The sequence below is a fragment of the Atractosteus spatula genome, chromosome 21, assembly GCF_055471065.1.
Source record: "Atractosteus spatula isolate fAtrSpa1 chromosome 21, fAtrSpa1.hap1, whole genome shotgun sequence".
Taxonomy (NCBI): domain Eukaryota; kingdom Metazoa; phylum Chordata; class Actinopteri; order Semionotiformes; family Lepisosteidae; genus Atractosteus; species Atractosteus spatula.
The window spans coordinates 1-1,122,500 of NC_142726.1; the positions used below are offsets into that span (position 1 = coordinate 1).

Sequence of the window (1,122,500 nt, forward strand, 5' to 3'; positions counted from 1 at the left end):
ACATATCAACCCTAACCCACAACCCTAACCCTAACCTAACCCTACCCCCACCCCTAACCCACCTAACCCTCCCCCAACCCTAACCTAACCCTAACCCTAACCCTACACCCTAACCCTAACCCTAACCCTAACCCTAACCCTAACCCTAACCCTAACCCTAACCCTAACCCCTAACCCTAACCCTCCACCTCAACCCTAACCCTAACCCTAACCCTAACCCTAACCCTAACCCTAACCCTAACCCTAACCCTAACCCTAACCCTAACCCTAACCCTAACCCTAACCCTAACCCTAACCCTAACCCTAACCCTAACCCTAACCCTAACCCTAACCCCTAACCCTAACCCTAACCCTAACCCTAACCCTACCCTAACCCTAACCTAACCCTAACCCTAACCCTAACCCTAACCCTAACCCTAACCCTAACCCTAACCCTAACCCTAACCCTAACCCTAACCCTAACCCTAACCCTAACCCTAACCCTAACCCTAACCCTAACCCTAACCCTAACCCTAACCCTAACCCAAACCCTAACCCTAACCCTAACCCTAACCCTAACCCTAACCCTAACCCTAACCCTAACCCTAACCCTAACCCTAACCCTAACCCTAACCCTAACCCTAACCCTAACCCTAACCCTAACCCTAACCCTAACCCTAACCCTAACCCTAACCCTAACCCTAACCCTAACCCTAACCCTAACCCTAACCCTAACCCTAACCCTAACCCTAACCCTAACCCTAACCCTAACCCTAACCCTAACCCTAACCCTAACCCTAACCCTAACCCTAACCCTAACCCTAACCCTAACCCTAACCCTAACCCTAACCCTAACCCTAACCCTAACCCTAACCCTAACCCTAACCCTAACCCTAACCCTAACCCTAACCCTAACCCTAACCCTAACCCTAACCCTAACCCTAACCCTAACCCTAACCCTAACCCTAACCCTAACCCTAACCCTAACCCTAACCCTAACCCTAACCCTAACCCTAACCCTAACCCTAACCCTAACCCTAACCCTAACCCTAACCCTAACCCTAACCCTAACCCTAACCCTAACCCTAACCCTAACCCTAACCCTAACCCTAACCCTAACCCTAACCCTAACCCTAACCCTAACCAACCCTAACCCTAACCCTAACCCTAACCCTAACCCTAACCCTAACCCTAACCCTAACCCTAACCCTAACCCTAACCCTAACCCTAACCCTAACCCTAACCCTAACCCTAACCCTAACCCTAACCCTAACCCTAACCCTAACCCTAACCCTAACCCTAACCCTAACCCTAACCCTAACCCTAACCCTAACCCTAACCCTAACCCTAACCCTAACCCTAACCCTAACCCTAACCCTAACCCTAACCCTAACCCTAACCCTAACCCTAACCCTAACCCTAACCCTAACCCTAACCCTAACCCTAACCCTAACCCTAACCCTAACCCTAACCCTAACCCTAACCCTAACCCTAACCCTAACCCTAACCCTAACCCTAACCCTAACCCTAACCCTAACCCTAACCCTAACCCTAACCCTAACCCTAACCCTAACCCTAACCCTAACCCTAACCCTAACCCTAACCCTAACCCTAACCCTAACCCTAACCCTAACCCTAACCCTAACCCTAACCCTAACCCTAACCCTAACCCTAACCCTAACCCTAACCCTAACCCTAACCCTAACCCTAACCCTAACCCTAACCCTAACCCTAACCCTAACCCTAACCCTAACCCTAACCCTAACCCTAACCCTAACCCTAACCCTAACCCTAACCCTAACCCTAACCCTAACCCTAACCCTAACCCTAACCCTAACCCTAACCCTAACCCTAACCCTAACCCTAACCCTAACCCTAACCCTAACCCTAACCCTAACCCTAACCCTAACCCTAACCCTAACCCTAACCCTAACCCTAACCCTAACCCTAACCCTAACCCTAACCCTAACCCTAACCCTAACCCTAACCCTAACCCTAACCCTAACCCTAACCCTAACCCTAACCCTAACCCTAACCCTAACCCTAACCCTAACCCTAACCCTAACCCTAACCCTAACCCTAACCCTAACCCTAACCCTAACCCTAACCCTAACCCTAACCCTAACCCTAACCCTAACCCTAACCCTAACCCTAACCCTAACCCTAACCCTAACCCTAACCCTAACCCTAACCCTAACCCTAACCCTAACCCTAACCCTAACCCTAACCCTACTAACCCTAACCCTAACCCTAACCCTAACCCTAACCCTAACCCTAACCCTAACCCTAACCCTAACCCTAACCCTAACCCTAACCCTAACCCTAACCCTAACCCTAACCCTAACCCTAACCCTAACCCTAACCCTAACCCTAACCCTAACCCTAACCCTAACCCTAACCCTAACCCTAACCCTAACCCTAACCCTAACCCTAACCCTAACCCTAACCCTAACCCTAACCCTAATAAACCCTAACCCTAACCCTAACCCTAACCCTAACCCTAACCCTAACCCTAACCCTAACCCTAACCCTAACCCTAACCCTAACCCTAACCCTAACCCTAACCCTAACCCTAACCCTAACCCTAACCTAACCCTAACCCTAACCCTAACCCTAACCCTAACCCTAACCCTAACCCTAACCCTAACCCTAACCCTAACCCTAACCCTAACCCTAACCCTAACCCTAACCCTAACCCTAACCCTAACCCTAACCCTAACCCTAACCCTAACCCTAACCCTAACCCTAACCCTAACCCTAACCCTAACCCTAACCCTAACCCTAACCCTAACCCTAACCCTAACCCTAACCCTAACCCTAACCCTAACCCTAACCCTAACCCTAACCCTAACCCTAACCCTAACCCTAACCCTAACCCTAACCCTAACCCTAACCCTAACCCTAACCCTAACCCTAACCCTAACCCTAACCCTAACCCTAACCCTAACCCTAACCCTAACCCTAACCCTAACCCTAACCCTAACCCTAACCCTAACCCTAACCCTAACCCTAACCCTAACCCTAACCCTAACCCTAACCCTAACCCTAACCCTAACCCTAACCCTAACCCTAACCCTAACCCTAACCCTAACCCTAACCCTAACCCTAACCTAACCCTAACCCTAACCCTAACCCTAACCCTAACCCTAACCCTAACCCTAACCCTAACCCTAACCCTAACCCTAACCCTAACCCTAACCCTAACCCTAACCCTAACCCTAACCCTAACCCTAACCCTAACCCTAACCCTAACCCTAACCCTAACCCTAACCCTAACCCTAACCCTAACCCTACCCTAACCCTAACCCTAACCCTAACCCTAACCCTAACCCTAACCCTAACCCTAACCCTAACCCTAACCCTAACCCTAACCCTAACCCTAACCCTAACCCTAACCCTAACCCTAACCCTAACCCTAACCCTAACCCTAACCCTAACCCTAACCCTAACCCTAACCCTAACCCTAACCCTAACCCTAACCCTAACCCTAACCCTAACCCTAACCCTAACCCTAACCCTAACCCTAACCCTAACCCTAACCCTAACCCTAACCCTAACCCTAACCCTAACCCTAACCCTAACCCTAACCCTAACCCTAACCCTAACCCTAACCCTAACCCTAACCCTAACCCTAACCCTAACCCTAACCCTAACCCTAACTACCCTAACCCTAACCCTAACCCTAACCCTAACCCTAACCCTAACCCTAACCCTAACCCTAACCCTAACCCTAACCCTAACCCTAACCCTAACCCTAACCCTAACCCTAACCCTAACCCTAACCCTAACCCTAACCCTAACCCTAACCCTAACCCTAACCCTAACCCTAACCCTAACCCTAACCCTAACCCTAACCCTAACCCTAACCCTAACCCTAACCCTAACCCTAACCCTAACCCTAACCCTAACCCTAACCCTAACCCTAACCCTAACCCTAACCCTAACCCTAACCCTAACCCTAACCCTAACCCTAACCCTAACCCTAACCCTAACCCTAACCCTAACCCTAACCCTAACCCTAACCCTAACCCTAACCCTAACCCTAACCCTAACCCTAACCCTAACCCTAACCCTAACCCTAACCCTAACCCTAACCCTAACCCTAACCCTAACCCTAACCCTAACCCTAACCCTAACCCTAACCCTAACCCTAACCTAACCCTAACCCTAACCCTAACCCTAACCCTAACCCTAACCCTAACCCTAACCCTAACCCTAACCCTAACCCTAACCCTAACCCTAACCCTAACCCTAACCTAACCCTAACCCTAACCCTAACCCTAACCCTAACCCTAACCCTAACCCTAACCCTAACCCTAACCCTAACCCTAACCCTAACCCTAACCCTAACCCTAACCCTAACCCTAACCCTAACCCTAACCCTAACCCTAACCCTAACCCTAACCCTAACCCTAACCCTAACCCTAACCCTAACCCTAACCCTAACCCTAACCCTAACCCTAACCCTAACCCTAACCCTAACCCTAACCCTAACCCTAACCCTAACCCTAACCCTAACCCTAACCCTAACCCTAACCCTAACCCTAACCCTAACCCTAACCCTAACCCTAACCCTAACCCTAACCCTAACCCTAACCCTAACCCTAACCCTAACCCTAACCCTAACCCTAACCCTAACCCTAACCCTAACCCTAACCCTAACCCTAACCCTAACCCTAACCCTAACCCTAACCCTAACCTAACCCTAACCCTAACCCTAACCCTAACCCTAACCCTAACCCTAACCCTAACCCTAACCCTAACCCTAACCCTAACCCTAACCCTAACCCTAACCCTAACCCTAACCCTAACCCTAACCCTAACCCTAACCCTAACCCTAACCCTAACCCTAACCCTAACCCTAACCCTAACCCTAACCCTAACCCTAACCTAACCCTAACCCTAACCCTAACCCTAACCCTAACCCTAACCCTAACCCTAACCCTAACCCTAACCCTAACCCTAACCCTAACCCTAACCCTAACCCTAACCCTAACCCTAACCCTAACCCTAACCCTAACCCTAACCCTAACCCTAACCCTAACCCTAACCCTAACCCTAACCCTAACCCTAACCCTAACCCTAACCCTAACCCTAACCCTAACCCTAACCCTAACCCTAACCCTAACCCTAACCCTAACCCTAACCCTAACCCTAACCCTAACCCTAACCCTAACCCTAACCCTAACCCTAACCTAACCCTAACCCTAACCCTAACCCTAACCCTAACCCTAACCCTAACCCTAACCCTAACCCTAACCCTAACCCTAACCCTAACCCTAACCCTAACCCTAACCCTAACCCTAACCCTAACCCTAACCCTAACCCTAACCCTAACCCTAACCCTAACCCTAACCCTAACCTAACCCTAACCCTAACCCTAACCCTAACCCTAACCCTAACCCTAACCCTAACCCTAACCCTAACCCTAACCCTAACCCTAACCCTAACCCTAACCCTAACCCAAACCCTAACCCTAACCCTACCCTAACCCTAACCCTAACCCTAACCCTAACCCTAACCCTAACCCTAACCCTAACCCTAACCCTAACCCTAACCCTAACCCTAACCCTAACCCTAACCCTAACCCTAACCCTAACACACCCTAACCCTAACCCCTAACCCTAACCCTAACCCTAACCCTAACCCTAACCTAACCCTAACCCTAACCCTAACCCTAACCCTAACCCTAACCCTAACCCTAACCCTAACCCTAACCCTAACCCTAACCCTAACCCTAACCCTAACCCTAACCCTAACCCTAACCCTAACCCTAACCCTAACCCTAACCCTAACCCTAACCCTAACCCTAACCCCTAACCCTAACCCTAACCCTAACCCTAACCCTAACCCTAACCCTAACCCTAACCCTAACCCTAACCCTAACCCTAACCCTAACCCTAACCCTAACCCTAACCCTAACCCTAACCCTAACCCTAACCCTAACCCTAACCCTAACCCTAACCCTAACCCTAACCCTAACCCTAACCCTAACCCTAACCCTAACCCTAACCCTAACCCTAACCCTAACCCTAACCCTAACCCTAACCCTAACCCTAACCCTAACCCTAACCCTAACCCTAACCCTAACCCTAACCCTAACCCTAACCTAACCCTAACCCTAACCCTAACCCTAACCCTAACCCTACCCTAACCCTAACCCTAACCCTAACCCTAACCCTAACCCTAAACCCTAACCCTAACCCTAACCCTAACCCTAACCCTAACCCTAACCCTAACCCTAACCCTAACCCTAACCCTAACCCTAACCCTAACCCTAACCCTAACCCTAACCCTAACCCTAACCCTAACCCTAAACCCTAACCCTAACCCTAACCCTAACCCTAACCCTAACCCTAACCCTAACCCTAACCCTAACCCTAACCCTAACCCTAACCCTAACCCTAACCCTAACCCTAACCCTAACCCTAACCCTAACCCTAACCCTAACCCTAACCCTAACCCTAACCTAACCCTAACCCTAACCCTAACCCTAACCCAACCCTAACCCTAACCCTAACCCTAACCCTAACCCTAACCCTAACCCTAACCCTAAACCCTAACCCTAACCCTAACCCTAACCCTAACCCTAACCCTAACCCTAACCCTAACCCTAACCCTAACCCTAACCCTAACCCTAACCCTAACCCTAACCCTACCCAACCCTAACCCTAACCCTAACCCTAACCCTAACCCTAACCCTAACCCTAACCCTAACCCTAACCCTAACCCTAACCCTAACCCTAACCCTAACCCTAACCCTAACCCTAACCCTAACCCTAACCCTAACCCTAACCCTAACCCTAACCCTAACCCTAACCCTAACCCTAACCCTAACCCTAACCCTAACCCTAACCCTAACCCTAACCCTAACCCTAACCCTAACCCTAACCCTAACCCTAACCCTAACCCTAACCCTAACCCTAACCCTAACCCTAACCCTAACCCTAACCCTAACCCTAACCCTAACCCTAACCCTAACCCTAACCCTAACCCTAACCCTAACCCTAACCCTAACCCTAACCCTAACCCTAACCCTAACCCTAACCCTAACCCTAACCCTAACCCTAACCCTAACCCTAACCCTAACCCTAACCCTAACCCTAACCCTAACCCTAACCCTAACCCTAACCCTAACCCTAACCCTAACCCTAACCCTAACCCTAACCCTAACCCTAACCCTAACCCTAACCCTAACCCTAACCCTAACCCTAACCCTAACCCTAACCCTAACCCTAACCCTAACCCTAACCCTAACCCTAACCCTAACCCTAACCCTAACCCTAACCCTAACCCTAACCCTAACCCTAACCCTAACCCTAACCCTAACCCTAACCCTAACCCTAACCCTAACCCTAACCCTAACCCTAACCCTAACCCTAACCCTAACCCTAACCCTAACCCTAACCCTAACCCTAACCCTAACCCTAACCCTAACCCTAACCCTAACCCTAACCCTAACCCTAACCCTAACCCTAACCCTAACCCTAACCCTAACCCTAACCCTAACCCTAACCCTAACCCTAACCCTAACCCTAACCCTAACCCTAACCCTAACCCTAACCCTAACCCTAACCCTAACCCTAACCCTAACCCTAACCCTAACCCTAACCCTAACCCTAACCCTAACCCTAACCCTAACCCTAACCCTAACCCTAACCCTAACCCTAACCCTAACCCTAACCCTAACCCTAACCCTAACCCTAACCCTAACCCTAACCCTAACCCTAACCCTAACCCTAACCCTAACCCTAACCCTAACCCTAACCCTAACCCTAACCCTAACCCTAACCCTAACCCTAACCCTAACCCTAACCCTAACCCTAACCCTAACCCTAACCCTAACCCTAACCCTAACCCTAACCCTAACCCTAACCCTAACCCTAACCCTAACCCTAACCCTAACCCTAACCCTAACCCTAACCCTAACCCTAACCCTAACCCTAACCCTAACCCTAACCCTAACCCTAACCCTAACCCTAACCCTAACCCTAACCCTAACCCTAACCCAACCTTAACTTAACTTAACTTAACTTAACTTAACTTAACTTAACTTAACTTAACTTAACTTAACTTAACTTAACTTAACTTAACTTAACTTAACTTAACTTAACTTAACTTAACTTAACTTAACTTAACTTAACTTAACTTAACTTAACTTAACTTAACTTAACTTAACTTAACTTAACTTAACTTAACTTAACTTAACTTAACTCCAAATGAAAGCAAAGCTAGCTATTATACCCTATCAACACTACAGCTAAAGGCTAAATCCAAACCAACACAGAAATTGTGCTCACCACCTACCTGCCCTTCACAGCCCATGAAGGTATTGCTCATATCTGTTTACAGAACTTCAACAAGTTCAGAGTAAATCATTCTGATTCTTTTTGCAAACACTGAACTCAAAAAACTTAAAATACATTTCAGATAAGATTATACAAAAATATTCCAAAACTTTCCAATCAATAAACCCTAACAGCACACAACCAAAACTCTGTGCTCAAATTACAATACTAGACACTAATATTGGCAACAGCTCATTGAAAATTAAACCACTTCCAAAAACATTGCATTATGAATTGAAAATTAACTTTGCTCTTCATATTTTTCACACTTGCTTATTTAAAAAAACACACAAGACAAATTCTCACATCACTAGAATACAGTACAGCTTACAACAATGGCATTGCATAAAAAATATCTTTTGCCATCTTTGCAAATCTCAAACAGCACATACAAAAACTCTACTATGCTCAAATTACAATACTAAACTACATCATGAAGACTGGCAACATAACTTTCAGTGAGCATTAACTATTTCAAATACATTGCATTACAAACATTAAAAACAGTTTACAGTTAGGGAGATTGTCCTTACAGAAAACAATTTACAAACCATTTTCCCCCATCATAATCAAGTTCTTTACAATTCAAGAAAACACTACATTACATGCTACAACAATCCCACACTCACTTGCTCAAAACAATGCACAGAACACGGTGGTATGGTTCTAGGGTTAGAAGTAAAGTTAACCCATAACAAGCTAACAACAACAGCAAGCTAGAACTACTGAGCTAAAAGCTATCCCTAACCACACACACAAATAAATAGGTACTTACCACCTGCCTCTTCAAGCTATGAAAGGGTGTTAAACATTACAATTTACATCATTTCAACAAAACCTAAACAATCAAACACTGCTCTTTAAAAAAAGAACTTGCATCCTAGCTCATTTGAAAAAAAAAACACAAAGGATGATTTCTCAAATCACTAAAAACACAGTACATCTTAAAACAATGACATTGTATAACAAACATACCCACATTTTTTTCTGTCATCGATACAAATCCTCAAAGAGCACTCCCAGAAACTTTATTGTGCTCAAATTACAATACTGCATCATGAAGATTGGCAACATAACATTCAGTGAGCATTAAACTATTTCAAGTACATTGCATTACACACATTAAAAACAAAGTTTAAAAACTAGGGAGATTGAACTTAACAATACAAAACAATTTACAATCCATTTTTCACCATCATAATCAAGATCTTTACAATCCACAAAAACACCACATTACATGATACAATGATCCCACATTCACTTACTCAAAACAATACACAGAACATATTTACTTAACATACCACAACTATTTACTTCTTTTAAAAGTCCATTACTACTTCAGACAGGCTCCTCAACTCCATCCAGACACGTGACTTGGTTGTAGAAAAAGTCTAAAGTTGAAACACTGGCAGAGGAAAAAGGTCCACTCAAAAGCTGCTCATGATGAGGCCTCTTCAAGATGCACACCATTTTCACTTCTGTTCCAATTATGGTCAGGAAATAAAAATACTAAAAAAATCCCTGACCACAAACACATCTCTTGGAAGATGGACACCATCTCCCACATCTGCACCACACTCCATGCAGACATACAGGTACCCGATGAAACAAAGATCTGGCCACCACCTCCCACAAAATGACCTAAGTAGAAAAAAAAATTAAGATTAGTTTACATTCATATTAAACATCAAAATAAAATTATTCAATTCATAACAAACCCTCCCCCAAAACCAAGACCTCCCTTTCCACAGAATACCCCTTGCAAAAAAAAGGTAATTGTGCAGTTTCCCATTAAGAAACAACTAAACTACCTCCCTTCAACTTCAGTTTTACATTGTATGACTTCAAAACAATCACAATACAAAGCAATGAAAATTTCAAAGCATAACAATTGCAAATTTCCAAAGTAACACTGCAATACACAATCTAACCAGACTATTCACATACTTAAACAGACCCAAATACATACAAGGCTCTACTTACAATTAATCCTAGAATGGTGTCAATGGTGTACTGTCAGCCAAGGATAGCTTTCCACCATGCAAACAGTAAGAAGGTTACTTCAGATGTCATCCAGCCAAATCATAGCAGAACATCTTCATTGTCTACAAGTAGAACCAATAAGAGATTATAGCCAACATTAAAAAGTGAAGCTCCAATTCTTCTCACAATCCACATCCACTCTCACTGTAAGTCAGCATACCTTCCTCCACAACTTCAGAGTACTGATCTAAACAATGTTACCAGTAACATACAAACTGGAAAGAATAATAGACCAATTAATTTTCAAACAGTTAAAATTAGAAAACTGAGAACTCAAAGCAACCATAGACCTACACTTCTAAGCATGTCTAGAAATATTCATATTCAATTATAAAACTATAGAAACAAGTATAAAATTAAAAGTAGTACTCTTAACCATTAAAAAAAAAACCTCATCATTATCATCAACTACATTCATCATCATCCAGGAAGCTCAGTGCAGCCAACCTGAAGCAGCTCCTCCCTCTCAAACTGATCATGTTCACGCTATCCTTTCAAGTTGCCCATGTATAGCCATGTTCAACCTTAAGTTTGCTGCCTCATGGGTAACACAAAGTTCCCATTGGCACCCAGATTCTTTCAATCACCATTCCAAAAGCCACATTGTCAATTTCAGCTCTCATGCAGTATTCCAGTCACTTAAAAAAGATTAGACCTACAGAAAAAAAACATACCACCAACAACATACCTTACCTCCAGTACAATATTCACAATTCAACAAGCTTTAAATGCCAGACATAACACCAAACATTTGACCAAATTAGTCCCTAACCCTTTAACTCCCCATTCTTCTCCCATCTGAAAGGAAAAACCATCATGTAATTATTCCAAATGTCAACTTGCCATCAAAAATTACTTTAGATATACAACAAAAATCAGTTACACACCCCAAACATACATCTCAATTTCTCCAACTCAAATCTTCCCAGAATACTGACCCTGATCTAAAAATACTACCTTCTTGTCAACCCCTAAAATGTGTATTCTCTTACCTGCCATCTTTGTGAAAGCACTCATCCAGGATTGTATCGTCTAATTTCTTTGAATGCTTACAAAAAGGAAGGAAAATTAACAAATTCAGGTCCCGAGAGGTTTAAATCCTCATCTACCAGCCTTTGGAAAGCCATTTACAAAGGTCATCTTATTGAAGATAACCCATGGGTGAAAACATTTAAATTTAAAGATGCAAAAAAAAAAAGAGATTTCAGTAGACATGTTTCTTCAGAGTCTTTCAAAGAAAGTCTAGTTTCAACTGAATATACTATCTTTCCACCCAACACATACCAAAAACTTTCCCAAACTTAAAATAAACAAATATGCTAAACACCTTCAAATTGTTTTTCAAATTACAACCCAAACCCAACAAACACATTAAAACCACCCACCTTCCACAGCAGCCTTCAGGACATCACAGCTGCAAGCCAAGAGCTTTTACCCTTACAGGAGCCAGAAACAGAATGACTACCAGCCCCCAGGCTGTGTCTTTAAAACCCTCATGATTAACTCAGAGGTGTGGCTAATTCAGCAAGAACCTATCCCAACATCTCCTCGAAATGGTCAATTTGCAAAGCCCTATTGTTTATAATGCAACACAACAGTTTCCAATGACTAAACAAGTATTAGCCAGCCCATCAAAAGATCCAGCCATTCAGAATGCACGGGTGATAATGCTGGGGGTTACTTAGAGGATCAGGATCTGCTGGGTACCACATGTTTTTACAAATACTCAGTTGTGGGACTACACTACTTTGTGGAACATTTCAACAGTCTTTAGAAGAAAGTTAAGTTTCAACTGAATATGCCACCTTTCCACCCAACACATACCAAAAACCTTCTCAAACTCACAGTGCACAAATATTCTAAACACCTTCAACCTTCAAACTTTTTCAAATTACTACCCAAACACATTAACACCACTCACCTTTCTCTGCAGTCTTCAGGCCACCACAGCTGCAAGCCAAGAGCTCCTACCCTTGCAGGAGCCAGAAACAGAATGACTACTGATCCCAATGCTGTCTTTAAAACCCTCATGATTAACTCAGAGGTGTAGCTAATTCAGCAAGAACCTATCCCAACATCTCCTCGAAACGGTCAATTAGCAAAACCCTATTGTTTATAATGCAACACACCAGTTTCCAATGACTAAACAAGTATTAGCCAGCCCATCTACAGATCCAGCCATTCAGAATGCATGGATTACAATGCAAGGATACTTAAGAGGTTCAGGTACCAAAACTTTTTACAAATACTCAGTTGTGGGACTCCACTACTTTGTGGAACATTTGGACAGTCACCAGAAAATGCCTGATTTTGAAACCCATTCAAAGGGGAATGTTCAATCTTTTTTCAGTAATAAAAATCAAATTGTATACTGTGTATGACAGCATGTTAAATATTACAGTACTTAAAAAGTAGGTAGATTTAATAAAAACAAGATTGCTCAGTTGGAAATATAAAAAGGTTTAATATTATACTGTAAATTAAAAACAGAAGCATAACGTAATATATAATCTACACACAGTAGATGGTAGTGGTAGCTAAATAATAAAATGTACACAACAGTATTCCACCTTCTTCATACATATTTTTATGCATCAAAATCTTTAACTTGGTGACTTACAATGGATTATGGAAAAGATTAAACATGTTGCTTCTAACATTATAAAGTTTATATACTGTACTTCATAAAAAGTCATAATGTTTTATCCTTTTCTAAGAATGTATAGTAAAAACACCACTTCCTGTTATTATAAAAAAGTGGTACTGAATTAATACCACTTGATAATTATGTTAATATGGAACTGTTATGTTTTGGAAACAATTTGATATTTAATTATTAAAACTTTTAGTGTCCCTATCGAGGTAATGGAAAATAGATAAGATCACTGCATTGGCCATATATGATTTTTTGATATAAGGAATTTGTCTTTTCATAGACCCCAACTTGCTCTACATGAGACACACAGACAGGGAGAGAAGCTGGGGGTCAGAGCACAGGGTCAGCCATTTTTACGGTATCCCCAGAGCAGTTGGGGGCTCACTCAGGAGCCCAATGGCATAGGATTTCTCTGCTAGCCACAGATCCTCAGCCACAGAGCCACTGCACTGCCCCAAGGAAAAGGGGATTTCCTGGCCCATATGGGGCTCGAACCCACAACCTTGGTGTCATCAGCACCACATGCTTACCAAATGAGCTAACCAGCCCCTGATAAAAGGCTTATGGACCGTAGTATAGCATGCTCTACCTTTTTTCATGCATTAAGAATTTTTACTATCTAAACCCACTTTTAACATGCTTGTGGTTTGAACGCTGTGTGTCCTTTTTTGAAAGTTATATAAAAATGTTAATATAGTGTACCTACTATTTACTTTTTTTTTTAAATGAGACTGTTTATTAGAAAAAAAAACTTGTGCTCTAAGCAGGAACTGAACCCAGATCTCCCAGAAAGGAACCTACCCCCCAACCCACTACACCAACAGAACACTTGCAATCATTGCTGAAACAGACAGGTCAAAATGTACCAAAAGGAATCTAGTGTGAATGAGTCACAGAAAAAATAAAACATTTACAAAGAAAGTGGACTACGGTAATACCATCAGTTATATAAATGTATCATATTTTGATCTATTAATATCATTACTAATTTCTTTTACTACATGATTCCATATTATATTCCCTACTAAGCAGATTCTAAAAATTACACTTTTTTACTGGAATAAAAACAGCAAGAATTCACAGAAAATATATATACTTATATATTAAAATAGTATTTTAAACTACAAATATAGTCAGAAAGAGCACATCAAAACTTTTCCAAAATAACCACAGTAATTGACATGAAGACTTTGATGCATAAAATGTTTGTAAAGTGGAAAATTGTTGTGTACTGTTTATTTAAGCTACCACTATCAGCCATGGATATTAAATATAATGTTTATATTCCTATATTAATATCTTTTATGATAATATGATCTTGAAGGACATTATGCTCCTGTTATTTTTATGCTCAGCTACCAAAATTTTCCTTTAGTTGTAAAATTCCATATTAATATTTAAACATGCACTTTGAATGCTTACTTCTGTATAAATCCCTTGATCACCAAACACAGAGAAGCTCAAAAGTGAAAACAGGAAGAATCAATGAATAGCATCCCACTCATAAGATTCAATCAGTTGCACTTTATTTAACCCAAAAAATGATAAATTTAGAATCCATCTTCAAATGAATAGACCTATTGAGTTTGAATATCTTTTGATTTATAATAATAATTGCTTACACTTATATAGCACTTTTCTGGACACTCCACTCAAAGCGCTTTACAGGTAATGGGGATCCCCTCCACCACCACCAATGTGCAGCCCCACCTGGATGATGTGACAGCAGCCATAGTGCACAAGTCCACTCCCAACACACCAGCTCTCAGTGGGGAGGACAGCAGAGTGATGAAGCCAATTATTAGGAGGCCATGATTGGTAAGGGCCAATGGGAAATGTGGCCAGGACACCAGGGTTACACCCCTACTCTTTTCAAGAAACACCCTGGGATTTTTTAATAACCACAGAGAGTCAGGACCTCGGTTTTACATCTCATCCAAAGGACAGTGCCTGTTTACAGTATAGTGTCCCCGTCACTATACTGGGGCATTAGGACCCACATAGACCACAGGGTGAGCACCCCCTGCTGGCCCCACTAACACCTCTTCCAGCAGCAACCTTAGTTTTTCCCAGGAGGTCTCCCATCCAGGTAGTGACCAGGCTCACACCTGCTTAGCTTCAGTAGGTTGCCAGTTGTGAGTTGTAGGGTGATATGCCTGCTGGCTTTAATCTTGTTAATTTAATCTTGTTTTCAGCCATCCACTATAGTTGTCAGCTATGAAGGTTTTACCCTTCGCTGGACTTGGTACATTCTGAGGGGGGGGAGCCAGCCCAGCTCAGAGGATAAAAGAGCAGACTCCCTGTGCCTCTGTTTTCATTCAAAAGTCCAGGAGTTGAGGAGAGTGGTGAGTACTGTTTCTTTACTGGTTTTGGGACAAATCTTTCATTTGCTGGTTAGTCCCGTGTTTTTTCTTACAAACTTTATTTTAGAGAAGGAGTGCTTAGATTAAATTCACTTGGCTGCTACTACAAAACTTTTGAAAGGTACTTTCTCAACTTGGCTTGATATTTAATAACCCAATCTATTACCTTTTTTGTAATGTAAAAGTTTCTACTGACTTATTTTTTGGAAACTTCCAAACAGCTCCATATTAATTTGAAGGACCTATTTCATTATCTTGCCAGCAGCTATATCTCCCTGCAGCTCCCAGATGGTAGTCCACTAAAGCTAAGCAGATGTGAGCCTGGTCAATACCTGAATTGGAGACCACCTGGGAAAAACTAAGGACGCTGCTGGAAGAGCTGTTATTTGGGCAAGCAGGGGGTGCTCACTTTTCAGTCTATGTGGGTCCTATTGCCCCAGTGTAGTGATGGGGACACTACACTGTAAAAAGGTGCTGTCCTTCAGATGAAATGTAAAACCAAGGTCCTGACTCTCTGTGGTTATTAAAACCATCTGTGGTCATATAAAATACCCGGGCATTTCTCAAAAAGAGTAGGGGTATTACCCTGGTGTCCTGGTCTAATTTGGCCCTTACTGATTATGGACTCCTAATAATCCCCTTCTCTGAACTGGCTTCATCACTCTGTTCTCTTCCCCACTGAGAGCTGGTGTGTGGTGAGAGTTCTGACACACTATGGCTTCATTTGCATCATGCAGGTGAGGCTGCACATTGGTGGTGGTGGAGGGGAGTCCCGCCGTTGCTTGTAAAGCGCTTTTAGTGGAGTGTCCAGGAAAGCACTATATAAGTAAGTAATTACTATTATAATGTAATTAACTTTAAAAGGTTATAAGAAAAACAAGATAATAAGATACTTGAAAAAATGGAATTTAACTAATGAAATAGACTAGATTATAATTTTAAAGGACATTAAATTCTGTGCTGGACTGAACCAATACACACTTTAACCTCTGAGATTGGAGAAAAAGACCCCTAAGCTCTAATAGTTTGAATAAACCGAGCAGTTTAGCTACTGTACCAAAAACGGAACAGTAAGAAATCAACAAAACCTTGATAACTGCAACAACTACTAATCTCCTATGGCACATATTAGTATGACAACTATAGTTTCATTTAAAATCTTTCAGAACTTGGTATGTCACCGTTTTCTTCAATTTAATTACATCTACAAGCAGTTGAACTTTAAAAGCTGGATCAGGATCTGAACTTTTCACATCATTTCTTCTCACCCCTTTCAAAATAAGATTTGCGTACCTATTGATTGTTAATGTGGAGGACTTTGGAGGGAAGAACGGGAGACATGTCACAACTGCAGTGATAGTCTGGAAAACACTACATGGCAAATCCTTGAGGTGAACACCCTGGGTTCTTTTACAAATGATAAATAAAAGGCTGCTGTGAATCAACTAGCAACCTAACAGTTTATACTATAATAATTATGTACCCTATGAATGACACATACCATTGTTTAAGTCAATGTGCACATTCTTGTTTTTCTCCAGGACATCATTGTGGTTGCCAAGGACACATCCACCCAGTGCTCTTAAAAATAAACATTCCTTTCTCATGGTACTTGTGTCACCAGTTTATTTTTCTACACATTACATTTTATTTATGAAAACTAGTTCAGAACCAGTTTTGGAGTGTGCATGTAATTTTCTTCCCGGTTAGTTGTGGGTTTCTTCCAAGTTGTGATTTTTTTTTAATTGCATTCTGGCATGATGAGACCTGAGGAATGGACTGGCATCACATCCAGTCTTCATCAGTGCAGTGAGCTGTTTAGCTAAACCATTGTAAATTTATTTATACCTCCTAGCTGGCAGTTATCACTCATTGTACCATCCATGACATTAGATCTATTACAGCGACAGATCAAACCATCTATAAACCAGACCTCACTAACCAAACAATCTCATTACAGTTTAAAACTGAATAACACTTACATTTTATAGACCATTAACCTCTTTTAATTGAATTTAACCCATTGTACTGCCACCATGTCTGTACCCCAAACTGCAACCTCTAAACAACTCCATACAATTCTGACAACTCCTTTTTTCCCCATAAATAAACTATTATATTCCTTCTGTTGGCCTACTTGTAATCTAAAATTGCTGCAGCTATAACAATTTCATAAACAAGGTGTTACAAAAATAACTTTCCTTATCAATGCAGTCTCAATCCATACAGTATGAAATGACTTCATCTGTAGCAGTACTTGTACTAACTCAGTCCCACACTTTTGTACCCCTTTAAAAGGCATCAGCTGTTACATTAAGAAAGATATATAATGCCAGGAGCCAAATTCACTGCAAATACAATAAACCTGTAAACCTGGTATATTACACAACATATTTAAGTAAACTGCTTTTCAGACATTTTCACTTAAAAGGGAATGAAAAATTGAAATTATACAGCAATTACTTTTAAATGAAAGTGTGTAGTGGGAGGCACCACAGAAAGCACTAGTAAAACATCAACACCCCAGGTGAGGAGACAGAAGCAACAGTGTGAGGTTGGCTGGGAACAAAAACAATACAAAGTGAAAAAATAAAGTAAGCGACTGCCATGTTACTTCTAAGCTGGGCTTACTCTATTTAATGGGGTCCAGCTTGGGGGAAAAACCAGACTGGACTTTTGCTATTCAGTGGGGGGCAGTCTGTGCATAAAAAGTTAGTGCATAAAAAGATGTTTGAGTTTGCCTACCCCTATGAAAGGGCATAAAGGGACAGGCAAAAAAGATGAAAACCTTAGACAGGTGCAATCCCCTGCAGGACTGTTGGTGTAAAAACTCCATCATCCGGGGGTGGCTCTTCTCCTCTCATCAGAAGGTGTCCAGTGTGCCTTTATAGGATCCACCCAGCTGGGGCTCATGAGCTGAAAGCCAAGACAGCTGGGACTACAAAGGCAAGGGGTCACCCTTCTACTAGGGCTCCACCTCCACACTAGGCACACCCCTGCATGATGCCACACCAGCATATAAACAAATTAGGAATAAGTGTGCATATTCATTTCTACACTTTTTCACTAGGTACAAACCACGCAGGGGCAAATTTAAAAACACTTTCATAAACCCAAAACGGCATTTCAATTCTGTGTTTTACACTGTCAATGTCTAAAATTGAACTTAAAACTCACTTACTTTCTCCACAAACACCATAGGTTTTCATAATACAGGAATGTGTACACAAATACTTAGATCACTAAAAATAAAATTATAACTGCTAATAAACATCCTCTACCTACACCAAATAAATGTACCCAAAGAGTGTGACCTAAATCCCCAGTAGTAAAAATTGATTATGAAACCAAAGAAAAATAATTTAGGGTGCAAGATGTCCAAATAAGACTACAGGGAAAAGTAGATCCAGTGCCAGTATGTACTCGATATAGCACCTTGAACAACCACAATCAACATACAAGAAACAAAAGAAAACAGACTCAATACATTTAGCAATTTTTAATCATCCCACACTGACAAAACAAATATAGATTTTCAATACATGAGGACATTCTCTGGTAATAATGTAAAAAGCTGCATAACTACATATCCCTTCTCACAAAACAGAACAAACAACCCCCATCTTTCTCCTACCTCATTTTGTAGAAAATCCCCTCCCATGACAAAGGGCTTTTTGTGCAGGTACCAAAAAAGAGTGACACTCCGCAAAACCAATCCCTCTTTTCCAAGTGAGTGGATGGCATTAGTTTTCCTTTTATTCATTTCTACCTTATGTGCTCAATTCAGTTTTACTCTACAGCCAATGCAAGATTTACATACATGTGTGCACCCATGTAAATAAATCATCGCATGACCTTAGTCTTCCAAACTCTGCTTTTCAAATGGCCTAGAATGTGCAAAACAGCTACAAAGGTTACAAACTGCCAACTCTCTCGGTTCCTGCACCAGAAGTCACTTTGTCTCCTCCCTGCCAGGTGGCTCAGGTGCTGAAGTTACAAGCCAAATTCCCAACAGCCATTACAGGGCTGGTGTGCAGAGAGTCACAGAGTTTCAAGCAGCTCCTGTTGTACCATGAATAGCAACTGAATCTCTTTCCTGCCCACGATTAACCCACAAAAGACTTCCCTCCCTTTCTCTGCCTCTGTTGTTAGGAACTTCTAAAGCAGCTTTTATGTCCTCTGATGTGCCCATTGGCTTCTGGAATTGGAGCAGCCACATGATTCCTCAAGCAGATCTTCACAAACAGAACCCACTACCCAGTTGCTGCATCTGGGCTCCAGTCCTGGTGAAGGTCCTCCCTCTACAGCAAAGGCCTGGGCATCCCCCCGACAGCAGAGAACCTCAAGAAAAAATAAGAAACTGGACTGAGTCCTCTGCACTATTCAGAAATGGTCCAGTCAACATTCCCACTCCCAACACCAGTTTTGACCTAAACTACCATATTGTTCAGTGCTACTCCTTTTCAGGACAAACCAACGGAGAACCTCCCTGAAGAGTGCAAAAGAAAAAACCCACAGTTCAGGCCTCCTACCACAGGGGAGAAATTCAGTTCTATTATATTTTTTAAAACACTATTACAACATAAGTACACAAGTTCCAAATTACAGGTTCATCCTTCTCAAAACAGACAGCTAAACAACTTATCCCTTCCCTCAACCCGACAAACCCAAACAAAACCCCAAAATGTTCTTGCCTGTCTACCCAGGACATATATCCACTTGCTTCTCTTCCAATGCCTTATAAGCTTGGACACAGAGAAGAAATTAGAACTGTTAAAGTGACAAAATCAAAGATTCTCAAATATTCAATTCTCCATGAAATGAACTAAAGATAATGCAAGGCATTCAGATTGTCCCACGTTCCTCTGGTAACAGGGTCTTTCAAGTCCATTTTAAGTGTAAAAAAATGTTACTCTTGGCTTTAAATCATCTTGAGTTTTTAGATGTACTACAATGTATGCTGCAACTCCCATGCACACGCCAAAAGCTGCCTGCCCAATATATTCAATGTACCCCATGTAACATGATATGCAGTCTACACAAATGTACCTGAATGTACCCAAATGAACCAACATATATCCATAGTACCCAAATGTACCCGCTTAAAATCCCATGTACCCAGTGTGCTCATTATATTCAAAATGCCCCGTCTCTCTTCCTGGATGGAAAGGGACTCACCTGACCCACTCACCTGACTAGATCCTTTGATGTCCCAAGACAAAGTCAATGGTAACAAGCACCCCACTCCTCCAGCAGATCTTCATGGAAAGGTCCCGGAGACCAGCAACATCTGGTCTCCACTCCAGGTGATAAAAGATCCTCCCTCTAGAGCAAAGGCCTGGTCAGCCCTTCTAGCAGCAGAGAGCCTGAAAAGGAGAGAAATTTAGACCAAGTCCTCTGCACTTGTTAGAAACAGTCAAGCTAGCATTAATACTTCCAATATGGACACAGTGCAGCATCTGTCCAAGATAAACCAACTGTAAAACACCCTGCAGAGAGCAAAGAGAAAACCCCCAAGTCCAGGGCTTGTGCTACAGGGTGTGAGATCAATTGCAGTTCTTCCCCTGTGTGGAAATCAGTTCCTGTGCCAACGCCCATCAAGAGAACCTGGCTGACATGCTGTCTCCTCAAAGCTGTAACCAGCAAGGAGTCTGCAGTGGAAGAGGCTGGTGGTGTGCCAATTCACCGTTGTACTTCAATGTATCCAAAGTGATTTATTTACATGTGTGCACCCATGAAATAAATCAGATACAAACCTAATTCAGTCTTTGAGCCAGAATGACAGCCAGTCAAGTACATGTCATTGTGGGAGTGCTTCAACCAAGCAGGGAACAAAACCCAGAAGATAACAACAAAAAAAAAGCTTAGCAGATTAAAGCATGATGTCATCCATCTGAAGATGTCCAAGAGTTTAACACCGCCTATTCCAACCCTACCTTTTCATCCTTCAGAGAAAAATTCTACAAATTAAGGGGTCACAGAGCAATTTGGAGTAGGTTAAGGAAACATTAAAAATGGGAAAAGATTGAAACCCACCTCTGGTCCAGGGACTGTGTCCTCCTAGACACTACCTTTGTACCTGCTCCAAGATCCATGGGCATCCAGGAATTCCAAGAAGGACAGGTTGCAGCATCTTTTCGCTTTCCACTCTTCAAAGTGGAAAACTTCAATACTCACAGATGGACATCAACAGGTCACACAGCTGGTATCCTTTTAGCCAGCCAGTGAGCTTCCTCTAAACAGGATTCTCCAAGCCTGTTACTACACACTGTGCTTTCAGATGGCCAGGGACTGGAAAGCGCTGATCATTGCACTAGTCTAATGCGCAAACACAATCAACACCAGTACTGACCAGCCTCACAAAAAGAGCCTGATTTGCACCTCCCCTCTACTTACCTTCAAACTCACCTTTACTTTGGCCATAAAATTGTACTGATTGGGTTAAGAACAATAAGCAGATCGGCATTGAAGATGCAGGTTATGGTCCAATTACTTCAGGCAGTGGGATGATTGAATTATTGAGCACCAGTATTCCACCTTACGCAGAGACTGGACAGTTGTAGCTGATGAGAAGTTTGAGCAGGTGAATCACCTCACCTTTCTTAGGACAGAACTCGCCTCATTTCTCAGAGCTGGGCCATCATGCAGAAAAGCATCATGGATTCCTGTGGGGGACAGTCACTTCTGCAAACTGTCCATCACAGAGCAGCCAAGGTCAGCGATTCAGGAAATAGCTGAAAAATGAGCACAACCTTCCACTTTCTTATAGTTCCATTGACATAGCAGAATTCCAGGGAAACTCCAGATCCTGTTGCAATATTTCATTATGACGGTTGTTACCAGCTTGCTGGAATTCAGGTGCAGTGCAAAACAAAAAGGATTTAAGTTCAGATTCAAATTCAGTGCATCCATCTCAAAACATACAGATCAACTCAACTCCACCCCCAATTCCGACTGATCACTGATCCTAACCTTAAACACTGGCCTCTTACTGGCCCAAACAGACAAACAATAACCCAAGTCCTTGCCCTCCTCACCCAGGACATAGATGCTCTTTCTTCTCTTGACATCAGATATGGGAGCTTCCTAAGGCAAGAGATTAGAATTCTTCAACTTTGCTTCCCCCTCCCTACAAATACTCAAATCTTTAGGTCAATTTATAGAAGTTTTACATTCTCCACATTCCTAAAACCAAGGAAATATGTTCTTCAATTCCATTTACAGTATTACATGTGGACCTAGGGTACATACAAGTTCAATTAATGTACACCTAAAAACTAACAGTACCTTCTACAAAAAAAAATAGTAACAAGTCTACAGTACAGCAAATTGACATTAGAATTTTGTAAAGATGTATATCCCATCAAATAGTGGTGGACATTCAGACTTTGTTTTAAAAAAGTCAGCACACCTAAGGCTGCAGTAAGTTTACATTTTATTTTACATGAACATGTGAAGCCCCCCCAAAATTTAGATTCCACAGCAGTACAACCATCTTCATTACTTAACAGCTGTAGCCTTGACTGGAATGCCATACAAGGGGAAAGGCTTTAGAGCTTCAACGTTTTAAACAATTGAAATACAAAAGCACAAACAGCACTCGAAACCTATTGCTGGCCCACTGTATATAGATTTAAGCCTTCCAGACATATGTTTTCTACCATCAGGGAGATAGTTTTACAAAAAGTTTGTATATGTAAAAGTTAAGCTTCACATTCACTTCTCAGTTCCTTCAAATGTGTTCTAAAAGGTGTACAGAATAGAAATGGTTTACTATCATAGTATTCCATACAGTCACAAGTCAATACACAGGAGCCAAGGGCAACGTATGCCTTATTAAACAAAGCACAAACTATTTAAACATCCAGAACAAGGAAGTCCTCCAGAAAAAGCACAAGTTTTCATACTGCTCTCTCCATTCTCACAAGGCACAGTCCACAACCACTTCATCAGCATTGCTTTTAGTGCAGAAAATTAGAAAAATACTGCCTCACTGGGTTAAATCAGGAAGTCTGCTTTACACCAGACAGGAGCATAGTTTTCTCCATTTTACAATTGACTTAATTCACTTCTAAATTTTAGTCAATGTAAGATTTAGTTTCATGTGTGCACCCATAAAATAAATCTTACATACTTCGGATTCTTTTCCAGTGGTACCATAAAACAATTTAGCCAATTTTCCCCCTGTGCTTGCACAAGACTTTCAGTATTTGGCACTTATTCCCTGATTAACCAGTGCTTCTGCTAGAAAAGCCTTAATGGCAAAGAACTCCAGCAGCTGCAGGCTAAACAAAGGCTTTAAAATCAGGGTACCCTCTTACCTGGAACAGTCAGCTTTGGCTCAACCAGCCAGGTGGCTCAGGTTCTCCTGGAAACAGTCATCACAAAGCTGGTGTAAAGACTGTCATTCAGAACAGGAAGCTGTTCCTACCTTTGAAAGAGGCTCAAGTGATGTCAAGCTCAGAGCTGCCCCACACATGATCTCCCCTGGTCCCTTTTCCTGGTTGGTAGAGAACTCACTCAACTGACTGGGTGCCCTGGCTGTTGTATTGGTTTTGAAACACTTAACTCCTCAAGCAGATCTTCACAGAAGAGAAAGCACCCAGTCTACAGTGTGCCACATCTGCATGTTATTCCTGGCAAATAAATGTCATCCCTCTGGGAGCAAAGGCCTGGTCAACCCTTCCAACAGCAGAGAACCTGAAGTGGAGAAAGATTTAGATTTGAGCCTCTGCACTTAGAAACAGTAAGAAACTATTTACTTCCAGCTCCAGTTTTGTACTAAACTGCAAAAATGTTCACAGTGCAGCACCTCCAGGACAAACCAACAGGAAAAAACCCTGCAGAGAGCAAAGAGAAAACCCCCAATCCAGATTTGTTGCCACAGGGGAGGGATCCAGTGCAGTTCCTCCTGTGAGGAGAGCAGTTCCTGTGCCAACACCCATCAGGAGACCCTGGCTGTCATGTTGTCTCCACAGAGCCTTAACCAGCAAGGAGTCTGCAGTGTGCCAAGTCACTGTTGTACTGCAGTGTATCGAAAGTGATTTACTTACATGTGTGCACCCATGAAATAAATCAGATACAAAGCAGTAATTCACTTTTTCAGAGACAGAATGACAGTCAGTCAAGTGCATGTCAGCATAGAAGTGCAGCACCCAGAAGAGACTCAGGAGGAAAAAACCCAAAAAAAAGACCTACACCTCAAATTTAACACTCAAATACTATAGAAAATCACCAAAAGCTTACAAAACCTAACACTATTCTAAAGGGTAAAAAAAGCACTTATGTGTACTTACATGTACTGGTTATTAAAAGCCACATATATGGAAAATTAATTAACCTACTCTAAGTGAAAAGCATGATACAAGAGTGAAATTCACCTCTTCTCCAGGGACAGTGTCCTTCTAGACACTACCTTTAAAACTGTTCCAAGAACCATGGACCATCCAGGATATTCAGGGACTGCTTGCAGCACCTCTTCACTTTCAACTGTTGAAACCACAAGACTTCGATACTTACAGGTGGGCATCAACAGGTCACACAGTGGGTATCCTTTTAGCCAGCCAGTGAGCTTCCTCTGAACAATTCTCCAAGCCTGTCACTCCACACTGCGTTCAGATGGCCAGGGACTGGGGAGCTCTGATCATTGCACTGTAGTTTAACTCACAACAATCAGCACCACTGCTGACTAGCTTTATAAAAAGAAGTCATTCTGTGCACAGAAACCCAAAGTTTCCACGAACTGTTCTGACAAGATCTCAGCTGAAAACTCCACCAGCATCCTCTCTCCAGTGACTGTGCTTATTGTCACAATCTGCTTTTCAGAACACCACCTGAAGGAGACTAGGGAAGCAAAGCAGTGCTGACCACCCGACTCCCACACAGAGGGGACCAGCACAAGTGCTGTGAAGACTGCTCCCAGCCTTAAAAACCTCACACTGACCCTAGCCTGTATCTCCCCTCTACTTACCTTCAGCTCACCTTGTTCACTGAGGAACCAAGAACACAAGCAACAGCACAGCTTTCACAAGTCCAGCAGAGACAGAAGCACCAGCATGTTGGACAGAGTAGGAGAGGGAGTAGGTTATTTCCTGTCATCCTAGTGAAACTGTTCAGTCAGGATATAAATCCTCTCTTGTTGCTGGTTTGAGCCCTAGAGATGAAATTACAGAATTAGTAACAAGAGTTTCATACACTAAAATCAGACCCCCGCTGTCACAGCTGTGATCATTTGTTTCACAATGATTCAGAATCCTACAATGAGGAAGAGACGCATTTCTATAGATGTTGGAAAATTTTAAATTGTCTAAACCAAAAGCAAATAAGAACTTCACACTAACCTTAACTTCACCCTATGCTTTCAAGAACTTACATTTCTTAAAGTTATTTAACAAAACTATGACAACCTTTCCAAACATCTCTTGATTAAAAAAATACATAACAAAACCACTCACCTTGCACAGTAACACCAAAAACTAACATCCACCAGTCCAATAGCACAAAGTCTCAAGAGTTCTTTCTCTTGCTATAGACAGAAACAAACAAAGCCCGGGTTCCAAAGCTGCCTTGTTATAAGCCTCATGATGACCTCAGGGGAATAGCTAATTCACCAGGAGCCAATCCTAACATCTCCTCAAAGGGCCCACACCAAACCCCCACCACTTCTAATGCAACACACACCTGCTTCCTATGACCAAACAAGTATTAGCCAGCTAACCTATTGATCTCTCCATCCCAAAGCCAAATTAATTTCCAAATTACTAACAAGAACACTCATTAAATAGCATCCTGCTCCAATTATTCAATTAGTTGCAGTTTCTTAGTGATTAAACCACCTTTTTAGCCCTTCAACTTAACCCATAAATGGTGAAAAGTGACTTTGAAGTCAAACTTCAAATTATTCAAGATCTTTAAAGTGTCCTTTACATAACTCCAAATGTTCAAAGTGTATGTATCCATACTGTATATTACATATATAAAGTCAACACCATAAAAATACACTTCACTGATTATATGTTGTGTAACCAAACATAACAGCAACTTTGACAGTAGCTCTGTTTTATTTGGTCAAAATAATCACAAAGCACAGGAAAAAAATAAATAACACTACTGAAAAAAATAAAAAGTTAATGTTACATACTCCGAGGGAAAAAGGTATGGAAAAGACCCTGTGCGGAGAGTGAGAGAGAAAACTAATGTAATCCAAGTAGTTAGGTTAGAGCGAGGTCAGAGATCAGAAGCGGTAGGTCAGAAACCCAGGAGGTCACAAGAACAAACGATTAGTCAGGTAAAATCTCTAATTAGATACGTAGCTCAGGCTGAGGAAACCTAAATAGTGGTAGAGTAAAACCTGGAGTGGACCAGACTTCCATCGGATCCGCATTGGTAGAGAAAAAAAACAGAGCAGATCAGACTTCTGTGGGATCCAGACTGGTAGAGCAAACCCCGGAGCAGATCCGAATCCTATGGGATCCAGACTGGTAGAGTAAAACCAGTACCGGATCAGATTTCCAAAAGATCTTGAATGGAAAAGTGAAACCCATAGTGGATCAGACTTCCAAGGGATCCGGAATGGTAGAGTAAATCCCAGAGCGATTCAGACTCCAAGTGATCTGGACTTGTAGAGTAAAATGTGGGGTGGATCATACTCCCATGGGATCTGGACTACAGAAGTAAAACCCGGACCGGATGAGACTTCCAAGCAATTAGGGCTGGTAGAGTAAAACCCGGAGCATACCAGACTTCCAAGGGATCCGAACTTCTAGAATAAAAACTGCAGTGCATGAGACTGGAAGAGTAAAACCTGGAATAAATCAGACTTCCATGGGATCCAGACTGGAACAGTGAAATGTGGAGTGGATCAGACTCCCATGGGATCTGGACTACAGGAGTAACATCAGGACAGGATGAGACTTCCTTGGGATCTGGACTGGTTGAGTAGATCCCGGAACAGATCAGACTTCCAATGGATCTGGACTGTGAGACTAAAACCTGGAACAGACCAGACTTACATGGGATCTGGACTGGTAGAGTAAAACCTAGAGCGGATCAGACTTCCAGTGGATCTGGACTGGAAGAGTTAAACCCGGAGAGGATAAGACTTCCAACTTATCCGGAATGGTGAAGAAAAACCCGGAGCGGATTATATTTCCAATGGAATCCGGACTGCTAAAGTAAAACGCGGATCGGATCCGACTAACATGGGATCCAGACTGCAAGAGTAAAACCCGGAGCACATCAGAATTCCATGAGATCTGGATTGGTAGAGTAAAACCCGGACAGGATCAGACTTCCAAGCAATCTAGACTGATAGAGTTAAACCCAGAGCGAATTAGACTTCCATGGAATCTGGACTGCTAGAGTAAAACCCAGAGCGGATCAGAATTCCATGGGATCTGGACTGGTAGAGTAAAACCCTGAACGGACAAGACTTCCAATGGATCCGGACTGGTAGAGTAAAACCCGGAGTGGATCAGACTTTCAAGGGATCCAGACTAATAGAGTAAAACCCGGAGCGGATCAGACTTCCATGGGATCAAGACAGGAAGAGTGAAATGTGGAGTGGATCAGTCTCCCATGGGATCCAGACTGCTAGAGTAAAAACTGGAGTGCATCAGACTTCCATGGGATCCAGACCGGAAGAGTGAAATGTGGAGTGCATCAGACTTCCATGGGATCCAGACAGCAAGAGTAAAACCCGGAGCGGATCAGACTTCAATGGGATCAGCACTGGAAGCGTTAAACCCGGAGTGGATCAGACTTCCAATGGATCCGGACTGTTAGATTAAAACCTGGAGTGGATCAGACTTCCATGGGATCCAGACTGGAAGTGTAAACCCTAGACCATATCAGACTTCCAAGCAAACTGGACTGCTAGAGTAATTCCCAGAGCACATCAAGACTTCCAAGGGATCTGGAGTGGTAGAATAAAACCCAGAGTGGATCAGCCTTCCATGGGATCTGGACTGGTTGAGTAAAACCCTGAGTGGACAAGACTTTCAATGGATCCAGACTGTTAGAGTAGAACCTGGAGTGGATCAGACTCCCACAGGATCCAGACTACAGGCGTAAAATCCAGAGCAGATGAGACTTCCAAGCAATCTAGACTGCTAGAGTCGGAGCGCATCAGACTTCCATGGGATCTGGATTGGTAGAGTAAATCCGGAACAGGATCAAACTTGCAAGGGATCCGGACTGATAGAGTAAAACCCGGAGCGCTCAAGACTTCCAATGGATCCAGACTGTTAGATTAAAACCTGGAGTGGATCAGACTTCCATGGGATCCTGACAGATATAGTAAAACCCAGAGCAGATCAGCCTTCCATGGAATCCAGACTTCAAGAGTATTTCCCAGAGCGGATCAGACTTCCATGAAATCCGGAATGCTAGAGTAAAACCTGGAGCGGATCAGACTTCCATGGGATCCAGTCTGGAAGAGTAAACCCCAGACCGTATCAGAGTAATTCCCGGAGTGCATCAAGACTTTCAAGGGATCCGGACTGGTAGAATAAAACCCAGAGCGGATCAGACTTCCATGGGATCCGGAATGTTAGAGTAAAAATCCGGACTGGATCAGACTTGCATGGGATCCAAACTATAGTAAAGATAAGGTCCGATATAGTCTGCAAATAATAGTACTAGTATGAACATGTGCAGGATAGCTAAGAGTCTCTGTAACAACTACATTTCCCTTAAGGCCAGTGGGGGACTTCCTGCTGGCGTCATCAGCACGAGTCTGCTGGCCGCCTATAGCATCCTTAACAGTACTGGTGCCGAAGTAGTAGGGGCACCTGGATCGTTCCTCACTCATTTCCACATAACTGACTCCCTCATAGCCCGGGTATTCCTAACCCCTATCCTTTTCAGCAGCCATATCACCCTGCAACTCACAACTGGCAACCCACTGAAGCTAAGCAGGTGTGAGCCTGGTCAGCACCTGGATGAGAGACCTCCTGGGAAAAACTAAGGTTGCTGGTGGAAGAGGTGTTAGTGGGGCCAGCAGGGGGTGCTCACCCTGCGGTTTATGTGGGTCCTAATGCCCCAGTATAGTGACGGGGACACTATAATGTAAACAGGCGCCGTCCTTCGGATGAGACGTAATCCGAGGTCCTGACTCTCTGTGGTCATTAAAAAATCCCAGGGCGTTTCTCGAAAAGAGAAGGAGTGTAACCCCACTGTCCTGGCCAAATTTGTTCACGAGGCTTGCTGCTGATGCTAACCTCAGGTGGATCCTTTGGTTATGCTCTGGCAACCTCCGTCCTCGACTCTTAGAACAAAGGAAACTTCTGGCACTCGGACACACTGGCCATTACGTGGTGGTCCAGGCTGAGTCTGAATGTCCAGGAGGAGCCCTGAGGCTGAAAGTCCAGCAGGCGCGCTGCGAGAATGTCCTGCATTTGGGAACTGTGTTCCCTTGGGAACTGTTCTGCCCTGCGAACCGTCTTACAGGCTCTCTATGTTGCCTGTTTTTACCTGGAGGAACTGCAGGTTGTTCATTGGTTGAAAGTTTCATGGGCATCAGAGACCCACGTGGGGTTAATCTGCCCTACCAGTTCCTGATTGGCTGATGATGAGTAACCATGCCCTCTGACCTTAGGGTCGTAAACCAACTTTGAATAACACTTTCCCTTGAAATCTCAGACTTTTAGGCACCAGAGATTAACATTTATTAAGGTTGCTGGAGAATATCAGGAATTGGGAGTTGCTCCTTATCAGGACACTCTAAATATGGACATCTTTCATTGGCCTATTAAATTAGTCAAATTGATCTTTGTTCTTCTTTTTTTACTGACACTTATAATAAAGTTGCAGCAACAATGACAGACACAAATGTTAAAATAACACAGATTCACTTGCCATCTCCAGTACTAACAGATACACAAACTCTGAAATACCCTGTTGCTCTTATAGTAACAAGCCATTACAGCAACCAATTTCTACAATGTCCGAACAAAAAAGGGTTGAATTTGGTCACTACAAAACATAGAAAAAGGAAAAGAGAGGAAAGTAAGGAAAAGGCAAGGGGGAAGGGGAGTTCTTATAACACCAATGACATATTAGGTATCAACTGATAGGCATTTAATTAATGTTCTGTGTGGCATTTTCTGTCTTTAAAAAAAAGTGCCAATATTACTTCAAAGTAAAAGACTTTGTGAAGCATTCTGAATTGTCTTGCTGCTAAACACAGAACACAGATATTGCTCATGGATTGTATTGCATTATTGAGTCATTGTTCTTAGTTGACAGTGTAGCGGCGAGGCTTATTATTAATACAGGAATTAAGTTTTCTGCTCCCTTGCCAGTCCCTCTCTCCTTCATCTCAGTGGTGCTTGATACCGAGAGAGGCCATTCCATTTGGTTCAATTAAGGTGTTTTTCTAGCTGATAGAGTGTCCTGATAAGGAGCAACTCCCAACAGCTGAGGCACATTAACTCCCAATGCTGATATTCTCCAGCAACTTTAATAAATGGTCATCTGGTGCCTCAAAGTCTGGGAGATTCCAAGGGAAAGTGTTATTCAAAGCTGGTTTACAACCCTAAGGTCAGAGTGCATGGTTACTCATCATCAGCCAATCAGGAACTGGTAGGGCAGGTTAACCCCACATGGGTCTCTGATGCCAATGAAACTTTCAATCAATGAATGACCTGCAGTTCATCCACGTAAAAACAGGCAACACAGAGCACCTGTAGAACGGGTTGCAGGGCAGGACAGTTGGGAAGAGCAAAACAGTTCCCAAGGGAACACAGTTCCCAAGCGCAGGACATTCTTGCAGCTCGCCTGCTGGACATTCAGACTCAGAGCACCTCTTGAATATCCTCAGACTCAGCCCGGACCACCACATAACAGCCAGTGTGTCAGAGTGCAGAACTTTCCTTTGTTCTAAGAGTCGAGAGCGGAGGTTGCCAGAGTGTAACCAAAGGATCCACCCGAGGTTAGCATCAGCAGCAAGCCTCGTGAACAGGTCAGAACTGTGGACAGCTGAATCAGTACTCAGGACTAGCGCTTCATCAGGAACGAACCAGTCTTCTTCCTGACCTGCTGGGACCCGCAGTCACTTTTCTCCTGTGCACAAACTTTGCTAGTTTCAGTCAACACTAACTAGCTGGTTTTCAGAGAGCATCAGCAGCACATCGCAGGAATCTCTTCCACCACGTCACAAGCCGCAACAGCACTGCCTGGCACCGAGCCAGAGAGCGCCGATTTGACAGCAACAAGCTTGCCACTGCTTCTTTGTGCCTGCAGGAGATCTGACTCCACGCAGATTGGATGGGTATTCAACATTCTGCATTACCGCTCGAGAATTCAATTGTTAACTCAACCTGAGTTGATATCAATTTAATTCCTATGAGTGATGTACTTGTTTTGAGTATCTAGTGTAGAAGTTGTAACTAAGTTTATTTACGAAACGGTCTAAATGAATGATATACTGAACATATGTCCCTCTTGGTATTTGTAACTCTTCGTGATTGAATATATGCCTTTTGTATTCTGCTAACCCTCACGATAAGATCTGTTATGTTTATATGCACATTTTATGTATTAATAAATGTATTCTCGTGTATTAGTACCCGGGTGTGTGCATTGTTTGAGTTATCCCACAAGGTTGGATTCTAATACCATCAAAAGAATCATTTTGTGACTTACTGCCACAATTAAGAATTTTCCCAGTAAATGCACAAACCCCTACATTACTGGTGCCTCTTGAGAGGATGCTACAACAGAGTGTATAAAAGTGTTATACCTTTAATTTTCCTATCCAGAGGTATAATATTGAGTTTCAAATATTCGGAAGATATACATATAGACTTTAAATGCAGAGTCAGGGTATTTTTTTAAAATCTATGATAAATATTTCTTTAAATACAGCTATTCCATACATTCTATACAAACATACAATTTAATTTGCTGCAACCCATCTAAATATTTAAATTTGCAAAAACTTTTAAAGCTCCCCACACAGTGATTAAAAATGTTTTTAATTCTTATTACGTGAAAATACTCTTCTGTTTCTAACAAAATGTTCAACTTTTTGCTGAGACTCAAAGACATCTGAGGTTAAAAGTTTTGGCTTGACTGTAATGTATTGAACAGACAGTAGACTTCTAGTCACTCCGTCAAAAGCATTGTCCACTGAAAGAATCCCATTTCTTCTAATTAAATTTTCATCCCGGTCCAACTGGCTCTGAGGGCAATAGTCACAGAACCTCTGAACTTTTCTCCTGTACCACAGAGCCTCAATTAAATAAAACACAATAATTAGCTAATCTTTTATCTTTGCATATCATTAAATCTTTAATGAAGGATGTCTTAATCAATGATTTGGAATGACAAGTTCTTAAATAAATTAGTCCTGCCAATTAATGCATTGCAGCAATCAATGAACAATTTCAAGTGGGTAGCTGCGTCAGCATGCATAGGCTGCAGGGTAACAAGTAAAGAGAAGAGACAACGTTTTGGCTCTGGAGCCTTCTTCAGGTGTAAGGGAGAGCGGAAAACTGGCAGTAGATAAAGCATGGGAGAACAAAAGCCGGGAGTGGAGAGGAGGCGGGAGCAGGAGAGAAGCAGCATCGACACTCAGGTGTTGTGAAGTCGAGAGAGGTGTGAAGTCAAAACCTGCAAATGAATAGAGGGGATAAGAAGCAAACGAATCTGTTGTTGAGAGAAGGGGGAAGGTGTGATCCTAGCTTTAGGATAATTTTGGTTTCGGATGTTTTTCTGCAATACAAGTTGAGAAATCCCTCTTTGAGAACACAGACGGAGAAATCGGTATGATCATGGCCGTTAGAGGTAAAATGAGAAACTATGGGCTTGGAGAGATCTTTGATCCTCACAACCTTGACATGTTCCCTGAAGTGGTCTCCCAGTCTCCTTCCTGTTTCAACAATGTAAACAGTTGGGCATTTTCTCAAGAGATGCAGTAAATAAGGTTGAATGTATGTGGTGTTGGATATATATTTGCAGGTGATGCAGCGAGTTCTGTTGCAGGGGAAAGTGCCTGGTGTGGATGATTGCTGTGGGCAGTCAAGGGAGCTGTGAACAAGAAGGTTATGCAGATAAGGTGGTTGGCGATATGAGATGATGGGGTGGTCAGAAAAAAGAGTACCGGTGGAGGGATCATCCTGTGAGATGACTTATTCCCCATCAATGAATAATGTTAAACAGATATAGAAGAGTGGGGGTTGCAGCTTTAGCAACACAGTGTAATTTCTCAGACGGTGATTGAGGTGTGGATTGAAGTAGACTTGTAAAGCAGTAAAGATACATGCATTGTATACACTACAGTTTTATTGTAATATTTTAGTATGCAAAGGAACAAGTAATAGGTTAATTCCATGCTGAAAAGAGAAGAAAGAAAACACAACGTTTCGGCCGTGGAGCCTTCTTCAGGTGTGAGAAAGACAGGGCAGTAAGCAAAGGTAATGTAGCAAAGAAGAACAAAAGCTGGGAGAGAGGAGGGGCAGTAGGTGGGAGCAGGGGACAGACAGAGTGGCCAAATCAGATAGTGTAAAGTCAGGATAGGTGAAGAGAAGTGTGAAATGAAATCTACAATGAATAGAGAGAATTTGGAAGAAAATGAGTCAGTCGTTGAGAGAAGGGGAAAGGTGTGATCCTAGCTGCAGGTTAATTTTATTTTCTGTAGTCTTTCTGATGTGGGAGTTAGGAAAACCATCTTTGAGAACACAGACAGAGAGATTAGTGTGTTCATGGCCGTCAGCGGTGAAATGAGAAAAAATAGGCAAGGAGAAATCTTTAATCTTCACTGCCCTAACGTGTTCTCTGAAGTGGTCTCCGAGTCTCCTTCCTGTTTCCCCAATGCAGATGGCTGGGCATTTACTGCAAATATTTCTTGTATGTTTACTTCGATCTTAATTGTTCTGTTCGTTATCATTGTTGTTATACAACTGCACACCTGGCTATTCCAGTTCCATTTAAAAACATAACATAATAAAATATATCTTTTATTTTTTATATGCCTTTAATTCCAGCTAAATCTGCTTCTGAAAAGATTTCTCAAAGCTAATTTGATGCCAATCATTCAGCTCACAATTGAAGAATGCTCAGCAGCTGAAACTTTCTCCTTTTTCAGCATGAAATTAACCTTTACTTGTTCATAATTAGATGTATACAAGTGAAAGTGCTGCAATGAACCACAACTGCATAGCCATGCATCTCTCATTGGGGGAAATGTTTACAATATCAGTTTTATTTAAGTATCACTTGAATGATCTAATGTAGGAAGCATAGTATATTTCATCGTTTGTAAAACTCATTTGATCTACATTTCTAAGCCTCCTATTGCAACATGTTTCAAGATGAATAACTGTTACGACCCCAAGTGTCTAGGGGTAAAGGGGTGTAACATTTAGAATGGTTTTGGATGCAGGTGGGTTTCTTGTCACAATCTGCAATTACATGACCTCTTTTGTGACAATAAAAACATTCACTCTCCTCTTTAGGGTGTGGGGGACTAGTTTTTACTGGGGTAGACTGAGACTGGGAACTGGGAGTAGACAAAGTCTTCTCCGTGCATGCAAACATGAAAACATTTTTGTGCGTGAGCACAAACACATCTGCTAGCACTGTTGCCTGTGACAAAGAAACTACCTTCTGCTCATTTAAATAAACTACGACATGTTCAAGCAAACAATTTTTAAATTCCTCCAGCAAGGCTAACTCACGTAATGAGTTAAAATCAATAACTTTGCTTGCTGTGCACCACTTGTCAAAAAGAATGCTGTTCTCTCTAGCAAATTCAACTAACGTTTGGCTTGACACTTTCAGGTGGTTTCTAAATCTTTGTCTATACGCCTCATGTACCAGTTCGTAGAACGTGGAGAAAGTATAGATCAAACTTCCTTAGCTTTGCCAACTAATCTACACTGCAACAGCAGTGACCAGACCTCCTTCGGCCAGCGAAGCAATGTGGCAATTCGCTCTACTGTGCTGAAATACGAATCAACTTCTGACTCCCAGAATAAAGGAACTAAATCAATATGCTTACTTACATCAAAGGTGGTCGAAAGTGGATCTTGCACAGGAGACATGCTAGAGGCCTCTGAGTGGGTTGGCTGTACAGCAGGAGGATTCCGTTTTGCTTCAAGTTTAAGCTGTCGCAACTTTACTTCTTTCTCCACCTCAATCTCCATTTTACAAATCGCAAGGCGCAACTCAAATTCTGCCTGGCATGCCTGGGCTTTTTCCTGCACCTCTATTTGCAAGTGGCCAGATGGACTTTCAGGCGAGTCTCGTCTTTTGACCCAGTGGAGATAGGAGAGAACAGTACAAAGGGAGGTAATGTGACCTTGACCTCAGCCTCTGCTACATCTTCAGCCACCTGCACCTGCACCTCGTCCTGTTCTTCTATAGCCATAGCAGGTTTAATGCCAGCCCCAGGAGAACAGGCTTCCTTGCTCGCTAGTGCTAAGACCTCTAATTACACCAACCTATCAATCACAGCTCTCTCGATATCTCTTTTAAGAGCTATCTCCGATACCTAAACCCAGAAGTGATCTGCAAGTTGGAGCAATTCATCCTTCAGACACCTGTCCAGCTGCTCAAAGGAAGGTTCCTCCACAAACTTTCTCAAATCAAAAGTAGCCATAATTATCTTGCCAAAAACACAATCCTAATCTCAGAATCCTAATCCAGTCCTTATTAAAAAATAAATGATGCTAACTAGTCACAAAATGCACAAAAGTACAAACACAAAAAATTCTGCAGCCAAAAAAAATCCTTAGCACAGGAATTTAATATCCCGGACGAGCCCCAAAAAATATTAGGACTCCAAGTGTCTAGGGGTAAAGAGGTGTAACATTTAGGATGGTTTTGGATGCAGGTAGGTTTCTGGTGAGAGACTAAGGAAGCGTGACAACAAGTTTTGGTATTTAATGACTGATACGTAATAGGACACAATAACACACAGGGAAAGGGAACTAGAGCGGTCCCAAAGAAAAGAAAATAACAAACAAAATGGAGCTGGCTAAAAAAGTGAGGGAAAGCTGACCTATCTACCAAAACAAAACCCGAAACATTCGGTCTTCGGCGTCTTCTAACGCCCTAGCTAAACCTTCACTAACTATCCAAAACCATACAAGACAAAAGGCACTCACCCGTATTAAACTAGTTTTACCAATACAAAGATCAACTTCGTGTGCAGAATGTACCCAACAACCTTAACTAACCCTATACACAAAAGTTCACACAAATACACAAGTGAACTATGAAAACAAATAAGGGAAAACAAGTGTAGACAAGGAATAGGGTACAAAAGAGCACAGAGGTTGATATAAAACGTTAGGGCAAGGTAATAGCGAAGTAGAGATAAGAGATAATACAAACAAACGAAAGTAACACACGAAGCTAAACAAACAAAAACGGAGAGAAACGAAGCCGTAGCAAAACAAAGCTGAGCCGAGCAGAACCGAAGTCAAGCGAAAGGCCCCATCATTCTGAAAACCTCCAAGTTAAATTCTGAAGAAGTTGAATTGTGATTGGTTGAGAGTTGATTGAAGATGATGTCACAGCAGCAAAGATGGTGTAGTAATAATAATAATAATAAACTTTATTTTATATAGCGCCTTCTCAAAGCGCTTTACAGGATGACAACAACAATAAATAAGAAGAATACACAAGATAAAACACAATTACAATATAAAGAGGAGACTGTGGATGGAGGTACTAAGAAAAGCAGAGGGGTGAAGAATGGAACCAGTTTAGTAAAGGCTTTTCTGAAGAAGAAAGTTTTGTGTCTGGATTTGAAGGAGTTTAGAGAAGGTGACTCTCTGATATCCTTGGGGAGAGAGTTCCAGAGCTTGGGGGCATAACAGGAGAAGGCCCTGTCACACATACAATGTAAACGGGCATGGGGAACAGTAAGGAGAGCAGAATTAGAAGAGCAAAGGTTGCGAGGTGGGGAGTAGGGCAATAAAAGTTCAGACAGGTACTGAGGTGCCAAGCCATGCAGAGCCTTATAGGGGAACGTGAGGATTTTAAAGTCTACACAGAATTTGACAGGAAGCCAGTGAGTGCAAGGACTCCAGGATAGGAGTAATCTGAACACTTGCACTAGACCTGGTCAGGATTCTGGCTGCTGAGTTTTGGACATATTGCAGTTTGTTCAGAGTAGATTTAGATACCCCAGTGAGTAGAGCATTACAGTAGTCAATTCGAGAGAACACAAATGTGTTGATCAGCTTTTCAGCCACAGTTAGTGATAGCATAGGGCATAGTCTAGCGATATTTCTGAGGTGAAAAAAAGATGTTTTGACAGTATGTTGCACATGTGAGTCGAATGTTAAGCCAGAATGTTAAGAATGCCAGTAGTGATGGACTAATGGGGGGGGGGGGGGGGGGATTTGCTGAGTAAAGGAAGTGGAAAAAAACCAAAACATACGGACACACATTGGGATGTAACAATAACCATCTCATTCTTAATTTTCTTTAGTGTTGTGATGAGATAAATAGAATTTAAATGCAGTAGTTACAAAGCTGTTATGACCCAGGCGTCCCGATCAAGATGTAAGCGGAAACTTCGATAATCACCCAACATAACTTTTCGCTCTTTTCCCGACACACCCTCTCCTCCCAATGTATTTAAGTACCACTTACCTGTTCTTCCACACTTAGTATTGCATTTACCATTTGAGTTCCCCATATCTTTGCCTTTCATCCTGATTGTCTCCTCAGTTTCTGACTCAAGAAGCTAAATTTATAAGAACATTTATAAAGGCATAATTTTATAGCTTATTTTAATCACATTAAAACAGAGTGTGATTGAGCTGGAGTTGATAGTTTAATTTAATACTACATTGCTTACAAGACAAGCATTCAGACTTTATTTAGGACTTCCTTTTGAGAAAATATTTGGTATTTCTTATTTGATTCCTTTCTTGTGATGATATATTTTAATTTACTATACTACAATTTATTATAAGCAAAAAGCCAGAGTTTTAAAAAATGTATCTTAGTTATTGTGCAGATTATTGCATATGTTATGTAATAATGTTATATTTCTATAATATACTATGTTATGTACAAAGAGGTACAATTAAACACTGCCTTAAATTCTGTGGAGTATAGAGTGCTGCAAAGAAATTTGGTGCCAAATGTAACAATGTGGGAGTGGGAGGAGCCACACTGATCACCAGTAAAAGTCATCGCCCTGTTTGTAGAGGAGGAAGCACCGGTGTGAGGTTAGCAAAAGAGGGAAGAACAAAAAAAAATAGCCTGACACTCTTTCTTCACAATCCCCTTTGGGACTGTGGCTATAATATTCTCCCCCGTGCAGGGGTCTGTTAGTTGCAGTCCTGAAATCTTCTCTCAGCTGCAACTAACTCAGGACTCTGGGGAAGTGTTCAGTGTGTTCTTAAACAGCTCACACAGCTGCGGCTAATCCAAAATTAACCGCCCCAGCTGTGGTTGTCAAGGTAACACGTCACCCTTAGACAAGGGCCCCGCCTCCATACTGAACACGCCCCAAGTAATGAAAACAACATAGATATGTACTCTGACAATATTCTAAAAAACTATATTACCGTTGCTGACATACAGTACAATCATAATATCTGACAATATCCCTATATAAACCTGTGTTTCCATATAGTTGTGCTCAGTGATACAGCAGACAGAAGGAAGAGAGAGACCACACACCAGGGCTCAGATAGTGAGACAGAAAAACCAGACAAACCAGACACACCACCCGAAGGCTGAATCCACTAAGGGAACAGCTGCAGGCTGACAGCAAAAGCATAACGTCACTGTTGGAAAAAACAAAAGACTTACAGCTGCACATTGAAAACTGAAGATAAGTTTTTATTGAACTTGTTTTTTTTCCTTTATTTTAGAAAAAGAATAAATGAAAGCAGTGGTACCTAAACAACTTTCCCTCTGTCTGTTCTTGCCATTCTGGTACAGTTATTTTTAAGTAAAGATTCACACTGACAGAGAATCAACAACTCACCAACCCCACTATACATTTCTATTCTTTTCAATGTATAAAAGGAACGATTGAAGGGACATAATACAAAATGTGTTTATATGCCTGATGAGTTACTAAATTCAGAGGAAAATAAATTCAGACCTCTAAAAAATGAAGGGTGCTCATAAAGGTATAAGACTACTGATATACCTCTCAAATAACAGATAAGCCAAAAACTTATCTTTAAAACTCTGGAGCAATTTTAATGACCAGCCCAAAAAATGAGAACTATCTGAAATGAGAGTCATAATATTATTTAAGTCTGCAAGGGAAAGGATTGGCACAGGATTTATGAGAGTTCTGAGATGAGCTGCAGTGTTTAAAACATATTAGCTGACTATAACCTGAGAAAGGTGCTATTTAATTAAGGGGTGATTTAAAATTTAATTTTCCATAAATTAAACCTGTTTATGACATCTGGTAATTCAGTGTCATGAAATGTAGATCAGGACCAGCAGAAGACAAAATTTGAGATGTCAGGAATTGTAGTGGTGCCATGCTTATAATCAGATTGTTTTACACAGTATTTATATATAAAATAAATCAGGGTTTTATTTCTATATACAAAGTATCAGATGTAATCATAAGTAATGGATATAATTGGGTTTGTGTGATTATGTATCATATATTTAGTTCATATATGTATCATATATTTAGTTGTTCTTTGTCTGAAAAAAGTTTTATCCTTAATACATTTTTCTGTATCCTACATTTACTTTAAACCATTGGGTGGCAGTGTTGCCTTTGTAGCTAAAGGCATCTAAAATAATGCTGTAGCTGCTGAAAGGTTCAAGAACCAGTAGTATTCTGGATCAAAACAGAAAAAAAATGTCATCAGCTGTATAACATTACCTTTATCAAACGAATTGCATTTTAACAACCTTTTTGTCAACTAACATGATATATATCCCATATTGCAATTTGTATCCTAAAGTTGGTTTATATGGCCTAACAAATGAAAGCATATTTTTAGCTTCTGAGTACAAATGAATGAAACTCTTACGATAGCCCCCACAGAGCAGTAAAAGCCCCAGAAAGGCAGTAAGTTGGTCTCAGGACTCTATATAGTTCTGTGCGGTCAGGCTGGCATCAATGAATCTTCAAATAGATTTCTGTAGTAACTAGATGCTCATCCCTAGATGATCATACATAAAGCTCTTCATCGATTGGTCTGCTGTATACAACAATTAATGCTTATTTTTCTTTATGTGTGCACTATGCTTGCTGACATTCATCACTAAATAGCACATTGTTCCACTGTTGGCGAGTTCACATGAGGAAATTAAGTCCAGCCTCCAATATATACATTGAAAAAAAGGTATTGTTGTTTTCATATGCATAGTATTTTGTTTTTCTTCATATTTTACAGATATTTCACAGTACACAGGTTAAATCACTTCATCACCTGTGCCCAATCAACACTTTCACTAATAAGATGATGTAGTGTTTCATGGTCATTGATGATCAATTAATCAAAATGACTTTGAAAAAGTTAATCAATAGCTAAAATCCATATAATTTATTTAAAAACATCTATAAGTACAGTGATAATGTTTCTTTTGAGTCAATATTTTAGTGGAAAGCAGCGTAGTGGTACAGTAGTTGGCATTGCTGCCTTGCAGGCCTGTTCCAGACCTGGAGTGCTGAACATAATTTTGCACAGTTTAAGCTATATTTGTGGAGCTTGTATGTTCTCACTATTCTTGCATGGCTTTCCTCTGGGATAGGCTTTGGCTCCCCTTTGACCCTATTTGGAATATAGAGGTTAGAAAATGGATGGATTTCAGTGGCAGGTCTTCAAAATAATTACATGAGCTTTATAAATGTACAATATACTGTACACCCATTTATAAAACCTTTTGAAACAACTACTCACTGCAGGAATTATTTGTATAATTGTTTATAAGAATTATGTTCTATAGAAAGGCAAAGTACCGAACAGTGACACTTTCAGTTCTTCAGATGAACACGTATCTCTTCTACTTTTCATTAGAGACAAGAATTGAATACCTTGTGCATGCTTAGAATACTTGGTGAGAAAAGTTTCAATACAATGTCATCAATCCAAGCAAGTATAATTTAGAATTATTAACCTGATTGAATGAATCTCTTATATTAAAAATACTTCTCTGAAAAATGTAATTTAAACTGTAGTCAATATTATTCCTATGGTCTAATACAATACATGATGTTCTTGTCAAAAACATATACTCTTAAAACACGTGAAACTGGCCAAGCACCAGTTTTGAGGAAAGGAGAGAGAATAAAACACTGCTTGGGTTGTGAGGATATCATTACTATAAATGGATATTATTGGCAGAATAAACTTTTGAAAGTCAGTTCCTATGTTATGGTCCTAATTAAATGCTTCTTGTAAACAGATTACAACGCAACATTTATCACTCAGGTTCTATAATTCAAAAAACTAATTGGATGACTCATAAATTTATTATGATGTATTTTGGAGTTAACAATCATTTTACAAATGCACCCAACACCCCCTGTTAAGTATTTTAGGTGTTATAAATAAAAATAACGAAAAGGCAAAAAGAGATGCTGTACAACCCATATCCAGGTCCATCACCATAAATGTATACAGTTTGTCTGGCTTCACTTCTGTACTGTGACATAGTTTTGCACTGTTTAAGTGATGCTTGAGCATATTTTCCTCTACGTTTACTGTTATAGGATTTTGATTATGGTATTATGCCACAATACATTTTTAAAAGGGAACAGTAACATATATTAATAAAATGTTCTGCAGCAGTATCTGAGATAATAGTATTCTGTTTCAAGTCTTATGTTACATGTTCTAATTTTTCCATTCTTTAGATGTTGCAGTCTGCTGTTTATAATTATACTTTAATTAACTCTCCTAAGTCTCTTAAACAGTCACATTAGCAATGTAAACATAAGCTGAAAAATGTTAAAGTAAAACATAAAATACAAAAAAAACTAAAACAGACAATTTATATTTTCATTAGGTTCTGAAATAATTAATGGTTCAGTGTTTAACACTGACTTACTGATAATTATTGATTTCTTTGTACCAAAACATTCAACCCCAAAAAGTATTTCTTTACCATATAATATAATTAATTATAATTTGATTAAAATGTTATTTTCCAAATGTACCCCTCTAATAAAAAAAGAATATTTATTTCAGTTATGAATTACCCACAATACTATCCCTGTTTGGTCAAAGTAGCAAAAATAATGGAAATGAATCAGTCATCTTTAATGATTTTGCTTTTTTCTGAGGATCTATTTCATCAATCAAACAAATAAAATGAACTGTTCAGATATAATGCTTAATTGCATCTTCTGCAGCTTCAATATCCTCCTTCTTAAATACCCTTTTCCCCTCTTTTTGGATGTGTTAGTCTCTCCAAGTCCTTCCTTAACGGGATACCTCAGTGTGCATCTCTGAGCATGATCAGTGACAGTTATAGCCAGGGGGTGAGGCTTCTGTTGACAGGGGCAGCAGACTATGATTTGAGGCAAGTCATCACAAACGACTGCAGCTGCCTCTTCAAGTGACATACCCGTTACTTGAGGAATGGAGTGAATGACTAAAGATCTTTGGACAGAAAACTTTCCCTGACAAGAAGGTGACAGGCCCTGGCACATCTGGTCTTGAAAGAGGTCTGCCTACTTGCTAATTTAAGCTCAGCAATGGCAACCTGCCCGGGGCACACAAGTTTGTGCACATTTTCCCAGAATGACAGGAGGACCGCTGCTGCTCTATCACTGCTGTTATATAATCTTCAAATAATATCTCAAGATGATCAAAGAAATGATTATTAGCTTTGATACAAAGGATGCACCTGATTGAAGTACAAATATTCAGAAAATCAGAGTATCTTTTAAATTAATTTTGTACAACAATTGTGATAAAGAAATAATATTTTTGTAGGTAAGTTTACACTTGACTAACTAAGACAGTTTTACAACAAAGTTATTATACAACAACTTATATAAAATGTTAATATCTGTTATTTTACATTTTATTTTATTTTCAGATGATCTTACCACCAATCTTAGTTTTTATCAATTTACTTAGTCTCAGTTTTATCTTATAGTTAAAACTTATCTTTATCTTATCACAGTTATCTTTCCATTTCACAGTCATTAAAAAGTGAAACCTATAATTCTCCCCATTCTCATGATATTTGGGAAACAGCTAAACAATTCAGATAGCACACACTGTTTAAAGCATTCCACATAATTTTTTTTTCTATCCAGTCATTCCATTTTTTTCATTTCTAAAGGAAAACTTAACACAAAAAATCAAAAGCACACACACACGTATACATAATAGGGATTTATAATATATCTACTACCACTCAAAATAAAGCCTGTGAATCTCCAACTTTAATTTTGTGATATTCATTATGTGGGTAATAACATTTACAATTTTAAGTAAAAAGCTCTTGTTGTACTGTGAGATTTCAGCCAATTTCAAGCTTTGGAATTAAAAGTCCTTAGATTATTTTTCAAATATCCTTCTTCCATATGTAATAATAAAGAAATCTCTATAAGATTGATATCATTAAATGAAATTGTAAAATTATTTCAAATTCACAACTACCTTTGTGAAATCTATTCTAATCCATGTATTTTAATTAAGATAATTCTTGACTTCTTTGCCTAAGAAGACAGAGACAGGTTTATGAATTTAATGTTCTATATTTTCTTCTGGCAATAGCGTGCCTGGCAGCAGTACAAGCTCCAGTATACTTTAAACCTGGTATTGTAAACTCCTTTGTATTATAAAAGTTCATGTGTAAGAACGGTTCCATACTTCAGATCAACAAAATAAATTGTTGGTTTATGGAAACTGTGGTTAGAATGATAGCAACGAAATATGTTTTATTATATTCCAGTGTTGACATGCTTGTTTGACCTCTTAAGGTATAAACCAACTGTGTATATTTTGTTTTTGAAAGGACTGCGCTGAAAAACTCATTACGACTGACATGAATGTTCATTTTTATTTACAACAGATTGTTGAATTAGCATTTCTTTTAAATTTGTTATATAATTTAATTGCAAATGCATCTTCTTTTTACTTGGTGCATAGCTTTTCTCTCTCTGCAACTCCACTGCAGAACTTCACTGTATATTATTGGTCCACCTTATCTAATTTCATTAATGTGATCTTGTGTCCATTCCTTGGCAGCTTAATGGCTATTATTTGTGGCTCCCTTCAACCAAAGCATTAGCAGTAAATTGCAGTGCATGGAAATTGAGATATAAATGCCACCCTGCATTACTATATAATATCTATTCTTTTAATTAAGCGAAAACAATTGTGACATTTATTGGATTGCACGTTACTTGTTAATGACAATGAATGGCAAAGCAAAAAAAATCATTGCTTATTTTACATCAATAATTTGTAGACTGTTTGCTGATGATTACTCATTATCCCTGCATTGTGGCTGTCATTTATGTTAAAGAACATATTGAATATAAAAATTAAGAAAGTAGGTCCCTTTTTAATATGACAATCACTGTTTAAAAGGACTGTGGTTTTATATAAATATATTTGCTTGTATTGCACTATTGCTCAATAAAACAACAGTTTTTTTTGTTTGATTCCGTGTATGGCCATTATTGGTCTTAAAGTCACTAATATAAAGGTATTTAATGCCTCTACAGTTAGCAAAGTGTTAATAAAACCAAATGTATAACAGAAATGTAAATACAAAAAATATTAGTAATTTTAAAAATGAAACAATAACAGACCTACAGATAACATTTGAATTTCAGTTCTTAAAGCTCACTGCATATAGCTAACATCTTAAATTAATCAAACACTTGATTAGTTAACTGATTTTACTTAAGATTCATTGTACCAATTGGAACAATTAATACCTTTTAAAAATGATATGTTAAAGAAAGCACATTAAAAAATAGAAAAACGCCTTCATGATTTAAAAAAATAACTCATTGAATGTTAAGAAGTATTTACATCTGTTCTTTCAAATACAAACAATATATGCTCCTTAATATCATCATAAATGACAAATTTCACATTTTTGAAAAGATTAAATAGAACATCCTATTTTGCAAATTCATAATAGATCAAATTTAGTCTTAGTGCTAAGGTGACATTTTAATCACAGTGCTTTGGATGAAGAAAGAAATGAAATAAAACCATTAAATTCTCTATCTAAAGATGTTACCATAAGCAGGTGAAACAACATTAGTCTAATGAAAAAGACTTTGGGTTGGTTATTTGTTGAAACTACCCTGGTGACATAAAGTCAAAAAGAACCCATCCTAAGGCACATCTATACAATGAGTAGTGTTACATCCCAGTGTGTGGTCCATGTGTGTTTTTGTTGCTGTGTTCCACATTTCCTGACTTTGATTGTTCTCCCTCCCCCATTGGTCCATCGTTACACCATTGTTTCCGTATTACATCATCATCAATCAGCTTCTCGGCCAATCAGAACTCAGTTTATTCAGTATATAACTTGGAGGTTTTCAGAATGAAGGGGCCTTTTGCTTGACTTCGGTTTTGCTTCGCTTCGCTTTTAGTTTTGCTTCGCTTCGCTTTTAGTTTTGCTTTGTCTTCGCTTCTCCGTTTTCATTCGTTTCGCTTTGTTTGTGTGTGTTTTGGTATTGCTGCGGCTTTTGTTGGTTTGTGTTCGTCTCCTTGTACTTTAGTTTGTTTGTGTTTATCCTGTATTTCGCCATTACCTTGCCCAAACTTGTTATATGTTATATGTTCAACCTCTGTGCTCTTTTGTACCCCATTCCTCGTGTCTACTCCCGTTTTCCCTTATTTGTATTCGTAGTTCACTTGTGTATTTGTGTGAACTTTTGTGTATAGGGTTAGTTTGGGTTGTCAGGTACATTCTACACACATAGTTGATCTTTGTATTAGTAACACTAGTCTAGGATGGGTGAGTGCCTTTTGTCTTATATGGTTTTGGGTAGTTAGTGAAGGTAAGTTAGGGCGTTAGAAGACGCCGAAGACCGAATGTTTCGGGTTTTGTTTTGGTAGATAGGTCAGCTTCCCCTCACTTTATTAGCCAGCTCCATTTTGTTTATTTTATTTTCTTTGCACCGCTCTAGCTCCCTTCCCCTGTGTGTTATTGTGTCCTAATTACGTACCAGTCACTTACACACTTTAAAATCACTTTTACATTTAAACTTGTTGTCACACTTCCCACGTCACTCACCAGAAACCCACCTGCATCACAATCAACCTAAATGTTACACCCCTTTACCCCTAGACACTTGGGGTTGTTACAAATAGTATAATATCAATACTCAACAGCTTGTTTTCTTTTATGACAGCCAATTAAATTACATACAAACTTAAGGCACCTAAATGGGATATTTGGTCAATGTGTACTTATTTGACTTGTTTTTGAAAAAAAAACTTTTGCATGTCATACATTCTGGGTCTCAATAACCTAGAGCTTATTTTGAAAGCATAAAGCAATTTAATCAAACTGGTTTTAACGCCATGCTGAAAAGAGAAGAAATGAAACACAATGTTGGCTGTGGAGCCTTTCTTCTCTTTTCAGCATGGAATAAACCTTAAACTTGTTCCTTTGCAGCCAACACAGTTTTTACTAATGCAAGGGTTTTACATCTTACATAAACATGAGGTGTCCTTTGTTACAAAGACCATGTAAACGAACATTCCATGTAAACAATAATGCATAATGAGAGTGAGTTTAATTATATCTTTTTGTAATTAACAAATTATTACAAAAATTGGCTCTGATTCTTCATTTAGGGCCTCAACACTGAGGAGCAGATTCATTGTCCTTGGTACTGGACCTAGAGGTGACGATTTGCTTATTTGAGTTGGTTTTGGTTTGTTTACTCTAATGAAAACCTCACATTACATTCAAATGCAAGACAGGGTGCAAGGGTACAAAACAGCCCAAATATAAATTTAAAATATTAATATTTTGTTAATTTATTAAAATAATAAAAATATATATTTTTATTAATGTATTTTTCTATATTCCAATAAATATGATATCCATGAAACACCTAGACCTACACAATAACTAAAACAAATAATACTGTATAGTTTTAAACAATAATTACAATTTAAAAACAAAGTGAAGAGGTCTTTTAATCTGCCTAAATACATTAGGAATGATCAGTTTTTTATGCATTTTTAATTTCTGGCTGGTTCGTTAGCAGGCTATTTGAAGAAATAGTTTCCAGGAATTTTAATTCACCTTATGAGGGCAAAGAATGTACCCTGGCAATGTTACATTAACTCACAATAACATGAAAAATACATTAAATCAATCTATTAAAATGGCATTCTTTTATCTTGTTTCATTTTGAATTAAAAGCCTTGCATGTTATTTTTGTAAAAGTATTTATTTGTAAGAATAACCTTGAATTCTAATGAAAGGTTAATACTGATGGTTCAATTAATTCATTTAAATAAGTAGCCACTTTCATTCATTTTCCCTTTATTTTGATGTGTTTAGAAACACATTTGTGAGCATTATGGCATGCATGAAAATATAAATTATTTTCATTTCAAGGGGTAGCAAAAGTGCTAATATGTTTTAATATTTTAGATATACAGTATTTGATGTGCAGATTGAGTGTATAACAGGCCTTGTGTAAAAGCAGCAATGATTTGCTTGTATTAGTGAATTTAGCAGAAGTGTAACATGTAGACATTTTAGCCTAAGCAGTTATTAATCCAATACACTCAAAACATCATGTTTCATATATCTTTTAATTTTATGAATTCCTCTTGTGTGTGTGTACCGTCTGTAATCTTTTAGGTTTACAAAGGGTACAAAGCAAGGGTTATAGCAACTCTGTGTCCTGCTCATTTGGCTACCACCAGCTTGCCAATTTCCAAACATATTCCCTGTCAGACCTTGGAACATGTCAAAGAATGCCACTTTACTTAGATTGCTAAATATCTCTCCTTAAACACAGTGCAAAGTGACAGCAATGCCACAATGATAAGTTCTTCAGATAGGGGTGGTTGAAACATTTGAAAGCTACCCCTGTTACACAAAGTCAAAAAGAACAGTCAGCCATCCTAATGCATATCTACCCGTCGGATCCAATATATGTTCTATCTGACAAAGTTGTGGCTGGAAAGTTTGATGAAAAAAACATTGGCAGACAAGAATGTCACTGATGTTAGGGATGATTGAACTTGATTTGGAGACCCAGCAAGGTCCTGGCCTAATAAAACCCACCCACCAGCATGATCTTTCATCTTTGGACATGTTGAGCAATTTCTTGTCATTTCTAGTCACAGCATTTCAAACTGGTCTTTTTTAAGTGTTGTGAAAATGTATTGAGACAAGAGCAAAAACAATCAAAAAAGAGCAGTGCCATCTCAAATTCTTTCAGCCATTTAAAAATTATGGCATACCAGCAGAGCCACAATGTCATAAAAAAGTGCCAACTGTGGCTGGTAGCTTTGCAAGGTAAAGAAAACTGCTGAGAAAACTGAAATGTTTTATTTGTAAATGGTTCTTAACTGTGATAAACTGAAATCTTCTGTAGATTTGAGATTTGAGATTATAACTGGGAAACGGTGTAAATGGATGCTTTCCTCAAACTTTTTTTTACAATAATAAAAATTACAATGAAATCTTTAAACTTAAGTTTAGAATATTATATTGAATATTAGGCACTCATTTTTCTTTGATAAATTTTAAAATATTTCTAAATGATTAAATCACGACAGACTATAATGTAATCACAAAGCTTGCTTCTACAAAATTTAAAATGGGGAACTAAAATAAAATGACCAGTTCTATACTTCACTCCAATAATTGATTATTCTCTTAGCATAATTAGATAAATCGTAATTGATAATGTTTTTAAAGGGTTACTGCATTTCCGAAAACTGAAAATGAGGCACTTGGATAATTTCATGAGGAGGGGGAGCAGGGATGTTTTCCATATTTTACTGGAGGGGCCTCCTCAAAGACTTCTGAAAAAGATGTCAATTCCCCAGGTTAGGTCTTAAATACAGGGCTATCGCTATCCCAGTATAACAGGATTATAGTTCAGGAGAGACAATCTATAATAAGAGGTCCCAGGCCTCTTCCAGGGACCATCTCCTGTAATTGTGAACATCTGCTAAAATAAATAACAAAGGGAAATGTACTGTACACTTTAAGAATTTCAATATGAAGTCATACAGTTAGGACTTTTGTTAATCTATTTTGTAAGGAAAATGATTAATTTCAAGAAAAAGTGTGGCATCCTTTAAAGAGGACTCGACAGGCTGTCAAAGCTCCTCCACTTGGCAGTCTTTCTATCGACTCAAGCCTATGATTCATTGAACATGGCTTTGAGTTCGGGTCATATCACCAGCCAGTTGTAGCCAGTACTCCTCAAGGTGACACCACAATTGACTGAATGCTGCCAAGATGGGTGGGATTAGGTGGACAGGGCCCTCTTGTTCCCAGGACACTGTAAACTCAGTAGCATCTAGTTTGTTTTCAGGTTTGAGATTTTCTCAGTGAGGGATGCACCTCTACCGACAGAAGCTGAAAGTTTTGCAAAATGATTGTGTTAGAGATAGCCAAATATCTCAGAATTACAAGGTAACAAATTATCTCATAATTATGAGATAGTACATGCTCAAGTACTGTGTGCGATTATCATGTGTTAGCACAATTGTCATCCAATACATATATTTTGACTATCTGACTTTTAGTTTTAAACAGTGGAATCCATTCCAGGGCACACTTGCTCTTGTTTGAGGATAGGTTTGAGTGTCCTGTTATAATTATTAAATAGACATAATTTGATCTTACTTCATGAAACCAATACTCCTTTATTTAATAAAGTTAAATAATTGGCTCACTGAATAATCTCACTTTGTGAAACACCCCCTCGTGCCAATTGAATCTTTAAACTCTTAGTAATCTTAACACAACACTCGTTGGGTACACAATTATCTCACATATGGGTGCAAAACAGAAAGTGTTGTTAATTTCTGGTTTAAAACATTTCAGATTTGTTTTAGGATGTTTATCTGTTGTAATACAACAGCAAACATAATTGTGATTCTTCTGCTTATTGTCTAATATTGTCAGTCATATACATGGGTTTATCCAGTGTTGTGGTTGGGTGTAAAAAAGGTTGAGTCTTAGTGTTTTTACATTGAAAGATATATGCAGCAGCTGTGTTGGTTAAAGTTATGTCTCATTATGTTTGCTCCTGTGCAAACCCATGAAAAAAATATTTATTTGTAATGCATTTGTTGGCTATTATTGGATGATCCTGATTCTCAATTTTCCATCTTGATTAATTCTCCCTGATTGCAGAAATTACAATAAAAGAATACCCTGACAGCAGGCAATATTTCTAAAGACAAAAAGACCTTAAGCCATTAGAATAATGGCTGATTTACATGAAAAAGACCCCTCTAGCAACATTTTGAGCGGGGAGCAAGGAAATGATAAGAAAAATTAAGGCTCATGGTTTTATAATAAATTTAATGTATTTTTATTTGTGACAGGATTTTTCTTGTATATTTTTTAAGAGATATTGTTAGACAATATACTATACAGCATTTTTCGAGTAAGAATTAGACCAAACAAAACTCATATACATATGACTATTAGAAAATCACACTGTCACGTAGCAGTTCCTTCCGGGCCCTATGCGGACGACGCAATCCGGAATAGTGAAGATACACGAGGGAGAAAGTCATGCAGGAAAGGGTCAGGATACAGGGTTGGGCGTGTCCGAGGTGAGCTGGTGTCCTGGGGAAGAGAGTCCGGGCGAACAAACAAAGCCATCCGGGGAATCCAAACGGGAGAGAAGAGTCCAAAGCCAGGAGATCCATCCAGGGGTAAAAACCATGAGCCGGGTCGGGACCGGCGGGGCAGGGGGTCAGGAACAGAAAGTTAAAACCATAACGGAGCCAGACACAGTAGGACCCCGGGCTCTCACGATGCGGAAATCAATGAGGAACCAGGAGTGAGGTCCGCGTCTGGCTTTTAAGGGGGAGCGGGAATAGGGAACAGGTGCAGACAATGGGAGGGAACAAGGAAGGGCTGGAGCGCCCTTAAGAGGAGGGGTTAGCGATCATGACACACACATTAAACAAACCTGGCATTTCATCTAACCCAATACAAGGGCCACCTATCGATCAGTTTTAAGCAGTCAAAGGCTAATTGTGTCACCCTGGCCGAATACGTGGTATATCAGTTTGCTTACCGTTAAGGCAAGATTTGAAGCACATTCTAATAATACATTTACTATAAATACAACAGTATTGGTAATGTATCATTTTGATTACTGATGTGCTTAAAAATAATTTGAAGTAGTTCAAGTAGGGAGCTGCAAAAAGCATGGAATGCATGGAATTGAATGAACCTTTACTTGTTCCTAAAAATAATTTGTTTTTATTCTAAAAGTAATCATGGTTACTTTTGATCCCCTGAATGTACCTCATATAATTACTTTTAAAACATAAATTATTACCTATTACTTTTGAAGCTACAAAGTAAACAGTGTTACTGAAGTAGCCAACCATCACCTGGAATACCAAATTCACATCTTAAGATAAGTTCACTTTATTGGTCATATACAATTTTTTGTATTAGGAATTTGTCTTTTCACATACCCCAACTTGCTTTCCATGAGAGACACAGACAGGGAGAAAAGCTTGGGGAGAACTGCATACAAGATTGCATTAATTCTAAATTCTGGAATTTTAAATATCAAAATACAGTATATCAATAAATTAAATAGCCATACCCTTTAAAATGTTAAATATTTATAATATCTAGTTTTATTAGTATGTTAATATTAGGTAGCTCTGAGTTAGGGAAGTGTCATATAAAAAAAAATAGATTCATTGACATTGATTGAGGATATAGGATAAATAAATAGATAAATTAGTCAACTGTAGAGTGATTGTAATTTGAAGCCTGATTTGAAACTCTAGTTCTATATATGCTGAAAAGTTATTTGTAATGAAACTTACAATTTATACCTAAATGTCACAGCCTTTTAAGACTAGCACTTTAATATAATCTTGCATTATGCTATGGCTAACATACTGCAGCATACAGTAATAATATTTCTCTTGCTTTTTTCTATACAAAAGTAAAGATCTTATTAGCCATCTGGGCTTTGTTTTTACAAGGTAATCAATTTCAATAAAAATAAATTAGATGAGTGCTTTATGTATTTGACAAATAGATAATTGGCCTTACTTAGCCCTGACCTTATATGACACTTTGCTAAATTATAATCTTTTTAGAATTATTGAAGCATTCAATTAACCAGATTAAAAGACATGGCAAAGAAACAAGTTACAAATTAAGAGATGCAAGTGAGCTCTTTATTCTTTTGCATTTATCTGTTGAGTTATACCTCGGAAATGCTAAAATGGGAGCACATGGACATTTGCAGTGAAACCTGGAACATTGACTTTCAATCCCTGTTTTATCTGTGAATACTTTAGACAGTTTCTTTTGATAAGAAGGCATTATACAACACTGACAGAACTTAATAGACTGACAAATGGAATGTCATATGTGAATGCTTTTGAAAAAAATATTCTATCCTATTATAGAGGATCACTATGACAGCTGCAAATAATCATTCTCGTAGTTGGCGATCATAATCTAATGTTAGTCTAAACCAATCTCATAAGTATAAATACTCATTTTACCAGCTTCAATTACAGTACAAGGTTGAGTAACAGATATGTAGATGTCCATATGCAGAAGTCATGAAGAAATTGAATGAGTGTTTGGTTCTGGAAATCCATGTTGCCACTGCAGAGTAAACATAGCCTGAGGAACTGTGAAAAAGGGAGAGATTTTTTGGTGTGAGTGGGATGAAAAGTATAGGAGATAGCTGTGTGAATCTGTGGGTTTGTAATAGTATGAGGATGAGAGTTGTGAATGGTTAACAGATACATTTTTGTCTAGAAATGGAAGAGCGGTGGAAGATATGTTAACTGTATATTTGAGGGACATGTGAGAGTTAGTGAATTGATGCAGGGGGTGCTCTAGCTGGTCATTAGAGCATGTAGCAGCATGGACGCAGTCATAGATGTATTGCTTGTAGAGGTCGTGTTACGATCCCTGCCTCCCGGCAATGGAAGAGGCAGAAGAAGGCGTAGCCTTACTCCATCAGTTTACCTATCAGTTTTCTTATTCACCACCACACCCCCGTCTCATCCTATACTTAAACACCTGTCTTTTCCTACCTCCTCGCTCAGTATTGGTTTTCCTTTCGAGCTTCCTAGTTGCGCTACTCCTTCTTCTGCCTTGTGTCCTTCTTGGTTTTCGGTTTACGGTTTTTCCCCCTTTTGACGACAGTTTTTCGGATCACGGCTTGGCTTCGGTACTCACGCTCTGTTTTGGATCTCTGGCTTCCCCTGGACTATCGGATTGCTCTTTTGTCTACGGTTTCGGATCACGCTTTGGCTTCGGTAACTCGTTCCCTATTTGGATCTCTGGCTTCCCCTGGACTATCGGATTGCTCTATTGTCTACGGTTTCGGATCACGCTTTGGCTTCGGTAACTCGTTCCCTATTTGGATCTCTGGCTTCCCCTGGACTCTCGGCTCGTTTCTTCGACTACGGCTTTCTTTGGATCACGGCTAGGCTTTATCAGCTCCTGCAAGTGGGTTCATTCACTGGTTTCGGTTTCTCTTACCGAATCCGTAACAGGTCGGGGACAAAGCCAGTGTAAGAAGTGAAGAAGTGATCTTCTACCCAGCCAACAAAAATATTGGCATAGCTGGGTCCCATTCTGGTGTCAATGGCAACTCCATTAACCTGCTGGCAAAAAAGGTTATTAAATGAGAAGGCATTGAGTGTGAGAACCAATTCCGCAAAATGCATTAGAGTGTGGGTGGGTGGATCAAGCACTGTGCATTTGTCTAGCATGTGTTTGAGGGCTGTAAGACCGTCATTGTGGGGAGTGACAGTGTAGAGAGATGTGATAGCCATGTTAAAAATGTAGCATTCTGGACCCTGAAATTGGAAATCATTGAAAAGTTGGAGGGCATGGTTAGTATTATATTATAGATACTATAGAATTGCAGTAATCAATTCTAGAAAAGATTAATGTGTTGACCAGCTTTTCTACTACAGTCAGAGACAACATACAGATGCAGCCATTCAAAGTGTGCGTCACAGACACGTACCGCAGGTGACGTCGCTCAGTATGACGCAAGATGACGCGTGGCACCGCAGTAAGTGATTGGTTGACCGACAGGGGCACTCGTGGTCCGTTGGTCTGTCGTAGAAAGACTTACAGTAAAAACGTCTTTGCTGTGCCCGTTGTAGATATTGAATTTACCAATGAAGGGAAATCTTAGTAGCTGAGCATAAAAAGAATAGGAGCATACTGTAACGCGTGTGAAGGCCATAAACGATATTAATTTTGGAACATAAACATACAGTATATAGCTGGTCTTGGTACTTTAAAGAAAAAAATACACACCAGTATTCCATTTCTCCCTAAACATTTTAAGCTTTGAAGTCTTTAACTAACGTGATACCGGAGTCAGCAAGCATACTTTTAGAATTTGATTAAAAGGGAATATAATATGGAATCGCGTATCTAAGGAATTTAATAATGGTATTCGTGTGCTGCGACAGGGCTGTGTAGGGCTGTTTCGCCTGCCTGTTCATGCGAGCTGTGTTGTAGCCGACTGGTCTAGGTGCGTGCCTAGCAACTGGTAGGTTGTGTGTTCAAATCCAGCTGGTACCGGACTTTTCTTTTAACAAACATTTCTTCGAAAAAATAGAATAGCGATATTATGGACAATCAATTGACTTTTATATTTCAAAATATCGCAACATGATCGATATTTGCGATATTTTGAACATATCTTCCCTTCTGACAGCGGTTCCTCCTTCTATTGTGTGTGTGTGTGCAACAGAGTAAATTTTTATAGAGAAATGGAGGCTGGACAGTATGCGTTACAATATAAACATTTATATTGATTTAAATCGTGTTCTGATTTAAATCGCAAACGCGTGTTTAATTATGTGTTTTTTAATCATAATCAGGCTAATGCATTTCTACATTTTCTGTATGAACCAGCTTAGAGGTTCATACAGAAAGACAGCTTGTGTTTAAATTGAGTGTAAGGTAATTTATGCTTCTAAAGTCATGGTCAGCATTTATTATCGTACTGTGCTGTAAACTTTTTCTGTGCCTAGTCACATTATTTTATAGCGTTTTTATTGCATTATTAAATCTGGTGGCGCTGTGTGTTACAGTAGTTTCGTGACTCCCATGTCACATGGTCTGTGATTGAATCCCATAGAACTATGACTTTATTTTTTAACAAACATTTCTTTGAAAAAAATGAAACGTTTCCCTTGGTCAGAGATTAAATAAAACCTCACTCGCACCAAACAAATTTATATTTCTAAATATCACAAAATACGTTCATTGTCTTCCAATCGAGTCGAGTTGACATTGGAAGCCTGCCACACCCGGACTCTTAAACCAACGCATTAGCACGTCAAAGCCCATCGAGGGTATTGAGCCAGTATTGGCTTTAGTATTCCCCCCCTCTCCCCTCAATTCAATTCAATTCAAGGTGTTTTATTTGCATGACAGATGGGTACAAGCAGTGTTGGGTATGTATATTGTAACGCTTACGGCAGACAGGCACTGTGTAAGAGCCGGCGCACCAGAGCAGCGCACCGAGGGAGCGTCTGCATTTCTAACTTAGTTTTTAAAATTAGTCAAGCAATATGAAGCATCCCCTTTTACTTTGTGCCTGAGCATAAAAAGAATAGGAGCATACTGCAACGCGTGTGAAGTCCATAAACGATATTAATTTTGGAACTTAAACATACAGTATATGGCTGGTATCGGTACTTTAAAGAAAACATACACACCAGTATTCCATTTCTCCCTAAACATTTTAAGCATCGAAGTCTTTAACTACCGCGATACCGGAGTCAACAAGCATACTTTTAGAATTTGATTAAAAGGGAATATAATATGGAATCGCGTATCTCAAGAAATTAATAACGATATAATTATATTCATGTTGCAAAAGAACTGCAACGGACATAAAAACTCCCTTGCTTTTAATAGAGCGTTCCATAATTTCTAACTACGAAAATGGCAGGTGAAAGGATTTGTAAACATATTTTGTTAAAGCAAGTCAGTTTTTTCCGCAACACATAAAAGACATTTTTCCAAGAAAGTTTAGCCTTTGTCACTAATGAAATCACTAAATAAAGACATAAATATAGAAATCTTAAGATTTGTTTTATTTAATGTTGGTAGCAGGATGAACTGTCAGAGTGTATATTTTGTCGCAGAGTTGCTGCAAGATGTTAACAGTGAAAAAGGTATTTAGAAATGAGTTATTTCAAGATGAAAATTTTCAGAATAATTGCAAATCTAGCAGGATAGAGAAAGCACAGAAAACTGGCAGTTAGATTGATCAGATTAGTATGAAAAGTCATTTAGCAAAGGGAATTAGAAGAGTGACAAACTAGTATACTTTAGATCTTTTTTTTCTGAACCAGGGACAATCTGATCATGTTTCCCTATAACAATAATAAAAAACTTTATTTGATATATCACCATTAAAGGTGGCATCTCAAAGCAATACAGTAGATGTAAAAACAGATAAAAGGACCACAGATTACAAAGTAAATGCATATAAGAAAGACAAGCAGGTAGAGGTGCTACCAAAATTAGAAAATGAAGCAGATACAGACACTAAGTCTTCTGAAAAGAAAGGTTCTGAGGTTAGATTTAAACTGGCCCTGGTGTGTGTGTGTGTTTGTGTCTGTCCTGTGATGGACTGGCGCTATGTCCAGGGTGTATTCTGCCTTGTGTCCGTCGCTTCATTCATGTGCATCCAACACACAGTTCAACGCTAGCAACTACACAAAATCTAAAATATGAGCTCTACTTGCCACTTACAGTACCAACAGTACCAGCTAACTTTAGTAGTGACATTTTCATGGATCTTTTTAACAATAAAATTTACAACATCAGACTTCAGACACAATTAAACAGGCCTCAAAAAAGTCTGGTACAAACATTTTCAGCATGGAATAAACCGTTACTTTAATGGTATAAACCTTAAATGGATTCATATTCTCAATAAGATTTGGTGCTCAGTAACATGACTTAGAAAATGACAGAAGACATACGTATCATGCTTATCCTTCTATTTTTCATAATCGTAAACTCCTTAAGGCAGTTACATTTTCTCTGTTCTGACCTGGAGTTACAGAGAAATTTAAATTCTAATAAGAGATTTGTAATGAGGAAAGTCATACCAATCACTCATACAGTACCAGGATTTGCAATTACAATACAAATACTTTCTTTCTGTATGTGTTTATTTTGCAGTTTGAGTCTATGGCATTCCTTTGGGGGTCTATACTCCAAGGCATGACTTTTTTATGTATAAACATCAGTATTTACTGCTATTAATTACTGTACGATTTATAGTTGAAATCTGAGCCTAGATATAAAGTTAGATATAAAGTTAAAATCTCGACAAAGCAATGTAGGAAATACAGAGAAAATAAATCCTTTCTGACATATAAAATCAGTTTCGATCAAGGTCTCTAAAACGAACAAGAAAAAGAAGATTTTCGGAGGGCAATTACGCTGTGTTTATATAGAATAGGTGATTTATGAGCAATCTAATTTCTTGTTCGTTTAAAACAGTGAAATGTCAGCTGTAAAAGATCGCACCAGAAACAGCACTCTCTCTGCCTGTCATAGACGTTCAGGAAAGGCTGAATGAAGTCATGTCAAGTACAATAATTCGGAGATCAATAATACCAGTTGTAGGACAGTATATAAGGAGGATAAGGATTTTGAAGTTGACTCGAAATCTGATAGGTAACCAGTGCAAGGACTTGAAAACAGGTGTAATGCATCCCTGATAGGATTCTTGCTGTCATATTCTGAACATATTGAAGATTGCTCAGTGTGGATTTAATTTCCCCAGTGAACAGGATGTGCATTTATTAATTCTAGAAAAAAAGCCTTTCTTGATTTCTCTAGTTCTTAGTTTCTCTAGTTCCCTTTAAAATAAACTATTATTCCACAATGCAGAGTATTACATGGCCAGTATTTACACATGATATTTGTGATTTAAAGAAATTAACACAAGCAGCTTTTGGAGATTTAAGTGTTGGCTGAGTTATTGCAGGATAAAAGACTAGAGATGTTGGCAAGAAGAAGATAGTTTGGGGAAAGCTGAGGAATACACTTATAACAAGAACACTTCCTAATGGGGTTAGGCATACTTTTGATGAAGATGATGAAGTTAACAGACTATATGTTTACATAGATACTGAAATAAGGATTGTATTTTAGATTATGTGTAGTTGCTGGCATTGAACTGTGTGTTGGATGCACATGAATTGAAGGAATGGGCAAACATAGCTGATGCGGATCCACAGAGCCAGCATATTAAGATGTTTATAATTAGAGGCAATTTGTTTAAATAACTAGGTATGGATACTGATGTGCAAGAGAGGTGGAAAGGCTGTTTCCTTAAGCCAGCAGTATAAAATATTTTATTCTCAGTGAGATGCTGCCATTTCATAGTGGGTTTCTAACACTGTGTATAGTTCCATCCACACAGTGCCTTTACTTCCATTTCTAATCTCTTTATCCAGTACAGAGGATTTGGAGCCTATCCCAGTAAGCAACGGACACAAGGCAGAATACACCCTGGACATAGTGCCAGTCCATCACAGGACAGACAGACACAAACACACACAGACCAGGGCCAGGTTTCCCATAAACTAATTAACTTACCAGTATGTTTTGGAGTGCGAGAGGGAGTCATATCACACATATGGAGAAAAACCATGTAACCCAGAGAGAACATGTAAACCCCACACACACAGGATGGCAGGAATTGAACCTAGGACCCCAGTGCTGCAAGATAGCAATGCTAACCACTTTGCCACCATTATAAATAGATGAATATCTTAGTTATCTTTCTAGTTCACAGGTTTGCATGCATAATTTAATTTTGAAAGCCACTGAGACATCAGGTACTACTGTTGTATTTATGAAAAAGAAACAAAACAAAAAACATACTAACAACTGTGCCATCCTACTCCTTAGCTAATACATTTTATTATTCATAAACAGTTAACATTGTTAGCAAAATATTTTGAATTATATTTAACCCTATTTTTTCTTTAGTTTTGTATTTAACTTATTATATGATAGTCAGACTTAATGTATATTTGAACAATGAAAATATATTTTTACAAGATTTTACATTAAGCACTTAAAATTAATATGGTTAATAATAGTAAACTGTAACATGCTGTAACAAGATCGGTTAAACAGCGAAGAAAATGCTTTCAGAGAAAATGTTTCAGGTGTGAAGAACATAGATCTCCAATGCAATTTCAACCAAACCTGTTCCCACACACCCTGCCCCCACTACCATTAGAATATACACAAAGCACTCAAATCTTTCGAGCTAATGATCAGGTGACCCGAGAGAGAGCGAGAGAAACACCAAGGGGTGCGGAACCAGGGAACTATTTACATGGAAAACGGGCGATCTCCCCAGACTGTCCGCCCGTTTCACTGTTACCTGGATACCTCTTTATTTAGAACTCACTAACACTGATTTTTAGTTTAGAAGGATTCAAGTAGGGTTTTAGATGAAAGGCAGCGACCTTAATCAAGCCCAAATCACAATTGAACCCATTCAGAGCTTACATTACATTTTAGCGTTTCATTCTGAGCAGAAGACCCTCACACCTGAAGAAGGGGGAGGTGTTTTTCGCTGGAAATCTCGCCTGCTTCTACTTTACAACCGGAGTGCTGGCTGTGACGAATTAAACCGGTATTACAGGTTTCAATCACAGACCATGTGACATGGGAGTCAGGAAACTAACACCGCGCCACCGGATTTGATAACGCTATAAAAACGCTATAAAATAATGTGACTTGGCACAGAACAAGTTTACAGCACAGTACAAAAATGCTGACCATGACTTTAGAAGCATAAATTGCCTTACACTCAATTTAAACACAAGCTGTCTTTAGCCCTCTAAGCTGGTTCATACACAAATGTAGAGATCCAGGCTCAGAACACACAGCTTCATTAGCGAATACATATGCAGGACAACTAGAGAAGACGTTTTACAGAGGATGGATTTTTAGAAACATCCCATCAGTGACATCACTGAAGTCAACTCCTAGGTACTGTAACTGTCGTGTGGATAGTTTCACAAGAATCAGACAAAGGTTTAAGCATCGCTTGTTCTAGATAAAACTGCAAAAAAAAAACAACCACCCATAATGTACTTCTTTGCGGCTCTGTTTGCCCAAATCATATATTCACAACGTGAAATCTAGAACATAATATTACGTAACCAAAATCCGCAATATGGAAACAGAACCTGTGTAATTGTTGATAGATGATGTACTCGTAACATTTTTTCAAGACGAACTACAACATTTAAAAAATGACTTGTATGTACTTGATATCTCTAATCAATCCACGGGTCCCAGCACGAAACGAAACTAAAACGCATACCGTTTCGCGCTTCTTATTAGTTGCTCAAAAGTAATTTGACCGTATGAAATGCATAATATAAACCTAGAAACATATACGTGAGTAGTACTTAAGCACTGTAGTATCTGTGTTAAGACATCAGGATGTCTTCTATCTTCTTCAGGATGAATAAAGTGGGCCTATTTATCTATCAATCATATTTAAATAACTAGTGTTCTGTACCGTGGTACCCCTAAAAGTACCACACTTGTACCATACAACAGTAGTACCTGATGTCTCAGTGGCTTTCAAAATTAAATTATGCAATAAATAACCACATGTAAGACTCTGATGCTTAAAATGTTTAGGGAGAAAGTGGAATACTGGTGTGTATTTTTTCTTTAAACTACCAATACCAGCCATATACAGTCTGTAACGTAGGGATTTCTATACGTCTTTATTTAGTGTTTACATTAGTGACAAAGGCTAAACGTTTAGCTTCAGTAACGTGTACATATCTCCCCTTTTTATAAAACGACATGGTTGAAAACTGTTCCAGAGCCACTGTTGTTTCATCAGTGAAAAGTACATCATGAAATGCCTCTCCCTGTTCAATCCACTGGAAAAAAGAAAAGGAGCATAAAGCTTCTGATGGTCATAAACGATATTCATTTAGGAGCAGCATCAGAGGTATGTTTTTAACTGCACTGCATTGGAGAGAATACCATAGTGTGTTTTTTTTTACTCCCTGGCGGAAACTGGCTTCCAGAAGAATCAGTATGGCTCAGAGATTAAATAAAACTTCACTCGCACCAAACAAATGTATATTTCTAAATATCACAACATGATCGAATTTAAGTCATTTTAATAACAATGAATAGTCACCTATGCGTTACAATATAAACATTTATATTGATTTAAATCGCGTTTAAATCACCTTTATTTAAAACCCATAAATAAAGCTGATACTGTTTAGACTTCCAATTATTTAAAACTGTATTAAAGCAGCACGATACACAATGCAACGTAAATCGCTATCTTTGTCTTCTGTGTGATAATGTTCACCTCTCTGTCCAGCAAATTTACAGGTTAAAAACAATACTGTTAGGCTGGGAAAACGATTTTTCTCCCCCCCCCTCAAAAACCCAGTAAGTACAGTACTTACTAGTTAAAGGCTAGGCTCCCGACTACGGCGAAAGGAACCCTTCTTTCATTAGAATACAATGAACATATTTTAGCCCTGAATGAATAAATAGCAAACATGGTTTACATAAAAGACATTTTTCCAAGAAAGTTTAGCCTTTGTCACTAATGAAACCACTAAATAAAGACATAAATATAAAAATCTTAAGATTTTTAAAATGCATGACTTTGCTAAAATTTATTTGAAAATAAAAACAATTACAACCGCCAGGGGAGAGAGAGAACAGGGGAGGGATGTTGGTTTTGCATAAGGGGCGGGGCTATGGAAATTAGGTCTGTTTGGGAATGTGTAGTTACATGTTCTGGCTGTTTGTGAATTATCGTTGTTGAGTATGGAGTGTTGAGGTATTGATTTTGTGTAATGCTTTATGTTGAAAATTGAGGTGGATTTTGTTTATGATAAACAGGATAAACTGGGATGGGAGGAAGGTTTGGTTTTGCATAAGGGGCGGGATTATGATAATTGGAGGACTTTGCGAGAGTAAAATGGTTTGATATATTTGATTTTGTATTGTGGTTGTTATCTATGTTTTTGGTTGGTATTATGTTTATATGGTTGTTTTTGTTGGTTGGTTGTTATTATGGTTATTAATAATACGATCTATAGTTGAAATCTGAGCCTAAATAAAAAGAAAAAGCAAGTGATTAGGTTTATGAGCAATCTAATTACTTATTCGTTTAAAACGCTATATAAAATAAAGTTTATTATTAATTTGCTGCACAGAGCGGTGAATATTATTATGCATAAGACAAAGATAACGATCCTGATCAGTTTAGAAATCTGTGTACGCTGTAAGGTTTTTACTTCTTAAACTTTTAAAATACACGTTTTGAATAGAAAGAAATCCTCTTCCTGTTACAGTATGTATAGCAAACTAGCACGTCTTTTTTCTCCAATCAGAGGGGTGTCAGATGGTGTCAGCCAATCACCATTCTGCGTTGGGTAGCAACGGGTGACTGTTCTCAGGCGGAAGATGTAAACAGCTTAATGTTCGTGTTAAATATTTTTTTAAAATTCAATTAAACGGGCACAGTTAAGACATTAAATATACATATACATACTGTATACAGTACAGTTTGCATACGGTAATATGTTACGCGATTAAAAAATAAATAAATAAAACTGGAAGGTTCAGCACCAGCTGGATTCGAGCACACAACCTGCCCGTTGGCAGGCACGCACCTAGACCAGTTGGCTACAGTCAGCTCGCATGAGCAGGCAGGCGAAACAGCCCTACACAGCCCTGCCGCAGTACACGGATATAATCATACCGTTATTAAATTCTTGAGATACGCGATTCCATATTATATTCCCTTTTAATCAAATTCTAAAAGTATGCTTGTTGACTCCGGTATCACGTTAGTTAAAGACTTCGAAGCTTACAATGTTTAGGGAGAAATGGAATACCGGTGTGTATTTTTCCTTGTGATATTTTAAGCTCTAGTTGAATGATAGGTGTCGCATTTTAAATCATTTTCGTAGTTAGAAATTATGAAACGCCCTGTTAAAAGCAAGGAAGTTTTTATGCCCGTTGAAGTAAAACAAAATGCCTGACAAAGTATGGTTTGGACAGATTCCAAGTGCTTGTACAAATGTGCTAAAGAAATTATACTTTGAGTATACAGCTTGTCCAAAGTCATCCATTATTAATACTATTAGTAATATCTTCGGTAAAGGCTTTGATGCATAAATATTTCTGATAAAGGTAGGTTGTGTACTTTTGTCCAACTGAGCAATCTTGCTTTCATAAAATATACCAACATTTTAATGACTGAAGATTAACATGCTGTAATACACTGTTCAAAATTAAAGGCTCAAATGCTGTACATGAGAGGTTAAGCTCCCCCTGGCGGTTTTACAAGGTGACGCCGGATAGTTTCCGGCAGAGCGTCAAATGACGCGCGATTAACCACGTCACACTGCGTGACACTGCGTGATGCCGCGACACGCCCACCGGGGTATGCCGCAAAATAACGCACGCATTTTGAATGGCTGCATCTGTAGGATGTAGTCTGGCAATATTTCTGAGATGGAAGAATTACAATATTTTTCACATGTTGGTCAAACATCAACCAACATGTTGATGTTGGTTCAAATATTTGGATCAAATATTATCCCCAAATTCTTCAATTTAGATTGGAATTAAAGTACAGTGCCATCCACAGATAGAATTACTGCATTGTCTTTACATAGTTGATGGGAGATACAGAGAAGCAGTTTTGTTAAATGAAATTTTGAGTCATCCAAGATTTTATGTCAGAGATGCAATTAAAGAGAGCAGAGACAGACACATCAGTGTCAGGTTTAGTATAGATGTATATTTGAGTATTTTCAGCATAGAAATTATAATTCACTCATGTGATTTTAATAACTGACCAATTAAGAACATAAATTGTAAATACTAAATAGTAAGGGGTTCAAGTATGTAGCCCTGAGGAACACCAGAATTAATTAACCCAATTTGGTTAATTCTGGTGTTTTTTAGAACTGAAACCCCAAAGAGAGATTAAATGTTTGGTGATCAGTAAGTTAAGAGCTGAACCATTTAAGAGCAATGTCAGAAACTCCAAACACAATCTCAAGATGAGAAAGTAAAATGTCATTGTTAACAGGGACAAAAGCAGCATTGAGGCCTAAGAGAATAAGGTTAGATAGAGAATCAGCAGCCATAAGAAGATCATAAGTAACCTTACTATATACAGCCAGAAGCCATATCACTCTGCAATTCACAACTGGCAACCCATTGAAGCTAAGCAGGTGTGAGCCTGGTCAGTACCATGATGGGAGACCTCCTGGGAAAAACTAAAGTTGCTGCTGGAAGAGGTGTTAGTGGGGCCTGCAAGGGGAGCTCACCCTGCGGCCCATGTGGGTCCTAATGCCGCAGTATAGGGATGGGGACACTATACTGTTAACAGGCGCCGTCCTTCAGATGAGACATAAAACCAAGGTCCTGACTCTCTGAACAAATTTCCCAGTAGCCCTTACCAATCTTGGCCTCCTAATAATCCCCATCTATGAACTGGCTTCATTACTCTGCTCTCCTCCCCACTAATAGCTGATGTGTGGTGAGCATTCAGGCGCACTATGGCTGCCGTCGCATCATCCAGGTGGATGCTGTATATTGGTGGTGGTCGTGAGGAGTCCCCATTACCTGTAAAGCGCTTTGAGTGGAGTGTCCAGAAGAGCGCTATATAAGTGTAAACAATTATTATTATAATTATAACCTTAACAAGGGCAGGTTCTGTGCCGTGTAATTGTTTGAAACATGATTGGAAGGGTTCAAAGTGGTTATTTGCATTGAAATAGTTGTTTAATTGAAGTGCAACAGATGGTAAAGATAGAGGAGATTCACCAAGAGGTTAAAATAAATTTATAGTGTCATATAATTGAGAAAAGTGATGGTCTATAATCTAACTCTAATGATGCTTATCGTTCTAAGGAGTGGAATGTCCAATTAACACACTATGAAGCAGTTCCTTATAGTATGGAAAAGGTGGGTCTGTATGTAGACTTAAAGAAAAGTACCTATGGCTTCATGCAGACCAACCTATAAAAAGTGGGGAATAGACAAATTAAACAAGGAGTTTGACCCCTCAAGAAAACGCAGCCAGTTGCCATGGAGATTGTGGGCTGTGTGCACTAGTTCACACAGGGGTAACACAAATACAATGGGATGGACACTGGAGGTGGATTCTGTTTTCTTAAACTTAAAACTAGCCGTATATGTGAATCCAGTGCTTAAAGTGCCTGACTAATAAGAGTTGTATCCTACAGACCAACATATTGGAAAGAGAACTGGGACTATTAATATCTAAGTTAAGGGACTGCAAGCTGCTACTAAGAGAATGAAAATATATTGTTGTCAAAGAGTGCCTGGCAATCAAATGGTGTCTGTGGAGGTCTTTATTGCTTACTGGTCAGGGAGTTTTCATTTGTGAGTGACCATGCTCCTTTCCCATGTGTTTAAGGGTACGAAGACAGAAAAGCCAGAGATAGTAGAGTTAAGACCAGATTCAAATACAGATTCTTTATGGAGATTGGGCAAAGGTGTCTAAAAGGAACAGATGTCATGTTAAAATGGCTTTGCAATGAAGGGCAAAAATGCCTGGATCCCTAGGCCATTTCTTTGGGTATCATGTTGTAGAGTATTACAGAATAGTCAAACATAGTTTTATTTTGAAATTAGTTTCTTTGTGGCTTATTAGTCTTTTATTGCACATGCTGCTTTCATTTCACATTCTGTTAAAATTAAAAAAAAAAACAAAAGAAGAAATAAGCAGTGGTTACTTAGGGAATTCTGAATTGAAAGTTATATTTATCTGTATGCAGTAATAATCATATCTATCTAACATATACAGATACAGCCACTCAGAATGTTTGGGGTGCAATACAGCATACCACCCAACCCAACCCAACGCATTACTTTTCAAATAATCTGATGCAGGACTGCACTACTCTGTAAAGCTGCCATGTGGCGCAGTAATGTACTGTGTGTCAGCTATGTCTGTCACATACAGAAAACCTTATTTTAATAATAAAAATTAAAAAATGTGTTAACCTATTAGTGCTTTCCTATGCTGTAACATACTGTATCACTAAGATAATTCATTTTTATAGAGTACATATAATTAGTAATATTTGAATATAAATAGTAAACATTATTTTAGGTTTTAATTTGGGGTCTTGTAAAACATATTATACATAGTAGCTTTATAAACACATAAAAAACAATAATAGAGGTCACTAGATTTCAATGACTCAAAGAATGACAGTATCATGCAGTAACCTTGTCAGTGTTCTTGGCTGTCATGTGAAACACCTGGGTTTGAATCCATTTGAAAGTTTGGACTTTCAAGCTACTATCATTCCCAGTGCTTTCTGTTTTGAGTGACTGCCTTTATAAGGATGCTTACAGTTAGTAACACTTTAATAGATCATGTACTTTTAATTACTTGTTGTGAGGACATCAGCACCTCCAATTTCGTACACCAGCTTGTCCAGAAGTGGGGAGGAGGTGAGTATTTTGCATTTGAATACCAGTATTTTCTGTGCGTTTGTATATAAAATTAAATATGTTTCCAATATCTTAATAGAACCACAAGAGTTGCTATTTTAGCCTTAAATAGGGAACATTAGCAAACAATTGCATTTTCTTATAGAAAGTTTTAACTAGCATGCCATATTACATAGCTGTGTCAATATTTTTTAAAACTGAAGAAGTAATCAATGAAGTTTCTCATTATATCTTTTTTAAATAAATAGACAAATCAGAGTTTAAAGATTCAACCCATCTTTCGAGTACGTATTTAAAAAGGTTAGAATGAGCAACTTCCTGCATTAAAAGACTATTTTTGTATTTTATGTAAAGGAAATACATAAACTTTAAAAAGTACAAGAACATTGCATGCTCACCCATAAGGCTCTACATGGCTTGACACTTCAGTACCTGTCTGACATACTGTTGTCCTACTGCCCACCTTGCAATCTTTGTTAATCTAATTATGGTCTCCTGTCTACATACTATGGGTGACAGGGCCTTCTCTTGCTATGCCCCAAAGTTCTGCAGTTCTATCCCTAATGATATCAGAGAGTCACCTTTCCTGAGCACTTTCAAATAAAGACTAAAAACCTTTTTCTTTTTAACTGGCTCCGTGTCTGCCCCTTTGTTTTCCTCCTGTATCCCAAAGCCAATTATCTAAATGGAAATTGCTTTCTGTTTAAAGTAATAATGCAATTCTGCTGTCTTCTCTCATCATGTACTTTTTTTCTTACTGTAAAGCACTTTGAATGGCCACTTTTCAAGGTGCTATATAAAATAAAGTTTATTATTATGTGAACTCATTGTTTCATAACATCACTAATCTTAGATACTTGTAGTTTATTGTCTTTTTAATGCTACTTTATTGTTTTAGATTAAATTATAATAAAAAAACAATTCATATTAAATTGATATACAAATCAATTGTGATTTCTGTTTAAGGGCATCTTTAAATTCTAGGATTACTCTTCTTAAGCATCATGGAGACTGTTGGTCTGAATGGTACCATGGTTCTTATTATCTCCATTGACACATTTACCACCTCTACACTACTGAGGTTCATTCATGTTATTCATTCACTGATATTTTTAATATTTAAATTGTGATATATAAAACATAACAAAATGGCAATATAGTACTACCAATTCTACCATTTACTATATTTCATTATCAGAGAAAGAGTCCAACATGCACATTGGCTGGGAATCAAACCTGGGCCATGCAGTCTGAGACAGTATATGTGAACAAGTGACAATGTATACTGATGGAAAAAAGAAATGCAACACCTCCTCCTCCACACTCTGGCCCTCCTGTCTGCGTGGAACAGGCTAAAGAGTGACTCATCCGTGAAAAGGACCTGGTGCCACTGCTGACGAGTGTGTCGCAGCCTGTGTCTGGCTAAGCCAGTTGGGTGTGACGTCTAGCAGAGGGCCTCTGATAGGTTGCCTTGCTCTAAGGCCAGCAGCATGGAGCCTCACTGTTCTGTCACAATGCGGACATTGTGTCTGCCGGCAGTTTCACCAGCAGTACGGATGGCACATCTGAAACGATCTCTCAGATGGACCAATCTGATGTGTCGGTCCTGCTCTGGTGTGGTCACTTGAGGGCAACCAGATCTTGGACGGTCACCTGTCCTGCTGGTCTGCTGAAACCTTCTCTGTAGTCAGGACACAGTGGAGCGGCTTACTCTATAGTATCTGGCAATGCTAGCACATGACATGCCTGCCTGCAGCATGCCAATGGCCCTCTCCCTTGCTTCTGGTGACATTCGAGGCATTATAGAATGCACAGAAAACTGACTAAGTGTGGCCTTTTTCTTGCAGTGACCTTAGCTTTGAATTAAGGCCTTTTTAAAGGTGACCTGATCAGGTATTGTTCCACCTGGACCTCGTTGACGAAAAAAGTGCACCTCACGAGCTTTTGTGTGATTGGCAAGTTGAAATTCCTCACTGCACAAACTGTATTGCTGGTCAGAGGGCTTATAACAAATTGACAAATTTTTGTGAAAGTACCTATAACTATAGTATTCTCATTCCAGAAAATGTTGCATTTCTTTTTTCCATCAGTATATAAACCCACAAATATCATTTGGACAGGTTGGAAGAAAATGAGTAATCAAAGTGTAATTTTAATACACCACTATGTCAAAGCAAACAAGTTATTTTGATTTTTTTAGTTAGGTACTTCAGGAGTAGTTTAAACATATCTAGTACGGATTTATTACTCCTGGACATCAGACCAAGCCTGTTCCTGTACATACTGTACATATACAGAATATATATTCTAATTAAAAACCAGGAAATGTCAGCATGAGAACAGAGTCTACAGAGAGAACAGAGTCTAAGCAAGTTAGTAATAAATATTATAAAACAGATTTATATGAATTATGTGTGATTTTAATAAGTAATCAGATATCACTGGTAATTAGTGTCTTAACACAAAACCCACATTTTTTCAAGGTATAAGATTTTCTACATACTTACTACCTGCTTAACCCCCAGTGCCCTCCTGAACTGTGGCTGTTAGACTTTTTCTTGCAGGGCCATAAAGCTGCAGCCTGCTAGTCTGCTAGTTTTTCTTTTAACAACTCATACACAGCTGCAGGCCTTCTTCTTAATCTGCAGTTGCTGTGCATGCAGCCATGCAGACTTGTTCCACCCAACACAGACAAGTAATAGGTAATAGGCTCCCAACATCAAGGTTACAAATTTGCTTTTACTTCAATAATTATGTTGATGGTTTTGGAAACAATCTTTTGGTGGAAGTTAGAAGCATTGGTGGGTGTTATCTTTTCCCCGTTCTATTGTTTGGTGCATGTTAGGAACATCACAAGGGCATCTTTTTCCACCTTTGTAATATTGTAAGTTAAGACCATTGCTGTGCCTAATAGATGCTGAAATGTAATGTCTTTATTTCTGAGACTAGAGTATTAGGTTAGTGATATTCTATTACTTTATGTCATAACTTCAGTAAGTCCAACCCATGTGCTAATTCCAAATATACTACATCAACACATAATGCTCATCCTCTGTAAATTCCATTCACACCTGATGATATTTATAGTGGACGTTAAGGTTCTCCTAAGACACAACATGGTATAGCCCCATATAATCTTATAAGCCCTGTTGTATAATGACTTACTGTATAGTTCAGCTCTTAGACCTTAGACCTTCTGTTTGTGTTCTTCTTACTCAAATACCAGGCCTCACACAATGGACAATAGAGGCTTCTCATGTTCTGCAGTTCCATGTCTGTGGAACTAATCGCTTGCCCAAATTCAAGTGCTGAATTCTCTATGTCAAAATTCTGTAATTTTCTTTCTTTTTGCTTCAGTCATGTATTGTATGACCCACTGTAGCGTTCTTTGGGTCTCTTAAAAAAACTCCTAAATAAAGTTGTATTAGTCTTAATTATGTGGAATGATTAGTCATCTTAAACATACACATGATAGTCTATGTTAGTCTTAGATTGACACCAAGGAGAATTTAATATATTTTAAATAAACCATGGGCCTCAAAGAATAAGTCTTCAGAGATCATAATAAACCACTTCCTAATAACTGTCAGAAATAATGATGAATTCCAAAACCACAGGAACAACACATGAACATTCTTTGAGTCCTGATGAATTAGTGAATTTGGAATATGTGCCCACCTTTTTGGAAAGTGTTAATTTGTAATTTGGTCAACATATTTTTCATCTAATGAACATGTATTTGATATTAATCATTTTCATTATGACACAGTAAAATAATGGCAAAATCTTAAATCAAATATCCACTAATTTGGAGAGTGTTAGGCTTAATTAGGAGTAATTAATTAGGAATGTGTGTCCAATTTTAACAATTAATAATATTTTACATTTACATAATGCTTTTAATTACAAAAACATCCCAAAGTCCTTCACATATAGGACAGATGTTCAGTGCCCACCTGGGTGAGATACTGTGTGGCAGCAAATAGGTCAGGCTGTCGAAGCCTTGAGGTTAGTTAAGAAAATTGATTTCTGATCTATAAGGCAAAGAGGTGCAAAAGCAAAAAAAAAAACTTAAAAGATTTTAAATTAATCTGAACTTTAAAATTCCATTTTTATAATCTGAACCAGATTCCATTTTTATTTAAAAACCCCACAAATTCCACAATTCTTGTCATATTTGTTTTATAAAATGTTTTTTAAAATCTTTTTTAGCTATTGGTCCTTGTGGACACTTGCTCTGTCAAGTGAACTCTAATGAGGGTGGAGTGCAAGCTGTTGAACTGGGTTAAAATGCACTGGAAATAAAAATTGTTTATGTCTACATTTTTGGCATTAAACAAACCCTTTTCTTACCTCAGGCGATTCTGTCTATTGATCCACCATGACATGTATCACATATAATGGAATGATGCTATCATGTCCAATGAGAACACCTGTCTCCAACCCATGGTAGATTGGCAGAGAAGAATGCCTGGGTAAATTAGGTGATTTGGTTTTGAGGCAAATTCCCTTGTCAGGGGGTTGAACATAAAGGAAAACAAAATGTGAAGTAACTTTAAAAAATAGCAAACCTCAACCCTAACAGGAAATGGATTGGATTGTGCTGTCTCAGGAGCTAGTGCACTTAGAAAACAATTTTATATATAAACACATACATATACAGTATGCAGTCTTATTCTTTTTTAATTTATGTACAGTATGGATTCTAATCATACATAACCATGAATACTACCCATAAAATATATTTTTAGAGAAAAATGTTACCACATACAGTACATTTTATTGCAAATTGTTGTATTAGACAAACATTACTGTGTGAATTTGCATGAATGAATGGTTTTTCAAATATTAACATAAACGATCAGCTTTAGGGGATTATATTGAAAAAAAGAAATTAATTATTATTTACACACAAAAATTATAAGAGACTTAGACCCCATAATTACATTTGGTAGGTACTTACAATGTCCTGAACTCTGCTAATAATCTGGGTTGTTTGTCAATGACTTGATTTATTGGCATGTAAGGAAAACAACAGCTGCAGATCAGATTTTTATTTTTATTTTTATTTCTTAATGTAATAAGACTATACTCCAAAAACAGACTACTTAATAAACATTAATTTGCATTCTCATCTGAGAAAAAAAAATGATATATCATCTCAGTGTCCCAGTACAGTATACATATTTATGGTAAACAGGAACAATGTGTTACAAAAGGTGAAGCCCCTAATCAAGTAAATGCAGCCCCGTAAGCTAAATGTAAAATTCATATCTTCTGAAATTTGAAATATAATATAACCTAGGAAACAGTTACTAAATTGAACAAAGAAAAAAGGATATGCAAGACCTAATTAAACCTTTAGTAACATTCCAAACCCAACCAGTGAGAATGGAGAGTTTGAAACATAATAATCTAAAGAATATTATTTTGAACAAAAGTGACCAATTTCAGAATTAACAGAAGTCAGTGCCAGCATTGCAGCAGTGATGGGAACAGACCCTATCACTGCTACTGCTTGGGAACTGGCCCTGAAGGAGTGGTGCTGAGAGTGTGGTTGTGGGGCTTCAGTGAGGGCTGTGAACTTGAAAACCTAGACTTGATGCCATTTGATGCCATGGGCCCTTGATGGGGGAAGCATGAGCAGCTGGGAGGTAGTAATGCACAGGTCAACTTTTTTTTGACCCACATCCACCCACGGTTGTGAGAAACGAACCAGCACCCGCACAACCTGATCTAAAATCTTTTTTTTTTAACCCACACCCGCCCACCAGTATGAGTCAACCCGCGTATTACTACTGGGAGGGCTCCTGCAAAATAATGGGAAAAACAATCGACAGGGGATCATAACACAGAGGCCATTGCTGGGGCCCAACTTGTGGTAGGTAGCTTATCCTGTGATGAAATAGATGATGATAGATGTCGTTTTCCAGCAACAATTGTAATAGTTTAATAATTATTTACACAAGAGAGAAAGAAAAAGTCAATGGCTTGTTTGTTTCTTGCCACTTTAAAATACCCAAATCACAGCTGAAGTCTTTCTGTAAGACCAACAAGCTAAGTGGTAGACAAAATTTGAAAACAACAGTATTTCACAAAATTCCATTTATAATATAGAAGGCTCTCCCTTGTCAAGAAAAAAATATGTAAACAGCCATAGACTTCATTATTATTCCTTAGTTTAGGAGGTGCAAATGGCCATAATTTTTCACATTTTAATATTTAAATTTTGGAGATGAAGATTTGTGCAATATAAACTCCTACAGGCCGTGATACATTGTACCCCAATGACAAGCAATAATTTTGATATATAATGTCAGACGAATCTCTAATTACCTTTTGGCAAGAATGAAATACAGTTACTTTAGTTACATACTTAATTATATTTTGACTTCCATTTTAAAGAGCATTTTATAATTTAAGCAAAAGTAGGAAGTGAAGAAGTCTTATTGTATCAATTGTCTTCATCTCAAAAACATAATACTCCTCCACACAACCTGGTTCTGTATTTCTTAAAAAAGACAAAATGATTAAGAAAGATACAATTCTGTCATAAGACATTTCATTTAATTTAAATATATTGTAATATTCCCTTTTATTTCCTTTTCTATTGTTCTCATATACCGTATGCTATCATCCTGAAATTTAAATATGCATGACATCTAATGAGTAAAAATTTAATTTTCATGCGTGGTATGTGCAAACACTGTTATAATACTTTTTATGATACAATACAATTTGATACATCATGTCTCAAATCAAATAAGCAATGCTTTCAAAAAACACTTTACAGCATTCATTCAGAATTTCACACAATCAACAATTTTCTTTCATTGATGTTTCAAGTTTTCAGTATAATATGGATTTCAATTCCAGATGTCACTTTTCTGTATTTTGCTTTATTGTATTACACAGTAGAGTGTTCTGATCTCAAGGCGGTGAAATCCAGAGCTGAATTCAACTCCTTTTGTCTTGACTGTAACCTTTAAACAAAAATGGTCTGTTCTTGCATTCTGTTTTTGCCAAGAGACTTGCTTCTAATGGAACTCTAGCAAGAGCTTCCTTTAGAACCAAACTTACTTAAAATAAAATTCTTTCAGACAGAGCTGCAGAATGATGATTGGCTGAAGCACAAGTGCAGATCTCAGGGCACTTCTTGGGGTTTGAAAGATTGTACAGACAGACAGTGAGGCTTAGAATATTCAGGTCACCCCTGATAATGGCAGGACATGAGTTGGTCCTTGCCTGGGCATGACAGAATACCCCTCTCAATGGGCAGTCTTTGGATGGGTATTGGAGATGGAAGGTCTGGATCAATCAAGCTGCTGGGCAGGGACCCAGATCCATTCTTCTGGTCCTCTCTCTCACTAATGTACCAGATACTGTATCCTGGATTGGACCAGCATGAATCCAGAAAGCTTTTTATGATGAGCTCTTCAGTGTTCTCCACAGGCAGAATGGTTGGTGGAATGTTAGTGGTTGTCAATTTGGGTATCAGTAAGGATACATGAAACTCAAAGGATAGCCTGTGATCTAAGAAGCATGAAGAGCAAGATGATAGGTGATGGAATTCACAGATTCAAGGATCTTATATGGGCTTATTTAATGGGAAGCCAGTTTATGGGAAGGCAGTCAGAGATGGAAGTGACATGTAGAGGGGTAGACTCTCTGCCCTGGATGTAGAAGAGAGGGATCTTGAAGGTTGTCTGCCCTTTTCTGACACTGGACTACTATCCGGAGGTTTGTCCTATTACCTGCCACACCTCCTCCAAATCTCTGGTTACTCTGTTGGAGGCAGGTACATTGGCGTATTTAGCTACCCAAGAAGATGGAAGCTTCTGGTATTCAAATGGTGACCTGGCTGTGAATGTATTTACAAATATGAACCAGTAGAGCTCAAGCCACAGTAGCAGAGATGCCCAGTCATCCTTGAACATAGACATGTGGCAGTACAGGTAAGTTTCAAGGTATTGATTTACACACTCTGTTTGGCTGTTGGACTCCAATGATATCCAGAATAGAGGTAGACTCTTATTCCTAGTTTCTGACAGAAGGCCTTTGAGAAGCAAGAGACAAATTGAGCTCTTTTGTCGGATACAATGGTAGTTGGAAATCCACAAAGCAGAAACACTTCTTAGTAAATATATCTGCCATCTGGACAGCGGAAGAAGAAGTGAGTGGCTTTGGAGAAGTGGTCAAGCATCGTGTGAATCACATAATGACCTTGGGAGCAGGGGAGATCTGTGATGAAGTCAGTGTGGTGACATCTAGGGTTAAGGCTGCCAACCTGGATGAATGACCACATTTTAGAACTTCCTATTGGGCTTGTGCAGGAATGTACTGTTTATTCGGTGAGGCATTTTGTCAGAGTTAGGTTGGTGGCTTGAGATGTGGTGACCTTCTGTTTTACTTCCAGCAGGGTGACTCCTGATCCAGTGAAGAGGAAATATGGTGGTTGGTTCTGGAGGGGCTTCTTGGGAGTTGTGGATCCTCAACAGTGCAACAGCCTTTATGTTCTTTGGTACTGGTCAATGTGAGATAAACCGGGAAAAGACGAGAGACCACGTGCCAGCCGAGGATTTGGGCATTTGACAGTACAGAGTTATTCCGTGTTTTTATGTTCAATACAGATCAAAAAAGAATGCTGAGCCCTTTCCAGATGGCGCCTTCATTCTTTCAGGGCTAGTTGTATTGCCAGACATTCATGGTCACCCACGTCATACATTCCCTCCACCTGCGACACTACAGGGGACAGGAAGAAATATGCACAGGGATGGAGTTTAGGTGAAGACCTAAAATATTGAGAGAGCACTGCAGCCACACTGATGTCTGATACACCCCCCCTCAATCTCAAAGGGCTGAATGTGATCTAGAAGGCGGAGAATGGGAGTGGAAATAAACCGCTTCTTCAGATTCTCAAAAGCCTTTGCGGGGGGGTCTATTTGCCATGATTGAGTCCCATCATTGTTAAGTCTGTGATGCCACAATCATACTTAAGCATCTGATGAAGCAATTTTAGAAATTAGCAGAACTTATGAAGCTCCAGATCTGTTACAGGTGTTGGGTGTGGGCCGATCCTTAACTGCCACAACGTTGCCAGGATCTATTCAAAGCTCAGTCAGAGAGGGTATGTGACCCAGGAAGGCTACCTCAGATTGATGAAACTCACATTTCCTGTGTTTAGTGAAGAGGTGGTTTCCACAAAGTCGTTGAAGGATCCGGCAAACATTTTGAACCAAAGCAGCCTTCTCTTCCCCATTCAGGCTTTGGAGGAAGCATGAGTTGAGCTAAGAAATGAGATCTGGTTGCCCCACTCACTTCTACCTGTCTGTTGAGTGGGGGTATTTCCTGTCACGATTGTAGTCCCTCCTCCTTAAGGGTGCTCCAGCCCTTTCACTTCAGACTTAATTCTGTGCACCTGACCCCTGTTCCTAGCCCAACTTAAAAGCCAGGCACTGACGTTCATCCTGGCTCTGCATCTGGTTTCCACACCGTGCGAGTCCGGGACCTGGAAGCGCCTGGTCCCATTAAGGTTTTAACCTCTGTTCCTGTTCCTTGTCTGCCGGTTCCGACCCAGTTCGTGTTTTTAATTCCTTGTTTGGATGGATCACCTGGCTATGGACTTTCTTGCGTTTTTGGATTCCCTCTATGGATTACTTTTGGATTGTTTGCCTAGGCCACACCTCCCCCGTGCACCAGCGCACTTTGGACACGCCCCCCTGTTTTCATCCCCGTATTCCTGCATGACTTTTTCCTAGTGTTTCCCCACTTCTTCGGATTGTGTCGTCCGCATAGGGTCCGGAACGAACTGTTCGTTACATTTCCCCAATGATTCAGCCAGTTCCTCAGCTGTTGATCTTTCTTGCCACAGTAGGCATAGAGGCCTTCTTGTCTGCACCATTGTAATTCAATAATCAGCAACCCAGTTCTGCCGAGCTGTATGGAAATTTTCAGTGGAATTTAGGTTTGGCCTGGTAATAGCTTTAATTGAATATACTTTGATATTCAGAATGTTGACAAAAAATCCAACTGTCTTATTTTGTTGTTCAGGTTAAAACACAATATTTCTTGTTGCAGAAACAATATCTGGTTTACTGACTCACTCTCTTGGCCTGGCATCTTGGAGAAAAGTTCTGACTTAGACGGTTTGCGATCACATGGTTTGTAGAATCAGAGGGCCATGTAGTTCAGGTGGGCAGCTGCATCAGCATGTATAGGCTGCATGCGTAGGCTGCAAAGGAACAAGTAATAGGTTTATTCCTGATGAAGCTCACACCTGATGAAGGCTCCACTGCTGAAACGTTGTTTTCTTTCATCTTTTTTTCAGCATGGAATAAACCTATTACTTGTTCCATCAGAGGGCCATGTTTGTTTTAGAGCAAAGATGAGGAGTAAATTAAGCAATGAAAATAAGTTGAGTGCTAGCTTTTAGGTTTGACATCACAGTTTATGATTGGTTTAGGGTGTTGTCATGTAAAATCCTGGTATTCAGCCTGCAGGTCCCTCATTGATGCATTTTCTGTTGGATGATAGATAGTGATTGGAGTGTTTCTTATCAGATGGGCCCCCCTTTTAGCTTAATTCCTCTACTTTTACACATAGACCTTAACTATAAGTATTATAATTAATAGCCTTAATTATAATCAGCTATGTAAAGTACTTTAAAATATTTCCTTTGAGTCAATTGACTCATGCAAATCTTTTTTTCTGGAAACATAGTTTGCATTTAAAGATTTGCATGTACATTATAAGAATAAATACAGTGCAGTTAAAGAGATTTAAGTAAATCCAGACAATGAGAGACCTATTGAACTTCTCTCCAAATTTTAGGAACCATTAGATTGAATTTAATGCAAATAAGGGTTTTAATCAGTAATAATTTACAATACACAAGCTAATTTAGATTTAAGTGAGAAATGTTTCTGATGAAGTAATGGTAATATACGGATGAGAATGTAATGCATTTTTATATCAGGTTTTCATTATGGCTTTCGAATGATCAGATTTTAGCATTCTGTTTCCTGTTTTACTATGATGTAAACAGTATTTCTTACAGCATAGGCTAGAAGAAGCACAAACTAAAAAAAATGTTTTTTATAGTTTTACAATTATTGAAAAGTAGACATTCTTAGTGAAGAGAAATAACTAAATAGTCATTAATAATTGAGCATCTAGATAATACAGTAAGTTAAAAGTGGTTTGCTGTATTTGATCTTTAGTATTAGAAATGTTTCCATTGTCTGTGTACTACTCCTTTTCTTGTTTTCTCTGAATTTCACAGCCCATTAGACAGGGAAGCTGGCCCTATTTGCTCTATAGAAACCATTCAACCAACTCAAGGCAACCTTTTGCAGTTTTAAAACTGTAACCAGGGATTCTTTGAATTTTCTTGACTTCTATTATTCTACTGTAATACTGAAGAAGCTGAGTGAAAAGAGAAAACTAATTTCCAGGTATTATTACCTATTATTGTTTTTATTTTTTAAGATGGATTATCATTCATTGTAGTTCATTACCTAAGATGTTTATAATGAATGTGTCAAGGATGTCAGAAAGGACGAACTGTGGAATGGCAGGAGAGCGAAAATAGACCCTATGCGTAGCGGCAAGACGAGGTATAGCCCGGGCTCAGCTGTTCAGGAAATGTCGTATAGAAACCTATGCTCTCAGGCCAAGGACAGGAGTGACCTGGTGCTAGGTGCTAGGGTCTCAGAACATCTGAACCTCAATGCTGAGTGAGTAGCAGAGCAGAAGCAGGAACTAAATAGGCTACACAACAAGACACACCAGAAAGACATGAATAATCACAGGGAACTAGGGACAGGAGAAAAGTAGAGCGCCCTCTAGGTGTATTTGGCGTGACAGAATGAATAGTTAAATCAAATAAATAGATATTAATACAATGAATAAATAATTATTTATTAAAAATGTTTGGAAATACAATATATGCCACTTAAAAATAATGATTGCAAATCATTAAAATCATTTAAAAAAATAGATATAAAGCCTTAGTGTATAATTAAAGATATTCCTCAGAGGCTGTTTTCAGGAGGTTTTTTGATTAGATATTTAAATTACTAATAATTCCAAAATTACCAAATATTGTCTACAGATTAACGATCATTAACATAGATAAGACGTTTAATGCTTGTAATGTTGTAGTACTTAACCTCTGACCCATTAACAATGATTGGTCATCGTGGGTGGGGATCGATGGAAGGGTTTTGGATGGACAGCTTTTGAGTACCTCCGAGCCGGCATACTGGGCTTCTGCATTTCCTGCTGATGCATGTGAAATTAACCTGATATCTTGTCTCCTGATTCTTCATATGTCTTTAAAAGGTCTGCATTCTCTTTGTTCAGTTCAGAATTCACCTGAATTGTCCACAAATGGACTCCCTCAAGGTTGAGTATTGGTTTTCACCCTGTTTAATCTGTACGTAAATGACCTCCCAAAAACCACATCCCAAAAGTTTATATATGCTAATGACATTTGTCTGGCAACACAAGACCCAAATTTTAACACCTTGGACCAGGTCCTAAATAAAGACATATTCAAACTTGAAAATTACTGCAACTTATGTTGACTCAAACCAAGCCCGACAAAACAGTATTCAGTGTATTCCACCTCCACGATGCACCTCCACAAAAAAAGCACAATATTCAGATAAACAATCAGAAATTATAGCACCAACCTCTTCTTATATAGGTTGGAGTGACCATAGACAGGAATTTAATATTACGGGAGCATTTAAAGACATCAGCAACAATGGTCAAAACAAGGAACGATCTGATCTCCAAACTTGTTGGTACAACATGGACACCCAGCTGAGTGGCACCATGCACATCATCACTGGAAACCTACACTTCACCCCACTCCCCTGGCTCATCGTCCTAGCAAACATCACCTCCACATATCTGATGACTAACAATCACCTACAACATGCTTAAAAAAAGTACAAACACTCCTCACCTGCCACTACACAAGGATATATTGAATCCAAAAAATGCACATCTGCATTCAAGAAAATCAATCTGAAAACAGCAAGACTTCAATGCAGACTCCACCTAGACTAAAGAATGGGAAACAATGGACAAACAAACACTTCATCATATGTCCTACTCAAACCTCCCAGCTTTCAGCTTCAGAGTTGTCCACTCTAAACCACATTAGAACTTGTCATAGTCCATGTCTTACCAACCTCCCTAGATAGGGATCAGTGCAAGCCCTCTTTGTTCCTGTGGGGTGGAGCAAACTAGACTCATTGGGGGACTACACACTGTAAATCAGACAGCCTTGATACCAGCAACATGGATTTTTCAGTGGTTCAGTGAAAAGTGTTGAGAATTTTGAAATGTGGGTTAATTGAATTCCAATATCTGAAAAACACACACGAGACTACTGAAAGCTATCACAGCATCTCTACCATGAGATGTTGGAAGTCCCTGAAAGTGAAATTTGACTGAGAAAAGTGGCATTTTGACAGATCTCACCATATGGATCAACATACATGTAACTGTAAAAATAAAGGGAACACCTGAGTAAATAAGTGGTACAAAGTGTATTGAAAGTGAGTGCTTCCATACAAGTGCAATTCCTGCATTAATTAAGCAATTAAAATCCCATCATGCTTTGGTTCAAATATAAAAATGTCGTTCAGGCCCATTTGCCTAGTACTGGCACTGTCATGGTTAGAAGAAGAGATTTTGTTGACGTTGGGTGAGGAGTAATTGTTGAGACATGTTTGGTAGAAGCTTCAATGGCTAAGACTGTTAAACTTGTTGATGTTTCATGAGGAACAGTGGATTAGGTGATGTCGGCATGGAAGTCTGAGGGATAGACATTATCAACTAGGAACAACTGACGATGCATACTTCTTGACCGTGATGTCCATGTGTTCGTTCGACATACAAGGCAAAAAATACAAGCAGTTCTGAATCAGTTGAATGCAAATGGCAATCTAAGGCGTGAGCAGACAGTTTCATCAACTTTGCTTCGAGAACTTCATAGCGAGGTACAGATGCAGCCATTCAAAATGCACGGAACAAACCCATACCGCGGACAGCTACCCACAAGCCACCGCAGTCTACCACGGTAAGTGATTGGCTGGCCAAAATGACCGACAGGGGCACTCGTGGTGCATTGGTCAGTAGTGAAAAGATTTAATCATTTAATCTCTTTACTGTGAATGTTTTAATCCGCTTAGTATTGAATATCAAAGTTTTATGAAACGGTCCCCAAATATGCGATTGCTGTATAGAATGAATTTTAATTAAAAAAAATTATTTAACATGAAAATTAAGCTGTTTATGTTCCTCCGCCTGAGAATATAGTCACTCGTTGCTACGCAACGCAAAAACACAGCCACAGGTAACTAGCAAAGAGAGGACATTAGCTAGCCAATATGATAAAGGAATAAATGATTTTTTTATTTCTTTTGCACATTTATTTGAACATTTCCATCGATTGTACAAGCACTTGGAAACTGCCCAATCCCTAGTTCGTTTGCATTTTCTTTTATTCTCCCGGTCTGGAGCCGGTCTGTGTCTTCTAGGATATAATGCCGGCGATTTGTGTTAAAATTGGGTTTCCAATAACGCGGCAGCAAACTCGTTTTTATGTCCACTATAACGGACAATCTCCCTTGCTTTTAACCGAGTGTTTCATAATTTCCTAAAATAAAAATGCGACAGAATTCTGGGCTGTCCCTATACCAGAGATTACGGTAGGCTTCAGAATGGTGATTGGCTGACACCATCTGACACCTATATGATTGGAGAAAAAAAAACTTGCTGATCTGTTCTACATAGCAGGAAGAAAACAGCATATGCTGCTTCCATTCGAAATGTGTATTTTAAAAGTTTAATTAGGAAGTAAAAACCTTACAGCGTACACAGATTTCTAAACTGATCAGGAGGAAGAAAAATCACTCGTGTTTCACGCATAAAAAGTGGTTATTAACTATCGAAACCTGTTTTATTTATTTGATTTTTATTTAGATTAAGAGTTCCCGTCACCCCCATTTCCATTTAAATCGCAAACCCGTGTTTAATTCAATATTTTTATTGATTCACAATCTGGCAATGCAACGTAAATGTCTTCAGCACAATAATGTTCACCTCTCTGTCCAGCAAATTAATAATAAACTTCATTTTCGTCGTCTTCGCTTTAAAGGTACCCCCGTCACGGAAGAATTTGACCTCAGAATGTTTACCCAGCGTAATATTGTATTTCATTGCACTTTGACAGATTGTCTTTAAATCAATTGTTGTCAGAATATCCCCACCTCCAAACAAGAACAAAATTGCAACAATTTTATTAACTGGCTGTTTCAGTAACTTAAAGTATATATTTAAAGTAATAATTTAACAATATATGTAATTTTTTTAAGATATGTTTATGTTGTGAATGTCTGTAGATTGTATCTTATTTTTAGTTTTTGTTTTGTTTCACGTTAATTTTACAAGGGAATCTTGATTAAAATACTTTTATTTTTTCACAATCTGGCAATGCCAGACAGAATTCACATTCGCTGCAGCCAAATGGCCTTGCAGATCAGAGAATCAAGGAACAAAACAATTATCGCGCCCGGCTCCTCAATGGAATCACTTTAACATGCTAATGTGTTGGTGTTACACTCTGTGTCTAGAGTACATTGTGAACAAACCGGTTTCACAGGTATTTTCAACCCCCAGCCACTGTTGTTTCATCGGTTGTTATCCTGTAAAGTGCTTTGAGGAGCCACCTTTAAAGGCGCTTTATAAAATAAAGTTTATTATTATTATTAATATTGATGATATTCTTCCTCCCAGGACTTGTAAAATTGTTGTTGTTATTGTTGTTATCCTGTAAAGCACTTTGAGAAGCATACTGTCCAGCTTGTCAGGTGCATTCTCTTGTAAAATAATAAGTAGAGCTCTGGAAAGCCAGAAGGAGCGCTTCACCCCGCCTGCTGTGGGAAGAGTTGGCCACAGCCGGGGCTTATTCTTTCCATGCCTCACTGAGGCAGACCCTGCCAGGCTCCTCAAGAGCCTGACAATTGTGTTAAAAAAGTATTTTTAATTCACCAATGCATTTATGTTATGGTTTTTACAAATTCAAGACTGAAGTGAATTTATCCAATTAAACAGGATACAATTTAAAATTAAAAAGCTATTGTGAGCAGTTGTTTAAATGGGCTCCAGTACAATGTTTCTTACAGCCAATATCTGACGGTCTCGTTCAACTAAATCAGCCAGCTTGTTCAACAGGTGCCCTCTTTCTGAAGCATCCATTCGGCGCCATGGCGACCCCAGCTGAAATGCCTCTTTAGCAGCTTTCACAGCCCTGTCAGTGTCTTCCTGGGAACAAAGGAGGATCCACCAGTTTAAACGAGCCAGTGGGACATACAGCAAATGAAATAAGCTGCACCAATCCATCGTTCAAGTATACCCAAATTATTAGTAACTGCACTCAAATGAAGACATTAATATTATGCTTTATGAGGTGAGATATTTCCATGTTAATGCGCTAAAGAGAATATCCCATTTAAATTAGTTTGAAGTGTGAAAAGGCAGTTTTTAAAACATAGATTTGTTTAACAGTTTTATCCTTTCCATGTTGTTTTTAGAAACAGCCACACATATTTCCTTAAGTATGTATAGTTACATACACAAATATACATACAGTACATACAATAAGCCCCCCTGTTTTACAAACTTTGCTTTAACTGATTTCGGATTTAACAGACTATGTATTTAACAGACAAAATCTGCTACAGGGGAATGTGTAAAATCAGAAATACTGGACTTCCACCATGTTAATGGACACAGTAAAGTGCAAAAATAATAAAACAATAAAAAATTTAAACATTTTTTGTACAAAATACCTTTAAGTTTAAAAAGCGTGAATAACAAAGATGCTCTATAGTGAAGGCCAATAGGTAAAGGGTTATGATGGGTGTTGTTTGTGTTTTGTATGCTTTAGAGCTCTTTAAAAACAATCATTATAACAAATACACTAAAATGCTAACAATATGTAAAAACATAACTCTGTAAAATGCATAAATAATAAAACAGGGTAAAAATAAATATTACATAGGATTAAAATTCAACAATATCAATAACGCCAAATAGGGGTAGGTTAACCAGCGGTACAACTATGCGGTGTTGGTGTCGGCCCTCCGGAGGCGTTTTGGCAGGAGAGGGGAGGCGCCGGGACTGCTGTGGGCAAGGTTGGCCCAACGCTGCTGCCTAGGGGGAGAGCCACTGGGTCCGGTCGCCGCAGACGTGGCCTACTTAGCCCGCCAGGGTTACCCTACTCTCCCGGAGGAGGCCCACCGGGAGATAGCACTCCAAGCGTTCCTCTGGGCCCTGGCGCTGACTGAGGTGCAGCGCCACGTGATGCTGGCCACGCCGGTCCTCTTGGCTCTGGCTGAGCAGGCTGATGCCGTATTCGAGGAGACCGGTGGGCACTAATGGAGGGGCGCACGGGGAATCAGATGGGGAGGAGGAGATGGCCAGCGTGGCGATGCTGGGGGAGCGACGACGGCTGCTCATCTGCCACCGCTGTGGGGAGAGGGGGCACATCGCCCAGGAGTGCCGGGCGCTGAATCCCCGGGGACTCCGGAGGCCATTGGGAAACGGGAGCAGGGCAGCCTAAAGAGGGGAAGGCCGCCCTTGAGTGACGCTATCCCCGCTCCGGAAAGCCAGAAAGAGCACTTTACCCCGCCTGCTGTGGGAAGGGTTGGCCACAGCTGGGGCTCATTTCTTCCCTGCCTCATTGAGGGCAGACCCTGCCAGGCTCTCGTTGACACCAGTTCGACCATCACCCTGCTGCGGCCTGGTGTCCTGCAGGGCACGAGTCAGCCGGACCCCCAGGGCGCTCACTGTGCACTTTGGGGCTGCGAGGGTGAAACACCCCTTCTACCTTGCCCCAGTCCACGAGGACTGTATCCTGGGTTGGACTACCCACTTGCTGCAACCAGTCCAACCCCAGGATACAGTCCTCGCGGACTGGGGCAAGGTAGAAGGGGTGTTTCACCCTTGAGCCCCAAAGTGCATGGTGAGCGCCCTGGGGGTCCGGCTGACTTGGTGCCCGGCAGGACACCAGGCCAGTCTCAGTTTACAGAGAAATTCTGCCAGAGCCTCACAACATTGTCCAATAATACTCTTCTTGTGTCTAATTTTTAGTTAAGCAGGATTTGAGCTACAGACCATAACAGACCAAAAAACAGAATCCACCTGCGATTCGGGTGTTAACCAAACGTGTTTACAAAGAAAGTGAAATACAGTAATACTACCAGCTATATAGATACATAGATTTAGATATTTAGATCCTTAAATTAATATCATTATTAATTTCTTTAGATACGTGATTACATATTCTCGATTATAAAACAGATAATTCCGGTCCTGGAATCTGACTGGCTGACACCCTTCTGAAGCGGTACCATAATCTCTGGTATATGGACGCCCCAGAAATTTGACTTTTTTTCTGTGTGATACATTTTAAAGACTACTTCTTAGCGTAGATAAGAAAACATAGATAAAAAAGCTTGGATTCTCATGTATCTGATATAAGTATCTTTTAATACAGTCTTTGTTGTGCTCTTGAGGATCCTTGTGATATTTTGAGCTCTGGTTGAATGATAAGTGTCGCAGTTTAAATAATTTTCGTTGTTAGAAATTATGAAACGCTCTGTTAAAAGCAAGGGAGTTTTTATGTCTGTTATACTAAAAGAAAATGCAGACAAACTAGGGATTGGAAAGTTTTCCAGTGCTTGTACAATCGATGGAAATGTTCAAATAAATGTGCTAAAAAAATAAACAAAAAAAGTAATTTATTCCTTTATCCTATTGGCTAGCTAATGTCCGGTCCTTGTTAGTTAGATCAACGAAATGCTGTGGTGTTACTTTTTGTTGATGAAAAAATAGTCTTTTCATTTAAAATGATGGTTACAAATAATGTGGAAAAGCGTAATGCTTGTCCAAGGTCATTCATTATTACAGATGCTGCTGGAAGAGGTGTTAGTGGGGCCAGCAGGGGGCGCTCACCCTGCGGTCCATGTGGGTCCTAATGCCCCAGTATAGTGACGGGGACACTATACTGTAAACAGGCACTGTCCTTCGGATGAGATGTAAAACCGAGGTCCTGACTCTCTGTGGTCATTAAAAATCCCAGGGCGTTTCTCGAAAAGAGTAGGGGTGTAACCCCGGTGTCCTGGCCAAATTTCCCATTGGCCCTTACCAATCATGGCCTCCTAATAATCCCCATCTATGAATTGGCTTGTTACGTCCCAGTGTGTGTTCTGTGTGTGTTTTTTCTGTTATGTCCACACTGCTGACCCTTGATTGTTCTCCCTTCCCCATTGGCCAACCATCACACCACTGTTTCAATATGATGTCATCATCAATCAGCCCTCAGCCAATCAGAACTCATTTTATTCACTATATAACATGGAGGCTTTCAGGAAGAAGAGGCCTTTCGTTTAACTTTGGTCCCGTTTGGTTTTGGTTATTGCTTCGCTTCGCTTCGCTTCTGGTTATTGCTTCGGCTTCGTTTGTTGGTTTGTTTTGCTTTGTGTGTGTGTATTTTCGTATAGCTTAGGCTTTGTTGTTTTGTTGTTTTTTTGTTAGTTTCTTTGTATTTTCGTTTGTTTGTGTGTTCATCCTTGTTTTGCCATTACCTTGCCCCAGTGTTACATGTTCAACTTTTGTGTTCTTTTGTACCCTGCTCCTGTTGATTACTCTTGTTTTCCCTTATTTGTATTCCTGGTGCACTTGTGTTTTTGTGTGAACTTTTGTATATAAGGTTAGTTTAGGTTGTTGGGTACACTTACACACTTAGTTGATTTTGTATTAGTACACTAGTTTAGTACGGGTGAGTGCCGTTTGTCTTGTATGGTTTTGGGTAGTCAGTGCAGGTTAGCTAGAGTGTTGAAGATGCCGAAGACAGTGTGTTTCGGGTTTTCTTTTGTAGTCAGGTTAGCCTTCCTTCACTGTCCTAGCCAGCTCCATTTTTGTTTGTTATTTTCTTTCCTTTGGCACCACTCTAGTTCCTTACCCTTGTTATCACGCTTACTAGTCCCTCACCAAAACCCCCCCTGCTTCCAAAAGAATTATCCTAAATGTTACACCCCTTTACCCCTAGACACTTGGGGTCGTAGCATGGCTTCAATTCTCTGCTCTCCTCCCCACTAATAGCTGATGTGTGGTGAGCGTTCTGGCGCACTATGGCTGCCGTCGCATCATCCAGGTGGATGCTGCACATTGGTGGTGGTGGAGGGGAGTCCCCATTACCTGTAAAGCGCTTTGAGTGGAGTGTCCAGAGAAGCACTATATAAGTGTAAGCAATTATTATTATTATTATTAATACTATTAGTAATATCTTCGGTAAAGGCTTTTACGCATAAAATATTTCTGCATAATTAAAATATTTATGATAAAGGTAGGTTGTGTACTTTTGCCCAACTGAGCAATCTTGCTTTCATAAAATTTACCAACTTTTTAATGACTGATGATTAACATGCTGTAATACACAGTTTAAATTTAAAAAGCTCAAATGCTGTACATGAGAGGTTAAGCTTTATTGGCTCCTCCTGGCGGTTTTACAAGGTGATTCCGGATACTGTCCGATATGACGTCATATGACGCGTGATACTGCGTCATACCGCGTTAGGATGCGACACGCCCACCGCATGGTACCGTGGTGTACCTCACTCGTTTTGAATGGCTGCATCTGTATGCCATAGTCAGGCTGCAAAGAAACATGTAAAGGTTTATTCCATGAAGATTAAATGCTTTTATTTTATTTTCAGCATGGAATAAACCTTTACTTGTACCTTAATATGTATTTACTTTTATAGAGCATTTGAGCATTTGTTTTTCACATGGAAGTTGTGTGTTACAACGTGTAAATTAAGGTGAAATAAATTGTGATTTCTGGCTGTTAGGCCATGAAATGTAGTACTTTGGAATGGGTGTATATATTTTAAATAGGCACTGCATACAGTATAAGTGATATATATATACACAGTATACTTGTATAATACTGTGTCTTGGGGCTGAAAAATGTCATTCCTGAACTTATGGACTTTTGGACACAATAACAGACACCCATTCCCTTTCCATTAATCTGTTAAACCAAGTTTACTATGTTTTGATTGCATCAGATTATGATTGCAATCTGGTTTGTAGTTTCCCAATAAATATGTTTTCTTTTGGTTTTTAAAAAGATTTCCTGCTGGTATAATAAGTACCTTTTTTGCCAGAGAACTATCAATTTCCCTACTGTCACGTAGTGCTCCAATCGATATTACCGGGAACATGGCAAATGTCTTTTGCCATTTGTAAGGGACAGATCAACTTTAAAATGCTTGTGAAAACATCATGAAAATCAGCTTAAATCAACACATCTCAAAGCTGTTAAAGCACACCAAGGTGGCACTACAGTGCATATATATGTAACTGTGTGGAATCAAGGTTCACTAAGCTCTGACTGCAATGGACATGCCTAAAAGTGATATCAGATTTTTATCTATCCAGTCTTGTAAAGCCACCATAACAGGAAGCAAACATTAAAATAACAGAGAAGCTGCTGTGATACATAATGCCATTGCCAACTTGAGACTCTTCAAATCAGAAATAGAGGGGATTTGTTTTTGTTTTTAAAGAGAGTTGTTATCAGTGACATTGGAAGCTTAACAGGAAGCATGCTAGCTCCCAGGAATTTCAGTGGTTAATGTGGTTGACTTGAAAAACTTCAAAATTCAAAATTCAAAGTTAATAAAACACATAAAAATCTTTATATTATACAGTATAAAGGAACAATGCCTTGAAATGACAAGCACAAAGTAACCATTTTGTGACTGCATCTTAGAGAAGAATACTGTAACGTATTTTTGCCAAGATCCCTGTTTTGCGCAGGGGCGTATTCGTTACTATATATATGCTATTAGAGTTTCAAGAACACATATGACTTAATTCCAAGAAGAAAGAAAATCCTCAGAACTAAAAAAAGAAAATTAAACTATTAATTGTAAAAATATATTCACAAAATTTATTCTTAATGCAACTTTTTTGTAATTACATTTTGAATAATTAAAAAAAATCTTATTTACCTTATAGATACATTTTAATATGTTTTTATTTAGTAAATATCAAAAGGAAGTATGAAGAGATATTTTAATGGTTTTATTCTTCCTAATCTATTTTTATCCTGTTTCTTTTGTGTGAAACGTGGCACCCACCTGGGATTAATCAACATACACAACTTCTGACGGAGACGGACATTACTCTGACCTTGTATTATGCTTTTTTTAAATGAACAGTCTAGTGCCATCTCGTGGAATTAAATTAAAAGGTTTTTAAACCTTACTCTGCTTAAGTATAGTATCTCTATTCTATGATAACTGGATTGTAGTTAGCGAATGCAATCAAAGTACCTTATAAATCTTTAAGTATAGATATCTAAAAAAATGTTAAGTCACAGTGAAAAAAAACTATTTTTATTTTACTTAAGGTTGAAGAACAATTTTTAAGTACTTACAGGCATATGAAAGCCAATTCCAGACATTAAGGAGGAAACAATCAAAATACATTTTTTATAATTTGTCACATTATTAAATACCCCAAAAATAAGAAAAAACATGTCCCTTGGTGTTTGATTTTGAAATAGTGCACCTCTTCGGAGTAAACCAACTTTGGAGACATGGAACTGAAACTCATAATAACTTTTCAAAAATGCAGTGGTGGACTTGTATCTAATATTAAACCCTTCAAGGGTGGATAAGATTTCCAGTGTTCAATGTATTATTGGTTCAATGCCAGACCAAAGAGAAAAAGCAATATAGCACTTACAACTTAGGAATGTTGTGATATTAATGAGATCCAGTCAGTAAATCATGCCTTGCTTTCATTTTTAGCAACTGCCATAAGAGGTGTTAGGCCCAGAGAGGGAGCAAGGGTCTTGGAAACCAGCTATATGACTTGTCCTACTGATGTTGTTTGGCAATAAATCGTCACTCTTGAAATGCTGCTTGTACCTCTTTAATTGACATCTTTATGATAATAAAGCTGATATAAATGTTATTGGTTTAGAAAGGTACAGCTACTTTGTATTTTAAAAATTGGGCACATGTGTGAGTAATAAGTAGGGAGTTGTCAGACATCTTCTTCATTCTTTTTTATAGGGTGTAACTACATTCAGGACGGAAATCACTGGCACCTCTGCATTCACTATTTTTCTGTTATATGTTTTAGTTTTAAAAATGCATATACAACATTTTCAATACAGATTGAGATTTTTTTTAGGATTTATAAAGACTATTTTTGTTAATTCAACAGTAATTCTTTTAAAGATTGTTTTTTTCTAATTTGAAAATTAATGTTTATATATAATTTTACAAAACATATTGTAAATATTATTTATTGTAAAAATGATATGCAAAATAAATTGACTTTCAGGAGGAATCAAATTATAATATATTTCAGCTCTTTTACTTATACAGTAAATACCCACCAGCTATTCATCTTTGCATGCGTATTTTGTAATGCACTCCATCTGCCCCATCTCTACCTTTGCTTAGCTCCCTGGTTCATTGCTTGAATGCTGGGGGGTGGAGGGGGGTTGACAGTCCCAATCTTTTGTCCAGGGTTGTCATTTTCTCAGCTAGGTGAGGTAATACCTAACATTAAAATGTTAAATACTGTATGCTTAACCATTATATTTGTCTTGTCTTTGTATTTATAGTGACTGAACTTCTGAAAAGGATAATTGTAATAGAAAAGGATAACGGAATCTAAACAAATTAAAGTTTTATGAATTCCAAGCCCCCCCCCCTTTTTTTACTCAAGTAACATGAATTTGAGCAAGCTGGGCTAAAATGTCCTAGCCCAACCTGCATTCCTTCTTAAGTGAAAAGGCTCTCTACAAAGATTCAGTCAAAATCCAGCAATATACTGTATAGTTCTGGAACCAACGTATATAAAAAGGCCAACTATTTTTCCTTGCATTCCCAGTAAAAACACCTTTATGAATTTGTGGCATTAAAATATTCAAATTATGGTTCTATTCATAATCAATAGAATATAAGTGTTGCTATTCTAACATCTTAAAATTCAATTGCTAATTTTACTGATTTAAAATAGTGATACTTGTGTTGTTTATTTATATGTAATTTCTAAATAATGAAGTAATTCATTACTTGTCCAAGTGCCTTCTGTTTCTTTTAAAATATCCATTATTGTCTATGTAGTGTACACCGAGCTCATGTAATTGTTTTTAATCAGTACTGTAAAAGTATTCAAAATGAAGCATTCTCTTGTAAATTAACTTTACAGCTGTGAAGGGTACTTTTGTCAAAACAGCATTTTACTATTGACTAAATATTGTTATGTGTTAACTTAGAAGTAAATCTCACAAATACATTGCAAATTTACAGGCGCATATTTGTGTTTTTAATATAGTACTCTAAATGTTTTTAGATATCAAAAGAATAAATTAAATCAATAAAAAAGTTCCTGCACTAAATAAGTTGAATATAAGAATGTATTGTGAATTTAGAAACAAATGCAAATTAAATTAATTTAACTTATGTTTAAATTATGTTACAAATATCAACATTTCTGATCTCATTGACTATCTAGGAAATATAACAGTGAGCAAATCAAGACAGACATTAATTAATTGAGTACATCAAGATTAAATCATCATCTCTCCTGCTGCCATTCCATACTCAACATGTTTGAAAATTCTAAAGACAAGAGCTAGAATAGGCACTGTAAAATGAAAAAGCCCCCGAGAAACAGATTGTACATTACTGAATAAGCTATTCAAGACATTTCAGTCATAAGAGGAAAAACGGCCTATAAAATAATTAGGCCTAATAAGACCAGGAGATTTTTAATTATTATTTTTGAGAAAACATAAGTGAAGGGCCTCAGAAGAGAAAAGCAGGAAAAGGAAAGAGCTTTAAGAAGTAGTAACAACCAAGTTGTATTAAATTATAGACAAAAAAGGTCTCTGAAGAATTAGCACTTAATTACAACTTAATTAGCATAATTATGCATGCTAATAGCATCTCAAATGAATAGCAGTTGTCAGGAGGGTTGAACCATCTGTAATAGTATCGGATTAATACATCATTTTTTATTTCAAGCAACGGCATAACTCTTCCCTCGAAAGTGGTTTTCATTAATCAATTTCATTTTTATTAGATCGAAAATTTGGCATTTTTCATTATGGGCCATTATGCACTTCCCTATACAACTGTAATACAATACTAATGAGACCCCGAGTGGTTGCTGCACAGAGACAATGGCAGTGCAGGTGTATTATTCTAATTGTAACAAACAGTAAGAGGTACCTCTGGAGAATTTTGGTTCCAGCCTGTGTTTCAGACTTTCTACTTGGTTCTCTCCATAGGACTAACTGGAGTTTCTACTGTAGTTTCTACTGGTTTATTAAATACATACACGTACAGGAAAACCAAGAAGTCTAAATTTACAGGGACACATTTTAACAGTATTTTCCTTTTCCAAAGGCCATTAATTTCACCAAATGATACACACTTAATCTGTGGAATAGACAACAGAAAATATTAAGAGACTAAAGGTATGGAAGTACTGTATATAAGCTTCAAAATAACTCAAAAATCAACATTTCCCTTAATTTAATTAAATGCTGATTATTAGCTTGGGGATTCTGTTCCATTCTTTTTTTTCCAGAAAACTGAATATTGAATTGCATGTCAAGTTCTTGGGTGTACTATGTGCCTCTGTAAATATGATCATGTGCTGTATTAAAAAGTAATATTAATTGGTTTAAAACCACATTTTCCTCTCAAGAAAAACATTTTTGAACCGAAGAAAATGGTTAAAAGTAGAATTTGAAAAATATTCTGCTGCAGTTTCTGATTTGAAAAAAGATGTAATGGTCATTTTTCCCCATTACCACTTAATTTTTTATAGTGATATTTTTATAGTTTTCAAAACAATTTTGTCTCTAGATGATAATGAGCACATTATCTATGAGTTTATATGGTGGGGAAATTTTGTACTATAAAGTACACAGTTTATGTTTCACCAAAAATAAACCCTTAACCAAAAAAATAAACATTTAACCATGGACAAAAGATGAAAACATTACCAGTTCATATTTCGTCAACATTTATAAGCATCTTTGTAGGGTCTAAAAAAGGAGAGTGACAATTTTGTGCTCTTTGTCAAATCTTGCAAGGCATACCTGAATGTCTGTGCTAAGGATTGTCATGCAGATCAATAAATGTTTCTCTGGGAAGTTGATTGGCTAACATGTGGACAATGATATCTGGGTTCTGGAGAGGTAATCAATGAAGTGTCTTGAACTTAGGAAACCTTTTCATGTTTGGTAATGAGCTCTGATCCAACATGCCACTCTAACTGTAGTACAAATTGAAAAAGAAGAAAGAAAAAATATTAAGTGCAGTAACTCAGTATTGCCTGAGAGAGGCTCTTTAGGACTTTGTAAAATTATTCTTGGTTTGATGTCCTGTAATAACCATCCCTTTTACATATATGCAAATAAACAAGTTATAGGTTTATTCCATGCTGAAAAGAGAAAAGAGAAAACACAACGTTTCGGCTGTGAAGCCTTCTTCAGTTGTGGTGTTACTTTTACATATATTCTGCATATCAGATCAAACTATTTTTTTTAGTTTTACAGAAATGAGCATATTGATAGTGCACCAGTTAACTACCAAAACATTTGATTATTAATTTTATTCTTTCTTTGCCCTTTCCAGGCAATTTTGACTTCCTAAATTCTATACGAGCTGGTGTGTTGTGCCAATTATCCATCCATTAATCCTTTATCAATATGGTGACTATTTTGGTGTAAGGTCACTTGTACCAATTAATGTATAAATAATGCTGAAATTATCGAGTGAGCACCATCAACAAGTTTGATGTCAATTCACTCTTGCTGCTCTCACAAGTAGAAACAAATCTTTTTTTGCTTGTTTATAGCATAAAACTAACAACAATATGATGGAAATGCAGTACATTGTCATATTTTCTTATGTACAGAATGAGTGTACTGTATGTACAGTATCTAAGATTCAAAGATATGATCAAATCTAATGCAGAATTCTATTTCAGTACAACAAAAGTAAACTGTAAGAAATTTGAAATTCATATTTTAATAGATAATAGTGGGTTAATAAAAGAAAGCAATAAATATATAGTGAATATGTAAAATAAATATTTCACACAGGTTTTTACAATATATGATAGCAATACCACATTCTATGACAACCTATGTCATACTGTTGGTCAAGCATCGATATTGTGTAATTTTAACATAACTGGCAGTAAGGATTACAATAGCTAAAAACCAATAAATTGTTGTTAAATGTTTTAGGTGCATTCTTGGTAGGTGGAATAAAACCATATGAAAACCCACAAGAGCACAGGAAGAATCCTCAAACTCCATTTATGAGACACTCATTTGTAACTGAACCCAGGACCTGAGAGACAGTAGCACTGACACTTATACCACCATGCCACCCATATTTACATTATGTTGCATTTTCCTAAACTTCATGTTATAGTATTTACTCCTGAGATTGCCCAACAAAAATCCAAAAGGACACTTGGAAGAGTTCATGGCAGTGACTGCAAAGGGAAACATGAAATGCACACTTATTCAGCACTGAAAAAATTTGGCATGCCCACTACACCAGGCATGTCAATATCTGTATAATTAAAAGTGTGGATAAAACTGCATTTGAAATGCACTGAACCTTTAATTAATGTAAACTGATAAACTCTATATTAATGTCATAGAGCTAAAAAGTAACAGCATCATGATTCCAATTTAATTAGAAATGTTAATCGGCACAGTGTTTTATCTCTACTTTTACCATCTCTGCAGATTACAATTTCAAATTAGATTTGGGCAGGATAGTGCACCTTAGGGGTTATGTTAATATATTAATTAATATTACTTTTAAGCTTTATATTTCTAGCTTTGACTGTTTAGTTGCTGTTATTTGTTGTTGCAAGTGGAACCTTATCCTTCTATTCTCTTAATTGCTGAATATCCACACAGCACCCACTGCTTACAGCATCCAAGCTGTAAGCCTCTTGAATCCTAATTCATATGATCTCTTTTAAATACTACTAAGGTTAATGTAAGATGCAATTCAATTATCATCTCCACAGGAAAGCATGCTTTCGAAAAATTTTAACAAAATAAACTAGATGTAACCCAAGTTTCACAGTTTCCACTGGATAACTCAGAACTCAGAAGGTGAGAATTTTGCAACACTGAAAAATATGTATTTTTTCCAATTCAGAAAAATAATTGTGTTTTTTATATTGGGCATTCATCAAATGTTGATGCGGTAAAGCCATATCGGCACAAAGGTGGAAGGTCCAGATTCTTACAGAATATATTTGTTTTTTTGTAGAAAGTTTAAAATGTTTATGCAGTTGTCCTTATATATTTATAATATATAAGAAACATTATATCCTTATGATCCTTAATCTCCCAATAACTCTAATCTCTTAGTACAAACCTCTAAACCCGAAACGTTGATGCCCTATTCTGAGCTTTATTAAGTAAATGACAGGGCCTATATCCTGTAGATGTTCATTTGGAAAACCACATACAATTACTATAATAGGCTTTAATAGCAAAAATACCTCAGAATGGAGATTGTCACTAATTAGTATTAGATGTGGCTTGCTTTTCTCTAAAAGGCAAAAAGTGCAGTGGTAACTGTGGGAATAATAAGCCTAAACAGGGTGTAATTAAGAAGGCTGAGCAAGAAAGACTGCTTGCTATTTGTATTGGATTAACACAGAATTTATTCTGAAGCTTTCCAAAAGAATACACCTGCACTATAAATTATACTTTGAAACAGCAGTTTGCAAGTAAGAGCAACTTTCATATATCACATACCTTCCACATGGAATGAAAATGCAAAATCATTTAACCTCTTACCAGCTGTTAAATTTTCTTTGGCCTTTTACCTTTACTATCTTGCCCTTTACAATACCCCTTTAGTCACTAGAAATGTATTCTATTACTGCAACTAAAACACCAGGTTAAGGTCCAAATCCATAATAGATTTACAGAATATTAAAAGATTCCCTTGTCCCTATGTTGAGAAGTTATTTTGTCTACATATTCTATGCAGTCTGCAAGAATGCTGCTAATACTACTGTGTACTGTAGCTGATGTACAGTATGGATATCTGTGGATATTATTACAGAATTTGTTAACATGTGTGGCACAACAGGAAATGTAGTTTTTTTTGTACATCTCAGAATTAAAAACTGCATGCTGGGAAGAAGTCACTTCCTGTTCCATTTTAAATAGACACTTTAAAAATAAAAGAAGCTGGATCATGTTTAATCATTCAGAATAAGGACCTACTATGTCAGATATTAAACTGAGAATATTTTTTTTATTTAAAATTAATCAGATATCTAAAATGCTACATAACTTCTATTCTTAACTAGCACTGGGGAAGGTTGGGTCAAACTTTACCTGACTTCATGGTTAAGAGACCACAAACCAAAGACCACTCAGTCCCCTGCAATAAAAGATATCACTTTTCTTTAGGGATTCAGAGCTGTTGATGATTTTTATTTGGAAGATACTATTTCAGAAGACAGCTGCATCTGTATTAATAAATATTATTATTTGCAGTTCCTCTTGGCTTTGCCTGGGAGCTCTGTGGCAGCTGTGCTGTCCGGAAGATTCCAGTGGCTGACGGGAGCGGTCAGGTCTGAAGTAGGGATCCTACCCCAGCAGATGTCTCTGCCAATTCGGTCCAGACAGCACCTGGAAAATTGATTCTATCCTCTTCCAGGTACTTCCACAGAGGACTGCCTTCCAGGAGACTGTGCTGACAGTGCAACCGTGGAATGGTCTTGTGCCTTACATCAGCCAACCTCTGATGCACTCCATTCTGACTGCCCCGAACCAGAGTTTCCTGCCTTGACTGCAAAGTTGGACCCCTCCATGCTGAGCTGTCTGCTGGACTAAGCAAAGATCTGGACTTTGGAGGCTCATCCCCATCCTGCACCTGTTTCTCCTGCACTTCCCCTTCCCGCTCCCCAGTTTGTCAGCCCACATGCTTGCACCCCGGATGACTCCAGTGGGCTGTCCACCACTTCTGTGTGGCCCCCTTTACCTGGTAACCCAGCTGCAGGAATCAGCTCTGAACAACACCCCAGAGGCCTTTGCTCCTGGATTCCAGTCTGCAGAGTTTACAGTTTTGGCCCTAGGCTAGTACTTTGTTGTGTCACCCCATTGTTTCCGTTGAGGTACTCTCCATGCCATAGCTCCTGGGTCTGTGACACCTACATTAACACATCATTTCTTGTGAGTACATTGCTGGTGATGACATACACATGCTAAAATAAACACTAATAATTTTTTGATGCTTACTATGTCCCTTAATTGATGCCCAATTTGAATGCCAAAGAGTTTAATGAATCATAATGATTAAAAAACAGAGGATTGTGACAAGCCCTTGGATGCCTTTTTTGTACATAAACCACCACCAAGATCTGAAATGAAGCAAATTTCAATAAAGATTTCAAGTGCTTCTGCAGCTTCATTCATTAGTCCCTATCCAAAATATAAAGCTCATTGCAATCAAGTTTAAAAGCACAACTATGCTGATGATATCTTGATTCTGTACACATTATTCTGCTTTTATTAGGTGAGGCACTAAGGAATTGTATGTTACTATTAGCTTTAATTATGCACACAGATAAAAAAAATGCTATTTTTGTGCTTTTTTCTGTATTTTTGTGTAGGATATTAAAGTCAGTAGGTTTGCTTGGCTACATTTGCCTGCTGGAAAACTAAAGCCCCAATTATAGCAACTATTTTCATATCCTATGATGGTATTTCATAGAATTTCCAATGCCAGTAAATTTCTGTGGTGTTCACTATGTATTTTTATATCTAGCTAGGGATTTAGCTGAGTACTTATTAGTTTATTCATGTAATTACTGTTTGCAAGCAGACAGCTAGATTTATGTTTTAGTAAAAATATGTATATTTTTTAATTAATGCCTGATATAATAGATTTAAGAATAAAAGATCTTTCGACAGTGTTGATCATTTTAAAGTAGATTTGGATTAATTAGCTAAATTACTGCAATATTCTTCTTTAAGTTATTTCATAACATCAAGAAATACACCAGAGCTCAGAAGCTAGATTTTAAAAGTCAGCAGAAAGTTTAAAAATGAAATCTAACTGATATAATGGCTTAATAGCTTAAACTATCGGTGGATCCCATTTAAAAATGTACTGTATGTGCAACATTAACTGATACTACATTTCTGGTTGTTAGAGGGTTAATGACTCACCTTGGGAACAATATCTGTCTTGCAGGGTCATCTAGGACAAAAACAGAACTGTAGTATACTAAAGTATAAAGTATAAAAAGTACCAGATATTAACTTCAATCTTCACTGGAGAGTATCTGTTACAGAACCTTTATTATGGAACAATAATAAATCTTCAGAATGATTGTTGCCAATTGTTAAGCAAGTAGTCTTTGAAAAGTAATTATTGTATACATGGAAACCCTCAGTTCAACGAATTCTCAAGGTCTTCAGAAATGATGTTTAATCTGAAATAAATACAGCATCATAATAAATTTGCAGTTTTGAAGGATTACTAAAGGAAAGATTGTTATATAATGGCATTTTTTAATTTGTGTTATATTCATATACTGAAGGATGTTGAATGTTATGTGGAAGTATTTCAAGGTGAAAACTTCTAATTGTTTATGTCTTTAAAGCTTGCTGTCTTAATCTTAACAGAACTAAATTGATATTATTTCACAATCTTCAGATGCATTTGTTAAAATAAAATTTATTCTATATATATTTATAATAAAATTTTGATTTATATTAATCTAATATAATTCTATTAACATAATAGTAATTAAATTATATTAAGATCTTTAAACAATAATACAAAATATCACAATATTCTAAACAACATATTGTATTATATATTATTGCAAGTAACTCACAACTGGCAACCCACAGAAGATAAGCAGGTGTGAACCTGGTCAGAACCTGAATGGGAAAGCTATTTCCCTAACCTTAACCCTCTGCTAACTGCTAGTTCTGGTATTATTGGAACCAGTAGGGAGTGCTCACCCTATTGTCTTTGTGGGTGCTTTTTTAAAGGGGACACTATACATAAAAAAAGGTGCCATCCTTCAGATGAGACGTAAAATTTAGGTCCTGACTCTCTGCAGTCATTAAAAATCCCAGGGTGTTTCTTGAAAAGAATAGTGGTGTTAACCACTAAATTTCTCCCATTGCATTTATCAATCATGGCCTCTTAACCCCATTTATCAACTGCATTCATTACTCTGTTCTCCTCCCCAATGAGAGCTGATGTATGGTGAGTGTACTGGTGCACTTTGGCCGCTGTTGCATTATCCAGGTGGGTTCTGCACATTGATGGTGGGGAGTCACCATCACCCAATCTTTTTATTGATCTTTCCTTAAGTACAGTTAAAGAAATAATTGTATTTTAAAAACTTTGGATCTGAAACAATGACACAAAAAAGTGCTTCAACAGACAAATATTGATGATGACAGAAATGTTTTCATATACTGTATTGCAGTAATTATTTTTATTGCTGTTGTCTAACAAAAACAGAGATTCTAAAAATAGATACACCTTTACTAGTACGTTGTAATACAGTCTAAAATGTACTTTTATTGCGTTTATAGAACATTTTTAAATGTATATTAATAGATTATTTTTTATATCCACAAATGTTATGGAGTCTCCAATTGTGTTATTCCAAGTCTCAGCCCAAGACTGTACTCAGGGGAGAATGAAAAAGTGCAGATAGACTGGGAGAAAGACATGTTCCCACCGACATCAGCACAACTCTACAAGCACCCTGTAGACCTCAGAGGTCACTGTGTTTGCTGAGAAAGCTCTTGTTGACCAATCCTGCCTTACCTTCATTGATGCTTAACCAGTCATCTACTGCTATTCGGAGAATCTCAAAAAGTGTTGGATAGTGATATAATGCAGGCAATGCAGGATTGATATCACAACTTTAGCAACAATTATTTGATTATTTGACAGATTGCTAGAAATCCTAACACTTAGACATAACAAAGATGTATTGGTTACATTTTTAGATAAAAAAGAGAACTGGCTCTTACAAAAACTAATTAAACATTACATAGATCTTTCACAGTCAGTCGACCTCAGCTATACATTTTAAAATGATTAATAATTACATTACAGTAAATTTGTATTCTCTTAAAATGGCACCACCCATACCCAAAATTCCATTTTGGGTACACATCACTGAGTATGTTGACAAAGCTAATGTAATAAAATAAGTATGTTGAAATAAAACATTCTGATGATGGATGATATGCCATAATTTGAGGATATATTCTGAATACCACAAGAAGAGATTTTCTTGTGCTATTGAAACATATGCCTTTAATCAAACTGCTTTTATCTTGTTTGCTTAGATAATAAAAAATCAATTTCAGATACAGAAGAGAGAATATTGTGTCCTGGCTGCTAGAAGAATGTGAAAATAAAATTTATTTCTTATTAATGATCATCAGACTGTTTTAATCTTGTCACACCCAACATCCCTCCCTAGAGGGCGCTCCACTGCTCTCATTATTGTCCGTGTGATTAAGCTCTCCAGGTGTACCCTTTTAGTGTTATTATTTAAAGACCAGCTCCTCCAGTCCTCGAGGCTCATCATTAGGGTAAGATGTTGCGAGGCCCGCCTAGCACCAGGAAACCCTACGTCCATCTCCTGAGGGCATAGGCCTCATCCCCGACACCTCCCGCTTCCTGAGCCCGGGGTCTGGAGGATCTCGCCCTGTCATCCTTGGACCTCCATGTTTTGTTTGTCCGTGTGCTCCCCCCTCCCGGGGATTTTAACTTTGTCGTGTCCCAGGATGGATTTCTTGTTGATGGACTCTCGGACTGTGCTTTGACCTGCCCTTGGACCCGTTTGGATTTGGATGCCGTTTTGTCTTCCCTGCACACTGCCTCAGGGATTGTCACTATTATTTTGTGCACTATTAAACCCCTGTGTGTTCCCTTTTACCACGCCTCCTGTTTTCTCCAGCTCTTACCGCATCGCATAGGGTCTTCTACAAGATCTGACACGGATTTCAGTCCGTGTTCGTGACAATCTTCCAGATACCTGTGACAATCTGTTCCATGTTCATTCTAACCTTACTCACCGGACTCTGATTCTATTGTGGTGTTTTCCTTTCAAAATGTCTGTCTGGGAAAAAATGCAAAGCAAAATTATGAAACATGAAAAACCTATTTTATTTTACTTTTATTTTTTTCTTTTATTTATTAGCCACTCATATTTAAGTTCTTGTTAAGATTTTTCTCTCAATGTTTTTAAAAGCCCTAGGCTAAACACTAAGCCAGCATTTGTATTTTGACTTTACTCAATGTTCATAAATTCAGGATTTGTGTATTTATTTGTGGGTTATGGTGGTAATCTTTAAGACCTAGATAGATAAAAATATGAAAATGGAACACTAACTCAACACGAGGACAGCAAAATCTTCATAAATTTCAGTTATCACTCTTAAATTGTTATTATGCATTTCTGATAATCTGAGGATTATTTGGTTTGTAATTCTTGTGTGCACTAAAACATGGATCTGCCTAACAGTTCTGAGGAAATTAAAAAGATTTTCACTTCTTAATTAAGCTGCACTTTTTTCCATAAGGCCAAGAAATTACCTTTCATACAAATATTTACCTCTTAAAAATGTTTAAAGAGTAATAATAAGAGAATAATAAATGCTTCTTATTTATATTAGAATGTATTTTTCTGGCCATTTTAAAATCCACCATCTTGAGTGAATCAAAATTATAGTTTTAGTATAACAAACTAGAAAGTACTGTATAATGAAAGCATTAAATTTTACTTAATTTGAATGCCATTTTCCTTGAATATAACTCAGTATCAGTTTTGTATTAATAGTGCTATGCCTCTGCTCTGCCCTGATCACCAAGGACACAGGATATTCCAGGTGGTTACAAAGTTGTTACGGATCCAAGAGCAAGGGTATCACAGTGCAAGAGCAGGCTGGCATAAACAGGGTAAGTCTGGAGTAAGACTGTCTGGAGTATCAGTGGCTGGGCCCCAGGAGCAAGGGCCACCTGAGGTAAAGTGCAGTCTTTTGGGAACACCTGGAATGCAGACAGGCAGGCAAGAACTGGACACGGGGAAGGAATGCAAGGAAAAAAATTGCAGAACAGGTAGAACAACCAGGGTCTAGAGCTTTGCTTCATTCAGAGTATAGTGCAGGACAGAGGAATCTGATCTTCAAGGCTGGGCACAATACTCAGTCTGGGCAGTCATCCAAAAGAAGCACCAAATACGGGCAAACTAGATGCATTTTCTTTGGATGTCCCCTGCCTAGACCAGGCCAGCGTGCACCATCAAGGCAGACAGAGGATGGTGCCCCAGACAACAGGCTAAGGAAGTTATCTGCTGAGGTCTGGGTCTGAAATTGAGTCCCATCACCTGTTGCACTGTCAGTACCCTGAATCTTCTGGACAGCACAGCCAAGGACAATGCTCCCAGGTGGACCCAAGAAAAGCACAGAAACTGGAACCCAAGAACATAAAGGGCTCTGATAAGAAGCTGTAACATGGCTCAGAAATGAAATGAAGTTCATGTGAATGCCTGAATGTCGAGGAGAGACTGAACGGGTTTTAAGTACCTCCAAAATATTTTGAGATTTCAAACCTGCTGATTATATTAAAATATGTTATTTAAGTTAATAATACCTGTTTATCAACAATGTGAAAAAGTTAAGACCTTTTGTGTATAGTAAAATTGAATATTCAATAAAATGCAAAATAATATTTTAATTTTGACATTTGAAATTATTGTAGGAAAAAGTATGCATTTGTGTATTCCTTCATTTAGACCGATTTCATTTATGACCCAATTAAATGTCAAATTCCTGATCTTTATCTGATAGACAAAGCAAAAGAGTGAGGCTTTCTCCATTTTATCTAAACCCCGTACTTTCAATGTTTAATGTATTAAATTTGGTTCTTTTAAAATGTAAATTCCAAATATAATCCTTTTTATAGTCTGCCACACATCTATGACCTATAGGATATCGAACTGCAGGGTACACACAGCCCTTTATTCTTTTAGACTGTTTCTGGAAGGCTTAATGGAAAATTTGCATTATCGATGAGGTAACCCTGTCACCTCAAACAGACTCTTTAAAGGGAATAATTTTATGCAAATTAGATATTGATGGACTAATGATTAATTGGCTCCAGGACTGTGTTAATATGCAATTGTTGTCGTGTAATATGCATTTCTAATGACTTTGTATTAGTGTGTTCAAACAAGTGGTAGATTTCAATCATTGAACTATTAAAATGTTTTTTCTTGCTTCTATAAGGATAGATTCAGTTCTAAGGCCCACAAAACCTATGCTGAGAATCATAGGTTTAAGAAAGGGAGTGAGTAAATATCAAAGTTAAAGATGGTTTTACTTGTATCTGTGGAAATGAGAAATGTATACTAAACTTCCTTTTCCTAACCAATGACATTCATCCTTAAAATCCCTTTGTGATTTAATGTGCTTTGTGGGTGTCCTCATCACAATTTTCTGCTTGTTAATAAAGCAATCATGTCTGTGGAATGCATGACATATGTGAAGACTAAGACTTATTGATAGTTCTGCCAAGTGTGTTTGCTGTACTCAGGTTGGAGTCATATTACTTCTGAAGCTTTAAGACATACAGTATACTGTAGTGGTGCTTTTTAACTTTCCTTGGTAGAGCTATTTTACATTATGTATACTCAAGCTCCAAAGAACTTCCTTTTCAGAATTTGCAAGATAATTTATTTCAATTTCATTTCACTACAACCAAAATAAGTAATATAAGAAAGACTATGCAAGTTAGGTAGGTTAGGTCCTAATTTTGCACGTTTCTGCTTGCTTTCATACTGTACATACTGTAAGTTCTGAGACCTTTGTATCTCTCACCCAACCTTCCCATCTACCTCCTTGCAACAAACTCATTAGCTAAATCCTTGCAATAGTGAGGTTGTGTGTAGGGTTGGACAATCTATCTCTCAGTCAGGTAATCATTCCTTCATGAAAAGTAGTCTCTAGATATCGTGTCACTCATTCACATTTATTGGGATCTTACCAAACTACTTACAAAACCCCAGAATTACACCAAAAAACATCACTCCGCTTCAGTTAAGGGAAAAGGCTTTATTAACTCTGTCCAAAAATAATCTATCATTCTTAAATGCATGAGCAGACTTTGTGTTATAGTGCATGACTTGTGTGCCAGTGGTAATTCGGTAGTACAGAAGTAAATTGATCCTGACACAGATTTATTGTGATGCCTTTAACTGAAGTACAGAGCAAAGGGAGGATAAAGTGTCCTTACATTATTATTTTATCATTCCAACTGGACAGACAGCAATTTACAGCTAGAAAAATTAGATATAGATTGTAATTTTATTGTAGGATTGGGGCATGTGCCACACAACACAACTGCATTCTAGCTTTCCAGGGTGGAGTTTTTCATGGTCCCACCCATGTGAGTTTTTGTCAAGTGCTCCAGTTTATCCTGTCCTTCCAAAGACATACTGGCTAGGTTAAATGATACCTTTTAGTTTTCCCAGTGCTACTTTCTGAAAATGGATGGCTGCTCATTGGTACAGTATTGAAAATGTTTAATACTTGAACAACTTGTCAGGGTAAGAATGTGTCCATGTTTTGGCTCATTGCTTTAGGTTCTGGCAATGCTGAATGGTGTACATAAAGCCAATACTATTTCCATTACAAAAAATGTTCCTTTTCTGCACTATATTTCTTTGCATTGCCTGAAAGAGCATTCCATGTTTATTCACCCCACACTAATTGGTTTGCCCAGAAAAGGCAAGCAAGCACTAGCTGACTCCGTTTCGTGTTAATCACAAACACACACACCAAATCCACCCAGAGCCGTGTACACGCATAGACTTTACAGACAATAAAGGGGGCTGTCTGAACTCTGGAGAGTGTGGGATGGCAGAGATGGATCATCTATCTTTCTCTCTGACAGCTTGAAGTGGATAATTTTGCCCTTCTGATTCACAGATGGAGTGATGGTGGTAGCAGTTTTAATTTTAAATTAGGTGCACTATAAAGCTGGTCTGTGATCAGATGCTCAATCATGAAGTGAGTGCCATCACCACCAATCAGAAAACCTCAAAGACCAGAGAAGATCTTTAAAATGAATTAATACTTATTCAATAAAAGCTCAGAATTTCACCCAGATTGATTGCAAGGTATAAAAACACTCGCTTCCCTTTTTGCCCTCTGAACATATTTCAGTAGATAACAACATTTAAAGGCAAAATACATCCACTTAAAATTTTGAATGCTACCATTAAAATAATATATAATAATATAAAACACACATGTACATTAAAAATACACTAAAAAAGAAAACTGGAGATAGAAGACAATACATGATGTGAGATAAACCATAAAATCTTTAGCATCTATATGATTAAACAAAAAGGCTGAGTTTATGCACATAACTGTTCAATCATAACACCTGATGGTGAAAATAGTACTGCACATGTCAAGCTGCTGTGAGGCTATATTTCAATGTCTGCATTGTTGTAGATGAAAAAATGCTATTCTCCACTAAGACTGGGACCACCCCCTTCTGAAACTGAACAGTATGTTGTCAAAAGGTTACTTTTTGGAATCCACAAATTAAAAAAATAAGGAACAATTATATGAACTTGTAATTCTCGTAATATGAGTTAGTATCTCATTATGCAACTGGCCATAAGTGCAATTTGGTATTTCTATGTATATACTTAGGATACCACATGGAACCTTGAGAGACTGTAATAAGTAAGAACACATGAACATAAAAGTTAGAATTGCCCACTTAAGTCATTTGGTTGCTAGTAGCTCATTTATCTAAGGATCATATTTAGTAATTTCTTGAAAGGGTATTTAATAAACAGTGTATATTTTTTAAATATGTTTAAACTGTTTTCCTCGAGTAATAAGGTTTGAATTCTGTGTGAAAACATACCTACCATAATGTTTGTTTTTAAAACCATTTTCAGGGTTTTTTTATTAGAAAAAACTTGATCAAAGAAAATAACTCTTGTTCCTTTTTATGAATGGAAAGCTGATGATGCAATGCATATTAAAGCTATGGTTTAATTAACTTATTATAGAGTCATAGTATGCATTAGCAATTTATTATTGCAGTGTTATAATTAGTAATGTGTTAACATAATCTGACTAAATTTGTTTTTAGGACAATCAATTATAACTTTCCCTTGAGATACAGACACTTATATTAACATAATTTACTCTCAATAGTTATCTACTGTTTTATAACCTCAAGCAAATAGTCTTAGTAAATACTGGATGGCAGCTTGTCACCTCAGGACAGTACCCTTACAAATTGCAAGGAAACCGATACAATAACCCTGATTATTAAAGAACATTCACAAAACTAAATCATTTAGACTGTTTTTTGAAAAAAATGTACTACCATTTTCTCACATTGGCTGCTAGCTCTAGCTTTTGTTTATTAAACAATTAATTTAAATGTTCAATTAGCCTACTTCTAGGGAGGTACATTTCAGCGCACATGACATGGATAATTTCTGAAATGTTAACATGCACACTGAGCAACTTGATACAAAATTGAAGCTGCAGGGTTAATGAGATGTTTTAATTATCTCAGAATTTCTTAAAGTTTTTCCAAGGTGTTAGCTGTACTAGAATCATTAACTGGGAAGCAACCCTCTCTTTACTTAATAAACAAACAAAAAAATAATACCTGTATACAGATTTCATCTACCCAGGTGAGCCACGATAAAGGTCTGTTTTCTTACTAACAGGAAATGTGTATATTATTTAAAGCATACTTACAGGATGTGCCTGATTTCAGCAAGTGTTATGTTTGAATTATAAGCCTACTTGAAAAAAATATTACATTTTTATTTCAAATAGTGCATGAAATTCTTTAGGAGAATGTAAGGTTTTATTTCCTGATATTTCTAAGATCATATTTTATACAAGAGAAGCCATTCATTTTACTGGGAAAAATAATACTTTGACTACCCTGTAGATTTTGCTTGGTGAGTAGCTACTTGAAAAGAGGTGTCTCATGAGATAATGAAAGTACTTTCACACTATCCCTGTAGCAATACAGTACTTCAGCTGCATATTGTAACTTTACTGAACAATAAAATGGGTCAACATGCATATAAATAAAGCATTTATGATATCTAGACAGATGATTAAAACAATAATAAACTTACAGTAATAGATTACAAACCTCATTGTAGTCATTACAAATACCTCAATGAGATGTGCCTCAAAACCACTCTCTGACTGGAGTCTTTAATGGTATTTGTTTTCAAGTAACCCAGGGCAGAAAATTCACTTTCACACAAATATGTTGGTACAAAAAGCGGGCAGCTCCTCAATGTCTTTGTGCTCAGGTGGGAGAAATCCATCTAGCAACAAATCCAGAGCTGGACGAGAAGCCTTGAGTCGTAAATGTTCCTGTATATGCTGTCTGTGGACAGTTCAATCAGTTGGTGCTCCTCGGTTCAATCAGTATTATCATTTGGTCCTCCTCAAGGGCTGTCAAATTTGAGCCTTCTGATGGATCTTCCTTAAATGGAAATTGCATTTACGTTTTGTCATCAGCACGTGGTTTTACAAGTACAGAAAAGTACTTGTGAAATTGATGTTCAAGTGCCTTCAAGTATCCTCCGCTGATGAAAACATGGAAAAATTTGGAAAAATCTCATCCATTTTGTCACACAGCTGAATGGCATGTGTATTACGGCCCTGCATAGATGTCTTAAGTTTGTTAAATTCTGTGAAAACATGAAATATGCGCATTTAGTAATCCAGATGCTATGATGAATTTAGAGACCAAATCTGCCTACTTTGGGCTACTAGAAACTTGTGAATATCTGAGCTTAACTCTAAAACATGTTAACATTGCTCCACAAGAAAGCCATCTGGCCTCAGAATGAAAAAAATAGCTCAAAAATGTCAGCATGGTCAGGACTCATTTCTTTTGTAGTGAAGAATTTTTGGTGTAACATGCAGTGCACCCTAAATACATGAAGTGCAACTTCTTTGATAAACACCAGCAAGCCTCTTTTTAGGCTGCTCACAGATCTTGCACCATTAGTACATACTGTATAAAGACACATTTTACTCAGGGTATGTCGTTTTCTGTAAAAAAAACAGTAAAAAAAATTCAGTACATGTTGTGCTGTCAGGTAGCTTCGTAAAAGACAAAACTTTTTCACAAATTTATTTGTTGTATACAAAATACACAAACAGAAGGGTTTGTGCATCATTAGCAGTATCTGTTGAGTTGTCCAACTGTACTGTAAATCTCAGCTAATTTGAGTTTTTGGATTAATTGAATTGTCATATCTGACATCATTTTGTCAATTGTGCGAGCAACTGTCTGACAAAGGTACAGACTTCAATATATTCCCACACTCTTCCCCTATCATTGTATTGCATACCATTGACTACCATTGATATCAGTGTCTCTGCAATGGAATATGCTTTTTTACATTGAGTAATGCACAATGCCACTTGATAGGAAGCTTTAAGGGAATTCTGGCTAACCTTTGATGATTTTATCATCAATGTCTGTTGTCCTTTGAAAGTTCTCAGACATTCCTGGAAATATTGTAATGATTTGCATTTCAACATGTTTTGTTTCCAAGTGCCACTGTGGCTTCATACATTCATTTTACAGAGATCCTGAACAAATGACACACACATATCTCCCCCATTTTCTTTGAAAGTAAATCCATACTAAAAGTAAAATTTTTCCTCAATTTCTCTCTTTTCTGTTTACCTTGGACTGCTGGGACATCTGCTGTTTTCTTTTGTTTCACCAGTCTCGGATGAGGTGGAGGGCCAAGTAGGGTTCCTGACCGAGAAGCGATCCATTATCCCTTTAATTCTTATACAGTAGTTCTTTTTGCCAACATAGTGACAACATAGTGAATATGACCAATCGCTATTATTATAGTTGATATTTTGATGCAGAAACAGAGATCAGGGAAGCTATGTATTACAGAGTGGTGAATACATGAGTTAGCAAGGAGTTAGCGTTATAAAATAAAGTGTTTGTTCATTAGTAACAAGTTGTAAAATGTATAGTTAACATTTTTTCTTCCTGATATATTTGAAGTGCAAAAATGTTTTTCTAGAAACCCCTGCAATGCCTTCACAGATCCCCAGTTGAAGACCTCTGGTTTACACACACTGAGCAAAATGCATGTGAAAGAAAGCGTTAAGCTATATGTTGTATGCTGTTTTGCTAGGTTTTATTTTATTCACCCTTTAAACATTACAATGAAGCATTAGAATTATATTATGACTCATAATATCACATTGTAATGGAGTGCTTTTTGTAGTAAAGACAGGATCAACTGATTATAGAGGGGTGTAACTTACATTGTGTAAATACATTCTTAGAATACTTTAATACTATGATTATTTTAGTTGTCTTATGCTTACTAGATAGGTGGGTTGACAAGTGATAAACATGAATAAAACTTTCCTTATAAATTTACAGTTGCTAATTGCTAATAAGCTAATACCATAGAATAATATCTTCCAACTAACGGCTATGCTTTATTGCTGTATTATCGTACCTTATTGCAGAAACAAGCTATACATATGAAATAAGAATGTTAATACCATAACAAGAAGCACTTGATAAAAGGAGTTTGTAGAATGAAACGCCATCATGATGCGAGAAATTGTGAGAGGAAGCCTGGGCTGTATAGTGTCCTGTATGAAGATTCAATGGAAAGCAGTACCAGTTTGTTCTATTGCTCTGGGTGGCTGTAAATGGCTGCTCTGAGTAATTCAGGTGGAATATGGCAAAGTTGACAATATGAATGTTGTCAGGAGCAATTCATGTTGACACTCTCACTCAGTCACTTTGTTAAAGTTGCCTGTCAGCAGGGGCTTGTAGTTTATTGTTGCTTGGAGAGCTGGGGATGTCAGTGATAGTGACAGAGGCAGCCTATGGCAGGACCTGTCAGCTGAAACACAGAAGAAGCCGTGACACAAGGTTGTTTAGTTTGTTAAAGCCAAGATGTGTGAGTGCCTCTTTGCTGATCCCTGTCACTCCATGTTACAGTGTAAGGAATGTACTCATTTTGATTCTAAAATTGCTCTATTTTTTAAGCTTGTCTGAAGCTCAACATGAGTTGGTGGCTCTTATCTGATGTTGCCCCTTTGTCATATGAAGTATGGTACCAGGAGAATAATCAAATTAAACTGTTAAAAAATAGCAGAGATAATTGTTTTTATTGCAATACTAAAGAGTTAAAACAAATTAATCTTTAGTTGTATTTAACTGTTAATATGCATAAAAATGTTATCATGGAGTAAAGTTTAAGGTGAAATACCATAGTTTATAGGAATAATATATTGTTGTTTGCTTTATTATCAAAACAAAAGGTATTTAAAAGACCATGATGAATTAATTTTGTGCCTATTGTTTGCTAGGTTACAATGATTCCAGCTCACTGCAATCCTTATAAAATTACCCCATACCAATGGAGTTCCTTGACATTTTTTCTACAATGCAATATTTGTTTCTTACTCTTGGCAATTCTGATTTGGTATATTCCTTTCCTATGAATGATGGTCCTTTTTATGCAGTCTGTAAAGCTCTCACTTTAAATGTTTAAATCATATCTCCACTAAACCATTTAATTAATATTTTCCTAAAGCCAGAATTATATACTATGTAACAAAAGCATGGAAGCTTCTAAAATAAATGAAAATGTCAATAACAATACTGATAATACACTTATGATACATTTTAATACTGTCATCCATGCAAGCATAACATTTAGGTGTGAGGAACATTATTAAAAGGCAGCAGATTATACTAGGTTGTTTTATAGATTCCAGCAAAAGCAAGTCCATTAAATCATTAAATCTAATATGGTCACAAGGTTATATCTATTCTAATGAAGTAACAGCTAACAAGTATTAATGCCCTCCCTCTACATTTAAATAGTTCAACTACCATATTCTGTTAAAAAAGTTTTATGAAGCGTAATAAACCACAACCTATCCATAGACAATTTAATACATCAGTCAAATCTTTTATCCTCACGTATTATGTTGTTTTATGTATTATGAACTCTGATTTCCAGAGTCGTACAATTATTTTTAAACTATTTTCATTCCAAATGAAAAAAAGTTTGTAATACCCATCAGATTATCTAATAATCAAATATGTTGATGTGAAATAAACATAAATAAACATCAAATAAATCATCTGACATTACAAGTGAAATTCCTTTCCCTAAGGTTAGCTAATTGAATCTGCCAATGAATAAATTTGCTTTTGCAACATATTAGAAAAATTGGATATAGACTATTTAAGATTTTTTTTTCTGGCAACCTGATGATGAGTAAAATCTTCAACTTTTCACATGCTCTTTCAGTGTCCCAATTTTTCTGTAATATTTGCTGTAGGTCATTAGCCTTAATTGGCCTTGATTATTTCTGTAGACACTTTGACTCATCTCCTGGTGTTTTCCCATTCTTGAGACTCTTGATGGTACTTCTATAGGGCCAAGGTCTATATACAGGTCCTCTGCTGTTTCCTCTCATCAGCTCTATATCAGCTCTGTCTGGTGGATCCAGTCTTTTGAGAACCCTCTGTGGTGTCGCCGGGGGAAAATAGGCGTAAAAGAGTTTTAACTCACACCACACTGTTCTTCTGTGCTCTTCGTCCGTGTGTCTCCCCAAATTCATTACGCAATCCGTTGTCAGTATCCTTAAACAATCCAAGTTCCCAAATCCGTATGTCCACACTCCTCTGCGTCGTATCCAAGCCGTAATCCGTAATCCTAGGCAAAATCCGTATCCAATAGTCCGTTATTCTTAATTCTCTACTACAGTAGCACACTCCTAATATCTCTCCTTCCTCCAAAACGTTTTCACCTTATCGGCTTCCGCACCGGCTCATCGCTTCTGGGGCATTTATATCCTGTTTCCTGATGTAGTTCAGCTGTGTCTCCTTGTTTCGCTGCATAGGCTTTTTCCAATAGCGGGTCAGCTGGTTATCCTGGGTGGCCATCTTGCCCAGGTCTATATCGAGTATTTTCAGTGTTTCGTTCCGGAAATACCGGTTATAAATGACCCTTCCCCGGGTCCTCTTACACCTCTCAAAATGCTTTCTTTATCTATCAAGTTTCTTCCTCTACTGATCATTTGTCCATCTTCTGACATATATTTCTTTATGTTCTGGTTTTTGTAGAAGTTTATTGAGAAGGTTAAACTGCTCTACCATGTTTCCTGGCCTTGTGAGATGGATTTTTAGTACTGTAACACTAAAGTGAGAAACTTAATCCAGGTAAGTAGAGATAATGTCCCACCATTGCAACACTTTGACCCTATGAACTATGTAAAGTCTGTCCAAAGTAAGAGACGAGACCATCTCTCCAATCTAAGCATCAGCTATTTCATTTTAAAATATCTGTCTTATACCTAGGGATCTGTGTGCTCTGTCAACTGTAAATATTGACTGAAGCTGTCTTTCTGCTGCTTCTTGTTTTCCAATATTGTTACATCTAGACTGGAATATCATGAGGCCATGATATCCTTAGGCATTGGGTTACTGGATCAAAGTCACATGGTGGTATTCTGCTACAGCTGTCACACTCAAACTGGGAGAAGCTCAGAATCTGTGGTCCCCATGGGAAACTGCAGCTTTCTCATGAGTGCTTTCATTCAATCTGGCCCTGTGAGGACCAGGTCGGGCCACCTGTCTGTTCATCCAGCTCCCTTTCAATCAGAGAACCAATCCTCCAATCAAGCCTTCAATTAAGCATTGCATTTAAGTCCTGAAACACTACTGTCTCAGTGCTCTGACATTAAGATACCTAAGGTAGCGCAGTCTTCCACCTGCTTTAGGAATCCTGGTTTTGTGAAAACTAGAAGCTCAGAAACGGCAACTAATTTTGTTTTCTTGATCAGCATTGATCCGGCAGCATGCCTGTCCATGTCAACCTTTTCACCAGACTCTCCTGTCAACTTTTTTCACTGGGCTCTCCCTTTCACCCTCAGCATGCTCCAGGCTGACCCTGTCAGCCTCAATGCAAAGGATTCTTGCAGCCAGCCTCAATGCGCAAGACTACATCACCAGCCCTGTTCTCCTGCCTGTCCACCGCCTCTCTTTTTGTGGAAAAAAATGAAAAGGCAGAGTTTCACTTTAACATCTCTACTCCACATCAAGCGTTGGGATGTCACCACAAGCAATATATTTATAAATAAGAGACAATGCTAATTTTTTTAAATGTCTTGCACTTAAGGTTTGTTTATTTTATGAATATATGCGAGTAACTGTGAACATGTTATATGGTCTGTAAGCATACTGGTATAGGTTCAGAGTTCCAATAGGTATGGAATAAACCTAGATATAAATTACACAATGCCATCTATGAGGTGTCTATCTAGGTAATCTGAGCAATCAATAGTTATAACTTCCAAATAATATTTTATTTGGAAATATAAATAATATTTTATTTTTTACACTATGTCATTCGGATAAGTCAGGTAGGTAAAAATCCTTTTCTGGTGTTTATACTCTCTTCAAAAATATAATTGGAAAATACCCAGCTGCTTATGTAGAGGGAGTTGGTATATTTGCCAAGATGAAAAAACACTTTCACTCAACCTTTCATTTTTTAAAGAATAAACAATCTAAATTCTACCTTTTATGGCCATTTTCCACTAACTCATTCACAGATAAACCTCAGTTGGATCAGTTTAGAAGCATTCACCTACAAGTATTTTAAATAAAGTGTTCTATAGATTACTTTTACAGTAATAGAGAATGAAAGTGAAGTGAAACAATGGAAATTAGTTCTTTTTATGCAGTGAGAAAGTAAAAGGTGGAATAAGTGCCATACATACATTTTATAAGGTGCTTTTCAAAACCTAAATGTACTTGAAATGATTTAAAAACCCCTCACCATTTCTTATGAAAAAATGGTAAGAACCTAAAAAAATGTAATACTACTGTTCACAACAGTTTAAAGTTAAAGTTTAGTTTAAGTGGCATTGTCACCATGCCCTTCCAACCATCTCAAGTTTTGTTTTGTTTTATGGGTATTTCAAACTATAAATAATAATATTATAATTAGTATTAACATTCGTATCTATGAATAATTGTAAAGCTATTCTGCTACAAAGGCCGACTTTGTGGAATAAGCAGGACATTGTTGACTCATGGACATTTTCTTCCATCTCAGCCATCAAACCCTTTAACTCATACATTGAAAGTTACTATTTGTCTCACAGTGGCATCCCTAACCTGTCTGCTACTTACCCAGTTGCTTAATTTGGAAGGATAGTCTTATCAAGGCAGTGTCTGGTTATTAAGACAACTTTACCATGCTTAAAGGGATATTATGCCTTTCTAAAACTTTAAACCCAGAGTTTTGCACCATTTTTTCTTTTTTTTAGCACTGAATGAGGGAATTTACAGAGATAGATAGAGTATTAAAAAATAATACTGTATATGTATTTTCTTGAAAGATAACATGCTCTACATCAGCTATCTTTATAAGAAGGTCTTTTGAGAAGAATGTCTTCAGTTAAAGTAAAACATAACCACCTGTCACAGAGGGAGAAAAATCATTTAAACAATAAGAATGCAGACTCTACCATCAAAGTAGCTGTCAGGCAAATGGTGTAGCTAAACTTTATATTGAGTCTTGAATGAGTAGGCAGAGATTGGCAGCAACAGTGACAGAGCTGGCAGTGGCAGGACCTGTCAGCTAAAATACAAGAAGAGAACTGTACATTCTGAAGCTGGTTGCGACAGCTGTGTTGAGATGTCGAAAAGAGAGTGTGCATGTATATGTGTGTGTTAGAGTGTATGAGAAAGAAAACAGGAGAACTGCAGGCAGACAAGAATTCAAACACTCTGTTCTCTTCCTCTCATTAGGCCGTGTAGTAAAAAAAAGTCCTCTATGAATAAAGGGGAAAAGAAACAATGCCTATTATGTTTCATGTCAACGTTTGCTGTCATTATGTAGTCGGAAAGATCTCAAACAGATAAACTCCCCCTATCCCTTTGGGATGCCAGAATGCACTGGCAGCCAATTTTAGGCCTTGATTTGATTGATAAATCCTTAGTGACAAGTGAGAATAAAAGAGGCCCCATTGCTTTGGTACATATAAATAGGAAATTAGCTGGCAACATTGTCAGAGATAATTAACTCTCTAAGTCAGTGTTGTCTATTCGGGCTGACATGCTGAAATTAGTTAGAAACGCACATGTCAACTTTCTGACAGTGTGTGGCGCTGATCAGATAAACAGTTTTTGAGATGTTTGATTACAAAATGATTACCCGGTTAGTTGTCTCTTCTGTACCCTTCAACCTTCTTCAGTGTGAATGACAGTTAGAGTAAACTTTCAGTGGTCTTTGTAGCCTTTTGATTTGCTAAAAGAAAAAGGTTCAACATCCATGATTAAAATAAATAAATGACAACACAGGACAAATACTATTAATAATTGTCTGTCCTTTATTTTTCTGTATTTATTACTTTTGTTAAACAAATAAACAAACATTCTGAGTTGATTATTTTTTTTATCACCAGAGAGTAAAAGACTAATGTTCAAATGGAATAATGTGTAATTATACATACTAACAAGTAATAGGTTTAATTCTTGCTGAAAAAATGACTTTTTACTTGTTCCTTTGCAGCCTACGCATGCTGACGCAGCTACCCACCTGAACTACATTATACTGTACATACTAGTCTAACATAACATTCAAGCAAGTTTTTAAAGCCATTACTGCAAGCTTTAAAGGAACAAAATGTGAAAACTGTGTAATACTTTTCCAAGGCCCTATAAATGTACCGGCCTAGCACTGAGAAGAAAGCACAAACTAGGACTATTTTCAAATGAGCACATTTGTAATCTAGTATCTAAGGTAATGCAAACTAAGGCTCAGAATACTGTCTCACAGCATTACAGTTATACATTAAAGACATTAGTTACAGTTTTTTAGTTAAAAATACTTTTTAGAAGAAAAAGCAAATGTAAATTAGTTTGCATGTCAACAAAAAATAAGGGAACTATTTTTTTATTTCCAGCTTGTGGCATAGTTATTGAGACAGTGAGATTGCAGAAAAGTATCATGGTATCATGCTGCTTGTAAGTTTTTTTTTGAATTATTGAGGATCATTTGTATAATAAAACAAGGTATCATCTTAAAATGCACGCTGTTAATCTGTCCATTGGTTTTCTAATCTCTTCTTCCACTTCAGGGTCATCTGGGAGATGGATCCTATCCCAGCACGCAATGGGTGCAAACCAGGGTACGCTCTGGACGAGATGTCAGCCCATCAAGGGACAGACAGACACAAACAGAATTGCACACACTGCCAACAGGGTCAATTCTCCCAGGAGCCTACTAGAAAGCCTCTTTCACACAGATACAGTAGCACACCAGGTCAGGAATTGAACCCAGGGACTCAGCACTGGTGCAGCAATGGTGGTCTATGTGCCATCCCCTTTTAAGTTACTTATAATTAAATCAAATAGCCTTATCTGTCTAGGTAAAAGTTTTACCAGTTTTTTTGCAAATTAAATAATATTTCACTGTTTATAAATTACAATATTGTAAGCAGACGTACTGTATTATAAACATGGTGTAGATCCAAACCTAATGCCAGGAACTTGCAGTTTTAGAGATAGTGTAACAATGATCAATACTTTCACAAACACAAAATTCACATGCCACTATAATTTGTTTCTCCTCTAATTTACCATCTAATTTAACCTTGTTTCTAATGTTACATTTACTGAGAATAACTCATTGTGAATGGTTTGATTAGATGTTTCATTTTTCTGCCGTCCCATCCTAAAATTTTCAGGGTACTTATTACCATAAAACTCATAACATTTTTCATACCAAAACCTTCTTTAGTACATTAGCAACACAAAGGCAACACAGAAAATGATTGCTTATAATATATTTGGTAATATCAATTAAAAACCTATTTAAAATAGGGTTTTATCCTGAACAGTTACATTTTGTTTTTAATGTTGCACTAGCACATTTTACAATGAAGTCTGTTGCATTTTAGTTAAAAGGGATAGCATTCTCACATGGCTGACAAAATGACAATCCTGGATGAAAGTCAAAGCTAATAAATCCCCCTTTAAGAGCCAGGAAGGATGCTGCCATGACACAGCTGGGGTGGAGAGAAGGGTGCAAGAAAAAACAAAGAAAAAGAGTTTTAGGTATTTCTATGTGGGAGAACTTTTAACACCATTTTCAATGTGCATAAATAAATTGTAATTATTGACTACTTTCATGAAGGAAGAATTATGATTTGCAAAAATTAAGAACAATTAGATAAAATGAGAATATAATATAGGATAACTTTGTCTCCACTATAATGCCTAAATCTAAGGCAAGATACCCTGAACTTAAGGTTTTTTAACTTAAATTCAGGGTGTTTTGAATGAACTACAGTATAGATACCAATTGACTATGCAGCAATACTCTCTACTTATACAGTGGCACCTAGGACATAGGATTCCAGTGATCTCTTAATCTTTTACTATTTATAATGAGTTGTATGATTGTGATAAAAACTGTCATAAAAGGTTTTATTGATTTTTGTCTCTGGAGCTTTTTCTTTCAGAGGTATGAAAATGCAAAAACAAATTACGTAATGTAATTCACCCAGGTGGGGCTTGAAAAATTAGAATAATCAGAATTGAAGCATTTTAAGCTTTTTTCTTTAGGTGTCAGTTACAACAAGTAGTTGTATAGCAGCATTACCAGCTGACCTAAAAGCTATTTACTGTAGGAATAGGTCTGGTCAGTTCTGGGACAGGTGACCTCTAATGAAAACAGTATTCGGCTTCTGTATGGTATTGATGCATGGAAGCAGATTGTTCTTTTCCCTGTGGATCAGAATTTCCTAAAAGCAATTTTTAACCAATTTTAAAAGCATTAGGTGACAGGACACTGTGCTGTAGAGATTCTGTCCCTTGGATGAGATGCTCTAGACTGCATAGTACATTTTGGTTTAATTCCTTTTTAAACTTGTATAATATGGCCTACATACATTTCCTTCTAAAAATTCAACTGGTGAAATAATTTTTCACTTCTGCTGAGTAATAGTGCAGCCAATATTTTTATCAATGTTATTAGTTTCTTTTGTTGTGATGTTCTCATAATATTATAATATGTTATATTGGCTGTGAATCTTTACAATATATTTTCTTTTTATGTCAGACTGAATAAATCTAGATATATACCACATTAATGGAAAAAAGAAACGCAACATTTCCTGGAATGAGAATACTGTAGTTATAACTTATGTACTTTCACAAAAAGTTGTCAATTTGTTTTAAGCCCTCTGACAAGCAATACAGTTTGTGCAGTGAGGAATTTCAACTTGCCAATCACACAAAAGCTCGTTAGGTGCACTTTTTTCATCAACGAGGTCCTGGTGGAACAATACCTGATCAGGTCAGCTTTAAAAAGGCCTTAATTCAAAGCTAAGGTCACTGCAAGAAAAAGGCCATACTTTGTCAGTTTTTTGTGCATTCTATAATGCCTCGAATGTCACCAGAAGCAAGGGAGAGGGCCATTGGCATGCTGCAGGCATGTGCCAGCATTGCCAGATACTATAGAATAAGCCACTCCACTGTGTCCTGACTGCAGAGAAGGTTTCAGCGGACCAGCAGGACAGATGACCGTCCAAGATCTGGTTGCCCTCGAGTGACCACACCAGAGCAGGACCAACACATCAGACTGGTCCATCTGAGAGATCGTTTCAAATGTGCCACCCGTACTGCTGGTGAAACTGCCGGTAGACACAATGCCCGCATCAGTGATAGGACAGTGAGGCTTCATGCTGCTGGCCTTAGAGCAAGACGACCTATCAGAGGCCCTCTGCTAGACGTCACACCCAACTGGCTTAGCCAGACACAGGCTGCGACACACTTGTCAGCAGTGGTCCTTTTCACGGATGAGTCACTCTTTAGCCTGTTCCATGCAGATGGGAGAGCCAGAGTGTGGAGGAGGTGTTGCATTTCTTTTTTCCATCAGTATATATATGTCTATCAAAATATGGCTTTCTGAAGCAGACACAAATTTGTTTTGAAATAGATGGAGGCAAGCTGAAAAGTGTATTAATTAAATTAGTATTATTTTTGATTGCATCATGAAATCACTTTATAGACAATTGTTATTTGATTAGTGTGTTAAAGATATTTCTTAGTTTGAAAGAGGTGCTCATTTCTGAGTATGAAATTGAATTTAATTATTGCTGTTCACCATCATTGTGTCCTTGGCAAAACTTTATTAGGTGATCATGGATCAATGTTAAGTTACTCATGCCTATATTTTTGATGACACATTAAAACATGAAGAATGAAATTTAATCTAGTAGACTCTAGTTCTTCAGTACCTGGTTTTGGTCGGTCCAATATTCAGTGTGGTAAATTTCAATTGTCCTGAGCTCCATTTGAGTTTGTATGTTACCTGCAGAAGAAATTGTACATTTTGTTTGTTGTATTTCTGGAACATTTTTCCATTAGTCACTATAACCTCTTGTTTGTTCAATGTTCTGAAGTACATTTTATTACTTTTACAATACCACTGCGCTGTGTTTTATTAATCCAGTACAAGTACTTTTAGTTTTTCTCTGTGGTTTCCTTGTGTTATTTTCTTCTTTGTTCTCTTTACAAAACTTTAATCTCCCAGCAGTATTGCCTTCATCATAAGAAGTATTTGGAGGGCTTTTGTCATCAAACCTCCATACTATTGAATGTTTTTTGTATTCTCATCTTTCTGTTAACCCTTTCGGTGGTGTTAGATGAAAATTGTACTTGCTGCTCATACTTAAACCATGTTTTTTTTCCATGTTAGCACTTTTACAATTGAATCCATGAAGTACTTACCATTTGGAAAAAAATAGAAGGAACTGAAGGAAGAATTTTTCATCAGTTTACATTAAAGAAGAAAAAGGCAATGCATTAATCTGTATTAACAAAAACCCGTTTACATGGTAATGCATGAAAGAGTATAATTTCAGGTGAGATACATACATAAATACAGTAGTTTCCTGTCTCACAGATATTTTTCACTGCCAGCATTTATGTAGGAATGCAATCTGATCTACTCTTAGAGTATTTAGTCAAGTTACTTGCTATATGTTTTTCATCTGAAATGTCTAGTCAACAATGTGAGTAACATAAGTTGAAATCTAGTTAGTTTAAATGAAATGTGTTTTTTTAACAGTTGCACAGAAAGGGTTTGGTGTTCCAGCAAAGATGCACAAAAATTGTACACTCTGGTTCTAAAGTCATCAGGAATCTAAAGAACTACAGGTTCTATATAATTTAATTTAAAAAAAATAAAGTATTTTATGTATAAATTAATACACAATGTACCATTCAAACAATACATTTCTTTGTTTCATTAAGAAGAAAGTTTATTAAACATCTAAGTTAATGTGCAGGGAGGTTCTTATTACTGACTGAAGGCATGCAATATCCCCAAGTTAAAAATTGCTAAATGTTCCGTACTTTACTTTTACCTCCATACACCCATTTATAGCAAATGAGATAGCTGGGTCTCAATGAAGTAAACAAGCTGTTAAATCATAAAAAAACAAGAAGTGCACTACCTTCACTCTTTTTGTATTACTGTGATAAGTGTCATTGATACTTTGTACCTAATTCACCTGGGATAAAAGGCTTTTTTCCAACACTGTCACATGTACTGTCATAGAGTTTAGTTCTAAGCTGGGCTAAAATTATTCTTCAACTTTTATATATTTACCTATGAAGATATGTTTTTGGGGCTTGTGCATATAATGATTGATTAGAAATAGTACAATTAAACACTCCCTTCTCTTGCATTAAATTCTGATTAATTTTGGAAGGAAGGAAAGCAATACCTACTGTATGTTTCACAATTGACCTAAACTAGGTAATTAATTGTTTTTCTGGGGAGATACATTTTTTCTGATGTGTACCAGTACTGCACATGTTGTAATCATTCAGATTGAAATCTCAGAACTGACCAGCCTTTTTATTCAAATAAAAAAAAAATGCAACTGTTCAAAAAAGTAAATAATTAATTTGAAATATTATATTGTGGTAAACAAATCAAAACAAATCTCAGATATTCAGCACCTACAGGTTCACCATGTAACTAATATGATAAATGGGGGTTTGCAGGTGTATGTTATTTTAATTTTTTGTATAAATGAGGGTGACTTAATATCATTACAAAATTGCCAGCACTCATTGTAGATAATCAAACATGAATGAAAAAATAATCATTGAAGAAGATCTTACCAGTGTATTACTGACTTCCCATAATTCAACAGTAACTCTGTCATACTAGGCATATGTACGGTCTAATAAATATTTGCTCAACTTTAAGCAATAATTAGAAATGAAAATATTTACAGCACATATTCCAGTGAATTAGCTTTTCAGGATGGATGCTTTTAGTTACTTTTATTTTAATAAGAGATAGCTTTATTTATTGCCAAATTGTGTACCCCGAATCCTGTCTATAAACATGCAACACTTATTGCAGGGATATAATTCACATTTTACATAGAAAGAAACTTCCACTGAATGTACATTGCACAAAGTGTTTCTTAAAGTTAAAAATATATTTCTTTTGTTTAAAACTATTCACAGTTTCCTGAAGTATTTACTATACAAAGCTCATTACAGGTTTGGTTCTATTCTGTTTGATATTGCCATCGAAAGAGATGGCATCAGTTCTTACCAAACATCATCAGTTCTTACCACTGTTGCATTATATTTTGTGTTTGCTACTTTGTTCTTTTTCTATTTTTCTGATTCTGATTGTTTGGTAAGCAATGTTATAACAGCATATTTTGGAAAGAGCTATGTCACAGCATTGCAGTAAAGAACAATTTTCCTGTCACTTTTCTACTAGCATCCATTGCTCAAGGCTCTATCCATAAACCAGTAAGTTTCAAAACTGTAAATTATTTATATTTTATTATGACGTTAAAGTTCCTGTTTCACTGAAGTATAGTGTAACCAGGTTTAAACAATATTTGATAAGGCACGTGGAGTTGTGCCTTGAACTTTGTCTTGAGATTATTTTAATAGCACTGGAAGCCATTTTCACATCACAGGAATATACAGTGTAGAGAAAACATACCTAAAAATCTAAAAAATAGTTTAAAGTACCTTTAATTAATGTAGAAATAAAATTAGATTCTGTTCTGTAATGGATGAAAATACATATTTTAAACAAAATACAATATGCTTAGATGATAAATAAACCATTCAGTTCTGTTATAAAAATATAAATGTACGTAACTGTTAAATCATAACCTTTTCCCAGCATTCGACCAAATCTAAGCCCAACACTTGATAGCAGCTTTCGATTGTGTACAAAAAATCTTAAGGAGAAACAGAAATCTTCCTTCAGGTGACAGATTTAAGTCTGAGCTTGGAATACAGGTTGAAATTGTGATTTAACCATTGTTCAGCTTTCACAAAAACTTGAGTTTGTGTGGTCAATGCATAGAAGATAAAAAAATTGTGTTGTTTTTGTTATTTAAGTATGTTTTGAAATATGTAAACAACATAAACGTATTTTTTTTAAATGTTCAACACTTTTGAAGTTATATACTGTTTGGGTTGTGTAGTAAAATACAAAAAATATCTGGGGTTGGTAGCATACAGTTTTAGATAAAAGACAGAAGAAATATATTGGATTTTGTATGAACAAAAATCTTGTTTCCGAAAGAACTATGTTAGACCAGCAGAGATCGATCTAGTGTATTTCCTTGAGGACAATAATGTTATTGCAATATTTCAGTTTAAAAAGCAATGCCATAGTTTCTTGTGCTACGAATTCCATGCAAGGGGCAACTTTCTTTTTGTTAAAAATAAAATGTTAAAATAAAAAGTACACATGCACTAAATTGCTTCATAATCTAATGTATATTTTGTTGTTCTAATGTGCTAATTAAATAATTTTATTGGATTAGCAATAGGTTACACTATATTTTAACACAAAATTGAAATATATATCAAATTGACATCTTATTATGTAAAGAATATAAAGTTCATGCATAATTAACACAATTATAAAAATCCCTGTAGGGTAATCCCTGTGCCCTGTAAAAATTTGTTTGAAACGAGTCTAATGGCAGGGGCAGCACAGTGGTGTTGTGGTTAGCATTGCTGCCTTGGAGCACAGGGGCCAGGGATTCTGTCCTGAATGTTGGGTGTTAGATAGATACTTTATTGATCCCGTGAGGGAAATTGTAGTTACTGTATATGTGTGGAGTTTGTATGTTTACACTGTGTTGGCCTGGTGAATGCTGCACATTGGTGGTGGTGGAGGGGAGTCCCCATTACCTGTAAAGTGCTTTGAGTAGAGTGTCCAGAAAAGCGCTATATAAGTGTAAGCAATTATTAATTATTATTATTAAAAAACAGCCCAGCTTGTGCATTTTTCAAGCTAGAATTTATATGATAGAATATTCCATCTTCTAAATTATGTGATTGTGGAAATGTTGGTGTACATTCCACAAAATCTTTGTGAAATGACATATATTTGTTTTTAATGTATTAAATATTTATGGTTGGTCTTATAAATGCAAAACTGATCATATACTTTAAAAAGTTTTTTTTTTTCTGAATTGTCAATACATATTAATTTGTACAGGGGAGTTCCCAACCCCCTTGTAAAAACTAATACTGAAGGGCATATTCACAGTTGTAGTTTGTTTTGTTTTAATCAGGGAGCCAAGTAACAAATTTGATGGGACCTTATTCTTACTGTATTTCTGGGATTTTTTGTCTTAATTTTCAAATGTCGATGAAACCTGGACATGAACACATAAAATATGTAGGGACTGTGAGAGCTCAAAGCTATGCAGTTTGGTTATACAGTTTGACAACATCTGAGGGAATTTAAAACTAATATACAATATACAAATATTGTAGAGACTTGAAATTGTGTGTGCTGTATTATGCAAGGCTCCATGATAAAATTGTGTTAATGACAAAGATGACCAAGATGTTTTTTCAGGTATATTGTTCTAACCTAGTGCACAATGTGTCCACGATTGGTCATCTTTATTTGCCATACATAATTTGAGCAGTTCGGCAGCTGACCTATGAAGGTGAAGATGGATGGTGGAGGGTGGAGAGTGGGGAGCAAGAATGAAGCACAAAGGGAGTGCAAAGTCAAAGTTCCTTTGAATCTCAGCAAACATCAAGGTACCAATACATTAAGGGTTTTTAACAATTCCCTTCAATAGGTTGCCACTCAAATCCACAGCAATTCCCACCAATGCACTAGCCTAACCATTTATCCAAAACAGTGATTTTGTAAAACAAACAAGCTCCGTAACAGAAAATTCATAAATAATACAATTTTGCATTGTATAACATTGTTAGATTCCTTAAATCTAACATTTACTTTTAAATGCTCTAAGATATACAGTAGTTTTGCAGGTCTACCCAAAAAAATGTTTATATACAGATGACAAATACTGTGTCAGAGTTTATTTTCCTGCCTTACAGAACACACATAAATCAACTTGTTCATATTTGAATCTAGAAAGTTTAACAAGATAAAACCTATGACCACTTTTAAATGTTACTTCTTTAACCTTGTTTGTATTGTAGGTAATATCTTTCAGATGTTTTCCAAACTAATTTCCAGTTAATTTTCAAATGTTGCATTCTACAAGGACATACAGGGGGGAATGAAGCACCACCTGAGTGCCCTCTCTGCCTCTCCCCTGCTGTCTACTCCTCCACTCTCCCAGCTGTTGTTCTCCTGTGCTATTTAATCTTTGCCGTCTGCCCTATCTTTCTCACACCCGAAGAAGGCTCCACAGCCGAAATGTTATGTTTTTTTTCTTCTCTTTTCAGCATGGAATAAACCTATTACTTGTTAATTTTTAGAAGTATGTTCAACCTCTAGTCATATCCTATTAAATAGTGTTTACTAAATAAAATCATTATACATAATACATACTTTGATATAATCCCAAGTTTCAATCAATGTATTCAGTTTTTCTAAAATACTCAAAGAAGTAAATAAAAATAGTAATCAACATTCATTATTGTTAGTATACAGGGTAGTTGGTGGATATAAAAAACATACATGATTGTGGGGATGAAAGTTACTTTTTGTTTAATTTTACTTTTTGTTTGAACATATTTGATGATCTTTTTACAGAGCACATCACGTTGTTTTATATAAACATAATAGGTTTCTTTTTTTAAAAGTCTTTTCATATTGGTATTAAATTTTTTTTATGCTGCAAAACTGCATTTTCACATTGTTTCTGTTAATGAATGGACACCCTATATTTCTTATACTTCTTAACATGATTTTTGTGCATCTCATGTAGTAATTTGCATGAAAGTGACTCATAGAAAAAAGTGCAGAATGTAGAATAGTACAGAGTGTTATATGTAAGGCCAGTTCATACTTACATATGTCATAGAGCACCCATAATATATAATCATGACCATCAAAGAATCAGGCCAGTGGAGTATTATATTGTTAATAAGACATTAGGAATTAAATATTTCTGTAGTACACTTTTATATGTCATAAATTTTTCAATGAGTGCTTTAGTAGCTACACTATCACTTTCCAGGAAAATTCTTTATAGATTATGGTTTATTGCAAGACAATGCTCTTACCGTATAATAAAAGGCGATTAAACCTAATGACCAAAGGTACTTATACAGTACCATACAGTACGATTGGCTGTTTCACAAAGCCATTCTGTGCCCATTCACATGTATAAAAAGAAACATAACATGTGGAAATTGACAGAAAAATAAAAGAAAGTATATACTTGTAAAATCATATGCATATATATAAAGATATTTTCATATGTGTGATGTATATATACTGTATAGATGTATATATATTCTGTATCATTTTGCAAAATGCTTCCAATCATTCAAAATCTGCAAACCTGCAAACCATACTCTGTTTTTGACTTGTCATTTGAATCTTTCAAAAGACATGGAATAAAATACAACTACTTTGTGTGTAATATTGTTTTGTTTTTTCTATTTTGCAAAAGTAAGCTTAAAATAGGAGCAATTAAAAGTTGATTGAGTTCACAAAACATATTGTTCATTTCCCTACTAAACAGCTGTTACAAGAACATTCACATTAAACACAGATTACAAAAAGAGTAATATAACAAGAACAGTGTTACTCTCACCACACCATTATGCACCATAATACCTCTTTATCAATGAATTCTATTGCAGTGTAGTCAGTGCAATTCACTGATTAAGAATAATGGCAGTTGATCTATTGATAACACAGAGAGTGGACCTTTAATCCCTGGAAATCCAGGCATGTTATAAATGTGCAGAAAGTCTACGTGTCAGAGAGCACTGTGAGCCTTTCAGTGAGGTAATGTTTAATGTGACAAACACACGCAACCAATCATTGATGGAAAGAAAATGATGTAATTGGGAAAATGTATTCTTATTTGTGATGTGGCATAATATTAATTGACAGCAATATACAATGCCTTCCAGATGTATTCATACCTCAATGAAATAAGAACAAAAATCAAAAAGAAAGATTTACAGATTGATACTATCATCTTAATAGAATTACATAAGTTAAAGTTATATTTGTCATAAATCATTTAACTCTACAAAACATGAGGATTTGGTAGTATTTTAGAAATCCTCCTCTGGCATAGATTACAGTGACAGCAGTATGCTATGAGGTTCTAGCACTTCTGATATTTCAGCCAATCCTCCAGGCAAAATTGTTCAAGAATCCTCAAGAATGTTCCTTCGGTTTCCAATTGTGAACTACCTTCTTATGTTCAAATTTTGCTTGTTCAAATGGATTTAGATCTTAGGAAATGCATTTAAATTTTGAGGTAGCTGGTCAAGAACATTTATTCTGTGTACAGATAACCAAATAACCTTTTAACCATTTCTTTGTCATTGGATACTTTTGACCATTCCAATAGTTCTTCATTGCAATTTTATCCCTCAGCTTCTTGACTAAGGGGAACAGGTTATGGTCAAAATGTCCAAAATGACAGTGCCTTCTAGACGTATTCACTCCTTTCCAATGATGTCCCATTTTGTTGAATTACAAATTATGTTTACAGGCTTTTAAAGCAAATAATTTTCAAAAGAAATTGAATTAAGAAAGAAATTGAATTGAATTATCCCTGGATGGAAGCACCTTTAACAGAAGTTAGAGTTTTCTTCTGTCTGACCTTGCTCATTCAGTCAGGTGTTAGTTCGGAGATCATTGATGGATAGCAATTGCCAAGTCTTGTCACAGATGTTCTATTGAATTGAAATCACAACTTTAACTGGGGCATTGAAAGTCATCCATTTTCTTCTTTTTAAGGTACTTCAATCTAGCTTTGGCCTTGTGCTTTGGATCAGTGTCCTGATGGAAGGTGAATTTACATTTCAAATGGAAGGTGTCGTGATACCTATGACTTGCAATCACTGGATTGAATACAAACTGTGGTTTTGTTTAAGATAACGCAATCATGTTTAAGCATGTATTTACCCAAAAATAAAACATTATAGATAGATAATACTTTATTAATCCCGTAGGGAAATTGATGTGTTACAGCAGTCCAGCCCAAGACAAGCAAAACAGACATCAGAATAGTTATAAAACAAAATAAAAAAAAATACATAGGTGTGTGCAAAATGTGCTGATCATAGTCACTGTAAAAACAATAAAATATGTGCAAAATGTGCATAGGTTTAAACAGACTGATTGTCCAAAAAGTACAATGGAGTAAACATGCTGTCCATAGAGGAGCAAATGAAGGGTATTATACTGTATTTACCATTCATATTAATTTCATGATCACAAATACTAATGATAAAAATAGTTTGGAGGTCACCGTATGTATATATCAGTTGAAATGTATACTGTTCCATTTTATTAAAATGTATGTTTCTAAATAGATGGAATTGTTTGATCACCCTCTCCCATTACATGATATTACAATATTGTAATATTTTTCTAATATTACCATTAATTACAATATATAATTAAAATTTATATAATTAAAATCACAATATTTACCTATTAATTGAAGTGTTACGAACTACTTCAATTTAGGATAAACGACTTTAGATTATATTCTGCTTCTCCTCACAGCACTTATTACATTAGGAAGCCATTATTGACAAAATCTGATTACAAGGAAAGTACACAAGAAAAACACAATTCTTTTATTAGAATTTTATTAATAAAAAGTACCTTTTATTAATTAGACTATGTTATTTGTATAATTGTATGCATACAGTGTGTGAAAGGACACAGGCACAATGAAGAACTTTCTTTATCAAAATCTAGCAGAGTCGATGGGGTTGATCTGTTCAGTAAATGGGACAATCCAGGCCTTTTGTCATCTGAATTTTCTGGTCTGCTGCCTTTCCATCATCTACCCAGCCTTTTTCACTCTGTGGAAGTAGGCTTTCATTTCATTGACCTCACATGCCATTTTCTGCTTGTGTAATATTAATTAATTTAATTCCCCTTCTAATTCTTAATTGTATTTGTTAATCATTCTTTTGAAAACTTGCCAGATGGTGTTTATTTTAAAAAATAAGAAAGAATTTGTAGTTTATAAAACTAGAAACCCACCAATGGGGCTATGCTTTTGCAATAGGCTGTTAGAAAGATTTTAAAACTAGTGGTTTCTCTGCATGCCCTCAAATAAAATAGCTTAACTTAGGCAACACTACAACAGATAAGTTGAGTATGATAATTTCTTTAGATTTACTTCCAGAGATGATCTTGTAATACTCTATTCAGTTTCATAAAATGTGTGAGGTGTTATAAAACTGTGACATTGATTTACAGTGTTGCCACAGTGTAGGAGTAGAAATTTTGAGTAAAATATGATATTTAGAGGCCAAAGATTAAGATAAAAATGATTATGTCCATTTAATATTTTTAAAAACTTAACATTGCAAATAGAAAAACTGCTGATAACTAATAGCAGAAACTGTTCTAACATATTGTACCTCTTAATATAGTCATGAAGTCTTGCACAATACAGCAACAGGAAAGGAATTTCAGCAAGTGCTGTGGATATCTTTATTTTGTTATTTATTTGACAGCACATACTGTACCATTCTAAGAGTAAGAAATGTTTATATCTCTGGCTGTGAAGAAATTATTTATTACAAGTTCAAAAAGAAACATTTGCACCTACAGTAGTATGCACAGTTTACAGAGACTAATATTTTCCAAATTGTTTTCATTACAACTTAGATTAAAGTTATAGAGACTAATAGAATATGAATATTTTCTATTGCACTATAGTTTGAAGTTGTTGACCACTCTGTAGGTGAGAACTAGGGCAGTGAATGAATTAATAAAGTCCATGAATAAGGTTAACTTGTACTCATAAAATACTTCCCATCTTAGAGCATCAGTGTCTTAAGGTTTATGCAACCTTCTGTTAACAACAAATTATGTGAAGGGTTTTGTAGAGGGTAACTTTCTTTGGGTTTTCCTGTAATATGAAAGCATGCTAATTTGGTTTTAGATAAAGAGTAAATTAACATGAGCCTGGAATGTGTAAGAAAATGTTCAAGCCATAGATTATATCTTAAAACCTACCAAAAACATAATTGAGAACAATTCTTTGTCTTTTGAAATTATCATAATGGTATTCAATTATATATTTTTTTGTTTCTACGCCATAAAAACAGTTCTATCTTCAATGGCACATTGCTTAAAAATGCACTTTTTTTTTAATGAAGCAAAGCAGTTTTCTGACTTTGTGTTATGTTGTTAATTTCATCTTACAATTTTCTACTTACTGATTATTTTGCTTGAAAAACTATAAATCCATTATCAGAACGTTGCTAGTCCTTGAGGTGGTCACAGTAAGCTTGAGACTAACCTGGAAACAATTGATACAAGGCAGGACCCTATCAAAAGACTTTGTAGAGAGAGAGACAGTTTAAAATAGCCACGTAAACTTAGATATAATATCATTGGGAATTTGAAGAAAAGTTGGGGAAAATCCATGTGAACATAGGAAGAACTTGCTGCACTTTGAAGAAGTCATATAAAGGTGATAAAACCTAACAAAGCCAACTGCTAGCTCAAAAATAATTTAATATTTAATATTTATATAAGCTTGAGATATTTTTGCAAGCTGTGCCTTTTCTAACAAGAAGCTCTGAAAATTAAAATGTCGCAGATGTAACATGTGTAGTTGTTTTATAGACAAGTTTTACTTGTATTTTGTGCGACACTAAAGTTTCCTTTCTAGAAAAAAAAAAATTTTGTTTGGACTTAAAAGTGATTTTAGCAGCAAGAGCCTTTAAATGTGAAAAAAAAAATGATTTAGGAGACAATATCATGTATTTTCCCAAAAGAAATTACCTCATGTCAAAAGAAGCTGTTCGGGAAACTGCAACCAACATGTCCCTTTCCCAGGCAATAATAAGCTGTTAACGATTCTTAGGACACCAATGCCTAACAAGCTCATGTCATGGCACTTCCAGCTGTTCTAGTATTATTACACACTACATTGTATTTTGTTGAGCTCCTTGTGTGTTTCTCCTGCCAAGTTGGACTGAAATGGGACTGAAGCATTACTAAAAGCCATGGAAATAAGCCAACCCATTGACAGAAACAAAGCAATTGCATTATCATGTTATGTGCACAGTATTTGCTCTTTGTGTGGCTGCTGGTTTTGTATTACAGAATTAAATGAATTGTTTTTTTGCTTATAGCTGCTTTGACATCCTTACTGCTGATGGACTTTTAGGCTATGGGCTTTCTGAAAACTGTAACACACTCTCCTCATACGTAATTGGCTGTATTAAGATCTGGCACCCTTAGGCCAAAGCTTGGCAACAAGTGCTTCTAATACAAAACAAGTGCATGTTACATGTTACATGTTAATATCATCCTGTTGCTAGAATATATCCTTTCTAGCACACCACTGATTTTCTAATACAGTGCCTTACAGGTGAGGCTGTGATGACCTCTCACATTGTTGAGATTTGGAAAGAACCATACTTCATTACCAGTTGAAAATTGATATTTTTTGGAAAGATAAGGTTAACAATGGCTTTCCATCCCATTACAAATTCTGTTATACCTTATACTACAGTGTACAGTATGGTTACAATTATTGAATTTAGCTCCTGATAAGATCCATATCAGAAAGCAGGTTAAATCTTGACTTTGATTCCATCCTTCCAATGAGGCACTGTCTTTGTATTATGAATCTAAAGTGATAAATAATATACTGTAATTTTTGCATTATTGGTGAATTATTGTATTTCCTGTCTGCTTTGTTCATCAGTGGGCTGCTTACTGTCTTAACGTTTCTTACAATTTTCAAAATTTTGCTGTGGATATAGAATTTCATTACAGTACTGTGTCAAGTCCAACTTTATACAAACTAGTATTATAAATTGTACAACAACTTGCAAACTACATAAAAAAAACAAACAAAACTTGTTGATATATAAATTATCCTGAAATTCTGTTTCTTCCAATAAGGAATCCTGTGGTAATGTTTTCATCTACATTTACAATATATTAAATAAATAACTGTAATTACAATGACATTTTGGAAGCTATTGGCTATTTTCACAATTTGGACTGTCAGTGTAGAAGATGCTCACAGATAGCTATGACTGAAATACACAGACTGGAACACACATTACATTGCCAAAGCATGTTTATTACAAAACTATATCAAAATTATTTTAAGGTCAGGCTTTTCTAAGTAACATTTTGTGATGGAGATTACAGAGCCATTTTATAGATGTTACAATGTTCTGTATACTCTCTGATAAAACAATATTGTTACAAATTGGGAGATACGAAAATGGAGAAAATCGGGAAACTGTCTGAGTGGATAAATCAAAAAGTAAAATAAATAATCATAATCCCCAACCATTGTACCAAGAATATACCAAAGCAGTTGTTATTCTTAAAGTCTGGGGATTCTTTGTTCTTTGGCACAGCTTTGGTGAAAAGAATCATAATTCAGGGACACTGCATTTAACAAATATTTATTAAAAAATACAACACACACTAAAGTTACATTGTGTTCAAGTTTACAAATAAGGCATGACAGAAGCCTAATGTCCTAACCACCCAGAAAACCCCACACTGATTCAACTCTTAATGCCTACAGCGGTAGATAAGCTGCCTTCTAAACTAAGTAGAATAGACCTGTGTTTAAATTTCTATTTGTGTAAATCTGAATGCCACCAAATGAATGGGAGCCTATTACCCATTAACCAGGAGAGGCTTTTATTAACCGAGGGATTTTTCAGACAGGAAACCAGAGCTCCCTAACAAACACAGACTACAAACTCTCTTAACAAGGTTTAAATCCTTAGGATTTTTATCATCTACCTGATTGTTAAGCTGCTCTTATAAAGTATGTTTAAAAATGTTGAGACAGTATCTTTAAGTTGTAGAATCTGATATTTTTATGTGTTTTGTTTTGTCCGGGATGTTTTGTAAAACAAGTTTGATTAAACAGAAACTGAAAGAATTATTGGAGATGCATATTGAAAAAAACTGAGCAGAAAAAACGTTATACTTTATTTATATTTTTTAAAAAATTTACATTGACATTACAAGTAGAAGCACAACAAAAATCCATTCTCCTTCCGCAACTTAAAATAAGAATGGTGATGCATTATGCATTATTAACAGAGTGATACACTATGTAAGGTTTGAGTCACATGTATCACTTTGCATTAACAGTTACAATTTTGTCTTGTCTGAGCAGAATATCCATGAATTATCCTTGAGCTGTTTTGAAAGCTCCTTGGTTTTCAGTGTTGAATCTTTGCTTGAAATTCACTGTCTGACCAAGGAACCTTGTGGAGACAGGTGTATTTCTTCTGAAATCATTAGAAACCTTTCTAACTGCATACAGAAGCCATCTAATTGTATAAGGTAATTTTGTACACCTAAATTAATTCAGATTTGCCACAGCAGGGGGTTCAAATACTTATGCAATCATGACCTTTCCATTTTATTTTCATACTATTTTCTTTTGTTTTACTTTAAAATAAAATGTGAAAACTGAAAAATACAATATATAGCAAAAATAATGACTGGTGCTTTATTTAAATATGATGCTATTTTTTATCAAATGAAGAAGTTCAAGTTATAAGTATTTATAATCGCATCAATACTTCATTAACACAATGGAGCTATCCTTAGCATGCATTACACATACTAGATTTAGTTTTCTTGACAGCCACCCTGTATTCAATCAGAGAAATGAGGAAAATACACTTATGTATAACTTAATGGGAAACTTTGTTAACTGCCAGGAGAAATGTTTGAAAAATAGCTTGGGGAAGTAATTGATTTCAGCATGGAACATCGACTGGACTGCTTTTTATGGCAAAGTAAATACCGTGCTTAAATGAAAATAATTTAACACAGACAAACCCAGTGAAGCCTGTAAGTATCAGGTTTTTGAATAGCTACAGAAGCAATGCTTGGAACTCCTCAACTCTGTTTAGTTGTACAACATTCTGGGCAACTTAAGCAATCACAGGGAACTTGAATAAGCCTCTAGTTAGTATTAAGTAAAAGAAAACTAATTTCAGAATTCTTTAACCTTAAAATCAACTATTTATTGTCAAAGAATAAAGACAGAAAATAAGTACTTAAGTGTAATGAAACCTTTGCCTCATTTGCGGCTTGCAGCCTACTGCAAGCTAAATGGGTAAGCAATACTAAATTGATATCTACAAAATGTACTGTATAGTAGCAAAAACCTAAAATACAAAGTATACCTTTCATCTGAATTAAGAACTTTGATCAAATTATTATTTTTGTTTTTATGAAAGTATACAGTATATGACCAGTTTGTCTAGTTTTAAAAATAGGTAATTCTGGATATAGTTTTAAAATCAGCAATTTAAAAAAAACTTTGTGTAAATTTGTGTCCTGACACCCTGTTTTACACTCATCTAGAAGGTCCTGCCACTATTAGATGTTGGATCATAGTTGTACTTTTTGTGAATGACAGAGATCTGTACAGCTCTGTAGTTAACCATGAATTCCAACTGGTGCTGTGCCCTGTTGGTGCAGAAATCAAATTTAATTGAAGACCTCTGTTCAACCAGATTTGTGTAAAGACATCCAGCTTTATACTTCCCCATGGCCTTATGACAAAAATAGGACTCTGCCTATTCATGCTCAATGTGCTGTGATCTTTCTTCTATAAAACATTTTGACACCTATCCCAGAGCATGCGGGTACATACTGTAGATCATGGAAATATGCACTTGACACCCCAGGTATGGTAACGATTAGTATTCACACTACTTAGACTCAGAGTTGGATTTTGTGGCCCAAGTTAGGTTTAAGACGGGTGTTTTTTTTTGCTCCTATCTGAAAAATATTGCAACGCATATGGCGCATACCCACGTGAACCTGAGAGCGCTACAATATTTTATCTCTCTGGGACCTGGATGGTGCAGTGCACCGCACGTTAATTGTATCCATAAACTGAGTCGGTTGGATCAAAAGTTTTTGATTGTTTCCTACTCATACTTTTTGGTTTGGGGAACATGTCCAAATCCGATGCCCAGAGAAGTTCATATACAGATCGCAGAAATGCTCTGTTGACACTCCAGCTATAGTAATGGTTAGCATTCACACACTACTTAGATCATTTTTAAGCTCAGCACTGAATTTTTGGGGACCAAGTCAGATTTAGGGCCGTTTTTTTTTTTTTTGCTCCTAGCTGAATTTTTTTTTTTTAGAAACTGGGGCTTGGATGGCTTGGTGCACCGCACGTTAATTGTTTCCCAAAACTTAGTTGGTCTGATCAAAAGTTGTAACCAAACATTACTGAATCTCATTTAATTGCAAGAGCTTTGTTCAATGGTTTTGATTGTTTCCCACTCATACTTTTTGGTTTGGGAACATGTCAAAATCCGATGCCCAGAAAAGTTCATATATACATTGGAGTAACACTCAGCTGACACTCCAGCTAAGGTTAGGGTTAGCGTTTATACACTACTTAGACAATTTTTAAGCTCAGCACTGGATTTTGGGTCCCAAATCAATTTTAGGACAGTGTTTTTTTTTGTTCCTATCTGAAAATTTTTTCTCAGAATCTCTCTGGGGCCTGGAAGGCGCAGTGCACCGCATGGTCACTGTATCCCAAAACTGAGTCGGTCTGATCAAAAGTTATAACCAAGCATTACTGAATCTCATTTAATTGCAAGAGCTTTGATCAATGGTTTTGATTTGTTTCCCAATCATACTGTATCTTTTGGTTTGGGGAACAATCGTGGAAATGCTGAGTTGACACCCCAGCTGTGGTAACGGTTAGCATTCACACACTACTTAGACAATTTTTAAGCTCAGTGCTGGATTTTGGGACCAAGTCAAGTTTAGGACAGGTGGTTTTTTAGTCCTATCTGAATTGTTTTTTTTTCAGAAACTCTCTGGGGCCTGGGTGGCGCGGAGCACCATGCAGTGATTGTATCCCAAAACTGAGTTGGTCGGATCCAAAGTTGTAACCAAGCATTATTGAATCTCTTTCAAATGCAAAAGCTTTTATCAGTGCAGGTGGGTATCTGCATCAGCATGCGTAGGCTGCAAAGGAACAAGTAATAGGTTTATTCCATGCTGAAAAGAGAAGAAAGAAAACACAATGTATCGGCCATGGAGCCTTGGTCTTGATTGTTTCCCAGTCTTACTTTGTGGTTTGGGGAATGTCAAAATCCCATGCCCTGAGAAGTTCAGATATACGTATAATATACTAATATATATTTACTGTATATAAACATATGATGAGTTATGCATATAAATTATATTAATATGCATATAACTATTCAAAAGTTGTGACCATGTAGTTTATTTCAGTTTACCAAGCTTTGCAGGTGCATTTAGTGCTTAAGAAAGAAATGAACATTTAAATATATTTTTAGGGGAAAAGATATAAAACTATAATGTGGTTTCTGTTAGTTTGATCTTAAAAGGATTTTGCTCACATAACAACCCTATTCAAAACAGGTGGATAACTTCTGAGTAATATAAATGGGAGAACCATGCAGCACTTTGTGTATATCTGAATGTCTTCCACTAAGTTAATTTGAATTGACAGGCCGAACACCCCTCTGGGGTCGATGAGATTCTTGCCATCATTGGAAGTGACAGTCTAGATTAGATGTGTAGTCCTGTAGGAGCTTTTGGGAATTTATCTATAAACCTTTAATTGATATGCTCATAATTTTAGTAATTAATTTAATTTCTTATTATACACACTTTCATGTTGTGTACACTATTAAATTCTTACAACTGATTAATTTGTAAGAAGAAATTAAAATGTTCTACTGTCCATCTAGGGTCCTCAAGGGTGACAGGTAATATGAGAGTGGGAAACTCATTATATAGTACCATGCTCAATGTTTTCCCTCTAGAGTAAAAAGACTTTGTTAAGTAGTCTTTATTGGAATATTTAATTATAATATAAATATTATAATATTATGATAATTCTCTTTCTACAAAAAACAGTATTTTAAAGACGTATAACAAAATTTAATGTCATTGAAAATCTGTATTTTTACTTTAACTTAGCTGTTTATTAACCAATCAAGCAAAATGACACAAGTGGTTTCCTTTCATTTTGTTGATTATTTTATGCAGAGAAATAAAGTTACACTTTGTGTCTTGCATGCTTCATGATAATAAAGAATGTAAAATGTGAAGTATTAAAAATAAGCCAGCTCGAATAAATACACAGAACTAAGCCACCTAATTTTAAAATTTTAAAGGTTAAAGATCACCAGGTTGCTTGACAATAATTGGGTGTTTTGGACTTTATAGGATTTTACTGTGCTCTGAAGCCAAGAGATATGGAATGGTTTCACTGGGGCTTTCACCTGTGTAACACTCTTAGAGTGTTCCCTAGAGTCATAAATCTTTGAGAACCTACTAAATAAATGTTTCTTTATACATACGTTTATGTCCTTGTAAATTCTTTACAAGGATAGAGAGGCATTTGTGAGATGTGATAATGGGAGCTTTCTGGCTTTATATTGAAATCAGATATGAACAGGTCTGCAGTGGTTAGATCTCAAAAATGTAATTTGGGTTTGGAATGCAGTCCATGGGACTTTTTGAACATGACATTTACCATATTTTATTTCAGATCATTACTAGAAACAACAAAAAGTGATAAAATTTTAAATATAACATTGAGCTATATTTGACTATTTTGAACAATCACATGCAACCCAATTTTGTATGCTACATAAAAATGTGGAAAAGTAACATGTTTAAAGTGAGACACCTTTATTAACTGTACACTCTAAGAGGCTCACCTGGGGGAATGACAAGGGTGTAATAGTTAATGAAAACGTGTGCTACATTAGAAATATTTTAAGACAAAACTTTCAGTAAAAACACTTGGGAAGTCAGTTTCATTAGTAATCAAACTGTAAATTGTGAAATATTGAGAAACTCTAGTTACAATACACCATTTGTTGACCAATATATTTACATGTTGTTTGCATTTATTGCATTAAGTTTCAAATAGGTATTGCAGTATTGTGAATAGATTTACAAGGATTACATATCTAGAATAATAAGTTTTAATAGTACCACTGGCTTTTTACATAAATTGCTTTCAGGTACACATTAGTTCTAAGGAGAATATACAAATTCAACATACTGTAGCTATCAATTATTTTAGATAGAGGAAATACTTATATACAGAATATATAGAAAGAAAGTGACAATTTAGAAATGCCAATTAACTTAAACAACTTGTGTTTGGAAACTGAGAATAAACTAAAGTACCTGGAGAAAACACACATTAACAGTCAGCAGCACTAAACTCTGCCACCCTACAGGCAGAGTAACGTGCTAAGTGAATCGGGGTACACAGCACACATAAAGTAAAAGTAAAAATAACCAGAGCTCCCTAGCACTCGATTACATTTTATCCAAATTTGGGTAAGAAACAAAAGTTTAGAGTTTTTTTAAAGCTTTATCTAACTTAGTAACATGTCCTGTCAGAGACTGAATAACTAAGCTACTGTATATAGCTTTCAAGGAAAAAAACTAAAGGGCTTTCCCTAATCTTTTGCCAGGCATGGGTCAAAACCCAGTTTTATGCTGTGACCTTTTATTTCTGTGCTGAATGCTTTTTGCACAAACGTTATTCAGATTTCCTCTTTTGCACACTACTAGTTTCCATTTGCTCCTGAATGGAAACACACCTTCTTCCTATAACACTTCACCTCACTATTATATCCTGAGTATTTTAGTCACTCAGTGCCAGTCCGAAATTCAATAATAGAACTCCTTGAAAACATGAATTGGGGACTTCCAGTTAGGATGCGGATGGGAAAGACAGCATAATACGGATCACCGCCAGACAACTTTGTAATAAATCCTTGAAAAAGTTTTTTTTTTCTATATTATGTTTGAAAAAATACTAATTATGGCTGAAGGGGCTGTCAGGAGAAGCAGGAGAAAACTACCGACCGTGGAAAATGTTGAAATTGCAACTTCGGACCGTAGTAGGAGTAACTCAACGAACTCTGAACAAGATGGCACAGACGCCAGTCTTCAGAAAATATTATACGAACTTAGAGACTTCAGACAGGACCATAAAGAGCGCTTACAGATATTAAACAGGAGCTGAGCAAGGTTAATAAGAGACTGGATAAGGCAGAGGGACAGATCGAAGAAGTGGAAACAAGTGTTTTAACAACAGAAACTGTGATAAAGAAACTCTTGCAACAACAAATAACTTTGGAAACTAAATTAACAGACTAGGAAGGAAGATCGCGCAGAGAAAACATTTGGATTTACGGAATCCCCGAAGAATCGGAGGGTCGCTGCATGGTCACCTTCCTTGAAAATCTGCTAAGGGGGGAACTTGATTTACCGAAAGATGTGGAACTGTAAATTGAAAGGGCGCATAGAGCATTAGCGCTGAGACCTAAAGGCTCGGACGCCAAACCGCGCTCCATTGTCGCCAAGTTTTTAAGCTACAAGATGAAAGAGGAAGTGTTACGTAAAGCTTGGCAAAAGAAGGAACTTTTCCACAATAATGTGGATCATGATTACCCACCGACAGTACTAAAAAAGCGTATGGAATATTCTGAAGTAAAAAAGGTGCTGAAATCGCAGAAAATAAAATTTCAGACTCCATTTCCAGCAAGGCTGCAGGTGTTTTACGAAGACAGCACCTGCCTATACCATTTGGCAGCAGAAGCCACAAAGGACATGGCAGAGCGGGGACTTAAAGTACAAGTTATGAAGCCAGCATCTACACTGGAAGAAGAAATCGAGCGACTGTTTACTTGGCAGAAGGCTGGCAGATGGGGTGGCCCTGGGAAAGACCAGTCCTTGAAACAGCAATATAGGAAGAAATTACAGAGTTTCAGAAGACTCCCCTCGCAAGATTGAAGTAAATGGATACAGTGAGTTGTTAAAAGTTGGTCGGGATTTAATAGTTTAGGGTTTTTTTAAACAAGTTTCCTGCGATGTTTTAAGAGAATTTGTAAATGTCGGGATAGATACCTGGTGATTACGACTATAGTGACTTTTTATTCTTCTGGTTACTCTCTTTTATTTTCTTTTTATAATATAAGTTTGGATTTTCCATCACGCTGCCTGCTTAAGGGCCCTCCTCCAGAGGAGAAGGAGGACTTCCCTAACGGACTTTCCTTTTTTTTTTTAAAGAAAAAAAGAAAAGCCCACACAGGGTTCGTTTGAAAAGAACCCCACAGTTGGAAGAAAGTACTGTGAACAAGACGGAGATGGATACAGTTTTGTTTAAGATTGTTTGGTTAATGTTTTTGTTTACTGTGTTTTTTGTTTGTGGTACATTATTAGGAAAAAATGATGGAAAGAGGATGTTTAACAATATGAAACATATGTTGTATGGGAGAGATTTTGAAAGTTTTACCATTTACATAAAATATGTCGAAAGCAAGACCTTAAAATAGCTACATTTAATGTTAATGGAGTACTTAACCCTATTAAGAGAAGTAAGATTTTGTCTAAAATGAAGAAAGAAGGGGCTCATATTGCTTTTTTACAAGAAACACATTTGAGTGTATTGGAACATGAGAAATAAAGGAGAATGGGTTTCTCAAAAATCTATTTCTCCTCATATAAATCTGGCCATAGGAGAGGAGTGGCTATACTGATATCTTAAAAGGTTCAATTTGAGTTGCTTACAGAAGTTAAAGATAAGGAGGGGAGGTACGTATTAGTATTGGGAAAAATGGAAGGGGAATTATTAACATTACTTAATGTATATGCTCCACCTGGTAGTGATTTTAATTTTTATTAAAAAATGGTCGATTTGATGGTTAGTGCACAAGGGATACTGATATGTGGAGGTGATTGGAAGGTGCGTCTTAACCCCAGGCTTGATTCTACAAATACATCTTCTCAGAGAGATAAGTCACTGTATAAAAAGATTAATGTACTGATGGGGGAAATGGGAATAATAGATCTTTGGAGAGATTTCTATCCAAGTGGGCGGGATTACACTCACTATTCCTTCCCTCATTCAGTATATTCAAGGATTGATTTTTTTTATACACAAGAGAGATAGACATAGGATTCAAGAGTGCGATATTGGTAGAATTGATTTTTCAGACCACGCTCCTATGTCATTGTCCTTACGATTAAGTAATAATCGAGGAGATACAACATGGAGGATGAACTCAAGTCTGTTGAACAATCCACAATGTAAAGAACAGATAAAACAAGAAATAAAAATATTTTTGGAGGAGAATGATAATGGGGAAGTGGGACCAGAGATGATATGGGACACTATAAAGGCAGTTATAAGGGGGAAAATTATTGCTCTTAGCAGTCATAAGAAGAAGGTAAAGCAGTTACATTATCTAATCTGAATATAAAGTTAAAAGAGTTGGAGAAAAAACATAAAGAAAAACAGGATTCAAAAATCTTGCAAGAAATAAAGAAGCTTAGAAACAAAATAGATGTCTTATATACACAGGAAATTGAAAAAAAATATATTTACTAGACAAAAATATTATGAATCAGGGTCAAAATCACTAAAGCTTTTGGCAAAAAAATTAAAAAAACAACAGACCAATAATACAATATATAAAATAAGGGACCAGAACTGTAATGGTGTATTATATAAATGGGAAGAAATTCAAAACACTTTTCAAATTATTACAGAAAATTATATACACAATCCCATTCAGAAAGTGAAGAAAAGATGGATACTTTTCTGGAATCTCTCAGTTTACCAACTCTTACGAAAGATCAAAATAATATATTTAAACCGACAATAACACCAGAAGAATTGAATTCAGTGATTACGAGCCTCAGAGCTAATAAATCACCTGGAACTGATGATTTTAATTCGGAATGGTATATGGTATATGGTATAAAACCTTCCGAGCTGAATTAATACCAAATCTTCTTTCTGCCTGTAACTCGGCATTAATTGATGGAAAAATGCCCCCATCATGGAGAGAGGCTATCATCTCAGTTATCCCTAAGGAGGGGAAAGATAGATTAGATTGTGGATCGTTCAGACCAATCTCATTCCTTAATGTGGATTATAACATTTATACAGCAATACTGGCTAAAAGACTTGAAAAGATTCTCCCTCATTTGATATACTATGATCAAACAGGGTTTATTCAAAATAGACAAACCCATGATAACATCCAACGCACATTGCATATCATGAACCATATTCAGCAACATAATTTAGAAGCTTCTTTGATGAGCCTAGATGCTGAGAAAGCTTTTGATTCTGTTAGCTGGAAATACCTCTATAGGGTTTTAGGTAGGTTTGGTTTTTGTGAAAATATTATTAAAGGTATTCAAACTTTATATGGTAGACCAACAGCACGAATTAAAATAAATGGTTATTTATCTGATAGAATAACTTTAGAATGAGGGACTAGACAAGGCTGACATTTATCTCCATTGCTTTTTGCTCTATATATAAAGCCACTAGCCCAGTGGATACGACAAAATAACAAAATAAAAGGTATTTCTATACAAGGGAATGAGCACAAGATAGCACTGTATGCAGATGACATTTTATTATATCTGGAGGATCCCACTAGTTCATTTCTAAAAGTAATGAAACTCTTAGATAGCTTTGGCTTGCTGGCAGGCTATAAGTTAAATGTTCAAAAAACACAAACTCTAACTTTTAATTACAACCCTACCTATTTATTAAAAGACAAATACCACCTTAAGTGGGACCAAAGTTCAATGAGATATTTAAGAGTCTATTTACCAAACGATATTTCGGTATTAGCAACAATTAATTATGGACCCCTTATAACTAAAATTAAAGCAGATATATTGAAATTGAACCTAATCCCCTTTATTAGTTTCAGTTCTAGAATTGAATCTGTAAAAATGAATCTACTGCCTCGATTACTCTTCCTATTTCAAGCTCTCCCTGTAGAAGTCTCTGCAAAACAATTTTCAGAATGGGATAAGATGATTTCTAGGCTTATTTGGCAGGGGAGAAAACCTAGAATTAGATTCAAAACATTGCAGCTTTCAAAACATAAAGGGGGTATGGCTTTACCAAATTTGAAATATTATTATTATGCATCTCAAGTTAAACCCTCATTAATTCCTGTAATCCAGAATATCAAGCCAGATGGAAAGATATTGAATTATCCCTTGTAAATAGCCCCCAATTCAGGCACTATTAGGTAATAGGAATTTAGACAAAATTACTGAAAAAATATTCAATCCATGGATAAAGATTCAATTAAGGACATGGAATATGATCACAAAAGAGTATAATTTAGGTGAGGCAGTAAAGATACTCAGATGGTGCGCCTATGATACCGAGTTTAAACCAAATAAATTGGATAATAGATTTAAAATTTGGACTACAAAAGGAATAACTGCACTTTGTAACATAATGGATAAGAAACAGTTACAAAGTTTTCAGTATTTGAAGGAGAAACATAATTAGGAGAATTCCGATTTTTATAGATATCTTCAAATGCGCCACTATTTTAATAAGGAGATTATAAGGGGAGATTTAGATATTGTTAATGATGGGGTAGTGAAAATAGTTACAGAAGCCTACAAATCAGAATTAGGTAAAGGTATTATATCTAGATTATATAAAAGTTTTATGGAAAATAAATCATATTCTACAGAGTATATAAAAGATAAATGGGTGAAAGAAAGTGAAGTTAGTTAGTTCTTCGAATGAAGAGTGACTTAAAATTTGTGAATTTCAATGGAGATGTACTCTCACATTTATGGAGAGAGTTTTGCTGGAAACAAATTGTTCGATTTTTCATTACTCCGAGTCAGAAGGCGCACCATACGGAGGAAAAGTGTTGGAGACAGTGTGGAAACCAAGGTGATCATTGGCATATATTCTGAAACTGCCCTAAAATAAGGCTTTTCTGGAAGGAGTTACATGAGTCCCTTGAAACTATATTTGAAAGGAATGTACCCTTTACATTTGAGGCTTTATATTTTGGTAGACTGGATTTTGTTTGGAAGGGAAGTGATGAATATTTGTTTGGAATCCTTATATCAGCAGGGAAGAAAGCTATAACAAGAAAGTGGCTTCTCACAGATCTACCAACAATGAATGATTGGATTGAATTAATAAAGGAAATATTACAATTACAAATGAAAAAAATTGTCGAATATTGGTCTAGATGGGTTTAGTACATTAAACGTTTAAGGTCAGATTTTGTTGAGATACAAAATAACTGAAATTTAATAAGATACATTTATATAGTCTCCTCCCTTTTCATATTCATAAATGTATACATCTTCCTTCTTTTGAATGTATACAGTTTTGTTAAAAAGTTATATAAGTGTAAAAAATAGGGGAACAAACAGGAATTTGTGCCTGTGATGTAAGGCTGAATAACAGTTGTTCATATGTAAAATGGTTTTGTTTTGTTCTCTAAAATAAAAAATGCTAAAAAAAAAGAAAACATGAATTGGAAACTCCCATCCTTCGGATGAGACGTAAAACTGAGGTCCTGACTCTCTGTAGTCATTAGAGATCCCAGGGTGTTTCTCAAAAAGAGTAGGGGTGTTTCCCATTGGCCTTTACCAATCATGGCCTCCTAATAATTCCATCTCTGAATTGGTTTCATTACTCTGTTCACCTCCCCACTGAGAGCTGGTGTATGGTGAGTGGACTGGCGCACTATGGCTGCCATCGCATCATCCAGGTGGGGCTGCATATTGGTGGTGGTGGAAGGGAGTCCCCATTACCTGTAAAGTGCTTTGAGTAGAGTAGAGTAGAGTAGAGTAGAGTAAAGTGCTATATAAGTGTAAGCAATTATTATTATTATAGGCCTCATATGTTTTCATTCCTCCTTTGATCCTACTTGAACTAATTAATTAGATGAGTTGTCTCAGATCACCTGTCTTCATTAGCCCTCAATCACTTGCAGTTGCAAAAGTACTTTTAAAACCTACAATAATCTGCACCTCAAGGACTGGAGTTACCGATCTCTCAAGCTGAAAAATGAACTTTTTCATTAGAATTTTTCAGCGACTTAATTTTCCAGTGAAGATAATGAAAAGAGTCACCAGCACTTAAAACTATTTATAAAAAATATTTATTTCACTAAACTTCTGATTAAGGACCTGATTTTCCATTTGACAAACAGTAGATTATTAAATTGCTATGGACAGAGCTGTTTGCAAAATGTAGAACATTTAACTAACTGTACTGTAGTAACTGTTTTCCATTTAATACACTGCATTGATTTCAAAATGAAATCATGCAGAAAGAATATTTAATTCAAACTGTTGCCATTTGAGAATACATAAAAAACACATATGTATGTGATTCAACACAATGTGCTATATCTGATTACATGAAAGTATACAATATGTCTTTATTAGGCTACTATATTTTGTTCACCAAAGCATCAAATCACCAATATCAATCACTGCAGAAGCAACAAGTCTAATTAAAGCACTTTAAAGGAAAGCCATTGTATGGCATTGTAATAATTCTGAATGTAATGTGCATTTAGGTCTACAATTTGTTTACTGCTAGATATTATGGGGTTTTTTTTACTGTATAACCAGATTTCTTGACAGATGTCAAATGTGTAACCTTGAATATACTAGATGAAACAAAATAATCAAGCATCTTTCCTGCAAGCCTATCGATAGATCCATCATTATTCAGCTGTATCTTGCAATATGATCCACCACAGGGACTTGAAATCTGTCTCTCACATTTATCAAGTAGTGGCCATTAGTATGTTATATGCTGAGTATTAAGCACTTTTAATTTAAATTTTGACTATTTATACAAATCAATAATCTAGAGTACATAAATGGGCATGTGACTCATTTATTTTGGAAGTAGCTTCTAGTTCATAGGCGGTGCGGTGGCTCTGTGGCTCAGGCTCTGCCCCTGTGGCTGGAAGGTTGCCGGTTTTTATTCTGCGGCCGGCAGAGGAATCCTACTCCACTGGGTCCCTGAGCAAGGCCCTTAACCCCAACTGCTCCAGGGACGCTGTATAAATGGCTGACCCTGCGCTCTGACCCTAAACTTCTCTCCCTGTCTGTGTGTCTCATGGAGAGAATGCAGGGGTCTGCGAAAAGATCAATTCCTAATACAAGAAATTACAAAAAATCTGGCCAATAAAGTGATCTCATGTGTAATAACTGTAACGATCCACCTTTGTTTGTGGCATTCTACAGTAGCATAAGTTCTGAGGGAAGTGATAGTTGCCAAGTTATGAATTTAGATGTGTCCAGTTGGTTATTTATACTTAATAATAATTTATTATTATATAACTTAAACATAATTTGAAAATTTTGAAGGAGCTGCAGAAATGTGTTCTGAGTTAAAATGTAAGTCATTTATTGGAATGTACAAAATGTTTTGAGCATATGCAAGCAAAAGTGAGCAGGCCATTCTAGAGTGCACAGGACCCTTACTGAGCTAATTGCATTAGAATGCTGTTTGCACCTACAGCACAAACTTTTGAATGAGCTGGTAGGGAAAGATTGGTTTGTTAATTATTTTTATCTCTTAAACATGTAAACCATTTTCAGGGCTGAGGATGACACTTTGGGAAATATCACTTATATAAATTGAGACAATGTGTGTTTCACATACCTTGCAGTTGACACTGCCAGGCATTATATAGTACATACAGTAAAATATGAATATTATTAAAATATTTTATGAATTATATACTATAAAAATAAAAAGGATAGTTTGATTTAAAAATGTCCTAAACTAGGAATAAAATCTCGTAATTTTTTGCCTTATAACTTTGTTTCAAAGTGTGGAATTACTTGAAAGGTTTTACACCACTCCCCCTTACCGGATATTAAGTAACTACAGTGCATACAATCTAAGAAGACAGATGAAGCCAAATACAGCCTTCAATCTCATGCCAAGAAGGGCAGTCTGAGTTGAGTCATTAAAGCTCTTCAATTAGACCAATTTTCAATGCCACCCTAGAACTAGATGTGGACAAGCCTGAGTTTTGGGGGGACTTGGGGAAAGCAGACATGACAGCAGTGCTGAGAGATAAGCAATCCTGTCATAAACGAAAGGAAATCGAGTGGAAAACAGAAAAGCAGCAAAGACTCTCCTGCTGATAACAATTAAATGTAATTGGACAATGTTGCATTGCTCTGCATTCATGCTACAGACACATAGCTTTTAACATATGACTTTCGCAAGGTAGGAATAAAAATCTGTTAGCTCAACAGTGAAGAGCCAGACAGCTTGGGGGACAATCTTCAAACAGCTCTCTTCTCAAAAGACTCTGCTCTACCATTACTCTAACTTCACTGTTTTCAAATACCATAATTGGCAGGAGTATTCGAGAAGCATTGCACAATGCACTTTTTGTGAGCAAGAGGTTTTATAAATATTTAATGGTGGAATTCCAGGCAATAAAATCTTATTTATTTAGTCTGCCTTCTTTGGCAAAGTAAAATGAATTAGAAAAAAAATATCCTGCTTACAAATGTAATAATTCAATTAGGTTTACGCTTCCTTAATGGTCTTCTGCCTTTCTCCACCCAAAGTTAGTGTAAATAATACAAGCTTTGGCAAGGGTTTGAATAAACTTTGCTCAAGCATTTTATTATAAATATTTAACTAGAAGGAAAAGGGATATTTATTATATATTAATCCCTCCTTTGAAGCAGTATTTCCGTATTTCAAGCTTTCAAATATACTGTACTTTACTATACTACATAAAATGTCTTGAGAAAAGTTAATTGTAAATGAAATGCATTTAATCCTTGTTATGCTGATGGGTCTGTTTTTCTTTTAAATAGTTCTAAAAAACCTTTGTGCAGAATTTGCACAAAATTTATGCAAAACTTTTTGAACGACTTAACTACAATACAAGGAAAATCTATAATAAGACTTCACAACATTAAAGAACTGCAGGACTTGTAAAAGTATTCACCCTCTTCAAATGATGTCCCATTTTGTTCAATTACTAATGATGTCTATTAAGCATGCATATATTGATCAGTGTTTTGTTAGGATTTGTTGTGTGTTTGTTTCTCTGTGTTTGCTTTCATTTTTTTATCAAGGTCTCCAAGCCTTTTTAGCACAAACAATACAGGTAGAAGCGCAACAGACAAAGATGGCATGATGGTGCAGTACTTAGTTCTTGCTACGTCACATCACCATGGCCCCAGTGCAATTCCTTAGGTGCTAACTGCATGGGGTTTGTATGTTCTCCCTTCTTTTGTATGGGTTCCCTTTGGGTGCTCTGGTTTCCTCCCAAAGTCCAAACACATACTATTAGGTTAATTGGCTTCTGTAAAAATTGGCATGGGAGTGTGCATGTTTGTGTCTGTGTCTGCCTTGCAATGGACTGGCATCCCGTCAGAGGTATGCCCGTCTTTGTATCTGTTGCTTGCTGGGTTAGGCTCAGGCTCATTATGAGACCCTGTACTGGATAAAGCAGATTAGAAAATGGATGGATAGATGGACACAGGAGAGGTCTCAGAGGGGAAGAAACGCAGGAGATCTGGACAGAACTGCATAGACTGTATTTGTTGCAGTCTATAGGGTAGGGCTGGAGAACACATGCAGACATCTAGAATGTGCAAGGCATCAGGTGTATACCGTAGTAAGCACCATGTCATGATAAACAACAACACATCACAGAATTTTTATTTTTCGAGTAATTCAATGCAATACTGTACTACTCTGCAAGGGAGGTGGAGCAATGAATCCTGCAGCTTTGTTTGTGAGAAACATTTTTATAGTATTACATCTTTATGAACCCATTAGTGCTTTCCTGAGCTAAACATATTGTATGTGTACTGTACAAGTGACAAAACATTAAGTCAAATACAATGATTACATTGTTGAGACAGGATGTTGTTACTATGTTGCCACCGCAACTCTAAATGTTACTGCACAATATGTCACAATACCATATAAAACTAATATCTTCTGACTCCCCTGTTTATTAATTATCTTTTTTTTTAATTACAGTGTATATATTTGTTAGTAATTCTGTATAAATAGCAATTAGAAAATAAATAATTTTATTTTAGATTTTGAGTCATAAAATATTCACATTCTGTAGTGGCTATAAAACCATACAGTATCATACTGTTTTTAAAAACAAACATAAAAAACTTTGTCTGTCATGTACTGTAAAGTAAGTTGCATTGTAGGTAATACAAGTCTGCACTATATTTACTGTAGATCAGTGTACTTAAATTGTTAATATTCCAAATTGCTGTTTAGGTACTGTACAGTATGCTCTGCTAAAAAAATTATAGTATAATAGTAGTATAATTTATAATAATAGTATAATTTATAATAGCAGTATAATTTTAATGAATGACTTGCAAAACTGTGATGCAAGAAACTGCATCTAAATTAAAGCAGTCTGCAAGAGTAATACTAATCAGTACTATTGGAGAATTTTTTTCCGCTGCCCCTTAAAAGACAGTCAAGAGCCAGTCTCAGAAGATAAAAGAAGAATAATTTTTATTTCATGCAAATGGGAGTGAAACACAGAGATGCTTGGTGTATTTTTTCTCAAAGTGATTAAATTAGATCAGTCCTTAAATATCGTTCTGTTGTCTATCATGCTTCACTGTGCTTATCAACTTGGCAGCATTCCAAAATCATGCATATGTTCATCTTTCTTATTTGTCAAAAATAACTTATTTTAACACAATTGGTTAATGTGGTTAGTTAATTCTGTTTTGAGTACAGAATTACATAATCGCTCTTGTATCAAGCATTCTTCCAATCCAGTTCAAATCAGTTCTGAACGTCCACCTTACAAAACACTGCAGCTTCAGCAGAAAAAGTGTGTACAAAGTTCACAGAGAGCCTCTTGGCAGTACTATATTGTAGTTGATGTACTGTATGTGGGTATGTGGATATGACTTCAAGTGATTCTTTAATGTGTGTGGCATGTTGGGAAATTTAGTCTTTTTTGTTCATATATTTAGCTTATGTCATCAAAATATAAAGACATCATGCTGCAAAGGAAATACATCCAGTTCCACTTTAAATAGACCATTTAAAATTAAAAAGGAGTTGGATCGTCTTTAATCATTCAGAATCAGAATGTATCAGGATAGTGATTAATTACCTATGAATAATTCAGTTTTAGCCTAATATTTTAGATTTTAGTTAAAATTTAGTTGATTAGCCTAAAATAAAGGTGTGGGACTAAAATGTGACTATGACTAAGAGACATTTTAGTCAACTTGAGCATGACTATGACTGAATAAAAAAAACTAGTTGGCGTGTTATCTGTGAGGGATTTGTATGTTCTCTTCACGTTTGTGTGGGTTTTCTCCAGGTGTTCCTACAGTCCAAAGAAATGCTGGTAGGTTTATTGGTGTTTACTCCTGTTACGTCCCAGTGTGTGATCCATGTGTGTTTTTGCTGCTATGTTCCACAATTCCTGACTTTGATTGTTCTCCCCCCCCCCCAATCGCTCCATCATTACACCCTTGTTTCCATCTTACGTCATCTTCAATTAACTCTTGACCAATCAGAACTCAGCTTATTCAGTATTTAACTTGGAGGTTTTAAGAATGAAGGGGCCTTTTGCTTGACTTTGGTTCTGCTCGGCTCGGCTCAGCTTCAGTTTCACTTCGCTTTTCGTTTTGCTTCGGCATCTCCGTTTTCGTTCATTTCGCTTCGTGTGTGTTTTCATATAGCTTCGGCTTTGTTGATTTGTGTTCGTCTCCTTGTACTTTCGTCTGTTTGTGTTTATCCTGTATTTTGCCATTACCTTGCCCAAACTTGTTATATGTTATATGTTCAACCTCTGTGCTCTTTTGTACCCCATTCCTCGTGTCTACTCTCGTTTTCCCTTATTTGTATTCATGGTTTACTTGTGTATTTGTGTGAACTTTTGTGTATAGGGTTAGTTTAGGCTGTTGGGTACATTCTGCACATGTAGTTGATCTTTGTATAAGTAACACTAGTTTAGAATGGGTGAGTGCCTTTTGTCTTGTATGGTTTTTGGGTAGTTAGTGAAGGTAAGTTAGGGCATTAGAAGACACCGAAGACAGAGTGTTTCAGGTTTTGTTTTGGTAGATAGGTCAGCTTTCCCTCACTTTATTAGCCAACTCCATTTCGTTTGTTATTTTCTTTTCTTTGGCACCGCTCTAGCTCCCTTTCCCTGTGTGTTATTGTGTCCTATTTACATACCAGTCACTTTATTCACTTTACAATAAATCACTTTTGCACCAAACTTGTTGTCACGCTTCCTAAGTCCCTCACCAGAAACCCACCTGCATCCAAAACCATCCTAAATGTTACACCCCTTTACCCGTAGACACCTGGGGTTGTAACACCCTGAAATGGACTGATTTTATGTTCTGGGTGTATCCTAACTTGTGCTTGTTGCTTACCAGTATACGTTCCAGTACCGTGATGACGCTGTGTTGGATAAAGCAGTTAGAAAATGTATGGATTGAGATTGTCCTGAGGACAAATAGGACTCGAGTATACTTAAGAGGCCACATATGGAATCTTGTTGGTGGGGATCACCATACCAATTGGATACCAGTGGAGTAGGGGTAAGAGGGTTGGGGACCTATTGCGATATATGTCAGAGTCGTGACTGGTGCGGGGAATGGGGCCAACGAAGGTTGAGAATGAGAACAGGCCTAGTGCAGATGGGCTCATCAGGCAAAATGTTTATGCATAAGCAAAGCAGAAGTGCAAAATTACAATTTAACCATCTCCCGAACCACTAAGAAACAGTACAAGCCCCATTTGTATGAAGATTCCACTAAATTAACCTTTCCTATGTTTCTGGTACTACACTACAATTGGTATATATTACAGTCAACAACAAGAATGACAAATTACAACATACTTCAAACAATGTGACTTGACATTTATATAATTTTGTCACCCTCTTCTTTTTCCTAGTGAAATGAATAATAACTAAATGACCTCTGTGTATTTGCAAGTCCTGTAGTTCATTTGCCAAGATGAATGTCATTTCATAGTGGTGTTCATAGAGTTCATTGGGCCAAATTTGAAACTGTTGATGGACAAATGGGTTTCCATCAGTTTATAAAATAGAACAAAAATGCTTTTATAATAAAATTTTACATGTTAGCTGCAGCCAGGAGTAAATTCTGAGAACACTATGTTAAATGAATCAGGTCTGCTAACCAAATCTTTGTTTAGGACAATAACTCTAATGCAAAACTGGGGTCTGAGGAGGTCAGTTCAGCAGACCTCTTGGGAGCTTCAGTAAAGAAGAAAATATCATCTTCTCTGTCAAGTTGGCGTCATAGCCTAATACATCAAGGAATTTAAATAGAAAATGTAATAAAAAACTACCTTTTTGTTTTAGAAGCTGGTTGCAGAAATGGACCATTATGAAACTCCTAGAGCATTAACACATTTTACACTGTGGTAATTTAAAGATAATAGTTGACTTTTTATGTTAAACACAATTGGTTGAGTTTTTGAAGTGTTTACAAGAGTAATAAATGTCAGCATGGAATTGGACTCATATTGTATTTGCTTGTGATATAATTAATGCTCCGCAACTGAGTAGCTCCTGGAGGACCACAGGTGATTTCTGCTGTCTAACCTGACCAACAGGTCAGAACAGCTTAATCACACTTGCCATCAAGAAATTTGTGTGAAGCAGGATAATTGGATAATTCGGATAATTGTACACATATTCATCTGAATTTCATGTACACATTGTTTTCTGTATCAATAAATGTATTCTATGTGTTGTGAATCCTCGTGAAGACTCTGCCAATTTATTTATAATAATTAAGTTAAATACACACAATTAACTATTACAACTAAATATTGTGCCAGGAAATTCCCACAAAATCCCTACACATTGAAGCATCTTTCTGCAGTGGTGTAGCAAGGATTTTATATTTGGAGTGGCAGAGACACCAGCCGAAAACAGTGATCCCAAAGTCGTTGCAATTTCATGAAAGCTGGGAATGGCGCTGTTTGACAAAGCAGCTTCAGCCCAGAACTTTGCAGCCACCTGCCAAGAACTTGGTATATCATATTATGAGACATGTACTCTGCTACTAATGTATTTCTGATGTCCCTTTCAGCAGTCACAAAATGTATCACCGGGACAATCAGCTAAATATGGCAAATACATTTCTCTTAAAAAGATACACCATTTTTTTGTTTGGAGTTAATAAAGATGATGAAGTGCATGTGGGTTACACAGTACCAAATTAAGTGCACGATGCATTTAATTAAAAATGTCACTATTACAGCTATTTAAATTGCATTTGTATGCAAAATAAATTTAGAAAGTAACCTCTTGCCACATTGCCAAACGTTTATGCTACTTATTGGGCTGAGCAGATATGTCCTTGATGAAGCCTGCCATATACAAGATTATTATCAAAAGTCCTATACAGGAGGAAAAAAAGTCCTACATAGGGGTTATGGAGATAAAAAGTCCTAATTAGGATAAAAACTCCTACTTCTGAGCCTGCTTCTTTTTTCCTCATGGTACCAGAATTCTGTCATACATCATACCATGCTGTTTTTACTGATTTATTTGTTGAACCATTTGTAGCTTATCCTGTTCTTCAAGTTTAAACTGTGTATTAAATCTGCAAATGTACAGTATTTTCATGTTTAAGAGCATGATGGGCAAGTAAAGTACAAGTCATGCAAAAACGTGACCTCTGACCTATCTCACTGAATTTCTCATGATATCAAATCACTCTTTTTTCAATTTTGTTTGTGGCAAGCCTCTTTCACCCCATCTTCACCTTTGCAGCCAACCCTTGATACCTTTTCACTCTGCAGGGGCCCCCAGCCTCCTTGTCCTCAAAGCACGGGGAGGGGGAGGAGGGTGATTCAAGGTAGTTGTTATGACCCCAAGTGTCTAGTGGTAAAGGGATGTAACATTTAGGATGGTTTTGGATGCAGATGGATTTCTGGTGAGGGACTAAGGAAGCGTGACAACAAGTTTGGTGCAAAAGGGATTTATTTTAAAGTCAATAAGTGACTGGTACTTAATATAGGACACAATATCACACAGGGAAAGGGAACTAGAGCGGTGCCAAAGAAAAGAAATTAACAAACGAAATGGAGCTGGCTAAAAAAGTGAGGGAAAGCTGACCTATCTACCAAAACAAAACCCGAAACACTCGGTCTTCGGCGTCTTCTAAACCCTGGCTAACCTTCATTAACTACCCAAAACCATACAAGACAGAAGGCACTCACCTGTCCTAACTAGTGTTACTAATATAAAGATCAATTACATGTGTACAATGTACCTGACAACCTTAACTAACCCTATACACAAAAGTTCACACAAATACACAAGTGAACTATGAACACAAATAAGGGAAAACGAGTGTAGACAAGGAATAGAGTACAAACGAGCACAGAGTTTGATATAACATTAGGGCAAGGTAATGGCGAAATAAAGGATAAACACAAACAAACGAAAGTACAAGAACACAAACACAAACCAACAAAGCCAAAGCTATACGGAAACACATACAAAGTGAAACGAACGAAAATGGAGAAGCGAAGCTGAAGCAAAATTAAAACGAACGAAGCTGAGCCGAGCAGAACCAAAGTCAAGCGAAAGGCCATTCATTCTGAAAACCAAGTTAAATACTGAATAAGCTGAGTTCTGATTGGTCAAGAAGCTGATTGATGATGACGTTTACAGAAATAATGGTGTAATGATGGACCAATGGGGAAAGAGAACAATCAAAATCAGGAGGTGTGAAAAATATCATCAGAACAAACACACATGGACCACACTGGGATGTAACAGAAGTAAACACTTTTTTTGGCTCCATAACATCACTAATCCTAAATGTTTGCTATAGCATACTACAGCATACAGAGTACCTCAGCAGCAAATTGTGATATCATCAATTTAAATTTGCTGATCTAAATATAGTGCAAACTTGAATTAACTGCAATGCAACGTAATGTGTATTACATGATGGACAAAGCCATTTAAATAAAAACATTTTAACATTTTAAATTTTTTTTTACTGTGTTTTTTTTGCTATTAAATACAGTATGATACTGTGTTGTTTTTAAAGCCACTATAGTACCTAAATAATGAAAGTACCACAAATGCTACACATGGCATTCTAAAAAAAGCAAGATGAAAAATTTTAAAATATAATTTAAAATATATATTTTTTATAATCAGAAAAAAGGTATTTTAAAGCAAACATACAAACAAAAACCTCAATTGTGATTTCTGTTTAGGGGCATCTTTAAATTCTCTTTCTCTCTCCAAGCATCCTGTAGATTGATGGTCTGGTGGTCAAGGTTGGTAGGACCGGTAGAGCTGGTTTTCTTTACTCACCCTATAGCAGTATTCACACATTTGCTAACTCCAACCTATGGAGGTTTATTCATGTTATTACTTCATTTATTTTTAATATTATTTTCATATTTAACATACTGTGGCATATAAAATTAATTACAATTTCAATGTAGTATAAATATTATTCATTATACTTTATTATTAGAGAAAATCTTCATTATGTTAAAATACAATTTAAAGATTAGTTGGGATTTGAATCCCAACCTTTCACGTGATGAGAATTCTACCAGTGAACCACACATGCATTTCTGTGTATGGATGAGCCAAATTAAAAAATGCAAGGGTTGCTTTTCCTACAAGCAAGTAATATTCCATTATAACAATAGCAGAAGCAAGCGTTTATGGAAAATGTAATTAAATCAGCATGTCAAAACATTTTCAAATTACCTACAGCAATTAATTGAGATAAATATTTGTTTTATAAAGGAGGTGGAATACTGTTTTGTACCTTATTTATTATTTTCAGATACTATTACATGCTATATAAATAAATTATATTTATGTTAATAAATTAATATTATTAATGACGTTCCTAAACATTATAATATACTACCGAACATTGCCCTAAAGCTACATGATTCTAGATTAATATTCCATATAAAGTAAATTCAAAGAAGTAGTTCAACAGATTAGATAAAGCTAACATTTCACTAACATCTACAGGTACGAGTTACGAAAGATTGCATCTGTATAGTGGTGTTGTTTAGTGTTAATAAGTATTTGTAAGTCTACATCATTATTGTTCTATTATCAAGTATTATCAGAGAATAGAAGAACACACAAATAGTATTTCATCAAGGAATTCTGTGTTCTTTGATATTTTGGGGCAAAATGTTTTATTAATTTTAAGATGGTGTCTGAATCTATGTTGGATTCAATAACCTACCTATTTTATAGTTTAATTTATAATTTTATCACCCTCCACCAACTTGTTACAATATATTGTAATTCCTGTCTAAGTCTAAAACCTTTTTTAGTTCATTAACAATACTAATTAAAATTAATGTTTTAAAATAAAGTTATCAATCCTTTTGTTTGCAATTACATGTACTGTAGATACTGTATATATACAGTACAGTATATGTACCGTATATGCACTGATATGCATGTATATTTGTATAAGAAAGCAAAACATGCGTGTAATACACTGTTTATGATATTTATGGACTGAGATCTCAATAGTTGTATCTTAAGATCTAATTTATTTATTAACTTTGTATGAAGCACATCCCTATTAAATTTTAAAACTATGATTTCTTAAAAATCCCTATATTATGGTGGCTTTCTTCATAAAGATGAATGTTTCCCTGCCAAATTGAATGCAGATTTGAAACAAATTAGGTTAATGTTCAACAGTACAAGGTAGAATGAATGTGAACTGTTTTATTTTGCATTGTAATAACCACATACACCTAAATCAATAGCCAGGGAATGGAAGCAATAATATCACCTAACTGCAGGAAATGAAATATAGTGACATGAGGGGGAGTGCGGCTTGGAAATAAAGGGATTTGTATTGGAGTAATGACATTTCATTAAGAAAAGACGGGGGCCCATTGAATATGAGTCTATAACACTAAATTCTATTTTATCTAATAACATTTGAAATCAGTTAAAGAAGCAGATCAAAGCATACTGTTATATTCTCTTTTTATTTTTTCTTATACTGTCTTTTACATTGTGAATTCAAATACTGTTAAAATAATATTTTTTAATGATTCAGTTCTGTTTTTCTGGGCTATTTTCTGTTAGGAATTATTATGAGAAATTATTGTTTTTTACATTATCTTAGAACTGAAGACCTGCAAATCATCTTAACAATATTTCTAAGAGCAAACACGTTCAACTGAAACAACATTGGTTCCCTGAATTTCTTGTTTGTTGTTCTTTTAATAAATTACTGTATATCTTACTGTGGCAGAATATTGGAAAGAGGTGTGGTGACCACATTCTCCAGAATGACCAGCTACCATTTATCATCTGACCAGTCAAAGGAAGATGATTGGCCATGTGATGATTTAAATACTAGGAAACGGAGAGTTCCAGGGTTCTGTGTCTGCCAACTGGAGATAACAGGCAGATCCACTACAGTGTATTGCACTATTGGGATAAATGGCTAAACCAGAAAGAAACAGTGTGAGCAGGATGTACTGTATTAAGATTTGGAAATAAAGTGGAGCCTTTTATGACAATGCATGGTTTGAAACATGTTCGAAACAAGGTTTTGTTTGAAATGCGTGGTTCTTGTACTGTAGATAACATATTATACATATCTGGCCAGATTCACATGCAATATACTGTACCACTATTTTTTTAATGTCAACAGACACAAAAGATTTCATAGAGGAAGTCTTTTTTTACAAGAATTTGCCTGAACAGATTGCACAACAATATTAACTAGCTACAATCTGAATAGAGATTCAAGAGTAATAAGCATATTACTGTATACAGATGTAGCCATTCAAAATGCATGGTACAAACCCGCGGTACGGTAAACTACCCACAAGCCACCGCAGGGCACCGCGGTAAGTGATTGGCTGGCCAAAATGACCGACAGGGGCACTCGTGGTGCATTGGTTGGTAGTGAAAAGATTTAATCATTTAATCTCTTTACTGTGCACATTTTAATCCGCTTAGTATTGAATATTTATATGGAATTTTACCACTAAAGGGAAATTTTAGTAGCTGAGCATAAAAAGAAGAGGAGCATAACGCATCTGAAGGTCATAAACGATATTAATTTAGTAACATAAACATTACTGTATGTAAACTGTACTGTGTATGGCTGGTCTTGGTAGTTTAAAGAAAAAATACACACCAGTCTTCCATTTCTCCCTAAACATTTTAAGCATGAAAGTTTTATGAAACGGTACCCAAATATGCGATTGCTGTATAGAATGAATTTTAATTAAAAAAAATTTATTTAACACGAAAATTAAGCTGTTTACATCTTCCCCCTGAGAACAGTCACCCGTTGCTACCCAACGCAGAAACACAGCCACTAACTAGCAAAGAGAGGACATTAGCTAGCCAATATGATAAAGAAATAAATTATTATTTTGTTTATTTCTTTTGCACATTTATTTGAACATTTCCATCGATTGTACAAGCATTTGGAAACCGTCCAATCCCTAGTTCATCAGGCATTTTCTTTTACGCTGCGGGCATTCTCCCGGTCTGGCGCAGGTCTGTGTCTTCTAGGATATAATGCCAGCGATTTTTTGTTAAATTTGGGTTTCCAATAACGCCGCAGCAAACTCTTGTTTTTATGTCCACTATAACAGACAATCTCCTTTGCTTTTAACCGAGCGTTTAATAATTTCCTAAAATGAAAATGATTTACTTTATTTCTCTCACGGGATCAATAAAAGTATCTATCATCTATCTAAACTATGGGACAGAATTCTGGGGTCTCCCTATACCAGAGATTACGGTAGAGCTTCAGAATGGTGATTGGCTGACACCATCTGACACCCTTCTGATTGGAGAAAAAAGACGTGCTGGTCTGCTATACATACTGTACCAGGAAGAGGATTTCTTTCTATTCGAAACGTGTATTTTTAAAGTTTAATTAAGAAGTAAAAACCTTACAGCGTACACAGATTTCTAAACTGATCAGGAGGAAGAAAAATCACCCGTGTTTCGTGCATAAAAAGTGGTTATTAAATATTGAAACCTGTTTTATTTATTTTATTTTAATAAAATAAAATAAACAAAATAATCATTTATTTCTTTATCATATTGGCTAGCTAATGTCCTCTCTTTGCTAGTTAGTGGCTGTGTTTCTGCGTTGGGTAGCAACGGGTGACTGTTCTCAGGGGGAAGATGTAAACAGCTTAATTTTCGTGTTAAATAATTTTTTTTTAATTAAAATTCATTCTATACAGCAATCGCATATTTGGGTACCGTTTCATAAAACTTTCATGCTTAAAATGTTTAGGGAGAAATGGAAGACTGGTGTGTATTTTTTCTTTAAACTACCAAGATCAGCCATACACAGTACAGTTTACATACAGTAATGTTTATGTTACTAAATTAATATCGTTTATGGCCTTCACACGCGTTACAGTATGCTCCTATTCTTTTTATGCTCAGCTACTAAGATTTCCCTTCAGTGGTAAAATTCCATATAAATATTCAATACTTAAACGGGCACAGTAAAGACATTAAATATACATATACATACTGTATACAGTACAGTTTGCATACAGTAATATGTTTATGTTCCTAAATCAATCTCTTTTATGAGCGTGTGAAAGGCATGGTGAATCGGAGATTCTCAAAAATTACTGTACTTTGCATGATTGGAAACAAATAAGTGATTGCGAAATGCTGTGGTGTTACTTTTACAAAGACGGTCAATGAAAAAAAGAATGTGGACCAGGGCAATACTTTGAGTTTACAGCTTGTCCAAGGTCATTCATTATTAATACTATCAGTAATATCTTCATTAAAGACTTTGATGGCGACAGCTCAAACATGAGAGGTTGAGCTTTATCAGCTCCACCTTGCGGAAATTCCGGATACTATCATTTTACTTGCGGTACTATAGGAGAATTTACGGTAACTTGCGGTAGACTGCGTAAAGCGCACCGCAAAATAATGCGGTATCGCCCGCTTGTTTTGAATGGCTGCATCTGTATTTGTTCCAGCATTTGCATGGTATAACCCTAATTATTAACACCCACTTTATTTCCACAATAGACCCATCTGCACAAGATTATAAAATAATGATGATTCTGCATATTGCCAACTTAGTTATCCATGATTATTTAAAAAAATAAAATGAAAAATAATTTTATGCATATAGTAGTACTATAGGTTGCCAAACTTACAAAATATGACCCTCAATACTGACAGACCATAATAAAACTTTCCATGGACTTACATTTCCATAGACTTACATAATTTCTATGGACTTACATAATAACTTACATATATGGACCCATGGACTTGGGTGGCAAGGACTTTCAACCAGTAGCATAAGAATTTCCCTTCTTGTTTCAAAAGAGTTTATCTTTTAGTGAGTACTATGTCCCATCTTTAATTAAAACCTAATGCTTTACCTTTATGAAACCCCTGGTTAGTAGGATTAAGTGATTAAAAGAGAAAGGGCCCCATTTGTGTAAACACTCTTGAGCTACCAGCATGGTTTGGCTTCCCAGTAACACTCCAGAAAATTAATAAGGAATAAAGAAGACTGAGCCATAATGAATAAAACTGCAGGAAACATTCTGCAATATGTCATGTTTCCCCACTCCATGGAGAACATTTACTTAAAATGATTAGCTACATATTCATTGGATTGGAATTCTATTAAGTTGGAATGTCTAAATTATCCCAAAGAGTAGGAGTGCGGAGTTGTTGTTCTAAAGCACTAAGTATATTTGAATTAATAAGTCTATTACCCAACAATTACTGCTCTGTGCATGTTTAAGATTAATTTAACTGGAAATTCAATGGTACTAATTACAAAGGTTGTTGTTACCCAGCTGCAAATTATTGCAGCCTGGTTGTTTTAGGAGATGCATTAGTCACTGCAGTACAGCTCTCCAAGCTACAAATGCATATTATGGTTTGGGAAACTGATAGCAATTTTTTAACATGCAAAAACCTATTTATACAGAACAGTGCTCCCAGTTGGGTGGCATGATCTAACATTAGTGTTGCCACTGTAATCACAAAAAGAGCACCAGAAGGAAACTAGTATCTCATCTAACATGTGCCGTAAAAAGGCAAATGTGAGGTGTTGGACTCCCGCTGCTGCAGTCTGTGTGGTCACAAGCTGGCTGACTATGGGGAGCAAATGCGTGACAATGATTTTCTGAGGACATACACAAACCTAACAGCAGCACTGTGCTTTAAATAAGAGGTGTGTATAAACAGGAAGAACTATCAAATAAAACAATCTGAGGAAATTTTGAATTCTGGTTTACTTAATCATTTTAATTCAGTGGAACCTGTTGGTTTCAATATCATCTTCTTTACTGGTAACCTTGTATCTATGAAGTACCTTATGTCTTATGGTTGTAATGTATAGATCGCATTTCAGAAACGGAGTATGATTTTAAAAAGCTGGAATTCCATTGCAGACTCTGAGCATGCACAGCACCACTCCCTTTCTTATAACTCCAATTTTTAACAATTTCATTTGGGTTGGAATTCGCCAAAGAATAAAGTAGTTTGAATTTTAACATTAGAGTCAGCTGATAATGATTGTTTAGAATTCCACAGGGTTATTCAGGCTATTCAGACCAAACATTAGCGGCAACATAAATCCTGCAGCTAACTGGTTCACAGAAATAAAAAAAAAATTGATGGAAAAATATACTGAAAGAAAAGTCTTGTCATTGATTAGTAATCTCTTTTTTTTAGTTTGGATTAAACACTTCCTTATGCATTTGTGCTTCCAGAAAGGCAATTTAATCATATGCTTTCACTGTAGACTGAATCTCTAAATGCTACTGTACATTTCTTTGGTCAGTCAAGATAAAAATCTGAAAGAAAATTTAAACAATGCAATATTTATCCAGATATAAACTGTCCGTTAATATAAGTGTCGTGGATTGGGAGACCATACTCTATTTCTAATGCTTAACTATACTTATCCCCTTATCCCATCTACTGCCTGTGTTTCTCTGATTCCAAAAGCTTACCTAAACACTCCCCTCAGCCTCTGGAAGTCTACAGGTTTCGGGTTGTAACATACTGAATCATGTCTGAGCTCTTGTTTCACTGAGCTTCAAAATCCATCTACCTAGCAGCAACCTTAGGTCTCCAAATAACCAATGTGCCTCTGAAGTATTAGAGTTTCACAATCCCTAATTGACTAGGGCCTCCCTTGCAATGCAGAGGGCCTTCCCAGGCAGTAAAGTGGGAGAGTGATGCAAGACACATTAATTATTTTTGCCACTATGCTTCTCCAGCACAAACAGGGCTTTCCTGAGCAGTGTGCCTTTACTGTACAATATTGTGTCTCCCATAATAAACAAATAAGTGCCTTCTTGTCCTCCATCTTATTCTTAGCCTATCCCCACAGGCTGGTTAGCTGGTCTGATCACCAACTTAAAAAAAATCTCTCTCCGAGACTAACGGTTCTTCTCTACAAAACAAAAACAACACACAAAACAAATCCAAAGACCTATCCACTGTGACTGTCCTAAAATACAACCTCAAGCTTCGTATCCCTGGGTTCATCTATTCACTCAAATTGCTCCCTTCCCTTCTCTGAACTCTAAGGCCCACTGTAACCCCTTAAAAATTGCCACAGTGCTACAGGGACCATGGTGTCTTCTGTACCTCTTCTAAATCCACTGACTGGTCCATGACTGAAACTGGTGTGTGGGAGAAGCTGCCGACTCTACACAAAGATTAAAAAGGGTGGTGTCACGGAAATGCTGACCTCTAAAACCAACACTTATTCGTAATTTGATCACAACCACACCACCTAGCAATTATAAAGTGCCCTAGGACCCTAACTTCCTAGCTACAGGTTCTATTCTGCTCCCAGAATCACCAGTTGTTAAAATGTCCTTCTTACGTAGTAGTGATTAACAACATTCAATGCTGTCCACTCAACAAACACAGTAAATTATAATAAAAAACACATCCAATGCTGGGCATGGGTACCAAATTGGATCTCAGTTATCCAACAAATGTCCCAAGTGAAAAGGCCACCGGCATTATTCCTGAAACACAGTGACAATCAGTGACCTGCTGTACCTCCTTTGCTGTACACCACAGTGAAGAGGAAGAGAAATTCCAGGCATCCTCCTCAGTTTCGGCATCCTGAACAAAGTGTCCCTTTTTGAACCCCTCCCTTTCACTGTTTGTTTTCGAGTCTAGTTTTGTATAGATGGCGGAGTCAATGCCAGGGTTTTCCTCCATTGTTCCCAGTTCCTGTCTAAGTCCTTTCCTGGGTCCAATTGCCACAATCTGTCACACAAAACTTCCTTTTTCCAAAGATGTCTCTCTTTCTGTTCTGACTGTGAATTTTCATGGCTTCTAACCAAAGGCCCTTGACTCTTCCCTCTGGGGAGCTTTGTGTGGCACTGCAAGCTGACCTGGGCTCTTTCAAGAGGTGGCTGTCCAGATATGGCCAGGACTACTGATACATTGTTCTATCACATCCTGTTCTCAGGTCCAGTCAAACCTGTTTGTAATCCTACACATTGAATGGGGTGGCCATTGCCTGGTGCTCATGTTAAGAAAGTCATTGATCATGGCAAGAGAAGAAATCATCACTAAGGTGACACTGGCCCATTGTGGTATTTATGTCCATACAATTTATGTCCATACAATTGAAGGGTTAAAAATTCTTCTTTCTGTACAGCATGTTCAGCAAATCACCAGCTGCAACATTAAAGTATCAGCTGCTGATAAGACCAGGCTGCAGACACAAAGAATGCTTGTTTTAAGAATTCCAGAGAATTGTTTTTGTGTAGAAGGCCAATTGTAACTACCTGCTTTTAAACAACACTGATGTAGTTCATTTATGTAGACATCTTCTGAGTAAAGTAGAAGTTTGCTTAACCAATAGAAATTAATTAAGATTGAGTTTTTTTTTAAACTTAAGCTCTTTGTATTCCTTATCAAGTAAGTGTATAAAAGGTCAGCTCTAACCTTTCTTCTGAGAACCATCTATGAATTGGCTTCATTACTCTTCTCCCCACTGATAGCTGATGTGTGGTGAGTGTTCTGGCGCACTACGGCTGCCGTCAGATCATCCAGGTGGATGCTGCACATTGGTGTTGTGGAGGGGATCGCTTTGAGTGGAGTGTCCAGAAAAGCGCTATATAAGTGTAAGCAATTATTATTATTATTATCATCTTCCTAATTGCAAGGAGGGTGCTTCCCTTCGGCCGAATATACAGTACAATAAACTCCTCTGCAGCAAACCTTGTTTAACAAAAAGGTCTCCAGTCGATTTTTACTCTACACAATCCTCAACACCTGTTATCCACATACCCATTCTTTTCACTCTGTGACATACTGTAAGCCACAGTCAGACATTTGGACTGTGGAAATTAAAAAAAAAATCCAAAGCACAAGTTACTTTTCTGAATAGAAATGGTTGAAATTAAAATAAAAACGTTTTAACTTAGTAATACAGTTAGTATTACTAACTGTAGTAATACAGTAAAAAAAAACACAATCCTAAAACCAAAATGTGCCCACCTGCAATCCAGCATCTGCACCCTTGCCTTAGAATCATATTACAATTATGTGAATCATGGAAAGGCTGAAGCATGTGACACACTGTGCAGGATTCAGGTTTTTGTTTGTTTTATTCTGTTGTTTAACAAGAAGTTTGAAGTGAACCATTGTATCTACATTTTAAGAGGCATATCTAGATAAGTCAACAGAGAAAATAAATATTTACAAATTTTAGTGACAGTCAGACAGACATTTTTTTTTCCTGGCTCTTTCTATACTGCATGTTAACAAGTTACTTTGAAATAAAATGTTTCTGAAAAGTCCGTTTGAAATGCCTGGTAGTTTCAAATCTCCAGGTGCAAAATCTTAAGACTTAAGTTTAATGTGGTGTAATTAAAGCCTTATTTAAATAATAAAGCAGTAGTCACAGGTCTTAAGCTTATTTAAAGAGGCGTCATAAACCTTACAGAATTGCAAGCCAATTAAAGCTGATCTACAAAGTTGATTTTGTGGGGATAGCATATTATCTCAGTTATAGCACTCTGAAAAAGAACATGAAAGTGCTTAAAAATGTAAGATCTAGAGCCAAGACCACATTAGAACTATTGTTTTTTTACAGTGTTTTTTTATATACTGAATACATTTCAACAACACAAACTTTTACACATTTTGTACGCAAAATATACTAATATAGATGTATATAGAAATCTATAAATTATTTACATTATTTATACTGTACATCCAGTTCAATAATTATCAATCAGTCCTTTACATAAAAGTAATAATACCTGATTGCATTTTATAGGCAAACTTCTAAAAGATCCCACAGTGTTTCGCATGTAGGAATGGACAACCTGGGTGACACACAGCTGCCACAAGGCACAAGCAGCGTCACTACTGCAGACCAGGTAGAGAAGTAAGAAATTAATTAACCAGTGGAAGAACTTTAAAGAGGCCAGATTCTTCAAGATCATAGTGGAATATATTCAGGACACTGGGGTTAACACCACTATTTTTCTAAACAATATCATGGAATATTTAATGATCAAATACTCAATAGACCTCTTTGATCTCAGCACCTCCTAAAGAACAGTGTTCTCATACTGGAGCATTTGTCTGGAAATTTGACTTCAGAGCTCAGTAGGTTACTTTTGACATATCCTAAAACAGGCACGTTACACCTATAGGTCCATCAACATCACTTACAGTACCAACCTGATTTTCCTTAGAGGTCGCCCAATTCCAATACAGACTGGGTCCAGCTTCACAGATCTCATGAGATTAGGCTAAGTGGTAGATGATGAAATATTGCTACCTTGCATTACAGTTCATTGCAACAGATAATAAGCTATAAATCAAATACTCACATATATATGCAAAGAAACAGGTAACGGGTTTACCATGCTGAAAAGAAAAGAAAGGAAACATGTTTCATCTGTGGAGCCTTCTTCAGGTGTGAGGGTTATACAGTATATATATATAAGTTATATATATAGTAACAGTAACATGATTTATTTGACTAAATCAATGTTAAACATAAATTATTTTAATAATGTAACTGGTTAGTTATGAAGCAGCTCCTTTGATCACCATCAGATCAAGACATTGTGATAATGAGGGAAAGATACCTTCTTACCCCAATAATGTTTGTCAATTAGTTAACCATATAAACTATCATCATCAATATATTGAAAGACCAATGCCATATTTAGAAATTCCATTTTATAAAATGTGGTCTGCAACATGCGTTTCCTTACTTTATAATCACAGATATATACTAATAATGGGAGCCGGCCCTGACACCCGTGAAGAGCGTAGTTTAGGACTCTGTGCAGACGGTATAATCCGGAGGTGGCTGGAGAAAGGCTACAGGGAAAACACGGTGAGGAATGGAAGGGATGGCGAGCAGGGGGCGGTGCCGACAGTGATCCAGGTGCAAGGAGGGAGCGCAGGCAAACAAGTCCAAAAACAGTCCAAAGGAGGAAATCAGGGCACAGTCCAAAATCCAAAACCAAGTGATCCATCAAAGACTAGACAAGAATAAAAATGTAATGACAAAGCCAGGCGCTCTGAGCCCAGGACTCAGCTGGTCAGGACGCCGTTCAGAAACCTATGCCTTCAAGCCGCAGACGTAGGGTGACTTAACGCTAGGCGGGCCTCTGGTCATCCATATTCCAATGCAGAGCCCCGAGCTTCAGAGGCACAAGGTTTAAATAATAATGGTGAATCCATTGACAGGTGTACGTGATAATGAAACTAAAACACGAAAAGGGTCGGAGCGCCCTCTAGGTGACAACTAATGTGAAAAAAGTCCAAATCCATCAAATAAAGTGGCACCCTATGTGGGAAAATGTGACATAATTACATAGGATTATACTTATTTGACATGAATTAATATACCTTGCTGTTCTCCATTGAATAGTAATAAAAAATGTATCACATAATGGTTGGAATAATGTTATATTCTAAATTCAAACATTAAGGTGATTAAATGCACTGCTAAATATCCAGGAAAGTTTAAGCAGTATTCTCCATTCATTTAATTACAATTAAAATATGATGCTACTTAGGTGCATTATACAAGAACATAAGGTGTGTTTCAAAGGATTCCAGTCTACATTTCAACTCATTGTTATTTTATCACTTTACAGGACTAATCTCAAGCCAGACTGTCATAAAACATAGAGCTTGTCATATGCTATTCATTTACAGAAGGCAGCAAGCTAATTGCACAGCTCCCCAGCCAGAATTAAATATCACTAGTTTCATTAAATAGTTATTTTAGGAAGGCTTTCATTTCAACTTAATTAAGCATTTACTAACAGACAATGCAATCTCAGAGCTTTAACTACAGAGCCTGAATATCCCACCATCATCATTTTATAAGCAGGAGTATTACAGCTTGAACCACTGTCATTTTGAGGTAATAGGAACAGGCATAATATCCATATTAAACATGGCAGATACATTTAGTAGCACTCTCATTTATGTGATTACTGCTAGAATGCATTACTTTAATATAACAGGTTGCTTTTATTAAGAGCTGAAGTGTATTGCTTCTGAGTTATATTGTTTCAAGATGTAGCCCTTCAGAATTGGGGGGAAGGACCAAATTTTTTAAATCAAACTCTAATAAAATGTTTCTGGCTATTGATTTCAAGATGGGGAGCAAGAATATGTTAAGTGGGTATATATCATTAAAACTTCTGAAGTTCTTGGATCGATTCAGTTCTAAAATAAAGTGCTGAACTGGAGATAGAAGTTGAGCATGGAAAGTTGTCTGTATGCTTACTGCTTGGTTAGTTTGAAAGACATGACTTCAATGATAGAGTTAGGCAATAGCTGATCCACAGTTAGAAGCCCTAGATTCAAGTATTACTTTACAATTTGATGCAATTTCAATTACTTACAAATATTCATTAACAAAAAATAATCAATAGCCGTTATGCTTTTGTACATACTCTTTGGGTAACAGTACAAGGTACATATTGCAGAGTGAGATGAACATCTTTAAATAACTATTTTCTAAAGTTTAAATATATTCAGGTAGAGAAAAAATGTTAATCAATTTATAATTCGAATTATTTCAATTTTCATTTTGGAAGTTGTTGGCTCCTTACAATAATTTGATATTTGATTAAAAAATATTAAATAAAAAAGTGTTTTCCAGGTGTATTTCCACAGTCTATATAGAGAAAAATACACTGCGTGTGGAATATTGTCATAAAAATGTCTGCTTAGCCGACATCTTAACAACCACATTGTTAAATTTCAATCACATTCTGTCAGTAACATTTCTTATTAGTTTCTGGACATGTAAAATATAAAAAAAATAATTATGCCGCTGAACAGCCCTTTGGGCATTTTTTCTAGCAATTGGCATTAAGGTCCTGCCAGATACTCTCAGTTGTTAGACCTGGGGTCGACAACATTCTCATGCCAAGCGTTAGCTAAATGACTTTTTTATGGAAAAAAATGTCAATAATAGCCCCACAAACATTTTGATTAATAAAAATGTAATATTAAAATATAATAATATCATATAATTGTTACATTAATACACACATCTATTGTGGTTCTTGCTCTTGCTGAGTTCTCCAGTCTCTGTTTTGTAGCTTGACACTAAGCAGCATGCAGGCCTATGAGTTTTCACTTGGCTACAGGATGGACAAAGAACTGGCTTCATGTATGAAAATACTGTACCTGTTCACAGTGGTCTGTTGATGGAAACTCTGAGAGCAGTGAAAATATCACTTCAGACAGTCGAATTTCACTGGCAAGGACTTTCACAGGTCATGATGATAGAGACCTGTTGGTCATAAAGACACCTGTGACCACTTACAATGTGTTTCACAGATCTTCGAACTTTAATTGTTGCACTGTAATTCAATTAGCTGCATTTCAAAATCCTCAACACTGAAGCATTGAAAAATCTATTTCACTGTTATCAAAGTTGTCATGGTTTATCCAATAGAAAACACTGGGCCAAAATGTTGGAAGTCCTGTAATCTGATTGAAAATTCTGATGACAGCTCTTGTACTTACACTCCAAACTCAGCAGCACGGATGTTATGAGAAAAAATGGCAAGTATTGTAAGAAATGTCTTCCATATTTAAAAAAAACCCATAACAATTTGATCTGCACCATACAGACAGAGGTTGGGTTCATTTATTTGCATGGGGCTGTCAGCTAGAAACATTAGTTTTGCAACTAATTTTTAATTGTGCAGTTTGGAGCATTTTTACCCTTTTCTGACAAAAATTATCTTGATTTTTTTGTTGCTGTCTGAAATTTTGCTTGCGACAAGCAAAACTCTCACAGCATAGAGTACAAACAGCATGGTCTTTATGTTGATCAAATCCATATACATCTTTCCAAAAGAGCTTCTAACTTTGGGTTGGTTGGGTGCATGCTAAATCAGCATGTAAGACAGGATTCTTGGTGTGCAGTTGAAAGATTTCCTAAGCCACAATTTAGACCTGGAGCACAGCTTTCTATTAAACCTGCTATCTAGGTCGGCAGTGTGTAGGAAATCAGATAAAATGCACCAAATGCAGATGCCAGAGTAGCGTACACTATGTTTCTATTTTTTTAGTTATACATGAATACATTTGAAGTATGCAGCATTTATTTGAAATCATTCTATAAAAAACAACTTTGCAAAATTAACTTTATACAATATTGCAGAGAAACACTTTCCCATTTTTTTAATTTTAAATAAAAACTGAACTTATGCATTTTACAAGACAGAATGCTATATTTCATATTTATTTCCCTTGTGAAAAAATATAATGAAATATATCATAACTAAAATACACTGTGCATTAAAAGAAATGCAGCACTGTATGCACTACAAAACTAGTAATGCTGAAAATGACAAAATCCATGCTGAAGGTTAATTCCATGATGAAAAGGAAAGAGACACAATGTTTTGACTGTGGAGCCTACACATGCTGATATGCCTACCTACCTGAACTTTGCCATGACAAAAGTACACCCAATATGCTGATTAATATTAATTCTTTGGTCTGTGAGACCCTAGATGCTATGTCTTGCTAGTTCATCACACAAATGGTTAATAGAACTCAATTTTTAAAGTACGGTATCCACAGCAGAACTGTCACAGTCTCACCTCAGAGCAAAGCTGCAAATGGAATGAGGATGTGCATCGTCCTTCTGCAACATTGTCATATTACAATGAGCCCACAGGAATGGCAACACATGAGTTCCTATGACTTGATCAATGTAGCACTGTAATTACTACAAGTGGAGATCTGCTTTGACCACTAGAATCTCCTTCTCAAACAATAACAGTTGGTCCTCTTTATTGACTAGTTTGTTGTACACAACAATCAACACATTGTTCTGAACGTCTATACCACATTCACTAATGTCCATCAGGGTATCATGGTGGTCTATTCTAAGTCAGACATAAACAACACAAACAATCTGTTGCTTAAGAAGACCTTCTCTTAAGAAGAGTCTGCTGTTGGCAATTTATTGTTTTTTTTCTTCATTCTTGATTTTCACCAGGTTTCACTTTCAATAAGTTAAATAATCACTCACCTTTAATGATACTTAAACAACAAAGTCACTCGAGTGCGTCATGGTTATAAATGAATGAAAAATTAATGAATAAACAGAATTAATAAATTTATACATACAATTTATTTAGATAATTAATATATTTTTATCTAAAAATATACATGTATAAATAGAATGACATGCTTTGTCTAGTGATGAACAGTATATCCTATAACCAGTTTAATGTTTTTATGTTTTTTGACAGTTTTCAGTCTAATTGCCTTGGTCACTAAGGTCTGACAGTTGCTGAAGGAGTAATTCTAAAGAGCCATCATCTGCTTGAAACTTCTGTTTCTCAAAGTTTTTCCACTTTTATCAGTTGCAGGAGAGCAATCGTCAACACAAGAGTATTATTGTTTCCTCAGATGATAGCACTCTTGACATGTCTCTGTTATTTTATAAATTCTTTCAGTGGTTGCACGTAAAGCAAAGGAGCACCAAAACCTTGATGGATTTTTCAGTCAATAAATTAAGAATTGTTACTGTAGTCTAATACAACAGATTGGCATCAAATCTCAGTGGAATTCTCGGAGGACCTGTTACAACATCTCCTTTTAAAAATCATCTGCACCTGTCAAAAATAATGCAACCTGCCACTTCTATTTAAAACTTGTCTTCTAGGCATAAAATAATTAAAGGTGCCAGGTTCTGCAGTGTATTTCTTGCCTTGACCATGTGACAGAAACTTTCGACCATTATTAGGTTAATATTCCAGAAAATGCAATATATATACAAAAAGTATTTCTCAAATTACAATTCTGAAACAGTGCTGCAGGGGACAGATTTTGTGACCTGTCCTGTCAAATCTGATTCCTAAAAACAATGTAATTGACATTAGAAAAAAAGGCAAAAAACCTGAAATACATTTATTTTAAATTTCAGCCTAGCCTTGAAACACCTCTATGTGTTAATTATACTGTAGGCTCATATTTTACTACTTGGAGATTACAATACTGAGTGCATGGTCTTTAAAAGAATCAGCTAACCAGTTGTGCTTACTGTAAAAAGCTTTAAAGCTTACAGGGATATGCATAATTGGTCTGGTAAGTAAACATTTAGGGCGAGAAAATTAATAAGTTCATTAATGTAACTTTATTAAAATTCTTTCCATCATATTTTTTTTATTTAGTGAAATAATTCATTTAGAGAATCTTTTGACAATTCGTTGAGCTTTCAAAATAAAATTACAGCTGTAAAGTAGAAAAAAATACAATTAAGATGATAAGTAACACGTAAAGGTTTATTCCATGAAAAGAAACACATCATTTTGGCTGTGGAGCCTTCTATCAGGTGTGCAATTAAGAAGATATTAAAATTATTACTTTTTCCCAACTTTTTAGGAAAAGTAATGAACTGCAGTAGTGTGAGACCATCGAGTCAAATTATACATACTGTAAATACATACAGAAATACTGTTATTGTTTAGTCCAGGAGCCTGTAAATGTTAATTTGTAGCTAAGTACAAAACAAAAATGCCACCAATGCCTTCCTGTGTTGAAAGGCATACACATTTGCTTGCTAGGTTAAAGAAAATAAATCTTAATGGATTAGAAATCTAACTGTGTCTCAAACTTGAGTACATTTGCATGGTTGTACTGTTAAATCCATAGCAAAGTTATAGTACATTGGCACATTAATCAACATTGTATTAGATGTACATTACAGCACAATCATTCAGCACATGACATACATTTCAAAGCTAAACTAGGAACAATACTTTCAATTGCTGGCCATTATTTGGAAAGTAACTGAAATATTATGAGTAATTCCTTTCAAATTAATGTTGAAATGTAGCACTTATTTCATTAAATCATATCTAAGTGGTAAGGAATGATTGCTTTATCAGTCTAAAAGATTACAACAGTCAGCAATGTAGACTCTCACAATAGGATTAAACGATTATGGTACTGCATTAAAAAGTATCTGTATTAATCATTTGTACCTTTGGCATGGCTGTAAAAAGAACCCTGATACCAATGCTACGAAGTACAAATAACCTTTTAAATAACATCAACAAAAAATCCTGAGTACTAAAGATTTAATCTGTTAGCTGTGAATAAAAGTCGAGAAAATAAAATATTCAGATGCTTTCTTATGAGCTAATGGCATTTTACAGAGAAAATGTCTTGGCAACCTGGTTGAACACACAGCTACTTAAAAAGACAGTCTTTAGAAAGACTCAAAAATGAACATTTTTATGTCTAAATAATCATCAGTCTTAAATGTGCACAACAGATTACGCATTGAAAACTAGAACTTTGGAGTTTGTACTTAGTTTCATAATTATTCAGATGTGAAAATGGGGTACATCCACTTTGTGCATTTATAATGTGCATTCAGTGCCTTTAGACAGCAAAAACACAGTAATACTATTGTTTATTCATTAATTAAGCAATAATTGCTTTGTGAATTATTATGTTTTTAAATGTCTCCCTGATATTACAACTATAATGTGACATATTAGGGAAGATAATGAGTTTTAGCCTTTTAATTAATTGCGCCACAAATCACAGATAATAACAAACCAAAAAATGTCTGGGCTAGCCTTGTCATGCAATGGTTAAACAACCAGGAAGAGAAATGTGAAATTTCTCTAGAAAAAAGGAAAATGCCAATCCAGCAGCTGGACAGTGCCTAGAAAACTATAATTTTACAAAGACAATACCTGATATACGTATGGTGGCGAAGTCATTGTTTTACCATACAATAGCTCTAAAGTTCTTTTTTCTAGTCCTTTTAGTCTAGTCTCGTCCTTTTTCCCAAATAACACATATAGTGTCTTGCAAAAGTATTCAAGTATTCAAGATTTTCCGATCACATTTTGTTGCTATAGTGCTTGCAGTTATGTAACTTTAGAAATTAAAATGCATTATATACAGGTACTCCACACATTCAAAGCAAATAACAAAAAGAGAGAAGTCAATATGCAAAAAAAAAGAAAAAAGACACAACGGAATTGTTTAAGAATAAGAAAGTAAATGACCTTGAGTGGTGAACTCTGAGAAAATACCTAAGAAAAACTCCTGTCCATAAGTGCTCCCCAGGCAACGTGGAAGAGTTTGAGCAAACTTTGTAAGAAGGATGGGCACAAAATGTATCAAATCAGTGTTCAAAGATGGTAGAGACATACTCAAAAAGACTTGTGACTGTAATTTCTGCCAAAAATGCTTTCACCAAACTTTGAGTTCATGGCTCTGAATACCTATACGCATTTTTCTCTCTAGTTTGTGCTGTCAAACTCAGAGAAAACCATTTATTTTCTTTTGCTATTGTAGTGTGGAGCTATAGTAGCTCAAACGGTAAGGGCATCTAGCTCCTGGCAAGAAGATCCAGGGTTCAATCTCAGGTAGGGGCAAGCAATGTAGCTTGCTCTAATTCTTTCCAGACGGCTCCCAGGTCCACTCAGCCTGCTTTCCAAATGAGTACTGGGGGTTAATCCTTTGGGGGGTAACAAGCCGGCTGGAGCGTGATGCTGACACATCACCTCCAGTGTTGGATGGTCAAGAAAAATGGTGGCCCTTGCCCTCCATTCCCCATGGGCCTTTATGGCCTGAAAAGGGACCTACCTACTGCTCTTGGGCTGTGCTGTTGCTCCCTGAACTTGCCCTCTGGCAGTTCCACCCCACTACATCCTTTATAGGGGACCACCACCTTTTTTTCTCTTCACTTCATATGATGAGCTAGAAATCTGCGCTCCCCATCTCTGTAACCTAACCGGGTGGTGGGTGACTCTGAAGCTAAGGATCTGCTCCTGTGGCTGGAAGGTTGCCGGTTTGTATCCCGCAGCCGGCAGAGGAATCCTACTCCATTGAGCAAGGCCCTTAACATATAAATGGCTGACCCTGCGCTCTGGCCCCAAGCTTCTCTTCCTGTCTGGGTGTCTCATGAAGAGCAAGTTGGGGTATGTGAAAAGACAAATTCCAAATACAAGAAATTGTATATGGCCAATAAAGTGATCTTAAATGGCAATACGCACCCTGCCTTATAAAGCTGCCTACCTGCTTCCTGCTAAGTCAGTGCTGCTGTCCTCCTCTGAATTGGAAGTCATGGCAGGTTTCAGATTTTAAGAAATTGATGTCTTTGTTGTCTATGCAAAGGAAGTTTTATATTAAACAATTATAGCTATTGACCTGCAGTCCCCCCATCCAAAATGTTTGTGTCTCTAGATTACTGTATGTCATGCAAGCTTTATGATTAAGATGATTAAGGCTAGAGAATATTTCACAAACATAATTCAGAATTTATCAATTTAATATAATATTTTAGAGTAAACAACTGAAACCTATGTGAAAGTACATTTAAAACAAAGAACAGGAGACATTTCTTTATCCACAGGGTTGTAGAAGTACAGTACAAGTTACCCAACTATGTTGTTGAATTTAGCAATACCTTCTGAATTTGTATAATAATCCATCTATGATTTTCTTCAATACCTTGGTCTGGGTTTACAGCCAATCTTTTAGCAAATACTCTTTTTATTTTTATTACATAACCAACAGTGCATAATGATCTCGTAACTTAGCAATCGCCTCCAGGTTTTATCTCACAGTAATTTTGACAGGCCCTTTTGTTGCTCTGCCCAAAAACTCCAAACTGCAAATACCATCAAAAAGAAAGCAAGGACTCTGTCATATAGGAAGATTTTCAGTCTAGCCTAAAACTTACATTTTTTTAAAGACTTTTTGTTATTATTTTATTTTCTATGTTTAATTGACTTGTAATTTTCTTTAATTTTATTTTGTTAAATGTGTTTTTTATTAATTGTACAGCACTTTGGATGATATAAAATAAAGCTGATTATTATTAGTAATATTTTAAAAAATGGAACAAGTAATAGGTTTATTCCATGCTGAAAAAAAGAAGAAAGAGAACACAATGTTTCGGCAGTGGAGCCTTCTTCAGGTGTTTTAAATGTACATTTAAAAAATGTACATTTACCCTAATGTGCAGTGTACTGTACACTTGCATACAAACTGGATTATTTTAAAATGTCTCAGATTTATCAGTAATTAAATTTTGAATTCTTGTTTTTTTTGTGCTACGAGGTTCCAAATAATAGCGGCTTTTTTTTAAAAAAAAGCCTAAAAGAGAGAGGAGAATAATAGCAAAATAACTCAGAGCTAATAACAGGTTATACACAATCAGAGTTTTTCAAAGTCTGAATAACTTTATTGTAAACAAAGCTGGCTATGCAAGATTTAGAAGGCTGACATTTCAATTAATTTTTCTTTCCAACAAGGTTGATTCATTAGGCACATTTCATCATACTCTAAATATTTACCACCCCTAACCAAATTTACAGTTTAATTTGCTGCATGGAGTCATTTATCGACTAGGAAACCTTATTAGTAAACCCGTTCACAGACACTAGCCCATCCGGCAGTTTTAATTTCTAGAGCAGCAGGGCCTTTGGAGAGAATAACAATCCTGTCAAATTAACCATGGGGGTCTAAATTATTCAAATACAGTAAATCCTCTCTGTACTGCTCCCTAGCTCATAATTTGTCTTTTCATTGTTGCCAATTTACTGGCGATACTGTCAATTAATGGTGCCAACTGTTCTAAAACGGTGCTGCGATAATTATGACAACTATCCTGTCTTAACTGAAGTTATTGTGAGGCTGCAAATTTGGTGATTTAATGTATAATACTATGCATTAGATTGCTACTTTTAATTTTTGGTCATAAATTGTGGACCTTTTAATACGCTCTCTTTTCAATTTTAGGGTGTTTTTATCCAGGATTCCAATTGTACATAGATTTCATAGAATACTACAGCTCAAGAAACATTTTTATTGAAATAGTATCTGCTCTTTCCTGCCCAAAAACTCCCCATAGAGATTCTAAAACATTTTATTTAAAAAGATAACTGGGAATGTTGAATATTGACTTAATAATATATATTTTTTCTGATAATTTTATTCAGCAATTTGTACATTTTTTAAAACATGCATGTTAACCACCTACTATGTTGATGTTTGCATTAAATGTGTTTAACTTAAGGCACATTTTATTTACCTAGGAAATTAGTTAAGAAAATTCCCTCTCCTCATATACAGTATGCTTCCCATTTCTAAAATCATAGCAGTGTTAAGCCCTCGCACCTTAAAAATGTGTTAAAAAAATCAAGATGACAACTGAACTAATATCATGAAGGAATATTGTCAGAGCTGGGTAATTAAACTCAGGAGTCTATTGGCAAAAGCAAAAGCTTTAGATTTAATATAGTAATAACTTTTTATGATGAACCTCAAAGATGTGCAATATTCCCCTTCATGTACTATCCCTGGAGCAAAATGTATATTTTAATGATATTAAAAACATACATACTTGAAGCTTTAAACCATAATGCATTCACAGGGGCTTACTGAGCACTTTAAACTGTATCATAAATGAGAAAACATATTAAATATTTTATATATTAAGAGTTCTGAAGTGTGCATGGTAATAAATCATTTTTATAATGGCAGAAACCTCATTTTTTGTTTGCAAATTAATTTAAGTAAGCTTAAGCAGCCAACAATTTAATTAGTTTTCTTCAAAGTGATACAGTATGTAGGCTATAGTATGTTGAAAGCAAAGTTCAACAAATGAAAGCTTGAATTTTACCTTTACATGTTTGATTACTTCTATAAGAAACATTTCTGCTTTAAAAAGTGATCATTTCTTTGAGTAAACCATGAAAGTCATTTTTAACATGAAAATTCTACCCTATAATTGTACATGGCAATATCTGATTTGTTTTTTAATTCTGTATCCTGGATTTATTTTGCTAGTGTTTTTAACTTCTATCATTACTGTATTCTTATATGTAGGGACAGTCAGTTATAGAAAATAATAAGTAATGTCTGATGAAGATAGAATACTAAACAGAACAGAACTTCTTAATAACACTAGATATACAATAACCATCTTTCCATTATTTACACTGATATAATATATCAGTCAATATATGATATTTGATATATAATATAATTATCTCCAATTTTAATTAACAAAAGCACAAAAAGGTGTCAGGATGGGTAGAAAATTCAGACAGGAGATGAGATGCAGGAGATAAAAATGTAAATCAGAAAATAAAACTGTTATCTTCTGTCTCCTCCATACAGAATTCTCCGGACAGAATATACACTTCTTTTCCATTTCAGTGTGCTTAGTAATTATTGAAAGAAGCAATCATAAGAATGGGGACTATGTTTTACAGTAAGTATAAACACTAAAGTAAAGAGGTAGGACTATATTAGCAAGAAAAGGCTTGTGAATGGGATCTCAGTGTAATAAAATCACACTTAATTCTAGAATAATTCAATACCCAAAGATCATTTTACTCCTGCTATAAAGTGCGTAATTTAATTTGGTGCCTTTGGGTTCAACTGTTTGAAGCATTACTACCTTGTGTTTAGATTTTCAGATGTTTCATTTATCCATGATCATTTATACCGCACTTTCTTCATGTTTTATTGGCCATCATCAGTCTTATTTAAATAAGCCATCGAGAAGAAATAGAGCTGCTCTGCTTTAATAATGAGCAGTGGTAGAAGCCAGCAGTTCAGAATAAAGGGAAATAGGCTCTCAGATGCTTAAATAATTAAAACTGTCAGGTGATTAATTTGAAAAAGAACCAACATTTAAATTTCTGAAGCTTCTGTCTTTGATAATTCATGTATTTTAGCATAATTGCAATTGTTTCCTGGTATTAGAAGAAATCTTGGGGATCTTAGTGAAAACCTTGCAGTTGTTGCAATGTTGGTTTGTACAAATAAAATAAATCTGATATAAAATTGAAATCTGATATAAAACAGATTAAAATGCTAGTAACTATTTGGATGAATCTGCTTCTAAAGCATTATCTGTAACTAGTAAAACCTTTCCACTGTACTCTGCCCTCTAACCCTGTAAACAACATTTGGTTTAAACTTGAAGGAAAGTTTAACCTAACACAGTAGTGAAAACTCTGGGAATGTAATATAATTATCATGAAAAAGGTGTCATTTTTAATCTACAGAGTTCTTGATAAGATCTCAAGATTGTGCTTAGTCTTGCACCTACAGTACAAACCAAACAATCCATATAACACAAATTATATAACTCAATACCAAAAGGTAAAATAATCAAGTTTTTCTGTGGCTCTTAGCTGAATTTCAAAAACCTATTGAAGCTTATCTATAGAGACTTGGAGTTGGCCATAAAGATATTATATTAAACGTTAATTAAATATTTCATTTACAGAACAGATATTGCTGAAATGTTACTTCCATATGATTTGTAAGCATTTTATAAATATGAAGCAAATTAAAGACAGACCATCTCAATTTACACAATTATGCATACATTTGCATAACAAACTGTTTCTTGGGTATGGCATAAGGATGCATGCCAGGTTACTGACTAAAGTTGGAGTTGCTCACTGGAGTCAGCAATATCTGATGTGCGAGTGGAACAGTCAGTACTGGTAACTTGGGCTATTGGACGGCTTTACGAGCAAGTCATGTCATTGTTCTGTGTGTTGGGTGAATGGTAAAAGAAATACCTTTATGTGAAGGGAAGAGTGATTACTGTAGATTACTGTAAATATATGGAATGTTATATATGATAACTGTTGTTTCTGGTCTGTAGATGCACTGGTGGGTCTAGAAGATGAAAATAACTTGTGGTAGGAGAAAAAGGGTCCTAGTTCTCTTCATTATTGCTAGGTGGTGTAGTTGTGCACAAAGTAAAGTACCTCCTGTATTTAGGGTTCACCCCAATCTATGATATTAGGTTGTGTACTGTATATAACAAATACTAGTTGCTAATTCAATGTATTATGATTTTAAGCTTTAAAGTAACAAAATGAGTGGACTGCAATTTTCTGAATACTTTTGCAGGGCACTTTTTATATGCTGTATAGGTTTATCTTAATTTGTTGCATGTTTGTATCCAGCTATTATCCCTACATAATAATGTACATATCTGCCTTGCTACAGGTGAACTTGGATGAGGTTTTCTATCAAACTAGTGAAGTACAAATAGGTACTGGATTCTGTCATATAGCGTAGACATCTAAACAGAGTACTGTTTTCTTGCAGTACTGATCACAGAAAATGAACATTCCCTCATTTCCAAATAAGTTTTCAGCACTGATCTAATTTGAATGTGAAATTTAAACAGTAAGGTTTAGGTCTTCAAGAGTTTACAGATACTTTGATCCTTTATTTCCCCTTTATTCTGTAAGAATGGTATTAATGATTTATAATTTTTCACAGCCAGATGTCAGGAAACACAGCATTCACATGAAGATCTATGGAAAAAAGCTTACATTTGGCAGTTTCTGCCATTACATCATCCTTTTATTCGTAACACTCCAAAGTTTTCAGTGCTACACAGCTACGCTTACTGCATGAAGTGTGCGTTAAGTGTATTACCTTTTATTTTTTTATCTTTTTATTGAATTTTCCCTTGCATTTGGGATTTTATTTATTTTATTTTATATTTCAACCTTTCTTAAAAGCATTCTGAACATATTACTCTAAATGACAAAAACATTCTGTAGAAGTCTGTACAGTATACAACTTAAATTGTCATTAAAAAAGTTAGCATTGCAAAGTGATCACTCTTAACCTGCATGTGATACTTTTAATACCAACACTTGAAATCCTCATACAGTATAAAGCTCATTACTGTAAATCCATTCAGTTGCAATCATTTCCTTGTTCGAAAAGTAGCAATGATATACAAGAATTATATAGCACAAAGCAGTGCAGTGCTCAACCAAAGCAATTAAATGCCTAAATATGAATTTTAAAAGGCAAATATTTAAGATAAAATGTTTAAGAACTTAAGTACATTTTTAAAAGACCATTTTAAAATTTATGCGAAATCAGGTGGTTAAATACTGTCTCAACCAAGCCATTCTCTACTACTAACTTAACTAGGCACTTCAGTGAGTACTGCCTGTGTTCCTTTGACTGGACATTGACATTAAAGTGTTGCCATCAACCTGGAACTAATTGTCTGTTTACCAGTGTCTGTGAGTCCAAAGACTGAATGGATTTGGTGGCTGAATAACCCTTTTACCCCATGCTGTGGGTTCTTGAAGTGCAGTCTTCCAGCAAAACAACTGTCAACAGTTTTCTGGATAGAGCATTTTAGCAGTAATGTTAGCTCACTGCAATATTTGTTCAGGTAGTTATTCTTTCCTATTCTGCCTGTCACCTAATGGCCCTATCAAACAATAACCACATGGATCTTGGACTAATCATTAACTATTAAGCATGAAGGCCTAAGTCTAGTAATTGCTCTCTTCAGGATCCACTTTACAAGCACTTCAGAATCCTCTTTATTTGTGGTGTTTCGCATGACCAGGTGTGACCCGTTGTGTTCTTACTCTGTGCTGGGAAAACAGCCTGAGAAAAATAAGTTGGCTTTGCTTGTTATTTTCCATTTGCTACAGACCCAGGCCTTACAGGATGTTACAGTATAGAACTGTGACTGCAGAAATTGCTGTTTTTTTTCTGTACAGTAAACATGCTTTATGTATAAAGTATACATACAGTACAGTAGGAAATGAAAGAACAAAAAGTAATTGCATTAAAATGTTAAACCAGCATAAAAGAAAATAATTTTCACAAAAAGTCTATTTTTTATCCTTCAGAACATCTTCTATTGCATACATTTCATGTTATTTTCATATACAGTTCCTTACTAAATTACTAATCTAACTTTCGTACAGTGTTCTATTAACATTACAAAATTATGCATAGTTTTTTTAATAAAAACGTTTATTTAAAACCTAAATGCTCAGACTGAAGACTTCTAAGTACAAGGTCAGTTACAGAAATGTCAACAAAAATTAAAGAGAAATAATAATAATTCACTTATATAGTCTTGTCACAGTTCAAGCGAAGGAAGTTTTGAATCATCCAAGCTTTAATGTCAGAGATCCAATTAGAGAGTGCAGAGACACCTACTTCAATGTCAAGTTTAGTAGGGACATAGATTTGAGCATCTTCAGCATAGAAATGATAATTCAAAGTCGATCAGGTGGGAACTGTAAATGTGGAATAGTAGGCAGCACACTATCAAGCTCTGAGAAACACCAGACTTAATGACTGAATCAACTACAGAACTGAAACCCCCAAGAAAGAAGTGTTGGTGATCAGTAAGGTAAGAGCTTAACCAATATTAGTAAGAGCTATAATCATATTTGATGTTCTGCACAACTTATTTATTGTTCTGTTGATATTACGTATTATGTTTGTAATGCACTATCTACATTGTGTGGTGTTGTCTCTTGTACTGTGTATTTCCCAACAGATTGGCACGAATTAGAATTCCAATGTAAGTGTGGCAGTAAACTTCTCTACTACTACTCCACAGAAGCTCAGAAAAACAGTCCCAAGACTAGAAAGTAATATATTGTGATTAACAGTGTCAAAGGCAGTACTGAGGTCTAGGAGAATAAGGATAGATAGAGAACCAAAATCAGAAGCCATAAGAAGATATATGGATTGAAGTTGTATTGACTGAATAAGTATTCAGATCTGATAAATTTTTGATAGAACCATCTTTGGCAGCCCTTACAACTGCAAGTCTTTTTGGATACATCTCTACAAGCTTTAAAGATTTGTTTGGTGAATTTTGTGCCCATTCCTCTTGGAAGATTTGATCAAGCTCTCTCAGGTTTCTTAGAGATCACTTATGGACATGTGATTAAACATCTCCTTACTACTTTTACTACGTTTTCACAACAGGGAAAACAAGTAGCAGTAGGGAGAGTTGAGGTCAAAATGGGTGTAAATACCTTCATATGATGTCCTATTTTTGAATGTTGTGATGCTGTGGGGTGTTGGTTAGTTAAAGATAAAGTTAAAATGCCTTTATCTCCAAAATATATTTATAGTGGTCTATAAAATATTACATTGTAGTTGTACATGCATAGAGAGAATGAACTAGTGTGTGAAACAGAAATAGACAATCTTACTAAACACAAAGGCCAATAAAATAAACTGATCAAAGAATTAAATATCAAAATGCATATATTCTTTTTAAGCTTTCTTTTTTCACTTAAAAGCATTTACTTTTAAAACTCCACTGCTGCCATTACAAACAAAACATGTTACTGACAACATTTACTTTTCGAAGCATTCAAATCTATGAATATCCTTTTACAAAGTTTATTGCTTCATAGAGAACTAAATTTTGATAGTTTTAATATTTAAAATACCATTAAATATATTAAGGAGAAAGTCATTTTTCTGCCATGGGCCAGGGCAGAGTTCACTCTTTAAAAACGGATTGTCCTTTAAATTGGTATTGTGTATTTCACCCTTAGAAATTCACAAAGATATTAAAAACATTGGAACATTTATGCTTGTGTTTTACATTCATTAACAAATTCGTAGCCTACAATATATGACTGTATGATCACAATGATAGATTTCATACATTGATGTGGCAAGCAGAACAATGAAAGACTATTGATACTGTCGATTGATTTTTTTCATAGTGCAGGAACAATTAAATAAAATAATTTCCACAAAGGAGCGCTCTGTAATTCATACAGATGCAGCCATTCAAAACAAGCGGGGTAAGCTGCAGTAAAACGCGGTGGGCGTGTCGCATCAGAATGCGTCATATCACGTCATACCATATAATACTGCAGTAAGATAATAGTATCTGGAATCACCACCTGGTGGAGCTAATAAAGCTTAACCTCTTATGTACAGCATTTGAGCTGTCACCAGAAAACACCTGGTTTCGAATCCCAATCACTGCTGAGGGACAATCTTTATTCAATTAAGAATTTAAGTTGTATACTCTTTAGACTTTTAAATTTAAACTGTGTATTACAGCATGTTAATCATTAGTTGGTATATTTTATGAAAGCAAGATTGCTCAGTTGGACAAAAGTACACAACCTACCACCTTTATCATAAATATTTTAATTATGCAGAAATATTTTATGCATCAAAGTCTTTACCGAAGATATTACTAATAGTATTAATAATGAATGACCTTGGACAAGCTGTAAACTCAAAGTATTACCCTGGTCCACATTCTTTGTAACTGTCTTTGTAAACGAAAATACTTTATTTTTTCATTGACAAAAAGTAACACCACAGCATTTCGTTGATCCAATCACGCATTCGTTTCCAATCATACAAAGTAATTCTTAGGAATCTCCGATTCACCATGCTCATAAACGTTATTAATTTAGGAACATAAACATATTACTGTATGTAAACTGTACTGTATATGGCTGGTCTTGGTATTTTAAAGAAAAAATACACACCAGTATTCCATTTCTCCCTAAACATTTTAAGCATCAAAGTCTTACAGTAAATGTGGTTATTTTGAAATGTTTTTACATGCTCCTTCTGACCATATTACTGTACGTTTATATACTTTGTGAAAAATTGATCGTTTTAACCTTTTCTGCGAATACGCTCATTATCGGATGAAACAAAAGCATACTTTTAGAATTGGATTAATAGGGAATATAATATGGATTCGCGTAACGGTATAACTATATTTCTATATTGATATGTGTATTGCTGTTTCAGTACACGTCACATGACTTGCCTTGGTGGCATGACAGCTTAAGTGACTTATTTATAAGCGTGAGGTCGAGTGTTCAAATCCAGCAATCACTATGAGTTTTCTTTTAACAAATAAACATTTCTTTGAAAAACTAAAATAGCAAATATTATGGACACTACAGTATATTGACATTTTTATATTTCAAACACAACATGTTTGTACTGTATGTACACAGCGGTACTGCAGGTTGTAGGGCGTAAATCTATGGGAGCCCTAAAGCCCTTGATTAATGTTGTGCATTTGCCTGGCGCTGTGCGATTCTCATCTCTCTCTGTGGGAGTGCTGGCCATGCCGAATTAAACCAGTTTCACAGGTACAGATGCAGCCATTCAAAGTGCGCATTACAGACACGTACCGCAGGTGGCGTCTCGCAGTGTGACGCAAGATGACGCGTGGCACCGCAGTACGTGATTGGTTGACCGACAGGGGCACTCGTGGTCCGTTGGTCTGTCGTAGAAAGACTTACAGTAAATGTCTTTGCTGTGCCCATTGTAGATATTGAATTTTACCACTGAAGGGAAATCTTAGTAGCTGAGCATAAAAAGAATAGGAGCATACTGTAACGCGTGTGAAGGCCATAAACGATATTAATTTTGGAACATAAACATACAGTATATAGCTGGTCTTGGTACTTTAAAGAAAAACATACACACTAGTATTCCATTTCTCCCTAAACATTTTAAGCATCAAAGTCTTACAGTAAATGTGGTTATTTTGAAATGTTTTTACGTGCTCCTTCTGACCATATTACTGTACGTTTATATACTTTGTGAAAAATTGATCGTTTTAACCTTTTCTGCGAATACGCCCATTATCGGATTAAACAAATAAAACACCTTGAATTGAATTGAATTGAGGGAGAGAGGGGGGGAGGGGGAGAGAGACAGCCAGGACTCAAGGCAAATAAGATACACTCCACAGGCATTCACAACAGCAACATATGAAACGTTTGCACGTGTAGTTAAGTTATTACTTGGTTTTCAAAGTACAATGAAATACAATATTGTTGTTGTTGCTGTTCTTGTTGTCTTTATCCTGTAAAGCGTTTTGAGAAGCCACCTTTAAAGGCAATATATACTGTAAAAGCGCTGATTCTTATGGAATGTGTTCCGCCGGGGATTCAAATTTTTATTTATTTATTTTTTAATCGCGTATCTAAGGAAATCTCAGTATAACTTTGTTCATGAACAAAGAGTGGCATGTTACATTATTATTAGTTTTTTTGTTAACAAGGCTCGCCAGTTAATGTGAATCGAAACCTGTCTTGCTAGCTTTTAAAGTCGTGCGAGGTGTAAACGACAATTCAAATAGAGAAAAAAGACCTGACTGACAAGCCGATACATACTCTTAGAGTTTGATTAATAGGGAATATAATACAAAAATATAGTACTAAAAAAGGTACTACCACTTTTAAAGGTGATATGTAAAATAAAGTTTTTTATTATTGTTATAGAGAAACATGATCAGATTTTCCCTGGTTCAGAAAAAAAGATCTAAAGTGCTACACATAACTTTCTTAATTCGATGTATTTAAAACAGTGAACTACTGCAGGTGTAACATAACATTCAGAAATACAATCGAGAATAGTTTTGTGGTGTTTGTTTAGATGAAACGTTCCTAAAACGTATAACGTAACAAAATTAAAGACGATTAAAATCTGTAATCTTTCCACTTGTACTGTGAGTCATCGGAAAGTTTCTGCTTTGTGTAAGGATTGTATCAAAAAGCAATCTTAAGTGGTGAGAAAGCTGTGCTCAATGTATTTAAGGGACTTAAAAGTAAAAGGAGATGCTTCATATTGCTTGACTAATTTTAAAAACTAAGTTATAAATGCAGACGCTCCCTCGGTGCCGCGCCGGGTGTAAATATCAAAATATACATTCCGAACACTAATTGTACCCATCTGTCATGCAAATAAAACACCTTGAATTGAATTGAATTGAGGGGGAGAGAGACAGCCAGGACTCAAGGCAAATAAGATACACTCCACAGGCATTCACAACAGCAACATATGAAACGTTTGCACGTATAGTTAAGTTATTACTTGGTTTTCAAAGTGCAATGAAATACAATATTGTTGTTGTTGCTGTTCTTGTTGTCTTTATCCTGTAAAGCGTTTTGAGAAGCCACCTTTAAAGGCGATATATACTGTAAAAGCGCTGATTCTTATGGAATGTGTTCCGCCGGGGATTCAAATTTTTATTTATTTATTTTTTAATCGCGTATCTAAGGAAATCTCAGTATAACTTTGTTCATGAACAAACAGTGGCATATTACATTATTATTAGTTTTTTTGTTAACAAGGCTCGCCAGCTAATGTGAATCGAAACCTGTCTTGCTAGCTTTTAAAGTCGTGCGAGGTGTAAACGACAATTCAAATAGAGAAAAAAGACCTGACTGACAAGATTAAATTAATGCAGATCAGTAAATCAAGGGACAAAACAACTATTGTTGGTGTGTGTGTCTCTCTCTGCTGGATGTCCCTCTCACTCTCTGCTGAATGAATAAAAGAATTTTATTGAAAACGCATTTGTGATTGTCTGGTATTTACTTTGGTCCCTTTTAACTGTTTTTCAATCTACTGTATTGCTTTGAGATGCCACTTTTAAAGGCGATATGTAAAATAAAGTTTTTTATTATTGTTATAGAGAAACATGATCAGATTTTCCCTGGTTCAGAAAAAAGATCTAAGGTGCTACACATAACTTTCTTAATTCGATGTATTTAAAGCAGTGAACTACTGTAGGTGTCACATAACATTCAGAAATACAATCACGTATTTGACAAATAAAAACGATTACAATCTAATCCTTCCACGTTTGATCCCAAAATCCCAAGAAATATAAATCTTAACGGGTAGAAAGCTATGCTGAAAGTTTATTAAGATACTTAGAAGACAAAGATACTGTATCAATTTATGTTGCATTAGCCTGATTATGATTAAAAAACACATATAATTAAACACGCGTTAGTGATTTAAATCAGAACACGATTTAAATCAATATAAATGTTTATATTGTAACACATACTGTCCAGCCTCCATTTCTCCTATAAAAATTTACTCTGTTGCACACACACACACAATAGAAGCAGGAAGCAGAAGCAGGGACCGTTGTCAGAAGGGAAGAAGGTGACTATTCATTGTTATGAATAAGTATGACTTAGAATCGATCATGTTGCGATATTTTGAAATATAAAAGTCAATTGATTGTCCATAATATCGCTATTCTATTTTTTCGAAGAAATGTTTGTTAAAAGAAAAGGTCAGCACCAGCTGGATTTGAACACACAACCTGCGAGTTGTTAGTCAGGCACGTAGACCAGTAGGCTACAAGACAACTCACATGAACAGGGAGGCGAAACAGCCCTACACAGCCCTGTCGCAGTACACGAATATAATCATATCGTTATTAAATTCTTTAGATACGCAATTCCATATTATATTAGCAGAAAAGCTTAAAACTACCACTTTTTCACACGCTATTTCACATGCTAGTTAAATACTTCGATGCTTAAAATCGTTAGGGAGAAATGGAATACCGGTGTGTATTTTTCCTTTAAAGTACCGATTCCTGGAATCTGACTGGCTGACACCCTTCTGAAGTGGTTCCATAAAATCTGGTATACGGAAAAGAAAGCGTTGATAAATACAAGTGTCTTTTAATACACTCTTTGCTGTGCTCTTGAGGATACTTGTGATATTTTGAGCTCTAGTTGAATGATAAGTGTCGCATTTTAAATCATTTTCGTAGTTAGAAATTATGAAACGCCCTGTTAAAAGCAAGGAAGTTTTTATGCCCGTTGAAGTAAAACAAAATGCCTGACAAAGTATGGCTTGGACAGATTCCAAGTGCTTGTACAAATGTGCTAAAGAAATTATACTTTGAGTATACAGCTTGTCCAAAGTCATCCATTATTAATACTATTAGTAATATCTTCGGTAAAGGCTTTGATGCATAAATATTTCTGATAAAGGTAGGTTGTGTACTTTTGTCCAACTGAGCAATCTTGCTTTCATAAAATATACCAACATTTTAATGACTGATGATTAACATGCTGTAATACACAGTTCAAAATTAAAGGCTCAAATGCTGTACATGAGAGGTTAAGCTCCCCCTGGCGGTTTTACAAGGTGACGCCGGATAGTTTCCGGCAGAGCGTCAAATGACGCGCGATTAACCACGTGACACTGCGTGACACCGCGTGATACCGCAACACACCCACCGGGGTATGCCGCGAAATACCTCACCCATTTTGAATGGCTGCATCTGTATTTTCAAAGTAGAATAGGGCGAGTCTTCCAGTGAAAGACACTCCACCTTCCCCCACGGACACATGTTTTCTTAGAAAAACAGATTCACAGCGTGAAGCTGTGTCAGTCTTCTGTGTAAAAAAAATCGGTTTGAACACCAATCATCATTAAGCACAGGTTTCTTTTTTGATACCATCGTTAGACAAAGCAGGAACTTATTGTACTTTTTAATGACATTACACGTGGAAAGATTACAGATTACAGATTTTAATCGTCTTTAATTTTGTTGCATTCACCTGCATCCAAATAACGCTGTATTTCAACTTTCTTTCAAATTGTAACTCAAACTGTTTCCTTTGTAATGGGTTATTATGAAGTTGTTAACTTTAGAGATCATATTTTGGATGCAATGAGAAAAATGTGTAAATTATTGAACAGGGGAGTGTGTGTGTTCAAGCATATAGTACATGGTATTCACAACCATGTCGATCCCAATCACTTTCATTCCATAAAACTGTCATTTATAGTAAAATACCAGTACTTAAATTCAAAATTTTACAGTATGTATATTTTAGAACTGTCTTTAAATAAGGAATCCCATTTGAAAGAAATGCAACCTGACTACAGAATCTCAAAATTATGGTAAAATGAGGTAAAAGCTATTACATAATTGAAATGTCATGGATAAGTGACCCCTCAAACAAAAATAATTATTCTTCTTGCTTCATGCATGACTATGCCACCTAGCTTTTAAAAAAAGTCCTAGACCCCTTCTTTCCTTGTCTCTTCATCTCTAACAACCACCACTGAATCCACAGACATGATAAGACAGTTATATGCAATATCCAATTTATTTACAAAGTCTTCATTTCACATAAAAATATGTATTCCTACAACTGTTTACAGAATACACAGAGCATATGACCCGATTACTCATATAGCAGTCCTAGAACCCTAGCTACCAGAACCATTTTTTGCACAGAAACAGTCTGACATTGCCTGATATGCCTCCTTACCCCACAGCAAAGAGACAGTGGCATTCTAGTATCTTCCTGTTGTCTGTGGTGTTCTCCCCTGTACCTTGTTTGCCTCCAAGTCCTGTTGTTCTGTTGATGTTTTGGGTGTGAACAGGGCTAACAGCCCAGACCTTGCTCAGAAAATGTCTGGGCACAGATGCATAAGTGAAATGATGGGTTGTTCAATCTCACCCTGTCTTTCCTTAGAGCCCCCCTCTTGATCACAGGTGCAGTCAAACCTGTTTGCAGCCCCACACATTACTCCTGAGCAGTGTGATAATTACTTTAAGTACAGCAGGGAGCTGCATCAGCATGCATAGGCTACAAAGGAAAAGTAAAAGTTTATTCCATGCTGAAAAGAGAAAAAAAGAAACACAACGTGTTCAATGTGTCACACCTGAAGAAGGATCCAAAGCTGAAAGGTTGTGTTTCTTTTCTTCTGTTTTCAGCATGGAGTTAACCTTTACTTGTTCTACTGTGGTAAATGTCCAGTACCTGCACTAAGAGGGCCTTTAATCAGTGCAGGAAACACAGAGGATTGTCACGGTCGTTATCCCTCCTCTAGAGGGCACTCCGACCTTTCATTATTAGTTTTATCATTACGTGCACCTGTCTCCTGTTTAACCCATCACTATATAAGTTATGTGGCTCCTAAGCTCTGGGCTAAGTATTGGAAGACGGGGATCTGAAGGACCGCCTATCCACCGGGCTCAGGAGAAGCCTGAGATTTCCCAGATGTCCTGACCATCTCAGTCTGGGGCTCGGAGCACCTTGCTCCATTATGGTTTTCTTTTCCATGTTCCTGGATCCCTATTCCCTGTCTTCGTCTTGGATTGATCTCCCAGCTACCTGGACTTTGGACTGCACCCTGTTTTTCCCTTTTGGACTCCCACTGGACTTCGCTTGCGCTCCCCCATTTGCACCTGGATCACCGTCAGCACCGCCCCCTGTCAGTCCTCCCATCTCTCCGTGTCTTCCCTGTAGCCCTTTTCCAGTCACTTCCAGATTATACCGTCTACACAGGGTCCTAAATACATACTACACGGAAGTCAGGACTGGCTCCTGTGAGATGGATAGGGCATAAAACTGCATTAACACCAGAGAGTTACTGGCCAATTAATGCAGTTAACATAAATACTGCTCCTGACACCTGGTGCCTTCCATATACATCCTTACCAATCTATGAGAGAAAGAGTTATTCATTACTGCAAAAGAATAAATAAGTAGAACTAATATATTTTTGTAGATAAGAATATACAGAGAGATTTTCCTCAAATAATCCAAATCCTACTCTAGACTTTTTGTGTTTTTTATGAAAATTGCATGAAGTATGGAACATGTCCTGCAAGACAAATGTATTTAACCAAAAACACAGTGTGGATTTCCTGTTTTGCCTTTAACAGTTATGCATTATACTGCAGGTAACTCACCTTTTAACTTTTCTAAAGCAGTTTTTTTTTACTACAAACAGCATTCTTAAGATTTTCCTTCCCAAAAGGACAAATAAACCATTTTGCTATATTAAATAAGCCACTCATTGAAATTGCTACATTGATAAGATGTTCTGTTAATTCATAATGCATATAAACAACTGAATAATAACAGGTTGACGTTAGGTTGGATCCTTTCAATACTTTGTTTTTGTTTTCTTGTTTTTCCTCTTTATTTTTAAGTTGAAAATAATATAGAAAGATTTCTTTGTAGTTATTATATATCATGATACAAGCCCTACCAGGAATTTCATTTAATGTTTCTTAGAATAAATACTTTTTTAAAGAAGAAACAACTTGAGGCTTGTATTTCAAAACCTCAAATACCGAACAACTTCTGCCAAGAGATCGACTGCCACAACTTTGGGGTTTGTTTGCCCTTTTTGGGTCCAAGATACTAAGTGGCCTTGTTTAATGTGTAACCTAAATTATATACTTTGAGCAAATCCTTTGCTGACTCCAGCATTTTTTGCAGTTTCTAAGAATTTGAGGAGAAAATGCCGCTAATAATAAAATGTTGGTTGTGATCCTTGAAGTACCCTCGTGCAGGCTTACACACATACACTACATACGTGCTTGAAAATGTTAAAAGAGATTCTATGTAATATACTGTATATGTGTTTCCTCTCTTCACTTGGTTGATAGATGAAAAATATTTTTGATTACCTCTGTGAAAATCATGGAGACTGAATATTGAATAGTCTAATAAGTATCTAATTCTTTTAAATAAGAAAGTCTATCTTTTCCACAATAAAAGCAAATCCAAAGTTTGAAAGAGAAAAAGAAAAATCTTCATCCTTCCTTACATTTCCACAGGCCGCTACATTAGTGGTACTGTACATGGAAAAACACACAAAGAAGACAAAATACAAATTTGGCCCATGAATCCCTAAAATCAGGTTACCAGACAATTTTAATCTGAAGTTAGTAAATCAGTATAAAAAATATATATATAAATACTAGATGAAGAAGAAAAATAATTATTCAGTAATTTACAATGTTTTTTTTGGTATACATTTTTATTTTGTATTCCTAAAATTCTTTGTGAATAGCTTTAAAACATTCATAAAGAATATTATGTAGTACAGTAATTTGTATTGTGAATGTTATCTTTTTAGATCTTTAATGGATAATAGAATAAACTAGCAGTACTAGAGTAAACAAAATAAATATGGTTTAAGCATTCACTTTGTTTTTGTATATTAACCATTAGGCCTGGAAATATGCTGTTAAATTGCAAAATAATTAATCTGGATGCAATTAAGTTGCAGTCTGTTCAATAGACATGTTTACTGGTTGGCAAGGGTTCAAAGTGGATTGCCTGCTGGTGTGTTAAAACTCATGTGTGCAACAGCTTTACATCGATAAAAAGAAAACAATGAGATGTCAAGGAAAGACCATCACTCAATATGTACATTATACTAAAATACATTAATACTTTCAATAACTCTAAAGCAGTTACATTTTAATTGCCACTGATGGAGGGTTGCTTGTGAAATCCACGCTATTATTATATTCACTAAGAAAAACCAGGTGTGTAGAGTGATTTATTCACAATAGATGTGGTTTAACCTGCCTGGCTGAGGACCAACCTGCAGGTCATAGCAAGAGTGATAGCAGAGTGACGAGTGACCAAGGGGTAGCTGCAGAGGTGGACACAGGACCATGGACAGTATATGAGGGAGAGAAGGAGATTACATACAACACAGTATGTATAGTTTGTATGTGAAAAAATGATATCAGGATTGATGAAAAATTCAATTAAATTTGGCTGTTGTCATCCCTCCTGAACTTTTGGTATAAACTCCTTTTAATATTATTAGTAAACAAATAGAACATAATAAAATAACTTTGAAATAATATGATAATCAGTTGCTGTATTAGTTTTCTTACAAGATTTCAATTATTTCTCTATAGTACAGACAGTTGTTAAATTCAAAAGTATGTAAACTGTTTCACTAAATGGGGATTTTAATGAAAGTTCAGGAGGAATGATGGGAACAAATGTTGCCTACAGCTCTGCTGCTCTAAGTTTTAATTCCCCATGATATAATTTCCTGAAAAGCTATAAATACCATACTGTTGTAATCCTCTCTCTCTTAAAGACATTTGTCCTTCTGCACCCCTCTTCCACCTCATCTTCACCTTTACAACTATCCTTTGATTAATTTCTCTCTTTGTATAGGAGTCCTAGCCAATCCAAAACATCTTATGCCTAACTCACATTCCTAAATGCATTTTTGTATCGAATGATATTATTCCTCATGAATACTAAATAAAGAGAATCAATCTTGTGCCACTGGTCACTCTTCATGTGTATTTTACCACCACAAAAACATCAAATAACTGCTATTCAGCATATAAAACATAATGGGATAATTTATGGAAAGATATGTTTTAGTTTGTCCATTACACTTTCAATGGCCAGAAGCTTTCTTGACTTTTTAGACCTTGGTAGTTCTCTCTTACGATAAAATAATCTGTTTATTTCAACATAAGATATGAATATGTAATTATCCTTATATGTTGGTACCCAGGAGTAAACAAATTTATTCTACAAGCAAAGAAGGGATTAACTTATCACCAGACTTAACTTTGCAACTTATTTGATCCTGGCAGAAGCACCAACATTAAATGGAGTATGAAATTGCTGATATGCTGTTTTTCATGAAAAGAAATGTCTGTATTTCGTAAGGAAATAGCTAGATGAGCACATACTTGAAACTGACTTTTAAAGTTCGCTAGAAGCTTACAACAGCTGAAAATAATGGTTTGTGTTACGTCTACTGTATTATTTCATTAAAAAAGTAATTCCCTTTTCTTATTTAAAATGTGAATATTTACATTCAAAATCACTTCTACAAATCATAATACTCTACAAACCCTGTCAATGCGGTGCATTTACCCTGAGATGTTCATTGTTGCTACTGTACATCAATTTCTGTTGTAATTATGGAATAGTTTGTCATTTTTAGAAGCATGCTAATGTTGGTGTTAATTTAAGTATCACAATTTTGCATCAAAATGCATTTTTTTAAAGTGAAGCTAATGATAAGTGAAGAGTGACCTGCATTTCTATACCTTAGGCAAAATGTTTAATTTTACACTGCTTGGTTATCACTTTTCTTTTTGTTGAGGTAAGCATTTGCCCTCTGGGATCCAAAAGATGCCAGTTGCTTAAGTGATCTGATGTCAAAGAACTGGTAAGTACTAAAATGTGTCTTGTGGCTCCCTGCACACATTCCTGTAAGAGTGTTGAACCAGAGACAGTCATGTTTGAAAGTGTAATCATGTTTTTAAATAACATTACAACAAAATAGATAAATTAAAGACTACCGTAACATCAACTGTTATATCCAGGTTTATTTTAATTCATACAAAATATTAACAAGCTTAATATTGCTCCATGAAATGAGCAGCATACACAATATATCCTTGTGTGTGGTCATCCAGATTCTTCTGGAAGACTGCCAGCATAATTGTTATGGGTTATAACTGTGTTGAAGTATAGCCAAAAACAGTGAAATTCCATCTGATATGAATTACCAATAATTTAATGACGTCTATTAGGTTTTTAACAAGATGAAATTAGGCAGCAAACAGAAGTGATCCTTCATCATTATAGGTCAGATGATGTTGTAAAATATCTTTTCTTAGATCTTTCTAATGACATATAGCAATCATGAGAAAAAGAATACCACTAGATACTGGATTATATGCTTATGGGAATCATATATTTTTCAAAGTATGTTATGTTCATAGTGATTGAAATCTTGATTTAAAATTTAATCATGGCACATAATTTATTCTGTATATCCTAGCCTAAACACAGTTAATAACAACAATTATATTTATATCCCTTTATTTCTGAGCACTTTTTAAAAAAATAAAAGCACTGCACAGCAGTGGATGAGTAACAGATTATTATGGGAGTGAAATGAAATGAGTAAAATGACCACTATTATTTAATCGTATATACAACCTTAATGAAAAAATAGGTCTTTAACTGAGGTTTAAAGTTGCTGACAGCTGCAGAGATTGTAATGGATTTGGACAGTTCCATAGATTTAGTGCTGCACAAGAGAAAGCTCTCTCAACCATTGTATGGAGCCTGGACAATAGTAGAATAGGAAAGCCTGAATCCTCAGTTCTCAGATTAAGTATTGGATTATACACATGCAGAAAAATCCATAAAATAACCTAGAACTAGACCATTTAGTGCCTCACAAGCATGGGAACATTAAAAGGCCACTCTGATTTTTACAGGGAGCCAGTACAATTTACACATGACAAGAGTTACATATTGATGCAGAATAGTTTTAGCTAAAGAATAGCCACATTAATATGCAATTCTACATATTACACAAAGGATAAGTAATGCCATTATGACATTCCTAACATGAGCTTAAAATAATGAGAACAACATTAACAAATAACATCAGGGTTTGAATTCAGCACCATCAACAAAACATCAACAAGCACCAAAACAGGCTAGTTGAAGTCATTAACTTTGTACAACTAATGTTGGGAGCCTACAAGTATAACTTCAGTCACAGTTGTTACGGATATTTTGTTGTACTCATATCTTAATATCAGACAGGTACTTGTATAGTGCAAAAGTTCAGAAGAAGTAAGTAGTAGTAAGTTGGTAAGCAAGTAAAAGACCAGTTTGACAATATGTAAATAATAAATAGTAAAAGTCGTAGCTCATAGCCTTAAGGAACACCATGTGTAAATGGGACAGCCTTAGATTTAGAAAGGCAATTTTTCCAAATTAGACCCTGCTAAACAAAAGTGAGACAAACAAATTATGAAAAGTATCAATATTTCCTAGATAATTTTCAATCTGTTCCAATAAGATACCATGATTGACAATATCTAACAGTGCAATTACGTTCAGATGTATTTGGCTTTTGTCTGAATCTTAACTGGAAAGATTTAAAGAGGAAATTAGATGCAAGATGAGATCGTGATTCCATAATGCTTGTGAAAAAATGCAAACTGGAAAAAGCAAAGCAGTTGTAATGTCCTTGAGAGTCCAGGCCAGATTTTTTTAACACAGTTAAAGTATGATAGCTGCTCACTTTAAGCCTCCAGGTTTAAAACCAAATTTGAGAAACCCATTAATTAGGAACCAACAGAGTAAGAGAAAATAATCTACATTTGTGTAGGGGCTTATGAGTAAGGTTCACAACATTGTTAGTAGATCTCATTTGTACATATCATCTTAAATAATTATACTGTATTTCAATTAATTAAAACTATTAATAACCTGTAGTGGGACTGCCAGGTATACCCTTGTACATCAATAAGACAGCCTTTTGCTCAGATATGCTTACTGACATTACACCTAGCTTCTACAATATTCTGAATATAAAAAACAAAAATAATTAAAAAATTAATAAATAATTAATGAAAAAGAAAAGACTCTTTACTATTCTGTTAGACCTGTCACTGTGTCACTGTGGGGAAGTGACGTCAGAGTGAGAAGGACCATGCATGCCGTTACTGCTACTACTGAAACTAATATTTCATAATATATCTATAATATAACAATTAGCAAATCTTTATATAAAGTTTTACTTCACGTTTTCGATTAACTACACCAACTGCAGAGAGTAAGCCCAGTTTTCAGCGACCGGCTTAGGCATTCGGCGTCTCCCCGCAAAACAAACTCCCAAACCAGACGACTAACCACCTGGTTTGGGCAGGATAAGGATAATCTCCGACAGTGCATCTTACAAAGGGTGAGTGGTGATTATGCCTTCCACCGAGAGCACTCCTGTGTTTTGCGAGTCCTGCGGCATGTACAGCGTAGACTGTTCCACCAACAATATAGATCATTTTAAATGTCAGAAATGTTTAGCTATAGTAAAGTTGGAAGACAGAATTCGTGTTTTAAGGGGTGCATTAGCAAACTATTAGATATTAAACAGATTGAGGGATGGATAGATTCAGCTCCATCAGAGCACTCAGTCAATTCAGAATTGACTGGACCAGCAGTCTCCAGCTCAGTGCCGGCACCAGCAGCAACCACACGTGAGCCCTGGGTCACGGTCAGATATGGGTCTAAGAGCTCAAAGACTAGATCCCCTGCACACCAGTCACCCATCCAACTCAGGAACAGGTTCTCTGCTTTAGGCAGTGCATCTGTCGATGCGGATAAGGTGCTCATAATTGGCAACTCTATAATCAGGAATGTTAGAATTCCTAACCATCAAAACGCAGCAGTCTCTGTAAAATGCCTGGGGCCAGAGTTTCTGACATTGAGGCGAAGCTAGACAAATTTTCCAGCAATGAAGTCTCCACCTTGGTTGTTCATGCTGGAACTAATGATAAAAAGTAATAACAATCCGAGGTGTTAAAGAACAACTTCATTTCTTTGTGCAAAAGAGCACTAAGAAAATGTCGGAATTTAATTGTGTCTTGTCCCTTACCAATCCTATACAGAGGGGACGTACCCTATAGAAGGCTATACTCCCTAAATTGCTGGTTAGAGACTTGGTGTGCATCCAGTAGAATAACCTTCTATTATTACTTAAGTTAATTTCAATAATGAAGTAAAGAGTTGGATGTGTGAAAACTTTTTTTACTTAACTCTGATAAAACTGAGGTTCTGTTGTTTGGAGGCAACAATACTGATAGTACTACTATAACTTCAGCACTTAACTCAGAAGATTTAAAATCTGCCTCAAAGACTAAGCACGTAACCTAGGCGTCATATAAGACACAAGGATCTCATTTTACTATCATGTTAAAGCAGTAACGAAAACATGCTTCCTACATTTAAGAAATATTGCAAAACTAAGGCAGTTTCAAATACAGACTGAAGACCTACAGTACTTCAGCCTAGCCTACTCACACCTTACATTATAGCCTGCTGCAACCATGGCTGCTGGTGCTGCTGTCCATGCCATTGTGTGTCTCTGTGTTGGTCCACCGGGAAGATACATCTGTTCTGACCAAACTACCTTATTCTCCTCCCCACATGTCAGGATGGTGCCCGGGCTGGGCACCATCTGAGTTGGATGCTGCATCGCCACCATGGATCCAAGAGGGGCATCATGGATATAGCTATCGTTTAGGAGGATTTTGCTGGTCTACAGAGATATGCATGGTTATCCTTGTACAAGTAACGCTTTCAAGTTAAAGTTCTCTCTAAAATTCTCGAACAAAATTCTATTTAAATATTTTTAGGAATTGTCATTACACCTCATAAAAAACAAAATACCTATTTGGTACTTGAAATAACATTTTTTGGGTGTTTTTATTTTTCACAGTGAGCTAAGAGTGCTTATTTAAAATTATTAAATTGCAAATTCTGGACAGGGCTTGGGATAGCATGGCTCCAAGTGCCCAAGGCTGAGCATGGAAGGGAAGCTTCACCCATGTGGTATAATTTATACCAGGCCATAATTCCTAATTCAGGCAGCTGCTGAGGACCCCTCGAGGGAAGGGTCACTGTTTGGGCACCCACATCCTGTGATGCATAAGCCCTCAGGTTGATGGAAGTGGCTGCCCAGGGCCTTGGCTGCCTGCAGAAAAGAAGTGTTGTCTCCCTGTGGTACTGAATGTTTTTGTTGGGAGCAGAAACACAGTTAACTGCAAATCTGTTGAGGGTTATGAATGAAAGAAAATGGTTATTGGTTTTATGGTCTCTAATTTAAGGTTAATGATATGGATATAGTTTAAGGTAATGGATATGGTTAAAGGGTCAGATCCCATCATCCCTCCGGGACCCCGTGAACCTTAGGGGGAGACAGAAGACTGGGAGTCAAGCTCTAAAGTTAGCTTGACTCTAGATTTTCAATAAGAGACTCTGGATTACAGGATCCCAGAGCAGCAAAGCCCCAAGACCATAAAAGTTAAAATAACTAGCCATGCAGTAAGCTAAAACAATTCAAATTTGCATGTCTGGGAAACTGCACAACAGGCTGGTGCTGGTAGGGGGGAAGGTTGCCATAGTGCAAATGACACAATGAATAAATCTCCGGGGTTTTACAGTATTCCCATACTAGATTTCAGATTTTAAAAAAAAATCATTTACCACTTTAACTTATTTTTCAACTCAGCAGACAAAGAATTACCCTCTCTGAGTATCATGTTTCATGGATAATTTGTTAATCCATTATCTCAGACAAAATAATATAATTTTTGTTTGGAAGATTTTGGATTTTCAGAGCCATGTAGCAATAAATTTATATATTAATAGATATTTTTCTGTAATCAAATGTCATTGACGAACACAAATACTATACTAAAAAAAGCCATTCTATTTTATACAGTTTTTTTCTCTAACAAATACAAAACTTGAAAAGAATCCAAAAAATCCTCAGAACACTGTGATGAATATTTGATATACTGTAAAATGCAGCAAGCTTATCAACAGAACTTTTCACAGGTTTCCATCAGTAGTGTTAAACTATACATCATTGTAAAATATTTCAGATTTTCATCTACTTTATGTTTTGTGTTTAAAACTAAACATTTCATAGCAATGCACATTTGCTGATAGGTCCTTCCATTTTGTTTCTTTAAAAGAACCAGGTCAGCTTCTCCCCTAAGATGACCTCAATCTAAGCACTGATTCTATCAGAATGATGCAGAAATAAAAACAGGAGTAGGGTATAATCTAATGTCCGGAAGTCTTCAGCAGACTGTGGGGATTTACTTGATAGTGAGCAGTGTTTGACCCATTGGTGCTACGTTCCAGTTAAGAGGAGTAAACATATGTACTTCAGGATACTGAGAACTAAAAACACAAATAAAACACCATTTGAAAAGCATAAATGTTTAACTTTCAAAATCGTCAATAATTTCTAAATATTTTTAAAACTGAAGATTATTTCAGTTACACAAGTGAAAGCCGTGCTTAATTATATTTATTCATTACAGTTAATTACAATTTCCTATATGAGTCTCATGTGACATGATTTTAGCTTTCAGGAACAATACTTTGCAAGCCTTTATTAATTTACGTATAGGTTAATTCATTAGTTAAGCAACCAAACGTGCACTTGAAAAATCTGCTCATTAATAAGGTGCATTCCCTTCAGTTCAGTTTGCTTTGATTTATTACAGATGGAATTTCTAGCCACCGAATGGGGCAGCAGGATTGTCAATATGCATCATTATGCATTTTGTGAGTTAGAACCTTTCTTGGGCAATAGCCATGAAGTCCATAGTGATTTTTCTTTAAGCTGATTTCTTACAATTTACGGTATTCTTTCCCCCCTTGTATGTAGTTTCTGCTGCTGTAGCCTTTTTTTTCTCCCCCAGTCTACAATTTATATATAACAGTTTATATCATCTCTGGATGATAACTGAAAATATATTAGGCACTACAAGTGCCGAGCTAGCAATCTTTAGAAGCGTTATCGATGGAAACATTTAAGAGACATTGTAATTCAATTTTCTAGCCATTCATTAAATGTATTTTAACTATGTAGTCATTTTGGTTAGACTTTTTATAGTCTTCCCTTTCTGCGCCAACAGATTCATTCAAGAATCAAGAATCTTTTGTCCCACTCCAGATTACTTCCAGTTTTTAAAAGATGTTGTATTTGCCTGTTGAAAATTACAAGGTACTTCCCCCACAGTGACCAGGACTGAATAGATTTTGACCTAAAATCATTACTTTATTTCTCTGAATAAATGACCAGATGAATGTCTGGTCACTCTGTATGACATTCTGCTTGTTAATGTTGGCATTGCTTGGCTGTAACCACTTAACTACTAGTGTCTGAAAGTCTGACTAATTTTTCATGTTAAAACCTTGTCACCACTGATTCCTTGGTGCTGTCCATTCAACCAGATATTACAGTATTTACTGCACAGCTTTCCTTGCCAATACTCCTATAGTAAGTATAACGTAATCTGAACTAAAAACATGACACTTTATATATCAGCTACAGTAAATGCATAGTTTTGCTCTAAGAAAATGTAAATGTGAACTAATACATGAACTAACTTGCGTATGGTCCAATTTGTTATCTTCATGTGTATTTTTAGTGAGTAAAATATGAACAATTAAATGTTTAAGATTTTAAGTAAAGTATATTAAAAATGCTTAAAATGTTATTTTGTTTCTGAAAACCCACCTTATAGAGTGCAGTATAACCTGTAAAATGTTATTTTATATACTGTGGTTTTCACAGCTCTTCCTTTAGGAAATGCAGATCCAGATAGGAGAGCAATTGGAGCAGAACTGAGATGTACTGTAGCCTAAAGGCTATTCTTATAGTTAAGGGGTCTGATTGTACTGGAACTTGATCCTTGTGATAAATTTAAATATAATGCATTTATGACACAATATTTAAAGAGCCCCGGTCACTGGATCTTTCATCATTTGAAAACATGGGTGCCGTTAATTAACATATAGGCACTTACTGAATTATTGGGATTTTACTTTTTTTCCTTATTGTTACTGTACACGGTAGAACACACTACTTAGAATAACAGTAGAAAAGTTTTAGGAAAGTATGTACTGTAAATGCACAAAATACAATATAAATTCCAAAACAATAGACATACTGTAACATAAATCATTAGAATTTGTGAATATATTGTTTTCTTTGGGGGAGTCCTTTATTTTTTTGCTTTCTTTATAATAGGATGTTAATATCTGGCAACCTTTTGGAACAGTTCCAATGCCATAAAATTTGCCTGTAGACTTGAGGTTTGAGCTGAATGGTGCTAAGCAATGATATTGTGTCTTACTTCCCCATCACACTTTACGGAACTGATTTACTAAGGTTTTGATTCAGCACAGTCTGTGCAAAACACATTTCTTAAGGGAAACAAATTAACCATAAATAGTTTATGATCATAAAGCATTTTGATAAGGTTCTGTATCTAACTAATCTGATTAAAGCATCATGTTTTGAGACTGTACAACTTAAAACAGTATCCTTAAAATAATTTAACATTGCATTATAAAAATGGAAATACAGTACCTGCAATATTTTAAAAATACATGGAAAATTAGTCATTAATCACACTTTAATCAGGGTATTTTTAATACTCTGAATTGACTACATTATTCCTTTTTAAACATTAAAGGGTTTTTATTGACACTTTTAAATTAAGCAGCAACATATTTAAACTGTTTTTAGGATGCAGTTCTTTTTAATAAAAAATTAAATTAATAACTTTTATATAATATGGTACAAGTAAATGTATACTTATACCATATTATAGTTATTAGTCCTTTTATGGGTGTTTTTGTTCTTGTAGTTGGACATTACATTGATTTATTACAATCAATAAAGATAAATTGAAGTTATGTATGTATCAAAGACATAAAGAAGCAATATTCATTCTTAAATTCCATTTTTAATTTATCACCAAGAAAAAAATAATTGCAAAAACTAATATCTTTCCAAATGTATTGTTTTTTAATAATTTGTCATAAAATTACGTAATTAAGTTGACATTGATTGACTGAGAAGAAAGTATGGTTACATGAGGCATGTGGCAACAACATAGAGGAGTGGTGAGGGACTCTGGACTACAGGGCCTTGGTACAAATTCCAGGTAAGACACTGCTGTTGTATCCTTAAGCAAGGTACTTCATTCAAATTGCTGCAGTAAATGTCCTGGTATTCTTTCCAGGTTGTCATTCTAAATGAAAATGTGTTAATTACCTTTTCTTGTTAAATGAATCATGAAAGTTAAAATAGGTTAGGCGAAGGTATCAGCAAGGCATAAGTCGGAACTGGAGCCTTCAGTTCTAATTATTTGGTAGTATAAAAAGAATAAGCCACTTAGATATAGCTGAGTATGAAAAATTTACCACCTTTCAGGTGACCTATATAATCCATTATCTAGCAGGGTATTATGAGAACAGCTCTGCCTTTTGTTTGTGTCATATTTCCTATTAACAAGACTCTCCTGTCAAGTTGTATTTGTGCACACTTTGATTTTCTACAGGACAATCACCCTTCACAACACGAAAAATGTATACCATCACTGATCCAAATTCTGTACCAGCAAAGGTTAAGACTGTGGGGAAATGTTCTCTGGGCTTTCCTTTTCCTTCCATCACCTGTGAGCTCCTACTTTGCTAAAAATTGTATGGCAGTTTTCTGTGTAAGAACAAACATGCAGTGCGATGTGTATTCCATCACCTTAAGCAGGCCAATGTGAGTGGATCTGCATGCAAAGTGAATGTGATAAATGGGCAGGTAGCAAAGTGAGCACAGAGCTGGCACTTGCTGGGTGACAGCTGGTACTTTGTGCCTAATATGGGGAACAGCACATGTGATAAGTAGTAACAAGGATGATCAGTGTGCAGTGGTGGTTTTAAGTGTGGTTAGCTTTTATTATTCTTCTCTTTGCATGATACATTTTCAGCTACATTTTGGTGTCTTTCATTCCTTGCATACCCTGCATATATGCCAATGAAACCTTAACAGGGATTCCAGACTCCACCTGTAATACATTATCTTCGTATTAAGGGATACGTTTCATTTGGCACCAAAACAGAAAGTTCTGTGAGTTATTAAAAGTTATGACACGTCTGGAGAATTAACTATACTTTGTATGTATGAGAGCAAAGAATGATACTAGTTACAAATTGATGCCAGGGTCTTATCAGTTTTTTCTTGAATCAGGGTATCACCTTCAACAGCAAAAATAGGAAGCTTGTACCAGAACTCTGAAAGTATCTCTTCAAAGTCTTACTCACACGTTTAAATGCAATTTCATCTAGTTTCCATTTGTGATGTTTGTGTTTCACCAATGATTCTGAAGCTAAATAGCTTTAGTCATATGTTCAAAGCCTCCAATCATGTTTCATACAATTATTATTCCATACCAAAACTAGATCACGGCCCATGGTAAATTATTCTTGAGAAGCCAAAATTAAGTATGGCAGTAGATGGTCCAACGGTTTCTAATCAAATCTAACAGTCTTGTTTTCTGGTGTTCTTTGACAAGATTGTAAATTGTTCCTGTCTTCAGATCCATAAAGCAAGATGACATGGCCTGACAAGAAATACTGATTACCTTCATTAAAATTAGGTTAACTCTAGCCACAGAAACTCCACAAAACCCTATAAGCTATTCCTGCATTGACAGATGTATCTTCAAAATGTACAAAATGAACGTGTATATGCTGTCAAACACCTGTTACAAGAAATTGTAGTTTCTGTGGTTTACATATCTAAGGTATGTGATCAAAGGTTTCCGTTAGAAAATAGATGCATGGGGATTACTACTGAATTTGTTGGCTGCAGTTCACTGAAAGCCATTGTACTTCAGAGAAGATTTTTAGTTTTGTTGTTTCTCCGATACAATCAAAGCATGACTTATGTACTGTATGTAGCTAAGAAGACACAACATTTTTGTCACAAAACACAATGCTACAGATTTTTAAAAAACCTTTAATGAACCTTCAAACCTAAAAAACCTGTCTTTTGATTTTTTTTTCTATCAATAATTTTACATTTTTGGTTTACTCTTCCATTTTTTTCTAATGTTTTCTAATTCTTGACCACTCAGATAAGTGTGCTTCAGTTAGGGAATCATGTTGTTTGGGAAAAAGTAGCCCTATTTCTTTAAAGTCTGTAAAATATATGTGGGTAGGAAAGTTTTCAGGTGTACTTTTTTTAGACTTACAGACTTAATGATGGTCATCATCATGAGCCTCATAGGTATACACATTATCCTCACTATACTGTATGTTTTCTAACTTACAGTGCAAGATAAAAATCAATAGACCCATAGGCTAGTAGCAGTGGGGGGAGAAAATATTTTGGTCTCTTTTGCTGAAGTCCTACTTTCATTTTCTCCCTTCACTTATTCACAGATACATGCATCATGTTTGCCTTTTGTACACAGTTTGCAACAAAGGACTCTTTGTCAGCCTAACAAAGGGCAATAAACTCTGTGCTCCAAATTAACACTGGTTAACTGCTGGACATCATGACTAATTGTAATGCAGCATAGATCCCTGAGACTGTAAACCTATGTTACAAAGACAATGACAGAGAAAAGCTATTGAGTCAAAATAGTACTCATGTAACCCCCAACGGGGCTCAAAAACAGACAACAAGGAGGCTATTGATATTGAGCTTTCATAAGAAAAACCACAGAGGCAGAGAGTCATCCAAGCCAGTATGGTGTGTGGATGACCACATAATTCAATGTTTAAAGCAGCTTTTGTTCTCACTTAGAAGCACACAGTTTGCTGTGCGTATCTTTTCCTTGGAAAACATTTTTTTTAAAATTGAAAATATGGTGGTAAATTGGTTCTGGCCTTTAATTTATTTAAGGTGTTTAGTGTTTGGTGCAGAGCTGTAGTAGCTCAGATAGCTAGGGTGTCTAGCTCCTGACTGGAAGGTCCTGGTTTCAATCCCAGGTAGGGACAAGTAATGTAGCTTGATCTAATTCAATTTCAATGTATTATTATATAGCGCCTTTTACAACAAGGTTGCCCCAAGGCACTTAACAAAGCTGTGTGACAATACATGACATTACAGTACAGAAAGAGAAAAAGCCAGAAGACAACAGAGGAGAGGAACCAAAAACTCCTCTGTAAGTAGAAAAAAAACCTCTAGGGGTCCAAGGTCAACTGGCTACCCAACCCCTCTGGTCATGCTAAGATTTTACAATTTCAAACGGCTCCTAGGTCCACTCAGCCTGCATTCCAAAGGCATACCGGGGGTTAATCTTTCCAGGAGTAACAGGCCAGCTGGAGCGTGATGTTGACCACATCACCTCCACTTCCAGTGTGGGATGGTCAAGAAAAATGGTGGCCCTTGCCCCCATTTCCCATGGGTCTTTATGGACTGAAAAGGGACCTGCCTACCTATTGTTTTGTGTCTGCTTGCAGTGTTCTCCATGCTAGTAATGTGAAAACCTAATCCAATTCCAACTGCCAGTCAAAAGCAAAGTTAGAATAAGTAAAGGCTGGTATAAAGGTCCTTCAAAGATCACTCACAGACACATCTGCCCTTGAATCGCTATATATTTACAAGTCTTACAGTATAGCACTGGCAACCAACAATTTGTATGTAAACAGTCTTTTGGATTGCTAGTACAACTGGTGAAAGCCATTGATATTTAGTTAGAGCAAAACAATATATCCAAAGCTATACAGTACATTTCTTTAAATTATCTTCTGCAATGTCTGTATCCTGCGTTGAGTATGAACCCTGTTGTGCAAAAGTAATAGATGACATGACACTCTAGGTGAAGTGAGATGTCTTTTTTAATCACATATTTCAAAATGCACATGATGAAAAGAGGTTTGCCTGGGGATTCTTGATGTTGATAAGGACAGGAGGAGCAGACACTGAAATGCCAGTAAATAAGCTAATCGAAAGTTATTATTTTCATTACTCCTGATTATAGATGTATTCTTAAATACAGTGGTAATGTACACAAAGATCTGACATGTTTTTATAGAACAACCATACTGCATCTTGATTTTGTTCCCAAAATAGCAATTGTTTAATGTATACCTACAGTATATGATTACTCATGCAAGGGACTATTTCTCTGTCATCTGTCTGCACTGTACCTTTACACAAGTATTGTATTTTCCCCTATTTATTGTTAACAGGGTTGAAATTAGTTTTTTTAAGTGTTTTTTGTTTTTTAATGTTTTGTTTGTTCAGAAGATTGAGTACTTTTAAGTCAATGGCGTTTTCACTGATGCAATGCTCATTTAAAAGATTTCTGTCATGATCGTGAACCCCTCCTCTTAAGGACGCTCCAGCCCTTCCCTGTTTCCTACTCATCTCCTGCACCTGCCTCCTGTTCCAGCCCCCCGTGCTATATAAACCAGACGTTCCTGCTTATCGGGGCTCAGCTTTGGAAGATGGACGCCCAGAAGCCCGCCTACCCGCGAGTCCAGAAGCGACTCGACGGCATAGGATTCACAACGGTGTCCTGACCATCTGGGTCCGGGATCAGGGAGCGTCTGGTCCTGTTACCCCGTTTTTATTCCCCCGACCCTCCACCGGATCCCACTCTGGTTTTTAACTCTGTCTGTTTGTCAGGATGGATTACCTAGTCTTGGACATTTGCTACACACTCGGCTTTGCCTCGGATTTCCACAGACTGTTTGCCTCGGCCTCACCTCCCCCGAACACCAGCGCACCATTAACACGCCCCCTGTTTTCCTTCCAGCCCCTAGCATGTCTCTTTCCCCGTGTTTTCTTCACTCTCCCCGGATCGTGTTGTCTGCATAGGGTCCTGAAAGAACGCTTCGTGACAATTTCTCTAACATGTAAAAATAGTTTTAAAATATTTTTTGCATTTTTATTTATATATATGTAAATATATATATATATGTACAGGTACATCATATATTTAACAATATATTTCAGCTTTCTTTAGATAAGTACATTATATTGCAGCTATCCGTTATATATATTTGAATATATTTATGACTTCAGAACATTTGTTCCTGAAAAAAATATTTTCAATGCATGAAAAACATTTTAAAAACTGGTTAGATTAATACATAAGACTAAAGCAAAATAAATGTATGAATGAAAGTATTTTGCTGTGTTCCATGCATTTCTGCTCTGAAATTAATCTAATCTGATCTTAATAACTCATCTGTACACTCTGTGAGGACTACAGTATATTAGGTCTTGGAAGAAGGACACTTGATGGAAATAGTCTTGTGCATTCCTTGATGTTGCATTTTTCTTTAACACTGCATTAGAACCTCCCAAGTTCTTAACAAATCACAAAAGCAGCTTAGTTACAGCATTAGTGTAACTAATTGTTTTACATCTAAATTATACTCATAGCAGTGACCAAATGTTTTTGAGCATTTTTAACTGTATTCTTTTAATGTCATGTTTATTTATTATACTTAATGCAAGAATAAGTAACTGTGCATAACACCCCAGTCTTACAGATATACAATTAATTCTGAATATCCACATTTAGAAGACAAAAAAAAACATGAAACTATCACCTTAAACAAAAGAATTACAAATTCTGAAAAACTTCAGCTTCACAAAGAACTACTCCCAGCTGAGCTCTTGCCGCTGAATGGAGAATGTCCTCTTATTGACCTCTGAGAAATACACAATCTAAAGATCACACTGTAATTTACTTAAGGACGGGTAATTTGATGAAAACATTTGATGAATGTTCAAATACAACTTAAAGGAGTGGAGCCTGGACGACAAAAAATGGTCACTGAATAGATTTGTGGCTTTGTGGTAGATTCCAGAGTTGAGGCAACCTAGTAATTCACCAAAACACTGGGTGAGTAAGTCATGGTGTCTACACATAAACTAACTCCTGAAGAGGCTCAAGACATAGATGATTAGAAAACACAATGTTGTACTGTTTTTTAAAAGCATTTTTTTTTCAGAGTGTGGAATCCACAGTTTAGCTCTACTATGTAATGTGTGGATTTAATCATCTTAATTTTTCACAATGCTCTATTTTTAAGAAATATCATTCTGCATATGTATATCATGTTTTTTTTTATTTTGGAGACCTTGGAATTTAAATGTTTTTGCAAACAAATGGACAAAAAATATGTCACTGAAAACTTTTGCATTAAAAAAATAACAAAGAGGGTGTTATTTTCTCATTGGGAAAAGTGGTACTGATTTCAAATTATGGACTACAGTTACTTCTAGTTATACTATTATAAGTGTGCACTGTGATTGTAAACTCTCTTATGAATTAAATACCTTCTTGGGCCATACATAACCATGAGTGCTTACTTTTATGCTTCAACCCAAAATAAGAAGAAATAATCCACTGGAACTGCTAATGGAGAGGAATTATTGGCAAACATTCAAAAGAAAGTACAGTTCACCCTTACTTTGATGTTGCCCCTGAAAAAAAGACAGATATCTGACTTCAATTCTTTTCATTATTACACACACCTCATTACAACACTCTGAAAGGCTAATTCTCAAGAGTTACACTGTAATGAGGGTAAAGTGTAAAGCAGGAAACAAAGCAGGGCAAATTGCTACTATGACTTTAACAAGCACAGCTACACAATGTATGGAAGAAAAACAAAGTAACAGAGTATTTTAAGAAAGTGCAACATTTTCACACTGCATGTTAGAAGAGAACATCTTGTAAGCACTATTGTTTCTGTTCTAAAATAGTGATGTAAGTGTGGTCTCATATTTAAGAACACAGAGTTCATAAATATGTTTGTAGTGTAAGTGGGAATGTTCTCTTTCACTTACAGACACAAAGCTGTGATAAAGCAAGCAAATACTGTATTGTGAATTATTTTTCATTACTAAGTAAAAGGCACATTTCAGTTTGACTGTAAAGATCATTTTTGCAATTACACAACTATTAGGATTAAAGTAGATAAACCTATTAGATATGTTTAAAAATGGCATTCCAATTAAAGCTTCATTATCTTAAGCACACAGCAGTGAACACACTATTCTTTTATGAGTTGCCTATTTTATTATCTGTTCACCCTTCTTCTAATGTGCACTAAAATATGTTCCCAGGAATACCAAATTCCCCAACGTCTAAGTATGAGCGTGTTCGTTTTCTCTTCTAATTAGTGCTGATATATTTACTTGGGATGATAAGAACTGTGCATCCTAGCTTTTCCAGACAGAAAATTTGAGCCTTTTTGTTTCATGCACAAAAGGAGAATGTACCCATGCATTTGGGTTTACCTAATAAAGTGGGGCATGAAATGCTTGCCACTGTTGACTTCATTACAAATGTTGTATAATTTGTAAATACAGCTATTGTGAGAAAAAAAGAAATGATCCATCAACTGCAAAAATGTAAAAAATGATTTAACTAATTAATAAATATAGCTATTTAAAATATGCTAATGTATTCTGTCTAAAACAGGTAATCAAAGCAGGAAATTGAGCCACATCCATACAAGATATAAACAACTACAGTATTTCAAATTGCAACAAAACTTAGTTGTGATGCTGAACAGGGAATTCTTAATTTTTTTAGAGCTTTCTTATCCCATTTCTGTGATCCAGTCTTACTTCTTCCCCATGTTTTTGTTTTTATTTAACCTTCCCCATTTCATATAAGGCAATCAAAGCATTTTGAACATTAGAAGAGCTTATTCAAGCTGCTCTTTGGCTCATACTTATTGTGAGTTACCACAGACTCGGTTATGTCAAGCCAAGCCAACTTTAGAAATTATTTTCAAAGGACTGGTTTAAAGGATTTTCTCCCATCTTACAAACCTGTGTTCTGCATGCTGTTAACAGATTAAGCATGCAAAAAAGTTCTGCTCAGAGACAGCAAATTAAAGGAAAACATTCTGTGTCCATTCACCATGTGGCTAACAGTAATATAGGAGCATATTTAACAGTGAAGGAGTAGGCTATAGTTTGTCTGTAATAGTGTTTCATTGAGGTTTAATGATACATTGACTGGCACATTTGAATGGCAATAATATAGTAATAAATATGTGATTGTTACAATTTCACAACTTCATGCTTTTCAAACATCTTTTTGCACTTCTTTTCAGGTTAGCCATTTAAAAATGTTATTAATAGCACCTACTACTGTACATGACAGGAGTGATGCAATGATTCAAGATTTATTTTAAATATATGTGGAAATCCATAGAACAATTTGCGTATTGTCTAGATCCTATGTGCACATTGTTACATAGATTTGGAGAGATCAATGTATTTAGATACTTTTTGTGAAGTTTATTATATGTTCACACTCAACAATACGATATAAAAATTAATATAAAAATAACTATTTACCCATTTCACATGCAGCCGTCTCAACCATCCCTCTCAGTGGTACTCCCCTCCAGGCTTTTACCTAAGAACCTCTGAGATATACAGTAGAACCCTAATGCACCAATGCTTTGGCTACATCAGCAACACCGCTCCATGGTTCCATATCCCCCCGGAGGCCCTGTGGAACCTAGCATTCAGAAAGTCCACAGAAATACTATATAGATAAGCCAAGATGCAGTGATGACACAAGATGGAATTTATTTGGAATAAATAATTAGAAATATTTATTTTAATACCTGCTTTTCATTGTGAAAGCCTTTTTTGCTACAAAGCTACTTCCTTTACAATCTTGCTTACTTGGTGATTTTAACATAAGCATACAATAGTTTTCTTATTGTGATAAGTCAGTATTTGAAAAATTACAATGAGTAATATTGGACATTCTGGACCTCGGGAGTGTGTTTACTCTTTCACGTATAAAGCAAATTAAATATTTTTTCCTTATGCACAATTTTGCATTATAAGTTGTTTTCGATTGCTTTCATAAACTAAGAAATGGCTGTATATGTTGTATATGTATGTCAATAAGTGAACTGCAGGATTGAAATGTGTTATGCGTGCTCTAGGATTAGTGACCAGTATCACCTGAAATTTCTGTTTGAGGGATTGACAACACTAACAGAGCCTGTGATGATAACTGAGAAGCAGCTTGACTTTAGTCCAAGTATTGTTGTTACTTTTTGGAATCTAGATACATGTTGTGTACAAACCAAGCTTTTCAGCTTTCATTCACTTCTACAGATCCAGCCATTCAAATGCACGAGGTACAGTATGCTGCTCTAAAATGCAGTGGACGTTCCGCGACGATCTGCAAAGTACCACATTTTTTTAAAAAATAGGATTAAATAGATTGTAATACCACCAGGTGGAGCTGGTCTTAGCTGAGCTGAGCTTAACATCTCATGTGCATCATTTGGTCTGTTGGCAGAAAATGCCCAGTTTCGAATCCCGGTCAATGCTGAGGGACAATCTTTTGCCAATTACAGAATTTAAATTGTATACTGTTTAGACTTTTAATAATTTTAAACTACGTATTACAGCATGTTAAACATTAAACTGATTAAAAAGTAGGTATATTTTATAAAAGCAAGATTGCTTAGTTGGACAAAAGCACACAACCTTCCACCTTGTTCATACTGTAAATATTTTAATTATGCATTAATATTTTATGCATCAAAGTCTTTAACTTTGTAACTTACATTACAAGGTTGTAATGGTTTTAACGTGCTTGTTCTAACATTATACGTGCTTGTTCTAACATTATAAATCTTACATACTGTACTTCATAAAAAGTACATTTTATCCTTTTCTAAGAATATGTGGTAAGAACACCACTTGCTGTTATTATAAAAAAAATTAAAGTTGTACTGATTTAATACCGCTTGATAGTAATATTAATATGGAGTCGTATAACTAAGCAGCTAAAATATCACAAGAGCATTCTGGAAACATATATAACTCTTACATAGCCGAATATATAAAAATAGTCTACTATTATCGCTTGTTGTTGGCTACGGCGTGAGTGTGTGTATCTGGATAAATAAGTGATGATTTCGTGACTTAGGATTTCTTCATGGAATTCTTTAAGTTAAAGGAGGGAAAAGGTTTATTTTACATGTTGTGTATCTCCTCTTCTTATATTTCTAAAAACGTTCCAATTTAAATGCAATACAGAATCCAGAATGTATTTTGTATTCAGGCTCTTGGGTTCTTCTGCCCCCGCTGCTCCTGTCCCGGTTCATCCTTTATCGCATGGGCTTGAACCCGTGTCTCCTGCATACTGTAGCTCAACAGAGGTTTTGCCAGCTGAGCAAAGAAAACCTTCTTCATCCCAGGTGGTCAAAATCCCTGTTATGTGCAGGGGAGTAGAGGGCTGTACTGTCACCGCGCTGCAACTGGCTCGTACCATCTGTATGCCTGCCGTTCATTACAATATTAATAATGAATGACTGTGGTCGAGCTGTAAACTGAAGAGTTAGAGAAGAAACGTTGAGTCTTGTCTTTTCAGCTTGGAATTTAACCTGTACAGCGATCCTTTTGGCTATATTTTTTACATAGCCAGATAAGTAAAAATAGATTGTATTAATAACCGGAGTAAGAAAAGATCATTCACACATACTTTGAATCCATACAGCTTTGGAACAGCAGCGGGTGAGATCCGGCTAGGGGGCTGTATTTTGATTTTTCTGTGTGAAACCGTATTCGCTATCAATGACCTTAATAACCATAATACTATTAATGAGTCCCTGATCATATCATTCAAATTTTGGAATTATAAAAAATAAACCTTTGTTGAGTTTGCACAAGAGACATAAAGTTGCTATTGAGAAGTCGTGTACTGCTTTCAAAGTAGCTGATGTTGACAAACATAAAATTTAAAATCTGTCTGTACTGTAGCTTTATTTAATTGAGCAGAAAGTCACTCTGGTGTTAAGCAGAGTCTGTGTTTACACACCAAACCATTTTTAATGGGTTTTAAGTAACTGTGTCTGTCCAGGGGGGTTGGGCAGAGTGATGGAGAGTGAAATGTGTAAATGACTGTCTGCACTTTTATTTCCCCTCTGGTGTGAGGTGATAATGTAGAAAACTGTTTTTTTTTTATTTTACTGGGAGTGTGAAAATTGAGTGAGCACTGGGGCGCACAGTGAGATTAACACAGTGAGATTACTGAGATGGATAATTTTAGTAAATATGTTGACAAATGTCTGAATTTTTGCTTTCACAAGGCAAGATAAAATTGTATCCAGCTGTGAATCAGCTACGTGAATTTTTGGGAAAGAGGTTTAGTGGGCAGTGTTACTTACAGTGTAGTGCCCAAAGAGTGTTAGTTTTAATACACTGTACAGTATAAAGCAAGTGTGTTTTCTTAAATGTTTGTAATCGCCATTCTTGCAAGTACATTTTGTATTCAGTTTGCTTCTGTGTGTTAGCTGGTGGGCAAACGTTCGAGGTGAAAATTCTTCCACAAGGAGTGTACCTTTAAAGCAGAGAAGACGGCACAAAATTTTTTCGGCTCTGTATGTCGCTTAAGCCATTCCTCTTTGGCACTTTGGTCATGGACGTGGGAAGACGCCTCCCCCCACCCCACTCCGCCTTCCCTCTGCCTGCCTGACCATTTTAAACCATTCTGTGTCTGAATCGCAGTGGGCGAGAGAGAGTACAGAGAAATAGGAAAAAAGTGAACCCTGGCTTAATTTTAATTTATATTTTACCTTCATTTTTTTTTTATAAGTTTGTATTTTACTTATGTTCTGATAGTCAGATTCAATGTATATTTGAACATAGTCTTGTAAATTAATGATTTTTCAAGATGTGGAAGAAGTGTAACAATTTATCACAGTGTGAATTTTAATACTAATTATTGATTACTTATAGTTTATGCACCTGATGCCTGACTTTCTTATTTAGATGTATATAAAATATTGAACTAACTGTGACATTCACAAATACAATTGAAAAAAGTCTGTGATATTTGTGTAGATGAAACTTTTCTCAAATTTATTTTTTTTAAATTAAAAACGATTAAAATGCATAATCTTTCCATGTGTAATGTAATTAGAAAGAACAATAAACCCATGCTTTGTTTAATGATGGTTTCAAATATAAAACTAACTGGTGAGAAAGCTATGTTTAATGATAAAAGATTTCAAATTAAAAGATTTATATTCCATTATTAAGTTTTAAAGGCAGACATCCTCAGTGCCATAAACACTGCAAGCTGCAAAACGGTCTCCTGATGGCACCGCCTCTTCTCTGACTGAGCTCAGTTACAGTGCACTATTTTCTCAACCACCTGCTGATTTGCTTCACACCACAGGAAGATAGGAGAATGCGATTGTACTCTATCTGTACGAAATGCGTGTTGTGTTTAAAAATTTAAAGTGTTTAAAATGTTTAACTAAAAAAGTTTTAAAAAACTTACGGCTTACACAAAGATTCTAAGATGATCACATGGAAGAAAAATCACCCGATATTTGTGGAATTCTTGTTTTTTAACTAAACCCATATTTTAAGGGTTTTAAAATCATGCAATGTCTATTTTAGGCTGACACGTTATTGTTTCTTATTTTCGGTTTTCTTTAAAATTAAAAAGAATAAGTTGCCCATTATGCCACACAATATTATGTTACATTTTATGTTTTTGAGAGACTTCAGAAGGCTTCAACTGATGCATAAAAAATATAGCTTAATGCCTTCTTGCGTTAAGAGGTTGCTTAGACCTGGGATCCGCTTTATTCAAACTAAGGTTTCTACAAATACAACCAGGTGCTAGATATTGTTTAAATAAAAAGAAAAATCGTGACCTTTAAAATGCCTGTGCTTTGAAGGCTCTGTGTCATTTGTTCACAAAGTTATTGACATCTGAAACATTGTCTCATAAATAGGTGTTTTAATAAGCGAAGGTTATGAAAACCAAAGAAGAAAATGACTCTGGAAAAGATTCAAGAAGCTTGAAATTACTATTATTACATACTGTTAATAATGACCAGACACATTATTATAGTTTCAGTGGTATTTTTAATACCGCTTAGTTTTTCTCTATTCTAATTACAATATATACAGTATGATTTCGATTTAAGGCTTGTTGTAAAGGCGTCTGTTAAATTCCCCACTGAATAAAAAGTTTTGAATTGAATTTAGTTGAGTTAAACTGGTTGAACTGGTTTTTACTCACACTGTTGACAGTTTTCACATTTGCTAATTCATGTTTTTATTTCATTATTAGTATCACTTAACATTGAATATGTTATAATATAAAAAAAACAAAAAATGTTAATATAGTGTACATAATATTTACTATTTTATTTTTTTAAAAGTCTTTTTTAGAAGAAAAACTTATACCCTAAGTGGGTATTGAACTCAGATCATCTAGATAGAACCCCTGTTGAGAAACCACTGTACCAATGGGCTACTCCAAAACACAGCTGAGATGAATAGCTGAAAAAATGCTTTGAAAGTAATCATGTGAACGACTCAAATTAAAAATAAAACATGTTTACAAAGAAAGTGGATTACAGTAATACTACCATCTATGTAAATACATATAGTTAGATCCTTAAATTAATATCGTTATTAATTTCTTTAGGTAAGCGATTCCATATTATATTCTCTATTTAGCGGATTCTAAAAAATAGGAATATTTTTACTGTGATAACGAGTGCAAGTATTCATAAAAAAGGTTAAAAGATATAGCTTTTTATAAAGTAAACTTAATATAGTCAGAATGAGCACGTCAAAACTTTTCCAAAATAACCACAGTAAGTGATTGAGTGAAAGACTTTGATACATTAATTTTTTTATGAAAAAAGTGGAATACTGTTGTGTATTTTTCATTTATACTACCACTATCAGCAATATATAGTTTGTATAATATATTTACATATATTAAATTAATATAGTTTATGACATTCAGAGACATTATACTCCTCTTGTTTTTATGCTCAGCTACCAAATTTCCCTTTACTTTTAAAATTCCATATTAATATTCAATATTAAGTGGATTAAACCTGCATAGTGAAGAGATTAAATGAAGCAATTGTTTCACTAACAACCAATGCACCAACCAAGTGCCACCCTCCAGTCATTATGGCCAGCCCATCACATACTGCAGTAATCCGCGCTGTTCTGCAGAAAATTATAGAGTTTTACTACACATTTACTGTAGTATGGAGTTTTACCGCACATTTTGAATTGCTGCATCTTTACGAACCATGTGGAGAAATATCTCCCTGAGTATAAACTTGTAACACTCAATCATACTGTAAGTACCATGACCTTCTCAAAGAAACTGATTCCCTTCCTCAGTATGTCTAAAGGTCTAGCCTGGACTCAAATTCCCTCCAGAATTTGCAACCCTATTGACCCTAACCTCCACTTTTAGGGACTGGAGAGAAGTATCAGAGAGCAGCAACTACTGGCAGTGCTAAGACGATAGCTTCTCCCCTTTACTATTGGGCCACCAACCATAGCGCTTACCAAACTAGAGTTCTGGGGAGAGCTAGTCATTGCTCTCCCCTCTCTTATTAGATATCCAGCTACTCTAGCCCAGTTTCTTAGATTCCCTATCTAATCTGTCTGCACCTGGCACTGAGACATAGAACCTCTCACTGACCTCAGGCAGATTTTCTGTGACCCTACCCTTCATCTGCTTCTCCTTTATACAACTCCATCTGAAGTTTAGATCTGGTCCTACTGGGGTACCTTATCCCCTATCAGAGAATATTCTAATCTCCTCCAGTAATATGCAACAACTTAGTCTTCTATCACTTTCTTTTCTGTATGTCTTGGTCTTTCAATAATAATAATAATACCCTACAGTGTAACAATTTTTTTTAAAAAAGATTTTTCTCAAAAGATTCGTAACTTGTATACATGACATCCATCCATTTTGTCTGACCACTTTATACAATTAAGCATCGTGGGGGTTGGGGGAACACCCTAAGTGTACATAATATATTTAATTTTCAAGAGCAAGTTTTAATAGGGGAGGCACGGTTGGGCAGTGATCAGCATTGGTAATAATAAAAAGAAGGGGAAAGAGAATAACAGAGTGTAACAGACAAACAAAGCCTGCAAGGTGAGGAGTAAGAAGATAATAAGATAGATATGATGGTGACAAGCTATGTAGAGCCTTAAAGGTGAACATGAGGATTTTAAAGTTGACACAGCTGGCTACTGTCCTCTACCCAACTGTTGTTATTCTGTTTGTTAATAAGCGATTGTTAATAAGCTACAGCCACATGCTGCAGTGTCTGCAAGTGTAATTGTTTTATGTAGCTCTCACGTGAGCATGTTTGTGATCTTCACTCATTTTCTTGCTCTTACTAACAATTCTGTTACATTACTGATTACACTAGGATGGTCTTTCCAAGCAGGCTATTTCTACTGCAAGCTATTAAGGGGGTAATGCAATCTTTGACCAAATGGAATTATAACAAAGTTATAACAGAAATTCAGGAAGAAGGGTAGATCCTAATCTCACGCATTTCTGATCGACCCTGGGACTTCCCATAGTGCATTTCTCTTGTAACCCTCTCACCACCCCATCTACACTACTGCAGCACTCCCTGGCTCATTCCTTACAATACAGAGGGGGTGTCTAGGCATTCTCATTCTTACAGTGATCCTGCCAAATTCCCTCAGCCAGGAGAGCTACACCAAATATACTGCCTTTATTTCATACCCCTCTCACATTTATTAGGATTTTAACCACATTGAAACCTGCCTTTGCATTTTTTTCCTTTTTCTGTAAATTTATTCAAAAGTCCAGTTGGGTTATTCTGTTGGATACTGCTCTTAAGACCCCAGTTTTAACTTGTTTTGTCTTAATCTATCCTTAAACTCAATTACTTTGCATTCAAAAGATTTTTCATTTTACCTAATTATCTGTTCAGAATTTTTTTTTTGTGCCAATTGCTCATCTTTAGGTATTCAGATTCTGTCCAACCATCTCCACAGCTACAAAATGTATTTGCTCATTCAAAAACTGCTGCAGCAGGTGCCCATTTTAGTGACTGCTGGAGAGTCAAATTCTTTCAGTTTCTTTTTATTTGGAGAGGATGCTGGGAAAGAGTCCAGTTTCTTCCGTGCTCTTACCATCGCAGATGCTCCAAAAATATAATCCTGCCAAAAAGAAAAAATGTGAGGGATATCTAGAAAATGAGAGAACCTTCTCATTCTGAATGAGCTTTGTCTAGAGCATAGTCAAGTGTAATATGTGTGTGAATAGAGAATACTGTAGATATGACTTCATTTGCATTTAAGGTGCTGCAATAATTTTAGCAGAAATTGAATAGGGAATCAAGGGAAATTAAGAAGGATTAATGGACTTTGCTTTTCACAGTGACCGATAGTGGTTATTGTACAGCTAGGTCACCTTGGGGGTTATTAAGGGGGAAAATCTGAAATGAGGAAATGAAAGAAACTTGAGAACCAGCTGAGTTTCCTGGGGAGAATGGTGATAGAGGGCATGATTTCAAGCTAGTGACCTTGCTACACAATGACCATAATAAGCAGTAATGAAGTCCCATACCATGATTGATAAGTTCAGAGTTTCATCCATTAATCATGGGATAGAGTAAATTTAACTGACAGTGATGCATGTTTGGAGGTTAACATTATATATAAAAATAAGAACAGGACTTATATGTCTTTGGTGTCCAGATGTTTATCCAGCCTTAGTACACAATGGTACAATAGTTCTCATAACCACCTTAGACTTGCTTAATTCATAAGAGGGTTACCATTCACAAATTCCTTGCATGTTGTAAAATCCAACAACTGGACTAAATTTACACAATATAAAAGTTAAATTACTGTTAGAATCATTTACAAAGTATTAAATAAACAAATGTTGTTTTGCCATCAACCATAGACATTTTGCTCTCAAGCTTTAATAATCCTCATTTTGTTAAAAAGGAAAAATTGGAAAAGCAATGCCTCTGAAAAGTGATTCCTCTGAAAGTGATTCTTTGAAATGTACAAGTACTACAATTATTTCAAAGTGTTTTAAGTATGGGTTTCTATATTTATTTATCTTATCCCACTCTAATATCATCTAACTTTTTTATTTTAGTATGTAATTTAGCACTGTCAGTTAAATTGACTAAATTTGTAGTTTGAGTTATTAAGAAAAGAATAGCTTTGTGGAAAATAAAACAACCCAAAGTATCACTCTTGTTTTTACCTTTTACTTTATTTTTGTGTACACAGACTGCTACATTGGTACATGAAATAAAATTATTACTATATTGTTGCATTTCATACTTTGTCTTGCTATCAAAACTGTGACCTTTCTCGACAAAACAAATGAAGAAAATATTTCCAAATAAAAGCAATAGATATTATAAAGGCCTGAAAGCTTTGTCTTGATGTTTAGAGGCCCAGGGTCATGAACAGCGGTGTTTTCACTTAATCTGAAGTGCAGAGTCTCATGACTGTATATTCTGTATTCTGCATCACAAAACCATAGCAAAATAGGAACAAATCTGTTGTGTAACTATGAAGATTTTTTAATGATTATACTGAATTGCTGCCAGCAAGGCAAGTACAGGGTGAGTTACAGGTAATCCATAAGAAAAAGAAACAGCAGGCAGCTAACACTTCTACTAGATCTCTGATATACTAGGTTCATACCCATATTGGCACTTGTAGGTCTGCCCTTAGAAGGGTTGTGCTGCAAATTGTTCCACAGAGCCACTATGACATGTCTGGAACACACTGTTCCTTTAACTTCGACCAAAATTCCTGGATCTGGAACTGTCAATTTCTTCTCACATTTATTCTCCATAAGCGTGATCTATCCATCAGAGCTTAAGGAGTTTTCTAACAGTACATTGACCTTGAGTGTTTCACATTGATTTCCAGTAACATCTCACAAACAGGGTCGTTACTGAGTCATCCAGCAGTAGGTGTGATTGGGAACAGATTTCCGAAATTCCAATACCATCCCACCTGCCTGCAGTGATGGATCACCCTACTGCATCCCATCAATTCTCACCTGCTGCAGAGGATGTGACACCTGTATGAAATTTATCATCATATACGACACAGACACATCAAACCAATGCAACTGGGGCTTTCTAAACACAGTTCTCATGTGCTGGCAGGGAGGGTTGTATTATGTTTAGAAGCAGATTTATTTGTCACAGAGACAAATGAGAAGAAGATTCTCAGAGGAGGTGTGGAAACGTATTTAAACATGCATAATAACTTAGTCTATGAAGCCTGGTCTCACTGACATCAAAATTGTGTAGTCACTTTATATTGCTTATGATTGTAGTACTATTGCCAAAGTAAGTGCCAAGTATTTTATTTAGAAATAATACATATGAATCTTATTTTTAATGTAATTTTAAAGTGTCTTTTGCAGATGTTTTTTTTTTAATCTATACTAGGAAGGACTATAACAATAAAAAGGATGATTAAAAATGTTTTACAGAGCCTTAAAAGGTCTTTTATGTAATTTTACTGCCATTCAAATCAATGTGGACAACTGCCTCTGACAAAGATACATATTCTCTGTGAGGTTACTGAATGGCCTTTGGAAGGATTAGCTACTTTTTCTCAAAGAAGTTATCAAAAGTAGAGAAGACCCACTTTTAATCTACACATACCTAAGTACTTGTTCTGAAGTAGAGAATTCATATCCAAACCACAGCACAGTGCCTGAACCGCAATCCATTTGGAATGCCACAACGCAATTAGATTTCTGGCAGGAACAGGCATTCTAAAGCACAATACTCTCTTTAGACTGACTTTAAATGGATTTGTGAGGAATAGAAAACTCTAGAGAAAAATACTAAATACTAAGAAATAAAGACTAGGATTTGCCTAAGTATATGGTGCTTTGTGAATAGCCAACTTCAGCTTGCACACATGCAGAACAGTGATACTTTAGAAATGAAACTATGGTAAAAAATTGCTTTTTGCACTCTTAGAATCCCAGGGTAAAGATGTCAAGATGCTAGCTGGCTTACTCAAAACCAGTCAATAGTTTAATTCAAGTTGTGAGAGCACAGCCCTGTCAAGATCACATTCTCCAGAATCCTTAGGGGGAATTAGCTTCTGCTGTCAGTCACCTGACCAGTTGCAAGAAGACAATTGGTCAGGTGACTGTTGAAAAAGCTGTAAGAAGAGGCTCCCTGTGTCTGTTAGGGGATGTCTGCCATCTGAAGGCAAATGGCAAATGTCAAAGGTCAAAGGGCAAAGGGCAAAACACAAAGGACTGAGAGCTGTGGGCAGAACTTCTTTGTGCATTGTCTACAGGAGAGGAAGAAGGACTGACTGTGGACTGAAGGAATCAGTGAGTTTTCTGAGTTTTTGTGAATTTTGGAAAGTGCTTATTTTTATCAAGATCCTCAGAAAGAACAACTGTTTTGTGAACCAGTTGTCTGTAGCCACTAAGCAGTCTGGCCCCTTGGCTGAGTTAGAAAAAGGCTTAAAGAAGAAATTCATGTAGAAGCTCAAATAAGACCTTACGCTTTTCTTTTGCTTTTTGGCTGTGGTGGTATTTTTGATTTTCCTGCACTATGACATAAATTACAATGGGTTGTCACAAGTCGCAAATGCTGTCTACAGTGTGCAGCCTTGTAAGATTTGGGGCAAATATAAGATAAATCTGAGTGCTTAGGGATTCCAATGCCTTCCAATTCCTAATACCCCAGAATAAAAATGTTTTCTTAACACTAAGCTAATGCTTTTTTATTTGCTGAATTTGTCTCACCTGTTGCATTTTCTTGTATTTAAACACATTTTTCTTTAAATGCCATCTGAAAACTCCTAATGTGTTTAGTAAAAGAAACAATTTACAGTAGATGTTTCATTTAAGCTATTCAGCTTCAATCATTGCTGTAAATAATTACAGTAACTATAACAACATATACTGTATATCTCCTCCATTGCCATAAAAATACTGCAAGCTACTATGCAATAGAGGTTTTATTGAAATCCCTACAATATGACTAATTTTATTAATTTAGGTGGGTAGCTGCGTCAGCACGAGTAAGCTGCAAAGGAACAAGATATAGGTTTATTCCATGCTGAAAAGAGAAGAAAGAAAACACATTTCTGCTGTGGAGCCTTCTTTGGGTGTAAGCAGAATTTTATTAATATGTGTTTTTTTCAAAAGATTCTTAACTCATGTACGTGACATCCATCCATTTTCTCTAACCAATATAGGGTCATCAGGGTTGGGAGGGTGTTGGCAGAGCCTAAGTATAAATAATATATGTACATGAATATATATTCCTAGGGTTCTATCTGTGTGACGTTTGTATGTCCAGGTGCTTCAGGTTTCCTCCCACAGTCTAAAGACATTTCGGTAGATCAATTCGCTTCTGAAAGAACTGACCCTGGTGTGACTGTGCATGTGTTTGTGTCTGTGTGTGCCATGTGTCCTGTCCAGGATGTAACTGGCCTCGTGCCCATTGCTTGCTGGAATAGGCTTTGGCTCCTCTGCAACCCTGCGTTTGATGTTTGAATAGAAAAAAAAACTATCAGTGTCATATCAGACCTTCTGGTCAAGAAAGATCTCAACTCAGTCTCTTTCAGACCAAAATAAAACTTGCACCCCGTGAGGCCTTTTACCATTCTGCAAGACGACGAGAAGACATAAAACACAATTGCAGTAGTTCCAGTTTCTAAAACGCAATAATAGTAGGCCTTAAAGAGAGAGTCAAGAGAGGACACTGAAGGAAAATGGAAGGAATGTCATAGATTTTGCCTTTTGCTTTCTAATTAGGACTGCTCCATAATATGGAGTCTGAAAGTGTATATAATTAAGAAACGTGTACCATTTACCATAAGGAATATGCTTATATACACATTAGGTACATAAAAATATATACTTTAAATTGCTTTGATTTAAGCCACGTCACTGGTTTATTGTACTTATTGTAACTAAGATTAGAAACTAATTTATTTTTTCAGGTAAATCTTGCTGTTTTGTGCAATATTGCATCTGTGTAGCAAGTTGCTGAATCTCATTTAAAAAAAATACAACAACAAAACTGATTTAAAAAAAAACATTCATGAAAGGCCTACCCAAATGTTTTTTAAAACTTTTTCTTTTAAATAATGTCTCCCAGAAAAGTAGAAATGTACATAAATAATCCTTCAAAATAGAACTGATAGAGGTTATAAAATTACTATTAGAATATTACTATTATAGAATTACTATTAGAGGATTTTTATAGTGGCAACCATGAAGCCTTTGTAACTCACTGTATATATAATAATATCTAATCTAATCGCTCTGTGTCTTTCTGTATAAAGATCACAATGTGTATGGGGATTTCATTCGGTTTGCTTTAGAAATTAAAAGAAACTTCAATTTACTAAATATTTTAGCATAAAATAATATTTTTTCAAGTCTTTCCCAGAAACCACATCAACTGAAGTTATGAATGACAACTACAAACTCAAATATACCTCAGGAAGAAGAGAAGAGATAAAATAGCTTTTAAAATGTGATGTCACTGATATACAGTCTATTAATCTCTTACAGGAACTAACCTCCATTTGTAAAAAAAAGCTATCCAAACAGTGTCTAAAAATGAATGATAAGAGTAGTCTTTACATAAAGTTAACATTTTATTGCTCCTAATTTTATAATAATAATAATAATAATAATAATAATAATAATAAACTTTATTTTATATAGCGCCTTTAAAGGTGGCTTCTTCGCACTTTACAGGATGACAATAACAATTAATAAGAAGAATACAACAATAAATAAGAAGAATACACAAGATAGGACACAATTACAATTACAACAATACAACAATAACAATAGAGGAGACCGTGGAAGATGGTACTAAGAAGAGCAGAGGGGTGAAGAATGGAACCAGTTAAGTAAAGGCTTTTCTGAAGAAGGTTTTGAGTCTGGATTTGAAGGAGTTTAGAGAAGGTGACTCTCTGATATCCTTGGGCAAAGAGTTCCAGAGCTTGGGGGCATAACAGGAGAAGGCCCTGTCACCCATACAATGTAGACGGGCTTGGGGGACAGTAAGGAGGACAGAATTTGAAGAGCGGAGGTTGCGAGGTGGGGAGTAGAGCGATAATAGTTCAGACAGGTATTGAGGTGCCAAGCCATGCAGAGCCTTATAGGTGAGCATGAGGATTTTAAAGTCTATGCGGAATTTGACCGGAAGCCAGTGCAAGGACTCCAGGATAGGAGTAATGTGAACACTTGCACTAGACCTGGTCAGGATTCTGGCTGCTGAATTTTGGACATACTGCAGTTTGTTCAGAGTAGATTTAGATACCCCAGCGAGTAGAGCATTGCAGTAGTCAATTCGAGAGAATACAAAAATGTTGATCAGCTTTTCAGCCACAGTTAATGATAGCACAGGGCATAGTCTTGCGATATTTCTAAGGTGAAAAAAATATGTTTTGACAGTATGCTGCACATGTGGGTCGAATGTTAAGGCAGAATTGAATATAACCCCAAGGTTTTTCAATTTTGATTGAAGCTCAAGTACAGAGCCGTCTACAGATAGGGTTATAGGACTGGCTTTACGAAGTTGATGGGGGGTACCAATAAGCATGACTTTAGTCTTGTCGCAGTTAAGATGAAGGAAGTTTTGAGTCATCCAAATTTTTATGTCAGAGATGCAATTAGATAGAATAGAGACAGCCACATCAGTGTCAGGTTTGATATGGATGTATATTTGAGTATCGTCAGCGTAAAAATGAAAGCTGAGGCCATGTGATCTTAAAAGCTGACCAAGTGGGAACATGTAAATGCTGAAGAGCAAGGGGCCCAGTATTGAGCCCTGGGGGACACCAGACTTGACAAGACCAATTTCAGACCTGTACCCATTGAGAGAGACAAAGTGACAGCGATCAGTGAGGTAAGATTTAAACCATTTGAGGGCAGTGTCAGAAACTCCAAACACAGTCTCGAGACGAGAAAGTAAGATGTTATGGTCAACAGTGTCAAAGGCAGCACTGAGATCAAGAAGGATGAGTATGGAAAGAGAACCAGAATCAGAAGCTATTAGGAGATTGTTGGTGACTTTGACCAGGGCAGTTTCTGTGCTGTGAAGTTGACGGAAGCCAGATTGGAGGGGCTCGAAAAGGTTGTTTGTCATGAGGTGGTTATCTAACTGAAGTGTGACAGCACGTTCTAGAATTTTAGAGAGAAAGGGTAAGTTGGAGATGGGGCGAAAGTTGTTAAGATTGTCGAGAGCCATGTTAGGCTTTTTTGGCACGGGGGTAATGGCAGCAGTTTTGAGGACCGTTGGTACAATGCCAGCGCTCATGGATTCATGTATAATATTGAAATATTTTATATTTTATATAAAACAAAGTGTTTATATTAACCATCAGGTAATTTCAGCAAAAGTCTTTCATACCAACACTTTCTGCTTTGTCATTATAATATACGATACATTTGTTATAGCTGTTGTGCTCTAACTTCAGCAAAAGAAATGATTGAACTTCATACTTTCTATAATTGTTTGCATGCAATCTTTCTACAAAATATCTGATTATGCTACTGTTTAATTATGCGTCCCTGTTTTTTTTTAAATTGACTCATGAACCTTATATTAAGATAGTTTAGACCATTAAGCAAAGAGTACCCCATAGAATTAGAAACAACTGATACATTAGTCATGCTTTCCAGTTATGATACCTGCTTTTTTCTAAATAAACAAATAGTTAATTGTTTCCTCATTCTTCAAGAAGGTATATTAAATGTTCAGCTTTATGCAATCAAATAATTAACTAATTAATTAATGTAATTTATAGCTGATATGTTCCTTTAAGGAACAATATGAAGTTGTACTATTTTAAAGGAATATACAGTAGTTAAACCTGTAAGATCAAGAAATGCATTTATACATGTGTGATATTCCTAAATAATTTAGTCCTTCCACCATAAAATATTCAGAGAAAATGGTAATTTTTGTGTGATGTAAAAGGCTAGTTGTGCAAAAGTAGCCTTAAAAACACTAATGAGAAATAATGTAGCACAGCATATACACACATTAATATTGTGCAAATTTAGTCTTTTTTATCTGAATACGTTTACTTATTTCATAGGAGAATTAATTTCACTTTTAAGTATCACATCTTTAAGGTCTAAAAATATATTCAAGCAAGATCAGATGGAAAAAATAAGGAAAAAATCTGCAACATTATTCAAGTGATGGCTCACAGAAATATAAAATAGTAACAACAATAATAAATGCCCACAATAGTGTACTTATCTATAATGCATTTAGTAAATAGGCTGAACCAAAGACCTAGATATAATCACTAACAGACATAATCAGGACCATTTCTTAACACCAGGAGTCAGTTAGAGAGAAATACGTATTGGCAGTGTAAGAGTGGAAGTGACGTATGAGAAGAGGCCACCGGAAAGCTTATTCTTGAACAGCAGGAAGGAAATCCTATGTGAAGGAGCAAAAAAAACTCAATAAAGACTTTTTTAAAAATGCTTTTTATTAACACTACAGGACAAGATTTATATTATACTGTATATACTGTAGAACACAGAAGACATGAAAATGAATCACACCGGGATAACAACAGCTGGGAAATCTATGAACCATCTACAGTACATGTACTTGAAAAAGGTCTTCCAAACTTGGACAATTCACATACCTACTCTCAAGGAACACTTTAATTCTATATTCTATTGCAACCACACATTTTTTCATTCTGTTAGGGTTTTTCTAACATCAGAAGTTAGAAGGTCTCAGCTATTCATTGATTGGAACTACTGTATTATTTTTTTTTTTTGCTTCCAGAAATACACCTTCAACTGTGTATTCCTGTTTTCTCCACATTCTCTTACTTCTGTTTTGGATTGAAGTTTTATTCAATTGAAAAATTATAATATAAATATTAAAAATAAAATAAAGTAGGTGAAATGGAGAAGATCTATATTATTTTATATTGAAGTATGATTCTATTTTAGATTAATGCTGATAGTACATAAATAATTTGTAAACCAGGAGTTATATTAATGTGCATTTTCCTTTTCCTTTGATATCAATGCCTCCTGCATAAAATACTGTACTTAAATAAAAGGAAAGTTAAGTTTTCTTAGTTGTGGTCTATTATAAAAAGTCTATTGTAAAATAATTGTCTATTATAAAAGAATAAACTGGACTGTGATACATAATTGATACTGTATCAATCTCACATAAGCACAGCTGTTTACTACATAAAAATGAAAAATAATAATGTTGAATGAAATGTAACAAAAAAATTTACTTACATGGAAAGAATAGCTGTTTTAAAACAGTATTTGCAATTCAACATAAAACTATGGACTAAAACCAAGTGATTTATCATTTAGGAGTTGGTTGAGGAACCTGGCATCTTGTATGATGATCCAGCAGGAATACCACTGGAGGACGTGACCATGTTTTACTTTTGTTTAACATTTCAGTATAAAAGAAGAGACGTGTATTATATTGTCTTAAATTACATCACTTAAACTTTTCAGCAACACATTATTTGAACGTTGCTGCACAATCATTTTAGCATGCATGTGACTAAAATTAATCAAAATTAAACATTAATTCAAACCAAATACCTGTTTTCCTTTGTTTTAGAAGTGGCATTAACCAAATTGGTGATCAACTCACGTGTTTCAAATAAATAAGCTGTTTGGCTTTCTCACCGGCAAAATGGTTTCTCCAGCAACCTGTAGGACCCAAACTTTGGCATGGCAACAGGGGCTGGCTTAGTAGTGCCTGTTTTAGGGTTGCGCATGCGTGGATTGATTTGTAAGAAGATACCATTAAGAGGGGGTAGTATTTTCTTAAACAATAATTATGTACATAAAAGGAGAATGATATTTTATTTTTAGTTATAATATGTTCATTGTTTAGTTGTGTACTTAATGGAGAAATGTATATATCAGAACTCTGATTATTTTGTTAAATTATTTTTTGCTTTATATTGGAATATTCTAGGGGGGGGAGTTTAACCTAGAAAAGGAGCACTTCAAGATAGGGGGGGGGGGGATAGGAGAAAGGTGGTTGTGGGATGAATAAGAGTTGCCTACAACAATCTATTTTTTACAGCAATTAATTTATATATTATTGTACTATAGCTTTGTGTTGTTTTTTTCCCACTTTCACTTTCAGGTTGTATTTTTCACTTAGTTTTTTTGGGTGTGAACTTTGGGAACACAGCTCCTCTTAATAAACACCATTGCACGTCTTTGCAATTGTGGCTGTGCCATTGTTATTGTTACATTCTATCTACGCCTCTAAACTCTTCAAGGAGGAGACTGTGACAATGCATCATTCCAAGCTCTAGAAATGAGGCTTAAACAAATGATGTAATGTGTGTTCTTATGTACATGGTATGTCATTTGTGCATGTACCTATAAAGCATTATGTGTGTGATTATAATGTCTTGTGTAGCATTTATGAAGAGATTACAAAGACTTTATGCAGCAACATTAAAATAAAATGTTACCAACTTTTTTAAAGGTTGTATTGAACCAAATTTAATATTAAAAAAATTGCTTCAATGTTAGCAAGATGTTACTTACTATTTTATTCAGGACATGTACTTATTTCTTTGTTTTAATGGAAGGAACTGTCCCCTTCAGGCCCTCTCCAGCCCCTCTCCCCTTCACATAGGATATATGTATATTCCTATCATTAGTTGCTATCTAGAATTGACAGTGGAGTAATTTGAACTCTGGCTCCCAGGGGCCTACTCCTTTACTTCCTGCTCTAGGAATAAGCTGCCTATTGATTAGATATCAGGCTGTAATTGGGCTCCGATCTCTCTGCCCTGAGATATATGATGGAGATGACAGGAAACAGATACCTTGCTGCTGCTTGTAAATAGTCTGGTTGAACAAAATGTCTTCTAACCGCTTCAGTGCCAAGTTTCTTTTTCTCTCTCTCTTTTCTTAATGTAACCATGAAGAGAATTTTTATTTCTGAAAAATCACAGGTGATACTCACAGTGGCAACAAATATTATCTTGACTGACAAAACAAAGAAAACAATGCAAGCCATTGACTTGGTGCAGTGACCAGTTTTTAATGATACAATATAAATTCCTGATTCCACAACAGCAAACTGAATGTAGTGTGTGAGTAATTTATTTCCCATGAATGTTAATAGTGAATTTAAATTGAAGACCCCCTGATTCACAGGAATTCCTCCTAAAATATTTTGGATTTATATTGGTTGATTTTTTAATATACAGTATGTGCAAATGCATTAAGATAGTTTCATTGATAAAACACACACCTACAGTACCTCTTTAATTCATCAGGTTCTGGGCTGTAGGAAGAGGGTTAGATTTACATTGGAGTTGAAGAGGGAAAAATGGCAGTATTTGAAGGAATAATAAAATAATTTATATAGTATAAATTATAATATAGAGTGTTCAGATGATATTACAGTGTATAAAATCCCTTAAGAGTCACACAGCTCCATCTCACTTATAGAGTGGCTGTTTGAATAGACACCTGAGAAATCTCTCTAGCCACAGAAGGTTGTGTGGTGACTGATGAGGATGTAGTCAATACCAAATATCATCCACTGCAGCTCATTAGTTCAAGACTGGTGAGCAAAATGTTGGGACCTTCTGAAGTTGATGTTACTGGAACATACTAAACTGCATGTGCTTTGCCATTAAATAAAGTGAAAGAAATTTGATGATATAAGAAAAAATAAAAGCTTTATAATGCTGGCAAAAATGTAGGCCTTGACAGTTTTAGTGAAGTTAATCGGTTAAAGGATGCTCAATGGTGAGATGATTCATCATCTTACACCATTAGACTTTCTCTATGATATTTGTGACTTTAATGCCTCTCTTATTAAAATCTGTTGTGTTTTATGTATTCTTTGCTGTTTGACATTCTTGAATCTAGTTATTTTTTATTGGGAAATAAAGCCATAATTGATCAAGGGATCCATCTCCCTATCAATTGTGGTTATATTTAATCTGAAACTAATAGTATCAAATCTTAGAATGTATCTATCACCAAATGAAATTTCAAACAACTATACAAAAACAACACTTTATGATGACTACATAAGGATATAGTATTCATAGATGGACTGATGAAAAATAGCAAGAAGAGGCAAAAGAAGCATTTCATCTAAAAAGCTGAGTAATACTGCAATACTGTACTGTACTACATATATTCTGAGTAAGTTCTCATATACGTTTCCAGAGGAAATGTACTGTAGTCTGTTGATGCTTATCCACCAAACTCTCTGGGTTTCACATTTATTTTCAGTTTCCCATTGTCAGCTCTGAGTGTTTGTTCTGTCAATCCAAATCATTTTCCTAGTTATCTTAGAGCAAGCATTGCTAAAAGGGTGACAGTGCTAGAGATCTCTCAGCCGGGTTTAAAGCACTAACAAAGTAAATGGAACTCCTTAATCTTTGAAACTAGTGAACCCTGAACACAGAAGCTGTATCCCGCGTGGATACAAGCAGCTGCTTGCCACTCTCCCTGGAGAGAAATACTGGCAAGAGGCAAAAAAGTCAAACATCCAGATCTTGAGCCATTAACAGCAATTTTACAGAGCACCTGACAAATTCAAGCTAAAAAAACAAACAAATAGTCCTCTGCCCTTGTCAAGCTTCTTTAGTTGATCTATAAGAATATACTTGTTTTTGTATTTCTTAAATGCTGTGGGAATTTAAATATGATGGGATTACTAATTAGGACTGTCACCGGCCAAGTGACCAGGTTTGGCTCAAAAGAAAAGAAACTTCCACACAGCAGTCTTCAAATGCAAACAAAACTGGATTTATTGCCAAAAAATAGGGATAACAAAAAAAAAACCCTCACAGGAATACTCTCCACACCTTTCCTCCAAGGCACCCTCCCCATACTGAGCTCTCCAGTCCCTTTTATAGCCCCTCCTCTTCTAAGGACCATCCTCTTAAAGGGACTCGCTCACATTTTTGTTAACAGAGATGGGCAGATTGATCAAAATAAAGTATTCAACCATCCCAAAATAACTTATACATTTTAACAGAGTCGTGCAACTGTGATATATTCACTTAAACAAAACAACTAACCTTACATTGGTTATTTATAGATGGCTCACCAGTAACCTTTCCCTTTAAGATCATTTGTGTGATACTACAAACAGGAAAGGTGACTGGTGGCCATCTTGATCAACACAAAACAATACAATACAATACTCCAAATGGAGGAAAACACTGCAGTGCTTTTTTGGGAAACAAGAAAAGGGTAAGTATCATTCACACTTCATTCGTATCACATACATTCTCTCAAACATACCAGAAGGGTAGGGGGAAGTATTGGAGTATTTCACATTCAGAAAGAAAGAAAAAAACACAAGCATTCTGTCACAAGGACATTTTTGTCATGGCATGGCATGGAGGCACAGAGGTCAGCATTGCTGCTTTGCAGTGTTTGGGCCTGTGGTGCTATCTGTGTAGAAATTGTATTTTCTTCCCATGTTTATATGGGTTTCCTCTGGGTGCTCCAATTTCCTTCCACAGTCCAAAGACATACTCATAGTTTAATAGGCATCTGGGATAATTGACCCTAGGTTTGAGTGTGTGCGTGTCTGTGCTTAATCCTGCTCTGCGATGAACTGGCATTCTGTCGAGGGTGTACCCAGCCCTGTGGCTGTTGCTTGCCTGCATAGTCTCCGGGCTTCCCTGCAATCATGAATTGAAAGAAACAGTTAGAATATTGATGGATGATATACTGTATAATATATGTATACAAAAAGGCATCTGAAATGCAACAAATACTAGTGGTTCCAATATTCCATTGTTAAGGTCATACAGTATTTGTTATGTACTCACTACATCAATTGCAGAACATGCATTTTTACATACAGTAGGAAAGCACTTCTTTTCCTGATGAAACAAGTTTAGCAAAAAAGAAAAATCTCGGGATTTTTAAATGGTAACATTTGGACTGTGATATCCACAAATTTTTTATGAAAAAGACATTTTATATGTATTTTCATGTATTTGAGCATTTTCACTAAGCTTAAAGTCTTTTGAAATGGGCTGCACTGAAGCTGGTGCATCATGTAATAAGTCAGTCTTCGAAATACCAGGATCAGCTTTAAACCCTGGGACCAATGTGCTTGATGTGAATGAGTGAACAACTAATTGGCATTTACTGCACAGAGAAAGCATTTTTTTGGAGGCATGGTGGTTTGGACTCATCTTAGTATGTTTCAGGACAGCAGCTAGTGGTTGCTAAGCTGTATGAGGTATTAGTATTCCCAACCACTGGCACCAGAGTATGAGCATTTGCAGTCTGAGTTGAGGTAGAAGCACTGGTGCCCAGCCATTGTGGTATTTGATGGGCACTGCCCTGTGCCAATATTCCAAGTCCACACAGATGAAAATGTATTTAGACGTTTGTGTCATTTCAGGCCAAGCTGGAGCCAGGCAACCATGTTTCTTGGTCAGGAGCTTAATATTGATTCACTACATCAATGTTTTATTCTACATTAATCTGATTTGTTTCTACATTTGACTGTTTGTATGTTTAAACTCTGTTTAAATACATGTCTCTATCAACATATACCACTTTTGTGTAAACTACAAATGTACGCATTGAAGGTGACAGAGGTTGATAATCGCAGGAAACAAAAAAGCTAGGAAACTGGAAGTCTGTCTAGCACATCATGAGAGTCAATGCAACATGACAAGGTATTCATTCATTTAGAAGATAAACATATTTTAAAAGTCTCCCCTGTTCCAAGAATCTTCTTCAAAACCACATTTGACATGGATCTAATTTTCACATTCAATAATATCATTAAACAATCATACATCACAAATACCTTGTTTATCATTTAAGTATTCCTTACATGTAATGGTCTTAAAGTACTGGCATTAGAAACAGTCTCCAGATGACCACTTCATTCTCTCTGTTTCTCTGAATCACCCTCTCTAAAATTGGAGCAATTAGTCCATCAGCCATGCTATCCTTAAATGGCATATTTAACAAAAGAAAGAAAAATAATTGGACTAATCAACCACATTACTATTTTGACTATTGAATGAAAATAAGTAGGGGCATCACCTAATGAATGATCTTATTAAATAGATCTTGAACATGAATATAATATCAATAGATGATATTCAACTTATGCTTTTAAACATGTAGATAATTATTAAGAAGCTTGTGTTTGAATACCGTACGTTTAAGTAATTTAAGGGGGCAAAGAACCACCAAAAACATGCAGTAAATGAAGATTAAAAAACAGCTGAATCTGACACATCAGCAGTTAAATCTAGCTTTAAAGAGAAGCTGATTGACCCGACTGTCTTAACACAGCTCCAGTTAGGCTAAAATTAAATAAATTGTGTTAACTTTCTCCTAATTAACTTTCTAGCCTTGGTGATAAAATGTGGAATAGAGGTGGTTGCTATGATACTAATAGCCAGAGGTGAGATTTTAATGGGAAGAGTGTTTGCAATTACAGTCAGAAAGATGATTGTATTCAATGTTGGAGCAACTTTCAACATGTTTTGGCATCTTGCAAATCAGAATGAAGTAAGTGTTGAAACAGAAGTTCAGGTCTGGCAGTGGTTACACAGGCTAAAAGCTCCTCTCTATGGTACCTATAAACCCCTGTTTATAAATCAAGGACACATTTCCCAGAGACTGAATTGTTCATTTAGTATTTTTAATCCCCATATTACTGTGTCAAAAAGAGGGATAACAATTAACAAACTAATTTCATTTGACTGTGTATTTCCTTGTCCTGACTGTCTAAATAATCCCCCTAAAATTACAAATGTACTGTATTGTCAAAAAGTATTACCTGAAATCTTCCATAACAATTGATAGTTTTTCTTCCATTATTTTTTTAAGGTGGCAATTGTTATTACAATATCTTGGTAAATTTAAAAATACTCTCTATAAGACCCTGCTTTAGGCAATTTTGTCATTTTTTATAAACAAAAACACATACTGTATATCAAATAGTAAATGTAGTATATTGCTAAATGTCATATTAACATAATGTAATGGCTAACTGTTTTATACAGCAGGATTATTCATGTAATTGAACACACTATACAATATAATATATTCATTTATTACCATTGATATTGATATATTATAATAATGAATTGATGACTGCTTGTATTTGTGCTGTATATTTCTATCCCAAAAGCTCTTCAACCATCATGTCATACAGAAATAGACCCAAAAATCTATTTAAATTTTAGAAGAACCTGAGTGGATTCAAATATAGTGTGTTACATTTCAATAAATTCTGTTGTATAGCAGCAATAGATAGAGATAGAATTAACAAATTTATTGGACATTTTTAGCAGTCAGATAATAGGTACTATCACATTATTGGGCCAGTTTAATTTTTTATGTTCAGGTTGAAGAAAAACTGTCAATTTTATTCTGGCTGATTTTCCTAGCCATGCTTGAAGTAAGTTAAGATTCAGGCAACACTAACCATGTGATGTAAACATAAGCCGGAACTTTAACCCATTGGGGTAGTCCCACACTGTAATTCAGTCCCCATGAGGAAAAAACTGGATATTCATTAAACGCCATACTAGCTGGCAGATCTCAGTCAAAGCATCAAGAGATTAAGAAGAAACCAGCAATACTGAAAGCACTCTCCTGGTCTTCAGAGAGAGCCCTGTGAGGTTTAATCTACAATGGTTTATATACCGAGGACTATATCATAGAGACTGAGATGATGGCTGAAGGGCAAATGTTATATAGTTTTCACTGTATCTTGACTTGCTTATCTAATATTCTAGTTTTGTTTTGACGCATAGGAAGAAATGATCCATCTTTTGTCAGAATCAGTGATGTTAGCAGCTGTGGTTATTTTGCATATGAGATTATATTGAGCAAGATACAGCTTTTGCTGCACTCCAGTTCTTTGCAACTCTCTGAAGATGGTCAAAATTAGTTTTTTTCTTGTTCCAGATCTGTGCTTCATGTTCTCATTATTCAGCTAACTAATATCCAAGAAAATCTGGAAGAATCTTATTCATCTGCTTAAACATATAACTAAGAAGGAACAAAAATAAATGAAAATATAATTATCATGTTCAAGAAGAAAGGCCCTAAAATAAATTAGACCTAATTAGCATGCAGCAAGCAACCTGCCGATTCATCTTGATAAAGTTCATATTCAAGAAATACTTGAAAATGTTGACAGGACAGCCTCCACAACACCCAAAACCTGAAATGCTTGTCTATAAAAGTCATTCATGTGGCTTGGTTTCGACCTGTGGGAAAATACTTGGGTTGCTTTTTATATAGTTTTTCTTTTGCACAGTTCTGGCTTCTTGGACTATTTAGTACATAATTTTACAAACACTCACAAGCCTCTTTGTTCACCCTAGCAAGCATTCCCCAAATAGTCACATTCTTCGGATAACTCCTTCTTCCTTATTTTCTCAATTATGTATTTGTTTACTTTCTAAAGATCCTTTTTCTCGCAGCCCACATCTTAATGGGAAATTTATGGACTTTTCTTGTTCGTTGTCTCCTCTTGTTGAATCTTAATGTCTTTCCCATAAGTACTACGCTTACATATCTAAAAATAATTTACATTGTCTTTTACTCAGAATCTCTGAATTCAGCTCTGTTGTTACATCAGTACATGTGAAAATAGCTAATATGTGCTGAGGTAAAAGAGAATACAGATATAATTAATCTATTAATCATAGATACTGTATATTAGTCCATATTTAATTGATATATTAAAGATAATGTGGTAATAGAAAAATACAATACTTAATTTCATATGAATGTCTTAATTTCTACAAGAAAATAGTGAAGTATTTCAGCATTAGTCTGATATATGGTTTTTAATGGCAGGTACCAAGTAAAGTTAATAAAATAAACAAAAATGTATACTATAGTTTGAAATCACTAAATTACTGTTTAGCAATAACACTTTTGAGTCCAGCATTTTTGTTCAGGCTACAATCAAAGCAATACTAAAATACCATGATGAGGAACAGCATCATTGTTTGAGACTTCATCTATTCTTTAATATAGTCATTCTCATTTTCACATTCTCAAAACAATATACTAATTGGGTCACTTGTTCAAAACATAAACCGTATGTATAAGAAATTTTGTATTTTCGTTACAGTGTTAAGTCCAAATCACGACATGTTTCAGAAATTATTTTTGATATGGACATACTAATCAAATATTAGTTTACAGTAGTTAGTTAACAGTATTTAACAGAAATATGTGCAAACCTTTGTACTGCATTGCAAGCACAGCTTTTTCAGAATGCCAAAGCTAAAAAGCCACTGAGATGATAGTTATCACCGGACATCACTAGACTCAAAACAAACAGGAGACAAGATAATCTGTTTTTACAAAAATTAGCCTGTCAAAGAACTTTGCAAAGAACTGAAGCAACATCTGCTTTAGTCGTAAAAATGGAAATGCATTTTTCCATTATAGCATGCGATAGGATTTCCTTTCAGTAATAATGAGCATTCTTCCAGTTGAGCCTGTATTTTGTAGTATGTAATTGTATGGGACTCAGTAAATTAAAAAGACTACACAGGTCTGTCAGTAACCTAATTCTTGACTGTAAATTATGAAGTTTCTATGAGATAGCAGATTTGAAAGTTTTTATAGGACAAGTACGTATGGTACTGATCTGATTAATGTGTCATCTATTCTGAAGTACACTTCCACAGGGGAGTGGTATAGTGCAGCGCCTTTGGGCCCCTAACTAATAAGGTTGTGAGTTAAAGTAGTTATTACAGACACTGTACCTTCCTACCCTTGTTGTACCTTCAATGGTTTGCTTTACAATAAAAAGATCAACTCTGACTCTGGTATGATCGTTACTGTTATACTTCCATATAAAAGGATAGTTTAATATACAGTATGTGATCCTTGCCTCCAACACATGATTTTTGAAAATTAATTAATTTATTAATGTGATTGCCAAAGTTTAAAAAATACTTTGAAACAGTCATAGATGATATATTTTTAACATTTTTAAGATTAGCTTTAAAATAGTCAGGGAATATGTAATAATGGCTAAATATAACTACTACGGTAAATTTGCTTTCACGCTATCTTAAAGGAGTCAATGTAAAAAAATGGCTAAATTGAAAGTATTACCACATTCAGGTATTCTTATGTTTATTGTTTTAACACCAATTTAATTTAGTATTTTAGCTGAACTATAAAATGATCAATGTTATTTAACATAATAGAGCAATTTGTAATTTGATATAGCTTTGCCATATACATTCTTAATCTGAAATTTGCTAGACAAAAATAAAAACACCCCTTTAAAATCACATTTTCTATGGCATTGTTTGTGAGTTTCTCACTTAAAGCATTCATCACCTAGAACATTTTAAGTGATAGATTGTACTTCTCATATCAGATTTGGATAGCACCCAGAATTGTCAGCCCAAAATGAAATATATGTAATAAGAGCTTAACCCTGAAAGTTTGACTGCCACAACAAATTGGCTTCATGTAGAAAGGAAAAAATGTGAAGATCTCAGATACCAGAGCAAAGTAATCTGAGAGCTGTCATAGCCTAAAGGGGCTCTTCTGTTCACATCAAGCTTGGACAAAACCCAAAGTACAGTCATCAAAAGCCAAACATTATGCCTGGTTCAATTATTCACAGTTGTCCTCTCTCTTATTTGTATGTATGGGTGAGTTTTTGAGTGTTTGCATTTTAAAAAATTAAATGGATAAACAGTTCTGACATTGAGGAACATTTAAAGACATTTGACAGGAACAAGACTCAACTCAGACCATATTTCAAAGTGAAAGGGTTAGGGTTAGGGTGCATACTGAATACAATATGTATACAGTAATAAATATGCATTGAGTTAGGTTCACAATGAAAATGTGGTAGGAGGACATGCCATCCAATTCCACTAATCACCTGCTCCCTCCTCCATATAAATAAGACACCAGTGTTTCTTTTCGTATCATAGTGCTGTGTCTGTTGCACCCCCTAATGTTGAGCCATGTTTCTCTGTCTTTTCCTCTTTAAATCCAAGCGTTTTGCTGACAAAGTCACACACTCATCTTGCAACAACTTATTTTGCACCTCCTAACAAAGACCCCTCTTGCAATGTAAAGACACCTCTTACAATGTCCAGCTTTGTGTTCCTCTGTGTTGTGATCCGATGCTTCCTCTTCAGCTGCCTACAAATCATCTCTTTCTCTTCTTGCTGCAGCCTAATCTGTACACCTCCTTACTCTGCACTTCAAGTTCCACATACTTTCAGCTTTCCAAGGTTCACTGTGCCACTGGTTTTCCTGTTCCTACCTCCCAGTTCTTCCTTTACTGCTGCTGGACTGTGAGCTCTTGAATGTATTAAACATAACTCCACCTTTCATTCCATGATAGCTATCCTTGGCAGTTTCTGCTGTAGCTCCCAGACCTTCAGTCTCTTAGCCCCTCTTTTTTCCCCCTGTTCTACACCATCAGGTTTCCTTTGCCCCTACTAGATCCACTACCACACCTGGTTGCCCCATCCTCCTTATGTGGGGTTAGCAAGTTTGCAAAGTTTTAATAGTAAAAGTTGCTCACAGTCATCCTGCAAGTCCTGCAAGATTTCCCCATCACGGATTGATAACCACTTGTCCACTCCTAACAGTATCACCAAGCTTGCTGCCAAAGTGCGCTAACCTACCCCTACTTTCCTCCACTGTCTGTTGAAAGAACTTTCATTTCACTTCTTACTTGCAGCAATATTCAATTTGCCCCCTCTACTTGCAAACTACAGAAGTCACCCAGGGTTTATAATCAGACCACTTCAACATTTTTTCCTTCTATCCTCATTGTAGCACTACCCTGTCAATTGAAAATATTCTGGTAAACAACATCTAAGTACAGATGATTTTGCTCTCCATAGGTCCCCACTATTTACAACTGGATTTTTTACTTCAATACAAAAAACTGACCATGTCACCTCATACTGGCCAGAAGGGGTGTCTGGCTAATTATGTTTTGTGGTAGATAAAAGCTGCATAATCTTTTATTGCAGAAAATGTTGAGCATTAAAGTGGATCAGGTCAGATCTGATGTAAGTCAAGTCACTTCAGAATACCAGTGCTCAAGTAGTAATACCTATAAATAATACTGTATTTCACAGATGTACGTGAGAATCAAGACTTAGGGTCAACAGGCATAATTCTATAGGTATTATTTGATGATAGTTTAATGGGTTCTCTCTGTGTGCAATAATTGTGGCTCACATGATTTAATACACTTCAATGTAAGGTACCTCAGTCAGGTAGCGAATATCAAGCTAACATTTAACAATGACGACCAAGGGTCTTTCAAAACAGTTTAAGGGTAAAGTTTTATAAATGAAGAAAGGTATATAAAAAGGCATATAAAAATTTTAAAGAACCTTAATATCTCTTCAAGCAAGTGAAGTCTATCATTATTAAGTGGAAGGTGTATTGTTCAGTCAAATTCTAATGACTAACTGAGCCAAGGAATATAAAATGATAGTTTTAACTCACCTGGTTGAGGAAATGACAGCGCCGGTCATACATCAGCGCTATCACATCCCTCCTGACTTTTGAAGGATGAGCCAGGTAGACAACGCTGCAACAGTGAAGATGTGGTGAAGGGAGTGGGTGCTAGAAAAGACGAGTGAATCACAGTGTTCACCAGGGGGCTTATATGCACAGGGAAACGAAAGTGCAAGATTATGATTTGACCTCCTCCTGAACTTTTAGTTTTACTAATATCTATTTGACAAAAAAACAAGATTAATATGGTCTGATTTATATGCCGACTATCATTTTATGCATTCATTTATTTCATTAATTTTTTTTTCATTCATTTAAAAAAATCTTATTTCTTTAGTTTAAAAAATACAGAAGAAAATATATTTTTCTTTAAGAAAAGTATGGTGAATGGCAATCTGTTTCCTCTCATGGATGCAGGACCTTGCCAGTTTTCTTTCAGCACTCTCATGAATGGGACTGGGGAAAACATGTTGCTCTGCAGGTGCATTTTCCCTCAACCCCGTCACACATACCCCCTAATCCATTAACTTCAACTCTGGTGTGGCACTCCACCATGTCAGTAAGTCAGAAGGGTGAGGCATTGCAGCTGGTGAAATCAAGCCTTGATTTAACAATTATGATTAACGAGGATAATGTTATTAACAGACTGGCATGACGTTCAGAGACTTGTTTATGTCTTTCTCACTTGTTTTACTTTGTTTGTAGTTATCTGAACCTGACACCCAATCTTTTTCAGGATGTTGCCTTCCAAAAAGTGCTGCACCTTAAATCATTGTGGTCTAAGCACAATTTGAACCTCACTGGGTGAACACTCATTTATCGTTCTACTTTTTTGAGTAAATTATCAAGTTTTTAATTTAAGAGCTTGAACAGATTCATGTGTGATTTTTATATATAGCAGCTTATGATAAATACAGGTTTGGGGAAAGAAACCAGTTTTGGAAGAGCTAAGACCTCTGCCCATGTTTCATAAAGTCAATATGCTATAATGCATAGCTATCAAAAAAGGTTACTTACATCCAATACATCTTGCTTACAAGAGATGACCTACAGAATTCTAAGAAAGAAAGCAATTTCCTTTTTTTGTTTTCTTTACAGGAATGACTGCACAGAACTGCATTTATTTGAATATCTGGAACCATCATAATGGTTTTCATTACACTTTAAACATGCAGACTACACTTTTTATGGACATCTAAGAAATTAGTACAGTATATAGCCATCTCTTCCTTCTTAAAATAAAGATGCTTTTGACATCTCTTTCTAATAGATGTAATAAGGAAAAGCTTTTTTTGGTTTGTATAGAGGAATACATACAATGCCGTCATCATTAGGCAAAATCAGACACAATCCATAATCTGATCTTCTAGATAAAGAATATCCTACTACAGGAAGACTTCAATTAAGTTCACACTTGATATGTAAAAAGATATAGAGAGGCCACTCGTAGAAATACAGAGCAAATATGGAATCCATATTTTGTAAAATTGCTGTAGTTGTAAAGCAAACAAATCTTTACCAGATCTTTACCCAGTTTGTGCAGTAGTAGCTAAATGAATTTAAAAGTGAAGGAATGACTTATAGTGGAATCCCTGTTCTTTCACTCTGTTTTATTTTTTTATTGTATGCTGGTCTGTGAACTAAAATTGAAATGTTCACCCTAAAGACGTAACAAGTAACACAAAATAGCTCTCAGTGGCTATTAGCTTTATTGGAAGGAGTAGTCAGTCTGATTGTAATCACAGCATTAAACTGCTTATTTGAATTGTAACTTCCAGTCACTTTTATTGCATTAATTTTCATTAATTTACCTGGTCAGTGCTACTGATAAATGCTTTCGTCATTCTTAAAATGGCACATGTTTCTCTTTTAACTGTTCAATGCTATTTCTGTATTATCTTACAAACTTCTAAAATTAAACCTCTTACATTTAAAAGTACCATACATATGGTCACTGACTATTCCCATTATATTTTTCTTTCACAGACCCTCAGACTCTAGCATTCCTGCACAGAAGACTGCACCTATACAATTATTAAACATTAAACTTTTTAAGAGCTGTAAATTTCAAAAGCAAACTTTTTTAGTGAATACATTTTGCACTCATTCTAAGTGGTCCTAAGTACTGTAAGTATTCTCAGTAAACCTAGTACAAGCCTATAAATCTAAAGGGTTTCACCAGTTTCCAAGTTTGTAGTTTCAAAGCTGTTACTAAAGAGAACAAATAATGTGGAATTTAATAATTATATGTCCAGTACATATTATCTAGCCAATCAACAGTACTACCACTTAAATGATCCCTTTTCATTTTCAGAAATAAACTTTTTGACAAAAGGAATCTACATACCACCTTTGTTTCTTTTTCAGACTTCGATAATAAACTCTTATCTTTAATGTGTTTTTTTCCAGTGTTTCACTTTCATATACTCAAATACCATGGAAAAACGAATTAACGTGTGAATAACCAGAAATAATATTTCATACTTTTCAAGCCTTAAAGTAGGAGAAAAGTAAATATTTCACTTAGACATAAAACAAGAGCTAAAAAATACATTAATTTAAATTTTTTACAGTATTAACATAAAAAGAAAGTGTTTTCATTCCTAATAAGACTGCCAGGATTTTGTAATCCTTTGAATTATGCAAGAACAGATTCCATATTTTTAGAAGAAGTACCAATTTAACTGTAATAGTATAATGAATAGTATTAAATAACATAACACACTCCATTGGAAATCCATGTTCCATTTAAAAAAAGGCCACAATAAGTAAAACAATTTTGAATCTTGGGTGATTATTTTTTGTACTTTTCTATTGTCTTATTAGTTAATATTTCATTAATTAATTAATTTCATTTCATTAATGCTTGCTCCTTTTCATTTTGAAAATCACACCTCCAGCAACGCACTACATAAAACTTAATGTATATGAAAAAGGAAATTATATGCTTTGAGGGTTAATTTCCTTTGGTACAATAAAGCATATCTGTTTCCTACACAGGAAATTTGGTTTAAAAATACCCAGCAGGGGTTTAAGAACTTCCAGTAATAATGATAAAAAATAAATTTTGGTTGCAGAAAAACAAGTTGTGAAACTGATACATATTGAAATAATTCAAGAGGGAACTTCCAGGATTTCTGATAGTGGTGGTACACAGTATGCATTATATAACCATACAGGAAAGCTTTGTGCAGTGAGGCACATAATACATAATAAGTACCGTAAATACCTTACCAATGAAAAAGAAGAAAAATTCATACACATGCACTCAAACATATACTACCACATGCTCATACAGTACATGCGTGCTAATACACACACATGCAAACACTAAAAAAGAGCAGAATCACGTATTGTAAAATATTGTATTTTTTTCTAATTTGACGTTTCAAGTCTTTCAGGAGGAATAATTACACAAATTGGATGTGTTCAAGAATATCATTAAGTAATTAGACATAGTACATTTTTGCTTAACCTGAGGGCCAGGCCCAATGAGGACGGATCCCCATACAGAGTGAGGAGTTAACCAAGGGGTGGCTGCACAGATGGAAATGGTGTGGAGCAGGAAAGAAAAGGAATTTTCTTATGATATGCAGTATGTAGCTTTTGTGAATTAGCATAAGAAATCATTATGATTCAGAACTTCTGGGGTAAAAGTGATTGGGTTGTTGCCATTCCTCTCAAACTTTTGTTAAGAACTTCATATAAACTACTGCATATGCATATAGTAATTATGCACTTATAGATAGCTGTGTAGTATGACATACTGTATAATGGCTGCATCACTTACATCACTTACAGTAGGTGGGTTATACTCTTCTGCATTCCAAAGAAAACACTCATACTAATATTTTAGAAAAAAAATGTATTGAAATATTTTTACATTAATATATTAATCAGGGCACCACATAGGTACAGTGGTTAGCATTGCTTGGGCCTTGGGCTCAGTTGCTTAGATCTTGTGTGTTCTCCCTGTTTGCATGGATTTCCTCCAGGTGCCACAGTCTCTTCCCAGAGTCCAAAAACATACTGGTAGGTTAACTGGCTTTTTTGGGAAAATTGTCCCTGGTGTGAGTGAGTGTGTGTCTCTCTGTGTGCCCTGCAATGGTCTGGTGTCCCATGCAGAGTGTATTCCACCTTACACCTACTTCTCGGTGGGATAGCCTGCAGCTCTCCAACTACCTTTAACCACTTTATTCTTGTATTGGATAAAGTGGCTAGAAAATGAATGAATGTATTAATTTATCTACCCGTTATTACAAATTCACACATTTCTGGTGTGGGCTGCAGCAATTCAAAGTCTGATCTGGAAGCATATGGACATGGTGGGACTAGACCTCAGGTGGCAGGCCAGTCCTTGTAGATTATGATGAAAGCAGTAGTATGAAGCAGTGTGAAAGGGAAGTAAAAAAATAACTTGAAATAGAATAAAACAAGATCTTTACCATTTATTTTATTAACTGTATATTTGAATTCATAACACACAGTACATAAAGGAAAGACTTTATTTTAAAAAATTAAAGGCAAGTTGGAATATTGTTTCACCGATCATTAATCATAATGTGCATAAAGCTAAGTGCAAAACAAAAGGAAACTCCTTGCTACTTCTCTCTATAATTGTCTCATTAGGCCATATAATAATTTAAAATGAATTTATCAAGGTTTTCAATGATACAGTGTTTGAATGCAAATACTACTATAATTGCTATAAAAAGTAAGATATTTTAATTCAGTAATCAAACAATATGTCAAATATAATTCAGTATAATTCACTTTATTTTACACATTAAATTACTTTTAAGAGAATATTTTAATTGATGGAAACAGCTGTCACTATCAGAATATTTTAATGGTTAATTTTATATATAAACTTAATTCATAAAGAATCCCCACCATTACACCAATATAACACTAGGGACCTATAAGGTATGAAATTAATCTTTGCATAGAATGTTTAGATTATCTGTTCAATCAATATTAAAAAGTTATTACACTTAAATTGTAGGTGCTGATTTCATAACACATTCGTTAGTTAGTGGCCTCAGTGGAGTCACATTGATTTTCTAGCTTGCTAATGGTTTCAGAACTTGGCTGTATGAGCAGCCTTATAGAAAAGACAAGACATTTTCACACCAGCCATCATCTTGCCTGTCTGATATCTCTGAATAAGCCATTCCTGCACATGTACTGTAATTCAGTCTCAGACACAATTTATGATTTTTCATGTTACAGCTAGACTTGCATTTAATATTTATAATATGCCTGATTTTTTGTGAAATTTAATTCCTTTTGACTTTTACACCAATTCTTCATATGTATGACAAGGCACACATTAAATCATGAAGTATATATGGTATATATAACAACCTTGGAAAAAAAAAGCTTTTCAAATATATTAACATAAGGATTTTTTTTTATAAAGGTGCACTAAAGTGAATCATTTATTGACAAGAATGCTAATAATCTTAAAACCTTCACATTCCTGTTAAGATATAGTCATTGTGTTATAGAAAGGTTATACAATGGAGGTGAGTGTTAAATTCATTAATATGCTTGTGGCTTCACAAAGCACTGTTATTTTCTGCAACAGATTTATTACTAACTAACAGTACTATGCAACTAACATTGCTCCAAAAGTATTTTAACATATATTGAATATTAACAAAACTCAAATTCATATAAATAAATAACCATACAGATCAAAAAAGCATCTATGTAGAGAGTGACACATGGCATCAATGTTACACAGTATTTTATTTTAATACAAGTGTCTGTGTTTTCTTCGTTGGCCATTAAATGACTGAACAAATAAAACAAGTATACTGTATATAAACAGGCCATAGAGAAGATTGCTGATCAATAAAGGCATTTGATACAGTAGCTTGTTATTAATTTGTCTTCTTGCTCATGTTTTAGATACCATATGAGCTTTTCAAAAAGCTTTTCTAAACTAAAATTCTAAAAGGCTTCAGTGGTTTATTAAGAGCCCATCTGTGGAACACTGCAATTATTACTGTTGAAAGTAGTTGAAAGCTGAGACATCGCAGGTAACAGGTGTGTCTTGAGTCAACAGTTTTAGATGTTGTATAAAATATGTGTTAAGCAAGGGGCTGCATTCTGAAAATGCTACTTAGGTATTAATGGCAGTAATAAGCCAGAGAAGGAATGCATGGGGGACAGGAAAGGGAGTTATCAAAAGTGACACCAATTTATTTTTTGGAGGAATAGGACAGTGTGGCAAAGTCAACAGAAACAAAGACAGAGATGTCCATAGAGGGATGAGTTGAGAAAGGAAAATGAAAAGAATGATGATTTTTGAGAGGATACGTTAACATGGTGGAAATGCATTCAAGAGCAGATGGCTCTGAGACAGGCAAAGATATGTGAGAGACCAGACTATCAAAGAGAGGAAATAAGAGGAAGATGGAACATCATCAGCATAAAACTGGGAATCTATAAGAGAACGCTGGGAGGGGTTTAAAGAGAGCAGTAAGGAGCCAGGATGGAGCCCTGGGTAACTAGTGGAAAGGAAGTAAATATTAGAAAACAGTAGTAATGCCAAGAATCTGCGATTTTACCTGGAGAATAAAGTTATCCCCAGTTGCAAAGGTGGTAGAAAAGTTGAAAAGGATTAACACAGAGAAGAGGGAGGCATCTTAAACTGAATAAAAAGATTCAGAAGAAGAGAGACAAAATGATAGTTCTGAAGGAATAAAGGATCACGTTATTTTTTTGAAGTAACAGCTGAAGAGTAGATGTTCAGAAAAAATGGAGAGATGGGGCAGAGGCCTGGAAGAGGTGTGTTGGTAGACAAAGCAGAAAAAGAGGAAGTAAAAGTAGAGGAAGTAGGAAATGGATAAGCAGAAGGTGAGGGATGTGGGGAAAGGGGTAAGTGAAGCTTTGAAGAGTATCTTAATGACAGAGATGTTCTGGAGAATAAAAAAGGAACCAAACTTATCATATGAAATAGAGAAAGGTGAAGGAGTGCCCAGAAGGGAGAAGATGGTGCAGAACAGTTTTCAAGGATTGTTGGAGGAAGATGGGATGATAGACTTAAAAGATAAATGTTTTTTTCTCCACAGCTGAAACGTTGTGTTTCTTATCTTCTCTTTTCAGCATGGAATAAACCCTTACTTGTTCTTATGCATATGGTGCATATGTCAGTATAGGAAAATAAACTTATAATGGTTATCTACATCAAAAAAGTAAAATTCTTTATTAACTATACATCTGCATGCAAGTTCACGTCTGTAACCCACCTAAGTTTTCTGTTTGAAAATACAGCTTTTTACCAGTTCATTCCCAGCTTGAAAGACCAGGGATAATCACAAAGCCCTATTGTGTTTGACTTCTGAGCCAGGCACATGAGTAAAGCATGACTTCATCTCAAACAATGAGAAGAGATTGTGGGTGGTTCAGCTATCACTCAGAACCACCCTGAAGCATCAGCTGTTCAGAGCAGCCTTCTCTCTATAGCAAATCATTCATTTTTAAACAGAGAGACCTTAAAAGTTGTTTTTAAAAATAGTGTTTTGGTCTGATTTTTTCACAAAGGGAGGCTTTGGTATGGTAAAAAGTATGGAAATGCTGAAAATCTTTATTAGGGTGAACCTTGATTAAAGTTCAGGTGGGTAGCTGCGTCAGCATGCGTAAGCTGCAAAGGAACAAGTAATAGGTTTATTCCATGCTGAAAAAAAGAAGAAAGAGAACACAACGTTTCGGCCGTGGAGCCTTCTTCAGGTGAAGAAGAACCTGAAGAAGGCTCCACGGCCGAAACGTTGTGTTTTCTTTCTTCTTTTTTTCAGCATGGAATAAACCTATTACTTGTTCCTTGATTAAGGTTATCCATTCACAGGTTTTGCCTGCTCAACTGTTGAGTAAAGACAAATTTAGCCCAACAGATTGAGTTGTGATTAGGCCTTGCTGTCAGACTTTGTACTTGTAATCCTATATATTCACAGTTCAGATTTGGAAGCAGACAATATTGCATTGACACATAATTGTATGCATAACCCAAAACCTCAAAAGGGTTATGGCCTTATATTGTACATGATATGTATTTTATAAATCCAAATTACTTTTTTCCATTCAAATGATGTAATAAGAACATACTAAACAGAGATTTAAGTTAAAAGCTTTCATAAATCACATAACTGCAATTATCTTATGTTTGACAGGACTGTTGTAAAAGAATGGAAGCAAGCAACAGTAAACTGTGTATAATCCAAATATCATAAATAATATGTAAGTGACTCTGTTTGGAATGAAGCCACAATTATACATTTGAAATTCTTAAAGTGAATGGTTAGTCCTAGTAAAAATTTATAGCCCTTCATCTGGTAGAGAGATTAACTTTTTTTTTAATTTCAGGGGGAAATGATGTGTTGCATCATATGTTAAGGGGCCTTTTTTTGTTTAATAATTTGATTTTCCAGATGTGTGGTTCTCTGTAATAGAGGCTTGTTGATATCCTAATCCCATGGGCATTATAAAATGTTTTAAAATCACACCACTTAGAAAACAGATGTTACACTTAAGTGGAAAAAACAATGAGGATGAGCTCTGTTAATAGGTAGAAAGAGCCCAATTAAGCTACAGTATGGTTGAAGCCTGCTCTGTAAAATAGAAATGTACATCTCAGAGATAATACTATGCTTGGCAAGTAGTCTCTGCAATACATATACAGTAGACACACAAAAGTGGCATATACAGTACTACTTATATTGCTAGCTCATGCTCTAGCTTTCCACAATGGAAAGTTTGGTTAGCAGCATACTGTAACTATGTATATTATTTATTACAAAGGAGAGCTGAACCAGTGATACAGGCTAGCCATCCACTGTATGCAACACATTCCTTTCTCTGTAAAAGAAAAAAAGAAAATCCTAGTTGATCTCTTCCACACAATAACTATTGAGGCAACACAATTACATATTTAGTCATGAAATTATTCACCTCAATAATTCAAAACATTTTCCAATTTCTTGTGAAACACAACTAATTTTATTTTTTTTATTGGAACAGAAGAATAGAATGAAAAGAAGCAAAAAACAAATAATACTGCCACCATCAACTGATTTTTTTTTATTTCTAACACATTTATTACATTATGAATTGTAACAGAGAACTTCATGTCATTAGCATTTTACTTGATCCTTTGCAATGTGTAAAAAACATATCATAGAGAATAGCTTTGAAAATAGAAACATCAGGGATATTATCTGAACGTTCCAATCCAGGTGATGTTGACTTGGTACTTAACCAAGCAGACACCCATTTTTATTATGTAAACAAAAACAGAATTTAAACACCTGAAAGACCTTACTGAAAAATAAAACATTTGGCTTAAACTATATTATTAGTTCTCTTTAAAAAAATAATTAACAAATTTAGGTCACACAGGAAACGGGGCTGGTTTGACAGGATTCTAGTACATATGTCTGTTTTTGGTAAAAGCTCAGTGTGCAGTGGGGAATCCCAGATTCACTGGTGTGGCTCAGCCACGAAAAGTGATGAGATCACACCCTAACCATCTCCTCACTGCGTTTTTGCATCATGCCAATCCACAACTTCCTTTCATTCAGTCACATGTTGGCTTGATGTAGGGTAAATGCTTAATTCCTATTACTTGCTGATTCATAATTGTATTGTCACAGTTTAAGATACAGATGGATTTCCTGCCTTGTAGTTTGCCATTTGAATACTTTTTCATTTCCTCTATGGCTTTGTACACATCCGTGCAACATGCTCTCTAGGCATGGTTTTAAGATGTGCTTGCATAAGGCTTTTTTAAATCAAACATGGGATTTTGTATACAGCCAAAATATTTTCTATTATGATCAGTTAATGTATTTTCATGTTTGAATATTACTTAATAGTACAGTTTAATTTTAATTCAGTTTAATTTTCTGAAAATGTTTCCCTGCGACATTATTTCAGTAAAATATATTTTCAATATCTTCTAAATGCAGTAACCCCAAAACAGATAGATTACTTCCACTTAAGATTACAAAATCTTCAATTGAGCTTTCAGTGTTGGCAACTACAAGCAAGGGTACAGTACAGGCAGCTTAATAACAATTGATCCTGTACCCCACTGATCCTGTACACTAAAGATGCTGTGAATGGTTTTGCATTCTTGCAGTTCACTGCAAGCCATTAACTCAAGAGTGTCCACCTACAGTATGCATTGTGTGATTCATCACTGCCATTTCCTTAACAGGCTAGAACTCTCATACTGTACTTGTTAATTTAGTGTTTGAGGGGAAAATGTTGGGTTTATCTAGAAGGTATGGAAGCCAAGGTAAAAAAAAATAAGAAGATGAAGTTTATATTTTATATATAAGGTATTTTTGAATAGATTAGAGATTTTTCTAGATTGATTTAATATTTATCACAACCTTTCTCATATTTTCCTCTATACTATGTTTATTTCTTGCATGTTACTTTAAAAAAAGACTTTCTGTGAAAAAATACTTTTTTGTAGAAAGAAAAATTCTACAACACTTCTCCTGGAAAAATAAAAAAATCGAAATCATCTATAAAGGGAAAACATTTACTTTTCTTTTAACACGTATATATATACTGTATACTGTGTTATAAACTTATAACTGCCAGAGATTATCAGGAAAATTATTTTTGGCCACAGGTTAACTGACATTTTACTGAATAACCATAATAAAAGTAAATTTATTAGGCTGGATAACATTTGCCATCAAAAGGGTCTACTGTGAAAACCATAGACTGGTAGTGAATGGGGTCACTACTGGACACAATGCAGGTTGTTAATCTGTAATGCACTAGGTTGCAGATTTTGTCTTGTAAAATATGCTGTCCCATTCCTCACAGCCTAGATAAGCATGTACAGTACTTGTTCACTGGTCTCTGAGCCCATTATCTATTTAATCCCACAGATGTTCAGTGGACCCAAGACTGGTGATTAGGGCATTGTATGGATTAGATCATGGGGAGCTAGACTCCCCTGTCACGGGGACAGTGAGAAGCCGGGCTCTACCTCTATCCAAAGAAACATCCAAACCCAAGAAGGGGCAGGTTCCAGCCACAATCCTACAGGGGACTGAGCAATGTTACAGACAGCCTGTTCTAGGGAGAGAGCGGGCCTGGCTGAGAGAAAGAAAGAAGGCTTGCGGTTGATGCTCAGTCTCAGTCTTAGTGAGACATTATTAGGGGGAGTTAAACACCCACAGTTAGGAGTGAATGGTCGAGTAGGGAGACTCCTAGACCTATACAGTGGTGAAGAGGTGAGAAGCTCACAAGAGCAACACCCTTGGTCATTTCCATGTCAGCTCACTGGTAGAAAGAATACGGGAAAGGAGTAAGACCAACCGAACTGAATCGGCTGGGTCAAGGTGAATTACACCCCTACAGCAAATTAACTCTGGGCGTGCAGTCAAAGGACTGTGTGAGCATAAAATGCTAAAACATAGCACTTTAATCTGGCTGCTGCCTAATTGTTGTTAAAACCAGGGATATTGTGGCAGATATCCCCCATTATCGGCTACCATCCAGGGGGGTCTGTTAAAGGCATCTAGAGCATAACTGTCACATTCCCATGTTACAAGAAAGACACTATTACATGGATTGTCCAGCTGGAATGTTGTCACATCATCATGTGAGGTCCCAGACCTTAATTTTCAGTATGTTGAGCTGTGAGGTCAGGTTGACTTCAAACAGTATGATTGAATTTCTGCAGTAAAGGAACACTCCTGCCTAGATCACCACACTTGGACCTATCAATGAATATCAATTGGTTCACCTGAAGTGTTGCTTCAGGATACTGTTGGTACAGATGACACCAACAGTTCTCTCGATAGGTCATATTGGACATATCGTATTAGCTACTTTCAGTGCTCTTCTTCCTTGATTTTTTCCAGGTTTCACTTTCAACACATAAATCAACTCATACAATAGTTTAGTGGATAAACAACAGTTAATGTATAATGGTCAGTAATACAGTAAATGATTAATGACCCTTAATGCCAATCGATGATCAATTTTAGTCTAATTGACATCATTTAATCAGTTTACAAGATCCACACTTTATGTTTCCCTAAAAACATATATGCTTGAATAATGCAATACATTTAATTTGATGCTCAGTACTATATATATATTATACACAGTACAGAGACTAAAAGAGGCTTCACAGAAGTTAATGCCTTTCTTAATACCTTAGTTAACTGTCTTTGGCCTGGTTGCCTTTCTACTGCAGAAGCGTAACCATGTCTTGCTTTTTTACTTAAAGCCAACAAGTGTTAATAATAGACTTCCTTGTATACCAGCTGGCATTTTATTGTATTTCTTCCAACCTTATAAAATGTTCTGTGTCTACTCCCCTTTAATTGAATCCATACGTTGATGATACCCATAACAAAATCAAAATGTAATTAGTGTCTGTTTGGTCCAAATGAAAAACTAATAGCCAACCTGTTTTTTTTTAATTTTGTGAAGTGCTGAGTGCTTTACATGGAAAATCACTTTGATATACTTCTTAGTTTGTAAATCCTGTTACTGATTACTCTCCATCTTCCCTGTGGACCAATTTTCATTTAATCCCTTGATAAGAAGTATAACGTGCTATGTAATAAATTATTGAGGTGTCGTCAGGTTCAAGATTACTCCACTCACACTTGTTTCAGCCACAACAAAGATGAGAAAAACATGGCTAGACAGTTTAATTAAAGAACCTGATTCATAATATTTTTTTGTAGGACTAATTATGTCTTCACTAAGGATTCATCTTCTCATGAGACGCTTTCTAAATTGCACCCAAAACTACTTGTTCTTCTACGTATAATTTGTGTATTGGAAAAACAGGTCAACTTCTATTAGCTTTGTTTTGTATTCCCATGCTATTTTGTAGCAGATGAGCAAATCCCTTTGAAACTAAGTGGAAGTCAATGAAGGTGTTTTTCATTTAATTAACCTGGAGTTTCTGTTTCCCGAGGAGAAGCTTCCATTTATCCCTAAGGGATATGTTTTATATATTATCCTAAGTTGAGCTGTGCTGAACATGACAGACATTTGTATGACCACTTGCAAATCCAGTTAAAGTTACCCCTATTACTATATGATTGGTCTACTTAAACTATAAAATGTGAATGCCACTCTCAGAGTTTAAATAATATTTTGTTTGGTTTGGTAATAGTCCCAAGCCTGCAGAATTTTTAATATTAGAGATTCATCCGCTAAATGTGTGAAATGCATCCAAGAAAATGTTTGCAATAAAGTATCCAAGGATATAGAGTACTGTGTCAGACAAATGGTTACAAACATTCTGAAAGCCATATTGAATCCACATTATTGCCAAATGAACAACCTATTCTAACAAACAATGCTGTATCCTTTAGCTTCAGAAATAGTTTTTTTTAAATAAAACTGTTTTGTTGGCAGAGGTGTTGAAAATCTGTCACATAGGGTCAATGTACACAGATCTGTCTTTCAACACCTCTTGCCCTGAATGCAATTTTCTTACTACATCATGCTTCTGTTTCAAGGGGGTTTCATACAACCCTATTCAATTGGTATACTTACACTAACTTTCATTTTTCCTGCTTAGGATAACCCTCAGATGATAGTTTGAACTACAGAATTTATTTTGTGAACTGTTTATCTTTACATCGAGTCACAGAGTACAGAAACAAAACATGTTTCTTTATGCAAGTGCCTCTTTTGTCCATTGGTAGAAATATCTTAAACATAAGTTTTTAGCCCAACAGTAACTTCAATACTTCAACAGAAAAAAAGATTTACTCCTTGAATTTTTTAAAAATACCTTGACATAATGGACATGACCATTGGTACAAACTTTATATTGCATTGTTATGCATCGGGGAATATCAAAATGTTTAATTTCATTTGAGCATTTGCTTTCCCGTCTCTATTCTTATGTTGTTAATTGAACAATAACAATGACCAAAGATTCAGGTTAACATGCAATTACAAATATTTAACAATGACAGAACCATTCTTAGTGAGGTTATTTATCCATCTTTTTCCAAGATGGAGATTACTTATCCATCTTGGCCTCCAGACAAGATAAATAAAGCAATACAATAAACAGGGAGGAATCTTAAAGTAAAGAAGAAGGTAGAAGCATCAGCACAGTGAAAGAGGTCCCCAAAACAATACAATAGAACATGTCCATATAATGTGAACATCAAAGATACATACTCTAGATTTTGTTAGCAATAGCTGATTGCGAAACAGGTGATAGGATTCTATGTGGTGCTAGCAGAAGATTGAACAGAAGAGAAAGGTTTTAGTGAGCTGAGCCGGGTTTACTTATCCAAATCGCGTATCCAATATTAGTGGTCGAGATCAAGCTTGGGTCAAAAAGGCAGGACCACAGGACAAAGGATTACACAGACATAGAAGTTGAGGTGAAGGTAGCTCGGTGAGGGTCAACTCAATACTGAGCGTGGGAGTGTAGGTGAGTAACCCTTAAGTAGTGATTGTCAGGAGTCAAGGTACAGGATAAGGGACGTGGTTGGGTAATTAGGTTGTGCGTAGGCATTTGTGAGAAGCAGCCTGGGCTTCTGTCTGATTAGTGTGTCGGTGTCTGTGGGAAGTAGCCTGGGCTTGTGTCTAATTAGTGAGATCCGTGACAGATTTTATGTATTAAACCAGTGGTTCTCAAACTTTTTGGACCAAGTACCACCCCTAATCCAACCAAAGCATCCAAGTACCACCTACAAGTCATGATCTCATAGGAACCCCAGAAATTCTCATTGACCAACATGAGTGCGCGTGCACACACACTCACACATACATATAATAAATATTATAATAATAAACTTTATTTGATATAGCGCCTTTAAAGGTGGCTTCTCAAAGTGTTTTACTGAAAAAAAAACATTAACAACAACTAATAAAAAAGCACCATTTCAGTGAGAGGGGTGAGCCTGCTTAGTTGAGCAAAGCAGATATGAATTAATTTTTCGAGCCTTGATACAATTCACAACAGAGTCTAACAGATATTAAATCGTCAGGCATTTTCCTGACGGCAAAGGTCTCGCGGTGGATGTTGTAATGTGTACATTAATTTCTGGAGCAACCTCTCTAATTCGTGCAACTACACCGTTATGTCGGCTTGTCATTGCTCTAGCACCGTCTGTACAGACTCAGACCCATTTTATCCAGTCGAGGCCATTCTCTTCGATAAATTCATTCAGAAGCTGAAATATGTGCTCTCCTGTAGTTCCTGTTGGTAGCGGTTTACAGAACAGAAAGTCTTCATGGGACATGCCCTCAAACTCGTATCTAACGTAAATGAGCAAATTGGCCAAATCGACTACAGACTCATCTAATTGCAGTGAAAAACATCTGCTCATCTTAACGCTCTATCAGTGTACTTTTGATATAATCCTTCATATCAATAATTCTATGAATGACTGTGTCTTTCAGGGGAAGGGGGGCAGCAGGTCGAGCTGTTTAGCAGCTTTTTCTCTACACATAATACGTGTCAGCTCTTTTGCCAAGGTAAATAAGGTTCTTCAAAAATAGTGTAGCTTACCTGCTTTAGCAATACGCAAGCTTGCATTTTTCCATGTTTCCGTTTTTTTATTTCTGTATTTATTTAAAGTTTTTATTTCATGCGCATGGGAGCGAAACACAGAGACGCTCGGTGTATTTTTCTCAAATTAGAACAGTTCTTAAATATTTTTCTGTTATCACGCTTTCGTGTGCTCACAAGATTACCTGCGTTTGTAGCACGTATTTCTATGCATTCCTGTGTTTACAACGTTGGCATTGTTCCAAAATCACGCACATTCTCCTTTCTCCCTATTTGCTGGAGATACAGTAGCTTTTTTTAAATACAATTGGTCACTTGCATCCGTAGCACGCATTCCTATAGAGTGGTATAGAATTACAGAGTATCTCTTGTGTCCACTGAAGTATTAGCGCGCACTGTATCGTAGTACGTAGGCTGCGTATTCGACACGTATTAAAATACAAAATATGAAAACCCGTCCCGATTTTTCAGCGCACACGACACAGTTCCAGGGTCATTTGGCGTACCACCTGGCGGCACTCCACGTACCACTGCCGGTACGCGTACCACAGTTTGAGAACCACTGTATCAAACTCTTGCCTTATAATTGTGTCAATTATCTATTTCCAATTCATGGTATCCATCAGGCTGTAAGAAAGTTTTCACTTGCTTAGTGATGCACTATTTGGAATAAAAAAAGTGATTCCCATTCATCTAGCATCCATTTCAGGAAGAGATTTAGTCCTACAGTATGTAGGGCCATTCTGCATATATTTTGCTGTATAGTTTGCTGTATATTTATTATTTTGTTACCTCACTCTTTCAAAGAGCAAAGAAATCATGTGCCAAAAATTGTTCCAATCATGTCTGTAACAAAAGGAAATGTGCAATTGCTTATATAATTTAATTTTAAAACAAAGCTGGTTTCAGGACCAACACTATTTATGTTACGTTCTTACTTGAAAAAGTTGACTCAAGACTGTCCCAAGTGCTGTTCACCTTTAATATCCACGAGACAACTGCTTTTGTTACGCTTATGTCAGAAGTAGAAAATGAAGGATATAGCCTGAATAGAGTAACCTTCATATGCTCTAATAACTGAAACATGAAAACTATAGTCTTCTCATCCAATATTGGTCAATTTTCACACTAAGAACTCTGGATTCTTTGAAAACAAAAGCAACCTTATTTTTATTTTTTAACTTTGGATTCTTTGAAAAACTACCCCTTGCTTGCATTTTTGGCAGAAAAGCTTCAGTGTTTTGGCTTGCTTTTTTCTTGGAATGTGGCCCGACTGTACATGCTTTGCCATTGGTTTGTTCCAAGCTGTTGCTAGGCTGTTCTGACAAACGAAATTACTTAACCTCAGTTGCTCCACCCCTGCCCCTGGCCTGATCCTAAAAACAACAGTCCAGACTGTTTTGAAGCCACTCTATTCCACTAGATAATAATAAATATGTTGGAATTGTTGAAGCAAAACTCCAACTTCTAATGCCAAGAAAAGAGAAAACAGCAGGAAACTGTAGAAACTGTCAATCCCTTGCTCTGATAAGTTTTCTCCCATTTTTAGGTATTATGTTGTGTTAATACCAGTGAAAATAACAGTATAGGGGATACAGGAAAAAATAATACATTGATCATTACCAAGAACTTTTGTGCTTCTGATTTTGAAACTTTTTCATTACCATTAAATGTTGAAATTGTTTACAGTACATGCACAGTAATTAGGAAAAGTACATGTAATTACAAACTAAATTCATAAAGATCTGATCAGGGTAGAAAGCCTTCAGATCTCAGATTTTGCATGTTAAAAAATCCTGAATCTGTATGCCCTGGGCCTTCAAACAGCAGGACATTTTTTACATGCATTTTTAAATTAGTCACCTATCTGGAACTTAATATTTGCTATGGACTGGCACCACTCTATTACATGTTTCTTTATTGAAGCATTTTTTATTACTCAGCTTATTTTCATATGTAAATATTCTAATCCTATTACAAATGCCAGAGCTAGTGTGTCTACTATGAAATAATGTTCTCTGGCAAAAATCTAAATTTTCAATACAAATAAACAAAGTAAAACAACTAATACCACTGAAACTGGATAACATGATTCCTAAAGCTGTCATTGAAGACTTCCTCCCTTGAGCAAATTTGCATGAATTTATGTTGTAATTGCTTTTCATGATTATTGCGTCTGTGACCAATTTCAGCATTTAATGTTAAGGAACAAGTTTCAAAACCTGGAGGCCAGTAATTGCTGGTAATAAGCAATGTATTCTTTTTTCTATAGCCCTTGTACTGCTATTTTGAACTGTTGCTGAGAATACTAGATCACAAAAGAAACTACAGATGGTAAACAAATGTTAGTCTAAAATGTTTCTTAAGGATCAGTTTACCAAACCAACTGCATACTTATGCTTTGCTGTGCCAAAAACTACACAGTATAATTGCTTTTTGAAATACAATAGAATTCTGTAAAATAGCAGTGTATTTTGTTTTATGTAATACTACAGTACATTATGATTTTCAAATCATGTTTTAATAGAGTCCTTCTGAAGAATAGAAGTTAGATACTGTATGCCTATTTTTTTAAATTGAAAAAATATTTATTTCCAAACTGAATGTCTGTCCTGTTTGTGAAGGAGAAATCCCCAAAGTGTTATTATCCACCAAGTTCCAACCATCTATCCATTTTCTAACACCTTTATCCAATTCAGTGATGCAGGGGAGCCAGAGCCTATCCTTGCAAGCAATGGCCAATACTCATACAAAGTTTTTCCCAGAAACCACTTAACCTGCCAGTATGTCTTTGGACTGTGGGCAGAAAAAGGAGCAAAGAAAATCCATGTGAGCATGGAGAGAACCTACAAACTCCAATTGCACACAAGAAATTGAACCCAGGGCTCCAGTGTAGTGAGGCAGCAATGCAACCTCTGTCCCACCATGCCGCCCATCAAGCTCCAACCTCAGTCTGTAATTTATGCATGATCAATATACAACCAATATCATATAACCATTTTGTTACCATTTTATCCCCCTCCCCAGAAGGGGTCAAGGTGGCACCGCCAACCCCAAAGGATGTAACCCCAGCGCACCACTTTCAGCCAAGAGCGTGAAGACAAACAAAAGAGTGTGCCATTGCATAACATATAAAAAGACAAACAAGAGAAGAATGAACAGGAGCTGAGGCATTGAGGCTATGTGAATGTCTGACCACTCAGTGGAGAGACATTCTCCACTGAGTGGTCAGACAAAAACCCCTTAAATTCAAATCTAGGTTAAAACCTCTGGGAGGTAACAGATGCCCCCACTCTCGACATGCTAGCAATGGATGAATAGACAACTGTAATATCTGAGGAAGCAAAGTGAATGTACAGGTAAACTGAGATATCTGAAATGAGAAAAGAGCATCAGAAGCTGGAACAGATTTCTGGAACATGTTGAGATTAAATAAGGAAGTTGTTGACAATTGAAATCAAAGCAGAGAGTCATGGACAACATGAGGTGCCCTTAATAGAATGGAAAAGTATAAATGGGGGTTTGGAGTGAGGTAGGCTGGTGAGTCTGTTGCAGAAAAGCTGGAGGTAGAATGGATGACGGAATCTGCAGATGTTGAAAATCTGAACATAAAAACAAACAAAAGCCTGGTGATAGGCTTACTTGATGAGATTAGAGGCACCGATCTCTGGAACCTGGGAAGTGTTAGCCAAATGTGAGAGTAGAGAACAGGTTAGGATAGTCAAAATTGAAATCCGCAATTGAAATGGATTTTGGAGAAGTGGGAGTCTAGTCTCATCAAGTGAGAGCACAGGGCACTGAGGTAGTCTGAGGAAGATGCTGAAGATAACGTATGCTGTCAAGGCAGAAGAGGGTAGCAGATAGATTGTATGTGAGCTGCTGACAGTTTCATACAGAATAAGTAGGTTTGAAAGAGAGATTTTGGTCAAATAAGAGCAGTTTAGTGGAATTCAGAAGTTTGAGGAGTTGCAGCTGTGGAATCAGATGGGAAGATAATGTTCCTCTGCTGACAATGAGTGTGTGTAGGTGTAATTGCAGGTAGAATGGATTTTCTAACCAACAATGGCCTCAGAGGTGAGAGGAGCAGCCGTGATAGGGTAAAGTTCCAATGCAGAAGATGGCAAGGCTGCTGGATTTTTAGGGTTAGGGGCTGCTGAAACACATAGTTTGAAAGAATGCAGCATTATAGTAGCAAATTTAAGAACTGCGAAATCAATTACCTTCCTTGGGTGAAGAAATATTTAATTCGATTTTGTCATGCAAGAGGATCCTGTAGAGAATCCATTTCATAGCTCATTGATTCCATGAAGTGGCGGTTGATTTTCAAGAGCACGTTCCAGATGTAGAATGTGGATAGGTGTAAAGATCTTGAAGACTGAGAGTCAGCTGAAGGCTACAGGATGAATGAGCCTAAAGCGATAATCTGTGCAGAAATTGCACAAATGCAAAATCTCTTTGCATATTTATTTATTTTTATATATTTACATATACAATTTGCTGAACAGACTGCATGGTTGAGGTTGTTACAGAGGTTTGAATCCAGAGAATGTATTGATCTTGCATATTTGTGTAGCGGCGAGGCTTAATAATAAGGCAGAATTAAGTGTTTCTGAGCTTCCCAAATGAGGCCCCATTTCTCTGTTCATCTCTGTGGAGCAGCCACAGAGAGACCATTAGTGCAGGGTGATTTAAGGTTTCCTAGGACAGCTCCCAAAGGGGGATGCACTTAGCTAAGTCTGGCTATCATGATCAATGGTCATCCATTGGCGCCTATCAGTCTAGGGAGTGCCGGATGGACATCTGGACTGCATTACTAAGTGTCAGGACTAAGTGACTCATATCTCACCTTGATCAACCAATCAGGGACTGGTAGGGCTGAGTAACCCACGTGGGACTCTGATGCCCATGGAACTTTCAGCCAATCAACAAGCTGAAGTTCCTCCAGGTAAAAACAGGCAACACAGAGAGCCTGGGAGATTCAGATTCAACAAGATTCAGATTCAACAAGACTCCAGATTCAACGAGATTCAGATTCGGGAGATTCAGTAAGATTCTGGAGAGGATTCTGTGGACTGTTCTAAAGGGAATTCAAAGGAGAATTCCAGGGCAGGACGGCCCAGGAGCAGAAGGCTCCCAAGGGCAGGACATTCTCGCAGCGCGCCTCCTGACCATCCCGAGACTCAGCCCGGACAACCACGGAACGGCCAGGGTGTCCGAGTGCCAGAACTTTCCTTTGTTCTAAGAGTCTAGAGTGGAGGTTGCCAGAGAGTAACCAGCAGCAGGCCTCGTGAACAGGTCGGAACTGTGGACAGCTGAATCACTATTCAGAACTAGCGCTTCATCAGGAACGAACCGGTCCTCTTCCTGACTTGCTGGGACCCACAGTCATCTTTTCTCCTGTGCACAAACTTTGCTAGTTAAAGCCAACACTAACTAGCCGGTCAGTGAGCATCAGCAGCGCACCGTCGCAAGCCGCACAGCACAACCTGGCACCGAGCCAGAGAGCGCGGATTGGACAGCAACAAGCCTGCAGCTGATTGTTTGTGCCTGCAGGAGATCTGAATCCCCAGAAATTGGATGAGTATTCAACTTCAATGCATTACAGCTCGAGAATTCAATTGCTATCCCAACCAGTTGATATCAATTTAATTCCTAAGAGTTATGTACTTGTTTTGAGTATCTAATGTAGAAGTTGTAACCAAGTTCACTTTACGAAACGGTCTTAATGAATGATATACTGAACGTATGTCCTCTTGATGTGTAACACTTCGTAACTGATTGAATATATACCTTTTGTATTCTGATAACCCTCACGATAAGATCTGTTAGGTTTACATGCATATTCTATGTATTAATAAATGTATCCTCGTGTATTAGTACCTGTGTGTGTGCGTTGTTTGAGTTATGTCGCATGGTTGGATTCTAAAGCCATCAAAAGAATCAATTTTGTGATTTACTGCTACAATTAATAATTGTCTCAGTAAATGCCCAAACCCTACAGAACTGGTGCCTTCAGAGAGCCACTATGATTACATATTTGGCGTCCCTGAACGGCTATGAAACACAACATTTATGGCGTCCCTGGGTGGGCGTGGCAAGACTGAAATGAATCAACCAAGCGGAATAATTCATATAAAACGCCGCGGGTTTCATACACGACAATACAGTGTGCTGAAAGCCGAAAGAAAAAAAGTTCCCCTTGCTCTTTAAGCAGTGCTTGATTGTTTTGTGATCTTTTGCAATCTACCGGGTTGATTGCATACTTGATCTTGTGGTTTTCTGTGGTAAAACTGTGATTTCGTACTTAAAAGTAATACTCTTTAAGTTTAACGATGGTTGCTAAAAGGTCTGAATTCGAGTCGCTATTAAGCACTCTCTCTAGCAGCGACAAGTCTGACCACGATCTCCGTCATATCTCCGTCAGCGGAGAAGCTAGGAGAATAAATCTCCATTCTCTGAGAGAGCTAGCGAAGGACATAGAGAGATTTGACCCCGCAGTGTCAGAGAATAATATCGAGAGTTATATTCAGGACCTCAGGTATACCCTGCAGTACCTGCCAAACGCCACAGAACAGGAGAAAGTGTTTCTGGTCAGGAAAACTACCAGCAGAGCTGTACATGAGTGGATGGCTAGGCAGATGAAAGAAGTCTGTAATGACTTTGAGCAGCTATGTCAAGCACTTATCGAAGAATACAGTGCGTTTATTGACCCGACTGCCGCGATAGCCGCCGCCCTTAACATTAAGCACGAGAGAGCAGAGTCCCCTCGCGAATATTACGAGAGACTTAGACGAACTTATTTTGCAGGGCGAAATTATGAGGGTTGCGAAGAGAACACACATTTCAAGGGTTTATTCATTGCGAATCTCCACCCATCAGTCAGAAAGATGATCTTAATGCATACAGATGCACAGACCATGAAAATGACTGATATTAAGAGATTCGTGCAGAAAGCCTGGGAGTATGATGTCCAAAGTCGCTCTGAGCAAAAAGCTGCTAAAGCGACCGTGTTCGCCGTCAGAGCCAGCAGGGTTAATTCCCTCCTGCTCGAAGGAGCACAGGCTCCTGAGCTGGCTAAGCCCCGTTCCAAAGCATGCACACAGGACCGCACCCAGCGTCCTAAGTGCCATGAGAACACCGGGGGAGGAAAAGGGCTAGATAAAGCTGAACAAAAGGATTCAGTAGCCACCCACCTGGCCAGGCTTGAACAAGCTTTATTAGGACAGGGACAACCGCTCCCCAAGGCTGCCGGAAGCGTGAATGAGCTGATACTCTCCACTGGAGGAGGCGGAGACCCGCCCCCTCCCACTCCCTCAGTCTATCTGATTGAGCGGAAGGGTTCCTGCCTGGATGAGGTCAGCCACTCCCAAGTGAGTGCTGACTCCACCCCTGAAGTCACAGAGCAGGCAGTAAAACACAGAGGAAAAGCAGGAAGCTTTTACCTCAAGACTGCCATGGGAGATGTCTTACCCAGTGAGACACTGATTGACACTGAGGTTGAAAGGTGTTTGATGTCACACGGCAAGCTCAAACGGGTTGAAAAAGAAAAGGGCATGCGACTCAGAGTGGAACCTTTGGTGGATCACCAGAAAGGCAAAGTGTGGAAACAGGTCAAGGCTCCTAAGCCTTCTGTACAGAAAGAAAGGGGGGCCAAGAGGCAGACTGTGCTCACACAGTGCCCACCGAACACAGAAGCCTATGTGGAGATTCCTTCTGTTCCCTCTGGACAAGAAATAAAAATATTTTCTTGTTCCCCGGATATACAGGGAAGTCGTGTCCCGGCTGAGGTCACAACAGCCTCCCTGCCACAGGAGCGGTGCTCCAAGCAGCCGCCTGATCCACCAGGTAAAGCACACCCCTTTTACATCCCTAAAGAGGAGCAGATCTCCCCACCTGGCGATGAAAAGGAGCTTTCCCTGTGCACCCTGGCACCCAAGAGGGGTCAGGACCACCACCCTGCAGTGGTGGAAGGGATCCAGATGGCAGGAGAGCAGGTTGGTGATGTAGCCCTCACCCTTAGCCCTGAGAGGTCCTCTATTAGTGAGGATCTGCTTGAGCAGCTGTCACGGGGCCACCGCCAGGTGCCCCTGGTGCAACATTCACAGGTTAGACAGGAGGTCCAGCTGGACGCTGAGACTACTGCGCTGTGGACACACCTGATCCCAGATGCCGATTCCCTCTGCTGTGACCCAGGGAACCTGCAGTCAGGTAACATTATTTCTCACAACTACCAGGTAGTGAGTGAGACTGACCTGATTGTTCCTGCCTCAACGGCAGGGTTGCCAACACACCCAGTCCCCCAGAAGGGACAGGGAATGAAAGCCGAGCCGGTTTTCTTACAGCCACCAGCTCAGTCTGTCAGTCTGAGTCTGACCAACAGTGGTTCACCCAGACTGGAGCTGGATGGTCAAGTCACCCGCCTGCCAGTGCAGGACATCGCAAAGAGGGGTGTCAGAATCCCCGCCTGCACTGACATGGGCCTGGTGGGTGATAGTAAGTTCAAAGACAATGAACTAGCTATCCCAGTGCTGGGGCAGCTCCCTGAACCCCTAGCGAGGGAAGGGGGGAGCGAGCAGGTGTCCTACACCTACCCCCAGCGAACGATTGTAAACATGCCGATAGAGGGATTCCTCAATCAGGAAGGGTGCAGGGTGGACCTGAACAGTGAGAATGGGGTAACAATCCCAGATCACTCAGGTGCTCCAGATGACCACTCAGCCGAGGGTCAGGCATGGTCCACCGCTGCACCGCCCCCTGCAGGGTTCCTAGAGCACAGGCATGAACAAATCGAAAAAGCAGATGCCCTGGAAAAGGAGGAGCAGCATCAGCAGCTGCGTCAGATCTCCTCAGATTTCCAGGATGTTGGTGCCCAAGATGCCACATGGCATACTGAGAAAGACACCATGTACACGCTGCGCCAGCTTAGAAAGGCGACAGTCACTCAGAAGGAGATGACTGGGATCAGCCACCCGAAAAGACTTTTGGGAGGACTGATCGCTGCCGCCACTGTTGCACGTTTGCTTTTTCTGGTAGGTTTGTGTGCTACTGGCACTCTCACCCTGACTGCCCCAAGAAGGCAGGTGTCAGAGATACCAGAGGGTAGTGACAGACTGTATCGACAGCAGCAAAAGTTGGAAAGCTTAGGGAAAACCCTACAGGCAACTTCCTATGCAACAGGGTTAAACCTTATTCCCCAACCAGTGGACATGATTGTTGGTGTTATACAGTGGGTTTATGCTTGTGTGCAACAGACCAGAATGTTGACACAAGACCTGTTAAGGGAGTTTAGTGCCACTGTAGCCAGTCTAGCCACGGCACAATTCCCAACCCACTTGATTCCACTCTTCTCAGTAGAGGAGTATGTGACATTAACCCCATCGCTCATAGCTCACCCAGAAGGCAATCCAAGATTGAATTCGGTTCCAAATCTTGAGATGGGTATGGCTACCAAAGCTATCCATTGGCTGTGTCTAAACGATTCACCAATGAAGGGTGTAAAGCTACTAACGAGCAGAGGAAGGTTAATGAACCCCATGAAGAGCAGGTGGGAAGTAAATGGCTGGTCAGCACACCACGTTTAACTGACACTGTGACTTGTGACAGGCATGATGCAGCTACCTAATAAAACAGTTCCTTTAAGTTCCTGAGGAGGCCATAGTACAGCATGGTAACTTAACACTGTACGGTCTAGAACCAGACAACATAAGACCAAACTTGAGGTCATGGATGCCTTCAGATGCCACACTAAGGAATTGGATAGAAATCCAAGAAACAGTAAGCCCTGAAGAGGTACAGGTAGTTTAGTTTGCTTTAATGGAACAAACCTCCAAACCACCCTAGCAGATACCCAACACAGGTGTTGTGGTTTATCGGGGGGCTGGGAACAGGAACTGTTGTTATTGTAACACTACTGCCAGGTAGCTGGATCATGACTGACAGTGTACTCTGAATGATGTACTCTCACATCAAGATGTACTCCGGGTAGCATGAATGAGTCAAAGGTAGCATGTCAAAAGAAAGGAAGTGACTTCTCCCCAAATATCTACCACAGAGGTATCAGATATTGACAGTGAACTTCCTGATGTGTAATTCCTAGACTTAGATAATGTCTCCTACCGTGTTTATACATACTCCAGATGTTATTCATTCTGTTTGTATCCAATGCTGGTTCTGGTATGAATTCTCGAGGAGTAATGTGGACATTTAAGATTAATGTTCTAATGGCAAGGGACATCACTTAACTCTGTTTTTGTTTTGAAGGCAACAACGCCTCAGGACCTCGTGACCTTCAAAAAGGGGGGATATGTAGTGGCGAGGCTTAATAATAAGGCAGAATTAAGTGTTTCTGAGCTTCCCAAATGAGGCCCCATTTCTCTGTTCATCTCTGTGGAGCAGCCACAGAGAGACCATTAGTGCAGGGTGATTTAAGGTTTCCTAGGACAGCTCCCAAAGGGGGATGCACTTAGCTAAGTCTGGCTATCATGATCAATGGTCATCCATTGGCGCCTATCAGTCTAGGGAGTGCCGGATGGACATCTGGACTGCATTACTAAGTGTCAGGACTAAGTGACTCATATCTCACCTTGATCAACCAATCAGGGACTGGTAGGGCTGAGTAACCCACGTGGGACTCTGATGCCCATTGAACTTTCAGCCAATCAACAAGCTGAAGTTCCTCCAGGTAAAAACAGGCAACACAGAGAGCCTGGGAGATTCAGATTCAACAAGATTCAGATTCAACAAGACTCCAGATTCAACGAGATTCAGATTCGGGAGATTCAGTAAGATTCTGGAGAGGATTCTGTGGACTGTTCTAAAGGGAATTCAAAGGAGAATTCCAGGGCAGGACGGCCCAGGAGCAGAAGGCTCCCAAGGGCAGGACATTCTCGCAGCGCGCCTCCTGACCATCCCGAGACTCAGCCCGGACAACCACGGAACGGCCAGGGTGTCCGAGTGCCAGAACTTTCCTTTGTTCTAAGAGTCTAGAGTGGAGGTTGCCAGAGAGTAACCAGCAGCAGGCCTCGTGAACAGGTCGGAACTGTGGACAGCTGAATCACTATTCAGAACTAGCGCTTCATCAGGAACGAACCGGTCCTCTTCCTGACTTGCTGGGACCCACAGTCATCTTTTCTCCTGTGCACAAACTTTGCTAGTTAAAGCCAACACTAACTAGCCGGTCAGTGAGCATCAGCAGCGCACCGTCGCAAGCCGCACAGCACAACCTGGCACCGAGCCAGAGAGCGCGGATTGGACAGCAACAAGCCTGCAGCTGATTGTTTGTGCCTGCAGGAGATCTGAATCCCCAGAAATTGGATGAGTATTCAACTTCAATGCATTACAGCTCGAGAATTCAATTGCTATCCCAACCAGTTGATATCAATTTAATTCCTAAGAGTTATGTACTTGTTTTGAGTATCTAATGTAGAAGTTGTAACCAAGTTCACTTTACGAAACGGTCTTAATGAATGATATACTGAACGTATGTCCTCTTGATGTGTAACACTTCGTAACTGATTGAATATATACCTTTTGTATTCTGATAACCCTCACGATAAGATCTGTTAGGTTTACATGCATATTCTATGTATTAATAAATGTATCCTCGTGTATTAGTACCTGTGTGTGTGCGTTGTTTGAGTTATGTCGCATGGTTGGATTCTAAAGCCATCAAAAGAATCAATTTTGTGATTTACTGCTACAATTAATAATTGTCTCAGTAAATGCCCAAACCCTACAGAACTGGTGCCTTCAGAGAGCCACTATGATTACATATTTGGCGTCCCTGAACGGCTATGAAACACTACATTTGTATAAGAACACAGTTCAAGATGGAGGATGAGGTGGAGGTGAACTGTGCAGCTCTAAGGCAGAGTGAAGCTGAATGAGCTGTGGAAGCGCAGACGCTATAGACATGAGCTCTAAGACTGCTAAATTTGTCACTGTGTGTCTCCCAGACATGGTCACCGGTTCACATAGTCACTGTAAGTTACCCTGGTGGGGCCATGCTGCCCAGGTGAGACCGTTGGTGTAGATAGCCCACTGAAAGTCACCCAGGAGGGGCAGCTGCTGCAAAATAAGAGCAAACAATGTGTGGAAACAGCTTGCAGGGTGCTAACATGTGACTTATACAAACTAAAGAACGAAAAGGAATTCTGCTGAATGGAGTCAGGAAGTAGAAGAAAGCAAGCACTTGCTTTGAAAAGAATGGGAGTGAATTTTAATTTATTTGCATTGAAGCTGAGGGTAGTTTCAAAAGGATTTCAGCAACAGCAACCAGCAGTGACTACCTGTTGGTGGGTGAGGGAGTACAGGTTGGCAACCTGAAAGAGAGGCCTGGTGCAGAATTAGGAAGACAGGAATTTGCTATACTGAATGGAAACCTATAGTATGTATTCTAAGAGGAACTCCCAAAAGAAGTAAAAATATAATTTGCAGGTGGAAGCTATGGGAGAGAGAAGAGATTCCATTAAAGTTCCATTTAATTCCATTAAAGTCTATTAAGTTTTAGCTTTTTACATTTATATATTACAATGTTGTTCACACAAGCTCTACACCATGGATTCCTCTGAAGGTATATGATATATTTCCATTTCAAGTTCCAATTTTCAAATGAGAAGAGGTATGAAGTTACTGTATATGTTATAGTCCCTGTTTAAGTAATAATGTTAACACTTAAGAAAATGAGTGTAAGACAATTATAACCTTACTGTCTATTACCTTTCACATCAGCCAAAGCCTGTTTACATTACATGTCTAACCCATCACCAAGCTAAATGGAAACCTAACATTTTTAATTTAATTAATTTAGAGCTTGTTAGAAACTGTTTACATGAAATTGCATAGTGTGAAAATGCCCATGTCTTATGTCCATGAAAATAAACAGTACAGTTTTACTTTTCCAGCTAAATTAATGGAATATGTCAGGGAATTATCCCTGGGAGAACATATTTTAAATAAATAAAGACAGTATCCTTGTTTCCTGATGTGTTAGTAAAGAATGCCAGATGCCTGTCTCACGATAGAAAAGGTGAGATTCAGACTATTCACTTTCCTTAGTATTTTGCTGCTGGCATGCAATACTCCAGACCCTGAGGCGATGATTTAAAATGAGCCTTACATAGATTCATAAATGTAGTAGACAGAAGGGAACTATTACTGACTTTAAATTCTAATTTTATTTTTCTAAGCAGACTATTTATATATGGTATATGTTTTATATTAGCACTTTCAAACATTACTTTACCAAATTACAGCTTTAAAGATGTCATCAATGTGAGCCAGAAACAAATAAATGTTTGTAAAGCATTATATAGCTTAAATTTTGAAAATGTAACTTATTGGAGAATATAGTGTGATTTTGATAGTGTCAAAGAGTCATATTCATTCCTTTCCACAATGCTCAAATGCTGATACTTCATGTTGCATGGGCTTAACATTTCTTTTTTAATAGTGATGTCAAGAAACGTATTTTCAATAAGAAACTATACTTACATCAATACCATCAATTCTATTGTATAAAGATTTCATATAATTGTTTTGAAGAGCTTTGAAGTTCCAGACACCAAACAAAAATGGTGTGAAACTGTGATGAAATGGTTAGGATGTTGAACAAAAAGAAAGTGCTTTCATTCCTCTTTCTGTCTGAAGCACAAATTTTTGAGCTGTCACATGTTTAACCAAAAGAGGGAGGCATGTCTTTTTTATTCTAATCAGAGCCTAATTACTTTAACAGTAGACTTGTAATGTGAACCTATTTTACTAATAAACTGATTTTGAAACTAATTCCCATTAAACCTTCAATACCTCTCTCAATGTATTAAGCGACCAGGTTTATAATTGTATATTTTTAGTATAGTTTTTGAGGACAGTTAAGGAATATTATTCTTATGTTAATTCTTTGGAGTTAACATAAGCACATTGCTAATTGCAGAGGGAGGTTTGAGAAACCTGCACTTTGTTTGATGTCCATTAGTTGGAGTAAGGTTACATATTGTTACCTCATTTTTAAATGAGTGCCTGAAGTAATACCTACAGCATCGTGTTACACTTTCGGAAGACAGAGACCCAGGCTGCTGTAGATTCTGTGTGGGTTGATGACGTTGCTGCAGCCAGCGGGTAATTTTCCATCCTTTTCAGCCAACAGTCTGGCTGACCATTTTCCTTTCGTATTCATCTAGTGACAGTTTTAGGGCTCTAAAATCCAATTTACAAATTGAAAATAAAACAAATACAAAATGTTTGAATTACATTTTGCTCAACATACTTTTTTAACTTCAAATTCAAAGTACTTACTTTATGTCATAATCTGCCTGTTGAGGAATGAGGAACATTAGGAAAAGGTAGATTTTACTAACATGGAAAATGTCTCGTCAGTAACTATTATGTTGTCATTTTATTTGTAGTGCTGTCAATGTTAGTTAATACAATGTCAAAAATGCATTGAAACTTAATAGAAGTTTTAAGGGCTTCACAGTGAAATATTTTTGTAAATCTGTCTTTCTTTTTCATCATCTGTCTATAGTTTTCATTTGGCAAAAATAGAAAATTAACATTTAGCTGGTTATTAAAAAAACAGATCTGTGAGGCACACTGATTTTAATATAAAGCCTTTACAATTCAATTGGAAAAGAAAAAAATGACAGAATTGAAGCATGTTATATAAAAACTACTATTAGTTGTTGGAGTAATTAGAGAAAACCTCAGATGGAATTGTCACACCTAACCTATCACTGTCCAAGAGCCAGAATTTTGCAACTAACTAAACATCTGCTGTTGCTTTGGTGCACCATGTTGTTGGCTACAGTGTCAACCGCTACTGTAGCTTATTGTAGATTTATCAAAAGGGCAGCAGGATCTAGTTGTGAATATCCTAGATAAAGGCTTGCAACAGAGAAGCACTTTTCAGCCCCCTGTTGCTAACACATGTTGAAGCTTGAAGCTCCAACCTTAGTAGCACACATGGACTGTAAATCATTCCACACTGCCCAGATACTGCGAGACTGTTCATGTTAAAACTTTGTTTCCTGCCAGAAGGTTTTAAAACACCACATTGTGGGGTATAGTTTCTAGTCATTTCCACCATCAACAGCAACACCTACCATAAGGGCTGCTTAGGTGAAGGTTTTGCTTGGACATGAACATTATATTTATATAATGAATCCCATCTTGCCAAGAGTTTCATGTATGTAAATAAGCATTTACTTGAAGAAATATCAGTGTATGTGGTGTGAGGCTGGGATTTTTTCCATTTTGATCATTCACCAAATGAGAACATCTATCATCTATCAATCTAGACTGTATAGTAAAAGGTGAAGCAAGTAAGCATCTTTTTTCATGTACGTTTTAAGAAACAGTATTTCCATACATGTAGCTCTATGATCTAATATTCAATCTGGACTATTTCAATGTTTTTGTTTTGGAATTCCCTTGCTTATATTTATTTAACCAAATTCAGAGTAATAATTAACACCAAAATGTCTTAATAACTTTCTTTTTCTTTTTATACATAAAAAGAGTAAACTACTCGACTAAAAAGTCTTCGGGAAATCCTTTTTTGTCAAGACACAATGACTTCAAATTACTACCAAAAGTGTTCCATGTGCATGAGTTTGTTAATATCCTAAAGGTTAAGCATACAGATAAGTTGCATTCTCAAACCATTAACTGTTAATTGCTGATTGGCCACTTTATAGATATGGCTGTCACTGAAGAGTCATTGCTCATTGTTCATCACTGAAAGCTGATACTTTCTATGTTGTGTTTTTATCAGCAGACCTGTGCCTAGAAATTTCACCATACATCTAAAAATCTGCTTGCTGCATGATCTGTAGTTCGTTCTCTGTGATAGGAGCATATTTGGTGAAATTCAGCCAGAGATACCTATCAGATTGGCCTAATTTTCTTATCTGAGCAACTGCTTCTGAAAGCCATCTTCCTCCTGCCTGAGCCTGCCCTAATTAACAGCACTCAACATGAGTAGTTTAAGACAGGGGAAGTTGTTCAAGCACTGCACCTAAAAGATGCAGTACAGGGTTCCAAGAAAGCTGAGGCTATCATTTTTAAAGGACTCAATAATACATTTATGAATATTCAGATGAGTCTCATGCTTCTTTTTTGTGGACCTTTACACCAAATCAGATCAAATTATGCCTTAGTAGTGAAAACAATATCCCCATATTTGAAATACATGAACCTTTAAAATATTTGTTTTGATTACCTTTTCACAGCCTCACCATGTACTTTAAATGGCAAAATAAATATAACTACATTTAATTTCAATAGTGCCTAGCATTATTAAATTGAATACACATGAATGTATGCTTATGTAAAAGTATTTGGTAAACATTCCAGATCAATCAGGAACAAGAAGAAATTATTCTGCAGGATTACAAAAAACACCCCTTTGTTTCAGGAGATCTGCTTGTTAATTTTTCTCTACACACATAATGTTTAGTAAGATGTAGACATCTCTGGTGTCATTTGTCTTTTTAGCATTGATATTATCAGTGCAAGGGGGTGTTTGACATGTCCTTAGTAGGACAAGTGTGACTGCTGAAGAGGAAGACCATTCACTCAATAAGAAAAAAGCCCATCTTTACTAGACTAAACCTAAAAATACAATATAGAAGTTAAATACTGTGTACAGTATGTGTTTTTAGGCCAGATCACAATAACAGCATTGCAAGGAACAACAAGTTAAAAAACATCCACTCCATTCGCAGCCTGGTACTCAAGGCAATAGCTCAAGAAGCATGATGACATGTATGGAATAGCACGTTAATACTAAGTTGGTTAAAGAAGGGCTTAAACCTGAATTTATGGGCCAGGATCTTTGTAACGTTCTCTGTAACCGTTATAGCTAATAAACCAAATAGAAGGTCTCTATTTATTGTCAGTTAGGTTCTTATTAGCCAGAATGATTTGTGAGAAAAATGTACTATTATTAATGGCACAAGTGCTGACATATTTGGTAATGAGAATTTATGAACTCCTAAAACTTGAACTTGTGTCTTATGTTATTTGCATTAGTGTCATTTTCCATAATACACAAGCTCCAAATTCCATTGCTTTCCCTCTAGCTATACTTGTGCTATTAAAATATATCTCTAATACACGTATGTGTCATAAAGCTCAATCATGTATATTGAATGCTGTTTTTAACATTTTAAAACTTTATATTCTATCACCTTACTTAAAGCAATAACACCACTTTTAAGGATAATGTTATTGATACTGCAAAATGGTTCATATGCCAGTTGTCAACAAAATATGTGTATTTCTCTTCCAAAAAAAGTATTAAATTGCTGAAAAAAATAGGATTCATAGAGTAGTTTAAGGCTTCATAAATATAGTCAAGAATAATATTAAAGCATGCTTTATACAGAATGCAAAAAGAAAGTTCTAGGACAGCAGTTAGAAGAATATTTAACAGAGTGAGATGAATAGCATGCTTGCTTAATTCCATGGCACTACATTTTTGTGAACTGGAAGCTTATTATCATTGTACGCAGCCTCTTTATTCCCTTCATAAAGGCATCTCATTGAAAGGAACATTGCGAGTCTTTATATTCATTCTCATAATAGCCTTTCATGCTCCTTCATTTTATTACAAAAGATACAACACTTAACTAGAACCATCGGAGAAACATTTAATTATCTTATACCAGTAATTAAATGTTTCTTAAATGGGTTCATTTAAATCATCTTCTTCATTTGGATTTAGCCCTGGATTTAATATACTATATTAAATACAGAATCCAAATGAATAATAAGGCAGTCACCCACTGGGAATATTTGAATGATTAGATTCATAATTACTGTAATACTTGATTCTGCAAGCTTAGAGGGTTCTCCTCAATGGTGGAGTTAGAAAGCCCAGATTTAGACTAGCTTTAAACATGAAACAGGATATACATTTAGGATTGGATTTACACATAAGGTTCTGCCATGTGGTTTTGTTTGACAGCATACGACATTTAAATGAGCATATTTTTATATTGTCTGACAGATTCCAAAAAATATTAAATTCTAGAATGCTGAAAAATCAAGGAATGTGAGGGAAATTAAAATAAAGAAATGTTGCTGAATATTACTAAAACAGATACATTTTTAAAAACATAACCATGAGCATAGGAGGACTCCTGTCATTATAGAAGATATTTCTTTCCTGCTCAAACCTTTTTTTTATTATTTTATGTTATGTTCTATACTTGTCCCATTCCCTTTTCTCCTGCTTTTTCCCTTACTCTATTTTCCACTGTACTATATTTGAATTATCATATTTAAAATCTATCAAAATGTTTTAAATTACTGACACATTTACTCTTTATTATTGTTAAATCCTTCATTCACAATATCTAACACATTTCCTTTCATTATCTTCCAACTACAGTATATCTTGAGCTAATTTTACGAATTTCCCATAGGAATTATAAGCATCATCTACATGGCAGCTCGGTTCCCCCTCATAGGTTTTATAGTATGGGTACTTTTAAATTAGAAGCTGATTAAAAGCTGCTAAAAACAGGTGATTTGACTTCTTATATCATAACTTCCAGTAAATAAATAAGATCCAAGGTGAAAATCAAAACACAATTTTACAAATACTGTTCACAAAAAGCACGGCATGGTGGTGCAGTGGTTAGCATTGCTGCCTCACAGTTCAGGGATCTTTGGTTTAATTATTTCTGTAGTTTGTATGTTCTCCACATGTTTGCATGGGTTTCCTCCTGGTACTACAGTCCAAAGACACACTGGTATTGTTAGTTTATTGGTTTCTAAAAAACTTGGCCCTGGTGTGAGTGCATGTGTGCCCTGTGACAGACTGGTGTCCTGTCCAGAGTTTATCCTGCCTTGCTCCTGTCGCTTGCTGGGATAGGCTTCAGTTCCCCTGTGAACCTGGATTGAATAAAGCAGTAAGAAATGGATGGATGTGCATATAAACCAGAGGACCAATCTGATGCCAAAGCTCAGCATTGCCCATCCATGATCTTAATTGTAATCTAAATAGAAATAAAAACCTAAAAGGATGTACTGTATCATTACAGTAAAGGAGTGAGATGATTGGTTTTAAAACAATAGAAAAACACATCTTAACCTTAATCTGATTACTGTTCCATACCTTAAGGCTCCATATAATTCACTTGTGGAGGGTTATCCTTTGAAGTATGACCTTTCTGACTGTGTGAAATTTACTTTACCAAAATAGCAATCAGTCTGTGAGTGATGCTATGTAATTCAGAACCACAAGAAGCTCAAACATTCATTGCCAGAATTAAGGATAAGAGATGCCACCCTTCTCTTTCAAGGAATTGTCGAGAAAGGGAAAGCTTTCATCAAAAAATAAAAAGCTGATTTTGATTTTCTACCAACTGGCATAAGAATACATATTGTAAAGCCTATGTGAAATACAGTACATGATGAAGTAACCCTGCAAGGAAAGTTATTTTTAAGCCAGATTTATCAATATTCTCAAGGGGAAGATACAGAAAGTTCACAAAATCTCTCATTAAGAAACTTCTGTGAAAGAAATACACTTGGCCAGTGTATTTCAAGTTCAAGACAAGCCTTACATGGATACAAATATTGAAGAAATTACATTTTAAATAGAAAGGTTGGTTGTTTGTTGCTATTGTGTTTTGTAATCTAAGTTAAGTAGAATGAATGCTCAGACATCATTTATGGGCAGAGCCACCAGCTGTATTTGAACATCCATCCTGTTTGCATGAATTTCACAGGTGCTCTAATTCTATCCCAGCTCCCAAAGTAATTTAGGTAAAGTTTGATCGGCTGTTTTAGTCTGAGTACTTACATGTATACATCTGTACATAGTTCTGCAATTGCTGAGCAGGCATGATTCAGATGTAATGTAATGGTTGCTTGCAGGCTCACTGTATGGGCATGTAGTTACAGTTCTGTGTTGTACAAGCTCTGACACTAACTCAGCCATCAGAAACTACATTTATTATCAAGAGTGTTGTTGAGTTGATAGTAAATTTAAGTCACATAAATGTTTTCTTATCTAAAATCACTGTTGCTTACTTATTTAATCTAACCCACATCTCGAAAACCAAAAGTTCAACAAGTGGTGTCTGAAACTGAATTATTTTATGGTTACTACCAACTATGTTTACTGCTTGTTAACTATATACATTGTTAAGTATATTATATTGAACAAGGAACACCAGACATATGCTCCAGAACTGCTAGCCCAGCATAATTTTAAAGAAACTGAATGGGGTCTGGCCCACAGTGCTAGTGGCAATATGTAATACATACCACTGGGATTTCAAGAAGAGGCACTTACAAGCCATGTTTAATGCAAATGTTGTCACCCCTCAACTTATAAATGGGCATCTCCGGTTATGCTTATCTAAAAAAGGTATGGGGGTGTACAGTAATGTATTGACTATTAAAAATAAAATGAGCTAACAATGAAGGATATTTACCTTCTTGAGATTACAGAATGCCAGGACACTTTAAAAGGAGCTACTGTATTCTCAGCACTAGAAAGTTTGTACAAATGTTTACAGATTAAAGTCCATGAGCAAGACCAAGGAAAAACTGCATTGATCACAAAGTATGTGCTCTTGAAGTATACCTGAATCCCCTTTGGTCTCTGCAATACCCCAGTACATTGCAGACAGCCATGGAGAGAATGCTGAAAGGACTATAATGGCAAACTCTCCTCACCTACCTTGATGGCGCTATTATCCCGGTCAAGGGAAAATCTTATCTTTCAGTGACTCCTAGGAATACATTAAAGCTCAAACTGCCAAAGTGCCACTGATGAAGAATGAAGTCATCTTCCTTTGATATGTAGTAAGCAGACGTGGCATTGCCACTAACCAAGGCTTAATCCTGGACATCCAAGACTAGAAAATGCCCACCACCCTGCAAGAGTTACAGTCATTGCAGGAACTGCATTACCACTACCACCATTTTATACCAGAATTTGCATGGATTGAGAACTCATTGAATCATCTTTTGAGGGAAGTGAAAATAAAGTTTAACATCTGCCCCTTTAAAGGCACATACATCTGTTGAAGTTAAATTTGATACTGGTCATACTGTAGGTGCTTCACTTCAGCATAGAAGCAGTTCTTTCACAGTTCCAAGGGGGGAAAGGAGATGGCAATTGATGGTGAATTACAGAGAATTCAGCAGTACTGTATAACAAGACTAGAACTCGTTGCTGTAGTGAGATTCACTTGACCTTTTTTGGCCGTAGTTGCCTTCTGTACATTGACTATAACAGTCTGACCTGGCTGTTTTACTTCAAATACATCAAACGTCAGTTAGCAAGATGGTTGGAGGAGCTCAGCCAGTATGACTTTCAGACAGAGCACTGTCATTAAGAAAAAATGAACTCCCTGTGTGATTGTTACTAAGCAGGAGAAGAGCTCTGTACTGTACCAAGTGGAGGATGTGGACGCCGCCAGAAACTACAGCAGCAGTAGAGTCATTTTGAAAGTGAAGTAGACGATGTGGTGCCTCTGATGGTCAAGCAAACTGCAACCGAGCCTGAATCCAGGTTAAAATCAACAATGCAGACAGGAAAGAACTCAGGGGTCACTACACCAGCTCGAAAGGCCTACTGTCAATTGGAACTAGCAATTCAGGAAGTTGGAGCTTGAGCAGTTGCAAAGGAAGAGCCCTATCCTGTCTGTATTACACAAATTGAAAGATGATATTGTACAGCAGTGCTGTCAACCTGAGAAGAAATTGGTCTTGAAAATACTAGCTCTGTTGGTCCCAGATCAAATGTCACCAAGGGCTCTTGTATCATCACTGAAAAGGTATTTCAGGGACATCCCATTCTCTCTGCCTGCCTGTATCTGAGTCCTTACTGTGGGAAGTCATACAGTCCTGTCATAGCCCTGTTCAATCAGGTCACCTTGGAGAAGGGAAGACAACCCATCACATTCTGCAGCATTACAAAAAGGAATGAATGGGAGGAGACTTGTGCCTCTTTATAAAGTTGTGAAAACAATGCCAAATGTGCAAATCAAGGAAGAATTCAGGAAAAACACCAATGAAGTGCCTGCACATTGATGTGCTGAGGCCCTTCCCAGTCTCCAGCCCCGGAAACAAATACAGACTGCAAATGGACAAGGAGAGCAAGAGTTTTTCCCATTCCAGAACAAAGAGCTGAGACAAAAATTGGAACATCTGTTAAATCCACAATCCGTTCACACAGTCCGTTACAACTGCATGACTCTTGTGAGGTAGCCTATGTTAATGCTAAAAGTATGTAAAAACACGTTAGTTTTAAAAACGTTATGGCACTGGGGGACTCAGCACAACTGAAGGCGAGTAGTCTAATAATGAGTGTTATCCATGTATGTATGTTTGTACATACTGTAGTTCTGTATTTGCAAGGAAGGCATGATGCAGATATACTGTAATTGTCTGAAAATGACAGTGTATCACTCAATTACACTAGAGTTGCTTGTTCTAATGTACCGATTTGTGTTGTAACTAATACATCACCACTACCTCGACCTTCAGGAGCTACATTTATTCTCAACTGTCTTGGTGAGTTGATGGTGATTATTGTAAAAACAAAATAAATTGGGTTTCTTATCCCAAATAATTGTTGCTCTTGGAAACCAAGAGTGCAGCACTATGGTAGACTGTTCCCTGAGAATTTGACTCTTTTTCTATAGGTTGACTAAAAGGCTGTATCCCTGTCAAAAGTGGCCCACACAATAGATGTAACTGCTATACAGCATGTAAAAAATTTTACATGTAAAAAAACATTATCATTAAAGACATAAATCATTTTATCTCTTAATATACTAAAAGTATATTCAAGTACATTAAGTCATTAATGTTGTAATATCTGTGTTTATTCACTCATCACTGTGTTACCATTCTCCAGTACAATCCCAAATTTATGTAGTTTTACTGAATGAAAGTGATTTGGTTGTAAATTGCTATGGTGCTGGCTGGTTTACTCAGCTACATGAAGTCATTTGAACACACTCTTGTTCAATAATCAACAGAATTTGTTTCCATGGTATCCAACAAACAATCTGAAGTTCACAACTTCATGTCTACTGCAAAGAAATTATCTTATACAGTATTTCAACAATATTATATTGTACAGTATGTTTATACAAATATTATGGTTGTTTTGATGTAGACAAACCAGCAAGCAACAACATAAGAAAATAGGAGACTTGCACCCACCCCTTTGTACAAGTTAGAGAGCATTGCCTTGTGGAAATTATTTTATTTGTGTAATAAATAAATCCAGCACTGCAAAATAACACAATATGTTTGTTTGACAGTATTACCTCAATAACGCATACATTCTGTTGTTGTGATTGTGCTATCACAATACATACATTAGACTACATATTAGTAAACAAAGGAAAAATACAAGCTTGCATGCTTTATTTTCAAATGTTATTAATATCTTTTTATTTATTTACAATAATTCTAAGTATGAACCAGTTTTTTTTTTAAATCATTTTTTACTGAATTATTTCAGTCCCTAATCATCCCTAATCATTTTGTAAAATCAGGGTTTTACTGTAAATAGGCTTCACAGTAAAGTCCATTTTACAAATTGGATTGTGACGTTGGGTAAAGTAAAGGCTTGATATACAGTAACAGCACCAGTAAGCAGTTTAAGCTGCCCAGCTCTCTATTTAATTAGACACTCTAATGAGTTAATACTCAATGAGAACCACATTTTTGTTTTATGGTTTGCACACATTCCTGCGCTGTAAAATAAAGGCACTGTTTTTTTATCTTACTGCTATCTCTGTGTGCCTGTTTTCCAAGACCCACCTACTGTACAGTATATAAAAGATATCCACTATCACACATTTCCCCTTGCAGTGTCAGAACTAGAAATGGAGTATTTATTAGAGTATTACTACACTTCCCACACTGGTCACCTGTATCTTCTGTTTTTGACCACTGTTTAATTGAATGTTCATTTACATTGTTAAGCACATTTGAAGGACATTTCAAGACTTCATCTGAAATCATCACATTGCTTGCCAGGCAATATTAAAACTGTGAAGATGGCACTTGGGCACCTGAAAGTAATGATACTAAATTTATATTGGAAAATATGTGAATAGTACATTTATTTCACATTATGCATATTTATCAAAACATCAAATGTTAAACAGTATAGTATATTTAAACAGACATTTTTATTTCCCAAATAATTTTACTTTCAGTCTAAACTCATCTTTTATTAAAGATGTTTTAAAATATTGTAGCAGATGTTAAAATATATTTGGCCTTTGCTTTTTTCCTACCTTTTGTATGTCTAAGACTCACAATGTCTAAGACTCACAATAACATTATTATAGTCAGAGGATTAGCTGAAAAGGTAAAGTTTTTCATTGTTTTATTAAATAGTCTATGTATTCACAGTTTCTTCATGCAATCTTGCATTATGGAATCTTATTGGAAAAAAGAAATGTATTTGCAGATTAAGGAAAATCACAAGTTAAAGAAATAATGTAATCAAATATTTCTTACCGACTGACATACAGTAAGTGTTATATAATCTATATGGTATGAAGAATATTTTGAGATAGAAATGTAGTACATTTGGGAACTCTAATCACCATAGCCAGGATGAACCTGACAAGCATACTGTATCAAGAAGAACTTTATTACTTCACATGAAACACATGCATTTTACTTTGTTTCATGATGAACAATGTTGTACATGATACTACATAGATAAAAATGCTTTTATCCTCTTCCAGTACAATAATTTAATCAATTATGATACACTAAATATTTGGGGTTCTGTGCAGTCGGTCCAATAAAAAAAACAAGATTGTGAATGAAACAAGGTTGCCTTCTTTTTAATATCAGTGAAACAAAAACTACATTTCTTCAACAAACAACTAGAGTTTAAACATCACACTATTACTGTAATCGTCTACAAACTGTATCATTTAGGAATGGATTGATCACTATGACATTGAATAAAAAGCTTATTTATGGTTGTGTGATTGTGCAAAATAAATACAGTACCTGTATTTCCTTTTCATTATTATACTACTACTGTATAAATGTTACAAGTTAACTGTCTAGTTTTAATTCGTTTTTATTTTTAGCTCTGGTTTATAAAAGAAATTGCAATTTTTCATGTCTTGAGAAATATAACACTAATAAGATCTATTGCAGAAATGAGCATCTGAAATCCTCTTACTTGTCCTGCAAGTACTACAACTATTAGTCAGGGTTTGCATAAGTTATACAGCACATGTTTGAATGACTGATGATACTGTGCATATATGTACATTTATGGAGTAGGTTGAACTGTAGTGTACAAATGTTGCACAAATGATGTTCAATTATTAGGAATTCTTCATATTTACATTTGTAAATAAAGGTGTTTGTTAAAATACTGTATTTTGATTCTTAACTTATGCAACATTGACAATAACATGGGACATACTGTACACTGTACTGTACACAATATAGAATAATAAGGAAAAAAACTTTTAATCTGAGGCCATGTTTTTCTAAAAGATTGATTTTTTTCAAATGGAATTTTACTGTTTTTTTTAACTTCCGCATGGTTATCGCATACAATATTTCCATGTGCCTGATCTTGGTTCAACATTTTTTAATTGAAGTTCACAAGATAAAATGCTCCATACTAGACCATGTTCTACATTCTTTAGGGTTTGGTCTTCATTTAGTCTCTATTATTAATCATAGAACTTACAGCTACTGAAAATGGAAGTTGGAGGTGTGAATGTGTGTTAGGCCATCTTGTAATTGTGAGCCTTATTTATGTATTTATTCTAAAATCGTGTGATCCACTATTATCACACACAGAGGCCACTCAATTAGCTCTGTGGGTAAGGATTCTTATACTGTTATGACTTTTGCATTTTTCTTTCTTTTTAATTATTAACTTTTTATTGAGTGTGTGAAGTAGTTTTTGTAATTAAAAATATTAATTGGTACTGTACTTCAAAGTGTCATGAAGCTTGACTGCTTCAAAACTATGCAAGAGTCTACTCTTAGAGTAAAAGAGAATACTTTTGCAAGGCACTCTAACTAACCAGAAAATTGAGTAACTATAGTATGTTGTAAGACAATTACCCTTGGTTAAACTAGTGATATATTATTGTTGCACACTACACATTAACTCATGAGACGTATATAGCACTATTCTGTCACAATATCTGTTAGAAGAAGACTATGAAGTTACTGAACAATCATTTTTAATGACTTTAACTACTAGCATTTAGCATCCATTAGCTAAGCAACCATCTGAGTACATACACAGTACAGTACATATAAGTACCTTTATTTGCTCAACTGTTAAAGTTACACGGTAATTAAATGTTTTGAATTAGAATATATTTTCTAATTACTAATAATTTCTAATAATGGATAGGTTTATGTCTAAAAATGGAAGAGTAATTAATTGCTTACACTTATATAGTAGTGGAAGATATGTTTACTGTATATTTAAGGGACGGGTGGAAGTTGGTGAAGTGATGCAGGAAGTGCTCTAACTGGTCATTAGGGCATGTGGCAGCACCGACACAGTCATCAATGTATCGCTTGTAGAGGTCAGGGACAAAGCCAGTGTAAGAAATGAAGAAGCGTTCCTCTACCCTGCCAACAAAAATATTGGTATAGCTGGGTCCCATTCTGGTGTCAATGGCAACTCCATTAACCTGCTGGTAAAAAAGGTTATTGAATGAGAAGGCATTGAGTGTGAGTACCAATTCTGCCAGGCGTACCAGGGTGTGGGTGGGCGGATCGAGCACTGTGCGTTTGTCCAGCATGTGCTTGAGGGCTGCAAGACCATCATTGTGGGGAATGACAGTGTAGACAGATGTGATATCAATTGTAAAAATGTTGCATTCTGGACCCTGAAACTAGAAATTGTTCAAAGGTTGGAGGGCATGGTTAGTGTTAGTTATAGTGTATGAAGGACTCATTAGGCTGTCGAGAAAGGCCAAGATGTGAGTAGTCGGACTGTTGCATGCAGGTTTGTGGATTTTGGGGAGGAGGTAAAACTGGGATAGCTGGGGATGTTCAACAATGAGTCGGTTCACCTCCTGGCGGAGTTCCTTGCTTATGGTAGTCAGTGGTAGGATCCTGTTGGAAAGGATCAAACAAAATATTTAAACAAACTGTAAAGTGCATTGTGATTTTGTCTGTTACATCAGTTTTACTTTTAAAATTAAAAATAAAAAAATATTTTAATAGCTTACATTTTGTATGTTCCTGCTTCAGAAACAGGTCCATTCATTTACTTGGAGTGATTTTTACTTATTATGATGCACATTATAAAGTTTAGACTTTTTATACAACAAAGAATGAAATAATCTCTATAAATTAATTGTCTATATACAGTTCCCTACTGTATTAAAGTCTTAGATATTGTATATGTTTCTATATTCGTTTTGCTCATTGTTATCCCTTTTTATTCAGAAACACAAATCTGTGGTGATTTTCCACTGATGTTTTAGCTAGTGTTTTTGTAAAATAGCAGTTAATTCTGACAGATCTTTATTTTGTACTCTAGAAAGCAGTCTTTTCATCTTATGGATGTGTATAAAGAAATCAAATTATGTAAACGATGATGAACACCTGACAATGAAATAACTAGCTCTGATTGATAAATACGATGGATTAGTTTCTACAACACTTTATATTGTCTGCTCATGCATATTTTACCTTGAGTTGTTGTGTTTAAAACCTCTGTATATCAGTGTATGTAAGTAGGTACTATACTGTATTTTCCTCAGGTTCTCCCTGCTTTATTTATGACACAGATAACTAAAAACATTCATTTGTGCAAGTTTTTGTAACAAATTGATAATTATTCTACAAACTATTACCTATTCAATAATAAAAAACTTATTAAATTATGACATTTCATTTACAATTTATCTACACAAACACGTTAATTGTAGTTTTTTAATGTTATGAAATGCACAGCAGCACAGTACAGACATTTTGTCTTAGGTTGTTGACCATAGTGCTAAATATGAAGAACAAAAAATGTTTGTACTGTCTCAGAAATACATACATTCTAGTTGTCTATAAATATATATTATTGAAAACCAACTGGAGGTCTTGGAACATCTTAGAGCCTTAGAATGCTTATGTCTTAACAATTTCAATTAATAAAATGTTAATTTAACTATCTTAAGTTATAATAAACAGTCACTGGAACTCTGAGAATCTTTATCTCCACCAGTCTGGGTGGATTTTATTTTCTGTGCTTGTGGTCTTATGCCTTTTTTTGGTTCCTCTCTCACATTCAAGAGAGAACATCCATATTTCAACATCTCCTGCGAGAATACCCCTCTTTATTTATTGTACTTATTATCCGCTGTACTGCAGAGACTGTATTCCTAGAGTGGATTTTTTTCATTAAAAATGTCTTAATGGAGAAAAAAGCTTACTCCTTTGATTAAAATTATTGATACTGTCATGAAACTGTACAAGTAGCCTTGAAAAGTTCATGATGGACCCACATGTCTTGAGATTTTGCTGATCACTTCAAAATCTTCCTTTATGTCAATATCAGAAACCTTGTTTTAACCTCTTCAAGTTTTTTCTCTTGTTATTATCAGACTTGTAACTCTTTATTGTCAGTCTACCATACTTTCGTCTAGCTTATGTTTAAAATTTGTCATTCTTGATTTACTAAATCCTTTACATTGGGCTTCTTAGAGCATAATTTTAAACTCATTGCCATATGTAGTTTTCTTTTGGAATGGCTTTCATATTTAATACTTCATTTTTCTTCATTGCTCCAAAATGTTCTGCATTTCATTTTGTGATCATGGTGCAATAAAGTATTCACCTTAATATAGAAATTTTATTATGAATACGTAATCGATACCTTTTAAGAAAACAAAACTTCTCTTAGAGTTTGCAACGGAAAAAAAATTAGAAAAAGATAAGGATAAAAGGATGAAGTGAAAAAGGATAAGCACCCTATGAAACAGCTGTATAATGTGGTAACGGTGACCGAGAGCCACAAACTGGAGGACTGAGCCAGCATGTCACCAGATCATTCTGTACAGTACATGCACATTTGGGTGGTCTGTCACTGTTGGCTTGCAGAGCCCCTCTGGGATTGGATAACTATCTCTAGGGTTTATGCCTTCTAGGATTTGTTGAAGTGGAGGTGTGTCTCTGGTTGCAAGAGACTGATGCCGTGACATCTTTAGAAGAGTACTACTGTCTCCAACCAAAAAACAAGAGGTTAAATTCATATGAGCTGATGGGATTATCGTCTGCCTCTTTTTCCATGGTTAACTGTTTGCCAAGAAAGTAGGACTGGACCCACACATTCTCCACTAAATTTCTCACTAATGGAAAGGCACATGTGTTCTGAGCTGTTGCTGGAATATATTCAGGGTAGAAACACAAAGTATAGATCCCTCCACTGAGTAAACACCTTGAGTCATCTGTGTACCAGAGAAATTTGAAATTAAAACCTGGGGCTTGTCACACACCTTTGATGGGTGGTTTCCAAATATCCTGTGCAACCTTTTAATGAACAAATCTTTATGTGTCTTAGGTAGGAACTAACCGTGCTGCTTTATTCAGTTTCGTTATTCCATTGAGACCCCTATTTTAAACTCACACACTGTTGATTGTCTTGATCTATGCTCAATATAAATTACTTTCCACTCCATATTTTCCAGTTTAGCTGTATGTTCAGTATCTGTTTTGGTGCCTTTGCTTGCCAGAGTCAGTCCTATTAAGAACAAGCTGTTGAATATTTGTTCTCTGCCAAGTTCTACCACTCCATTGCCATCTCAGATTGCCAAGAAACATAAACTCACCAGTTGCAGCAGGAAAAAACAAGATGATGAACAAAGGCATTGGAGGCAGGAGAATGGTGTTCAGCACCTGTTAAGCAAACTTTGTCTTAATGGATTTTGGAGCCTACTTTAATTCAGAAGTCAGTCTTTGTTCTTTGCGCTTTCATGGTCTTGTTGACATATCCAAGCTATAGGTTTCTTTTTCAACAGACAGAACAATGTTTTTTAAATTCTTCTTGCATGTACTAATCTAATGTAATGTACTAATCGTGAATGTTAATCTACCCTAAACAATAACAAAATGTATGTCTGCCTCAAATGTACAGTAACAGCAAAGAACATTAAGAAAGTGAAGTACATCACATCAGAAGCGTTTATAAATATATATATACTGTATGTTTATGTTTACATTTATAAATAAAAATGGCTTATTGGTGGTTATATTTATGCAACCCCATCCAAAAGATGGTTTCCTGTGCTAACAAATACTAATTCTAAAAGCAGGGGATTTGTAAGGGGGTGGCTGATAAACTAAAGCACTTTCCTTTGTGGTCTTTCATTTCTTTTAACTCAGAAAAAGGTCATTTTATTTGTACCAGGCATTACACAATTCTGCTTATGTTATTGTGGTTGAAACTGAAAATGCCCTATATTGTCAACAAATACTGAATAATATTTGAAACACCCTAAATACATTTTATTGTTTACACAAGAACTGAATGAGAAATATTTTTTTAAAAATTGATTGTATGTGGCTACATTGACCCAAAACTATCAATGTTTTCCATATGTGTATTGAAATAATTTTAAGATGCACAAATAAACTTCAGGTGTTGTATTTTGAATTTATACGAATCACGAATTAATCGCCACACCTATTAATTGCCTGGGGGAGCACTTTCAGCAATAGCCATAAAATGCAAAGGAACAAGTAATAGGTTTATTCCATGCTGAAAATTCCATGTTCTTCCTCACACCCGAAGAAGGCTCCACAGCCAAAATGCTGTGTTTTCTTTCTTCTCTTTTCAGCATGGAATAAACCTATTACTTGTTCCTTTGCAGCCTACGCATGCTGACGCAGCTACCCACCTGAACTACATAGCCATAAAATGCCCAGTACATACCACTTTTCTCCCTTTTAGGTCTTACAAGCTACAGACACATGCAGAGATTGTACCAATGAAGCAGGCACAGTGTTTTTAGCACTATTTTAATTCCAAGTCTGTCTGTGCAAGACCATTTCAAATAATTAAAAAAGCCACATGCAAATTTAACATAAAATACCTTATATACTTTATAAACAGCAAAAAAAGTTTTATCCACTGGAATTTATACCCCTAGTTTACTATAATTTATTTTAATACATTTTTTTTATAAAAGCTGCATTGCCCCCTAGTCTGAATATGTAGTTAGAAGCAGTTTTACACCCTACAAATAGAAACAATGTACAGTATAAAAACGTCCACTGATATTAAATATTTTTGTCTAGTTTTTATTATAGACTGTCTTCAGCAAGGGATCTTTGAGCAATTCTTGTCACAATAAGAGTAATAATTGCTCCTTCCTTTCCTAATTCTAAAGAATACCGAGAGGATATCTGCTCTCAAGTACATATACATTTTAATGTTTCTTCTGCTACTTATTAATTGTGAACCTTTTTTTGTTTTCCATTATGACGTGATGTCAGAATGCCTGTAGCATCAATAAAGTATTGAAAAGTATCTCTTACCTCTCAACTTCATAAACAATGGTAGTTCAAGTAGGTGGCTGCGTCAGCATGTGTAGGCTGTAAAGGAACAAGTAAAAAGTTTATTCCATGCTGAAAAGAAAAGAAAGGAAACAACATTTCAGCTCTGGAGCCTTGGAGCCGATACCCGAAGAAGACTCCACAGCCAAAACGTTGTGTTTCCTTTCTTCTCTTTTCAGCATGGAATAAACATTTTACTTCTTCCTTCATAAACAATGTTTGACATCAATCTTCCTTAAAAGTTGGTTGGAGGCCTTACCTGTGATTCTTGTTCTTCCAAAGTATTATTACTTTTCATAATTAGACTCCTATTATTTATTATAGTTCTATAATTGTACTACACCACTTAAGCCATTTTTACATCTGTAAAAGTATGTTAATTGCCATATGAGTACAATAACTGTGATTAACAATTCTAACAATATCTTGTGATAGCTGCACATTACAACAAATATATAAGTGCAATGCAATAGGCAATCAGTACTGATACAATCCCAATATGAATCATTATTGAGCAGTCTTCAATTAGTCTCTGTACACTTTATTGTAATACATTAGTTCCAGTGAAAGAACTTTCTTCTTGGTGATAATGCCAAAAAGGTACATCGATTTTAAAACTTTTAATGTGGGTAAAAGTCTTTGACTTGATAAAAATTAATATACTATTTCATACCGGCAACATTTAATTTATTTTGTCACTTAACAAAAACTGTTATAAAAGCACAAGGCTATTTTTCTTCTTTCATTCTTTTGAGAGGTCAAATGGAAATGTCATATCACAGCTAACCACACTCATCTCTAAATGAATTAACTGACATCCTTTCATACTAGGCAAACTAATATAAACCACAGAAGCTTATGTTTGTCTTTATCATGCTTTTTCTCACGTAAGTGCGCACATTGAAATCCCATTCTTCCGCTGCTGCGTTCTCTGACCTGATCACTCCCGACTAGGTTTCCAAGAAATCAAGACACTGTTAACAGAATCAAGATTTTAAACAGTTTTGAAAAATGAGCTGCTGCACGTCTTATATTTTGTGACTTTAAGCATATGACAGCTGTGAGTGGGGTTCAATGTTGTGTTGGTCCTGTAACCAGAAAACATCAGGCTGGAATTAAATACATATAGATTAATAACTGGGTACCTGATGGGGAGCTGCCATGTACATTATTATGTAGAATTAATTTTCATCACCAGGCCCACAACATACAACCTGCTGCTAACAGGCAAGGTTAAAGGGTACAAAGAGATATCATAATGGAAACAAGGGAGGATAATTGGAATTGTACACATGCTGGGTTTCAACAATACAATGTACAGTAGCTTGAAAAAAAGAATAAAAGATAAAGAATATTTATCTCTGCACCCAACAATCTTGAGAAGATTGAAAAGCAACAACAGGGTTTATGTCTGTTATAAATGTGAGTGCTCGGATGGGCGTGATGACATTAGTGGAGTACCACAGGGATCTGTACTAGGACCACTGTTCTTCCTCATTTTTATCAATGATCTAGATAGAATATGGTTTGATTAGTATAAATCTAGTTTGCAGTTAACACTATTTTGGTATTACTAGTAGTATTATCAAAGACTGTAGATCCAAATGAAACTCAGAAAAAAGATTTAGATAAAATTCAAGACTAGACAAACACCTGGCATTTGCCTGGCATCCATTCTTTTATGAATGTTTCAGAAACAGACCTGATGCTGCAGTGTTTTTTAAGATCTATATACAAATTTCATGCACATTAACCAACTTAAATGGCCAGTTTCAAACAAGGCTATATCATTCATGGCTGTCGCTAAGGTCCCCAATCTCAGAGCACAACAAGCCGAGTCCAGCTGGGGCTGACTGCAGTTGTCCAAGGCAGAGGCCTGCCACACAGCAGTCCTTTGCAGGAATTTGAATATCTATCTCCTTGTAGTCTTATGAGTACCAGATGTATCATTTTCCATTTCACTTCCTCCATAGGCACTAGGTCTTACAGTGTAGTGAAATGAGACTGGCTTTGTCATAGCTTGTTTCAGGAGTACACAGCTCCCAAAGACTACAATAAAGAGCTGACCTGATGAATATACTGTATATGATTAGTGTATGCACTAGCCAACAGGTGCAAGTGTCAGGATGTCTCTCAAGACCAAATTGCTGAGCTCTGTGAGGTAATCCTCTACACATGCTGATTGATATGAATATGCAATTGATACTATACCAAATAATAATCTGTTAAGGATATTACACATTCTCAGTACTGCACAACATCCCAAGACCTAAAACATATCTTTTTTCAGAAATGAAATGATGACTAATCTAAAGTACTACTGTCAGTTAAAATATTCAAGAAAAGAAAATATTTAACCTTTGATCACTGAATCTAAGCATTTTATTTTTATAATTAGCTACATACCTTACGCTAAAAATACCATAAGCAATTGTATGAGAATATATTAATTAATGACGTCTTAGTGTAATACTCTAGTATAATTCTAGTTATATTATACAAAAACTGCTCCAACACACTTTTGTACTCAGTTATTATTTTAAATATGATTTGCAGTTTTCTTGTAAAGTGTGTAATATTCCATCCATATAATGACATGTATGATAGAGCTTTGAGATTATTTTATTACAATGTTATACATTTTGACTTCCACTGTTAGTAAAGGTACACCTTTGTGCCACTTTTGAAAAACACCATTACAAATTAGAACCAAAAGCTTCTAGTGTGAAGGTTTATTTGAATTCTCTGGTCAAGAAAGAAGGGTTAACTTCAACCTAAAAAGAGAAAAATAAGATTGAAAACAGCTTTCATGAAGCAATGTAAGAAAAATACTGTTTTAAACAGTTTACTCTTTTCCCTCTGATTTTACCTTTCACTTTTGTTAACTTTCAGACTATTAAAACTATTCACTTAGAACTCCAGCAGCAGTTCAAAACTACTTGAGGTTTACTGTTGAGCATTCACAGTTTTCCTCACAACTGGGAGGAAGTTCCACCTCTTCTCTCATTAATTAAGATTATTTCTCATTCCTTTCTCGATTCTCTCATGAAACTACTGCAATGATTTAAAGGAATTTTTACAATGGCTATCTGAGAGCACTTTCCATATCATTATTAATTCATTAAGGTTGGACTTTTATTTTCTGTAGTTTTGTATTTAGTAATGTACTGTCAAGAACAATGAATTGACAGGATTAAACCAATGCCAAATAAACAAAACAAATTTCTTCAACAGATAATTGTAAATTTGAAATCTTACAATATCCAATGTAATCTTACAATTGAATGTACTATTCTGTGTTGTTATATACTGTATATACATTTAAAGAGGTTTTTTTCAATTAGAGAACACTTGAGAATCATTTTTATACTTCAAGTCATTCCATGTTATGATAAATGTATATTTTTTCCATACAGCAAATCCTAAAATTGTATCTTGTTATAAGTGATGCTTGTAATAGTAAAGAAAAAATACAATTCAGGTTACATCAGGATTTGTCAAGTGATAAAACACAGCAAGTGGAAACTAAGAATACAGTTGTTCTGATATATATTTTGATATACTGTACAATATGCGAAGACAGTCTTGTATTTTAAACTATATCATTGTTTCTCCAAGAGCACCGGAAATAGCATTTTAATTTAAAGCATACATGTACAGTACGTTTATACTGTATGTTCTTTGATCTGTTTATAAGTTAAAAGTTAAGTTTAAAAGTAAATGGGAAATTTTGAAAAATGAAAGAAATGTAAATTCTACCCAGATTTAGACTGAAACTGGTTGTCTCTGGAGCTGTTGATAGTTTACAAAACCTCTATCTTTAACAGCTACTGGTAGCTGAAATTTGATTGATTTTACCTATCATTATACTACAATTACCATACTGTCTTAAAATATCCTGCATTCTTTGGATGAGATCACAGGTTTTAAAAGAGGTACTCTTAGTGTATGATTATAGGCTTTCTTGAAATGCACAAAATGGTCATTTTTCATTGCAACTGGAAAAATGAGTAGCAGTGCAACAACAAACTAAGAATGGAGCCATCAGTTATAACTAGTTAACACTAAGATTCCCTTAAATATTTCTGGTTGTGATTATTTTTAAATTGTTTATTAATCAGATAAATATATTAATATTTAAATGTAGTAATGGTTATTAAATATTATAGATGTGCACCCATGCTAAGAATGCAAAGTGCACAGAAAAAACAATTTAAATTATGACAATCATTCTTTTCATAAAACTCAGTAGTGAAATATATACAGTAATAGATTTCTTTGTTTTCTTCAGCTTTAACAATAAAACTTAACATTACAAAGAAACATATTTCTTTTTAATGGCAATAATCACCAGTACAAAAACTGACAATTGTTTTTGTCCTCAAAGACACATTTTATCTTTTGGGTTCCTGAGCATTACTTCAGTTTTATCATTCTTCAGATCCAGTCCTGCACTACTAGGCTGAAATCTAAGGACCAACTGGGCTGTGAACCAAGAATTTGTGTGTTGCCATTCCAATGTCAAAACACTTAATCAAACTAAGTCTATTCCTTGTTGAATTCGGAGAACAAAGCTACTTTACCAATAATAGGCTTTCCATTTTCACCTTTTGATTTGATTAAACCACCAAATGTCTTGTATAAAAACAGCATATACCTGTACTTCATAAGGAAAATACAGAGTACATTCACTATAAAAGCTACAGTATATATACTGTAAACCTAGTATAGATCCTGAAGTGCATGCAAGGAATAGAAAGCAGAGATAAGTGCCCTCTGAACCCCGGATGAAGTGCAATGTACAAGAAAGTCGTTTAATATATGACTAAATGTCAGAAGTCAGGTTTCTTAGAATTACTTCTCAGACAACAACTTTATAGCAGTGCACTTAATCTTGCTTAGACAGTCTCGTTTAATCACTGAATTAGTTAACTTTAATTCTATTGATATTGCCATAAAGAGTGTTAAAAATGAAGAAGGCATTTTAAAATGACTATTTTTCTTCTTGTTTTAATAAATCTAACGTAAACCGTGTTTTTTATATTCTCTCAATTTTAAATAAAAAGAACTGACAACAATTTTGATTTACATACGATAGTACTTACAATTGCTGCAACATCCTACTGTATTTCCATGGCTTTTAAGGTGAATTAATTAAAAACCTTCTTCTGTTTTCAAATATCCAGACGTTACAGGTACGTCTGTGGTAAATATATTGCCCTATGAGAAAATTGGTTGCCCACCTCTCATTATCATTCTTACCAGATTCACAGGCCTAACATTGGAAAATATTCGTTTCCATATGAAGAAAGTTTCGTACTAGGACCCCCGTTAATATTACCCTAATCAATTACCAGATACGTCCATTTTTAATGTTAAGTACATACAATTACAAAGTAGTTAGAATAGTTGATGTTAACTTACACATTCAGCTTCTATACTACATAGTTGCAAGGCAATAGTACTTTATCAAACTGTTATATTGATTAATTATACTTCTTAGATTTATGGTATATTGTTGGTATATTATTGGTATATTGTCATCCTATAATAAAAATAATTCCTTGTAATTCTTCTTGTGCATCTTTGTCGCTCTACAAACCGGTTTAATAAGTGTACAAAATATTTTTTATACATTTCTTCTTAAAGGAATGCCTTGGTCTTAGTTATTATGCAATATGTGTAATATTAATATTGTGTGTAACACATTTAATGAGTGAAAACATTTAATACTTACGATTGAAAATGAATGTAAAATATTTAACATAAAAACTAATACTGCTTAACCAAGACACGTTTCATTTCCTGCAACTCTTATTCCAAAAGGTGGCAGTGTTGAGTTTCCAAATGTAAAGCTCTGATTGTTTCAACTATTTCTCCTCTTCTGCACCTCTTACCTTTTGTCAAACTTGGCGGTGCATGGAATCATACGAATGCTGGGTGTTCAGCGAAAATTAATTTAACGTTTTACCGCGAAATTAAACCTTAAGTATTAGAGTTATGTAAGTTTGTAGTGAGAAGCAAACTTGTAAATGCATTTGTCTGTAAAAATACATTTTATTGCTTTTTATTTAAAAAGAAAGTACTGTAGCATTGTTAGTTAAAAAACACGAGTAAAGCAGGGGAAAAAACACTGAAGCGCAGACAAGACCTATCTCAGTTTCGATTCGGAAGCACTCAAAAAGTACAGCAGTAATAAAGTAACTTTTGTTTTGTTAAAACAAAAGTCTCATGTTATGAACACGGTAGAGGTGCAATATGCCAAACTTTCACCGTTTTTTAAAACACACACACACAAGTCAAACACAACAAAAAATATGCTCAAATGTTTGAACGTTTAGGAAGTGACAGTCTGTCGGGCATTCTCTGAAGCTCCGGGGAACATTGCTGAATTTCTGTCACCATGCTTCAGTATTCGATGCTTTCTAACTTTTTGCTCCGTCTCTTGGCTTTTGGTTTAATTACCGATTCCGCCATAAAATCAAATGCATTTTACGTATTTTAACTCATTTTAAAAGAGGTAATCCGCAAATTATAGCAGAGAAACGGCATTCTACAACAACAAACCATCTGACCTAAAACTGACACGAAAGAGTTAAAAGTTTGAGTCCCAGCTGACAGTCAGCTGATAGTCCCTGACAGTTGAGAAAAGTTTTGTTTCTACACTATTATGTTAATTAGCTTTCAGATTCAGAGAGCCGATTGGCTCCGAGTCTGAGTCAATTTCCCATTACACCTGACGTCAGGGCAGCTATAAAACTCAGCAATGCTTTTAAACTCATCTGCTGGGTGATCCTTTAAAAAATTCTCCAACAAGCCCGGGGAATATTTTTTCTACAAGACTACAGTTTACCTCTCACTTGCACCCTTCTACCTTCGCCACTTTACAATTTATTTTTGAAGAAGTCATGAACTGTTAAATGGTTGAAATAAGAGGCTGTTGTTACACAGCTATCACATGCAAAGAAAGGAAGAAAGAGAAACACGCACTGCTCTGATGCGTCTGTGCAATAGACTCTGCAAAGGAAAACTATATTTTTTTTAGTCTTTGCTGCAAATTGAAAGCCCTTTTCTTGGTAAAAAAATAAATAAATAAATCAAGCTGGCTCACACTCTTTCAAACCAGAACAGTTTGACAGCTGCTCTTCACCCCCTTTGGAGGACTGTCAACAGCAAAAGGATGGCATCAGAACTGGCAATGAGCAACTCCGACCTGCCCACCAGTCCCCTGGCCATGGAATATGTTAATGACTTCGATCTGATGAAGTTTGAAGTGAAAAAGGAGCCGGTGGAGCCCGATCGCAGCATCAGCCAGTGCAGCCGCCTGATCGCCGGGGGATCCCTGTCTTCCACCCCGATGAGCACGCCTTGCAGCTCGGTACCTCCTTCTCCCAGCTTCTCGGCGCCCAGCCCGGGCTCCGGGAGCGACCAGAAGGCACACTTGGAGGATTTCTACTGGATGACCGGCTACCAACAACAGTTGAACCCGGAGGCTTTGGGTTTCAGCCCCGAAGACGCCGTAGAGGCGCTGATCAACAGCAGTCATCAGCTTCAGAGCTTCGATGGCTATGCTAGAGGGCAGCAGTTTGCCGGCGCAGCCGGATCAGGAGGCACCATGGCCGGGGAAGAGATGGGATCGGCAGCCGCTGTGGTGTCCGCAGTTATCGCGGCAGCCGCAGCCCAGAACGGGGGTCCCCATCACCATCACCACCATCACCACGCCGGGGGACATCACCAAGCACCCGGGGTCGCCTCCAACGTTAACTCAGGAGGAAACCACCAGCACATGCATTTGGAAGACAGGTTTTCGGACGAGCAGCTGGTGACCATGTCAGTGAGGGAGCTCAATAGGCAGCTACGGGGGGTCAGCAAAGAAGAAGTGATCAGGCTTAAACAAAAGAGGAGGACCCTCAAAAACAGAGGCTATGCTCAATCCTGTCGCTACAAGAGGGTCCAGCAAAGGCACGTCCTGGAAGGCGAGAAGACCCAGCTCATGCAGCAAGTTGAACATCTCAAACAAGAGATCTCCAGGCTGGTCCGGGAGAGGGATGCCTACAAGGAAAAATACGAGAAGCTTATCAGCAATGGCTTCAGAGAAAACGGCTCCAGCAGTGACAACCCTTCCTCTCCAGAATTTTTCATGTGAGTCTCAGCATAAAAAACGAAAATCAAGCTTGTCAACCCCTTCATAAAAGTTCTCCATGTGAATTATTTTTTGTATGGGGCTTGCTAGACCAAGAAACAAGTTTGCCAACTTTTTTATTTTCTTTTTTGTCATTTTTTAATTTGATTTTTTATGAGAATTGGGGTTTGCTCAAGCTTGTCAACTTACGTGAGTTTTTTGGGGGCTTGCAATAGAAAGATTGAACTTGTCATCGAGATATGTCCTTCATTTTGGAGCTCGCTCTTTGAAACCTGCCATCAGCTTCGTGTTTATTATAATTATTATTGTTTTTCTTTTGTTTAGCTCATGTGATTTTTTGGCTTGCTGTGTTTTTTTCTAGATCGATCATCGTTGTATTTTTCAAAGCAGTTATGAACTTACAATGTTATATGTATATATACTGTAGTACTGTATCTATATATAACATTGAAGTTCATCAGCTGAGATCTTTTTTGACGTTGTTAAGCTTAGAATCTAAAAAAAAACAATCACCTGCCAAAAACCAACTGCAGCTACCTTCAGTTTTCATGTGAGATTTGGCTTTTTTACCAAACATGAAATGCCAAACATGAAAGACTCTGAGCCTGCCATTTTTACCCCATTCTCATCTCATGCATTATTATGCTTGCTATTTTGTTTTTAGCAACAAAACTGTAACTGTTTTGAAACAAATATTAAAAAGAGACAATATATTAATAAACAACCCTGCATGCTGGACATGTACGGTATTTTTTTCTTCTTTTTTGTGCTTGAAAATGAACTTTCTTGGATGACTTTAACGGCATGGCATTCATAACTTTCTTTTATTGCCTCATCACTTTTTTGAGTTTGCAACAAAAAAGTGCGAGGGACATCCTCTCCCACCCTTCCCATGAAATCGCATCTGCTAATCTAGACTGCTTGATTTTGAGTTGTACGACATCGTCAGACTCTCATTTTTTATACAATTAATGCACTGAAGCATTCCCGTTTGAAGTTGTCAGGCTGGATTCCATGTTATGAGGGGGAAAAAGGACTTCGAAAATTCTAAAAGGAATCAATCCCTCTCTGGGACTAAAACTGTTTATTGCTTAAAGCAGTTTGTTTTATTTAATAATTACCCCCATCCTTATGCATTTGGTAACTCTGGAATGCTATGGGTTCCTAGTACGTAATTTAAGTATATAGTTTTATAATCTGTAAGCCCTAAAGTTAATAAGGTTGTGCTACAGGTTGTTCTTAAAAAGGAATGTTGTAGATAAATTAGGTTTACTTAGATGTAGGTTTTATAAGGTCTGATGCACTAAAATGTCTTTTTCTGTTGTTGATGTAAGGGGGGAGGGGCGGGGGGTTCGAAATTTGTAAAATAAAATGGGATTGTTTTAATACGAAAACAGCTTTTTTTTGCAGCATGTGCTTGCAATTAAACCAAGTTGGATAAATGTAGCCCCTGTAATACCACTGACTGTATTTTTAAACCAAAGTATTAAATCAGGAGGGGACTCCTGCTCACACAACGTAGATTATACATTGAACAATGTATTCTCAAGGAATTGAAGTATTTTGGACTGAATTGCACTAGAATATAACATACAAGCATGTGTTACAAAATGCAGAACTGTTTAGAACGCTAATAAAAATGCAAACAGACATGCAGTTATTTCTGGCAATACTGCAGAATTTTAAATGATGCAATTTTAACAGTTGTATTATTATGCAGAACTAGTTGTTCTTAAACAGAATTGATAATTTCCAAGGCAATAAAATTAATAATTATAATAATCAATAATGTCAGGACATTTATAAACCGTCAGGGATTGATACCCTGCCTGTGCAAAATAGGGGAAGATCCATTCTACAATAAATTAAAATGTCAATTAAAATTCTTTTCTTTTTATATATTTTGCTGTGCAAAATTATTTTATTCTTCCGACATACTAACCATATGTGATGTTCATATATGTGCTTATTTTCATTTTTTTTTCTGGATACAAAACAATTGAAACGATATTTGCAATAAATAAAACATTGCAATTTGGATTTTATCCACTTTTTCAGTCTTCTCAGCATAAAATGTTGTTAACCCTTTATTAATTCAGATATTCTGTTTTATTGCAGTTTAGCATGTTATGAAACAATGAGTACAAATAACAACACACGTACTGTACCTTTATAGTTTACATTGTAATTAGGGGGCAATGCAAAAGTTTAAATTTTATATTGAGATTTGTATTTTTACATTACAAATAACAGTTTATTGCACCAATTAGCCACTCAATATCCAAACTTGATACTCGTAGGTAAAAAGATTCATTTAGATTTTTGTTTAATCTACTTTAAACAAATCACGTATTTGAAAGAAGTAAGAACGTCCGTTAGACTTGTCAGGAAACCGAAAGTCTGCTATGACCAGAATAAAACCGTTTCAAGTTGTTCACTTTAGGTGAATTAATTGTATTTTCCACTGACATATTTAAGCGTGTTCAGTAACTTAGAAGTCAAATAGTGTAATGCCACGTGAAGCCACATAAAGTGCTAACAGTAAATTGTTAGAAGAAAATGAAAAGGCCATCAAATAGCAGAATCCATCTGATATTAACAGAACTTGTAATTTATGTATTATTTAAAAAAACTATATAATGAAATGGCATAATAACAACAACAACAACAACAACAATAATTAGACACACATTATTCTTCGAAGTGGGGGAAGGTACAATTACAGACACCTGGAAAACCTGAGTTTTTTTTTAATTCGAGCCAGTCAAGTCTCGACCAAACGTAACTCGATTGCTGGAGGAAACAGACGGAACAGGTTTCTGTGGCTTCCTCAGGTTCTTCCAGTGTCAGGCGTGAGTTCATGAAACATAAATACATACAGTATCTCTGTACGTAAAAAAACAAAATAATCCCGTGTTTCGTATGGCAGCTATTACTGTTTGTTTTGTGACTGGTATTGCACAACGTTCAAAAGGAATCGTTCATGTCGACTTCATATGGTTAATTATTAATTTCAAAGCAAACTTAAACATTTTGGTGTTTCAAAGTTTTTTTTCTGTAAACTCCACTCTTTGAACCTTAAAAAGTTTAGTATACACGTCATTTATTAACTTGTGCATCAGAAGATTACGTCGACCTAACTAATATGTAGTCAACCGTTTAGTTTAAAGGTAAAGATAAATCTTTACTTTGCCTTTCTTAAATACGACTGTGAAGTGTGCAAAGTCTTAAAATAAAGCTGTGATTGGAAATGGAAAAAAAATGTATAAAATGGTATGCATTGCCTTTATTTCGTAAACAGACATTTTCGATTTGAGTCTGCTTATTTGACGATCATGTGCATAAAGTTTTAAAAATTATTTCCTGAGTAATTTTCCTGCGAAATATTAAAAATAGTAGTCGTGTACTAAATACAATTTAAGGGAATCGATGTGTTAACCGCATTAAATAGTATTGTTTTTGTTTGATCAAAGTGTTATCAAATACACAGTGTCTATTTGTGAATAGTGTATTTGTAATACACCAATGATATTTTGCATCATTGGTGTATTGCATACATTTTAAAATATTATTAGGCCTATTAGTAATTTAGATGTTGTCTTGACAGACTGTATGAAAGATATGTGGGACCGTTTAAACAATATGAAACAATACCTAACACCACGAAGACAATTTCAGTGCAAGATTATAAAACTATAAGAAAGTTAACATCTTAATAATATATTGTTTTTTTTTCAGCGAAAAATCTTTATGCTTTTATCTGACATACTACAGACGTACTGTTACTTCCTGTCCAGTAACTTGAGTGAGATTGAATGAAGAATAAGTGTGCATGGAATTTGAGGGAAAGGTGTAGTGGGCTTTGTTTTGCATGCATACATCGCTGTTTATACAGTATCCTGTGAATTTCACATTTGTATGACAGGTAAGTTTCTAGTCTTTAGAAAAGCGATCATCATAACCGTTCAAAAGACAACTAATCTAAGAGACTAACGAGAAGGCTAGTGTATTACCTAAATGTATAAAAAAATACTTGATTGCCTGATGACTTATTACTGATTACTGTATACAGCAAAATGATCATTAACATGCTGTGGTAACTTTATAGTAGAATAGTTTAGGCAGCTAAAATAAAGTTTATTTAAAAAAATGGTTCATATGATGAAGTGCATCTTTCCATTATATAAAAACAGATATTGACATTTCAAAAAGATGAAGATGATTTCCAAAAGATACTTTGCAAATGAATGAAAATTGGTGCAGTTTTCTATAGAGATGCTCACAAAGTGATGATAAAGATGACCTTGATTGAGATTTTACTTGGTGAATAAGATCCACTTTAAAGTAAAAAAGGACAGATGTTGTATAAGAGTAATTGGTAAACTACAGTATATTCACAAGTACTGTAACTTCTAAATTATCCAAAAATATTGTTCACTTACAAGTTACAAGTACAAGCCCTTCTGGAAAAAATGCTTCAAAGAAAATGATAACATTATTTTCTTTAACATGCTCAAATTATAGAACAAAGATCAATGTATTAACTCTGGTGATTTTGACAAAAAAGATTTTCTACCATGCTATCTAAATGGATGTTTTCATAGCCAAGTGTTTGCTTTAAGGGGACTGTGCAAATGATGATAACGCTGTGCAGTAATAGCTTTTCTTATTAATTGAGATTGTTTTTCTATTTATGAAGATACTGTATTTACAGTTACCAATACTTAAATACAAATTGAGATATTGGACCTACTTTTTTTTTTACTGTCTTCACATAAACCTTTAACATATTTAACAAGATGCAGTGGAGAATAACATGGCAAGTTGAATTTTACATCAAGTGTTCATCATGCATTCACTGTTATTTAGGTTGTACTGGCCATAATTTGTCTAACTACACTACCGGATGCTCATTTTACTTGTGCTTCCTTTAGCTATTGATACATAGAACTGTCCTAAAAGTTCCTCTCCTGATTAGTCCACTCTCATATTGTGTGTACAGTAGTTTGGATATTATACCAGAATGCTTCTTCACATTAATATAGAATGTATAAACACTAGTGGAAATAGCTGTAAAAGCTAAAGGCCAAGAGAAGTTTTATTGTAATCGGTATTCATGCGCAGTATCGTTTTAGTCAAGGTCAAGTGCATTTGTCTCTGGTGTGAGATGACCAGTTCTTGCATTAAGTCCTACCTGCCTGGTCTGGGTATCGTTTTTTTGTCTTGCGTGCACTTAATGCCTGAAAGTGATTTACCTTCAGAATGTTATAATAGATTGCAGCGCAAATGAATTATAGTAAGAGTGGCCAGTGCTTTGGAGTTACTGTTAGGAAAGAAATAAGTTCAGTTGTTACATGAACACCAGGGCAAGCAACATCAATAAAAGTGCAAATTCTAAGGAAAAAAAATTGATGTATTGACCTAGCTTGGACTGCATGGTTAAATTCAACTCTGATCTCAGAGTACATTCAGTATATTTTTTTCAGTGACTGCTGTCGTAGCACTGGTTTAGTTACCAATTTACGCTGAGAGGGAAAATGCCTGAAATAATAGTCCACTTTCTGCAAAATTAAATGATTTTCATTATGATTAATAGCTGAGAAAGGAACTGTTTCTGGTACATAAAAATGATAAATCATTGGTGATATTCTGCAGCTGTGCAAAGAATAGTTTTTAGTATTCATATAACCAACAATTTATGGCATTCATTTCTTAGGTTCATGTAGGAGAAGTAGTTCAATATATTATCTAATTAATTAAAACTATCTTTGAAATAAAGTTGATAAATATTTTTTTTTTCTACAGGAGAGACTATTTGTTGTTGTTTTTTAAAATAACAATGTGATTGCTTCCCCTGCACAAAGATAACTAATGGCTACACATAAATATTCTTACCTCTTTTGTTTGTGATATTATTCAACCAAAACCTTATTTCCATCCATATATTTTTCTAAATATGTTCTTAATATTATGTTTTAATAATAATACTGATCAATTAAGACCATAGTGTAAATCATAATAAAACTTGAAATTACTAGCAGTGCAGGGAATCAGGTTTCTTCTTGTGTATTGAAAGGATTATGTTGTTTGCATTGGATGGCAAAATTTTAAATTTTACCTAAAACTATTCTGGTTCCTAGGTTATTAAGGATGCTGCTTCAGAAATAAACTTGCATTTGACCATCTACAATAATTGTATCACAAATCAACCTCCATCACAAAGTGTCATATAAAGAGAGGGTCATTGAGAGCTCTTCTCGATTTAGCAAAATACAGTGGTTCTATGTTTTGTTTTATATCAATAGAGTACAAAAAGCTATAAGGATAATTAAAAACAGAAGAAAAAAATTCAAGATGTTATATTCATATCATTAAATGAAATATAAATTATATTCAAATTCGCACTTGGACGCGTTATGCATTTTTTAATCTACTTTGAATTACTTATTGTATTTTAGCCCTAATTCTGGAGCAAAATCTCATAGCCATATATCAAAAATGTTAATTCATTTAGAATGTTTTAAAAGAAATTCTGTTGGATCAGTACTATTTTTCTAAACAAAGCTTGTATCCCACCATGTAACAAAAGAGACAATGTAGTAACTTTACAATGTGATTTTTTTCTGTTCCAGCATTTAGAAAGAAAATTATTTCCACGGGGTGAGGGAGTTTTTGCACTATAAATGCTGTACAGTATTTCTTGGAGAAGGGTTTGTTAAAAATCCATTAGGACATCTCTGAGTCCTCCTAATTCTGTGCTAAGGAATTTTACAATGAATAGCAGGCTGAAAGCGGATAACATTAGGAATTGTGATCATATAAAATTGCGTGTCAAGTGTACAGTCAGTCACAAATTCATTAAAACAATCCCTGTCACTGGAGGCCCACATAGTGAGGCAGAGAGACCAGATTAATTTCCTGTGTAAAATAACCAGACTTGAGAAATCCTAATGCAAATGACAAATCAATTGCAGGAAACAAAATTTTGTATTTGCAATTCAAACTTAAAAACACTAGTTGTTTCCAGTACATAATTACCAACTGCACGGTGCTGTCATTTGTATTAGTCAATCAAGTGAATCTTTTTTTAAAAGAAATTACTGTAGGTATTGTGGTAATTCCTTTTTTGTTAAGAAATGATAGTCCTTTCATAAAAATCATGTACTGTTATAATTTTCTTTCTGAATTACTAAAAAGACAACAAAACAAATCCTACTCACTGGGGTGATGATAAGGTTTAAAATAAAACGTTGCTCTGTTTCAATGTTGTACGTTTTTTGGAGGTCAATAATGGTAAATAGTGTTTAAATACATATTGACCTCTGCATCTTCAGCATTTGTAATATTTTTAATATAGTGTATACAGTATTTCTGGTTAGCATGTCGGTGGTTTGCATTGTTATACTAATTTGTCCTTTTACAGGGACTACCGTACAGGTAGCCCACAGGAAAATTAAATTTTGTTTGCCATTATCCGTGCATTCTCATACTAATTATATAAATTATCTTTTTAAGTTAAAATTAAGTTGGAAGTTTTTTATTCAGTGAAATATCCATGCTGAACAGTACCTGATTGTTCAGAAAGCATGCCATTGCCGAAGAACGTCCACCTTGAGTTCAATTCTAAAACACGAAGATTCATTGCAAAACATGAATTGTTCATGGGAACAAGTAATAGGTTTATTCCATTGTGCACACCTGAAGAAGGCTCCACGGCCAAAATGTTGTGTTCTCTTTCTTCTCTTTTTTTTCCAGCGTGGAATAAACCTATTACTTGTTCCTTTGCAGCCTACGCATGCTGACGCAGCTGCCCACATGAATTGTTCATACTGTACATGATAACAAATCATGAAAATGTACATGATAAAAAAAGTAAAAGAGTGAAAAGATAAGGATGAATTTGTTTTATTGGGAAACACCCCTTTCTTTAACAGTAAATATTCCAAGCTTGTTTCAAATACATAGTTATAAAAACACACTTTGTGTTTATTACAGTGTTATCCTTAAGAGGCTTTATTTCATGTTCATACTGATAATGAGGTGAGTGATGCACTGAAATGTAATTGTATATGCCTGAAGTATACTGAAAGCAAAGTTATGGTGAATTAAATTTATTTAAGACTGTTTCCCCCAGTTATTAACAGAATGTTTTAAATAATATCTCATATAGTGTGTAATAATATCTTACTGAATTTACATTGAAGCTCATAGGAAAGTCAGTGTAGCAAAGGACATATCATGTTTAAAGATTATTTTATTTTTAATTACAGTGATTTATTACAATGACGTTTATCAATAAAACTGTCTTAAATATGTTTCACCATGCTGCCTTTACCCCCTTTTTAATAACTGCTTGGGAAAGTAATATCTTAATGTAAAATGCAGAATGTATCCAAAAATAAAAATAAAAATCATGAAGCAACACTTTTTTTACACATATACAGTAGCTCTGGGTAAAGCATTAGATGAGGGTTAGTAATTCTTCAGTAGGTACATGAAAACTGGAAATTGAAGACATCAGTATTACTAAAAACATTGAGTGCAGTATGTTTCTTCTTTCTTTAAGAAGTACCACAAAAAAGTAGAAATTATGTATACGCTCAATTGTCCTCTGTTTAAAAAGGGTTAAACTATCTTTCGTTTCAGGTCAGGAAGAAATTATTTGAATCACTTTTACATTCACAGTATTTGCATCTTACGGATAAACATTAACATTCAAAATGATTTAAATCAAGTAAGTTTATGTTCTTCTGTAGTTCGTCTATCATTTCACAGCAACATTGCTGTTTCCCCTGAGTTTGGCGTAGCTCAGTAAAACTGAGTTATGTGGCATTTATTTGAAAACCCAATAATTTAACCCCCCGGCTGACTGTGCAGATGCAGTATTTTCTACAGAATGGTGCTGATTCTCCCATCATTCAAAGAACCAGTTAGCAACCCTATTCAAAAACACTATTTTATAAATACTGGGGCACTTGTGCTGTAGAGCCGAATGTTCATATCAACAATGTAATATTTCTGTATTTATTAGTATACGAGCTAAGTGTCTGATGTATTTCTAGTCCTTTAATAATATTTGAAAAATCAGATTTTGCTCATCAATTCACCTGTATTTACTAGAAAATACACTATTATTTAATATTGAATAATGTAAAAGGAATAGGAACTTAGACTAATTTAATTTTGTTTTTATTTGGATGAGTGGGATTCACAGAAGTTTGAGGGACCGTTGAAAGTGAAAAATATCTGTTGGGTTGGCTTTTATATTCTAATGTATATTATTATGCTGTTTCATTTCGATAAAGGTAGCAGTTGTATAAAAATACAGTAAAGGAGGTGAATTGTCTGAAGTCCAGCTGTGCACTAGCAATTTAACAGGAAAAACTAAGTCTACATTTAAAACAACAAGGTGTAAATAAAGGGCAATAGATCATGCTACCAGCATAATATTTAGTAAACTGATTAATTGGAATGATTTTGCTCAATTTCAGTTGATCAAGTCAGATTTTATTTGTAGGCAATAAAGTATGATTTCTGAGTTAGTAAATTGTACATAAACAAACATGCATGTTTGTTCCCTGGATATGTCAGGAGTTCACAAATGGCCACATTGTAACCACATTTAAATGAAGGTAGAGATGTGATTTAATATTTCTAAACTGCGAAATTCTCCCTTTTGGTGACTCTGTTCCCAGTCAACCAGTCAAAGAAGCATTGATCTCTCAAGGAAGGTGACCCAAACAAATTCTGCAGTGGTTTTGTTCTAGAAAGAGTTATGACCTTTTAGAGTGATTCCTCAATCACTTCCTATATTATCAGTGCATAAAAATAAGTCTGGTTCTCTTGTAAATATCAGACCCTGTAGGTTTTTGGTCGTGTCGGTATTTTGCAATACAGGAATGTTTTCTTTTTTGTCTTCCATCCAATTATCTGTAAGTTGAAATCCAACAGCTCCTTCAGTTTTTTTTAAATCAATAGTAAATTGATTTGTATATTTGTTTTTTCTCCTCCTTTTGTGACATATTGCAATATTTTATAGGCCTTACTAATCCATTAAAGTATATTACTGTTTAGGCTTTATTTGGGTCCGTCCGTCCTCTGCCTCCAGGATTAGCTGTTGTTTAAACAATAATACAGTATTACTAAAACTGCTGAATTTTGTGGTGCTCTATTCAAGCCAAGTTACGCATCTTGTTTATGCAGAACATTAACGTTACTATCTTCACTCACAACAGAAGGAGCTAGATGTGGTACTGCTGGTACTTAGTGTGTTCTCACACTGCACCTTCTGGACCATTTCTATGAACAAAATGGACAGTTTAAGGCCAGTATAATTTCCTAATATGCAGTAGAATAATGGCAAGTGATTTAATCTTTTGAAACTGACAAATTGTTTCTGTCAGGTAAACTTTCCATCTGCTGGCAACACTGCCTTGCTATAAAAAGCTGCTGTACCTTAAAAAAGTAGCTGTACCTTTCAGTGTTGGCCTAGTTATTTTTTGACAACTATGTACACATTGCGTTAATCTTTATGTGGAAAATAAAGTCACCTATCTGTTATTATTTTAAATGCAGAATACAAAAGGTAAAGAGTAATGAAGCGACAGCCTATGACAAACCAGAAGAACAACCTACAGTACATGACCAAACTCACATCCCGATGAAATATCACCCAATATCTAGATGTTTACACACATCGACACACACACTCCCAAAACAAGAATCGTTTTCGGCATCAGGGATATTCGATTCCGGATACTCATCAGCAGAATTATAAATATCTTTTCAAATTATTTTTCTTTCAGAATGCCATGATATCTTTATAGACTTACAGGTCAGAGTCCATTTTTCCCTTCTCCTTTAAATCAGATTAAGGAAAATATGAATTGCCTACATTGTTGCTTAAAGAATAGATCTTGGTATTTCAGATTATTTGCTTTATTTTTTATACTTGGAGGAACTTGGGGCATGTAACACTTAGTATTAGTTTAAATAGGTCCGTCTGGTTTTAGCCAGTTACAGTATGGTCTCTCAATGGTAACATTTTAAAGATGTAGCTCATAAAGAAGTCCAGAGTGTTAAACTTTTTATACAGTTCTTGTTGAGCAAATAGACAAAAACAGATGGACAGAATGAGAAACAGGTTTGATAGAAATGTTTCAGATGTGTTGGTTTAGAATTGAATGGGAGAGGGCCCTGCAGTATCTTATTTCTTTTACTTTCGCTTTATACATGTGTGACTGATGCTGGTTTTGGTTTCTTTTTTAATAGAATTTCATTACATGCATTCATAATGAGGTGCTCAAAAATCAAATAATGATTTTCGATGATCCTACTTATAATACACCTATTGCATGGTTTCGTTTTGGAAACCACAGTACACTGAACAGAAGAAATCATACAACAAAATGAAAAAAACAAAGACCTCACATAAAGAATTGCCTTTTCCATTTTGGTTTTGTTTAGACATTTTGTGGATTATTAGTGTTAAAGGGATGATCTGTGTACTTTATTTACCCTTTCTGTGGATTTGTAAAACAATGTGGTTACCTCAACACTTTCATCAGCCATCTCAATCCCAATATACTATAACAGTGGCCAATAAACAATGAAAATTTTACTTGATTAAAATAATTGATTTGAAATGTTTAATTTGTTTTATGTTTCCAAATTGAAAATATTGTTTTTATTTGGTGATTTACAAAATGCATGCTCATTACCTCACTATTTTGAATCTATCTGTAAAATATATTTCCATGCATGTACTGTTGCACTATTTATCCATTCTGGTCCACTATTTGATAAACTAAAGTAGTTTAATGCAGCATTCAGACATAAAGGTTTCTAGAATGTTTGTGTAATCAGCTTATAATTATATACTGGAACAATAATGCTTTTATTAGAATAATTTTATTTCTATTAAATCGGTTAATACAAGACACAAGGAATTACACGTGCAGAATGGCTCAGTGAACAAAATATGAAACTAAGATGGGATTTATGGAGGACTACGTTTTTTAAAAGAATCCAACATCCTTGTAAAGGTTTAATCTTATTTAATTTTAAAGAACACAAATACATGTTTGGTTATATTACCTTTGAATTTTACATATTCATCTTAAATCTGTCTTCTAGTTAAACTTTAATCATAATACAGAGAATACTACAAAATACGACTCCGAAGAGAAAGCTTGGTGTTCAAAAATGTTGTATTTACAACACTGTATTTTACAGATAAATAGGTCTTTTTAAGGTGTATTCTTGTGTACCCTTCAAGTAGAGTCTTTAATTTCTCTAAATTTCTCAGTCATAGCAATGAGTAGATGAAGCCTCAACAGTGGAGGCCTAGTATTCTATAGATTGGTATTGTTGTGTTACTGCTGCAGTTGTTTGCCTTTGTCTGACTGTGGATGGACGAGTTATACCCCTCTTAACAGCATTGACCAATGTGTAAAACTGAGACAGTAGAAGTTAAGTGTTAAAGGCTAGCAGAAGGTACACAGTTTCTTGCAGATGAACAGGCTGCAGAACTGCACATGAGTAATATCAGTACTTTGTAAATAGCTTTCACTAATGCAGTGACTAGGTAGGAAAACCAAAGATGAAAAAGAAGTGCCTTTTCTTAACAGAAGAATCAAATCTGTGAAATGTGCTAATTTATTTTTATGCTCAGATTTGTCAGTTATGCCAGCCTGGAAGTTGATGCAGAATATCATAGAAACCTAGAATTCTACAGTGTTGTACCATGTTCTTTTTTTTTCAAATATTTTATTTTGCAGCAGAAGAGATTAATAAAATATAAAGTACAACAAAGACACGTTTGGCATTTTCACCTGTAATGATTTAACATTCACACTTGAGCATTGCAGTTCCTACTGATATTGCAGTGTCTGTAAATAATGCCTGTTGAAAGTCAAAGGTTAGATTGGATCCACTTGTGACTTTTGTCTGTCTGCACTTTTTCAATTGTCTTTTAGGTATGCTTTTAGCTTGTTAAATTAAACTGATCAATTCCATGTCATGGTATAAAAGTAGCAGAAAAAATTCCAGGTGCAATAAAGAGTCCATGCTTCTACCAATTCTTATACTGTAGCTATACTTTTTAAAATGGAAAGAAAGTCCCTTGAGAGAAAACCAATGCAACTGGAATAAAGCAATGTTAGCGACTTTACAGATCAATTCAGAAAACAAATCACCTGAAGCTGAAAACAGAACCATTTACCTTACACATAAAAATATAGATTGCTTGTAGTTACTACAATAGATGTAATAACTGGTAATAGACCTGAATATTCAGAATGTGTTTTTGCAGAAACGAGTTGAAATTTTTTTTTTTGCTGTGATGAGATCTGTTCAACAAAAATGTTTTCTCAAAATGTGATGTTTATACATTAGAGTTTAACATGGGTGAATGTGTAAACCTGTCACAATTTTTAATTGAAATGAGTAATAATTAAACAACAATAGAAGCATTTTTATATGGGAGAAGATGGCACAGTATGTCATGTCAGAGGTTTTTTTGAATATCCAAAAACACTCTGCGCTGGCAATGACTTTGTTATATTCTCTTGTGATTTTCACTGCTAAGAGCCTTTGAAAGTAATTTCAACTAAAAAAGCCACCCGCCCTATCCTTGCAATTCAATATTGAACTGTTATGTTCAGAACTTAAATGTGTGTGATGTTAATGATTAACTTAAATATAATCTTTCTAACATTATTATACGATTTTATCTATAATTTGTATAGTGTCCGGGCAGAATAAAATGAGTACCTAAATCAAATATGCAGTATATTTATCAAAGGGACACCTTGGCTGGCTCATTAAATATCTCAGATCAGTCTAATGAAGGAGCAACTGTGTTTCAGAGTGTATCCACACATGTAGTGAGCAAGTTCTGCCAGGGGGGTAAATTGGGCAATAAAGACAATTGGTCAATTGATCTGTTCTCTACTATTCACAATAAATAAAATGTGCGGTGAGGCCATGTCTTTTCCACTCAATTTACACACCAGACACCGCTTGCCAACTTGAAAATATATCCAGATTGTGAAACGCAAACACTTACATATATTATTTATATGTGTATATACATAATGTTAGGAATAAGTTGTTACATTTATAAATATGTATTTATATATTGTGTGTCTATAGTTAACATGAACATGGAAAAAGAACATTTGTGTGCATGTAAGTTAAATTGTTTGTGAATAGTACACATACTGTGCACATATAATTGTGCGCATTGAATCGGCTAAAACTGGTGTCTTCACCCGGTACATGTAAATGTACTCTTAAAATAGGGCATTAATCAATATTTTATATTGTGCCATTTTTATGGAATCTTGACTATTGCAAGCAAAATGTATTTATGTTCATATTTGTTGTTCCAAATACTAACAAGCATTCAATATTATTATTTTTTTGTTTTCAATTTTCATAACATATAAATCATCTTTGTGTGTATAGATGTATATACAGTATAAATATATGCAACCTGATGTTAGTTTGTTTTTTGATTCTACCCTTTATTATCTACCATGTCAGGTCGTCAAGAAAATTTCTACATCTGTGATAGAGAAATATGACCGTGTGCCCTTGGCCTTGAAGTCTGAGGTAAATTTATACATTTTTCAGTGCATTAATAAACCATTGATTGCATTACATAGATCCTTTGGCATTATAATTAAATCAGACTTTGAGCTGAGAGATTGTTTAGAGTGGACAGATTTTTGCTTTATGTTATTTGTGTGGCATAACAGAAAAAAATTTACTCTTGGGATTCACTTATCATAATAGTTCTTAAGCATTAGAAGGCATTTTTATTCTAACAAAAGGGAAAAGAAATGTATAGAGGTTCTATCGAAAGAATGTTGAAAACTGCTTTTGCAATTGTTGTTTTAACATCATATTAGCTTGAGCAGTTAACCAGATCAAGAAATGGTACTGTGCTTTTATGTTTATCTTATTCCAGTTATAGCTAGAGTGAACAGTTTATTATATTATACATATTTTATTATTAATTTAATACTTAAAAAAACTCAACTCTGTAGGTCTGTCTGTTAAGTACTGCTGAAATAATTTGCCTACTTTATCTTGTCTGCCTATGAGCTGAGCCATTTTAGTGGAATGAAGCAATAATTTGTGCTACTTGTTATCATAAATTACAATATATATAAGTTTATACTCTTAGTGTGCTATTAGTAAGCTGTCGTATATTCTCTTTATTATTATTGATGACAAACTGCTTTTTATTTAGAAAATTTAAATACATTTATAAATGTTTTAAATAAACATTCCTAGATTTCTGTTTAGTATCACATCATATTTTCTGACCAGTAGGTAATGTTGCTTCAGTAATGTACAGCTATTTTGAAAAACACTGTTATTCTTTTCTGATAGAGCACCACAGTGCAAATTAATCTTTCCTCTTGGAGCTACTTCATTACTTATTTTCTATGCAGGAAATGGAAATACATTTTGCTTGTTTTGAAAGCATTTCAAAATCCTAATTTTAAAGGTAGATTATTTCCATCCCTAAAATGCAATGCATACACCTCTAAGCAGGTGAAATGAAATGAAAATTTCCAAAAGAAATAAATAGAGCAAAATAAAACAATATAATAGCTGCGTTTGAACATGGCGTAACTTCATAAACTCCAGTTTTGTTGAGTTAATGGCTTCTGTTTGGGTTTTACACAAACGCATTTGCACTTGTGCAGTGAACAGCAGCCTAGTTGCAGATGAGAAGAGGCCATCTGGCTCAACTTGTTTGGTTGTTTAAGAGCTAAGTGAAGCTAAACTTTAGATCAGACGCACATATGGTCTGAGTTTAGGCCACAAACACTTGGATGAGAAGCCTGTTCCAGGTACCAGGTACCTTTACACAAATCTTTTCATGTTCTCTGTTCAAAATTCCTTTAGTTTACAGAAGGGTCCCTACAGTATGTCCTTGTTTTACTACTGAATCTAAAAGTTCCCCCGTTTGATCCTATTTAAAACCTATGAATTGTACAGACTTGGATCAGATATCCCCCTCCTTAGTTCTAAAACTTCCCAAGTTATTCAGTATCAAAATCCATGTCGGCTACTTTTTAAAATGTCACTTTTGAAGTATTATTTCAATATAACTAACTGTTGCTTCCATAACTTTGCTAGCAACATAAGGAAGACAGATCTGTCTGTTGTTTCCTTGTTCAGCTCTGTAACTCTTTATGAATTGGTGTTACAGTATATCTGTTGTTTTCCACTCTGTGGGTACCACTCCCATTCTTAGTGGTAATTATAATATCGTAGCTAGGGGTCTAACATAACAACCCTCATTTCCTTATGAATGGGAAACTTCCCAAACTGCCTGGACCTCTAGGTTCAAAGAAAGCTTCTACCCCACAGCCATAAGACTCCTAAACTCCACTCTTAAACCTTACCCCCACTTACACCCTTCTGTTTTTGCACCAAACTCAAAATACTGCCTAACTTGAATTTTGCACGTTGATGCTATCTGAATGCTGCTTAAAATTATAGCTACTACCATGTTCTGGTCTCCAACAATTTGTGTCATTTTCTAAGTGAATGTTATGACATCTTTAATGTCATTATATGTCACTTGTCATGTACTCTGGTACTGTACTGAACATATGACAATAAACTCAAACTTGAATCACCAGGTCCCTGTATGTATTAGTTTTTGACTGTCCTAGTCTCTGTAGAACCATAGTGTCAGTTAAATTAAAATAACCAATACTGAGGAATGTTTATTCTGTGATGTGAAGCAAGTTATCAATGTCTTCTACTATAAAACTGTTTGTGTAATATTCAGCATCTCTGTCCAATATATTTTTATTGCCTGATATGATCAATCTTGTAATATATCGTAAAGTGTTTGCTCATGTTATTACAGCTCTTTTAATGTTATAGTATTAAAAATGCTTTGCATTTTTTTTGCCTTAGATGAAATGTTAATTTCTGTCTCTTTTTTTTTAAATCAAAACTAAAGTCTGCTTTAGCTGCACCTGTAATGTTTTTGAATATTTGCAATTTTTATGTGTTCTGCAGAGTTTTATCTTACTTCTGATTTTTTTCTCCATAATCCATCATCGTCTGATAGAGTTGTGTGAAACGCGTGGCCCATGGGCTGGGTCCATTTTGCCAAGTTCATTTGTTTGGCATGTAAATTAGATGCTCCAGAGCCTCGGCCGGGATCCAGTTCATGCCCTTTCTAGGCCTGCATGGTGGTGTTGCTGTAACAGTCTCCAAACATGTGAGCCCTGAGATACTGTCCCCATCTCTGTCCAATCATAGTAACCCTGTTTGATGTTGTTGTAGATCAAGTTTGACATGGCCATGTCTTTACAGGAAAATGGTACAAAAGAAATTGATACAACAGACTTTCTTTAAATTCAAATTCAAATCTGTAAGAGCTGCTTTTCACTTACAATTACATTTGCTGAGTGATGCTGAACACTCAGAGCCTGTATCACTTGCAAATGTTGCCAGTTTATAAACACACACCCACCCGTCCACTTACTAAGGTAATTTTTTCCTCAATAACTATTCAGTTTTGACTGAATTGTCAAAACCAAAACATGATTGTATTAGTGGTAATTAGGAACAAGTAATAGGTTTATTCCATGCTGAAAAAAAGAAGAAAGAAAACACAACGTTTCGGCCATGGAGCCTTCTTTAGGTGTCAATTAGTGGTAATTAGCCATTGTAACATGGTGCCATAGTCAACAAAATATAATAAAACGAGTAGAATGTGCAGCCAAGTTCATGATAATGCAAATGTCTTTCCATCCCTCACCTTTTACAGTTCTTTCAATTACTTCAAGTTGTACAGCCAGGGAAAAAAAATCCTGTGTTTTTTGTTTTACTCTCTTTCCTCTTGTAACACCTGAAGTACCTGCAACAGTTACTGACATTATCTTAAAAATAAGGTGGAAATCCCAACATAAAAATCATAAAGCATGATCTTAAGGGAAACGTCTTCCTCATAGTGAAAACAGTTTTGTACAATGAAAAATTACTATTAAAATACACACAGGGGAAATTTGTAAACTTCATATAGCAAGGTGTGGGTCTGTATAGTTGTACATTTATTTCTCCTAGTTATTAAACAATATTCTCTTCAAAAGAACAGAAATTTACATTGTGTACAACAATCACAACTGTGCTCTTTTATAGAATTATATTTAAAAATGCTAAAAATGTCCCATACTCTGAAGACAATGATTATGTTTGATATGTTGATTTGCTCTAATAAAGTCGCAATCACTGTTAATTTTGTTTTACAGAGAGGAATGTCCCTTTTTAAAATAAACACAGGAGTGCAAAACACTAAAAATAATACTATGTACAGTAACTGATTTGTGCCTGATTCTTCAGTACTTTATCATATATATAGCCTGCTTGAAGTACATAGAAATACAAAAGATAAATCATCATACATCAATGAGTTTGACACTCTTAATCTAAAATATATTTTCCTAGAACTGGTTTCAAAATTTTTTTAGGGTGGATTTAAATAAGTAACCATTAATTATAGCAACTCTACCAATTTCAGAATCTGTTTTTTATCGCAACATTCCAATGTATAATAGCAAAAGACGAACCAGCAAATAAGAGGTTCTAGTTGAACACCAGTGGATTCTGTATTTGCTATTTTGTAGGTTGTGATATAGATTTCAATTATACCACCCCGTCTATCTTGCCATTCTATTCATGCTCATCATCGTTCCTTACCAGAACTTTGTATATTCCTATAATGTTAAAGTTTCTAGCATTCCTTATACCTCTTTTTCAGAACCATAAGTAATTAAGAATGGGTATCTTTTAAAAAGTTTTTTTTTTAGTGTTGCCTAGGACTTTTCTGATCTCACCAGAAGTGGCGTGTTGTTAGCTCCCTGCATCGCAGTTCACTAGTTTAAATTTTCCTCAATTACTACGCATGGCATTTCTCCAAAACATTGGTTTCCTTCTGGATCAAGTACAACAAGTCCTGCTCGTCTCACTTATTCTAGAAGAACCAATGCCTCATAACCCTAAGCCCCCTTTTTTTCTGCACCAGTATTTTAAACACGTTAAATCGTATTTCTTCTGGCTTCCCTGAGCTTCCATGTGTCACCAACAGAATTCCTAAGAAGATCACGGTAGACATGTTGCTTTGAAGTTTGCAAGCTAAATCTTTTTACAATTTTTCCACTGAATGCACTTTATTTTCCATTGACTTTACAATAAATACTGATTAAGAGGCTAAACCTTTTTCCTCTTAAGATTTGATTTAGATACTAGTTTTAGATTTAACTACAGTAGTTCTTAATTCTACTCAGTTTGGAATGCTCTATTTGTAATTTACCTCTCACCATTTCCCACAAGTAAGGAAGGAAAACTATTGAAATCCATATGCATGGTTTCTGTATTTCACATACAGTACAACAACATTTTCAAGAAGTGAGCTGCATATTATACTTACTCCCTAAGGGGCACTGAGCCGGTATTTGCATGCTGGATTTTACACTGGAATATCCCAGACCCAATATACTGTACACCTGAATCTGTTACTTTTTATGAAGCAATTTACCAAAAAGTATCCCTTAAAACAATGATCAAATAAAATAATGGAAGAGAAAATTCAAACTATTTTTCTTGAACTTAGAATAATCGTGAATTGGAACAAACATTTTTTATAAACTTGCAATAGAATTTAATTCCAGTATTTTTGGTTAAATGCATACATCAAGATATTCATATCTTTTGACATTTCTAGTCTATTTTACCAAAAAGTGCCAAAAATCATTGTTATACGAGAACAATTTAATATAATAAAGTTTTGTTTTTTTACATTATATAGTTCTAACTTAATAAAATAACACTCATGTCGAAAAATATATATGGATAATTTGATTGAAATATTTTTGGGTACTCTGTTTTAAAATGGGCTGCATCAAAAATTATACATTTTTTTCAGGCAGCACTAGAGAATTAACGGGTAGAGTAATTTCACCTTACCCTGAGGGTACTCCGTTATGGTAATTTTTAAAAAGCCTTGATGAGACTTTTAAAATGATCTAATGCATCTTTACAGAGTAAGGCATATACAGTATATGAGCCCTGCCAATAATATATCAACCATGCCAGCTCCCACAGGTCTTCAGTGGTGCTATTTGGATTTAGTGTAACAAATTGTAAAGAATGGGCTTTATAAAGTTTAATAATGACAAGTGACAAAACATAAACAACATACTAAATTCTATGCTTCACTGGGATTTAGTGAAGTGCTGTAATTTATTATTGTGTTTCTTTAAATATTCTGGCTCAAATTAATGTTTTTCAAGTGCAGAAGACTTATGTAATACAGTATTTAACTGTCCTGTGTTCGTATTTCTGTTGAATGCATTGTTCTACACTATTGGTTGGATTCATTTTCCACAATCTATGGTATGTGAAATAATTACCTGCATCAGAGGGTAAAGAGGGAATATAAATACACATGAAAACATGCACAGAGGACCCAGAATAACAACATGCAGTAGAACCCTTGTGAATGTAGCACAGACTCTGGTTAATTTCCATCTGAAAAGGTTCTTAGGGGTCTTTTTCATTTTAGCAGCTGCTACTAGAGCCATTTGGGATAGTTACATTCCTTTTTTTTACACAATCTCCTGCCGTATTTAGCTGAATATTTCAGGGGAAAGGAAGTTAAATACTCTAGTTGCACTCTAAATGAGGATTCAGCAAGACTGTAGTTTGGTCTAATGAGTGGCTTTTGCAGGTGCCACTTCCTAGAGCCGGAGTGCACTCAGTGACCATGTGGTCAGACAGTGCCACATCCCCATGCTTTATGTTTCTTTTGTATTATTATACCAGTCAGCCCTGGTTAGGACAGATTTCAGTTGCATTAGCCTATGACCTTCTCCACTAGAGCCCTGCGCCTTAAGTGCTGAAATGCTTGGGTTTGAAAACACAGCTGCTTTGCATCAGGAGTAACAAAAAAGGGAAATAACTTTTTCCCTTGTTTTAAAGCTTTTCAAAGATCTTGTTTTGTTTTTCTTACTTGAATCGGAAACAGCTGTTGTCTATTACTTTGCACCCAATTTGCCCAATTGTTGATGGAAGAAAATCTGTTAAATTAATACAAGACACTGACTAAAATATATCAGCATTTGATTTTACTAAATGGGGCATCTGATTTTCTTTTCTAATTCTCAATTCCTTTGGGATCCAAAACCGCAAAACAGGGGTAAACTAATTGCTTAAACCCAACCATGCTAACATTGGTTTAGATATGCCAAAAGCCCAGTACTGCAAGGTGATCTAAATATTTAATCTTACTATTTTTGTCCGTCTCTACTGCACTAAAATAGGTGTCTTTCTTTTAATTTATACACAATTTACTAAAGTTAAACTTGTAAACAGAAGAAAATACGATTGAGGAAGACAATGACAGATCCAGTGATATACAGTACAACATAATGAAACAGCTTCATAAATTTTCATTATTCTTAATTGAATTACTTCATTACTTAGACAAACTAACAGAAATATGTTAGGAATGAATATATGGACTTCGAAAATCTTTGACATTTTTGTTCTATTGTGATCTAACTTGCATATGATATGCCTTTTGACAGTGATGAACAGTCCTATCACGTACAGTACCTTACCATATACTGTGTACTCTGTGAAATGATTGAAGGGGAAAATGCAACGCATCTGATTTTGTCTCACTGCCCTTGTGGGAAACTATGTCCTAAACTTGCCCTGTGCAGTCCACATTGGTTTAGCCTGGGTTTCAATATTTCATCTTATGTTTCTACAGGGACAGACATCAAATTTCACCTATAGACATGACTGACAGACAGGCGGGGAGGGGGAGGAAGGGTGAACAAGGCTATTGGTACAGACAGAGAGGCTGGGAATCTGGAAGCCAGAACTGACCTTTTTTTCTCTTAAGATCGAACACTTGAATTTATTTAAAGGCTTTGGTCAATGAGATGTAACAGAAGCAGTGTTAGAGTATATTAAACACTGCATACTTAGGCAGCAACTGCCAGCCATCCTGCTCTACATGTGAAATACAATTCTTAAATGAAGCGTCGGTATGTCCACCTTTATGCATTTTTAAGTAAAATGCTACAAGAGATGGCAATGAAAGAAGTCAGGAGTCCAGGCAAGTAGGACATATTCCTACAAGCTGTACTTAAGTCTTGTGTCTAGCATTTACCATTACATTTAAATCAGAAACAGTTAAGGTTTAAAATATTGTCATTTGCAAATATAAATGAGCCCTTTTAATATACTGTATGGTACATGAAAGACAATCTTGCATATTTATGTGAGTCTACTACCTGGCCCTCCAAAGGTACTGGGGCAGCAAAATCAAATATGTTATTTTTGCTTGGCAGTCAAGCACTTTATATTTGTGGTCATAAATATACATTTTAGTTTTGGTAATCCCTTGTTTATTAGAACAGTAACAACATACTTTGTGTTCAACCTTTAGGTTCAAACCTAAGATTTAAAGTGACCATAAGTACTGGAACATTTACCTTAAGTAAATTCCAGGGTGTAAAAGTCAGGACTCCTGAGAGTAGTAGACTTTTGTATGAAATACATTTTCCTCTAATTTTTTAACTGTAAAAACAGTATTTTATATGTTTTTTATAAGTTTGTCTTCCTCCTACCTAGGAACCAGTCTACTTGCAGGTTATACAGTATTTGATCAACAATCAGAGGACAATAAACTTTGCAGATTTACGGCAGCAAGACAAGAAGTACTTCTGGATACTTTGAACATACATATAAATTGTTGTTGCTATGTTTTGTTCTTAAGACAAAAGCATATAAGGACAAGCCAATACACTTTTCCAACATTAATAGCTTTAGTACAGTTATTGTATATACCTGTTAATTCCTAGGGAAAAGCATGAAAAAGGCACTACTCTTGTTGGCACTGCTCAGTTGTAAGTTTTCAAGTTTTAGAGTATTTTAATGCTTGCCACTCTTAAGGTAGTAAATAAATGCTACTAGAAGAAGAGCAAAAAATAGCAACTTGAGCTGGTAAAATCTCAAGGATTATCGGTATCCATCATTGTTGTTAAGCCTTTCAGCTCCAATACTTACTGAAATGGATTCTATTTGAGTAGACAGGAAGTCCACCTTTTAGATACAGAGAAAATCGATGGTTAGATATTTAATATTGTCGATCTTTTTCATGTAGGTGCACAATTAAAAAAATACACATCCTTCAATAACCCATGCATAGCTGTAATATTAAAAGAATAGTGGAAAGTAGATGATATGGTATACAACATATTGCCCTGCATTCTATCCTAAATATGGAAAAACTGTGATCCGATAAGCCATTTACTGTATATTTAAGCTCTGGAAAGAAAAAAAAGCATCAATCAACTAAACATTTGGTGAGGAATACAGTAACTACAGTATTACATTCTAAAAAAGTTCATGAAAATATGGTCTTCCTACCAGGTCCTTTCTGCAATATTTCAAGGTAAGGGAATGACAAAATTAGAATCTACTCAGCTATGTTTCAGTGATCTCCCTATCTGAAGCACTGATGGAGAGTTCAAGAAAAAAAATGTTACATCTAGAATATCTAAATTATTTTTCACTCACAAAAAGAGATCAGTTTACCCAAGGAAAAGTGGATAATGATCTTGGATATAACCCTGAACTTAAGTCATCAAAATCAATTCGTGCAAACACCTTTAAGACATTGGCAACACTAAAATCCAATTAATTCAATACAGAGTACTCCATAGAACACATCAAACCAGAAAAAGATTATTTACAATGGGCCTTACTGACTCAGAAATCTGTCAACATTGCACAAACAGTGTCAGGCAGCTGTATTCGGGCTTTATGGCATTGTCCTCCGATCTATCAATTCTCATCTCTTATCTTTTGCTGCACCATCTCATTATCTCCAGATCTCAGCTTAATTGGAGACCTCTCATCTATGGGCTCCACCTTCCTATACCCTCAGCTACTTCTTCTGTCTCTTTTACTTGAAATAAAAAGTTAGACTGTTCAACTGGGACATATAGGAAAAATACGTTCATGTTTTCTTTGAAAAGCTCACAGCAGCGCTATAGGATAAGGCAACAGAATTTTAAGAACTTTGAAAACTTTTTATATTATTTACAGACTCACACAAATAAAACAACTGGAACCTCAAATTTTATTTTGATCTCATATGGAGACATTGACAACATATGATGTGGAGACCACAGCTCATAACAACACTCTGTGTAAAGGCAGCTTTTCTGATGCCTTACAAAACAAATAACAGCATACATCCTAATCAAGCCTCATTTTAATTCAGTTTACCCTTTCTTCCCTTTCTCCTTTGTCTTGCCTCTCATTTCCTTAACTAACTAGTTCTTCCTATTTTTATTTTACATTTTAGTTGTTACTACAGATGTTTTTTATTAACGTATTTCCATGCTAGTGTATTCATTGTCTACCTTTATACTATTGAATAAGCTTAATATTTTTTTCTTGAGTTGGAATAAATGCCCGGGTTGTTATTCTGGGAGTATTCTACTTTTCAGTCACAATCTATTCTTCTCAGGTAACCTTCATGGATGATAGAAATCAAAGATATGTTAGGGTTATATTTAGTGTAAGGGAAATGATAAATTCAAAATACATTTTGTCACCATGAGGTTCAAACTATAAATACCCATTTACAACAGTGCACTATTTACATAAATTAAATTAACCATTCTAGTTGAAGACACAGTGGCAAGTGGCATTCTGTTCATTCACTTAATTAACAGTAGGATGATTGCCACTTTCTTAAAAGGACAACTTGTGCTTTTAGGCTGATTCTGAGGCTGCAGAAACAGAAATAACAAAGACACACTGAGGTATGCCTTCTCATTAAGAGCTTTCTTCAAGCTGCATTTTTGTGTGTGTAAAGGAGTGAGTAAATTAATGAAATGCATTCCTTCAAATGAAATAGTCCTGCAAAGACTTAATCAAACAAGGACACATCCCATCAGAATTTTGCATGCCCTTCATTTTGTACTGGGTATTGTACCTATAACTGTAAGTTTTATGAACCATAGAACTAATAATTCTATATGACAGCTTTGATATCTGCAATAGAATGTACAGTACTTTGGACCCTTGTTTTAATAGGGAAATAAAATAATTTATAATATTTAGGAAAACATAATGGAAGATACAATTTACATTTTTTTCATTACTGTATGTATTACTTTATTTTTTTCCTAAAAAAATTAGTCTTTCCAGAACAAGAACAAAAAAAACTCATATTCTTAATTTTAATGTGCTGGTATTGGTTGTGGGGGTGGGGATATTTGTGAAAAACAAGAGATTACAGGATGTTGCTCTAAAACAGGATGTTAAATCTCTTGTTTTCTTTTTCTTTGATATCGGCTCTCTTGCACTCAAGTGGCCAAGTGAAAGTCAGCCTTCCCACCTTTGGGAATTAATTTAATATCTCAAGGATGGCCCCAGGTGTAATGTCTTGGTTGGTTACATTTTGTGCAAGCATTAGTACCTCATTAACAATCTACAAGGGCATCCCACAATTTAATCAAAACAAATAAAAAGAAAAGAGAGATGAGGGAAAAAAAGGACGTAATGAGGGAAACAAAGTGGGGTGATTGAAAATTAGATTTTTTATTTAGTTATTTTTGGTGGCCCCAGATTGCATGCTATTTGTACTAAGCTTGATTAATACTATGTTGCTAAGATTATATTTTAGATTTAATCATCTTTTTTTCTCCATATTAACAAGCAACATACTTTCATTTTCAAGCAGAAAATAAAATTGTGGAGAGCTTAACTGATTGTACTCACTGCAGGCCATAGTGTTCTCTGATCATTCATTATTAATTTTTGTAAAGTAAAAAGAGAAAAAAACACTAATTTCTCTTCTATGAATCTCTCTGTTGGTATGTTCAAAGAACACTAATAATGCTATCAAAGTTTATGTAATTATTTAAATACAGAGTAGGGAGACTGAGGGAAAGGGGAGGCTGAGTACTGGGGCCTTTTTCACATTGTTTCTCTGAGGCATTAAAAATAACGAGCACTTCTTAAATGAAGTTTCAATTCAGTCCTCAAGGATTCTCTTATTCAGTTTTTGCCATGTCAGTTTAGAGAACCAGTCATTCTATGTCACTAATTATGTTAATGTTACAGAAATTTAAGTATTAGCCTTTTTTTTAATTGTGAAAATGCTGGATACACACAGAACTAAAATGGGGTGATTCATCTGGGTAAAAATAATGCATGGCCACGTTGCTTATGAAAAGCATTTGTATCATATCTTCCAAGAGCTGTTAGTATAATTAATTAATCATTATTTCTTGCGTTTATAGAACACTTTTTTACTCTAGAAGATCCCAAAGCTCTTTACATTCAGAAGAGTATCCACATTGTCCAGCACTGAAGTGTGGCACCCACAAAGTTCTGCTACACAGCAGGTCAGATTGGGTGTAAAAGTGAGACATTACTTCACTATTGAATTAATAGGGAAATGTAAAAAGGACAGATTTGTGTAAGCCTTAAGTACAATATGACAGGTTCTGTAGTTGAAAGCACCAGGTTTACAAAAGGCATGTCTCTGAAATGTTTTTTGTAGTGTTAAAAAGGAAATATTGTGAACTATGGAAAATTGTAAGCATTTAGGCAGTTCTGTGGTAATTTTTTTAGATTTTTTAGTAATATCAGTTTTGCACAATTGACATCAGTTTCATGCAATCATTGAGAACATTTATTTACTTCTGCCTTATCATAGAATTTATTATTGCATGTTCAGTACTGAGGTACAGTTTATGTGTTGGAGAGTGCTGTAATACACCCTCTGGAAAATGTAGCTGAGACCAGAGCTTTTGTTTTACTTCGCTGAAGGTGTGAACAATCATCTCAGTTTTTTATTGCTTTTTCTTCACATAGTTAAAGAGGCTTTCATTCCTCATTTGGACAATTAAATGTGCATTGGTGATTATCAGCAATTGAAAGTTATATATTCACAGAAATACCTAGCCTTTTGCTGAGGGTCAATCCTTAAGCATTCTATCCTGCCTCTGTGATTTCCTTATTATGTGTGTCTAATTACTCTTAGCCTAAGTTAAATTACTGGATTTTACCTAATGAAAAAACTCTTAATATTCCTGAAGTCTTATACCAAACAACAAAGTCTATACAACAACCACCTTAGCCAAAGGGCTATCAAGCTGAATTGCTGAATGCAGCTTTAGGGGAAGGGATCTTTACATTATACAGTATATACTATAGAACTATTACACCATGTGGGATGACCATAGCAATGCAGACCTGAGAGTAGAAAACTCTCTACGACAAACCTCTTTTTCTAAAGTGAAGGCATAATTTGTAAATCTAACAAGCACTCTCTGCCAAGTGTACTTAGCACCACTTACAATAAAAGGAAATAAAAGCTCCATTAAAGTCACAAACTTGGCTATTAACTAAAGTAGAATTTCAAACCCTTAAATTAATCCACAAAAATGTTTCTTGTAGTATTATTATCTCCGGATTTGTTAAGACTTCCTGAAATTAAATATACTGTATAAATGGTAAAAAATGTTGTTACAGTACATGTGTGAAAATATCCTGATAAGCTAAGAAATGTATTATACATACTGTAGTATCTTGTATGTCTTCAAGTTTAAAGCAAACCTGAACAAATACTGTCTACCCACAACCAAACCGGACCTGTTAATCTACAGAAGACAATCTGGTAAATTAATGTTTCTGAAAAGAGCATTGCATTCATCTCACAGAGGCACAAATATTTATACATGAAGCCTGACAGTTGCAATTTTATTTACCAGCATGGAAACCCAAAGCTAGAATTTAATGGCACATATTTCTTGAGCTCCTGGTTGTAACTAGAAGATTCCCCTCCTTGTTAGCTTGATAAATAACTTCACTAGCAGGAATCTGCTGAATTTTAGGTTCGCTGTCTATTTTCTGCTTGCTGACATTAATTTTTAGTGCTCTGAGGGAACTAAAAAAAAATAAAAAAAACTAGCACGTGGTATTTCACCACTGTGTTGCTTCCCTGATCATGCAATTATAAGATGTTTATTGCTTTATATTTTTCGTATGATTATTTTTTTTGCATTGCCTCAGCTTGGTCTTATGCTATTTATAGTATATGTTATATGCAGAATTAAATTAAGTTTGTTAACAGAAAAAACCAATAGGAACATAGACCATGACATTATCTATAGGTAAAACAATAAATGTTATGGTAATTTAAAATCACAGAAGGTTTAAAAAGTGATGTAACTAGAATTGTTTCCATACCATCCCTACCTATATGTCTTATAGCCAGTTGTGTATATGTATTTAATAACTATTAATATATAATGGCCATTTACTGTACAAGATAATGCTGTACAGGGTATTAACTCTTTGGGTCAAACCTCCATGTAATTTTGGCTTTGAGAATCTCCTAGCTGACTTGGCTAGATTTCTGTGTTGCTCAAATGGAAAATTGTTTCTCCCTCTTCAGTATGTTTCTTCTATATGCTGTACAACTGTCCTGTTCCTGGAACTATTCTCAAATTATTATAAATTATACAGTATTTGCATCACTTTGTTGACATATCTATAATAGTTCAAGTTTGTAAGTATAGAGAGTTACTAAGTGAAATGAATTTAGATTGTGTGGAACCTGAAGTCTTAACAGTGCCTAAAATGCAGGGTCTGTTTGTTCAAAAGGACTTCCTGTAGTGCTTCGCAGAAAGTTACCCTTACTGGTAACTAGTTTTAGCTAGATGTGCAAGAGCTAAAAAATATTCTGGTTTTGTTGCTGATGCTAAAAATAACAATAGCATATCTAGTACAAAATCAATACATTCAAAAATGAATTTAAATGCTTAATATTTTCACTGAAAAAGACAAGATACTGTACACGTTGCAAAGAAGATTCAGATGGTTAAAAAAGTTACTATTTAAAGCATTAGAATTACTACTACATTAGTGATATTTTTGCTGATATGTCATTCCATTTATTTTGTTGTTATTTAGATTGTTGTTCTCATTCAAAGTCAAGTACAACCCAAATTAAATTCAATGCATCTTTACTAATAAATAGAACTCTAGGCTAAAGTAGGTAAAACCCCGTTCATAATGCGTGGAATCTCATTTACTGTACATTAAGCAAGAAGCAGAGTGGATACTGCATAAGAAATTCAGTTTGTGTGAGGATTTGTGCATATGTTTTATAAGCTTGCATAGCTGTGACATGACAAAACAGTCTCCCCACTCCAAAGCCTCTGTCTGACTCTAATTGGAGCCTCAAACCACAACACAAAGGCTCTGGTTGGTTGTGCTGTGCTTAAATTCACAGTCTGGGTCTAAACCAGAGTTCAAAGAATAAGGCATCATAATGTACCTTACTGAAAAACCACCCTTCTGAACTTTTTTTCTTTAAAATGGCGTTTTTAATTTACATCTGCTGCACAGAGCCACAAACATTAAAATAGACTGACCTTAATTACACAATAATGCTGTGGTCACATATTGGAGCTTAGCAAGGCTGCCAGACAGCTTTTGTCACATTACCAGATGCTTGCCTATTCCAAATCACTTTAGGCTCAGTGTGCACAGTGTTCAAATACATATTTTGAGCACATGCACTCCTCCCCCATTTCACTTCCTCATGTTTTGAATGGTAGAAGAATATTGTAATTGTATGAGGTAGTTCCAGCAATAATTATAATAGTTCCTAATCAGCAGTTACAATCCTTTCTGTAACAACAGTGAAAACAGCAGATTTACACAATATGTAGAAAAGTATTTTTTTACTCTGGAGTCTTTGATGAACAATGAATTTCCTGTGCTTGTTGAAGCACAAATTGAATGTTGTTTGAAGAAAAATATGTGCCTGTACTGTATATCTCAATACACAGAAAACACACTTATGCTGTTAAAAAGTGTCTCCAGCACATTCTTGTCCACTCCAACACATTCATATATCAGGATTCTGGTTCTGGGACGCTAGGAACCAGAGAAGGTGGAAAAAAAGTGTATGATGCTTTGGAACACGAGGGTTGGTGAAAGTGGGGCTGACTTCAAGATCTTAATCATTTTGACAAAGCCTTAGCTTTGACCCCCCCTCCAAGCATAGATAGACTGTGGTTTTGGCTAAAATAGAAGCTGCTTCTGTTATGGCTTGTCCAGCAGGTCTCTCTCTTAAGCTGTAGGGATTGCATACACTGTTAGACCTCAGAGCAGAATACATTAGCTGTGATTTAGCAAATAATGTTGTTTGCAATTGACATTTTACAAAATCATAAATACATAAGTCAGTAATATATAGCATTCAAAAATATTTTGAACGTAAGATGGAAGAGAACTTTTTTTGAGAAGAGAACTCTGAATTTTCCTTTGGATATTAGTGTATTTGTGCAACTAAAATGTGCAGTTGTTTTCATTTATTTTACAAACATTAGAAATGGGAGGAGGCTACTTCTTTAGTTATGAATAGCAAGAATCTAATACAGTCCTTTCTTGTAAGAAGCTAAGGTATCAACATGGCTAATTTGCTTGATATTTCCTCTAGTGTAAAAAGTTTGAAAAGTTGTTCTTCGTTCTGAATACATTCCCCTATAGTTTCCATATGTCTTCTGGTTTGCATTTCGCTGCAAAGGTCTATTGGATTGATATCAGTACCATTTAGGATTTTGAATAATTCAGTCAGGACCCCTCATGGTCTTCCTTATTCAAGACTAATGATATTCGGTTCTTTTACCTGCTCTATTATGTACTGATTTTAGAGCAACAATATTCTTGCAATGTGGTGCAGTGGTTAGCATTGCAGTGTTCAATTCCAGTCCCGGGATGCTATGTGCATGGAGTCCCTCTGTGATCACATGGCTTTACACTGGGTGTATTGTTTCCTCCCAGATTTCAAAGACATACTGGTGGGTTAATTGGCTTCTGGGAAAACTGGCCCTGATGTGTTTGTACTGTATATGTTTGTTCTCTGATGGAATGGCATCCCATTCATGGAGTATCCTGACTTGTGCCCCTTGCTTGCGTGGATAGGTTCCAGCTCCACCACAACCCTGTACTGGATAAAGCAGTTGGAAAACAATTCTGCTAAAAAGTGCTTCATCTACTGTATGTAGACTATATGTATGTATTTTCTTTAACCTGGATGTATGTATATCAATAGGAATTTATTTTAATTGCCAAACGATGAGCAATACACGTACATAAAGGAGATGTTTAATAAACATATTTTAATTTGCTCTCATATAAAGTATTTGCACAGTGGAACTTAATGTAAACTTACTAAATTAATTTGATAATTTGTTGAGATATTAAAGGCTTTTATTATAGGTAGAACAGAATGCTTGAAATAAATTAATACTCAAGTGCTTATTACCAGTTCCATCAAAAATGTGAAGCTTCTGTTTAACAAAAGGAAAAAATCTAAATTTCTCTTAAGGTATTCTGTACAAAAAGAATGTCAAAACAGCTGTAAGAGGAAGGGGTAATACAGAACTGTTTTGGAAATTAAACAAAAGAAGATTAATACCTTCATACATTCACTCTATTGTGTATACAATATAGGTAGCACTTATTGTAGTAATAATGATAAATTGGGGCTTCTGAATACTGATCTTTATCTTCTTTGTGTGCACATTAGATAAAATCTCCTCTGCTTTCAGTGCACTATGGAGTCTCCATATGGGCAGTAACAAGCGTGTCTTAACATACAGTATCTAATTTTCTTTGATCTATAATGGTTGGACACTTATCACTAGGTATCACCAGGAGCACCGCATTTTTAAGGATATAGTCATCACAGTAAATATATTAGTGTCGTGGAGTTTGCATTTTTGCTTCATGCTTAAGGATTCTAAACCAATTTATTCCTGAACTGAAACATATAGTGGAAAGTGGTAGTGTATATAATGTATATAGTGGTATACATTTTTGTTACATCTATCACATATACAGTACTATATACAGTATATTAGTTATGGTTAATCAACAAAGAGACTGCACACTTAAATTATAGGCCTGTAAAGAGTGATAACCTAAACAGATCATTACCTGTAATATTTGATTAATGCACACAAAAATAGGGAAATATGATTTCTTCTCTTAATTCCTTTTTAGTGTTATACACATACTATATAGTACTGATAGAAAACAGAAAATCTAAATATCCAAAGTCCGCAATACATATCCTTGACTGGAAAAAGAGACAAAGACCGGGGAGACTAGTGAAAAACGAAATATACTGTACATCTAATAGTTTAATACAGTCTATGTCATGTCAATAGACTAGTGTGATAAGCATGATGTTATACATTTCCCAGTTCCATTTGCTCTGCCTTGTTGCAAAATTAGAAGAAATATAAGTTGATTTCTGGTGTAAATGCACATTTTATCACACTTTCACTTGTGGCTATGGAATTGTCTCAGCTAAAGGAACTGATGTTTTAAATCGATTGATTATAAAAGTAAATTCAATTTTTTTGTATAATACTGTTTTCACATAATAATAAGAGTTCCATTATGGCTCCTGAGTGGAGACCATATAATATATGCTGAATGGCTACACAGCAAGCATAGAAGTTTCTTTAAATTAAAAGTTACATATAAAAAAATAATTTTATAGTAAATACAATATGTGTAGATGATGAGAATATGAGTATTTAAAAGCATTTACTTATATTGCTGATCTTTCATATGAAGTAAAATTAATTTATTTTGCATGAATTACATGAATTCCTTAAATAAGCTCTATATTTCGTCAACAACTGGTTGCAAAAGAAAAAACAAAGAAAACAAATAACACCTCTTTAAACTGATACTAAATGATGCAAGATGTTCTGCACTTGATAAAAGATCATTGCTGTCAAATGCTAACTGGCTTGGTTCTCGTGGTTCAGTGACATGCTATGAGGTTAACAGAAATAAAGAAGTGGCACTTATACCTTTTCAGATTTAAAAAAAAAAAACATTCTCTTGCTCCAGAAAACAAATCCCAACTGTTCATGTGCAGCAATTAACCATCCTCTGCCCTGTCTGCCCAGTCCAAATCCCTGCACTGCAGTCTGTCACTTTAAAGCAAGTAAACGATATCCAGACTATGAGGAGCAAGCCTCTGGTATTTCTCATTATGCTCTCAAGTTCATGACATGGCTTTTACTCACAAATACTGCAATAGTTATTTCTTTTTAATAACCCTTCTTCCTACTGAGGATTGCTTGGGACATCTCAAATCTTTTAGTGGAAGACGCTTTAGCTACAGTAGATATTGAATGGCCCATCCCCAGCATTTCTCATACATTCCTTTTAGAAGAAATAAAATATCTTGTGAATCTGCTTATTCTATACCTAACCATGCAGTTTGCATTAATGAATATAGATATCATTAGCGTCCACAGCATCGTCAGGGCAAGAAATAACTTTCTTTACAGCTGCACAAAACATGTCACACTAAGCGATAGCAGTTATATGATTAATAGCATCACTCAGGCTTCCCAATGTCAGTGGCTTGCTTGGTATTCTAGTCCCTTAAAGTGTGGAAATAGATACTAAATAACCCTTTAGTTTATTTGGCTTTCTGTCTTTAATTTGGGTTATTGGCTTCGTCTGTGCTAATTGCATAGAAATATATTGACGACATAAGTTTTGCATGCAGTACAGATGCATGTTGCGATATGTATAGATATAGATGTAAAGATAAAGTGTTACTGTACTTTAGCTTGAAAGCTTGATTATGGGGGAGAGCTACAGTTATAAATGGATGTTTGCCAATCTGAAGTTTGAGGTGTCCATGTTCAGTAAGTGCCTGAGGAAATCTAAAAACTACAATACATTAAAAAAATAGAAGTATCAATCAGCATATCTAAAGCTAAATGACTGAAATAAAGCATAAGACTTGTGTTTTTAATTATCTTTATTCACAGTCAGACATTTCTACAAATAAAATACGATAAATAGATACAAGATACAAATAGATACAAATATTTTATATTCTGAATTTTTTATTATTTTTAAATACTTGTAAATGCTGTTTGATCTCTTTTTGAAACCTGAATGGCACAGGCATATAGAGTGGTAGACCACTTTACATTCAGTTTGCTGAAAAGCAGTTTTCTACAAAATACCCGGAACCCAATTTACTGCATTAATTTTTTAGAGCTGTTGCGTGTAGTGTTTTGCCTTGTTACACAACTGATTTTCAATTGGTTGTGTAATAACTGATGTTGTATGTATATTTCTACAGTAATCATTCCTAAAATTTCTGTTTTCATTAGTAACATAAACCAGATCACTTTTTTTCGTCTCCTTTGTCCTAGTGTACAGTAACAGCAAGAACATACAATTTGCTTTGATTGACAATCAAACTCTGATAGCACAGAATAGTGTCTGTTTCAATAGTCTTTAAACAGCTGTTGAAAAGAAAACATGCTTGACAGTAACAGATGCTCAATGAAGAGAAATCATTTTTGAAAAGGATGCTGGCAAAAAAGCCACAACAAATATTTTTAACATCTCATAATTTGTGTTTTGATACAGTTTGTTTTGAAAGAAAATTTGGTCATACTACTGTAGCTCATTCAAGTGCTTAAAACAGTAGTCAGTTAAGAGTGATAAGTCATTCATTTAAAGATGTTACACTGTAGATGAAGGATAGCCTCTGCAAGTTTTTTTTTCCTGTATATGATCTTGTGTGCAGGCACTGTTCTTTTGTTCTCTGCTCTATGGAGGCTCACTGACATGCAGATTTCCCATCCATGGAGCCACTGAAGGCACATTTACTGCTGAATATGCAGACATTGCTTTAGTGTACAAAGATTTCACCTTGAGCACGTTATTCTTTTCTGTTCTATGACTGGCTTAATGAATTAAACAAGCTTTCTTCTTTAAGGAGGTTTTCAGAATAAGAAGAGACCATAACATTCATGACCTTATAAATAAAGCAGCGCCATTTAATATTACATTTACTATGCAGATTAAGGCCAGCCCACTTTTCACACTTAGCAGTCATGTTCTCATCTGGTAGATTCCTTTTCTCTTTATGGCTTAATAGCTAGTTTCTAATTGTTCTTTCCATTATCTAATCAGCTAAGTTATTTAATCTCTCAGGAATTTTTTTACTTGCTCGTCTAAAACAAAGCTTATAAGTTAAGGGCTTTGGTCCACACAATTAATAAAGACTATATTTCTTCTTTGTATTGCATATGAAGCACAATTTTTGCATAACACTGTAAAAATGTGATTTAAAGTAGTGTCAAACATAATTATTTGAACACCATATCCTAAATTAATGCACTAGAACATTTTAACTAGTACCTTCTAGAATGACAGTGTCTTTAATAAATGTATATGAGGTATCACTGACAAATAACTAAAGCTTAACAAACAATATTTACAATAAATATTATTAATGTGTTGGAAAATAACCTTGTTTCAGATTCGAGGTGCCAATACCTATTTTTGTTTCTTTGTATGAAGAATGTGTACAGACTAGAGTTGTGTTTCAGTAACAATAAAGGCAATGACAGGCATGAATAATAAAAGGAAAGGTCAGACTTTCTGTGGGCTCATACTTGACCGAAGCCTGGCTGGGTTGCTGGACTATCACTTTTCTCCATCATCCATCCTTTGCATTGGATAAGGCACAGATACTGAGCAATGGCTATTTATTTTAAATGCCTAATTAAAATTTCATGATGACAGGAAGGGAAAAAGGCCAGAAAGCAAGGGAGATGAGAGCCAGAGCTCTTTACATTTTAAAAGCATTATGTGCTTGTTGTAAGCATAGTGTTGCATCTGAGACACTTAACAGTTGTATTTCTTAACTGGTGTAGTGTGTCATTAAGAGAGACTCTGATCACTTTCTAGCAAAGCGATCTAGTGAATAAAATGTCAAAATAATATCTAGACTGTTTACAATATATGGACAGTATTTTTACTTTACTAGGTGTGTCAGTTGCTACCAATTTTCAGGTGTTGATAATTTGCAGATTTACAAAATTATATCAACAATTAACCCATTGAAAAAGAAATTAATTGCTACAGGACTAAGTACCTGTATATTGAACTGGAGACGCCACATTATAGATCCATCAATTCATTTTCTAACCACTTTATCCAACAGTGTCAAGGAGGAGCTAGAGCCTAACCCGACATGCTCACTAAAACAGTCAGCCAGTTTTCTTCCTGTATTGCTGACGTAAATGGGCCATGTATATGCATGCCACTGGCTTTATATTTGCAGGTGATGCACCAGATTCTGTTACAGCAAATAGTGCAGCATAAAATAGGTGGATGAGGGTATGAGGTGATAGGTGGGTCTGAAAAAGGTTCCAGTTAAGGACTCATACTGTAAAATGGAGAAGTGTTCTGTGATGATGTTGGGAATAGAAAGGGTTTTGAGGTAGAAGGGAATCATTAGTGGAATGTAGCTCTGAGTGTATGAATTCCTCATCAGGTTGAAGTTCCCAAGGGCTATTTTTGGATCAAGTGAGAGCACTCTCATTACAATGTGAGAGTTATGCCTCGTTAATGAAAAAGATCATATTTTAAGAGATTGGTTTTAGGAGTCCATCTTGTCACAACATGACCACCAAAGTTTGAGTAACTGAGAAAAGGAAGGAGATAATTTTGTGAATTGTGGATTTATAACACACAGAGGTTTTCAGTCCCAGGGGCAGCACATTGGCACAGTGGTTAGCATTGCTGCCTCGCAACACTGGGGTCCTGGGTTTAATTCCTAGGGTGCTATATGCATGGAGCTTGAATGTTCTCCCTAATGTTCACGTAGGTTTCCTCCAGGTGTTCCAGTTTCCTCCCACAGTCCTCACACACGCTACGTAAGTTAATTGGCTTAAAAGTTGGCCCTGGGATGAGTTTGTGTGTTTGGATGTTTGTACTCTGAATTGGATAAGCGGTTATTGAATGTCATGTGATGATGATTATATATTTTTTTCCCGGCTCATTGATAAAGAAGCTTATGTCCAGAAAAGGAATAATGGTGGAGGATACATTAATAGTGAATTTGAGATATGGATACAAGTTTGTAAAGGGAAGCAGAAAGTGCATTTTGCTTGAGCAGGTAGTAGCAACAACACAATTATCAAAATATTAGAGGTCAGAGATAAAGCCAGTATAGCAGGAGTGAAAATAGTGTTCTACCCAGTGAACAAAACGTTTACAGCATTTTGGTCACATCCTTGTACCCTTGTCAGCCCTTTTGTCATGACCTGCTGGTAGAAAAGATTTAAGAGAATGTATAGAGAAAGCATTGATGGGAAAGCACACCCAAGATGAATAAGGTGGAAACCAATTCAGCTTGCTTAATAAGAGTATGGGGTGGTATCAAGAACTGTACATTTATTAAGTGAGCGTTTGAAAGTTGTGAGTCTCTTGATGTAGGGAATGACAGTATATAGGGAAGGGTCACACAGGGTGAAGATAAATCGTACTGCATTGAAACTGAAAACTATCAAACAGCAACAGAGGGCTTCTCAGCTATTTATGAAGGGAGTTCATTAGAGAAGTGTGCTGTAAAGTGAATCCAGTGGTAGTGTGTTTGAGATCAAACTGGGCCTGCAGGGTATCCAGTGTTTCGGTAACTAGTACAAAACTGAGGCCTTTACTTAGAAGGGATCTCTTGTTTAGAGGATATGATCAAAAATGAGTGTTGGTAGAAGTAGGTACTTTCTCTGTTTTCTCAGTAGTACTCAGGTTTTCACTGTAGATCTAGTAAAGCATGGAATTTAGGGTCATGATAAGCTTTAATATTTACTATTAATATGCATTGTTAGTGTACTAACATCAAACAGTTAAGAACCTGCAAAAAATGCATTATTGTCTTGTAAAGCACCATAAATGTAAGTATTGTAATGACACATCTAAGAATTTGTGACTTAGTGAGCACCTTTATCCTTTGAATATCTAAAAGTAGAGACAATGCAGTACAAACTGTTTTATCCTACTTCAGCTTCTCAAATGATGTTGAGAGGTTTGTCAGTAATGCCTGAGAAGTCTACTTAAATCCCACTTCATGCAGGCTCTATTCATCGAGTTGCATTTGCAGTGAGAACAAATTAATACAAAGACTACAGTCTACTTTAAAGAAGGCACAGACACTGCCTGTGCTGCAATTAGAATAATTTCTAATTAATATGAAAACGACAATCCATGCTTATCTGGAACTGGTAAGGATTCTGCCTCATTCAAAATGCAAGGGAAGTTGCACTGTCTGAATACAGAAACCTCTGATTTTAATACTTTTGTATATAATCATGTCAAGCTGGTCTTAAAAAAATGTCTGAAAGGCCAGGCTTATTGTTTCATACTTAAGAGCATTGTTAATCTTAATTTAAAATTCAAACTCTTACAGTACCTGTAATTATTAAAAGCTGTTGTCTACAATGGCAGCTTGATTTTGACAGATCAAATATTTGTTCCTTATTGTCTCCTAGAGTGTGTATGCAGGTCATCCTGCCCTGGTGACCATTTGCTTCCAGGATGGAAGCTGCAGGGAGCACAGTGTCATTATCCAGGCAACCACCTCTTGCTCAGATGGAAACAACAGATTCCTATCTGTAAAACGTTTGTGAGCTATCTGACTAACTGGTATCTTTCAGTGGGCCTGGGGCCCTACATCCCACCTGTGTCTTCAAGGCCTTTCAGCTATGACCGCAACTGTAAACTGTTGTCCCCCATCTCTTTGCAAGAAAAACAGCACGCTCATCTTATTCCTTCCATGAAGGCTCAGGCCACGGTGGCAGTGGGCGTGCCTCTCAGTGGTGAGTGGGATCACTGCAAATTCACACCATTCCCAAGTGTCTAGGGCTGAGATCCAGTCATTAGTGGGAGACACTGCCAGTCCATCTCGATCCTCTGCCATATTGCCTGTGCCAGAGCAAAGGGTTCCATTGCCATTATAACTTCCTCTTCTTCCTTAAAGCTTCCTAGGGTTTTGGAGAGGGTTAGTGTCTTGTATCATTCTCTGCATTTGTTTGTGAGAATTATTTTTTTTTCCAATAAAACAATGAAGGGAAAAAAGAAAAAAGAAATTGATGTTTTCTGTTCGTAAACCAGTTCATGATCAATGTGTATACATTACACATTCCATATCAGAATCTTTTTGGAAGTCTAAATACAGTCTATAATGTCATATGCTGTAGTCTCATCTACTGCTATTGCTTGTTCAAAGAATGCTGACAGCTTAAACAGGCCCTTCTCTTTCTAAAGCCATGTTGACTGTCTCTTAAATGCCCTTTTTTCTAACAATTTAGCACATTTAGCTCAGTTAATTTCCAAAATGTTACCTTTAACAATACATATTAAATTAAATTAAAAATAGTTATGATTATTATAAGGAGTAATAGCAGGACATTTAGTTCCCACTGAAGGCTATTGTAATACAACAGTCTTATAAGTTTGTCATATACAGAGGAGAAAGCATATCAAAGGCCTCCCTCTGTTTGAAAGGAGGCTACAAAGGATGACATGCTGGTAATATATCCCAAAAGCGAAACTAAAATCCTTTAATACACACTACATTTGCCATGTTTAGCTGCGAAAAAATTCAAGGGATAAAAGGGGGTTTTCAGGAATCCCTGAAGTCCTGTGCTCACATTTTCTTTTCTGATTTCAATTTCTATTATAATGATGTCAATTTTAACTTATGGGAGGCAATCAGAATGAAGAAACAAATGGATTAATGCAAGTCCGTGGAGGAATCTCACTAATTTCTGCTCAAGGAGAGAGGCAATTCACTTCATTTATTTCAGATTGAAACTGACTGTACTCCTCTTTGGGATTCGTTTTTTTTATCCTTTCAAAAGCCACAGAATGCAACTGGGTTGGTTTGGCACAAGGTGAGAGTACATGTGGTATTTTTTAACTTCTGTTTGAAAGGAAGAAAAATCCCAGTTAGCCTGCCCAGACATGTTTTGTGTTTTCCTTTCGGCTCATTTTTGACGAAACTTTTGATTACACCATCTACTGAAGATTATTGGTATCGCTGTTGGACAAGAAGGAGGCAGCTTGTTTCAAAATTGTACTTCTGTACAATTGTGCAAATATAGGTCTAGGTGAGTCTAAAATTGATTTTAAAGATGATATGATGCTGGCATATATTTTTTCAATTTGTTACAGTAGTAGTAGTACGGAAGCGCATTGCTGCCACCAAGGAAAAAATAAATCCATGCCCTTATCTCGTAATTACGAGGAAAATTATCTTGTAATTACGAGATAGTAGTTCTCGCTACATGCGGATTTACGGTTTTAAGCAGTGGAACTGATTGCATGTATAACTGTCCATAACGGAACCATCATTACTTTGATCTCTAAATCCCACAAAACTGGTCCTCGTGCTTATAATGATTATGTTCATATTTGCTAAAAATTGCAAGATTTCATTATGACTAAAACCCAGTCGAAAGTAAATCCGTACACATTCTGCAGCGCTGGACATTGACACGATCATTAAACCAAAAGTGCTAGCCAAGCTCACGGTAGCTTCTAGATGCGTTCAGTGGACAACGTAACAGGCTGTACATACACTAAAGTAATCATTGCTATACTTTTCTCGTAATTACGAGATAAGGGGTCGAATTTTTTTTCCCTTGGTGGCAGCAATGCGCTTCCATAGTAGAGAAACATTTATTCCTTAATGACAAGAGGAGCCATTTTGATTCGGTTTATTTCTATTGTATTTGTGCTTACTTATCTGAAAAATTTACAATGTACAATTACATTTATTTGTATAAATGTCACCTGAGGTTTTCTTTTATTCTTTTTTACCTATAAGGAATCTACTTAATTTTGAAATATGCTCTTGTAAAGGACATTGTTTTTGTAAGATTTATCAGGCATGTAGCATTGAAACATATTTAGATATTTTGTATTGAATTATTTGAATGAGTCAGCTGTTTTTGAGTTCTTCAAGCTTCTGCAAGTGTCCAATGTAACCATTGCTTATCTACTGCCCATGGCCTTGCTAGTCTGCTGCTCACTGAGAATTCAATGTTTCTTATTTCTGCTTTGTTCAGCAACAGCAGAGCTGTAAGGCTAAATAGTTTTCATTGTTATCAGATCATAATAATGTAAGTGGTTTGTTTGTGAGGGTAGTAGTAAATACAGTATTTCTCAACAAGGTGATAAATATTTTAATTTTGCTTTAACTTTTCTACTTCTATAAAGGACTGCAAGCAGAAATCATTTTACAGATTTGATACAGATTTAAAGGCTTGAAATTGCAATTGAAAATCCTGACTTGTATGTCAGTCTTGATTAATTCATTAAATTTTGATAGAAAAATGTGTTGTTTATCTACAATATATTTTACAGTACAGTATATTTATATTACAATATATTGAGGAGAATGAGGAAGTGTAGGCAGACTCTTCCAGCCTGTAAGGCTTCATGAGATTCATATTGTAACATACTGTATCAGTGCTGTGCAGGAGATTCAGGGCCAACCGAACATCTCTCAACAACAGTGATTTGACTGTCTGAAGGAGCTCTAGTCAAGTATCTGTAAACTATGAGTACAGCTTGGAGATTTCTGGTTATAGTGAGCTTCTGTCATGACTTAGGTATGACTCTATTCTGTTAATTTGCAATATTTAAAGGTTCCAGCTACAGTTAATAGGAGATCATAGGCAGGTTTTAACACAGGCATTTTGAAATTCACTTTCACTTCATTGGGGCGGCAAGATGTCCAAGAACTGTTTCAGAGTTAAACTGTAACTGAGTGATCTTTACCCTGGAATAACTCTTTCAGATATTCAGTCCACTTTGCCTAGCTACTGGCAGAGGTCCGTGACCCCATCCATGTAAATATGTAACTGTGTATTACATATGAAAACTGAACTACTCTCCTCTTTCACAGGTCTGTTTCTTTAAGTCAAATATTGCACATATGCAAAGATGTAGGTGTGTGAACATGTGCTGGGTTTACAAATACACAGTGAAACAAATGTCTTTTGTCCTATAAATTATACACATTTTAAGAAGCAAGTGAACTCTGTTTTGTAATATAACAATATAACATGACAGTCAGACAGGAGAATTTGACATGTATGTGGCTTTGGTTTGGGACCTGCAGTTAAGGTGGGTTAATACTTCTTACTGATACACTGTCTCTTTTAAATTTTAGCATCACACCCAAATTAAAATAACAGTAAGCCTGGCAGCTCAAAACTAAGAAACACCTAGAGAAAAGCTATGTTTGCCATACGTCTCACTTGAAACTTGAAACACAGGAAAACACTGATTTGCTTGGGGCATCAGGAAATATTAAAAAAGCTGTAAGCATAGTCTTTTTGAGGTTTAAAAGTTATTTCATTTTAGTTAAAGTCACCGTCCCGTTTTCAGTTTTCCGTTTCAAAGGCCTCTCCAAAAACTTGACAACAAGAACACCAGCTGGGAGATTTGGGATCATTTACTTACTCATGGGTCTTCTATATGTATCCCTGCTTGTGGGGATTTTAAAAATGTATCATTGCAGGGGGGACTTTTTTGTAGTGTATTATCATTTCTCTTATTCACATGCAGTATGCAAAAAATAAATAAATTTCTACCACAGCTCATCTGCTCAACACACTTTTTAATATCAGCAAAAATTCAGTTCTGTTTCCCTTGCCCCATTTTATTATATTGGAGTAGTCCATGCATTATAGAATCTATACTTTTGTAAAGTGCAGCTGCCTTGAAAACATCTCTAATTTGTGCGGTCAAATTAGTACATTAAAAAAACACAAATTCTCAACATAATTTCACATATATAATTCAACCATAATTTCTGTAAATGAGAAGACGATAGTGTTTGTAAATTCAGTTTTGGAACTCACAATAAAAATTATAATTTGAAAACTAGCAAAATATAATTTAATCAGTTCTGAAATGCTGTGGGACCTCTGTCAAAGGGGGGGGGGATTTTTTTCACTATTGCTTTGATGTTTTAAGCCTTGACTACTGTATAATGAAAGATTAGCTGTAAATGCTGAACTAAAATTTCATGATGCGTAAATCGGAATTCATACATAAATATAAAGACTATATCAAATTTTCATTTGTCACTTTTGAATATTCCTCAAACATGTTGAGATTCATCATAATTACTGCTAGAAACTCACTTAGAAATGTTTTTTTCTTTCACAAAAATTCTAAAAAATACACAGAACTAATATGCCAAAACTGTTATATTGTGTATTAGACTTTTTACATTCTTTTTTTGTTTTGCACTTGTGTCATGAACAATAGGTTAAAAGTTGCAGTATGCTAAACAATTTTCTATAATCCACGTTGCCTTTATAAAATCACTCTGAGACATGCCAGATAAAATCTAAGAGAGTACAGTAAATTCATAGTATCATACCCCGTAAGTGCATAGCGTGACAGGAGAGATGGAATTTTAAACTAGTGTATCGGTACAGTCCAAAACTGCATGAAAGGTTTTCTGTGCATTTGGAGCTGTCCAAAACAAAAGCAAAAAAAACAATATAACAATATGTTAAATACATCTTCTGCTTACTTGCCTGTTTTATTCTGTTGACAAAAATATTGCTAATCTGCTATGCTTCTGACCTTTCAGCATAAGGTTACCTTAAAGAGCAAGAGGACACTATAGATGCAATAATTCTTTCCTCATCCTTCCCCTCTATAAAGTTACAAAAAAGTTACAAAATGTATTTCCTCACAGATATTTTTAATAACTTTTTCCTGGCCTTATTCATAGCTGAAAATAAATATTTATTGTTGTTGTTAATTGTCAATGGTAGACGTACTGTATATGAATGTGTTAGTTTGCTGTTAGTTTGATTCAGCATAAATGAGCTAATTTATAACTAAAAACATACAATTGCGTGTTCATTTGTGGAAGTTAACACTCTGAAATAAATGACTGTTCAAAGGGAATTAAAGTTAGCAAGGCCCCTATGCTTTCTAGCTTTAATATTTGAAGATGAATTTGAGGCTGGAGTTTTCTTTTCTCTGTAATTACACACGCAGTGATGTGTTTTCACATGCTGTTTAACAGTGTGAAATTATCTTCTGAAAAAGAACGACAATTAATTGTACTGCATTTGCAGATGTACTTAAGCGAGAAACATTATAATGGCACTTACTGGTAAATTGCTTCCCATGAAATCTTTAATAAATAAAATCTGAGATTACAAATCTGTGTTTGTCACTAATTTGAGTTACTGGTGCTTTCTATGAAGACTAATAATCCCTGTAGCTCAACAAGACTGAGATGCATGCTACAGTTAGAAAACACATCTAATATACTGTACATCTATAAGCTTAATAGAAAATATATCTTCACTCTGAAGAATTCTTTTTTTGCACTACAGTAGGCAGCTTCAGACATGTTTGGTCAAGTAAAATAAAGTCATACTACTGTCAGCTCAGCATGCACACTTATCAGCCGTGTAAAAACATAATTTTTGTGTTCAGAAAGTGAACTTTATGGCTTTTACAGATCTTCCATCTTATTTTCTCATCCAAAATCTCTGACTATCTTGTTGTGCTTTAAGAAGACAAGAACATTAAAAGAAAGCTGCTTTACATTACATTTTTCCTGAAGCTTCATAAAGTGGCTCAAAAAATATACAAAGTTACCTCACACTGTTGGAAATATAATAACAAAAATCAATGCTTCTAGTGCTGCTCAGCAGAGCACACTGTTGGTGTGTCTTTCTTCCCACTCCCCCTTCGGTGAGCTGTAATCTTCTGTAGACAGTGTTGGTTATACAGCTGTGGTCGTCTTTATTTTTAACTCTACATTGCGCATGTTTCAGCCTTCAATAGTAAATTTGAAATGATGACTGCATAGGAGACCATCAGTTTGGTTTCAGCTTTGATGTCACATACCACAAACACTGACTTCTCAGGTAGCCAAAGGCTGAGATTTCAGTCAAGGTTCACTCAAGGTTCAAGGGTTACTTTGTCATTGTACACTTGTACACAATGTATAAGAGAGAACGAAATATAGTTCTTCCTGGGCCGCGGTGCACAATACACTAGAACAATATGCAATTCATATTGACCTTTGTCAGTAGTTTTCTGTGAAAGATACCTTCCATGGTATTGGCACTGGCGTGTGTACATACAGTATAGAGATTACTGATAGAAAAGTTCAGACTTCTGAATATTATATTTACATAAACATAAAAATGAAATTATAAATGTTCATTTGCACTTGTTGTGTGAAATATGGAATCATAATATATTTAGTTGGGAGTTTTTGCTTTTGATCAATGCAAAACACTCTTTAATGTCAAAGTGAAAACTATTTAACTGATCTTCCTAAATTAATTATAAATATAAAACCAAAAAATAACTAGTTAACCTTAAATGGAGAGGCAACAAAGATCATGTACAGTAATTATGAAGGTGCAGCAGAATATTTATTTTCTCAGGCAAATTAAGAAACAGAGTTAACCAGCAACTTAATCAGTTTTATACAGACATAATTTAAAGTAGTTTGACATCTTCCGTGACTGTTTGATATGGGAACCTGGACAACTATACAAAAGGGTCTTATCAAAAATAAGAGGCTGTGAACTAATTTCCTTTTCATCCCTTTACTCATGTCATACCTCCAGTCGGGCTTACAATATTGTCTCATCCAGCTCACAATCTTTTTCAGCTCTTCCCTCTGGAAAACGCTTTAAATCAATCCTTTCAAAACCCACCTGCTTCAACCTTAGCTTTTTTCCCTCTGCCATAATCTGAACTCTCCCCCTTCAACTATGTAGCCTCCTGTGAGCATCTTTTTTACTATTCTTTTTGCCAAATGTAAGGTTAATGTTCACATACAGTATGCATGTGATTGTGTTTTGCTTCTTTTCATTTCAATTTTCTATTTTTTAAATATTGTATGTTTTGTTTGTCTGCTCCATCAGTGTTCTCTTATTGTACCAAAAACAAATTGCACCAACTACTGTTGTGTGACAATAAACAAAAATATATTCTATTCTAATTAAGTATTCAGCCTTCTTGAGCATAATTTGGTAGATGTTCTTTTGGTAGAAATTTCAACCAGAACTCTTCTTGGATAAGTCTCCGTGAAATTTGCACACATGGACAGGGCAATAGTTTTGACTATTTTTCTTTGCAGAATTGCTCAAGCTCCCTTATATTGGGTGGGGTCCATCTGTGAACAGCAGTTTTCAATTCCTGTCACAGATTCACTGTGCCACTCCAGAACATTAACCTTTTTGGTTGTATGTTTTGGGTCATTGTCCTGCTTGAAGATGAATCTTCTTCCAATTCCCAGGTCTTTTGCAATCTGCTGCAACAGAGTATCTTCATAGAAGGAAGCTGCCAACACTAAATGTGGTGTTACCCTTGTGCCAAACATAGTGCTTAGCGTTGAGGCCAAAAAGGTCCATTTTGGTTTCATCAGTCCCATAGGATCTTCTTTCACTTGGTCTTGGAGTCTCTCACATACCTTCTGACAAACTAATGAATCAAGATTCGATGAGTTGTTTTTCCTTCTAGAAATAGGTATATATAACCTGCTCATGTGAAACACCTCAATTGCACACAGATGGACTCCATCCTATTAATTATGTTACTTCTAAAAATTGGTTGCACCAGTGCCTGTTTAGTTGTGTCATAGCAAAAGGGGTAAACACTTAAGCAATCTGTTATTTTCTGTTTTATATTTTGAAGTAATTTAGGAAGATCCGTAGAGTTTTGTTTTCACTTTCACATTATTCAGTGTCGTTGAATAGCAAAAAAATCCCAATTAAATACATTATGATTCCATATTGTAACACAATAAAATATGTCAAAGTCCAAGGAGGATCAATACTTTTGATCACTGTGTGTTGACTAATGTCAATAAATTAATTTCTGTCAAGACACATACTGTACTGAAGAATTATCACTATACTAGAGATTGATGACTGAAATTTGGGTGATTTTAGGTTTGGAGACTAAATTATTCACCATCCATTAGGTAACTTATTTCCACTCCAGTTGGGAGCTTGTCTGTTATCAACTGGAGCGTGGAGCTCAGAAATATTGAAAACTCGTCAAGTCAAATAATTGTAAGTTTAGCCTGTCTGATAGACATGGGTTAGACTGTGATCAGCATAGGTGCCATGGGCTACTATCATTGCTCTGGTGATGTGGACACCTTTGTGATTCAAGACTCTTGTTACATCTATCACTGTGCCTGATGAGTAGGGCTTCCAGATTTCATTGCCTTTCTCCCATTGCCACTAGCTGATTACCAAAAGACTTGGAGAAAGTGCTTAGATGAAATATGTCTTTGACATATTTTGACCTGTGTTTTGACATGTGACTCAAAAACAATTTTATCAGTTTCCTGTTGTGCTTTATTAAAGATATTAAAGTAACAGTTGTGTGGAGCTTATATATTGCAAGATAATACATACATTGTTGGAAGTGAAATCCCTCTATATATATACCATTCTTAATTTAAATACTATTGTATATAGTATATAGATTACAAAACTGTAATCTGTAATTCAGTGCTTTCACTAAAATTATAATTTGACAGGCAGTTGTTTGACCGTTAGTAGGTGTTAACAGTTTTATTATTAGAAAATAAACGGTGCTGTAAAAATTCTGAATGCTATTAGCACCCCACCATCTGTGTCTGACAGCTGCATTCAAAAACATAAAACTGTAATTATTTTGTATTAATGGAAAACACTGCTTTTGTGAGGAAAGTTTGTTTTTTGACAAAGAGGGGTGATGCTACTTTCTCCTTCTCATTTTGCTTTTGATTTAGGGTTATAAAGATTTTAGCTTCTTATAAATCGTATATCATAGTTTATAAAAAACAGCTAACAAAAGGACAGGATATATTTACTGTATGTGTGTGCAGTAAAATAATTAAAACAAAAACATGGTTTTTATGGCTTTATATTGAGAAATGTGATTCACTAATTGCAGCATGAATAAAACTCACTATGTGGAAAGAAACTGCAGGCTAGTGAAAATCAAAAGGAGGCCACAAGGCCACTAAACTCTAGGCCTGTGTCTGCACTGCATGAATTAATTATAATTCATTATAAGGGACTTTTTTCATCTCAAGCAAAGGTCAAATTATGCAATCTTTTTGTATATCCACTTGTGTGATTAACTCAGTAATACACACTGCAGAGCAAGACAAATACAAATAATAGAGAGAAACATATTAGAGATGTTATTTATTATTTTGATCTTGTTTTTCTTCTTTGTATACAGTGCTTGCGTGAGATGACAAAAAGCACCGACAGTTTAAAATAACAAGCTATTTTAAAGACTGTACTTTTTGCTGCTTTAAATCCCCTATAGACTTAGTGGCACTGTAATTAGAAATGAACACCAACCACAGAATGTGCCAAAAATGAGCAAAGAGTTACTGATCCAATTTATATCTATTATATGAGTTTTATAAGTTTAGTAGTCATGTATTTCAGTAATACATTTAACTCTTAAAAGTAAAGAAGAAACTGCATTTAACTGCATGTCATTTTGTAAGTGTGTTGTAAGTAGGAAAGATTCCAATTAGAATTTTATATCTATTTAAACTAGGTTGTTTACTAAAATAACATAAGTTCTGTTCATTTTTTTAATAAGGGATATATGAATAGCCCATATGTCAAAGGTATTACATACTTAAAATGGTCCTAAACAACAGATATTGTAATACACCTTACTGAACCTAGTACTGGTATCAGTCATCTGAATTCAATATAATGAAGAACATACTGTAGAAGAAGTGAGATATTGAACTTGAAAGGTTTCATTATGGTAAACCTGAATGTTAGAATACTTCATTCCGTTAACGTTTTTATTTTACAGTTCTTAGTTTTTAAACAGTGGTGCTGTAAAAATGCTACTGGCTCTGTCTGAGGATTTGCTATAATCAAGAAACTGAAGCAGACCAGTACCCCCCCAACTGAAGGCTTCAAAGTAGTTGGCAGAATTTTTTGCCATTAAGTTTTTTTTTTTTGACAACAGTAAAACACATTTACTGCAGTCTGTTATAGCACATGTCAGTCAGGCTTCCCACTTGGCTGTTTCTCTCTTTGAAGTTACATTATGTTTGTCATTCAAATATATGCCTGGAAATCTATATAATGAAAATAGGCAACTGTAATATTAAATCTGTGAATTACCAGGTGTAGCAATTGGCTTTTGTGTTAATGATTCAACTTTAAGTTCTCTGTTTCTCTGTTCTTGCTTAGTATTCTATTCATAAGCTCTAGTTGTTTGTTGAATAGTTTAAGTTATTGTTTGTAAGATAGGTTGTTGCACTATCATAGTGCAACAATCTAAAGGTCACATCAATAGTTTATTAGCAGGTACAGCTGCTAACAGGGGGTGCTGGTGGCTGCCCACCTCTTTCAAAATGAAAAAACTGCATTCAGAAAAATAAGGAAATAACATCATCATACCGTATGGATGTCTCTGAAAAGAGTCAGATAGATTAACAATTTAAACAAGATCAATATATGGAATCTTGTCTTTTGTCAGGAACTTAATAAGTATAATGCTCTTCATCTATTGTGGCTAGTGCAAAAACAAGAAGTTGAATATAAGCAGAAAAATACTTTGGGGCAGTCCTTCCACCTGTGCACTGCATGAAAAGTTTGAAAGAATGGCTATAACTGTGTGTCTAAACTGTCAGCAAGGTGCCTGTACATGCACCCTGGCAGTGTAAATAGCTGTCACCTATAAAAGATTCCAGTCCAAGAGAGTTGAATTGAGAAATATAGCCACATAGCAGTGTTGATTATTTGGTGGCACATTCATTCTTAGACATGAACTTTGCTGAAAAAATTAGACTGAACCAATTACTGTAGTGCAGCGATGAAAGAATTAGTGGTTTGGAATACTGGTTAACGTTCTGTACTAAAACTACAGGTTCAAATCTTGGTTGAGACACTACCATTGGCCCTTAGGTTGTATAATGTAAAAGTTGTCTAATAAATGGCATGTGGGTTTTTGTCCTAGTAGGATTTTTGCTTCCTACTAGAACTTTTAGTAATTATTTATGGTCCTGATTATGAAGTTTGAAATGCAGTGCAGTAAAATGTGCTGACTTATCAAATAAAAACATTTTTTTAATAATGGTTTGTAACTGGTATAATTTTTATGTCCATAATTCATTTATTGAAGAGCGGAGGCAACACTATATTTTATGTTTTCTGTAAAAAAAATGATTTTGTTCCACCCTCCTCTCCAGTCTCAGATTCACCAATTGCATCTGGTTAATAGATTTGTGCACAATATTACTACATTTAAAATATTTAGTAGGTATGTTTGTTGGATAATGAAATACAAAGTTCACATCTTGTAAGTTTGCAACATTGGTGAGTGTTTAGCTGGAACAAAACCCAACAGGTGTGTGGGTGACCAGGACCAGAACTGGGAGCCACTATCCTAAACTAGTTAATCACTCTGAACACTATTACTGTATACTGTACGTGTCTGCAAATCCAGCAACAAAACAAAATAAAATTTACTGTTGGCATACATATATACCCCCTTAAATCAATTCGTCTTGCTAGCACCTTTGCCAGCATTTATCTGTGTGGATAGGTCTGTACCAGCTTTGCACAATAAGATATAATGATTTAATTTTTCATTTTCAATTTGATTCAAGTCAGGATTTTGGGTCTTTCAAAAACATTATATCACTTCTCATCCAACCAATATTGTGTGACTTTGGCTTTGTGCTTTAGATTTCTTCTGCTAATAGTTGACCGACCGAGTTTTAGACATTTCTAGTAGATGACTCAAGCAGGTTTTCCACTCAGATTCCATTTTTTCCAGTCTCCGCTATTCCTAAAATATGATGCTGCCACTACAATTCTTGATAAATAGAATTGTGCTGTGTTCAGTAGCAGACACCGTTGGTATAATGCTATGCATTTAGGTCAGAGAGTTAAATTTTTGTCTTATCTGATCATAAAAATGTCTGCTACTGTACATGTCTGCAGTATATCTCATATGAGATTTAAGAAGACTGTTTTTCAGTAATGACTTCTTTTTTGTACCTTTCCCATATAGGCTTGGTTTGTGAAGTGGCCAATGACATATAATTGATATGTAAAATTGACTTCTATTTCAGGCATTAAATGTTGAAAATCTTTTATATTCACTGTTTACATCACACTGATATGGGTAGTGTCTGTGCGGAATAACAAACATTCCACTTCTTAATGATTGACTTCACCATACTAAAAGGGATAAGTAAGTAATCTGTGCTTCTCTACCACATCATCCCTGACTTGTTTCTAAAGTCTTTATGTTTGATTTGTTGTGTCATTGTGGCATGACATTCAGTATCTGAGGTAACTTAAAGAGACAGATTTATTTATTCTGGAGTCAATTTAAACCACTTTGACTACACCACATAGACACCATAGCACTAAATTTTATAACTAACATTTCAAACTATTCTTTTGAATCTGATTTAGGGTTGCTATAGCAAAGCTGTTTCATACAGTAAAGGAATCTTCTATTTTTTTTATTTGTAGAGTATTTTTAGTTTTATTAGTTATGGAGTAGATTCTAAATATAAATTAACATTTGAAAGCATAATGATTGCAGCTCAGATGGTAACAAAATATGGAAACTTTACGGGGAGAATAATTTTGTAAGGTGGTATATTTTTTCTCAAATCATACATAGATCAAATTGAAACTGAAGGACTGTTGTTTTCACAGTTTGATGTCTAATAGTGACATTTTTACTTGCTGACATTGGTTTCTTGCTGCCAAAATTTGTTTCTGATGATGATACTTTGACTTACAAATCTCAGGGTATTCACACTTTTTATTATTGATTGATTTACATCAAGAATTAATATTATCATTTTCATTAGGCTTTTCATTTGAAATCTAGGAGGTTCATGCCAAAATTTGCAGCCAGCATATACTTATGAACAGAATTTTTGTCTGAAGATGAACTTTGATCAAATCAAGACAGACTTTTTCATCAACGGTTGCGATGCGTGAACTGAAAAGCAACTTCTTTTCACTTCATTTTTACATTGTTAATGTTTTGCTTAATGATGGGATCAATTACCAGTAAATATTACTTTAAAAAGTAAAAATATACAATTACAAATGTCACATGACCACAAAACATGGTCAACATAAAATCTTTGTTTCAACAGAAACTATTTCAATAATCAAAATCTGAAACAATCAAAAGTTTTTTTTATTGAATTTAACCCAGGTGTGCACAACTCCAGAAGTCCAGATTCGCTACACGCTCATTCCAACTTAATTTGATCAAATTATGCTTAACAGACCCAATTTAGCAACTCTACCCATTTTAAGTGCTAGAGTCTTACGCCCTGCAGGATTACAGCCGTACAGAACTGGAGTTTAACAGTTTTCTTTCCGTTGTCTAGTTATTAGGTTTATTTTGGTTTTTCTATTACATGACTAAACTAAAATTCACCATGCCAACTGATGGAAATTATACAAATAGTACATAAATATAAAAATGACAAATAAACCCTTGAAATCTTTGAAAAGGGGTATTTAAAGGATATGGATTCTACAGTAATTGACCTGATTCTTTCTGGCATATCATGTACCAGACCAGTATACTTCTGTTTTTTTGGTTTTAGTCCTTGTTTTTACTTATTTCAGAATGGTTTTAGAGGCCCTGATTGTGTTAAATCAGGCCCTCTTCATCCATGCCAATAACTGGCCTCTGGCCTTGCTATGGTGGCCTGTGGAGTTTGGTAGCACACACACACTAGGAATCTGTGTAACATTCTCCAGGGAATGCACAGAGATGGAGCCCTCAGAGACTACAAGAATCACTTACAAGAGGGGGCACTTGAGTTTGTAATTTCCTTGACTCCCAGCATCAGCCCCGGTGCCCTGTTGTAGATCCCTGTTTCCCTGTGCTCTCACACTGCAAGGCTGAGTGAGTCTGGGCTCAATTTAGTGCCTGTGTGCCAGGCGCAACACGCAGCTGAGCACTCAACACAGCACCGACACAGGACTCCTCTGTTCATCCCAGAGCTCCTAGTTCTCCATACTGCTCAATACACCATACCACAGTGTTCTGACAAATACTTAACACCCCCATTAAAGAGGTTTAGCAGATCATGCTGGTAGATTAATATTTGATTGCATCACTTCGGTGGCTGCACAGAGTCTCTACATGATTCACTCAAAGCAGGCTGTGCTTTAGTTCACCACTGTGCCATGTGGAACGCAGCATGCCTGTATTGTAGTAGGAACATGAATGTGTGAATCCCTGGCTGATATGGGATGAACAATATAACGGCACTGAGAAGCGGAGACTTCCCAGGAAAAAGGTTTACCTTCTACAGTTACAATGCAACATGCACATTTTTGCATTGATTCAGTTTCTTGAACTTTCTCCATTGATTGTTCACTGTGATAGTAAATATATATATATACTTACAAAAGAATAGAAATTAATTTACATGTTACAGAAAAGTAAACATTTTTAACACTTTTGCATTATGGCTTTTTATCTAACCAAGTAGATCAAAAAGAAAACCTGCTGATGTAGTACATTTTTAAAATGGTGTTGCCTATGCCTTTTGGTATAATTGGCATAAAACACGTCATTTCTATGAGTGATGGAAATTACAGTAGTATTCTGTTGTGAATAAAGTCTTATAAAGTGACCACTGTGCTTGTGATTCAGATAGCACACAGGGATGTCTGTGTTGCTCTGTGTGGTTGAAGTTGGGACTTCACTTAGACCACAGATCAAAGTAATACAGCTCACAAATGTCACATGAATAGTCTGTATATATAGAATACATATACTCACACACAACCAAAAACAGAACAGAATGTGATACCAATGAAGTAGAGCCAAATTTACTTCAACTCAATTGCGATTACAGAATGGACAGATAGTGAAAGTACAGAATGTAATAGATGCTGTGATATAATCTATAGCTCACTTGCCAGTCTGCCAGTTGAGAATAAGATGATATTTACTAATGAACCACTCTTTTGAGCCAGGCAAAAGCCATAAGATATAGAACATTCCAATTTATTTACTAGCATGCTGCTCAATTACTTCTGTTCCAGTAATAACTCACAGCTCTGATTTTTAAGGCTCCTTTTTTTCCTGCCTGGTGTTCTGATGTTTGTGCCACTTATTGACACCAGTCAGTGCAGTGTTGCTGTTAAAGCCTCCACAAAAAAGCAAACTTGCTGTCAATTACAAGTGGGAAGTGTACAATATTTGTATTTGTGCTAATGGAAAACCAGTCCATTGGAACAAAATTAACATACAGTATAAAGAAGAGATCCTAAGAAAACAGCAGCGTTACAATCACTTATCATTTTAAAGAATCAATTTAATTGTTGTGTAATTCTCTATGGCTGTAATAGTAACAGTACTGATTAGCTGTAGGAATCACTTTGACTATAGTGTACTTGACATAATGTTTATTTATATCACTGAACCACATATCATATATTACCTACCATATCTATTTGTATATTATTTTTATGTCAGCAGTTTTGTAAGATTAAGTCAGTTGTTATTGCTTTGAAAGTCCAATATTCAGTCCATATAAAGAATATGGTGCCTTTTTGCAAGAGGGTGGAAATTCATGGTTCCTACAATGCTATAGAAGTTTCTTGATAAACATATTATATAATCTATATAATAACCTAATAATATATAATTAACCTAATACAGCTTTTCTAACTTTGTACAACTAATATTACATATATTGTTTTAATACTTAGACTGTATTATATTTGTCTCATGTCAGCTTTTTATAAACAATTTTAAATAATTATGTGATGGACCTACATCTAATCGAGACATCCATTTAGGCCCCAAAAAGTGTTTTACTTGGTTTCTCTGTGTCTATTCTCTGTATCTGCTTTAAGTCTTTAATTCTTTAGGATCCATAGAACTGCTGCAAAAAATGTTTTTCATCACAAATAATAATAAAAAGATTAGTGCTGTATTGCTCACCTAATACTTCATTTAATGGGATGATGTACATGCTCTTTGCTTTGTATTGGGTGAATTTAAAGATCCAGGCAGGACGCTGCTATATAATAGACTTCATGTGGAGGAGAGGCAATCAGATTAAATTGTGAGGTTATCAGCCAGGAAGCTGGCAGCCTCTGTGTTTAATCAACTGATCACTATCAGTACAGGCAGCTTCCCTGAACTACATGTAGTCCATTCAAGACACCCGGTCACTGACTTTATCCCAGACACTCATAGAGTTCCCTTCAATGCTGCAGTCTTTTCATATGATTCTATACTTTTTTTTAATTAAACATTAAAGAGAAAACTGTGTAGTACAGTATTTGACCTCAGTTCTCTTAATGCCTATTTGTGTTAATGTTTTAAATTTTCTGTTAATGTATATTTGGACTACTCATTTTTCTTTTCTTTTTATGTCAATGCACTGCAAATGGCCATTACAGACTTTACAGATACGCCTTTTCTTGTTTATAATGAGAAACATACTAGCCCGGAACAACATATAAAGAAAGTGTGCTACATACTGGCATCAGGATATTCACTTTCTGTTTTTTTCTTGGTGGAAATAGAATGCTTTTCTCATCAAATGTTTTTAGTCCTTGATGAGGACAAAAATAAACATATAGGACAATCAAGGATTGTGTACAGAGTAATTGCATTACACTTCTTATGGGAAGTACTGTAGGTCCATCCTTAAAGCAATAGCACAACGTTTAAGTGTCACAGTGTCAGCAAACCCTTTCTGCTCATATAGTCAGTTGTTGGATTAAAGAACCTTTAACGTGAAATTAAACATGTAGAACAACAGTGAACTGGCAAGGGGCTGGGGAGAGAGGGGTGCTGCCAAACACTTATTCTGTGTGATTTGAATTTATCTCAGTGCTCTCTATGATCTGCTGTGTAGTGGAGATGCAGGTGCATCATAACTCCTATTATAGTAACATAATAACTGTGAGACAGATAGGTGAGGTCTGCACTTCAGTGGCAAATACCATTATTAGTATTATTATTAGTGTTGTTCTTGTGAGTTCTTTATCAGTAACTGTATTTGATAAAGGAAATATGTTAGTAAAACATTACATGTACAGCAAAGTAAAGAATTAAAATTAAATTTAAAAAATATCCATACGGGAAGATAAAGTGTGTGGTTTTACTCTTGTCTGTGTTGCTGATGTATGTTGTGTGCTGTGCTTGATGAAGAAAGTTAACATTTTATAAAAAGAGTTTCTGAACCAGCCATATCAGAAATGTTCTTAGCTAGTATATTCCTAAAAAAAACTCATACTGTAAGTCCTCATTACTACAATGAGCAGTTGAATCTAAAGATTATACAGTATAATCAATTTATAAATCTATCTGCAAAAAAATAAATTATTTCCATTCATACTGTATATTTTGTTTACAGAAAGATTTAGGATTTGTTTGAAAAAATATTGTCAAAAATTATTCAATGTGTCAACGTCTGTTGCGAGAGATCTCATGGTGTTCAGTATTTTAGATGCTCACACTGGGATATATGTAAATATCTGAAATAGAGCTTAATAGTTTCTAGTTTTTGTTGTTGCTGTCCTGTAATTTGAGTCCTGAGTATTCAATTATCCCAATTTTACAAGTAGAATTTTATCTGAAGACTAATGTCCATAATCAGAAATTACAGTTGAACTAGAAAAAAATAAATGTTAAATAAAATGTTAACTTTCTTCATCAAGCACAGCACACAACATAAATCGACAACGCAGACAAGAGTAAAACCACTGACTTTATCTTCCCATATGGATTTTTTTGATGAACGATAAAAGGTTATACTATGTGGAACATCCTGGACAAACCTGTCTTCATAAATTGCATATTATAATATTTTATTTTTAAAAAAGCAGCTTTCATTCTCAAGAAACAGACTGGCTGAACTATAATTGGCTAATATGAAATACATCTTAAATTACAGAACTTACAGATTCACTCTGTTCTCACACAAACTAGCAAGATTTAGTCTGAACAGTGTTTTACATTCACAACCTTTGCTGTCTTTCTGTATTTCATGTTGTTGAAATAAGAACTGAGCTCTAGTACATGCTGTGTTGTTTGTGATTATACCCCTTTCTACAGCTGAGTGATACTCAGCCCTGTTGTCTGATTCAGTGTAAACTATCTAAATATTTTGCTGGTAAACTAAAAATGGCTTTACAAGTATAATTCCCATCACTCTCCTTTGAGGAAAACTACTACTTATCTGGTTCACAACACAAGGTAACTTGAGCAACGGAAAACTATGTATCACTTCTCTATAGAAACAAGCAAATTAATTACCGATATGCCCCTGAATTAATTTCATTTTAGCGTTCTCTAAGCTTTATGTCTACAGAATATATTTTGAAAATGAAATATACAGAAATATTTCACTGAAATGTATCATGAAGTCGTGTGGGGGTGGCAGTTCTAGTTCTTCTTAAAGTAAAAGCTTGACCTGTTAAAAACTAAATATGCATTGTTCACAGGTGCTTGTCCTGTATTTTATTGTACAAAAAAGAGAGCTCCAAGGCCAGAATCATTGCAGTAGGGGGTGTAAGAGTGGTATGTGGTGCTTCAAGATAGTCACTGACCCACAGAGTGAGATAGAGTGCTGATGTCACCACCACGTAACCTTTCTGCACAGAAGCTCCTTAAAGGAAAAGCAATCCCTTGGCTGAAGTTAAAAAAATCCATTTCTGAAGCAGGAAGCTGTTATATAGTTACAGTTATTTTTATTGTCTGTCTGGGTATAGTTTTTACAGCAAGCACTAAATAAATCAATATTGTCATAAAAGCCACCCTCACCCTATGCCCTTTCTAAAGGGACATTGTTCAGCGGCTTTCTCTGTGTTGTGTGTTCCACGCTGCTATTGCTCCCTAGATTCAGACCTTATCCATTGTAATCCAATTCACAGACCTTACACAGTGCGCATACACTTCAACTCATCACTAAAGTATTTAAAGTGAAACAGGGTCAGACTGCAATAGGAAATACCTATCTCCTTAATTTTTTCTTTGAAAATGATTCATAGAAACAGTTTGTTTCCTTATAAAAGCCCCTTAAAAGCTGAAAATACATGCAGTGTATCCAACACAATAGATTAACTCAACAAATTAAAGTTGCCAATTATTGTTGTGTATGTATTTTGTCATTTATTTGAAGTTGTTTGTAAAAGGGTCAGTTTAAATTAAATTTGCTCATGGAGCTCAGTAAAATGATAAGAAAAATTAAGAAACAATTAATTTGTGTGCATTGTCCTGAAATACTAAATGAATTTGTCAACAGAACAATACCTTGATTGCAGTTTAGCTAAATGTGCCACTACCTAGAAACAACCACTTACTGTTAACATTTTTGTCATATGAAGCTGGAGAGAAAGACAGAAAGCCCCAACTTCATGGTGACTATATGGTTTTCTATTTTATAGTATGTGTCTTCAATTTGGAAAAGCTGTTATAGTCTTAAGGAAGCTTACTGAAGGCAAGCTTTCCTACTAGGAGCTCAGCATGTGGTCCCCCAAGGATGTTGATGAAGGCACATTGCAAATGTATTGTGGCATAACTCAGATTTGTTCATTCCCTAGGAGCGAGTACTTTACACCCCGGCACTGTTAATATCAAATTATTCAACACTCCTTACATCCTTGCGAACTAGTTTAATTCTACGTGCTAAGTGAAATAGATTTCAAAACAGCATTTACTTTTTTCTCCACTCTTTCCAACAAGTTATTGAAGAACTGCAGCTTTAGATGTTCATAACTACTATTCTGCCACAGGTAATTAAAAACCAAACAATAGTAAGTAAGTTGTTCCTTAATCAAGCCACAACGGCCCATCAGTTTAAAGCTCATCTGAAATTTGATGGCGTTAAGAGAACAGAGAACACAAAAAACCTATCTGAATGGTATAGCAGTCCATCACAGAGCCGACCGCCAGCAAACGCCGGTCTCCACTCACACAGCCAGGCAGGCCGCAGCCATTGGGGTAAAGTACCTCACCCAAGGTGAACAGTAGTAGGAAAGATCATTTTAATTGCTATTTAAATTCTCAAATCTGTGTTTTTAACGGGTTGTTTGATAAAAGCTTTACTCCTTTGATTGGTTAATAACTACAAAACTGAGGTCCAGTTTAAAAATAACAAATGTTATTTATTGTAATAATGGATATTGAGTCTTGGCATATATCCAAGGGTTTTATATGACAAATATTGCCAGACTCTGTACAAAGTATACTTGGATATAAAACAACTACAAATGGTTTTTTGCTGATTTTATAACTGATGTACCCTGAGATTCATTTGTTTGAATGTAATTATGATTTAATTTAGTAGGTCTATATGGTACTTACTGTACACAGTGTACAGTATAATGTATACACAAACTAGATGGTATACACAGTAGTATATATACTATATAGATCTAGTAATACTGTAATATTTAGACAAATTTTACATACATGTAATCCATGTTCTTACTACAACCTATTTACAGTATGAATATGATATATATAGTATGTACAGATAAGTTACCTGTATGTGCTTAAAACATAATAGAATAATTATATATATATATTTTGTTTTATCTTTAGCACTGCATGTACAAATCAACAGTTCACCATAATCACTTTTTTCACTTTTTTTAAAAGTTTTTTAGCATGTGGTAAAGGGGAATTAAAATGTAAAGAATTTTTTAACAATTTTAACATTAATTAAAAAGAGAAGTAAGTTCAGAAAAAAAACATAGCAGTTATACTGTATGTCTATGTGTCTGTGTTGCTTCTATTTATCAACAGAAAATCTGCAAACTATGCAACTTTAAAAACAAATCCTGAAGAAAAAGAATTAGCTGTAAAGAGAATGTCTGCTGTCTGCTGCCTTGGGGCCACATTCAGCCTTGCAGGCTCTTGGAAGGGGCCCCTTGACAGCCCTTTCAGTACAAGTAAAAAGAAGCTAATTGGATCTACTTTAATGCCAAACAGAAGTCCGTGTCAGCACTTTTTTTCAGCTCGTAATGCCATGGGTTTGAACCACGTTTAGAAAATGATCATGTGATATTGCTACAGTAATTGTGATAATATGTAGTTTATTTTTTAACAAATTAAATGATAGTTGAAAATAATAACACCATTTTTCAAGCAGAAATAACTCTGTTCTCCATAAACATTATAAGGTAATTTCTGAAGTCGTATTATTGTACAGTTTATTGTGTTTAGGGCACAAGCACATATCTTGCCTTGATTTATGTTTTTTTGTGTGCATGAATTAAAATAAAGAAAAAAATAAATGTAACCTGCTAAACAATAATTATGAAATTGTTCTGTTGTTAGATTATGCTTTTCCTCCTATAATGTAATAATGTGAATTAGTGAATGAAATGGCTGTCTTGTTCAAGTAGCTTAGCATTTGGACTTGGTAAGGAGATTTTCTATAGAGAAATGAGTACCGAAAAAAGACAATAATCAGACGAAAGATTGGAGCAACATGTACAGTATCTTAACAGGGGCTGGGTGGGGGTGAAGTTCTTTTTTTCAGAGGAGTTTAACAGAAAAATAATATACTGTATACTGCTTTAGTATGAATCTAAGCTTTTTGTTTTGTCTCTTTTATGTATCATGCTCAATACAATTTAAAAGGGAACCTTTTTGCTTTTGTGTTGAGTTTTTGTTCTATAAATCTGTAAGGTATTTCTTGAAATCACTGTCACCAAATGCATTTCTGCAAAGAGAGATTATTTTCCTCTTTCCTCTAGTAGTTGGGTTACTCGTCCTGTGTGTTTGTATATGTCTCTTTTTGTGACTGCCTTCCTTCTGTGACATTACAGTAAATCAGATACAGTATAATATTGAAAGGGGTACAAATCAGGAAGGAAGCTTCTGGAGAAAATGAGTGCTCAATGCTGAAGTGTTACTGACACACACTTTACACCGTGGTCTCAACCACATCGGTTGAATGTACAGCTGTGTATTGCTGGTATATAGTAGTTGTATGAAATACCTTATGCATGAAAAAAATATTATGGTTGAATCACATTAGATCATTCATTATAATTTACTTCTTTCAAAATCTATTAGTTTAATTACAATTTTTTAACTGATAGTAATGATAATCTAAACCATGTTGATATTGTCTGTCATTGTTTTATTTCTCTTAAGGTGCTGGGAAAACCAGTTTTGTATCATAAAATTTCAAGCAGAAATGACAGAAAAAAGATTAATGTATAAAATGAAAGCAGAAAAGCTTAAAAGGCTGTTTTGACTAATGACTGGAAACAAATGCTGAAAAGAAGGTCACAGTTCAGTTGATTTATAAATCATTAAAAATGAAGCACGCTGTTAAAAAATTACACGTACTGTACATTTTTCTCTTTGTTTTTAAAATTAAATAATTGACTGGAATTATGTTTTCTGTTCAATTTTACTACATCCAAGGAGGAAATATAACCAGCAAAGGACTATATTTGTTGTACAAAACTTAGTTTTATTTCCACATTTTAAGTAAATTATATTTCATATATCATTTCATTTATTTGTCCACAAGTTAGTTTAATGTGATTAAAGTAAAAACATTTGGAAATATTTTTTTATCAATAGAAGAATAAAAAAACAAGAAAGTATTCAGATGAAACAAAACGCTCTGTCAAAATTAAATACACTGCCTATGGAGTATGGATGTACTGTATAAATTTCAGACTGAAAATCCACTCCTCTTGAATACACAGTTTTGTCATGTGTAAAAATATAATGACTAAAAATGTACAAATGATATGTGTATAATTTCTAAAAATGTGCCCATGTTTTGAAACATTAAGTAACATACCTCAGCTTATCAGTCAGTATGCTAATTCAGCACTAATTTAATTTACAACCTAATGAAAATGTACTAGCAATATATAAATGAGATGTGATAATGAAACAACTGAATTCACAAACCAGGTTGCTTTACTTTCAAACTGTGTTATTTTTATCTTGCAAAGTGACAGTCCCCTGTAATGAATACATTCTTCTTGTTCAAACTTTGAAATTACATCATTAATTAAGTTCAGTTTTTTTTTACTAATCAACAAAAGATAGCTATAAAGGCTATATAGAAAATGATGCATGTGCCTTTTCAGTGTAAGAAGGAATATTTCTGCACCTGCGTTAGCACAGAAACTAAAACCAGTACTGCTCTGTTACAGTGAATATTGGAAGAAACACCACTGTTGATCAGATATTTTCAAATCACATCACATTATAAACTGTACTGGGTTTTGTATTTTTTTGTAGTTGTTCTTTTCCCATGAAAAGTTATTTTAGCATTACTGAGCTAATGCAGAAATCCTTTAATTTTCAAATTCTCACCTTAACTTTTTTATACAACTTTTATTTATGAATCCTTCCAATTTGAAATAGCAGACTTTAAATTGGAATCATTATATTCCCAGAGTAAATAGCACAGGTATAAAAAATGTGACTTCAGTATACATTTGAGAGACCACTTAATACTGTTATAAATATTGCCTTTTATTCCAAACCTTCTTATATAAAAGATAACCAGGAAAAATATTAGAACAGTGTGTATTTATTTCTAAATTTTTATATCACAGTATTGTCTTTTAATATGCTTACATTATTAATAATGCATGGTTAATGCAGTACAATATTATTCTGAACAGAACAATCATTGTGTTACAAATTACTTGAAAAATAACAATGATAAAAAAAACATCTTCCTGAAAATTACAAATAATATGTTTGCTTTTATGAAACATGAAATTTGTTCAGGATTTTATTTGTTTTCATTTGCTTTTTTGGTTTAATTATTTTAAGTTAATAAAGATGAACATGATAGGAAGGGTTTAGTCTATCACATCTTATAGTTTAAACACTTGTTCAGTCATCTCCTGTGAGAACCCTTTTGAATTTATTGCAACATTTCCTGTCACCTCCTGTGGTAATCAGTGACAGCATAGAGGGGTGGTTAAGGTTCTAGAGTAATACTGTCATTTGCAGGCTGCAGGTTCAGGTTCCTTCTGCGGACACTCCCGTCATTCCCCTGACGAAGGTATTTAACCCCTACTGTTCCAGTCTGCCATTCTGTACAACTGAGCTGTGGCAAGATAGGGGAAGTTTCAACAAGGTGCTTATATACTGTATATTATTGCAGAGGAACAAGTAATAGGTTTATTCCATGCTGAAAAAAAGAAGTAATCAGTAAAAGAGCCACACCGGTATTATACAGTATGTGTATAGAACTGTTTAGTTCGCAAAAAAAGAGAAAATTGTCATGTTGTGGAAGTTTGTGTGTTTTCTTTTATTTGTATGAGAGAGAGGTTAAAGAGAAAAAAGTTTTGGTTTACCCTGTCAAGTGGCTTTTCCGATCTGTTTAGTGAGATTTCTAAACAATATGATGGTTTCTGTCAGGTGCTGTGGTGTAGTACCCAGTACCCCATACTGAGCACTTGAATGGAAGCAGAAGTTTGTGAATACTGTGCCTAGTCTCTCCTGATGACTTCAGCCACTTGAGTTGCCTGAACTGTTTGCTTTCAACTTTTCTTTGTCACTTACCTTTCTCTGTCAGACCTAGGAAGCTGCACAAAAGGGTAACATCACCAGCTTTTCTCACACAGACCTAGTAATCAGGTTTCCAGGATAGCACCACAAGGTGCTGTTGGTTTCAGGCACCAAGAAACCCAAAATGAAGGCATTCTTGGATATGTAACCATGTTTGTGACAATGTCTGTCCCTGGAGGTGAATGGCCTCTTCCATGGTGGTTTTAAATGGGAGTAATAATGGAATGGCAACCAGTGTTGAGTTCAAATAATTAGATTGTTCTTCATAAATCATAGAACCTCAAGCAGGTCCATTGATTATCATATGTTAGCTGTGGGCTCCATTCAGCTATGGACACAGCAGTTTGCTGCTACCTGTATGTGTATGATAAAGTACATGTAAATCAGAGGGGAAGAATGGACTCTGAGAGCGAGACCCTTTCCCATTCTGATGAAAGTTATTGTCCTGAGCCTTTTAGCATCAATATCAACATATTTTATACACTGCGGAGATCCAGTGTCTGCAACAACATTTCATTTACCAGCAATTGTCAAATTTCTGCATCCATTTCAACTGCACCAAAAAAGATACAAGATAAAGATTGTTATTAACATTTTATTCTTAAGCTGTATCATTTCGTGAGTTGTATCAGTTGTAGCTGTATCATTTTTGACATAACTTCTAAAAAATAAAATGTCATTGTTGCAATGCTTTAAAAAAATAAGACTGGATGTCTAGGGCACCAGGACTGCTGGACTGGCTACAGGCTGTGACTTGCTTTTTATAACAGATTTTTCTGCTCTCCTATCAATAGCCCTTTGGCAAAGCCTTCTGCAGTTGGGTGGAGGAATTTGCGTGGAATGACTAAAGTTTTCTAGAAGGCTGTGTCAGTGACCTCTCTATTGTGTGGCTGCTCTAATTCCAGCATGGCATAGTCACCTGTTCACTTGTCACTAGATGGAGATATAGGAAGAAAAAGACAGAAGGCATATACTGTACAGTACATGTTTAGAGGACTTTTGCCTTGTGTTAATTATTTGCTAATCTTGGATAGCCAAACCTCACCCGTGTGCCATGTATCATCATTCATTTATTTGCATAATTTTGGCGCTGGAATAGAAGAAATTTAAAAGCCACAAAGGCACTGTGGATGTTAAAAAACTGTCACTTTGTTTGCTTATGAGATACTTCTGGATGTTTTCTTAAACAATGTTTCATTCTAATTCTCTAAAGAAATTAAATCATCAGATAAAAATAAATAATATTTTAAGGTCTTAAAAAAGATGTTTAAGGTACACTACAATTCAGATGGCTTTTATTGATTTTAGCAATTTTACATTAGAAAACCCCCACAGTTAAGAATGATTGTTTTCAATAAATCTGAAGGTGCCTGATCAGACCAACACGGTGCTTTCACTGTCAGGATGATCAGGTGTTGTCTTGTGAGACCCTGTGTGCCACGCAGTTGTGAGGCTCTGTTTAACACCCTCATATTGTTTGCTCATTCTGATACCTTTGGGTCTTAAAGTGATGAACAATCTCACAGATATTCTTCTAAAGAAAATCTTGAAATCAGCAGTGATAACATGCTAATGCACACAAACCTATGCATATAAATATTTTAATCAATATATTAAATAAAAATAGTAAAAATAGTAGTATAAATAGTATAAAAATAGTAAAATAAATAGGACAATTGATTTCTGAAAACATGAAAATGTCAACTGATATCAAGACTGACATCGGTGTAGTATGTTTTTTATGGTTTTAAAAAACACCATAACATATATACCAAGCAATATATGAAGGGCTGTTAATTTTAAGTGTTTTTCACAATATAAAAGCTCTACAATGATGCTGAGTCAGTGTTATCAAGTAATTGTATAGTAATACACTTTGTATTTGTATTTACAAATTGAGGATGACAGATTAAAAATAGAAAGCTATAGAGTTTGGTCTAATTATTATTATACAATAATAATAGTCCCACAAGAAAGTGCTAGCACTGACAACTTTGCATTAACTCGTCCAATTTACAGTTTAAAAACTTGTAGGCATTCACAGGCCTTTTTGTCTGAGAAGAGAAAATGTACTGTAAGTGAAACCTTTTGTTTTTGTGATCATCATTAGATGCATTTCAATCATAGTGTATCCTTTTTGATGTTTTTGCAAGATTACTCAGTAGTGGCTGTCAAGTAGGCACTGAAAAAAAATCTGGTCCCTGCAATAAGACAAGCACCTGGGACTAACACCTCTGCAAAATCTGTCTTGCTTAGCAAGGACCAATGTAAGGAACAGCTTTGTATTCAGATAATATTGTCTGCTTTGATAAATGTGCCCAACTTTATTTAAACTAAATTACTGCATCTGGCATAGGCTACTATTCAGCATGTGAGTTTCAGTACTTACTGTATATTATGCTCTGAGCCACAGTACTTTGGAAGGCTGTCAACTCTATTTAACAGTGGGTTTTCTACCTTTAAACCAATTGATTTGTGTTTTTTGAGGAGATGTTTTAAAGCCTTTTTTTTATTGGAGATTTATTGGAGTAATAGAGATATATGTGTCAAGGGTGGCAAATACATGCATATGTTGTATCTAATGTGTTTATATATCGTGGATATGTACAGTATATAACTATTGGAAGAACTGCATTCACATTTGTTACGTAAGATCAGACAGTTAATGCAGTCGCATTATATAACTTCATGCTATTTGACAATAAAAATAGCACCATTAAAGGACTTAAAAAGCAGTACGATAATTGTTATACTGAAAACCTCTGAATTTTCATAACTTTTCAGAATTAACGAAAACATCATCTGACCATTATCAGTCGTGAAAGGGCAATTTTCTTTGTAAATACAACAAAAAACTGTTTCCATGTTTCCTTAAATAATTGATGTGTGTACAATTATTATATACAGTATATGTATTCCACTGTATCACAATTATCCCACTGAGAAAGTAAGGTAAACCTGGACACTATACACTAAAATTGAAATTTAGTCCAGAAATTAATTTAGTCCAGTTGAAAACATTTGATCTTCTTAAAACTGTGTGGGAGTAAGGCTCTCTATTGTCTACTCTTAAACTTTTTCTTCATATCAGCTATTTCAGTTATACAAGCCTGAGCTCAGGTGGTGCTGTCACTTGGAGGAGAGGACCAACTGCTCATTCTTGCATTGACCTGTCTATTGTTACATGTCTCTGTTGCTGAACTAACCTTGATTTGCAAGCTTGCATGTCTGCTTCACTATAATTAATGGGGAAAAAAAGGGTTTAGTCCAGTGGCAGATGGAACTTGTTTAGGGTTCCCCTAAGCTACCATGTCAATGAGGTTACACATTTTCAACAACAGAACATCATGGAGACTAGTAATGGGGAGAGCATAACTGTGTTTAATTTTAAAGCCCATTTTGCACCGTATGTCAGCTTGGAATTCTTACTCAAAAAGCCCCTGTCATCTCCACTCCTGGGTCCCTGATGCTGTTTTTCATTCAAACACTGACCTTCTCCATCAGATAGCCAGCACAGTTCTAGTCCCCAAGTGCCCTCTGCAGTCCCTGAGCATTAAAAATTCATGGTGCAAAAAGTGAGTCTCTTCTATCGCCAAAGCTAAAATGTATTTTCCTCAGAGGACTGCTTTCCCCTTTTTCTCCTTTCCCTAAGGATCCAGCAATTAAAGGGGATACAAGAAGAGGATGCACAGAGGGGATTAAGGTTTGTAATGTCTCTCTTGTAAGAGCAGGAGAGCCTTGTAAAGCAATTCCCCAAGCTGTGCACCACAAGTTCCCCTTGGCTGGGTCATTAAATAAGGGAAAAGAGAACACAGACACAAGGTAATATAATAAGAGCTGCTTTTTACCAGAACGTAGGGGAACTGACATTCATGCCACCTTATAAGGAGTAACCAAAATTAGTTCATTAAGGATGCTGCCCCTTTGTTATAGTTTCTGTATTCAACAGCTTCTGTTTGCATCACCAAAAGTAATCATCATATTGTATAAAGTACATCTATCCATTGTCTGCTTTATCCTAGCAAGGGTTACAATAAACTGGAGCCCATCCTGGAAACACAGGGTCCACAGTAAAACTGCAAACTGAATGTCAGTTAATCACAGGACACAAGTACAGTTTAGAAATACCAATTAACCTAGTCAGTGTACTTAAGTTTTAGAAGATGGGAGGAAACTGAAACACCTAGCAAAATCCTTTGTGACAAACTCTTAAAAAATGTGCCATAATCTGGAATCGAACCCAGAACTCAAGACATGCCACAGTGCTGTTCCCATTCCATACAATATAGTGTTCAAAATCTAGAATAAAGAAAAGACATGTAAAGAACGTGCATAAAAACTGCTGTGCACAAATTTGAACCCTAGTTGCACAGTTACAGCATTGCTACATTATTAAACATTTTGAGTGAAAATAGCTGTTTGATAGAGTCAAATTTTATATTTCTTCATTTTATGTGCAGTTATGTATATTAAATCTCTGTCAGAAAAAGGCTTCCCTCTTAGGAATTTCATATCCAGTTCAGTTCCTTAACAAGATAAATACGGAGCGTTTGAAATTGCTGATTGTATTCTCCAGCAGCATGTGTGACATGTATTGAGAAAAAGTATATTATCAGTCCATGGTAGTGATCAAACACATTGATATAGGATAAAAGAAAGATGCTTGGTCAAGTGCTTGCATTAGACAGGGCAGATGTGAAAGGATGTGGTATGAGGTAAACTCATTCAGTGATGTGCATTGCACTTATAACAGCTGCATTCCTTTAGAGAAAGTATTCATTTTTCATTACAAATGTGTCGTTTTCGTTGCGATAAAAGTGAAAACACTAAACTGAACAAGCAGCATTTCTCATTAGCAGATAAGCCACTCGGCAGTTGTGGGAATCCAGTAGTTTGTATTAGCAAATCTCATGAAAAATTACAGTGTTCTACAGTAAACTATAATCTTGTAATTATATTAATACAAACAAAGTACCATTACAATTCTTTTGTCAATTACAGCTGAACTGACACTGATATTTGGAAGCTGCAATATTTCCAGCAGGCATATTCAACTTCATACAATCTACATGACATGAATTAGTGCCTTTAATTAGACATAGGAAGAGAGCAAAACACAATAAATGTTAACAAGGTTACAGAATCATTAATTTCAAAATATTTGTGACCGCCTCAGTAAATCAATTTTTGTAAACAAAGGCAAGTATTTTAGATTTTATAGGTATACTAAAATATTTCCTGTAATGTGTCCTAGAGAACAATTAAATGCATTTTACTTGAAGCTTTGCTATCAGTCTCCTTTTTTCCCTTAGTCAAAGTTGTATAAACCTCTTAATTTTAGGCTGAGAAAAAAAAATCAGATTTTTTTGGTTTCTCTGGTCAGTGTATTTGTTTACTGAACTGTCAGATTTAAAATATATAACAATGATGCTGCTTAAGAGAATCTGTAATCTGATACTGTGCATCTTGAGAGACGGAGCAATGTAAGCTATCGCATGAGAATGAATGAGTTATCAGGACCAACCCAGGAGTTCAATGCTAAAGCCCTATCACCCTGCCCCTTAAGAAATAGCAGTGTAGACTGCTGTGTGTTTGGGAAACAGCCAATCTGATCTGCTGCGTAGCCTAAGATTCTAAGAATATATATTTTGTTTGTGGTGATGATGCACCGTAGCTTGTTTCAATTGATTGCTGAAGGTTTACATAAGTGTATTAGCTGCGAAGGAGTCATATCTCAGACTCACAGATCTTTGTTTCTACTTACTGTATACATTTATTTCCAAAGAGGATTGCTCATCTCCAGAGTTACGAATACATAACCTCCCATATGAAATTCTTTCCTTGCATTTTTTAAATAAGAAATACAAAACATCTTAGCATCTTAACAGTCTGAATTGAACATATGATTTTTCTCTATGTAATTAACATTTAACATATCATAGCAACTCACATTTAGCTTTAGGTCAAAAGGTTCCAGGCCTTTCCAGTCTTGTTTATTTCATAATTTGCATAAAAGAATTTAAAAATATATATTTTACAATGTCTCACCCATTCTGCAGCTACAAATCTGCTTTTCTTGTGTATTTCACAAATTTCAAAATTGCAGTCATCATGAATTTCAACATTTTCTTAGTTTTATTTTACTTTTTTTCTTATCGGAATCATATTGTTATAGTGTACCTTTAACCTCCTTGTAATAACAGGACGTTTTTTGTGATTTTTTTTCACAATTATGTACACCATTCCAAATACATTGCAACGCACTTGCTCAGTTGCTAGCTACATTAAAACAGTCTTCACCATAGCACTCATCAATCAATGATTTTCAGGGAATTTGCTATATTTGTTTTGGTTCCTTCTGTGCTTGATACTTAGGGAATTTAATTTTGACAAGTCTCATACAGCATAACATAGCAAAATGTGTACCCCTTTCATTGTTCAAGGAAGACGTCTGTATTTGGTGCCTCTCACCTCTTCTCCGGCCACAAATGATTCCCAAGGACAATACTCTCGTGTTTTAAGCTGTTTGCCCTCTATAGCTTTTGACTTTTCTTACCAGAAAAGACATAGAGATCTCCATGAGGCTCAGGGCTGAGTTTTTCCTCTAGAGAACGTCAGTTTTACATTTTCTGTGAAAAACTTATGTTTATGCTTAGTTGTGTTCTTTTCATTGTTCATTTTAAGTTGACTTTATTTTGAATTGGATAATATGCATTCTGGATTTTTTAATGTTTTTAAAGGGGTGTTATTTGAAAGAGACCTCACTTTTTGTCTAAAATCTATTGCCATATCTGACAGTTAAAGAGTTAAGATGTAGGCAGAATGGGTAAAATCTGTGTGAAATGTAAACTGTCAGTTTTTAGCTTGGTTGTTTCTTGTGCTTTGTGATATTATCACTCTTAATTTTTGTAATAATTTGGAATATTTTGGCAATATTCCTATGGTGCATTAAAGTGTTATCGATCACATTTAGGATTTTAGAGTAGCACAATTCTACCCCCGTTGGCTTAATACTGCACATTGGCATGGTCATCCGTTTTGAACATCTTTACCTTTCCAGCAGCAAAGCCAGGTTTCTCTAGCTGAATTTCTCTATTGTACCAAGATGGAACTCGTAATTATGAGAAACTGATAGACAAGAGCTGACCTTAGGGATACAGGATACAGCAGCCTATTGTGACTATTCAGGTGGGTAGCTCCGTCAGCATGCATGGTTTGCAATGGAACAAGTAATGCTCACACCTGAAGAAACTTTGTGTTTTCTCTTTATTTCAGCATAGAATAAACCTATTACTTGTTCCTATTGTAATGTGATAATAATAATAATAATAATAATAATAATAATAATAATAATAATAATAATGTTGTTATTATTATTGACTATGTGACTATGCCAACCAACACCATGTTGCCAAACAAATTTGCTCAAACTCCAGGACTTTGAAACAGACACTCAGAACTCATGGCAATAGCTCCCACTATGCTAACCCATAAAAAAACAAATTGTTAAGGACATGGCATGCTTAAGAAGGTTTAGGCTTTTTCGACCAGTGGAAACCTTTCTATGGCAATGGTTGTCGTACAGACACCTTTGATTACAATTGACACCAATTGGGTTGGGACAAAGATCTACACAGTGAAATGTAATAACATTTAAAGAAGAATGGATTATGGAAGATATAAAAAAAACACTGGGAAAAGAGTCAAGTAGAAAACTCAAGAAAAATAAATAGTCAAAGGACAATTGTCAAAGTGTTTAAATACTTATAGTAAGATATAAGCAGTATCCATCTGTTTTCTAACTGCTGTATCCAATGCAGGACAGTGGGGGAGCTAGATCCTATTCCAACAAGCAATGGGCGCAGGGCAGGTTGCACCTGGATGGGACACCAGTCCATTGTAAAACACAGACAAACACACATTCCCTCGCACCAGAGTAAATGTTCCCAAAAGTCAACTAACCTACCAGTATGTCTTTAGATGCCAGGAGAAAACCAGAGCACCCTGTGGAAACCAATGCAGTTATTATGTACTGTAACTGCATGAAGGCTAACACAGAGTGGTAATTGTACAGCACTAGTGGATACACAGTTTTTCAAAGAGACAGAAAAGAAGTGGAGGTAAAGTACTTTACATGAAAAATAAGTGTTCAGGAATGGGACAATAATATGAAATATGAAAATGTTTAAAAGGCTTAGTATTAGGAGTATGCTACTGACCATCAATTTCAGATATCAAATAAAATTAAGTCTTCTCAAATGAAATCTAGGTTTTATTTATCAAGGGAGAAGTGGTTACTTAGGAAGATTTTAATTTAAATGATTGGGAAAAACCGCAGGCAATGTCAGGTCTAAAACTGAAATGGTATAAATGGCTAACAATTGCTTCCTTGCTCAGTTTGTCAGAACACCAATGTACAAGAGGGAATGTCTGTACTGATCTAACATCTTTTAAATAATCAAGTGAAAACAGTGATGAGATAACTATTAGGAAACTGGAATCATAAAATGATTATATATATAGAAATTGTACAAGGAAAGCCCATAATAAAGGTTTAATGATTTCAGTAAAACGGGTTATAAAGAAATGAGACAGAGCTTAAGAGAAGCAGAACAAAGAGAAAGGATATTAAATTAGTAGAGAATGGATGGCAATTAAAAAAATCTTATTTTTAAATATTATTAAATACAAATATTTTCCTATGGCGAGAGGCCCCCCATGCAGATCGAGAGATCATCCAAGATGTACTTGCAAAGGTGCATATGGGATGAAAGAGGGATACAAGAGATGGAAAAAGAGGCATTTGTGTAAGATATATTATATCCCTGAGAAATGGTATGAGGAATAATTGTTTTAGAGCAACTGGGATGAAAGTGACTTGGTTGATGGAACTTTGGTTAATAATTTCCAATAAATCAAAGGCTGAATGGATCGATAAATCAATTAGAACGCATATAAGGAGAAAAAGATGATTACTTTCTAAAATTATCAAAGACCTATAGTATAAGATCCAGTTAAAGGGAATATAACAGAACTATGTAAACAATTTAGACAGGCAGCAACAAACAAGAGGCTAAAATAAATGTTAAAAGTTCTTTACATTTACATATTTACAGACAGAACCAGTAAAAGGATTTCTACTTCCTAAAATATCACAAGGAAAATAATTTATAATGTCTAGATTATGAAAAGGAAATGACTGATACAGTATTTTAAATTAATGTTCAGGTGATTAGCTACTCTATGAGGACACAACCAACATGTCTCTTAGTCTGAGGAAAGACTAAGTTTTATATTAAATAAGCATAGCAGAGTTAGAAGTGCTACAGGTACTATGAAACAGAGTAAACACAAACTAATACACAAATACACAAACTACATGGAAACTCAAGTGAAATACATTTAAACTGAAGAACAAGGGGAACAGGGATGTACAGTAGGAGCCTAGGAGAAATACCCACCTATGGTGCCGAAGCGTAAAACCTGTTTTCATTCAAGAATTGGATTTGTGAGATTTTCAGATTACTGAACTGCTGGCAATCAAATGAAAAACCCCCTCCCATTTATAATATTTCTTATTCTTATGTTTTGTTGGTCAGTTTACAGCTTCATATTGGTGTAGATACAAGCACATTTCTTTTCCAAAATGGTAAAACATTGAAAGTTATAAACTGGAGACTACTAAATACAGTACAGTAATTGCACAGTTACTGCAGGATACATGAGACCGTCTTCTAGGAGTACCATAATGTAATAAAATAATAACATATGTGAGTTTCTCCCTGGACATATTGTTTTCAGAGCAGGGTGACTGTCAAAGGCAGTAAGTGAAAGTCACAATCACCCCCTGATCTCTGTCATGATCTCAGGATACCAGAGAATAAATTAGTATGACATTTCCCAGTAAGGAGCCGACAAACTGAGGAACATTTTACATGCTAACATATAAAATAATGCACTTCCAAATGCAATCAGTCTACATAATGCATACTTACTGTATGCTGACACCAAGGCAAAGTATGGTAGGATTTAATTGTAACTTAAGTTGCTGCAATGCCAGCTGGAACTGAAATACAGTTGTAAATATATTTATAGACTGTAATATTATCCATCAATCAGCAAAGCAGGAGAGCAGATATAATCCATATGTATGCATTTGTTTATGTATTGCAACAAACTTGTTTTAATCAAAAGTATTACAAAGTATTTGCCATGGTGCATTCTGAAGTTTCTGAGAAGTAACATTGTCATCATAAGAACAGTATGAATTAAAGGAAAGGGAGATTCTCATGACAGCTGTGAGGTCCACAGTCTTAAGGCCTCACAAAAATTACCATCCCTTGTACTTACTGTCACTACTAAAATTAAATGTTTAACAACATTATAACAAGTACTGAGAAAATAAGATTACTATTAACATTCTACAGTTCTTTATGAAAAGAGCAGAAAGGGTAACAAATAAAGGGAAGATGAGGAACAAAGTTCACAACAGATGAAATAGAAAATACAAATTTGCTATAGTTTGGCTGACATATTTTAAGGGAACTAGTTGAAGTAGTGGGAAGCACTTTGGCACAGAGTTCTATTTGATTTCATGTAACTAAATTAATATTAAAAAGTAAAGTAAAAATATTTTATGTTAGTAAAATTCACAAATAACCCCAATCAATTAGAGCTAATTTTAGTTCTGTTAAGTATCTAGCCATGCATAGAAAATACTGAAAATAAGTAAAGCAACCCCTCCAATTATATGTATATGATTCATGTAGAGTTCTACATCTCTCCTGCATAGGAACTCCAGTCAGGTTTAGTCTGTTAAAAATGTGCTTTTGCTCTGAATTATGATTATGAATGTTAGTCAGTTTTTGTAGTTTCACAATCATCAGATGGCATACCATAATCCTTTAAAGTGTTTTTTAAGATTCATAAATATATCTGTTTCACTGGTCAAAGTTAGCTACATCATGATGATGACCCCTAATAAGATTGAAAAGGTTTCTCTAGCTTCCTGAGCTAGGCTCCAGCTACCCAGTGGCCCTGTATTGGATAAAGACATTAGAAAAACAGGTAGATGAAGAACACTAGCCCACTATGGACACTAGCACACACCAGGGTGAATTTTTGCTGAAGTCAGTTCACCTTCTAGTATGCTTTTGGTTTGTGGGAGGAAACTGGAGCACCCAGAGGAAACACATACACAGGGAGAACATTCAAACTCCACACAGACAGCACCACAGTCTGGAATTGAACCCGGGGTCCCAGTGCTGCAATGCTAACCACTGCGCCACCATGCTGCCTCGTTGTGAAATGGCAAAACCTAATTAAGAGTTGTACCCATAATATATATTCACACCAAATATCATCTCCATTTTGTTTGATTTGCATGTGTTGTAAAACAGCATAGCTTCCAGGTAGATATTTAGAGCCTGTAGCTTCCCCCAGCTGACTAGTGGTTTGAGCAGGAGAGCAAAAAGCCCTATATTGTTTAATACTTTCAGTATTCCATGAGGGTGTTAATTGTGTAATCTGCCCTTTTGTTGTTGGCTGGCCCCACCACCAAATTGTCTCCAAAATGTGTGCACATGTGTGTGCCCTGCAGTGGATTGACATCTTATCTTGCCCTTCATCTGCAAGGATAGACCCTGGCTTACAGTGATCTTGTACTGGACCTGTGTCCTGTGTCTTTACAAGTAGCAACAGCTTACAAACCTACTAGAGCAGCATACTGTACCTCCTAGAGTAAATGTGAGCTTGAGCGTGAACTGTGTGTATTTAATTTGTGCCCTGTTTTGTTTTGGAGGGAGAATTATGCTGTATCATCACAGCAAATTTAAACTATTAGTTATATGGCGTGACCTTATGTAAAATACAGAGAAAAAAGCCAGTTTTCTTTATAAACGTAAACTCCTTGCTTTGTTTATGGTGTAACTTTAGACGACTGGTAGCTGTTGCAATGGCTTGCTATGGTGATTTATTGTGCTATAAATCAAACTTTGTCTTAATTACGACTGTATCGAATACTAAGTCCCATACTGCTGGAAAGTCTATATTTAGAGTTGCCAATGGCGTTTTAAGCATTTATACAGTGCATCTAATTCCAGAGTGTAACAGTATAAAATTCCTATAAATAGTATCTCGAGTTAAGAAACATTGTCATGTGAGGGTGTACAACTTACAAACTATAAATGCTTACCAAAGTGATTAGCTGAATTTCCTAACTAATACAGTGAACTAAACTTTTCCTAAAGGGAAATTAAAATAATTTAGTTTACATGAACTGTTTATACTCAATTCAGTTGAAATTTATTGATAGAATGTGTACAGCGTGAAGTGTTTTATTTTAATTAACTGCCCTTTTGTGAATGCATTGTGTAGGGACAAGGCCTATTATTTCACTCAGAATTAAGTGATATTAATAAGTCTTTCTAAAAATTGTCACATATTAACTAAAAATATATCCGGGTGGATATATGTTTTTATATCCAAGAGAAAAAATAAAAATCACAAATACGAGCGTGCAAAACACAAAGAAAACACAGTTATTTATTTATATGATTGTGTTCAGAATGCAAAGCTGTAGTCTCTTTCCCATTTTGATACTAACAATGACATGGTGATGTTTTCATATACAGTATGTAGTTTAACCTTTAAACTGCTTTGACCTTGTAACATTATGTCATAAGTCTTTGGACATCTTTATTTACACTTGTTTTACTTATTGCAAATACATTATTTTATTCAATTAAGTTCTGTTGTTCTTTAGGAAAACAAATAATCAACCAGCCTTATTCATTCAAAGTCAACAATGATATTCAATGGAACAAGTAATAGGTTTATTCCATGCTGAAAAAAAGAAGAAAGAGAACACAACGTTTCGGCCGTGGAGCCTTCTTCAGGCTACCCACCTGAATGATATTCAATGCTATTTGTGTGGTAGAAGTTGAAAAAGAAAGGAAGGAGATCCATAACAACATTACTTCAATACATAAACTTCAGTTTTGAAACTACGGAAATGAAAGCAGAGACCACCCCTTATACCAGCTCATGTGTTTGAGTATACTGTATATCCCTCTCCAGTCAGGCTGTAATATGAACTAGCTTGAAGATCCAAAACACTTTGAATTGTTCAAAATCATTAAGTTTCTTTATTTAATTAAAATTTCCTGTATATCTAGACTGGCTTTCTCAGAAAAAAAACAAATGAAAGAAAAAGAAATACGGATTTTAACACATCCCTCCTCACTAGAAGTGGTCTCTAACATGCTATTACAGAATGCAAAGGCTAAGACTGAATTCATCTTAAGTCTGTACTGTAGGTATAGATGTCACACACAAATAGATATTGTGTGTAAATGTTTATTTTGGTTGTATACATCTGAAGGATGTGTCGTTACCAAGCTGAACTTTTACATATAGTGTACTAATGTGTCAATATTTTCAGCCTTGTTGTAAAAAGGATAAGTGGGCAGCTTTGTGCTAGTGGGGCTGTTTGCAAAGAAAGCATAAGATAAGCATTGTTTTATATTGTTTTATCTGAATTTCTTACCCCAAAAAAGCCTTTTCTTGAGTATGTCTGTACCTCACAGAATTGCAGAGAGAAACATGGGAAAATGGTTCACAATTCCTATTTCAATTGTTGGTGTGAAAGGGGCTACAATCTTTGTCATTCGTGGGTCCAGTGAGAACTTGTCAGCCAGTACTGATGGCAGGTTTTGAAGAAACTGGACTAAAGCAGCCAAAAACATATCTGGCCATCCCCAAAATATTTTATACCAAATCGGCAACAGATTTACTGTATTCATTCATATGGGAATTTTTTTTTCTTCTAGTAAAAGTATTTGTTATTAAATAAATGTCTTCCTTTTTGTGACAGGGAGACTATAAAGGAAAATGGTCTGCTAGTTATCTTTATAAACAACATTATACATTAAAACTGAATCAAAGACCTAGCACCTTGACTTTAATTGTCTGTATAGAAGTGATTTTGGCACATGCAATCTGAAAAACTGTCTTTGAAAGACCTCTGTATCCTGTCCTTTTGTTATTACTTGAAGACCATAAACAAAGCCTACTGACAGCATCTGGCTAGCCAGTAAGCTTCTGAAACTCAGGAAAGGAAGTCAGGCAGGCTGAAGGTCCTGCTTTATCAGGAGCTGGGCACTCACACAGTACAGTGTGGAAAGCTTAGATAACCACAGGACAGCTATTACTCTACCACAGGAAGAGGAAACACCCTCAAATAGCTACTTCCATTCCTCTCCCATCCCCTGAAAGGTACCTCTGTGTTACTGGAAACCAGCAGTAGCCCTTCATTCAAAGATGGGAAACATTGTTTCCTGGCAAACAGACAGTGAAAAAGAGTGTCCTATGACAAGCTTGAATATATTTGCCAAAGATGAAGTGATGGCCTCAGATGTGGCAAAACAGAGACGTAGACTTTTGGTAATTTTTTGGTAATTGGTAAAAAACAATTTTTAAAATTCTTTTCTTTTTTAAGCACATATTTTCCCCAACTCTCCTTTTTTATTATAATGTGGCTTTACCTACAATATGCTAGTGATTCAGAAATTACCAAGACCAACTACAAAGACTTCCAGTAACGTCATTGAGCTTTCTTTCTTGTTTTTTTTTCGTTGCTAGCGCTAAAAGTAACAATTTCATAAGAATATTTTTTGCCATGTTAAATCACACTACTGGTGTAATAAATAAAGTAAATTAAAAATGCTTAACTTCAAAACCTTTACCAAATTAAACTTGATAACCTTAGCAAATAACTATTCAAGTGTTATTTAATATGAAAAAAGTTGAATATTAAAATAGAAATGGTTAGTTCCTTTTTTAACTTTTGTAGGAGGAAAACTTGCACTTTATCTCTTGATATTCATTTTGATTCAGAGTATCAATATTTCCAGGTTATAAAGATATCCAAAACCTAAAATCAATAGTAGTGTACAAGTTCTGTGCAGTTTATATCATTTTTATCTTTGCGTCTAATCTCAACCCAAGGCCATTACCAGCTTTCACATTAATCACAGGCAACAAATTTCTAGCTATATATGAATCAACATCTCATTTGTCATCCTTCACAGCTATTTCTGAGTGTTGTTTTTTGACTGCTTTTATACCTATTAAAAGTCTGTATTCTAGTAATCTGTGGGAGTGCTGAAACTCACTCCTGCTCCTCAACACCAAGGTCTGCTGGGTAACGGTTATGAAAATGACTATCGTTTGTACACTCAATGGTTCAGTGAACACCTACTGCTTTTTAAGGTGCAATAAAAACGTTTTTTTCTCAAGTTTAAAATTAAATTCAGTGGGTGAAGTCATACGCTATTGACATTATACCCATCAAAATGCTCCTTCTCTGACCTTCGCAAAGGAAACTGAAACCTCTTTCATGAGCCAGTCGGTTTTCTTGAATTTCAGTGTTTAGTCATAGATCTCTTGGTCTTCTTTTTTCAATACATTGGATGCAAGTTGGTCATGTGCTACATAGTTACCAAGGCTGAGGGTAACAAACCAAACTGCTGCTTTGAGTTTCATCTCTTTGTCCTTCCCACATCAAATATCATCTCTATCTTGTGTAAAATTGTTATTGCGTCATTTTAACATTTTAACATTCAAAAAACAATTAGAAAAAGACTTTGTGAACTTTTTTGTTTCTGAGAATAAAACTAAACTGCAGGTACGGTTGTTCCTTATGTCAAATGATATTTTAATCGGTTATTTTTGGTTTAAGCTACTTAAAGCACTTGATACAAAATTGCAAAACCCTGTAAGATGTGCATCCAGTTTATTTTGCCCTCTTTTTGATGCTTAGTTTTCTTTGTAAGTTCACAGTTCTTTGTAAAAAACTGTAGCACAGTAGATATAAAATTTGGTCAAGTCTGAAAACTATTGTTTCCCTCAAGTAGGAGAGGAATTTTGTTAAAATTACTGTTGTTACCTTTTTTTCTTTCTACTTAATAACATTTTGCAGTCTGTTTGTTCTGAACAAGAACAAATATTAGGATTATGATAATAGTATTATGATTACTACAGGAATACATACACAGATGTATAATCTACTACAGAGCTTTGCATTTATCCATTAGACATGAATCGTGTAATTGCTGAAATGCCTCTAATACATCCAAAACTGTATATGGTATCTTGTCATGGTTACATCATTTTGAATGCAATAAAATTCCTCCATCGAGCATAACATGCTAAGGGTTACAGAGCAGCTCCACATTGCTGTTATGATCTTGAACCATGTTGCTTCACACATTTATCGCCCTACCAGTCCCTGTCACAGATCTGAAGTAGGAATAAACTTCTTAAATACATATTTGGCAGCCTTAAATGTTTTTTTTAAAGGCTAGAGTTTCAGTAAAGGAAACATTTGTCTATCAGGAAATAATAGTATTTGTATAATTTAAGTATAATTTTACTTTCTCAAGGCCACCTTTAGACTTTGACACTTCTATTTCTAAGTCCTAATTTCTATGGACGTCAACCTGACACAACATCTATATTACGATTGTTCATTTCTAAAGATTTTGTGTGGATGTATACACTCATACAACATAGCTATTGTTCTCAAGGTACCATAAGAAGATTTGGTGATAGGACATCCAAACAGTGAATTTAGGATTAACAAAATATGTCATGCTTGTTTATTGTGAGGTTGATTAAGATGCACTGAAAGATGAGGAGAATGAGGAGATTGAAGGTTGCTGAAACTGAATTAAACAGCACACCCCCTTCACACACACACACCCTAACCACTTCCTCTGACTCTCCTCATTCCCCTCATCTTTCAGTGCAGGCATCTTAATCATCCTCACAATAAACAACTCCTCTTACAGACAGCTGCAATGGTCATACAGCTCGGCTGTACATCCTCAGCCAAAGAAAATTCTAGATTCCCCTTTCCACTCCAGATTTTCTCCCCTTGTGTTCTCAGTGCAGTACCTGAGTATGTTTTAGGCAAGAGACAGAAGCGATTTTATTTCTTCTCATAATAAAAATGTAACTAATATTTTTATTTAAACTAATAGTTTCTTTCACATAAATCCCCAAAGAAAGTGCCACGTTGAAGTGAGCTAAGTTTCCTCATGTAGTTTCTAATCAGACATTGCAGTCCACACATATGATCTCATTAGTGTACAATAGAACCCTGATGGAAACCAACACTATAACTATAACACAGTATAATAATAATAACAACAACAACATAATAACATCACTTTATTAACCCTTTACAATTTCTTACATTAGGAATTATCTTTTCGCATACCCCAGCTTGCTCTCCATGAGACACACAGACAGGGAGAGAGCCTGGGGTCAGAGCGCAGGGTCTGCCATTATATGGTACCTCTAGAGCAGTTGGGGTTAAGGGCCTTGCTCAGGAGCCCAATGGAGTAGGATTCCTCTGCCAGCTGCGGGATTTGAACCGGCATCCTTCTAGCCACAGGTGCAGATCCTTAGCCACAGAGCCACCACTCCACCCCGTAACACTTAACACACATAACACATAACACACACATAACACTTCATTATTGTAAAATGTAAATATATTTCAGTCTCAGTTTTAATTTCTGATCAGAGGGGTAGATGCTGCCTTTCCAGATTTTCATTTAGAAAATATATCTTTATAACAACACACTTCTTGTAGTGGACTCAAGATATCTTAGTGTATGGTGTGACTACTGACTGTGACCTAAGGATATGAACACACTGTTATGTAGACTAGAATATCTTTATGTTTTAGCTAACTGATACAAGACATATCACTCATTTTGTTACAACTGTATCTCTGTCTTAAGATCGATTGATATAGAGGAAGATCATCTGTAATCTACAAACATCTCTGAGGCTGGCAATGTTGTGTAATATATATTGGTCAAAACAGCTAAAATATGATACACTGTAGTGTGTTCATTGTTTTATGAATTACCTTTGCATGGCATGCAAAATTTAGGTGTATTTAGTCACAACCACCATACAACCAGTGTGTGCAATCTGGATGAGATAATTGTAGTACAGATGCTGGTGGCACAGTGAAGGTGTGTTGACTAATTTTGTTCTGAAACTTATGTGCACTTATAAACTTGTGTGTGTGCATGGCACTGATCAAACAATAACAGTTAAAAAAGAGTTTTACAATATTTTGTGATAATAACTCATTCATGTTACTTGTTACCCAGATTTATGTCCTCATTTGAAATGAGATACATTTTGCAGTTTATGTTTAACATGAATTTAAATAAACGAGAACATTTTTAGACCTTTTGTGTCACCACGATGTTACAGATTTAGCAAGAATCAATAATTCTATTCTTTTTGATATTTTATTTATTATTACACTATTTTTTCTTCTAGTAAGGGAAATCTGCTCATTTTTCAAATAAATTCTATTTTTGTACTTGAACCACTGCTTCCATAAGCTGCTGCTTGTGACTGTTTGTTAATGAAGAATATAAAAAGATTGTTTGTCCTCATTAACAGCTCTATTATTGGCAAAGCATTTGTTTCCAAAGCCCCGCCTTTCGTTGTCTTACCTAGCAGTTTCACCACAGTGATGCATTGCCCCGAATCCTTCCCATGTCTCCAATAAATAATTATCTTTTCTTTCTATCAATTTCAAAGATTATGGGTATAGATTTTTCCCTCCAGATTGGCCTTCTGACTTTGACAACCCTTTCCCATCCATTTACCTATATAGAAATAATGACCTTTTCCCCATTGAAACTGCTGTTAGCAAAAATAAAACAAAAAACAGTTCACGTCACAGGAAGTAATAAGCTGTAATTGTGGTCTCCTCTTTAATAGAGAATGGTGTGGTTTGTGCTACTAAAACTTTGGTTAGAAAGATGCAGGATTTCCGCTATAAATCTTAGGTAACAATTTGTCAAGCAGTAAGCAAGTCAGGTTGGTTCCCTGAATAAGAAAAAAAGGGGCAGGTGTTTTCTTGGAATTACACAGTGCATGGGTTTTTGTTACTTCATCATTCAAGGCTGAAATCTTTGGAATTTCATCATAGACAAAGATTTAAAAATACTTTATTAATAAAAAATACTTCTTTAGCTTATTCTGATCAATGCAAGGCAAGAATGAAGAGTAAGAAAAAGTCATGAAGAAATATCAGCTTGATAAGGACTCACTTGAACATTTATGTAAAGATCAGAATATTCAGTAGGTGCACATTTCATAGCATTTTTAACTTTGATGGAAATACTGTATCTTACTGTCAGTGCAGGCATTCATCTTTACTTTTTTGTAGGTGGCTACAAAATATTTTATCACAGTCCCTAACCAAAAATCTATACTCACATAAAGGCTAAGATGTAGAGCGCAATCAAAAATATTGTCAGTCTTAAGTTAAGGAAACAGAATATCAGCCTAAGGGAGCAAATCACATTTTAAAAAAAATAAAGAAAAAACTTCAGTAAGGCACAAGCCTTACAGTATATCTACCAGAAAGCCAAATACCTTTTACTGTTAACTTTGTTATGTACTTGAAATCTTCAGATAACCTTGTTCAAAGCAATGTCTCCTTTTAAGCTAATCCAAGGTCCCTTTTTGCTTAAACATTATCAGTGAGCTGCCTCAGGCAATGGGAAACAAAATCAAGTCTGTAAATGAAATTTTATAACAAATAAGGCAGAGTGCTTTATAATACAGCGCATGTGCGTCCCTGTGACAAAACATGGCATTTTGGCCTAGTCTCCCACACGAGGGGCCTGCCTTTACACCTCAGTTAAAGAGCTAGAAAAACAAAACCACAAACCTTCCGAGTGCTGTTCAGTTTTCATGTGCAAAAAAAGAATCTGCACAAGGTATCTATAGCAGTGCTGCTGGCATGCTGAAAGTTTTTTCCTCACTGCACATTTAAAACTGTTCTGGTCCTTGGTTTAAATATGACTCATAGTTCCATTGAAGGCTGCATATGAAATAGTTCCTCAGACTCATAAGTGAATGTGACTTAACTCAAATTAGCATGGACTCCAAAGTGATTTCAGGACTGGGCACATACAGTACCAGTTTCTGTACATACACAACTGGGTAATATGAGGCATTACGTAGCTCCTGAACTGTTCCCCAGCTAATTCTCACTCTTTTCCTGATCCTCTCATGCTTTCAGGTTATATTCTTGGAATCTAGTAAGCACTTATCAAATTATAAAGCCTGAAGTGTACTTTCTTCAGAGATGACTCAACTATGTAATTGAAAATAACCACATTTTTAGTTCTGATTCTCAAACACCGAATAAATATTTTCCTATGCTCACAAAGATTTATAGGAAAAAGCACCACACTGATATTGTGAACACAGAGCCATGTGAACAACCTCTATGTGAACACACAGAAATGCGCCAAAAAATGTTTCACTCAAGCTGTGTGTTTCTCACACCTCTGAAACCGTCATCTTTATCAGTGCAATATTTTAAAACCACAATAATTTTCCACTGCAAAAAGAAATATACATATATATTCTGCTCTTTACTCATAGTAATGTCTTTTCCATCTACAAATATCGGTTTGCTTCATTTTTGGTCTGTTGCAAGATCCTGCCCTTTTATAGAGCTAAAAAGCCTTACAAACAGTGCACAAATGAATTTTAGAATAAAAAGCATCTTTTTACTGCAGTGTTTGTGCAGAACAATTGATTAGTATGAAATAACAAATATGTTTGAAACCCTTGATGTTCTATCTTTTGTGACCACAAAAGACCTCTTGTGACCATAGACAAAAAGCATGAAAGAATCAGTAACACCATACTTGGTAGGTGTAATTATTTCAAATTTAAATTTAAAAAATTTAAAGTACTGCAGTTTGTTCAGAGTTTGTACAGTTGGAATGCAGTTAATGTTGCTTGGTTGTATTATTCTCTTTTCTGTAGAACAGCAGAATCCCTCATGTCCTGTACTAAGTGTGAAAAGTCATTGACAGTGATTGACAGTTTTCTAAAAGGTATAATGTATCAGCTGTTCATGCCAGCACAGCTAGATGTGATAAACATCAGTAATTTAATACAGAGCCAGGATAAAAGTTAGAGGCTGAGATGTCTTTGTTCTTTGCAGCAAACAAACTTAATGCACCTCCGTTTAAGGAACATAAGGCCTCTTCATGGAAACTATAAAATATTCATAGGTGTGCATGGTTCTTTTAACATACCACTTTTTGGTTTAATTTATAGTGTTTAGTACACTTTCTGGTTTAACACTTTTATGACTAGTTCTTATCCTGAAAAAGAACCCTAAATACAAGACTTACTGCTTCTTTTTATTGAAAGATTAACAGTGAAAAATATTTCACTCCTATCAAAATAAAAATCAGTAGTGACACTTTGGGAGATGATGGTTGTTTCTACAATAATGCTTTTTTGATAGCTTCATTTCTAAAGTGATTGTTTTTTTATATGCTTCAGTCATCCTGTAGGAATAAATATTTTTGAAATGCTACATATTGTAAGATATCTAAAATACTGCAGGAAGAAATGGCAGTGTGTCAGTTTCGGTTTCCTCAGGCCCTAGTGTTAGTCTGTGTAAAGGTTTGGTTCAGGTTTGAAAGAACTTTCATGAAGGTTAATGATGTTCACCCTTTTGTGAAAAAGGGCCTTTAAATCAACACAGTTAACTACCATTACATTCTTGAGTTTAATAATACCAGTAATTAGCAATAGGTTAACTGTTATCTTTAAAATGCACCCATGTGTTTGTACAGTATGTATGTCCAGGGGTGCACCATGTTAGGTGCTCTTCTGCCTTACATCCTCCGCTTCCAGGATTTTGATCCTCTTTATAAGCTTTTTACAGGTAACAGGGGTTTCACTACACCACCAAAAATGTGCAGCCCCACATGGATGATGCAACAGTAGCCAGAGTGCACCAGTACGCTCACCATACACCAGCTCTCAGTGGGGAGGAGAATATAGTCATGAAGCCAATTTATTGATGGGAATTATTAGGAGGCCATGCTACATTAAGGCCAGGGAGTAATTTTGCCAGACACTTGGGTAACACCCCTATAAACACCTTTATTGTATGTTATTTTTCACTATGTGATTTTTTTTCTTTGGACTCAGTGAATATTAATTTAGAAGATAAAAGTTGAAGATAATGAATGATCAGTCTCCTATAGTCTTTTGTAAGACACCCAGAAATCTATAAATTCTATGACAAATCCTAAATTGATGTGGATTTAAAATCCTCAGATACAGATAACCACAATTTATAATAAATAATTTCTGAAGTTTATGACTAGGCTGGGAAAATAAGTTATTGGCTTCGGAACAGTTTTGGTTGCACAGTAATTTTGGCAAATTCCATCATATTAGGTACTATACTGTATCTTAGGTAATACAAAGCACTGACAATCATAGAAACCACAAAGTGAATCTCAATTGCATTTTTAAAATCTGCATTTTATGTGGCTGAGACAAAAGGATTTTGTATTGTTCTCCTGCTAAAGCCTGAAGCTCATTTGCATTAAGCACACATATTTTCCACATTATATCTTAATGTTGATTATGGTTGTCCAAGAATAAAATAAAAATAAATTTTCTTTGTTACAGACTTTCTGAATCTGAATAAAAGGGTTACTTTTAGATTTAATCTGTTGTAGTAATATAATGCAATACTTTTTTTCTGTGAAGAGCCTCATTAGGAACAAATGCTTGTTTTAATAATTGGCTTAATTAATACCCATTCAAATAATTAAAATATGCCAGCAGCAGACAATTTCAAAAGCAATGACTAAAGTTTGATGAGATAATGAGGTGGTTTTGGATAGAGATGATCATCAAGATGATACTGCGGTAACTTGAATTATGAAACCTTCATATGATACAAATGTTGAAATCCAGTTAATGCTCACATCTTAAATCAATTTAAGTTGGATCATTTTCTTTCATAAATCATTATGGTGCTACTGTGTCTTCTTGCACTAGTATAGCAACACAAAAACATTACTGCATTTAAAAAAGGTAAACTTTTCATCATGGGCTTGTTTCAGTATAAAACTACTTGTAAGAAGGAGGTCACAAAAAGCTACAGTAATTAAAGCAATCTTCATTTAAAGTTCCAAATAATGGCCAGAAGCAAATAAATGTCAAAATGTTAAACTGACAAGGCTGTCCTAGAGATTGGTCATTGAAATTGTTCCTATGGCTTCATTAATCTCATTGCTGGCATTGCTGTGGGTTACTTGTGTGTAAGCAAGTATAAAAAGGTTAAAAATTGTTTGAGGTTATTGGGGCATATGGATTTTGATAATTTATTGTCAATAATATGACAGTTTTAACAAAAGAACTATGAACTATTTTGACCTAGAGATAGTGTTACCAACAAAGTGGATGTGAGAAAAAGTAGGGAAGACAAAGATACTACTGTATATATACCATACAACTTGAAGAAACCTACTCCTAAAACACCACAAGCTTCAGAGCAATTTGGTGAAATTATACAATTCTGTGGGTTATAATTTGTCTTTCACTGAATACTCAGTTGCTCTAGTTCACAATTACTTGTACAAGTACTTTCCCCTTTTGACAATCTAGTTGTGAAGTTTCACAGACTGCAGGAACACACAAACCGAACTACAGTACTTCAGCCATGTTAGAAGCTGCAAAGAAAGAAAGTCTATTCATAACCTATTTCAACCTTTTAATGCTTATAACTGTTTCATACTGGATGATTTGCTTTTGAAATTAAATGAATAATAACAAATAATAATATGAAGTGTAAAAATATTAACATATTTACAAGTGAAGATTATAGAAGGGCTTTGATACCTCCTGGGGTTGTGGGTCAATATTTGCTAAGGAAGGGTAGGGTGTATATTGTACTAATAAATCCTTTATTATATAATCAATATTTATTAGGCCTGTAGAGTTGTGTTTATTAAATTGCTGTATGGCAATAATAAAAATGTTCCCCGTGTCGTTTTTAAATGATGTGGTGACAGTCACTTGCCACGCAAATTAGATACAGAATGCGGCAAAGTTAAGAACAAATCCCAGTGACTCCCCCCCCATTTTCCTGCATCCCGCTGCTGTAACGTGAGTAAGATGAGCCAGAGAAACAGACTGACTAGAGCTCTTTCCACAGTTGAACCTGGTAGCAGGATCATGACACTGTCGACAAATTTCTTTCCTTTTTGTGTCAGTACTAGATGGGATATTTGACAAGAAGTCACACATTCGGTCTAAAAATAAGAACATAAAATAAGAACAAGAATTTTTTTAATGTATAATACCTTGGTTTCAGGCAAAAAACATTCTTCAGACTTATAGAACAACATGAAACCCATTTTTGAATTCTTGTTTTTTGACTTTTATTGAACATCCCTGGATGTAAATTCAGTACTTTTTATTGAATAATATCCTGTAAATTTAGAAGACTGATCAATTGTGATTACAAAATAAGCAGCTGGTACTGTTAACCCTATGACAAAATAAAATAAAAAGTAAAATGAGTAATATGGATTACCTTTTACTACAACACTCAGAAATACAACTTAATACACCTAATTATAAATTTCTCAAAGAAAACCATTTGACTTTAATGATAATACTGAGAAGGGGGAAATCATTACTACCTTTAATGTTCCCAATCTAATTACAACATTAATTTGAGTCTAGAGTTCTACAGAGTATTATTTATAACTGCTTTTTAATTTAGTGGGCTTTCAGTGGGAACATTTCTCTGCTATTTTCATTCTCAATCTAAGAGTCCCGGTTTACTTACATTAAACAAGAAAGCACAGTCTGGTTCATTGCCAGTCTTCGTAAAATTACAAGTTGGAAAGCAGAACCTAACAACTACTGTAATTAATATTCTAAATAATTTTAACATATATTTACTCTGTGTGAAATTAATCTTAGCAATTGCTTATTGGTAATATATGAGTATGTAAAAATATAAATAAGATGGTTCTGGTAAGTGGAAACAGGTTGGAACTACTAGTACCTGTAAATTTCAGATATCCTTCAGGAATTTTCCATCAATTCCATCCAATAAATCTCAGAAAGAAACATAGGATTGGGTTGCAATGTTAAGTATCCAATAAGTAAAGATAGCATATGCAATCACACATTAACTCAAAGAACATTAAAATGGATAGAGAGCACAACAAAAACTATAGTGGCAACTGTATTTTGCTAAATAAAAAAGTCACTTATACCGTCTTGATTAAATAAATGGAATATAACTACTGTATTTAGGTGCTAACAACAGTAGGTGAAAACACAAAATCTGTTCTACCTAGGCCTTTAGAAGCTTGTGTAGTTATGCATAGCAGAATAGGTCTAAATCTTACATCTGTGTTTGAAGAGCCCATTGCATATAGCTTTGCTCATCAATAGACTTGAAAAATGAGGTTTCACTTTTATTCCTCACGGAAACAATCTAGGAAGAAACTTGTTCTGTAATAATAAAGTATTTATATAAGTGCACACCAATGCACTTGCAGTGGTATGAAATGAAAATAGTTTAAAAGTTTCTTTTAAATAGTTTTTTCCATATGTAAATGATTCTTAATTATTTTTAAAGGTGTAAAACCCTTAATTAAAAGAAAAACTGTGATTCCATTTAGGATCTTATACTTACAGTAGGTAATGGTTAGGTTAAACTCTGGACTGCCTGGCTTATTTAAGTGGTATTATTTCTTTTTGAAAAGTGAATGATTACATTTTCATGGATAACAAGATATCTAGTTAACAAGGGTGTTGATTACACATAAATGAGCATATATTTTTCTTTCCCTGAGAATGGATATAGTTTTTGCAAGGTACGTATAAAAAATCACTCACAGGATGTCTTTCAAATTTAGGTAATTTGCATATACTGAAGCAGGCACCGATTATCTTTTGTAAGGTATTTTATGAGTATATCTCATACGCATGAGGATGATTTTTTTCAATGAATCTTTATTCCATTTCATTCCAGGAAAGCAGCCAAGCTGATTAGATAACTCATTTCAAAAGTGGTGCTAACATATAGGCTGAGTCAAACGTGGCTGGGAATTGAACCTCTACTAACCACTACCCCAACTGGCTGGCGTCTACGCATCACTGCCTAAACCACAGAAACACATTTAAAGTTTGCAGTGTCTTACATCAGGCCCTTAATGAAGTATTTTAAATGAAATGAAAGAATCCTCAGTGTTACAGTGCTTAATACGCAGTAAGTAGTGTAGAATTTAAAGGAGTTTATTGAAGTGGTGGACATGCTTAACTGAGCAGCTTGCAATTCAAGTGCATGTTCTAGGCAGGAACAATAATGAGGGGTTAAGTGTGCTTTTTAAGTTATTTTAGTCTATAGTCTTCTTCATGCTCACCTTTCTTAAGATAATGTGCCCTGCAGAAGCATTCACCCCCTTTATTTTACTGACACAAATGATACTTGTGAATATTTTTAATCAATGCCTGAATATTAAAATTAAAATGATTGTATATGGGTGAAAAAAATTAATTTATTTTTCCTTGTAAACATGCTCACTCTTTATCGAGATGGTTGGAGATTATTTAAAGACAGAATGTTTCCATCAATTTTCTAACCACTTAATCCAGTACAGGGTTGCAGGGTAGCTGGAGCCTATCCTGGCAAACAACACCAATTAACCCACCAGTACGTCTTTGGACTGTGGGAGGAAACTGGAGCACCTGGAGTTAACCCATACAAAGACATGGCAAAACACAAACACGCAGATCGCACCCCAAGAATTGAACTCAGAGCCCCAGCACTGCAATGTGGCAATGCTAACCACTGTGCTACCATGCCATTTATAAACAAAAATTATATTTTTTTTATAATTTGACCAAATTGGATACAACTGGAGGGGGGTGGGATACTTTTGAAAGGCACTGTACATACACACTTTTCAAGATGTTGCCTTTGTGAAGAAGCATTTCATTACCCTTTCGGATTATGGCATACTGTACAGTATGTAAACAATATGAATGCAAAGTTTATACTGAATACATACACTGAATGGTATGTGGCGTTTGGCAGGTATTACATTGTTGAGTCCTCCATACTTAGACCCCTAGTTTCCTAGATATCTAGATTTCTATAGAGATATACACAGAGCAAGCTCCTACTTTTAAATACAAGGCAGAACCCGATGGAGAGGCCACTTCTCAAGTATAATAGTGGAGTGGTGCATCTGCCTTTTTCTTCAAGCACTCTGGTGGGTCTATTCATGTCTTGATGAATTAAATTTGAGCAATATACAGTATTTAAATACGTTGATATCTGTGACCAGAGAACATCTTTCTACATTATACTACACAACTGGTGAAAACCATGTTACTGAAACATTTCTGTTTCCGCATAATATCTTAATATCTGTGCAAAATAGTGTGCTCTAACTGAATGCCATTCTTTGTTCTTCTTTTGTATGTATCTTCTCATTTCTTTTATTGTTGTCTTTTTTAACAAAATAAAATATTTCATTTGATTTCATATGCAAAACTATAGTTTTACTATATTATATACAGTACATATAAAAGACTATATAAAGAGATCTAAAAAAAAGGCAGAAAATGATTAAAAGAAAGACTAGGCTAATTATACAACAGGCACCGAAAGCCCACAGTTTTATGGAGAGCATGAAGGTGTGTTAATTTAGTAAAGAACTGTGCACTTCAGAAGCCCTCCATCTCCAGTGTGGCTATATTAATGTTTTACTGCCTTTTGGCTTTGTCTTAGACAGAGGTGCATGTTCTTACGGGCTTTCATGTGTTCCGGATCCCTGATAACCTTTCATTATATGCAGAGAACTGATGAGAGCTGCATGAAGCAACGGCATCTAACAGGTATTCTCAGCATGGGGTTTTCTGTCTTAATTATTTAAGATACGGAGACAAAGTATCATGTACCTCTTAATATTTTATAATTTCCTTCAAAAGGTCTTACTGTGCTTACTGAGGTATGCAAGCCGGCTTGACTTTACCGTTCAGACTCCCTGCCTCCATCCTGAACCTGGATAGCATTACTGTTTTGTTTTGATCCTTTATAACATCTATCTCTTAAGGCATTGATTTCTATGGAATGCACCTTAAAGGTTGATAAATGCTGTCTGCAATCATCATACTGTATATTCTAGAACACAGCCTGCTGCAATGGTATGCAGTAATCTACAGGGGCAAGGAACATGTCTCCTCTCCTAAGAGATACTACACTACAGTAAATTAGCATGATAATAGCACAGAGTTCCTGGTATATTGTAATAAATTGCCAATATAAATAAATATGAATAAAGGAAAATAACTTTCTCAAAACATTTCTCTAGTTCTTGATGAGTAAATAAAAGGACATTTGAAGAATTAGCATGCGCACCATACTTTGAACAGTAAACTAATAAATTCAATAACATTCCAATCACTTTGTTAATAATTTTAATGGGAAAAATGTTCTGCCGCAAATTTTCAACTATAAACATCTAGAAAAATTGCTTCTTTAAGGTGGCAAAACGACATGACATACTGTATTACACATTACAACATTCAGGCTCTTATAAGAAGTTGCTGGCCAATTAAGAGAAAACAGAAACAATGTATGTGCAGACAGTGACTTTATATGTTTGCTAAAATATTATCTTATATTTTATAACAATCTATTTCCTTTTTCAAATTTGCTTTTATTATACATTATTGTATCATGCATTTACATCTGTGCTAAGTTCTTGATAGGAATGACTATCTGTCAATATGAGTGTATTTAAAAAATGAAAACATACTCTGAGAAGTAAAAAAAGAGAAAAAAGACTTTTCCTTTGGAACAGTGAGTTTTAGCACTATTAACTGTGCAATGACAATAAAGTTACTAAAGATTAAGATCCTTAATCAAGTGCTTTTGCAGACATAAGCTAGTAGCTAATCATTTTTGCCTTTATTTTAATAGTGAGCATGTAGATGAGCCATGCAAAGCCATGTTACAGCAATGGAAACAGCATTTTAAAAAAAGAAAAATTGCTCTCTAAGATGCAAGGGACCTTGAAAAATGTAAAAGACAGAAAGGTAATAAAGAGACATAGGAAACAGTAAACACCCTCATATTCCTCTTCTCTTCATTATCCACTCCCAAATTTTTCCCCTGTGAGCCTAGACTCGGTCGAGTCTTATTCCAAAATGGCCATAACCTGGAATTTATTCACCTCTCTTTACACTGATCGGGGCATTACCATGTCCAAGGGACTCTCTGAAGCAATAAAGAATTTGCAGTGTATGCAGAAGGTGGTGGGCTCAGTAACTTCTCCCTCCCTGCGAGGTCGTTTGGCATACAGAAAGGGAGTTATGTGCTTGCATTCTGTCAGTGTTTATTTCTGTTATGTTTTCTAATTAGCAAATAAAGGTCATTGCATTGTTAACATAAGACTACCACACACATATGAAGTCAAAGGTTACTATGATTACATTTTCTATTTTTTTTAGATGAACATCACAAATATATATATATATGTGTGTGTGTAACAGATATTTATCCAGAGCATGTATTCTCAGTGTTTATATACACTATATACAGTATTGTAAATTTTACGGCATGCCTTAAGACTCTTTCCACTTGCATAATGGGGACAATGTTCTTTCCAGCACAAGGACCCTACTGTAGAATTCAGGTACTCCTGAGCCATTAACAGGGAGTCTCTTTTCTTGCCAAAGACAATCACAGTAATTGGGGACATGGATAACTGACACATGCATATGGAATATAAGGGATACTTGACTATAATTTATGCCCATAAAATTTCATATTGATATTTTTAAGCTTATGCAGTTACAGATTTTGACCATCATCATGTAAGGTCTGTTCTACAATAAAATATGTTTAAATGCATTACATATTTGTACTATATAATTTCAGGTATCACTGGCTACACTTGTAAGAAACAGCATTTTTTAATTACCTCTAATTAAATACATTTTGTTTCAGGTTTAATTTATAGATGCACTGGTGGGAGCTATTTTTGTAATTATTACCTTATTATTGATTCTTACATGCAATTGTGGCACACAAAAGTTATATGTATTGCCTGTCTTTTAATACCAAAAACTTTTTACCTTGTAACCCAATTACCTTTTATACTGTATCTAAATACTCAAAGGAAAACATTTTATTTATTTTATTTTACATTACATGATCAAAGATATATGTCTTAAAGGTAAAAAATCTGTACAAAATAAGTTTTAAATATTCAGTTGTAAATCAAATGAAGAACTAACACAATCTAGTTATACTTCAGTTTTTTCATTATGTGTGTACTGGAGAATGTTGAGAAATGTTTCTAAATCTGTAGAACTTCCATCTGCAAAATCCAGCTTGGAAAAAAAGAGTGCTAAATCTATAGATAACAGTATTGCAATCTGTAATTAATAATCTATCTCCCTTTTTCTTCAATGAGCTGAACCAGATATTCTAGTGTGTCCTTCTTCATCTTTAACTCCGAGGCATGAGTCTCATTTCGTGCACTACATTGCATGCAAACTTGTTTGATTGTCTCAATTATATTTATAATACTTTTATTATAGTAATAACTTTTATTTATTTTATTTTTTATTTTATTTTCAGTTGTCTCCCGTATCAGTCTGTCTTTGAATGGTACAGTATGTACAGTACACTTGTTTGTTAGTTTTCATCCTGTCAATCTGATAGGTGCAACTGCAGTCATGTGACACAATTGTTTGAACTATTGCCCTGACTCACAAATGGGCACAAGGGATTCACCTGTGAATTACTATTCACAAGAGGGGACAAATCCTATAAAAGTCCTATAACAGGATACTTCCAAAAACATCTTACTTGACCCTTGTTTTTTGCTTTAGGTTTTATTTTCCTGTCAATATTTTTTAACACTTAAATATTTACACAATAGAATGCTTTTGGTAACTTTCCTATTATAGGAATAATTCAAAGAAGATATAAGGTGCTTGATAACCTAACTTTAAAACAAAATATATTCTACACAGAAAATAAAATAGTTTGTTCAATGTATAACATACATAGATTATAAAAGCAATAATTTCTAAAGACTCATTGTTTTCTGTAGAGGAGTGGCATGGCTTTGACACTACTTTTGAAGATAAATAATTTCTTCTTCATCAGAGACCTATATTTAAAACAAATTGTAACTGAATTTTCTAATCAAACCTGTTTTGATAGCATTTCTTATTGCATCTGATAGACAAGAGTGCACTGATGGCTAAGAATTAGTGCCACTGTTTGAGGTTTCTAGATAAAAATGTCAAATTTAAACATAGCACCTTTCTTTTGTCACATTCAGTGTTTATCTCTAAATATATCTGGCTGTCTTTCAGAATTGCACAAAATAAAATAGCATAATTACACATATGTCAACTATTAAATAAAATAATCATTATAAATCATAATTCTGAGAGCAAAAATAATCGGTTTTATTTTCTGTTTTTTAACTTTATATGTATAAATGAGAAAAGAATTATGTTATTTTTTTTTGCATTTATGTGGTTCTCCATAGTTTTGTTTTGATATTTTGATATGAATTTACAAGTGATAAATTACTTTTAAAACCTTGTATCAAGAAATTGTGAGGTAAGTATAAAAAGAAAATGAAAGAACAAGTATCTGTTCACTGAGATGACATTTTGAAAGCATTGTGCAACTACAGTATATACAGTAATAATAGTGTTTCTTTCATTGTCACACTGTATATGCCATAGCTGTAAGCAGCAATACTTCTGTTTCAGTTACTAATGCTGACACCCAAGCTTCTAAAAATTTATATACAGTATCATTAGAGCAAATCACTTGCAATGCATATCCAGGTGAGTTTTGCAAATCTTTCCTTTCAAAAACTTGTATCCCTCTCCTGGAGCACTCTACAGAAGAAAACCAAGCTTGTAGGAAAGCTCTCTTCTGTATAAATTGTACTCAGGAGAGTTATGTACTTAAGATATAAAACATGCCATAAATTTAAAAACAAGATGTTAGCATGAATAAAATTAATGTTTCCTGAGTGATGTACAAATGGTTATATAATTGGGATTAAATTACCTTTATCTTAATACTACCAGAAGATGATGGTATATTGCTTACGGCATATCCCTCAGAAAACGCAATCCTCTATAATGTCAGACACAATTTGTCTTTGACAGCAGTTTGATAAGAGCAGTGTTTAATATTTTAAAGGAAACATTTTATTTTACACATTCATAAAGTGACAAAGATTCTAGCCTCCAGTCCTTCTCAAAAATGACATTTGTTTGTTGCAATAATTTCAATGAAATGTGCATGCCATGGAGAATGGGGAATGTACTGTATATTCTGTAGAAAAGTAGGTGGTATGAAAAAATGTTTTACAAGCAAAGCATTGGTATCATTACAATTTGTTTTCCATAATCTCTTGTCATTTGTATTACATTTTATATTGTATGATTTTTAATGCATGGACAGATATTCATGATATAGCACAGGTTTGTATAAGAAAATAAAACAGAACAGTTTTATTGTCTTATTTAAACAGTAGGTAAAGAGTATATATTTACTATGTATTATGTTAGCAAATATTACCAGTGAATATTAGATTATTAGATTTATGATTCAATCATGCATTTTTATAGTCATTAACCATAAGTAACACTCTTTACTATAGAAATAAAAACAGTGACTGCTGCTTCTGAAAATATCAGTGTGGTTCCAACAATGAAAGTCAATATTTCTGAATTTGAGGAAACTATGTTCTGTTGTGCACAAATAAGAAAGACTTTCATTATCTGATGTGTAAAAAAACACTAAATGGCTATTTTACATTTCTGCATTTTCTCCAGTGAATTTTTAAATGGGAACTTTAAAATTTTGACTGAAATAAGATTTTCCATCTGACATCTACAAATTAATCCAAGACATCTGTACATGATATTTAAAATTATAGTGCAATCATTACACAACCAGCATAGAACTCCCCTTTCAGCTGCTGATACTCTTTTGGGTCCTTTAATTTTCTTGAGGACAGGATTATCCTTTAAGGTGATTTATCTTAAATTAGGGGAGATTTTTAAACAAACATGATAACCCTGATCCTTTTGTAATGGTGTTTTACAGCTCTGTGATCTAGAATTTAATTGCAATTAAGCTAAATTAAAATATTTTTCATTATGATTCTAGTTTTAGTAAACACTGTATAGACGCAGTATGCTAAATATTAATACGTTTAAAGGAAAGTTAAAAGGCTATGGCACTGTTATAATGTCAGAGAGACAAATGATTAATAATCGTCAGTTATGAGCAATTTGTTCAAAGCTACAAAACCTTCAACCACACACAGGGGAGAATAAGAAAGTGTAGGCCAACACCTCCACCTACGTTTGAGACATTCTTGAATTTTTTTAAACGTCACAGGCTACGCAGCCCTGTAATTACTTAACCCCAAAATGTCATATAAAGTCAATTTTTTCATTTTGAACATATACAGTACATGAAACAGGAACCCGCATACCAAACTATATGCCTCACATGTGAATAACAACTATGGTGAAATTTGTTCAAAGGATTTTTGACGTAAATTAATCAGTCAGAGTTTCAGAAATTACACTTTTATCTCACGCAATGAGTTTAGTAATCAGACAGTTGTTGACCCGGAGGTTCCTGGGAGCACAGAGCCTTAACTGAATAATCCCACCTTACCCTGGGCAATGCTCAGCCAATTTTGCACTGTCCCTTGGGGAGTCTCAGTCACAGTCACCAAGCGACATGATCCTGGCTTGGTCCCATAATCACAGAGTGCAGCGTGCACTCACGTGATTGCCTTTACCATTTTATCTGTTCAGAAACCTCCAAAAAAGCAAATTTTGCAAGTACTTAACAGTAATAAAAGAAAATTCTATATCATTTTAACAAATAGACATAAGCACTGCAATGTTATTCTAAACGTTTCTGAGCATGAATTCACATCATGCTTTGTTCTGAAATCTAAACTGAGCAACAAAGACAAAACCAAGTCATTACAGACCAATAAGTCTTATACAGTATATATACTGTATATTACATAAAAGGTTATTACATGTAAATGATAACTAGAACTAGACTAGTATGTTAGTAGGGTCCTAGGGGATAGTCATACATTTAGAAAAGATACTGGATGCAAACAGAACATATGCAATATTTAGATAATTTTCCAAATACAGGTGGTACAGTAGGTATTCAAAGCAATGTATGTACTCTGTCTTGATTGTGAACTATATATACAGTACAGAAAATGAGTGAATACTGGGAGTGATATAATTATTGGGGTACCCCCAGAATCTGTATTAGAACCACTATTCCTTCCTAATTTATATGGGTGCTCTAGATTATGGTTATTAGTAAAAAAACTCAAAGTTGAAGATGATACCAGAGCAGGACGATTAGCAAACACCATACAAGCAGCAAAGGAAAAAATCAAGACTAAGAAAGTATCTGCCCAATGATATTTAGTGTAGAGAAGTGCAGAGTGTTTAGTCTGTGCAGCAAAACATAAACTACTATATGTGTATACTGTAGGAAACTATGAGGGCACCTAATTCAAGTATTCAAAATCCTCAATATTTAGAAAGTCAACCCAATGGGTTTCTGAATCAACAGTTAAACATGAGCCAACAAAGGAAATGAAGGAGAAGTACATTTAAAACTGAAAAGATCTGTCATTTCGTGTATACAGGGTTGTGTGAGTCTGGAACAGGCCTATCATGCAATGTTGTCAAAGCCAATACACTGACTTCTTTCAGGAAGCACTTAGATTAGATCCTTGATCAATTAGTAACAAAACCACAAGTAACCAGATGGGCTAGATGGGTTAAATGGTTTTTAACTTTTCTTATGTTGATAATTTTGAATTAAAGGAAAAACAGCTGCTCTTACCATAAAAAAAACTCTAGTGTGCTTTTTTTTACAATTGAGTATCTTATATTGTAAGATATGCAGTGTAGTCTTAAATGTAATAAAAAAATATAGTCCATTTAAGATGTGTCAGCAGGGGTAAACCTTACATGCCCTTCGTTGCCAGGAAGTGGGGATTGCAGTAATTCAATGTCCAAGCACATGCCTGCACATTAAAACATGTCAATTATAGAGGGCAGCAAATGGAAGCCTAACCACAGTCCAGTTCAGGATATATAGCACCCTGGGACCAGCTAATGGATATACAAACTGACAGGACAATGAAAGGGCAATCACTGCTATTTAGTACAAGGGGAACTGAAAACAATGAGTGAGAGGTTCAGACTCTCCCTAAACTGACCAGTATGGGCTTTTCTTGATAATGACACTGTCCGTTTAATAATTTACTAGAGGAGTGTTTTAAATGAAGCCATAGTTTAAATATTTGTTGTACTGACTATGGATTCATGGAGTTCCATCGGAGACACAGTGTTTGTACTTTTTTAATTTTTCAGGCCATTACAATTCTCGAGATGATTGTTCAAATGTAAGACTGTTAATGGTATTTCTTAATTGTGAATGTAAGATAAGCAACACCAAATGTGACACCCAAAGAAGGCTCCACAGCCAAAATGTTGTGTTTTCTTTATTCTCTTTACAGCATGGAATAAACTTATTACTTGTTCCTTTGCAGCCTACGCATGCTGACGCAGGTACCCACCTGAACTACCTCAACACATTTGAATGTGCTTCTTATGAAAAAGAGTTGTTGCCATTTTTAAATGTTCTTCGATCTACTAATATTTATGTCTTCTTAACATATGGGGAAGCAACAAAAAGCCAAACAGAATATTAGGATACATAGATACAGTATGCAGTAAGTAGAAACTTTAAATCGATGAATGTAATATCAGAATTGTATACAGCACTAAAAAGAGCTCATTTATGATATCAGTACAGTTTTGGTCATTATTTTACAATAAACATATTGCTGCTCTGGAATTAGTCCAGAGAAAAGGGATCAGATGCATTCCTAAGTTTGCAGGAGTGCCCTACAATTCCAGGCTAAAAGAACAGAATCCTTTTCGTCTTGAATAGAGAAAATCCATGGAGTTCCATCTGAGACATTGAAGAAGTTTTATGATTTTTTTCACTATATAATCATTTTCATTATATTTGAAACTATCAATGTTATGTCTTGTATCAATTAAAACCACCAACAACAACCACTATTATTATTATTATTATTATTATTATTATTATTATTATTATTAAGAAAAGCCCATTGTGCCTTGTATTAAGGACATGAAATTTAATTCAACTTGGCAATAAATAATATATATATATATGTGACATTAAATTTTGCATATATTAGTATCTTTAAAAATTGTGGTATTGACTGGGTATGCTGTGAGCTGCTTCTACAGTATGCCAAAATAATTATACTGCAATTATTGATGCAGAAACAATGTAATGATACAAAGGATTGTCAGGGCTGTCTATAATTCAGTTGCAGTTTGGGAAATAACATGCATTTTATTGGATAGACTAAATATTTTATTCCTGGTTTTAAAGGTTCATCTCAGAATGGTAGTAACAGAGAGCTGTGTAACTGGCTGCACTTGACCGAATTATCCAGTATAAATCAAGAATGTGATTAAGTACATGAGCCAGTAGTGCTTCTGTGAGTTTAGACATAAATGCAATATAAAAAATAGAAAATAAAATAAAAAAAAATGCTATCTCTGAAAGAAAAAAACAACACATAATGTGTTTTCAATAATGAAATAGACACAAGCACCCAGACAGATAAATTTAAGGTGTATTTATATAGTATGCTTATGCTGTAGCTAGGATTACATGAGATTATAGAGTCACCGCAGTGTTCACTTGGCTTGAATTTTGTGACACCTACTTGGTTTTGATCATTGACAAGCTGATTAAATAATTAGTTTTTTTACGCTCGTTTTCTCAAAGAGCTTTAAGCAAACATCTTTGATGATGGTGCACTGAGAGTCGAGATTGTTTTAATTTAAAGTGTGTAAGTGCCCAGGATTTTGATTACGTCTGTCAATCAAAGGTTATCACAGCTGTTGTCTTGTGCACTCTCAGTATGATAACCTGGTCTCCATGAGCTGCTTCAAACACCATTTATGTACGCACTGAACAAACGGAAAGACCAAAGTCATCTATTTCATGTGTGCACTACAGCAGAAACAAGCCAGCTCATCCTGGCCTCACAGTGTGGAGATCAGCTGTTCTGTTCTTTCTGTGTGAAATTCCTATTGGTGGCTGTCACAGATACCTGCCATAACAAGCTAGCGCTCTCTTTAGGAAGATGACAGTTAAAGCAGAAAGCATGATTAGAGTGAGGCTTAGAGACTATTCAGTAAATAGAATCTGCTGGAGTATGTGGAGTGAGCTCTGCTGGCTGTAAAGCTTTGTGGTTTGCAATCTCAGTTTAAAAACGACAGTAAAATGCAGAATTAAGTATAATGGTGAGGTATGTGACATTAGAGCAATATCAGCTAGGAAATCCCTGTTTACCGTAGATCTTTCTAGATCAAGGCCAACAGATTTAAACTATTGATAAAATACATGGTGTTAAGAGCACAATTTCCAGTGGAACATAAAACAATGAAAATGAAATATAAAGACAAACAATGTAACAAAGACTACTGCTGTAGATCTTAAAATATGAGATTTGTCATATATTGTGGAGTTTTCTTTTAATGCTTTGTAGTTCTATATAGATTTTAACAGTTTTAATAAAGACTAGGCTAAAAAGCAGTTTTGAAATTCTAATTAAATGCTGATGATGCATTTTTAAGAACTGAATGATATTTATATTTCTATATATATATATTGCATATACAGTATATAAATATTTTAATTGCAAAAATAAAATGTCTTATTTTAAACAATAAACACAAGGTTTCATAGTGCTCATTTAACAAAGATATTTCATAATCATCATATCAGATTTATATTCAACATGGAAGGAAAAGATAGTACTTAAACACCATAGTTTAAAAATACAGATAAATGTGGCACTGTTAGATATTGTGTATTAAAAATGGGAAATAATGATTGTCATGAACTGGAAATAAGAACAAAACATGTTCTGTCATCAACAGGGGTCAGACACTAATTTCCCAGGCCATGGCCTTTTTATTACTTGAGGATTATGAAGAGAAATGTCGGAAACAGACCAATAGCAGGACATCTCAGTAATGAAACCAGGAGTCAATTTCAACCACATTTCATGATTGTTTATGGGGAAAGGCTTTAGAAAACTAAAGTTAGCTCTCTTAGGAATGCTTACTTACTGCTATCTTGTTTGGATCTGGACTATAGACTAGTCTCACACTGTTAGAGGAGGAGCTCTTGGACAATCTGCCTTTGTCATGGGTTGCCTAGGCACCAATGTCTTTGACAGGTATTTTGTTTGTATTTCAAAAATACCTCTTTTGCCTTTTCTAGAATTCGGTGTGTTGCAAACTACAAACAGTTTAGCTTAAAAGTCCCTTTAATTCTGATAAAGATGTAATGATAATAATGATGATAATGTTTCTTTATTAGCCCTATACAATTTCTTGCATTAGGAATTAATATTTTCGCATACCCCAGCTTTTCTCCATGAGACACAGACACAGAGTGCAGAGCATAGGGTCAGCCATTGTACGGCGCCCCTGGAGCAGTTGGGGTTAAGGGCCTTGGTCAGGGGCCCAACAGAGTAGGATTCCTCTGCCGGCCACGGGATTTGAACTGGCAACCTTCCAGTCACAGGCGCAGATCCTTAGCCACAGAGCTACCGCTCCGCCCCATGTATGTTCTTGGGTGGCATGGTGGTACTTGAGTTTCTCTTGGTGCTGTGGTTAGCATTACTGCCTCCCAGAGCCTGGGCCCTGGGTTCAGCTCCTGGAATGCTTATCTACTGTACAGTACATGCAGCTAGTAGTACTGTATGTTCTCTTTGTGTTTGAATGGGTTGCCTCAGAGTGCCGTGTTTTCCTCCCACTGTCCAGAGACATACTTATGGGTTAATTGGCTTCTGGGAAAACTGGTCATGGTCTGAGGGTGTGTTTGTCTGTGTGTGCCCAGAGATGGACTGGTGGCTCATTCAGGATGTATGCCTGAGCCCTTTGCTTGCTAATTTAGGCTCCGGCTCCCCCTATGACCCTGTATAGGCTAAAGCCATTAGAAAATGGAAGGATGGATATGGCTGTATGCTGTTTTAATCTGAATGAAAAGAAACATTCACTTCAGTTTTTGGTCCTGTGACTTTTTGGCTATAGTTTGGAATGAACGTAAATTTTAGCAGCAGGTTTAGTTTTTGTTGTACAATTTTAACTTGATTAAGTTATTAATGGAAAATGTACAGAAAAAGCATATCGTTCTGAAATTGTAGTTAACTTAATCACTTGAGCCAAATATTCATTATCCATAACACAGACAAAGAGTTACAGTATATGTTTTTGAAGATAAATGGTACCAGAACTATGCTAATATCTCAGCTCCAACAAATGGAATGTTTTTTTAAATATCACAGAATGCCATGTAAATGTAAAATGTAAATCTATTATCATACAACCCAGAGATCAGTTTTCATGCTAAAGGTTCACGATACACTTTTGTATGTTGTACAGGTTTGTCTCAAATGTCATTGAGCGAAAACTGTTTCACTGTAAAAATCACTTTCCCTTCTGGGTCCTGTGTATTTAACTTTATTCTCTGGAATAAATTGAAGGTGCACATTTTTTTTAAACTCTGCTTTTGTGCTATCACCATCTTGGTGATAGTAGAATGCACCATGCAAAACAGACCTCTGACATCAAAAGTGATCTTGGCAGTTGAAACTGTGACATATCATTTTAAACAGAACACCTGAACACTCACACTATAAGAATTATTAAGCAAATGCACGTTCAAAGTAACGGCAAAATAAAATAATACCAATTAGAGAATTTTGCCCACATTTTATATAATTGCATTTAGTGATGCAACACAGGGTTCTAACAATTATACTTAAAACCAGGTAATTAAAATACAAACTACTAACCTACAAGTTTTTTAGAATTGTACTGTAAGTAGTCGTATGTGTACTGTATGTCTCAGGCAAAAATATACTATTTGAGACTTGAAAGATACCGGTGCCCCCAGCACTCATCAACACCTACAGTAAACAATAAAATTGATAAACCTAATGCATGTTTAATCTGGCTATGGATCACAATTCAAAAGCAAAACCTTCTTATGTTCTGATGTCTCACAAAAATCAGTAAGTTTCCCCTTTGCCCTGTTTGTTATCACAACCGAGGTACTGTAGCAATACCCTAAGCTTGATATCTGGATCGGAGCTTCTATATCACGCACACGGTCTCAACTTCTTAAACTCTTCCCTAAGCAGCTTGAGAGAATGCTGTAAAAAGCTTATTGACGTGAGGGTTTGCCTTCAGCTGCTGGGCAGCTTGAGCCTTTCCCTGCCCTTCCACATCATTAAGGATCTGGCTCCAGATCAAAACAAGACTAATGCCCTGTTTGAACAGGGATCCATGGATTTCTCAGGCCTTAGAGAACCTAACTGAAAACAAAGTATTGGCCTTCCATTTTTTCTGGGGGCAGGATTATGCAAAGCAATCCCAGACACCCAATTTCTTCACAAAATTAAGGATTCCATATAAATCTCTGTGTTATAAGTAAATCAAAGACATTATTTAAAAGAACAATTCAACTGAGGGGGAGCTCAAGTAAGGAGATGGTGGATGGAGTTCACTTTAAAAATCTAAGTCAAATGAAAAGGCTGGCTATCAACTAAAGGAAATTAAAAACTATTTTCTTTTTTGATGTTTTTCAATTTTTGAAAATATTGCTTTTTTATATTTCCTTTAAAGACATTTGTTTATCATTATGGCTGTCATAGATGCCACACTTGAAATCATAAGCAATAGTAAATGTTTTGCCAATTAGCACATGATACACAATCAAAGCTGCCTGGCTTGCTAATATACTGTTCTACCATCAGAATAACTGCTGCAGAGGCATAGTTAATATTTATCATGCACCTACACACAAAACTCTCAGGAAATATAGCCAGTTTACTTTGCTTATTTAAACACTCTACACTAAGCGTCACAGAAATTAAAAAAGGATATTTTCATGTTATTCACAGGCCACTGAACCAACTTGGTAGGTGTGACAATAATTCACACTATGCAAGTGAGATTAGTTTTTCAGATGTCAAGTTATTGATAGATTAAAGACATGGGTAGCATTTCATTTTAGGGAGTGCAAGTCATGCTAATGTGTAATAAACAATTGTTAGTGACATTGTGATTAATAAAGTTGTAATAAATGACAAATATCTGCCTTCATTTGCTAATGACACTGTATATGGTTTTCTTTGTGTATAATTTGTTAAAATGTGTGCATTTTCAAAAACATTTTACACCTGTTTAAAAACTGACAATTATGTCTGAAATAGTTTTAATTTTTGGAAACTCAGTCTGTTTCTTATATTTCGATGCTCTCATGTCCAGATATTTTCAGATAGAGGTGTTTCTGGGTTTGTCTTCGAAAAGACCAAAACAAAGTAAAGGAGCTGTTCTTCAGAAGTCAAAACCCCACGCTATAAATCATCCCAAACTGTGCTTTGCACATTGCATGGATGCCTACAGCAGGATCCCCTCTAACTGATTAAGCTGCTGACTCCTGGGTGATCACAGACAGGATTGCTACTTTTCAACTGCTGGAAACTATAGAGCTGAAATACAGCTCCAAATGATCTGGGGTGCTTGCTGCAAGCTGAGCCTCAGATGTTTTGAACCACTGCTTCAATATCAGACACTCAGATAGTGTTCAGAGTTATGGCCTTTTTCACCCCTTAATCATAAATCCAGTGCATGTGGCTTAGTAACTGCTATCTCATTTTTAAATTAAACTGCTAACTCATCTTTGAATTATCTATAGAACTCAGAGTTTTGAACAACCCTTAAAAACCTTTAAAGAATAACTAACCTCTTAAAAGCATTCTGTCTACACTTTTACCATAAAGCTATAACAGAAGATTTCATCTTAATTTTAATGAATTATATTGTTTAAGTTTCTTTTCTATTTTTTAATATGAATAAACTGAAATCTTTTGAAAATTTGCAAAAAATGGTAGCACAAACATTGTAAAACAGATAAACCCATCCATATGGTCTGACCTTTCTAGTAGAAAATGGCAGCCCTAATTATGCAATTTACAGGGTTAGCCTTCCTTCTGAAGGTTGCAACATCAGTTACATACAGTTGCAGGACAGCTCATACTGTACAGAACATTAAATTACTTTACGTCCTTATTTTTTTGTCACTGAGCTGTAGAGTTAACCTACAGGGCCATAAACAGAGAGGCCAGTGTAAATATTACTACAGTGAGTGTCTGGATGATTGGGTAATTTGTTCAGTGCTGCATATGGATGAGCTCGTAACCCTGTTGGCTTATACTTGTACAGAAACTGCATTCTAATAGGAAGTTGTAATTAGAGAAGGCAGAGGGCAAAAGGTCACAAAATATGGGTCTGTTTGTGACATAAATTATACAAGCCTTTCGAGCAGACAGTAATTATGGAAAATGATTAAATTAATTGCAGGGTGATTTGGACCATTTGCAATACATAATTTATATGTATATATTTTTAACACATGCAACCCTTCCATGCCCCTTAAGATGGCAAAAAGTGACATAAAATTGTGATAGGGAAAATCCACCGCCCACAGAAAAATAAAATTCCACTGCAATTTTTAAAAGATCAGTATTTTTGTATTTATACAGCAATACAGTAGATAGGTTTAGGAACACACAGTTTATCATAGTTAATTGTGTTTATCATTTTAACTCTGCCTTATGAAATGGAATTTAAATATAAAATTGACATACTGTATCTTGTAGCATATATTATATTGTATATTGTTTAATATAGAGCATCCTGTAACATCCTTAAAGTTAAACTGATTGGACAGCTCTTACATACTTCAATATGCACAGGTTCCAACATTAACTTGCTTACTAACATCAGGTGGTCATGCATTAATGCCTGTCAGTGTCTGTGGAAATATTTTATATTAAGTCCAGCTGGTAAATCTATATATTTCGCCTAATGACTTGGAAGGCTTGCATATGACAGCAACAAACAAAGTTAAAACACAACTTACAAAATGCACAGTCTAGGAGACAAAGGTCTAAAATTAATATAAAATTCAAAGATGTGGTTAATTTCTTTAACTCACATTTGCTATTTTCTGTTAAAATGAATAAAAAATGAAAGTGAAATAATTGCTATTTGCAAAAGTGAAAATGCTTCTGAACAATACTGACTCGCTTTCACAATGCACCACATTTTCAAGGGTGGTGAGGCTCAAGACCATTTAGAAAATTAATGACACAGCAACTGATAAGGTATTTTATGTCATGTTTAAGAAAGATCCCCCAGTACTGGGACAGCCTTTCAGAAACCATTACAGTGTCACTGGCAATACAGCACCTCTGCTTTGATTGAAGGCTGTAAATGGATGCTTGAAATGGATCCTGAAAAAAGAACTAACTGCCCCAAATTCTGTGGCAATACAATGATATTGTTACCAACGTTAAAGTTTGTCCTGAAGGTGGGCATTTCAGTCAGCATCACGTCAGGTGAAAAACAGATCATTGTAGCACTGTGTTGTTCTGCGACATGTGCTACAATCACACTCTCTTTACATTAGCATTAGCAAATATGTGGAAGGTGTGCAGCACATGGACATAAAGAGCACAAGGATTGGTCAAAAATGTAGTAAGGCAAAACTATCAATCAGTAAATCATATTGTAACGCTTACGGCCGACAGACACTGTGTAAGAGCCGGCGTACCAGAGCAGGTGACGTCACCGCCCTTCCCTGTGATAGCAGGACTACAGCTACTGGGCTGTAGAGAGATCTCTCTTTAGCTCACGGGGCTGGGTCGCTGCAGAGAGACGCGGAAGTCCCGGGTTCGAGCCCCGGACGGTGTGGGGCCGACCTGATGCGGCAAGGGCGCCCGCCTGAGCCCCCGTTGCGTTACATTGGTGTCAGAGTGGGATGGGATAGCCCTTCGCCGGGGACGGCGATTTAAGCGGGGGAGAGTGTAACGCTTACGGCCGACAGACACTGTGTAAGAGCCGGCGTACCAGAGCAGGTGACGTCACCGCCCTTCCCTGTGATAGCAGGACTACAGCTACTGGGCTGTAGAGAGATCTCTCTTTAGCTCACGGGGCTAGGTCGCTGCAGAGAGACGCGGAAGTCCCGGGTTCGAGCCTCAGTCGGGATGGGGCCGACCAGATACGGCAAGGGCGCCCGCCTGAGCCCCCGTTGCGTTACATTGGTGTCAGAAGCGGGATGGGATAGCCCTTCGCCGGGGACGGCGATTTAAGCGGGGGAGAGTGTAACGCTTACGGCCGACAGACACTGTGTAAGAGCCGGCGTACCAGAGCAGGTGACGTCACCGCCCTTCCCTGTGATAGCAGGACTACAGCTACTGGGCTGTAGAGAGATCTCTCTTTAGCTCACGGGGCTGGGTCGCTGCAGAGAGACGCGGAAGTCCCGGGTTCGAGCCCCGGACGGTGTGGGGCCGACCTGATGCGGCAAGGGCGCCCGCCTGAGCCCCCGTTGCGTTACAATATCAAGATTTAAGGAGCTGGAAGTTTGCAACCATGTTGTGATTTCAGTTTAAATACAGTAGATGTGTCTCTGAGTGGTTGCAAATACCCTGGCTGCTGAGCACCCAGGTGTCTGTCTGTTCATAACACACATTTCCATAGTTTGGTCAAATATTTATTACAATGAGATGAGAAATATAAAGGGAAAGTGTACTTATTATTTTAGTCTTGGCATTAATTTGCCTGGATGAGAAAATAAAAACTGTAATGAATGCAAAATACATAAAAACATGCACACAATATCCTAAATGAAGCCTTACTAATGCATTATGCAATTTTTATCCAATATGTTCCTTTGATTTAAATTCTGCACTTAACTTTATATCCTTGCAGAAAAGGTAAGATAGAAAAAGATACATACTGAGCATCAAAAGAAACTTGGCACTTAAAACTGCAACATATTTACAAAGATATTATCAGGTGAAATGACAAAATCATCATTGTAGCAGTTGCACCCACATTTATTGAACAGATATGACAAGAAAATTAATTAAGCTGATTAAAATTTGTCATCAACAGGATCAACAGGGGGTCTACAGAGAAAATGCAAAGGCATGCCTTGCACCTGGTTACAGATGCTGTCCTGTGGGAATCTGACCCATTATCTTGTAAATCCTGGACCAGCAAGTGCCAAATCTTCATTAGTCTCTGAGCCCTAGATGCCACACATGGTCCCACGTGTGGACACACATTATCATTCTCAGCTCAAGAAAGTCATTTTTATACAAGTAGCATGAGGACGTGCATTGTCCTGCCAGAATGTTGTCACGTCAAGATATGCCCATAGGAAAAGCAGCAAGGGAGGTCCCAGACTTAATCAATGTATCGCCATGCAATCAAGTCATCAATCACTACAAGTGGAAATCTGTAGCAACTTGACACTTCTGTCCAGACCATCATATTGGACCTCCCCATCGATTGGTCTGTACAATACGTACACTGTCATATTGCACATCTGCCCCACACTGGATGGCCATCAAGGTGGTCTACACCAAAACTTTGATACACTGACTGTCCATTGCTTTTTCAGTTACTATTCACCACATGTGCGACTGATTCCAAAAACCTAGGAAGGCTTACATAACAATGTGTGTTTGGTAGCAGTAAATATTTTCCACATAACGGAACTTCATATTTAGAAAAAAGTGTTTGCAGTTTATTACTATATCTGGATTTTTCATATTTTAAAATTGTAATCCATAAAAATCTTAAAGAAACATTTATAACATCCTATAATTGGAAATAGTACCTGCTTGTTTGGATTAACATGGCATGTTGTCAGTGAATTCAGGGTTCAGCAGAGGAGGCGCTCTAAAGCTATCTCCAGGGAATGTAAACAAACTGTATAAATAGGGTCTGTTTTCTGATAAAGCAGAGTGCATTGAATGCTAAACTGTGTTTAGGAAAGCCATAAACAGTCACTAAGGAATTATATTTTATTGTGAAATTCAACAACCTTACAGGACACTAATATTGAAGCATTTCTTTTTCAAACATATATTGTGAGGACAATCCTAGAGCTAAAAAAGCTGCAAAACTTATCATTTCAAAGGCAGCTTCACAACTTATAATTAATATTCATATCATAGTGAGCTCCATCTCTCTGTGTATTTAGACTGGAATATAGTGAAGCAACAGCCTTCAAGACAAGGCAGAGATATGGTGATCTTTTCAAAACATTGGAAGACGTCAATTTTTTTTAGTTTAAAAAAAAGGATAAGGGAAAATAGAAATTATTTTTTTTATTTAGTTTTACTGTGTGAACACCCATCTCCACCTCCCTTCTCCGGCCCACCTTTCTCCATATTACCATATTCACCCAAGCAAAGATGTGCTAAAGTTTACATCAATTAGAAAAAAGCCAAATGTAAAGTTCATATTAATTAGGAGTTTTCCCCTTTAAAGTTCATTTCAATTAGATGTTTCCAGCCTACCACTTACAGCCTTAGTGATTTGTCATTGAGCCTGTTTTCTTTTTGCTTCACCTTTGTATTTTATACACTCTTACAGACCCATGTCTGAGTACTAAAGAAGATGCTCAAACTGCAGGGTGTTATGTAAATATTTCTGTGGAAATAAGACTATCCTGTCTGTGGCATTTAAAGTCCAAGCAGGGTTTATACTTTGCAGCAGACAGTAGCATATATTGAATATTTATTTTTTTGTGGGTTGCAAGGATCATATGATATATATACTGTATATGTAGAAACTCCTTTAATGAGCCCTAAACGATGCAAAAGTAAGACATACTCTCCCTGCTGTTTTGTGAACCTCTTTGAACTATAAAAAGGTTACTGTACTTTAATTTATGTTTTAATTATAATCAAGCAGTTCAGTTGCATTTTCTCAGTACTATACAAAAGTTGAGAACATTTCAGTATGCAATTCTGGTTTTGATCTTTCAAATGATAAGATACCATTTCCCTCTTAATTTTTATTTCAAGATGTCTTGAAATGAAATCCAGTAACAGATTTGGCATTAATGTGGTAGTTATGTAAAAGGCGTTTTCTGCTCTTGTCAATGATACAGATATTTATCAGATTAATAACACTAACAAGAGGGGAACCCAGCTAACATGAAGGGGAAAAAATTATTTTAGCCAAAGACACCACTGCATCTGTTTAAACTGCCCCGTGGCAGTATAATTTTAAGGGAAAATACAACAAGAGGATGGATGAATCTGTTTCATTGCTTTGACAATATTTGAAAAGTAGCTTTTTTTCCATGGTTGCTTTACATTGGTTGAAGGGAACACGCAGAAAGGCGTGACTGTTTTGATGTCACCACTACCTATGCTGATCAGTCTACTGAAATAAAAACCATCCGGTCACCTTCATAATTTTTTGTAAAATGAAACTACAATGATGGAACTTGTTCCATATATAGATCAGATATACATTAACATACTGTATCTAAAAAAATGCAACATTTCACACGGTGAATTTCGCTGAGCTCCCTGCCAGCTCAAAGTCAATATGAATGTAAGATGCTTTGTCAGGTCATTTTCGTGCATCCCTATATATTAGGCAATCAAGTGATGCAGGTGTTGAAACTAATGCAGTTTTTACACTACTTTTAAAAATACATATGTCTTTAATCTGCAAGTTAACCTCATTATGACAATGCTAAAATATATTTAAGATCTGTATTAATGTATTAAACTGGAATTATAAAATGTTGAAATATTTTTTGGCATTTTAACTGGAAATGCTTTCAATATTGGGACACATCATGTCTTCATAGCACAAGAGTGCTTATACAACCAAAAGCAGGCACTTACTGCTTTGTGGTACTGATGTAAAAATAATCCTTGTTCCCCAAGAGAATGAAAGAGTCCCAGCTCTATCAATATTTGTAGAACTTAATATACAAAACAGCACGCACCACTCTTGCATACCTTGTACATAAATCCCATTTGTGTGTTAAACATGAAATATAAAAATCACCTAAATTCCTGCACATGTTCTCTTAATAATTTTCTATAGGTAATTACAGAAGCATATAGGAATATATGTGTATACAGTACACATTTTAAATATATATTCTTGCAACTAATTTCTGCTTGCAAATCTTTTGATGATGCATAAAAAGCAAATTGTGTGTTTCAGAAATATAGAATCTGACAGTATAGCAATTCCCTCCCGCTACAGTTTGCAGCAAACGGCAAAATAAACAAATCAGCTTGTTTTTTGTCAGTTGCACAGAAACAACTAGGTGCATGAAATGAATGGACATTCTTGTAATTATAGGAGCATGCAGACACACCATAAATACTGTATAGCAGTTACTGTTAAATACACCTCAGAAAATCTAAAAGACTTGCTGACATATCAAGCACTGGAAAAATTGCAGTAAATTAAATATGATTGCTATATCTCCTCTTGCATATAAATACATTAAATTAGCACCAAAGAAGATTTTTAGCCAGTTCCACTATCGATTATTTTCTGACTTCATGGTTTGTTAGATTACTATAATTTCATTGATAACCTTCCGATTTTAAGGTACCCACATTGTGACCAGTTAAATCGCAGGCTCATTCCTGCTGTCTGCCAATCATGTTCTCACTAAAACAAACCAGTGCAAAGATTTTGCCAGCTATCCAACTATCCTTCATTTTAGAAAAAAAAATCCTGAAAACAAAACCCCTCACCAGGGTGGTTAAGTAAACGATTAAAAAAAGCTTTTCTGATGTTTTTTTTGCTGAATCCAGCTGCCGAGACCCCACCAAGCAGAAAGGCCCAATATGGCTCTGGAGCTCAATCAGATGCTAGAGGCTGAGGCAGAATTAGAAAAAAAACACAGAGTGAAATTTAACTTTAAAGACTCCCCATGGGCATCATTTGGGGAATGATGTTTTTGCCAAGTTCGCAGGTTGAAGTGCTCACCCTAGCAGCAGTGCTGACACAACCACTCAGACACAGCAGTAACAGCTCTTTTAGCCGGCACCTGTTATTGAGCAGTCAGTTCTACAGAGAGGAAGAAAACTCAATTGTAATCTCAATACTGTCACAACATGGAGCAATAGTAATTCTACAAGACTATCTCAGAGATTGCTAGGCAGAAACACTCTGAAACAGAAAATACCCATTCTGAAGAACTAGTTTAAGATGCAATATAGGCCTTATTTTTCTTTGTTTTTCTTATTCTTTCCCTATTTTAATTCTTAGTTTTAAGTTGTTTCTTCTGTATATATTAAACTCTTTAAGTCTGCAGTTGATGGCTCAGTTTTTTTACTTAAATTTCCTAATTTCTTCTTGTAATGAAAAACAGAGAGTGAATCTGATTACATATTTTTGTTTTAACTATTATTTCAAATCTTCAAAACCCATCTCAGAGTAATACTCTTGTATGATTCATTTTTTCAGTTGATAAAGTGCCTGCAGTTATCTGAACCAGCTATTACTCCTGTCAGCAGATGAATAGTGTGGCAAGACTGGCGTTGGATTTTATGAATCACCACTTTTTTGTATGACTTTTGACTGAGCTCTGAGATTCCAGACATGGTAATAAAAGACATTTTCTTGCAAACTACATAATAGCTGCACACCAAACAGATGTCAAGAACCATATCAAGTCTATCCAAGATGTCACAATTTTCACATTTAATTAAGTAACATATTTGTTGTAATAGTTTTAGTACCATAGAAAGTGGAAAAGTGGTAAATGGTGGTGAAAAGTACAGGTAAAAAATCATTCAGATTCTTTCTCTGAGTACACAATTCAAACACTGGAAATAAAAAAGCAAGGAAATTCCTTAATGTAGATGCTGATGGTGATGACAAATTCCTAAAAAATACCAATCAATCATAAAACTGCTATACTAACATCTTTCACATCATAGAATTTTTTATGTTGTCTTTTGTATCAGAGTAATGTACAGTATTAGGAAAAAGTGCTATCAGGCTTATTTACAAGAAAGTCCTGGTGGCCAGCCAATAAAACCATTACCTATCTGGTTGAAACTCATTATGCTATAAAATACACAATAATAACTGTAAAACTACAAATGCAAGATTTGTCTGAATGAAGCGATTATCTGTGTGAAATATTAGACTATTCTACAGCTGTAAATCTTACATTACTTAACCTGTAAATCACATAGTAGTATTAATAGGAATATACAGCAGGTTTCTAGCTTCTATCCACAATCCACATGTTTTATCTTCTCATCAGCAGGATAAATGAGATAAGACATCCACCTATATTAATACTGCATGTGTTTTGTCTTGGTATTGTTTTAAAACATTTTAAGCAAGAGGTCTAGGCATCCAGTCAGTTTTTTTTTCATTATGTTAACAAGGCTCTGAATAAATTTCCTAAATTTTGCTAAAACATAGAAAAGCAGACTTAAAAGAATGCAAAGAGCTGATTCCAATAATACATTTGATAATTTACCATTCTTTATCTAACTGTTTTTAATGTTTGTGTCCATTGCATTTTCAATAGAACATAGAGCATAGGTACTCCCTTCTGGGATTCCAAACTATTGCACAGGGATGTTTTCTTATTTTGTCTTGTTACAAAAACACATAGCACCAGTACCAGTACCAGTGTCAAAAGCATCAATGACCCACTGCAGAAATCCTTCTGATCTCCCTTCTCCCTGCTAGCTTTGTGAAATTTTAATAATACACAGTACTGTATAAACACAGTTTTACAAAACATTCCATAGTATTCTAGTGATACAAAAAAAAACAATTAATGGAGGGTATTTTGTTCTTCCAGTAAAGACATACTGTTTTTTATTTTAAGGTCAATCTTAGTTATTTATTATTTAGTTAATTTTATAGTTCAAATTAAAGAATTTGCAACATGATACTGAAAGCCCTGCTCCATGATTTAATTTGACTGGTTATGGAGAAATAACAAAAAAACCTAGGCACCGAGTCAAGTTAGTAAAGATTATTTTTGTTTTTTCCCTGGTAAATAGGTGTAATGAACAAATGTTGATGGACCCCCTACCTAGTTCGTTAACCCATCATTATCACTTAAGGCTCTGAACTCCACAGGGGAGCAATTCTTGAAATCAGTTCAGTATGAGAGATTTGAGCAGTGGAATAAGACACAGAAACAGGCACAGGTGCACAGCTGTCCTGTTTGTAAAGCCAGTTTCTAGCATGTGGCTTGGAGGGCTTTTTTAAAATGACATTCAAGAACCAAGGATTCTTATGAGAATGAGTTGTAACACTTATAACAAACAGCTGTGCCATTTATACAAAAGGTTTTCATTGCCCTCTTTTATTAATACTCCATTTCTTCCACACAACATGCCCTGAAGAGTGTATAATATTTTCATTTGTCTGCCTAGTAGGGCACAACATATTGTTATCAAAAACATATCTATCATGGTTAATGATGAGCGTTTTTTGAGAGTGCTGATGCGGTTCGTTGACAGGTGTAGAAACGAGAGATGAGCATCAGATGCTTAAACAATATGCACACCAATCTCCTGAAGTAGCCTTGGAGAGAGGCAGCATTCCTTCAGAGCATCAGGGACATAAGCTGTGAAAATGACATGCTCATGCTGTAGAGAAAATAGAGGCATTTGGCTTCTGGAGATAAAAAAGGAGAACCGTGTTGAAGTGCATATGGAAAACACCATTAGGAGGAACTCCGGAGCATTTGAATAAATCGAGTCATTAGGCATCCGTTTGTTGGAGAGCAGCTCCCATCTGACAGTGCAGGATGGCAGCTTTTTCCGCCAGCTTCTGTTCCTGGTTCCAGTAAATAGACAAACAGATTGTCTCGTTTGCATTTCTCGTTTGGCAACAGCTTGTCTAGGCCTGGGTAATGCTTAGCCGTTGCTGTACTTTTTACAGCCCTCCCAGAGTTTCACAGAGGTACATTTTTAGTTTTAGAAACTTGTTTCCAGAAATAAATGCCTTCTGGTTTTCCAGATTAATCACGCTGTACATATTACACAATAGGTGATTTTTCTTGTCATAGTGTTCTGCATGCCTACTTGCTTTATTGAATGAAGCTGTTGTAAAGTAGTAAGAAAATAAAGGTAATAAGGGTTATTGCTTTGCATGATAAAAATGATCAATTTCAAGAAACCACAAAAAATTAATTTTAATTTAAAAAGCTTTTCTTAGCAGGAATTCTCTCAATAAAAAAAAGTAGGCCATATGTTGATCTCAGTACTTTGATAATATTGGACATATACTGTATCCCACTACAACAGCTTTTTCTTCTTTGTAATGATAAATGCAAGAGAAAATCAAACAGGGTCCTTCCCATATTATAAAGTGAAAAGTTTTCTTTTCTTCAGTGTCATAAAGATGTTATTTTGGCTGGTAGCTAATAAAATCTACAAGCAAAAAGGAAGTTATTAAGAAACAGACAGGTAATCCCTTAGTCTTTAAACTAGGTAAGAGTTTAAACACTTGCATGAGCTCAAGAGACTGTCTTGAACTATACTATGCAATCCACTGAACTGAACATTTTAATAGGTCTTCCTTTAAAGTGAGAACTGAATTAATAATATATTAACACCTCATTTAGCAAAGATTTCCTTAATTCATACACATGGTTTCAGGTTCTTTGAAGCTCTTAGAATATTGAAACTGGCATGATTGCTTGCCAATCAAAGTGGGTGGACAGACTGATTGAACAATATATCCTTCTCTGTCTGAGAAGTACTGCCAAGTCTGATGTTGCATTAATGCTTGGCATAATTTTACTTTCTTGCATGAACACATACTGTACACATCAGACATCAATATTGTCCCTGAAGTGCTGGTTAATCACAACATCTTTTTTTTTCCCTGGGATGAAATATATACAGTACATTATATACCAAACAATACCAAGAGAGTTTTAAACATAATTAGATGATGTAGTGAGATAAAAAGGTGATTGCTTATGTTTTCAATCTATTACTTTAAAAATTATTATCTTTAATATTAAAATCCTTTTTAGTAACTTGGTGGAGAATGCAAATAGTTGTTCTGTTTGCTTTGTTGGTTTACTTTTGATTTTAGAAAAATATTTTAATAAGTCACACAAAAATTGTAAGCCTCAGATAGTGAAACAGGAAAACATTGATTTTGTTGATTTGATAATCATGTTTACTATTAAATCATGGGAAAAGAATTGGAATAAAAATCAGAGAAAGACTTGAAAGAGAGCTATATTATTCCTTAAACTAGAATTGAAGGATGGGTTGTTTCGCAATGAATGAATGGCTACATATTACTGCAACATGCTTTATTTTTGGAGGTAGCGTTTTGACTTACTGTTGCTGAATGATGCTGCCCATCAGCACTTTGTGTGAACAGTAAGACAGTCAAGCAGTGACAGATAGACTGAGATGGCCAGCTACTCAATCACCAGAAAGAGACACTGTTCTTGCTCTAGTGAATGGGGACACAGAACAAATGATGCACAGCTGTTTGCTGTACGGACTCTGCACCAGGAATACTGGCACACTAAACCTTTACAGGACACAGCAAAGAAGTGAGGGGATTGTTTAGGTGGCTCAATAGGGTATGCTAAAGTTTTGTTTTTTTTTAGCCCAGTACCATTAAAGTGGGAAAATAATCTGTTGAAAGTGTTTTTTTAGCAAAATGAGATCCCTGCCTTTTAGCTTTGTGCCTTTTCCTTCTCTGCCCCTAATAGCTGCATGTGTTTCTTCAACCTTATTTGCTGAGAAATTGCAATTTCATTTTTATTAAGTCATCTATAGCGTTTTGTTCAGTTTTTTGTCAAATTTAATTATGTTGTTTTAACATTCAACTCCCTGTGTAAATGCAAATGCAATGCAACTCTATATCAATTAACACAAAGCCACTTATTCCTGCTAAGGGTCACAGCAACCTTGGGTCTGTCCTGGAAGGACATGATGCAAGCTGGGACTACACCCTGTTTGGGATGCCATTCCATTGCATAGCACATACACAGTACACATGTATGAGAAACCAATTACCGTAGCCAGTATATCTTTTTAAGGAGGAAATGAAATCTCCTGGATAAAATCCACACAAACTCGCATAACTCAGAAAGAGTTATGAGACACAGTTCTTCTACACCAACATGGCACCTAAAATGCAATGTCAAGTCGATAAATTGTATACTTTTTACCTACCAACATTGAAAGAAATGTGAAACACTTCTAAGTTATCAAGAAAATGATAAAAAATCATAAGGTGCACTTGGTATTTTATTGAACAGCTATGAAAAATGTTACACTGATTATCATTTGTTTTCAAAAGGACTAAACAACAGCAGTTTACCATGAAAGTAACATGTTAGTAGCATGTGTGGGCACTGTTGGAAGAAATACTGTACAATGCAATGTTTTACACCTTCTTGGATTCTTGCCCATCTGCTTGTAGATTCAATTCCTTCCTCAGAAGTTCAGTGGGACCCAAGTCCCATCCATGGCATATAATCATCTTGCAAGAAAGCTGTTGTTAGAAAAGTCAAACTGTTTCCCTCTCACTTTCAAGATTAGGTCAAGAATTCAATAGTCATGCTAAAGTTGCTTTTATGTTCCAAACTCTAGGTTATTATGAAGTTATTGGCACTCAGTAGATTATTACTGTTGTCTCCAGTTTTTAATTTTTTAAACTTTTAGAACAATAAGGATCTCAAAGATTGTAAGATACTAATATGGATGGAATCTAAAAAGTATACCATTAACTTTGAAAGTTTGGTACAACAGATATCAGTGCACAATCTGGTGTATTGCCAAACCATAGAAGGTATAGTAGGAATATGGGTTTAATTTTAGCTCCTTAAGGCTACAGCAATGCTTTGTTTCAGTTCTCTCTTTTTTACTTGGCAAAGCTTTTTTGAAATGGTTGAATTAACTTTTTGAAATTGTTTCCATTCCTTGTGACAGTTGTTGATGCTAAGCTAATTTGGAAACAAAACTAAGTGGTATTTTCTGTATAATAGCATATGCCATCAGGCATTATGAAACCATAGGAAAATAAGGTGAAGAACATATTTTAATTTATACCTTTTTAATAAAATCTAAAGTGTGTTCATGTGTACTGGTTAATAGGTGCATATTTTACCAGAAATATTCACATGCAGAATGTCCATCCATCCATTTTCTAACCACTTCATGCAGTTCATGGTCACAGGGGAGCTGGAGCCTGTCTCGGCAAGCAGTGGGTGCCGGGCAGGATACATCCTGGATGGGACGCCAGTCCATCGCTGGGCAGACACAGACAGGCACACACTTTCACCAGCGTTAATTTTGCCAGTAGCCAATTAACCCACCAGCATGTCTTTGGAGTGTGATAGGACTGTAAAAGGATATCCGAGCACCCTGGAAAAATCCACAAAAACACGGAGAGAGCATACAAATGCCATGCAGATAGACCCTAGGTCTGAAATTGAATTCAGGGCCCCAGTACTACAAGCCTGTAATGCTAACCTCTGTGTCAATGTGCTGCAACATGCATGCAGTATATACAGTATGATATATAACTAAAAATAGATATGTAAAATGAGTTACAAGACCAAATAAGCCTCCAGGATAAAGAAAGCAAAATCATCTCAAAAAACTCTTTTTTATACTATAAGCAGGGTGACATTCAGAAAGCTAAACAAAGTGCAAGCATATGCAAGAAAACCATACTTTGCCATATAAGTATAACACTGCTTTGGAAAAACCCTAAATATACTTTATAAGTTCCATATAAGTCTTAATAATAAAGAAATACTTTGCTTTTTTCACAATATCCATAATTACAGATGGACCACAGTAAGACACAGTGTGAGAGGAAACTAGATCCTCCTTGTGTGTGTCATATTCAAATCCACAACTTGTCCCTTAGCATAAATTGAACACTGGAATCTTACTTAGTGATAGTGCATTATCCTTATAGCTGTATCCATTCTTAACTCTTTTTTGAAAAAGTCCTGAATCCAAATGTATTCTATAACTGATCTGCAGTCCTGTCATGTTAAGAAATGTTAGGCTAAGAGAGTAACTCCAGTTGTCAGTACACTTGAGGATTTACAAGTCAGTGGCAACCCTGATTAGGCTATATTATGACTGATTCATACAAACTGGAGAGTTAAGTATTTTGAAAATATCATATAAAAGTGTTCCTTTTGGTATTGGCACCTGGAAGCCAATTCACCTTTAGAAACCTATACATGAGTAGTTAAAATACAGTGACATTTCATTCCACATCATTTAAGGATCAGCAATTCTCAACAGAGTCCAGGAACTCCTAGGGCTTTGAGCAGGGGGTGAGCAAATTCAGCCGTTACATTCCACTCCTGTGTTCATCATTATTCTAACTAAAAGGACAATGGGTACCTATGGAAAAAATCAATATGAATCCTTACATGCCACTTTTCTATCCAGTTCTTACTGACAAAGCTTCACTTTGAAGTAGAACAACTAAGTAAGCATGTTGTTAGTCAAGACATCAGAAAGGAACTTTGCATCACGTATATTCATTGAGTGAGCACCCGTGTGAAACGTACTGAATGACATTAATTCTTCAAAAAACACAAGATTAACCATATTTCATAGATGAAATTTTAAAGAAAGAGACCATATCAATGGCTTTAAAAAAACATAAGCATATATTCTGTCATACTGTACTTTGTCCTGAGCAGATGATTGTCTATTATTGCAGGACATTGAATAAAATATGCTCAGAAAGCTGAGGTGAATACATTTATAGTAAGTTAGGAATGTACTCATATTCAATTTTGGCATTGTTATTAATACCTGAGCCTAGATAATTTACCCACAGGCTTTGACATCAGTGGTGAATATCACAAAAAAGTGTTTTTAAGTCTGCAAGGGATATAATAAATCCATGTAATTTCTCCTTTGTGATATTTCCTATACACAATTTTGAGCTCACCTTCTATTATTTGTGGGGGAGAAAGGTCAGTGGCAGTTGTAAGTTATTCTCCTTTTTTATTTACTGAGCTTTGCCCAACGACTATACAGTTCACAAAGATCTATGTGCCCCAAAGGCAGGTTTCGAAGCCGAAGAAAGTCAGGTACAATGTTACGTATCATTTAATGCAGGTCAGTGACAAATATAATACAGATGAAACTATATTTCTTGGCAATACAAAATAGAGACAAACTGTTTTTCTAGACAGCTTTAACAAGCTGGATTACAGCAAAAGCTCTTTATCAGAACTTGACAAATATATTTATGTTAGACTTTTGATAGATATTGACTGTAAGTTTGTTTTAATGTTGCAGTTAATAAGATGACCTATTACATGAAGACAAATTGTGATGCAACATAAATGTTAAAGCTGTCATAGTGACCTGAGTCATTATAAAAGCTTATATCAGAATACTGATTAAAAAGAAAACAATGCTCAAGACAAAAAAGCTTTTTGTGAAAAAAAGGTTAGAACAGTTCTTGAATAGTCTTTAATAGAACCGAATAGAACGGTTCTTGAATGGTCATAAAAAAAACTTCACTTCCTGAACAGAAGCATAATTAATAGAGAAGCATTTTACTGTGGTAGTTTGCTATTTTAAAATTTAAACATAAACCATTAATCATATCATTTAACTCAAAACTCACATTTTTAATTTAAATGTAAATAAACATAATAAGCCAATTTCAAATCTTTTCAGTTTGAACTGAAGAAATGAAAACATTGATGGATTATGCTGCGATCATTTGAGTATTTTAAAACATTTAAAGGAATGTTAACTGAAGCACAGTATAAAATAAAGGCTATTATTGTTGTCAATCATAGCAGTATTAAAATGAGATAAAGTGTCAAAATGTCTCTCTTCCGGGATAAAACCATAAAATGTTTACTCACTCCCAAGGTTTTCTTACTACAGAATAGCAGCATTTTCACTTGTGTGATCAGTACTTGGTAGAGTTCAAAATAGTGGTAGGTGAAGTATGTTCTGGTTGTTCTTTGATGCAAGTTCCTTAATCTTTCAAAGGCGCTAATTACTAAGCTACCTGATTTTGTTCCCTACTTATCAACACAGCTCCATTCCTTTCCTTCTGAATTCCTTCATTCCCTTCCTTTCCAGCTGGAGAAAAGCACCTTGTGTTCCTAGCTAGGTTTCTGCTGGCTACTGCGGCAGCCGTCACAGTTTTACACTCAAGCATACACGCACAAAAAAAGCATGTTAAGACAACATTTCCCTCTTGACCTGCGCTTGTCTCACACAATGGTACCTTGGAGCAGCTGTGTCGTACATGGACACCTCAATTCCCACTAATACCAAGGTATCTTTGACCTTGGAGCCACCCCCGATGGTATAACAACCCGCCAGCGCGTGCAGCCAAGCGTTCACAGACAGATTATGAATGTTTCATTACTGCGCGCCCTGGCTCCAGCTTACTAAGGCTCTCACTGGCGGGTTATACAAATCCTCTATTTTTTTACCTCTCTCTCACTCTTTCCCTCCCTTTACCTCTCCTCTTCGACTACGTGATGAATCTCCTGGCAGAGGCAAATGATTGTACTTCAGCCGAAGTGCTCATTTTTCTTTGTGTTTGAAAGCTGTGACAGGCAGAAGCTTTCTCCCTCTCTTTTTTTCCTTCTCTTACAAAGACGGCAGGAGGAACAGAATAATTCAGAGTTTACAAGGTCATTTAGGCTACCAGTTAAGGAAAGCCAGTAGTAGTCCAACAAAAAATCTTTGTGTGGCTTCATCTTTGAAAATACTTGGCTGTTCCTAATATAATATAATATAATATAATATAATATAATATAATATAATATATGACATTGTCATAACACAATTTTCATGATGTACTGTAGTATAATCTTTCTAATTAAAACAAATTATTGGTGGCATCGATATTTTTGCAAATATAAATCATGGTTTGCATGGCTTCTTTAAACAAAAGTAAAATCAGTACAGTAAGCTTTAAAAACAGAAATTGAATAAGGTCGTCAATAATATCTAATATAGTGATTTTATTTTCCTTTTCAGATGCAGTTGAGAATCTACCACACAATCTTAGATAAGAGTTGTATTACTCCTTTCCTTTCACTTCACAAGTCTTGACTACTGTTGAAAATAAGCCCTCTGTATAGATCCCAGAGAAGGGAGGATCAACATTTATAAGTTATATTTAGAAAAAAAAGTGTATTTATAAATCAAACAGGTTTTGTAATTCAGAAACTGCTGTTAGCATCCGGTGTGAAATGGGTACAGTTTCCCATGAGTTAAGTTAGATCATTATCTCAGTAAGTGTGTCGTCTTGTAATACATGAAATCATAGAATAATAAACTAATAAGAAGAAACAGAATGCAGTCCCAAAAAGGAATGTGTGTATTGCAATCATTATTATGTACACATGCACAGTATATTATTTAGAATGTGATACACTTTCACTGTTGCAATTTCACATTTTAATAGATGTGATCAGATACTTTTAGAGACAATTTGTATACCTCAGTACACATGCTCAATACTGTTTGGAATTAGTCAGACAGCCTACACAGGCATAACATAACCAGGTGTCCAAATAATTCCAGATACAGTGGATAGTACATAAAAATACTGATAAATACTTTCCCATGGCAGACCTTGTTTTATAGGAGGAAATCTTCATGTAAAACAAAGATAATGAAACTATCAACATGCTGTACTCACTTTGACCTTTTCTGTCTCTATATTTGATACAATTGAGCAATAGAGTCCAACACAGCCTGTGGTCTGTGTTGCAGTAAATTGAATGTAACCCCACCAAAAAGAAGCAGACTTCCCAATAAGTCTTCTCAAAATATCCCCAAATTAAGGAAGGTAGAGCAAATGTTGTTTCCCTAGTTTGCCAACTATTTACAGTAGTTTGCAAAGAAAAACCTTTCTACAACAATTATCTATGATGAAACATGCTGAAGTAAACTCTATACTTTGTGTGATGTTTATTTTTACCATATTTTTCCTTGTGAACATTTTTCCAAAGCAACTAAATACATACTAAATGTTAAAACATCTTGCTGCACTTTCCCAGATCTTTTGAGCTTTAAAATATGTCTTGAGCTCTGACTTAGACTTTATATTGTAAGTTGTAAGTTGTTTTTATTTCTTTACACACACTGTTTCCCCATTGTGGGTATGTTTAACTGTAGAAAAGTGGTGTGTACAGCATTTGGTTACAGAAAGGTGCAGGCATTACAAGGCTGTGTTGTATTGCACATTTGGGTTTGTTACCAGTCCTAAAGATGTAACACTCCTAGCCAAAAGAATGCATGAAACCCAATAGATGTGGAGCAGATTGTACAAGAAACATGAAGTGTGATAAATGTACTTTAAAAAGGCCAGTCAAGGGGCTACAGGGAATCCTGATCTAGCTCACAAGAAACATTGTCAAAACAGTAGATACTCATACTCCCAAAGAGAATTGGAATATATTGGCCTGTTGATTGCCAAACACCATACACATTCTGAGGTTATCAGCATGCTAGTGAAACTGGGGTAGCAAAAAAGGGAACTGCAATAAGACTCCTGTGACTGTTGTCCAAAGGCCAACTATTTATATACAGTACATCAGTTTCTGCCGAAGGTACTGAAATAGTAGATTACAAATGGCCAGTATCTGAGTAGACAAGTCTTACACCTACTGCACTGCCTTCAATTGTGATTGTTTCTCACACCATAGGGAACCCACTCTTGCTGTAGTTTTTTTTTTCTGTTTTCTGTGTGGTAATCTTTTTTCTTTCATTAGGTTATCTAATATGTGCTCCGTTAAAATGAAAAAGAAAACATTTCAGTAAGTAGGAATAAAGCTCATATATATGTATGGAAAAAATAAATTACAATAAATTCACCTGGCTGAAAGTTATAGATGTAATAATCTAGGCTTAAAATCACATTAAAATGCTACAAAACGTGCACATTTTAATGTTTTATGTGAAATATATTTTTAAACTATATTTTTAGAGTACTCTACGAGAAGAGTACAAGAAATTAAATATAACTGAATGTCCATCACAAAGCACACATCCTGTAGGACGTCCAGACATACACAGTGTTCACATAAAGTGTTGACGGAGACAGTTATTTACACACACTGAATCTCTGGGCAGTATGACTGATATACTGTAGAATAATTCAGTCTTTAGAGGACCAGGGGCGTAGCCACGGGTGGGTCTGGGCCTGATTGATCCTAGGCCTACCCAATCAGTTCAAAGTAATTTAAGGTTTTTTCCCTTGTTTGCGTTACATGATTTGCTTTTTACGTGTTACGTGTTTGATTTTTTTCATCATATATAATTTGCGATTGGCTCGTTGTATCTTTTGTGACCAATAAGAAAATTATGTAAATATAATGGGGCGGTGCATGCGTAGCCGTAACCTAATTGGCTATCGTTGTCATCAGACCCTCTGAGCTATCTAGCGCTAGGTTTTTGGTTTATTAGCCAAAATGGCAAAACAAATGCGTATATCTCCGTTTTTCAAAAAGCCTCGTGTATATAACCAGACCAGTCCAGAAACCAATAGGACATGAGATGCTACAGGCGTCTTGGGTTTTGAGGAGTACAGCCTGGCTTCCCGAGCACAAGTGCACGCGTTTGCTTGTAGCACCTCGATACTGCTCCACCTGTAGGAGTTGAGCACGAAGAGGTTCTAGAATTTCTCCTGTAAACAAATGACAAGTTTTGGAATCCATGAATAACATTAAGATAATATTGACGGATAGATGCGAGTGTGCATTTTACAGATAATTATTCATATCGCCTCTAAATGCCCTGCAGTATTTTTAAGTTAACGACGTTTACATAGCTAAAATGTATCCAAAATATGTACTTGACGCATTTATTAGCAGACCATTCTTGCAATTAAAGGTACAATGAATTGGTTAGCACTGTAATGCGACTATAATAATTCAGTGTTAAGTCTTGTGGGAAGTATTTCCAGATTAGTTGTCTTTTGGCATCGAAAATAGAATATTAATTTCGTGGGTTTCATACAAGTTTAAAGGCATCATGAAGGATCAAACAAGATCTTCAGAACTTAACATTGTAATACCTTCGCTGTTTGTATTCTCGTGGCGCCTCACGCGATATTACCCTTGGGGCGATGCATTTACTCCAACCTCTGAAACCCATAGTTCTTCTGGTATGTTATGCAAATTCCGCTGAGTATTTAAAGGCAAGGTAAACCCTGCATGGTATTTTAAATACAATATTTCGGACGGATTTTGAATCTTGCGTTTTGCAATAAAATATTAACTTCAGAGTAACTTGTAAAACTAAACAATCTAAAGGCAGGCATACGAGGTACTTAGAACTTTTACAAGCAACAAGTGAAATGAGCTCTTGCCGCTTTTCTTTAGCTAAAAACAAAGTCCTCGTATGAGAGACCTTTGCAAACGAGCTGTCATTTGAACGGGGATTTGCCGACTCTCTAGACAGTGATGAGATTATCGCCATACGCAATTCCAAGCCCCGACGCCTGTGTCTGGTCTAGAAGGCCAAAACCTCACAACAGAGGTAGGAACTGATTGTTTTTGTGTGCGTGTCCGCCGTGGCACAGTAACGTTCGGCAGCCTAGGTAATTGTTGCTTAACCTGTGTGTGTGAGAGAGAGACAGTATACTGTATATATATAAGATTCCGCTAATTCTGCTGTTTGATTATACCGCTTGAGGATTGCACTGTAAATGGGAGCCCCTATGCTGGCAGGACGGTCAAGTTAGAGCCCGGGCCACCCACTTTTGCACAGACCCACCCAAAAATAAATTCCTGGCTACGCCCCTGCAGAGGACCCTGGAATTCTGCAATAACTAACCTCAGTCACTTAGATGGACATCTCTGAATATTTATTAGAAACGTCTGTCACACTTACAATTTAAAAACTCTTTTATCTTCTTGTTCTGTATTCTATTTCCAGATGACATAGTGTAGTGTGTACAACTATGATCTGTACAGATTAAAGGATTGTTAGGTATTTACATTGTATATGTTGACAACTAGTCTCAGTTTTCCTCAATAACACTAAGTCTTTTTAAACATTTTAACTAAATACTACACAAGTCTATTTTTTATCGTTGCTATTCGCTAGAATTACAACTGTTACAACTGCTCCTTCTGTAGTGTGTCATATATTTTGTCCAGGACAGACATTTATTTTGTATTTACATTTACATGGATAATACTTTTTTGTTAAACATGGTAAGAAATTAAAAATGTAATATTGTATTATTGTCTCACATCTAAAAAACATTTTACATATAATTACTAAATGATAAATGTTATGAAATAGTTAAAACACATATCATAGTAATATTTTTTCTAATAATATGAATATTGTAACCTGTCTGGAACAAAAACAACTATTGGCTAATTTACAAGTTTGAAATTACAAATACAGTCAACAATGATTATATTAAATCTCACATATTCTTTTCTTGTCATGAAACATTTCTTCCGTACATAATTTTTTAATATAGTTTATGAACTTGTAGATAGCTGATATGATATGCAGCATTAGAAACATCCTTTTGAAGTCTAAAATATTTTTGTACAGATTAAAACAGTAAATTAAAAGCAAATATCTAAACCACGAATGTCTCTACATCACAAAAAAACTCAAAAGCTGACCTCTTCAGAAATTATGAGAGATTAAAGATATACCATTATTATGTTTGATTTATTGTTTCATTTTTATGTTACACCAGAAGAAACTACAGTGATTTCATTAGTTCTGGCTAGTTTACAAAAGCTTATTGGTGATTCTAGACTAAAAACATAAAAATGCTAATCAGGATTGTGAAACCACAGGCTAATGTCCGTAGTGCTTTTTTCACTAGATGTTTTTTTCAGGTGAGATGTACAGAATTTAAATATTAAACATTCTGATTTAAATAAATATGAAATAGTAGCTGGTTAGGCTAATAAAAGAACTTACACTTTTTTAAACCCCAGGTCAGTTTATCTGTGATTCTGTATTTTCTGTATGCTTGCTCTTGTTGTGATAGAAGCTTACCAATTTTCCAGGCAATGTCATTTTTGTCGTCTGTACGACAGCTGTAAATTACTTTGTGGAGAGTCGTGCGGCTGCTTATCAGTTTGTTTTTGATGTTCAACTTCCCATTTGAGCTACTGAATATTACTGTCAACAAGACAGCGTGAAGATTTCAGGAGAGCAAAGTCCATCTGTTATCCCAGCCAGCCCACATTTCCTTGAGCTGCACTGCTTTTAATAACTTTACTTGAAGTTTTTATTATTTATTTTGTATATTTATTCATACATCGTTCTGTGGATGTGGTGAATGATAGAGGCTTTTGGTTTCTGAATTAATTTTATAAAAATACTACATGGAGATGTATAATTAAGTCAAAGCTATTGAAAATCTACTGAAAGAAGAAAGGCCCTTCTCTTGCTTAAATTGATTTTGAAAATGTGTTGCAGTATAAGCACGAGCACTGTCAGACAATTCTATCATGTGTGCAACAAAAATAAAAAAATCAGGTCTCTAAACGCTGTACCTGGATATACATTTATATCTGCATTTTTCTACTTACAGTAGATAACACCTAATATGCTTAGAATTATAGTAACAAATATTATCACCAGTAGCTGATCCATTAAAAAAAATAACAAATTAGTTGGAGTCCTTAGCTATGATAGTGTCAGGACTTCTTTAATCACTAATAGGTCAGGACATTACTTTAACATTTATTCCAAAGGATGGCACATTGGCCTCTGTTATACCCACTCATCCACCAGCACTACTTACCAGCAACAGCCTGGCACTTCATCAGTATAGCTTAGATCCTTGAAACCTCAGATTCAGATTTTCATTGGTTCCATAGTATAGCTAATTGTGTGTTAGAGGAAACTAATAAAATTTAACCTTCATGTCTTGTGAGTTTATAAGTATGTTTCTAAGTATGAAAGAGATGAATAATTTATCACAGAGGCCTGACTACTATATTCCATCATTTACTTCTGAATTTTTTGGGAACATAGAAGATTGTATATGGTGATAGAAACAGTGATCAATCACTAGGAAATATTTTTTTTCTACAGAAACTGATACACAGAGGCGTTCTGTATTCTGTGGCAGTTAGAGCTGGGGCTCACAGTAGTGTTACACTGTTAAACCACAAGCATTTGCATTCCAGGAAGTTTCACATCCTTGCCTACGGGAGGGACAGTCCCTGCCTTAGTGACCGTCAACGCCTCCTGAAATGTACAGACACAACCATGATAACTACACCACAGAGCACTTGCAAACTACAAGAAGATATTATCTTCTTACCCCACTTCACCCACATGGAATAGAACATCCCCTGTGATTAGAGACGTAGATATATAGGGTGTATGTACATCATAAGTATTTCAGTTAAATTGTTTGAAGTGCATTTGTCTCCAATCAAAGATTAAAAAAACAACAGTAATTATTGCATCTTTTATTTATTAAAGCATAATATTAAATAACAGTGTGGAATTTTAATAAAATCAGGAAAGTTACATGTCCTGTTAATGTAAGGTACTTCTACCGGTACAAACTGTCTAGGTTTTTAATGAAAATAAAATTGCATTTTTACACAAGAATAAAAGTAACAAAGCATACCTTGCCAAAAAGGCCTACTCTTCCTTTTTAGTCTATGTTTATGTAAAAAGAGGGAAATAAATGTGGTGTCATTGGAGAAAAAAACAAACTACACTCCTTAAACATATTTCACCCTTTAGCAAATAATTATTAAGAAATTCATACAGTACATATTAAATAAGACAGCATAATTTTGTTCTGTTTTTGCATAGTATGCAAAATGGAAGTTACTGTATAAGATAAATATACTGTATGTGTTTTTTAATAGAAAAAGGTGCTTCACTTTAAGTAGAAAATTCAAACTACTGGCTTATGTACTGTGTCCTGGGTAGAGTGTCTTTTTCTGTATTACATTTAGTTACAATTCACCTTTTGCATTGTATATTTTCAACTTTTCATCAAAAACAGCTTATTATGAGTTTCCAGGGTGCTGTTTGGCTTATTTTACAAATCAAGAGATTTCATGACATTATTGATATGGGCAGAAACATCAGCAAAAAAAGCAATGATACATTGGTTTAGGCAGTTCTGCAATTTTCCTTGCCAGTATCAATAATTTTGTTCGAAGCTCATAAATATATATTTTTTATCATTTTTGTGCATAATAGAAACCAGGCAATGCTTTTCAAATTCTTTAAAATATGGGCATCCTGACATATTTTTATCTGAACAAGCTTGCTAACTGGAGAAATAAAGCGCATTTTCATGGCATCCCAAATGATAGAACCTCTTTCGGACCTTATTTATATCAATATGTTGGTAATCCAAGCTTAAACCCACTTCTAAAAACTATTTAGCCACATAAAAAGCAAGTGTCTTGAGTCAGCCTTGCTCCTTTGGTCCATGGCATGGTCTTCAGAAGTGAAATATTTTTGAAGAGCTGAGTGAGGGAAGCTGTGGTGAGAGGAGGTGTACTGCAGTTTTTACACTGCGGTCACAAGAGGAAGAGGGGCTTGGAAGGGGCTTCTCAAGTTGAAGTCTAAGGTGTAGTCTTGCACTAAGTGAGTGGGAAACTTTGCTTCCTGGCTGTCAGTTATTTTATGTTTATTTTTTTGGAAGGTGTGACCTGTAAAATAGTTGTATGAAGTTCCTGATTTTGTTCTGTAAGAGAAACATTAGCTGCTAGTTACATCACAGACTTTGTTCTTTGAAGAGCACCGAAAGCAGTTTTTTTTTGCATCATGAACTGTAATGTGATCCATGTTATTCTGAGACCTCCATTTACAAAAAAAGGGATTCAAGGACAGTGAGCTTCTCCTTCATATGCTCTGCAGGTGTGGTTGGGTGCAGTGAGAGGGGTGTACACTGCCTGGAAGATAAGAACACATTACAGCGCAGAACCATCTTAACAAAGAAGTTTGCATTTACTTGCAAACATACATGCATTTACAGAATAGTCCCCAGAAAGTCATGAATACATTTTTAGGTTCAGTGGTATTTTTATTTTTATTTGGGTGCTAAGTCAATTTTTGTACTCAACAACCACAAAAATGTGTACATCTAAAATACACACTACATGTAGACAATTCCATTATTCTAGTCTATTAACATGGCAAAATGATCATGAAATGAATGATTCAAGAGATGCTTGGTAGCAATATTAAAAGTAATGTGTATAGATTCTTTTATCAGTTACCCAATTTCTGATCCATTATTTTAAACCACAAAATTCTGTTTTATTCACTTTCAGGTTTGCTCAAATGGATAATTCCAATCAATAGAAATATCAACACATACAGTATAATAGTTCTAAGACTTAGTAATTATTTCATTCAATATACCAGTCTTCACTTTTCTTTTGTTTCCATGATTTTCTTGTAAATTCTGAATTATTCTGTGTAGTTTTGTGTTCTTTTTCTCTGTGGTAAGGGAAAACTGTAATACAGAATAATATGTTAATTTGCATGGGATTGGGAAACTTTATAAGACAATGAAACAAAAAAAAGCTGCATTGAGGAAAAACTCTCTGTGAATGCATTCTTTATTAAAACTAATGAGAAAAGTATAATATGTTTTCCAAACAAATACCAAAGTCAATATAAAATTATCTGTACACAATGCAATGAAAAAAAAGGGTAAATTCCATCTTCAAAGGATGCTGTGGGATTTCAAGAAACTTTGCTACATTTTTCATCGATTTTGCAATACCACTTAATAAATATTGATTTACAATTTTAATTACATGCTAATCTCAAAACACATAGATGGGTGCTTTATGGCTTGCTGAAGTCAGATGGTAAATTTCCTTATAGTAAATATTTATTGAGTTTATACAGTCCAGTGAGAGCTATAAAATAGATTGTGATCATTAAACATATCTACACAAAATAGCATCATACCAGTCAACATTACCAAAGAAATTGGCAACAAAAAAGAACTAATCAATTGTATTATAATTACTCTTTGAATGGAACAAAATTAATCTTATAATAGCTGGTCAGACAGGTTGACAGATGTTTAGACCATTATATATTCTGTAGTTTTACCTTTAGCATCATATTAAAATAGTCAAAGGAAGCTAATAAAAAGCTCAAATGAATCAAATAAATTAATTTTTTTTTGTTTTTTCTATTGTTTAAAGATAATAATAGTAATTATTATATTAAATTATTATCACAAAATGTTTCAGTCACTTAGGTAAAACTATTAATTTAGAATAACCTCATATTTCAGTGCTACTCAAACTAGGTTACATCATCAGAATACAGATAAATATACAAGAAATATCATTTATTTTACATTCTATAAATCATTCATATACTAATTCAAAGCATCAAATTGTACTCGGCAGTCTTTAATTTTGTACTGTTTACATTTCAGTTGATATTAGATAAGCTGTGGGCAGACAGACAGGATATTATTGTGTTAATGTTCACTGTAATTGCATTTAAGTACATATATGACCCTTACTAAAGTACATTGTATTGTCTCACATTTTGGAAATGCAAACTGTTCCAAATTGTTTTAAACCATAGGGTATTGCAGTAATCAAAGTGAGGTCAACCAATCTATTAAAAACTAATAAAGCACCATTAACATCTAAACACCGGAAATTATATAAGACCAATAAAATATAATTAAAAACTCATTCCTAAGTCATTATTGTTAGATGTACAGTAGAGAATTAATAAAGGGCACCTGCCTCTGTCTTTGCCAACTACTGTACCCAGAATCATCTGAAAACATCTGCAGTTATGATCAGTTAATGTCTTAGCAAAGCAGAAATAATTTCAGGAACGGAATAAGTATCACTGATGCACTATAACTCTTCCTTTCCTTTTTTAGCCCACTATAAATAAAATTTAAACTGAACCTCAGCACTAAGATGATGAGTGTATACGCCTGTGATATGTCCATAGAAAAGTTGCTTGTTTCAAAGGGCAAAAATAGCACAAAAGTTGCATAAATATTTTGCTGCATGCTTTTCTAAAATCCATTTTGATATATTTAGGTGGTACAGTAAAACTAATGGAAATGACTAATAGTGAGGTTTTCAAACAAAAGCAAAGGTGACAGCTGGCATTGCGTGGCTGTGGTCTTGTTTGGAAAGTCATGCAAGTTTGCAGAAAAGCTCCTCTGCTCTAGCTGCAAGCTGCAATAGGACACAAAGAGCAGAGGATTACTTCCTGAGCCTTTGGCTAAGACTAAAACAACACATGATGTCGACATGGCAGTACTGTGGCAGGCCTCTTTAGTGAAGAGTAAACAAGAACTGATCACAGGTGCCGGCCTTATTCAGCTGCAGCTTACTCTGACAGGAGAGAGCCCGTGAGTGCTGGCTGATGCCACTGCTGTAGCTGTTGTGGTGAACTCACAGGCGCTTGTGCCTCAGATAACAAAACCTGCAACAAGTCATTAGAATCCAGCTGTGCTCCTAATGGTGACGTTTCACATTGGTGGTGTTTAAAGGTTTTGGAGTTTCACCTGTTACAAGATGACGGGAGCAGTGCTGACTAGCTAGATGAAGCAGCATGCACTGATGTATTCAATTCCAGAGGAATACCTCATACCACATGCCACACTTGCTCTACAATACAGTACCAGTGAGAAAACAGACAGGTCTGTGGATTTAAAAAACAGTTCCGATCTCCCCTCCCCTAAACATCTAATGAGACTGTCAGTGTCTAAGGTAACCTGGGGTTATGATTACTGCTTCCATCGGTAATGGACGTGTGTCCCGCAGCTCAGAGATTATGTGGGCCAGACAGGACTGAATGCTGTCTTTTTGGCAGCTGCTTTGGAGAGTGTGGTCAACCATACAGTTTAGTGGTTAGCCCAGTTCTGTTACAGCTGGGAGGCTGTTGGTTTACTTCCTTTGCCAAGGAAAGGTATTGACCTTTAAGGATTATTTACATAGGAGAAGAAGACAAACAGAATGAGAAAGGAATGACTGGAGTAATATTCCAGTTAAAACTGTAAAGTGGGTGCTACAGTACAGAGAAGACTGTAACAGTATCTATAATGCTGTAAACTGCCATTTACCGGAATATTGCCAATAGAGTTAAAATAAGGAATTGGACAAAAAAAAAAGATCTGTTTACTGTCATGCAAGTACAAAAATGTGGCTGACCAATCCAAAATGAAATGGTAATGTGTGGAATTAACAATATAAAGAAAGAAATATAACAGACTTACATTTGGTTTTGAAAATATAGTAAAATATTTTTTTTAAATTGTGGCACTGACACAAAAGCTAAAATACTTTTTTTCTTAATGCCAAAATAACTCAAACTAACAAAAGTATTGGCACACTCCAAGGATCCGTTTTGGTGCAAAGAAAGTGCATACACCAAGGGACCCCGCACTGCCAATTAAGTCAAGGAGTGTGTGGAGCTTCAATGTGAAAATCACACAGCACATGCATTGGTGGCAGTATGTGTGTATTGGTTGTGATGGCAATTGATGGTGGTAATTCAAGATCATGGCTGCACCGTGAACTGAAATATTGTTCTGCCGAAAGAAAATGCATTGACGATCAAATGATTTTAATAAAAGAATCAATGAAGCTTCACAGCAGAAACTCCCAGGGTTTAGATGTGTCTCACAAAACAGCACTCATAGATTCCTTTGATTGAACAAAAGAATATGTCTTCAAGTTGTTTTTTTTCTGTGCCTGATCAAGGCTGCCCCTGTCTAAGTGATCTGAGTTTTTAGCCATACTCCTAGTATAGGATTAGCTAGGCCTGTTAACAGTCAACCTGGGACTGGTTAAATCTTAAAACTGGACAAAACATGACTAGGAATACATGCACATGTTGTTCTTACCCAGGATAACTGAGGTATAAAGATTATTCATTTCAATTTTGGGGAGAACAGTAAGAAAAACAAAAGGATAATTCACTAATTAAAATAGATGAGAGAGCTTTTAACCAGTCTTAATATCTTACAATATTGTAACGCAACGGGGTTCAGATGGGCGCCCTCGCCTGCTGCCTACACAGGTCGGCCTCCCACCATCGGGGACGCGAACCTGGGCCTCCGGCGTCACTCAACAGGGACCCAGCCTGTTGAGCTAAAGAGAGATCTCTCCACAGCCCAGCGGCTGTAGTCCTGCTGTTACAGGGAAGGGCGGTGACGTCACCGCTCTGGTAAGCCGGCTCTTACACAGTACCTGTCGGCCGTAAGCGTTACACTCTCCCCCACTTAACTCGCCGTCCCCGGCGAAGGGCTATCCCACCCCGCTTCTAACACCAATGTAACGCTTCGGGGTTCTGGCGGGCGCCCTTGCCGTTGCTGCTTAGGGTCGGCTCCGCACCGTTGAGGACGTGAACCCAGGCCTCCGGTGTCACTCAACAGGGACCCGGCTTGTGGAGCTAAAGAGAGATCTCCGCCCAGCCCAGCGGCTGTGGTCCTGCTATTACAGGGAAGGGCGGTGACGTCACCGCTCTGGTAAGCCGGCTCTTACACAGTACCTGTCGGCCGTATGTGTTACAATATAAATGCATTACAGATACTTTAGCTTTAGTAAAAAATGTATTTGCTTTCTCCATAGTTTAAATAGGCACATCTTTTGTTCCCAAAGCAAATAGTGACCTTTTCAGTAAGTACAGAAACAAAAACTTCTCAGAGACAACAGGACAGGGACACAGCTGGCTTAAACTGGCCTGGGAGGCACACAGACACCATGCCTCTGGGTAAAGACACTGTAGACATGCAGGAACTCATCCAAGTAAACAAATATTTTGTAAAACACTACAGGGACAAACAACAGATCTAACTTATGCCGTTACCCACACTGTTTATCTTTTGTTTTTTAGTCAACATGATTGCTTATTTTTGACCTCAAAAGAAAGTACCTTTATTCTGTCTGCAAAAAAGAACCTTTAATAAACCTTTCAGTCCTTTTCACATATTACTGCTTCCAGTGCATTTAATGAAATGTAAGGTTACACACTTGTACTACAAAACATACAAAACAAGCGGAACATTAAGAGGCTATGAGCATTCTCCCACAATGCCATGAACACTTACATTTTTTAATAAATATTTTTAAGTTACAAAGATGGTAAAAATCTCGTTCTTTGTAGTGATTCTATAGTAATGCCACTCGGAAGATCAGCTTGTCAGATGTATACCATATAATGCAAAATATAACGGTACACTGTCTTATTAGCCTGCAATGGCACAGCTGTCAAACGAAATTGCCTTGGAAGTGCGTTTTGAACCCGTGACCCCCCTCTGTTACCATGTATCTCCTACATCCTACATAAGCACTCTTTACTGAAGATACAGAGATAGACAGACAGATATAGATGTTACACTTCAGCTTTAAACTTTAATGATTTTTGGTGACTGATAGAGATGTGAAAATAAAGAAGCATATGGCACATTGAAATTCCAACCTCACTTGATCATGGGACCTGGATATTTTATATTGCCAGTCATGCTATTTGCAAACAATGCTGCCACTGACATATCCTCCTGAATGACTCCATCAGCACTCTCACTTTATCTCCACTTGTCCAAATCATTTTCCCCGGATCTCACCTCCCCCTCCTCCCCCCAGCCCCTCCACACAGATGGATTAGAGCCACAACAGGTTTACACGCTGCACATCATTAGCTACCCTCCCTCAATATCCAGCAAATAACAACCAGAGCTCTCTATCACCAGGGCATCCATTACTGCCTGACACTTTTACTGCAGCTATGCTTGCAGAGACATTCCCCTGCTGAGGGATGGAGCTAATTTGGGGGGTGGAAAGGGGATCCAGACCATGTTAGCAGGGAGCTGCCCAAAAAACTCATTGCATTTTTCAGTTGAACTAAATGTACATTTGTAGTTTAAGAACATTAGGCAAAGGACTGAATTCCCACCCAGCGCCAATTAAAGTCAATGTGGTTTGTGTTGCCATCATTAAAGTGCAGCTTGGGAATGCTTCACCACAAAACAGATGCTGCATCCATCACTTTTTATATTAAAACATGGCTTTGTAAACAAGCTTTTAAAATTACATTACAGTTTACATAACATTACATTGGTTATATGTGGAACTTAAATTTTAGATTATTATTGTTGTTATTCTGTTGTCGTTAGTGCATTATAAATGTGTTATGATATAAAAAACAGCTTGGGATGAACTGCTAATTAAATGCTGAGTTGTAATTTACAATTTCCTGTCCTGACATGGATATATAAAAATATAAGTACATTTTGTAGGTGCAGCTATTTAAAGCAGGCATTTATTAAATGAATAATGAGACAAGGAGGTGTGCTAGGGTTTACAGTTCATTATTATATCAATATATTTTAACCAATCTTTATCTCACTTTGTACAGTTTACATGCAATACTTTATAAAAGATAACCAGCTAAACATGCATGAAGCTATCAGTACACATGCAAACAATTTAGCTTTCATGCTAGCAGATAAAAGCTTGCAGGGATACAAATAATGTTAAACGGAGTAATACCAGAGTCTGTGCTGTTTAAAAGAAATGAGGCTAGGCCTGGTCTTGCTTTAGTGCTATTCAACTGTGTGTGTAGCACTCTCACCAGACATCCATTAAAAACACGTATAAGTTAAAGGGCAATTTTCCTAGCCGAGTGCTGCTTCATTTCTAATGGAGCTAGAACATTAAACAGTGTATTTGTTACATAATACCTTACCCCAGGTAAGGTCTAATTGTGAATAAATATGGAATAAATTAACACATATCAATATTTCAACATCAGACAGGCAAAGCAAGGGTCTGAAACAAGTTATGCTATACTGGTGGAAGATAACCTTGTGATAATCCTAATGTCAATTTCAGATAGCATGGTGTTAAATGTAACCCAAGGTTTCTAACTTCCTTTGGTTTTGTTGGTTTCAACAAATACACCAACTTTGCAAAGGTGGTGTTTGGAGCCATGAGCATAACCTCAGACTTGTCACAGTTTAACTTAAGAAAGTTCTATTGCCTCAAACTCTTAATGAAAAACACACATCTGTAAAGTACAGCAAATGCAGTAGAAGTGGTTGTTTTGGTGTGGAAGCAAATCTAAGTTTCAGCAGTGTAGCAATGAAATTCATCTCCATGATGGGCAAATAATCTGACCAAGAAGAACATGTAAATATTAAATAGTAACCCTGTTGAACACCCTCAGTAAGACAGCAACATTAGGATTTAAACAGCCAGGATTTATGCATTGGGTCCTGGTAGTCAAATAGGGGGCCAAATTACATAAGGAAGTACATGTGATCCCTAGATCACTTCCCATATGATCCAGCAGCATATTGCCATTGACAATATCAAATGTGGTATTTAAGAATATTAAGTGACCCAGACTCAGAAGCCATAAAAAATTATTAACTACCTTAGCAAGTATTCCCAGCCACAGTACGTTCTGTCTAAACCCTGACAAAACACACAGGGCTTAAAATGGCATAATTGTGATTATAAAGGGGCTGTTTGGTTCATGCATTTAACCATCTACTCTCTTTTTTTTAAAGTAAATCTGTCAGAGTTGATCTCTGCAGTTAGTTGGAAAGATGTGTGGTATCATGAAAAGGTGATGCTGTATCTCCAGGCAGAAACAAAAAAGCCACATGCTCCACTCCGGCTAAACGACAGGATGACGACTGCAGCACTCTGTCATCTCTGCTTTTAAAGATGCAGGCCCTTTGTCAAAATATCATTTTAAATCATAGCGGCACATTAAATGAGGGCACAATGGATGAACAAGACCATACAACTTAGGTAACCGAGACGCCAATTTACAGTGTCTCAGTGGCAGCGGGGGGTCAGAGCAGACTAGCCCTCTTAAAACACTGCACTTTAAAAGATGAGATTAGATGGGAAAGTGTGGGAGGGGACAGTGAAATAATTATCACCCAAGAGCAAGCTCAATATATCAGAGCTGCTGAAGAGGCAGAGCCCAGAGGATCAGAAATCCAGGCTTGTTTTAATGATGCGTAAGATTACCAGGGAAAATACACTCTGCCATTCAGTGCGGATTGATGGCATTAGTATGTTTTCGTTTTCTTACTGATTTACCCAATTCTTTACACCTGCTTTGTAGATGCAGATTACCTGCAGTAGTAGTACAATAACATATTACACTGTATTGCAAAATGCCTAATAGATTTATCATTTTATTACATACATTTTCAGTTGGTGTGTTGCAGACGTCACAGTGTTGTTATCATCATTATCTCATCTGGTATTATTGTTTAACAGCATAATTCTTCCCCCAAGCAGCTGTCTACTTTTAATTACAGCATACTGTACTACTGTATGTGTACTAACCAGTGAATATTTGAACAAGGCGTTTCATTTTATTGGTTGTTCAAGCAGTCACACAAAATTCATTGCATTTATATAGGAAAATATATAATTACCTTTGTAATGGGAATTGTAGTGGGAATTTATTGTGATATTTCACTTCTGTACAACTGTAGAATGGAAGAATATGCAAACGAAGGAGCTTGTTGCTAAGTGAAACTAAACTTTCATCCAGTCATTTTTAATATAAAAAAATAAGGGTTTTAAATATAAATGGGTGTGGGTTTCAACTGCCTGGCTGGAAAGTCAGTTCTAGTTGCCAACAACTCTTTGTGTAAAGACGTATTTCCTTTTCTTAGTCCTAAATGGACTAGTTTGTAATTGTGACTCTTTGTTTAGCTACAGAGTATTGACTTATTATTGTACCTTGGTTTGACCTTATAATATAATAAGACTTTCATGGTATGGTCAGCATAACATTGTAAAGCTTAAGTCTATCTTCCATTCAATTCTAAACTTTTTGCTGTATACTCAAACATTGTTTGTTTTTTTATTATTATTGCTTCTCCACATTGTCTTGATGAGGATAATGGAGATATAAACATACAGACAGATCCCTTCCTCGAGTAGCTCACCAATGCAGTATGGTCGGTGTATATTTCTGCTGTCAGTGTGGATTACTTTTTTTTGTAATTTCATTGTTATTATTTCTGTTTGACACTCCCTTTATTTTTTTTAACATCTGCACATTAACTAGTTTGCTAATTATATTAGAATCTAAATCGTTCATATAGATCAAGAAGAACAAAATGCCCAAAAGTGGATCCCTGGGATTCAACAGCTTACATCTGCAACATTAGAAACTGTGCCCCTTAAGATGACTCACTGTGTACTGTTCTTCATGCATGCATGCACATTCCTCACCTTGGACTTCTTCAGCTTTTAATTTGAGAAACAACTTTTATGAAAAACCTTAAAAGCTTTCTGGAATTCTAAGAACTTTATATCATGTTGTGTGCTTTAGTTTTATCTGATATTTTTGTTGCTTGTTCAAGAACCATTAATCAATTTGGTTAACGTCTTAATATAAAATAAATACTTTGAATAATAATATGAAATAATATATATGTGATATGTTTAACATATATTTATTCTCCCCAAAATGTTTTGTTTAATGATAATACTACATTTGATAGTGAGTGTAACTATTAAATTAATAAAGTAACAATGGCCCTCATATGATGGCTTAGTTTGCTCTTTTTAGCTGGTTGATTCATATGCTAGCTAAATCAATGAGACTGTTTCTGTATTTGTTTTTGCTTGTCTGTGAAAAAGACACAAACCTTTAAAAAACACTCTGAAGACATACTTTCTCACTACACATAAAATGATTTTAAACAAAGCAAAAAAATCAAATATCTCTGGATTGTTTACATACAGTACATAAAAGAAAAAGTTGTATGGATTATGCATTAGTTCCATATCATTAGTAAAGTTTCATATTTAATAGTGTTATTACATAAAACGTTCTATGATCTGTTTTTTATCTCAATATAGTGCATTTTTATAGTGTGACTGTGACCAATGCATTTTTTTCCAAGGTCTTTAGGATTGCAAAATAAGAAAAGAGAAGGATATTATGAATAATCCTTTAATTTTTTTCTTCTTTGTTTTTACAGAAAACATGATAATGGAATGCTGATGGCTTAGAATGACCTATGGCATGACGACTGACACAAAGCACAACGTTTAAAAATAAAATCACTAAAGAAGAAACAAAGACAACATTATCACAGCAACATTCTTCGGAACCTCTTCCTACACTGCAGATCTTTTCTTTTTTCAGCTGTCTCTTTCTTTAGAAACAAAAGAAGCAACATAAAGATGGCAACTCCAACAATAAAATCAAAGAGAGAGAGAGAGACATTGGTTTCTCTTAAGGTAAAAAATAAGCATGTTTGAATATGATACAAAATGTTAAAATCCAACAAGTTCCTCTACGCCTCGGTGGATGGAAATGTTTAAAGATTAAAGAAAAGACAAAGACGCTCAAACTCTCTGGACACCCTGTGAGTACTGCTGTGGCAACAGTACTTTACACTTTGGCCCACAATCACCATTACAGACATTTAAAAAAAAAGTATTTTTTTACCATTATCATTTTTTTGATTTTGGAAAAACCACTGAATGAAACCCAGCTGACTGATTTTATTTTATATTTTAAGGAAAAATTAACTCTAACACTTTGGCCAGTTCAAATGTTGACAGTACAAGAAGACAAAAGCAGGCTTCTTCCCCAGTGTTCAGTACCCACTTACATTAGATATTTCCTACACCTGAAAAATATAATGGAGATGTATTTAGAGCCCAAAACTGAAAATAGAAAGAATCAGGCGTCTGTAGAAGACTGCTTTTTTTTTAAATTTCCTCTGGATTATTTGATGCCCTTATGGATCAAACCTCTCAAATTTGTAAATACTATGTGTATATATGTATATAAGGTTAAAAAGATCAGAGCGAGAATGTGTACATACATATATAAATTACATGGAATGCTTCGTTATTTTATGTAAAAAAAGGTGAACTATAAATCTTCCCAAGATCTAGTCTTAAGTGGCATGTTATATTTAAAATAGCATACACCCACCTTAACTGAATTTTCTACTGCTATTATACAGAATAATAGGTGAAGAAAAGTTTACATACACACACACACACACACATTTATATTTTTATTCTCACACTCACACACTCACACACACACACTCACACACACTCACACACACACACACACACACACACACACACACACACACACACACACACACACACGCATTTGTCAGATCAACCAGCTTGATTTATGTTGGTCCCCAGACAGTGGTCCTTGACTTGGTTTGCTCTATAAGGGTGGACTGTCTCTATTAAGTGGAAATCACAATTAGCCACATATCAAAGCATGCCCACCCCTCCACATCAAGGGATTTGGCTGGTGTCTACAGCTTTAAATGAACAGATTTGACCTAAAAAATCCCCACAAACAGTAACACCAGTCAGTGAAACCAAGAGGAAATGCAGCTTTCCAAATTCCCATGTGTAGGCTCCATAGAAGTTAAAAAGGGGAAAAAAAAGAGAAAGAAAGATGGATACTGTCTCCTTTATCCTGCTGTATTCACTACTTCCCATTAGCTCTTAACATTTTCACTGTGTTGTGACTGCAGCTATTTCACTTAACACTTTCATCCATATACAAGCCGTATGAAAACCACGAGGAGATGTCGTTGGATGCAGATCCAGAGTTGGCAGCTTACTTTACATTACAGTCTTGGGTCAAGTTGCTTTTCTTTTTCTTGCTTCTATTTTTATTCAGATTTTTTTCTTTTTTATATCTGAGCCATCTTGCTCCCCGTTTTTGCTTATCCCCCAAACAACCGCATCGCTTCAGAGGGACTGCCTGCCAATTCTCTCCCGGATCAGCCGCTCGCTCAGCTCCCACAAGGATACAGCCGTCGACTCACTCTGGGCTTCCTGTGAAGGCAGGCAGCGGAAACAGTTGTTGAAATACATCCCTCCTAGGCTCTCCAGTTCAGGAGCAGTGGCGCAGTATACAGTGGTGGCCGCCCCTTGTTGCTGGAAAGACAAGAAAAAAACAATTTCAGTCAAGTGCAAAAGGAAACCAGTGAAACATTTCTTGGGGAGCTTCTCTGAGGGTCATATGCATGAAAGAAATCCAAAAGCATGTACATCCTAGAGTGTAAAACACTCCTTTCAGTGCATCCTACAGGAGAGAGGCCCACAGACTGACTGCCCTTCTTGCGTAATCAAATAGCACTGAGAAGGGATAAATCCTTTAGAATATTTTTAGCCAGCCTCTAGAAATGGAAAATGCTTTCACTAAACTGATAGAAAATACCTTGGGAAAAGGCTTTGTATATATGGTATGTACAGGAGATATGGCTATCACAGATCTGCAAGCTGACATGTAGATAAGCAGACAGAATATCATAACAAATTTCTAAACAAAGGTTGTGACTGGTGTCACTGGAAGACTATACATGAGTTTCAGTCTAACTGCATGGACACACAAGACCTCTACAAAGGCTTTAATGAGGCAGATATTCCATTAACATTTGCTTTCTAACTTCTCTGAAGCTTTGAATAAATGAAGCTTCAGGTAAGTTGTCTGCTAAAATAAAAAAAAAATTAAAAACTGGCAAAAAATAAAACTTTGTTTTTCATATTTTTTAAAGCAAGAGTTTTAGCTGAAGGTTTCAATGTAAAATGCAGGGTAAAATGCCTCATAAGTAATCTAATGAGAGGTGTAATCAGGCATCTTTGATGTTTTACAAAACCCTGCCAAAATGAACTTGGGTGCTCCAATTAAGCATCGCTATATAAAGTGCAGCAGGGCGCTGTGCCAAAACTGTCTATTCATCTCGTGTCAAAGGGATTTACACATACTGTATGAATGAGTCAATGGCGGCTGCCCAGTGTTCTAAAAGGACTGCTCAGCTGAGCAGACGAGCAGACATCCTGACAAGGTTGAATTGTTGAAAAGCAATGTTCACAGAGTACTCCAGCATAGCCAAACATTACTGTGAATGCTCTTCAGAAAAAAAAGAGGTTTTCTCACAACATATTCTACATCTCGCCTTTTGCTTATGCAAGACCTATGATGCTAAAAGAGCTGGTTTCGCATCCCAGCTTAGTCCTTAAACTTCATGTACCTCATTGAACACAGTAACTACTCTGGAGTTTGAACTGTAAATCGTACACCATATCAGGGCAAATTGTTTTGTAAATCCCATTTTAATAATTTTGCATGGTGATGCTTAACCATTTCTCCCCTTAGTACACTCTGTATTATACAGACTGTAATGTACAGTAAGTTGAAATAGGAGCTGTTGTTAAGATGTGACTGGCTTTTGTGACACATTTTTGCCACATGATGCACTAAATATTTCTGTTGCAGTTTTTAAAGACTAAAATGTGTAAAACAAGCAGAAACAAACTGAGAACACATCTTAAAAACTGCAGTTCCTGCAACCTTTTAATGTTCTAATATTAAAACAAACTTCCAAAAGATAGAGAAATCAAAACTAATAATAATTTTTGCCTTAAACATTTAAAACTTTTTAAATATATTTGTGCAAAATGTACATTTGTGGGAATTAAGCTGAAATCTGAAATGCAAGACCATCTTTTACGTTCTTATGCTTCAAAAATGCTAAGGCATCTTCATAAGAAAGAAGGGATAAACCTGACTTCTATAGGATATACATGAAATAAGCTTGTTCTTTATCTTCAAATAACATGGGCAGAGCACTGATCTAAAAGTGTGAGGCAGTATTTAAGCAATCATCAGCCCATTAAGGCTGATGGCTGAATCTTCTGGCAAACACTGAGAATTATGCTGAAGGGAGTCTTTTAACATTAGAGTACAAAGCTACAGACTAATTTAAGAAGTTAAAACCAGATGCAGTGCAAGCTGCCTCAGCACACAAAAAAGAGAGAAGAAAACGTACGTCAGATGTTAGAAAAAGTACTGTGAAGGTGGGAAAAGTGTTGCAACTATGATTTGATAAAAAAATATTTTTCATAAATAAGCTTTACAAAATAGAAATAGTTTTAGCCAAATTTCCCTCAAAATTATTTTTAAAATAATTACACAACTTGTACCACCTTGCAAAAGTATGTCCGTAAAAAATGAAAGCAAAGTCACATGCTATGACCTTAATGCACTTACTAATCTAGTTGTAAAAATATGTGAAGAAAAATATTAATATGTAAAAGCACTTATTTTCTTTTATTTAGATTTTTTTTAATTAATTGCTGCCCTATATCTAACATAAGGCATATCTAACAAAAGGTTTTTTTACTTTTATTACACACAGGCAATGCATTCTCATAACCAGTTTTTTTTTCTTGTTTTGAGGTTAATCGTAACATGCTTATCATGGGATTGCAAAGCAATAAGATATTGTATATTGTGATCAGTCACTCTGTGACCTTGCATTTGACCTTTCGGCAAAGCCTGACTGATTTACAAGGTGCAGATGAACAGAGGGTGGCTCAGGTTAAAGAAAAAAAACTTGAGGAAGCAGAAATGCGTGCTGTGTGACTCTGTTGCATAAAACTTTGATAATTAAAGCCTAATCACAGGTCAGAAATCTCTAAGCTAAAAGAGAAGACGGGGGCATATTAAAGTGATAGATATACTGAAGAAACTCTTTCTTGTTACAGGACAAGAACTCACCCCCCAGCACAAGCACACAAGCACACACGCACACACATACTGTAACAGTCTTTTCATTTAATAAGGTTTCAGCACCATCCCCTATCTGCCCAAACATTTGCAAGCTGCGGAGGCAGACTGCTTCATCAATCTTTTTAGTGTATGTGAAATTACCTTGGATCTTGTTTTTGGTTTAAGCAAAGAGGGTCTGGTAATAAGGGAACATCATGCTACTTCACAAACCATTTGTCAGCCCATACAGTACTGCCCGAGCAAGGAAAAGGTTACAGATTGTTAATAAATTACTGCTCTCTTATTGAGAGAGCTGGTGTCCTTCTTTATTAAAGATGTCATGAGACAAGCACTATGGCATTTATCGCTCAGTTTCCTACTGAAGTTGCCAGCTCATATGGTGAAAGGACCAATTGCAGAATAACAATCTAGTGCACCGGCCACATTCAGAACTTGTCTTTCATAAATGATGACTTCAGAATATGTGAATATATAACTGTAATCCGGTATTTACCACTCACCTATATCTACAAAGATGACACTGAATCACCTTACATCTTTTTAGAATTCCAATAAAAAACAACATTAATACCAAATCCATGTTAGTATGTACTAACAACCATGACTTTTTAGTTTTATACAATAATATGGATCTTAAATGATCCCAGTTCCTGTGCCTAATTTTGCAATTGATTACCGCAGCAATTATTGATACAGTGGTCCTGAACTAATAAGAGTATTTGACACAAATTACTCTATTAGTGATTATTATGAACTCCTTGTCATTCATTCATTCCTTAATTGAAGGGACTGCGTTATGAACATGTTTAGGTTGCTTCACAATAAAGAAAGCAGCTCTCTGTTATGTGAATCAATAAAAGAAATCGATTAATCACAAATCCAACCATACACTTCGTAAGGAAATGTTAATGACAAAAAATAATAATCCTGAGGGAATAATTGAACTGGTGCCCTTATAAGGTCAATTGAAGAAGCCTGTGTTGTTTTTTTGTAAATGCATCTTGGGTCCATTAAGCAACGCAAACAGTGCCGGGATTCAGGAAAACAGCAGACTAATAGAGTGGCGTTGTGTGCGTGCCACACAGAGAGCAGTAATTTATTACACAGTGGTGTGGGAGATGAGGTAATAAGAAAGCATTTTGCACTGTGGAATAAATGGTGATCTCCACGCCCTCTCCATCTTACACCGTCTGGTGATAATGCTTTGGCTCTGGAGTTAAAATTACACTGCTCAGCCAGGAGAAACAAAAGATTTTTGACTGTCACTGGCCTGGCTGGCTGTGCTGTGTATTAAAAGCCAAACCCAAGAGCTGCACGCTGTCACAGCTGGTGGCGTCGTAGGTGGCATCAATCCCTGGAGCAACAGGGACACTGAATTCACATTCGGCCAAGGGCGAAATCTGGATAAATGTACTGTATGCTTACATAGCAAACAATAACTGTTAAGGAAAATAAGCAATTTATAATAATAGAAATATTGCTCACCATTTCCGGTCCCCTGTTTTTATGAATCAACATTTGAAATATATAATTCAACATTACATCTAGCAGTTGAGAAAGGCCATTTACCCTTATTTAATATAATTGAAGTATTCCATCATTAAGGCAGAGAAGGTTAAATTTTGTACAGTAAATGTCTTCTCATACTTTTACACCTCTGTTAAGGTATTTGTATAGGACACAAGAAAGACAAGCAGATCTAATCTCAAATAAATCTAAGGGCGTTAATTTTTTGTTTTACTAAATGACTGAATAAACCCTGGTAACATATGACTGGAATTTACATTTTTTAAAAACATTAAAGGGATGTTAATTGACATAGGATAGCCTAACAAGAAGCAATAACAAAGTGCACCACAGCATCTGCTGCAGATAATGCTATGCTCTAGAGGAATGTGCTTTACTATGCCAGGAAAATGGTGAAGAAATAATAATGGCATAATCATCAGAGGGAAAAGTAGCATGGCTTAGATTATACAGAGCTAATGGATCTTGTGAATAATTTAATTGTAAAGCTGCTGCCCCCTAGCCAACCAATGGATTCAAAGAAGGGGACGCAATTCTTAGCCTGTTTAACTCTTACAAACCTAGGACACTTCTGCAAGGACAGTCACTGGTGCAGAAGGATTCAGATTGACTCAGCTGGCTGACTGCTCCCAACCGAATCATGTTTTAAGATGAGTTACTGTTTTAGACAAATATTGAGATAATTGTTATTTAAAGGAATTTTAAAAAGGCAAAACATTTTCATTTTTTTCCACAATTCCATAATCCATAATTCCATTCCATGGGCACCTCAGCATGCCATTTCCAGATACTGTAATTTGGTATAAAAAGTAAAGAGTAAATTGTACTCTAATAAATAACTTTATAAAAACAGAAGAGAAAGTCTTCATCTGATATTGGTGAATGGCTGATTTTGGACATTTGATCATATATTTGTAACCTTCCATAAATTAATAAATAAATAGAGAAGTATTAATTGCTTACAGACAATGAGCAGGTGGCTTTTCAGCCTGTGCTGTTTAAGCTCACAATCTGTTTCCTGACAGTTTGATTTAACTTCTGAAAGCAATAGGAATACATATAATTATGTCATTTCAGAATCTTTTGTTTAGCAGATTAAATGAGCAGGATACCAGAAAGAGTTTAGTGCCACAACAAATGCAAATTGTTTTCCAGTTAATATGTACAGTATTAGAAGGGTCAAACCCATAGAGTTCAGGTCTGCATGTGCAAACCTCACTGCCCTTGCAGCTTGAATTCAGTTTGGGATTTCTTGTCCATGCCCAGGGATTGAATCATGCTGCCATCTTTGCAGTGTTTTACCAATTCCCCAAAATAAAAATAGTGACCAACTCTGAGTCATCAAGCAGCTGTGAATGTACCAATCAGTGTCCCATCAGTTCCAACACGAGAGGGGAATTTGAGTAATTAGTGCCGGGAAAGGGGGATAATCCTTCTGTCTTAAGTCAGTGGGAAACCACAGTAGATGAAGCAAGGGAGCTGTCCCCCTTTTCCTGGAACACAGAGAATTTCAACCAGTAAAGCTATCCTTCCTGTTCTTGAATGCAAAGGTCAGACAGAAAAGGGAAGTTTCTATGAGTTATTTCTCAGACAAATTGGTACACTGCACCTACTGTAGTCCATACAAAATCTTACACTAACATATATGTCTGTTCAAAATGTCATTACACAGAGGTCTGTTAAGCTGATATAATTTAAGATAAAAAGTTAAAAGTGGTACCTCTGGAAGATAATCAAAGCTGTATGTACAGTATGCCTCTAGCTAACATTATAAAGCTGCCATCATGGACCATGTGTGTCCAGACTGATACTGTACATGCAAGAATGTAATAAAAGCCTCTATCATTTACCTTTTTTAATGACAAGATTTGAACCATAATTAACTAATGTTTTTTTTCCTTCTGTGTCCCATCTATATATATATATTAGCTTTTACCTTTCAAATGTTCAAATATTTCAAACTGCAACTGTTAAAGGATTTCACAAGGATTGTAATTCAAACCAAATAGGAACTGCATCATCTTACTACTTATCTTAACCCCAGGACATTTAGACCTGATGACCCCTATGGGTAATAAGCTTTATGAGATAACATACTAACACGCTAGGCCATCCATTACTGTCATTTATCAAAACAGAAGCTGTGAAATCAACGGTGTATATACCCAGTATGAAATCCAGCCATTTCTAATTGTAGGTTATACTGAAGACAACACTAAGGTTCTTTTATTAATAACAATAGCAAATAAACAGTTTACTGCAATTATGTAGAAATGTAGATGTACATCTAGATGTACTTTATCTGTTTACAAACAAAACTGTCCATTTCTCTGTATCTTCAGATTGCCATATTATCTGTTAGATCTTTAGCTGCTAATTTAAATATATATATAGCCCTAGCACAAAGTGGCTCTGACACAGTCAATGGTATATGTATAGTTATATAGAGAATCAAAAGGGGGATTCCTTCAGTGTGACACAAATTGTTGTTGTTTTAAATAAGCATTGAACCATCCTTAAGTGTTTGAAGAGTACAGAGGACCTATAGCACAGAAAAAAACAGGTAATGCAAATATACAGGAAAACACAACAACTTTCACTCAAGCATAAGTTGACACCAAATCTGCTGACTGATCTTGCAGTTATTTTTACTCAAGGATAAAATTCTAAACAGCTTTGTATTTAAGCCGAATACTTCTGCAGCAATATCAAGGTGGAAATGCCAAAGCATCACAACAAATACCATCAACCACATAAACAAAAAAACTTTCAATGAAGGACTTTCAATGGAGCTCAGTCTTGCTAGAACTTGCAATAAGGAAAGCAAAAGAGCCCTTCTGCAACAGTCCTGGAGGTTCAAGACTGCACTGGGACAGTGAGGAGCTTTGAGAGAAATAGCTTTAATGATCGCAATCTTCCCAGCCATGGACTCTGGCTACAACCATAATGAGTGAGGCTTTACGGAGCTGGCTTGGTGTTTAATTCATGTCTTCCAAATACACCACAAACATGAAAAAAATAAAAAGGAGATGTATTTTTGCAATAAAAACAAAATTTCAATAATAATAGCATTGGTTAAGACAAACAAAAGGCTGAGAGAAAAGGCCTGATGGGCTTGGAGGACAGTGCGTTTAAAGATCCTTGTAAAGACAGGTGCTTCTGTGTTGTGTTTATATGTTCTGTGTGTATATTTGTGTAGAACCCTATGAACAAGCTCAAGTCTGTACGACTCAGAGGGCTCTTAACACCACCCAGTTTATTAATATTTCATTAGTACACAGAGTCTCATTTATACTGTTTCCATAATTAATGACAATAGCATAGGCACTGCCTTTATAAGGAGATGATGTGTGTCTGTTGGTCGATGGTTTCTTTGACAAGAACAAAGTAGATTAATATGATTCACCAGCATCTTACCACTAGTTTGTAGTGCTCTATAGTATGTACTGTTGTTTTAGTCACAACATTAAATGTCAATACTCTATTAGTGAATATTTCCAAGCCCTCAATTGCTCATAGAATATAGTAAATCAAGAATATCACTAGTACCTTTATTATGCTATATCTTAGCATAGAGAAATAATCGAAAGAGGTTATGTCTTCAAAAATAAAAAGATTGCGTTCAATCATGGGAACGTTTTCTTTATATGCATGTGATGACTATTCAAACTACTGTACTTTAGAAGAAATGATAAAGCTGCCTTTTCTTCTCCTGACTAGACTGTAAATAAAACACGAAATGTAGATCAGACCGTTCTCAGCCCCACCTCTGTAAATAGGTTGTAAATAACAAACTGCTATGCATGCTGATATTCTAGCAATTCTTTCAGGTACTTTTATAATCCAAAATTCTCATATGGCATGTAATGAAAAAATGAAAAATAAAAAAAAATAAAAAATGGTTTGTTAAATTTGACTTAAGGATCATAAAGAAAAACTGTCTTAGTAATTAATGTTTTCTTACTAGATGGTAACTTTGCCTGTCATTTCCACTGTGTATTCTCCTCATATTATTGTTACTTGTCCATGCATTTGTAAAGGTAGGGTTGAGGCAAAGTGTAAAATGACTCCAACTTTTGAAAGTAACTGCAAAGAATATTAGCGGAGATGACTGCACAGTTTCTGACCATGTTATTGTTGCCCTGTGGTTCTTTAAAATTACTCATCATATATCCATATACATTGACAAATTAAGTCTATCAATAAATGTTTCACAGTTTATTACTGTGTACTGTATAGTAGAATTTCAATTCATGAAAAGTATTTTTTATGGACAAAGTCAAGGTCTGAATGCAGTTCGATGTATATAACCAAAAAACATATTTTCACCAGCTTCAAACTAATTTTTTTAACTGGTTTGCTTACATTCACGACACAAAAACACATTCAAAAAGTAATGATAGAATTAGAGAATTCAGTTTGTGAAACAAACTGATCTTTTGAAAAGAAAAAAAATAATTACAGGGCACTGTTAATTTGTAAATTAATTAAGGTTTTTAAATTAAGGGCTTTTTTCACTTTCAAATGTTCATGAAAGTACTGGAAAAGACTTTCAGATATTGTCCTTTAATTGTAACTTCTTAAATGAAATAATGAGATTTGCCTCAGCCCTAAAGATTGAACTGTACAGTATTATAAAAGGACAGACTAGGCACTGGTATTTATGCTAAGTTATACATTGGATTCAATAAGAACTGTTTTCTAGGAATGTTTATTTTCAATCATGTAAGATCCACAACAATCATGATAGATGGAAGTGTCTACTTTTTAATCTGTGCTAAAGATATTTTAAATTTAATAAATAATCATTGTAACAAGAATCACTGCCTTTCTTGTTTTTTAGGACTGTATTTACACCTTCATATGACTTAAAGAGACATAGACCCATGAACATACTCTATTAAATGGTGTACAAATACTGTATGTTTCAACAAAACCTTCTTTTGCAGAATGTTTCTTGCAAATAAAATATAAAGGCACATATTTTTTGGAATACAACTGATGTGTGTTATGAAAGTACAACTCCTTATGTCAGCAGTCCTTAATCAAAACATGATATGTCTAAAAAAACAGGCGAACAAAACTGTACCTTAAACTGATGAGTTACTTCTATGCAAATTACATGGCTGAAATTAAGAGGTAAGCGGGGGAGCAATTTCTGTGCTCTTTGTTGATCAGCATTTGAGCTCACTGTAGGAACTGTTGTTAAATTGCGGAATAAGGGTTGATGAGAAACACATCACAGTCGTGGCCACACTGCAATAAGGGTAGCCTTATGTAGATATAAAAGCTAATACAACTATATACTGTAGCTGCTTTGTCTTTATGGAATAATAAAAATACAAATCATAGCACTCTTGGCAAACTCAGCCAACTGTAAAGCATACTGTTTTTTTAAGCAAAGAAAAAAAACATTCAAAATAAAAAAGAATAAAAATGATTTTTAAATAAATAAAATCTCTGTATACTGAATGTTTTGTTCCCGAAATAGGCTCATAAAAGCCTAATTGAACACTGAGTCAGAGCCACTGCAATGCTCCTAGTAAGCTCCTAATGAGTCACCTGCAATCCATCTTGTGATTTCTCATTTGAAAGCCTTCATCACTGCACTCACACCTCTCCTACGTATTCAGAGATATGCCCTGACTTTCAGAAGTTTTAAACTGGCACAGAACATTCCTAAGCTTGACATAAAGCCTAAGCTGAGGTTTTTTAAGTGTTAACACTGGGCAGCAGCTCATTTAAATGAAAACACTGTGAAGATCTCTGCTTCTGTAAATCCTCATAATGGTGTGAAGAGGGGATCCTATGAGAGCCATTTACCGAGGTTTTGTTTACCTTAGCACTCATCGGCCTGGGCTTCAACAAGCCGACAGACCATTTGAGCGTGCTCCACACAGCTGTGTGGGGAGGCCTGAGTGACAGCTCAGACCAGATAAACACCTCGAATGACAGACAGTTCAACAGCACCGCCATTCACTGTGCCCAATGAACCAGGCTGGAAAGGATTTAAGCAACAAAACACACTCCACTTCAGGCTAATTTGTTCAACCAGAAAGCTGCAAGCAAGTGGAAGCCTGCAAAACAGATGAATAATGGCTGGAATCAATGGCCTTTCAGAGAGAGGCCTCCTGCTTCTTGCTCTCTAGAGGCAGACAATGATAATGTAAACTGTCACTAAGTAAACAGGGTCGTATGTGAATTAGGTAGCAAACAATATGGAAACTCTGTGTTTTCAGCGCTTGTTTTCAAACTGCAGAATGTTCAGAGGTTAAAGAAAAAGGGCCAGCTGTGGCAGGAAATGCTTCCTAGTAAATTTTGTAGGTTAGATGTGAATTAAGAAAGCTCAATAGAAGACCAGGGCTCATCCTGATTCTCTTTAGGAGCTTCGAATAGTGCTTAACCTAATCGTTCAGATTTAAAAGGAGCAGGTTTACTTTAGCTGGGATTCAATCTTCATATTTCCCTTTTTTGCACAAAAAAGCAAAAAATATTATTCAGCAATATTATACAAAAACATGTAATGCAATTTCTAATACAGTACATTACAAAATGATTTTACAATAACTGTCAATAATAACACATTTTGCCTTGATTATACTACTCTTATATTACTGTGTATTGTACAGATACTAAACTGTGATTTATTGTTTTAAAATATTTAAATATAACTCACAAAATAGAGATGCTTGTAAATAATTAAAAGAAATAAAACGATTAATAGATGCTTCACACATGTTTCCGGATGTTAACTGCTAAGTGCATTGCCTCTCTCCACATTCTGCACTAGTGTGTTAGATTATCACATCATAACACACCACTCTTTTGACAGCCACAAGACATAGGCGAGATTTTGTGAAGATTATCAATGTTTCTGTCAAATTACGTTTGTGGGGAGGAGGGATGTAGTCGAGAGGGGGTGCTTGTTAGCACAATGTTAAGGTACTTTATAAAGTGCACCCCACCAAGTACTTCACTGCAGATGCAATGAGGGAGTGAGAAAGATGGATACTTTGACAATTTTATATTCATCTTTCCTTTCTTAGACTGCTCCATTCCACAACCCACGCTTTCCGTAAAAGAAGTCAGCTGAGTACTTAAAAAAGCAAGAGGCAGTTTTAGGGTGGATATCAAGAAATAATTAGAAACATTACCATGCATTTACGGGAAACGGTGCTAGTGAACACTTTATATTCAATAAGAGGAGCGCCTACACGATCTGCAGGTGTAACATACCCTACAAGATGTGTGACAGCAAAGGTGACAGCACTTCTTCTGTGGCTGGCCTGTTCCTAGGCTTTGTGACTGAGTGGTAAGAGAATGGAAAGGATGTGCACGAGCCAATATTCAAAATAGGAAAGGAGGTGTTGAGCTCTGCACCGAAGAGTCACAATAGAATAGAAACAATATTTTCATTTACTCTTGATTGCACAGAATTCATAAACAGAAAATATTAGCAGAATACTTATCTGCCCGAAGATGCATTTTACTAACTTTTTATTTTTTTTCAAACACTAAACCATTGCATTAAAATTTAATCTGATCCTGCATTTCAGAGCACATCCTGTTTTTATTACAGCACACTACTACTGACAGTAGCAGACAACCTGCTAGGTTTCATCACTACAGATTGTATTATACACAAAGCAGACAGAGTACTCAAGAAGGAAAACTATATATGTACATACTGTATATATATATTATATCTATTTTTCGTTCACCCCTTGGGATAAACATGGCTACTTACTACAAGCCATTAGGTCTCTGCTGTCAGACTGCCTGCCAGCCCATGCTCTTTCACAGGCATGAGGGGGAGATTTCCATTCCCTCTCAAGCCTGCCAGCACCAAGGGAGGAGGGAAGGAAACACGGGAGAGATGAAAAGATGATCAATTTCTGTTCAGGACATGCGGTAAATGAACTCTTATGATTAGAGTCTCTTATTCTTCAGTCTGTGCCATAAGGCTACAGGACCTTACCCCTCCATATGCATTAAATCCTATTAAAATCGCCTTCATTATAACATGTGCTACCTTGTAATAGTCGCAAAAAGGCAGCTAGCTCCCAAGAGTGGCATTAAGGTGATGGTGGAGTGCACAGTTCCCGATTTTCAGGAAAACCATTTTCATATTTTCAAGGGTGAGTAATAATGATATGTTCAGAATTGTAGCACCCAGACATTCCTCCCTGTTTTACACAACATCGAGGCCCGATGTGGTCATATAAACACTGTGCCTTGGTATTCCCAGTCTGTGAGAATTAACAAAATCCCTCTATCCAGCATGCTTAAGAAAAAAACGTTGGCAGTAAGTAGTGCTCAATCAATAAACTCAATCAAGCTATATAATATCCACTTTTTTTTTACTTCCTCAAAAGCACAGAAGAAATGACAAATATTATATGTGCTCTTTTTTCGTGGAAAGAAAGTTCCCATGACACCGTACACACAGAGAGGACTACGTCCTAAAACACACAGTTGCAAACTTCAGTTTTCTGGTTTGTTTTTTAATTGCCCTCATTTCCTTTACTTTTTGTCTGAAGGTTATCAACCGAACTGTGATGATTAATTAAAATACAGAGAGAGTCGTTCATTGGGAAGTGCGTTTCTGTGTATTTAACAAAATCACTTAAAGTGGTACAGAGAGGACGTATTCAATTACTTATTTCATTATACCCCTAGGTATAATCAATTTGCAGACACTCAATAACAAAGTTAAACAAACCTGTCAGCAAATCCTCATCATCTACATCTCACCAAATGATGGAAAACCACTTTTCCTTTGTCTGGAAAATAAACACAAGAATTTTGTTTTGGTGCTCCCAATGCCTGCCGGAATAACATTAACAAGGAAAAAAGATTGTAAGCTGTTAGGTGCTTAATCAGAAAATCTTACTTATTGTTGATTTTTTAGTACGTATAAAGGAAATAATACAACTAAAAATATCAGGTGACTTAATTCCTTTTATGTATACAGTACTAATCCAAATATACATATTCTTTAAAAAACTAAAAAAGTAAAATAGCGGCAAACGCTCACATGATGCTTAACATTTGATCAGTGTTAGAAATTATTCACTAAGCCTTATAATAGTTTTATAATTGTAAAATCTGACAGCTAAATACAACTGTACAATAATATTCATTGAAGACTAAATAAACATTTTAAAGGCGGTTCCAGTTAATGAGGCATAATTATCAGAACAGATAAATGATTCTGTTTTAGAACTGTCACCTACAGTATACAAGTCAAAAACAACAATGGCTAATAAGACTAGGAAACACAAAACCTAAACTCAATGTCTCAACATCACTTTGTTTTTAAAAATTACTTTTAGAAGAAGATGTTATGCTTCCTTTGCCCCTCTGGAATTCAGAAAGTAAAAATAAAAGTACAACAAAATGCCTCTAGGCTGCTAAATACCGGTTATTTAAACTTTGCGAGAACAGTGTGGACAACCAAATCAGTCTATCATTGTTGGGGTTAATTCACATCATTATGTTCCTAACACAATAGGAGGCCTTCATAATGTATTCGCTCCAGCCTATCTAGAAGGTTTCAGCTGAATGCCAGTGCTTTTCCAGCAAACAGCAAATCACAAAAGGGTACAGAAAAGGCTTCAGCAAAACCTGCAGCAGACTCTGGTTTGCATGAGACAGTAATAACAGAATCACTGGACAGAAGCCAGCTCCTGCTGATATAATTATCATGATACCTTGTAAAAGTATTTTTTTCTAAGAGTATCTCCTTAAGAATCAAATCATGGCTTTTTTGTTGGGGTAGCTTAATAAACAGATAAAGACTGAGTTATTTAACCAAAAATAAATGAAAATCAAACTTGTCACCTGCTGTCCTGTTTTCTCTGTTCCAGGGAACTGGGGCTCAAATGTGATTGCAGTATTGTTCAGAAATGTACAAAATGATACAATTTATATTGTTTTCTTTGGGGATGGATGATAGGATGCTGAAGCTATCCGAACATACCAAGGTGAAATAAAAGCTGCTTTCCATCCCATTCCTCTGCTAAGCACACTGCTGCCACTGTCAGAAGACGGTCACTATCTTTGGTTTGTGGTACTTAAGAAATAACTCAAAACAAAGCAAACAGGGTTTCAAGACACAGACATGCAGTGAATGATGAAGCTCAGGGGGGAATAAACAATGTTCAAGTGACAATCATTCATCAGTCAAGGGCTGAAAATTTTGCTGGCTACTGATAAGATCAAGTGTGTGTCAGTTGTCAAGTGTCTCCTGTCACACTTCAATGTGAACTTAACTGGAAGAAGTACGTGTGGCACTGTGTGTGTGCAGGAATGCCTGTCTTGGGGAGAAAGGGAACAGGAATGGGGGGGAGGGTTGGTGGACAAGAAGCACCCAAGGGGAAAACGACCCAACTCAGAAGGACTTGTGCAGCCACTGTGAAACTATCTCATTTTTATCTTTGAAAAGGACTTCCGAGGTGATCCGTAGAACGTAATTATTTTCACCTAATAAAAGCAACATATGCTAAGACAATAAAAGCTCTTATTGGACATCTATTCATTAAAATCGGTTGTAAAAAAAGAAATCTTGCATGGGGATTAGATTTAAAAGGGCTTTTCTGCTTTTGAAAATCGGCTTAGAATTCTTTTAAAGCTGCAGTATCCTTCCTGCGTATTAATATTAAATGGGTGAATAGTAAATGAGAAGGTATCCATTTACTGGGAGTATGAATGATGTTTGTAGCACAAGGAGTTCTTACCGTTTAACACTCCTTACATATTAATTCTTTCAAAGCTGTAGCCTGGTGAAGAAAAACATACCTATCCAGCACAAGTAATAACTCTTAAAGAAGACATCAAGATTGTATGAAGACAGAGCACATTGAATCAAACTTAATAAAGAAAAGCATGTTGCTGAAGGGCCAGACATTTGATTATGAGTAAAATGAATAGCTCCAAATCCAACAGAGCAAGACTAAACACTGCAAAATAAATATTTCACAGAAGTTAAAATTCAGGATTTAAATACCAGAACCAGCATTATAGCACTGTTAATGAGTTGACTAAAATATGTTGAAAGGAGTACAAAAAGTAGGATCTTTTCAAAAAGAATGATCAAAACCAATGTGAATATTTTGGAATATGCTGCACATTATGATGACACATGACAATCAATATAATGCATTTAAAAAAAGGCAAAACACAGCCTTTTGCATGACAAAATGCACACTGGCATACCTGAACCCTATTTGAAGGTCTGCCTAAACATGTTTTAGCAGTGCCAGTAAAAGTGACAGACCACCTGAGGTTGACTGCTTGCCTTCTCCAACAACTAGAAACATTTTACACAGAAATTTAATATAACATTTTGTTATTTTGTCAAAACTAAAGGAAACAAATACCAAACAAACTAAAGTTCCCTACACTCCATTTCATTATACAGTGAAAAAACTAGCTGAACTGTAGGAGATACTGCCCATAATAGCCCAGGACAAAATCAAAGTTCAGTTAATAACAACATTTTCTTGGCTGGCTAATGAAAAGTTTGAGATTGTTATGAATTGCTATGCTGTTCTAACCCTACACTAACTTCCTTTCAGAGAATGATTTGAGTTCATTTAAGGGTACTATTAAATTCTAGACTTAGACTAGAATAGACTTTACATTGTTCAGCACCTGCCCAAAGCTCCTAGAAAGCTTTTTTCACTAACCTATAGAAAAATAACACATACAGTAGTGAACCTCAGAGTTCATTTGGAAAGGAATCATTGGTATTTTCAAGATTATGAACAACTCACTATGGCAATTGTGATAATTTAAGTACAATAAAATATGTTTCTCGCAACAAACAATTTTATAACAATTATCATGAATATATATGAAGTCAGTCAAAAGGATTGTCAGACCCAGTTGCATAGGAAGGTTATCATTGTAAGCTAATACAGTAAGCTTGTAAGGGATGAACTTATGATTATCAGAAAGCTTCATGTCATGTTAAAAGTTAAGATACACTGTGTATGTTATATAGTCTAAGAAAGAAAGAAGGCAAGGACTGAAATCTTTACAAAGCTATTGCTGTCAAATATTTGAAAGCAATTTGTCAAATTGTTTACCCTTTGCACATTATCTTACTTTAACCTGCAAAAAGGAGATATCTCATGCCAATACTCTATTATATATGTAGTTCAGGTGGGTAGCTGCGTCAGCATGCGTAGGCTGCAAAGGAACAAGTAATAGGTTTATTTCATGCTGAAAAGAGAAGAAAGGAAACACGTTTCAGCTGTGGAACCTTCTTTGGGTTTGTTTAGACTGAATACAGTAAAAAAAAAATCCTTTAATTGTTTGGTTGTAAAAATAATTACCCCAAAGTACAACTAAAAGCATAATTTTCTACTGGTACATTGGCTATTGGTAGAACTTACTGTCTTAATCAAATAATTCATTGACATCAGTTAAAACTTTTCATGGAACAAGCCTGTAGAACCCAGATAATGCTACAGTGATTGGTCTTTGTGTACGCAGTAATTTGAAGTTGCTTATTTCTGCAGTATACACTGCGTCTATACGCAGTCTTTTTCCCTATGCATACAGTCTGTTGCAATAGTATTTGAAATCTCACTGAACTTCATATGCAGGAGTACTGAACACAGAAAAGAATATCATCCTTGTGATAAGATGGGAAAAGCAGTTTGTACTTTGTGTGACCTCAGATTAGAACAAATTATAATATTTGATTAAGGTGAAATGAAATTGAGCTATAATGTATATCTTTATTCATTTCTATATGGTGCATCATTTGTGGGTAGTCTATATTTTATTTTTTCTGATATATCTGACACTTCAGGCTAGGGTTTCTACCTTAGAAGGTGTGAAATCTGATCACTGCACTTTTTCCCTCCTCTCACTCACTCTCTCTTTCTCTCTCTCACTCACTTGTTCTCTAGTTACGGAGGTCGTTCGTGGAGCACTATTTTAAATAAAAAGTATTGCTGCACCATTAAACGCCGATAGTAATGATATTAATTTGCCAAGACTGTGTCATTTTCACAGGAGAGCGACTAGCAGAAAACATTATGAAAATGTCCAAGAGGACTGGTAATTGAGTTGATTAGTGTGACCTTGGTTATGAAGGTAATAGGAGAGCGAGTGGAGCGTCAAGTGAGTTATAACCCTTCTCCCCTCCTTGCTGGAGTGTGGGCACTGTGCAATTTGTTGGGGGTGCCTATGAGCCGTGCTCTCCTGCTATGACAGAGTAATACTGTGTGACTAGCCGAGCTTGTCTAGCTACTTAGTGTTTTTTTTTTCACCAAGTAATGAGGGTGCTGGGACTGAGGCTCTGTCTGCAATAAAGGGGTGCAAAGAGAGTGGCAATGGGATTAACCAATTCGAAGCAAAAAGCTTTGCATTTAGATGGCATGCATAGGTACTGAGATAAATATTTCAGGCAAAGCCCCCCAAGGCAAATTTTCATCTAAATCCTTTTCAAGATATTTTCCTCTGTTTATCTAATGCCCACCCCCAACACATTCTGTAGCACTAACACTCATACTGTGTAGTGATATTTAAGCTGCATTTCATTAAAGCATCAAAACCAATACTTTTATGCAATGCTTTTGATGTCAAGTATCCTAATGCCAGATTTTCTTTTCATTTGTTTTATCATGCCATGAAAGTAATAAGCCCATGTCCAACACTTCCAATCTTTATTAAAAGAGGTCTTACTAAGCTACATTACATACTGTGAGTCACTCCCCATTAGCTCAGATACAGACTGGGAAACCAAACATCACAGCAAAATAATGAGTAAGCTGGAAATTTTTTTATGACCTTTGATTAGTTGAAAGCAGAATATGTTCTCAGTAATATATTTACATTACTTTTCCAAATGAGATGATAGACTGTGCTGGTTTCCTAAGATATATCCTACTGCTTCATTAGCAAACAAAAATATAGCAGGAATAATAGATGACTGAGGCCCTTAAAAGATCAATTAGCTATATAAGGATAGTCTCTTACTTTCATTCATGTAATGTTTACTGTTACTACTACTAGTACTACTACTTTCTTCATTATATATATTTCATGTGTAATTTACCTTCTGTACTGTTACTTCTCTCTTAAAAAGATTATTCTTAAATCACCATCTAATTACTAAAAGATATGCTGAGACACATGAGCAAATTAAATTGTCTTTTTCTGATATTACTGTATACAGAATATGTATACTATATTTAATCAGTAGTTCTTCATGTCAGCTCTTTAGTTTAGAACTCTCATCCTATACATATTTTTCACAAAAATAAATGTACTACAGTAGTATATACTGTAATTCAGCAGCTGTTGTCAGGGATTCAGGGATCCACAGTAAGAAAACAAAAAGAAGAAATGATATGAAAAAGGTTCAACTAAAGGCTGCTCCCAAGAGAAAACAAACTGTTCACTTATCTCTTGAGGCACAAATTCAAATTAGGGATTTAATTTGATTAAAAAATTAATCACATGCAGGGTTTGAAATTAGAAGTGCTCTTGCACCTGGGTTTAATATCTACCCTCATTTGGGTGCATTAATTAAACAACTGCACAAAGAATGTTGCCACAGATGTAACAGTCAGTCTGGGCGATTAATTGGCTACCTGTTGGGAAGATCAGGGGTCAAATGGAGGATTTTTATTATTCTATTCACTTGATTTCTGTAATGTGGAACCAAAATATTCACATATTTCAAACCAACAGAAGCATTTACATTATCAAATGGTTTGATTGAATTCTATACTCCATGAATCTGCCCCTTTTTCGACCTGTAACGTTGAAACTTAACAAGAACCTTAATGTACTGTACATTTCAGCTACAGAACTGATGGCAAAAACACTACAGGGTTTTCTAAAGTATTGTCAGAAAGCTTGTGTGGACTGCTTTCGATAGGTCTTGCTAAGTTTGCAAGATGGAAGCCTCGAAATGATTCTGCATTCCATAAAACGAGGAACAGGTAAATTGCCACCTCTATCGTCACGGCTATAGAAGCACCTATCTTAGGCATCGCTTTGTCCTTAACTGTTCCACTGTGCCCATTGACCCCACTGCCAGCAGCTCTGACCACTGGAAAGCGAGCCGAATAAATTAGCGCTGACACTCTGATATTTAATTATGCTGCTGTCAGAGTAGCCCCCCTCTCGAAATTCATTTTAATAAAGTAGAACTTTTCCTTTTTTTTTCCTCAAGGTTGGAGCCTTTGGAGTCACCTTCGGTGTCAGCCCAGAGGGCTACTACACAGCACTGCATTCTTCAGCTGCAGGGCCTGTCTGTCAGCAGTGCTGATGCTGAAGGCTTGATAGGTGCTGTTGATGGGTAGGGGCCAACAGAATCGCTCACCCCCCACCATATACCACAACACTGCCCTGCCTCCCAGGAGGTGCCGCTCTTATTTAAAATCATATTATAAGCAGACATAAGTGAGAAGTTCCTACATAAAATATCTTAATTTCCACCACATAAATACAGGCCTGAACTACCTTCTTATTTTGAAAAAAAACATGGAGATCATCTTTGGAAGATCCATGGATGGAGTTTCTCAGTAAGGAGCTTGTGGGCAGACTGTACGGTAAAATTTAAAAGCATTCAATTCAGAATTCCAATAAATCAAAAAAGACCCCTGAAAATTAGACTACAGGGTTTAACCACTTAATCTTTATTAGTAACAGTCCAACAGCTTAATTGTAATTTGAAGGACTAACAAGTTAGCTGTTCTGAAGTTGTTGTTTTTTTTAAATTCCCATGTCAAGAAGGAAAAAAGTAAAAGTAAGAATCTTTCTAACTGCAGCACCATGACACTGACCTCTTATTTACAGTGCAATCAATGATGTATTGATCAGTAACTAATTACATAAACTTATTGGTATTTATGTCTGACAGAATTGATTTTCAGGTATTAATTTCCTCTTTAGAAAAACCGTAAAAGACCCAGCTCCAATTTGGAGATTTGTGCATGCAAAAGGGGGTATAGCAGTCAAGAAGTGAAGAAAATAATTTTATGTAAAGCAGACCACAAACCTGATATGTGCAGAAATGTGATTAAAAATTCAAATGCTTCAACAGGAAAAGTCAAAAGTGTACAACAGCAATTGTGCATAAGTCAAAGGGATTCTGAGCTGTACAAAGAATTGAATTAGTAACACCTAAAATGCTCTTAGCCTCTGGATATTTCTCATTAAGCTCAGGTATGTAGATTAATTAAGATGATATAAAAGCCCACAGGAGTGTAATCCACAATGTAACTGGAGGCTTATGTGTTTATAAGCTTCCTTAACACATATAAAGGGTATTCCAAACTGAAGTATATATTTAAATTTCAATAAAAACAGTTTTCACTGAGTCAACTGGGAAACAGATAAAGAACAGTGGTGGGAGTGACACAACGAGAGTGTTTTGATTCCTGTGAACTGCAAAAGTGTCAGGGATGATGTTTTCAATTTTGGACTTCATGGAGGTCATGGGTATTTTCTTTTTTTGTAGCCCTGAATAATAATTTTCCTTTTAGCTTCCTCTAAATATGTATACTTAATGAAAGTGAAATTCATCGTGCTTTAACTTGATCTCGTCTCAGTCAAATTTCTATTGTGTGTTTTTTTTAACTTGGCTGATTACTTGATTATACTACTTTACTGTATATATTTTTTCTTCAGAATTTATACTATCCCTGTTATACATCTTCTCATCATTACCCCTAAGGTGCTCAGTAATGAAGACTGATTTTTGTATATGAAAAATACAAGTATATGAAATAGGTCCTGCTTTAAAAAAGGAGAAGAAATGAGAATGTTCCATTACAAGCTACCTAAATGACATAAACACATCATCCAACTTGAATAGCAGAAAAAGTGACTTACAAGATACAAAAAGCAATATCAATTAAAAAAGGCACAAAGACGCATTTGCCTGAGGTTCTCACGACTAATTTTCACCTCTTATCTAAATGCACTGTGCAAAATATGATTTTTTAATAGAACGCAACATCTGTGTGATTCAATGTTGAATTCTGTTTTATACAAAGTTTACTGTAAACACTGCAGTGTTCTCTATGTGACAATTTCTGTCTCTGTCATTATGTATCTCAGCTATGAAGTATCATCATATTATCAGGGTATAATATGGATTGGAGGACCTGTTTATGAGACGCAGAGTGTAGGCCAAAGTAGCCAAATTAAGCCCTTTTTTCGTTGATACAAAATATTGTCTGAGTGTTGAATTCATTGAATTGAACAACAGATGAAAAAATGATCTGATTATATTGTTCAGGAACTCAAGTGTATGCCTAATTATATTTTCCAACACACAGGAAAACCAGATATCATTTCCAGACTAGTTCAGAAAACGGATGCTAATTTTTCAATAGACAACTTCGCACTACTGTACAGGATACGAATAGGAATTGAAAAGAAATAAACAATGATCCAATGTTTTTATTAGTGTTCCCACTGCAGTCACAGCAAGCCACCAATCAGGATCAACTATGATCAAATACTGTACAGTATGTGTATCACATCAAATATGTGTGCATTTGACATTTGACAATGTATTTAGCACCTTAAAAATAAAATATACAGTGGAGTATTTAAACAACTCTTAAAATAATCAATCATTGATACCATGATTGAAATCTGTTTCATTTCTGAAAAGCAATGCTACAACATGCCAGTGGTCTCTGTGATGGTCAAATCAAACTATGGATGCATCAGCTGGAACGGTAGCGCTGTTCTAACAACTCAGACCATGTACACAAAATATAAGAATTGTGGGAATATGAATCTAAATTAGCTCTCAGAATTCATACACGCAAAGTGGAATTAGAAGTGTATTTAGCTGATTCTTCTTTCTAGCACTGTGAAGTTGGGAGATCCATTTAGTAATCATTTTCCCATACATCATAGACACTTCCTGCTCTTAAACCATACCATAATCCTGAACGTTGTTCCTTGTGATAAACATCTGCTAATTATCTGAATTATTTAATGTCTTTGACTATTTATAATGTTTGTATACTGTATGTTTTGGGGGAGGACAGTGTGGTGGCACAGTGGTTAGTTTCTCTCCATGTTCACGTGAGTTAACTGGTTACAGGGAAAGCTCTGCTCAGCTGTGTGTGTGTGTGTGTGTGTGTGTGTGTGTGTGTGTGTGTGTGTGTTGCCCTGTGATGGACTGGAGCCCATCCAGGGCGAATCCTGTCTTGCACCCATTGCTTGTCGGGTTAGACTCCAGTGTTGGCAGTCACCCAGTGCTGGATAAAGAAGTTTTAAAATGGAAGGAGGGATGAATACTGTAGATGGTTTGGGAGAATGAGATAAATCCACTTGAAGCTGTATCCATATTTTTGCCAACATGTTGAATAATCTGTATTATTATCCATTGACAGTATACCATTTAGATCTGTAATTTCCTTTAAAGCTTCTGATTCATTTCTGTACTTCAGATAGCCTGTTAAGAGTGCAATGTGCATACCTTTAAACAGTTTACAGTGTGGAGAGTGTTTACCACAGGAAACTGTAGATAATGCTTTTAACAACAGTATATTTTTAGGAACAATAATAGGTTTATTCCATGCTGACAAAAAGAAGAAAGAAAACACAACGTTTCGGCCGTGGAGCCTTCTTCAGGTGTTGGGTGTATAATTTTTATGGAGCAAATAAGGGAACAAGACAGATTGGTGAAAGCTGGCACAAGGCACTGACACTTCCCTAGAAGATGCTGTCTTGGCTGAAGATGTAAACTATATTACTCCTGAACCTGAGGGGGTAAAAAAGTAAACAATACAGAGTCCCTGAGAAGTCAGCTCTTCACATTGACTGCATTGCTTATGTGTCCAGAGGGAGCTCAACTGCTTTGTAAGGTATTCAAGTGTAATCAATACTAACACATTGTCCCCTCCGAAAGAAGGTGCAGAATTTAAAAGAAAAAAAGGATCATTTGAGATGCCGTTAGCTTCTCTTTCGACCCTCGCCTGACTGAGAGGCAAATTGCATTAGAAAATGACATACCATTCATCTCGGGTGTAGTTGCAGGAACATTTAGCTAATTAAATGATTAATAAATTTAACACCGCTTTATAATTTCATTTGGCCATGTTTGAAATCACGTGGTGCAGTATGTGTGTGCACTGAATGAGATGAGGTGGGTTTTAGGGGGTTTGTGAGCTGCCCCTGATAACTGAGATTAGTCTGTTACTGCCATGACCTTTTTCCTATTGTATATCCCATCTTAGAAGAAAATAATAAAAAATAATAATGAACTGGTAAAGAAGAGCTGCACAAAAAAAACAAAGGGAAAATATATGTTTTCTTTAAACATACACTGCATTATTAATAGGTGTACAATATTTTATTAGCCTATTGTGTAACTTCCCGGTTTTAAGTTAAAGCTTTTAGAACAGCTGTTTTTTTTTTCTTTTACATTTAAATGCAACTTCTCACCTTAGTGAACATGATATATGAATTATAGCACATACTATCGAGCTAAATTGCTGAAATCGAGCTGCAAGGCAGTACTTTACCGCTATGCCACGCACAGAAGAAAAGTGAAAGTTGATGGTTTAGAGGATGAAAAGAGAGCAGAGGGGGTGGGGAGTATTACTGACTTCTGTCTCACTCTGCTTATAGTTTTTGTTTCATATATTATAGTTAAAGGTCAATCAGAAAACTAGACCACGTTTACACAACATGAAACAGGTACAATACATTTTTTAGCAAATCTGGCTTCAAAGACTTTTGTCATAAGATCTTAATCTAACGGTTTCAGCTCCTGCATCTAAGATAACCTCTCATACTGGGGACATGGTTGATGCTCTTTCAATTGGCAAATTAAACACTTAAACATTAAGCTATAAAAATTCTTATTCTGATTTCTTATTCTCCTGTAAATAAAAGAGTGAGCAGCTTTTTGTCTCTTATTCCTCTACCAACATGCTTTATGAAACTTAAGTTAATTAAATGGAACTAGAAAAACAGGAAAAGGAGATGTAAAAGGCTTTTGAAGAGGCAAAACTGGCTTTCTGTGATTCAGGTTCAGAAACCACCCACACCTAACAAAGAAAATATACTGCATATCCACTTTGATGTTAACTGCTTTATAATAGAAAACTACAATTTCAGACGTTTAGCAATAGACTTAAATAATGATAATTGCATGTCAGATTTTGACATTAATAATGCCAAATTAATAGGTTTAAGTAAAGTGCATGTTTAAACACTTCAAATAAGCAATTAGCAAGAGAAATCTGACATATTTTGCTATTGTAAAAAGATCACTTACTATACAGAAACCTTTTTCTGTAGGGTTATCTTTCTGTGTTTAAGAATCATTGAAATGGCATAAAAAGGTGTTAGAATGAATGCAAGCATGGAAACTGGATGAAACATAAGGGGTTCAAAAATTAAATTAGTTCTTTAACTTTTCAACGTAAACCACATTCATTCATTGAAAAATATTTTTCTGATCTCAGTATACCAACATGTAAAATTATCTAGACCAAAGAAGTCTTTTAATCCTTTCCAAAATTTCACTGAAAGATGTGGTTCTATGAAGCGCTGCTGCACTGTTTTGGTGTGAAGTCATTATTGTTTTCCTCTACATGAATGACAAACTTTTTAAAATATTTTAATTCCAGGCACTTGTCATGTTGGTATTAGCACACTGTAAACTGGTGTTTTCCTCTCTAAATACAGAATGTCTAGAAACAGTACAATACTGTATATGCAGGCCATTCAGGTACCATGTACTCAGGTCTTTGTTTGTACTGTAAATTCTAGCTGGGGGTACAAAGCAGTAGCTGTAAATTTTATACTTCTTAGTAAAACCATTTACTGTCATTGAAAATGGATACCTCATTTCTTTTTGTGCTGATAAATTGTGTCACTTCTTTTAAGTAGGGCAACTGGTAACTGGAGAGAATGAGCATTATTAATATGTGAGAGAATTAACCTTAATAAACGGAAAGAAGCTTAACTTGCATGTCAGCAGAAACTTTAGTCAGAAGTGCTTCTGATTCACGTTTTACAATTTTCACCATTTGCTTGCAAATGTGTGCTGTGAAGAACCAATGACCATAACGGATACTGACTGAACATGTAGCAGATTCATTAGTTTAAAATGAACATGAAAACTCTTCCTCACTAATTCTGTGTTCCATGGCAAGTCAATTTTCATCTGTTTTGAATCTTATCAGGTAGTTTGACCAACCACAGTTACAAGAGCTTACAAGCAGTCCATGACATCTTTGTGCAGCTACGTTTTTGAGAGTTGCTATGAGCAATGACCTGTGATATCCTAGACTCACCAACACAAAAAGGCAGATGCATGGGAGTGTGGGTAAATGCTTTCATATTCAAAGACTATTAAACACTTTTATAAAGACGTTAAAGAATATCAATTGTAAGCTAAAAATGATTAATATGTCTAAACCAGTCAAAAAAATAGTAGGATTATCAATAACACAGCAAAAATTATGCATAACAAATTACAATTGTTTGTAGTAGCTATATTTCTGACATAAATTCTACAGCTAAAAAGCTCTTATAATATTTAACATAAGAAATCAATTGAGCATAAATTGAATCTAATGGAGAAGTTTGTTATTTGAACGCAAAAAATGGGCTGGGACAAAATAATATATTATTGGGATTGAGATAAATTTCCTCACATAGCTCGACCTCCTCTATCCTCTGTATACTGTACCTTTGAATTAATTACACATTCACCTGTCTTAAAGGACAAAATCAAAATTCAATAAGTTATTCACTAAAATTATTTTTAATTTTAAGAACGTGCACAGACTAAATTAATTTTATCTAAAAAAAATGAGTGCCGATGATGACAATGAGGATAATCATTACCATCACTCTATATATTTTCTAGCTGTTTCATGATACTATTTACATAGCGTGAACTTAAAGCTTTTTATACTAACAACTTACAGTATTATTTTGCCTGCTAGTGTTTCCCGTCACAGGCAATGCTAAAAAATTCAGGCTTTCCCCCTTATAATGACATGAAATCAATGTCCGCAACACAGAGCAGAATGGAAGGGCACTCAAGCAATATTTAAAGAAAGTGAGTGTCTTGGCCCCAACATGCTAAGCTCTTCAGAGTTCTTTCAGACCCCTCAAAACCCCATTAGTTTAAGTTCTAATCCTCGTGCTATATCTCCCTGAGGCACTGAATGACCTCTCTCCCCAGCTTACCCTCTCTCTATTCTCCTAACTTCACACATTAGTATTAATGACCCATTTTGAGCAGGGTCATTGCAGCCTTACAATGTACATATTATAGAATTTAAAGAGTCCCTAGACCAGCATTGTTGAAAATTCCAGAGGCCACTTTCAAATGGGAAGTCCTCTGAGCAACCTTGCATGCTCTGTGCCTCAAAAGGTTCATAAAGTTTACTCTTTTTAATGCAGTTGAAGAAATAAATTAACAGGCTTCATCTTTCCTCCTTATACCTTATATTCACTTCGTTGTTAAAAACCCACCAATGGGTGGAAAGATGTCTATGAATGTTAGTGCAAGTAAATTACTGATCTGTTTTTTACCTCAGTTGTGATGCAATCAAAACTATTGGAATCTAAAGCAATGAAGAACAAATAACAAAGCTTTAGAGGTAATAAATAGGATAACAATATACAAAGCAGTGAAGAGAAAATGTTTTTTTTTCCAATGTTAAGTTACAAATGTTTCCCAATTTTAACTAGAAAAAAATCAAATCCACTTTGGTAGATCCTGGAAACAGATGGAATGATGGACAGAATTCATTCTGATCTTGATATAAATTCTACTTTCAAACACAAAGTCAAAGCTTTTGTCTGGGACTGCAATATCTGCTGTTCTTGGCTCATACAATTACATTTTTCAAAATTGTATTGTCTGAGTAATAAAAGTTTTTTTATCACAAACCAGAAACTATGAAAATTGGTGTTTTCAGTTTCTCTAATTTGTCTTCTGACTACAGATATGTGATTTCTTGTTATATTTATAAAATTATCTTGGTAAATACTGATACAGTATACTGTAGGTTGACATGTCTGTTACTCAAAATACATTTTCATGTTAAGGAGAAAAATGCTATGAAGCCAAAGCTGTTTCGTTAACAAAATCTACAGAAGATTATATTATATTTCTATTGTTTTAAATACCAGCCATACATGTCTAGGTTGATAAAATAAATACAACAATGGCTAAGGAAATATCTCAACAGCAAATAAACCCAGCAATTCAGGTATGTTTAAGTCAGATTTTTTTTTAAACAGAGGGATTTGTAAATACTCTTTATCCTTGCTTTGCTTTGACACATTTTGTTTCTTACAGGCTTGGACTCTCCTTGTCTTGTCTGAGTACAAAATGTAAGGTGGAAGAGTGTTTTACAGACTCGGACAGATGTGAGAGAATCTTTTAAGTATATCACTCCTGCAAACATTATCTCTCTTGATCCATAATCAGGAACAGACTGAAGTGGAATGTCTCTATTTCTTATGCATGCTGCTGACTCAAGGTTCAACAATTATCTTGTGTGGTAACAAAATATTTCACTGGGGAGAGCATTAATTAGCACAGCATTAGCACTCTGTAGTCTGATCTTGTCAGTTCTCAGAAGCTGAGAAAGGTTGGGCCTGTTAGTGGGTACTGGGATGGGAGAGCTCAGAAGCTAGGTTACTGCTGTAGTGTTGGTGGAGCAGCAGGTGGAACACATGCCTTTAGGCCAGAATTTCCAAACCAAAGCTCCAGTGTGGTGACTGCAAATTCTGCTGGAGGAGGTTCCATACTTTGTGTAAGATATCAAACCGAGATCTTGACTACATGGCCATTGAGTTCCATAAAAGTGATATTTTTTAAAAAAAGATGGTATGGGATGTTAACCGTGGTGTCCTAGCTCAGTTTCAATCTGGATTTATTCAGTCTGGCCAATTCAAAAGACACTTACAAACACATACGACAATTTTTATTATTGTTTTTGAGAGGCTCATTCTCTGTTCCTTTGGTTAAACCAGGAGAGCTCTATTGAATTTTTCACCCCTCCTTACTGAGTGTGTAAAGATTCAATGAGGAACAGGGGACAAAGTGAAATTACTCAGCTGGATAACATTAGTAAAAATTAATTATAACTTTAGTGTGCTTCCCATGCATTTGTATGAACAGTAAAATAATAATAATTGCTTACACTTACTATAGCGCTTTTCTGGACACTCCTCTCGAAGCGCTTTACAGGTAATGGGGACCCCCCTCCACCACCACCAATGTGTAGCATCCACCTACACAATAAAAATAAGCTTATTTTTATAAAATAAGCTTATTTTTTAAATAAGTGTTAAAAAATAACAAGAGTTGTCGTTTTGAACACTGTACTACTGTCAAACTATTTTTTAAAAAAGGCTTTAACTAGCATATCATTTTACTCCATAGCTGTCGATATTTTTTTTAAACCAAAGATATAATCTAATCAGTTTCTCATTGAATTCTTTTTAAATAACCCACTGAAGCTAAGCAGGTGTGAGCCTGGTCAGTACCTAGATGGGAGACCTATTGGGAAAAATTAAGGTTTCTGCTGGAAGATGTGTTAGTGGTGTTCACCCTGCGGTCTGTGTGGGTCCTAATGCCCCAGCATAGTTAGGGGGACACTATACTGTAAAAAGACGCCATCCTCCAGATGAGATGTAAAGTTCCTGACTCTCTGTGGTAATGAAAAATCCCAGGGCCCCCTTTGCAATGACTGGATAGTTAACGCCTCCAAATTGCTTTCTCAGTCTGTCTGAGGGGTGGGAGGTTGGGGTTGAAGTTACCATCACCTGGCCCTCTCCCTCAGTTTCATCAGTTTAATGTCCCCAGTAACGCTATGGGCATAAGAGATCATGAATGTAAAGTGAATACTTAACATGCTGTAATAAATAAAATTAATAAAAATGTCAATATACTGTAGCATAAATATTAGTTAGATTTTATTATTAGAGAATTTTATATTAATATATTTAATAATAAAATATATTTGACATAGTGGCTTTTAAAAAGAAATTAACACAAAAACATTAAAATGGAAATTTTGAGTAGTCATTTGAATGAATTTCTTGCATAGTGTAACTTGCCTTAGGTTAAGGTGCTGAAGTTATATTAGTAACCAGGTGACATAGACACTGCCAGGAAGCCACCCTGTGGGTTTGATGAGAATCTGAGTTCCTAAGCTAAAGCAGCATCAGTGACTATTGGGAATGTGTATTGAAGAAGGAGAGTGAAAATAAAAACCCGCACCCAGTTTACCTCCCCACTATTGCCCAGAGACAATGCATCCCCAAGGCACAAAACACTCCAATGCTACATCACAAGAGTTAAACTGAAATAAGTATTATGCACTTTGTTGTGCTCGCGTATTTCTAACAACTTTGATAAAGCCAAATGATTATATAAAACAATTATCTGAACTACTAGGAAGAAAAAAGGGCATCAAAATATACAAAAAACTAAAATTAAGAATTTAAATTATATTTAAATATAATTATACATAGTGCTTTTAAAATTTGATTTCATTTCATTTCTTTGATTGTTGGCTTGGAGGAGGTTCATGTTATTACTTTATTACTAACATTATTTTAATATTTGACATACTGTGATATATAAAATTAACAGAAATATTAATATAGTTAAAATATTTTTTTATTGTTAGAGAAAGTCTTTATTAAGCCCAAGGGACAATTTGTTAAAAGGATAACTTGCATTTTGGCTGGGATCGGTCCCAGACCCTTTCACATGAAAGGTGAGAAATCTACCACTGAGCTGCCAATGCATTTTCCATTACAACAGATGGAGTTAAAGGAGCACGTCAACACTTTTCTAAAATAACCACAGCAAGTGACGGAGTTATGACAGAGTTTCACACACCAAGACATTGATGTAGAAAATGTTTATGAAGAGGATGGAATATTGTTGTGTACGTTAGTTTTTATTTTAGCTATCTCTACCTGCTACATAAGTATATTATTTTTCATTATTTAATAAATTAACATTTTATTTAACAATTATTTAAATAATAAATAAATATTCTTAACAATGTTCAGAGACGTTATTATACTTCTGTTATTTTTATTTTTAGATACCAACATTTCCCTTTAGTTACATGATTCCATATTAATAGTCCTTATTAAGGGGATACAAATCATTTTACTAACACACCACATGTGCCCCAATCAATGTTCTTCTGCCAGTGAAAAGTTAAGTTCGGTGTCCCGAATGATATTGCAGTATGGATGAGCCTGCTGTGTGGAGGACTGCTACCATGCTATTTCATTCTGATCGGCTCGTTATGGTCATTTTGTGCATCTAAATTAAGTTCGGCAAAGGTTTTAATACACATGTAAACATGACTTTCCGTTTTACTTTCATATGAATGGTCTACTTTATTCTTTTATGTTTGTTGACTTGAATGAGCGCAGTAGGTTGTGATATAACAGATATTAATTGCTACCAAAGAAGAAGATTAATTCACACCCGAAGAAGGCTCCACAGCCAAAAGTTTGTTTTTTTTTCTTCTCTTTTAAGCATGGAATAAACCTTTACTTGTTCAAATATTAACTGCTGCTTCAAACTATTAAGTCAGTTAACTGTAAGGCAAAGAAATGTGAACACCATTTTAAGAGCAGGTGGTTTCTTTTTACTGGTTAATAACTTCTACAAAAACTGTTGTTTTACAAACAACAATGTGCTGACAACATTGCTGCATTGCTTTTTTTCCATTTGTTCCATTTCTGTTTTTTCTTCCTAACATTAATTTGTTGCTTTATTTGTAGAGCTGAAAGGCATAAGTGAGATCATTTCAAACATCTTGTAAACATATTTTTTTTCATTGGTTAAGCAGTATCATATGATTCCGCATATATACAGAATAGAGTAAATAAAGCAAATGAGTCTAATCAGTTAGAAAACACTGCAAACCATAACATTCCATATGCAATTGATAATTAACATCATAATTTATAAAATGTTGCCAAACAATGAGCAACTAGACACCACTTTTATTTAACTGGGAATGAAACAATATCAACCTTCTCAGTGAACAGTATAATCGACCTAAAGCAGAAAACCTAAAGAGCACCAGTAAGTGCCAAGAGGAAACACTAAATAACAGGCAATAAATTGAAAAAATGAATAAGAACAATAGGAGACAGAACAAGAACTAACAGACAGAGAATGGATTCCATCAGTTTAAAAAGATAATGCCAGATTATGCCTGAAGCAAAGAACAGATTAATCCCTAGAGTGATCCATTAACAAATTAATCAGTGAAACTGAGAGAAAAAATTAACTTTATAAAATGATTATAAAATGAAAAAACAACAGGATCCAGATAATAAAAAGGGTATTTATGAACTTCTGCAAAAGGGTACTTACTGTATGAACTGCAAGCACAGGTGGAAAAGGAAATTAGAAAGACAAAAAGGAATGGAATAAAATGAATATTGCAATAGAGCCTTAAATACTGTAAATAATACAAAGTTCTTTGTACAAAATTCATTCAGTACTGCAACTACAATAAATGATAATGACCAAAATATACAATATCTGGGACAGTAATGGAAAATGTCAAGAAAATGAAAGGGAAATGATTGATGTATTAAATGAGTAGATTACTGAGGTGTTTAGTATGGAAAATGTCAACATGCCTCAGACAGCAGAACAAAGTTCTGTATCAAATAATTGTAGAAATGAAGAGCCAGAAGTATCACGGATACTAGATGCATTCAAGATAAACAAATCTCTAGGACCTTTGATACCATACAAAATATACTTTTTATTAACAATAACAATGAATTATGAATAACAAAATATGTTAGAACATTTTTATTCTCAAACAGCGAAGACTATGAGGAGACACGATCCAAGTATTCAAAATTCTCAATGGTATCTTCAAGAGTATGGCCCCCTTATCTATAACTTATGTTCTTATTTATCATTGTGATCTTATTGGTATGGATTAAACAGAGTATCATGACTTCACGACTGTTGCAGTGATGGTGCTTTAGTTCCAGCACAGAACAGTAACTACACATCCAATGGTATAACTCGCAACCAGCCAATTAACTGAATTTAACGTGCATCCAGTTAAATATGTCTGTGTAAAAACTCATGACCGGCAGAACTTGATCTCTAATTCATCAGTCACCGTAATGCATAACTATGTACAGACATGAGTATATGAATGATGGCACTCACTCCACTAACACCTAAGCTGTGCTCAGCCCCTTTAGTACTGTATGACATTATAATTAATATAGCCTCTCCTGTAACAGTATTGGCCCAAGGAGCTGAACTTAGCTTGTCACATTTTTTATTTAACAACAATAAACAATGAACAAATGTAACTGTTAGTACAGTTACAGCAGGTTTCTCTTTTGCAAAGTGTGTAGCTGGCTGCTTTTGGCCAGTTTTTGAGGTGGCAGTAAGTTATTCACCGGATTGTAGTTTTTTGGTGTGGAATACATCCTGTAGGTGTTTTCTGTTAACTGCTGGAGGATTCACTTTTACTGTAGGTCTTAAGCAACAGAGCTGTTTTCCAGTTGTGCAGGTTCCTCATCCATCCAGTTATACACATTTTTGCTGAATTTAGCACACTCTCAGATATTCCCTTATTGCACAGTTGCTTAGAAATATTGTAGCACCTGATGGTAATGAGAAGTCACGCTTGCCTTGCCCTGTCTCCATCCTGCACCCTGCCCAGGCATTCCCTGTGGGCTATACTTCAGTCTGCCAGCATCTCTTCCTGCCCTCTGTCCTGACTCGCCTCTGGGACTGCATCGGGTCCTCAGTGGGTGCACTGCTCGGCTCGGGACCTGGAGCACCTCCTGGCAGGCAGCCCTGATGACCTGCACCCTTTCCTGCCCGGCTCCAGGTGCAGACAGACCAGCCCTGCCCTGTCCCTGATTTTACTCCCTGCATATGTCCCTGTGAAGCAAAGCCCATTCTGGAGCGCCGGTCACTGCCCCTTGCTCTTGGGTCCGAAATACCTCCTGGCCGCTCCTGCTATCCTGGGAGGTGGCCTGGCGTGACAGTAAGCAAGTGATTCATTGAACTGAATCTAACAGTTCTAACATGAATCTAACAAATCTAACATGCGTGAACTGAATCCCTCCCTGCGCATAACAGGGAACTCACCCACCCGGGCTGAGAGAGGTCTCCTTTTGCTCAGCCGGCTGGTTCTCTGTTGCGTGACGCCGGAGACCCGGGTTCGCGCTCTGGTAATGGGGGACAAACTGGCAAGGCAGAGCGGTGAGGGCAGGAGCCCGCGCAGAACTGCAAGGGTCACACTACATTAATACATCTGCATCATAACTCATGACCATCAGAACATGCTAAATTACAGCTACTGTACATTTTGAAGAGATTATTACGGAAAAACAAAATAAAACTTTCATAATTTAATTAAAATATGCTGGATATATGTTATAAACGAAAATCTAAGAACATTTTTCAATAAATGCCCTGGGGGATATTAAGAAATATAATTGTACCTTCTTTGAACCTTTTTAAAGCTAGCTTAGTCAGTTTTCAAGCCAAGCTCTTCAAAAGAAATGTAAAGGATATGGTTGAGGGGCTTGTGGTGCTCTTGCTGGGATACTTGTGGATTGTATGCTTCTCAAAAATGTTTGAGAAACATTAGCCTATAGAAATTTCTAAAGAAAGCAAATACACCCTCCTTTTCAATTATGTCTCTGTACTAAGAGTGAATGCCAATGGAGCATTTCAGCTTCATCACATATCTGGGTGAAACATGGTTTATAAATAATCACTTCTCAGAAAATGTTATTAGTAGGCCAGGTTTCGAGGATTTTGCTTTGAAAGCCACTCACTTCAAAGCTGCTACTCAGAAGTGTATGAAGGCATGATCCCAATCTCCACAAAGCAACAGCCAAAGTATAACCATGCATCAGGCACACCTGGAAGCTATTAGGACCTGTGTTTTGCACTGTACTGTAAAAAGGCTGCAGTCCATATTTCAGCACCCCTTTCTTCTTCAATATCACCTTGAGCCCAGGGCACTAAAGCCCTTGCAGCTCAATTGCAAACACTCCTAAAGGCTCTGCAGGGTGTGCAACCTCCCTCTGGGGTGGGTTAAAGGTCATTGTTCGTCATTCTGATATATGAAGAGACAGATAGGATTTTGCCAGTTAGTGATCTACAAAATGCAGATGTTCCAAACACTTTTGGGTGTATAATCATTCTATTTGGTTAATATTAATTTATTTTCATTATTTTCCATATTTCCATATATTCCATATAACATTTCCAAGTTTTCCATTTATTTTAAAGTTAACACACTGTCAAAATGATGTAGTCTAAAAGTCTATAATTATGACTGGAAAGGTGTCTTCCTCTTACCACTGAACGCAGCATGTTTCCAGATGTCAGATGTTGTCATTTAGAGGGCAAGGACAACCTGCCTGTGTTTGGGGTCAAAGTTAATGTAAAAAACACTCATTAAAATATACCTCCTCATTCTTACTTCCAGTTAAGTAGCTTAATTACTGTCAGTGTTTATGTTCTATTTGAAAGTTATAGAAAAGTGTGCCATATTGAATTGTGATATGTTGTGAAATCCTGAAGTTTTTATATTTTAATTAAATAGAGCTTCAGTGTAAAAAAAACAAGACTATTTGTATGAATGGTTATACTGTAAATCTCCACATAACCTGAAAAACTTAAGAAAAATAGTTGCATTTACTGAGAATCTTACAAATGTGAATTCTGAAGAAGTGTTTGTATAAAATTAAAAACTAAAACATCATAAAAGAGAGAATGATATACCAGATAAAACAAATGACAGTAAGTTGTATACATGTCAACATGCACACAAACATGGACTTCAATGTTTGGCAAAGTAATTGTGGTATTTATGCATCTTATTAGTAGTAGTAGTAGTAGTAGTAGTAGTAGTAGTAGTAGTAGTAGTATTATTGAAAGTATTAATTAAATATATAACATGTTCATTCTTCAATGTTTTTTTTATTCTAATACTAAAGTGGCATACTGCTACTAAGTTTTCTTCATTCTTTGAGGAAACTAAAATATTTTGTGAATATTGTTTCATTCTTTTAATTTTTTTATCAGTGTGGACAGTTGTTTTTGTTAGAGCATAAATGGGGACATTGCTGAGTACATCTGGTCTGAACAAGGACGTGTTTTTCATTTGGCATTTGGTTATTTACTCTCTGAGACTCCTTTAGCTGCAGGGGCAAAGGTTATAGTATTTGTCCACAACAATAAAGGGTTCCAGGAGCTGTCAAAGCTTCTTCTTTTTTCTGCTTGATCTGTTTGAGGTCAGAAAGCTGCACACATCCCAGCACATCCTCTAATCCAAAAGGGCATTGTGCTCCAGAATGGACTGTCACTTTCCAAAGAGTAGTCCCATCATGCCAGAAGTTTAACTTCAGTTTTAAAACTGAAAGCAGGGAGCTGCTCTAAAAATGAACCCATCTAAAATTAAACACTGAAACTCCCCAGAGACATGCAGATTTTCAATGTAGAGCTTATAATGTCTATTTAATACATTTAAATAACCATTTAAATAGACTTAATACAGTGTAGGAACTGTAGATTATGCTTTTTGTTCTTAAACACTATGGAACTTTGCACATTCAAAAATTCTTAAATACTTCGGAAGGAATTTCAAACTTCATAATGTAGCCTAAGGCAAATGGATTTGTCAGAAAACATACAGTAAATCCATCCAAGGTACTGGTTGTTATATAATGTACGTATACTAATATACTAAATCCTGTAAATTTGAAAATAAGATTCAATGTAATGCATTAACAAAATTCCTAAGAGATTTTAAATTTTCTATATGACTACTTTATCACATGCTGAAAAGAGAAGAAAGAAAACATTTTTTTATCACTGTATTCTGTCTAAACACACCCAAAGCAGGTTCCACAGCCTAAACGCTGTTTTCTTTCTTCTCTTTTCAGCATGGAATAAACGTATTCCTTGTTCCTTTGCAGCCTATGCATGCTACAGCACCCACCTGAACTACTTTATCATATTACCCCTTCCCACAAAAGTATCAAAACAATTAGACGCACTTATTTTAATTTGCCTCAGTTCATGTTCATCCTGCGTAGCCATTTCATTACTTGAAATTCACTGTTCTTTAACTGGGTCTCACTTAACAATAATATTATGTAGAGCCCAAAATCAATGTTGTTGATTTTGAGCTTCACACATAAACCACATAGTGGTTAAATACGGTTTCTACCTTTCTATAGATAATGGAAATGTCAGTGTTTTTATTGCTACAAAGGTAAGGTTGAAACTGAATTTTCTGAACACCCAATTCCCTCTATTCCTCTAAGCTTTTTCAGAAGATGTTTTATTCTTTCCAAAACTGTTTTTAAAGAAAAAATAAATAAAATGTAACATCTGGCACCTGTGTATATAATAAAAGCATCAACAGATGTTTTTATTTGAATAATTTGCTCAGTTTTAAACTTGCTGTTTTAATGAAATTTGCTCACTAATTGGGAAGATCTGTTCATTTTTTTGTTTTTCTGGTGGATCAATCAGAATTTTTTAGTTTATTTAGATGAACAACAGGATGACCTTTATGACTCTCATAAAAAGCTGATTCTCAGACTGAAGTTGAAATTGAAAGCCATGGGAATTCATGCTAATGTAGTACAAGGATTGAGAAAGTGTTAAAAATGCCATGTTATCCTAAGAGCAGATGTGAGTAGTGGTGTGCTGCAGGGATCCATTGCTCTTTCTGATCTACTGTATATAAATGATCTAGATTCTGGTAGGGTTAGCAAACTAGTCAAAATATCTGATGATACTAAAATGGGGGAAGGGGGTGGCAAAACATAAACAGCAGCGAAAGAGTTACAAAAGACACAGATAAAATAATGGACTGGGTTGACACATGAAATTTAATTGAAATTCAACAGTGGTTAGTGCAAAGTGAGACTCTGATAGTCCTCCTGAGCTGTTAGAAGTTACACACAAAAGGGATCTGGGTGTTTATTTACATTCTTCTACATCCTCCTAAAGACAATGTGGGGAAGCAATAAAAAGGCAAGTAGATTGTTTGGGAAAATAGCAAAAAGTGAGGACTTTAGATTCAGGTAAGTTATGCTGAAGTTCTACAATATACTAGTGAGACCTCATCTAAAATTCTGTGTTCCTTTTTGGTCACCATACAACAGAAATGATATTAAAGCCATAGAAAGAGTCAAAATAATAACAACATAAATGATTCCTGATCTTAGGGGTCTGTCAGAAATATATGGACTGGTTGAGGGAGCTAAATCAATTCCATCTAGAACATTTTACTGGTACAAAATCCAAAAGGGGTACAGATAGATTCTGTACCATTCAAAGATATATAATCCAGGGGAATGTTTTGTTCAGTAATGATACAAGGACAAATGATCACAGTTGGAATTCATTTAGGACAACAAATAGAAAACCCTTCTTTACTTAAAGAGTAGAGGGTACTGTATGGAAAACAGGCTTACCTGTCAGGTGGATGAACCCTAAACTCTGGGCATTGAAACAGGTGTATGAAAACTACCAAAATAGGCCAAATGGTCCCTTCTAGCTTGTTCTTGTTTTCTTCCTTACTATACAGTATGTTCTTTTTATTTTGAGAAATTCAAGAAATGCAGTGTAGTTTTTTTTAAATAATGGACACCTTAACACACAGGCTGAATCTGATAGTAGGAGAGATCATAATGACAATAACAGCCAGCTTTATTGGCAAGTGCACACAGCATGCTCGGATGCCACTGCTCACATGTAAATGTAGCATGCCTTTATCAGAGTGTTAAATGCTGGCTTGAGACAGCTTCATGCCCTTTGTTAGAATTCCATTATCTACTGAAGGCGCTACCGAAGGTCAGTTCAAACCACGGGCAAACTATCATATTGTTAAAAAAAAGTAACAGCTAGAAAAACAATGCCTTGGAGAGATCTCTGTTTATAGAAAAACTAATGGGTAGCACATACCAAAGCATAGTAGTAACAAATATACGCATGCTATTTCAGCAAAAATCTTCTAGCTTACTCTTTTTTTAAAGGAACATGGCACTTTTAAAATCTAGATTATTTTCTTTTTTCATTTCTCTTAATCAGTCCTGTGAAAAATAGTTTTGATGTAACGTTGATCTTTTTTTCCACCAATATAAGTACAGTTTTAATTTAAATTGAGGCATAAGCCCAACAGGAACTGGTCTTTCAGAGATGACATTTTCAGTGAATTGAATAGGAGGTAAAGACAGAAGCAGAGAACTCAGAAATCAGACTATACAGAAACCTTCACCTCATGTGCAGTAACTCATGAACCAAATTCAAAGAAAACATAAACATATAAACACAAACAAGGGCCTAGATATCCCTACAAAGCACTGGCAACAATGCCTCATTTCTCAGCTGCTGATAGAGGTCAATTCATGACCTTTGAACAGAGAACACCAATGAACATACTGTATTTAATGCAGCTCCCTGTGCCAAGACATTTAGTGTAATTTACCTTTGGGTATAGGGAAGTATAAAGATAATACTTTTATTTTTTACAAACTCCTAAAAACATGGTATATAGGACAAAAATGTGCTGAAGCATTAAAAGTTTATTTCCCATAAAAGGGGATGAAATCTTCCAAAAGAAACAGAAACATTGGGGAATTAGGGGACACTAATCCATTACCACATCATTGTCTTCTTTCAGAGATTCTGCTGGGCCATTTAATCCAGCCAGTCTGATCCTATTGACGGCTAGCGTATTCCTCAGCATCCACGACATTAAATATAACAAGTTTATTGCTTAATATACTAACACCTAGAAATGATTTATATGGCTCCTTAAGCCCTTTTCTCCTGTAACAATGCTTATTTTCTGAATGGGTTTGCCTAATATTCTACGGTGGCTCCGTTTGATTTTAAAGGGCTAAGAAGCTCTTTAAAGAAGTGTTATTTGTTTGGAGGGCCAAAGTTTACATCTAAACATGTTTTCCTAGGCTGTACGAGTGCAACTCAACCTCTTACGTACATACATCTCCAATAAGTTTGCATAATAGTTTTAGCAGCCACAAAAAAGCAAATATTAAACTGAATTCAAATTTCCATTAATCATTTTCACTACCTGTTCTCAAGCACACTGTCTTAATATATTGTAACGCTACGGGGTTCAGGTGGGCGCCCTTGCCGCTGCCGCATCAGGTCGGTCCCCCACCATCGGGGACGCAAACCCGGGCCTCCAGCGTCACTCAACAGGGACCCAGCCTGTTGAGCTAAAGAGAGATCTCTCCACAGCCCAGCTATTGCTATTGCAGGGAAGGGCGGTGACGTCACCGCTCTGGTAAGCCGGCTCTTACACACTCACTGGTGGCTGTAAGCGTTACAATATATACAGTAGTACATTATAAAATATAAGTATTGATGAACAATGAAATGATAAAACTATTTCACTAGTCAAGAAATAACTACAAAAATCTGTTCTAATGCAAACACATTACATTTTTTAAGCGCTTTGAGTGGAGTTTCAAGAAAAGCGCTATATAAGTGTAGGCAATTATTATTACTATTAAACTGTTTACAGGGAGTTACTGTTATTGCAATATACTTATTCATGTGGAAGGGGATGAGACTGTCTTGACATATACAAGCAGAGTGATCCAAATTACATATACATTCCAACTAAGTTGTACATGGTATGCGAAAACACTGACAAATATACTGTATAAAAGCATATTTGAATATTGATTCTGTGAACAGTTAAGTATTAATTATTAAGTATCTATTAACTATTCCATTTATCTCAAATACTCCCACCCACCAATAAATTAATTTCTACATGATCTCAAAGAATATAAGAGTAAAAATCAACTGATAGATGATTGATGCAATAAATTTGAAATCTAAGAAAAGATTTTACATTTTGCTATAGGATAAAAAGGTTACAAAATGAAAATGAATAGAATTGAATACACAATTTAACCTACTCAGGGCACATACACACAGAGCATAAAATAATAATCTGAGAAACAGTTTATCTACACTTTGCTCTAAAAAAGTTTTTGATGCACTCCAAGGTTATAAAGAAGACTAGTTTGCTGTAGGATCCCCCACCCCCTCTTTCTTCAAACGAAGGTTGTTTGTTTCAGTGTAAGAAGCCTTGAAAAGCACAAACTCCAATCTATAACACAATGTCATCTTGACCTTTGCCTGAAATCATTGCGCTCCCTAACAATATCCCTTCATGACCCTAGTTTCAAGATTAGAGGACATACTTTGAGTTCAGAGAAGGCAGCCAGATGAGGCTTCACACTCTACAAGTTTATTTTTTAACTAAACAAAAACAAAAGTGAACTATATTTTGCAATGCTTGCATACTGCAGAGTTGTGATGCATAACAAGAAAAATATATATGATCAAAAATCACTCAAACAAATAAAACAAATGAAACCTATAATTAGAGATGGTTAGTTTTTGTCATTTTAGTAATACAGACCTCTTTCTTCATACCACTCCTACTCACATTGTCAGCTGTCTTTGTAACACAACCCACTCTTATTACTAGTTGGTCTAAAGAAAGACAAATAATTCTTCAGAAATGTATTGTGTTTTACATGTTGTGGCAATACTTCAGAATCATAATTATGGGCAGGGTTAACTCAATGAACTTGAATGGACCAGAATCAACAGTAAAACACAAACCAGAGGACATATAGAAACTACATTAAAGTGCATTTAAAACTGTGAACAGGAGGCAATTTTTTACACAAGTCTGTAATAAGCTACAGAGCTACTGTACGTTGCCAAAGCTCACATTCTGGCTTCTTTCAAGAATGGATGGATGAGATCCTTGGATCACTTTGCTACTTGCAGCTAAACAAGCTACAGCAGATGGACCAAATCACCTATTCTTATCTGTAACTGTAAAGTACTTTTTATGTTCAAATTCTTATTAGTTCCTTACTGCAAAAAAAACAACAAAAAACTACCAAACACACATCGAGAACATCAAAACACAAGTTGGCTTTTAGGTTCAAAGGCCAAACTTCAGAATGAAAGGGGACAGATATTTGTTTCTCAATGTGAGATGTACAGAAATGTGTAGGTTAGTATTCTAGGTTAACGGTGCTGTCCTAATTCCTCCAACAATATCTCACATCTACACAACTGAGGACTTTAGAAGGTGATGCAAAAATCTAGTGATGAATGCATAGCAGGGATATTGACAGATTTTAATCAGAGTTCAGTTGCTAAACAATATCCTAGTACAGAACTAAACTATTATAAGGTAATTCATTCACAATTTGAAAGAATTGTGGATTACTTTGAAAAAAGATACTATTTTCTATGACAATTTCTTATACTTCAGGGCAAAAGAATAACAATATGGACTAAACCCTATGGCTATCCCAAAACAACTCTTTCACACTTTCATGCACCACTGCTCCGAGCACATAATGAGGTGTGACGTATCATGCAAAATGGGTAATGGCGTGTGAAGTCATTAGTGCTATGTCTTTCCCCCTTCTTTTGAAATATGTTGCTCCATTTTGGGCTCATTAAAGAAAGGGGCACAAGAAAAACACTTCCATCCTAACAAGGAATCCCTTTTCCAGTCACCTGTTTTCTGAAGAAGAAAAATGAACTTTACATGGCTTGTCTTTGCTTTGGAACTAACCCCCCCTTAAGATCAAAATAAGTTATAATGTCACAGCTACTGCCACTCTGAGATGTAAGTCATGATATGTGCATGGTTATTTATTGGTAAATAAATTGCCCCTATTGCTAAGGGTAGTCTCACATTACCTTTGTAAAATAAAACCTACTGCCAGGATCTCATTAAAGACCCATTTGCACTGCTTTCTTAATTGAACTGATGAGGTTCAAGCTTGGTGTTAAAGAAATGGAAGTCCACACACAAATTTTGATTGAATCCTAATGGGCAAAAAAAATCTCAGCTCTCTGAAACATTACTGTTATGCCTTCCATAGTCAAGTAGTACTTGAGCACATTGCCAGATCTGTAAAGGGAAATGGGAGGTGATATTTGTAGCAGCTGTCCAAAGAGGATCACTCCGAGTCCTAAACAGATGTAACAATATAGAGGGGTATTTTTAAGGCAGAGCAACGGAAGCAACTGTCTCCGTATTTCTCTATGTACAGCATTCCCACCTGTCTTTACTAACTACTGTGCTAATTCTGCAGGTGTGGTAAAACCATTCTTGCAAAACTGTAGTCTAACAACGTTCAGCACAAGTGGTGTAGGTTCCTCAAAATCAGATCTATGACTTTAAGTATTATTTTGTCATTTTTAAAAAATAAATAATCACAAAGTACCAGTTAAATGATACTTTATTTTTTTATTTCACTCAATATGATGCAATGTGAATTAAAGACTGGATAAAAAGATCACAAACCAACAACAAAACATCATTGTTTTGGCATCATTGTACCTGAAGTAAGACAAGCCCTGTGAGTAATTCCTGCCAGAGTCTGCAACTTTAAACTGATGTTTTTGAAGAGCCGCCACATGATTTGACAAACAGCTGTGTTCAGTGAACACGTACACTGCTGGGAGAGCAGCCCTGTCAGCACCTGTATAGCTCCTGAATCTCCATACTGGCAGGAGACAGCTGGAGGTCATCTCTGGTCACTTTCAAAGACAGGGGCAAATTTTACCATGCCATTACACACTACCAGCTGGAGACACAGGCTTCTTGCTGGTAGCTTTTTGTGCTGTGTTACAGCACAGATGGGGCTAAAGGCAGAGATTGGTAGCCCCAAACTGTTCGCATGCCATATAGTAATGGCCACTGTGCATATTAAATAGCCATGTTACATAATTCACAGAGCCTTAGAAGAGAGGATACTAATTATGGATTAGGATAAATAAGAGAGAACTGTGATCAAAAGCTTAAACAAAAGCCAGAGAGGAAAGAGAAAAGGTAAGTCACAATCTGGCTTTCTCTGTGTGATATTATTAGTTTAATTCAGAAACACCTTCTATACATGCTTGAAATGCATCTTTAGACATTAACTAAAATTATTCTTATAAATTACTTTTGATATGAATAATAATAATAATAATAATAATAATATATAAAGATAAAGATAATAAAGATATTAGCAGCTGTGGAAAAACTCTTGCAAAAACTGAATTTGTTGCTAGACAACATTCAAGGCAATACTGAGAGTATCATTTAGTCATCAAAGTCTACTATGATTTGTTTTGTCATGTATTCCATGTGTTATTGGTATTTTCTTTAATATATAAGTTAAACTGCCTGATTGTAAAAAGATATATTAATCAATGTTTTATTTCAGTTAATTTACTATCACATCAAATATAAATAAACTATGAAGTAACAATTAAAAAATTAAATCAGTGTTCTGTTAACTTTTTAACAAAATAAATTTCCTTCAAAGTTAATAACAATAAAAATATGTTTTAGATTGCAGTTAAAAACCTTTGCAGTACAGAAGACCATATAAGTCAAAACCTTTTCTGTTATTATTTCCTCTGTCTATGAATTCTGATATCCTACATGTAATTTGATTAACCTTTAGACTGCTAAGGATATATGTATACAATTTCCCCCCAGGCCATTCTCACATCTGGATTCAATTAGGTTTCACTACATAATCATTTATGCTGCAGATCAATCTTAAAATATCAAGGAGACATTTTAGGACAGAAAATATACAGTGTTACAGTACATGAAAACAGCAGCAGCCTAAAAAATAAGTAATTACATTTAGGCCTTCACAAAGACAAATTCGGTTGATTTCAAAGCTCTTCTGTGGTTAATAAAAAGACAATAAAAAACAAGCCTAAGCAAAAGATGTAATGTTGTGGGGCTCTAGGAGTTAATATAAACCTCTCTATTTTGTACATGTTTGTGTGTCTGTATGAACTCAGAAAGCCCTGAAGTGGCACTGTAAAAGCCTGTCCAGCCTTCCTTAATTATTTTAATTGCAGGGCTCATGCCAAGGCTAAGAATTACCCCTGCAGGCTTTGGGTGTCTTGCCAGGAGGCAGTGGGGACGCTCAGATTAATCTGTCAACACGTGATGGAGCTGCAAGGTACCTGTCAACAGTCTTTCATAAAAAGGAACAGGGTGAGGTGAGTGTCTAACATAGACGAAAAAAAAAGAGCCGGAGTGAGAAGTGGCTGAACTTACGGGCTGTGGGAGTACAATAAGTTCCAAGACCCTTTTCTTTGGGTATTTTTAGCAGTAACCTTACGTTAAGATGATGCTGTACTACACAGCTGGCAATCATCTTACACTTTATTATTTGAAAGGTGAAAATTCCCAGGAGTTGATCATCAATTAGTAAATGTAAAACGACTCTTTTCAACGCTGCATGGTACAGCAAGTACTGACCTCAGAGGTAAAGAAGGAAAGAGGATTCAATTAGTGCATTGGAGCAGAGCCTTAACCAACCCAAACAGTAGATTTGTAATGTCCACATTTTATTCCCTCGTTCAAGTTCCTTGCCCTTCACAGAATTTTTTTTTCTGTGGACTCGATATAGACTTAGTGGCTTGGGAGGAAGCTGTAAACATCGAATCTCCTCTATATCCCCTTTCTCCAAGCCCCATCTATTTACCTGAACTACAGAGATGTCTACTTCACTGGTCTTTCCTAGCTCAGGTAGAAGAGTCAATTTTATTCATAACTTTTCTGTGAATTTTAAAGTTCCAAAAGGACCTTAAACAGTTGGTCTAAGACACAATTGCTTGTTCCTTCTTCTACCGTATGTCAGAAATTATTAACAAAAAAATTAGAGTTGTATCATTAAAATAAATGCATCCATGCCTTTCCGTAATCATTTACATGTCCAAATTTCTAAATCTAAGTTTAAATTGAAATGTGTCTAAAAACCTCAGATTCTTTATGCTTTAAGGAAAAGAAAAGAGACACAATGTTTCGGCTGTGGTGCCTTTTTTAGGTGTGCAGAAGATGCCCACACCTGAAGAAGGCTCCATACTGGAAACATTGTGCCTCTTTTCATTTCCTTTCAGCATGGAATACACCTTTACCTGTTCCTTTGCATGCTGACACAGCTCCCTACTTGAAGTACTTTTGTTGTCTCATTAATTCAGTGTTAACATTAATGTTAATGTTGTCTTTTTTGACACAGGAATCAAAAAAGACTGAAGCCATCTTCAGCATAACAGTGTAGTGGGTGCATGAAGTCTGTATCTCTCCCTTACCTTACTAAAATGTTTGATAAATTATCCCCATGTCTTGTGTTGGTTGTTATAGAATGCAATCCAGAAGTGTTGAGATATCCTGACTATCTTAAAACTGAACACCTGATAATGCCATTTAGCACCATCTTCATTTTGACTCCTAATAGATGATTTTCTGTATTTTTACAATATATTATTCTCTTTCAATATTCATATCTTTAGTTTACTTTGCATTCCTCAAGAAACTGTGCCATTCATTGTGCCATTCTGCACAGCATCATGTAGTATTTGTTGGTTTTTGAAAATACACTCAAGCAAAAAGGTGATGCAAATCAAATATGCCCTTAAGGTATCAGTGTAGAGTGTGGTCATCAGGACAACATGACTACAATTGCAAAATGTATAAAATACTTCCAAGAGTAAAAGCATGAACACTTATAGTCATTTAAAGAATTTATTTAAGTGCTGTAATTAATATTTATTCTAACTGTCTGAAACCTGGCTTTAATTTTTTTCACGCATATTCTGTTGGTACCGCTCTGATAAAAAAATCTTACTATCCAATGTTTAATGTTTGCTGTTCTTGTATGAAAGGAATAAAAAACTTAATGCCATTACATAAGCATGTTTTTATACAGCCTGGATATATTGTTTTATCAAACATTTGTCCTGCAAATGGGATAATTCAAATATTCATTTTATGAAGCAAACTCAATTTCTGTTAACTGAAAATAAAATTGCTCAATTGTTAAGAAATTAACCAAGAAAAAAGTCAGACACCACCTCCTAAGAAGCTGTTTCAACTTTCAAAATTCATCATTTCTCATATAACATAGCTATTCACTCTTCTTTTATCTGTATGATTCATTTTTTCTTCAAACATCTTAATTCATAATGCAAGTGCAGCCATGTGCCTTCCTTCTTGTACTCTTTACTTGGGTTAGAAAACAATACAAATTAACTCAACCATACAGACAGAACACTAAAATACATGCAATAAATAACAGCACTCAGTTTAACAGGCTAATAGAGGGGAAGAGGTGTCCATTATCGCTCAATGTTGAATTAAAAAATATATATTTTTTCAGTACAAAAAACACTATTATATGACTATATATATAAACAATGTACATGCTTTCTGGATCTTCTGAATGGATTTTTTAAATTCTTTAACAGCTGCAATCAACACAGTCAATGAAAATTGTTATCATAAAAAAACAAGGTCTTTATTTTGTGTCGGAAATATAATGTACAAAATTCCCTAAAGCATATGAAATACAATACCCATTGTATGCAATTGACCTACCCTACAGGGCACCACTGATAGTCCTGAATTTTAAAATTATGTAGTATTTATTTAACATTGTTTTATTATTTGTGCATTTCCCTGTTATGAGGGAGTAAGTCAGGTATTTCTGATTTTATATACAAAATTCTACTTTAGTAGATTTTTTTTTTTTTTGTCCATTAAATCCAAAATCCATTAAAGTGAAGTCCGTTAACCCAGGGGTTAACTGTAATGCAGAATGGAATAATTTAATTGACTATAATGGAAAAACTATGATGAAACAAGAATTTTAAAAAAGGAAAAACAAACCTGTAGTTTTCTTATGCTTTTCTTGAGGACTAGAGGAATGGTTCAGTGATTTTATCCATAAGTATTCGATTATAATAGCTGAGACTGTGATCTATTGATTCAGATATCTTTCCAGCATAAATAAAATTAGCCTATTTTTGTCTCAAAAGTTAAACTGTGTTCTGTCTCAAAGAGAACCCTGTTTGAACATGCTAGGAACATCACAAAACAAAGCCTTCCCTTTAGAGTCTTTCAAATATGCTAGGAGGACTCAGTGTTTGAAGTATCTCATTAAAGATATTGATGTTTTAATTCTTTAGAGTGCATTTAAGATTTCTGAAATCAGCCTGGGTCTTCTTGGGTTTTGATAGGTTTTATCTTATGCAACACTTGACTTAACCACAATCTGTTTGTAACACATCTCTCTGCTATTAACCTGTTACCTCCCAAAAGTTGCAAAATACATTTTATTTTCCCAGAACAACAATATTATTACTTGCTCTGTATTTGTATTTGTATCTGTATATTAATATGCAATTAACTAGCACAGCTGAGTGTAAAAATCATTCCTCAGTTGTCGGAAATGGTTCCCATATATCATAAAAAGACTTCAACCTAATAACAATCAGGATACTGTATATTGAGAGGAAATGCAACTTTTAAAATCCTAAGAAACATTGACATCAACATTATCTTTTTATATACTGTATATCAGAATGTCTGTCAGGATATGGAATGTCTCCAGATTATGATATTGTTTTATATTCTGAATGTGCCACCAGTTAAAAATGTCAAAATAGTTTGTTATAAATAATGCACCAAACCTATATTCTTCTATATTCTATAAATGCACACACTATACTGTTATATACAGTAGTATATACTGTATACTGTAGATGGGAACTGTGCACAGAAGAAAATCAAAACTGTACATTGCCCCTCACAATTTCACTTTGCAGACCAGAAATCTTAGTTGCAATTTCAAACAATTAGAACAATTCTGCTTAATTCTCTTCCCACAGTTACGCACTAGGCCTTAGGCATTCTAATTTAATATCCTTTTTCATCTCTGTCACACACAAGCCTTCTATACTAGTGTGTGTCCCCTCCAAGATAATATCATTATTTTAGTAAAGATTACGTAGTAACTGTAGCTCATGTAAATGGTAATGGCCCATGTTTACTTTACATGAAAATCACAAAACCACAGGCACAAAATGATGAGTGATGTGTGTCTCTAACAAGTATGCATGCAGAAGCTGAGCGAACCTCAAAGACCAGGTAATAATGCATCCATGAACTAGGGCAGTTTTGCCTTTGTGATTCCAGCATTATCAGAATAATTGCATAGGCAGAAATCACCTTCACAGGTTTGTGAAACAATTTAAAACCAAATACTGTATATTGTACATTTATTGGAGGTTGAAACCCAAGACCCCCATGACAGCATAAAAGGTTATAGACCCTTGACCTCTTCCTGACTCCACCAACAGCAAGACGGCAGTCTTATGACACAACTTTTGTGGCCACATTAAGTTATTAAATATTAAACTTTCATGAGATTTCCAGTAACATAAATCTTCTGAGATAAAACTTCAAAGAAACTAATGTTATTTATAGCTTGAATAAAACCCCATTTTCCGTGTAGTTACCACAGCACTTTCCTATTTAGATCAACCTTTCGCTCTCTCCTCAAGCACTCTGAAAACAGTGTTGTACCACTTCCTGTCCCTGTAACGCTTTTTTCACAGTTTAAGGATGAAATCAAGTTCTGATCATTTTGAAAATATTATTTTTCTCAATAGACATAAATATCAAAAAGAAATCTGACTTATTCTGGAGTATTCTCTCCTATTTTCAGGCTGGAGTCAAAAGCAAACTACTGGAATTGTGCACAAAGAAGCAGGTGGTTCTGGAATTTTAGAGAAACAAAAACAATCATTTCAATGCAAATAGGGGATTTACAGTCTATAAAGCAACTATACTTTGTTTTACTTTTAGATTAAGATATATATTCAAATGTCACTTTTATACACTACCTAGGTTAAAGCAAAAGAGTTTTACGATATAACCAAAGAGTGATTTATATGATAAAGTAATTCAATTGTTCTAATACCTTTGAACCCTGGTCATAGAATATTCTTGTGTTATGTTGCTTTTCATCTCTTAAGGAACATTATGTAAGCTAAAAATATTCAGTACTTCTATATTCAAAATTATTTTTTAAACAGCTAGAGATTGCAAAGTATGTTTAAAAAAGTTACATCACCATGTTTTCGAAAAAATGAAATCAATTAAAGCAAGCTGTCAGCTGCTATTGAAATTTACCTATTTCATAGTATAACTATACTCAGTAGATTTCTCAGTCTAGATTTGCAAATGCAAAGTACAGTATATAAATTTATCCTTGATCTTAAACTTTTCATAATAAAATGTTTAGCTTGCCTAGCATTGTTTTCATGTCTCTTGATATTAAGCTCTCGAGTGAAAACGCACACAATGTTTCAGCTGTGGAGCCTTCTTCAAGTGTTAAGCCTGAAGCCTATACAGGCTATATACTGTAGTATCTAGTGGCCATGTCAAACAAAATAAAAAATCTTAAGACTAAATTAAAAAAAAAGGTGAATTAAATAGGTTTTCATGTATGGACTGTATGTTCTAGAATTGGACTTGCTAAAGCACAGAAATCTATTTTGCCATGATCTGCAGGTTGTGTTGCACCACCTCACCTATCTCAAGCTGTGGAGTCTCCTTTATATGACTCAAAACCTTCCCTGTGGTTAACCTGAATCCCACCAAAAACTCTAAAGTGGGTGTTGAAGTAAGAGTGCTCTTTATCTACAAATCAGATAAAACATTTACATGGTATTCACCCACCCAGTGCAACTACATTTGCAATATGAAAATGGTCTTATCATTCCTAGAACAAACAATATGTTGTTTTTGTTTACCTACTGTAAATTTATTATAATCTTGGCACTAAAGAAAATGATTCTGCTCACCAATCAGTTGCATTTCTTTGCAATAACAATAAAATCAACAGGACGTCAACACTTTGTGGGACACATCTGAATGTGGGTGACAGTCAGAATACAAGTACAACTACAAACGCATTCTAAACATCAAGGGATTTAAGACTAATATTACAATTATGCATACATTATATTAACTCATGCATTCACAAAAAACTGATGCCTTTAGCCTTTCTCATGTTTCCTTCCTTAATAACTATATTTTCTTTAGAGAATATACACAAAGCAAAGGTAAGAGACTGATCTGCTTCATTTCACACGCACATAAGATGATTAGATTTCTCCTTCACAAGTCTATGTGAGGCAGGGGGCAAAGCAGACATCTCCATAATCCTATTTTTCAGTTTTAAGGAACACGAAGGCTTTACAAGGTAGTTAAAAATAATAGGGTCCAACACTTACATACCTCAATGGCAGTCCACTGCACACTAATTGCAACAGGAGCATGACAAAATTCTTCAGATACATTGAGCAAGCAGTGCAAAAACATATAGAATTTAGTTTCTTAAAAGATAATATTACTCAGATTGAGAACTGAAAAAATACACAGAGAAACAAAATGACCAACCCCATATTCTACAATTCCTTATGTTTTAACAATTACTAATCACCAACAATGCCAGGTCTACCAGAACAATACTGTAATCAGCCTTGTGTCCCACAATTTTATGCTTAACACTGAAGCATTAGTAAGACATATAGTGTAGCATCAGTGGAAAGAGCTAAGTAATAAAACACATACTGAAGCATGGCAGCATCAAATGCATTTAATAGAGCTTCAGGTAGACAAAGAAGGAAAAATAATCTGTGTTTTCAAGCTCTCCATTCAGACTACAAAACAAAAGGAAATGAAAAGCAGATTAAGATGAAGACATCTGCATGGTTTTGCTGGCATATTCACTTGGTTTTTAGCGAGTACATCATTCTAGTATTGTGGCCTTCTTTTACATGTACAGTTTAGCTAGGCGGTGAAAGTCATGTCTTTTTTTCATGTTACATCTTTTCATTTTGCCTGTTACAAATATACTGTAGGTGACCTAAGGGATGGTGCTGTCACAGACACATTTCTAGTAAATCCAAGCATCATTCTATCTGTCACATTGTAGTATTTGCCTGCAGACAATTTCTAGAGCTGTTTAAATAGACAAATGTTACTCAATTACAGTTCACCCGGTCTATCAGTCTCATTTATTTCTTTAACTTAAAGGCAGAGAGTCTTCTGAACTCTCTGCCTTGAAGCCAGGTTCATGTAGAGGAGACATTTCATGCAATTTTTAATATGAGTGAAAATGGACAATTTTTATCCCCATGCTCTCATTTCACTTTTCCTTTCCAACAAAAAGATTTCAAGGGTGTTCTGGGATGGTTATAACATCAAGAAAAAACAGATACGTGGGGACTTTTAAGGTGCTGGTAGTGAGAAAAAAATGACAAAAGGAAAAATTAGGATAAAAGTATATTCCCAGTTTAGGAGCTTTTCATTTGAACCTGTCAGTGAAATAGAGCTGTTGTGAATCTGTTCCCAATCACTCAGCTCTTGTGCAAACCGGTCACACCAGATTTCAGTTATGATTAATGCCAAGTTTACACTGCCTGAACGGAGTCAGTAAAAGCACTGGCAAATCTTACTCATATTCATCATACTTACTTGCAGGTGCCTGCAACATGTGCAGCTCCATCTTAACCCTTTGCAAGAATGGACATTTTTAGTTTACAAGGAGATTTTGACAGCCACACTGAGTCAAAGGAGTACACAGAACCTTACCACAATACAGGAAGGAAAACAAATTGACTTTTTCTCAGTATTCAACAGTAATGTGAAAACAGTGCCAACCAAATAACTATTCTAAGTGCTATGAAATTTAAATAAAAAATAGGCTAAAGAGCACATTCTATGGGACATAATATGAAAGTTCAAATGTTTAAATAAAATTAACTGTGTGTTTACAACATCAACAAGATATATGAAAACATATATTCTCTTCAATTTCAAAAGACTTAATATTTTTACATTTTATTTTGTACATTTATTAATACAAAGCTTTATAGAATATAACTCTTCTATTCTCTAAAATCTGATAAGATTATTTTTATGTTATTAATGTATCTTAAACTACTGATATTTGACTCATTGATTTTGGCTTTAAAAAGTGTTGAATTTTAATTAGCTAAAAATACTATTCAAAATCTAAAAAACTGTCATTTTAAAAATAGTGTTGTTTCTGACGTTTCAGGTCTCTTTAACGTTAAATGTTTTGTGTTTGTTATTTCTTGTCACATACTCATACATCTTCTTGCACTGTAAAATACAAGATGACTTAAAGGGTTAAATAAATATATTTGATTCGAAAAGGTATAACTATGTACTAAATTTCTGAAATACTGTTATGGTCTTCAGGTAACCGTTAAGGTTTCTTAATTGCAAGTACTTTTTGCTTGTGGTATTTTCTATACCAAGAGACATAGACAGCTTATCATTAAAATAAATTAACATAAAGCTGAAACACCGTGCAACAGCCAATAGATCTGTAAGGCAGATAAAATCACGCTAGCATATGGATGGTGAACTCTGAAGAAATGAGGGGCCTACATTGCAAATGCCAAAGTAGCTTCAATTGCTTTCATTCCTCAAAATTGTATTAAAAGTTCTTTTCATTATGCTCTGGGGAGATATTCCACTTAAAAATCACACCATTATAATTTTTCACATAGCAAACAGCTTGCACATTTTTATGTGGACATAATTACCTGATTCTGTCATGCGAAAGAGATGGAAGCTAGTAATTCTAAGGTGGAACAAAAAATGAAGTCTTTTTTTTTAAATGGTTATATAAATGACTGTTTCAATTAGCTGTCAAATAAAAAAAAAAACTGAAAATTAGTCAACTTTAATCAGGCCAGGTCACCATACCGCACATGTACCGAAAAGCCCGAATGGGCCTGGAATGACAGAACCAAAAATGCCTGGGATTCATGCCTCACTGGACATGGAAGGAAATCAGGATGGATGAGTGATTGGAGTCGTTTTATCAAGTCAAGTTTAACAAATGAGTCAATATCAGTTTTCAAAGCAAGGTTTACATTCAATCAGTCAAATTGTTCTCACAAATCAAGAGTGAGTCTTGAATCTGTACATGTTTAAAACAATCTTCCTTTTCTTTGTGTCACGCTGTTAAAATCTATCATCATGACAGTGCCAGAGGTAGGCCCCAATATTAATCCATTGGGGCCTCAACAGCTTGTTGGTCAAACAGTTCCCTTTACTTATGCCTGCAGATAATGTTGGATAAACTCAGACAAAGATTAATCAGCTACAATATGATCACATTCGACTAATTTCTTACAGAAATCTTTACCAGGTTAGTGCAGTTTCAAAAGTTTCTATTACCTTACTGTAAATGATTAATCTTTTAGCAAAATATCATTTTAAACTGGAATTGAATGCAGTCTATTTTCATATTGTTTGGCAAGGTTTTTTCAAATATCTTTACAATGAGCAGGTAGAATGGTACTGGTTACAGAGCACAATAGAATACAATTTGTTGCTAATGATGTAGTAGTCTCAAATATACACTGAAATGAAAATCAATTTGTATCTATCCATACTAAAATAAATAGAATTTTAGATCAAGTCTAAATAGTGCTATACAATACTATACAAGTAAGAAAAGCAACATGTAAAAGTTATTTCCATTTTTGTCTTAAAATTGCAGAAAATCCCAGCGAAAGCTAATTTGCAGCAAACTTGGGCAGTATCACTAGACATAAAAACTTCAGCCCACACTATGAGCACAGATTTGTAGCTCATTATCAGAGAAATTCTGCAATTTGTAAGGAGTAAATTGTTTATTTTATTTCAAAGGCCAGTTAAAAATGCTTGGATAAAAAAAGTGAGACTTCCAAAACTAGATGCATTATAATGCATGAGAGCAGGAACCTATTAGAACAATCACAAGATACACTTCTTGATCTGGTGGCTTCTTTCTAGCAAATTAGCAAATATTTTCTTGTAAATTAATAGCAACAATCACAAGAATTATCATACAGTTCTAAAAAAATCTCCATAGGACTTTGGCATTTTAGGAATCAATCGTTTTACTTTGACAAATGTACCTACAGTAATGTATATCAGTCTCTTCCAGATCACAGACTGTTTAATACAGTACATTTATCCTAATACATTTAGCAAAGATACTGTACATGAACTCCACAGAATAAAAGATACAGACTGATACATCTCAAGTTTTGTGTGTATCATTAATGTCTTGCAAAAATAACAAGATGTTAAGCAGTTAAGTGTTAATTAAGGGCTAGGAGTGCAATCAAAGGAGGTTGCAGAGTGGGTGGTGGCTCAGTAGAGGTGCATACTGTAGATGTTCCCTTTCACCTCTCAAGGGCTTGCTTGACGTAGTCACAGGCGAGGGTGGCAGTGGCTGTGAACGGTGAATGTTTTCATACTACCTGTGAACTGTTCAATACTGCTAAACAGTGCAATCCCTGGGTGCACTTTTGAGTCATCTGCATATTAAAATGTAAAGCTGTGGCGCATATGAAAGATCAGTGTAAACCAGTATCATTTTAAAAAAATGCTAAATTTTCTAAAGCTTTTGGGGGCATAAAACCTCTTCAAATGGATTCAGTAATTTATCTTAAAGCCTGCTAAGAGGTTTGGGAATGCACACTAATACATCTTCAGCACAGGAATGATCTACACATAATTAGATTAATATTCACATTTTACAATTTAGCTTTTAATATAAAAAGATTAAAGGTACTCCCAAAAGGATTAGGCATATATTTAAATAACACCAATGCGTTTCCATTACCCATGCAAGGAATTAGAAAACTAATTAGCTGAAATTTGCATTATGAACTGATTTGGATATACATTTTAAATAAGATAGAGGGATCATATAACTGAAATATTTAGAATTCAATTTGATTTGTTAGTCTTTTCTAGCACTCTGTCACAAGAAGATAATATAATTTGCATATTTTGGGACTAATGTATGTGTGTGAGAAAAGCAGAAAGTTTTAACTAAAGACAAGCAAGGCAGGAACTAACCACTAATGACTCCTAGTAGGATTCAGCATGTAGACTGGAAACAGCAGGTGAGAGGTGGTGGTTTCTCATATAGTTCTAAGTGTGATTAAAACCTCTTTGTGACATCTGTTTGCGCTTATGGAGGTTTCACCGAGTATATGCACACTCTGCTTTAATCACACACATAGAGCTGAGAAAATTCTCAGTACTTGATGAAACACTGTGCTCAATGCATTCAGAAAGAAACACAATCTTCATAAACATAACTCTTTTGATGGCTTAAATCAGATGAGATGATCTTCCTCAAAAACAATAATTCAGCACACACCCATGCTACATGGGAGACAATTTACACTGTGTTTCTGGATTAGTAAGTCATATTTGCATTACTACTTCAACCTGACGGATTAGCTTTATTGTGTGATTGCAATGCCTGATATCATTATTTTCTGTATACTTGACTGAATCTGGAAAGACAACAGAGATCTCATGGATAATGAAAAACTATGAAAGTAAGAGTTTCTGATTTTTACTAATCAAATGTTGAAAAAATGCACTGCCAGCATTTGTTGAGGTAGTAATATGCACAACAAAATAAGTAAATTGATGAATGAAGCAGTCCTAAAACAGTATGTATGCCTTACTCATACAAGTCTTCATGGTCTCTGTCCCCATAATAGGAGATGTGAGGTGTAAATGGAAGTCAGAAAGTCAGTCATTCATGAATGTCATGTTTGCATAATCTCTTGATGACTATTTGTCGAAGAATTCAATGAATGCTATTGTTGCACCTGCCATATGAAAGTGATTAATGACACGTGTCTTCCTGATCCACTGGTGTTGCATTTGTGTTCTTACACATGGACATCCTAAATGTGTCCTACACTGACATTAGGGCAGTGTAACATCTCAGAAGTACACATGGTCTTTTTGCACTTCTGAGAACAAACACCATACTGTACATCTTGCACAGGTGATTCTAAGCTGCAGGAAGCCACACATGAAAAGGAGTGTAGAGGTTTAATGTATATCGATATGTATATGTTCTTATCAAGGCAATGTGGGAAAGCAATAACAACTTTTGGTATACCGCAAATAGCGTGGAATTTATATCCAGGGAAGTCATGGTAAAGGTTTATAATGCAACTAAAACTAAACTACAACGTCAAAAAATAAAACATACAACGAAATGATATTACAGCCTTGAGAAACAAGAATAATTCCTATTCGTAATACAGTATATGACAGGTTAAATAAGCTAGATCTCTTCGGTCTAGAACAAAGGAAATTGAAAAGAGATTCGATTCAAGTAAGAAACTAAGGGGTATACACTTTACCTATGGCACCATTTCACACTCATTGTAGTGAGATAAGGACTAGAAACCAAACAGGAATTCATTTAGGATGAAAAATAGGAAACCCTTCTATATGTCAAAAATTATGGGAATGTAAAACAGGCTTCCCAACTTGGTGACTGAGACCAATACTTTTGGTCATCCAGTGGTTGGATTAAATTTAAATTTCACTGAGCTACTAAATGATCAAACATACAAAATGGAGCAAATGGCCATCTCTCACTTGAAACACTCAGGTTTTTAGGTTATTGTAAGTTATTATTGGAAGTTAAAAGCAAGGAGATTACAACTGGTAATTGACCTTATTTGATTATTGGGTTTTATAAAGTTGTTTTAATGCGGAGCTGAGCTGCAAACACAAGACCCTTTACCTCTATATGAAGGCATAAGCGTACATACTGTAGGTATTCAGGTAAAAAGTTAACTAAAGGAAGTGGACTATTTCAAGATCAACCATTAAGTGGAAAATAAGGAATCATGAATGGGGAGCATTGCTTTATACAAAGGACCATAAGTGTCTGCAACAAACTACCCAGCTACATTGTTGAAGGTGGCTTCCACTGAAAAATGGCTAGAAAAGATGTCCCGATCAATCATCTGTGAGCTGAATGGCCTCCTCCTGTTTGTAATCTTTCCTACGTTCTTTTGCACACACTGCTTGGCTCTATATTTCATCCTGAGCCACTGAAGCACTGAACATGACTCCAGCAGTTGTTAGTTTACTGGGAAAATTAAGGTGACAGTGCTATGAACGAAAACATAAACTTGCATTGGTTTAGATTAAATATTTCTGTAAATATACAGTATCAGTTTATGATGAGTTTGATGAAGAATTGTTTGTCATAATTTAAAATCAGTACATTAAAAAACAATTAGTATAACTTATTCAACAGCAAAAGAGAATCCTGTGTCACTAGTGGCAAAAAATAAAGAGTTCAAAATAAAAATAAAGAAAAAAGTAATTCCTTGAGCTAAGTTTACAGCAATTACTATGAGTGAGAATAATTATGAACGTAAAACTGTGGCTTTGGAAGATAATTACTAAGTTTAAAAAAACAAGAAAAACACAGACACATTGACACACACTGTTTAGCATAAGGCATGCTAATGTGGGGTTAGTATGGCCCACTGTGCATAATTTAGCAGAAAAGGTGCCAAAAAAGGGGGGAAAGATATGATTACGTCTACAAAACAAGAGGTACAAAACACAAGAGATGGGTGTAATAACCAAACATGAACTCCAAAGGCCTAATTATGACACCGGGGAGGGAAAACAGTTGCTGCTGAACCAAGCAGAAAATTTCTGGTCATTTGTAAACAGGTAACAATGTTGACCAGGTGTGCAAGCATATGTATTGGAAAGTGTATGTGTGCTTTGGGGAGGCGGGGACTCAAAAAGGTGGTATATTAAGAATTTGATGAGGTCTCTATCAGAATCCACATCAAACAACTCGATTTGTGTGGAAAAGCGTATATTATGAATACATTACTTAACTGAGTTGTAGCATGTACAGTATAGTTTCTCACTCAGATTTAACAATAAGTGGTAAGCAGACAGAAGAAATGCCAAATTCTATGGAGGGATGGATTACATGACTTCAAATGAGGCATGTTGTTGAGAAGGACTTGAGATTTGTTTGATTAGACTAGCCCGACAACGTGACCTAAGCTGTCGAAACATACGATACGATATGTAGCGTGAGGCTGTTCAGGAGCTCCCAGCCATCTTCTTGCATTTTATAGTCCTGATTTTTCATCTGTAGTTTTAGTCCCATGACATATTTCTTTTCCAAACATATGAATTTATCCAGGGAGATATTTACGATGCACAGTCACACTTTATATTACTCCTGGCCTATCAAAACAAAACATAAAATAATTGTTAACCAATCCTTTTAATATTTTCTAGATATATGTGTAGGTTTAACAATTAATTGTCTTTAGCAATGTGGACAGATGTTATTCGAAACTGTAATGTCCTTTTTTATGATTTCAATAATGACATGATAACCTTATGGATGATTTATTTAGCATTTGCACCAGGTACTATCAAAAAATTACATTTTAATGGAATTCTGTAAATACACAGAGATATAGAATTCCTGTCACAGCTCACTATTCCGAAAAGAAAAAAAAAACTCTTATATCCAGAAAGAAGCACACTGTTGCATTTAAAAATGTATCTTAAAATATACTGTTGAGTTGAAATGTAGAAAAAACATAAAAGACCTCAATTCTCTGAGCCCAGATATAAATGAATAACCAAATAAGTTACGTGGGCTGAATGGGCTCCTCTCGTTTGTAACCATTCTTATGTTCTTATGTTCTAATGGTTCACTTATAATATGTGCAAGGACATACTGATATGTCAGCCAAATGCAGTCACTGTTTCATGCTCGGTTTCCATTTGAATATCTGATAGACAATGAAAATTGGCCCATTAAATTGTCCCAGGCGCTTTTCAGGAAGGAAATGGGGAGATAAAATGATCTCAGGGGAGCCACTCAGATTCAAAAATAGCTGGGGGTTTAAGAGAAGACCTGCACTTAAAATGTAATAGGCATTGTTTCACACTGAAAACAACCTTGTCCCAACAGAACAAAGCAAGATTTATTTAGCATGACTTATGACTGTGGTGTTCTGGTGTTTCTGGAAAATCGTATTTAACTTAGAAGGCTTCACTGGCAACTAAAACAGTGACCTCTTAGCTTTTTCTTCTCTTACTACCATCTCCACAGTGAAGAGCCCATAAAATGTATGGGTACCCATCACAACTCCATCAAGTCTAGGTCCACAAAAGGCCTACCACAACCCATGGCCAGTAAATAAACACTGAATTTCCTTCCATGTTCATGAGCCAAAGGTTAAGTGCCTGTCAGTGCATTTGACACAATGTTGAAAATGATTTTGTCACATGAACAAGGCTAAACCGGTCAGGCTTGGGATGTCAGCCCAAGGGAATAATAAAGCCACTCAGGCAAGGATACAGACAGTTAAAGACAAGTGAGATGATGGCCAGGCAGGAGCAAGCACACTGAAAACTACAGTGCAAGAAATTTTGTTTTAGATTTCTCCTTCTTTCTGAAAAGCTCAAACACTAAATTAGTGTTTCTCTTCCTTTCCTGTTCTGTTACATCTCTATATACATTATTAAAAGTTATACCTAATACAACTTTAGGTTTGTATGTAGAACATGTTATATGAATGTTTAAATGTCAATGAACAAGAAGAGCAAGTTTACACAACAATGTATTGCTGTGTTTTACAAAATAATGCCATGAGAATGTTAATATGTTCCTATTAAGTCTTTGCATTTGTGCAGAATTGTTTTTTTATCTCAGATTTTTTTCAGATATAATCACAATGATTACCATCAAATAATGTATGTTAGATGATGATAATGTACAAAAATAACCGCAGACTGCACATTTGATTAACAAGCACAAAATTAACAAACATAATTAGTGATTACTGAAGAAAACCACTTTATTTCTTGAAATCCACTAAAACGCACAAAAAAATCACACCATCTCTGGAACAGTTTTACTCCCTCATGGTAAAATGGAATTTTACCATATCAGCCACTGCATATTGTGTTCATTTCATAGATTTCTCACATAAATGTATTTCTTCCATTAGCAAGAGATGAAGATTTCTCGGTCTCTGGTTTATAATAAGCAAATGGCTTTCTTCAGCCATCCAGACGCTTCAAGCAGAGGAAATAGGAAACTTCCAGTGCTGATATAACAGAGGCGAGATGCTGTACAGAGTTGACTGGGCCAGGTTAGCAGGCAGATAGTGACAGAAACACTTCCGCACCCTGTGGTCAGCAGCCTGCCGCCTGTCTCTAGCCCACGCATGTTTCTGTGCTGCTCGGTTTTCCTGCAACGCCCACTTGAAAGGGCCGTCCTGCACGGCTCAAAGTAGGGACTTTTCTCTCTCCCGCAGAGACTGCGAACCACATGAGTGACCCTTCTCATTGGCTCACAAAAAATAGCCCATTAATAAGTCCTTAATATGACCCACATCAGCACCTGGGAGAGTGTGTCAAAGCAGAGTTGGGGGAATTAAGTATTTTAGACCACGAATTGCATTAATTACATTTCCGGTAGATACTGCTACTCTAAAATGTCTGTATACACTCTTCATCAACTTGCATCCACTTCTTGCTGAGGATTAGGAAGCATTTCTAAACTAAAATCCTACATACCCCATTCATGTTATCCTTTAGGGCTCTCAAAGTGTTTTGCACAGTTTTACTTTGCACAGCTTTTTAATACATGTAAATTGAGTAGTACAATTAGAAAAAAAGAACCCTAACATTTTTGGTTGTGATAAGTTCTGATTTTTCTAGTAAATAAGCTAAACCCTGTTCTCAGAGCTTAAATGAGTTAATAAATATGTAAAACTTTACTTAATTACACACTTACTTATATTATACCTTGTATGTAAACACCGTTAAAATGTTATTATGCATTGTGGAAATGTAATTAAAGGGTAATTGATTTTAACAGCACATGCCAGACAATTATCAGGGTTATTTTAAGACAAAAGTGTAGTTATGTACTGGGCACTTGTAAAAGAATTTCACTGTTACTGTACATACACTTTCAAAAGAATTACATTGTAACTATGGAAATTATTGTCATTATAAGTAGCTAGATATGTATTAACTCATTCATATGTACAGTAAATATTCTATAATCATAGACACTATGTGGTTTTGCAAATTTACAATACATTTTAAAAAGTAAAAGGTATTGTCAGTCTAATGGATTAACAATACATTGCTATTTGACACTCTACAAATTTAAAAATGTAGTGTTGTGTAAATTAAATGAATATCCAGAGAACAAGAACAAACAGATGGACAGTGTTGCTCCTTTCAGCCCGACTTATGTTCTCTGTACTCACTAAATTCTTTTCACAGGAAAGACTAGTGGAACAGTATAATACACTGTTACCCCTTTTTCTAGCCCCCTCTGGCCTGTGCAGAATTGACATCTTGGAAACGTATGAGCGCGCATGCAGCACTTCATCTGACAGAAGACAATGGGAAGGAGAGAGAGTGGGAGAGAAAAAAAGGCAGTGTCATGTAACATCTTGCGTTCCCCCTCTGAGGGGATGATGCATTTCAGTCTTCGTATCACTGACTCGGACAGGCAAATGAAAAATATATGACTACAAACCACTTCAAAACGGTGCCACATTTATTACTCCAACCTGCTGAAATCATAAAGAATGAGCTCTTAAAAATAACAAATGAACTTGCAATTGCTTTGCTTCAGAGAACTCCCATAAGTTTTCTAAAGGCACTCTCTGAAAGGCAACTTTTTACGCAGATTAATATTCGCTGCAAGACAGCATTTCCTTCACACCCACCCCATTCACCAGGAATCCACTTTTGTGATCTGATGGTCATGTACAACTTTGTTTTATTGAGGAAATATGCATCATGGGGAGACTACAGCATGCAAAGTGTACGGAATTACCAGTGCTTTAAAATGTAACTTTTTAATTTTATATTGGTTATTGGTTAAAAAAAGTTAAATTATGATCTGTATTTCATGTTCTCCGCTTCACTTCAAAACAGTATTGTTTTCCATATGGATACAAATTGATGTTATGAGAATCATAGTATAGGCTGCCTGTCAAATGTACTCTGAGCATAATCAAAATATAAACAAGACTTCCTGTTTATCATTAGAGATTCTACCGAATGTTGGACTTGAAGACTATTCAAGTAATTGGACAAAAACTGACCATATTAAGAAATCATATATTTTTTAAGCTTTTCTTCTGTTAAAACCCTGATGGTATAGCAAAATAATGTCAAAACAGACTTTTCATCCAGAAGATGTGTTGGAAATGACCTGTGTGGTTAATAAATCCATGTTTGAGGAGATTGCCAAGCTGGATAGCAGGACAGATGCTTAAAAACAAAAAAAGACATAAAAGAGAGGTTAAATACAGTACCACTGTGTACCATAAGGAAAGCAAATACACTACATAATGAAACACAACAAAGAAAAACATGGATAAAATTGACAACTATGTGGAAATTCATAATATTCTAATTCATTCAGTAAAATAATGTTATCTTGCAGTTGTCTTCACATTGAACTACAACATATATTTTCCATATCTGTCCATATTACACCTGAAGTTTCTGTAAAATATCTCACGTTTCTAGCAATTCTTTCTGCCACATTTAGTTTCAAATCTTTTTTGGTTAATCAAAAAATGCAAATCACTTCCAACCACTTATAATCACTTTCCTTTTATAAAATGAATATACATATATAAATTCAACCTCTATAATGCTTTCAGTTTAAATAGAGGCCAAGGAGTTTTTCAAGCAGATACTGTATGACTTTCTTGAACTTGCGCTCTGACACCACCATGCCAGGTACAATCAAGGTCAAGGAAAAACAGCTCTTTAGGCAGAATTTGAATCCCATCTGCATACAGCCAGAGAAGAAATTCTTGAAGGATCTGTTAATTAAATGCGTCAACTCCTCACTGAAGCCTAAATACTTCAGGACAGTAGTGTTTTTCCTGCTTCTTATCATCTGTGATCTGCTGAACATGTCCTTCAGGAAGCATAAAGAGAGAACTATATGGTACAATACCAAGCAAATTTGGAATACAGTGTAAGGCCCTGCATTGTATTATTTATCTCTGCTCAAATTAAATATTTATTCCTACATGCCATACGGAATGCAATGTACTTTAGATTTTAATATTATGGCTATGATATAAGAAGAAACATTAGAAAAAAAAGATTGTAGACACTTTTTATACTATACTATATTATTAAATAGAGCACTGGAGGATTTTATATTTCACCAATTAACACGAACAGTGGATGGACATCTTTCTATACTGCTGCTGTTTTTCTTATAATAGTGACAATATCAGTCCAGCCTACTGCAAAAAATGTCCAGTGTTAAGTCCACACATTTGGTCAAGTATGAACAGTACAGACAGCAAAGCAAAGGAGCACCATGAAGAAAAGCTTTCAAAGGAAAGAGTGATACTGTATACTCCCACCCTTCTTTAGAATTTACCCCTTCACTCCTACTCATTTACTTTCTATCACCACTGCAATTCATTACTGCCTTTGCTATTACAATCTAATGTCACTCAACAGTCAACTCATTGATCCCGTCGCAGTGGTATTTTAAATCTATTAAACTGTTAAAGGTCACATAAATTATTTGTGAATTATATTTTTTTCAATTAAATAAAAATAATTAAAACACAAAGCAGAGCAAAGTACCACACTGTAAATGAAGGACATGTACTCAATATATTGTACATGCTTTTTAGCATACAAAGAGCTACAACTGTCTTTTTAGAACATACAGTACATCTAACGTCATTTTTTTCCAAGTTAGGGAAAATGTTTCTTTTCTTTCTGGTAATTGACAGAAGTCTATTAATATTATACTTGAAACAATGTGTATCCAACAGCCTGCATTGCACATGACAATTTAAAGGGAACATAAGTGCCGTCCTTTCCAGGGTGTATCCTGCCTCGCGCCCGTTGCCTGCTGGGATAGGTTCCAGCTCCCCCGCATCTTGGGAAACTTACAGTTTCACAAAAAGTCACAAGATTAGACCAATGTTATGAAGTGTATTTATATACTGTATATCTGAATAACACCATTAATTTAACTGTATCTCAAACCAACCAAAACTGACCTTTCAATCAATAGTTAAAAAAAGGTTGCCCACCAGTTGGCATTTAAATAACTTGAAATAATCATTACAAATCGGTATTCTCAGTGGTGCAGTCTAGCCTCGGTCTGTAGTTAATACCAGAGTTTTAAATACCAGAGTTATTAAAAACAATGAATGTTTTTTGTGTGGCTTTGAGTGTGCAGGCTGAAATCTACGGCCCAGTCAGTGGTTTGCGTCAGGGCCACAGTGTTCGCTGATTGCTTGGGATTCACCAGGGCACCCCCAGCTTGCATGCAGAAGACACACCACTGCCAAGCCAGGCAACAGCACACTTGGAGAGCGATCAGTAAATACAGCAACAGTGCTCCACTGAAGCTGACTCTCCTGTAGGAGTCTGGGACATTACTTGTTTAGAGGGGTAGATCAACTAGGAACCAAAACAGAAATGAAACAGTAAGAAAGGCATGGAGGATAATTCACAGGGTAAATAAGCCTTGTAAAATGCAACATTTACGAATGTTCCTTGGTTTTCACTAAGCACCATTCCTGACAAGAACTCGACAAGAGTTCAGAAGGGCACAGAATTTAACCCCTATCCTTCTCATCGTGGAGTACCAATATTTATATATTTATATTTAGACAATACTATTTACAGCTCACCCAAAAGCACACTGTAACAAAACATGGCATTTATCATATACAAGACAAAAACCAACACAAACCATTAACCTAACAATTTTACAATATTTGCCATATAAAATAGTAACAAAAAACACAGGAGTTCAAGTAGGGAGCTGCGTCAGTATGTGTCGGCTGCTAACGAGCAGGTAAAGGTTTATTCCATGCAGAAAGGAAAAGAAAAGAGACACAACACTTGACACGCCTGAAGAAGCCTCCACAACTGGAACGTTGTGCCTTTCTCCTTTTCCTTTCAGCGTAGAATAAACCTTTACCCGTTCCTATTAAAAACAAAGTTCTGATAAAATGTGATTTTGGGGAAAAAAAAATGCAAACTCTACCCCACGTGTTACTACAAGAGTTGCATCATTAAAATCATGTTCCTTAATAAATGCCTATTCCAAACGAGGTATAAAAAGAACAAAAATATCTCCACATTTAAAAATAAAATGCCTTTTGTTTTCAGATAGCCCGAAAATTCTTGTACAAGTATACAGATACAGTAGTTATCTACTATTACCTATAATACTGAGTAAAAACTCTAATTTCAACAGAGATGTTTTAGGTTGGATAAGATCGCTATTTCTCAAATTATATCCACCACTAGAAAAGATACCAGCCCCTCAAAGTGCACAACAGAGTAAGGAAGGCTATGGCTACATTTGAAAGGTCAGTCCAATGTGGGAGTTGGGATGAAGCCCAGGGGAACCCCGCTTCACCTTGGGGAATCTGTAAACAGAGGACAGAAAGGATAGACGCTACACCTTGTCCGTCCTTCTAGAAAAGCCACAGTGGCTCGTGTGTGCCTAACCCCCTCCCCGTGCTCTTTCTCCCTGGCATCTCTCGATATGGAATGGTCTCAGAGCCTTTGAAGAATGTGAGTGGAACGGTAAATGGAGCATGTCTTGCTCTGAAACGCCTCTCCCCCTCCCCCCTTTTTACTTCTGTAAGGCTGATAAGAAAGTCCCCCTTTGCCTTTCTTTCCCCGCCATTAACTGCAATGAAATTAGATTTTATTCTGACCCTCCACCCTCCAACACATCCACACTTCACCTCAAAACCAAGCACACACACCTTCCTCAGCTCCTCGTGACTTAACCTTAAGTTACTGCATATCTGTCAGTCAGCTTTCCCTCCTCTTCACTTACTGGGGCGATGAAGGTGCCTAAAGATAAGGTCACAGCACTCATTGTAATGTTGTTTAAAGGTGTCAGCGTGTCCAAAACTAATATTTTTCCCATTCTCTCCTTTTTTTCTCAGTGAATTTACATTTTACCCAGCAGGTTCCTTCTTACCAGGTAATAAGCGGACTGATCAAAATGTTTTTAATTCTACAGTAGGTAGGTAATTGTAGGTTTGTTGTTCCTGTTTATTGTTCCTGGTAGGTTTGTATCTGAATTAAAGGAGAAAGACTGAAAAGGGGAAAATACCTCAAATAATAGCACATGTGTATTAATTTGTCAAAACCATCCAGATGCTACCAGCGTTACATTTATGATGATTCTTTAGTTTTAAACATCCCAATAACATCTAGTGAACATTGCAGAGAGGTGAAGCGTTACTCTTAAATTAATGGCAATTTCACAATCATTGTAGTTCAAAGAAGCTGAAATCAGTTATGCCTGAATTATGGAATATATTACAAGAGTTTCTTATGAAGAAACTGTACTAAAGGTTATTGCAACTCCAGGGCAGAGCGGTGGCTCTGTGGCTAAGGATCTGCGCCTGTGGCTGGAAGGTTGCCGGTTCATATCTCGCGGCCGGCAGAGGAATCCTACTCTGTTGGGCTCCTGAGCAAGGCCCTTAACCCCAACTGTTCCAGGGGTGCTGTACAATGGCTGACCCTGCGCTCTGACACCAAGCTTCTCTCTCTGTCTGTGTCTCATGGAGAGCAAGCTGGGGATGCGAAAAGACGAATTCCTAATGCAAGAAATTGTATATGGCTAATAAAGTGATCTTATCTTATCTTAACTAGATGATAGTTACAGAAGTGTAACTTCCACATAATTTTTAAACATTAAAAAAACCTTATTCCATTAAACCCCAAATTCCACACCAGGGACAGGAAAAGCACAGAAGCGGGAGACCACCATGGACAGGTCTGCTTGTCATAAGGTACCGAAGGGTTAACGATACACCCCCATCTCAGGTCAGGCAGACAGGGGAGAGCTTTGAACACTACAAGGGCCTGTGTCTTGGTCTCGGCACAATATCACGGCCTGCAGCTGATAACACTCTAATAGTCCTCCTTTGAGAACCCAGGGCTTCTACGTTCTGATTACTCATTTATCACACCTGGCAGCCCCACTGAACCATAATTACTCTTCCCTTATCCTTCTGCACTGTCATGTCCGAGGGAGAGAGAGCGAGGGAAGGAGAGAGCTAGAGAGCCAGAGAAAGGCGAGCGAGGGGGGTGTAAGCCAAGTGCTCTCCATAATGACACGTTACCCCTCTGACAAGCTACTGAAGTGGAATTATAATTTTAGATATTCAAGAAAACTCACTAAATCTGCAGCTACTTCTTTTTCCTTTTTTTAATACCTCGGAAAAGTGGAAGTGGGAGGAATCTAATCTTGAAAATACAGCTTGGACTGACAAACTCGCCTTTTGTGTTTAACATAAGAACCAGTAAGGAACGGGCTTTTACGGAGGTGTGCACTAGCAATGGTAAAACTGTTCTGGAAGTTGATCAGGTTGGATTTGGCGATCAGAAAGTCTACCGCAGTTCAGTGCAGTAAAGTGGACATACTTTTCATCTTCAGTACAACAGAGAGCAAAGTTTAATATGTTATTAGAAGTTGAACTGCAATACACAGCATGAACTCCAGCTTGTATCGAACCTCAGATGCCTGGGGCTGCTTTTCCTCACTTTCACATGTGCATTTAGGTTGACAGTGTTTAATGAAACAAGGCTTTTTTTCTTCTTTGTTTTGAGAATCAGTGCTTTGTTTCCCTGCCTATAACATATTTCTTTCTTAATGCTGGGCAAAAGTGAAAATATTAACATGAAGAGGGAAATGCTCTTGTGTGTCAAGAAGATGCAGCACAGCACAGATCAGTAGTTGTACAAACTTGTATAAAAGCAGCTCATTCATACTTTGTAACTGAAATCACATTTTGGTTCTATTAAAACCAAAATTTTATTTTATATTCATATTATCAATAAATTAAAAAAATACTTGAAAACAGAATTATTAGCACTGGACATTAAAAAGCAAATATGTTGAAAATAACTGAATGATTTCCTAAATATCCAATGTTCAAAATCACACTTCAGTAATCAGTTTTTTAGTTGCTCCCTCTTTGACTTTGATGACGTTGAGAAAGCACCTCCTGTAGCCTCTTAATAGGTTCAGGCATTTTCAATAGGATGTTTTGACCATTCCCTGTAGCTTGTGGATTTCGTGGCTTGCACTTGTGAACAGTTTTCTTCAGTTCACAAAACAATTTTACTATTTATAAATTATTGAATTTATGCTCCCTTAACCATTGGAAATAGATCTGGAGAAGTGTTTTGGGTTGGTATCCTGCCAGAAAACATGTTCTGAGACCAAACTTGACGGAACTGAGTTTTGGGATGCAATACTCTGATACACTTTGACACAGATCCATCCCCTTAATTCTAACAAAGGCACCAAGATGAGAGGATGCAAAAAAAATATGCTACTATAATTCAGAGAGAATGACATGTTTTTCAATGCATGCTTTCTGTTCTCCTGGTGAGATTGTCCAGAAACACAATTTGTGTTCCTTTCAACCACATCATGTGGTCTCATTTATCTTGGGAGGTACTTAGTTGCTTTTTTGGCAAGGTTATGTATTTTCTTTCTATGTAGGCATGGAGCTCTGCCACCCAGATTCATGAGGTCAAACTTGAACGGAGATAATGTTTCCTGGTGATGCCAGAATTTTTTAAGATTCCCAATTGTTGCCCATGGAAGTGATTTATCTTTCTAAACTATGCTACAGATCCTGTAAAAGCTAGAGGTAGGTACCATCACATTATCCTTGAACATCTTGATGACGGACACCACAGTTGGAAAAAGGATGTCCTGTGGACTATTTAAAGCCATCACTAGAGGCTTGTTGAGGTCAGTAACTTAGATCTATACTTAGATCTACAGCCAATAAATGTTATCAATATTGTTATTATTATTACTTATCGCATGGTTACATGAAAATCTCAAAATGTTGCTACATTTAAGCCTTAAAATTAGTTTTCTGCACCATTAATTCAATGGGCCCAAACATAAGCATGAATGGAATTTTTTTCTGTTCTTCCAACCCAAAACTTCTTCATACTAATACATAATACATACTCTTTATTTTAAAATTGCGGACACACACCTTCTTCAGCTCATCATTGCTTAACCTTGTTTCTATGGGACCGTTTCTCCTCCTCTTCATTTGCAGGGACAGTGTAAACATTCCTCATTTTCACTGGTGAAGTTCAAGCTAATGATAAGGCAGTGGCACTTGTTTTCACAAACACACTCTGACACTCAGTAGATTTTAGTTCATGTAGTTCATGTAAAGAAAGCTAAAATATCCCATATATCTATAGTGGGGGACTGTATTAGGTAAATAGTAGCAGATCAATCTAGTTCTGATCTTACAATTTTTAAAACCCAATAAAATACATACTGTACATATCTAAGAGGCAATCATATGAGAATGGATGTTAGAAGAAATAGAATGTAATTAACATTATTATAATATATTGAAAGCTACCTCTTTCAAGATCAGAGATGCAAACCGTGTTTTCCTCTAGGTAGCATAGGTAGGATCTGTGTTTTATAACATCTGTTGTACTTCTTTTATTTACCAACTTTTCTCCCCCTTTGTAAATCTGAGTGAGCACCCCCTCCTCCCTGACACTAACGTGACAGCACTTCTGCGAAGCTGCTTAATTACTCATTAAGCGATTCCATCAACAAAAGCCCCCGCTCTGCCATTTAGTATGAAGAGCTTTAGTGTTCCCGTCGCTTCTGTGTTCCCTCACAGATGGGGATGTGGCAGGGCTTTTGGGCTCAGCTTCCAGATGTGGAAAAAGAGAGAGGGGGAGATGGGGAGAAATTTAATGCATGAATTTACTGTCATTAACAACCCTGACAGCTGTATGAACCCAGAGGAAATGACAGCTGGGTCCCAACTGTGCATAAACCTTCCTCCCTTAACACTTTCAGATCTTCCGTTTGTGAGGGAGCAGAAGCCGTGCGTGCAATGAAAGCTTTGCCTTTTAAAGCTTCTCGCCACGTACTCCCATTTTTAACAAGCTTTTTATAGAGCAGTCTTCTTAATAGACGTTCCCTTATAAAACAAAGCTGCGTGTGACATGCAAATTACTCACACAGGCAACACTTTAAAGAATATGGTGATATATGGCCCGTCTGTGTGTGACAATTAAACTACAAACTCGTTTCTCTCAAGTACCCAGTATGCACAAAGATTCCAGCTTTGTCTTCCATACACAGCATCCTATGTACAAGGAACAATGTACTGTATGGACTGCATGATTAAGAGACACTATCAATACTACTTAAAGATCATTCAATGTCCTCCTGTAGCTATAGTAAATTTATACTTTTTTGAGAAAAGCCTGTCTTTGTAGATGTACACAAATCAGATTATTTAGTCCTAACTACAAATGTAAAATATAAGAGATATCTAATAATACAACTATTTAACAGTTTTCTTTCATGTGGGTTACTAAGAACACCAAAGAGAATTCTTGATATCATGTTCATACAGACAAAATATGCTCATTGCATTAACAAAATGCCAGTTGTATAGGCCTTGTTGTGACTGCTAGTGTTTCCTTCTTAGAGGCAATGGCAGACGTTAATATGAATAATAGTATGTATTGGATAATAGTGGGATTATTTTTCTTTTTGTAGTTTGATCACTACTACTGAGGCCATCTCTCAGTATGAGGTGTGCTATCCCAATCTGGCAGTCTTTATCTCCTGAAGTATCATAAGCTTCCTTAACCTTGGAGATAAACCATCCAGAAGCTATTTCACAGAAGGCTTGAATTTATTTACAACGGGATTTCTCTCTCCCCCTCAGGGAACAAACTAAGCTTTCGTCAGAGTGCAGAACGAACATATCATAATGCATATGTACTATACACAAATGGACAATCAAAGTAAACAACATTGATGATAATACTAATTCAAATAATAATAAATGTGATTAGAATTTTGTAATTGTATCAAAATAAAACATTTTTTTGTACAGTGATAGTGAGTACAAGGTAAAAAAAAAACCAGGAGATCAATGAAGCCTGCAACAAGAAATAAAGAACTATACCTACAGTACATTTCGACTGTAAATATATAATAAAGAAAACATGGAGCTAATTTTAATTCTCATTGTATTTTATAGTATTTATAACAAATATGACTTTTTAAAGTAGTTTTGACCAATCTGTAGTTAGATACCCTTGACCATCGATACATTAAATTTTACAGAATTTCTACATAATTTCTTTCCCTGCACCCCAGGCACTAGAAACTATATTTTGCTTTCAGTATTTAATCAACAAAAATTCCCATTGCTTATCCAGTCATGCCATTTTTGGTAATAAAGTGCAGTTTTGTAATGCAATATAATTGTTTTTTTCTTACTACAACCCTCTTAAAAAAAGATAAAAAATGAAAGTCACTTTCTGTTGGTCACAATTTGTATCTTTCTTACATTTTTTATTACATTTTGATGTATATTTTGATTAGTATAAATGTTTTTCTTATTCATGGATTCCTTTTCTTTTAAATACATTGTATAAGCTGAAACTTTTTCCCTGCTGCAACATCTTCCTTACTATGGTCGAGCTTATGCATTGCTTAGGAAGAAGCCAGCAATGTTAACATCAGAGAACTCTTGTCCTCACAGCAGGATAAAATAAATATTCAACAAACCTCCAGACATTTAAGCATCAGAGAACAGAGGCTGCAGTTTATGAAAGCATTCTGGTGTTACACAGGCTACAAAAAGGAACACAACTGTAGCTTTGATACTGCAACAGAGCACTATGCTAAAACCAACAGCAGAAAAAAGGACAAAGTAGTCTACCATGCGTCGTTTGTTGCTTTGGAAAACGCGCAAGATAACACTTGACTGAGGGTCCCAATCATGAGGCTTTTCTCACCTTTCTATTATATAAGGTGTATTGCAGTGACTATTTTAACACTGTGTTGCAACCTGTAAGTTTGAAAAGTCAGTCACAATTAATCAGCAGTTGACCTTGAGCTTTCCTTAAATAGCAGACTTTGGAATGTATGCATCAAAAAACTTTAAATTCCAATTTGTAAGGTCTCTGCTGGGATGGTACCTAAGATCCCTTAAAATTATACTAAAAACAGCAAGTAGGAACAGAAACTGGATTAGCTGGACACACTATACTGTACAGTATGCAAAGTTAAGAAACAACTGTTTCTGTCAGCTAAGCAAAAGATACACCAATATGTTACATACTGTAACTGCCAGAGAGTTCAATACAATGACAGAATTTTATTGACATATCCATTTCCTCTTTCCTTCAAGGGTTATGGGAGCCATTGGGAGTTGTGATCAACAACTTATATTTGAGCATTTGCTTCAGACTTTATCACTTGCAAGAGCACAAATGAAGAAGAGACTCTTCAACATCACGGTTATTGTTGAATTAGACATCTCAAACCTAGTTTTGGTCCAATTTTAATATTTTTTTTGTTATTTCAGTATTTTAGAACTTCAGACATTAAAATAAGATTTAAAGTAATATTGGAGGAAAATAAGAGTATGATCCAAAGTAACTAATAAAACACAGATAAACATTTATGAATGCCTTTAGAAATCACTGCATTTAACAGTGCTTGAATTGTCTTGCTTTGATAATCCTTAAGAAAATTAATTAGGGATTCATACACAAGTTTAGCTCTATTCTGTACTCTAGAGGAATGAGGTACTAAGATATTTCTCATATAATTGGAATACCAATCATAGATAAGAAGGATTTTCAGATGCAGTAACCCTGTATTGAATATTCAGAGTCTTTTTGAAAATTCAGGAGAAAAAAGTCTTCATTTGGCATGCTGTTGATGAGTTACAATTTGTATTACTAATATGGAATCAAACTTAACATCCAGATGGTAGGGATTTGAGACTACAGAGAGTCCTAAATTGCAGGAAGTCCTCTATTTAAAAAACATCTCTCATTAAAAAGACCAACATGTTAAGCAGTATAGCAACAAATAGAAAGCAAAATGGTGATGGTGGAATAGCAGAAAACACGATTTATCATAACAGACCTATTTTATTACACCAATTATCTACCTATCCAAGACTTTAGGTTTTTAGTTGTATCATCTTTTTTGTCTTTTAAACCTCAAGTGGAAGAGTCCTTGAGGACTCAAATTGGGCAGCCCTTATGTAGCAAATGAGAAATTACATTTTTGCCCTTTACAGCTTGTAAGAGTGTAAATTAAGCCCGTCTTCATGTAATTGGCAGGTGAATAATTTACTCCAGCAGTTAAAGCTGAATGCTTCTTTCTCTGTCTTGAGATCAACTTGTCTGCCTTTGTAAAGCACTGCAATACTTCTTTCTAGGCCTTTGCTTCTGTTTAATATAAACTCGTAAAGATTTGTAGTCAACCTTTACAGTTTATCTAAACCTACTTATAAGACAAGACTGAGAACTCCTGACTCCAAAAAATACTTTCCAATGAGATTGTCTATATAAATTTATAGAGATGCTTTTTAAAAATTAGCTTAAAAATTGAACTTTATATCCACCATCCTGAAAATAAGAAGCAAAGTTAACATTTTGTCTGTATTTTGGCCACTATTAAATAAAAATGAATAAAGTACAATTTGTCATTCTTTCATTGTTCATCTTGTGTACTGGACAGACAGCCCTAAGTACACTTGGAGAGAAGAAATTCGATATTAGAACCGAAGCCAGAGAGAGGGGGTATTTGTTGTACTTTATACATGCTCATTTTTTCAGAAATTATTCTCTTTTAATGCCTCACCAAGGAAGAGCAGGGGCCTTTTGACTGAAGGCAGCAAATAAAAGAGCTGGAAAAAGAATGTTACAGGGTGAACGCAAAGCAGAACCAGCAAAGCTAGACATGATGTCCCTGAGTTATGGATCATGGGGCTGTACTGCCAGAGACCATGCTACAGATCTACAAGCTGCTCGGTCTCATTGTACTCAAAGACAGAGAGCCAGCGGCAGTGCCTCAGTCAGCCAGAAAGGTGACATTTCTATTCTCCATGCGGCTGGCCCCAGTCTCTGTGAGCTGACAGGATCAGGGCAGGTCAGCTCTCACTTACAAGTGTTGTTCACCTGCAGAAAATCTTCTCTGCACGCTTCCTCTTGCATCTTTGACCTGCGAGCAGCTCCAAGGTAGTTTTCTCTTTTTTTAGGGTGCCCTGTGGGAGAGGCATCAAACAACCGCTCCTTCCAGTTCACATGTAGGTGAATGCTGCTCTACAGCATAATCAGAATAAGGTAAAAAAGAGCACAGTGAGTGTTACACCATCTTGGCTCATATAAATTGTAAGGTCACATTGTCAGAACAGAATAAAACTGCAGTGTTATTATCTCAGTGCCTGCCTTATACTTTCAAAGCCATGCTCTTAGGTTTACCAAAGAATTCAGCATAGGTAAAAATATATTTAGAAAAATATATATAAATAAAAAACTGGAGCCTTTAAAACTTAATTTGATTATGCTTATGCCTTTTAATGACATGTAAGAAGAGGCAGTGTAGATGTGCAAAACATGTTACAAATCTCTGTACCACAATAAAGTGGCATTTTTTTCTAAATTCTGGAAATATAATTTAAACAATCATTATTCCAGTATTCATTATTACACTATTAAACTTTTATGGGGTCATATTCTGTGGAATAAATTAATTCAATGTAAAACGCATTCCTCAATGAATGAGAATAATCTGACAAAGACACATTTTTAGTCAAAGTCACGCTGCCATGAAACACGAAGCACCGCTCAGAGGACGCCTTGAGTCCTAAGAAGCAAAACACTGACGTAGTTAAAAATATTTTCATAGCATCTCATTTCGGTTAAGAAATAATGCACCTGCCAGAAAAACTAAAACAGCAAAGCCATTTTGAAGAACAAAGGTCCATGACTTAGTCCTTGCTACAAATATTTGTTTTATTTTGTCTGTTAATACTTTGCCTCCGAATCTTTATTAAATCTATATTTTGTTTTATTTTTTCCATTATTTCGAGAATAAAGGAAAAATGAAATAGGTTTTACTTTTTTAAATAGCGAAGATGGCTAATGCCTTTATAAATAGTGCCTAGGTACTACATTATTCTTGGTGGGATTTGGGAGGCTAAATGAGTGGGGCAGAGCAATTACTTTATTGAACATTGTAAAGCATCACCCTCTGCCTTCATTATGATAAGGGGTTATCTGATTGCAGGTTCTATTTCTGTCCCAGTGTGGTGTGCTCTCTCACTTCCACAGGCTGCTGGAGGTACTATTTTCAGACCATTAACAAGAGGGCTCGATCAGGTAACCTGAGAATTCTTCTTTCACTTCAAATACAAACAAGAGGAGCAGACCCACCTGCAGGTTTGCAGACCACAGTTATCTGCTTGTCTGAGGAAGCTGACCTTAAATTAAAATTCTTCTGCTACTAATCATGATCTTCGGAAACTGAATTCTCTACGGATATTTTTCTCCTCTAGAAAGAAGCAAAACCTTTTTTGTCCCTTACTTTACCTTGAAGGAAGGTGAGCAAAATTATTGCACAGTCCCCTTTGTGTAGACTTTGTTACAATTCATTTGATAATATAAAGTTTTACTAAACTAAGTATGAAACGTTGTTTATCAAAAGGATAAGCCTTTTAAAAAAGCAATGCTGTACACAAGTGGTGAAAAGCCACAGTTCCAATTAGTTACCACAGCTGAAACTACAGGTAAAGGGAATTTTACTAGAAAAAAAAATCTCAGAAAATGCTCATTAGAACAGGGCTGGATTACTATATACACTCTTCAAAGTCACTCCCACAGATATTGTTGGGTGGTGGTTTTGACAGCTGTACTTCATTAAGATGAAGATCAGTAGCTAATCCCCACACTGTTACAGTAGCTCAAGATCACTGGAAGCAAAGTGTTAACTGTTAAATATTTTAATATAATAATTTGAAATGAATCAGTAGATTCAAAACTACCAACATTTCACAAACAGCCCATTCACTTTTTAGAATGTTATGATGGATGAACATTTCACAGATTGAGCTGGAAAGAAGATTTTATGTTATGAAGCTAGTGAAAGTGTAATACAAAAGTGCATATTTACAACTATTAATTAAAGTTTACCTTCGTAAGGTTCAGGGTTCAACAATCAGTGACATTTACAAAATAATTTAAAGATCTATCAGTTTTCTACCCAGTTTATCCAACACAGGGTGATGGGCTAGCCGGACCCTAACCAGGGAGCAGCGGGCTACACTCTGGACAGGAGGCCAGTCCAATTCATCGCATTGTACACCTAGACACAAACACACACTAGGGCCAATTATTTCAGAACCCAATTAACATATTATCAGCCTTTGGTCTGAGGGAGAAAAGTGGAGCCCCTGCAGACTCCATGGACACAGCACCCCAGATCTGGAATTGAACCCAGGCCTCATTGCTGCAAAGTGCCCCACCGTGCCCCCAGAATAACTGATTGTTTTTTAGATTTTAAATTAAAATTAAATTAATGTGTAAATTCAAATATAAAAATGTGTTGCATGTATTACACTGTACATGAATTCACAGATGTCGTTATCACTGAAGAGGACACATTTTCGCAGTGGTAAGTGCTGCCACTTCAAAGTGACTTCTATGATAGACTGACACTGACTAAAATATACTTAATAACTAACACGTTTAGTTGTAATTTAATTACTCTTAACTAAATTACCAGAGAGGCCTGGTTTCTAAAACTACATTCCAAGTAAATTCAAAATTACATAATTAAAATTTAGGACACTATTGTAGCTTGAAAAGCTTGTGATCTTGACAGTGCAGTGGCAGTGTCAAATTTACAGTAATGCTAAACATTAACTTTGAAGTGAATTGAGAAATGGATCAGGTTAGAATGTACATAAATATTTAACTTTTCATAAAGTTATTTTGCAATGCTTTGTTGCAATTTAAAGCAAAAGATAAGAAAAACTGAAGTGCAAAAACTGATAAAAAACCTACAGTTAAAATTTAAAATAATTTAGGGAAAGCATTTCAAAAAGAAAATAAGTGGTGAAGAAAGTACAATATACGCACAAATATCTTCTCCGTACACACGTAAGAAGCAGATATTTGATAAATAATGAACACACAAGGGCGATAAATAATTTTCAGTTGGTTCGCCAAAAGAGGTTCGCATTACAGTACACACACAAATGTACACACACATGCTCCTGCATCCACACACACACAACAGAAATAACAAATGTTCTATTTTCTGCCGCCTTGCCATGATTTATGAAAGGTGTACCTCACCGTGGGAAGATAATGCCATTTGAAATGGTTCATTTCATAAATCTATTCCAACCCTCCAGTTTCCCCCTGCTGAATATGGGACTCGGAGCACTTGGAAGCCCAATAACGTTTTCATCCGCTATTGACACGAAAACAACGGGACTTTGTTTGTAGCGAGGTAATGATGCAGTTACACAGGAGCCTCGGCTAAAGCTGTGCTCTCCAGGGCTTGCCCCCTCCTCTTCCTCCCACTCCTCCCTGGCAAACAGAGTGCAGCTGCGAACAAGGGAACTTGTATAAACAAAACGAAGAAATAATCAACAAACACTCAATTCCCCACTGTCCTTCCTTGCTACCAGCATTAATAATCCCACGTTCTTGAGCACACACATTAATAATACAGTGGGACTAGGTATACCATTGGTTATGAAGTGTGGAAAAAAATGAACACTATGGGAAAAAAAGAAGAACACAGTCCAAGCTAAAGATGAAGAAATGTTTATACGTTCCTTTCCCCCAGATTACAAGGGGCTCAGGAGCCACAGTTTTCGCAGCGAGATGTTCGCCCCATATGTTCTCAGACAACCTATGGAACTGACACAGGGTGTAATTCTGTACTGCGTAAAGAATGGAAAAATACCCACGCAGCCCTGGAAAGCTACCAGAGAAGCATTATTTAGAAAGCTTGACTGTACACTAGGTGAATCTGACAGCGTCATCTCACAAATTTTAACTATCAGAAAAATGTACAAATTAAGAAACAATGATGGAGATACAGTACATGCTGTCTCAAAAAGCTTTTAATGGTAAGCTCTCACTTTTCGGTGCCAAATTCGTTACATAGTGCTTCATTTTATCAAAAAGTGTGCTGTCTGACACTGGCATCAGGTTGGTAGAGTGTCTCTAATTAGAGGAAAATGCCTGGAATGAATACCCAGAGTAAAAAGTTCAAAGTTGATTTGTGAAAAAAAGCAGGTAGTTCTAGCCCCAGTTTCCTCGCTCACTGAAGCAAAACCTGTCTTGAATAATAGCCATATTCACAAAGCAAGGTTTTATCTGCTCCCAAGCTCTTGTTTTTTATGACTTCCTTTGAAATCTCGTCTTCTCTTCCTCGCCCATGCTTAGCATAAATCATAGATTTAAAATGACAGAGGGCAGAAGGGAAAATATTTGAAAATAAAAAGAAACCCCAAACACACTTTTAATGACGAGTGCCTTAAAACTAGGAACTGCTAGAAAAATTAGAAGTAAAAAAAAGGTTTGCTTTGCTGATACACAAATTGACTGAACTTACAAATTGCTCAGCAGAAATTTATTTGTAAAACAGGAGGGTATAACATCAAAATCAAAGGTTGAACTACTGTACAAAATCTTGTACAGTAACAACAACCTTGTTGTTACAATTCAAATTATTGCAGATATTTTGTAATAAAAATAAGACTGTGAACTTTTTTTCCTGATTATGGAGCCAAGAATTTACTAGAAGAGGTTTGACACAAAAAATATCCTGAAAAGAGTAAAGTGGACTAAAGTTTAGATACTATGTCTGATGTCTGTATTTCCCCTTGTAATGAAACTACAATAAATGTTTCTTTAATTCCTTACAACTATTCATGTATTACACATTCCAAATATTAAAATGCTTGTTTGAAATTCCATATAAGATTAAAGAGTAAATTATTTCTGGAAATTCCAGTTAACTCCATAGTAGGACTGATAACAGGATGCATAAAGAATGTGTTCTCCAAGACAGAAGTAATGCGCATACAGTAATGTACTTTTTAGCTTCAAGCTTAAACATGTTCATTATAAAAAAATACAGTATGACTTTAAGTGTAGGAATACATTTCAAAATATGAAAAGTAATAAAACAGTTTTCAAAACGTGACAATCCACCTTTCAGAAGGACATTTTTCAGTTTCTACAATATGGAGAGCAAATGTCAGGGCAGTAACACTCGGTCACTTACTGAACACAAGCATGGTGTTATCTGAAACATGCTTCAACGGGTGTTTCCCACACTAGAGATGGCCACAGATGTTGAGGGCCAGGACTTGTAGCATCAGATGACTGGTACAGTACATGTTGTTTAAAGAATGCCATACCTCTGGGTTTTGACAATAAAATTTCATCAAAACTTCATAGCAACCCACAGGAGGGAGATCCTGGTTTATGGCAAACAACTGGATGTATGTACACAAAACAGGAATCAATCTTCATTGACAAGTAAAAGTATAGCCTACAAAGTAATGCAAGAAACTATATGGGGAATGTGGTCAGTTTGAAAGTGCATCTCTGAAAGAGAAACTTATCTAGTGACCCTAGAGGAATAGTAAGGAAAGAAATAATCAGGAGGGGTTGGTAAGTGAGAACACCTACTGTATTCTCAGCCTCACTGAAGGTCTCAGAAATATGTTACATACTGGGAAACTGCCTGTAATAGTTATAAAGCTGGCTGAAGTACTGGGGGAAGATTAAAGGAGAGTTAAATAAAAGCAAATCACATGCTTAACTAAAGCATGCACCATGTCTTTCAGAGTTATAATGCTGCTTTGCATGGTGGCATAGGAATCTGTAGTAAGGATACCACATTTATTTTTTACTAACTAAGGGTGTTCAGTTGGCACAATAAATATCCTTGAGTTTTGAATGGTGCCCATCTAGCTTCTATGCAACCAAACCAGCAAGACAGGCTGAATGGCTTTCTCTCATTTGTAACTTCTTCTACATTTTACTTTTTTTTTCATTTTCAAACAAAAACATTGAATTGCTTGAAAATTTTAATTTCTTAAACATCTTACAAATCTTTCAGAATAGCTGATGATGAACCTGTGTCTATTTATGTACAGTAATTAAAAGTAAATTGGGAAACCCTGATAAAGGCCACAACTTTTATCTTCAAGATCTTCTAACAGCCTTCAAAATAGACTTGAACAGAGGCCTTGGAGTTCAGAAGGTTAGCACAGCACCCAGAAGGGAAAGTTGTAATAAATCTTCATTAAAAGTGTGCTGAAAGCTAGGGCTATACAATTTTCTAAAAACAAAATTCCAGTCTTTGGAACAATGCCTTCATCACTTAACATAATCAAACCTTTCAACCTTTATTTTGCTCCTGAAGGCACCATATTATTATCACCTTTATCTAAGAGGAAAGTCTTCAGAAATATGTGTCTATCAAGCCTAATTGCTTTAATGGGATTGCAGTGATTAACACTTCCTGGCTCAGTTCCCTTTGTTTGTTAACTTGTTACTTTCCCATTCCTGAGGATATACTGAAGGTCTCTTTTCTTCTCCTGGTCCCTTTGTCTCCCACAGACCTTAGGCTTATCTTGGTTAACTATGGTGATCATGATGAGTTCACTGCCAGGAATCAGAGGTCTGGGCTTACAGCAATAATAAATGCTCATGAGGGGATAATTAGCTGCAACAATACTTTAGCTCCTCTCCCCTCATCTCGCCATCAGCACTGGAGTAAGAGATGAGAAAATGTGAGTCCTTCAGTTTGCCATATCAAACATTATTCTGCCACCTTTTATTGAGTATTCAGTTCACTTTACAATGAAAGTAGCCATCTGAACATAAACTCAAAATCTTCGTTTTTTTTTGTGGTAACTTGTTTTTTTTCAAGTCTTGTATCTACTGATATTAACTCCCATTGCTTTATCTAGTTTTTTTTTAGGAGGTTAGATGAACACAATTTAAAAAAAACTGTTGAAAACATACTAATAATTATGCATTAAGCAGAAGAGATATGAAACATGCTAAAGAGGGACATAGACCCATGATACTGAAGTGTTAATAATTATTTCCTTGAAGTTAGTAAAAGCATAAGCTTTAAATACAAAATGGGAAATGTTGACCTAGATGGAGCCACTTATGAAAACGACTTGGGTGATTATATTGACACGTCATTTATATTTTCTAGACAATGTGGGGAAGAAATCAAAAAGGTAAACATGTAAAGGATATAGTGTATAGTGAAAAGAGTAGAACTGGATGTTATGTTAAAATTATATAAAACAGTACTGCCTCATTTAGAATATTGTGTACGATACCTCTTGTGCTACCAAGAGATTGCTGCTGCAGATTCAGACCAGAGAAGAGTGACCAGTTACATTTCAGGGCTTAAGGGAATGTCCATAATGACAGCACACTCCCCTACCGGCTGAAAGAACTGAGCCTTGAAGAGAGAAGACTATGAGGGGACCTGATGTAAGTATTCAAAATCCTCAAAGGCTTTGACAAAGCTAACCCAGTAAGTACATTTCTTTTAAGGACTGACAGTGAAACACAAGTGAAAACTACATGGAACTGTATTTACAGTAAACCCTGAGAATAGGAGGTACGTCTTTACCCAAAGGGTTGTGGGAGTCTGGAACAAGCTACCAAGCCATGTCATTAAAGCTAACAACCTGGCTTTTTTTAAAAAAACAGCTGGATGAGATCCTTGAAAACAAGAAACTGCTAATTATAAAATGGACTAGATGAGCCAAAAAGCCTCATTTGTAACTTTGTGTTTCTTGTGTTCCTAAAATTAATTAAAAGACACATCCATATTTGTCCCATCCAAATGACCACTACAGGAAAGGTGGCATACAGTATATGTAAATTAATTTATTAAACCAAAATATTGGCGCAGCAAGGCCCAAACTCCAAGCACTTTGTATTTGTGATCATGAGATTAATACTGTATGAATTATATGTTTTATTTGCATAAACAGGGTATGACATAATCTCCGTTATGCTTTAGAATTTGCTTGGAAGTACAAAGCTGAGTGAGGGGACATTTGTAGTAAAGGTGTTACTAATAAAAGCGGCAAAATTAATTCCAAAATGTAAAGAACCATTTTGTCTACTTATGTATTAGAAAATGCTCCCATACATATTTGGCAGAGATTCACTATGTACCGTAACCCTGACAATAAGGGCAGTGCAACCAAGGTGTTCATCAGGGCAGTAGACTCACCAAGTCAGTTTAATTCCAATTGAGTGTGCATTATACTCACTGAAGAAAAACAAAACGAAGTCAGAACACTTTGCAGACTTTATGCAGGTACTGCATCAAAGAGATATGCAACCATATACTGATTTTTACACTTGCAATTTAGTGAATTTTAATACACAAAATCACTGGGTTGAACAGAGTTTTGTTGATCAATTGATTGTATTGAATTACCCCAAAAATAAAACAGATTTTACTTATCACATCACTTTTAGTAACTGCTTATCTGATTCAGGGTCATGGTGGCCCAGAGCCTATTCTGGGAAGCATTAGACACATGGCAGGATATACCCTGGAGGCATTACCAGTCCCTGACAGGGCACACATAGCCACAAACATGCACACACTCACACTGGGGCCAATTTTATAGAAGCCAATTAACCTACTAACATGTCTTTGGACTTTAAGAAGAAAAACCCATGTGAATACTGTGAGAACATACAACCTCCACGCAGATAGCACCCCAGGAATTGAACTCAGGGCCCCTGCACTGCCCCTACTGTATTTGACTTATTATTCATGGTAATTGTATGATCTCAATTTCAGAGATTTGAGTCTTCTGTCCCAACACATTTGGAGGTCACTGTACAGTACATACTGTTTACCACTAGTTGTAAAATGCAACTCAACAGTAGTTTAACAACAGAAATGACAAGAATGACAAAAAAACACAACAAAGAAAATAAAAGCATCAGCATTTAGCAAAATGTCTTTCTTTTTCAGACGTTAAGAATATTGAAACTTTGTGCTTTGACAAATGGGCTAACATTTGTTTTGCTTATTATTGAAATGAAAGAAGTAATGAGCCCTGCTTGTCCCCGAGTCTCGGTGGACAAGGGCTTGATGATGTTGCTGTGGCATCTGGGCTGTGCTGGAGAAGTAGCTCTAGAGAACTGTGCAGCCCCGTGTCAGTTTTACTGCTCTTCCGTGATGCCTGGCAGCCAGGCCCAGCCATGGTGACAGTCACTGGGGATGGGATGATGAACTGTTCTACAAGAAAGCCAGCTGACTCTCTGGCAGTCTAAACCCCCTCTGCCTCTGCTTTGTTTGCCTCCCACTCAACTAGGCAAGAGATTCGGACAAAACTCTCCCCCAAATACCTCAATTCAAAAGATCTGCAGTGAAAGACGGAAGGTGGTTGGGGGTAGTGCAAACAGGGTGGAGGAGTCAAAGTGCAGGAGTGACTGTCACCATGTCCTTGAGGTAATTAATCAGCGCTGAGACTGCACAGAGGTTGCAAGTGTGTCTAAAAGCCAATGTTATTTTCTGACTAATCAAATAACATTGAATTTAGTACCTCCTTGGAAACAATAAAAAATTAGACTGAGAAGAAAGAACAAAATAAGAATTTGAAAGGACAAAACAAAAGTAAGTCATTTGGTTTTATCATCCATGCCATAAAGAGAAACCTATAATGTCTGAATAAATGACTGTCAGTCACTATTTATTGGAAATTATATCAAAATATGTTGTGTGTGTCTAAGTGAAGCAAAGAGCATGTGTTTGCATTACAACCTGGCCACAAAGGAAAAAGGTAATAAATTTAAGAACTTTAAGATCAATTGCAAGACGTTTTACAATGGACTCGAGCAAATCCTGGAACATCTACACATCGAGCTGTACTCACAAATCAAGAAATACAAATATCTGAATCACATTCTTAATGCCCTGGCCAGCTGTCCTTCTGGCTATGACCAGCCACTGCATGTTATATAAAAGCCCATTTTTATGTGCAAGGATGCAGCGTTCCATTTCCACCTGAATGTGAGTTAAATGAGTGTGTTGGGACAGCCTGGGCACCTGTCCAGGAATCAGATACAGTAAACGTCTCCTTTGTGACTTTATTTAGCCACTTAATCCTGTAGCTTCTGCTGGATTCAAGTGTACCAAAAGCAATAAACACCCAACAGGATTGTCTTATTAATTTTTCACTATTTCCTTCCATTGTTATGTTGCTATTTTATGTTCAAATGAGAAATGACTTTTCAGCACGACTGTATGTCATTGCTTAGATCTGAGCATATGCAAATCAAAGACATCTACTGTGTGTGGTGTGTACAGAGCAGAGTAAGGAGAAAATGGATGGTTAAGGTATTAACTGGTTATTAAGGTATTAACCAATACAAAAGTTAATAGAAAACGATCTTTATAACAGTCCATTTTGTGTGCAATTATTATTATTTTTTAAATGTCATTCTGAGTATTATGGACATTTTTTTTTTGCTTTCACACTGATAATTATGTTAATTAACTCAGTGTCAGATACCAAACTTTACAAAAGTAATAGGCCACAGTGTTGTTGCTGTTGTTTGAAACAGGAAACAATGTGGTAGCCCCTGCAGTGTTTCTGTTCTGATCACAACCAGGCAGGAGGTTTTAAACCATTTTCTTATTTTTATTATTTATAAACATGTACTTTACATAATTTATCCATATCTATTACTGAACTCTTTAAACGTGAAGAATTGCTACAATGCAAACAGATGCAAGCACTCCTGTTTCACACTCAATGTGTATTTTAGTTAATATTAGTCAAAACAACAAAACGGCCCTTAAAAACATCATTAAATAGACACAAGTGGTTGATAACCTGAGTCCAAAAGTACTCCAGTCGACTGAATATGAAACCAGAACCTCAAATACCAGATACCAAACCACTAACTCCCCAGTGATTTCCACTGTTTTTATTCTTTCATTCCAAGAAGAAATAAACATCAGAAAGGTACAGTACTGCATATTACACATTCTCCAAGGTCAGAATATGGAGGAAAAAAATCAGATGGAAATGCATAAGATGCCTATTTTTTTTCATTTAAATACACTGTGAATCGAAGGAGATAAAAAATACTCATCAAAATGTGTTTTTTCGTCTTCTACATAAAAGTGAGTGAGATTCAATCCAGATGAATGAGACTTGACATGTATGAAATTATATAGTTTTTCATTGCAGTACAAGGCAATGTCTTTATTATCTAGACTATGTCTGTGATGTTGGGGTATATCTTAAAAGCCCTTTCTTGTTGGCAATCTGTGATTGCTGGATTCTGAAGGGGGAATTGAGTTTAAAGGACTGAATTTAACAAACCTAATTATCACGGCTTAATTAGTACCAAGGGTAAAGCTCTATGGGACACCTGCAGACTTAATTTATATCCTGACAGAGAGGAACAAGTGTTAATGTGCTGTATTTATGATAATACCCAAAAGTGTGAAAAAATTAACCGAGGAAGCTCACCACACTACCTGTGCTACGCATTAACATGGAGGGCCTCCAGTAATTACAAGCAGAATTGCAACCATTTTCAGACTAGACATTTTGCAAGGATAATCAAAATAAGTATTTTTAAACAATTATTTATTTAAAATTTATCATGGGATAAATTTATTAATTGTAAAAATGGCATATGTCATGAGCCCAGTGGAACTGCAGCATTTTTCTTCTTTTAAATGGAAAGCGAAGAAAAAAATCCAGAGCAATGTCTCATCAATGGTACAGTATTTCTATAATCTTAAAATTGACCTAAAATATGTATTCTCAACTAAATGAAATTATAATACTCAAGGAAATAATGGGTTTATTAACGACAAAACAGGACAGCTGTTCGTTTTCCATCTGGTCACATCATATATTGCTGGGTTAACATTTGCAGTTTAAGAAATTGGGTTACCCAAGTGTTAAAGTGTTCAAAACATGAACAAAGAGAAAAAGGTGAAAACTTGGGGCTCCATAATTGTGTCCTTTCAGTCTGCACTTCAGTCACCTCACACCGTTATCGGTATAGAAATCATGTTACCATGTCAACCTGAACTGGGGCCTTAGTCCCAGACCTGGCATACTGTGTATGATAAAAGGCAGATTATAATCACAGTGAAAACAACCTACTCTTCTAAAACATAAAAAGTTATCATGAACACATCTATTCTAATTGTACTGCTTCATTTTTTAACAATTATATTTTTCAGAGTGCTGCTGTATGTGTGTGATAGATATTGTGCCACCTTTACTAAGAAGTCAAGCTATGTATGCCAAATCAACTAAAGTCCATAACACTCGGCATCATCCTCTATGTACATGTGGTTTTGTAGGCAAAAGACAGAACTTTTATTGAAGCACCTAGGGCTAGAATGCCTGTTGTGCTGTATTTTAAGAAAACAAATTTAATATCATTAATCTAGTTAATTCAGGATGTCTTAAAGCAAATCTTTATATTATTTAACTTTTAAAATGAAATAGATACACACAAGTGATACAATGAAACAGTTCCACTGTTAAGTCAGAGTATTAAAACGTGCATTAAACAGACTTTGTAATTAAGAAAAGAGCTGAGGAATTTAATTAGATATTTAGTAAAAGGCACATACGGATGTGAACTTATCATAAAAAAAAAACTTTAAGAAGAAAACATATTTCTATTTGAGTTATCATAATGAGACCTAATTCTGAAACACCAGCATTTAAATACATGTATATAATATATACTGTACATAAGATGGAGGTTTCCTGGTAGAAACCAGGCACGGTCTTGCTTTACGGTAAACAGAGAGAGAAGGCCACAGAAGTGTAAGATTGCATACAACATTGCCGCACTTCCGCTGTGCAGCATACGAAAAGCACTTGGTACATGTTCTAGCGGAAGCCCAGGGAGAATTAGCCATCAAATGAAACATGCACGCAGAAATACTGAAATTACCACAAAGAACCAACCCATGGCTTCCCAGAAATTCTTAATAAGATTTATAACCATTTAGTCATCTGATTTAAAAAATTGAAAGACAAAATGTGTCGTCATTTGGTCTGAAAGGTCATCAAAATTAAGCTGTATGCTTTTAAGCAAGTTCTATTTTCTACTCCAGCTTCAGAAAAGTGATGAGCACATTAGTAATACTCTGAAGTAATTCTCGCCCCGTAGTTCTAATTGCAGCCTCTCACAGTACACCTACCACTCTAAACCCGTGTTGAGAGAACAAGTGTGTGGGTAGCTGTGAGCTCTACTTTCACAACTATTGAACTTCTGGGGAATAAGAAGGTACTTCTGGAGTTGAAAGGGTTTCAGAACATTTTAGCCTTTCAGTTTTTGCTCAACAAATAACGGAGTGTGACACCTACAATCAGGGCAAAACTTTTATGAGATTCAAAAGAATTTATGAGTTAACTTTATGTGTTTGGTCCTTATATGTCTGGAAAAAAGTGCCATTACAAATGTAAGTTTGGAGTGTACCTTTAAAACATAATTTTAAAAACATTATAATAAGAAATTTACAGTATTTCTTATTAAAGGACAATAAATCATGAAGTTGTTTCTGTTATTCAAATGTTTTCAAGCATTGTTGAAGCAGTACCATTCTCAAGTCACTTCCATACAGTCCTATCCAAAATCTGACAAATTCCAAACCACTGAATCCAATGCACAAACCAATTATTTTCCCATCACACTAAGTTGAATGCAGAAAAATTTTGATAAGAAGAAATTGGTTTTAACACTCCTTTGCATAAAATAGCATTTAAAGCACTGTCAATTAAGACTAAACCAAAGCAGTAACTAATCAAACTACTGTAGAAGATCTCTATCAGCCAAACTAATTGAAGGTATTAGACTATAAGCTTGGGAAGTACTGGAATTCTTGTTTTTCCAAATACAAAATACTCATCAAAAGAAATTTAACATATAGCTTATTTAGTAACAGAAATATATTTTCATTCAATATACAAAAATACCTTGCTTACATACTGAAAATGAACTATATTAATGGTGCTTGTTTATAGTACGTAAGCACGTATTTTAATTTCTTTACTTTGTTTTAAAATTCTAAAACATATTCACATATTGTTATTTTTCACCCCCAACAACCATTTTTTGTGAGTAGAGATGATTTTTTTTCTTTCTCAGGAAAATTAATGTTCATATGCTGGTGTTAATCCATCATCTACTGAAAGCAGAGGTCACCAGGAAATGATAGTTTGTAAGATTAGGCCTCTCCTTCATGGAGACATATATCCCACACATTACTAGGGAAAAGGTGTTTTTCTGATACTAGGGGGCATTATTTCTGAGAAAAGATAAAGTTTAAAGCTTACTTTGACTTTGCCAGTTGGATCTTACAGTTCCACAATATGCTTATGTATTGCCATGTGTACTGGGGCTGCTAGTTCAAAACAAGGCCATTCCTCTTTCCAAGCTGCAACTGGAAATCCAGTGAAAACAAAAATGATTCCAACAGCTCACAGAACTGTGTTGGATATGCAGCAAATCTAAATGAGGTGAACTTCAGGCTTTCTGATGCTCATGTACCAACACTGTGACTCTGAGGTACATTTAACCTATTTCTATTAGCTGATTTTTGCTATTGTTTGACTGGTTTGACTTTTTTATCTTTTATGTACAGTACATTGAAGTGTTTCAACAACATTATTACATGAGTGTAAGGATTTTGGCTTTCCCAGAGCAGGGCAGAGAGGTTGTGGCTAACAATAAAAAAAAAATCTTGAAAGTGTTCTACTTAACAGTAGTTTGAGACATCAAGATTAGCTGTGACCTACTAGAAGCCAAAGACGAATAAAAGGGAAAAAATCCACTATCCATCCATTATCCAGCAGCAACCTAGACCCTATCCTGCACCCTGGAATAGACTCCATTCCATGACCGGGCACTGGGCAAACCTCTATAAGCAACCTCAGGTCACTGATCAAACCCAGGATATAAGATCTGTGATGTGCTGTAGAAGTGTTAAGTATCACAACAAAATCAGCATTATTTATTTTTAAATTATATTTTTCTAATTCCCTAACTAAAACTGTAATGGGTAAAGAAAGCAATATTTTCTGTTTTTAAAAATGACCTCCATCATAAAGTATAATAAAATGTTAAGAGTATGCAACATTTTTAAATCTTATCAGTACTGAATTTTGGCTTTCTTAAAAAACACACTGCTTTGTCCAGTATCTGTCTGGGACTCTATTGTGAAATTGTTTTAATTTTGCAGCTAAAGAATTAAATCAAAAGATAGCCCAGTATGCAAAGAGTGCTAGAAGTCATTCATCTTTTCTGTAAAGGAAGGAGGAAGAGGGAATTTGTAAGCATACAGTATGTATAACATTTCATTTGTAACATTACAGATGTTTATAAAACACATATTATTCATGTGTAATAATATCAATCAATAGGAATATTGTCTTACAAGGCACTTGCCAACTGGATGTCATTAATGCCATACGTGGACCATGCTCAATTCTTCTAAGACCCGCTAACGATTTGGATCATTTTCTCAGCTTCTTCTAGGCTTGCTGGTCTCAGTCTTTGAACCCTGTGGCTGACAAATAATTAAGTTTCACTTTAACAATGAGTGATAAAAGACTGCGGAAAGAGGATACTCTTTAACTGCATGCAACACGGTATAAATTGGATTGCAATTGAATTAAATTTTCGTCTACAAGTTTAAGGAGCAATAAATCATGTCTCTGCAATTTAATAAACTATCTGTTTTCGGCTGATTTTATTTTGCTTCTTATTTCCTTATTCATTGCGATTGCTGTCATAAGCAGGGTAAAACAGTGAAACACTCTCGGCTTATAGAGGAAGACGATAAATCAGGAATCACTTCAGATTCTTCATATTTTTTATGACTGCACTCCAGATTTCAATGTTCTAGCTTATTTATTGTTTTAATGCTCTTTATTGGAAAGCACCACCTACACCTCCCCTGCTCAAGACTGTTCAGAGAGCTAGCCTACATACACAATGTAGGATAAGGGGTTCTGGCAAGTTGTCAAGGGCAGACTGTTCTATAATGTTTAAACAATTTTATCTTCTGTTTCTCTTGCTTGTTGGCAGTTTATCTTTGAAACTAATTTGAAAGCCTTGAACTATACATATGTGTCTACTCACATGCAGGAAAGTTCTGTCTCTTGCTTATGAGGCATTTTTCTTTGACTTTTTACTCATGAAGAAACAATAACACAATACAAGATAATTTCAGTTTCAGAACATTCCTTATTATGCTGTTGAAATTCACCAAAATACAAGAATGCTCCCAAACTAAAATAGAAAATTTGAGAATGAGAATTTTGCTGGTTTCAGCTGCAGAAAATAAGAGCTTATTCACATTTTATATCTGGTTTGTACTGTAGCTGGATGGTACAGCACAGACATAAAATATTTTTTACAGCACCTGGATAATATGAAAGGTAATATGTTCAAACTGGGTACTTTTCCAGAAGGTTAACACAACAGTGGATGACTAATTTATTTTTTCTCCTTTATTTAGAGATTATTTTTTTTCCTGCATACTTCGGAGCTTCTATGGCTTACTGTCATCATACAGACAGGAAGAGAAATTTCAGGTCAATACTGAATAAAACACATTCTCCAACACAAGTTTTCACATCTGAAGGTGTTCACACATTACTTCTTTGCATTAATTACTAACAGAGAATTTAATTTGAAGGCAACAAGCCACTAACCTGGAGCTCTGCTTTAAATAATTTATAATAGTCACATGGATTTAATCATATTGCTATTGATTAAGATACAAGAAGTTATAGTAGTGAAGCATACGTGATGCCACAAAACAATTCAGTGTAATCACTCATTAACTCCTTCTACTGTGAGATCTATTACTGTAAGTAAACTGGGTGGAAAGATAAACAAGGATTTCCATCAATGGATGTTTATGTTTTCTCTTTTTTAAATTTAAACATAGTGCACAATTATTCAAACATAGTGGTTACAATTATAACAAATGTTTTAACATAACATAACTTTTTTTATTCTACAAAAAAAGTTTAGACCATAGACTGAGCACACGCCAAGCCAACAGGAGCGACAGTACAACATCCACTCAAAGAATTATCCTATGTTATCATATTCTAGTTATCAGAAACAATAATTCATTAGATTGTTCAGGAACAGGAGAAACAAAGGCAATAAAACTATAGTCAGAATAATTGGGGTTAAGCCATTTAACTGTGCAAAATCAGTTTACCATTCATAGCTTGAGGAGCAGGCCTTCCCTACAGTACGTTGTACAGTAAATGGCACTGAAACCAAACGAGAAAAGTTCATTTCACAAAGATGATTCATTAAGAAATAAAATATTCATGGCTGACAGATTGAAGGATCGCCATCCAGGTTTTATTCTAATGCACCTGTCCTCTTTGTCAAATTCAATCGGGGATGTCATGTCACCAAAGTTTTATTTAGAAGCTGTTTGGTGGAGGGAACCTTCTCGTGTAAATGAAAAATTCATCCCCCTCATTAGGAATATTTCACAAGAAGTGTTGGGATTTTAATGAGTAGAAGACATGAACCAATTACTGCTCAAAATTCAGTTGCCCTGAACACTCACTTGCAGACTAACATAACATTTCTTTCCACAATGAGTTTTTATAACCTAGTTCAATGTATAGAAAAAATGTTTTTCCTTTTAATAAATAAGGATCAGGTAGTTTTCCCCCTTTCTTTTGTGAAGCATCACTGCAATGCTGCCTTTCAGCAATAAAGCAATGTCAGTAGCATGAAATTTATATGTAAAGAATGCAGTTGTCTGTTTACTTAAATTCTGTTGCTTACAAAAAGCTTTGAGACTGACAGCATATTTTATTTACATGCCAGGTAAGCATGAATTGTGCAAACAGTGTACAGTGTGTAACTAGAAAGTATCAGAAAGCAGGCAGCTTTAATTACATTTAATTATTCTTGGTGGGAATTTACCAGCCAATTAATTAATTTAAATTAATTTACTACAACTAGTCTCCTACTACTATTTTCTTTGTACACCAAGACCTTTTGGCTGTAGTGAAATAGTAACTGTTGTACTAATGCCGAAACCGCCCAGAGATGTTTGTTTTCTTTAGTCCTACAGTCGATAATCTGCTCTTGTGAAAACAGAACGATACTCACCAAGGTGTAGAGTCTCTCCTGAGTCATAAAGAGTGATAACTTTTAGAGTTTTGACTGAACTTTTTTTGTATCCTGATGAAGACAAAACAAACCCACTGAACCTTACAGGGAAGCTCTGTCTGCTTTATTAATATCCACATTTTTAGAGTTTATTTGTTAATAATACTTTTTAAAATATAACAAAAAAGCTACTGGCATAAAGGATGTGATATTAAAAATCAGTTCAAACGTATAACATATATTTTACAAAGACGCTATCAAATAAGATGCTTTACAGATAAATCAGGTGTAATAATAACTGCATTTATACACAAAAACAGAAAAAAATATTTTCTTAAAAATCTTGGGTTGAGTCACGTTATGGGTGTAGAACTTTTCAGCTGTGGTTAGACATGGAAGACACAATGTCTACGAAACAAATCCCACAACAGAATCATGTCTTTAACTTTGAACATAGCATAAATGCCATTACTGAATAAATGCTGCCACATTCAGGCCTACCCATTTAATAAACATATAAAAAGGAATTTTATATTTTAGGAGGGCAGAAAAATATTGTGGTGGCATTGAAATTAAAAACAGAAATGTAGTAGTGTAGAAATGTAGAATTGCGTAGATTTCATTATAATATTGGGTGCACATAAAATATAAAATGACATTCATACATATACCATATACATATATATTGTAGCAAGGAAACGGGATGTTTTTAAAGATTTCTTCAACAGAAGAATCCAATGTATTTTAACTGGCAGGTGATCTATAGCCACACTTTACAGTCCAGTCTGACTAACACATTAACCATTCACAGGAATCATGATGAGAATCATTTATCTGTGTCTAGAAAGCCAGCCCCTTTAAAATATAATATATTGTCTGTTTTAGATCCTTCAGTTGATATTACATAGATTTTAAAAATGTACACAGGGAATGGGATATATTTGTGCTGTGTTACTGGTACAAGTGGGAAAACAATTCTAAGGCCACAAGACCCGTAAAATGGATTTTGATTGTATTATGATATTTATTTTTATTTCTGGATCTCGTAAAAAAAATCATATGCACACAAAATAACACAACAGCACTGCTACCTATGGTGTCCACTTTGAGAAATATTCAATGCTTCTACCAGATGTACAGATACAAGAGTTGATTCAGTTCTGCCGACTTTACTTGAGTGCCCAACTGGGCAGTGTGAACAGTCAGGGCACTGAGAACACGCAAACAAGACCCCACGCAGTAAAATTCCTGTCCCCACACAGAATGGCAAAACTGTTCTGCACTTTCAGCTGGAGATGTTGTTTCCCACTGCTATTTATTTCTACAGTTACCTCAATGAACACAACATTTACTGAGCAGATTTTATTATTCAAAGGGAAAAAAACAGCAACACATAAAAGAAGCTTTAATAACAAAGGATCCCTTCTGACTGGCACTTGTGTTTAACTGCTTTCACATCCCACTATAGCTACAATGGCAGATTTACAAAATTATTGAGTTCAACAAACCTTATTCTGAACCAAGAGCTGGGAGTGTAATCTAATATATATTGTATTGCTCACAGCAGTAAACTAAAAGACTGCTCTTTTCAATAGCAACAATGGGGAGATGAATAGTGTCTCGTCTTCTGAAGGACACCTAAACTTAATTTGAGTGAGTTAAAAGGTTTCAGATGGTATTGAGCTGTGCTATGAGGCCATAAAGTTATTCAGCAATTTCAATGGCTTCTCTTGAAGGGGTGTGCTCAAGCCATCCAAGTCTTACGCCATTCTCTATTTCATTTATTTTAAAAGCCATCCTCTTTTTTCTGTCGCACCTTAAAACATTATTAATAAAAGGAAAAGCCAAAGGGTTAGAGGGGAGGGTGAAAAGCCTTGCCTCTATTATATCTGTTATAAATTTAGTGCATTTCAGATGCAGGAGTTTGCATTCAATAAGAAAAGAACAAAAATCAATACTAGTTTTGCATGGCTTTTCTGTTAGTGTTACTGTGTGGAATGCTGCACTCTTTCAGTCATACAGTCATTCAGATGAGTAATAGTCTCACAGCATTTGCTTTTTAAATGGCCTCTCTGTACATGGATGGTAGCGACCTTTTTGCAGGTGGGAAAGAGGTTTCAGTGTATTTGTTTTAATAAAACTGGAACTATAATGTATTCTACATTCAGCTCGTGAGGAATCAGATGATACACAGAGCAGGACAAAAACAAACCACAGTGAAAATTCGAGCAGCAAAACATGTCGACTGAATCAATCATACAAGGCATAATATGCATGAAAACACAAATGATTTGTTAATAGTAAAAAGATAAATTTGTCGACTGCAATGTGTGGCTCATAATTTACAATTAGAATCTAAACCCAATTAATACAGTTTAATTTACGTTAAATGCATCTTCCATAAAATCAGTGCCAGTTCTTTCCACTCATTTTATCTTGTATTGTTTGTGAGTGAGGGGGGATTTAAATATTTTTATAGAGATTTCATTTTCTGTAATGCAATCCTATATTACCACTGTTTGTCTCTAATAATAGAACAAGGTAATTGAAGACATTTGAATAAATGTGCTAGGACAAGGGAAATTCAGTCAGGCAGAGCTATATTGGGGCATCAAGGAAGGGCCAGGAAATATAGTTTGCCCAGTACGCTAAGATGGGATCTGTTAATCTCTGAAAAGTACCACCAATGCCATCTTTCCTGCAAGATTTTTATCTAGTGGGCTGTGTAACATCCTCTTGTCGCATAATTTTATATAATCCGGTGTGATTCTCCATTAAGTTCTCCAGTCCAAAAGCAGTTCTACAAAACTGCTGCAAATGTCTGGATGTTTGAAAGGGCTAGAGGTCATATAAAGATGGATAGATATGTATATTTCTATATGTTTATAGGTAAATAAATAATCATTTTTATTGTGTAAGTTGAAACCAAATAAAACCTACAAAACGGCAAGTATTGCTTTGAATACAGTGTACGGCACTGATTATTACGTCAGCATGTTAGATAAAGGAAAATTTAGTTTTTCTTTTTCCTTCACTAAAAACACAAAGGTAAATGCTCGAAGTGGCGGCTCTGACCTGCAAAGGCATTATACAGTCTTTTTTCGATGTTGCAGTGGAGACATGTCACATGATGGAAGATCAGTAGTAAGTGTGTCCCTGAGGCTTGGAAAGTTCACACAAGTTCCACTAACACTGCTGCACTGGGCGACCTCAGAAAGGAAACCAGCCTGGCCACATCGTTCAGTTTCCATTAGAAGCTGCCGCATGCAAATTTCTTTTGGCATAATACTAGGTTACCTATCAGGTTACTCATGATTAAAATTAAATGTAATTGTCCTGAAATATGAAAAAAGGGACCTTCTCCGTTTCTTATCTCCGCCTGCACTGTATAATTTTAGTCAGCTCAGTCCATATTAGACACCCACTCAGATTAATTATGATAAGGAGAAAATTCACTAAGCTAATTTCAGGAAGATGACTCTTACAAATTCTTATAATTTATTATTTAGTACTTCGGGTTTTAATCATTAAAGTGCTTGTATAGCCTTTGTAGGTCAAACCTGTATTAATAAAAGCACGGATCTATTTTTAACAATGTATACTTAACATACATCAACGTGCACTGACAATGGCGCGTTCTGCGTTCCATGGTTCTAGGCTTTACTGATGTGTTTGTTTGCATGTTAAAATACAATGGAGAATCAGAAAATGTAGAATTAGCATTTATTTTCTGGTTATTTAATCATTTCTGATTAATTATAAACACCCTTATGAAAGAATAAATACTCTACCAAGGTTTGAAATTAATATAGCTTACAACTTAGAAACTGACTCCTATGTAGGTCTACAATTAAGTTGTATGGACCTCATATACATATTTACATTCACAAAACAGACAAGATGAATAAAATTGCCTCTCTGTTTTTTGCATCTGCTTTCAATCTCTCCAAAGGATTTTCAATCACAGCATGATTTCTGGCTGTAATACAAAACCACTTCCAGAACCAAGGAACCTAGAAATCTTGAACTAGAAATGAACAGCAACATAATTAAAGAAAATTATAATGTGTTTAATATAGAGTATACAGTATGTACAGTATGTATAAATCTAATACAGACATAAACTGTATATTTATAAGTATGGTACATTCTATAATATACTTTCCTCTTAGCTTAATTTTACAAATGAACATTTGTCACAATTGCTCTAATAAATTACATCACTGATCTATGATTGAAATATTTGTATTTTCATATTAAATATCTATTTTGACAGCTCAGTGCCCATGCTCATTGAAGTTTGTTTAAACACGGGCTAAAAAAGACAAATTTTTGCTTTACCTCCATTTAAAACTCAGATTTTGTTTCTTTAGGTCAAACTTAAAAAAAACATGAAAACTAAACCTAAATACTGCAAAACCCAAATACTGATTATTTCTTCATATGCATAAAATATTACAAGACTAGAATTGAAAGCAGTAGATGTGGGGAAGTGGTATTGAGTGGTACAGGAACACTGTTACGGTAGCTTGTCAACATTGCTACACTGTTAACCTGGCTAACTGACCAGTGAAACTGCCACGCAGCTTGTGCTCTATTTTATTTACAACTTTCTGAAAGGTGTCAAGCTTTAGCCTAACAGTATCACTGGCTACTAGCATCTGTTCACCACATTCAAGCATCTTGCTTTAATAGCATTCACAGCTGTACCTTGTTATGTTATTAGCCAATGGCACCTTTTGATCTGCTAGGAGCCAGGCAATGGAAAGCATAATGGAATTTATGAAGAAGACCCAATTTGTATGCTACCGATGCAGCATCAAGTCATGGCTCTCTGAAAACCCACACATTTTTATAGATTGCATAATGGCTTGCATGAAAATGGTTTCATACTACATAAATCAAATGTCAAAATCCAGGTGATACAAGACATCTTTGAACATGCATGTACTGTATATACACTTTTGTCAAACAGCAAGCATCAAAAGAAACTTACCACTTACAACAGCAACAAATTCATAAAGTTATCAGGAAATGACAACATTTTTTTTGTAGGTGCACTGACACTATTGAACAAACATCACAGAAGTAAATTCATTATGCTGATTGATCATAAACAAGGGATCTACTGTGAAAGTCTCAGGCAGGTATCATGTGCGGTCATCACTGGAAACAAAACAATTTATATATACTGTACAGTATATACAGTATGTGACACATGTTCACTAGCTTATAGATGCTGAGTTGTGGGATTCTGCCCCAATCCTCTTGTTAAGTCTGGACAAACACTTGCCTGTTCACTGGTTGTATCTGAGTCCAAGATCTCACATGACATCCCAGTTCATCCCACAAATGCTCAATAAGGCTCATATCTGGTGATTCAGGTAACCACGGCATAGTTGTGAGATTCTCATTTTGTGAAACGGCCATCATTACAAGATTAGCATATGATTAGCATGAGGACAAATGTTGTCCTGCTGAAATATTTCCATGTCAGGATGAGTCTGCAGGAAAAGAAGTAAGTGAGGTCCCAGGACTTGAGCAGTGTGGCACCACGCAGTCATCAATCAGTGTCAGTGGAGTTACAGGTACTGTATGTAGTGACTAGACCCTCTCTCCCAGATTATCACAAATGCATCACCATGTTTATTTGTCTGTTGTATACAACAACTAACGTACTTTATCTGTAGCATATTTGTGATTACACATTATTAATTGGAAGAAACAGAAAGTGGACAGATTTCTAAATTTACATTTTTTTCTGTAACCCCACTGAGCAAGTCTGTAGCATTGCTACCTTCTGCTATAGAACAGCACTGCATTTGTAACATTATTGCAATACATGTCTGCAACACACCCACCTGGCCATCGGGGTGGCCAACACAAAGCCTGGATCCCTTGCTGTCTACTGCAAATGAAGAAGTGTTGTCGATATAAATAAATAGTTTTATACTGCCTGAAGACTTCCTATGGATATGTCTTACATCTAAAATGGTAAGAACACACTTTAATCTACAATTAATTATTAATTTAAAATATTGAGCTTCAATAGAAAGTTACCAGTCTATATATAAATATATGATTAAAGTTTTTTGGAAAAAATGAAGTACAGGCGGTTTTCGATTTACACTTCCAATGCATTCCTGAAAAAGGGTACTGTATTTAAATAAGGGGGATGCATTCTGAATCCACTGTACTTCCTACCACAGGGTTTAATTCATCCATGCACACGTTCTTGTAAAATGCTTATACTGTGTAGTTGTATTAAAATGAATTATTAAACTTAAAGTTTGTTCATGTTGTTCACTTCCATGCACTCGAGAAAGGAAGACTGCTGTTTGTAGTGGGTGGGGAATGGTGTGGAGAATGCATGAGCTACAGAATGTGCTCTTGGGCACATCTGGACTGCACAACTGTCTTTGGGCCTTTTACTCTCAGTGAACCTTTTGAAAGCTGTTTATTTTAAAGTCTTGTAAGTAATATTACAAATATATTTTTCACGAGGCTTAAGGAGTAAGAAGGATATGATATAAAATGAATGGTGGCTGGAAGAGCACTCAAACAAAGGTTGTCTAACTACCTGTGTGTCACCAGGCAACTATTCCTCCTGGCATGAAACGGGGTATGAGCATTTATTGTCTCAAACACTTGGGCTTGTATACAGTATATGCGGTAGACCACAACCTGTGAGTCTGCTCGTGACGCAGCAACAAGATCGATACATCATTACGACGCCTGAAGAAGGCTTCACAGCCAAAATGTTGTGTTTTCTCTCTTCTCTTTTCAGCTTGGAATAAACCTATTACTTGTTCCGATACATCATTATGTTCCATTTGTACCATTTTCACAAAGACAGTTCCAGACACGGCAGAACACAACAACTTGCACCTCAATAGCGGGACCCTGAGAGGAGGCAGCCGTCAGCGTTTGCAGGCCAGATGACCACACAGTGGCCAGGTGCTCGCCAGTGTTTATCAGAGCAACAGAATGAGGAGCTGTACGCAACCTATCAGGCAACATATCAGACAACATAGCAGACGGACTTGGGAAGGGAGTTAATAGCAATGTTTAGAGTAAAACTGAACTGAAGAATTATTTTTTTCACTATTAAGAACCATTTAACATATTTCCAATACTGTATGTCAAACTTTTTTATCAGCAAGGTTTTATCTCTGGGGTGAATCCTTTATGCATAGTTTGAAAGTTCTGCCCGTTATTGTATTTTGTATATTGTAGAAAGAATCTAAATCAAAATATGTTTTTCCTAAATAATTTTGTGTGAATACCATGCAGAATTCACTCCAGATGTGCCTCAGACAGATTAAGATGACAGGGGTATTGCTATGAACATTTACTGTAATAATAATATTAAGTCTCTAAAGAGGTTTACTACACATTTGACAAAAAGCATGGCCCAATACAATCATTTAGGTAAATATAAACATTAAGGAAATAGAATGCAGAACATTTTTAATGTGTGCATAGAAAACTTACAAGCAGCAATTAATTTTCATAATTAATTTCAAACTTTATATTGACTTAACTTGCAAATGTCACTCAGAAAATACAAATACATAATTAGTTTTCCACTGGGAGTGCTATAGGCTATATTTAAAAAAGTAGTCTTCCAGTGTGAAAGTGATTTAAAAAACAGCAAACAGAAATCAAGCCCACTTAGGGATCATGTAAATAAAGATGTTGACCTGTCATCATGTGAAAGGTCTGAAATTCACTTAGAATTCTTGCAAACACTGATCTGGCACACAGTGTCTGGCATCTAACTCTCAAAACCCTCTTCTGCCTCATCAACGATACTGATAAAAAATTAAGGAGGTCAGGAAATGTAGATTGGGGCAGCAGAAACAACTGTTATCACAGCACTTCCTATATACTGTAATTCACACCTTCCCACTAAGTTATTTTCAGTTGTAACGGGGCACATATTACTCTAATTTTACAATACTTCAAATTGATGGATTGGTAATACTACAAATCCCACTGTATAATTACAAAACATAAGAAATATAATATACAGTACAGTACAGGTTATATATAATTATAATTGTTTGCACACATACACATATAGAACACAGGAATAACAGAAGACAGTACTTTATGCTAATAATTAGAATTGTAAATTCCTGAACTGTTGACTACTGGAATATTAAAGTGAAGTGAAAACAAACTTCTCTGTACTTAATATTAGTATTTCTGGCTCCTGTGATACCATGCTCACCAGGAGAAGTGGAATAATAACTAATAGATGGAAGAGATTCTGATACCAAAAACATTTTCAATTGCAGAGGTATTTTAACATTGTACAATCTGCATACAGTATAAAATGTTCTCATACTGCCAATGTTGCTTACGACTCTCATACATGAACTGTGATCAAATACGTTTGCATGGCCCCTCGTAATCTACAGGCCTTTTCAGACTGGCTGCAACATGAAACACAATGAAACACAAGCAGGGTTGAATGATTCAGAATGAGCACAGAACATATTTTTTTCTTAGTAAAACCATTCAAACAATCAAACATGTAAGGCCTACAGTATAAATATTTTTTTTCATTTCAGACATTTTATCATTTAGTCATTCAAACATTTAGTTTTTTATCATGATCCCAATGGGACTTAAGAAGAGCTCATATTGGCATAAATTATACCTAAAGTTAATCTTTCTTCATGTTATATACTGTAACAATCAGAGCAATCAGTACTTAGTACACAAAAAGGTCCAATTTTAAGTCATTCAGAACTGTTCTTTTAGCAACATCTGATAATATTTTACCTTATTCCAGCAGAAGCATCTCCATTAATTAAAAAAAACCAAAATACTTTAATAACAGCACCATTATGAAAAGCATGGAGCAAGAGTAACAGAAGCACTCTTAACATTATTCTTCAGTCAAGTGAAGTTGTTTTTTGTTTCCTGTCTGACTTTTGTCCTTTAATAACAATGTAACACAAACAAGTGGTCTGAATAAACACAATACAGAGCAAACCATACAGAACACTGTGCATTTCTTTTTGTTTGTTTATAAAAAAAAGTAATTTGAGACATTATGATTTATCTTACACATCAGTCTTTTTGTAAAAGTTGAGAAATCTTGGTACACCTCAAGACTATAAACTCCAGATTTTAAGATTTAAAAAAAATAGATGCTGTCTCGATATAGTTATTTATAATTTTCATTGTGAGGATCATATAGTTCATGGCATTTAGCCATTTCTACTTCAATGTTTATTTTTTTGTGATACTGGTGAGAAAGTGATTCTGTATTCTTATGCCAATTAGGGTCATGCAACAATGCATTTCCTTCTTTCTGCTCTTTTAGTGTTTGTGCAACCCATGTGATTCATGTTTATTGTTGTCAACTACTACCTTTTCCCAGCTATCCTTATGTTCTATACTGTGCTTGCTCGTCCATGAAAGTTCATCACCATAAGAGCAAAACACAGTATGGTGTTGGGTTTGTCTCACCTTACCGCTACGGTAACAATGAAAGTTGACTCAGATCTACTGTACATCTGGAAAATGGTGCTGTGGTGAAGTTGTGACTAGACTAGCAAACTAGCAATGGATTACATACTGCAAAGAAAACATGCACATCTCCTGTTCAAAAAGGAACAATCCCATTAGAGATCCCAAGTGTTTTGACCTGTTCTCTATACAAAATGCTAAACTTTCAAGGACAAAAGGTGATCAGGTGAGCAGGGTGGATGTTGTCTTTGCTTTAAATAACTGCTGGAGCTGAAGTCAAAGGCCCTCTTGACAGGTCAGGTGTGTCTGATCACTTAAGTTCAATGATGTTGCAGGGTTGCACTTATGATATTTCCATAGAGTCTATACAATTCTAATTACTATTAAGGCACAGGGATAGGGATATGGATTTTAGAAAAAAAACATATACTGTTTACACTCATAATACAGTGCTCAGAACGCCAAGGAACATCACAGCTGACTCCACACACCCACCCCATTCTCAATTCATAGTGCTCCCATCAGGAAAATGATATACAGTAGGATACCAAATTCAATGCACACATTTATAAGAAGTCTTTTGTCTCCTCTGCAATAAAACTGCTCAATGAATGTACAGTATGTACTGTAGATGTAGTCCCCCCACCACATATTTATTTATCCATTTATTTATGTATCATATACTGTTGTTATGATTTCATGTGATTTTATGTGACTTTTATGTTTTGCTTGTGTTTTTGTACTTTTATGGTAGAACCCAAAGACACATTTTTATAGTAGTGGACAATAAAGTATCCATCTATTCCATAAGCAACATAAGAATGTATTTTTATGTGTACAATATATTAAATAAATATTACTTTTACTTTTGACTATCAAAGACCTTAAAAAAGGACTACAATTATGGACTCAAACATGTTCAGGGGGAAGAAAAATATTTAAGATGTTTTAACAATTTTACACAAAGTGCTTAAAATAATAATGCACAATTATTTACATATTTAGGCCCTGCACAATGATACACTAAGCCTCTTCTTAAAAGTGGTTCAGGTGCGTAGTCTGCAAAGGAACAAGTAATAGGTTTATTCCACGCTGAAAGAGAAGAGAGAAAACACAACGTTTCAGCTCTGGAGCCTTCTTCACTGTGAGAAAGACAGGGCAGACAGCAGAGATTAAATAGCACAGGAGAACAAAAGCTGGGAGAGGAGAGAGGCAGAGAGGCCACTCAGGTGGTGCGAAGTGGAGAGAGGTGAAGAGAGAGGTGAAGTCGAAACCTGCATGAGAATAGAGAAGATTACACCTTTTATTAAAAGGTTTACTAAAACAACAACAGATGCTTCTACGTTGGTTTTATACAGTAAGAAACCCATTAAAACCACATTTTTCTATGCACTGTATAGGTGTGTCAGAATTAGAAATATTGTACAAAGTAAAAATGTAAAAATATAAAAGGCTGTGAGGTGATCATGATTATTAGTTGTATTATTTTGAAAAAAGGAGATTTTATCAGATCTGTTACATTAACTGATGCAACCTTGCCAGGGAGGCTGTTCCTCAGATAAGAGATTTCCAAGGCCTGATAAGGTCTATTATTCATAATAAAATTCTGCCTCAATTTAGGCTCTTATTATGATAAAGGAGATAACTGGCACTTTTCTAAGATTTAAAATGATTTTGCTTACATGGCACCTTTGGTCTCAAATCATCCTGCAGCCTAAAACAATTCAACTACTTTTAAACCCCTTTTTTGCTTATTCAATGGTCGCCTCTGGTTGGAAATGTTTTAACAGTTGCTGAGTTTGCACTATTACCACCTCACAGATATATCCACTATATTACTTTCAGAATACAATCTTTTGGAGGCAGGGTATACATTTCTTTACCCTATGAATGTGGAGTGAATGGTGAAGAGCAAAGGGGGAGCTTCTTCTAAGTTGACAAGGTGTTGATCCAAACTCAAAAGCATGTTATTTAATCATTGGAGAAAATAAGATCCAGAAACCGAGGGATTAGAAAATTCCTTCTAAAATTCAACAATTATAAACTACAGTCCACGTTAATAACAGTAGTTTATTTGCAAACAGTTTTATTATAAACTTCATCAGTGCAAATCCAGAAGCCCCATCGCCTATCCCAGCCTCTCCCCTGTCTATAGAAGGGATCAGCAACCCACGGCACTCATGCCATTACTGGCACGCGAAGGAACTTCTAACTGCACATGCAATGTAAGTGGCACGTGTAACCATAGTCTAATTAGCCACAAAGCAATTAAGTTAAAAAATGATAAAAACTATGCTTGACTTTTCTGTAAAGTCTCTACAATGCTACCCAATGAAAGCTCTTTGGCAGATTCACTTGGTTTAATTACTCCATTATTATTAGTTTTAGTGGGGCTAGTTTATTGTTGTCACAGGAAAACTTGTAATATGTGCTGCACACTTAAGTGTAAAGTCAAACATTTTTACTTTGACTGAGTGTTCAGGTTTACAGCTGAACACTCAGAGGCTTGTGTGCTGCTTAAAGTGTCAAGCTATGAGCCTGAGATTAGAGAACTCAGCAAGGGAAAGCAAGGACAAAGATCACACTAAATGGTAAGACATGCGTATTAATTCAATAATTCTAGATATTATTATCTTTTAGTATTAATTTTTTAGCCATCAAAATCTAGGTAGGGCTATTATGTGTCAGATATCTGAAAGCAGTGAGTTGTAGGACCCCTGTATGAAGCCGTGAGGAAGAGTAAATCCAATATTCCTTATCCAAGTCATTAGGCAAGAGCGAAGTCGAAACTAGGAGAAGCAGGTCGGGTAGCCAAAGGAGTCAGGTTGGGAAGAATATAGCGCGCACAAGAGAAAGCTGTGGAAGACTTCTCAATAGTGAGTGTAGGTAAGCCGGTGAAGAGTGTTTAAATATTGGAAAAGAGGGACGTGCCTGGATCATTAGTTCCTGGGTGAGTGTGTGTGGAATCTAGTACGCGGGGGAATGCCAGGACGTTTACGAGAGAGGGTACGAGTTGTGACATTATGGATATTATAAAAGTATCAGTGTCATGCAAATCTGTAAAAACAAGGGCATGAGTTAACTCTTGGCACACTCCTCCTGAAAGGTTGTCGAACCCGGGTCTGTGCAATTTGAATCACACAATGATGTTATCTAGCCAAGCTCCAAACTCTGTATAAAGCATATTGCGAGCAACTGACCCAAAAGTTCAATTTAATGGCAACAATGTCAAGGTCTTGTGGAAAACTTGTAGAAAATGCAGAACAGATCATCTATGCCATATGATAATGTTTATCAGACAATAATCTTCCATAAATACCTTACATGGAAACAATACTTTCATGCTTTTTTCAGTCATTAATAATTATTACTGTATATACTGCACATTCATTATTTAATTCTAATGTTGTATTATCAATTAAAATTTCCTCAAGGTCTTTTGCAGCTTTATTTGTTAAAAAAGAAATTTGAGGATATTATTATACTATCGATAACACTGGGAAATAAATGGAAATAAATATTATTTTTTAGGCAAAGAAAATACAAAACAGGATGTTTAATTTTTTTTCTGTAAAAAGATGAATGGAAACTAGCCACGTGTTTTTCTGTGTTTCATAGATTCATGAAAGGACACTATTTTAAATCAATAATGAAATCTGAATACTCAGTTCTTCATGCCCTACACATTATAGTAATATGCCTAAAAATAACAGCATCTGAGAACATCAAATGGCATAATTCAACACAAGAAATTCTCCAGGAAAAAAAAATGGGCACTTTCGTAATTTATTCATCACATTAATTTAAAAGACTATATAAAATTACCAGGCTGTTATGGATTTCCTTTTAAACATGTAATGCTTTGTGTGATATTTCTGTCTCTCTTTTTGAAGCTGGTTCAAAGAGATTACATGTGGAAAGGATATCACATATTGTAATTCAGCTTTTTATAACTCTGCTTTCTCATTCACTTATTGAGAATTTGCTAAGTTACTGCCGTGCATGTCAGTCTTCAACAGTAAAAGGATACAATAAGTACATGTCCAGGGCATCTTATGAAGGACACCACTATTCATCACAGTATTGTATGATGGATAACACAGACATTTGGTATGAAAAGGAATGCAACACAAAACACATGGAAGCCAAATGGCAGGAATACAGTATATATTACATCCATTTAATCACCTGCAGCACTTATGAGATCTACAGTATCTGTTTCGCTCTCTACAAACGTTAATTCCTCTGATAAATTGATTATTTACAGAAAAGCAATAAACAGAAATAAATCTTAGGAAGTTTAAGAACAAAAGTGGGATTTTAAGTATATTACTAATGTACTCATAAAGAGTCATTTTTACAAACTCTAATGCTGGCATGAAGAATAAACTGTTTACGGTGTTAAAACAACTGATTATGAAACACAAATCATAAAGTGAAAATCCCTGATTCACCCAAGGCGAGACAGATCACTCTTTTGCCTTGTTAACATTTTAGTTATATTATTTGTTTAATTCTAGAGATACTTTAACTAGAGACTTTGACCAAATACAGTCCTAAAATAAAATATTTTCATTGAACAAATACATACAAATAATACATGAAAGAAGTCTATTTAGCAAATGTGATATCACAAAACATCAAAATATCTGACACAACAGTTTCTTTTATTTCACCTAAAAGATATGTGGATAATTGAAGACAAAAACAAAATGAGATACTCATGAGCCGACGGGCTCTTATACTGCCACTACTTTAATATACTGTACGCCAGTACATTGTTTCTCAACTTCTTGTGCCAGGGACCATCTCACTGTCTTCTTTAATGTTGTGGACCACTTGGTCTTTTTACTATACAGGCTATATACAGTACATCTGCTTTTCAATTGCTAAGCTGTTCATATAGACTTTTAAATATGATGTGATAATACTTTATTGCCTGACTTCTCAGAAATTTGTCATGCATCAAAGCAGCTTTGTTTTACACACACAGAAACCTATATACTGTAAATAAGGCCAACACAAAAATTATTTCATACACAAATCACAGTATTAGTAAATTACTTTCATTCACTTAATTTCCAATCAATTTATCAAAAGTGAAAAACTCATCTCAGTCACTTGTCTATTCATTGTATTTCACATCATGTAGAAGGTAGAGTGGTTTGTAGATGTGCAAACTGTGAATGTGAATGTGATGTTTGCATTTTTCTAGATCCCAAAATGGCACAGAGACCATTGAACATTGCCATGGCCAGAGCAGCTCCAATACAGAAAGAATGCACCAGGATAAAGGCATCAGAGTCTACGGTACACAAGTAGGCTTGATGTGGAATAACAAGCATTGGGCATCCTATCGTTCCTGGGCACAAAGATATTCCAGTGTACATGGGCCAAATTCAAATTGGTGCGATATTGTGTGTGTGTGTGTGTGTGTGTGTGTGTGTGTGTGTGTGTGTGATATTGAGCCATAGTTCAATCTGTCGCGGTAACCCTGTGGGCAGGGATTGTGCCACAGGCGATCATGGTGTTCTCTGAAGGCTCCTTGATTACCCAACTATTGAAACAGCGCGTCACATTTTGCATCTTACTCAGCCACATGCTGCATATGTGTGTGCAGCTTTGTCGACATGATACCATGTGTATGTGCTGGACTGGCCACACTATTTTTTTCACAACAGAGCACCTCTGGGACACACTGGATTGGCATATGTGCCTTTGGGACCCAAGACTATAAAAACTAGGAGTAAGCACATTCCTATGGTCCTTTCTGCACAAAACTAAATTAATTTGTGTTTTTGTTTACTAATGCTAAACTCATTCACTGAAATTTGAATGCTTCTTAGAACATACTGTATACTGTACTTGGAGCAAGTAATAGGCTTATTCCATGCTGAAAAGAAAAGAAAGAAAACACAACGTTTTGGCCGTGGAGCCTTCTTCAGGTGTGAGCCTGAACTGTACTTTACATACACCACTGAAAATGCTTAAAATGTTGCATGCTTTTAATATAGATCTAATTATCAAAGCATAACTATTCAAAAAATAACATAAAACACAAGTTTAGCAACCTTTTATTTTACTTCAACAAAAACAGAAGATCCTGAAGGCAAATCCAATAAAGCCAATGCATAAATTCTCAAGAGTACATTTTGTAATATTTTAGCATCAACTACGAAGCTACAATGGCGTAGAGATATCCTTTCTTTAACCAAACTTTAGCTTTACCTTAATCAGCTGGATGGACAGACAAAAATCATAATTCATAAAACCTATGACATTGCCATAGACTCTGCATGCAGTTCACTGCACTATGTATGCAAGTAAAACAACAGCATTAGCAGTTCACATCTGACAAGTGAGAATGGTCAATTTTTTAAACAAATTATTTATAAATAAAGAAATTACGGTCATTTTAACAAAATGTATCCTGTCTGATAAAAGTGGAGGTGGACTTTATATATATACATTCAATTCCGAAGAGAAACTAATGTAGCAGAACGTAAACTCACTATGAGCAGTGAATGAGATTTTTTTAAATTCTGCTCTGCTCAAAATCAGTAAATATAAAAAGTCAGAGTTGCTGATCACTGCGACACACTGCCCTAATTCATAATTTGATGTGAGCTACCCAGAGAAACACCTCCAGTTGAGGGTGTACCAGAGATTCAAAACATACAAAAGGGCTCTGAGACAGATTACGTTTACATTTAATAAGTCTTTGTAAAAATCACCTCTGACATACTGTACAGATGCGGAGAAGATGCAGAGACAAGAAAGCAGGAAACTGAGGAAGAGCTCTCTGAGACAGATTCATACCCAGCAGGGTAAAAATAACAGAAGGTAATTCCTTTGCCTGTGAAGATTAACACAGAAAGAGTACATAATGTAGTATAGTGATAGCCAGCCAAAGTAAAGAGACAGCAGGAAATATGAGAAATGCATTAAACAGGCATTCTGCACCTGTAGGTCAGGACAGCAGCAGTGTGATACTGGATCTTGAAGAACAAAGTTGAACAAAGGCTAGAAAAGTTGTCAATGACAATGAGACCTGCAAAGGATGATTTCTTAGTTCTTAAGACCAGACTACCTGCAAAGAAGACATGCCAACGCCGGAGGTGTAATTGTGTCCAGACGTGGCAGTGGTGCTCCTGTCCCAGGAGGGCAGTCCGAGACACTCAGATGCTACTTCCAATCGGCTCAGATGCCATCCCCCACCGCCAAATCAAAGTGAACAGCCCAATACACAACCGCAGACACCAGTGTCACAGCCACTCAATGTGAAGGGGAATTGCATTAGGAAAAAGGATACATTTCTATTAAATTTACAGATTGTTTTAAGTTTTAATTTGGTGACCTTGTGAGGTTTACTTTCCTCAGGGTGAAGGGAGACAAGGGCACATCAGAGGAAAAGGGAAAAAAGTGCCGTGTAGCACTGGGATTATAAGAAGATACTTTCAATATAGTACAAACTAGCACCCTTTAATGTTTCTTTCATGAGCAAATATTTAAACAAAATCATGCAGAGCACTGCATATCTTATATTTTAATATACATGGTATCGTGGGAGTTTTTTAGGATTCAATAAAGCTTGACTTTTATAAATATACATGGGCTATGTGTTAACTATATTCTGTTTTTTGTATTAAGATAAAATGCATTTTATACCTCTGGTTCTTTTCTTTAATACGATTTTAATATTTATTTTTAAATATTGTTAAAGTACTTCAATATTTAGAGCTCCACCTTTCTCACACAATGTGAGAAATGTGTAGTGTCAAATTTCCAGTTTCAAGAGTTTAATGACTTGATTCCTTATACTCTTGGACAGCTGATCTAATGAATGAAAACGGCTCTAAATATTGGTTATGATTTATTCAGACTGCACAATTAATCAATTAATTGTTCAATACTTATTAGAAAAATAGATGTGTTGGTTTAACTATTATCTGAATCACAATGAATACAAAAAAGGCCGACCTCCAGCAATGTCATGGATATTGTAAGAAAAAAATATTTATCAAAATTCAACAGTGAAAGAAATAGAAATGAAGAAAAGTAAATGAACGTTTTCTTCTTTGCACTTGTACTTTGCAATATGCAATGCTTTCTCTTAGTATAGCCTACTAAAAGAAAAAAAATATCTATTTTTTATGATTCCATATGTCAGAAATGTACTGTAAGCAAACAGAAACAAAAATTCAGCACAATTCAAGAGGCACTTTTTTAGCCCAAACAAAATAAAGTGACCACATCACAAAATAAAGGTGTTGTGGGTTAAAAATCCTTTGACTTCAAAGGAGAATTTGTCTTTTTCACAGGCAGCTAACTGGAACCTCTTCACCTTTGGCACGACTGGGAAGGTGTACCCAGTGAGGGAGAGGGAAGGTGAAAAATGAGGATGTCGCCTAGTTGTTGCAAAGTTAGCACACCCTCTAATGGAATGGTGCTGCAGCAGGCAGCTGCCAGAGGCCCTAGGCCACTCAGCATCTCAGATAAACTCCCATCAGCAGGAGACTGGAGTGCAGCCTCCAAGCTGAAGATAAACTACTGCTGGGTGCACAGCAGAGACTGAATTCACCATGGCGTGTGCTAAGCAGCCTGCAGTGACGGTTATGGAGAAAACGTGGAAAGAAATTGACCGTTTCAGCACTGAGAGTCTTTTTTTCTTTCCACTTTCATTATCTTGCTCCAAAATCTGAAACATTTTTTTTCAATTCTGTCTTTTAATTAACAATTGATTGAAAGGCCTTGTGCACACACTGTTCCATTACCTAAGTGCAAATGGTTTCACAAGTACACATTAACTATAATTTACTGGTCTATATACATATTAGGAACAAGTAATAGGTTTATTCCATGCTGAAAAAAAAGAAGAAAGAGAACACAACGTTTCGGCCATGGAGCCTTCTTCAGGTGTCACACCCACCTTCACACCTGAAGAAGGCTCCACAGCCGAAACGTTGTGTTCTCTTTCTTCTTTTTTTTCAGCATGGAATAAACCTATTACTTGTTCCTTTGCAGCCTACGCATGCTGACGCAGCTACCCACCTGAACTATATACATATTATATCTGTATCTATTTTTTTAAGTAAAGGTACGATTTAAGATAATATTAACCCTTAAAGATCTCTCGCTGACAAGAGGTGAAACTAAAAATATTAGAATTATAAAAAGTATAATTATAAAAAGTAGAATTGGAAAGAATTTAGAACTGCACATTATTTTCTTTTCAGTACTTAAAATCTATGGAAAGACTGCAACATATGTTACTCTTGATTAACACATGTTTTGGGAGCTGTTACATTACGAACAAAACTACTCCTTCCAAATCTTCAGTATATTACTGGCATGGTCCAAAACGTTAAACATTAATCCTCTCCAAAAACCCTCTGCAAAGATTTAACGGGTGCTTTAGAAAGAAATTATGTTGTAATAACAGGGAACCTTCGCTTGCTAGCATCTAAATAATTGAATTTGCAGCTCAGAAAAAAGAGCAATATGGGACTTCTGTCTGGTTTAGATTCCAGAGTCATTTGCCAACTCCTATGGTCTTCCAGGTCCATGATGTACATGGGAACATGCTAACGTGTGGGGCATTACAACTGTAATGAAGGTGATTATAATTGAGCTGGAAGTAAGTGGGAGCAAAGGGATGTTTGTATGGAGCTAGGATGATATTGTGTTTCCAAATTAGACCTAATAGACACTTGATTAAAATAAACACAGAGGCATTGTCTACCTTAAATATGACTTACTTCATGTAACAAATGTGCACTTTGCATTAAAAACTATTATCTGCCAGAGTTAGACCAATGTTTATGAGCATTTTATCACTGTTTGTCTACACATGCTCCAGCCACCGTGCACAAGGGGGAATGTTTCCCAATAGAGCCTTTGGGAGCCAAGCTTCCTGCCAGGACTTTCCAGGAATGCTGACAACTTCCTGCTGGCAGCCTTTTCCAGTTTTTTCAGCGGGCAAGGGGGAATACATACGAGAAATGCTGCACTCCAATGATTTTGGCCAAAAGTGTATTGGAAACTAGAGAAATAATAATCATGCATAATTAAAAGGGGGGGGGGGGGGAAGATAACAGCATTATCCAAGGGCTGTGGTTTTTATGAGGCTTTCTGATGAGATAAACAGAATGTGATTTTGCTACCTACTGTATATACAGCATGCTTTACGTTAAAATGCAATAAATGTTCAAAAGATTTGGGTATCTTCCTAAGAAAAGTGAATTACTAGGTTAATTAACATTAGGAAGTGTATGACCTGGAGACTTCTCATTCAAAACCATCCTGTTTCCACAAGGAAAGTGATTTGCTGAAGCAGGTTCATTTTATATTTGTTCTGTGTTACTGTATATTATATTTCATTAACTGCTCACTTTATGGAAGATTTTTTTGTAGAATGAAATGTTTTTTTTGAGAGAAAGTCTTGCTTGCTTTTTAAAATCCTGAAAACAAAATTATATAAAAGAAATACAATTGACTTTCTGTGATATTTATAATAATAGGAAAATATTCCTTATAGTTAATACAATATAATTTTATATAATAAACAGAAAAAGTAGTAAGGATGAATTAGTAAAAGGAAATATTAGAAACTGGAACACTTTTCTCCTAATAAAATAGCTCTGAATAATATAATACACAAAACATGTAGTTTGCTTCGGTGCATTTTGTTCCCAGTTTAATGTTAAAAAACATTAAACACCTTGATTATTTCAACATGAATATTTCAGTACTAAAGTAATTCACATACTGTCACGATCATAATCCCTCCTCTTAAGGGCGCTCCAGCTCTTTCACATTTTAGTTGATTATGAGCACCTGCCCTCAATCCTGCCCCCCCTTATTTAAGCCAGGTGCTCTCGCTACTCCTGGCTCTGCATTGGAAGACGGACGCCCGGAGCCCCACCTACCACCAAGTCTCCCTACGCCCGCGGCTTGAGGGCACAGGCTTCCTATCAGCGTCCTGACCCACCTGAGTCCGGGGCTCAGAGGGCCTGGCCTCGTCATCCCCGTTTTTATTCCGTCCCTGCACCGGATTCCATTGCGGTTTTTAAACCGGTTTTGTCTTGTCTCGTTTGGATTACCTGCCTCTGGGCTTTTGAACTTCACCCTGGATTTCCCTTTGGACTCCCTTGGACTTGTTCACCAGGACCATGCCCCCCCAAGCACCAGTGCACAGTCGTCAACCTGCCCAGTTCCTCGTCATCTCCTACCCGTGTCCCTTTCACATACTTCCGGATTATACGTCTGCAGAGGGTCCTGACCAACGCATTGTTACACATACTGTAGGCATCAAAATAATGTTACTAAAATATTTAGAAACACATTGTAAACACTGTACAGTAAATGACTGCAGGTAAAACATCAGTTTCAGAATGATGAACTATGTTCTTGGTGACTGTATTTGTCAAAAAGCAACACATCTTAACAGAAGAATGATTACATTTAAAGCAACAATTTAATAATGCTCAATTTGACAGAGAATAATCTCAGAGAGCAATTACTACAGTACAGAGTAGGTGGCAACCCATAACCCACTGAAAACATTTGTACAGCATCCAAGGGCAAAACAACATGATTATTGCCCACTTAACAGGCAATTGGCTAAACATGATTCAGCTTCATAAAGGCAAATGCCCCAAATCAACTCCCACGAACCCTGACAATCAGCATCTGAAATCCACCTTTATCACAATGCTTACTTTGAGTTAAGTGCCTTTGTGCTTTGAAAGTCAACTTCAAAAGCATTTCAGTATAAATAAATGGACATATGTATCTTAAAAAGGGTCCAACATAAGTACAGATGGTCACATCTCAGCTGAGAGCAGTGCTGACATGGAGGCACCAGTGTCTGCAATGATGAGTGATACAAGTCCTAGATTGTCTAATCAATCACACTGAATAATGAGTGAATTCCACACTCAAAAACAAAAAATCCAAAGTTGTGTTCTTTCTTCCTCCTTTCAGTGTGTACTTTTTCCTTTAGAACATAAGAAAGGTTACAAACAAGAGGAGTCCATTCAACCTATCTAACCTGTTTGGTTGTAAGTAGTTAATTGATCGAAGGATTCAGCTATTTCAAGAAATAAGCAACACAGCTCCATACTCTCACACACCTTTGGGTAAAGAAGTGCCTTCTGTTTTCGGTTTTAAATGCACATCCGTGTAGTGTCTACTGGTGTGCCCTGGGCTGACTCTGTCAGAGTCTTTGAGGACTTGTTTCTTGCACTTGTATCAGGAATCCTCATAGCCTTCTCTGTTCAAGGCCAAAAAGGTTCAGTTCCTTCAACATGTCAGAGTAGGACAATGTATGTGATTGCTCTTCTCTGGACTGATTCCAGAGCAGCATTTTTTAAATGAGGCCTTTTGATTATACAATTCTAATATAATATTTCTTGATTTAAATTCTACACTTTTGACAATGTGGTATATCCTAGCATTTTGCTTGCTTTTTCACTGCTTTCTCATACTGTAAATGACGTTTCAACATTAACACCTCTTTTTCAGAAGTAACCTCTTTCTAGTTCAGCATATCCCATTTTGAATTTGCAGTTCATATTTTTACTACCTGCGTGAAACAACCTGGCACTTGTAAAAGTCATTTGTCAGGTCTCAAATTTTATCTAAATCTTTTTTTAATTTAGTAGCATCTGCAAACTTAACTACTGTAGTTTATTGTTCTGGAATCTAAATCATTGCTATAATTGATAAATTAAGAAGAGCAGTGATTTTGATACAGATCCATGTGATCCACTAATTACATCACTGCAATTTACTTACCCCTGAACTGTACCCTCTTTTTTCTATTTAATAACCATGCCAATGCCTACTGCCTGCATTAAGAATTGTTTATGAAATGGTTTATCAAAAGCCTTCTTAAAATCAAAATATATCACATCTTATATCCTACATGTCTCCATTTATATTGTTGTTTGTTTTGTCTCTTAAAGAGACAAACAGATTTTACTCCATGTACAAGAGTTCAAGTACTTGCTCATTGTCAACAAAGTAAATGTTTCTTCTCTAGGAAAGACATTTTTAATTTACACATGGACAAATGCAGTTTTATGCATTTTAAGTACATTTGTTACGACTGACTAATAAATCCAAAAATAAAATGTACACTTCTCTGAATTACACAAGACGTAATAAAAATACTTAAATTATCTTCTGACATTTTGTTTCGTCAGAGCTTATTAGTATCACCATTCATAAAATACTGGCTCCACTCTTATGTCTATCCATAAAAAGTAAAGTAAAAAACTAGATTTGTGTTCTGGTCTGTGCATTACATTATAATGAAATAGTGGTTGACTTGAGTGTACAGTACAGTATTTACAGCAGTCATGCACTTTACATTGGAAAGAAAATAATACACCTACTGTAAAAGCAATTTAAGAGGTATGAATTTAAGCACTACAAAGAAAGAGAACTTTTAAATTATGTAAGCATGTAATCAAATATTTCTATTTACATACCCCAAGATGAACTATTATTTAAGTTTTTAATTCTTCAAAATTAACTCCCAATAATATTTCATTGTCACCCCAGAATCCTAGCGTCTATTTCCCTCCTGAAAACTTCTGGGGGATAAAGAGAAAAAAATGGAGCCTCAAAGTCACAAAATTCTGGAAGAACAGACTGAGGTTTGTGGGTTTCTTGTCAAGCCATGACGTCAATCACTGTCTCCACAGCTAATCTCCAAGTCACACTCGATGCATTCAAATTTCCCTTTCCTCAGCTTAATTGCAGTGAAGATAAGCCCAATTGAAATAGAACCAAAAGTAGCATCAAAGTTACAGACTTCAAATTTATTTTGATGAAAGAATGTTAAATGAACTTTACTGCTGTATATTAAGAATTGTTATTTTTTGTCATCCTGTCTTCGAACCACAGCAATGAAAGAATTAAGTCTTAGATCTTTAGCAACATTTAAATAGAATTTTCAATGCCTTTTTTTCTCTTAAATTCAGTACCCCTCCCAACACATATCTCTGCCCACACAGCATTCAGCACCCTTATAGTACCAGTACTTATGGGCACAGTTATGTGGCTGTTTTGAATACCAGCATGAGAGTGCAATATGTTTCCATGAGCAGCAGCAATTAGGGCTACAGTTGTAATCTGAGTCATGCCCAAAAACCAAGAGCAAGGGCAAAGGGAGTGTGCGGTCCTTCCGAATCTAAAGTTTCCAGGAGAAGAAAGCGGTGATGCAGCTGCTTTCTAACCTTGCATCACAAATTCCACAACCTCATTTCCCTGGGAGCTTCGCAGTTTAATTTTCTAATTAATTTTCTTTTTAATCAGTTCAGACTGGAACCGATCACAATATGTAAGCATTAGCATGGATTGTATATTGTACATGACATGTAAAACTGTATGACAAGGTTTCATTCAAAACTGAAGCATCTGGCAGTGGGAAGTACAGAAACAAGACTGGGCCACTACGCATCAATATACAAAAGACAAAAGAAAAAATAGTGCAAAAAAGAAACAATTTAAACAAAGCAAGAAGGGATATGAGATGCTGCTTAGTAACAATTAGCGAACTTGCAATGAACACCTTCTAATTTTGCTGTGTAGTAGCTGATTTAGAGATTCAGTCCACCGGCCACATAACTTCCCCGCACTGTAAACAGTTTTATAATGTTCAGGGAAAACAAAACTTTGAGGAGGAAAGGAATGAATTAATGAGATTAAATGGTACATGTACTGTATTAAGCATTCTAAATGAGAACTATTCACAACCATGTTTCTATGAAGTGTACTGTAAATGTTTAAAAAACATTTTTTCATAATACCGATGTTACCTACAGTGCTTTGCAAAAGAATTCAGACCCTTCTAATGGTGTCTTACTTTGTAAAATTACAAAATGATGCAAATACATCATTTTCATTATTTCAAACTTACTGTATATTTTTATATGTTAAAAGTTATTATTTTAGAGTTAACATTTAATTTATTATTAATGTATTTAAAATGGACTATTATCAAAATATATTATTCAAAACCTGAATGTGCAAACTGAAGAATTCTTGGGGTAAGATCAGTTACAGTAAAGTTTGCGAAAGGCAATAAATAAATTCACAAAAAAAGCTGAACCGACCAATTTCGACTGCACAGTCAATTATTAAGAAATTTAAGGCTGATGGTATAGTGGCAGCCCTGCCAGGAAAGAGGACGCAAACGTAGCTGCCTAACCTTGGCTGTGAGACAAGTGGTGCTGGAGGCAACCATAAATGCAAAGGGAACAGTTGAAACTACAACTACAACACAGACTGGCATTTGAAGCATACCAAGTGTCGACAATTTCCATTTGACATTGCCTGTGTGAATGTGGCTGGGTTAAGAACAGTTACAAACTAAAAATGCACATTCCAGCATGACAATGATCCAAACAATACTTCCAAATTGACAAAGAACTGGTTAACCACATACAAAATAAATGTTCTGGGCTAACCATTTCAATCTCCAGGCCTAAGTCCAATGAAATATCTGCAGTTCTAAATCAAGAAGGCAGTTCACAAATGGAAAACGAAGGGTCAGAAGGACCTACAATAATTCTGATTGGAGGAAGAGTAAACAAAAGCCCTCAGAAATACCACAGACCTCAAAGGAAACATCTTGTCAGAGTAATCTATGCCAGATGAGAATTTACAAAATACTAACTACAGTGGTGTGAATAAATGTGACATTTTTGTTTTCTGGACTTTCTGAAAAATGTGTTCTTAACATTGTGCAATGCTATTAAATTTACAGTATAACTCATATTTTTAAATTTTACATATTATGCAACCTGTAAATCTTTCTGTTGTATGACATTTTCATTGTTCTTTTATCTGGGGTTTAAATAAATTTGGCAGGGGTTGTATATAAAATAAAACTGATGCACAGTGAGATACAGTATATGCACTATGTTGAAATGGTGAAACTCTCTCTCTTGGCCAGGTTGTCATTATAAATGGGATCTTGTTTTCATTTGATATATATTGTTAAACAAATGATTAAATAAAAACTAAAATTAAAATAAAGAAAAGTACTGAATCAAAATAAGCAAGAAAAAAATATTTTACAGAGAATACAAAACTGACAAGGAAAAAAAGACACATTATGTTGTAGTGACTGGCATAGCAAATAGTTACGAAAGACATTTTACAGCTTCATGTTTCAGAAAAACATTGGCAGCCTGGTGGTGTTCTGTTACAGTGTGAATGCAGGTCTTTCCTGAGCTGGTCTTCATGGTGGTGAAGGTGCAGCCCCAAAATGATCATTCTGAGTGTGAAGAGAGTGCTCCTATGCCCTCAATTTCTCTCACGTGGGTCACTGCAAATTCATTACATCCTGTTCAGTCTTTTGACTTTGACTTTTTGTTCCTGCCAATAAAACAAATGATTCCTTTTAAAAAATGAAACTACACAGATTCTAATAACAACCAAAAGAAAAAGTGTGTCAAATAGGGAGAAAAACATATTGTAACTCTCTATGTGTCTTTAAAAAGAAAACAAATTGAAGGCCAGACTGTGGTAAAGACAGAGACATGACCCATGAGCATGAGACATGAGACACTAGTTTGATTTTCTGTTCGATTTTCTTAACAGTGATTTAGGCTCAGGAAAATAAAAATTTAGAAATCACTATGTTGTTCATATTTTAGGACACTTTCATTAATTGGCTTTACAGGTACTGTATGTGTTCATTTCATTTTCCATGGAGGGAAATCTACAAACAGGAACATATGAAAAAGTGACTTTGATGAAACAGTAAGGACAATCTCAGAGCAAGAGGGTGAAATGTGCATCCTGAAAATCTCTAATTTGTTGATTCTATTTTTTTATTAATGTACTGTAGCTTCAGAACCCACAGAAAATGTACAGCACATCTTTGTCCTGGCCAAACCTCAAGTCACACTTTGATGACATTTTTTTTCAACCACAAGAAATAAAGAGATACTGCAGCTTATTGTAATTAAAAATACCTAAAGATGGTTTAAAGATTCTGCTCATTTTTCACATATTATACAAATGATTTAATATATAAAGAACATCCTAAAATTGTAATCAATCTTTTAAAAAATCAGGTCTGTCGGTTCAAGATACTTCAAAGAATGAAAAATTCCAACTTAAAAAAAAATTAACTCAGGTTTTGATTTTAAGTCATTAGGTGCTTTCTTGGTGTGTGATTCATTTTGCTTTTGCTCGATTCCATTGCTTAATCGCATGTAAGAGTGATGAATTCAGGAACTTTAATCCACCAATTAATTCTCAAGAAAATCAGGTAACACTGCTGAATTTATCTATGCCACTCCACATATGGTGACAGTGAAGACAAAAATAAACAAATGTCCTCCCGTCTTAATAAGCTAATGATCAGTTTCTGGAGTTTAAGAAGCTCAGAGCACAGGTTCTCTTGCTCATTAAGGCATAAACATACAGTATAGCAAACAGGTCCTCAACTTTCTTCTCCATTCTTTACTAGGCAACCTACTGTTATTCTTATGTGTCTTACAGTAAATTTAGTCTAAGCTGCTTTAAAATAATACCTACATTGTTACAACCATTTCTTTGAAAAATAATATTCAAGTGAATTTTGCATGATTGCAAGTTAGAAAATCTCTGTAAATAAAAGTAAGATGCTGTATTGATTCACTGAGTATTATTAAGAAATTTCAACACTAAGGGTTACACAAGACATTTTAAAATGCACATGCTAATACACCTAGTCAAACTAATATCACTAATTATTATGACTAAAAAATAATATATTTTTAGATATTTGTCTGTTTCTGAGAAATACTGTAAGAACTGTTTGAAAAACAGAGAATCGTGGCTGCATAAAAGGACATTCACAAAATGCTGGGTTTTGAAAGAAAGTAATAAGCAGTGCAAACCCCCAAAAAAATAAAAGAAAGAAAGGCTTCCGAGGAGCACTGCAAAACCGTTTTTATGCCTTAGAAAAACAAGTACAACAGTTTATATCTCATAAACAGAGGCAGCTCTGCAAATACTGGAACTCATAAGTCAAAACCACCAACATCAGGTCATACATTGAACATCCAAGAAGAGTGATTAAGGTGCAGTATATAGCTTGAAAAAGAGCTTCCCTTTTTTCCTGAGGGAAGTCCCAACAGGTAAGAATGTAAAAGTGCTTGCAAAGCTGCTGAGGGAAACTAACTGCTATATTAACCCATGCAGCATCTGTGCTTCGCGACTAGACTGAGGGCTCTGGAATCTAGAGCTGTCAATCTGTCAACTCCGATGTGCACTGTATTCATCATATAGACACGAGTAAAAGTACGTGTGGAAAATTTCTCATTTTAGACAGCGCAAACATCGTCATTCTTGTTTGTCAGTGAAGCACCTTTTTGGTTTACAAATGCTGAAATCAATGAAGGAGCAACCATTTAAATAAGCTGAAATCCCTGACCTTGGCATGCTAACAAACTCTGCTGGCAATTTCATGTCTTTGTCCCAGTAGCACTAGTCCAGGGCCAGAAAATATGTTCTTGAATAAATCTACTGGCAACTCCAAGAACAGTGTTTTAACCTAACCTAATGTGTGACAATGCAGCAATGCACAATTTCTCAACCCCAATTAAATTTACAGTTTAGTTTTCAAATGCAAGTGTAAAACAAGACAATATGTTATTTCTTCTTTTCACCACTCACAAAGCAAGATACTGTAGGCATATATTTTTCCCTTCTACTTATTATTAAATATTCACAATAAGATTTCACTGAGGCCACCTTACCTCTATGAAACAAAATACACGAGTATTGTATGAAACAAAAGAATACTACATTAAAAATATGTAAACGAAACAATTAGCTTTTTTTAATATTGTTTCAGAAAAAGTTAATAGTATGTTTTTTTAAAACATTTAAGAAAACTCCACGCAGGTTTTAAGATTTCCAAGCACATTCCTTTTATTGACAAATTTAGAAAACTAAAGATAGACAAGAATGATACCTTTCAAGTTTGAATGTCAAACAGTTTTTAAAAAGCAGTGAGTCTGTGTCATGAGCTGCATTTCAACAATGAATAAAAGATTTTTATTTTATTCATTAGCATAGTACCCCCTTTTTCACATATTTATCCTGTTGGTACAGTACCAACATTCTGCTTTTCATGTTTGGAATTGATTGATTAGTGTTTGTACAGTAGGACCAAGTTCTACTCATCTAGTGTAGCCGTATAAAGGGTTGCTTACAGTATATACTGTAAAAGGTTACTGCAATCTATGAGGTACATATCTGATGCAGGTGAGAGCACAATGAAACAAAGCCATTTCAAACTAATAAAAATTAAATAGTATAAATTCTGTTAAAAAAATGGCATTTGGGCAGTTATACCACTGCAAAACATTAAAACTATATTGTCACTGGAATTATATCGACCATGTTTGGAGTTAACTTGTCAAACAGTACTTTAACAGCAGTAGTTTGTGTAAGAAGCCACATATGCCAAGGAAGATGTGGGAGCAGAAATTATTACTGCAACATGCAAGGCGCAGATCAGCTTTGACTGTGTATGAAATCTGCAATATTTTGCTTTAACTGGTACAGCAGATGCAAAGATGCAAAAATGGCAGGAGCACAACCATTTGAACACACATGTACAGTCCAGTATGCAGGAGAGACAGTGTGTTAAATGTTAATGGTATAACCCCACAGAGGTCTGGTTACTGTTACAGGCCAACAGCACGGAAAAATAAACTGTGTTCTACCGGCATCCTCATTTACAGAGCTAGCCAATTTTCACATATATAAATTTTACAAAAACTTGGGTTGTTAATGAAGTTGACACAAGAGAGATTCAATGGCTTACAGTACATTATCTCAGAACACCTGCCGAGTATGAAGTTGCTCAGTTGCCTAGTCTCTGAATACCAGCAGTTCCCTTACAATAACAGTAGGCTTCCACTCACTGCCTGGACGCCTAATTAAATTCAAAGAATCCCTGGAATAAGCAATATATTTTCTGATTGTCATCCAGGTGTACTGCCCTTTATTTTTGTTGGGCTGGGTTGCTTTAGTTGGTATTCCTACCTTCTATTCCTAGAAACAGCCAAACTGAAAAAGTACTGTATTTGTTGCCATTGCTGAAGTACTTGAAACCAAGTCATATTCTTTAGATGTTTTGTTTTAAAAAATAGGAACATCAGGACTCCTGCTATGATAAGTGCCATTGCACTGCACACTAAACAGCTAGTTTCAGGTAATAATCATACTGTACCTCTACTGCACCAAAAAAAGCAAGGTTTAGGCCATCAAGGTGGAACCCATGAATGAATATGAAATAATATAATGTTGACAATTCAATACAAAGAAACTTCAAAAAGCTTATTTTTTCAATTCATAATGCAAAAGTGAGTAGAGATTGCATTTCAATGACATTCTCTTTTCAAACAGAAAGCATTCTATGATGTTCAGGCATAATGCAAATGAAATTTAAGTAAAACCTTTGAAGGAAACTTCAGTAGGCATTTACTCTCAAATAAATAGTACGGAGATGATCTTTTGTCCTAGATCAGACAGTATGCACACAAATAGTCAAATAATGTCATGTACTTCAGTGACAGCAGTTACTGTATTATAGTCTGTGCATATAAAGAACTTGGCACATTCAGGAGAACATTTTGTACACCTCCCCTAATTAATCTGACACTGGAAGAACTAGAATAAAATAAATATAGTGGTTCAGGTGGTTACTGTAGCTGCGTCAGCATGCGTAGGCTGCAAAGGAACAAGTAATAGGTTCCATGCTGAAAAGAGAAGAGAGAAAATACGTTTCGATTACGTAAGGTATGGTTCAGAAAAGCACTCTAGTGTGGAGTTCCTGCAAACTAGGAGACTGTCAGAGAGCGCAAAAGGGTTAATAGACCAGGGAAGACAGGACTGGCACCAACAAGATATAATAATACACTTGGCAGCCAATTCTGTGTCAAACCTTAATTCCCCCAGGGAGAGAAGGACACTGCCTAATCTGTATTCAGTCCTGACATTGTCCACATCTGATATGGAACATTAGCTACTAACTCTCTCTATAGACTAGTGTCCTTCAGTTTATATTACTTTATGTTAATAGAAAAAAATTACATACAACATCATTTGTCATTGTTACCGGGGATCCCTGCACCTGATTTCAATGCATTTATTTACTGCTGAGGGGAAGGTAGAGTCGGGGGGAGGTTTGAGATCTTTCCATGTTTATTGATCTTTGATCCACCCAACTCCCCAAACATTCTGTTCAGTTTTTGTTTCCCGCTCCTCGATGCCGGCTATGCTCTATGCTTGGGCCAGAGCTCTTTTTATGACTGCAAATGTGAAAGACAGAGCCCTGCAAGTGAGACAAAGCTGCTGCTGTTGTCTTAATAATAACATTTGTTTTGCATACTGTATTATCCTTTATTATACTTTGTTTTCCATTGTTTATTATGTTAGAATAATTTCTAATTTCATTTTTTTTTCTTTATAATGAATATAATTTCCAAAACAGATACAGATTTCACAAGCATTCACTCCCTGGATCATTGCTTCCTTCTCTTCGGTATGTGTTATTGATGTAATGCTTACAGAGAAAGAATGACATTTTTTATTTATACAAAGGTATTGACAAACCTACAAAATATGCAATGTCTGAATCAAAAAACATACTCAAAATGGGCAAAACCAAGGGATGATCATGAAAACAACTGTGCAAAAAAGACTTACTGTATTTTTTTTTTAATTTCTCTCACAATAAAACAATATGGGAATTTGGTAAATGCAATTCCTGCATATTTCAGTGCATCAGTTTTACTTTATTCTTACAAACCAGAAATTATTAGAAATCATTGGCCAAATGTCTTGATACACACACTGTCTGAAGTGTGACAAACTAAAACACTTTCCAAACCCTATATACAGTACTGTACATGAAATTGAAATAATATATTTTGTTCCCTTTAAAAAATAGTATAACAATATGTCACAACCTACTGTAATAGACTCAAATATGTTTAGCTGAGTGAAGATCTAAAGATGAAAACTAGTTCCTGATGAACTAATAATGATGAAAAACTTTACTTTTTAAGTCCAACATTTAACATACTCATATCATATTTGTAAACACTGAATCATCCACGACAATACAGAATTCTCACCATGAGTTTTGAAATCCCACCATCTCGATGCTTACTAACCACCAGCAGACCCCCTGATTAGTCATCATCTTTTCATCTCCAGTGAGCAACATCTAGAAGTGTCAGTCCTATAAGGGACAATTTTGAGGTGCAACTCTGTTATGACTCCATCAGCAAGAAAGTGTGAACCCAAACAGGGTACAACTTTCGTCAACAGGAAAGACTCACATCCTGAGGCTCCAGTTTTAATGTCAGATGTGGCTGAAATAACTGTTGCTCTGTTTACCATTATGTTTCCTAACCCTAAAACAAAACTGTTCAGTTCAGTCAAAAACTGAAAACCGAGCTCCTTTATGATAAATATATCTCCATTATTGATCTTAAAATAGAAAATGTCTAACACTTCAACAAGTCTGTGGTGCTTAGGATATAGGGAAGAGTTCAGGTTTTTGAGATGGAAAGCAAATCTAAAAGATCAAGACAAAGAGAGATAAATTCATTCCTCTTTTCAGTGTTTTTTTTTCTGAGAAAGCTAAATATTAGTTTACTAATAATAAGACTCCTATTACAAGCTGGGTTTTTGACAAGAGCAGACAGACATATACTATATAAACATATGCAATAACAGAAACAGCATATTTAAAAATAAAACTTATGTATTAAGTAATGTTATGTTTTTGCAGAATTTTGATTAATAGATCATTTATGACAGACTAATTCACCTCGGTAGTGAGAGTATTGGCAGGGCACAGATAAATGATAGTTCTTAATCTGTTGAATGTTGAAAATCTCATGAAAATCAAGAAAGACAAATACAGAAAGGCATCAGTGTGCTTTGCTGATGAGAGTGATGGTGCCACCTGGACTAAGCTAACATGCTATCATTTGCTGTTTGTAACAGACACAGGCAATCCTGGTACCGATGGGTTATGCAGATTTCCTAGATGTGTATGGCTGGGATAACGTGTTAATTGTTTTCATAGGTGGCCCATTAGGCGTTTTAGGTTATTAAGAGCTGAGTTAGAATAAAAAGCCTGCAAACACACAAGCACTCCAACATTAGAATTGCCTGTCCCTGGTCTTTGGTGTTCACCACCAGTTTCTACAGTAAATACAACCCTTCAGTGATGAACCAGGAATTACAAGTCAAAACACCTTGTCAGTACCAGACAGGTGGACCAAGTGTGATGGTCCTGACAGGAGTGTCTAGGACACTGCTTCAGATATTCAGTTGTAATGATGGATGGCACGGCAGCATTGTCCTACGTTGATTTAGTCCTAGGAGGTAACTTCCTACCTTTCTAGAGGGCTCACACTTAACACAGCGATACTCCAGATAAACAATGTGCATCTTCATGCTGTTTGTTTATAGTGGAAGTACACTTGCCAGACTTCAGCTCCATTGAACATTTCTCAGATAAGCTGAGAAAACATGTGCATCCTAGAGCTCAGTCACTAGTGAAAAAGCACATGCTTGTCAAGGCAAGAGGAATGGGACACATTCACAAGACGGCATCTAACAGCATTCTGTGTTGGCCACACACATTTCTATCCTCTGGCTTTCACTTTAGATCTCCTGTTGATTGGAAATGTTAATTAGTTTAGGAAACTTGCTTATCTCATGTCTGTTCAAGAAAATGTCAGTGCACTGGCTGCAAGACATTTATTTTACTTTTTTAACTTTGTCATTTTCCTGGTTATAGCATTGTAAACTTGATGCAGATATAATAAACGTATTTTGATGTTCAGCATGTAGCAGTTACAGAACATATTGTAAGTTTTTTTTATGAAATATTCAGCTTTATAAAAGCAAACAGCAAAAACAAGATAAAAAGATTCATATTATGAGTCTTGTAATATTGGTTTGCGAACCTTTTAAATAATGATACCAGATCCTGGATGGCACAGTGGCACAGTGATTAGCATTCCTGCCTTGCAGTGCTGGGGCTCTGGGTTCTATCTGGTTAGCTTTTGTACTGTATGTTCTTACCATATTTGCAAAGACATTCTGGTACAGTAGGTTAATTAGCTGATTATTTCAATTAATTCTACATTAATAAAATGTAAGTAACTTTAGCAGGATTATACATAAAAACAGTGATTATCTGACTTTTATTAATGCCTTTCACATCAGCTTTATGTAGTTTACTATGCATGTAGTTCAATATGCACTGCATCAAGCTTATAACAATCAAGCAATATCATTTAAGAATGTGTTTTTGACTGAATGTTGCTGACTTAATTGAGGACTGGGTTGCTGTATTGTGAGAGATCTGAATCATTCATTAGAAGAACAAATTTGAGTCTGTTTGAGGGCAAGATCAATAGCAGTATCAGATTTTCAGTAGGTATGTTACAAGGCTTAAATGTGTTGAAAGTAGTTTTAACATCCATTTTCCTACACCTAATTAGCTTCAGTATTTTTTCCACTGTCTCTGTTTCCTTGACGGTTTTGTTTTACAATGTTGACATTAGCTTCTTTTCCTTCATAATTCCTCTGTATTGTTTTATTGGGTTTCAGTGGCCTTTTAATGCTACTTAGCAAGAAATTGTGTGTTTAAAAAATATTTGTTTAGATACTAAACAAAATAACTGTCAAAAATACCATTATTAGTATCCATGTGACTGTGAATTATTTTCAGATTTTTTCAAACTAAGGTGTACAGGTAACTTCAAAACAATGTATATACCTTTTGTGCATATAAAATAATAGACCCCCCAAAATAATTTTTGCTGTCAGTTTTGTTATATTCTGCATCGATTGCTCTTTGACCAAACAGCTCTCAGCAAGCAGTCACAAAACCTTCAGCCCTCCCAAACATCAGTTTAATTAAACCCCAGTAAATGTAGAAAAAAAAGGTATTATGGTCCCAAAGCTTCAGAGAATTAACAGGTTGACACATCTTTCGGTAATCTGCGAAAGATACTTTTACAATCAAGCCTTTTTGAAACTCCAGTCTGCCCTTGATGGCCCTGCACCATCTGCATTAATCATGCAATGTCTTTCAGTGCCTCTAGCATTTTACTCAACAGTTACAAACAGAATGAACTGATCTTCTTGTCATTAGATTTTTTTTTTCTCCAGAAAATATTTATTTTTGTCTGTAGATTTCAGTACTTTAATAAATGGATACCTGAATGAATTTCAAGATTTCAAGATAATGCAGTATTTTCAAGATCTGTCTGGGGGAATCACTTTACCTGGGTTGTGGTACAGCAGCCAAACATTAGAACTCCTGCCACTGATTCCCATAATTTCCCTCCACAATCTCCTTGGTGGGTTTTCATTTCTGGGTGAGAGAGCTGAAAAAAACTGAATTCCATCCCTTTGCTTCCTCTTCAAGCATAAAGAAAATGAAAAGGCTTGTTTTTTTTTACTCTGCTATCACACAGCCTGGAGGTTTATATGACCAAATTAGTGCACATTGATCAGACAGGCTTTAGTAAAGACTGTCTGGACTCTGATAACATTCACTTTTCTCTGTTTTATACAGAAGACTACATATAGTGCCACCCTCTGTGTCATTTTTTCAATAGTCATGGAGAAGATATTTAATCATCTTAAATGGAATACCTATGGTCAGTTCTGTATTATTTGCATTTTTGGGAAAGGTTTAATTAAAACATGAATATTTTCTACACCTGCCCTTCTGCAATGGTGTTTCAGTGGTGTTAGTAATGGAATGCCACTTTTAATATTTGTTGTTTGCCTTTGTAAAATTGAGCCCAGACTGTTAAAATAATACTTCTAACCCTATTGTTGTTAATGATACTTAACTTTGTACTGTATATGACATTATACAGAAGACATATGGTAATATGTAAATATATTTTTTTTTAATACTTGCCTGATTTGCCAAAAACGTGAGATGATTTTTCTGCTTTCAAAGGGGTTTAAAATTAATTATTCTAAGCCTGCATTACTGCTATTAAACTCTGCATCAGAAAAAGTTAACATACCTTCACTGCTGGTCAAACGCTTTAGATAACAACAGTGTAAAATTTACAGTATTTATCATTACACATCACATTAAACAACTTTTATATGATTCTCGTTTCTCTCGTTCAATACATTGAATTCTAGAATTATAAGGGAAAGGGAATTGACCTCATATTAAATGTTCCACTCTTTCAGGGGTAAAAGGTCTGCAGGAGCTCTGGTGCCGCCAAATTTTCAGTTTGATTTCTACATTTTGATTTGTGTTCATTGCTTGTTTGGTTGAACCCTGGCCATCCTGTCTTTTGGAATTATTTGGAAAAAATCTGGTACTGGCATATAAAACGTCAAGATCTGACTTATACGCAGGTAACTCTTAGATATTGTAGATTGCTTTTTGGCCATAAAATTAATATTAACATTTAATAATTAAGACTTGGGACTTGGGCGAATTAAGCGCGGGAGAGTGTAATGCATACGGCCTCCATTGCTTGTGAGAGCTGGCTTACCAGATCGGTGACGTCACCGCACTTCCCTGTGAATAGCAGGGGCCTCAGCCACCGGGCTGACGGGAGATTTCCCTTTGGCTCAAGAGGTTGGGTCCCTGTTGAGTGACACCGGAGGCCCGGGTTCGAGTCCACGATGGTGGGGGGCCGACCTGATGCGGCAGTGGCGAGGGCGCCCACGTGAACCCCGAAGCGTTACAATATATTTTGTATATACACATATCTTGCATATGTATTTTGTCTAGAGAAAAGCATTTCCCTGTAACATAATCATTTAAAGTCGCATTTCTCAAAGACATACAGTAACTATAAAGCTGAGCTGGCAGTGGATGCATTTTCAATGATTTCCTGATTTAAAGTGCTTCAGTACTACAGTATCTTCAAACCAATTGCATTTTCAAAACACACAGAAAAAAATTCTTTCCCATACTGTATATTGCATCTAAGATAGATTTTCAAAGGTTAACATGCCAACATTTACAGTACATGTGTTAAGTGACATACTCATGACTCATTTACTTTTTTCTGTGTTCGTATACATCTTCACCTAAATTTGTTCCGTGTCACATTCTGTACAATTAGCAGCGAGCTAATGAATATATCATTGCTATGTTTTTATACAGTACATTGAATTTAACTGTGCATCTTAATTGCTGGCAGGCTGTTTCGTGCCATTCCATTCCATTCCAGTGTTCTTTACAATTTCAAATGTCACTATACGTTGCTTCATGTCAGTCAAGCAATGTCAGCACATGGGCAGAATGAAAAAATCTCGTCCAGGCAGCCGCAGGCTCTTTCACCACCCATCAGCTGCACACATGAACAGAGAGGAGGGACATATCATAAATTCAGCATAGTGTTGTAAAATCCAAATGGAACTTGCCTCCCCACTGACTATCTTACTCATCCTTTTAAATGACAATAATAATTAACGGCATTAAAGCTTATACTTCAGAGCCTCTTAAACAGCAGCAATTTACACATTTTATGGCTGTATGAAAGGTTAGCCTATTGCTATATCTGCATACAGTACAGTGCTTGCCAGTATTACGACTTCCAAACTTGGGATTTGTAAATCTCGATGATCTGGTGCTGTTATCTGTTTAATAAAAAGCCCACAGCAAAATTCTAAAAAAAAATAAAATGTCTAAAGGCAAGATTTTAGTGCTTGAAGCCTCACATATAGACCAGTATGGTCATATTTAAGAAGACTTAGAGAAATTACTGATCTACCACTTACACCTTAATATGCTGCACCTGTTATCACTCTGTCACAGTTTTTGCAGTTAATCTGAAATTCTAATAAAGACACAGTTCTTTGCTTTAAGGTGCTCTATCATATGTTACTTTCCAGTAAGGTCTTTCCAACAATATAGTTAATCACATATGTATTACAAAATAAAAAGCTGGTTTGTTGGACAAGTTATAATGAGGGGATGTTGTCACTTTATCTTTTAGGAAACACCTTGATATAGTCATCACAAATGAATTACCTAATATTCTCTGTTCTTTTAAAACATGTAAGCTTTCAAAGCTTCATGAACAATCAAAAGCACACAAATATTACTACTAACAAACACAGTTACCAGCTCGTTGCACAGGGTACTGTACAGCTTTCCAATTGGATCCACATTTTGTTATTGACTATTCACATTTCATTTAATATTATATATACTGTAACCACAATCATCATGTGTGACAAATCTCCCCTTAAGGTTGAAGTCCTTATTTAGCACTAGGCAAACAAAAGTGTGAGATTGGTGGGGCTGTAATGTTTTTATAGCCTCTAAGCTAAAAGGAGACTTAGGCTAATAATGCAATTTAAAAACCATAACATTTGTAAGTAAAACAAACACTTAGCTCATGGTACGTTTGAAAATGACAGCAAGATAACCACAGGACTGCTAAGCAGCTTTTATGTGAAGAAGAAGCTGTTTAACTGTAAAGTCATTAGCATTCCAATCAGCACCTCCAGCATGGCTAGAAATATAATTATTAATAAGACAAAATGCCTTTGTCCTGTTGAAGAAACAGCCAATATATTTGATACATTGACATCCTTAATGATGAGCATGAAAAAGGCCAAATACCCTTCACAATCTAACTTATGGTCTCAGCCATTTAATTGCCAAGACGCAAACTTTACACAAGGGACAGAGTGTGAAATGTATACTAGCTGTTGACTAGACGGGAGAATGAGGGGAAGCAGACTGGATTTTAGTGGCTGAAGTGGCCTTGTGTTGAAGCAGAGATTCAGCATTTTTATTATTCAGCTATTGTAGTTCCTCATATGTGCTCTGAATAGTTCTAAATACTGTAGATGCTCCAAATTCAAATGGGGGGAGTAGTATGGCAGGTGTCTTTCCCTTGCAAGCTGTGCACGCTTAAGTATCAAGCAGCTTCACATCCCACCTCCTGGCTCAACCTTTTTAGACAGTTTTGCTTTCACTACAATGGCTCCGTGGGCAGAGGATGCTATCTGCATAACATCCTCATTTCATAGCTGGCCCACTCACTCACTTCTCTGTGGGACTGTGCACAAGTTACTTCAGCAACGGTCCACAAACCCACAATGTCTTTGTTTTGAGAGCACATACTGTACACATGTACTCAGGCACATCTTCCACTATCACAGTGCCCGGAGTTTCAAAAGACAGAGGGGTAGACCTGCAAACACAAAACTTGGCATTTTGAGCACAAGAATAGTAATAATTGATTGTGAATTATTGTAAACTGTTTTTTATACAAAAAAAAACTCATAACCAGACATGTTTCTGTGCATTTCAAAATAAAATTATTTCATAATTAAGTTTTAAGTTCCGGGTAACTTTACATGTCTCCTTCTTCTGCATGATTCTCAACTAAACGTGTGCAGATGTTGTGAACTAAGACACAGTTACAGATGTCTCAACTCTTTGGATTTAAGAATACACATTTTGCTTTGTTTCTTTTGGAAAACCTAACAAAATGGTGGGTACTACTGCTAAATGACAGGTTAATCTATACTCTTGAGTTCTTTTTTTCAACAATTACTCAGAAAGCAAGTTCATAAGAACAAACACCATTCAGCCTATTAATTTCAGTAAGCCAATTAGGAGTTTTGAAACCTATTAGCCGGAGAACAGGAAAGTGTGGGTCGATGTGAGCACTTTCTAGACCTATGAATCACCAATCTTCTTCAGATTCCGATTCACTTGTGTAGGAGCTTTCTCAACTAATGGTTCTTTAGGATTGAGATAATTTATGTGACTAATTTCTTTTTTATTCAGACTATTGTGACAGGATCCCAGTAGGGTTCAAGCTTCAATAAGTACGTTTATTTAAGACCAGCATTGTCCTGTATACTCGATACAGGATTTTCTTCTTTAGAGGCTTATATAAAAACGACAGAGCCCAAACCAAATGACAATACAAACTTAAGTCAGTCATTCTATGAGTGCCATTTCCTATTTTAACTTCCATATTAAAGTTTGTAGTGAATTTGTTTAAACTTTGTTTAATCAGGTACATGAAATTATAATCAACATTTTCTTCTTGACGGACAATTTACCCATAATATTAAAAAAGCTCAGTGGAAACTACAGTACAGTAAGTATGTAACTAAACAGTGAAACATGATGGCCAAGAGTTTTAGCCTGATACGTACAATATACAGATCATGGACAGTCCTAAAATTTTAACATTAACATAGACATAGACATGCAGAAAGAATTTTAAGCATTTCAGACTTACTATTCTATTTACAGTACAAATTCTTTATCTTCTCAGTAAAACAGAACAGATCTTGTGAAATACAGTATGTTTATGCACAATCATTTGACAGAGAGAAGGCCAAAGTGCATGTGGAGGAAAATAAAAATATATTTTCTTAACATTAATACTAATAAATACTGTATACTGTATCTAACTATAATATTATAATAAAATAGTTACATACTGTATATATAACTTATACAGATGTAAAATTACGAGACAATGCATGAAATCCCAATTTGCATGATTAATGATCCTCCAATCATTTACATGAATGATTTTCCACAATCGTGGAAAAAAAAAAAAATAAAAAATATTTTTTTATAGGTTATTCTGTAAGATGCTAAGTTTCTTTCATATCCTTTCATAAACTAGATCTATACAGCTTTACTGTGCAGTAACAAAAAAAAAGTGTTATTTAATATGAATTGATTCAGATTTCTTTTCCATTCACATCTATAAAAATTTTGCTGAGTAGTTATTTTTTCTCAATTTAAATAGCACTGGTGTTCTGATTGAAGTCCAAAATAGTAGGTTACTTGATCATGTGCATACCATTCAAGCATGTGTTAAAGTAATTTAAGTGTATTTTCCTGCTTAAATATATACATTTGATTAGGATTTTAAAATATTATTATACCATTGTCACAAGGCAACTGAGCTGTGTTTAAAGAATTATTGGATACATACACCACAAATCCAAATATAGCCTAGCATATCATAAATCATTATTGCTCAGCTCAGTGGCAAATGTATGCATGTAATGTTCAAGGGTCTTTTGGGAACATTTATATTAATGTGAATATTATAGTCCTGGCATTCAGATTTTTAGCATTACACTAAATGCTGCATATGGAGTTCTAAACATTAAAAGAAAGCACTTGATGTTCATCAGTATTTGTGTACTGTACTGTATATCTATTAGAAGAGACACCATTTGGTTAGGGTATTTGTCATGAGCATGCAGCTGTAATTGCTTATAGGCATGAATCTTAATTAGGACTTGTCCAATCACAATACTACAAGAGATGGTACACTCTTATGATTTCAGATTTTTGTACTTAGAAAATCAAAGTTAGTAGCCACAGACAGCTTACTGCACAGGGTTCACACACTTATACTGCACAGCTTCCTACTTGACCTTCTTCATTACTTAATTCATTTCTAAATGTATTCATTTATTAAAAAACACTTGTCATTTAGCTTAAAACTGCGTGTGCTTCACTTTGATTACAGATTTCACTGAAATCTGACTTTCAAGTCTTGCTATCAAAATCAAACTCTCCCACAAAGGACTTAATTTCACCTTCTGCTAATATTTAATTCCGCTGGATTACAAAGTGTTGCTATCTCCTCAATCTCCCAAATCTTTTGAAATGTAAGACATATGATACATAAGTAACACTTTTTCCAACCTACAGATTTGGTTAAGATAACCCTCAACAATGTGGATGCCTGATTGGTGTGAAATGGAACATCATGAGATACTGTATATGATGGGAGAAAAATGTAAAACTTTAAAATCACATTGTGATACAAACCTGAAATAAAATTTCAAGGCAAATGTGCAAAATAGGTACAGTATGAACAGAAGTACTGTACTCAAAGTTTAAAGATACAGAAATATTAGAGACAATAAGATATACAGGTAAGTGAATGACAATGTAAATCATCACAGTAATAACTGCCATTCAGCAGTCAGAGAAAAAAAGTGCATTATATAATATACTTGAATTAGGTACTTGGGTAGCTCAAATGACTTCTGTGGTAAGATATAATCTGCCACTAAGTAAAACAGTAAATAGGAATCATATACTGTACAAATCTAATCTTAATACTGTACTTTTAATTTGGGAACTGACAGTTTAAGTCGCATGTAACTCCTTTTTTCCCCACAACCAGCCTGTTTACCATGTGTTTATAGTTCAGGACCAGGCTAAACAACCTGTACTTAATAATTAAATGTAAAAGGAGCCCATTTAAAATCAACAACCATGATCTACAATAGGGAATAAAGGCTTTCAAAAAACTCAATCAAAAGCTTCTTTCTAGACAAGAAACACTCTGAGGTTAGAAGCTGTTTGTCTGCCACAAGTCACCCAAGTCAAACAAGTCTGCCTACTGGAGTCAAGTGGGAACAAATGCAAGAAGACCACAAGGGAGTCGATGCGAACGTTTCCCATGTCACACAGACATAAAAAACATCAGAAACACCCACTTTTTACCAGGCCTTCGACCAGTTAACTTGCTCATGACCCGTCACAGCACCTGCGGTTCTGACACTGGAGAGGAGTTAATCAACACTGAACAATAATAAGATATAATACCTGGTGAAAATCTACACGGATCATATTGTTGCTGAGGGAAATAGAGTAAAGGTAAGGTCAGTTGAGCGTTATAAAAAAAACAACATTTTTAACCTACAAAAAAGAAGTATTGTTCATGTGTGATCTTCAAGATTGGATATGTGTGCAAAAGAAGCCACTGCAAAATGTATATTAATGACACTTAACACATACTTTTGACCTTTGTGTTCAAACACTGCTACTTCCTTAAAGTGATCACTGCTCAACAGTATGGAAAGTCTGAAATACTCATTTACGGGATTTTTTTGTAATTTCCTGTGCATTGTACGGATACCAATGATGAATCGAAATACACTGAATTACCTAAGTAGAAAGCAACAGTGTTTGACTTGTTTTAACCATGACAATGACAATTTAAAGTCAAGGTTCTCAAAAAGAAATGTTGACATTTAAATCCCAAACAGAAACAGTTGAATGCTGACATTTCTGACAGTGGTTTATAGAAAAAAATAGAGCTAAGAAAGTAATTAAGACGGAATTATTCTTTTCAGCCTACAATTCAAATGGCTTTTGCATTTGTGCAACTTCTTATCATTAAAAAACTATGCTAATTAGACTGGGAGAAGATGTTCCATATGATTAAGGAAAAAAAAGACTCAAGTCACTTACACATCTGCAGGCAAAACCCATATCTGACAGATGAGATTAGTTTTAATGATAGTTTGCAAGTATAAAGTCCTATGTTCCCTTTTTATTTTGAATTCTTACGAAAAATAATCTAGGTAAGTGAGAGAGTCATTTACGTTCATCACTTTCCATTTACTTTTCCTTTTGATTTCCTTCAGCCTACCACTTAAAAGTGAGGTTGTGTGACTAGTAGTCGTGTGTCACACAATATACGTTTTTCAAATAAATGACTGCAATGTATCACACATAAAGATGAGGTGGGTTAAACAAAATAGTTTTTTATATTTTTCTCTAGAGTAAGGGCTCTGGGGTAACGTTTCTCATAAAGGAAAGGTAAAATGGAAATGGATACATTTAGTCTTGTTTCAGGGGCAGCTTTGTAACCCCAAAATAAACATTGAAAATGCTTTCAACTGGTGAAACCTCAAGATTGCGTTTAGGGTTTAGGTTTAGAGCTTTAGACTTTGAGAAGAAAAGGGAACAAAATAATGGCCTAACAGTTCAACTTTTTAAATCAGATTTTATACAGCTTAGTGATGTGTGCATTTTGATTTTCAGTATTATATGTTGAATATGTTGTTGTAAACCAGCAGACTCAACTACATTTTCACCCGAGCAAACCCACATACTGCACACAGGAAGACCTGGCAAACAGAAGGTGTCACAAGCCTCACAAGATTTGAACCAAGGCTGTGCTAAAATTTTGTTTTTTAAGAGAAAGCAAAAACATGTTTACACAGAAAGCAGTCAGATTATGGACTTTTCTTTACAGAGTCAATTAAGCAGCACATTGGCTCATTAATACAATTCTGAGAGATCAACTTCAAACAGAACTCAAACAGAATTGGTACAGTAGTTCACAACCTAATCAGCTTAAGAAACAGAGAAGCAGAATGGGACAGAATAGATATGGAATTAGTGAAGAATGGATAGTAACAGTTTAAAGAGATTCTTCCTGAAGCACAGAATAGATTTATCCTATGGAAATAAGTATATCAAAGGCTATAAAGCAGAGGCCCATGTGGTTTAGTAAACTAGTTAAGACAAATTTAAGGAGAAATAAAGCACTTTGTACAATTATTTGAAAAAAGAACAGGATCTACTGTACTAATAAAAACTAATATCATGAATTGCAGGCACAGGTAAAAAAGAAATTAGAAAAACATCAAGGAAATAGGAATATTGCAATGGAGACTAAAATTAATAATGAAATCAACAAAATACTTTTGATTTTATGTTCAATTTTAAATAGTGTCAGCAAAGAAAAACTGTAATTTGTGAAGCACCACAGTGATCTATATTTGGTTCATATTTATTTACTTCCATATTTTTAGCAATTATCTAGTTTTTGGTATTCAGAAAACTAGTGAAGTTTGCAAACAAAAACAAAATATTAGGGTTATCAAAAGAATTCAAGAGTGGGTAAACAGTTGGATGATGAGAACAAAACATTAAAATGCAGATGACTGCAAAACCACACGTTGCACTGGGCCATCTTACATCTCTTCCACAGTCTGTTGTATCCCCTACAGTGCACAGGTACAGTAGTGCGCAATGCGAACCAGCCAAGAGCATTGGCAACCTCTCAACTTCTGTACAATAAAATGGGTTTCTGTTAAAATGATTTTTAAAGAAATGTTAAAAAATGTTTGATGGGCTAGGACAAACTGTTTTGAAAATGTGACAAGTTTTTTTTTAAATTCATAATGAGTAAATGATTTTAATATAATAGAAAATCCTGTTTAGGAATACAAATAAAAAAGGAATTGAAATCATTGTTCAGTAGATAACAATCTGTGAATTGGTTGTGAATATGCATATGTTTCGTTCAGTAATGTACCAATACTGTAGTATTGTACACCTCGTACTATACAGTCCCTACAATATCCCCAATATGCCTCTTACCAGAGAAAATTCCCCACATTTAGTCACACAGGCTAAGTTAACATTCTTACAGTCCCTGCCCCCCCTATTTCCATGGAGAAAAACCCCATATAAGTCATTTTGCTATAAGAAGCCCTTTACTGGTACCTAACTGTATAGCGGGGACCCCTGTAGCACAGGTTGCTCTAGGTATCTGAGTACAAAATGCCTTTCAGAGCATTGCTGTTTCTCCATTCAACAAGAAAGGTGAAGCCTAAACTCGGGGTTCCAGCTGACTCTGATCACAGCTATTTTATTTCATCTTGAGTACCACTAAGCCTTACGACAAGATAGCAAACTGAGAGCCCTCCAAGAGCAGTATAAAACTGAATAATAAATGTCTCACTTCTTAACAAATATGTTTATTTTGTCCTTAGCTTGCTCTCTCTTTCTCCTTCTGACTCTCATCCTGACAAAAGTCGCTGGCCAAGAGATGACCTTTGATTAAATGTTTACAAAAAGGGGGCAGCTATGCGGGATAAAAAGAAAAACATCCTAACCATCCTCTGTCTCCTCAAAAACGGAGACGCCATAATCAAGTGCCAAAGCAATTTACTCCCCTACAATAAAACATGGACTCCTAGGTTTACAAAAATAATGGTTGAACCCAAGATAGCCTCAGGGGAATACATTTCCACCCCCTCATTCTTGAAATGACTTTATTTAACCAACTGCACATGGATACTTTCAGAAACATTGAAAAACTAAAAAAGTTACAAAAATGCAATGAAAGTATGTGATAGGTTATCTGCTTCTGGGCTTATTTTTCAGCTTCAGAGAGATTAATGCCATTTGAAAAAGTCAACTGATATTTTTGCATATCACAGAAACAGCTCATACAACTTCTCATCACCTAATTTCTACCCAACTAATGAACTGCTTTAAAAAAAAGTAAATGAATGTGGGGGTAAGATTGAATAATGATAATTCAAGGCAGCAAAGGTCAAACTTCTATCCTTAATCACACTAAATTTTGTATTAAAATTGTAACTTTCATGACATCAATTACTCACATTCTAATACAGATGATTAATAGTATGCATTATAGCTTCCTCTAATACAGAGCACTTCATGTGACTAACCTAGGGTCTTCACAATGAAATATAATTAACTATAATAACTAATAATAATAAACTTATGTGATTATTTGTTAGTGCTAGCTTCTCCATGACATATTTTTTTATGAAACTGCAGTATTCCCTGCTCTTAGTGCTTCTGTAACACCTTAACTTTAAATTAAACAACAAAGTATTTTTATTTCCATCAAAACAAGTACCTTATATTTAAAAATAATGTAAAAATTAGCACCTAGAACTTGTGCTCTGTGCTCTGTTAAAAGTTATAAAATTAAAATGTTAATACAGAGAGCAAGTCACAGAAAATCTGGTTAAGGAAAGCAGATCACATAAAAAAGGTTTTCTAACATGACTAAAGATGCATGTCACCCTGGCTCTGATCCACATTAGTCCTAAGATGGATCAAAACCAGGGACCAGAGATACAGATAAAGGGTTTAATGCTGTGACACCAAAGGTATTTCAATGTTTTATTTTTTAACTTTTTTTCAGTAACCTGAGGTTTTTTATTTTATTTTTCTGCTCTCAGTGACACAGAATGTTCAGTCCTCAGAAATAAAACTATGAAAAACCTTAAAGGTAATGAGAATAGCTTTAAAATCAATTCTGAATTTGAATGGGTGGCAGTGGACAAATTACAGCATAACTGTACAATGTTGAGCACAGCAAAAAAACAAATTACACTTTTTATAGAAAATATAAACATCAGTTTACCACCACAGTAATATCTCCAGACTATGTCCTACTGTATGTTGTCGCTAACTATTTCTGAAAAGCTGGTCACTTTTTTCTTCTCTCATATTAGTTACTGTAATTCCCTGCTTGCTGGGTATCAAAGTCCACATCCACAACCTTCAGTATTACACTACTCCTATCCTGGAGTCCTTGCACTGGCTTCCTATCAGGTCTTGTGTTGTACAGTATAGTCATTTTTTAAGTAACACTGTAACTTAAATTAGCATTAAAACAAAATGTAAATTATTTTTAATTTGTATGTAAACATGAAAAAAAATTGCATTCTCAACAGACAATACAATAAAGTGTTTTTTATATAGCCAGCTGTGAAACAGCACCAGGGTGTCATGTTTGCTCTAGTAACTCTACCCTTCATGTTATTCCTACTTTTATCATTAATAATAATTCAATATGTAGCTTGATATATAAAATTAATGAAAAGTCAATATAACATTATTTAGTATTTTATTATTACATGTATTTATTAAAGAGTCTATTTTTTGTTAAAAGTACAATTTGCACATTGGCCAGAAATCAAACTCGGACCTCACTGTGGAATTTTACCACTGAACCGCTAGTGCGTCACTCTTCTTGGAAGAGCTAAATTAAAAATTACAACTGTTTCATTTTCCATTACACTGTAAAGAAGCATCATATACAGTATATAAACAAATAATTAAAATTACTGATGTTATAATTGAATGCAGAGGAAATTAAACCAAACGGACCCACAGTGTTTGAAATGAAACTAAAAATGCTGAATGGAAACCTGCATGAAATTACTGAGAAACACACGATAAAACATTAAAATCAAAAATATTTCGTCCTAAATTATTGTGGCGCTGTTGTGGCGGAAGTGTTGTTTCCTTAAAGAAAAACCCTCTATACCGTGCAGCACCAGTGTAATTTACAGTACACAACTGTAAGTAATTCTTTGAAAGCCACTACTAACCTTTTTTTTTGTTATGTGCATACAGTATTTGCTTTTAAATACAATGTTTTTAAGCTACTAAGTCTAATTATTTTTAACAATTAAAGTCTACAATAAAATTATCTGTTGTAGTTATAACTAAATATAACTATTGATAAACAATTTCTAATTCTGCACACTCTATGTAATTTAAAAAAAATGTTAGTGTTACTGAACAGTATAATTGGCCTAGAAAAGCACTAAGGGGCAGATACCACCCCAAGTCCAGAATTGAACCCAGAGTCACAGAGCTACACGACAGCAGTGTGAAATAATTTGATGCTGCACTATTCTGTGAAACTGCAGAGTGGCAGAGTGAATTCTTAGTGTACTGCAGGTGTGTGTGGATGTCACATAAATCTTATTTTAATAATAAAAATTAAATAGGAACAAGTACAGGTTTATTCCGTGCTGAAAAGAGAAGAAAGGAAACCCAACTTTCGGCTGTAGAGCCTTCTTTGAAGAAGTTTCCTTTCTTCTCTTTTCAGCATGGAATAAACCTTTACTTGTTCCTTTGCAGCCTACGCATCCTGACGCAGCTACCTACTTTAACTACTATAAAAATTAAATGTTTATTAAATGTGTATGTTCACCCTGTGTTTGCGTGGGTTTCCTCCCACAGTACAAAAACATACTGATAGATTAATTGGCTTCTGGGAAAACTGAAACAGGTGTTAGTGTGTGTGTTTCTGTGTGTGCCCTGAGATGGACTCAGACCCTATCCATAGGTCATCCTGCCTTATGCCCTTTGCTTGATGGCTTCCACATTATCCTGAAATAGAAAAAGCAGTTATAAAATGGATGGATAAGTAATATATTTTATTTCAATTGCAAAATGGTTATGGATGTTTAACAGTTGGCTGTTTAATATTCAATATTCTTAAATGTAGGGGCTGACCTATCACCACCACACTTACAACAAATCTCTGATTACAACAGGAAATAAGCTAGATCAAAGTCTATTTAGAGTCGAGTAACAGCAGAATTAAATAGGTGGCTGTAGAGTCCTTCAATACCCTCCAAATCATTATAAGAGCCCAATTAAGTCCAAAATAGATGCAATGTGAATGATTTAGTAGGTAAGCACAAGAGGACATACATATTCTTAAATATTTACTCCTGAGAATACTGTTTAATACACATTTAAGAGTGAAGCATACGGAAGCCACTTCAACACATACAGTGTGCATTTGTGTATGTGCATGTTTTAATATAAAGGCATGTTTGTGCAGGTAATAGCCTAAGATTTATGCTCTAAAGTTACCACCAGGTACCAGTTTCACACAGCTTAGGCAAGCCGCTTTAACAAAGCAGGTGCTCTCAAGGTAAACTGGCAAGTTTAAGCTGTACCAATCGACACACCACTCTTATCTCACTGACAGTTTTATTCCCTTTTATTTCCCCCAGCTGCTCTTTTTATGACCAGCTGACTGTGCATTCATGTTGAACAATATTAAACATGTATAAACTGAATTATATATCACATCATACAAGCCTTTCAAATTGCTTAAATGGTATACAAAGCCTTCTGAGGCCAGAAAAGGGGTATCAAATCCACATAATTTACAAATGGAAATCAAAATGGAAATATCACATTTTGTCTGTAATAAGAGCCCAGAATCTGTCTGTTTACCTATGGATACATTTTCTTTTTATTTCTTCCTTTCTCTTCCCACAGAGTAGCCAGCACAATTAAATGTTTTCTGGCCACAAGTGAACAAAACATCAGTCAATAAGTTACAGTAATGTGAAATGTTCATGTATAAACATAGACTTCCCACTCTTGGGTTCCAGTACAAAAATAAATTAAAAAAGGTCTGATTGCTATGCAAGAAAAAACAATGGCCTACACCCTTAAGCTAACCAATATAATTAATAATGCTTCTGGAAGCTGTCCTAAAAAGAGAGCCACTTGTGTTCGTGGTGTACAGTAATGTCCCTATTAGAATAGGGGACAGGAAACTGTCAGTGATTAATGTACTATTGTTGTTGCATCCATATCTAGCAAGAGCCATACGCTTATCGGGCCTGTAGGCCTGGGCCTTAACAGGAGCCCTATGACCTGGAATAGCCCTAAATCTCAGCGACTTCAACCTTTAGACAGATAAGGCTGCCATGCTTGCCTGTGATCAGTCCCTTGCCTAAATGAGTTAATCTTGTTTTCCAGATGAATTATGCTTTGTTTCCTGCGGACTGCGATTAGGAATAAAGATATTATGTTAACACGGACCGGGGGGGTCTGTGATCCTTTTCTTTCTCTTCACTGACTTAAAGTTTTGTGTTCAAGAGAGCATATTGTTTGAAAAATAAATAGCAACCTGCAAATCTATTTGAATACTCCTTTGAATCTGTAATTATGATCTGTTGCATGTATAAACACAAACTACTTCCACATCAAAACAGACAAAGTACATTCTAAATATGCTGATTCTACAGAAGCAAATTAACCACAGTACAAGAAGGAAACAAATGTTAATGTTAAATTAGAAAGTTGTCTTTGCTGGTGTTAACATGAAAATATGAGATTAGTAAAATTACAAGTAGGAGTTTTTAATTATTGTTTGGAGGAGGAGGAGGAGGAGGAGGAGGAAACCAAGGTCTCCCTCACCACTGCTACTCTAGCTTGCAGATTTCTGTGATGTCACTTCCTGAACAGTAGCCCCCTGTAGCTCCTTCTGGTCTAACATCTCTCTCTGCATCGGGCTCCTGACTTCCTCTTCCTACGGCCAGGTGGTCAGCTCTCAGCCAAGCAGGTAAACCCACTCCTATTTGAATTTTGGTCCGAATTTTATAACCAAGAATAAAGGCACTTCCACACACATGAAAAAAATGCAAAACTCTGTTTTATAGAAGAAATGTTTTCAAGCATAGATAAAAAATCCCTATTTTACTGTAATTTATGGAACAATCTGCGCTAATTAGACAATTTAAATAAAAACATGATAATAATTTGTGGAGGTGTCCTAATACACCTGCCCATAATTGTCTATAAAAGTAAAAAAAACGACAGGAACAAAGTGGACGCAGCTCTATTATAAAACCTCTTCTCGGAGAATAGCCAACAAAGTAAGTCAGGTGCTTCATCATTCTCCAGCATAGCTGCGCAGACATTCTTTCAGTCTTCGCTTCCAGTGACAGAGAGCAAGAGGCCATCTTAATTCTAAACTTCCACTTAGCCTACATGACAAAATGATTTTGTAGGCCTATCTTCCTTTCATTGTTTAAAAGATAATTTCAGAGATTTTTTTTCTTACCATGTTGATTAAAAAGGGGAAATCTGCATTAAAAAAAGAAAATGCTATGGGTGTGATTTATTGTGATACTAGTGATACCAGCACACTAGCACCAAGGTTACATTGCTATTCTAGTTCTGACACATAATTGAGCTTGCCATTTAAGCACTATATAAATAGTAGACAATATAGTTTATTAGTAATTATTAATAAAATAATACTAATAGCCCATTGTGTAAAAAAAGAATCCTAAATTTAGCTTCTACTTCTTTTTCCATAAAGAACTATAGTGCTAACAGTGGCATATGGAATATGTCAGTGTCTGAAATGAAGCGGTTTGGTTTCATTGGCCTGCGACTGTTAAATCTCTGCTGTTTTCCTGCTCATTGCACAAGCAGTCCTGGCTGACTGCAGATAGTCAATAGAAAGAAAATGAACAAAGTGTTTTCAGAGTCTGCCCCGCAGGGCTGAACAACTCTCTGTATCGGAACAATAACAAAACATGTCAGAATCATTATCAGCGCTAAAGATATGATTAAAACAGCACCACGGCTGCTATTTCTTTATATGAAGGATTTTTTTGAAGGAGCCTAGAGCACTGATCTCTGGGGCTGAGCCAAGGGAAACTTAACACTACCCACACTAGACTCGGTATGATAGGTATGAGTATCATTCTAGATATACTTCAACAAGATACTATTGATCACATTATATTTCCATGAATTCTTGAGTGAATAACACACCACACTTTTTGGATGAGTGGATTAAGAACCAATGAAGGAATGTATGGTTCATCAACCTCATTCTGCTCAACATATACAATGTTGACTAGACAGGTACTAGATAATAGATAAGGGTGCAGACTTTCAGATGATAATTTAGTGCACGTTCAGACTTTCAGATGATATTTTAGTGCGTAGTCAGCAGTACTGAATCTGTACATTAATACAGATTCAGTACTTCCAATACATTTATTCTTAAACTGGGGAGCTTGACTTGACTTGACTATACTACACAGTTCCTATCGCCATCACATTCAAAATTAAAAATAAAATGCTACCTATTTTTTCACCTATTTTAGAAGTGGCCAGTGAGATACACCTTTCTACTTGAATATGACGGGTTAGCCCATTGATCAGGCCATATGTTGTGTGCTATTCCTGCAAATGTAGGATGAAAAGCTTGCCTCATCTTTTTAAAAGTACACATTACCAGAGTTCATGAAAATCTCTCCCCAAAAGCTGTACACGTACTGAGCTTCAGTTTGTTACAAAGGATATGGACACACCACATCTCAAAACAAGGACCAGCTACAGTATGTGAGTACTTTTGGTTTTTCTCATAGTGGTCTAGGAAAATTAAACATAAAAACATATATTTATATTATCTCAAAATAATTGCAACATCATTCATTATAATTAATCCTGTCCTGATTTATACATTATAAATCTTGTCCATTGAGATCTCAAGAAAGGATCTTAAACATAAACACTAACTGGGTTAAAAGCAGTATACACCTGGGAGCCTTTAGCTCTAAAACCTGAAATGGATCAGAATGCTGGGGAACAGGAGTCTTATTTCCATCCTTCCGAAATCCTAGTTGATTTGTTTGTTTGCTTGGTCCCTTCATCAGCATGTAAAGCAAGCAGACACTTGTCCTCTGACATTTAACTATCCCCACTTCAGAAAATACACATTTATTTCCCAGAAAATACTTTTTTTTACCTCACATGCCCTTATTCACTTATCACTTAACTGATATGAGTTTTTTTTTGCATGTTTCTGCATGTTTTTAACATAATGAATTGATACACTTTTACTGTAGATACAGTAGAATAAAACACATTTGTATATTTTCTACCAAACAATACATAACGTTACTAAAATTCTTCTTGTGAATATAATGATCCCCTATATATTAGAAAGGCTTTCTCCTGTGCTGGTCAGTTATGCATGCATAGTATGTCCAAGGCAAATTAATCCAAATCAGGCAACAGACTAATGAGCAACACTGTCTCACCTTTAGGGTGACTGCCAAAGAGAAATGACTTACAGAACTAAAGCCTTGCCTCTTAAACCTTCTTTAGCTCCTTTAAAACGCTTTCTGAGAGACAGTATACTAGAGTAATGAAAGAGGGGGATCAAAAAGAAACCCTCCTTCTGAGGAATGGAAGTGAATTACCTCCACTGTTACTACTGCTGTGCTTCTGCATCCCCCACTGTACCCAGATCTCTTTTCTCATTATGAGAAGGGTTACAGCAGGGCAGGGCTGCTGCTCTCCGTGCCCCTGACCAGCTCTGGGGGCCAGGTATTGGAGGAAGCAGATTCAGACCCAGGGGGAACCAGCTGCAGAGAGAGCTCACAGTCCGCACCAAAAACCTGCTGCACTGGAAACCAAATCAGAGCCTTAGTTTCTTCATTCCCTTCTTCAAACGCATGCCAGCTCCCAGGCCTGAAACCTCAGCTGCTGCTGTGCGAGATCAACGTTTGCGCTTTATTAAAAATAAACAGAAAACTACCAGTGTAGCTTTTACAGCATAAAAGTATTTTGACAAGAAATGTTCATATTTCATTTGAAATTTATGAAACCTCAGTGCCTACGGTCCCTAGAGCAGCCCCCATTGTAAATGAAAGTAGCAGGCAGTCAAGATTAATATTATTTTGCCTCATATTGGAAGTGCACTTTAAAGAAAAAGCAGCTCGCTTCATCTGTCTTTTGACTCTGTAGGATGTGGATGGGAACAGACTGCAGCTTCTAAAGCCAGTTTAAAAATATTCAGAAGAGCTTTATTAATTTATGTAGAGGAGAGGTGGCTATCATGTTGTATAAGTAACACATTCAGAAATTCCAGGTTTGGATGTCACTGGATGTCAGTGGCTCCTGTTGTAAATGCTTGTTCCAATATAGATCAGGCACCACTGTCTGTAAGATTTGGTTATACTGTACAAGTGCTCATCAAGGTGAACGATGACAGCCCAGGATGATAGAATCTTTCAACTTTTTTGCTCTTCAACCTAAGTACTGATTTTTAAAGGTGAGTCTACACATGTATAGAATACAGGATGGCACAACACAGGCTTGACACAATCAATCCAGCTTGCCTCCACATCTCTTCTTCAAATGTTTTAACCCTTTCAAATCTTTTGAAAGCTTCAACCAGGGACACAGTAATGATTTCTGACACTCTGGAGCAGAGCACTACCCTGTGTTGTGATACTGTATGTGAAAATGATGGATGTGGTTTGCAGCAAACAGATCCGTGAATAAGAGGCTCAGAAACTGCTCATGTAAACAATATTTGCTCTTCTGTACCAATGTGAGAAGTCTCAGCTGGGAATGGGGTTTCTTCCAGTTCTCACCTGTAATTTAGCCAACAAACCTGATTGTCAGCTTTGAAAGTGAAAGGATGAGCACAGAATGCATGGGTGCAGTGGTTTCTTAGAAGAGAAGGGTAAAGCCGATTTTATTTCTGGGATATAAATCACTTTTAATTTCATAACTACTAGAATTTCATTATTTGAGTTTGAGAGAAACAAGAAGATACCTTTTAAACAGACTGCAAAAGTCTGAAATATATCTGTGTTAATCAGGGTTAATCTTTGCTTTTTCAGCAGGATAACTATATACTGTAGTCCTGCATGCAAATGAATGCCCACTTATGAAAACAAATGTTGGAGGGAGCAGAAATTAAGGAGAGGTGAGACTTCTTTGCATTACCATTATTAGTGAAGAGTTACTATTTGTTGTGCTATGCAGTTGCACTGTCATATCGCTTGTAAATGTCAGGTTTTAAATCTACTCAAAGTCACAAATAAAATGTATCTGACAGTTACATGTTAGTGATACAGCAACTTTAACAAAATAACCTTTTCACACCACAATTTGTTTAACAGAGGCATGGCCATAAACAGCAGGGAGTGAGATGCTCTTGAAAAACAATAAAATACAAGCATTTGGGCAGAACTGGCGCTCAAACGTGCATTAGCAAGACAAAGACTGTTGTTCACCTTGCTGAAGTTCAAAAATGAATCCTTTAAAAAATAATCTGGTTGTGACCTTAATTTACATGAAATTGATCACCCTTTTACATTCCCTTGCTGATGACAGATTAAAACTACGATGATCCATTACTGTACATTTAAAGCACTTTCGTCTTACATTATTTTCAATAATCTGATGCTTCTTAACAGGAAACGGGAAAAAAAGGTCTAGAATTTCAAACAATTCCAGTTCCTCTTCCTTCCACTTCTGTGCATCATGTTCCATTCTTTAAAAGTCTTTGCTAAGTACTGCAAAAGGTTGGCTCTTTAATATTAATTTAAATTAACATTATGGGTATTTATGGGAAATTTAGATAATTTTTACCTTCAATTAACAAACCATACTCTCTAAGTAAGAAAGTAGATGGTACTTTTACCATCCCAATAAACAGTGACATTCATAGCTTTTAATTATTTTTTTTGAGAAATTATTATTATAATAATATATAGCTAATATATATACAGTATATAACTAATAAGGCAACAATATTAACTTTGGCAGCAAATCAAGAGTAAAGCAGTTCTTAATTTTACCAGAAGTAATCAAACCAGCCTAGAATAATCACTTAATACATTAATATACTCTGTCATAAATCTGGAAATAAATATACTGTATAGGCTATTAAGAAACAGGCCAACGGTAAACAATCATACAGATGAAGATTATTATGCTACAGCTAAAGATTTTCAGCTAAATTGAATTTTACTTCACATGATTAGAATGCTTAGCTTCTAATTTTTTATAAAGATTTGTTTCCTGTACCCTTCTTTTTTATCCAATGATTTTAAGAAAAAAAGAAGAAAGGGGGGTGTCTCTATAATTTAAATAGAAAAATCAGCTCATGTGTCATAGGATTACTTTGCCTAGTTCTGCCAGGGATTCAAAGACCAAACGGAACGGCACGACAATTCATTTAAATAAAAGAAGACTTAGCTGAAAGGAGTATAAATGATGAGGAGATGCTTTAAACTGATTTATGCCTTGCAGTAATAAAAGGAGCATTTCTGTTCTCAGCTGTTTAATATGCGAATATGCAGAGCATCTAGCTCCTGACAGCATGTCATTAATAAAACCTTGTAACTGAGCAGAGATACCAATATTTCATCTTTATGAAAATACATGATGATAGTTTTACACTGTATAATTTTTAAAGTTGTACCAATGTGCTGGTACTGTACTGGCACTCTGTAATACATACACTCATAACTCAAAATAGAATCAGCCAATGCTTTTTTATTTTCTGAAACCTGAAACAGACAAGTAGTCTGTTGATTAGTTGTGTAAAATTAGCCTGCATATATGCAGTACATACTGTATAAGTACAGTACTGTACGTGGAACACACACACTGCCACACATTTAATGTGTGTGCAGAGAACATTTGTTAATGTTCCAAGATGAATAACAGGTTTGAAATCCTATGGTTTAAGACAGAGATGTTTTAGTATGAAGAACATGATTACAAAAACCACACAAAGAATTTTAAGACCCACAGAGAATTCTAAAGGAAATAACCCCTTCTGCAGTAAGAAAAATTTAGACAATCTCTCCTGTTTTACAGCTGTCAGAGATTTATCATATACATAACAAATGTTGTGATCCTACATAGTATTTCACATTTCAACAGTTTATAAATGATAGAGAAGACATTCTGTTCTACAAACATTACAGTCTAAGTAAAAGAAAAATACTCGATTGCCTTTCATTTTGAGTTTTTGTAAATGCTTAGTCAAAAACATTTACAAAGTCTACCCAGTGGATGCCTTCAGAATGAACAGTGAAACAAACCAGAGAGCACAAGTGGAAACTACATGGAAGTGCTTTTAAAACTAAGAGCAGGCAGCACTGTGTTATCCAAAGGGTTGTGAGGGTATGGAACGAGCTACACAGCCATGGTGTTGAAGTCAATATGCTGTCTTCTTTCAAGAAACAGCTGGATGAGATCCATTCATTATTAACTACCAAATAGGCGAGATGGGGCAAATGGCCTCCTCCCACTTTGTAACCTTCTTTGTGTTCTTAAATGGCTCTCGATTTGTTACTCATTTTCAGATGACCTTTCGACGATTTCAGATGATTCCATACTTAACCTGCTTGTCATTTTAAATGCTGTGAGCTCCACAATGCCATGCGTAAAGAGTTAGGCTGTTAGTACCACAGTGTTTCAGGAACAGTTAGAAAGGATACTGGAAGCTCCACAGTATCATAAACCTTATAGAAGAGCAATGCACTCTCACTGAACCACTACAAGTGCATAGATGCCTGGAAATTATTGACTGTGTATATGCAAATCAAGGACATCCAACCCAACCCATGTCTGCATTCAGCTAATTGTGCACTGCTGCTTAGGGAATCCTAGGAACTATTAACAAATGACAGCTCTGTTTTAAACTAGTAATGTCAGGACGACTGCTTTTATCCTGTACTCAGGGTTCTCTTTATATGGATTCACTCTGTAGCCCCAGTTTGGATAATTCTATCCATATGTTTTTTATTCAAATTATATATCCAAAAATGAACACAGTATCAGTGACAGTTCTTTGTTATTGATCTTCTAAAGTGCTTTTATATGCATAAGGATCAACACAGTATATGTACAGTGTAGCTACAAGATAAGAAATGGAAGAAAAGGTGGAAATATTTCTCAGTCCTAAAGAGAAATCAGAAGCTTCAGTTAATATCATGATGGCATTTAATGAGTAATTACTCTGCCTTTGAATTATATTATTTTTAGGACTCTAGGTCCTAGAGTTCTTGCAGTCTGAATGGGAGCCCTAGGTCAGTAATATGTCTTTCAACAGGTAGTGTAGTGATGGTAGTACGGCAGCTGTGGATCTTCCACTGAGTGATTTTTAGATCTCTTACAAAGAACATTTGCACATTACAAATCTACATACTCAGAAATCTGCACATGTGCCTCAGAGGGATTACCCAATTTAACAATTTCCCAGTCGTCCTTGTAATATCTACACTTTCCATGTATTTTGCATGAAGAAACCTCTGTGGGAGGATATGATAGAAATCTTACACTGTTTAAATACAGAATTGGGACATCAAAGCAAGCCTGATATTGAAATAACAGAAATAATTAGGGAAGGAAAGAGGAGTAGAAATACCGGATTTACATAAAATGTTAATTAATCTCCTGGCTAGCACGGTCACTCACAGATCAGTGTGCCCGTATCTGCCTAATTCTACACAGTAAGAAGCTGCTGGCAAATAAAGGAACAAAAACAGTATTGCCGACTCCCGGTGATTACTGACCCAGGTTCTCCGAGCTTGCAGTGTTTAATTGAATATGAAGTTGTAAAAATTGGTATGTGAGAGGTGAGTATAGTGATTCTATTGCCTGTTTAATGCTAGTTTATGAGATTACATAATGGTTGTTAAACTGGAAAGGAGAATAAACTTTTACATCCTATTACACTAGCAATGGTATCATAAAACAGTTGAATACTGCTGAACCACTTAAATATTTAAGACGAAGAAGGTTTTCAGTTTGATCACACCTACTCTATACTGTATGTAATAACATATGACCACTTCCGAACCTTCTACAGTATCTCCATTTTTATGTACTGTAGTTTTCCAAGATAACTTTTATATAAGTTATCCAAGATTATTATATTACATTTGTTGAAAGTGGGCAAAGTTATGAGCTAAAGCAAGCTAATAGTTCATTTTTTCCCTCAATGAGTGGGGAAACTAGATTAGTTTTAATTAAACAACCATGTTAGGAAAGTCCACAAAAATGTTCCACATATTTCCTTTAAATACTCCAGGGATAGCATTAAAAACAACAACACAGGGAAAAATAAACAGTTTCTTCTATAAAATCAGTAACATTTAAAATAATTAATGAAAAAATACATAATTTAAGCTTTATGTGACAATCATTCAGTAATTTTCCTTTACCATGATCAATGTCTGAGAATATGGGTCAGTTTGGTTTAGCTCTGTTTACTACTGCCATAAAAATGGTCAGTAATCCTTAGTAATTTCCACTGTGCTGGATATTACTGTTTAATAATAGTTATTACATTCAAAATTTCTGATGGTATTACACTGGACCCTATACACAATTTTACACACACTTATTTTAACAAAAGATTTTTGAAGGTGAACTTTAAAGAGATAAACAATACTTCATATTCATGAGACTGTTTCAGGAATGTTTAACAAGTAAACAGTTGTAAATATTGTTGCATAATGAAGTAAAGACTTAGACAATATTCTGTTCATAAAACCTGTAAATCAATGCTTTCTAAAACTCATTTAACTAGAAAAAGCAAAATAAATACTTAAAGTTCGTGAATTGGGATTTTAGTGCATGAATTTAGTTGATAGATATGCACTTACTAGGTGGATAAATAAAATGCAAAAATATAAAAATATTTTTAAAATAATTTTTTTTATATAAGCAAATTTTATCATTTGTGCTCTACTGTATAGCATCAATTAAACATTTTGCTAAAAATAAGAGTATATGGGTACTGGGTTCATTTTCTGGGGTGATTTTCTGGGGGTTTTCAGGGGTTCATTATCTGTGTAATTTGTATGTTCTCCCTGTGTTCGTGTGGATTTTATACCACAGTCCAAGGACATACTATAATAGCCCTGGTGTGTGTGTGTGCATGTTTGTGTCTGTGTGTGCCCCGTGATGGTCTAGCGTCCTGTCCAGGGTGCGTGTGTGTCTGTGTGTGCCCTGTGATGGTCTAGCATCCTGTCCAGGGTGCGTGTGTGTCTGTGTGTGCCCTGTGATGGTCTAGCATCCTGTCCAGGGTGCGTGTGTGTCTGTGTGTGCCCTGTGATGGTCTAGCGTCCTGTCCAGGGTGTGTGTGTGTGTGTCTGTGTGTGCCCTGTGATGGTCTAGCGTCCTGTCCAGGGTGTGTGTGTGTCTGTGTGTGCCCTGTGATGGTCTAGCATCCTGTCCAGGGTGTGTGTGTGTCTGTGTGTGCCCCGTGATGGTCTAGCATCCTGTCCAGGGTGTGTGTGTGTCTGTGACCCTATATTGGAGAAAGTGTTTAGAAAATGGATGGATGGATAAGAGAATACCAGTAGTATGCTTTAAAGACTGCCAAGATATATCATAATAATGTATATTATTAAATTTTGATTTAATTTATACATATTTGTATTTGCACATACTTTCATGTTTGTTTTGAGATTTTGTAAATGGTTCAGATACTATACAACGATCAGATACTACAAAACAAACACAAAGATCCAATCAAACATTTAACCGATGTCACTTATGTTCATGTAAAAAAGGATTTACAGTCTGTCAGTGAATGATCATTGACTCAAAGTGTTGTCTCTGAATGGCGCTGACACAGAGAAGCTATCTAGCTGTGGATCCATGCACCTTCTATGGCTTTCCAGAAGAGTCTCACAATATAACTGTACTAAGCAGACTTCCAGACCATCAGATTTTGAATGAGTAAGGGCGTTGTTCCACAGGGCATCTGCAGCTGTTCCATGACTTGGAGAAGGGATTGTACACGTTTACCGCAAAATAAGGCTCAAGCTCATTCTGTGGGTTAGCATTTACTGTACAGTATGTCCATCCTGCCAGTTTTCCCAATAGTGGAAATGGTGAATGGTGGTATAGATATGGATGATACTGTGGCAAGTTTAACTATTAGCCAGACAGGGACATTTATTATTAAATATTGTCTAACGTTACAAAATAGAATGTTTATAAAGGTGATCTTTGGTTTAGCAAAGCAGGCTATTTATTTGTCAACATTTTCACTAGTGAGCCTTGAGGGCCTAGTAGTTGGCAGCAAAATACAGGTATGTGATAAATAAATACTATACAAGTACTTCATTTTGGGGAGAAGATATTGTTTCAAATTTATTTTGCGCACATATCAGCTGGTGAAACAAATTCTCTGCTAGTCTTGAGCTTGACTGTCTGCCTGCCTGTGGTTTATTTTGCATACATAGTTCAAGGAATACACAAGTGAAACTTTTGTAAGGGCCACAGTTGTTGTATTTGTTTTGGCTGTTGTCTTGTGGCAGTGTTTTAGTCCAGTGTTGTTGTGGCTTCCATTTTGTGAAGTAAGTGAATGGCTTGACGAAAGTGTGTGTGCTTTAGGTACCAACAAAACAAGATCAAATTAGAAAAAAAGAGCTTCAATGGACCTGCAAAAGAAATATCTGGCTCTTTTATAATGCCTATCATTTGTACCAATTAGACAATGACAGCTCCTGAGTTCCCAATGATAACAGCCATCGGACTTGATCTGAGTTCAATGATTCTCACTAAAACAGAATTATCATTTTTTGTGATAGATAGTGAAAAGTAAAGCAATACATCTTTACATACACAAGACTGAACTTTTTTTCTGTCTTTCTCTTCCTGCAGTGACCTTGTCCAATCTATACGTGCACAGGCATCGGGAGTCGTAGACACTGTTGAAATGCATTAGGACTTTGAAATTTAAGTAGCTTTGAAATCCGTCAATGGAAGAGAGGCAGGGAGGGTGTAATCAAAGGGAGAATGGTCTGAGAAGAGCAACGGTTCACGCTTAGAAAGCTTAAGAGGAAACAGTCTAACTTGAAGGTCAATATGTGGAGGTATCTCTTAAGGCTGCAGCCAAAGCTAGTCCTACTGCTCGTCCCACAGTACCAGGAGCAACCTAAAGGTTTTAGACTGTGTACTGTAAACAACAGACCACTTCAGATTTTAAACAACTTAAACTTTACACTTCAAGCCATGTTTTCTGTTTGCCAGACTTTGATCCTCTTTAATTCTGTTTATCATGGACATGCAAATGGAGAAGCAAGAAGAGATCTTCCACCAAGGAGATATATGTCTATGATCCAAGGGCCTAGATTTAATTGACAATTTGCATACTTCTAAAAACAGCTTCAGATGTAATTTTAATGCTTTATTAGATTCAGGTTTTTTTAAATGAAATGTGATTCCTTTCAAAGATCCATTTGACCCTACTACTGTAACTTCTTCAATGGAAACTTTAGCATGGCACACAGTGCCCCCTGGTGCTTTCATTCATTATATCAAAAGCTGTACTGTCAGCACCAGCCTCTTAAAAGTGGGTGTAAATCACTATGGAATATGAAGGCGATTTCCTTGGAAAGGAAAGGAAACTACTGATCAGTGTGTCTATCTCTTTAAGATCTTTAAGATTTATAAAACCAGAAAATATCTCAATATAAACATACCAGAGATGTTGTTTAGAAATGATTAAAACCAATTAATCATGTGAAATTTATTTGACATTTAGAAACCCCAGTGAATTTGCCCACATTTTACAATGAGAGAAAGGAATTATAGTAGATGAGCACTTCCCAAGGGGTAGTTTTTATTCCACTTTCCTCTGTCAGCTGTATTCACACTTCAGCTTTTATGCTTTTTAATGCACTTCATGGCAATGTAAACAATTGTACTCTCATTGGTAATCAGTGTTAACAGGGGTTTTATGTCTAATATCCAGCTGCATGGAAAATGTTGAATCTTTCTTAACTTTGATTCATGAGGGTGGAGTGTGAGCATGTATAATCTTGTTTAGCTCTGGCAAGAAGCTGCGCCCTACAAAAGTTCCATATAAAAGAGACAACAGGCAATAAATGTCCATCATCTCACAGAGAAATGTATTCATTTCCACAGAAACATATGTTAAACATTATATTTTAAAAATAAATTACCAAATGGTTATATAAAGTATGGTGGCATACCAGAAACAGAAAAACAGTTTTCAAAGTGGTCAGCCTCTTCAGATTGGTTCTAAGAACCGACAGAAATCCACAGTGACCTGATTGCACACTAGCCCTTTAAGCATATAAACAGCAAATGCAAGGAAGGTATTTTTGCCATGTACAGTAGGTGAGAGCCAGTTTCAAAATGCCCCATAAAATATGAATGATGTGGGTGGTTGGGAAAGTTTAAAAAAATATTGGACCAATGTGTGTAAATCTTGACTTTCAATGCACATTGCTTTTCCTAAAATATAACTACAAGTTATTAACACTGCAAAGCCAGAAGTACCTAAGATACATCAAGGTTTTGGAAAACTGGTGTAAAGGGGATGAGAAGGAGGTGGGAGAGAATGTATTTAGAATGCCTGGAGTAAGGTAGTTCATTATAATCGTTTCTTTTTTCTAAAACAGATTTATTTAACCATATCAAAAGCATTTTAAACAGACTAAATAAAGACAGCCCTCGGCTTTCGACTTATTGTACTGTGTGAGCCAGGCCTTCATAGAAGCATGTCTAACTGCTGATTAAACATTGTCTTTGTTCTGGGGGGTGCTTGTGGCATCGCATCACACAAAGAGCTGAGCAGGAACTAGAACATAATAAATCTTTGCATCAACAGATCCACAAATATTCTGATGTACTGCAAACCATAACTCTCCCTCATTGTTTTTTTTTATAATTTTTGATCACATTCTATCAGTACGAAGTAGTGCATACAACAAAAAAGTTCCAATTTATATAATTCTTGTGTGCAGAATCAATTAATGTTGGCCCTCAGGACTGATTCTGAGGACCAGCACCGTGTTTGACTTCTGCTTTGCATGCACTGTAATGAGTCAGCCATGTCAGTCAAGTTTTCCAGGTTACAAATGGGTAACGGGTGAGCATAGTCTGGCTTGTAAAAGCAGGCCCCAGGTTTGGACTGGAATAATCCTGTTACTCAAAATTGTGATAAAATCTCATCACTGAAAGCAGTTTACTACAATGGCTGAGAAGGGCTACTATTCAATCATATATTCAGAAGTTCAAATGTGTGTGAACATTACAAAGGGACTTTGTGCAGTTTCAGTCTTCCATGTTTTTGGTTGTTTGAAACATGTGCTCACTCAAAAACAACTTAGTGCTGATCCAGTCAGGAAGGGTGGATTTCAGAAACCCGGGTTTATTAAAATTAATGAAGACCTGGAAAAGGCTTGAGTGTCCAAAAAAGAGAACTAGAAAAGATAAAGTAAATGCCAGGCTTGACAACAACATGTGTATTTCCTTGAATGTACTGTACAGTAAATACTGTAGTAAAGAAGGACAAACAGCTTGGAATGAGGTCTTCTCCTAGGTAAAGCTCTAGAGTACATGCGTAACGAGGAATGCCATATAAATATCTTAAAATAAAATTGAAATGCTTTTGCAGAGACAAAGGGAGGCTGAACTGAATACATCTGATTCCCCCAATTACAATGGAAGGGAATGGATACTGAAAAACAAATAATTTTCCCATGAAAAGTTTATAATTAATTTTAACTTGTGAAAAAGATATTCTGGTAAATTTAGGAAATCAAAATGGTGGCTCAAGATAATACCTCACCTGACAGTAATGGACAGAATCAAAAAGAAAAAAGTTACTGTGACCAGTAGAAGCTTAGACAATATTACTGTGACTATATGACTATACCAATGGAATCGAGTTGATTTACTGTATTTGTGATGGATAGGATCAGACAAAGAAATGATAGGCTCTGTTAGTTCAGAAATGAAATCAATTATTGTCCGTATGTGATTGCTCCAGACGTCCAGCTCCTCCTCCCTGAAAATTCCTCATTCTTCTCTTGTTCCATTTTTAGGGGTGGCATAGTGGTACAGACACAGGATTTCCTATCAGCAACCTTTGCCAAACCCAGCAGACAAATCTTTTCAGATGTGCATCATACATTGAAGAACATCAGCGGAAAAAATCCCACAATTGTGGGTTTTGAATTGCTGTACATAAATTTAATTGCTTGGACTAACTGTACTCATCTTTATCAAGAATGACAATAGCATAGTGTAACACTCCATTAACAATTGCATTTTGGCCACAATTGCGAACATTAAAAAGAGCACATCATCTTCTGTATACCTACACTGTCAAACACATTGAAAATGTATTCCTGATATAGATCTTTTCCATATGGATGGATTATTGGTGCCCTATTTCCCTAAACGTGTTATTTCCATAATCCACTACTCCCAATCATGTACAGTTAATAGATGGGCTTAACCATTCACATTGGCAGCCCTTTGTAGTATATAATGAACACTATATAGTCTGATGAATGTAGCCAGAGCATAGAAAACGTCAGTTCTTTCATTAAGAAAACCTTCCCCAAGTCCTCTGTATTGAACCAGGGCTCCAGCTATTAGGCTGATGCATGACACAGTCAATTCTAGTTACGCTTTAATAAGTGAATATTTATCTTAAGCCATCTTTAAAAAAAAGAAGAAAACCCCAAATCATTTTTATCTGCAAATGTGTGTGTGTTTCATTTTCTGTATGTTACTTGACTGTTAATCTTTTTTGTCAGAAAATATCCTGTCTCAGAGATTTAGCATGATTTATCTGCAGCATCACAAGCAGCAAGATACCCCATTGAACAGGATGCATTCTTTCAATACATCCTTTCTGAGTTGTGTTATTTCTTCAAATAATTAAACAAATATAGCAACATACAATTATTTTCATTTCTCTAGTGAAGAAAATTTTTCTTTGTTTAGCACCCTGTTAGATTATATGAGATAACATATTAAAAATCAGATGTACTGTAGTTAATTATTGCATTAAAGAAGGATATTTTTTCTCTATAAATATTTGTAAATCTATACTATGCTACCTGCTGGTATTACAGTATGTTACTCTTTCCTTTATTATCCTGAAACATCATATTCAAAACAAACACTAAATGGGAATATTCTTGGATCTCAAATCATTATATAAATCCTAAATGAGATTCATCCCTGAGTTAGACGTGGTTCTTTCACACTGCTGCCTCCATGACAAACCTTTGTCAAACCCAGTCGAGGAAATGGCACTAAGTACAAATAATAGGTTAGCATGCCAATATCGAACATCGTGTTTCTGTCCAACATGTGCCTGTATTTTGTGGTGGTATTTCTTTGCAAAAGACGATTCATTTTGTGAAGAAAGGGCAAGGAGCTGGAACCATCATGTGGGCTGTGCTAGATGGAATTTCCTGAGGTTACTTCAGCATCCACATTCCTGTGACATGTCCCGTGAAAGACATTTTAAACAATAATGACAGCAGTTACAAACACAAAAAGAGTTGCTTGGAGAACAAAGGAAGACTACCACTGTGTTTGTCTTATGACTACTGTCATGCAAATTTTCAATCCAGGACAAGCACAACAGTTGCATTCCTGTTTTCAATGCGTCTGGCATGTTGGTGACAAGTTCAGCTTGAGCTTCACCCTGTAGTGAAAGCGGAAACACACAGGTGTGAAAGGACACCGAGTTCTCAAATCATGTGTGCAACCCATAACAAGAGTTATTCAGGTTAGGTGCTGCTACAGTATGTAAGGGATCAATACCTAGGATGTCCATCATTAGTTCAAACACAAGTATGTAAACAGCGTGGCACAGACTGGCACAGACCATAGAGTCGTGCAGTAACTTTAATTTAGTTTATTGTTACTCAATGACACCCAATTGGGTTAGAAGCCTGGGCTTGCTATGCAGAAGCAATCCTTCAGGTGGTTCCATATACTGTAGGTCAATATTTCCATTTCGATTGGCTCTGGGTCGATTGTGGGCACTTCCTTTGAGCTAGCAGCACTGCAGGAAGGCAGGACTGTAGGAAGAGAGTGCCTTGAACGCCTTACAGATTTCATATGTTTCTGTTCCAGCCAGCATCATTTCAAGACTGCATTCCATCTCTCCATCACGTACAGGCAGCATCACTGCAAAGTGATTAAAAACGGCAAGTCTAGTGTGACTTTTATCCAAGCAAACACCACATGGAAACAGGTGCATAACAACTTTATGTCATTTCATTCTCAAGAAACAAGAAATAGGGCAAGAAAGGGGACCAACACATTCAACAGACTATTCATAACAATTGTATGGAACTGTATATAAAGTATACAAAATACTTCATTCATCTCCAGGTGGGGGAATTTAAGGATTAAAAAATTAAAGATTAATCAAGAGATATCAATGAGAGATCCGCAGGCGTCTCCTCATAAGTGATAACTATTTGAATCTGATTCTATTTCCTTGCACCACTCTGAAGCATGACCTAGACCATAACTGCAATTTTCTTTACAGAGTAAAAGGCAATGCATAATGACAGATCCCTGAGCTATATTGTGGCTATCATGAATGTTTGATAAGGGGTCCAAACTCAGTCAAATAAGCACAAAGCCCAACTCTGTATTAGGCAGATGAAGTCATACAGGAAATCAATGTGATATCGAAAGAGGAAAAAAATGCCCCGCCCGGGGATCAGGATATGCAGTGTTATAAATTAGTGTGGCCACAGAAAGACTTTCTAATGAGGTGTAAAAAATGGGATGCTTGTGTTTAACCCATGTTCTGTTGCATCTTATTATTTTCAACAGGGTCCTTTGCTGTAAGCAGTTTAGGAATGCTAACAGTTCAAAGTAATCAAAGGAAAGATAAGCAAACAAACTCATTTAATCAGGCAAAGAAGGACAGAGAGATACGCAGCAGGCATTCAGTCCATCTAGAAGAGCTATTTGTGCTTCAATTTTGAGCTTTAATTTGTGCTTTAATTCAAGCGATCACAAGCCCTATATATAAGCATTATAAGTAACACACGTGGTTAGAAGTACAACAGAAAATACATGGTCATTAGAAAATAAAGCAGACACAGACACCAATCAAATAAAAGCCTTTCTGAAAAGAAAGGTTTTCAGTTTAGATTTACAGTAAATGCACTCAGGTTAGGTGGCTCTATGATATCCTTGGGGGTAGAATTCCAAAGCTTTGGGGCATAGCACGAGAACAGTAACGGTATTAAGATTATTCATATTAATAGTGTTACTATTAATAGTTTTACTATTAATAGTAATGACAAAATAGCCCAGTAATATAGAATACTGTATTCTAAGTGTCTTGGCTCAGTTAAACCCTGGGGTTTATTTATTAGCACAACCAGTTTCTATATTTGATTATTGGCTTGATATGTAAACATTTACTTAATGAGGCCAGGGTTAAAGACAATTGAGGCATTAATGAAACACACCTGGAGCACTGAAAATGATGGACAGTCGAAATGAAAACATCAAAAGACAAAACAAAACATAAAGCATTAATCTCTAATGAAACTACTCATGTACGTACACTGCAATGCACTGTAAATGTAGAGAAGGAACTCTTCAACAAGTTAGGTTTCAATTCTAAGTGCCAATACCTGGATTTCTCTCCTGCTAGAAAGGTTCAAGCTAAAAGAGGATGATTAAACCTAAAACATGTTTCTTAACAAAACAATCTTTAGGTATATACAGTATGTGTGTTCCTGTCGGCTGTATGAAAAGTTAAAGCTGTTTTTTTACCTTTAGTCTTACTGCCACATACAGTATTGTGAGCAAACGTTTTTTCAAAAGAAAAAGCCCTACAGTACGTCATTTCCACAAGTCCAGTCTAAATACTGTACTGTGTAATTTAGATACAAAAAACTCACATTGTGGGTCTGCTTACCTTCACTCACTTCGCTAATTGTTCACACTATCATGTGCTATGATATTCTATTTCAGGAGCCACAGTGGTAGGAAATGTTTAATAATTCAGAGCCTCTCACTCAGGGCCCTGTTGATAGAAATGAGTGAAGCATTGCAAGGACCAATTATCACCATACAGGCTGTCCTATTCTCTTGTAGTTAAAAGAACAGTATGAACATCAATTGTTAATAAGGACAGAACAGAGAGTGATTAATAAAGATAATTTTAATGTTTATTTTAATCAATATTATATGGCCAGTCTTCATTATCCTGTCAAGAGGCATAATGTTGGCAGGAAGCTTCAAGCATGCAGCAAAAATAGCGCAAATGTCCAAACCAACCTGCCAGGACAGCATTTCATTTAACCATTTGTTAAAACTCACTTGTAAGGAGGAGAGAATCAAGCAAAGTGCTAATATTCTTATTCTCAATTCAGCAGGAATAACACCAAATTCACACGCCTTCAGGGCTTCTAGCAAGGATGTTCCTTATTACATTATAGGATATGAGTAGTTTCTCCGTTCATATATCTGAGATTTCAAAATACATAATATACAAATGTAAAGAAAAATAATATGGTCGTTAAAGAAATATAGCTATTAACCTTTTGTAATACTAACAATTGCTGTAGTCTTTGAAAAACAAAAGCACCAACACAAAACTGCAAAATCTAAACCTAAAAAAACTGAGCCAGAAGATCCTCAGGAAACTTTTTTTTCCCTAAAGACAAACAATATTCTTTGTTCTTGGCTTTTTTTCACAAATAATGTGAACATATATTACATATATTTGCAAAGCACACTTTGGCTTGTTACAGCTTGAAAGAGTCCTTGCTCCAGCTGGGTTCATGGCATAATGTTGGCACTGTAACCAGAAACTCATACTTTGATTTACTTTGTCTGCCTTAAGGAGACAAAGAAAGTACATAAATTTTATAACAAAACATCCATTTGCATTTTGTCTTTCCTCAGTGGTATGTAGCACGCATCTGCAAATAAAATATATCAATTAAAGAAAGAAAAGAAACTGTCCTCTAATTTTGAACCAACATTAATAACAAAGTATAGGAGTGCCTTAATGGTATGTTCTCTGACATAAAGAAAGCTGTTGCAACAACAGTTTAAATTAAAAACAGCCCTATGTTGCATTTCTCTTGATAGGACGAAATAAAACTAGAAACCCTTAGTTAATTCAGTCAGGTTGTTTATCTTTTATTTTTCCAAAGCCAAACCATTCAAAGGAGGTCATATTCCCATTTTTTTTAACACAAACTGATAAAATATACATCGGGTCTTAATGAAAACTACTCTAACTCACGAAGGGGAATAATTTAGACTCCCAGTTAATTTGAGTATCGAACCAAAATCGTGCAGCTGCTTCATGCCGCTTTGCTGAAAAGCAAAATTAATTTCAGTGACCAAGTCGAATGGAGTGCTGCTCTGTCAGGTAATTAGTCATCAGCCTTTAGCTACTCAGGGCCTATCGCTATGTTAATCCATACACAGAGCCCAAGCTCCCTGCCCAAGTCACTCAGAATGTCTCACAAACCTTAAGAAGGGGTGAAGGAGGGTTCCCATTTCCATTCTTCATCCCTCAGAATCAGCTCAAAGGAATACTAATCACTTGTAGATTAAACACCACAGCAATAATACAAAAGAAAAACCAAAGGTATGCTTTAAGTAGAGTATTACCATACAGGTTTCACTTAGGCTTTAATAATCCTTACTTGCAGTCCATGAAAAGGAACTGCCTTTCTTCTTACTTTTTGAAGGAAATTGTACAGCATGCAATTTTTAAATTCAAGTCACACGTGGTCAATAGATTTAAAAAAATAGTGGAATCCAATGACAGATCATTCCGTTATAGCCCCCAACCACAAACTTCTATTCTTTCTTTTTCTACTTTCTATTTTACATCAGAAAAGAGCATAGGAGCCTAGCCTTGGTGCAGTGTGAAAAGTGGTTGCTGCACAAGCCCTTTAAAAACTACATAACACTGCATTTCTCATTCTGGGTAATGACCAAATTTGGGCAGATTCTGAGAGGATGCTACAAGATTTTAACATAACATCTCAGCTGATTTGTTCACCTTGAAGTATACTTGATCACTACTGGTGGCAATCACCATTCACAGGACTTTGAGAATGGCCTTTCACTTACCAACTAATTGGTCTTCACAAAGCAGAAATGGACTAACATTTTTCAGACAAGCTAAACGATGTTAAATAGCCATGCTGTCATTATAATGTATCAGACCTTATTTCCTCAATGTGATATCCAAATATACAGTACCTAGAACTTCAGTTTTATGTGTTACCATTCACCGTACAAGTGTGTTAGGTATAAAATAAGTCCCCACAATTTAACATGGAGACTCATACATCCTATTCATACTCTACACACTACTCTTTTAGGTTTTTGAGGTCTGTATTTTAAACTAATATTGTACCCTCTAACCATGGAACCAAAACAATGCAAATTCACAAGCTGTAGAAGACATTAATGCTGTGTTATAGTGACTACACACAGGGTCACTGTTAAGACTCATTACATTAAAGTATACTGACACTGTTGGAATGTCTTTACCCACATGGACTGAGCCATTAATCACCAGGGGGATTGTTACAGAAGTAATTTAACTAAAAGTGTGTACAGAGAAATTGCCAAATTACCAAACATACTGTACAGCACAAGGCTGTTGACAAAGCAAAAGAAATGTGACTTATAGGGACTTTAATTCAGATTCATGGGTCACTGGTGCTTTGATGCAGACTGAATATTCATGGAAAGCAGTATGCTTGAAGCAGTTCTCAATTAATAGTTTAATTAATAGTTGACAGCACAAGAGAGAAAAGCTAGAATTCACCATGATTTTCTAATTTCATCTAAAAGACAACAGCAGCAAATGGGTTCTTAATGCTAGAATATAAAACTGCAGACAAAAACATTTAGATCCACAATAATTATCTTGAATTGTTAAGGTAAAATTTTAAATGCAATCAATTCTTAAAATGACAAGCACTCTAGCAGTATTTCATAGAGAGCAAATGTTGAACTTTTTCCAGTGTTTTTTTTAAATGAATGTGTAACACAGTGTGATTTCCAGTTAATGGCTAGAATACAACAAACAAGCAGCACTTTAACTCAAACCCAAGTCCCTTATTCAGCCGATCAGCCAGCTATCAATACTGTAAAAGGGTCTGACTCAATTATGAAGCTCAGATTCATTCTTCTTGCCATTTTGTTTTGAAAGAATAACCCAGAATAACACTGTTACTTCCTTACAGGGGTCACTCACCATTCTCTCCTGCCAGATTTATTACAGCACGAGCTGCTCAGTAGTTCGCTACAGCAAGCCTTATGTCTCATCACTGCTGTTTTGATATTGCTACCATAAAACTCACCAGCCCAGAAATGAAGAGTGTCCAGGTTAAACGGATGGGTGAAACTGTTTTTCATTTTGTTTTCATTGCTTGAATTGTCAGGCACTGTTATTGAAATAAATACCACTATGAAAGTAATTGTGATGCACACCTGGGAGCATTCAACGATGAATGACATTGCATACCAGCATTGCGGGAACAAAGCATGAAAACCACACAAGGTTTTCAGCAGAAAAAAAATACTTTTACAACAGATGAGCTCCCCCCCAAAAGGTGTACATTGCTGTTGCAAGCAGATGGTGGTTGAAATAATTTAATGTTATTAGCCAAATGTTATGAGTATAAATTGTAGTGTTAAAAATACAAAATAAAACTAGCAAAATAAGCTGATTGTGCAATGATTCTTTACTTTTAAGAAAAATAAATAGACCTAAGATTCAAGGACATTGTGGAAAATAAAGAATATAGTACAGTGCATAAAACTGCTATTAAGCAATACAAGACAGACAGGCACCGCTAATATTTCCACCACTGCCTTTAAAGTTTTTTAAAAATGAATCCCTTGCTGAAATGTATTTCAACATTGGGTAAATACATTTATCATGTTAAGGGCAAGAGTGTGGAATAATGGCTACGGCTCTGGACAAGTATTGTGGGTTCAGATCTTGGGTGGAACACTGCCTGTGTACCCTTGAGCAAGGTAATTCACACAGATTGCTCTAGTAAATGTCCTTCTGTATAAATGGATCTCCAGGTCATCACTGTAAGTGAGAATTTGTTCGCAATGGACTTACTTGGTTAAATAAAGGATTAAATAAAAGCTTTTCAAATAAAATGGATAAATCCTTTACATTAAATTATTAAAAGGTTTTCAATCTTTCAAAGCTAGGGAATTACCTCACAACTATTCTTTTCTGTTGCCATTTTTTAAGAAGTAATGAAACCACGATTTGGGTAAGAACAAAAGTGAAAATGACTGGGACGTCCTATTATGAATATAAAACTCCAGGAGAATCTGCCATAGGGAAAGTGTCAAGGAAGGGAAGAAAACAGAAACATACTAAAGAAAACAGTGGCAAAGCTTAATAACAGAGTTTAGAACTTGCATTAGCTCTGAGACAACATACGTACATGTATTTAATTTCTTCACTTCTCTGATGTACAGAAAAGTCTATTGCACAGCAGTCTTTAGACCAGTGTAACAGGCAAATCTTTTCATTGTTTCTTCCTTTCGTTTTCTTTTTGTTCTATAAAATTGTCATGTGAGACTCAAAAGTGGTACAGTGAAAACACACTTTTGGCACTGACCCAAACAGGCCAGTCTGCTGTCAACTTATCTTCACATATTCTGGAGAGGGTAGACATTCATATTCCAACACAAATATCGTCCACATGCATAAGAAAATCCACAAAATTACTGTTGTGGGAAACAATAGGATGTTTTTGCATAGTAAGGATAAACAATTTATACATTTAACATAATGATGTCAACATTTTATAGGTACTGTAAATACCAGTTTTCCATGTTCCTTATCTGTGATTTCAAAGAATAAATGTAATTGTCCATGCCATCTTTAGACATTTAACTTTCTAAATCAAAAATAAAAATACTGTAAATATCTTGATGAATGCATTTGCTTATTTTACTACAAAATCAAATGCAATGAAGATTATAGTACAAATTGCAATCATAATTGATATATTCAAAAAATGGTCTGTTATTTTAGAAGTTATTTACTTTTATTTATTTACTTTATGCTCTATTTTTCTATTAAATATTTACTGTTTAGATTCTATCTTCAGCCAAAAATTGTAGAGCCGGAATCCCCAACCCTTAACGGTATGAGTCAAGAAATTGCAACTTCAATTAAAAAAATAATTGGGGTTTTTAGCTCTTCTCCAAAAAAGACTTTGTTAGACTGATGGTCAAGCAGTTATTTTTAATTACAATTGTAAAGAAACATGTTTAACATGTTTACAGTGTTTACTTAATAAGTTGCCTCAGAGACAATTGTATACAGTAAGAACCAAATGAGGGACCCCTTTTGGGCATCTTCTAAATAAATAAAGCTGTCTATCTACTGTACACTATACATTTTATAAAGTGAGACTTGCTACTCTGAACTGTGCATTTTGTATCTCAAATTACCCTTAGTGATCACTAAACTGCATGTTTAATGTTGTTTAATTTTGTCACCATACTTAGCCACAGTTAACTAAGCTAAATTACATAACTGAATGAAAACTAGTAGCACAAAGTACTGAAATGTCTTCAAGATCCTGTTTCTGCACTATTTTTATTAGTTATTTTTAAGGCAGATAGCAAAATTCTAAGATTTTATATAAAAACACAAACAAAATTACTGAGTACAAAATAGTAAATACCCTAATATTACCTACTTTTGACTGCAGGTTTTCCAGCACATTTAAGTGTGCTTGAGTCCACAAATTAAACTGTACTATACTGCCTTATAATGTTTTCATAATATCATTTTAAACACTAATCAAATAGAAAGGCAGCAGCTTATCTACAGTACATAACAATAGAGCAATCTAACAATGAACATAATTCCACTATGTCATATTATACAGCAAGTAACTATATTCCTTCTACTTAACAGTTTGAAAGAAATTAACAGAAATACAAAGTTGAAAATGGTGGAAGCTGACATTTAAAACAAAGATTTTGCATTTGGATAAATGTCTTAAATCTGTCTTGAAAATGGAGCGGATCCGTGTTGCAATAAATAAAACTGTGTGACAGTAGCCTATGCATGCACCCTGACCATGAAGCATCCTCTCTTTCAGGCACCAACAAAAAGTCAGAACCATTAGCACAGAGTCAAGCGGCCCTAATAGCCACATTCCATTACAGTCAATGGCTATTACCATAGCCATTTGGAAAAGTCAGGCTGAGCTTCAACAAGACTGAAAAGAGCAGTAGGGTATTACATTGCCAATGCATCCCCCTTGAATGACAGAAGCAACTATGGTTTTCCCCAATGCCAGTTCTCATAATGGCCTTAGTTTACACCCTCACAGTTACTTATGAAATATGCGAAAGAAATGGAGTAACTTCTTTTGATGACCCAATATTTGTACTGAACTTAGTAAAGAAGTCATATTGGCTTACTAACAGATACCCACTTACAGTACTGTACATGCAGGTATCGGTTTATTTTCCAATAGTCTTTTCTTTTGCTTACAGTAGGCCTGTCTAATACTGTATATTCAAGTACTTTTGGAAACCATGATCATTTTTAAATTTGGCTTCAAGAAAGCAATAATAATGTTTGTTGCAATGTAAAACTTCCTTCAACGTGAAGATTACTTACTGTTGCATGTTAAAAATATCAATATTCTAATGCAGATTTCTGAAAATCTTGTGATTTTGTAACATATTCTGCACATTTCCAATGAGCGTGCAGAGTGTATAAACTACAGTACATTAAGAAAGAGAATTCTTTACCGGTTGACAGTCACAGTACTATTTCAGCAGGGATATCCCTGAGATTTCACTTGTTTTTAAAAATCAAAATTCTGAGTTATGATCAGTGACTAAGTGACTGAGAGCAGCAAGGGTTGCTAACTATAAAAATGATATAAAGTGCAATAAATTCCTAGATATTAATCAGCTCTACTTGCTTTAATGCACAACATTCTGTAAATGTTTTTCTAAATATTGATGATTGTATCTCTATTGTTTCTTCTATTGATCATTTAATGACTGAATGTCATTTGGCATAGTATGTGGTTATATGAGGTTTTTCTATCTTTAATTAAACTAATTTTAAACCTACTTCTGATTTAAAGTAATGACTGTTTTCAGCACTAAATAAGACACTCTTTGTCTCAGAAGCTGGTATCTATTTTTGAATGCGTGCAGCAAGATGATGTCTATCCTTATACAGTATAGGCTGGTCTAGGCACGTTTCACACCTGAAGTATGACGTTTCTGATTTATGAGTATTTTAAGTTTACCCTGTTTACTGTACTATTATCACTTTAAATTCTCAACAATACAGTAAACCCATATGGGTACATCTATTCTTTAAAAACAAAGTCTGATATATGCATATCTTTATTGCATACAAATGACAGAAACTGGTATTATGGTGGTAGCATATTTAAGACAACATTTATTGTTTTTTTTCTTAAGGGGAGTCTGTCCATTTATATCTCTTTAATCATTCATATGGCTTGGTGTCTTTGCTCTCTGGTGTGAAATCAAACATGAAGTGTGTGCATCTGTTACAACAGGAAGGCGAGTGATCATGCTTTATGGATGAGCAAGAAATAGAATGCAGTACTGCATGATATTTTTGGTTGACTAGTTCTTTATTTCTTTTACTCCATTTAAGTAACAGTAAGTTGAGAAAGAAATCTCTGTGTGGCACACAACTGGGAAAAAGGATATATTTTCGGTCATTTTCAAAATTTGATGTAAATGTAATATGTAATGTAAATGATACTTGATTCTAAGACAAAGGGAAACTAAAGTCAAATCTCCAAAGTCAGAAAGTAATTTCTGCTGAATGATGATCAGAAACTAGAAATCCACTGGGTTTCTCAGCAACTTTAAAGTCTAGGTGTTTCCAAGAATTTGGGCTCTTTTACTCCACATTCCAGAGCCAAGTAAATGAGATGCTTACAAATACTGAGAGGAAAGTAAATCCATTCAGTACATTGTGATTATACAATTTGCAGAGAAGCTTCACTACAGTATATTTCCCTTTTCCAAGATCTATTAAAGATAATACATATCTCTATTGAGACCTGCTATTCTGTTCAATTCTATTCTGTCTTGGACTCTTTTAATCTCTAGATCTTGCAATATTTTAGTATTGGCCCTAAATATTAAACTAGCTAATGGATATATTCAGATATAAGCTATGTTCAGGATACTACAGCATCTGAGGCTTGTGGTCCAACATACACCCAATGACATTGAAGTTTACACATTCTTGTGGTGCATAAAACAAGACTATAAATGTTTCACAATTGTGACAGATTGTTTGTTATTGTTATTATCATCACTTTGTTCGCTTTGCTTTGTGGGATTTTTGTTTATCATTTTATCTGCTCATAGTGGAGCAGTTGTTTAGGTGACAACTCAGTACAAAATTATTTCAACAAACAATGTACCCAAAAGACAGATGTACTGTATGTAGACTTTGATGAGAAGCAAAAATGAATCTATTCAATTCTCCCTCCTCACAAGCTGCTATAATTTACTTCAAAAGTTTTTTTCAAGTATGTTTTTAATTGATCATCAAAAGAACTTCATGTTTTCTTTTGTATTAACATATTACAGAACACAAGGTCAAAACTGCCGTTTTTTAAACTAAAACAGGAAAATATACTGAAACAGCAAAGACTAAAACAGTACCTCTGTTCACTTCCTAATTATTTCATATCCTCTCTTTTAACATTTTGTGCTAAGTTTTGTGCTTTTCAATTTTTTTGACAATGAATTTCTGCAATACTGCTAAAAATTCCCTCTATTAAATTAAACACCATGGAAGCACAAACTTGCCATGTTAAAAACCAGCTCTCTGGAGCAGAGGACTTGAGAGCCAAGGGCAGAAACATTACTGTTATACAGAATCAGCCCCCTGACACCAGCAGCTCTTTGAATGATAATTTGTTTGATACACAAACCAGTACTATCGATTATACAAATGAAGTAGCAAAAGAAGCATTCTTATTTTAGATTTTTTACTGGACATTCCATCAACACTTCATGCCATTACTTATGTAAATGTGCATCACTCTATGAAGAATGTAGCAGTAAGGTTAAAAATATACAAACAAATAATATATACATGTGCATATTTTAATTTCCTTTATTTGCCTGTTGATGCTTATTCCATTAGATAACTGCAGGTACATAAAGCTTAAACAATGAAAAATTACACTGCAATAAATAAGACAATCTGCTACTACTTTCTGGAAATGGTACAGTCCCTGATTTTGTAATAAAGCTGTTTTTTCATAATTCATTTCACTGAAATGAATTTTTGCATGATTATAATTAGATGACTGACACAATAAGGCATTTAAAGATGTGCTCTCCACTAGCAAAACAGCACAGGGCCCTCATAATAGGACAAACATTAGATACCCTTTCTCAGAAAAATGACAGCTAGCAGGTGGTTGTGGTCTGAAAATTAAACCTTTAATGCCAGAATATTGTTGTATGTTATAATATCACATTCTGTTATATGCCTAAAGGGATTTGCAGGTAAGTGTAGCCTATAATTAATACATATCTACTGTGCTTTATTGTAAGCTGTGACTGTTAAAGCCAAATGAGTTGAAAAGGAGAAAAAAATACTCAGTAATACTTTATTCTAAGAAATGTGCAAGTTAAGTTTAAGTGATATAAGAGATATGATTTAAGTGGTGATTTCCAGCATATTTATGTAGTGTGTAAGAATAATCCTTATGTAATAATAAAACAAATTTAAGTAAAAATATACTGAAACTAACGAGTTAGAAAGAACAAGAACTGGACACGTCAATTACTTTCTGCACTTTTCTGATTTTTTTCATATACAATGAGGTCTGTAATGTATACACTGCATACTGATATACAGTACATTGCAAATGCAATTTGTAGATCTTAAAGGAAATGTCTTAGTTGGAATAAGAGGAATGATAGGTTGTGTTTTTTGTGCCCAGAATCTGTGTCTCACACTTTGAAACAGCACTAATACCTTACATTTCACAGCAATTTCACAGTTACACTCAAATAAATATTTCTATTCGAGCAGTCCTTATATGAAACAATTTAGTTTCCTTAGTTAATGCTTATTCCTTCCATGCAGATGGGTAACATCAACAGCAGTTTTGTTTCATGAAAGCTGTAACTACTTTTTTAAAAAAGATTTTCATTTTCTTGGCATGCTTTCCCCACACACTAGAAAAAAGTGACTTTCTGAAACCCTGCCAATAAAGACAAGTTCAGCCAGCCATTAGATTAGTCTGTTTATACTGAAAACCGCCAAAAATAGGAAACTCACAGAAGCTATTAGAGTTATTGTCCTGCAAGTGAGCAGTTTTGAATGATTCTGTTACTGTGACTGTGAAATATGATATGAGGTGGCACTGGTATGATAAAAAGGCAAATTGTTTTCTGAGAATAAACAGATGCTATCCTTTGTGAAATGGAAAAGTGGATGTGTAACATGGGCATGATTTTAGTCCCACAATACTGTAAAACCAAATAATGACTTTTATTCATCATCTTCAATTGTTAAAAGACAGAGTTTTAAACACATACAGTAATTACGGATTGAAACTCCTTATTGTGGATTAACACAGTTGTGAAGTCCTGCAACTAGACACTCCTGCTCAGACCTCCTTGGACCTCGCTGGGATCTCCACATTATATCACATTACATTAGTTTGTTGTATACTCACAAACTAACAATCAGTAGGTCCACCTGAGGTGTTGCTCCAACATAGCAAAGGGATTAGACACTCCTCTTTCTGACCAGCAGAATGTATTGGTTACTTTATGTGTTTGTCTTTCGTGATTTTCAATGATATTCAACAGGTTAAATTACCTCCTCAACTGTGCCCAATTAACTCTCTCACTAATCAGGAGATTTAGTGTTTATGCAACAGTCAGAGTCACTCTAGTGCATCCTAGTCAGTCCTGAACAATCAATTAATTAAAATGACACAGAAAGCTAATTAATACCCAAATTTATTTTTTACGTAAACACAATATTCATAAATAGAGTGATGGCCTACAAATGCTAAAAATCTATCAAGTTTAGCACCTCGTAATTAGTACAGGATTCAATTTGTGAATATCTGAAAGAACCCATTTTAACACCACTAAGTAACCATTTGGAAAGAAAGTTTGAGTAGGTTAGAGGCACTGATTCTGGCATTAAGATCAAAGTAAGCAACACAGAAATGGCAAAACAAAAACCAAAGCCACATCATATAATTCCCTTCTAGAAGTGAAGGCAAGAGCAAGTTGCATGCAGCTGTGATGAAATACTAACAAGATGAAAGGTAGGGAAGGAAGAAAGACTGACTAAAGCAGGCACCCCACTGCTTTAAGGTAGCCTGCCTCTCTCTCCAGAACTCTTAAACATCGGGTGTAAAAATGTCCTCAGACTACTAACCTGCAAGTTGGATGCCCTCTAAATTTACTTCACCAAATAGTATTTCTATGCAAATGCACCACAAAAGAACAGGAGGGGAATGAAATCTAAAACAGATTTTGAGAAAATCATTTTTCTGCAATACAGATGCATTACGTTGAGGTGGTAAGATGATAAATACTAATTTTACAGTAAGGGCCGTAATTTGCAGAAATGCAAAAAGAAGAAACGGAAAAGGAGCCCCACAGAATAAGGGGCAGGCTGAGCCCGAGACAGGTCACCAGGGGTGCTTTGGAAGTGGGAATCATTAGACCTCCTGCAGGTGAGTCACGTATTTCAGATGAAAGAGAAGATGTAAAGGTTAAGTTGTTAAGATCTACAGAAATGTTTCCTAACTGCCCACCATTCCCACCAGTAGGGACAGTACACTGTCTGTAAAAAGACGCACTTTCTTGTAATTCTAGTGCCTTTTTTCCCCTTTCAGAAACAAAACAATGAGAATGACGTCTGTAGGAGGGAGGGGAAGGTCAACATTAAAAAGCCATTGCTCTGCTATATGCACCCTTGTCAGTAATTTGCTTTGGTGATTTCTTAGCTGTTATCAACACCAGGGCATCTCTCACACAAAACAGCACAATGGTTCACAGAGGGGTAGGGGTATAACATTTTATTGTTATGTATATTATTATTATTGTACAATGTTGTTTTGTTTCTATTTTGTTCTGTTTCTGAAAATTTAAAACTAATATAAAAGTGTCTCACAAATAAAAAATATTAATATTGTTATGAAGTCAGAGCAATCATGCACATCTTATCATGTTTTATCAAATATGCTAAAACATATTAATTCAATATTTTCCCTTTATAGACCAGATAAATTAATTCCCTATACAAGGCCTTGTTAAGAAATAAAATGAACAGCAACAACTACTAAAGCCATTGAACAATGTTTTGCTAATATTAGTAAAGACAACACATAAAACAAGGTTAAAAATATTACATTTTTTTTAATAAATTCAAGATGTCTGAACGTCTGTGTAAATAATACTGTTAAAAAAAGATCATATGCTGATTTTATGGTTTCATTATTCTCACTAATCTGGATAAAGACACCTTGCAGTTTAAAATTGCTTAATTATACTGACTAGAATACATCAGGGCTGTTCCTCTCTGACATAGGGTGGCATCTGGCTATTATATGTTAAAAATGTCAGCTTTTCATAGGATGGTTAATATTTCTCCTTTTAACACAAGGTGTAGTGCCAGTGAAATTCTGCAGATTTTCCCATTAGTGTTACTGTATTTGTAACTGATCCTGTTGAAAGACAGCTGTACTGAAGGCACAATGATTAGGTCAAGGCTTACAAAGGAAGTGATAACGTTTCAGTAAGAGTCTGGGTGTTAAATATACAGTACAGTATAGTTAACACTCAACTATTTTCTTGTGCAGTAAACAATGTGTACTGTCACATGACAACATATTACGTTTCTGTTAACTGCAGGCTCTTATTGTATCCTGTTTTAATCTTACCCTAAGACAATAACACAGTGAGTGTGGCACGAGTAGTAATTAACACACTCACTGTGAGACCAAATGAGAGCCCAGAGGGTCCTGAAGTCTACACTTTAGTCTCCATTTGTTTCAGGCTGTTTTAATTTCCACACTCATAATTAGGACAAACAACAGAAACTGCTAATCTGTGGGGAAAACATCATAATATCGTCAGTTTGTGACCCTGTGTCACTTCACATTTCCTTTATTTTATTTATAAACAAAAGACACAACACTTACTGTACAAAAACAGAAAAATGGTGTGTTTGTTTCATTGGTATGTTAATTTTCACTTTAAGGCGGTGCAGCATTATAAACATACGTGCCTTAAGTATTACATATTTTTTGTATGCACATGAAAAAAGAAAAATATTTTTTTCTATGAGGTTTTAAAGTTCACTAATTAGAACCAAAATTTTAACTACTGTACAATCATTTCTTATAGTGGGATTTTGCACATGGGTTACAAGTGACATGGTATTATGACTACAGGTTGTTTACCTTTTTCATGCATGATGATTGCAACTAATTTAATTAATTACTCCCATCCGTAAATCTGAACTTTTTCTGATCAAATTAAAATACGAGGGTACAGTATATAAACAGCACAGATGGTTATACCTTTTAATTTTAGTATGACTGAATGTGAAGCATCATATTTGAAGGCTACATAAGAGACAGCAAACTTGTCAAGTCTTTTACTGCATGAGTTAATAGTATGCATAAATACTAAGCCACATCCTCAGCTACAAACACTTGTGGCTTGCTGAAGCACATCTTCTGTACCTCATGAGAAAAAGATTCTTTACAATCCCATCTATGGAAGACCAAATATCAACACAATACTGTACTTGTGTGAAGGCTTTTAATACTGAACTGGACAGTCAGAAAACCTTTGAGGTTAGACTCATTCATTAGTTTTCCTTCTACTGGTAGTTAATCATGTTGGTGATTATTGAGTATTACAATCTTGAAACTGTAACCACAAAAACTGCAAAAAAGACTAGTGAATCAAAAGCACCACACTAAGATTATGTGAAAGGTTGATGATCAGGGCATCTGAAATAAAGCACTCCTGCACACAGAGCCCCTGCTTTTTGAAATCTTCCTTAACATGAAAAAACAATGCCTGGTTTCATCAACAGGTCTAACTGGTGATGTGAAAAGGGGTGCAATTCAGAAAAGGACAGAACATTTGCCTGTCATTACAGAAGTAGTGTGATGCATATATATCATGAGAGATTAGGAATCATTTAGGAAACTCTAAGGTTTACGTTCATGACAAATCTGTTCATATTTCATAATTATAAGATACTCTAAAAGGTGTTAAGTGTTTAATGCACTGTTAGTCTCATTGCATGGCTAAAGATTTGTTTACGTTTTGTATTCTAATACAAGAATATTAATAAATCAAGGATAACCTTTTTCTACCAAATCAATTAGCAAAGAAATATTGTATAAATGTGCTCAAGTGATAATGAGTGCTTTATCAAGTGCTGCATAGTATATTATCCTATGTATATTTTTATATACTGAGCAAATTTAAGGTCAGTTCGCATACAGGTATTACGTTTAAACTATCACCATTTTGTTGGTTTGTTACACACTTTAAAACAGACATTACATGCATTCCAATTTCTGAAACGTTAAACTCTGTATTAGTGAGATATGCAGAAAGCTGTTGAATGTTTGCTGAATGTAATTCGCCCCTCTTTAAAAAAGTAGTTTGAATTTCACAGCAGGCATATACTGTAGTTAGTGTGATTTGCATCTGTATTGTTACTGTATATAGCTTGAGGAAATGGAGGTTTTAAAATGAAATAAAACAGTACCATAATAAAAGAATGCAGAGAAATCAACTGAAAAGCTACAGTATCTGCGCATGCTGAACACATTATAGAAATTTACTAAGCTATGTAAATCTCTACTTTTGCTCAAAAGGTTTCAGAAGCTACTTATATAGAGCTAATTGAATTTCTTACGGGAAGACTGACAGAATGTTTATAACACAACAGACAGAAATGCTTTTTCCCCATGCCTAGAATTTAGTAAACTGTACAACAAATGACTTAGTATAGTCTACAAACAAAACACTACAGAGTAAGGGCCATTTAGTTAAAAAAAATCATATTTAAATTTTCTGCACTACACTACTTAACTTACCTTTTCTAAAGGAAAGTTAACCACAGACATTTAATATTTGTTATGTCAAATGGCCTTACAATCTTGTCCAAATCTAATAAAGATGAATATAATGCTTCTTTGATATTTTTATTTTTAATCAGAAAATACAACAGGTTAAAAATAGCTTAAAAAGTGGATGGTGAATTAAATGTATAGTTTAAAATTGCTAAAGTTAAAATTAAATCTTGGTGTGCAGACTATCTATACACGAAGTGACAAAGTGATTAAATAAAATTATAACATATTAAAAACAATCATTAATATTGTTGTAATAGATGCAGCACTATCAGATATTTACTATCAATATCTACAGTAGATATTAATCTACAGATATTTATTCACAGTAAAATGGAGCTAAAAAAAGACTGACGCTAACCTGAAAATGAATCAAATAAAAAATAATACATATTAAAATAATTGAAAATATGTATATATACATGTATCTATAAATACTCTTTATGTTAGGTATACATACATTTTCTTTTGCATAACATACAGTACCTGAACTAATTTTTCCCACAACTACACTATAAAACAAAGACAGTAGGTGTATTTTTTCTCATAATGAGTCATAACCTGTGTTGCATTATGAGCTAAAAATCCTCCCACTAAGCACATTACAACACACTTGTTCTGTTTTGATCTTGTAGGTGGCCATACTCTTTTCACTTCTGTCTTTTTTTGTCAAACGGGGTTCCACAGAAGGTGGTCACTGTTACACAAAGAAGCCACAAGCCAAACACACAGTGGGGAAATCCCCTGGAAACAAATTCAAAGCCAGAAGAAAGGCCAGTGGTAGGACAGCAGGTTTCTTCTAGAACAGTGGTACATTTCTGTCAGGCTTTCTTTACAAAAAGGTGGAAACAATAGTGGTTTGAAGTTTTAAAGTAAATGAAATTCAAGAAAAACCCGAGACACATCACATTGGTTGTACAGTATTCTATTTATGCAATAGAGAGGTAAAGTGTTTTAGTGAGAGACAAAGTAAAGATCTGTATTACTTCTGTAATTAATTATGTAAAATGCTTATGTTGTGGAATTTTATTTATTTAATTACAAATAATTCTGTATGTTATAAAAGTATTATTTTAGCATAACAAGAAAACCTCTGTGGATTTTTAAATCCCCAATATCAATAGAAACATGAAGCAGAATGTGAAAGGTGTTTCAAAGTCATCTTAATCATACAGTACGTTAATTATCAGAAAGAGAAACAACAAAGATTGATTCATTCTGAATGACTGAAAACAATGGTAGAAGTACCAGTTTGCAGAAGCCTGCATGTGTGCAAAGGTCATAATAACAGTCCAACCTTGAGGGGAAGCCACTTGAGAAGGCCTGAGGGTTAACCCAGGCAACTATGCGTCTGAAACTACAAGAAATCTTATTTAAATCACCTTCCCCAAACATACAATTCATTATTACATACAAAGACCCTGACTTCTAGGGCACACAAACACACAAAACATGTCTTTTCAGACAGCTGTGATCAGCAAAATAGACTACCCTTTTTAACTTAGCTTCAAAATTACTTTAAATAACTTTTTTTTTTTTCAAAGGCCAGGGCCAATGATATATTAGACATCTATACCTAAATGTTTTAAGTTATTGGAGATGACCTTCTGTCTTGATAAAGCTTTCTGAATAGAGTTCAATTTTCCAGTTTAAAAAGACAGATTCATTCTTTTGTAGACGGAAGAAGAAACAGTTATCTTCCATTCTGGTATGTACAACCCTGCACACTGCTCTACACTTGAATAGTAATTAAATTGATTCTTTTTTTCTCTCTTTTTTTAAAGTCTACAGTGTAAGGATTTCTGTGGGGGGGGGATGCCACATCTAACCTTCTTGTGTACTTCATATCTTGAGAAGAATTATGAAAAGAAGGGTAAAGGGATCTTTATCAGAAACTGAATTAACGTTCAAAGTAGTCCATTTGGAAGGTATATCAAGCGAATCCATTAAAAAAAACCTTCAGAAAGGCACTGTATGAGGACACCTTGAAAATGAAGAGAGGACCTTGCCATGGAGCGGCAAGGAACCTTGCTGAAGCAGCACTCTTCGGAGAGAAAGATCGCAATCGGACATTCGCCAGGGTCTGCACAATTACCTCCTACTAAATAAAGGTCGTCTGCATCACCCTTGCAAGAGAGGTGAGAAAAAAAGATTCTATTTATTGTAACAGTACATTCTAGGATATAGAGGCAGCTCACTCTTCAATGGTTTTATATAATAAATTTGTTTTTTTAAGATTTTTTATTTATGGAATCCGTGTTATTTATGGAATCCACTTGCCAAGCCAGACTGTAGCATTAAAAATGGAAGTCAGTTCAAGTGATGTATTTTACAACCGAGTAGTGAGTACTGTGCAGCTCCTGTTATACTGTACTATATTGCAATATATTGCATACCTAGCTAGCCCAGGTAAGCCTGAGCCTTTTCTGGCTTATTAGCATTATGTAGACAGAAAATATGTCTCTCCAATCTGGATGGGATTTTAGTTAATCACAGGGCTTACCCCAATATTTGATGTTATCCAACTACGTACAGCAGTTTGACTGGAATAACTGGGATAATATTTCTTAAGGATAAAACAAGAGTCTCGCAGCTGGGACTTGAATCAACAACTTTTGTTTTATGAGTTCAGAGTTTATTCCACTACTCCATGTTGCTCAGTATACCTGCCTAGAGCAGGATGTTTTGGTTTTAATTACACTATATGATCTTAACTACTTTTATTTGAATCGGTTGTTCACTTAACGGGTTTATAACACCATGTCTTTACTCACAGAGGATTATAATTATAAACCTGGTGGACTTTGGCAGGACCAGGAGTCTATATGACTAAGACATGAACCTGACTGGAACATGAAACAAATATTTCGGAAAACAAACCTATTAAGATCGTGAACAGTTCATGCCTTGTAATAGACAAATATTCAGATACTTCAAAAAACTGTTTGGTTTATGAAAAGTTTATTTTTTAAATTTAAAATATGAAATAAAGTATGTACTGTATAGTCCATACCACACAACTTAGTGAAAATATAATATATATACTGTATATAAAGGCTTGTATCCCTGATTATTAAAATTTTGAATAGAAAAAATACCATTGTTCAGTTTTAGAAATTAAGGTTTAAAGAAGACTTTTATGAGGTTCAGTTAAAGAAACAACAGTTTTTCAGTGGTGGGCTCCATTAATCTTCCTGTAGGCAATTTCCTCACTGGGGCCGTACAGGTGAGGGTGAAGATTTTGACACCACTTGGCTGGGCCTCCAGTAGCACTATACTGGGCCAGACTGGGATCGACCGAAGCCGAGCCCCCTCTCCACAGCAGAGCTACTCCCCTCCCTCCTCTCAGCAGAGCAAAGGCCTAAATTGAGAGCCAGGAGAGGGATCGGGCTCTTGGTGTCAGAGGGGCTGCCCCTTGTCAGGGTTCTTAAGCTACACTGACAGGAAGATTTAACACCCTGCTCGCCTATGCTCTGACTCTCTACCTGACCTGTGACCAAGGTGGTTTTCTCTCAAAGGCAGGCTGTGTATTTGTATTTGTTAGGGAGGATGAAAAGAAGAAACAATTGAAAAAACACATTTTATAAGTGGTCATAACCTTTGTGTCTACAAATACATAAGGTTGGTTTACATTTAGTTATTTTTATTCAATCTGTCTCAGTGTACAGATTGTACAGGTGATTTGCCTTTTTGTCAGTGTTTTCGCATTGAAAGTGCTTGTAAAGTATTTTTATAAAATAGTTATTTGATTCATTTTAATGGAAAGAAGTCTTTTTTTATGCAATTAAGTAAATAACAAAATGGCATTCTGAGTCATTTATCCTGATCTACTGTATAAAAAAACGATTCCGTCTAAAAGTCAAAAGCCTTGACTGTAGACAATGAAGTGTACATTACGTTGACTGAAATTATTATAAAAAGGTAAACTAGCCTGTCACTTCATTATGTACAGGGTAATCTGAATATACAGGTAAAATATTAACACCAAAAGGTTGTTATTATTGGAGTGCAGAAGATGTGAAAGATGTGAATTTCTGTGTACATATAACTCTAAAAGAGCCGCACCTGAACACCAACCTAGTCTCAACTGCTAATTGATATTCACTTCACCCACAGTATTGCTGGAAATGGAAAGAATGTCTTCACGTCACTCATTTACTTAGCACTCCCTTTTCTGACTTTTTGCAGAGACTCCTTTATTTTATTCCCAAACAAGGACACCCTCTGTCCCTCTGTTACAGAAGAAAATGAACTCACAGCCTGTTATTATTGTGGCACTCAACAGGCAGGGCCCTTATATAGTATTCACCTCTCTCTCAGACACAAAGGCTGCTCACTAGAGTATACAAGCGCTCAGTTACACTCAACACAAGAGCAATTCACTTGTTCTCAACAAGTGGACTATTGATTGCTAAGGCCTCTTCTTTTCCAATTAACCCAGGGCTCTGAGAATTGGGGACTGTATTCCAAAGACTTTTTTTTTCTTTTTTCTGTTGAGAGGCTTTTTAAGATGATGCTTTATTCTGTAGGCTGCAGACAATCAAGACTAGCAAAAACGGCTGCCACAACCAGACAATGTATACTTTCTAACATGAAAAGTAGTCGTGTGTATTGAAATTGGCTAACGTGGTAGGAACTTGAAGATTATCAATTCAGATCCATATTGTGATACAAATGTCCAAATCAGAATAATAAAAAGTAATGCATACAGCATTTTTTGCATTCTTTGTATTGTTAGTGTAAAACAATATTTAGAAGGTTAACACACCCAAATAATAAAAGATTATGCTGGAAGAAGTTAGATTATTTGGCTTTAACTCACTTTCAGGGAATTATTGAGCACCCAAAAAGCGCAAGATATCTAAAATATCTAAAATCACTGGGGAGCATCATACAGCAAATGATACTGCAACCCAGGGTTTGAACTGGTGGTACAGTATGTGCTCGAGAGGGGAGTACAAGTTTAAAAGAAAGCTAGCAGATTGGTTCAATTTAGGTTTTATGAAAAACCAACCCAACGTAAATGGAGAGATGGATGAAAAATGTCAAGCCATTGGCAACAGCTTTGCACAAAAAGTGAAAACAGTTCATGTCCAAAGCAAGTGAGGGAGGTCAATACAGACAACCATACTACAAATAAAAACTCCTGCAGTACAGCTTTACCTTATATCTGGAAGAATAAACAGTGGAGGAAACACAATTACTAAGAAGATGGCTGATGTAATACAAACAGCATGTACTGTATGACTGCAATAAAATGCTAACTTTTACCAAAACTGTTTGCTTAGCTTCTTTCTAAAATGAACTGAGCACAAATTGGGCTTGGTATATACAGTACATAATATACTGTATACAGTATACAGCGTATATATAAGAAGATAACTTTTGTGCAAACATTATTGAGCATACAATATACCTTACAAAATTAATAAGAAATGGTTTAAATGCTGAACACTGCAGAATCTCATGTCAGCATTACAATTGATAAAAGCAGTATGTAAGGTCTAAATTACTTACTGTAATTATTTACCTCAGATTTAATCTAAGTGGCAATGCGTATATTGAAAATATTTTTTGACTTGGTAGAAATTGAACAAGGCTCATTTGCAAAATCCCAGATAGCATTGCACAGATGGCGTTGGTAATGACTGGCTGAGAAACAGGTCTGATTACTCAGCTCAAGAAAGATCCTTCCATGCAAATATCAGTGCATCGTCAAGCACAGACAAGTGCATGACTCCATTAAAGCTCCTTGCTATTGAAAACAGCAAGTAACGATCCTCTGACAGCGAATCAAACAAATACAGTGGACTGTACAGACAGCCTGCACACAGAGGCTCTGCTTTCGACTTGCTGATATGAAAGAAGTTCTTTTCTAGAATCTCTTTCAAACCTCAGAAAATGAGCAGAGATGAGTCTCAACAGCCTGGAAGCTCTAGAAGTTTTGAATGCCACGAAAACTAAAGGTGGAAAGTAACAAAAAAAGTTAAATGGCGCTTTTAGAAAATTTGGAAAAAAAACAGTTGATATGGACCTTTTTAATCTATAGAAAGCGCTGGATGCATAATTTACTGTAGGTCAAAAAATAATTTATATAAAGAAAATATATAAATAAAAACTTCTTACAGATCGTACCTGGGACACATTTGAGGAATTGTTTAATCTGCATGATGAGGACAGTGGAAAAAAACACTTTAAAAGTCCATACTTTAGTGTATCTTGCCACTTTAGCTAAATGGTAACGTGACTTTTCAATTTTTAGAGACACCGAGAGAAAGACTCACAAGCAAGTACAGAGGCCCTGGGCAGGGCGAGTCAGGTTTCTCTCCTATTCCTGGATGTTATCAGTCCTCCAGGATCCTGTCTAAAGGCACATCATTGTCCATCAACGTCAAGGAAAACAGGATTTTTTAATCAAAGGAAACATTTTGGTTTAATTAATTTAAAAATAGGCTAATATTTGTAATTATGAATTTATTATTGTTTTTATTTGCTGAGGGATATCTTCTGCCTTTCAAAAGCTTGGGTTACATGTAAATGCTGTTATGTTCATATAATCTATACTTCTATAAAGTGTGTTTGGAAGACGACAGAAAGCACTACTATTTTGTTTCGGCACCTTACAAGATGGTGGTGCCCCCTTTTTTTGTGGAAACCCCTCTAAGAGTTAAAGTGCATTTGCTCTAATTCAATACTGGATTAGGGGTGTAAAAGCACTATATAAATGGAGTGAATAATAAATATTTTTTATTTCAAGAAAACAAAAGCACTAAGGTGCACTGCTCTGCATTTTCTTATTTACTTATTAAGTCTTGCTCAATGAGCAGCTCTACTCTTGGAAACAATCATCAAACAGAATTACTGGATGATCATTTCTTCTAATTAGAAGCAATTTTTTGAAGGCTGAATTAATTTTTCTGTTATTAAGTTTTACATTTCAATGAAAACAATATGAATTCTTAACTGATGTCCCTAACCCAAACAGGAAGTTGTGTTGGGTGTTTCCAGGACTTTAAGTAAACCCACCTGAGATTGTGGCAACAGCAGATTGTTCACTTTTACTTTTTCACTTTTTCAGCTGGAGCAGTTTAAACTGAAATAAGAACTGGGATTATTCACAGTGTAAATCATACATAGTCTTATTTCCATTCCTTCAGTGTTCCAACCTCAGTGTGAGGAATGGGCTCCAGCGCAGAGAGCTTTGACAGTGTGTGGTCATATGCATTAGTGTTTTGGCAAGGACTTATCCAGCTCACAGCATATCACTTAACAGATATCTACAATCAACAGCAGCTGAGTGGTTTACAGTTACTTTTACATGGCAGTGTGGTTTAAATTATCCTGTGCTGCGGAAATGTAGAATTCGTCCTGGTAGCAATTTTTTTTCTATTACTGTGAAAAAAGTATGAAATATAAAACTTTCTCATTATTAGAAATGTGTTGATAATACTTTAGAGCCTGCAAAGTGATTAAATTAATTTTGGAGATGGTTTACAAAAGCACATTAATATAAATGAAAACAATACTGTATAATCTAATAATATAAAAAATATCAAATTGTAGTGGGAGCTACAGGGTATTGCTTTTTTATTTTTAAAGGTATAGGAGTATACAATTTACATTTAGATTTACAACATTTACATTCTGTCCTTTAAAAAAATAAATTGAGAGGATGACTGTAGTTCACTGCAAGGACAAACAAAAAAGAGGTAAAAAGAATATAAACAATGCGATAAGAGTGTCATCTGCCCTTGGTGCACAGAAGTTACAACAAAGCATCATGCTTAATTACAAGCTTCATTGAACATTTTCTCTTAAATCCCCATGCTTATAAGGGTAACTAAACTACATTTCTCTTTTTGGTGCATTTAAACTAAAAAATATGGCATATGGAAACAAACAAACAACAAAATCAAAGATAAAGGTAAAAAAAAACCGAAGAGCTGGCAAATGTGCCTTTGAGAAATGCCAGAGCATACATTACTATGACACTTTCCTTGTGTGGATTGGGTTCTCATATTTATTACCATATTAATCTTTCATCTTTGATTGCAGCTCTGCATGGATTTGCTCTGCCTCATTTGAAAGTCAAAAGACGGGGACCAAAAACTACTTGTTTTACATTTATTACAGGCTACAGATACACTGTCATATTAAAACACAGTAACACCTCGCAAAACTGACAACAACACGGCAGATGAATCTATTATTGTCTGATTAAACAGAAACAGTTTGCTTCAAGTGAAAAATTATGCAGCCCCACATTAATCAATGAGCATAAATAACAGCAAAATGCAAACCAATTTATATTGCAATTAAGGGTTGAATTTGACTTTTCTTGTGTTTTTTCCAGTTGTACAGGTAAGGCCTAGTGCATTAATGCTCATTACTAGAAGTCATGGCAAAATCCAGATAATACAAATACATTACTGGCTTAAGGGATACAAAGTCTGCCCTGCAGCTGTCTGAATCCGTCTTCAACGGAGACTGAGATTTGGAATTTTGAAAAATTTAACTGACTCTGTCGGCATTAAAGTTTCTTCATCTCTACGTCAGAAAAAAAAACGATAAAAAATAGCCAAGATTAGGAAATAAAAAAATTCTGTAGTTATAATCCCAAGCTTGTTGTTGTTATGTCTTTCATACAGTAGATACTTGCCACAGTCAAACCTTTGTGTAGTACTGTCAGGGAATCTAGTTTATACTGCCTGAAGTTTATACACTTCAGGAGTGAAAAGTGAGCATTTGGCAAAACGTAGAACAAAAATGTAAATGACAAAATCCAGATGGTCAAGGTGTAAGGATGGCAAAGTGGCACAGTATAGTGACTGGCACTACAGGACCAGGTTTTTGTTCCAGTCTCGCTTGCGATGTCCGTTTAAGTGTGGTTTCTATGCTCTTCTTATGTTCCTGTGGGATTCTTTCCACATCCTGGAGGCTGCCTGGGCTCCGTCCTTCCTTAGGATTACATGTGTAACGTTTACATGTGAGTGTCTGTTTCCAGAACAACTAATACTGAACAATGGAGAACCAGAACAGAATGAGTGTGATGGGACAAATGGTATCCTGTTATCTGTGACGTTCCGTTTAACACTGTATGGCATAACAGCTGACTGAAAAAATATTATTAACAACAATAAAAACATTTCTACTCTTTATCTGTGATGATGTGCAGTATTGGAAGTTATCTACAGTTGAAGTACTCTGGCTTTCTTTTTTATTCAGCCCCCCCAAAAAAGATAATGAAGCAAATAAAAGAAGAATTAACAATTAACCAAAAAACCTTAAAAATAAAAATAATTAGTATATTAAAAGGGAATACTGTATGCACTGTACAAGTCAGAGGACAATAAAATAATGAAGTTTGATTTAATGACACTTGCGATTTTGAAGCATACAGAAAACAATTTACCAGCAGTAAAGCATGGAACAATAACAAGCTTGCACCGGTACTCTGAAGGACTTGAGTTTATTTCTCTATAGTTTTCCTCCTTTTTCTATTTATATTAAACAACTCCTGCTCTTTTCACATACAAAGCTACTTGAGATCCTTCTATAAGATTCTCCTGATTACTCACTTACTGCAACGGAAAGCATTATTTTCAGAAATAAAAAAAAAAGATAATTTCCTTCCCGATGAATATGATGTTTGAAAAATCAAATCCTCCTTATTATGGATTTGTTTCTCTCTTTGCTCAGGGAAAATCCATGAGTCCCTAAACATAGGTCTTTTAAAGCACATTGACTCGAGGCTTCATGCCTAATTCATGAAGAGGAGTCTGGAGATTAGTGTTGCTGGACAGGCACTAGCAATACTTTCATATTCTAATAAGCAGAAGAGTGAAAATTGCATTTCTAAAGCTCCGGTATTAAAGGGCATTCCACAAAACATGACCTAAACATAACTCGCTTTTCCTGTGCTGTCTGGAAATAGCAAGACTTTGATTATGATAAAAGTCTGCTGACGACAGCAATAAAATAACCAACTGCAATCTTTATTAAAAAATTGCCACATAAAATCCTGAATTTTATTTTTGTTTTAGTGACTTAAAGATAGAGTAAAAGCCCCCATGTTTAACATAATCACACACATAAACAAAAACACAGCCATCACAGGGGCAATATTATCTGTTAGGCTTTCATAAATAGTGCCGAATAAGATGCCTTACTGGAATGTAAAAATGGTTCTTAAAAATCAAGGAAGTCACATAAAAGCTTATTAAATCAAAATAATTTAATAGTATGTCATTCATTTTATCAACCAGACACACATTTCAAAGTATTCTGCAAATTTGGCAACAGACCTCAAATAAGTCTTCTATGTCATTGAGGTTAATACAACTGTTTAAAAAGGAATTGGTACATAAAACAAGACCGAAGGTATTCAAAATGGTAAAAAGGGTAAAGTATTGTTTCTACTTTTAATGTCTAGGCACTGCCTCCCCTACAAGCAGCCAGCAGTGATTCTGTCAGGAGCTCTGGATTTATAAGAATATTGAGTTGCACTTGAATGTATCCTCTGTGGCCTGTGAGTTAAAAAATCAATTTAAAAATATTTTTTCTAGATAAAGTATAGATATCATTTTAAGCACCAATAAAACTAAGCTTATTGTGTCTATGATTTGTACCCATCTCTCAAGTTTAATTCCTGTATTCATGTTCTCTTGAAGAAGAACTGTGTTTTACAACTACCAGGAAAACTGGTAAGCACTGCTTCCTCTTTCTTCCAACCTGAAGACAAATCTCATTAAATCACTTTGTTATTGCTGTTGTTTTAACTTAATTTATCCTTGACCTCTTATACTCATCTTGCACACACTTTCTTCCTTAAGGTTTCTATGAGAGACAGCTCTGGAAAATGAGTAGTTAACATGCATAATACTGACTGTGTGGAGGCTTTTACACCTTTAAAATCATGTTGCACTGGTAAGGTGTCTGATATCAATAGTCAATGCTTTTATTCCTCAGTATGGTGGTTGGGTGTTGGGTAACATTTAATGCTGTCTCCAGGGATAAGCCATGTTAAGAAGACTTCCTAGCACATCAGCACACACAATTGCCTACTATGAAGACCCCAGGAATATAGTAGTCATAGTGTGACCTTCCTTCCTGACCTTAATCAAAACCATACATTAATCTAATCAGTACATACAGTGATCTGAAGAGACAATGGGAAAGCAGTTGGAGACACTGGGCACTGCTGCTCTCCCAACACAGTGACTGCCATAAACATCAGAGTACAATTCAGAAGCAGCCCATGCAACACTGTAACCATAATACAACAGCTTTATTACATCTTGAAACTTCTTAAACTGACAGTAATAGTAGTGCATATAAATCAATATTTGGAGGGTGAACTGCAGGTTTCTACAGCAGTTTATAAACTGCTGCACCTACCTGGCCTACACTGCACTGTATATCTGATTAAAGTTTTCAGCAGTGGAAACCAAAGGGCTTGTCTTCTCAAGTATGAGAGAGGACAGTTCCTGTGAGAAGTCTTACCTGAGCTCCTAAGTGAACCAAGTCTTGCCTGAGACAAATTTATCATGAACTGTCACACACATCTATACAACGCACCACCAGGCCCACAGGTTCTATGCTTTTATGAGTTAGAGACATTACAGATCGGTAATGTGCCACCCTTCACCTGAAACCACTGGAGGTAAAGCTTAGGCAAATATGCAGATAATTTTAAAATGTGAAGATAAGTAAATTTGAAGGTGGGACTTTATTTTCAGTTCTGGATCACTGCTAATGGATTTTGGCAGAACACTCAGCAAACAGCTGAAGAGTTAACAGAGTAGCAACCATATTAAAGGCTTATATTGCAATCAGTGGCACTATGCTTTTGGATCTTATAACATTGAGTCGAATACATTATACTCTATGTATTTTTTTCAAAACAGGAAAATGTGTTCAGCTCACGCACAAAATTTAAAACTACAATGCTGTGAAGGAGACACTTCCTGTTCTAATTTGAATAGACCCTTTAAAAATTAAAAATAAAATGCTTTTAGTAATGTAAAATTAATAAATGTCACTCACAAAATCCCAAAGTGTTGTAAATATTTATCTTCTGTCATCCCCTCATGTCAGAACTAGTCAAAATATGCAAAAAAGCCTGAAGGAGGCCTACATGACTGAATGATCAGAAACAGTACACAATCATTTCTGAAATTCAGAAAACAAATGTCCTTGTCACTAGCTGCTACCAAAAACCAAGCGAAATCGGGTAGAGTCTGCGTAGCTGATGGAAGTGTTTCACCCCTTTTATTCCCAACACTTATTGACATGAATGAGACCCCCAGGGCTCCAACTTTAACCTTGAAAAGGGAAGAATTGCGTTTCCTTAAAAACTATTTCACTAACATGTCATAGTACTTCTTTGTATCTGTGTCGATATTTTTTAAAACTGAAGTAATAATAACGAACTTTATTTTATATAGCACATTTTAAAGCAGTATCTTAAAGCACCTTACAGCAGGTGTACAGTAAAACATCTAAAGAGCTGGACTATCTTTAACTATTCAGAATGCCTGAACCATGGTCAGAGAGAGGGAGACAGACAGACAAAAGAAAGAAAAATAAATCCCTGTGTGAAAACGCTGTGTGCTGTAGTGGTAAGGGGAAACTTGGAAGAAAATGCATTCATTTTTCATGTGTAAGAAGTGTTTATCTCCCTAAAACAGCTTTCTATAGCTTTTTACATCATGCACTTGCATTGAGGATGTATCAGATATTAAAATGAGAAGAACATTTTTTTATTAATGCAGTTCATTTGTTACAGTGAGAGATAAGGTCAGCTAAATCCATTTATAATAATTATAATATCAAAAATAACAAACTTTTAAGGTCTATCCTTTACGACACTGGAAAAGGGCCATATTTCAAATGTCAACATACTGTATACTCTACAGGGTATTCCTGCTGTTCTCCTGTTGTCCATTAAACTATAATTATGCTTTCAGAGCAGAGGTGTCCAGTCCTTGTGCACGACACTCAAGCCTCCAAGGATCAGTATTGAAGGATTTAGCCAATCCTTAAGACATCCATCCATCCATTTTCTAACCGTTTTTTCCAATACAGGGTCGCAGTGGAGCCAGAGCCTATCCCAGCAAGCAATGTACTGGCAGGGTACACCCTGTACAAGACATCAGTTCATTGCGTGGCACACGGACACAGTCATTTAAACAATAAAAAAAGAGTATAAAATAATTTCAAAATGTGAAATCTTGAAAAAAACCTGCAAGATATGGGCTCAGGAGATCATTACACAGTCTTGCAGCAAAGGAACAGAAAGCCACTGAGAGAAAGCAGAGTCTCTCAGCATTAGAAGCCTCTGTTTGGAAACTGAAAAAATGTCAGACTCCAAAAAGTGCAAATTATGTGTAGGTGTATAACAGTTCACTAATGTAGTCAGGAGCAAAACTGTTCAAGCTATTAAAAGTAAGAAGCACTATTTTGAATTTTAATATGAAATCCAGAGTGCAAGTAAGCTAAAAAGATTTCATATTTTGCTTTTTAGTTTTTATTAACATCTAAATAGCGATGTTACTTGTTAAAATCATGGTCTAGTAGTTGATCACATGGTGTGTCGATCAGCTGGGTTGGCTTGTTTGCTTTGCAGATGTGCAAGAATTTTAAACTGAGCTAAAAATTTAAACTGCCTGATTATCAATGTAGACATCTGATTCCACTCTATCCTACATTTTGCTCATCTAGCACATAGCAAGTTGAAGTTTGTTTTGTGTTAGTATGTGAGTTACCTCTGTTCCAGATACTGTATGATGGATAGTGAGTCAGGCCAGATGATGCGGCAGCAGCACTGGAAACATGGAAGGAATCAATGCTCACTGTACTGTAGTTGTGAAGGGGAGATCAGGGAGATTGTAGTGCTGATGTCCTGTTGTGGATTTAATGATTTAGAAGGAGGCAGATTCAGGCTGACACATGATAGGTACTGTATGCATACTGTTGCAATGCAGAATGAGCAGCCCAGGCTACAATAAGGACTAATGCGTTACCCTTGATTTAGCACTTTTATGCGGTCTGTTAAGATTAATTATACTGTATAACGATAAATATAAAGTAAGCCTAGAAAATGTAATCACAATTATATGAATTATATACTGTAGTTATATCTGTTTATTTTTTTATATATCATTCCATGTTCTTCAGAGTGCTGCTACTGCAGTCATTTTAAAATGAGGACCACTGAACACAGCAGAAAAGATCACTGAAGAGACACCTCAAAAGCAGCTAAAAATAGGGAGTGAAGACACGCGGATTACAAACAGGACCCCTGGTGAAGGAAGCCCATCTGTCTTGACGAGCAACCGTCCCTGGCAGCATAAACAAGACAGAAATGACAGTCAATAAAATCACAATTAGGTACGCCGAATGTTGCTTTCCCTTACGCACACAATCAAGGAGAATCAATAGGCAACGGCCTGGAAATTTTTCCCTCTCCTCCTTTTCATTCTCATTTCATCCCATTTCCCCCTGATGTAACTCTGCTGCTTTTCAGAGAGAAGACTAAAAAAAGGTCCAATTACTGCTGGTGTCACCACAGGATAAGAACGCTAAAAGCTGCCAAATTAGCAATCGTTAGCTTTGACAATGAAAAACCTCCGAACAAGGAAAGCTTGAGAAGAGGGTGGGGGTTGTATTGAGCAAGTCTGAGACTTTGTGTAAAGATAAGCTGCAATGCAATAATTTTTCTAACTTGTTTTTGTATGTCCATTCCATATGACTGTCTCTGTGGTTGTGGAAAACACTGAAAGACAAGACAGCAGTGGCACCCCTGAGAAATCTTTCTTAGGAAGCAGCCTCTACTATTGACACTGGAGAATGTCCGTTCAAACAGACAATTCTAACAAGATGCACTGACAAGCTTTCTGATGGAGACTACTTTTAAATGGAGACTCTGTGTTTCCATCTTGCTGCTTAAACTTGGCATGTGAAAATATAAAATATAAAATAATATATCCCCCAAAACTTGGCAGCAATTATTTTTCATCTACAGTATGAAGTATTTCAACTATTCATATTATTAGTTTATTTTATACCTACAGTGTATAGTACACAAATACAAAATGGCCAGGACATGCCATGGCACATAGACTCACATGCTGTATTTCTATTGTGCTATAAAAAGTTCAATGAGCACTGAAAGCACTGTGCAAGGCTATTGAATGAAAAATGTATGAAATCCACATATGGTTATCACTTACTCACATGCAAAACCTATGTGCAATGCACATATTAATAAATTTCAAATCCCTTAAGGCATTTGAAAAAGTCAATATCTTCACCTGACTACATTCATAGTTCACTGCCTTGTACATTATTAAAGTCACAGAAGAAAAGTGTGTCTATTAATTGTGTACATCATGGTGAGGATCTTCCTCTCCTCGCTGTTAACTACTGTCCCAATCAAGACAATAGTCTTATTCTTGGTACATTTCATTATTTAATTAACACTTTGTCAGTTTGGTAATTAGCTTAAATGAGCATATGTAACTTGTGTCAGCAGTTTTTAATCTGAGACAGTAACCTTTTAAATAAAGTGTGCAGAGCAAAGAACACTTTTTTGACTCTTCCTAATTACAATATGAGAAATATCATGTTAGCATATTCAGTCATTTGTAAGTACACTGTCATTCTGCTCTACCACACAAGGGAAACAGAAATTAACACCACAGAAGATTCTGCCACCGTACTTCAGAAAACTGACAATAACACAGAGATGTGACACAAGCACATTGGAAATATTTAACACTGTGTTTCATCAGTATAAATCAGTATAAATATTATATGTGTTCTGCTTATGTGTATATACTGTACATTGCATCTACTGAATATACTGACTTTAAAGTCTCCAAAATATTTTCCATAAAGGAGAGGACCCTTCACATCCACCACTGAAGTTCAGCACTAGGCCATTCTATGCCCACAGTCCCACTGCAGAGAAGTGAGAAATTAAATTACAGGTGGGATTTAATTAAGAAAATTTGTGCAAGCCCATGGTGGAATTTAGCCAGGACACTGGGGGTTAACACCATACTTTTATAAACAGTACCAAGGGAAACTTAATGATCAAGAAGTCAGAATCCTGGTTTAATGTCTTATCTGACAGATACTGTAGCACCTAATACAATACAGCAAATGACATTTGTGAGGGTTTAGTGCAAAGAGCTGCTGCAAATTTCCAAATTCACATATAACCAGGCCCACCCCTGTACCGTCACATAACATACTGCAGTGTATAGTACTGTATGTACCGTGAAAAGGCATAAGTAACCCTCCCTTATGTGATCATTAAAGTACTGATGTATTGGCTTTAAGTTTATTAAAATAAGATTGATCAACTAAAACAAACAACAGTTACCACAAACACTAAGTAATCAGCTAAATTAAACAACATGAATCCCTGCTCTGCGTCCAGACGATGCCCACAGTTTCTGTCTCTGCCTTCCCAGCTCCACAATGAGCACATTCCGCTGTAATGAAAAGGGCAACAAAGCCTCCAGCCTGTTATTTCCCACACTGATGACACAGAACCTGGAGTATTTGTTACAATACAAAAGCAAGACAAGCCCACACTGAGCTGCAGCTGCTGGGTAGTGGGTCCTTGGGCAGGGAGCAGGGAGAAGCTCACTCCCTAGTTGGATTTTGTCTCACGATCCCAGCCTGTTGTGCACCTAATTTAAAAGTTGCACTTGGCAAACTTCAGCTTGATTTCATCCCACTCTGCTCCTCTTCTAACCAAGACCGCGATTGTGAATGAGCAAGTAATTTGTGAATGTTAAATTCCCAGTTATCGAGAACCTACTGTAAACTATCCCTGGATGACACATTGGGGCACCGATTTCAACAGGTAAGAACACCAACTACTGGTCCCCTACTGTACGTGTACATCAGCAACCTTCTTTACCCAAAGGACTGCTGTTGTGTGGAACAAAATGCACACCTAGCCATGTAACAGGGATTGATACTCTAGGTTGTTTCAAGAAATGGTTGGTTGACACCTTTGTATCAATTAATTACTACCTGCCAAACCGACTGGATAGACTGCAAGGTGGTAATGCTGCTGCCATTTATGTTTGTTCATAAATGTGTGTACATTTATGAAAATAAAAAATGAAAGCAAAATTTGAGTGCTGTACACATAAACAAATGTACTGTACTGTATAGAGATACATATAAATTGTCCTTTTACATGAAAAAGCTGATAACAAAATGATTGGGATTACTGTATGTACACTGTTAAATAAAAATAAATACATCAAGAGTTACAGACATAGAGGGAAAACACATGAACAGACAGCAAAGTTCCAAATGACAGGAGTCTTTGAAACGACTTAGGAAAGATCATTTATACAACATATTTTCTGGCATTAAACCTTAAATAAAGGTGCTTTGCGTTCCGCAAAACTGCACACCTCTGTACTAAACTTTTCTTACATTCATGAAACAATCCTACTGTAATTACTCACACGTCCCTCATTCTTCCAGTGGGGACACCTCCAATGTACAGTGTGCAATTGTGTCCTTATGATTCCCTGCTTCTGAATGTACTATGCCCTCATCAGTGTCAACTGAAATCCCATGATGGATTTCATATCCCTACCAGAAAACTGATATTTACCTGATTAATAATGTAAATTATGTAGAATAATTTCTGCAGAATTCCTTATAGGGTTGCCGTTACGCATTGTTCTGACAGCCTTAAAATGAGGTCTGCAAACAAAGGAGCTATAAACTTCAGCTGTACATGTAATGTTTTTGGCAGACTGAACAAGAAGGTATGAATGAAAAAATGTGAAGTGACAAGGACCTTTGTTTCATCCAGAAGAAAGACGTTTAGTTAACATCTAATGTGTTCAGGTCCAGGTTAAAACCTAAAACCTATGGCACCATAGTCTGAGGATAAAATTTTAATTACATTTCCACTTATGTGAAATAGCTGAGCTTTAGGTTAAATTTGGAGTCCTATTTCAAAGATTGAGGTGAGCTCCAAAATATTCATGGTGGCATGAATTTAACAAGACTATTGGAAAACTGCAAAATGAACATACTATCATAAACAGGGATTTTAATGAGGGTTTACATAATTTATAAAACAAAGTTCTGAAACAAAAGCATTCTACTGGATTATGTGTCATACTACACTCCCTAAGAAATTCGGTACCAGGTTTAGGTTTTATTTCGGCTGAAAGTACTAGATGGTCATCAGTACAGTACCTAACGTTGCTTTAACATGCAAGCCGTTAAAACCGAAACAAAAGCCTTTTAGGAAATAAAGATAAAAGTAAAAAGCAGAGGTTATTTCTACAACAACTAAAAGATAAAATAGCAAGACAAAAGTAGATTTTTTGTTATGGAAACTCCTTAGGCGAGTCCACAGGCTCAGCAGCTGAAACCTGTTTCATTCTTTCCCTTCTTCAGTGTGCAATTAACCTCTACTTGTTCCTTTGCCGCTTGCATGCTGATGCAGCTCCCCACGCTAAATAAAACTAAAGCTCTTTCAAAGACCTATAAGGCTGAAGTCTGTATTTAAAATCAATATAATTGATTTAATTAAAATGTCTGTTGCTCCATAAAATATCTGTGATTTTATGACTGTAATACATGAAACAGAGTACGAATTTTGGCAAACGCGAGATTTTATGATTAAGCACATGCCTGTTTGTCTAACACTCGTTTTATTAAACTTCAAATGGACCGGAACAGTAAGAACAAGAGATGGTCAAGCCTCACATTAAAGAGCTTGTATACTAACATCTTCAGTGAAACCACTGTTACATGCAGGAATGTTTACATTTACTCTTACTCACACTAAATAACCGGAACAAGTATAACATGGCATGTTTATCATAATTTCAGAAATGTTCATGTTATCAAAAATTTCTTTACAGCAATTTGAAAGACTCATGAGGCTTTTTTGTCACCACATTGCTGTAGTTTGTGAAGTACAAACGTATTGAGTATAAAAAGTACTTTATTGTTTCTATTTGAACTACTGTACCTTTGTACTTAAAAATAATGTGTAATCAAGTAATCTTTGTGTTATTTTTCCTCTAATTAGTTTAGATCATTGTTAACTATGTGTGAAGTACTGAAGTACATATAAAATTGCATATTAAAAGCATGTATTGAGAAGATTAGTTTCTGGTACAACAGCAAGCTTTTTTAGCAATGTAACTTAGTACTAATGTAGTTTTACAACAGGACTACCCTCCCACAAAATATTGATGCCATTTTACCCACTATAGAACAGAAATAAGAGCACAAGTCCTGTCAGACAATGTCCTGAATTCAATATTATACACTACCAGAAAGAATTTCCATATTTCCTGGTGGAGAAAAAAAATCTCATAAATAAATGACAATGCATAGTCTGCGCTGGAAAATGAAATATAATTTTGTGTTTGCATTTTATTCAGCCGCGTAAAATTTAATCTCTCTTTTAATACTCTAGAATGTATAAACAGGGGAGGATGGTGGAATAAACATTAAGAATGTAACCTTATGAAAATCGATTTTGCGTTGAAAAATATTATCTTCAGAGTTTATTTATGCAACTGCAAGCACTGCAACAGTTCCTGCACACAAACACCAAGTAAAGGTTTTCCATATTTTTCTTTTGTCCCTCTTATGTAAAAGAGGAAGCATTAGGCTTTACATTATATGGCATAATGGATATGTATTTAAGATGAAACAATAAATAAGATATAAGAGGCTAAAACACCAATATTGTCTAAGCATGACTGTGATAGGCTGAGCTGAGCTGAACTGAAGCAAAAATGCCAAATGCTGGAAAATGCAATAAATCATTGTTGTTTTCTATTTGTTGGAATTTTTATTCAAATTATTCCACATTAACAAGTGTATTTATTTGCATCAACAATTTGGCATCTTCAGAAAAATGTGATTATATTAGGGATTGAATAAGTGCTGATGAGAGAATCAGCCCAATTTCAGAAAAACATCACAGTGCTTTAGGAAACTACAACGAAGAGAATGATGATTAACATCGCAAACCCATTAACTCAGTAATTCATACATTTAGTGTTTTAATGTTTAAGCCTGTGCTATAAGGGTCTATAATCTATTAACAAGTTACTAATGAAGTTAAAAGCAGTTATGAAAAACGGTTACATACCGCTAACCCTAGGGTTAGGTTAGGGGTATGGTCTAGATTAAAGTTTTGTAACTAACACAATTAATGATCAACATATGTTAGTTATTGTCACAGGTATTCCACTCTATCAATACTTTATATATAATGTAATTTATAAAAAGTTTATACCTACTGTATCATTCGCAGCTCCTATTCAAAAGTGTTTCTGATATAGTAATAATGTATTATGCACTGCAACTTCCAGTTTTACCAGTTCTGTGTAAAGTCATCATGGAAGGACAGTTTTATGCCCCTTAATGTAAAACACATTTTTTCTTGAGCAGGTACTACATATTAGGCAAGTTTGACCTTTCAGATAGTAATGAATTTTAATATCTAGATAAGCTTGTATTACAAGCAAAAGTTCTTGAAGATCTATTAAAACTAGTAAAGAAATGTGTAATCATAGGGTTTCCTGAAACTTAATAACCTTAATTCTGAAAAAAACAACTACTGTAATTTAATAAATAGATGTCCAGTATGTTCTTTATTTGTACATATCTCAGGAACATCATGAATTGCATAGGAATGTTTAAAACAATTTGAATGCTTAGAAAAAGGGAATGTTGTAGAATAATAGTTGATTGTAAAAACGTAATGAGACTGGCTAAGTTGAACTAAGCAGGCTACTTAACAAAACAATGGTTGCAGTGTCTGATTATCATAAGACTAAAGGTAAGGTCTTCACCTTGGGCTAAATAAGCTTAATTTGTGATGTAAAATAATTAGTACAGCAATGAGACACAACAGAGGTTACTCTAAAGAGGTTGGTCAAGTCTCTTTAAATAAGACAGTGGACTTTAAACACCCTGACGATTGCCATGTCCAGAGGACAGAAGAACAGTTAATTTATGACCTTAGACCAAACAGGATCTGCTGGTGGTTTAAAAAATATATTTTAGATCTGAACTGGAATGTGGAACAACAAAGGTTAAGGATCTAACCTAGGCAGGAAGGGTAAAACACTGGCTTGATCCAGCTTAAGCCCACTAAGTAAAACTAGGCTCACATACTGTAAATAGCTAATTATAAAGTAATTGTACCACTTTTCTTCTCTTATCTGATCCCTCATTCACAACTCAAGGAATTTCCAGAGAGGACAGATCCTCCACCTCTGGAAATACATTTCAGTTCCTAGTCATTCTACAAGTGAGGAATTTCTTCAGTCTTATCACTCCTGCTTTCTACGACATCCAGATTAATGATTATGAAAATAATCATAATTACAGTTATGTCCTGCATAATATATCAAATTATATACTGTGATGAGAAGAAACAGGAGTAGACACAGATGTAATACTGTTACATGTTTTTGATTTCATGGCCAAAACAGCATAAATGCTTTCATGACTACAGATAAATTAATTGTCTGTACATTAAGTACATCTTTGACCACACTGTAGACCACAAAATTATCTTGTTTGCTTTAAAAAAGGGCTCTGTACTTGGCTTCTTAAAACCACAGGCCTGTTAAAACATATTTGCCAGTTAAAAGCTTTAAGCATTAAGAGTATCCTAGAAAGAATTCAATATCTGATGAGAGCACTAATGATAATGTGATTGTTTCTATTTGTTTTATTCAAAATTGACGTTTTCCAAGCACAAATATTTAACACTGTTTTTTTTGTGTATTTCCACATGTCTGAAACCTGTCTTCCCACTCTTCATAGGCAATGGAAAAGGACAAATACCCATGAGGCAGATGCCATAGTCTGATATCTCTTTAGGCCAAATGTTCTGTCTTCTGTTTTTTCATTCCAGCTGAGCTTTTCCATTTCACCTTGATCACAGAGGCTACTGATACCTATATTTGAACTTCTTCCTTAATTAGATCATTTTAATCCGTATCTGCACTTTCAATCAGTCTTCGATTTCAGAAATATTGTGCTGATGGTCTGTTTTTGAAAATAATTTAACAAATTGATCTTCATAAATTCTCTCTTCAAAATGCATATAAGTGGCTGTTCCCTTATTTCTGTCTAAAGAATTATTAATACTGTACATGATAAATCAGTAATATCCAGATACAGGGAAGAATGACACTATACAGTATCTGACACTCCCACCAAAAAACATGCTCTACAGGAGTATAGTTACTTACATCTTTTGCACTAAAGGTGGGTATGTGTGAAATCCAGAGACTAGTACTGTACATGGTTAATACTACTTGCCAACCCTACAGTATCTAATGTCTTAAGAGCTGAAAAAGGTCTAAGGATCAGTTAGCCATAGTGATTAAGACCTCATTTGGAATGTAAACACAGGAGCCATCCAGGACCAGGGTTAGAATCCACTGCTTTAGTCAATATTTTCTCTCAAACATTAAATGTCAAACGTATATCCTGCAAATTCCAGATTCATTGTGATTTCAATGTGTTAAGATGTGATCTGGTCTTTCTTTTAAGAGAGATTTGTAAGATATTACTAATATCATTAAATAGACATGAAGAGGAATACTTGTACATTCTTTCTGAAGATGTTCAGAGCATGAGGATACATACTGTAAACACGAACATGAAGCACACATGAAAACGACCAATCTAGCCGGCAAGCATGCCTTGTCCATGATAGAGCTTTCACTAGCAGTGTCCTCTTATGTTGTACCAGAGTAAACGAAACCACCTTATTCTCAATTGTTTCCATTGCATTTCCATTTCCTTCAAATCAGAAAACAAAGCAGAATCCCCTGAACAATCACAATATTCATCTATGTTGTAGTAATAAGAGCATCACATGCATGTAGCCCATTGACAACCCCCTAGTGACCAGCCTCTCCACTCCGCACACACCATTATGATGATGGCCCTATCTGTTCTTAGATCTTGCAAAGCTATAATGAGTGCAAAGCCTGCCAAACAGAGCTTGACAATCTCATTGGACACGCAGCCTGGGACAAGAAACCAAGGAACCCTCTACTCCAGGATTAGGTTATTCATCTGTTTACATAGATTAAAAGGAATAAGAGAGAGTAAGAAGCTCTGGGGTGTGTGACAGCAGTAGTGTCACTAGGTCCATTGGCAGTGAAGAACCTATAAAGCTTTGCTCTGTAGATGGAAGATAAAGAAGGGGGGTGCATGGGAGTAGCATTATAGAGTGGAGCAGTGGCGACAGGTTTATGACATCCATTTATTTCCCTCGGTGAAACATTGGTCGCACGGTTGAAGCTTTGTTTTATTATTTTGTTTCCTTTATAGGTTACATTAAATACAGTTGAGTGAGGAGAAAACACACCAAGTTAAAAATGGCAGTTGCCCAGATTAACTCTGTCTTGCCTCAGTGGGTACCAAGCCACAGCGACAGCGAACATAGCTTGTTCGATCAGTACTACGCAGAAGGAGCATGGAGGCTGAGTGAGTTTTTTCTTCCTTATGAATATTCAGATCTTTCTTGGAGGGGGTGGGGACTAGTTGTTTGAGTAGATTTAACCAGCACTGAAGGAAAACAGCTCTGTTATTCAAACATCTTGAGAAAAAATCATTGCAAAAGAGCAAAAATGTAATCTCTGTGTGTTGGAGTACCCAAAGAGAAATCGATTGGCCTTCCTGTGGGATTTGGTTTTCTATGAATCAAACCTATTGATTTAAGCATTCCTGCACTGGCTTATCCTAAATTCAGGCATTTCATTATAGACAAAGAGAACTATAAAAAAGGGTGAAAAACAATTCAACATTCTTACACTTAAACAAGTTCTGTTTCATCCAAATAAAGAATAAAACTATATGATGAATAGAAAGTGATGAAGTTAGGAGAATAAGGGTTAGAAGAATCCCTTATTTTGTAAGTGTGGGAAAAATTTAAGTACACTGAAGAAAGCTATACGAACAAATGAAGAAATACTTTCTAGGTTAGAAAACTAAATGTTATGGTATTGGCATGCGTCTTGCTGTAATTACTGCATTAGCTAATTTTTCCCAGCTGAACGGAAACAAGGTATATCATGATGGAGAGGACGTTTAAAAGAGAAGAAGAAGAAATCAGCTGATAAACAGCAGACATTGGCAGCCCTCTGATCAATTACAACAATGAAAGACAATAGATTTTACATCACGACTACAATTCTCATTATTGGTAAAGTTAATGTTTGTTGGATTATATTCCTCACTTCTTCTAAGGGTGAAATCAATTCTGAAGAATGTGTTTTCCACAACCAAAGTTGTTAAAACTTAATTGACACCCTCCAATAAGATGCAAAACACAAACAAGAGGACCACATGTCCTATTTATTTGAATAACTGCTCAATTAAAGATCAGCCTTCATAAATGTTTGTGTTGCCAGTCCTGACACTACTGTGACTTAATAAGTTGGAGCCTTATATTTCATTGATGTGTAATTTTGATAACTGTCTTAAAGAAATTAATAAATAAAAGGAAAGCATCCTCCAGAATTAAATGGTGTGTGCTTTATTTGACAGTATAAAACAGTTCATCTGCCTTGTTTTATTTATTCTATTATTTTGATCATTTATTAACCAGGAGTTCCAAGTCTAAGTGCTGTTGCTACAAGGATGAATGTCACCCTTAATTGATCCTTATATTTTGAAATATTGTAACTGTGACTAAAACTAAACATGATTAATAAACCCTTTTGACCTTACATTGTCAATATAAGTGATTTTAAGTATTATAATTAAAATATAATTAAAGCATTTCTAGGGATATAGAGAAATTGCATAAACAGATTAGTTTTGGCATTTCAGTGTATGCTCATAATTCAATGTATATTATTCCATCATCTACAATATGCATAAAAACAAATATGCTACCTTTTCCCTGTAATTGTATTGCACAAGAAATAATATGCAGAAAAATCTGAATATACATCTAGTCTAAGGGAAACTGATTTATTATTGACATTAGACAACAGTAGCAATAAAAACAAGACTTGCAAATTTTTGGTGGTACCTATGGTACACACTGTGCACTCATCCTTGCTTCTCTCATCATGACAGATGAGGAGCAGAATCTTGTCATTCAAAAAAATTACAAATATAAAACTAAAAATATTTTTTTTAAGTTACACCTTAGTTAAACCTTTAGATAAGACTATCTTGTGTTCAGACACTTAACAGACAAAGGCGAAGCAGCTGTCCATAATGATGACAGAAAGCACCAAGGTTCCAATGCTTGCTCTGAAGGGGGGCGGGGGGTGGGGGGGGATTCAAAATGAAGTATTGCCTATGAAAAAGATTGCTAAGCTGATTACAGGCAGCATTTACATTATGAAATAAAAGGAGGTATAATATAGCAGTGTGAGCTTTTATTGTAAATAAAACGCTCATCTCTCCAGCATCCAGGCAGCCACTCAGCTTCTAGATGCATCGAGCAGCTCTGACTGCCTATCTATCACCGCTGCAATTAACACAATGGAGTGCCAGCGCGCTACGGTGACCCGCTCTTGGCAGCAGCGTCACAAAACAGTGCAAGGGAGGCCAAACCTGCCAAACAGTGAATCATCAGATTTATGAAATATTTAAAAAAAGTTTCTTTTCAACACTGTTTCAAAAACTGGCATGTCTTCAAAGTTTTTACCAGTTGTTACTTCCTTGTCCACCTTTACAGCTAAAGATTCTGACCTATAATAATTTTTCACACATAACAGTCAAAACGGCAGCAGAAATGCAAACGCAGTACTTAATACTTAAATGCAGTAATTCAGTTTAAAGTAGGATAAAAAGGTACCTGTATAGCAAGAGTGAAAGTCAAAACTATGTTTAAAGATCCACCAAGCAATTCAAAGAATCTATGTTTATGATGGAGCCTCACAAAAGTAACTTGAACTAATTGGGGTCATCGCTAGAAGATCAAAATGGAAAGGACCTCAGAACTCAAAGATTCAGAATTACCTTACAGGTCACCAAGGCCAGTTGTACAATAATTTGCTTTTAAACCAAACTATACAGTACACGGGACCTCAGTATATGAAATAAAGGTAATTGGCAATGTGATCATGAGACAGATTTACCTTTAAATTTGTTTTCTAAACCATTTTTTCTTTCTACAGCCAAACTTCTGCTCTATTGGATTAGTTATGGACGTATTATGTTTCAAATATGAATTTGCCTCATGTGGTAAGATTTCCCATCCATAGCAACTATTTTAAAGTTATCATGTCTTCTTGTAATATACAGCAACAATCACTTGGAAATGCAGTTAGGAGATGATGTGTTCTGAACCGGCATATACATTCAACGTTATCATATTGAAATACAGCTGCAGCAACTGCAAATCTCAGAGACCTGAGGCCAACATCCCCTCTGCATTCAACCCCCCCATCCCTCTCCATCCACCCACTGCCTCTTCCCACCAGCTCCCATCCCAAGAGCTCCCAGCAACAGTTACTCCCGCTGATGAGCCACGGGCTCAGACTGCTCTGGCTGAAATTACAACAGTTCCTAATTGACCCTCTTGTGTCTTTGGAAAAAAAATCTAGCCTGTAGTCTCTAATTGACCCTCTAGGTACCTTTGTGGAACAATGAATGAACCCTCAGTAAATAATAGAGTCCAATGATTAATAGCTAGGGGTTAGGGCAGATCACTGGCGGTCAGAGTGGAACTATTTTCAACAGAATGCACCATTCCCTGGAATTCTTAAAAGGCAAACGCAGAACAATGAAGCAGCATGGCTTTGCAAATCAGGTATGGCTACTCAGCCTCTCCTACTGTACATAGAATGAGAAAACCTTCCTGCCAGCTCACTTTTTAGTACTTTACAAAAGATACGGTATTAGATTAGGGGTCTGAAAGGTAGCAAAGCATGAGATCAACCAACAGATAATCCATCATGAGATTACAAATGTATCATTACAGGTAAACCAGGGCTCTAAGGTGCTCTTTTTATGGTTGCATATACATGTACAGCTAAATATTGTGTAGAGTACCTAAATAATATTAATAATGTTTAGAAGTGAGACATGATGAGGTAGCAGTGGGTCTTAGGTAGAATAGCTGTAAGATAATAAATGGTGCTCTTCATGTGCTGGTGAAACAGCTGGCAAAAATGAAGATCTCACCTTGAGCTTTGACTAAACTCTTCCATAAATATCCTCTCTATTAAAAGCCAGGCAGGTAAGATGTCTACCAGCACCAAAAACCGACTCTCTTAACTTCAAAACTAACAAGGTCCAAACCCCCCACATCCCACACTTCCTTATCTCTGATGTTACACATTACAGAGAATCTCTTCCAAATCAGGTACAGAGGTCTCCATGTCCTGTTTTTTTTAAACTGTTAACTGTTTTAAACTTTTTTTTTATCAAAGACCAATTGTCTGTTTCCAATTGGTCAGGAGACAAAGGGATCAAGAGATGCCAACATAAAACAAGATCTGCCACCTTGTCTGAACCTGCCACATTCATACAGGAGTTTTTAATTTATTAAAAAATATTTAACCACAAGGAGGGCTGGAAAAGCTTTATTCAAGTTTGAAGTTCGTTCCATCATAGTGTCCGAGAAATAAATATATTCCAATACATAAAATTTGAGATAACATTTGTCTCCCACAGTTACTGTACCCCTCTATCAAGGAAAGAAGAAATTCTCATTGGCATTCTCAAACAATGGGCAAGGCACTCAGGGAATGAACATTATCAGTCCATTCCCTATTATGAAAATGTTGAAAAGGCCTGCTAAAATAGGGGACTTTTAAACACAGATGAAACAGACCACAGAAACATTTTGGAAGACAGGGGGGATATATCCAAGTGTGTTTGTTTGGAAATAGTAGAGTTATCCAGTGAAGCAAGAGTGAGCACAACTAAAAAATAGAGAGAGATTTTACCTGGCTCTGTTTCAAAAATGTTTTTTTTTTCATTTGCACAGGATGCCAACATATAACAAGAGAAAATGTTGTCAAACTTAATATCTCCAAACATCATATTATTTGTAGAGATGCCCACATTAATAAATGCCAGCCAAATTATGCCTGTACTCTACATTCTGCCAACAAGCAAATAGCACTAACCACTAACAAGGCCAGCAGTCAACATTAAAATTCAATGTTGCATATTTTACTGCAATAGAACTTTCACTAAATTTTCATTGCTAATGTTTCTATAAAAGTAAAATGTGTATAAAGACCATACATACTGTATGAGAAAATGTGGGCTGTGTGGAGAGGATAGGGAATGAGAAATAAGACTGCTGGAAGATGGAATGTCAACTGATCCATCATACAGCAGATGCTCATGTGTGTAATGTTCTGTTTATAACACTTATATTAATTTACAAACAACAGCAACAGTTTTGAAAATTTAAAGTTACATTTATTGATACTAAAATAAGATCAAGTTTAATCAATAAATAACATACTAAAGTTGGACACATCCTATTTACTTTTAAATACCATAAATGTAGTTTTGCATTTAAATTTAAAAATTAAATTTACAAGCACTGTGTCCTACCAAGAAAAAAAATGTTATTTTATGTAACACATTACTGTAATTATATCAATACAATACCTTAGTTGTTCCATCCATTATACAAACAACTCCACTAAATAAATATCTTACAATTAAAATGAGCAATTCTTGAATTTATATAGTGCTGTACATATAGGGGGTCTCACTTCATCCACCATTGAAGTGCAGCACATACTGTACCTACAGTACTGTATATGAAGCACTGAGCCATAGTTTCAGCAGCCTCACAAGTGAGACTTTGCTTCACCACTTTAGGAGCCCAGAGTGGAACTTAGCCAGGGCATCAGGTTTAACACCTCAGCTCTTATAAACAGTGACATGGGATCTTTTTTATAACCAAGTAGTCAGACCCTAGTTTAGCATCTCCTATACTGGGAAACTGGAGAGTCCCACCTACTAACTCACTTACAGAGGCAGAGTTTTGTACTCGGTCTTCTTGAGATTTTTTTCTCTTCTCTGTACAGTGATCTGCCATACCGGTAAATAAAATGTCTGCACATATTTCTGCAAAGCGCACTCTGTGATGATTTGTTGTGAAAGGCACAATAAAGACCCAAACTTGCTTATGTATAGAAACTGACAAGATCAGATCAACTAGTAACATTCCTCTTTGTTTTTTAAATGAAATACCTTTCCTTTATGCTGAAAGTAACTGAAATTGTTTTATGCTGCTCTTAATTTATTCTTTCAAAAATACAGTAACAACCAATTTTGTACCTACTTCAAGCCTACGGTACAAGCAAATCAAGTGGATGACCCATACAGTACCAATAAAGGCAATTCTCTATTCTGAATCTGACACATTTAAAGCTATCAGAAGTGCTACAAGCAGGAAAATCACTTAGAAAAAAGGTAAGGGGTCTTGTGTGTGATCAGAGTCCTCCTCTGGCAGAAAGAGATATAACATTGGCAAATGTTGTCTTTGAGCAATGACTGAAAATCACTCATTACTCTGCAATGCTTCAGCTTCTGCTTCATTCATTTCTGTACCTTGTATACATAATTAAACACTTTAACTTACTAATACCAAATTAAAACTAAAATGATGAGGCATTCTTATTCAGTTTTATTCAGAACCTTCATCAAAGGAGGACAGAGCATTGATAATGTTTGTCATGGTACAATCTGTTCAGTTAACATTCATTTTTGTAATATGTGCAGCACATAGTACTGTTGTTTTTATTTTACTGCCTATATGAGTGTGTATTTAACCTATTTCCCATCATACAAATTAACATTGCTTTCTGTCAAAAGTTGTCATGACTAACTTGTCATAAAACCTACCTACACAGACTCTGTATTTCTTAATGTTCTCATCTTTTTTGATATAACTGACAATAAAGAGATTCACTTTCTTTATGTTTAATGAAGCAACTCATCCTCCCTTTAACATAAGCCATTGAGGAAGTGGAATGAATCACAGCACACCCCTTAAACTTGCATTCAGCTCAAGAATGCAGTGACAGATGTTATGTTACTTTGAGCAGAATATCATGCAGAACTGTAAATGCTACTTGTCCTTGCTTTAATTTAACTTCAACTGGTTGAAACTGAACTGGTTGACTGAAATGGTATGGCATGATCTGGAGCTGGGAACTATCTTTAAATATTTTTTTTTCCATTTAGAAATACAGTATCTTACAGCTCAACAGATTCCACTGTAAAAGAGTTTGAAATAGGACGGTGCTGTACTAAAGTCTGCTCAGTGGAATTTCTCACACTAAGCTCTTAGGTCTTGTCTACAGACTACAAACCCTCTAGAAGGGTCACTCTTACAACCACTTCTAACAGATATCGGTCTGAATTGAACCTGGGGAAGGGCTTCATTTTTCATGTACACTGTAATTTAGTAAGACTGCCTATTGATTGAGAGAGGCTTGTCTCCCAAACAATGCCACTTCAATCAACGCTCTTGGAGCGTGCCCAGATTCCTGCCAATAGCCCTGGTGACTGATTTAAGAGATGGATAAAAAGTAGATACGTCGAACGCGAATCCCATGATTAATGGACCTACCCAGAACAGCACTGAACTATGCATCATGATTTAACGAAAAGCCTTGATGAAGAGATTGGGGGGGGGGGGGGGTGCATTGCTATAAGGAATTTATAAATACAGAAAAAGAAAAGGGGGGAATGACATTAATAAAAACTTTTCCATTTCAAGATTTTCCTAAAGCAAATCACTTGAACAAATATGTGAACCATGGAGCACAGAAGTGGATTCAATCAGTCTGACTGTAATTTGAAATTTGTATTAAAATGAGTCACTATTTAAGAAAAACCACAAAAGAGAATGCACGCAATGCTCCTGGCAAAGCTATTAGCATGTAGATTTCTATTAAGTCATCTGTACCACAGAGGCTAGTCTGACCCTCTGTTCACATTAATAGAAACATCTTCCAAATTACTGGGGTATTACATTGCAATAGTGGTAACACATTTGAAATCCCTTTTCTGCTTAACAGCAATGTATTATTTGGCAAAAACCTATAGTCTAAATGATTGCATTTAGTGTTCTTTCTTCATTATCATGTTTTTAAATGCTATGGTCCCAGAGACAACATTCAAATTGCTTTTGAAGCACCTATATTTATTCAATGCCTATTCTGTACCTTTTAATATTTCAACAGAAACACATGCTTCATTGCCCTTATGAGTACTTAAAGATTTTTTTCTATTTTTCTGAAAAGCCAATGCCATATACCAAAACCTTGTCCATTACTTCTTGTAAATGTAATCTGCACGTACTGTAGGAAACACTTCTCTTAAAGCTACATCCCACACTGCAAACTATACCTTTATTTTCATTTCTTCATATGTTGCTTGTTTAATTCAATAAAGAAATTGAACAATAACATACATTGTTAGATGGTGTTAACTATCCAATATCAATTACTATGATACGATAATAACATTGGTATGAATTCTATATATATTTATCAGAAATATGCAGATCAACGAATCTACCAGAATTGTAAGTAAAAGATTTCATCACAAAAATGTATTATTGTGGTGGGGGGTTATCTGACCCATTACTAAAGTTCTTGCCACTGATCCTTGCATTTTGCTCCTCCACAGGTTTGGAGTGGGTTTTTGTTCCCAGATCCAAGACAACAGGGCACAGCAGAAAAGAGTCCGGAATTCGAACAGCCAATCTGCAGCAGCAGTCTTTGGATACACTAGCATGGTGGGTGAGAATGGAGAAGGGAGTAGTGGCCTAACAGACTGTGCCAATGGCTGGGAACTTGAGTGTCCAGATGACAGCTACTTAACAGCTTGTGTCTAAAAGGATTTCTCTTGCATGTAATGGGCAGAAAAAAAACATCATAAATGCATAAATGCTTAAACTGGAAAATCTGCAGCACAAAGTCTTGACGCTTCAAGACAAGACACATCAATATGATACATACTGTACTGTACAAATGTGGGTTTCCCCTGGAATGCAAACATATCCATGCTGCTCAGTTCCTGAATAAAGCGTTCTCTGGCACATAGAGAAGTGCTCTTTGCACAAGATACAGTATATGCAGTTCATTTTAAAGATTTTTAAAAAATATTTTCATTATTTGGTGTCAGAAATTCTTACTTTGCATTTGAATCACATTTATTTATTAAAATTCAGAAATCGTCAATTACGTTTTGGAGTTGTCAATTCTGGAATTGCCACTAGGGTGTTTTTTCACACCTCGGCCTCTGGCTGTGAGGTTCATGGGCACACAAAGTGGAGAAGGAGGGTTTGCAGGAAGACCTTTCCAACCCTCCCTCCTCAACACCACCAATCTTTCAGCATGTTGCAGGAAGCACAGGCCCGTTCCAGGTGTTCAGTGCTGACTTGAGGAGAGGCGTATCCCTCACTAGCAACGTGTCTCTGAAAGCCAAGAGAGTCCAGCCTGATTAATCCTGGATCCCAGCTTCATAAGGGAATCATGGTCACAGTTGGCTAGTGACATGACCAGGATCGAATTCACAATGCCTTTATTACAGGGCAAGTGCCTTTATCAGTTAAGATCCTTGGGAGTCTTTTCTTTTGTGTTGTATTTCATTGTGTTTGAGAAAAAAATAAAGAGTTTTTTCATGAGGAAACAACAATTTCCATTTTTTCAGCTTTTTGCAAAAGCTTTATCTTCCCATGATACTTAATTCTCAATGCAAAGCACGTGCCTTAATTTTTGTTGTATAATCTCATAATCGTAAAGCACAGAGAATTACTTGCCCCGTAAAAGATTTAAACATAATTTAATCCAAAAGCCATTTTTCCTCCTATTTAATGCATTCACTTTCATTTTCCACTCTGTCACTAGCAGGCTGTAGTGTGGCAATGGGCTTCAGGCTTGCAAACAGCACTTCTGCTGTTTAAGCTGCAGTGTGTCTATCATACATACTGTACATCTGTGATCTAGTCAATTAAATTACATTTCCAGTTCATACATCACTGCAAACCTTTGTATGAATGATGGTATAATATTATTATAAATATTATTCTTTTACAAGTTATATTAGTTACTCTATAAGATCTTCAATTAAAAACTATTTTTTTCCAGAAAAGTAACATGGTTATTTATCGTTGTATTATTTGCAAGAATATGATTTATTTTATTTAAGAAGACAATACAGTAAGTCTAGCATGGGTCAGAAAGGAAACCTTTTTTTCTGAAATTCTATCAATAAAGTTCACCCTGAGGGAAATCATGATTTTAATGCTGTAATGTTTCTTTTTTTCTTAAATTCTCTCCAGAATATTTATAATAATTTTTCCACTGAATGTAGTACAGTATGTGTGAAAATATGGCTCAGAACCTCTGATGAAGAGGCCTGAATACAAACTGTATATGATCACTATTACTATTAAAATAATAATACAAACTATATATGAAAGCAGCAGGCATCAGTGCTCAAGCCAATACAGTATATCACTTTTCAGGAGCCAGACCATTATTTGATAGTTCACATATGGTTTCCTATATGTGTCCCACAATAAGCATGACCTTGTGCATAAGCTGTAAGGAGATATGAGAAGGCTGCATTTAACCTTTAGGAAAGGTAAAAAGGTCATAGACAAGGTCACATTTTACCACCACACATTTATTCTCCACATAACTAGCACAATCTGCACTGATTTGAAGCTATAATCTAATTTTTCATTTGACCAATTACATTATACAGTGTATGACCAATCAGCATTATTCTGTTGTGGGCTAAAATCCCCATAGGCTAAAATGCCCTACAACATTCTACAATGGAATATGTGTTACAACATATCTAAAGACCTCCCAAAGGATTTACCAATGTTCCTAAATTTCATGAGCTTTTGTCCAGGGGTTTGGATTACATAAGCATTTGAAAATAATGGCAGAAGAAAAAAAATGAACAATAAGAATAGCATTGTTGTTTGTCCACCTAAAAAGTGTGCAAGCAGTGAGCTTCAGTGGCCAAGCCACAATTTCCTATTTACAGTATGGGCACACATGCTTTTATATAGAACAGACAGTACATGGAACCAATACAGTACTGTATGTGTTCCAGAATCACAAAGATCCCATCTGCAGTCATTGTTAAGTTGCAAGCTAATGTTTCATATGACCAGATGGACAGGTAAAAATGTAGTAAATGGACAATAAAATCATGATACCAATCAGCTCTATCCAGTTGACTAAAATTCCTAAAACTTACTACTGTTTAATTCTTCATGAGCCCACAAGATTGTAATACAGATATTGCAGAAATCAAAACAATTGAAAATATATGCAAACAGCATTAAGCACACAAGTGTATCCTGCCTTGTGCCCATTGCTTGCCAGGATAGACTCTGGCTCCCCCACAGCTCTGAACTGGATGGATGGATGGATAGTGATTATAACAACAACAACAACTAGAGATATCAGGAAACACTGTCCTTTCTGGACAAACAGACAAAGACCACAGCAAGGTGCTTCTGTTGACAGTTTCTGGTGTGAGGCACGAAACCAATCCTAAGGTAAGACTACATCTTTAAAACGTACTTATAAATTGAAAGGTTGAACTCTTAAAATGCATTATTTTTAATTGCATTAATGAAATGAACCATCCGCTAATTTTTTTTGCTATTATTCATTTCTTTTGCAAAATGTTTTTAAGGACTGCTTTCTGATGTCTTCATGAAGGATTTCTCAATTTCATGAAAAAGTCTAGATAAAAAATTCAAATATGTATTTTTCAATAAAAGTTATTTTTTTATTAATAATAATACGTGTCCCAATTCCATTATGTGGGCAAAAGGGGGAAGAACACAAAGACAGAGAATCGTGTAGTGAAACTGATTATCAGATGCAATGTCATAGAATTCAGTCAGCTTCATCACCATCGCTGAAGGTCCTGCAGAAGGGCTTTTCATTTAGAGGGCTGTTATAGGTTACTTACAAAGCTCAGTAACCTTTCTGCCATTTTCAACAAAATGAAAGGAAATTTGGGTATTCAGCCTGAGAAAACATTTTCACAGAAACGTGAAGAATAAAATAAGTCTGGACACAAAAGAAAACATCCAACAAAGTCATTCTTTTTTAAACCTGACCTCCACATTCTGAATTTAGTGGTGATTCTTTAGAGGTAAAATATATATGTAGTCCTTTTCTTTTTAACTAAAGTACAAAGGCTTTCATTTCCTTCTCATTTCTTTGAAGCCATCAAACCTCAATAGTCACCAAAACCCAAGTCGTCAAGTACAGTATATAAAATGGAAGCCTAGTGTTCTGAGGGCAGATTTTGTTCCCCGCACTGACTTTTTGCAATAATACATTCTGGCATTAAGCCTTTCTTTTACAAACAGGTGTCCACAATGGCTGACCACCACTGCAAATTACAGATACACTGTAGCTGGCAGTCAGAAAGAGACTAACTCAGCAGAGAATGAAGGTGGCACCACAGAAGTATGTATTCACCTTAGAAAACAGCAGAAAAAATAAATGATACAAATATCTGTTATTGGTAGAATTAGTAATATTAACACTATACTATAATACACTAATTAACACTATACTGTAATACCATAAGGCATTGCCCCTTTTAAAAGGTGATACTTTGTCTCTAAAGGAAAGAAAAAAATAACTTTGCAGATTGCAACTGTGATAAATGAGGAGTCATGCAATGAGACTACGTATAATCTAAGAAGTTCCAAAGATCACAAACCTCTCTTTTGCCAAAGACTCAAAGATGAACTTAAAGGGCACTAACCTATGGATCCAAGGAAAAGTCAACAGAGGTTTTTTCATTACTTTTTTCTGCCTCTTTCTTAATGCTGTCTTGTTGGAACAAATGATCATTTTGTACTGAGTAAGAGGGTATACAAGTAAAGTTCACTTTTGACAAACAATACCAGATAACATTCATTCTGTGCACCCAGTCTACTTCCTATTTGACCTACTCGAACTGCTGCAACCACAGCCCTCACCAGGAAAAGCAGAGTGAAAATGGATGGATGGATTATTACTAATTCCCAAACAACTTCATCTTGCTATCACCGCATTTGTGCAATTTCCTTTTTAATGACAGATTTTACAACTGGATAAATACATATCTCTAAAGTGCAGTCTAAAATTGTGCTTTCCTTCCCAAACTTGAGATTCTGTGGCCTGAAGCAGTTCTGAATACATGCGTTATGGCAGGAGCCAGAGGATCAAAATTTATGTCAGAACAAGAGCATGATCGACATGTACTAGAAAACAGACTTAAACACCTGCGATGCCTATTGTGACCACTCTACTCCCAGAATCATTTTGAACTTCAAGCCTCCAGCTCACAGCCCCCCCACCTTCTCCCCATTCCACATTCACCTGTCTTCAGCTGCTGTGAAGACTGAGTGCAGGAAGAGAGAACTCCACCTTGATCTGAGCATTGGCTGTGGTTAATAATTCAGTTAGCCTGTGCTAAACAGGAAGAGAAGCTTTTAGTGCCTGTGGTTCAAAGTGCAAAAAGGTGGAGAATAGGAAAATACAGTGAGGAAGTAAAGGAAATAAATCACTTTCTCTGTAACAAGGAGCTCAAATACAGCTACATGAAATCTTTCTTCAGTGAAGTGTTTTTTACACAAAACATCATTAGGTAAAATTAAAAAGTTTGATGGGTTAACTGTACCTGAAGATTAACCAGTGAAAAGATAATTTTTGAGAGTTTACTTCTTAATAGAATCACAGAAGTCAAATCCTAATTATTTGTGATTGATGTCTTAATACTTAAGATATAATGGGTAAAATTATTATTATTAGAAGTAGCTTTGCTTTACAGCAAGAAGAAAAAAGTTAAGAAAGGTACAGAACAGTAGGTACTGAGGTGTCAAGCCATGAAAAGCCTTATGCTGTAGGTGAGCATGAGGACTTTGAAAACACCACGCGACCTGGTCAGGATTCTAGCTGCTGAATTCTGGACATACTGAAGTCTGTTCAGTTTGGATTTAAATACCCCAATGAGTAGGACGTTGCAGTAATCATTTCTGTATATGAATCAAGGATTTTTACACTTGAGGACAGGTTTGCAGTCCTATGTTCATATCTATATGTCTAAAAAGGATTCCATTAACCCTTCCAGTTTATAAAGGAAAGCTGAAGATTTCAACTTTTGTCATTCTTCTTTTAAAACTGGGTGAAATTCTGTGAGTTTGGAGTTCACATAAATATAAATGTAGTTTGGCACAAGGGCTTAAAAAGCACACCTCATTTTAAAATGTACTGTATGATTATTCTATATATTTTATAATTGAAAGCTTTCTGATGCAGGATCAAGTGGGTCACAGTATCTGCTTACTGTTAGTGTTAAATCCCTACAAAATGCCCTGACTTCCTGCACAAGTCAGGGTGTTCTATAAATAGAAAGATTGCAGCCACTCTAAGCCAATAGGTTTCTTTTTGCCTATGTAACATTATCTGTAACATACACATACTATACCCTGGCTCCCAACTGCATTTAATAAAATTAAACCATCGTCATTAGAGTACGCACCTTGTTAAAGTACACAAAATCCCCGCGCCCCAAGGACAGATGAAGGGCTCAAAGAATAATGTAGGCAAGATAAAGGGTTAGCAGTTAGCTTCATTTGTATTGCACTAATGCTCCATGTGCAAAGAAAAATATACCATTTGTAAATTATACACTACACTACAGTATGTAAAGAGTATCTTTAAAATAAAGGTCTCAAAAAATGTACATAACAATATTTACTGTATATTTGTGCTCAACAACCCAAAAAATATGTAGCAGTACTGTATGTATTCTTTTACCGGGACATTACAACATCCTGGGGACAAATCTGAGGCAGGTTAGGGATTTGCCCAAGGTTACTATACAGGGAGGGAGTTAGAGACTAAGCAGAAAGTGAGTTCAAATACATCCTTACTAACTGTTCTCTCCTCCGTCCACCACATCATTTGTAAATGATAAAAAAGGTTTTGTGTGAATACTGCAAGTGGAATACCACACTCCACCCACATGTAATAATCTGTCAAAACATTTTCTGTTTAGGAAACTTCTTATAATTTGACAAGAATAAACAGACAGGAAAGCATTTAAGGGTGCTTTAAAAAAACTGCCCATATGTAATACTCATCTCCAATGATAAGCAGCCAAAATGGGAAAAAAAGGATTTTGTAGTATTGGCACTCTGAAGTTCATGCTTGAATTCACACATATACGCTTAGAATGAAAAACAACATTTTGCCAGGCAAAAATCTTATTAGCTCATTTATCAATAAATCACAGTGCAACTTTTTAGACAAATTCACAAGTAAACTCTAAAATAGATCAAATAAAAAGGGAAATTGAATTTAAAAAAATACAAACCTGAATGAATATGCAAGAAAATAAAGTTAAATGCACTACTAGACAAAACTGTGATAAAGAAAAATGCCTTTTATAATTAGCAACAGGAAAGCTCCATCCCCATTCCCAGTTGTCTCTTTCTAATTTAAAAAAAAAATTAAAATTATTAGCGAAGATGAAATATGGTCATTACCACTCCTTACTCACAGGTATGACTGACAGCAATTATAAATTTTGCCTTTAAGAGAAGGCTTACTGTACCATTCACAATGTCCTCATTAATATTTCATGCCCCCTTAAGTACCTCCAGGACAGGTCTCTATCCAGCGTATCCGACCTGAGAGACTAATTTAGCTGTCAGCGAGCTAACCCATAAAAGGCCACTGATTGAAAATCCTAATAGATCACAACAGTGGGAAAGGAACAAAGCGCGGGATGTGATTGAAGTGAAATATGATATGCGGATGCAAGTGTCGGCCGCAACGTACACACTGTGACAGAAGCAGAGCCAGGCAGTGTATGAAGCACTGCAGTATGAGCAGAGAGGCCTGTCGCTGGCACACACCCGGGAGCGGAGAGGTCAGATCTCGGTGAAGGGTGAAATCCAAACCAGCCTGCCAAAAGCAGAACGCTAATTATAATCAGGCTCTGGCCTCCACTGGACTCCTAGAACTGGAATTCTGTTACCTGAAGTCATTACTTGGCTATTCCTGTTCTCCTGTCCACTTGAGTTCTGTGTACATTTAATGCATCAGCACATCTGATGGGCACAGTCAACATCAAAACTCAAAACTACTGGTATACCATTGTGATGGAGAGTATTAAAGGCACTGTTCAACATAATATTTCATCCAAATATTATTAGAAGGAATGTTGTTGTTTTTCATTATATTAATGTAAAGAAACTTAAAATTCAAATGTACACTTTGAATGCTTCCAAAAGGCTATTGTAGCTGAGATGCTTAATAAGCAGATACTGACAGTAGCAGCTCACAGTCTCTACCATAATAACTAATGCTACTATTGCAAAGGTCTTCAATTTAAGATTAGGCATATACTGTACAAACAATGTACTGTATCTTAGCTATTTTGAAGTAAACATTTTTTAATCTTTAATCTATTCTAGTTTTTATTTCTATTTTACTGTAACTGATTTCAAAATTGTTTGCTCTTGCTTTTTTTTCACCTGTAGCTTTTTTTTGTAAAAGTCCCATGGATAACAAACTAGCAGCAAAGTTTGTTTAAAAATGTTCCCCAAGGGTGTTTTTGTCGATTTAAAAAAATATGTAAAATTAATTTTGTAAAAGTACTGCAAAGCTTTATCGATATTTTTCCTGAACAGTATACTGTACCTAGTGGTTCACCAGATGCTTCACACACGCAGTCGCAGTCAAACTTTGTAAGTCAAAACTCCACTGCTGGGGCCTGCCTCCCCTGCCAAGTCATTCCATGCTGCTTTGTTTGTGTGACACAAAGGACTACGTCTGGCTGTAAAACTGAATCGCCACTCTGTCAGTTCAAGACGTTTTGCTGGAAAATGTGTGCTGTTGCATAACTAAGAAAAATCAACACACTGAGATGCAACAGAAAGTCCCTATCAGGCAGTGCAGACACGACCCTGTTCCAGGGAACTGACACTGGCAAACTTTAGAAAGTTCACAATAAAACAGTTTTGGTAAGAATGGGGAAACAAGTATTCACCACCACAGACAGAGAACCTTCTTCAGCAGCTGTCACAAAAAGAAACTCAACTGTTTTTGGAGCAGCCACTGGAAGTTAGACAGTTTCAAAAATGAATAATACCCTGAAATACAGGAATCAGTCTGGCCTGACAAAAGACAGCAATAGTGTATAAACAAATAGCCCCAGCATATATGCACACAAGTATCCTGAGACTCAGGAACACTACCAAAGAAGATGATTTTTATTTTGCACAGGGAGATGCATCCTTGAAAATTATATATTCATGGTGTGAAAGAGTGAAATAAATCAATAGTTTCTCTAATTATCCATTATTGATGGTGTGTTAAATGGTGGCTGAATGTGAATAAAAAGTCAACTCAATTTACTCTATTTGCAGCAGAAATGTATTTTTCCAACAACAGAATTAAGGATATAACAACATTACATCATCAGGTTATTATACTAGAATACAGAAATTAATAAGACTATATTATTATCTAGACATTATTATTTGTTATGGATAAAATCTATTGTATTAAGAATAATTAACTATTAATAAATAGAGTAGTAATAATAAACTATACTATAGAGGAGACACATAGAAGAAATATTCTAAATAAAATGGCATGCAAAGTCATTCTGCAACTTCTGAAGAATTCTGCAGAAAAACATTCCTCTTTTACAGTAGAAAGAGTTTACTAAAGCTCTATACTGTAATAGAGATCTATACTGTAATGGAAGAGTTACTGAAATATTGTAAAACTATGAGTACAAGGTCAGTAAATTCATCTTATGAGGTACTGATGTCTTTGCATGGCTACTGTCAAGTGAAAGCTCCTGTCCTCTAGAGAAGCAGTTTGGTATCTAGCTCAGCACACACACACTCTGCACTAACAATTCTCTGATTCCTTGTTTCGGCATATATACTATATATAATTATATATACAATAAACATAAGTGCATTATCTTAACTTGACATACATTTAAAAACTAAAACTAAAAAACTAACTAAAAAATACCTTTGGTTAAGTAACATTTCTGTCGAAAATGTACTGCTTCACTCAAAGGTGAGGAAAAGTAAAAATTCATAAGATGTAGTTTTACAATACAGAATTTATGGTATGTGTTTACTTAACTATGTTATATGAATAATCTAATTTTGGATTTCAAATCCAAAATTACATGTACATGTAGTTTCAATAATTGCACTAACAATTAAACAAAGAATGTAGTACATTCTTAAAACTGTTAGTTTTTGTGTTTCAGATATTATGACATACAATGAATTAAGACAAAAAAACATTAGGAATACCCACCCACACACCTTTAGAGTCAGAATGTATTATGTGCAATTGCATTGAATGCATTAATACTAAAAAAATATTCTGTAGTGTGCTTTTCACACCACCAGCTTGTCTGGAGGCTATCGACACATCGGTAGAGTGTAGGGATTTCACTTCACACACTGCTCATTCACGATTTGTAGTTTTACTGTCTGGGATCGCTTGCACTTAGTCACAAGAAGTATCTCACGGGAAAGAACACAATAAACATTATTATTTAACAGGTACAGTATACATAATACAGTATGCATAATATGCATGTTGTGTATATACCCAGATGGACAAGGAGTTTAATATTTTAAATTCCATGAAATTATACACTTTTAATTAACATAACGTAAATCCCTATTGTCTTGGTTATCTTTCTCTTTGCATTGTCCAATTGAAACCTCCAGACACTGTTTTGCCTCTATGGACTGGTGGACTGGATTCTGCTCCAAATTCCTCCTCAGATGGAACAGTGTCAGGAATCCTGGACCTCAGCTGGCCCTCTTGTCTGTGGTAAATGTTGTCTGACACAAACCCTGTTTACTTGCTCACAATTCCTACAGTCCACTCTGGCCCGTCTCCTTCTACACTGAATCATTCAGCTCTCAGTATCTGCTAATCGCTCTCTTTTGAGTTGCCACTGTCATGTTAGCTCATGCACTCATCTATTTAACAACATTTCACATGGTTACTGTCCTGTTGTACAGTGAGAGGTGCTGAGGTACTGCAACAGGAACAGGGAAAACGTGTCTTTGATGTCTGCATGAGCCGTAGCTTGTTTCTTCATGCATGATTTATCATTCTTAAACCTTGCAGTTAGTCCATTTTGTTGCTGGATGCCCCGGAGCACTTGTTGAGTGACGAATTCCATTATGCTTCATGAACTGTGAAAATTTGGTGGGTGCAGTTATACTATCCCCCCCGTAATAAACATCCTTATTCATTCATTTGACAGTTCAAGCTTGCTACTGAAGTATCAAGGCCTCTTCCACTGTCTCTGGCCATTCTTCCCTCTCTTCAGAACGTTGAGCATCTGAAAGCATCTTTTTTGGCTTTCATTGTAGTAAAAGGCAGAAGTCTATTCTTATATAACGTAGGATGTTCAGACTAAAACTATCGTTTTTCTGCCTTAAAGTGTGCCCAATTTGTCAGTAAACACAGAGCAGATCTATAATCCCATAATTGTCTTTGGTGTGCCTCCACCAATCTGTTTCCAGTCTAAGGCTTATTTTTGCAGCCAGTTGTGAAGCTGAGTTGAATTAGATGATGACTCTTACTGCCAAACTGATGGCAGTGCCTGCCCTTGATCTTGATCTTTGATTTCACTTTGTGTGCAGCTCCCGACGGCAAAACTATTGAATGTCCATACTCAATATAATTTCACAAACTCTTTCAAGCGTGGTCATATAGCGCTATGTTTAAGGTTTTCTCCAAACTCACAATTCACAAAACACTGTTTAATTTATGATATACAGTATACTGAGTTTTGACTTTTGATTACAGCACTAGAAACAAAAAACACTCAGTGATAAGCAGCAACATAAAATAATTTCTGAGAATAGTCTTATTTTCTGGTTTCTGTGGGTATGTCACATTTCTCAATAACCCATAGGTAAAGGGACGCACGGAAATCAGACTTTATAAATCCTTCCAATCCAAGATATTTTTGTTTTCCTTGTCTGGCCTATAGAACTGCCTGAAAGGCCCAGAATATAGCATATGCACTCATAGGGGCCTCAGAATACTGACGAAAGAGGCCCCAAATTACTTATTGAGAGCCATAAAACAACAATGAAAATTGGATTACTAGGAGGCCACGATTGGTAAAGGCCAGGGAGAAGTTTGACCAGGACGCCAAGGTACCACCCCTCCTGTTTTCGAGAAGGGCACTGGGATTTCTAATGACCACAGAGAGTCAGGACTTCAGTTTTACAGTATGTCTCATCCGAAGGATGGCACCTTTTTACAGTATAGTGTCCCCTCTACTGGGGCATTAAGACCCACACAGACCGCAGGGTGAGCGCCCCCTGCTGGGCCCACTAACACCTCTTCCAGTATCATCCTTAGCTTTCCCAGGAGGTAATAATGTAATGAAGGTAAGCAAAATTTGCAATAAAAATTTTAGCAACTGACTGTTTGCCAGTCACCCTTTCCAAACTAAGACATCGTGTTGTGTCTTTGCCTTACTTTGCCAATTACAAATGCAGAAGCAGACTGCCCTTTCTCCAAAGTGAAGAAATTAGATGAAAACAGAATGTGCATGTGTACCTTTAAGTCCACTGAAAAGCAACCTGAAAATAAATGTGGACTTTACTAACATAACTTAAGACTTTGCCAACACTCATGGAAAACCATATAGGATTGCTAAGAAGAGCATTTTTCTCTGTGATTTCCACATCAATTAAGTCAATATTTTACACATGTACAAAACAACCTAAATAAAGTGTGATTAAATTAACCAAATATGGAAATACAGTAAGGGAGCAGTAGATGGAGACAAGATGGAGGGTGTTGTCTTGACCACATTCCACAGAGAGCAATGTTGAACAACCTGTCATTCCCAGTCTCCTGATCAACTGGTGGAAGACAACCGGTTGAGTAATAATTAAAAACCAGGAAGCACAAACGTCCAGTGGTTGTCAACCTTTTATAAGGAGAGGGCAGAGCTTCAGTTATGCATTGCACTAGACAGAAGGGAGCAAGGAAGCAAATGACCAATGAGTGCACGGAGTGTGAGGTTTTTTTTGGAAAAGAGTTTCGGATAATTTTGATGATTGTTTTGGATGCTGGGAAGAAGAAAAGGTGCAGCTAGATCCATGAAAGAACTAGGTTTTTTATTTTTCTTGATTTATGTTGATTCTCCCTCACTGTAAAATAAAGAACACTATGTTTTTACCTTACAGCTGTGTTTGTGTGTTTTTACCAAACCCGCAAAAATCACATCTAAGCACCCTGGGTGTGCCACAATATAAACCACAAAGTAATATTAATCACAGCCCAGATTGCTTTGTTTTTTTTTTAAGTCATTCCACAGGGTTGCACCTACAATATGGTAGTGCACACGGCCTAAAAACAGGCTAAACCAGACCTGCTGTCCAGTTTCTCTTCTTGACTGCCCGGACTATCTTCAATGCTAATGTTGACCTACTGTAGGCGGTGACAGAGATGCAACTTAACAGCTTTTAATAAACTTTGGCTATGCACAATATACATCAAAGTAGTGGTTTTCCTTTTCTGTTTTTGCATCTTGAAGTTATATTTTGAAATACATATCTCAATACATTATTATTTTTTATTATATGTCAAGGTTTTTATAATTTGAATAGTTTACTATGGTTCAGATTATCCTTATAATGTCCTTTTTGCTTACTAAATACAATAAAATTAATGTACTGTTTACTATATTTTCTATATATTGCAATTTTTCTTTACGTTTCCTTTACAAGATGTGTATCTATCCACCTTCTTTACAGCCGTTCTAAAAAACACATTCTTAGATTATGCAAAAGAAAATGAAAACAATAAGATATATTAACACAACTGCCAGTCATGCACAACTGCAGAAACCCAAAAGAGAGCTAAGTGTGTCTCTCTTTCAGCAGGTGTTGGCCTGGGCCTTATCAAAGCTCCCTTGACAACCCCTCCTACACCGCCCCTCCTGAGCTAACAGCAGGGGCAGTGCATCCGCTCCATTACTTATTAGTGTAGCTAAAGAACACCATTTCCTCCCCATGGCTGATAAAATATTAATCAAAACAGAGGAACAGAGCGATTCTCCCACAGTGGATGTCTTCTAATGGTAATACCTGGGAACTGGGGAGAGGGAGGTGGAGGGGTGTGCGTGAGGGAAAACCTGTCACATAGGCAAGAGAGTCTTCCTTCATCAGGAGACTGAAATCAAAGTCAACCCACCCCCAGCCCCTAAACACACACTCTCCCTGCCAGATTGATTAAAAACTTGGGTTTTCACACTGAGGGCGTCCAGCCACAGTGCTACCTTACAGAACTGCAGCAAGTGAGGACACTACTAATTCTCATCTTCTACATTTGAGGAATGGTTTATATCTCACTGTTAATTTACAGTTCAGTTTAAGCAATTTAAAAAAACAAAAGAAGGGGAGGTTAATTAAAAATAGTATCAATTCTAGTTTGGTTTTACAGACAGAAACAAAATGACACAGCTGTCTTCTGAAATTAAACGCATGGACTTAAATTTCTTCTACATATTCAAAATTTCATAAATTTCCAATATATTTGGTAAATAAGTAAAGTAGGTCAGCTCTCTGCAATGGTGTGTGAAATGAAATGCTTTAGCATTTAGAAGAAATTTGATACTTATACAAACATTATGAAAAGCAAAACCATAGAAGTGTCAATCTTGACCCACAAGTAACAATGGAATGAAGAGGGAGACAAGCAGAGGTGTATACTACTTCTTATATTGTTATCCAATGCATTTTCTCTGCAGTGTGAACTCATGGGAAGTTAAATAAAAGCATACTTGGTGTTTATATATTTGTGAAGTGATTAAGCAAAAAAGAAGCAGGAACCAATTATGTACAAGGCATGTGAACCATAAAAACAATGCTTATGAAATACAATTGTTTAAAGATAGCACAAATGGGGACAATGCCAGAGACACTGGATTCTAAAGTATTAAAGGAATTATTGCAAACCATGTACTGATAGTCAATCTACAATATTATATGAGTATTAACATAACTCCACATTGAAAAATCCACCAACTGATTACCTGCTAAAAAGCCATCTCACAGAATTCATCTTGAGTAAAATTTGAAATGCATTTCAGTAATTTTGTGGCAATATCCATGATTACAAGCTCTTTTGCAAGGTTTGTATTTCCAGAAGCAGTCTTATGATAAACCCTCACATTCTCTTATTTTACTGCACATGATTTTTAAAAGCTCTGACTGATCTATTTAACTGTAGTATGTCATAATTATGAAAGCACTGAGTTTATTGTGAAAGAAATAAGTGTGAATAAGTACAAAGTTAAGACTCCACTGTCAGCCCAAGAGGAAACAGGAGATTGCAGTATTTTGCAAACCAAACACACACCTGTGACCTCTGACTACAGGGCTATGTCAATAATTGGAGGCTACAGATACTTTACCTTATGCAAATACCTTGAACGTGAAAACAATATTTATGAAACAGTACTGTGAATGCATAAAAATTATAATAAAATTACCCTATAAAACATGGAGTCTTGCAAAATTCTGGATTAACTTAATCTGAAAGTTTCCTACACTATAATGAAAAGTAAGACAGAGCCAATTTAGGTGGACAAGAATGATATTTCTTATGACTAATATAATCGGCCATCACAATGGTGTCAGACACAAAAGTCTCAACAAGAAATTTATAGCTAAATATAGTGCAACTTGAGTAAAAGTGAAGTAAACATTTCTTACAAATCCAGTTGACATTAACCCTTATCCTGTGGTTACAAATTGTAAAAGAATGTTTTATAAGACTTTTACGAGAAATCTATATAGCGAATCTGTACAGTACATGTCCATCTTATTCAACCCTATCCCTGTACACAGTAGATTCAAGCCAGAATGTATTATGTTGCTGTGCTTGTGGCCATAAAGACTGTAAGAAAGACCTGAGCATACGTACTGTATATTCACTAGGTTGGCAACATAACCCCTCAAGGGCATTCATACAGTAGATCTTCACAGAGGCCCCGTCCCCTTGAGGAGCTGGGTTTGTTACACATCCATATTTAAATTGAGAAGAACATGATGAGGCTGGGTATAATTGTACAAGATAATTGCATTCTGTCCAATAAAAAAGAGAAAAAAAAAACAATGTAAAAATCTTTTTTGCAACGTGTGGAAAAACTGGTTACTGTTCATCAAACCAAGATCCATGGAGAGCCAAACTGACCTTGTATGTGTTTTCTTTGAAAATTTATAAGTGTTTAATACAGGAATATAACAAGACCCAAAAGGAAAGAAAGAGGGTGATTGCAAGACTCCAAAAGCAGCCAAAAACACACGCGTGGGCTGTCATTAGAAATTAAATCACAAAATCACAGGAAGTAAAAGAAAAAAAAGGAATGGACCGCATTCTTCAGAAAACTTAAAGGATGTAATAAAAAGAACATTCATGCTATGATGCTTCACCCATTGTGTTACTTTGCTTAATGTAAACCAGTGAACCTGACTAACCTTGTAAGCTCAATCGATGCTTATTTAAAATATCATTGATTAACAGTTCTGATTATTGATTATGTCATGTTGCTCAAACAAGCCTGATGCAACTGATAAGAGGTTACCTTAGAAAGTGGTGCACGATACACACAGGACGTTTTGTGTCAAGCACACGTCTGGACACATTCAATGAATGCCACAGAGAATATGCAAACGAGATAGCACCGTCTTTCCTTGCCTTTCTGAGTGGTCTTAAAAATAGCACAAAGCTTCCCCTTGCATATCCATAAATACATAAATATATATTACAACTTTCTGAAAATAATACAAAATTGTGGCATTTCCCAGTTCAATGTTAACTACAGGACATGCACAGGAGTGCCAAGAAACAGTTGACAGTAATATTCAATTATTGTATGCAAAATTTCTCCAACCTGCACACAATTGCTTCTATTTAAAAAGGGGAACACCATTCCAAGTTGACATACCATGATGTTCCCCTGTCTGTGACTTCAAACTTAAATTAACACCCCATCTGCTTTCTGAAAGTGCCTGCAGTAGACTCTGAATTCTGTCATAATGAATATGCACTATCTCCCATTTTCATCGATGGCTGTTTCTACTAGTTTAATCTTATTTTAATCTGTTCCCATTGTAATTTGAAATTGTTTTGTGTTTTATGTTAGATTGAAGCTTGCAGTACCCACTAAGACATCTTTTGTCAAGATCTTTAAATAAATACTGTAATTCCTCTGAAGGCACTGTCATAGACAGAGAGAGAAAGGAAGAAAGGAAGGAAAAGAAAAGTGCCCACTGCTTAAACTTGAACAAGGACAATGAAATTAGTGGCCCTGCACTGTACAGAGACTCACTGACATTTCACACAATTTGGATCACCTCCAAAACGGCAGAGTGGTTAATCAGGAAAAAAGCCACAGAAAAAAAAGATAGTAGTTTTACTGTTTAATCACTAGTACACAGACCAATGTGAAGAATGCAACACATTTGCTTGATTCTAAACTTAGAAGAGAACCTGAAAGGATATATTCTGTAACATGGCATTAACATCACAATTTAGTTGGTCCAAACAATTTTAGGCAATCTGCTTACATTGTAAAAAACTGTCATAAAAGCATTTTACAACATTGTCATTATTAAAAATGGAAAAAGTCCATCTAAACCATCAAATAATTTAATGTCTTGGGAGCATGGTTATCAGTTATTACACTTCATTCAGAATTTTATGTTATGTTCTAATGAAAGACAAACAAGAGAAACATATGGACTGGGCATAGTAAACAGGTAAAGATACAGTAAGTACTGTATAAGATAAGTAAATAAATATCTTCACAAAAAATCTATTTCAATCAAAATCCAAAGGCTAGAAACAGATAAGATATTCCATACTTTAACCTCCCAAATACTTTATCAATATGTACTGTATTTCCAGTCAGCTGTGCCTACTGAAGCTCAAAGCAGAGTTATTTTCTTCCTCTTCCTGCTGTGTTCAAAAGTACACAGGTCTTTGTCACAGTTTTTGTCCTCACCTCTCCAGATGGCTAATACGAAGGTTGAGTCTAAATTTACTTAGGAAAAGTCATCTTCAGAACTCTTCTCTTGTCTTCAGCAAATGCAGAATAGATCCTCTACAATTAGTATTGATTTATTACCTATAACAAATCCTCTTATAAATTAGATTGAAACAATGTCTTTTAATAGCCTTAAATAGGCTGTTAATTGACTTCTATTTTCATCAGACATTCTCACAGAAAACATTAAACATATAATGTGATGTTATATTAATAATTGTTCAGTTACAGGGTATAAAGTTGAATATAAATATAAAATGATGTGGATGGTCTGGGTGCTTACATCATTGGGCTTCACAAGATGCAAGTTCTTTCATAGTATTCATGGCACTGAGATCTCATAAGAGATATAAGGTATTGTGTTACCTCAGTCAAGGTCAGTGGACACTGCTGTGATTATCATATAACTAACTTCGGTACTTACGAGTAATCAAAGTGTTAAAACATTCACAGTATCATCTTCTCAACAATGATAGAGATACAATCTATATTGTCACATGGCACAGCTAATGAATGTACAATTCATGAAACTGGAAAATTTACCATTTTTTATAAACCTCAGGAATTATCTTCTAATTGAAATATTGACTGTGGTTGATGTCTGGCTTTGCAAATTAAAATGATGGGAGAAAGAAACTGTGAGATTATTCTTCCCTCCTCACATCACTTTTTTTATAAATCTTAAGAAAAATATTTTTTGCAAAAATCAGTAAAATGCACATTTTGTAAATCATTCTTTTTTGTTTCTTAAAGACACTCGGACACTTATGTCATTCTTAAACGGCCTGATTGTGGTTGCCATCTACTACGATGTACAATATTCTATAAGCAAAAAAGTAGTATTAGCGTTTTTGTAAGCAGGGGTCACAACACACTTCCTTCCATAACAGATGGACCCCTCCCCCTCCCCCAGCAAGTATCAGTTTCAGTTCAATGGCAAAAGGAACATGTTTCATAAGAAAACAGGGCATGTGCTAAAACTAACAGCATTACCCATAAGAACAGTAAGCACAGTCTGCTCAATTAAAGCAGGATCTCAGCACTTTATATACATGTGTACAGTATATAAGAGTGTATATACACAAAGAGAGACAGGCAGATTGCCTCTACTAGACACACAGAAACTGTACATAAATATATGAATCAGTTCCTGCCGTTTAATTGCACTAAGGCTGACAGAATCCTTTACACAGACTTTTAATTCTACCTTCTGTATTTATAAAGTCAGAGTTGGCAGTTAACTTAAATGCTAACTTTGACTGCATGTACACAAAAGGAGGAATCGGAAATCTATTTACAGCATTCCACCGCTTCAGTATTGTGAAAGAGCAATAGCTAATTAATACTCAATCCCATAATACATATGTATCAGGAACATTATAAATGAATAGGAGCCAACTCAGGTGAAAAGGTAACTTGTGATCTTGGCAGACTGGTGAGACAGAGGTCAACACAAGAGCTAGCCCCTGCCATTCCAAGCCTATTTAGAATAACACTATAATGACAGTGTGCATTCAAGAAAAAGAAAAAACAAAATATATTAGAAGTCTGGTGTTTATTATTCAGTGTGCAGCCACACCATCTCACTCTTGACAGACCCTCTTGACAAAAGCCATCCAGCATCAGGCAGGAGTATCGAGTCCAGCTGAGGACAAATTTCAAGATGAACCTGAAATCAATTTGCCATCAAATTTTCATGCCTGTCCTGCGCTCTCTGTGGCATTTTAATTACAGCCACCCTGGGCCAGGGGTGCTAAAGATATTGACACTTAGCTCCGTACAATAAACTTTATTGGCAAGCCGTGTCTGATTGCAGTACTAAACTAGAATAACAAGGAATATGTGGAGGTATATTATACACACAGTGAAGAGATCAGTGCTGTAAACCTTAGAGTCCTAACAATACTCCAATAATGATGTTTTGCAACAATCAGCATAAACTGAGAGGCATTTTGTAGAACAAAGAGTTTTAGGGGTGAACTAGTTTTATTACAACACAGAACCTACCTGTATATTTTAAACAGGTCTAAACGCAAAGTGCTAGTGAACTTTTTTCATTTACTGTAAATAAAAAAAATCATCTGAGCTATTCCTACTGTAGCTGCCATTTCACAATGTGACAATGGCAAGGATTGAAAGACATGAAAAATTATGGTCAACACAATGCATTCACAAGGAAATTGCCGAAAATGAAAAGAAAATATACAGTATGGTGTAGATATGCAGATATATGGACAGACAGACAGATTGATTTTCTGTCATTAGTGATCTATGGAGAATCATCTGTCAATTTTCAGTTATACTGCTAATGTCTATTGGCAGCCATTAAAATTCATACTTCTCTGAATTACTAACATCAATGCATTGATGCCTGCTTGATTGAATGCTAATCTATTACATTGAAAATTTGTTTTTTTTCCTTTCTGACCATGAGAACTTTTAGAAAATATAGATTAATTATTACTTTTGAAATAAAAAAAGTCAAGTTTATGTACTACGGTATACTGTATCTATCTGTAAAAAAATATTAATAACTTAATTGATGATTAGATTATAAATGAAGTTTAAACAAGCATAAAACTGCATAACTATATAGTGCACAACTATCAGGATTTTTAAAAAAATATTGTTTTAATAAACACTAGTAAATAATAACAAGCTTGCGGTATCTGTAGCTGAATCTGGTAGACAATGAGCACAAGGTAAGATACACCCAGTCTTTTTATTAATATTTTTTATATCCTTTTATATTTTTAATGTCAAATTGCTGATTTTATACATAAAATTCTAATATTACTTTTTTACAATTATAGTAAAATACCACAGATAAGGACAGTAACATCATTCTAACATAATCCTGATTATCCAAATTCTACTTTGTACTTATCTAAGTTTTAAAAAAATCAGTTGGAATTTAATATGTTTGTGTGAAACAGTAAGAGTGCCCTGATTTCTACCATCTCAGTTAAGAGGGTATGTAGAATCGGGTGTACAAACACATGTAAATTGACCATCTGATCATTAGGGAGTGATTCCACCTGCATATAGAATCAGAACCTTTGTTAGTTTGGTGTCAAGCACTGTGATATGTGGTAACACATCATACCCAGATCAAAAGAAATCCGTCACTCAGTCTTAAATAAGAATTGTTGTTGCTGCTTATCAGTCTAGGAAAGGTTACAAAGCCATTTCCAAAAAACACGAAGTCCACTGCATGGTAAGAAAGATAATGCACAAAATGAGAAAGACTGTTGCCAATCGACCCAGGAGTGGTCATCCTACCAAATTCTCTCTATGATCAGACTGTGTGATGCTTCTAGAAGTCTCAGAGAACTCCAAGATTACATCCAGAGATTTACAGGCTTCTCTTGCTATAGTAAATGTCTACCTTCAGGAAAAGATTTAAAATGAATGTGTTTCATGGAAGGACAGCCAGGAGGAAACCTTTGCTCAAAGCTTACTGTAGGTTTGAAAAACAGCACTAAAAAGAAAAAAGGAGACGTCTGGAGCAATGTGCTCTGAACAGACAAACAGAACAGTCAAAAGTGGAGTTATTGGCCACAATGCACAACATTGTGTTTGGTGAAATCTCTGACCTGAAGAACCTCATACCAGCCATCAAGCACAGTGGTGGGGAGGTGATTGATTTGGACCTCCTTTGCTGCTTCAGGACCTGGATGCCTTGCTATCATTGAGTCCACCATGAATACCACACTATACCAGAATATTCTAGAGGAAAATGTGAGACCACCTGTCTAACAGCTAAAACCGAACTGAACGTGGATCATGCAACAGGACAATGTTGTCCAAAACATACTGTACAAGAAAATCTATGACAGAATGTCTCAAAAAGAAGAAGTTCGGGATCTCGAATAGTCAAAGTCCAGACCTAAACCCCATAGAGATGCTGTGCTGGGACCTAAAGAGAGCTGTGCATACAAGAAGGCCCTCACACATCACAGAGTTAAAGCAGTTTTGAGAAATTGGGATTTTATTTGTGAATTATTTATCAAATTTCTCTACTATTAGGACCTGGTGAGGAAAAGGTAAAGATCACTGTATTTCTATAATGTTCTCTTCCACTGAGATATTGAAGCAATGGCATAAAAAACAGCTAAACTTCAAAAATTGGGAAAATTCCAGGCATATGACATTTAATGTCATATACATACTGCAGTTTACAATGCAGAACTTAAATCCAGAAACTGTATGCTAAAACTACTGCAATGCACTAATACGAATCTGTATTGAAATACTGTGCATAATTTTTTTTACCATGTTACAAAAATAGATTGCCACTCTGGACCCAGTCCAAAGAAGAGCTACCTGGTGAATTACTCAGCATGAAGAAATGCCTTACAATGACAGTCTAAAATAACTAAATAGTCCTTAACAGGGAATACTATGAGGGACCTGACTGACGAATTAAAAAAACCCATAAGCATGGGCAAACTTAACCTAATGGAATTCCTCAGAATGAACAGCAAAACAGAGGACACAAGTGAAAACTGCAAGGAAGTACATTTCACACTGACAACAGGAGGCACATTTTTACTCAAGTGTTGTACAGACCTGGAACAAGCTACAGTACACAGCCATGTTATCAAAGCTGATACTCTGGATTCATTCAAGAAACAACTGGATGAGATCCTCAGATCCATTAGGTAGTAGCAAACCAAATGAGCTACAGTACATGGGCTGAATTGCCTCTTATGTTCCTTTTGTTATGTTTTCTTATTATTTGTTCACTTACTATATACAGTATGCACCATCTTCAGTATCAGTCCTACGTACTGTACGCCATTTAAAATAGATTGCTACCAAATGTAATGTAAACTACAAGATATAAGTTTAAGACCAAGTCTCAAATTCTCATGCACAGCCACTCTCTGCAAAACCTGAATGAGAAAATATTAGGACAAAGTTACTTAAATTAGACAGAACTGTTTTACACAAAACGTCAAACAGTGCTTTTTATGCCTAATCTACATTGGTGTAGAGTTTTGTATTTTAAAACATCATAATAACACACTAACCCTCTGAACACTTGAACTGAGTAAATCTAATAGTGTATTGAAAAAAATGACCCAGACCTAATTGAGAAGGAAGGCTGTAGTACAACCCAAAGGGGCTATTTGTTCCACAGTGAGAATAAAGGACATTTCCACTGAAGTGTGGGAAAAGGGTGCTGAATGACTGCCTCTGTTGCTGTTCTTTGGGAATCACTCCAGAAGTCCATGGTACATCTATGAATTTCCTTGAATGCTACATAGAGATTCAGACTGCAAGACATTCTCTTTATGTCATGATTTTAATACTGCACCTCAACAGGTAATAGATGTTATACATAAACAGGCATACTGTATATACAGCATGCTGGTGCACTTTACACAACAATCATGTCTTTTAATTTTATCATTATGCATATCTAATTGAAATGCTGCACAACTACTGAGAAAGCAGAAGTTTTGTAATGTAAACCAAAACATAATAAAATTAATAAACATATGGCAATATTACCAATGAAGTGCAGTAAGGCAATTTATTCCCAGCTCTATGCATGAATTGAGGTAAAACAGGTCTTAAGTTCTAGATTGTAATATCCTGAGTATAATTAAATTTTTAATATTATTCTGTGTGCAGCTAGCACAAGTTGTCTTTGGATCAACAGCAGCATGTTTAATTTGAAAATAGCTGCACTTCTCTAGTGTGTATTCAGAGCAGGGGTGTTGTGGAAGACCAAATTATAACACACCTTCAAATGAAAAACCCCAGATACTGTACTGATCTAGGTAATCGGTGGTCATTTCTTTCTTGTGTAAATCTGCATATTTATTCCAATAACGTAAATTCCGAACAAAATAAGAATATTATTAGAATTTCATATTTCTATAAACACTGCATCACATATAACATCATGCACAAGAACCTTTTATTTCTTTACTCATAATGCTTCAATAGAAGAAAAGCTAGCCCTATGTGTTCTACAGCACTAATAATAAATAAAACCTGTATCAGATTGGTAGTTTCTGCTTTAGGGTGCACTGTGCAATTCCTAATCCGTTAGCATTTATGCATAAAATTGGCAAGATGGTCCTTTATCTTGCACAAGTTATTTAAGAAACAAGACCCTCACTATTCTTCTAAAATCAATTGATCTTGGTTTTATAAACCAATTAGATCGATGACAGTAAAATCCTTAAGACAACTGGATACAAAATCCTCTGCATATCATGGTCTCCCTGAGACCCCTTTACTGGTGAAAACCCTGAGAAAAAAAAATTAATTAACATTCATAGTTATTTGCAAGTCACCTGTGTTTTTCAACAAAAGAAAATGAATCATAAATAGAAGAAACCTCATTCACACAAACTGCAGTTGTACACTTACACACTGCAAGTGTTCTGAGAGTAATGTTACACCACTGTGCAGCTTTCATCCTGGCAACATGCCCTGCTAAACAGCAGAAGTGACATATTTGTTAACAGCTTGAATTTTAAGAATAACGTTTTTATTTGGTAAAAAATGCATAAAAAAGTCATTGAAACTTCTAAGTGCTTGAATTTAATCAGCACCTATACACATACTGTACAGTACTGTACAAGATCATCACTTATACACATACTGTACAGAATATTTAATGTGAAAAGATTTGAGATAACACATTTAAGATCAAATTTGTGATCTGGCTGCAGTTAAAGCTTTATTTTAATGTTTTTTGTTCTTCTACGTTATTTCTAAGAACCATAAAATGCTCTTCTGATGTAATTATTTCTGCTGGGTTTGTAAAGAAACATTAAAACCTTCATTATTTGTAGTGTGGATGTACTGTATGTAAACAGACAGCAATGCATTTTGCATAGCTGAGAAAAAGTAGGATTGAAAACATCTTTTTTTCCAGGAAAAGAAGCAACAATAGTAGTTTCTTTTAAAAACAAAACAAAACAACCTCAGCCGTTTATAAATCTTTAGCCTTAAAAAAAAGTCTCTGGAAAGGACCGTTAAACCACAATGCCCCCTACTGGTTTGTTTTTGCATCAACGTGAGCATATCAGTTGATTATCTGCATAGAAAAATATCTTCAGAAAATAATGCTTGCTTACAAGTCAGTAAATCATAAACCAAAATTAAAAATAAATGTACTCTATGTTAATAATTTACTCAACAAGGAGGTGCACTGAATCCAATAATTAAGCAGTCTCATTTCTAAAAAATAAAAATGTTCTGTGGTGTTACATATCAACCAATACCTCTTTAATAAAACACATCAAATACCGTAATTGACAGACTAATTTAACATTATATTAATACTACTTCTACTTGCCAAATTTCACATTTGATGTAGTGTTTTGAATTATAAGACATATATAAAGCATTGATATTAGTAGAGATGTTTTTATTCTAAAAACTGAAATCTATGTACCATACTATGACAGTTATGTTGAGCTGCCTACTTTTAATTCTAGAGTTACAGTTTAATAAAAGAGAAGGCTGGAGTAGTATTCTAGATGCAAATACTATAATCCAAAGTGAAACCAAAGCTACCAGTTTAACATCTGAGTTTTAACCAAAATATTACTATAATAATGAGTATCAGAAATGTAAAGACCAAAAAAGAAACAATGTGATTTTAAGTGTTTATAATTCAAAAAATGTAATTAACAACTTGTGCACACTGTTACAGGCTTTATTCAAATGCACCGGAATAACCAGCTTGCTCGTTTAGTTTGATGAAGCTCTGTTATGAGTACTCCTGTTCTGCGACTGTTATTGTATCACTCTTAAATTCTGCTATTTTGTTGAATCCTGAGCTAGCAAGCAAGCGTTGGAGAGGTTGTGGTATATAACAGAAGCCTTTTACAGTGATGCAGGAAAAGATTTGGTATCAGCATCTTGCAAAAGCACAACCAGACAGCCGTACATGATAACTAACAAATGCCGCAGATTGTGGGTCAACAGCAGAATGTTTAACATGAAAATACAGCACTTCTTTAGTGTGTATTCAGAGCAGAGGTGTTCTGGAGAAGACCATATTACAGCACACCTTCAAATCAAAATACTAAATATTATTGTATTTTATCCTCTCCTCTTAAATAGCACTGTTATTATAGCTAATCTAAAATTTTAATTAATTTTATTAATTTCTTTAACAAGAAAGACACTATTATATTTAAAATTTTAAACACATTAAACATAGTGTAACTTTTGCTACATTCTAAGTTGAAACACTACATATCGTAAATACTACAGCAATAACGCTTCAGAATTACTGCACCTGTATAGGTTCCATTTTCAATTCACAATAGTATTTTATATGATAATAATCATCATCACACTATGCGGTAATTGCCATGCTCAACTCAAACCCTTCAATGGGCAACACAACAGAAAGTCATCAGAGATCTAGGTCCCGGTCATGTTCCTGTACTTGAAAAGTATGGGGGTCTTGGCACCATCCTTAGCTGACTCATAAAACCACTGTACCATCTGACAACATGCTGGCACCAGTGACTGCCAGCAGTGGACAAGGAGGCCTCCCCTCATGTTTGTACCAGCAGGCCCAGACAGCACTGCTGCCATTCTGAGCAGCTTTGTCTGTTAGGCAGCAGTACAACAGTGTCTCACTTTTAAGGACCGCTGATCTCAAAACAAACAGTACTCAGATTACACTGAAGAAACTAATGCTGAGTGTACAAAGCAAGTGGCCGCTTCACAGATCTTGCACGTCTCATAGTTAAAAACTGGAATAAAAAAAATGAATTGTGCACACCAGTATCTCCTAGCATTCCAATTCTATTTACAAGCATTTAACATTGTATTTTGTGACTACTAACCTTTGCACCAATTATACACCTTTGGGTATTTAACGTAAATTTCTCATTCAGAATTCTGATTAGAAACTAATTGTAATTGAGCAGAACAGCACCACAACGCAGAAGGTTACATCCATTGCTTCTCTGGGTAATTTCACCTGTCAACATAGTCCTTTTAGTAGTTTAAAGTATGTAGTATTTTTAGGACTGCTGCTTCATAAACAAACGTTAACAACTGTACATCTAGGGTGTAGTATACAGTATATAAGGTGTAGTTCGCATAAACGTAAAAAACCGGTAGGGTGTTTGATTAGTTTTTTAAAGACCTGTGTGATAAATGTAATTAACAGTAAAGTTCTTTCATGGTAAAACAATTTAATATGGACATATTTAAAAATAAATATATATGTAAATGGTGGATATTCAGAACACAGCTGAGGATTACTGTGTAGTTTCGCAAGTTTGAATGTTATTCATGGGTTATGTAGAATATCTTTCAACTGCCCTTTTGTAAAATTCATTCCATATTCCGTAATAGCAAGGATATCACAGAACACTATTTAACAGACTAAAACTGGAACAGCACTGTGAGAATGCGCTGCGAATGTAGTTTCCAGTTTAGAAGGTAGTCTGATCACTACTAATACAGAATTTTTTTTTCTTAAAATAACCAACGTAAAATCATGCATAATAACCGCATAAAGTACAAGACACGCCTGGAAAATGCTTCAAAGAAAATCCTGCTTTTTCCCGTTTTTTTAATTAAAACTGTTTCCAAAATTCAAAGCCAGTCAATCTGCAAACCCTTTGATCTTCTAACCAGCGAGCAAACGTAAAAATAAAAGTCAAGCTAAAAAGTTGTAATTCTTTAGTACAGAACAACTCTTTCTGTTAATGTTTTAAGTGGTTAACAGTCACTTAAAGAACTTTAGGTGTTGTATTCTGGAAATAAACTACAAAATTACATTAAAATAATAATAAAAAACACAAATCTCTCAAGAGTTATCAGTTTCTCTTTTCAACTGAATAAATACCCTTCTTCCAAAAACCATTAAGCAGGTTCATCTAAGGGAAGAAAATCTGTTTCCATCTAAAAAGAAGAAAATGTTATAGATCTACACATACGTAATTAATATTTCAGCAAAACAAAGTTCTATTGAACATACATTTTTTTCCTATGAACAAAAAAAAACAATGGGTAAAACTCTAATCAAGAACTAATAATGGCAAGAGTTTGTAGTAACAGCAATAAAGCTTAAATCACTGAACATACTGGAGACATGTGATACTGTATGTATTTATATATGCAATTACCTATATTTGTAGTTAGCTTATTATTTTAAGCCTGTTCGTTTTTCAGATCATCTGGCTATATATGAGCTTGACAGTAGAAGCAATTTAAATGGAAGGCATGGGTTAAGGGATTTAGTGTTAATTGTATTCAGAAATAATTTTTTTGCTAACTTCATATCTGGAAAAACAAGATAAAAGTATATATACTTCTGTGTACTTCACTGGTCTTCTATTCTATAGTCTTCTACACACTTAAAAGGTGGTAAAAAGCTTTTAGATTATAGCAGCAGAACTGTGGCAATTTTAATATACACCATCGTGCAGTACATTTTCTGTCCTGTTTATTTCTGTGTAATCACCTTTCATCTACTAGACATATACAGTACCAAGTAAAAAAAGGCAGCACTATTGAAACTGCAATCATAATATATGGGGAACAGCAGACAACAAAAAAGACAAATGGCTTGTAAAATCATATAAAAGAGTTTCTTAGCAAAATTCTGTAAATATTACCTGGCTAAACAGATATAATTTGTTATTCTGATAATAACTGTCTGTCAGGCTAATATTGAAGAGATAACTTAAAACAGTTAAAACACAAGTGATCTTGAAACAGTTAACTTCATAGCCCTAGGTTTAGTCTCAATGCTGTTTTCTGGGCCCAAAGACAAACTATTTTCACTGACAATTAAAAGCCTGTGCATAAAAGGATTTAGTTTTCAAAAAAAAAGAAAAAGGAAAAAAGAGACCTTCAAATCAAAGCTGCCGTGAATTATGTGTATAAAGCCAGCTTGGTATCTAGGTAACGGAAAGTTTAATAAAGTTGTAGCACTCTAATTAAACAGTGTATATAATTTAGCAGCTTAATCTGTGGGCCATCATATATAAAAAGGATCCGCTCCAACACCCTGCAAAAAGTTGGCCAAAAAAAAGCTCAGGAGGTGGGGAGGACCAAGAAGGGTGGATTTTCTCTCAATAATGTATGAAGCCACATGCTGGGCTGTGGAATCCTCACAAACAACAGTGGCACCTCTGCAGCCTGTCTCTTTTATCTCCAGCCAAGTCAGAAAAGCGAGGTGCTGCTCCAAATCAAAAGCACAATCACTCATTTGTGAGCAGATGTCCTTCAGGCACTGGGCAGGCATTTTCCTTCTCAACACAATAGCAAACACTCTCTTTGTTGTGAGACCGGACACTCCAGCTCTGTCCACCACTCGGCCTTTTCAGCCTACAGTATATGTCTGCACAAAATTTGGACCGTCAGCCTTAATTCAAGGTTGCGGCAGAAAGGGAAAAAAAAATAAGATCTTGGGAAAACACTGCATACAGATACAGACATCTTGTCTTGTGTAGCCAAAGAAGACATAAGTATTTCAGCTTTTGCATGTCTTTCACTTCTCTTATGAAAACATAAGATTCAGAATAATTTCAGCAAAAATTTAACAGGGAAAAAAACATTTTTTTCTTATTTATTTACCAGATAAATACAGTATGGGACTCATACAATATGGGATAGCTATACTCTTAGTTTCCTTAATTGATATAGAGATAGGCTAATTTTCTTCCCAATGCATTTCTTCAACTTTTTAACTTCTCGCTACATTTACACACAATTAAAAGCATAAGCATAAAAGGATTTTGTTTTAAAAGCCAAAATCCCATCCTTTGTCCAAAATTCACTATAATTTAGGGTTATCCAAATACCAATAAGTTGACATTTCAAAAAGTGTACTAAAAGTATTTCTTATTAAAACAAAATTCTACATTATTTTGGCCTTTACTACAAAATACAGCAAAGATGAGAAATGTTTTAATCTGCTGTTGCCTTGTTCTGTTCTTGTTCTTTTGAGCTCTAACAAGAAGTGGTCCAGAGAAATGGAGATGTCAGGCCCGAACTAATACAGAACAGACTTCGGTGAAGCTGCTATTTCTAAATATTTTGTATTAGTTATATTATATAACTAAATATTTTTTTCTGTTTAAACTTTAGCATAGAAAAGTATTTTTCATTCCGGAACAGCACCAGAAAATGCTAATCCCATGGTATACAGTATATTGTAACCAAGCAAGATGGCTTTGAAGGCCCATATGAGGACAATCCTGAGAAATCTACAAGGTATTGAAGCAACGTTTATATTAGTACAAATGTTTTAGTTCATATGGTACTGAAAAATTAAATATTACTAGAAAACACACTGAATTTAATCATTTTTAGTGCTTTCCTTTATTCTTTAGTGAATGTACCATGCCAGATGAAATAAATGCAGTAGAGCATGAAAACGACTTAATTAATGTTAATCAGTTTTGATGAAGCACATTTCCGTTATTTGCCACAAAATGAATTTGTTAATTTTGCAATTTTCTGTTTTCACCCAACTGCAACCAAAATACGCCAAGTTTAATTATTAAATTTAACTGTGAGCAAATCCATTCCCATTGTACCTAGCAAACTTTCATTAAAAAGAGAACCTTCTCTACACTCGCAAATGGATCTTGAACAACAAACATTCTTGTATCCTGTCTTTTCAGCTTCTTATTCAGTGCATAGTTAGGTCATGCATTCAGTACCACAACATCAAACACTTCTGTTATGGATTCTGGCAGGTTACCCTTGGTTTTGCAAAGTGGTTTGTTCAAATACTCAGAACTGGCCTCGTGCTAGATTATATAAATATAGATAAATCTATATCACAACTTCACAGGAACAGAAACAGGGCAAGTATTCCAGCCATGCCACACTGTTCTCTTGACATGTTTCTGAGCCAGCCAGTGATCCACAGCAATATTGATGTTCTCAGAAATCAAAAAGAAATGCATGACATCACTACTCAAGACTAACAGTAGGCATCACTTCGCAACTAAGTTTTTTTAAAGGAAGGAGACCATTTGGCTCATCTAGCTTCACATCGGTGTGGGATTTCTTTCTGGTAAATTATGATTTTTCATAGGCTTCTGTATGCTGTATCAGATTGACATAATGCATACATGAATCAGACAAAAAACACAAATCACCAGATTACAGGTGGAGGTGGAAGTAGTCAAGACTTAGTGGTAGTCTCAAAAAGATTTTCACGTAACAGCACTACATTTTAAAAAGCTTGCAGAGTCGCATTCTCATTTATTTCCTGTATAATCCTATTTTACATCTCATTTTGGTATAATCACAGTTTAAACTCATGTTTATGTCTCCTGCAATTATGAGATCATAAGTCAACAACAGATAACTCATCTAAATGCAGCTAATAAGTTCAAAGTGTAATGACTAATCAATGTATGAATACATTACTGAAACTAATAGCACAGGTAGGGTGCTTTGCACAAGATGCATAGCACAAATGATTGACCAGCACATGAAGCAGCAGTAGAATCAATAGTATATATAGTAAGTAAACTCAAGGGGAATGGGCGCACATGCATTATAACCTGAGAATTTATGAAAGCATTAAAAACAATACCATTGCTGGAGTGCAGAGGCTCATTTTTTTTCCTCCAGTCTGGCTTCAGAGATTTTCCTATTTCTCTAAAGCTCGCTGTTGCATACTGAAGAAAAAATATACAGTATACAGTATGGCTATAAATACTATCTTTATTTTGTGATCATTAAGAATTTAATTAGGTTCATATTTTTAGTATTTTAAAAAAGGATACTTTTAAGATACTGATGCACTGCAGGGTAGACGCACACAGACACTCACACTCACACCAGGGCCAATTGTCCCAGAAGCCACTTAACCCACCAGCATGTCTTTGGACTGTGGGACGAAACCGGAGCACCTCAAGGAAACCCTCACGAACATGGAGAAAACACACAAACTCCACGGATAGAACCCCAGGTCTGAAACTTTAGCCAGGGCCCCAGTGTTGTAATGAATTTGTATTACGTGTACTACAATATGTTTATAGATTTCTAATGATTGAAGGATTTGACTCCTGCAAACTTCTACAATTTCTGGCACTATGAAACTGAACTTTTGAAATGTACTGTACAGCATTTTACCAATGTTTGAATGGCAACTGTGCACACAGTTGTTGTATATTTCTAATATAAACAGTATGTCTATACAGTATATAATTAAAATTTCAATACAAAAGACATCCCTAAAAAATGCTCCATTCTAATGAATTAGAAATGGCATGGAAATGTTAATGTCTAAGTTGAATAAAAGTCAAATAATTCATTTCAACCCTGATGCTTTAATGTCCAAGAAAAACATTTTCCATAGTTCAGTTCTTCACAAAATCAGAAACAGACTCACTGAAGTGCCACTGGGACTTTGCTCATGGTGTCTGTCTCAAATGATTCTTTTGAAGAAAAAAACTCTAAAACCATTTGGCATCTGTATATTAATTCAGAGCAAGGGGGACGAGTGACAAGAAAACTAAATAAAAAAGTAAAATAAGAAAAAGTAAATAAAATGCAATTTGCAAAAATCCAACCCTTTACATACAGTACACATGTCTACAGCAGTTAAAGTTTTAGACGCCACATAGAGACTAAATGTTGAGAGCTAAATATTTAATTGGAGTCGTTAAATATTTATTTGAAAAAAAGTAAGAAGGTTTGGCTTCCTCTTGAACTGGCAGATTCAAGTTGTGGTACACCTGTCTCATCATATTGAATTAAATAAAACGGAATGGACTTCTTTGCACACAGATATGGTTACCTAATGATAATCTTTAACGCATTGATTTACTAAAAGCAATCTCTATACTTTAACTCATCTAAATTCTCTTTGGATCAAAAAGTAAAGCAAACGTAAGCAAATGATAAAATTGGGAATTAGATACATGTAGGTCTAATCCCCATAATTTCCACATGACAAAACTTGTCATCTTGTCATTGATGTTTCAGTTTATATATAACTCCATTATTAAAGTTGTTCTGCGAATGGCACCCTCTACCATATGTAAAATACTAGGATCACAGTCCTTCAGCCACCTTTTTGACACATTCAATAAATCACTGTGGAGTTGTTTATTTTTAAACAGGTTAGCTGTCTCTTTAACAAGGTCAGCACTAGTTTGCTGTGTAACACCAAAGAAGACTGTGACAGATTTCAAAGCTTAACAGATACTGTATAATAGCAGTGCTGATAGAAATATCATCAATAACCATTCATTATACTTGTTTAAAAATTACTTTTTTAATAAATGGCCTGCTAACAGGTGTATGTACCTCATACGGAATTATAATACTATTTTCAATTATATTTCTTTATTAAAAAAGAAAATGACATTGAACATTATGCACATCTTCACACAAGAAAAGGCTCTATGAAAGAGAAAGGATGTCATGCTGCCAGTACTCTTGTGAGCAGCTACTGAACTGACATTACTACGTGCAAAGAGGATTAAGTTTCTTTCCACGTTCAACTTGGGAGAATACATTCCTGGTGGTCCCATTTGTTGTCTACTTTGTTGAGAATTTCATTGCTAACTTTTGAACCGTGGTCAATGATTTTAAGGAAACACGCTTTCTGGATCCCAAGAGCCCATCAGTGATGATTATGCAGATAACAGTGTTCAGCAAAGGATTGATTGCATTGCTGAGATATTAAAGAAGCCCTAATCTGACTGTCTCTCATGTGCCTGAAGCAGATTATGTTTCATCTTTCTAATGTACAGTATTTCAAGTTAATGGGAAAATAAGCTGTACTGATTCAAATCACAACAGTAACATTTTATTAGTCTCCTCATTTACCTCCAAACATCACCCCCCACTTACCACCCCCCCCCCCAAAAAATCACATCAGAAACAAACTGTTTCAAAATTAATCACTGAGTGGTTATCATGGAATCACTGCGACCTGCTCTGACATTCTTTCATTCAATGATGTATTGTTCTGTACCGATTGTTGATCATCTCTTTCCTTTTTCTTCTGCTTCTTCAAAAGGGGACGCTACATCGTTGAAATTAATTAGCAGCCCACACCTTATTGAGTAAGTCACAGCGTTTAAGTGAAACTGATGAAATATTGGTAAGCAGCAAGGACCGCAGTATAAGTATGTGAAGGGGGTCAGAGGTTAATCCCTATTGATTTTCCAAGTCTGCATACAGCACCGCTGGGAAAGCCGGTTCTGTTGGCAATCAGCTAGCACAAATACATTATAAATCTTACTGTCCACATCCACTGATCACTGTCGCTTACTCACTCTGCTAAAGGCCATTAGAAAACGAGAGAAAATCCTCTGGCAATCGGCCACAACATGAATGGCTAACTAAAACAGAGAAAGTACACCAAATTACGGTAATGCGGAGCTATGAGAGTTTAAGGCTTTAAACAGAAATGCCAGTCAGAGAAGCAGGCAAGCATGATAAAGAATTAACCACTTTCAACACTGTCTGTCGCATGCGACTCAAACAGCCTCAGATGTACTCCAGTGACTTTCAGCAGTTCAGCACAGGTGTCAAAATTTAAAATTCACATTTAACATAAATACTCCTAAATTGTGAGGTATTGTCATTACATATCACATAACTGAGTCCTGTGATGGACTGAACCCAGCTTTTTCAATGTTGAAAGTTAGATCACAGAAGAAAGTACATTGATACATGGAGACAATAAGTAGCCTATACTGGAAACACTGCAGTAGATGTCAATTTGATAGAAGCAATGCTTTATAAATGTCAAACTTTTCTTTTTCTTTGGACATGTGAAAGAATTGCTAATCAATGTATAGCAAAGAGGAGATCAATCTTACATTTTATAATTGGCTTATTTTAAAAAAAAAATTCAATCTATTTCTTCTCCATACAGTACTAATTTAGTTTGAGGGAACATAGTGTACAGTACTTTAGTTTTGAATGAGTAAATGAGCAACAGAAAAAAAGTTCTTTGAGAATATACACCTTTGCTACAGCCTGCTCTTTATCTATTGCCATCTAACAGAAAAGCACACTCTCTAAAAAAAGGAAGACAACAGGATACACTAACAGCAGTTATTTAAACTATTGAAACATACAGTACAAATCTAATTACAGCTATTTTGCTTAGCAAAAACTAGATACAAAAGCATTAATATCACAGCCTTCAATAGCGAGGAACAGATATCTGTCTAAGTTTGCTTACTTGATCATCTGATATTTTCCTTTAGAACTAATATTCAAGTATTTTGTTCTTAAAAATACAAAAAAAGGGATAAAGAACAATGTGATACTCTAATGCTTCACATATGACACTGCTCATTGAGGATGTTGTAAAGCTGAACTTTACAGAGGCACAGAGTGAAAAGTTGAATTGTTTGGATAATGAAATGAAGATGGAACTCATGAACTACTTATGCATGTGTACTTACAGTGGAAAGAAATGTAAAAAACAGAAAGTATCAAAAAATCATTTTTTGTATGCACACAGAAGATGTTTTTTACTAACAATTATTTTATGCAAAATGCTCTTCCCAATATAGCTGAACTGAAATCATTTTGCAAATTAATTTTATTATTTTTCTTTCTCTAGCCCCTCTCCCTCCTTTTCTCTCTCTCTTCTTAATCCTATCATGCGGGCAATAAGTGTATGCACCATGAACACATTTAATTTTCCCAGTTAGTTTTCAGCAAGCCCAGAGGTGAGGTTTAATAAGGATCAATGGCACTTTATCTAGGACAGGACCCACTTCACAGCATGCAAATTAAACACCAACACTTAAAAAAAAGAAATGGATTTAATTAAAAAATGTAGAACCACAGGCTCTGGAAATTCAATTAAAGGATTTATGCAAAGGTTCGCTAGCTTTTTGTGTTGCAGTTACTGCTTATATAATGAGCTTTTCATATTAAAAATCAATAGGTAATCTGGAGTAGAAGATCGCCCCCTTATATACATTTTTGAAATCAATTTGAAAAATAGTCCATCAGCCTTGGTGTCACAACACTTAGAGCTCGTAAAGTGCGCTCTGTTTTGATTCAAAAGTTTGATGGCTTCTGTTCAGCTGCAGTCAAAGGAAAAAAGTATTGGCAGAGAAGGGGAGTGGAGGGGGGGAAGCTGGAGGTGGGGTTGTCATGCAAAAAAAAAACACTTCCTGGTGCCCAGCTCAGAGCTGTGCTCTCAACACATCAGCAGCCTTTTCTACCACCAGGAGCTCTGCACTTTCAGAAATCACTAATATTTTCCCTGTAAATACAAAGTAAAGAACAGAGTCAAGGGTTTGTATTTCCTAGAAGCAGACTGCACATTCAGAAGATATAGGGTTAATTACATGATCATCTATCCTACTGTATATGAGGACATCTGTGGATTGTTTTAAAAAGTTTGACCAACATGCTCGTTTATTTATTGCATGGGTTAATTCAGAAGCAAACACATTAATCATCCTGGGAATCTCAGACATCACCTCCTAGGAACCACGATACTGCACAAGAAAAGATTATGGAGCAATCTAAGTTAATAAAGCAAGATCATCTCAGAAACAAGCTAATAAACCAATTTTGCATCAACTACTAAAAAACCTCAACTGCTTTACAAATCATGATTTTTTAAATATTAACTTTTAAAGATTACTCCACAAACACAACAATAATGTATGATGTTGATGTGCTGCAGTCAAACACCTGTCTCAATTCTTTTAAAAGCCATTAAGAAAATATTAGTACTTTTTTATGACAACAGTATTTTTGATAATATAATACAAAAGGAGAAAAAATAAATACCTTTAACAAAAACCAAAGATACTGACACAACAAAATGACTTTGTTAATCTTTGGTCAAGACTGAATATTACTTTTTTTTAAGGTTGAAATATTATGAATAACTAAATGTTTATCAAAGGACTTCTTTTGTTTTCAGCTTTTTTGTAAGTTCAACTGCACATATTAGAAAGATTTCTATTGGTAGAGTTTTGCAAGAAAAAGTCATAGGCTTCAAGGCAATTCTTTCATCTTATTTCACTGGAAACTTAAAACTGTGGCTGCTCTGTATGAGAGAGAGAAGTGATTTCTATGGAACAATCTATTCAAGGGGTAACAGTTCCACAAAATGATTTCTCCCATGCTGAGTTCATTTATACGGGATTCACTATGAATGTGGGTTTTTGTGAGTGTATGGATGTGCTTATCACCGTATCAAACTCACAGGTGCATTAAATGGGAACTAAAGCCTTTTTTAATGAGCACAGAACATTCTCCAATACTGCATATCTGATAAACAGAGCTTAATTTATCTTCATGAAACCATCATTTAAATAGCTAAACATAAAGAGTATGAAAGTGATTAATAATGAACAGCCTTGTCTACTGGTGCTACATATCTTATAAATGGAATTTCAGTACATTTGAAGAGAAGTGATGTGGTTAGTTTTAAGATGTATCGGCAGGATTTCTTCCAAAGCTTAGAAAGTTAAAGAAAGTCAACTGAAAAACCTAGGAAGAGATTATCTTTTACAATAACTTGTAAGCTGGTTTATAGTAAAATCATACTTTTTATTTAAAAATGGCCCACATTATTCTGTAAATCTGAGCCAAAACAAATAATACTGAATTTAAATAAGCATTAGTTGTGATTTATTTTAAATTTCCTGGAATTTAATATTACTACGTTAAAGGTTTTGATCTTCTCGGTCACTGACACTGACAGTACGTAACATACAGTAAGTGTAAATATCAAAGTCTGTTTCTTCCATTTGGCTTAGCTTCAACGGAACCTGGCTTTAGATTTTTTCTTGATTTTTGGGAATCTTTATTAGCTATCATATTAATGAAGTTTTTCCATTAAGTAAAGGGCAACCAGACTCTGAGTGCAAAAGGGATAGAATACCAAAAGTAAAATGTAAAAGGGGTGGAGTACAAATTAATCTAATATTGTCTCTGTAGTGATCAAAAGTTCCTTTTTCCTCATTGTTCTTTTATACTGTTTATTGATTTCAAAAGATTCTGAAGAATTTACTGACTTGAAAGTCTTTAATGTTCTTTTTAGCTTTACTGAAAAAAGGAACATCTTCATTAGGCAAAGAAGGCCTTTCCTGATGTATAAGGATAGCTGCATCTTGGCTCCAGTTTAAGCAGTCTCTAAGTGCTGCTTACCATTAAGCACCATTTTCATTAATGTCCAGCTGTCTAGGAAACAGAGTTCCTTAGGTTTGATCTCCTAATGGATTCCCTACAGTTTTTACAACAGTGTGGGATGAGTTTGATATTTGAAAGGGTTGGAAGAAGTCTTACAGGAGGGTGAGTACTTTAATTCAGAATACCTGACAGGCAGGAATGACGTTTTGGTTCAGAGCAGATGGAGCAAGTGCAGACTCTGGGGTGGGGCTGCTCAGCTTCCTGGGTTTACTTGAAAGACTTCAAGATACTGTAGCATCACATGCTTGCATCTCAGGATCAGCACTCCTTCAACCACAAACGCTCTTAAAATGTTCTTAGCTCATGTGTCAACACTTTGCTTTTCTTTATACCCCACTAATAATATTTATAGGCTACTGTATATACTGTACAGTATTAAACACAATGTAAGCCTAGGCCTGAGAGCGACCAAAGCTTGCCTGTTAGCTGTGATTTCTTTACTGAATTACACTGAGGTTCCTACTGTATGTGAGGCAACAACTGTTAACAGTGTTTCCTTCAAGGAGAGAGAAGGTAAGGCATTTGCTGGTGAAAGATAAATTCTTTTGGGTGAGGAGAAGAAAACACATTTTGTTTACCTGTCTGCCAAAGCAAGGTAAGGCATGTGGATTCTTTGTCATAGAATCCAATACAATATCCCTGTGAAAGTGGTTTACTGTAGAAAGGACAAGCCAGTGACATAGCTACTGTACTGTCACTTGTTAATACTGAGGATGCCAGTCAGGCTTGGACTGAATTAGGGAATTTCTGCGTCTAACAGTAACAACCAAAGGTGTTACACTGCATTGTGATAAATATATTTCATCAAAATAATTGCTGCAGTGCCAGAATGCTTATGCTTGTGATGAAATAATACAGAAATGTGAAATAAAATTTTAAATGATTAAATCAACAAGTACAATTTAATATTTAAAAAAGCAAGAAAGCACTGACTGTTGTATCCTTTTCGAGAAGTTAACTCATCTGTAGTGCCCACTGATGCCCACATATTTCACCAATAATTCTTTTTGTAACATTGTATTTGTATTTACCTCAGGTTAAACTACTACAAGCAAAGGCTTGTAAACCATAACATTCTTACAGCAGCAACTGCAGTCATTTCACCAGTAAATGAACTGAAAAGAGTGACTAATTGTCAAGTACAAAAACTTATTTTTTTAATAATAACAGTCTGAGATGAATCTGTATGGCAAAAACAGGCGTGGACAGTTTTTAGTCTTAACAGAAATGCATCTATGATTTTCTTGCAATTTTACAAATACTGTATATGGTTTTCAGAAAGTAGCATTATAATTGTGAATACACAACAACAGACAAAGTGGCAGATGAAGTAGCAAGGATATTTAAAACAGAATTTGTTAAACAACACAGTTCAATAATGTTTAGAATAAGTTGCTGTCATTACAGAAAGAAAAGTACAAAAACATGTGACTCTTGCAGCTCATAATATTGAATGCATTTTGTTCTGGCACTAAGCTCAGCAAGTCCACTATGACAGTGAAAGTGAACATTATTAAAAGTTGTGTCTGAATACATATTATATTGCATTGATTGTCTATATGGATTCAGTCCTGTTGGGGATGAGTATTCTTACAATTATGTTTCCAACAAATCTATCTCAAATCTGCAGTAACCTTTAAATATATATTTAAATATTTCAATACGATTGTTATTATATTTTTTATACTCCTTACATTGACCTGGCAAGTCAACTGAGAACAAATTCTCATTTACATTTATAAATGTATTTATTTTTTGTAAAGCACACAGCCTTATAAGGTAGACTTACAATGGTTTACAAGAGTTAGAACTGACAATGCAGAACACTGATTCTGGTATGGCTCTTTTAGATACAGTTCTCTGATGGTTAATTTAATAATGAGACAGATTTTAATGACAAGAGTAGGTTCAATACCAAGATCTTATTTTATGCTTTTTTGTATTTATTTGCAAAATAAAAATCTGCAAATGAGGCTATAATATCCATGGTATATCCATGGATTAGATAATAGGCTAATGGTACATTTACAGTGAACATTTTTGGGTGGAAAAAAGAAATACAAAAATGTAAATACTGAATCAAGTTATCCTCCTCAAGTCTGATAATTTCACTTAAGAATTAACAACACTATATGCTTTGTAAACTATGAAACTTTTCATTTTTTTCCAGTTACACATACAGTACTGAATTATGGAATTATTTCAACATTTACAATATCTCCTAATATGCAAATTGACTTCGAAAGCAATTGAACACAGTGTCAATATATCAGAATCATGGATGAAGGCAGGGCACAAAAGTTACATTCCAAACATGATTTTATGCTTCACAAGTTATCTCCACCTTTAGAGAATGGAACCCCTTCTTATCGGTGCATGTACTGTATTCAGAAGGTCTGGAAAGATTTTGAGCTCAACCTGTGTGCAAATGATATCTCAAAACCCAAATACACATAAAAATATAAATCTGTCTTCTGATAATTTGTTGTTATACCTGATTAAGTCAGATACTATTATAAGGAGAGTTTTACCCTATTTTATAAATTTAGCCATAAAATAGGCACAAAATAGCATAAAATAGATACAGGAAAAGTGATGAAGCTTTCCAGTTGGCAGGTGGTGTCAGTGAAGGGCATGTCATTTAGGCAATAGAAGCTCAACTTTCAATATGGGGCTGTGCATCCTATGCTGTGTTAAAAGCCAAATTACATGGAGGTAAGGAAAGTGGGGGGAGTCTGCTAACATGTTGTCTTTCTCTCTTGTATGTACAGTATTCAGAGGGTTCACAGCTGAGTGCATTATGGAGAAAACCATGATTATTCCAAACTGGGAAAGCTTGTGAGAAATACAGTAATTGGCGACTCTTATTTTTAAAATAATGATTATACATTAACTGAGTAGAATGTCACAGAAGGACACAAGCTGCCAACACCTTTACACAACTTTTACATTACAATAGAGATTCAAAATCTTCCTCTAGGGTTTCTTTGAGGCAGCCCTATCCGGGCACAATAAAGATTTTAAATCAGCAGCCAATAAATCTAAGAAATTATAGTCAGTTCTGTACATCATCTCTCTGTATTGACATCGATGCTGCCGAGGCCTTTTAACCTGAGGCTGTCTATCCTTAAAAATTCCATTTGTTTCAGCAATTGCCGTACCTAGAAACACCATTATTTAATTTTTTAAATCAATGCACAGAGAGTTGTTTCAAGACTAATTTTATATCTGCTCATTAATTAAAACCGCATTAATTTTTCAACATAAATTACAAAATTACCAAATTGATGCTAAATAATTAAGTTAATTAGCACTGGAATTATAGTTGGAAAAGGGAACCGCATGTGTGGTTAATTCAAGCAACTGCTCTGACTAGAGCCTTCCAGAAGCCCACTAAGTGCTGCACAAATTCTTTTTAGGCAATTGTGACACAGACAGTCTGAATAGTACATAAAACTCCTTCACAAAATGTATTTCAGAGAAAAAAAAGCATCTATTCCACCTTTGGTTAAACCATAATATAAGGGTGAACAGCATAAGTCCTGCAATTAAATTAATACAGTTGTATCTTTGGTTTTAGAAGATGCACTCCTACAGAAGAAAAGCACAGCAGCATTACCAAAAGCCATCCACATCATGCAAGACAGGGTTGAGAGCCATCTGCCAGAGTCTGATTGGCTCTGTATTGATTTGGATGTGCTCTCAACCACATCAACTGATCCACAATAAGCCATTTACAGAGTTTCCCTGCGCAATGAGCCACAAGCTAAAAGGTTTGGGCCTTTTTGGGGGTTCTATTGTATGTGTGTGTTTTTTAATGAAATGGTATCTCCATAGACAATAATCCCTGTAATAGGATTGCATTGAGACACACATGTCAATACAAGTAAATGGGATTGTTGGCTTTTAGGTCACAAATTCTTTTGCCAGGCTTTTAATATGTAGTACTGCAAAAAGCTTCAGAATGGTATCGCATCAATTTTCTATTCAACAAGATTAAAGGATTAAAGTTACTGAAGTTACTCCAAAGCTTAAACTGACACACAGCAGACAAACTGGAATCCTTTATAGGGTGGCAATGAGGTGCTGTGTTGGCAGAAACACACTCAATGTTTTGCTAGTCTATCAAACTGGGTCAGAAACATTAGCCATGTTTCTTCTGTAACTGTGCAAACTCAGTGACACTGCAACACAAATTCAGGATACATCTATTAAAAACCTTTTCAAAGTTTTTTTTTAATATTAAACAATAGTGTTTTTCTCAAGATTTTTTAGCAGTCTGGTAAGAATAAAGTTTGTTGGACTTCCTACTATCACATATTTCACTGCATTAGAAATATCACAGAAGATAAAATACAGCACATTAATGCCCTCCAAAACAGATCATATCACCTACTTTACTAGATACTGTATGGCCATATACAATATTGAATTATTTGACCCTTTTGAAGTGCTTGCCTGGTTCAAAGGCATCAGGATGCAGATATTTTAAGATAATCAAACACTTTACTGGAATAACACATCACTTTGTTTTTACAAAGTTTAAACTTCCAGGAGATCTTAATAAAAGTACCAAAGCAGGCATGCTGAGCTTTTAAACAAAAGGTGTAGTAGGTGGCAGATCCAGTGAACACAAGAGGAATGACTTAGCAAAACCATAATTATTAACACTAAGTGCAGTTGGAGGATATCTCTGCTCCTTGAATAATTTTTAATGGAGAGAGACTACTGTGAAAAAAATAAGATCCGTGTATTCTACTGCTACTGCTTTTGTGTCATAATAAATGTACAGTATTTTTGTAAAAATGCTAAGATTACAGCCTGGCTGTAAACTGAACCTTTGAGTTCTATTCACATCCTCAGACTTCTATAAATAGTGTGGCACATGTCCCTAATGTACAGGATTAGAACTGGGAAGCAGACTGGAATCTTTCTTGCATTCCCAACAGAGTTAATGCAATACAGAGCAGCCATTAACAACATCTTAAGTGAATTTAAAACTCCATTCAGAAATAATTGACTGTTTCAACTCATATTCTGCTCTACAGTATATATGAGAGCTGCATTTTCTTTAATATTAATATAATATTACATTATGTTTAATATTAATATTAAACATATTTAATATACTGTATAATATTAATATTAAATATATTAATATATAAGGTTTCTGCACCTTGTTTAATAATATTACATATATCATGTTTAATATAAATATAATATTAAAACATTCTAAGTCAAATGCTAAGAAATATTTACAGTATTTGTCATGTCTTTGCACGTCTTTTACACATCTGCACAGCTGCAGAATTACACAAAGCCTTTTAAGTGGTTTTCATTACCTTATTATGTCCCTGTTGTTTGATATTCACTATACTGAGAAAAATATAAGATAATTACAAAGCATACACTCTGTAATTATCTTATCACAAATGAATGAATGAATGAAAAATTAATTCTGCAAATTAAGACAGATGTCGAAATGCTCTGAACACAACAGGTGTTCTATAGCGTTAAACAGGAGGCATAAACTATAGTGGTGGTTTAATCCCTGATAACACTAGCATTTATGCTCACAATAATGCTCTTAGGTACTGTATCTTCCTTGCCTTGCCTTAATCTGTTCAGAGCTGATTAGTTTCATTCTAGTGCTAAAATCACACAGTCTGTCACAACTAGGCCTAGAGACAAACTACAGATGAGAGCTAGATCTGGTGGCAGTCACAGTCACCGTTAACTCAAGTGTCTCTAACTAGAATACAGCAGAGTATGGAAGAGTACAGATTAAAACTTTAGTGTATCCGAAAAGGAATAAATAAAGTGTGACTTGAGAGTTTTCTATTTCAGTAACTGCCACAGTCTGTAGCTTTAATGTAATGCCAGTTTGTATTAAGATGTTCTCACACCTTTCCAGGTCCTAATCACCAATTATGACTCTATTAGCCCAGCTTGGCAGCTCATTTGCTCCTGAGGCAGCTGAAGGGGACTGGGTTCCAGACCTCTGGTCTTCAGCTTTCTGCTTCAGTGAGTGCACAGCAGAGAGGCTGTCATCTGCAGACATTGAGGAGTGGCGATGGTGCCTTGTTCCTTCAGATAACAACACCTGACCTTACAACCGTTTACTGAGAAAATACTTGCTTAATGGCAGCCCACATGAAGCCTCTTCGGCAAGCACAAATCGGAGGGGAAATTAAGAAGCACTGGGATAAATCTGTGGCAGACTCACCAGACACTTCATTAAATCGCAGTTGCTTCATCTTGTAGGGCACTAATAGAAACAGAGCCCTCGTTAGCTGGTGTGAAAAAGATCAATCATGTACTAAGAGATGTGCTTCAGTTTCCAGGCTTGTAGAAGAGGCTGGTTGGGTACAGTGAGGGAGTGGGGAAGGAAGACAAAGAAAGAAGACATTAAGCCCTAACAGCTAGGCTCTGAATAGCCTCTCAGCAAGTCATGGTACTTATATTACCTCGCCAGCAACTGAGTCGAGTGGCAATGCTCAGAGGAACTTGTTAAAGTCTCTCTTTTAAAGAAAGTGCCGGCTAATATACGACTACTGGGCCTTGGTCAAAAGTTCATAATGTGCATATGTAAAAAGGTAGCTGACTGCCTGAGGCTCAAAACCGGAGGAAAATAATTGCAGCAAAATGCTGAAAATGCTCTGCCGCACCCCCCACCCCCGAAAGGAATTCCAGGGGGACCCAGGCTGACTGGAGCAGAGTGGCCCTGGAAGGTTTTCCCCCCTTCCTCTCCATTTCAGTGTCTCAGGGCAAGAATGCTTTGCCGCGCAGTCGCCAAATGTCAGACCTAACATGTTAATCCAGCTATGTGACAGCACAGACAAAAGGAGATTAAATTGTTGAAAGGGTCACAACATTTTGGACTTTTTTACTGTGCACAATTTTAAGCTTATATAGCTATGAGCAAATATTTCTATACGTACAGGGTAACTACAATGAGAGCAGAGCAGTGAACCATTATTCAGATAAAAAGTACAGTATGAATTTTACTGCTGTTACTAAGACATCAAGGTAACACATTTCCTTTAAGGAACGTCATACTGTCTTTATTCCTATTTCTATGGTTTTAATGTAAAATGAAATTATGTTAACAAATATCAAAATTCTGTAGTAAAAATGCATTCATAGCATACAACAAAACTCCATATAAAAGCATTTAGATTTTCTGGTAACTCATTAGCATTGGAGACACACATAAGGTATGTATTAGTATTTTATTACTACAAGACAGCTTGCTGAGTGCTAGAAAATGTCTAAAACAAGCCTTATTAGTGAAACATGAAGGGTATATATTATTTATTACTGACAAAGGGTAATACATACAGTACATAGCAAGTCTTTAGACAGAGGTTGACCAGCATTTGTTAAGTGTTAGTACAGTACATCATTCATTCATAACACACTGCTTACAGGTGTCTCCTATTTTAAAGCACTGTTGATTTTTAAACGTACTATAATCACAAGCAATAATTAATGAGGAAACGGTGAGGTTCTTCACCTTCTTCCCCTTTTTAAAGCTGCCCACCTTCCACCTCTTAAATTTTCAGCTCTTTGTAAATCAGCCAGCACCGGACTCAAACTGGGTCTGAAATACAGCAGGTACCAGCAAACTGGACTTTTAGAGTATTAGAAGAAATGCACCATTTTATGACAAATGTAAACCCTTAATTTCAGAATATATTCATTTTGTACTTATAATGCTGAAAAAAACATAATTGAATATGATAATTGAATCTGGAATGCTCTTTTATAAACCCTTGGCAAGTCTATGTTGAGTATTGCCTGTGTATTACCCTTGCTATCACTTCTGACAAATGCCAAAGCTGTGCTAGCTATTGCAAGAGTCTGGAACAGAGAGAGCTCTCAAGCTGTGAAGCCCTTCATCTCAGAGGGCTTTTACAAGTTTCTGTCAGAGGTGATTTAAATTAACCTCTACTCAGACAGCATGAAGTCTCTGGCCAGGCTGAGCACTGGAGAAAGAACATATTCAAAAGGACAGTATCAGCATCTCAAAGTTCATTTAATATAAGACAGGCTTGTGTTACAACAACAGATACAATAACAACAGACCCTTAAAAGCTCCTTCAGTTGTCAGCTATGAGGTACAAGCAATGCCTGTAGCAGTCAGTAGTAAGGGCTCTGGTCTCTGAACCTGAGAGTCGTGTTCAAATTGTGGGTGGGATGCTGCTGATGTACCCTTGAGCAAGGTAGCTTCTCTCAGAGTACTCCAGGAAATGGCTTTCTGCATAAATGGACACTCAGAAGTGATAGCAGTGAATAAATAAAATAAATCAGAATGTGTGGGTAGATATAAATACAGAATTTAAATCCACAAAATTCATGATTAAACTTTGCAAGCAATAGAAAGACCTTATTTAGATAATTGTAAAGATTTGATCACCATACTGAACCCATTCGATGTTCTAACGATGTTATAACAGAGTTAAAAAAAAACAAGAATGGTTCCTGGACTCAGGCAATTATCATTCAGTATGATATGGGAGCTAAACCTCTTGAGTCTAGAACAAGAGATCTCATACCATATAGGGTACAGACAGGGTCATAAAGGAGGATATTTTACACTCAGCAGTGACATGAGTACACAGGATCAAAAATGGAAACTAAAAGGGTTTAAAATAAATTAATTTAAAACAGACAGTAGAAAATGCTTATATACACAAGTTGTGGCTGAGGGACGGCCGGAGGACATTTTAGTTTCACTTAGCTGCTAAACTACCAAATGAGCTGAATGTCTTCCTCTTGTTTACATCTCTTATGTTCTTATATTCTCTCCAGGTCATCACTGTAAATGAGAATTCACTCTCAACTGACACTTCCGGTTAAACAAAGGATAAAAAAGCTATTTCATTTGTACCTGTAAGTTTAATTCTTTGGAAGCCACATCTCATTTGGTAGAGACTGCATACAGTGTTATATATAGCAATTCAAACCAGGCTTGTAATTATTGCGTTGTATTTCAGAGGGAAATGAGTTCCCTTTATCTTAAGGCAATATCTTCTATACTTTGCAAAGTGAGGAAGTGTGCTTTGAAGCCAAAACAGTCCTTTGGCTGAAAGGAAAAGCAAACCTTAAAAGAAGTTAGTGCAAACGAGTAAAACAAACTAGTGAGGCATTCGCGGGCTGGCTGACTACGAAAATTATTTTAAGGAAAACAACTGGACAGAACAGAAATAATGAAGAATTTATTCAAATCATTTATAATATCACGAGGTAAAATCTGCAAAATATCTTCACCAAAACACCCGCTGGTCAAATGATGCTTTCAGATAACAAGACAGGAGTCAGTGATCAAGCTTCTAACTCCCGCTCATTGTAAAGTACAAAATACAAAAATTTAAACCTCCAAAAAATAAGAAAATATGAAAATAAAAAATAGCCTGTACACCACTACAACAGATGATGAATAAAAGGTTCAAGGTGATACGAAACTAAAACCCATGCTTAAGGCTACTTTACTTTTTATTTATATTTCTTGCTGTGCTGTTGTATTATTATAAGGCACTGTTACCCCAACAGATAATGAGGTATGACTGCAGCTGCATATCTCCTACAAAAAAACGCACAGAAATATTGTGACACCATGTGGGGCCATGTGGTATTGGTAGTTAAGTAGGTGGGGTGCACAGCTTCGTATTAGTCACTATGGCCAGGGAATGCCACTTGAATTAAATACTAATTAAATACAGACATACAGCCATAAATACATTTTAAAAAATAATTACATGTTCTCTTTTAGATGGAAAAACATTAAAGAGAAAGTGTAACTCTCCTTTCTTCCTTTCTTCTCATGTGGACCCAATCATTTCCCAGGTGAAAACACTAGAAATGTCCTCTCTCTGAAAGTTTACACCATCTATTGGGCTCCTGCAGTCCCATAACTGGGAGCCCAACCTGGTTGCAATGGGAGCACAACCTCTGCCCTTCAGATATTACATTTCCTCCAAGTTCCCTCAAAAAGGGACAATTTAGAGTAACTAAACTCCACCTTTGTTGGTCCCTTACCCAGATCAAAAAGGAGGTGGCTCTTATGGTTCCATCACCATAAAAAAGCTTTTAGAAATGATAAGAGAGATGGACAGAAATAAAATCGACATTGTGGGACTCTAAAGTTATATGGTAGAGGGATTTCGATCCTGACACTAGAGTACACCATATTCAAAGTGTATGTTGCACCAATCAATGATGCTGATGAAAACTACAAAGAAAAAGAAAAATTAAGAAGAAAACAATGCTATCATAGACATAACAAACCCCAATCTTGTCTTTCAATGCTCACCGGAAAAGACAAAAGGTGGTTGGGGAATGGATACTGGCCCACATATGTTATGATATGGAAGGTAAAATTATAATGCATTAGACTTCTTGAACAATACTCCAGTAACAATCTCAGCCTTCACAACTCTTTCTACTGCAACAAAGACATTCACAAACAGACCTGGGTTTTCCTACATGGCAGAATGAAATTGGTTTTATTATTATAACTATATTATAGTATTATAACACGGTTATATCTGTGCTAGTAAATGGAGGAAAACATCAGTGATAGAAAAAAAGGAGGGTTCCAAATGAGGCAAATTTTAAAAGTACAATTAATTTTTGAGACACCTTGGCAAAAAAATCTTTATTGATTTTCTAGTGGTTGAAAGTCTAAAACTTGAAATGGTATTATACTATGTAGTGACCATATTATCCATCGGTTTATCCCTTGACTTCTCAGAGAAGGTCAATAATGTAATTTTATATGAAAGTTTCTCCTGTTAATAACATTCCTTTATAAAAAACTAAAATGTTTAATTTTGAAAAAAACTTGTGGCATCTTTTGATGTCAATCCAATTGCATTTATAAAAACTATACACCAAACACCAATATTAAAAAGCCAGAAGCACATATTAAAGTGATTTTAAAAATTAAACATGCCAGCAGATAAGACATCATTAATACAGAACAATATATCTGCAAATTTTCCAACTCCCTATACTGTATATTAAGAAAAGGTTTTAAAGGCATACAATAAATCACTTCAATATGTAAAACAAAAAATAAATTAATTTAAAGAAAATAGGAGCTTGATGGTTTATGCACTGGTTTAATATTGTTTTTGGCCCTCTCCTGTCAACATTATGCTTATGCTTGCAGCCTAATGTAATCTCCATGGATCCTAGTAGTGTGTACAAGCAATTAAAATGATAACATCTTCACACCACTGCAACCAATAAATGAAATAATATTACTGTTTTATTAAGCACCTTAATGTCAGGAGCAATTGCAGGACAGGATTTTATGAAGGGGTGTGCTCTTTTAGTGCTTTATCATCTCTCAGTTTTTAAATAGGAGCCACTATTCAGACTCCATGTGGGGTCTTTATTGAGAAAACAAGCAGCAGATTCAGCAAATTAGACCACAAAAATTAATTAACAAATCAACTTTTTTTTTTAATATTATGTATATACTATAATTATCTGGAAACCAAGTATTGTATTTATTTACTCTAAAACCTCATTAATTTTTTTATAGCTTGATATGTTGGTAAACAGTCAATGAATATGAAAAAGCACTTTGACAGAGGAAAACAAATATTCATGAGAAATGATCAAGATAACACAGAAGATGTAAAAGCAGTTATGTTAATCAGAACCACAGTTATTAGTGGTTATCATCTACTAATACCTGCTCCTCCTCTGAAAAAGTAATTAAAAACCCTAAATATTTATTTTTTGTTCAATTAAATGTGCAGCCACATGTTAAATATAACAGAAAAGAAACTCTGCAAGATAATGATCTCCACGAAGCAAGAAGCAAATATTATACTACTCAGCCTTTTCGGTCCAAAACTGAACTAAAAATAACACAAACTGTAGATATATACATTTAATTTTCTAAACTAGAACTTCTTTATCTTAGAATTAATTACATTTTGAATTAACAACATTATTTAGTAAAACCATTTTACTAAATTGCATGGCCTTAATGATACAGAGTTTCACCAATCTGTCATAAACAAGCAGATGTCAATTTGAAAAAAATGGAAAGCTAAACATAGGGATTTTTATTAGTAGTATATGAAAATAAGAACACATAAAATGAGCACCCCTCCATGGCAAACATTCAGTGTACAGTGTCTGTGTTATTTCTGAAAGTGTTTGGCTTACTATTACAGCAAACAGTGCTTCAGAAAAGGTAAGTACTTACATAACAAGAGAGATGTGCGTTTGTTATGCAAGCTTTAACCTTAAGTTCAGATGGTTTCTAGGGAAGTTTTAACCTGTGGTTTTAGACGATATGATTCTGCCCTATGAGTCCTTTCCTCCGCTCTTTGACCTCACTTACTAAGCTCAGATGGAAGTTGGTTTGAGGTTTCTCTTCCACTGATCTAATGGTGCTGCTTCATGGTTTTTGCCTCCTCTTAATCTGAAAAGACCTTCCACAATTCCCCTGTACTTTTGCTGTCATCAGTCAGACAGGTCACGGACGAGCCAAGAGCCAAGCTTATGGCACTCAAACAGAATGGCAGAATTACACCACATTATTACTGTAGTCCTTCTCCATGACACACATTTGCCACATTGAACCTCAAGACAATCCATGGCAGTACTCTCTAAAGCAGCTCTTGTCAGTTCAACCTTGTGATCCAGGCAGCATCAGATTATTTTAATAGCAATGCCATTTTATATTTCGTGCAACACACAAGTGTTAATTAATTTTAAATGAAGTCTGTGTATGTGTTTTATATCTCAAGTACAGCAGTACAGAATGCATGATAAATGATCCGATACTGGTTGGAAACTGTACACTTGCATGGGGAACACCTGGGCAGCAGCACAGATGCATGTATACTGTAGACTGAAAAGTGGATTGCTGAAGCAGAAATCGTGCACATTCCCTATACTTTCCAGCCCTGCCGAGGAAAGTGATTATAGGCACCATGAGTTCAAACACGTAAAATAACATTGTCCAGATTTACAGTAATGTTCATTCTAGCTCACTTCAGAAGACTGACATTAGGTGTGTTATAAAGAAAAGATTGTTTGCCTATCGTTTAAATACCATTTCTGCACACTTTTCATCTAGGATTGCTTGCAGGTGTGGATTGGGTCTGGCAAAGCCTCAGCCCAGTCAGTGCTAATTCAAAAGCTCTGTCAAGATTTACAGGTATTGGATTCAGTCAGTTAAGCGTCCTGTGCTGTGCTGCAGGTACCTTTCTTTGAATGTTCAAACCAACACATAGATGTTTTCTGAACAAAACAAAGATCACAGTAGAAAAATACCCATCCATTAATGAGAGGTCATGATCATGCTCATTTTCTCACACTCCACTCTATAGCTGAGAAAAAAAGAGCTGTGCTATAATTTAACATTGGAAATAGTGGGCAGAGAGTATGTGCTAGTTCCAGGGTTTTGATACACTGTTTTCTTTGGACTCCTCAGAGTTCTTGTGGCCACACTTTTCAAGAAGTCCGAACCCTCTAGTTTCCTATTACTTGAACCGCTCGTATGTTTACCCAGTTACTTTTTTCGAAAATCTGAAGAGATTTTTCTTGAAACCTCAAATAAATAAGCTCCCCAGCTGAACAAACACTACATGCTCTGCAAGATGAATTTGGCCTCCTTTAGAAAACGGTGAGCTGCATTGGTAGAGATGACTAAAGGTGGGTTAAGATGTGGAGCTGGTTGCTGGGCTGTTTAAAGTACTGCAGTGTTTTTACAGAAATAGAGGGTGTTTCAATAAATCGAGACACCCCGAGCAGAAATTCACACAAAGAATTAAGGTGGCAGACATTGAAAAACACCTTGAAATTGATGACAGTAAGAGTCTAAAGGAGACATAGAGGGGTTTTGTTCTTGTTTTTTTGTATAATCCGATGGCCTATTAAATCAGGTACTGACCAAGAAAACGAAAATAAAAAAAGTCTCCCGATCATAAATGTACAGTTTTGATAAATTTACAGTTTTTATTTCAAAAGCAATAATCAAAACCAAAATACTCTACAAAAATGGAAATGCAGCTATGTGCATTCACATTCATTAGCATAATAAAACTACTGTCATTTATTTTTTATACTGCAGTCTGGAAGTTCCATCTTTCATGAAAAGCAGAATCTGTGACATACAGTACAAGCGAAACCTTTGTCTCTGTGCCTTATTAAACTGTTGCAGTTTAGACAGACAGTAAAATTAAAGACAATGGGATTCCCACTTGATGCGCAAAGAGAAAAGTTAAATGTTTTTTGACAGGTTTTGTTAAGATCTTAATCCATCATTAATTTTATTTGCTTTGTCTTTCTCCATAGGAAACACAAGCCTGCAAGTCTGCATGTCTGCAGCTGTAAACTTTAAAGTGGAATTGCTATAAAATTCTTTGAGACCTGCCTCCCATTAACTCATTTAGGGTCTCATTGCAATATTCCTAATTTCTGTGAAGTGTATACCCAAAATAAGAGTAAACAGTATTTGTCTCCTTTCGCCTCAGGGCTAGATGTACATTACACCACTGAAACATCATGATATTTGATATTTGCATTTACACACCACTGAGATTTTAATGTTAAAATATTACCTCTTTCAGTTTTATATTATCAAAACTTTTATCTTATTTCATAGCAAAAACACTCCTGCAACAGACTGACAAATTATACACAACCATCAGCACCAACAAAGAAAAACCAGAAACAAACACCTGCACAGTACAGAGGTAGGTACACATTGCTCCCACCACGCTGCACCATTATAGAACTCTGGCTGTCCATTCAGATTACACTGCAGTCACCTCCTGGATTTACTAACTGTGTGAAGAAAAACGTAACTTTCGCTCATGATATTTTATCAGTCACATGAAACAATGAGGTTTGTTTTGCTGTACTGCAATCTAAAGCACGGTGTTTTGCTAAACTGAGCTGAGAGACATGTAGGAAAAAATATATAACTTTTAAAGAGGCCCTGGAGAGGTTCAATAACAATGATACAGAAACCAATTGCACATTTTTATAATTGTGTGACGTGAATCTAAGCTTATTTTGATTCATTATTACAAACAATTAATAGAATTGTCACCATCACTGACCCTGATTGGCAACCCTGCTAATACACTGTTATTGTCTGCCGCGATGAAGAATAGAGACTGTTAAGAAAGATGTGGTTATAATTGCATCTATTTTAAAACCCTTCTCACACTCCTTTGGCATTGCATTGAAAATACAGATACATTAACAGTTCTTATTTTATCTTTAGTGCAAGTGCTCAAAACTGGATAATCTTACAAGAGCATTCACTAAAGAGTGTATATGACCCAAAGGACCTGCTTGTTATACAAACCTGATAGCAAAGGCTGCCGTACATGGCTTCTAATAAATTATAATATTTCACTTTTATAGCTCAGCTGTTTGCATGCTTGTCACTTCAGGCAAAAGCACATGAAAGTCAGTGGCTCCTCCTAAGAGAAATACTACTGTTGATTCTTAGTGTGAGATATAATGTATAAGCTAGACGTCCTCTAATGCAGAGGTCTGGGTAACACACAGTAGTTTAAATTCCTGGTTGCCTTAATACCCAAGAACCCTACAACACAGTTCAATATGGCAAAGTTTGCTCTGCTGTGGGTGAAGAGCAAGTCCAAAACTGTCAATCATAACAAATAATTGCACATCTAAAGAACCATTCAGATCAATCCCACAGTGTGACACTCTATAGCTTCATTCCATTCTGGAGGGCGCTTGTCTAAAGAGCTATGTGCTAGATTATAAAGGTGTTCATTGGGACAGTATTCAGCTTGTCTCCAGATAATTTATGTCTCTGAAATAGGAGTAGTACTTTATTCAAATCCATGGAAAAAGTCAAGGAGAAATACATCTGTGAAAAGCTGTAGCACAGTGGCTGGCAAAGTAGAGAATCCGGAAAGAGTAACCGAATAGTCTCATGGCTTCTACAAAACCTGACCTATTGAGCAGTGCAACAATTTTCAGAAAAAAAGGACAGGGGTAAAGAAAGCAAAAACAGGTATCCCTGAGACATCTGCTTAGTCCTCAGTACTCTACAAAATAATATTCCTTTCATGCTCCTATATCTGCCAAAAACAATATTTTGCAGAATGAAGGATTGTACTAGTGCAGCATGATAACACAGCACAGCCTGATATGGCCCCATGCGTTTTTTCTATGGAACATCAACATTTACCCACTCGCTGACCAATGAAAACAGGTCTCCAGACTTCACAATGCCTCCCTTTAAGACAAACAATGAAGTCGTTAAGTCCTGGAAAAGGTGAAAGGGCAATGACACTACTGATGTGATTTGAACGTTTGAAATTAAAATAAAACAATACATATGTTGCACACTTTATAAAAGAGCATTAACAGAGTTTACAGTGGTAAAATTGTATTATGTGAGAGAGGGCTGTAAGACTCATAAATGTTCTTCACACTCTCTACTTAGGAGCCAGGATAAAGCATTTGCATAAAGCAAAGGACTACACCTCTTAACACTTGAACACAAATGCAAAGTAACGCAGAACAAAGTAAACTTGTTCCTGTCCAAAACAATCACGTGATGATTTATTGACTTAATGAAAAAAAACACATTTTCTCATTTTAATTGCCTTAAAAAACCATGGTTTCTAAAACAAAGCAGGCAATCAATACAGAAGGGGGCAAATAAAGAATGGGGCAAAACATTGAACCATAAAGATTATGCACCAATGTGTTTGAACAAAGCATAGCAGTCTTTCAGGCTTTGTTGTTATAAATAATCATAGCACCACTTAAGCAAACACAATAGACTTTTGTAACAATGCTACTATCTAAAGTTATACCACATACAGTACCATTTTATCCCATAGGTACATTGACTACTCTACTACTCAACCTTTTTAGGTTCCTCGAACCACAGTCTATCAATAAGAAGTACTTTATCATTCTATTTCCACCAAAACACAATCATGCCTACAGTTATATAAACAATTCCATACATTTACTGTAGGTTAGACACATAACACTAAATAATATCTGCAATTCTCTCCTCAAAAACCAAGCTAATTTTGAAATAAACAAACGATGCAAGCATACTTTCTCGGTTATAAATGCATAGTACTAATCCATCCTCTAGAAGCATACAAATAAGGTTAAAAAGGCATAAAGGAAATAATCTCATTTAGCTTTTCTATTGTAGCTAAATACTGTAGATACTGTATGAAGACTCTGAAAGACTGAAGACCATTTGCAACATCAGCTATGGATCACATTTTAAGAAACCAGATTAATTTTTTACAGCCAGCAGCAAATAATGAAAACTGCTGTTAAACGTATCATCGCAGCAGTTATTTAGAAGAGTGGAGTAAACACCCATTTACTTACCATGGATTTTGTAAAGGGGCGAGCAAAAGTAAACAGCAAGGTCATCAGCCACCAGCTGCGGTGAAGTGAGGTATACATCATGTTCCCAGGATGCACTGCATTGGAGGTGATGCCATGAGGAGACAGCCGGCGGTGAAGTTCGTTCGAAAACAGGATATTGCAGAGTTTGGCACGGTTGTAGGCCAGTATGGACCAGTACTCTTTCTTGGAAGGAGACAGCAGGGCAAGATCCATCTTTCCAGTGGAATCTACCAGATCTGTGTATCTGGAATTTATTGAGAGAATACAAATCATCTAGAGAGAACACAGGTGATTTGAAAATAGCTGATGATCTTCCATATTACCATTGCATACATTTTTAGCATCTAATAAAAAGATATATCTAAGGAAAACTATAATAAAGTTGTATAGCTTTTCAAAATATAATAACGGTACTTTTAACCAAAAGTCATTTTAACCTAATAAGTCAATTGAAAATCTTTTTTTTTTCTATAAGCTACAGTACTTAAATAATTAATAGCTTATAAGGCAGCTATTAAACACGTATAATATGTACAAAAACATTTACAACCAGCACAAAACTGTTAGTAAAGACTTAAAGTCCATTGTACTCTTTCCTCAACACATCAGGTTCCTCTGTTTTTTTATTTAAAAAAAATGACATAGGACACACTGTAAGTACAAAGCATGCCACAAGAACCTGCGACTGCCAGTACCAGTTTCTTTTAGATGCCATTACGATCTTTAGTATCTCCCAGGGGAGACTGCTCTAAATCATTAGACTGAGTTTCCAAAAGAAGCAAGAACTCCAAACTTGAAACACATGAATGTAAACAGAGTCGAAATGATCTTTGGCAGACTGCAATGTTTTCACAGTATACTAATGTCATGGTTGAACACGAATCAAAGACCCAACATGATATTATTTAATTGTCTCTGACGGAGCTGTTAAATGCCAGATGTTTGACATGTTCCACAAACAACACATCATAATTATACAACTTTTGTTACCACGGAGTCACAATGTCACACCTCAATCTTCAAAAACACAAAAGGCAATGATATTCCTGAGAGGGTCTGTTTTTTAGAGCCGTATTCAGTGCAATAGATACTCCAGTCACACCACACAGTATGTTTTTAATTATAACAAATTGAGAGACAAAATGCCATCTTACTTTACAGGCTTACTTGGATTAGGCCTAACAATAACTAAGATCAAGCTTAGTTCCATTAAGATTTCAGGTATTTGCTTCAATACCAACACTATGAAGAAAGAATGTGTATCTTACACATTTGCAGTCTGATATGCCTGTTACACAGTATGGGGGCATTCTTTCTCAAATAGCAGGGTGTAGCCACTATTTAAAATAATAGCTCACATATATATTTGGACTTATATACATACAGTAGATACAGATATAAAATCACAAAATTAATTTAGTTTTAAATGTATTGCTATTTTCTAAATGCAGTATCTGACTTTGACCTGTTTTACATTGCTAATTTCATGCGTGCCAGCTAGAACATTAGTCTTAAGATATCATCCATAAATATCTGTATAATGTATGTGTATGGCACACATACAATAAATATAGATTAATATACTCAAATTAAATATTGATTGACCAGCACTTGCTTGTTGCTATAGTGGTATATTGTGTTTAATACGTTCTGAATCTGATGTGTCTCACATCGCAAAAGAGAACATGTATGAGACTTGCTCCTATTTTACTTCACCAATTTGTTGCAGTGCATTTGTGCAACCTTTCCTTTCACTTTACTACTGTATTTGAATCTATAAAGATAAGCTTGTGTAGATTTTACTTAGAATTTAATTACTAGATAACTCTCTTTTCTGTTAATAGCATGGGGGAGGGGGCAATTTTTATTTCCCCCTGACCAATGGTTTACACGGCTTTTTCCTTTCATTTTAGCTGGTATTAATGTAACAAGGAAAAAAAAATCTATCTGCATTGTGTCAGTTACAGTGTAAGCCCTGCTGTTTGGAAGTGATAAAGTTTTCATTCGAAACCATGGCTGGTGTTTCTCTCTATTCTCTCATAGCCTCACTGACACTCACCTGTCCCTGAGGGTCAAGGTATTATTTCATGGCAAGGGGCTTAGAAAAATAATCTTCACTTCAGGTCAAATGTCAGCATCTTAGCTTTTCCAAATGAAATAAAATAAGTAGAAAAAAAACCTCAATGACTTCAATCAGTCCAATTCGGGAAAATATAAGCCTGAAATAAAGTATGAGTCATGGAAGCCATAATATTATATATTAATCGTTTTTTCACCTTTCTTAGAAAGTTAAACCCATAGCACAGTGCCTGTTTAATTTCTCCCGTTTAATCTCTAATCTTGCCTTTGCGGAATGCTCTGGCCGCACAGCAGTTTCTTGTGGAATACGGAGACTAAAGTGACCCCAGGATCTCCTGCAGTTGGCTTGCTGACCCAGTGCTGGAGCACAGCCGCAGGGCGCCAGAGGATCTGGGACAGCAGGTCTCATCCCACGCTTTGTTCTTTAGCTCCGAGAATCTGATGTGTCTCAGAGATGCAAAACCCCTTCATGCACTGTTAAAGCAAAGTTCTTCACTCTAATACAATGATCAGGCTCACCTGCATAAATAATGAAGTGGAAACTTTATCTAAATCCATTTTTAACTGATGGTGTATACGGCAATGTGAATATTTTCAATTTCAAAATAAAAAAATGTATTCATGTGATAGTCTAGTATAAATCTCAGAAGCAAAGAGCAATTGAGCATTGCAGTGCTTCATTCTAAAAAACAATTACAAGTGAACATTTTGAACACTTAATTACTAATAAGGTGTACAGTACTGTATATTATTTACCTAAAGGTTTTGCATTTAGCTTCAGATGCTAAAGTCATTAGGTATCAGGGAGAACATTTTTATAGAACACAAATATACTGTGCCAATCACCTCTTTGCCCTGATTGTAGTAGCCACACTCCTGTGATTATATCTGTAATATCTGCAATATATATCCAGCTTCCTCTGTGTGCAGCAGTTGGAATTCATCGAGCAAGACTTTAATTGCATTGCTTCTTCTGCTAGAATAACTCCAAGTACGTTCTTGGCAAAGCATTGGGGGTTACTGCATGGCAAATCTATTGAGGTCATTTCACTCTGATTTAATCAATCTTTATTCCATCTCCAGCCAAAATCAATTCCTCTCTTCCAAAATGTCCAGCCTGGAATGTGGGGAATGACAAGAGTAGAGTCATTCTTCAGAATGACCACTGTAGTGCAGAAAGAAGTTTAGTGTTTTTTTAAGAGGTGACATAAAACACTATAAGTTACAATATGAAAGATTTTTTAGGGGTTCTTCAGTAAAGCACATTATTTGTCTTCCTTTCTATAAACATAATCTACATGCGGAACATGATTTTATTATTTGTTTTCCTGCCTTTTTCATTTGTTAGCTAGATCCTGTGTTTGCACAATATGGACTTTATTTTTAAAAAGGAAATCTTTCTTTCACAAGTTCTTTTTTTTATAACTCAGAATCTACAGCAGCCCACGAAGCCATCTGACCTGTGGGACTCTGAGGATACCACAATCACTCTGGCAGGAACAGAGCGGCGGAGCACTTCCTGGAGGCCCTGAACCAAGTAGAAGTGTCCCAGGTGACAGATCTGGAAGGTTGACTCTAGGCCATCTTCTGTCAGCTTATAGGGCTGAGCAAACACAGCAGCGTTGCAGATCAGAATGTGCAGCGGCCTAGAAGAAATAACAAGATTCATCCTCACTCACAAGTACTCTAGGAAAGCAGAAAAACTGTTCAGTCTGCCAATGTAAAACTACACTGAGAGGCATTAAATACATTAGTAGTATAACAATAGTATTTGTTGCATTTTTAAAATCCTCAGTATGTACTGTATATAACATCTGAAATACTGCTTATGACTTTAACCTTGGCTGTCATCTGTTAAAATGTACACTTGTGTTAAGTGTGGGAATAATCACACAATACAGACCTTTTAATTGATTTCTTTTTGTTTTTCATATTTCTTTCCTATTAAGTCCACCCATGTTGTGCCACTGTATATGATGCATGGATGATGGAAAAAAAAAGCCAAAATGTATTTCAGTGAGATTGTGATATTGAATTCCCAGGTAGCTTTATGCTGCTGTCTTGGCTAAGCTGACAGAGCCTCGAATCTTTGACTAACGTGACAGCACCATCTGCCATCTCTGAAGATGAAGATAGGTTGTTTTATTTCCAGTCGGATGCTGACAGTATAAAGCTGAAGACTAACATACCACACCAGCAAGCCCTTAGAACATCAGGTAACCAAAGCTAAGTAACAAGCAATTGAAGGGCTATCGCCTACGCTAAAATGAATCTTTAACTATCTGGTAAATTACTCTCCTTCATCCTTAAAGGGCATTGGGCCTTGAAACATGATTATCTAAATAAATATAATAATCTGCTATCTGAGATTTGTTCTTTCCTTCCACAAAGATGTGAAATTAAAGGACAATGAGTTTATATGACTTCAGTAATTACAGACGTGCTTCTTTGCTTTCCACTTATAATCCCTAGTGGGTAAAATACAGCAGGTAGATATTGAACACAGCTGACCATGTGCCAAAACAAATGTGCCTTGAATACTCATAATCCTTGAAAGAATACTTGGCTATTTTAGTGTGAAGGCTGTGGTGGAGAAGTTGATTAGAAACTCTTAATGGACTGCCATATCATAGGATCCGGGCTAAAGTCCAACTCATACCAATCCATGTTTTTTCTTTCCTTTTTTATTAAAAAACATTTACTTTTCTAGGGATAATAAGCTCCAAAGGGTCAAAACTGCAGAAAAAACTATTCCGAACAAAGACTCAAGACAAAGTGTTTTCTATGATCTGAATAAATTTTAAGAGTACAGCATTCTAGCATTTCTATTGTATACACAAATTACTAATTGTAATAGCAATGGTGGGTTAATCTACAGTATTTTAAATGAATTTATGGCTTTTATGATTAATGCTTAGAAGATGTTAGAAAATTTAGCACCTCTTAAATTGAAAGTCAAGCTCACAGAAGATCTCTTACCACTCAGACTTTCCAGAAGCGAAGGTCAACATAAACAGAACTCTACACTGTCAGATGTTTAAGGCATGGATCTAATATTTCAAATAAAGGTAGAGTTAATTAATGTTGTGAATTGGACATAACGTTCTAAGTGGTGTCTGAAATGTACACACATTTGGTGTGTAAAAATAAAACTTAAATCTGGTGATAGCAGCACTCCAGTGGGCTTGAAACCACACCAGTGCCGCAGAACAATCTAAATACACCCCACCAATTTTTAATTTCTTTCATTAAAATTAATTATGAAGACCACAGGCAGTTTGTGTACTCTGTGTTTAAGACTGCCTGTACAATTAATTAAAAACTGTATGCTGGAAAATTAATCTATAAATTGTTATGCCTGACTATAATGAGCCATCTTTTGTTATTAAAGGGAACTGTACATTCACCTTTAGGTTACAGTAGTAACTGCAATCGTACTGAAAAGCACACTGTGCATGGAATAGTCAAAAAGATGCAAGCATGGTTGTGGCTTATCTTAACAGATACTACAAACTACTGTGTACTAGTCAGATAAATCACAAATGTATTTAGCAAAAATGGTGGTAAGAAAGCATAGAAAGAATTTTTTTCACAGAAAGAAAAAAAGAAAGATTCTGATTTCATGATAAAATTGTCCGTACTTTTATAAAATTTTATACAGTTCTATACATAAAATGTAAAAATAAGTTAGGATGCTTTAGAATGCAAACTGCTGATCATAATCCGAAGCTGTTTTTTTTCTCATACTTTATGTATGCATAACCCTGCACTCACAGCCAAGAATTTAGAGCCAAGAAATACTGGGTTTAATTCCAGGATCAGCCACTAATTTACTGAGTGACCTTGGACAAGTCTTGACATATACTCCTGCCTGAGCCACCTCTCAAGACATCTGAAGACACTCGAAAGACCAGGAATCAGGGGCCAACTCCATGTCAACAAATATTTCTTCATTCAAAACATTCAGACATATTCCTTTCTTTTACCACAAGGTCTCAATTTTGAGACACATACTATTCATTTCTTTTTCCCCAATGATTTAAGGCACTAGTTTTCTTTTGACCCACTGTTTATTTTTTTTTATCAAGATTAGGATCATCTAGTAACTCATGAACAAATGTAAGAATTAATTTAGATGTGTCTACACTTAAGCTGCCAGTGTTGTTCCCTTTGAATTACAGAACCGATCGCAGAATCACAAAGCGAAATCACACATGTGCTAGATTCCACACCATGTTTCCTCAAATTTAAAAAAAAGTCAAAGGCAATTCAATCTACTGATGTAAGGCAACAGTTCTAATGTCACTTCAACTCTCTATACTGTAGTCAGAAATAAGTTAATATTAACGCTTTATGGGGCTTTGTACTTACACATCATACATATCACTTTCTGACCATTACCTTGATCTCAAATAATGCTTGCTGCTATCAGGCAGTGAAATAAGAAAATGTTTGTTTTAATAAATTGGTTGCTAATTCTTTCCCAAGGTTTTTATTACAACAAAACACCACTGCCAAAGAGCAGGGAGACAGCAGACTTATCCAAGGACAATAGAGAATGAGTAAAAAATACACTGCCACACCCTCGCTCAGTTTATGAACTTTACCCTTTTCAACACATCAAATTAATAAAGTGAGCAGGCCTGGGATAATGCAGGGAGGAAAAACATGACATGCTGTTCACTTCACTAAAAAAAGCCATTCGTTTTTTCTATCAAGGCTTTCTAGATTAAAAAACAAACACCAACAGAACCCAAATGAAATGTAGGCTCTGCAGGATTGCATTTCAACCACAGTGAACTCCTGAGTCCCAGTGAGCCTTTACTGTAAGTCAAACACTACATTATAAAAACACTTTGCAATTGAGCAACAAACATGCAGTGTAGAAAGCACTACATAACTCAGATAACCCATTCATAAATCCAAACGGAGTGTTTCTGTTTAATCCCAGTCCCCCCTGGTGACTAAACCCTTCCCAGCTCCTGATCTGATCTGAACAGTTTCTTTGGTGAAAAGAATTTAAGGTTCAATACCTAAGAACTGCTGGCAGGTTCAGTGCTTAAATAAACATATCAGGTCGTAATTATTTTAAGTGCAGTAATGGTACACAGCAAATGGCCTCCTTGAAACACATGTTTGAAAACAAGGAGAAACAGAGTGATGAAGATGGGAGAGAAAGAGGTGAACCAAACTGGGATTTCTCACTTGACTGCCAGTTGGTATTCTGAAGGGGAAAAGCTGAAATTAAGGAACAATAACAGAGCCTGGACTAGTTGTTGACATGCTCTCTCATGTACTTAATGTATTCCAGTTCCACTGGGCTTGCAGGGTTCTAATAACAATAAATCATTATTCTGGCTTTTCTTCTTAACAGTTATCTTTACACCCCCCACTAATTTAAAGAAAATCCTTTAGGAGGATAGTATCCCCTATATGTCTAAAAATGCCTTCTGAACAGTTTCAAAAGGTGAGTAGACAAAATAACAAAGACCTAATGACACAAATAACAAATACATTCTCATTATTTATATCATTTTATCTACCATACTTATGACACCTCCATTTTAGAAGAGCTTAGCTCTTTTCAAACAAATTTACCCCATGTTGAGACTTCAAAAGCCTGAAGTAACAAATTCCAGACCTGCAGTAAAACTACTAATAGAATTCAGTGGAAAAAGGAGTGAAAGAATTGGATGAGAAAAGTATTTAACTTTAAATTAGCTATAAAGCAAAGCCCTGGAAATGTTGTACACAGTTTGACTACAGTGCCTCAGATGATTGTAAAAAGTCAGCTCCATTTTGAACCACTGTATGATAAATTGTATAAAGTAAAAAAAAAAGTTTATAATAACAAAAATGGGGAGAGTTTAAAAGTTTCATGGGGACAGTTTCATGCATAGTTGAAAATAAGTCTGTGTCTACTGTGACAAGAAATGCTTCTTCATAAAACCTAAGATACAGTATGAGATCTTTACTCCCATTGCTATTTTAAGGCCTCATTTCATTTCTCACTTTATTAGTGTTTAGTAAATATCTTAAACAGTTTAAAAATCTGCAAAAGAATAAGAAGAAAAATTGCTTTAAATTTATACATTATAGTAATAAACTACATTCAAGAGCCAATATTCCAGTTTTGTACCCGTCCCATACACTAATTGTATTTTCCATAAAATAAGTGCAAAGTCTTTACTGACTCTTACCTTATTGCTTGTCCCAGAGTGTGGTCTCTCATGAGCAAAATGTAACAAATGTTTTTAATACTGTGGCCCCATATTATTTTAAAATCCCTTCTACCACATTAACATTGGGCTTCTCTGAGTGGAAACGATCATCCAAAGATGTGCAATTTGTAGAAATGTCAGCAGGGAGTGCTAAGTACCATGGAGGGAGGAATTACACAATATATTTACTTTAAAAACCCCTGGGGGAACCAACTCTGATCAAATAATAATCTCTGTGCAAAGAGAACGATTGCTTTTATATCTATCTGTCTTGGACTTTAGTCATTAAGACTGACTATAAATTGTCAACGGAGCTATAGCTTGGTCTGAATCACAGTACTATTCCAACACATTTCTCACATGTTTTTATAAAGCAAGTATATATTGGATTTTGTTACACTCAAGACAGTTTTATAGTAAAACTATCACATTAATAACATAATGACCCTGGAAATTGTATATCTACAATTGTGTATCTAATGTGTATTTAAGCAACATCATGTATAAGACTGGACTGCCATACTGTATAAGTTTCTGTAAGTTTCATATAAATGTGTCATATAAATGTTTCATATATACACTATATACTATATATAGTATTTGTGTTAGACATAAAGTGCCTATTCACCCTTTTTAACACAAAATATAAATTTGTATATACAACATGGCAGTACTGTTGTTCAAAATGGATCTTCTCTCGCAAATCAGTGTTTTCGAATTGGAAGAAACGATTCATTTTTGTTTCATGTAAATACATTTCTTACAGGATGCAAGACAGAAATGTATCCTGTAATAAGAACTAAACATTTGGTGTGTAAATATAAAAGTTAGTTACTGTTATTATCCAAAGAAACTGTGCAATAATATAATGCATATTAATAAAATGCACATACAATTTTATGTCATTCCATTAGCAACTCGAAGTGATACAGGGTTAATTGAACATTTCCAAAACAAGCCATTTGCAAGCTGGTGGTCAAGTCAGTCAAAAGAAGGAATAGAGAAAAAACTCAGATTACATTTCACCTGCCAATGACAATGATTTGCTGCGTTTATGCCCGAAGATATATGAGCTGTAATAGAGTTGAGAAAGCCCCCTCGACAGCTGCTTGCTGCCATTCACACCTGAAAGGTTCGATGTTCTGATGAAAATTAATGTACTCTGACGTCCTCTGGGACTCCCTGAGCCCCGGGAATAGCTAATGAAGAAATACAACCTTGCCAGAGAGAGGCACATGTGGAAGAGCTTTTTTTCGACTTGCAGGGAAAGTTTGAAACATGTGTGGCACATGTGTGGCCTGGCTCGTGCCAGCGTTCCCCGTGTGTTGAGCACAGTGCCAAAGCTCTGAAATTCCAGTCCTCGTCCTGTGCGTGTAAACATTCAGGTCAAGTAGATTAACTGCTGTGCTAAAGTCTACTTTCAGGAGAGAAGAAAAACACATTTAGTTTTCATCATATATCACTTCTCATCCTTACATCCTTACTGTGGATGCATCACATCTGTGAAGGAGGAAGCTGGAAATTGATTTCTATGATTTTTTTTTTGCTGTGATCAAGGTTGCTTTAGAAATTCAATTTACTCGTTCTTCTAATAAAAAATGTTCCCTTCTTTTAACAGTTGATTATTAAAATCTTCAGTATATGTATGTTCCTACAGCACAATGCTAGGTACTCAAGATTTTACGGGCAACAATTAAATCTACAGCCTCAGTGCTTGAGAAATTATAGATTTCTGGAAAAGGAATCCACTCAGATATAGTTGTTCATTTGACTCCATCTTACAGCTACTGGAGAATCACATTCTTTCAATACTATTAACCTGGAAACCAACAACCCATACTTTGACCCATACTGGATTATGGACACAGATCCAGGCTTTGCCACCCAGGCCTTCTATGAAAAAGTGTCATAAAATATCCAAAGAGGAAGAAGAGGAAAGGGACTTTAGGTGTGAAGCAGGTCGACACCCCATAAACACAAGGTACTGTATTCCATTTCCTAAGTAAGTAAACATCTCAAAAACTACAGGATATATAAAAAGTCATCTGTCTTTAATATGTACCTGTTCTTAGAACCGAGACTGAATACAGACAGTGAAGCGATGGAATATAAAATAATTGTTTCTTCTATGGATTTTTTTTGTTTTAGTTTTAACAGATGAATTTAAAAATAATTAGAAAGGACCAAGTCTGGATGAGTGAGAAGTGTGGATACAGACACATTTTCAGACCCTTTGGAGTAGAAATCCATCCATGTACAGTGTCCAGTTCTTCTGATCTATCTGGTTTACTCTTACACACTTCGTGGACTCCACATTAACACTTGGATACACTTCTCCAGCCTCTATTTCTTTTGTGCCAAGGTGCTCAGCTGCCCTGAGGTGAAAATGATCCCTCCAGCTGGCGTCTGACCTCAGTCCTTGTCCCAGAGTAAGGGTCTCATTAATGGGCAGCCACTAGGACCATAGCTTATTGCTCCTTTGCAAGATCCATGTTCATTTTGGGTCACTGGGCCAAATAAATGATTTGGGTCCCAAATGGTTTCAAGCTAATGGGTTAATCTTTTTTCCTATTAAATGCCATCAGACTCTATTATGAAACTTATGAGAAGATCTATTTCGGAGGCAGTGGTATATAAACGGTGTGGATTTGCAAATGCTTGACCCTGTCTTTCTGCTGGCTATTGAGCCGTGGCCAGAAAACAAATCTACCAGGCGGCACCCTCCAAATGGCCCCTCTTTATTTTTTCTTTTCTCGTATCTGTGACATCTGAGGCCAGTTTTCACAAATGCAGTACAGTACATCAAGTTTCCACAGCTCAACTGCCTTTGGCAGGAGGGTCACTTTCACCAGTGAAGCAGTGAGTGGTTTTAATCAGGGGAGATAGGAAATAAGGATTCATTACCAATTCTTCACCATTATGCACATGGCTGGCTGCTGACCAAGAAGCAGGTCTTGGCACATGATACCCCAGCCTGAGGGCAGCCTGAGGCTCTTTGTGCCCTGGGGCATCCAGAAGGCTGGTCAAGGACCCCAACTGAGGACAGGAAACCTCTGCCAGAGGAAGAGCTTGGACACGGAAAACTCAGAAAACCACTGTAACGCTGACCAAGAAGAAATGAGTGTTAAAAGTTTCTGAAGAATGACGTCAGTATTACCCATCTATCATTACGGCTTGGAAAAAAGGGTCATATGGTCATATCACATGATCTGTAGTTAGCATGTGTACTATTTAGAACTGGTTGTATTCACTTTAGCAATTGAGAAAATGTATATGATAGCATTTGGTTATATTTTCATTTCTACAGAAGGTTACATTAATTTTATGTCTTAAGAAGGGCCTGCAGAGTACGTGCATGAAAGCACGTCTTCCCATAAAAAGATGCCAGGAAAAGGCCCCTTTTTAATCCAGAATCCAGGAAAATTATAGAGTGTAACAACATATCTGGAAACTCGTGACTCCTAAAGACAGATTCTCTTCTGTTGAGGAAGCACAGCATACCCTAAACATCTTTACAGTTGCATTTCTAAGGTTCTTCACACATATTCTGCATTTAACATACTCTTTTCACATCACACAGAAGTCTTACCCTTTTCTTCCAAAGAAAAATTTGTTTCCAGCTGTAAAACAGGTGGTCTAATCCCTTGCAATCCCATATAAATTGACTTCTTTACTGACCACAACCATAACAGAGTACAATTTTAACATTGTAACTGTCATTCGGGAGGAAAAAAACTCTGACTGGGAAAGACAGTTGTTGCATACAAGGCGGACGCCTCCCATATCCCAGGATCTGCTGAGGAAACCTAACCACATCGGACAATAAATTGCCCAGAACCCACTGATATATTGTACAGGGATGGAAAATGATTCTTGGACATCAAAATCCTTCTCTGCCAACATCCTAAAAATACTGAACTGCAAAATTCCACATTTCCTCAAGGTATTCTTCCATCTACTATGTTTTTCATTTCTTTGTAGTTAAAGTCCATCAATGTTTACAGGGAAAAGAAACACTGAAAGCAAGGAAAAATAGAGCACTTTAATCGAGAAGCAAAATGTTTGGACAGGATATTCTCTTTCGTCCACCATTAAAATATCCCACACATTTCTGTCAAAACAGTCACTTCAAAGTCCACGGCAAACGCATACCTCAGGATCTCACTAACACAACCATCCTGTAGTCACACATTAGGTACAGCTGAGTAAATACTGCAAGACCTTGCAAATCATATATTAGAGTCAGTTATATTTTCCTATTTTAATTCTGTCAGATTCAGTACCATATCATCCTTCATTTGCATTTCTGATTAACTGTTAATTGACTGTTCTCAAAGTTGGCAGGTCAAATACTTGCAAAAACAATTTTTAGTGTAGTAAAAGTCAGACTTGTACCTAAACCGGGACGTTAATCACGAAGTGCAAAATGAACAATAACCAGAGATGCAGTGTGCAGAATTCTTTGAAGGAAAAAAGTGCAGAGTGCGCTCTTATTTGATGGAATTTTATTACATAATTTATTAGCGTATGTAAAACAAAGTATATTGTTACATTATTATAATGACAGTTCAGAACCTCATGTTTTAAAGTGCAGTTTCACAAGAAAGCTTCCACCATGGAAAGATACTTTTATATCTGTATGCTCTCACAAAAGCCTTCACAACTTTCATGGGGGGAGGCAGCTTTGTAAGTGACATCTTCCCCTGCCCCTCTCTGAAATATAACTTCATCAGAGCTTGACTGTAATTGGTTTAACTAGGAGACTATGAAGGACTTATTACTCTCTAGAAATCAGTTTGATATAATTATTTTGTTGACTGGGTCAGTTGCTTATTGACTTCTGAGAGAGGGAAATAACACAGCAACATGACTGTTATTATTTGAAAGGTTGGCCCAGAGCCCTCTCTCTAATTTAATAGATGTGAGTGTGGAGAGGGTCAAAGACCTTCTCCGGACAATGTTGACAAAGTAAATACAATTTTAAAAGCTTGGACAAAGTTTCACAATATCACCTGAAATTCTGTTGATGTATTGTAATACTTTTAGATGTAAAAAAGTGACTATTTTGTAATGAAAACAGAGAGGGAGTTAAATACCAAACTAATACTGTGGGATGTAACATCTTGCTTGTAACCTCCTGGGTTCTAAGTTTAATTATACAGCTTTATTACCAAAGCACATAAGTCTCATTATTTTCAAAATTAATATTTATCGCAACATACACAACACCACTTATCTAATAGGAACTTGGGGCAAAGAAGCACAAAAAACATAGGGATTAACTTGTGAAATAAGCACACCTTTTTGTCCATTAGAATATCTACTGTAAAACTGTAAACAAATAATAATGTATTGTTGCCACTACTCACTTGCACCTCTTGAACAAAATATGTGAATACTTAATATTTGTTTTTAGTTAAAGGTCACATTGATAATGTGTTCTAGCAATTATACTACTAACTAATTATACTATTATGCTAAGGTGTGATGGGGCAACAGCTGTTATTAAAACAGAAGTCTTATTAGTTTGGTAATAATCATAATGTCTTATACTGTAGCAGTTTTAATCTAGTATTGACAAGATAATCAATTTAGGATGTAATTCTATTCTCAGGAGCAACATGATCTTAATGGAAAATCATGAAAATGTAAGCTTGGTTGCTTAAAAAGTGAAAAATCTAAAACTAGAATTCCTTCAAATCACAGAGTGGTTTTAGAAACAACTTTTCTAGAAAATTTTCCTTAGGTAAAAACAGCAACTAATTTCGCTAATGATACAGAACTTAAATGCATATATTTATTTGTCTTATTGATCTGTTTCTGGCAGTAATATCTGGATTGGTATTTCTGGCAGGAAATAGTTGGGTTTTTTTGCAAAGTATTGCTGTTGCTATCAACAACATCATGCCATAGTTACTGTACCTGATGCTTACTCAAAAAAGAATTACATTTTTAACATTTATCTGGGGAGAAATAAAAAAGGATGAACGAAATAAACAGAGGAGCAAATTATTCTGAAGATGTTTTTGACTTACAGGTTTCTTGCCTTGAAAGCCTCTGTGAACTCCTTCACACTGTGCAGAGAAGCAAGGTCAAGGGTCATGGCTTCCACCTTGGCCTTGTGCTAAGAGGAAAAAGAAGTATAAGAATTAAGATCGAAGACTAAACTCAAGGCAGATCGCTTTCAGATGATTTGAGTAAAGACTGCACCCAAAACTAAGCAGCTGCTCCTCAAATGTCCCAGCTTAAAGCACCCAAATTCTGCAGAAAGACCAAAGATCTACACTATTTCCTTAATCAAGAAGTTTGTATAATTACGCAAAAAACAACAGCTTTCATATCATAGATATGAGATCAATAGTAACACTAATATAGACAATTGACAACCAAGACAAAATTTTAAAAGGCAGTCCTAGCAATTACAACAGATACTGTACACAGTATCAACAGCAGATACTATAATGAAAAGCAGGGATCATTTTGTTACGTATTTGTTTAAAAAGACAGATTATGCAGATTCTCTAATTATACAGTCATTTAGAGTTTTACTGAGTTACAGTACACTCTGCAAAATGTTATATCTGAGTTATTCCTAAGTGATTAGTTTTTTCAGATTGGTCGAGAATAGACAAGCACAAATTATGATAAGCACACATTATGAACTTTGTGTAAAACAAATATCTCATCCTTGGATTTATTATAAAATACTAACATGCAGGTAAACTAAATTTCAAATTGTTAGTAAACAAAATCTTGAGGAAACAGAGCAAAGGTTTCTTGAAAAAGACCATTATGATATGTACTCCATCAGGCTTGACCACACTGAAGACTGGATGCATTATACTATAAATATATTTCTACCGATTTCAGCATTGCGACAGAGTAAATAATAAAGAATGCTTTTTGTAACAGAGAAATGTAGAGTGGCACTAACTTTTCAAAAGCAGGGTATCTGTGTCTGAGAGTTATGATTTTTATTGTCTTGTGGTTTACATATAATATTGGTAAAGACACCTTAGTGAAGGAATACTGCCAGTAAGTGAACAGAAAGAAATATAAAAAGCCTGTCATAATGTCTATAATGGCATATAAAACAGCTAAAATAAATTATGGATGACTAAGGCAAAATCCATATGATAAAGGGCCTTTTAGCATTTGCTTTTATGTTTGAGAGCAATCGCCTCTTACAGTATGCTGTTATGAATCCTTTAAAGATATTGAAGAAATCATATCTCTTGCACAAGTGCGTGTTCAACAGTCACTTTATATTGAAAAATTTCTGTCTCCTTAAAAACGAAGAGTACCATTTTATTCAAAGAATATTCATCAAAAAAGCCAAATTTCCCTGTGTTTTTGCTCACTGAAAGCATTTATTTTAATTTTGAAAGAAATAACACTTGTCATGAACTCACACTTTAAATCATAAACAAGAAACTAAAGTTAAAGAAAACATATGGAAAGAATGTTGTGAAAAGAATACTTCTTTTCCTCTTAGAACATGTGCACAGAAGTCAAAACCAACTAGACATCTTTACTCATTCTGCTAATACACACTAAATGTCCCTTCATAAGAAATAGACTATGGGCCAAAAAAAAAACCTTACTTAAACCCTGCTGGAAAGCAGGCAGGAGGTCACCGACAACAGCACAACATTTAAGCTACTTATACAGATTTAACAATACCCTACATCAATGCGGACTAAATTCAATAGCAGTTATAATACTGCCAGACCTAATACAGCCACCAATAATAAAAGACTGTTTATGGAAAAATCAAAGACCTTTTGAAAATATTGCTTTCAGGGATTGATGGATTTTACAGGCCACTTTCCGAAGTAAATTTCTTTAAAAATGTTGTTTTTTCTTTAAATAGGACTACCTCACTGTGGCTGTGTTAGTTCTGCTGGTGACTTAAAAGAAAACTGACCCTTTTAGTGGGCTGTGGAAGAGCTTTTAATTAACAATTATAGAAATGGCTTAACAAATACAGTAAAAAAAGGAGACAAAAGCCTTGCAATTCTGCAGGGTTCAGAACCCTGATGTGTATCTGAGGTCTGTCTTTGGATGTCTATCCAAAGATTATTAACTCTTGTCTGATGGCAGCCTTATCACTGGTAAACCCTAGGATCAGTTACTTGGATTAAAAATAAAATAAAATAAATCCCCTGCAACAGTGCTCTCAGCTTCCTTTAACATTGCACAATTATTCACTGAGATATACCTGTCACTGAAGTAAAAGGGCTCTACCTAATAAGTCTAATTTCAGAAAATTAACTTTTGCCTCCAGGGTTTTCTCCTACTTTGAAAAATTATTATCTGATAACATCAAGTCATGCACCAGCCTCAGGTCCATTCAAACTTTGCTAGCATGTTATCTGAAACCTAGCTGGGTATGTTAATGCTGTTAATTAATGTCAAAATGAGTGCAGAGAAGCAGTTTGATTCTGTTCATGTAGTTCATGCTTGTACTGCAAGTGTCTGGCTGGGCAATCAGAAAGACGAGACAGGTCAATTCAGCAAGTTCCTCTGTTAAGTAATCTGGATGGATAAGAAGGAAAAAAAACACTGGGGGCTTTGCTTGGCTCTTATTTAATAAAAAAAAAATGAGCAGGCTTATAATAATCTTTGGAAAACCTGAGAGCTGGCCTGGGACACAAGCCGCAACCCTCTCCGCTGCCTTGCAGGCACTGTGGGATCATGCGCCTTGCAAAGCAGAGGGAGCCTATAGTACAGGCTCGCTTTGGTGCCTGCCTCTCCAAGCGGTCAAGAGTCAAGAGTGGTAAAGTTGAGCTTATTACTATCTATCACCCTAACTCTGAATCTGAGGGGTATAAAAGGAAAAACAATAGTCAGTGATTCTTAATTTATACTAAAATCACCTCTAGTATATCAACAAGACACTGAAATTCATAAAATGTTTGAATCTCTGATCAATTATAATGATTGAGAAAATTAACTGTTCTGTGTGTATTAATTGTTCCCATTTATTTAGGACAACTTACATGGAATTTCTCCAGGAGTAATATGACAAACATCAGTTTTCCATATTTTTATTTTCTTTTAGGAAAAAAATGTTTGACTACATTAAGGCCTACTGTATATATAGTATATAATACATTCGCTAGCAACAAGTTAATTGGGATATTAATTGGAATATTAGTTATACTATCCCATTGAAAATGGAACTGGTTATTAAGAAAAGCATTCAGGCATAAAAACATTTTCAAGAAAATATCTGGATAGACACTCAAAAACAGATTTCAATTAAACCATCATATACAATACACAGATAATGTATGATATTGAAACGAATTTAAATACATTTAAGTTTCAACTTTTCAAAGCATCCAAATAAAACTCCTGATGTTAACACTAAATTACTTAGTAAAAAAATACAGCTTTGGAATTCTTTTGCCTTAAAGTAATAAACTCCCTTTTTTCTAGGCCCTAGATCCCTACATGACTAACCTGTAAGATGACAAGCACTTATCTTATGTACCACACTTCCTCTCCCAGTAGCATTAATAATCCACTGGTAGCCATTAGTACAAATGATTAACAGCACACAGACTAAGGCCACTTAACAGAAGAGCGGTACAAGCAATCAACAGGAATGGAGCATGACTTGCTGTGCCTGTCATAGATATATTACCAAGCAGTGAAAAGTGCCAGATACACCAGAGTCCCCAACACCATTCATCCACTGAGCAAGCATGATAGGGACCTTGTCAGCGTAAGCCTTCTCATAAAAGCTAAATCATTTCTAAAATGCAGAGGCCATTTTTATGAGAATTATATGCGCATATGGTATATTCACATATATTTGTGAGCTATAAACGAGGCACTGCATCTGAGACAAATGGGACATTTAAATCATTTCTCTTAAAAGAAAGGTTTTGTACTAGATTTCTGATTACCTGCTGGTTTAGAAAAAAAATCCTACCGATGCCAATTTCCCTGGTCTTATCTCCACTAGGAAACCTGTCAGATCATGTTACTCAAGAAGCCTGATTCTGTTTCTACTAGTTTCTTCTCAATTTTCCATTCATGGGCTTGAAATCCACACTGGAGTACAAAGGATAGTTTCAACAAGGGTCAATATCTACAAATCAGAGAAAAATAATTGATGAATATAAATGCTTTTATTTATCAATACGTGTAGTAAATAAAACTTTAAACTGGCAATGTCTAAATGCTATATACTGTATTATCACACACTGATGCTGATGAAGTGCTGCTGCTGAAAAACAGTCTAATCAGCTATACAGTCATACATCACACAACACCTAGACAGCTCTAAAATAAGGTGCCATCTGCTGGAAAATTTTAGCAAAAGCAAAGGAAGAATTTGACCTAAACCTCAGAAAGGTTTTGATAGATATGCAGGATGATGTTTATGGGGAAATACAAATCTTTTCATTATTGAATACCTAATAATAGTGCTGATGTCATTTAGATGTGCTTATCCCCAGTGGCTAAACAGCATAACAGGACAGCTCAAAGCACAAAACTGTTGGTAGTGATGAACCTGAAAATTTCACTTTCTCTACATTCCGAAAGCCATAAGGGGGGCACCAGAGTGATCTCAGTTCTCACATGATCTTCACATCACTTTGTACATCAGTGCACCCAGCAAAGCACACTGCAGGAAAAGTACATATTGCTTTTGGAAGCATTGATTTAAAAATGTATTCTGTTGCTTTTTTACTACAATTTTTGTAAGGAAAAGGGAAATATTATACAACATATGTAGGAAAAGACTGTAAAGTACAACCAGGATCTATTTAAATAAATTTCTTTTTAAAATACCACTGGCAATGTTCCTTTGAAGCATGAATATGGCAATTGAATCAAATGTAAAAAAAACTCAAATCTGAGCAATGTTTTTTTTTAAAGCAAGAAGCTTTTTTATTTATTTTTTAATCCAAATACTTTCCCAGCTCTGCCACCAGTGTCGATTATCATAATCCCTAACCATTTGTTTCTTAAAAGTGCAGACCCACGATGCACTTAAAACACCCATCCTTCAGAAGAGGAGGAGGGAGCTGGCAGCAGTTCGAGTCTTGGCTGTATTTACAAAGTGACAAATTATGTTTCCTGCTATGTGGCAGCAGAAACAGCTCACTCAAATGGGTTGATAAATGTAAGACAGAGGCACGACAAACTGGTTTATTTTTATTACAACTATAACTGCATTTCTTTTTTTTTGTTCCCAAGGAGGACCACATGATTTATTATCTATATCATGAAAAAGTAGCATTAGATCTGACAGGGAGTAGTAAGTGCTGTGAAACTCTGGAGACGTGTTCGGGCAGCCTCAGCTCCCTCGAGTGAGATGACCCCAAGACAAAACCACACTATTATTAACCATAAAACCAGTTTCCATAACAATCAAAATAAACTGTTGGATATTAGGGTTATGTCAAAGCATCTACAATATCTGTAATTTCCTTTTACCTCTGCAGTGCTGCAGGTGTAGAAAAGTAAACAGAGGTGTGGGGATAAACTAGGAGGACACAGAGAAAAAGAGGACAAGTGAAGGACATGGGCATGGAACACAATATTGTATAAAATACAAGTCCAGCTTGAAAATTAAAACACAAAAGCACGTTACCCTTATGTCACATTCCTTTTTGTGTACCACAATGTGAAAAGTAAATTATACAGTCTTTATGTTATTGCATAAATAATTTAAATCTTATACCAGTTGGTATGTACCATATAGAGATACAAATACACTTACATCCAAACAAATCCCAACACTTACATTGGAATATATGTCTTACAAGCTCATGCCTCGGAAGTCAATGATCTTAGATTTTCACCATATAATAAGACCTAATTCCCACAGGATTTACCCCATTTTTAAATTTTATTTACATCATATTTTTATATTAATATTGAATCCCAAGATGTCACCATTTCCCATAGTTAGCAAAATGCATAATGCATCCTCTTCACTACTTCTGAGTATTATATACATCTACATCAGACAGGCAGTGATGTGTCATAAAATCTGAACCAAGTCACTACTACAATGAACAGCCTTTCTCCATAAACTATATGGGGTATCTGACACCCAGGCTACAAACATGACTTATCTAACAACAACAAAGGAAACAAATCAAAGCCCAGTTTTTTTTTGAAAACCCACATCTGTAAAGAACACTTTCCCAGACCTGGATATTTAATTATAAAACTGATATAATCTGTGTGGAACAGCCACAGTCTACAAAAGGATACTTTCCCACCCAAGAAGTGACCTCTGTGGCCTGGATTAAAGGGATCCAATTTCAGCTTCACAGAATTACATGCATGTAACTGTTCATCTTGCTTTGATGACAATGAACGAGTACTGTGATCAGGATGCAGCAGCTTTACACACACTAAACTGCTGCTGCTCAGCAGGGTTTCAAAATCTGAACATGTGCAGCTATAGATTGTACTGCATATAAGACAGCACAGTCTGAAGCCTATTCCAGATTTCAATCACCAGGTTGAAAGAAATTATAGTACAAGCATTAGTAGATGTTGTGTCTTGTCAAAGATTTAAAACGACTATTATTGACCAATCCATGGTCATGTAAATGAATATTGTGATGTTTTAACTAGATAAGATTTCTGAGGCTTATTTGTGGCATGGAACTATAGGGTACTGTAGGTTTTAGATTCTAGTGGGAAGCTGCATATGTGGGCTGCAAGGGAACAAGCAAAGGTTAACTCCACGATGAAAAGTACCATGAAAAAACGTTTTTTTTTTCTATACAAGCAAACTTTGTGGTCTGACCAGGACATTGTTGACTCATTCTTTTTCTGTCTCAGGCACTGAACTCTGCAGCTCTTTCAAAGTTGCTGTTGGCCTCACCTTGGCATCCCTAACCAGTTTTCACCCTGTCCAGCTGCTGAGTTTGGAAAGATAGCCTGCTCGAGGCAATGTATGGGTGCCTCCCACTTCTTATTGGTTGGCTTTTCCATTGTCAAAGAGATACTAAGGGTCTTTGAAATGTTTTTTATACTGTTCTCCCGCTATGTGGCTTTATACAATTTCATCCCTGTGTTGTTGAGAAAGCTCCTTGGTCCTCATTGTTGAATCTTTATATGAAATTCACAACCTGACTGAGGGACCTCACAGAGACAGGTGTGTTTATTCTGAATTCATGTACACAGACAGAGGACCCTCCACTAACTGTGCCACTTGTTAAGGTCATTTTGTGCACCTTAATTAATTTACTTAAATTAAGTTTAAACTTAAACTTAAATTAAGATTTTTTCTATTTTTCATTCATATTATGTCTTTCTCCTACTTCTTTCTTTTTTTTGCTGTGAACATGTTGAAAAGGTTATGTACGTGTATATAAGAAATATTAATTTCCACTTCTGAGTGTTATGAAGGCAAGCTTTTAAGAAGCTAAATGTGAGAACTGTACAAGGGACTGAATACGTTTGCAGGTCAATGTATAACTCCTCAGTGTACTATTAACATATGGCATAATAAAGCTAACCTTTATTTGTAGAATTAAGGGAATTTCCTACACTAATAAGCACATGAGCTTCTGAGACCAGGATCTGAATGATGTGTTAGGAGACAACATCTTTATAAAAAAACTGGAGCCCATCCAGAAGGTAGAGGTGCATCCTGGCTGCCTGCTATCCCCCTGCAGATTGAAGTCTTGCGAAGAAAATAAAGTTTATTGCCTGGAAAGAGGGGAAAAAAGCATGTAAAAAGCACTAAAGCAATGAAGGTGAACAATTAGACAGATGGTCAGGTTTCGGGTAAAAAAAGAGAGAGGAACACACCAACGCAATCGTTCAGGAATTTTATGAGAACGCTGACAACTTCTTACCACTTCAAGGGCGTTGGAAAAGTTAAAATCACTGGAGCCATCTCTGTTTAACTTTGGAATAATTGCTGAGCATGCAATACACACGGTGCAGGTGACGATGCTAACTGCTTGTAGCAACATAACATTTCTGCCTTTGGTTTTAATGACTTTTTTTCTAACAAAGAAGTATCCTTATGATTGAAAAAACTGCAGGAAACAGACCAAGGATATATATTTCCATCATGATTCACAGATTTTTTTCTTTAAAGGTACTATAAATCTGATTGAAGGTCATTAAGGAGGCGTTAACCTGTTTTATGAAAATGTTGCAAGACTGAAGTACACCTCTAGAAAGCACTGAGCAAGGTTGGTTTACTTATTCAACATATATAGAAACAAGACAAAAATATTGTATTCTGGAGGTCAAACCTAAACTTAAAATATAAAATGGCACAGAAAATTAAAAACAACAAATGCATAAAATAAACCACATTATACAGCTTTCATTAAGGTGACTTGTAAATAAAGTAGTAGAAAGTACTACTAAAATGCAAAGACTTTTTTCCAGCCAAGGTCACCATGCTGACCATTTTGTGATTGCCCAAAGACTTTGTAAAATAATCATTGGTCTCGGCTCATCTGCTGAGAACAGCTGCCCATAACATGTGAATGACCTCTCTAGTATTCGTTGTGGTGGGAGAGCCTGGGACAGGATGAGAGTGGTGGACCTCTCCTGGGATTGTCTCTCCAGAGAAAAGCTGATGCATTTTAACAGGCCAGCAGGAGCAACTACTGTGGATGTGTAATGCCTTCACTATGGATAAAGCATCGGCTGTCCATAATGATACTGCAGAATCTGTTCATCTTCGTTTCTTTATTTGGCTTTATTTGATTATGTATTTTTGTTTCATTTGACCAAAAATAAATGCAGTAACATTGTTTTCTTTTTTAAATGATTTATGGATCGTTGCACATCTCATGAGTCACCAATGCACATTCATATCCACGTAGCTCCATTCACAGACCTCACGTGTCATACTGCAAATACTGCAATAGGTGATAAATCTCCTACCCTTCTAATTCCCCTGATACTGCTGGAACAGTACACATCGCCTTCACCGGTAATGCACTTTATTTGCCCTTCAGTCTCATGGAATACACAGTGTGCTCATCCACTGCATCCAATCTGAACTATTTCGCAAACATCACATAAATTGTCCTTGAGTACTGCAAACAAGCGCTGAGTTACCTTAGTGCAACCAAGTTTCGGAACTTCAAAACCTAATGCAATATGTTGTACGAAATCGCAGTATAGTACAGTATATGTTATTGTGCTATATCATGATACCTAATCAATTAAATCTCTTACCTTTCCTTTGAAATCTAGATAAATATTACCAGCTAAACGTAGTATGAATATTTAGTTTGGGTGCAGGATGATGTTGTGTTTGAGTTTTGTTACAAAACATCATAGTGATGTAAAGATCACTATACACGTCTAACATTACCATCACATACATGAAGAGAATTTACCAGCACTTGTACAAGAGCACTACAGAGATACTATATTATGTACATTATCTGAATACAAGTGCCACTAGTTTTAAAGAAAAAGCAGTATGCAAGGACAGATAGCTTAACCTCATTAATGGGGGATATAATGACAAGACATCAGACAGGTAGACCTGAAATGACACTCCATATACCTTTGTGTCCCTGACTGTCGGCTGCACTGAATAATGCAATTATAAATCTTGCTTTCGAATCCAATACAATTAAGAGATATGAGATGAACCAAGGCACCTTCCTGTTCAATATGATGGCAAGACATTCTACTGACCCATTTAATGGTTATAGAATAGCCTTTAATGGAACCACCTGTGTGGAACAGCAAAATAATGCACTGCTTTAATGCACTGGCCTCTCACCTTCGCCATTGGGCCTGAAAGGAGATCTCACTTAAGTGATCAAAAATCACTCCGATTTGATGGCTGCACAGAGCCTCTTGCCACCCAAGGTGGTTTCAGCCCAATTCCCAGTGTAATAACGTGGGAGTTACAAAACCCACAATGAGAGTAATTATACTTGATACATAGATTTAACTGGAGCTGAAGAGTTTTTCAAGATACAGTCAGATAAAGCAGAGTATTGATCACTCAGTTTAGTGGTGATTGAATCACATATACTGTAAGAACTAATTTATCATATTATATTAAATTATTATTACTACTGTTATTTCATGTTCTGGGCCAGGTACTATAAAATTAATGATTCCAACAACTACAGTTTGTTTTTTCTAAATTACAATAAATGAGTCTAAACTAAAAAGACCGAAAATAGAAGGCATAAATTGCAAGTAATCCAGGAAGTCTGTTAAGCATTGCTGCTGTTAACAGTAAACATAGAGAAGTTTAAAGGCAAGACTTTCAATGCCACCTGTGCATAAAATTTTGTAATAGGAGCAATACAGCACTATGAGTCACAATGTGGGTTTGTTTAATTTCCTCACTTTATTTAGTGGGTTACCTCATCCAAATAATTCTAACAATTTCTTTTCAGTCAATGATTACAATAAGTGACAACTAAACATAATATAAAAAACACTGCCTATTCAATTCAGCCCATAACTGTACTTAATGACTGGTTTTAAAATATGTTAGGAATAGAAAAATAGAAAAAGAAATAATTGGATGTTAAGAGGACATTAGATCTTTAGCAGAAAAGGGCACCTTTAGAATGATTTGTCAGGAGGAAATGAAACCAAGCGATGTCCACCAACTCCTCCCCTCTTACAAGGGGGTTTGCCTTTGAAGACCAGGGATAAAAAAAAAAATACATGACCTTCTCTTGACCAGACCACACAAAATTGCTCATCAACTTTCAGGCCATATTTTATCATATATATTTTTTTTAAAGAAGAAAAAGAAAAAAGAAAAAAAAACGGCCAAGTGTGAGACTCATTCATCATCCTGTCACAATTATGACATTCGTTCATAAATACCAACCAATCTCCTCTACACCTGGCTGAGTCTTCTATTCAGCCCCATGTAACTCACTAATTACACCCTTTCTCCCCCTGCCCCTACTGCGGTCCGCCCCGCACGCGCTCCATCGCACTATCTCTCTCTCCAAAAAGAGTAATGATGGAGCACAGAAGACCGGGCAGGGACCCTTAAACTTTCATACATATACACATGCCGCAATTAATAAAGAGCCCAGGCTCTCCTGAGGAAAGGGGAAAGTGCCTGTTCAGCACATGAAGGGAGAATATGCAATTTTCTCAAGTTAAGTCTACAATAAATTGATTTCTGCTTTCTCTGACACAGTAGTCCTAATGAAAGCTAGATAATCTACAGGTTTTGAAGAAATCAAGTTACAAATCAAGTCACAGGTATCAGAAGATGAAAGCAGTGATGTTAGGGCAGGAAAGGATTTTCCTTCTCTGGGCTAAAAACTTTGGCTGATCTGACAGCTCTCCTGTTATTTATTTTTCATAAATGCTCTGGGTTCGAAGGGTGTTATCAGAAGATGCCAGTCTGTTTAATAGAGCACAAGTATGATTTTAATTTGTGATCAGAAACACTATAGCATTTTTTAACTTCCTGTCATCACAGTTATATACCAATATTGGCTGATTACCAATAACAACCACTTAATACTAAAAAAATGCTTCACACATATACTGTAAAAAAGAGGCTCCATTCATCATCTTACACAAACACACTTTGTGCGCTCAGTATCTCAACAAAACCCTTAGCGAGAAATTATTTAAAATGTCTTTATTGTGAGGAAATCAGCAAGATTGCAGGCAAACTACTCCTCTTTTTCAATCAAGAAACTCTGTTCTATGCAGTTGAAGGGTTTGAAACCTTATATTGTGAAACTCTTTGTTGTCTAAACAAGTTGAAATTCTATTTTTATAAACAAACCATAAAATGGAAAAAGGGCCTTTAGATGTTTGTACAGAACAGAATGTATTCATGATATGGATTACCATCTATATAATATTTGGCAGATCAGTATGATATTTTCATTTGATTATGCAAATAATATATGCAAATAAACATTACATATAATATACAGGAGGCAGTGTATCGGAATGGGTCAGGATGTATAGCTGGTTTTGGGTTCGAGTCCCCGGTGCAGACACCACTGCTGTACTGTACCTTGAGAAAGGATCTTCAGCCCAGTTGCTCCAGTCCACCCAGCTGTATGAGTGGGGACCACTGCTTACTGGCCGGTAGGCTCTACAATGAACTAGTGTTACAGTACGTCACATGCTTTGTTTCTTTAAAGCCATGGATAAGCACCAGGACAAGCTGTAGCCTGATGAGTGTTGTGGCTCAAATACAGGAACAGCCAATACTGTACATACTGTATACAGGATAGATACATCACAACATTTATCAAAATTATTGTCATTTACCCTCATAAAAGATTCAACACTGCTAATTGTGGCCAGCTCTCCCAAAACCAAGCCATCTTCAGACAGAATCTCAAGGCACAGTTCTGATTCTATCAAATCTGTTACTGCAAATATTTTAACTTTATAAGACCACGGCTGTAAAATTAATAAAGATAAAAAGATGTCTATGGCTCCATTAAAGCTCTCTTTCCTTGTCAATGAGATTAATAGCTTATCTTTAAGAATTTGCATATGCTGCAAATCTTTTCATATCAGGGGTGCTTAGTTTAAGAGGAAACATCCTGAGCTGCAAAATGGTCTAAGGATAGGTCTTTCTTAAAATAAAAAGTACAGTGACAGCAAAGGTATTTATTGATTATTTCTTCTGTACACAGCTGCTTCAAACTACATCTTTTAACATGATTTACTGAGGCTGCAGTTTCTTAAAACTACTGATCGTGTGCATTGCTATGCTAACAGCAACACAGGCATTGTTCTTCAACCAGCTAGTGTATCCATGTGACACAGTTGGGGTCACGCCACACTGAATGATTTAACGCTTGTTTTGCTTCAAGCTTCTACAGTTTTGACATTGCTACAATGCTGTTTGGATGTTTCAATAGTTAAAAGGAAATGAACAAGACACTGTTCTCGTTATAACCTTAGACAGTTTGCTATTTAACTAAAAACAGTGTTAGGCTAGACCGCAGGGCCTTAATGACAAGCGACTTAATCAACAGACTGGAGAGATGTGGCTGTAAAAGAAGGAAACAATTAAAACAGCAACTGGTCCACCAAAACACTTCCACAAATTTAAAGACAAATTAAAATAAAGCAAGCAAATGTAGTAGTTGCACATATAGTAAATAAATAAACTTTTAGCACTTTAACTTAACTTTACAATTTATGGAGATTGATTGTCTGTTTGTATCAAAAAGTCCTGAGGGCAAAAACTGAAAAGCAGAATTCCAAAACATGAATTAAACTAAAACTCTTTGTCCAGCACATGGTACTTACTAGTTGTAATCGACTAAAAAAAACATAAAATCAGCTTACATTATATCTCAAAACTAATACATCTGAATGATGCTTTCTAACAAAAACAAATCTGTATATTCTTAGAATTAAAAGTACTGGTGGTGTTACTGAAGCTGCTAAACCAGTAAAGATCTAAATTCAACCTGAGCAGGCTGTCATTAGTCAGATGTGATGATAACTCACCAGAAAACTCACAGCTGTGTAGAATTACTGTAGTGGGCTTTGTGTTGGTCAGTGTATCTTAATCATGCCACACAACACTGCTCTCCACAATGTGCCTCACATCTGACATTGCAATGTAATCAGTAGGAGCTGCTCTACTCTTTCAAATGATGCTGATTCTGCTGTGAGTACTGTGGAATGCACAGTGTGAAGAATGACAGTGCACATTCTGCTGGAGAGACAGAAAGGTCCTCATCCCTCCCAAGCTAGCATGAGGGTTACAACAGGACAGAACGTTTGACATCTATCTGTCAGTTACAGATGGGGGAATTAGAGTAAGGCAGAGCTAAAAACAGTGAACTGGCAACTGATGGATTCAGAGTCAATAGAAGAAGGATCATTATACTACAAAAATGTAATTTTAAAGGCTTAAAAACAAATTAATGTATAAAACAAAAAAATAGTCTAGGAAAATGCAGGCTAGACAGTTTCATGAAGAAATTAGGGGAAAAAATCAGAAGGAAGAGAACATTCTACACACTGCATAAAAAGGGCCCAACATTTAAACATAGAACAAAAAATAGAACAGTCAAGAAAAGGGAAAACTATTGCTACAGAAGCAAAATAAATATGCAAAGCATACAATAGTAAAATAACAGTAAAGGTGGAAGTAAATAGGTTATGCAACAATAGGGGATGTATAATAAAAGATGATAAACAACTAGTAGTAGCAGAAATAGTAAGAACATACTACTGTTGATGAATATTTCATGCATGTTTTTACAAAAGATGATGTAAATAATGCATCCCATGTTGTAGAAGGTGCTCAATCAGTACTAGGCAAATTTAGTTTGACACTGATGCTTTAAGGGCCAAATAATTAATTAATAAACAGGTCCTGATGGTAATTTCCCAGTCATACTTTAGGAAATGTGAAGTGTTATTCATAGAATTTCAGACAGAATATTTCAACTTACACTAAGGACACAAGTTGTACCCAAAAATTGAAGAATCGCAACTATATCATCAATTCATAAAAAGTGTACTAAAACTGAAACAGCAACCAGGACTCCTGAACCAGAAACCTGAATTATAGACTATGTAGAAATGTTATGAAAACAACACTCGAGAGATACACTTAGGGAATACTTACAGAGCAATGCCATTAAGTTAGACAACTTACATTAGATTTACAAAGGAAGACTTAACTTACTACAATTCTTCAAATCAGCAACACGGACAACAGAAAAAGCATATTGCCTGATATGATTTAGATAACCTGAAAGCTTTTCATAAGGTCACTCAAAATGTTAATTCTCAAATTAAAATCTATAGTTAATAGTTTATGTATGCACATGGATCCAGAAATGGTCAATAAAGAGGAAACACTGCTTCATCTTACAAGCTTTTTGGTCTTCCTCACCAACACAATACCCCCAGAGATTTTACACACTCACAAAACATCACAGCTTCATCCGTCACATCCTCACATACTGTATTTTGAGGTACACATACAGAAAGTTTCTGGAGTCTCCCTCCACTCATGGGAAGTTTCCATAGGCCAGTTTGCTCTGTGTGGCCTCTTGGAAAACGTAGCTCTCATGCTCTCCACTGTACAATGAACAAGTGCATTTTACTTACAGGTTACTCGTTACTGTTAGAACAGAAATTTCTGTATATCAGCTTTCAAATCTAGAGAAGAAATGTAGGCTTCCAAGTGTGCAGCTGGAAATACAGTACCAGCTTTGCATGATAAACTGTTTCAAGCAGAAGCAAAAGAATAGTTCCCATATCACAGCACTAAAACCAAACTACGACATTGGAGCAACTAAATTACTACCTCCTCATATAGCAAGAGTGCCATTCTCATTTTAACATTAACGTCATTGCCCTTTCAACAATCAGAAACAGGTTTGCACAGAAATCCAATCACACCAAGATGCAGAGAAAATATGATCAGAGAAGAGTATTCATGTTCACACCCCAATGAATAACCCTTTAGGCCATTTTATAGTTTTATTCTTTAAATCATGTATGCCACATATTAATTCAAATGTGTTTGCTGTTTGACTGCTTCACCTACATTCACACTCCTAGATGCTTTTAATTTACAATTCAATTACATTTAATGCATGGAAAAGTAGTTCTCTGAAGGAAGTAACAGTGCTTCTTGAGGGTTCTGTATTAGCTTCTACCAACAGTGGAGATCAAACAGCTATTCATTTGATTATACACTATCTCTCTTCACATTTTTCTTTTTTTTTTTGTTTTCAAACTTAATGGGGCTTCTTTCAGCCGTGCATCAAAAGTTCAATTTTTGTATATTATATTCCGTTACAATTTGTAATTTAAGAACTGACTTTGAAGTTATCCTTTATTACAAAATGTTATCAAGATTATACACACAGAGAGGAGAAGGTCTAAAAATCTGTTTCATTTAAGACCGTATATAAAAATTATGGAAAGTTGTCAGATATTCTGGTAATCCTAAATTCTTAGCCACACTTATTCGAATATTTTTACTCAGACTATTTACATCTCCTGGTAGCTTTAAACATTTCCTCCTTTTTTTTTCTTTTTCCCCTACAACAGTACAACGAGGGGAAATTAAATTTGCATCAGGATGTGATGTAGATTGAAATAATGCTTCTTTATCGTCCGAGGTATTGAGAGATTTACTCCCAATTTACTTCGCCACTCAAGCAGGTTTGCACACTGTGCAAATTTTCTTAAGATATGTGCCACTTTCGCAATACCCTAATGGCAATATTTTAATACAATTTCATATTACTTTCTAATATTTCAGAGCTACAAATAAGCTCTAACAATTACATATTTACATGTGGTTCATTTTGCAATTCAGCATAAGAGTTTTGTGATTTTGTTGAGGTAAAATAGAAATTTACTGCATGCACTTTTTTCTAGGGTTAAGTAATAGAAGCTGAAACAGTATAAAGTCCTGCTTAACAAAACATTTGTGTTTTAACAGTCAGCAAGTGTGTACTTCTTGAAGTGCATTTCACATGAATATTTTTTCCCCAAACAAGTGTAGTTATTTTTATTGCCCACAAAACAGTCCAGTGCTCCCTCTATAGTATTCAGCAACTGTAACGAAGGAGAGAAAAACACAGAATACCTGACAATACGTTTTCTCTTTGATATTTGATTAGCATTTCTGAATACATCTGCATTATAAAATATTACCACACAGAAACCAAACTTCTCTTTGGGTATAGAAGAATTGGACCAAATGATTAAAGAAAGGCTGATGCAATTAAGTGACATGAAGCCCTTTGATCTTTTAAATTGTCTCTCTGATAAGCAAATATTTTATTCTCTGGGTTAAGCATGCATATGAGAAATACTAAATTAATAAAACATTCACACTCTGCTGCCTCTCAGCTAAATATAACAAACAGGGATTTTTTTGCTCAAAAATAAATAAAAGCTTATATTTTATTTTTTAGGCAAAGGTTTAGTTTATGGTCTGAAAACCTTATTAACAATCCACAGAATATTATTACAAGAACATTCAGAATTTTCTCTTTGTAAAGTTTTAGATTTTTCTCATTACTGTACCTAGGAAACCTAAAATTGTGGCATTTTTCTAATAGGTCTTTAATAAATAGTATAGCTGTGCCAATAATGACAATAATTAGAACGTCTAAAATCAATATAAAGACTAAAAATGATAAGCATACATAGGTACACATAAAAGGTCAAAAACACAGAAAGAGCAAAGCATTTCTTTTGTGTATAAGACAAAATATATTTGTATTTTCTCATTTAAGGCTGGTACTCATGAAGCTCAAGTAAAATGTATAGAAAATAGAATGTCTTCTCTCATAAAACAAACTCTGACAGAGGGAATTCTTAAATTGGCTTATAACAGTATTCTTAGCTTTCCATCACAGGATCACAAAATTTTGAATCGAAGAAGGGCAGGCAGGTGTTAAAAATCATAGAATAAAAAAATCTATATATTAATCTTTTTTTTCTTTTACGGTAAAAAACATTACCTCATTTCCTACATGAACGATTTCCTCAATTTAACGCCAATCTTTGGAAGTAATGTCACACTGTCTGATCACTCCTACCTTCACAATGTTATAGTATGTTATTTATATTTTCAAGAAAACCTTTAAAAAATACTGGAAATGACACTGGAGTTTACTTGTCCCTTTAAGTAATTGTGAGATTCAAAGATTGTTTGCCCATTTTAAATATTTGCTCATGCTTACACACAGAAAGCTATTTAGGAACAAGCAGAGGTTCCATACTGAAATGTAAAAAGAAAATAGAAAAAACATTTTGGCTGTGGAGCCTTCTTTAAGTGTGGTTATTTAAGTATTGTTAATTGATTTTTGATATTGATGGATTCCTATACATTTCAATTAACTATAAACTGCACTCAATACAAGCAAACTAAAACACTTTACAGTATTTTAAAAATCCTGTCTTGATGGTATCTTCAAGTCTTGCCAATATTTCACCTTTTGAAGATGAAGCAATAGAGCCAACAACTTTCAATAAAGTATACAACAAGTAATTTATTTTTTCACAATTTCTCCTCTCACTTAATTCTTATAAAAATATAATCAGATATTGCTTATCCTAAGCTAAAATTAGTTTTTCATGTTTTCTTTGTTAAACAGTTCTTTAGACAGAAGTTCAGTTCCCATCAATTATGCTATTTTAATTATATGCCAAATTACATGAAGAAAAGAATATAAATTATGATACCAAGTCCACTAACAAAATATTGGGATGCATTATACAGTACACTGCAGTAAATATTGTACACTGACATTATCATGTGTACCAGTCTGTTTTGCCTGCTTGTTACAATTCCAAATTGCAATACAATCAAGTGTATTCCTATCTGCTTACTGTCTCACACTGCCTCATGGTACAGTCCCATAACTTAAAAACACAAAATAAAAATACAAAAAAATGATAAAATAACTGTCCTTTGACTGTGCATCAAAAACATTTTAAAATGTGTTCATTGGACAATGTTCCCATGTTGGCCTGACATTATTTAATATGTCGTTATGTATTAAAAAAAGGTAAAGCACTTATCCTTCAGTACAGTACCTACATACCCTTCTATCCAGGTAAAATCACCCCTTTCCCCAGCAACATTTAGCATTTAAATGTATCCCATGCTGAATGTAATATTTAATTGCAATACAATTATTCAATTTAATTGTAATATTTTTAATTGCAATTATAAATAACCATTTACACAGATTAAAAATACTAAATTAAAATTACTAGAATCTCCCTTTAAATGCTAGTTATACTTTTGAAGTGCACTGTGAGTGTAAAGCAGTAACATGATTCTTTTCTTCCAGGTATTACGACCTGCAGTGAGGAAGTTCTTCTCTGTTCAATATCAGCTCCTGCTGTAGAAGATGTGGGGTGCTAACTCCCCTGATCTCTGGAGATCTGATTTCATTGCCACCTCGGTTCAAAACTGATAGGTGTTTGGTGGACAGTTTTTCTCCTACGGGGCATTTCACTTCATCATCATAATAGAACGCTGTTTCCTATAACGCGGCACAATTCAAGAATCTCTCCTGGGTAACTGTCAGGACTGTGTGGAGGGAGATATTCAGGTCAGAGTGGAGCTGTTGCAGAGCTGTGTGTGCACTATGAGCAAGTGTAGCTACTTCAGCTATGCTTTTCCTATCCCAAGTACTAAAGCAAATTAGCAAAAAGTAGTAACAGGACAGAAAAAAGAAAGAATTATAATATTATGGGTTATCTGAATGAGAACTGAAGTAGTCATTTTCCTTCTGAATTTATATATATAGCTGTCAGACTATCACTGACTGCTTAATGACATCCCTCATCAATTGCTCAAAGATGTCTCATAAACCTCACACAATTTAAATATATAGAAACACTCTGAGGAAAGTATAAAAATAGAAGTAAAACTACAGAATTAAAAATATTACACAATTGCATCTCAGCACACAGGTTTTTAATTCTACCCTGAAGAAACCCATCAATGATCACTGTCCTTGCGCCCTAAATTGAAGGACAAAAAATAAAAACTGCAACCTACCAACCTACAACCTGTAACGTCTCATAAAATGGAACACAAAAATAGGTGTGCAACAATGCATGGCTCCTAGGCTAATAATAAAAAGACACTAGCAATGGAGTTACATGAGAGAACAGGAAAAAAACACCCAGTGACAAAAGGGCCTTAAAGCAATCCGAGGGAAGGAGAAATAAATTAATCAAGCTGCCAAATGAAGAAGGCCGGGGGTTGACCTCTTTCTGGTCTCATTACTTCTCCATTACCCTTTTTGAAAAACATCCTCTTAGTAAGATCACTAATTAAGGATTATGAGTTTGGTGGGGGGGGGAATCACACGTTTCCATCACTACTGGAACTTTCATTCATCCATCATTCTAATAACTCACTTTTGAAACCTTTCCGAATGGGAAGAGGCACTAATGGATTATCATGAGTTTAGAAGGCAATTTTTCCCCCATTTAATTGTGCTCATTAAAACAAGCATTTGTACAACTGTAGATAGAGCCTTTCTATTCTAAACACTTAACGGAGCACAGGCGATAACAAACTACATTCCTTTAGAATTAAAAATAAATATCTAAATAAATAATCTGAATACAACAGCCAGCTTTGAAGCTCCATCCTTTACAGGGTAATATACATAGCTGGTAAAGTATTTTCACTATGTCACTGTCAGCTGGTGAACACAAACTGTGAGCAAGCTGACACAGAGAGTGCTTGCTCTTGTTAAAAAATTGTGTAGGAACACAGATATCTTTTTCATGCTCTCACAAAACCATTTGTATTTTTTCTGTACTAGTAATAATACATCCTTGTACTTTTCCCCTCATTTGTCTGTGCTTTTCTTAATTACTTTAACTATTACCGAAACATATTCGGATTTTATTATTAATTTATAATTTGCAAAACTCGAATATTTTGTAGTAGTACTATCTGTATAAACACCATGAGTAATAAAAGTAAAATTAACCGGTATCAATAATCAAGAAATACAACCAATACAAAAATACAACCACATTTTGGCTTAAGGGAAATTTCTTCACTAAATTATTTCTAAATAAAAAACAATAACAAATAACATATCAATAACAAATTCATCACAATAACTGACTACAGAAAATTGCTTAACAGGAAATGACAATCAACCTTTTTTCTAAAATTATTCTTCACAGAGAAAAACAAAAGAGATAAAAACAGAAACAAATACTAAAACCTGGTGCAGGTCACACTAGTTTAAAAAACTGTGTGAAAATTGACTAGAAATCTCTTTCCACACTCACACAGGCCTACACTACCTTGAAGATTTTGAGGATGACATACTTTGATGATAATAGGGACAGTAATGAAGGAGTTAATGCAATAATGTAATAAATCTAAGAAGTGTTGAACCATTGCGAGGTCAGAGTTCAGAAAATCAAGGGCTGTCAATGGAACAGCGCTTGACAGGAAATAAATGATGCGTTGTAAACAAATTGTATTATTGCTTTAATTCATGCAGCTTAATCCGATTTGTCATGAAAGAGACCTACTATGGGAAACGAAAGGCAAAGAGTGGTTAAAGCAAACCTTTTGATGCTGAATGCCATGGGACAAATCTTTGTAGACGTGCTCTTCCTATCTGTACTGTACCTGTAAAGAGATTAAAAGGCTGGAATATACCTCCAGGTAATACCGTTTGCTCCAAGTTCATCAAAAACTTTTCCAGACTACAAACAAATTTCATAACCATTTAAAATTAAGTTTGTTGGGATGTATTTTGACTTTTTCTGTAGTGTCAGCTTTAGGTTTACACTCCAAATGCTTAAAGGAAGTTAAGCTAAATGTTGGTCAGGGACCATTTAGTTGTCTGATGACAACAGGGGTGGGGCATGTTTTCTGTTTTTCAGTCAGCAGTCTGCCTTGCCTATAATAGGAGTATGAGCAAGGAGGTAGTTCTCAGATTAATTCCATGTTTTATGTCTCATATTTCTTCATCATGTCTTATGTATGTGGTCACCAGTGTGAATTGACAAATAAGGTTTCACACACCTCTAAGACAGACATGTATTAACTATTAAATTATTTAAAATAGTCTCTGTTAAAGAATCATTACAGCAATGACCAATGGGTCAAAATTCAGCAACCTAAGATATCATCCACGATTATCGGTGACTTTGTTGTGAAATTTTTGGCTAAATGCTAAATTATTAGCATTTTTATTTTTGACCAGTTTGACACTTTACAGATTATCCAATTCAATATGCTAACGTTTTTAGAACCTATTTAGAAATTAACATCTTTAATAGCCCATGCTACAGCTATAATGTTGACAATCACTCTCAATTGTTGCATTAAACAATTGGAGAAGATTGGCTAGAAAAAATGTGATGGTTGTGAAAAAAGGATAGAAAATGAAAAAAAAGATACTGTGATTCCAATACTCTAGGTTATAAAGAATGTGTTTGTGGGGGAGGGGGAGAGAACATCATAAGAATAAAAGGCTTAAAAAAGGGAAATAAAAAGTTATATTCCTAATAGTATATAACAGAAAACAACACACATTTTCCTCATTAAGTTATAGGTATAAATGCTGTAAACCATGAAATTACCTCTGAGCCTTCATATCGAAATAACCTGGTTTGCAAACGAATGATCCATGCAAAGCAGTAAAATGCAGATTATTAAAATAATAGGAGGGATTTAAATTTGCATTTCCAGGTTCCAAAACTGTTCAGCATACAGGGCACAATTACGCCTCCTATATTTATTTTAACTGAAGAACAACACAACAGCATTAACTAGCTTTCTTTTCCCCTAAGACATTTTTTATGTAGAAAATATTATTCTAGTATTACACTGAGTCTTTTGTTTTAAGAACTCAACATGCTTATATACTCCTTGTTGTTTCAAAATTTCAACTTCATAAGCTTGTGTTCCATTAAATATAATAGTATACTTGTTTGGAAATCTCATAAAAGATGCCTGTTAACCTTATCCACATTTACTTCTGAATGAAACCTATAGTGCAGAGGTTCAAGTTTGCACAAGGTGTCGTTTTCTCTAATTAAAAACTGTCTCCTTATATGAAAAAGCAACATGAGCTCATCACAATAGATCTCCTCTAATCCTTTTCCAAACAAGAAGTGTTTTAATTTAAAATGCAGGAAAACGCTGAAATTCAACATTCAACAGATCAATCACACTTTACTTTTTAAGTTGTAGATATCTTTAGTGGCTGTCTGGGGACACTATATGACAAATTTTCAATAAAGAGTCCTCTGAGAATGATCTTCCTGTGTCTACAGCTCTTTTGTCAGATCTGTAGACAGTGTGAAATATAAATGGAACTCGAAAAATCATCAATGACTGTAGGTCCAGAAAGCTGAACTAGACAAATAGTGGGCAAAGAAAAACCCTTTCAGTAAGGTAATGTACTGTATATAACCAGTAATGCGTCTTTGAGGAATTTAGTTTCGTACTACAAAAACAAAAAACAAAAAAAAATCTTGAATCTAGACAAAGCGGTACACAAGATTTACATTTTACTTTTACAAAATCTTTCTCATCTTGCTTATGTTGATCAACGGTAGAGTCCCAATGCAAAAATAATCTTGTCGATTAAGATGCATCTCTTTGGAACCTTAAATTATATCCTCCATTCTCTATCCCTGAATCAAGGACATGTACAGGTCTACAAATAAGTGAAAATCAGTTTTGTTTTCTAATATTTATTATCAAAGAATGTTCATTTTGCAGGATAACCTTTTAAAAACCATCATGATTTTACAATGCTATTACTGCATCAGGCTATGCATTACTTTGTTTTAAGTATGGAAAAAATATTTAAATATATTATATAACACCACAATCAATCCTCAGCCTTGAAGCTCAGTACAACAGTTCAGTATTCCTTTAAACAGTCCTTTAAACCTCACTCTTTCTAATAATAAAAATCACATTTAGGACAAAAATAATAACCACCTCTCTGCTATGGTCCCATCTTCCCAAATGGAGAAAAATGACTTAAATGTGTTGCATTTCTTTTGAGTCATGGGGTTCATCTGCAATTCAAAGTGCTTCTTTGGGAAACCGACCACCTCCATAGGAACTACTCTTAGCAGGCCCATCATACAAATGTACAGAGGTGACCTGTTCCTCGTACCTTTCAGACTGGAAGATAAGGGACTTTTTGCAGTCCCCATTAGAAGTTTTGTATGGTGGAGCTATTGCATGTTTAGGCAGATATAAAGAAGAACAGTCAGCAAAAAAAAATTAGATTGAACTATGGAGAAGATGTGAATTCATAGACCTTTTTAAAGACGTTCTGAAACATACCAGATACCACAGTTTATTCTTCTTGACCAGTAGCCGTTATGTCACTTTATGTCTATATTTATATCAGTGAAACTGGATAATTTTCAACTTTGCCTAAGCTATTACATTTAGCTGATACAGTACCTGTGCACTGTATAATTATAGAAAAACAACAACTATAAATTATAGCATATCTATAACCCAAAAAATAAAAAACAATTATTCAATAAATTTGTGCCATGTTAAGTGACACATTGTTATTTTGTCTACAGTTAAAGATAATCGATTTTCCCAGTTTATTGTCATACTTTGAACTCACAGCAGAAAGTATAAACAGTACTTTAGGTAAACCCCAACAGTTAAAACCTAAAGAATAAACTTTCTTATGATGCTGCTACTCTGTAATGTCAGCTGTGACATGATTACATCCTCCCCTACATACCCGCTTAACGATGGATTAGTTCATTATTCCAATTAGTGGCATGCAAACACTCCCCCACACACAGACACAGCAAATGCCAGTATAGTGAAAAAATAGAACATAACACCCTCTAAAACAAATTGACTTTTTTTAAAAATATGACTCGCTACTTTCTCATTTCTGTTTTCTTGAAAAGGAAACATTTTCCATATTGAAGTACAGCACAGAAAACATCATGCCAGTGAGTGTCCTCCTCACACACTGCTCGTGTGCCAACTTGTGGCAGCTACATACTGTACAAACCCTGCTCTCTTATGAAAAATGGTGGCTTCAAGACAGCTTATTTGTCCACTATCTCAACACTACACAAAAAAATTGAGTCCCTCAAATGCTGAATGCACTGCAATGAAGTCAATCTTAAAAGCAAAAACAAAATCACATTATACTATAACAAATAACCACAAAAAAATATTTTTTTCTCTTTTATAATACTTGACCTTGCCTAAGAAGTATTACAGGTTGCTATCCCTTTACTTCACATCCACCTTATGCTAAAACCAACAACCATTATCTTATCTGACCCCAACATAATATGACAATTTATGCACTGCTCAACTACAGTTGTTTGACCGTACACTAGTTTATCTGGATAAAAAGCCTCGTTAACGCCAACAGAAGGCAAGTGCTAGTCATTAATTTCCTTTCTCTTTTTTTACCTTCCTGCACTTTAGCAGCTCAGCAAGACTTCCGTTCAATGCCACACTCCACTCCATTTCGGCTCAGCACCTTGATTCTGCTCTTCACCAGCTGCTGAAGCTCCTCGTATTGAGTGAGAAATTTGTGAGAAAAGCACTCACTTCCTGCTGTGTATTAGTTTTGCATGATAACACTCAACAACATCAAATGGTGCTAGCTCCTCGAATGCTTATTTTTTTAGCTATGGAATAAATATTTTTTTCATCCAGTAAACATGGCTTAGCAAAGACCCACCTATCTGTTACAGTAGGTGGTCGGGAATTTGAAAGTTGCTGCTACACCAAAGCAGCATGTCCTGTCACAGTGTGCACAATGTTCTTTTGACACGTTTTGTAGCAGTCATTATACAGTATGTAGAGATGTGATTCATATCTCTAAAAGAGCATCACCTGGTTTTGGCTTACTCTATCAACCATAAGGCAACCCAGAGGTCAGTAAATTAGATTAGACAGCAGTTCATCTGGACAGTAAATCTTCATTCACATGTTATGCTGTCAGTATGTCAACAAAAGGTTCCCTTAAAAACTAATATGTGTTAAACAATGCTAGTGTGGGACACCATGAATACAAATTTAATGGTGTTTATACTGTATTATATTGACGACCCTGTTAAAGCTGTTCAAAGTCATGCAACATGAGACCTTAAGGATCTTAAGCAAATTACCTTTTGTTGTTGTATTATAATAACAAGCACAATGTAGAGTTGTCCAAAATGTGTCTGGTGTATTTGAGACTTTAAAGCATGTTCATACTTTTTTATCTTTAGAACAGTTACTTGGAAAATGTGTCTTAGATAATTCTAGCATTTTCTGACTGTGGAATTTTAGAGTCCAGGAAATAATTTATAGTCTACACAGAGTTAATGCTGTGACAATTACTTTTGTTCTCCTACTTGTTAAGATAACTGTTAAGCAACTTTCATTGGCGATCAGTTAACATGTCCAAACAATAGCCGCAGGGTACTGTGATAACATGAAAGAGATGAGTCAAGGAACTTAAATAACGGACCAGACGACAAGAAGCCACAGAGAAATTAGCACAAATTGAGAGAACAGGGCAAACATAAAACAAAGCAGTACTGCAATTCTTTAGAAAATAGGTCTACAAGCTTTTTCACTCTACAATACATTTCAAAACTCACTCAGAAAAGTTGCATTTCTTTAACTGCTACTACAGATGCAATGGGATGCAGATTTATCTCACTTTAATATGACAGACTGTGATTGTGAGTGAAATGTAACAAATATTTTAGAGTGGTATGTTCTTTAATGAAACAATACTTTTCAAATTCCCCCTGGAAGAATATCTAGATTATTCTTTGTTGGTATATTACATTAAACATTCAAAAAATCTATTAATAATGCAGATGAAAAACAGAATGGTAATTATAAATCAGTTTTGATATACCAAAGAAAATTGAACAAATATTGCAAACATTTAACTTTTAAAATCATGACCCACATAATGCCCTGTTCAAGAGTTCTGCATAACTTTTTCCTTTTTGGAGATAATTACTGTACTATTTGTATTCATATAAAAATATATTTTTCATATAAATGGTTTAAAAAAAAAGATCCACTGACTCTTTCCAGACACATGCAATTACAATAAAATTGTCATACAGAGACATTCATGATAGACCAACAGACAGACGGATAGATAACTCAGTCAACTACAAAGTTACTAACACTTGTACAAGTGTTATCATAAAGTTGCACTAAATAAAAAAGAATTTCTGGTATTGTGATCGAATATTAGCTGAAAAAATATAGTCTCTGAAACATTAATCAAACTCTTCACCTACTGGGCAGCCATATGGTGGAACAGCATGTGAATTGCGCAAACTTGCTGATTTTTAGTAACTGGGTGCAATTAATTACGCTTGCTGCATTCATCTCTTAGATTTTCAGCCTTGTGTTTAAAGAAAGAAGTATTTATTGCAGCACCTTTTTCATTCAAAACAAGGGAATCAAAATGTACTTGATAAATGAGGGGAATGGAAATGTTTCCATTAGCAGATCTGGAAAATGACTGTGTAGGAATGCCAATGGGCTTTGGGGATGGGGGGGTTGGAGACATAGTAATGTGCCCACTGGACATACTGCGGGCATGTAGAATATTGTCAGGAATCAAAGTGTACAGCCTGCTAAATCCGTCACTGATGCCCATTTGCATAGCAGCTGTGCTTATGTATAACAAGCTTATCAATTCATGTCAATAGCTGCTGTATTTCTTTCCATCATGCAAAATTAAAGCCTTTTATACTTTTAATGAAATAGGAATTCTGCATTGACCCAGAATATTTTATTTTGAAAATTGGCTATTAGCAAACTCTTATAAAATAAGGTTCATTCTTCATTTCTGAACACAAACTAAAATTTCATTTCAAACTACTTCTGGAGTGTCCGGGCTTTATTACAGACTGTTGCATTTTTTTCATATTTTAGGTTTCTGAATTATTAGTTTAAGTTAACAAGTTGAAAATTATGGGAAAAAAAAGTTGTTTCATTCAATATTTCAGTCCTATTAATCTAGACTAGCTTACCTCATTTATTATTTTTGCATGTAAAATAAATCTATTCATGTTACCAAATGTTTTCAGATACAAACCATTCTTTGGGTCAGATTCCTGGTTTGGTTACAAGCAACTGTTGCTGAATGCTGTAACTAAGCATTTAATTGCACCTGCAGTATTTTTCTCTTCTCTTCTTTTCAAAGCCATATGTAAATGGACAGTAAACCTTTAAAACAGCTGTGACCAAATGGTAGAAAGTAAATGGTATTGTGTTTTAGCATTACTTAAAATGTTATGATTGTGTGGAGTTTCCCATATACATTATGATATGATTTAAAATAATTGTCATTTGACAGCATCCAATAAAAAAAAAATATTTTTAGTAGTCATCATAACAAAACTGGTTTAGTGAAAATATTGAATTCCTCTGAAACAACAGATATAACTGCTAAGAGCAGTAGCTAATCAATGAGGTGCTATTCTTGGTAATTTATATAAAAGCTCTCAAAGTGAAATGGGTGTTTCGGCAACACTGTGTCTAATTGGTCTTATCTGAATAACATTAAAAAAATTCAACTGCACAAGCAAGGCCTCCATGATTACCCTTCTCTTGGGTCTGGTCAAAACTTTCTCTCTCCATTCAGTGCATGATTTGATCTGATTAAAAGTTTAAAGAGCTAACAAAATGTTTTTTAACAAGGTGCGAATGGCAGAGATCATTAATCAATATGTTCAATTTTATTTGTGATAATTCATCATGACACAATATTAATGGGTTACTTTACCCTTCAGAGGTGAGATTAATGCAAAGGAGCAGTTGCAATTAACTTTACTGCTCCCCCTTCACAGCAATGGACAGATGATTATAAATGACAAGTATATGTCAATTACAATATCCAATAAAGAGAGGCTTACTGAGCAATCTATTCAATTTTATAGTGCTTCGCTGACTTCACAGTGCTCCTCTCTACCAGTGATGTCACAGCATAATGTATTGTTAGCTACTTTGCAAGAGTGGTTTTCCCCCTGAAATGTTAATTTCGGAAAATAAGTAGCTTAGCTTTTATATGTTTTGAATCTATTCATAGTAACGGCTTCTACAAAGCTCTTTAATAATATTAATTTTAAATAAGTTATTTAAAATGCTTAATCTTATTTTCAAATGAGAAATAAAATATTTAATCTCAGTTTTCACCTTATTAGTGAGTCACATTCATAATCACAGTGGTTTACAGCAATTAATCAATATGACAATACAGGGTATTAAATGTGTCTAACATTTGTTTGTCATTTACTGTATACTTATAACTGTATATTGTCCTGATGCAGAGCCTACCTGAAATTTGCTAATGATTAATAGCTACATATTATATATAATAACTGAGTTTTTTTCTCAGTTAAAAAACACAGTTTAATCTACTTAATTGGATACAGTTTTCTAAAAAAGTAATATTACCTAAGACAAAACCAAAAGGATCATTCATAGTAATGTACTGTAGAACAAAACCTGTCAGTTTTGAATATGACGAAGATGAAATCAGTAAAGACAGAGACACTGAATAAAATCAGTTTTAAGGGTAAGCTTTAGTAAAAGAGGGAAAAAAGTCAATTTAAAAAAACTGTCAGTGTTGTCACAATGTTCCTAGTTACATGAAGACTATTGAGCCCTTTTTTCCTGTTCTCTTTGTTTCTCCCACAGATAATTTTTGGTGTTAAGTCCATCAAGGACAGAGGAGGAAGATAAAGGGGCACCCTCCTGGGGTCCCCACTTCTCCCACGGGGCACTGTCTTGTGAGGCTTTATTTTCCAAGACATTGCTTCCCTCCTTGACCCTGGATTTGATTTCTGATACGGTATGGACGACCAATGTTTGTGTTTTGTCCTAGAAAGTGAAGGAGAAACACTGGTGTTGCCATGATACTGGAGTCTCATTTGAAACAACAAGATGTTGGTAAATTTGCAAATAAACATTACTATGTGGAAATCTCTTCTTCTACAGAGAACAAAACAAAGCATGGATAAACTGTGCTACAAAACAATTATCACATTTCGTTATTGGGGTCAGGAAGATTAATATGCTTGAAATGTGGAGAACAATTGTTTTTGTTTCAGTTTCAATACCTACAACACTCAGTCAGTATGGACTTTTTATCCCTCACTAACATTGACATTAATCCTGTTGTCATTATTCTGGATGTAGAGAAAAATGTTGTTAAGAATCAACAATTTGTTGAGTATTTTAATAACTTCATGGGTAACACTTTATTTGAATATTGCTGCATAATGGCTTCATAACTGCCACACAAGACATTGTTATCACATCATAATGCTTTATAGAGACACACACAAATAATATAATGTGCATAAGAGTTTATGACATTTGTTTTAGCAGGGCATTGTACCAAGCACTATACATTATGCCCAAACAAATTTCATGATCTCTTTTTTCATGTTGCGTTATTTGTGTACGTCTCTGTAAAGCATCATGCATGTGATTATAATGTCTTGTGTACCAGTTATGAAGGGATTATGCAGCAACATTCAAGTAAAGCATTACCCATGAATCATATACTCAACAGATCAAAGGTGATGGAGACTTATGCCCAGTAGCCTACATCTACAGCATGTCTTATCTGGTAGATATACAGTATGGTGTGTGTACAGCCAAAGAATTGACTATTTTCAGTTACACACATACAGTATACTATATATCTAATATACACATACAAGAATAGAGAAAATGGTGGAACAACTGGGCTTACACTGTTCTGCTATGCACAGATGATGCCAACACAAAAAATGGGAGATAATTATCACTACATACAGTATTTCAGAATTTACCATTTTAATTAGGAGCCTACACATATTTTGCTTAAAGTTATTGTGCCTTGATTATGTTTGACTGGAGCAATAACCAAACTGTTGGACCACAGTAGAACTGCCACCCCCCCCTGTAACTCAAACCAATACCACTTGGGTTCATTGCAGCATCTGGTTTTCACATTAGATTTAAATCTGGAGTTTTGAGAAGTCTCCAAAATGTGTTAGAATTAAATTAAATCTACTCCCTTCATTTTTAACTTGGAAGGTATCCAACAGTGCATTTTACACACCATAAACACTAAAGAAACGTTTTAAGCACATCAAAAATGAAGGCAACGGTAGAGGTTTAAGAAACATACAGCAAATTAAAGTGCCCAGTTAAAAAATAACAAGCTATTTTGCATTTTAAAGACTCAGAAGACAACGAATAACTTCAATGTTATGCTCTACCATTCAAAATGATTCTTTCAATTAAAATACCCTTTTTATTTTGCAGTGTCAGAATTAATGGAATTTTATTTTATTCATAAATATAAATGAATTTTAAAACACTTCGTTGAAGACCACAATATTAAAAAATCCTTCAAAAATGATAAAATCTCCATGAAAATAAGGACAGTGCAGTGAATAGGTTGTTCAAGTTTTGTCCAATGTTTGTTACCGATATACTACCTTGTTTTGAAAAGCAGTACAAATTGTTACATGTAAGCTGCTGTTCATGAAATAAAAATAAAACAAGTGTCAATAGTCTCCAACTGTTGAAAGCAAAAACTCTCAAAAGTCCTCTCAAAAATCAACACTCCTATGAAATGTTATCACTTGGAAAACAAAATGTAAACATGCAAGCTAACTGAAGACAATCACTGTGGCATATACTGTGCAATTGTTGTGGCATATAAATCATGTACTTATAAAATAAAATGTATAAAATTCATTTCACACTTAAAATACATTACAACTACAGGGCATATGCAGTACAAAATGTAAAGCAAGTACTGTATATTAGTAAATGCACAGTAAATATAAACAGAGATAAAGTTATTTTACTGTTCCATGTTCTGTGTTAAACAATTAACAGCAGTCCTGACATTCTGGTAGTTTAAATTCAACAACTGTGTAAAAAGTACAACCAATGGAATGAAAAGAAACCTGGGTTTATTTAGCAGGAAAACAATGAACCTATTCAAATCCCCAGGCTTGTTTTATTATTACTTTAGAAACCTGATCCTATATAACTATACTTCATCATTATGGTGCATATTCCAATAATCCAAATAAGCGCATCTGTTAGGAAAAATAACTTCACTTAAACTCTGTTTAACGTACAATAACAATCTCCCTATACAGTCAAAATCTTGAAAAAATATTTTCCACATGCCTTTCGCTGCCTAAAACTCTGTTAAGCATTCCAATGGAGTAAGGCCAAATGAAAATGAGAAAAAGAGAAAAATAATACATATTGAATACGATTCAGCAATGATTATCAATGACAGCTCAAAAGAAAGTATTTTTATAGTTCATATATCTTCTTATAACTACTAATTAACTACTGTATGTAACTTGTTTTGAGGCTATCTCACTACCACATAGTATGCAGAACCAACTTTGAGTTGTCGCAAAAACGTAAGGTGCTATACACAGATTTAAAAACAGGCTTCTTAAAACTATATGAAAAAAAATCATGACTAACTTGCAAAACTAAAAAAATCACAACACCTTGTAAAGGACAGAAAGATTTATTTTTCCCCACCCCAAAGAACACAGAAAACTAATGCCAAACGTAATTCAACATCTCCTCTTAATAGCTTGTGTAAGTCATGCAAACAGTTACCAGGGGTACTGTTAAGAACAAACAGGGCTGATAACAATAGCAGCATTAAATAGTGACTGTAGTTAACAGTTAATAGTTCTTTGCAAACAATATGTTACGCAATCAGAAGACATTTCAAAGGCAGTGGGTGAACAAAGTGTATTTAAACTTAAAAATTTTTAATAATCTCCACACAAGTGGGAAAGGGTTAATATACGACCGCCCTGGACTTTTCGATCTCCTATTTAATTGCCGTTTACCATTAACAAATATATATCAGAGTTATAGTATTTCCCTTGGCAGGAAACTTCCTCTTCCATGCGTGGTTATGGGTCTCTGCAGAGCCGCCCAGAACTGCTGACAGCCCTGAATGGTGCTACACTGATATTACTGAACTTGGCAGAGAAGTACCCTTGCAGCAAGAGAGTGGCCATAATTTTGACTGTCACTTCACATTACACAAGATATTATTTCAATGTATACACAACACTTTCTTAATGGACTACAGATCTCTGCCTGCTCCAGCTACGACATGATAAATAGCTGCACGGCAATGTTGGACCACCGACTTTGCTTAGAAACAGGGGTCACTCTTTGAAAGTGGTCAGAACAGTAATGCTAACAAATGAAAGGTAATTAAGAGTGTTCATTATTGCTGCTTGGCTTAAAAATCAGAAAGAAAGTATAAAAGAACATGTTTTCACTAACAGCATTCTAAGTGAACTTGGACCTAATACAAGCTCTTTTCTGTTTCAGGATTTTCTCGCTCTCTCCTTTACTTCTGCTTTATCATCAGAGCTTATTGAAAACTTTTCTTAGAATCTCTTATCCACAACAATAATACCTGGGTGCACTGAATAAATCATCAAAAACAAAGAATTAATCAGGCTTTTAACCTGCTCCCACATTTACTATTTAAAACTTAAATTCTGAAGGGCTGATTGTGATGACAAAGTATTACTGTTTGACAATGCTAAAATTCAGAACAGAAACAGAAAATACTGTTGATCTTTAAAACAGTGACTGCATTAATTCCCAATTTGTCACACAGTCGATGATTTGATTAATACTGGACCTCACTTTTCTTGCTTTTCTTTCTAAGCGTATTGATTTATTAGTCAGTATAATAAGTAAAAGATTTAAAAGATAATGTAGAATTCCACAACTGCAACAAAATATGTGAAAAGTACAATCTGGGGGGGGGGAATGGTCTTGAGATGAACGTTTCACATAAATCCCAGACTTGGCTTCTTTCGATATTACATAGAATCATAAAAATGTTCATTAATCTGATTCAAATACATATAATTGTGTATATTAAGAAAATCTTAAGTTTTATTTGTATTTATCACACTTTAACTGTCCTTCATTAAAACAAGAATAAAGTCTGCAATGTTACTTTCAAACATGCAGGTGCATATTTCCTTATCGATGAGAATTTATGATGGTCCAGGATAAAGCAGTAAGGTCTGGGTGAATTCTGGACCAAAGAATGGAAAACATCAGATACAGTAAACAGTGATGAGATCAGGTTAATTGTTATTTACAGCAAATAGTACAGTGTTGCAACAATCTTCTAGACAACCACTGTGAAAGGAAAGCGATTTAAATGCTACTATTGGGATCAAGTTGTACATCACACTATGGCTGCAGTGATGGAGACCACCATCATGTGCTTCTGGTGGGGACAGAGTGGCTGCAAGTTTAACTAGGCAAGATCTTGAAACAGAAGAGTATTTCTTTTCTTTTAAAGCATAGTGCTGTAAAGCTACTCCCAAGTAGGAAAAGAAGTTTACAAGTTCAATGTTTTTTGGTAAGCCAGGTATCCAAGGAGTTAAAACACAACAGCTAGGGGACACAATGAGTCAATTTACTTTAAACTTTTTTACTGCCCACTAAAACTCTAAGAATGGATGTCTGTGACTTTTAAGTCTTTCCAGCTACGCTGAACTGAATTTACTAGACCATGTCTTATCCAATTCTAAAAGCACAAAAGCATGATCACAAAGAAATGCAAAGGGCACTAAATGAGGTACAGCATAATTGCACACAAGACAAAATAAAGAAAGTGGTGTCCATTTTAGAAAGACTACAGTTTTAAGAAGGATCCTGTTGGTGAATGACAGTATCCTCAGGCACAGGGTGAGAGTGGAAAGTGATTTCTCACTAATGTGCTTAGGGTTAATTCACAAAAAAAAGATGTTACAGACTTAAAATCTCTTAAAATTTTAAAAGACTTAAAATCTCCTAAAAAATCTCTTACCTTCTTAATTAACCTTTACTTAAAACAAGTGAGATGAAATTGCAGCCATTTCTTTCCGAATTGTTTACTTACATTTTAATAGAGAATAAAAAAAACATTTTAATAAAACACCAAACTAAACATAATGTGATCCATTATGTGTTTCCTCTCCTGTGGGCAACTTCAGTTTTCCACTCCAATCCTTACTCCGCCTGAGGTTTACAGTCACAAAGTGAACCTCTGCATTCCTGGGTACAGCAGACACATGGCTCAACTTACACATCTCAAAATGTGCCAGTTTAATGAGATGAACTAATAGGAACCCAAACACATGGCTTATGCCAGGAGTATAAATGTCAGTAGAAGTCAATGTGGAACATTAAAAAGAATACATATTCTTCACTGAGATGTTGAAAATGCGCAATATGCATATACTACATATTACAGCAAAAGAAGGAGAAAAGACAATAAAAATTAAGCCTCCTACATTTCTCTATCACAGCACTTCTGTTTCAGCCCACACAAGGACGAAAGCTACAGTGTTAAATGTATATTAATGTTATGATAACTTATACAAATAATTTGACTATTTTCTAGATAACTCTTAAAAATCTTTGATTTCTACAATGGCACACTCGGGTATGGTACAAAATATTGCTAGTGCAAAACAAGTCAGTTCATTATTGTGCAACTGCACATATCTCATGCAAAACATCTCTCTTAGAACCCAAACACACACATTATATTTCCTACAGTTTTGGTTTCAGAAATAAAGATGTGACATTACAGTAAAGGGAAGTGGATACTTCATGAAATTTCCACAGAAGGCAGTGTTTAAACCACTCATCTCCATGATGCACTGATTTTTAACAGAAGGATACCAGAAGAAATTAAATTCAAGATGTATGGAAGAATCGCGGTACTATTTTGGAACTTAGACAAACATCTTCGGAGCTGTTTGCAGATCGCACTGTTTAACAAGGTCTGCAAACGAACCCAGAGTCAGCTACCCTACTGTGACACATTAATTATAAGTTCTGTATACAGCCTATCCCAAGCCATGAATATATAATGCTTTAAAAATGAGTCATATTCACATAACAGAACCCCAGCAGTGAATAAATACAAACTATCCATCACTTGCCTGTGAAAAATTAATGAGAGCGCACAGACACTGCTAAAGCTTTAGTAGCCAAAGGGTGAGGACAAATTATTATGCTTTATTTTAGGAAGTGGGTCAGAAAGTTCATCAGTTTTCTGAGAACGTCTTCTTTGTTAAAAAATGGAAAAAATGTTGTTAAGTTTTGTTCTAGGAACCCGTATGTACATTCCTCAGAAAATAACTCAAAGACCTTTGAGAATAGTATTGACTAACCAATAATGCAATAGAAAATACACTAAGTCCTTAACAGCAGTTGTACTGCTCATCATCTACTGCTGAAAAATGTATTTTGTATGTTATTACAGTTTGCGTCCAGACTAAACAGCATCTTTTGGAGTAATGGCAACAGTCACATTTAGCCTGAATATAATTTTTCTTAAGAATGAGGATGAAAAAAAACACCTCTAGAAACACAGGAAATACTGTATAACCAGCATCTAGATGACATAATTTCACCAATATTGAATACTTAACATTGAAAATTAAACAAATTACACTTTAGTTTACATATTTGTAAACTTTTTTTTAGCAAAGTTTATTGAATGTAAACTTACATCTGTAAGTATAATGAATATATACAGTATATAAATACAAAGTACTGTACAGCAAAACACAACAAATATTACTACAGTATCAGCAATAACTCTGAATAAATCACATTTGTCTCAGCAATATGCCACAAACTTGCTGTGCTGTTCTACAGAGGTAACTTTTAGGCCACAAAGTAATTTCATGTAAAACGGATGACAAGCAGGAACCTTACACAAAACCATATTCAGAACCTTCTCTTAAAATAGCTCGTCGCTGCTGTTAGTTTTCATGACCTTTTTTAGTAATACGTGGCCATGAAATTTGAATTCTGCATTATATTTTATGATGGTATGTTATTAAAAAATGAGTCCTGTTATTTGAGGGTAGGAATTCATAACAGCTACACCCGCACAACTTAATTACCCCATCAAGGGAAAGAGATATTTATAAATGCTCAGAACCAGGGGAATCAGACCACAATGTCGTAATGTCAGTCGCAGTTTGCCATGTAATTCTGTTCTCAACACAATTAATGTTATATCAATCTAAATCTCATTTAAAAATGATTCCTGAATATTGTCACTGATTCAGCTATAAATGAGCATCCAAATGGTCTAATCAGGTTAGATTCTAATTAAATAAAGGCATAAATAAAAATTTAATCAGATGTATATAAATTATTATTTTATTACAAAGATAAAAAAACAAGCCAAGACAATGTATTCCAGCAATGTATTTCTGCTTGTAATAAAAAGTCATTTTCACTTAACATCTATTCTATTATCTGCTGTTTATTTGCCAATAAACACATTATTGTCCTGCAAAAGTAAGCATCTAAATATATATAGAGTATTTCCCCTGAGAGGCTACCAAAATGCACCTACTGTAGTTATTTACAACCTATTTTGCTAGCAACACTCCACATTTAAAGACAAGGACAATTAAGAAAAATGAGTAAAAGCCAGCTTTTCATACATAGTTCACTCACACATTATGCCAGGTTTAGGGCAACAGTTTAGTTTAACTGAATTTGTGCTTTTGCTGTTAACTGGAAAAAGAAGTTACTACAGCTTAGTTTTCTTTTGCCTTGGAGTTCACACTGTTACAAAGGCAAGGTATCTGGGTACTTTTGATTAGAAGGAAGAGGTGAAATATAAAAGCACAACACCATTATAGGCCACATAAGACAGCCACTCCAGGGGCCTGTCTCAGGCCCACTGCAGTAATAAGCAACTAATCATGAATGTCACTCCGTATCTAGAGAGGGAGAGGGGACAAGGCAGGTCAGTACAGAGCAGGAGCTTTGTGATTTAGTGGCATCTTTATTACTGGAGGTTCCCCAATCTCTTGCTTTTATGAGCCTAAATTTCCCTTAACACTCCAGTTTATTGAAGATATCTGTGCTGTACTTGCCACTGCTTTGGTGGAAACACGGTTAGAGTTGCTAATAAAGGCCAGGAGTTTGAACTATTGTAAAGTTATGAAAGGCGTTGGGGTTCCCCTTTCACTTTGCAAAAACAGATTAAATGTAGGGATGGAATCAGAAACAAATTACTCGGATTTAACCACATTGTAATTCTGCAGTATATTTTGCTTTAATCTTCACAGCCAAGATTAAGATGGAATAAAATGGAACATGTATGGAAAGAAAGACTTAAACGCTATTAAAGTTTTTAACTCTCAGATTTCTAGACGTATAATAAATGTTAGAGATTATATTAAAGTGTGGAGTTTGTACATTTACCATAGCACAAAATATTTTAAGGCACCTGTGTTTGGTTTGTGTGAAAAAGGTATGTTTTTTTTCAGCATTTACAATTTCTGCATGATGCTAATTTGTGAAGTGTAGATAACTGTATCAAGTAAATCTAGAATTACTAAGAACAAATACAAAAAAATATATAATACTAACTAATTCTAAGTTCATTGAGCACGCATCCTTGCAAGTGACAGTTAAGATGTTCTATAAATTAAAGTCACAAAGTGTTAAAACCTTTGTTTTCAAGCAAACACACCACATGAAGAATCTGCAGGATAATGAGACTCTTCCACTCTACCGCACTGTTCCTTAACGCCCTTCTTTTTTTGGACAAATTCAGTCCCAGGCTCCACGAAGCCTTAAACAGATGGTAACAATAGAAGGCTGCAACAAAAATTTCAAATTTCCTGTCCAACCTACCTGGTTTTTAGAGTACAGATTTATGTTCATTGCCATGAACGTGAATAGCCTTAGGTGATAGAAATACTAGTGCTGGAAACCACACCACTGCTCGTCAATACATGTCATATATCTGTAACTTAAATAAGGAAATATTTCGATTTTAAATCATGAGCAAGGTGATTATTTCAGTGGATAGAAAGCTTTTTTTAACTCAATATATGTCACCCTGTCCCCTCTGGCACGTAGGCCCGTCTTGTGCTGTATGTTTCAGGGATAAATCTGAGATGCCACAGCCCCCACCAGACTGTCTCATAAAGGATGGATTGATTTTACCACGTTTTAAACAAGCCAATCAATATTAAAATTATAAAAGTGGTAAGAATACACAGTTATACTGCAGTACAAAGCAGTAAAAAGGTTAATTTTATACCACATCAACATATGGTAAAATAGTATTTTAGAGTAAGTGTAGTGAATCACAGTTCAGTCTTCTAAGGAACTGAAAAGTGTTGGTTCCTAAGCAGCTGCCAACTGTTTTACGGCAAGGTCCATTTGAATAATTCAAGCTTTCCAGTTAAGGAATACATTTTACACTTAAAAATAAACCATTTTTAATCTGTTTTAGAATTACAATCAATAAGTGAATGCTTTTTTATTTGCTTTTTCCATCTCTTGATATTTTCAAACAGAGGGAGCCCAACTATGCAAAATTACAAAAAAATGCATCTGAAGTTTTTAAACATAACGCTTTATTCAAAATGTGAATGCTCAAACTGGAGACATCTAAGAGAAAGACAAGTTAAAGTAAGTGGCCTTTCGACTGGGTCACTCAAGGACATTCACATTCTTATTCTGAACCCATGACAGTGTATAGTAGCTTTAATCTTGAGCTTTTGGTTGATTGTCCTGCTAAAAGGTAAACTTATGTCCAGAAGAAGGTTTTCCTCTCAGAGTTGCCAGTACTTTGCTCCATATACTGTATGTTCCCATTATTCTTGACAAGCTTCCCAGTTCCTCTTGATGAGACACAGAACTAAAACCATAATAATGCTGTCACCACCATGCTTGGCAGTTGGGATGGTGTTGACTTAGTGACGCACTATGCTGGATTTGTGTCAGACATAACGCTTGGCATTTAGACCAAAAGGTTTCAATTTTGTCTTGCCTGACCACAAAACGTTTTGCCACAGATTTGCAGTATCACTTTATCACGTACTGTATGCATTTAGTGGAAAATCACTTGTGGGATCTTTGACCGTTCCATATGAGCTCCCTTTGTGTAGTGACTGTGATGTTGTTGATTCATGGACATTTTTCCCATCTCAGCTACTGAACTCTGCAGCTATTTCAAAGTCGTTGTTGGCCTCATGGTGCCACAACTAACCAGTCTACTCCTTTTCCAGCTGATTAGTTTTTAGGAATAGGATGATCTAGGCAGTATCTGGGTGCCTTCCATTGCTTAATAATCAACTTCTCCATGCCCAAAGAGATGTTATTTTAATAGCATTCTCCTGATCTTTTCCTATATATGATTTTATCCCTGAGTTGTTCTGAAAGCTGCTTGGTCTTCATGGTTGAAGAATCCTTAAAGAGATAAAATAGGTGTGTTTATTCTGAAACCATGCGAACCACATGTGTAGAACAGGTAGTGTATATATCAGATATTAATTGCTACTTCAAAGTGTAATGACTGCAAGCGTTAAAGTCAACAAAATGTAAAAAGCGTGTAAATAAACAAAAATATGCAGGACACAGGAAATATATATGCTGCACTGCAATAAATCAGTTAGTAAATCTTCCGCAAATTAAGCATCTTCATGATATACAGTAGTCAGACATTTTATTTTACAAAAAAAGAAAAACAACCTTAAGATATCATGAGAAGACATAAAACAGAAAACAGACCTAAAGTATGAACACCCTGCTGTAAATGCAACCCGTGGTATTTCTTCACACAATCTGAAGACAATCAGTGAAGAGGTTCACAGTCTCTAACACTTGGACCAATAATGCCCAGACTTTGCCACATCTTGAGTTCCCCATTCTCAGCACTCAAGGATTTAATCATGCTTTCTGGTACCAAAATGACACCAGGCATTGTATTCACTATTTATTCAAGGCATTATTTTTTTTCAAAACCTTACACTCCCATGAAAAAAAGATACAAGAAGTGGCTTGGTCACTAATGATTGCATGAAGCATTTTTTTTCTGCTGAAAGGAAGCTGAAAGAAAGAATCCTGTTAGATATTGCATCATGTCAAAGATTTACACTTGTTAAGCACAGGTCAATTTGTCACATGGTTTTACACACATACAGTATTTGGTTTGGAAAAATATACTTGAGTGACACTGCTACACCAATTGGAACAAAAATTAGTCTACACACACTAGGGTAGAATTTCTACACAAAGTGTTAGAAACAAGTTGCTACTGTACATTGAAAAATATGGCTGCCAATCAACTGTTTGACAAACGGCACCCTGTGAAGCTAACTGCTCATTTTAGTAAAGTTAACATATGGTGAAATGTTCTCTGGACTGCTCCAGAACAAACCCCATTGGACAAATTCATTTAAAAATTTGTTAGGCAACCTTCTAGTAACAACACAAGGCAAATGTCAAAATGGGGCTCCCGCTTAAACCAAGATGGCAGCCTGACTGCAATTTTGCAGGTATGTTTCCCATTCTGCAACCTGCTATTGTGCAAAACATGTTTGAACAATTAATTTTAGAGATTGCATTCTCCTGACCATACAATTTAAATATTCTGACTTTGGAGTCCCTGTTTTATTCAGCTCAGCTGCCTCACTACCATTATTTTGTGTCAGTTCACCCTGCCTCTGTCTTGGAAAATGATAGCATTGACACTTTTTTACCTCTCGTACTGAAGCGATACTTAGTTTCTGTCTCTAACAGCTCATGGTGAGACTTAATAGGTCGGGTCGGCATTGGACACCATCAAAGCTGTTAGCTGTTTTCTACTTTCATTTTTATGCTTTTATAATTGAGTTTGCAAACCTGAGGAACTGCAAAGCAAAAATAAATGTCACTCAAATCAATCTTACTTCATTTCCATCACTGAACAGGAAGCCAATGAAAGAAATATTTAAACATACAGTACATCCTAATAAAAATGTATGAAATTCAGAAATTACTACTTTGTTTAATCTATTTAGTCAGTTGAGAACAAATTCTCATTTACACTGACTGCATGTAGCCTGTAATAGACACAAAATGACAAATCATGACTAGCTGGTTTGCAGTGAAGACGGCTGCATTTAAAAACAGGAAAATCCAACACAGCTTTCCTTAAGCCCTCTCCACCTGCATGGCTGGAAATGTATTTTTTGGCCTGTACTAATCTATCAAATCCCTTCTCTGTTCGTGAACATAAAACAATATTGCTTGCCATCCCCAGCAGGCCTGAAATGCAATAAATGTTTTAACTATGAAGAAAACAAACTGAAGCAGTTTTGACACCTCTGGGCATTTTTAGGTGGTCCCTGGGAACAGATCTGATCACAGGTCAATGAAAAGTTTGTTGGTTTTCTTTTCAGTCCCGAAGACAAAATGAGGGCCTAACCTATAATATACTCTACAGGTCCCCTGATAGCTGTTCTGGTTTTAGTGCCTTAAAATTAGAGTTGTGCTTGCCTTTTCTGTGTTGGATACAGCTGGAATACAGTGGTAGGTGCTTCTATCAAATGGAATCCCTATCTACAGCTCTGTGAAGTTAACAAAGGTCTTGAGAAAAAAAAATCTTACCCTGCTAGACTAGAAAACTAGGGCCTAACATGGAAAATATAATAACATCTCCCATCACAATTTGCAAAATACACTTTAGTTCTCCTTTGGAGAAAAATAGTTTTCATAATACAGTGTTGTTTTATCCACTTTAAGGAGAGTAGCTTAAATGAGAAGAGAGGTAAAGCATCACACAATTATTCCATAAAGAAAAGCCCTAGAAGGTTGGGTTGTACTGTACGCTAAGTGCACTCAAGACAAAAGAATTAAAAGATCAAATGGAAATGTAGTATATACAGTATGCTAGATTTTACAGCTTGTTGTGTTTTACCCACTTCTCTGCAATGAAAGCTATGCTATTTTTTTCCCTCTTATGGTAGAATTTTTACCTTTTGATAGCTGTGAACTTCAGACCTCACCACTCTCAAGACCTTTTGAAAATCAGAATCATTAGGGAAACCGAATAAATACACTGGCAAAATATGTAACAGTAAGAGGTTGCATGAGAAGAAAACACATAAAAAAACAGCTCTCCTGTGTGTCTTGTCCCACATGTTTACCTCCCCTTTTGTTGTGGGAGACTGTGTGCCTGATGTTCCCTGACCGTATCTGTCAAGACAGCAGCTCGAAGAACAGTAACACAGGCATAAGTATAACACTGAGAGCTACTGTAGGTCTATCTGAAAGGGTGTTACACAGTGCCTCACAACCAGCACCCTGCTTCAGCAGTGGGGATGGGCACAACACCGGACAAACACTGAGCTACCCATTTAATTCCCTCAGTGAGGAACAGAGGCGAACAGAATCCTCCTCATGATCTAAGGCCACTTGTGCCACATACCGTTGCAGCCTGGTTCGACTGCTTCATTAAAAAAACCTGGGAAAGTTGACGTGGGATTTTTTTTAAGGACCACAGGCATTTACAAGGAAAGCAACCAAGACACAAAAAACAGCTGGCAATACTGGCTTTAAAAACCTCTACTTCACCTACAATACCTTCCATCTTTATTTTCAAGATCATTTGACAGAGTCAAGAGCAAACTGCATTTATTAATGTAATAAATATTCCTATATTAATTTGGTTTAATCACCTCCCCTGTTCAGAACTGTATTGCTTATATGTAAAATGACTTACTTAGCATTTTATTTCTGAAGATATACAGCATAATCCTGATATTTGTGGAAACCTATATGAAGACACTTGCAGGACCCAGGAGTTCTGGCTGCTCTGAAAGCCAAGCGCTGACTGGAGCCCACACAGTGCCCCAGCTATCCTGTCCATCCTGCACTGCTACAAGGGAATCCTGTTGGAATCACACAGGCCAAGCTTGTACTGGCAAAGTCGACTCAACGTCTCTCCTGGCTGAGGCGCTTGGGAGTCTAACAGGCAGTTTAAGTATTTAAGTATTTCTTTTTGAAATGTAAAATGAGGATTTTTTTAGTTCCAATTAGAATTTATAAGTACCTCTCAGTTTCCTACTCTGCAGATTTGAAGTAAACCGAATTGCTCCTAATTTTCCTTCCAATGGGTAAATTAAAAACAGCATCCTAGTCGCTAAACCAGCAAAAACAAATTGTTTGGTGTCTTAAAAGCCAGCATACACAGCATTTGAGAGAATGTAATTAAACCCCAATACTGAAAAAATCCAGACCACATACAATAATTCAGAAGATCACAGAAAAATACTTTTCATCTCAGTTTTTATAGAGCTTCATTATTTATGCCTACACTATGGCGAAATGAAGGATTATAAGAAGGAAGTGCACGTGGTAAGAAACCATTTCAGACAGGACTGGTCTGGGACTGATGTATTTACAGGGTTTTTTTATTTAGACCACACACACAGCACTCCACTGGCATATGCCAAGGAAAATACACATATCCTTCAAAATATACTATATCAACTTTCTTTAAATAAAATATATTTCATATTTTTCCTCCCTGGTCAGTTTCTTATCTTTCAAAAGAAAAGTCCCTTTGAAGGCCACTACCAAGTGATATTACAATGTATATTTGCGCTATGTACTGTACATCAACACCAGAGATACACCCTAAATGGAATTTAAACCAAACAAACAGATCTCATTACGCAAAGAAAAACAAGTTGGCATGTCAGTACGAGAAAATCTCTCTATTCATTTTACATTTCATAAACTTCACATTAATCTCAACATCAGGAGTTTAGCAAAGCTTTACTTATATTACTGCTGTTAGTTTTTGTTTTCTCCCTTTCCAGATAAAGGTTTTTTTCCTTTCTCTTTTTAAATGTTGCTATTCCAAAACTTATTTCAGCTTGATCTTCCAGCCTTTCTAAACCAGCACCGTTAAAAAAGGGAATTTTTGTAGTTCATTGTATTCAATGATTTTTTTCCCCTTTAACTAACACCTGAACCAACAGAGAAGTCAGATTAAGTTTCCAAATATTACAGAAGCTCCATGTGGAAGGAACAGCAACCCCAGCAAGAGGCACAAGGACACAGCACACATACTTCTAGAGACATTTCCAAACATTGAATGAATGAATATAAATCTTATACAATGATTCTTTACAGTACATTACAAATTCCAGTTTCATGCAAAATTATGAGTGAACAATTATAAATAACTGTTCTTCACAGAAAAAAATATATTTATCTTTAGTGCACGCACTTAATGAAGAGATAAAGAAAGAGCTTATAATTTTATTTGCATATAACCTTTACTAGTACTGTACTTATTTACAAATATTGAACCTTTAAAATGTATAAGTTTGGAAGTTTTTTGTCATAAAACATGAATACACACAACATCCACTTTGAGATAATCAGAACATGCATTGCAAAAGTATTCACCTCTTTCTTATGATGTCCATTTTCCAATAATTGTGAACAAATATTTTAATCAAAACTTGAATTCTCAAATTGAACTCTTTTATAGGTGAGTTAAACATCGACAAAAACTGAAAAGAAAATCAGTTCTTAATATTTGAATCTTTTTTCACAAAATGTATCCAAGTACTGCATTCTTTACAACCTTTCCTACAGTGCTGTCATAAATCTCTTATGGAGCAAACAAATTACATGTGTTATACAAAAATAATATTTTTATTTTATTGAGCTTCTGCACTCTACATCTAAAACTGGCATTATTTCAACAACAATCTAGTCTGCAAAGATCAAATATAAAAAGACAGGCATTTAAAATGCCTCCTAAACTCATTCGTTTAATTTTTCACACCTTTTACTATAATAGGCAAAATGATAATGAGAATATCAATATCAAAATCAATATCTTGATTAAAAGAAAAATGAGTATCTAGCTACACAAATGGCTTACGCACTTGCTAATAACATGTTATCACATCGTCACATCACTTTCAATAACCACTTATCCAATTCCTGGTCACCGTGACCCGGAGCCTATCCCAGGAAGCACTGGGTGCAGGGCCGGACACACCCGGGACAGGACACTCGTCCACTGCAGGACTCACACGGAGACAGAAACTCACACGCTCTCACCAGGGCCCATTTTCCCAGAAGCCAGCTACCTAACAGTATGTCTTTGGAAACTGTGGGAGGAAACAAGAGCACCCAAAGGAAACCCACGAAAACAGGAAGAAAACACGCAAACTCCAGCAATGGTTATGACTGCACCACTGTGCCACCCAACATGTATTCATAGGTTTTCAAATGTTTACCTACTGTACAAACTCAACTAGTTATCTTAAGCTTTGTGAAGTTGACCCTCCCCTACAAACAGCTCAAACAATGACTCACAGAGCATTAGTTTCCATGGCTATCGTGATGGCTTGTGCAGTAAAAACACAGGGCTTGTGCTGCTTTGGTTTTTGAGATATAGCACATTGCTTTTTAGGCAAGTCAGTCAGGTTCCCATAAACAAAGAATTTAACCAAAAATCACTATTTAAGGTATAATTCAAAGAAAATGTGGAAGTCATTCTCTCCAAAACTTGTTTAATCAACATTCATAAAAGGTTTATATTTTCAATCAGAACATTTGCATTACTATCTTCTACATTTGTGAAGTGGCAGCATTTAAAATAATGTTTTGTTGACTATTTTAGAATACAGTACATAGTAGAGCCAGTACCAGGACAAACATATATTCCAATATATTCTAAATGTACTCTTCTACAGTTATGTATTAGCGTGGCACAAAATACCACAGGAAAACACCAGTCTTTTTATCTTGGGATTTGCACTACTTTGCTCATTTTAATATTTGCTTCACCTTTTGAATTATTTACACAGCTATGAAGTATTAAGACTTGGTAGATAAATATTTTTTTCCAGAAAATGCAAGCATTTGTTTACTTCCACCTTCTTTTTTTTTTTTTAAAGGATACGAAGATGCATCTCTTCCACTGTGGTTAAATTAAAAGATCTGAGACTGTTCTAATTACACAATTTATTCATACATGCTCAGAAAATAATCTACCGCTATCACTTCAAATGGAGAAAATCCTCTACATTCGTACAGGCCAAGAAAGCAATTACTGTAGTTGGTATCAAGAAAACAATTCTCTTTCAAAGTCAATGTTTTGCGATAATATTTTGTGCAATGCAAAGTGCAACAATACCAAACTTCCGTATTGTAAAGCAAAAAAACAATCAATAAATTAATAAACACTGTTACATTTGCTAACTACTCAATGGTTAAAAGTAATTCCACAAATACAGTCCTGTTACCAAAGGTCCAGTGACTGTGGGAAATGCATACCAGAAATCCCTCCACTTCAGATTCACAATAAGGTTGTGAGGGATTCAGTGTCTTCAATCCCTTAAAAATGATTTTTAAATTCTCATAAATCAAAGAAGGACAGTCTACATTCCCTCTACAGAATCCTTGTATTACAGTGAAAAAATTCTCCACAGTCTCCACACAGAGATCTGCCACTTGGACCAGGAATGGCTTCTACTCTGTGAAGACCGGAGGGGATGCTTTGGGACCATTCATTTACAGCTCAGTTCTGGACAATAGCATGGGGACTCAACTCTGTCCCTACTGTGTTCACCATCAGGCCACATACTCCACTCTCAACCACACCCAGATCACACTGTACATCAACAAAGCACACTATCCCAAAAAGCACACCGACACAGGCCAACCAGTTATACATACGGGCTACAAACAGCCTAGACTAACATCAAAGACTTAGACTTAGACATAGAAGAGTGTTATAGTCCACAAGGAACTTCATGTGTGTTTCTGGGTACATTAAAAAAAGAGCACTGAATGATTAGGAATTCAGTGGGAATTAGGAATAGATATTATTGAACATATTCCTAAACCCACAGTATCAGACCAATAAAACAATTTTACATTTAGCTATACAAGATTTAAAACACATCTATGGGAAATTAGATTTGTTTGTAGGGGAAGCAACTTCATGGGCTGACTGATATCACTCCCCAAAATGAATTCCTGATATCTTTGGATATGAAACACCAAACACTGTTTCAAATGATGCAAACAAGCTCAAATGTAGCACAAACAACTGAGACCAGTTCAGTTCTTCTATGCCACTGTAAGGGGGCTAAGTTACAACACTCCCTGAAAAACAAATTCATTACATCTCAGAAAACAAAGCAGCACACATGCTACTTTTTACAGCATTAACTGATTAGACAGGTTTGGTTTTTCTTTGCCACTGTAGGGAGGCAGAATGATATCACTATCCCAGCAGAGACTCCCTTAGATCACGAAAATAAAAGCAGCACAAATACTATTTTTACAGCAGAAAATGGTGCAAATGTAGCACAAATTTATGCATTGGGAGTCATTTTTTGTGCTATTTGAAGGAGTAACTTCATGGAGCTGTTATCTTACCAAACTGTATATTGAATCATCTTGGATACCAGTTGGTTGCTAAGTTTTTATTTTACCAAGAACTAAAATACTGAAATCTGGTAACCACCTAGGTAGATATACAAATAGATAACCTTTTATAAACATAAAGAAAAGCATATGGTTAATAAATAAAGAAGTGAGAATACAGCCAAACACTTACTAAAGATGAGCAGGGGAAGACCACCAAAAGCTTTCCTAAATTGATGATAAAACTCATTTTTATTTAAATAAGCCAAAATAAAAATACTTTTAAGACCACCAAAAGCTTTCCTAAATTGATGATAAAACTCATTTTTATTTAAATAAGCCAAAATAAAAATACTTTTATATTGCATTTTTATTGCTTGTTTGGTAGTGTTTCATAAATCCCATATTATGATGATGATGATTAAGAAGAAGAAAAGGATAAAACAGACACATCAAACATGCAAGAAAGTTCTGACACCTGAACTGCTGAAACCTTGATGTTATGTTAACAAACAAATTAGCATTTAAATGAGTTTGGCATTTTATTCTTCAAGGGTATGTTTTTTATGAATATTAAAATCTTTTTTTGCACTGTAAAGATCACATTTCTTCAGCCTTCTATTACCCTGGTGTGGGGGTATAGATTTAGGAAAGGGAGGGGGAGGCAGGGTGCACAATATCATTGATTAATGATGTGCACAGACTAGGGTGTTTCATTCAACATGGCTAGAGTCATTTAACCTAAAGATTTTGCCCTTCTGAAAGCAATGATAAATTAATACCATGTGTGCACACGGTGCAAAAAATGGATTTGTGCAAGGGGAAGGAAATTTAACAAGATGTTCTTCAAATAGTACAGAACACAAATATGAACCTTAACGTAAAACACGAAGATTAAAGCACTTTTAGACAGTACAGGTTGTACCCAGAACAGGAAAGTTAGCTTAAATATTGAATGCCCTGGCCCTGCTCCTACCAAAAAAAGCAGATAAAAGACAAGGCATACAGTAACGTACCTCTGTAGGCGAGTTGTAACAGTTTTAATATTAAACAGCCTAGAGGCATTTGTTACACTAGCCAAGGATGACTTATAAGTTAGTAAAATAAATTTTAAAACAGCACCTTTTCATTTGCCATTTTTGTACAACACACGTTAATGCCATTATACTGAAAGACAAAAAAATCCTGTGCTTGATACAGTATGTGGTAAGGAATCAGAAACCAGGACTTGTCTACAGTGTTCCTGAAGCCACAGAGTACAGAACAGACTAAACCAGTGCAAACCCACTCTAAGAAGTGTCCTTCTACATTACAGAAAAAAATGTTTCTTTGGAATTTTAATTATCTGCAAAATATTATTTTTCACTTCACTAAAAAATAAAAACAGTAAATTCACTGTTGGAGGTTAGCTTTGATTTCAGACTGATACACCTGCTGTACTGAGTTGGTTTTTACTTCATGGGATTTCTCTGAGTGCTCAGGTTATCTCCCACCTTACAAGACTGGTGTCTGTAAATTCTCCTCTGGTCTGTGTGTCCTGCAGTGGAATGGTGTCCTGTCCAGGATGCTGCCCTATGCTTCTTGGATAGGCACATGTTTGTTGTGACCATTACCAGGAGAAAGTGGCTTTCTGATAATGGATGGATGAACTGATAATGGATGTCTATTAAATGATTTCGTATTCATCTTTAAGTTTAGGATTCCCCTTAATATAACACATTTTTACTAAATAAAGGAATTATTATTTTACTAGTACTTATGGAGGTTAACTGCGATTTTTTGGCAAAAGCCTTTAAGCCAGAGATTTGCCATGTCTACTGTACCTTTTGCTAAGGAACAGTCTCACCAAATATTATCAAGAACCAACAAGCCTAACATTTTTTAAATTAATCTCTTCCATAATATGCTTGATTCATGAACCTGTACAAATACAACTTGTTTTTAATCTACTTGTGAGCTCTACTATTATAATGAAATGTGGATTACCTTGTAAGCTTCATGATATATAGAGTTTTACTGATTCTCGAGCATAGTTTTTACAGTATGCTAAATATGTATGCAAGCCTGCCAGCAAACAAACAGTCATAAAAAGCTTTTCCTTGAATTAAATGAGGCATAAGTATTTTTTTCCATTTAATGATTACATTGCCTAAAGTCTCTTAGAATGTCAAAATAATTTCATAATACCTTCCATTCCTTTCTTATTATTAATTCATTTTACGTTTGAGCTTCAATTTATCCACATAATTACTAGCAGGGTGTAAAATGACTATGTCAAGCAAAGGTACTAAAGCACAGAGAATATTCAAAAATACCATAAAAGACATAAGATGGAGGATGAAGGACATACAGAAAAAATACCATATGGTAGACTTCAAAAGAATCAAAAGGTCAAATGTAGAAATTAAGGAAAGAGAATAAATAAATGGAGTAAAATAAAATAATATCTGGAATTAAAACAAGACAGCAGAAACAATCTTTCTTGGCATTGCACGAAAACATTTTGATATCATGATTTAAATAAAAGCTGTGCTGTAACATTATTCCATTAGCTCAAAATCAAAGTGCCGTTCAAAATAACAAGACCCAAATTATACCTTACAAGAGGACAAGATGTGTAATTGCAGACATAGAAGGCTAGAGGAACTGATTTTTTTTTTTTTTTAAGTCAAGAGACAGACCATAACTTCAAAAGCTGGGAAGCTATCATTTTCACTTTCAATGCGGAAACGAGTTCTTCATTATAGAGTGATGCAACTGACAAGCAAAATTACTTTTCAGGGAAAAATACCACAATAAATATTTGTGCTCAAGTCAAGCAGAAAGGTACAATTATTAAGAACCTCTCAATCAACAATACTCTATCCTTTTCATGTCCATTACATTTCCTCAGTCACCCAGACTACTTTCAGAGCTTTGACTTCAGAACAAAATGTGCTTCTTATTTTCTTAACATGATAATTTAAAGATAAAATTTTGGTTAGAAAAGTGTCAGATATGAATAACAGAATACCAACTTTTTTTGTTGTGGTATCATAGTTTTGTTTTGCCTTTACACTTTAATTTTGAAAAAAGGGAGCAAAATAAAAATAGGTTGAAAATCATACAGGAAGACAGATAAAGATACCCATGCCTTGCAAAAGTATTTAGACCCTTTGTACACATTTTGTGGCTTTAAGGCTTGCAGTCATGACTGTTGGAAGCAGCAATATTATATATGCAACCTACAGTACAGTACTCCACAAATACAAAGCAAATAACAAAATGATGGGGAGTAGATAATACGAAAGAAAAATGGTCATGATTTAATAGGCATTCAAATCTAAAATCACCTTATTGAGCCACACAATTATGTGAGTGGCCTCTATGAGAGCTTTAAGAGTGATTCACCTAATTTCAGAATACACCTAAATGCATGCAGTATGTCTCTGTAAGGTACCTCAGTCAGGTAGTGGATTTTCAGCTAAGATTCAACCATTAAAAGCATTGAGCTTTCAAAACAACACAAGAATGAAGTTGTAAAGAGGCACAGATTACCAGAAGGGTATGAGACCTAGGAGCTATGGTGAAATCAATGATTAAGAAGAATAAAGCATCCTGACACTACCTGGATCAGACTGCTTCTCCAAACTGAACAGTTGAGAAAGTAGGAAACTTTAGGTCAGAAATGTCATGGCTTTGAAAAGAGGTGACTTTGAAAGGGTTACAGATTTCAGTGTCGAGATGGGAAAAAATACCTAAAGTCAATAATATCCAGCTCACTCTACACAGAGCAGTTGAATATTTTTCAACTTTCTTCACTACTGCTTTGGACACATGTGAGATGTGAGACATCTCTCTTGCAAACCCAGATATATCTTGCAATTTTTGTCTGATAATGTTGCTCAACAAATACATATCACACAGGAGTACCATTAGCAAGTTTGTGGCAAAATATGCACGTAGCCATTTTCTTAATGGTGTGGTTTTTATTACTTCTAATCTACCTGGAAAACAATGTTGATGATGAAGTATGTGGGTATATGTGGATGTGAGGGCTGTTTCTAGCTCTGACTTGCCTTCATTAGAAGCTTTGCAAGATTTTTTTTTAGTAATGAGACCAACAATACTATACCTTTTTTTTAATTGGGATAATTTGAGCTCCTTTATAAGTGACTTTGGGCTATAACTATAACAATCTGCCAGCTCTGGCCAGCAGTCAGCTGGAGCCTGGCTCACAAATGAGGCAGGGTACTCTCTGCTTTCAGTGATGCAATGACCCCTCCTGCCTCCAGGACATTTGCAGGTTCGTACCTCTGCTTTTATCTTTGCTGTGCCTTCTGCCTGTGGCATGTTAAAAGATCAGTGGCTCAAAGGTGGGTGAATCAAAGAGCCTGCATACACCTCCTCCCTCTCCCCCGTGTGCGGTTACGGAGTTTATAGCCATAAGCCAAGATATGAAAACACACAAATGGAGATTCAAAACTGGGGTATGAGGTAAATTAGAAAAAAATAATTGGTAATTCTAATGTTTACAAATGTGAAAAAGTATATGCTTCATTTGAAATTGTGAGGTCAAATACTGTATTTCTCCTGTTCCATAGCAGATAGTCAGAATCCCATATTCAAACTCAAGTCTCAAGCCTCCCAAACCCACAGGCATTACTACTGTATGTCTACATTTAAAGAGCAGTCCCTGGATCCAGGAATGCCAAACAGCACCATGACACCTACAGTATATTACAAACTATAATAACTCACAACTAGCAGCCCACTGAAGCTAAGCAGGTGTGAGCCTCGTCAGTACCTGGATGGGAAAAACTAAGGTTGCTGCTGGAAGAGGTGTTAATGGGGCCAGTAGGGGGTGCCCACCCTGCAGTCTGCGTGGGTCCTAATTCCCCAGTATAGTGACGGGACATCATAGTGTTAAAAGGTACCGCTCTATCACAAACCTACCACACCATTTCAGTGGACCTCTGTTTTCTGTCCAGTTTTACCAAGAGCCCAAGCCACAACACCACAACACTTGTCGTACTGTACATGAACATTTTTAACATCCCAAGTGAGAGATGAATACCGTAACAAGCTCTTTATTAAATCATGAGCTCTGTTAATGTTTCATAGATTTAAAAGGGAAATGTTCCAACTTTGCGTTTTTTTTGTTTTTTTTTTTACAAACATTTACACAATTCTTTTACATCCCTTAAATAACTTTCAGACTCATATTAGTTCATTATTTGTTATAGGTCCATCAAAATCTCGATTCAGCATTCTTTGCAAACAGATTAATCAGGAAGAACATCCCAGCTGGAACTGTCCACACTTTAGAGGAATCCATAGCTTTAGTATTCTTAAGGCTCACTTTAATATATATCTAGATAAAGACTACTGAAAAGGGAATTGGTTGGCAACTGAAATGTTAGGATTTAAAATGCACTATTCCTATTTTCACTATGTACTGATTTTCAAAGGAACATCATCTGCAGAACTGGGGCAGTGAGTAGAAATTTAAGACTGTAATGTAAGATCTGATTAGGACGCAATGATAGAGGTAATTAATTTTCATATAATAAAGGTAAAAGCCAAATAGTCAGTCCAATCTTTGACTGAGATCCCACACAACAGAAATAAATCACTTTCTGTATACTGTGTTATAATAAGTACAGTAGTCCTGCTTTTGACCAAAGTGACTTAAAAACTAGACACCTCAAAGAGGACTATATTTTAGCCAGACAACAAAGCAGAATTTGAAGGAGCTTAAGTAATTGGTTCAAAGTAGCAAAAAAGCCAGTCAATAGTTTGCCTTGCATGAGGATTTTTAGAGATTCTGTAAATTGGACTGACCTGTTATGCCCTTAGCAGCTTAGCATAGTATACAAATTAGCACACAACTGATGACCACAAGTGTCTTAAGTTTATGCCTTTGCCACTCAATGACAACTGGTACTTAACATCTTATTGATCTATATTTCAAACCTACCAAACCAAATCCAGCTTTGATCCCTACTCTGGAATACCAAAACCAGGAAAACAGTCAATTTCAATCGCTAAGATAAATCTCAACTGAGAAGACTCAACCAAGATTTAATATTTTGCTCAAAGGACTTTTTTTGCACAAAGGGTTGTTGGAATAAGCAATCCTGTCATACTGTTGAAAGTGTTGCAGGTTTCCACTTGCCTGAATTTAAGCAGCTAGATGTGCAGAATCCTCTCAAAAAGAACCTTGTATTTATATGAGTTAATCATACATCTTTCAGATCATCTACCTATGATTTTACCCTCTTCCTTTCAGAAACTGCAGACTATAGCACAAAATCATTAATATTTTCCTATAAAATGTTGAAGTACGCATGTGTAGCTTAATAAATAAGAATTTATTTACTAATAAATTATAAGTATTCAGTTACAGGTAACTTGAATTTGAATATCATATGGACATAACCATGTTTTGTAAAAGTATCAGCAGATTTCCCTAGAAATTACAATTAAAGGTCTAAAATCTGTCCTTTATTACATCTGTAAGTGCCACATAAACAATTTAAAATGAGCAGGTGCAGATATGTACTGCCCATTATTTTGTAAAATAACAGCAAATGTGTTATCATTTGGTCAGCAATATAAGGGACTTGTACTTTATAAATGAAAATGAAGGTATTTTTGGCACAAATGAATGAGAGAGCCAAACTGAACAGCACTAAAGAACACACAGTAAATGCATAGATCTTAAGGCCTTTTAACCCTGTACCCATCATTAAAAACTTCAGTCACAGGAATATACTCAGCTCTTTGACAAATTCCACAATAGTGAAATTTACTAAGCCATTTAAAAATCTGGGCTCTATTTAAAGTTAGAAAAATAACAATGATGTTTTCGTCAAAATTATGGTCAGCGCCTCAATATTGTTACTTACAAAACTTTATTTTCTTGGCATAAGGAATGTTTTTTTTCTAACGTAGATTTTACAGGATTTTAGTCGATAAAAGGTCAACATGACTCTAAGCAAACTTCAATGATACAGTATGCAAGTACTCTTGGGTAGTGGGTATAATGAATTAAATGAGAGATTTTCCTCCATTGCTAATAAAGAGTATGTGATTTACTCCTATTTTAAAAAGTAAGCATTCCACATGCTCAAAACAACTATAACACATAATGTAAGTGAGGTTATACAGTATAAAACAGGAGGCTATTTAACTCATCAAACTTGTTTGGTTTTTAGCAGCTTAATGATCCAAGAATAAATCCAGCCATTTCTTGAAAGAAACAAATGTATCAGTTTCAATAATATGGCTGGGGAGTTTGTTCCAGACTCCTTAGACCCTTAATGTATAAAAATTCCTCCTGTTCTCAGTGCTAAATGCACATGCACATGCAGTAATTTACACTTGTGTCCTCTGGTTTATGTTTCACTGTTCGTTCTGAGGAAGTGAGTTGCACATGCCAATAACCTTGAGGATTTTGAATTCTTTAATATGAATAATGTGACTCACTTCTTATAATGTTATTCTGTGATTATAATAGCTTTGCATGGAGCAAAGTCATATTTGTCATAAATAATTAACTGAATTCCAGGAAACAAGAATATTCTTACCTCTAAATATTTCTTTAAATAGAATTCAACAAAAACGTACCGTATCTACCATAACATTCTGTACAATGTACTGTAAGCCTCTGAGACTATATAGAGGTTTCCATACAGTAACTTTGCTGTTTTTCTAGTGTATAAAAAACATTCAGAAGTAGCAGCAACATCATGGTCAAGATCAGAGAGCAAGCAAATGGCCATTACCTCCAAAAGTTGTGGGGGTGGGTATAAAGAATGTGCTAAAATCTGAAGCTATCGTTCTCTCTTTTATGCACTTCATTTTGGTCCATAGTCTGAAATCTTCCCCTCAGCCAAGGAGCTCTTAGATTTTTCCCAATGGAGCAAACAGACACCTAAACCCATTCCTCTTTCAGACTAAAACTAAAACTTTCAGCCTCTTTTCATTGCAATATCAAAACATTTTCCTTATTGGATGTCTGATCAGACAAAGAAAAAACCTTTGCGATTTCACTCCACATGGGTTTAGAAACAAAAAGACAAAACGTTTCTTTCTGAGTCTCCAATGTAAGAACCCATCCTTTTGATCCATAATCTTACACAGCTACCTTGCAATCACGTACACATGCATGCACTTATGCCTCTACAGATACAGACAGAATTCTCCTCACTTAGACAGATCCTAGGCCACCCTCCTGCCTAAACCAACATTGGATTTGCAACCAATATGTGCAGATCCTGTGACATACTGGATTTTTTCAATGATAGATCAATGCAGGAATTCCCATGTGTGGACTCTGATACACTTAGTAAGAAAGCATTTCATAGCCATGTCTGCCATTCCAGTTTTAGTTGTTGGAATCCCTAGTGATTTTTCCCAGACAATTTGAGGAATATTAAAATCTCCCACAATAAACCACTCTTTCCTTCACATACACATTCTTGGTTCCTTTACAAAAAAACAACATTATAATTGACGTGAACTTGGTAGTCCGTAGGATACCTCTAACACTGACTTATTTTTGCTCATTGAAAATCTGAGCTCTGTTTTGTGGGCTATATTTAGTTTGAGCATGCACTGAATGGCCAAAGTTTCTGTCAGGATTTAGTATGATCTATACTTTTTTTTCTGTCCTCTTTCCTTTTTTGATCACGGTCTACAAGCCTTCCTGACCTGGCTGATTTGTCAACAATCAACAAAGGTTAAATTAACTATTTGCCTAGACACCCACAGTTAATTACCACACAGTCGGTGTGTGAGGATGCTGAACAAGCTGGAATAGACCCGGAACAAAGGAGGAATATTATACCCAGTCAACTGCATACTGTCAGTTTATTATTTAGCTTCCACTCTTTATGTCTGCCTGCTCTCTCATGCTCATAAGAACACTCTCATCCCTCATTTCATATCATTTCCTGAGCTTCAGCCAAGAAGGGATCTATAAACTTTTTGACCAGGGGCCCTTCAGAAGCAAGGAATTGGACACAGCTGGACACAACAGAGGGGAGTGCACACAACAGAGGGGAGTGCGCCACTGGACAAGAGAGGACTTGGAGATGAGAAGGGACTCAACAGTGAGCAGCAGAGAAAGGGCTGAGCAACACATTCCACCTGCATGATTAGCACAGCCCGCTGTAACGAAACCGACAGTCAAACTACAGGCTCTCTGACAAGGTCGTCTCTGGCCTGTCATCCCCACACTGCCAACGCAAGCGGGAGCACGTGTTCCAATACAAGAGCGAGGCCACGCTGAGCTGCGGGTGCCCTCTGGTGGGAGGCCGGGAGACGCTCTCTCCCTGGCTAGGCTTCGTCTCGCCATCCCAGTCTGTGGGGCGTTTAATTTAAAAGGAGTGGTCAACATCCTTCGGCTCACTTTCGTCCCGCTCCGCCCCTTTTCCACACAAAACCCCATCGGCCAGACCAAACTGCGAATAAGCGAATTTGCAAATTTGCGAATGTTACATTTGCAGATGTCGAGATCCTACTGCACTGATGTTTGATTTTCATCATCCTAAAAGCCATCCACCTCACAAAGTTACATTTCTTTTTAACAGTAGAAAATAAACGGCAAAGAAAAGCTATACCTTAAACATGACATGGTGCGAGATTTTACCTTGCTTGGAACAGTAATACAGTATGCAGGTACTATAGCCTTTTGTTCCTGAAAAGTGGAAGCGAGGCAATTTAAAAATTCATTTAGCCTTCTTTGTCTTCCTTGTCAGTTTATTAAAATTCTGCAAGGAGTAATGTATGTCCCAAGCTATACAAAACACATAATCAAGCTTTTAAACATTAGCTGCTCCTCACAAGGTAAAATTATTTCATGAAGGCTTTGAAATTCATGTTTTATTCCTTTTCTCTCAGAAAGCATATATAGTTCTCAAATGTATCATGAGAATAATAAAGAGCCTCTTAATCCATCAGAGAAGCAGATACCTCTGTGTGATATTACAGTAAAGCCTGCCGTAGGATTTACAGATAATGGGTTTGTGTGTCGGAGTCTTGGAGGAATCAATGGGAGGAAGCTAGAGGGACTAACAGAGATCTTTCCCAGTCAATTTAAATCAAGCTACCAGAACATTTGTCTTCAGAAGAATAATAGAGCGGAGGCTTTGAAACACAGGCAATTTATAGCTGGGGGAAAAAATCCCAACATGAACAAGCTGTGTTACAAATAAGGTAAAGAAATAGCAGAATTTAAACAACCTCCAGGATAAAAAAGCAAGCCCATTACATGTCTGAAGTGCAAAGCAAGTCTCCACAGTAGAAAGGGAGGGCAGAAACAGAACAAGCGGCAATGGGGTTTATTAAACATTGGTTTCATTTAAATCGATAAAAAGTTTCCTAACACATATGTGTGGTTACACAGTGTGTATCAACAGATGTTTTAAATACTTGCACAGTTACATAGCACAAAAACTCAAATTTCAGAATTCCCTTATTAATATTTCAGACCAACTCTAGATATTCTATTCAGTTAATTACAACAAATAAATAATAAAAATCCACTTTACTTTCAAAACTAAAAGTTCCATTTGAATTGAACTGGTGTTGTCCTATTTATCAGTAGTTCACCTGGTTTCTGGGACCTTAAAATGTACAAATCAAAAAGTAAATGGACAGACCTGATCCATAACACCACACTTCTCCAAAGCCATCTGCAACCAGTTCAGCCAACCCAAAAAATGAAGCTATGGATCTGGAACAAGTGAAGGCCAATGTGCCATAAAACTATGTACATAACATACAAAACACCCAGTATATTATTTGAATACGAAATCAAAGAAATCCTTTTTTCTTCATACTTTTTAAAAAAATCTTAACACATTACTTATTTGAAACCTTTTGTGAAAGGTTAGCAATGTGAACAATTGTTTTTCCTTACTTGATTATTTCATTCATCTTTCAATGTGTATTAATAGTGTACATCTGCAAACACACACATACAGTATATAATCAACCCATCAGCTTTAGTCTATAAAGATATATAGTAGTTTAGATTTAGTTTCTAATTATCACTACCTTGTGATAATGAGATACTGTGATATCGTACTAAATTTGTTAGTAGTGTGTGCAGTATACTACAATTTTTTTCAAGGTTCTTTGCAAGAATTACTATGTATTGCACATCAATTTTCCTTTTTACTCTAGACAATTTATGAAATTTCAACTTGTCCACATACAGTTCCCTGCAGGAGAATCTTATGTGTGTACTTTAATACATACAGACACACGTACATATAAAATTAATTCCAACAGTTAAGGACTGTGCTCAAAGTGGATATTACAGCACTGTAGTAATATGATATGAACATGATTTTATAAGGTCAATTTTTGTTGAAAGACAATGCTGGGATGGTGAAATGAGGAAAGCTGCAGTTCCTCTTTTGACAAATCATGCAATAAATTTTAATGATAAAAACAACGGTAAACTTTGAAAACCAGAGGCCTTCTCCTGCTTGTGGTAAACAGGAGGTAGCAACAATACACTATTATTTCAAATCTCAAGGAAGCTTTTTAGGTCCTGATCATTGACCTAGGATACAGTACAGTTTCCTCTCTGTTCCTGGGAAAGGAGTTCCTTGAAGTTTTCAGCAATGCCAAAAGAACAGCATCCTAGAATGAGCTTTTGGATTCAATGAGACATAACAGTCAGCAATTCAGAAATATCACTCGTATTCACATGCCACTCCTTATAGGTTATATGGGAGATACAGAAGGTTTACAGGCAATGCTTAGAGCTGTCAATTCAAATGACTTGAGGTTTGATCTCTTTGGTTTCTCTTTCGGTCTACTTAATGATCTTAGCCCACTCCATAAAGGTAACAAAAAATAAATAGAAACACTTATGGCACCACATAAAGTGTTACCACATGAGTCAGTCTAAAATTCACAAGCAAATAAGATCTTGGTCAGAGTGGGTTAATGTCCTGACTGAACGGATCAATCAATAAAAAAAGATGAATAAAAAAAGACATGCATAAATATGATTGGTAGCCTGTGTAACTGAGACAGAAGCGTAATTATAGATTAGTTTCACCATCAATCCCCCCCCCCCATCTGCAGCCAATATGCGGAAGTCTTTATTCTCCACTGCTATCCATACCTTCCTTCTCACAACACCCAGGATTATAAAAAAGCAGGCACATTTACAAAAATAGAATCAGAAAAAAAGAATCTTGAATAGACCCAGAGAGTAACGCATTCTAATATTACCTTATCAAAACAGGGAAAGGCTTGGGGCAAAAGAATAGATTACTGGATCCTAAAAATAAACTGGAAATATGCCTTCTGACTTGCTAATGAGGCATTTAGGGCAGTGGTTTAGGTTTCGAGAGAAGTAACAGTACACCTCCTCGAATGGAAGAACGGAGGGTGTCTGTGGGCTTGACGAGTGGCTGTGGGGTTAGAGGATGCAGTCCAGAAGTGACACGGTGATAAAGGCAGGAAAGGCTCTGGTAGTTCCCATTATGTCTGCCAAAGCTCCCTATGGAGCCCAGTGAACCACGAGGGTATTTGTTTTCTCTTCAAAACTCACTCATTATTAGACATGCAGAACTGTACTGAGGACTCTTGACCCCAAATGTTGATACCCTCACCCTAGATAACCGTGGCTCTTGATCCAAAGCACTGACTCTCACGCTAGGCATTACAGATGCTACAAACTAGCCCACTGTAGGAAATGTATACTGAGAGGCATTAAAAACACAACAAATGCTATTGGTTCCAATATAGAAGGAACAGATAAGAGAAAACATCCTTATGCATGCTTACTTAAAAAAACAAAACAACTGCCCAGTAAAATTTCTAGTTTTCTCAAGGAGCACTCACATTTAATTGTATATAATTGTAACACATTTTATTGTATATAGTATATTGTATTGCCATCCATTGTTTTTGAAAGTTAATGTAGATAAAATAGTGAATAAATACCCGCTGAGCCCATGACACTGCGCATAGAACCTTCCCTTCTGAAAGAGGGAGCTACAGCATTTTTCATGTATATTTAGAGAAAAGAGCTCAGTGTGGATAATCAGAAAATGTATTAGGTATATATTATGCGTTTCAGTATCTACTAAACATTTGAATTAATACGCATATAAAATGCCTAATTATTTTATTTTTAAAAATTCAATAAAAATTAATATGATTAACTTACATTTACATTCACTGTGAGTTACATTTATGAACAATATCTTCAACTACCGGGATCTATTTAATCTTCTAAACCAGATAACTGAGAATTTTAACAAGGCAACTGAGAATAAATTCTCCTCTATAAAAGGACAGGGAGTGGACTCATTTGTATAGCAAGGTATTTTTGGATCAATCTGAGTGAAGTAATTTGCTCAAGGGTACAACAGCAGAACCCCACCTGACATAATACGATACAGGGCCTAATTATTACATATTACCTGGTTTTAGGTTATACAAAAATATACAGTAGATGACATGGGATTGAAATCCTACGAATAGCTTACATTAATATAACAGTAGTAGTTGTTCTGATTAAATGCTTTGTACTCCATGTCTATTTTATAGAAGATCAGGGGAACAGATTCTGCACTTCTTGTAATTGAGCTTGTACCGATAAGCTGGATCCTTCATTAAAACACAACACAGTGTCTTTGCCACAGCCCAGGACCCTCCTCTCGAGCTCTGCATTTTCTTCAGGATCTAATGAAGTGCTTGCTTAAGGAGGGACAGGTAGTGGGAAATGCGGGTTGCAGAAATCTGCTCATTCGTAAAACTAAGACTCACTGCGTTTTTTGAATTAAGTTGTACTGATCAGAAATGTAATGGTGAGAGACAAGCTGTGAGAGTTTTTCAATCACTCTGGGGCCGCATCAATTTAAAGTCGTGTTACATTAAAGAGAAAAATGTCGGCACAAGTCTCTATGTTGTCACTTTAAATTAGATTTGTTGTTGGCATCAGGAAGAGTGCTTTATTTTTTTCTCTTCTTTGCTTTTCTACATTTTAAATATATTGCCATTCCACAAAGCAATGCCTACATGTTGCAGAGGTTTACAGTAAATGAGTATCTATCCTCCTGATTGCCCAAAGATTGGTAGCTCTCACAAATAGATACAAGAACTTAAAAAAAACACATAACCACTTTGGGAAGCCTATTACCATAGTCATAGCAAATGGGAATAATTCATGCATATCTAAAACAAAAAAGAATGCTGTTGTTCTTTCTTCCCCTCTACTGTAATCAGATTAATCTGATGTAGCAATATGCAGAGGGGAGAGATTAAAGAAAAACAGGTTTTCAGAATCTGTATTATTTCAAACATAAAACTGCTTGCATTTGCTCTTCATCTGTTTTGATATGGTAAAAATCATGCTGATACTAGATTAGTCCTAGACTTCAGCTTGTTTGGTCCACATGGAATCAGACAGTGTGGCAAAAACAACTTGTCAAATGCAGGGCAGTAGCTTGTTCCTGTCATGGTCACTTGCCCCTGGGCAAACGGGTGGCTTTTGCTTTGTCAATCTTCGTCAGCCTTGACACATGAACATCAAGCTAGAAGTCCTTGAATAGCCTAAAATAATCTATTTAAAAAATACCCTTTTGCTGTTTCTGACTTTTAATTATTTTATCAAGATCACACCTTCATAGCTCATCACAAGTAGGTAGCTAATTCCATTTCAGCCACATATAATGGCTCATTGGGCCAGAGCTTCACACCCTTTACTGTGACAAACCTAAATTGGATTCAGGTGCATAAACATTTTGATAAGTTACACAATCACCTCAATAGCCTCTGTGTGCAACAATAGGTATATTTACTCTTAAATCATTGAAGCCACTCTTTGTGTAATGTCTCTCAATCAGGTTGTGAATTTCAACCATGAAGCCCATGGATAAACCAGACAGGCACAGTCCAGGGGAAGGGTATAAAAGACCCTGAAGATCCCTTTGAGCAAGGTAAAGTCAAACAGTGGATGCTGTATCATACACTTTGTATTCACACACTTTAAGATCAGGTTGTCTCTCCAAACTGAGAAGTCAGGGAAGGAGTAAACTGGACTGGGGTACCACTGTGAGGCCAATGAGAATTGGAATTTTTGGTGTAAATGCCAAGAGTTATGTCTAGTGCAAACCCAGCACAGCACATCACTCAGTCACCACCAACCCTACAGCCGTGGTGCTGTTGCCATGTTCTGTAGCTCCTTATCATCAACAAGACGTTTGAGAAGTTTGTCGAGATGGAGAGGAAAACCAATGGAGCAAGGTGCACCTTTCAAAAGTGCCACAGATGTCGGAGGGGCATGCCGTGGAATGGACTGGAGAGCAGTCGAGAACCTATGCGTAGCGGCAAAAAGGGGCAACACAGAGGTTAGCCCCGGCTCAGGGGGTCGGTCGATGTCGGGTTAGAAACCAATGCCCTCAGGCAACGGACGTGGGGCGACCTGGAAACGAGGCAGGTCTCACGACATCTGTACCGTCAATGCTGAGCCAGGAGCAGAGGAAACACAGGAAGTAAACAGGCAACAAAACAGGACACGCCAGAAAGACATGAATAATCCCAAGGAACTAGGAACAGGAGAGGAGTAGAGCGCCCTCTCGGGGTTGGAGTGGAGCGTGACAAATGGGACAATGAGCAAAAGATCAAGGTTAAAGCTACACAGGAGTTGCTTGACGAGAAGAAAGTGAACATGCTTGAGTGGGCCAAAGTCCTGACATAAATCAAACAGAAAAGATGTATCAAAGTACTTTTGAGCACTTGAACTAATAGAGCCTTCCACATCTTTTAGATTTGGACTTTTTTGCCGTTTTTGCTGGCATTCAAATTCTTTCACCTATAACAGTGTTCACTTTGAGCATTCAAGTTTTGATTTTAAATATCCACTTTAATGACATTTGTACATCTTTTGTAATTTTAAAAAATGAGATATTTTAATCCATGTTTTCAAAAATGTTGTCCCACTGCTGAACATCATTTTGTAAACATTATTTTTCTCACATACTATAATAGGACAGTGGACACAGGAAAAAAGATGCTCCTACATAGAGCATTCTACTGCTATTCAACATTCACTCAGCAGTATGAGCTGTCCATTTGAATCCTGTGATACAATCAGACAGGCTCGTGATCTGGTACATTAAAATTCTCTGTAGTATTGAGTGCCTGGAGCTCATGCCTCCCAAGTTAAACGCAGTGCAGTTCAATTAACAGCCCTTCAATATACAAAATTAATTTTTCTTTCATCTTCATCTAAAACCCTGCTTTCAATAAGGAGAGCTGAACAAGATCAGCTCTTCACAAGGTTTATAGTTCTTTTCTCATGCAAGGGAGTTCATGAGGAGTGTTATCTTAAGTGTTTAGGTTTCTCTGCATATGTTAAACATTTCACCTTAGAAAAACAGTGATTTGCATGTGAATTGCTCAAGTAAAAGAGAGCTGGAATTATCTGCTGTGGAGTATTTTTTAAATCACAATAAATCATTTTTGTCAATCTGTTCCAGTCTGATCATCATTCTTCTTCTATTCCAAATACTTTTTTTCTTTTCAAAATATAGACAAACCATGTAAGCAGCTATTTTTCTTTTCTAACACTGTTATGAACAAATGAGTCATTTACAGTATTTAGTAATGCAGTTATTTTCCAACTGATAGTTGAGCACATCAAGATATAAATAAATACTTAATATTTCAAGATGTTGTATTTTGGAAAGCTCTTTAAAACAATAGGCAAAATAAATCTGCAGGACTAAAATAGATCTTTTAAATTACAAACCTTATGAAAACAATTTCAATTTACATGTTTCAAAGCCCCATTTTATAACAGAAGCTCAGCCCCAGCCACTGGGACTCACAGCAGAATTAAATGAACTAAAGCAGGACTATAAACGCGCTCAGTGTAACTTACATTTACCGCCTTTTAAAGTAATATATCGGGCAATAAAGCTGCTCCCTGCAAAATTGATGCTGCAACTTAAAATTCTATCTGGTCTAAATTAATAGGAATTTAATGCAAAAGTAACCGCATTTAGATAATATTTTCCGATTCAATTTCCCTGATAAATGCCTCTCTGAGAATACAGCAACACAGAGATGAGCTGAGCTCTCTGCAAAGCACCAAAAGTAAATGTTTCTCCTATAATGGACAGTTAATGTAATTACTGCTGCTCTGCACTTTATTGTGGTTTAAGTGCGGCTTCGCAAACACTCCAAGACTACATACTTATGGACAGCTCCAGGTTTCTGGTAAAAAAAGAACTACGTTTCCTGACAAGTGCTTGAGCTGGGCAACACTAATGTCTCTAGTCCCAAAGGGGTTAGGATAAGCTCAGATATGGGCCCATTCTATATCCGAATGAACCCCAAAAACAAAGATTCTGGAAGTTCAATGGAATGATGTATTCTGTTTCACAGTATTAAGTATATTACAAACAACATATAATTTGTTTAAATATTTATGGGTCACCCCATTAATTTTCTAAAGATCCACATAAGCAGGTTATTTGTACTATTAAGTAGTTTAGAGATTATTTCAAATCAAAATAACAACACTCTCTGTGTCTCAAGGTCCACAGTTGGTCATTCAATTTTACCTGAACTAATTAAGATAAGATAAGATCACTTTATTAGCCATATACAATTTCTTGCATTATGAATTTGTCTTTTCACATACCCCAGCTTGATCTCCATGAGATACACACGCATACAGATGGGGAGAGAGAAGCTTGGGGACAGAGCGCAGGGTCAGCCATTTATACGGCACCCTGGAGCAGTTGGGGTTAAGGGCCTTGCTCAGGGGCCCAATGGAGTAGGATTCCGCTGGCAGCCGCAGGATTTGAACCGGCAACCTTCCAGCCACAGGTGCAGATCCTTAGCCACAGTGCCACCACTCCGCCCAATTAACTTACTACATCGATCACAGCTCACACATGTTGTAAATGTATCAAACTGATAATGAACAAGCAACCTTGATTCCTAGACTGTGGCTTTCCATGACCAGGATTGACCATTCCTGGTACCTACAATACTTGACTGGGGTGGGGCAATTCCTTTAATCTGCATTTAAAAAATAATTCTAAACAAGGAGATGGGGAGAACAGATTTTATTATACTTGAATTAAGTTTCATATGAAAACCAAAAACAACTTAACTTGATGGTCTTGACTCCTTTCCCTGTAAAATGAAGAAAATGCCGTCTGTTATGTGAACTATTGTACCATCTTGTCTGTTTATTGAAACCCATTTTGAAAAAGCAGAATCTTGATGCTTACTGTACTGAAAGCGATTCCCTAAAATATGCCACTGTGCCATTGCATTCTTGCTATCATTCGTTCTTCACAATAGGCACAGAATATGTTCAACCCAATGTAGGTTTCCCTTTGAACAAAATAGAAGAATGGCAAGCCTCACATTTGCACCTACATTATTACCAGTTTGCGATTTAAAAAAAATTATAACAAATGAATATTGCTTTTAACCATTTCATCCTTTCAGTGCAAAAAAGTTGTTCTGTTTCCAGATTGATTAGCAAAAACTGATTAGGTGCATGATATTGCTGTTGAAAAAAGCATGCATGAGTATTGTCATAAATTCTACATAATACACTGGTTGTAAAGATGTGATTTAGTATGCCTTTATGGCTTTCAAAAAATGATTCATAAAATTATGCTAGCAGTTGTTGCAAGTATTAAATTATTGTATAGTGTCACTTTTCCATCAGTGCAGATGTAAAAGGAGCTTCTAAAATTGAGTGTTCAGATCCCTGTGGCTATTAACACTACCTACTTGCACTGTTGGTGTATTAAATTCTTGAACAGAAGTGCAAATACTCCAAGGCTTGTAAAACAAATATTTTAACAATACTTAGCCTCAAAGCTGCATTTTTTTTACTCTTCCCAATGGGAAATACAAAACATGCAAAGCGCAGTTATCACATAAACGTGAAGTTGGACAGAAAATTCAAAAACTATACTATGATCACACTCAGTGTCAAGTAATATCATAAGACAATTTGAAATAACTGCTTATAAAGGTAGAATACATAATGCTCAACTATTATATAAAGTAAACAAAATACCGCATCACATTTTTACAAGTTCGACTGTACCTTACAGGACCAAAGCATTTCAAAGAGAAGAAAGACTTTATTAGAGGTGAAATTTAAGTCATGCCCATTTCAGTACTATTGAAACAATCAAGACAGACAGAAATTACATTTTCATAAAAATAAAATTCTCTTATTGTTAATAATAGTGCTTAGAACAAGTCCAGTCTTTTCTTTTGGAGATTGACAGCTTGCTCTTACTACAGGTAACCATGTCAAAATTATATTTCACACAGCCGATGGAAGGAAAGAAACACACAGCAGTTCCAGCTTGATTTTAACTATTTTTCATCGAGATCAAAAAGAGCAACCTCACATTAAAGCCGGATGGTGCTTGTCTTGGTGGAAGACATTTATGCAGGGCATCACTGTGTAGATAAAATGACAGAAGGAAAAACTTTGGTGCACATTTGTTCTAAGATGCAGACAGCAAAATTCATTGAGAAAGCAAAATATAGCCAGTAATGTAATTACAGTGCTCTGCCTATCTACCCTGAGTTAATGTTATTATTTGACATTGCAAGGCTATGCTTTTTTTCATGGGTCTCAGAGGAGGGGAGGTTTACCCTAATTGGTTCCAAAGCACACCCTAACACAACAATCTTTTGCGGTGACTGGTAATGTTAATTTCCACTAGATTGTAAATAGTGTTTTGCAAACAACACAAACACGGTAATAAGAGGCTAGGTGGGTAATTAATGTGGTTACAAAGTGGCTCATTTGCATTTTTATTTAAAAAAAACAGCAGTCTTTTTTGTAAAAAGCAGCTCAGATTTTCTTCTTAGCGAAGAAGAGTCCTGGTTGGAGCTCCGATCAGTAATTATACTCTTTAGGGGTTCCATTATACCCTCCTCCAGGGAGTGGGAATGAAAAGATAAGCAGAATTTTAAAGGGAATCAAGGCAAATAAAACACACATACAGCCAACACTTTAGCTGTTAACCGTTAGCTTAACCCACCTTTATTGTGAATATAATATCTCCTTCAAGTGCACATGGTTTATTTGATGCACAACAGCCTGCATCCACCAGCTAGAGGCTGTCCCGCTAGTGGATTCATAATCCACTCTTTCCTGAGCACAGATTTTTTCTACATTTATAAAAATATGAAAAAATGATAAAATATTAAACAAACTCCTCACCATTATTTATACTGTACTGCTACATTGTTACAACAAAGACATTCTCTTAGGTCCATTTGTCACATTTCAGAGTGATACTGATATTTGTTTTTCCATCAATGTAGTCTTACAGCAGTTTATATCATCTCAATTTGATCATCTTTCTTTTCTTACTTGATTCAGACCTTCATGTGCCAGGATGACTTAACAATACACAGCCCAGCTGCTGAGAGGCAGTATAACAGGAAAAGACATGAGTGTTGCAAAATCTTGTTTTAACAAACAGGAAGGCACAGGGTGCAATATCGGTTTTCTTCCCCTGAAGGTATTTCTGGTGGGACTGTTAATTAGCATAGTAAAAAAAATAAAACTGGGGTTAAAACTCTGGTTCTCAACGGTCACAGATCCTCTGGTCTTCCTTCAGCCAAGCTCTTAACTTCCTAATGACTTTGGCCTTAAGCTGTTGATGATTATATGAGATATACAAAACCTGCTGGACTGTAGGCCTCAAGGGCTGAAATTGTGCACCTGTGGCACAAGTGCACACACTTGAGACTTTCCTCATACTACCTTTTACTATTTTTCCTGTGCAACTTTTAGATCTGCTACTTTACATTTTTTCTCTCTTAGAATATGCATCTCGTAAAATCACCTTACAACTTATGTCCAGTGAAAATACATTCTTTAATCAATTGAAACATCAAAGAACAATTTCCCCCGGCAGGGGAACATGTCACTAAAAAGAAAGACATACAGTTTAACACTTGCCTGCATCTAAAAAATAATCCAGTGATATCTGGCATGTAACCAGTAAAATATACAGAGAAAGAGGTCATACATTTTCAGACAGAAAGTATATGACAAACATTTGGGGCACTGGGACATAAGATTTTTGTTTAAGAAAAATCCTCAAAATCAAACTACATTAGGAATTTTAAAAACCTGCTTCATCTTGTTTCAAAACAATGACTGAATTTTGCATTTTGTGTGCATCTTGAACATCATCCTTTGCACTTTTAATATATCTGTATCTAGTATGTTTTAATTGTATGTTTAACTGTAAAGAATATAGATTGACATTAATGCCTGTTACAGTACATACCAGTGAGTGTCTTCAAAAATGTAAGTGCCCTTTTATCTGTCTGTTTCTCAATATAATTCAGGATATTCTTTGGCAAGTGCTTTTAGGGGCCTTCACTGCACTGTTTGTCTGTGGAGCACATCTGCTATTTAATTTTGTGCTGTGGTTTATAGTGGCTTCATTACAGACCATAAAACCTACACCAGCGAACCGTATAAACAAGATGAACAGTGATCTTATTGTAAAACATGGGCGAAATGTAAATATTTGTCTTTTCTTTATTCTAAACTCCAGTAATGAAGCTGACAAATCTATGCCACATGTTTGCAACACAGAGTTTGTGAACGAAGACCCACTGAATTCCTGCAGAAAGTTTGGAGCTGGGAAATGTCAGGGACTGAGTGCACCGGTATAATGTGAGCTATAAAAAACACACTGTAACAGTTGTTTGCTCTTGCCATCTCTGCTCAGCTGAAGCTGGAGTACTCCAGTAAATGTGGAAAACGGGAGCAAGATGTTTGTTTGTCTGCCAATGCCATGTCTGACAGCAGCCGTCAAGCTAATGGTCACTGTCTAACCTAAAGCACATTTTAAAGCAAGTTTCAGAAGCAGAGGTTTAGGCATTCCTTAGTGAAACCAGGAAAGAACTGCCACATTTCACTCAATCTAACTAATGTTGTCAGGATGGCAAAGATGCTTGGAATGTAAAGGTACTGAACATCCATATTAGTTTGCAAGGTTATTTTGTCAAATGACTACTCATATTACGTTTATTCATATTACAGTGATGTTCATTGCATTTTAACCTCCCTTTCCACCACCACCAAAAACTGAATTACAACCTTTTCCATTTGAGTGAAAAATCTGCCAATCAAAATGCTCTGTAAAAAATGTTCCGTTTTTAGAAAAAAAATAGCATAGCCACCTCAGTTTCAGATGGCGTGTAGACAGAGAAATGGACATGTACAGATTATTTCTACAGTGAAAACTAGAAAGAACAACAATATTTCAGTTGTTGAACCTTCGTTGGGTGTCAAAGCAGCTGGCTGAAGTTTTCGGATATAAAACCTGCCAGCAATTTGGATGTTGTCTTGTAGTATGGATCCATTAATACAAATTAATACAGGTAATCTAGCTAATTAGATTCTGTTTTACCAACATGAAAAATCTAATAGTGATAAACTATTTTATATTATGTATTTAAAAGCAACAATCTTAAAGTGTTTTATAATGTATACTGTATATAAATCACAAGAATAATAAAATTAAAAATCCAAAGGTTTAATATGTAAAGCAAAACACAGAAGACAAAACGGTCACAAAAAAGCCTTTCAAAAAAGTATGTTTTCAAGAGAGCTGAAATGTTTAGTATGGCTAAGTCTCTGATTTCTTTTGGGATGGTTTTCCCAAGCTTTAGGACATTATTACAAAATGTATTTGCGGACTACTTATTATTGAAAGTCATTTCCTATGATGCAGAGTTTTACTGTGCTTCTCATTTCTATTCTGACTGTGACTTTTAAACAGATAAAACTTAATTTGTATCACTGGTGCTCCCATCATCCCAACTGTAGTACAACTACCTGGTTCATAATTATCATCTGCAATTTACACAGCTGCATTTTTATGGTGAATACTACTGTTTAAATATATGTACCCTGTGTAAACAAAGTTATTCTTTTACTTTTGCAATGATAAATGGTAGATTGCTATAAACCTGATTCTGATCTTACACAATAGCTGCTTGCGTGTAACACAGTCAATGAGCTACTAACATCCAAATGAGCAAGACTGAACAAATGGTAATCCTCTATGAACAAAATCTAGCACAAAATCAGATCAATAATGATAAAGAGGGTACAATAAAAATGAACACTTGTCATTTACTGCAGCTTATTTTTATCCAAACTATTTACAAAAACTAGGAAGTGAGCTATGTACTGTACCACCTGCTGCTGCATCCCCATACTTCTAACAACTGTGACAGTACCAAAGAAATTACATAACTCGTTCAAGGCAACACACAGTGAACAGGTTTCAGAGCTGGGATTTGAACTGGGAACCTCCTACAAACAACTTACTAACATCATAAAGCAGCAACTTTCCATGTGGAAAGTCCCAGCATTTACACAAACGGGTGAACTGTTAGAAACATTAAATAACTGCACTTTTTTTTTACAAGAGCACAACCCATTTCCCAACACTGGCCTGTATTGTAAATGGTGACCACAGGTGGCTTGAGGTTGTTCCCCACCTACATGATTTTATGCTTTCTCTGGGATTTACACAGCAAAGTCTAAATCCAAAAATCCCCTATGTGTTCTGGGCAGGATGAAGAAACCCTGCTGCTCCAGTCACTGAAATATTTTCCTTCACTGGAATAGAAAAAAAAACATTTGTCTTTTCTCAGAGACAGCTGAAATTCATTTAACCACTTCTGAGGGCAGGTGTTAGAATAGAATACCGGGTAAGCATAAAGTTAGCCCCTTCTTTTCTATATACTGTAAGTACAAGTACGAAACATTTGAGAGTGTGTGGATGGCGATGCAATTCTGCTGGACACTGACTTTCATCAATATAAAAGCAGGCTGATCTATGCAGACATGAAAAAAATGTATATGCAGCTATGAGATGCCTCTATCAAAACTTTATAAGTGTCAAAATAAAAAAAAACATCTTTCTACACTTTGAAATTAATGGATTGCCTTGGTTTAAAGCAATAGTGCTCACAACCACAGATTTTACAATAATAATCTGTTTTAACATTGTAAAAATTCCTTGAGCTACAGGCCCTGCCTGGTATATTTCTGTTCTCACAGAAATTAACAAACCAGAAAAACCTGGCACCTTCCTTAGTTTAAAAATAGCTGCATTTTAAAAACTGTTGCTGTCATTTTAACTATGAATTGTCTTACCATCCCAGTCGTAAAGCTGTTCCACGTAAAGCTTTCTAATAAAGGGCATTGACATGGTGGAAAAAAAATGTCTGATATCTCCTCTTTGTTTCTGGATGCAATCTGTAGCCACACCAATAACCCCATCCTTTAAAATTCCCCAATCTCCCACACACGCTTTGCTAAAATACTGAAATACTTGCTGGTGTGAAAATGAATACTGAACTGCACATCACTACGCTGTTCATTGAATTCATTCAAACTTCTACACTTAAACTAGATGTTCCTTGTAACAACAGTGGCATAAAAGGGTTTGTTTTTTGTGGCATCATATAACGGAACTCAAGACTGCCATTTCATAGAATCCTAGGTTTTACTGTGGGCTTAATAAGAAACAATTTATAGGTAGACTTATCAGTAGCAAGCTCAGGCATGTCTAATTAAGCTCATAATAATGACTGGAATGGCTCTACCTGCTAGGCAATGCAGGCTTATTACCATCCCAAGTGTCAAGAGCTTTTTATGTTGGATATCATTAAATGTTTGTTAATTTCCTTTTTAATAGTGTGTTTTAGTCACCCAGCTGTGTAAGAGAGAGATGTTCAGCCATGTCTGATGTTACTCCCCTTAGACTCAGTCAGTGCACTTAGGACAGAGGAACAAAGAGACACACCCCAGTTCAGAAAACAAGTTCACAGATTCGTTTTCCAATAAATAGTAGCTTCTTTCTCTTTACAAAACTATTTTTAAAAAGTTGTTCTGACATTCAAGAATACGGTTATTCTGTCTTAATACAGTTAAACCATGCATGGTGTTCTTGAGGTTTTTTTAACTGCTTTCTATGACCCACTTTTCACAAAAGTACTCCAATGGCTCATGTGAAGAAAATATATGTTGTTTTGTCCCATGACTATGCATTAAAAAAACAAATTTATTTCCAACTATTTTGTAATTGTCTGTCTGTGCAGAGGAACTTTGGCATTGATTGCAGATTTAATTAAAGCTTCTGTTCATTTTGGCCTTAAGTATATTTCTCATTTCTCTCTTTTTTAGGTCATTATCCTTAAAATGTTAATCAGATTTCTGTTAAAATTGTAAATAGACTCCAAGCCAATTGCCAAAACTAGCTCAAATTTGTAGCCAAAGCCTGTTTTACATTCCCATTGCAGCAAAAGACTAATAAACGTGTGCAACTTGCAATCACCCTTTTAGCACTATATTTCTGATGAAAAGACAAATTAGAAGCCAAGATGAAAAACTGATCAGAGGGTAAACATTTAAATTTTTAACATGAAAAATCTTAACTGTTACAGTATATTTGAGTGATTTTTTACATTGCAGTGCACTATAAAATGAAGCATAACTCCTGTCTCTGATGCACTGACCCAGAGTTCTGGCTGAACACTGTAATAAAATGTACAGTATTTACCAGCTCCAAAAACAAATAGAAATCAAACAAAAATGCAATACATGTTTCAATATATTGCAGATCATGTGTAATTAGCAATATTACAAGGATCCCTGTCCCGCAGATTAAGCAGCATCCTACTCTAATGTTAGGTCACTGTGTGCTAAGAAGTTGAGAAGGGTTAAACTATAAATGTGATTTCTTAACTAACGTGACTTAACAGGAATATATTTTTATTCAGAGTATGTTCACAGCTGCAGAATTATATTTTTCCTCCTATGATGACCCACGCAATGATATTAAAGAAAACTTTAAAAGAAGCAAAATGTCATTTATACACAAAGTTCCCCAGCAGTGGTATGTTTTCCATCTGGAAGCGATCAGCATCTGCAAATCCTCACTGAGAAAAAACCCTTGGCATACACATTCTCTTAAGTCTGAAATAAAAGATATCTTGTTTTCAGCTCAAAAACGAAATGTGCAAAAAAACAGAAGTCCTCTATCTCAGTCTGATTTTACACAAAGATAAGAATTTAGTGATCTCAATGCTATTTAACTTTTAAAGAAACAGTAAAACAATAGTAAAAAATAAATAAATAACTGAAATGTTTGTGAGTCACAACAATATACCGTACAGAAGCTTATATGAAACAGATTATCAAAACCTTAGTATGGATCTAGACAGAAGACTGACCTTTACTATTTCTTACCCTTCTGCATTTCTTAATGTCCTTCTTAAAATTCACCACTGACACAACTGGATGAGCAAGAAGGACAGACAGGAATAGAAGCAGAGGGATTACTTTGCCAGCATCTACTAGACCTCAATGGACATTTTTGAGTTAGAGTAAAATCCCCACTACCTCCAACAAAATGTACTACAACATAACAATGAGATAAAGCAAGGATAGATACTTGTGTGTTTTACCTAAACAGAGATTGTTAAGAAAAACAAAACCATTTCTATGTCTGGAATAAGGTTCTCCATAGCAAAAAAAGAATGAAAAAAATGCAAGCTCGCTGTACATAGATCTTACATATTTAAATAGTTTATTTGTTCTACATATTTTGGAATACTTGGAACCGCTGACTTTTAAGTCCAGTTTTTATATTTTCTTCCACACCTTTGCCAGTCAGGGTGTGTATGCAACCTAAAAAGTATATCTGAGCAACCTTGTGCATTTTAGCAACTGCACAGGTATAATAAAAGGCATAATAAATGGAGATGGACATGGTTAAATATCAGCAACACTACAGGGACACACTCAGTTTAACCACTGATGGCTTTATTCAGCCTTTACCGAAATGAAAATTAAAATAAAAAACAATAAAAAATAAGAATAAAATGAGAATTTGCCTTAAATTTTGTATTTTAAATACTGATTCCTGACAAATAGCCATGCCTATTGGAAAAGTGAATCATTTTCAGATAATGTAATTACATACCTAATTGGATGGTATAAAATAAGGAATGATCAAAGAATGTTGTGTTTGTTAGCGCTGGTGCATACAAACAGCTCTACGCTGCTTTTTCATTAGGCTTTTAAGTCAATTAAGCAGTGAATTGGGACAATCATTCCTCTTTTCCACACTATTGATAATTTTTTTTTCTGGCTGCTTAAGGGCCATTTCTCTACTCCAGGAGAGATTTATGTTAGATAATTCCTTCCTGATTAAAATAAATCAGGACTCCAAAATCCTCATTTCCTCCACTCAAGGCTAGTAGAAAAAAAAGGAATTAAAAAAATAGATTTAACCCTTTGTTTAAATGCATAATCTTAAATTATGCATTTCATTTCACCTTAGAGGCCTTCAATTTATAAGAAATATGTTTTAAATTAAAAGGTTCAGAATAACTTGTACTGGTAAGGAGAGTGAAATAAGCACAACTGAATTCAGTTGCCTATCTTCTAAAGCGGTTGTACCATCTGAAGTCCTGGAGCACTTGATTATTTACAGTAACTGGCACAAAACACTCAAGTATTCCACAGCATTAATCAGAAGGAAGGCACATCATGACATTTAGAAACTTTGACTTTTGTATAACTCGTACAAAAGCATAAAACACTAAATGAATCAAGATCAATCTGCCACCTTTAAAGAAATGCGGTTTTCATTTCAATATACTGATAATTAATTAAGTGCAACTTCTGTGCATTACACCAGATAAAGCCTGCAAGAGGGATCAAATCAATTGTTCCTTTGTATTGTCCAAAAATCAAACTTGATATATGAATCTTTCATATGTTCAGAAATACACCATCTTCACATACCCTACCTTGTAAGCCACCATTGCTTTTTTACAAAAAGAACCCTTCCTCATTTAAAAAATTTATTAGGGCCACTCAGCTTTCACTCATATATATAATTAGCACAATTTTATTAAGTAAAAAAATACTTAAACCATCCTTATGTTATCCAGCAGAAGGGATTTGCATTCTGTATAATGGGACAACATACTATGAACCATCCAATTACATTTGGATGTGACGTTCCAAGCAGGTAACACTACAGCACAAAACTGACTGGACAGACCAGCAACTCCACACTAGAGCATGTAGTATATGGAATATGGTGAATAACTGTACAGCAGACAAGACTGGAACCTCTGCAATTACACAATGTGAATCTCACTTATATCTGCTGCTCTTTTACAGTTATAAAACAACTTGTATAATATCCAGAACTACGGTGCAACAGATATCTATTTTTTTCTGCACGTTGTCTTAAACCATTTTATTGTAGTGCATAAGAAACACTATAATTGCAAATGGTCTTATCACAGCATTTGTACTGAAGATAAAATAATAAACAGCAGTGTGTGCTCCAAACCAATGAGGCTTTTCTGGCAGATTCCATGCTCCTCAATTACTCATGAGCAACAGATCGTGTGTTTCAGGAAACTCTTACTTCCTTGTTTACGCAGTGGATGAGCAAAAAGTACATTTCTCAGTTTCGCTTGCAGGATACGTGCTTTCTGATAACCATGCTCCATACATCCTTCAGGGCACAGTCCTTGCAATCCCCAACACTATCTTTCCTGTATGCAGATATCACAGATAACTGACTGGGCATCGTTCCTACATTCAGTCTTGACTGAAATCAGAGCAACACACTGTTCCAAATTTTAACACTAGAAACCAATGGATTGCTGCTAAGTTCTCTACCACTCAGCACTAAGATCCAAACAAGATGAAAGATACACACAGAGTGAAAATATTTATATAATTTGAAACTACTCACACTGAATAAAGACCACATTTCTCTGTGCACAACAATTTTTTTTCTCAAAGAACAGAGACGCATTGGACAGACTGCATATTAAAATTGACAGGTTTGTGCAACAGCAGATTTAACAAAGATCAGACATTGCAAGAAACTGAGATATTCCAGATGACCAATGTTGAGCAAAAACGACTGACTAAAGGTGACTGCCACAGGTTTGGCACAAGAGCTACAATACATATTTCAAAGCCAATGTCAAGAGACAAAAAGGTATCAAAATAAGAAATTAAATTAATATTTTGGTTTTACTAAAACATTTCTTACTAAAAGCTGGAACTTATCTGGTGATAGTAAATGTGGAGCATAATTTAAAATGGAGAAAAGTCTTTGTGTTAGATAGACATCATGTCCCCATACTTAATACAAAGCAGGGTGTTGCCTAAGTCCAACGGTATTGTGACAACAGCTGGCATCGAGCAAGATATTCAGAAAACACAGCCTTATCCTGGAAGCAGATACAAAGCTGTTTGGTACAAAGTGATCCACAATAATGACTTTTTATGTATTATTAACCTTTATTTAAAAGTGTAGGAGGAAGGAAAAAACACTGACCATCCATCACATCTCAAATGAGAGTTTTATTTTTTATCTCTTGATTCTCCTTCACAAAGTGTAAAGCTAAAATTCTCTGACATCAGTTTAGATATGTAATTAATTTACAACATATTTCTAGGAAAACACAGTCTTTGGAGAGCTCTCAATTATGTAACAAACAACAGCTTGGGAAATAAGATGTACTGTATATGTACACTTTCACCATTCACAGCACTGTAGTACTGTTTTAAATTATGAGGAAATCTTTTATTGACTAAAAGCACAGGCGTTGACTGCATAATTTTTAAAATGTTATTCAAAATATCTGTTTCTAGGTTTTGATGAGGACCAGTTAAAGAACCCCCTAAAACACTGTCAGCAATGTCAGACTTATTCATTCTTAGGATTTCATTTACTTATTGTTTGATGGATGACTGTTGTAAGAAATTGTTCCTATTTTACTCAAAAGGATTTAAATTACTATAATTGCCAGCAAAAATATTGAAAGCTGGATTATAGCTCCTTTAGAGGCATAAAGCAGAAATAAACAGCTGTGAAATTCATTATTTAAACCGGAGGACTCAAGTCCCTGTAAAATGCCTAACAGCAACCAGAACATTTGTTAAACATGCCAAGATGGATTGTAGTATTGTCAGTGATGGTAAATTAGTCAAACTGGCAAGGGCTTTCTTTTATTATATTTTTGTTGGTTAAAATGCTTACGATTTGCTGTAATCTATAAGCATCCTGTAATTAATCAACTAATTCTCTCACAGCCCCAGGTTCCTTGTAATTAAAGTTCTGTAATAGCTTATTCTTTCTGCTCCAGCACCTGCATTTCATTTGTTTATTTTCCCAGAGTCATAAATCTGTGCGACTGTCAAAGTGCCATAATATTAGCGCAATAATCAAAGTTAATTAGCACTCCTTACTCCTACACTTCCCAATAACAATAGCTATTACAAAGAGCACTTTCCTTTACCCTCACAATAGGAGACACACGCAGGACTTGCAGAAAAAGTGGAAGGCAAGACTTACAGTGTAAAATGAACTATTTGGGTGGAAAAATCTGGATAAGAACAACAATTTAGCTAAAAGCCAGAGTGGCAGCAAGAATCCACCAGTCCATCTCCAGCTGGTAACATATTATCTTTGACGGTCATCATCCACGATGCCTCTGCCTGCCACCGAGCAAGAACCACTTAAAATGCATTTTTTTTCTAAATTAAAAATTATAGTTCTGGCAACAACAATTAAGCCATTAAGAAAATGCAAGGAAAGTTTATAGAGGAAAAATAATGTTTGGCTATTCAAATCATCGCAGGACTCCCCCTTAGACACACCTCTTAAGTCTCGGCCGAGCCCTGAATGTCTAGGAAATAGTGGAAAATGCCACATGTTTCCTGTCTGATGAGGTTTGAAGAAGGTAAAGAAATGAGCACATCCTAGAAATCAGCAACATTAATAACACAGAGGTTGACTTGTTCTTCCCCATGAAGGTCAATATTAAGTTGTCTGGGATATTATTCACCACTATATCCCTTCTGCCTCGAAACAGAGGTACGGTATTGATTAGAGAACAGAGTGACAAGAGGATAGGAGAATAGACACATGGTCACAAACATCTGCTTCTTTCAGTTCTGCAGGACGCCGGTGCTACAGGTTACCATCGTGTTTCCACAGCGCTGGGCCAATATGGCACAAGATGAAGGGCAGCTCTGTCCCAGCTCTGTTGACAGACTCAAACTCTGTCTCGAACCATGGGGAATTCCATTCTGCCAACAGGCCAGCCCACCTCCCACAGCAAAACTCAAGGCTAACCAGGTTCCAAGAGGGTGACGTAACTTTCCATAACATCCTCAGCGCCACATGAGCCCTTTTACAGTGGCAGAACATCTATCAATCAATACTTTATGACCCTGACATAAAGGACTTGCTTTGGATATATGAAAGGCTCTAACAAGCAGACATTGCAAAAAAGAGGAAACATTTAACAACATTTTCAAATCAGGCATAATATGTTAAATATATCTTATGTTAACACTTTAACATTATTATAAAATTAAGCATAGCAATAACTTAGTCTAGTAAAATTTACAGCCATCTTGCATAAGTAGATTTGTAAGATGACTTAAAACAAGATTGCTCCATACCAGCTTTGAACAGAAAATGTCAAAGTGCTTAAAATGCACACTGTATAGAACAGGAAAGAAGGGCTGTATCCACAGTGAATGATCATAACTTGCATAATAGTAGTATTTTTTGGTGAGACTCACCCACTCTCCCAAGATCGACTTTGCTGCTTCTGTGGCTCGAATGTTGTTCCTGCAGGCCAGAATAACATGGGCTCCGTGGAGAGCAAAAGTCCTTGCCGTCTCAAAACCTTTAGCAAGATCAGAGAAGAGGCATGTTTTTAAGATGCATTTTCAGATATCTCAGCATTCACATTGTCCTGCTGTAAAACCAAAAAAGGTAACCAGCAATTTCTGAAATACACTTCAATCAATGAAAAAGGTGATTTAATTAAATAGAACACATTGTTAAACTAATGATGGCAGTTTCTAGGTAAAAAGGCATTTTGTTTTAATATTATAAACCTTAGCTAAAACATTTGTGATTTTTTTTTAATTTTGCTGAACTTCCTTCACAGATCAAGAATCTTATCACTTTTTTTGCAAAAACTTTAAACCACAATGCAGTGAGAAAAAGTAGTAAAATGTTACCAGATGTTGTCTTTCTCTACAGGTTGGATCATGACTCAGGTTTCTGCTTCTGGATAAAGCAGTGTTTTATTGAGAATTATGCAATATTCTCTGGATATGTATGGAGTTTGTTCAAGAACAAAATGACATATTGCCCATATTCTGACTTTATACATTCACCAATTTCAATACAATACTCCCTTGTTATATGAGCTTAATTTGTTCCTCAAAAAGTGTCCGTAAAGCGAAGACTTGTATAGGAGTCCTTCTCACGTTATAATCTCTTATTGGTAAGAAAACTCAAACATGATCCCTCAAACACCCAAACTTCACCTTAATACAGCACAGAACTGTACCTTATAAATGTATGTAAAAACATTCCTGGTTAATTATTTGAGTTATATGCCTTAAGCCATTAGCCAATGCATAAACCCTAGGTAGGAAAACATTACCAATCCTGCTCATTTATAGTACAGTGTAGTAGTTACACAGTCCTTAGCAAATTCATAAACATTAAGTACCATCCTGTACTATATGCCTTTACCTTACACAAGCCTTTATTATAAAAAAGTTCAAATGCTTTATGAGAAACCAGCTCGTAAGAGTGAAAATCTGACTGTCAAATGAAAGAATATGTACTAACCATTAAGCAATAAGCTAGATCACACAGAAGAGGACATGAAATATTGTTGAAATTCCATCCTTAAATAAATCCCACAGCAGCTGGCTTTTTATCAACACTATTGACACAATCAAGTACAGGATTAATACAAGTGTCACCTTACTTTAAATGCTAGATCTGTAAATAAACTATGTTTTGGGGCAGTTCACATTGAAAACAATCAATAAATGTTTTCTCCTGAAGCCCAATTTTGCTGAAATCAAAAAATATTTTCAAAGTTTACTTAACTTGTCTCTTCCTTTTCCAATGTTTATTATCTTCCTTCTCCAATTTTGCTGGATTCAGGAATCTTAATCAGTAAAAATCTTGTGGTTCTCCTCCGCTAAAGGAACCTTTAAAAATGTTATTGGTTTTGGACGTTATATTGGAGATCATATCAAAAGGGAATAATCCATACACAGATTTTGGAAACTTTATGTCTGATGGTATTTATCTCATTTTTTGTTTCTGGGCCACAGCCTATTTATACATTTAAAATCATGTTTCACTGTTTAATTTTTTGCTCCACACCAGGTTATTCTCAATCTTTCACCCGAAATGTCAGGTACAACATTCATATTGCTTTCGCTTTCCATAATCATACATTTTCTTATCCCACAGATGACCTGAAGGAGCTACAGGACACCTTCCTCAGTGAGATAAATTACTCTCTATTCTTGCTCAGTCCTGTTTCTATTTTAAACCAAAGAGACCACAGAATGACACAAGTCAGCAATAGCTTTATGTAGTTCTGAAATGGTTACACCTGACCACTTGAACAGATTATAAATGAAGCCTGCACAGCTGTCAAAATAGCAAGGATTCGGTCTCCTTTTCCACTGCACTACAACTGAACCTAAGACTTAAAATGGAAAGGGTCACAGCATGCATATTACCAATGAAACAAAAAGAAACAGTTTCAAAGTATAACTTACAAGTGGCACACATATGACCCTGGCGAACTCCAATGAAGCATAGTTAGAATTGTTTGCTTACTTGGTAAGGACTTGTGTTAGCTCTCCTTTACCAAGTTTACCTTTTTCCTATACTTTGTAATACAAACTACGTTGTATTTCCCAGACCTAAGCAAAGTCAAAGTTCAAGTACATATCACACTGGTATGTGACTCCCGAAGCTACTGATATGCATATTGATTACAAGATTGAAATTAACAGCAACATGTAGAGATACTAAATGCTGCTTTCATGATTGGGTTAGGTAGGTTACACATTTATGGATTTGAAAGGTAATCAAAAATTACAACTTTGATTAAAAACAATCAACAGTGCAGAGTGAGAGAGCATCATATTTGTCTTATACAGTAGATAGTGCAGGTGTTCTGAAATAAACCTGAGATATACACATATGAATTGACTAAATATTTACATGAAGAAGCTCTGAGACACTAAAAAAAGCCCTGACTGACAGCCAACATATATCACTGTGCATCTGGAAACCTACAGAGTCTGACACCAAGTAACTAAGACACAAAATGAAAGTTTGGCTTTGATAGCACGGATTAAAATTAACTTTAATTAGATTATGTTTAATCTGATTTTCATTAAAAAGAATTGTATGGCAAGTGCTAAAGTGTAAGATCCATTAAAACTCCAAATTGAAGTGGGATTTCAAGCACATTCTGACAAGTGAAGCATGGAATTAGATTATATGACACCTTATTAGGTGTAATGCAGAGAGTACACTTCTCCTTTGCATAAGAGATTATTTTTATAAGTGCTAAAAAACAAATAAAAATAGCACTCTTACAGGTGTTGGTATGAAGCAGCAAGCATCACATCTCACCTGTAGCCCGCTGTGCGGCCTACCTCTTTAATTTCCTGATATGATCAAACAAAAAACACCAAACAACAAATATGTTTGATTACAATTAAAGTTTAAAAACTGAAGAAAAATAGAAAAAAGTTTAAATATATCTTCATACATAAGGTTTATTTGCATGTATCAGCCAATTATGTGCTTCACCTACAAAATGCTGACCATATATTCCATAAATGTTTGGATTAGGGAGAAAAGTTTCAAATAAAAAAGGCTGCTGTAATGAAGTCACGGGTCTTGAGAGGATAAATTAATATGATTACATTCCCATTATATTGCTTCCTTAAGAAGATTTAAAAGAAAAAAAAGTGAAGAAAACAATAATAAGTATACTGCAGATTTAAAAGATCAAATTAAATTTAATGGACAAGAGTAAGGCAAAACAGATAAAATATCTCAACTGCTTAACAATATCAAATCTGCTGAGAGCATCTTCAGAGTCGGAAAAAAAGTATGGATTAATTCCCTTTGTCCCATTAGCTCTGAAATTACCCACATTTATTTCAATTTGATATTGAACATTAGCACTTGTACTACAGCTAACTCTATCAATTTATTATTTCCTAATTTGAAAAATACATCTGAATTTAAAAAAAAGTAAAGTTACAGTACCGCTCATCCTCAGCCCGTGATTAGGAAGCAGATATTTGCTTCAGTACAGAAACCTGCTTCAACATCCAAATCAATGCACCTCAAGGTTTTTCATTTATCTGTTTTGTACAGATAAATCTAAAAGTCAGTAAATAAAATAAATACACTTTGGATATTTGTGAAACATTATGTTGTTTTCAAAGATTTTCCGATCCAATTGACAGGGAAACGTGAGGTACATAATCTCTGATAAAGATGAACTGTTTTTGTCAAACATACTTTCAACACCAAATTTTCTCTGCAAATTAAATCATTTTTTGAGCAGGCCTATTTCCCGGATATCAAACAATGTCTGTATCCTTTCAGCTCACTGGGCAACATTGAGGTTATCAAAGGGTTTAGACTTCCACCAATTCAGAAATCACACGTTTTTCAGCCAATATATTCTGTTCCAATAGTATGATACATTCCACAAATAAACATTAGGAGGGTTATTTATAGTTTTGGCTGAAAATTAATTTCAACTAAGTATGACAGATTCTAACCATTTTTCCATACAATTCATATGTATGGAACTGTTGGGATGTTCATGTGTCAATGTTCATGCATGTAACTGAATGCTTGTTCTGGGGTACCCCTTGTATGGATTTTGTTCCAGCTTAGTTCATAATCACAAGTTAAATGATTTCAGTTTTCTATTTGAGTCATGTGTTTTATTTTTTCTCTCAGTCCTTAATAAACAGCTTGAAAGAGATTTGTACCATATTGGGCAAACTGTATGTCTGAAACCTGTACCAATGTCTGAGTTCCAGACATTCCCTTATCAAGATGTGTTAGCTAAAATGTAACCAACTGGACCTCTCCCTATGTTTGTTCACCATTAATTGATTGCATCATTAAAAGATTGTGACAGATCCTATTCTCAGCCTATTAAAAATTCACAGTTGCCACTAAAGTGAAGTCCAGAAGGCTCTACTTTATGTCTTTTTCTAAGGTTTTAAAATAAAGAAAACATCACTCATGAATTATAAATTACCACAAACACTGTGCACATCCTTTATATACTAAATAAAAACCTTAATTACAACCATGTGAGAATGTGCAGGAACAACTTTCACTGCTGTAGCAATGTGGGGGTTTAATTTAATGTAATAATCAGAAACTGTAACAGTAAATTGTGAGAGTACTTGATGACTTTTAGGAACTAATTAAATTGTCATAATGGACAGTAAAAGGTATAACAAACAATAAACGTAATATAATATATTTGTGAAATGATCTGCTGTGATACAAAATGCTAATCACAAGGAGAACATTCACTCAGGGGTTACAAGAAGAAGAGTTAATAATTTCAGAGTTAAAATTCTTCATCTATAATATGGTATGGTCTACCTCCTAGGTTTATCAGTCTCATATAATTACCTCACATTTATACTCTCAGATAAAAGTAAAAATTATTTTACTACTGTGAATGAAACATGAAACGTGTTGGAATAATAGTGCGACTCTCGAGAATTATAATGTGAGTAAAGAAGTTTTATACTCAAAGATCTGTTGGCCAAATGTCTTTGATGTGGTAAACTTAGCGCTAAAAATAAAGAATTGGCTGGACTAATCTGTTGTCTGATTTGACAGCTGCTCTGTCCTGGGAGTGTCCCATGGACAGGCAGAGAGGCAGTGGGAGAGAACTTTGTCTTGCGTTGCTGGGCAGCTCTGCCACAAGACAGCATGGTTGAACTTCAGTATTGAGTCTGTGGACAGTTTGTATGCTAGTCGAGCTGCCAGGTAGACAGTTGGAAGAATCCCTCCTATAGTTTGGTATTGAATATGCTTCATTTAGGATGTTGATAAAACAAGTCCAATGGTCTTATTTCATTGATCAGGCAAAAATAACAATGGGCTCATGAACACAAGATTTTTTCTGTTTCAGAAAGAATATCTTGAGCAGACGTTTGTTTTATTGGCTCTCCCTCTCCCTCTCTCCCTCGGCCTAGCATCTTCTCACTTTTAAGGTACAACATCACAAGTTGGTGATTGGTTAGGATGCTATCAAGTATAGTTTTGGGACCCACCCTGCAGATCCCCCATTGATGCTTTTGGGTGATAAACAGTGACCTTGGACACGTGGTTTTGGGACAAAAACAGACTACAGACTTGATGCAGTCCATCTGTGCTATATATCATTAAACATTTCAGCTCTGATACAGCTTTATAATGGCTTTTATCAGAGGTGAATGTTAGTACATTTCAGTGTCCTTACAGAGAAGTACAAAACTACTTGGTCAAGTCAACACAAAGATTATTACAAATTTTTAATAACATCTAATTGTAGTTGAAATAATATGCCTTAACACTACATCACTAATCAATTTAAATTACTTAATTAACTCCTAGTGTGGCTATTTACAGGATATAGAGACTGCTATACTATATATAGCCACAGGTTGGCTGTAACTACATCTTGAGCTGGCCTGCGTCTCCTGGTCAATACCACTCCTCTTTTTATCGGACACGGCAAAGTATAACAGATAAAGACTATCAATTCCAAATAGCTCCCTGTAACACAGAAGACAAAATGGCTACTGTCAGTATTTAAGTATTTTTGTTCACCATACCACAACACAAAATGTACTTCCAGTTGATTTTGTGATCAACTTTGCTTCCAGACCCCATGACCACAAGGAAAATAGACATTAGCTGATGACGAGGGCTGAGACATCTACAGTATTATGTGTTAACGACACTCATCCACTGGCACCCTATTACCTAAATCCATTACAAATGAGAGTTCAAACAGTTCAGACACTGGGACCCTTACTGTAAAAGAAAACAACGGAAAAGAAACAGCGCAACATGTAAACATGTTGGTAAAAAAAAACCCAGAAAAAATTGCTTCCCTAGATCAGGACTTTACACTGAAATATGAAGCAATAATTGATACAACACAAAGGTGTGTAAAAATACAACAGCACAGGTCAGGCCGCTCCCATTAGCTATAATGCAGTTGTCATCCATGACAGTTCTGGTTATGACAGAATTCTAACTCCCCTTATAACTCCCATGATTATGCGGGCCTCCTCGAACCTCACATTTTAGAAAACCAAGGGGTGCTTGTTGCCAGAACTAGCTTACCAGCAGCAAAAAAAATCCACTTTCTTTTCTTGAACCCCACTAATGAAAATCTTCATTGTTCTAAATGACAGCAGCCCTAATAATTATTCTTTGGATGAAGTGTCAAAATACATAAAAAAACAAAACACATGCATGAAACAGAAAGAACATGTTGATCTGACCCAATGTGCTCTACCAAAGCTGAACTTTTGCTTTCAGAATTTAGTGACATCTTCAGCCACTGAAGATTCCATAAGGGAAAGGTACCAACTTACTGTTTCTCTCACTTTGTTAAAAATAATATAAAAAGCATGCATTTCATGTGCTACATCACCTCCCCGGCTAATACAGCCAAAAAAAGATGGGAGCTATCATATCTCTATTGAATACAGAAAAACCAAACTCCCTTTACACTTTAACTGTTGCCTCTTCAGCATAATGGACGTGCAGTTTCAATTCAAGTGGATAGTTTAAAATGGAAGAATCTGAACATAGCTTTTGCCAGCTTTTAAAAGGATATACACCCTGTCAATATAAAACAATTCCACGTGAGCTTCTGCAATGCATTGCCATCATTTCAGTATTGTGAATACAGTCATGATCCAATAACATAATAACGTGTCTAATTAACCAATACAAACTAAGTCAGCGCCATCCATCACCAGAATGCCACCTACTGGAGTTCTAGTAAGGGTCGAGGCACAATGGCAGATACTTAAAAATAAAACTCTAGATCCAAAAATAAAAATATCAGACGAATTCACTTAATGATGCCACTCACTGGAGTTCAAAGATTATCTAAATTTGACCTATTTTTAAATTAGATCTGATTTTTCTAAAACTATCATTTTACCATAATCATTTTACCTTCAATTACACAGTGCTGCTGTGAACATGTAATCAAGGAAAAATTAAGCAACTACCTATTTTTAAGCAACAACAGCATTTGAGCTATGTATTGTTTCATTAACATAATAAGGCACTGACATTAATTTTCAAGTAACATGATTACATGTTCTAACACAGGCCACTCACTGATCCTTCACCTCTGCAGCTTGTTACGGAGACGCCGCACAAATTAATTTCTTTTAAGGTGAACAACAGGACAAGGTTGTTTTTACGAGTTCTAGCTGCGGAACATTAAAGAAGGTCAGCACTGGGTCACTCTCCCCTTATGGGTAGAAACAGGGCCAAAGGCGATTAACCACTACCATCCTGAATACAGCATGCTGCATTCAGTGCTGTCTGTATCACAAAATAAATTAGCTGCCCACAGCACCAGAAATTTTCAGCATGTACAAACATATTTTTTTCCTTTTAATTGCTAGTTCTCCTTACACTGTAACACATATCCAACTGTTACGGCATCTGTTTTTCATGATGACATGTAAATGATTTACAAGATTCTAAAACTGCAGTGTATACCATGAACAGAAAAAGAATGCGAAATGTGACAAGATTTCTCTGCAGAAGTTCGCATCGCCTTTATTGATAAATGTAAAAAATATAGGTAAAACCCTAATTATTCTCATCGTTAAGTATTGTTGTTCATGTTGTGTAGCATCAAGCTAGTCTAGCAACAGAGAGCAATTATAAAAGCAGATGACAGCCCAGCAATTACATGCAAGATTTAAAACAAAACAACTTTTAATAAGTTGAGCAAACACAATACATAAAACACATGTATGTATTCTGAAGTTCATATTCAGAATATCTACATTACTATCTGTATAATATTAATATTATCCTTTGTATCAATAAGGCCTACATTTTAAAAAATCACTTAGGTTTAAGACCAAATTAATAAAATATTTTAAATTCACACATTTCAGCTTGATTAACCTTGCTCTTACGAAATTTTAAATCTATGCATTGATTATTTAACATTTGGAATATTTCTTATAGCATGTTTGTCCTTTCTAAAAACATACAACAAATTTTATTAAAAAGCTGTTCTCAATAAAGTAAATCCAAGGCCGCATGCAAGTAAAAAAAAAATACACGATCAAGTCAATTTGTTACTTTCCACAGAAATCCCGAGTGTTTAAAAAAGGAGTTAAAGTTCACTTGATCTGTTACACCGCAGTGTTACAAGACAAGCCCCTGAGAACAGCACAGGCATGCCGATATTGACACATAGAGAAAATGGAACTGGGAACTGGCTGCAGGTAACATAGAGGGCAGACTAAGTACCAGCTGCAAATTGTAAGTTCAAAATCTTTGGGCCAACAAGACACTTATTCACTTATTACTGTAGTTGTGACTTATTTTTTATAAAAATACATTAATCTAAAATGATGAAGTGTTAATGTTTTGTTGATCTTGGAAACTGCATAGTATCAGTTCTAAAATGCCTGACATCTGTTTTTATTCCTGTCCGAGTTCCATCTTTGTTGTTCCTTTTCATTGCTATTTGCTTTGTGCGTCTCTTTACATGTAGAAGTAGGAAAGGCACACTATTGAGAGCTGTATTTTTCAACCACTTTTAGCAAAAAAAGACAGCTCTCTTCATTTTCAGTCTACCCAAAGCATAAGAAGGTACTGTACATGTACTTCATAATCTTCTATCCTATTTTAGTACCTCTTTTTTATCATTATCTACTGTAATCATAATCTTTGTCATTGTCAATTATGTAAACATATTTGACATACTGTATGAGTGTGTGATCATGAGAATTTCCATCAAAAAAAGATATGCAAGTACTTTTATTGAAAGATATTCTTAATAGAGAAAATGTACCCATTGTGTGAGATTTAATTACAATCATTATCTGTGGATAAGTAAACTGCTATTTTTTCATTTATATGATAAATTAAATTATTTGATATCTTACTGAAAAAGTCTTTAAAAGGTTAAGTATCTACAGTACATCTAAGTATTACACCAAGAATCACTAATATACACAAAGATGAGACATTTGAAGAACAATATTTACTTTTCATATTTGCATTAAGTTTTAAGTAGACATTTTTCTCAAGTGAAATAAAATACGCTGTTTGATTTAAAACAGATTTAAAAATATTTTTAAACTGAGAGGTAAATGTTCATATTTAGAACCTTAAGTAAATATAAACCTGTACTTCCTGTACGAGGTTGAATTTAACAGAAATTATATTTTTCTGTTTCAATAACATTTACTTTATTTTTCTTTTATCATTTACAACAACAAAAACGATTTTCAATATCTCATTCTCTTTAGATGAAAAGGTCTTAAAGCAACAATTTATTTATTTTGATTAACCAGAAGCTTTTCTCATATTCCCAAGAGCCATTTCCATGTCTGACCTCTCCAAACTGAGAAGTGTACACCACTATACACCCAAGATCTGGGCAGCAAAATCAGAAATCCTTAGGCAAACAAATGTCCTACTGAGATATGAAAAGACCCCAATGTACCAAGAAAGTGCTTGCAGCACCTTGCTCCTGCAACACCACATCATCTGTCCATGTAGTTTTTTACCGATATAAATATTTATTAGAGTGCCACAGCATGCTGGAGTATGTCGAGAAGCCCAGCAATGTTCCACCAACAATGATGTCAATAACTGGAAAACTAAATTTCACCAACATTAAAACAGCGGTATTCTAATATCTAATACATGTGTTCAGAAAGACCTGGTTCAAACCTAATTTGAAATGTAGTTTATTTTGATACTAATATATAGCGGCTCTGAAAAGCACATCACAGCAGACACTACAACAACTGCAAATTATCATCAGGGACCAAAGATCTGTTGATTATCCTACCACCTTAATAGCAGCAATGTAAGGCATGCAAAATAGGACAGAGAACACAAATATCTGTAAGAATCACAGTGCCAGATTTTGTTATATTCTTCAAAAACAACAATGTACAGCTTTTAAAATGAGTTGTAATAATGCCTGAACATCAATGGCATAAAACAGATACTCTGTTACAAAGAGTGAGAGAAACGAGGTGTGCTGCAAGCTGCTGCTGGTTTCAAAACACTGTGAAAAAGCAAAACAATCCTTTGCAGACCTGAGTAACAGTGCACGTAGGAGGACATTTCAGCTATCAAATGCAGAAAATAAGCTGCAAATCAGACCCAGCTATGTCTTCACACTAAAGGTTTAGCAACTGCTTTGGTTTCCCTGAATGGTTTTGGATTTTGTTTCAGGCCACATCCTGGGCCCTGCCTTGCTGTGCGTAAAAATGACTGTCTTGTTGTTCTTGGAAGCCAGCAACCAAGAAGGCGCCAAGCAAAATGAAAGAAGCTGACTGACGTACAGCCTCTGCTTTTACATTGACCAAACATTAATATGTTAACCACTTTCACATGAGTTGAGATGTTTTTTATTTTTCTTTTTTGAAGGGCACAGAGAGTGACAGAGAGTAATGTTTCTGATGACAAATACAAGATATTACAGAACAACACAAACAAAGCCTGTCCTTTGAAGTGCACACAACTTGCTTTGTTGCCGAGTCACAGGAGACAGTTTTTGCTGCACATAACTTTCAAAGAAACAGAATGCAAAAAAAGTATGCCTTGGGAAAACATTGAATCTTTAAGACAGACATAAATTATCTGGATTTAAGCTCTGTATTCTTTACCCTGCAATCAAATGCAATACTGCATTATTCCAGATAATTATGCTAGTACACATTATACATAATTAATATTGAATCCACTGAAATAAAATCCTTTGTGAATAAGGGAAAATACTTCAAAAGCTGTAATCTGTTCCTTGGGAAATATACTGTCAGTTCTCTCTGCTAGTGTACTACTAGATATTAGAATTTGTAAACATATAACAGCAATTAAATGTTTAGATATGTTACTTGTCATTGTAGATCAGAAGCATTATTTGATCATTTCTAAGGAAAAATAGATTAAAAAGTGTACATATTATATGATGTTCACAATCAGTTCCTAATGTTTCTTATGTGTTTCATTACATTGCACTGCAGAACAGATATATACAGCTATCACTTAAAATTTTGCTTTTATAAAACAGAGGCCTAGTTATCATGATGAAAAGAAGGCTGTATTCAGGAATGATTTGTTCCCTACTCCAAACTTTGCTAAAGTAACAGACTGTTTTTTCCCATTTGCTTTGAGAAAAATTCCACTTATGATTAGGAAAATAAATTTTAGGAAGTTTCCACTAGGTGTATGCTATAGACTACCCATACACATTTTAAATATCTAAAGTCCAAAACACAGGTTCACTATCTTAAAAGAGTAGACTATGAAGGAACTAGGAAGAGTTCGCAATCAACAAACTGTCAATAGAAAGAAATAGAAGTCAATAGAAAATGGGCAGTTATGCTAAAAAAAATAATGTTAAATGGTTTTAGGAAGCTATGCATTAAAAGAAAATCAAACAGGATCTTTACATACCTAGCAAATACTGTGGACTATAAGTAAATACTTACACGTACAACACACCAGCAAGACTTCATTCAAAATATTGTTTAATGAAGGTTGTGAGAGTGCTGGACGTGGCTGTATTTCTGGGGGAAGGTCTATTTAACACTCTATACTATTACAGAATACATGATGTTCTGGTTTGAATGTTGAATTGTGTTGTTGCATTGTCTCACCAGACAGTAATACAAAATTTGAAAATAAAAAATGTTTGTGCTCAATTTCTGATTTACCTCATCACAAAAAGGATACTTATAACCTTACAGACAGTTTGAAGAAAAGCAATAAGAATGATCTGATCTCAGAAGATTGTCATATTCAGAACAGTGAAAGGGGCCAATTTGTTTAAAATGGAATAAAGGAGTGTGTGAGAAGATTCCGTCCACACATATAAAACCCTAAGGCGGGTGTAATAGGGTCTGTAGCAAAACAAGGATGCAGGATTACAAATTGAAACTAAAAGGGAAATAATTTAGGACTTTTTAGGAAAAACATTTGGGAAAAGAGGAGACTTCTTTAAGCATAAATTTGTGGATATCTGGGACAGACTTACCAGTGCATTTTGTTGAGGCCAAAACTCTGTATACTTTGAAGAAATGACTGGATGTTCTTTTAGATTAGATTCTAAATTACCAATGAGCATGTACATTTGCAACATTTCTTATATTCAGATACAGCACTGCACTTCTCCACATGTAAACTGCACTAATACTTTCTCATTTTCAGGTGTGCACAACCACAAAGCTGCATTTTACTATTTCTTTGTGAAGTTCAATGTCAAATGCATTGCTCCTTGGTCTTCTGCTGTTGCTTGCTGACATACAGTAGCTACCCAAACTCTAATCTTACTGTAAAGCATTCACACTGTACACATGCAAAAATTAAACAGTAAGGAAGCTGATTTCAGTATGGGACTATGCCTTGCAAGTACTCAAAGACATTGCATTTATTATTTTAGGATGGTTTAATCACAGCAATGCAGGCAGCATAAAGCCTAATGCAAATTAAGCATTACCATGATTTCTTTCTATACATGCTTATTTTCACAGGACACATTTTTGATTGAGATGATTTGTCATTATAGCAGTGAATGCAGGACTCTTAAAAATCAAACTTACTTTTTTCCTAGACTCAGGATCATGTCAGATATATACCATAATAACAGCAAGTCCATTACTTGTGTACAGTTAAAAGAAATTCAAATTACTGCACAGTGCATACTTCAAAAATTCTGTCCATTACCTCTTTTAATTAATTAATTAAAATGTATGAACTGGGTTAGAGTATAAAACAGACTTACAATTAAAATATAGTAAACATTTTTGTGTTACTGGTATATTTTTCTTACACTTATTTCTCATGCCTCAGTAGTACCACATCCTGCATTAATACAAAGGTTTACTATATGATGCAAATGAGATCATTAACAGCAGTACTGGCCAACTTATTAACTTAGATATTGTTACTGCTCCCCTACAACTAAGCATTTAAAGAAAATTTTAAAAAATAACCCATTTTATTTCTGGTTTATAAAAATAAATCATTTTACATACAGTAGGTGGTATGATTGCAGCACTTAGTGCATTGGAAGAGGTCTCATCTACAGTAGTTAATTAAAAAAGTGACTGAGATTGCTCTCCAAACCACTTTACATAGTGATGTCTGTTCCATATGCAGAGAGCAGGTTTGTGGGTACAGATAAAACAAACCATAGCAATAACTCTAAACTGAAAGTGAAATACAATTTTAGTGAAAAACATGTGACCCATTAAGATATGGACTCGTTTGTTTTAAGGAATTTTCCCAATTCTTTTCACATGTGACTGTGCATCAGGGGTACTGCTAATTAAGCTACAAAGCTTTCCCCTCCATCTGCATTATGGAACCAGCTTTAACAAGCTAGAACTATATACTATATTATTATAGAGACTTAATTCCAGTGAACAGCAATCAGTTCAGCCCCCAAAAAAGCATGGCATCATGGAAAAACTGGTTTCATTTCAGAAGTGTATATTTCATACGATTCCAAAGAGATGCTTAACTCCGTACCCACAAGGAGCTCTAATTTGACCCATTAATAACTAAGACGTTCCATTTGTATTGGGAAGGTGTTGTCATCCAAAAGTAAAATGTATCGTTTGTAATTATCAGCTTCCAGTGCGACCTGTTCCACATGAGAGGACCCGCTTGTTTCTATTAGAGCATCTCTTCCCGCTATGCTCCTTCCAAGCAGGGCTGCAGTGCCCTTACGGTCTCTATCTTTGACCCTCTGCGACCAATTCTAACTCCCACCACAATTTTTCATCTTGCCCTTTGATAGCTGGTCACCATGTCCCTGCTATCACTTACCTTTCCCAGCATAGGGGAAAGCTATTTTTATCACTGTCATCAAAAACCCTGTACTTTCTTTCATACCTCTGTAATTCCAAAGATTATAAACTGGAAAGATCTATAAAGTACTTGACTTCACATAATAACATTGTAATTGTTTGGCAAATCCCTCAACATGAATTATTTTTATGTATTTAGCTTTATGCGTGTGAGTGAGAAAACAAGCGAGAGTGTGAGTATGTGATTGTATATATACTGCATTATGTATTTGTGTGTATGCATGCATTGTTTTTTTTCCCACACTCGCCACTGCGGTTATATTAAAACAGTAATCATTATTGAACCTCTGGGCCCAGATGTAATTTCTTGCATGTTACAATAGGTTTGGCATGCATTGTGAATTTCATCCAAGGTTGATAAAGTTCAATAATTTGACTAACCAACCATGTGTGGTACTCATTACAGATCCGATAAATAGATTCATCAAAAAGGACATGAAAAGCACATTATAAAAATCTGATTCCATTTCCTGACCTGCTCTGTTACAATTACCACATGCATGGACAGCCCTTTGGTAAAACGTGCTCCAGTGGAAGAGAAACATGAAAGCAAGCAACACTTAAACCGTTTTCCATGGGCCTGCTAGGGCTGAGCATAATTTTATTTAAAAAATTCCTTATTATATGCATAATGACCCTCCCTACCAGTTATGCTAGTTCAATGCATCAGTGCACATGGATTTAAACAATCAGCAATCCTTATTCATAAACAGCACAGCAGTCACTGCCAGGGGTTGAAATGCCTTTAATGGCATACTCACATTTTTCCTGAAGATGATGGAATATAATAACTTCCTACAAAAGTCCAGTTTTGGGTGTTAGGCAGGGATAAGAGAATAATTTATGTTTTTTTTCTGAACAAGTTTAGGGTACAATCCCACAGAGAACCAAGAAGTCACTGAAAAAATAGCCTAGGAAATATTGTAGTAATTGCTCACAAATAAATCAAACCATTACACAGCCTGATGTGAATTGTGAACCAGTAGAAAATACATACATTTCAGTCTTTAATCCTTGTAAATTCATTTTTAGGCAAGCCAAGTACCTTGTTTCTTATTCCTATATTGAGTCTCCACTAAATACAAAAACAATATTGAATTCAGATCATGTAGTGTCGATGTGGAATGTTTCCAGGTTTCAGAAGCACAGGGCAATGTGGGTGTAGTTTCCAGTAAAACTCTAATTAATGACTGAATGAATCAGGGCTAGCACTTACATACCAACAACAAAATTTCAATTGTATATAACTGTATGCAATTGTTCAATTGTAACACTATTCATTCCTGCTAAATTTGATTAATCAATAGCATTTATGTTGTGCTTTTCATTGCAAAGAATTCCAGAGTGCTTTACATATAGCAGGGACCCCACATCATCCACAAGACTGAGGCGCCCACCTGAATGACATGTGGCAGCCATTATAAAGCAACAGCAGCCCCTCTACTCAGCAGATTAAGTGGAGAAGTGAGAAGTTACTTCAGCAATTCAACTAAGAGAGAAGTACAAGGAGTCTAGATGGTGTAAGACTAGAGTGGGACAAGGACACAGAGGTTAACACCCCAAAAACCCATTTAAAAAAACATCTAAAAAGCTGAGAAAAAGAAAAATTACAAAGGTTTTTAAAAACTAAAAATAAATTAAAAATGTTTGCATGTACAGCACAAAGTTCCACACGCCACCATATTTTTTATTTACCGAATAAATACATTATTTTTTAATACTATTTTTAATATTTTTTAATTTTTAATACATTTTATTTTAATACTATACCAATGAAACTACTGTAGTTTCAAAGCTAAAGGTCAGTAGCTGCACATTTCCATTGTCCCACAAAGTCATTTGCAGCATTTTTAATTCAACTAAATGGTGTGTAGATCAGCTGTACCAATCTGAATGTTTTACAAAGCGTAACCAAGAGCATGGTCCAATCAGTCTTTATTTTCAAACAACGTGTCAGTCAACAATAGCATGACACCTGCATTGGATTCCATAATCACCACATACTGCGTATAACACTGTGACCTCTACAGTGCCTTGGCCTCTCAGTGCACACAGAGACATGCCCAATACGGCGAACCCTGTATGTATCCCATGAACGATATACAGAGCCTTATGTTCACATCAAAAGTTTTTAGTTTTGCTGTTTTTGCCGACATATGACAACTTTCACCCAAAAATGTGGTTGTGCAGCCACGTTTCAATTAAAAATATTCATTTAAAAATGTGTACACAAGCTAAAATTAAACAACATGGAACATCACGAGAAGGTGAGGTGTACAAAAGCCTTAGACATTTTGCATTATTCTATTCTTTTCACTATGTTTTTTTCTTGTTTATATAAAAAACAACTTTGTGGTGTATTTTACCCAGATTTATTTTTTTAATTATTAAATGTGATTTATTAGCTTACTTCATATTAATTGCTCCTGTATAGTTTATCTTGAGTTTTTACACTAATGTTTTGAAAGCTTTTGATCAATGTAAATAAAAGAGTGGCAGATAAAAAACTTAGTTTTCTCTCCCCAGAACTGAGCTTTATTAACAACAGTTCAAGTTGTTATATGTATAAAATCCACTAGTCAAGTGAGCTTTGATTTTAATTGTTGATACTCATACAGTGCATACATTGTAATCCTGGTTTCTAAGATGTCTAAGACTCTTGCCCATTAGTGTATAGGTACTCCATATAACATACACATCATAATCGGAAAATCTAAAATTCTTTGAAAAGCATAACAATAATTGCTTCCTTGAACTCTCTATGAAGGCAGGAATCATTAGCACAGAAATGCTCTTTTCTCCGAGACAACATAAACATTGGAGTAGATTTAGAAGTGGCGCCTGCAGTGCACTAGTGACATTAGTGCTTTAAGAGCAAATAACAGAACATGCTCAGCAACAGTAAATAACTTTCTGTGAGTTCAATAGAAAGAATTCAGGAAAGCACAGGAGAACTGCTGCTAATGGGAACAGATGGGAGGCACTGGATAGGGTCAGAAGAACTGCACAATCAATGCAGGTGTATCAGACTACTATTGGAAAGCAGGTGTGTTTAAAAAAAGAAAAGAGGCAGGAAAAGGCTTTTAAGGCATCATCTATTTCAATTCCAGCAATTAAATTTTAAATAAGTGGGACTTTATATTTTTCAGACTAAGAAGGAGGCAAACAAAATTGAAGTCTACCGAAATAGTACCCTCCACCAAACACGTTAAACCTTTATTTTCTTAGATGATAAATAGAATTAAGTGCTGTTTTCAAGACCTTTTGGACTGTAGACTAATTTGCAATAAAATGTAAAAACAAATGTGAGAAGACATAGGCTTTCCTGAATTGTGTGTGGAATTCAGTGGAAAAATTAAACAATGAGTCAAAGTTAAACTTCTACACATGTTTTAGTAAAAAGGCCATTCAAAATGTCAAAGAAGAAAACGAAAGGTAGCTGTTGCTGCACATTTCATATTAAATGCCCAAAGCAAATGAAATGACTACAAGCAAGTCAAATGTAACTTCAGCTATTATTTAATGAGGAGATCTGAAGTGATCCAGCTATGGACAAATATTCCTCTTTGCACATGCATAGCTATATGACTGTTGACTGTATATAGATAAACATTTCAGTGTAGGTGCACAGAAAAAGACATGAGGACATTAATTTTGAAAGAGTTTGTCTGCCCTCTTGTGGATGCATGTGGATTAATTGATAGTGTGAGATGCACCATAGGACAACACGCAAAACGCTAGAGGGTTTTATCTTCAGTAAAGTGAGGAATACATTCTACACAAAGCTGTCATTAATGTATTTTCAATTTTACATAGTAATTTTCATTTTGATTTACAGTACAAATAATAATTTAAGCAAAATATAGTGCCAGAGCTTGTTCTTACTGTTTTTTTAAACAAGTATTGCAATAAACAATTAAACTAATATGAGAATAATAAAGTTGCATTACAAGAAGTGAAAAATATTGAATTAAAATTTTATTGTTAATAATGATACCAAATTCAATATGGCCAATGCATTTATAAGATTTGCAGATATTTCAGTGGCATTTTCAATCCAATAACGCCCCTTAGTGGATAAATTATGAAAATACAGAACTGTATTCAGCCTCTTCCCATGGGAAGTTCAGGGTTTTTGTAAAGGCTTTTAGGAAAAAACATGCATTTTTTAGCTGAAAAGAAAAAATATAACTACCATTCCATCTTGTACTATAAACGTTTTTTCTTCTTCTGTTTAATACGCTAATGAAGCGGGTGAAACCCAGGTACTGTGATGAATGAAATTGGTCCACTCTTATACGTGTAAAGTGCTTCAGGATCTTTCTGGATGAACTGCACCATATAAATGCAATTCATTATTAATCTAATGTTTTATAAATGTGATTAACTGTAAAGTTATTGTAGCGGCCTCCTCCCCCCTAACTGCCATCTAACAGGAAGACCTTGAGGCCGGCATGCCAGGCCCTGGCACAGGGAGTCTCTGGCCGCTCCGGAGGGGGCATGAGCTCAGCGGAGGCGCCACCCCCCAGAGGGGCGTTCGCTCCCTCCTCCTAAACAGTTAAGGGTTTTAAGTTGGGCTCTCTGATACCAGAGAGTCCCAGTATATTTAATAATCTCCCACTACTCTACCACGTTTTTTTAAAGCCATTCACTGAGAAATATATGCAAAAAAATGTTTTTTTTGGTGCTGGCTGTGGTTTTCGTAGGACTGAAGACATACATCTAGAAGCCACTGAAACTGTAAAAAGTATCAGATCAGTAACACAGACAGCAGTTTCTTCTTCTTGTCTTTAACAAACAGCCAGGAGCTGCAGATCCACAAGCTATTAGCAAACGATCAAGCCAGGTAGCCACATGACCGCCATCACCCATTCGTATATTCTTGAGCATGGAGGAGCACTCACCAATCCCAGCATTGGCTCCAGTAACGACAGCCACCTTCCCCGAGAGGTCGCGTCCCTGCAGGATCTCCAGAGCTGAAGTGTTGCCGTCGTATCTCTGCTTGATGCTGGGCTGCTCCTCCACATCCTCCACTGTGAAGGCCAGACGAGGGTCGAAGTAGGTGGTACGTTTGTTTATGTGGCTGTGCAGTGTGAGCAAGAGACAGGTGCATTTCAGACATTGGACTCTGCAGTACTGGGGTATTCTTCAGGTAAACCAACACTAACACTCCCACACTTCGAGCCTCTTAAAAAATGATTGGTTTCAGGTAGTTTACACTGCGATGACATTACAGAAATCCACTACTTCTTCGTCCATTAGTTTTCTTAGCAATTGTTTTTTAAGATTTAAGGAACAATGAAGCAATACTTAATACATTTTAGCTATTTAGCTTTGTATCACTGATTAGTGCCTGAAATCATACAGATGTCCCAGGTAAAAAAAAAGGTAAGGATTGTTGCAGACGCGACGCTCTATGGCAGTCATTGTAAATTTATGCATAACTTACCACATAAACACTTCCAAAACAAGGAGTACTGTGTTCATGATAAACCTTAGATTCAGATTTAAAACGAGCATTTTTGTTAATTCCCTTTTTTTGTTCATTTCCCTCATTCCCATACCACAATGGCAATAATTAATAAAGGAAACATGAATATAAGCCAAAATATAAACTAGCACAGAAAATAAGATGCTCATTAATGTTTTATGCTTAAAAAATAAAAAATAAAACTAAATCACATTTTTTCATAAAGCAAGGTTCTTCTGTGAGTAATACAATCAGTTGTGTGTTAAAGGGGTACTTATAACATCTTATAGATTTTCAGTCTTTCAACCTGATTTCGTCATCACTTCAAATTTTGCATGACATCAGATTCCTCCAGACAAAGAAATACCAGGCAGTGTTTAAAACAATACAGCTCTCCAACCTAACATCCAGGTCCTCAGACCAAATGTGTTGAACAGCCTCTTCAACTGCTATTCAAGCTTATCATTAGATACACCAGCACGAGTCAAAAGAAGGCAAAGGAAAGGTGTTGACTTTCCTTTGAAAGGTGTTGAAGGTGTAGCCCAGTGTGTTTTTATACAAAATACTCACTCAACATAGAAAACTTGACCTTTGTCATCAGTTTCTTGTTCCCATCCATACGGCAGATCTGAAAAGAGTTTAAATCAGAAATAAATTTAAACAAATATGAAAAAATAGAATAATTATAAGACAAACTTAAACCATCATTCTGATTTCATTTTTTGTGTTGTAGATGCCCTTATCGAGAGTGATTTGTAAAATATGTAATATATACACATTAAAAAATAATTCAAATACAGTAAAAAAAAGTAGTAGAAATATTCAATGAGAGCAAGAAATATGGCCTACCGAAACAAAAACTGTGGATACAGCACGTTTTAAAATGCAATGCCTATGGTGCACAGAGAAGAGTGAAAACAATATCTAACAGTGTGTTATCATCATTATTGTTAATTTGGCTGACAGTGTATTTACATTTGTAACCATGTATGCAGCTGGGCATTTTACTGAGTTAATTAGATTTAAGTGCCTTGTTCAAAGGTGCAGTACCAGTGTTCCACCTGGGATTAGAACCAGGAAAGTACTGGATATTCCAAAACAAAGCTGTCCAAAATGATTGCAGATTTTTTCTTTACTTGTGAAGATTTTATATCAATTTCCAGCTAAAAACATATAACACAAAAAACATAGCTGCCAGAAGATGACTCTCTGCCCATGCCTAATGCCCTCAATTGTAAACCCCTCAAGCACAAACCAGAGGACACACGTGTGACACAGAAGGGCCTCTCAATTGTAACTGTTCATATGTTCTTCACCTACTCCCAAGACAAATGTGACCACACGATGCACATGGATCTAACACAAATCAAGTTTTCTACAGTCTCACCAGAAATAATAACAGCGAAGAAAGTGAAGGTCATGTTGAGAAAGAGTATCACCCATTCTGTGGTATGGAATTTGGAGGTGTGACTGTTATGCATCATTCGGCCTTGGTGCCCTTCTTAGATTAGAAACATGAATGTATTCCAAATTATACAAAAATATTTTATTAAAAAATCTGGGTCCCTCTTCTAAGAAACTCATGTCTGTTCTTTGCAGCAGGATAACAACCCAAAGCATACAGCCCCTTCAAAATTACTGCCAAATGACTAAGGGAGCATAAAGTCAATGTTCTTATTGGCCATCACAGTCTCCAGACCTTAGTCCAACAGCAATATTTGTGGTAAGAACTAAAGAAAGCAGTTCACAAGTCACTTAATCTGAAGGAGATGGAAAAGTTCTGCATGAATAAATGGTCAAAAATCCCCAATAAGAAGTGCCTGTAACTATTAAAAGTCTACATGTAATGTAGTTCTCCATTATCAAAGACAAGCAAAATGCAGATTGCTAAGATGTAATGTTATATATATATGTCAAAATATTCAATTATTTTGGACAGATTTGTTTTGCACTATCAAATATTGATAATATTACAACTTGTTTTTTACTTATTTATGGGATATAAACTACAGTATAAACAGTAAATGATATATAGTCCATTAATACGTTTTTGTTTTTTGTTAAACAAAAGTTACATTTGTATCCAAGTTCAAGTTCTAAACTGAAACTTAAACTAAATTATTTCTCCCTAAGAACACCCAAGATTTAAGTGTATTGGAAATATTTGAGTGTTTTAGTCACAGTAAAATTGTTAGTCATAGTAAATTTGAATGCGTAATTAATTTGAAGCAATTTGGAATTCACAGTACTGTATGTAAGGCAACACATATTTGAAAAAACTAAAAAGGAAACAATTTTGAAATAAAATACAAAATGACAGTTTAGTGCCCAACAAGTATTAGAAAGGTTACATAATGTATGAACTGATCCTATTAATTTATGGAGTTTACAACAAAGACTCAGGAGGGCTAACAGCAGCTGAGTTCAATTAGCGTCAGCTGTCCTAAATCACAATCATTCTTGATCTCATTTCCTCAAAATAAAAAAATCTCAATACGATATGTACTGTATATGTCAGCCCCATCTCTCTTTCACATGTGCCTTTCCCTCCTCCAGCCCAGCTGCCAGGGTCCCAGCCTCCTTGTCCTGTGGCCTTACTCCTGGGGTGTTGTTATTCCCAGTGAACAATAATTTAGTCACTGGTTTTCCCAGGTCTTCCAGACACCCACCTCCAGCTACTCGTCGCCTCTTTCCAGTCTTTGGATGTTCCCACTGGGTCTTCATCTCCTCATGGCTGTGTGAGACACATGCACAGTGAGTAAAGAAATTAGTGTCATGTCAAACACAGGGGAATCAGTCTGTATTGTCAAAACATCACTTTTAATCTTCCAATCCCATCCTGGGTAAAACAACAAATGCCAGGTTGTTTAGGCAACTTTTACCATCCTTAGAAGGAAGACGTCTGTGGTTTAGTGTTTTATTTCTCACATCTCTTATTTCCTATATCCCCCATGACATGAACAGGAATATATTTGTAATTTCAGTTTTAACTAAATCCTTTTCTTTTTATGCTAGGCTGGTGGATAAAAGAAAAACTAAGCTTTTTGAAAATTAATATTTATGGATACAGTAACTCTAAACAAATATATTCATCAAACAGAGCTAAGTTCTTTATTGGTGCTTAGATTTGTATTACATATTTTGTTATACCTAAAACATAGGATTCAAGAAAAAGAACAATTCACATTGTACAACAGGCCTACATTTTTGTTTAGAATACAACTAGTTATCAAACCACTGGTTTTACATCTGGTTTAATGGGAAACAATGACTTTATTCTTCTTATGAATACAGATTAAAAAGGCTAAATAAAACTACTATCAAACTTTTCTTATTTTACGTTTAAGCAGGTGTCACCAAGTGCTGTGTGAAACAGGCTCAGAAAATACACAGGAATGTATAGTGTCCGAGTCACAGTAAAATGAAAAGTGCTGCGCTGTTTACACAAAGAAGGAATTTCAGTCTTTGTTAAAAAAACAGAAATGTGAATGAGTATAGTCGTATTGTTTTTGTGTTACTTTTTTTCCTCTTAATTTACTGTTGGCAGCGCCGGCACTTCGTAATTACATCAGTGCATGTTTGCATAAACTATTAGTACACATGAAGAGTTTTCACAAATATTATGGTGGAATCCGAGAGTCCCCCTGACTCATCACTAATGCCTTTCGCAATCATGATACCGCACAAAATTACTTTTCTTTATTCCTCCCTTACTTGGCATAGTAAACCCATCCATCCTTTGTGTTTCTCTCTTCCCAGCCTGGTGGTAGCTCGTCCTCACTGTCAGTGTCATCCAAACCTGCGAATTTTAGAGCTGCCATGCTGCCTTATTGTGGGGTTGTCTGCAACCTCGCGAACAATATGAGGTGAACAAAACTCTTAGGTAAACTGAAACGTGTGTGTGCTGTGTTCAGGACTGTCACAATACACTATCTGCAGAGCACTGATATTTTTCTGTGTACAATGCAGACAGCACTTCCGGGATTAATGCGTGCGGCGTGCGCGCAAGGGGACCTGGGAGATGCAGTCCTTCGCTACAACACCAGGTGTCCTGTGCGCATCAGGTGTGCTAACACAGAGGCGAACTCGTCTTCTCTCACTGCAAGAGGTCCGCGTGTGCAGACTCTCACAGAGGAATTTTGCCTTGCTTCTTTTGACAAAGGCAAACGTAAGTCACAGAAACTGCCTCATAGTTCTGAAACTGTTATTAAATGGATGTGAGGAGTGTGTACTTTTTTGTATTTAACGTTCTGGTTGTTTCTCTAACACATGAAATTAAAACATACATTACTCTGTAAGCAACCTACCTAAAAAAAAACAGAAAAGGTTTATTCCATACGGAATTGCATTGCTGCCACCAAGGCAAAAAAAAATCCTCACCCTTATCTCGTAATTACGAGAAAATTATCTGGTAATTATGACTTAGTAATTCTCACGTACTTTATGTGCTCACGCGATAGCACAGTTGTCGTATAATACCTTTCTCGAGTAGTGGGCTGCAAAGGAACACGTTAAGGGTTTATTCCAGCTGAAAAGAGAAGAAAACACAAAGTTTCGGCTGTGGAGCCTTCTTCGGGTGTGAAGAACTAAAACAATGACTTGTTCCTTTGCAGCCTACGCGTTCTGACGCAGCTACCCACCTGAACTATTAAAGTCAAGATGCAGTACAGGTGTGCTTTGGCAACTCATGTTCATCGTCTTAATCAGACGCTATGCATGCTTATTCTCGGCTTTTAAATTGCATAATAATGGCTTTCCTTCTTCTCTTAACACATAGCATGTTGAAAACTTACATATTTTGTTTAAATGCTGGATTTTGTCCCCTAAACATTAACTACACATTAAATAAAGGCTACTTTAATCTGATTTTGCAGTGCTCTGCTGTCTTTTGTATAAATTCCTAATAACGTATGTAACTCATGATTCTCTAGGTCTGTATCCAATATCGAAGGCGTAATTAATGAGTGTAAAGTTAACTGAAATATCCTTGTCTGTTTAAAGAAAATGATTCGATCTGCGTGATGCTTTGCCGTTCAGCAAGACCAACTTGTAAACAATGAATTCATAGGAAGAAGAAACTTTAAGATTGGCCAAGTCAATCCCAAGATTTAAAACCAATTGAACAATTTGGTGAGCTCTCTAGGTCACAGATTTCTTACGGGTCATTGTTTCAGAAGTGTATGAAACCAAAAATTGACTTTTATACTTCGAATTTACTGAAAGTGATCGTGTCACTACATATGGTCACTTAAAATTATTGGGTTGAACACAAAGAATGTTATTGCTCTCTTATGATCATACGAATGCAAGAAATTGCATAAAAATAAAACATATTATACTGTAATTCGTGTAAATTAACCTCATAATTACAAACTCCCTGTCTGTAAAACAGTTCTGACTTTGGTATCCCAGTACTTTTAGAGAGCATTGTTTAACCATTTACCACCTTGTTATTAAATCCATACAAGACCCGCCTCTTTGCAAAGCTTTCTCCTATTGGCCACAACAAAATTACGGCATTTCCGCTTCCTCTTAGCAACAGCTAAGCAAAGCGGAAGGAGTTGTGTATGGTTGCTACAGAAATTCGTGCAGTGCAGTATTACCAGAACGTATAATAATGGTAACTGTAGCTCTTCTTTTATATACTGTCTTCTATAAAGAAATACCTCTTATATTTGATTGGGTTGTTTGGTATTTTCACGTTTTATGCTAGCTGAGTGCATTAGGGTTGTAATTTAGGTTTGAGTACGACACCGGTAACCGATAAAGAGAGCTTACAAAACCTTTTAAATGCAATGTTGATTTGCGGTCTAGCCCACGATATATTAGCATTATATGTTAAGTTTGTATGTTTTGTATTCAGTAATGTAGCGACAGGTCATAAGTAAAAATAAGTTAAGAGGTTCCAGTAGCTAATAACTGACGCGAAATGAAGGTTCTTGCAAAATCTCAATCTAAATGCTTCGTGTATGAATTTTCAAGGTGAATGTTTTTTTCGTCACTACGTATTAAAAACAGTATACAAATACCGAAAATAGTCTAAAAACCCTTACTTTAGGTGACTATTATTACCTTTAACTACACGTCTGTACAGTGTTTATGTCAGTATAATGTTAAAATAAAAATGTTATGTCTTGTTATCCTTTTAATCATATTTCTTAACAGGCAGAAGTAGAAGAGACTCTGAAAAGAATTCAGTCACACAAGGGAGTTATTGGGACAATAGTTGTGAATGCAGAAGGTAACAGGTTTATTTTTAATGACGTGTTTTAACATTGTCAGAAAATAATATTCTGGACAAGTAATGCCTGCTACTGTAGTATTTTGTATATACCAGTGTGTCTTTTCTTTTCATTGTAAACCAAATTAAAAAAAAATGGACTACTACTTTGCAGAGTAATGAGTCCCAAAATGTGACGATATTCTGTTTGTCGCTGTTTCAGTTTTGTTTTCCTCAGATGTTTTTTGTATATTGCAGAGTGCTCATGTTACTAAGCACTTAAACTTCTAATTAAAGGGGAGCTGCAACACTATTTTTATATTTTGGGGTTTGAAAGCATCAGCATTGATTAACTTATTTCAAACCACAATAAAAGTAAAATTGACACTTTTTACATAACTTCACATAAATGCACAAAATTGTGGAATTTGTAAAACGTCCAATTTACATCACAAAATAGATTAAATTTCCAGGTGTGCACCATGCCATATTCTGCGATTCAGACAACAAAACTTCCGGTGACTTCCGGTGAAGCAGCTCTATTACACTGTAAACAACAGGCTTGTGAATACATCTCTTTCAATCCAGTAGAAATATTGCTCTTGACTTCGAGACAGGTTTGCCAATATATGCAACTCACTTGTTAACTCTGCATGCAGATCACGTTGGAACATTTCTGCTGCGAAACGTCTGCAACACAACTTGTACTTATTTGCTCATTCATTGCATTACATTAGTTATTACAGCGACTAGTGAGCAAGAAGGGCCACTTCATGTCGCAATTCTTGCAAACTCGTACTCTCGCCTGTGGTGAGACCAGGGGCTTGTGACAACATAGCAACTTACAGTACTTTCACAAAGTTCAACTTTGTACTTAATTCAGAATTTGTCAAATTCATATATACCGTCAATTAATTTGTTATCAAGATTTAATAACCTGTCTGAGACTGCAGTTCCCATTTAAGGTTGTGAATGTCTCCCACTTGTTGTTTTTCAGGAATTCCAATCAGAACCACTTTAGATAATTCCACCACTGTGCAGTATGCTGGACTGCTACACCAGCTCACAATGAAAGCCAGAAGCACAGTAAGAGATATTGACCCTCAGAATGATCTAACCTTTCTGAGGGTCAGATCAAAGAAACATGAAATTATGGTTGCACCAGGTAAGATTCATTATGTAGTTAACATTTCTTATTTTTACTACTACAACTTTTAGTCATATCATAGTAACACTTTTGTAACATAATGTTTGTTTAGATATAATTAATGTAGCCTCTGATTATTCAGTCTGAGAGGTGAAGGAGAATTGTCTTTATACTACACTGTATATATTATTTTGGTATAGTCTGCTTCCTAATAGAGAAAATCTGTAAAAAAAATAAGTAAACTGATCATACCAGTATAGTTATTTTTACTGTTAAATACAAGTCTTGTATTTTGTATTTGTTTCCTTCATTACTCATTTCAGACTATTTCTTGCTTACTGGTACACTAAATGTCTACTGCAAAAGACCAGGTTTGTCAGTTGTTTTTTCTTCTCTCTTTTTTTCCATTTTAGACAAAGAATACCTGTTGATTGTCATCCAGAACCCCAGTGAATAGCTTCCTCATTGAGCAGACTTTCTCAAGGGACCAATGCTCAGGCAGCTACTATCAGAGCTCCATCTCACATACCCATGGGATAGTCTGCTGTTACATTTTTAAAGTCCCTACATTTAACACCAATGTCTGCAGTTAATACCACATCTGTGTATCAATTCTAGTGTGTTCAGTATTAAAATCTGCCATAAATTTACATGTTGCTGGTTTGGTTCTGTTCAACATTTAAAAAAATAAAAATATATAACGAATTTCAGATGTTCTTTATACTTTGTAGAATTATTTTTAATGGCCTTAGTAAATTGATCAAATCTAGAGCTACTCACTCTTAGGTATTATGAGCAATTGACTAAGTGTATCCTTGAACACAGGTGTGTAACCCTAATTAGATACCTCAGGTGCAGGTTTCAGCACCAGCAGCAAGCGCCAGCAGTAGCAGCACAACCCAAATCATGAAGCCCCTTGGGCAACAAGACTAGACTACTAAGTCTACCTGACAGGTGCCCCACCCTCTCCCCCCTTTTGATCGTATTACTCCTGAAAAGTTTTTCTTTTATCTTTTGCCTTTCTGCTATTTCAGTGCTCTGTTTCTCTCTTACATTACTTATTTCCAGATTTCTCATCTCATTTTCTGCTGCCCCTGCCAAACAGAATCTATTTCTTCAAATCTAAATTCTCTGTAGATTCTCTAAATTCTCTCCTCTGCCCTCTCCCACTCTTCCTGTCTTCCTGGGTTGAATATACAGGATTGGTGCTCATTTCTGTCCTTTTATCATGCTGTCCCTTTACTCCAAACTCTCTTCTACCATCTTTTTGTTTCATGTGAAATTAAAATCTACTCATTTCCTTATCATTGTTCTCTATTGCCACCTGGTCCTTTTAACAATTTTCTTTAAAACCCATCTTCGTCCTTTCATTCATTCACTCTGTCAACCCAATGATCTTGCTAGATAACATTATAGATATAGAATATATATAGAATAAGAGTATTTCTCTGTATCCTGATCTTTTTCTTCCACATTCACTTTGAGACTAGCAGCTCTTTTGAAATGATAGTTTTAGTGTTTCTTGACCTCTGCCCATTTGTTCATATAACCAAGGCTTTTCTTTTTTAAGCCTCATCATTTTTTTAATATTTTTTTTGTATTATTTATATGCAAATTCTAATTTCATTGGTTGTGGAATACAAAATGTGTCCAAAAATGCATTTCCTATTTTGTGAGCAGGGAAAATAATTGCCTTTCATTTGTGAACCTCTATTCAGAGAGGGAGATTTAGTCCTGGTTAGGATCCATTTTGTTTTCTAGATTCAGTAGAAGATTCTCTCTTTATGGTGTATTAAGGTGTTTAATATGTTAAGATTCTAAGGACAGAGTTCTTGGTTTCTATGTTTATAGCTTGTCTTGTGAGAGTATTCAGACCTTTTTACGTTGTGAAATTACTAAGTGATGAATACACACTTTTTGACACACCTGTTGCTAGCAAGTTTGCCTATTTTTTGGCATATTTGTTTACCTTCACTCAAGTTGCTTGGGGATCACTTGTGTACGGCAGTTTTCAAGCCTTTTCAGAGATTCACAATAGGATTCAAATTATGACTTCGTCTGGGCCAATTAAGGACATTCACCTTCTTATTCAGAAACCACCTCTGTGTAGCTCTCCCAAATTGTGATTTAGATCATTGTTCTGCTGAAAGGTACACTTTTGTCCCAGTATAACTGTAGGTCTTACACAGGAGTACTTGGCTCCATTAGTCTTGAAAAGCTTCTCAGTCCTTGCTGGTGAGAAGCAGAATTGTAACATTATGGTGTGAGCACTGTACTTGACAGGAAGTATGATGTTGACTGATTGATTACTCTAATGACTAATCCATATAGCGTGCAATTCCCATTTTTGAACAAGTGTTGCATGTATTTTTCAAAGGTTTTAATGGCAGATGTTATCAAACGTCTACAGTTATGCAAGGTAAAATGTAATTAAGTTACATTCACATTACAGTACATTGCTATATTTACTGTATATCAAGTAATCAAAATTATGCAGTAAACATGAATGCGCATGTTTTAAATTACATAGCTATATAATTATAGTTTATACTATGTAACTTAAATTATGATCAAACTATCATGAGTTTTGGTTAATAATTGGGTTAATAATATCTATGTTCCAGTTGCATTGCTGTGAATGCACATTTATTTCAGACCTGTCCCCTGATAGAGCCCAGACTCCATGGAGGTACAGTCATTTGGCAGTCTATTCATGCTGTGATGCTGTCCCTGTGTGTAATAGCTCCATCTCTTGTGTGCCAATAATATGCGCTGCTGTCTTTGATGCTGAAGACACCTGTACTGTTTTTCAAAGACATATTACAAATGACAGCTGTTGACTGTTTCCTTGTGGAATTTTTCACTCTTTCACAGATTGACTGATGATCTTTAAGAGGTTGTGATACAGGTGTTGATTTAAGCAAATTTCAGTGATTAAAATAAATTTTCAGTAAAAAAAATCTAAATAGCTCACACGCTCCTATCATAATTATTTTGTATTTAGATTGTAATATCTCAAGTCAGATTAAGAGCAATGTAAACTGACAAACTGACAACACAACTTGTTGTTACACATTCGGGCAATTCATACTGTCAAACTTTATAGACTGTGTTTCTTAAGTAGAGGCATCAGAAAGCCACTGCTTGGAAATATGACTAAAAGTCATATTGTCCTGCTTCTCAGAATTCAGCTTAATAATCATACTATCTAGCTTGAGGCATTCTTTATCAGGAAAGGCTTGAGTAAGAATATTTTTTTTCTTTCAGTTTGTCTCTATTCATTCTTGTTTCGTGTTTAGGATGACTTGTTTAAGGCAGCCTGGTTCCAATTATGAAACATGGTCAAAGACTTCCTGCAAGAGATACAGTACTCTTCTTCTTGTCATTGTATTCTAGTCCACTGTATTTATACAGGTTGATTTTCTTAGCACACAACACAGTCTAAAATGAACTAAATTTAAATAAATATTCAATATACTTGTGAGTATTTCAAATATTACCTTGTTAGTTTATTTAAACGAAAATATACTGTATCTCTGAGTGTGTTTTGGGTCATTGTCTTGCTGCAGGGCAAATTGCAGCCCATTGAGTTCCAGAGGCAGCCATGCCTGCCCAAGTCATGACTTACTTTCAGGATACTTAACAGATGAAGTGGTGTGCTTAGGATCGTTTACTGTTGCTCTCTTTCTCCACATCTTTGTCCTTTTGTCACTTTGATAAAGGCTAATCCTTATCTCATCTGTCCATAAAACTTTGTTCCAGAACTGTTGTGGCTCTTCTTTGTACTTTGTACTATGTAATTTCTAATCTGGCCTTTCTGTTTCTAGTGCTTGACTTCTCCTGTCAAGTCTTCTGTGAATTAAGACACATTCACCCCTGCCTCTGGAGAATTTTGCAATCTCTTTGGCTGTTATTTTAGGGTTTTTTGAGAGCTCTAATGATTTTTCTGTTATCTACCTCAGTTATCTTCCTTCATCATTGCTGATTGCTTACTCCTCTAGTATGTTCCTCTTTCCATATCATTGATTTTGCAATGCCCATCTCTCTGCAATGGTTTTCATAGGAATGGAATAGGAATTTATTTGCTCTCATCTTTATAATTGCTTGTGTATAATTGCTTGTGATGAAAACTCTCTAGTCTTCATCTTGGTTTACGTCTTCTAATTCAAGAGGCAAATCCAAAAAGTAAACTAGAAAAGCTGGAGCCATAGCTGCATATTCATGGAACATGTAACACCTGAGCCATTAGAAACACCAGTCAGCCATTTGTCTCGATCCTTACAGTATTCTCATGTGAAATGGGGGATTTCTATAGAACTGTAATTCACCATAAATATTATACAAAAGATCTAAAAGGTAAGGATCTTCACCATTGTGAAGGTCCAGTCATGTGCTATCATCTTTAACTCCCTGGTTCAATCTCTAAAGGGTAGCTCCCACCTGCGATGAGCCACAGCTATCATGCGCCAGCAACCCCACTACAGAGATGTTAGAAATATGAAAAATTACCTCACCAACAGAATTAAGGAAGGAATATTAGTGAAGTAAGACTTGTACAATCTCTAAAGTACAGGTCAGTCAGAATACTGGGGTTAGCCCCTCTTTTCTTACGAACAGTGTTGTGGAATATTTAATAGACAAGTAATAGTAATAATATTTAACAATTATTTAATCGTTTCTTAATTATTAATGAAGTAATGAGGCCTTTTGGTTTAACGTTAGGTCCAAAGCACAGGAAGAAAAGAAGGGGATACATTTTCAAGCATTTAAAATTCTCTTGAGCCTCAAGATCTTTTAAAAACTAATATCATGAACGGTTTGCTGATTATTCATCCAGGATATTTCAATATATTTGTTTAGAAAACACTGGTAAAAACCAATCACAATGAAACTGCACAAAGTTTTCTTCATCAGATAAGAAGAAGAGTTTATTTAATTTCTTGCTTTTGATATGTTTAATTTTTGAGAAATTAAATGCTGTATAAGGCATTATGCCTCACACGTCCTAGATCTCCAGAATGTATTTTAAGGCAAATATGGAAACTAAATTCAAACACGTTTTTAAGAGCAAATAAAAGTTCATTTCTTTGAAAGAAGACTGACTGATTTCACAAGAATCTCAATTGATGGAAAAAGGACTACTATCTGCTGTCTTCCGTGACTAAAAAACAGTGCGAATGTTCTTTGTGATATTGGCTCAATCAACGCAATTTCCTGCCCCTGTTCTCACATTCCTGGTTTTCAATCTTAATGCATGAACAGGGGATTTTCAGAGCATCTTGATGTGGGAAATCCCTTTTGTCTTTAGGTGTGAAGAAACTATAATTTGTGTTGTTCTGAGTGACTTCAGGTTGTTACAGTGTATTTTTGTCTCTCTGAATTTCCTTTAATTTACTACATTTAGCCATAGGCTATTTGTACTTTATCTGCTTTTTGTCCGCCAGAGGTTTCTTTTTGCTAGTATGTAACACCGCCTTGTCTGCAATTTCATATCACTGTAAGTTAATGAGATAAGAATTAATATAAGAGTTTAAAGTTCTTTGTTCTTGGCTTTACTTGTCTGCTCTTTCAGTATTACTCATTGACATTACTTTCTCTACACACTATTGCAAAATTACTCACTGTGAAACGTGGTCCTTACCATGAAAAGTCATTTCAGAATTACAAGCTGATTGAACATATCACACATTCTTTGTGTTAAGATTGGCACTCCTGTTACTCTCTGAACCCGGGTTGGGTTTGGAGTTCCCTTCCTGCCCTGTGAGGTGCTCTGAACCTTGGTGGTTCAGCCTTTTCCTCACCAGCTTTCTCTGCACTACGCTTCCTGCGCTCCAGCTCTTCAGTCCGCCTGGCTGCACCCCTGTAAAAGGGAACAGGAAGAAGCTGAAAATTGTAATTGAAAGTTATGACAGTGTCAAGCTATGTTTTTGTTTTTACCTTTGAATGTATTTTTGTTGTATAAATCACATCTGCATTCCTTTCTGGTCAATATCTATGGGATTTTCATTTAAGTATCCATAAACAAAACAATAATGTATTATACTTCGATTGTTAAATCACTACCACCTGAATATTTCATTTCATTTCAACACCTACTTAAGTTTCTTAGATTCATCACCCATCGCAATAAGGCATCTGGAAAAAAGCCATCTAGTGTAAAATTCCATTTAAGTTGACTTACTAAATTGATTCCAAATCAAAATTTCATTTTGTTTCACAGTCCAACAATTAGTATCTGTGATCATGAGATGAATGAATATTAATGATAAATATGATATCTGCATTTTTTGTGTGTAAATGTCATGCATTTTGTGATCATATAAGATTAAAAAAATAACCAAGTCTAGGACTGTTTGGTCTCATTTTAATGTTACATATACAATGGCAAAAGCATTTCATCATATGTCAGGGATGTGCGATTCTGATCCTAGAGGCTGGTGTATTACTAGATTTTCTTTTCAACTCAGTTCATAACCTTGATCTTACAGTAAATCAGGTCAAAAGTATCTTAATGTGACCAGTTTAACAACTTCTCTCAGGTGCTTTGAAGAGACCTAGAAAACTTGTAGACACACCTTCCCTTGAAGGACAAGAATCCAGCCCTCACTGTGTTCGTGTTTCTGTGTCTCAGGCCCTGTTGGAAGTTTAAACAGTGATTGTCACACTATTGTGTGTGTGTTCGCTATGTATTTATGTTGCTGGGTGAGGGGGTGGAGGGCGTACAGTATGTACTGTAGGTGTGTGAGAGCCTTGTTAATGTGTATAGAATTAGAATTAGATACTAAATGCTGTAATGCTATAAAGCTATACAGTAGGTATGATTCTCTTTCTATGCACTAGTCAGGCATTCATTTTTTCTTTTTTTCTTTTACTTTTGTCAAACTAGTTTTAACTGGAAAATTGTCAGTGCTTTTGTCCATGGATTATCTTTAATTATCACATTACTAGCAGCATTAATTTGCAAATTATTTTACAAACTGGTTGAGGTGTGGCTTATCATATTTAAATAGTTGTACTGGACCTGGAGCATTTTTATAAAATAGCTTTGACTTAAAAAGCATAATAGAATGTTGGCTAGAAAGAGGAATACAGAACACAAAAAAATCAATCAGCAGTCCACAAACAGTAAAGGTTTGATTAAATGCCCTCAAGTCTGCAATTTCTGCCTTCAGCGACAAATGGAGCATTCTGGAAGACTGCAGCTAAACTGCAGCCATGAACACTGCTCGAAAATCAAGCTCCACCTTGAGTGAACATTCTGGAGATACTGGAGTACTGGAGAAACTACCAAACACCACAGCCATGGAGGTATGAATCAGCGAGCCAGCACAGAGAGTCAGCACAATGATCCCTAGAGAGAGGAGCTGATCCCAGCTTGTCACGGGTAGAAAAAATACAAAAAGCTGCCCAGAAAACTCCCCATGATATTACATCACCAAATACATCCTCCAATTGATTACTTCAAAACTTAATAAAAAGAAGTATATCTAGAAGGCTCCCTTGTTAGAAATACTGCAACTTAAATATGCATTAATGGCTCTTTGACAGCAATGGTATACTGTTTCCCTGCAGTTAAGGAGGCTCACACTATTCAAAGAGTAAACATGCTACTAGCAAAGGCAGGAGATTACTTAATGCTGTTTATGTCAAGACAAATAACGCTGGCATATACAAAATCGTCCATTTAAAACAAACTTTGGATTTTTAAATTCCATCTAAAACATTAGACACAAAGTAAAGCATATGACCGACTCTGGTTTTCTCAGAAATCTTGCCACACTACAAAAAGGTGAATAATTACAACAACAATCCATCAACACAACATACTGTATGACTGCAAATATGTGGCTCAAGAAGGCTGCAGCTTTCTCAGCCACTGGAAACCCTTCTTTGACAAGAGCTACTGTATCTGTGTAGACATTATCTGACTACATCTGTAGAAAATCTGCAAATGGAATGAATAGGAAATACTGTCAAAAAGAGAACCCCAGAGGAATTTAAAATGTCAAATTACCAAGTAAAGTCAAAGGACTTTCCTCCCTTAATTTGTCAGTCAACGCATTTACTTAAGGGAAAGACTGTAATGAGACAGGCTTTTGAAGCAATCAAGACAGAGCAAGGAAAACAGCAGTGAGAGAAAAACTATTGAATAGTCATATGGTATGATCTGAAGTGTACTGTATATGCATACAAAGTAGTGTAGTGATGTGAGGGTTCTAATTTAGTGAACAATTAGAAATTGGAACAGTATGTTGAGAGAGCTTTAAGGCTATTTATGGTTTCACTGAGACAGAATAATAAGCAGTCACTGCACATGGATTCAAAATGTATAATAATTTATTAATAAATTAATACAAAACATGCATAGCAGACCAAAAAGAGTAATAATATATATATATATGTGTGTGTGTGTGTGAATTAATCTGCTGTAATACAAATAGTTGAATGATTCAAGGAATTAATAACACCAGGGTTAAATTTTTTTGACTGTAACATTTGTTACTGTCTACCTCACAAAGTAAGTCAGTCTCACATACAGTAGTTATATTCATATTCTCAATATTTATTTACTGTCATGCACTAAACGTTATGAAACATGTTTGGAAAAATAGTTTAATTCCCAAGATTATAATGTGAATCGTACACTTTTACTCATCAAAGACTTCTGGCCCAGACTTTCTAGTAGAGTTTCATTTCCCGCTGAAGACAGAGGTTGGCTGGATTTGTCACAGATGTTCAAACTCCTTCCGCTTGGTGCAGAAGGTGGCTCATCATGGAAGTTAGCTTTGTTTGAACTTCACAGTCTGTGCACAGCATTGGATACAGGTCAAGCTGAAAGTGAGATTGTTGGAGAAAAAGAAATCTTGGTCCACCCCAAGCCATAGCACTTTATATTGAGATTGTTGACAAAAGATTTATTCTGTTCTAGTCTTAAACACAATTCTGTTAATTTATGGACTATCTCTTGTCCTGGCACCTGGCACCTTGAACTTAAGTTACAGCCCTGACTTGGAAAACAGTTGTTGGAGTCACCTGGGAGGTAATGTTGTCAATATGCTAAGGTAGGAAAGAAAGTGAAATATGCAGTACCTTTTAAATAGATGTTACGTCATCAGGTGTAGTGACTCCACTTTTCTCCACCTTGCAGGTAATTGATTGGTTGATCATCTTTTTAGTGATTGACTATAACCCCTGATCCTGGTCCTCAGCCAAGATGGTCTCCCTTGGTGGAGCTGATGCAGTGATTTTTTAAGACTTGAGATAATCTGGCTGAAACAAAAAACAGATTCTTCTGGATTCAGGAAAGCAGTGGACCAAATGTATAACTAAATTGATTAAAAATACAAAATCTAAAAAAGCAAATCCAAATAAAAGTGATAAAAAAGCATTCAAAAAGATCAGGATCCAGTTGAAGAAAAGGAGTATGAACTTCAAACACATTAAAAAGGACATTTTTGACTGCAAAAATCAACAAATGATGAAGTAAAGTGTCTCAGATAAAACAGGAAAATCTTAAATTGAAATGAACTGAATTAATGTTTCACTCAGACCTTCAATAAGGAAGGAAAAATGTAAACAAAGGCTTTAAAACCCTTAGTTCATATCTCAGTGAGCGAGACAGCTGCTCTGTGAGCTCCGATTGCTTTGATTGAGCTGTGAGACTGTATAGTATAGGCAAACCTCTTGACTTTGATGGTTTTCTCATGAGTTTTTCCTTGCAGTCATAGATCAACTGGGACCTTTTACTATTTGAAATGTGGCAGACAGCCATGGAAAGGGTATTGTTAAATTTCACTGAAAACCCCTAAAACAAAAGACTTCTTAAATTAAAAGACTTCTACAAGACAGTATGGACTTTAGAAAGGGTGGACTGTAATTAGTGTACACGCTCCCAGTAAAAACCCAGACTGTTTCCCCACAGTCAACAGTCTGTATTTCTCACTAGCACACCCTTATATACACAAACAACACAAATAACACCCACGTGAGCCCCAGTGTGTGCCCCAAACGTTTATTCATTCTAGGGGAGATTAGTGAAACTATTATATCCAAATAAGCTATTTTCAGGTCTTTGAAGCACTTTTTTGTGGGCTTTAGTGGCAGGCTCATGGTTATTACAGTCCTACCATGAGCCACCCTGCCACATATCCTCCCTCCCAGCACAACCCAAGCCTGAGCTGTCTTGGTCTGTTTCTCAGGCATTTGTTGAGGAGTACAAACACCTGCTCTTCCCTACAGAGCCTGGCCAGTTCCTTACCAGGGTCTGGAAACAGCAGGAACAGAAGCCGTTGACAACTGGGCAACAGAAGACGTACACTGTACCTGTCTACTCCTTTAGGAAATGGTGGGCTCCATCCTTGTAATTTACAATGTAGAGTCAGGCACTGAAAACCTTGTGAAGCCCTCCCTCTCTGTCTCTTGGGAGTTTTGGTCCATGGGTAGCCCATCACCCCCCTCCGCCCCTGGAGGCTCTGGTCAGGGTATTTCTGATAAACAAGAAAGCTTCTCCCTCATCTCTGGGGCCTCTCAGGTCACAGGCCATCTGTTCTCACTTCCTTTTTCTAGTTTGGCTGTTTCCAAGACTTGACTATTTTGTCTTTCCACACCTGCTCCTCTTGTTGCATACTTCTCTGAAAATCCTTCCTCACGCCTGCAGTTTCCACAGGAGTCTTCTATACTTCTCTCAATCTGTAAGCTGATTTTAACCCTCCTATATTGTTCTAACTCTATAATCTCACTCTGTAATCTGATTGTAACCCTCCTATATTGTTCTCACTTTATAATCTCACTCTGTAATCTGATCTAATACTCCTCTGCATTCTTGAATTTAGCCAACAGATTCAATGTTTCTCTTGGGGACAGGCTGAGAACATCCAGTGGTTTCTGCTGTTATTCTGCTTGTATGTATGAAAGGCACCTGTACAGTCTCCCTTGTCTCCATCTATCATGTACTCAGTTACTCTTTCCACAGAACTCTTTGCTGTCTTAGCAGAATTTACAGCTCTTCACATTTTATTTTTGTAGTGTTTCAACGACCTCTAGTTGTTTAATTTTTTGTTGCTTATTTCTCCTGCTTGAATATTCTCAGTTTTCCTTTTAATTCACAATATCTTGTCTCCAGCAGGTTATCTTTAATGAGGTTCCACTTTTAACCATCTTCTTTAAGCAAAGGTCTGTATAAGTGGAACTGCAGATTTTTTACCTGCCTGATCTTCACTTCCACCTGTGTGCTGGACACCTGGCAGCTTGTGGGAATAGCAGTCTCTTGCTTGGCCTTTTACAGTTTTGCCTTGAAACTGTAGTTCTAAAAATTCCTGACTGCACAGCAGTACATCAGGTGACCACCTTGGTCTTCTCTGTGGTTCATCCTTACTTTTTCCCTTTTGTCAAGTTGTCACACTTCTGATGCAGTTTTTTCACCTCTACATCTTTCTGGTTCTCCAATTGCTTGACATTTTAATGGAGGGCATCTTGAAGAGCAATGTTCTCGTGTTACAAGAAACTGAGCTATGTATTACTCCTGCCCTGTCCTTCTGCTACTTCTGCAGACTCTGGATCTTGGCATGCAGGCCTCACTAACTTGATCCTAGCAGCTGAAGCACCTATGGTCATGTAAACTCAGCTGAGCTTTTGGACTATGATTCAGTTTTGGTATTTTCCTGTTGGCCACTTTCCCTTTCCTCTCTTTCCCTCTGTGAACTCTGGGAATGGATTGAATTGCTCTATCATGACTATGGGGTGCTGTGGGGACTGTCTCTCCCCTGTCTTGGACATCTGGTCCTTCTTCATTCTCTTCCTCTTCCCTGATTAGGGACCTATAGCAACACCACAAAATCTCCTGAAGATAGTGAGCTTTCCGGTGCCTCGACTGAGCAGACAGCAATGAATATCACAGTCTAATACTAGAGAAGGGGCTCAGGAAGATGTTCAAAGAACACTATGTTTGATGGGCCAAACTCTAGGATGGGTACAGTTCAATGGTGAAATGGTGAGAGAGTGAAGACTAGGACCTTGGCTTAGAACTACTGCAGGCAGAAAATGCAAGGGAAAGGAAAGAGGCTGATCTCCAGTTGGAAAGACTGGACACTATGGAATAACAAGACCTTCTCTGCCTACATCTTCAGCAAGGTAAGAGGTACTCAGAAGAAGAGTAATACATTGCTTAAGGAAGAAGAGAGATGCTGGACAAAATGTGGGCAGCAAAGTGGAAAAGAGCTTTTTTCAGATAAACAAGTGCAGTAGAAGCAAGAGAAACTTTTCTGGGTACACAAAAAGTAGGGTTAGATTGGGATCAGGCCTAATTGGCTTCTAAAGGAGCTTCTGGGACACCTACAGTAGTAGAGGACCTGGTGGAAATCGCTCAACAAATCTTCCAACGAAGACAGTAGTTCTTGTTTGAACTATCTGCATGTACAGTTCTTGTTTACATTAAATATAATCTGACAGGTGTTTACCCAGTCTTGAATGTTATCTAAAACTTATTCTCCTTTTATGGATCATCTGTAAACCAGACAATTATACTAATTATACTGAAATCTAGATCATTTATCTAAAATAGATAAATAGATCCTCATACAGATCCCTATGGTACTCCACTAATTGCATCAACCCAGTTTGAGTATTCACTCTTTATCTGTACTGTATTCTATCAGTTTGACAATTAGCAATCTAAATGCATACACTTTTTAAGAATACCTACCACCTGTAATTTGTTAATTGATTTTTCTGTTGAAATTTATCAAAAGCATTTTGAAATTCTAAAACTCCTTACTGTGTCTTCCATGGTTTTTTTTATTTATTATTGTTACTTATTCTGTGACAGAACTTAACCAGGTATTGTAATGTATTATTGTCTGGTTTAACTGTGAGAAAATCCAAATTATGATTTATTTCCAATTATTTCTGACAATATGACACAAGCTTATTAAGACTGGAACAAAATTAATTAAGAACAAAAGTGTTCTCTTATATCATGACACTCAAAAGCGACACTCTCATATTGTTCATATTTCTGTCTTGTTAATTGGGGGTCACCTCTTATTTTGTATTGTGTTAAAATGAGAATCCATGCTTTAGTAGATATTAAACTTAATTCTAGGACCTTTCCAGGTACTGTTGTTAGCTTCACTATTACTTTGGAGAGTTAACAGCAATCCCCTTCCTTCTAGAATATTTAACCTTTAATCACTATTTACCATGCAGCTTGTCCAGCCCCCATGATGCCCCTCAGTACTGTCTTAACAGTATTTTCTCAAACATCCATAGATTGTAGAGTCATGTCCCACAGGCCTGTAAACAAGCCCAAGCCTTTGCTAATAAGACTTGAACTCTAGAGCTCTCACTCTTTCTCCTTTTAGGCTGGAGCCTATGTTAGAAACCCTGTTCCTCTCTGCTGTTCTTATAAGCCTCTTGATTAGCTCAGAGGAGTGTCTAATTCCATGTAGAGACTGTCCTGTCAGCTCCTTTCCCTCGTCTAGAATTTCACTCCTTTTGAGTTCTAATTACTCAATTAGACCAGATACTGTGCTTCATTCCCATTAACAGGTGGATCTACCTCACAGTTTGCCACTTGTTTGAAAAAGCATGATTGTTTTCTTCTATGGGCTCTAGTTGCAATGTGTTTTTTGAGTTATTACCTTTAACATAAAAGCTTAAACTTAATATTTTAAGATTCACAAATACGCTTGCATTATTTGGGAGTAGAGGGTTATATTGGGCTTTTTGTCATTTTTGTCATTTTTTTGTCAACACATGTCACCAACAACACAAAGGTTAGTGATGAGATAAAAGTATCTAATTTTTATTTTTGTATTGTCACAAATATTCATGACCATATCACAATCATGTGAGTCTATTTTATTTCTAAGCAATATATTTTATGTTGTTTTTAGTGCAAAAATTAATTAGTATTTTATTTTTCAGTCATATTTTACCACATCATATTGAAGAGTCATATCTGATAAAGTATACTGCAGATTTTTCATCAACAAAAATACAGCTACATTTTACAGTTATTTTTATGCATTCTCCTCCTGGGACAGAGTGCACAGAAAGACTGTATCCTTGCTCAGCACAATCACGATTCATATTTAGGTTAGACTGCATTTCCTTGCTTTCATGTTATCAGTGTTTGTGTTTCCTGCTCTACAGCTGCAACTACAAATGCAACTTTACTCACAAAGGTTTTGCAACAGTGGTACTTGTTTGCACAACTTGAATACTGCCAAGTTATTTCTAATCATAGAATGGAAGATTCTTGGTTGTGAATTATTAGAAAAGAAAACAAAAATTGCAATTTTTAAGAAAATCGTTTTTAATTAGCTGAAATAAAGAAATATGCAATTAACACTAAATTAGAATGTTTCATGTTTGCCACTTTATAGAATGTGCAAATATCAAATTATGCTTTTCTGTGATGCTTGTTACCATTATCAAAAGCCACCAGAGTAGTTTGTTTTTTTCCATAACTGTACGGTACATATGTGGTAGGGATGTCGAAAGATTGGATAACACATTGAATTGAATTTGTGTAGTTTACTGGTCATTTCTCTCCTGAACCTTCTCTTGGTTCCTAATAAAAGTACAGTACTTTGTTTTGATCCTAGAAAACGTGTCAATTTGCATTATGACTTAAAAAATGTGAATATACAGTATGAGTGGACAAAAGTGTGCTCACACAAATCAGTTGCATATTCTCCTCATTGCAAAATGTCTATAGGGGCATGTATGTACAGATGGTAATTCTGATATAAATTACATTACTCTTTGCAACATAATTTTTTCATTATTTTATGAAGCTGTGACACTTATGTCTAAAAATAGCTTGTTTTATTTAGCCTTTTCCATGTCTGATCAACCGCACTTTGTGGCTTTTCTTGGCAAAGAAAAGAGGAAGCTTTGAGATAGTGTACAAAATACATCAAACCTGAAAACTACTTATTGTGTATGTTTAAATATCTAAGAGGAACTATTCAAAAGAAACAACCTTGTGTACTTCTGTATTATCTGTTCCCATGCATATTTAAGTAGGCGTTTCCTGTCAGTGTTTACTCAGCAGTGTTACAGTAAGTCTGCTTCAATTCCAAACCCAGGAAACAGTCATTGAAGGCTTTGAATGCCTGATGTTGTTTTTATCTGCATAAAAGAAAATATCACTTGTATAACCAAAGGAAATAAGATGTGGTGGCATACTTTTGCCTTTAGAGTGACAGAAATTGGATGGGCTTGGAAGTCTCATACAATACTAGGATAGGAAGCATGACCTTTATGATTCATCATATTATGCCACAGCTCTTGAATAAAACTACATCACTAATATTTTTAACTGTTTCACTGCAGGGGGCTGGTGGTAGCAGCTTGAGGACTTCATCTTCAAACGTGTTAGACTGTCATTTGATGAAGTGTAAATGACCAAGAACATTGTGTGTTCTTCTAGCTTCTAGCACATTGCACAGATTGTAAATTTGTGGAGACAGGTTGTAGTGACATAAGAGCATTACAAACAGTTTCTACTAGGTGGTTTACCATGCCATTACATGCTAGGGGTTAGTACAAATCAAATAATGGTTCTGTTGTGTAGACAAAGGCACCACATAAAGGTGCTTACACATACTGAGCTGGTTTATTTTCCTATAGACCTACAAACACATACAGTAGAAACTTTTCATGGGCCAGCAAGTAACATCCATTCTCCTTATACAGTACGTATCCTCAATGCACCTGAACATTTCACCACAACTGCTCAAACAACATTCAAACATAACAGGTTCATTCTCAGATAATTCAATATATTCATTGTTGTACACTAAAAGAAAACAAGTGTAGTTCTCTTAGTCGTCAACATTTACTCAGCCAACGAAAAGCAACCGTATGAGCAGCAGAGACATATAGTGGCAGTTGCTAGAGATGCTAGATTTGCTCTATGCTGCAGAAGCTTATGGGCAATGAAAGCAGGTAGAAGACAAGGGGCCAGAATAGCCAAAGACTCTAAGGAGGTGTTTCCAGTGACTTTGTTTATGAGAGTGAACAGTGTGGAGGAAGGCAGCAGGTGGGAACAACCAAGCAGTCTTCCCTAGGAGGGGAACAACATGTGACATATTCCATGAGAGAACACGAGAGGTTCCAACAGAATGTATAGTTGTGAAAGGGGAGAGCAGGAGACCTCAGCAGTAGTTCTCCATCCTTGATGTAGGAAGGGTGGGGTTAATTAGTGTCCACCTGGGTGAAGACCATAGACCAGGAAGTTAGCCAGAAGGACCCTTACTCTGTGGAAGAAGAGTGGTAGATCCTGGGCCTCTGGTAACAAGTGACACTGCAGGGATTGAGATGGTCCTTGGCATAGGTGAGTGAACTGTGAGTTGTTGTGTGTGTTGGTGCAAAAAGGGAACACATAGTGAGTGTTTGCGGGGTGTGAGTAATTAGTTGTATGTTGGCGAAAGAAGAATGAAACTGTAGTGAAAATGAGAGTGGAAAATTATGAACAGACTGGTCCACAATGAGCTCACATAGTGGGTGGGTCTGTCTGTTTTGGTTACCTTATTCCACCAGTTCCACCAGAGCATTTCAATCCATCTTAATCTTCTTTTCTTCATGGCATTGCTTTCTACTCTGTCATTTTTCTATCTCAGTGATTAGCTTTACATTTCATTCTATGTGAGTTTCTGAATCTGCCCACCTTCCAAGTATTCTTTGTTTATGCTCTTTAACATTTTTCATATCTCACCATTTTGGAATGTAACACCTCTTAAATTACTGCCAGCACACAACTGATTGCATGGCTGGTTTTACGAGTAAATTCCAGTAAGGTTCTGTGCAATGGATTAGAAAATCTAGATTGTCCATTCCTAAAGAGCACAACATGTTTTGCAGATCAATATGTCATTTATTATATTCAACAAAATGAAAAATCTATTAATGCTTGCATGTGGAAAAAACAAATTTTGTTTTAGAGAACCAACAATTAAGTTTTTAAGTTTGTTTTCAAAGATTCTTTCTTTCTTGTCTGGCTAATGATGAAATGATTGTTCTAATCATTCAAATATTAAATATTTCCTATTTGCCAATTAAATGTTGAATTTTGTTATTGAGTTAGCTTGTTTTCATTGTTGCTGCCTGGTGTCTTGTTTTATATATGTAATGTGTAAATATAAGAACACAACTATGGTTCCACATGAGAAGGAGGAGGCTGTTTAGCCCATCAAGCCCATCTGGGCAGTTAAAAACTAAATTGATCCAAGGATCTCATTCTTAAGGAAGGGTATTTGCTTCAATAACATGGCTGAGTAGCTCATTCCATACTCACACCACCCTTTCCAAAAAGATGTCTCTCCTGCACCTTATGGTATGTAATTTACTGTGATTTCCTCTGGGTTGACTTATTCAATTACTTTTATCTTAAATATTTAAAAGTGAAAGTGATCTTGTATAAAACTGTTTGGTTTTGACTCATTTAATTTATACTTATACTTAGCTATGTAAGTCCTTTTTGTTTCTGTTTAAAACATGGGTATGTACCATGAGAGCATCTTTCTGTGTTGAACAGACATTGGAGGCTAATTGGGGGAGTTTGCCTTTCACCTGGGTTCTCAGGGGATACAGCTGACATGATGAAGCAAGAACTGCAATGCCAACTAATTGGCACGTAATCCAGCAGTCTGACTCAAGGTAACCATAGAGATGTGCACATAGGCTTGAGAGTAAAATAAACTGCATGTTTGTATTATGACATCTAACTGCCAGGACTGCTGATTTTGCAAGTATTCTTTTGTTTTTACATTTTTTGAAGTTTACAGATCTGCCTGCATTCCCCAAGTCTCACTTTACTGGGTGTCTGTCAGGGATCTTTCAGCCAGACTTAAAATAAAACAATAAATCCCCAATTTCAAACAAACACTGGGTTACAAATAACTGCATGTATTTTGAATTATCATAATTTACATTTATCTTCAGATGTTTCATTACATCTATTCTGGATTCACAAATAAATCTCAAACTTTATTTGAGTTTACCTTAACAGTTGATCTTTTTGATGCTTTGATCTAGTGTGTGAACATATTGAATTAAATCAATGTGATCTGGAAAAATGTGTTTTGCGAAATGTACTGTATTATACGATTACTAAATACAAATAAAAAAAACTGCAAAAACACTGTACCCATCTATGCAGATATATGTAGAAACAAAAGGCTAAAGAATAATATCTTCACCATGCTAGCTCTGTCCCCTGAGAGCTCAGGTTAAAGCAAAAGTAAAGGATGATACACATTAAATCATAGACATTCTCATGAAGTCCCTTAACATTTGCTGGTACAGTGCAAGTAAATGTCAGATACAATTTACTTTTAGTCATTTACATTGTATTAATACTATAGATCTGAAGAGGCATATGTATCAGAATTATTTTCTCTAATACACTGCTAAAAATGATGTTTTGCAGAGACCTTATTTAATGAAGTACTGTGTGACATGGAATACTCTCAAGGGATCATAATAATAAAGAAACAACTTTAAGAGCACTGGAGGCAGGTGGCACATCCTCCTTAATTAGTATTTGAAAGATTAACACCTTGCCTGTGACAAGACATTTATTTTGGCTGAGACCTGGCCACTGATAGTGTTCTATACCTGTTTTTAATTCAGATGACTATTGTACTGTACAAAAAAAAAAAACATTTGACTTCAAACCATTCTGTTTTAATGTTTTGATGCAGTTTGTTTATTTACTTTTTGTTTTTTTGTACTTTGTGAAAAATTAGGAACATATTTCAAAGGTGCACCACCACTGCTTCTTTTTGTTTTTCTTTCCTTTCTTTGTTTGCTTTCCTTTCTGCCACACGTCTTAGTTCACATATTCCCCCATCTCTCCTGTTCTCGTGGTGTGTGAAGTTACAGTATGCAGAGCAGTCCGTCAGTCTTATTTACCGAAATCAACTTCTGCAACCAATAAACCCCCTTTCAATGTCAGATTTATTTTGTATGTATGATTTGTCATATGCGAATTGGTTGCTTCAGTTCTGTAACTATGATGTTTTCCTCATCAGTATAATAATTTAGAGTTAATCAATGCACACCTACAGGTATGAATTTATTTGTCAAAGAAAACTGATTTTTTTTTGTGGCTATACATTATATAACAGCATAAGTAATATTGTAACAAGCCAGGTACATTACCTATGACTGGGTTATAAAATCTACCGTGTGTGCAGTTCATGTTGCAATCCTCAAGGTCTCAGTCAGACAGTGGGTATCATTTGAGGTACAACAGGTGAGCCATAGGTAAGAAAACACAGATGATCAAATGTGATTTTCTGGTGATTTATTCTGGTTAAATAACTATATATAGTTATATAATATATAACAGACTATAATATAGACATTTTTATAACTATAAAAAGTCTCAGATACAAAAAGAAAGAAGGAATTTTTAGGATTTCTGATTCCTAAAAAACATTCTTTACGTGTTTGGGGATTAATTTTTAGAATATGGAAATCAATTCCCATTCACTTTTGGGTATCCTTGTTTTAAAAAGAGAAAAAGCTTTTCAGCTTAGATATTGCACATTATTTCAGGTTATAGGACTACCGTTTTGAGTTTCTAGGTCCGTAGAAAGTAGGCTTCTGAGAACCACAAACTTAAACAGTATATATAAAAAGTGTATAACTGGTGTATTTGGGTTTTTTTAGCTCTGTTATACACAAATATTTGTTCTGTACAGTATATCAAGTTTTGACAGATTTTATTTTTCACCAGAGCTGTGCTAGAGAACAGACAAATCAAACATGCCTCAGATTGTTGTCACGTATAACCAGGCTACGGGAGGTTGGACCCAATGCGAGGCACTTCAGGTATCGGTGGTTCGGTGCCGAAACGGGAGACGAAGTCGTGCTCGTGGACAAAAGCTAGGAGGTCAAAAGCCAGGAAGGTTCCGAGAGCCTGAAGGTACAAAATCGGGAGGCGAAGTCGTAGTCGGGAAAGAGCGATGAGTCGATATACTGGGAGAGTAGTAATCATCAAAGAAAGGCTGGGAACGTACAAGTACGAAGCTCAGGGAGGAAACCTCAATCGTGAGCAAGGAAAAGACAACCCCAAGTGAGGGTTTAAGTAGCGCTGTGTAAATTGGTCCATGGAGAGTAGAGCTCGTGGAAATGTAGGTGCGCTTGCGTGCCTGCGTGCGATTCGTGACAATTGTAACCTTCCATTTGGGTACATTGACACAGATTTATTTAACCGGTCTCTATTTCCCTACCCCCTCCTTATTTTATAACAACATAACACTTTTGCCATTTTTCAGAACATAACATTAACTTAAAATCTCTTTAGTGAATTCTTTTAAACTAGACTTATCTATACATGGCCATTTGTGACGTGTCCAAACAAGTCTTTGTTTATGACTATACCTTTGATTTTTCTGTTAGTAATCATTTGGAACATTTAATGAGAATGTATTATGCAACATTTCTAGACATGAAGATAATGGCTATATGAAGGAAAGTCAGCAGAGATAAGAGATGTTATTTATAACATCCTATTTTCAGGTTACTTATGCATTTGTTTAGTGAACAAGATTTTATAGGGTTTATATGCGTTAAACAATGAATATGGTCTATAATAAACTCTTACGCCACACTGGAATAAGTCAGAAACCTTTTAACTTAAGTATGGGAAAAAAGGGTTTCCATCCCCAAGAGTGATTAGAACGTAATAATTTAATAATTCTGTGCATGTGTCTTATAGGTATTTTCAATAGCAGGCTGCTTGGATCTCTATAGCAGTATACATGTTACAAACTGCTACTGCTACAAAGTATACTTTGTGAGTCACAAAGGGTTTAATCTAGTTTTAAATGCAAACGGTTTCCATTGTGTGATATTTGACAAACTGTTATACTAAATGCCTAGGGGGTTCCAAAGTTAAATACATTGAACCAAGGTAAAAAGTGAAGACTCCAATGATGCTACTCTTGTGCTTTTAAGCACACATAAAGTATGTACAGTATGTACATAGGGTAAACAGTTAAAGAAGATCTTAAAACTGTGAAGGACGATTCTTTTAAGACCGAGACTTGGCACATTGTGAGAAAAGGTATCTCATGACTTCAATACAGTATATTGTTGTTATTGAAATGCACCTTGTTTTAATAAATATTTCATATTTAAAGCATTGTTTTGTGCATCATGACTGAAAGTCATGAATGTGACAGTACAGTATATATCTAAGGTTTTACTAGAACATTATATATAAATAGTCAAAGTAAAAAAACTCACCTCACACTTAAACCAGATCACATCAAAATTGTCCTGGGCTGAGATGAGGGCTCTGCAGCTCCATAGAGTTGATACTCATCCTTAGTGCATAATACAGCAAAAGTATTGTCACAAAATACATTTTAGAGATCAAACATTATTTATTTTATAAAAAATGAGGTTTAGGATTAAGATTAATCAAAATGTTAAGAATTTATGATAATATACAGAAAGAAGCAGAGAAAGAAATCTATTTCGTTGTTGTGCAAAATACTAATTTGTACCACTAACTCCAAGAAAAACATCAGCAAACACCAGAAGTAATGTCTTTATAACTTTACATTATTCAATTCTTCAAATTATCAAAATATCCAACCACTAATCCCCAAAACACATAATCAAACTGAAGTAATTTCTAGAGCCCATCTCACAATTTTCACCTAAAGAATCATATCATTCCATTTTTTCCAATGTAGACATTAAACACATTAATGAATGGCAATTTCAGAGCGTTGAAACAGGAATTCTGATTTTTTTGTGCCTTTCTATGAATCTCCCAACTGAAAGCTTAACACACAGTAATAATTATCTAGCCTCACTTATTGCTGTTCTGCCTCTATTTCCAATCAAACGAAATATGCTCAAGTGGTGCTCTTGCAGGTACAACTGCAGGTCCTCCTTCTTATACATGAAACCCTGTGAAGGGAACATGATACTGTAAATCTAGATTTGCAAGTGGGTGTTAAGGCATGGTGTGGTTAAAGCAGGAGAAGCAGCATGAAAAGATTAATTTCACCTCAGGGATTGTGCCAATGTATTGCACTTAAGCATTTGCAATGCATCTGGTATATAAAACAGCTGCTGGATGATTTCGTAATATGCCTTGGTGATTAAAATGGAAACATTTGCGAGGTTGTAAGTCTACATTGTGCACACAGTGTTCTAGGATGAACACACTGTGGCTTGTTTTCATTCACAAGTTTCAGCTCTCAAACAACAGACTTTTCTGATAACTGTAGAAAGGATGAAGTGAGTGTGATGAACTGAGTGTGACCCTACACAAAATAATGCTAGGCAGATACCTGGCACACACAAGAATCAATGTCAAAAGAAAGCTCTCTGCAGAGTTATTTAGGGCTTCCTAAGTCTTGCTGCCACCTGTTCATTTGAAACAGCTTTCTGAATAACAGATTCTAATTTTATTTCTTTCACCTATCACATATTATAAATTGTGTGGATTAACTAAAAACGTATGATAAAAAAGCAATTGCTCATTACTTGAGATTTTCTCAAATGTACTGTATTAGATATTATATGATTGACAACAATAATCATAATAGTTTAAGCATATCTGTGATCATTTATCTTTCTACACAAAGCCTGAGACTTTTACAAATGCTGAAAAAATGTTCGACTAATGTTCTAATAAATTGATATTAATATACAGTATTACTAGCATTCTAACAGAACCAAAGAGGGAGATTGTCCTGTAAGTAGTATTTTCTATGAACATCTCTAAACTGTGATTTGAATTGTGTTACAAAAACTGCATATATTTACTGACATTATTAATTATGTTCTGAGTTGGAATTTCTGGGTCCCTTTTGAGTTTTGAACACACAACAGATTATTTAATTTTTCTAGAAACACAGGCATCTTTGAAAGACCTCCTATTCTTGACAAGTTCTAACAATGTTGACTACCACCACGAGTCTACAGATATACTGTATAATATAATGGGGTCAGTTTGTGGTTTCCAACCACAAACAGCTTACCAGAATAGTTGACAAAAACAGTTCCTTCTTTTGTACATAGCTTTCTGTGCTATTTACGGGAAGAAAACATATTTACCACAACCTTTATAAAAGTTAAGAGACTTAAGGTACAGTATGTAACACTACAGCTCACCAGTATTAGCAAGAAGCAAATATTCAAACCTTATCTGGATAGAAAAGGGCACCATTTTATTTTCCATTTACAGATTTCTTCAAAGTATCACAGATCAAATGGAAGTCACATTGTGAGCATTCTATTTACATTACAAATGTCTCATGTTTTCAAAGGGTGAAATACACATTTTGTATGTGTTTGAACTTGTTTTGTTGAAAGATCATAAACTGAAAATTATGTTTTGATCTCTGACATAGCAGGATAGTTCATATACAGTTCATAAGGAAATATTGTGGTACAAAAACATAATTTTTACAGTCCTTATAAAGGGTTGCTTTTACTTTGGTTATAGTGGTGAACACAGCACAGTCCAACTCTAAGTGGGAGACTTTGTTTCCATTGTGAGTGGCCAAATCCAGCTGTAAGGTATTCCATATTCTCAAGCAGTATTTTTCCTTGTATTTAAGCCCGTCATTTCCTGCACTTTTACATCTGTGCATTTTCATTCTGCTCCCCACATAAACCACGAGTCTTAAAATGTACAAGGTATTTATCATACATAAATATTTATATGAATATCTACAATAATATTAACAATTGCCCCGAGCCATTTATTATTAATAGATGATAAAGCCTTGCAGATTTAAATGAATATAGAGAGATCCCTGTTGCTAGGGGACTGTTGGAGAAGACATCTTTTTTTTCATAGTATTTATACTTGCGAAAAAATTTCAAACAATTACTTCTCGTCTGCATATAATTATCCTTTATTTTAAAGAATTTCATTGAATCTTCACCACCTATTTCCACAACAGACATATGCATAATTAATTAGTTACAGTATCACCCTCTAATTACACTGTAGAAAAAACAGTGACATTGGATATTTCTAATCATGTTTCTTAGAACAGTTAAAAATATAAAAATGAAAGAAGCATACCTGCATACTCTTTTATTGCTTGTATTATATTTTTGCTGTCAACATATAGTGTGATATGGAGAATTGCTAATGCAGTGCCCCACAATAAAAAGTGAGAAAACTAAATCAAGTAATTATAAAACAGTAAGTCTGACTTATGTGACATGTTAGTATATGGAAACGAAAATAAGAATTAAGTTAGAGGATTACCTATATGAAAAAATCTTCAACATCAATTTAGAAAAGGTAGGTTTTGCATAACCAACTTTTTAAAGTTCTTTGAACAAGCAGCAACAGTAGTGGATACACATAGGGCATTTAGATTTAGATTTTCAGAAGGCCTTTGATAAAGTTCTTCACAATTGATTTTAGTGATCACTGAAAGAGACAGCTGTGTCAGGCTGGGGTCCCATGTGCAAGAGGCAACTGCGGCTCAGTGTAACCGAGGGAACTGAAGGGGCTGTTTGGACAGAGGCCGCCGGACATGGCTGAGGCAGAATGGAGACAGGAGGAGATTTTCAAGGAAAATGGTGATTGAAATCTGGATAGAACTGGAAGCAAGGGGAGCCTTCAGGACAGAAGCAGATGGGGTGGGGGGGGGGGGGGTTACGCTGCTTCTGTATATGGGATTCTGGCAGAGAGAACAGAGTCACTCCTGCTGGGAAGGAGTCTGGATACTCACAGGCAGGACAGGGACAGATCGGGACAGACTAGGAGTCTCAGGCAGATTCAGGCAGGCCTTCAGTGACACAAGACAGTGATGCACAGAGCCCTACCTTAGTCTGGTACCTCAATGACAGAGCGCTGGAACAGTGGCAAAGCGGGGTTTGTGCAGTGTGGTCATGATGACGGAAGCACCCATTAATTGGTCAAAGGGCGCCAGGAAATCCAGCCCAGACAAGTCCAAATAGCCCTGAGCAGACTGTGGCTCCTCTTGGTAACACGCTCTGTATCCTAGAAAACAAAGGGCTGGGAGCTCTGGCTCACCTAGTCATAACAATTTTCAAATTGCAGATAATAGACATTCAGAGAAACACAAGAATGTTTGGATCAACAAATGGTTATTAATCATTATTGCTTATTATAAATTGCTGCTGATAAAGGGTAAATACTCAAATTGGGGTGATGTAATTAGTACCACAGGGATCTGTGCTAGGACCATTACTCTTCTTAATTAATATCAATAAGCTAGATTCTGGTATATTAATTAAGCCTGTAGATGATTCCCAATGTAGCAAACACTGTAGAAGCAATTAAAAAAATCATGATTTGACCAAATTCACCTGGCAGAACATTTAATCTAGAAATGTGCAGATTTTGTAATGTATTTCCTTTGTTCTTTCTGGCCCTCTGTTCCAGATGTGGTCCACATGCCCTATGTCAGCCTTGGCTGTATGGTAATTGACAAGCATCTAGGCAAGCAGTGTGTGATTCAGCCTGTGAAGATTGCTGCTGCTGTGTGATGCATCAGTGAGAGAACTTTAACAAGGGGAGCAGCCGCATCACAATCACAGAAGGATTTTCTTGGACAGCCTATGCAGACCCGAAAGCAAGAACATTTATTTTTTATTTTTTCTTCTCTAGGACAAGCTGCTTTGCTTAATGGCCTTCAGTCAAGAAGCTTTAGGACCCAAGAGGGAGATATCTTTGCCGGCATTCTTCTCTGCAATATTTTCCTTGTGTAATGGAAGTCTTCTTCACTTCATATTTAAGATGGTTATTTTGATCTTATTTGTCTGTACTTTTGTCTGCTGTGTGTTTATATTAGATATATGTTATATATGTAAGACAATATGGTTATATAGTATTTGGCACATTGCTACCAGTCTCCATGATTTTGAGATGTGTTTTGTATAAAGGTTTCTACACCCTATAAGTTCCCTTGGTTCTTAGCACAATTTTCTAAGCATTTTTTAAATGATGAAAATAAACATTGTGGATTTAAAAACTGTGTCTCTTCTCTGTCATTCACACCACGGTCGCTCACCCAGTTCAAGAGCCTTGCAATTTGGGAACTCCCAGATTATAGAACTGAGAGCTCTTAGTCCTAATACAAGGTGACACAGTTGGAAGAACTAGCGAGGCCACTTTTCGGATACTGCTGCTTTGGAATCAGTTTTGAACAGAGAAGATGACAAGGGATGACAAGTATCCAAAGCCCTAAGGCATTAACAAAGCTGACCTGGAGGATTACTTCAGAATAAACAGTGAAACGTGAACCAGAGGGCACAGTTGGAATCTATGTAGAGTTTAGAGTACTTCTTGGTCTTACCGATTGTAACAATGTTAACAATTGTAAATATTTCAGGTCACCATCACCAACTTTTTGTGCTGCTGAGACAAAAATAAGAAAAGCTGAAAACTTACACGAAGCATTAAAAGTTTTTTCCTCGACCAGTACACAATATTTTCTTGTCTTTTTTTAAAATTACTTATTTTATCTTTGTATTCGTATTGAGGTTGTGTGAGAGTTACCAACCCTTCCACTGGGAAACAATTGACTCATTAAGCAAATATCCTTCTAGAGGGGATTCAGATGAAAGGAATTATACAAATTAGAGAGCTCCCACCATATCTATAGCCAGTTATGGCATATACAGAATGTGAGCCTTGTTGAATCTGGAAGACCTTGCATTCAAACTAGCTTATAAAACCAAAATGAACAAAATTGTTTTAAAACCAAACTCAATTTCATAATTACAAGGAAAATAATATATCACTTGAAATGCAAAAACAAACTTTCAAATTCTATATGTGGTGTACATGCAAAATAATTCATGACGTTACATCTTTTAATTTTATATTTGATATCATTTTCCCTTAAGCTATGCAGAATTGCAGGTTAGTTGAATATTATACTCTGCAAATTAAAATTTTAAAATATTGAAACCAGAGACAATTTTTACTTTTGCAAAACAGCTAAATGCTTCTGTTATTGTTTCTCTGGTCATGTACAGTATCATCTTTCATGTAAAGTCTAAAATATTCTTGGTTAGCTGAATATATGTAAATAGTAGCCTTCTAAATAATCTAATTGTCCGGGGTCTATTTATATTAAGGAACATCCTTGCATATTGTTACAATGACAGGGTGTTGTTTAATTTTTCTGTTTAGCTTTTGCTTGAGAGAGGTTGGTTTCATGCTATAGAGCTACACTTCTATGGTTTAAGACTCTAAACACTTGATTGCTCATGCAGGGAAAGTCAGTTATTTTCTTCCAAGCTTCTCTACCAGTAAAGAATGACATTTGAAAGAGTGTTGATTTATGTAACATAAATAAAGACAATCATAACTGCAAAAGTAAATGCAAAAATAAAAAATTTCCTTCACACATCCATACATTTATTTAGTCTGTGCAGTGTATTGACTATGACCATTGCATTGCATTGTACAATTTTGAAATCTCTTGATTTAAATTCTATGCTTTTAACTACAGTATGTATACTTAGCTTTTGCTTATCTTTCTTGATGCCTTCCCACATCTAGAAGATATATGCCCACTTATTTTCTAAACTGGACCCTATCCCGGCAAGCAACAGGGGCAAGGCAGGATAGACCCTGGATGCAGGGCATAGACACTAATACCACACACCAGGGCCAATTTTTCCAGAAGCCAATTAACCTGGAGAAACCCACAAAAACACAGTGAGAACATACTGTACAAACATCACGCAGATGCACCTCTGGTCCAGAACTGCACCCAGGGCTCCAGCAATGCTAACCACTTTGCCACCATGACAACTCTAGAATATATATAATTCCTAAATCTTTTTCATATAGCATCTTCAATCTTTATACCTAGAATTGATGTTTTGTGCAACCTGCACATAATACCCTGCAGTTGTTTACATTAAATGCTATCTGCCAAGTGTTTTCACAGTCTGGAATTCGATGCAAATCTTATTAAATTTCATCTGCTGCTTTCTACACTGTTTACTAATCCTCCTCCACATAACCTCTGATATATGGTGATTGAGCCAAAACAAAGATATAAGCAAAGTGTCTGAAACTTCAAGCTGCCAAAATAAGAGAGGAAGGGCCGCCAATCAATACGAAATTGATCACTGAGTGGATCTAGTTTCCTTCAATTTGAGAAAATAAGGTGAATCTCTGAACCATTAAGGATGAGACGTTCTGGACTCATGTCTCCTCTACAACAAGATCTCTCAGTAATGATACAAAGAGTGTTCAACAAAACTTTAGAAAGAGGCATCTCCAAAGACCAACATCAAAGACTACAACAAGAGGGTGGAGCGGTGGCTCTGTGGCTCAGGATCTGTGCTTGTAGCTGGAAGGTTGCCGGTTCATATCCCGCAACCGGCAAAGGAATCCTACTCCGTTGGGCCCCTGCGCAAGGCCCTTAACCCCAGCTGCTTCAGGGGCGCTGTACAATGGCAGACCCTGTGCTCTGACCCCAGGCTCTCTCCCTATCCGTTTTTCTGTGTGTCTCATGGAGAGCAAGCTGGGATATGCAAAAAGACAAATTCGTAATGCAAGAAATTGTATAGGGTTAATAAAGTGATGTTAAGAGGTATGGGGTCTATAAGCACATTAAATATGGCAAAAGCAGTTTTAAAAATAATTTGGGACAGGATTAGAATGTGTCTAGCAGTAAAGCTGATCCTCGATGATTACTGTTTCGTGTAGTGTCTACATCAGTCTGGCCATCTTCATTTGTGACATATGAATTCGTGAATTTGTGAATTGAATGACAGGCACAGGTATGCAATCTCAGCAAAAATAAATGTGTTCCTATGTGTTCTTTGTAAAATTGAAACCAATCTTACTTCAAAGCCACCCGTAGTATAGTCAATGAAGGGCAATATTGTCATGAAAGCGTTCTTTCCGGACCCTATGCAGATGACACAATCCAGGGTAGAGTGAGGAAAACATGGGGAAAAAAGCATGCGGGAGTCGGGAATGAAAACAGGGGGCGTGTCCATGGTGCGCAGGTGTTCAGGGGGTTGAGTCCGGGGAAAACAATCCAAATCAGAGTCCAAAGGGAAATCCAAGAGGAAGGCAAAAGGTCCAAAGCCGGGAGGTCCATCAGTGACAAGGACAAACAGGATTGAAAACCGGTGCGGGATCCGGTGGAGGTCGAGGCGAAAAAGGGGGGAACGGGACCAGACGTTCAGATCCCGGACTCACTTGGTACAGGAACCAATGCAGAGCCTGGAACAGAGTGAGCGTCTGGCTTTTAAGGTGGGCTGGATAGGAGGCGGGTGCACAAAATCAACTCAAAAGTGAAAGAGCCGGAGCGCCCTTAAGGGGGAGGGACTACAATCGTGACAAATGTACTCTAGCACAATATAATTTAATGATATCATTTTTGATATTGTGACACTGCACTCTAGATTATTTATAAGTGTAAAGTCAATGTGAGACATGGAGGGTAACTGTGGCAACTTAGACACATTTATTCACCAACTATTTAAAAGGGTGTAAATTGTGTTTTGGTGGTAGCTGCTGAAAGGATGAAAAAGTATTATGACTGGGGAGAGTAATTTGAGTTTAAGGAGTGTTATTAATGTTTGCAGTTCTCAGTTGGATTGCCCTTATCAGAAGACTCACTACAAACAAAGTGGATAGTTTGTTGTATTTACCCTGCTGTCCTTGATCTAGGGGGTAAGTAATATATAGTAAGAGAGATTATTGAGGGGGCTCCTAGTGATTTACACTAATTAGTTAATATCACATTAAATCATTAGGAGTCCTATATTAAGCAATAAATATTTAACAGCGATGGGGCATTCCTAGGGAAGTAATTGAGCCAGACTTCATAGGAATTAAACACAGCATAAATATAGGAATAGACAAGACTGATAAGAACAGACGAGAGGAACAGACAAAAGAAGTGAAAGAGGAACATTATCATCCATCATCCTTTTTCTCCAAAGCTTTGGAGCATTGGAAATTATTATAAGACCGCTTGCAGTCTTTTTTACTTTGTGAAATTGACTTCTTATTACAGTTTATTGTGTAATCTTGAGGTAAACATTGTTTTCTCTTACTTAAGTCATGCATTGTTAGGACAGAGACATTGATTTCCATTCAGCTGTGGCCATCTGTGTTTGAGAGAGGGAGCTTTAATCCTGGGTAACATTCATTTTTCTTGGTATGCAGATGGAAGGAAAAACAGGTTGATGCTGCAGATGCTGGCACTGGTGGGTCCACACAGAGATCTCCTACCTGTAGAGCAGAAAATCTAAAGCAGGGTCTCAGAATGGGGACTCCGATCACTCCGCTGTAGGATGCTACTCTTTGGATGAGGTCTACATGTGCCTACAGTATGTAGCGGTAAAAGAGTAGAAGTATTGATTTATTTAGTTGTGTTGATCGTACTGTATCATCATGTACTTTGTACTTGTACTTTATTGTATGCCTATATCTACATGTATTCAGTACCTCATTAATTTTATGCAATTTATGATACAAAGACAACTGTTTTGTCATGATTTACACATTTTTGTGTTTCTCATCTTACTGTATGTCATATTAGCATCAACTGTAAAGACGATGAAGGAAAAGACTAAATAGTAAATTTAGCCTGAAAGTTAATTTTAATACTTGAAATGAATATGCTTTCAGGATACTTACCAGTGTGTAAGAGTACTATGCCAAAATGTTACATTTTATGGAATATTATTCCATAATATGGTTAGAAGGGTAATCCCATATGGCTATGAAAATGTACTTATCACATACTTATTAACACTAAAATTAATTTCCATGCAGGCTGTTACATATAACATACACATAAAAATTATGCACATAGTATATGTTTCATTCATGAAGAAATACATCAATAAATGACAATAAAACAAGTTGTATTTCTAAGTTGATACAGTACATATTTTCACATACCTACAACTAACTGCCTTTTAAAAATTGCTTCGTTTTTGCAGGAACAATCCTGTTTTAAAACAATCTCATTTGGTTTTTTCAATAATTTAATCATTTATTTTTAGGTTTACTGTTGCCTGAAATCCTTGAAAGTAATAAACAGTTTTTTGGAAAATATCTTTGGGTTTTCTGCATGATTTATTACTGTAATATAATACTGAGAAGTGGATTTTCTTAGAAAGAAATTCACTAAATTGGTTTAAGTTATGGACAAAATGGTAGTTATAATAGTAGTTAATGGTAGTTATCAACTATATATTTTTGCAAGAAATATATTATAAAAATAACACACACTGTATGATATAAATATAGACTACAATGGAAAAAAAATCTTCTTGTCTAATAAAACAAAATCTTAAAAATAAAGATTAATAAAAAAACGTGGCATTCACTTTTCAGTTACTGTATGTTATGCCAGCAGTTAAATACTGTAGCATAGATGTCCATTCATATATTTGGTATAATTCATGCAATGGGAAGTTTGATGATAATTTCATCAATGGTTTTTGGATTGTGCTCCTTCATCACAACATAGTATATTTTAAAATTTTATGATATACACATTTAAACATTTTTAAACAATATTTTATGAATCACTCCTCCCATGTTGTACTGTCTCCTTGGCAACCAGAGCCCCGAGCCTCTAACAGCTGCTATGGATGGGCCTGGCTCAAGGCGACAGAGCCTTCTTACAAATTACAGATACATTCCCTGACGGGCAATATATTAGTCCACACACTGGAGTTAGCTTCACCTCAGCCATACCGTGGGAGGAGAGCAATTGAATAATGTAGCACATTGAACCTGGTTCAGTGAACAACCTGTAAAGCTTTTCAAAAGGACACGCATGTAAGGTGTCTTTAAATGGTCCTCAGTTTTGCTCTCTGTATTTGTAAGTACCGTATTTGTATTTTTTATAGAACTAATACCACTGAAAAACATTTTGGAGTTGAATCATAAAATACCTGAATTTCATCCAAATTGTATCAGTCAATTCTTTATTTTGCTTTATTTTTATATATTGTATTTTTATATTTTCTTTAAAATAAGTATCTTTTCATATTGCCATTTGTTTAAAAATTGGAAACAAGAAAACAAAACCTCTAAACAGCCTCTAATTGTAATAATTTTTCAAAAATCTTGAATTCCTACCACTTGGAATGAACAATTATGAGTATTAAAATCAGTTCTATATGTGGCTTTTCTTTTAAATGTTTTAGTAGAGCATAAAAGTATTTTGAAACTTAAATTCTATCTAAATTAGTCTTCAGTTTCAATTAAAGGTTAAGATTTCTCTTTTTGTCATAAGCGATCTTGGAAGAAATTTATATTTATTTTGTAAAATGTTTGCCCATATATTTATATTAAAGTACTGTACATGTATGATAATTTAATTGTGGGAGAACTAAATGAATCATTTTGAACAAAACACACAAATATATAAGATATTCCTTGAGTACATTAATTATAAAATGTATGTGCTATCATAGAAATCTTAGAAAAAAAGGCAAGAACATTACAAAATGAAGAGCTGGGCATTTTTCATGCTGTAATTTGTTCTCCACATAAATATTAACGAGGCAATATAATTTAAAAAAATCATCAAAGAGAAATTGTTAATAAAACGTTCCATTAAAATAAATTCCTGTTTTTGAAAGAAATAATTACATCAGCTACAGTACTTAATAAAGGAATTCATTATTATGACAATAAGGAAAAAATAAATGATAATGAACTTTTTTGTTTACTTTTGCAGCATAAATCTATAACAACAACGTTTGTTACAGATTAATTGCAGGGAAGACAAGACTTTACATTCGAAATATATCATTAAGAAGAACGAACGAAAATACCACCTTACAAAATGCAATCAATCTTAAGTTAAATAGCCGGCTGACAAAATTGTAGACAAGCTGGGAAGAGAAGTCATGGCGTCACGTATGTTGAGTTAGCAGGTTCATGTAATTACTCTTGAACCTGTGTGAACATGACATGACATGGTTGAGGCGCTAATGTAGAGAAACGAAAATTTCAGTCCTAAAATTATACGATATCTACTCAACCACAGCAAAAAAAAAAAAATAAAATAAAATAAATGGAAACCAACGGGTCTTTTGATATCGCTCCCACATTAATGGCAATGGAGACAATTTGCTTAGACTACCTTAGGTCGGATAATTTATCTGGGAAAAAAAAGCATCATGGGGGAGGGAAATGAATTTCACAGATGATTAGGTTGTAAAATTTCAGTAAGCCAATTCGTACAGTACAAACAGCACCGCCCCAATCTCCCCCTACTTGTTTGTTTTAGCAGAAGAGCGATCTATCGCAGCCGGGCTCGATTGACGCTGTCTGCTGATCTCCTCTGCGGCTGGCTCGGAATAACAAGGCAGTTTGCTAATACCAGTCTATTGGGGCTCTACTCCTATAGATACTCAGAGCTAAAAAAGCCAGCAAGCCAGGCGAGCACATAGCTCAGCCCCAGTTCCGCAACCCAGCATGGCTTCAGGAGACCTTTACGAGGTACTGTAAAACCCTGTCAGGGGCTATACTTCTTAATATTGACAGACAATGGGATTAGGAAGTAGGAGGAGGTCTCCGCTTATGGAAAAACCAGTGTCCTGAGCCCTCTTGAGCAGGCGAGACCAGCCAGCCCTTGTAGGTAGTGTGAAGATGAAGCTTTTTTTGGTTTATGTGTCTCCAGCTACTTTGAATTGGGTTCATTATAAACAGGCCTGACGAAATAGAGTTGGCGACAGCATCTGACGGCGTAAACTCTCCCGTCAGTCTTGGGAAAGTCGTGACAAAGTGGCAAGATGACAGATGGCTAAACAGGCTCATACATGGCAAATAGCTACAGACGTTGTGATCATTTGAGCGGTGCGCATACCATAAGAGATCGATTTGAAATATTGGTTAAAATATTTGGTTAAAATAACAGTATTGGTTGGATTGGCGTCGTTTTTGCATTTTGTTCTTCTACAGAATGCCAACGTTAAATTAAGATATTTTATTTATATATTTATATCACGTTATAATACATGCCAAAACAATCTGGGGTTTTAAAGTTAATTATTGAGAATTTGCATTGATTTATCGGCGATCTGTTGTTCTTGTATAGTCTATTTAAACGCAGGTTGTACTTAAATGTACTATTAGCAAATCAACAGCATGCTTCTGGTACACTGTTGTGCTATGGGTGATCTTTGGCTAGTTCTGCTATTGAGGTGACTTAAACTCAGTCATGGAAGAGTGATGTCATGGTGACTATGTTTCATTTTCTATTTATTAACTCATTGTACAAATTCTAGGCTGTCCTGTACATGACGGTAGTTGTAAAACATTGGACTTAACCATTATATTAATTATGATCAACAGTATTAAAAGTTTTTGTTGTGAATTTAGGAAGCTTGTGAAAATTTAATAAAATAAAAGAAAACTTGTAATGTGCAAATGTGTTGCTAATATGAGTATCTGCAGTAACCATAATAATCTAGCATTTGAGTCTGTTCTTTAAATCAATGAAAATTATTTTAAATTGAAGTGTCTTTTTTCAGTTTTGCTTAATGTTTGGATAATCTGTGACACTGTTACCATCTTAGATCACTTATTCAATATGGTGCCTGAATAGAAAGTGTCAACTCAAAACCATTTCCAGATTGCAGTTTGGGTTAAACGATTTCTGAAACCATGGCAAATTGGGCGACAGGGCTGGGTTTCCTGAAGAAAGTTAACTGCACATTCATTTCTGAACGTTAAACATTTGAAGATGCAAATGATACTAAAAATCTGCTTTGAGCAGATAATATGTGAGTTTGCTTCACATTGTCACATTGATGACTGTCTTTACATTCTTTTAATATCATTGTAAACTGAATGTGTGAGGATTCCACATCTTATTTTGATGTCATAGTTCTCTTCTTGAATGTCATGCAATTTATTTGCATAAACCTGTATGCATTTCAATTAAGTTTCATACACATATTAGTAGAAATATGTTTCAGTTTGGAGGACTTGAATTCTGAAGATGAACAAAAAATGTTGTTTTGAGGATTATTTTGTGTTTTATCTATTTGAGTTTTTTATCAGTTATTATTATTTTAAGGGTGTAAAGCTTGAAATGAAGCTTGCAGGTGGACACCATGATATTTTAAATGTTTATTACTGAAGTCATGTTTCCATAAAGGCACACTTAATATAAAAAATACGTCAATTTTTTAACGTTTAAGTGCATTTGCATAATTGATGTGTGAAATGTTATGTTAGATTTGTTTTTTGGGTTTTCAATAATCAATGATTATGATTAATTCTAAAAGTTTTGTTTATATTGACCAATATTGTGTGGAAGATGATTTTGCCTTCATATGATGTAAAAAAATGTGCTTTGATTTTAATGTTTTCAAAAGATACTGTCCAAGCATGTCTCCCATGTGATGTTTCTGTGTAAGTGTTAAACAGTTGTTGAATGATGTTTTTTCACAAAATTGTGTAAAACATTTTAATCATCATGTATAACCTATGTTTGATCATAATTAAATAAATATCACCAAAAAACACCTCTGAACTATTGCACAGATAATCAAAGAATTACTGTTTTCTTCAGGCATAGGATATATTTAGTAATAACTGAGATAAGGACCAATAAAGCAAAACAGAAGTTAATTTAGAGAATGGGTGGTTTACTTTCAAAAACCAAAATAAAGAAAAAGGACATATAATTTGTAGACTTAGATTTAACTTACAGTGCCTTGCAAAAGTATCCAGACACTTCATATGGTGTCCCATTTTGTGAAATTATAAAATGATGAATATACATTTATTAAAGTTTCTGTTTTATTCAAATGCCCAAACTGAACACTTCTAAGGGTAAGATAAAGAATTCAAATCCATGAAGTCAATATTTGTTGGAACCAACTTTGGTAGCAATAGTAATTGCATTTGCAGGTAATTTTGGGTAAGTCTCAATCAGCTTTACACATTCTTCTTGGCGGTTATGCTCAGGTTCTCTCATGTTGCTTGGGTGTCACTTACGAACAGCAGTTTTTAAGTCTTTCTGCAGATTCTCAGTTGTCAGGACTTTAACTGGGCCATTCAAGGACATTGACTCCCTTATTTTTAAGGTGCTCCAGTGTAGCATTTCCTTTCAAAATTTATTTTTGAGTTATCAGTATAAAAGTTTTATTCCACAATTTTGGCCAGAAGTTTTCAGAAGGTTTGAAGACGACAGATACAGTACTTCCATGATGATGCTTACACAGAAGAGCTCTGTTTAAGATATCATTGCTTTTCAAGAAACCACATTTTCCATCATACGTTTACTCAATTGGAACATGCCGAAAAGAAACATGCTGGATGCTGAATTGTTTTTTTAAGTACTGTAGGTCCTTCCGAGAAAGATTGAGAAATCTAAACCACCTAAGAACATAAGATTGGAGTAAAGTGAAGGTAGCTGGTTGCAATGATTGAACCACTGCTGGAAGGATTTTAAAATGTAATTTAGCATTGTGTAAAGTGGAAGAACTGTAGTTTAAAGTAGGAAGACTACGCTCACCATAGTTGGAGAACCACCAGTATACTGTATGTAACACCTCTCTGAAACAATCAGTTAAATATTAGACAGAATTGAAGAGATAATTTTGCCACATACACATAAAACATTTTGGCTTTACATGAAACATTCCAAAGAACAAGGTTAACATATTAATGTAAAAGTGTTCTCTTTCTAGTATGTACCGAAAGTAAAATATCCACTTGGCAGGAGAAGTGGTCCTTCTTTGATACCAGCTTCTTATAGTTCATCTTCAAGTTGATTAAGATGAGTGAAGTGTATCTTCCAAGTGGTCAACAGTGATACTTTAACCACTCCAACCAATCATGATCTTCTCAGTTTTTCTTTGTGGTTGCAAAAAGTTTTTTAAAGGAACAAGCAGAACAGATTACTTAGGATAACATTAAACAGAATGTTTTTATTTTCTGTGTAGTTATTTTCATCTGGTATGTTGGGAATAAAATACTGATTTTATCAGTTATCAGTTGGTAAATATATAATCATGTATTTACTAGGTGTGGCGGAAAGCAGAAGTAGGAACGCTGCTTGAAAACATTTTTTTAAAATCATATTAATGGTTTATAACAGATGTTCTCTTCTTTAGAGAATGATTTACAGTGCTTAAAAAATGAGTATCTTTCATTTTTTCATGATGAACCAGTGGTTAGCATTCATAACTGTGGAACACATATTTACCTTTTCCTCTGGTTAATAATACAAGAAAACAAACATGATTGTAGAATATTGTAACTCTTTATACCATATATTCTGTGCTGTACAATCACAGTTGGGTCTAGTGACAAGCTAATGTAAATTGATTAGCCTTTTCACCGGGTAGAATTTTGACATCTGCATTCAGGAGAGATACATGATGATATGGATTCACATTCAGTGAGGTCTTTGTTTTGGCATTTTCAAAGTATTATCATATCACACTAAAGCTGAGTCCAGTGACTCAAAAGAGACTGACTCCTAAAACTGCAAATTTAGCAGCAGTGAAAATTGTGTGGAAAATACAAAAAAAGAGGGGGTTTTGTTTTTGTTTTTCTATTTCAAAAGTCTGAAGTAGAAAACTAGTCTCCATTCTTTAGTCTTCTGTGATTTGGTGATGGTGGCCATTATTTACATAAAGCAGAATATTGAAATAATGAGCACCCAATTGACATCACTGAAAAACACTGTACAATGTGGTGCAAGTTTCCTTTGTCATTATTTAAAGCCAAAATCAGACACCATTTCAATATCTTCATTCAGTAACTTGTGGCACCTTCTTTAGCAGGTTCCTCTGGTCAGAGACAGTGATTGGGTTTCACCAAACATGACGTTTTGCATTGTAGCCAAATAACTCCAGTTTAATTCATGTGTCCAGAGCAAATTCTTTCAGAAGTCTTGTCTTTCATTCATTCAAGTGCTGTTTTGAATATGTGGGTCATGTAGTAATGTTTTTCTTGGAGTGCATGGGTCTCCTTCTGGCCTTGGTGATGGACTTGTGAACTCAGACATTTACCACAGCGAGAGATGTCTGTACATCCCTGGATGGAACATTCTTTTAGACATTTAGGAGCATCATACTGTCAAATCTTGGAGAGAATTTGGTCCAAAGAACTCCTTGGTCTCAAATACTCTCCATTTCTTACTGTGAAATGATGAACTTCATGTTGTTTGGCATGTTGTTGTTTAAGCAGCAACAATTCTTTCTCTAAGACTGTCACAGATTTCTTTTGATCTAGGTATGATGCGTTACCACAAACCTGAGTGTTTAAGACCAAATTGACAGTTTCTGATTTTATATACAGGTGAAAATCACTTCCTGATGACCAGCTTATCATTTGCATGTCTGACTCTACATACTCTCTTAATTGAGAAGGTATAACTAAGAGAGCACTTACGTTTTCACACAAACTGAATGCTGGCTGTTGTTTTAAATGTTGTTTTTAAGTGACAATATTATTTAAAAATAATGACAAAGTAAAATTTTTGAGTGTTATTTGTCAAATGAGGTTAGTTTTTTCCATTGTTAAGATGTGGTGAGGACTTGGTGAACGTCAAACCATAAACTAAAAAAATATTAAGAGGGTGTACTTTTTGACCACACTGTACACCCACAATAAATTTAGTTTTAGCTCTTTTTTGTGTTTTTACAAAGAGGATTTAAATTCACCTGGTAAAGGAATTCTTTTTTTCTCTTCTCTTTTGTAAAGGACAGTTAGCCTCCTATTTTTTAGCCTTATAAAGCTAAATCATTTAGCTCAGCCATTTATTAACTTCAAGACATTCATACTATATAGCAGAGGAGGTCACTGGGTAGACCCTGCAAAGGAATCAAAACAGCAAGGGAGGTCATGGCCTTCCCACAGTGGGTCTAGATTCTCCATGACTAATGGTGTTTGATCCAATATTGACAGATTGTCCATGGTATGTGCGTGACAAACACTGGGGGAAATGGGTTAGGGTTAGGATTCCTACAGTACTTTTTTAAACTTGTGGCTGAATTTTGGGGCCCAGGTGAACTTTAGGAACAGTAATACTTTTCTCACATCTTCATTTTTCTTTTTTGGAAGTTTTTGGCTGCTTATAGTGTTCTGCACATTTCAAGAATTGTATTCCAAAACTACATCTACTGTATTTCTGTTTTTCCATTATCCTTTTCTCGTGCTTCGCTTAGTCTGTTCTTTGGCATTCTCTTCTTTCTGAGCCAGACATTTAGTGTTGAAGAGATTTTGTCTTCACAAACCTCAATGATCAGGTTAATCAGATCACATATTTTGCTCATTATTGATTTTCACTCCACATACTCCACAGATGTTATAATCCATGCTCTTGACTACTAGACTGATCTGGATAGTACTGAGATGTGGAGGCTGGCAGTATAATCATGTTTTATTTGGAGTAACACATTGGAAGTTCTCACATGACTCTCCTTACTACCACTACGCATACTGGGCCTATCTACTTTTGATCTACATATCCTTCCCTGCAACTTCCAAGTTGAAAAAATATTCTAGATTTTTTTTAATTAATGAAAAACTCAAATAGCTTGGATAAGTGTCCACCTCCTTTTAATAGCAGATTCTTAAATTAGCTCAGGTGTGATCTGTCATCTTTATAATTAAACACCGAGTTAATTGGCTTCCACCGATGTTACATTGTAGTGATTTGCCTGATTTCAGGATAGATTCAGCAGTTCTTGCAGGTTCCCTCTGCTGGGTAGTGCTTTTCAGAGCCAAGGCACCAAGGAGCTTTTAGAAAATCTGGGACAAATCATAGAAAAGCACAGATAGGAAATGGGGATTAAAACAGTTTAAAGACCTCAAATATCCTTTGGATCATGGTCAAGAAGTCAAATAAAGAAGTGGAAGATCAGACTGATAAATCAGGCTTTCCATCGGTACTGGATATCTGAGCAAAAAGTCAGTGGCAACATTGAAAGAGCTTCTGGTTTTTGTAGCCAGGACTGGTAAAAATGTGAATGTGACAGCAATACCTCAAGCACTCCAAAAATCTGCCCCTTATGGCAGGAGGGCAAGAAGGAAGCTTTTATTATAAAAATGGCAACAAAGTATTTCAGGGATGGTGCGAATATGGCAAAGCCTTAGGTAAAACATAATTTCTGGCATAAACCCAGCTTCCCTACTGTGAACCATGGTGATGGCAGGAGCATCATGTTATGGAGATATTTCTCATCAGCTGGCACTGGGGTACTAGTCATAATAAAAGGGAAAATGAATGGAGCAAAGCACAGAAAGTACTTGTAGAAAACCTTCTGCCCTCTGCAAGAAAGCTGAAACATGGATAGAAGTTCACCTTTCCACGTGGCAAAAACCCGAAGCACACAGCTGAAGCCACACTGGAGTGGCTATGGATCAAAAAAGTAAATGTCCTTGAGTGGCCCAGCCAGAGCACCAACCTGAATTCAATCTGTGGCCTGACCTGAAGAGTGCTGGTCATCAGCACTCCCCGAGGAACACGACAGAGCCTGAACAATTGTATAAAGAAGAGTGGTCAGATATTTCCAAATCTAGGTCTAGGTTTGACATCTACCCCAACAGACTCACAGCCGTAATTGCTGCCAAAGTATTAACTTTGGAGGAGTGGAAACGTATCCAAATCTGATGTTTTTTTATTTTGAATATAGATTTTTTTCCAAAAATTCCACGTGGAGTATGGTGTGTAGATAAGAGGTAAAAATGTCAATTTAAATGCATGAAACTCTGAGGCACTGTCATAAAAAATGTGAAGAAAGTTCAAGGGGGTGTAGACTTTCCGTAGGCACTGTATAAAGAGTAGGTCTGTGCCGTTCACAGTGCTTCCATTCTTGAAAACTCGAGCCATGGATGAATCCACACTGCACTGCAAATTGACCTTAGTGGAAGAAAGGGCTTGGGTATCCCCATCTTAGGCAACGAAATTGTTTGTGTTATGCATTGTTAACATAATGAAGGAAATAAAATGTTAAATATATAGTTTCTTGTGCATGTGGAAAAAGTAATTTTTAAATGCAAGTAATTACATTAAATGTTTTTGATGATGCAAAATCTGGAAATAAATGTTTTGCAAACATAACATTACAAAACTTTAAAGGCAAATTTCTTTTTTGCTTGGCATTGAGTTTCGTCAAAGTAGCTTGTTCTGGCTTAGATGCTTGTCTTGGCTTATATCCCTCATCTTCTATGAGTTTCCATAGGTTCTCCAGAAACTCCGTAGCAACTGTGTTAAAACTGCTTTTTAAAATTAGCAGACCAGCCCCTGTTAGGTCAGAATATCTGCAACCAAGTAGTCCCAATAAACTGCGGGTTTTTGACACAGAAAACCACGAGTAGTCAAAGCAACTGAACATCAGGTTATCGTATTAATATGACTGTACTGTATGTCACTACACAATGAACCTTTGATGTATGATATATAACAATTTATTACTCCGTCACAAATTCCTTTATATACACTATTTACTGTATGTCTAAAAATAGCACATAGACACCTGTGGATAGTAAATTATTTGCCTAATTGTCTTGGTTTAATCTTAGTAGGTACTAAGTCTTTCCAATCGTTTATGCTATTTTAAAAATCTTGCATTCTTCTAGTTTAACTTGATGTTTTTGCACATGGAAATCCAAAACTCACTCTTTGGTTTTCTTTGTAATAGGTTCTGATGCCCATGATTGTGACTGTGTTCCCATATCATTTGCTTAAGCACCAGTTATTGATATTTGTCTCTGCATTGGTACAGACCTTAACATCAGTCCACTGTATCTAGACTTCTGTAAATATCACGTTCGGGTTTACCATTTTGTATTGCTAACTATGGTATTGCTAACCATATTTTTTCTTTGAAATATTTCTGCCAGTTGTGTGTACAGCAGTTGACTAATTTGTTCATTCACTATGGCAATCTGAGTCAAGCTGCATGTTACCCTCCCACTCCTGTGCCACTTCTCTCCTCCACTTCTCCACTGTGCTGTTATCTCTTCTGAATCCACTGGGTTTGCTTTTCCTTTGCAATAACTGAACAAAGATTTCTGTATTAGTTTATCTGTGTCTACATGTGCCCATCACTGGAGAATTCCTTTCCCCTTTTCTTACCGTCTTGCTCTGAAAGGAACAAAAAAAACAAGAAAAAACACAATTATAATTAGCTTTCTGCATTCCGACCTGTGTACAACTCTTTTTAGTGTAATTTGCTAGACAAGTGGATAATGTTGTAGTATTATTTGATTTGAACATTTTACAATGAAACCTAACACAATGACATTTCAAATAAAGCATGGGTCAAAAGACACACCTTTTGTATGTGGAGCTAATTAAAATTAAAACAACATGCTGGACCCCTCAAAATCCTGTTTTGTCATCTCAGACTTTGTCATTTAAGATAATGGAATTGAAGCTCAAATATGCATTGAAATAATAAAAAAATGTACTGGTTAAATGTTAAAATAACCACATAAACATCATGTATGACTTATATTGTGGTGGAAGGTAACCTAGGATAAGGTTAATATGGCAAAATTCTAGTTGAATAGTGTGCTTTGTTTAGTAGTATTAAATATTGATCATACTTTGCCTGTTTAACAATTAAACATAAAAGTGGCAGTAAAACAATAAAATAATAATGTAGTAACCCTCCCCAGCTAATTTAATGATGTATGGGACTTTTGCCATTCTGAATTAGAAGTAAATTACTTAATCACTTTGAAATGCATACAGTAGCTACTGTAAGTGTCAATTAATCAGTATCACAAGCCTGCAGGGGTCTGCTGGTCTAAACCATTTCTAACACTGACGGTGTTTTGTACTGTGGTATTTAGTAATGTAATCCACAGTATTCACAGTAACATTTCTAAATGTCTTTGTTTACAACTATAATAAAATTGGCAAACTAAGCTTCTTAAATCAAGTGGCATCACAACCATTATGAGGTGGGATGTTTTTCCAAAATTCTGACCCCCTGGTAAACCATAAAAACAAGTACAAGAATCCCAAAGTGCAAACTGATTCATACTGAACCCACAATGCGTAATCAGTGTAGTGTAAAATAATTTACATTACAAACCAGCTATGGGTCACCTACTGTATGGGCTGTAGAACTATCTGCACTCTAAGTTATTAAAACATGTATGATAATATATAAGAACCCCAACACATGAGTGCTTTATTACACAGAAAAACAATAATACCATATAAAATACTATGACATACTGTAATGTTATCATATTGGAGATTTTTCAAGGTCGAAGACTAATGTCAGAGGAACGTCAGAAATTGTAGTTTAACAGCATTAGTCCAAATGTGATTTACAGCAGCACTCACAGCAATCTCAGTAGAATTAAAATTTCCTTTCACACAGACTTCCCGCACCAGGTGAAAGCAGTGTATATATGCTCTCCTTGGCAACCTACACATACTATCTCAGCAAATTGTAGATGAAGTGTTTTGATGGCCTGAACTAGTCCAACAGAACCCTTGCAGACATGGACAACCACTCTCTTCCCCCATAAACACGCACACAATGGCAGTATGGCTATAGTATTTTTCCCTGAACTAAAAGCATTTTTTAAGTAATAAAACTGATTTTAATATGCAGAGCAGGAATCTGGAAGAGGATTGGAGAACTTTCATGAAACCAAAGGATTGCAAACTATAGGCGGGTATCCAGGACAGGCTGCAGAAGAACCAGAGCCACTAGGAAGGACGAGTGGGTGGAGTCAGGTGCCGACATCATGCTGGACACCAGCAGGGCTGGTGAGGAAGGGAGGGGGACCTGTTGCCTCTGCCATGACCAGGAGACTCTAAGGAGGGCCACAGTGCAGGCGGGTTGTAATTGAGGAGCTTGGAACCGACATTGACTGCACTGTGCACTTGGGACTTCGCAAGGGATGAAGCAAGAATCAGCAGTTTGATGAGATCTTGTAGGACATTGCAAAGAGATGGATAGGTAGGGAAAGAGTTGAGACATGGAAGATTTGCTTGGACCTTAGGCAAGTGAATAGATCACCTGAATATGGATATGGGGAGGGGTGAAAACAAGATAGAGGAAGGGAAAAAGTAGGAGCTCATGTTCCAAGGAATCAAAAGAGTCACAGAATATGTTCTATACAATTGGGAACAAAAAGCAAGAATAGAATACAGGCTTGCCTTGTAAATTTGATAAAGCAAGTGCTACTTAATGAAGCAACACAGGTGAGATACAGGCACACAAATGTATATAGGAAATCAAGCCATATAAAATAATGTTTTTATCCTATTACACCCAGAATGCAGTTGGCCTCAAATTTTCACTCCTGCTATGGCATTCCAGCATGTTCCAGCTCTCTTCCACCACCGCCTGTAGTCATTGTAGCTTGTCTTTAGGGATACAGCTTTGGAATTACTGTGCAGCTAAAACTGTTCTTTCAGGATGTTGGTGAAACATTTGACATTATCTTTAAATTATGTAATTTGATGGAAATTGCAAAAAAAAATGGAATTTGATTTCAACAGTGACTATACAGCCTTCAGTGACTTTGGAACCTATTAAGATAGTGATGAGGGTAACAACCATGAATATGAAAGGAGACGTTTGAGGTATATTAAAAAAAAAACATTGCAGACAGTTTCTACATCCGTAGAAAAGAGGGAAGTGTCAGCATTAAAACTGTCCCTCTAAAATAGACATGCAGTTTTTAGGATATAAATAAGTAAAGAAAATCTCTTTCTCACTTCTCTGCTCAACAGAAGAAATGGCTTATCATCATCCTCAAGATGCCTCCAATGTCAAGAGTTCGACATCCTACAAACCTCTTTATACACTGGAACCTCTATTCTTTTATTCCCCAGATTATTGTATCTCCTGGACCATTCTGAGGCTCCAAATCAGATGCCCCTCTACTATCTCATACCTCCTAAGGAAACAGCTCAATGCTCTACAGATCTTGAACTTCTGCTGAGACACAATCCCGATTGATCTTTGGACTAGTTGTGTTCTGTGCAACAATTTGTCTGTTTGGTAACAAAGCACTCTCGTAACTTACTAAGAATAACTTCCTAACATACAATGATTGTTTACAAAGTCATTACAAAGATACAAAAATACAGATTGTCAATTTCTTGCAAATTTTGAAACATATGTTTCCTTCTGAAAATGGATGGGATTCTGCTGAAATGTTTTGGTCACCACTTTCATTTCACTTACACATCTGATTAACTGGCTATAGGCTCGAAAAATAAGGTAGAATTCAATTTGAAAGAAAACCTGAATATGTAACAGATGTACTGTAGGCTCACAACAGTAAGCTGATGTTTGGATAACTTAAGTTTATTGAAACAGTAATGATATAAAATGTGTGCTGACCTATTATTGAAATATTATCGAAGTATATCTGGGTTTATGTATTAAAAAACAATGTTGATATCTCCTGCCAAATGCGCCCCAGCGATCAACCAATGATTTAAGTCACTCTCCTCTTGCAGCCATGCTGGCCATTGGCCATGGGCAAGCGGGTCTGTCCAATATTTTTATACGTGACCGTAAGCGTGCAGGGATGTTATTTGCTTAATGTTTGAACTACACCTGTGTGAAAGCCTGTGCCTTCAGGATACTTGGTGTCCCAAATAAAATAAAGGTACATCAGATGTATGCAATATTCCTTTTAAAATGCTCTAGCTGGTCATTGGAGCATGTGGAGGCATTTATACAGTCAGTTATATATTGCTTGGAAAGGTCTTGGACAAAGCTGGTATAGGAAGCAAAGAAGCATTCTTCTACGTAGGAGACAAAAATATATGCATAGCTGGCTCCCATTCTGGTGCCGGTAGCAACTCCACTAACCTACTGGTAAAAGAGGTTATTGAAAGAGAAGGCATTCATTGTGAGGAGCAATTCTGCAAAACATACAAGAGTATAGGTTGGTGTATCAAGCACTATGCATTTGTATGCTTGTGGACTGTAAGACCATCACGGTAAAAAATGAAACATTCTGGCCGTGAAAATGGAAGAGTTGCAGAGCATGGTTAGTGTCCTTAATAAATAAAGGAAGCCTTATAACCAGTAGTTTACCGAATAATGCCTGCTTTACATAAATCCATCTGTAATAATTACACCATTTGCACAGACAATCTGGCATGGAAAACTGAAAGAGAACCATCTTCTCAAAATGTGTGGACTATCTTCTCATTCTTTAAAAAGCTTGTTTCTTGACTTTTGCCTCCCTACTAAAAACAAGTTTCTTTGATTTTTGTTACTTTGGAGGATGTATTTCACCTTTGATAAAATCTTTTTATTTAATTAAATTCTAAGTTGATAGAAACATTTAAGTCTAAATTGAATGGAAAGGAATAAACATGCACCATGAGTGCAGAAAAATATGAAATCGGTAAAGAGTAACTATACCCAAAGAAATACAGCATTGCAAGAGCAGATGTTCACATAAAGAAATATCTGTGTATTTTGTGAGAACATTTTAGATGTATAATTGCAATATAAATCATTTTATGTGCCTTTCCAATCTTTATATGTCTGTAGACATTTTCAGTTGAAGTTATAAATATAGAACTTCAATTTCTGTTGAAGTTGATGCCAAAGGATTTAAAGATCAGTTTATCTCTGTATTCCTTTGCCAGGGGTTGAAAATGCATGTAACGGTATGCTTATGGTGCTTGCAAAAATATACCCGTTTAGTTCTGTGGTGAACAGATTGAGAACTGTTACTTTTAAATGTCTTTTCAGACTTTTTATTTGTAGAGTACCTGTGTTGATTAACATATTTTTGAAGATGTCCTGCATCCTGTATACAGTGCAGTTCTGTCAAAACATATAAAAAATGCATGAGATTTGGATGTTCAGTTTGGGTTTTCTGCTACCAATGGAAATGAGAGTAGAAAAGGGATGTTCTTCCTTCTGAGGTGATGTGTTTTACTGATCAATAAAGTCAACTGAATTCGTTGTCAGAATTGACTTAGAAATTTCAGGGAAAAGCAGTAAGGAAACAAGAATTGAATAGTAGGTAACAATGGCTAATAATGCTTTTTTGTTTTCTGTATTTTTATTCTCCTCAGTTTTTATTGATTAGTATTGGAGTTCTTTCATTTAAAATAGTATTAAAAATGTATTTTGATTACCAAAGGTAAACAAGTTTTTTGTTTCCTTAGTTGCCTAAAGAAAATTAAATCTTGAAGCCCACATATATAGAATATAAATTAATACAATACCAGATTATTCTGTTTTCTCAATGGTTCAGTTAATAACTGTTTTATCCTTATATTGTCCATTATGTTAATGTGTATGCAGACATGCCTAGTAGATTTTACAGCACATTGAACTGCAGTGTCCAGTAAATGACTGAAAAAAAGTTTTTATCTTATCCACAAAGCTTAAATATTTTTCAAATTACAGTTATTATTGCAGGGAATGATTCTTGAATCAACAAATGATACAATCATTTAATCCTTACACATAAAACTTCCTTTTCTTACATGCATAGTAAGTTATCCTGAGCAATAAAAGGATCATTTTACATTAGAAAATGTGCAAATGATGTATTGCCTATTCTGTGAAGGACTGTGATTTTCTTCATTGTTCTGTAGATTTTATTCATCTATCTATCTAGTTGCAATTATCGCATGCTGACATACTGTTACAGCTGGATTGGTGGTGGTCACATGCAAGTTCTCTTCAAAGCTTCAAAGCAAGAAAGGAACTTGTGTTTACTGAGTTCTAGTGGGTCTGAGACATTCATCAAAGCAATCATCTGGTTAATTAACCATTGGGTAAATGGTTAAGGGTCATTAACAGTCAGGAAGCTAAAGAAGATACAGTGTCCTTTTGTCACTCCTGCCAGTGCCATCATTATGTTGTGGTAGGTCAGCACTTTGTTCACTTCCAAAAGCTAGGCTTTGAAGTCCAGTTGCCCCCCCAACTTCTTTGGCATAAGTCTCAAGTGCTTGGATCCAGCCATTCTGACTGATTTGTGTTTGCATTCATTCTCTTAGTAGGCAAGGTCAATGCTAATTGCTGTTTAATGGTACTGATTGATCATCTTCACACTGTGTTGCATGGTTTCTTTCTTTCTTGTTTCCATCCACATGAGTTCATCCAATGGTATGTTGAGCATTACACTGATACACTGATGTTATCCATGTTTTGGCCCTATCAGTCCAAATCTGAATTCAATCAAGCATTTATGAGATATTCTGGAACAACACCTGGGACGGAGCTTACCAACTCCATCAACCTGGTGTGAGTGGAATGACTTGGTTGTGGAAGAAAGCTGCTGCATATCCCTCCTACAGAATTCCAGACACTGGTGGACTCAGTGCCCTATTAAGTGACTTTATGGAGTTTTTTCATTCTTCTCCACTACCTGTAGATATTGGTAGTGAACTCAACAGTGTTTCAAAGGAACAGTCTAAGAACTTTTTGCCTCTTGTTTTTATTTAGCTGTGGTGTCTTAATTATTTAAAGAAATTACTGCTTGGTACGTGTGTATCTAATATTTTCCATGAGTCAGGAGAAATTAAATTGCACAAGTATTACACCTTTAAAATGAAGTTGCAATAGCACACTCTCTCCTATTGTGCTGTACGTTTTCAAATATTTTCAGGTTTTGTGTTTTTATATTTAAGTGGCCTGTGTCTGATAAGACATATGTGTTTTTTTGTGCAAAACAAACTGTAGACCTGGTGAGATTCATTGACAGTGTGCTGTTCATTTCCATGCACTCTTGTTTATTAGAGTAGTGATTTCAATACATGACATAGTCTAAAACCAATGTAATATAACTAATATGACATAAAGTTGCACATGATACATTATAATGCATAACAAATAATTAAACCTCAAATATACATTAATAAAGCATTGTTATATAACAACAGTCTGACTGTTGACAGTGTGACCTAAAGTTTTGTTTTTTACTGCTGCACATTAAGGAATGTACAGTATGCATTTAATATCAGCACTACTATGCTTTCATTTACTACTTTTGGGTTAGTTGTATGTTGTGCAAAGTAAAAAGCATTTAAGTACTACTACAAGCTCAGTATAATACCATTATGTTTATAATGTTACACTGGTGTGCTGAATGTAACATAAAAGTTGATTATCTACCTTTTTGCACATCTGCCTGAACTCTCATCCCTCTGGGGTGAAGCATGTGTCGGAAGACAGTATTTCCTTCTGTTGATTTTATCTTTTCAACCATTTTAACAGTGTCTAGTTCACTCTTTGTTGAGTTGTGTAAAGTAGAAGTTGATATTGACCTAAAGTTTGCAATTGATTTTCAACCATGGTTTTGATGCATATGGATTGCAATCTCTGATTGCCAGATCTAGAAGTTTGCAGTCCAGGAATAGGTTATTGACTTGGTACATTCTTGTAATCGTCTGTTGAAACATAGTTTCAAAGGTATAGACATCTTATATGGCTTCCCCATTGTTAATGCTGCTCAATATTATGTGCTCAATTAGAATGTTATTAGAAGCCATTTGTTCAGTTGTAGATTATTATATTAAGACTAAACATTTTTTAAAAATAAACACCTAAAACATGTTTTACATGTTTAGACTGCACAATATTATGTTTCTCCTGTTTCAGTGTCACATAATGAATGTTTAATTTGTGCCTGTGTCAAGGGGCCTGGTAAGGGTATAATCCTTCATTTGTAGAAACATCTCTCTTGGGTGGCAAGTGATTGGACTGTCATTGAGACATTGAATCATTTCTGGTAAAGTGTGGTAAAAGGAGTACATACTGAACAGACAGAAACTCCCTGTACCCCTGTACTTGAAGATAGCAGGTAAGGTATTTGTTTTTAAAATCACTCCAGGCACAGAGTCCAGTATTTTTTTTTCAACTATCTGAACCCATTTGCTCAAGTTAATGTGTATTGCAGGCTGTAGCACAAAATACATTTCCTAGGAATGGAATGCAAGAACAGCATTTCCTTCAAAAATGTGGCATGTACAGTATCTAGAGTATAAACCACATTTTTTGCTCTGATGCTACTGGAACTAATATGATAGTTATTTAAGTTAACATTAATTTTAAACATGTCTATTGAAGATATTGATTTACAGAAAGGCATTCTTGTGTTTGGCTACACAAAATCAGGAAGTTTATCTGCTCTGAGCTCATTTCCACCCAGTATTTGCTGTCATAGTTTTGGAATGTTAGAAAGGCTAGAAAGGAATACTCACCTTTCTAACTTCCTATAACATTCCCAGCATCATTACTTGCTGTTAAAAACAGGATGTGGAGTAATCCCCTCTACTGTGCTCTAAAATTATCTCCTGCAAAATCTAAAATCTCATGAATTAAACTGGATATTCAAACTATGGATATCTTGACCCAACTTTACTATCAGTATACAGTATATATATTTATCACTTACTCTTATCTATATTAATTAATGGGTAATATTCTACCCATGCCATGCCAATGGCAGTTGAACTGAGAAGGCTGGCTTGATCTCTTTCCAAAGGCAGACAAGTTGCTAACCAGTGATTTCCTCTGTGGTCAAAAAATATATTAAAGAAGTATATTAAAATAGCTTTTATAACAATCGTCATTACAAAATGTTTTGTACACTGAAATTGATAACAAAAGTAGTTTTTTGTTTTTGCAGTAAGATAAATTGTGTTCTGATCTTGTAATAATTTACAGTACATGAGTAGATGAATGCCATTTTTATCTCATGGGTTTCTGTGGTCCTTCAGAGGAAGTTTTGCTATTTAGGTCATCTACGTGGGCAGATTTTGTTGGTCAGTAAAAAACTCCTGTAACTGAAATGGGTTATTGTTTATGCTGAAAGCATTCTAATACAGCACTTTGGAGGCTTGTATTGTATCTGTTTGATGGACAGAATGACCTTCAACACCTGTTTTCTGATATAGAACATTTACAATTAGTTTTCCAAATGGTGATAGATGTTTGTTTGTAACCTGAAACAACAGGGCTAATTCTTCATCCCTCTGAAGTTTTTCATTGAATGAGCTGTTATTTCATTTTTAAAACTAGGTTTTAGCTGTGTGACCTTTTAATTTAAGGTTATTTAAAAACTAACTTAAGGTTTTTTCAGTCTAGAAAGAACTTGATGTTTGTATTTACTGTATTCTTTAATGATTGTGAACTCATGACTCCTAATGACCATATTAGTCACTGTGTTAAACTTACAAAGCTGGCCTACATGTTGGTAGTTAAAAACAGTTTGTCTGTACAGTTATAGCTCCTTGCCTTTGGACATCCCTCCTCTTTGAGAAAGGAAGTTATTTACGTTTCCATTTTAAAACAAAAATGTTTTTATTTTAACCATATCAAGAACTCATTGAGAAACTACATTTTTTATAAAGGAATCTCAAGAATTTGAAGGTGAAGAAAGTTATTTATAAAGGGTTTTAAAAGTTCTAACCAATTACTGTGCCAATTTGTTTTGTTATGTTGCGAAACATTTCTGTTTTGGTCCTTTGTTCACATGGGCCATTGGCAAGGACAGTGCATTCATAACTTGTTTTTGTGAGGGGAGATGGAACAGCATATTCAGTTTAGGAGTTGTTCTGGTCTTGAAATTCAAACTGAATATTTAAGATTATTCAGCCCCTTCCACTAAAACTAAACATCACTTTTAGCGCACCGTTGGTGCACCCTTGTACTAATAATCTTCCTTTTGCATTTCCTCTGCTGCTCAGGTGGAAAGAATAGTAGATAAAAGAAAGAACAAAAAGGGAAAATGGGAATATTTGATCCGATGGAAGGGATATGGCAGCAATGAGGACACTTGGGAACCGGAACATCACCTGCTACATTGCGAGGAGTTTATCGACGAGTTTAACGGACTCCACATCCACAAGGATAAGCGCTCCAAGGCAGGCAAACAGAGCGCCACCCCACGGTTTTTGAGTCGAGGAGCCTCCGGTGAAGCCGTGAGAGCAAGAGGGGAGTCCCGCAAAAAGAAAAGGACTAACGCCACAGGCTCCCAGAAGGCAAAACGAGGGTATGGGGGCAAACAGGCGGGCGACAGGGCCACCAAAACTGTGACGTACAGGACGACCCCAAGTGGACTACAGATCATGCCCATGAGAAAGCCACACAATGGGCTGCAAAATGGGGACTCAGAAGCTTTGCACTACAGAAATGCAGCCCAACCACATAAAATTGGAAATGACAGAGAAGATGAAATTTTAGACGAGCTGGAAGTTACTGAGACGCCTCTCATGAGTGATATAGGTAGGAAGTTTATATAATTGTTGAATGATTGTTGAATCATTGTTGAATGATTATTCTTTTTTCCATTCGTTATATAGGTCACAGGTATTTTGGAGGCTTGAAACTATGAAATTTACAAGAAATGTTGGGTGATACAGTGATGTGGCCATTAGACTTACCGCCTCACTTACCGCCAGGGGTTCTTGGGAGCCATCTTTCAGGAGTTTCTGTGTTATTACCATGGCCACTGGGGCCCTGGTTTCCTCCTGCAGTCCAAAGACATGCTGTCCAGGTTGATGAACATCTCTAAATTGCTGCCCCAATGTATGTATGCCCTGCAATGGACTGGCATCACATCCAAGATGTATGCTGCCCTGAATCCATTGTCTTCTGGGTTAAACTCTGGTTTACTGTAAACCTGTATTGAAATTATGTTTTGAATAATGGATAGATGTCACATTATTTTTCTTGGAAGAATGCAAGACTCATTTGCCTCGCATGTGCTACAAGTTATTTTTCTCACTTATTCTCGGTTTATGCAGTTCCAGCTGTGTTTTGATTCAGGATACAATCCTATTTTAATGTTTTATTATTGCTAATTAAATCCTCAACAGCAGAAGAGTGAACCCTAGTCAGTTTGCAGAACAGTTACCCACTCTTGTTTGCACAAAATTTTTGCACAAAATTTTTGACATGGTCAGTCAGTAGTAGGCACATTTGTCATTACAGTTACTGTAGCAGAGTCTAATGATCTGTGTAGTGAAGGTTCTTTTTATAGTAGTTATACAGTGTTTAAAGTACATTCACTGTGCATACTCATTGCTACTACCTTGCATATAAACTCTTGAACACTGCAAATAGGGTTTTTTAAAAAAAACAAAATTTAAGAAATTCCCCATTCTCTTTTTTTAACTAGGTTTTTAGGTTATTAGTTCCCTTTAAAAGTACTGTCCTGATGGCTTTCATCACAACTTGTTTTTAAAGAACTGTTTTTTCTTGAAAGCCCCATATTTAAAATTTAGTCAAAAAAGAACAAAATTTGTTATTTGAAAACTTTAAGCTTTGGGTGGACTAAAGGGAGTATTCAATAGGCAAACGAAAACATCAATATGAAACCAATAGACATTTTGACATCCATCCTGGTCCTGAAACCCTGTCCGTAGCTAAAGGGACGTCATGAGTTTGGGGGAGACAGGTGCTACAGGTATTGGGGGATTAGTGGCTGTGCGCAGGGGTGCATCTCATGTGCTGTGCTGCCTGTGTGGTACCCAAGTGAGCGCACAGGCTCCTGGCCAGAACTGGGATGAGTCAGCCCATGGTCTGTATTGCAAAACCATCTACCAGAGATAAAAGGTAGGATGACAATTATTCAAGACGAATATACTGTAAGTATTTAGCATATAAACAGAAGATAATGATATCTGTGGTGGTCTTTGGTAGAATTGCCACATGCAAGGCCAAAGAAGCAAAGGGAAATGTGGGAACAGGCTGAAAGGAGGCCAAAAGACTGCTGTAGAGAAGAGGGGTTTAAGTTTGGGGGGCACTGGGTGGTATTTGTGGAACCAATGGGATGAGTAGCAATTGAACAAGAAAAGCATAAATGCATTGGGGAAACAAGTTTTAAATGTTTGAGGTTGAGGATTGTTTAAATTATAGTCTTGTTACACTTAGTACAATTTTTTAACAAGAGGCAAGGATATCTCAAAACAACAAAGCAAAATAAAGCAATAAATCATTCAATTGTTTATTTAGACTTCCTGAAATATTTTCCTAACGTCCCCCATAAAAGATAATGTCTTAATTTTCTTAATTTAATAATAATAAAAATCTTTATTTCCAAACCGAGTAGAAAATATAGAAAATATTTTGAACTGTTTTTTTCCTTTACAAATCCCATTTGTTTAGTTTTTTTTTGTTTCACAATTAGTATGTGACAAATCAAACACAACCAGTTTTTAGACCTGGCATCGTTTGTTTAATGGCTAATGGTTACCTGAAACTGGGTTCTGCATGCAAACAAATTCCACATGGGACTTGAATTAATGCTGTGACTGAACGTGAAATTCCAAGCTAATTTAAAATTGACTGGAAGAGGGCAAATTACAAAGTAATCCATTTTAATTTGAGCTCTCCAGAGCTACATCCGCAAGGCAGAAGTGTAAATTATGTCCGAGTTAGTACACAGTGATTGTCATCACTTTCTTGGATGGGGCGCACTGTTGAAACTTCTGAATATATGCAGAGACAGGAATTTCTAGGTTTTTTTTAGAGTAAAATAATAGTATACAAGCTTCTACTCTGCCAGAACACTAAAGAAATTAACCAAAATGTTGTTTTTCTTGAAATTACATCAGCTTCAGCATCATGAATACCAAGCCATTCAATAGACTCACATCTATAACCCAGACCCACTCTACTCTGGAGAGACAAAAAGTGTCAACATGGTAATGTGATGGGAGATAGTGGCGAGAGTTCTGAAACAGATTTGCTTTAATAGGTGTGAACTAGTAAAAAGGCAAATTTGATTGTTCCAGTCTTGTTGTCTTTTTTTCTTTGGCATTCAAAAAGCATTTAAAAAAACATTTTGGTTTCTTGATTTTTGCTTTAGTCTTTGCTTTAGATTTGCTAAGGGCAGAGAGGGTGTGTGGGGCTTTTTTTGCTTCCCTACTGAAAGCTAAGTGCCGAGAGCTTGCAGGTTATTCTCTATTGTGTATTTTCAATTTATGCAGTGAAGCCTTGCAGCATTTTGCCTTCCAAAGTATGGTACAAACAGCTGTTTTTTAAAAAAATTGGGAGGCCTGGGAAGGACCTTAAATATGGTCCCATAAAAAGTAGGAAATATAGTCTTCTTAGTCTTATACAAACAATTAAGTCTCTGTCCCAGTATATTACACTATATCACACATTTTTTAAATCAGATTTTTTTTTTCTGAAAACACTTAAATCTAAATTAGATTGTATGGTGTTCACGCTGGCAAATGTCACACATAGAGAAAAAGAAATGTCAGCATTCAATGATGGTGCCTTCCCTGAGTTCAGAGACTTCTGATTGGTTAGGTAAAGACACAGCTGGTTAGGCTAGACACTTGAAGGGAGAAGCACAGTTGGCTATATCTAGTCACCAACCAAAGAGCATTCTTCAAGCAGCAGCTTGGTTCCAGTATGAAAGGTTGCAACTGGAAGGGAGGAGCCAAAGTTACCTCTTCTCATGGGGTTAACTCCAAAAGGTTAGGAGTTCCGTTCTTTCCCTGTGGTTAATACGGAGGTTTAGATCTTTCCCATCATCAGCAACCAAGTAAACTAAGAACATAGAAGCAGACCCATCTGGTTGGTGTCCCTGGCCAAACAGGATAAGCCATGAAAAGTTACTCACGAGTTGTTCTTGTGGGTTAAATGTTAAGGTTATTTAAGTGATAACGGTCTGGTTCAGAACGAGTGGAAAGTTGGGATTTAGTTTTCTCCCCCCTGAAAGATGGTATGGTTATACAGTGTTCTGGTTACTCCCCTGAGGAAGTTTGGGTTGTCAAGCCTTCCAGACCCCGTGGCTGATTGTGGAAGGAAGACTGCTCCCTTAAAGCATAATTCAACTACACGCACGGAGGCAGCTGCAAAGAACTCTCGAGCTTAATGTCTGTTGGTCAGGTGTTTTGGAATCCTGCAGGTTGTAAGCATTGGCAGTATCGAGACTGTAGCTTACAGCACTCCTGGTAATGGTGATTAGAGTTTCCCCAAGAGGGCAGACAAAGTTAGCACTAATCCCTGAATTAGCTGCATATCGAAATAAAAACACCTTGTTGCAGAGAGAATGGAATGATGGTTACAATTATATAGTTAACAGTTCATGGATCCAGTCCTATGGTTATGGTTTACGATTTATGGTGTTTGGAATATTTTCTCTGGTTGGTTGTAAGTTTCTGGTTTATGGTAGTATGGTATGTAGGCTATGGTTGAAGGATTCAGATCTGGTTATCGTGGTTGGCACAACTTTCCCCAGGACCCTGTGAAGCTCGAGGTGTCACTGAAGGCTTGTGGTCCTGGAATTTGTGTGGTTATGAAAAAAAGCTGATTTTGGCTCTGCTTTTACTCAGAACTAGGACGGAAGAAGTACCAGCACACAAGTGTTTGATAATAATGTACCGGCCCATTTCAGACCTGGTTAATTCTAATCTCTATGTTTTTAAAGCCAAGTAATTTGGAGCTATAAACCTTGAAACTATTTAAAACTGTTAGAGTCAGATATTCTAACATAAAAGCTCTATATGCCTAGGCCTACATGGAACCTAGTAACAGAACTTTCACATGATAACCAAAATACAATTCATCAATAAGTTAAGTGAACATTTATATTAATGTCATGAGAGTCATGTAGTCATGAGAAAATTTATAAAACAGCTCAGATTACTGTTTTTGGGCAAATTTTTTTATTAATTTGGGCAAATTTAAGACTGCATGGGACCACTGTCAAGACTAGGAAATTAATGGATTTCATCAGTAAAGTTGTCTGGTTAAATGATGTTGAATAAATGATTCAATAATCCAGGTAAATTAGGTAGATTATGTACAGGACTGTGGTTCATAGTTTCAATATGACAAAACTGCAATTGTATTGTGGAAATAGTATATATTTACACACCAAAGTTAAGGAATTTCCTCTTAGATTTGAAAGACAGAATCATCCTTCCAGCCTAATGCTTTCGTGACACTGCATGGTGTGTGAAGAACGCTCTTGCTTCTTTGTTACAGAAATAGCTGGGGAGACCTCTGGCTCGAAGTAGCCCTCATTTGGTTCTTGTGACATTGAAAATATCTGTGACTTACATGATGACAAAAACAGTCAAATAAAAACCATTAAGAAAAGTAGTTAAAAACAGCAGAAACAATCAAAGCAGTCAAGGCAACAAGCCAGTAAAATTAGATGCACTGGTGTTCATTTTCAGGCTTTCCCAATGAACAAAGACTTTCCTGTGAGCATTATTTTCTCTGTACTCTTAGTTAAATTTAGTATCTAGTAAAATGCTGGTATAGAGCTTCAGGAAAGAAGTATATGGCAAACCAGGCTTGCACACACCTCCTGGACTGGTGCTAAGGCAACACTGCTTCCTTTTTGAGGGGGAAGCAGTGCTAGTGGATTTCTACTAAAATCAAGAGTGCTTTTTACACCCCTGTAATGTAAGAAAATGACCCTGCAGAGTTGAGTCAGTATTTTGTTATTATACCCTGCTCTCTGTGCTTTGTTTGGTTTACATTAAATTTTAGTCATATATTTAAACATTGCATTGTTATAAAAGAACAAAAGAAATATTTTGTTGAAGGTGTTCAGTTCAAAAGCATTTTACCAATTAAACCTATACCTGGCTGGTGTAAACCTGTCTAGAAATATATGTGTAGTGTAGATGCTGTGGAGCTTGATCTCGTCAGATAACGCAGCTGAGCATTGTTGGTCTTGGCCAGGAGGGCCATGAATGAGATGGGATGTCTGTGTCAGTGTATGGTTGGGCTGTTGGCACACAGTGGTTACTGCAGGTCACCTGCTCTACAATGATGAAGTGGGTCCTTCCCTAAACATACAGCTTTATGGGATATTTCATGATGAAAATTTCTGTATATGCCGAGGATCAAAAAATGTACTACTTATAATTGCAATGCATGCACTAAGTTAATATAAGGAAAATGACCTTGTATTATAATGGTCTCTTAACCTTATATAGTATACTACATGTCATCTCAGCTTTCTTCCATAAAAGTTCTGTGCAGCTCAAGTCTTGCGAGTTGGGCTACCAAGGCATGTCACATTCTCATCTTTCAAGAAAGCTGTTTTTAGTGAGCATGTTGAGAACATATATCAGGAGTTCTTTTTACATCTTACTTTTCATTTCAAGCTGTTTTCAGGCAGCAAGTGAGACCTGGTACTGGATCAGTGTAGCTGTGTGCAGTCAGGTTACTGACTGTAAGGGGAGCTCTGTAGCTGACAGGCACCACTGTCCAGGCCACAAGATGTGGAGCTCTGTAGCTGACAGGCACCACTGTCCAGGCCACAAGATGTGGAGCTCTGTAGCTGACAGGCACCACTGCCCAGGCCACAAGATGTGGAGCTCTCCATTGATTTGTCTGTTTTATGCATCTTCTCTTGCTCCACTAGTGGCAAGTTCTCAGCTGAGGTGATTTAGTCCTGCCTCCAATACACTGATGGCATGAGACCATTGTTCTGTTGGTAATTGGGACATATTGGTTCCTTTCTGTGTTTTGTTATATTGATTTTTGTGAGTCTTGACATTCAGAAAGATAAATCACCTCATCGTTCAGTGCCCAGTCAACTCATTCACTAATGAGGTGATTTAGTGCTTATGCAGCAATCAAAATCACTCAATTGATTCAGTCATTAATGATTAGATAACCAGAATGACAAGAAAACATTTATCAGTATTCAAATACCATATATTTTATTTCTCTAAATAGTGTAGATGTTCATCAATAGAGTGATTACATTTATTTTGATCTCTACTATATACACACATATATTATGTGTTCGTTATCACAAGAGAATGTGAATTCAATTTAATTGTGCACTCACAAGACTTTAAATATCATACAAGTGCTTTTCTGAGTACAAAGACCGTTAAGTTCATTAGAATTCTAGAAGCTTTTTGTCCCTCTTTAGTCAACCTCAATGCAAAATGTGTTGAATAACCTATATATAGATAATGTGGGAGGAACAGCGAGTTTTGACTTAGGAGGATTATGGCAATGAGAGTTGTAATGATTGCTGCAAAGCCTGAATCTGTCTACAATGGATTTCTGAAACCAGCCTTCAACAGATTGTAAATTAATTCTACTTTTATTTTTACTATTTCTAAACTCCTTGAAAGCCTGGATTAATTACTGCACGTCCTACTATACACTATGAGTAATCCCCAGGGTCAGTTCCAAAATAAATTAGACAGTATGTTAGGTTGTTGTTTTAGTCCCTAGATTTTATTTGATATTTTGTCTTTTTCATGGTACAATATGTGCATCCATGGCTATAAAAATGAGACTGTAAACGCAATACTAACTATGATATGAGAGCAGCAATGAATTAATCTTTGTTTTTCTTGCTTCAAACAGGGACTACACTTTCTAATGGTGGAATTAATTTGCACAGCTCAATGAAACGGAAGCTGGTGGAAGAGAAAGGCTATGTGTTTGACAAGAGACTCAGATACAATGTTCGGCAAAATGAAAGCAACTGTCGGTTTAGGGACATTGTGGTTAGGAAAGAAGACGGTTTCACACACATACTGCTATCAAGCCAAACATCTGACAACAATGCACTAACCCCAGAGGTAAGATACTCTCTTTGGTGTCAGGCAGTTGTAGCTTTCATTATTCATTATCTATTGAAATGTACAGAGGTACTATACGTGGATATCTCAATCTAACCATTGCACACGGCCTGTTTCAACTGATATGTTTGGGGAAAGATTAACATCTGTCAAAATGTGGGTCCTTCTAAAACCTTTGTTTATGTCATTTCAAAATGTTTTGTACATGGTGTGTATATTGAATGTATTGATGTTTGTAATAGGGTGGGTTGAGATGAAAACAAATCAATATTTTACATGGTTTTTACCTTTATATATCAATGCAGTAATTATGGTGTGTGTGGTCTAAAACAATTGGAAAAGGTTAGCAGAAAAGTTGCCATATTTTTACTCCATTCAGTATAAAATAACAATCTACTGTGCTACAGGCAGAGCTGTGAATTTCATCACTGTATTAAAAATCCTTTGTCTATTGTGTAGAGGGTATTTGGTGATGACTGTATTGTACTCTTCTTGTTCATACAGTATGATTTTATTAGTCTGAAAAATTTCCATGACATGTACAATCATTTTACAATAGATAGAATGTCTTAGTTCAACTACAGAATATTTTATTATGTTATTATACTTATAATGTATTTTGCTGTCATAAGGGAATAAGGTCTGACACTTAATTTGTTGTGTTTAGCTTCATTGTTTTCTTACCATAGTGACAACTACAGTGAAAGGAATCTCAATACTCTGCACGCACTAGTGTCTAATGACACTTCAGCTGAGCAGTTTCCCACTAAATAGGAACTTTTGCACATATTCCCTTGTTTTTTCAGTCATAAACTTTCAATATTTCTCTATGTGAATTTTCATGTGATAGTTTTACTTGATATGTGCTATTCTAAATATACTTTTAACAAAGGGTCTGCTAACAGCTGAGCTCCACATTTAGCTCTTTTTTGGTATTTAGTTATGGCTGCACCACTAATTTTTTGCCCTTTCTTACAATAACCTCAACATCACCAAGTAAAGAAAGGACAAAACGTCACTTACATCCTTATTAAATAAAAAACAGTCACTTTTCAACCTGAGGCTACTTGTCATTGGTCGTGAAAAGCTGAATTTTTTAAAGATGACCACACATAGGCCCAGTGCTCACCATAATGATGAGAACGAGGTAGTGTGAAGCAGTTCTCACACCACTTCATCCACTACTGTTATTTGAGAGTTTTAACCCTCGGGTTCAAAGTAGACCTGGAACACATTCCCCATATTTACAAGCCTCCCTTTTGGAAATAAGTTTTTTTTTAATTTATGTGTTTTTGAGTTATGCAGTATCTATCAGGAACATATCAACTGTATAAATTGAGAACTTCCAGTATTTTATTCACTCAAGATATGTATTCCTCTTTCACTAATTAATTTGGTCTCTTATACTGGACACTACCATTTCTATTTTGTCTGTGAAATATGCATGCTATTCGTCATACTACTCTTCAGCTCCCAAACTACCTGTTAAGATTTGTTATGAAGAAGATTAATTGTATTACCAAGGAATCATCAAAATTCTTTATTAGGGTAAGAGGTGTATAAACTAAGGAGTTTGACACTAATGTTTCTGACAAAAAATGTTTTAAAAATGTTTTTAATTTTTTAAGTCTCCTGTGATTGATTCAAGATCATATTGGTTTTGTATCAGGTTTCACAGATACAAATGGTTAAAATATTATACGCCAACATTTTAGTAATGGCATTAACAAGCAATAAGTAGTTTTTCCCAGTTTCTAGGGTCACTTGTTAGATGTTTTCCCATATTTAGTACTGTTGTTTAGCTTGTCTTCAGAACTTTTCAAACAGTCCATCTGTGCACTTGTGTACAGTGGTTACCAATCCATGTATTATCTGCAAGCATACTGTCATGAGAAAGCCAGTACACCCCCTTAATATTTTATGGTTTAATATATTTAAACATATTTCACCATTATCTGGTCTTCAACAAGTCCTAATAGTAGATAAGTCTAACATCATTTGACAAATAACACACAAATATCCTACACTGTTATTATTTTTTAAACAATTACTATTATTTTAAAAGACCAGCCAGCGTTCAATATCTTTGTATGACCACATTCTCCATTTTGAAGCACGAAGAATCTGTGGGCTTTGTCAAACTTGGTTTGATATTGGTTGGATCTCATACCTTGCACTCCACTTGAAGATAATCTGTTCTCTCCACAACAATATAAAGATTTAATTTACACCAGTAATTTACACGATATGGACTAGGGTTTTTTTTATAAGAGATGGCATCTCAATTTTCCTATTAACTGTAACAATAAGCCCTTTATAGATAACTTCCCATTTTGTTATCCACTTCCCATATACTTACAGCCTAACATATATTTTAAGTAAGGTCATTACCTTGATCCAGGACTTTCTATTATGAACTGCCAGGTTCTTCTTCCGTGTTTTTGCTTACTTCTTATTCCTGTAATGTAGATCTATGGCACCCCTTAAGGTGTGCCATCTACGTGCTGTGCATATTCTGGTAGATTTCTGGTAGTAGCAAAAGAAAGGTGTTGTGGCACTATTGCCACTCTTTATGTATTTCTGTTAGAGGCTTCTTATAAAGATTAATCAACTGTTAGTATCTGGAATAGAGAGCTGAATGATAGATATGAAGTTTTACTCTATTTTTGGAAAACATTTGAATTTATAGAACATTTGCTCCTCCTATAATACAAATTCTGCAAGCTGCATGTAGTGTATGATAAAACACATACAGTAAAACTAGAGTTCTGCTTTCATGTGTGGGTTTAGAGAAAATGTTCACACTTCAGAAAAGCTTAGCCTGAAACTCTAGAATGGATAAACTATTGCAGGTTTCTGCAGGCATACACCTGGAGAAGTGATTACATAAATTGTCTGATTCTGTCTGAAGGTAGCAGATATCAGTGGAGCCGCGATATCTGAATGGGTCTGCCTTCTTTTAAGAATAAATGCCACAAACGGAAAAGGCTGGTATTCTGTGATATTTTAATTGTTCCATCTGGGTTATACTTGTGAAAGTAATTTACAATTCAGCCTTAGGCAAAAAGGCAAAAATGAGAACAAGAAGTGAAAACATTAGATGTACAAAACAGTCTTGGCAGAAGAAACTAAGACTAGTCCTAATTGGGCCGCCATTTTGTGTATGTCATTCTATGGTCACTTTCTGGGTGATTACGTAAGGAGTTTCTCATTTCAAACCTTAGGCATGTTTGCCTTGTCTTGTGAAATACTCTGTCTTATGTCATTTTACTGTGGTCCCCAGCCCTACTTAAAGCTCATCACTCCAGATACATGAAGTGACTACAGTTTGGTTGTGGTTTTTGCTTTGCTTCCTTCGTATGACATTATATAATATCATAGTGGTGTTCCATGCTCTTAAGTACCAAGTGCTGCCAACACAATCCATTGATCTCTTATTTCACTGCCCCCCTGCCAACATACATGCACATAAGTATAAGACCATCTGTCAGCAAAATAAACATACAGTTCTTCACCACCGGTTCATCTGTCTGTTCCTCTCCCTGTTGCCAAAAAATAGAAATGAAGGAAAAAGGGCTTTGTATATTTAATAGAATGTACCTAAGGTAAGTCAGACAGCTGGAGACTAGATCCTTCTGTGCCCCTCTATTTTCCACAAATATCATAAAGAGTTTGGTGTAAGATCTGATAACTTAAGCTCTTTGTTGGTTCTTACCATCATTGGTAGTCTGAAAAGTAGAGCCATTTAGTTTTCAAATTAGAAGGTGTATGATCATGACTGATTATGACAATTAGAAGGTCATAAGTAAGTATTGCATTGTTAACACTGTTGCGTGAAACAGTGACTGGTTGGTTAGCTGTGGTTAGAATTATTCTCTTTCAAAACCACTGTTTGTGAATTCAGTCCAGTTGGAAATCAATGTCTCATTTTGTTGGAGGAAAAAATAATTAATAAAAAAAACTAAATTTACTACATCGCGCATTGCACATACATAATGACTTCTAAACTACAAGAAAAGTTAAAATGGCCTGGACCTCAAACCCATCAAGGATCTGTTACTTATCCACGCATGGCCTTGATTTTAGCCTCGTCCCACAAAAGTTTGAAATCTACGAAATCTAATTCTTGAGTAGCACAATCAGTGAGTCATACTTATGATGGGTATTCTGTTCTCATTACTGAGCCTTCGACATATAATTGTATGCAGAATGCTCCTGAATATCTGCAGATGTAGCATTATTCACTGCAGAGTTCATCTCCACAATATTATTACACACTCCCTTACATTACTGGCTCATGCAGTGTACTCTGTGTTCTGCCATATACCCACGTATTCAGCCCATCACAATCACAATCTTACAAGTGAAAGCGATATAACCCTAGTAAAGTAAAAAGGGAAAATAGATTGCGGCCAGACTTTAATGAATAATACATGGTGAGATATAAATTAGAAACCTAGAATTGTTTTTTTCACTCAAATTAACAGACACTGACACGGAAAGACATATTGTTTCTAAAAAATTGTTACACATTAAAGCTGAGTTAAACATAAACCTTCTGTGCATGTTCATCCTAAAATGGATAACTTTAATAGGAAACAAGTAGGTCAAATTAAAAATAATATTTTATATTACATTGAGGCTCATCATTCATTACCAATGAAGTACCCCAAACAACTGATCAACAGAAAACAAGGCATTTGCCTTACCTTGTTTAAATGCTTAAATCGGTCAAGACAGAAGCTGCAAAAGGATGAACAATGAGTCCAAGCTAGCTAGTTCAAATCCCAAAGACAGAAGCCTAAACATTTAGTACATAATCATACTACAGTTACAAGGTATATAGTATGATGCCAATGATCAGAAAGGTACCACTCTTTGTTCTTTATAAATGGCTGACCCTGCGCTCTGACCCCAAGCTTCTCTCTCTGTCTCTGTGCCTGTGTGGCGAGCAAGCTGGGGAATGCGAAAAGACAAATTCCTAATGCAAGAAATTGTGTATGGCTAATAAAGAGATCTTATCTCCTCTATCTTAGATATTTTTTAGAAGGTTACAGCCGTGATAAACAGGCGGTTATCGATCATAAACGTGACTGGTCTTACTACTGATGGTGCACCAGGTAATGGTTGGATCTCTTAGGGGATTTGTTGCCCTGGATAAGAAAGAAATGGGTCATCTCAACATTGATTTTAATTGATTGATTGATTGCATCATTGCCTTATTCAAGAAAAGCTGTACAATCCTCACAACTGAGCAATGTATTCTTGCCAGTAGTATCCAGCACTAACTTTATTAAAAGCGGAGATTAATGAGCTATTGGAAGATCGCGAATATGTTGAGTATGGTGATTTACTCTACTCTTGCAATGGATGAGCTAAGGGAGCTGATGTGGTTTTCTGAACAGAAGGAGGAAATAAACATTTCATGGAGGAGCAGGGAAAATCCGTTGTTGAGCTGAGCAACCCGAAGTGACTGTGTGACCAGACATTCATTGTTGTCGTGATTACATACCTGTCAGACCTCAGTGTCAAACTGTAAGGGCCTAACCAGCCTCCTCCCTTCTGTACAATGTGAAATAATTCAGACATATGTTAAAGCTGTGGCATCTACAGTACAATATAATGCTGTGAGAATTCATTTCAAGTCTTTGTCGTGTAATTAACTACCAGCAAGCTAGATGAATAACCATGAATTTAGAAGGCCAGTTGCGAGCAGAAAAATCTTCACTCCTGACAAATGTACTGTAGTAAGATTCGCTGAGGAAAAGCAGTATTGGCCATCACACAAAAGACTGTGAGTTTAACATTAATTAATTCTAATTGAAATTAATTTTAATAATTTCTGACAATAGAAATATATGCCTATGTTTTTGGACCATGATTTGTTTTTTTAATGGGTCTCTGTCCCATGGTAGAAAACATGTTCCGCATATTGAATATATATTTGAGACTTTGTGTTAATTGTTAAGAAACTGGCCACGACAGCATGCAACGCAGGTCATGGAAATAATTATTTGACAATTCCTCAAGCTTATAAAACATGTAGTGCCCACATTTAAATTTAATTGATATTGACATTGTAACAAGACAATCCAGAGCACATATATGTTACTTTCGAGATGTTGAGGTAGATAATAAGATTCTTTAAAAATGTCTTGTCGGATAGTACTGGAGAAAAGCCTAAGAGACTCTGCTATTACTGAGCACTACATTTGTTCCACATTCACACACCCACAAAACACATTCACAGAATAAACATTTACTTGATCAAGAGGCCCAAAAAAATATGTGTACATTAACTAAGGACTGATGATGTGAGCTTCCCATCGTAAAATGTTTATTTCTTTACGTCTGTTACATGTTTTACGTTTGTTGTCTTGCATGCATTCAGTGTCATGTTTGTCTTGTCCCTGTTACAGTATTGTGTTGTAGGTGTAAAGACAGTTGTCTAAACGTGGGTGGAGTATAGACATTTAGTTGTTTGCTTTTGAACTACTGTAGATCTGCACTGGTGCTCAGTGAAGGTCATGAATCACTCATTTAATATGCATATAATGTGACCTGTATCTTGCAAGAGGCCTTTTTTTCTATTCTAATAGTTTTTTTTGCCCTGTGATTTGTTTCTGACTTTTTGGGGTCCTGATAGAAGATTGTTATTAAACCCATCTCTTGCTGCGCAAGCATCACTGCAGATCCCCTTACCTACCTGCAGGGGATTCTTGACACAACCATCTCCCTTATTCTCATACAGTGCCAGTAGGCTACAGAATAAACAGATTGGCTTAGAAGTGAAGGGGTGCTGAATGGAAATATCACAGATGTTTCCATGTGGAGTCAGTCATTACGCATGCATTTAATAGTTATGGTTTAAGATTATTCAAATATGACATAATTCACTTGAGATTCTAGAAACAATGGGCTAGACTGGTATATCATCCTTTCCTCATCTTGAATTCTAGCTTAATTTTCACTGACATTCAATTTATTTGCACAAGTGAAAATGGTTCTCTTTCAAAAAGCTGATAGTAATATTGATTCTGACCCAAGTTGCCCAAAGCAAAATGTAGCGCTATAGTTATAAGTCATCTGTTAAGGTGGAAAATGAAAATGCTTTTCAGCACTTACCAGTACTGTAAAACCTCAGACAGCAAGTTCTCTGAATCCATTACCACTTGAGGAACTTAATCAGAACATGATCACAAATGGTAGCAGGTATATGTGGTCTGATTGTGCTAGGTGCTTGTTTTTTCTAGCGACACAGCTTTACTGCGGAGAGGTGGTGACAGGAATGACCTATGTAAATTAGTGATGTCATCCTTGCATCTCAAATAGTTTGACTTACTGTATGATGCATGCAGCAAAATCAAACAAACATTTTAAATTTCGTTCCTTGTAAATCATCTACAGTGTATTTTAATTTCATCCAATTGGATATAAGGTAGATATTAGGTAGAACACACATCACCTTTTAACTTAAAGGTGACCGTAATCACGTTTGAAGTGGATTTCTGATCACAGAAGGAAAGCATTGCCTGTTTGCAGTCAAAGAAATGTCAAAAATTGAACAGGCATCTTTAAGTCTCAGTTTCACAATAATGTAAAACAAAAGTACACTTTGCTTAACATGATTAAGAAACTCCTGCTTTTATTCTCATGTGTTGCTTTGGTTTGCTCATTCCATTCACTTATCTTTTTGTACAAAATATATTGCAATTGATGTATCATAATGTAACTCAGTAAACTCACACATCAGATAATAGTAATTTACTGATAATATTAGTGATAATATGGTTTATGCATGTCTGAAAACACGACTGGAATCATATACTCACAAGATTCCAGGAATGCTACTCAGAGAAGCATAAGAAATATGCCATCAAAACTAAGCTAAGTATGGAGTTATTATGTGAAAAAGCACTCACAAGAACAACAAGAAAGCATGATTCTTAGATACAGGAGAATGTGAAAATTTCTTATCATGACACAAGAAAATCTGCATAGTCTGAAAACATTAGACTGGCTCTGTTGTTGATGATATTGTCATATTGAGCCAATTACAAAAAAAGCATGCTTCTAATCAGCTATACAAAAGGGACATTATAAGTCTTGTTATCCCTGTAGACCCTTAATTTCTAGTAAATCTGTTTCTCATGCATATGTTTATTTTAATTTACAGGCTTGTATGTATGCTATTATCCTAAAAGGATTGATCCCAAATGATATAAGTGCCAAAGAAGAATGAGGAATTTGGTCAAAAGGAGTTTTCATTGTGTTCAGGGGTTGTCTTGAATTAGGTCACAGGAAAATAGGCTATAAATTACCTAGGACAAGGAGCTATGTTAATTAGTTCAAGTAGTAGCTGCGTCAGCATGTATAGGCTGCAAAGGAACAGGTAACGGGTTTATTCCATGCTGAAAAGAAAAGAAATGCAATGTTTTGGCCGGGGAGCCTCCTTCAGGTGAGTTAATTAGCATTGGAAACCTGCCTTGATATATATTTTTAAATGACAACTACAGGGGAAAACCATTTTGCATTCAATTCAATTCATTAGCCGACAAAGAGAAGCCAGTTACTGAGCCCTCTGGTTTCTGACCTAGCTTTTGCTCTCACTATCCTTCTCTGTAGATAATGAAAGAGGTGAGGAGAGCCCTGGGCAATGCCTCGGCAGATGACAGCAAGCTCCTTCTCCTCAGCGCGGTGGGCAGTGTGTTCTGTAGTGGCTTGGATTACTCTTACCTCATTGGCAGGCTGTCTAGTGATAGAAGAAAAGAGAGCACAAGGATTGCAGAAGCCATACGGTAAGATAACCCTCTTGGCCTTCATGCACAGCCACCAGTTCTCAGGCTTGGTGGTTGATGGAGGTAGGCTCACTGTCAGCATGTGTATGTATTATCATGTATAACAATTCACTTCTTGAAGTCCCAATTGGAGAGGTGAATACAGTTTATTTTTTGTTACAATGTTATATACAGTACCCTCTGTAGGTACTGGGACAATGAAGTTCAAATTGCTATTTTTGCTGTGTACTCATTTCATTTGGATTTGAGATGAAAAGATGAATATGAGGCAAAAATAGAAAACGTCAGCTTTTATTTCTGTGTATTTCTGCTCATGTATGCTTTAACCTTTTACAATAATACCACTTTTTTCATAAAGATGAGTAAGCCAGTTCCAGAAGCGGCCCAAGCCATGACACCGCCCCCACCATGCTCCACAAAAGCAGCTTGTTCATTTATTCACACTTGCACCTCGCCATTACTTTGGTGGAGGTTTATGTTTGTTTTATCTGTCTATAACACATTGTTCCAGAACTCTACTACCTCATCTCTGTACCTTTCAGCAAATGGAATCTGGCCTTTCTGTTTTTGGTGCTAATGAGAGTTTTGCATCTTGAGGTGTAGCCTTTACAAGCATGCTGTCGAAGTCTTCTGCAAACAGTAGATTGTGATACCTTCAACCCTGCATTGTGGAGGTTGTTGGTTATTTCAGCTACAGTTATTTTAGAGTTTTTCTTCACAGCTCTCATCACTTTTCTATCATCAACTGCAGTTGTTTCCTTTTGCCATCCTGGTCATTGCTAATTGCTAAGTACAGCAGTGGTTTCTTTCTTTTTCAAGATATTCCAATTTGTTGATTTTGCTGTACTCAATTTCTGATTGAATTCTTCTCTTCTTTCAGCATACAAATTGCTTGCTTTTCTTTCACAGACAGTTCTCCAGTCTTGTTGGTTTAGGCCTACCAACTCCAAAGGCAGACACCAAAGGAAAGAGTGAAGGCTCAATTCAACACTACACATTCACAGCTCTTTTATGTGCACAATCAGTGCACCAGGAAACACCTGACCAATAAAAATTGTCCCATTACTTATGCTCACCTGAACACAAAAGTGCTTTTATTCTAAAATGACACAACATATAAGCACAGAAATAAAAGGTGACAATCTGTACTTTTTCTTCATATTCATCTTTTCATCTTGAATCCAAATTGCTTGAATATACAGCAGAAATAGCAATTTTGACTCCAAAACAAAGCCCACTAAGGAACTTATATGTATGCTGTTAAGCTCTGTGTCACATATATAAGTGAGTGGGAAAGGTTACCTCTATGAGAAAATATGGTAGGGATGGGACCAGACCCTTTGTAGAAGCTTTGGAAACATGTCAGTTATTCACTGGATTAGAAAGGAGGGCCTTTGCCCATGGTATTTCAAAGGGGCAAAGGGATGAGTGCAGGCTGAGATAGATGAACATGCACAGTCCATTATCAACAACATGCCATTAAGAGTAGGAATATTTGGACAGGGCCATGGTTATTATGTGAAAGACTGAGAATCAGTAAGAACAATATTCACTAATGATGAGAGCATGTGAAATCTTCATGTAATACCAACAAAGCAGTTGACTTTTGACCAAATGAACAATGACCTTTGCTGTAACACTGCACACTGAAGGAGAAATAGTCTTGCCCTTAGTGGCAGAAAATAAAAGTGAGTGACTGATTGGTTTAATTAATACTTCATCGATATGGGCAGCAAGAGACTGCTGTGCCACGATCCAGCCAAGTCCTACAGACCCTTATAAAGTTGTCAACTAAACCTTTGGTCTGTGTAATGAAACTCCTTATAATGAGACTGATTTACTGTAAACATGTTATTGGAATTGAAAATGAGATTGTAGAAAATAAAAAGTATTTACAAGGAAGCACATTCATTTATTGAATGAGATCCTACCATGTAGTATGACCTCTGTAGAAGATCATGAAATTGCTTTGATTCTGTTAAGAACATCAAGTGTATTCTCTTTATGATAGGGGTGGGGGTGAATTTAATGCCTAAATAGACCAATGTGTGGGTAGACATTGGGGGGAAGAAATGTTGTAGTAGTTGGTGAAACATTCAAAGTCATTGAGTAAACTGTTAAGGCCATTTTTTTATAATCCGAAAATTTAGAATGTTTAAATATAGATAATACATCTATAAGATGGGAAAGTGAGCCAGAAATGTCAGGAAGTAAAGAATGCCATCAGCATTAAGTGAAATACAGTAAGGGCTTCTGGTTTCTTGTGTTCATTTTCATGAAACACCATCCTTTAAAATGCGAAGGACCCTTGGAGCCGAGCAGTGCAGTGCAGTAGGTGATTGACATGCCTCTTTTCAATCTGCTCTAGACTTTCAGTACGAGACCCTGCTGCCTGTCACAAGGTTACAGGAGCTTCCTCCACGTCCTTGTTCTCTCCTGTGTGAGGCTGCAGGTTTCATTATTGTAATTTTGAAACCCGAGTTACGTAGGTCATTGTCATGTCGGTTTTATGCTAGTAAAACATTGACTTTCATTGCTGTAAAGAACAAATCCATTTAATTCACATGCATAGCATCTATGTGTAGTGTTTAACTGGTCTTATTATTTACAGGAATAAATGTCATTAGTATTGCATCTGAACCTCAGGATTTAAAAGAAAAGGGAATATTTTTTAGATTATTTATTAGAATCTGTAATAAATAGTGCCTCGTTCATGGGACGTCAGTTTCATTTCTGGATGTAAAGAAGACTTTATTTAATATTCAGACTGATAAATTATTTCTAACTGTGGAACCAATAAAAAAAAACATAAAATAGTACAAAACAATAATAAAAACTGTACTTGTTTGTTACCATTAATGGTTGTGTCAGTGCACTTATGTGTGCTAATCCTGCAGCTTTAGTAAAACAAGCTGCTGTTAACGTGATCACACAGATGCTTAGTTTTATAAATTAAATTTGTAGTCCTATTTTATTAAAATAAATACAAAAGTCTGCAAAACAAGGGGGTGGAGATTCTGTGACTTGATAAACACATTCTGCATCTATGTGTATCTTTTCTCATGAGGTCACAGAATAAAAAAGTGGTCTTCTGCTTAATCAGCTAAAGATACCAGAGAAAAAGACACCACATTGTCAGCCATTGCCCTGCTTTCAAATGCATTTTTTAAACATTGATAGTATTTCCTCTCTTAATTAAAATAACCCTTGAGAAAATGTTTCAGTTTGCATTAATGTTAACATTATTTGTTATGGCATATAGTGTCAGAGTGAAAGCTGTGGTCTGCATTGTCTCACTATGACACTTGACAATAAAACAGGTTAAATTGTTGTGTTCACAGATATGCAACAGATGTTTGGAGCAAGTATAGTTGTTATGGCCTTAGTGAAATTATCTTCTTTTTCCTCTCATTATATTCATTTTGAATGTCTTTTTTAGATCAAATGGGGTCTGAACATAAAAAGTGGTGTGCTGCAGACGTTGTGTAGAGTTGTGTAGAGTGCTGAATGTCCTCTTGTTGTTTGAAAGCCTCCAAATAGTTTTTGTTAGACAATCAGGAGGGGAAGATTGTTGACTTTAGTTTTAGCTTCAATGAACAGTTTGCTGTAGGCAACTGTGTTTGCTTTCTCCCCACTGTTCCCGTTTGCTGTCAGCTTTTGAATGTATTTTCCAAAGCCACTTTAAAATAAAAGACAGTTACCAGAGTCCCCTTTCCAACAAAAAAGGCTCAAATTCATGTTTGGCTAGTACATGCAGTTTTGCCATTTTCAAAATCAGAACTCAACCAGTTGCAGCAGAAGCAACCACACTGAACATATGCAGTGATCAGATATTTAGAAAGCAAGATGTACAGTTGGGATGAAACAGGAAATGTAACGCTCTATTCAACAGGACAGATAAAACTGCACTCCCATGTACAGGGTTGGATCTGAAGACTAAAGAATCCATGCAGCCCAACAACAGTGACAATAGTGGATTACAAGTGTTACAAATTCATTAAAATATGACCTAAAGAAAAAAATCAAATAATTTAACCAAACAAGAACTTAAATGAGATAATAATCAATTATCCAGTTAGGTTTCCCTGAACAGGATACACATCTTGTCAAATGTGAAGTGACAGATAATGCAACCTACAATGAGCTGTTGGGATTGATTATTTTTTTATAGGTTTTGTTTCAATTGAATGAGAGTGCACACAATCCGGGGCTTACTTTGGTTGCCCTTTTAAAGCCTTTACACTGGTGGTAAGTTCTCAGTAGAGTGTTTTTCCGTTTTCTTATTCCAGGGACTTTGTGAAAGCCTTCATTCAATTTAAGAAGCCCATAGTGGTGGCGATCAACGGTCCGGCACTAGGACTGGGAGCGTCTATCCTGCCTCTGTGTGACATCGTGTGGGCCAGTGAGAAAGCCTGGTTTCAGACTCCCTACGCTACTATCAGACTTACACCAGCAGGCTGCTCTTCATATACCTTTCCTCAGATCCTGGGAGTGGCTCTAGTATGTTCATGTTAAACAGATAACATAATTCATGCATATCTGTCCTGCATTTGGGATGTTAGTGCTCTGTTATTCTTTCATGTTTCAGTCAGTCTGAGAGTACTGTTCTCAAAAACACCATCTGAACCTTTCAAATTCATTAATATGTGCAATATAGAAATCAGATGGTCTCAACACAGGTAGTCTTTTTCATCAACTTGTAAATCATCTCCGGTTCACTATAAGAAGTCTCAAGTTGTTATTATGTTTATTGTTAATATCATCATTATTATTATTGTTATTGTTATTTCTGATATCAAGTTGGAATTTTTAGATACTGTAGGTCTGTGAAAACCAGATGGTCAGATGATGATGCTGTGAGAATTATTTAAATCTTTTTTTTTTCTCACTGAAAATTGCAAACCTGCTACAGCTCAGTGTCACACGGAGCCTGGGAGGCTGTTGGTCCAAACACAGAAGGCGACCTCCATTTTCAGCCTTCTGTGGTCTTGAGCGCTTATCTCTTGCGCACCTGACAACAGGCTGGTACAAAAGAAAAGGCAGTCTGGCGCTCAGAGCTGAGTAGGTGGAGAGTGTTCTGTGGTACAGCGGACACACCAGGGCGCTCACTGTCAGGCTTGTCTCTTTCCTTGCCCTCGTCTCCAGGCAAATGAAATGCTTTTCTGCGGGAGGAAGCTTACAGCGCAGGAAGCCTGCAGCCGCGGACTCGTTTCCCAGGTTTTCTGGCCAACAACCTTTAGCCAGGAGGTGATGCTCCGAGTGAAAGAGATGGCCGCCTGCAGTGCCGTGGTAGGATTTGACTCATGTTGACTCCATACCGATGAAGACCTCCAGCAGTAAAATCAATGGTGTTTAAAAGCAAGGTCACTGTTTTGCAGCGGATAGCTATTGTACATACTAAGCGAGTAGTGCTTGACCACATTATGAAGATTTACTGAAGTATACCATAGTAAAAACACAAGCTGGGTAAAATTACTGCAAAGCATAGATACCATGTGCTGTGGAATTTTTTTAGAATGATGAAGTATAGCAAGTAACTAGTTCTCTAACATTAAAAGTAATCAGTGTTCCTGGCAAGAGAAGAATATGAACCTGTTTAGTGAACAGTCAGAATAATCCTCTAGTGTTAGAGTATGGTTTATTAAAAAATGATGCAAGCGTCATAAATTATCTATGAGCTCTTCATTTTATTGTTCTCTTTCCATCTCAATAATTTCTTACTGAGCATTTTTTAGTTTTTACAGATCTGTAGAATGTGACTTCAGCTGCACTGCTTTGTGATAACTAAATATTTACAAATTTACAAACGAATCAAGGCTGAACTTTTTTTCCTGGCTAACAATTGTTTAAGTAGAAAATCTGGTTTTACAGGAAACAGAGGTAATATTTCAATATGGTGCAAAGGCATGTGTTAGGAGGGGCTTGTTTCAGGTTAGACCATTTGAGAGCCACGTAGGAATGTGTATTCTTAGGACAAGGCATTAAAATGTTGGCAGCAAAAAAGAGAAGACAGTTCTGTGTACGATCAACGTAATTATTCTATTCTTGTGTGCTTACTTTTTTTTCCTTGTTAATCAGCTTTTCGGGGAAAAAATGGTCTCGGAAACAAATCCTTAGAACTCATTCCCTGTACCAAGAAACCTTTAAGAGATTACATTTACACCATGGCATATCATTTGTTTTATTTATTTTTTTCAGTGAAATGGTTTTAAAGGCTATCCAATTGTTTTGGATTCATTTTACTAACACTGCTTTTCCAATGTGTCTTTTTTTCCTTTCCTCTTCTTCTTCTAAGGTTTTGGAAGAATCCAAATGTCTGGTAAGAAGCTTTCTGAAGTCTGTTCTGGAGGAGGTCAATGAGAAAGAGTGTCAGATGTTGAAGCAGTTATGGAGCTCCTCCAAAGGACTGGATTCACTTTTTAGTTACCTGCAGGACAAAATCTATGAAGTATGAGTACCACAGCAATGTAGGGCAAAGATGAACTTTGCTGAGTGCTAGCACTTCTCATTCAGTTATGAAAACATTGCTCCGGGCATTACAGTTGCAATATTCCATTGACAGACCTCATCAGATCTTCCGCTTTTGAGACTCTTGTACAGAGGGTATACCTGTGTGGCAGGAGCAGGCTCTGCAGAAAGTCTACGAAGTGAGTAACAAGGAAGCCTCATGCTGATATTTCCATGGAGCCCTATGTGGATAGTATAATTCCTGTATCTTTGATGGATTTACACATGGATACGGAATCTGACTCCTGTGTCTTGCCATTGCATTCCACAAACCGACAACACAAACCTGGGATATTTACAAGCCCTTCGGAGGAACATGATTTTTACTTATTACGTTAGCGAGACAAAGCAGACTGTTGTCCTGCATACAACAAGAATCCGTATCTTATATATCTAGGCTTTTTCAAAGTTACAAGACATTTCTTTATGGTTCTTTGATTTGTCTGTTCTATTTTCTGTCATATACAAACTAATTTTATAGGTTATTGGAAACCAAAGCATTGCTGGACGACATCTTAATCTTCTTATGAATGCATTCCTCATTATTATACAGAGCAAAACCATACTGGAGCTGAATCCTCTAATGTTGATTAATTTATTTAAAGATTATTTATGTTTTTTATAAGTTGGAACAAAGTAGATCCTGGAGAATAGAAGTCCACTTCTGCTTGTGATGCTGCAGTCTTACTGTACAACTGTTCTGAGAGATGGACAGCAGTCAGCTATGGGATTCTCCCTTAAGACAAAATACAATTTTTATGCTGTAGTGTAAAATCTTTTAATTATTTTCTAATGTAATTTCTTTCCCACCTGACTTGTTTCTATAGAATTGAACTCTTATCCAAACTGCTGGTATTAATATTTATTTTTTTAAGGTGGCAAGGGCTCATAAATCTTTCTTTTATTCCTGTTGACTGCCTGCAAGCTGTTTGACTCCAGCTGCCTGACAATAGAGGTCTTCACTGGACATGGGAACCCTCCAGTTACGAAAGTGTAAAGCTTTATCTTTTCATTATTGTTGTTAAACAGGGTCATAAACTTTTGTGAAGATCTTTTGGAATTGAGAACTAAGGCCATCCTGTCTATCACTCATTACAGACACCTGGCCTCATAAACATATGTAAGACCTTATATGTACTGTGTGGGGGTGTAAGTAGGTCCTTAAAACTTCAGTATCTAATTTAGCAGCCTAAAAGAGCCCATCTCAAGGTGATAAAACAAGATACAGCATTCACAGGAGCTATCAAAATGGAAGACATTTAATTAGACACTTTGCTGCTCTTGGATCAGTAGATGGTATGTGACAAAGCAATCACCCTGTAATCAGCTTACACACATCTGATCCAAATGACAAGATGGAAGGCAGATTCCAGCTTCCGCACTTGCAGGTGCCAGCACTTCACTGATGATTACAGTACGACTGTCCCTGGATTCCCCCTGCCAAACTAGGCGAAGGCTTGTAGTTGAAGTGTTCAAAACCATGTTGGCCTCATCCGTGCTTTTCCTCACAGAGAATAATGATACTTCCGTGTGTTTATTTTGCTGGCAGTTTTAGTTTTCCTCCATAGTGATCAGATTGAGAAAGCAATTTTCAGTGTCTACTGGGTTGGTAAGACTTCTAAATACAGAAAGTTTCATAGGACCCCTTCATTCAAGAAGGACACCAGGGGGTAAAAATTCAATATTTTAAAGCAAGCTTTGCAGTACTGATTGCCCTGAGAGGTGGAGTAAACTATGGAACACACATTTATTTAAAGTCCTTTGTTAACGAAACAGCTTGAGCCCATGTCATCTTAGTGATGTCTGAAAAAAATGGTTATGGGGCTGGGTAGGGTAAAATAGGTAGAGTATTCCAGGTTTTACCTTAAACATACCTATGAGAATAAAAATGCCACTAGTCACAACAATATTGAAGATCACCGTTTGTCTGAAATGTTATTTGGATTATAAGTAATATATATATTAGAAGTTATTTCAATCCATCCTTTTTATCAGCTACTATGCAACAGGACCATAATCACATTCAGCCTTAATGTAAAATATTTTAACAAATGACAATTAAATGATTATACTTTGCATGGCACAATGAAAAAAATACAAATAATTTCTGTAATTTGGCTCTTATTTGCCATGATGTTAGCAGATTATTTATTTAGAAAATATTTTTTAAAATATGAATAACTAAAAGTACCTAGTTAACCCTACCTAGGCACCATATATCACAAGTGCAAAGCATTTTTAATGGACAGCTTTATATTTCGATTTAAGTGCAGTTGATAAACTTTGTTTCAGTACACTGTAACATTGCAACATACAATTCTCCTTATTCAGTATTCAAATTGAAGAATAAATGTAAAGATTTAATAAGCTGTTACTCTTTAGAGAAAGAAAACCAGTGATATTAATGAGCTGACTTGTCTGCTTTTATTTTGAAACAATAAGCTGTTTAAAAATCACAAAAAATGAAATGCCTAGTGTTTTAATACCTTAAAAAGCTTTTTATGGTATCCACCTGTCAATACGTGTAATTCAATAATAATTACAATTTGACATTATATTTTACAACACAAGCTTCATGATGTGTTTTGACCTTTATAATGGGGAATGGAACTTCAGCTTTGGAGTTCGGTTTGGCTTACAGTAAACCAACACCGGCCATTTGTGTGAAAAATTGTAAAAACAAAAAAGATGATCTCTGTAATAAAAGATGAAACAGAGCTTCAATAACTGGCAATGACTCCTCTTGAGCCCCCTAAGAGTTAGGTTAACTGTGGACTCAGAAAGAATTTTGCCCTCATTTTAAACATTGTAACAGTGTCCTGATGGTGGTAAAGAGATAAGTCAAAGAGTGATACACTACTACACTACTGGATTTGAAATGCTGTGTAGTGATGAAGCTGGATTATTCTGAGATTAAAACTGAACTATGGAATTCAATGGCTTAAAGAAGCAAGATATACTGTTCTATGTGCCCATGTGAGCAGTTGAAACAAGTTTGCCTTTTTTTGCAATGTTTGCTGTTATTTTGGGATGCTTTTGACATTAAGAGTTGCACACCTTCAAAAGCTGGATTGTGTCTGTGGGCGCTGGTTCTTTGTGTCAACAAGAGTTTAGCTTTTCTCCTGGACTGCCAGCTCTCAGGCATGGGGTTTATGCCACTGGAGATTTGCACAGCAGCTCAGCAGGAAAGTTTGGAAGCTACAGTAGGGCACATATCAGAGAAACAATATATTAAAAATGAAAAATGGATCACTGGAAAAGGCTCCTTTTTATTTAATATTGGGAAAGGGTATATGCATGATTAGTTTTTTCTTCATATTATGGTATGTCTGTTTATAAATGTATATAATTTAGTTCATATTATCTGTACATATGCAGGACTCTGTAATAAGACATTTCCACTTTTTATAAAATTATTACTTACATCTGATAATCCATTAACAGATGTTTTATGTTCATAGTATACTTTTTCTTGTTATTGAAGTTTTAGTTAATCTTCTGTCACTTTTAATGTATAAATTAGAGCTTAGTTTAAACCATCTCTGTCTTCTAAGCACAAATTTAATTGCCTGGATTCTATTTTCATCTGGGAAATTAAGATTTGTTTCAATAAAGCACAATGTAGTATGTCATCACACACCTTTTACAAAGGTAAAAAGTGCTACCATTTACAAAAAAATATAATTTATCATGATGAAACTCATTCAGGAAACTTTTTGGTTTTGTTTCCACTTTTTGGAAACATTTTAGTTTTGTTTCCACAAAGGTCTCAGGATTTAAGTTCTAGTTAAACTTTGTTTTCTTGGGTTAACTGTGTATCATGGTCAAGATTCAAATCCACTGCAGGTTCACGTCCAGTAAGAGTTTTTAGATTAACACAATGTTCAGGCGCAAAGGAACAAATAAAGGTTTATTCCTGCTGAAAAGAGAAGAAAAGAAACACAACATTTCGGCTGTGGAGCCTTTACTTGTTCCTTTGCAACCTACACATGCTGACACAGCTACAGTACCTACTTGAACATGTTCGGGTGTAGACTTGTATTTCCACTCTGAAAGAACATCACTTTATCTAAACGTGGTCAGCCTAACGATGAGCCAAACCTAACTTTGAAAGCTCCAGACAAGGTGAGCCGAGATTAAGATTAATCTTGTCTTGCTAATAAATGTTCAGTGAAATATTTTCTGGCTTCATTCTTTAACAGAGAAAGGCAGTGTGTTTAGCATCTTGTCCTTCTAGCACTCCTGTCCAGTGCTTTGTTAAATAAATAACCAGACAAACACTGTAGTGAGATAGAATTAAATTAACAATAGCTTCTTGGACGTAGTCTGGAAAGGCATATAGAATTACCCACTTTAAATTCATCTGTTTCATGTGTTAAATCCATGTAATTGTTCGTAGATATTTTTTAATCGATTATGTTTTTTTGCCAGCCAATTCTTGTTTGGCAAGACATATGCTTTCTAATGTTCTCAGAATTCTTCTTTGGATTCCTTGGACAAAATGTGCAAATTCAAATAGTTAACAGTGAAATTAAATTAGAAATGGTGGGTTTCTCGTCCTTAGTTTAAACCTAGCTCAGAAACTCAAGTTGCATGGTGTCAGATAGGTAGTGTCAACCCACCTAATTGAACTGAACCAATTAAATACAGTAACATATTATATTTATCCCCAAATTTCAAACCTCAGTCAAGAATCCAAAACTGTTTGATAACAGAAACCTCAGACTCGAAATAGGATTAGGAGTTCTATTAATAGAAAAAGAAGGTTTGTGCCTTCAAAGCAAATATTTTAAATCCCCTGCTAATTTATTGTCAGGAGATGTTTACATACTTCTGAAGGTTAGCTTGGCAGGTTAGCTGTTACTATTTAGACAACTTGCATATCTGATACTTTTGTGGTACATGGAAATATTAAATATATCAAATACAAAGAAATATTACTAATTGTATGAAGTTTCTAAATATATATGAAGAGGTGAATCGTTTATTTTAATAATACTTTATTACAGTAAGTTCTGAGACATTGAGGTGTATTTTTGTAAATGTTTCTCCCCCCCAAAGTGAATTTTTTTTTTCACTGCACATTTTTGTCAGTTACAAGGCTGTATTCATTGTTAAATTTATTCTGCAGCCAAAGTAAAGATACTCTTGAATTGCATGTGTTGATGGATTCCAATGACAACTGTACAAATTAGTAAGGGTACCTGCATTGGTTTATACAGTATTTAATAATATAGTAAGTTGATGGTAAAGCATTTTTTTAATTTGTGTAAATGGTTTTGTATAATCAACTAAACATACCAACTCTGCAGTTGTATATATATAAAGTAGGATGTTTCTTCTGTGCAGTTATGCATGTAAATATTTTTGTTGTAGATAAATGTGTTGCCTGTTAATACATTATATTTTCAGGATATGAATTTTTGTATTGCCATAGTATGTAACGTTAGGATCCTTGCACAATTTATTTTTTTATTTAATTCAAAATTAATTTTCAATTAGTGTATAAACAAGTGTCTGTGCCAATATTTCCATTTTTTTTAAAAGTTGCTTTTTGCATTGGCAAAAGATTGACACGTCTCCTTAAGTAAACTGACACACTTTTTTGAACTGTGATGCTGACTTTTTTGTAATAAGCCTCCTTGTTTCTTCAGTTTATGTTGTAGATTTAATGTTATACATTTATTCTGACATTGAAAACAAACGTTTCAGTCATGTAAGTACTGTATAATGTTTTCCTAACAATGTAAAAGGTTAACAAAATCTATACCAACTCAAACCATTTCAAATTTTCAACCAAACTACAAAGTGAACTAAAAGATGAACAAATTTATTTACAGTAGTAGCATAGTTTCCATTACTGTAGTAAAAGAATGATCTTTGAATCTGGCAAACTGTCCTGTAGTATCGAATTACTGTGAATTACAAAATAACTGGTACAATTACTAAAAAAGTGATCTGGTTTGTATTGATAGGTGATTCCTTTTTCTTTTGACTAATGTGCCCACTGACAAAGTTGTAGGATTGAACATTAACATTTTTTTTACTAGAGGGAAAAAATACATCAAGACCTTTACTGTTAAAAGGGTTTTGTCTTATGTTTATTTAGTATTAATATATTTAGCTTACATAAAACATGTTATTCTTGCATCACATCTCTTAAGTCAAGAGGTTGGCCTGGTCTTGGAGCTCAAGATTCAAAACATTAGACACTTTTCACATCATTTGTAGGGGGTGCAAAAAGTGCAGTTTATGAGCTCTTTGAAGAAAAAAACAAGGAGATAAGGTGTTTGCAGCCTGCTACTCTTTTGCCTTATAAAAGTGCAATTTTCTTTATTCCTCATGAGAGGCTAGTGAAGAGTTGAGGTTGTCTGCCCTTACTGCAAAGACATGTACAGTGACAGAAGGCCACTTTCATTGGCAGTGTTCCTCTGTTTTCAAGGGAGCTATCCAAAGTTTTTAACAATGGATTCTGTATTTTTGTAATCATTTAAGCGTGAATAATTTTAGAGGAAAAAAAAAGAGAGGCTAATTACAAAAAACATGTAAAATGATGAAGCAAAGTACCAAAAAGAGAGACACTTTGATACCGTTAGCGCAAGTATAAAACTGTACCATGTTTATTGGCTGAATTCCTCACATCCCAAGACAGGTGAACATTTTCAGGAGAGGTTGCTTTGTCAATGAAGGTAATGAATTAACTCATCAGAAATCGCAATTGCAATGTTGTACAGAATAAAAAAGGAGTTATATCTGACATAAAGTACCTCTGTAGAAGGTTTTATTTAATATTCTAAGGGTAGAGGCACCCTGTATCACAGTGTTGTATATATTTTTGTGATATTTAAACCAACCCTTCTTTCCTCTGTGATGAACACTGTCTCAATCCAAGTGTGTACAGTACATTAGTTGATGCTCCTGTAATAGTCTATGAACACATTTCTGGGTGCCTTAGAAGTTGTATTTTTCATGTGTGTTAAAAAGATGCAGTATTTATACATTGTGAAGAAAGCTGCTTTGAATAAAACTATGGAATTAATTAAAAACCTCTTTCATGTGGAGTGTTGTAAAAACAATTTTCTTTGACCTACAATATTTCATAAAGGTGTGTACTTCAGGCCTTCATTGAGCCATACCTATGTGTATCAGTAATAGTTTTATTACTTCAGTAATATATATCATTTCTACTACTGAAAATATAGTACTCTTTTAGAAAACATCAATTGTAATTCCCCCTTACCAGTTTTTTTTATTGTGAGCTCCCATTTTGTTATCTGGTTTTTGATTGTTCAGTGTGATTAATAGGTGCTGTTTTTTTCCCCAAAAAAGTTCAGTTTTAACCACATTCTCACACAATAAATATTTGATTAATTAAAAATCAGCCCATAGCAGTCACAATTGGAAACTATTGCATTTGTTCTAGTGTCAGACATGTATGGGACTTGGGCTACTCTTGGACTTTGAGACGGGCCTGCTTGCACCATATGTAGGTGTTGGAAGCCATGACCAACCTATGAGTGGACTGTTGTCTTAAATACTTTGCTCTTATATCATCCTCCAAGATCTATAAAAGAGATTTTCCTGAGACACTAGTTATAGCAGATTAGATGTTTCTGTTCTTGTATACATAACAAATGCACCAGTATCCACTTAAACAAATTGAGCTAAGGGCTGTGTCTTAATCATAATAAATACAAGTTTTGATGGTTACATACTTTTCTAATATGTCTCCAGCTTTTAGAAAATAATCCCCTTTCATGTACTGTTACAGCCCATACACGACCACTGAGACCCTTCTGAGTGTGTCCATCTTTCAGACTTCTTACAGCCAGCTTTCATCTACATTGCATTACTTGGCTTTTCATGTGATAATTTGGTTTTTATATTGTTATTTGTTTTCATCTAAGACACGGACAGAAAATGAAATTTGATTTAAAAAAGTTTCACTCAGAAATGGTGCAATTGTCATATGGTGATCATCAGTTTTAATGGCCAAAACCTACTGAAGGGTAATTTTGTCTGTAGAATCAGAAATACTGGACAATAATGACTGGTGAATTGCTTATAAAGAGTGTCTGTGTTATGTATGCTTCAGCAATTTTAAAAAAATGCAAAAATGATAACTAAAAAAAATGTAAATTGCACAAAATTCTAAAACAAAGTAAAAATTAAAAAACATGTTTCTATACGTTCACTAATATCAATAGTACCCTCTAAGGGTAGCTCAATTGCTTACAGTGAGCAATTTCGGGCAGCATATGGGTGCAGTGGTTAGCATTGCTGTCTTGTAGCTGCCACTGGGTTCAATTCCACACCTGGGGTGCTGTCTGCGTAGTCTGTATCCAGCCCCCCACAGTCTAAATACATGTGGGTAGGCTAATGAGCTTCTGGGAAGTTTGGCCCTGGTGTGTGTGTGTGGCTGTGTCAGCAACTGCTGTTCCATCCAGGGTGAACTGTGACTTGGACCTGTTGCTGGTATAGGCACTAGCCCGCCTGTCACCCTAAATTGGAGAAAGCAATTGAAAAATGTGAAAAGTACATACAAACAGTTGGAAATTCAACTTCTTCAATAATCTCTCTTTGTTAGGTATATTTTACATCTGATGAAAAATGCTGTTAAAATGTAATATAAATGAGCATGCATTTTACCCCTGGGTAGGGTTACAAGACCCAATAAATGTTGACTCTGGTTGTACTGTAAATGACAAAATTAAAAGTTTACCCAACAGAACAGGATTTCTTACAACTTTTCATGTAACTCAATTTTTTGGATACCATCACTGAAGGGCGAAATGTACATTACAAACAGCCAAAAAGTCTCAGAGAATTAAAATACAAGCAAATTATCACTCATCCTCAATTTCACCTGGGCCCCAAAATGCGGCAATAAGAGTAGAATATGCCTAGGTAGTGTGGGACGGCTAACCCTAACCCTAGCTGGGGTATCACCTGAGCACCTCTGCCATGTCCCTGAAGCCCTCCAGTCATCAGATTTAAAAAATCTTCCTCAAAGCAAAATATAAGATTCTAAAACAACCAAAAGTATCTTCTTCAATACACGATCTTGTTTAGCTGACAAACCCTGTTATAATGTAATATAAATGAGCGTGCATTTTAGACCTGGGTACTGTATGTGTAAAGGTTTTAAAGTGTTTTCCCCAAAATATTAAAATAAATAAAAATAATCAGTAGGGTGAAAACCTCAGATAAATTAGCAGCTAAAAGACTTAGATTAACCAAATGTGATCCTTTCATGTACTGTTTTTGTCCTTTTTACTTTACTTTTATAGTTCATCATTTCAATGATTGAGCAGAGATGGAACACTGTAGCTCCCTTTGAGATGACTGTTCAGAATATCATCTCATTTCTAACTTCTACCCCGAAGTCCTCAACACTAATTTGTTCACAATTCACTGCAGTGTCATTATTCACAACTTGGAGATATTACTGCTTACAATGTTGCGGTCACTGACTGTAGTGCACAGTAGATGCATAAAGCAATCTGAATGGACACCTTCTGATAGTTAAAAGTTACAAGGAGTTATCTACAGTATATGTATACGTTCACAGGAGCTGTATGTGAAAGAAAAAGAACATGCGTCTTACCGTTTAACAGACTTATAATACTGAACATAGTTTTAGTGTAACAATTTTCTCCTTGGCATTCTGAATGCTTTTTTTTGTAACATGCCAATCCTTGTTTGTTCCAATAGTATGTAAGGTACACAAAATAAATAACCTTACCAAATACAGTAAAACAAACAAACTAATATAATTGCTCTTTCAAACATTAAACCACCAGCTCAAGAAACATGCTTTGACATCTGTTCTGGGATAATGGTGTTGATACACAATGAACAGCACAGTTGTCATTGTTTTATAAGCAGAATAGAGAACATCAGACACATATTAGAGTTGCTGAAAACTGCATGAAAACAATCTGGCTTGTTGGCTTAGATTTCCTGGCTTCTACTAGAACTAAAAAGGCACTCAGACAGCAGAGAGGCTGACTGCAATCCTGCATTCTGTTTCCAAGACTAACAACTGTATTATGCAAAATGTGGAGGGACATATGGGGTTCATTTTCAATTAATCTTTTTGAGAGAGTTAAGAAAACTCATAAGTGAAATAATCACAAAAGAATTAAATGACAACTGAGTGCTGAAGCACATTGTAGTTAAGACAAAAACGTTGTTATAGGCAATGGAAGAAAGGCTTTTTAGTGTCTTTATTTTTTTAAGCCACGAAAACAAGGATTCTTAAGCTTTAAACAAAATTATTGAGGCAGTCTATCTCAGGGAACTGAACACTAAAAAAATAATCTGTCAAATTAAACAGATTTAAGTGGTTATTCAATATTTACAGTCAATACTGTAACCCGTTAAAAAATGTTATAGGATCTCTTGAAGCCCAATATAATTTTAAGAGCTGTGAGGGTCTCTCATATTCACAGCTGTAAAAGAATGTCCTCCTAGAATGATTGATTTTTGCTTCTATTTTTTTTTACTGAACTACTGTATATGATTATTTGGGTTTCTATACCATTCTTCAAAGTTCTTAACTGTGAAATCCAGCTTTACAGGGTAATATCTGATGTACTCCAAAATTATATATTAAATAAAAATAAATACAAGGTTAAATATGACATTTGACAGGCATAATAAGTATTACTAAAGTAACATTACAATTTTAATGGGCAGATGTTACTGTAAAGCCTATATTGAAAGACAGTGAAGCTGGTAATATTTAACCATACAGAACAGTGGATTTATCTCACACACATAATGTAAGATTTGTTTAAAAATCACTTTTCCTTACCACCACATTCAGAAAAGAAAAACTGATTTTATAGCTTTATATATCATTTTATTATAAATAAATCAAACAAGACGGAATTGAAATATGAATCTAAACCACTCTCAGACCTAAAGCATGTGCTCAGAATACACTGTTTTAAGAAAAACATATTGGCACATTCTTGATGTTACAGAGGCTCCACTGGGTCCTTTAAAGAGGACCAGGTCAGGCGCCTGCTCTTTTCTCTCCTCCCAGACATTGTCCACTATTTTTAAATTACTTTCAAATGCTCAAGCAAAAAAGAAACCCTGTATCCGGGTGGCTCACTATGAATGCAGCTCAAGTGATGAATGGCCCGGTGCTCCATCTCCTCCACTGTGCATCAAGTGTCTCGCTCAGCTGTGGCCACAGTTCACTCTCTGCCATCGGAGCGAGACAACGCCACAGCTCAGTTCGGAGCTGGTTTGGGAGGGTGGTTCAGTTTCTGACGCATCTCATCTGCATGCCCTCTGCTCTTGGCTCTTTTCTCTTCGTACTGGAAGAAAGGTGTTAAGAACTGAGAGAGCAGCTAGCACAGAGAGAATAGTGTGTCAGTTTCCAACACAAAACATTTTTTCTTGTTTTGTATGGAACATACTGTATGTGAAGAAGACTCAATGGAGAAATTAGGAATCCACTTCAAACGCTTTGTGGCAGGCCTATCTCTACACAGAAATCAAGAGGAACCATAATGATACTGGGCAAGGTGACTTTGTTTTCACAAAACACTTCAGTCACACACCACAAAGACCTGCTCTAGACTAACCCAACGCCAGCTACCACTGTGTGTCTCTTTATAGACCAAACGTGTCCAAATCTACCCCAGGTGAACATGTGGCTCGCAGTCCTTCACTAATTACTTAATTTATCAATTAATATGCCACATGTGAACCTGTATACATAAACCACTAGAGCCTTTAATGACCTCTAGTCCTAAACAGAGACAGTGGCCCCTTTCTTCACTCCTCCCGGCCTGCCACACACTCCTTTGCACATTCTGCATTCTACATGTGCTCATAAACGTCCTTTGTAGCGGCATTACTGAAATACACCTGCAGATGGCAAATCATTATCGTCATGAGCCTTCATAATGATCATTATGATTTACAATACAAAATTAGATTTATAATTTTATTAAGAGTCAAAAGTCAAATTTCCCCAAAATCATCTCTGTTGTGTATCTCATGATAAATATATAGGGGAACTGTGCATGCAATTTTTAAAATTTTGTCTTCGGGAAATGCCATATCATCCCTTTATTAGATCACATGTAGAGGTTAGAAAGAAACGGCGTTAGTCGCACGAATCTAAAATACAGTAACCTTGTTAATACACCACAAGGTCTATCCTCACCTCCTTCTTCAAACAGTGGCGCATTGCCCGATCCAAGTCATTACAGGTGCCAAAAAATTTGAGAACACTGTGCTGTGGATGAAAATAAGACACAAAACTGAGTGTTATGATTAAATGATTTAGTTATGATTTTTTTCCAGTTTCATTTAGTAGGGTCTGCTAAAATAGACATTCTCCCAAAAGAAACCATCATCTTGAATTTCAGTACAGATACCTCACTATTTCCCCCAAAGGACTGTAATCATGTTTTTATATTCATGAAAAGAGAAAAAAGTCACAAAAACTTTAAAAACTTGAAATATTGGCTTGGATAAACTTTGATGTTCAGTATATTATGCATGCACACATGCATCTGAAAATACGTAGTAACTCTGGATTTAATGGGCTGACAATAAAAGTCAAGAAGAAAGAAGTTTATTTCCAAGTAAGAATAATTCGAAACCTACTGGCTTAATAATGTCAAGAAATATTAAGAAAGAGCTAAGAAACTAAGTAGTCATTTATTATGTCTACTTATGGCAAACCACAACAAGTCATGATTGCACAAAACATCTGAAGTCCTGTGATCCTGTGTACAGTAAGGGGCTTTACAGAGCTATGGAGAATCGGCCGTTAATGATTTATTTCAGTTAGATGAGGCTTCAGGCTCGTCCCCCACAAGTCATGACTTCTGCACACCAGCCTGCAGCTGTATCCAGGAAACAGGCCTGTCTGCACATGGCTTGGCACGTCACCTTTCAGTGTGCATGTGTGCAGACTGTCCTGAATACAAATAGCTGCGTCCTGAAAGCCAGTCAAAAATATTCTAATTTCTTGCCCCATATGCCAAATGTTTTATAGTAGAATACTTCATACCAGAACAAAGATTATGTTGCTGTTTGTGTTGTTGTTTATCACAAAAAATAATTTTGGATAATGTACATTATATTAAAAAAACTCTTAAAGTGTAAAAGAAAATACAACCTACCTGCAGCATGCAAATATACAGAACACAGAGTACAATTGCCTATAACTGTCTCTGTTTCAGTTCCTTAACACATGGATTTGTGGCATAAGTTAATTGTCAGGTGTACTCTGAATAGCCACTTCCAGCAAGAAGGAAAAATGCATCTACTGAAAAAAGATTGATCACAAAGCAATACTGAGCTTTATTTTTAAGGAGCATTAAGACCAATATCATTATTACCTGTCAGCACTAGTGTGTGAAGTCACATATTAAAATTATTTTGCATGTAGCACACAGCCATGAGAGTAGATTTAGTGTACTTTTCAGTAAGAAAAGTGGGAGGCTTCATTCACTGAAAACCCAACTCATGGAGTGTAAATTTCAAATGCAGAACAACTATTAGTAGCAGTACCAACACAACAGTTACCGGAAAAGTGTTTTTCATGTCATACGACTTTCCAAATGTTCCATATTTTCAGGTTACAGTGCCTTTAAAACACAGTTATCATTGTCTTCAATAGATCCCAATGTAGCAAGACTGGCCTTGGAGTACACAATGTTTTTGACATTATTAACTGTAATAATTACTTGTGATTCTTGTTTTCTACAAACAACTATTTTGTGTTTAAAAGGACATTCTCAAAGGTTCTATTCAAAAACTGCTGAGCGTGGTGTCAGTGTCAGTAAACTGTGGGGCTGACGCAAATGGGCTCTGGAATCAGTCACCAAAGCCACCTGTAAACACTGCCTGAGGGAATGAGCAGGCGAAACAGTCAGCAGCTCTAATATGAAGTGTAAAAGCTCACCTTACTTTATAATTAGCAGTTTCAATGTTTTTAACTGGGAAACAGATCTGGCTTTGATTCAACAAATTCACATTATGAAACGCGAACAACAGACACATGACGTACAACAGTTGCTATACTGTACATACATAGCTTCCCAGTGCCAAAAAAAGACTCCCTCTGGTGGCACAGCTGAACACAAAGCTGCAGCTGTTGCCCATTACCTGATGAACATTCGACTCTATAAATCACAAAAAGCCCCATCGGTACAAAGGCTGAAAATAATAAACATAATAATAATACCACACTTTATATTCAGTATCATTTTCATCATAGAAAAGATGAGCGTCTTACCTCCATATGACACTGTTTGAGCTGTGCGATCAGAGCGTTGCATTCATCTGTGTGCAAGTGAGGAGACAGGTCTGGATGCATCCCGAGTTAAGGTTTTATCTGCCCAGTAGTAATACGGAGAAAAAAAATTGTCCTTCCTTTGTGCACACAATGTAGTGACATTTTAACCAAAAAACATATTTACATATTAGTAAAGCATACAAGCATCAAGTTTCTTGGCTGTAGAGTATTTTTTTCTTGTATTATAAGATATAAGATTACTATCTAAGAAAGTTGGGTAGCCACTTGAGCAGAGTTTTCACACTGCTTACATTCAATAAAGTAAAGTAAGTAAAGCAACAGTTTATGGGCAAGTGCTATCAGTGGATAATGTGCAGACATGCAAGGGTAGCATATAACTATATTGTCTTACAGCAATTGCAAATTATTTTAGAATAATGGTAAATATACAGCGTTCTGATATAGATGTGTGGATTCCTGTGAGTGTGTGAGATATGAATGAGTAAGTGTCCATTATGTCATGTCATGTTTAGTGGTACTGTTTATATGTTTTGTCAGTTACATAGTTGTACAGCTACTTTGATGCAAGACAAATGCCTGAGAAATCAGACAATAATGTACCGATATATCATAGTAGGGCTGAACTAAAGGATACTAGCTCCACCCCAGCTCATTCCATCGTCAGAAGTCATATCAAGAATATCCAATTTAAGAATATTCCAGTTCACATCTCAAGTACTTCTCTGCATTGGTCAAAAGTAACAAGGAATTCCGACAAAGAAGAGGTTTCTTCAAAACAGCTGCCAAACTAAAATGAAACAAATCAGTGTGTAAGGCAAGAGTTTACAAATGATTTGTGCATGTGGAATGTACCAACACCATGCAGTCTTTATCTTCTGTGCAAGATGGTTTATCATCTATCACCACTGAAAGCAACTGTTTGACTTTTAAATAAAATTATCTTTTTCTCAAACTTGTGATTTAGTGATGAACGGGTTTTCAGTAAATGAGAATAAATCTGCACTCATAACTTTTTTTGTTTATAACTCCAGTTATATCAATTCAATGGCAATCTAAGTCACTGTACTGATAATACTGAAAGTACACTGTACTGAAAATCAGAGCCGACTGCAACTCTTTCAAGGCTTTCAGTAGATCTATAACAGGGTCATTTAATGTAAATTCAGCTTGATTCTGGCATGACAATTTCAGAATTTAAGAACATAAATCTATCTTGTGATGGGACAATTTGACACATTTAAAGTGCTGATGTTTGTAACATTCATGCTTGAGGTTTTTTAGGAATTGATGTTTATTCATCTTTTTTATACTTTAAAAATACAAATCTTTCAAAAAGACCATTTAGGTTTCCTTTGATATGACATTCTACAGAAAATTACCAATTGGAACCTCTGATAGTTTCAGGACAAATCATGTGAGAAGGTGAGGAGTGTCATTTAAGGAAATACAAAAAATAGCACATGATCTCAAATAAACTATTAAAAAACATTTCCATTCTTGAGCATGAATTTAAAAAGTGTCTTTGAACACCAAGATTATATCTGTAGCATGTCTAGATCAGAAGTTGCAATGGCTTCAGAGACGCCTGGGAGGTAAAGAAAATGCAACAAAAGCAGCACTTTTAAGGACTGTAGCACAGAAATATTTTAGATAGTAATGTGAATTTTTGCCTGAAATTCTTTCTTCACAGAGTAATTATGACCACCGAACATAAAAAAAAAAATGGTCATGTCAGAACCAGGTTGATTTCACACAAGATTAACCGATACCTGCATCGAAGAGCATGCTTTCAAACAATGCACAAATAGAGCTGTCGATCACTGTGATCACTGTGAACACAAGGCAGCAGCACGGAGCAGCGCTTAGGACTCCGGGCCAGAAGGGTGCGGGTTCAATCCATAAAGGGATAATGATGTGGTACCCCTGAGCAAAACAGTTCGATTCAGTAAATGTCCTGTTGAATAAATGAGTATGCTCCAGGGCAGGACATTGTTGCAAAGGAATTTCTTCTCAATAACTTTGATTTTAATTGTCTTGTTAAATAAAGAATTCAATAAAAATTTCACACACCACTTCACATGGCAAAGTTATTACTGCAGGAAAGATCTAGAACATGTACATCTTAAACCTTTTTCACTAAAGGAATGTGAAAAATTTATAAAGAGGCAACTTTAAAAAAAACTGAAATACTAACGATTAACTAAAAAGAGAGCAATTTCCTGTAGTGACGATGTGATTAAGCAGTTTCCAAATCGGCCCCTGGTAAGCATGACTTTGTCCACATGTGTGTGTTTTATGAATAACTGTCAGCTGTAGTGAAAACCACTACAATGCACAGCCAAAACTGCTCTGCTTTAGTTTTTGTCAGTCGCCCGGTGAACCTTTTACTCCACAAGTCAATGAGTGCCCTAATTCAAAATCTCAAGGGGCATTTTCTGTATATAAAGTAGAAATAAGTATCATCACCAACACAGCATGATAACAATAATTGTAATTATAAAAAGTAAGACTTGACAGTGGGTCATTTGGTTTTTGTTACTGTACAAGAGAAATTCATAGAAACCAACTCCTCCTCAAAAGACAAAAACCAGACCCACAGTTTGTTTGCACACCAGTGGCTATTTTCTTCTCATGACTGAAACTAAATTCATCCTCAAAGTTGTATTATTGTTATATATATACACTGTGTAGTATATATCTAGCTCGGGTACTGTATATATCTTTCAGCCTACATTGGTATTATCCACACATATCATTTGGATTTCCATAGTCCATAAGAGGCGGTGCTACTCAAAACCTAAAACAGGTTTCCCACTAATATCATTAATAATTTTTAGAACTACCTTCAAAAGCATTAAATCAAATCTTGCTCCAAAAACTGTACCATTATTGACCACTATTACTGTACATAGAGGCCTCTGAACTAATTGTGTAGTTCCTTAAAGCACTTATATGGATGTAAATTAATTTAGTCATGCCACAGCGCAGGATTTGAATTCTTATGATTTTCCATTACCTATTAACTTAATTTGTTTAAATTGAGGAGTAGCTTGTGTATACATGTATCAAGTGCTACAATCAAAGGCATCATGACTGTAAGCTTTAAAGCAACAAAATGTGAAAACTGTGCAAGGGTCTGAATATATTTACAAAGCACTTCATATAAAGACTATAGTAGTTCAAGTAGGCAGCTGTGTCAGCACACGAACAATAGTTTTTTTCCCTGCTGAAAAGAGAAGAAAAACAGTTTTTCGGCAGTGGAGCCTTCTTCTGACCCAAAGAATGCTCCACAGCCGAAACATTGTTTCTTTTCGGCATTAAATATACCTTTCCTTGTTCATAAAAAGGCTATGACCAATGACAGAATCTAAGTCAATTAGAATAATCATTTGATTACGTTTGAATTAATTACACACATTTACTCAAATCAGCCGTGACTGTTTCAGATAAGCTGCGAGTTCAACTTACAAATTAAGGTCTTGATGAAATGAAATGTCCCTCTCCTATACTCGTCCTGCGATTTATTTACCTTAAGCCAACAGCCTACCTCGCAGCACCTGGAAGAAATATTTCGAAACGGATCTGTTATGTGATACATCTGAGCATTTCTTTTGGTAACGCAAATAAAACCAATCTTTGGAGACAATTACCCGTACATGCGACTATACCGCTCAAGTGCATACTGGACATTCAATATTACCAAGTATATAACTCATACTTATAAACAATACACCGCCAGGTAACCACTTCAGAAGGAGATTGTTATTGACCGGTAAAGGACGAATGTACTAATTTGCTGCACCGCAATAATGTGTAACATAACAAGCACCCCATGCATCGTACTATGAAATGGATGATATTTAAGGAGCCGTAACTAATTATTGCGTCTTTATTGTAAAAAGCAGTATGTTTACATGTTTATTTTACGTCGCATTATAGAAGCACACAGCAACTTACTTTCAACCTTGTGTAACTCGCTTCGAAAAAAAAACAAGGAAACTGGAGGTTAGTGACAATCTGACAAGCCATTCAAAACGACCACTTCCGTTTCACAAAGACCAATGAAAACCACGCTTTGTAGGTCGATCACCAGAAAGAGTCGTGCACGGCAGTTCAATTGTATTCAGTTCAGATGGATATCTGAGGAGCAATGTGAAATTACTATAAGATGACTTTCAAAATATATTCCGCGATCAGAGCGAACGTTGCTGACAAAGAAGAAAATCTGCTATTTAAAATGTTCTTTGAAATGTTAAGTGATATCACAATTAAACGTTTTAATGCCACAATAACCAAAACAGACTCAGAGCTTTTGTAGTGTATTATTAAGCTTTTCTCATTTCTGTACATAAACCGCTGTTAGTGAGTGTCAAGTGCAGAACCCCAAACCCCGAAGATTACAGCCCTCTCTCTGCAGAGTTCAGTAAGTCCTCCTTCCCAGCAGTGGGAGTCAGAAATGAGCACATTGCAGAAAAATCAAGGGTAAATATTATGGATCACCTACTGTGTGCCGTTTCTTCTTTAATGTATTTCTGCAATTGTGTGTGCTTGCATACGGAGCTGTAGATGACACAGAACGGCATAAACAATAAAGCATAACAATATAAAAGGAGATAGGGAATAAAAAAAGGAATAAGGAAATAAGCCAAAACGCCCCAGAGGGTCAGGGACTACATATCCCAGGATGCACTGCGCGGGCTCACCGGAAGGAAGGGGGTGGTCAAGCAGCTGATGCTTGTTTGGCGGCAGTTTTGATTTAAGGTAGGGAGTTACTTTCTTTAAATAAAAGAAATGTGGTTATTGTTATGAAAGAACGAATAAAACGATATTTTCTATGTAACGCTTGTATTTCTGGAATGCTTTGAATAATAATAGTTATTACACGTACTGTACCCGGTACTAGCGAAACGTCTGCGGGCCTAATTAATACATTTCTAATGTCGACTGAAAAACATTTCTGTGTTGTTCTATTTGCGCTATTTTTGGTTTATGTTGGACGCACTGGCAAAACAGCGTTCCTTATGAACATGAAATTCAGACTACTATCGGCGATTCAAAAGCCACATTTAAAGCGTTAAGCTAATATATATTATGTAAAAATATTACACGAAATCGTAATAAAATCGAAAAGTGATCAGCCAGCGTTTTATTGTCACTTTAGCGCTTTCACCAGAAGACCACGAATTTCGAGTAATTCTTATTTTCTTTATCGATAATGAAGTTTTTCCCCCACTTGGTCTGAGATGGATGATTCGGTGTGGAAACTGCTGAGACGGGTTCTGCAGAGGATACCCGCGTCCAGAGTGCAGGCTGTGCTGACCAAGTGGGACCACCTATCGAGAAGGCAGCTGCAGTCCCTCAACTTCGCTCAGTCTCGACAGCAGCTGTGGGAGAACGTCATTGCTCTTTGCCAGGTAAGTACGCCTGCATCACGATTTACTTCTAGTCCACCTTCTCGAGTAGCATGATGAGGCTTTAAGTCCGTTCATCTTTTTCCCCAGGAAAATGGCATGACGATGAAACATGTGACAGAACTGGATTTGATTTGTAAGTACTTTTTGATCAGCGTTGCTCAAACCTTTTAAGTCTAAACTTGACTGTTGAATGGAAACTATCATTACACTGACGATACATGATCTTTGAAAGATAAACACCTTTTCCTGAGCTCTTCACGTTTAAAGGTGTTGAACTCTTTTCCAGGAAATCAGAGCGGATTCGTGCCATGTGCTCTTGAATATACTGAAAACGCTTTAATCGGTTATTATAAGACACTGTAGCACAGGTAATGCAACCCTCATGTGTAGAGAGAGGCTGCAAGATCTATTTTTGCAGGATCTAATTTTGCTGGGCACTTGCCCAGGATACATATGTAGTGAAAACGTTAAAAATAGCACAAATCCAATACAAAATTATATGCATTTTTCTACATTCCTGCTTAAAAACAAAATTATTAATGAGAGGACCCTACCTGTCATGGAGATGTGTCTAATCTAAGCACTATTGACACAATAAGGTAGAAACTTTAAGTTTACATCACACATACAGTGTTGACAGGGACTTGTCCAAGTGCACTCAGTTTCATATTGACAGCTAACCTGATCTGTGAAATAATGGGCTAGTAAATGCAACTGAAATGGCTCATAAATGCTGTATAATCAAGAGACTATATGAAACTCCCTTCCCAAATCCATTTACGATTGCAAATATCAACACTTTAAAAACTCATTGCAAAACTCTTCTTTTCACTAAAGCTTTTGGTGTGTAATTTACTTTTGATTTCTTTAAGTCTATTTAATGTGCATTTTTCTCTCTCTTTTCCTCACTTTTATGTGTTCCCACTGTCGTGTACTTTGTTGCATGTGCTAGAGTAAATACCTTGAGTTTCTGTAAAGCACTCATTATTCAAATTGTAATAACTCTTATTTTTAATTTATATCTTAAATTTTACAGACCGCATTGAATATCCTGATCAGGGGAACTGGCAGGTCTATCAGCTGTGTGACCCTAAAGGTAAAGTGATATCGTAAATAACATTATTTTAATACTTGGTCTGAGACAGTTTAGTAACAAATCAGAATCAAGGCTGCAAATGCTAAATATTTCATGATTGTAATGCATGAGAGTGCTATTGGTGGGATAATAATCAAATTTTTATACAGATGAATTGCAAGTTATATCAGAACCCTAATCCCGACCTTAGCCTAAACCATATACCAAACCCTAGTTATTTATTTTACAGAAGGTAGCCTGTTCTCTTCGCAATACTTTAAAAACATACTAACAGCTGGTTTATTACCCACTAATAGCTTTATTAGCCTTCAGAATTCTTCTGTTTTCTATGAGTGACGATCTATGACCAGATTAATTTATAGCAGAACTGTTTTAATTGCGGTTTATTTATTGTGGTGTAAAAAACAGCATTCCCTGATTCAGAATTCAGCTAACTTCATTTAATGGGTATTTCCAGACAATTTGGGATAAATCAATATTCGTATCATCATTGAAATATTTCAGGTTTTATCTGTTTGTAAGTGGGGTATCTTATTTTCGGGAAGTTTTGTGAAACTGAAAGAAACGTAGTATCACGGACTCAGTATTACACCAGGTTAAGTGTGATAGAATTTAATGCATAAGACTTTTGCATTGTGTTGCTGATATAGTCATTCTCTGTGCATTGTTTTTTTTTCTTTCCACAGATGAGGTGTTGTCTTCAGGTTTGATTGAATTCAGGCAGCAGTTCAAAACCCACCTTAAAGAACTCATCAATCATGTAATTATCAAGTCATTTGAATTTGAACCAAATGTATCCTGATTATCCAACATGGTCACAGATGATCGTTGTCCATGAGCACATAGTTTCCTCATAAGCCCAGTACGGGGTCTGCATGCTCTTTGGCAGGTTAAACGTGTGTTGTCTTGGTCGTTTTCTCCATAATCCTGCTACAGTGCTCTAGTCAGTGCTCTCGCTTTGCTTCTGCATTCTGACGTCTTTGGCTCTTTAAGTGCCAAGCTCCTTCCCAGTTCTTCCATCATCCGGTGCGGATAAGGGTCACTGTCTCCTTGATGCTGAAGTTGCATTGTTCCAATTTTCCTTTACCGTATCATACCTTGTGGTGCTGCTTAGGAATAAATACTGATGTTGATGTGAATTTCAGGAAATTCTAGGGTTTTTTTTGTTAATAACAGCTTTGTGTGAAAGATATGAGATCTATTTCTGTTAAGACATGTATTGTAGCATCATAAGCATACTGGAGTTTTATGACTAAAACTGGGGTGGTTTCAGTTTTGGACTGGGGACGTCGTTGGTTAAAAAGTTGGACAGCTATTCGGTCACTCATCAAATGGACTATGGCACTCATAAATATTGAAATTAGAGTTGGGAAGCTGACACTTCCTTGTTTGACTCCTGTCTAGGCTTCATCCTTTAGTGAGGATTATGGCATATGTATCAAGAAAAATAACATTTCATTTTCATGGTTGTGAATGAAGCAGGTAAACATTGCTGAACCTTGTCAGCAAAACGTGCAGACAAAGTCTGGAGGAGATCCAGATCCTCACTATTCGGATCCTCACCAGCTGCTCCAGGGGTGCCGTATAAATGGCTGACCCTGCGCTCTGAGCCCAAGCTTCTCTCCCTGTCTGTGTGTCTCATGGAGAGCAAGCTGGGGTATGGAAAAAGACAAATTCCTAATGCAAGAAAATTGTATTGGCCAATAAAGTTATCTTATCTGATCACCCTGTCAATGCAGATCCTACAATACTCAAGTGAGGATGAGGGGGAGGTCTTTGGAATCCATGGTTATTAATAGAGGTTGAAGTAATGTACTATTTGAGATAAGTCAACAACATCGCTCATCTTTTTAGGCTGATGTTTTGTGTTATAATTAGCATTCAACTCTTACGGTGACTGTAACACATGCAGATAAAAACATAGCACCATGGTGTGTTCTTAAATTTCCCTGTTTTGTGAAGGAAACATAGTATGATAGATTTGGTTAGCTTTATCCTTGAAATGAAGTCTCTTGTTAGTGTCAAACAAGGATATAGCAAACAAGGATATGATTTGAAGTAGTTGAGAAATTCATATTGCACAGACTGACTTTCATTAAACACTGAAGCCACCTTTTATCTTGTAGGTATCCATAAAAATAAAGAAACATGACGATGAGGCTGTATGGATCCGTATTGCCTGGGGTGACAATTACACAAAGCCCAATCATTTTAAACCAACATATGTGGTGCATTATCTTCAGACTCCGTATGTGTTTCTGTCCGGCGTCAGTGTGAAGCACAGACCTTTATTGTATGAGGTAATCTGTGACAATCACTTTATTTAATTGCCTGTTTTCTTTATGAATGTGTTAAAGATGCCAGTATTGTTTAATGGTATTATGACCCACACTTTCACTTGGAAGTTAGTGTTGCTTTCCTTTAATGAATCGGTATGTTAATCAATATATTGGAACCATTCAGAATCTTTCACTTCAATTTTCCATTTAAACTTTGTCAGAACAGTTTTGAAAAATGGACTGAGCTCAAAATGCTTAAAAAATATTCTTCTTAAATGTATTGTATACAGCAGTACTCTGTTACAATACACCCAAAAGCCATCGTAATAAAGAATTTTCTGATCAGACCTCCCAGTTTGGCCTTATTACAACATTGCTTAGATTTTTATGCCAGCATGAGGACCCTTGTGAAATGTATTTGGGGGTTAAGCATTTACTATTCGTAAAGTTCACTTTTCCTGGTTTAGAGTCAAGTGTTTTGTATTCTACAGGCTTTGGTTCTTGCTGCACAATATGAGTCCATCAAGGACATTCACCTCAGTGGGCGATGCTTCACGTCACTGAGAGATCTGTTGATGTTGAAGCAGGTAGGCGGATCCTCTGTAGAAAACTCTGTAGTTTAAAAACATTGCATTGAAAGGCAGAGAAAAAATATCTGAAATTTATTTTTTAGACTTTTCCAGCACACCACCCAAGGCCCTTACAGGACCGACTCCCCCCTAACTCTGCAGGTGTGTAAAGTTCAAAAATCAACAAACCATTTAATTAGAATATGGGTTTGCCATAGATGTTCCTAATGGCATTGTCAAATAAATTTTAAAACATTTGATCAAGTTAAAAATAAGTCAATACATCATTCAACTTATTCAAGTGCTGTTGATTGCACTTTCAAGTTGCACCAACTGCTACCTTTATGATTTTTTAATTGTCACTGGGGCACCCATTCTAACAGTCTTATAAATGTTTCTTCTTGAAGTTGTTTAAGATAACTGTATTCTTTCACATGAAGATCCCAATATTCAAAATGAACATGAAAGACAAGTGGAAGATGCCTTACAGATAGCTTCTGAAGCATTTGGAGACGGTCCTTTGCCCAGGCTACAAACAGCTGTTTATAAGGTTTGTTGTACTTTAATCTTGTAAAAATGGTTCATCTTTGACTGTTGTCTGTTGTAAAATAAAGAAAACCTAAAACTGTAGGACCTGGATGTTCCTGGAGTTTATATAATGTACATTTTTAAAAGAATAGTTCTTGGTATGCCTACAGGTTTTCACACTTCCTGGAAATGGTGTAGATTGATCTCGGTGACTAGAAAAAAAATGAAGAAGAAATCTGGGAAAATGGTCAAATGTAGCAGAATGAATAAAGTATATGTTTGGAGACTAAGTATCTGGTAAAACTAGTTTATAAAGTGCTTCATCAAAGTTTGTGAGAATATTTTTACTTGGTTGTTGGTAGGCAGCTGTGTGATTTATTGAATTACAGTTTGAAAGTATAAAGCAGAAATGATTCATCAGGTAAATATAATGGCAGATACTCTACAATAAATGTCGATTGTTATAAGTCTGTGAAACATATTTGTGTGCATTTAATTGAATGATCAGGTTACCTTAATGACATTAACTATTGTATGTTTTAGCTGAAATGCAAATGCACTATAATTAGAAACATGACATTTGTATGATTATCCTCTCAATTGTAAACTTATATTTGCCAAAAGCATCTCATTCCCAGATGCAGGGCACCACACAATGTAAGAATAAATTGTATACATTCTGCTGTTTTCATTTACACTACCCTCCTTTCATTTCTGATTACAACCAGAATGTCCTTGGGCTAGATTAGTAGAAAATAAGCAAGTTATACTTTTTCTTCCTTAGTGTGAACCTACTTTTGGGATAACATGTTGTATTGCAGACTTTTGTTTACTGAACAGAGTTACCAAACATTTTAAATAACTTTTTCCCTTCCAAAGTATCTTAGTGCTACTCTAAAAAATGTCCCTCTTAGCATGATGCAGTTTCAGTACTTCAGACTTATAAATTCTTTATCTTTAATGTCCAGCTATATGCAGTCATGTACTGTGGGTTATTTCTCTGGTGATGTTCATCTAAAGTATATCCCCAGTTTTGGTTTACTTGTGGTTTGATCAAGATTGTTTTATTTATGCCCAGGCTTCTAGACATAGAGATGTACTGAATTAAAGTGTTGACTATTGTATGAGTATATATGAAAAAAAGTATACTGATTACATCTGAATAAAACATTAGGTAAGAAAGAAGGTCTTATCATGCCTTTGTCCCACCATTTTCTCACAGCTGGAAACAAAGTTCAAAGATCCTGAAAATGGACTATTGAGTAACCGGCAAGAACCTTTTAAAGGAGTTGTCAAGTTTTCTAGCACCAGTCTTCTGGACTCCTTATCATATGCTGTGACTTCAGGTAAGTCTTTGATGTCTGCTGCACTACACAGAATTGTTTTTTTATACATTCATGTAAGGTTCCTTTGAGAGAAATGTACAAATTGGAAGTAACCGGAATAGGAGACGCTCCTCTACGCAAAGGACTGTGGAGTCTGGAAGGAGCAGCCCAGCTGTGTTATCATAGCCACTGCCCTCTGGATTCTTTCGATGAATTGCTGGATGGGATCCTTAGATCAATTAGCTACTAAAAACAAATGAGCTAAATGCCTTTCTCTTGTTTGCCTGGTTTCTAAACTTTATCATGATTCTATTATCACAAGGTGGCAGGGCCTTCAGGTGTATGAAATTAATGTTACCGTTTTCTCTCATGGATACAAAAATGTCTAGCAACATGCATGGAACACCTTTTTTGGGCGGTATCTGATGGATTTTGAAAGTAGAGGTAAATTTCTATAAAACAAATTCCAATATTATGTAAATAAGTAGTCATTTATGGTAAATTTTGTTTCCTGTTCTTTGGATTTCAGGCATTGCAAGTGCGCCTGTGACACCTCTGCTTTCGTCTATAACCCGGAAAGGACGGAATTACTTTCTCATTACAGATAAGGGTCCTGGAGTCTCCGCAAATACTCCTGGACCTAAAATCTAATCATTCCTGTGCTTTTGCGTCATAGTTGCTTTTGTTGTATAATGGTCTCTGTTTTTTTAAATGACTTTTTTTTTAATTGTTGCATGTAAGTGCTTATATACTATTTAAAGAATTACTTTTCTTTTCATTGTTGTGAAGGTTTTGGTTTTCACTGTTTGTCATGGAGTTCTTACAGTGTGAGTACTTGAGGTGTATCCATCATTTTACAAAAATGATGACCTGCAAAACAGAGTACTGTTAAATGTCTTTAGTATGCTTATTTTTACAAAAACACTGCTAACCAACATGTAAATTGTTAATGTACTCTTTAAATAAAGTTTAATTTCAAGCGTACCATATTATTTCCTTTCCTATGATTGAAATATTTAACATTCACTTTAATAATTATCTGTACCATCTGTTGCACTGCTTAGGATAATTTAGTGTCTATCAATCTTAAGCCTCATCAAGACAAATGTACAGATGGAAACTAAGTGGTGGTGCATTATAAACTATAAACAGGAGGCACTTTATAAACAGGGTGGTGGGAGCTTGGCACAACCTACCTAGACACCCTCGGATCAATAAGCTGTTAAAATCCAATCAACTAGAAAGGCCAAATTAGCTCATGTTTGCAAACTTTGTTCTTACCATGTTGTCTAGAATCCTAGTATAGTAGCTCTTTGTATTTGGACCTTTGGAACATTTTAGTTTACTTACACCTTATGTGGACAAACCAATCATTCTTTTTTTACCTTTTAGTAAAGCATTTATTCTTTAGTTATTAAAAATGTTACATATTTTTACTTTACTATGTTTGTGTACCTCTTGTGCTGCTTTGTGGTTTGAGTTTTACTTGGAGACAGTAGTCAGGGGGGCAAAGGGCTATACCCAAGTAATGTACAGCTCTTTGCTCATATATTCTGACCCCACCTATGGTGTGATATTTTGTGAAATTACAAAATAATGTAAACACATTGTTAAACTATTTTATTCAAAACCTGAATGAGCAATTTGAAGAGTTCCAATGGGAAGATAATTTACAGTAAATGTCAGCAAAAACTAAAGAAAAACTGAAATGTTTATTGGATATGTTTGTAGGCAGCTAGTATAGCCAGCTGGGTCCAGTTGTTGCCCACTGTTCTTGGGAGATTTGCTCAAGCTTTCTCAGGTTTGGTGATCACAAACTGTATGGATAGTGGTTTTCAAGACTTCCCACATAATCTCAGTAGGTTTCATGTGTGGACTTTGCCTGGTCCACTCTGGGTCATTAACTTCATTGTTCTTAAGCCACTCCAGTGTAGCCCTGGTCTTGTGCTTTGGATCAATGGTTTCTCCCAGCTTTAGGTCTGAAGCAGGTTTTCCTCTAAGATTTGCTCTATGTTCCCACTTGACAGTCTTACAGGTTTATATGTTGTGAAATCACAAGAAGTGCTAATAATTCCACTCAACTAATTTTGGCTTGTTAAGGTAATTTTGTGCACCTCAATTAATTTGCCACAGAAGGGGGGGGGGGGGGGGTTGAATACATATGGAATTCTAACTTCCCCCCCAAAAAATTCAGATTACTTCTACAATGCCATTGTATACCAAAAGAACTACATTACTGAGCAACCAGCTCTTTGCCATTGGACAGGGATTAATATTAATGTATGTTCGAAACAAAGATATTTTGTCCAGTTGTCACCGCAACTCCTTCTTTTGGCCCTTGTAAATCCGTTCAGCACGTTGCTGGTGACAAGTCCACGAACGGTGCCATCATCAGGGCCGGCGGCCGCCCGGAAGTGAGCGAGTGCGCGGCGCTGTTGCTGGGGGGGCCGCTCGCCTGACAACAGAAACATGGCTGCCTCTGCACCAGGCGGCAGGGCAGCCCATCCGAGCCGCAGCAGCCGCCGGGAGGACGGCGAGGAGCCTTCTTCACAGCCATGGGAGATGATAAAACCATCCATTACGGAGCTAACCAAAGAGGTGCGGACAAATATCCTCTGCACCGTGGAAGGATGTGGCAAGATTCTCCCCAATACTCCTGCCCTGAACATGCATCTTGTGAAGTCGCACAGGATCAAGGTATCTTTATTTTATTTTATTGTATTTTATTGGGGGTGCAGGGTTAAAACTAGGATTTTTAGTTATTTTAGGAGTCGCGATGCATCAGACGTGCATTGGAAATCTTTGTGAGGCAGCTTTTCAGTTTTGTTTTCATATTAAATATGCAAGTCATCGAGGAGTTTTTTGTTGGTGCTTTTCATTTCCGAATCAGTCGTCTTTTCATAGATTTTTTTTAGGTTCTTTCCAACTAGGTTTTCGTCTCCGAATGCTTTTAGGAACTATTGCTGTCTCAGAAATCCCTTTGCAGTTGTTTTGAAACGCACCCGGTCCTGCACGGAATCTCTCAGCGCAGTGAGCTCTCATCGCATGTTTACCAAGAGAGCCATGTCTCTCATATTTTCATATTTACAGACTGGTAATACAATGGCATATACGAATACAATGTGCAGTGGGTACTGAGTTATGTGCTAATATAACAGGCAATACAAAGTTCTAAAACACGGTTAAATCGTTGCATATTTCCCGTCTCTTCCCGATGCATAGCCGCATATATAACCGTAACATATCCGGGCAGACACGGGACTCAATCGAGCGGGTTAGTCTATCCCAGGGCGCACAACATGCGCTGATTCAACCGGTACTGATCAGCACTAATCATGGGCTGCCCAAGTAATCAACAGATAAGATCATAACTAAGGCGAGAATCTGTGAAAACCAGCCCTTCATGTTTCATTGGAACTATTGTGTAGTTTTCCCAGGTAGCATTTCCCAGTTTTACAGGGTAGGATTTTTTCCAGATCTTGTTCTTAGACTAGTTGTTACTTCATCCAGTAGATACTGTTAGAATTTATATTGTCTCTCTGCCTCGTTGTAAGCATTGGTTTTCGAGTTATAGCACGTCGAATATTTGGTGTTAAAAAGTTATGTAATACAGATAGTTGTGATGACTCGTGCGCTGGCTGCGGGACATTAGAAGTCAAACTGTTCTCTTCGATTGCTAGACCTCCAGAGTAACAAATGGAAGAAATTAACATGGTAGGATTTTAATTGTGGTCAGATCATGCTCAATTTTTAATCTGGATTTTGTTTGAAAGAGTCGGCAAGAACAGGCAGCCTACGTTTTGCACAACGGCATGCCTGTGTATTATCAGAGACAACATTTATCCTCATTGGTCCCGAAGGAAATATCTCCACTTGCCTCCGCACATTTCTGACCAGTACTGACACAATGCCGCTCTGTCTTAGTGCATGATCAACGGTGAACAAAAATACTAAATGAAAGGTCTCCTTTTCATAAAATAGCAAATGAATCGAAAAATTAAAAACATAAATCACAGCTCAGGAGTGGCAGTTACCATGTTTACCAAACTGTGAAGGTGAGAGCATTTAAGCCTCTAGGAAAAAAAAGAGAATGTTGGCTCTGAGGATTTCATGAGCTTTTGCAACCAGATAAATACTGACAAGGAAGGGATACAAGGATACCCCTCCTCCTCACTGCATTTATGCATTATTAATCAGTACAGAATGAGGTTTGATTTCCGTTTTTAATGATGAGCCGCTCTGCTTGGTTGACTGTTCCACTGAATGGCAGACAAAGATCTTAATTTCTGCATGTGTTTCTGGAGGTGGAGAAATTAACTTTAAAAATGAGCTTTGGAGGTGTCTTACAGAAGAGAAGATGCAAAATATTAACAGGATCCTACCTCTTAATGTGATTACAGCAGCAGTATTTTCATGCCACTTCTTCTAATGTGAGTGTGAAGGCAACTAGAGCTGAAAGTCCCATGTTTTATATACAGCAGGAGTTTGCGGTGCACTGTGAGGAAGAGCATTAAAAGTCCTGTGACCTTCATGCCACAGTCTGTAATAAACCGTATTGTCAGCTCTTTGCATTTTGATTCTGGTGATGACATTTTCTCTGCTCTAAGCTTCATTCGGAAGGCTGGTTTTCCACTGAGCTATAAACTTATCAAGTTTTAGGAATTTAATAATTCAAGCTTTAAATAGCAAAGAATCGCATCACAGGAGTTGAGTCTGCGCCTGAGCCTCTTTCAAGCAGTTGGTCATTAATTGTTTATATACAGGGAGCTGAAAGGATTGAATGTTATCATCCGGCTCCATACCCAGGCTCTTATCTGAGCTGCTCAGTAATCTTCATTGCCAGAGGAGGATTTTAGGATGTGCGTTTTTAATGAAGGTTACAATCGCAGCATTGATGTGTGCATGATGTACAGTATGTAAATGTTTTACTGCGCACTGTTCAACATTTGCAAGAAACAATTGACCCTTCATTATGATGTAATTTTACCATACTGTTGGAAAAAATAACAGATAATTTGCTTAATTCCCTGTTGGCATAATTATATTATTTCTTAGAAGTTTAAACAGAGGTATTTATGAAAAAACCTTACTTGAAACCATAGCAACTTTATCTTTTGGCATTCCTCTGTAGTTGTTTCATCATTAAAGAGGCAGCTAGAGATTAGCACTTTCTAAATGGTTATTAATCTGTCTCAATTACATGCTGAGGTTTTTCTTGCCACTGCTTCTAAATTATTATTGTTACTGACATGTAATGTTTCAATTACATAAAAGTGAAATTCAGTGAACTCAAGTACCCAGATTAAAAAAAAAAGTAAAATAATTATGTAAACCAGAGGGAAAAAACAACTGCAAAACTAGGCCATCATTTCATCACTTTCATATCATTATTATTCCACAGAAGCCACCTTACTGCAGAATCAATTTGACCCGCAACTGAGGAACTACAGAGAGCTCACTCACAGATTCCATGGGTGAACAAATTATTCCAGGGAAAAGTTTTTCAAAAGAATAACCCTGTATTATAATTCTTTCAAATAGTGTTTGAAACTTGGTTTAGGTAGCAAAATAATAACAGTTTGCACCTCCCCTGCTTAATAAGAGCCTTGGTTAGGAATTTCAAGATCCAATAATTACAACACACTTCTTTTTCTGATTTAGCTATAACGAAACTTTCCAAAATTAAGTTTTGAGAGATTTGACTAAGTAAAGTCAGGTGGTTATGAGTTGAACAGTAACTTCTCTTGTTCTGCTCACAATTCTTCCAAATGGTCAAACACAGGAGAATAAACTTTATGTAATGTACATTATGAAATGACTCATGTGTCTCCTTAGAAATTCTCCATGTGTGCTTTAATCTCCTAAAGATGCCTCACAAGTGTGTACATGTTTATTTCAGGACGGTCTGGTCAATCCAACAGTGAGAAAAGATATGAAGGGATCCCAGAAACGTTATTGCTGTCCAATCGAAGGCTGCCCAAGGGGACCAAACAGACCTTTCTCTCAGTTTTCCTTGGTTAAACAGGTATCAGTAAATCCTAATGGCACCTCTTCTGAGATTGGCCTTTTGTATTCTATTAAAAATATTAAGAGCTGTTTTTCGTTCTTGGACTGCATGGGTACTCTTAGCTGCAGAGTTTATATCCACAGGGTGTGTGTTTTCACCATTATCTGTTAAAAAAGGTACAATGGCCAGCCATTTCTTTTGCACTCCAAAGTGGAATAGGAAGTAGTTCAGATGACTTAGTCTCTGCTCTCTCAGTCACCAGCAGAACTTCAAAAACACACAGCGTCTCCTGGTGCTATTGTGGAGTTTTCACAGCAGTTGGAGCACAGATGCTGACTCTGTAAACACCAATTCATCGTATCAGTTTCCCAAGAAGGGGTTGCTTTTGTGTTCTAGTTGCAAGAGAGTCTTATTCTTCCCTCTGCAGGTCCTGGGCCTGGTGGCATTCACTGCCAGGTTTGCAGTGTTGTTGGCGATTGTGGCAGAGCTTGTATTTTAAAAAGACAAGTGGTTAAGTTTGGCCCATCTGGGCACAATCTTTACTCTTCCTATTGTCAGTTTTCAATATATTTTGTACTCCTGTAAACTATGTTGTATATTATGTTGTTTGAAATAATTTTATATATCACATAACTGTACAGATTATGATGTAATGCCAGAGTATATAGAGCAAATCTAAAGTTACGCCTGCTTTGTTAATAGGAAAAAATAAAAATGAGCAACATGTAAATATTGCACAATGCCTGAGTCAGGAATCATTTCAGTGTTTTTTTACAGTAACCCAAGAATTGTCTTAATAAAGTGAGTCAGAGGGTAATAAGTTGGAACTTTATGCTTTTTGGGATGTATAGCTACATTAAAAGATCTTTTAAATACAATATATAGTGGACATTGAAATTCACTAACATGTTAATTGAAGTAAACTGTAAATCGTAAAACTGTGGAAAAATATGGTTAAATTTGTATAAGTAAAATTACTGTATCACTTCAACTGTTGAATTAACGATAATGAAGAGGGAAGTGCTGTGTGCATGTCTGTATTTATAAACTGTTCCCTGATTAATTTATTTTAAAGAGTAAAATGTTGACTCCATGCAGAAGGTGGGTGTTCTGTCCTGTGCTGAGCTGCAGCCTCTCTCTGCAGCACTTCATGAAGATGCACGCTGAAAGGAAACACAAGTGTCCCAAGTGCAGTAACTGCTACAGCACCGAGTGGGACTTGAAGCGACACTCAGAGGACTGTGGGAAGGTGTACTGCTGCACCTGCGGCTGCCCCTATGCCAGCAGGGCGGCGCTCTTGTCCCACATCTACAGGACCGGACATGAGATCCCTGCAGAACACAGGTACTATGGCATTTCCTTCCCTCAGATTACCAAACTCATACAATTTATCCAGTTAATTCCCTGATAACTTTATTGTACTATTTACCACTTTTTTTTCAAAATTGTGGAGATTGTAGCCACTGTTTTTTCATGGAGAAGGACTATTTCTGCACCCCATGCTGGGAAACGTACAGCCCGCAGGCTACAATCGGTCCAGCAGGCTCGTCTGTTCAGCCAGTGGGGCTTTTGCAGTCAGATCCACTGGCCATGATCAAACTGGCACCTCGTCTGAGTCTGTATGTCGCACACCCCCAAGCTTTGTCTTTGCACACCAATGATGGGGAAAATACTGACGTTGTGAGACCTTCCTCCAAACTCGCCTCCAAATTCTGGAGTAAGCTCAGAAACTGAACCACTGTGAGTCTCACTGACACTGTAACTAGTGTTTTTATGACCTCAGAAGGAGGTTTTGTTTATTTTAGTAAGAGCCATGTGATTATGTTCTCAAAGAGAAGAAAAATTGGGAATGTCCTTATTTTGTGTGGTGCAAGTGGAACAATTTATAGTTCTTTGTCAAAGTGAATATGGGAAGCTAAAATGATTTGTGCAGGTATCTGTTGTTGAAAACCATTATCAATAATAGAAGTCATTTTATTGCTTTTTTAATATTGATGATATCTAGCAAATGCAAAGTGTTTTGCGTTTTCAGAGTATTTTTGTCACACAATTTTTTCCAGTTTTGCTTCCCTGTTAAAAACACTAAAACCCTGCTAATTACAAATCCAGGCAAGTTGCTTTTCACTTATCACAGGAGTCTTACCAGTCCCTGAAGCAGAGATTAAAGGAGATGCTGATCACTAATCCCAGAGCCTGTATAATGGTCATTTCAGTGCTGAAGTTTACCGGTTGACCTACACAGCTCCAGGCTAGAATATTTAGCCCCTTCCAGTGTCACCTTTTGTTGAATTACAAATAATTTACAGGTTAGGTCTCAATTTATGTAGAGTCACCGGTCCTGAAAAATGTTACATACTACTCCTGTAAATTAAAAACAATTTCCTTTGAAGAGTGTACTCCCAACCAACTCATCTACTCAGGTATAGTGTTTATGTAGCAGTGCTAAGAGTCATTATTAAACTGTTTGTTAATGTTAAAGAAAGGCTTGTTAGTGGTGGGTGGTGATTGGTGTGGGAAGTGCAGGAGTCTCCAGGCCATCTGGACTGAGCAACTAACTCTCCTAGTCCTTTTAGCCCAAGGGAACTAAAATTAAATGCAATTTATTTTAAAGTCTTCTTAGTAACATTTCAGATATATTTCTCTATGGTTTTAGCTGATAATTATTGATTATGTTTTTGATTGTTTTAACTTTTGAATGTTAAACATAGGCACAGAATTACATATTTTTGCTAGAAACGTTTTTGCTTGCAACTGGTGACAGATCGTTCATACTTTCTATCGCATGATGAAATGTATCAGTTCTTTAATTTAGTTTTAGGGTTTAATTGGCAAAATAAACTAAAGACAACGTAGAAACTGTTGGTAACTCATTTATCAACATTGTTTTTGATTTTTCTTTGCAGTTTTTGCTGAGTTCTTTCACCCACAAGTGTTCAGTTTAAACATTTGAGTTTTGATTAAAAATATGGACTTTAAAGTATTGCATATATCATAATTATAATTAATAATCAAAAGGGGAGTTCATTAGAAGGAGTAAATACTATTGCAAGGTGCTATATGTGGTTGCACATTTACTTCAGTTGTTGAATGAGATGTCCCAGCAATATTCTTTTCAACAGAAAAGAGATTTATGCAATGTACAATTATCACAACTGTAACATTTAAACTTTATTGACTATAATTTTTTAAAACGTATTCTGTACTCACAGGACTATGAGTAATCTTTTCCTAAATTGGGATCTGGTGAATACGTATCGTATGCCAGTTGCATGTTAATGGGAGGTTTGTCATTGTAAGATAAAAACATGAAACTCAAAGCCCTACAAATAATAATACTGTGAAATAGATGTGCCTAGTATGTTGATCATTTTTTGGTATCTGTGACCGATTTTAAGTACAATTAAATCATATCCAAATGATCATAGCAAATGTGTTTGACGCCCCTGATCTTTAACCATGTTTAAGTCTAAGCCTTTGTTTTTCCTGAAGATACACAGTGAACATTTCTTATGTATTCTACAGGTACCCACCAGTTAAAAAAAGAAAACTGGAAGGATCCTTAAGTGGGGCAGTGAAATTAAGACCCAACGAGCAGGTGTTTCAGATTGTTAATATTGAAAAAGAGCTTTCTGAGGTTTTTGTGTCAGCTAATGGAGCCTGTCAGTCTCACTCAGGGAATCAAAACCCTAAATCAACGATCAACATTCAAAAACGTCTATTGCCAAAGCCAAAGGTTGCCTTGGTGAAGGTTCCTGTGATGCAGTTTACCCAATTGCCAATTCTTGTATCCCCAGCAGACAGCTCAGTCAAGCCTTTTGTCCTGACAGTTGACAATCAAGGGTCCTTAATGAGCACTGTTAACCTTCTGTCCCCGTCAGTGGGAGCCATGATACCAACTCTGGACACAAAAGCTTTGACTTTCAGAGACACCATGCCAGCTTCAAGGTTCAGCATAGAACCTGTTAGCACCGGCGTGCAAGTGAATTTGGAAACCATGGCTTCTGGAAATGTTTTAAATTATATGGGCTCCAGGAGTAAAAGTACTTCCACCAACATTCAGACGGATATATCTTATCTTTCCAAGGTTTCTACACCAGCAGCATCTTGTGCTATCAGTGAGTCCTTGGTTTCATCCTGCTCCCAAACTGACATCAGTTTCAGTGCTCAAGTGCTACTCCCTGTTAATGTGGAGACACAGACATTCCCCTCTCTGACTAAGGCAACGTCTTCCATTGGTGCACAGACAGACACTTCTGGCCAGGCGTGCTTCCCATCCTGCAGCGTCAACAGAGAAACTCAAACCAACGCCGCCACAAGCACAATGGTGGACAGAGAGCAGGTGGACCAAGCTATAATGTGCACCAACCTTTTTGATAATGATTCCTTGCCATCCTTCAGCGTGTCAACGCAAACTGGCATGAAAGACAGCCGTTTAGGAATGAACACTGTGAGCGAGCATCGGAATTCCAGGGACAGTTCCAGCTTCTATGACGAGAAGCCAGGTGGTGTGATGTGCTTCAGTGCTCAGACCGATTTGCTTCCGCAGAACCCTGTTGCTGACAATCAGACTCAGACTATGAACTTATTCAGCGATCTGGAGAACATCCTGTCAGATAGCTTGGCAGGTCATGCTTTGGACAGCCGTGGTGGATTGTCAGATGCCACAACAAGCTGCGAAGCAGGTCTGACGTCTGTCCAAGGACAAAACACAGGAATTGACTTTGATATTGAAGAGTTCCTTAATGCTGCACATATACAAACCCAAACAGAGGAGAGCGAACTTGGCACTTTGAGCTCTGAGCCTGCTTTGGAGTCCCTTGACATTGAAACCCAGACAGATTTTTTGTTTTTTGACAACCCAGCGCCACATTACGGTAATCCTAGGACTCAGTCAAATGACATAGGACTTGAGATGTTTGACACGCAGACGCAAACAGATCTGAATTTCCTGTTGGACACCAGTAGTCACATACCGCTGGGGAATTTTCTGAAGCAGTCTAGTTTTTCTATGAGCACAGAGTCCTCTGATACAGAGACACAGACTGAAATCAACTCTGTGTCTCAGTGCAACACTAATGAAAGCCAAGTGAAGCTAAGCAGTACAGAGACCCAGACAGTGTCAAGCTCTTTTGAATGTCTAGGGAATCTATTCTTAACCAGTAATGAGACCCAAACTGTTATGGATGACTTCCTTATAGCCGACATGGCCTGGAACACCATGGAGTCCCACTTTAGCTCAGTGGAAACTCAGACATGTGAAAAGCTCTATTCTCTGTTTCAGCACTCTGAGAAACCCAGTAGCTGACTTGCTTGTGTTGTCCCATGTGGATGTGAGCCACTGGAAAAAAAAAAGATGACTTTAGAGCTATGATTAATTTAAAGACCCAGTGTTTTGCCTTTAGTTTTAAATATACAGATCTTGGTTGGTACCTGTTTGTAAAGGGCTAAAGTTTCAACAAAGCAAGTAGAAACATTTTCATTTATATGTACTGTATTGTTCTTATTTCAATCCTTATTCCTATGAACATTTTTCTGTATTAAGTATTTTTGCTTCTTTTTGTCTCCAATTCTACAAAAACACTCATGTTCTACATGATTACTGTGTTAACAGTCCTATCAGTGTTATCATTTTATTAAGGCTTCTGAGTCTTTAAAGTTTAAATGCTATTGCAACCCACAGAGGTATAATGGAATTCAATATCTCATTCTTGTTGCTGTCTCCTTTCGATTCATACAGACTTGGTCATAGTAATGGATCACTACCCTATTTTGAATATAATTGTATGATGGGTTTACACCATCAAATACCATTAACCCCAAAACTTTAATTTTCATTTGGTGTTAAATAGGCATTGTAAACCTTTAGCATCTTTGGATACTAGGTTATTTCTTTAGTGACTGATGTGTGTTTCTGTTTCATTTTAACTAGTAGGTGTTGAAATTTCAATTAATCTGTGCTGGACTTTATTTCAGTAATGCATACAGTAACTGCATAGTATCAGCAAATGTTCTACATAGTGAAAGGAGAATGCTTTACATTAAGTATCTCTAGAAATAGGACTCACATTCTTACCACTGTGAATGGAAGCTGATCATTATAAACACTGCAGGATTTGTAACAACTTTAAGCGGAATAACCATTGCTAAAGCCTTTGTCCCTTGAAACTATGTTCCTGATCTTCACTCTTTTTAAATATATTTAAATAATCTGCACTTTATTTCTACCACTTCACCATTGTTTTTTTCTAAAGCGTTTCCCAAAGATTCTTTTTCTATTATCTTAAAATTATTTCTTCACTTGGTTAAGAAATGGTTGTTTTCTCCATGTTGATGTATTTTACTACCAAGACCATGACAACACTGGAATTTGACTTGTATAAGTACACTAATATTGATTTTTCTTTGCATAGATATTATTTTCTCTAATAGTGCTTAGGCAGTAGCCTCAAATACATTGTATTTACAAATTTTGGTTTCAAACCTGAGACCTGAAATTTGTTAAATTTACAAAGTTGAAACATTTTACTTTAAAATCTTGCAGTGTCTTAATGCAAGGGATTACAGTTTGAGAGTGCCTTATTTGTAAACCATTAAGTTGTGATTAATTATTTGATATTTTGTTTGAACATCATTGATGAACATTTAATAAAATACACTGTGCTGCTTTTATTAAGGAAAAGATTCCACCATCTTGGCATGAATCTCCACCTTGAAATGTCATTAGTTCTGGTTTTAAAAGATTTGGATTGCAATTCAAAACTACTAACCAAGTATATTGCTTGGATTTAGTTTTCTGAAGATTTCCATTTTTGTCATTCAATATTTTCATCACAGAATAGCAAACTTAAAGCTCAAATGTTAAATGTAAATGTTCTGCAATTGTTTTGTTCAGAAGTATAATTGCATTGCAGATGCCTGGATTCCATGAATGCTATGCAGAATTACCACCAAATGGGATTGTTAAGACTGAAAAAATTATTTACTGCAGAATGTTGGTTTTGGTGCTGTGGCCACCAACCACAGTGGAGCCCCAAGATGTCTTATTTTCTTTGCACTGCAACCAGAAGAAACTGAAACATGAAATATGATTGTTTCCCTTGTGTATTGAATTAATAAAGGAACGCTATAGAAGAAACATTATTGTACAGTTCTGAAAATGACACTTCTGTTATAATTTATTGAAGATTTACTTCTTGTAAAGACATTGTAATGAAAATGTACATACAGTATAACGATGTAAAGTTTGTCAAATTAGTCTTATTTCTCTCTGTAGAGAATGCATGCAATCTGTTTGTGCCAAAATATTTTAGTAGAATTTCATCTCTATGTAACTGCAAGTACAATACACATCACTTAAATGTTAATTTTTGTAACTTTTTTTTTACTCTCAGATGCTGTATGTTCATTTGTCAAAGCTATGCATTAGTTGCACAAAATAAAAAGATGCAGTCTGTTGACCATTCACCCTGTAATTTTTCCATATTCGTTGGTTTTATGCTATGATTTGCTTAATTTAAATGTAACCCTTGCAGTTATATAAGAAATAACCAAGAATGTGAGTATTTAAGACAGTTGTCTTAGAGAGAGAATTCCCTACAAGTTATTTGAAAACCTAAAATTTAAAAAATCACTTTGCAAAGTTTAATATTTTGCCAGAACAGTTCACATTGTAAAGAATACATGAGCAAAATACACAAAAAATATACAGTATATTGGCGGATTTTATATTTTAAAGAAAGAACGTCCCCACAAGAATTAAGTTTAGGTACATCTAATACAAAATGCATACAGTGTGGTGTTGTATACCATCCTTTTAAAATAATTTAGGCTTTAGCTTTAAACTCTAACCATTCACTAGGATAAGAAGGCATGGGAGTTAAGTTCCCAAAGCAATATGCTTTGTGTTAAAAAGTTAGGTGACTAATATCACAATTTCCAACTATTTGTTTTTTGTTCATGTTAAATGTGTTATTGTCAACACAAAACAAGATGCTACTTTTCATCTGAGAATTTTCAGTCTTTAATCCTGTAAGCATTAATGGTGAAATTATTGTTTTCACACTTATATAATCATATTTTGTAATTACAGTAAATAATCTTTGGTTTGTATTGTTGGCAGGGTACAGTACTCACAATGTAGAGATTTATCTCTGTTAATAACGTGTAAGTTTTGTCATTGCTTTTCTCCGTCCAAGGGAATGTGCTATCTGTAGTTTGTATGAAGGTGTGCCATGTAACTGCAATGAAGACTTAAGAACAACAGGGTAAAATGATCTGTTTTAGGTTAGAGGGTGGCAATCCCCTGTAAGTCATGAAAAAAGTAAGTTATATAAAATGTTATAACAATTTCATTAAAAACAATCTATAAACTGTATCAGAAACATAATGTACTAATGTTCAATTTACCATCAGTTTAATTACCATCACTACTGCTGTGCAGCCATGCTTATCCAAGATGATTTACAATACATATGAAATTTACATTAGGTAAGTAATGATCATGTACATATAAGCTAACAAATGGGAAATTAAGGCAGCACGAACGGCAAGTGAATGCAAGCACTGCTAAAAAACGGAGATTTGAAGCAGTACAGTGTAGACTACAAAATGCAGTGCAGACAGCCTTTCAGTTCAGTATTTCATGTCCACAGTGAAAAGGATCAATAAGCTCATTATACCACCAGTTCAAGAGTCAAGGACATCACAATGTAACGGAGATAGCAGGTGATGTCTAAACAGATGAGTGTTGAGACCATAAAACACACAATCCAGAATTTGTGTATGCTTCTTCAGTTTTGAAAGCAAGCAGTGGTCTATTCTAATTGCACATGACGTACATGCAGATGGATTGTAGTATTAAACTCAGCATCCTGTTTAGACCCAGAAAACATTTAATAAGTGAGATACTACTTCAATAGTACTGTACATTGTGTACGATACAAAATGGATTCTGAAAACTAAATTTTTAAGTAAAAGTGTGAAATCTCTGATTAAATAATAATGGGTTTTACAAGTTCTCTGGTCACGCATTCTTGCTGTTAATGTGTATACAGTATACTGTACATGCAGTATTAACTATACATGCAGATTTACACAGAACATGATAGTCTTTAAAGTGACTGAATTTGACAAAATACAAAAAAGGTTTGTTATTGAACTCACAAATAATAATGATGTCCAACCAATAATACAGCACCGGTTGACTGTTACTGCAAGAATATCAACAGGGATTTCATAGTGTGGATACACCCAATGCCCATTTGGACACAAGTCAGTCTACATCTTTATTTGGCACACTGATAATGAGCTTTTACTTTAAATGTCCCTATGTGGTTTTTGGACATTTTACCACCATTTCCAAACAAATTAAAATAACCAATAGGTTGTAACAGTACATCTCAAAAGAAAAACATACCGTATGATTTATTTTTGCAATTTCATTTGTTCTAAGTATTTCAAATAGGAATATAACTATAGAAGCAGGAAACGTTACGGACAGTTATTTGAAAAAAAATTGAGAATTCAGAACATTTTAGACTATAGTACCTAATAAATCTTTATGACAACCCTTAAATCTGTATGGCATTTTCTTTGTTAAAATAATGCCTCTTTATTGTTAGAGCATACTATCTGACTGTGGGTTAACACACTGTGGATAATCATTCACCTTAGCAACATCCACCACAGTTTTAATATTTTAGTGTCATATGCAAGAAAATGTATTCTGCCATTGCATTAGGCTTCTCGGTATAAATGTGTATGAGTTGGTTTTGTCCATAATTGGTGAAAAACTAACAGGCATAAGCCAAGTGTCTGGTTCACAGTAAGTGTCTTTAAATAGATGAATGTTGATTTGGCAACAACACTGCTTGTATTAGTCATTTGCTGAATTGGTTGACATAACACAGACAAGTGTAAGCACGACTGGATGGGAAGAGCACACTTGTACTGCAAGCACCACTGATAAATCAGAGCAAGAGGTAGGAGGCATTGTAGAGTAGCCTATCTTTCAGAGAACATCGAAAAGGTCTGCTGTACTTATTTCTGAAGCACTGACGTTGTATCCAAAATGTAAGGGTAAGGGCCTGCATTTCACAATTATTGATTTTAAAACTCCTTAACCACTACCATTCAGCAAAAACCCTGAGACTAAAAATTAAACTGAATTTTTATATGCTCTAATATTTGTGTAATTAATACAACACCATGAAAATAATGTGGAAGTGCTTAATCGTAATAAAAATATTTCTACTATGTCAGATTTTAGTGTTTTTCTTCTAGAGTAAGAATAAAACTTAGAACTTATTCTTATAGAATAGGAATAGTTATTTATTCTATAACTAGACTCCTAGGAACAGTACCAACAGAGTGCAAACACCATTTGCAAATGATAAATATCACTCAAGATTCAGATAACGTATTCAGTTACTGAATGCCCACACAAAATGAAACAATTCAATTTGCTCACTGGTCTTTAAATTCTCATCTTTCTTTTATTTCTGAAGGTGACCAGTTAATCATAATCACATCCTTTGTCATACATTTGATTTCACAGCTAGTTAGTTTAGTCCTTACCTAACAATCAGCTCCCAAAAAAGACTTAATAGGCAGAAGGACATTTATACTATCATGAAACGTTCTGCTCACAGGAGCCGATGAGAAGATGCTGGTATTCTAACCCTGGTTCCTAACAATACAGGTAGCTCAGGTTCAGATTGTTTGATTGCATTTTTAGGCTTAAGTCCTATGTAAACCTTGTGGTTATGACCATTCTTACTTAAACCCAGCCTACTTGAATCATCCTGCTTAACGTTTCTTCCAGTGTTGTGCATGACCCGAGATGGCGTGTGCCCAGTGGCAGTAAAAGAGATGTCACTTTTCTTGGAGGCAGGGATGCTAAAAGATGTAAAAAATTGTTTCCCGGGAAAGATGGGAGGCTGCCAGTGCCAAACCACCGGATCAAGAGGCTCTGATGTATGAGAAGCCTCCTCTTCCTGGCAATTTTGAATGTCCATGTTGTGTGTGTCTGGCATGACTTCTTCACCTCTTTCAACACCATTCCACTCCTTTGCTTCAAGTGTATCGGACAATCCATGACCTCTGGTTCCAGTCTCTGATCGGCTAGGAAAAAACTCATCTCCGACAGCATAATATTGGCACCTTGGTTTACTAGAACCTGATGATTTTACGGGTGGCAAAACAGCAAAGCTATTAACTACAAGGACCTCCTCCCTGTCCCTCTTTTTCATCAATGGCCACTGCTCAGGCCTGACCCCTGCGTAGTGCAGGGCTGTAATTTCACCAGGAAGACACGGCTTCATGTCTACTGCTCTTCTGGCTTCAGTCACAGACGGCTTTTTAACTTGTTTACACAGCAACCGAAAGTAATGTGTGTCATACACCTCAGCAGTGAAGCTTTCTTTGTTTGGAGCAGAAGTGGCACGAGGTTGGCTTTCAGATCTCTTGTGGAGAATGGCAGGGGCAAGAGGCCTTTCAAGCGGACTGTCTGAAGATGAACTGGAGCCTGGTTTTTGCGAACCTGGGGCTGAACTGTCGGAGGGATCAGAGCTGTGCAACTGCGAAAGCTGTACTACATCAACGCAAAGCAGGCAGTGGTACTCAGCGTCTACATGACTGGGCTTCTTGCCTTTCTTCGGAGACTGAAATAAACAAGCAAATGGAGATAACCTTCCCCAGCCTTGTGCCTGCCAAAAAAGACAAAGACAAAATAAAATCCAACTCTGCTTAAAAGCAGTTTACATCATCATTTTTACATCAGCTCATTTTTTTCTGGCTGACTTTAGTGTTCTGTGGTGGAACTGAGGGCCCTTGTCCCAGCCTGGGTCTGAAACCCGGGGAAAGTGCATGCAGAAAGCAAACACGACTTAAAATCCAAAAAGGCAAACAAGCAAGCAAAACTCACTGCTTCCTCCCAACCTGCCTTGACGTGGATCTCGTAAGGCTCTCCGTCCTTCCTGCCGACCTCCTCGCTGGCTTGCAGGAGCGCTGCGACGTGCCTCCTGTCGGGAGCCGGGCAGCCGGGCTCGGTCTCCGCGGCGCCCGCCTCGCCTTCTCCGGAGAAGCCCATCGCTCACCGACACTCACTGGATGTCCGAGTGCAATACGGCCTGAGGCTGGTACAGATAGACAAAATACGACTTACTTTTTTCTTCTAGAATTGGTTGTTTCGCCCGGTGACACGGGGACACATTGGGAGCTGCAGTCGAAGTGGACGAGTTAACTCTCACAGGTTATAAAATATTCGGACCAAGCGCAAGCTCGACTCTTTGAACTTCATTCTTGCTAAAAGGTTCAACGAAGACGTGTTGTATAGCTGGCAAAATACCTTCTGGTGGGGAAAAAAAAACTTTATTTTTGAAGTACGGTAATGTAAACTAAAAGCACGACATTTTTTCTTAAAATGATAATCCCTTCGACGTTTCTGACAGAAGGCGATTTTGGAAAACAGCGTACAGAAAAACGGGCCATTTTCATATTGAATAAAAACCTACAACAAAGGAAGACTTACCACCGGGCATGCGGATTCCGTCATATTTCGTCCACACACACGTAAACAAGTGAAGATTGGCACCCTATACACTTCATTTAGCGGCCACGAGTGATGAATGATTAATTTCACTACCCAGCGTGCAGAACACCACCTAAAACAACGCCGAGCCCGCAGCCTGCACTCCGTTGCCACAGCAACAGCACAGCGGGGGATCAGTCAGGTAGGAAATGACGTCGTGGAAAAGAGTTACAACAGACAGACGAGTGTTAGTGTTGCGCCTCGAATCACATCATCAGTGAACACCTTTCTGCTTCTGTGTTTCGAGTGTAGCGGACTAGCAGTTATATCATCATCATTCGTGTTGCGTTTGCAGCGGGGTGAACTGGGAAATTAAAGAGAAACCTCCTCCCTTTAAAACGTTTCAGCTGCATTTTGCTGTTTGGGTTAAATTTCGCGGCGGGACATATTTCAACGCACTGTAAAACCGCGGTTTTCCCGTTAAATTGTCTGAAGGCTCTTTCATTTAGTTCGTGAATATCCTGAAACACCGGCGAGCCTAAATATTTTAAATATTGACGCATAATTTGTTTTACAGACGCATTACAGACACGGCTTATGTCGCAGTGAAGCAATTTTAGTCGATGAAGAGTATTGGCCACCTTCCTCTGACGCGACCTCAGTCTCTTTAATGTAAATGTAAATAAATTCTTCTTGGGTTAACAAGGGTTCAGAATGAGGCTATAAAAAACTGTGATGTGTTTTCCAGAGAAAACAGGTCCTTAAGAACAACAGCGTCCAGCAAAATCGTGAGGACATAGAAATTAATTAAATTGAATATATTGCTAAAAGCGCAGAATTCAATTGATGTTAAAATCGTGTACTGCACTAGTAAGACCTCTCTGTGAAAAGTGTGTAGAATTTTGGTCACCATATTATATAAACTACATTGTTGCTCTAGAATCAGCCCAGACGAAGAGCAGCCTGACTGCGGATCTGATCCATGTATTCAAATCCTTAATTTGACTAACAACGTCAGTTCCATTGATGTCTTCATGCTCAATAGTAAAACACGAAGCATAGGGCATGTAAACTATGTAAAAGTGCACTGAAAACTGAATATGAGGCTCTTCTTTACCCGAAGAGTTGTGGGAGAGTGGCACGAGCTACTTGGTCTTGTTGATGAAGCCGATACTTTGGCTTCTTTCAAGAAACAGCTGGATGAGATCCTGGGATTAATAAACCTCTAACAAACGGGATAAAAAGCCAGAAAGGCCTCGTATTGTTCGTAATTTTCTAATATTCTTAAAATATGCACAAATCAAAGCAACCAAAATAGTAAAATATGGCAAACTTATAATCAATTTAGGAGGATCTGTAGAATTTTGTTTTCACTTTGACATAGTTTTGTGTCTATCAATGGCAAAAACCCAACGGTATTGAAACAGAATGCAATGTGAAAAAGTCCAAGTGAGGTGAATACTTTCAAAAGCCACTGTATGTGGAGATTCAAAACCTAAGGAGAAAAACCTAAGATAAAGCACATGTCCGTTTTCAGTTTATTATTATGATGTGTAAGGCACGGATCGATATAATAAGTTAAATCATCACTTATATATTAATAAGGCTGAAATTTTAAGAGGGTTACGTGGAAGGTGTGAACTTTTTAGAGTAATGTTTTTTCCTCTACTATTCAAAAGTAGTTAAAAGGATCATCTTTTAAACTAACTGTTCAGCAAGGGTTAAAAGCGATGACAGCTCAGAAAGTAAATAGAAAAGTTGCCAAACAGCTCATCGGGTCTTATCTCTGAATTAACTCGTGACTCTGGTCGTCACGGTCGGGGGATCCCGTTTCCATCTCTGCGCGTCTGGGAATCGTGTAGAAAGGCATCGCTCTCCGGGGCTTGGGGAAAGAGATCTTTGGTTGTACGGCAGCCCTGTGGCTTCGTGATGCGTCAGCCGTATTTGCCAAGGCTGGAGCTAGCATTGGCTCAGAAATCCGCAGTGTCACAGGCTGCCTCCGCCGCCGTGCGTTGAGAGCAGAGACCGACTGGTGACCTTTCTTGTTCCCAGCGAAGAGACCGTGCTAATCCTACAGGCTCCTTTTTATGGAGAACGTACCGGCGCATTCTGCCGTGGTCATGTTGCCCCCCAAGAATTGCATACCGAGGAATTACAGCTGCATGGCCGGGCTGTTCGGGAGCCTTGCAGCCGCCAGCCAAAGGAAGGAGGACGGGGAAGAGGAGAGGGACGGCTCCCGGGAGGCACTGGAGAATCGGGTAGTGGAGGAGAGACCCAGAGGCAGGGAGTCCGTTTTCAAGCCCCAGAGTCCCACCTTGCGCAGGCGAGCGAAGTCTCTGCCAGCGCCGTCAGACCGAGCCAAGCCCGACATAGAGAGGAACCGCAGCCCGTCCAGCCAGAAGAAGGTAAGATTCGCCGACTCCTTAGGCTTGGAACTGACCTCGGTGAAGCATTTTTGCAACGCCGACATGCCAGAGGTACCGCAGCATATCCTAGACAAGTTCAAGAAGGGACGTCCACCTAACCACTTCAACAATTTCGAGAAGTTCCCCCGAGTTCCCGCACAGTCCGTCTTCATGGAAACCCAGTTCATTAATCCCGGCCACTCGCCCGGCTTCATGGAGAGAGTGCGGCAGGAGAGAGTGTCGCTGGAATGCGTCGAAACCGACGAGTTCAACCTGACCGGGATGGTGCGCGTTTTAAACATCTCTTTCGAGAAAAGAGTCTACCTCAGGTACACTCTCAACAACTGGGTAACTTTCTCCGACATCCCTGCGTCTTATGTGCATAACTCCAGCGACGGCCTAACGGACAAATTTTCGTTCAAACTGATCACCCCGAGCTTCCTCGAAAGTGGAGGTACCTTGCAGTTCGCCATCAAGTACTGTGTCGGCGGCGAGGAGTACTGGGACAACAATCATGGGAATAACTACAAAGTGCGAAGCCACAGGTTCAAAATTTCCCCCCCGAGGGAGTGGGAGAACGGCTGGATTCACTTCATATAGCACGTCTTCCCATTTGTCCTTGCTGCTGCTGGACAAGGAAACATGTCCCTCTGCTTGCTGTATCCCCCTATTATGTGATGTCGAAATACAGTACAGTATTTAGAAATACACGTTGATGTCCGTCCCCGATGCTGTCCTAGATCTCAGCGAGTCCGGTGTGTTTGCCTGTCTGCTGCTGGGCGGTGGTGCGTTGATTTCTGTGCAAACATGCACATGTATTGTGAAGGACTCATTGGTCTAGGTTTGAATGAATTACAACATACATTAATTAAAATAGGGAAATATAGCTCCAGCAGACGTATGTTGCTGTCCAAGAGTTGATGAGCGTTCAGGATTCACGCTTTTGGAGTCATCCATATATGTACAGTACATGACTGTGGATTGTCTTTGGATTTATGCCTTACATATTTAATATTAATATTTGGGTTAGATGTCTGTTGCTAGAAAGCTATATTTGAAGCATATCTCCTTTCAACTATATACATATTTCAGAAAGTATATAGAATTGTCTCTATAAATCAGTCAAATTTAGCCGTTTTTATTTTATGTGGAAAATTTTATTCGGTCAGAGAACTGAAAAACAAACGTGTCATAACTCAGAACAAATCTAACATCTATTACATTAAAAATAAACATAAAAGGGATATTTTCTCAAATCTCTTTGGTTTATCTAGTTTTTATTAACTATTGCCATAGCAGGTAACTCTTGTACTTGAATGTTACAATTTTCCAGTCTTTTTAAATGTAGAAGAAAAATCATTTAAAAACTTGAGACCAATTTTGACTAATTTTCATTTGAGGAATTAAATGAGGGGAGTTGCTTTTGTAGTGGAATTATTTGACGAATCATAATAGTGGGTTGTAATGTTTTGATTTCTAAATAATTTATATGCCTTTTTCCTAAAACAGTTAATTCCACCACAAAAATGTCAGGTTAATTTATTGGGATAGTCAATAAGTGTATTTTGAAGACTACAATCCTCTTGGACATGCCTTATCTAAACAAGATAAATAAAAAGACCTCATCAATGTAAGTTTCATCATTGCAGATTATGTGCTTGTTTATAAAAGTATCTGCATTGGTGTATACAGTACCACCTCAAACTTTAAGTGTTAGAGATAACCCAGAGAAATATTACTACCATATTTTCCCATAGTTGCCTACCTCATACTGAAGGCCTGTTTATTCCTTTTCTAGAAGTATATATTTTTTCACAAGATGTTTTATCAGGGGCAGTAATTTCAACCAGAAAGCAAACATGCCAAGGATTATGAGGTATTTCTTTAAAAACATCCAATAGCACCTCTGTTCATTACATGAAAGGAAAGCCAGACAGCTGCAAGGAGAGATTTTCATGTAGTCTGAGAAATAGCAATGTAGGCTGAGAATTCTGAATCGCCTGATTTTTAAAATCAGTTAGAATGGTATCTTTGGGTTTCTCAACAGGACTAGAGGTTTGCATTTTAACAGCCAAATAATGAAGCAGTGCTAACTGTGGGGTTCAGATATAAGTGATCTTCAGAATTCATATAGCTACTAGTAAAAAATATGAAACCTCATAACTGCAGTCTCTGATTTGTTTGCTGGTGCTGTGGCCTTCTTATACTGTTTTCTATATTCTGGGAGTCAAACACACAGTCTCATGACCAGTAAAGACTTAATAGCCCGAAGTGCTTTAGAGATGAGATGGGCTATACTCCTGCTTCCTACAGAGTGAAAAAAGGTTTTGGACCAAAAATATTTAAAAATAAAGGTCCAGAACACAAACCATCAGCTGCAAACTATCTGTAAAATATTTATGAAGACGTAAGCAATGATGATTAAAGTTAACATGAGGCTACATAAATTGTGTTTATGACGTCTGTAATGATTTGTTAAAAAGCATATTGTATGTAAGGGCTTCAGCTCCATGGACATTATTCTTCTTAAGTACTCGTTTTGATGGAACGTCTTGGTGTCTCAGCTTTGAGTTTTAAAATGTTAGGTGTTTATTTTATACCAGGTTTAGTCCAAAAGTGCTGCTCCAACAAAAACCCTCATTTATTTTTGTAATGAAAACTATCAAAATCTTAAAATGTGCAGTTTTTAATGTGATAACTAATGAGTTGGCATATTTGTTAAACTAATCTGTAGTTTAAATTGTGTACTTTTTGGAAAAACTTTCTATTCACTTCATCACAATACATTCAAAGAGCTGTTGTCTCTGAAAACAATAGTGCAATAAATGTTGGTGTATTTTAAATTGTACATTACATAAAATAACAAAATGAGATCTAAATGTTTTGAAACATTTAAATAGCCTTTATTTACATGAAAGGGCTGTGCAATTAAGTGTTATGTACAGTATACACATAAACTTCTCACTTTCAACTTACATAAAGTTGCCAGTTTTAGGGTACAAATAAAAAGTACCACTATTGGCAACATGTTTTCAATTACATTTCGTTGCACTTACTGTACATGTAGACTAACTGATTTAAAAAGGATATAATGGATACAATTGTTTCTAACTGTAATGTCCGACAGCATTCTCTAAGATTTTTAAATACATTTCTATCCCTTTCCTTTCATATTTTGAAAACAACCATAATCCCAAATATTGCATTTAAAAAGATTGGAGTTTTTGTTGCAGTTTTATTTGTATAGATGAGGATTATTGTTCTATGTGTATTCCAAACTCAAGTGCTTGTGAAAACAAGTACTATAAAATAGTAGGCGATACCTCAGAATATATGACTGATAACCCTTCTAAACTCCTACAACATGCAGTATTTCTTACACTGTGAATGTGTTGATGGCTAAAACTGTAACCAAATTAGAAAAAAAAATAGATGGGAAAATAATTTAAACAAACTTTAAATTTGCAGAGCTGCATATTAACTCTGATTCTCCACTCAGCTAACATAGTGGTGGTTGCTTCATGTAATTCTAACATTTTCAGTTTCAGAGCTGTGTGGAGGTTTTTCATTCCTGGAGATGTTTTTGCTGCAGTTCATTTTGAAATATGTAATACATATGTAACTAAGGAGTTACTAGCCTCACATTGAACACATGCCTTAGATCACAGACGGCTGTTCTTTAGGGCATTATATTGTACACTTCATGAATGGATCATTCCCCACTTCTTTCACTTTTCACTGTGATGAAGCCTGTTTTACCTTTGTTTCACATCTGTTTAAATCTAAACTCAAAGGTGGTCTGTGCTCCCACATACAATTAAAAATATTTGAAATCTCCTCTATAGTGAAAAAATGCACACACTAGTGAGACATGAAGAACTAAAGGCTGAAGAACATTTCTTTACAGTCTTAGATGGGGGAGAAGCTGAATTATCTCCTGTAATAGTATAAACAGAGCAGCTACAACATCACTTTATTTTACTTCCAGTTAATGTCAGCAGGGATTTATGAAAAATACTCTGTTAATGTTTTCTCATAACCTCTGTGAGAAGCTATCTGCTATAAATAGTGTTACTGAGGGTATAAAAATAAGAGTACATTTATTAAATGTAAGATAACGAATACAGAATACAAACTAATAGAAAAAATATATAGATTTATGCCTGTATATGTGTGTATACACTATATATATTATTTTTATAAGGAAAATGTTGTGATTCTCAGAATATTGTACATATATCTGTCCTGGTCTTTTTCAGTTTGCAGGCTGTTGCTTGTAAATAGTTTTCCTTTCAAAACTGTTTTATTATTTGTTGTTGAAGATATCTGTGTGGTCATTTATGTAGCTCTTACAGTATATGCCTCACTGACACCTGTATATTTAGCTTACAGTGTGTTGTGTGTTCAGTGAATGCCTCAGGTCTTTCAGATGAATACAATTGGTATAGTCCATTTTTAAAATGGACATCATGAAAATATCATCCATACAAAGTATCTTTTCAAGAGATTCTTTGAGGAAAATTTTGAATTCAGACAGACGTCAGATGTTGTTAACTTCTGCTCTTTACTATATAGATTCATACATGGATCTGGTAAATCTATTATGCTTCAGATGTGTTTTTTTATTTCTTCTCTTTTATAGGTATATTGTAGCTCTAAAATTAATACTTCTAATGTGTAAAACCTGGTGGTATATCCATGTGCATGTTTCCATTTGAAAAAATATTTGCAATGCAAAATAATTTTAAAAAGACATGACATGCCCAGGAAATAGTCTATGAAGACATCATTTTTTGCCATCTGAAATGTTCTAAATGGGATCATATATTTTAAGATACAACTCTTTCGCCTTTATATGTTTTTGCATCTTGTCTGTGTCCATGGATGTCTTTATTATATTGGCAGAATCATATCAAGCTCTTGAAAAGGCAGCAAGATAATCAAATGCCTGTCATTCTGTAATATTGTGTTACTTGTGTCTTCAGTTACCAGTATCCTGTGTGAAATGAGAAAAAGCTTTGTTAAACATGTGCATGTTCTTGTTGTTGATTTATGGATTGTAAGCTAATGAATTGCAAAACTAGTACTTCTGGAAGACTGGGAAGAGAAAAAGTTACATGTCCAATCACAAAATGTTGATTCTGACAGTTTAAAAAGTTTCTCATGATTGTACGGTGACCTCACTGTGTTTTCACTGTCCTACAACACTTAAATAGCTGAACCAAAGATGGTCCAGATTCATTACTAGGATGATTGCTGAACACTATGGCTCAGCATTTGTATGACAGGGATGGAGACGTGATATAAAAGGAACTAAAAAAAACAGTTATTAGACATACTTCCTTCTGAGGAATTAACCAGATTTTTAATTCTGTATTTTCCAATTCCGTTTTCAAAAATGCTTGGGTAGGTTGTTTAAAAATGTGTACAATTATTTTTTTTCTTGCTTCATCTTCAGTGCAGCCCACTACATAAAACATTTTGAAAGTCATTTTATGTTCCACATTATTAGATAAGGAACATACCCTGAGTTTATGTGCATTGTTGTAAGTATATTGTGTATCTATGCAAACCTAAGAAACATATTCTTGGGGCATAAATCTGGTTGTTCCTTGTGTGTGTTGGCAGTGTTTTGTGAAATTCAGTGTGTTTGTTTGATGTAGATAATGTAGAGAAATACGTTTGTGCTGTTGGCATGCACAGTGTGCAATATCTTGAAAGTATTTTTATGGTGAATTTGTAATGTATATTTATTTTATTAATATTAAAAGCTTTATTGATTGAGTCAATATAAAACCATGTATATTTCTGTTATTGATGTGTTGATGTAACATGACATTTTTCTACCACATACTGTATCACAACTGAATCAGAATGATTAGAATGGTAAGTGAACTCACATGTAAATTGCATGCTGCAAAGTCTACTGAACATTGGACAGAATAAAATATCATAGTCTTATACATTTATTCATAAAAATTTATTATTCCTGCTTTTAGACTCTCTAAATAGTCTAAAGTTTAAGCAGTGCAAGTTTTTTTTAATAATGTCCCACCTAGTGTATAGGATGTAAGATTGTATCAGGGTACAGTGTGTACCTGTTTGAAACAAGGAGAGACTTTTATTACTTCCCTTTCTGTGTGCGCTTCAGTAAATCATTTTCATTCGCACACGAGCGGTGACTAGTGCATAAAATCATGTTTCCATTTATACTCAAATTCCACACATTCTCTAGAATGCACTAGAAACCCCAGAAATGATTGGATTAAAATACTCTGCCACAAATGATTATTCACATGGGCCTCAGAATGATCATATGGTAAAGCAATACTTGCAAAATACACAAAACAATGGAGTAGACTCTTTGCTTTTCATTCTAAAATAACTTTTTATATCCAGGGACACAGACCCGCCATGTTGCTTGTGCAGAGCAGACTCATCAGTCTGATTGGCTAAGGTATTTGTGCAGGAAGAAGAAGCTCTTGTCGTGCTTCCGTTAATTGTCTCTTAATTTTGCTACTTTGGTTGTGCTTCTTTTTTCAGAATCACTAATCTAATCAATAAATAATAATCATCCACTTATTATGAAATCCATTTATGTTTTTCTGCGTTGACAAATTTGAATTCTCTCTTGTTCTTATGCACCCTTTCTAGTACCTTTTGTTACTGTGACACCACTGCTGATAACAGCTCCTAGCTTAATTACCCATGAAATTTGCCAATGACAACTGGGGTATTCTCACACAGTACAGTTTGTCCTACTGGACTAAGGGTTATATTTTAGAAAACACTGCAGAGGTGTCGCTTAAAATACTCAATATACAGAAAAGCATTTAAAGGGAATTGGTTTTATTGGTTTAAGCACAGTAGAGAATAGACAGATAACTTGGTTTGGACATTTCTAATATGTTTAATTTTCAATGCATTTGATTTTGTGACCATACCTTATGTGTTTTGCTTTCTACAACACAGTTATAATGTAAACATTAAAAATGCTACTGTATTTTCTAAATGTAAATTGTTTACCAATTTAAATTAGCATCTGTAGGTTTACCTGTATAAGGCTTTTTGTAGGTACTGTACATTAATATTTCTTAGTTCAGGTGGGCAGCTGCGTCAGCATGCGTAGGCTGCAAAGGAACAAGTATTAGGTTTATTCCATGCTGAAAAAAAGAAGAAAGAGAACACAATGTATCGGCCGTGGAGCCTTCTTCAGGTGTCAATATTTCTTGTGTTAATATTTCTTAGGCTGCAAGTAATTTATAGGATGTTAAAAAGTATTCTAAGATTCTGAAGATCTACCTTGCACGATCCCTTCCTTCCTAGACATGGTGTTGTGATGTATGGCTGTGTCTCCAGTCCCATCAGTGTTATGAGCTGCTGACCTTGCCGTACTGACAGGAGCAGTTTATAAACCTGTTAGCAAAGGTAAGAGAGAACATAAATGCATCCAATGTTTTATAAGATGCAAGGCAGAAAAAATGCTAATTAAAAAAGCAATACTTGTGCACTTATTTTGATCTAATATTGAAACATTTTTCTTGGTTTAATGCTAAAAAATAATTTTGGAGAAGAAAATCTAAATAGTCTTAAAAAACTCAAAAATGTTCAATTTTATTCTGTCGTACCACAAGTTATTTTTTCATTTTGATCTTTTCTCTTCGGTTTTCAGTGTTAATATAATCTGCTGAGTTGCTGGTGGCAATGATGCTGTATTTGCTTAGTGTCTCCTTGCCCCCATACAGTCAAAAATAGACATTCAATCGATCAGTCCTGTCAGCTCTCTCCCTGGAGAAGTAAAGCAGTGCTTTATCTTCAGACACAAGGTCAGGTCCTTGAGTCTTTGCCGTTTTGAAGAGATAATCAGATTATCACTGAAGAATTTGTTAATTGTATTCCTGAAAATTGTTTTTTTCTCACATATTTTGATTTGATATATATTAATATAAACATTTTTTTGCACATGGAAAATATCAGTTTCTGAATAAAAATAGAAGGGTTCACCAGTTACCCTATGGAGGTCATGACAATAGGGCCACGCAGATGGCCACTCATGTCACTCCTCTGTAACTAGTTCACAGGTCACAGACAACTGTGTGACAACCAATTGATTACTGGTACTGGAATGAACGTGCACACAAGTTTGTCTTTGTATATTATGATGCATATCAGTGATTTTTCAGTTTGGAATAGTACTCCATCTGGAGAGGCATCAGTTGCAGTGACTTGCTTTGAGTTTGTTTTGAAAAAGTCTTTTGTTTGTTTTGTTATATTTTTGGAAAAGGAACCAGAAACCACCCAGACCTTTAATTTCGATCTGTATTGAGTTGGGGCTCAGGTGTGAGAGTCCTTTCTACCTCATACTGGAATCTTCCACAAAGGCTTTGCCCAGTCAATATTTGCCAAGCTCATCGGTCTCCTTTTTTCCATTTCTTATTCTGTTTTTTGTTGTGAAGTAATGTTATAACTGCATGATGGAACACAGTAATGTAGCCTGTAGAAATTCTGAAATAAATGAAAAGACAGAGATGTCATTTCAGTGCCTTATAGTCAAGGATTTATTCCTGAAATTTAATTAGTGCTACTGAAAATGTATATTTACATATGTTTTCCTCTTTATTTGTTTCTATTTCTAACTGATCAGTTTCAGTTTTCTTTCTAAAGAAATAGCCCTGAACTCTGAATTAACATAGCTTAAAATCAAAGATGAGAACAGTGCAACAGACAGAGGATTCCTAGAATTTTTTCAGTATAAATGAGACCATTTTCCACCAGTTTGTCATATTGAGTATATAGGATCAGTGTGTGAGAGATACTGATTTGCAGAACAGGTTCCCAAAGGCAAGAAGGACAAAATTATTTCTTTCTTAAAATTAGATGAAAGAAAAACTTTCTGGTTTGTTCTTCATAAAAATATTTATATCTCATATACTGTATATTACTTAAAATAATTAAGCTCTTTTGTCTCTATTCTTGTGAGGGAGAGACTGTATCTTAGTTCTTATAAAACCTAAAGCAGAAGTGTATATTAGTATGATATCATTCAGATGTCTGCTATGTGTAAAGATGACATTTTTTAGGTTTTCTGCCAAAAATGCTTTAGATTAATTTGTCTGTTTCAAAATTCTTTAATATTCTACCACCCACAAAGTTATTCAGAGACAAACCAACAACTTTTCTGTGTCATTTTTAAGCAACAGGATCAATCAAATCTATCATAAGGTGCAAGACAGGACTCCACCCTGCATGGACAACAGTCCATTCCAGAGTAGATCCCATTTGACATGCAATGACTTGATTAAAACAGCTGGAATAGGAAGCAGCTATGATTTTTTTAAGGAGACTTTGATGGAGTATCCAACGTGGGATTATAGATACAAATGTCTTCAAATAATTAAGGACATTAACAATAAATGAATTGCTTATTTGTTTCAAAATATGAAATACTGAAAAAAAAATAGGTTGTACCTGTTATAACTACATTGTGCACTATGTTATAAGTGTAGCAATTTTAATGTGCTTGAATGACTATCTTAGCTATGGATAGTGTGAAGAATCAATTAAGATAAACAGAATGTCTGGCTATATGTACAGTATGGAGCATGAAATGTAAGTGTTAGAGTTGAAGTGTAACAGTTAGATTTGTGCTAAGCTCATGACCTTGTGATAAAAAAGAAGTTTGTTTTTAGGGTATCATTTAATTCCAACGGATTCAGAAGTGGTTTGAGGTAATACATTTTGCTTTACTAAAATGGCTAATGCATAGACTACACTATTAAACTGTGCAATTTAACCCAGTGGAAGATTTTATTATTAGACTTGTGTCAGTGTGGTTCTGGCTTTGTAGAAAAACTCATGATTGACATGATTAATCTAGATAATTCGCAGCTGGCTGTGAACCAAACGAGCAGTGCACTGTCATTACTGGTAAATGGCCTAATCACCAGGATGGGCCGTTTGCCTCTGAGGAAATAATAGGGTTTTCTTATTTATTTATTTTGTCTTTGTGAAGAAAACATTGCTATTAGGTCTTTCTTTTTAATGGGTTCTTAGTTTGTGCCAATGGAAAAAGTGTTCAGTTAACAGATGTTTTCCACTGTTATTTCCATGAGAGGTTGCCATTGTACAGTGTTGAGCATTGTGATTAAGCTTATTGTAGAATACTCTTCATGAATTGAACACTTGTATCCATCATCAAGAGTTGTGCTCAGATTGTGAGTATTGTTTTCTCTAGTAGTTTTCCAAAGGGTAATATGATTTCCCCCATTTAGCTCTATTCTGTTGACAGTTTATAGTCTGTACCGGCATTCTTGTGCGTATCTTCTTTTTAAATAGCTCTCATTTTGCTTATATGCAGAAAGTGTGACTTGGATTCTAGTCATTAAAATATAGATCATTAATATTGTCGGAAAGAATTGACAAAAACATTTAGAGATGAGCTGGCAGGGAGCCATAACTTAATGTTTTTAAATGCTGCTTATAATGTGTAGTTCTTCATCAATGTCAGGCGTTAGTGGAACAGTGAGGCTCAGGTGTGCGGTTTTGACGTCTTTGAAAGTTTGATAAAATTAAAGGACACTGAATGGATCCAAACTCTTTAATTTCAATTATAAATATCTGCCCTATTTCAGCATCCTGGCTTTTTAAATACTGTAATTGCATTATTTTGTAGTTTAGCAATGTGTTTTGTAAGCTGGTAAAGGAGACATTTACTACTTAGACCACATTTTTATACTGTAAAAGAAATATATTTCCTGAGCAGAATAGTTATTTCTATTTATTATAAAAGAGACGTTAAAGGAAGGATTTTTTAAATGGCTTGAAAAAACTGCCAAATCTAGTATTTGGACAAGTCACTCTTCATACAGTTAATTTACGGTTATTTTTTCTCTTTCCTTTCCTTGTTTGTCTGTAGCAGTGTGGGTGTAGAGTATAGCAGAATTGTGAACACACTGGTAACTGATATTTGCAGTGGCTTTGTCTGCAATGTGGTAATCTGACGCCTGTGCTTCAGAAACCATGGACACTGTTTGAGACACTCCTCCTAACATAGCCAAGGACTTTGACCGCAGGCTACATTAGAAAGAAGTGCATCTGGTCCAACATGGATTTCCATGACCTCTGTGGTTTGGTTTTAATTTGGGCTTTCCCTGTGTGCTGCGTTTCTCAAAATGATGACACCTCCTTTCCTTTTGTGGAGCCCAAGAGCTGTAGCCTGACTGAATTCTTTAACTCTGCATCTCTTCAGTGTAATGCTTGTGGGCCAAATCAAAGCAGAAGTCCCAGTGGTAAGTTGTTTATAAAAAACAGTTACTAAATAATTAGCAATATGTATATTGCATTTTCAGTTACAGTTAAAAATTAAATCCATCACTCTTAAGAATCCATATAGGGAAAAATATTCTTTCAAAGGTAAGGAATATAGTGCCAGTAATTAATTGAATCATCCTTTACAAATAATTGGCAATTCACCCATACAGTACAAAGTACAAAGCACTAGGCATACTTTTTATCTGAATTACACATATTGCAAATTATACATTTGAACAGTGTTAGTTGTAAAACATTCTCAGGGGATTTCACATTTCACAAATGATCCCAGATTACCAAACGCAATCAAGGTTTATGCAATCAAGGTAAAGCTGTTCATAATCGGCATCTACAAACCTACTACCATTTTATTTTTTAGTCAGGATCCTTTAAAATCTGTCTGCTTCATTAATGTCAACTATGGTGTTGGAAAAGGGGTGCTTGGGTTTACAGTATGTAATTTTGGTCTTTAAAAGGAGGATTTAGAACAATTTTGTAAAGCTTTGTGTGGGTCGGCATTATTAGCTGTCTTTTTTAGTCTTTTTACCTTTTCCATCTCAGGTCTGCAGTGTGTCTGTAATCCTGGGTTTACTGTGAGAGATCTGGGATCACCTGCAGTGCAGTGTTCTTTCTGTGTAAGTGCTTAATGTGAAACACTAATGCCTTGATATTAAAGATGTCGCCAAGAAAAAAAAGCAAACAAAAAAATACATAAATTAACACCCATGTTAAAATTGCAGGTATTCCATTACTGTACATACTGTAAATGTTTTTTGGGGGTGAGATTTTAGTAACTTGTCCATCAGGAAAGATCTCACTTATTTCTAAAATGGTCTTATTCATCCTGGCTGCTCATAAAATGTTCATGAGCAAAGCTTAGCTGTTTTTGAATAATTTTAAGGCATGTAAGTATTACTTCTAAAAAGAGGGATTTATTGTCCAAAGAGATTTGTTAGTTAGAGCCTTTAATGAAGACCCAGTGGGTGTAGATTTACTGTATCACATCTACAGCTTAGTAGGATTATGAGAACACACCCTTGCTTTATTTAGAGAAGTGGGAGAGTGTTTCTCTTTCATGCATCTTAGTCTGTCATTTATCTGTTGTCATGCTGATGTTTTATCAGATTAGGCCTTTCTCAGATGTACTGTAATTGAGATTTTATTGAATGGAATGAGCTGACAGACAACTTAAAATATATCATATAGTTTGCTTGTTTAGTGTAGACATGATCTGGATTTGGCACTTTGCTCATGTCTGAACTGTAGTGGCTGTGCTGCTTACCAAAAACCTATAGCTCAACAGTACCGGAAAATAATTGAAGCCTCTGATTTGTTCTGCCAAAAAAAATGTACTGCATTGGACAAAAGTCATGATATAATGAAAAGTAAAGAGGCCCTGCTGAAGTAACATTTTTTCATTACAGTATTCTACCTTTTTGCTGGCGATGTTAAAATTTAAGTATCAATGAATGACAAGAATTTGAAACTGGGATGATGGTGCTTGGCAGGGGGTCTTTGATAAGAAGAGTGGGGAGGGGAGGGGGGGAGGATATCTTTTTAAAAGAAAAACACACAATGGAGTTAAACAGAATAAAAAGCCGGAATGAGGTTCACAGATGTTTTAGTTATAATCATCATCTTAATTTTCATGGTAGTGGTTTTAGCACTGGAGACTATATTTTGAAAAAAAATAGCTCTCTATGTTGACTGTTTTTGTACGTATCAAGATTTAAAGAACACATGTCCAGAACATCAGACAGCAGTATATACTAGTGTTACGTTACAGTATATAGTTAATCTGGCTTTTATTTTGCAGACTGGCATAGTGTCTCTTGACCGGAGAAGATGCCTGCAGTGTATAGACGGAAGCCAAAACTGTTCTTGTAGAGCAGGACAGACTCAGGGTGAGTCTGTGTTAATGATTATCACTCTAACTATTATCGATATTGAGAGCCAATATGTTAAGTTGCAGGAGTTCTGACATTTTGTAATGCATTTGATGAGAAATGTGATGACCACAGTGTTTTTCCATTAACCTGGCAAAAATGAAATTGAAACATTTTAACAGCGACATTTTGTTGGATTTGTCATGCTGGATTATCTTGTTTCATTTAATTTAATTTTGAAGTTATAAGAGTGCAAGAATACCATATTTATCAGCAATTCTGAATATCATTGTCATTAAGCACTATTACAGTGAATGTTTCATAAAAGGCATACAGCACCCCATCTTACTGTTTTTCTTCCAGTTGACAATCTGGTAAATGATACCGTTTCATGTGTGACATGTCCTGTGACCACAGTAGGAAGCTCGACAGGATCTACGTGAGTGCCTTCCTGGATAAGTCACCTGACCGCAGCACAGACTCCCCCGTGACTACATTCTCATAACCCCGCCTTCACAGTTTCCTCATGTGTGCATGTGCTGACACTACTGTCTCTTGCTGTAGAGCTTACCAAATGAGAAAAAACACATCCATACATATACTGTAGCTCTTGGTTCAAACAAACAAACAAGCAAGCAAGCAAGCAAGCAAGCAAGCAAACAAACAAACAAACAAACAAGCAAACAAACAAGCAAACAAACAAGCAAACAAACAAACAAACAAACAAACAAACAAACAAACACAATACACAGCCAAAAAGCTGACCGAAGCCAAAAGCTCTCGAGGGCGGAACTTCTTCGGTATTTAAACTGTAGATCTAGTTCCTGATTGGTCGGGAGTTGATTGATGATGATGTCACACCTGCAGTGATGGTGTAGTGATGGACCAATGGGGGGAGGTTACCTGAATACAGGAAGCGAAAAAAAGCAAAACAAAAACACAGACACGCCCGGGTACATAGCAGTAATGTTTTGCACATCTGTGGTGTTGGATATGTGTGTTGGAAGCAGTTTTACTGGATTATTTTAGGTACTTTTTTAACATTGTTCAGCTTTGGCCCAGCTAAAACAATCCCCATGTTGTGCTCTGATGGATTAATATCCTTAACTTTTAGTCATCACAGAGCTCTTGCATCAGTTGACCTGGTTAGAAACGAAAAGAAGTGGGTGGTTCTAACATTGATCACCCGCCGTTGTGCCCGTTTACTGTCAGAGATGTGCATTTAGATGCACTGTAATCATTTTCACACATATTTTCAGATGTGTACTTTGTCAGGAGACGTTCTATGCTGTGTCACAATCGTGCACTTGCCCCAGAGGAAACCTGGTGAGTCATGGATCCGTGTGTTTCTCAGGTTTCAGAATGTCACCGTCAATCCCTGTCTTATCCAAGTCAGAATGGGTGTTTTCCCACATACAGTACCGTGAGTCTTAATGGGACAATCCTGTTTTCAATGGCAGTGTTTTGGTAGAGATTCTTTTTCATTTATTGAAAACTCTTGGATCACAAATAAGTGTAGCATTCAATTAAAGATCAACCCCTTACCTTTTACAAGGAATACGGGAGAGCTTTTAACTTCTGCAGAACAACTAAAAATGTGATCATTCTGTAGTTTCTATCAGATGAATAAAAAGGAGCTTATATAGTTATACTTTTAAAGATGGATAATGGCAAGGAAAACACCAGAAAATGGCCCTTTGAACATTTAAAATGAACATATAGTAACAACTTATCAGAGTTGTGCAACATATTATCTCCCACAATCTTCTATTCAGAATAACAACTTTTATTCCAAAACCCTGAAGCTGTAGATCACACTTATTTAAGCTGTCAAATGCTGTGTTTCTTTATTCCACCAAATCTGAGTGGAAAATATTGGTTGGATATGATGCTTATTTGGGCCTTGCTAGAATGCATGTTATGTCCTTAAGAGACAATTGATAAAGCTAAAATGAGGAATATAAAAGAATATAAAATTGCATAGGAAATGCAAAAGCTTATAATATTTATATTGCTGATATGAATAATAAACATTTATTTACATTTTTTGTTTGTACTCCTTCGAAGTGTTCATTTATTGGAGTGCTCTATTCTATTACACAGCATGTTGCACTGTAAGGCTGCAAACAGTTCTTTGATATTCATTGTTTTTTGTTTGACAGCTGAAGTTCTGAAGTGCAGTTGAACAAAAATTTATGTCCGATCCATGAACAGAATAAGCCCTAACAAAAACCAGAGATTTTAAACGCCTGTTTTTGTCTTCCAGGCAGGAGGCCTGTGCTTCAACGATACTCAGAGTGCTGATGTGGGGGTAGGTGTATCCTGTCCTGTGTGACTATGAAGATTAATCTGTATCATTAGAAATACTGAGAGGCATTAAAACACAACATTTCAGTTGTGGTTTCTATTGCTCTCAGTTTTAACTATACTAAGGTTTCCACTTTTATGTTTTTATGAGTACGTAATTCAGGTTTCCAAGATTATTTCACCATGTTGTTGTTTTTTTGCAGGGCATTAAGCTGCCAAACTCCTTTTGGTATACTACATACCTTGATTCAAGTTTCTTAGCGTGCACAGTAAGTGTCACACAACATATATTATTAACGTGTTACTGTGTGTATGTAAAGACCAATGTATTTCTGTGTAAACCTGTCAAATCTTTTTTGGCTGTATTTCACAGATTTACAACAATCTAACTGCATGCCAGCTTCTGGCCAACATGGTGATACTGAACCCAGAAGTACTGATCTTTAAAGCATATATTTTGTATGAGAAGGCTGCATCATTGCCTGTACCTCCGTAAGTTCTTTTAATGCACATCAGAAATATAAGGAAGTCATGATTTCTTCTTGCAATGTCAGTCCCTCACTTTAACTCCAAGTAACTTGCTCTATGCAGGTTTCATATACGTATGAAGAAGTTAGTAGTTGGGATGTTTTGGATTAGCTCTGGCCGGCTTCCTTAGTGAACTGGTGTTTCCTTCGCAGCCCGTACCTACCCCAGCTGTTTTACAGCAGTGATCCTGCGGTGTCACTGGGACAGAGAGCTCCCCAGGGACTGGTCTTCCAAAGGAACACTAAGGTCTGTAAATCTGTTCTGCATAGCCAGAGGACACGGATCAGTTGTTCCTTGCTGTTTTCAATATTTTACACTTGTTAAGTTTTATATCCATATTTTATGAATAGAGCTTTTCGTTTTTGGACACAACTGATTGGCATGGTCGAAGTGGATTGTGTGTTTTTTTTCTCGTCTCTAGATCAGTTTCAAGGTTGCGCAGTATGACGCCAGTGGCCACTTTCTAGGCTGGCAAGATGTAACTGGGGGGACTCTGCAGGTACAACAGAAATGTCCAAAAGCAATTTCTAATGTGTTCACTGAGACTGTGCTCTTGTATCCCTTGACACCAAAAGCTTAAAATAATGTGAAGTGTTCATTTTACAGGTGGAAAGAGAAATAATGGATAAACTCCTTGAACAGGCCAAGTTTTATAAAGCTTTAAGAAATTTGTATGCTGTATATCATATTTCATACTGTTAGTTTTTTTTTTGGTTTTGAGATAGACCTAAAAAATGCCATCTTAGAGGTTTAATATAAATCATAAACTAAATAATAGATTGGGTGCTTTAAATATTAAAGAGACCGATACTTCAAGACATGCACTCTGAGTCATCTGAGACCAGAACAATTCCTTTGGGTTACAGAAATGTCAGGTGTGTATTTTTTTTTCAGCTTTGCCCTGACACTCAGAAAAGATTGGATGCAGCCTATCAGTTTGGTACTACCTACCAGCAGTCTGTAAGTATCCCATAGGAGAAATAAAATCCACACTCCATGAATGTAAATTAAAATCCCTTTATTAACTAAAGGTGGAATCAAGTTGTGCCGTTCGGGCTGGTAGTGGATTCTGATCTCGCTGCGGGTCGCTCGGTCTTGCAGTGCTCAGTGCAGGTGAGCGAGCTCCTGCTGCGGTTTCCTGAGCCCGTCTTCTATGAGCTCTTCCTCCAGTACCAGGACAGCCAGGGGGCGCAGCGGGTGTGGCCCGTTCCTGTCAGAAACCTCAACCTGGAAAGGAACAGCCCAGGTCTGCTTTTTTCTCAGTTTTAAACAAAGCAGCTAGTAGCCAAATGCTTTCTCCTTTTTTCACTTTTTAGCTCAAGACAGACCATGCGTGTCTTACCAAGCAGTCTGCTTTAGTTCCAGGATGTTGGCAGTGGCACATTTTAAGTTTTTCAAATAAGGCAATAAGGATTGTCTCTGTCAGACATATTTAACAAGTCATCATTAGAAAGAACATAATTTACTGTATGTGCTAAAAAGTAGTTTAGTAATGTCTGGCTAGTTTGGGAAATGTGCTGGATTTTGTAAGGAGTTTCTTAAGATAAAGGGCTTTTCCCGGAAGTCATGTGAAAAGGGAATCCCGATATCCCAACATGCTTGGGCAGGTGGCTCCAGAGACCTGCGCAGATTCTTCCTGGTGGATGGGCTGGCCGGAAGACCACAGAGCCTGACTGAGCAGCCACAGTATGTCACCTACCTCAGCAGTCTGGTTCTGAGGTAATGGAGCTGCATATGTTGTCTACTTATTTTATATTCACAGAGTCATTCACATAAGGCTGTACCATTTATTGGGCACTGTAACTTCTTTCCAATGGATAGCAATGGTAGTCTTGATTAATAATTTAATGTGTATTTTAAAGCAACTCTTTTCATCTTCTGTTTTCTTGCACATTGGTATAGAATGCTGCAGGTGTTTATAGAATCGTATGAATAATTTACCCTTATTTTCTAACAGCGTATATCTGCCGACTAGCAACCCAGGTCAAATTCCTCCCTTCCAGCTGGCTGTGGAGTACAGCAGAGTCAGTGACGCAACAAACTCTCCAGCTCAGGTGCCTGAGGCCTTGTCAGAGGCAGTTTCAGATACAGAGACTTATCATTCTAGGCTTTTATTGCCAAACAATTTTGTCTTATTAATTGAGTTTAATAAATGTATTTCCTTTGGTCTAGTGAAATCTTTGTTCATGAAAGTGAAATGAGCTCTAGTGAAGGTCTAAGAAGTACAGATCATTTCTGTTTATCTTATAGAATTGTGTGACTGTGAGTGATGAGGGGGGGACTAACTGTTCTTTGATTCCTGCCGTGGTGGTTGTTGTGTGCTGTGCATATAGATAAGTACAAATTTATTCAGTATATTCAACATTAACCTGCTGCCATAGTTGTTTGAGAAACAGAATGAGTGGCTCCAAGGGATTAATGTAATTTTTGCAGTGATGTTAAGATGTAATCCTAAATGCACTGAATTACTCTGTTGTATTCCACATTAGACAATAACCTCTTTTGTTATCTGTTGTGGTCCCCTCTGATTTTCTATTTAGATATTGTTTGCTGTGACTTACAGCATGAATGAAGCCAGCATGAAAAGAAGTACCACAGTAAGTGTGATTGCTACTTTAGATGGAAGCCATGGTAGGAATACAAAGGAGAAGCACAAAGCTGATTTTATTTGTCCTTAATTAGTCAGCTTTAGAGCTGTCCTAGAGATCTACTTAAAGGATGGAAATAGTTAGTTTGATGTTCTGAAAGTCAGGTAAGGACAAATTTGAAGACAAAATTTTTAAAAAGCATTATGCGTTTTATCTTCTCTTTTCAAAATGAAATAAATAATATTTATTTTAGCAAGCTTTCCCATAAAATCAACATCATATATTTCAGCCAGATGATGGCAATGCCCAAAATGAATCGGTGCATCCGTTGATTTATTTTCTGAGTCAGTTCCTGTGTGTTTTTGTAAAGCTTTTTTGTAAATTATGTTTCTTTAAAAAGCAGCACTAAGATCTGGAACAAAACCTAAAGCTTTTATCTGTGTACCATTTGGCAGGAATGTGAGTTCATTATTCACATGCAGAGGGAAGTAATGGCAGGCTGTTCTAGATGTTGGACAGAAGCTTCCCTAAATTACATCAAAGAAGTGCTGTAGGCCTTTTTTGCAAGATCATCTGTCTACGTACAGAGTGAATTAGATGTTATTGAGATGTACTTTATTATTGAGCAGGTCATGATTCTGGAAAACAGGTCTATAGTCCTAAAGTCTAAATTATAAATGAACAGATTCTGGAGCTCAGAGCAGTCACACTCACTACGCCAGAAAGAAGACAATATTCTATCCTTAGTGTAACATCAGGACCATCAAGTATTACTTTCCCTGGATATGCTGACAGTGCACAGTAATTTTGGTGTACTGATAATCCTAAAACGAGGAAAGAAAGGGGTCATTCTTATTTAATTTAGTGGGTAGTCATGTGTTACCCTCCTGGTCTTGAGATGGTAGACACCCACATAAGAAATAGAGCAGCACCTTCATTCTTTGGTCATTTGTATATCTAACACATGTTTGTTGACATGGCAGTATGAGGCCATGTGTTGGAATGATTGGCTCTCTGGGTGTAGATGCCCAGAGAGGGTTCATGTTTGAATGGTGTCAGCTAATTGAGCACATTGTGTGCGAGTGATGTTTGAGGCCCAGCTTGCTACACCACAGAGTGTGCAGAGTTGCAATAATTAGAAGCACCTTCCAAGGTGATTGTGTGCACACCCCAAGGAGGGAGGCAGGAGGCTTTGGACCAGAGCGGGAGGCAAACTGGATGACTTCAGGCCATAGATGGAAGGAACAGGGTTCACTACACACAGAAGGAATCCCAAGAGCTTGTGGTGTCCGGCTGATTCTGAGCCCCTGCTGGAGAATGAGGGTAGGGAACAACAGGGCACCCAGGAGCCTACTTTCCCCCCAGCAAAGGGGAGTTAGTGGATGTTATTGGAGATGTAGACAGCGCTGTGTGTCTATATCCTGCCTGCTGCCCTTGCTGCCACCAGGAGCCCAGCTGGAGCCAATTATCATGGCGCAAGCAGGAGCAAGGGACATAGGAGATGGCTGGAAGATGATTCCTCAAGGTCCGTTAAAGGTCTTAGCTTGTACCCTTAAAGGGAATTAATTTAGGAGGGAGAAAATAAAATTTGTGCAAACCATTTTAGGAGTGTCTAGAAAAGGTGCTTGAGGCCCACAACCTGGACTCAGTGAAAAATGAGTGAATGAGCACAACGGGCCAGAAGGCCTCCTCTGGTGTGCACCGTTGGACTGAAGGAGTGCTGATGTCTGCCTGAACATGCTGGTGTTTTACAGGTCGCTCTGGGGGTGCTGGGGTCCATATCGGTGTTCCTGGCCCTGCTGGAGACCAGCAGCTGGAGCCGCAGGGCAGGGGAGCAATACATCACCATGGTTGTAAGTACTTACAACCAACCGGAGAGCAGCACTGTACTTTCAAGGCATACTTCTGTTAAAGCCCTGTTTTATCGGCCAGTGAGAGTTCATTTATATGGTTTCATTCTGCATTGGTAATCGTTATGGCGCCACGTTCAAGTCTTTCCACCAATTCTCAGTAGGATTCAGATTAGGAATTTGACCGGGCCACTTGAGGACATTCACTTTCTTATTCTTAAGTTACTCCACTGTAGCTTTGGCCTTGTGCTTTGGATCATTGTCTTTAGCACACTGAGGTTTTCCTCTAGTATTTGCTTGCACTTTGCCTGTCCATTTTCCTTCAGTCCTAACAAGCTTTCCAGACTTGCAGCTGTAATTCCTACCAAAGGAGCTTCTGCCAAGTTAATACTTAGGGGAATTAATACTTATCCATTCAACATAATTAAGTTTTCAATTTTTCTTTGCAGTTTTTGTTGATATTTTTCTTCTTTGACCTTTGAAAGTTCTAAGTTTGAGCATTCAAGTTATGCTCATTCAGACCAGCTGGGCCGAATTCTGCAGGTTTTCCCTATTAGCTGGAAGCTATTGGGCCTGAGCTTTAAGCCAAAATAATGTCTTCCACACAAGGTCACCTCTCGCTTCATCACAGTTAAGACTGGTAAATACTAATGATTATATCAGGAAGTACTGTTGTATTTTTCCTAATCTTTCTAGAGATAAGAAACATTCTTTGTGTGCCGCATGGCTGTCTGTACCTAGCTGCTTCACATTTTACTCTCATCTCCTAGGTAGTTGATGTAATCCTGGCTCTGTGGTGCTGGCGCCATAGTGCAAGCCAGCAGCTGCAGCTCTGATGTCACGTGCCATAGGTCAGGCCCCTCATCCAAGACATGTGCAGTTTTCCCTCCAGTCAGCCACAAGGGCAGTCTGCTAACAGAGCGGATGGGATTCTGGGTGCCCCTCTCTCCTGTTAGCTAGCAAACCTGCAGGAGCCAGTGCTCCTCGCAACCCAGCCAGCTGTTTTTCCATTTCTAAAACTACAAAACAAAGTGTTAAAATCTAAACTCAACCACTTCAAAATACCAAGTCCAGATATAAATCATCTTCAGCAGAAGAGGTGCTGGAAGTGGAAGCTTTTCTAAACAGCTGTGTCACAAACTATTTTGTTGTGTTCTCTCCACAGACTGTTGTTAAATTTATTGCCTTTCTGATTGGGAATGTGGCAAATACTTTCTTTTTAGTAACGTTTGGGACCGGCATATACTGGCTGATTGCTTTCAAGGTTGGTTCTGTAATGACACTATTTTTAAAAGGAGTAAAGAATTGCCTGTTTTTTCACAATTATATACTGTGTGACAATAACTTATGTTGGCCATTTATTATGTATCCAGATATGAGATGGATATTGTTTGTATGTGATCATTGATGTATATAAATGTATACAATTTCTTTGTTGCAATTATAGACAGATTTTCTATTGCGTAATTACAGCACTATGCAAATGAAAATATAGACCAGGAGTAGAACATTGCCTTCAATCTGACGGTTCAGATGTGCTTACGAGTGGGTGGCAAGGGGCTGCTTGTGTTGGAACTGTTCCTGTAGACAGATTTGTCTTTCACTAGTGAGGGCTCTCCCTCCTTTCTGCTTTGTGTGATGTGTTGCAAACTATTTAATTAATTTCCTGATGGCCTGATCTGAGGGAGTGTATAATGGAGGGTTTTCAATAAATCTTCATGTGGTTTTAATTGAAATATGTAAATAATATGAAACATTTATGCAAAGATCTTGCTTTGGCCTTTCTTGTTAAAGCCTTCTATGAAAAGGGAAAAAATAGATAAATGGTTTTGCCTACACTTGACATTAAACTTTCCACATTCAACCAAAATTTAAAACCCCATTCATCTGTTGCACCCATATGAACCAAGTTTCCAAAGTGACTGACTATTAATGTGTAATGAAAAAACGTGAAGTGCTGCAGCTCTCGTTTCCTCCAGGGACAACGTGGTACAGTTGGCGTGGCACTGCCCTCTGCTGGTGGGATGGTGGAAACAGATTTTATTATCTACCTGTCTTTAGCGTTTGCCTTTAAAGTAAGAATTACTCTTTTTGGACATATTTGTGTGATAGACTCATTTTTCCTTTAAGCCACTTTTTTAAATGAATTCAATTAATTTTTTCTTTTTATTATTCCATCTATTTTGAGCTTCAAATGTAATTTTCTTCAGATTTCACATCTCCTATTTATTTTCTGGGTAAACAGTTGGTGGAAACACAATAGCCTTTGCAATTTTTCAAAGATCTGCCCAAGGAACCCCTCATGTCTGAGCTGACCGGCACTGAATTTCTTCCAGGCTCTTCAGCTGATTCATGTCTTGGTTGTCCAGGTGACCGTCTCCATCTTTTTCATAGACTGGGAGAAACCGGCCCATACAGGACAAACAGCAGGTGTGGGAAGGCAGACGCTGGGCCACGTATTGGACAAATAGAGGAGCTCTAGAACTGACTTTTCAAAAAATGCACAACTGATCAAAAATATATTTGATCATCCACACTTTAATTCATGCTGCAGTGATAAATCTGGGACATATGATTACGTTAAAGAAGAACAGACAAATTAGGTGTTCTGGTCCTGCAAAATGCAATACAAACATGGTTCTTTAAATTAGGTGCTCCCCTCACCCATGGTGAATTCCCAGAGATGCTTGATTTATAAACAGTGACCAAGGCAGTGACTTTTTAAAGTACTCGTTTGAATCCTTGTGCTTTTCTCCTCTGGTCTGCTGTAGGGAGGAGGCAAAGTCAAGCCCCGTCTGTCAGTGCCTGGAGAACCTTCTTTGTGGCGAATGAGTGGAATGAAATCCAGGTTGTGAGGAAACTCAGTCCTTTACTGCAGCTCTTTGCAGTTCTGCTGGTACTGCAGGTGAGAGAAGGACAGGTGTTTTCATCTTCTGGACTCCAGCTGGCCTCATAACTCACACCTCATGCCTCATACATACAGTACATCTGGACATCAGCTCCTTTTATTTTTGAAAAAGGCTAAAGCCATTTAAGCAGATTGTGAGGGGGTTCCTATGCAATATTTCCAATACATAATGATTAGTCCCAAATCCATGTGCATTCAGTCCAAATACATTTGATCAAACCTACATAGAATCATTCATTTGATCTCACAGATGGAATGGAGAGTGGAGAGCTCTCTGTTACGGAGTGGCACTGTGCTGATGTGAGAGTTCTAACTTGTGTATTTTAGATGATTGTTTATTACTCATCTTGAGATTGCTTCCAGACATGATGGCGTTTCAGGACTGGAACACTGTGATGAAGGTATGATTGCCTCTGGGTCTTTCATATCTCTGCAGGTTATTGGGGTTGAGAACATAGCAGCCAGAGACCTGAACCTGGACTTGCAGCCTGGAGCCAACAATTATCAGGCTCCCTGGAGCCCCATCCTGCAATATGGAATTACTGCTGCTGTGTGGCTGGGAGTCGGCTTGGTTCAAGTAATTTTCTTTTTCTGCTTTATCTAGGAAAGTGAATTATTGAAATTTTTATATGATTGTTTTTTTGCTTCCGAAAACATGAGTGGTATTTCCCTTAATACAAGAAATTTGCCATAAAATGTCTGGGCAACTGTTAAAAATTATATGTTTAATATAATATTAATATTGTATATATACAATAAATATTTTTTGTTCATGCTGAGGCTTACAGATTTAACAGATGCATTAATCATCTGCAGGTCCTGTTTTTCGTTGTTATCTACGAGCACTTTGTGGAAGACAAAATTCGTCAGTTTGTTGACCTGTGTGCAGTGAGCAATGTGAGTTTTTTTTACATCTTGAATGCCTGTTTTTAGTTTTCCATTTTTCAGTAAGACATGAAGATATTTTGTTACCCACAGGGAAGCATATTCTCTTGCATCACACAAATTCCTCGAGGGTTATTTTTGTGAGACTACTTGCCAGATGCAATGATGATTTATTTCAGTGATAATATCACTTTCGTGTCAGAACACTGTATTTTTGCCAGTTGCTTATTTTCAGTATTTTAAAAAAGGAAGTCTGAGAAACATGGGATTTTTGCCGTTTTGTTACACACTCTTCTTTCTTCATTTCCAAATGTCTCTTCTCTGCAGGTGTCTGTGTTCATTCTCATGCACCGCTGCTACGGCTTCTACATCCACGGTCGCTCGGTACACGGACGCGCCGACATCGGTATCGAAGCCATGCACGCCAACCTCAGGAGGGAGGAGGCAAGTAGCAGCTGGTGCCTGAATGTTTGGGCAAATCAGCATCACTAGCATATGTCTGCACGTGGTCTCAAAGCATGATACATATCAGTAATCCCAGATATAAATCTTTGGTAATAGTGCTAATAATGTTAGCATGTCTCCTCTTAACCCGGACATGTGTCCTAATCCTATCAAATTAGAAGCGAGGCAGGTGCTGATGTTATTTCAGCTGGTACAGTAAAATGATCCCTGTATTACCCTGAACAGCTGCAGTCGATAGTGAGGCCTGGAAAATGTTCTGTTCTTTATTAAACTTGTAGGAACTCTGTGACATAAACTATTTCTGTCTGCTCATGAGTGTTTAAGACTCCTTCTTCTTTTTGTGATTTTACTTTTTATAGCAACTATCTTACTGTGGTTTTCTTTGCAATAGGAAAATCTATGTGCTTTACGGGGCTTGGAAGCCAACTCAGATGTTCAAACCTTTGAGTTCCTCCTAACAGAGAAAGTCAGGTACCAACTGGACAGGATTATACTGCCACTCACTGAGGTACTGCATTATGGAGTTTTTCTGAGGTTATGATTTTAGTCACTGAACTGCACAAAACTTACACAAAACTAGAAGCTGCAGAGGTGGTGATGGCCAGCCCTGGTCCTGGAGGGTCTCAGTCCTCCAGACATTGACAAAAAATGAACCTTGACTGTACAATGACATTAATCTTAAGTCATCAAGACAATAATTTACTCAGGCAGGTTATTGAGAGCTGGGTAGGGATGAAAGCCAGAAAACCCAGTAGCTTCCAGGGACAGGATGTTGAAAACTCTTAATCTGTCAGTTAGTAAATAAGGAGATTGTTAGATTGTTAAAGGTAGCTGCACACGATCTGGTAAAACACTTTAGGGGCGTTTCAAAGGCTGAAAAAGAAATGCTGCATAAAAGTTTTTTAGACCTAGAAAATCAGACATGTGACCAGCCTCTTTGTAAGCAGTGTTGGTTTGAAGGCTGCAGGTGCAAGACTGCGCAGTGCTGCTGAGGGAACGCTTGTGCAGACCATGAAGGCCTACCACAACATGAACCGGTTTCTGTCTTCCTTCTTCGAACATGTGAGCGCCTCTGATGGAGAGCTTTCATCCAGTGTAATGAACTGAAATCTTTATCCGCAGTCGATGTTACTTGTTACTAATCCACATTCTCATCTAGGTCCATAAAGACATGGATTATATAGTGAAGGACAAACTGTTTTTGGAGAAGATAATGAACTATGAGTTTCAGCAGCCTGTTGAGAAGAGCATCTTTTACAATGGTAATGGTTTAAACCATGCCTATGTGCTAATAAATAATAATGAGATAAAAGATGCAAAAGATGCAGTGTGCAGTGTGGATGTGCTTTATTATGCACTTGTATAGTCTTCTATAAAAATAAATAACATGCCAGTTTTGACAGCTTTTCTCTCTAATTCAGATCCTGATGGCATTGTCTTCAGCAAGGTCCTGTATTACAGCAGTGAATTAATTCTCCTGCTCTTTGAGACTTTGCTGTTTTGCATTATTAGTCTTGGGTCTCAGAATGCAGTACTGGCTGCAATCCTCACATATGTTATACAGCAGGTAGGTATTATTTTTAGATTTTCTTACACTTCTCAGTTTGTGAGGATTTGAGTGGAGTGGACTTTTGATTTTAGCAGTGTTTAACTCATAAACAGCTGAACTTTCATGAAACAAATTATTTCAATGAAAAGCAGCAGCTATTCATGCTTATCACTTCTTTTCAGTGACTGTAAACTTTGAAAAAGTAGGACTGTGTTATGTTCAGACTAGAAGCTCTACCTATTCATATCTCTTAAAAGAACCAATGACAACTGAAGACAGATGTAGGCAGCACAAATAGATTAAATCAGAATTCCTAGTCTTATTTTAAAAGTTTATTAATATTTCTACAAAAAGAATCATTGTCCCCACTTCTTTTTTGTGGTGTTACTATTTGTAATATTATTGTTTGATTTCTTAATACTTTATTAGTAATAAAATTATTGGTGTGATTTTTTTTTGTGCTCAGTTATCTTCCTTGAGCACTGGGATGTTTTTTTGCTCCTGTCTAATGTTAAGCACTTTCCCACCACAGGTTTTGGAGATCCTTCGTTATTACATTTCCCGGCGGAATCTGTCCAGTAAGACTCTGGTGGATCAGCGCTTTCTCATCTGAGAAGGTTCTGCCTGACAGGATGGACACTGTTGTCTCAACAGCAAACAGCCACCCAGAGGAATGATCTGACCAGCAATGGAAGACGGATGGTGAAGGAGGTGTCTTGTCTCTAAAATGCCCCAGTGTGACTTTGTCCTTTTTTTAAAGTGATGGATGAGTTTGAAATTAAGAAATGTATTTTTTGAAAATATTGTTAATTTTTATTGTTATATACAGTATGTCTTCTTTAATGTTTTTTTATATTGGAAATTCTTTAATGAAAATAATAAAAATCAGAAGTTTCAAATGGAAACTGGTATTAATGGAATCCAGACTGCTGTACAACTGAATAATTTTTTTCCATCGTGCTTACGGGTCTGACAGCTGTCAGTATACTTTGAGCCTTTTGCACAAACGATTGTTAGGGAATCCTGTCGAGTACAACATAGACTACCTCCTTTTCAAGACCTCTGTCTCCTCCAGAACTCATCCATTAAGCAGCAGGGAATTCTGCTCGGCATTCATCGGTGAAATCCCATTTCAGCTTTAAATGTACCAGGCATTGCTGTGGGCTAATGGAAACAGGTATAGTAACAAAGACTACAGAACAATCTCAGTGGGAATCTTAATGCATTCTTTATTTTGAATAAAAATGTACATTTTTCTGTTTTCTGCCAGCAACAGCAAAGAGGAAGGTTATATGTATGTCTCATTTGATGAAAGCTGACATTTTTGTTCTTTTTGTAGTTTTTCAGAAACCCAGGTACAGTCTGTGAAACATCCTTGAGGTCATCAGTATGTGCTGCTCTTTATTCCATTCTGTTCCCTCACTTACATACAGTATTTTTTTCTAAGTATATATGTAACATTTTGTAACCTGACAGAATGTTCAGATTAGTTTGACCATACATTGAAGAAATATGAAAAATATAGAGATAAATTAAGACTTAACTAATAAAGTTAATTGACAGCTTGAAGTGAAACTATCTAGAAGACACCAGAAGCAATATTGATCATTTTGGGTAATTTGGTCTATGGAACCTTAAAATGTTTAATTACAAGCCTGTCAGTTGTAGTTCCTAAAGAGACTGATATATACTTGCATTTTTAGAGTCAGTTCAATGATAATGAAGAGTGTCAGGATGTAGAACCCCCTCTTAATAGTTATATACTTATTTTATGATGGCTTTTGCCTTCTATTAATATACCTGAATGATACTTTTAAAGAACCTCCGAGAGTTTTTATCTATTGAGCTTGTGCTCTGTGACCACCTTGTGTAGAGGGCTTCTTTCTTCTGCTTTTAGCATACTCATATTCGTACATCGCCCTCACATTGTGCAGGTCTTCCTCCTCCTCTGACGACTCCTCCTCCTCCTCCTCCTCTTCCTCCACTGGGTTTTGCCTGCGCAGGGTGCTTTGACGAGTCTGTCAAAAGGACCAGCACAGATCTGGTGTTTCAAAATGACTGAACTGATGTGCAGTGAGGTAATAAGCACTGTGATCTCAGATAAATCGGATCTGTAGTCCTTGTGAAATCCTGTTATGCATTTAAGCTGGATTGAAGCAAGCAAATACAGATGTTTTGCTGGAAACAAACGTAAATTGGGAGACTTGCATTTGCAGTCATGTCTCATCTACATCCTGTCAGTTTGGTTTGAGCTCCTGCTGAATCTAGTGCTCTTTTTAGCCACGGAGACAGTTTCAAGGGGGAGTACTAATCATAAAATGCATTCCTTGTTAAATGCAACATTATCATTTTTAATCTTCTGTTCCAAGAGGAAAGACGTGGTAATATCAGATTTTTTTGCATTAATGCTTTTTTCTGTCCGTTTTGTAAATTGATTGGTCTTCATCTTCGGGGGTGAAAAACCATGAAAGGCAAAATGTTCCATAGGCAGCTGTTTAGAATTGGCTAATACCCCCGTACAGTCTTCTGTAAAGCATTACTCACCCTTCTGACTGAACTGGGGTATTGCTTCACTGAGGACGGGGTAGGGCTGGGGTACCGATGCACTGAAGACGTAGATTGGACACTTTGTAAGGTCTGAGAATCCAGTGTCCCATTGTACATCTGTATCCTTGATCTAAACGTCTAGAAAGATTGTTGGAATTACACGGTTTTCCTAAACCATACTAGAGAGCAGAACAAATATACATGTACTACAGTACATACAATGCCTTACAGAAGTACTGTATGTAGACCCTTACACACAGCTTTCACATTGTTTTTCTTTAAAGCTATCAGTCACAGCACATTGAAATAGTCATTAATGTGTTAAATACACCACCTACACATTCAAAGCAAAAACCAAGATGAGTGAAGTAAATAGCTCATGTGAAAAATGTGGAAAAGGCATGATTACATAAGTGAGGCCTTTGCTATGACAAACTTTAATTTAGGTGCACAGCAATGAGACACACAGTTAGCTGAGTGGATTCTGCCTGTGTGCAATAACAGTAGTTCTCATGATTTCAGAAAAACATCTGTGAGGTGCCTTGCTCAGGTAGTGAATTTCAAGTAGAGATTCCACCATGAAGACTACAGAGCTTTCAGTAATTGAGCACTGCTCAGGAGAAGAAATTCAATCATTGAGACATGGAAGGTGCAGTGTACCAGGCTGATACTGTCTAGAGCAGTCTGTCCCACCACACTGAGCAGCCAGACAAGGAGGAAACTAGTGAGAGATGTCACTGTGAGGACTACAGCAACTTTAAATGACATGTCAGTGTCTGAGATGGGAGAAAATGTACAATAATCTCCTCGTTGCTCCACAGGTGAAGTGTATGGTAGGGTGGCAAACCCATCTCATATCCCACATGTACAGTAATTCACAATAATGTGTGCAAGTGATACTGTAAACGTGTAGCAAGTTATTTGCTACATGAGAGATTCTCATGTCAGATTACATTACTAAATTAGGAATTACAGCTGTGAGTCTGGAAAACTTGTTAGGATTGAAAGTAAAAAGGATGGAGCAAAGTACAGGCATATGTACTTTGAATCAAATAGAAAAACTGTTGAAAGATTTGAAAACTGGTGTCCATAAGCAACCCTCAAGCTCTCTCAAGCTTGATAGATTTACTCAAGCTCTCTCAAGCTTGATAGATTTACTCAAGCTCTTTCAAGCTTGAGAGAGTTTGAGTAGAACTATCAAGACGAATGGGCAAAAACTGTATCATGCTGGTACAGTATGCAAAGTAGGTAGAGATTTATCCAAAAATACTCTGAACTATAATTTCTGCCAAAGGTGTTTGCACCAGGTATGAAGTTCACAGGTCTGAATATTTATACAATTAACACTTATTGTTTTCTCTTTACTGAACAATTTTGCAAGTCACAGCATACTGTATGTATGTTCTTAGGATACCTGCCCACCAGGACATGTTTAAATTGTGACTGTTGCTCCTATCCATCTCTAACATATGTAGAAGGTTAAGATGTTCTGAGTAGTTTTTGGAAAGCATATTTTTTCTGATTTTTTTTTACTTTTCTTAAAAAACATGGCACTGTAACAAACTATTCTGTAGTATGTGAAGCTCTGTTAAATGTATGGGATGTTACAAATTTGTGTTAAGTGCTGCAGATATTTTCATATAACGAACATCACTTACTTCCATATCTTTCTCCATATCAAAGTTTTCCAGGTTTTGGAAGGTATTTGAATAAACCTCCAAGGCTTTTGCATGGAAGAGCATCTCAACTGTTATAAACTCCATGAAGACTTTCTGAAAATATAACATTTAATTATTAGGATTTTTAACATTTACGCAATTTTTCCTGGACATACATGACTTATTCTCCTCCTGTATCGGCTTTGACTCTTATCTCACCAAGCGGTGCCTCCGCCTGTTCCAGCAATGCGCTACAGCATTTTCTGCACCTTGTTACTAGCTTTCACCCATCTCTAAAATTAGCTGTCAATGTATCCTCCATTCTTGCTTTTCCAGACACGAGCCTCTCCATCAACTGTCCTGGACTGTCAACTTCAGTGTATTATAGATCCACTGATTCACACAGCTATTTCCTTTACAGCTCTTTCTACCCCCAAAACAATAAAAGCTCTCTCCTTGTCTCACACTTCCTCAGATTTGATAGTTATGAAGAGAACGTCCACGCCAGACACCTTTTCCTAGAACAGGAATAGGAACACCACTGCAGCAGTGATATCCTGTATCACTCGGATATGTAGCCCTTCGGGCCATTTCTAAATCACCCAGAGAACATCTTATGTATCTATACTAATCCCATTTACTGCATTTCCTGCTGAAAATGCCCTGCCATTTACTTCAGTGAGTCGGGAAGAAGACTGGCCAACTGTTTCAGGGAACATGTCAGAGCAGTGAGGATTAAACGTCTCTCTGAACTGAGCTCCCCAGTTCACCTCTCCTGGCCATGCTTCCTTCTGCAGGCCAGTTCAGGACTCCAGGAAAACATGAGCAGTGAAGATTAACTTTAAACTTCCCCCTTCTCTCAATGATAGACTAATTTCTTTTGAAATCCTCTGGATTGATTTATACAAGCCAGCCCTGTCCACACCCCGTCTGCCAATACCTCTTCCCGTAGGCCTAGTCTCACCTGCTCTGCCCTTTGCTCTCCTGTGTTTTAAATTCCTGTTACCTTACTCTGTCCCCCTCACTTCTGAAGAAGGGTCTTCTTCTTTTTACTTTTGTTGGATTTATCTTTTATTTGTTCCTGCAGCCTGCAGCAGCTCCACTGATTCCTGCCTGCTCTGTGCCTTGGTATTCAGCATATTATCAGAAAAACTCTTTAAACCTGCAACATTGATGTCACCTGCGAGCATTAATAATGACGAATATGTCAGGAAACAATATTTTGAATACAGTTCAGACAATTCAGATCTTCTTCTTTCATTTCCTTCTATAAAAGCTATCTGTTTTTACCTTAATGTCTTCCATCTTCTGTCTCTGAAAATCGCTGATTGTTTCTTCGAGCTGCCGTGTGGTTCTGCTTGCATCAGCTGAGGCTTTCTGTGCATTAGCTTCTGCCTGTAAAACAAGCAGGGCTCCTCACTCATCTAGCAAAGCTGGCCATTATGTATTCATGCCATTTTTACTAAACAGTCTTTAGTAAACTCTTAGGATTCATTCCATAGTTTTATGTCTAGAAAGCTTATTGAGAGGTTGACAAAGGAATGAAAGGGCAAGATATGAAAATTTACATGAAGAGGAAGGCTAGAAAATGAACTAGTTGATGGTTCAGCACATTGAAATATCCAGAGTTTAAACAGACAAATACTGCACAAGACTCAAGGCTTGATTCTCGGACGCTCCACTAGAAACAGGTTTTTTGGGTTTCCCATTTGGCATCAAAGAGGTTTGTGTTCAAGGAAGGTACCTGTGACTGAAAAAAAGTTAAGGAAATGAACCTGTCAAAGACTCGGCAGACAAACAGATTTCAGTGTGAAAGGTGGCGGTATGAGTGTTTTTGAAAACAGCTGTTTTGACAATGCATTATAAATGCGTATTTTTAAATAAAAAATACATGGCATTATAATATCTGATCATTAAAGCTGCAAATAAATACTACAGACAACTTATTCACATCTCCTCTGTTTCCCTCATTGCTGGGATTGCTGATGAAATTCACATGATACCTTAAGAACAGTTTCCATTGGCTGTTTCCCTTATTGCACAACTAATGAGAAGTCACTAAGCAAGTCTGATTAGTATGAAGACTACACTGGTCATTAGTGGTATACAGTATCTAAGCTGCAAGTTCTTTATTCATTATCATCGCACATTTCTGATTTACACAAGGGTCAATTGAGAGACTTTTGATTCATAACATTTGCAAGAACCAGATCAATTCAGATGGCAGACTGTGGAGTTGATTGCAGTTCATGCAATAATTTCTAGCTTCCTGCACTGAATAACATTTGTATGGGTCAAACACCTGTTAGGAATAGTTGCTGAAACAAGGCAGTCCATAGGTTGTGAACAAGAACATTACATGTAATTACAAACACAGTAGAAAATAGGAAATCTCTGCAAGGATACAATGGCTTGCCTGTCTGAGGGGTTTCTCTGCCTCATTTTTTCCAGCTTCTCCAGCTCTTTAATCTCCCGGTTGCGTTCAGCACTGAGCTTTTTCAGATCTGCCTAATTATCCCAGTGTGCAGGAAATCAGATCATAAACAGAAAGTCAGAATAGGCACCCATGAGGAATCATATGGATTTTGACATCAGTAATCTTTTTACAAGCAGGAACTCTGCAGACTTTTATTTATTATGAATTGATGTCCTCAAGGCACAGTACAAAAGAATGCTGAAAGCAGCTTTTATAAACGTTCAAGGGAGAAAAAAGAATGTTTTATTGAAATCTCTTTAAAAAAGGGCCTGTTATCTTTAAAAACACCATCTTAGCCCCTTTCTAATTCTACATAAACTGGACATTTTCCAGTTTTGTCAGGTAAAGGCAAGCCTTTAAAATGACATACACCAGCATAAAAAGGCAATTCATCTTCTAAATTGTAGCACATGCACACTTTAATGCTCACTACATTGTTATACATTACTAAGAGTATTAGGTATGTTTGTTTAATATGAATTTTACACAAATGTTTCAGTTAGAGGGATTTAAAATTCTTTTCTCTATAGAGACATTTCAGTTAATATATGTGTGAGTGTGCTTCAATTCTACTGTATACTTCGCATGCCTTATTAAAAGAGCCTTAGAGAGAAATCTTCTTTCACTCCAGCATTACTGTGTGTAACTTACTCGTTTGTGTTTGATAATATCTCCATAGGTTTTCAGGGGAGATACAACTCTGGTTTCTAAACGCTGAACCTAAGAAAAGAGAGAAGAATAATGTAGCTGTATTTAACTGTATTCTCAAAATAAAGTTTGTTTCCTTTGTATGGGTTTCTAATGTTTTTGTCGCAGTGCAGAGCTGATATATGCTGTTTGGTCAGTTTTCCCAGGTTGACCACTTCATACTCTGTCAACAGATAGAATATGACACACACTCAGAGTGCAGTGTGTCTTTCGTTCAATCTTTCTGTGACAAAGGATCGCAAAAATTATTTGATAAGTGTTGCTGTAGCTGAAGCTGCATCACTGCACATTTAATAGATGTGATGATTACATTGCAAATCAAGATAGAAGTCCTGCATTTGTCGGTAGCTGTTGTTTAACATTGGAAAAATCTGAATGGAAAAATATAAAGTAGGTAGTAAGTTCCTTTTTAATATACATTCTCAAATTTCAACCTGTTATCAACCTGCGTTTCAATTTTCCTGCAGCATTTGTATACTTGTCTTGGGCTGTTGTTTTGGAGGAGGTAGAGCAATCAGAGGAGAAACCGATGATCAGCAGTCTCTCGGCTCGCCTTCAGAGAGACCAGTGATAATGCAGTGTCATACCTCAGCCTGCCTATAGTCCTGCACCATGGCTAAATCCTCAGCCAGGTTCTTCAGGCAGGCCCTGAGCTCAGGGTTCTCCGTATTCGCAAAGTCAACAAGCTGCTTGACCACCAGGTCAGCCTTGTCCCTCAGCTTGGCAGTCTTCCGGGCGTAAGAAGCCAGGAGAGTGCAGAACTGACCCAGGTATTTCTCAGCTTGGGTCACTGTGGTCTCCATGATCTTTAACTGGGTTTCCCTGGAATGATCAAAATACTTTGCGTTGGAGTGTTATACAGATGTTATCTTACGTTGTGACTGACTGTGCTGGTATATTCAGAACAATTCAGGCATTTTGAGGTCTTTTCTCAGAAGGCAGAACTCTGAAACATTCTAAAATTGTACAAGAGCTTGCTGGAGATCTGTTCAGATATTTTTTATATCTTAAAGGGGTTTATTTTCACTAGTCAGCCATTGTGGAATGCAAGAAATGCCACAGACTGGAAGAAGTTGTGCAGTTGAGTGTGCTCACTGCTACCATCCTAAACTGGAAAGTTCTTCAAAAGCCCTTCAGTAGGCGTCTTTGGGTGTTTCCTTGGGATTTATTTATAATAGACATCATGGTGTAAACAAAGTAGGAGCTATAATGTATGTTTTATGTATGAGAAGACATAATGCACAAATCTGTGGTTAAAAAACCGCTGGGTTTTATTGGCGGTCCGTATCGCCACAGCGTGAGACGCTGTGCTGAAGGAGCAGATGGGTTCGTGCAGCCCGAGCCGGACCGCAGCGCACTGGTCACTGCCCTCGACCGCAGCTCGGTCCGGCAGTTCTTTCTGTTCCATATATATAACCAATTTGTGACAAAACAAAAACGAAATACAAAAAAAAAAAACACAAAACGGCCTCCGTTGTTTTGTAACTCTCTAGTCTTTGCAGACCTAAAGCTGTTTTTGACCCTACCCGATAAAATACATATTGTTATCTATTTGCACAAAGTCGAATAATATCTAAAAGCAGTACATGTTTAATGCTTTTGTCATAGAGGTTTTATGTATTGAAGCAGCTGTTTTTTAGAGGAATAAACAACAAAGCATTCAAAATTACAAAATAAGATTAGTCTTCTATTTTGCAGTTCACGTTTAAAATATTTAGTAAAACTACGACGTATTGTTTAGCTGATCTACATATTAAATATGCCGGAAGCCGAAAACAAGTCTGGACATACTATGTTATTTAAAGTCGATTTCTGTTAAGAAAAGGTCTATAGTATTAAGCTTTGCATTAATGTAAAAGATGTTATTAATTTGTGAAGAGTACAACATTACTCTGCAACCTTTTACTTAAACAGAGCAACAAAGCAAAAACGTGAATTAAAAATCATTAGTTTACCTGGAAAGTAGTGTATTCATTTTTATGTGAGAAGTTAGCAACGCAAATCTGTTTCCCTGGAACAAAGGTGTTTGTTCTAGCTCCTCCACACTTGCAACAGGCTGTTGCGCACGCTGTTGCCATAGAAATGTCAACAGAAATGTTATGCAGTTGTTTTATTTTTTGCCACCAGATGGCAGTAAGCTCATACCTTTTTGTTTTTCCCTGGTAAGGGACGAGATCATGTTAGGCATTTTTGATTACCTAAGATGGCAAATTAATTGCACATTGTACAATAGCTAATGTAGAACAGAAGTCTCTGCAGGTATGGGATCGCAATTAAAAAACGTACCTCCTCCAGCAAGGTAATGTCTGCGGAGGCTTCACAATACACAATGTGGACCTACTGCAAAAAGGGTGAATACAAAGGTTTGTAGATCATTTCGGTGTGCAACAGCACAATTCTACAAGCATGTAGCATCTTCCCCCACAACTTTTAACACCAACAAATGTTCAATATAGAGACTCTGGCTTCTCAAACTCCTATTATTCATCAATTTCCCTTCGGGATCAATAAAGTCTTATCTATCTATTAAAGAGACCCGCTCAGGGATGTCATTAATTGTGAATGAATTTACACTGACAGGGAGACCCCAGGACCTGAGGCCAGGGCTCCAGCAATGTGAAGCAGGAGCACTGACCACTGCACCCCTGTGCTGCTCCCTCTTGGCTTTTCCATTGTGAAGTTCTGGTTCAACATGTCCTGTTCACTGTGTCGTTGATCTCAAATAAAACAAGGTCTTCTTTAATTTAGTAGGCTGACAGGTATTTAAAAATCCAAGTAGTGCAGCTAAGTTTAAACTTTTAAAGAAAAGAGCGAGGCTCTGCTTGGTCTGATCGATTTGCTCTTGGTTTATCCTATGTCGGGATACTGCACATCTCAGTTTTCTTTTGAGGATGGGAAAGGAGTAGGGAGAAGAGTGCGTGTATTGGGGGAGTGTCATGGGGCTTTGATGTTCCTGCCAAATTTCCCCTACGGACAGCAGCTGCTATTTGCCAAGAGGAACACTCCTCTCTAGTAGCCACAGATTTCTTTCCAAGATGCAGGCCTCTCCCCCCTTCCCACATTCAGATTAAGGACAATAAGTCTCTTAATGTTCTGTCTTGCATGCCAATAATCCATCAAGATCAAATGAGCCATCTACATTCCCACCTAGGAATCGAGTCAAAGACCAATTTGCTTACAGAGTTGCACCTTATTACAGAAATGTGTAGCTGAGACAGAACACTGTCATCCAAAGTGCCACTTCAGGCCTCTGCTTTGTGGGACCTTTCTGCAGTGAGAGAGTACTGATCCTTACTGTTGAAGTAGGTCAGAGGCTGTCTATAGCTGAACGCAAAGAGACCATGGAAAAGACGCAGCTATGAATCCTAGTGCGACAGTCAGAGTCAAGGCAATTATACTGAAATACAGTATGAGAATACAAACATTCTTCTTGGTCTCTCACATGAAGTTCACATCTGTCTTTTGTAAGAAGCTGAAATTCACTTAACAGTGAGAGAGAAGCACTACAAAGGAAGAGGGGATTGGAATCTTTTTATATTTTGGGTAAAGTAGGTAAAAAAGTTTCTCTTGTCCTGAGTTCTGAGTGCTTGTGCACTAATGTGGCTTCATTACCTGAAGAAACATTTATACTTGCCACAGGCATTGTGTTTGTAAACCATAAGTGCATTAACAGTCACACTATGATCTTGATCATGAAAAGCTTCAGGCAAATAAGGCTTTTATCCTTCAGGCTTTTACATCAGGAGGCTATTCATTCCCAGTAAGGGTCACAACAACCAGGACCCTGTCCTGAGAGCACAGAACACAGGGCAGGACTTTATCTCAGACAGGCCATCAGCCTATCACACAGCGCACACACTTTGAGTGATGTTGTGGAGACACCAGTTAAGCTTGCCAGCATGACTTTGGAAGGTGGCGATGAGATGAAACACCTTGATGTGCTGTGCAGAGGGGCTACTGGCACATACTGTAATAGCTACAGCGTGTCATCAGGGCGAGTGCAGAACTTCAGCTGTGGGTGAAGTGAGCCCCTCCTATGTAGAAAGTGCTTTGAGATCCCTTGGGATGAAAAGCACTATATAAATGCAAGGAGCTGTGGATTATTCATCAGATTTCATTCTCCCACTGAGTCGCAGCCCCATAATGAAATCAGCACCTACTCCAGATGCATGAAGGTCTGTAAATGATGGCATTGACTCAGTTCATTTATTATTCCTAATGGTCGTGAAAGACTATCCATTGACATGCGGCCAAAGGCAGCTGCATGTGGAAAAGAGTCTCGAGGCGCTGGGGTGGCAGAGTGGGGCTGTGGTTTGTGCTCTGGGTTCCTGACTAGGGGGTTATGGGTTCATTGCGGGTGATGCTGCTGTATCCTTGAGATTCTCTGGATTGTTTCAGTAACTCTATCTTTAGAAATCTGTACTAAAACTGTAATGCAAAAGTAGGCAATTGTAATGTCTTTAAGAAGCTGTGTGTTAAAGCATCTGCCAAATCATGAAAACCTCCTGGAAGACAACCTGGATGTGTTTTATGTGATAGCTGCCACTGTTTGTATGGCCTCTGTCGTTTTTTTCTACGGATGTTTCTCACAGATTCCCTTTGCCTGTATCTCTTCACCCAGAGAAGGTTAACAGCTTTAGTACATATCACCAGCATCTGTTATTCCCATCTGCCCCCAGTGAGAATGAACCCCCAGCTGGGAGCCTGTCGCTAGCTTTGGCAGGCTGTGAAGGGGCCTGTTCCTTGATGCTGCCACTGACTCACTCACCACTCCAGATCAGCTCAGCCTCAGAGCTGTCAGGCCTCAGAGAGTGCTGGCAAGAAAACAACAGAATCCAGTTCCCAACTTAGTTTACAGAGCTTTCCCAAACCGAGGAGACAAAGATCCTTTTCAATTGTCAGCACTGAAACCATTCCACATAAAATCCCTGGTCTCCAGGCTCACACAAATGGAGAAAACACAAGTGAGTAACACAACGTAAGTCTATACATTTAATCCAAATGCAAAATAAAGAAATTAATACATTTCTTAAACAATAGGGATGTTTAATTAGGCCTTGTGAATTGCCAGTGTCTAAAAAAGAGACAATCTATGAAAGTTTTGCACATATTATTAGTGAAGTAGAAATAAGCAATCCATTTTCCAGTTTTCCCAAAAGAAAACTGACAAAAACAACTATTTCAAATGTGGAATCTCTTGAATTATCCCCTGAGGTGTTTATGAGGACCTTTATGATGGCGATTGGGAGTCTTGCAATTCTGACAGCTGTGGGAAATGTATTTATGATGTGAAAAGCTGCACTCTAAGCCCACAGCTTCACATATAGCATAAATTCTTCATGCTGACTTTTCCTCAACACGTTTTTTTATTTTTTTCTGTGGAATCCCCTTGTAATACAAGCACAAGGGAGTCATGATTGTGATCAATGTTGTTGAAATCAGTGCAGCAATCTAAGTGCTTAGAGGAAGTTCTGCAGTTACAAACTCCATCAATTTAGTGATATGTTGGGCTTGAACCATCTTGCTTTGTGTAACAACAAGCTGGTTGTGCACATGAAGGAGGTCAGAACCTCCAAAATAGGCAACCAAGCTGGTCTCCACACTCTACAATGCAGAAAATTGAATGTTACAATGTTAGCATTTGAAATCTATCTAAAATAGAGAAAAAAGCACTAAACTACCTTGAAGCCAGATAGTCTGCCCGCCATGTGGATGAGGTAGCTGGAGAGCTGCTGATTTGGCAGTGACACTGGTGATGGTGGAGAGTGGATGCTGGGATAGAACCATTTACAAGAGGCCCATATTCATAGCCAGGAGAACTGGTGTTTGTCCTTCTCTAAAATGAACACCATGATCATCTGCATCGATTTCACATGCACACGAAAACAGAAAAGTAAAAGAATAGATTGCAACAAAATGATTCCATAAAAGGTACAGATGAATGGAATTTAATTAAGACAAAGACCCTGTATTTGAGAACTAGTGTGATGATTAGTTATAAATAAAATAATAACTTTATTTAAAAATACCCCTTTCTTTGTGATGTTTTGCTGGGGTAGACAGTTTCAAAGTGCCCTGTTCACAGTGTTAATTCTCAGCCATAAATGTTCATTTCAAAACCAATAATAAACATCAGCGTTCTTCATGTACCAACCTTCCCAAACTCCTCCATCTGTCCTATTAATAAACTTTCTTTCATTTGGACAGAAAAGTCCAGTATTAATCAGTCCAAGTAATTACAACAGCAGAAATGGTTTTAGAATAACAGTCAAGTTCAGATGGTACCGTATAAGGGCTCTCATTTGGAAACTAAAGATAATAACCAGTGTTATTATCCAGTAAGAACTGGATAAAGTGACTGTCGAAATCATCAGCAGAGTGTTTATCAGACATAGGGCCCTGAGGTAGCTCTCCTATTGTTATCATTACTGAGCACAGAAAGGAAACTTGGAAAGTGGAAAAAAAGAAAGAAAACCCCATTCCCCATACACTGGCGTTAGATAGACAGTAGCCAGCATGCCAGGGAGTGAGGGCTGAAATCTCAGCCATCACAATCAGTGCCTTCTGCTCAGCTGAAGAGCTGGCTGAGAGTAGAACCTGTGGTTGTTATACTTTTGCCAATAGTAACAACTGCAAAGGGTTTCTGAAAGAGGGCTTTTCAGAGGTTTAAAAAAAATGTATTTATTTCTGTCCACGAAAGCCTTTCAGCTCTGGACAGGGGAAGGATATGGGGGACTCCGTGAGGAAGCAGTGTTCGTTTTCAAACCTCTGCCCCTTGCTGGCGGCAGGGGATGTTGCCAGGCGACTCCCTGCAATGACAAGCCTGACAAGCTATAAATCAAAGGCCGCAATTAGAACTGGTGCCAACGTCTCCGACCAGCCGCAGAACCCAGATCCTGACAGCCTGCCTCGTACTGTCGCTGTAAACAGATCTTTATTCCTCCACTGTGCAGAATAAACCGTACATACAGTATTTACAGGCTGAAGGAAACAAGCAATCAAATTGCAGTTCAGGGAGAGGCCAGAAACTTTTCCACTTCCCCTTTACAATGTAGGCAAAATGTGACAGCGTCTGAAATGATAAAAAGTGTTATGCTTTTGTATAGCACAGTGTATGTACAGATGAGACATCAGCACTATGAAAATACTATGAAAAAGTTTGGCTGATTTAAAAAAAAAATGTCTGTAAAACAGCAATCTTTTTTAAGTATTCCAGTAGAACTCCTGTAGATTTGTTTCACTGGCTATGAATCTTTCTAGAGTATTCAATTTTCCTGTATAAGGATTTAGTCTTACTCTATACCTGTGTAAACAAATAGGAATGACTTGGTATGGTGTGAGCATGATGCTGAGGTTTTTCATATTTCTAGATATTTTCACCACCCTCCCCCCTCTATAAACATGAAAATATCTCTTGAATCTGTAAAAGAAAATTTCAGCTTCTTTAGGTGACAGCAGGACTAGGCACTTGCTCAAGTATTTCACAAGATTAGTTCTTAGACAGCACAAGTCCCACTGTATACAGAGTCTAAAGGCGAGTTCTGTCCAAAGGTTTTATATTGTATGAGTGCTTTAGTTCAGTCTGACCCCCACTGAAGACCTCTCACCTCTGCTGGTTCCAGCAGACAGGCCAGCAGGCTCAGTAGACACTGGCACCCAGTACGCGTTTCTGTCTCTCACCACCACTGTCTCACATGTAAATGCAGAGCTAATTCTCTGCCATTATTCCTACATTTTACAACAGACTTATGAAAGTAAAGGGTCATTATTTATGGTGCCTCATTTTTAACTAGCCTGCTTTCGATCTATTCATTGTTGTATAAACTGGATATAATTTATTATGCCAGAAACCTGTACTTTGCTTTGTGATTGTTAATGGTTTGCATACTGGGACAGAGCCGAGAACATGTTGCCAAAGACAGAACTGTTTGGGAGAGTGATGAGTGTGAGTAATGTTTTGATTGTTTTGAGCCACGATGCAAAGAAATGGTAAAATTTTAATTGGATCAGGACTCATTACGAGATGTTGTCATGGACAATCATTGCATACCACAGACTGTTATTATTACCACCAAAAAAAAGTTTAACTTATTATAAACATTTCATTGAGCATTGAGCATAGCAGGATTCTGTAAATGTCATAACAGCACTTTCCACATTAGCCTGAAGGAAAGTTTCCTGAGCCTGGAGTTTGTACACACAGAATAAACACTCCTAATTGGCCCTGGTGCCCCATAATTCTGAGATTTCATTAACTTCAGCTCTGGAAGGCTGAGGTGAAACGTGTTTCCATTCATAAATACATGTCATGCATGCCCACGTCTCCAGACCTCTTTCAGACAGAGTGTTGTGTGATTTTCAACAGAGGAGGACCTTTCAGGATTTTCACTAAACAAGAATGATCAATGCTATGCACTGTAATTGTGTCAGGTTTGTTGGGGATTTAAAAGAACTTGAATTGCCTGCTTGGAGTTTAGTTAAACAAGTTCACCAGTCCAGCACAAAATCATTCAAACACCTGTTCAGAACAGCTGGAGACTTCCGAAAGTATAGTCGTAGCGCAGTGGGGTTCCAGCAGGATCATATTTTTTTATATCAAGGCCTTTTCTCAGACGTAGGAGCCAAAAGAATCTGAGCCGTATGATTTAAATTGTTTCCTTGAGAAAAGAAAAAAAAATCCTTGTCTGGATGTTTATACAGCACATGGTATGATGTGCCTTGAAAGTGTCATCAAGGGAAATCACTATTTTATACAACCATGAATACTCATACGTAGGAGCAGCACGGTCACAGGTAAGCATTGCTGCCTTGCAGAGCTGGGTCCTGGTTTCAATCCCTGGCCTGTGGTGCTGTCTGTGTGGAGTCTATCTGTTCGCCCCATGTTTGTGTGTGTTTCCTCTGGGTGCTCTGGTTTCCTCCCACAGTCAAAAGACATATGGAAGGCTAATTGGCTTGTGGGAAATTGGCCCTGGTGTCTGGTGGTGGCGTCTGTGCCCCGTGATGGACTGGTGTCCTGTCCAGGGTGAATCTTGGCCCACACCCATTTCTTGCCAAGACAGACTCCAGCTCTCCAGTGACCCTGAATTTTCATTAAGCAGTTAGAAATGGATGGGTCCAAAGACAGAAAACACAAAAAAGAACAAAAAAAGAGCAAGGTCCTTTAAAGAAAAGCCATAAAATGATTCAGAAGAACAAATAAAATAAAAGCTGTCAGAAAGACCAAGAGAGAGACAGAACAGAAGATTGCAATGGAGTGGCAATATTCAACCAAATGAATAATGAAAATGTTTTTCAGCATTACCACACCGAAAGGAAACATAAGGCTGAAGCAAAGTGTCTCAGAGATAAAAATGGGAAACTTTTAGAAGAAGAAAAGGAAATGTATTAACATAATATTTCATAACATTTCACTCAGTTTTTACCCAATTAACCCAATTGCTTTACGTTCAATACCTAAGGAATCTAACAGAGACAGTTGTTTTTAATCTGAAACTAAAAGAACCACTACTTTTGCACAAAGAGGCAACTCAACTAATTGTATGGCTTGTTAAGACAATATTATGCATTTAAATTAATTAAAGTTTAAACACAGTCTCTTCCACACTGAACAATAGAAAGGAAAAACACAAAGTTTGGGCTGTTGAGTATTCTACAGGTAATTCCTCATTTTGCAAAATTAAGAAATTTCAGAATTATACAAGGAGTTTTAATACTAATGCACGTATATCCCTTTCACTTTTCTATCATATTATTTATGTGTGTTTCTTTTATTTAATTTCTCTGACATTGTGGAGTAGGTTGTATGTATAACAGATATTATATACACAAAGCTTTAAAGCAACAGGTGAGAACTGTGCAGGGGTCTGAATACTTTTGCAAGGCACTGTATATGTGTAAATGAGTTTTATGTATTATTTGCAAATACGAATAGCAAACGTCTCTCACAAACTGTGGTCACTCAGGTGATTGGTTGCACAAATACAAAATTGGTAGTGTGACCATTTTACTGCAGGCTCTGTGTAGTGTTTCACTAACGAGGGGTATTTGTACTCTGGTGGACACGTTCCACCCAGCTGCCAAGGCAACGGAGCAGCCTGGGGGGGGGGGGACTCAGGCAGGTTCTGCTGTTAAAACTCTATGTGTCGAAGAGGCTGCGACAAGCAAGATGCTTTGAGTGAACCACACTGGAGCTTCGCAGTCATCAGGGAGGTGTCTTCTGGGATCCTGCCAATTACGAAGGGCCTGGAGAGCAGGAGACATGGAGGCCTGACAGCCATCATTTCAGCACTCGGACAGTAGAAATCTATTCATCTGCCAGCACCTCTCACCTCAAAGCGTGGACGTAATGACAGCGATTCGTTAAGCTTTTACAGTTTTCTGTTCAGGCCAGTCCCTGACATGAGAGAGAGGAGGTGGGGTCCCCTCTCCCACTTTTCTTTGGGATATTTCATTTCAGGGGAGACACTGGTCACCAGTTGGGTACAGTACTGATTTTACCAGGCGGCCACATTTGTTAAACATTTTGTATCTTTTTCTTACTACCCTTTTGAATGTTAAACTGGGCTACTCTGCTTCTTTGTTTTAGACATGGATGTTAAAAGATGTATAAATATGTCAAAACTTAAACATTTACCACACAATATTGTAGCGTCAACAAATTTGTTTCATAAGGTGAAATATTAATTAGGCGATAAAGGTGAAATATTAATTAGAATATATACCGTAGTTGTTTTTTGTTGTTTTATTATGTGTATTAGTCTGTCCCAAGATGTACACGAAGCTCATTTTAAAAAAGTAAAAAAGACTGAAATATTTTTAAAAAGGGATTCACGAAGTTCTACTAAAATGTCATTTTTATCACATAATTTACAAAGATACAATTAAACGAAACTGAAAATTTTCCTCAGACTCTGACTTAAATCCGATCATTTTCACTCTGTAATCTACACTTCTCTTAACAATCCTCAAAAAAATCAACATTGGGATATCCACATTTGTAACTGTGTGCTTGCCAAAAACTGCTATTTTTTATATTATTGCTGAAGATTATAGTTTTAACTCCACCATATCATTAAAATGAGGAGATATAAGACTGTGATATGATATAACAGTACAGGTTAAACAGCCAAGCTAACCTTTGCAATTTAAATTTAAAGCTTGAACTGTAGGCGTTTCTGTCTGTATACTGTATGTCCTATGGGGAAATAACAAAATGATGCACACATATTTTTTAAACTTAATAATTTAGTCAAAAATCTCAAAATGTCTGAGACTGAAGTCTTATAAGGGTGTGATAAATCTCAAGTGGATCTCTCAAGTGGATTCAGCTCAGGACTTCGATGAGCTTCCTAATGTAGCTCTGCCCTTGCATTTCAAATCATTGTCATACTGAAAGGTAACGTTTTGCCTCAGTTTTAATACACTCTTGATTCAGTCCTTAGCAGACTGAAACAGGTTTTCCTCTAGCATTTTCCTGTGCTTTTCTCCATCCATTATCCCTTTCCCAGTCTCTGCTCATTGCATGAGGCTGCCACTAGCATGCTTGACTCAGGGGTGGGCCTGACTGGGAGAAGAGCTGTGTTGGGACTGCTCTAAACATAATATATGGCATTTAAACCAAAACATTCCAAAGATTCTCTCATCTGACCACAACACCTTTTGGTACATTTTTGCAGGATCACTCATATGATTTGTTATAAACTCCGTGGGATATGAGATGGATTTGCTACTCTTTTCTTCCACAGAGTATCTGGGTGGTGTGAGGCACCTTCCATGTCTTGATTATTGAGCAGACTGGGCTCTCAAGGATATTCAGAAACCTGGATGTTTTTGTGCCCTTCTCCTGATCTGTCCTTTTTAATGAAGTCATCCCTGACTTGTTTCAAAGCTCCTTTGTCTTCATAGTTGAGTCTTTGCTTAAAATTCCCAACCTGACTAATGAACCTTGCAGAGACAGAAGTCTTTATTCTGAAATCATGAGAGCCAGTATTATTGCACACAAATAGAGGCCACTCAACTAAAGATAAGGACATTTTTGTTCACCTAAATTAATTTACATTTTCCACAGTAAAGTGTTTGAATACTTATGCAATCATGATGTTTCCATTTGTCTTTCATATTAAGTACCAATTTACTTCTTTACTTTTGTTTTTTGCTTTGAATGTGTGGAGCTAGTTGTGCATGTGACAAATATTAATTTATGCTTCTGGATGTCATGACTGAAAGCTTTAAAACACCAAAAATGTGAAAATGTGCTCAGTAATAGTTTTTGTTCTGATATTTACATTATCATTCTCTAAATCAGGCACATACAACTCCATTTCTTGAGGGATGGAGGGGCTTTTGACTTTTAAATCACCTCTTAACCTTTTATCCTAGCTACTGCATTGAGCTTGGTGTTTGGGTACGATATCCAATCACGCGTTTTAGTTTTAATCATTTGAAATACCTGGCCTGCAGGAATGGAGTTGCACATCCCACATTTACAGGTAGTTTGCACTCCAAATTTTTCAAGCCTTTCCACACATACTATAAACCAAACTTCACACTGGCTTTCTGTGTTTGTCCGTAGTTTCCAGCTTCTTTTACTACACTTCATCAAACTTTTCCACAATTTCAGAATGATTTACCTGCCTATAGACACACATACTGTAACTACTGTAAGTAGTGTGAAAAGAAAGCACGGTTTCACATATTTGTTTGTTGAAACTTCATGCAAACTGCTACAGTATAAGACAGTCTTAGGAATGCTGGGTTATGCTTGAGTACCGTGGGTTAGTCTGCGTGATGCGACTGGCTTCAGCTGCAGTTATTACTTAAGGGCCTTTTAAAAATATTTAAATCATATGAAACTGCAATTGAAAACATATGAAGCTAAAATAGTGGGATTCTGTAAAGTATGTTGTCATTTTTTCAAGATTATTAAACCGAGAAAATAATAAAATATGAGTTTCTCTAAATTTTTGCCCCATGTAATTTTATTAAAATACGACGCCTGATTAATGACTTAAGGAAGTTTTAGAAGAGTGCACAGCTGCTCTGCGGTATTAGGAGTCGAACATCTTTTGCAGCAATTACTATACAGGCCAAGTATGATGGATTACCCATAAGGCTCCAGGTTTTTTTGCGTTGTCAAAGTCCTGCGACCATGAAATGAAATCTCATGGTTTTTAGCACAATGAAAAATTAACAGAAAATATATTCAAAATCCTGTGCATTTTGCATAGAAATGTAAACAAGAGAAAGCCATGATTGACGATACACTCACTGCTTTTACGCAATGTAGGTTCAGTGTAATGCCACTTCACAGCTGATCCATAATACAGAGGATCTTATGTATAAGGTAGAATGAACATAGTTCTATTGCTGCAAATTTTTCCCTACAATAACGTGAATTTAATGTGATATATCTTAGTTTTGCAAAATAAGATACTCATGTACTTTAAATGTGATTTTTTATTTGACATATTGTTTTTATATACAAAAAAGGTTATATACAAAAACTTTATACTTTAGTATATTAGCTCTCTTTAGTATATTAAGTTTTTCTTTCTATCTGAATTTCTACAATGGTTTCTGTTTCTAATCAGTTTTTTTGCAGAAGAGATCGCTCTGATGTTGAACCCTTGTGGGTGACATGTACTGTATGGACTACAAACAGAAATTCATCTGTAAGTGTTAGATATCCAGTAGTGAATCTCAACTGAGCCAGTTAACTGTCCTACCAGCACAGTAGCTACCATCTACTTTTTCACATTATTATATCCTAAAGGGAAAACCTCAGTCTTGAAATGTTTTTTTTAAACGATTTAAGCTTTAATGGCTGAACAGTGGCTCTGGACTTTTTCCTTATAGCTTTTCATCATTTAATCTGAGGTTGTACTGCTTGGGATCTAAAAACAGAAATTGGCTTTTTACCCATAAGTCTAAAGTGAATTTTCTTTTAAAGTGCAGGTGCTGAAATGTGGAGAATATAAAAACTTCATAATGGAAATGAACTGGCAAACCATATTTCCAACCTTTCATTGGCAACTTACTATCTTGATCCAAATCACTACTTAGAAGAACAGGTTCTTTTTCTGGGCACTGGAACCCAGGTGTAAAATCTATTAAATCCATATGCATTTACATACAGTAGTACTTTTCCTCCTAAATAATCCTAATGTGCTTTACAGGTAACAGGAGTACTGCCTCCTGTAACACAGAGGTGCTCAGTGTAGCTGTCATTTTCCAGTAGTTTGCAGTGGTTTTAGCACTTTAGTCATACAAAACTTTAAGTCTGAGCTCATAAGTGGTGTCAGTCAAGGTTATTTGGAAGTTCCACTATTACTGTTATCAAGAAAACTGATTTTCAAAGGGGATTTTTTTTCTTACATTTTTTTACAGTTCGAACCACTGGAGCTCTCATTCAACATTGATAAAAAAACACTGTTAATCAAAACCTGCTGTACATGCAATTCGAAATCTGTCACTCCACATTCTGAATCACTTAATCCAGTACAGGATTATGGGTGTCGAATCCAGCAAGAAATGGGTGTATGGGGTCCCAGTCCATCACAGGGCACACACAGATACACACGCTCACACCAGGGCCAGTTAACCTCCCAGCATGTCTTTGGGAAGTGGAATAAACCCACGCGAACATGGGGAGGACATACAAGCTCCACATAGAGAGCACCCCAGAAATCGAACCCAGGGCCCCGGCACTGTGAGGCAGCAATGCTGACCACTGTACCACTGTGCTGCCTGCCCACAATTTGAAATCAATTTTGCAAATCAAAAGAGTTAGTGGCAGGATATTCATTTGTTTGATATTCACGTAGCCTTGGGTCTCAAGATACAGTACAGATTGCACTTGCTTGCATTTTCTTCCAATTCAATGTATTCCCTATCGGGATGTTTAACTTTGCAGCATACATGTCCCAGCACAGGACCTGGAGGTGGAATATATCCAAGAAAACTGGTCCTGTTTATATATAGAGAGATACAAACATGAATTTTGTTTTTTGGAAAAATAAAAGAAAATATTTAGGCTTCAAGTGGCAAGGTGACTACTGTACTTCATGATTGATGGGTATTAGTCTGTAAAAGATGTGTAATAACATACAGCAGGTATCTCAAGTGATTGATTTGTCAGAGAGAAAGTGCTTTGTACTATTTTTGCATGCTTTCATCACAGATTAGCACATTTTGCATTTTGTTTTCTAGTGACAAGCTGACAGCTGTCTGGTAAAAGCTTTGAAAGATTTTATCAGCTTCACAATAAGAGATTCAAGTAAAAAATATGATTGTTAATTTTTAGAATATAATTTATTCATTCTATTTCTGAGTTATGTCAAAGCAGCTGTACAATTTTAAGATGTGTATATGAAACAGAAATCCATATTATGCAAATGGCCCATAATAATCACACACTGTATGTTTTAAAAACAGTACGCCAGATTTTTTACTTAACATCCAAAATCCATAAGAAATATTTTAAACTCACATATGCAATGAAAAATTATGCAAAACCAACAAAGAGTGTTCAGACACACTCCTGTCAGGCAGGTGCTAAAGCACAACTTCATGTTTTCGTAAGCTGTTGTGTCAGCTGTTGCTATTCTGTGTTCACTCACTAGCAGTGAGATCAACAAAGCTTATCGCTGAAACTAAAAGTTGTTTCCACTCGTTCTGAGACTGAATTTCATGACAGTTTGAAAACAAAACCTATAAACATAAACTCTAACAGATGTATAAACTGTGCTGGTTGAGCAAAAAGTTTAAAAGATACAGATCAGATTTTGCCTGTGTTGCATGTCGGCTTATGCGACATTAAACTCACACTGATAGCCGAGTTTGCAGGGGGAGTCCTGTGGTGGAAACAGTGCATCTCACACATGATGAGTGAACGATGAGCAGGCAGACTTGTGCACTTGCAGGAGGCAGAAACTAGGGCTGGATCATCTTTTCCAAGGACCTCGCAGAAGGTGTCACATGTCATCAGCATTTCCCCCACTCAGGGAGGGAAATCTCTTCCAAAGGCAGGCTGCCAACAATAATAGCCGACTCCAGTAGGTCGGCACAGGAAGAGAGAGGCTGGAAACTGATTTGTAAGTCTCCATTCCTGAGCCAGAAAGACTTTATTTGAGCAGGCCTCAAGAGACCTATAAAGCTTCAAAAAGGCACATTCCATCCACGTTATTTCTTTAGTCCTTTTATGAGGAGCTTGATTTGAGTTTTTTCAGTAGGCTGTACTGTTTTGTGTAAAAATGTACAGACAGATCTGTGGTGTGATGGGACTTTCTAAGCCTCTGAAAGCTCAAAGGTGAGGCTCTGTTGAAGCAACCTTGAAAACATTTTTGGCAACATTATAAACCCAGAGAGAACAAACACCACTGCCAGAGCAACATTTCCCATAGTCAATACAACTAGGGATGTTTGTGACTAGATACAATTTTACCAAAACAGTTTTCCATCTGAAGAGACATCTCTTTGGGTTTTGTCCAAAAAATAACATTGTCAAGGTTAGCCTGCCCTTAGCTCTGTAATTACATCTTTGGGTAGTACTGACTGTTCTAAACAGGAGCTGTTCTTCACAATTACTGTGTAAAAAATGGAATTTAAGCATGTCTTAATATTTGAAATTGCCAGTATCCTAAATTATTTCTCAAGCCAAATTCTATCTGCTTGAAACACGAACTGTGTGCTTCACCGGCACATCATAAAAGCAGAAAAAGACCATACCATGTTGTAAGTCAACATAGAGGAAACCTTTCCCCAAACCTCCTTCTCAGTGCGGCAAAAAAACTCTCACCTTGCTTCCGAAGGTTATGTCATTTGTGTCAAGCAACACCCCAGAAACTGGCCTTGTTAAGAACACCAACAGGAAACCTTGTTAGAGACAAAGGGAAATCTGTCTGTTGCAGGTGAAAAAAAACATTGCTTGGACCTTTCAAAAGCAGCAGGTTGGCAGCATAATTTATAGCTTGCACTTTTGTTTTGCAGATGTATCACGGATGTAATGATCTTAACCTTTTCTGAAATGTCACATTTTTCACAGGATAAAATACTCACTCAGCAGGAATGTAACCATCAGCAAAAAATACAAAATAGATCCAAACAGTGTTGCAGAAAAATGTACAGACTGTTGATATTGATTGAGTTCAAGTGATGTTAGTTTAGAATGTTTATGAAAAGAATTTGCTCCGGTATATTACCACTTCAGAATTTTTGTTCAGTTTAAACATTATTTTTCAGTAGGGGTTCATTAACAGTTCATTACACTTTTTAGTGAAGCACATGCTTTGTTCTCATTTCAGATCCATGAGTAGCAGTAGTTAATGTTCTAGGTCATGGTTTACTATGGATGCACTTACACTGATTAAGTCATCTTTTATATTTTTCAGTAGCTGACGGCTGTTTAAAGAAATCAACTGCTAAACAAATCTTTTGATCAACCACCCGAAGGGATGTGATTCAGCTCTGGTGGCTTATGAGGATGGCTGTTTGACTGTTGCCCTCCTCAGGAACAGTCTGGGCTCAGGAATGACAAGTGTATATGCTGCAGACTGCAGCACCCACAGCAGCGTCTTCAACATGATGAATTACAATGTGGATGGCTGCTAGGTTCACTCACACAAACGCAGATCCAATACAAGGCTGAGAAAAGTGATAAACATATACTGTACTGTGTTTGTTTGTTTTTCAACCTGCTGTACCATTTGTACCTTTTTGACTTTCATTGCTTTTCTTAAAAATCAAGCTTTGCTTAATGTTTTCATCTTTGCAGTCTTTCATTACACAATCAAGTTAATCTGTGTCTCCCCTGTTGTTTAAATTAATTTTAAACTTTGGCAGGATCCAAAGGAGATGTTTCCAGTCCACAATCATTGGAAAACTGGAGTATATACTGAGCAGACATTTTGCAGTCTGTTACATTGCAAGGTGGCAGAGACCTAAGGAAGGACAGGATAGTCCTGAAGAACAAACCTCTGGGCTACGACTGTGAGCTTGAAATAGCGCCCATAATTAAAACAGGCATAGGAGTGCCGGGACATCATCATCGTTCTACACGGTTTTGCATGATTTCTGAAGGACTCACACAAGGAATGGAATGATTTTAAAATATAAAATATCGGTTGATATGACCAGAATTAAACAGAACAACCAGATCCGCTGGGCTCTGTTTGTGTTGCCAATGTGAACACATTTCTTGCACCCAGCTTTAATCTTGTGGGGAAGTAATTTATTAAAAATAAGACAAAATTACATTACTGCCAAAGGAAGTTTTACTTCTTTGTGGATTCAATAATATCTTTATATATTTATTTTGCCCTTCAAGCTGTTCTCCTAAAATCGAAGATAATAAAACGTACAGCTGAACACTCAGTAACATTCAACAGTCTTAATAAAACAAATCAAGCACTCCTTTCCCTCAGTGTATCACAACAATGAAACTGTTATCAAGGCCTTCAGGAGTGGAAAGAGACAACCACCCAAGTGGTATTGTTTTTACTTTTGCTATAAGGAAGACCTACAGTTTGATGGTCAGATTGTTTAATGTGACTGCTTCCTTTCATACCATTACAGAGAAAGAATGTTTTAAATTAAACATTTGTGTTAAACTTGATGTGCTGGACTGAATGCATCATTACGTCTCCAGGCAACAGCTGGAAAGAATAAGCAGTCGTTGGTTGCTTTATAAACTACCAGTAATGGGACTGGGCACTCTGGTGTGATCTACATACTGCATCTATGCCAGTGTTTTGTCACCTTGGGCTAACTGAGTACCCGAGTCTTTCATAGGAATAAATCAGCCTTCTCAAGCACTGCTCCATGCCTCCTAGTAAAGTCAGTATCTTGGGTGAACAGTAAATCACAGAAGATCATTTTTCCACAGTTCTATCAAGAGATAACTGGCCCACTCACAAACACAAGATTTGATGTCTTTGTTGCACCATCATCAGCATTATTTAAAAACATTATTTCCCTAACAGATTTAAATCGGTGATGTACTTCTATTGTTAGTGTGTTTGCTTACCCACACCACGGCGCAGTGCCGTGCTGTTATATTAGAATGGGGCTGCGTGTTCTGTTGTTAAAATGACAAGAAGCGTCAAGAAGGAGAACAAAGAGAAATGCGATTGTATTACTACTCAGTTATGTAGTGAGCCTTACATTACTACGACTGATGCTTAAGTACTGTATAGTAATATAGTATCACAAAATCATGATGAGGTGTTTTATAAAGCTCTGTACTTGTCCCAGATGAAAAAGCTAATAGCAGAGTGGAGCTTTCTGAGATATTATCTAAATACCATCAATTGCAGCTGGGACAAATAAAATGTAAGAAGATGCTGCCTTTGCTGTTGCCTACTTACAATGAGAGGTTTGAACATTGTGGCACAGCTAATGATAGAAGTACAACAACTGGTCTGAAAGGCCAGGTGACTCCAGGCTCTTTGTGATCACCAAAAGGGTTTTGTCCACCAGAAGTGGAAACCGGTAGAAGGCATATAGTTTATATCAACTATCATGTAACTTTCATAGTATTTGAAACTAATGCAGAAGCAGTACAGAAGAAGGACAGGTGTCCTGCAAGATATAGAAGTGTGGTGCAATGTCCCAACGTCCACTGCGCCACCTCGGCCCTGCTCTCTGTTGCACACTGTGGGCGTCACTGTCTGCCTCACGGGCTGGTCCTGACTGGTCCTGGTCTTGTGCCGCTCCATGTCAGCTATAGTGGTACCTAGGACAGATGCGTTCCTTTGCTTTCATCACCTGCAGGGAGACTTGGGGTTCCCCCATGGGGCAGCACACCCTGTCACCAAGGGGATCACCCCCCTTCACCAACATAGGAAACCAACAGATCCAACTCTGCAGGGGATGACTAGAGCATGTCAGAGCCAAGGATACATGGGTCTGCAAAGTCTGCTTGATACTGGAGTGAACTGGGATCTCGCACTGTCTGAGCAAGATCTTCCCCGTGACAGTGGCCATCCTGTGTCGAATGCATTTGGGCACCAGTTCAGCTTTTACACCATCAGCAGTTGGGTGCTTAGGCTCCTCCCAGCTCTTTGATCCACACCCTCACTCTGCCACCCAGAGTAGGTTCTCTTTCCTAGCAAGCAGATTTCTACAGGTGCTGTATGCTCACCTTCGTCAGGCTTTACCAGGCAGCTTCAGGGGACTCACTCCCACTGCACCACCTTTCAGTCCTGACCGTTGCACAACCTGTCTTCCACGGCCTCATCATTTCGGGCCATGAGCACAGAGACCACCCCTTCCACTGCATTTCCCAAACAAATGGCCAGCCCACTGTCACTCTGGGGAATGTTCTTGTATACCTCCCAGTCTACAGTCCCATCAGATGCATTATTTCACTGCTTTCATGTTTTAAAACATTGCCTGCCTACAAAATTTATTGACTTCAGCCAGGCATTCAAAATTAAGGAAAGAGAAAGATGGCATTTTATTTAGGAAATGTATATTCTTGCATGCATATCTGTTAGTTACTTCCATGAATAATAGTAAAAGTGTCATCATATAAGCTAATTTAGTAGTATTGCCTGAAATATATTTTGTTTAGTGAAAGTAATATTCATTTCAGTATTTAATTTCACATTTCTTTTCCATTTTGTTGTATCTCTGGCATGCCTCATGAGACATCAGCTTTTTGTTATTTTGCTTTGGATACTTATGTATCTCTTCATCTAGCAATTTCTGAAATATGCTGCGGTAACTCAGCATCTTAACAATGAAAAAGCTCTTGATCCTATGATGAAAAAGAAAAGCATTTAATACCACACAGATGGTGCCAATCATTGTGCACTGACAAGTTTGTTGGTTAGCCTTGTCTTCAATTTTGATAAATCTGACATCAGGCATTTGCTTTAAGTGGTCGTACATGGTAGTTCAAGCCTCTTTGGGACTGACCTGTGAAAGATAATCTTGCCAAAAATATTCTTTCCATATTTTGAAAATGAAATGATTCTTAGTTCTGCATGCTAATTGCTTCTAACAGCAGTTTCTAGCAGAATCTTTGAATGAAGGAAACCGTCCTCATTAAGTGCAAATAAATGTTTGCCTTAACACCCACTTTGTGCTTTGTATTTTTGTAAAATAAATAGATTTATTCATTGTCAGTAAAATCCTTGTCACACTGACTAAAACCTGCTCTATAATCCACTGTAATTTCACCCAGAATACAGACACTGTCTCTAACAAAATGAATACAGATAAACCGACATTTCCTTTCAAGTAACTGTATTTGATTTGTGAATTTATGAAAGAAACAACAGAGAAATTCTGTCTGCCACCCTTTTTCAATGCTGAGAAGTATCTGCATTTCTCCTAACGAAAAGCATGAACTGCTAAATATTGATGTTCATTTTTTCTGGGGTTTCCTCCACCCCAGATTCTACATCTCCCAAGTCCCTGCATGGCGCCATACTAAAGCCAAGCGCAACATTACCTTTTAGAGAAGGGCTTGGCTGAGCTGTTCAGAAGGGTCCTGATGATGTTAAGATGGCATTATTGCCATGGGACCAGCTCAGAATATTGAGTGGTCAGTCTGGCCAACCAGCAACTTCCAGACTCATAAAAGCCTAGTTGTCCAAGGACAGACTCCTTGGAAGACGGAAATGTCAATTTTGCACCAATAAGAACACTGAAAAGGATTTCTTATTGGTTTGTGTCAATGTCCAAACCTTTTTGACAAGACTTTCCATGTTTGGGATAGACAAGGTTGAACTTCCTCGGCTCTTCCTTGGTCAGTTGTAGGTGAGGTTCCTCTTCACTTCCCACCTCAGGCCTGATGCCTCTGCAGCCAGGATTCCACAGACCTTATTGCGATGCGCAGTTGTACAGTATTGAGGTTCTTACAGGAGGATCAATGGACTCTGACTGGGCTCACAACCAGGAAAGACTCTGCTCATCATCATTGTGAGTCTCATATCAATTGTTATCTGAACAAAACCTTCAGATTCTGTTTCTGCTACCACTGAGATCATTAGCAGCCCCCTGTTATCTTATTTTTGGGGCCTGGTGATAATGGCTGCCTTGTTACTGCTTTTTAACCTGACCTTATTAGATCCCAAAAGTCAAGCTCAGCTGGACCAGCTCGGTACTGGAAAGGAATTCAATGCCTCTCCTCCTACTGTATATACTGTATTTAAAGTGCTTTGGGGTCCTTTAAGATGAAAAAGGCTATAAAAATGTAATTTATTATTATTATTATTATTATGGTGATCTGTTTGTGCCCTGGAATCCTTCAACATCTGGACAGCATCTGCCTAAAGGACAACTCTTTTGCCATTCATTCACCTGTTTTTGGAAGGAGTGTTTCCAGCAGGACCACATGGGACTAGAGGTCACTATCAGTTTGCTCGTTACCAAAAGGATCTGCTGTTTCAGAGAAGCAAAATCGCTCCCGCTGTTCGAATTTCCTCACTTCAATATTCAGAGTGGCGCAAGTGCAATTTCATCTGAAATAATGCAGCTTGCAGTACTTGCAAGTAATTCCTTGTTGAGTGATAAGGAAAAGAACACAGAAAACTAACATTGTACAATTAGACCAGATTTATATTTTTGTCAACACTCTTAATGGGCGGAAGCATAAAGAACATAAAGTCCTAATTATTGCACAATAATTGTCTGTAAGCCCTGGCTAACCAAGCTCTTTGTGATCAGCCATGTTAGTTTAGACTAGTCATAGTTTTAAAAAGTTACTTTTAAACAGAAAAACAGCATGGTCTCCTGAATAATCCTTAACCATTATAGTGGGCTGGGTTTTACAGTGATAGTAAGGCATGAAAAACATACTTAAAATGGCATTTAAAAACCCTTGTAAGTATTAGAGATACATACAAATATTAGACAATTCCAAAGACAATTTAAAACATGCTATTTTTGTCTTATCTTAAAAAATAAGATTGATTTATCTTATTATAAGATTGATTGATTTTCATCTGAATGCTGGTTAGTCTTGAAGTTAAAGAGACAGTAAGGAGAGCCCTAGCAAAAACTGTTTGGATGTTTGATTGCTGCCAGGAAAAGCTCTTTCAGAATTGCATAGGGGAAAAGAAAGCCCTAGCTGAACAAGGTATCTTTTAATACATTCCAGCTGTTCTAACAAGTGAAGCATTGTGCTGTCTCCTGTGCTGTGTGCTCTGTGATTACAGCAACTGCAGGTAACATTGATACAAACTCAGACAGTGCTGTAAGTTTTCAAGAGACCCTAATATCTAGCTCTGAATTGAATCCAGAATTGTTCATTGGCACAAACCTCGTACTTTTAATCAATACCAGCTCAGAACACTGGGATGATATGTTTGACACAAAGATTTTCGTTTACCTTCAGCACACAAAATAGTTAATTCAAAGTGTTCTGATGGAAAATGGCTAATGACTTGCAGAATCTGAATTTCCATAAAGTTAAAATAGCTATCACATTGCACCATCCTTTACTCAGGAACTGTGGTATATGACTTTCATGCAGTAGATACCTCACAGACACAAATGTTTCTTTGGCACATGTGAGCAGATTCTTGGCTTTGGAAGCAGATGGTTGTGGGATGAAAAAAAAAGCTACCTGCACACATGCTATGAGCCTCGTATTCATGATCATTGTTCCCACATTGGGAGATCTCCAGCAGGAACTCCAAGCAGCAGTCTGCAGTTACACGTTTCTGGCACCAGGAGGCGACATTCTGGAGAGCGGAAGGGCAAACATCAAGGAAACCTTGATAAAAGGAAAAAACATGCATACATTATAACCACACCAAATGTACTGTTTTCTTTTAACAACTATCTCTTTTAGTTGAAAAGCATGGTAATTTATCTGTTTGCCACAATGAGATACCACAGAATTATTGGGAATCTAATCAATTATCTCTTTATTCTGAAGCTGCTTCTTCTGAGTTTTTAAACAGGGTACACTGCATTTAGGCATAGCAAGCTCCATTGTGCCATATGAGACATAGCTTTTAGCACTTACAAGCATATAAACACAAACTAATTGTTAACAAACTAAACAATAACTAATCCACGTTGTTAACCTAAATAATGTGAAGATAAGCGTTAATCATTACATACAGCACTACTATCTACATGTACACTATCTACATTTGTATTGTTAAATTCCTCAATATTATTGTTTTGTATTTATTTAGCTATTGTTTATCCAAAGGTAACTTGTATTTGATGGAGTTCTGAAGGTGTAAAAATGATGTCTGAAAATGCTAAAAAGAGTATAGTGATATAAACAAAGGGAATTTAGCACAGTACAGCAGGTAATCCGATAATGAAAACACTACAATGTACCTAAATGACAAACCATTAAAGAAGAAGTTGTACATGTACAGTCTAAAGCTACAGTCTGAACACATGCACACTGGAAGGTGGTTAAAGATATGCCAGTGTGCCTTGGTAGCTCTTACACTTTACTTTCAGAAAATAAGATACATGTTTTTTTATGAAGTACAAAACTTCAAAAATTATCACGTCACTGTGATCCATAATCCATTTAATCCATCCAAAAAAATGTCCTTTTAATATAAAGCTAGCAATGCAAAGACATATAAGATAAACCTAATATGGAGCTTATTAAGATCTTTAAATTTAAGTTCTATGACTGTGAATCATGTTGAAAAAGAATGGCATTTTGAGCTGTTAGCATTATTACAGTACATACATTTGTACAACACATTTCATCTCAAAGGAAGGACAGGAGGGGACTAGTGTAGTGTAAGGGCTACCTGATGTTCCCTCGAGAGCCATTCAGCACCAGGAGCCTAGACAGTAGATGAGGTGGAGCAGAGAGAAATTGCTTTGCCAGTTGAATTAAGGCAGAAATTTGTTGTGGCCAGATTGTGCTGGGATGGAATTTAGCCAGCATAATGGGATTAACACCCCCGGGACTGAATAAAATGTAAACACAGAACAATGTTAAAGTATCTTCCAAATCAGCTAGGCTTTATTCAGTAGTGTAAAAGTGTGATTTCTAAGTGTGAAAGAGACTCACAAAGATTCCAGGACAAGAGAGCTGAGTCTAAGACTGATTATAAAGTAGATAAAAGCCAAGCACTGATTTTAGGAGGAAAGCTATTTGTTACACAGTCTGGAACTTAAAATTGTAGCTGTTTATGTCTGTACGGTATCATTTTTGTGATTTCAGCACATGGTCTCAGTAGTCATTCCCAGGAGGTCCCAGGAAGGGGGACATGGCTTTCCTCTGACATTTTCTCACATCAGCCTGCTGCTGGCAGCGGCGCACTCTGTGAATCACATTCTTATCAGGATGTGAATCATAAAGATGGCAAGACAGTGACGCTCTTTTCCTCTCTGCTTGCCTCGAACCCCTCTTCCCATGAACGATCCCCCCGAGACTCAGTGCTCATGTCTGATACTACAAAGCACTGCCCCACTTACCAGCTCTCGCCTCTCCTCTTTGTGCTTTTAAGATGAAAATGTGGACAAAAGCTACTCAAAATGTATGATAGGCTAATATTTGAATGCAGTGTAGCTCAAGAGCAAGACCCTGTTCTCTCTCTCTTTATTATTCACTATTATTCATTATTCACTAGAGGTCTATCTATCTATCTATCAGCACTGTGCGCTCCCAGTACCTTCATTGTGGTGATTATGATAGTTTGTGTGTGAATTGAAAAGCCAGTTTCTCACTGAATGCCTTGTACACTGTTCTGGTCTGTGTCGCTGCTGTATTGGAACACATGTTAGAAAAAATGACAGATTCACCACAAATGGCATGTGATAAACCTTACCTAAACCACTCAATGACTTATGCATTTGTTTGGACAGTCTTCTATTTGTTTACTGCTTCCGTGTGCAAAATGCATTAGTTTATAAGCTTGAATGTGTGCTACACAAAGGAAATCGTGTAGAACCAACACTATGTAATGAATTAGAAAAACTTTCAGTTCCTAGAGTATTTTTATAAATTCTTCCTAACAGAAAAGGTTTACTACATGCCAACATAAATGTTTATCCTCTCGTTCCTCTTAATTAAAGCTTGTCCGACATAACATATCATGTGTCAGTGCAATACTATAGCTTGGGAAATCCTCTTGAGCTCTCTCACATATTCAGTCCAGTTTGTCCAAGAAGTGAGAAGAATAGTTTTTTTTAGATTTCAGCCTGCTTTCATAATTAATCTGATGCAAACGGGTGAAGCAACGTTGTGACAGGTCCAGTCATACATCCCTAGACTGTTTCCCGTGCTTAGTGATTCCTCGGTTAAGTTTTTGGAATTTCTGGTGGATTACTGTAAGTGTGGGAGAAGTGATTTTTGCAACAAAGGAAAATTTTAAGTAGCACGATTTTTTGGAGGGGTGTGTGTGATGAATTTACCGAGAATTGAATGGGAGGTCCTAGCAGAAATAAAAGAGAAAATGAGCTCGTTGCCAACTTCGTCGTCGTTTAATGTTAAGTCTTTAAATCTTGTGGTGGTTTTCTTCAAAATAACAGTCATGAAAAACCGGAAATTATAAAGCAATTGAGACAGCACAACATTTCATTCCGGTACATCCCTTGTTTCTGGTATTGTAGGACATTTGCGCAATGCGTTCTAAATCGTTAGTTTTTTTATTTCTACCTTAACTACATTATCGGAAAGGTCTCTGTTACAAGTGCTTTTTGGCGCACGTTTACTTACGTATTCCTTGGCAGCTTGGATTGGCGGGGTTTTTCACATTTTCTTTGCTCCGGAGCTCCTTATTTGTTGAAATTATTATTTTAAGTACGAAGGACGCCAGTCAAGCAGGAAACAGTATAGACCTAAAACACACACAAAAAAATCACATAGTTTTCACTTAAGCGTTTGATTTTTGGATTTTGAATGAACTTTGCTCAGAAAAGGAGCAGTTTCTGGACTGGAACAAAAAACTGTGGTCGTTGTTCCTTTCATGAAGGTTTTACGTACAACGTGTTTGATTTCAGGTTTGAAAACTGAAGGCCGCACTTGTTAAAAATCTGGAATACAAAATAATTAGGTATGATGATTTGATTACTATAGTGACTTTTGATGTAATATTATCATTGTGGGAAAAGGCTGTAACATTTACCCTAATCATATTTTTAAAGCCCCTATAACTATATGTCTTACTATGTACCGAGAGAAAACACAGCAACAACAAAAAAAAATTTACAATTTTTAGTGATATTGGTGTACTTGGAGATAAATGAACCGTCTCCTTACCGGTACTCGTTCAAAGGGGTTGACAGACGAATGCATAGATTCATTCTGATTTTATCGAATCGAATATTTTGGTAGCTTGTGTATTTTAAAAACACCCTCGACCTAACCTTAACGAATTGCAATACAAATAAACAGTTGAAAGTGGTTGAACTGATGTCTTGGCAGTCCACGCTCGGCGCGGAACAGCTGGTGGTGATTTCGCAGTGTGAGGAAAGGGCTGCGATACTGGCGAGCGCAGCGCTGCGCGCTCTGTGATCAGCGTGCTTTCTGGCTGCGCGGAGTTGCATTGTGGGTCCCTGAAATTGATCCAGTAAATTGGAGATGGCGCTGTGTACAGTGTGAGCGAGTTAGCAGCCAAAGTTTGGAGAACACAGGAAAGTTAGCAGGAGGAAAGGCGAACTGCGATTCAAATTAGTTTTTTTTTCAAGTGGTAAATCAAATTTTGGAAACCGCTGTTCGGAGGACGGGAGCCGACATGTAACACCGCATTTCGCGTTGGAAATCGTGACTTTGCCTTTCGGACAAACGGCGTTTTCGTGATAAATCCTCTAACTGCAGGGATACACTCTTGTGCTGTGAAACACTGCATATCAGTTCAGTGGGATTGTGCATTATGATAACTGTAAGTAAATACGATTCATAACTCCGTGGGGTCGCGGGAGCATAGTTTGTTGTAATATGTGTATTTACTTGTGGTCGAATGAAAGAGCGGCTGAGGTATTCCCTTGGATGTATATAAAACTATGAACGACCCGCGGGAGATGACACCGGTTTCGAGGAAGCACCGACTCATGGCTGCAGTTCTGCCCGGAGAAGAGAGCGCCCTGGTCGGTAGCGGTTCCAGACCGGATCGTAATGGCATAGGTTTGATTTATTGCTTTATATGTGGAGGGGGTGTTACTCCTGGAAAAGAACTCAAACTACAAGTTAAATATCAAAGAGAAAACTATCCATTTTTCCCATTTTTGCAACACCAAGAGCCGGCGCCAGGGGCTGAAGAGGTTACACCGGAGGGATGCGTCCTCGTCTGCGCTGTGTGTCAGAGTTTTCTAGGGGAGCAGTGGAACTCTTTCGAGAGATCCAGGACCCCGATAGAGAAACGCATGTACTGGCTGAAAAGACCGTATCAGTGCGACTCCAGACGGATACCGCAGGAATGGAACATCTCGTACGATTTGGAAAGGAGGATCAGCGTGAGTAGCCAAAATTTTGACGCACCTGAATCCGACTTGTCATCTCTGTCTGAAAACGAAAATATGTCAGATCAGGATTTTGACTTTGGAGACCGACCGGGCTTGATCAAAGAGAAGTGTTTACGAATGTCCACCAGCAGCAAGACGCCCAAAGAAGGGGCTGCGAGAAGTAACGACGTCAGCGGCAGAGGCAGCCCTGATGTCCAGCTGGGAAGCCGGTTCGCTCTCAGCAGTTACGCCGGGCAGGACGCACAGAAACCGGATAGTGGCCTTCCGCCCAGGCGCTCTGCGCAGATTGGGAATCACGCGGCTCAGCCTTCAGTGTCCCTGGCCCAGTTCCCGGAGGTGCTGCCACAGCGGTGCTACAGCACCCCTTCTGTCGAGACACCTGTGCAAGACAACGGAATCATTATACGCACCAAGCGGCGGCTACCAGAGGAGAATGCCAAACATCCCGACCCGCGCCAGCGCACTGCCGACGGCAGCTGTAATTCTCGGCACCCTCTGGTTCCGCTACACAAAAGTCACAAAGCAGCAGATGTTGGCGATGCAGCGGCGGCGCTGTCACCTGTCGGCGCCTCCAGCACTCCAGACCGCGACTTTGTCGACGTCCAGAAGGGGGACGAGCCGCGCCGGGCAAATGACAGCGGCAGCAACAGTGATGCCGCTGGCGGCCGCTCCGACTCGGACAGCAATGAGATAAACATAACAAGTGACGACGACGACCGCGAAGTATTCGATCTCGGCAGCGGCAGCGGCAGGGAGCGTGTTCGGGCGCTGAACAGACAGAAAAGAGAGTCTGGGAGTGTAATCGCGAAGCTCCAGAGCAGTACAGCGGCGGAGGAGAGTGCCTGCTATATCTGCGGAGGCAAACTGTCCCCAGCCAACCAGTACCGCGTGTATGTGCAGAAACAAGAGAGAACCTCAAACGAGCCCTTTTTCCCTTTCCTGTGGCTCCACAGCCCCCCCCCAGGAGCCGTGCCCCTCAGCCCCAGAGGGTGCACCCTAGTCTGTGCCTGTTGCCACTCCTCGCTCATGCAGCAGTGGCAGGGCTTCGAGCTGGCCAGTGTGCCCGTGCTCCAGCGCCTATATGTCGTGCCCCTCAACCCGGGCGCCTCAGGCCAGGAGCCCCGGCCCCGCGAGAGCTGCAAGCCGGAGCCGGTCAGAGAGGCCTGCTTCCTCTGCGGCCAGGACTGCAGCGAAGACGTCAGGGTGATCTGCGCCAAGGTGGGGGCGGGCAGTTCCACAAGCACGATGCACTTCCCCTTCATTAATCTGCTCCCTTGCCCCCCGAAAGCCAGGGGGGTTAAGAATGGCAAAGTGCACTGCTGCCAGACGTGCTACACCATCCTGGAGGATATCTGGGCGGCCTATCGGCTGTGCCTTAGCGAGGAGCTCATCACGTCAGTCAGCACCTTCCTGGGGAGGTACCACCAGGCCGTGACGGGAGCCACCATCCAGGCCAGCTCCTTTGGGCAGCCCGCGCCCCGGAGGGGGCACACCGCTGTGTGCTACCTGTGCGGGGCGGAGCTGGCGGCGGGCGTGGAGTTCCAGCTGCACGTGAACCCGCCAGGCCGTTGCGGGGAGAGGGAGCCCTTCTTCCCCTTCCTGACTGTGCAGCCGCCTGCGCCCCGCGCCAAGCCCGCGGACTCCACGGGCCTGGTCTCCACCTGCCTGCTGTGCTACCACGACCTGCTGGGCCAGTGGGTCCAGCACGAGCGGCGGGCCGGCCAGCCTGCCAGCAGCCCCTGGTCGCGGCAGTATAGCTGCGAGACCTTCGTGTGCTTCTTCTGCAGGCAGGAGAAGAGGCGCTGTCTGGGCCTGAAGATGGTGCACGTGGCCCGGCTGCCTGTGTTCCTGTACGCCCCCAGGGTCAGCAACACTCTTGTGGTGGACGATGGGAAGAAGCTGACAATCGGATCTTGTGTGGAATGTAAATCTATGGTGTTGGCTGGTCAGAATATGAAGCAAAACTGCTTATTGGACAGTGCATCGCCTCCCATTAAACACAAGGTAAGACTCACTGTGCCACTGTACTGTTACAGTGGGTGTTCTGTTATATGCTAGAAATGTGTTTGAATATGCTGAGTTTTTCTTCAAACATTAGATGAAAATGGTATGACATTGGGCCTTGTTCAGACTTTTGCTCATTATCCAGTTGTGCTAGTCTGGTATTGCTTTTGAACATTGTGGTGCAGCCTTATCGCAGTGCAGCAGAAGGTCTGAAAGTTCATCAAAGTGATAAGCTGTGCTGATCCCAGCTGGCGCACTTATATCGCAGTTCTGTACTGTTTGTTTCTGTAAAACTTCTCAACACAATTTAAATGAGGGCAGACATTAGTGACTGGAGGTCTGGATTCTGTAATCAGTTTTAAAAATCATTTTTTTCTCTTTTCATTTGTGATACAGTATGAGTAACCGTACTTTGTTTATGCCTTTTGTCATGCTGTGCAAATTAGTTCATACACCAGTGTGTGTTTATCTTTGGACAAAATCTACGTAGGTTGAGCATTTTTCTTTTGGCTCTGCTGGCTGACCCATGGCTATCAACCTTGCCCCCATTTGATCTCTTTCCTGGCAACAGCGTTGTGCTTTGCAGTGGAGCCAAGGGATGTCTAAACCTTGTGTAAATGCTTCTTAGCAACAGTGTAATGTCATATGCTGTGGTGAAAAGCTTGCCAAACTGATAGGAGGAGATTCAGTTATAAACCAAGGGCTAGGAAGGTGGGAAAAAAAAGAACAGGGGAGGACGTTATCAGGAAAAAAGGCAGTAAAACTGCAAAATGTAGTTTGTGGCAGACGTTAAAAAAGCCAGTAAGTATCTTGGGCTGGTGAAAGGCTTCCAGGGCTTTGCTGTTTAGTTGCAGAACATAAACGCTAGCCAATTGAACCCAGATTCCAGTCTGCCCCTCATCAGAAAGGTCATGTGTGGGACAGCATTTGCAGTCTGTGCCTGATTAAAAAGTGCCTTAAATGACGAAAAAAGCCTAAATCTTAGATTCACAGAAGTATTTATACTAACACAGTGTACAGAAGGTATACTGCACAATACTTAATTTTCCATCTGCCCTAAATGTGGAGTTCTCTTGCAAAATTGTTTGATGAACTGTGAGATGTCTCAGTTTCTCTTCCTGTTGCATTATTTTTCTCTTTCTATAATGGGAAGCACATGGTTAAGAATGGCAATTTTTCTAATAACAAATTGTTGGTTGGATAGGGGAATTTTTAGCAATGGGTCATGGTAAAGCATGTGAAATTACTGTACAAAGTACGTGAAGATCCAAAGAGAAGTAGTTAAGCTTTAGGTCAAAGACACACGGACAATTAAGCTGTTGTGGTCTTAGCAAACGGATGACTTCATGGCTTTGGAAATGTGAAGGGCTGGGAAGCAGGTGTTCCTCTTCCAGTGACATGCGATCTGCTCGCGAGCTTGCCTGTCAGCACTGTCGTGTCAGTATAAGGCACACATCTGCTTCCTCCGTTGCCTGGCCCGTTATCGGTGAGAGGAAAGAAAAGAGAGAGTGAGAAAGAGACGGCGCTGTTCAATACTGCAGTGACTGACCTTTTAGATACATTTCACACTTTCTGGTTTCCAGGATCACATTACAGTGCACAATCTGAGCTTCACTGCCTTAATATGGATTAGCCTTATTTACCAGTGCTTTCCAATAGGCAAGAACATGGCTATCAAATATAAAAATTAAGACAAAAAAACTTTTTTATAATGCATCAGTCTTGTTCATTGACATAAAGAAAACTGTAGTCTCTTTCTCAGCACGGTCATTTGAGTCTTCTCGCATATAAAGCAACAGTTGTGTGGCCCAGCAATTTTGGAGTTTGTCTGTGATTTAGATTTTTTTGTAGTTTTAGTTTTTGTGTTCACATCAAGTAACATTTACTATTGTGCTCAAGTATATTGTGGATTTGTTTTTGTTCACTAAGAGAGAAGCTGAGACTGAGAAGCTCATTTCACAGAGACCTACAGAAGACTTGAAACTGTGGACGAGTCATTGTGGTTGTCCTTTTCCTCCAAGTTATTCTTGTTGTAGAGCTTCATTCTTTAAGAATCACTTTATCAGCTTCTTATGATCTGCCTCTCCTTTACTGTGTTTGCTCTGGTGTAATTAGGATTGTTAGGGGGTTGAGGCATTAAAAAATAAATAGGTTCAGTATAACCGTGGTACTTTGACACAGGCCTGCCACACTGGGTAATTTAACCAAGCTGTCATTTCTTTGGCAAGAAAATGGCTCTTGTTTAATTGAAAACACCCAAGGAGATTTGTGCATCAGAATGAAATGAGATATGACACATGATGGTCTGGAAGTTCACTTTAGAGCCATGTGACATACCCATATAAAGCACTCAAACACACTTTATATATAGTCCATGGCACGTCTAAGGCATATTCATAATTACATGTCAGGGAGTTTAGCCAAACTTTGCGCTCTGCTTTGATGGTGATGAACTTTTTGACAGAGCATTCAAATTTGTTCCCTATTAGGCAGTTCAATGAAGAGCTGCTTGAGAAGATATTCAGCTGTTTTATTTGCTGTAGCGTTACTGTGACTTGTATCCAACTCATTTCTCTAATCCTGCCTTTTTTGCTTGACCTTTCCAAGCCCTTAAAGACCTGGGTTCCATCATTCTGTAATTGTACAATCTCCTGAATTCTTCTCCACTCCTGAAGAAGTTTGATTGAGGAAGTTGCTTTTAAGATATAGTGTATGATTTTATGTATTAACTGTGCAATTCCTATACAGACTAATATAACTGAATACTTTTTATAAAGATTCTCCCCTACTTGGAACTGTAACACATTACTTTTTATAAATAACTTTTTCCAACCCTGTTTATAGATCGTATGATCATTTTTTAAAGATAATTGGTCCACTTCAAAGCCCATTGTAAGCTTTGAAATTAACAGGGTGTTGGGATTCTTATTTCATATGATCTCTACATTACTTAATTGAACAAAGAAACTTTTCTTCAGTGGTCAAAACATAATGGTTCCAAACACTTGTGGATCAGTGATTTAAGGATAAAACCTGCTGTACTGAGACTCTTGATATTTAACAAGCATGTGGTCAGGGCAAGACTGTAGAGCCTGGGTATTTGGGATCAGTGGTTTGAATGTCTGAAACAGAGACTAATTGTACCTCTATGGTGATCTGATGAGATCAGTTTGTAAATTAATGGTTCCGGTTGTAATTCAAGCTGCAAAGTTAAAGTACAATCAGTAGGAATTTTTGTGTTTGGGTTTCATATTACAGTATATGATCAATTCCCTTGAAATTGAGGCCCTGGTTGGTCACCTAACATCAACACCAGTAGTTTTTCACCCACACTTGAGTTTTAAGGCAGCCTAGCACATTCATTCCTGTGACTGAAAAAACAGCCTAAATTTTGGCAACCTCCTCATTAGGAGTTTAAAAAAGACATAAGCATTAACATATTGAATTGCAAAGTGACATGACTGCAAGATCTGTGTTTGTAGAGAATTGGAAACAATGGATTTAATTCTTTTCAACTTAAAATCAAACAAAGGCTCTCATTTCTGTGTTTTGACAGGGCTTGAAGTTAATTGGTTTACTTAGCAGTCTCTCTTTTCTTCTTACTGCTGATGTGATATGAAGAGGTGGCCTAGGGCCGTCAGTGTGTTCATGGGTGTGGACCAGCCCTGGTCCTACAAATGCCAACACTTGACCGCACCAGAAAGGTCAGCCTCAGCCCTTTCCTGAATTTAGGTTGTCCTTGCTCCTGGGTGTGCCTTTACATGTTGGGAGAGTTCACACTTGAAAAAAGATGCTCTTATGCAAGGGCATTCCAAGTATGTAACTGCTATTTTCTTATAAAAAACTTGTTAATACATTTTGAGTTCCCTTTTAATACAATATTAATGACTTACAGACTCTTAAGAAGTAACTAAATCGTTTCATTGGAAGACATAGTACTGGTTCTGACAATTTTCAAACCTCATTTCACAAGACTAATGCTGTTCTTCAGAAAATACTTTTTGTAACACTAGTTTGAACATTGTATCCTCTAGTTTCTTGTGCAAGTTCCCATAAAACTTTACACACACAGTTTGTCAAATCTATGATTATAACATCATAAATCTGATGTATCCAAACAAAAAGACACGGAATTCCACAAATACCTCATAGGCTTCTCTTTTGCACAAGAAACAGAATTCCCCAGGAGAAGTACTGTACCTTGCAACAGGTTTTCATTTTGCTATACCATTTCAGCTGACTTGTATTTACTGTGAAGAGACAGCAGTTTGTTTTATCCAGCAAGTCGCAAGGCACAGCTTTGTTTAAAAGTCCTTGAGCCAGATGAAGGTTATTGCACCTTGAATGGGTTTAAAAATGGCAGAATTTGCAGTTCACAGGAAACCCAGGGCTGTTTCACACATTTTCAGCTTACTGGTGTTTAAACGTTTTGGCTAAATTCAAGCCACAGTGTAATAAAATTCTCTTTTAATGAAGATGTTTGTTGTATGGGTGTGTAGCCAGTCGTCTTAATACTGGTGGCTGTTGCTGTTAGTTAAATTGCATTATAATGTCATTACATTAGGTGACAGTGTTTAGATTTTGTAAGCTATGATTTGTAAAAATCCGATATTGTAAGGCAATTATGCTCAGTCAGATTGGCCAACATTTTGTAAGCAAACTCTTGTTGACTTGAAAACTCTCAAGAACAGAATATGCTTGAGTGCCACTCAAGCTGTTTCTTTAAACAGTAGTGGAAAGTTTTTGGTTTGAATTTTGGAATTTGGGGATGATTTTTTTCATTTAAACTGTTTTAAAGCAGTTTAATGAAGGGGATTACGTTTTTATAGAGTGTGTGGCTGGTGCCATACGGGTTATTTGCGTCGTGCTTGTTGAGAAAGAAAGAAAAACACCCGTCCGTCAGGATGTGGCATGTTGGGAAAACAAGTCGCTTCAGAAAGATTGACGACAAATTAATCATGTGGGAAAAATCAGAGCAGGAAGGGTTTTTTTTTTTAGGACTTTCTGAAAATAATAACGCTAAAAATAAGAAAAATGAGATCCGTCTGCAAAGACCGTGCTCAAAACCTGGTTAACGAGAAGACACCCTTGCAGAAGACTGAGGGTCGCCGTGGAAACCGGAAGCCCTTCCTCGTCTGGTCATCGCTCATTGTCTGTGCGCCGTACCACCCGGCCCCAGAGGGGACAGTCCCAGGCCCCGCCGCCGGCCCTCGGTGGAGGAACTGCACTTCCTTCTGGGATTGAGCTTGGCTGGAATCCAGCTGTGCAGCTATTAATCAGGACAGCTCACGGCCCAGTGACTTGGCGTTGCATCTGCCCCGTTCTGTAAAACAAGATTTCTTCAACTTTGAGCGGTGCGTTCAATTTATTATTGCTTCACTCTGTGAGCAGTTGTGCTCAAGAAATAAGACGTGCGCTTTCATTGCTCTACACAACAAGGCTAATGCCGAGATGAAGAGTTGGAACAAATAGTTTTAATCAACTGAATGACTTATATAAAACCCTGGAGAAAGTGCAGCAACAGAGGTCAAAAAGTCTGTCCAGAGTTATTGGATAAATTTGAAGTGGAGTCTGCTTTTGTGGGTGGCCTGCTTCTTATCTACTTTACAGTGTGTGGTTTACTGTAAGCTACATTGAAAATTTAACACAGATGCTCCAATTTTAATACACAAGCAATGCCAAGATCCTTTTAAATGGGTGTTGCAAGTTAGAAGAAATGCTCTGTGTTCTTTTGCCTTAACACTTAATGGCTGTGGCAAGCTCTGGGTTGGTGATATCAGTCTGTCATTTACCGGTCATCTGCGCCCTGGACAGCATTTTTTACTGTTGTTGCTGCTGCGTTGGTCAATATTGTATATTACTTTTATAAAGTAAGGATACACTTATTTAGTAACATTCTTTCTATGATTAATGAGCTTTTTTGAAATCTAGTTACAAACACATTATGGAAATAATGTCTTTAAGGTATTAAAGCATCAAAGTTTTTGATCAGTTTTTGGAGAGAACGTGAGCTTATCTAATGACAGTATGGCAACAGAGCTGTGAAGGAATATCTAGAAACCTGTCTGCCCCTAGTCTGTGTGTAGTGGTGTAAGTGTAAGAGCTCAGGGTTGAGTCGAGCAATTTGTGGAAGGAGCTGTCTCCTTCCATGTAAAAAAAAAGAGAGCTGTCAGAATCTGCTAATGATGATGTATTAATATTTTCAGCCCTGCAGCAGTGTTACTGCCTGAGCCAGCAAAGGTATAGAGCAGATTTATAAGATGAAATGGAACTCGAAAGGCAACTTGTTTAGTTAATGAAATTCAATTATGTGCAATTGACCATCCCATTACAGGGCTCTTTAATATGAATGAATTACTTCATGGATAACGTTAGTTTGTAATGCTTCTGAGAGCTTTTCCTGTCTAATGAAAATTCAGCATATACTCGGAGAAGGACATATACACCACCTGAAAGGCTTTCTTGTCTTGTTTCAACGCAAAGCCAGCTGTGTGATAATTGCTTAGTGGTGGACATGTCCAGACTGTTTGGCTGACAGACACCTTGTGCTTATTGGTTTGTCTTCTCAGGCGGTTGGAATCAGTGGTGTACTTTCCATTCATTAGCTTTTCTCAGCTTGCACTCAAGTTACTCCCTTTAGTTTCCTGAGGAGTCCAGACTTGTATTTTACTTCAAAACCACAATAACTTTTGCAACACAGAAGCACATAGTTGGTAAGCAGCAAACGTAAAACAAGGAAAAATGTATCATTTGAGATACATGTCTATGATACCCAACTTCACATTGTGTCACTGATCTTTCTGGGACTGATTTTTATAAGGAGAAGAAATATAGAAGCTAAGAGGTAAGGTCTGATCTACAAGAAATCTGTCAATTTATTTGTTTCCCCGACACGTACTTTTTAAAAAGTTTCATCTTAACTGATGGTGTGATCTAAGAAATTATTCTATACACAAGAAAACAAAGTATTTTATGCCTGAAAAATGCTTTTGAAAAGAAATTGTGAATGGCTCATGTGTCTTATTTAGAGCAGCACTCTAGGCTACAAGTTATAACAAGACCATCAAAGGAGCAAGTAAAGGTTATTTCCATGCTTAAATGCAGTGTAAAAAAAACCAAAACGTTTAGGCTGTGAAGATTTTTTCAGTTGTCTGTCAGTCAAAGAGAACACATCTGAAGAAGGCTATACAGCCATTATCTTCTTTCTTATGACCTTGCATCAAAAGCAAAATTACAGTACTTGCTTTTAATTTTTAGCAAGTAATCTACAGTACCTCTGCTTGTTCCTTTGTTGCTTGCTCACTGATACAGCTCTCCATTCTAACCTCATTCTAGCAAGAACATTTACACTCTTCGGTCTCAATTTCTATACTCTAGAATTTTGCTGAAATACTTCACGTTTAGGGCGACACAGTGCTGCAGTGGTTAGTTCTGGGTTCAGTTCCGGACCTGGAGTGCTGTCTGTGTGGAGTTTGCATGCTCTCCCTCTGTCAGTGTGGGTTTCTTCCAGGTCCTCTGGTTTCCTCCCACACTTCAAAGACATACTGGTAGGTTCATTGGCTCCTGGTGTGAGCGTTTGTGCCCGTGTGTGGATGAAGTGAGCGTTAGAGGGAGCTTTAGAAAATGGATGGATGAATAGATAGTCCAAGTGTGATTCTTAGTGTTAAATAGTGTTGAATGGCTGCAGGTAAATTGAGATTTCTCGGGGACATTGCAGATTGAGTCAGATATATTTCAGAATGCCAGAGGCAGTGAAAGGTCTTTAGTGTGCAAGTGGTTAGCACATCATTACCCTGCAAACCATCTGGTTCACACATTTCTGCACAGGTTTTATCTGAATGTGGTCAGCTGTGGGTTTTCTTTCCTGTGCAGGGTGGGCAGGTGTAATACTTGCATTTTCCTCTGCTTTCATTTACATTTTCTAATGTATTTTATAAATGTTTTAGGTAAAAATCTTCGTTTTGTGTGTCTAGAGAGGAATGTCCTAATCCTACAATGTTACATGAAGGCTGGGAAAACCTGTGTCCTTAAAAAGTTGAGTAGTCTTTGTATGGGAATCGGGCAGTAGGTTTATATCCTTGTGTGGATCAGAGCCATACATGGCTTTTTTAGAGCAAAGCTTCTGCAGGGGAGGAAAAATGTGATATTATGTTAGAATATGTAAGGGAAATGTTTTTCAGGGTAAATGCAGGATGGGTTAATAAATTATTAAAAGAGTAGCACATGTAGTTCAGTAACCATTGCAGTAAATGTAGTGAAATGTGAATAACGGCAATCTTCTGTACCAGTGGAAAAATAAAATACAGGCAATTACAGCATCATTCTTGCAATGTAGTCGTGCAGTATTGCACACATCTTTCTAATCAGTATTGTGTTTCTTTTAACTGGGTGCCCTGCTGATACTCCATGAAGTTTATTTGTGAACAGCCAAAGAATGCAAAGCTATGGGATTCTACAGCAGACCCACTTGGCATCGTTTTGCAGCCTGTGGTAATATGGGCTGAGGGCGCACACTGCCTCTGCATCTCATATTTTTGGGAGCTTGTGATTATATGTGGATCTTCCCCTGAATGCAGTGATTATCAGTTGAGCGGAGGGACTGACTGACAGGACGGAGATGCTGGGGGTCCAGAGTGGGAGTCTGTCCTGCAGAGTCTAAGGCTTGGCAGCCTCATGCTTCAAGTTTCTCTCTCAGGACACAGTGTTGCTCTCTTAATCTGGGACAGCGCCAGGCCCCTGCCTCTATTATAGAGGACTGTTAATTCAGAGCAAAGCTGAATGAATGTGCTCTGTGCAAATGGAATGCATATTGTTTACAGACGGCTGGCGCATCTCAGACTGAAGGCCCAGAATGGAGCTTCACAGCATGAGGTGATTATTCCTGTTTTGGGCTGGTGAGAGGTCTGGCACCAAAGACTAAAAAGTTTTTTAATGACTGGGCAGGGTGGCAGCTATAAACGTTGTTTAATTTCCCTCTCACACTTTTTAACAGAATAAGAAAAAATAAAGCCAATATTTTCATGCTTGCCCACTGGGAGCTGTTGATAACAAGATCACTATCGTATCTGAGTGGGAAGAGAATAGTTCAGTGTCCATGTGGAATCTGTGATTAATTTATAAGCATTCCAGGTGTTGTTAATGTACTGAGCATCAACATAAACATTTCTTCATTTATGCATGCACAGTCTTAGAATTTTTTGGTTATTGATATATTATATATATATAATATAAGTATAATATTTTATGGCATCATTTGGCAGCATGACTAAATGATACACTCAAGTGACTAGGAACAGATGATGAGGTTATTTATCTGGTATAATGTTAAGCCAGGTGAAAATCAAGAAATAAAAATACAGAGAGATACCTATATGCCCTGCTTTCCCAAGAGAACTGCGCATTCAAGCCATTCGTATGGAGGCCAAGCTATGTAAGAGCACTTTTGCTTGGGTGCTTAACAGGTGGCCTTTATTATTATTTTTATTGAGCTGATGCTTTTATCTAAAATAACCTACTTTTTGTAACATAAAAGTTTGATACTAATCTAAGTAAGTATTTTAACTTTATCAGACTTCTGAGATTCTGTTAATAATGACTTCTGGGGCTATCCCCATTCTTGGAAAGGAATTGAGTGTGAGAAATTCTATGAAAGAATCTTGCAATTTGGAAGACCACTAAGAATAACTATGTATGTTTTTGTGGGAGGATGTGAAAACAGAGCTGGTTTCCGTTTAGAGCAAAGGGTCTGTTTTAATTTGTACTAAGAGCTCTGGCAAATCAAACCTTGATGGGCTGTTGGTGTTGGCCTCCGTCACTGGGAACAGGTGTATTAGAACAAGGGTGCCTCACATCTCATCTCATCTCGTCACCTGCACCAGTTCAAACTCTAATCAGCAGGGGTAACATCAGAGAAAGAAGACTATGATATATGTGATATGTGAAGACTATGAATATTGTGGTCATTAAACACAATCAGTGTGGGATAGTTAATAAGTAGCTCTTGATCACTTAAGAACTTGACTGCCAGCTGATGAAATCACATTTACTAAATCATCAGCCAATACATTAAAAAAGTTTGAATTTTGTATCCGTGTTAATGGGCTTTTATGAATTTGATTGTATTTGGTTGGATTGTTTTGTCTAGTGCAGAATCATTTGCCAGAAAAAAAAAACATTTACAAAAGAAGCATTGATGTGTATCAGTTGTACAAGTTTATATATACTGTATACAAGCAAGACTTTTTCCCTCTTAATTTGCTCTGGCTCCCTGACTCATGGTAAATAATTTAAAAACTTTGGGAATTACTGCATTTAAAAAATGAAATTCTATTTCCCAAAACCAATTGCAAAATATAATCTCTTTAAATAATATTTTAAACAATTCAAGTTTATATTTTGATGCTGTATGGAGGGAGTGTCTGCACTGTTTTTTAGTGCTGATGCAATGAATTTACTATCAACCATTATCAGATCTTGTTAATTTCCCTGCAGCTCTGTGTTTCCCCCACTCTGTGTCACAGTGCATTCTTGTGGAGTTTATTGAAGCTTTTGGTTTACTTGAAGTACCTAACGTTATTACAAATGTTTTTGTTTTCAAATGCCAAAAAATTAACCAAAACCTTCCATTTGTCTCATTTCAGTTTACACTCAATGTTTTCTTTCACACTGGCATCTCAGTTAACTTGGACCCCTGTCATACCTGCACACCTCTCCCTGGAGCATTAGTTCTCTTGTCCTCTTTGACCTCTTTCTTCTTGAAGAAAAAGCAACTGATTTGGATTTTGTATTTTTTGTCAGGCTTGGCTCTTGTCCTTGCTCTAAAGTGTGGGCGCAGAATACTCCGATATTGGTGGTTGTTGTGTTTGTGTGTAAACTGGTGCAGAGCTCTCCTGATCACAGGTTTCTGGTTTCTGCTGAATGCTTGTGTAGCAAAGGTCTTTAGCAGCTGATGGGATTTGTTTTCATTAGGAGATGTCTAGTGCCAGTGGTGAGATCATCTGGTCACATTTGATTCTATACAAATGTGGGGAAGATTTTGCTCAAAACATTTCCTTTTAAAACTGTGCTGTCCAGTATATCGCCAGCAACCTGGAGTAGTGTTTTGGGCTCTTGACAATTTCTCGAGAGCTGATGAAAGTTGAAGGTCTCATTGTGGAAACTGCCACTGTATCCTCCAGCAAGTCTCCTCTTTCCTCTATTTCCTCTTTTCCATTCATCTCACTTAATGGGTACCAGTATTTGCTGGGGGTTAACCTGCAATGTCACAGTGTCCCATTCAGGGACAGTCTCGTATTCTGTCCGCGTGTTGCTATGGGAACCAGGATAAGCACAGGTCTGTGAAGTATGTAGGCCGGTGCAGTGTATCTTTTACCCAGGCGTATGAGTCTAAAACTGAACAATAGACAAATACTTCGCAAAGTCAGGTTGATCATTCTAATTATTTATTATGTTGCGGATTAGTCTGTGACTGTAACTTCACAAGAAGCTTTAAAGTGACTTGTTTACACTTGGCCAGCTCTCCCAATTTGCACGCCAGTGTTGTTGTGGAAACTGTACTGGACTGGGGAGAAACTGACGATTTGTGTGGTTTAAAGCAGAGGATGTCCCGAAGGTGAGTTAGACTATTAACATATGCGGCGAAACCATACTGGAGCCAGAGGACTGTGTGTGGTAAATGTGCAAAACATAAAGGGAGATGGGGAAGCTGTGAGCACGCTTTCATGCACCAGTTCCCGACCCAAGTATCTCTCATTTAAAAACAAGGCAATCCCAGCATGTTCCCTATCGAGATCTTGGTCATTTAACGGAAAATGATCGAAAATGTACTCCTTTCATTCTTGTGGCACTTTGTGACCAATTATGACCTGGGATGTGAGAAGTGGAGATAATAGGATCTGAGCTTGATTACTGTCCATAATGATAATCAGGTTAAAGGTATGTGCATGTGTCTACATGATGACATTCAGAGACGATCATGGACTCTCTTGGACACAGCTTCTAGGGCAGTGGAATGGGCCAGACTCTCTGAATTGGTGGAAATAAATAAGCAATAAACTGAATATGCTAAATTTATATGTCCCGTAGTAAACACACTTGCATTTTCCAGTATCCCTGTAGGGTTCTTGGAGTTTAGCAGCAGGGTGATGCAGGCCTAACACCTCTTCATGAATCTGTTATTTTAAATGTATCCCCTGGGGTTAGAATAAGGAATTAGCAGAGAAGAGTGAGGGATATGATGCAATTTGATGTGTGTGGGGGTGGATGGGGGGGGGGAATGTTCTTAAGCTCGGTGTTCGCCCCAAGTAAAGAGTGGGGTTTGGACAAGTCTTCATCACACAAATGCTAAATTCTAATCCTCATAACTTAATCCAGTTACTCACTGTGCTGGACCTGTGCTTCAGCTGCCATGTACTGTATGTGCTGAACTTTAACAGCTGAAAAAAGAAATCTTGTGTGTACAAAGCATGTTCTGAGCAACAGTGATGACTGTTGTCTGACTTTTTCAGCCCCTGGTTTCTGCCTCTGCGCTCTTTGAATGACAACAAGGGAATGAGAGGAGGGACTGTTAGGAATCTGTATCCCTCATGCCTGTGCTGTCAGACATATCCGAATCTGTTCTGAGCAGCCCCACGTGTGTGCTTTCTGTCGCAGTGTGATAATCTGTTTACAGCACACATTCGGATTGGAGCTGCTACCTTGTGATATCCACACACAAGTGCTGGAGGAAACAGGAATTCACTGGAGGAAACGAGTGAAATTCCCACAAAAAGGCTCTGAAACCAACTGCTTGTTAACTCTTTGCATACAGAGGCTCCAGCAGGCTGCATGTATGCGTTGACCGTGTCTTTCTTCTATTCGTTTGGATTGGATTTCTTATTCAACTCCCTGAAAAAGGCAGAGATGAGCCAGCCGCATGCCTGTGACTGAAGGCCAGCCATGGCGATGATAACAGGAATCCGTCTTTCTTTTACTTTAACCACGGCTGTCAAGAACAGTCTCAGACAGGAGAGTCCCTGGATTATATTATTTAATTACACAAAGCCATTCTTTTTTTTATATAAAGAAAGAAAATACAATACATGTTGTCATACGTGAAATTATAAGGCCTGTATTTAGGTTCCTTTCATACAGAGTCTAGTTCAGAAGCAGTATATATATCTGATGCAAATTGTAGTTTTTTGTATGTGCCAGAATCGGGATTAAAATATTTACAGCTTGAATTGATTGGCCAGTTTACCAAGTCTGCCACTGTTAATAAATCCCTGATATCAAACTTGGATGTAGAGCAGTGCCTATATAAAGAAAATAATTTGGATTTCAGTTTAGCAGAGAGCTGAGACTTGGGGCTTTTAAACACATTTCCTCCATTAAAGTTGAAAAGTGGAGCTCTAAGGAAGCCCTAAGCACTTTATATTCAGCTCTTCTATTTTCTATTATATATATAAATTGCATTGGAAGCCAATATCTGCAGAAGTGTTAAGCTTTGCAGCAAAACATACAGAAAAAGTTTGTGCACAGGGTATACTAAATAAGTGTGTGGGCACTGTTTTGTTTTATTTCTGGGAGTGAGACATCATGATGGATATTCTCAGCCTTGGAATCTCCCAGCAATTTGGAATCGTGTATTTTGTTGAACAAAAGAAAAATAAATGGTAGCCATGAAAGTGTGCTACTGTATGCTATAAATAGATTGCATCACAAATAAAGGAACGAGTATTCATAATTCCCATTCAAGAACACAAGTGTTATGGGTTTTTTTTTAAAACATTTATAGTGTAACCTATGTATTTCTCTGTGGCAGTTTGCCTACTGCTTGAAATCGGCTCTTATTAATCCATACCCACTGGAGAACTGGGACAGTGAGAATAGTTTCCGAAGGGAATGGGTGGACGGTGTTGACATCATTGCACTTGCACAGAGGCATGGATACCTTTTAAAGCTTGCAGGCTGAGTGATTACAAACACTCCACTGTGACATGCTCATACATAAGCACACTCAAGTGCTAATGGCACGCACACACCGCCACACATGCACACAGGCTTGGGACTGAGATCTCACTCAGTGCAACGATGTAGGTATATCGGGTCCACGTCCTGTACTGTTTGCAAGGCAGGTTGGTTTGTACGTGTCAGTTTGGGTTTTGCCAAAACAAGGAATGTGACCCATATAATCCTCTTGTTTTTTTTAAACCACAAATCTATTTGTTTGATTGCCTGTTTGTAAAAGTAATATCCATCTTACACCTCATGAAATTTATAATTTTTCAATTTCAGAACTTTTTCTTGACCTTCTGTAACACTGTAAATTTAATAGATCTAATAGATCGGACCCTGATATCTAGGGTTGCAAGCGCTTGAGGATTGTCCTGAAGTCTCCCAGAATTGCAGTGACTATGAGCTGTAATGATTTACCCATTCCCCAGAAAAACAGCGATCCCCTCCCTAAAATGCTCCCTGCTGGAAGTCAGGTCTTTTAACTCGGGAACGTGTGGTGTCTGCTGACAGACCTCACTTTGACACCCATTCTCCACACAGACATTCAGCCTGTGAAGCTGGCTGCCCCAGTGACATCCTGCATTGTTTAAAATTAGAACTCGTATAACACAGAACGTAAAGACTTGTCACGTTTTCCACGGTAAAGCAAAGCAAGGGAGGCAGACAGACAGACACCAAGACAGGCCTTTCACAGGATACATTTGTGAGCTACTTTCATGATTCTATTTTTAGGGAAACTGAAGAGAACTCTTGATGATCGGTTCGTAATGTGGGTGGTAGAGCACCTAATCTGGGTCAAACAGTAGAAATTTAACAGTAAGGAAAACCAAAAGGCATGGTAACATTTCACGAGCACTAGAGGTTGGGAACAACGATTGAAGTTGTCTGTCGGTAAGCTGATAACATCTGTGGTGAGCGAGATTCATCCTCTGCTAGGAGATGTGAAACTGCCCTGTCAATGTTCTTCATAGAGAAATACAACTCTGAGCTTAATTTTTTAAAAGATTCACAAACATTTTCCGCTGGTTTCCAATAGAGCATCTAGATCCATTTAACTGGCCTACGAGAAGTGAGACACGCCTACCATACAGTTTGTGATTGATGTTAAGAGGGAAAAGAGAATAAAGCTTATCTGGCTGTGTGTTAAAACTTGACATTGGTACCATTTCTGCTTAGGCAACAAATAAGAAAGAATAGCAATAGCAGGGTAGCTTGCTGGTGTGTTAGATTAAAATTCTTTATCCAGTGAGAGTGTTATTTACTAAGATGTTTTTTTCTGACGTCTGAAACCATGCAGTTATATGGACCACTAAGAATAAACTCTTTTTTTCTGTTTTTTTGTGGGTTGCTGTAAAAATAGCACTTGGTTTGAGTTAGGAGCCAGGGGTCCTGTTTCTTTCCTTTAGGAATTAGTGAGGCCACATGTTGCCAGGCCCCTTTTGGCTGGTGGAGGCCAGTACCGGCTCCAGGCAGGCGAGCGAGCGCCGCGCAGATGGAAACTCGATCACCCACGGCTCAACAGATTGTTTGATTTATTTTAAAGCCGAGCAGATGGCTGCAACAGGAGTTTGTTTAAGTTCGGTTCAGAGCCGGGCTAGCAGCCAGGATCTGTGAGAGGGGCTGCCAAAAAACTGCTCACTGACTCTGGACGCCTCCTCCTCCTCTCTCTCCCCCTGCCTCATTTATTCAGTTCCAGTCTTTTCCTCTCCTCTGCCAAATATACACACATGCAGTTTTTGTTTGTTTTTTTGGCCAAGCTAAGGTTAAAAGTATGTCAGCAAGACGTTCTTACTCCAATTCGCAATCAGCAGGGCTAAATATTTTTGAGGTTTTAAGTCAGCAGAGGTGTGTAAAAGTGGAAACCGAAGGGTAGCGATGGAAGTTCACACCTCCATCCTGCCCCATTATTGTGTTTTGAGAATTAATGTACCACAATGGTCTTATGAAAGAGTGAGAACAACGAGGATTATTGAATTAAAAAGGAAGTGGTAAGAAATAATGGAACCCCTATCTGAGATGGACTGGTGTCCCATCCAGGGTGTATCCTGCCTTGTGCCCATCGCTTGCTGGGAAGGACTCTGGCTCCCTTGCGACCCTGAACTGGATAAGGCTGATTAGAAAATGGATGGATGGGACCTCTTCTGATATGATACACAAGATGAATTTATTATTGCACAGACGGGTGAATGAAGACACTTAAGCAAACCGCATCAATGAAAGTGTTTTGTTCCGTCATTGATTTCCCACCATTTAACATTGAGTTAAATGAGTTTGTGGAAACTAGAAGCAGCTGAGGTTTGACATTCTCAGTTCATTAATCCAATTCCATGATAAATCCAATACAATTGTAGAAAGCTGCTTTTTAAGCTTGTTTATTGAATTTTAAACCTACTCACTTGTTTCTAAACAAAACTCTTTAGTTTCAGTCTTACGTGCACGGTCTTGAATCATCTTTTGTGCTGGAGGAGTAAAACAGAAAAAGGAAACGACAACAAAAAATCATCCAAGGGCCTCCTGTGTGGCTCAGTCTGTAAGAGTGGCTAAACACAACTGGAGCTCTGTGATCCTGGGTGGAAGCCTGGGTTATGTCACTAGCTGACTGTGACTGTGATCCCCAGACAGTAGGGTGGGATTAGGGCTCTCCAGCCCTTCATGTGAGTGTCCTAGGTGTAGTACAGGCCTGTGGCTCCTGTGATGTGTAAAAGGGGTGGGTGGGTGGAAACTGCGTACACATCCTCATTTATTCCCATGTGCATCAGTGGGGTTTGTAGCTATGAGCCGAGATGTGAAAAACGCACAATTAGCCGTTCCTATTTGGGTGAATATAACAAAAATAATTGGCGATTCTAATTCATAAAAAAGCGTTCCAAGTTCAGAATAATCAGAAGCAGATCTGCTCAAAGGAGAAGCACTAATGCATTATCTTTTTATTACTTGTTTTGACATAACTGAAAGCTTTGGTTAATGTGCCAAGCACTTTTCTGAATCAAAACCAATAAATGCAGCCTTACACTTTTTATGCAATGGTTAATTACTTACTGTAACACAAAAGGTTTCTGAAATAAATTGAAGGCTGAGTTAAGTATGTGCCTTACATTTTCTCAGTAGGCCAACAATGGTCTATAATGATTCACCCGGCCCACAGCTGTTCCTCAGGACATTCGTCTTGAGTTTAAGGTAATCTCATGTACCCTTCCTTTGTGTTGCATTATACTGTATTAAAGCAAGGCCTTGATGGAGAAGGAAATAGCTGTAAATGCAACATGACAGAAAGAGTTAATTTATAGTTCAGCATAAAAGAAGGGTGAATTTCCAGTAACTAAGGCTGTCTGTATAGGTCTTAGTGGAGTGTGGCCGTCAGTCCCAACAGTACTGCAGATTTGCTGGTTGTAGCCTCTGTTTCTCTGAACCCACAATAAAATGCTTAAAATCTCTGGTGGCATGTGGGAGGCCTTGTCTGATTTCATTCTTTCTAGTATCATCCCAGAGCGTCTGCCAAGCAATTCATCTTGAGGAAGCCCAGTTAGGAAGATTGACCAGGGAAAAGGAGGTTTCTGTGATTAAGTAGAGCAGAAAGAGTTGCAGGAGATAGAAAGAGACACCTTCTTTGTTAGTGGCCACATCTCCCAATTTCAGGAATGTACACGTTCTTTGGTACAACTTAAGAAAATTGAATTGACGTTTCAAGGAAAATTGTTTCTACATGAACAGAACCTAGTAGGTCATTGTGCATTATAGCAGCTGTACTAAGGCTTATTTTGTCTTTTGATGTAGTGAAAGAAGCTATATCCAGTTGTCAAGCACCACTCATTGCATTGCCTAGGTTCAAACCCAATCTTTTCATGTACAGATGTTGTTCTCTGTGACTCCTAGTTATGCTAGGAAAACATTTTCTCAGTCTTAGGATAACTGAGCCTATCATCTCTTGTTCTGAAAACTACTAGTGTTTGCTTCTGTTTTGCTGAACTATAGTAATTAGATCTGGGAAAACTTGGGAAGTATCATGACATTAGCTTTGACAATGACCTCATATCCATATTTCTTAGCAGAGTTCAAAGTGAATATCGCATGCAAGGGACTTGAAAAATTGATTCCAGTTGTGTCTCAAAAATATTGTTTATCCCGAGTAGCCTTATTGAACAGATACATTAGATTTCGATTCAGAAAATTATTATTTTTCATTTGGTTATAAACCTTTGTTTTCCAATACAGTAATTTTGAAATGAGTATGAATTCTGTTAACTCTTTCTACATCTCAGAGTTATGAATTGTAATACAGTACGGTTTGGTCAGTTTCTCTAGTTGATATTTTAAAATTGTCCTCTGTTCTTTGAATAAAACTACTGTATTTCTTAAAAAAAACATTTTTGGAATGTGTGCAAAGGGTTGGAGTATGAATTTTGCATTTACTTGACAAATTATTTTTCAGTCAAATGTGGAATTCTTACCTTTTTACATTTATGGTTTATACACAGTAAACTTTCTAATTTTTCTTGGAATGGCTACTTTTCCCAGAATACCATGCAAATAAATGTCAATGGGGAATGGATGATAATTTAAATAGCTAACCCCAGAATATGTTTTATTTAGACGAGTTGCAAAGCAGATGATCTGTTTTACATCAGGTTTGATGTAAATGGTAAATACAAATCTGATCTACTGATGGATACCTGTTGTTTTTAAGTTTTATTTTTATTATGCTCACATGTGTTATCTGCTTTGGTGATAAACACCCACATAATAGTTGGCTTAGAGGGGACAAAAACCAGTATGAGTAAACCTTTTCTCATTTACACAGGATGGAAAAGTTGTACTTTCAAATTTGCAAGTAGAGGTTTAAATTTGACACATTTGTTCCACAACCACATGGTCATAAATATCTAATGGCAGCAAACATTAAGAGAAGAGACTGCGACACTGATTGCATTTGCTGGAGCAGATGTGGGAAAGTTGTGACCAGGGTTATAGAAAAGTGTCAAATATTAATGTTAACATGTTGTTTGGACCTTAAACGTATAGTTACCTGAGGCAAAGTAATCCTTGCCTCATAGGTCAGACTGTTTTCACTATTGTAGTGGGATCTCTTTCCCATTCCATTCCTCTTGGGAATATCTCGTGTGGCTTCCTGGGGAAACTCAAGAAGGCCGCAGCTCTGAGGTCACTGTGTGGTGTAGTGCGGTCTGTTTAGATGTAGCTTGTTGTCGGAATCACAGAAGGACATCTGGCTGAAGAAGAAACTGAGATGCGGTTGGTGGTCAGTGCAATCCCAATACTGGCCTGATTTCAGAAACGCCAAACCACACTGACATTTGGCAGCCAATACAGTGCAGTGCAGATCATGCAGCGCTTCGAAAGGGAGCAGTTCTGGCGCAGGTGAGATGTCACAACGTCCTCTCTCTGCGCTTGGAAAGATTGGACTCGCATCTATACTACTGACTTCCCAGGTATATACTGTACGAATGTGAGGGCTTTAGCTGAAGAGCACTGGGAGGACTGCTAAATTACAGTCTCCAAGCATGATACACTACAGGCTGGTAAAAAATGCCTGCATGCTCAATCTTTAATTGATAGTTTTTCCTCAGCCATTACATTACCCCCCTGTTAATGAATATCTGTTTGTGCTTTGAATAATTTGGATGCAGCTATGGGGCCAGGGTATGTTACTGTATATTTTAAGCCTGAAAGTGAAACAGAAAAAGTTCGGCCATTTGTGTTCTGCCTGTGATGTAAATAGTTGGCTGTAGCTAAGATTACTGTCCCTATGTCTATCCGTAGGCGTCTAAGCATCCCCACTTCACCAATGTAAAATTCCCTTAAGCGGGCATTCAGTAAGTTCTAATGGCTCAATTGTGCATAATTTTGCACAGAAAACAAATGCTTCTAGTTGAGGGAAGCTGACTTTTTAATGAAATCCTATTTGCAGTGCACATTGCACTACTGTACCTCAGCTAAAACAATATAAAAACGGAAGCTCTGCTCTCTTAGTCTACTAAAGAAAAAGAGAAAAAGAGGTAGAATAGAAAGTGATAGCTGTGTAACACAAATTGCTGTTTTAGGTTTTCAGTGGTTTATTGGATTGGTAGTTGAAAGGTTGAACGGGTGCCTATTTTTCTATCCAGTTTGTGAATGCAGAATTAATCCAAGAAAGAGAATAGTATTTTGTTCTTTAAGCAGATTCACATGCTGTAAAACTGGAAATGTTATTTGCCTGGAATGTTAGGTTTTTCCCAAGTCAGAGTGAGTTGTCAACTGTGGCCTCTTACTTTCCTAGGGCCTCATCTGTACTATAGAACTTTTGTCATCCAGAATTAGCGCATTTACTCTACATCTAATTGTAAATGTTTCTTTATTGATAATTTTAAAATTAAAAATGCCCTCATTGATAAAGCATTTTTATGCCTAAAATCTTTGAAAAGTTGAACTGTAACAACGCACTTGAGCGAGCTGTAGTCTTGCACAGCTGCATGTAATGTGAATGAGAAACTTTTTATCTGTGGCCTTTGCAGTGCAGTTACGTGAAAGGTGAGACAATGTGAACTCCATTACCTTTCCTTTGAGATCTTGGCAGGGATCGCAGGAGACAAAGACAGCTCACTTGCTTCTAATCTGTGAATCGCACAGCCCCTCTGAGCGCTTTACGCCAGAGTGCCATAAGTCTTGGACAATCTGATGCCATGGCAACCATATGTTGAGTGGCACTTGGGACGCGCGGCACCGTCGAAGACAGGCAGGGATTCTTTCGGCAGTGCGCTTTTTTCCCAGTTGTTTTGTCGTCTTTGCAAAGTGTTGCTCTCTTCTTCCTTTCCTCACTCATCTGTTGGCTCTTCTCATCATGTTTGGCTCCTCCTTTATGTGGAATTGTTTTAGAAATTAAGTACAAGTAGTAATTAACTAATTTCAGCGAGGAAAACAGGAAAAAAATGTCTTCAGTTTGATCTTACTTGAAAGTGTATATATTTTTGTTTAACTATACTGAAATAACTGACCTTGAAGAAAAGTGCAAATTCAAGTCTTGAGAGATGAATACTATTTGATACTTAGATTAACTTCTTAAGGGTGAACTTTCTTTCGGCCCAAGAATTCAAAATCTCAGAAAAATGGATAGTTTCATTACTCTCTGAACGCATACAGGCATCTGTTACTTAAATTTAAAGAAATATAAAATAGTTTCTGTGAGAATTGAGAGTTAGTTAAAAAATGCACAGCTCAGGGAAGTGTTAAGCTAAGAAAGAAAATAATAAAACCTTAACGTCCCAGTAATGAGATATCTTTGAATATACAGGTCTGGAATACGGGTTTGTTTAGTTGGGTTTGTTTTTCTGAACACGATGCGAATCCCAGTGTCTACCTGTAACGCCTCAGCCGGCGGCAGGATGTAGCAGGATGTCGTGCCGTCCGCCGCTCTTGTCCCTGACCGTCCGGCTTCAGCAGACCTGTCTGCGGGCTTACAGCCGGACTGGCGTGCGGGGCTGAAATCAGTTCACAGTTCAGCGTTTTTGAGCATTCTCCCTCTTCTAAAGAAAAAAGGGAAATGTCTAATAAGTGTCTGGTGTAGAGGGGGGTGACTGGAGCTTGCTTTCTCTGGCGGTTTAGAAGCTGGAAGGTTTCAGGAAGCTGGGAAGCAGCGAGTGCCAAGTCAGACCTGAATTCCTGCCAAGAGTCTACTTGTTTGCTCGTCTTGCTGGAGCCAGAGCCTGACCTTATTAGCTTGGAGGGCAGCCGCCTTATTAAAACACATCTGGCAGAGGGGGAGCCCAAATAGTCCTTATATTGTCTTCCTGCTTGCTTCTGACCTTGCGTTACCTTGCAGGAATGCTGACAAGGGCTTCACGCATCTGTTGAGAATTTCTGTGGGTTTTTTCTTGCTGTCTTTTTCACTGGCGCCTGCACAGTAGCTCACTGGGACCTTGATGCTGGGCTGTTTTTTTTCCCCCCTCCTTTCCCGCTCTCCTCTGTGTATCATACATGGTCCTCAGTTGGCTTACTCAGCCTGGGCCTGATTAAAATGGGTATTTCTGTGACTATAGCTGCAAACTAAGAGGTTCTTGTTTAATTGGTTGCGTCCCTGTGTACATTTTGTGGAGTGCAAGTGGGATTGTTTTAAATCCAATAAAAAGCTGTGAAAGTAAATACAGACAGACAGCATCGTATGAAGGCTGAAGTCTGATTAATGAGCTATAATGCATTAAAGAGAAACTGTCAGTGTCATAAAGTTCCCCAGCCTGTAGTAGTGTTTCACAGCCTGGGGTGCAGTATGAAGGGACTACATAAGTAAAACATCTGTTAATATTGCGCCTCTGTTACTATACAACAATCTATATTACTAATCTATTATTACTATCTATTTACATTCAGGTATGGTAAATTCTGTAGCAAGACTAAAAACCAGGGAATGGTTTTGCAGATTTGCTTGACTGCAAAAAAAAAGAAAGAAAAATGAAAGAAATTCAAAGCAGGCATTTTTGGATTCTAGATATGACATAATTCTCAGGAAATATGCATGTTTTCTTCAGGCTATTAATACTCCATGAATGATCAAGAATTACAAGAATTACAGATCAATGTTAATGGCCTTCCCTCGATCGCAGTCTTTTATGAACCCCTGTGGCATGCATTCTTCAACCTGCGCGCTGTTCCCCACAGCATTTTGCTAGAACTCAGAGAGGACTAGCCAGAAAGTTTGGACCACTTTTTTGGAGAGGGTTCCTCTGACGTACTGTATGCCTTGGTGTGTTCCCTGATTCCTGAGAAAGGCTCTCGGAGCAGTGTTTTCCAAGTGTAACAGCAGCTGTAAGTCCTGCCGGCACTGTCAGTTGAACGTGGACAATGAGGCTGGCCGTTGACAGGCCTGGTGTTGTTGTTATCGCTGCTGGCGGGCTCACTCTGACTTGGGTGGCGGGGAGATCTTTGGAAACATGCCCTTGAGCACAGAGAGTGTCGGTCAAAGGGGCTTCACAAAACCACCAGCTGAGAAGCAGGCAGCTACTCTCAGTCTAGATAAATAGACTATCACTTACTGGATTCCTTGACCATCTGTTTGTTTGAAGAATTCATCAGCTGGGTGATATCAGTCCTGAAACACACAGGAAGCTGGGGAGAAACATCTCATATGGGGATTTAGCTTGAGCAACCAAAGCAAACCAACGGCGATTATAACGGAGCTGTCTGAAATATGATGTTCTTTTGCACAATCTCTCCCAGAAGGCCAAACATATCTTCAAAACCTGAGTCTTAAGTTGCCTACTTTCTACCACATCCCTTAAAGTGGCAGAGTTGTGATGAGGGGTAAAATGCAAATGTATCCACTCGAGCACTGGTAAATAAAAATCTTTTTATATATTAACATTTTATATATTGTTCACTTGCAGTACAACTTGAATATGGATTGCTTAGTGGTTGCAAAAGAGCTGGTGTCTCATTGAGCACCTGACTATCCAAAAATAGATTAGAGAGGAAAAGTAAGCCTGTTCCTCCTGAGCTCAGAGTTGTAGGCTGGGCCGCTCAGGCAAGCAGTGTAGCATATCCCCAAGCCCATCAGAAACGTGACATTTCTGTTCTCTTTCTATTTTCTGTAATTTTTTGTGACTTTAAATTGTTACATCTGGCTGTCAAATGATTTAGTTGGATGGAAATGAGCAGATGTTTGGAAGGATGTACTGTAGAGTTATCCATAATTTTGTTGTAGTCTGTATCCTTTTACGTTTTTATTTTGCCTGTTGCAATGAAATCAAGTTTTGAATTACTTTGAATTAAGTGTTCTCCAGTTTATTTAGCAGACAAACACTTTTTTGTAAAGTATTTAGTATATGTTGCATGTGTTTATTTTTAAAATTTTACATGTGGAAATTCACAGTATAACGTTTTGTTGGTCTGGTTCTTTCTTGATGATCTGTCATCAGCGATAATTGCAGCAAAGAGCAGTTTGAAGAATAAAACTAAACAAGCCATGTGGTGGAAGGTCTGTTTATTTAGTCTCCTGTTAGCTGAATACGGGCTCCATGGGAAATTAAGGCTCATTTTGTCAGGACAAGGAAATAAAAATCTTTTGAGAGTTATACTCTGTTATTCTGAGCACAAATCTAGCCAATGAAATGATATACCAATGAACTATAGGTTAGCTTCTGTTCATTCACACAATGAAACTGAAACCATGTTGTGTAGAAAATACTTGTTTCACATTTGACTTTAACATAAAGATCTAGTTAATATGAAGAAAAGATTACTCTAAACAATAAGCCTGAAATAACTATTGATAGGTTTGCCTTCACAGTGACATCATTGTCCCTCAGAGAGGATGTAAAAAAAACAGTAGCTAATTAACAATATATTTCTTTATTACTGATGTTTATTCTTAAGACTTTGAGTGCATTAATTCACCAACCAGCGGGGCTTTTATCTTTGTCTTTTTAAAAAAAGAAATTGGACACTTTTGTAGATTTACTGTATACATTCAACGTCACAAGCCCAGGTCAAGTCAGATGTGCCATGCATGGGCTCCACTGATTATAACAAATGTGACAGAGATTTAGAAGACTGTATTCAGAAATATATTTAAAATATTTGGGGTGTTACTGTCCTTCAGACTAGAACATTCTTCTAATCTCTTTGATAATGGTTCCTTGTGTTTCTTTATTTAACACCTTCAGAGAAATGAACTCAAGATGTTCTTGCATCAAGATGTTGCAAGATAATAGTCAGTACAGAGTCTTCAACTTGTGGTGTTTTCTAACAAAACCTTGAGCTGTAGGGCCACTTTAATCTTAAACTGACGCTCAGGGGCTCCCTTCATTCGATTAGATGTTTACTTTTTGTGATTTTACCAAGATTTCTAAGATTCTCTAATAAAATGGAGATTTTACCTTAAACTTTGTTTTATCTAAAGAAAGAGTCTTGTGGGATATTTTTTTTGAAACAAGTGTTAGGATTTTTTTAAAATTTGTGAACCTTCACTGAATTAGCTTTTTTAATGCCATTTTAAAAATACATTTTTAAATGCAACTTCAAGGGTTCGTTTGAGAAGATAAAATGACTAAATAATTTGTGTACTGCCAAAAAACTGAAGAAAATGCCACGATGAGTCATGTGCTTTGACAATCAAGCCTCCGTCTGTAATGCACCTCACTTTCTTACTGACCCGTAGTGAACATTGGGCATAAGAAGGAATATCCTTAACTTCATGACGCTGCAGTAGAAGACGCTAGAATCTAGATAATAGTTCTCATTGCCCATCAAGCCCTAAGGAGGCTGCTGTAAGAGCTTGTGTGGAGAGCTCTTAGCAATTGACTATCTGAATCGGTAGACCATAGTAGGGAATTTGCAACTTAAATATTGGAAGCCCCCCAAGAGTCTAGTTGTATTTGCCCCTTCACGGCCACAGATCTCGACAGTGGTGGGCTGTCCTAGGTTTTACATGTTCACATGTTTCTTAGCTGTTCCCAGTTCACACAGTGTCCCTACTGAATAACTGGGTGAGCAACCCTCTCCCATCTCTAGTGACTGGGGCCGGACTGGGGATTTTTTAGGCAAATAGTTAGGCACTTTAAAATATCATGTGCTTGATTTTAGTGTTGACTATTTTTCATTTCTAGTTAGAGAGCTTAGTGTGCTTCCTTACACTCAGCTGACCCCTTCCCAGTTGTTGATGTGTGTGCTTGCTAATTGATCATATTTACACAGGGTAGTTTGAGTTCTGCTAGGTTCCTGATGTGAGAACACTGGCCTTTTGCCTGTGGCTGTGCTCGTCACGACCTTTGTGCATTTTGGTTGATTGGAAATTTGTCTTGTTTCCTTTTTCAACTGAGGCATTGACTAAATATTATTCATTGGCTCAAGTTATTTGACTTAGTGTTTTATGGACTAGAAACTTTTTTTCTGCTTTTGTTATGAATAAGTAGACTAACAAAGCAAATACTGTCATCAGCTGTATTCAGTTCAAGATACTGAGTAAAGAGTATTTCAGGATACTTATGAATTATGGCTCTGCTTTTCCAACATTGATTCTCTTATTCCTCCAGACTTGGCAGAGTCCTAATTTCACAGTTTATATCAATTACAAACAGAAGCAAATGAAAAACAGAACAAACTGAGCTTGGCTTCTGCTCTTCAACTTACCTTTTCTTCTGTTTCTGTGCAGTTCTGTTACACAAGATGGAGACACACTGAAGAAAACTGTTTATTGGTACTTTGATCTTTAGTTAGATGTGTTTGAAGGTACCCTTATTTAAATAAAATACAAAAGTGCCATGCAGCGGTTAGCATTGGACTGCAAGTCTCGTAAAGGACTTCTAACAGTCACCCCATCCAATATAAAATTACACAGCACCTAAATTAATGTATTACAAATGTGGACAATCCTTAAAAGCTAGCTAATAACTTTAGTAATTACTTAAGAACTTCCTCATCGCTAGGGTTATTCTTCTTAAAACGGACACGTTGAACTTGTCAACATAAACCCCTGTTTACCCTTCAAGTGTGATGCTGCCGTTGCTGGCTGGCCTGTTGGGAAGCTGCTTGTTCGGAATGGGCAGGCAAGGGCTTGTGTGTTGGTGCCGCCCTGGTCCTCCGCTTGCCGGCCCTGGGCCGTGTCGAGACGGTGGCCTGATTGTAGGTCATCTTGGGGCCACCCTTTCATTCTCACGGCGTCCAGACTTGATGAACGGCAGCCCTGAGACAAACTCAAGCACGAGCTTGGAAGTGATCGAGCTGAACTCTTGCAGCTTCCCAGCTCTGGAAAACTGCAGTGGTCTTTTGCCTATGTCGAGGCTGTGGTTAGGAAATCCGAGTCGGGCTGCTAGTTAACCCTGCTTGAGGCCGCGTCTGATCGGGATGAGGCAGGGGCCACAGAAGTATAGAGAAAAAGCCAGAATTCCCCGTTGTGCCAGATACCACGCCACTCTCTTACCCTGATGGACCTTGACAGATTTTTAGGATTAGTCTGTAGTGAAACTGTGACTGAAATGGACAACACTCGAGGAGATTGATGGCTTCTCAGTAATCAGAGGGGAGTTTTTTTTTTACATCGGTAAAGATAAAAGAGATCAGCTGCCATTTCAGGTCAGGGCCATGAAACTTAGCATTTTCGGCTCTAGTTTAACGTTCAGAGGTGGTGACATTTAACAGTGCAGTGCTTTTATCTGTGGCCCTTGGTGTTCTTTGAATTCAGTGGGCTGATTGGATGCAAGTTGGTGTTTGCCCTTTAATCTGTAAAGGCTAGAGGGATAAGTGGTCTTTGTTCCATTTTCAGATCTGTCACGAAGAAAAGGCGACATTCTTAAACGCAAAATAGTTTAACAGAAAAGAACTGTACGTTAAGTTGTAACTGTTTTTGAGTGGTTCTCTGCAATCCAAGCACTATCTAAATGCCAATTTAAATTTGTGTAAGAGCTGTGCTTTTCTCACAGATGATGGAGCAGAATTTCAGTGTGCATCAGGGCCTATTCTGGGAATCTGATAATACAGCCCTGCGCTACAATTTTAGAAGTTCTTCATTTCAGTTTACTATAAAATATTTTAAAAATCAATTAATTCTATATTCCCACCACCCTTTGTGGTAAAATGAACATTTTATTCTCTATGGTAATGTAGTATCCACTTGTTTCCTCTGGTTCATGTTTTATTGTTAATTCTGAAATTCTCTGGGTTGACATAGTCTATTGAGCCTTATTTTATATGACATAAATGTATAGTGGATTATCAAGGATCAGCACAATAAGTGGGACTTGATGTGCATAGTACTGCAGTTTCTTTTATTTCACACAGCTGATTAATAAAAATCTCAGTTTTCCTTATTTCTGTCAATTTTAAAACTATTACTGTTTTAAAGCAGCACGGAATAACGCTCTCAAGCGCAAAAGCCACTTTGAGCCAGAAATGAAGCCCACGCAGAGAAAAGTGTGGATTGATGATTGCAGACGTGCTGTCGTGTGTACACACACACACACTCTGATCTTCACTGCCACACAGACAGGCAGACGCACTCGCTCGGCTGCAGCTCCTCCAACGTGCCTGGAGGCTGCTGCTCAGCATCTAGCTCCTGCCTTTTGTTGTGGCTGGGTGCTGCTCCTTTCCTCGGCAGGGGATCTGGTTGGGAAGCCCAGGAATTCCAGCAATCCCTGGGGGTGGGAGCCGGGGGGGGCGGCAGGATCTGATCGCAATCTCCCTCCCCTGTCTCAGATTTCCGCCAAGCCACTCGGTGCTCCTCCCTGCTTTAATTGTTTAAAGCTGCTGAAATGATTGATCAGGGGACAATTGTGTAGGTCACCGGTGTGCCAGATAAGAACAGGAACCTGTCCCTGGGTTTTTGTCACTGTTCAGGGGAACTTTTGCTGTTGCCTGTTCACTTTCAGAGATGGCTTTGTACCTAGATTGACGATGTCCTTTAAGGAAGGTTAATCCCCTGATTTGTTTTCAATAATCAATTAGTAACAAAAGGGAGGAGAATAATTCTAAGAAAAACGTTTCTTGGCTTGTTTGGAAATGCACCTGAAGAGGAGCGAATCGTGCTCTGTTGAATACATGTATAGGACTAGGAGATTTCATAGAAAAGCACATTTATAAAGAAGGTTCCTTCCCTCCTATTTGTCTTTGGCTGTGAAGTGTTTGTCAGTCCGGAGGGAAGCAGAAAGGCGAGAGGGAGGATCGAGGTGCCCGCGGTGTTCTGCTGGGTGGCTGTCACCTTGATGTCCGGAAACATTATTCCATCAGGACATCAATAAACATGGAAGGATAGTTACCAAAGAGCAGCAGAGGGTAGAAACCCGGCTCCAAGGCTTCTACGTGCCATAAAAACCTGTAAAATGGGGGGGGGAAAAACAACCAAACAAAAGGGACCAGAAGACGTCTTGCCTTCCCACTTCCAGTGGCTTCCTGTTGTCCTCCTGAGTGTGAACGAGACAGCTGCGCAGCCTCAGTGTGGGTTTCCTGCCCTCCCCAGCGCCGGCGATGTGGCCTGCTGATAAGGTGGCTCCGCAGGGCCAGGCCTCCCTGCTGCAGCAGCTGCCTGCTGCACCGGCACACACTGCTTTCATTAGCGGTGCCGTGACTCGCGGGCTCGGCGGCACCACCATTTATATTGCCTTGTCAGAAGTCTGCCAGGAGCTGTGGCTTGATGTACTTTCCCTTGGCAGTTCTTTCAACTTTGCCCCTTTTTTCTTTCTCAGGGGTCTTTTAGGAGCGTTAAGAACCCAGTGAAGTTCATGGGTTGTGATGAAGCTTGTGTTGAACCTGGATCTTAAACTGAGATTCTAGATTTGACACAATTGTGAAGGATTGTTTTTTTGCCAGCTCTTTCCCAGATGTTTTCCTCTGTAATTCTGGTTTAGATGTGAAAATATTGTAGCAATATGACATGTAGTGTACCGTTGTACTACAGGCTTTATTGGTTTTGTGTTGGACTTTGCTGTAAAACAAATTACCCCAGGGGATAATAAAACTTGAATTGAAATTGAAAAAATCAAAATAAATGTGAAGGATTTCTAGTTTTTCTGTCACATGAAATGAGCTTTAAGTTCTTGCCCCTGAACCCTTGGAAAGACTGATATCCTGTTCCCTTGGGCAGGTGGAGAGTGTCCAGTTTCCACACTAAGTCACACGCAGTGGAATTGGAGAGGTGGCTGTTCGGCACTCCAGCTCAACTGCAGCTGATAAAAACCACCAGCCTGTACTGGTTGTACTGACAAAATTGAACACACTCCACATTTAGGAAATCTCCTTGAATGCCTTCTGCAAAAGTGGATGATTTAAAGTAGCCGCCAAACCCTAAACTTCATAGCTGTAGGAAGGGAGAGGAAACCAGAGCACTGGTGCTCGAGGAGATCATGCAGACTCCACAGAGACAGGCCCTCCACCTGGTGCTCGAGGAGATCATGCAGACTCCACAGAGACAGGCCCTCCACCTGGTGCTCGAGGAGATCATGCAGACTCCACAGAGACAGGCCCTCCACCTGGTGCTCAAGGAGATCATGCAGACTCCACAGAGACAGGCCCTCCACCTGGTGCTCAAGGAGATCATGCAGACTCCACAGAGACAGGCCCAGAGCGGAATCAAGCCCGGCCGCTGGGAGGCAGCAGCATGCAGCCTGGTCATTTCTTGAAGGGATTTCCACATGTATTTCCCACACTTAGCCTGCTCAAACGGCAGCTCCGATTGTTCTGTTTCCGTCTGGAGTGCAGGATGTGACTACTACACCAGGACTGCATCTAGAGCAAATAAGGAAAAATGTCTATAGATGCATCAGACCTTAAAATTAAGCAGCAATCTGGGGTCTGTCTTGAACATCTTGGCAGCTCTGAACGGAGGGTCTCATTGCTTGACTCACAGCCCACAGTTCGCGGTGTGAATCACTTGGGGTGAGTGAGCAAGCACTGCTGGACAGTTTGCTTAGGGTTTCTTCACGCACTGAGGGCACAGAAGTGCCTCTTGATGTGACACAGGAGGGAGGGGGGAGTACAGGAAGTGGAAAGCATCTGAATAAATTCTAGTGAAGTTCAGCAGATGTCCGTGTCACTTTTATTCTTATATAGTGCATTTCAGTACAGGGCATTCTCCAGGTATTCTGCATACATTGTCCAATAAAAAACAATATAGTATACATTAATACCATAAAATCAGATATTACTGGGAAAATTAAAGAAATATATTAAGAATTAAAAGCCATCAAAATCATAGTTTCAAAATGAGATTTAAGAACATCAGCAGAAGCTGCATGTTTAATGTGGTCGGGGAGAATGTTCCGTAGATGAGGGGGTTTCTGCTGAACCAGCTCAGCCCCCCAGCGTGTTATGTGGGATCGTCAGGCAGCCTAGAGAACCCAAATGAAATGAGCAAATGGGGACGTGGGGATTATAACTCCCGATGGGCTGTGTGTGCAAACAGCTCATACATCCACAAGACTAGGCTGCAGTCCCAGGTTTCACGTGTGATGCTTTTAATTCATATTTCAGTTGGAGAAGTGATTCATTTTGTAGTGCAAAACTAAGTTGGAATTAAGGGAATCTCCTCCAAAAGGCTACAGAGAGTAGAGAATAATGCTACTTGATCAAGCCACTCCAACTGTTGGATGTTGACACTCTGGTACAATTTGTGTAGCTCATGTTTAACATAACATAACATCACTTTATTATTCCTATACAATTTCTTGAATTAGGAATTCGTCTTTTCGCATACCCCAGCTTGCTCTCCATGAGACACAGACGCACAGACGGGGAGAGAAGCTGGGGGTCAGGGCGCAGGGTCAGCCATTTATATGGTGCCCCTGGAGCAGTTGGGGTTTAGGGCCTTGCTCAGGAGCCCAACGGAGCCGGCTGCAGGATTTGAACCGGCAACCTTCCAGTCACAGGCACAGATCCTTAGCCACAGAGCCACCGCTCCGTTTAGTTATGGTGGCGCAGTGGTTGGCGTTGCTGCCTTGCAACTCTGGGTTAAGGCCTGCACTGGGGTGCTGTCTGTGTGGAGTTTGTACGTTCTCCCCACATTTGCATGGGTTTCCTCCCACAGTCCACACAGCTTCTGGAAAATTTGGCCCTGGTGTAAGTGTGTGTGTCTGTGTGTGCCCTGCAATGGACTGGTGTCCTGTCCAGGGTGTATCCTGCCTCATGTCCATTGCTTGCCGAGGGTTTTTTTGTCATCTTTAAAACTGGCCATTCATCATGTCCTTTAACTCTTGAAGTGAGTCCTGTTTTATTTTTCTAAAATATATATGAACTGCAGATTTTCAGTGTTTAGACCTTTAGATGATACCACAAGGTGGCGCTCCTGTTTGAAAAACAATGTAATATTTTGGTGGGTATTTCTGTAAAGCAGTTTTAATATCTATTGTACTTCAGTCTTTTATAATCTTTAACTCTTCTCTTTAAACAGCTGTTAAAGCTACGAGGGCAGTAAAGCTGTACCTAACTCTATACTTTATCCGTATGTCCACATGTTCTCATGGTATGAAATGTCTGCTTTCCACATTTCAGACTGAAACACTGGCTCCAGAAATTATTCCAAGTGATGTGAATATTCTGGCACTGGGTGAAATCCCATAGTCCGGGATCATAATGATGGACTCGGTACCAATAATGTGTCAAACCAGATCATGCAGGGATCTTCTGCTCACTGGAGAGAATTCCTTCACTACCACAGACTGCTAATTTCTAGATCTCCTTAACTTGAGAAAAAGTATTTCTGGTTCACAAGGTGTAGTAGTTTTTTGCTCTTGATAAAAAAAGCATAAATTGGATACTTTAATGTCAAACCTTTCTGTACTTTACTGATCTTTTTTGTTCCCTGTGGTTTAACCACAGCAGTTTAAAGATTTTTTATAGTGCATTTGTCAGGTGAGAGATAATGAAACACATCTTTTCACTGCAATGTTATAGCAGTACACATGTAGGAGAGTTTGTGGTCTTTTTGCCATCTTAAAATTAAAGCTCTAATGCAGAATTTTCTCTCTGTATAATTTCTCAGTACCTCTAAATGTTTAGTTATGGAGCATGAACAAAACGGACACGAAATTCCCCAACAAACAGGAACTTGCTTTCACTGTAGTGTCTTGAGTAACATACTAAATTCATCTGAGATGTTAAAAGAGCCACATCTGAGCACCACTTTTATGTTCAGTGATTCAATGTTAAATTTTGCAGTTTTTCATTTCTCTTCAGCAGAGCTCAAAGAAGTCACTGTCTGCTTCAAAGAATCAAGCCCTTGCAATGACTCTCATGTACAGTATTGTGCAGTCATGGGCCAGCAGTGGTCTTACCCATTAATAACTGCTGCCAGTTCTTCTGTTGTGACTGAAGCTTTTTGTCAGTTGTAATGCATGGTTATTTAGTATCCTGTTTAGTAAGTACCTTTGTCTTGTGCTTTACCAGACTTTTGAATGATGCAGAGATGCATTGTTTTAGAGCCACAGACTTATGTTTTCACTCACTTTTCTAATCCTCTTGATTTTCTCCAGCCTGCATTTTACAAAAATCAAGCAAAAATGGGAGCCTTTAGAAACAGTCATATGAAGCAGTTTGTTTTTTATGTGCATGTCATTAAAAAGGGAAGGGTCAGGCGAAAGGGACGAGTCTCGTCTGTCACTTTGTCCAGGTTGCTGTGTGGCATCTCAGAGGGAACGTCTCCTCCTGCTGCCTGCAGTCTTCCACTGGGTGGCGCTGGTGCTCTATTTGGATGGGCTGACCCAACCATATTGGAACAGTGCACAGCAAACTGACATCTTTTCTTGTGGCCCTTCAGTAGCTTCTTTAAACGGTCCTGTCTCATACACACATTGAGACTAGGCATTTTCGTGCAGTGAAAAATGACCATACGTGTCCGTGTCTGTGCCCTGGGGTTCACACAATATAAAGACAACAGTTAAGCTAAGCAGCATGTCTGTGGATGATGGGGAAGATGGGAACTGGGGCACCTGGTGAAAATCTGTTCTGCTGCGGGGGAGTACATGCAAACTCCATACACAAGGCTCTCCGTTCCAGACTCGCACCCAAGAGCCAGGAGCTGCAGGGCAGCAGCACTAGCTGATGTGCTACGACTGTGCCATGTCTCCGTACCATCTCCGTTGGAGCAGATTAAATTTTTAAAAAGTATACATTAATGCTGATAGATGATGTGAGACAGGGACATTGAAAACAGAAGCAAAACAATAGCATTTCTGGGAGACATGGGCTGACACTTCAAAGCCATTAAATCAATTTCAAACTTCAAAAGAGTGCTGTTATGGCATATCCACACAGTATCTCCATGAAGAAAGGCCGAGTACATTCTTACATATCCAAGATAAGAGTATTTCTGAGTACATGTCATCCTTTTGTCTTTCTGAGAAATATCAAGTTGCAGTCTTTGAAATCTCCAGCATGACATAATTTATTGGTATACTTGGCGGTCTGTGTTTAAAGCTTGTTTGCAAAACTGTGCCTATATGCAGCTGGTCACGACATGTGCTGAAGGGATCTTGCAGGCACTTGTCATTGGATGGAAGGGATTGTTTTTTTCTCCTTGTTGTAAGTTTCCATAGCATCTCTCCCTGCACTCCCACAAAATGTCGTGAAATAGTAGAATTCCATGGATTTTCTAAAACCGGATTTACTGCTAAACTAATCGTACTTCAGCTGCTTCCTGTTTGAGGAAAGAGGAAAATGTTGGAGGGGAAAATCTTTTTTTTTTTAAATCCGCAAGTGGGAGCCTGGTGAAAGTTTTACTTTTGACTGCACATTTTTATAAATGGACGTGCACCTTTAAGTATTGGCTTCTCAAAGTCTGGCTGTGTTACTTTAACTTCTTAGACAAATCTGTAATTCAGCTTTTTTTCCCCACTCCCTTTTACATGTACTGTTTGGAACTGTAATAATGCTCTTGTCCAAGTCCATGCTTTCTAAAGTAACTCTTTTAAGTAAGAAAAACACTGGTGGTGCATAGCAAACTGTGCTGTTTGAATCCAACTTCACTGTCAAAGCACATGGAACAAGAAGCAGTTTTGCCTCTGTAGGCAAGATGGAAATATAATAGACATATTTGGCTTCTCCTTTCAGATTTTTTTAACAAACTGTCTTGGCATCAGATTGGACAGTGTTTTTGACCCACTTGAATTTCAAATGAAAACTGTTGAGACATTAGTTTTTTTGGCCATAAAGGTTGTTCACAATTCTATCCCTGAAATATTTCTCATGATCTCGTGTCCTGGCTCACAGTTTTTTTTTATTACAATGCTCTTTGGATCCCAGGCTAACATACCTCTGTTTTCATACTTTCCTATCTTTAGTTTCTGAAATTATAGAAGAACATCTGGCTTATGAGGTACAAACATTTAGCCCAAACCTAGAAAAGACTGTGATGCTTTTATTAAACCATGTACCATATCATTTTACCCTTTTGTTTTTTCTCTTATAGATATAGGCACAAATACTTTCTGACCTTAACATTAACACACCTGGAGACTTTGGGTAAAAGGGTTTTCTCACTTGAGTACTAAATTCTTGAATGCAGTCCAGCTGAAACCCTACAGTACTGTGCGAGGCATGGTTCTGTTTTTTCCTCTGAGTCTTCCTTTGAGGACTTTCTATCATATTCATATTTCAACTTGCTGAAACTATGGCCCCTTAATGGAAGATCTCCATGAGGTGAATGTCACTTTTGAAAATTGGTTAGCAATGCCAAATGTAACTACAGATGCAATTCTCTCGGCAAGATCTGTTTCTCATTTGTACTGAGCTTTGTGACGCAGAGATGTGCTGTACCAGGAACGTTTTTTGCCGTAGCTTTTTAGAAAGAAAGGAAATTGTTACTTGTGATAGAATTCAAAGATGCTTTGTCTGTCTCCTGGGGACCAGCTTCTCCTAGATTACAGCATGAAGTTTTTTAATAAAGAGTTAGAAAAGGGACAGTACTTCTTAAAAAGGAATGCAGGGGAAATCGCTGATCAGGTAGGAATGTGACTGTGGACTCCGGGGAATGGCGGATAATTTTTTTTTGTAATTGGTCTCGGTGGAACATGAAGTACCAGAGATACACACCACAGACCATGCCTCCAGAGAGCCCAGCAGCGCTTACCCAGCAAAAACAGGAGCAGGGCTGTAGCACAGCTTGTCTGTTTTTCTAAATGCAGTTTCAACACTTTAATTGATGGGGAAAATATCTTTGTTCTATATTTAAATTGCTTATGTTGTTATTTCTTTTAAAGGTAATCTGTTACCTTCTCCTGGTTATTTTTTTAAATGTGATGGCTGTGCATATTTATAAAAAAACACTGCTGTTTATCAGGAGAGACTAGGTACAGTACCTCACAGTGTCTCTCTTCTTTTTTTCTCGTTCTTTTGTTCAGACTTTTTTTTTTTACCCGAGGCATTCTCATTGGAGTTCTGGAAAGAGCTGAATTTCAAATTAAGGTTTACTGCTTTTTAAAATGCTTGACGGTGCATCACTGGATTCTTTATTTTCCTCCCTAGTTTTTTTTTTATTGAACACTCTTCTTCACAGGAATTCAAAGACAAAGCACTGGGTTTGGTGAAATTAAGTGCCCACCTTCTTCAAGGTAAAATGTGTAACTCTTTGTATAAACATTAGTCATTACATATTCTGTGTTCTGGTCTTCCTGTTACACTTTACAAACCACAGGAAGGGAAAATTGTGGAAATTTCCACATTGTGGAAATAGCATTGTGTTTCCACCTTATCCCTGGGATGGAATCGTGTCCTAGTATTGCTCTGAATTGTGGGATAGAAAGCATCAGTTGTGTCATTGTGGTGACTCGTCTGACAAACGCTTTGCTGAGGGTTTAAAAATCACAGTTTTGCCTGTGTGTGGTCCCCGTTCTCTCTCCTCTCTCCGTTTCCACATTGTGAAGCATAAGGTGTTTTGCGATACAACCTTAAGAATGTCCCCCGAGCACCTGGTGCCTTTCATGTCAGCCTGTGGCAGAACACATCTGATAATGATACCCCATTAACCTGTTGTGATGGGCAGCTTTTTTCCAAACTAATTTGCATTGATTGCGGCCGAGAGGCCCGTCTCTATACACACACTCCCTCGTTTGTCTGTTTATCCAAAGGAACAAGATTGAGGAGAAAAAAGATGAGGTGGAGGGAAGGGGGGGGGGGGCTTTAATTAACTTGATTATGAAAAACCAGAGCTCCTTTCTTCCTCCTATAGTGTGGCTCTGAAGCAATCCTTTACAGCTCCTGTGATAATTAGGCAGCCCATTGTATCCTGTTATGCTGTTATTTTTTCCACCCACATCGTCCCTGCTTGCCATTATGAAAAGAAGAAAAAAAAGTAGAATAGGTCTGTGTACTGGTACTGCTCTGTATTATGTGATGCTTGGTGCTGCACATTGAATTAAGGAGGCCTACTAGAAGTGTAAAAAAATCTTGTAATACTACACCATAGCAAGTAATACATGGCATGATAGGTAAGGCCTAATTCAAAATAAAACTTTTTTCTGTGTTTTTGAATGAACTTCTTCCATTGTCGATATATGTATGGCTCTGATGCACGGTCATTTTGAGCAGCATCAGATAACAGCTCTGTGTTTGAGCTTTATCTGTCTTAAATGCAAGATCCCAATTTACAGGCACAATTATCGCTGTACTTGATTTTCCACGTTGTTATCACTGTTGTGAGATCATAAGCACTAAGAGGTGCACAGTTGAGCGATTGCAGGTTTGCATCTGTGCACTTTGGATATTTACTTTCTCACGTATTTTCTTTGGGGGCTTTTCTGTTGCTGACGGAACCAAGAAAAGGGAATAAAAAACTTCGCTTTTAAGCTTTGAGCCGTTTTCAGATGCTTCTTCTCAGACAACGTCCACAGCAGTGGCCCGTTTGTATGAACAGGAGACATGATTCTCTCCAGGAGGAAGCCGTGGGAGAGATGAGGGAGGGCAGGAGTTGTGCACCAACAGGGCAGTTTTCACATCTCCTCCACAGGGCTCAGGCCTTGTTCGTAGGGCTTCCTGTCATTTGCGAACCGGTTGGAAATTTTCCATTAACTCAGACTGCACAGACCCCCCTTGCCGCTGCTCTGTATAAGCAGATAAACATCACAGGATCGCTTGCGAAGCTTTATGAAATGTTGAACACAGACCCAAACAATGGAAGAAATGGAAGAAAAAGCTGAAGGCACAGCATTAGAAAAGTCTGGACAATGTATGGTTTTAGTCTTATAGAATATAAAGTTTTTTTAAATTAGATTTTTTTTGGAAAAGCCTTTCGAAAGCTATTGCATCCCATGAAGGTTCTTCCTTGATAACTACCGGCTGTTTACCTTAATCTAAATTCTAAAATGGAGTAAAAGGATAGTCAATTGTTTCATAGTGCAAAGCAAGCAAAAGTTTGTTTTAGAGTATTTTCTGCCAGAAACGTAGCAGGCCATTTCTATTTTAATAAGACCTCATTTTATTAGTATACTTTATGAAGCATTCATGTTTTTTTGGGTGCATACGTAAAGCGTGAATATTAATGATCCATGCTAAATCTGGAATTCTGTTTTCTACGTGTTTGTTGGTTTATTTAGAAAATATTAATGTTCAGTTGGAGTCCCAGAAGTGGGAGCTTTTGAAATGTCTTGTTACAGTCGAATCTTTCCACCTCGGCCAGCCGGTCGCCTGCGCGGGTGGGTCGTCGGAAGTGGTGGTCTGCAGAGTCTAGGCCAAGTTCCACCTTAAGGCATCAAGCTGGGGGCTTATTAATTCATTCTCAGTGGTGGCTCAGTGGGTGAGTCATTGCAGATCTCCAAGTGCCTCACCTTGTCTGATCCTATTATCACATTGGTAGCTTGAGCAACCTAAGACAGCAAGGCAGTGTTGGAGTCTTAATATACCTCTGCAAATCAGGAAGTGTACCTTCCTCAGTGCAGGAGAAAATGTGACTGCAGTTCTGCTGGCTCCCCTACTGAAGGTTATTTACAGTCTTGTCAACACCTCGGTGATGCTCTTCCTATTTCTAATAATTAATAGCTTCCTCTTAATTGGTTGTTCATGTTCCTTGTAGCTATAACAATAGGGTGTCTTGTCGGTTCATGTGACTGTTGCCACTGAGGCAGAATAAATGTACAGAACAGCCATTTCCTCATCATGCAGACATTGAATGTCTCAACCTCTCCGTCGAGTGACTGGTCTGACGTATGGCTTGCTCACTGCTTCTTACTGTTAAGGGTTGCAGGTGAGCCGGAGCCTGTCCTGGCAAGCACGGGTGCAAGGCAGGTTACACCTCGGACGGGATACCAGTCAACTGCAGAGCAGATAAACAGACACACTTACTCTGGGGCCAGTTTTCCCAGAAGCCAATTAAGCTACAAGCATCGTTCGACTGTGGGAGGAAACTGGAGCCCCTGGAGGAAACCCACGTGAACACAGGGAGAACATGCAAGCTCCACACAGACAGCACCCCTGGTCTGGCTGTAAACCCAGGGCTCCCACACTGTGAAGTAGCTATGCTAACCACTACGTCACCATGCCGCCCGGTGGGTTAACAACATGAGAAGTGAGATCTGATTTTCAATGAAAAGGTAATGTGGCTGGTCTGTTGCCATTGTACAGGTTCTGTGTGCAATGTATGCACATCAAATAGCCAGCAGCCAAACTGCAATACAACAGGGGTTTAGCTTTACCAATCTGAGGGTCCTTATATACAGTTGGGTGTTTCATTCTTCTTGACTTCCCTATAAGATTTCCTAAAGCTCTAATATATTCTCTCTCCAAACAGAGCATATACTTAAAATATAACCTATTCAATGACCATTTATTTCAGTTAAGCTTTTTTGACATTGCTTCATTTTATAATATATTGCCCTGCACTGTATTTTAGATTGCATGTAACCCAAATAACGGAAAATGTTCTTCACGTGTTGGGGTGTGGTATTTTTGCAGGACTCTCATGCAGCAGAGTATGCATTTGATCAGTTGTGCCCTCAGGCGGTGTGTAGCTCCAAGCTGAAGCGAGGTGAGGGATTCTGTTCATTGTTTCAGGGAACTTGAGTGTTTGCAGTAGCGCAGAAAAGAATCTCTGAAACAAAAAGGCTCAGTTCCTGCAAATCCATTAAACCTCTCCACCTCCCCGAGCGTCCTTTGTTCAGAGTGAAGATAAGCAGGTTGGATGTCACTGGGCTGCATCTTTATTAGTCTCCCTGAGCCTGCTTTGCCTTCAGTGGATTGTAAGCAGCCCCTGTTTTTATATCCCGCTGGACATGGTGGTGACCTGTGTCGGGTCCCTTTCAGCGAGGATGTTTTGGGTGCGAACGTGTCCTTGTTTGAAAAGATGACCCGCAGCCTCATGGCAGTGTGAGAGCCACAGCTCGTTCATCTTGGGCACATTCCTGCCTCCGGCCTGTTCCCATGGAAACGGCCCGTCTGTTTGGGCTGATTCCCTCGGTGACTGACCTTTCCCCCTCCCCCGGCTCCCCTCATCCTCGGCGATCTGGGATAAAAATGCGCTAAATGGAAATCGAATCTTGGATTTTGGTGTGCTGCAAACCCTTTCTGTCTCCTGTAGAAACAGAACTTAATTAGGACAAAAGAGTCTTGATTATTCTATTGTTTTATTTTTTACTGAAAGGAAATAATATTATATATAATATTAAGATAAAAAATTGCTACTGTTACAGCTAGAAAAATAAATCAGAACAATCAAAAAAACGTGTACTGCTTATGGCATTATATTATAGTTCACTTTTGGCTTATTAAATATGTGTCTTTTAGGAAGTAATCTAGATGATTTCCAGTTTATAGGAATCCAGTGTGCCGGGAATGAGTTAATCCTGGTTAATAAGTGGTCCACATGGAGACTTAAGTGTGAATGTTTGTGCTCTTTCCTTCTTGGGGAATGGCTCCTCTCCTGCACTGATATGGGCTTCTCATCCCAGTGTTTTTCTGTACTCCAAAACGATAAACAAGGTGGGCAATGGATTGTCCGGTTGAATTATTAATTATCACAGGAGTATCAGGTGTTCCGATTGCTTTTGTGTGCCTCATGGCACCAGTGGTATTTAATGCGTAACGGGCGCACGCCTTTTGTGTTGTGAGCTGTGAACTTTGGAGACGCTCCCTTACTGTGCTGCTGCTGCCACCTGAGCTGTGGGAACAGCTGCTCAAACAGGCTCCCTTCAGTAAACACCACCCTTCCAGCGACCTAACATGCCTCTGTGACACATTCTGAATGCGCCACATTTGCATGCTCGTCCTGGCCCCCTGCTTGCAGCCTTTGCTGTGGGACCTGCTGCCTTCCTTTGTCATTGCCCGTTTCAAACCTACAGTACAGGAGGTGTGAGGAGCAGCCGTTCCAGGCGGACAGTCGATCGACTCTTCCAGAGTCCAGCCTGAGAGCGCTGACTGTCCATATCCCACACCGAGCCACTTGCTCCAAGCATGTGGGGCTGAAAAACAAGCTTGAGTTCAATGGCCTTTCAAACTGTATCAACAGTTCTTTTTATAAATAAATATAATAATAATTCCTGACACTTATATAGCATATTTCTGGCACTGCACACATATTACTTTATGGATAATGGAGACTCCCATGCAGCCCCACCTGGATGATGCGCCGGTACACTCCCCACCAGCTCTCAGTGGGGAGGAGAGCAGACTGATGAAGCCAGTTCAGAGATGGGGATTATTAGGAGACCATGACTGGTAAAGACTGGGGGGAAATTTGGCCAGGACACCGGGATAATACCCCTACTCTTTCTGAGAAATGCCCTGGAATTTGAATGACCACAGAGAGTCAGGTTGTTGGTTTTACATCTTAGCTGAAGGACGGGGTCTTTTTGACAATAGCTACATTATTTTACAATAGGACTGCAGTGGCAGCTGGTGTTTGTGTAATGCACCAGTGTCTGAGGTTACCTTATGTGCGGTCTCCTGTATTATGATGTATTGTGGTTTAAAACCCTTTTGATTTTTTTTCTAACTTAGGATTCCAGCACAGCACGGTATGGTGCATGATATTTATTTCCCTTCTCACTGCAAAGGACGCTGCCTCTGTGAGTGGCATCACACTGATGGGAGCTCCCAGAGTAAAGAAGAGCAGTGGGCTTCTGTCTAGAGAGCCAGTGGATCTACAGCTCTTCCCTTTGTCTTGCCTGGTGTATTCCTTTCACAGGTATACTCCAACACATCCGTTTTCTGAGAAAAAGGACACCGTCATTCCTTTACTGTGCAGAATGCTTTAAATTCAGGCTGAAGCTATGGACGCTTAGGAAAGGCGGGCATGCTGGACAGCAGGTTACTCGAGAATCATTCAGAGCTGCAGTCGTCTTCCAGTAGCCATGATGTTTGTCTGTCAACAAAAAGGAAACATATCAACTCCTTAAGATGAAAAAAATGGAATCCACTATTATTTCATTTCCTGCAAATACAGTAAGTTCAGAACTTCATATCTGCAGTGTCAGATATTTTACACTGTTAGTAGCTGAAAAATAAAAGCAAAGCCCTGAGTATTCCACAGAGGATCTAAAGACCTTTATCACATATATAACTTCAACAAACTCATAAAGCCATTGGAAGAGTTGTAGGTACATGAATATGTTATTGGACAGACCAGTACAGTAAAAGTCACAGGCTAGTCGAGTGTGTAGCCACTAGGCCATACAAACTGTATAGCTATGCCTGTCTTTCACCAGCCTGCATTGTAATTCCTCTCAATTAATCAAATCAATCAATTAATCAAAACAAACCCAAAACATAGTATATACAGTAACCAATGCCTAAAATCTTTATATTTTACATAACATGCATAAATAGTATTGCATGTATTTAGATGCTCAATATACATCATAAATCCATTTGTCTAAGAAGGGGTTGAAATACTGTGTTTTACAAAAAGGACTAGATTCTATATATTGTCCTGCATGGTTCACAATCCCCACCAGTTCTGAGGCAGGATGTTGTGAACAATTTCTGCCTCACTGCTTTTCAAGGCATCTGTGTGTCTCTCTACACAGGAACAGTATACTAGCAACATTATATACTAAGGCCTGCATGGGACAGCTTCTCATTCTAAGTAAGAAAATTGATTTTCTCTAAACTGGATAATCCTGCACACCACAATTTCACTCTGCACAGCGGGTGGTGTAATATCTCACAGATTGGGTTTCCTTTCCAAATATGTGGGTAGCATAAACAATGGCACCCCCTCCACTCCAGCAGGCCTCGGGGGACCCATGTCTTCCCTTGTTTAGTGGATAAACCTAATGATGTGAGCTGTGAGAAATCAACTCTTATGAACCTGCTTAAATAACGCTGCTCCTAGATTCATCTTGCTGTATCCGAGTTTCCATCACGAGCCCTAATCTTCCATTACACACCTTGTGGGCATCGGCATCATGAATAAGGGCCCTTATTTTCTTCCAGCGTTGGGCTGGCTGACAAGAAGGATGGTGTTTCACAGCTCTGGGGTCCGTACAGTAAAGTCCTGTCAGTAGTTTGGTAATGATAGGTGCAGGTTATTAGCTGTTTGGCACTGACTCTTCACTAAGACATTTACTGTGATGCATCTTAGATACAGTTATTTTAAAGGATCTGTCCTACACAGTGATATCGGCCAGATCTGCAGCCCTGGTTTCTGTTGTGCAGCTGAGTGAAAGGCATGTTGGTTGTCAGTTTTTCAGGAATTTCTACCTTGAACATAACATTTTTAAAAAGTAGTATTATACAAAGCAGTATTCTCAGTGGTGGGATTTTGTTTGGAATTGTTCATATGGTTGTGTCATCATGATGTCAGAAGAGACTGCTTAATTGCGTTTTGCTTAATTAAATAGGTCAGTTGTTTTAAGCTATTTATTTGACAATTGCAAAAGCATTGGAAAGGTTGATCAACCCAAAACGCAATAATATACTTATTATATTGCAATACAATAATTTAAAATATTTCATATTACTTCAGATTAGTTGGCTTGATGGGCTGAATGTTTTGTTGTTGTACCTCTGATTTGTCCTTGATTTGATCAGTAGAAATGGTATAGTAATGCACCGTGCTGTCACCACTCTTTTATCAGTCATCGTTTTGCAGCTGCAGTCCAGTGTACTGCTGCGTCAGACTTGCACTCAGAATGCGGAATATTGCAGGCATTGCAGTCTTGAAATAGATGACTGTTGATCATTTGCTTTTCTTGCTCTATGGAGACTTTGCTCTTGCTGTGCTGGGAGCAGCGTTTTCTGTACCTGTACCTGGTCTTCTGTTTTCATTAAAACCTCACTGGTGCTTAAATTTCATTAACACGGCACCTCCCTGGTCCAGTCTCTCTGCCCTGACAGTCCGGAGGGAATCAGTAACCGTTGCTGCACATTTAGAACTGTGCAGCACCACCTGTAAAGAAGTAAAAGGATCATTTTTGTTTTGTCAGTGGTTCTGCTGACATGTTTTTACTTGACCTTTATTCCTGTATTTCAGATCAGAGACACGGGAACTGCACACACAAGCTGGTGCTTAAAGTAACTGGAGGAATACTCTGTATTTGCATATTGCAGACATTGCAGTCTTGAAATAGGCGACTGTTGATCATTTGCTTTTGTTGCCCTATGGAGACCTTGCCCTCACTGTGCTGGGAGCAGGTTTTCTGTACCTGACTATATGGACAGCACACCTGAAGTGAATACTGCAAGAACACTCTCTATCTGCATGAATATAATTAGGACCAGCAGCTGAATCTTTCAGAGAAATGCTGGTAATGTAATGGAGCAGACTCTTTCAAGTGCACTGATGTGCTTCTCATTACCCCGTACATTTGCTTTGTTTTTTGGTTTCTATTTGGTGCTTCTGTTAACTAGATTAACCGCGCCTGCAGTGCCCTGTGCAAGGCCGAGTCTGCCTGCAGCCCGATGTGAAGAGTGTGTTAATTTAATCGGCTGTGCTGTCCTCCTGCTGCTGCAGCTTGTTAGCTGCCCCCCTGAGGGTGCTGAGCACATTCTCACCTCTTAGTGGGGTTGGAGTGCAGCGGCTAGGCGTTGATGCAGAGGGCCAAGGTGCCGGAGGCTGTAATCACAGGAAACACTTCTTCAGGTCATACCTGGGTAATTGATATGGTAACCCTCATGTCCATCTTGGCTTTTTTAGATTAGTTCTGTGTGAAGTTTTTTATCCTTGGCTTTTTTCCTTTAGTTGTAAATTGCTCCATTGAAAATTTCCCTAATCTTTGTAACCTGGATAAACAACTGCTTTAAAGATCAGCCAGGCCCTGTGGTTGAACTACAGGTATGTGGTAGTGTCTGTGTGGATGGTGTTTTTGTTGATGTCACAATATTGGGATGCAGTGGAATCAGTCTTATTAGTTTGTAAGTGACAGTTGCGTGAATTCTGCTTCCACGTGTGAAGTATTATAGGATTTTTGTACCAACCCTCCACTGTGGGGCAGTAGAGTAGGGCAGTGGGCAGTGTGGCTGTGGGGCAGTGGGGCAGTGGGGCAGTGGGGAAGTGACATTTGAAGTGGGCTTGAGGACACCATAAGGTGTGTCCACATTGGATGGGTATAACCGAAATAATTGATGATTGACAAAAAAAATTAAGCTGCACAAGTGATTGTAACCTGTACTGTAATAAAATGTATCTGTGAGAACCCGAAAATGTAATTTACTTTGCAGAGTAATTTGCCATGTGTCAGTTTGAAGAGTTAGTGCGTTAATGCTGCTTGACCACTGGGTGGCACTGTCTCCACCTGGGTCAGATTCACTGACTTGGGCATTGCTTGGCCTATTGTGTGCTGACATGTGCTCACTTAATTAAGTCATTTCATTTTCTATTAAAATATAAATATATTTTAAAATCATCCAGGCTACATTCAGAACATCACATCAAATGACTGGGTATTTTAATACTACTAGTACATTGTGACAAATTGGTAGGCAAATTGCCCATCTTCTTAATTAATTATTGAGCAAGTAGCTTGCCCCGAAAGAAGATAAGAAACCATTAAGAAGTAAACTGTAAAATGCCACATCTGAAGAAGGCCAAAATATTTTTCCTTTTACTTTTCAGGTTATTCCAAAGCAAAACAAAACAGGGAAGAAAAGAGACTTTAAGAAAACACTCATAGTATTAATCACAGCTATCTGTTACACATCCACAGCAAGGTTCTCTGAATTATTACCTTTGTAAAGTGTATTGTTGTGCTGAACAGCAGTGATCACCTTACTTTGCACAGCATCCTAGAGCCTTTTCTGGACTCGGTTACTGTCCCCTGAGGTCACTCTACTGTAAGGACTGTGTCCTGTTGCATAAGTGCTATAGAAGCACATGGGATTTGTGTTTGTCCTGTGCTGGCTGTGGTTTAACTGGCAGCAGAGAGAGTACCTGTCCATCTCCTGAAGCAGAACTCCTCCCGATGCCTTTGAAGTAATATTTACATCTTCAAGCCGAGTAATGAGACAGTGACAGATTACACTGTGTTAATGAGGCTAGCTTATTTTACATGCACCTGCCAACAGCACACAGCAGGTGCTAAAGGTTTGGGAATTTAATACCCCAAACTATTTCAAAGACTCCTACAGCTTTCATTCGTTCTGCAGCAGACTGAAGGGATCAGGTGCTAAGCAGTGCATGTTAAGCATTATCCCTCTTACTGAGCCTGTTTTCAGTCTTCCCATTTGGGCAAATACCTCCCTCCAGTGAGTGTGTGTTCCGCTCCAGCCTGTCTTCTGACATGGCCCTTACTCTGTCATTTGCTTGTTTGCTTAGTTTGGGAAACACTTCAGCAGGGGCTGCTTTCTGTTCTGAGTATCTGATGAGTCATTGAGTCCTATAATAAATATATCCTCACAAACCCCATCCTGAGAGCTACCCTGGGATGCAGATGCTTCTTGAGCCATTTATTTCTTTGCTTTTAGATTAATAGAACTGCGTTGTAAACAACAAAGCTGTAATTGATTCCCTTCTGTCAAATGCTGTTCATCTGTCTAGAGTTACTTTGATTTTAAATACATCACTTGCTGTTGAAGTTAAAAAGATCATTGTAATGAGCTCCCAAGTGGCTCACCATGTTTGGCTTTCAAGTGGAGAGCAAAGTCTGAACCTAAGCAGTATCTGACTTCCTGCTCATGGACCCTAGGCAGGATTCTCCCAGCAGGGCTGTGGAGACGCAGGAGTGTGTCAGCCATAGATCAGGCAGGGCAGAGGGCTGTCAGTCGTTGCCCACAGCTATGACAGTTGTCTGTAAGTAAGCCGTTGTGGTTTTGCTTTTTCACAATCCATTCTGAGAAATCTGTGAGTCTTTAATGCATTTCATGGTTCCACTTAATGTGTTTGCTTGATACAAGACAGCATTGTGTTTTAAGAGACGTGGGCTACTGAAACTATAACTGTCCTGAAATAGACACTTGATAGCAATTTCACGTGCAGTTGGTATAAAGGGATCTTGGTCATGGTGCCAGATCATGCAGCTGCTTTATGTGTGACACATGAAACCGACGCTTTCCAGTGGACCCCTCCTTTGCGGCTGATTTGGTTTGTCTTGTATTTTATCATTTACGTGACGCTGAAGGGCATCGGTTTCACTGGAGATGGGCTGCAATTCATGTGCGTCAATGAGGAGCTCACCTGTTCTGGCTAGGCAAGTGAAGGAGAAAAGATCAGGTGACACAAAGACCGTGACAAACTCTAGGGTCTTGTGAAAGGGAGGAAAGTGGGATTTAAGGTTCAGATTGATACAGGCGTTGTTTCTTATCACTCTTGGCAAAACCAATTTCATACTAGCTGCTTGTTTCACAGCTTTTAGATGAGAGTGAAGGTAACATAGGTCCGGAGGTTATCATATAAAGTTAATGCGGGTTCAGAAATCATGTATACACTTCTACAATCTCTTACTGAAGTATGTTCTACCTGCAGTATATTATGTTCTTGAAGTGGTGTTGGATTGGGGTTCTTAATCCTAGTCCTCAAAACCAAAAAGTCCAGTGAATTTTCTGGCTCGTTAAAGACTTGTGAAGAAGGTTTACACTGGTTTCGTCAAATCTGAGCTGGAAAAAAGAAGTCCTTCTCTTCAGTTCGCTCATGACAACCCCTTAGACTGGGGCTTTATCAAGCACTGTTTTTTAACAATACATCACTGACCTAGCCTGGTTGTTTGGGTTACTTCTGGGCTCTCCAGTCATTCAAAGCTTACCAAGCCTGGACAGTACTCGGGCTTTGGAGTTTCTTGCATAGAGCTCCTAATGCAGTTTTGTATATTTTTGTAGTCCTCATTAGCTGTAGCCGAGAATGTAGGCAAGGTGAAGGCTCCTTACCATCGACTGGATTTGGTGATCATCAGATAGCACTGGGAGGACTGGTGCTTCAGGGTTTTGTGTTGTACACGGCAGCAAACAGATTTCTGCTTGAACCATCAGGTTTGATGTCTTGCACTTCTGTTTATTTTAAAGACCAGTGAAGAAAGAATTGTGATAACTGTTCATATCAAAAGTTGTTACTCTATTACCTCCTGTCAGATTTTAGGATGGAGTATAAAGCTATGAATGACATTTTAGAAGGTGGTGCTTTTTAAAAAAAATACTATATCTATGTTTTACGAGAGTGCCTGAGTTACTAGTTGTGAAACAAGTTGCAATACAGTGCCCTTCCTACTTTCATAAAAATCAATCCGTATTATTGGATTAATTGGATTTTGTAATGTACAGTATAGGTCTTTATTTTAAAAAACATCATGGAATGTGTATTTCGGCACAGGTGTCATTAATCTGGGTACTTTCAAAGACTATTGTGCCAGACTTTGAAAGAGCACCATTGAGGTGAGATTGAAGGCCAGCTATCTAATACAGCGAGATGAAATGAAAAGAAATGTAATTTCCGAGGAAAAATGCCACTTGGGTGGACTACTGGCTGCTGTAAGGCTTCCTCGGGCTCATTGCAGGGCCTTGAACACCCGCACTGGGCTCTGGCGTGATAGCAGGAAGATCTCTGTCACACAGTGGTAATCTGTGCTTGATTGAAGTGACAAAACAGATTGATTTTCAAGTAGATCAGTCTGGACATTTAGTGATGAAAGAGAAATGCAAATAGTGCTCCCTTTCTCTTTGAACTTGTCAACTGACTGTCAGCATTAACGTTTGTTGATTCCTGCTTTGCTTGGGGAAGGGGTTTCTTTGTATAATTTTTACAAAAGAGTTCAGAGAAATTTTTTATATTTCTTGCAGTGAGCTGGAGGACATTCTCTTGATCTTCCTGGAAGTTGTTTGTGTTGCCAAACCTGTCAGTGCACATTGTGCACTCTGACAAGAGCCTGTGAGGAGAGGAAAATCTCTGTTTGATCGGCAGAACTGTGGCTGTTAGCTTTTACCTAAGTGTGCGATATACAGTAAGGCTGCAATTAAGGGGAAAAATCTGATGGAGTTCCATCTTCAAAAATGAAATTATTCATTAAGCAGCAACACACGTGATGAGGCAGAGTTCACATAAACCTCTGTGCAGTGGCTTAACGTCTAGTCAGATCTTTATATTTTAAACTTGAAATGCTCATTTGTTAAAATATATAGCATTCTTTGCAGACCATAGAGGCATGTGGTTCAGTGGTTTATGGTGCAGTGGCAAGAAAGCACTGTAAATATTTGAGAGACGATGCAACTTCAGTGAAAAATACACCTACTGTATACACTCCCACATTGATCAATACAGACTGATTGTTGGGGTATTTCATGCATTTTTCTTCCTCAGATTATCTGTGTGTCTTATCTGTTGTATCTTTCTGATGTGGAATGCGTTGCTTTTTGTATCTTAAAAGGTGTCATGGAATGCCTGCAACACAGACAAACCATCACACAGTAAAAGGTTTGCATTTTGAAATTATGCAACTAACCAACCAGAGAATTTAATTTAGTCCATCATGTTCATGTTCACATGCCAAATTCTTTGCCTGCTAACTCGGTAAAATGTTCATTAAGTTTCCTAACTGAAGTAATGAATTAGCAAAGGCCGTGCACTGTATATAAATAAGGAAATGTGTGATTATTTGGTTTTGATACTTATCCTTAATGACTCGGGCTTTGTTAAAGCACCCGTAGCACGTGTTTATTTGTCCTCATAGTCGTCTTTCACTCCTCAAAATCATGTGGATGTCCCTCTGCTTTCTGGCAGATCTGCTTTGACAAAACAGCCAGCGAGCACCAGCACTCCTACAAGTCGCTGTCAGAGCGGCCGGCTGCAGTGAGGAGTAGATGATAATCCTATTAAGCGTTGGAAATCCAGCTATGCATATGCCCCACAGCAGCTGGTGAATTTGGAATGGAGTGGCCCACTTTGGAGAGGGGTAGTCCCCGTCTCCTTGCTTTTACCAAGCAGAGCCCAGGGGCCGAGGTTGTCCTCCCCGCTCCCCTGTTTCGCTCGGAAGAGACGGGAGCAGCGGTGATTCTGTGCTCTCCCGCTGCCCGGCCGCGTGCCAGGGGACGCCGCGGGGGGGCGGGGGTCGGCAGGCTCCCGCGTCTCGCAGTGGTACAGCCCACCTCGGGCAGAGCTCTGCCTGTGAATACACATTCATTATCTAATCTCCACTTTATGTTTAATTTAGAGGCTTTTGCCGCTCAAGCCATATGTTTCTTTTGTTTTCACTGCTCTTTGTTGTGTCGGCTCTGCCTTGCCGTCCCTGGTTTGCCTCAGAGAAGGCCCCACAGTGGAAGCCCAGGCAGGAAAACCCCTTGAGACTCACATGTAAGACTTTCAGCCTCCTCTCCAGCACCCCCCTCCCCTGACTCTGGTGACTAAGATCCAAAGGTGTGTATGGTGTGTGTCTTTAATTGCCTGTGTTACCGGGGGATCCACTTGTGGACAGAGCCGTCGGTCATTCTGATTGCAGGTGAGACGGAGGCTACAGCGTGCTCCTTTTTCACCTCCTCTCTTGCTCTCTGTCTCTCGTTTTCTCCTCTGTTCAGAGCAGGCTGCGTGGAGGGCTTGTGGCAGAGGTGGCTGTGCGCCTTGGCTTTCTGCGCGCTCTTGCCTTTAGGGAGCCTGGCTCTTTTCTAGGGAGAGGGGGGGAATGCAGTCTAATGAAGGATGAGGGCTTCCTGCCCTCTGTGCCTCTCATGGCAGCCGTGATGATGCCATTTCTGTCTTGCTTCAACTTGTTGCTACAGGGTGGGATTCTCCAGAGAAAACCAGGGAGTCTGTTTCTAGCAAAACCCTCCTTGTACACTTTCACAATCTTGATAACTCTGTCCTCTTTTGTGTTGTTCAAAGTTGGCTTTCTTGGCTTTGTTTTCTGGTTCATTAATCTGGTGTTTTGTGTCCATGTGTATTTCCAGCCCCTTTTCCCAGGGGTACTGTCTACTTGATCTAGTAACCTGTTGTGGTTTTTTGCTATATTTGCTCATTTGCACAAAAGTCATCCATTTTTGTTACGAGGATAGCAAGTTGATGTTGAAAAGCTGGTTTTGTGTATTTATGACATGGTAAACATTTTTTGAAAGAAAGTTATTTTAGATATGTTCTGTAAGGTTTTGTGATTCTGGGTATTTTAAGAAGAAAAATCTGTTGCATTGAAAAAGTCATTACTCTGGTTTGAAAACATTTCTGCAATCCTTTAGATAGGTGTAACACATGTACAGTAGCTATAACACTATAGCTGAGTATCCCTGATTTCTATTAAGTAAGATGGTATATGGTTAGTAAAGGATGCTTTGTGCCATTTCTTGTTTCTTGATGGTTTTTCTGCATTCTGTCTGAAAATGTAATGCCCAGAATGAAGGGTTGTGTTTATGCTTTTCTTAAATTGATTTGTAAAAATTCTGATATTGATAGTGAATAGCAAGTAATACAGTGTCAGGAACTGGGGCTGGTACACATCAGATTTAACAACTATTTAAATTATTCAGAGTGCTCGATTGCATCAGGGACATCAAGAGCAACCCCATTCATTTTACAAGTTTCAAACAGGCTTCGGTCTGGTGAAGCTTGTAAGAAACATCAAGTTAACTCACTGCCACCTGGAACTCCCTCACTTTTTCTCAGCAGAAGTACTTCAGGACGTGAGGAAGCAGGAAGGTGAATGATTCTGTCCGTACTGTAACAAAGGAAAAACATAATGCAAGAAATGTTACAGATGAAGTAGGAGCTTGTTTAGTCCCACAGGATGAAGTGTACAGAGAAAGAGGCTATGGGTTGCTGGTACCCTGTGGTTTGGATGTGTCTGTATCGGGGTGCTTGTGCTTGTGCTTGGCACATGGAGAGAGAGGTCAGGCACAATAAAGCTCATTTGAATTTTTCGGAGCGACTAGAAAGAGAGCCCAGTCTGCACATCAGGAGGGTTTTTCTGCCCCCAGTCTTTCAGTTTTAATCAGGTCTGTGAAGTGCCCGTCACAACAGGTGCTGCCCTCGGAGCCCTGTACGCTGTTTCGGGCACTGGGTATCAGTCGTAGTGGAGGACAGCGCACTTTTACCCAGAGCAATTAACAGAGCGTTAATCCAGTTTCCCCGAGCCTTGGCATGATGAGAGTGGCAGCACTGACAGCTCTGCTGGTAACCCAGGCAGCTGTGTGCCAGCCCGCCTGCGCGGCTGTGGGCAGCCTGTGAGGGGCCAAGGGAAAGTCATCTGTGTAATTTTAGTGGCTTTGCTTTGTAAAGCGTACTGGGGACTCCTGGACTTCACCCTGTAAATAGATCTACTAAAGGATTCAGCCTTTTTCATTAACCATCTTCACTTTCTAGAAACTAAACCCTTTCGAAAAAGTAAATTCTAATTGAATGGGTGTCACCATTGATAACCAGGAAGAATCTTCACAACTGCAGTGTTGCTTTTAAATATACTGTATGGTAAAGAGGTGCCCAAGTCCAGATCTACTGGAATCAACTGCCAGCTCCTCAGTTAGGACCAAAGCCGCTGTTCAAATTCACTGGAAAATGGCTGTGTCAAGTCAGAGTTGAATAAATGACTCAATTATGGCCAATTAATCTGATTAGCAGTGAAAACCATGTGTCCTCATTCAGACCAACGCAAAAGAGGAGCAGGAAAATACAGGCAGGCTGTGCAAGTCCTGCAGGAAGTAATGGCTGTGGTCCAGGACCCACTGTCCATCCTCACCTCTGCTTGGCCTCTGCAGCAGTGCGGCTGCTGGTGTGAGATGTGTTGTGCATCACCCAGGTGGAGCTGTGCTTTAGTACTGGGTGGGGAGAAAAGTGCTGTTTTATGTCACCTTTAACTAATGCAATATAGAAAAAAGATCTGTTTTTCATAAATGTCTACAAATGTTTATATGTATTGCCATCAGCCCTTTTCCAGTAAAGCATTGGTAATGACTTGGTCAGGATCTCATGCATGGGAGAAGGGCAAAACTTTAGCTATCTTTGCTTAAGTATGCAAAGCACTTTGTAGCAATATGAACCTCTGTTTTATTTTGCCGGTGCTCCAAGTGGGAAATATCAGAGATTGTTTAAGTGAGAAGTGTACACAGTACAGTGCGATCCTGTTGGAGTGGAAACAGGGAGGGGAGAGATGGCGTGAGGAAAGGATGTGAATCTCAGTTCTGTCTGTGTTTTCTTTCCTGGCACTGACTTGCTGTGTGTGGAGAGTGGATTGGATTGTTTTGATAAGTGGCGTCTTTGGGAGAGCAGTGGGCAGCAGCCTGCTGTGTTAGGCACAGTGTGTGGCCTTCTCCCTGCCTGGACTCCTGCAGTAACTTACTCTATTACTCTGTAGTGTTCACATGTAGCTAGGGGCTTTAGAGCAGTCCTGTGGCACCATGGCAATCAGTGCGTCTCAGAATATTCTTCTGATTTTAAGAAAGCATGAATTACAGTTTATTGAGGTTTGGCGCTTACTACAAGATTGTCATTTAAAAATAGTTCTGAAACCCACAGTATTTTTGGTTTTAACTCTACGGCAGTACAGTGAAATTATCTAATAAAGTTTTTACATACTACTGCATTGTGGCAAACATGAAGATACAAATTGGACTACAGTTCATTCCCAAAATATTCCAGCTGAACCATAAAGAAGTCTAGAAAAGCTGTTGCTAGAGGGGCATTGCGGACTTTTGAAGCTGTTTTAAATTGCCTGGGTTCGCTAGCTTTACGGTCATCTTGCAGTTCAGATTCCTTGCAAAGTGGAGACCCTGTCTAAAGATCGTACTTAAAAGATTCGAGATGATGGTATTGCAAGGTATTCTTGATTATGTAAGAGCAAAAGCATGGTTACAGGTGAGAAGTGGCCATTCGGCTCCTCCCTAGACCACTCAGTAGTCAGTAGCTAATTAATCTGATCCAGCTGTGTCTTGAAAGACGCAGGACCTACATGGTGAGCTCATGCTCAGCCCTTGTGTGCAGTGCGGTCAATCATGAATGCTCAATTAATGAACATGATGACAATCCTCTAATCAATATCAAAAACTTTTTTTATTCTTTTCCCCTTTATTAGATAAAAGGTCAATTTCTATTCTCTAGGTTCAAAGGAGAGGACAAAGGCCCCAAACCAGAACGAGTGGAATAAAATCGTCTTAAACTTATAACACTCCTTGCTGTAGCTTTGTGTTTTTTTCAGTAGTCCTGTGAATTGTCTGAGGATCCATGCCAAGTGCAGATTGTTAACAGGTGTTAATGGTGAAGTAAGTGGAAGTAGCTTTTCCATTGCCTGGCTTCTGTGCCTGCGTATGAAAAGCAACTGAAGGCAGCCAGCAGGCGCTGAGCTCCACCTTTGAATGATCCCGTGTGGGCGCAAGACCATAGATTGTGAATTGCGTTTTGTGCAAGTGCTCATTATTTGGTAGCTAGAAGCAAACAACAATGAAGTAAGGAGGTGCTCTGGGTGTTTTTGATTGACTCCTCTCAGAGGCGTTTAAATTAATGAAAGCAGAATGGAGTGTTAACCCTCTTGGGATAATATGACACTCAGGTTAGAGCTACAACGAGCACCCAGTTCAGTTCTGGCTACCAAACGTCATTTTAATCCAGTGTTTAGCTAAATCGAACATTCATTATAATTATATATAAATCATTTATTTAAATGTAGAATTTAATTATTCTTTCCCTCCTTAATTAATGTTTATTTCAACTAGGTCACGTAGGCAGCTGCGTCAGCATGCGCAGGCTGCAAAGGACCAAGTAAAGGTCTACTCCCTGCTGAAAAGAGAAGAAAGGAAACGGGACGTTTGGGCTGTGACATCCGAAGAAGGCTCCACAGCCGAAACGTTGTGTTTCCTTTCTTCTCTTTTCAGCAGGGAGTAGACCTTTACATGTTTATTTCAAATGTTGCTTGAGCAAACATACCAGCAAGGAGGGCTGAAGTTTTAGTGATGAGTGCAGCCCTGCTCGGCCCCTGCAGAGATTCGATCACAGTCACTTAGAGCCACACTGCGCCATCCTCTGGACAGTGCCTCCTGTTGTGGCATTTCAGATTTCTAAGGGGGTGGTATCACTTCACTAACAGGCTCAGTGCCACTGCGCTCATATCTAACTGACTGGTTTGACTGTATTCAAGAGATCAACTAGTTAAGGATGCTGAGCTCCTGCAACCAGGGTGCTGAAGCTCAGAAATCCAAGGTAATTTCTTCCCTGTCAACAGATGCATGATCAGTAAGATAGCACTGTGAGGAAGTGGCCACCAAGACTACACAGTGTGCCCCTTGGGTTCCCTTTAAAAATCATAGCTTTCCTTTATAAGGCTGCTGAAGGTCATTTCTGTGGGAACTTTCTCAGCTTAGAGATGCTTTAATTGCTTGTAGCAGGCTGGATGCTCTTTTACAGCCCTAGCCCCTCCATCACCCTTTTTGCTGTAAAGCTTGTTTGATGAGAGAGGTGGCAAGTGGTTTGTGAAGAGACAGGCTTGACGGTGTGACATCTGTGTGCAGAACTTGCATATGGGATGGTAGCTCTGTGTGATTTCGTTCCACACAGAATTCATACCAGTTGTCACTTTCTGTTTGAGCAGTTTTTATTTTCAAGAGCTGCACTGCGTAAGAGAGCTGTTTTATGAGTGCACATAAACCGTGGTGTGAACCTGACATTTAAAAGTGCATCAATTTTCTAATTGTTGGCTTAGATCCTACTAACTAGGATTTAAAACTAAGCCATACAAACAAAATGAGTAAATGAACTGTTTTCCTTTCTGCAGATCATCTATTGATATTTTTATTGTTCACCACCATTTTAGTTTTTGCTGGAAAATTTTTAGACGTTTATCTTAACTACCAAATAGTTTCTGGGCTATTGTTCTTCCCATTAAATTTTCCTATCTTGCCTTTCATTCTTTATGCCAACTTTTTTTGGCACCCAGGAACACAAGCATCACAAGTATTAAACAGACATTGAATGGACTCCGAGAGAAAGCAGAAATCCAGACCAATGTAAATAGTTTAGTTGCTCGCAGATTCCTATCTGTCAGAGATCAGAGATAGAGATACAAAAGAACAACTTCAGATAAAAAGTTAATTGCCAAAAGCTAATCTTAGATTTTAGTTTTTAATATATACTATATATATCTGTGTTATTTTGCTAGCTGTATAATAAAAATAATGCAGAGTATTTTGTAGTTCAATGTATTTGGACATTGACTGATCTACAATATAGCTATATTTTATAAAGATAACAGGTACTAAACGCTTCACCAACAGTATTACACCCAAGCGATTTGGAACCCAGCCACCTTTTGGTCTTGGATCAGAGGAACAGACTCTCACTTCATTATTTTTTTTTTTTTAAAGTTAAATTATGTTCCTATTAAAACTCCCGGATTGCTGGTTTGGACTGAATTCTTTCACATGTTATTGTTCAAGGAGTGAAGTTTGGAAGCTGGGAGGTGAAAATAACCATGTGCCATCAAGCAACTGTGCAACAGATAGCAGCACATTGTACTGTACCGCTTGGATCTGCATACAGACCAAGTTCTCTGCTAAAACTGAATGACATCCTGGGGCTTAACTGGTATGAGAAGTAATCCAGTTTGTGCTGCCTTGTATTTCCTGATGACTGGCTCATCCAGATCTTTTGTGCTCTACGGCAGTGCCTGTCGGTTCACACCAGATGCACTGTGTGAGGGAGACAGACAGGGATCTGCTATTTCTCTGGTTTTCTTTCTGTTTCTTGGCATTTGTTCTGGAAGAACTACCAAAAAGTTTCAAGTGTGGAAATCAACAACTACAGCGTATAACACTTCTAAAGTATATCATTGCATGGACAGGCTTGAAATTTCTAAAAAGTAAATGGTTTAAAAACATCTTCAGATAAATAAGGAATGTACAAAAGTTCATCGGTAACATTTCATAACCTGACAGTGATTCTTTGTTTTTTCTTGGGTCAACTGGTTGTACCTCAATATTGTGAAATTTTGTGGTGCTTGTTTTTATGTATGATGTTTAGTTGCATCACTGTAACTGCAGCCTGTCCTTTGCATTACTCTACCGTGGAGAATTAAGGACTTGAGAAACATACCAAAGGCACTGACAAGAAATTGCGAAATGGACTAAAACCGAATATCATGGGTAATGGACAGTGCAGATATGCTAAGTGGTGGTGGAAACGACTTTGATATCCTTAAAGCTTGTGGAAATGATTCAACTCCAACGGTGTCTGGGTTAGACTGTTAATTCTGGGGGTTAGTCTGGTTCAGTCTTTTGGACACTTGGTTGTAATGAGAAGTGGTGAACACAGGGCCCATGATCAGTTGGGCAGGTTAGAAGTGCCAGACTGATCTCTGTGGTGAAAAAGCAGGAGTTCTTCTAGACTGGAAACACAAACACAGAGCTCAAAACATTTACCTCACAAGCAGGACTGACCCTCACCTGCACCACCAGCAGTCGTCTTGAGTGTCCAGCTGGAATCGTGGGTGTGATACTTGTCAAGGCTGTACTGTCAGAGACAAACACTTGGAATCTTAGACAGCAGTTAGAACCTTGGATCTAGCCACACGTGCTACAGCTGGGACGCTGGTGACCAGTACAGGAATCACAGATTGTGTGCAAGTCACTAACTATATGGTCTGTGTGTGATACTCGTAAGCAGAACAATTTCAATTTGCTAATATTCTTGCAGGATACTTACTTACCTTTGAATTATGGCTTATGGAAATGCATTGAAATCTGAGAAATGCTTCAGATGTGGAGTCTTTCCCATGCACCACATGTAATGGGAAAGCCTAGCCTGCACATCAAAGACTGTGGGATCAGGCAAAAGCACAAGTTGGGCACTTGTAAGGAAAGTTAAACCACTGATTGTAAGGAAGTCATTTTTGAGAAATCTTGCACCTGGATTATTTTGAGGCTTGGGGTTTTGCAGTGCACTTAACACACACCAAAATGTTTTGTTGATTTTAATTAAAACACACTTTTTAACACTCTTCTTCCTTTTTTGTTTTGTTCTCAAAATCTTGTTATTCAACATCTCAGCTTCATCAAAGAGCACATTTATAGAATTATACAGTATACTTGTGAAAAATCAGTGCAATATTTCAGCTGCAGAAATAGAAGTGGTTTATTGTAGAACACTGTACTTCATTGAAGGTGTGTTTTTCGTGTGTGTGGGGGGTTTATTAGTGTGTGTATAAGTTTAAAAGTAAGTCTCAAGAATCAAAAGAAACTGAGATACAAGGCTTAGCAGCATAACGGCGTGTGACCTGTTCTGACCACATTAAATATAAATTAAGATTACAGGTACCAGCAATGATGCTGCACGATCAGACTGACACATTTGGCTGTGTAGCCCTAGGGCCCTCATTATATTGCCGCCAATATTGCATCTGCGGTCTGCACTGTGTATATAATATTATAAATTATAAATGAGGAAGTATGCCCCAGGTATTATCCTGTATTATATTCTCATAGTACAGATGGCGTGTGCTTAATCTACGGATTACAATAATGATGCACCCCTGTGTAAGCATGCCTGTGAACAGGCAGCAGAGCTATAAATAATCTTACAACGGGGGATAACTGTGTTTAAATGCCAAGATATTGAAATCTGTTAACACCGACTTTCCAAACAAATAACCAAGGCCTTTCTGCTCGGCATTTGGGGGATATCTTACTGTGTGTATGCATGTATTAGAGGGAAAAAACAACAGGGTGTGGTGAGGTACCATATTTTATTTAGCAAATGAATTAGAAGTTTCTTATGTTGGCTAAATATGAAGGCTTTTTGTCTCCAGTAATATCCAAGGGCAGGAAACACTCGGGTCACATTGACACCGGACTTGGATAAAGGGTGAGACTGAACCTTTCGCACTCCGAGCAGCAAGACCACAGGGTCCTCCCACGGCTGTGGTGTCTCTCCTTCTGTGCTCGGAGCGCAGGGTGTGTTTCTCCCCGCCGGAGCGCGGCCCTGCAGGCGGGGCTGACTGGGGACTGGGGAGCAGCGGCAGCACCTGGTATTGTCCCCCCAGACCAGGGATGCCTCCTCCTTTCACGTCCCCAGCACCTCCGTTTGTGGCCGTCTGGGCTCCAGTCCCGTTGTGACGTCTGTGTGGACCAGCAGCTCTCTCAGCCAGATGCGCATGTGTGACTCCTCGTTGTGTTTAGGACAGCCATGACCAAACCCAGCTGCTTGGAGGCTGAAAGGTTTTGTAAAGAAATTTTCTTGGTTTTTCAGGAGATTTGGCAAATTTGCCTATTACTGTTAATGTAGGTGTGTTTCCAGTTTATGGAATATCTGTCTGTGTTCATGGAACATGGGAACTATTGACAACACCATCTCGCTGTTGTCAATTCCAGCTGTTAAAAGCTTTAAACTCATTATTTAACGAAGCAGAAATGGGACATTTAATGTGAACTCCCTGTGTTCATCCATGTAGATATGCTTAAAATGACAGACTTGAAGGATCAAGCGCTTGGTGTGGGTTTCTATACAGCAGTCATTCCCATTGCTAGTGGGACCCCTTTTCATTCATTGTGAGCTGTTAATCACTGCTGCTAATTGATGCCTTTAATTGATCTGCTTGCTTTTAGTCTTTTGTTTTGCTGTTTCTGCACATACCCCACTTTAATCATTTTGTTGCGTCTGCAGTCAGCCTTTAAATGAAGAGTTTGCTGTTTGATTTCTGTCTAAACATCTCTTCATGGGTGATCAGTTGATGATGAATATACAGGTAGGAGTGACTGTGTATCGTTTCTGATTGTTCACTCAAATGAATGAGCCGCATTATCACTTTGGTACAGTGCTGTAAACATGCCTCCATTAGGAATCTGGATGGATCTTGAGTTAGAATTGGGAAAGAACAGACACTACGAGGCCGGAGCCCCAGTACCAGAGTTGGGAAGCACTGCTATACAGGAGCCCTCTGGGACACTGGGAATGGATTGAGCTGCTGTGCAGTGGAAGCTGTCCTGTTTCCTGAGCTCAGGCAATTCACATGACTTCTTTTGCAGTCCTCCAGTTTCTATACAGACACTTACCAGTGAGTAAGAGGAATAACTAGACAGTTATGCAATCATGTAAAAAAAAGTCTTTTTCACTTCACTTGCTCATTAAAGGCCTCCCAAAAGCCTATTTTACACTCTTGAAAGCTTTTTTAAAAATATATATAACTCATCAAGCCCCATAAATGTGTGCACTCCGCTCTCAAATGCAGCTCATCTTGAACAACAAAAATCCCCGAGGAGAGAAGTTAATTAAGGCTCGTGGTGAATTATGTGTGAGATTTCAACATCTGTATCTTTGTCAGAATTCGACTAGCCACGCACTCTTTCATCTCGCCCTGTCCTGAATAACCCGTTAATTATTTTTGTGTTATATCCAAGTGGCGCAGGGAGATAAACTTATAATTAAGTGACCTCTTCTCTTGCACTTTCAGTAGTGTTCTATTTCCATAGCCCTTGTCTAACCTTTGTAATTTGTAATTCCTAAAACTGTATCAGTGTTTTTATCGGGTATGTGCTGTAAGTCAGTGTGTGCTAATGTGTGTCTGCTATCTTGGAGATCAAACCAAATCAGTGACAGAATGCTTTTCGCAGGCGGCCACCTCCTCAGCCAGGTGTCCTGTCCATCTTGTGTCCTAGGGCTAGGGTTAATGCTCTGCATTGCCATAGATCTTCCTAGAATCAAGGTGCTTTCAGCTAACATGTTACAATAATGAATCAGGTATTATTTTATATTATTTTTGTTATACATGCCTGATTTGGAGCTGCCTGTTTTTCACATTTTGGCTCATACCTGCAAGTCCTGAAGCCTCGGACAGAGAGTGAGTCAGGCTCGAGCCCACAACCGCTGGATTGTAGAGCTGAACCCACACTCCAGACACGTGCCCTTGCTAGGAGAGGCTCTCAGAAGCCCCATTTCACTGATGTCTCGAGTCCCCTTGACCACAAACTGCACAATTGAGTTTTTCAGATGTCACACTGTAAGGAATCCATCATGTTTATATGCTCCCGTTCACGACTGGAGCCATTTCTGACGACGCACTTTTAAATGGGCCTCCATAAAAAGTAGTACCAAAAAAAGCAGGTCATGGACTGCTGATTCACAGAATATTTATTCTGCTATAACAGTGAACAGCTAACTTTCACGGCGTACCAGCTGTGCAAACCACTTTTAATGGTGAAGTAACTGACATCCTGGGAGCTTATTATTTGTGAGTGTTTGCATTAGACTCAGTTTCTGGTTATTAATTTCAGCACTTGCAGTAAATCTTTATGGAGTGTGTTGCCAGTAGACTTTGATGTCCACAAAAGGACAAGAGACCCTTCCTACCAGAGGAGAGGAAGTGAAGAAAAAGCATGGCCCCTTTTACAAAATAAAGCATAGCCAGGAAACACATCCCAGTGATTGAATCTTGTTGAAAGGCTTTTGTAGCACTTTCGGCTCCAAGAAGGCTGAACTTCACATGGCAGGTTGATGGGCAGTTCATTCTGCCTTCTCCTTAATCCTGGCACCCATTCAATCGCCAGTTCCCTCTTTGTCTCAGCTCTGATACTTTTGTTATCCTGCAACAATTGAGACCACCCAGCGCAGGGTTCTGCTATAGAGTTCACAGAGGGTAATGTCTGCTGTGTTCAGTGCCCCAGAGTTACACAGTTCCTTTTGTATCAGCACAAAAAAATTCTTTGGATGTTCTTGGAGTGATTATAAGGGCAGTTGACCACTCTTGCATGGCTGGCTTGCAACGGCACTTGGAGTCTATGACAAAATACTGCCTTGCCCTGCTGTTTAATGTTTAATTAACCAGGGCACCAGAAATGTTACAAAAGAGTGGCTGATTACTGATAGTCATGGCTTTTATTTTACCATCATTGATTGCACATTCATAAATCAATGACTTGGACCCTGGCTGAAACATCCTTCTGCCAGCTGCACACTGAGAATTGCTTTCCTTGGGTGTTGCTAGGCTACACACATTCGAAATGCCTGATTTTGGACTGGTAACAGATATGTAATCCCCTCTTCTTTGCCTCCACATCCACAATAAGGCACCCTCCCCCCCACAGACTGAAACGGAACAAGAAAGATGCAAAACAAAAAAGAGAAGATTTATAAATGTACTGCATATTTTTTCAGGAAGTTCTATTTTTACTTGGTTGAAGTGCTTGCCTACGTTGAAAGCACAGATGGTGGGGTTTAGCTAACGAGCAGTGGAGAACAGTCTCAGAAGAAGGATGTTTTAGCAGACATGGGCTGTCCAGGAGCACAAACTCTGTTCCAGTTCCTCTGTTGCCCGACGTGATGGCTGTGATGGGGGGTGAGGCTTCGTTCTGCCGCAGTGATGGGTGCAGGACAGGGGAGCTCCCCTGAACAGCTGATGTAATTGCAACAGTAATGACTTTCAGTCAACTGCCAGACTGCTGTGGAGCTGAACCGTAACCGTGGTGAGAAACCCTCCTCCACGTCTCATTGCCAAGTTCGTCAGCCGCTCAGCGAGCCCATTGTCACTAATCTGGAGGGCTCCTGCACTGCCACTTCGCTTAGGGTAGGTGGCAGTTCCAATTTCCAAAGTTCTCCATAAGCTGCTCAGAAAAGCGCTCCCTCATTCCTGCATGACAAAGCAGGCCTTGATTTATTGCTGTGGAGCGGAAAAGGCTAATGTAAAGCTTAAGAGGGATTGGAGTCGGCCAGCAAGTTTAATGGGCCTTGGGGCAATCCATATGAAAGGTAACTGCAATGTTTAAGTGCAGCTAAAGTGCATTAAATTGGGACAAATAAGCACAGAGCGTAGTTACTCTGATGATTTATAGCAAAATAACTGAAGGTTGTGCTGCATTGGAACTGGCTGAAGTGTGCATTCGCCCAGTGTTAACATGCACAGTTTTTGTAATGTAGCCATGTGTATGTCTCCCTTTCATCTTTATTCAAAAGTGTGTTTTAAGCACTCCTGGCATAATAACAAATCAGCTGAGTTTGTATATATTACCTACAGGTACACCAAGACCATGTCATCCCGAGAATTCCATTTATAAACTGTCAACATCAAGCCTCAGAGATACATATACAGTATATACTGTGATTCAGATGGCCTCTTGCAACATCTGTGTCCTCAACAAAATATCTTTTCACTCTGTACAAGTCACACTTAAGTGAGTAATGAAGTCCTGTCTGTTAAAGCATAGGAACGCCTTCAGTCTCGAATGACCTCGAACACTTGTGTGTTCTCCTGGCCAGACCCCAGGTCATTGCACATTTCTAATACACATTTCAACATATTGATTTTTTTTTATGCAAACTCCTTGTTATTTTAGAGAATTTCACTTTTGTTTTTTTAATTACCATTTTTAAGTTAACATTCAAAACAAAATTCACAAAATTTGTGAATCCTCTTTAATATACCTCTGTTTATTTACGTTTGTTGAAAAAAATTAAATGACTGGTTACTTTTAATGATTTAATTTCAAACTGTACACCCAAAACTGAGGTGTGCATGGCCTGTGCTATTCTACAATGCACTTCAAAACCATAGAAAAATTCAAAGTGATTTGATGGATGATGAAGAACATTCCCTTGAGAAAACAGTAATAATAATAATAATTGCTTACACTTCTATAGCGCTTTTCTGGACACTCCACTCAAAGCGCTTCACAGGTAATGGGGACTCCCCTCCACCACCACCAGTGTGCAGCCCCACCTGGATGATGCGACAACAGCCATTGTGCGCCAGTAAACTCACCACACATCAGCTATCACACATCACAGTGCACAAATAAAGCTGATTCTGTGTATCACATGGAGAATCTCATGACCACACTGTCTTTAGTGGGTCCATATAATGACTGTTGCCTTGGCTAAACTTAAAGAGGTTCCAGACAGGAACCTTCCTAGGAATCTTAATGTTCTCATTTCAAACTCTCAAGTAGTATCCCTAGTATCCCTGCAGACACTTACTGTAGGCCTTGGAATTACATGACAATTTCTTATTGGCTCCCTAACAACCAATGGCGTTTTAGTTTTAGGTAACAATTTTTACACAAAAACCTTTCATCTATGAGGTGTAATTTACATCACGTACGCACTTTTCTTTTCATTAGAGAAACCTGCAGGACTTGTACGGTTCCTGGAAACTGTTAAAATTTCTTGTTGACAAGCGTTTTACCACCCCTTGTTACATTTAAAACCTGGAATTAAAGTAATTAACAGAAAACTGTTCAATTAAGAGTAAGTGGCTCTCTTGGGCTTCGTTTAGGTGCCTTTTGTGGGGCATCTGAACTCATTAAACTCTTCTTTGTCTAAGATACCAACAGTGTGAGGTGCGGAACTCAAGCTCTATTTTTCAACACATGTCTTTTGTTTTAGAAAGGAATTTCTAACCCAATCCACTGAAATGTCTTTCTAGCTGTTGTAATCTGGTTTGTTAGTTTAATTACTCTAAAGATATCAACAAGTCATTTAAAAACATCTTTCATCTTCCAGAACATTCTTGATGAGATTAAAATCTTAATATCCTTGGCTTGGAATTTCAGTAAACAAACTCGTACATCGCCTTACACCGTACAGTTTTCCACAAATTTTGGCACATCAGTAATTCCTATTGTTTTCTTTAAACTGTTTTCCTTCTGCCTGACTGCTAACAGATGGTCAGCAATGGGCAAACAGGACATGCAGCCCTGGATACAAAGGCTGAGAAGATCACTCTTATCTATTATAGAACATATGCAAAATGTATGGCAAACAAATAACAAAGGGCTGCATTTAGCACTGCATTTCTCTCAAATGCTAATTAAAGCTTGGCAAAGTCCTTTACATACACAATGCACTGTACCATTCCCCCAGATTTCTCATCGTGAAAGGCAGTAGTTCAGAACACAAACAATCTAATTACGTTGCTTTGTGTTGCAGCCAGAGCCACTAATTTCATAAATCAGTAACTAGAGGGGAACAAAAAGCACAAGCACCAGATCTTGAAACTGCAGAGAGAAGTGCCAGCACTTCTACAAGTTGTCTGTGATTCCTATAAATCAGATGTATATAAAAATGTGTCTGTGATAATAAATGCAGTTCCAGGTCTCCAAATACATCCTTGGCTGGAAACGGAACTCCAGTTTTTGGTACTGGGTTAAAGCATGGAAGAAGTGCAAAACTTTCTGAAATGTTAGAAAAAGCCACATGCATTTTGCTTTCCAAATTCCCTACACTGATTTAACCCTTTTCTTTAGAAGTTGAAATTACGGTTTGAGTTTAAAGTCTAGCAAGAGCATGTATGTTTCAGAACTGAAATGGTGTCACTTTGAAATGTGTAAACAGCTGTTCTGTATTGAGTGCTAGAGGGGGATGGATCTTTTCAGTTGTGTTACATTCCAGGGTTGATTAATGATGTGGCTTATAGAGTAATAAGTAACGGTAACCTAAAGTATTGTAAACTGCACAAACCCTCCTCTGTGCCTTTGTGGGTTTTTTTCTTGCTATGATGGAACATTGTCACTTCCAATAGAAAAGCCTGTTTCAGAGAGGACTAAGCCCTTCTTAATTATAGCTTTTGGCATAACTGATTTAGTTATATGAAGCTCAGGGCAAGCTCCTCACCCTATTGTGTTTTTTCCCCTTCCCTTCTCTGAATAAATGTGTGCAGATGATAAAGGAGAAGTGACAGGGGTCAGCCTGGAGCATTTCCACATGACCAGCCTAAGAACAGAAGACGTCTTTGTTAATGCGCTGTGCTGTCAGTTCAGCCACTTCACAAAAGCATAAGCCACTTATTACTGTTCCCACCTCTAACCTCCCGAGATGCCATGCCAGTCCATTGTTTGCAAAGGAAGCACAGAGCTCCAACCCCCCCCCCACTCCCCCAGCGCTCCTCCTCCCTCTCTGCTTTCCTCTCCCTCCCTTGTTCAATCAATATTCCAGGCCGCTTGCAGCCGGCTTTTCTGGCTGGCTGCTTCCAGAGAGGGTAAACCTCGCTTTCCAGCTGTTGAAAGGAAATAAAGACGGGGAGGGAGGGGGTGGTGTTGTGGGGGATCAGCACACAGACAGGAGCCTCATTGACTCGACTCTGGGCGAGCCTCCTGCTCGGGGGGCTGGGTGGGCGGAGATCAGTGGGGGACCCTCGTCCCCAGCAGGTCCCCGGGTCGGAGGGCAGACTGGGCCTGGGCCTGCGCTCCCAGGGGTGTAGAGAGCGTCACAGTGACTGGGGCGATCCCTCACCGTGGTCAGCAGCGAGCGCTGCGCTCGTCTTCAATCACAGCTCCGGCCTCCGCACGCCCAGAGCAGCCCGTCTGGATGGAAGTTCAGGATCATTGTTAAAAGTGCCGAAATTCTTTGCATTTAGGATTAGAGTCTAGGCTTGCCTTATTGCATTAACTTGACACATCCCGTCTGTTATGCCAAATTCCTATTTAGTGTGAAGAAAAAACATACTTATTGTGGTGTACTATCAAAACTATTTCAAGAAGCTGAGCCACATCTTTTCAAATAGTAAGTTTTATTTTAAAACTTAATATTCAATTTTAAAAGTGGGAATTCATTTTAAAATTGAATATAAAGCCACTGCAGCTTTGCCCCGTTTGGGATTTAGTAAGTTAGACCAGCCAATAGTCATGCTTTGGCTTTAAGCAGGGTCTTGCATATTAAAGATATTTGGATCGTTTGTTATATTGGGCTTCATAATATCATAATATCAGAAGAGCTTTACCTTCTACTTATGTGACTTCAGGAAGAATCCATGTCTGTGGCATTCTGCTCAGGATTAATTGTCTGTGTTGGCACTAACCAGGCACTGTGTTTTTTAACAGTTGAATTCCCATCTTTCCTCTTCTTGCGAAAATACCTGATTTAGTGCTCATTCAGTGTACACATTTGACAAACTAAGCTAGCAGTTTGACAGCTTTATTGACACCTCTAAACCAAATACTAAAATTAGTCTTCATACCTCCACATTAGTGTCAGAACTGACATCCACACTGGAGTCTAGAGGTTTCTAAGGCAGGAGTATTAAGTGGATTGAGTTTTCTCTTCTTACTGAAGGGGGCGCTGTTCAATCACAGAGGTACCCCGAAGCAGTGCAAGTGCCCGTATAAAGCTGGGTGGGATGGAGGAATCGGGGTGTGGGCCTGAACACACAACTGATACTACTTGAGAGTTTTAAATGAGAACTTAACTGCTCCTCTACAAACTGCCCGTCAAGCACTACCCAGCTGCATCCCCAGTTACACTGCTGAAAAACTGAGTGCAAAAACCAGGCAACTGAGAAAAGGCAGGAAATATGCACTTGTGTGTTTTGTAAATATTGTGATGTGTCAGAAAGCATTTTAATAGTGCTTTTCTTTTGTATTTGTTCTATATCTAGTAATGCTGTGCATTAAAACAACCGAATAATTTCATCAGTCATGCGGACGTAGAAATATATGCCTAATGGTGAAAACAAATGAGCAGAAATATTGCATGTCAAGATGCAGGATAAAAAATATACATTTTTTTCTTTTCCATATTTTTTGGTTCTAAAAAAAGAGGTCTGTATTTAAAGCTTCTTAAGAGTTAGGCTTCTTTGTTTAAAACAGGTCATGTTCACTTTCAAAGTTATATTTCAGCTGATCTCGTATTCATATTCCTTGTTTAATGGAGTGTTGCTAAGCTCTGACCTTCTGTGAAGGAAGTTAGAAAGGCAGTTCAGGATTTTGTGATACTTCTCTTCTAGACACCTAGGACTTGAGATGATAAAAATAGCTGATGTGTTAAGGATTGTTTTTTGGGGGGGCAATAGAATTATTAAAACATAGAATCCAGTTCTAAAGTATCTCAATAGGATAGGTTAGCAACATTTAAGAAATACAATGTACAGAAATGCCATAATGCTTGGCATTCACCACCGTCCAAACCCTTTTGCATCTTTGTTCCGGAAGCAAGTGAGACCTGACATTTTTTGTGGTGAATTTAAGAGATTTATTTAATGTGGAAATGAATCACAGCAAGGAGAAAGTTTTAAGAACTCCCCATACCGATTGCTGAAGCCCTCTCCCTGCTCGAGCCAGCTGGGAGCATCCTGTGCGTCTGTCAGAGGGGGGCAGTGCTCTGGCTCCTGGCTCCTAACGTTCCATATAAAGCCCACCCAGGAGACTCTCCTCCTACTCCAGGCACATTCTTTGAAGACGAGCTGGAATGGTGTTAAAATGTATTGATTTTATAATAATGCGTTCTCTCTCTCCTTCTTATTGTAAGCGCTTCTATTCCCAGACTTCGAGCCCAGTCTTTGATAGGTTCTGACCCCTACTGGAGGGGATAAGGCAAGCTGATTTAGTGCTCAGAAACTGTCCTGGGGTCATTAGTAACCAATCAATGTGCTATGTGTGCTTTCTTAGTAACAAAAGCGCTTTTGATCTTCCTAGTTCCCCTTTCTGTGACCGAGTGATTACTGTTAAGATAAAAAAGTAAGCAGCTGATTTTTATCAAAGTTCCTCATTCTTTGCTGCCTGGATGGCTGTATTTCTTTCCATTCATTCTGAACAAGGTGCTTGTCAAGAAATGTACTTCAAATTGATGTTGCATTCGTAAGAATATTGAGCATTGTGCATTCTTTTCTCAATACCAGTGAACAATCTTTAGTGTTTTATCCTGCAGTGAATCGGTTTACAGTACTCATTAAAGCAGTAAATCAGCTCAGGGTTTGTTAGGAGAAGAATAAGAGCAAACAAGCTGAATAGAAGCTAGGATGATTCCTATCCCTGTTTTGTAGAGCTGAGGTCTGAGCATTCCCACACCTGCCTGGTGAGCTGACAGCCCTGTTTTTTGTTGTGTAGTGTCTCTGAGATCTTCCTTGCTGGACTGGATGCTGCTGTTTGCTGGCTGCCTTTCCAGTGTTTGCTAGAGCAGACCCCAGCTTTTCCTGCTGTGCTCTCAGAGGGCAGTGTGTTCACTGGCCCCTCCTTTGACAGAGCAAATAGTGAACTTTGTCCAAAACAAGGAGAGCGCTGCCTGTTCCTGTGGAGGCACCCGAAGAGTCTGTCACACGGCCTGGGTAGACGCTCCGGCTGTTCGCTCGCTGCGCTTGGCTTTGCCTTGTCTGCTTGGGTGACATCTCATTCACAGAGCCCTGGACAGACTGACACAGAAATGGAAACTCAGGGCTGCTCTGCGACTTAAAACACCACCGTTTAAAGTTTAGGTTTACTTAAATAAAGCCAGTGCCATGTTAGAAATAAATTCTGCGCCCTGTAACAGTGGCTACGCTGGTGCAGGTTATCCTGGCAACCTAGGCAATCTATGGAAATAAAAACATACTAACATCACACTAACCCCAGTACCCATAAAACAGATGAAGATTGGTCATTCTGTTCATGTTTGTTCAAGGGATTTTGATTGATAAAGTTTATGGAACCCAAAGTCTATAGTTTTCCTTGCTCTTGTGAGCTTTTAACACAAAAAAGATTACCCACATTCTGCGCACAACAAGCGATAGATTAGTTGCTCATCTTGCATAAACGAAGCCAATTCCATAAAGAGGAAGATGTAAAAAGTACCTTGAGAATGTATCACTGCTGCCCCTGTGACTCGACATCGAGCCCCAGGGCCGAAGAGGGGACTGCTGGTGCTGGAGCCCCTTGCCCAGCCAGGTGTGTACCTAGACTTGTCATGTCAGCCCAGCATCCTCTCGGGTGTCTCCTCACTGAAATCAAGCTTGGAATGTGGGTCTTAAGAAACTGGGATATTCAGTTAATTTGTTTCTATAGGTAGTTCATATTTCCTCATGTTTATAAAAAGTACTTATTGGATACCGTACCTACTGCACGTGGTTAACTGGGGCTCTGGCCCAGGGGATGTTTAACACCCTAACAGGCTGAAATACACAGTATTGAAACATTGATTAATAGTCCTGTGCCAGGATATATTCTACCACTGGTGAATTACATTAAAGCCTAAGTGTTTTAGTTTTAGGACTTTTACAACAGTTTTACCTTTATTCCACTGCATTAATAATAACACCCATAAGAGAAAGTAAGATAAATAATTCCCCGTTGCAGGGCCCTCGTTAGCTCCCTTTGACCTGCAGAGAACCCTGTTTCACCTGTTGTAGAGCTTTCGATAAGGCGCTGAGCTGACTTGGATTTACTACACAGGGATGAGCTAACTTCCTCCTGGCAGGCAGCATGTTTATAGAGCTGAAGCCACAGCAGACATGGAGGCAACAGGTCCAGTTGGAAGAAGAAGCGTTTTGCCACTGAATGTGTGGGAGTGTGGCTGTAGAAGGAACAGTTCCATTGTCATTGCTGGTAAACTGCATTCTTAGCTCATTAACTGCAGTCTGAATGTGCAAGCCCCTCACCCCCACCTGGGTGAGGAAATTAAATGGCTCTTAAAAATGAGTAAATGCTGCGGTCTCCTGAAGGCGTCCACTGACTGTTTTGGAAGAAGCTTTTCTTGTCCACCTAAAGGAAGGCACGATCGTTAGTTAACGTTTATTTTGCTCGTCCCACATGTGAAAACCCCTGCCTGTGTTGGAGCTGACAGAACACAATGTGCTTACACAATCAAAATGAGATGGTGCTCCGCTTTAAATTTAAATGCCAAAAATCAAGATTAGAATGGATGGAGCCCTTTTAGCTGTAATCTCTATGACTGTAGATATATGGGGGGTGCACTGTTTCTGTCTAAATTAAATTTCATCCTGGCTGAAGTATAGAATGGCAGACTTTATATAGAGTGAGAGATCTCACTGCAGCCTCCTTGCTTCAAACTTGTTGCATCTCTGCTCTCTGGCTACGCTCCTGCATGAGTGGAAAATGACAAATGTGTGAGTCTGCACAGCTGTGCTTAATGTCAGAAAATACAGCACCCGTCTCTGTTGGCCCCCTGTGGTCTTAACTGGACACTTGCGAAGCAGAAGGATTAACACAGTGAAGAGAACAGCCATTCCCTGAACAACTGTGAAGGAAGAGGAGACATCACTTCCCTGTGGGACAGTACTGGTTTAATAATAGCAGTGAAATTTCCCCTGAAAATGTATTTTCAATTCAAAAACACTTTGCTGTCAAAAGTAGTATTACCAGTGCAGTATGCGTATTCTAATTTTCTTAATAAGACCTTGCAATATTTTGTTTACTGGATTTACTTTACTTCATTCTATTAACCGTTCCTCAGCACTGTTTCCAGTTTGATTTTACAACACCTGATTGTTATCCACTGACATTTGTGATTAAAATCTTTTAAGCACAGGCGTATCCTGTATCATTTATATGAAATTAATGGATGGACAACCTGTATAAACAAGTCATGAACATGGCCTTATTTCATTTCTAGAGATGTGCAATGCTATCCCTTGACACCAGAGGGCGATAGCAGCCTATTGCTGTATTGTATTGTACACTATTTCAGCCTGTCTCGTGTTTCTTGCTGTGCTGGTTACCCCTGCAAATCAGGAACGCTCGAATGCTTACTGTATTTCCAAATATGCTTGTAAATTGAATAGAATGCTAAATTTGCATGACTTTGAGAAAGTAATTTTAGATTCTGTAGCAAAAATTGAAATGTATAAGTGCTTTAAAAAGAAATTTACCCTCTTAGCTTCATAGGAAACATTTGTTCTCTTGATTGCAATGACCTTACAGTTCCTGCACTTACTTACGGTCCGTATGCAAAGCATGCTAGAATTTGATATTCGATATCTATCATCCTAACTCTGTCTTGGTAAGAATGAAAGGTTGCAAATCTCCCCTCACATATAAATGGGTGTAAAAGCTGTTTACTGAGTGCTCCCAGAGATCTGGGATAATGACTGGGTAAATAGGTAATGGTAAGTAGAATGAGTGTACTAATGTATTTGACCTCAGGGATGTTATCCTGGTGTATACCGGAGGTACAAAAATAACTTCCTCAGACAGTTTCTGACTAGCACCCAGAGTTTCTCAGCTGCCCCACTGATAGCCATTATCTTGTGAAATTATTCTACTTCCACCACTAGGCTCTCCGATTGTTTTACATAATATTTCAATTACCCTTCAGCCTGGCTAATGGCTGTGTGCTGCGATGTAGGGTTGCTGTTCCTTGGCTCTGTACTACATTAATTTCATTTAAAATGTGCTTTTATTGTAAGTGACACCTCATTATACCGGGCCAGTTGCTCAGTTCCTCAGGATGGTGTTATAATGAGGGTCGAGTGAAGTGTTATACGATAACCATCAGGGCTTATTTTATGATTACAGTTGTCACAGGAGAAACTGTAAATGCCTTATATGTCAGTACCCAGGCCTAACCACCCAAATTTTATTATTTTGCCTCTTGGATTCTCCAAGACGGCACATTAAAAGTAAGAGACGTGTAAGTGTGCTGGTGTTCAAGGAGTTCTGTCCTTTCCTCGCTTGAGAAAGAGGCTGGAACTTTGGAGAACAGAATGAGCTGCAGGAAAAAAAAATAGCTGGTGTTTAAAACCCCATTACTGGTGTAGTAGGGGAAGCTATGTTCTGAATTAACCTTATGACCTAACATTCCTGCCAATTTTCTGAGCTAGCAGGTTGAGGATTAAGGTATTTTCCCTTCTGTTTAGCTGCAAATGTGCACATCCCACTACATGCAAATCAGATGCGGACTGTCTCTTGAGAAGTAAAAAATACCAGTGAAATATGAGTTTAAAATTCATTTTGATCTAAAATCGGTTTATCTGAAGTTATGACTCTAAAGCATCATGGTGGCAAATAGCAATAAAAAGTGAGGTTGAAATGAAGATGAAGTTACTCACTAGGTAACTAAAGCATCAGTCTTGTGTATTTCGACAATAGGAAGAAATCAGTAGTGGCTTGTCCAGCATTCTTTGATGGTTTTAATCAGATTGGATTAAATCACCTACTGTAAATGCTTTGGTATTTTTACCACAATGGGTTGTTTTCCGTTATATTTATAGAACTAGTGAAATCAGTGTTAATCATATGACAAAGCTCTTCGAAAGTTTACACTCTACAATTCCTCTTATTTCCTTTAGTAATTGAAACTTTTCCTGGCTGTTGCACAGCTGGGCAGGGAGTGAGGACTGAACTGGAACCATAAAACTATCAAATTTTACACTTTATTGTCCTGTACAGATTTTAAATTGCTTGTATCAGTCTTGAATTATTCGTCTTGTGTAAGAGTAGAGTTAGCCCTCTTAAATCGGCAAAAGTAACATCTATCCATTTTCCAGCCACTTTATCTAATCCAGGTTTGTGGGAGAGCCGGAGCCTGTCCCGGCAAGCAATGGACACAAGGCAGGATACACCCGGGATGGGACGCCAGTTCATTGCAGGGCAGACAGATATAAACACAGACACACTCCCACCAAGCCCAGTTTTCTCAGAAGCCATTTAACCTACCAGTATATCTTTGGACTGTGGGAGGAAACTGGAACACCTGGAGGAAACCCACAGGAACACAGGCAGAGCATACAAACTCCACACAGACAGCACCCCTGTGTGGAATTGGACCCAGGGCCCCAGTGCTGTGTGGCAGTAATGCTCATCACTGTGCCTCCCTGTCTCTGTAAAAGCAACAGTCATTTTCAAAACTATATTCAAAAAACGATAGAGGTCTTGGGATCCTTGCTATTTCACGAACTTCAAACGCTGAAGTCGGGAGCCTGTTTTCAAAACAACAGCTTCACAGCCAAGAACACTTGGAAGGTGTGTGTCCCAGAGGGTAGTGGGAGGGGGGTAAAAGTCACAACAATCGCAGAGAAAGTTGTCCAAGAACCTAGAAAAAAATGCTTAAGGCTGCGTGCTTGAGATTTTTGTGGAAACGGCGAGGGTGTGCCTGTGACTCTAGAGTTAATGAGGATGTGAAGGTAGACAGTCCTCCAGGAGGAGCAATGCAGAGGTAGAGAGAAAAAAATGCATGCACGCGCCCGGGAAGAAAAAAACAAGGAAGCACACGGAAGCATTCCAGGTGTCAGGTTGCCGCTGCAGCAGCAGTCATATCGTCTCGGCCTTAAGTGCTTCTCTCGGCGTTCCGGTCGGAAGAGGCGGCAGGCTCCTGCTCAGATAAGCCGAGCAAGATGTTGGGCAAATAGTTCTCCGGCAGAGACAGCGTGGCGTGACCCTGTGTGGGTCAGAGCGCGCTGAGTAGTAGGAGTCAGACAGTCATCTCGTTTACTTCGACAGGAGGGCCAGGCAGGAAGTGCCAAATCGATAGCACTTACTCTTTCTTGTTAGAGTTCCCTGAGGTACTCTGAGAGAGCGCAGCAGAGCATTAATAACTAGAGTGGTGTCTGTGCAGGCTAGGTCTCCAGGAGGAAAGGTCTAGGCTGAGGTAAGCTGTTTCTTCTGGAATCATTAGAAATTCTCTTTTCAGGCGCGAGGGTGGTGGAAGGGGGGATGCTAAGAGCAGGCTGTGGTGTTTTCCACCAAGGGCTTTTTAAAGCCAACTTAGAGGCTGACAGCAGACAAATCTATTTATTGAGGCCCTTTTCTTACATTATTGAAAAGGCCTTATGCTACCTACTGGTGTGCCTTATTCTCATTTATCAAAATTAGCCATTAAAATTGCCGTCTGCTTTTCAGTATGTGGTGTTAGTGTTTCTATTTTTTTTAATTGTGCAAGGGGTCACAGCTTGATCAGTCACATTTTGCATCTTAAAAAGGAGCTGAAGAATAGCAGGAACCACATTAAAACTGATAAAGGTGAAAGGGAAATATTTTGTCTCATCTGTGTTGTCTATCGATCTCTTTCTGTGAGTCTTCGATGTTTATCATTTTGCTTTTATGTGCTGAAAGGAAAATAAGACCCAATTTAGTTTGTGCCATATTTAATTAAAAAAACATGAAAATAACAGTACAGCTTTGGTTTTTATACCTTTTTTGCTCTGTAGGTGCATTATTAGAAACAGAATAGCGTTGACTGAGTATTTACAGTGGGCTGTAGGTGGTCTCTTCGCCCCGGTCAGGCTGGGGCCTGGGCAGGAGTGCCCTGTCAGGTCAGTGTCCGGCATGGCTGGCTGTCCAGCAGCTGTGTGGACGAAGGCCTGTGAGCAGGGCTGCCTGCGGCTTTATGTTTCCTATTATTTCCCTGCCTCACTCATGCTGTGGGGGCGTCCTAAAGAAACGACAAACGGGATTAGAGACAGACATTTGAGTCATGTGTGGAATTTTTAGGTTATCGACAGCGTAATGACTGACTTGACAAGTTTCCTGTCTCTCGGGTTGTCCAGGCTGATGTGTTGTGAGCACCATTCATTTAACTGCCCAAACAGGAGCTGTGTGACAACGTTGCAATTTAGTGTTACGTATGAGGGAAGGTAGGCTGTTCAGGGCTGAGAAATAAATGAATAAATAAAAACTGAACAACAGAGCTGCCCCTAGACCCGTGAGTGCCAGGTGTTCTCGTTTGGCTTTCAGAAAAATGTGTCGGTGGAGCCCCTCGCGTTCGCCCTGGGACGGCACCGGGGGCAAGGCCGAGGCTGGCTGCAGGAACGGGCCTCACGGGGCCAGGCTGTCGGTGCTCGATTCCCGTAGGCCCTCCTGGGGCATTCCTCAGCCCGGCAAGCCCCGCCGATTCTGCGCTCTCCTCTGGTCGGGCCCGGGAGGAGCCCGGGAGAAAGCCGAGACTTGTCTGGGAGCTGAAACGGAAGGAAAGCCTGGCCTCAAGAGCTCGTAGGCGTGAAAGGATTAATTCACTCATTTTCGCCCCAACAAGGGAAAATGTAAAAAGAAACAAGGAACTTCTTATGCCCCCTGGCAGCGCAGCGCCCGGGAGAGCGCGATGTCAGAGCCTGTCAGTGCAGATGGCTGCCCGCCCGCAGGGAGAGTATCGGCGAGGAGCTGTTAGCGAGCAGGATGAGGGGGCGCGCTGAGCTTCACTTCCAGTGGGAAACATACCTGTTGGGGAAAATGCAAATAACCGGCTTCATTTAAACAGCCCTTCCTTTCAGATTTCTCTGCTGATCTATCAAGGACTGTTACTAACCCCTGACGTGTCAATGAGGATAAACAGCGTTGTAGGATTAATGTTGGCACGGGAGCGAAACCTAATCATTTCTCAGCTACAGTTAAATGGGTTTTAAAGGATACTGTGATGGATCCTTTCTGACGCTCTCGGTTTTTTTGCAGCTGCAGAAAGTGGAAACAGAGCCCTGACGTGGAGTAATTTAAATACCTTATAAAACCGCCCGAAGATGTTCAGTTCTCTGTGTGGAATTTGGACACTGCCATAGCAGCTTCAGGTTGTTCAGCCCTGGAGCACTGGAGACACTCAGACGGACTTGATGACCAGTCATCTGAGGGCAGAGCCGTTGCAGCTAGTATGCCACATGAAATGGTCAAACACATGAAATCCAACAAGGAAGAGCAGCCTAGTTAACAAAGTTCAGATTTGTTTCTGACTGGCATCAGGTTTATCTCAGAGGCACTAATGGTGTGAGTGCTGGACATCATTTTAGTGATTATCAAGGGCAGCATACCTCTGGCCTAAGGTCTCAGATGATTTCCTGCTTGTTTTAAAAATGGAGTTTTTACTAGCCTTTCAGCACTAATAAGGAGCTCTATTTGTCATGTCCTGTGCTGTGTATGGCTTTCTTCTTGGTCTCGAGAGTGCTTCGTATTTTTGTGTGATAGTATTTACTTCATTATCTTTCCTACCTGAAGCATAAAGAATTAGCCTGCATATTTAGCAGGTAATTTTGTTTTATATTTTCTGCACATGGCTGGGTGGAAATATAAGCAGGTACATTCTGTTTTCAGTATTCACTCTGCTGCTGTATTTCTTTATACTAACTTACTTCTTTTTCATACAATTGAAAGAACCTAGGACTTCATTCTCTAAAAACCTTTTTTGTTTGGCTACATTGAAATACAGGCTATTTAGCTTTCTGTCCAGTGTGACTCTCAAAGCCATTACTGGAGACACTAGCTGTGTCACTGATGTCTTTTAGATTTGCTACTGTCATTCTAGCATGACATGATATAGTGAGTAGACTTTCTTGGAATTTCATGCCGCAAGACTGACAATATGTGAGATTCCAGTCCAAGCTTTAAACACAATTTGTAAGCCATTAGTTTTGTTTTTAAATATCCCAAATCCTAGTTTGAATCAAAATGTCTTACTTTTTGCATTACAAAACTAGCAGAAGATATCACTTCTCCTAAGCACACTAACTAGTCTTACATTTTCGTCTTATCATTTTGGGGACAATGTTGACATTAATTTATAGAGTGTCAGTTAATGGGATTTTAAATAATGCTGCTTGCATTTTTTTGCTAGATGTCAAATGCAGTAAACTCATCTTTTTCATTATCTTAATTAAATGGCCACACATGAAATTCCTGCATAGCTCTTGCACTTGGTTTGCAAGATAAAGCAATATCTAAATGGGCTCAGCCCTGCCTATCAGCTGTGAGTAAGGGGAGTCAGATTGTAGGTCAGCCCTGTCCTTCAAGTAGCCTGTCTTCATTCAGGTGTCAGTCTCCCCTGCTGTCATTGGAGGCTCAAGTGTGCATGATCGCCAGTGTTGCTACCAGAGGACTAACTAAGAAGGCGGTGCTGGCTGGAGCTGTTCCAGGGTGCTGCTGCACCTCCAGTAATTAGCCAGTTGTTGCAGACATCCTCACCTCACCCCTTAGCTTGCGTGATGGGGTCTCCCCACCGCCACCAGTCGGAGCCCCCTGTCCACTGCTGGCACCAAGTGAATGTGTCTGGGGTGGCAGCCGCACCCCGATCCTCCTGGTGTTGCCCCAGGTCTTCGTTCATCATATCGGTGCAAAAATCATGGCTTAGCCGCTAATCTGCTGTGAGTCTTTGAGGACACAGCCGAAGTGAAGGCTTCAAGAATTTCTCTTAATAACCTTTCTGCATTCGCAAATAGATAGAGTATTAACATTGTGACAGCTCAGAGGTAAGAAAGATTACATTTACTGTTTCTGTGTATCCTTTCTGTTACCGACTCAGTGCTTTTATGAAGAACTCTTTAGAGGTAGAATACGTTTTTTTTCTTTTTTCTGTAAGATAGATTTTCTTTTTTGGTAAGAAAGTTAGAGACAACGATTAGTAATATCAGAAAAAGCCTGCCACATCAATCTCTCCGAATACTGTACATTTCTTCAAAAGGAATTTCCCACATAAGCTGTAGGAGTGCTTTTGTGATGTTTCATTTTCAGTTGCCCCGTACAGAAGCTGTGTGACTTGCATCTGACAGTCTTCAAGAGAGTGAGAGCTGTATTTATGCGCTTTTTATGAGGGGGAAAAAAGCGCTGTGGTGAAATGTAGAGAAAGATGATGGAGATCTTTCTCTTGGGGGTTGGTTCTTAGCAAGGTTTTTTTCCCCCAACTTCAGACGCTGTCTGTGCTGTTTGACAGGATCAGAAAGTTGTTTTAAAACCTACCTCATTTATTAATCAGCCCCCACTGTGATCCAACAGTAATCACCCACAGTCTCGCAATTCCGTGTGTGTGTGTGTGTGTGTGTGTGTGTGTGTGTGTGTGTGCTGCCTTTGAAAGCAAATAAAACACAGCTGCTTTTAGACCGGGGTGTTCTTCATTCAGCTTCCGAACAGGACAGCCAGCTGTCTTGTATTTTGGCAGTGGTGTTGATATGGATTACTTTTTTTTGGTGAATTCGTTTCGTCTTCCCAGTTGAATTTGTACTGTTTATAACTGGAATAAATTTAACTCATGAAGCCAGAGACATTTGTATATCACACCTGTAGGATGAGAATTTTGAATGGATGTTTCTTGTTTTAGCTCTGTTAGAGAGGTGCATTAAACATTTTTGATTGCTGACAATTCACCAGGGGCTGGTCATCTCTCTCTCCACCTATACTTCTTAACTGTTATACAGTGCAGTAAGTGCATTTTATGCACCCAAACACCTCTTCATTGTGTAGTTTGTGCTTAGTTTGGCAAGTTAATTAAAAGTCACAGATGGCTTTGAAATAATTACATTTAACAGAACATTGATAACATCTGCATGTTGCCTTTGGATTGACCTAGGGCATTTAATAAACTTAAGAGAAACCTTTTAAGCAGGCACCAATAAAGGGTTACTGGTCTACAAACTATGCTTGTGGGATGTAATAAAATAATTAGCAAAATAAAACTACCAGAATATGAATGAGAAGCATTTTAAAATAATTTCTGAACTAATTGTATTCTAGTTATGATTAAGTGGATCAGGCAGGTTTAATAAAAGAATGATCCATATGAGATTGCAAGGCACAGTGGCCCTCTGACATGCAGAAATGCTGTGTGCTGTGGCAGTAAGTAGCTTAATGATACTGTATACCGCACTAATACTTAACAATACTATATACTGCACTAGTAGTATACGGGAATATGGGCCTACTTCAATATGTAGAAGAGAATTAAAAAATATTTATGAGAAGAAAATACTTGTGCTTAGTACATTTAGTACAAAAAATACATTTTTTGTGATCAATTTTATTAGTTTTAATTTTCTCAATGTAGTAAATCAAATGCAAAACAAAAAGCATATTTTGCCTAGATGGTGCTTACTTCCATGAGGCTGTGCATTTTGAGACTCCACTTGTGTTTCTGCAAGTACAGAGGCCTGAGGTCTCCACAGGACTATTTCTGAAATACCTGGGGATCAATTTGCTTATGCGTAATTATTTTTAAAAGTGACCATGCGGGCTCTGGTGTGCAGATCTGCTGAGGGGTCGATACCCTGTTCCTGTTACATGGATACCTTACTGTGGCACTGCTTGTGATGCTGTAGTATTTGACCACGTGCAGGTTCACTGCATAGTCCCCGGAGCCTGTCCTGAAGAAGGCTCGTCCCAGAAGAAACGTGTTGTCTTTCTTCTCTTTTCAGCATGGAATAAACCATTACTTGTTCCTTTGCAGCCTACGCATGCTGACGCAGCTCCCCACCCATTTAAATTAGGTTTTGCAAAAGCCTGATGCCTTTACATGGCTGATAATTTCTCAGGCAGCCCCATCTGGAGGGGCCTGTAGTGTTAAAAGCACTGCTTGGGTATGGAGAAGCTATAGTGTGTGAAAAGGAGGATTTCATTCTATTCTCTTACTTCTCTCTGTATTGTCTGTTATGAAAAAAGACTCCATTTGATGTGCCTGTAATATTATTCTAGTCCTTTTAGGAATACCAGTGTAGACCATCAACCTCCTGGGTTCTACATGATGTATTGTTTTTTTTCCATTTTCTCACAGTGGAGTGACTCTATTTATTTAATTAAACACACGGCTGTTTCCTGAAGAAGGCACTGCAATGCAAAGAACAGGAAAACCTCAAATTGTAGGAAGTTTAAATTAAAGGAATTTTCCTGATTTAGCTTGCATGTCAGTGGTATGAAGCGAACATGGAGCTCTTGCGGCCACTGGGGAGGAAGCTGCTGAGTCAGGTGACACCGACTTGTGAAAAAGTTGAGACTGGCTCCAGCCTGGCAACAGCAGGTGGAGAGCTCGGCAGCCTAAATCCCAGGAGCTGCGGGCAGGCGCTTACTGGGAGGAAACGGCAGCGAATGCCGAGAGCATGAAACAGATGAAGTGTGTGTGTGTGTGGTAGAAGGCTGGTCTGTGAATGATTTATTCCAGCGCCCTTGTGTGGGTAAGGCCAGAACATCTGTGCCAGTCAGCTGGAGAGTGGGAGCAGCCTCTTCTGCCCGACAAAAGCAAAATTAATAACTGTCGCGCAGGTATAACCGCTGTTCCTGCTAGACTCCCTTGTTTGGAGCGTCTGTTTTTCCAGCCTTACTTAATATTGCTAATTAAAAATAATGCTGGTATTTATTCAGTTGACTTAGATTTATACATTTAAAAAATAAATGGGTTCAAATACAACCAAATGGGTTCATTTTCTTGTTTGTACTCTTATTTTTATATAAAGGAATTGCTTTTTTGCAGCAGTGGATCATTTATTTCGGTGGCGTTTGGATACATAGTTAAATCCCGGGACATGTCGGAATTTTCAGTGGCGGCTTTTTAAGTGCTTGTCAGGCATAAGATGCATCAAAGGTGTTTCTGGCTTCTGTTCTTATTTCAACTGAAGCATCTTTTCTGACAGTTTGAGCATTTTCCTGCCTTTTCATGGTCAAGCTTCATTTCCATGAATATTCATTGAGAGCCCCCTTCTGCCTTTCGCCTGCTCTCCCTCTCTGCCTTTAATCCTGTTTCTAAAAGTGGATTATCTGGTTTCTGCATCAGAACTGGGACGTCTTGTGACGGCATTCCGTCATTTCTTTTGATCCTTTGATGTTCTAGGTTTCTTTTGGGTTTTTGTCTCTAACAATGAAAGAAATTGTGGTTAAAACCAGGCCATGTCTTCGTAACGCTAACAAGTTCTAACTGAAACGTGACATCAAATTTGGTTCTTTTCTTTCATTGTCTGACGAAAGTGATATTTATTATATGAAGGTGTTGTCAGTAAACGTGCCTACAGATTGCAAGATATGATTTAACAGTAAAGCGACTTCTCCCTGTTCTGTGACCTGTTGTGAACAGGACCAGAATGCAGTTGCAAATGGATTTGCACCTTTAGCACTGCCATCACTGTGGTCCTTGTTTCTTCACCAGCAAGATCACGAACGCTGCTCTGTCTCTGTACAGCTTATTGATCTGTGTCGTTTCGGTGTAGTCAGCTTCCAGAAGGCTCAATACTTGTCACATTCCCTTCGGAAACCTAACAGCTTGCTTCCTCTCATCCAGCTCTTTCCGCTGCGGCTCCCCTTTCTCGCTGGGCTTCTGAAAGCTTTGTGACGGCTTACTGACACCAGCCACTTGTGCTGTACCGGAAATCACCTGCCAGGTCCCTCAGGCCTCGTTGGGCAGAATTCTCATTTAAGCAAAAAAAGTTTTATTGGAAGGTAACTGCCAAGAAGACTGGAAAATAATAGTGTCATTAATCTGAGAAACATGATACTGAGGGAAGGGCTCAGGAGCTGATACAGCTGAATGGCATTTTTATTTTCCTCTTTTGAAGCCTGTAAACAAACTCTGCAGAAGGTCTTGAACTGCAGTAAGAAAATGAAACCTGTTCAATCCATAATAATTGCTAGGACTTTTTTTTTATTTAGAATAGCCAGTTGTTTTTGTTTTGCCACCCAGCTGGACTTGCGCATGGTGTATGTTGTCATGTTTTAAACTTGAGGCCATGAGTCCCGCAGGTGCACGCAGGAGCGCTTCCTACCTGCCAGCACCAGGGCCCCCTGCCACCGCCTGGGGAATCTCAGTCACAGTCAGCTCGAACCCACGATCCCAGAGCTTGAGTGAGCACCTATACCGGCTCAGCCACCCAGGAGACTGCCAGGAATTTTATCGACAGCTGTTTTTGATCCTTCTGGGAGTTCCTCTTTCAGTTACAGTGCTTCACTGATCCTGTATTTAATAAAACAAGCCTCCAAATTTCACCTTACTGCCCCTCTTTAAAATGCTTCAAATTAGACCTCCCCCCCTCGCTCCCACATGACTGCCGTTACATTTGTTTAGGTTCCAGTGAAAATAGCCGTTACAGTTGTTTGTCAGGGAAAATACCCCACAGAAAACTCCTGTTTTTGTATGAAGAAAATGAAAATGAAAGCGTTTTTCTTTCCTTTTTCTTGCAGACTTCACCTTCTGGCCTTGAAGCCGCTGCAGGGAGTAGGACGGGCCCCGAGCTGGTCCCGCGTCAGGCGGCGGGAGAGGCGTGTGAAGCAGGGAGCGCAGTGGAGCCCGGAGTCAGTGCAGCCCCTTCTCTCCCCTGCGCTCTGGACCCAGACAGCGCCGACCACCAGCCTGCAAGTGAGTCAGCCACTTTCTGCCCTTACTGTATTACAGAGTTGACTGTATTTAGTGGATGGTGTATGTGGCCGAGATTACGTGCAAGATTGCAAGCACAACTGAGCAGGTGGTGAACGGTCTGCATCTCCCAAGCTTCATGTCTCTTGTTCGGGCCTCTGCTTAGTTCACATGTTGAGGGTTCGCCTGTGCTAAGGTTTACGCCTGGGCTGAAGTGACAGCTCCTCTTTCACTTGCTTATTCTTACTGTTTACACTAAGAAGAAAAAAAAAACACACTGAGCAAGCAGTGTGATTTTGTTAAAAGGTCTAGTTGTCTTTAGCATTCATAAGGCACTCTGGTATTCGTTATTCAGTTGAAATGGACTTTGTGTGATTTTGGCAGTAGAACGAAACCACTTGAAAGTTTGAATTTTGTACATAATTTTGAAACTTTCAAGACTTCTACATTTAAAATTCTGTCAGAAATCCATCTCAACAAATGATGCAAATTATCCTTAATTAGATTTTCAATGACAAAGTGGTCAAAACATTATTGCTGCAGCAAATCTTTGCTTTTTATTTCAAAACGCAGAAAGAAATGCCAAATGACTAATTCACTAATCAAGCATGGACTATGATTAAAGACTAGTGTCCAAAACAGAGTAATTGCATTTCATCGTGCTCTAAATTTGTGTTTAAATATGTCGATCAGGCAAAAAAAAGCTGAAGAATAATACAGCATGCTGAGGGAAAAAGTAGCATAAGCACAAAATGATAAACGTGCGCAAAGCAAGGCTGGGAAAATGCATGGCCTGCACATTTATTGGATCTCTTTTTTAAACTGGTGCATTGAACCTCCCAAACATTTTTAAAAGGCATGTTTTGCAGCGCTAAACGTCTAGCGTGTTTACTTCGGCTTTTTTAAACATAGTTTTCGAAGGACAGGCTGTTGAGCTAGAGGTTTGCATTGCTATCGGTTAGTAACTTTTCATGACATGACGGGATATTTCCTTGTACTTCCAAATAACTCTGAAATACCCATATTCTGAATAGCATTCTAATCCTAATCTGTCTGTTGTGTAGTTTATAGTAGTATTACAAATGTCTATATATGTAGAAATGCATGTGGACATATATATATGCATAGTATCTATATGTCTGTGTGCACTTAAAATACCAACTTTATGAGTTCATTATTCTACAGTGAAGTTCTGGATTTAAACACAGCGCACTGATGTCTGGTGAACTGAAGCAGCTGTTCCTTAAGCAAAGTTGAAAGGATGTTCAGGCATCAGTCAAGTTTTTAATATCCCTCCCATCGCAACTATTTATCCAAATGCTTTATTGCCAGACTAGGAGTCTTTTATTATCAGTCCTATGAATAATAATGCTTCAGATTCCATACTGAAGCAAATTTACTTTCAGTTTATTGTTTGAATAAGCTGTATGACTCGGGTCCTGAAAGGGACTGATAATCTGCTGATTTCCAGCTCACCTTGGCCATACATTAATGAAGCAGTCTACCCTGGTATGTGTTCAGGATGTCTTCGTTAAGAATGTGTTATCTTAACAACTGCCAGATTGCTTCTTTAAAAATCTTTACTTTTCTCACTCAGTCTGACTTCCAGTAACAGCAACTGGATGATGTTTATCATCAAAAAACGTTCTCGTCCTTCTGTGTACTCCCTTCAAGGTTGAGAAGGAATGTGATTTATTTTTCCCCCTGTGATTTTCAGTTTCAGCATTTCAGCCTCACAGTGCCTGGGCCCAGTGTTCAGTTCCGGACCTGGGGTGCTGTTTGCTGTGAAGTCTGTATGTTCTCCCCACATTACTGTGGGTTTCCTCTGGGTGTTTTGATTTCTTCCCACAGACATATTGCTAGGTTATTTGGCCACTGGGAAAATTGACCCTGGTGTGAGTGTGTGTGTCTGTGTGCGCGCTGTGACGGACTGGCCCTAGTGTGAGTGTGCGTGTCTGTGTGCGTGCTGTGACAGACTGGCCCTGGTGTGAGTGTGTGTGTCTGTGTGCGCGCTGTGTCGGACTGGCCCTGGTGTGAGTGTGTGTGTCTGTGTGCGCGCTGTGACGGACTGGCCCTGGTGTGAGTGTGCGTGTCTGTGTGCGCTGTGACGGACTGGCCCTGGTGTGAGTGTGCGTGTCTGTGTGCGCTGTGACGGACTGGCCCTGGTGTGAGTGTGCGTGTCTGTGTGTGCGCTGTGACGGACTGGCCCTGGTGTGAGTGTGTGTGTCTGTGTGCACGCTGTGTCGGACTGGCCCTGGTGTGAGTGTGTGTGTCTGTGTGCGCGCTGTGACAGACTGGCCCTGGTGTGAGTGTGTGTGTCTGTGTGTGCGCTGTGTCGGACTGGCCCTGGTGTGAGTGTGCGTGTCTGTGTGCGCTGTGACGGACTGGCCCTGGTGTGAGTGTGCGTGTCTGTGTGCGCGCTGTGACGGACTGGCCCTGGTGTGAGTGTGCGTGTCTGTGTATGGTTGTCCCATTGAGGTGTTTCTCTCCTTGTGCCTATTGCTTGCTGGGATAGGCTCCGGCTTCCCCGCAACCCTTAATTGGATGAAGTGGTTCAAGAACAGATGGAAGGATGATTTTCAATTTTCTGTGGTTATACAATCTTTTCTGAGCCTACTTCACTAAGTTAATCTTTGCAGTTTGATTCTGTACTAAAACTGGGGGCCTTCCCAGGTCCTGTAATATCAGGGGTGCATAGCAAAAACGTACCCAGTTTCCAGAGTGCCTTAAACTAGTCAAAACCATGCTAGTCTGTTGAGCAACAGTCAAAGAGAACTCTGTATGGCCTCATGAAGTGTAGTGCACCGTGTCCGGAGTTAACAGCTTATCTGTTATTGCCCATGATGACTGTACCAGTAACTGACAAAGTATGAAAATATCAGGGCAATAACCCTGGCATCTCAAAGTCACTCATATGATTTGTAAATGGGATAATTTGCGTATGTACTGTAAGCAAATACAAAGCTTATCTGTATTGCAGCGCCACTCGAGAAGGTAACAGATGTGATGGTCTCCAGTACATTTTCTCACTCTGCTTAGTTTTTAAAAGCCGATGCTTCAGGCTGAACTGCCCCTAATTACTGATAGTGCTGAGAGCGATTTGCTGTCACATTGAAGATTTGAATCAGAAAATGTAACCAAAAAGGGAGTGATTGCATTCATTAAATATTTATTTGATGTCAGATCAGTGAACAACAGAAAACGCCTCTTTGAAATACACTTCAAAGTAAAAAGGATGTTAAGCAAAGTGCAATAGCCAGATAGTGTAGACCCCCTGGACAATTATGGGAATTTTCTCTGTTTAAATGCAAGGCTATGTGAAGGAGTGCTAGGTATTTGCGTATGAACACTTTGCTGTTCCTGTACAAAAAATTCACAGCATTGTCCTATTGTTTGCTTTGAAGAAAACCATCTCTCTGTAATATATTTACAAGACTGGTTTTAGCAAATTTTGATACCTAGATTTTTTTTCCCTGCTGAGCTTCAGGGTATGTTTTCTTTTCATGTACTGTGCCCTGGAATCTGCAAATATCGTTTTGACTTAAACTAAACTTGAGTGAATCTTTTAAGGTCTTTCAATGGACAATAGAAGTGACAGCTTTGCTGTGTGGTTTCAGTGGTGAAACAGAGAAAGGAAAGAATGAATTTATAACCAGTGCTTTCAAAGAATATCAGACTGAATGAGATCTGCAATGTAGTTAATTACTACAAGGTGTGTTAACCACAAAATGCTAGTCATATCTTTACAGATCTGTATAATTAATGGTATGATAACTTGCCAAGTCATAGAAATGTCATACCTGCTACTAGATGTTTACGTAGGAAGAATATACAGTGTTTTAAGATGAAAATGGCTTCTCCTACCTGACTGTCTTGGTAAAGAACTGTGCAGGAATGGAGCTGAATAATGTTTTGCCTGTTGAAGTTGGGTTTAAGAGCAACGTTTTCGCATGTGGCAGGAAGATTAGTAAAACCAACTCTCAAGTCCATGTCCTGCCCTTTCTGAGTGGGATTGTGAAGAGTGACTGATACTCATTTCCAATAAAGCAGGAGCTAGAAATCCTCGTTATTTCTGTGTTGCTGTGAGTATCAGAATCATATTATTAGTTGTAATGTTGAGCATTTTGGAATCGACATGTTTCTCTTCACAGAGAAGAGACATGGGACTTCTAGAAGTTATGCCTCCATGAATATTGCAATGATATATATATATCAATACATTTGTGGTTTATTTCTTTCTTGATCACTGAACACACTTGCCTCATCTGACTGTAGTATACTGCCCCAATTGTTTTTATTTCATTACAGTGTACTTGAGTTTCTGAAGTCTAACTTCCTGCCCAGAGCATCAGCAATCAAGTGACTTCAGTTCCTGTCTCTAAATATCACAGGCATCTCCTCACCTAAAAGCTCCTACCATCCAGTGATTTTTTCATGCATAAACACCCTTCTTCCTGTAGAATATTTGAATTGCCTTTTGTCCTGCCTGCCAGCTGTTCGCTTTAAAGTACTTTAATCCCGTTCCCCAGTGTTTTTGCTTTGAATCAAGCCACTAAGCATTTCACACACACCTGTGATTCTGTAATATACACTGATCAAGATGGGAAGTGTTTTATTTCTTCCATATAAAGATCCAGAATGGGGTACCAAGCACCACAGAGATGTCCTTATTCAAATGAAAAAAAAAACACAGCTCTGGAGCACATTGGCCATGCCAGTCACCTCTCAATGAGATGAACACTGTTCACCATGAAGGGGTAACTGTGGGGAGTCACCTGTAAGTTGCTGATGATAAGCTGTTTTGAGGGAGATGGAGGAAAAGTTTTTAATCCTTGCTTGCTGCTTGAGAGCACAGCCAACATTGCTGGAGGCAAACCAATTAGGATGGGTTTTGTATCTGTTTATGTTGAAAGCATACTGTCTCTTTGCATCAGGACTCACAATGTCGCACCACACTCATGTTTTTTTTTTGGAGAACTTGCCGCACTTTGGTCTAGTGGTGGAGTTCTGCTCTCAAGAGGAGAGGCCTCATCACACTGATGGGCCTGTTTAGCCAGAGGCGTTGTTGTGATGAGCAGTGCACCCTTCCCCATGAACAGGCGATTCATCATGACACAACACAATGTTTTGTTGCCCGCTCATAAATGAGCAGGGTGAAGTGCCCCTTATTTTAATGGGCTCTAGCTTAGTATGTACAAAAAATAGCAGTTTTTACAACATTTTTTTACAGCGTGGAACCCTGTAAAAATCGTTTGGATTTCACAGAATTGTAGTTCGTGGTCATTTCATAGATTGGGTAACATTCTACTTATCTTTTGTGACTTTGCCATTGAAAGCAAAGTCAGATTTTATTGTTGCCAGTGGGTCTTTTGTACTTTGCGTCACCTCAGGAGCAATTACCTTGTTCACACATAAACATATTAGTAATGTTTGTACAGGCAAGCAGAACCTGTAATTTAATAAGGGGATTATTTTTAATAAAGGCCTTCTGCAGCATAATGTTTCTTTCAGTAATTTGTTGGTGTTATTTAACAATGACGTTCGAGCACATATTCAAGGGTGTAATAATGAGAAATAGGAATGGTCTTTACAGTCAGTGACTTGTTACGGTATCAGCCTGGGATGCTCACCTCTGGAGGCTTAGTCTGCCCTACTGTGTTTCCATGAAGGGCTTCTTTCTTACCGCAGTCTCAGTGGGGCCTTTGACAGATTATAAACATGATCGCTGATGGCTTTGAGATGGTGTTGCACTGTATTGCGCCTAGGGAATTTTGTTCTTCAAACTGAGGGCACAGTAAACCACAAAACAAAAATTAACCAGGGGCCTTTTCTCTCCTCTCACAAGCTTTGAGTTCCCGATCTTTTACGGTAAATCAATCCAATGTCAATAACTTGTATTTTGGAAATATGTCTCCACTTTTGAATGTACATTTCAGTAAGTCCTCGCTGAAGAGAAAAGATTGCTGTGGGGTTGACTTAATCTTTCTGTCTCTGTCCTCCTTCTGGATTGTCCTTGCCCTTTACAGGAATATTCATTGGAAGATCTGCCGGATGCAAAATACTTTGATTTGAGCCGTGATGCAGTGTTAGTTTCTAGCAGAACACTTTTTGATTGACTTTTTGACCTTTCCCATGGGGCTCACGGTCTGGATTCTGAAACATTTTTCCCCTGGATGAATTTTAAATGGCATTCGGCTTCACCCAGGCTGAAGGTGGCCTTACTAATTAAGAATGAGGTGAAATGTCTACATAGGGCTGCCCTTAGGTCGCTGAGGAGCACAGGAATCTGTAAACAGGCAGTGTTGACAGATGTGAGGTTTGCCTTCCTGTTGCTCTCCTGTGCTCCTCACATTGACACCCCTTGCTGGGACTGGCAGGGCAGAGGAGGCACCTCTGCAGCTGTGGCCTGTCGCGACTCCCACAGAGGAGGTAGACCATCAAAGTCAAGAGTGACGCAGAAGTGGTTTTATTACCATAAACAGCTTCACTACCAAAAGCAGCAGGAAGCTTTTTTACTTGTGCTTCAGAAGTTATTGTCATGTTGTGTGTGCCATTGCGCCATAAAAAAAGTGTTTTTACTGTATGCTCAGAAGGCATCCAAGCTCTCTTTCTCAATTCAGCCTACATGCTGTTTTTAGAAGTGGATGTTTAATATATCATTGTGTTTACTGTTAAATGGTAATTGATATATTCTGTCAAGGTGGAAATAGTTAATAGGTAATTCTTTAATTCTTGCTTTTGGGGCTCGACATTAGAAAGAGTCTTTTCAGAAGTGTCGAAAAATGTCCATGTTCTTACCATCAATTTACTGATCTGTGAAGAAATACTAAGAGATTCAGAACTTAAAGCTCTCCAGCACAAAATATATTTATTGGTTGGTGATTATCTTTTTGATTTCTGTTAAAAAATGATTATATATGTTCAGGAGACCCTGGTAATATTATACAGAAAGTACACTCCTTGGTTCAAACATTGAAAAGCTTCAAATATAATTGTATACAAAACAAATAAAATTAAAATGAAACAAGATTTAAGTACATGTAGCACAAGTTTAAACCCTGTGGTTAACACCTGTCTCTTCTGGAAGACAGAAGGTGAAATTGTTTAAAGTGGTTATGAGTAGTTGGAACCTATTTACTGTTCTGATATGCTTTGTGCTGCAAGACTTTTACCATCTGAAGTCAAATGTTCATACTGTGCTGGGAGAAGGAGGCTACATGTGTGCCGCTACATCACAGGAGCCAGGCGCTTTTCTGGTAGGCAGCTGAAAAGGCATGAAATTGAGCTGATAAGCACTGGCCTTGTGTTGCACTCTGTGGGGAAGGAAATAGTCATAATTGTGCAAAAGAAAGCAGGGCTGAGTCACGTTCTTAGAAGCTCAGATACTACAAGTCGATGTGGTGTGACTGCAGCAAACCTCCTAGGAAATCGGAAAGTGGGAAGTGTAGGAATTTAAGCCCCTGCTGCAGATACACACACGAGCATTCACACCCCCATTCTTCCAGCCCCTGAAATTATCAGCCTTATAAAGCTAAAAAAAGTTTGATATTTAGATATTTGTTTCTTGTGAAAAAACAGAGGATAAAAAAACAAAATAGTACACACGCTGAAAGACTGCAGAATTTTTTTTCCAAATTACAGCTGGAAAGTGTTACTCAGATCAGAGGAATAATGGATTTTAATAATAAGGAGAGAGCTTGGAGAGCAGACCAGCCTGGTAAGAATAGCTTTTTCTTTCATTGTCCTGCACATACTATTAATAGATCTGTGATTTAACACCAGTGAGTGAGAAAGCAAAATGATCCTGCTCTTATTGTATTCCAGCACGTTGTGACAAAGCGGGCCATGTGTTTAACACTGGTCAATTCGTGCAGTGGAGTCCAATTTCAGTGTAACGTACTGTAATTAACTACTGATACTACTGCTGTCTGTTACATTTTTTAAGTTACTCAAGAAGTGTACAGTGAGAAAGAAATGCTTGCAGTGCTCGTGTAGCTGTCAATGTAAAAGGGTGCACTCAATTTACAAAGTATAGTACTGTATATAGAATGCACTTTAATGTGTTCTAAATTTCAATTGACTGACAATGACTCTGCTATTGGTTCAGAGTCCGCGTTCCCAATTGTGGCACGTGGAAGTCCAACAGTGGCACATCAAACAGATTGTAAGGAATGCCTGTCGTTGAACAGACTGCACTAGAGCAACCAGCCTGCTTTTTGACAGAAATATCAAATTCACTCCCTAGTAAGTGCCTATTGAATTGCATGCTTCACAGGCTTCTCTCTGTGAAGTCTGACTCAGAGGTATTTAGCATGGCTGTATTCAGCACTTTGATTAAAACATTGCTGCTGAATGAACTATTGCTAAAAGCATGTGGTAAAGTAATACACCTTCTAGTCTCACTTAAAGCAGTCCTCCCTGTCTAATCTGTGCCTTATGCTTTAATAGGATTCCTACAAGGTTTTAGCAGGGCTGGGTCTCAATCAACAGTATCTTCTTATTAGAGAGGTGATGGCATCCTCCAGTTACCTTGCATATACATTGCGTACTCTTTATAGGGCAAAGACAAATGAATCTACAAAAAAAAGCAAAAAGTAGCATATTCATGTCATACATGTTTACCCTCAGAGTCCCAGTGGAACAGATCAGCAGACTATACCGCTATTGTCAGCGTGCATTTGTTTGTGCAAAAGTAACCATACCATCTTAAAAGGAGCCTCAGAATTTCAGCAAGGCTTGGCCTGATTAGTTCTGGATGGAGAAGGGAGATCGTGTCGCATCTGGACATGGTGTGGGTGCACCAGTGAGTGGTATTCTTTCCTGTGGACCACTGTGCTGTGAGAGTTTTCTTATTGTACGTGAAATCAAGGTCTTGTCAAAACTGCATACATTTAAAATCGCAGTGGTTTTCACAGGCGTGAAGTATTTTCCATGGTGCTGTAGAAGAATGCAGGCCTATTGAAAGTCTGCCTACCCTTATTGTCTTTTAGGTTCTTAAAAACATGATGCCACCATCCTGTAGTTCTTGCTTAAGGCTGAAATGAAAATCTGAATGGGACCTCCTGGTGGTCATACGTTTAAGTTAAAAATACAAGGTATTCTGCTGTTTTGCTACAACAGTGGGATTAAAACAACACTTTTAGTGGCTGAGCGTTCTGAAGGATGGGTTTAGGTTTCAAGAATATCCGGGAGTTACACAACGATCTTCACTGAAACAATCGAGGCAGTCTCTCATTGTAATAAGCAGACCAGAAGACTTAATGTGAGTGGGTGCACGGTATGTAGGCCATTAAATGCACAGTCTGTTTGTTCACACTTGATGAGAAGAGTGAATCGAATCGACACTGTGCCACCTATTGACCAAAAGCTGTTAAGACATTGCCTGGGTTCACTGTATCTGTCCCTTAGGGGAAGTACAAACAAACAGTATGGGGGCCAAAAAGCTGGAATTTTATTTTTCTAAGGGTAACCTTTACATTTTGTCTGCATATCACCTAGGTATTAAGTGTGCACGTGATTTTCATGTCTTGGAATAATCATCTTCACCCTGTGCCTTAAATAAGCGACACCATTTCACTTGAAAACACAATCTGTCGCCCACAAAGTGTTTCGCAGCTTGCTGCTTGCTGCTGAAGAGATATGGAAAAAAGACAGGCCTGGAATTAGCTGTGCGTCTCTCACGCGTGTAGAATTAAGTGAGAAGCAGGGACCTGTGTAGAAGAAGGCTGGGGCCGGGTGAGAAAGAGGAGAGCGCGCTGGGGAGAGCAGCGGGAGGCGGGGGTGGTGAAAGTGCCTCACGAGACGGGCAGAGTCTCCAGCAGCAGCCCCTAAGTCCTGCCGCGCTGCCGGGCCTGGCTGCGCGCCTCAGAGCTGTCGTCATTTTCCAAGGAGCTGACGGAGCTGCCCTAAAAAGTGAAATAAAAAAATTCAAAACCTAACCAGCATTTTTTTTTGTTCTAAAAAGACTGTTAGACGGAAAGCAATGGCTCCAGGGCAGAGGGAATTAGGCAGGAGACAGTGGCTTCGGCAGGGCGCCAGGGTTATTAGTCTCTGGTGGTGTGGGCAGAAGGTTATGCTATAACATGCAGAAGGCGATGGGGGCAGGGGACTGAGGGAGTCGGAGCATGAGGTTTTATTGCTCTTGGATGTGTCAACAAAGGCCTCAATTCTGACATTGCTCCAGCACTGGAAAGCTCTGGCTTTTCTTCCCTGGTGTTTCTCGTGCTCTGTGAGGTTCTCCCACCCAGCAGGCAGAGGCAGGGAGACGACAACTAGATGGGCTGTGAGCTTCGTCACTTTGTCCCAGACGTGTCCCACAGGGCCCATCCACTCTGGATTTAGCGGGTGACTGTTGTCATCTCTGTACATCCTCTGAAAGAGGAGTTTTGGGATTCTAATGACACATCCATACAGTATAGGATATAGGCTGAGACCATCCCTGTCCTGTGCTGCTGTCCTGTGCTAGAGCAGAGCTGGCCTCCTGCATGCTGTCACACACAAAAGAGGAAATTGTGTTCAAAAGGTTATCTGGATATATTTAGATAAATTGTAGTTTTTTTTAAAATTGTTTCCTTTTTCAGGAGCAATATTCAGTGTACTGCCGGGCAGAAAACGCTGGGAATTTAAAAAAGAAATTAAGTGGAATTATAGTTCTGTTTACATTTATATTTTCAGTGAACCAAATCATTTATTTTGCAAAGTTTGAAATCTGTGTATTTGAAACACTGCATTTTCTTTATTATGTGCTTGCAGTTAAAATGGTATTATAAAACACGTTTGACTCCATTTTCTCTGGGGAAAGAAGCTGATTCATGCTGTGCAACTTAGCTGAAGAAATGCCTTGAACTAAGGAAAATAGAGTTACTGTTTTGCCTTAAATTAATTATGAAGGCTGGGGGGGGACAGACATTGTAAACTTCCTTTGCCCTGTGCCCTGATACCCTGACAGCACAGAATTTGCACTGATCTTTATTTTATTTATTTATTATCTTTATTATAAACTCCACCCAATAATGTGCACGAAATTAAAATGTTAGGAAATTCACGTGACATTATCTTGTAATATTTTATAATTATTGAAATCATCAGGTGTTCCTAAATTATCTGATTCATCGTTAAGCGCACATACAAAATATACATAGACATCAGGACACAACGTTCAGGTGGGAGAAAAGGAGAAATCTTAGAAAATATGTAACTTCTGCTTTGTCTCCTTTGCTTTCAATACAGGAATTAAAAAGTGGCCACCAACTATTTGCACAGCTTTTAAAGGGATATTTCAGGTCCTATAGCCTGAGCAGAGTGGGGGATTAACATCATCAGAGGGCTGGATAATCCTTATGTGGTGAACACAAACATGACTATTTCTTAGCCCTGCCTGTTGAATGTGTAGGAATGTAAGCAGTTTTGAAGCTGAAGGTTTCTTCGCTGTGAGAGGAAGGGTGGGGGATTGAACACACCTATGCTATGTATAGAACTCAAACGTTTTGTGAATCTCTCCTTTCCTCCATCAATGGATTTACGCTCGTGTTGCAACTATATTATTTTTTTCCAAAACTAAACATCGAGCAGCATCAAGCATTGATTCATCAGTGTCTCAAAATAGTGTTTGCAGTATTGTTGATAATGATGATCATTTCTACCTATGGCGAGGTTTTTAAATCTTACAGCAGTTGACCAAGGGGATGCCTGGTTTTCCATTTCTGACCAAGCAGAATTGATCTCCTCCCCTGGAGCCAGTGAGCTGCAGGTCCCCAGGGGTTGATCTGCGTCCCCAGGCCTGGAGGTTGTCTGGCTTTTGACCCCCTAATGCAGAAAGAGTCAACACTAAGCACAGCAGTTGTCAGGCATGCGAGTCAACGGGTGACCTACAGTAAAGAAAACAAGGTGTTGTTTCCTGAGATCACAGATGTGCAGGTTTATCATCTGATTTAAAAAAAGCTAATTGTGCCATCTCACCTTATTATATGGAAAAGAGAGCCGCTCGTTGACGAGAGAGAGCGCTGTTGTTTTCCTGGTTCGGTGCTTGTGAGAGGGCTGGGAGAACAGAGCCTCCATTTGTCTGGTTTCTCATACCGTGCAGTGTGGTCTGACTGGCACAGACCACGCTTAACCCCAAGAATGCTCATGAAAAACCCTGCTATTGATCGGAGGCAAGCTGTCTCTGACTCAGATCTGTTTTTCTGTTGTGTGGCTTGAGAGCTGGAGCAGGGCCTAGGGATTGTCAACAGCTAGTTAAGTGTTCCAGGCTGTGTGTTCACCAGGAAGCTGGACCTTTATGGAAACGTAGTCCTGCCCAGCTTCTAATATCTAGATAACTCCATGTAAATGCTAAGATAAGGATTATAAATACAGCAACAAGTGTAAATACCATCTTCTGTTTAGGGTTTAGCTCAAAGGAAAGTCTGTTAATCTTGAAGTTGTTTCCCCTGTTCAGGAACTTGGTATGGAGCACAAAATAGTATATTTTATGGAGGGGGCCAGCATCTTGAAAAAAGAAATTTAAAACAGGGAACAACAACATAAAATAATCATTAACTGATGTTTCGCTTTGGTAAAAAGGATACAACCACCTTTTAAAACATGAGCTCAGTGGGCATCCTTTTCCAAGACAGGAAGGAATAATGTATGAGTAAATCTGAATATTATTTTATATGCATATCGAATAGCACCAATTGTACAAACAATGGATAAATAATGAGTGTCCGATTGAGTTCCGTTGCATAACACTTGTGTACTTCTGTCAAGTCATGTATGTTGCCAATGTTATGCAACGGCATTTTGAATTGTTTATCTACTTTAACCGTCAAATTTGTGTAAAACCTGCTGCCATAAAAGATACTATATAAATAGCTTGTCTTTTTTGTACCCATGTTACCTTTTGAAAAATGAAATCTCTGAAACATGGAAAGATTGTTCTGCGTAGTGCGTTCATTGTCATGAAATAACAGTCTTAAATTTAATTTATGTAAATTTCTACCTGCAGATGTTGAGCCTTTTAAAATATTCTGGAACCTAAAAAAATAACAAGTTAACACCTGGCCTAATATCTTAAAGTTATTTTTTAAAAAATCATTGAGTCTGCTTATGGAGAAAAAAGAGCCTTGTGTATCAGATTTGCATAAAATGAAGATCTCCGTTTTCAGCTCTGGTGAAGACGTTGGGGCTGTACTGTGTGAAAATGCTCACATATCAATGATTTGTAGGACTTCAGAAACGCACAAGAACTGCCCGTTGTGTGAGTCATTCTCTTTCTTGGATATGAAAGAGAAGTGGGGAATGATGGGTTTTTTTTTCAGCAGTGAGAGGTTTTTACACCACAGAGCTATGGGCTTGTCGTCTGGTTCTGCTTTTGAGGCGTTTTCATTTATTTTTGCTTCCTTATAATCCTGGAACCTGCTTCCATATGACTCTCTAAGAGTGGACAGGTTTTTTGAAGTCACCATAGCTGTTTCGCCAAGACTGTCGCTGGAAGTGCGGAGCAAGAAACTCTGAGGCTCTTCCTCTGGGGTTCCTGCCAGTCGGCCGGGCCGAGGAGCGACTCGAGGGCAGTGGGGCATCGCTCATCCTGGCCCGACTGTGAAGCAGGCATGGTCAGCTGTCCAAGGGGGCATTGATCCCTGAAGCAATTTATAGACATGAGTGCTTACAAAGGTAAGATGTGGTCGTCAGGGTGTTGAGGAAAAAGTAACGTAAAAGTGTATTTCATTTAGGTTCTTAAATAATATGTAACATGCTTTTTTTGTTTTTTGCCTTGATGCCTGTGAAGAAATTAGTTCTAAGATTTTTTGTCACGGTCAGAATGAAGTTGTGGTAAGTCCACCACTTGTGATCGAAGCCAAGTGCACAGAACATGAGGCTGCTTGGAGTCTGAGGGCATGGCAGCACTCAAGAGTGTCCATTGCTTGAGTCAGAAAGATGATTAGTACATGAACATATTAAACTGTGCAGTTCCACTTCGTTAATTAGGTTTATGCTCTTAGAAAATAGTTTTAATTCCCCCATTATATACTTCTTATTTTTCTTTGGAAATTGCAAGATTCTAAAAAATGGCATCTGCTTGTTTCAGAAAGACATTTTTTTTGTGGAGACGGTGAAGGTTATTTTCATGTCTGTGTGAAACATCACCTGCATCTTCAGATCTCATGAGGTTTTGCTTGTGATGTGTTGTGGCTTGTGCTACACTTTACTTTCCATTCTTGTCTGTGAGGTTTCTTCCATAGAATATTATGACCCAGATCATCAATGGAGGTGAGCAGGATATCTTTAAATAGATTAATGTATGAGCTCAAAAATCGCATATTTTGCATAAAATATTCTGTAGTCTGTCAGCTGTACTGATTAATAAGCAGCAATAATACTTGTATGTTAAAAACAGTGACAAGTGCATGCCTTGTTTTCTTTTCAAGTGTTTTTTTATATTCATCGGGTATTCAGATGAATCCCACTGCTTGCTCTTCGCTTAAGACAGTATGTATGGGTTTCCTCTAGCAATGGCAAGTCAGATGTCTTCATTTCAGCAGCAGGCCGTTGTTACAGAAGGGCAGAGACTGTTCTGGGACAGGCTGTTATAAACCCAGATTGCAAATGCCTCACGCACACATGCTTCAGAGACACCAAGGGCGGAAGGTCAGATGCCTCCTCCTTTATGAAGCAATACCTTTTGCTCCTGTGTATTGTAGGTCAGATTAGCACCAGCTAAACTAGCATCTGGCAGAGTGGTTGAGAGAATCAAAATTATGCAAACTTTCTAAATTTCTTCCAGACCCTGCTCTCTTAAAACACTATACTGCTCTTTAACAAAGCAAGAGAAGCTTTTTAGGCGCCGATTATTTCAACATGAAATTTGCCTTTATAAAATGGAACATTTATAAAGATGTTTTACTGCTTGCATTAACTTTTATAACCTATTTGCACCTTGCAAAGCTGTGTTTTATGGAGTCTTAGAAATGTTCCTGTTTTTCCATGTGGCAGACCCAGTGGTGCTACATAGGGCATAAATAGACAATAAAATGACTCTACAGGATAGTGTGCACCTCTTTAATGATATGGAGACCTCATTGTTCACTAATCTCAGTACAGTCATACACACATTGTTAATTGTTTCTGTCAGCTTTGTAATTTTGTCAGTCATGAGCTGCAGATTGAAAACCATGTGTGTGTGTGTGTGTGTGGGGAGGGGGGGTAGTGGGATATGAAAGTAAAAGCTGAAAAACCCAATGAGAATCATCAATCACAGCAGATCAGGGGTCTGAGCAGAGTAAATGCTTTTTCTCTTTCACTTTCACACGCCTCACTCACCCATGACCTGAGAGACAGTTTCATTTTCATGTAATTCACTGCAATGACACTTGCATCGTTTCTCATTTATGAAGAGATTGTTCTAAATGCCACATGCGCCTGAATTCAGCACTCGCCTTTAACATCACGAAGGATGCCCCGAGTGTTGCCGTGGGTTACAGACATTCATAACACTGCCTACTTCTGCTGTCACCTAGATGTTCATGATTTTTAGAGATAGCCTACTCAAAAAAAGCCCAATGGAAGGGACTTACAGCAGCAAATGTTTTTTTATATTTTGACATATAGTGATGGCAGTCTCCCCTTGAAAATAATTGATATTAGGCAGACTACAGGGTTTGTGAAAGTAGCATTTCACTCAAGTTCAATCTGGTTGCCTGCAAAAGACCTTTCACTATTTTTGTAGTGTTGGAACGCTTAGGTTGGTACATGCATTTGACCACCTAATGACTTGTTAGATACAGTATATATGCAGCTTTTTAAAGCTTCCAGTTAATGTAGTTTCCTCATTCAGAAACAGGCTTGCCAAAGAAAACCTTTGCACCTGTGCTGAATTGAGACTGGTGGTTTTGTAAACGTGCCCAATGGGAATCACAGCATATTTTATAGTTTTTACAACCTGCAAGTAAACATTTCCATTCACATCTGTGATGAGTCCATTTCACATCCCTTTTTACCAGTTTGCATTCTTTTATTATATCCAGAGAAAACTACTGTATTCAATATTGGGTGGATTTAGGTTGCAAAACTGTATTTGTAAATGTGATAATGTTACAGCTAGGGTCACTGCCAGCTGAAAAAGTATGATGAGTGGGTAGCTGAAACATAAAAGGCACTTTTAATAATCCTTACACTTCTATAGCGCTTTTCTGGACACTCCACTCAAAGCACTTTACAGGTAAGGGGACCCCCTCCACCACCACCAGTGTGTAGCCCAACCTGGATGATGTGACAGCAGCCAGAGTGCACCAGTCTGCTCCACACACACCAGCTCTCAGTGGGAACACTTGATCAGACTCCCACTTAGTCCCTTAGTCCAGGCAGCTGGTGTGAGTGTGGACTGCATCTGGGATTGTAGTGATGCACAATCACCTGAGCTGGACCTGTCCTGGTCAGCAGGTCTGGATATTCTCTGCTGGACAGCCCTGTGGAGTGGTGGGCCACTGTGAGCCTGAAGTGTTTTCAGTGAGCAGCAGTCTTTCACTGCCACCTGTGCTGTCATTGGCATGGGGCTCACAATGTGAAGAAAGGAAAAGTGATCGCAAAAAAATCAGGTTTTTACCTCTTTCCTGGAACAATGGCTGAGATCACATGATTGTCAGTGAGTGAGTCCAAATTTGGGATAAACACTCAGTTATTAAATGACTGATTAGTAAAGGAGATCTGTAACCTTTATTGGTAATATACTGAAATGCCAATGTGTATTTTTCTATTTTGTTTCTATAAATAATGTCCCACTAAAGAATACACACAGAAAGACTGTGGCATATGTGCTTGAATGCTAATGAAGACAATCGGGTTTTGCATTGTAAAGTACAAGGACATTTTGTCACCCCGGAGATATATCCTTGATTACCAGTGCTGTCAGTAAGTCACCATGCCCAAGGTGACTCATTTTCAAATTCATCCGTCCATTTCCTAACTGCTTCATCCAATTCAGAGTCAGAGGGGAACCGCAGTCTATCACGGTATCAGCAACGGGCACAAGGCAGGATACAACCTGGACAGGACGCCAGTCAGTCACAGGGTACACACACTCTCACACCAGGGCCGATATTCCCAGAAGCCAGTTCACCTGCCAGTATGTCTTTGGACTGTGGGAGGAAACCCAGCCAACATGGGGAGAACATCCAAACTCCACACAGACAGCACCCCAGTATAGAATTTAACTCGGGGCCCCAGCACTGTGCGGCAGCAGTACTAACCACCGCACCACCTTGCGTCCCATTTTATATTCACAGATGAGGATGCAATATGCTTTGCAATCAATATATAAATACTTAAAGGGGAAACATTTTTGGTGTCTTCTTTTAACCGTGCATGCTGTTTGAAGGGTAGATCTTGCTGTAAGACAGGGCAAGGGTGGAGGACTTTGTAACTGACTGCAGCCTCTTTTGCGTACATTTGACCTGCACCAAGGAGGAAATTGGCTTTTCCGAAAGGAATACAAGATGAATTAAAACATCAAAGTGATATTTTGTTCAGGCCTTCTCCGATATGAAGCATGTGGCTATGGGGAGTGACTCAGGTCAGCTGTGTGGGCACCCCTGTCAGCCTGAGAGGTGGCTTCTGGAGACAGCGGGGTCGCGCCCCCTGGTGTGCACACCTGTGTGGTTCAGGGAGCCGATGGCAGCAGTTCTTCACATCGCTCAGGCCACACTGACTAGATCTACATCACATTACAGTCAGGACTCTGCTTATCCCAGTGCCAGCTACACAGCAGGGAAAGTGGAGTACTGTGTCCTGCTTAACTGATCCCTTTGTTATGCTGTAGTTCGATAAATACAAAGACCTTTTGTTCTGTTAGGTCATGTCACCATCTTCAAAGAATTTTTACTTTCTTTTTTTGTGATACTGGTTACAGTTTTATCTTTAAGAGTCTCTACGGAGGTTTCATGTCCAAAACCTGTGCGCTGGAGAGCTAAGGTAGACTGGCTGCTAGTTTTGCATTACTACACCCGTCATAATAATAAACTTTATTTTATACAGTAGTTTTAAAAGTCATAACCTCAAAGCACTTTACAATGTTTAAAATGCACTTTACACAAAATAAAACTAGAGAAAAATGCAAAGCCAAGGTGACAGAAGATGCCAAGGATTAAAATGACACAAAAAACCTTTCTGCCTGCAAAATATGTCTAGGCTAGACAAACACCCAATGTGGCACAGCAGCAAGACAGCCTGTCTCTCACCGCTTGTGTTCTGGCAGTGGGAACAGGGTGAGCCTCCATCAGCCGCACAGAGCTCACGGGGAGAGGGGCAAAAAGATGACATGTCCCAAGAGGGGGCCAAGCCATGTGGAGCCTTGTACTGCAGCAGAAGGCTTTAAAAACCATCTCAAAAACTGACAGGAAACCAGTGCAAGGACCCCAAGACAGGAGTGGTTAGATCACATGCATGCAGTTGACTCCGGATTCTAGTTGCCAGAGTTTAGTTATAAGTGTAGTTTTAGGGGCACCAACAGTAGGGCTTTCAAATAATCCATCCTAGAAAAAACAAGCACATGGATCATTTGTTTTGCAGCAGTTCACCCCCAAATTCTCCATTTTGGATTCAATACCGAACACAGTACACTCCATTGTCAATGTTACAGAAAACCTCAGTCTTAAAAAAAATAGAGGTAATAAAAAATTGTCATCCAAGATTTTATATGAGAATAGCAATTGGAGAGAGCTGAGACTGCAGCCGCAGTGTCAGGTTCAGTGTGGATACAGAGACATACCTGACTTGAGTAACATCTGCATAGGCATGGTTATTGAGAACATGTCATTTTACTATTTGAATAAAAGTACAGAGGAAACTTGTGCAGAGGGTCCCGTATTGCCTTCTATGGACCACCAGGGCAAGCAACCCTTCCTCAGAATTGAAGCCACCAAGAGAAATAATTCCAGACCTGCAAGGTAAGAGTTTAACCATTTAAGGGTTGGACCAGAGATGGCAAACAGTTGTTTTACTTACGGCATGAAAGACATGAAACGCACTCGCCAAGCCTGGCAAAAACAGCACCTACTGTACCTAGTGTTTACAGGGTGAAGCCAGAAATGGAGCATTAAAGGTACCGTATTGATGATTTCATTGATAATACTTTGAGACTTGAGCCTGGACTTGAAGTATCATTGTCTCATGTTTATAGCCGATGTTGGTTTAATCTGTGTGGTCCATAGAAAATCAATAGAAAAGCCTGAAGCATGGAGTCAGTATATTAACTAGACAAAATAATTAGGTGATTTAGAACTGTATAAATTAAGTGTGAATGTAGGCCTGTTCCTGTGATAAATCAGTAAAATTGGATAAAAAATGTCTTTCGAGTCCTAATATGCAATATTCAGTAGTTTTTATAGCACACAAGTTTTGGATAGTATGTGTTTATGCTCACTAAATATTGTTGCTGTCCTGTTTGTATAAAGTGTTCATTCATTCTGCTGTGAAATGCATTCAGTAATTACTACCTCAGATTCAATAAAAAGCAGATGAAGCTTTCTCTTGATAAGGACCTTTTCATCCGAATGCAATTTGATGCTGGTTTATTACAAAGCGGCTTTCTTCCTTCTAAAGATCCGTTTGTCTTATCTTCCTTGGAGTCATCACCAGTAGGGTTGCAACATTTCCATTGTAGCGCAGAGTTGAACCTGAGCCCTGTTGATAAGAATCTTTATCTCTGTCTTGCAGTTAGAGCAGTGGTTAGCTGCACTTGCTCTCTGCAGGCTGCAGTTGGCCTTTTGCTGAACAGAAAGACAACCTTTGAAGATTTAAAAAACAAAAGCAGAATGGGAATGACTTAGTGCTCCTTTCATGTTTACTCTAATTACAGCGTGTTTTTTAATTGTGGTGCCGCATGGTGACCTGACAAGTAGGTCACTTTCTTCTCTCTTCACTATGAGCAGAGCCTACATTCGATTTTCACTTCTGCAGACCCTCCCTCTGCTCTGTAGAGCCTGAGTCTTTTGAATTAAGACTCCAAGGAACAGTATTATCCTGAGTGATCTGGACTCTTAACCAAGTCAAATAAGCCATTAACTTCATAGTAAGTCTACAGTGCAGTCCTAAAATACACCTGAATTGCATTTCATTTCACGTTCATAAATGCTAAGCATGTTTCACTATCTGATGTATCAGCAATTAGCTAATTTAGCAATGAGCTCTGCAGCCTCGCAGCTCTTGGGTTCTGGCGGTGATGCTGGATGGGGGCTCTGTGTGGAGTTTGCATGCTCTGCCCATGCTCGCCTCTCCCTGAGGCTGGTGTCTGGGCCCCCGGGTGGCTGTGTGAGGCCGGGGCTTGTGTGCCGTGGTTGCAGGATCGGCAGCACGTTGATGCGACGCTTACTAATAGGTGACTGGCTTCCTGATCACAGACAGACGAATGGGTGTGTTCTAATACAGCGCCTGCTCCAAAGTAACTGACCTTTCTGTTAACTGGGTATTGCGAACAGATATTTGAATTAAAATGGTGCTCTGCTGCCTGAGATAGTAGGTGCCTTCCCTGATATCGCTCTGCATTAAGTGCTTTTTCTTGTACCTTGCAAGTGAATGCTCCACAGCTGATGATGCTAGGCTATGCACATGGCCTTAAAAGGAATGAAATTCAGCTTTGAGCACTTGATCATACGAAAGGGATCTATTTTTTTGTTGCTTTTCAGGCCTTTTGCGCTTTTTGTTTTTCGTGTCTGTTTTATATAATTATGCCAGAAACAGCTGCAGGTGTTGTACTCATTTGGAAGCAGCTTCATTTAATATTCAATTTCATTTTCTTTTCTTTTTTGTTACACATCAAGTTCTAACCTTCATCGAATGTCTGAGCGATTGATTTGCTTCTGGCAGTTACATCTCTTTCTAGAAGCTGATGCTCTGAAATACGATAAATGGAGGCTTGTCTTCACCCCCTGCTGTGACCACAGCGTATCTCCGTGATCAACAGTGATAACGGAGTCAGAAAGGTGTATGAAAGGAATAATATGTGCAGGATCTTTTTATGCATCTCTCTGTGCAAAGCATTCTTCTTTAAATTCAAGTTTAGCATACAGGTATCAAATAATAACCTATCAAAACTAATCTTATCATCGTATCTCATGCAAGGAATGTGTCTCCCTTTTCAAGCAGATTTCTAGAAGGTAGGCCATATAATTTATGCTCCCCTTTTCTTTGTTAAATGTCTTTTTAAGGGAAAAGGGAGTGTTTTTGTAACTTCTATTCTCCAAGTGAGAATCGGGTTTTTTTTGTAATTTCACATTATTAGCATGATAATGAGGAATTATTCAGAGTTGTAAACACCAAATAAATGATCCTGACTTCCATTTAGCCTCCTGGTTTTTTCGCAGGCCGGCACGGCACCAGTTCGCTCTGCTCTGCGCGGTGGTCCTGGCGGCGCCAGTGCCTGCGGGGAGGGCTGTGGGACGGAAAGGGTTAAAGGCTCAGCAGAAAGGGAAGCTCTTCTGCACCGTGCCTGACCCCCCCTGGTGGTATCCGTCTCTATACTGGCGGATCCCTGCGCGCCTAGACGCAGCGCTTGCGGTGCTTTACCACAAGAGGGAACCGCTGGGCCGAGGCGTCACATACAGTAGAACCCTTCCTCTTCTGTGAGCAGCTCCAGACAGCGGGTCTGAAAAAGACGTTTGTGGTTCCTTGATGGAGACTGGCAAGCAGCAGCAGGGAGACTGCCAGTCCCAAAGTCCCCCAAAGCCCTCAGAGCAAGGCTTTCACATTGCTGTTTAAAAACAGAGCTTTTTACTGCTCTTCAGGGTTGCTCCTTTTCTTGCCTGTGTTCCCCAGCACACACTGCGTTCTCCTCTGCTGCTGGGACCCCTGTTCTGCCTTCTCCTTCTCCTTCATGCTGGGCTCCCTTGCTAACTCTCGGGCTGCCCAGAATCCCTGTGTCGAATGAGAGTTGAGAGCAATCATATCCGTGTATTAATCTTCAAGTATGCAGCAAGCAAGTTTTTTTTCCTGTCTAGGACACGCACGGAAGGTAAATAAAATTAGTGTAATGTCCCATTCATAAGAAAATCCTCTCTAGAGTGTAAAACAGTATTAATGTTATCATTACAGTTGTGGATTTTATTTTTATGAATCCACTGGGGACGGAGATAATTTGACCTAAAGCCTAATGTAATTTTGGAAGTAAGTTAATTAAATTAGTCTCTAAATGTGGACAGTGGACTATTACCATAATACATTTTTTGCCTCTTGCAGTGTTCCTTTGATAGAATCAGCAGTAAGTCTCTTAGCACAGATGAATTAATGTTTCGGGGGTCTGTGGAGAATCAGTCGGGATTGATTTTGACATAATTTCAAGTTGGCACTTACTTTCTCTTGGCCTCCTGGCTCCTAGTGTCCTAACGTAAACCAGCTGTAAGTGTATGAAGAAGACAGGCTTCTCGCTCACGTGTTAAGAGGAGATGAAGAGGAAGAAGAAAGGTCAAGTCCTAGGAAATGAGACGTTCATAAACAGGGCCCCAGCGCTCAAGAGAGAAGGCAGCAGCCATTAAATCTCATTAAAGTTTAATGCCTATCTGTGCCACTTCTGGCAGGCTACAGGTTTAATTTGACGGGTGTGAAGAGAATGATCAAATAATGCGATAGCCTGGGAGTTGTTTTCATTGTGTTACACCGAAAAAAAAATAAGCTCCCCGATAATACCTACAGTACCACAACAATGTCTTCTTGAGCATGACTTCGATATTTGTTGCACAGTTTTATTATTACTGATGATAGCAGTTCTTCTTCTTAATAAATGTATGCTGGTGCTTAGAAGTTCCTGTTTATTTAATGTATGAATCTCTGTAGCGTTGAATTTAGATTTTCTCATTTGTCTATTCTTGCTGTGTAAAATTGTACCAGTTTGCTCCACTGTTGTACCTTGTCTCCTGTGGTTGTTACATTTGAAGTGGATATTTTTCAGAGCTCACACATCTTGAGCATTGTCTTGAAGCAAATCATTTATGCTATTTTACATGCAAGGACAAGTAAAACAGTCCTGTATAGCCTGCTGTTGTTATTTAAGCCAAGACTATGTTTAGCCCTTTTCTATCAATATAACTTGCTTAGCATTCTCATTCACCATCTTAATGAACAGTTGCTTAAATATTTTGGATCTGGGTTTACAGCTTTCAGACTGGCCGGTTGTTTTATGAATATACAGTAGTTTACTAATGGAAGGAGGCCGTTCGGCTGATGCAGCTCATTTGGTTTCTAGCTGCTGATTGATCCAAAGATCTCATCCAGCTATTCCTTGAAAGAAGTGCTGGTTTTAAGAATAAAGGCTGGGGAGCATTGTCTCAGACTGCCCAAACCCTTTGTGTTAACAAGTGTCTCCTGTCCTCCTGTTTCACATTTTTCCCCTTAGTGTCCACATGTGTGCCGTGGGTCGTGTTACACCTTTGAGCCTGAAGAAGCCCACTGTCAAAGCCTTGAAGGATTATGAATGCGGTACGAATGTTGTCTGTTGGTAATCTTCTCTGTTCAAAACTAAAAACTTGGTCGTACTTCTGGACTGGTTCCAGAGCAGCATTATCTACAGGTGTAACATAACATTCTTTGTTTTAAATTCTTTGAACTATGCAGTATATTCTAACATTCTGCTTGCTTTTATTGCTTCCCCACAGTGTCTAGAAGATGAAAATGTCAACATAAACAACTAAATGTTTTTTATCAGTAGCTTCTTCAGGCTCAGAGTTTCCCATTTCATATTTCTAGTCTGTGTTTTTGCTGCTTCCATGTGACCCTCTGCACTTGTTTAGCTTAAATGTCATCTGCCTGGTGTTTGTCCTGCTCTAAATCTTTTTCTATTTTCTTTTTATTTCATTTCTTTTTTACAACTTCTTCAGTGCTACTTCTCCTGTTTTTTATCTGCACAGTTTTACTACACCTTTACACACAGTTTACTAACTTCTTCTGTACTAATATAAACATTTTTCTCAGACTGAGGTGTATGGTTGATTTCTTCACCGGAGTAAAATTTTTAATGTTTTTCATTTTATCACAGAGAGATTTTGCTTCATCCTCTTGTGACTTTTCTAGTTTCCTGTTTTCACCAATGCTTTGTAATTTATTATTCTCCTTCTCTTTCATGTAAAGTGCTTGTTTTCTCCATATACAGTAGTTCTCTTAATTGATTAATCCATTTGGGCCACTGCTTTCTAGCCTTTCATTTGCTTGCTCTTGGGATGAATCTATCCTGTAATTCAAGCAGAATGTCTTTAAGCTGCTGCCATGCATTCTCTACTGATTTCATATCTATCTTTCCCCTTCTAGGTCTCATCCCTTCAAAGTCTGCTTTCCTGAAACTTTAAACCTCTTTTGGAATTCAGAATATATTTGAAAATGTACCTTTCTCTCATTATCTTGCTTCCATTTTCCTTACTCGGTTATGATACAAAATATCTTTGTATTGGAGCATACATGCAAATAAGCATTTCATTGCACTTGTGCACATGACAAATCAACTGGACGATCATCGGAAAACATAACTGCTTCTTCCTTTGCGCAGGCCTCCCTGTTTTCAAGATATAAGACTGCGTTAGAATTCATATCTGAATCTGTTACTTGTTGTTGCCCCTAATATTATGCCATTTGAATGTTTCTTGTAAGTGTGACCCGTGTAGATTCTGAAACCCTTGGTTGATCTAGGCTAGCGTCCTTGCCTGAAAGCTCTTTCGGGTGTGTAGTGTACTCTGTTCCTCACCCCAGTTACCTCATAACAGCATACTCGCACAGTACTTTGTTCCTGATAATACTGGTGCCGTGATGTAACCACTTCATTTTCTGGTCCTTTGACATTTGTTTTGCAGTTGGGTTCTTTTTTTTATCTGTGCTCCCTCTGAACTCTGTCTTTATTATATATTTCCTCCCATTTAAATTTAAATGGTCTTGAATCTCTCCATGGATCCCTGTTGCAGGCCTGCTGGTGCCCATCTCAGCCATGTGCATACAGAGAGCGTTTGCCATGGAACGCCTTCCCGCGGCTGGGAATGCTGGACCATTTAGCACACTGTGTTCTCAGCCATGTGTTGTGCGGACAGATTAATATTTGCGGTCGTTCATTGTTGCTAGTATTAATCAGGACCCATGAGAAAACCACTGATTTAGTCCTGCTTTTCCGTTTAAACTCAAGGTCTTTGAATTTGTTTGATGTGGAACATGTGATGATTATACCAGCATGAAACCAGAATCAGGTCTTCAACTGTGATGGCCAGGAGCCTGTCAGGTTTGAAGATGTCAGCTACCTTGGTGTAGAAAGAGGAGAGGACCCTTTCAGCCCATCTAGCCTATTTGGTAGTTAGTAGTTAGTCGATCTAGGTATTCCTTGAAAGCAGCCACAGTATCAGAGCTCCTGCAGCATGACTGGATTGCTTGTTTCATACTCCCACAACTCTCAGGGTTACGAAGTGCCTCTTATTCACTCTCCATCCCCTGTCCCGGGGGAGACAGAGCGTACTGGTGCTGTGGAGCTCACTAGCAGTGTTCCTGAGAATATTGCCTTCAACAGCCACTTCGTCGGTGTGTCTTTGGGAGTTGCTGTGATGTGCTTTCAGGCTTCTGAGTGGAGCAACCGAGTATGCTGATGTGATGCTAGGCGGCGTTTTAATGGCCGATGGGAGTATCTGGCCATCACTGTCAACTGGGATCAGCGTCTCCGTGTTGGGGCTCTGACTGAAAGGGGCGCACGCCTCCGTGCCCTTTGACCTGGGGGCAGCCTCGCCGGTCCTGCACCCCGTCCTCCCCAGCGTCCAGGTCTTCAAAGAGACCAAAAGGCTGTGGCCGTTCCCACGGGTAGACTCTGGCTACTGAGAGGCTAACGGCATGCTCCACGTGTTGTGCAAGTGGCAAATTACAGCAGATGGCTTAAGGACCACTTTCAGTCGGATGTTTAAGGGTATTTTGTGTCTACAGAAATATGAGATACACGGCTCCAGGGTAGTCAGCGTTGTGGTGCACCTTCCTTCCCAACAATTCTTTATGTGCAGTTGGTCTCTCCTGTGTGTCCTATCCCTTTTATGTCCATTCGTTTTCCTGGTCCAGTTGTCCTCCAGTTATCACTGTTCGTAAGCCTTAACTTGCTGTCACTGACTGCTGGTCACCATATACAGTATATTGAGTTGCTGGTTGCATACTGGTTTTTAACTACTTTGCATGAACTTGACATCATAAGAATGAGCCTAATTTATTAAAGTGGCTATACGTGATAGAAGGGAATTGAAATGAGAAATTAGAAACAAAATGTTTTATAGTATTAAACTACAAAATTTGTCATCTCTAGTACCTCTTCATGCACTTAGGAGAGTGTAGGATTGCGTGTCAATTAAGTAGCTAATTTTTTTTTTAAGTAGGTTAGTCCAATTTCTAAATTCTTCCACTAGGAAATATGTTACTTATGTATTATTGTCCTGTTTTTCTCAGCCGGTATTTAATACTGGTGTAATTACATTTTCATTAAGTGCAAAGCCTTTCTTGTTATTAAGTGTCTGGTTGTCTGCCTCTTCAAGGGGAAGCTGTGGTTGTGTATCAATAATATACTATGTGTCAGTCTAAACTCGAGAGCGAAGCCTAATGTACTGCATTATAGGCCATTCATGAAGGTGAAAACAGTTCTTAACCCTTCCTTTCCAGCTAATTTGCCTGGTAATCTCGTATTAAGGCTGTTTACCATCCCCCTGTTGCTCTGTATCTCAGTCTCTTGAGAAATGTCCTTCCTTCTCATGAATCTGGGAGTCCTTGTCTGTGGGAACATCAGTCAAGCACAGTCACCATAAATTGAAAAGATCAAATCAACACTCTGGGCTGACATTTGAGGTTATTGCAATTCACATATTCTTCACTGCTCACTGATTTATTAAACACTTTTCATTAGGAGGCTCATTAATAAAGGGGTGGATTAGCACTGTGGTCCATAATTAAATTCTGGCTCATAAGCATGCTTCTGCACAAGGTCTCATTTAGAATATCATTTTCAATTTCGGTCATCACCAAATTCAGTTCAGAGAGAAGCAACAGCAATAGTCTTGAACAGAGATTGATAGGGTTCCTGATCTCAGTTTACAAAATCCTCCAAGGCACCAATAGTGCCAACCCAGCAGAATTCCTCAAAATATAAAACTGCATAGGTTAATTAATTGGTGTTCTTTTCTCAGTACCATGAGACACAATTCTGAGACTTTATTTTCAATTAAAAAAGCCCAGCTTGGAATTCAGGATAGGTTTTGTAGCTTTTGTGCTTTTGTGACATGTCACTTCTTCACTTGAGTTTGACAGAGGTGATACCTTCATGCATTTTAAACTGCACCTAAGTGTGGCAGTTATTAGTATTATTATTGTAACACTCTGCTAAATTTGTCTAATGGTAATATTTAACTGTTATATCAACTGTTAAATCAGTAAGTGTAACCGGATTGGATTATGGGAAGACATTGTTTAAAACTATGCAAAGCAAGAACCCTTAGGCTTCGATAACTTCCATTTTAGGGTAGACAATTTATTACCTATATTGTAGCCATTATTCCTTGTGTTGTTCAGCTTTTTCTAGTTCAAAGGCTGGCAGATCTCCCCCGCGATGACGTGATGTCCCTCATTGACCCCTAAAGTCAAAGGTTGCGACTCTAGAGAAATTTCAACTTCATATATTAAGTCACATGACAGGGCCTTCAATGGCTTTCTCAATGATTAATGATCTGTGGCGGGGAATCATGGGTATTTTAAATAGGGGGATAATTTTTTAAAAGGTTATCTCCTGCTTATGTGTCTTTGACCCCTTCCTGCGTATCATTCTGCAGACCACAACCAGTCAATCAGTCAAGCCTGCTGTTTGTAAAGATAGGGCCAGGAACAACAAGGCCTCTATTGATTCCTCTGTGTAAAACAATGCCACTCTGGCCTTTTTTTAAGCAGGGAAATGTGAGGCCTGTGATACCTTTTTTTTTTTTGTTTCTTGGTTTTTTTTTTGCTCTCACAGAAGATGAGTGTGCTGGCGGAGAGACTGAGCTCCACAGAATGAACGTCCACCCGAAACCTGATAACTTAATGGTTTGTTTCCACTGTCCTTAAGGCACATCAGGCAGAAAGCTTCTGGGTGACAGTTTTATCGGCAGAATAGCAATGTCAAAAGGATTGTTCACTATTTACAGTGCTGAGGCCGCGACTTTGTAAGGAGACAGTTAACATAAATTCACATGAAGGATCAGTTATCACTTCATTGAACTTGTGGCAGACCCACTGAAAGCTAAGCAATAACATACTGTTTCCTGGCTCCACTGAGTGCTGCGATACATTAAATATACTTTTATTTATAGCCACCTGCTGCCAGAGTAAAGACAGCAACTTTTTTCTTTTCTTTTGCTTTCTCCCTCGGAACTATCATTTAATTTTATGATGAGCTTTAAAGCAGGGCACATCATTTGCACTTTTTTTTATTCAGCAGATATTGATGCCCCCATAAGTCATACTTGTAGCTGTGTTTCTGTAGGAAGGCAGAAGATAAATAGGTGACAAACCAAATGTATTTTAGCATCATTTGGCTTTTTACAGTACGGGCTGTTGTGCCTATTGCATGTAAACTGCTTGATTAGAAGAGGAAATTACTGTTGCCTTACGCTAGCAGAGCAATGTGGAAGAGAGATTTTTGCTAGTGATTGCTTGGGGGCTGTCAGGGATTCTTCAAGGTGAGACACGCCTCCCAACACACACACACACACGCACACAACGCACATTATACATAGACACTTCTTTAGCGGTCTGAAGATTAGAGGGTCCAGGATGTTATGAAAAACAGTTCTGTTGGTATCCTGAATAAAACGTAGCTCATTATTGAGTTCTGTTTCAGTGGCAAATAGTCAATTTCAGTTATTGAATTATAGAACCTCAAATGCTTTTGAGATACAAAAATGAGCTCCTTTTTCATCCATATTGGCAGTCTTTCTCTAAAAACAAAAATACATTGAGGGCTGGTTCTTAATGAGTGTGTCGGTTTCAGGACAAGATCGAGCCCTTGGTTTTAAAAAGGGTCTTTTCCAGCATGAAGAACCACTGTGTTTACAATTTTTGAAGCTGCAAGACTGTAAAATTGAAATAACAAACACCTTGAGTATAGCGTTTGACCATGTGCACCTTCTAACAGGTCTAACAGCTCGTAACTTTATGCAGTCTGCTTGACATAAGGAAGATAGATATGCAATTTTACTGCTCTGCGATTCGGTAATGGCTCATATTCCAACTGCTTTTTTTGTGATTTCACTGGATGTGAAAATGGCTTTCTAAAATGAGTGAGGATATTCATCTGGCTCTTCCTACAGAAGCTCAGCATCAGTCCCTGTATCCTGTAGAATAGAAGTGATGGCTCATTGTCCCAAGGACCAGCAGGACTGCACATCCAAAAGCCACGTCACACTCTAAAGGCTGCATGAACAAGCACAGGGAGTGTCAGAATCCCTCTGTGTGTGTCAGCCCGGTTTCCCCACCCTGTGTCCGGTGTGTCATAGGACTCAATCTGGTAGAAAACTGTTATTTCCGAATATCTTGTTTTCAACTGGTTGACAGAGAATCGAGCTGTAAACATCAGTCAGATTGTAAAGGCCTCGGTGGTCTGCCAAAGACACATTTAGTCATTTTAAATAATTCTTTAACCCTGGACATTCAAATCACGCTGATCTTATAGCTACTGGTGTTTAGAATCCAAGCTGTACACTTAGGCTAACGAGTTCATCAGTGTGGTTTTGGCCATGTTAGTCTTGTGATGAATCATACCAGCCATCAATCGAAAGGTTTAAATCAAATCAAAGTTTATTTATCAAATGCACAACCATACAGCATGCAGCAGTAGTTGCTGGCAATGAAATTTCTTTCCTGCGAGCTCACCGGGGGGTAAAATCACAAAATTAAAGTTACAAAAGAAGCTTGCATAATACATAATAGTACAATAGAAATTGAATAAAATAAACTCAGACAATACTCAATATGAATAGAGCTGCGATGTGTCCAGGGTGTATGCAATGTATTATGTCCAAGTAGTGCAGTATGATGAATACAATTAAAACTGTGTGTCCATGTAGCCATTACGGGTGATTTGCTAAAGGAGCTAAAGCTAAAGGTGGCACACTGAAGCATGTCTTAAGTGTAAGATTACATAACAAAACACGCGTGTCCATGAATGACACTGTCCCACATCTGTTTCTTTTGTCATGCATGAAGAATGGAATAGCTAAAGTTAAGAGGTGATGTGAATTCACATCTTTCTTTACACCTGAAGCAGGTGGTGACTCCTAGTCCTGTACGAGCACATGAGCTTTTGTCTGATGTACCCAGACAAACATGGCTTGTTAACTTTAACCCTTTCCTTCCAATGGCAACCTTTCACAGGAAGTATGCTGGCAATATGGCGTGACAAGACTTGACATGCTGCAAATAAACAGAGCTGGAGCTTCAGAGCCACAGAAAGGCATCTTTTGACTGCTCTGAGCCGTTACGACTCGTAACAGCTGTTGTTTCTTAAGTCTGGTGGAATGTGTTTGCGTATGGCAGGGGTGTTCTGTCTACCCCTCCAGCTTCTTGGAAGAGACCAATTTCTTTAATTAATTCATTTGCAGACAATAATGCAAATGTTCAAAGAAAGAGATTTGCATTTTTAATTAAATTATTTATGGGAATGGTGCTAAAAATAGGTGCTGTTCCTGCTCCTGATCCTCAAGTGATGGCTGTTTGACCTACAACTGCTGTTCTGTGGTTCTACACGATGTGCAGTCTTTAGAGTTAAACCGCACCTATTTGCATCATGCACCATGTGGAGAATATTATACTGAGCACACTGGCTGTGTTGTACTCAAATGTGAGCCTTTCATTTTGTCAGGCATTACTCTTGCTGTCTGCCAGTACTGAGAACAGCAGAAAAACACTCACTGCTAATCAGATTAGCCAAACCCATCTTTTCACTGTGAAAACTTTAAAGAAAAAGTGCCTGATTAAAAGAAATGTTATGTTGATTTCTTAGTCTTTTTGTCAGACAGTGTCTCTAAGAATTGAGTGTCCTGTTAATGTTGGTGTTGGACAGGCGTGGAGTTTTTTAAATCAAAACTGAGATTCAGTGACATGGCTATCAGCAAGATTTTAGTGATGACTGTAAGCAACCCTTTTGTTAATAATACATGTTTAGATGATACAGGAATTAATAATTTATTCCAGCGGTTGAAAGTTCTGTGCTTAACGGGTTAAGTGCTTTGTTTCAAGAGCAATAAAATTCATGTTGCTTGTATGAATAAAAGATGATGATTTTTAGATGGAGGACGCTGTCAGGGCTTTTTTAAGCACTAACCTAGAGGATTGACAATAAAAAAAATGAGGTGCAGTTTGGGTTCTAGTGTTAGTAAAATTCCTTTTAAAAAACAGTAGCTGTTTTTAATCTTTTCTTCTAAAACTGTTGGCTGAGAAATGCAGCTTTTGTTATCTCCTGCTTCTTAAAATTGAGGTAAATACAGCATATTATGTGGCTTCCACTAGAATATGTGCTATTTAAAGATAGATATTTAAATATTTAGAATGGGAGTGATAATGCATTAGATTAAGTGTGTAAATAGCAGTTTCATATAAATCTGATTTATTCTGTATACTACTAAAAAACAGCTATGCTTACAGAGTGTTCATGTTAATCCTAACTGTAATGAAAACTCAGTACAGTAGAATATCTGTGGATGCTTTATTAAGAAGGGTTTATAACTCCACTCCACAAGGCCTGCATTCCTGCAGGTTTTTATAGATCTCTTTAAATCAACAGCACCTAAGAGCTAGGAAAATCTGCTGAACAGTTTCAATTAAACCAACGATTCAATTAGATCTTTAAGCACTGGTACTGTGGCACTTCAGGACTAGGTGTGGGTAGTCCTGCTATAGAATTTTCCCATTTTCTACTAAATCTTCATTTTTCAACTTAATCTACTGTACCGTGAGACTGAGAAGGTTTCAGCATCAGTGGCTAAGGGTTTCTAAACACTAAATGTGTTCTTTTTGAATGTGACACTTTTTAGAAAAGTTCATTAGGTCGATATCTGTCTTGCAGTGATGGTTTCTAATTCAATGATGAGACCCAAAGGGGTCCCTAATATGTCTGGATTACTCCTCTCCTGACTGATTCTGCATGTTAAGAAGGCTAAGATTAGTTAGTGTAATCCTAAATCCTTTAAGAAGCATGGAAAAAGATCCTTTCTGTTTGCTAATGTTCCTCGCATGTGTAGTGTCTCTTCACCAGAAAGATAAGGGAGCAGTAAGGTGCCTTCTTTCCAGTGAATTGTGTGGTTTGTGTCAAGAGCCTTTTTTATCAAATCCCCTGTGGACGGGGAGACACCCTGAGCACAGTCTACCACGAGCGGAGATAACGCCAGGCGCTGCTGTGAGTTATGAACTGGGAAATCGACTCCTGACCTCTCTGCAGAGCAGAGGTCGCAGAGATCCTAGTGTTGCAGTCGCTACATGTTACCTTGCCCCATATAAAAAAATAACATTTCATCTGTTAATTTGATTTGGTGTTTAATATCCTGCCTGGGACTGGAAAAAATAATTATTTTGCCTATTCCTGTTCCAAAAAGAAGCAATACTAACTGTATCGTCAGGAAGCTACATAATGCGCTTTAATTCATTCTTAAAGCATCTTTTAATTTTCTTCAGTGCATTTCTGAACTTTAGCAGATGTACAAATGTGAAAAGACACATGTTAAAAGTGTTCTGTTTATAAATCTGATCTGTTTAATAACATTGTAGCAATTAATATCCTTGTGTGGTTTGCTTAGGTTAAGCTTGCTGAAGATGTTATTTTCTAACCAATAACTCAATACACCAGAAGGGCTGAGTAGATTGTTGGCTAACAATGAAAACTCTTATGTGGAATTCATGTAATATCAATGTTTTATAGTCAGGTCGCCCATTTAAAAAAAGACTAACCAGGCAAATCGAGAAAGCCTGTGGTGGATGGAGATCTCTCCCAGCACCTGCTCCATACCTCTTTTCGAATTCATAATTCATTTTTTCTGTGTGCCTTTTTTTTTCCAAGATGCATTCTGCTTCCACGTGTGACAGCAAAGCCAACAGATGCTACAATTACACGTAATGCCATCATTTCCTTAGCCGAGTGTAGCGGGGATCGTGTTTAGTGTCTTTGTTTCACCTGCTCTTCACACAGCTGTCACCAGCAGTGATCAGTAGAGAAATCATCGGCCCACGGAGTCATGCATATGTAAAGTCCCATTTACTGAATATTTATTTTACTCAAATCTGCCGCTGACTTGTACTGCCTTGTAGCCTTACACCAGGAAGGTGTGAAAACCATCTTCACCACATTTTCAGCAATTGGCAGCAAATTGCTCCTTTTACCTTCAGACAGACCGCTGCTTTTTTCATCTTTTGCTTTGGCCTTCTTATGTTACAGTTTAGTTTTACTCTTCGTTGTATTGGGTCGATGTGCTTGTTTTTGCCTTTTACTTTAATGTGTGTTACATGTGCACTGCTATGCACCACTTTGAGTTTGTCGAAAAGCACTGATCAATAATGTTTTTTTTTTGGCCACATTTTAGCTCTCTGTGCTACTTCATAGATCTGAATGCTAAACTGGACACTGTCCTTACCATTTATATTATTTATACAAATATATATTACCAATATATTTGTTGTTTTGTCTCTTATAAAAAGAGACGAAAAACAGGACATATGTTATTATTTTGAAGGATAACCAGCAGTTGCAGTTTGCAGCTAGTCTCTGAACTCAAGGCACCTATGCTCCAAGTGTCTTGTTCCCAGGAGGGGCAGCCCTTCGCCGATGTTTGCACAGCTCCGTACAGTTGCACCACAGCTGGTGATGCCTGGGCCTGTCTCTTGTCACACCGGTGATTGGGTGTCTGTTGCTGGGGATTAAGCTTTTGGATTTGTTCCATGTCAGAGGGTACTCAGTCCCAATCTGCTCCCTTATCTGGATTAAGTGCAATGTGAACTTAATTATGCAATTTCAGACATCAGTGCAAGCTATAGCCTCAGCTGCAACGGAGGACTGTGAAAACACCTCTCAGGTTTTTAAGATTGTTTTGCTTTTATGCAGAGAGGTTGGTATGTCAGCCATCCCCAGTGGAAACTATTTGACGGATATAACAAATGGGTACAAAGAATGTTTCTAAAAATATTGATTGGACGACTTTTTTCAAGACAACATCCAGCTATCGAGGAAGATATGTAGCATTTGAAGCAGACGTTTTTTGGGTACCCTATGATGTAATAGCAGAACAACTGTTTGCAGATTTGTCATGAATTCCCAATATCAGACT

The 1,122,500-nt window shown here is 36.7% G+C and overlaps 12 protein-coding genes and 1 long non-coding RNA gene across 17 annotated transcripts in view; 8 read left to right on the forward strand and 5 right to left on the reverse strand.

Moving 5' to 3' along the window:
* Positions 1-293,274: 293,274 nt before the first annotated feature.
* On the forward strand, positions 293,275-436,632 carry mafa (MAF bZIP transcription factor a). 2 transcript variants are annotated; one of them, XM_088938905.1, is made up of 3 exons: positions 293,277-294,630; positions 309,179-309,247; positions 435,173-436,632. In XM_088938905.1, exons 1-2 carry the CDS (start codon positions 293,669-293,671, stop codon positions 309,204-309,206), a joined length of 990 nt encoding a protein of 329 aa, XP_088795031.1. In that variant the 5' UTR covers positions 293,277-293,668; the 3' UTR covers positions 309,207-309,247; positions 435,173-436,632. The 2 variants fall into 2 exon arrangements, with proteins under 2 accessions (XP_088795032.1, XP_088795031.1); XM_088938906.1 differs by lacking the exons at positions 309,179-309,247; positions 435,173-436,632 and having other exon boundaries at positions 293,275-296,532.
* Positions 435,134-817,070, reverse strand: wwox (WW domain containing oxidoreductase). The gene is made up of 9 exons (XM_088938904.1): positions 816,827-817,070; positions 815,782-815,846; positions 813,683-813,740; positions 812,547-812,725; positions 793,237-793,343; positions 713,821-713,909; positions 703,025-703,210; positions 699,465-699,729; positions 435,134-437,120 (listed from the first exon to the last, which is right to left on the reverse strand). Exons 1-9 carry the CDS (start codon positions 816,931-816,933, stop codon positions 436,932-436,934), a joined length of 1,245 nt encoding a protein of 414 aa, XP_088795030.1. The 5' UTR covers positions 816,934-817,070; the 3' UTR covers positions 435,134-436,931.
* Positions 817,071-817,133: 63 nt separating this feature from the next.
* On the forward strand, positions 817,134-821,181 carry LOC148816933 (dynein light chain roadblock-type 2). The gene is made up of 4 exons (XM_088939143.1): positions 817,134-817,280; positions 819,278-819,353; positions 820,330-820,497; positions 820,893-821,181. The coding sequence occupies exons 1-4, from the start codon at positions 817,134-817,136 to the stop codon at positions 820,934-820,936; spliced, it is 435 nt and encodes a 144-aa protein (XP_088795269.1). The 3' UTR covers positions 820,937-821,181.
* Positions 821,182-853,817: 32,636 nt separating this feature from the next.
* On the forward strand, positions 853,818-895,475 carry LOC148816934 (chromodomain Y-like protein 2). Its single transcript, XM_088939009.1, has 7 exons — positions 853,818-853,957; positions 872,136-872,673; positions 879,757-879,974; positions 888,600-888,772; positions 893,062-893,272; positions 893,918-894,061; positions 895,068-895,475. Exons 1-7 carry the CDS (start codon positions 853,934-853,936, stop codon positions 895,224-895,226), a joined length of 1,467 nt encoding a protein of 488 aa, XP_088795135.1. The 5' UTR covers positions 853,818-853,933; the 3' UTR covers positions 895,227-895,475.
* A 10,020-nt stretch (positions 895,476-905,495) lies between these two features.
* Positions 905,496-913,587, reverse strand: cmc2 (C-X9-C motif containing 2). Of its 4 annotated transcripts, XM_088938849.1 has the most exons (6): positions 913,533-913,587; positions 913,044-913,132; positions 910,210-910,362; positions 909,555-909,625; positions 907,470-907,541; positions 905,496-906,612 (listed from the first exon to the last, which is right to left on the reverse strand). In XM_088938849.1, the coding sequence occupies exons 3-6, from the start codon at positions 910,244-910,246 to the stop codon at positions 906,526-906,528; spliced, it is 267 nt and encodes an 88-aa protein (XP_088794975.1). In that variant the 5' UTR covers positions 910,247-910,362; positions 913,044-913,132; positions 913,533-913,587; the 3' UTR covers positions 905,496-906,525. The 4 variants fall into 4 exon arrangements, with proteins under 4 accessions (XP_088794975.1, XP_088794978.1, XP_088794976.1 ...); XM_088938852.1 differs by lacking the exon at positions 910,210-910,362 and having other exon boundaries at positions 909,555-909,653; XM_088938850.1 differs by lacking the exon at positions 913,044-913,132 and having other exon boundaries at positions 913,533-913,550.
* Positions 913,588-914,818: 1,231 nt separating this feature from the next.
* Positions 914,819-921,768, forward strand: cenpn (centromere protein N). The gene is made up of 10 exons (XM_088938955.1): positions 914,819-914,989; positions 915,077-915,122; positions 916,026-916,085; positions 916,772-916,845; positions 918,212-918,385; positions 918,856-918,951; positions 919,038-919,095; positions 919,374-919,483; positions 920,684-920,807; positions 921,316-921,768. The coding sequence occupies exons 1-10, from the start codon at positions 914,819-914,821 to the stop codon at positions 921,435-921,437; spliced, it is 1,035 nt and encodes a 344-aa protein (XP_088795081.1). The 3' UTR covers positions 921,438-921,768.
* Positions 921,769-923,255: 1,487 nt separating this feature from the next.
* On the forward strand, positions 923,256-934,260 carry atmin (ATM interactor). The gene is made up of 4 exons (XM_088939127.1): positions 923,256-923,483; positions 926,686-926,811; positions 927,938-928,137; positions 930,316-934,260. The coding sequence occupies exons 1-4, from the start codon at positions 923,256-923,258 to the stop codon at positions 932,096-932,098; spliced, it is 2,337 nt and encodes a 778-aa protein (XP_088795253.1). The 3' UTR covers positions 932,099-934,260.
* A 155-nt stretch (positions 934,261-934,415) lies between these two features.
* On the reverse strand, positions 934,416-939,488 carry c21h16orf46 (chromosome 21 C16orf46 homolog). Its single transcript, XM_088939126.1, has 3 exons — positions 939,323-939,488; positions 938,717-938,927; positions 934,416-938,498 (listed from the first exon to the last, which is right to left on the reverse strand). The coding sequence occupies exons 2-3, from the start codon at positions 938,879-938,881 to the stop codon at positions 937,437-937,439; spliced, it is 1,227 nt and encodes a 408-aa protein (XP_088795252.1). The 5' UTR covers positions 938,882-938,927; positions 939,323-939,488; the 3' UTR covers positions 934,416-937,436.
* A 1,861-nt stretch (positions 939,489-941,349) lies between these two features.
* LOC148816939 (protein phosphatase 1 regulatory subunit 3E) lies at positions 941,350-947,523 on the forward strand. Its single transcript, XM_088938918.1, has one exon. The coding sequence runs from the start codon at positions 941,410-941,412 to the stop codon at positions 942,325-942,327; it is 918 nt and encodes a 305-aa protein (XP_088795044.1). The 5' UTR covers positions 941,350-941,409; the 3' UTR covers positions 942,328-947,523.
* A 5,308-nt stretch (positions 947,524-952,831) lies between these two features.
* Positions 952,832-968,819, forward strand: LOC148816940 (meckelin-like). The gene is made up of 28 exons (XM_088938854.1): positions 952,832-953,015; positions 953,599-953,672; positions 954,854-954,941; positions 955,287-955,362; positions 956,183-956,249; positions 957,190-957,234; positions 957,434-957,499; positions 957,604-957,722; positions 957,911-958,004; positions 958,180-958,257; positions 958,653-958,718; positions 958,860-959,004; positions 959,366-959,477; positions 959,716-959,812; positions 960,299-960,355; positions 962,101-962,199; positions 963,362-963,460; positions 964,176-964,271; positions 964,533-964,626; positions 964,968-965,101; positions 965,541-965,681; positions 965,921-966,001; positions 966,317-966,433; positions 966,846-966,962; positions 967,415-967,516; positions 967,614-967,716; positions 967,876-968,021; positions 968,536-968,819. Exons 1-28 carry the CDS (start codon positions 952,832-952,834, stop codon positions 968,614-968,616), a joined length of 2,778 nt encoding a protein of 925 aa, XP_088794980.1. The 3' UTR covers positions 968,617-968,819.
* Positions 968,820-969,212: 393 nt separating this feature from the next.
* LOC148816941 (CBY1-interacting BAR domain-containing protein 2-like) lies at positions 969,213-977,439 on the reverse strand. The gene is made up of 7 exons (XM_088938663.1): positions 977,348-977,439; positions 975,980-976,214; positions 975,336-975,404; positions 973,499-973,603; positions 972,209-972,322; positions 970,548-970,688; positions 969,213-970,021 (listed from the first exon to the last, which is right to left on the reverse strand). The coding sequence occupies exons 1-7, from the start codon at positions 977,365-977,367 to the stop codon at positions 969,842-969,844; spliced, it is 864 nt and encodes a 287-aa protein (XP_088794789.1). The 5' UTR covers positions 977,368-977,439; the 3' UTR covers positions 969,213-969,841.
* A 20,571-nt stretch (positions 977,440-998,010) lies between these two features.
* LOC148816942 (uncharacterized) lies at positions 998,011-1,004,576 on the reverse strand. Its single transcript, XR_016094611.1, has 3 exons — positions 1,003,807-1,004,576; positions 1,002,046-1,002,167; positions 998,011-999,114 (listed from the first exon to the last, which is right to left on the reverse strand). It is a non-coding gene; the product is annotated as an uncharacterized LOC148816942 (long non-coding RNA).
* gse1b (Gse1 coiled-coil protein b) overlaps positions 1,002,961-1,122,500 on the forward strand; it is a 266,120-nt gene continuing 146,580 nt past the window's right edge. Inside the window, exons 1-2 of the mRNA XM_088938664.1 lie at positions 1,002,961-1,005,794; positions 1,088,031-1,088,205. Coding sequence (XP_088794790.1) covers positions 1,003,332-1,005,794; positions 1,088,031-1,088,205 — 2,638 coding nt within the window. The 5' untranslated portion in view covers positions 1,002,961-1,003,331. The remainder of the gene's footprint in view (positions 1,005,795-1,088,030; positions 1,088,206-1,122,500) is intronic.

Coding starts and splice junctions, on each gene's coding strand:
- cenpn (XM_088938955.1), top strand. CDS start 914,819: ATGGATGATTCGGTGTGGAAACTGCTGAGACGGGTTCTGCAGAGGATA. Junction 915,123..916,025: donor GACAGAACTGGATTTGATTT/GTAAGTACTTTT, acceptor TAAATTTTACAG/ACCGCATTGAATATCCTGAT. Junction 918,386..918,855: donor ACAGACCTTTATTGTATGAG/GTAATCTGTGAC, acceptor TGTATTCTACAG/GCTTTGGTTCTTGCTGCACA.
- LOC148816941 (XM_088938663.1), bottom strand. CDS start 977,367: ATGAATACACTACTTTCCAG. Junction 972,323..973,498: donor AGAAGATGGAAGACATTAAG/GTAAAAACAGAT, acceptor TTATATTTTCAG/AAAGTCTTCATGGAGTTTAT. Junction 970,689..972,208: donor ATATGGAGAAAGATATGGAA/GTAAGTGATGTT, acceptor CAATCTTTCTAG/ACGTTTAGATCAAGGATACA.
- wwox (XM_088938904.1), bottom strand. CDS start 816,933: ATGGCAGCTCTAAAATTCGCAGGTTTGGATGACACTGACAGTGAGGAC. Junction 813,741..815,781: donor GAGGCGACGAGTAGCTGGAG/GTGGGTGTCTGG, acceptor AACTCTTTTCAG/ATCTGCCGTATGGATGGGAA. Junction 703,211..713,820: donor GCTTTCAAGGCAAGAAACCT/GTAAGTCAAAAA, acceptor TATTTCTTCTAG/GCCGCTGCACATTCTGATCT.
- cmc2 (XM_088938849.1), bottom strand. CDS start 910,246: ATGACTTCTGACGATGGAATGAGCTGGGGTGGAGCTA. Junction 909,626..910,209: donor AATGAGCTGGGGTGGAGCTA/GTATCCTTTAGT, acceptor GGATGCATCCAG/ACCTGTCTCCTCACTTGCAC. Junction 907,542..909,554: donor TCAAACAGTGTCATATGGAG/GTAAGACGCTCA, acceptor TTTCATCCACAG/CACAGTGTTCTCAAATTTTT.
- c21h16orf46 (XM_088939126.1), bottom strand. CDS start 938,881: ATGGGCTTCTCCGGAGAAGGCGAGGCGGGCGCCGCGGAGACCGAGCCC. Junction 938,499..938,716: donor AGGCAGGTTGGGAGGAAGCA/GTGAGTTTTGCT, acceptor CTTTTTTGGCAG/GCACAAGGCTGGGGAAGGTT.
- mafa (XM_088938905.1), top strand. CDS start 293,669: ATGGCATCAGAACTGGCAATGAGCAACTCCGACCTGCCCACCAGTCCC. Junction 294,631..309,178: donor TCCTCTCCAGAATTTTTCAT/GTGAGTCTCAGC, acceptor CTACCATGTCAG/GTCGTCAAGAAAATTTCTAC.
- LOC148816934 (XM_088939009.1), top strand. CDS start 853,934: ATGGCTTCAGGAGACCTTTACGAG. Junction 893,273..893,917: donor AGATCCTGGGAGTGGCTCTA/GTATGTTCATGT, acceptor CCTCGTCTCCAG/GCAAATGAAATGCTTTTCTG. Junction 894,062..895,067: donor TGGCCGCCTGCAGTGCCGTG/GTAGGATTTGAC, acceptor TCTTCTTCTAAG/GTTTTGGAAGAATCCAAATG.
- LOC148816939 (XM_088938918.1), top strand. CDS start 941,410: ATGGAGAACGTACCGGCGCATTCTGCCGTGGTCATGTTGCCCCCCAAG.
- LOC148816933 (XM_088939143.1), top strand. CDS start 817,134: ATGCAGTCCTTCGCTACAACACCAGGTGTCCTGTGCGCATCAGGTGTG. Junction 817,281..819,277: donor TTCTTTTGACAAAGGCAAAC/GTAAGTCACAGA, acceptor ATTTCTTAACAG/GCAGAAGTAGAAGAGACTCT. Junction 820,498..820,892: donor TGAAATTATGGTTGCACCAG/GTAAGATTCATT, acceptor TTTCCATTTTAG/ACAAAGAATACCTGTTGATT.
- LOC148816940 (XM_088938854.1), top strand. CDS start 952,832: ATGGATTTCCATGACCTCTGTGGTTTGGTTTTAATTTGGGCTTTCCCT. Junction 954,942..955,286: donor TAGAGCAGGACAGACTCAGG/GTGAGTCTGTGT, acceptor TTTTTCTTCCAG/TTGACAATCTGGTAAATGAT. Junction 958,258..958,652: donor TAACTGGGGGGACTCTGCAG/GTACAACAGAAA, acceptor TTTTTTTTTCAG/CTTTGCCCTGACACTCAGAA.
- atmin (XM_088939127.1), top strand. CDS start 923,256: ATGGCTGCCTCTGCACCAGGCGGCAGGGCAGCCCATCCGAGCCGCAGC. Junction 923,484..926,685: donor TGAAGTCGCACAGGATCAAG/GTATCTTTATTT, acceptor TGTTTATTTCAG/GACGGTCTGGTCAATCCAAC. Junction 928,138..930,315: donor GAGATCCCTGCAGAACACAG/GTACTATGGCAT, acceptor TGTATTCTACAG/GTACCCACCAGTTAAAAAAA.